General features: G+C 42.6%; 2 protein-coding genes and 2 long non-coding RNA genes across 9 annotated transcripts; 2 read left to right on the plus strand and 2 right to left on the minus strand.

Annotated features, from left to right (window-relative positions):
• The first annotated feature begins 26,551 nt into the window (after window positions 1-26,551).
• LOC309860404 (uncharacterized protein) lies at window positions 26,552-142,574 on the plus strand. 5 transcript variants are annotated; one of them, XR_014309341.1, is made up of 9 exons: window positions 26,552-26,862; window positions 36,809-36,897; window positions 41,283-41,424; window positions 53,995-54,050; window positions 60,167-60,246; window positions 68,651-68,707; window positions 77,780-77,932; window positions 81,865-81,975; window positions 142,556-142,574. XR_014309341.1 is itself a non-coding variant. In XM_082722562.1 (9 exons), the coding sequence occupies exons 3-8, from the start codon at window positions 41,333-41,335 to the stop codon at window positions 69,668-69,670; spliced, it is 525 nt and encodes a 174-aa protein (XP_082578688.1). In that variant the 5' UTR covers window positions 26,552-26,862; window positions 36,809-36,897; window positions 41,283-41,332; the 3' UTR covers window positions 69,671-69,689; window positions 70,273-70,531. The 5 variants fall into 5 exon arrangements, 1 of the variants encoding a protein (XP_082578688.1); XM_082722562.1 differs by lacking the exons at window positions 77,780-77,932; window positions 81,865-81,975; window positions 142,556-142,574 and adding exons at window positions 67,402-67,596; window positions 69,626-69,689; window positions 70,273-70,531; XR_014309342.1 differs by lacking the exons at window positions 53,995-54,050; window positions 60,167-60,246; window positions 77,780-77,932; window positions 81,865-81,975; window positions 142,556-142,574 and adding an exon at window positions 69,291-69,515.
• Window positions 142,575-158,061: 15,487 nt separating this feature from the next.
• On the plus strand, window positions 158,062-746,012 carry SORCS3 (sortilin related VPS10 domain containing receptor 3). 2 transcript variants are annotated; one of them, XM_082722548.1, is made up of 27 exons: window positions 158,062-159,409; window positions 332,059-332,126; window positions 408,584-408,683; window positions 459,195-459,353; window positions 523,185-523,258; window positions 575,882-575,946; window positions 598,772-598,890; window positions 628,505-628,594; window positions 636,509-636,688; window positions 645,874-646,020; window positions 647,561-647,663; window positions 652,855-652,931; window positions 656,021-656,112; window positions 666,899-667,006; window positions 692,189-692,306; window positions 693,315-693,448; window positions 704,587-704,700; window positions 707,670-707,841; window positions 710,156-710,342; window positions 716,109-716,242; window positions 725,316-725,439; window positions 726,807-726,919; window positions 734,907-735,038; window positions 736,724-736,823; window positions 737,843-737,948; window positions 743,344-743,504; window positions 744,054-746,012. In XM_082722548.1, exons 1-27 carry the CDS (start codon window positions 158,777-158,779, stop codon window positions 744,116-744,118), a joined length of 3,675 nt encoding a protein of 1,224 aa, XP_082578674.1. In that variant the 5' UTR covers window positions 158,062-158,776; the 3' UTR covers window positions 744,119-746,012. The 2 variants fall into 2 exon arrangements, with proteins under 2 accessions (XP_082578674.1, XP_082578675.1); XM_082722549.1 differs by lacking the exon at window positions 628,505-628,594.
• On the minus strand, window positions 579,690-598,852 carry LOC309860407. The gene is made up of 4 exons (XR_014309347.1): window positions 598,788-598,852; window positions 597,516-597,571; window positions 580,593-580,739; window positions 579,690-579,834 (listed from the first exon to the last, which is right to left on the minus strand). It is a non-coding gene; the product is annotated as an uncharacterized lncRNA (long non-coding RNA).
• LOC309860406 lies at window positions 598,905-614,194 on the minus strand. The gene is made up of 3 exons (XR_014309346.1): window positions 614,102-614,194; window positions 603,929-604,793; window positions 598,905-599,043 (listed from the first exon to the last, which is right to left on the minus strand). It is a non-coding gene; the product is annotated as an uncharacterized lncRNA (long non-coding RNA).
• Window positions 746,013-1,037,435: the final 291,423 nt, after the last annotated feature.

Raw genomic sequence — 1,037,435 nt, forward strand, 5'->3', positions numbered from 1 at the left:
TGGGGCTTAATCTCAGGATCCTGGGATCATGACCTGAACCAAAGGCAAAGGCTTCGACCCACTGGGCCACCCAGGTGCCCCATTAATTCTTCTCTAAATGTTTGGTAGAATTCCCCTGGGAAGCTGTTTGGCCCTAGGCTTTTGTTTGTTGGGAGATTTTTGATGACTGCTTCAATCTCCTTACTAGTTATGGGTCTGTTCGGGTTTTCTATTTCTTTCTGGTTCAGTTTTGGTGTTTATACTTCTCTAGGAATGTACCCATTTCTTCCAGATTGTTAAGTTTGCTGGTGTATAGTTGCTCCTAATATGTTCTTATAATTGTATTTCTTTGGTGTTGGTTGTGATCTCTCTACTTTCATTTCTGATTTTATTAATTTGGATCCTTTTCTTTTCTTTTGCATAAGACTGTCAAGGGGTTTATCAATCTTATTAATCCTTTCAAAGAGCCAGCCTCTAGTTTTGTTGATTCTTTCTACTGCTCTTTTGATTTCTATTTCATTGATTTCTGCTCTGATCTTTATTATTTCTCTTCTCCTGCTGGGTTTAGGCTTTCTTTGGTGTTCATTCTCCAGCTCCTTTAGGAGTAAGGTTACATTGTGTACTTGGGACCTTTCTCATTTCTTGAGAAATGCTTGTATCACTATATAATTTCTTCTCAGGACTGCCTTTGATGTGGCCCAAAGATTTTGAACAGTTATATTTTCATTTTCATTTGTTTCCATGATTTTTTTCAATTTTTCTTTAATTTCCTGGTTGACCCATTCGTTCTTTAGTAGGATGCTCTTTAGCCTCCATGTATTCGAGTTCTTCCCAACTTTTCCCTTGTGATTGAGTTCTAGCTTCAGAGCATTGTGGTCTGAAAATATGCAGGGAATGATCCCAATCTTTTGGTACCAGTTGAGACCTGATTTGTGACCCAGGATGTGATCCATTCTGGAGAATGTTCCATATTCACTAGAGAAGAATATGTATTCCGCTGCCTTGGGATGGAATGTCCAAAATATATCTGTGATGTCCATTTGGTCCAGTGTGTCACTGAAAGCTTTTATTTCCTTGTTGATCTTTTGCTTGGATGATCTGTCCATTTCAGTGAGGGGGATGTTAACATCCCCTACTATTATTGTATTATTGTTGATGTGTTTCTTTGATTTTATTATTAATTGTTTTATATAGTTGGCTGCTCCCATGTTGGGGGTATGGATATTTAAAATTGTTAGATCTTCTTGTTGGACAGACTCTTTAAGTGTGATATAGTGTCCTTCTTCATCTCTTATTATAGTCTTTGCTTAAAATCTAATTTATGTGAGATAAGGATTACCACCCCAGCTTTCTTTTGATGTCCATTAGCATGTTAAATTGTTTTCCACCCCCTCACTTTAAATCTGGAGGCTTCTTTGGGTCTAAAATGAGTTTCTTGTAGACAGCATATTAATAGGTCTTTTTTTTTTTTTAAATCCATTCTGTTACTCTAAGTCTTTTGATTAAGGCATTTAGCCCATTTACAGTCAGGGTAACTATTGAAAGATATGAATTTAGTGCCATTGTATTGCCTGTAAGGTGACTGTTACTGTATATTGTCTCTGTTCCTTTCTGGTCTATGTTACTTTCAGTTTCTCTCTTAGCGTAGAGGACCCTTTTTAATATTCCCCGTATGGCTGGTTTGGTGTTTGCAAATTCTTTTAGTTTTTTTTTTTTTTTTTTTTTTTTTTGTCCTGGTAGCTTTTGATCTCTCCTATTTTCAATGACAGCCTAGCTGGATATAGTATTCTTGGCTGCATAGTTTTCTCGTTTAGTGCTCTGATTATATCATGCCATTTCTTTCTGGCCTGCCAGGTCTCTGTGGATAGTCTGCTGACAGTTTAATATTTCTACCATTGTTTGTTACAGACCTCTTGTCCCAAGCTGCTTTCAGGATTTTCTCTTTGTCACTAAGGTTTGCAAGTTTTATTATTAGATGACAGGGTATGGACCTATTATTATTGATTTTGAGGGGAGTTCTCTGTGCCTCCTGGATTTTGATGCTTATTCTCTTTGCCAAATAGGGGAAATTCTCTACTATAATTTGCTCCAGGATGCCTTCTGCCCCTCCCTCTCTTTCTTCTTCTTCTGGGGTCCCAATTATTCTAACATTGTTTCATCTTATGGTATCAATTATCTCTTGAATTTTCCCCTCATGGTCCAGTTGTCGTTTGTCTCTCTTTTACTCAGCTTCTTTATTCTCCATCATTTGGTCTTCTATATCACTATTTCTCTCTTCTGCCTCATTTATCCTAGAAGTAAGAGCCTCCATTTTTTATTTACCTCATTAATAGCTTTTTAAAAATTTCAACTTGGTTAGATTTTAGTTTTTTTATTTCTCCAGAAAGGGATTCTCTAATATCTTCTATACTTTTTTCGAGCTCAGCCAGCACCTTGATAATCGTCATTCTGAGCTTTAGTTCTGACATATTACTAATGTCCATATTGATTAGGTCCCTAGCTGTTGGTGCTGCCTCTTCTATTTTTTGTGGTGAGTTTTTCTGCCTCGTCATTTTATTCAGATAAGAATAGAGCAATGAGAGATCAAAATACTAATATGGTAGCAGCGACTCAGAAAAATATACACTAACCATATCAGAAGAGATCTGAAACCAGGGGGAGAAGAAAGGGGGATAAAAAAAAGAAAAAGAAAATATATATATATATATATATATATATATATATATATATATATATATTAGATTGGTGAGTAGAACAGAGCCACACACTTGATTGTGGGTGTATTTTTGTCTGTTAGTAGAAACTACCTCCCAAAATTTTAAAGAAAAAAACATACACACACACACACACACACACACACACATACAGACATAAGGGTAAACACGATGAAGGGATGGAATATAACTGTAAAGATGAAAATTTAAAAAGATCCTAAAAAAGGAATAAGAATAATAAGAAGTTGGTTGAGAAAAGGGGTAAGAAAAAAAAAAGAAAACATGTGATCAGCTGGGACACTAGAACAAAGACAAGTGGCTATATTTAGGGTATATTTTGCTCTATTAGAAGAAATTGTATCCCCAAAATTTTAAAGGAAAAAAAAAAACCCTATATGTTTAAGATTTAAGAAGGTTAAATACAATGAAGGGATAAAATATGACTATAATTATGAAAATTTAAAAATATTTTTAAAAAGGTATTGATAAGATAAAGTAGTTAAAAACATTAAAATAGGAAAGAGGAGAAGTTAAAAAAATAGAAAAAGAAAAAAAATTAAAAATTTAACTTTGAAAGACTAGAGGATCATGGGGAAAAAGCCATGAATTCTGTGTTGCTTTTCCCTAGCTCTGGACTTCCACAGTTCTCATTAATCGATGTACTTGGTCTTGGCTGGATGTTCTTGTTAATCTACCTCCCAGGGAGGGGCCTCTTGCAGTGATTCTCAAACGTCTTTGCCCTCGGTGGAATTGCACTGCCCTCGCCAGGGGCCAAGCTAAGTAATCTGCTTGGGTTCCCTTTCCAGAGCTTTTGTTCCCTTAATGCTTTTCATACAGCTTTGGAGTACGGGAATGAAGATGGCGGCCTCCCAATCTCTGGCCCTGTATGAGCTGAGAGCTTTGGGCCACAGTCCTCAGTGTGCCCTCAGAGAAAAGCAGTCAGTCTCTCTTGTCTTCCTGGTCTCTGGCCCCTCTCTGAGCTCACAAGGCCTGTGATCTAGCGCTTCTATCTCTGGGGCTCATCTCTGTTTGCAGTCTCTAAACCTAGCAGATTCCTGCCATGCTGCTCCTCTCAGAGGAGAAGGAAGGTAAGTCTCCCCAGATCAGTCACTTGTAGGGTCCTTGCTCAAAGAGCAGTGGCCTGACTGTGCCTTGGATCATGGTTTAAGGTAACTGTGAGCTCCACCTCTGCAGCCAGGTTCCCCGCTCTGATACCTGGGACCTCTATGACCCTCAGACACTCCTGTGTTTTTGTGTCCCTGCAGGTCCTGAGGCCACACTGTCTCCACAAGGGCTCCACCCCCACTTAGCCTCTGGAGTGATGTACCTCAGTGGAGCAGACTTCTAAAAGTTCCAATTTTGTGCTCCACTGCTCTCTCACTTGCTGGGAGCCAGCCCCTCCCCATATGGTCTATTTTCCTGTTGCTTTGGATTCACTTCTCCACACATCCTACCTACTGGAAAGTGGTCGATTTTCTGTTCCTAGAATTGCTGCTCTTCTTCTCTTCGATCTCCTGTTGAGTTTGTAGGTATTTAGAATGGTTTGATAGCTGTCTAGCTGAACTTCTGGGTCCTGATGATATTTCAGGTCCTCCACCATCTTGCTCCTCCACCATCTTGCTCCTCTCTCCTATCTTGAACTTTTAATTGGAGGAATTAGACCTATTACATTTAATGCAATTATCAATATTTTTTAGGTCTACCATCTTACTATTTGTTTTGTATTTGTCCCATCTGTTTATTGTTTCTCTTTTCCTGTTTACTTTGTGTTGAGTTTTCTTTTCAGCTTTATTGAGGCATAATTGACAAAGTTGTAAGATATTTAAAGTATACAATATGATTATTTGACATGTATACGTTGTGAAAGGATTGACCCCATTGAGTTAATCATAACATCCATCACTTCATATATTTACCTTTTTGGAAGGGATGACAACATTTAATTTCTACTCCCAGTAAATTTCAATTATACAATGCAGTGTTATTAATTACAGTCATGTTGTACATTAGATTCTTAGACCATATTCATGTTATAATTAAAAGTTGTATCCTTTTGCCAACTTCTCCCATTGCTTGTTGTTATATTGTTTTCTTGTTTGTGTTAGACTGCAAATATTCTTATATTTGTTCCCGTGAATGTAATGTCTTTTGCTTTATAAAATTTGTCTTTATAATTGGTTTTTAGGATATGACTATGATGTGCTTTGGTGTGGTTTTCTTTATGTTTATCCTGCTTGGGGGTCATTGAGATTCTTGGATCTACAGATTATAGTTTTCATAAAATTTGGAAAAAATTTGGCCATTCTTTCTCAGATTTTTTTTTGTGTGCACACTCATGAGTTACTATTATTTTTATGTTATACAGTTGGATAGTATTGAGTAGGCATTAAATTCTCTATTTTCCCTCCTTTTTTGTTTTGTTATTCATTTTGAATAGTTTCTTTTGCAATGTCTTAAAGTTTTGCTAATATTTCCTTGGGAAGTATGTACTCTGTGGTTAAACCACAGAGTAATAAATTTCTTATTTTAGATATTATATTTTTCAGCTTTAGAAGTTTCATTTGGTTATTTTTAGGTCTTCTCTCTCTCTCTTTCCTCTTTATATTCATTCTTCCTTTACATCCATGAGCGTATTTATCATGGCTGTTTTGAAATTCTTATCTACTAATATATCATCTCTGTAATTTGTGACAATTTCTATTGAGTAAATTTTTTCCTGGTTTGGGTTGCATTTTCCTGCATCTTTGCATGTCTGGTAATTTTCTATTAGATGCTAGATAATCTGAGTATTACATTATAGAGTGTCTAGAGTTTGTTGTTTTTAAAAAGTGGGCAAGTTTGTTATGGTAGATAAATTGCTTGTGGATTACCTTAGAGGGTTATCCAAACAATTTTTTAAGGGATTTTTAAAATTTCTTCTTGCGAGTGAGAGAGGGACAGAGAGAAAGAAAGAGAGACGGGGGAGGGGCAGAGGGAGAGGCAGGCTCTTCACTGAGCAGGGAGCCTGATGCAGGACTCAATCCCAGGACCCTGGGGTCATGACCTGAGCCGAAGTCAGGTGCTTAATCAACTGAGTCACCCAGGTGCCCCCAAACAATTTTTTATTCTTATTTTTATTTTTATTTTTTAAAAAGATTTTATTTATTTATTTGAGAGAGAGAGTCCTTAAGCAGGGGGAGAGGCAGAGGGAAAGGGAGAAGCAGATCCCTGCTGATCCAGGAGTCTGATCTGGCGCTCAATCCCAGGACCTGGAGATCATGACCTGAGCCAAAGGCAGATATGTAACCGTCTGAGTCACCCAGGTGCCCCAATTCTGCCTTACTTTTAGAATTACAGAAAAGTTGCAAGAATAATTCAAAGAATTCATTGATATTATTCATCCAGATTATCCAAATTTTTTATCATTTTATTTTATTTGCTTTATTCATTTATCTATGTTTTTTCTGAACGATTTAAGTAAATTGTAGAGATGATGTCTGTTTATTTCTAAATATGTCAGAATGTATTTCCTAAAAATAAATAACTCTGTTATATAACTCTAATAAAATCTCAAAAAATTAACATTGATATAACACTATTTTTCTAATCTATAGAATTTATTGAGATTTTTACAAGTTGTCCCATTTCTGTTCTTTATAGCAAATGAAAATTCAATATTGTATCTCTTTAAACTCCTTTAATCTAGAAGGGATCTTTAGTCTTTCTTTGTAGTTCATGGCACTGAAGTTTGTTTTTGTTTTTGTTTTCGTTTTTAAGGTTTTATTTATTTATTTGACAGACAGATCACAAGTAGGCAGAGAGGCAGGCAGGAAGAGAGAGGAGGAAGCAGGCTCTCTGTGGAGCAGAGAACCTGATGCGGGGCTCGATCCCAGGACCCTGGGATCATGACCTGAGCCAAAGGCAGAGGCTTTAACCCACTGAGCCACCCAGGTGCCCCTGTTTTTTTTTTTTAAACTCAATTTGATTTTGTTTAATTTTTTTTTAAAAGATTTACTTATTTATTTGAGTGGGAAGTGGAACAGAGGGAGAGGGAGAGAGAAACTCAAGCAGACTCCACACTGAGCAGGAAGCTAAGACAGGGCTCTATCTTACCACACTGAGAAGGTGGGATGTGTTTTGGTTCAATCCTTCCACCCACGCTGGTATACAGCAGGTGACAGCACGAGGGAGGGTGGATGGGCAAGGCTGTGGGGTTCTGCACTCAGAGGCTCTTGCCACTCAAATCCCCCCTTGGCCAGCATCACCTTGGGCCCCACTCCCTCCCACCCTCTGAGCCAAGTATGGGGACATGAGTTGAAATCAAAAGTTAGATGCCCAACCAACTATGCTACCCAGGTGACCCACGTTTAATATTTTCTTATGGCTACATTTAGGTCATATACTTTGGGGCAGAATATCACAGAAGTGATGTTGAGTTTTTTTCAATGCTTCATATCAGGAGGCAGATGACTGGTCTCATTATTGACCATGTTAACTTTGACAGTTTGCTTAAGATGGCATCACCTTATTTCTCCACTATAAATTTACTCTTCAAGTCTTGTGACTAATAAATATCTAGTAGGTAAATAATCTGAGACTATGTTAATATTCTATTCCTCCTAAACTGTACCTACTAGTTTTAGTGCCATTGATCATTCTTTCCTTAATCAACAACAATTATATTTCGTCAAATGGTGATAGTCTGTCATTCCTTCTCCACTTATTAGCTGGCTTTTTACTGGTAGGAAGAGTGAGCCCTTCCTTCCTCCTTCCCTCTTTCCTTCCTTCCTTCCTATACTTATATTTTCTAAGCTATTTGCATAAACAATATGATTGCAATAAATGTGAGAATTTTTAAGATGAACAAAAGCTTTCAGAATGTGAGCCCTTTGGCAAATCAACTATTTCCATTAATTAAGATTGCTCATTTAATGATACAATGACAGTTGAAAGAATATTCAGTCAACAATATGTTTTGAGTTTCTATTGTATATAACTTATTATTCCTAAGTACCTTAGGAAATATAAATATTAGTGACCTTGTAAACTTTAGAATTTTTAAATTTTCTCTTCACTTCCAAATTCCTTTAGATCCTTTTCCCCAGATGCCTGTTCTCTATTTTATTCTGTCAAGCAAAAGTCTCCACTTTTTATCGAAGGCTGATTCCTCCATTTTTGCCACAACCCTGTTCCCTTTTATGTCTTACAGAATCTTTTAAGTAGACAAGATGGCATGGTGTTTAAAAGCACACAGATTTTGGGACCAGACTAACTTTTTAACTTGAATCCGTATTCTTCCAAGTATAGCTTTTTGATCCCAGGCAGGTTAAATTAAGTCCCCAGACTTTGGACTCTCATTTGCAAAATGGGGATAATAACCCATCTCAGAATTATTATGAGGATTATAGGGGACCACATGTGATATTTGCACAGTGCCTAGCATATAGTAAGTACTCAATAAATGCCAGCTTTAATTATTATTATTTAAGAATCATCTCTTTGCCCTAATAATAGCCTAGAAAGTTTTAAAATATTGTTCTATGTGGTCAGGGGAATGGATAATAATCGTGAAAACTGCTTAATGCTGTCAGAATGGATATGGTCAAGAATCCTCCCTGGATTGTGAAGTCTTCCATTATGCTCTTTAAATAGGTATTAGAAGATTGAATGGCTATTAAAGTATATTGTGCCAATTCTGTCTCTTTCACATAAGTGATTAGTCTTTCTTACACTTAATCTGAGACTGAATGCCAGGAACTCTTTCCTGTAGTTCCATAATAACACTGTTCTTTTCTATTTAAACAAAGACAATTTCTTTTCCTCCTTCCCATTATGATGATGCATGGGAACTTATTAAGTGTAACAATAGTTGTAATAGCTGCCATCACAAAGGCTTTTAAGAACCCTAATGCTGAGGCCAGACCCCTGACTCTTTGGGAGAGGAATCCATATTCTCAAACCTGGTTGCACATGGGAATCACTTGGAAACTCAGAAAAATACTGATATCTGGGTCCTTCCCCAGATACTCTGATTTCACTGGCCCAGTATATTGTGGACATTGGAATTTTTTAAAGCTCTGAGGTGGTTCAGATGTATAGCCAGACTTGAAAATGGCTGCTTTACATACAACATCTCTTCCATGAGAGAAGCCCATCTTTAGACCCACATGGCCTCTCTCATGAGATAGGAAGCAACCTCCTGGAACATGGCACTTGATTTCAGAGGCAAGACTTGAACTGATAAGTTTGACTAATTCTAGCGTCCCACATCATGACATTGGGGTTTTCGTCAATCTCTGATGAATGCACAAATACCTGGCCATTCTATTCTCATATTGCTCAAACTGACACAATCCCTTATCCATTCTCTCCTTCATCACACCCTCTAAACTCTCACCTATGACCTGCAAACTTCCTCCATCTTCAACCTTTTATTCTAAATGGAAGTTCTTTCATTCCCTTGTCCTGACGCACCCTTGCTTCCCCTGCAGCCCTCTTCAATGGAAACTTTTCTTAAATCTCACAGAAGTTTGTGCTCTTCAGGTTAAGGATATGGAGTATCCTTAACTTTACCTTTATCCTTTTTACTTTAATTCCCTTTTTTTTCTCCTTCAAAATATCAGTGTGTTTGAAGTTGGGCCATCCTACTATATCACCCACCCGCCCTCCAAATTTCATTCACTACCTGCCCACGTTCTGGGTACTTTCCTTGTGCCCCAAAGGCCTTAGCTTGAGTCTCATTGTGTGATTTAAAAAAAAAAAAAAAAAAAAATATATATATATATATATATATTATTTATTTATTTAACAGAAAGAGAGATCACAAACAGGCAGAGAGGCAGGCAGGGAGGGGAGGAAGCAGGCTCCCCGCTGAGCAGAGAGCCCAATGCAGGGCTCGATCCCAGGACCCTGAGATCATGACCTGAGCTGAAGGCAAAGGCTTAGCCCACTGAGCCACCCAGGTGCCCTACATCTCCTCTCATTGCTTCTGGTGACTTCGGTAACTATGTGCATGACTGACACATGCATAGTGTCAGTGCATAGTTCCACATGCCCTGGAACCTCAGTCCCTTGAGTTCCTTACTTCCAGCAACTTTTCCTCCCTTCCATCTCAGGTCACTATGCAATTATTCCACCAGTCTTGAAATCTTGATTTTAAATATTCTGTTCTCTGACAGCAGCTTCCTATTCTTCCTGATAATATAGGAAAACCAATGCAACAGTTTCCCAACATCATTGAGCTCTTTCAAACTTAAACTCCACTGCTTTGTCATTTTTCATCTCTTTTCTTCCTTTCCCTCCTTATGTGGTTTAGATTTTATGGCCCACGGTTACGATTGTTTCCTCACCAACACTATCAGCTCCCTTGACCCTCTCTCTGTCTCTCTCTGCTGCAAGGCCTCTAGTGGCAAGGCCTCTAGTGAATGTGTGCACCCATTGACTTCTTTTTACTACCTTCTTCACTCCTTACCTTCTTACTTTAAACTCATGGGTTGCCTCATACTTAACTGGGACTATAGATGCCATAATCTTTCCACTAACAAATCTGGACATATACTTGGAGTTTTACCTGTCTCCAATTTTCTCCTGTTAGGAGGTAAGAAGTATCTCCACTTCAACCAAAGCTCACCTCTCTTTTTGTGCTCTGGATCCCATTTCCTTACTTCCTCAAGGACTCATTGTTTCAGGAAGGCTTATTACCCCTCCCCTTCATCATCGGTCTGTCCTACTCTACAATATCATTCTCAATAACATGTAGATATTTACATGCATGGCTCATTAAAGACAAATAAAAAATCCTACTTGATTTTACATCTCCCTTTAGCTTGTATCCCAATTTCTCCTCTCTTTTCCGGAACACCCTTGAACTCATTATCTATCCTTGTTTCCACTCACTCTTCAGACCTTCAACAATTAAATCCAATCTAGTTTCAGTCTCCAGCCACACCTCTGGAAACACTCAAGGCAGCAAACCTTTCCTGTCCTAATCTTAAATAATCCTTCAGCAACATTTGACCCAATTGGCTACTTCCTCCTCCTTAAACACAATTCCAGAGATGTCCTCCAATATGAAATTGTCTAATATTTTTCTCATGATTATATGGGAATTATGGTTTTTGAAAAAGAGTACCATAGAGGTGCAGTGCCCTTCTCACCCCCTCATATCATACCAGGTGGTAGATGATAGCCACATGGCATCACAGACAATGGGCACCTTTAATATTTGGTTAAGGTAGTGTTTGTGAGGCTTCTCCACTTTAAAACTGCTATTTTCCCTTCCCTTCCTTTGGAAGAGAGTCACTCATTTTAATGCAACATCAACCTGTGAAGGAATGGTAATAATTAAGTTCCACCAAGAAAAATATATTTATCCCAGTTTTCAGATGAGGAAATTGAGGCACAGGGAGGTTAAATGAATGTCCTAAGACCATACATGAATGGATGATGAATGATGTTGGCTAATTATCTAAATAACTTAAAGCTATCCAACTCATATTTATGCAGCCCAGCTTGCGTGAAGGATGAGTTTGGTTGAAATTGTTAAAAAAAAAAACAAAACAAAAAACCTCCAGGTAATTGCAAATAAATGTGCTTAGCAAGACACTTAATCATTTCTGCAGGCCAGTGTGTACAACAAAAATAAAAAGGGATAACAAACAACATTTGCCATTGTCATCTAAACCTCCAATATGCCCAATTCAGAGAAAAGAATATTTTAGAGAAGTGGTTGCAACTTGTCTTGTGTGGTTTGGATCTGGCTCGCATATGTGTTTCATTCGGCCTGCATGGTATTGAAAATTATTTTTTCTTTCGGTTGTCAACTTTTAAGAATCGAGAAAACTGGGAAATTTCACATACAAATACAGATTTCACACTTCTCTCAGAAATCTGAAGGACTTGGCAGCATTGGATCTTCATTTACTTATGACAAGGGTCATGTTGTGCCACGTCACTGACAGTCCGCTTGGATGATTCTCTCTCTGGTTCCTCAGGGTCCCATGTAACCACCTACTGTGATTTTTGGCTTTTGCAGCTGTCTGAGCCCAACACTCCTCCTAAGAGATTCCAAATCACAGTCTCTAGTTGACTGAGGGGTTACCAAGATAGAAGGGGAGCTGACATCTTCTGTGGAGCTCCTGAGAATGGAACCAGAGTCAATTACCCAAGCTATAGGAGACAGTCTCTAGTGAATTGTAAGGCAGAATTGTCTGTAGGTGTCTTCAGTCTGTCAATGTAGCAGGTGGTCCCAAATATGCTGACTTCCTTTTCCCCTCGAGTGTTTAAGCAGAGGGGAGAAGATCATGACTCAGGGCTCTCAGAGACAGGATTTGTGCATGGGAGAGAGTTTGGAGCAGGCACCCTGGAAGAAGCCTAACTCCAATAGAATGCAACCTTGTTTTCCTAAAGAATTAATAGAATGGATGGAATGGCAGTTCTACTCATAAAGATGTATTATACTTTATAACTGATTATACAGGGAAGACCACATTAAAGCTCCCAGTTATTAAAAAAAATAATAAAATGGGGCACCTGGCTGGCTCTATCAGTAGAGCATGTGACTCTAGCTCAGGATATAGAACTTACTTTTAAAAATATGGGAAGCAAAAGGTACAATGAATGACTCCCATATATAAGCTACAAGGGATGGTGAGCAGGACAGAGATGTAGGGAGAAAACTGGGCAGTGGCACAAGGTAAAGGGACTGGCAGCAGATTGTGTTTTGTTGTAGATGGAAAAAGAGGGTTGAGGATGTGATGGAATGATGCAGGTAAAGGTGTAGCATGTTTATCAGTAGGCAAGCTGCATGCTGGATTTTATTTTCTGATTGAGCAGCTTTGGCTTTCTTGAAAGAAAAGGAGAGCCAGATATAATATAAATAATTTGCACAGTTCCATCTAAGCACAGCCTGCTAAAGGTAAGTGTTTCGGTCTTTTTTTGTTGTATGGTCTTATGCAGAGGGCAGAGCGGGTTTTGGTTAGGTGGCTGGATAACAGGGGACGCACTCTCCGGTTTGTTACAAATAGAGATCATTCTAGCGTGGCCCTGAGTTGCAATCACCCATGGTCACATGGCTTGTAATAAGGCTGTTTATGTTTACAGATGGGAAGATTTTCCTGGGGAAGTATTTTGCCTCTGTGACTCTTTTCATCTATAAAGAAATCACTCAGAAATTAATTTGGGGTGTGGTGTTACCGGATCAAGACAAGCGGAGCACACCTATCCGTCAGGTGGGCTTATTACCCGAACGGTGATATAGACATTAATCTCCTTGGCGTCAGTGGTGTTTGAGATGAGAAAGAAATGCTTGTGGCAGCTAATTATACCTCCCTGTATTAATTACCATGTTAAGTGACAGTTTTGTTCACACACTGTTGTTTGGCTGAGGAGAAAGGAACAGAACAATTCTGTGTCGCTCTCCGAAGATTTAGAACAGGAATCCTGGCCCTCTGTTCAGAACAGAATTCAGGTCGAAATAAGGAAAGGAGAGAACGATTCCACTTGTGTTTGGTGGCTTAATAGAAAAAAAAAATTAATGACTTTCATCTTATTTTGACTCCGACGCCTACCTGAGATATGATTTGAAATGAGTTTCCTGTTCCTGACTCCCCTTGTTGAAGACCCAGGGATTTATCAATACCTCACAACAACAAAGAACATTGCTCAGTACAATTTGACACAGATGCTGCTTCCTGCTCCACAGAGCCAGCCACACGTCTTCTTAACTTCTATAGATTTAAGCAGGATTGATTCTTCATGAACCCAAGTGTGTATCCAAATCCTCTTGTTATTATAAAGAATGACAACAAAGAAGCCATCCTCTGAATAAGCCAGTCTTGTTTTCTATAAACCTCTAAAGAAAGATTTGTACTTTCCCCAGTCTTTAGAAGAAATAAACCCCGTCTGGCCAGCACCCCTCCCAGAAAGCAGCATCCGGGAACAGCCCCTGGGGCCCTGTAAGTTTGCAGGCACTAATAGCAAGGACTCGGCAAAGTAGCTAAACTGAATTTGTCACTAGCTCCTCTTTTTGTAAAGTAGGCAGCAACTTATGTTTATGTTTGTCTTTCTGGAACATTGGCACGCCGTGCTGTTATCTAGTCAGAGACATTTTTATTATTTCTTTATGGGATTTATGACCAGTAGGGTTATTTCCCTGCTGACGTGTAGCGTTGCATTTTAGAGTTATGCCCACCTGACACTTCAGGAAATTTTCTCTGAAGAGGTTATATTTAAGACAGAAATGGCCAATCTCGTCCAGAGCCCACTGCTCAGTTGCTACTTTCTATGCAGCGGAAGAAGGACTCTTTAAGTCAGATTGATTTTACTCATTCAGAGTTAACTCTACCATCTCTTTTCCTTTCTCATTTGAGTTATTCTCGGTTGGCATCCTTGCCTGCATACTAACATGGAGTCAAGGCAGAAAATGTGGCACCTGAGCATTGCATGAGCATATCACACACGACACCCACAGATGTGCACGCTGTGTGCAGGGATGGCTGGGGGGCTTGCTGGGAAGGGCACAAAGGTGTCATGGAAAGAAGAAGAGCACAGAACCGAGTTGAAAGATGCTTGGATTATCTCTGGTTCTTCCAGTTACTAGTGCTATTCATTGATTTCCCACCTTCCAGACATTGGAGGGTGATTGTAAGGGACTTCTTAATATATATGTATAAATCATAGGAGATGAATAGTAAATGTTAGCTTATATCAGACTGATAGTTGTTTTCCTTGGGAATTATATTGGATTCAGAGTCCATGTGAATATTATATGTGAAGCTTGCTGTTCAATCATTTAATGGTTTCACATCTCAGAAGCACTAACATGCTTTCAAAAATTGTATTTCTTATTTGATCAGCAATCCTACTTTTTCCAAGATGGGTCTGGGTATAAAAGTTTAAAATACTTTTGACTGGCATATATGTATATTTCTATACCTGGGTGACAAAGCACTCCATGAAAAGTACTGTACTATCCCAAGACGTTTTGATCCTATTCAAAATATTAAGATCTAAGTTTAAGCTATTTCAAAGAGCTGATAATTTCCACTTTTATCCCCAACCCAGAAATGACTCTTTATGGGGCCCCCAACCCCAGCGGGAACCTTTCTGCTGCTGTTCGCAGGAAGGGAGCATTCCTTTCATGCTCAGTGTGGACAATCGCTGATTGCATCAAAGATAACCCCTGCCCCAGTGTAGATGATAGAAAGTACACTGTCTTTTACTTAGCAGCTAATGAGTAATGGCTTCGTGGCCAGCAGCCTCAGTGGCTGGCCACTGCAGGGCTATTGTGAGTAGGCAAACACTTTATCCTCCAGGGTCTTGGGTGCTGCCTTCGGGTTTTGCCAAGAAGAGGCTGGGTGTTGGGCCAGCATCTTGTGAGCAGTCTGAGGTTCAGGAAAGACTTGATAAATTAGTATGGCTAAGTAGTAGTATTGTGGAAAGATGTAGCTGCTGGGTGCACTGGAGGGTCACACTGTTCTGTCTTTTGTAGCTAAGTTGACTTGGGAAACTGGTCTGTCTCAAAGGGTTGCTTGGTACATAGAGAATCAGAGGAAAGAGACTGAGAGGTTTTTAGCATTACTTTTTCCTTTTTCAAATTATGTAAGCAATACATTTTCATTACAGAAAGACTGGGTAACACAAAATACAGCAAAGGAAAAAAAGCAGCCACACATACCACCTTGAGATAACCAATGTTAACATTCTGTTTTGTAGTCTTCCATACTCTTTTGTGCATCCTCATTGCATTTTGCACATTCCAGGGCTGGAGGATAATTCATCCTTTTGGAGACTTCGACCTGGGAAATAGCATTTTTTTTTTTTTTAAGATTTTATTTTGAGCAGGGGCAAGAAGGAAAAGATCTTGTTCCTATAAAACCAGCTCTTACCAGATAAATGGATGAATGGGCAGGAGAAAGGAGGGATGAATAGAGTAATGGAATTTGGAATGAAGACACCTGGTTGAGTGCATTTCGAGGTTGGATAGCTTTCTTTGGGTGGGCAGGATTTTGTCTGCCAGCATCTTGACCTTGTGGGAATCTCCTTTCTCTCTACTTGATGTGATCTGGTTAATTGTCAAATATGTTGGTATGCTCTCACTCTAGACCTCCTAGCCACGGGTTGGGGTGGGGAAAAGCATGTGACCCAATCTGAGAAATCCTATTATGTAACCTCATGGATAAAATGATTGGTTCAGGAGGGGTGGTCGTGTGATTCAAACAGGGCTAACCAAAGTTTTGTTTTGTTTTCCTGGAATTGATATGTGAACATTAGGAGAAAAAGTTCCTTTATAGGGAAGTGGCTTACTGGGGAAAATGGGCAACAAGGGCTGCCTGATGCCTTCTTGCCGCCACGTGGCAGAGAGCTAACCCAGGAGGAGGGACCAGCAGTGCAGAGACAGACAAAGATCATAGGTAGGTAGGTAGGTAGGTAGGTAGATAGATAGATAATAGGTGGACAGATGATTGATTGGTAGATAGATGAGAGAATAATGAGAACTTTCTGTCATCAGTGAGTTGACATTCTTTGAGCCCTTGGATCCAACCATCCTTAACATTTTGTTGTGTATGCTAACTAATTTTTCACTTTTACTTAAGCTAGTTTTAGTTGGTTTTGGTTAAATATAACCAAGGGTCATGACTATCATATTTCTCCAGCTCTTTGGGGACAGGGGTCTTATCTCTAAGCATACCACTTGACACATAGCTTCCCAACTTGCTGAATTATCTCTTCTTTTTTTGTGTCCAGCATGTAGTTTTTCCTCCTTTGAAGACTTCAGCTTCTAGCTCTGCATTCATGGTGGTGATGGGCCAATCTCTTCTGGGGAAATGAGGAGCCCCCAAACATCCTTTTGGCAATCAGCATAAGGTGGTACCTGTGACTCCTCTGACAGCTGATGGGGTCAGATGGAGAGGGCAGGCCCAGTTTTGATTAATAAGCCTATAAAATGGAATTCTGGGACTGACCTCCACTCAACTCAAGCAATGCAAAGATAATTGACCTTTGGAAACTGCCTTTGTCAGTCTTTTTATTATTTTTATAGGAAAGTCCTGCAAACCAATTACATCTCACAATGGGCCTTTTATAGTGCTATTAGTTTAATGCAGCTTTCAGAGAAATTAGTCCTCAGGGAGCCTGAAATTCTAGGGAAAAAAAAAAAAAAAAGCCCTCTATGGACTTATTTGACTTTTGGATTAGCAGGAAAGATGGATAGGTAGCATGATATCCCCTATAGTAACTTCTGACATTTGAGCCATCTGACTAAGGTACCAAATTCCCATTTGGGGCCTCTGGCGACTGCCCCAAGCAACAGGAAAAAATAAATTTAAAAGAGGACAAGCTGGCTCTTTAAAAAATCCAATCTACAAATCAAAAACGGTTTATTCCCCCACAGTCTGAGGTTAAGGAAGACCAAAGTAAAAAAATTGAAATAGAGCTTCTGCTAGAAGGTTTGCGTTTTTCCAGATTTGCAATTATGTCTGTCTCAGAGCCTCACACTGGCTTCTGCTCCTCTTGCCCTGGCCACAGTTATTTGCAGAGTGACAGTCCTGGGGCCACTGTTACAGAGTCATACTGGGCTGATAGAGAGGAGGTCTCATCTCAGCGAACTCACTTTGCCCTGGCCCAGGGATCAAGTATATGGGGGACGGTGGCTCTGAAGAGCAGAGCAAGGGTACAGAGAAAGCTAATCAATGGCAAGAGGACCAAGGACTTACAAGGTGTCCTTTCATTGCTCAGGGTCTGATCTGCACATTGGTTGCCCAGATTATCTCTAGGACAGGCAAGGGGTCAGACGATATTCCCATCAGCCCAGCCCTCACCCTTAAAACCCCAGCCTTGCCTGTCCCTGTGTTGTGTGGTCATTAGCCAGGCTGCACTTAAGAGCTCACAGTCCTTCTGTCCCCTGTACCTTGAGGACTTGTGCTGTGTTCTTATTCTCTTTCCCTCCCAGTTCCTATGTGTTCTGGCTTTGACCTTGTCATATGCTCCCTGCATACCCAACCAGAGCTTTTTTTCTGCAAGCCTCTGCCCTGTCTGCCTGCAGGTTTCCTCTGGTTATAGGGGGAGCTTGCCTAGCCTGAGGAGGTGGGGCGGGCTGAAGGGCTGGGAGTCATGTCCCATGGTAGTTCCCCCTTAACTATTGATGTGAAGGTGTTGGTGGATGGATACCCCAGCTCCCTAGCCTCTTAGATGGAGAAATTTTGAGGTATGTTCCACATCTTCTCCTGGAGTTCCCTGGGGCAACTGAGCTTCAGTTGCCTCAAATGGTAAACTTTTTAAAAAAAATTAACATATAATGTATTATTAACCCCAGGAGTACAGGTCTGTGAATCGTCAGGCTTATACACTTCACAGCAGTCACCATAGCACATACCCTCCCCGATGTCCATAACCCAACCACCCTCTCCCTACCCTCCTCCCTGCAGCAACCCTCAGTTTGTTTTGTGAGATTAAGAGTCTCTTGTGGTTTGTCTCCCTCTCAATTCCATCTTGTTTCATTTTTTCCTTCCCTTCCCCCAAGCCTCCCACTTTGACTCTCAAATTCCTCTTATCAGGGAGATCATATGATAATTGTCTTTCTCTGGTTGACTTATTTCGCCCAGCATGATATCCTCTAGTTCCATCCATGTTGTCGCAAATGGCAAGATTTCATTTCTTTTGATGGTTGCATAGTATTCCATTGTACATATATGCCACATCTTCTTTATCCATTCATCTATTGATGGACATCTAGGTTCTTTCCATAGTTTGGCTATTGTGGACATTGCTGCCATAAACATTCGGGTACATGTGCCCCTTCAGATCACTACATTTGTATCTATAGGGTAAATACCCAGTAGTGTGATTGCTAGGTTGTAGGGTAGCTCTATTTTCAAATTTTTGAGGACCCTCCATTCTGTTTTCCAGAGTGGTTGCACCAGCCTGCATTCCCACCAACAGTGTAGGAGGGTTCCCCTTTCTCGGCATCCTCGCAAGCCCCTGTCGTTTCCTGACTTGTTAATTTTAGCCGTTCTGATTGGTGTGAGGTGGTATCTCACTGTCATTTTGATTTGTATTTCCCTGATGCCGAGGGATGTTGAGTACGTTTTCATGGATGTCTTCTTTGCAGAAATGTCTGTTCACGTCCTCTGCCTATTTCTTGATTGGATTATTTGTTCTTTGGGTGTTGAGTTTCATAAATTATTTCTAGATTTTGGATACTAGCCCTTTATCCGATATGTCATTTGCAAATATCTTCTCAAATTCTGTCAGTTGTCTTTTGGTTTTGTTGACTATTTCCTTTGCTGTGCAAAACTTTTAACCCTGATGAAGTCCCAATAGTTCATTTTTGCCCTTGCTTCCCTTGCCTTTGGTGATATTTCTAGGAAGAAGTTGCTGTGGCTGAAGTCGAAGAGGTGCTGCTTGTGTTCTCCGCAAGAATTTTGATGGATTCCTTTCTCATGTTGAGGTCTTTCATTCATTTGGAGTCTATTTTTGTGTGTGGTGTAAGAAAATGGTCGTTTTCATTTTTCTGCATGTGGCTGGCTGATTTTCCCAACACCATTTGTTGAAGAGACTGTCTTTTTTCCATTGGACATTCTTTCCTGCTTTGTCAAAGATAGTTGACCATAGAGTTGAGTGTCTATTTCGGGACTCTCTATTCTGTTCCATTGATCTCTATGTGTGTTTTTGTGCCAGTACCATACTGTATTGATGACAGCTATATAATAGAGCTTGAAGTCTGGGATTGTGATGCTACCAACTTTGGCTTTCTTTTTCAACATTCCTCTGGCTATTCAGGGTCTTTTATGGTTCCATATAAATTTTAGGATTATTTGTTCCATTTCTTTGAAAAAGATTGGTGGTATTTTGATAGACATTGCTTTATTAAATGTGTAGATTGCTTTAGGTAGCATAGACATTGTCACATTTGTTCTTCCAATCCATGAACATGGAACATTTTTCCATTTCTTTGTGTCTTCCTCAATTTCTTTCATGAGTACTTTATAGTTTTCTGAGTATAGATTCTTTGCCTCTTTGGTTAGGTTTATTCCTAGGTATCTTATGGTTTTGGGTGCAATTGTAAATGGGATTGACTCCTTAATTTCTCTTTCTTCTGTCTTGCTGTTGCTGTATAGAAATGCAACTGATTTCTGTGCCTTGATTTTATATCCTGACACTTTACTGAATTCCTGTATGAATTCTAGCATTTTTGGAGTGGAGTATTTTGAGTTTTCCACATAATGTATTATATCACCTGCAAAGAGTGATAGTTTGACTTCTTCTTTGCTGATTTGGATGCTTTTTATTTCTTTTTGTTGTCTGATTGCTGGGGCCAGGATTTCTAGTACTATGTTGATTAGCAGCAGGGATCATGGGCATCCCTGCCTTGTTCCTGATCTTAGCAGAAAAGCTCTCAGCTTTTCCCCATTGAGAATGATATTTGCTGTGGGTTTTTCAAAGATGGCTTTGATGATGTTGAGGTATGTACCCTCTATCCCTACACTATGAAGAGTTTTGATCAAGAAAGGATGTTGTACTTTGTCAAATGCTTTTTCAGCATCTATTGAGAGTATCGCATGGTTCTTGTTCTTTCTTTTATTAATGTATCACATTGATTGATTTGTGGATGTTGAACCAAGCTTGGAGCCCAGGAATAAATCCCACCTGGATGTTGTGAATAATCCTTTTAAGGTAATGTTGGATCCCATTGGCCAGTATTTTGGTGAGAATTTTTGCATCTGTGTTCAGCAAGGATATTGGTCTGTGATTCTCTTTTTCGATGGGGTCTTTGTCTTGTTTTGGGATCAAGGTAATGCTGGCCTCATAAAATGAGTCTGGAAGGTTTCCTTCCATTTCTATTTTTTGGAACAGTTTCAGGAGAATAGGTATTAATTCTTCTTTAAATGTTTGGTAGAACTCTCCTGGGAAGCTCTTTGGTTCTGGACTCTTGTTTGTTGGGAGATTTTTGATGACTGCTTCAATCTCCTTACTGGTTATGGGTCTGTTCAGGTTTTCTATTTCTTCCTGGTTCTGTTTTGGTAGTTTATGCATCTCTAGGAATATATATGTATCTTCGAGATTGTCAAATTTACTAGCATATAGTTGCTCATCATATATTCTTTGGTGTTGGTTGTGATATCTTTTCTTTCATTTGTGATTTTATTTATTTGGGTCCTTTATCTTTTCTTTTCTTTTTTTAAGATTTTATTTATTTATTTGACAGAGAGAAATCAGAAGTACACTGAGAGGCAGGCAGAGAGAGAGAGAGAGGGAAGCAGGCTCCCTGCTGAGCAGAGAGCCCGATGCGGGACTCGATCCCAGGACCCTGAGATCATGATCTGAGCCGAAGGCAGCGGCTTAACCCACTGAGCCACCCAGGCGCCCAAGGTCCTTTATCTTTTCTTTTTGATAAGTTTGGTCAGGGGTTTATCAGTCTTATTAGTTCTTTCAAAGAACCAGCTCCCAGTTTTGTTGATTCGTTCTACTGTTCTTTGGTTTCTATTTCATTGGTTTCTGCTCTGCTCTTTATTATTTCTCTTCTCCTGTTGGGTTTAGGCTTTCTTTGGTGTTCTTTTTCCAGCTTCTTTAGGAGTACGATTACTTTGTGTACTTGAGAACTTCTTTGTTTCTTCAGAAAGGCTTGTATTGCTATATATTTTCCTCTCAGGACTGCCTTTATTGTGTCCCACAGATTTTGAACAGTTATGTTTTCATTTTAATTTGTTTCCATGAATTTTCTCAATTCTTCTTTAATTTCCTGGTTGACCCATTCATTCTTCAGTAGGATGCTCTGTAGCCTCCATGTATTTGAGTTCTTTCCAACTCTTCTGAGTGGGAGTTAAAGTCCCCTAGGACTATTGTATTATTGTTGATGTGTTTCTTTGATTTTGTTATTAATTGGTTTATACAGTTGACTGCTCCCATGTTAGGGGCATAGATATTTAAAATTGTTAGATCTTCTTGTTGGACAGACTCTTTAAGTATGATATAGTGTCCTTCTTCATCTCTTATTATAGTCTTTGACTTAAAATCTAATTTATGTGAGATAAGTATTGCCATCCCAGCTTTCTTTTGATGTCCATTAGCATGGTAAATTGTTTTCCACTTCCTCACTTTAAATCTGGAGGTTTCTTTGGGTCTAAAATGAGTTTCTTGTAGACAGCATATCGGTTTTTTTTTTTTTTTATCCATTCTGATACTCTAAGTCTTTTGAGGCATTTAGCCCATTTACAGTCAGGGTAACTATTGAAAGATATGAATTTAATGACATTGTATTGCCTGTAAGGTGACTGTTCCTGTATATTGTCTCTGTTCCTTCTGGTCTACTACTTTTAGGCTCTCTCTTAGCTTAGAGGACCCCTTTCAATGTTCCCTGAAGGGCTGGTTTGGTGTTTGCACATTCTTTTAGTTTTTGTTTGTCCTGAAAGCTTTTTATCTTTCCTTCTATTTTCAATGATAGCCTAGCTGGATATAGTATTATTAGCTGCATGTTTTTCTCATTTAGTGCTCTGAATATGTCATACCAGTTCTCTCTGGCCTGCCTGGTTTCTGTGGATAAGTCTGCTACCAATCTAATATTTCTGCATTGTATGTTACAGACTTCTTGTCCCAAGCTGCTTTCAAGATTTTTCTCTTTTTCACTAAGACTTGTAAGTTTTACTGTTAGATGGGTGTGGACCTATTTTTATTGATTTTGAGGGGGGTTCTCTGTGCCTCCTGGATTTTGATGCTTGTTCCCTTTGCCATATTAGGGAAATTCTCTATAATAATTAACTCCAATATACCTTCTATCCCCCTCTCTGTTTCTTCTTCTTGTGGAATCCCAGTTATTCTAATATTGTTTTGTCTTATGGTATCACTTATCTCTCAAATTCTCCCCTCATGGTCCAGTAGTTGTTTGTCTCTCTTTTGCTCAGCTTCTTTCTTCTCCATCATTTGGTCTTCTGTATCACTAATTCTCTCTTCTGCCTCATTTATCCTAGCAGTACAAGCCTCCATTTTTTTTGATTGCCCCCATTAATATCTCTTTTTATTTCAGCTTGGTTAGACTTTAGTTCTTTTATTTCTCCAGAAAAGGCTTTTATTTCTCCAGACAGGGTTTCTCTAATACCTTCCATGCCTTTTTTGAACCCAGCTAGACTTTGAGAATTGTCATTCTGAACTCTAGATCTGACATATTTCCAATGTCCATATTGATTAGGTCCCTAACCTCTGGTACTGCCTCTTGTTCTTTTTTTTTGTGGTTAGTTTTTCAGCCTTGTCATTTGATCCAGATAAGAATATATATGAATGAGAGAATAAAATACTATAGGGGTGGCAAAGACCCCAGAAAAATGTATGCTAACCAAATCAGAAGAGAACCCAAATTAGGAGCAGAAGAAAGGAGGTAAAAAAAGTTTTTAAAAAATTAAAAGAACACATATATATTAGACTGGTGAACAGAACAGAGCCACCTACTTGATTTTGGGTGTATTTTGGTCTCTTAGAAGAAACTACCTCCCAAAATTTTAAAGAATGAAAAACTTATACATATGCAAACATAAGGGTAAACACGATGAAGCGATGGGATATGACTGTAAAGATGAAAATTTTTAAAAATTCTAAAAAAGGAATTGATAAGATAAGTTGTTTGGAAAAAGAAAGAAAGAGAAAGTGGAGAGAATTTGCTGAGGCTGGAGACTAGAACAAAGTCCTGTGCTAGATTTAGGTAGATTTTGATCTATTAGAAGAAATTGTATCCCAAAAAGTTTTTAGAAGAAAAAACCCTGTATGTATATAAAAAATAAAGTTAGATACAATGAAGGGTAAAATATGACTAATAATAAAGGTTTAAAAAGATTTTTTAAAGAAAGGGATTATTAAGATAAACTAGTTTAGAAACACTAAAAGGGGAAAGAGGAAAAGTTTAAAAATATTAGATTAAGAAAAAATAAAAAAAAATTTTTTAAATAATTTTTAATTTGTTTATAAACATATAATGTATTATTAGCTCCAGGGATACAGGTCTGTGAATCACCAGGTTTACACACTTAATAGCATTCACCATAGCACATACCCTCCCCAATGTCCATAAGAATTTTAAAAATTTAATGAACTTTGCAAGATTAAAGAATCTTGTGGAGAAAGCTATGAATTCCATGCTTTGCTTTCTCCTCCTCTGGAATTCTGCTGTTCTCCTTGATCAGTGAGCTTGGTCTTGGCTGGATGGTCTTGCTGAACTTCTGGGGGAGGCGCCTGTTGTAGTGATTCTCAAATGTTTCTGACCGAGGCATAATTGCGCCGCCCTTGCCAGGGGTCGGGCTAAGTAATCTGGTGAGGTTCGCTTTTGGGAGCTTTTGTTCCCTGAAGGCTTTCCGTAGAACTCTGGAGGACAGGAATGAAAATGGTGGCCTCCAGTCTCTGGCCCAGAGGAGCCGAGAGCTCAGGGCCCCACTCCTCAGTGCGCTCTCAGAGAAAAGTGCTCAATCACTCCCATCTCCCTGGTCTCCAGCCATGCTCCAAGCTCACCCGGCCTGTGACCTTGCGTTTCTGTCTCTAGCACACAGGCCTGTTTGGAGTCTCCAAACCCAGCAGATTTCTGCCTCCAGAGGAGGAAGGTGAGTCTCCCTGGATCTGCCACTGTGGGGTCCCTGCTCAAAGAGCAGTGGTCTGACTGTGCCACGGATCACAGTTTAAGGTAACCCTGAGCTGAGAGCTCACTTCTTGGCTCTGTCTCTGTAGCCAGCTTCCCCACTCTAATACCTGGGTGCTCTGCTACACTCAGAGACCCCAATCCTTTTGTGACTCCACTGGATCTGAGACCACACTGTCCCTGTGAGGGCTCCATCCCCACTTAGCTTCTGGAGCAATGTACCTTAGTGGGGCAGACTTTTAAAAGTTTGAATTTTGTGCTCCATTGTTCCACCGCTTACTGGGAGCCCATCCCTCCCCTCCATTGGTCTATTTTTCAGTCACTTTGGATTCACTTCTCTGCATGTCCTGCCTTTCAGAAAGTGGTTGATTTTCTGTTTCTAGAATTGCTGCTCCTCTTCTCTTCGATCTCCTGTTGGGTTTGTAGGTGTTTAGAATGGTTTGATAACTATCTAGCTGAACACCTGCTACCTGAGGTCATCTCAGTCTGCTACTCCTTTGCCATCTTGACTCTCCCCACAAATGGTGAACTTCTTATTAACCCCCTGTATTTGCTTCCTTTCTCTCTCGTCTCAGCCCTCACTTCTCTCCCACCACTCCTCAGAGTCAGATCCCAGATAACTCTCAAACTCAGCCTTGTCTCAGAGCCTAGCACTGCGGCTCACACCCTAAGTCAGACCTCACACCATATTTCCCATCTGCTCTGACTCTTTCCCTCTTGGTCCGAGATCCCAAATGCCTTGTCCCGTACTGTCCTGGGCTCTTTCTTGCTCCCCTCCTTACCCTGAACTCATACAACTTCTCGGATCCTATCTGTCTCCAATTCCCCCACTCCATGACCAGGCTCGAGTGCAAGGACACTCCCCTGGGAGTGGGGCTGGTATTCATGCTGGTTTTGACCCAGTCCTTAAGTGGAAAGAATGGAGTCTCATTTTTAAGGGAGAAAAGAGTAGAAAGAAAGAAAGAAATCCCGAAAGGACCACACCCTGGGTAGGCAATGTAGGGATGGGTCTCTAGAGGAGAACAGGCTAGAGGGAGAGCTGTGTTCACCACTCACTGGTTCTATCAGTCTCTGGTCCTAACACCGGAAGTGGCAGATGGATTGGCTTTATTAGCAATGGGGCTGTGTCTTCTCTTTCCTTTCTTGAAAGTGCTCCCTTTGGAAGCAGAAGCCTCTTGCTCACAAAGCAGCAAGCTCTGGCTGTCACCACAGCTTGTGTGACGCTGGGCAAGTTTTTAATCTCACCCATAGCTCAGTGTCTTCATCTGAAAAATGAGGCTCATCACACACACCTCATAGGATAGTTGCGAGGAGTAAATAAGAAGATGTGATGAAGGGCTACGCGGAATGCCTGGCACGTAGTAAGAGCTCCGTTAAGTGCTAGCTGTTCTTATTAACCTGGCATGGACTGCCTGGCTCTGTTCATTATCTTTTGATTTTTTTACCTCCCTGCAGGCAGGAGGCATGCAGGAGCAGCTTTCTTCCTCTTGGTGTCTATAGGGTGTTTAGGGAATAAACATGGAAAAAGATAAAGATGTAGGGACCAAGTAGGGTCACATCCTAGCTGTCTGATCCTTGCTTTTTCATCCTGACCTCTCAGGCATGCCACAGCTTTATCCACTGCAGAAACATCCAGTTGCCTCGAAGACACGCTGGTGCTAGAGGGTTTCTGGAGTATAGTCTCTGCCATGAGGCCACCAGGAGGTTAGGGAACATGGAGAAGTGGTTCTAGCTGTGAGGAGGGGCTCGGTCCCATGCAAGTCCCCTGCACTCCTAAGAATGCAGCCCAGGTATGATGCAACGCTTCCATCAGCAGCCTCTCTTTATCATGTTTAAAACCCACAGACAGTGTGGGGGCTCGTCACTGTCCCCGGGGGAAGGCCAGGGCAGTAGTGGGGTATTTCACACTCTGAGGTGCAAAAGTATTTAAGCTGAACAAGTCGCTTAAATAATAGTGTTATCTGTTGCTTTCCCTTCAGTGTTCCGGACAGATAAAGATAAAATAGCCAAGGTAATTGTGGAGATGGAGTGTCGCTGGCAAATGATCTAAGCACAAAGACCATTTCCAGAGACAGATGGAGTGGAGGCTCCGGTAATTTTTCTTGAATCATGTTTAAAGTGGCACAGTCTGAAAAACCAATTCGGCAGGAGGGCCGCTCTGGGGTTCCAGGGCCCTCCTGAACTTTGGAAATATTAAAGTCCAGTGTGGTTTACTGGTAACAAAGAAAACACACTTTCCCCCACGCAGCCTGCTAGAGGGGTGGGTGGCTACGGGGAGCTCAAGGGTCACCCCCTGGAGAATTCCACCCACACGGCGCTGGGGGCCAAGTGCCGACGTGTGATCACTGGTGGGCCTGGCAACTCGGCCATCTGGGCTTGGCTCAGCTCCAGGGCCATTAGAAGCGATTTCACAGATAGGGGTGGGATCACCCCAGTGCCCTGGGAAATTTCCTCCCACACAATTCAGTTTGTTTGGGGGCATGGAGGCAACAGAATCTAGGAACCGGGCTCTGTGCATTCGAACATGCTGGCAGCATCCTTGGGCCCAATGCCAGCCCCACAGCGGAGATGAAGCAGGTAGGGGACTTCTCTTGACTCACTCCCAACCTGCTAATGAAGGAAGTAATGGGCTCTGAAGGTAAAATGACAACTTCTTATGGAACACTTTGCAGCCATTGAAAACCATGTTGTAGAAAACCATCTAATGATGCGGGGGAATATTTTGTGATATATTGTTAGGGGGGAAAAGTAGAATATGAGGCAGTATGCAGGTATGCGCTAGGAACCCCTTTTAAAAATTACAGACATGCACCCCATGCAAGGAAAAATGACAGAAGAGACAGCTAACACAGTACGTTATTTACAGATTTGTTTTGGCTTTGAATCTTTCTACATTTTCCAATTTTTCTGCAATGGGTGTGCATTTCTCCCGGAGTGAGCCAAAGAGATACTAAAATTATACCTTACGTTCATATAGTATTTATAGTCTTCGAAGTTTTCTAAATACAGACTTTCCTTTGACCCTCATAACAGTTCTGTGAATTAGATAGAACCCTTGCTCCTGTTTTACAGATAAGCAAACTGAGGCTCAGAGCAAATGCAGGGCTTGAATAACACACTGCCCAGTGTGTGTGGCCCTGTGCCAGGACTAGAACCCAGATCTCATGTATTCTCGCTGTAGTGTTCTTTCCACCACGGACTAGGGGTCTCGAGACGGGACTGTCGACAATATGTGCCACCTCATGTCACACGCCCAGGAATGCCCATCTGCTCCCCTACCTGAGACCAGCTCCTCTGTTTCGTGTTCTCAGATCTGAGTTCATGTTTCTTTATACCATCCAACACAGTAGCCGCTAGCCACCTCTGGTTATTTGAATTTGAATTTCAGATAATAAAAATTAAATAAGATGACACATTTGGCGTTTCAGTTACATTAGTGACATTTTCAGTGCACACAAGTCTTATGTGGCTGTGCTTATGGGTATCCATCACCACAGGGTGGGCTGCTGGGCTATTTTGGACTGTTTATCTCCCTTCATGATTACACATTGGTTTATTCAGTTACTTTTGGATTCTTGTCTGTTTCCTGCACTACACTGAAGTCCATGAGGGCAAGGATCACCCCTGATTGGCTTCCTTCCATATCCCCAATGCCAAGTCCGGTTTTTTGTTTTGTTTTGTTTTTTTTAAGATTTTATTTATTTATTTCACAGAGAGAACAAGCAGGGGGAGTGGCAGGCAGAGGGAGAGGGAGAAGCAGACTCGCTGCTGAGCCGGGAGCCCGACACAGGGCTGGATCCCAGGACCCTGGGATCACGACTTGAGCTGAAGGCAGCCGTTTAACCGACTGAGCCACCCAGGCGCCCCTGAAGATCGGTCTTGACACATACAAGATGCTAAATAAATGTCTGTTGAATGTTCTCCATGGCTTTAGGATGAAGTCTACTCACCTTAGTGTAGCTTCTGAGGTCCTGTGTCCAACGGTCTGCTCCCCCTTACCAGGCTCTCTCCAAACATTCACCTCCTTGTCTCCAGCATCTGGTTCCCCAGGTCTCTTTCTGTTCCTTTGAGGTCCCATCCTGTCTTGAACCCAAGCCTTCACAACACTCTTCCCTCTCTGCCTGTGGTCCCCTCCCCATCACCCACCCTTCTCCTGGATGGCTCTTTTTCCTCCTTTGTGTCTAAGGATTCAAGATTGAAGGTCCCTGCCTCCAGAAAGCCTTCCCTGTCTCGCTGAGTCTGGGTTAGTTGCTTCTTCTGTGTGCCTTCTTAGCCCTCTGAACTTCCCCCAGCTGCCACTTAGCATGCCATAGTGTAATGGTCTCTTGAGATCTTTATCTCTCCATCCAGATTGTAAGCTCCATGGGACAGAGGCTATGCTTCTTTTACTCTCCATGAGGTCCCCTCGGGCCTAGATCAGTGCCTGGCACAAAGTAATCATTCGGTCAACAAATGTTTATTAGCAACCCAGGACCATGTCAGGCACTGGGCAGGCATCAGTGGATGAAAGAGACATAGTTCCGACCTTGAGGGGCTTCCCCAGTTTTTAGAACCCTGCCAATGTGTGTTGAATGACTACAGGACTGAGGCTGTGTCTCATGAGACTGGCCTAAGGCGCCAGCTATAGGGACAGCATGTCAGGCCAGAGCCGTTAGATGGGGATTGTGGACAGAGGACGTTCTGGTTGTGGGCACTCATTTTCCTAGAGCCTGCCTTGGATTTCAGGTGAGGTCCAGGTGTGAAAAGATGGCTCCAAGATCTACTTCCGTGTGCTGCTGTCTCTCTGCCTCTCCATCTTTCTGTCATTCTCTCTCTCTCTCTCCCTCTGGATCTCTAGCGCTTCTACTTTGTTTTAAATCCCTGTTCAAGTACTCTCAGTACCCCACCCGCTAGCTTATTAAAACTGCTGGGGCTTGGTTCCTTTTTCAAAGCATCTCAGGTCTTTTCTCTGGCTCGGTGAAATGAAAACAAAATTATTCTAGTGGAACACTTTATGTTAGATGCAATCTAAGAAAACAGCTCACAGAACTGAGGGCTCATTTGGAAGCAGCCAGGGCTCCGAGGGGCGGGTGGGGAGAGGGAGCAGACAGCACATTCTCTGCAGGGCAGGGAGGGTGGAGCCTGGGGGGAAACTGTGGCACCAGGTGCCAGCTGGGGTGGCACTGGGGTAAGTCACGACACAAATTGATGACCCTTTTTACTGTTTTTATCCCCCTGGGATTTAAATCTTATTTTAGTCCAGAATCACGTGCCCCTTCAGCCAGGAGCCTCTGTCTCTCTCTTCCTCCTTTTATCTCCCCATCCTCTTGCCTTTAATGTTTTTTTTTTTCCTCCACTTCAAGTTTTTACTGTGTGCCTGGCCCCAGCCAGAGCCTCCCCTTCCTCTGACACCCACCCACCAGGCGTCTTTGGTGGTAAATGAAACGCCCCAGCAGGAGACAGAAATTTCTAGCTCTTCTCCTTCCTGCTGAGGCTCCGTGGCTGGGAGTTCTCAGCTCAGCCTGTTTCTTTTTCTTTTTTTTTAAAGTTTTTATTTAAATTCCACTTAGTAACACACAGTGTAGTGTTAGTTTCAGGTGAACTACAAGTTTGTTCACACAGCGTACAACAGCGGGTGCTCACTCTTTAATCCCCATCCGTGATTTCCCCCATCCCCCCCCCACACCTCCCCTTTGGTCACCATCAATTTGTTCTCTGTGCTGACGAGTCTGTTTCTCCATCTGACTCCCTCCCTCTCTCTTCCCCCACCCCCTTTTACTCATTTGCATTTGTGTTGTTTCTTAAATTCTACATATTTAAGAGTGAAATTGAATGGTATTTGTCTTTCTCTGATTTATTTTACTTAGCAAAAATGTCACTGTGAATGGCAAGATTTCACTCTTTTTATGGCTGAGTAATATTCCATTGTACACACATACCATCTCTTCTTTAGCCATTCCTCAGTTGATGGACACTTGGGCTGGTTCCGTAGTTTGGCTATGGTAGATAACGGTGCTATACACATCAGGGTGCACGTATCCCTTTGAATAAGTATTTTCGTATTCTTTGGGTAAATACCTAGTAGTGCAATTGCTGGATGGAAGGATAGTTTCATTTTTGACTTTTCAAGGAACCTCCTTCTGCTTTCCAGAGTGGCTGCACAAGTTTGCCCTCCCGCCATCACTCGGCCTCTTTCTGATAGGATGAGCTCTGAGCTATGAGCCAGGTACTCAGGGATAGCCTGGGGCTCCATCCTGACTGAACCAGACCATCGGTGACTCTGCATTATGACAAGGCAGTGCCAACGTAAATCTCCGAGTCCCACGTATCCAGGTGTCCCAAGTCACAGGAGAGAATGAAGTCCAGAGAGGTGAGAGGGGAGGATGAATTCACACACAGCCCAGGTGCCAGACTCCCCACCCAGTGCCCTTTTCCTATGGAAAAGTCTGGAGGGCAAAACACGGTCCTTCCTTCTGTGGCATTGTGCTAAGGACTTTAGGAAGCCCATGCTGTTGGTCTTCTTACAGAACAGAAGACTGACGGAGGGTTAGGTATGCGGCTCTGACCCCTACATGGCAGATGCCTTGGGGCCAGGCCAGTGATGGGAAGCAGCAGGGAGCAGTGAGGACTGTGGCAGAGTGGAAAGTCCTTGCCTCATCTAAAAGAGGAAGGAGAGCCCAGCACGGCCTCTTGTCTGACTTCTCAAGAGGTACCAGAATTCTGGGCTTTTAAAAACAGACAATCTGGTTGGTTGTATTAAAATAGGAGACCCAGAGTCGTGTGACCTGAGTTCAGGCTATTCTTAAGTGGACCGAGTGCAGCCCGTGCTCTAGGCACAGCGATGGACCTGGGGGACTTGACAGGGGACCGGGGGGCAGAGGCAAACGATGAACGTCAATGAACGCTGACCGGTTGCTTAGCACTTCCTTTCTGGCTGCTTTCCTTGAACAACTTGCGTAGATGGGGACAGGAATTATAGCAGAAGAATGCTGTGGAGTTTCTGTTTTAAGAATAGAGGGCTAAGGTTAATGCGGGTGGGACCTTCTAGCCTATGCAGACAGTGAGGAGTTGGGGGGGTGGATCTTGTGGTAGAAACTGACAGAATCCCCAAGTCCAGTTGAATTAAAAAAAAAAAAAAATAGCCGCAGTGAGTGCTTACTATGAGCTAGGCATTACATGTTAGGTCATTCATTTAACCCTCACGATGACCACATGGGGTGATTTATCTCTTTCTGTTTTTTTAACGGGTGAAGAATTTGAAGTTCAAAGAGTTTAAGTAACTTGCTCAAGGACACACTGTAAATGGCTTTTTCTAGCATTATGCTTTCCCTTCCAAAGAGTTCTCCCTGTCCCCCACAAAGCCCACACATGTGTGCACATAAGCACCCCCACTCTAGATGCAGACACATAAAATTTTGTAAGTCATCCTAAGACCCCTATGAAAAAAACCGTGGCTTTCATATCTTGCACAGTTTTTCATTAGTGAAAACTGCCTTTGGATGAGCTTACCTTTCCCATGAACTGCAGTTTATTGGCTTGGCAAAGGTGTCAGTGAGGGCTTGATTGTGGTTTATTTCCCAGCTCCCGGAGAAGTGCTCAGCCCGGGAAACAACCCAGCCCATCTTTGTGGCAGCCAGCAAGCTGGCAGCGGGCGAGGGGCAAGCACTGAACCGAAGGCGGCTCCTTTTCCTTTCTTTCCATTCCCTTTGGGGCTAAGCCAGGCTTTCTGCTCTCACTCCTGGCTCTTCCCTCCATGATGGAATAGGACCAGCCTGCGGCCCTCCCCGCTCTCTCTCCCTTCCTCAGCCTCGGCCACATCATTGGGTGTGTGCCGGGAACTCAGCACCTACCTGCCTTGGGAGTTTGGTTATAGTCTGTGCATGATCGGAAGCTCTGAAGACACTCTCTGTCATAGTCCTGTGAATGACGTGCATTTCATTTTTGGGGGGAGCAAAATCAGTTTATCTTAGAGAAGTCCCTGGAGTTAGCTTAAGGAAGGGCCAAGGGCCTGCTGGAATCCAAGTAGAATCTGAAGCCACAGGAAAGGCTCTTCCCAGGCATACGGTGGCAGCAGAATGCCCTGACCTCACATTAGTGCTTCACCAGGAGTGTGATTCAGCTCAGCTCCACTGCTAACCTGCTCCCTTCTATGGCTCGATCTCAAAGTTTCCATTTCAAATTCCCAGAAGTGACAAGCCAAAGGCCATCACCTGGGCAAGATGGCCATCACGGATGGAATCAGCTGTGGACAGCATGCCCCCAAATGTTTTGTGCCCCCTATCATTTTTACTGCAATATTATTATTACAGCAAAGATGACGTCAGAATGCCCAGAAGGGGTGAAGTCATCCTTTCTAATACCCAGCCTCAAATGCCTCTGCTGTGAATTTTTTAAAATTAAAATACATTTAATTAAAAAAAACTATGATATGCACATGCCTGTACGAAAGCCAAGTGATCCTTCCTCCATGCACCCCCCCCCCAAAGAATATGGGAGGAAATCAGGAAGTCAGGGCTCTAACCTGTCAAGAGCAGGTGACATCAGGGTTTAGGTGTCAACTCAGACTCTGCACTGTCCTAATTTCTCTTGGAAAGAAAATGATGAAAACATTGCAGAATGAAGGACATTTTGGCAGTCCGTTACCAAAACCGGAATAGTAATGCCCCTGTACTGAAGCAGTCAAGAACATCCAGGACCGTGACTGGCACATAACAGATGTTCAGTAAACGGCAACTGTGATGATCAACTCCCGAAGGTAGAGCTCGGCAATGGCGTGGGACTGAATAATGAAGTTGTTAAGGGAGTAACTGATGACCCACTGTGACCCACAGAGAGCAGGAAGTGGCTTGTGTGGAACGGACTTGTGAAAAACACAAAGATAGTCTGGATTGGCAGAAAGAAAGCTGGAAAGGAATGACCAAGGCAGCTTTTCAAAAACACTTGTAGACGATAACCAATATGCTAAGAAAGAAGAGAGAATAGAATCATAGTAAATGCTCAGTTAAAATCACAAGAGACCAAAAAAAAGAGTAGAAAACAAAAACAGGAACTAAGAATGAGGGCAACAAATAGGAAAACAGTAACACATGTGATAGATATTAACCCACTTATATCACCTTGAACATCAGTAGTTTAAAAGAAGCAATGGAAGGGGGCACTTGGGTGGCTCAGTGGGTTAAAGCCTCTGTCTTCGGTTCAGGTCATGATCTCAGGGTCCTAGGATTAAGCCTCTGATCAGCGGGGAGCCTGCTTCCCGGCTCTCTCTGCCTGCCTCTCTGTCTACTTGTGATCTCTGTCTGTCAAATCAATAAATAAAATCTTTGAAAAAAAAAAAAAGCAATGAAAAGACATAGTCACAGCAAATGAAAAAACAACACTGGACTATCGATTAAAAATGGATAGAGGAAAATAGACCAGGCTAACACGACTCAAAAGAAAGCAGGAGTAGCTACATTAATCTCAGAGCACTTTTCCAAACTAAGGAAGGTTGTCTGGGCTAATGTCCGGGCTAGGTCATGAGGATTGTGAGTTTGAGAACCCTCAATGTGTCTCCAAACTCAGAGCTTTGGAAGCACCTTCTCAAAATATTCAAAAGAGCCATTTTACAAAAATCTGAAATCACAGAGAGCATCTCTGAGAGGTGGTTGGGCCGATTTCACTGTCTCTTGTGGGGAGCAAGAGGACAGGTGGGTGGGGGGTGGGTGGGAACCAAGCAGGCTGGACCGGTTTCCATAGAAGACTCAGAAGATCAGATCCCTCCAGGCATCTGCCCACTCTCCTAGGAGCTTGGAGAAGTCAGGTACCTTCGGAAGACATGCTGCTGGGAAACCCGGCTCCCTGGTGGAGAAGGGCGGGATTTAGGGGCTGAGCCCAAGTTCTGCTTCACTCCCACGAGGATCCAAGAGAGCCAGAGGTAGGTCTGATGGGGACGAGGTCCAGGTCTAGCTCTTCTAGCCCCAAGGTTTCTATAGCACAGAACAGGGGTCAGGGAAGAGGACCTCCCACCCCTGACCCGTCCCTGCATCTGATGAGTGTTGCCTTTTAGACCCGCACAGGGAAGGATGAGCTTGCCTCCTTTGGAGACAGACAGGGCTACACTCCAAGCTCCGCTCTACCTCCAATTATCTGCGTGGCCTTGTGCATGTTTCCCTCTGCATCTCAGTTTCCCTCATTTGTCAGATGGAAATTGCAGCATGAGGTTGGGGTGCCAGTAAGTGTGCAAGAAACATCAGTCATTATCATTAGCCAGGAAGCCTCACCAGAGCAGAAGCCACATCTCCTTCCTCAGCTGATCTCTCTAGGGCAGCTTGGCCCCAAACGGGCTCTCTGGCCTGATGGGCTGAATGACATCCGCCTGTTTGTCTTCAGACCTCAAATCCATTCACCCGTCTCTGCTCGCTGGTGAGCTCACCCATCAGTTTCTAGTGTCATGGTGAGGATTCTAGAGTTGGAGGTGTTTTTGTTTTGTTTTTTTTAAGATTGGTTTTATTTATTTATTTATTTATTTATTTATTTATTTATTTATGAGCTATAGGGAGCATGAGAGAGTGTCAGAGGGAGAGGGAGAAGCAGAGTCCCTGCTGAGCAGGAAGACCCCAAGCCAGGGCTCGATCCCAGGATCCTGGGATTGTGACCGGAGCTTAACCAACTGAGCCACCCAGTGCCCCTGGAATGCCCGGGTCTTAATCCCGGTTCTGTTACTGAATAGCTGTATGACCCGAGTCATATCATTTAATCTCTTTGTGCAAAATGACATTCTCACTTTTTTAACATTCTTGCCAGGGATGAATGAATTCATACAGGTAAGGTGCTGAGAAAGGCTCCAGGTGCTTTGGGATCCGCTCTTCCCCTCCGAAGGACGGACGGCAGGGGTTGGGAGCTGCGGCCTGGCAGGGAAGTAAGAGCTTTTCCTGGGAGCCTGCTTCCCTTCAGACCGGCCCCTGCAATCAGTCCAAGGTCCTACATCCCCAAGTCTTCGTCCTTGGACAGGTGGCTGGCTTTTTGGAGCCTGGAGGTGTGGACTGCCCTTCACCGGCCCAGTGGGGATTTACTCAGCCTTCCAGATTCCCATCCAGATTCCCATCCAGGTGTGAGGGGAGTGCAGTTGGCTAATTAAGCTGAAAGCAGCGTGAAGGTGCCAGGGAGGAAGTGGAGACATCTGTTCTCCTCTGATTGTCAACTGGCTCCTTTGTTGCTTCTTTGTAAGAACAGCTCTCTCCTCCCAGCTGCAGACTCCCTCCCCCCCAGCTGCAGACCAGTGGGAGGGCTGTCAAGGGGAGCTGTGATGAGAGATTTTCTCCTCCTGTGTGTGCTTTCCAGGCCTGGGCTTCTTACTCAACATCTACCTTTGGTGGAGTGGGTTCCATTTCCCCTGAAGATAGCATATGGAGCTGATTTCCTTTTCACTCAGTTGACATGTTTCTGCTGTATCCTCCCCTCCCCCCCCACCCCCCCCCCCCTTTCCCTGGGCTCTGTGTATTTATTTTTATCACGGAAGGAGAGCTCTGTCTATTGCCCCATCCAGTGCGTTCAGGGGGAAGAACGCACTGCCACCATGTGGATTATGAAGGGTGATAAAGCGCTACAAAATTTGAACAAAACCCTTCGTGTGCCTGGGTGGCTGAGGCCAGCATGGTTCATTCAGAGGCAAGGGCCGCTCGGCTCCTCTCGGGGACAACGGATCCACAAACGGAAATGTGGGGCTCCCCGCCGAGGGGAGGAGGTGCCCGGGCCAGCCGGAGGCCTCTCCTTGGGGCTGAGCGGGATGGCGAGTGTCGCAAACCCAGAACGCACCCACAGAAGACACCAGGCTCGGGGGATCTGTCGAAGCAGGATCTCACTTTATTGTGCGGGGGCACACCTTATATAGAGCAGCAGAAGGGAAGTGAGGACAGAGGGGGAAGAGCCAATAAGATTATGCCAAGTAGCAGTTGCTGGGTAAGGCGTGTCAGGCGAGAGGAGGAAGTGCCATAGGTTTCAGGAACCGAAACTGTGAAATTGGCGCCTTGTTGGGCGGAAGAGACGGCAAGCCGGCGCCATCTTTATTCTGGGCCGCACCCTGTGGAGGCACCTCTAGTTATGTGCCTTACACGGAAAGACATTCAAAATCCTTTGCTGCTTTGGTCTGTAGCGAAGTCAGAGATTGGACACACAGGTTCATCAACATTCATCATGTCCCCAGCACGCTTCGGTCATGTAGCTGAGGAAAGAGGAGGTGAGAGGAAAGGTGACTGAGGTTCATATACTGAATGCTTAGGAAGTACTACGCAGTGAGCAGTCGCTTCTAGATCCTCCCTAATCAAAGCTCAGACTGATGGCGTGGTCCTATATGCCAGATGTTGTCCTAGCACCTTTCTCTGCAATTCACCAGATAACTGACTTCGGAGTCATCCTGAGCTCAGGTCTCTGACCCCAGCCTGCATCATTAGCCCATGCTACACTGTGTTTTCTATTTTACGTATTTTATTTAATTTTATGGATTTTAAACTTGTTAATTATCCTAGACCTCACACTTAAAGGCGGTTACTACCATCTTCATTTACAGGCTGGGACACTCACTAAGACCCGGGAAGGTGAACTTCATCAGTAGCGGGGGAAGAATACGGTTCCTGGGTTCCTGGTGCGATTACTCAGGTAATATCAATACGCATTGGAGAGTGTGAATTTGCCTCAGTTTCTGCTACTCATTGAAACCGCTGTTGTCTCTGCTTCGATGTTGTGTCTCCAGTGCTGAGAGCAGGTGGCCCGAAAACTACCTGTTGAGTGCCTAAATTCCACAGCCACCTGTGTCCTGCTCCTCCTCCCGACCATAACCTGTGAGTGGGACTGTGCAGGTGGGGAGGCTCTGGTCCTCCAGGATTGCCGGCCCCAGCACCCCAGCAAGGTTCCCCTCACGGGGCAGCCTGCAGACCTGCCTTTTGCTGCCTGTGGCATGTCATTCTATTTGGAAGACATGCAAAGGAGTAAGTGAAATAAAGATATGCCAGTGAAATAAAAACTCACCCAGGCTTTATGAATTTCAACCTTCAGAAATACTTAGAAACCGTGATAATGTTTCCACCAAGGTCAGAAAGTGTGTGAATATATCAAATTGAAATCAGGTTTTCACAACTGGTGGGTTCTGTGATGTCCTCAGTCACAACACATCAAAAGAAAGGTGTATTGCATGAAGTGAGGAAGAAACATTTTGTTCTCATAATCACCCAGTGTTGGCCACCCTCTACCTACAAGGGAAGGGGCAATCGTTGCTTATTTCAGGGTTTCCCGAGGCTCTGTCAGGGACCTGCTCCGTCCGGGTCTGGCCAGTTCTTTTTCTAGATACCCTTCTCTCCCTGCCTGCCAGGGTGTGCTCTGTGCTCTCATAGAATCTGGGAAATAGTCGAGGAGCCTCCAGGATTTACTTGTGGTCTGAACAGGGTTTTAGGTTCACGGAGTCAGGTGGTAGAATCAGGCACACTTAGCCTATGCTTCTAGCTCAGTCATGAGCTAGGTGAGGTTGGGCAAGTCATTAAGCCATTATTATTATTATTTTGAGAAGATCCTGAAATGTAACCCTTAGAATTGTTAGATAAAGACAAAGAATAAAGATATCTTCTGTTTGTCCCCTGATGAACCCCAACTCTAGATGAGACTGAGCTTGTGCCCTGGGGTCTGGGAGTGTAGCTCTAATCCTATAGTTTTCTGCTCTATTTTAAACATTCTTGGGGGGCACCTGAGTGGCTCAGAGGGTTGAGCCTCTGCCTTCGGCTCGGGTCATGGTGTGGGGGTCCTGGGGTAGGGCCCCGCGTCAGGCTTTCTGCTCATCGGGGAGCCTGCTTCCCCCTCCCTCTCTGCCTGCTTGTGATCTCTCTCTCTGTGTCAGTGAATGAATAAAATCTTACGAAAAATAAAAAAAGTTCTGGGGCACCTAGATGGGTTCGCCGGTTAAGCATCTGATTCTTGATCTCCGCTCAGGTCTTGATCTCAGGATCATAAGTTCAAGCCCTCCCTTGAGCTCCACACTGGGCATGGAGCTTATTTAATTCCCCAAAAAATGGAATTAAAAACCTTCTTGCAGAGTTTGCATTGTATTCCATAATATGCCCATACTCTCTGCTCCTGCACCATGGGATAGAGAACCAACATTCCAGGGTTAATAGTGTATTTTGTCCCTTGTGCTAAGCTCTGGGACTTTTGGCATCATCCGTCTGTCACCACTCCTCCCCTGTTTCAAAGGCACGGGGGTCTGAGGAAAGCATGACCACAGTGCCTCGTGCTTGGTAAGACATCTTCATTTTTCAGTTTGTTTTTAAATCATACAATTCAAGTTTCTAAATTATGCTTCTTTTTTAAATGGACATATAGTTGACCCACAATGTTGCATTAGTTTTGGGTGTACCACGTAGTGATTGGGCGAATTCCCCATGCTGTATCTTTCATCGCCCCGACTCATTCATTCTGTAACTGGAAGCCTGCAACTCCCACTCGCCTTCAGTCTTTTCTGCCCATCCTCCCCGCTGGCAAGCACCAGCGTGTTCTCCATATTTATGGGTCTGCTTCTGGGTATGACCTCTTTAATGTTGCTTAAAAATTATCTCTGGAATAAAGGCTGAAGAGGTCAGTAGGTAAAGGGCTCCTTGGAGAGCACCTGTTTGTCCTTCCCCCACCCTCAGAACGGCTGCCCCTCTGTTCTGATATGGTTTCACCCCCCACCCCTGGGGGCCAGGCACTTGCTGCTTATTGAGTTCGTCAGCATTTCCCCCATGGATCTCAGACTGACTAATTAGCCTACCCTGCCTGATTGCTGAAGCCACAGGGCAGTGCCAGGCCAGCACTTTTCTACATGGCATCTGCTGAGAAAAAGCAGAGCCTTTAACCCTGTCTTGTCTACATGGTATGGGTACGCATGAGCTCGTGTGGAGGTGGATGTGGGGGTATAACCCCCCCTAGCTTGAGGGATCGGGGCTGTAGGTTCTTCTCTTAGAGCCCATAGATACTTCCCTGCATGGTCAGATAGGGTCAGAACGCTTGGAGAGACTTAAGCCAAAGATTCTCATCAATATTGAGGATGATTTAGGGGGAGAGTGGCATTGGGTAACTGAAACGATTACCCTCATTTTGAAGCACATTTTATTCAATTTTTTTAATTAATTAATTTTTTTTTTTTTTTTTTTTTACCATCTAACTTAGCCTTTTGTTTTGAAAGAAATCAGGATCAGTCAAAAAAAGATCTGATAGTTCTCTCTTCCTCTCCCTTGGGTTGACTAGATGTGAAAAGTGGGTCGTATCACCAGTGATCTATGCTTTCTTGGCTCACAACCCCTCTTGCTAATGCAGGACCCCAGTCCTTGCCAGAGCCCCTCAAGTGTTCCCAGGAAGTTTCTTATGAAGCTCATAAGCAAGTCGGGTCAGCTGCTGCAGGTTTCTATTGGACTCTGCTGTCCCTGGGCCATCTGTGCCTGTCCACCTCTGCTGGACATGACCACAGGACACTCTGCCTTCTCCCCACCTCCACCACCTTCCGCCACAGAGCATCCCAGTCTCCCTCTGGGAATACCTGCCCTTCCACGGAAGCATTGGTAATGCCCAGAACCTTCGAGGGACTAGCACATGGCAGCCCGTGGCACAGTTGGAGGGAATAGCTGTCTCTACTTTGTGCTTCCCAGAGCAGCCCTGCCCGAAGCTTCTGCCTTAAAAAACAGCCAGAGGTAGGGCTCTTTCATTTTTTTTTTTTTTTAAGATTTTATTTATTTATCGGGGGTGGGGAAGAGCGAGCACAGGCAGACAGAGTGGCAGCAGAGGCAGAGGGAGAAGCAGGCTCCCTGCTGAGCAAGGAGCCCCATGTGGGACTTGATCCCAGGATGCTGGGATCATGACCTGAGCCGAAGGCAGCTGCTTAACCAACTGAGCCACCCAGGCGTCCTGCTCTTTCATTTTTTATTGAAGGCCCTCTCTCCCCAGGGGATCGGGATGGTGTGAGGTTAGAATCTGGGTAATGGGTTCAAACTGATTAGGCTTTGAAGCCTCGTTCTCCCACTGGGGAGTTGTCCATGCTGGAGCAATTTCTTGATTTCTTTGAGCTTTAACACCATGATTTGTGAAGTAGGACTAAAACAGTGGTACCTGATTCAGGATTGTTTAGAGGCTAAACAGGCGAATGCACCCAAAACTACCTGTTTCCCATAATGCTCTCTAATGCTAGCTGATATTAGCTAAGAGGGCCCAAGTGAGACCACTAGGGGCTGGGCAAGGACAGGGATGGTGACATTCTGCACTCTCAGCAGAAGCATGCCTTCTCTCTCACCTTGAAGACTTGACATTAGGTCAAGCTTCTCCTCATCTCCCTCTTCCCTCAGGAGATTCCTTGCTGGAAACTCCTCAGTTCTCCTAACGACCAAGTTGTCAGATAGTCCAAAACACATGTGAGTCCCAGCGGTGATACTGCTTCGGCTCCGCGTGGGACCATGCTCCCCATTCATCTGCTTGTATCTTTTTATCTATGCATCTAAGCAAATGGGTATTTATATGTTGCCATTTGCTGTATTTGTGTGTGTGTGTGTGTAGCTTCTGGCTGTACACACACACATACACCCCCACACACATTTAATTACAGCTACCCAGTTCCTTGATGTGGCGGTCTAAAAATCTCCCCCGTGAGCAGAGTTGCCTCGTGGACTCCATGAGAAGATGCTAGTGAAGGTGGAAGGGACTTGCCATGGTTCCTCATGTTCAAGAAGCCTCTGAATGGGCCATCAGAGGATGTGGACTTGCCTCCAGGAAGGCCTGTTCTGATAACAAAGGCACAGCAGTGCATCTCAGGGAGAGCGAGGTTTCCCAGAACAACCCGCCAGAGCCGCTGTGAATACACGGATGTTCTCTGAAAGCAGGCATCTCTAGCAGACCCACTTGGCTCCAACATTCCTGGCAATGAGTGCATATTCTATTTCCTTTCCTCTCCCACCTCCTCTGCCATATGACAGAACTTTCTACCATCTTTTTTTCCCCTTTTTTATTAACATATAATCTATTATTTGCCCCAGGGGTACAGGTCTGTGACTCATCAGGCTGCATTATAGACACTGGCGGGGGTATGTGCTACGGTGAGTGCTGTGAAATACATAAGCCCGAAGATCTTTCTACCATCTTGATGTCCTGTGATGCTCATGAAAGAAGTCTGCGCAGGTTAATAATGAACCCAGATGGGATAGAGCTTAGTTTGGGGTGTGGGATTTTGTATCTCCCGGGGTTACTTGGGTTTCAAAGTCTTCAGCGGTACTTGGGCATAGGAAGCAAACCCTCCCTTGAATCTCTTCCTGTACCTTCTGCTCATTTCTCGCCTGAAGTTCAGATGCATTCTACCTACAGAGACTGACAGTTCTATGTGAGGTCTGATCTGAGTCAGGACTGGTCCAGAGAAGAAATCGTGTCTTCTGAAACCCATTTCCAGCCCCTTTTCCACGTGTGGGTGATGAGGTATGGGTGCTTACTACTCCCCTATAGGCATTCTAGATCTTATGGGCTATGGCAATGCCCATTACCTTTGATACTACATGTACTGTTATTCCTTCTCTCCTACTCAAGGAAGGATGTGGGTAGGTGTTATGAAGGATCCTTGGGAAAATCCTATAAAGGATTTGAGATCCCTGGCAATGACCATGTGACAGATTTTTTTTTCCCTTTCTGAAGGGTACAGCATATACTGCTAAATTATGGCCACTATTCTTTTTTTTTTTAATTTTTAAATTTGTTTATTAACATATATTATTTGCCCCAGGGGTGCAGGTCTGTGAATCACCAGATTTACACACTTCATAGCACTCACCATTGCACATACCCTCCCCAATGTCCATAAGCCTACCACCCTCTCCCTACCCCCCTCCCCCAGGCAACCCTCAGTTTCTTTTGTGAGATTAAGAGTCTCTTGTGGTTTGTCTCCATCCCAATCCCATCTTGTTTCATTTATTCTTTTTTTTACCCCCAAACCCCCCACGTTGCATCTCGCCTTCCTTGTATCAGGGAGATCATGTGACAGTTGTCTTTCTCTGATTGATTTATTTCACTAAGCATAATACCCTCTAGTTCCATCCATGTTGTTGCAAATGGCAAGATTACGTTTCTTTTGATGGCTGCATGGTATTCCATTGTATATATATTCCACATCTTCTTTATCCATTCATCTATTGACGGACATCTAGGCTCTTTCCCTAGTTTGGCTATTTGGACATTGCTGCTATAAACATTCAGGTGCACGTGCCCCTTCAGATCACTACATTTGTATCTTTAGGGTAAATGCCCAGTAGAGCAATTGCTGGGTCGTAGGGTAGCTCTATTTTCAACTTTTTGAGGAAACTCCATGCTGTTTTCCAGAGTTGCTGCACCAGCTTGCATTCCCAACAACACTGTAGGAGGGTTCCCCTTTCTCTGCATCCTCGTCAGCATCTGTCATTTCCTGACTTATTAATTTTAGCTGTTCTGACTGGTGTGAGGTGGTATCTCACTGTCGTTTTGATTTGTATTTTCCTGATGCTGAGTGATATGGAGCACTTTTTCATGTGTCTGTTGGCCATCTGGATGTCTTCTTTGCAGAAATGTCTGTTCATGTCCTCTGCCCATTTCTTGATTGGATTATTTGTTCTTTGGGTGTTGAGTATGATAAGTTCTTTCTAGATTTTGGGTACTGGCCCTTTATCTGACCTCACATTGAGGTCTTTCATTCATTTGGAGTCTATTTTTGTGTGTTGTGTAAGGAAATGGTCCAGTTTCATTTTTCTGCATGTGGCTGTCTGATTTTCCCAACACCATTTGTTGAAGAGACTGTCTTTTTTCCATTGGACATTCTTTTCTGCTTTGTTGAAGATTAGTTGACCATAGAGTTGAGGGTCTATTTCTGGGCTCTCTATTCTGTTCCATTGATCTATGTGTCTGTTTTTGTGCTAGTACCATACTGTCTTGATGATAGCAGCTTTGTAATAGAACTTGAAGTCTGGAGTTGTGATGCCACCAACTTTGGCTTTCTTTTTCAATATTCCTCTGGCTATTTGAATATGGCCACTATTCTTAAACAAGGTAGCCAAAGCCACTGCTTCTTGTAAGTCACCTGCTTATCTGCTTTGAGGGAGAATGTGGAACTTCTATACACCCTGGGCTTAGGGCTTTGTGTTTAGGCATATTTTTATACAAGGACACACATGAGCATGCACACAAATCTTCAAATATACTAAGTAGTCCTTTTGTAGCTTTTAAATAAAGCAGAATGTTGTAATATAAATTCACCATGGGGTTGGGTTTTACCTGGGGGCCCATAATCTTTTCCAAGGATCTCCATAGGACATTGATAGGAGTTGAGCAAATGACTGTTGTATGAATAGTGAATCAGACTGCGATCAGATCTCAGGGATGGTACACGTTCCACATGGAAAGGCAGCCAGAATCAAAGCTTAGGAAACCACTGGCCAAACATGTATGGGTTCTTCTGAGTGGGAAAGAGCCGTGTCCTTGGACCTCGCCCCACTGCAGAGCACCCCTGGCCTCTCCCACCCATGATCTCTCCCTCCTTGGTCCCACTCGTGCTGGTGTCCGCATGGTCTGGTTCTTTCGTCTATTATTCTGTACGCTTACCTCATTGTTCAGTTAGGTTTTGAGTCCTTCAAATGCTGGAGCAGGCAGCTGTGGTCTTTAGTTTCAACTCTACCCATTCCTATGTGCTATATGGCCTGGCTGTTTCAATTCTCTGAACTTCAGTTTCCTGATCTGTAAAACTGGAATAATAATGCTTTCTTTGTGGGCTAAGGAGAAAAGGTAATAGATAGCCCTTAGCACAGAGCCTAGCATCTGACGTGGGTTTAGCAAATGCCAGTTTTTATTAAAGTTGTTATTAAGATTTAGCACTCATTCACTCATCTGATATTATCCTCTGTGTCTGTACCTCCTTATTTGCTGACACAGAGTAGGAGCACAGCATGGGTTAGCTGAATGAATCAAGTCAAAGGGAATGAGTTCCTCCTCAGGTCCTGGGATGTGGTAGGAGTCAGTGCGATCCGTACTCAATGGCAGGGCCCAGGAGAACTTGGAGAGTCCAAGAAGGAGCTCGGATTTGGGGAGCAGGCATCAGCTAGGATGTGGGCTCCTCTGGTTCCCTGGCTCCATTCTGAGTCTTGGCTTGACTACTGTTTGGATTATGGAAGACCTCTCATGCCCCTGGATGGCGTGGAGAGAGTCAGGGTCACCTCTGCAGACCCCTGTGCCTGCAGGAAGTGCTGCCATACAACCCTGAACATTGGTATGGAAGACAGAGACCCTAGGCATTTGAATGAACATTCCAGCCTCTTGCCTTATTTTTGTGGAAAACCGTGGAGGGATGTGAGAGATGACCAGCTCTCTGCTCCTCCCTTGCGATGTGACCCGTGGAACCTGCTCCAGCTTTTGATTTCCGTCTCCTCCAAAATGACCTTCCCTTAGCAGCTCAACACCTCTCCTTTCAGCCCTCCCCTTTCCTTCTTTCTTTCTCTGCTAATGATTTTTGTAGTTAATGAGGTCCCCCCCCCTACCATTCTCTATGTATGTGACTCTGCCATCAACTTGAGTAACCATCAGCCATCTATTTATAACCACTGGGCCTCTCAGCTCTCCTCCCCAAATTCATCCACGGCCTCTTTATTTTTTCACAACTGCAGCAAACAAAGTATGTCTTGGCGAAGATGGTTATTTCTCTAATAAGGCGTCTCAGTATGGGAAGAGACACTGCTGTCGAATAATTAACAGCAACTTTGTTGGGACCCTTGGCCTTACGACTGAGTGTTCGGCAGCTCAGTTAATGCTCATGTGAAGGCATCTAATATTCTATGGAATTTTCTCGCGATTACAATGGAACCTGATAATAATGACGCCTGCAAGGAATTACCCCTCCCTGTCCATCATAAGGATCACAGAACTCTGCATCTCCACCGATTGATTAAGTCCTTGTTGAACATTTGTTGAACTCTGTGTTGTGGTGTTTGCTCCAGGGAAATGACTGGGAGAGCTCTAGAAGGATAGACACTTGAGGCTCCCTCCAGCCTCTCTGAGCATCCGAAGCTGTGCCTCAGACTATCCTGTGCAGCCAAGCTTGAAAACCAGGTCTGGGGGAGCAGGGGAGAGCAGGTGCTCTTCAGTGTCTGGAAGATTTGCGGTGTGTTCAGAGGGTAGCTGCTGGGGTGCCTGAATAGGGCTGAGCACTCTCTCGGCTCCCCTTCTCAGTTCTGTACCTTAATGGCTTATGTGTCTTAAATTCTGAGCACAGATGCTGATTTCAAGATTCAGAATCAAAGTTGAACAGCTGGCAGGTGCAGGGCGCATCTCCAGCCTGAAGCTCTCTGGCTACCAAACCCACACCTTTTGCATCACTGTCAAGTGATTTATGCCAGGAAAAGACTCAAGGCCGTATGTGATTGAGTGCTGGCTCCTTGATTTGGTTGGTCCAGTAGGCATTGAGGAGGGAGAGGGTGAAAGGCGTGGTATTTGGAGAACTCCACCATTATTCAGCTGAGGAGGTTCCATTATAGCGGGACCAGACAGAGCCCCTCAATGATCTTGGAATGCGTAAGCAGGCAATGCTTCTTCCGTTCCTGGGCAAATTGAGAGCATTTCCTATGTTTGACTTAACACTTTCATTATAAACAGGTGTGTGTTGGGGGAAGGAGGTGGATGGCATTGACAATTTACTTGCCAGGCTGGGGGATCCTAGAATTTGGGATCCCCTAGGGGGTCATTTGCTTTTTCTGCTTTGCAGGCTTAGAACTTCTGCTTTTTCAATTGGTTTGGCATTGACGTTCTGGGGAACACATCTGTGGCGGCCAAATAGGACTCTGCTCCCAGGAGAGTGGAGCATGTAGTGGAGTGTGGAGTGTTGGTGTAGAAATTTACAACAGAAGCCTTCCCAGCCGCAGGCACCTGCGGGAACCAGGGCCTCCTGAGGACAGGGGGAGGCGAAGGGTGTTGCCTGAGAAAGCCCCCATTGTAGATCAGAATTCTGTCTGAGAGCCCGGAAAAGAAACAAAGGGTGTTGGCTATGCACCAGGAATATTGCTTCCTATTTATCCTGAAGATCTTTTGCCTTATTCAGTATATGTTATTAGAATCAGACCACCCATACAAGTGGGCAGAGATATCGTGAAACATTCTCTTCGGTCTTTCTGCACTCCGTCCAATACCTTTTGACAACATCAAGAGGATAACTTGTAACTAATCAGATCCAACTTATCTCATTGATTGCACGTTTATCTTCTTGATGGGTCTTTATTTTTTAAAAATCATTGTCAAGTATACGTAACAGAAAATGTACCACTTTCACCATTTTCAAGGGTGGAGATCTGTGGCGTGGAGTCCCTTCCCATTGTTCTGCATTCATCATCCCCATCCATCTCCAGAACTTTTTCATCTTCCCAAATGACCCAATCTTCTGATTGCATGAACCACAAAGTGCCCACTTGCCCTTTGCCTGCCCCTTGCATCCTTAAGGACACTGGCGTCACCCCAGGGAGGAACTCCTTAATTGCGCAGCATTCTGAACTGGAATGGTGTGTCTCCAGTTGCAGAGCACCCCCTCGCAGACCCTGATTCTGCAGGTGTGGAGGGAGGTCTGAGGGCCTGAACCTGCTGTGCTTGTGAGACACAATTGATCACCGGATTGTAGAGCTGGAGGAAGAGGTTATTTCGAGCCCTGTACACTGACAACTCCCTATCTTCAGTCCCCAAAGCCCACCTCCGCCTCAAACTTCTCCCTAGCTAATGCATTCAGAAAATGCGTGCTTCCTCTTACTCTTCTCCAGACACTCCCAGGCTTCTTTCTGGTCCTATGAGGAGCACCAATTTCTGAGCCTTTGAAATATTTATCCTTTCCTCTCTGCTTTCCTTTATAATCACTCAGCTGCAAGGCTGCTTTCTTGACAGCCCTTGGAGACCTGTAGAAGGGACAGTTTAAAATGATTTATATATTTCCATTGACTAAAAACTGGGACAATTCCAGAAAAATCTGAGTTCATGTATTGTGTGTGTGTGTGTGTGTGTGTGTGTCTATGTATGGATGTTTATATTTAAGTTTCTCCTATGTTACGTGAATGGCTTTCTAGGTGTGGTCCCTGGGCCACGACCATCAGTATCATCTGGGAACTTGTTAGCAGTGGAATTTGGGGGCCTCATTCCTGACCTACTGAAACTCTGGGATGAGCTCCAGAAATCTGTGATTTAGCAAGTCTTCTAAACGATTTTGATGTGCAGCAACGTGTGAGAACCGCTACTTGAAATACATCGCCTAATTTAACTTTCAAAAAAGTGCTGAGAGAATCTCCATAAAGAGAAGACAAGGGAACTTAGAAAAATTCAAGATATGGGGGTGGACCAGGTCCCACCTCTCCCCCAGTCCCATTGTCAACTGACTTAGGGACTCCGAAGATCCTGGCAGATGGCACTCTTATACACTCCCATGCTTTCCAGCAGCCGCTTGCTGCCTAGAAAGTTTCCTCCGGCTCTCGCCAACATAGACAGGGAGGGAAGGACAAAGAGACCAGAAGAGCATGCAAATGGGAATAAGGGGCTTGGTGTCAGGGGGCCGTTTGTGCAAAAAGCAGCCAGGAGGCATCTTCCTGCACTGTTTCCCTTTGTCCCCTATGTAGCCAGCTTGCTCACCCTGGAGGGGACCCCTGGCTTCCTCTGGCATCAGCAGCTGGCTGTGCTCTGTAGGAGGTGGCCGCTGAGGGTCTGCTGGAGAAATGTCCTTCCTCAGGGTGGGCAAGCTCGGAGCGGAGCGCAGCACGCTGGAAGGGAGCACAGAAGGCCAGCTGTTGGCTCCGGGACTGTGCCGAGATCAGGCGCGAGGGCCATTTGGTCTTGGCTGTTGCGTCCCGCGACCCCTGGGGAGCTGCAGTCTCGCTGCTGCTTGAAAGCCAGCTGTTTCTGGTGCTTCTGAACAAGCCTGAAACTCCTCACTAATGGTTTTTCTTTAGCCTTTAAAAGTTTGCTCGGATGCGTGCGAAGTTTGTTAATGGACAATCAACACGTCTTCCCGACTCTCCCTCTGGCAGCATCAGCTCAAGGGCATTGGATTCTTAGCTTACATTTTCCCCGGTCCAGCCTGAGGTTCAGCGGAGGGGTGGTGAATTCATTCAGCCAATACTGGGGAGCTCTGGCTCTGTGCCAGGCAAGGCTCAGCGGGTGGGGATGCAGCATAGAGCAACCAGCCCTTCCCACCCCGGGGAGCCTACCTTCTAGAGGAGGCCGTCAGAGAGTTTCTGTTTCTTTGTAATAATGGCATGAAGAAGGTGAAACAGAGGGATAAGGTATCAGGTATCAGTTGGTGTGTAACACACTATCCTAAAACTCAGTGATTTAAAATACCGCACCTGGGGCGCCTGGGTGGCTCAGCCAGTTAAGTGTCTGCCTTTGGCTAAGGTCATGATCCCAGGGTCCTGGGATCGAGCCCACTGTAGGGCTCCCTGCTCGGTGGGGAGCCTGCTTCTCCTTCTGCCGTCACTCCTGCCCCTGCTCATGCTTTCTTTCAATCTCTCTTTCAAATAAATAAATAACGTCTTAAAACACACACACACACACACACACACACACACACACCCTGTTCCGTTTGCTTACAGTCCTACAACCAGGGCTGGGCTCAACAGGTTGGGCTCCTTTGCACATCCTGCTGAGGGTCACCTGTGTGGCTACATGGCTGGTGGTTTGGCGGAGTCTCTCTTTCCATGTCGTCTCGGGGCCTTTCACTCTCCGTGCGGCACCTGCACTTACTCTCTCCAGGAGGGGAGTTGGACTTCCTAAATCAGGGTCCCAGGCTTCCACTAGCACAGAAGAGGGAGCTGCCAGGCCTTCCTAAGGCACAGCATCACCTCTGCCACGTTCTGTGGTTTAAACGGGTCTCAGGAGCAGCCTGGAATCCAGGGGAGAAGACCATGTAAGACGTTTGGACCTGGAGGCATGGTGGATCGGGGAGCATCATTGAAGGGCCATCCCAGATAGGCCAGACGAGGCTAGACTGGCGAGGTATCAGGTGGGCTGGTCGGGGGAGACCTGCCAGAAGCGATGGCATCTAGCTGAGGTCCGCCTGGCCGTGTGGAGCGAGCCAGCCAGGTGACGATCAGGCGGTGAGCTCTCGGTTCAGGACAGTCCGGCTTTCTCTACCGTAATGCCCTCCATGCCTTCTGTTTCCCAGACGGGAGCACCAGGCACCCTGTTGGGCGGGGATGGAGGAGATGGACCAGCTCAGAAAGCTTGGTCACCACTCGGCAGGGAGGGACCAGCTGAACGGCTTGGGAACCTTTTCCCAGACTGCTTCAGGGGTGCCTCTGGAGGACAGATGCCGAGTCCCTGGCCCTTTGCACAGAATGAATGGAATATGGATACTCCGCTCTGAAGAGGCTCTTCATGGCTTTTGGTGGCACCACGGGTGTCGGGAGTGGGTAGTTTGCTTCTTGGGAGGGGATGCCCATGTGGAGGTTTCAGGAGTTGTCAAATGTCAAGTGTCTTGTCAAGTATCTGAAAGCAGTCCTTAGGATTTTGTTTTGTTTTGAACAATACAGATAGAATCAGGAAGGATTGCACCAGTCCTTTCTCAGAATGTGGCCTGCAGGCCTACTGTCCCCGAGTCGCTGGTGAGCTTGCTAAAATGCGGATTCTCGGTCCCAGTCCCAGATGGACCGATGGGACCCTGTGAGAGATGGGCTCCAAGAATGGACATTTTATATGTGCTCCCCAATGATTTGTGTGTTCAGAAAAGCTCAAGGAGTGTTGCTTTAACCCCTCTGTGGCCCCAGATGGAGCTACAACTGAATTGCTTGGAAATGAAATACAGACTCATTCTTTGAGGCCCAACTGAAATGTTACCTCTTCCAAGAAGTCGTCCAGATTCACTTGGAGTGAACCTATTCATATGTGTCTTGCGATACTTAGAATCCATCATTAAGATGATCTGGCTGGGGTGTCTGGGTGGCGCAGTGGGTTGGGCATCTGCCTTCAGCTCAGGCCTTGATCTCAGGGTCCTAGGATCAAACCTTTCGTGGGCCTCTCTGCTTAGCAGAGAGCCTGCTTCTCCCTCTCCCCCATCCCTCTCCCCTGCTTGTACACACACTCTCTCTCTCCTCTCTCTCTTTCTCTGTCAAATAAATAAGTAAAATCTTAAAAAAAAAAAAAAAAAAGATGATCTTGTTACACATTCTTTGCTCCTGGCAAACTGAGAGCTGCTGATGGTGGGAACAAGTTTTAGTTGGGTTTCTGTTCTTAGTGCTTGGCACACAATAGGTAGAGGAAGTGCTGGTAGTGAATGAATAAATGAACAGAAGGAGCCTCACCTGGTCCAATCCTCTCTTCTCACAAGCACCTGCAAGGAGAGGCGACTGGTTCCAGGCACAGTAGAGTAGAGTAGAGCCAGGACTGGTGCTTAGGCTCCCGGACTTTTCTTCTAGGGCTCATTCCTCCCACCCCAGCCAACTTCTTCCTTCAGGGGACAGACGTACCGATGCCACACAGAAGTTAATCCTGACAGTTTCCACACCTTTCCCCCAATTCACTGTACATTTGATTCAGATTCTTCTTTGCTGACCTGGGGACAGGGCCGGGACTATTGCTAGAAGAGCTCTGAGGAGCATCCCTAGACCCCCGGCCCCAACTTCAGCAGGACAGAGATTTACTTTGCTCCCCTCCACTTTCCTTCAGTTCACAGCCTGCAAACCCCATTTGGGGTGCACCCATCTGGGCCTCCTCCAGATGAATGCAAATGACTGCTTAGGGCGCCTCCCCCTTCATTGTGGGCAGTAAAGGGCTCAGGGTGGGATTTGCATATTGCTAATTACTGTTGATTCCAACTCCAGAGGAAATCATTGATCCATTTATAACTTACAGTAATTTGGAAAGCAATTACCTTCTGGCATCTCCTTGCTTGCTAAAAATGTGTCATTATTTTTTTTTCCTCTGCTTTTTTGAAAGAAAAAAAAAGTGTCTGGTCATTATCCATGAAGGTCCAGTATCTCTGTGTGCCTGAAAGAGGTACATACAATCTTGGAGGGCTAGAACGGCAACCAAAATGTCTAAATCTCGTCCAGTTCCCATGCATATAGGTGCAATCAGGCTTTGATGGAATTGGAAACATCTTTGTGTGGTATATGTAATTAACACAGATGTTGTGGGTATTTGCTGAATCTGGGCTCTTTCTCCTCTCATTGTATGGTGTAGTGATGGTGGGTATAACCTCTGGAAGCAGGAATTTGAGATCTCCTCTTTACTAACTTTGAGACTTTAGATAGATAACATGTTTTTGTACCTGGTGTTTTTCATGTGTGAAATAGAAAGGCCAGCAGTGCCTCCACCCCCAGATTTGGTACAAAGATCAAATGAAAGGATGTGGATGGAGAGAGCCTAGGAACTGGTAAATTTAAATTAATGTTAGCGATTGCTTTTCCTTGGTTCTAGTTATTAGGATTCATTAACTTCTTCCAAACTCCTATCAATGTTGATATTTTGACCTCTTCCTAGAAATCATGGTATCTAGAATGGTAAATCCTTTCTAGAAGGTTTTCAGTGGACTTTGCCCAGATCCATCAGGGGAATCACTATAGATGGCAGCTATAGTCTCACAAAATATATTTCTAAAATAATAAAACTTGAAATTCCAGATGATCCCTTGATCTACAGAATGGCTACAGAATGGATGCTGTGTCGGCAGGCATGAAATCAACATGAATTTTGTACTATATCTTCATCAGAGCTCTTGGGTGACCAGGTGCATTGTCAATGAGCAGTAACACTTGGAAATAAATCTTTGCTGAGCAGTAGTCCTCAACAGTAAACTTAAAATATTCAGTAAACCATGTGGTAAACAGATGTGCTGTCATCCAGGCTTTGTTGTTCTTTTTATAGTGCACGGGCAGAATAGACTTAGCATAACTCCTAAAGGCCCTAGGATTTTCAGAATGGTCAAAGAGCATTGGCTTCAGCTCAAAGTCTCCAGCTGCATTAGGTCCCTAACAAGAGAGTCAGCCTGTTCTTTGGAGCTTGGAAACCCGGCACTGACTTCTCCTCTCTAGCTATGCAAGTCCTAGAGGGCATCTTCTCTAATAGAAGGCTGTTTCGTCTGCATGGAAAATCCGCTGTTGAGTGCAGCCACCTTTGAGAATGATCTTAGCTGGATCTTCTGGACGCCTTGTTATAGCTTCTAAAGCAGCCCCTGCCGCTTCCTCTTGCACGTGCGTGTTGTGGCGACGGCTTCTCTCCTGAAGCCTCAGGAACCTGCCTCTGCTAGCTTCAAGCTGTCCTTCTCCAGCTTCCTCACCTACTCAGCCTCCCCAGAACTGAAGAGTCAGGGTCTTGCTCTGGCTGAGGCTTTGGTTTAAGGGAATGTTGTGGGTGGCTTGATCATCTATCCAGACCAAACTGTCTCCGTATCTGCCATCAGACTGTTTTGCTTTCTTATCATTCGCATGTTCACTGGAGGAGCACTTGTAATTTCCTTCAAGACCTTTTTATTCACAGCTCGACCAACTGTTTGCTCCAAGAGGCCTCACGTCCACACTGTCTCAGCTTTCGCCAGGCCTTCCTTACTGAGCCCAATCATGGTTAGCTCTGGATTTAAAGTAAAAGACCTACGACTCTTCCTTTTACTTGAACACCTAGAGGCCATTGCAGGGTTATTAATCACCTTGATTTCAATACTGTTGTATCTCAGGGACTAGGGATGCCTGAGGGGGAGAAACAGAGGAATGGCTGGAGTCCAAACACTTACTTTATCGGTGGAGTTCTCCATCTCATATGTGCGCAGTTCACGGTGTCCCACAACAATTACAGTAGTAACATCAATGAACACGGTTCGCAGACCGTCATGACCAATATAATAATAGGGAAAGCTTGGAAATATTTCAAAATGTGGCACAGAGACACGAAGTGAGCAAATGCTTTTAGAAAAATGGTGCCAGAGGACTTGCTCAATGCATGGTTGCCACAAACCTTCAATTTGTAAAAAAAAAAAAAAAAAAAAAAGGAACATCTGCGAAGTTCGATAACGTGAAATGCAATCCACGAGGCACGCTTGTGGGATATAGAGCCCTCTGGACCATCTGCGGTCTCAGACAGCCACCGGGAGGCTCGGGCGGTATCCTCTGTGGGTTAGGGGGGACCACCATAGGTTCTGAATGAACTGGAAATAGAGCTGTTTCTTGCTGGCAAGGAGCTGCAGCAAGAGAAGCCACGATGCAATGAAACCGGCTCTGCTTCTCCAGGCTTAACGCCGCGCTCAATTGTCTTTAATTTTCCTGTCAGAGCAGACAGTTTAAGTATCCTGTCTCGTTCGCCCACCGCCCGCGTGGCCCAGTCTGCGACACTTGTGCTGCAGTTAGGTAGGTTTTAGCTGGAGCGCTTTTGTTTCTTAAAAGATCCAAGTAAAGAGTAAACATGTTATTTTTCCTTTTTTCCGTTTAAGTAAATATGCCTCTTTCATTTCCAAAAAGCTCCTCACTCCAGTAGGTTCGCATCCTGGCGTTTATTCTATCAGCTCAGAATTCTTGCGCCTTCAGAAGAGGCGTTAGGAAATTGGCTCTGCCTCTTCCACTCTGCCTGAACCCTCAGCGGGTACGACTAAAAGCCATATCGGCACAAAAATGCAATCATCTTTTGGTCCCACGCGTAGCTGGGAGCTTGTTTGGTTGTTAAAATGCAACTGGTTAATTTGTATTATGCCGTTTCTTTCCTTTCTCGGTCGACAAAGGCCCTTTTCTCTACTGACAGCGCTGCCCAAACACTATGTTCTGTGTCTGCACTAATCCTGCAGCCTCAAGCCACAGGTGAGTGCTTGAAACATGGCTTGTGCAATGAAAGGGCTGAATTTTAAACTTTATTTACTTTTTAGCTAACTTAAATTAAAAGTAGAAAGAACCCATGTGCGGCTGCTGGTCACCACTGTGGACAGTGCAGGTGTGTGAACAAGATCACTCTTGGTTAGAAGAGAACCCCGGGACACCTGATAGGGATTTCTGTTTCCACTGGGGGTGGGGTGAGAAGGAGGGGTGTCACTGGCATCTCTCAAGGCCTCCCTGAACTGCTTCAGACCCTCCCCCGCCTTCTACCAAAGGTACTCCTTATTCTCTGCTCAGTGGTCTCTGAGCACATCTGGCCACTGGGGACCCAAACACATCTGGAGGCGAGTGGTAGGTCTGCTGAGCCATAGGTGGGGAGCGCTGGAACCGGCTATTCAAATCCCTGGGATCATAGGATGTTTGAGCACCTTCCTTAACCACTCAGGGTTCTTTCTCTGGAGCACAGGCCTGTGGATGAATTGCAGGGCAAGTAATAGACCAAAGCAGTCTTAGCCTTTGCCTTCCAGGCTCGACCAGGGAGCCGGTATCATGAGGAGGAGTCCAATCAGGAAAGTAGTCATGACTGTGAATTTTTACAGGGCTGGACATTTAACACAACATGATGGAGAAGCTTCAGGCCAGAAGGGATAGTGAGGCAACTCAGAGCTGAGCAACAGCAACAGCTGTCCCGCTCTAGGCTGGAGGGTCAGAGGGAAGAGGTGGTCTTACCAGACCCCAGGGGTGGGGACAGGCCTGCCATCAGGTGGAAATTGGAGCCATGGGGCAGGTGTTTCTGATGGGAGAGGGAACCAGTTAGGAGAAGCGTCTGGTGCCCTAGACACTTCCTGGGAGACAGAAGGAAGCGGAGAGAGCTTCTGACTTCTCCCTTTTGCCCACCCTCCGGTTTCCTACTAATGCTTCCCATTGGGTCAACCCAGCCAGAAGCCAGCTGATAGAGGAACCTGGGAGCAGCTCCTCCAAGGTCTCCAGTCTTAGAGAACAGAGCAGGGGAGGGCCGAGGACAATCTGTAGTCTCCGTGTGTGTGTTTTAAATAACACGAGCCTCTGTGTCCCCAGCACAGTTACAGAGGGCAAGAACCACCAATGTCTATGTTTCCCCTGCCCCCTGCCCCAGTCTTCCCTTCCCTAGCACCACCCACCTCCAACCCAGTGCCTGGCTCAGAGCATAACTGGAGTGAGGGTCAATGGTATTGATGGGGTATAGACCTCTTAGAAAGGAAGCTGAGGAGTGGAGTTGACTATTCATGGTGGTGATGGTTTGAATGGAGTTATGTTTTTGTCATGAATTACTGTTTTTTAATTTTACTTAAATTTAAAAAATTTTGCCACAATTTAAAAAAGCACAACATACATTTTAACCAAGTTCAGGGTCATTAAGTACATTTGCTTTGTTGTGCAGCCAATCTCCAGAACTCTTTTCGTCTTGCAAAACCCACGCTCCCTGTCCCCAGCCTCTGGCCACGACCATACTCATCTGTTGCCATGAGTCTGACTGTTCTAGAAAGTTCTGAACCGGATGATTTCTGAAGTCACTGCCATTCTGGAGATTCTGTGATTCGATCTTAAAAAAATCTGTGTAGTAGAATGTGCTTGCAATTTAGAACAAAACAAAAGAGGGCATCTGGGTAGGATTGCTGTGGCTGGCCTGTTTCCCTTCCGACATATGGAAGGGACAGAAGTTCAGGAAAGCCTGTGCTAGGGGCTGGGTCATTGCTGAGATCCCACTCCTAGAGAAGAGATGACAGGATGGGGGCTATGAGGAATTTAGCTGAGAGTATTTGGAGTGAAAAGTCAAAGGCAAGGCTGTGTCCCCAGACACTGGTCTTTCTGGTCCACAGCAGGGTTCAGACACAGGCCTGCCCCTCAGAGGCCCCATCATGTCTGAAGAGCCTGGGACTGTTTGAGTTCTGCTGGTCTAGCCCTATCACTGCACAGGAGGGAAACTGAGGCCGACCTGAAGGGTCCCAGTCCCCTGATGGCAGAGGTAGGACCAGAACCAAGCATGTAGCAGCTGAAGGAAGACAGGCCAGCTGCTGTGGAGGACAGTCTGCTATCATGGAAACTCTGGGTAACCTCTCTCTGCTAGTCTGGACTGATGCTTTGAGATACCTTGTTCATTTTGACCTATTTATTGGGAATTTACAATCAGATGGACCTGGAACCCATAGACCTTGCTGAGAAACAGGGTGAAATAAGTCACACGGGTTGGTAAGTAGTTGGCATATAAGTAGAATATACTGGCTTAAAGTGGATCAGAGCCAGACTGCTCTGCCTGGGGTAAAACCTGGCTCCATTGCTCACTAGCCCTCTGACCTTGAGTAGGTCCCATCATCTCACTGAGCTACTTTGCTCATCTGTACAATGGGGATTCTAACGACCCCAACCACCTGCTACTTAACGTTGTTCTGAGGACTAGATGAGATTGTGCACAACGCCTGGCCCATGACGAGTGCCCATTGTTAAGTATTAAGTAGGATGATTATGCATTAAGAAGGACTTATTATTTTATATTGTGAAGTTGCAATAATTTGCCTCATTTAATGTATCGCCATCAGCTGGTTTCCTTGTGGGAAATACATATTAAAATGCAAACTTACGCCACGTACCATCTCTTCCCCCCTCCATAACTTTCTGAGGTCCTAAGGGGTTTTAAACAATTGCCAGGCATCTGGAGGGCCAAGTAAGGCTTGGTAATATTAATATTTATAATAATAATAGTTAATAAGAATATTAACTATTAGATAACATTTAAGGAACTTTTAAAAAAAGATTTTATTTATTCATTTGACAGACAGAGATCACAAGTAGGCAGAGAGGCAGGCAGAGAGGGAGAGAGGAGGAAGCAGGCTTCCTGCTGAGCAGAGAGCCCCATGCGGGGCTCGATCCCAGGACCCTGAGATCATGACCTGAGCCAAAGACAGAGGCTTTAACCCACTGAGCCACCCCAGCGCCCCAATTGCCAGGCATTTATTAAGTGCCTCTTACATGCTAGGCCATGAAGTAAGAGTAAGGGAAGACTTGTTTCTTGACTTAAAGGAACTTGAACTTCCTGGGGCACCAAATGGTAGTGAGAGTATGTGAAACTGTTCTGCCCTGAGGGGTGTACATGTTAGCAGTTCAGGGTGGGTGGTGCTGGGGGCCCAAATCCTTCCATAACTTTAAAAAAAATAATCTGATTTTCAGATTTACAAAAACACCTGCAAAGACAGTATGAGAGAGTTCCCGCAGACCCCACACAGTTTTCCTATCGGTGTGTCTTGTATTACTGAGGTGTGTTTGTCCTGAGCAATGAACCAGTGTTGATACCCAGACTTTGTTCAGAGTTCCTTATTTTTTTGCCTAATGTCCTTGTTCTCATCCCGAATCCCACTGAGGATACCCCATCCCATTTAGTCATTGGGTTTCCTCAGCAGCCCTTGGTTGTGACAATTTTTCAGGCTTCAGTTGTTTTTGGTAACTTTGGCAGTATTAAGGGGTACCATTCAGGTGTTTCAGACATTGTCCTTTGGGGGAGAAACTAGGGAAAGATGCCCTCTCTGATGGGCTGAAGTCAAAACATGAATGGAGGAGAGAGACAGTTTTGCCTTCTCCGCAGGGTAGTCAGAAGGTTGCAAAGGCCAGAGGAGGAAACAGATGGGGTGGGGTGGGGGGCTGAAGAATCAGGGAAGCCTTATGGGGGGGATGGGCTGTGGGTTGGGCAGAGTTAAGGCAGTGGAAGGAAGCACTAAAAGGACCATACCAGCATTTCCCCAAGGACAGAGCCTGTTTTCCTACATGATTTTAGCAACCATGTCCTTGGGCCTGCGATGGCATTGGGCTGCCTTGTACTGAACTTGACAGAAATGTTTGTGTCTCCAGGGTGGTTGGAAGAGGAGGTTGCTGGCTGGGCTCAGTGTAGGCTGCACCAAGCCTGGTGTGACCTGTTGAGGGCTCAGAGGGAGCTCAGGGGGACAGGCTGCCCAGTGCCTGCCAAGCAATGGTATGAATTAGGAGGCTGAGAGCCCTGGCAGAAATGTCTGAGACATGACACTGATTTGGTTTTATATTATTTAATTACACAACGTAAGCAGGTGAGAAAACTAACCAACCTTCCCCTTGAGACTTAGGGTGCAGCTTCGCAGTAATAACTAAGCCCGTGGAGGAAGAAAGGAGGTAAAGATTCAGGGTAAACTTGAAGGGACCAGGAGGCCAGAGAAATCCCCCCAGAGTAAGGTCATCCTGTCCATACATCCATGTGTCCATGCATCCAGCCAGCCAGCCAGCCAGCGAGGCATCATTCCAAACATTCACCCATCCTCCAGCCATCCATTATCCATTCCCCCCGCCAGCCACCCATCATTCCATCCATCTGTCTGTCTGTCCATCCATCCATCCGTCATCCTCTGTATGTGCAGGCAATGGCAGACCACGTTCTCAGTACACACTGAGTCAGTCCTCCCTTGGCCACGCCAGTGGATTGACTGTTCTGACCACAGGCCCCTCCCACCTCCATGATCAGGCGGTTAAACACCTCTTGCTTGATTCTGCAGCCTGTGCGTTCCCCTACCAGATCCCAGAGGGGAGCAACAGTAAGCATAAAGGCAGCTTCGCCCTCCGGACTCTGTCCCTGTAATTAAGGAAATTCATATTCTGAAAAGAATATGAAACGATTTGATGGCACAACAGAGGTTTGTGCACAGTAAGCTGTAGTCGCAGAACCTAGGAGGTAGAGGGTAGACAGCTGAGCTCTCCACGCAGGGGTGAGCGGTGAAAGAGTCGCGAGAAGGAGGCAAATAATGTTCTGCTGTGGCTGTGAATATCTGCATTTTACAGATGAGGCAGTGGAGGCACAGTGAGAGGAGAACAACAGGCCTCATGCCACAAGGGCTGGTTTGGGGCCCAGGGACTCAGCCCACAGGGCTCTGGCTCCCGGGCCACGCCCCCTGGCGATTCCCTCCCTCTCCGCCCCCCTCGGAGGCCCACGACCACGCACCAGGTGCTTAGTAAGTGTTCGTTCCGCTGTGGACTAAGATGCCATTTCCGAGTTGTTTGTGATCCCACCCGACTGATCTTTGATATCCATTTCCTAACACCCACCCTTTTGCAGCAAAGAGGAAGTGGGGTGGGGTGGGAATATCGGGGCTATCGTTATTTCGGTGGCTCTCTGAGAGAAAGCAGGGTCCTTTAAGTGCAAGATAGTCATCCTGCCCACAGCAGAGCCCCCTGTGGAACCTGTGAGAGGTCCTCTGGGATGTATGCTGTGACCTGGGTGCCCAGGTTTCTAGGTAAACTGAGTCTCCCAGAGGTGGTGGCCTGAGTCCAGATTTGCTCTTCTCCTGGCCCAGTCCCTGCCCACTGGGGTGTAAGTGTCCCTACCAAGTGATGCTTCCCTGGGGCCAGGGGCCCTCGGAAACCACTCTGAGCCTTCCCTGGCCTCCATGGCCAGCCCCATCTGACCCCGGAAGGGAGAGAATGTCTCTGCTACACGCGTGACATAAAATAATGTTGGTTGTCTTAGCGAGAAGAGACAAATAAATCACTGGGAAGAGTTTTTTACAGGTCAGCAGGTTTGGGACTCAGATACATGAATATGGAAAATTGCTTTTCCTTCTGAGTGGGGGCTGGGGGTAGGTGGGCACTGGGCTTGGGCTTCCCTGTCCAAGGGGCAGGATGGACCTGCAGCCCCCGTGGGAGCCCTGAAGCCCGCGTCAGCATGACCACAGGGAATGGAGGAGTGATTAAAAAAGAGTGAAAGTTTTGGGGTCGGAGGCCCCCAGCACTTTCCCTGCAGGCCATTTGGAAACGGTGTGGAGAGGCTGAGGGTCAGGCCCCAACTATCCCAGTGTCAAAGCTGGGCTCGGCCATAGGGGAGCTGTACGAGGTCGGGCAGAGCGCCACATGTGACAGTGTGTGCCTCCACGGATTGGTCAGGGACTGTGACAGCACAGGGCAAGCATGGTGATTGCTTAAACCGGGTGCCTGCCCTGGGAGCGCCGGCAGTAAGGAACGCACCCATTGTTGTTAACAAATGCAACCTGGTTTCCCCCTTCGCTATGGCTCCCGGCACTGGGTTCCCCCGTTAACTCCCACTTTGCCTCTCCAAGGTCCCCCGCCCAAAGATGTCTGTGCCTGCAGGAGCTGGGAGGGCAGAAATCCAAGCCTCCCGCTCTGGAATGGACAACAGGTGAGCCCTCCCTCAGGCCCATGCAGGTGGTCTCAGGATGAGACCCCCGACTGTGGGGTCATTCAGACGGAGGGGCCAGGTGGGGGTTGGGGGAAGAAGGCGAAGAAATACGAGTGCAGAATCATTCTATTAGCAAGCCAACAGCTTCGTCTGCCATCTTGTTGAAGAAATGTATCAGTTTCTGGGCTCTCTGAAAGGAGGGAGACTCACAGTTGTGGCCACAGGGATGACGGTGCCCATTCGCCAGGCATCGCACAAGCACCCTCTCTTGGTGCCTGTCCCCACAGTTCCATAGGGTCAGCACTTGTGTCGTTCCTGTCTCCCCAGTGGGTGGGGAACTGAAGCACAGAGAGGTTAATTGAGCATCTTGCTGGATTCTTACCACCAGCCAAATGGAGAGTCAGAATTTGGACCCAGGCAGCCTGACCCTTTACAACATATCCCACTGCTTTGCTCTCAGGATGCTTACCGATGCCCTGGTTTTTAAGGAAGGGAAATCACAGTTCAGAGAGGCAAAGACACCTTCCCTAGGACACAGAGCTGCATCAGGACCCTGGTTGCCCAGTTCTAGCTTGGCCTGGTTCTGTTTCAGAATCAGAACGGTCTCCTGGGGTCCACCAGCCCCCAAGGGAGAGGGAGTGCAGGGCTGTCCTCAGGCAGGGTCTGCAGGGACAGGCCAACCCTAGCGGCCAACCTTGCTGCGGCTGACAATGGAGGGGCTGAGATGAGGGTCCCGGCACCAAGCCTGGGCGTCCTGCCAGAGCCGCCGACACCCAGTTGCATTTTGTCATCTGCTCCCTCCGCCTGATTTAATACAACCTTAAATAATACGGGGCAGGGGGGCGGGGGGGATGAGGAAGGAACAGCCCAACCAAGAGTCGGTGTAACAACCTTATCAAGCCTGGTGTTTTCCCTTTGCTGTTTGAGAAGCAATTTCTCCTCTTTAAACATTTTTTTTTAATGATGATTCTGGGCTGAGCAGCACCGGGGCTGCTGCTCGGTGCTTTCCTCCCGCTCCCTCTGGTCCTCAGATGCAGGCAGAACGGGGCCTGTAACCATGGCAATTCTCTAATGTTCTCTCTCCATAAACCATAAACATAGGGGGAGTCTCCATTATGGCTTCTTCAAGGAGAAAACAAAGCTTTCCCCTGACTGGGGCAGGGCAGGGTGGCCGGGAGAGGGGCGGAGAGGAGATGACGAGAGGTTTTCAATTTTTTTTTTCTTGTCATAGAGATGAATTGCCTCAAAATTAGCTCAGTCCAAACCACAGTTTCAGCAATTAACAAGACACACAGCCAGGGCCAGGCACAAAACTTGGGCTCCTTAAATATTCTTTGAAGGGATCAAGGGAAGGAGGGAGAGAGGAGGTGGGGGGGAGAAGGATTTGGGAATAGTGAGGAAGGACGTTGGACATAAGGAAGGGGTATAAAGTGCTGCCAACGTGTCTAACAGACTTCTTGGAAGATGTAGATGATGTATAGATGGTCCTACCTGCAGCCTGGGGGGATGTCTTGCCTTCCTTGTATTCCTATGCTGGGCACATGGTCTCTGGGGGTGGGGTGGGGGGTCAGCATCAATAAGTATTTGTTGAAGAAATGAGGGAAGGAGGGATCAAGTTTTTAACTCCTTGGGGGGCAGTCCTAATTGTACGGAGGTTGTAAATAGAGTGAAAGCTATGAAATCTTGCTCTAAAAGCTAAGAATTCCTGCTCACTGAAAACGTATGTCTCCTATGTCATTCAGGGGGTTTACGGACTCATCCCTGGCCATCTCTGGACCCAAACAGGGAGAATTCCTGGCTATATTAACCTCCAGGTGCCCTTGAACATTTGTTAGGTTGGATCATCCGTGAGAGAAGCGTCTACTGGGCTGCCTTGGTTTCCTCAATGTGACGGAGAATAAGTGGGTCTGAAGAGGCAATTTTACTTTCAGGCTTTTTAAAGAGATTTTATTTATTTGAGAGAGAGAGAGCATGCACATGCACGAGAGAGAGCAAACACTGGCAAGGGGGAGAGGGAGAGGGAGAAGTAGGTTCCCCCCAGAGTAGGAAGCTAGACACAGGCTTCCATCACAGGTCGCTGGGATCAGTACCTGGGCCTAAGGCAGATTCTTCAGATTGTGAGACTGAGGACCTTCCTAAGGCAGATTCTTAACCAACTGAGCCACCCAGGTCTCCTGCTTTTAATTGCTAAGTTCCGGGAAGATAAACAGGGTTTGCCATAATGCTTTGGATCCTAGGAACCTCAAGAGAAATTCTACTCCAGACACCTGTGCTCAGAGAGAGAATTCCTCTTCCAGGAAGTCTCAGAATGTGGACCTTGAGCTGAAGTCCGTTGGCATTTCTCTTGTTCTTAAAGCTGCCACATTCATCCTCTCCCTGCTTTGTGTGGTTGGGTACCACAAACTTGTCCTGCTGATTCCTCTCAATCACAAGCCATGCACCTGTCTGCCTCTGTGCTGAAGGTAAGGCTGGCTCTTGTTCATCCTGGTGTCCTCAGGGCTTCGTGGCATGGGATCCTGATGAGATGACCCACGAATCCTCTATAGCACTCTCCTGCTGGCAATCTAGAACCCTCCATGTCTTTGGGATCCACTATTATGAAAGCAATTTACAATCCAAAAGAATACAATGTTAGACATCATGGCTCATCTTGAATTTCTTCCCCTTGGCTTGAGAACTAAGGGTTCTTTCCTTTTTTACCCAACAAAAGCATTCTTGTACCTAAAGTGTTCCCTCCCCTGCAAAGTATTCCAGGATGTGTTACTTCCTCCCCTGTTCCCCAGCTCTTTGCTTCATATTCAAATGTCACCTTTTTATGGACTCACTTGTTTCCTTTATTGTCAATTCCTGGAGGGTGGAGACTGGATCCAATTCAACTTTGTATCCCATCGTGCTTTGCATGTAGCAGAAACTCAGCAAATGGGGGACCTGGTGAACAGCAGGAAAGCAGTCAGTTCCTTAGGACAAGGGGTGGGCTTCCCCCTCTCCAGGTCCATGCCCTGTACTGTGTCACTTCGCCGTTCCTTCCACCAAGCTGAATCACCTGTCCCTGCCCTTCCATGTTAGGCCTTGCAAGTAGGATGTAGTGGGATGCGAGCGGACCAGATGTGCAGAGGCTTGGGATATGCTCCTGCACTTGGTCTGACCTCTTGTGCCTCGACCGTCACCTGACCCGACTGGGCGTCATGATGAGGCTGGGAAAAGCATGGAACCGAGCTGCCCAGCCCACCTGCAAACCTGTGAGTGAAAGATCTGCGTCGTTTCTGCCACCGGGATCCAGAGGATGTTCGTTATGCAGCAACAGCTTTTTAGTACAATTGCTAACCTAAAATATGGGCTGAGAAACATGGACGGCTTTGAGGCATTCGTTCTTTTTAAGGGATGGCATGGACTTTTTAGGGGGAAAAAAAAAAAAGGAACATCAAGTAGCAACATGAAGACCTGGTTGGTTACGCCCCCAGGGGAAGACTTGCTGGGTGGAGGAGGAGGGGTAAGATTTCCCGCAAACATCTTCCTTTCTAAGCCAAGCCTATTGCTCTTAAAACCTTAAGGATGACAGCTTTTATGGGTGAAAAAAAAAAAAAAAAAGAAAGAAACCAGGCTTCTTTGAAAAGCGGCCCATTTCCCCCACCATTACAAAAGGTGTTGTTTACTGTTGCAGATGTCGGTGAGTGACTCTGCAGCTGAAGTGATGTCCACGTGTGTGCACGAGGGCGTGGGTTTCAGACAGAGTCTGACTTCGATGCCTTTTAGAAAATTGGGCTGCTCCATCATTCTGTCACGGGGTTCCCTGGCTGGCTCATTGCATTACCAGCGACATTAGAGATGGGCCATGAGAGGTGAGGGAGCCTAATCTGGTTTATACCCTTGCCTGTGGCTTGGGGGTTTTCACACGATGCGCTGTCTTCAAAACCTGCAGGTGCCGGAGCGTGGCTATGGCCCAACTTCCCAGCCCCTTCTAACTCACAGCAGGTCTCCAAGGAACTGGATCACGGTGCTGGAGAAAGCGATGGGGGCCCAAAAGTCATCCTGCAGAACTTTGTGGTGACCCACAGCTGGGACAGTGGTTTTCACTTAATAAACCTTGGCTGATCATTTACTATGTGGCAAACACTGCTGGGCACCAGAATAACCCCTTGCTCCCTGCTCTCTCTCTTGGAGAACGTGATCCAGTGGGAAGACAGACATTGATAAATATTCATACAAATAGATGTAAATTTGTAAATGTGACAGGTGCTACACATGGGAGCTACTCAGGCTATGAGAACTAATAATAGAAGGATTTGACTTTGGAACATCAGAGATGGGAGACAATTTCTGAAGCAGCTTAAAAGTCTGTCTTAGCAGGGTCCTAGCTACTCCATATGAAGCCATTGTGCAAATTAGGAACAGACTTCCCGGCTCCCAGAAGCCCTTGCGTGTGAACGACCCACAGGAGTGTGCACCGTCGTCCCGCAGCTCAGCCCCATCCCCCATTCAACCTCAATCCACAGCCATGCTCCCACAGCCCTGAGATGCGGGTCTGGACCTGCCTCCCTGCCTCGCATAGCCAGGACATCCCGAACCCCACGTGTTAGACACCAAGGGCGGAGTTCTGTTCCATGTGCAGGGGATAAAAGGTAATATTGTAAGAGCGTCACCTTCTCTGGTACAGAACTAGAAGCTTTTCCATTCTGATTATCATAGAGCTGACACTCTGATGAGCGGAAAACATACTTTCGGTGGTCTGATCTGGGCTCTTTCTCATTTCTCTTCTTCCTGCCCTGTCCAAATGGATGCTGGGAAGTATGGGGGGCCTCTCTCAAAAGATCAGGGTACAATTTTCAGACCTTCATGGTTTCCATGATGTGACTAGCCCACCGGATCACAGCTCATCTTGCTGGCACTCGAGGAGGCGGAAGGCAGAGACTAGTAGAGTTCCTAGGTTCTGGAGCCAGTAGACATCCTGACTTGGCCTCCCCTTAGCTCTTCCTACCACAGCATTCTGCGTCCCTGCCAAGCCCTCCATCTGCCCCCAGCCCAGCTGGTCTATTTCCAGCCTTTGAAGTCTTTCACCTCTGCCTCAGTGGGCCCCACAGAAGGCCAAATAATTCTTGACTTGGAGCCTGTGCCACATGCAAACTGAGAGGCTTGGGAGGCAGCTCCCAGCTGGTTTCCTTAGCTCAGAGAGAGAGCGCCTGCGTTCCACGGGGTTCCCTGCACAGCGCTCTCTTACCTGCACCCCCCACACAAACCCATGGGCTCCACAGCATCACTGTCAAAGTCCTAACATGGGGTGTGTCCAGCTTGCAGGGGCCTGGGGACCCGGCTTCCTGCTTCTAATCTCCTCCCTTCCGACCCAGCCTTCCACACTGCGGTCACTTTCCTGATCATAAAACAAAGCTCTGGTTCTAACATCTCCTGTTCAAAAGCTTTCAGCAGCTCTTCACTGCCTCCTATTTAAGCCCAAACTTTTCAGCACCTGGCTGACAAGGTCTTCCCTCCTGGCCCCAGCTCACCTCACTGACTTTGCCTCTCATTCCACTGCCCCTGCATTCTTGGTGCTAGACCCTGGAGCTCCCGTGGGTCCCAGACACACCAGCAGCTTTCCTACTGCTGGGCCTTTGCTCTCCCCGTGTCTCTCAGCTGGGGTTCCCTTTCTTCATGCTGCCTGGAGACATACTTCATTCCTTTCAGTCCTTGATTCAGATGCTCTCTTTACTAGGAAGCCTTCCTTCACCGCTCCCCCTGCCATGGGAATTAGTATGTTGCTTCTGTGTGCGATAGCCCGTGTCCGTTCATTTCTTTTCCTGGCTGTTTTTCTTTCTAGGTTGAAAACCTTGATTCCTCGAGTTCTGGGAAAGGCTCTTGGTCCTCTTTGGGACATTTGTCCCAAATGTCTTTGGTCCACCAGAGACATTTCAGAATGTCTTTGGTGGTTGGTAGTGTCTCTCTACAGTGGGGCCTCCATGAATGGTCATTGCTAGCAAATCCATAGGCCAGAGAAGGTGTTGTCCTTGCCCTGGAGGTTCTGATTTTCTGGATGAGGAACCATCACGGGAACATGAAATGTCATGAAAAGAACGCCGACCAATGAGTCAGCAATGGCGGGAAAGTCAAAGTGTGTAGCCGCTATGGAAAAGTCGGGCAATTCCTCAAAAAATTATACAGAATTATCATATGGCCCAGCAATCCCACTTCTGGGCACATGTCTAAAAAAATGGAAAGCAGAGCCCTGAAATGCATTCTGTACCCTTGTTCCTAGCACCATCATTCACAATACCCAAAAGGTGGAAGCAACCTAGGTGTCTGTCTGTGGAGGAATGCAAAGCTGAAGTGTGGTTTATACGTATAGTGAAATCTAGTCCGTCTTAAAAAAAAAAAAATGGGAATTCTGTACGTGTAACAAGCTACATGCATCCTGAAGAATTTATGCTAGGTGAAATAAGCCAGTCACAAAAGGATAAATGTTGATGATTCTACTTCTACGAGGTACCTGGAGTTGTCCAAATAATAGACACAGGAAGTAGGGTGGTGGTTGCCAGAGTCTGGAGGAGGAGAAGTGGGGGAGGGGCAGACTAGAGGGAGGACAAGTGGGGGAGGGGCAGACTGGTGGGAGGACAAGTGGGGGAGGGGCAGACTGGAGGAGTTGTCCAAATAATAGACACAGGAAGTGGGGTGGTGGTTGCCAGAGTCTGGAGGAGGACAAGTGGGGGAGGGGCAGACTGGAGGGAGTGCTAATGTTTAATGGGGGCAGAATTTTAGTTTAAAATACTTGGAAAGGGATAGTACTCAAGATAGTTACACAACAATGTAAATATACCTTATGCCTCTGAACTGTACACTTAAAAATGATCCATTTGGTAGATTTTATGTTATGCATATTTCACCACAATAAAAAAAGGAAACACAACCACAAAAAGAATCAGCAAGTACAAATAATTGTAAATGAATTGGCTGCAGACTCAATTGTCTTTGATTGCAAGTGCTGAGGTGGGTTTCAACGGCAAAGGGTAGGGGTTCCAGCAGAAATGTTATGAGCTATTTGGATCCTGCCTAAGGGGGGAGTGGGTGAGGGGTCTTCTGGAGTCAAGCCTGCCTTGGTGGGAGGTTGCCTATCTGAGTCCCAGGGATCAACTACTAAGGACCATGCAGCTCAAGTGTTCTCTTTTCCAGGTGCATCTGGCAAACGGGAGAGATGAGCAGGGGATAGACAGGCAAGAGAAGAATGAGGTGAGAGGGGCTCTGGTCCTCTCCTGCCAGCGTATCTTAGTACCAGGCAGCAAATGGGAAGAAGAGAAGGAGAAGAAGGCTTACTGGAAGTTTCCCAACACTCTTCTGCTACATTTCCTGTGGTCAGAACCCAGCTGTGTAAGGAGTCTTTACTCCTGGGTATAGGGGACAGTGTATGGGCATAAATGTCAGGCTTCTGTGTCTAAGGAAGAAGGGGGGACAGATACAGGTGGTCTGCTGGCTGGCTTTGCCAAGGGCTGTGAAAGACCCTTTGGGATGGGAGTGGACAGAGTCAACTGGGTCTTTTTACTTCTCCCATGTTAAGTATCTCGGCTTTGGTCTTCTTTGGCTGACTTGGCCCCTTCCCTGTACTAAGTGTAGAGGAGGGCACCTTGTGCCTGGTCTCAAGGGAGGTGGTAAAGAACCAGAACAGAACCAAGCACAGACATCTTAGATCAGGCACCTGAAAGTGCTGTTTCAAACTTGCTCCTCCCACCTGTCCTCTTAGTTGTGTTGGGATATAGGTTGCTATATTGATAAGATAAGGGAGAGGATTGTGGGTGCTGAGATTGCTTTCACCTACACATAAAACTTTGTAAAAATTTCCTCCAAGGAGCTGGATCTGGCATAAGGCAAAGCCTGTCTCTAGATGCCAGAGAGCGTCCCCACGTTTCTGTCTACCAACCAGGTCTCGCAAGAAACCAGTGTGTAAACTGGGGAGTCTGGCAACATTCCAGGAGGGATAATAATTCTGTGCAAATCCTATAGCTCTGGGATGAGCTGAGAAAGCTCTCCTGCCTTGGACTTGGGAGTGGGGGCAAGAAGAGCAGTGACCAGGAGTGCAACCGGGGAAATGGCCCCATCTCCTGGGTGAAAATGGACAGTGGTGGCGTGGAGCCCAGGCTCTGGCATTTCCCAGGGTTGGGTCCTTCCTCGATCACTTTTTCTCCTATGACCTTGGAATAATTTCTTTCACTTTCTGAACCTCTGCTTCCTTACCTGTATGGCATGGATAATACCAGCTCCTGAGGGAATTGCACGAGGGAATGCACACAGCATGCTTAACCCAGTGTCAGGCGCCTGGTGTCGGGTCTATTGGTGGTTGTCTTAACTGGCATTTCCAGGTGATGAGAGCCTGTATACTTCAGTGTGTAGAGAGTTACAATCTTTTTTTTTTTTTTTTTAAATCAAGAAGTGCTCCAGGAGCGAGGAAAGGATTGGAGTGGAGGAGGGGTGCTGTGGCAAGCAGGTAAGGAGCCCCAGCTTCTTTGCTCCTGAATTATTCATGAAAACAGGCTTTGAATAATTGGAGGCCATTTTTCATTATCATTATTACCTAGAGAAATGATTCGGTAGCTAAATTTTGAGGCCGGGAAGTACACTTGATTCCGTTTAGATTGCTTTCTTAAAAACTGCTTAGGGATAGCCCCAAACCAGCACCTCAGTTTGGGATGTGTGAATGCAAGGGCAAATAATCCCACCTTGTCAATTACTTCCCAAAATGTAAGTGGTTGTGGGGGGGCGGGGCGAGAGGACTGAGGGGGATGGGGGAGGAAGAATGGCTGTGGGGCTCTAGAAGGACCTTGAGCATGATGGACGTGGGGCAAGCCTGGGCAGAGGAGTAGTTCTCTGTGTCTGTACCCAGAAGGGCTCTAAGGAGGCTGTCTGGCATCTGTCACCATCCCCACTCCCATGTTTTGTCCCCATCAAGGGACAGAGTATTAAAAAATGCCTCCCCTCCACCGCTGGGTCACCTGGGGCAAGCCCTGTTCCTGTCTCCATGCCTCCGTTTCTCTTTCTGAGAAATCAGACTGAGAATGTGTGTTTTGCAGAATTGTTATGAAGGATGAAAAAGATGATGGACATGATTTGCCCGGGACTGTGCGTGACCTAAAGGAGACTTTTAAAAACTGTTGGAAAGGGGCATCTGGGTGGCTCAGTGGGTTAAAGCCTCTGCCTTCGGCTCAGGTCATGATCACAGGGTCCTGGGATCGAGCCCCGCATTGGGCTCTCTGCTCAGCAGGAAGCCTGCTTCCTCCCCGCTCTCTCTGCCTGCCTCTCTGCCTACTTGTGATCTCTGTCTGTCAAATAAATGAATAAAATCTTAAAAAACAAAAACAAAAACTGTTGGAATTCCTCTGCCTCTCGCTCTATATCCCACCTTTAGAGATCTCATCCTACGGGAGAAGCGTTGCCCCCTTTCAAAATGTAAAGACGAATGCTCCCGTAAGGTAAGAGCTTATGCCTTTAATCATAATAAACCAGATATCTCTGGGCCTGGAGGGAGGCCACACGTTCTTCTTGTGTTGTGGATGAGCAGTAGAGGAGGTGAGGGTTGGGAGGTACGGGGTGTTGAGGAGAGGGGAGAAGGCCACTTCAAATGGAGGCAGGGACAAGCCTGCAGCTGGATGTTTTGGGCAAAGGCCAGTCTGAAGATGTTCACACATATGCACACCCCCCTCCCCAGGGCCCACGTACACGCTCAGGCACGCGCATGCCCACACACCCACACACACACGTAGTTGCCGAGTCTGGGTGTTTTATGAAGACTTCTTGGACCGCCCACCTCCACCCCACCTGCTCCAGCCCAGCTGACACAGTTCAAGGCAGACACGTTCATATCTGACAGATGAGATGTGAACAGAGGTGTCCTGTGCTGGTTTCTGGGACCTAAGACAGCGGGCATATGCCCTTGGTGGTCATTCAATCACTGTCTGGGAGATCTGTTAGGATTACTTCCATCTAATGAGTTAGTAGCTCTCAGAGAAAGGAATACCTACCTCTTCTATGCCATGCCCCCTATCTCCCACCCAGGGTCAGGCCCAGGGATCTGCGTGTCCTCCGTTTGTAATACTCCACAGGCTGTCGATTGCCTGACTGATGGAAGCAGATGCTGCCCACGGACTGGTTTTGAACCTGGTTGAGCATTAATCCTGGGGACCCTCTGAGTGAAGAGAACCCAGCCCAGAGTAGAACAATTGGATCCGATTTGACAAAAAAAAAAAAAAAAAAAAAAAAGTAAGCAGGGGCCCACCCTCGCCCCACTCTCAGAGAGAGCCCTACCCTGCCGATCCTTTCCTCTGCGGATCCTCTCATTCCATTCCCTGTGATGACTTCATCTCTAGGTTCTCCAGCCCTGCTCCCCTTCTCTGCCAAGGAAGAAGGTGAAGAAGCTGCCGTGTACTGAGTAGCACGGCTGTTGTCCCCTGGTCATTCCCAGAGGTCTGCAGAAAGACGAAACCTTAACCCAGCAGGATGGACCCTGGGGGACCACTTAGCACCTGGAGGTCCTTTCCAAAGCCCCTGCTCTTCACTCTAAAGCAAGGCCTTCGGGGGCTGTGGGTTGTGCATGTCTGGATGCTTTTGCTCCAGGCAGAGTTTGTTGTACTTTCCCTTCCCTCTGTCAGGCAACCGAGATGTCAGATGTCACACCCAGACAGTCCTGAGTCTAAATCCCAGCTCTGTTGCTTCCGAGATGTCACATAACCCTAACCTTTTTGTCCATTTGTGAAACCAGGGTCCCAGGAGAGGCTTCTTCCTGGATGATCCTTTTTGCCAAGTGAATCTTTTCCTCTGCCACTGTCTCGGACTAGCCTAGCCTCTTTGTGGTTGCCTGTGCATAGCCAGAGAGGATGTGTGGCAAGTTTAAGTGCATGGTCTGTTTAACCTTCTTATGACTTATGGCAGAGGTGACAAGTTGTCCTCAAATACGTATTTTTTTCCTGTCTTCTATAGAACATCTGATATTCCTCTGGGCATGTGGCCAACCCTTAAAAATCATATTTCCCAGCCTCCTTTGTGCATAGGTGTGACCGACCATATGACAAAGTTCTGGTCAATGAGCTGTGAGTATAAATGTCATTTGTCAGTCTAGGAGCACCTTCATTAAGGAAGTGGGCACATGCTCATTGCCCCTTCTTTATTTTTTCTCTTTCTTGTTGCCTGGAAGACATAGATGTGATGGCTGGAGCTCTAGCTGCCATGTTGGACCATGAGGATGAAGCCACACTCTAGGGAGAGTAGAGCAACTAGATGGAAGGAGCTTTAGTGTGTGAGGGGTTTATGGAGCAGAACCACTGTACCACCCTTAGATGACTTACATCTAAACTTTTATGTAAAGGAGAAATAAACTCTTATTTAAGCCATCTCAACTAATCTTAGCCTCATAACTGAACCTAGTGAGGACCAATCCATTAAGAACCTCAACACATTCTTACCCCTAGCTACATATTTTAATTGCCTGAATGACAATTAAAAAATAAAAAATAAATGAAGTCCCATCCAAGACCAAAAGACCTAGAACTTCTGGGGGTCGAGTCTGGGCAGTTGTACAGTTTTAAAGCCAAGGATGAAAAATCGCTTCTCTCCATCAACTAACGTGTCTGTTTCAAATCTTTGCTCCCAGCTCCCCAGAGGGAGGGGAGGGACCCTTTGAAGGAGCTACCTAATATGTGCTGGTATTAGAAGGGGTTTGGGAATGGCAAGTCTTATTTCTGTTTACCACTGAGAAGCTAAGAGGAAAGTGTTCTGTGGTCAAATAGGCCTAGTTACACGTTAGCATATTAAAGGCTCTGAGAAGTACTAATGCAAAGAAACAGAATTAACTTTGTTAAATCCTTTGTTTTCCAAACCTATTTCCCAAAGTTCACCCTCCCTTTTTCTTTTCTTTCTTGCATAGTCCATATTAAAATCTTACAGAAGGATTTTCATATGTTGGTTTGGGCAAAGGCCAGAGATTGGCCAAAGCAAAGATTTGCTTTGGGGGTACTTCTGGGATTTTCATAGTTGGGATTTTCCTAAGACTCCTCCATTAGAATCTCTGGTTATAGATTTAAAAAGATACGTCTTGGTTCTAGGAAGTGTGGAGGAAAAGGAAAGAACCTCTACCTCAGGGATAGAGTAGGAGAAGCTGTCTTAGAGGGTTTCCAGGTGTCCAAAGCCTGCTCTTGCATTGCAAGGGGAGGCTTAGGGCAGGTGTCTGAAGCTGTGTGGGTGGAGGGTATCCACAGGTAGGTGGTGGGAGCCCATAAATCCTGTGAAATGATGACACATTTGCTTGTTGGCTCCCTGTCTAAAGGAGAGTAGAACACTCTAGAGGGTCTAACACTCAAGGAACCACGGGCTCTGACAAAGCCAAGCTTCAAAGAAATTCAGAAGGCTGAGCTGATTAAATTCAGCACAAATAATCCACATGCTGCTCTGAGGTTGTGCCGGGGAAGGTGAGTGGGTCCAATGAGGGGACAGGCCCCTGTCCTTGGTTTTGACGGGGCCACTTTTGATTCTGGGAGTTCCCCATGTGGGGGTGGGGGAGACAAACCCTGGGCTTCTCAAGCAGTGGCGGAGCCAGGATGGTGGAGGACTGAAGAGCAGCTCACAAACCAGGGAAGCTTTGTCCCCAAGACAGCCTCCATCATTCCCATCCTTATTTGGAACTGTGCTCTCTCTCCCTCTGGACTTGCTTTGATTCCCAGAAAAGAATTCCTCCAACAAATCTCATCTGTGTTTGCTGAATGACAGATAAAGAGGTTTCCAGAAGTGGAATTGGAGTAGTTAGGGACTCATGTGCCCCCAATGGCCAGATGGGCTATAAGGTGGGGTCTTTTGAGGCTTGGTTCTGATGTAGAGAAGGGGCTGTATAGGTCAGGGGACAGGAGGGAAATGGAAAGTCAGGGCAACGGCTGATGTCTCCCAGCTGGGCCAGTTTTATGAATGGGTATGTCCATGGAGAAGGTTCCATACACAGGAAATTGGGCTTTGAGGCATTTTTGAAGGGCCCTGCCAACCTTTCCTCTACTTGCACGATAAGGCACAGACCCTCTGTCTGACTAGCAAACCCCCACGTTGTCTGGTAGCTGTGTCCCCTCCTGTCTCATCGTGCTCCCTCTGCCCCTGGTGTTTTCTGATTCAGCCACGGTGGTCTTCCTTCAGGTCCTGCAAGACCCCTTGCTTCCTTCTGTCTCAGCGCTATGGCACAGGCTGGAATCTTTTCTTCTGCCCCTTCTTCTGGTTGACTCTCATTCTGTCACTCTTGGCCCAGGTTACCTCCTTCCCAAAGCCTTTCTCAGGCTCCTGCATTGCTCAGTTCCAGTGGGAGGCATTGTGTGAGTGGTCTTTTACATGAGAGGCAACCCCTGGGGTACAATCCCATAGGAAATGCTCTGAATAAGGGCCCCTGACCTGTGTCCCGCTGCTTGCTTGCCCTTCCCAGAGAGGCCTCTTATGGCCTCTGTCATAGTTATAATTTTATAGGTCTTTGAGTTAGTCATTAAGGTCCATCTCCTCTGCTAGAGGCACCAGGAGGCTGGGACAATGCCTATCTTGTCGTGGCACCTAGCCCAGGGTCTGGAGCAGAGTACTGCTGACAGTATATGAGCGAAATAACTGAATGATGAGGATTGCAGTGCTCTGTGCAGTGTGGATCCAGAAAAGCAGCCTTTGCCGGCCTCCCCAGAGGCTTATCTCTGCTCTCCTTCTATGAGGAAGGCCTCAGATGCGCCCAGACCGTGCATATATATGAGAGGGGATGTCGCGGGAGGAGTGTGTGACTGTGTGTAAAGAAGAGTCGATAGGAAAAGAATATTAATATTATTTAATTGTATTAATATTAATTAATCCAAGCAGAAAAGCCCATCCTCTGCAATTTTTCTCCTTTTTTGCTCGTTCATTCATTTATCAACTACTAAGGGCATATTGTGTGCCAGAAAATATACTGGGCAATTAGAGGGATCCCAGTAGGAACAAGACATTGTCCTGTCCTGAAAGAACTCACTCACAGCACAGTAAGAGAAATAGAATATTTATAGTAACACCTCCCCCAACATTGATAACACACCTGCTGGTTTTTAAGCAGTCACTCTATGCCAGATATCGTCATATATACTTTAAGATACTGGCCCATTCATTTTTTTCAGCACCCCTCTGAGGTAGGAATACTATTCCTATAGATTAGAAAATTCAGGCACAGAGAGGTTGAGTCATTTTCTCAGGGCCACACAGCATACTTTTATTCTAAACTCCATGCCATGCTATTGGAATACAAGGCAGAAAACGGGAGGAGGGGTGTCCACAAATGCACCAACAGTGCCGCAGGAGTTCAGAGGAAGGGCTCCCACATGAGCTTGGGAACCTGGGGAGGCTTTGTGGGAGAGTGATGTTGGAGTTTGCAAGTTAGGGAGAAGCTGGGGAGCTGGTGCTTCTCGGTGAGGGATGGTTGGGGGAGGAGTCAGGGAGTGCAAAGACCTAGGGATGAGGAAGGGCAGGGGGCATCTGGGGAAACAGGGCAGTTCAGTGTGGCTGAAAGTAAGTCTCTATGAGAAGGAGGGACAGGAAGCCTGAAGAAGAAGGTCCAGCATGGGTAGGATCTTGGGTACCACTGAAGCCTCATCATGGGCCATGAGTAGGGGACAGATAGAAAGACTGTGAGGACAATAAGGACCCGGTCTGTGCCTATGGTTGCTGTGGTGTGAGGGGCGGGGAGGAGGCTCTCACTCAGTGTATGAGGGCTCTGTGAGTCCCAGGTAAAGCTGCTCACTGGGGGAGGGGGCAACACTGACCTCAGTGATGCTCCTAGGTTGCCCCCAGGAAGTCCCTGACAAGGTTCTCCATTGCTCAGGGGCCCCACCCAGCCAGCCAGCAAAGGTCACTCATCACATTGAGCCATCCCTGGAACCTCCTGGACCAATCGCTGGCAGAGTGGGCAAATCCCTGTAAGGATCCTTGAGTAACCATCCTTTCCCTCCACACACACAGAATTTACCCCTGCCAAATGATTTCCTTGCTTTGACCAAGAGTTTCTAGCATGCATCAATTAGAGAGAGCTCTAGGTGGGGGGCAGAGGGAAAGAGGAGATTGTGAACATATCCGCTGTGCGAGCGCCTGCGGGAGAGGTCTGGGGAAGGAGGCTCGGTGGGGGCTGCCGAGAGCAACAGAGAGAACATATGAATTCTGTCATTGTAAGTGAAGATTAAACAGTGAAGAGAATGGGGCTTCGCTGGCAGCCACCGGATTAACAGCTTGTAGATTTCAATAGTCAGTTTAAAGCTGAGTTTATCACGCATGCCGCGAAACCTGGCTCTTTAAGATGAGCTATGCCGTTGTCGCTGGAAGTGGTGAAAGTCAGAGGGAGGGCGATTTGCAGCCTGAAGAGTCTGCCCCTCCGAGAGGAATCACGAATCACGCATGGCTCCCCCAGCAGCAGCCAGGGAGGAGAGATCCTGCCGATTTCCTAAAACTGTGAATTCGAGTTGCTACGCCCCAAGGAAAGGCAGATGCTGTTTTCAGGGTAGTGAGTGAGAGGACCTGGCTCAAGAAGTAACAGGAGAAGGGAGTTGAGGGAAATTGGAAGGGGAGATGAACCATGAGAGACTATGGATTCTGAAAAACAATCTGAGGGTTTTGAAGGGGCGGGGGCGTGGGAGGTTGGGGGAGCCAGGTGGTGGGTATTATGGAGGGCACGGATTGCATGGAGCACTAGGTGTGGTGCAAAAATAATGAATTCTGTTATGCTGAAAAGAAATTAATAATAATAATAATAATAATAAGTAACAGCAGTGCCCCAGGGCCAACAGAACAAAGCTCTAAATCCTTGACCCACAAGCCTGAACCTTCCCCCACCTCCCCAGGGGCCTCCTGAGCCCATTTAGGGTCCTGCTTCACAGGCCTGTCCTCGCAGGACACACCCACCCCACCCTCACCCGTAGTGTAGTCTTCCTGACTAAAAGGCTTGTGCTTGTTTTCACCGTCCAAACTCTTCCCACTCACCAATGCCACGTGGAACACATAGTCTTCTTGTTAGAGACTTCTGACGCCCTGCTCCTCCCTAGGTGGGAAGGCATCCTCTGTTCCTGCAGGAACATCTCCCTCGTGTCATAACATGTGGATGGTTGTAACAAGACTTCTACTAGTTTGTAAGCTCCAGAAGGCATCCAGCCTTCTCCATGTGTCCATAGCGTGTAGACCAGTTGGCGAGTTTCCTGTGGCCACCACCTCACATGTTGTCTGTCCGTTCTTGGCTTTCCCATCGCATTCTTTGACCCACAGTAGGCAAGTCACTGATTACCAATGCACTGTGAACTTTCACATCTCTGGGCCACTCACTCATTCATACATTCCATGTTCCTTTTTTGAAGTGCCTACTGTATGCCAGACTCTTCTACTTCCAAGACTCAGGGGTGAGCACATGACAGACCTGGCCAATCGGAACATTCTACTGTCCTTGTCACAGAGATTGGTGACATACAGATGGGTGGGCGACACACGTCACACCACTGAAACTCAAATCTAACACTGGTGAGGGCACTCTTGGGAAAACAGCTCGTACTTTCCTCTGGAGTTGTTTAGTAACAGGTACCAGCCTGAAGCTTCTGGGGGCTGCCCATGAACCATGACAATCAAGTTCCACAAGGAAAGCAGATCTGAAAGGCAGAGAGCTGGAGCTTCCTGGTGACGTCCATCGAGTACCTAGATCCAGCTATGCCTGAAATACCCCCAGAATTTTCAGTTTGATAAGCCAGTCAGTCCTGTCTCAGCCAGTTTAATATGGAGGCAGGCAACTAGTTGTTCTCATTAAAATAAAGGTAACACGTTGGCCTTCATGGTTGTGAAAAGCTGTCCTTTATTCTCCTGGTTGTTCTGAGCCTGGTCTAGGACATCCTTTGTTTTCTTGCTCCCAGGAGAACATTGGGTGCTGGTGGAGGGGTTGTTTGGTTCTGTATCACTCTCTGAGTCTGGCCTTCAGCTCTCACTTGGTTGGAGCCTCCTGCTTCTTCTAGAAGAAGAGGGGGCATGGGCCCCCTCTCACGTCTCCTGGAGAGCATGGGATTAGTAGCACACATGAGATGCGAGATGGGCTCTGGACGGTGGAAGGAAGCTGATTCAGAGGCCATAGCTCACTCTGGCTCATCTTGATTAGTAACTAGGTGTTAGTATCCCATAGGATTTGAACGTGAACGGTTTGGGGTTACTTTTTGTATTGGGTGTATATTTTCGTCATTACTGCTATTGTTCTTACACTGGTTTTACTCGAGCTGCTGTTCCTCTTCTGCCTCCTGAGATCCTGAGGTCCCATCATTGCCCCAGGGACTGAGAATGTTCCCGCACATTTAACGAAGTCTGCAACGGGTGTATTTTTAGTTGGCTTGTTTGCATCTGTTCTCTCCCTGTTCCCGGCCTGATTGACACCTGCTGGGTGAGAGGCACGGGAGCAGAACTTTGCTCTGGGAGCAATTTGGCTGCAGCGGCCGGCTTCACAGCACCCCTGTTTCTAGCCTGTGAGGGGGCATGGAGATTTCCATCTCTAAAGCTTGCCTGTTCTTTTGTTCAGATGGACTGCCAGGAAGTAAACTGGGCTTATTTACCATTTCTCCATGGCTGGTGGATGAGATAAATGAGAGGCATCATGGTTCGGAACCGCCACCCCGCCACCCCCCCACCCCCCCAGGTTCAGGACAGTCTGCTGGAGAGAAGAGTTTCCAAGGTGGGTGTGTGTCTCTGGTGTGGAGAAGTTTCTCACAGCAGCGACCAGGTTTGCAGAAAGCCCTTGCTCTGTGTTGGAGTCCCCACAGCCCTTTGCTGGTGGCAGAGAGCTGGGGAGCTTCTCAGAGTCCAGGCAGGAAGCAGATGGCACATCTACAAGAGGGGGATGGAGGAGAGGACAGTGAAGGGACGGCTGGCCATGGCTCAGGTTAAAGGAACCAGCAAGGGATAGAAAGCCCCTTGGGATTAAGAACAGTGAGAAACAATTTGCACACCTGTCCCCCACCCAACACGAGGCCCAAACCACACCGAGGGCAAGTAACAGCTGCAAAAGGAGTTGGCGTTTTCAGTAGAGTAATACAGCTGTTGTCAAGCCCGGCTGGGCTGCTCTGTCCTCTTGCTCTCGGGTCTCCTGTTGGCTGAGCCCAACCCATCCAATGCATGGATGGCCGCCTCTGGGGGGCCCTGAGCAAACTGGAGGGGAGGGAGAGCACTCCTGGGAAGAAAAACAGCTCTCGAGTGCCATCTCCCATTTCATACAGGGCTCTTGGGATTCAAGAACCAGATCTGCTCATGGTGCCCCCAGGGAGAAGCGAGGGTTGGGATGGAAGCTCAAAGGTAGCAGTGCAGGGGGCCATGGAGTTCAGAAGAAGACCTCTCATAAAGCAGCCTGGGGAGACCGTGTGTGGATGTTGCATGAGATGGTAGGGGGAGTGCGTGATCTGCCCGGCGCCTCCGTACCGCGGCCTTGGCCATCAGCCTCACAGGAAAGAGGCAATGTTCTGTGGGTTAGTGCAAAGTCTGACGTAGCTGGGCTTCGTACTGTTTGTACTGCTTACAGACTCCCCTGCAGAGCAGAAAGTAATGAATGCTCATTTCAACACACTAAGCAGCACAGAGCCCTGCAAAGGGAAAGGCTGACTCCTTCCTCCATCGCCCCCTGACCCAGAAAACAAACGTGAATGGTTTGGTGTCTATCCTCTTCTCTGCACTCACACACATTTAAATGTTAACAAAATACCCCGGCCAGTATTTTTCTTCAAACATGGGGTCACACAGTGTACATAATCCCACAATCAATTTTTTCCCATTAAAACTAAAATGGGTATCTTTCCAGATAAATCGATATATATAGCCCCAACTCATCTTTTTAAATTGCTTCCTAATATTTCATAATACCCATATATAAAGATTTGCTAGAAAATTGCACTTCTCTTTCAATTAGCCAACATAGAGTTCTTGGTGACCTAATGGGTCAAATCGCCATAAATACCACTCGTTTTTAGTCTTTGTGTACTCCTAGTCTAGTCCAGGCTCTAAGGGTAGGTGTGGGATGGAACTCTCAGTTCAAAGGAGCCTGTGCATGGCACACAGTGGCCCAAGCTGAGGCTGCTTTAGGGGAAGTTGCGTGGGCTGAGAGGTCCTGGAAGGCCCCATGCAGGGAGAAAGGAGGGTGATTGGGCTGGACCTCGGAAGGAGGGAGAGTCGCCATTGCTATTTTAAGCAAGTGTAACAGCAGGGATTAGCCACCAACAACGCATTAGGAGACGGAGGGTCTGCTGGGTCTGTGCTGAGCTGAGCAGCAAACATTTGTTAGTGACGTTGTTTGGATGCAAAGAGAGAAGAGCTAATATCGGTCCAAGTTCCTGAAATCAGTGGTTTTTTCCAAGTAGATTAATTATCCCTCTTGCCCATCGCCCTTTTCACATTCTCGATTCGTGTAAAAACTCTGTTTTCATTGAAAGCTCATATGTCAACTCGAGTCTCGTCTCTGTCCAAATGGTCACAGATCTGAAATCGGGCATGTTCCTGTTAATGAGGTTTGACATGAGGCCCATTAACCAGAGAATACCACTGGCCCCACTGGGCTGTGGCTCATCCCATGGGCATCTTAGCACAGCTGCCATCAGGTCCCCGTGTAGCAGAAAGAGCCTTCGCCGTCTGGGTGGTGTGGAGAGCGGCGACCATGCTCCCTCCTGGCCACATAGTGGGTACACCTGTCTTTGGCCTGGCCTCCCTCTGGCCGTCCCCTTGCCTTGGCCTTCACCCCTCTGCTGCCCCCTCACAGCATCCTGGAGGGCAATTCCCTCTGCTTCTAAGCCACCATTTGCACCCTCTTCCTGAGCACTCTCTTGTCTACACTTCCTTTAGGTTTCTGACCAGCTCACGGAAACCCTGCCTCTTAGAGTCCTTATCGACGGGTAGAGCACTTTGACCCAGCCCCAGTGTATTTCTCAAGGTCTCTGCCCTGGGGACACCCACTTTCTCTCCACGCCCCGTCCCCCATCTCTGAACTCCTGGAACACTCCAGAATTCCTCACCTCCTTACCTCTCTGTTGCTGTAACTCTTGACTCTTCCAAGGTTTGTGGGCATAAAAATTCACCACCCATCTCCAGCGCAAAGTTGCACTTTATGACTCTTCATTCAGAAGCCTGAGGACTCATTACAAGCTCTGATGAGGAATGAAAGAGAAACGGAACTTGATGCAATCCCCTTTAAATGGGAAAAACTCCCAGTTATGAACCATGCGGGGGAGGCAGACTCTCGCCTTAAAGAGGTGGCACCAGGAATTGCTTTTCCTCTCACGGCACGCTCCGAGCTGCTGAAATATCTCCCCTCATTATTGGGAACCTATATAAAAGTCGGTAAACTTTTATTGCAGACATATTATAGCTTTACTTCAAAACACTGCCTTCCCCCCCTGCACTTGGCAGCACTGAAGGATGGATTTCTTAGGCAATTTGCAGCTGCCATCCAGGCCCCCTGTGAGCAAGGAACGGGCTGGGGAATCACTCTGGGAGCCCCTCAGACAGCCTCGTCCGGTCCAGGCTCACTCACCCCAGAGTTTGCACCTGACCGAGCCGAGCCTCCTCCAGGGCCCTGTGTGAAGGTCATGGGGCCGCTTGCGTGGAAGGAAGAGAGAGCGTCTTCAGGGTGGGAAATGGTTCCTAGCGGTTCTCAATTTGGGTAGCTGCAAGCAGAAGATTCTAGAGAGAGTTGGAGACTAGTTAGAGTGGTCCCAGTCGAAATGGAGATTGTCCGGAGGAGAGGGGCCGCTCTCTGGATTCGACTCTCGCAGGAACAAAGCCCCAGCCCTGCGAAGTGACTCAAGTTTTAGAATACGATGGCAGTCGGGGAGCTGGCGTGGGGAGCCCAAGCTCTGGCACTCAGCTCTTCTCTATTTTCATCTCGATTTCCCTACTCATTGGCTTCATGTCCTCAGGCAAAGACTCCATTTCTCTGCTCTTTGGATCTTTCATGTTTTAGAGTAATATTCTGCTGGAGGGAGAGGTGGGGAGTAATAAGAACAGTAACATAGGTGGGTCTCCCAGTGCTGGTCCGAGCATGAAGTGAATGCCCACTGGGGCCAGGCCTTCTTGTACTGGACTCACGCTGCTTCCAAGGCAGTCATGGTTTGCTGCCTCATTTGGTTCTCAGTGGTCTACTCTTGTTCATGATTATTGGAAATACTTCTACTGGGTGAAGCCCTAGGCCTCTTGCAAAGCCAACTCTAAGACACTACATGTCCATGGTTCTCTTTTCCATATATGTTTCGGAATCATTAAAATAATTTTTTTTTTTTTTTTTTTTTTTTTTTTTTGCCTTCTCTTGGTCTTTTCTGTATTCTCCACTCATCGGCTTGGACTACCTGAGCTGTCCCAAATGGATATCTGGCATAAAGGCCAGAGTGGAGGTTCAGGATAATGAAAGGTTGAACCAAACCAAATGAAAGGTTCTTATATACAACCAAATGGGGTCGTGTATTGGGTGTATAATAGTGAAACTTTGTCTGGTCCTACCTAAAATGATTTGCAACTGACCTGCGGTCAGATCAGGGGTCAGTAAACAACAGCCCATGGGACAAATCCATTCTACTGTCTGTTTTTGTAAATAAATGTTATTGGAATACAGCCATGCTCACTTATTTACAGATTGACTATGGATGATTTTATGTTATAACGACAGCACTGAGCCTGCAGAGTCTAAAATATTTACTTATGGAAGAACGTTGCCAACCTCTACTCTAGATCATCTGCTGGTATGTTTCAAGGTTCCTGCCTCAACTCCAAAGGGATACTGAGGAATTACCTCCATGCAATCCATTAGGCAAGCTTCCCAGCAGAACCAGTCATTTCCTGGGAAAACACATCTTACATGCAATACACGTATGTGGCCTGGGTGCCACACCGCATGTATGTCTCGTGTGTATTTTAGGCAATTTGGACCTATTCTGACAAATTCTTTAAATCTCAAGATTCATTTCAGGGGTAAGGCCAATCCTGGAAGACCCCACCAGCTGAAGAAAGACCCAGAAAGCAGTTAGCTCAGCTGCCAGCTGTCCTTGATGGTGATCTCAAGCCCTGATTGAATCTAATACCTTAATGAGTAGCATCTTATGTTTGTTAGACATTTAATTGTCTTCAAAGGACTCTAAAATGTGTTTTCACTCGATTCTGCTATCGTTTCTGGGAGATAGAGAAAACAGAATTTTGTGTATGCTAATGGTAGGCCCTGGAAGAGTTCAGACTCTTTCTACACCGTGCCTTAGCTATATGTTCACAATTACAGCTTGATTTTCAACCTCTCATTAAGCCTTATTCTGCCTTGCCTGCAGATCTTGACGGGCTTTGCTGGAATGACAAGATCTTTTGCTTTTATTTCAGTATTCATCTTGCCCAGACCTACACTTGACTCCTTGAGCTCCTTAAGTCCTGGGCCAGGCCCTTCTGTGACCTCCTTCCCTGTCTGCCCTCTGCTCAAGAATTTGCCTTCTTGTGCTTCCTGCTCAAGTTCCTGCCATTTGCTCAGTGTTAGACAACTTGTTCCCTATTAATACATTCTCTGGACACAAATTATAGCCTTTAGGCAGTTGGTAAGTGTTCATCTTCTTTCATAAAAGGTAGTCCTGAGGTTAAGGATATTTACTTTTAAAGATAAATGATGTGGTCTTTAAGATCCCATGAAACTCCAGCTCCTGACTTCCCATTTTGGAAGATACTTCAGGGTCTTTGCACTAAGGTTGATAGGTCACTTTCTGCTACTTTCACCCTCCGACCAAAGCCATGGCTTCATTCCCAGGATGCTTGGAAATGACTGATTTGTAGCATGTTCCATTCTGCTGCATACAAGTACCCTGATGTGGACCAAGATAGCATATGATGATATGTCTTCCTGTATTAGGAGCAACTGCAGCTTGGTGGTGGGGGTCTAGCGACCTTGTGGACCTCTAGGATTATGCCAACTAATAGTCATGCAGCATGATCAGTTGGGGTAGACATAGAAAAGAGACAGGAAAACAAATAATCAGAGCCAGTAACCAGAGTTTTCCTTGAGTTATAGAAGTCAGTGCATCATTTGTGGTCACACACCCCAAGCTCTTCAAGCTAACCGTGAGTCAGCGGAGACTCAGGGTGTAGAGTAGTTGGGCCTGGTTCTTCCTGGGAAGTAGGAGCATGACAGACGTTAGAACTCACATCTTCTGATTCATCCTGCACCAACAGATCCCTAAGAGTTTGGAGGCACTTGGGAGACCCTTCAGGAGAGAAGGGGACGATGGGACTGGTTTTTATCTATGTGATTTATTTTGAGGAAAATATTTTGCTCCCTAAAAAGATTTGAAAGTCACTGCAGCAAAACACGCTGACTCTCAGTTTCGGAGATTAAAAACCCTTAAAGGAAAACTGAAAAGTCATTAAACATTTGGCTTCCATTTACTGAATGTCTATTGTGTTCCAGGTACTTGACACTCGGTGGCTCATTGAAGCTTAATAATATTCCCATGAGGCAAATATTATGATCTTATTTTAAGTGGGGAGACTGAGTACTGTACAATTTAGGACTCTTGTCTAAGAAACACAGCAAGTGAGGGGGAGGAATTGGATCGCAGACTGAGGTCTTTCTGATTTTAAGCTACACCCTTCCTCATGACCCTCAGACTTCACGTCATCTAGTCTCTTCCACAGCCAGCTCCCTGGTGAGAGTCCAGCCTGCTCATGCACCTCATGTTCCTCTAGTCTGGGGAAGATGCCTCCTTTTGTTTCTTCGGTAGCATTTACAAATTGGACAGCAGCCGTTCCTTCTGGCTCACTCTCTTGGCTCTTACCCTCTCCATCCTCATCTCCCTCCTAAGTGCAAGCCTCTCCTGTTCTGTAGAAAGGAAAGTGAGCAGCACACAGAAGTGACACATTCACCAAGAATGTAGCTGGTACTAATAGAGGATATGAATGAGACAATATTTTGAGATAAGAATCTATTGTTTTTCTTTCAACATCACTGATTCTTTCCCTCGAACAGCCTTGCATTTCTGTAGACTGTGAAGAGGGAGTGAGTCTGTAAGCATGGGGAGAGAGAGAGGCTTCTGGGTGCTATTTGCAGATAGGCTGATGGCCTAGAGATCTGTCTCCTCCTCTATATGCCATCTCTTCTTTTCTGAAGTTAGGTGTGACTATACTGAGGCTCTTCCCTAAGAACTGCTAGCTCTGTTGTGGCTGGAGGTTTCAGATGGTATTGATACTGGAATAGAGGCTCTTCAACCAGGATCATCTCCCAATGGCAAATAAGCTTTTGTTTCTGGGGAAAAGTTGTAGCCATGATAACCTGCCCGTTGTTAGAGGAGGGGACAAAGCCTGCATTATAGCAGGAAGTACATTAGTAATGGTATCCAGACAGATGGGGAATGCATGCATAACCAACGTTTCATGGCTCCAGAGGCTCAGGGTAAAGTCAAGATGGGGGGAGAAGACCCATTAATGTGCAGGCTCACTGATCCTTCCAGTACCTGTTGTCAGTCGCCACCAGAAATGACCTGTGTGAGGTCCCCCAGTAGAAGAGTTCTCGGCAGGAGAGATTTGGGGTCTGGTCCTAACTCAGCTGCAAGCTCACTGTGATCTAGGGCAAAGAGAAGTCTTCTTACTAAGACTCAGACTCTTTTCACTTTGTAAAAAAAGAGAGTTGGGTCACCAGGTCCTTTCCTGCTCATGCGTTTTCACCACAAAGATGGCGTCCATAGCACTCAGGGGCCAGAGCTGCTTCTGCTGTGTCTGGTGTATTTGTGGTGTCTTCTGTGGTTGTCTGGGTTGTGTATGGCGCATGTGTGTCTAGTTATAGGACATAATGAGGGCAGGGAGAAAATGTCAGAACTCTAGGTAGCCAAATGAGTAGGGAGAGATAGGAAATAAAATTTTACCTCTTCTTACTGGACCCCTGAACCACCCTTGAGTGGGGTCCGAGATGCTGTTTAGAGGAAGCCTCCCATTGCCCCAGCCATCCCTCTATCACTTTCTTTCCCCCAAGGCTTTCCCCTACACATGTGGTCTGCCCTAGAGAAGGCAGGGCTAATGCTGTTAAGCCTTCCTGCTGTTAGTACCATGTTTCCCTGCACACGGAGGGAACATGTTTTCCTTGGATAGAGGTGAGAAAATGGTGGAGATTTTGGCTGGTTTATGCCTGAAGATTTCTCAAGGAGGGTCAGCTCATGGAACTCACTATGCCGATGGGGACTTTACCCTTAGTGGTAGAGGTGGTAGTTCTAATTGTAGGAGGACTACTTGTTGGTGGGATGACTGAGACAGAGATGCTCCTTTATGCTGTTACCCAAAGGGAAACTCTAAGTTCAGGAATAGGGAGTTAACCGAATCATATATCTGCCTTGAAATTCCTTCTGGAACCTCCTGGTCCTCTGATACTGCAAGAGCAGGGTTGTCCCCAAGTTGGGCATTCAGGTTTCTCCCTTCATTTATTTTAAAAACACCGAACTGCCTGATCTGGGACTGTGCTGGGAATTCCAGTGCTAATAGTCCCTTTTTGTAGAGACATTGCTATCTTTAGGTTCCTTTTTAAAGAGCAAAGTTCTGTGCCTTTAAAAGAATATAGAGACGGGGCGCCACGGTCGCTCAGTCATTAAGCATCTGCTGTTTGACTCAGGCCATGATCCCAGGGTCCTAGGATTGAGCTCTGCATCAGGCTCCCTGCTCAGCAGGAAGGCTGCTTCTCCCTCTCCCACTCCCCCTGCTTCTGTTCCCTCTCTCACTTTGTCTCTCTCTCTCTGTAAAATGAATAAATAAATAAAATCTTAAGAAAAGAAAAAGAATATAGACATCTATAAGTCTGTAACACCTCCATATAAATTAGATTATCAAATACCCTCCTTCCAGTTTCCTGAGAATATACCCCAAGAAGGATGGGAGAAGTAAAGAGTAAAATGTCAGAGGGCACTGTTTTCTTTGAAGCATGAGATGCTGCCTTGTGCCAGGTCTGAGGGATGTGCATGGAAGGATCTGGGTGACCCAGGGTAGCATTCATAGAGTGGGCACAGAATGAGATATGTATCGCTGGGTGGGCTCTGGAAGGTAAGGTGGGCAGGAGCCAAAAGCAGATACTAATTGCTAACATTTGTTGAATATGGAGTATGTTCTAGGAACTCACATATGTATTAGCTCATTTGTCCCTGGAGCACTCTGTGAAATAGGGGTTATTATTATGAGCTTCCTTTTATTGACAAGGATCCCAAGGCATAGAGAAGGTAAATTATTTGCTCAAGGTCGCACAAGTAAAATGTGCCAGAGCCAGGATCTGAAATCACAGAGTATCACCCCAGTGTCCATACTCTCTCTCTCTCTCTCTTTTTGGCAAAGTTCACAATGTAAGGCTGTGAAAGAATAAATGTACAAAAAATATCTATGACCCTTAAGATTCTATTTGAGGTTTTTCTCATCATACAGCAATGATGATTCTTTGCACAGCACATCTCTTTACTCTCTGCAAAGTACTTCCACTCACATTAGTTTTGTGAGATGAGCCGGAGGTGGGGAGGGTCTGCAGACTGACTGGTCAGAGCCTTTGAATACTGCTAAGAGGGAACATCTTGACTAGGGGAGAACCAACCCTCTAGAGTGACTGTTACCCCATCCTATAAAATTTTCAAGCCTTATTCTCTGCTACTCTTCCTGGGATTCATCCGTCAATGTTGGGACCACAGAGCCTGGGGTTCTCTTCAGATTAAAGGGACCCCAACTGGTTAGCAGCCATTAAGACTTGGGTGAATTTTGAGATAATAGGTTAAGTTTTCTTTTTTAAAGTCGTGTCCTATTATTTGTGAGCCCAAGCCTGAATTTCACTGGGTCAGCCTGGGGTGGGGGTGATGAAGAGGGGCGGAAGGGAGCTGGACTCTGTGTTTTCCAGGTCTGGCTTTAGTCCTTCCTTGTTCATTTGGTCACTGATTTATTCATTCAAAACTGTTTGGAGTGGTCATTCTGGCCTGGTCCCTGGTGGATATGTACAGGAGACAGGGCAGGGAGAGGAGACCATCCCTGGCCTCAAGGAGATCCTAAGCCTACTGGGGAGAGAAGATACCCACCAGAAACAAAGGGTCTACATCCAGAGCTTAAGGCAGCAGAGGTGGCAGAGGGCTCCCAGAGGTGAGAGGATGAATGCTGCTAGACAGTGGCAGGGACCCTTTCTAAATATTTCCTCTCCATACATCCTTTATCACCCAACCCAAAGGCTTCCTTCTCTCCAAAGCTTTTGGGCTCTTGTATTTACATGGATCTCCCTCCTTTCTGGGACCAGACAGCATTTCTATCCTTTTACACGACTTGACATTGTTCTTGAGTTTTCCTTGTATTTCTGATCTGGACCATGGTAGACCCTGCTGTGATTTCCATCTTCTGTCCCATCTTCTCTCCAATAGGACTTTTCCAAAAGTCATTGTCAAGTAGAATCACCTGGGGAACTTGTTAAACTGTATATTTGGATCTAATAAGTCTTGTGTGGAGCCTGAGATCCTACATTTCTTAACAAGTTCCCAGCTGTTACTGATCCCAATACTATAAGCACCTCACATTGAGTAGCAAGGTTGTACAGTATTAGACACAGACCAAACGCTTCCAGCTACCTTGTTGATATACTGACCTGGCTAATGGCCATGTCACTTCCTTTCTCTGGCTCTCTTTTTCTTATAAGCCTGATGAAGAAATTTTTTGAGGCCTGACAAGTGCTCAGTTTCAATACCACCATTTCTCTCTTCTGCTTTCTTGGCTGGCATTGATCCCAGAATATGGTATATTTTCCCAACACATCCTGTTAAACTTTCTCTATACAGTGCCCCAGAGAATGACTTCTGGTCCAACAAAGTTGGCTTGAGGATGAATCCTATTTGCAACCCTGGATAAGATGTGCCTTAAGGTATTTTCTAACAGAATGATTTGGGGTGTGTGGGGAAGCGGTCGTGGGGACCATACACAGATGCCTCAGGAGCCGTTGCCCACTCTAAGAGATGAAGGCATTGTTGCCACTGGAATCTCTCATCCTACAAAAGCCCCTCAGCACGGGTCTGGGAACTGAGAGGAGGGATGGGAAGACAGAGAACAGGTGCTGGAAGGGCTTGATTAAGCTAGTAGTTCTCAACCATGACTGCACATTAGAATCAGTAGAAAGCCTTAACCAATAGTGATGCCTAGGCCGACTCCTAGATACTACATTTAATGGGTCTGGGACATGACCTGGGCCACAACATGGAAAAAAAGTCTCCCAGGTGAATCTAATATGCAGTCAGGGCTGAGAACCACTGATTAAGCCCATACGGTGGTGCTCAGCAAGTGGCAAGAGATTGAGATCCGGGCTTAACCTTCAATGATGGGCTCGAGAGAAGGAGAGCTCTCACCTCCTTCCCCCAACTGGCCATTTCCAGGCTGCGCTAAGATAAGCTCTTAGAAGTAGCTCTGTTTCAAGGGCTTTCTGGTTAGAACAGATCCCATCTCGGAGGCCAAGTCAAAGGTAAAGGATTTGAGAGAAAAACAGCAACTCCTAGCATTTTGTTTTGTTTTGTTTTGTTTTTTGTTTAGAATGGATCCATCCTTTAGAAAACAAGGTGAGGGAATCCCTTTTGAGACGATTCTCTCTTGGTGGGATGTTGTTGTTATTGGCCCTGTTAAACTAGATTGGCTTTTCTTGTTGTCTAAGTGTGATGAGGGGACCTCTTCTTCTGGGCTGGGGCTTGGCGCTGGGAGGTAGTTTTTTTCCCATTGCTGTCACTTCCGGTCTACCCCTCTCTCAATTTCCTCTCTGATACACATACTCATCTCCTCCACCCCCAGAGCTGCAGAGCTCTTCAGCTCTTTGTTCAAGTGCAAGGACTGGATCAGATTGACGATGGTGTAGGGGACTAAGCCCTAATTCCCACTAAGGGTAAGGGACTAAGGTGTAGGGGACTCCTACTAAGGTGTAGGGGACTGAGCCCTGCCTATAACCCAGCCCCCTTGGATTTTGAAAAGGCGCTGCTTGCTGTCCTAGAATACCTTTAGTTTCTAGAATTCCAGGCAAGAGAGGAAGAAAACTGAAGTACTTTCCCCATTACCGTTGGGAGAGATTGGCTGGTTTTTTAGAGGGGAAAGTGATGGTGTTCCATGCTCTTCCATGTCTCCTCTAATGGTGAGAACAAGGCATTGTTTGGAATAAGCCAGATACCTGAAGAAGAGCAGTACCTCTTCCATCTTAAAAAAAAAAAAAAAAAAAAAAAAAGACAAAAGGGGGTCTGCTTTGGGCAGCTTTGGCATTGTTCTAATTATACTGCCCATTTGTAACCAAGACTTTGGCCATCCAAGAAGGCTTGATTGCAACATTCATAATTCATTGGCAGTCAGTCTATTACTGATTCAATGATTTCTCCAGCCAGGGAGAGAATTTTGATCCTTTAAAAACTGATTTTTCACATTAGAATAGCAAAAGCAATTAGCTTTATTTTTAGCTTGGTTAAGCAAGAGCTCTAATGAAGCTGAAAGGAGGTTTATTCCCTTCTTTCTTTCTTCTGTTCTTTCCCCTGAGCTACTTTGGGAGAATTCAACACAGAAGTTTGTCCCCTGCTGCTGCTTCCGGGTCTTTGTGGGATGCCTCTGGCTGCTTTAGAAAAACCTACAGGTGAGGAGTTTGTGAAGGTGGAAGGTGGTTTCTAGAACTTTGTATGTAGCCCTGTATCTCCTGAGATCTAGACACTACCTCCACTCGTTGTGAAGGTAGGGGGTGGAAATGTGTGTAGGGGTGAGCTTGGCAGCTTTTGTCCCTAAACCCCACGTCGTATCTGGAGTTTGTGGTATGAACAGCTGAGAATAATAGTACTTGGCATTCAGGGCCCTTGTTCCAACAGTGTGAGCTCAACTTATCACTCCCTGCTTGACTCCCTCAGCTCCCCTGTACTAGAAAAAATGGTTTGCATGTGGACTAAAAGTAGGATCACACACATTTCTAACTCATTTCCTTGACCCCTCTCCCTGTCCAACCCCACACCCTGGAGTTCTCTTTCCTCTGAATTGTGGAGGCCAGCTTCTGCCTATCAGTGTAAATTCGTAGCAAGTGGTGGGCACAGCTGCTGCAGGCCACTAGGTGATCTGGTCAGACTTTTACCCACTCAGACAACTACAGGGTCCAGAGAGGTGGGTTAAAAGAGGAAAGCTGATGGCGGTAAGAAGTGTGGTGACCTGTAGAAGCCAGACTCAGTCTAAAGGGCCCAAACTATTCTTCAAGTCAATCTTACAGAAGACTATTTTCAGGTTGAGCTTCTGCTCTGGTGTAATCAGATTTTCTATTTTTTAAGAGCCGCTGAAAATCCAGATTTTAAAATATAAGATCTCCTTGTTTTAAAATGTTCAATGAATTCACTTTCCTTTAAAACCCTGTGTGGCCCCCAAACCCATATCTGGGGACCACCACTTTGTTTCCTCAGCTTCAGGGTTTTGAGAGCATAACCCACAAGATCCCAGGTCAGAATCTCTGTTTTAAAGCATCTTGGAGGGGCGTCTGGGTGGCTCAATCCTTAAGCGTCTGCTTTCGGCTCAGGTCATGATCCTAGGGTCCTGGGATCGAGCCCCAAGTCGGGCTCCCTGCTCAACAGGAGGCTTGCTTTCCCACTCCACCTGCTTATGTTCCTTCTCTTGCTGTCTCTCTCTCTCTCTCTGTCAAATAAATGAATAAATAAAATCTTAAGAGCCAGCCCTACACACACCAAGCTCCGAGCTGTAGGGGCTCCACGGTCACACGGGGACCTGAGGGCAGAACCAGCGCTTACTGGTGACCTTCAGGCCAGAATCCCCTCTGCTGGTACTACCCACACCCATGGTGATGTTGTCTGATGGGTCGTATCAATTTCTGTGGCATCCTTCCTGTCGTCCGACTTCAATGAAAAATGAGAAAAACACTCCGCTGGAATGGATTAGACAAAGAAAAGAAAAGAAGACTTGGATCCCGTTGGCTTCTGTATCATTTTTTGTGGGACGAGAGCAACTGAAATTTAGCACTGAAGGGGCACCACGGAGTGGGCTAGAGACTGGGGAAAAGCCACAGGGCAGAGTGAGTCCCCCAGACCTAGTTCTGGCTGCTGGTTCGATCACAGGACTCCCAGCCCTGAGCACGCAATAGAGAATCGATAAGTTGAATTAGAGAGCAGGCGACCCCAGGGAGACCCAAAATGGAGAGGCGAAACAAAGCTTCAAACTAAACTAGTCACACTGTTTCCTCTCAATCTGGGGATTTTATTTCCCATGAGTCTAGTCGGCTCTTGCATGTCACGACATTATTTTCTCTTGGTGGGCAACATTCCGACGTGACCGACTCGCATCTCTAACTGAGATGGAATAATACACCAGTATTCAAATTGATATTGCCCGGAACACCTGAGTCGGGGCCAGGGGAGGGAGGCAGTAATGGCAGAAAACAGGCAAAAATCCACGGTTGGTAACATCCCTTCTGAGTCTTCCCCTCTTTTCCCTCTCTGTAGTTTACCTCCCCCGGCCTCTAAGCTAGTCCCAGGACAAATGGAGCACTGCTGTGTGTCTCCCCGTCTCGAGGCCCTGAAAAATGGCCTGCCATTCTCCGGGAGAGAGTATACAAATTGGACTCCAGTGGAGGCCAGCTCAGGGTGTTGGAGAGCCTCTGACAGAGGACATGAATCTGGGCCCCGGGTCCCCGTGAAGGATGGCAGGGCTGACAAACCTGCATCAAACATGCCTCCGTTCTGGGGGAGCCATCACTCACCCCTCGGAGCTCCAGTGGCACATGCTAACGAGGGCCCCGCTCAGGTACTATCCCCGCCTGAAAGCTGGGGTGGGGAGGGGGCTCGGCATCCGGGCAGACCCTAGAAACGGCAGCCCGTGGTGGAACTGGGAAGGGGACAGCATCTGGCGCTACCCACTTGTAAGGGACCATCTCTGCCTCTGCTTCAGCTTCTCATTTATCCTTCCTTGGCATGGACCCCTCTCGAATGACTAACGGATGCTCTTCAGGACTCTATGTGTTACTCATTCCTCTCCGTGGCTTTGTTGTTCTCCCGGGGATCCTGGGCACAGAACAAATACTTCACTTCAGGAACAAGTGGCCCATGGTCACATGGGTGCTCTTGAGAGCCCTTGAGGAAACAGAGGTTCCCTTTTTACCAACAGGTGGCCCTGTCAGCCGAGGTGTAACTGAACCCACGCGGTGACCGTGGTGATGACGAGGAGGATGACACGATGATGGCAAGTGAACATCTCTTACATGCCTGCCACGTGCCACGTGCTGTTAAGACTTTCACATCCACAGACGCACTCACTCCTCCTGTCGTCTCCATGGTGGGCACTATAATTACTTGGAAACAAAGAAACCAGGGCTCAGAGAGTTTTAAAAAAAACTCACCCATGTAGCTAAGAAGCATCGCAGGAAGATGCTCCAGAAATCCTGCCTTTCCATCATAAAAATGTGGAGGCTTCGTCTGTCCGAATGCCACTTCCTTTGTGAGGCGTTCCCCAAATCCCATCCGCTCCCCCCCCCCCGCCCCGGTGACGTGGCGTGTAAGGGTGTGGGACGTAAGACCTGAGTTTGCGTCTGTCTTTGACGTGTCGAAGCTGTGTGGTCCGAGGCCAGTGGTTTAACTTCTCTGTCTCCCACCTGGTGACAATGGGACAAGCTGACCTGGCGGTTGTGAGGGTTAGATAGGAGGATGCAGGCAGAGCCCCTGCCGGGTTCCAGCACCTATAGCCCCGCACCCCCCATGTGTCTTCCCACACTGTGTGCATTTGTCTTCCTCATATGACTGAGTATCTGGGGGGCAAATTCCATGTGTTACTCCTCTCTGGAAGTATTTCCTGTGGAACTTTGGATAAAGCCAGTCGATCAGGTGACTAGAATTGGGATAACAGCAGCTAATGCTTATTGCTGTAGACTTCCCACTGTGCTGGGCACCCAGCTGCGCAGGTATCCTCAGGCTTGTTTTGCAGGTGAGGGGATTGTCTGTGGGTCAGTTAAGTCATTTCCTTGGGATCCCACTCTCGGGAAGGGGAGGAGTCAGAGGTGGACTCAGGAGGTATGGGTCCCAAGTTGGTGCTTATAATCACTATCCCAGAGGGTAAGCTGCTTCCTCCCCATCAGGCAGATGATGTAGCCGTGGAGCCGGAGCTGGGGCCGAGCTCTGGGGACTGCCAGTCCCGTGCTCCTCACTGGAGGTGTGCCCTGTCATATGACGCTGTGATTAATTGGGAGAGAAGCTGTAGGAGGTTGACATTTCCCAGCCTCATCTGTGTTTCCTGCCCACACACCGGGCCCTGAATGTCAAAGCCCCCCACGCTGCTTTGCTGGAGGGGAGGAGGGAAGCCCACTCACTATTATTAAGCAATTAAAAATATGGGCTAAGCAGACTGGGACAACCCCCCTTCCCTGGTATGTCGGGCAGCAAGGTAGCTGGCTATATCTTGCTCACGCTGAGAGACATTGCAGCGACTGAATGGAAAGTGGCTCCTCTCAGCATTCAGGGGAGGCGGCTCTGAGCAGCTCACACATCACCTTTCCAGGTCTGTGACCCAAACAGCCTGGATGTGTTGAGGAGTGGGGACTAACGGGTGTACCCAGTGACCTCTGAAATCCGTGGTTATATCATTATTTGCACAAAAGTGAGGCGGAGTCTAAAATCTTTCTCTGGATCTTTGGGTCTGTTCCCAAAATGAATGTGTTCCTCATCCCACTCCCCTGCAATGGTCTAGAACCTCAAAAGTCAAGTTCATGTCAAGTTGGACCCAAATCCTTCCTATGTTTCATTTCCACCTATAAGGATGAGTCCAGTATTTAATCTATTACAAGAAGAAGTAGGGACAGAAGAGGTTGGTGGTATGGTCTGAGTGCTTCAGAATTCATATATTGAAATCCTAATTCCAAGGGGATGATATTAGGAGGGGGGGTCTTTGTGAAGTGATTAGGTCATGAGGTTCTGGCCTCATGAAGGGGATTAGTGTCCTTATAAGAAATGCCTGAGAAAGCTCCCACAAGGAGCAAAGCCTTCCTAAAAAGCTTTTATTTTGAATTAATTTTACCCTTACAGAAAAAGTTGCAAAATAGTCCAGCTCTTTTCTGAGCGTCCCCTGATGTTAACAACTTCTGTAACCATAGAGCAATGATCAAGATGAGGAAATTAACATTGGGCCAATCTATTAACTGAACTACAGGCTTTGGATGTTCTACTGCTGCTGTCCCTTGTCTACCCCAGGACCCTCTGCAGCATCCCACACTGAGTTTAGTTGCGATTTCTCTTTCATCTTCCGCAGCCTCTAACAATTCCTTAATCTTTCCTTGCCTTTTATGACCTTGACCCTCTCAAAGAGTATAGCACTGAGGGCACAGCTTCACTTCCGTGGAAAAATACCACTTCTGTGGTTATTTTTGCCCCAAACACATAACCTCAGTCCAATCAAGAGAAAACATCAGACAAATCCAAGTTGAGGGGCGTTTAACAAAATAGCTGGTCAACTGATACTTTTTTGAAATAAATTTGAGCCTCTGCTTTCATACTCTGTTGATCTCGAAATAGGTTTGGGGACACTGCTCCCTGGGGTTAGAAAAATAGGACACTCAGTTGGAGTTCTAACATGCAACCTTGTGAGGGAGCAGTGGGTCTTCTCTTGGGTGATGGGGATAATCCTGGACAAATGGTTGGAGCCATGGATTCTGGTCTCAGCTCTCTCCTGACAGTCAGATGCCTCCTAGATATCTTTCTGTGAAATGGTGCTACCTCTTCTCCAGCCTCAGAATCCAATATGATCATGCGGAAGGGCTTTTTGATTCTCCAGGGATGATGTGCACGGAGCGCCTTATCATCTCTAAACTTTGCGGGGACCCAGTTAGGTGAGAAGCTGGGAGCTTGAGCTTTGTTGGTCGATCAACTTCCCCACCCTCCTTGTTAGCTGTAATGTTGGGGAGGAACCAGGAAGAAGAGAAGAGGCAATGTTCCAGATATATATACCCTCCAACTTTTACTTGAGGGACATAAGCTTTATAAAGATGTAGTATTTCTTTCAATGAATACTTCCAATCATCTACTGTGTGTCAGGCAGGTATGCTAGGTGCTGGTCATATGACCTTGAACGAAACAGCTGAAAATCTCTGCCCTGTGGAGGTAACATGCTAGTGGGGGAGCCAGACAATAAGCAAAATAAATAAGTAAACATTAGAAGGTGATGAAAATCCATCTTTGAATTGATAAAAGTCAAAATGCCTTTGGATAAAATCTATGCTGGGGAGGCTGACAAATTGGAATGGTTATAAAATAACAGATAGCTTCCATTAGGGGTGGGAGAAAGGGTGTTGCCAATGTCTCACCCACTTAAGCTTTCTCACTTCAAGTCTCAAATCAAACTCTTACTTTGTGTAATTAGACAATCCATGTAGCAGTAGATGTGTCATTCCTTTGACCTGGGAAAACGCCTCCTGATCATTCCCTTTTGGCCCCCTGCATCTTGGGAGAGAATATGAAAGATTAAAAGCACCAGGAGGCATTCATCCTTGGAATAGTAACACCAGCATAATAACTGAGAGACGGATTACACACATCATTTGGGGGACATTTGAAAGAGCATGAAGAAAACGGTGGAAAGACATGTCCCAGACTGTCAATCTGTTAATATCAGAAACCTGGTGTTTTAGAAGAATGCAGGGTGGCAGTGTTGGGGGGGTGGTGCGTGAGGTGGGTAGGTGGTAGGAATACTCAGGATACTTATCTGTTTGGCTTGTAGTAACAAGTGAGTACATGCTTTTATCATTGAAAAAAGAAAATCGAAGGAAACATTTTAATGGACAAATAAAAAGGGTGAATGAAAGGTGAGAAAGAGCTTATGAGACTTCTGAGTCTCCAAAGTTTATAGCTTTTCTTCAAATTATTCCTTCATCCAAGCCGAATGTTCATTGTCTTTCTACGCCCGCCTGTGCTAAAGATCAGGGGGATGAGGGCACATAAAGATGAATGGACTTGATTTCTACTTTCGGTAGCTTTATTTTTTAATAAACTGCTTCTTATTGGTTTATCTGATTTATTCCTTCTTTAACCGAGGTGAAATTCACATCATATAAAATTAACCATTTTAAAATGAGTAATTCAGTAGCACTAAGGACATTCACAATATTGTGCAACCACGACCTCAGAAACATTTTTATCATTCCCCAAAGAAGGCAGTTACCTTCCACTTTCTTTTCCTCTCTAGCCCCTAGCAGCCACCAATCTGCCTTCTGTTTCTGTGGATTTACCACCTCTTCTATTTCATATAAATGAAATTGATACAGTCTGATCTTCTGTGTCTGGCTTCTTTCACTTAGCTTATTTTCAAGGTTCATCCTGTTTGTAGCATGCATCAGTACTCCATTCCTTTATTTGGAATTCCTAATTTTCTTTTATATATATATCCATTCATTTATCCATTCATTGTGGAAGAACATTTGGGGTTCCACCTTTTGGATATTGTGCTGCTATGAACCTGTGTGTCCATATATTTGTTTCAGAACCTGTTTTCAATTATTTCAGGTATGTACCTAGGATGGAATTACTGGTAAATACCGTAGCTATATTTAGTGGTTTGAGGAACCACAGCAGCTGAATATTTTACATACCCACCAGCAGTGTAGAAAGGTTCTAATTTCTCCACATCTTTACCAACACTTGTAATTTTTTTTTAAAATAATCATCCTAAGTGGATACGAAGTACTATTTCATTGTGGTTTTTATTTGTATTTCTAAAAACGTTGCTCATCGTTTGATGTGCTTGTTGGCCATTTGTACATCTTCTTCTGAGAAATGTCTGTTCATGTCCTTTGCCCATTTTTAAATTGGGTTTTTTGTCTTTCTGTTATTGAGCTCTGACTGTTCTTTGTCTGTTCTGGCCCCCAGACCACTACATGATTCGCAAATATTTTTCCCCTACCATGTAGCTGTCTTTATACTATCTTGATGATGTTCTTTGAGGTTCAGAGGTTTTTAGTTTTGACGAAGTCCGGTCTATCTTTTCTTTGGTTGGTTGTGCTCTTGTTGTCATAATTAAGAATCCATTTCTCAATCCAAGGTCATGAAGATTTGCTCCTCTTTCCTTCTAATATGTTTATGCTTCTGGCTAAGTTCATTTGTCTTCATTTTTTCCCCCTGTTTCCTTAGACCGAATAATTTCATGGACTTATCTTCAAGTTCACTAATTTTTCCTTTTTCCTGCTGAAATATGCTATTGAAACCCTCTAGTAAGCTTTTTATTTGCTAGAATTTTTCAGCTTCAGAACTTGCTTGGTTCTTTTTGATAACTCCTCTTTATGAATATTCTCTGTTTACTCATGCATTATTCTCCTGGTTTTCTTTAGCTCTTTGAACATATTTAAAACAGTATATTTAAAGTCTTTTTCCAGTAAATCTGAAGTCTATGTTTCCTCAGGGACAGTGTCTGTTAATGTTGTGTGTGTGTGTGTGTGTGTGTGTGTGTGTAGCATACTTCCTAAATTTTTGTGTGAAAAGTGGACATTAAATATTATAATGTGGTAACTCTGTAAATCATATTCATCTTCAGAGATTATTTTTACTGCTTGCGGTTAAGACTAGCTATTTGTTGCTTAGAAATTTTTCTAAACTATTTTTATATATTTTTTAATGGGTGGTCTCTGAAGTTTCTATTCCTTTTGAGTTCAACTAGTGTTTTGACATAGATTCTTCTGAATTCTAGGAGCCAAAAGGAGAGCGTGTGTGAGGAGGAGTGAGAGAGAGGGTAGGAGGGAGAGAGAGAGGGAAAAGGAAAAAAAACCTCAAAGAATCAAATATTAAAAATGTGTCCCAGTCTATGGAGATGTGCTCTGTACAGGAGTACTCCCCCAGCGCTCAATTAGACCATTTAAAAATTTGCCTTAACCTTCATTTCCTACCTGCACTGAGCTTAGAAATTAGCCATGGGTCAAAGTGTAAGGTCTTTTCTGAGCTAGCATTTCCTACCCTGAACGTATATATGCATGGCTTTCTTAAATCCCCAGTACCCAAGGGGACTTCTGAATGCCCTAATTTCTCAAAGAAACGTCCTCCCCAGCTTTAGTTCCTTGGCTTTGTTGTTGTATGTCCCAACTATAACCTTTTGCCTTAGATGGCTTCAGATTTTTTTCCTATGCTTCACAGTATCTCTAAAGAATGCACACTGCCTTTTCCACCCTGAGTGGGTTCTGTGTTAGGCTAATGAAGGACTTGCAGCTTGCAGCAGCCCTGCGGAGAGCTCCTAATAGGTTACAACAGAAAAAAACAGTTCCCTGTGAACAAACCCTGTTCAAAGTCCCTCCGAACCAGGGAACCCCATGGGTAACATAGGCTAATGTCTTTTTTATTTTTCAATTTATTTTTTTGAGAGAGAGAGCTTGACGGGGGGAAGGTCAAAGAGAGAATTGGGGTGCCAGCTGAGCAGGGACCCTGATGTGGGACTTGATCCTGGGCCCCTAGGATCATGACCAGAGCCGAAGGCAGATACTTAACCAACTGAGCCACCCAGGTGGCCCTTCACAGGCTAATGTCTTCAAGACCACTGTCAAGTTGGAGAGGGGCTGGCTCAAAGGGTAACTAAAAAGTCACAAGGCTTTCTTACTATTTTAAAGTTGCTCTTTGTTGCTTCAGAATTCACTTGATTGTTATAAACTTTGGCTTGTTTTCCAGAATTCTGACGAAGTTGATTCTGAAGGCCTTTCCTTGATTTTTTAAAATATTTCTGTGGAAGGATGGGCTCTTAGAACTACCTATTCCACCATTCTGCTTCTTAATAAACAAATTGATAGTATACAGCTAGAGTTTTCACAAGGCATACACATCTCTATATTCACCCTGCAGAACTTTTTGTGTTTTAAAACATATTTATATCTCCTCTCATTTCAAAAATTGCTTGCAGAAACTTATAAAGATGCACATCATGTCAATGAGAGAAAAAAATAATCTTCACTGAGGAAAGTGGGGGCAGGAGAAGTGATGAAATAAGAAGGAAAACAAAACCAGGAGTAAAATGTTTCCCCAAGTACATGGAATCCTGTCTCACCCACTTAAGAGAGGCAGGATAGAAACTGGTCCCCGAGTTCCTAGTTGGGGAAGCAAAAAGTAAAATGCCATCACTTGTAGATCTTGCAATGTCTGCGGGAAAAAAATAAACCTGTGGTTCAGCAGACATGCGGCTATATTAGGTCCTGCAGCTGGAAGAAATATCTCTTGGAGTTACTATTAAGAAGACCTTGATGGAATTCATCAGAGGTGGGACCTTTAATATCTTCTAGAGCAAATAAATCCCACAGCCCAGATCCCAGGACTTCCTGTATATGCACAGCAAGGGAGGCCAGCGCCACAGTGACCCAAGGGAAGAGTAATGCCAGCAAGCCTATGAGGGGCCCAAGTGTTGCTGATTGGATGGGTGGGGAAGAGAGCTATGGAAATAAGGGGGTACAGTGAATTAACTGCCGTAAGCCTCAGTTTCCCTCTCTATAAAATAAGAATAATAATAGTATTCAAGTATATAGAAGAAAAGGAAAAATTATATATGTGTCTGGTGTGTAGAGAGTGCTTGCTCGATCTAGTGATGATTATTGTAATTCTAAAGACTTGTTTTGAGATTGCTGATGACCTTTGGTTGAGTCACTCCACATCTCTTTCCCTGCTCCTCGATTTCTAAGCCCTGAATCAAGCAACCAAGGCTTTCAAATGGTTAAACTGTACTCAGAGCATTTGATCCTAAGAACCTAAAGGATGGTCAGGGTGTGCAAGTCAGGATGTTCCTAGCTCTGGATCTCCCAGTCCTGCAGGGGATCAGTCCCAGGACTCAGTGGAGGCAATTCTTTTAATGGAGAGGAGGAAAAGACGACTATGTCTACCCCACTCCGCCCAACATCTCAAGGCCAGCTGCTTGAAGTATGCCTCCCTCCTTGTATACAAATCTGGTTCAGAAAGGTACAGAACAAGCGTATCTCCTTTAGTATCTCCTTTAGTAAGAATGCAATTCTTTATGTCAGCAGCACAGCCAATCGTTGCTCCTGGGTTGTGATAAATGCACATGGCTTTTGTCCTTTTCCTTGGATGATGACCACAGCCCAAATGGGTGTGACTTCCATGGCTCTGCTGTGGTACTGCCCGAAGGGCAGCGAGGTGCCCTCAGACCTCTGATAGGAGGAGCATCCGTCTACAGTTACAGCCAAGTCCCCACTGGTGTCTTAGGGAGAAGCACCTCTTTAGAGCAGGTCATGAGCCTTTAATATATGACCCCTAAATCATTTAAAACTGGACTAGTCGGAGCAGCAGTGAATATGCCAATACAGCTGGGAGCAATCTCCGGCGGGCCCAGTGAGATGGCTGAGATGATCTAATAGATCTTGCTTCATCTCCAAAAGTCTATCACCCTGCCTCTCTCCTCCTTATTAAACCAAAGCTCCCCACTCACAGGAAATAAAACTGCTACCCGATATTTATATATCTTCAGAGAGCAGTGTAATTCAGAAAGCAGGGGGAATGGTTTAAAACTATTTATTGAAAAGGAGACGGGTTCTTGCATGAAATAATCTTATTGGAAAAGTTACCTTCTCTCTTCTACTGCACTTGGAAAATCCAGACCATTTGTAAAGCAAAAGGCAAAACAGAAATTGATTTTTGTTGACATGAGGTTAGCTTTTATACTTTTGATTAGTGGTTTGAAGCTGATGAGTCATGTGATGGCTCCAGTATTTTGGGGAGGGTATTTGGACTGAGATCATAATAGCTATTTCTAACCTTGACTTTGAGCAGAATATTGCGGGAAGTCTTTTGTCACCCCAGGTCTCCAGCTATTTGCAACCTTACGATACTTTTTGATTGGTGTTGTGCATCCACCAGGCCCCTCCTTTCCATCACTGTGACATTCCTAGACTTTCAAGTTCTGAATGGATTTACACGTCCAGGTAAATTTTATACTCATTGTTCTAGCATTCGTGTGCCTCTGAGGTTGGACCCAATCTGACTTGACTTCTAGACTTATCTCCCTCCTGCCTCCGAGGTTGGACCCAATCTGACTTGACTTCTAGACTTATCTCCCTCCTGCCTCCATGGTGTGAATCCTCTGCCACCTTCAGTCCTTCTAGCTCAGCACATCTGCACACACACCCTGGCCACTCCACCATTCATGAGGCCCTTTGCCCTAGTCTCTCTGTGAGAACATTTACTCCTTTCCAGGGTATCTCTTCAAAGATACTTTCAGAAGTCACACCCCCTTCTTGCCTATCAGTGGACCTTCTCGGTTCTCCATGAGGTCACAATCCTCTGAGCTTGATATATTTACTCTGCTTGCCATCCACTCAGTGTGGATCTTGAACCTAGAAACCTCTCATGCTGATGGCCTGTGCATTGACCTTATAAAAATTCAACTCTACCTGCTGGAGAGGGAGATGTCATCCACTCCTTCCAAAATTCATCAGTTGAAGCCCTAACTCCGGTACTGCAAGATGTGACTATATTTGGAGGGTTAAAAAGAAAACCACAGGTCCAAAATGGTGTCACGTAGGTCAAGGTCCCCAAGTCAGCAAACCAAGACTAACCTAATTGCAATTTCAACCCCCACAAATGTAACCTTCAACCAGTCACCATGGGATTTCTTGGTCAACACTAGGAAATATATTGATAGACCCTTTCCACTCCCCTTGGGAGGGTCACCTTGTCTAAACAATAAATATCTCCCTAACAAATTCCTTTCTTTCTTTTTAACACCCTATCTTTGCCTTTAAAAACCTTTCTTTTGTTTAGCTCAGCCAAGCTCCCCTCTACTTGCTAGATAGGATGCTGCCAGATTTATAAATTGTTTAATAAGGTCAATTGAATCTTCAAATCTACTTGGTTGAATTTTGCTTTTTAACAGGACATAGGGTCCTTAAAGAGGTGATTAAATTAAAATGAGTCTGTCAAGGTGGGCTGGAATCCAGTCTGTCCGTGATCTTTGTAGGAAGAGGACATTAAGCTACAAAAAGGGCCACCAGGGACATGCACATATGGAGAAAAGCCCATGTGAAGACATAGCAAGAAAGCAGCATCTGTAAGCCAAGGACAGAGGCCTCAGGCTTCTGCCAACACCTTGATTTTGAACTTTCAGCTTCCAGAACTTTGAGAAAATAAATTTCTGTTGAGTCCCCTGATCTGTGGCATTTTGTTAGAGTAACATTAAAAACTCACCGTGAACCTATCCTGGAGGAAGGGTGAGGTCAGAGGAGTGAATTCAGTCTCGGCTCCTCAGCCTTCCAGGAGGGTGAACATCTCCTCAGGGTGGATGGGCAGTGAGTATTTGAGGATTGTCTATGTCTGTCTAGTTTCTACCATCTCTCTTTTTGGCCATATGTTATCAAATCCATTTCTTCTAATATTCCCCCCATCCAAGCACAGGCAACTGCATAATGCGGGGCTCCATCGAAGAATTGGTGATCTATTCCAAAACTGGGTTGACTTGCTGTCTCTCCAGCTCCCTGGAAGCATCACCTCAGTAAGGTGGGGCGCGCTGGCTGGAATGGGCTCCAGCGGAAACCTACAGACACAAAGGAGCAGGAAGGTGGTGTAGGCTGTGTCCCGATCAGCTTCCCTGTGGGGGGTGCCATGCATGGGGGGCCCTGGCGGTGAGGGGAGCTCCAAGACGGAATTCTTGGCACATTCCATGCAACACGCTGTTCCATTATTCACCGAACAACATTTATCAAAAGCTTTCTGTGTGTGGGTCTCTGTGATTCTCTGCTTTTGAGGTCCCTCTTCCACTAAAGAACAGGGTTCGTATAAGAAACGCCTCTTAATGACACCTTCTGTTCATATTTTAGGGAGTGGGAAAAGCCCTATCGAGACTAATGTTTCAGATTATGAGCTTATAATGAATGAAAGTTCTGAGCAAAAATTCTATAGAAGAGGAGAATCTATCCTAGATTTCCTTCTCTTCTGTCTCATGGGTTAGCTCTTAAATGGAGGATTGCTTATGTGGTGTTTGGGAATTTTATTACAAATATTGAGTGGATGTTTTTTCTGTGGCAACCACATTTTGAGGAGCGGGGTGGGGAGTGCAGGTGGAGAGGCAAGAGGAAGTCAAGGCTTTTAAAAAACATAGACTAATTTCCTGCAGATCCCAGGGGATGGGCCCTCTGAAAACTAAAGTGAGTCGTTCTAACTCATTTTCCATGGAAGGGCAGGGCAGTTCACCCCCAAATGTGCCACTTTGGCCTATTGATTATTTTAAATAAAAGTTACTTTTAATTATTTTAATAGACATTACAGTCTGTGCAAGAGGGGCACTTGAACCCCTTTTTGTCCCCCCGAAGGCAGGAAATAAATCTCCCCGTGAAAGGTCCCCTCCCTGTAGCAGGAAATAAAGACCTCCTTGTCACCAGTGATGGGAAATTCAGGGCCCAGAGTGCTGTACAAACAGCACTTGTTGCTTTTTACTAATTCACTTCTGCAGCCCAAATTCTGTTTAAAATTTCTTACGAATTGAAGCTCCCCATGTTAAGCTTTCCACAAATATTTATTGCCTCTTTATTTAGAAACTATGAAAACTACCTGCCTTGGTCCCTTGTTTAGGTGTTACTGGGCCTCCTTATGCACTTAATAAAATTTTGGGTTTTCTTCTGTTCATCTGCGCATGTAAATGTAATGCTTAATCCAGCTGGAAGACCTTCAGAGTGGAAGAAGAGTTTTTCCTTCCCTATATCCACTATGCACTAAAGTGCCCCCGCCCAGTGCAGGACGCCCCAGGTTGGCAAGCACAGGGCACCTGCTTGGAGCTATCTGATGCTGTCAAGATCAATGCCAGTCTGCCTTCTGTCCTTTGAGCCCGTGCCTCCCGATCTCTGGGCTGCCAGTCAGGGCTGCTAGCCGAGAGCCCTAAAACATGGCCCTTTCCCCCATGTATCCCTCCAGACACAAAGGGCCCTTCTGGTGACGCTTCTGTCCATCAGTGACAAGCAATTGGTACTCCACGTCTGGGGTGGGACTTCTGATCTCAGTTTGGAGCTTGTTGATGAGCTGATGACTGCTGTTCTCACTGAGAGCCAGCAGGACATGGTCAAATCACCGTTTGAACATGGCAAAGTGATGGCTCGTGCTCATATTTAATCCGTGCTTTCAAAGGTGGCCATCTAATGTTTAAGACCATGGAGACATTAGAGGAACAAACAGCTGGGTGGAGAGTGGAGGAAATGGACAAAGCCATGATTTACTCCTTAATATACAAACCATCATAAATGGCTCGGGTGCATAGCTTAAAAAGATCTTTAACCTGTAGGTAAGATTTTAAAGTCTCAATCACGCTGCAGATTTGGGAAGCAGTGCCTTATGCTAATGACAGTTTTTGTAAGAAGATGGTCTTCTTTCTGTCACCAGCTTGTCCCTTCAATTAGTTGAAACCTGAGGCCATAAATTAAAAAGCAAGAAAATACAATGCAGCAGATTGAATTTAGGTTAGTGTGCTGCGTTTGAAATATATGAGTGGCTGCTGGAGACATCATTGAAAATCAACGGTGGGCTCCTTATGCAGAATCCCCTTGACTGTGTGGGTATTTGCACAGGAAACCTAGTTTCTGCTCAGCACGGTTAAAGTGAGATCTCCCTCCCCGCCACCTTCACCATGACTATGGCATGCTTTCTAGGCTTCCTTGAGTAGGCAGGCACCTTAGACTTTGCTGATGCCACTACACCTGTGGGAACCTGCTCCTGGATTGCTGTCCCTGCTCAACCTGGAGGAGGCAGATCTTGCTTGTGGTCCTTCTTCCCCTCTGCCATCAACAAAAGAGGGGCCCAAAGAGGAGTGAGGGCTACAACTCTTTACTAGCCCTGGGCTCAAGATCCTTTCTTCCTGGCCTGGCTCTCAGGGTGTGTGGAAGGTAACATTATAGCCAGCTTTTGCTTCTTGCGTAATTGGCAAGTCTCTGCTCTCTGGGCAAAGGCCAGCTCATTTGCAGTGGCTCTTAATCCTGGATGCGTGTTAGAACAAGCTGGAAGCTTTGGTAAAACACTGATGCCCAGGCCCTGACCCCTAGAGATTTTAATTTAATTGGTCTGGGATGGGACCTGGGTATTGAATTATGTGTGTGTGTGTGTGTGTGTGTGTGTGTGTGTGTGTACGCTTCTTAGTTTATTCTAATGTTTAGCCAGAGTTAAGAAATACTGGTTTGGAATTAGGCAGATTTTTTTTTTTTTTAAATCAGACTAAGGCAGTGTGATAGGCAGACAATGCAAAATTAGCTGCGTAGAGAGAGGGAATTAGACACTCTGGGCATGCATGACAAAATTAGTCATGTACCCTCTTCACTATACTCAAAATAGGAGATGGGAGAAGGCTCTGGAAAGGCTCCTCAGGGCTTGGATGAGACTAGGAAGTAAGTAGCTTCAAAGCTAGAGGTGACCCATGTTACAAATATTTGCTCAATCAAGTTATTTCTTTCATGCATTCATTCATTCATGCCTGTGCCTGTGCGCTGTCTACTTACAAGGTACTGTTTAGTGTCAAACACTGTAATAGGCTCCAGGTGGCAAAGAGAAATATCTTTAAGATAGGAGCTCTAAGGGGTGCCTGGGGGGCTCAGTGGGTTAAAGCCTCTGCCTTCAGTTCAGATCATGATCCCAGGGCCCTGGGATCGAGTCCCACATCGGGCTCTCTGCTCAGCAGGGAGCCTGTTTCCTCCTCTCTCTCTCTGCCTGCCTCTCTTCCTACTTGTGATCTCTGTCTGTCAAATTAAATAAATAAATAAATAAATAAATAAATCTTAAAAAAAAAAAAAAAAGATAGGGGCTCTAAAAGTGTTGGAAACCCAAGAGATTAAGGTTAGTTTTCTTAGTCATAGATACTTGACTTTTCACCTGGGCTCCCCTTCCCTTGCAAAGGCTGGGACCCAACCTTCTGCCTCCTGGAGGTGATACCACCCCTCCCCCCTTTCTGCTTCCCCACTTGTGAAGTCTTCCCACTGGCGTTTTCTCCAGGACATCTTTGTATGACGATGAGTGGCATATGGGCACGTCTTTGTCAGACACACATTATCTTAAGTACATCCTCATTCCCTTTCGGCTTGATTCATGTGGTGATTGCAGAAGGTTTGTATTAATAGGCAAGTGTGCAGACGCAGAAGGAGTGGTTTAGAACTGATCAAGATTGAGTACTAGAATATATAAACATGTGTAATATCTGTTTCTATGCCTTTTTTTAAAAAAAGATTTTATTTATTTATTTACCAGAGGAAGAGAGAGCACAAGCAGGCAGAGGCAGAGAGAGAGAAGCAGGCTCCCCACTGAGCAAGGAGCCAGAAGTGGGACTTGATATCAGGACCCTGATATCAGGACCTGACCTGAAGGCAGTGGCTTAACCGACTGAGCCACCCAGGCATCTTAATGTATCTATGCCTTTTTCAGCAACAAAAAAGTACAGATGATCTCATGGTAGCTTTGCAATACACTAAGTAGAATGTTGGGCAGGAAATTACACCTATTTTATCCAGCAGGAGGCTGAGAGGCAGAGAAATTGACTGGCAAGCATCTTTTTCTGGATTCTTCTCCCTGTGAGTGGCGGACATCTATATCTAGGCTCCGCATCTGGAAGTACTTCCCTTTCCAGCTTCAAGCTCCTTTTGCAACGTCCCCAGCACAACCTTCTCTCCACCTCCCAAACGGCAAGAGCAGCTCACATTCCTAGGGGCGCTCCTCCACCGGCGACTAGACATGACCACAAGGGGGCACCAAAGAGTTTCCATTACTTCTTCGTGCCGGGCCTCGCCTGCGTTTTCCTGGGTGTAGGGAATAGTGTGAACTAAGAAGGGATGATGTTTGAAGGTAAAGCCTGTGCCCCAGCTAGAAAACCGTGCCTAGATAGCTGAGGCCATGCCTTTGGTTTTTACTGTGGTCGGAGAGGTGGGGGAATGCTCCTGGGTGGGGTGAGGTTCTAGGGCTCTCAGGAGCAGAAAGACGTGCTGTGCATGTTTTGCTTTGCCTTCCTAAAAGAAGACAAGGTCCATGAAGGAGGTATTTGTTCAGCAGGTCTTCCCTGGTGTGGGTAGCACATGAAGTGTGAAAGGTAGGCTGTGGGTTATTAGGGCCACATGGATGGTGGAAGGCAGTCTGGATTTTATTCCAAGTGCCACGGGAGTCTGTGGAGACATCCAGGCCACGGGGTGCTTCACCTCTGACTGCTCTGTGAGGAGCAGACAGCAGAGCACACAGCAGGGACACATGGGAGGCGGTGGTGAGGATGGAGAAAAGCAAAGAGATGGGCGCCTCGGTGGCTCAGTGGGTTAAAGCCGCTGCCTTCAGCTAAGGTCATGATCTCAGGGTCCTGGGATGGAGTCCCGCATCGGGCTCTCTGCTCGGAGGCGAGCCTGCTTCCTCCTCTCTCTCTGCCTGCCTCTGCCTACTTGTGATCTCTGTCTGTCAAATAAATAAATAAAATCTTAAAAAGAGAGAGAGAGAGAAAAGCAAAGAGACCCAGGACAGCTTTTGTAGTCAGGATTGGAGTCAGGACAGCAGTTGGAGTCAGGACAGCTGTTGGACTGGTAGGATTTTTTGGCAGACTCCCACCAAAGGTGTGAGAAAGAAAGGTGGATGGTGTTGAGATTTACTGAGGAGAAGGGCTTTGAGAGCACCAGGAGGGAAGGAATCAGTGTTCTCTTCGGTCATGCGGAGTGTGTAATGCTACCACATTCCCACATGGACATGTCCAGTGGGCAACTGGGGTTCTAAGTCAGAGCCCCGGTGAGAGGCATCGATTAACAGGATAATGAGCACACTCAAGGGCAAGAGCTAAATGCCTAGAGGCCAGGTGGAGATCTTGACCTGTTTGGAGAAAGCAGGAGGTATATGGCTGGGCCCTGGGATTCCAGAGATGGCCGCCATGTTTCTTAGTTGGAGGGTTCAGGGTGGTGGAGGCGCAGGGGTTGCGGTTGGGGTGTCCATGAAGGCAGGACAGGGCTGGTCAGAGGACCTCATTCAGTGCTAAATCTCATTACGGGCTGAGAGTCAGGAGAATGAGTGAGAGCATTTCTTGAGACGGAAGAGCTGGCTGGAGGGAGAAGTGTAGACTTCCAGAGAAGCAATCCGGGGAAGGAAAGTAGTGATAGACGGAATCTAGGGAAAGCTTCCTGGGCCCTTTCTGTCTGCAGTGTTGCACTCACTCTTCTCTGTCTTCTTCAGGAACTGGCCCTCTGGGGCAGAATAATGTAATGTGTGAGCGCTTGTTGGGGAACAAGGAAGCCAAGCCCTGGACAGCCACCCAAACAGCGTCTGAGGGATGAGGGAGACTTTTTGCTGGTGGGGAAGCCCAGGGAGGTGCTAAGGGCATGAACCAGCACAGGCTCCAGAACACAGGACAGGAGAACATCTGAGGCCAGAAAGCAGGAAGCCAAAGCTTGGGGGGACCTTGAGCTTTGCAGAGTGGCTTCAGAAAACCCTGGCATGGGACTGGTCATTTTAGAGAAAAATTGTGAAAAGAACAGAGCCTGGGTAATTTCTGGGTATGGGCAGGTCAGGGCATCCTTAAACCAAGCTCCCCTAAGACCTCTCCAATCAACAGGTAGGGCATGTCTCCGGGCTGCCCTGGGCTCATTCTCTGTGTCCGTTGCCCTGTCCTGCATGGAAGCCCCCTGCCCTCTGAGCACCCGGCTGGCTGGGTCAGCACGTTGGTGGCACTGGCCCTGGGTGGGTCCGATGGCAGCCAGGGCAGTTACCCGCTGCCCATCGTAGCCCCTCTCCTGGGCTGGCTGTGGGGATTCGCACTTGTGTTGTTCCATTGCCTTACGTCATTGTTGGAACAACCGGAGCCAGGAACTGTACTTTGTTTATCTGAAGGACGCTCAGTAGTTTGGAAGCAAGGAACAGAACCCCTGGGAGATGGGAGGTGGAGGCCCGGCAAAGAGGGAGAGGGGGAGGCAGTCCCGAATAGAGAGCAGAGCCACCAGCAGCTTCTAGAGGGATGGAAGAGTCGGGGTGTCCTCCGTGGACACCCGGGAGGGCTGGCGCCTCCCTCCTTTCCTGGTCACATTGAGACAGGCTGGACTTCACCCACCCCGGTGCAACAGAGATGGAGAGGAAAGGAAGCACCTGAAAGGTGCTCTGGGGACTCCAACGAGCCGTCCCACAGCCCCTCCAGGTGTGTGGCCCCCGCCGGATAACGGAGAGCACGCCGCACAGCGAAAGGCGTGTTTTCAGGAGAAGGCTGTCTCCCTTACAGCCGGCGAGGGCTCATTGTGTACCAGAGAGGAAGCAAGATAGATAAATATTTGGGGGAATGAGTGTGTGGGAGAGAGGCGCTGTCAGGGAGAGTGAACGTTAGGTGAAATGGATTGCGTCGTCTTGGTAACTTTCCCTTCGCTCAGTAACCGGATCCTCGCTGCTCCTGGGTCTGGGCTCCTGGGCGAGCCTCCCCCGCCCCTTCATCAAGTTCCTTCCCATCAGATCAGCGTCACCTGGGGAAGGAAAGGAGAGCACAGAGGAGGGATGGGGGGTGCCAGTTTCCTCCAGGGAGAGGAGCTGACACCCCTGTCTTCGGGGCTCGAGGTCAGCTGTCCCCACCCTGGGACACGGAGCAGTGGGGGTGAAGCGTGTCTTTATTGAAGGAGGGGGGCGGGGTCAGGCGTGTTTGGCCCAGACTCTAACTCTCAGACACTGGGGAGGTTCCAGCCCGTGTGTGAATCCATCAACCATACTTCCAGAGCCTTGGTAACTCTCCTGTGGTGGTTATTTGTTCGTATCGAAGCATGCATTTCCTTTTCGTGAAAGTCCCTCACTGTCCGGTGGGTTTTAGTAAACGTGTGGGGTTGTGCCACGGTCACCGCGACCCTGTTTTAGGACAATATTTGCTTTTATTATCCTGTTTCTCTGACTGATTCGCCTGGATGGTTATGGGAGGAGAGGCCATGTAAGACATGGAGATGCTGGAGTGGCTGGGAGAGGGATGTGTAGGGCTGGTGAGCTGGGGTGGTGCGGACCTCGTAGAGGGAGGGACCACATGTGCTTTCGACAGGAGCCCAGGGAGATGGGCAAGCCTCTTATTCCCATTTCACAGATGGATATATGGAGAAAGGAAGCTAACAGAGGTCCAGTCACTTGGACCTGGTCTCACCCCCAGAAGGTGGCCCAGCTGGGGGATTTGGATGTATACCAGTGGGCGGCGTTCTCCCCCAGTACAGCGTGGGGCATCTGGAGGCTTTGGTCTAGAGTGAGAACCTCCGCAGCTACAGTGGGATGACTTTTTTTTTAAGGATCTTATTTATTTATTTGAGAGAGAGCGAGAGTGTGAGAGAGAGAGAGAGAGCATAAGACAGAGAGGCAGAGGGAGAACCAGGCTTCTCGCTGAGCAAGGACCCTGACCTAGGACGCCATCCCAAGACCCTGGGATCATGACCTGAGCCGAAGGCAGACGCTCAATGGACTGAGCCACCCGGGCGCCCCAGTCGGAGGACTTTAAATATGACAGATCCTGACGGCATGCTGTAGTCCTCTGATTTTGTGACACTTAACTGATTTGAGTTTATGAAAAATGGAAAATGCATCCCTACCCCTGATTGATTCCGATTCTCACCCCACCCTGGGTTCACTGTCCTTTGGCTTTGACGGCACCTGGGAAAATAAGCTCCAAAGCTGGGTTTGTTTGCTCTCTGACCCTCAGCAGGAGGCAGCAAATGCAGGGTGCCTTCCTCGTGCCCAGGAGTAGGGCCCCTGCACACACGGCCTGCCTGCCACCAAAGTCAAGATGTTTGACAGAGCCACGGTATCTCTCCCTTTCAGAATCAGTCTTCCAATTGTAGGCCAGAAAACCAGGCGCCGCCGTCTTCTGATGTCATGCCAGGGCTTAGAAATGAATGCTCCCCACCACGTAACGTGTGAAATATGATCTCTCTGTCTGGGCATATACGAAAAGGAAGAAGGAAAGAAACACCCAACAACAACCCTCTGTTGAATTTTGAAATGTAAATGTTTGCTAATGCTTTGCTGGAGACAGCTTCACTTGGGCTGAGAGCTATGTGTAAAGAAACATTAAAATGCATCATTTGCTCAGGGCTAAAAGTCATCAGCTTGTGATATTAATGCCCTTTAAAAAATAATTTGTCGGCATGAAATCAGAACATGCCTTGTGCAAAGGATTGGCTCTTGTCACTTTTCTCACGGATCTGCTGAGTTAGAATTGCATTTAGATCTTGCCAAAAATGAGTCCCCCACCAATCTCTCTCTCTCTTTCTCTCTCTGCTAGAAGAGAGGTAAAGGGGTTGACCTTGACTTCATGGAGTGTGTAAGGCCCCAGTCCCACAGTCTGGCACTACGCTGGTCAGCTGGAAGGTCACTGGGTTGCATGCTAGCTGCTTCTCTAGCCTCAGCCCAAGGGTTCCCAAGGGTTCCAGTCAGGGCTGGTCTAGGCTTAGGGACGTCTCAGTACCTACAACATCTAAATTCATCTAAATTTTTCAAGGCCACGATAGCCTCCAGTGGCCAACACCTTCCTCAAACTAGCTTATGCAACATAGCAGGAAATCTTGCCCAGTACAGGGCGGGGTTTTCATTCCCCTGCATGCTGGGGCTCAGTGCTCCGGACCCCCCCTCTCCTGGGCGTGCAGGGTGGGTCCATGAGAGGAGAGGGGCCGGAGTGTGGCTGGGGGAGAGCTGAAGAGGTGGATTCCAGGGAGCTCTGGTCTTCCCTTCCTGCCTCTTCCGGAGCAACCCCGCTTTCTCTCGCGCTGGGTGGTGGAGGATTCTGTTTGGAATAAGGATTCCGGCGTGAAGAAAGAAACTGAAAATGCCTGGACTACATAATTCCTTGGCTTCCTCACCTGCTCTGTTGCCAGGAGATTCCCGTATGTGATTTATCACCTAAGGCATCTAGGCTTTCCTTTTTAATTTCTTCCTTTGAAAAAATTTCAAACACTTTAAATAGATCCTTTAAAATACATGCATTTTATTCATCCAGTCATTCACGCGTTTGTTGAGTGCCTCGCAGGGGTTCTAGGCTCCCGGGACAGAGCGGTGAGCACAGCAGGAGGCACCTGCCACCCTCCCGGAGCTTCTGTCCCTGCTCGGGAGCAGGCGAGGTGGTGGCAAGCATGTCTGTGCTCGGCTCAGCCGGTGGGCCGCGGCCGGTCCTGCTCTTTCCTCCGGTGCGAGGGGCCGCAGCCGTGGATGTTTTTCTGGTCCCAGCTCTTCTATGAGGTCTGGGGTGGGCGTGTCTCCCAGCTGTGACCCCAGAGCCCAGGGAGCACGGAGGATGGTTTGGGCTCCCGGAGGAGGCGATCCTGTCTCACACCCTCGAGTCCAGAGTGGGAAGCGATGGGCAGCCAAGACGCCTGGCCCGTTCCCACAGCCACAGCGCGTTTCAGAGAGATTCCCGGGGTCCAAGGTGCCCTCTCAGCCTCCCTCGAGGAGTCCCGGGTATGCCGAGAAGGGCAGGGGTGTGTTATCTCGTGAGTTCCAGCTGCTGGGCACCTCTGTTTCCAAGCTGTGGAGACCAGGTGATCTTTTGTGGCTGGATGCTGGGCAAGGTGCACAGAATGCAAGAAGGGGGTGAGGAGAGCCCGTTACACTCCTGGGGCTGCCTCCTTTCCTAGGTACAGGGCAGGGAACGAACTTAACAGCAGAGTGCAGCCATTAAGAGCTCGGTTTCTGGAAGGAGACTAGGCTCCCACCTGGAGCCTGGGCTCTGCTTCCCTGGATATGGCTACTTCTGGAAAGGAGCCAGGGGCCGTGTCAGGGAGACATGAGAGAAAGGCAGAAAGGAAAGGCAGGGCCAGCAGAGCTGGCTGGACCGAGGCTCCTCCACTTAGCAAAGCAGGCATGTTCCCCCCCGCCGGCTCTGGGATCCTCTCTCTTGCCTGGTTTCCCATCCACTTCCCCGACTCGGAGCAACAGGCAGGCCCAGCGAGGGGTGGGGAGAATTTGGCCAGGACTGGGGATGAAATGAGGTGGGAGACTCTCTCCCTTTGCTGTCACCTGCCAGAACGCCCCATCCCGTGCTAAGCTCCTTCTCATGCTCTGTGAGCCGAGGACCACCTGCTGGTTAGAGCTGGGGACCACATTGGCTGGAGGTACCTGGGAATGTGCCAGCCCGAGCCTCAGAGACCCATCCTGCCTTCCCTCTGGGAAAAGACTATGAGAGGCCAGAGAAGAAAGTCCTGGAAGAAAGGGTAGGACCCTGGGACGGCACCCTAGGGGGCTTGTTTCCCTGGCACTGGGCAGAGAGTGCCTTGCGGGACCGATGACAGTTGGATGGAGGGACAAATGGCCAAAGCTTGCGTGGATTGCAGTCAGGCTCCCGGTGCCCACTTCCCTGCCCAGCGCCCTCTGCACACACAGTGCACTCCTGCTGAGCCCTGTCCCTCCCATCCGCAGAGAGCTGTCCGCCAGCCCACCTGCCGGGAGGATGTCCTGCTGAATGTGTGGCTTCTGCGGAGGGTATGAGTCTTAAAAGGAAACCAGAGAATAATGCTTTCTCCAGACTGGTATTCTCGAATGCGTTCTCCTCTACCTGTTTGCTCAAGATTTTAATTGGTGTTCTGCAAAACTTTTTATTAAATCCCTTGTCAAATGAATTTGCCAAACTTTGGACATTTTAGCTCCATTTTGAAGATTTAAAATGCACATCACCATATCCAGGGTTCCAAAAAGTCCCGTGGTTTAAAACGACCCACCTGATTTTTTTAAGCAATAATTAGTCTTCCTGAGGGCTGGCTTACGGACAATAGAATTCACTTATTTTAAAAGTGCAGCTCAATGAGTTTCCACAAATATATACACTCAGGGAACTAACTCCACCGTCAAGATATAGGACATTTCCAGCTGCTTGGAAGGTTTGCTCATGACCTTTTGTGGCCATTCTCCCCCCAACTTGCGAGCCTTGGCAGCTCCAATCTGCTTTTAATAGCTTGAGTTTTGTCTTTTCTAGAGGTTCTGATAAGTGGAATCATACCACGAATAGGCTTCCGGGTCCCTGGTTTCTTCCCCTTCGCACAGTGTTCCTTGAGGTTCAGCTGTACTGTCTACACTCGGCTGCTGTTCACGGCCAAGCGGCAGCCCCTTGTCTGGACCACCCCCAGCTGCCGCCCCAGTCCCCGGCTGACGGACGTTAGGTGACACAGAGTAAAACTGCTTGGGCATTTGTGTGTAGGCACTTCTGGGGACATAGATCGTCATTTCTCTTGGGTAAACAGCTGCGTGTGAACTTGTGTCATTGTATTTGATCAAGGAACATTTCAACTGAACATCTGTGAGTAAATGTTCTGAAGATCTGTTTCGGAAACACAGCTCATGTTCGCTCGAAGGCTGGGCCTGTCTGCGCCCCCGGGGCAGCCCTCCTCACGTCCACAGGCAGAGCTGAGGTCCCTGGCCCCAGGGCCCTTGCCGGGCAGATATTCAGGTGACCCTGGGCCTGCCAGGCAGAGCTTGCCGGAGAAAAGTCCCCTTGAGCTGGGCACGGTGAGTCACCCTTAGAACTGTGGCAGCTTCTCTCCCGTCATTGCAGTAAACTCAGCCCCTGGCTGTGCTTTCTGCTGTCTCTGCTCTCGCCTGGGACACTTGTCGTGGGGGCGGGGGGCAGGCTCTGTGTTGCTTCCCCCTGGTTCTAAGAGGAACAGGAGCCACAGTATCGTGGTGGCAGAGGGAGGAGAAGAGGCTAATGGAGAACCCCGGGAGCATATAGAGCAAAAGCCAGCTAGAGGATGCCGCCAGGTAAATGATAGCATTCCTGGGTGCATGAAGGAAGCAGCATCCGTCCCCTGCCGTGGCAGGAACCTGGGCACCCGGCTCCTCAGCACACGTGCTCCTGCTGGTCTCCCCTGAGGAGAACACCACTTGGGGAGGGCTGGGTAGTCTAGATTTGAAATGGTTCCCGAGCAGCCTGATTGCTTTTGTTTGTTGTCACACTCTTAACAGACTCTTGTGATTTTCCAATTTGGTTGCTCAGTTAAAGTTGGAAATGGCGCGTTACTTCTCGCACATCATGCCTCTGGCTGGGGTGTCCCAGGCCACATGGGACAGGCTTGGCTGGCTGGGTAGCTTCTCTGACGTGGGCGCCGCGGCTGTAGGAGGCACAGGGCATTTGCCGTCAGAACCAAGAATGTAGCTCCTTCGTTTCCCTATAGCTCCTCTCACTCTCAGGCCCCACTGCTATCTGGAAATATTCCGTAGGCATTCTGTGGTTCTATAGAAAGAGCACAAGATTCTGGAATCCGACAGACCCTGCTTCCAGTTCTGGCTCCGTTATGGGCCACGTAGCAAGGCCAGGCCTTAGTCTTGTCTCATCTGTAAAACGAAGGACTATACCTCTTCAGTGGTGCTAAGAGGACTACATGAGATACAGTGTCTTCTGTAGAAGATAGACCGGCCAGAGCCTGGTGCGTGGCAGGGGCATAATAAACAGATGTTCATGAGCCCAAACTCCTGGACCCACATCCCCCAGCCACGGTGTATGCCTGACCACGACGGGGAGGGGGAGGGTGGGGAGTATGTACTGAGAGGGCGGAAAACACAGTGGTGAGAACCTCGTCTATCGGAAAGCTCACCCAGCATCCTAGAACCCTAAAATCCCAGGCCCTGTGGGTTTCCTGAAAAGTCTTCCATCCAACTGCCCTCCCCGTGCTGGAGACGGCTTCCCAAAGCCTTCCCCGTGCTGAATGGATATACGACTTTCCCAGGAACGTCAGTGGGCGAGGACGTGGTCTCTGTCACCTCTGATCCACAACCCTGGGCCAGTTCCTTAGTCTCTCCCTGCCTCAGTTTCCTCATCTGTAAAGTGGAACTGAGTGAGATTGTCACTAGGGTGAAGTGATGGAGGTAAATTCCTTAAAGCTGTCCTTGGCAAGGGAATTCCCCCAGTAAATGCCAACTCTAAAAGCTTTCCATGGGGTGCCTGTCTGGTTCGGTTGGAAGAGCCTGCGACTTGATCTCAGGGTAATGAGTTTGAGCCCCACGTGGTGTGTGGAGCTTACTTAAAAGTAAAAAAAAAAAACAAAGCTTTCCTTATTGTGCATAACCTTCTCTGTGATGAGGAACTTGCTATGGCCAGTTTTACCCCATATCCTTCCCAGCACCTCGGGCAGCTTTGTGTCCAACAAAGGAGGCTCTCCCTCTCTTCTGGAAATTTCCACTTGGGAGTCTCTTTATCATCCTTTTCAAGCTTCCTTCCTTCTTTTCCTTCCTTCCTTCTATTCTTTTTTTTTTTCTTCAGAAAGCTATCATTTCTTCTCTTCCTCTTTTCCCCTGTACTTTCACTCAGGAAACTAGCATTAGGTTTAACCATATGAAATTGACAGTTTGTGTATCAAAAGCGGCTGAATGCCAGTGATTTCATATGGTTTGACCTAACAGCAGGTTACCCAAGCAGCACCATCTCTGGGCCCCTAGTACCACAATCACCACCGCCATGTTGAACACCTGTTGCTGGGGCCTGTCCCAGGTCTTGTTGGGGGCTGGTGCCCAGAAGTCTGTATTTCTCAGCAGCCTTAAGGTACTTCATTCATTCCCTTGCTCATTCATTCACCCCTCTATCCATTCCTTATGTCCATAAACAGATACTGGGTGCTGACAAATAGTAAATAAGATAAAATTAGTGTCTCCCTTATGGAGCTTCTCAATGCACCGGAAGGATCAGGTAAGAAAGGAACACACAAATCAACCAAAATGTGAGATGTAGTGTTTTGCAGAGAATTAAAACAGGATGAAACCTTAGTGACCACATGGGGTCTTAAATTGGGGCAGGGATCTGGAAAGACCTCTCTGGGGCCGTGGCATGTAAGCAGAGATCTGAAAGTCAAGAAGCAGCCGCCAGGGCAGGATCGGCACAGAGGACTCTAGGCAGGAGGGGTGAGGTAAGAAATGGAAGGGAGGCGGCACATGATATATCTGGTAAAGTAGGCAGGGGTCAGCACGTAAAGGGTTTTGTAAACCAGGATAAGGATTTCATGCTTTATTCTAAGTGCAACAGGGGGCCATTGAATGGCTTTAAGCAGAGGAGCATAATTTGACTTATGCTTTTGAGAAATCTCTCTGGCTTCAGAATGAAGAATGACCCTAAGGAGGCAGAGTGGAAACAGGATGCCTGGTGAGGTTACTGCCGTGGTTCGGATGGGCAGCGACGATGGTGTGGACTGGTGGAGTGGTGGACAAACAGTGAGTCGATATTTAAATACCCGGGGCGGACAGGGTGCGGTTGGGAGACACAAGGAGGTAGGGCACGTTCTCCATAGTTAAAGCAATGTTTCTCAAACATCTTTTTCCTGCTCTTCATGTGGGAAATGTTGTACATTTGCACCAGAAATAGTGCATCTGGGGCATCTGACTGGCTCAGCCAGGACAGCGTGTAACTTGATCTCAAGGTCTTGAGTTCAAGCCCGACGCTGGCATGGAGCCTGCTTAAAAAGAACAAAAAACAGTGTGTCAGTTCAGCAGTGATCGTCAGCTGGAATCCGCTGGAGCTGGTGAGAGCTCCGCACAGGGGGAGGACAGGGAACACATTCAACCCCAGCATCCCACCAACTGCCACATGATTTTGTGGCCTGATGACTACATAGATCCTAACTGTGAGTGAGGCCTAGGGTAGCTGCCCAAGTGATGGGCAACATTTATAAACACCACCTGGGGTGACCTCTGGAAAGCTCGTTCCTTGCCATTTTGACCCCCTGAGAACATTTTGATTCCTTGTGTCTAAATAAATCATGTTAACAATAATTTTTGTCAAAAAATGATTTTCGAGAGTAAACTCCAGTAAGTACATTTAATTTCCTCATAATCTTTTGCCATGGGATGAATCTAAAAATATCTAATCATTTTAGTTTTTCATTTCCATTTTTATTAGGAGAAATTCTATTGCATATATACCGTACATGAATATTTGGTTTGTCACTCAGGGTTTTTCTTTTTCTTTTCTTTTCTTTTCTTTTTTTTTTTTTTTTTTTGGCCATTATAGTTTTTGCCATGATGACTGATTTTACTTTTTTCGGGTCCAGTGTTCTCAGGCTTGATTTTGCAAATCTCGATTGTGTCAGGGAGATAAGATTCTTTCATTACATTCTCATTATAATGAAATTTATTATTACAGTTTTAGCCACTGTCAGTTCTGTTTTCCATTCTGTGCTTTCCTCCAGAAGTATTCATTATAAACTGAGAAAAGCAGGAACACCTGGGTGGCTCAGTCAGTTGAGTGCCTGACTCTTGATTTCGGCTCGGGTCATGCCTCAGGGTCCCGAGATGGAGCGCTTTGTCAGGATCTGGGCTCAGCAGGGAGACTGCTTGGGATTCTCTCTCCTTTTCCCTCTTCCCCCTCCGCACCTACTCTGCCCTGCTCATATGCTCTCTCTTAAAAATAAATGAAAATAGAAATAAACGAAGAGCTGATGGTTATATTTACATTCTAGCTCATCCGTGAGGATATGATGAGCTATTATCTCAGGTATATCAGAATTGTTCTCAAACACGGGCTGCCCAGGCTGCTGGTGAGTGCTCGGGCTCCAGAGTCAGGCTCTCTGGTTTCAAGTCCTGGGTTTACCACCTTCAAGTTGTGTGGTGTTGGCCCCAGTTCCTTCACCCGAAAATGAGCATCCACCTTCCAGGCGGCTGCTGCCATGCGTCACAGAATGCACGCCAGGCACTTGTTACTCTGCAGCAATTAGCAATTACCTGATCCATTACTCTGATGAAGGCAGGAGCCAGCCCCCTGTTAGGAAAGCGGGAGTGGGTGGAGTTTATGTCAATTACCCCATGTCCCCACTGCATTGTCTTCACCTGTTTTACTATCTGCTTCTATCCCCCCAGAAGCCTCTTGGGTTCTCATCCTGACTGACTAAAGTTTCTCAAAATGCGATCCATAACCCGCAGCAGAGTCAGTTTGGAAAGTCGTTAAAATGCAGATTTCTGCTGAACCAGAATCTTTTAGGGCAACCTCCCGAGTCCTTTTTCACCCACTCCCAGTGATGCTCCCTGAGGTATGAGAGACTTAGGTCCTTGGACCCGATGCCTCCCCAAGGGTAGATGGCGATCTGCTCTCCCTGCCAGGCCAGGTGTCCACAGCAAGAGAGCCCCGAGCTGCCCTCTGCCTAAGATTTTGAGCAATAGTCTCTAATCAGTGAGCACCCCAGAAGGGTAGGAAAGCTTGGCCACCTTTCTGCAACTCCTAGGTTTTGAAAGCCACCATCTGTGTCAGAAGAACAGGCTTGGCCCCATTCATAATTGTAATTGAAGCTGAAAAGAAGCAATTCCATCGTTTTTAGCTGTCCAAGGTTAATGCCGTAGAATGACATGATGACCAATGAGTGCCCTGGTTTCACGTCAACAGGTCACTGGCGGTGTAAAACACATCAGTGTAACCACACCCAGTGTGAGTGTGTCTCTGGTAATCCTGTCAGCTTTCTTTTGTATCCAGTCAAACGCGCCAGTGCCAACAACCGATGACCACCCCACCTCCCCCGCCCACCAAAACCCCAAGGAGAACGCAGATTTGCTAGGTCAAGTCTGCAGGCAGGGAGAGAAAATGCTTCACAGGATGCTGTACCTTCCTTTGTCTTCATGTGAGGCAGACGAGGCTACGAGGCTAACCCATCGTTGCCACTTCCCATGAGCCTGCGGGACAGAAAGAGCCAACAGGCTACCTAGAATCAGGTGGTTTAACCATCTTCTGCAGCCAGTGGTGACGAGTTCTGCCTGCAGACTCCCCTTGTGCCTGTCTGCACTGAGCCAGCAAAGAGTGAGCATCCAAGCCAGCGGGGGATCTGGAAGAGCCCAGAAGCCCAGGGTTAGGGTCAGGTTAGGGGGCTGTAGAGCCAGCGCTAGTTTGGCAGCTGATGTTTGTGCTGATTGGTGGGTTCTTAAATCTTTTGAACATCACCCTGGGAAACAGCTTAAAATGTCTTCTCAGTACAAGGCTGCAGGCAGTCCTTACCAATTATCAACTGTTGGTAGTTTAGAAGAAACTTATTTACCATCTGTGGATTAAGATCTTGCTTCCTCCAAGGGTGTTTGGTTTTCAACCGTGTGCTCTGGAAGTTAAAGAATGAGGGTCCAGGACTGGCCCTCTAAGGCTGTAACTTCTGTACTGGAATTGGAAGGAAGATGGGGTGGGGGAGGTTGTCAAATCTCATGTCCTCACGGGCTCTGACCCTTGAACCCAAGTTAGGGCAAACGGGACAGACAACAGAGAATCCCCCAAGCCCTCAGCCCCGTGCCGGCTTCTAGCAGAGCAGACACTGCCCATCCAGGTCCGCGTTCAGCCTCCGCGTCCTCCCGTGTAGAAGCTGGAGTTGGCCAGGGTTTCTCTGCCATACGTTTTCTTTTTTGCTGCCTAGAGATGGCAAAAGTCACTTAGCATCTAAATAGTGTGACTTGTGCCCTACATAGAAGGAATATTGCCACATTCATAAATTTTTTCCATTCTTGTAAGTAGCAATGTGCCCCTGATTTTAAGAAAATTACAGTCACGCTACTCTCAGCGATAACTTGGGCAAACGTGGAATTGCTGCGGGGTAAGGCTTCTGGGGAGCGGGAGCAGAGAGGAAGCGGCAGGATGGCATCATTGGAATAAGCATCTAGACACGGATCGGATGGTCCAGCGGGACTACATGGCCACCCTCCAACAGAGCTGGTGACACTGGGGTGTGCCAGAATAATCTTTCTCCAGGATTCCTCAGTTTGCTTCTACACTTGGCTTTTCTGACTTTCAGAGTTGCCATAACCCTCATTTCAGCAGGGAGAAGACTGAGGTCCAGAAGCATTAGCCGGCTTTTCTGAGATCACACAGCTAGTCCAAGACCAAGGCAAACGCAATAGGGTCCCTACGCACCATCTATTCACTTTAGACAGTGTGTCAGTGTCATTTATCTCTTCCTGGATAACCCAGGGCGATTGTTACGAGCTCTAATTACCATGTAACATTGCAGTGCAGGGCTGGCTGAGGTGCAGGGGTCCATCTGCTCCTACACTCAGATGCTCACTGAATGTTACTTTGTTGTTTGCTTTTGGTGCTTCTTAGGTCTGTCTTCATCATCGTCAATCCCTTATTGTGTCTGCTTCAAACAAATCTTCCAAAATCTATTTCCCCACACGCTGTTGGCTGTGAAAGGACATTCGTAATTTAATTTTGCCTAATGATTCTCCCAGCGTGGCTGGTGGACATCTCAGCAGGGCCATCTCGTCTCCTCCCTCTTCCTCCTGTCCTTCCGCTGGGCCCTCTGCACCTTCTTGGCCAATGCACGGTGCCAGGAGCAAGAAAGATCAGGGTCCAAATCCTGACCACAACAGGGTGACTGTAGGGAAGTTTCTAGCCTCTCTGAGCCTGGGTTACCCCTTGTGTCTCTCAGGCAGAATGTGAGGACTAAAGGCCCACATAGAGTTGTCTTTTAGCAAAATCTAGTTTCATCCCTGCACTTAGAGGCACATTCTACCTTCGCTGTAGATTATGCTGGTTAAGGGCATGTCTGTGCTCTTTGAGGGGAAGAGAAGAGTCCTTGAGATCGGTGACCGTGTTCGCAGATTCCGAGTTCCCTTGTGCAGAGCGGAGATTTCCCGCAGTCTCTCCATTCATGCCGGCAGAGTGGGGACTATTGTAAGACACTAAGTTCTGTTGAGGCAGTTTGCAATGGCTGTGTTGTGACTCACAGGTTCAGGGACACAGGCCTTTTCCTCTTCTCTGTCTCCTAGGCGATGTAGTTACCGAAGCCCAGACATCCACGGAGATGGAGTATCTTTGTAAATGACAACCCCCTCTTTGGAAAGTGGCCCCATGGCAGAGGGTCCTGCTCCCAAGACAGAATCGGATTCAGGGAACCAGCTTCAGAGCCAATGGGAAGCGAGCTGTCCTGCTCCTTCCCCGTGGGTACGGAGTCTTCAAGGTGGAACCCCTTTCCCTTGGAAACCATGGTTTTGAGGGGCTCTGAGTGTTTCTCTCGAGCAGTCTCCGGATGGCCTCACAGCTGGGTTTGGTTGTCACATCAGCCACTCTCCACACGCCTGGCCCTGCGGAGGCGGAGTGGCTGGCAGGGAAAGGCGAAGTGAGAAGAGGCTGGAGAATGGAGATGAGAGTGTGAACCGGGGGTGCCAGGGAGGAGGAAGAGACGGGAACCGACTCGTGAAGCTGCTCTTCTTGCCAACAAATCTCCCTCTTTAGCTTGGGTTATTTCCTTGGGGGCACTTAGGCTTGGATCTCCCTCAATAAATAAGCCCCAAGAAATTTCTTCTTTCAATAAGCCAGGGTGTCACATGGTAGGTTTCTTGAGAGCATTTTTCTTTTCTTTCTTTTTCTTTTTCTTTTTTTAAGAGCGTGGGGCTGGGAGGGGCAGAGGGAGAGAGAGAGAGAGAGAGAATCCCAAGGAGGCTCCACACCCACACCCAGTGTGGAGCTGATCCCATGACCCTGAGATGATCTGAGCCAAAATGAAGAGTCAGATAAGAGTCAGATGCCTAACCTTAACTGACAGAGCCACCCAGGTGCGCCCTGGGGCATTTCTATTCTTATCTTTCCCTCCATGTGCAATATAGGGCAAGGCAAGTAAGAGATGCTGGTGGACAGTCATTGTTAGTTTAATGAATGATGAGCCTGGGTAGCACCAGGCTGGGCACAGGGAGTGTGTTTGTCCCCAGAAATGTCAACAATTATCTAAACATTTCAGGCAGAAAGGCATCCTCCCCAGCCCCCAGCCCGTTCCCCTCTAGAGCATGAGTGTGTGTGTGTGCTTGTGTGTCCATGAGTCTGGTGCTCTAAACCATGTCATAAGTCCCATGTATGGAGTGTTCTGTTTTTGAACACTTGCATGCAATATTCTTAGATTGCCTGGTTCATTTAGTAATTAGAGTATGTCACTCTCCCAGATTACTTGAACGTTATGCTTCCCCGGTTTTCAGCCCTCTCTGAGCCTCCTCCAGACCACTGCTAGTGAGATATTTGGACAAAGTTGCAAATGCATTTGCTGTATCTTTCTACCTAAGTTATTTGCAGCAGGTTTTATGAACCTTGTAAATATGAACTGATTTTCTGTTACATATGTGAGTCAGCCTTATTTTGGTCTTAAGTGGACTTTATGAACCTGCACGGATTAGAATAAACAGTGAAGCCAGCAATCAGTTTTATATTTAGCTCTTACACAGCTAGGATTTTCACGTGTGTGCACACATGCGCGTGCTGAATATTAAGGGGAAAAAAAAAAAACTATATGTGAGTATTGACCGTGGCTATGTGTGAGGCTAGTTGACCTGGTGATATGCCTGGCAGAATTCCTGGTCAGGTGGGATCTGAGCTGATAGCTGAGGAGCCTCTCTCCTGAAAGCCATTCTTTGCTTACCTGCAAAATGGGGGAGTTACTGGGATATATCCCCAAGGGCGATATCCCATATTGGGCTGGTTTTGCAGATCAAATGGAACAGGGGATGCAAAAAAGACCCAGCACAGGACTAGGGCCTAGCTGGTACTGAGTGAATACTACTTCCAGAATCTCAGCTTTGAATGAACTTCAGCGTTCCAAAGGACAAACGTAGGTGTCCTCTGCTGTGTCCCTGACAGTTCCTAGGAAACTCTGGCCCAAATAAGAATATTTGGTTTGTGTCTCAGCTCAGGCCATTTAAGAGCTGTGTGACTTTGAATGTGTCAATTAGCCTCTCTGTGCTTCAATCTCTTCACTTGTTAGGAGGACACAATAATACAAATGTTCTGTGATCATATATATATATATATATATATATATAATGAATACACATAAAATGGCTAAGTTGCTTGGCACACAGTGTGTCTGCATCATCATTACCTTTATTATTGTTGTTAGTGGTTAAAAGAATGGATTTCGGTGGCAGAAAGATCTGGGTTTGAGTCTTGCCTCTGCCACTTACCTGCTCTGTGAACTTGGATAATTTTTGAACCTTCCTAAGCCTTCGTATCCTCCTCTCTTATTTTGGGGTGTCTTTTATCTCCTGGAGTTATTTCGAACAAGATGTCTAAAGTACTTAGCATCGTGCCTGTTGTGGAGAAAGCACAATCAGTGTTTCCTTTTGCATTATCTTGAGAATTCCCCACATTTACCACCACTCACTCAACACATAATAGTAAAGCCTGTGCTACGTGTGCACTCAGTAATGGAATAAAGTTTCCTCCTTCCTTAATGAGGAAGCACACCCGTCTCTTCTGCTTCAGAGGAATGTTTCCTTTTTCCACCCGAGTCAAAACACTGTAATCTTGTACAAAAAACTCTGGAGGAGAAACTAAGGTACGGCCACTTAAATCCCCACGGGGGACTTGGTGCTGGCAGTTGGGTTTCTCATGGGGAGGCCTCAGCCACAAAGCAGTTGCACCGTTGGGGACCTGAGAAGGGAACTGGCCTGAGTAGACCGGGCATTAAGGGCGTCTCTGCCTGCTTCCCGATGTTATTGGTACCTGCGCCCCATTCCGCTGAGCTACACAGTACGTGAGTGCTTCTCCATTCCTGATCTAATTAAGAAAAACGCCTCCTTCCAGCTCAAACGAGTGTGGTTGAAGAACCACTTGGCCACCTCTGGCATTTGGGAAGGATCGAAAAGGCGAGAGGGCCTCTCTCGTGTAGTCAGGAAGGCCACAGGAGCGGAGGACCATGGCCAAGACCTGTCCTGAAAAGTTACGGATGTTTATTTTTTTCCTGCCTTTTTCCAGGTCAGTACACACTCTAGGAACTTTGTCATCCTCCTAGATTCTGCAGGGTAGGGGCTACTTGCCAGAGGGAGACGAGGCGGCAGAGAGGCCAAATTGAAATGACAACTGAGCAAGGACCCTCAAGTGAAAGGACCAGGCAGGCTGCCTGGAGGAAGACCCTTCTGGCCTTAATTTGAATCCTGCTGTTTCTGGGTTGTTTGGCTGGTGGTTCCTTGTTGTCACTGGGGGAGGGGAAAGTGGTGGGTGGACAGTGCACAGCTGGGCCGGGGTTCTCACGCCTGTGTCCTCGCTCAGTTATTGGGACAGCTGGGAGGGAGGACAGGGTACCACAGGGAGGAGGCATTGGCTGAATATTTTGGAGCATTAAAAAAAATAATTAAGTATAAAGAGCAAAATAGGGATGTCCCAGGGTTTATTCAATGCTGATGTGTTACTTTCAGTAGCAGGAAAAAAAAATCTATTTTGTAAAGAAAGATAAGACTAATAGTAAAGCTCACATAGTGATTACTACATATCAGGCTTTTTTTTTTTTTTTCCCCTCCTAAGTGTTTCATGTGTCCTTTGATGTGGGAAACAAAGGCAGAAGAAAAAGTATTAAATGTCCTTACTACCTACAGCCCATTGACAAGTCCTTGAAACAGGCAGAGTGACCTTCCTCTAGGGACTCAGCAGCCTTGATGTTGATACTTTGCGGAGGGAAAAAGGGCAATCTTAGCCCAACCCCCAGGACCCTGTAAGTCTACCCCCCAGGACCCTGTATTTCTACTTTAATACTTAAAAATTCCTTTAGAAACTTCCTTTATCACTGCCCTCCTCCCCCCAGACAATCACCCTCCAAGCCTAGGACCCAAGACCCACCGACATGACATACATCTGAAGGGTCTCATAACTGAAGTTTTGACCAAACAATAACAAATGACCTTTCCCAACAATAGCTAGCCCCCTCAGGATCCTTGAAACCTTGTTTCCAAAATACCCGGGAGGCTTACAGTATCTCTAGCCCCCTCCCAGCTTCAAAGTATGTAATGGGCCTCTCATGGCCCCAGGGCAGCTCTATCTGCCCAAGGGTCCTGTCCCCTTGCTTTACTAAAACCACTTTTTGTGCCAAAGATATCTCAAGAATTCTTTCTTGGCTATTGGCTTCGAACCCTAACATTTCTTCTTACATCAGAATTATCTGTTTAATCCTCACAATTTCTGAGTTGGAGAGATTCTCATTATCCCCAGTTTCCAGATTCGGCAACTAAGGCCCCAAAACATTAAGTGACTTGCCCGAGGTCAAATGGCCACCCAGTGGCAGAAATTCTACCTAGGCAGTCAGGTGCCAGAGTCTAAACTCTTAATCAAGCTCTATTTACCTCCTTGACTGAAAGTCAGCCTAGGATTAGGAAATAGAGGCACAGAAAGGTTAGGTAATTTACTGAAGTCACACAGCTAGGAAGTGAGAACAGGACTCAAACTCAGCTAGGCAGACTAGCTCCAGAGACTCTACCCTTTAGTTACGCTTTTCCTCATTCCTTGAGTTCCTTAAAAGGATTTTCATGAAGATCAAATGAGACAAGGAGGTGGGTGTGTTTAGACACCTGTAAAGCTCCCACAATCATCAACTAGGTTTGGGGGCTAGAGGGCAAATGGAGAAACTCACCTTGTGTTCAAGGGAACCTCAGGCAGAGGCTGCAGAGAAGAAACACGCACGTTTTCAGCGAAGAGGTTGAACAGTAACAGGTGTGAGGGGATCTTAAGACCAGATGGGATGGAAGAGGGGAGCATTTCTCTCCTGGTGCTAAGTGTCAAGGCCAACAACCTGGCCCTTGTTACCTGAGACCCTGGCTCAGAGAACCCGACTTGAATAAAGCATCCTTTTCCATGACAACAACAAAAATGTCCTTCAATGGACAAATGGATAAGGAAGATGTGGTCCATAGACACTATGGAGTATTATGCCTCCATCAGAAAGGATGAATACGCAACTTTTGTAGCAACATGGATGGCACTGGAAGAGATTATGCTGAGTGAAATAAGTCAAGCAGAGAGAGTCAACTATCATATGGTTTCGCTCATTTGTGGAGCATAACAAATAGCATGGAGGACATGGGGAGTTAGAGAGGAGAAGGGAGTTGGGGGAAATTGGAAGGGGAGGTGAACCATGAGAGACTATGGACTCTGAAAAACAATCTGAAGGTTTTGAAGGGGCGGGGGGTGGGAGGCTGGGGTACCAGGTGGTGGGTATTAGGGAGGGCACGGATTGCATGGAGCACTGGGTGTGGTGCAAAAATAATGAATACTGTTCTGCTGAAAATAAATAAATTAATTTAAAAAAATGTTCTTTTAGCCAGAGACCTTCCATCTCCCTCCTGCCAGCCCACTTTTCCTCCCGGTTGCTTCTAAGTATTTCCCCAGGTTATTGACTCTTTTCAGAAACCTCCACAGAGGGGCCCTAATTTGCATCTCCAGATGGAAATCTTTACCTGGAGCCATTCCCCCAAGCCCCGCCTACTGTAAGGCAGACCCAGAGCTGCCCTTCCTGGTGACTGGAAGTGGGACAGAAACTGCAGCTCCTTCCCTCCCAATCTTGTTCCCCCCTCCAAATCCCGGCATCTCAGGAAGTCCCCGTGTCTTCCCATGGAAGGGCGCATGCGCCCGTCTTTCTTTTCAAGTCCACGTACCGCACATTTCCTTGCATCTGCTCAGAATTGACTTAAATGTGGATCCACGGATCACAAACCCCAGCCCTCAGAACAGTAGCTTTGTTAAATTTTGCTCCATCACAACAGTTGTCTTCTTTTTCTTGTCTGCTTGTGGACGTCCTGTCAACAGAGACTAAAGGACAATGTTTGGAAAGCTAGCAACTTTAATCTCATGGAAGTGATTTATTTTTAACCCACCACACTGCAGGCTGGCTCCTCGTTATTTCTGAATAGGTACCAAGCCCAAACTTTGAAATTTTGGTAATTGGTTTCTTACAATTGCATTATTTTTCCTTTTCCTCTGAGTTGATGTGTGTGGAAAATTTCCCAAGTATGCATTCAGTAAATGAAACCTATATATAAAGATAGGCACAGTGACATAAAGTTAAATAAAGCCTTAGTTACTCCTTTATTTAGGGAGTATTGATGGCACGTCTTCCTTGTGTCAGGTGCTGTATGAGGAGCTGGGGACGGTGATGGACATGGTCAGCGTCTGTCCTCAGGAACTTACTGGCTAGTGGAAAACAAGTCAATGAAAGAGCAAAGAGATGTTTCACATATTGTAATGAATCCTCAGAGTGAATCAAGTATGGGTATCGTGAAAGGAAAACATGGAAGGAAAAACTCGTGCAGGGAGTGTTTTCTGATCACCAAACCCAAAGACCTCATTTTGCAGATGAGAAAAGTCAGGGAGGGATGAGTAATTACCCCCCATCCTATACAAATGACGTCTGGCAGACCCAGAGCTAAAGGAAGGTGCTGCCTCTCGGAAGGTAGATGGTTAGATCTGTGGGGAAATGCACTGTTTTCTTGTGATGAGTTTTCTAGGAGGATTTATATCAAGAACATGTGAGTATATATAGTTAATCCATTTCTGGGGAAATGCTAGGAAGTATGCTGGTAGTTCTCTTTTTTCACAATGCTGAGGGCAGGATGCTGTAGAAGAACGAGTTATTCCCTCTCCTTCCAGACTAACTCTGAATTCTTGGGGATGAAATTCACTCCCCTGCATTGAGCAGAACAGGCCCTGAACTCTGGATTCAAGTTCTGTTAGGTCCAAAATCCAGGTGGTTCGTGCCGAGAAGGAATTGGAAGAAAAAGCATGGCCTGAGAGAAAAGGAGCAGAGAGTTGGAGAAAATAGAAATAAAGGTGGTACCAAGAGAAGAAGCCAGAAACCAGGACAGCAAATAATTGGCATATTAGGGACAAGTGACCCATCATTTGGTTCAGCATGTGTACCAGCCCAAGGGACGATAATCCCAGTTCACTAGTAAACACCACCCTCATTTGTTTGTGTCCCCTATTTCTGCCTGTGGTCCCCTTTCCACAAGGTCATTTTTTAAAAAGATTTATTTATGTGAAAAAAGATTTATTTATTTGAGAGAGAGAGAGAGAGAGAGAAAGAGCAAGCATAAGTGGGGGAGGGCCAGAGGAAGGGGGAGATCTCAAGCAGACCCCTGCTGCATGGGGAGCCCAATATGGGGCTCGATCTCATAACCCTGAGATCACAACCTGAGCTGAAATCAAGAGTTGGGTGCTTAACCAACCAAGTCACCCTGGCACCCCTCCACATGGGAATTCTTGAGGATGGAACCAACATGGGTTATCTTTGTGGTCAGGTCTTCCTGACAGGTGGGAGGTAGCAGCTTATTACAGACCTGGAGGTGTCACCTCTGAGCTTGTCTTAGTGGCCACCCACCCCTCTGTTAGCAACAGAGCACCTACCATGAAAGGCAAGGTAACTTCTCTTGCTCAAAAATCCCTAGTCTTTCCCTATTGAATATTATACTAAGGTCAAGTTAGCCATCACACACATTCCGATTTTCTATTGCTTTGTAACAAACTGTCCCCAAACACAGTAACTTTAAGTGACTATTATTACCTCTCATGATTCTGGGATTGATGAGCTCCTTGGGAAGATTCTTGCTTGGTGTACCTCATATGGTAGCAGCCAGAAGTTGTCCAAAGTCTTCCTCACTCTCCTGTCTGGTGCCTGGGCACGGATGACTGGACCAGCTGGGGTCTATTCAGACTTCTCTCCCTGTACATGGCCTCTCCACATGGATAGCTTGTGTTTTCTCATGCCTGATAGACATAGTGTGGGCACACTTCTCACAAGCCTACTGGCTTTGCCAGAAGACTGGAAGAAGCAGCTGCCAATCTCTTAAGGTTTGGGCCTAGAAATGGGCACAGTGTCACTCTGCCATTTTCTGCTGATCAAAGTAGTCACAGAACCATCTACATTAAAAGGGGGGGGGGACGTAGATTCCCATCTCTCAATGGCACAAGTAGCAAAGAAGTCATGGCCATCTTTAATCTGCCACAACTCTTCTGTTCCTTCCATATGGGAATGCTTCATTTTTATAATGAAAGCAAACATATCTCCATTACTTTTTTTTCTTTACAGGTCGTCCTTGTGAGTTTCTTTAACCTTCAGATCACTTACACGCTTCCCAAACCCCATAGGAGTCCAAACTGTGAAAGAGCTCCTTTAAGACAGGAGGTCCAGGACTTGATTCATTATCCCAGATATGGCTGTCCCCCTACAGAGTGCAGGGAACTGATCAATATCTCTCTTCTGGGAAATGTAATTCTGTGTATGCCGCTTAAGTCTGCATTCTTTTTTGTTTTTATCAGCCATGTTACATTGTTGATCCATATTGAACTAAAATGACATTTTTATTATAAAGAATAATTGCAGCAAATGTATAAAATATGAATCAGCACAAAGAAGAAAATAAGATCACCTCTATTTTCACCACTGAAAGTTAACTGCTGCTACCTTTTGAGTCCTTTTTCTACTAATCTCTGTGTGTGTGTATTTTCAGTAAACTGGTTTTTATCCACTGAAGAAAATGTAATGAGGATTTTCCCCACATCAGGGAATTCCTTCTATATTATCGTCCATAGTGATAATGACATATTATACTTTGAAAATCACCTGTATCTTTTTCTTAATGAAATGTGGTTAAGCCAGGTCTTCTCCATTCTATTGTTCTGGTGTTTTTTTTTTTTAAGCTTAAGTATAGGACTAGCTCTTTTTATTTTATTTTATTTTATTTTATTTTTTTTAGATTTTATTTATTTATTTGACAGAGAGAGAGAGATCACAAGTAACCAGAGAGGCAGGCAGAGAGAGAGAGAGGAGGAAGCAGGCTCCCTGCTGAGCAAAGAGCCCGATGCAGGGCTCAATCCCAGGACCCTGGGATCATGACCTGAGCTGAAGGCAGCGGCTTTAACCCACTGAGCCACCCAGGTGCCCCTACTACCTCTTTTATTAAAAGTTATCTTGCTGCTTTTAGGGCAAATTATTGTAGCCTGTTATGATCTTTTAAGTCCTGGTTTCATCAACCCATATCTCCCAGGTTTTTATGATTTTAAAATCAATAATATGAAAATCACTAATATATCATTTTAAATAGGATAGAGCCTCATAGCATTCCCTTGGAATCTACTCTCTACGTTTTCATTACTCCATTAATCAAACCCTCTCTGGCTTTGGTAATTAATCATTTTATCTGTACTAACATATGGTTTGTTTCCACATTTGAAAATAAGAATTTTCAAAAACAGGGGGGAAAAAAACACTGCCAATCACTTTACTATTTGGATCAGTTATGTCTGCTATGGTCCTGTTTATGCCCATATTATCATTTTATTAAAGAAAGGAGATTGGAGTGGTTTGGTGTAACTTTTCCATAGAACCCATGCTATTGTTCTGGAGGAAAAGAAATGCATCAACTACTAAAATCCAATTCAAATCTCTTACAATTCAGGACTGTACGGGTTGGACCTAAAAGTCTCATCCTGAGATATCTCTCAATTTGGAGATTAAAAATAATTTCTTTTTCAGATTAAGTTTTTTTTTTTTGTTTTGTTACTATTGTTTCTCTCTGTCATATGCAATTGCTGGTGGGAAAAAAATGGGACTAATTAGTTCCTTCAAAAAATATTTAATTGAAAAATGAACACATTTTTCTGTGTTCAAAAACCAACTATTTAATTTTCCAAGGATTAAATACAACTCATTAGACTGTAAATAATAAAAATCCATTTTTAAAAATCCAGATTACTTCGCAGTTCCCCGCAGTCCTTCCGAGGGTACCCTCAGGGGCTCAGCATTCTCATCTTTAAGCACTGGAAACACACTTCACTGTGTCTCAGTTGGGAAAAGAGATTTGGACTCATCAAAGCAGTGATGAGCTTTCTTCTTTTTCCTCATTTGTCTCAGGTTTCTGAACCCCGAGAAAACATTTGTTCTGCCCTCTCTGTATGAAGATTAGTTTTCCTGAAATAATGGAGGCAAAAGAGAAGTGGACTAGCTGTGCTTTCTATCTGCTGTTCTCATTACATCGTCTACTTCAACTGATGGACCCATTTCTTTCCTTTGTAAACTACCTGAGAGCTTGCTCCTCTTATGACCCTCCACGGTGCCTAATGCAATGCTTTACCCGTTGTAGGTATATTTATCAGAACTCTTGGTTGCAAGGGATAAAAATCAAACTCAAACGTCTTTAAACCAAAAAACATAAAATTATATAGACAATCCAACAGCAGGCTAAGTTCAGATACAGCTAGACAAAAAGATCCCAATTATGCCATCAGGACCTGGATTCTCTCTATCATCTCTCCTCAGTGCATTTCTCTCTGAGGCAGTCATCCTCCACGTGGGAGCTTAAGGTCTGCCTCTTCACAGCCCTGAGCTGTGAGGAAAAGGACATTCTTTCTTGGTTGCTCAAGCATAAGTCTCAGAGTCAGCTCACTTTAACCGGATAGGCTTGGATTAGGTCATGTGCCTATTCCTGAGTCAATTAATCACCATGGCCATGAGCACGTGGTACTCCAGTTGGACTTACCGCATCGCGTGACTACCCATGGTGCTTGGGGTGTGATCAGCCCTACCTGAGGGACAGTTGGGAGAGTGTGGTGCTGGTGCTTCCTCCAGAGGAAAGTCTGAGTTTCATTATCAGGAGAATTCAGGAGGGACGCCAGATAGGCAGAAAAACACCTAATCATGACAAGTTTTTAATTAAATATTTGTTGAAGAAATTAATTAGTTCCATTTTTTTTTTTCACCAGCGGTTGACAAAGAGAAGCAACAATAATAAAAAACTCAGTCTGAAAAAGTTTATTTTTAATCTCCAAACTGAGAGATACCTCAGGATGAAGACCTTCGGTTCCAACCTGTAACTTTATGACTGGTAAGGGATTGGAACTGGGTTTTAGTATTTGACTAATTTCTTTTCCTCTTGAATATGTGAGTTATTTTTCATCTCATGAATTTTCTAGACACAAATACAGCACTTCCTATCATCTGCCCTTTAAACAAATGAGATTTCTCACTTCCAGCTAAAATAACAATGTTACAGCAGGACCACAATACACATTGGAAAAGATGGGCTCCTTGGTTGTGGTGGTCTTAGCCAAGTTGGGACCTTAAGGATGACATCTTGCTAATGCACTGCGGTCCCTCTCTCGGTGGTTTGATTTTACCTTCCTAAAGTGCCACCAAAAATAGGAGTCCAGAGGCTGGTGCTCTGATGATGAGATAGCCTATTTGAAACAGTCAATATCCAGTCTGAAAAACAGAGCCTATGCTAGGTGGTCCAAGAGAAGGAACTTAATATGAGAAATTGATTGCAAAGGCGTCTGGAGAACTCAAGAACCTAACGGGACCATGAAGCAACCCAGATATTAACAAAGCAGGAAGCCTCTACAAGCTCTAAGGTGCGGGGGATAAAGGGAGGAGACGGTGTGATGGGATTTGGGGTGCTGGGGCCATCTGGCAGGACTTAGAGCACTAGGGGCTGCCCCACAGGAACTGGATCTATGAAAAAGACTGCCTGATGTGAGCTGGAACCAGAGTGGAGATGCCAATCGAAGCAAAAAGAAGGGGGGAAAATACCTTAATTTCTTTCTCTCATTTGCCCTTCAGTCTCCCAACATGATCTCTCCCTGGCTAAACCAGAAGGGAGCTAGCAAGGCAATCAGGGAAGTGTAGCTTGCAGGGCCAAGAAAGGAATGCCAAAGCAGTAAATGAGTGACGCAGGGCTTGTAGCAAGATGTGAAGACTGGGGCTGTTTACACGTAACAAAATAACAGCTTTCTTTCTTTCTTTCTTTCTTTTTTTTTAAGATTTTATTTATTTATTTGACAGACATAGATCACAAGTAGGCAGAGAGATAGGCAGAGAGAGAGAGGGAGAAGCAGGCTTCCCGCTGAGCAGAGAGGGCCATTTGGGGCTCAACCCCAGGATCCTGGGATCATGACCTGAGCTGAAGGCAGAGGCTTTAACCCACTGAGCCACCCAGGTGCCCCAACTAACAGCTCTCTTATTAGTCATTTTCTTTATTGCAGTAAGAGGATTTGGAGCCTTTCTGCTTTGAGGAAAAGGAAACTCATATTTGCTGATTCTAACCCTGGATCTACTAGACTATAAGGGACCAAAGGATGGCGGGGGCAGAGAGGAAGCAGGAGTTTAGCAGAGGAGGGAATTAAAAGAAAATGGGGTGATTCATTGGTGTGACTCCACACAGTGGGGAGTGTGGAGATTTCCCTCCAAACTGGAAGTGTAGGGGAAGAAAGTGAGTATTGTCAATGGTTTCTTTTCTTTTTAAAATTTTTAAAAAGATTTTGTTTGTTTGTTTGTTTATTCATTTGACAGAAATCACAAGTAAGCAGAGAGGCAGGCAGAGAGAGAGGAAGGGAAGCAGGCTGCCTGCTGAGCAGAGAGCCCGATGCAGGGATTGATGCAGGGCTCGATGCGGGGCTTGATCCCAGAACCTCAGGATCATGACCTGAGCCAAAGGCAGAGGCTTTAAAACCACTGAGCCACCCAGGTGCCCCTATCAATGGTTTCTTAATCGGATGACTCCTGCTTGCTACTTCTCAGCCCTTCCGCCTGGAGAGTGAAGAGCCCGGGGGTTGTATCTGTACTGTTGGGACCACAGTGTGCCTTACAAAAGGCCCCTGAGCCCCAAGCATGGCATGAGATCAATAGAAGACAACCAAGAGGGGACTCTTTGGAGGGACTGGAGTCATTCTCTGTAAACTCAAGGGCAGGTTGTAGTAGGTGACCCTTCAGTTATTCTGTTGAGGATCCTACTAGATTTGCCTCTCACTAGGGCGGCCCTAGGGAGGAGCTGCTCCATGGTTTCCCCAGACCTTGCTCTTCTTTCCACTCACCCTCTGTGGGCATTGGCACCTGCTGGGTAAACCCAAGAGAATAAAGCTCAAAACTGCAGCTCTGAGTACTTAGTTTGGGTACAGAGTTTGAACAGTGTGCATTTAGGTAGTAAGTTCAGATCACAAGAACTGAACTGTCTGAATGTCTGTGGTTTCAGACTTTTGGATAGGGAGGGTTTGGACAAGAGAGCAAATCCTCTATTTCAGTATTTTAACAGCTGGCACAATCAAACCACTGTGTTCTAATTGAGTGTCAGCGCTGGCCATGACCCTCCCTCCTCCAGGAAGCCTTGGGAGGTTTGACCACCCACAGGCAGTTTACCAGATTCATGGCTGCTCTGGAAAGGCAGTTGTGGTAGGAAGCCATAACGAGATTTCAATTTGTGCCTTACGTTGTCGTTAGAAGCTACAACATAGATTTCAAAAGCTTGTCCAAGAATACAGAACACAGACAAACCTCTGAACTCCTGTGCCTCAGGAACTTCTGTGTTGCCAGGCTACAGCAGACTTCTCCTCTGCTTTTGAAAGCCCAGGCTTTGTGAAAGGGGAATGCCAGAGCCGTTGTGTCTCACAGAAGCACAGCCCAGGGCCAACGTCAGTGAAGAGATGTGTCTAGTGGAGTCTGAACAGGATTAGTCGGTACAGAGTTTGATGGTTGTTAACATGTTTTAAATGGAGAGATTCTACATCCAAAGCCGGATTTCAGGCATTTTCTAGAAAATTGAATGTTAGTCAATAGTAGCTCCATATCTGCAGTGTCAGCCATGGTTGTGTCCCCTTCAGAAGGCACATGAGTCTGATTGGCCATGGTCCCTACGCTGCCTTCTTGTTTTCCTGACCCAGACTTGAGTTCTTTGCCATTCTGTCATCTTCTGTCTGTGAGGAACCATTTATTTGCATGACCTGTTGGGCTTCCTAAGTTATTGAGTCTCTGACTCCTGGGCTACATCAGGGCTTCTGGAGTGAAAGGCAGAGGCAGCTGGAGGGGAAGCCAAGCTCAGATTCTCTGAGCCTTGGAGACGACTGGCTTCTTTGGGTCTTGTGAGGGGAAGAGGCCAATTCCCCATGTTAGGACAGGTGGGAGGTAGCTTGGGGATGCCTGGGTGACCAGAGAACGTGCCCTTTGTCATGGTGTCAGAAGAGCTCTGGGCTCAGGCTTGGATCTGTCACCTCAGATGACCAGACGAGCTTAGACCAGGATCATCCAGTTGTAATTGTGAGGACTGAAGACAAGGGGATTTTCATCTGAAAATTTAAGATGTACAAGAACCCTGGAAATTCTGAACAGCACTTAAAGAAGGCCCTCAGGATTACAGAACTGAATATCCTCTGGTGATATGGGAGAGAGTTCAGCACAGAGTATTGATTTAGACACAAGACATCAACTGTTATATATTAGCCTTGGGGACGTCTGGCTATATCTTCATGTCTCCCTGTATCGAGAACTGGGATGAATCCCATTCTTCTACCTGCAGGGCTGGATTTATGTGGTTTGCTTATGCACTGTCACCAAGGAGCACTTTCTCTTTGTTTTGTCATTGTGTGAAGTTGCATGCCTGAAATGATCTGGTGATGATTTTTCAAAAAGCCCCAAGCACAGAGCTCAGTATTTTTTTTTTTTTTTTTTTCTTAACAGCAGATGTTCTAATAGCCTGTCTCCTTCGCACGGAGAAATATAAAGAACATTATGGAGCCACCACATATCTTTGAGCATGAGCTGATGTTCTTATGGGATATTGTGGGAACTTCCTAAGTGACTTCCCATATTTTACTTTTCCAGTGCATTCCATAAGCCAGTCTCAGAGTTCTTTTCCCAGCTCCTGGGAGACTAACCTGTTGATACTCAGTCTTTTACAGTCCATCTCTGGATCCCTACACCTTCATATGAAGCCCAGTGTCTTTAACAGAGCTTTTTAGACTCCTCCTGGATGACCAGTTTTATCCCTCCACCACGATGTGCTCTACCCAACTTCCTGAATACTCCATTTGCTGCTTCTCTCCAGGCTTCAGCTCAGCCTGCTCCTTCAACCGAAGGTGTCCTTTTCTTTACCTTTGTAAAGAAAACTCCTGTTCTATCTTCAAAACTCATCTTGAATGCTGCCTCTCTCCAAAGTCATTTCCATTTATTCCAATAGGCATCACAATGCTTTGGATCTCTGTCCTAGCACTTTCCCTAAATTACTGTGTGTATATCCCCTATCCCCTGCTTCCTCATTCCCATACCTGAAACACTTTAAAAGCAGCAGAGTAACGCCCCGCAAGAGAATTTGGACAGAAGGCAAATGAGAGGAATCTTCTGATAATTAAATTACAAAATAACCTAATGGGCCAGGAAAGTCACATATAAAGACAACTTAAGTGGTCAGAATGATTCCTGGTTCAGAGCGTAACTTGATTGAAGCTGTTCTTAAAATAGCATTAATCGGACTGTAATCTGGGGCTGGTGGGGAGGCATGTGTGCATGGGAGAATCCACTGTCATCTTATATCTTCCTCTGGATGGTTTGCATCATGAATCAGCATATTTATTAATGTTCTGAGAAGTCCTATACTAATGATCCCTTTATTCACTTTGTTGAATAGAGTTGGATAGAGTTGAATTTATATGACATATTTTTCATACAACGTTACAGATCATTTTTTTATAGGACACTATTACTATCTGCTGAACTAAAGAAATGATGTAACACTCAGAAGGGGAACCGGCCTATACTGAAGCTGGAAAAAAGACACACAGAAGGACCAATGGTGTCAGTGTCCATCTGAGGGCATTTGAAGGAGATGGTGTCTTGGCCCAAAGCCTGGTCTGTTGCATCCTGAGCTGATGGGCTCTTTCCAGGGAGATAACACCATGTGTCCCCTTGACTTGATACCATAGGGTCATTTGAGTTGGACAACAAATTTCCCTTATTCTCACTTTATGGTCACCAGACAATCTGATTATTTAGTTTCCAAAGTAAATGACTTACATGAAAGAAATAATCTGGCCCGAGGGCAGAGCACTTAACCCCCTTGCCGGTCTGTTATGGTAGTAAATTGGCATTCTGGGCTCTACATCAGTCCCTTGTGACCTTGATTCATGACAGTCCATCCTTGAGATGGTGATTTACTCTCTCTGGAATAGCACAAGATGCCACTTCAGAACCTACAAGGCTGTGGATGATATCCTAGTGCTGTGGTGAAGGACAAGGTCAATACTCAGCATTTATGAGGCACCATTTCCATTATCTTTTGCTGTGTAACAAATAACCACTTAGTGGCTTAAATCAAAAGCAATCATTTTTGCCCCCCCCCGACCCCCCACCGTTTCTGTGGATCAAGAATTTGGGAAGACTTAGCTGAGCCCCTCTGGCTTGGATTGTGGTCGATAACTAGAACAGCTCAGGGTCAGCTGGCATGTCTCTGTCTTCATGTAGACTCAGGACTTCTCTGTTCTCCAACATGAGCTGGTTGGAGCTTCCTCACAATATGGCATCCTCAGGGCTCCAAAACAAGATTCTCAGTGAACCTGGTGGAAGTGCTATCAGCTTTTCTGATCTTGCCTCAAGAATCACATCGTGCCACTTATCTGATATTTACAGAAGAGTTACAGGAGAGTTACAGAAGAGTTACAGAAGAGTTACAGGCCCATCCAGATTCAGGGTAAAGGGAACTAGACTCCCCCTTGGGAAGTCTAGTTGGGAAAGTCTAGATGGAAACATGGCACTGTTTCAAAGAGCACGTGGGATGGGAGATTAAGTTGTGGTTTCCTTTGGAAAAGCAAAGTTTTCTTTTGATGTAAGGCCTTACTATAGTCAGTGGCTTTGCTGAATCTCTCCCTCTCTCTCTTTCTGTCTCTCACTCTCACAGCCCCCTTGTTTATTCCTCACAGCAAATCCATGAGATAACTTATCATTCCTCATTTTTACACAGGTTAAGCAATTGTCTAGGGATCTACGTTTGGTTAGTCATAGGGTTAGGTGTTGAAACCAGTGTGCGTTCTTAAACAATATGCTCCACCACCTCCTGATGAACCAAGGTAAATGGCACCTGAGGAAGAAGTTCCTGGCAGTCTGTCAGCCAGCCTTCCTAGCAACTCCCACCTGACTGTGCACATTAGGTGTGGCGGGAGGGTACTTCATGGTGTTGATCAGAATGGCTTCCTCCTTAAACCACCACATTCCTTTGCCTGTACCCTGAGGGTCTTCCCCTCACAGAAACCCTGACTGCTCCTCACCACCTCTGTCCAAATAACTATGGACAAGTCCTCCCTTCACGGATCCAGAAAACAAAAGCCTACATTATTAGGTTTTTGAGTTTTTGTTGATGGAATAAAAATGTCCCAGTACTTGCGTGCCTCAGTGGTGGCTGATTGGGTTAAAGGCTCTGCCTTCAGCTCAAGTCATGATCCTAGGGTCCTGGGATCGAGCCCTGCACTGGGCTCTCTGTTCAGCAGGGAGTCTGCTTCTCTCTCTCTCTTTCTCTCTCTGCCTACTTGTGATCTCTGTCTGTCAAATAAATAAATAAAATCTTTAAAAAAAAAATGTCCCAGTACTACTGACAATGTTGGTGCTCTGCCCAGGTCCCCCTGTTGGTATTCCTGAGTTTCTTACAGTCAGCGCCTGTAGCTTCTTTTCAGCGGTCTGCCCTTGCCCACCTGGAGCTTGCTCTGCCCAGTCATATGAGGAAAGAGAAGAGAACTTATGCCCCCCCCAAGTTGGTCCTTGGCCAATGCCTAGAGTTTGGATTGTGAGGGCCAAACCCTCTGTTCTCTGGTTGGGACAACCGTGAGGAGTAACTTACCCTCCAGAGCACCACTGAGGAATCAAGGCCAAGGTGTCCTCCACAGGACTTTCATGAAATTGCACCCTTGGCTTCTTTCCCCTTGTCTTTTATTTCCCGCACTTCCCCTGAAAGCACCACCTTTGAAAATCACTCCACCTGCTTCTGGAGAACCTGACCCCTCAAATGGGAAAGGAGAAGGGGAAGGAGCTAGAGAAACTTCTTCAGGACAAGCCCCGTCCTTTGCCAGATCAGAGAGCTACAGGGAAGGTGGGCCACCCTGGCCTGTCTCTTGTTCTTCAGAGCATAGACCCTCCCCCTTAGCCAAATAACAGGAGCTGTGTGGTCTGACGGCCACAGGCATGGTGCTCTGGACCAGCAGTCTAACCTGCCTTCTTACCGCATTCAATGAGACATGCCCCCTAGAAGGCGGCTTAAAGGAGTGGTGGTCATCTCAGGGACCCCCCCCCCCCCAGCCGTCTCCCATTATACTTGACCAGGGTGATACTGGCTGGAACTGACATGCCACTTAGCCAGGGAGGGGTTGGAACCCATATGGAACTCGGAGTTAGACATCTTGAACCTAGCTAACTCAGCCCCCACATAGCTCTGTGACCTGCTTTTTCATGTGCAGTGTAGTCTTTGTGATCCCTCCATCTCTAAATGTCTGTGCTTTCAGACGATGGGTTCAGTGCCTCCCGAGAGCTTATAATCTTGTTAGGGAAACACGACACAATTAGAGAACTGTGTATGACAGACTATACTATAAAGCTGAAATCAGTCCAATTAAGAGGAAAAAGGCATGGTGCAGAAAACAAGTACAGGGCTGATTAGGATGGTGGGTCTCTGTGAGACAGTCTTCAGCAAAGCGTTCAAGGAAGAATTGAGGTTGACTATTGCTTGGAGGAAGGAAGGGAAAAGCCACCATAGTCTTAGTACCTGTGTGTGCAATGAGGGAGAGGCAAGAGAATGGAATCCTAGTTATCATCTAATTGCTGTTCCAGCTCTAAGTGAATAGAACACACACACGGCTCCGGTTATAATATGCTAGTTATTTACAAGGCCGTATTTCTATTCTCCCTGGCTGAACACCCATCACTGGAAATCTGACATTCAGAATTGGCTTTTCCAACCCCCTAAATTTTAATTAAAGTAATTATGTTACTAACAGAAGCTGTAATTTATCTTTTCCCTGTGTTTACAAAGAGGAAAAAGAGACAACTTTGGCCAAGCACATTTTCCCTGCATCCTATTGCTGGTTTGATGGTAGGGCGGGGAGGAGATGTCTTTGTTTTGGGGGCCCAGAGACCATGCTGCTCACTGGTTTCTTCTCTCTGCAATGCAGAGGACCCTGTTTCAACTGTGTGGACTGACTGTGCTGGTGAGAGCCTTAGAATGGGCTGAGCTCTGTCATTCAGAAGCAGCATCTGAGCTAACGGGCAAGTCCATGTTCTAGCAAAGTCCTCTTGGCACAAGGCACTCTGTGTGTGTGCATGCATGTGCATTTCTGACATTGGTGCGAATAAGGAGCTCGGTGATTGAGATGAGAACTTTCCAAGCAATTAACATCTTCCATCTGAAAGCAGGTGCTGAAGGTTGGAACCACTGGGGCAGTCTGCTTAGTAAATACCCATCCCCAGATGTAGAGCAATTCAATGGAAATAATTATACTGGGTCAATTAAGCAGAACTCAGACCTCCTCCTGTTAGCCTGTTTGAATTTTCTATTTCTATGAGTCAGGTTTGCTCAGGATGTAAGCTGCTTTACCTTTGGGAAAGGGAGCCTCTGGGGAAACATTATTGATTTGTGCTGTGGTGGTGGTGGCTAGAGAAGGTGGTCCGGTTCCCAGGCAAGAGCGCTTGGGCTGGGCCTCAGGCAGGCCTGGGCTGGAGTGCTAGCTACAGCCCTTAGCAGCCCTCTGAGCTGAGACGCGTTACTGAGCTCTCTGAACCTCCGTTTTCTCATTTTAGAAGTGGGGATGGGAAGACAGCTCTGTCCCCGTTTCATGAGGATGAATTGAGAAAATGCTGGTCAAGCTCTGAAAAAAAGGTCCTGGGATATAATCAATGCTCCATAAGCAGCAACTGTTGTTGTTATTGTTATCAACAGAAAAACTGGGTATTAGTATAACTGGGCCACCTGTGATGACCCAATGGAAAATCTTCATAAAGGCTGGCATGCGAAGACCTAATTATGCTCATCGCCAAACATGCTGAATTTAAAGACACCAATATGTGAAGCTGTGAAATGGGACAATTAGGGGCTGATGTAAGGGCTGGACCAAAGAAGGAACACCAGAATCCAATGAATTCTAAAGACCCTTGGCTGCAGAGGCCGTCAGTCCATTTGTAGATTACTGATGGCCTGTCACAAAGGCTGGGAGAGAGGCTGGGAGACTAAGTGTTGGGGACCATTGTCAGGTTGAAAATGAATCAGAAATGAAATGACATCACTTCTAAAACGATAAGGCAAATCAGTAAAAAAATGCAATCTAATGGAAAAAATTCTGTCTTTTGCACAATAATAGTATTTATTGAGAGCTTACAGTTTGATAGAGGGATTTATATGGATTCCTTATTTAATCCTTACCATAACCTATAAGGTGGGTTCTATGATTATCTCAGTTTTAGAGACACATAACCCTTCAGAGATGTGCTTAATACAGAAAACGAAAGGTCACTTACTTCTTAAAGAGGTTCCTCTATAGGAGGAGAGTGTGGACCCACCAGAAGCTTACATGTGGGAGGGGCTTACTTCAGCTCTGAAGAATGTGGATTTAGTTGTGTTCATACAATCATTAAACAACCATTTATATAGGCTCTACTACAAGATGCTAGGAACTGAATTTGGTGTGGAAGATGTAATGATGAACAAAAAAGTAGGTGTGATCAGCTTCCAAGAAGATGGAGCAGGTATACTTTTCCTCATACCTCCTGGTGCTTTGTACAACAAAACCCCTAGACATTGTATGTAAAACAAACATAAGAAGACTTTGAAAGGTGGGAAGAAAATCGCAAATCAGTTAGAGACTTTGGGACCCAAGGAGTAACATGTGAGTTCTCTGTTTTTGTTTCTGGTTCTTGGTTTTATTTTTTATTTTTTTCTTTGGATTTTAGGGTTTGTTTGTTTGGCCTCATGGATCCCAGACTTGGAGATGAAGAAGCCATCAACTTGGAAATGCTCATGCACATCGTACAAATCCCATTCTCCCTAGCCAAAGGACTAGAAAAGAGGCAGTTTGGCAAGACAGAGAAGTTTTAGACTATAACAGCTTTACTCCAGCCAAATACCACAGAAAAAACTCTGGCCTCACTTCCAACCATACCTGCAAAGGCTGAATGGAGATCCTAGACTCTTACCCTCCTGAGGCTGTAACAGGGCCTCCAAACCCTGCAGGAGTAGTGTCAGAAAAGGCCATAGAGGAGGCCAAGACTTTCATCTGTTCTAGGTGATAATGAGCCCCCCCCCCAGTGGAAACTACTTTCACCCTCAAACAGCAGTAATAAGCCACCCCTGTTGCTCCCTGCTAGAGTGGTCCCAGAAGATGCCTAGTGGGAAGTCAGGATTTTTACTTCTGCCTGTGGTAATGAAGCCAGCCCCCCCCCCCCATGTTTTTATATTAGTGGAGGCCACAAGGGAAGCAGTCATGAGACAAATTCCTAACCCCTCCAGCCAGAGAGGTATCAGTGGAGGTTTGGGGGGGGGGAGGAAGCTCCCACCCTTGCTCAGCCCCACCCCTCAGGTACCAATGGAAGCCAAGAGGGAATGTGAGCTTATTCCTCTACCTGGCGGCACCAATGTACCACCCCCCTTCTTCCCCTACCAGGGCTATATTAGAAGCCAGCTGAAGCAGAGGTTCAGATAAGATCCAGAGTCCCAAAACATATAGTCAAAATAGCTGGGTTTCAGTAAAAAACAAAACAAAACAAAACAAAATGAACAAACAAAAAAACACTTGTTATACCAAGAACCAGGAAATCTCACAATGTCAATGTATAAAGACAACAGATACCAGCATAGAGATGACAGATAAATTAGAATTATCTGATAACAATTTTAGAGCAGCTATTATAAAAATACTACAATAATCAATTAAAACCAAGCTGGAAACAAATGGAAACATAGAAAGTTTCAGAAAGGAAATAAAAGATAAGAAGAAGAACCGAATGGAAATTTTAGAACTGAAAATCATAGTAACTAACAATAAAAATCTCAAAGGACCAATTCAACAGCAGAACAGAGGAAACAGGGAAAAAAAAATTAAGTTGAAGAAGATAGAAAAGTAGAAATCATCCAATCTGAACAACAGAAAATAGATTGGAAAAATAAAAAAGAACAAAGTCTTTGGGGTCTGTGGGACTGTAAGGAAAGATCTAACATTCACATCCTGGGACTCACAGATGGAGAGGAGAAAAAAGATGGGGAAAGAAAAGTGCTAAAAGAGATAATGGTTGAAAACTTCTCAAATTTGTCAAAAGACATACGTCTACATATTCAAGAATCTGAGTGAACCTCTAACAAACAAAAAAACAAAACAAATCCACAGCAAGACACATTACAATCAGACTTTTGAAAACTAGAAACAAAGAAAAATCTTGAAAGCAGCAAGAGAGAAATGGCACATAGTCTTATAGGGGAAAATAATCCAAATGACAATGTATTTCTCATCAGAAACCATAGAGGTCAGTGCTGATAGTAAAGAAATACCAACTCAGAATCCCATAGCCAGGGAAAATATCTTTTAAGAATGAAGGGGAAATGAAGAGATTCTGAGATGAAGAAAAACCAACAGGATTTGTCACCTGCTGACCTACCCTAAATTGAATGACCATGGGAAGTATCCTAAAAAAGAAAGAAAGGAATGATAAAAGAAGGAACTCTGAAACTTCAGGAAGGAAGAAAGAATGTGTAAGTCAAAATATTGGTAAATAAAATAGGCTTTCCTTTTCCTCTTGAGTTTTCTAAAAATTTTTGAAGGTTGAGACAAAGTTTAGAACACTGTCTCATATGGTTCTAAATGTATGTGTAGGAAATTTAAGGCAATTATAAATAAAAATTATAAAGAATAATAAGATATTTATACTTCACTCAAACTGGTAAAAGGAAAAACTGATAGGCTATGATAAATTGTGTATGTTTAATGCAATACCTAAAGTAAGCACTAAAAATTTGTCCAGAGATATATTAAAAAATGCCATAGATGAAATCAAACTGGAATTTAAACAATGTTCAAGTAACTTACAGAAAAGCAGGAGAAAACAAACAGATAAAATAAAAACAGAGAACAAACAGAAAACAAAAAATAAAAGAGTAGAGTTAAGCACTAATATACCACTAATCACATTAACTGTAAATGCTCTAAATATCCAAAATAAAAGACAGGCAGAGTGATTAACAAACATGACCCACATACATGCTGTCTAAAGGAAGCATACTTCACAGACAGAGACCTTCTATAACGATAAATGGGTCAGTCTAACAAGAAGAGATAAATCTTAAATGTGTAAGTATCAAACAATAAAGCTGTGAAATACGTGAAGCACAAACTGACAGAACAGCAGGGAGAAATAGAAGAATGCATAATTATAATTAGAGAATTCAGCACCCTTTCCAATTGTCCGTTGATGAAACTAGATAGAAAATCTATCAGAGGGGCGCCTGGGTGGCTCAGTGGGTTGCGCCGCTGCCTTCGGCTCAGGTCATGATCTCAGGGTGCTGGGATCGAGTCCCGCATCGGGCTCTCTGCTCCGCGGGGAGCCCGCTTCCCTCTGTCTCTCTCTGCCTGCCTCTCCATCTACTTGTGATTTCTCTCTGTCAAATAAATAAATAAATAAATAAAATCTTTAAAAAAAAAAAAAAGAAGAAGAAGAAAATCTATCAGAATATAGCTAAGATAGACCATATCCTGGGCTGTAAAACAAGCCTCAATATTTTCATATTTTATTATTTTAATAAAATTATTTAATATTCTAATAATAAAAAAGTTGAAATCATGTAGAATGTGTTCTCCTAACAAAATGGAATCACACTGGAAATCAACAATAGAAAGATACTAGGAAAATCTCCAAAAAACATGAAAATACAAGAACATACTCCCAAATAATCCATAGATCAGAGAACTCTCAAGAGAAATTTCAAAAAAATAATGAACGTAATGAAAATAAAAACATATTGAGATTTGTGGGATGCAGCTAAAGTAATACTGAGAGGGCAATTTATAGCACTAAATGCATATATTAGAGAAGTAGACGAGCCTGAAGTCAATAATTTAACCTCCCACTTCAAGAAGCTTGGAGTAGACTGACAAAGTAAAAAGAAAGACCTTAGTAATCAGGAATGGAGGATGTCACTACTTATTCTGCAGATATCAAGGGATGATAAAGGAATACTACTAATAATTCTACACACACAAATTTGACAACTCAAACAAAACAGAGCAAATTTTTGAGAAACACCAATTACCATAACTTATTCAGTATGAAATACATCATTTGAATAGCTCTATAACTATTAAGGAAAGTGAACTCCTAATTTTAAAAACTCCCCCAAATAAATTTCCAAGCCCAGATGATTCTACTGGAGAATTCTATCAAGCTTAAAGAGGAATTAAAAGCAATTCTACCTTCTCTTTTCCAAATAATAGAAGGGAGCACTTCCTAATTCATTTTATGAAGTTAATATTATCCTGATACCAAAACCAGATGGATAGTACAAAAAAAGCACCACTGTCCAATATGATTCATAAATATAGACACAAAAATCTGTAACAAAATATTAGCAAATAAAATCCAGCAACATATAAAATGAATTTTATACCATGACCAAGCAGAGTTTATTGCAGGGATGCAAGATTGGTTTAATGTAACAACATCAATCTATATTAATAGGATAAAGAAGAAAAATAAACTGATCATATCAATTGATGCAGAAAAAGCAATTGAAATCTAATACCTGTTTGTGATAAAACCATAGGAATGGGGGAAACTTTCTGAATGAAGAGTGCTACTTAATGATGAAATACTGAATGCTCCTTCCCCAAGGATGTACATACACTCTTACCATTTTTCTTCAGCATAGTTGAATTCAAATGGAAGTTCAAGCTAGTGCAGGCTCCATGTCCAGCATAGATCTCAATGTGTGGCTCCATCTCATGACCCTGAGATCATGACCTGAGCGGAAATCAAAAGCCTGATATTTAACTGAGTCTCCCACATACCCTCAGCAAGATTCTTTAAGCTATAGATAAGGTTATTCTAAAACTTATACCAGAAGACTAAAGCTTTTTATCAAAAGTATTAAAATAGCTGAAACAATTTTGAAAAGAAGAATAAAGTAGAAGAAATCAATCTACCTGATTTCAAGACTTAATATATAGAAGCAATCATGAAATCTGTATGGGACTGGCACATTTGCTGGGTCAGTGGAACAGAATAGAGAACTGAGACACCAACTAGCAATATGCCCAACTTATTTTTGATGAAGCTACAAAAGCAATTCATTGGAGAAAAGGTAGCTTTTCAACAAATGGTGCTTTGGCCGTAAAAGTGAACCTCAACTTGTTTCATACTTTATACAAAAATGACATCGAAATGGATCATTGACTAACGTGTAAAATGTGAACTATAAAACTAAAAGAAAAAAATTGTAGGAAGAAATCTTCAAGACCCAGGGCTAGGCAAAAAGTATTACTGACACAAAAAATATGATTCATAAAAAAATTGATAAATTGGATTTCATCACAATTTTTTTTTATTTTTTAAGATTTTATTTATTTATTTGACAGAGAGATAGAGAGTACAATAGGCAGAGCAGCAGGCAGAGGAAGAGGGAGAAACAGACTCCCTGCTGAGTAGGGAGCCCTATGCAGGGCTCCATTCCAGGACCCTGGGATCATGACCCAGCCAAAGGCAGCCGCTTGCTTAACTGACTGAGCCACCGATGTGCCCCGATTTCATCACAGTTTAAAAATTCCACTCTGGGAAAGATCCTGTTAAGAGGGTGAAAGACATGCTATAAACTGAGAGAAAATCTTTTTAAATGACATGTTCAATAAAGACCAGTATCTAGAATATGTAAAGAACATTTGAAACTCAGAAAACAAACCAACCCAAGAAGAAAATGGGTCTAAGACATATTTCACATATGTGGACATATGGTTGGCTAACAATACATTAAAAAGATATTCCAGGGGCACCTGGGTGGTTCAGTGGGTTAAAGTCTCTGCCTTCGGCTCAGGTCATGATCCCAGGGTTCTGGGATCAAGCCCCGCATAGGGGTCTCTGCTCAGTGGGGAGCCTGCTTCCTCCTCCTCTCTCTCACTGCCTGCCTCTCTGCCTACTTCTGTCAAATAAACAAATACAAATCTTTATTTAAAAAAAAAAAAAAGATGTTCCATTTCCAGGCATTCATACTCCTTGTCTTTGGGATCTCGGTTGCACGGTTTTGATGACTCTGCTAGGATGAAGCTAATGAGCTTTTTGATGAAACCGAGTCACAAAACCATAACCACTGAATTAAAGAACAGAACACAGATCCATGGCACAATCAGGTATAGCTGTCAACATGAATATGTATCTCAAAGCTGTGAAAATGACATTGAAGAACAGAGAACCAGGACGGCTGGAAACACCAGCTAATTGAGGAAATAACATTCGATATTTTATTCTGCCAGACAGCTTACTTCTGGACACACTACTCCTGGATGTTAAGCTGAAGGTGAACTTTAAGAAAAGGGAAGCCGTTGCCGGAAGAGACTGAGGAAGAGGAAGAGGACGTCCTAGCTGATCATGTCTCTCAAGATTACTATTTCAAAGTGATATGTACTTTTTGTTCCGGTTTTGTTTGTGCCAGTTTTTGACAAACATAAATGTAGAAAAAAAATAGAAAAAGAAGATGTTCCACATCCTTAGCCTTAGGGAAGTATGAATTAAAGTTACAAGGAGATTTCATTATGTATCAACCAGATTGACTAAAATAAAAATAGTGATAACACTAAATGCTGGAAGGGATTCAGAGAAACTGGATTGCTCACACATTGCTGGTGGGAATGTGAAAGAGTCCAGCCACTCTGGAAAAGTGTAGCAGTTTGATAAAACACTAAATACATGGCTATCATGGAACCAAGCAATGGCACTCCTAGGCATTTATCCCAGAAAGATGAAGATTTATATTCACAGAAAAACCTGAACGTGAATGTTTATGGCAGTTTGATTCATTATAGTCCTGAACTGGAAACAACTCACATGTCCTTCAAAGGATTAAACAAACTGTGATACATGCATTCTGTAGAACATTACACAGCAACAAAAAAGAATAATTACTGTTACCAGTCACAACCTGGATGAGTCTCCAGAGAATCAGGCTGAGTGAGAAAAGCCAGTTATATGCTATATGATTCCACATAGAACATTCTGGAAATGACAGCTACAGTAATGGAGAACAGATTAGTGGTTGCCAGGGGCTAAGGGGAGGTTGGAGACAGGATAAAAGTGGGTATGGCTATAAAATGGCAACATGAGGATCCTTGAGTGATGGATATGCCCTGTAGCATGTCTGTTTCAGTGTCAATATACTGTTGATACTGTATCGTAATTTTGTAAGATGTTACCATTGTGGGGAGCTGGGCAAAGGGTACATGGGATATCTTTGTGTTATTTTTTTAAATTTTTTCTTTTAAAGATTTTATTTATTTGACAAAGAGAGTGAGAGAGCACAAGCAGAGGAAGCAGTAGAGGGAGAGAGAGAAAAGCAGGCTCCCCGCTGAGCAGGTAGCCCAATGTGGGGCTCTATCCCAGGACCCTGAGATCATGACCTGAGCCAAAGGCAGAGGCTTAACCTTCTGAGCCACCCAGGTGCCCCTCTTTGTGTTATTTCTTATAACTGCATGTGAATCTATGATTACCTCGAAATTAAAAGTTTAATTAAAAAATAGGTATGACCCCTTTGCTGATGGAGTTTATAGTACTCTGGAAGAGAGAGTCATTCATTAAATCTCTATGTGAACATATGTGTAAACATATAATGCATATGTAAACACATAGCATTCTTTCAAATGTTTGAAAGAAGAGTTGTCTAGTCCCAGGAGAACGTGTAATAAGATGGGTGATCACAAAATTTAATGCTCAAATTGGGACACTTTTGAGATTGAAAAGAGGTGCTATTATTAATTAGTCTGGGAAAGTAAGCCCAAGTTGGGGCTCATGGTCACCCTAATAATGGGGGGTCCTGACGTTGGGGGGGCTCCTTTAGGGAGGTAAAACTAGACCTAAGATCTGAAGGAAGTTTGAGAGTGAATTAGGCAGGTGGTGAAGGGAAAGGCAACATAGGCAAAGACCTCCCAGCAGGAGAGCCTGCACCTGTAGGAACAGGAGCACCCAGGGTGCTGCCAGGAGTACAGGCAAATCCCTCTGTGGTTTTTGGCAGGAGACAACTCATCTGGGCTCTGGTTCTTGTGACCTGAGCAGCACTCCCTCTTCTGCCTTCCTGATGCTGAACTTGGGTGTAAACCACATGGTTGTCTTCAGGCTATATTTAGTTCCCTGGTTTGCTCTCTCTGCTGTGCTTGAACAATTTTCCAAGAACTGCCAGCTCTCTTAGTTCTCCTGTGAGCTCCTCATTCTGAGCGTGAATGGGTGAAAGAGTCATGGCCCAAGTGCGGGGGGGTGGGAGGGCCCCAGGGCACCCATGATATGTCATCTCCTTCTCCTCTGGCTGCAGCTAAGTGGCCTCAGGCCATTCTTGAGGGCGTCCACCCTTCTCCCCAGTGGGATGCTTCCTCTGAGGCTCAACATGGTCTTTGCTCTTTACTTGGCTGTTCTTGCTCCTCTGGAAGCTAACCCCTGTCTCTTCTTTCACTCCACATTTTTGCTTCTCTTGTATCCACACTTGCACTCAGGAGATACCACTGTCCATGGGCTTCCCTTATACTGCTCAAGCTGCCCCTTCCCGGCTCCTCTGTGTGTCCTCCTGGTTCCCACTCTTACCAGTGTCAAGGGTCTCAGCTGGATGTTTTCTTGCTAAATTTCTCTAGAAATTTAGCATCACTTTGAGAGTCATTGGGGAGAAGAGTAAAATAAGAACCTTTTTCTTCCAACCTTCTTTTTCATTGCACTCCCCTCATTAGATTGGTGCCCTTCTTTTCTTTTGCAGACATGAGTAGGGGACAAGTGTTGACAAAGTTGTTGATGACTTTCAGCAGCTTAATGAGTATGTTCTTTCCTGGAGGTTGTTAGGTTTCCACTGTTGGCTTTACTTCTTTTTCTTCTCCTCCTCCTCCCCCTTCTCCTCCTCCTCCTCCTTCTTCTTCTTCAAGATTTTATTTATTTATTTGACAGACAGAGATCACAAGTAGGTGGAGAGGCAGGCAGAGAGAGAGAGGAAGAAGCAGGCTCCCTGCTGAGCAGAGAGCCCGCCACCTTGGGGGCTTGATCCCAGGATCCTGGGATCATGACCTCAGCTGAAGGCAGAGGCTTTAACCCACTGAGCCACCCAGCCCCCCCCCCCCCCCCCCCCCCGCAGATTTACTTCTTCAATCTCAACTTGCTACTTGAATATAGGCCTGGAATTCACCGATCACAATTTTCTCTTCCTTACTAAAGATGTCATTTAAAGATAAGGATGTCACCAATTAAATCAACCACCTTCTTCTCAACTGCTAGGTATGTTTTGGGAATGTGTGCCCCATCAGAACCAGCTACCGGCGTTAGTTGTCATTGTGTGTCCTTGTGTGGGGACAGCAGAAAGAACCCTGGCTTTAGAGCCAAAGAGACCTGACTGTAAGTATTGCCTAGGTTATCTTTCATGATCCAGAGCAGGAAGATAGTATAAACCATTGTATAAGAACTTAGCTCTAACATCAGACAGATCTGGATTCAAACCCCTAGTTCTGTCACCTACAAGCTGGGCAACCCACAGGCCCCTGGGATCATGACCTGAGCTGAAGGCAGATGCTTAACGACTGAGCCACCCAGGTGCCCCAAAGTTTGGACTCTTAATCACTCATTACTACACATCTGGTCTAGAGTTAGTGTTCGGGGTATGTTAACACTTATCATTAATATTGAGTGGTGGCCTTTATCATCACAGCTTCACCTGCATGCATTTTTGTTTCTCAGTCTATGGACTGGAACCAAGAAAACCTACTTTGGCAGAATTAAATAAAGCAATGGCATAGAAGCCACGGATGCTGCTCCTTCCTTCCTTCCTCTTTCTCTTCTGCTTTTCCTCATTATAAAGTCTTTGTTGCCTTTATGGCCAGGCTTATTTTTTTTTCTAAATTTGATTTTTTTTTAAAGATTTTATTTATTTATTTGACAAATACAGATCACAAGCAGGCAGAGAGGCAGGCAGAGAGAGAGAGAGGAGGAAGCAGGCTCCCTGCTGAGCAGAGAACCTGATGTGGGGCTCCATCCCAGGACCCCAGAATCATGACCTGAGCTGAAGGCAGAGGCTTTAATCCACTGAGCCACCCAGGCGTCCCTTTTTAAAAAATTTTAATTAAAAAAATTTTTTTAAACAATGACCAAGCTTCTTAATGTTACGTCCTATACCTGGGTGACTGGGTGGCCCAGTTGGTTAAGTATCTGACTTTGGCTCAGTGTCTTGGGCTCCAACCCCTCACTGAGGCCCTTGTGGAGCTTCATGCTCAGTGAGGACTCTGCTTGTCCCTCTCCCTCTGCTCCTCTCCCTGCTTGTGTGGTCTTCTCTCTGCCATAAACAAACAAACAAACAAACAAAATAAAATAAAATCTTAAAAATAAAAGTTATACCTTATACCTATAACTGCTGGGCATATTGTCCCTGTGGAAAGAAAGAGCTTCAATCAAAGCATAGAGCTTTTCCTCTTTAGAAAGTGTACACGTGCTAAAACAAACAGACGACTAGAAGCTGCACGCAGAAGTGTTATTATTTATACTCATCTGTTTCACCTGTGATTGCACATTTATTGAGGGTCAGGACTGTGCCCAGGACTGGGCAGGTGCGGAGTTTATAGAGAGGAGTGAAACAGACACTTCCTGCCTTCAGGGATATACAGTGGTAGGGAGTTCTGATTCCAGTGGTCTTCTGACTGCTTTCATCTGCATTTCAGGGTTTGTTTTATAATCATTTACCTCTGTAGAAATTCAGAGAGTTACAATGTGAACTGCTGTTTTGATGTTAATCAATTAATTAATTTCCTAGTTAGTTCCAAAAAGGATGTGAAGTGGCTTATCAACACTGCACAGCTATAGTAAGACCGGAGAGTATCAAACAATAAAAGCAAACAGTATTTAGTAAAAGGGGAACAGAGGATAAAGATCTTGTTCTGAAGACAGTTAGAGCAAGTGAACCTGGTACTCAGCTTGACTGTGGAGACAAGAGGAAGACAAAGTGAGAAGACAAAGCCACTTTAAGAAAGCCTTTAAAAAAAGGATGTCAGTTTCACAGGAGAAATCCACTTTCCTGGCTCTAAGTTGTATGAGGAATTTGTGTTTAGCTCCTCACCGAGGGGCACCTGGGTGGCTCAGTGGGTTAAGCCTCTGCCTTTGGCTCAGGTCATGGTCTCAGGGTCCTGGGATTGAGCCCCCCATCAGGCTCTCTGCTCAGTAGGGAGCCTGCTTCCCTCTCTCTCTCTCTCTCTCTCTGCCTGCTTGTGATCTCTCTGTCAAAAAAATAAACAAAAATCTTTTTTTTTTAAAGATTTTTATTTATTTATTTGACAGAGAGAGATTACAAGTAGGCCAAGAGGCAGGCAGAGAGAGAGAGAGGAGGAAGCAGGCTCCCCGCTGAGCAGAGATCCCGATGCGGGACTCGATCCCAGGACCCTGAGATCATGACCTGAGCCGAAGGCAGCGGCTTAACCCACTGAACCACCCAGGCGCCCCATAAATAAAATCTTTTTTAAAAATTCTAGATCCTTACATAAGGACTGCTGAACATGTTCTAAAATATGAGAAATGGGCATAATTGTAATACTTCTCTGTATGTGCTGGCCCTGGGTGCTGACGACAAACTCTGTTAAAATATTAAAGGTTTGGGGGTACAGGACATCAGGGAGAGAGAGAGAGAGACAGGGAGAGAATGAATATGAATGAGAATGTATCTGTGATGTCAAGGAGAAGAACAGTATTCCAAAGTGTTATTTTACTGTGATGGTTTAAAAAAAAAAAAAAAGAAACCAAACCTGAAGGAAGTCACATTAGGGTGGCAATGGTGTAATCTCATGGGTAACTTAGAAGATAGTGTTTGCTTTCTGCAGTTGTTTGTAACAGGGACAGGAGCCTGGAGGGAAGATGCATTCTCAGGAGGGCCTTCTTTGCTCTCCTCATTGGACAAGGGTGTGAGGGCTAATCCTGGCTCCAGACATGCCTTTCCCAGCTGAAGTAGGCATTATGCCAGCACAGGAAATAACATTTTAACCCTAGCCTCTTTTTTTTTTATCTTCCCTTTTTCCTTTCTTTTTAATTTTTATTAACATATATTATTTGTTTCAGGCGTACAGGTCTGTGAATCGTTAGTCTTACACAATTCACAGCACTCACCATAGCACATGCCCTCCCCAATGTCCATCACCCAGCCACCATATCAGTACTCTACCCGCCACGCCCCCCACCCCCCATCATCCCTCAGTTTGTTTCCTGATATTAAGAGTCTCTTATGGTTTGTCTTCCTCCCTGGTCCCATCTTGTTTCATTTTTTCCCCTCCCTGACCCCCAGACCCCCCCCCCCCCCGCCTCTCAAATTCCTCTTATCAGAGGGATCATATGATAATTGTCTATGTCTGATGGACTTATTTCGCTTAGCATAATAACCTCTAGTTCCATCCACATTGTTGCAAATGGCAAGATTCTGTTTTTTGTTTTGTTTTGTTTTTTGTTTTTTGATGCCTAGGTTCTCTTTTAAATTCCAAATAGATACTGGACAGCTCCCATCTTATAGCAGTAAAGTTTGGAGATGGTGATGAGGATGGTGGTGGTGACAATAATAGATTCAGTATCAGGTACCATGGGATAGTGGGGACAGACTTTAGCGAAGAGCTGCCATTTAAAGCAGGCCATAATGGAAACTGTGGCAGAGGGCAGATTACAGACTTAAGGAATATGGTTAAGAAAGTTCAAGGAGGTAAGGCAGGGCATGGGGCCTTCATACCATTCTGAGAAGCTCAGACTTTATGGACAGTGGTTGGTCATGAAGAATTGTGAGGAGGGCAAGCCATGACATAACCTTCCTTAAGTTTTAGAAGGCATCTATAGGGACACCTGGGTGGCTCAGTTGGCTAAAAGTCTACCTTCAGCTCAGGTCATGATCCCAGGGTCTTAGGATCCAGTTCTAGATCAGGCTTCTTGTTCAGCAGGGAGCCTACTTCTCCCTTTGCCTGCTGCCTCCCTTGCTTGAGCTCTTTCTCTCTCTGACAAATAAATAAATGCTATCTTAAAATAAATAAATAAATAGATGGAACTGTGCTGTCTAAAACAGTAGCCACTAGTCACATGTGGTTATTGAGCTTGTGAAAGGTAGCTAGTAGTTGAAATGTCAGTGTAAAATATACACTGGATTTTGAAGACCTAGTACAAAAATATGTAACAATACTTCAATAATTTTTATGTTGATTATGAGTTGAAATGAAACTATTTTGGATATATTCAAATCAAGAAAGTATATTATCAAAATTAATTTCATTAGTTTCTTTTTAATTTTTAATGATGCTATTAGAAAATTTAAAATTACCTACGCGGCTGACTTTCTGCTTTTATTGGACCGTGCTGGTGTAGAGGCTGGCTTGAGGAAAGAAAGAACTGAAGACCAGGAGAAGCCAGAAAGTTAGAGTAAAATCCTGAGACAGAGGAGGATGAGGATCAGATCTAAGGCAGTGACTCTGGGAATAAGCAGGAGACAACAGATGAAAACGCTTCTAAAATAGGACTTTGCAATGATTTTTCTGGATGTAGGGATCAGAAAGAAGGAAGAGACAGGGTTGCATGTTAAGTGTCTCGTCTGGGTGACAGAGAAGATGAGGAGGATGGTTTTTGCTTATGGGTTTCAGTGTGGACCTGCATGAGTAGGAAGCAATGGAGAATTCAGATGAGAAGTTCCAGAGAGAACAGAGTTGATTCAGGAGTCAACAAGCAAGAGGTGACAGATGAAGCAGAGAACCGGGTGAGATCTTTTAGCTCACTCACTGAGGGAATGAGAATGAAGCACAGGAAATTGGGGTCATGATGGAGGTTCGTTCTTAGAATTTAAGACATGGGCAGGAGCAGAGAGGTTGGCTGATCTTGACTGAGGCTTGTCAGGGAGGGCCCAGGAGACCCTGGTACCACACAGACCAAGGGAGATCTTTCCAGATGGAACACGTTTACAAATTCAGGAAGCGGAGGTTCTTGGCCAGGCTGTCTCAAGGAAGCCACCAGGTGGTGTTTGTTGGGAGTAAGGCTTTGATGAGTCACCTGAAGGCAAATGCTAGCAGGGAGTGGCAGCGGAGGAAAGGGAGACTCCTGGGGAGGGGAGAACACTTTGAAGAGGTTTGCACACCAGAGAAGGCTGGTGGGGACTGGGACGGTGCCTAGGGAGAGCCCGCACAGGGCTGAGGGCAAGAATTGTTAGGCAAAGAGTGAAGGAGGGAGAGAGTGAAGACAGAAGGAGGAGTGATAATTGACAGAGGATGAATTGGGGACAGGTGTGTGAAAATAGCACATGTTAGTCTTCCGTTTTTCTCCAAATTCTTAATAGCCATATCTTCCAGATTCCACCTGGAGGGTCCAACCTTTCCGCAGGCTCGGTCCAGGTCCGGGTCAGATGGGAGAGGGCACAGGCAGCCTCCAGCATTGCTCTTGCTGTCAACTGTCCCCCATGGGCTTGGACAGCACACCTCCCTTGTATTCCTGCATCTTGGGAGGCCTTCCGCTCCCGGGCTCTGTGAACGTCCACTCCCGAGGGCCTGCCTGAAAGCCCAGACCTCTTCTACTCTGACATCTGGCACCTCTGCCCAGAGCCCACGCAGGAGAGAGGCCTCGCGTCCCTCCCGAATCCCGAGCTTGGGTTCGGGCTGCAGCGCCCGGCCTTCCCCGGCAGGGGCGCTGGGAACCCGCGGATGGCCGGCTCCCGTCCAGCGCCCGATGCCCGCGCCCACTTCAGCCTTTGGTGCCACAACTTTTCTGGGGGGCGTTCCGCCGCCAGAGGTCTTTGGAAACCCGGACTCCAAGACTCGCCTCACTCTGAGCTGTCTCCGGCTTGGTTCTCTGGCCCAGCCTCCTCGGTTCCCAATTTCCGAATTGAGCTCCGGTTGGAAAAGCCTGTTCGCCAGGTTCGGGGCTCCCGGGGAACCGGCTCGGATTTCCAGGCCGCCTCGGCCTCCTCCATCCCTCTTGGCCCTCCCCTGGCGCATTTTCGTCTCTTTTCTCTCGCCTTTCTCTTGGCCCAATATCTCGCCTTCCCTCCTCCATCTAATGTTTCCTTTCTTCTCCCTTTCCCTTTTTTCTCTTCGCCTCCGTTCCCTTCTTAGCTTCGCCGAGCCTTTCTCCTCTCCACTCTTTCCGCGTTTCCCTCCCTCTGGCTATGCTTTAACCGTCACCCGCAAAAGAACTCTTTCTCTAATCCCGAGGATGAGAGGAAGGGGTTTCGGAACTCACGCTCTCCAAGCCCCCTTTCCCTATCCTCGTTTCTTAAGAACCCCTTCTCCAGCTCCGCGCTTCAACCGCCAAGAAATCACGGGAACTTCTCGGAGGCGGCGGGCGGCACTACGCGCCGGGGGCCTGCAAACCACATCTCCTCGTCCTCGAGTTTAACTTTCATCTCTCCGAAGTCTCCCTTTTCCTACAGGGCTCCAAGGGTCCTCGCCCAGATTGCGCCCAGGCTGCGCTTCTGGTACGGCGTGGGTGGGGAGCGCTGATAAACCCGCGCTGCGCCGGGGGTCCTCTCACTGGCAGTCAACGCTTTGAAGGAACAACTGAGCCCGCTCAGAAATGAATCTAGGAAGAGTGAGGGCACGACCTCAGTCCCAAGCTAGAAGATGGGAGCTGGATTCCGCCCCCGCAGTGGGAACAACCGATCGCCACTGCTTTTCCTAACCTCCTACCAAGGGTCCCAGGAAGGAGAGCCGTGGATCGGGGGAGAGCTGGCAAACCCCTGACCCTGCTGCCGGCGCCTCCCTTTGCTCTCTCCTCGCCCTGCAGGAGGCTTAAGGAATAACCAAGTTCCATCCGCCGGTGGTGGGGGAGCATGGGTACGCGGAGCGCCTGGAGGAGGGGGCTCTCCAGGGCGGTCTGCCTTCTCAATATTGCCTTTCGGAGGACTCGCAGGCTCAGGAAATGCAAACACAGCCCGTGCGTGATCGGCGCGCGCCCACGGCCCGAGCGGACCCCTCCCTGCCCCACGCCCCGTGGCTCACACTAACACGCACACATACGCGTGCAAACGCGCACGCACGGAGCCGCGCGCCCCCGCACACCGAACCAGCCCCGGGCTCTGCCAGGTGCCCCCACCCTGCGGCGCCCTCCCGCTCGCCCGCCCGCCAGCCCCTGGCGCACCCCTGGCTTCACCCTCTCCCGCCTGCGCGCACGCACGCGCACGCACGCAGTCCCCGCGCCCCCGCACCGGGCGGAGGCGCAAGCCGTGAGGGGCTGAGGGGCGGGGGGACGGCGGGGAGGGGCGGGCCCGGGAGCAGCCAGCGGAGTCCCGGGTCCATCCCGCGCTCGGCTTCCGCGCGCTGCCTCCTCACGCGAAGGCTCTGGTCTCCCCCTCGCCTTCGGAACCCGAACAGTTGGCGCTGAAAACACTTTACTCCTCCTCCTCCTCCCTTGAGACCCCCCCCCCCTGCACGCCATCTCCCGTTCCCCACAACAGGCCCGAAGAGTAAACCCCCAAACGCGGCCAGAAGCGGCTCCCAACTCTTCGGCGGGAGCAGGTTGGAGGCTGGATTTCGGAGAGACTCTGGATTGGGGTCCGTCGCCAGCCCCTCCTCCTGGATCCGGCTTGATTTTCATGTTTTAAAAGAGGATTTTTCTCATTACCTTTGAACACTCCTTTTAACACAATTTCTGGAGGAGCTCGGTGAGGAAGATTTGGGGGGTCTTGTTTTAAGGGGGAAAAAGCACCGAGGGGGCATTTATTAATTTTTCCCGGGTGTTGGAATCACCCTTTTTCGGAAGAGAGAGCGAGCGATCGAGAGCGTGGAGGGAAGAGTGGAGAGGACCCGCGAGGCGCGCCAGCCCGAGCCACCTCCTTCCCGGCCGCCCCCTCCCCACTCCCCCCGACACACACTCGCTCGCTGGCTCGCCGGCGCGCGCACACCCCCCGCTCCGGACCCGCACCTCGGCGGGCGCCACACTCTCGGCAGCCCGAGCCGCGGCAGCCGCAGCGGGATGGAGGCAGCGCGCACAGAGCGCCCCGCAGGCTGGCCCGGGGCGCCTCTCGCCCGGACGGGGCTCCTGCTCCTGTCGACGTGGGTCCTGGCCGGCGCCGAGATCACTTGGGGCGCGACGGGCGGTCCTGGGCGCCCCGCGGCCCCGGCTTCGCGGCCGCCGGCGCTTCTTCCTCTCTTCCCGCGGGCAGTGGTAAGCCAGTGGCCCGAGGAGCTGGTGACGGCGCGGAGAGGCGCCGCACTGGGGCGCCGGCCCGGACCAGAGCCTCTGCCCCAGCCAGGCGGCGGCAGCGGCAGCGTTGGAAAGAAGCAGGGAGAAGCCGGGGGACCATCGCCGGTAGGCGCGCGGTGGGGACCAGGCGCCCCGGCTCCGGGCAAGCCTGGCGGCGCGAGGAGAAGTCGCCGGGAGCAACCCCCCAGTGGCCTGGAACGTGGGGACGCCCGAGCCACTGCTTTGGCCGATGGTTCCAAAGGAAGCCGCCCTGTGGCCAAGGGTCTCCGGGAGGAGGTGAAGGCGCCGCGGGCCGGGGGGGCGGCGGCCGAAGAGCTCCGGCTGCCCAGTACCTCGTTCGCGCTGACCGGGGACTCGGCCCACAATCAAGCCATGGTGCACTGGTCGGGACACAACAGCAGCGTGAGTACCCGCCCCGCGGCGGATCTGTGTGTCTCCTGACAGCAGGGCAGAATGGAGGGCGGGAACCGGGGACAGATAGTTGCTGGAGGGTCGAGGCAGAGGCGGGGGCGCCCTGACTTGTAGAGAGAACAGATTCATCCGGCTTCCCCCACGCCCCCAACAGGTTAGTGGAGTTTGTTGTAAGATGGAGTGTACGTTTGTTTGCTGGAGACCCTAGATTTGGGGCCGCCCGGAAGGGAGAGGGGACGTGTTTTAAAGATGAGCAGGGGAGGGATCTGTGGTCCCTTTCCCTGGTACTCGGCTCGGGGAGTCAGTTTTCCGGTCGGGAGCTTGGATTCGTGGGTGAGGACGCGGCCTGAATTGGCGAACTGACGGATTCCTGCGACCGCCAAGCTTCCCCCCTTCTGCCCTCCACTCAAGCGAAAGGGAACCCAGGAGCTGGAGGCCGCTCGGACACCCAGACTCCTGCCGGCCTTACGGTCGCTGCTTTCTGCTCCAGGCGCGCTTTCTCCCAGCCCGGGGGGAGGCTGCGCCTAGTCCGCCCGAGCGCGGGCCTGCAGGTCAGCTGAGCCCCCTTCGAAACCCAGGCAGCTGCTTGGAAAGCTTGGAAAGAGGCAGTTAAAAAAAAAAAAAAAAAAAAAAAAAGTTTAAAGCGTGAAGTGAAATTCACCGCCCATTCTTCACCCCTCACCCTTACGCATGCACAAGCACACCTAAGTCTCTGAGCAAAAACAAAAACAAAAAACAACTCGCCTCGGCTGCTGCGTCCCGCAGCACAAACGGCTCCCGGAGAGGAGTTGGGTCCCCGTGCTTTCAGCGCACCTCTCCACCCGCTCTCTCTCTGCGGCCGGGTTCCCCTGAGAGCAGCTGTACCGACAGGTGGCGCCCTTGAGTCCACTCCGGCGGCCCCGGCGCATTGGCGGCCGGGCGTGGGGCTCGGAGCACCGGCGGCCCGGGCAGCTACTGCAGCCGGCAAAGCCAGCCTCCCGCCGGGCCCCAACGCCGTGCAGCCACGCCAAGAAACGGCTGGTAACGCGATCTCTGGCGGAGGTGGTGGTGGGGGGCGGCCTCCCGCGATCTGCCCCCACTCCCCTCCAGTCCACGGCCCCCACTTTCAGCCTGTCTTGCAAAAACCCTTTCCGCTTCTCTGGCTCTCCGGATCAAATCAGAACCCGGCGCTGGGCAGAGTCTGGAGGGTGATGGATGTCTATAGGCAGCTTTGGGGAACTCATTTGATCGGAAAGCACCGCCCCTCCCCTTTGTGTTTCTCTTATGACTGGCATTAAAGATTTCCCCGGAAAATTCTAGCCTTATTTTAAAAGGGCCTGGGGGTGTCACAGGGGTAAGGAGTGGATAACAGGAAAGCCACGAGTCCGCAGAGCGTAGACGTCGGCGCTGCTCATGCAGATTTCCTGGTTCTTAATGACACACAGGACGGAGCGGGCAGCCCAGGCAGGGTACAGAGGCCGGGGTGGAAGGATGTGTGCGGTCTGGCTCCCCAGTGGTGCGGTGGCTGGCGTCATCTGCCTCCAGCGAAGACCTCCATGGCTTCGGAGCGCACAACTCTGGGCAGGGGGAGGGGGTGGGTATGGCGTGCCCTGGCAGGGATGGGTGATTGAAGACTTGCAAGTCCCCAGAGGAGAGAGGGAGAGGGAATTCTCTGACAGCAGGTGGTGTGAATCTCAACTAAGTTTTAGTTTGATAATGAGGAATTGTGTGTGTGTGTGTGTGTGTGTGTGTGTTCACGTTCACACTGGGCAAGAAGGATGAGGAGAATGTGTGGAAGTGAATGTATGTCTAGGAGGAGGAGGTGCTGTCCTCACGTATCTATGACTTTATTACTGTCACATTTGGACAATATAAATTCACTCCGCCTAAAGAGTTTTCTTCTTGTCTGTGCTTTAATTTTATGGATCATTTTTTCATATGTTGACTTGTCGATGGCACTTTAGAGAGGATCCTTTTTGCAAACAGTAACATGTGCATGACCTTCTCTGGTCATCTTCCAGGCAGATGTGCAGCAGAGGAAGTGAGGGGACAAGTCTAGTCCCAGCCACCCAACCAGGGGAAATAGCTTGTAGTTGAAAGAGGGGCAGAAGCTCCTGGGGGTGGGGATGGACCTGTTGGCCTTGGAGCCCTTAGGGGCAGCAGTGAGATTTGGGCAATCCAGGAACAGCTCTCAGGATGCTTACTGGTTGTGTTCTTGGCCAGTCTTAACTGTTCAAGCAAAGGACAATGCAACACACGTTGGGTACAGGGACCCCATCTTGTTGTCCTGTCCTTCCTTTCTGGGGGAGAGGCACTACCTCCTGGGACCATACTGTACAGACAGTATCAGCAGGAAAGGCTTCATTGAGGATCAGGTCTGTGTTGCTCTGAGGGAAGAGGGGGAAACATGTTCATGTGGTTCTGTCTTTGAGAGATTTTTAAGGAAATACCCTGTGGGAAGAACGGGGAAACCAGTGTCTGCAACATTACTAGGTTGGTTTTATTCCCCATCCCCCTTTCCTGAAGACAACGAAAGAATATGCTGTAAATAAAAGCCAGGGTGAGCAGCGAGGGGGATGATGAACTTTCTGGAAGCTTCCTTCATCATTGGTTTCAGAGTGGAGGGAGATGTCCTGGCACTAGGCTCTTTTGGCATGAAAAGAGAATTTCCTCTTCTCTTCTGACTTTCAAAGTACTAAACATGTCCTTTTCTGGGAAGGCTACTGGGGTTTCCTGGCCTCCTTCCAAGTGCCTTTGGTGGACCTCATCCTTGACTTGAATTCCCACTGGGGGAGGGTTTTCAGTCAGTCCATATAACTGAAATCAAAGTCCACTCTGACATTTTGGCGCCAGGCATGCGGAGCTGGACATGGTCTGCTCCATTTGTCCAGGTGTGCCCAGGGATGTCAGGGGGCAGAGGGAAATTCTTGTCCAAGGCTGTAGTCATGGATTCACTTTGGTTCAAGGACTGGGGTCAGATAGCTTGGGGGCAAAAAAGGAAGTGCACAGAAGGCTTGAGCCATGAGCTGTCAAGAAGTTGCTGGAGACTGGATCCCTCTCTGACCCTTACTGCCCTGCCAGGGGTTCTGGGGAGATGTGAGGGGACTTGGGCTTGGAGCCTCTACTCTAGAGGGACATTTGCCACCCTCTCTCTGGCAGTCTCCAGCTGGGCTCCTGGTGATTAAGGGGCAAGAGAGTGTTTCACAAACACCCAGAGGGAGTTCCATCCCCAGGGCTTCAAGGAAACAGAAAAAAGAAACCTCATTCTGCCCTTCTCCTTCCAATGAAGGAGAATGCCTTCTGTTTGCTCTGTGAATTGGCAAAGCATGGCTCTGGAGACTGGAAAGTTGTGAAGGCGACAGTCCACTTCTCTGTGCCCCCTCCTGCTTGGAGTAACCCTGGCGGGGGATCCCCCTTCCTGGTGCTGAGCTGAGAATGCTGATGTCTCCCTCGTTCACCCCCCTTTCTTGCCAGCAGCTCACTGGCAGTGGAGGGTGATTTGCAGGCTTCTACCCCTGCAGTGTGTGTCTGGTAGGAATGACTTGCCAGATACTTTTCAATTAATGTGCCCAACAATGCACCTTGGTGAAGAGAAGCAGGGAATGCTGATGATTCCCCGGTCCCCTCCGGATCCCCCACTCCTAGCACTCCAGGAGGTAGAGCACACAGATGTTCCCAGGCGGGATTTCATACCTTTAACTAATTCAGCTGGACTGTGTTCTAAAATATTTACTCCTAATGTGCAAAATAGTGACAGCTTTGATCAGATTAATTGTATTTCACTCACTGGAGCAGCTAATTGTGGCTCTCAAACAGATTTTTCAAATGGCCTTTGGCTGCATTGTCTTGCCTTCATCCTCTCTGTTCACAGTTCTCGTGTCACAATATCTTAATGCATTTTGCCTTCGCAGAGGCTTAATAGAGAAGTCTGCCACTGAAACTGTTCTTCTGGGGTTTGCCAAAAAGAATCTGTTTTTAATTAATATTACAAGGGGAGCCTCTCCTTTGGGATGGAGCTGGGACAGAACAGTCACTGTTGGCCTGGGGTTGGGGGTGGGGGGGGCGAGGAGGGGTCTGGACTCAGGCTATTTGTCTCTATTTGTCTGCTCTGCCTTTCTTCTGATGGCTGGGTTACAGGGTGTGATTTGCTTCTCAGATCCTGTGGTGATTTCCAAGGTGAGCAGAATTTGCAAACTCCTTAATTGGGAGGTCTGATTTAATGATTGCAGAGTTGCAGTGGTTGGAACTTGCTTCGTAGTTGGCAAAGAAGGAGTGCTGGGAAGTGGCTTCCTCAGTTGTGTTGGATTTAAGAGAAGGGGGGGGGGAGCAGGTTGTGGCTCCAGTGGCTAGAAGGTTCAGGGGGCACAGGGGAGAACTGCTTTTTCCTTGGGCTCTGTAAATCTCGTATTGTCACTGGGGAGTTTTGGAACTGGATGATGGGTGGGGCCTGAATCACCCCTTAAGGAGCAGAGAGATGCACAGAGCCAGACCTGCTGAGTGAGGGTCTGTGCCAGGGGTTCATCCAAGGCTAGGTACATCTGAGGGCTGGTGGCTTGACTCACCTGTTGATTTCCTGCTTTCTTTGGCCTCTGGGCAGGCTCGAAACTTTCCTTATCGCAGGAAAACGTTGAAGGGTCATTTTTCAGCAAGCTTGGGAGGAAAGGGGTCTTATGGAGTTGGAGTTGGAAATATGGGAGGTGAGCATCAGCCTGCCACCTTGGGTGGGAGGAACCGGCATGGGGGGAGGGGGTGGGTGGAAGCTGACAAGCCATGCTCACCTGCTGGTGTGGGGGATGGCAGAGAGAAGGGTCTGCATGGTGCTCTGGTTTTGCCCGCAGTGAGTGAAGATGAGAGGGCTCTGCCTCCCATGCAGGAAGGACTCAGCCTTATTCCACCAAGTGGGTGAAGAGTGACAGCCTCAAGTCTTCTTGGGCAGAAGTGACCAAGGAATTAGAAGTTCTTGTCCCTTGGGATGTCAGTGATTTCATTCCTGGGTTCTCCATCACTTGAGAGTTTCTGTAACCAGGCGTTTTCAGGGAGTATGTCTACTTTCCGGCTCCAGTGCCTTCACCTTCTTGGATTCAGATCCAAAGTCCTTTAGCCTGGCGTTCAGGGCCCTTCACTGTGTATGTCCTGGGTCTACTTCTCTGCCTCTCTGTCGGACTCTTTCATGTTGGGTTCCTTCACTCTAGCCAAGGGAGCGCCTTCATTGTCCCAAGCTCCGCTGACCACGAGCCTTTGCCCATGAGGTCTTCTCCACTTGGATTGCCCTTCTTCCTCTATTGAGATGCTCCTGTGTTTCATAGCTCTGCTCTAGATTCAAATGCGGTGTCTCTACAGAGCTTTCCTTAAGAGCATTTGTTTCCCTTTTTCTTGATTGGAGAATTTAAAGACTGTACCACACACAGAATTATGATTCAGTTGAGTACTTGTTTATTTTAATTTCGTATTATTTTGTTAAGTGTTTTCGAGGTGAGGGATGAGGGGTGAGGATGAAATAACGACAACCACCCCTCCCCCACCCCGCAGCGTGAGTTCTGCTCTTCTCCTCCTGGCATGTGGCACAGGCCTTGTCCCATGGCTTAGTATACACTCGCTGAACTGACTTCAGGGAACCAGGCAATGCCTTAGCTGCATGGAAAGGACACGCTGGCACTGTCTCTCAACAGCATTGAGTTTATATACCTGGTTGATTATTTCGTATATAAATTGTAGCCCAAGATCTGGAGGCATCTCTATGCCACTAAGTGAGAGATAGAAATAGTAACTAGACAGTAATCCTGGCTGCTTCCTCTTGGACGTCGGAGATCAGATGGACTTACGGAAGATATTCAGCCATTCGCTGAGTGTTTCCTATGCGTGCGGCCGTGTTCTGGGCGATGTGGGGCTGGTAGGGGTGCGGTGGAGGGACGGACAAACCAGGATCAGACAGCATTTGCCTCAAGGTCTTCCAATATGCTTTGGATGGGAGATTGCTCTCAGTAAAGTTGAATAACACATGACACCAAGATAGAAGCCATGGGGGGTGTGTAGTTAGTTGTCAAGCCGTCATTTCAGGCTATGAGCTCAGAGGACAGAGGGTCCCTGGGGGAGGTACTACGGCACTGAGACTCCCAGAATGTCAAGGATAGAGGTGCACATGGGTAATTGTCTTCATCAACTCCTTCTGCATAGAGATGAGGGGTGAGAGGCTCAGACAGAAACATGGCATCCTGTCGTCTGGACTCTACTCTTCCTTTTCTCTGTATAGCCATCCCTTACTCACTCCCAGGTTTCTCCTTTCTCCTGGGGCTTACAAGCCATTTTTCTTCTAAGAGGACTTATGCATTTTTGCTCAGGGGAGGTAGGATGCTGCCCATTTTATAGGTAGGATAGACTGAGGCTAAGGACAAATATATATGAGGCTACCCAAACAGGCCCAGGATTAGGTGTGTCCCTCTGATTCCCTGACCATGTCCTACATCCATCCCGCCCACCGTCCACTGTACACCATAAATACCAAACTCCTCAATGTCGGACAAGCTGTATCTTCCTAACTGTCGTTAATGGGGCCTCTTATGAGTCACCTCGTTATTCGAGTTAGTGAGTGAATCAAGCCTGGTTGCATCACCAGGCACATTTTGCTCATTTATTTTGATCAGTGTAGTTGGGGTTTAATTATTTATGGAAATGCTTTTCTTTAGAGTACGCTAATAAATGTGCTGTAGTAAATTTGGAAAAAGTAATGGAGTCTAAGAACTTCAGGATTGCGCAAATAGCTTTCTGCTGTTAACTCCTTGCTGGGGAGCAGAGGAAACCATCCCCACGGGGTTGAGATGAGAGGAACTTGGAGCACAGGGGGGCTGACCATACAGGACTGTTGGCCAGCAGAACTGCCCGCTGCTCTGTGGGGGGCCTGTTGCTTGGCACCCACTGGATAAGAACCCAGTTTAGGAGGGAAACTGGAAATAGAGCTAGATAGGGCAATCCAGGATCCTTTTAGGCGGCACATTGTGGGTTACTTGGTCTGGGTGTGAATTCATACTGGGGGAGTGTATTCTCACAAATGCAATCTTCTTTAGAACTTTGGGGGAGCAGTCGCATAGTAAAGAACAGCATGGGTTCTGGAAACAGGTGCCTGGGTTCAAATTTTGCCTCTGTCTCTTCCTAGCTGTGGAAGAGCTGGCAAGTTGTTATTCTTTCTTCACTGTTTGTTCATCTATAAAAAGAGATGGGTCCTAATAGTCTCCCTTGTATTGGGCTGTTGGAAGGATTCAGTGAGATCATGAACATGGCAAAGTGCTTAAAAGAGGTGTCAGGCCCGTGGTAAGCCCTCCATTTCGGCAGTTTGCTTTGGTTGTTATTTTTATATGGGAAACAGCTTTCCCTTCCTTTTCAGATGGAAACATTGAAGTGGAGGAAGGAGGTTCCTGCTCCAGGTTTTCCAGGGAGCCGGTGGCAAAGCCTTGGCCAGACCCTCCAGGAGATGCTCACTTCAGGCACCTCCTGTTGGGGTCCTCAGGCAAATGAGCCTCTGTGATATCTCTCTGAGTTGCGCTGACACAGACAGTGGAAGAGATAGAGAAGCGAATGACTGGGGCCTTTGAAATTCATTTTCAGAATTTGTAGTAGAAATGGTTAGAGTCACATAGTTAGAACAAGGTTAAAGATCACGCTAATAATTCTGGTACACTGAAAAGCAATGAAAAAAATTAAAGAGTTTTTTAAAAATCACACTAATGAATAGCTTATTTCTTGGCCATTTAGGGCGGGATTTCATTGAAGGGTTAAGGAAGGTGCCCAGACAGGTGAAGAGTAGCCTCTCTTGGCTTGGGCATCCCTAATTAGGCCTCACAGCCAACCTTGGAAGACTTCTTAAAGGAAGCAAGTGAGATGTGTAGCTTCAGGAAAGTAAGAGAACCGGGGGCTGCTGGCAGGCTGGGTGGCAAATAGAGCCTGCAGGGCCAAAGACTCATCTACATGGAAACCATAGGATAGACCTCAGTGTTTCAGCTTTGCTCCTCCTCTTGATCTCCTGGCTCTCTCTGCTTCATGCCTGGTGTAAAGTGGGACTAGCCATGACCAGAACTACCTGCAGAATATCTGCAGCCTCCTTCCCAGAAATATCACACTGACCAAGCCACTAGTTATCTTGTCGTGATTTCTACTCATCAAGATCAGGCTCGAATTCTCTTCCCGCCTGCACCCTAGGTACCAAGACTGGAACCCGAGATCCCTCCACAGACACTAGAGGGAGTGTTGCCCTGGGAAAGAAGTGAAAATAAATAGGATGAAATAATAAAAAACAATGCGGCACAAGGAATTGTCCCAAAGGAGAGAAGAGGAGAAACGGCGTCCTGCAGGTGCATTGTGGGAGGGGGTGTTTGCTGACCCATAGATGCGTGTGGATCGACCACCGGGCATTTCAGTCCTGGGCGGTTGATCATTCAGCCGCTCCCCGCAGAAAACAAGGAAATGGGTGTTTTGTTCAAATACGCCCATTCTGCAGTCATTCGACCCATCCCTGACCCAGTGAAGACTCTAGAATTATATTCAGCAGGAAGTGGTGCTCAGGCTTGGTTCCCCTGTCTCTGTGCGTTTTCTCCCTCGGTCCCTTTGCTTCCTGTGCCTGCGTGATGTGCACAGGCTGCTTCAGTCAGTAGAAGCCTACTGAGTTGAACGGAATAAATACTTTCTTAAACACTTAAAGTTGCCTGGGTAAAGAATGAGTGTCTTGAAGGGGTGGGGAGGCCTCTTCTTGCTGCTCCCCAGGCCTAGGACCTGCACCCCTGGCCGTCTCCGTTCTCTCTCCCCAGGGCTCATATCCCACGTGCCTGATTCGGTAGTGCCCAAGTCTTCTTGGCGACTCTGGTGAGGTCGGCACTTTCTTTTCCAGATGGTTAGAGTCAGGTTAAGGATTACACTGCTGCCTCAGAAATGAACTTTTTCTTTCTCAAATCTGTTCTCAGTGGGAGACGGAGAACAATTACTGAGTTGAACATTTTTTCAGGGCTCGAAAAGTAGCTGAAGGCACCATATCTGAATGTGATTACATGTAGTGGAGGGACTTGTTACAGTAAGAGTCTCAGAACCAGAAAACTGGAGATGCAGAGAAATGTGTTTTCCAGGGTGGTGGTAGGTAGAGGAAAGTATTTTGAGAGGCAAGAGTGGCGCATATCACTGTTCCTGTCAGTGATACTTATACTCGAAAGCAAATTTTTGACTGGAAGATTAATCATGACCCTGAAATGTCTTTTGGGTTATGAGAAGGTCCCCCAAGCAATAGTGACTTTGAACAGATCTCTGAGCCTCAGTTTCACTGGCTGTTAAGTTGGGATAATGGTGAACTATTGGATTGTTGGTAAGCTTAGAGACAGTGCACATAAGGGGTCTAATATTGTAGGCTATTATGTTGGTTAAGAATGTTCTCATGATTTGCCTAGGCAGGAAGTGGGGTAAGTTGAGTGTCTGTCCATTTGCAGCAAATCTGTTGGTTCCCTGCCTGTATCCCTTTGGCACGCGGTGTTTATCTGCATGCTGGCCTGACTTCTAACCACCAGTACCAGCGGCTGTTTGCCTGCTGGAACTCACTTTGATCAGTGTCAGGGAATTTATTCCCATCAAGGGATACAGAGCAGCCACTTATCAAAGACCAGGGGAAGTTGGTGGATAAACACCCAACTCCCTTACACTTCGAGGTGGAGTAAATCTGAGACTTGTTTTCCACTGGGATTAAGCCCCACTTGCCTACTGTGGTAACTTATTTGCATTATGAGCTACCTTCCCATCCCTCTCTCATGTCCCTACCCCCCAACAGTATTTCTTGGGGTCACCTCCCAGAAAACCTCCTTGAATTCAAGTCTTCGTTTCAGGGTGTGTTTCTAGAGGAATGGAAATGAAGATACCATGGTTATTTCCAAGTGTGTTAGTGTGGGCGTTCTAGAGAAAGAGAAGCAATAGGATATGTGTGTGTGAGTGTGTGTGTGTGTGTGTGTGTGTGTGTGTGTAGGATATGTAGCAATAGGATATGATGTATATGTAGGTAAAAGAAGTTGCTATAAGGAATTATCAGACACTATAACGGGAGCCAAGTAGTCCTAACTATAGGTGGGAAGTGGGAGACCCAGGAGAGTTGATGTTGTAGTTCCAGTCTGAGTCTGAGTTTGAGGGCAGAAGACCAGTGTCCCAGTTTGAAGATAGTCAAGCAGAGAGAAAGAATTATTTATCACTTAGCCTTTTTATTCTAATCAATCCCTCATGGCTTGGACGAGGGCACTCACATTGGGAGGGCAATGGGCTTTACTCAGTCTACTGATTCAAATATTAATCTCTTCTAGAAACACCCTCACAGGTACACCGAGTCATGTTTGGCCAAATATCTGGGTACCCCACTGCTTAGTCAAATAGACACATAAATTTAACCATCCCACCAAGCCAAGAATTTCCCTCAGCCTCTTCTAAAAGCCTGCCCAGGGCTCTCCCATGGTATGTATTGGATGTGGGGAGGGAGATGAAATCATTCACCCTATTTCTGTGAGGGTCCTCCTTTTGAGTTGGCCCCTACCAGAGGAAAGGGGCCCACACTTGAATTATACTGAATGGCAGGAACATGGTGCTGGGACTCTGAGGAGGGGATGACATCTCCAAATTAGTGTTCCCTGTCATTTCTCAAGGATGAGGAGCCTCATGTTACCGCAGAGCCTGTGTGGGGTCTTCATAATGCACAGAGGCTTCCTCTACCATCATCTTGGCAGATGAAGTCCTGCCTGGGAATGGGCGCAATTCTTCTTTTTCTAAGATATGGTCAGGATTTGGGCAGGGAGCAGCTGAGCTTGCCTTTATTATGTTCCTTTCTAAGATCTCATCAATGAGGGGCATCATAATATGTTGGGAAGACTGTTGCCTTGGAGCTGAGACCCCTAGATTTGGGTTTCTGATGTACACTAATTGTCTTCAGCCAGGTCACCATTTCTTAAGTGTAAGGGAATAAAGACTCTTCAGTATATGTCTATGAATAAAAATTGTGTGTGTGTGTTTTTAAGATTTTATTTATTTATTTGACAGACGAAGATCACAAGTAATCAGAGAGGTAGGCAGGGTGGGGGGGAAGCAGGCTCCCTGCTGAGCAGAGAGCCTGATGCGGGACTTGATCCCAGGACCCTGAGATCATGCCTGAGCTGAAGACAGAGGCTTTAACCCACTGAGCCACCCAGGCACCCTGTTTTTTTTTTAAATGGGTGCATTAGTAAGGAAAGAGTCTAGAATGATGATAAAAATACCGGAAAATGTTTCTTTGAAGGGTGCGCAAATTTGGTCTTACCCAGGCAGGTGAGCATGCATTCATTCATTCATTTCTTTCTTTGCATAGTGTGATGCTAATTAAGGCATTGAATTTTCTGGGATTCTGATTCTTTATCTATAAAATGGATAAATTGCATAAATTGAGGCAGGCCCATCTCAGCACAAGGTAGATGTGATATTAGGTCAATCATTTCTTTACGTGCGAAATGGGGACAATCCTACTTGCTCTCTTTATGTCACCATTAAATAATGACATAAGGCACCTGGAAGCACTTGAAAAAGAACACTTCTCAAAGCAATATGAACAGGGGTGATATGCATTCAAGGTGTTAGTTCACCTTACCTCTCCTTTACTAAGCAGCCAGACATCTTCCCACAACAGATTTGAGACCATGTGCACCAACCACCTTGTTTTGCCTTTTCCCAGCAGAAGTGATCCACTTCCATTAGTACACATACCATGGTATGAAAAACCTCAGGCTTCTTATTCCAGGCATGACGTACAATTTATTTCAAGTCACATCTGATATAATAAAATTCTCAGATGGGAGTGTCATTTGGATGTTTAAAAAAACATTTGTTCCAGGACTTGACCTGGATTGATTGCTCAGTCTTATTCCTTTCCGATAATCTGAAGTATCTGGGGAGCATCTGCTCTAATATCTGGTGATGCAGACTGGACCCCCCAAAAAGCATGTAGTCTTGAGTATGGGAAACCCCTACTGGGAGGATGTTAGAGAAAAGAGAACAGTGTGAGATGCTTAGGAAATGCATCAGATATAATCTAGACCACAGCGAATGAAAACCAATAAAATATGGAGAATATTGAGAATATTATGCTTGTTTGATTATTGACAAAACAGTCAAATAGCCTGGTTGACAGTCCTCACAACCAGATCTGTGTGACGTGATGAGACGCGTCCCGAGCTCTGAGATCAGGAAGATGATTTTATGTTCTGACAGTTGCTCAGGATTCTGCCACATGAGTAGTTTGGGCCATAACTTTGTCATATAGCTCTGTTTTTGTCTTGCATTTCTAATTGTTTTATCTTCCTCCTAGACAGAAGAGACATCTGCGTCTTTACCATTGTGCTAAGATATTCCAGCATCTTAGTTGTATTACTGGATGTTCTAATTTGTACTGATTTCTTTCTCAGTCTGCCTTCCTGTTGCCACTTACTCTTTTCTATTTGTTCTACTCCTGCGTTAGTTGCTTCTGTTTCTTGGGCTCCATTCTTCTTTTCTTGGGGTCTGATTTTCCTTTTCACTTTCTTTTTGTAGACAGGGTACAGTAATGTCCTGGCTTATTCCTGTGTCCTGATACAGATATAATGATTTCTTTTAATTCTCAGAAGATCCTGGCTTGGATGATAAATTGTATGGCCACCAAGTGATTGAGCCTTAGTTTGTTTGTTTGTTTGTTTCCTCATTCTTGACATGTCAACAATGTATTTGGCTCTCACACTGGTTTGATGGTTTATCTAGACATAGAAATCTAGGGTTAAAAAAATTTCTGTTGGATCGTTGAAGGACTTAGATTACTTGCTGGTTTTGTATCATTTGCTAATTTTGGATTATATGTGTCCCTCTCCCACTCAGGATGGATGAGGGTAGGGAAAGGAGGTGTCTAGCATAGGCCACCTGTGGCTTTGTTCAGGTTAGTGATGCACAACCTTTAAGGAGACCTGATGCATTACAATCAGATTTATCCAGAATCAGCAACAAGGTTTGGGGGATGGAATACTACAGAGCAATGTGCCATAGACACTTATTGTCTGAATACCTTTAATATAAAACTCAGCCCCCAAAGAGTAGTGTTGGCCACTTTTCATTTTAAAAATATAAGATAGATTTTTAAAATGGTCATCAGAATTCAACAAGTATTTGTGGAGCTGTGTGCCAGGTGCTGCTGGGCTCTGAGTATATAATGGGTGATCAGTGCTTGGAGGGAGAGGTTCATGATATTATCAAGGATTACACTAAGCACATTTAACTTGGAGAGGACAGAGAGGCAGAAGCAGATGAGCTGGGATCTCAAAAATGCACTGGGTTAATTAGGTGAAGAGGAGAGGGGAGAATGTTCTGGGCACACAGCTTCTGGGACACGAGGGAAGAAGGTATATAAAAGAGACAGAGAGAAGGATATTGTGGCTGGGGTACAGGATTTGTGGGCTGGAGAGAGAAGCAGCTAGACAGGCAGGTATGGGGATGGGTCCAGGAGAAGGAATTTATTCTATAGCCCAAGAACAAGGAGGTAAGCCCATTGGGAGGGTTTAAAGTAGAAGAGTCATATCATTAAATTTGCTTTAAATAAAACTACTCTGATCACCCTGGGGATTAGACAGGGAAAAGGAGACCAGACTGTCACTATAGTTAGAGAGGGTGACGGCTAGCATGGTTGCCATGGAGGTGGGTGAGGGGAAGCCAACCGAAGAAGTATTTAGCAGGTGGAGTTGATTGTATTGTTGGTTTCTCTATAGAATTCTTCACTCCTCCTTATAATTCCTTTTGTACTGGGCCCTAGGAACGCCCTTTCTCTGGGGGTGGGGCCTTCCTTCTCCGCCTCCTAACTTTGGGTTTGGCCTTGTGACTTGCTTTGGTCAATGGAAGAAGGGCCAGTTCCCAGCTTAGCTAGCAAGAGGCCTCATGTGTCCACCTGCTCCCTCGTGCCTCTGCAGTAGCCATGAGGAAACGTGCCCAGGTTAGTCTGCGGGTCCTGGGAGAAGAACGTGACAAGTCCTATATAGTCACACCCAGCCAAGCCTTGCCTACATGAGCCCAGCCTAGCCAAGAGCCACAGAACTACCCAGCCAGGCCTAGCTGTGTCTGCCAACCTCCAGCTGCCTATACAGTTACGAGCATAAGTGATTCTTGGGAGAATAAGCTGTTGAGGTTTGAGTGGTTTGTTTTGTAGCATTTGTGCCGCAAAAGGTAACTGATACAGCAGGTGAAATCATCAGAACTTGATAGATCGGATGGAGCAAATTTGTGCAAACATAACTAGAGTATCAAGGTATACTAGAGTATCAAGTATCACCTATATTTCAAGGTCATTAGCCTCATACATGCTCAGGGCTATACTTAGGTGTGTCTGCAGTGGTTTCCTGCCCCTCACCTCTCTTTATAATTCATGGCTTTTCCCACAGCTGCATGAGGTAGGTCAGAGGTCATGGTCCAAAAGAATTAATCTTCCCCCTTTCTCCCTTCTCTCCCTTTCCAGCAGCCTGCTTCGATTCCAGCAGAGCGTCGGAGCCCAGGGGTTCTCAGATCCCTCAACAGGGACCTTCCAGCCACAACACTTAGTATCTTCTTGTTGGCTGAAGTCAGTTTCTGTTCTAGCTGTGAAGATGGGATTTCACTTCAAGTGGGGAGAAACTAGGGGCCGGGGATTTTTCTCGGTCTTGACTGATTATTTAAACTATATTAGTTCTGATAAAATATTTAGCTTTTAAACAACAAATTTAATATAGGGAATTGTGTTTTATTTATTAATTGCAGTTGCAGGGAGATTGGTAGGAGTTGTGCTAAAGTGCACTGTTGTGATTTTGCAAAGTATAGTAATTACTGTAATATTTTGTTGAATTATTAATATCTACTATGCCTACAGGAACATAAGCTTCTGCAGTCAAATTCATTTCACGATTGCCTTTTCCCCCTCTGGTTCTGTTTTGTGTTTTCTTCTCTTTCTTGGTATGCTTATGAATTTTTTAAGAAACAGAGTTGGAAGGGCAGGGTTGATTACATGGTGTGAAACACCATTGTCACACCTCATAACTGAAAGTAGGCAGGCAGTGGAGAAAGCCTGTGGTTTCCTGTTGGTCTCTGGCCCTAGCCAAACCTGTCAGCAGTACCAGACTGAGGGATGCTGAAAGGGCCATGTCTGGAAAGGAAGGACTCGCCAGTGCACCTTTTCAGGAGTTGAGACGAGGAGAGGAGAGAGCCAGGAGGCCATGTGTATGCACATGTGGATGTGTGCACGTCTCCAAGCAGGGCTGATCTTTCTTGTGGGTGGAGTTGGCAGGGGTTTGGATGCAAGTGTGGAAACAGCACTAGCCTCCTTTATTAATTGTTTCAGCCACTATTACTTACTGTCTGTTATATTCTCCAGCAAGATCATTGTGGATGATAATGGTAACGATGCTGATGGTGATCGCTTAGGTGTGTGGATGGGCTTCTGCTGCGGTAGGACTCCAGATCCAAACATGAGGCACTTATAGGAGTATCCCTTTGGTTGTGATTGTATTGATGTTGGAAGACCAGCCTTCACATCACCATCTCCCAGCTTTTTATAATGGCCCAAGTCAGTCAATAACCCAGACTCAAGTTTCCTTATCTGTTTCATAGGTGCAGGAATCAAAATGCAATCATATTTGAAAGGGTGTTTATATACTCTCCATTTCCAGACATATTTAAGGGAATGCCTTTGTTATTAGATCATAGGAGAAGTTGCCTGTACTTGTGGCCTGATTTCAGAGGGACAGCAGGAAGTAGTCTCTGCTTGATTTTTGTTTTTGTTTTTGCTAGAAACTGCACAATGCAGAGTCATTCCTTTGGGTTAAACATTATCCTCTGCAAGATCCTCTTAAAATACCAGGATTTGAGAGACAATATTTGAAAGCTGGAAGGAACAAATAATGATCTGACCACTTCCTTTTCCAGATATGGAAAGCATGACCAAGTGAAGGTGCGGAGTGATCAAATTCACCAAGATGGTAGAAGTACTCACACCCATGTCCATCTCTCTGACTCCTCATCCAGTGCTCTTCCTACAGCACCCTGAGGCTTTTCTATTCTCCATGAAGTTCTCAGTACAGTTTAGGGCTCTTTCTCCCAGAAGGGAGCCTTGAGCAGAACAAACACATTCGGTGACTTTGGGGAGACCCAGGGAAGGGGGGTGCTCTAGATAGCATAGTAGTGTTTGGGTGAAGTAGACCTCATGCCACCTCTCACTGGCTCTGTCATGTTGGGCAGGTTACTTTTTTTTTTTTTTTAAAGATTTTAAAAATTTATTTGACAGAGAGAAATCACAAGTAGGCAGAGAGGCAGGCAGAGAGAGAGAGAGGAAAAAGCAGGCTCCCTGCCAAGCAGACAGCCCGATGCGGGGCTTGATCCCAGGACCCTGAGATCATGACCTGAGAAGAAGGCAGAGGTTTAACCCACTGAGCCACCCAGGCACCTGGGCAGGTTACTTTTCTGCAACCAGCTTCTCTCCTTTATAAACCTGGGATTATAATCCCTATTTTATACTGGTATTATGAGGGATTAGTGAACTCGAAAGGCTTGGCACAGTTCCTGCCCTGTGGTGGAGGGTACTGGAAGGTGGTTTTTAGATGGTAAGAGGTCCTGAAGATTAACGTGGTCTACCTCATAGTTGGTCTCCTCCTGAGAACCATTTTGGCCACCGTGAGTGTGTGTGTGAAGGGGAGGGGGAAGTTGCACTTTTCAACCCTGCCAATTGCCCTTCCCCAGGGTGTCCCAGGAGAAAAGCCTGTCATGGCCAGGGGGAGGAGCTAAGACTTACCAACTGGCCCTTCTTTCTTCTTTTGTCTCAGACAGCGCAGATCCAGCCCCATTTAGATGTCCCCCAAAAGGAGTGGGGATGGTGAGAGGTGAGGATGACCATCTTCAAAGATCCGCAGGTGACTCAGAAGAAGGGACAAAAGGACTTGTATCTACATTTTGGATGTGGTTCTGTGTCATATGGGGCTCCTGTCCTTGGTTTAAGTTACTAGCGTGGTTTCCTGAAAATAGGTTTCAATTTTTTTTTTTTTTTTTTTTTTAAACTGAGAGTTTATCTTGCTTCTAACAAGTCCATCCTGAATCCCTCGTGAGCTGGGTAGGACCTGTTGTTTCTTGTGAATTTATGGCAAGTCAAGCAGGGACCCCCAGAGGTTAGCCCTTGGGCAGAGGATGGAATTTCCAGAGACAGAAGGACATCTGAAACACCCCAGAGACCATGTATGCTCTCAGGCCCTGGGGCTGGTCCAGCATTTGCCTCAAGTGAAATAGGAAAAGAAAGGGACCAGGGAAGTGTGTTCAGGTCCCCTTCCCTGTTCTTTTCCTCCCCTCTGCCCAGTGCCATCCACTGTCTTCCTTCTCTCCGCACTGGGATAATATTCTAACATCAGTCCTGCGCTGCTTCAGTTCCCTTTCCTGAGGCCTTTGTGTTCTATTAGACCTTTTCCCAGCTTTACTGAGGTATAATCGAAGAATAAAAATTGCATGTATTTAAGGTATACAATGTGGTATTTTGACACCTGTATACATTGTGAAATGATCAGCAAAATCAAGCTAATGTATCATCACCTTGTAGAGTTACAATTTTTTTTTTGTTGGTGGTGAGAATGTTTAAGATCTATTCTCTTAGCAGATTTCAAGTATGTAATATGGTATTATTAACTATAGCCACAGTGCTGTGCATTAGATACCCAGAACTTATTCATCCTGTATAATTGAAACTTTGTACTCTCTGACTAAGCTCTCTCAGTTTCTCCTACCTTCTAGCCCCTGGCAGCCCCCTTTTTACTCTCTGCTTCTAGGAGCTTGACTTTTTGAGATTCTGCATGTAAGTGAGATCACACAGGATTTCTTTCTGCGCCTGCCTTATTTTACTTAACATCGTGGCCTCTAGGTTCACCCACATTCTCGCCAATGCCAGGATTTCCTTTAAGACTGAACAATATTTCATTATATATATACACACATATACATACATACATATATACCACATTTCCTTTATCTAGTCATCCTCTGACGGACACTTAGGTTGGCTTTATATCGTAGATATCGTACATAATGCTGCGATGGACACAGGAGTACAGTCTCTCTTTGAGATACTGACTTCTTTTCCTTTGGTATACCCAGAAGGCGTTCTAGGGATAGGGACTCCTGAAATCTTAGCCTGTACTATTTGTCTAACTTTTTCACCTTCAGGGCTGGGACTGGCCTCAGGAGAGGGAGTCTGGTGCCATTTCTAGCCAGAGATACTTGTTTCCTTTCTGACCCCCCTGAGCCTCAGAACACTACTAGGAGCTGAGGGGGGTGGCTCAGACCGGAGGCTGCCTTTCATCTCTCTGCTGGTCACCTGCTGCCCTTTTTTTTTTTTTTTTTTAAGATTTTATTTATTTATTTCAGAGAGAGAGTGGACAGAGAAAGCATGAGCTAGTGGGGGCAGGGGCAGCAGAGGAAGAGGGATAGAGAGGAGCAGACTCCCCGCTGATCAGGGAGCCTGAAGCAGGGCTGGGTCCCAGGACCCTGAGATGATGATCTGAGCCAAAGGAAGACGCTCGACCGACTGAGCCACCCAGGCGCCCCTTGGTCACATGCTTCTAATACTGTGTTTTCTTTGGTTAAGGAGGCAGGGAGATGGGGAGAGATCTACTGTTTCCCCTCCCCCTCCTCAAATCTTATATATTTAAAAATATATGTGGAATATAACAATTGCCATTTAAACCATTTTGAAGCAGCATTGCTGAGCTCCCTTCGCCATTATTCACTCGCCGAGCTCTCTCACTGCCCAGACAGAAGCTCTATACATATGGACCCTTGACTTCCAGACCAACGAGAATTGGTCTGAATTCTCGTTGTCAATATCTGAGCAGGTATGGGGGCTTCTAGTTCATTCCTTGATTCTGCCTTCTTCTACCCCATGTCCAATCTCTCTCCCTTTTCTCTTTTCCTCCACCACAGGGGCCCATGTTGCTGGGGACGAGAAGAAGGCTTGTAATATTCGGGGCTGAGAGATGGGTACTATTGCCTCCTCCACCCCCCACCTTTGCCATGTTCTTTATTTATGAAAATCATCACAGTTCTGACTTCCAGAGGTCTGTGCCTTCTTCCACCCCCAGCTTATTCTTGGCACAGGTGCATTATGCGAAATCACTGACAGGCTGACCCCTGTGTCCAGTGCAGTCTTGTTCTTGGGACTTTGTCTTAGCGAAGCCTTTTTTATGGGAGTCTTGTTTCTTTACAGCTGAGATTGGAAACAAGCACACTCCGTAGTTGAGCTGTTACCGCCTGTATTCTTTATTATCTTTGTCATTAGAAGTAGTGAATGATGATGAGCAATGTGGTTTGGGCACTTTGATGTGTTTACAAATAACGTATATCATCCTGCAACAGTTCAGAAACCACTGTGAGCAAATTCCGAATTGAGCTCCTGCACTGTGAACAGAGAACAATTCAGCTTTGATCTGGTCTTCTGGGAACTTTAAACCTAGGATAAGGACACGTAAATAGAGGCAGAGGAAAATGTTAAACCAATACCGGCACCCAAAGCGAAGCCTTTGGGGAGGCGATGTAACAATTACCAAGGACCTACTGTGTGCCAGGTGTCTGTCTTGGGTGCTTCGTAAGTGCCGTCTCCTTTCCCTGTGCCAGTGAACGATGAGTTGGGGCCACTGTTGTCCTGGTCCCTTACAGATGAGGAAACCATGATGGAGAGAGGTTGCACAGATCGCCAGGGTCACGCAGCCAAGAAGCTACAGGGTAGGTAATGAAGTAGAAGAATGTGCCTTTTGACAAGGACAGCCCACTGAGTCTGCTATAGTATCGACATAGAAAGGAAGGGGTGGTTGAGTTTGGGTACAGGATGGACTGAGAGAACCACAGCAAATGGCTGGGTGGAGGGGTAGGGAGGCACTTCTATTTCATTCTAGAATGATATAACTTTATAAAAATCACTGACAACATCTAGTGTATTCCCACTGTGTGCCGAATGCTGACTTGTGAACCTTGCACTCAGAATTGCATTTAATCCTTACCTTTCGGAGGTTCTACTATTATGAGCCACCTCGTAAGGATGAGGAAATAAAGGCACAGAGGGGTTACATTCCTAGCCCAGGTCACACAGCTTCTGAGTGACCTTAGCCACAATTCCTGCATGGGCCTGGACTGCTTACAGCTGGACCCAGAGAGCCTTGCTCTAGTCCCCTTCTCTGCCTGCTCCCAGCAAGGAAGGCCAGGCCTCAGGACCCTTAGATTCAGCGATGGATCCCACCAGGGCCAAGATGCATTTCCAACTCCTAAACCTTTCCCCAGTTAGACCATCCTGTTCTTCTGTAAGCTGAGCATGTCTTCTTAAGTTCTGGTGTTTCTAGGTCAGGAGCAGGAGGAATAAAGACTCAGAGGTAAAAAGTAACATGGTGTGTGTGGGACCCCGGAGAGAGAGGGATAGGGTGAGGTTAGATTATGGAGGCATGGCACGTCCTCCTGGCGTTTTTGGCTTTATTTTTGTTGGCAATAGGCAGACCTTAGTGATTTTGAGCAAGGGCGAGATGCAATTAGCTGTGGCATCAGTCCTTCTCATTCCGCCACAAAACCCACCCTCCTCCTTGGTGGGAGGGAAAACAAAGGCCCAGAGAGGCGTGGCAGCTTGCCTGGAGGCTCCCGGGGAAATGTTTCAGGCACAGCAAAATGAGAAGCCCGCGTGGCTGTCTCTCCTTCTCGGAGACCAGAGACCGGGCCTCTGGGAGCTGCTGGTTCCCTTCCCCCCCCTCTGCCTCCTCCCTTCCCACCAGCAGTGCCTCGGGCCTGCTCCCTGCTCTCTGCTCTCCACCAAGAGCTCTGCACAGTCTCAGGGCCCTCTCCATCATTAGAACAACCAGTGGGGTTCTGCTGTAATTAAAGTAAGCCAACAGGAGGAAGCAAAGCAGAGCAAGGGGAAAAAAACAATCACCAACAAAACATCTTATTTCCCACGCAAGCTCCCCACAACTAACGTCTATGGGCTTTCGTGGGAACCTGCCTGCTTTAAATACAGCAAAGGGAAACCCCACGGGATGATGTGGGAAAGCAGGTTGTTAAGATACCTTCAGGCTGCCAGAGTTGGGATTTACTCCTTTTTTTCTGCCCTCCCTACCCTGCAGGGCAAACCCCATCAAAGGTTAGTGTTGAAAGAGACCCCATCTCCTGCCCCCCCAGGGACAGCATCTCTGACACACTGTCACCTCGCTCCTACTCTCCCCTGGTTCCCCAGATTTGCTGGACAGAAAGCTCAGGTAGGGAGAGGAAGATACTTCAGCTATCAAAAAACTGGCCACCCACGCCTGTTGTCATTTACGGCCTGACTCCGGAAATGTCTAATTAATTCATTTATCCAATTAGCCCCTTGCTCTCTGAAGTGCTTTTTCTTGGTTGCTGAGCAACCAGGATAGACTTTGAACACATGCCTGCTGCTGCTGAATGAACCAGTGGTTCCTTCTTCACCCTGGCACCCCACCCCTCTTTTCTCCTTTTATTTTTCTGATGCACAGTAGTGAAGACCATCTCCACCAATCTCCAGCCTTCTTACCTTCCCCAGGCCTCTGGATGTGTGTGCTGCCCGACTTAACACATTTCTGAAGGTAATTTTTATATCAGGCATTTGTCAGGGACAAGGAGAATGACAGAATATACAGGTACACAGAGTTGCGTTTGCAAAATAATGGGATTAGCCTGGCTGGGGGAGGGCCCAGGAGAAACCGGGCTGGTGCCTGGGAGCTGGGGCTGGGGGAGGGGACCCTGGCCAAAGGGAGGCTCAGAGGTGGTTGCAAGAGGAGGGGCAGACTGCCTTTGGGGGACCATGCATAAACAGGGCTAGCTGGACGAGGCAGGTGTCCCATTGGTTCTACAGGCTGACCTTCATGGGGTGTTGTCATCCCTCCCCAGCCGGGAATGCACAGTGAGCAGTGAACAGGAGAGGGGGGTTGGTTAACGGAGGCAGAAAGGGACAATTTCAACCTAGGAGGGCAGTGACACACCTTGAGGAATCACGCTTGAAGCCGACCGTACTCCTGTTTCAGGGTGTGAAAATGCCACGTCCCATTTCAGTGAGCTAGAACATCAGAGCTGGACTTTGGGCCCCAACATCCGCCCTTCCCTGTTTCTACAGAGGAGCACATTGGAGCTTTGGGAGGATAAATTGTCTGCTCAGAGCCAGCGTTTGGGTCTCTCAAGTCCCAGCCTTCTTATTTGACCACACTGCTTCTCTCTCATCTTATTAAGGGACCTTGTCCATAACATTAGTCACTAGAGTCACTGAAACTTTTTAAAGTCAGTTTTTATTTTGGAAGAGCAGATTTGCAGGACACAAGGATCTTGGCATTGGTCCCACCGTTCACCTTGGCCTAGGTCTACTGCAGATCCCAGGGCATATGATCCAGCCCCATAGTCAGTATGAGTAGGTCTGGTCCTCGCCCTCAAGACGGTCCCACCATAGTGGAGGAGAGGGATGAGAGAGGGACGAGGGGCTCCTTCTTAGAAGGAAGCGTTTAGAGAGGATCTGGGCCATTTGACCTAGACCCAGATCTTATGGTTGAAGGGGTTGTTGGGGGAGAATTGGGGTGGGGGGGGACTGTTCCCCACCAAGCAGCAGCGTGGGCCACAGTCAGGAGGTGTGAGAGACTATGACGTGTGAGGGGACTGGAAAGTGCCTTAGGAATGGAGCCTCTGGGCCATTTGGCTTTTCTGGGATTCACAGTAGATGGCTTGGTGCTGCCCATAATGGCATCTGGAAAACATCACCTCCCTTTCGCCAGAATAGTGAGAAAGCAGTTACCTTCTCTTCTCTATGCATGGATGGGGATGGAAAAGCATAGGTCAGGTTTTCTGGTGGAAATGACTTCCCCTGGAGGTGAGTTCATAAATAACGACGAAGGCCATAAAAGTACACGCGTACTGCACATGTATTTAGCTATCTACGTGGACCCAGCTCACCAGGAGCAGAGTGTGCAGGAAAAGCAGCAGCCTAGAGAAAGAAAGAGCTATGCGTTGTCTCAAGCACTGGCTCCCAAAGCCTCCTGCAGGTGGGACCAAGGGAAACTTTTTATTGAGAAGGACCTGTTCTTTGGCACTCACAATTGTGGCAGTTGCTCAATCTGCAATTTCAAGAGCTAGTCAGCGAAGGAATGGGCTGCGGACAACAGTCAACTCGATCAGGTTCCTCCAGTTAGCAAGTGCTTTTGTGCTTCCAAGCATTGCTCATCAGGGTCAAGTTCTCATTCCTTCAGCCATCCAACTAAATTCCCCTGGTGTCAGGTTTTCTCCCCCCCGCCCCCAAAGACTGGGCTTGCTTTTAGAGAACCTAGAGATGACAGAAAGCATTATGGGATGCTCTTTTGTATAAAACGTCCCTGGGGATTTTCTTAACTAGGTGGTTGAATTCCTCTAGGAATTAAGCTGGGGGTGACTGCTGTTTTTCTGGGAAGACTTGTTCTCATAAAAGGCATGCTGGGCTGGAAATCGCATTGGTTTGTCTTTGGAGCAATGAGACGCACATGGTAATCTAAGGCTTAGGTAAGAAAGAGTCTGCGGCTTTTTACTCAATAAATATTTGATTCACTGAGGCTTTGCTGGATGAAGCCACTGTCTGCATGGATGGATCTTCCTAGACTAGAAGGTGGAGTCTCCGGTGGTCACTGCCTCTTGTTCGTTCCTTTGATTTTCTTTGGTGAAAAACGACTCTTGTCTTGGTGAGGTCGGTGAAATCCGTTCTTTTCCAGATGGGGCTGCTAGTGTGTGGAAGGGATTGGAACTTTCTCTCCCTCTGGTCACCCCTCGCCATCCCTTGGGTGATTCGGTTGCCCATTTTCTGGGACGCGTCCACAGGGTTTGTCCCCCGCCCCCTACTTATATAAGGGGGCAGGGTGCATCTGGTGCCAGATTTCATTCAACCCCATAACAATCACTCCTTTATGACATCACTGCTCATCGCCATGGAAACAACCTCCGAGTCACAGAGACTGGATTGTGGCATCATAGCCTCAGGCAGGAGGAGGGGGAGAGGAGAGAAGAGGAATGAGACTGCCCAGGGGGATGAAATTCCAATAAAATACCATGTGATGGCAGGAATGTAGGACTTTCCTGTGTGGATTCTTGAATGGAGAGTCTGACCATGGCTTGCCAGAGTAAACCTCATCTAACAGAAGGAGGAGGCACTGTTAGGGAATGCGGCCCCTGGACTCTTAATTCTTGCTCAGTGTTAGGGAAAGTTAAATAATTTTAACGAGAGCTATCCCGGATTTTATATGTATTTCTGATTTGATCCTTCTAAAATATTCATGAACTCTTGGACCAGAGAGGTTACGTAACCTGTCTAAGGTCGCACAGCTGGAAAAAGCAAAGCCGAGAGTTGGAGATAGAAGCCCTAGTCTGTGCTCTCACATGGCTTGAAGTTTTTTTTGCATGTGTGCACATAGGCAGTTATTAAATAAATAAGATATAGTTAAAACTGTGTGGTAGATGTGGAGAGAATAGACACGGTGCTTCAGTGAGGAGGTATTAGAGACTGAGCAGAAATTAACTCTTGTCTATTACTAAATTTGGAAAATGGCTCTCTATCTAGCAGGTGTGCGCTTAGACACAAAAGGCACTGTCCTCACAGAGGTTCTCCCTTGCCTGAGCTTGTCTGCTGGGTCCTGTGGCTATTACCCTCTTCCCTGGCTGCTTGCTTCTGCCTCTGCCCTGCTTCTCCATTTTCCTGAAAGATGCCTGCCAGCCCTCCTCCCTTGAGATGCTGTGTTCCGCTACCAATTCCCCTTACCTTCTCTTTCTCTAGACCATAAACTCCTCGAGTTTATGGTCTAGAGAAGCGATTCTCATCTGATATAAAAGATCCTTGGTTTGCCCAAGGATCAAGCTAGAAGATCTGTTGCAAAAATGAATGAGCAGTGGCTCTTTCTATAGGAAAAAAAATATGGCTAGGTTTTACATGGTTAAAATATATTCTTAGAGACTTATCACATTTTGGCTACTAAATGAATGGATAAGTAACAAATGAGCATTAAAAGAGAACTCCCTCCCCCCAGTGAAATGGCCAGCCACATTTAGTTCAAGATTTATTTATTTGAGAGAGAGAGAGAGAGCGCGCCAGCACGCAAGAGCAGAGGGAGAGGGAGAAAAAGAATCGTCAAGGAGATTCCCCACTGAGCGTGGAGTCTACCACGGGGCTCAATCCCAGGACCTTGAGATCATGATGTTAGCCAAAACCAAGAGCCCAACCAACTGAGCCAGCTAGGCACCCCTGTCCTGTTTAGTTTAATACCTTGTTTGTTGTTGTTTTCAGGGTTCAGGCTGATTTCATATTGTATTCATGTGGTCCAGCAAGATTTTCTGTTAGTAAAATTGGTCCTAGACTGTAAGATGGTGACAGGTAACTTAATCCTCTCCAGGTTTCTACAAGCTGTAGGTGCTTTGCCACGGGCCACCTCTGAGCATCCTTGCCTTGTGCCCCACTTGGGCAATAGATGGTCTAAGAAGTCCGCTGCTCTCCATTTGTGCCACCTTGCTGAGCTTTTAGGAGTATTGCTGCTTGAGTTCAAGTCCTCATCATTGCTTTTCTAGGACTTAGGGTAGACCAGTCTCTGGTTTCCAAAGTTCAGGCCACCCATCTAAGCTGGGCATCTTCCTGATTGGAGTTCTGTGGTTATACTTTCCTGTGACAGGTGTGCGTGCACGTGTGCACATGCATTTGCACAGTTTTTAATTAGTAAACCATATGAAATGTGTTTCTAATCTGTTTGTTCTTTCTAGGACCTAGGCTATCTGGGTCTGACTGATAAGGGGTCCCTTTGTCGATTCTATCAGAACCATTTATGACTGGCATGTCACAGAATGAGTAAGTGGTTTATTTTTTTAAGTGATGCATGAAGAGTCATATAATAAATTAGTTAAAATGCCAGACTTGGGGTGAGATAGACGTGGTTTGGGATCCTGGTTGGACCTCTTACTTGCTAAGTGTTCTTGGGCCATTGACTTAGAATCTCTAGGTGTAAATGTCTTCATTTACAAAACGGGCATGAATCTTAGTACTTACCTGAGTTGATGTTCAGATTCCTTGAGCTACACCTGTAAAGGCTTACAGCATGCCTGTCTGGTCAAAGTTAACTGTAATGAAGTGGGTTAAATATACTCTTGGGGCACCTGGGTGGCTCAGTGGATTGGGCCTCTGCCTTCGGCTCAGGTCATGATTTCAGGGTCTTGGGATTGAGCCCTGCATCAGGCTCTTTGCTCAGCTGGGAGCTTGCTCCCTGCTCCCCTTCTGCCTGCCTCTCTGTCTGCTTGTGATCTCTCTCTCTGTCAAATAAATAAATAAAATCTTTGAAAAAAAAATACTGTTTACATTTTCTCCAATAATTTGTTAACACTTTTGAACTCAGTGCTAAACTTTGACTATAACCTAGATCGCATCTAGATTTTTCAAATTTTGCATTAGAAGGATCAGAATAATTGGCTTTTTTCCCCCCCATCATTAACAGTCTCCATAGGTGAAAGGGACCCCAAAAATGCAACTCCTGGGATGGAACTGATTTCCAAGAACTGTGTCATATATTAGAGATGGTTTCCCAAGTGTGACCTTGACCTTGGGGCTATCAGAGCAAATTAAACAGGTCTAGTCCTCTGCCTGCAAGAGCAAAGGGTTGTCTTCATATGGTGCTGCCAGAGGAGAAATTCAGCCGGATGTGTATGTGGATTAACATTAACACACTGACTGGGTGAGAGAGGTTACTCTGACCTTCAGGAATTGAGGTCATCTTTCCATATCCTCAGATATAAAAGTGGAGAAGGTAAGCGCTACTAGATCCCCCCCCCCATGTATTTATTGATGTATAATATACATGCACTGAGTGCACAGATTTTAACCATACATCTAAATTTTTTTTACATATGATTACACTGATACTACCCCACCAGGTAAATGGGATCAAACTATAGAACTTTCCATTTACAGCACCCCAGAAAGCTCCTTCATTACCTCTTCACATCAATAGCCTTTCTCCCTAGAAGTAATCAATATTTTGATTTCTATCAAATTTTGCCTGCTCTTGAAATTCACATAAATGGAATAATATAGTGTTGTAGGCAGCTTCTGCGATGGCTTCCAGGAATCTCTGCCTCCTGATATTCGTGCCTTTGTGTAATATCCTCCCCTTGGGCGTGGACTGGCCCAGCCTGCTTCTAATGAATAAGGTATGGCAAATGTGCTGGGATATCACTTCCAAGATGAGGTTACAAAAGACTAACAGGAACGCTGCTTGCATTCTTTCTGGTCCTTCTCTGGCTCTTGCTCTGATGAACCCACATGCCGTGCTGTGAGCTGCTTTTTGCGTAACAGCTGGTGAATGGAGGAGGCCCTTGGCCCAACAGCCCTGTGGCTGATCCTGGAAGCACATCTTTCCCGGGCTAAACCTTGAGATCACCAGAGTCTGGCTGGCACCTTGGTCATAGCCTTGAGAGCAACCCTGAGCTGCAGGACTCAGCTAAGGTGCACCGGGATTCCTGACCCACAGAAACAGTTGAGACAATAAATGTCTCTTGTTTTCAGCCACTAAGCGTTGGTTCAATTCATTTATAACAGATAACTAATATATATAGTATGTTCTGTTTTGTTATACTTTTTTTTTTTAAAAAAAGGTTTTATTTATTTATTTGACAGACAGAGATCACAAGTAGGCAGAGAGGCAGGCAGAGAGAGAGAAGGAGGAGGAAGCAGTCTCCTCAGCAAGCAGAGAGCCCGATGCGGGGCTTGATCCCAGGACCCTGGGATCATGACCTGAGCTGAAGGCAGAGGCTTTAACCCACTGAGCCACCCAGGCGCCCCTTGTTATACTTTTTCATTGAACTTTATGTCTACGAGGTCTATCCTAGTTGATGTAGATAACTGCAATTTGTTCTCTTCTATTTCTGTAAAGTATTACATTATAGGGATACACCCCAGTTTTTTATCCATTCCTAGTTGATAGACATCTGGTTCATTTTCGTTTTCCGGCAGTACGAACACTTACTTACATGCGTGTGTGTGTGTGTGTGTGTGTGTGTGTGTGTGTATGCTCTACTTTCTCTTGATGTATATAAGGGTAATAACTGGATCATAGAATAGACTTCAGTAAATACTACCAACTTTTCAAAATGTTACACTGATTATTCTCCCTCTAATAATGTAGGGTATTTCCAGCTTTGCCACTTCCTTGCCAAGGTCTGGTATTTATAATGTTTTATTTGAAATTTTTATTTTAGCCATTTTGGTGGGATGTGTAGTGGAATATCCCATGTGGTTTTTAATTTGATGACTATGGATGTTGACCATTTTTCATATGCTTAATGGTCATTTGGATATCCTCTTTATTGAAACACCTGTTCAAATATTTTGCTCATTTTATACTAAATTGTCTATTTAAAAAAAAATGGGTTTGTAGGAGTTCCTTATATTCTGAATATAAGTTCTTTGGCTGATACATTTATTACAGATACCTTCTTCTGGTCTGTGGCTTGCTTTATTATTCTATTACTGGCATTTTTAATAAAGGGATGCTTTTAATTTTCATGAAGTTAAATTTGTTAATTTTTTCTTTTAAGGTTATAAATTCTTTGCTTGTTCCTGTGTCAGGAACATATTTTCCTTTGTTTTCTTCCAGACATGCTGTGTTTTAATTTTTTTTTTTTAAGATTATTTATTTATTTATTTGACAGAGAGAGATCACAAGTAGGCAGAGAGGCAGGCAGAGAGAGAGAGAGGAGGAAGCAGGCTCCCTGCTGAGCAGAGAGCCTGATGCGGGACTCGATCCCAGGACCCTGAGATCATGACCTGAGCCGAAGGCAGCGGCTTAACCCACTGAGCCACCCAGGCGCCCAATTTTTTTTTTTTTAAGATTTTTTATTTATTTATCAGAGAGGGGGGGTGGAGAGAGAGCACAGGCAGACAGAATAGCAGGCAGAGGCAGAGGGAGAAGCAGGCTCCCTGCCAAGCAAGGAGCCCGACGTGGGACTCGATCCCAGGACGCTGGGATCATGACCCGAGCCGAAGGCAGCTGCCTAACCAACTCAGCCACCCAGGCGTCCCTGTGTTTTAATTTTTATATTAGGCCAGTGATCCAGCTATAATTTTTTTTTTTATCTGCTGAGTGTCTAATGTGAATAAGAAGGTCAAATTTATTTCCTTTTTTCATATGTAACTCCCAATGACCCAATGTCATTCACTGAAAGTCTATCTTGTTGCAAATTAGAGGTCTTTACTAGTGTGCATCAGTTTTTGAGTACTCTATTTGGTTCCATTGCCCCCCACACCTGTTTTTCTTTTTGCAGTTGTAACACCAATGTTATCTGTCTTGATTCTATAGTGTTATAATCTATTTTATTATTTGGTAATTTAAGTTCATTATCTTGTTGTGTTTTCTTCATTTCTATCTTGGCTCTTGATGCTTTACATTATGTATGTAAAATCCATATTTATTTTAGAATCAACTTGCCAATTTCTATATAAAAAAAAGCCTGGTAGGATTTTTTGGCTAGGGTTACATTGTATCAATTGGTGAATTTGAGGAAAATTGACACTATTTGGTTTTCTTAATTTCTTTTAGCAGTGTCCCACAGATTTTAGTGGAAAGGTCTTGGAAATCTTTCAATAGTTTTATTCCTTGGAATATCGTGTTTTTTGATGCTATTTTAAGTGAAATTTTAAAAATTTAATTTTGTGTTATATTAGGCTCTTTTAAGTTTTCCTTGCATACTGGATGCCTGGGTGGCTCAGCCCTTTGAGCGTCTGCCTTTGGCTTAGGTCATGACCCAAAGTCCTGGGATCAAGTCCCAGATCAGGCTTCTGACTCAGCAGGGAATCTGCTTCTCCCTCTAGGCTTCCCTGTCCCACTCGTAATCTCTCTCACATACACATTCTCTCTCAAATAAATAAATAAAATCTAAAAAAAAAAAAGTTTTCTTTGTATACCATCATGTCATCTGTAAATAATGAAATGGTCTTTTCTTTGTACCTTTTACTCAATTTTCTTGTCTTATTACTCACTTATTACTAACATCCCTACAGTGGGGAGTAGAAGCAGTGATGGCAGACATCTTTCTCTTGTTCCTGAGTTTAGTGGAAAACATCGAATATTTCCCAGTGAGACATCGTGTTTGCTGTGGGTGGTTATATCTTTATTACGTTAGGGATAAAAGTCTCTTTTTTAAGTCTACCATTTGATGATTATCTCTGCCTATACGAGAAAAGTAAAAGCTAATCTTTAGGAGGGAATAATAATGATGACACCATGAGTAAGAATCAGACAGGCCAGAGAGAGAAGGAGATGACGTATGCTGACAAGAAGAGTAAAAGGAGAATTTTCTAGATGCCTCCTATGTTTCAGGCACTGTGAGAGCTGAGCTGAGTTGTGATTGATAGGTCACTTGGCCAAGAAGGGCTGGAGGTTGGATGAGAACTCAGGTCTTCTGGGAACCAGGGCTTACTCTGTCTGCTGGACCCAGAGTGAGAGTAAACTAAAGGAAGACCTGTAAGCAAGACAGCAGCTACTGTAAAGTCCTCCTGTGGGTTTAGGACATTGGTGTTCCTTGCATCTCTCCATCTTTGTTTCTTTCTTCCTGTCTCTTTAGCACTCTGTGTCACTACCTCAGTTCTGATCTTAATCATGGACTCCAACTCAATCTCATGCTCTCTACAGTGAGGAAAGGTGTTGTGTGTCCTCCTTCCTCTTCCATCCAGATCATAGGAGGCTCTTCTGCTCCTGGCTACCTCTTATTTTAAATCAGTTTTTACATAATGCCAGTTGACCTGTCGCTCAGATCACAATGGCTGGGGCATGAGATTAATGCCATGGTTGGTGCGTCCCTGGTGTCTTGGTGTCCATGCTCTGCAAGTATGGCCATCCAGCCTTCGCTGGGAGTAAGAGGGATGAGCAAGCTTCAGCCTGGAGTGGAGACTGTACCCACCATACCACACCCCAGACAGGCCCAGACTTTTGTGGTGACAAGCTAAGCTTCTCTGCAGTGGCTAAGGCCTCTGTCTTGGACCTGACCTAGCTGTGTTTGCAAGCCAGGCTGCTTCTGTGCGGCTCCAGCTTTCCATAGCTGGCCCCGTTCTCCTGTCGGGTTTGCCTCCCCTTTTGCAAAGTCTATCCTGAGGCAATTGTTTGGTTTTCTAGTCCTGACCAAATTAGGATGTTTCCATTTAAGGTGAGAACAATACAAAACAGCCACCAAAAAAAGCACCAAAGAAGAAACAGAATAAAAAAGTGTTTTTTACTCTTTGAAAGATGAATGCAAATGCATTTTTGCAGTGTTTTAATATGTTCGAGATGCTCCCCTAACATTAACCAGTCTATCGTAGCCTGCCTGGGAATCTTGGAACATTCATTAGATTGCAGAAAATTTTTTAGAGGAAGAGGCTGAGGGTTGGGCTGATAAGGTACCTGCCTGAATGCTTCTAAGTCATCATTTCCGTTCCTGAAACAGAAATACCTGATGGTCCCGCAGACTGGTCATTGGAGAGGAGGTTCAGGGGGCAAAGCATGGTGGGAATGAGGTCATTATCTGACATTATCCTGTTGTTCTGTGCAGGCGTAACCTTTATCCCATCCCCGGGCTACAACCGGTTTCCTCTGTGCATGACCTCCTGGGGAAAGTGTGGATGAGTCAGTGCTGTCCATTTCTGGTTCCTAGACACAGAGCATTCAGCGTGTGTATGTAGACGTGTGTGTGTGTGTGTGTGTGTGTGTGTGTGCGCGCGCATGTGCATGCTTGTGTGTATACTTAGCAAAGAGGACCATTGAAATTGCTTCCAACTTGGAGGTTTTTCTCACTTGTTCTCTTAAGTGCAACATTTTAAGGTAGGAGAGATGGTGCATGACCAGACATTTGTTTAAAGTAGGAGGCACTCTTACTTCCTAGGAACATTCCAGTGATATAATGGACATCAGTTGTAGACAAACGCACACAGTCTTAGAACAAAAATGTGATGATGTCAAAATTAAAGTTCTTACCTGGACATCGATAGACCCTTGGAGTGTGCTTTAAGAATGAGCAAGGACAGGTCTTAACATTTTCACACCTTCCTGCGTTCTGCCCCCAGGGTGTTGAGTTCAGGTTGGTGGGGTGTGACAAGGGCATGACCTTTAGGAGTAGTGACCCCTAGTGAAGTGAGGGGACTCTTTCACGTGGGGTTGACTGGTTGGGTGGACTAGACCCAGTCTGTAACAGGGACTTCCAGAGGCAGCGTCCAGACTGGCAGAGGCTGCTGTTAAATGAGTTCATACGTGTGAAGCTATATCTGGCCCATAGTAAACCCTCCATCAATATTAGTGAACACAGGGACGCCTGGGTGGCTCAGTTGGTTGGACAACTGCCTTCAGCTCAGGTCATGATCCCAGAGTCTTGGGATCAAGTACCGCATCTGGCTCCCAGCTCCACGGGGAGTCTGCCTCTCTCTCTGCCCTTCTCCTCACTCATGCTCTCTCTCACTGTCTCTCTCTCAAATAAATAAATAAAATCTTAAAAAAAATTATTTAAAAAAATATTAGTGAACACGAATGGTATTGCTTAACAGCCACCTGGACAGGGAGAGTCAAGGACTGGGGGCACGATCGCCATTTAGGATGAAAGAGGGTATTCAGTGCTGGGAGGTATGCACTGAGGTTGACAGTGTTTACCTGCCTCCGCGGGGTTTAACCTGGGGGGGGGGGGTCATGTGAGCTCTGGAGTGTGTCCCCAGAGGTAGTCTTCTGAAGGTAGGGGCCATGCCCACTGCAGCAGTCTCTGGGCTGGAGCACGTGCTCATAATATGTTGTTGGAAAAATGATGCTCGTAATGCATATAATGACTCAGCAGTGAGCTGTGCTAGCCCCCAAGGTCTACATGCTCCGAGATAATGGCCTTGTGTCCACAGTGAGGTCCTGCCTTGCTGCTCTCTCCACCTGGGGGGTGTCTGCCATGTTATCCTCGGGGCTGGGGACTCCAGACAAATCAGAGCATCATGCCTGAGAGACAGGGAAGGATGCCTAGGACAGGGAAGGATGCTGGAACCCTACTGTAAAACAAATTGTTACAAAGTTAGGCTCATTTAGCCTGGAGGAGAGAAGCCTTGGGGGTCTGGAGCTCTTAATATTTGAAGGGCTTCTGGGCAAAAGGAGAAGAGTTGTTCTTTTTAGCCTTACGGATGAAAGTTAGACGGGAGATGAGAAATTGCCAAGAAGCTGCTTTTGTTGCTCTGGAAGGAGGAACTTTGCCCCGAGGAGAAGTGGTTAGCGCAGTCTCAGGGGAGCTTTTCAGGTAGCTGTCTTGGAGTGTACGGAGTACTTTGGAATCTACGTTCGAATTTCCTTCCAAAGGAGAAATGAGATGGGATGAGAACTGGCTTCTTTTAATTCTGTTGGGCTGGCTCATTTGAGCCAATCAGGGTCGGTGAGAACCTCATCCATCTTGAAGGAGGAGTGAGGGGACCCACGATTTACTGACCACTTCCTCTGCGTCGGGAGCACTGCCAGGACCTTCCTTCCCACGACTTGCTTGTCTGGGAACACAGGCGAGCAGTAGAGAAGGGAGCACTCTGGCAGAGTAAGTTAGCCAAGGCTTACATTTTCCTTTCCTCATCATCTCCTGGAACCCTGTGCTGTTAACTTGATCCTTTTTTTTATGCTAATCCTACCTTTTCCTCACCTAACTAAATGATATGCATGTAGAACAAACCTACGTCTAACCCTTCAAGAACTTTCTTCAGTGGCTTGGGTGGCCCTCTAAGCATGGACTTTTGCCTTGTCAGCCAAGACTTTCTTTTTCCTGCAGAGTCCTTGCCCAAGGCTCTCGATTGCAGTGTCCCATTTCTCCCCCTTCCCCTTGATGGAGAGTTCCAGAAAGCCTTCTGTTGACCTTCTTTTAATTGCTAATAATTATTCAATTTTATATAGCCCAGAGTGATAAATATTCATGAATAGCACAGTGCATCAGGATCCAACACTTAAAGCTATTGTGTTTTTTTAATTAAACTGAAACATGGAATTAAATGCAATAAAAGGGGAAAAAGGGAGAGCATATGTATGTATCTATTTCAATCCTGCTGTGGGACTGTGTGGGCGGCAGATAGGAAGCTTTGACCTGGATGTTGTGATCTTCTGTCTTAAAGTTTCTAAAGGAGACACCTAAAATATGTGGACGTGGCCAGGTCCACTCATTCATTCACACATTGTTTCATTAATTCACTCAGCACATATTTACTGTGATGAACCCTCATAGTGGTTCTCAGTGGGATGCAAACAGACTAGAACAGGGACCTCAAGGAGCTCCTGGCCTAGTCCTGGAAGAGAGAGGCCCATAGACCAGCCATGCTGGAGCTGCTTGGTAACTGTAAGGCAAAGGCATGAACTAGAGCATTCCCAGAGGAGCCGCGGGTACCTGCCTGGGGTGTTTGATGAAGTAGCTTAGAGGTGGTCCATCCCTCTCGGGACTCATTAGTTGGTCCTGCGTTTAAGGCTTCTCTCCTCAGCCCCCTGAGTCTCATCTCTGGCCATGTCCCAGACGAGGGTGGGCCTCCTCCCTTTCTCTAGAGAGGCTAGGCAGGGTGTGGACTTGGAAGGGGGACTGTGTGGGTTCCCATAGCAGCTCTGGCACTTCCAGTGGGTAAATAGGACTTGGGGTGGGTCATTTAACCTCCCAGGGCCTCAGTATTCTTGTCTGTAACATGGGAATTATCACAGAACCCACTTTACAGGGCTGTTGTAAGGACTGCACTGCTGGATGCATGGGAGGGGTCCAGAATGGTGCTTGGCACGCGGAATGCTATCCTCACCACACGCCCGCTACTGTTGCTCGTTGCTCTGAGGCCTTGGTCCGTGAATTCCTGGGGCTTTTGTCCTGCTGTAGGACTTTGAGGTTCTCTAGAGGCCCCTTAGAAGGTCTGGCTCCTTGAGGAGGCAGGAAAACCACAGGTGAGCCGTTGAGAGTTCCGAGCTGCTCCGCAGAACCCACCTGGGGGGCCTGCGCCAGGAAGGCAGAGGCAGGGCCCTCACAAACATCTTCGAGAATGTCCCCTCAGAGATACAGCGGGTGCCCCGGTGGGCACCCTGGGGATCAGAGAGCAGGGGGGACAGGGCGAAGGGAAGGTAGCACACCTTCCTGCGGAACCTTCTCTCGCTGGGGAGGAAGACGTGTTCACGCGTGGGAGGAACACATGCTGCACTCCGTGGGTCGTGTTTTCCTGCTTTAAAATGGGAAATGTGAGTTATTTATTTGTAGCACACGCATGGGGAGATGCTCATGAACCAGCCTGGGGATTTTCTCCAAGTAAACAAACCCACTTTCTAGAGAGGCGGTTTCTTTTTACAGCCGGAGAGCTAAAGGAGCCCGGGGAAAGCGCACCATTGCCAGAGAGTTGCCAGCACCTTGGCGTCCCTTCCTTGGCTCCTGGAGGCCCCTCCCTGCCGTCCTCCCCCGCCCCTGACTGCATTGTCAGCCCTCCCACTGAATACCACCCAGCTTGCCTTTTTGCGTCAATTCATCCTATGGCTGTTTTAAGTCGGGTGGGGGTGCCAGGTCAAAGAGGTAGTGGGCATGAGGAAAAGGCCCTGGGGTCTCTGTCTGATGGGATGGCCTGCTAGGGTTGATTTTGTTTCAGAGCGTTGGTTTAAACACCAGCTCTGTGTGGTTTTTAACAAATCACCAGCCTTCTCTGAGCCTAATTTCTTCATCCATCCCAGTGGGACTGATCCACAGTCAAAGCCAGAGTCCTTTATTATAACCTCCCAAGCTGCATGATTGGCCCTTGTCAGCACCCTCACTTTACCTTTTACTTGTTCCCCTGGTTCACTCAGTCTGGCGGTTCTCTGTTCCCCAAGACACCCTCGGTGCTCCTGCCTCAGGATATTTGCACTGACTCTTCTCTCTCTCTTTCTGTCTGGAATGTTCTGTCTCTAGCTAGCTGCATGGTTCATTCTCTCACCTCCTTGTTTTTGCTGAAAACTACTTTCTCAGCGAGTCCTGCCCTTGCCTCCTAATTTAAAATTGTGTATCTCTCCTCACACTTACCTTCTTTCCATGCTTTAGTTTTCCTCAGTAACCCTCTTGCATATTACACATTTTAATATCGTATCTTCTTTATTGTCTGTCCTTCCCATGGGAATGCAAGCTCCACGAAGACTGAGAATTTTCTTTTGTTTCCAGCTCCCATGAGGTGTAGCCGGCAGGGGGCGCTGGTAATGACAGCGATGGGGAAACTCAGCTAAGCAAGGTGGTAGAAACAGTTTTGTGATTGCAAGCTTTCTGGCTCTTCTTTATCTCCTGAGATGTGAAAAGCAATGGCCTCTCCAGAAAGCAGTTTGTTTACTTGGAAAACAAAATCTTTGTGCTGATTCTATTCCTGATTTTATTGGGTGCCTAATAGATGTTTGCTGAATGAGTGAGTACGAAGCCAGGCCTCGGGCCACGTGGCCAGGATTCCTCTGCTCACAAGCTCTGTGAATGTGGGCCAGTTCCTTAGCCTCCCTGACTTTGGTTTCCTTTCCTGTAAATGGTGTAACTGCCTTGTGGGGTTTCCAAGCAGTCCGTGCAAATCTGAAGAATGCTTCCTTCTTGTCCGTGCGTAGCAGGTCAGCTATTGCTTTTATATTTATTTTTTTAATATTTTATTTATTTATTTGACAGAGAGAGAGAGATGACAAGTAGGCAGAGAGGCAGGCAGAGAGAAAGGGGGAAGCAGGCTCCCTGCTGAGCAGAGAGCCTGATGCGGGACTTGATCCCAGGATCATGAAGGCAGAGACTTAACCCACTGAGCCACCCAGGTGTCCCTCAGCTATTGTTTTTAAGAGTACTTTCAGCTCTCCCATTCCAGGTCCAGGCAGAGGGATGCCTTCTCTTGGGTTAAGGGTCTTGATTTAGGCCTCGGGAACCGGCTCCTGCAGGCACTGATATGGTGAGCACATTCTGCCTTTCACACTGCCCGGGAATTGGCGGTGGGGGGGGGGGGGAGGGTTTGGACAGACTCTAAAGTGTCGCCTGGTTAGGAAACTCGGATGCCCTAAGTGCAGTACCTGGAGGGAGGTTGGGATGGAAGGACCTTATTCTGGGCCCTGGAACAAAGTCAGGAGCTGCTTTCAAGGGTGGATGTGGGCAGCTCTGGTCTTCTCTTTTCTTCTCCAGACTCTTGCTCAGTCTTCCTGCAGGATCTTACCCATTCAGATCCTCCCTGGCATCACTGCCAGTCTGGGGGGGGGGGTCTTTGACTTTTAGGTAGTGTTCTAGGGACTCTGCTTACCTGTGATGTTGAAACGTGCTTTGGCTCAGGTCCTTGCCGAGCTCAGAGGAAGACCATGAATGTCCCAGTGGTAGGGATAGTTACGCTTGCCCTGTCTACCGCATTCCTTGCAACAGATTTTTCAAATCAAGGTGACCTTGGAGTTGGGTCTTGATGGGTCCAGAAAGCTGAGGAAGACTTGGAAAGAGAAAGCCTTTTTTGTCTGGGCACAGCTTGAGCATGGACCTGTGTTTGCCCCTTGGTCTTAGACATGTACTTCTCTGGGCCAGAATACCCGAGAGTCTTAAGGCCCTTGATTCGAAATAGCAGATGCTTTGAAGGGTGCCCCAACTGCCTGACCCTTGCTGACCTTCTTGCTTGCTTGTTTATGGAGAGGTGGAAGAGAAGGGGCCAACCAGGAACCAAGGCCTACAAGTCAGGGAGACTTCCAGGATGATTTTGTTGGGATCACCGTGAAGCTGGGAGGGAGAGCTGACTCAAAATGGAAGAGAAAGGTCTTTTTACCCTTTTGCTGTTGTGATGGCTCATTGTACTGATGCTGTGGGTAACTTTTGGTGCCAGCTGGTGTTTATCACCTCTTTTACCGACCAAACAGCAACTCAGAGAGGGATGGGCCGCCAGTTAGAGGCCTGGTAATTCTGGGGTGGATCAGCGCCAGAACGGTGGCTTAGTATTACCAGTGGCCAGTGAGAGCTGGAATGGGCCTGCCTTGGTCAGCTTGGGTGGCCCTAGCAGAGGCCATACACTGGCCCTTGTGCACTGGCGGCCATGGTACTCCCTCCCTAGACTTCTGTACTGGCCAGGCACGCTCCCCACTGACCACCTGTGGGACCTCTGGATGGTTTCTGACTCCCTTGGCAGCTCATCGGTAGAATGGGAATGCTGGGGATACCTATCTTATGGGAGTTTTGTGGGGACACGCACAGTGCCAAGCATTTCTTTAGAAATGTGCTCAGGAAATGGCGTGGATTATGAGCTTGAGAGATGGACGGGGTATGGAATGGCCATGCAGTGAGGGGGGGCTCTAGGGAAGAATGTACTGGGCATTGCCAAAACACGGAGGAGGCCCAGACGGTGTCTGCGAGGCAGAGAGAAAGGGCACCACCCCTTGTGTCCAAGCATGAGCTCGGTGCTCATCCCTGGCGTCGCCTCTTAAACCAAGTCTGTTGCTTTGTGGCCCCACGGGGCTCCTCTTAGTGGGTGGAGGCTGCCAGGACCAGCCACCATTGTCCTCCTGGAGTGAGCTCACAAGGCCATGGGCCTGTACTCTGCCTTCCCTATTCTGCCAGCAGCGGGAGGCAGCGGCTGTAAGGGTCACGTGCACACTGTAACCCACACATCCAGACCCACAAGACATCTTCCCTCTCTTTGATACTCAGCCCCGAGGCCCGGAAGCCCAGTACGGCTTCCCACAGTTTATTGGAATTCATTATCCTGCTGACTCCAGCCAGCCCAGGCCTAACTTTCGTGCCTCTGAGCCCTCCCCAAACCTTATACATGCCTGGAAATAAGGCACGAGTCCATGCAGTGTTTTCTCAGTAGGGGGCACTTTGATTTTTTGGGCAGAGAAAACATTCTTTCTGGTGCCAACCATCCTGCGCATTGAAGGACTTAGCATCCCTGCTTCCTGACCCTTGGGGCGCTACCCCTCCCCACCCCCAGCGGTCATGGACATTCTCCCATCCCTCCCCCACATGTGGCCTCGGAGCCTGGCACCTAACCCAGTGAGACCCACTAGTGTGGACGTGGGATAGGTATTTGCTTCTCCTCTTGTGGGTTTCTTTGCTGACTCCTTCCTGTTTGGCGTTGGCTGACCCCCCCTCCCCCTCCTGATCTTTGTTTGCTCCTCCTTTGCCTGGTGGCAGTGAGGCCTCGCAGCCCCCTGGGTGGGAGGGAGGTTGTGCCAGGGAGGAGCCCAGCTGGGGCAGCGAAGCGAATGCAGATGGAGTGAAAGTAGGCAGGCACAGGTGGGCCACGGCACAGGGCATCCCTGCAGGGGCCTCTGGCTCTGATTTCTTTCGCAGACCCCGCTTGTCAGCTTTCCTGTGGTGAGAGGAAGTCAGAGAGGAGGGTACCGTGTCTTGAAGTAAAGCTCTGACTGGGGTCCGGCTTTCTCTGAGGCCACAGGGGCTCTACAGGAGTGCTCTCCGGGTCTCAGTTCTGGGGGGTGGAGGGGGTGGTGGCAGGTGCAGTGGTGACCAGGTGGCAGGTGCAGTGGTGACCAGCTTGGGGTTGGGGTCCAGAGTATGGGAGACACCAGCTGCTGCAGACTCAGGCTGTAGAGACGTCTGCTTTACTCACCCCTACAGCCAGCCTCCTGGGCAAACAAAGTGACAAAAAGCTGATCATCGTGAGCTCTAGAACACCCACACTTAGTAAATTGCAGAGATGAAAAGCTGGGGTCCCCACGGGGCTGGCTCTACCCTTGTGTAATAAGCCTGGAAGGTTCAGGAACCTTGGGAAGGAACCAGATGAATTCGCAAGGACACGCAGTTTTTCCTTCTGCCCTGTTTTCCTGCCTTGCTTTCTCCCTCCCGCCCCTCTCCTAGTTAGGCTGTTGCCATCCCTTATGTTTAAAACCTTTCACCATACCTGATGGAGAAGACCCGGGTCTTTCTCGGAACCACAAACCCATCCCTCTCATGCTCTGCGTTCATCCATCCATCCACCCACCCAACCTTCCGTCTGCCCATCTGTCTGTCCGTCCGTCCATCCATCCATCCATCCATCCGTCCCAGTCCTGCTTAAAAGCCTCCCTCCACCAGGGTGGCCTCTCTTTCCCAGCTGGATACTAAACTCCATCAATCAGAGCACATGACTCACACTTTTAAAAAAACCACCTAGCCTGTGTGGCCTGGGGAATGAAGTGCTGATTGAGACGCTTGGGAACTCTCTGGGTCTCTTGCCTGTTCCTGCTGCCTCCAGGCAAGGAGTGGCTGAGTAAGCAGAGAAGCCCTTTCCTGATACAGGCTGTCACCCGTGAATGAGCCTTTTTTTTTTTTAATGGTGCACATCTTTATTCTCTAATATGAGACAGCCCAAGTTCATGTGTCTGGGAGAAATCACAGCAAACAGAAATTCACATCAAGGTGTAAGTGACTGGTGGGAAGTTCTCCCTGGAATGTGCCTGTGCACTGGGAGCAGGGGCTCAGAGAGAGAGAGAGAGAAAAAAAGAGAGAGAAACTGGAGCGTGGATGGGAGGGACCCATGCAGGAGTGAGGCTGGAGAGGAGAAGCCCTTCAGGATTCTCCTGGAACAGTGGTTTCAAACTGAAAGGTAGCAATTTCAGCCGATCAATGCTTTGGCTCACTGGTCTCTCTGGATCCATTGTGTGTCTGCCGGGGACCACGGGGTGGGATGGGGGGTGGCAGTTTAGGACTGGAGGTCATAGACTTTGGAGCCTGACTCTCCTGTTTCCAGTCTTAGTTCCCACTTCCTAGCTGTGTGCCCTCAGACAAATTCAAGGCTGAGGTGGTTCATCTGTGCAACGGGGATAGTAATGATACTGATCTCATAGGGTTGTGTCAAGGATATAAGGTATGTACCTTCGCCTGGCACATACCATCTCAAAACACAAGTCCCCATCCTCCTCCTTCTCCTCCTCCGTAGCTTTGGGATAGGAATTTGGAGCAAAAAGTAAGAGGAACTCACACAGCTGAACCATCCCTCAGAGCATTGCTAGGTTTAGCAAAGGAAAAGTACAGATACATTGATTTGTGACTTATCGGAAATTCGGATTCTGCTGAATGCCCTGTATTTAATCTGGGAGCCCTAATGAGTCAAGCCTCCCAGAAGCTGGGTCTGGATCCCCTCCTGCCTCTTGGTGCCACTTAGATTAGCCACAGAAGTGATCAGGGAGGAAGTGGGGGGTGGGCAGCGCTGCCCATCCTTTCAGCAGCCTCTGGAGGCTGGGGCAGGAGGGGTCCTGGGGGTGAGGGGCTGCCAGGCAGAGGCGCTGGCGCTGTGAGTGTGTGTGTGTGTGTGTGTGTGTGTGTGTGTGTGTGTTTGTATGTGTGTGAATCTGTGTGTGTGGGGGGCACTCAGCCGTGACGCAGCACTGCGTGCTTGGTGGAGGCAGAGGGCGTTTTGAATCAGAGTGCGTAGACTCGGGCGCCTGCCAGCAGGCGGTGGGCAGAGGGAGTAGCAGCGCGTGCGGAGCTGCTCCCCTGCCGGAGCCCAGGGGCTGCAGCGCGGCGGCGGGGACCGCTCCTGTTTTCTTCTGGGAAGCAGCAGCCCGCGGAACTCAGGGTTTTCCCACCCTTGTGGCTGTGTAGCGCACCTCATTCCTCTCTTCTCCGGTTCCTGCTCTTTTTCTCCTTCTCTGTCCTCTTTTCTAACCCCCTCCCTCCTCTCCCCCCTCACTCCACCCCCCCCCCCACACACATAGGAGCCTTTTTGAGAGAGCGGATGTGGGTGGGATTCTGACGCATTCTTGGTTACCTGCTGTTCTACACCCACAGGCTTCTGCCCCTGCGCGTGCTGACTCCCTGACTCCCATGCAAGGGCGGGTGCTTTGTGACCTGGTGGGGAGGAGCCCTGTCCCCACCGCTGCAGGTGGGCAGGCATGCCTGGGAGGCGAGGGTGTGACAGGCAGAGAGGCCATCATTTTTTGTGTTAACTAGGAGGGTCCTTTTATTGGGTTAATGTTCTGTTGGATCTATTTAGAGGGCTCTCTCCCATTTCTCCCCTTCTCTCACCCCAGCTTCCAAGTACATGGAAGTGCTTTTAGTTCTAAGAAAGCTCTGTGCCCCTCATACTTTGAGGCCTTTGTCACTGTATTTTTTTCCTGTTTCAGCGAGATCTCATCCTTCAAAATTCAGCTGAGGTACCTCTTCCTCTGAGAAGCCCTCCTGACCAGCCTCTGGCCGACTGTACCTTCAGGGCTGTTTCTGTTGTCTGCTTTGTCCGTGGTACCTATGACACCCTTGTTACCTTGAGAAATTGTGATTGCATATTTGTCTCTTCATCCACATTGAAAGCTTCTTGAATAATGTCTTATAATTATTCCTGCCTCAGAGCCTTTGCACGTGTTGCTGGATCTTCATGTTAACACCCTCATCCTGTCACTGTTCATGCAGCAGTCCCATATCAACCCTCAGGTCTTGGCTTAAATATTACCTTGTCAGAGAGGCCTGCGTGGACTCCTCATAACCTCTAGACAACTATTTTGTCGGTCTTCACCACCAGACGATAGCACCTAGGAGAGCAAGGTCCCGTTAGCTGGCTCACCAGTGCGTCCCCACATTTAAACTCAGCCCCATTTGCTAGTGGACTGGAGAGTGAGAGGCATGTAGAGCAGAAGTCCTGAAGGCCGGGAGAAAAGGAATTTCAGGTCAGGATTCCCTAGATGTGGTTCATGGAGGAGGGACCTGGGGGCTGATTTCTCTATAGCTGTCCAATTCTGTCTGGTCTGTGACTACCGCAGTTAGATTTGGAGCAGCTACCTCTGGTGTGTGCCATTATCGTTTCTTTCCCTTTGCACATTTTAATTTTAATATATGTGACTTTGAAATTCTTTGGTTACTATGTAGCCAACAGAAGGCTCTTCTTCTTCTTCTTTTTTTTTTTCCTAAAAATATGTAGGATGTTTGATGAAGAACAGCTACAGTACCTGGGTCAGCCTGGGTCTTAGCACCCAGAGGGGCTCGAGTGTCCTTTGTCGCTCGCCCGCAGGTGGGAGATTCCCTATAATTATATCTGGCCCTGGGTGGCAGCATTCACAAAGGCCCATTCTTGGTGGTGAAGCCATTCTCTGGAGTCTGGAAGTCCTCCAGACAAGGGGACAGGGAGTGGATTTGGGGATCCGGAAGTCCAGCCCCTGCAGCCCCAGCTAAGCGTGAAGCCCGGCCACCTGGGAAGGAACCTGAGGTTTCTCTGCTCAGAGCCTTACGCTTTGTGCTGGAGGAATCTAAAGCTCATGGAGAAGAAGTGCTTTGCCGAGTCACAGAGCTGAGGTAGGACTAGAACCCAGGTTTTATTTCCCTCGTCTGGGGCACCCCACCCTCCTCCAGTGAGACCCTCATGTGACACTGGAGGTTAAGTCAGGGGTGTGCACCTCTGTGCAGTAGGGAACTTTACCTTTGTTTTCATCACGCAGACATACATTTTTCTACTTCCGCATTCCTCCTCTCCCTCCTGTTCAGCAGTGGAAGCACACTGTGCAGATGAAGGCATAGTCTTGGGTTCGAGGCTAGTGGGCGGGCAGCAGGTGTTTCCCTGTGATCCGTGAACCAAACAGGCCCCGCTGACCCCTCGCCGTGCCTCTTGGGACCAGACAGACTGTGCCGAGGGCTCCCCACTGTTAGTAAGGATCCAATGGTTTCTTGATGGAAGAGAGCACCTACGTGTGTTCAGAGCACTTTGTTTTTTCACGTACAGATTTTAAGAGCCCGTTTCCATGTAGCGAAACTTCTGCGGGGCCTGCCGGAGAATTCTTTGGCGGACTGCTTTGGTTCAGGTGCGTGGTTGCAGCTGGCTCTGACCACGGCGTTCTTCTAGGCCACTGTCCAGGAGATGGGCTTGGCCAGCAGCCCGTGGACAGCTTGCTGCCAGTGCTGTTGCCCTCCTGACATGCAGTAGGGGACGGGGAAGGGAGGATTCCATGGTAACGGGGCTGGAGAGCCCTAGCACCGTGGTGTCATGGCAACCAAAGAGAGGAATTCCATCCACATCGGGACAGAGGGACCCCTGGACCTCTTGCTCTCGGCTGGCCCACTGCATTAGCAATCAGGCTGCAGCCTCCTATGACGGGAGCTTGTGGGAGGATGGTGAGAACCCCTAGGATGGGAAGGTTGGAAGAAGTTGTTTTGTGTGTGGGTTTAGAAGACTTAAAAAAAAAATTATTAAAAAAACAGAAATAAAGAAGGCGGTGCTGGATAAATACCAACAAAAAAGAAAGAAATCAGGGCTGGGTTTACATGGCATACTTTGGGAGGGGTGTCCTGATTCATGCCCCTCTCCACTCTGGCCATTTCCTTTTTCTGTTTCATGTCTGGTCTGGAGCATTTAACCCTGGCCTTGGAGACAACACTCATTTCTGGTTTTCCTTCTCTCTCTTGTAACGTTCTTTTTCTCTGTTCCTTTTGCTAACTCAGGGTCTGGGGTAGATGCCGCGTAACAGTCATTGGCTGTTCTGTCCCTAACCGTGTGGCTTGTGATGTTTCCATGTGTGTCAGTTTGGGTAATTGCATGGACTATGGCATCTGGTTTCTTCCTAGACAGTGTGGACACGGGCAGGTGTTTGTGAGTTGATTAGGATCGGATTTGGGGTCAGGTGATTGAGTGCAGCCTCTCGTGCTGGGGTCGTTAAGCATCCTGGCAGTCTTTTTGAGATGGGACCAACTCAGCATGGATCCGAGGAAGGATGTGAGCCTTTATTCTCCTTCCTCATCAGTGGCAGAAGGGTAGGGAAATTGGAGGAAATAGGAAAGCCTTGTGGAGAAAAAACAGAGGGAAGCATGGGGTACAGCAGGAAGGTCTGTGTCTGTAGCAGCAGAGAAAGGACATGTGGTCTGTGACCTTCCAGCTGTAAGTCTGGATTACATACAGGTGCCTCAGTGGTCAAGATGCAAAGTATCTTTGAGGCTGTTGGGTGTGATTGGTCGAGTTTTCTGTGTATACACAGTGAGTTCCTGTAAGGTTAGGCCGTGACTTAGACTTCTCTATCCCCATGCCTCCTGCACAGGGGTGGGCCCCCTATTTGGATGCCTTGTATTTGTTGAATGAGCTCTTGTTCTTGTCCTTGTCAAGCCTGCACTCTACCTAAGAAAATGGAATATCTATTCATGGATTACCAAATCCAGGGACATTAATAGATTACCCGTTTTCAAGTGTAAAATAAAGATTTGCTGACTATTGGGTGAATGTTTGGAACATAGGGGGGCGAGGGTTAGAGATGTAGAGATTGGGGAAGTTCAAAAAAAAATCACAATCACCAAGGCTGGTGATCTAGGCTGAGGGGGAAACCATGTCTGTATCCTAGGGGGCCTCAAACTTCAGTTGAATCAGAATCATATGGAAATCTGTTTGAATAGGGAGCTTTCAGGGTCCTGCTTCAAAGATTCTGGTTCAGGCATCCTGGGAATCTGCATTTTTAAGGTAGTTTGGTGATTCTGTTGGAGGTCTGCTGGGGACCACACACCTAGAAACGCTGGTCTAGCTCAAGGCCGTCCTTATGCAGCAAAGCCTCTTTGACGCACTTGAGCCACTTGAGCTTCGAGGTTTACTCTCCTTAGGGAATTTGCAAATAGGTTTAACAACAGTAAGATAGCGTCTGTAGGACTGGCAGATCTGGGAACCTTACCATCTCCGGTAGAGGAGAAAACATCGATTCAGCCTTTCAGCTGGTGAAGCCAGGCAGCAAAGGCTGGCGAGTTGAGCTCCAGTGTAGACAGGGAAGGGATGCAGCCCTCACTAGGCGTGTGAGCTCCCCACTGAGGCAGTGAGGGTGAGCGCCTGTTGTTTCATGGGCCACACTGTGGGAGCTGTGAAATGCAGGAGAGGATGGAGAATTTCGGGGGAGGACTTGCCGTTTTAGGGGGTATCTCTAAATAGGAAAGCCATTTATAAGTCAACCTACTTCACAGAGGTTCAGAACAACCCAGTCCATCCACCACATTCCATTCATTCTGACTTTTCCTGCTGCAGTGGGTTATGTTCACAGCCATGATTATGTTCACAGCCCTGACAGTGATAACTGAGAGCGAACACTTGCCAAGTGCTTTCTGTACATGCACAGGACTCAGCACTTCACGTTCATCATCTCATTTAATCTTCACACGGACCCTCTGAGGTCTGTGCGTCATCAGGTTCCACTTGACAGCAGAGGAAACTCAGGTGGCCAGAAGGACTTGCCTCATGATTAGAGCTGGTGATGGATGGAGCTGAGGTTTGATGCCCATCACTCGGTTGGAAGTAGTACACAAGGAGATACTTTTTAAAAAGATTTATTTATTTATTTATTTATTTGAGAGAGAGAGAGAGAGAGCGCGCGCATGTGGGTGCACACAAGTTGGGGGGGAGGGGCAGAAGGAAAGAATCCCCAAGCAGACTCCCTGCTGAGTGTGGAACCCACCCTGGGGCTTGATCTCATGATCTGTGAGATCATGATCTGAGCCAAAACCAAGAGTTGTATACTCAACCGACTCTCCTCTTAATATCTCCTCTCATGTGCCAAAACATGCATTCTTGTCTCAGCCAGTTTACCTCATTATAGCTTCTAGTCTTGATCATTTGTTATGGAACATGGAGAGCAGAAATGGAATAGAATGAATGGGTTTTTTAAGCATGAGTTTGGAACAAAACCTTTCGGTAAGACACACGGTGCCAGTGGGATGAGCACAGATTCTGTGGGAGGTCATGGGGATTTGAAGTGATTACAGAGCAACAGGGCCTTGATTATCCATGCGGTTTTTAGCGAAGCCTCTCTTCTGTGCTTGTAACAGGTATGCTCGGCTTGACAGATTCAAAATTTCTCCCCCCCCACCCCCACAGTCCTCTTGGTGGGTAGATGGATATGCTCATCTGCATAAAAGTCCAAATGATAAGGGTCTGATACAGAACCTGAAATTACCCTTGTCTGAGGCAGATGTCCCAAGGGGCTCCTTGGTTTGGGGAGGCAGCAGGGTGTTAGGGAAGGAGTTTTGGAAGTAGATGGTACAAATTCAGCCTTTGTGTTGACCTTGGGCTAGTTAATTACTCTTGGTTGCTGTAAATATGGTTATTCTAAGTGAAGGCAGTGGATATTGTACCACGTCACCAAGACTCCCCCTTCTGGATGAGCCTCTGTTTCCCTCTGTTTCCCCACTCCTGCCATGAGTGTGGGCAGCTGAGTCCTCCCCAGGAATGACCCTCCGCCCAAGCGAGCTGCCTCGCCCAAAAGTCACACCAGTTCCTGTGGACAGCCTGTATCCTCCTCAGAGGTATAAGGGCCTGCCATCTTGACCTGAGGCTGGATGACTCCGGACTCCTGTGGACGGACTGAGGCCCCTGTTGGGGCTACATCATCTCTCTCTCTTCTCAAAGACAGAGACTTCGTGTCCTTCTGCCCAGTCCTCAGACTTCACTTCTACCTGGGCTTTTGTCTTGGGTCTCTCCCCTGAAAATCCTCCGGTATGCAAATCTCCAGTTCAGAGTTCAAAAGACCCAACCTAAGACCCTTCTGTTTTGTGATAGTTAAATGAGATCGTTGATCTAAGTGCCTAGTGTGGTGCTTGAAAAGCGGGAGATCCTCTGTAAATGTGCCTTTCATGTTATTAGCTTTAACATTTCATAAAATTTACAGCTGTGCGATTTCAAGCCACTTTTCCGTATTTTGCAAAAATATTGAATATGCAGTTGTGATCAGGGCTTAATAAATTTCAGTGAAGGTAGGAATTCTTTGGAGCTATGAAGGAAGCCTTCCTATTGATTCATGTTAAACTTCATTATAAGAAGCGGTTTGGGACATTTGGATCAGCTCTGTGTAATGAAATTTTATTATGGTGATTTTTTTTTTTTAAATTTTACTAGAAGTTGTATGCTCTCTGAAGGATCTTCCCAAAGATATTTTTGCTTTTAGGAACAGGTTAATCAAACTCAGTCTTTTAGTGAGGAATTAATGAGGAAAAGAAGTACTGTAAACCCGGTAGGGAAAGAGGGAATGTTATCACACCTGCTCCTTCAGTCTTCCCAGTGTGTGTGTCTGTGTCCTTAAGAGTATATTTGTGGTTCCTTATTTGCTGGATCAATAGGGAACTTAGCTGATGGTCATCAGTGGGAGTGGTTATTGGGATACTGGAGGCTCCATTGAGGGAAGAGCGTCTAGTTTATTGTTTTGAAATAAGCTTTTACAGATGATTATAACGGAAGTAGAAAAGGACTGGAAAAGAGTGGAAAGAAATTCATGCATTACTGAAATGTGTAACATAAACAGTGAAAGGCCTTTTTCCATCCCTGCCTCTCAACACAAATTCTATTCCATAGAAGTAACCAATATCATAAATTTGGCACCTGTCTCCCTTGGATTTTCTCTGTATGTGTATGAGCATATTCATATAGATTTATAATGATATTATGTGTGTACATATATGTGTGCGTGTATGTATGAACGTGTGTGTGTGTGTATTTTCTAAGGAAGTCCCATCATAGATTCTCCTGTGTCATTTACTTTTTCACTTCTTCTAATTGGGCGTCTTTCCAGATCTGTATATAGAAACCCCCTCCACAGTGCTCCACGGATGGCTGCCCTAACCTTTATTTAAGATGACCATTGGTAGGTATTGAAGTTGTTTCCCTATTTTCACCATGGTGAACCAAGCTGCAGTGAACATCTTTGATCATACATCCATTCCACCATTGGAATAAAAGACCCTCAGCTTTCACAGGGTTGGATGCACGATAGTAGCTGAATCAATAATTGTTGAATTGATTCCAAGGCTCAGTGCAGCTTGAAGAGTGATTAAAAGGCTGAGCTCTCTTTAGGACACAGCCAGGCACTGACTTTTGGGGGAGACGTTGACTATCAGATATAGATTAGGACAAGAAAGAGTGTGGTGCCCCAAAGGCTTCCTTGTTGAGAGTTTGTTTTGGCCTGATTGTCCAGGCCCGGTCCTGCCAGCCATTCGTTTTTATGTCATAGAGAACCTTTCCTGTACGGTGCTGAGACTCCAACATGTAAATACACTTTGAAAATGATCCCCTATGAATAGTTAATTTTCAAATGCATCCCAAACACACTCTGTGACATAATAGTTGATCTATAGCCCCATTAATGCATCTAAGTGAAGGGTCTAGGTTTAATGATGCCATTGAGCTTATTCATGGGCCTGTCTGTGGTTTAATTCTATCACTCAGGAGCCCACGCAAGCCCAGTGCGTCTGATGCTGCCTGCCCCATTGTGCTTTCACAAAGGGTGACTTTTTAAGGTGTTTTTGTACCCTGTATTCCTTCCAGTTCAGCAAAGGAGGTTTTCGCGAGGGTTCCTGATTGGAGCATCTCTCCAGGAAGTCAGGTACCGTGAAGATCCAGTATCCAGCACCATCGTTTTGTCAGAGCATTCTCTCATTTCCTCTTCACGACACTCTTATGGAGCAAGGTGGACAACAGCAGCCCCATTTTACAGGTGTGAATCCTGAGGGTCTGAGTTTACCTGCTTATGCAAGGTCCCACGGGATCAGTGGCAGGGCCAGAACCTTAGGCCAGGCTTCCCGTTTTGAAGTCGCTGGACTCCTTCTGCAAACAATAGCCCACTGGACATATCTAAGTTGTGTACACAGACTGTGTGCACTGATACACTTCACTTTGAGCACTTTGAGAATGGATTCAGTGTGTTCAGATTTCTCAGCGAGAATTTTTAGGGTTTCATTTACATTCGATATTCAACAGACATTTCACTGCCCCTCCCCCAGTTCAGTGTATTGCTGATCTTTAGTTAGGTGCATATGTGCACATGTGTATCAGCTCTCACAAATTACATATAAAGCCATTTAGGAAGAGATATGAGTGATGTAATCATAAGGAGACTTATTTATTTATTTTTTTTATTTTTATTTTTATTTTTTTTAAAGATTTTATTTATTTATTTGACAGAGAGAAATCACAAGTAGATGGAGAGGCAGGCAGAGAGAGAGAGGAAAGCAGGCTCTCTGCTGAGCAGAGAGCCCGATGCGGGACTCGATCCCAGGACTCTGAGATCATGACCTGAGCCGAAGGCAGCGGCTTAATCCACTGAGCCACCCAGGCGCCCCAGGAGACTTATTTAGATCTGTCACAAAACAAATGGCTATTGTATGCCCACCCTGTGTAATTCTGGCCTTCACACAGGGAAGGAAAATAAGCTGTGCAAAGAACTGACCCTAGCCCCAGGAGCTTGCAGTCCAGGTGAGGAGAAGAGAAGACAATTAAATAACCCAGGGAAGTGTGTATCAGTTGTCCATCCTGAGTCATGGAATTCCTCCCTTCCCTAGGATTTTGGAGGAAGTAGGGTCCCTGTGGGAAGGAGGAGTCAGGGAAGCAGCATGGGTGCCTATAGTCTCATAACAGAAGAGTCTTAGAGGCTAAGTAGCACTTAGATGAAAGGGATGGGAAAAGGAAGGGTGTTCTAGAACCCTATGAATGCCCAGAGTTTGAGGGTCAGAGGAAATGTCAGGTTCTCTAAAAAGAGATGATGCATCATGTGACTTTGGATCATGTTTGTTAGCCTCCAGGGCAGCCAACAGAAGTGGCTGAATCACTGATTCCCAGAACTTATTTGCCCAGGAAAAGGCCAAGGGTATATGTGTAAAAGAGTAAATACTTCGAACTACAAAAGTGTCTTTGCAAACTGAATACTTTGGGCTGTAACGTTGGTGTCCCTGATGACTTGGTCATCACCCCTATGTCCTTACCTTATCATGGTCATCCTTGGATGTGGGGGCAGAGGTCTTGAAGGGGGGGTCATGCTTGTCTGGGGAAGATTTGTCCTCAGGGCCCCTCCTCAAGCTTATAAAACAAGTCCTACATCTAGATCACTGTTCTACCAAGTGTGTGCCAGGTGGCAAATAGGTCTAGACTCTGAGGAAAGAGCGTGAACTTGAGGCTAGGATGTCTGATCTTGTTTCAAAGAGGAGGTGGGAATTGGCTGTGGAAGAATGGCTGGGATCAGGGTGACTGGATGGGTGAGTGGGATATGGGTGGAAGACCATTCCGGGCCAGAAGAGCCATCTGCCGAAATGCAGGGACAATAATGTGATGGTCTGTTTTGGAAAGAGTGGGCCCATTTTTCTGGAGGATAGGGTCCTTGCGGGGTATTAGGAGAAGGAGAAAATTCCTCTAATGTGGGAGTCTTTAATATCAGCCTAAGAGATTTAAGACTTTGGGTACCAAGTATTACAAGTTATAATCTGGAAAAAAATAGATAAAAAGATAATCAGGAAATTCGTGATTGTCAGAACATAACAGGAGCTAATAGATTTTTAAAAATATGCACGATTTTAAAAGATGGATGGTTTACAGTTACTCATTAGGATAATTGCATCTGGGTGCAGTGTGAGCTTTCCTCCAGAAATAATATATTCCAAGATTCTTAGAAATTATTTTCTCACCCGGTGCTAAATAAAAATGTAATAAATAACCATTCAAGAGACTGTTGACATATTGCAAACATAACATGCTATGGAACAGAATGAAGTCAGAGACCGCCCAAGGCTATGCCTTGGAAGTATGAGTGTGGGGGCAGGTGCTGAGCTGTGATTTTAGGGGTGGGGTTGTCCATGCAACTTCTGTCCCTTGAGCACTTCATGAAAGTAAATGAGATGTGCATTCACTGTACTGGTCAGGAAGCTTTGGGTGGCCAGTGATGGAAACTCAATTCAACAAGTCTAACCAAACCTAAAAATTAACTGAAACTCCACCAAGAAGTCTGGGGTGGGTGTTGCTTCTGTTGTGGTGGCATGCAGAAGCTCAGTTGGATGAGTCTGTCTTTTTCTATCTCTACTTATAACTCTGCTTTCCTCATTGTCAGCCTTCAGTTTCCAACAGGCACTCTTGATGTGTTGGGTAGGGTGGTAATTCAGAGCTTGGGTGGACGAAAAGAGAGTTAGTCTCTTCTTGTTCCCCTCTTCCACCTCCTCTCCCTTTCTTTATTTGTGTTTCTGAAAAAGTTGTTCCTGCTTGATTCATGGGTCCACTGTACCACTGGACCAATCACTGGTCAACTTGAGGAGACAGTGCTCTCTGATTGGTAGCCTCATCAGAATAAAATGGAGTGGGAGAAGTAGTTTCCCGAAGGTAAGTATATGGACCATACTAGAGAGAGAGAGAGATTAAAGAAAGAGAGGGAGATTGAGAAAGAAAGAGGGATTGAGGAGAGAGAGTCTCAGATCATGGTGATACCAGCTGATGGCTGCTGTCATGGGTTGGGACCCTATGGTCCTATGGCCTTAGGTGCTCTCTGCTCCGCACCATCAGCCTCATACCTGGGGACTTTGCCTTAGGTCTGAACTGCAGCAAAGGAAGTGGCCATCAGAGGCAGGGACCTAGTGAATCTCACAGCCAATAGCAACCCAAGCTCTTTGGCTGGAGAAAGTGACTTAACTCTTTGAATTTCTGCCCCAAATTCCAGAAAAAGCTATTCATATCGATAGAAAGCAATACTTGCTGAAAGGACAGAGATGTTGAAGTTCTTCTCTTAGAAGCTATCACAATGTAATCCATAGAGAGTTTTCCATTGTGCATTGCCATCCTTGGAATAAGGCTCTTGTAAGAGATGAGTTAATAGCTCATTTGCTTTTGACACTCTTGTTCTACTCTGTCATGTTCCTATTTACCGAGCTTCACCTCCCTGGAGAACAATCTGAGCTTAGAGAATATACACGTAACGATTAGCCTTTCCCTGTGAGGGCCTCTTAAAAAGCTCCCAGCAAACTGTTTTGTGCGTCCTTTCCACATCACTGGTTGGGAGGAGGGAGACAAGGGGTAGGAGACGGGTAAGATTTTCTCCATTTGGCAGGTTAGGAAAGTAAGACACGGGGTGAGCTAAGAGATTTGCAAGGGAATATCAGTGGCAAAGCCTAAAGATGGAAAATGGCACTCCTCATTTGAAATCCGTTTTCCTGACAATTGGTCGTCGTCTTTTCTGATTTCAATATGCCATTTCCTTTCAAAAGAGTAGCACCTTGCACATTCAGTTTCACTGGAGAGCCTATTCAGACCCATTGGTGAGCCCAAAGGATAATAGCCAAGAAATCATTTAATGAGATCTAGACCATTTTACAAGGCATGCTGAGTTTCCATTTATTTGTAGCATTGCATTCAATGCACTGTTCTCTGATTTTTCTTTTCAAATAAAGTAAAAAGTTTGTTTTCTGTAGCTTTCCCAATGAGTGCTAATCCTCAGGGGGGTGGTAATGAAAGGAGGGGATGTCTAGTTCAAAAGTTTAGGTAGGAGTAGATATATTGACAAGAGGCTTCTAAGCAGGTATCAAGTGCAGAAGTAATTGTTTTGTGATTTTTCTTTAAATTTTTTTTAGGTATTGGGTGGAAAATGATCCTTTCCAGCTCACCGAACATGGTAGAACATGTGTAGCACTTTGTTTCATTTCTGCAGCAGCTGCTGATGATGCTGGGAGTGTTGTTCCTAAGTGAGTCTAGTACCCCAGGAGTTGACAGACTGTTTCTGTAAAGGGGCAGGCAGTCAGTAATCTCGGGTTTGTGGGCCACAGGGTGAACTGCTCGACACTGCTGTTGTAGTGGAAAGCTGCCACGCCCAGTATGTACATGGGTGGGTGAGTCTATGCTCTAATAAAACTTTATTTACAAGAACAGATGGAGGGCCAGAGTCAGCCCACGGACAGTAGTTTGCAGATCGCTGGCATGCACAGCCTGATGGAGCTTATGTGGAACTTCTCTGCCTGAGCACACCTGAGGCACGTGGTGTTCTCACACTGTTTCTGTAGCCTCTGTCCCACTCCCTTCCTGTTTCCTGTGCAGGTGTGTTACAGGATTCAGTTTTTTTTTTTTTAAAGATTTTATTTATTTATTTGACAGAGAGAGATCACAAGTAGGCAGAGAGAGAGGAGGAAGCAGGCTCCCCGCTGAGCAGAGAGCCCGATGCGGGACTCAATCCCAGGACCCTGAGATCATGACCTGAGCCGAAGGCAGCAGCTTAACCCACTGAGCCACCCAGGCGCCCAACAGATTCAGTTTTAAGTGGTGTTTTCCTAAAGCCCCTTGTCCGATCTCTGCATTTCCATCTTAAGAGTGGCAGACCTTGGACTGGTTCCAGGGGCTTGATTTTAGCTCTGTAGAAGCCAGGAAAAGTCTTCCAGTTCTAATGCTGGAGTTCAGGTGCCGTGGTCCAGTAAAATGGCTCTAGACAAACGTTGATGACTTCTAGGCTGTGTGACCCTCAGCAAATTCCCCAACCTTCATGAGTCTGTCGTCAACTCTAAGAATATCTACCTTGCTCACTCCATGGGGCTGTTGTAAGGATGATACTTGATTATTCCATTTCTCTTTATTGAGCACCTACCTTCTGCCTTCATTTTTGCTAGGCATTGGGGATATACAGGTGAACAGAGCATTACCAAGGTTACCTTCATGTGATCAAATTCATTATGTTAGAGGAGACGATCAATCAAATTGATTGATTACATAAGAGTTTAAACTTTCCTGATCCTTTTAAACAAAAATCATCCCAAAGACCAAAGGAGATTTTTGGGCTTCTTGTTTAGAAGCTAAACTCTAAAGAAGGCCAGTGGGAGGGTAGTTGAGATAAAATGATAAGGGTTGGAGGTGAGGGCAGGGAGAAAATGAAAGTGAAATGTGTTAGAGTAGCCTGATGGAGCTGCTTCCTACCAAAGTTCCCTTCTGAAAGAAATCAACGAGATTTTCAACTCCATCTGGGCTCTCAACCTGAGGAGATTACCATTAAAGTCAGCTAGTCGAGGGTAAAAATAAGAGTGTAGGAGGATTCATTTTGAAACGTTGTCAGCAACCAGCTGGAAAAGATAGCAGTTGCTGTGATTACTAGGAAATTTCTTGGAGGGTGTAGAGGTGTTTATCAGGTAATCTAATCTGTCATCCATTTCAGTGGCATTTGGGTAGTTGGGTAAGTGTTTCAGTTTCAAAGGAAATAGCGCCCAACAGGAGAGAAAATGACGTGGTTATTTTCAACTCTGGGTCATCTTGGGCCGTGTGGATTTCTTGTCAATCAGAACTGATAGCCTGTTTCATTCAGTTCACTTCCGTGCTATTTTCTGAGAAAGAACTTTGGGCCCGGCATGGGTTTGGAAATTGAGGGTGGGGTGGGTACCTAAGCACAGGAAGACCCCGGTTCCAGCCCTCTGAGGATCTGCCACCTGGGGAGAGCTGGCTCCCCATCTTCACACAGCTGTGTCAGTTGGGATGGATCACCTTCTCCCTTAGAGCAGCGGGGACGCGAGCCTCATGAGTGCAGATCCCAGCACAGTCCTGGCAAAACCAAGAGTGTACAAACGGGAATGAATGCCACTGTGTGTTTGGTCTTCCAGTCATGCCAGATCATGTGAAGATTCACAGATGCCCCATGTGGCTTTGTCGATGGCACTGTGTGTGTGGGATACCCTTTACCCCCTGACTTTACCAGGCTAGTTCTTCTTCTTCAAGACTCTACACTGTTTCTTCTCCCTGAAGGTTATTTCTCTTCCCCTTTCTCGCCTCTTCTACCACACGCCTGGTTCAGATGTTCCACCCCTTACCCCCTCTGCCTCCATTTTCCAATCCCACATCCTCCATGATTGCCCCGTGACTCATGGGGTTGACGTTGCTTGTACTGCAATGGAGACCAGTTTCTGGTAATTAAAAAATGTGTGTGAAATTTGGGGAATCATCAACAAATACACATATAGCCTGAACATGGTATTTGGGTGCAAAACTGAGAAATGTATTTTTTTTTTTTTTACCCCTTTTAAAAAAAACATAGACAAGTGTATGTATTTGCATGTTAGTCTGCTGGTTAGTGTTCTAGGTCTTTGTTTTTGTTTAAATTGCACTTGTAACACATTGACTCTAATTTCCAATTCCTAATTTTATTTTTTTTTAACAGGATAAGCAGACATTGGAAAAGAAATTCAAAGGTTCTGGAGCCTTCCCCACACCCAGTATTTTATATTTTTACTGTTCACAGCTGATTCAACCACATTTTTAAATGACTCACCTTTACCAAGTCTTGGCAAAACATCCAGATCAACTTCTATAGAAAATGAATTTTTTTTGGTATTCATTCTCTCTTGATTTACACATTGTTTAATAATCTAGTTAATATAGGTATGACAGCTATACATGGTTTTGGGAACAAATGCAGTTAGCTCTCAGGGGAGAAGTAACGCCTGGGTGCACGAGGTGGATGTGACATGTGACTCCGGTGGCCGGCCTTGAGGGAGGTGGGCATCAGAAGCAGTGAGAACGGCAGTCAGTCCAGCAGGGCGGGTAAACAAAGTTTGGTTGAGGGAGCATGTTCTTGATTGAGTTAGTATGGTGCCTGTTCAAGTAGGAGTTCAATAATTTGTTAAATGAATGCATGAATGATCCAGGAAGGAGAGAACTTGTGGGGATAGGACTTTTCTAGGGCCACTGGGATTTGAACTCATAGCTGGCCCTCTCTAACAGTAGGAGTGCTGAACCCATATCAAAAGGCTAGAACTTTCCCCACCGCCTTTGAGATAAAGGTGTGAACAGAAATCTATCTCCAATGAACAGGGCACAAATTTCTGGGTGTGCCTGTCGGTGGGCTCCCCAAACTCCTGCCCCACCTTCCAACACAGCGGCTGTCTTGCTGATGAATGATGTGTGTCCTTTGCTCCCTGGACACTCTCTCTGCTATGACTTCTTATTTAGGCACCTTCTACTTCGGCTCTGAAACCTGTGACCTGTTTAGGGACCAGAGTTTCTAGAGAGATAGACCACCACAGGAAGCCTTTGTATTAAAATTCTGTGTGTTGTAAACCCTTTAATGAATCTGGTTTCAGTGCAGCATATGGGGTATCAGCTGATGAGGGAGGTTGCATGTACATCAGGGCCTTATTTCTGATATAGTCCCACTTCTCCGTGGATAATTTTCCCTTCCCTGGAAGGAGACATGGACATATGGGTGAAACATATACCCCACCCCATTTATCTATCTATCTATCTGTCTGTCTATGTATATATATATATATATATATATATATATATATATATATATATATATATATATATATTATACATACATACAGTCATATGTCTATATAAAAGTATTTTTCCCTTAAACATGAAACAGCTAAGTATGGGTACATAGAAGATTGCTATGGAGATAGAGGTCACCTCTTGCAAACCAGGGATCATGGAGAGACAAAGACTAAAGCTTTGAGAAAGAGAGAGAGCGAGAGGCAGCGAGCGAGAGAGAGTAGTGGTTATGATGAAGTCCCAGAACCTAAGTCAGGTTCGGTGGGGTGAGGAGGTTCGGAGCCGACGACTAAAGAAAGAATTCTTAAGACGTCATTGGTGCAAAAGGTGATTTATTAGAGCACGGGGACAGGGCCAGTGGGCAGGCAGAGATGCGGCTGCCGCCCCGGGTTGTTAGGAGTGGTTGGTTATATACACAGGAGTTGGGTAGGTGAGGACAAAGGGGTATTCAGAAGGGCTATTGGGGCAAAGAATACTATCAGGATATTGAAGGCTTAGTTGTTATCAAGTAAAGACAATTGGGAGTCTCCTGGTGGAATGTTACATTCCTGCTATCAAGCATCCTTGTTAATGAGATTTAGGTTTAGAAGAAATCTAACTTTATTTACTTTTCCTTCCACCCCCGCCTCCTTAGGTTTTATGGAGGGGAGGGTGACATTTGGCTTGAGAAACTGAGTTCTGTGTCCTTGGAAATTGGGCTATTGATAAGGTAACTTCTTTGTTGTAATCTCAAGGAAATTTGCAAACCAAGGGAGACTCCTGTCTTGCAGGATTGTGATCTCAGCAAGTTAACTATTTATCATTTTATGGCAGTCAGGGGTGCCTGAGGAATGCTACACCTATGGAGGGGAGCGGATGAAGGGGGGGGTGCAAGGCGCCAGCTCTTGCTTTGTCCTCAGCCAGCCACCTGCTCCCTCATCAGTTAAATTAACAGAAAGAAGCAACATCTGTCTGAGCCATGGCATAGAGATAGGACACTCCAGGGCTTATCCACAAAATGCAGTGGTCTGAAGTTAGCTCCAAGAAGCAGAAAAAGGTGGTGATGTGGTGGCTAAAAACATATATGCTAGTTTCAGATAGTTCTGGGTTCAAGTTCTAGCTCTGCCACTTGCTAGCTATGTGGTTGGTCACTTATCTTACTGCTTGTGTTTTAGTCTATCGAAAGGAGATCTATCTTCACAGAGCTGGTGGGATGATTAGAGTTTTTAAATGGAAAGTAGTTCACACAATGTCCTCTCCACAGTAAACCACTTAAAAATGTGATATTCTTGGGGTGCCTGGGTGGCTCAGTATGTTAAAGCCTCTGCCTTCAGCTCAGGTCATGACTCCAGGGTCCTGGGATCGAGCCCCGCATCGGGCTCTCTGCTTTCCTCTCTCCCTGCCTGCCTCTCTGCCTACTTGTGATCTCTGTCTGTCAAATAAATAAATAAAATCTTTTAAAAAATATGATATTCTTCTAAATATTAGTCGTATCTGGAGACAGCACCATTATGTCCTGCTCTCAGGGGACTCTTTTGGGCTGCTTGGGATCAGGAGACCTCCACTGAACTAGACTCTCTCTGATTAACACTGTGGGGTACAAAGTGTAGTGCTAGGTATTTTGGAGGTGAGGGATCAAAGACGTAGATTTCAAGATCGCACGATATAGATTTGCTCTATAATAGGAGAGGGGCCTAATATCCATAGAGAAGGGCAGAATCACGTTCAAAGAAAATGTATAAATGGGTATTACTGATGAGCTCCTATCCCATGCAGGGGTCAAAATACCTTAGGCATTTTGTTTCCTCTGCTTTTAATCTCTGATATTAACACTCAGGGACTGAGAGCTGGCAAGGATGTATCTGCTTCATGTCTGTTTCAGAAACCAGAATAGAATGCCTGTTGCTTCCCCTCCCCCTCCCCAGTTCTTCTTTATCTCTTATATTGGGAAAGATTCGCCTATGACAGTCTTGAGACCTAATGTCAGATACACTCGGGATGCAATTCTTTTATTACTGAGAAGGTTGGGACTTTACACGTGAGAGAGGTTGAGATGAATGAGTTTCCATTGTATTTATAGAAACTCAGTGCAATATCTCCCAAGGTATAAATAGAACAATGGAGTGTTGACAAAGGAGCTGGTTTTCTGTAACTGTGAAAAACCTGCAATTATTCCTGGAACTATACTCATTGTTTATCTGCATCTGAATTTTAATAAACAGGGCTCTTGCTGCTTATTCATGAATTTTCAAATGGAAATATATCTCCCATTATTATCCCCTTCTTGTGAGTCAGGCCCCATCTTGCAAATTTGCAGCTGAGTAAATATACGGAACATTAGCAGCAATTAGATAATTGGTGCCCTGGATAAACCCACCCGCAGCTGTGAATGAATATGGACTGTACCAGTGTCACCTGGTGCAGCTTCCCGATGGCACTGTGTGCCACCACAGGCTTTCAATTAAGAATAGAAACTTACCAGCCCGTGCCCTGGCCATCCTTCCTCCTAAGAGACCCAAGCTAGCAAAGTAAGGGAGATTCCTTGTTGTCCACGTGAATCGTTGTATGTTGAAAGAGGAGATGCTAGAGACTTTAGTTAAAAAAATAAAAAATAAAAAGGAGAGTAGGTCCCTTTCTCTTTGCTTGACTGATGCGTAATTGCTTATGGTAACTTGTTTGGTGCATATAGACAGCAAAAATTTCTGCTTGCATTCCAGGTTAGGGAGAAAGGAGGTTGGGTTAGGACTGTTTTTCTGGAAATCTCCTCAAACTTGCTAGGTTTGGGCTGGTCATTTTTTTTTTTTTTTTTTTTTTTTTTTTAACCCCATCCTTGTTTGGACTCTGCCATTGATTTGAGTTCCCTTTCCACCATCATCTTTTCCTCTTTCTTCCCTTGGGATTCTATTGCTCCCAGGCTGAATACGATACCTTTTCCAGCTCATTCTTTACTCTTGCTCTTCAGGCAATCACAATAACCCTTTTGAGGTGGTTAAGCTGCCTTTTTTTTTTTTTTAATTGCTAGTGACTCCAGGGAGACTGAGTCATCTTAAGAAGGGGAGAGTGTCAAGAGGGCTTTTCCCTCCCATCGTATCACTATGATGGAGGCTCCTTACGGCGTGGTGGAGCTCACCCCTTCGTCGTCCTCTTTCTCCCCCTTGTCTTGCCTGTCCCCTCGCTCTCGCTCGTGGTTTGAGAGCAATTCCCTGTAGACTTCCAGTCTCGTTCTCTTTCTTGTTCTTCAGGCTAGCAGCCCTCCGCACCTCCACGCTTTCCCAAGTCACTGCTCTGCTTTTGTGTTGCGGGTACCTTCTGCGTGTTTGGAAGGAAGGGGTTGCAGTGGGATTCGAATGTCCCAGGGTAGTGGGGGAGATTTGGACTGGGTGTTTGGGTCTATGAATGAATCACATGAAATGTATTCATCTCTTGGGGACCATTCCAGGCCATCTCACTCTGTCCCTGCTTAGAAAAGGAATGCTGGAACAGAAGGGTTGCGAGGAAAGCTCCAGGAGAGGTAGCAATCCTGGTGGGATTTGTTGCTAGTCCCACTCTGTGTTTTGGTATGTACCATCCCCCTTTGTAAACTTAGGTACATTATCTTTTATGCTTCCTATTGTCATTGTTTTCTTAACATTGCTAATATTAGATGCCATTCAGATAATAACGGATGTATATTTCCCATAGGGAGCACCCATTCTGCCTTATATATAATACATACTGTATATATACATTATTTCAACATTCCATGAGATAAATTTTTATTATCCTTACTTTATAGACAATTCAAAGTTAAGGGAGCTTGGCAAATATCTCAAGGTCACACAGCTAGTAAGGGGCAGGGATGGAGTCCAAACCCTGCCTTGTCTAATTGCAAAGCCCATATTCTCAAGCACTGTGCTAGATGGTGGGACTCAAGTCATTGGTGGCTACAACTGAAGTCTGAATTCTCCTCTGCTTGAGAGTGAGATGGTAACTGTATAGCTTTCATTGTAGCTCCTTAAATCATTTGTCCATTTTGGAGAAGACATTAAAAGCATAGACTTTAGGCAGCAGTGCTTGGTGATTGTGTGTGTGTGTGTGTGTGTGTGTGTGTTTTCATACCTTTGCTGAATTTTCCCTTCCAGCTAGAAACTAGTTTTCCCAATACTCTCCTCTTTGGTTCTCGTTGCTGCCAACACATCAGATGCATCAACCACCTGAAACTGGGCTGGAGGGGTAGAATTTATTTGCAGACATTTTAATTTCCCTGGTGATAAGCAAATTAATTTCGTTGCAACTCTTTAACATTCTAATTGAATGATGGAATGTCTCTGAATGTGTTTTCTAAGATAAAAGGCAGTCAAAGTCTTACCATCCACCAGAAATAACACAATTGGGACCCAGATTTGCAGTTTCCCTTTGCCCTACAGCCCAGCCCAGCCCGTCCTCCTGGGACAGCGAAAAGTCATTTGGCAGAAGGGTGTCAACGCTGTGATCTAGCCGGATGGCTGGCAGTCACCTCTGCTGGGGAAGACCTTTATTTTGTTCATTCATTGATCAGGTATTTCTTGAGTGCCTACTAATATATGTAAGAGGCTCAGTAGTGAACAGAACAGGCAAGTCTCTGCTGGTTTTTGGAAGCAGATGATAAACTGATGAATAAACATCAAATAAAATCCTATGAAGAGAAAGTAAACCAGGAAAACAGATACATAATGTTGAAAGAGCTGTTCCAGAAGACACCCCCCCAGGAGGGGCTGGAATGAAGGGAGGAAGGGCATTATTGTTGCCAGAGGGAACAGCAAATCCACGAGTTGTGTCCTCATCATTAGACTAGATTACCCACCCTGCCACCACCACCGCTCTATTTAGAGCAAAGAATTGACCTGAACTGGATCTTCCGTAGCAGCTCTTTCTTGTGACCCTTGTGGTTTCCTCCAGACCTGCTCCTTCAGAGAATGCTTCTAACATCTGTGTCTTGCACTCATTAAGAAATCTGTTGGAGAAGTAAGCAGCATCCCCACCAAAAGTTAGTAGGCGAAGCATCAGGTCGAAGTGATGGTAATGTGGGTTCACACTTTCTGCCTTTTTTGGCTAAGAAACACAACCTATGAGCAGATGGAACATAGCAGTGGTGGGAGGTGAGGCGGATGTCACCAGGATCATTCACTGGACGTGTTTGTCATTTTCTATTATGTGCAAGAGGGTATGGGATGGGCTGGAGCTGCTTTGGTTTTCAAGTCTTTCAGCAGTAATTTCCTATTATTATTATTTGCTCTTACATATTTGCTCTGATTATTGGGCACTTACAATATAGTAGACACTTTTTAAAAATACTTTACAGGGATTAATTAATGTAATCCTCACAATAAGTCCAAGAAATAAGTTCTTTGAGTGTCCACATGTTATGATTGAGAAAACAGAAGCATAGAGAAGTTGGTCATTTGCTCAGGGTGCACATTAGCTAAGTATCTCATCTGGGTTTCAAACCTGGGAACCTGGGTGGTCCAAGTGGACATCTCTAGCTTACTGTGGGCCAGACCCTGTGGTCAGAGCTGTAAGCTAAGTGCTCCTACCATCCTCATATAAGAAAACCAAGGCTCAGAGATGTCAAGCATCTTATTTATGGGTACATAGTGGGGTAGTCGTGCAGAGGCTATACTCTAACTTCGTCTTTCTGACCCAAAGGCTGTGTTGTTAATGGCTTTGCTAAGCTTCCCCTCCCATGGCAGCCCATCTAAGGCCACACTCACTTTCTGGGATCCAGAGAGGACCAAAGCTGGTGCCAGCCTCTGTCAGTTTGCCAGCACCAAGCTGTACTCTCCGCTCAGCCCAACATTTCTTCAGGAGTTAGGATCCAGGTGAGAACCAGCCTCTGAGTATGATGGTAGAGCAGTACTGGAAGGATTTTTGGAAGCATCGCAGACTACTGAGTTCAGGGAACCTCTTTTTCACCTAGGTGTGGTTCTGGGAAACCTTGAGGATAGTTCAGAGATGGGGATGTTCAAGCTAAGGTGGTACCCTATGAGTTCTGTAACCAGCAGAGATGCAAAGGGAGACAGGAGCTGGCTAGCTACCCCTGGCTTTCCTGCCTTCCCACGCTTCTTGTGATGTGCCCGAGGTCCAGTTCAAACAGCCACGTTTTTTCATCCGTTGTGAGGTCTTCATTCTCCCTGAAATGCACCTCCAGCACCTGGAAAGCCTTCCACTTTCCTTCCCTTGTGATTCTTCCAGTAGTAACAATAATAAACTGAGAGTAACAAATAGATTTCAGTAGTGCTTCCCACTTAACGAGGAAGAAGCAGATGTTCAGAGAGGGTCTTGTCCTGCCAGAAGCCACACAGCGACTTAACTGTGCCAGAACCCGATCCTCCTTGCTTGACTCTTCCCCACCACTGCCCCTCGCCCCGCCGCCTCTCCAGATCATTTCCTAATTAGTCTACTTAACCGTTCCCTGTCAAGCTGGCTTCAGTTGCCCTTACAGGGACAAGCCTGAATGAAATCAAACGATTTTGCTGTTGAATGAAAACGTTCACACGATGCTGTTTTCTAGGCCATCCGCCCATATGGTTCTCTTGGCTCAGGGAACCACTCCAGGTTCGGGGAGGGCTGCGGAGGCTGAGGACGGATGGGATGTCCTTGCTACAGGTGAGCCAGCTAGCGACTGTGGAGCCCGGCAGTCCTCTCCCTGCAGGGTGGGTGGGTCCGCGGGAGGAGGAGACGGGAGGCCTCCGGGGTGTGGTGCCCCTCTCTCTGAGCAGATGCCCACGGTGGCAGGATGGCTGTTGTCCTTTCCATCCCCACCCTGTGACCTCCTTTCTCAGTGTTCTTGGCCCCTGTATAACCTAAAAGATCACAGAGGCCCGAACGGGTCCATTCACTCAACAGAAATAAGCACACACCCACTGTGTGGGGCTGATACAGTGGTTAATAAGACAGCGACACCTCCTGCCACCCATTCTCGTAGGTGAGAGGCAAGAAGCTAGATTACACAACACCGCGGCAGGTGCTAAGAGCTGTGGAGAGCACACAGAGTGGAGGACGTGCTGTGGGTCGGCGTCGGGGGCACTGCTGTGTCACCCTGCCTCATCTCAGCACCCCACCCCCACAGTGAGGTCATCATCCCTATTGCAAGCGAAGGGATGGGAGCTAGGAAGGAGCCCCAGGCCGCCTCCTCGGCCTGCTCGAAACCTCAGGAAAAAACGTCCCCTTTCACTGTCCTTTTCCACAGGATTCTTTTCTGTTTTCCCCTTAGCTTATGGGATCCTATTAGCAGTTGTTTTTTTGGGTAGATATGCTTTATGAAACTGAGGAAGTATCCTTTTATTTCCAGTGTACTGAGAATTTTTATCATGTATGGCTGTTGGGTTTTCTGCACTAATTGATATTATCATACAATTCGTCTTCTTATGTCCACTCTTAATTTTTTCTCCTTTAAGTCGGCTTCTTGCTGGGCGGGGCTTGAATTCACGACCCTGAGATTAAGACCTGAGCTGAGACCGGGAGTCAGAAACTTAACCCGCTGGGCCACCCAGTCGCCCCTCTTCTTAAGTCTATGAATGTGATGACTTTAAGTTGATTAGTTTTCAGATGTTGAACCAGCCTCGTATACCTGAGATCATCTCATTTGGTTGTGTTGTAGAGTTCTTTTTATACATTGCTGGGCTTGATTTGCTAATATTGGTTGAGGATTTTTACATGTATATTCATGAGAGATATTTGTCTGTAGTTTTCTTGTAATTTTATTTTTCTTCCTGCTTTCAACATTAGGGTAATTTTGGCCCCATCGAATGGGTTAGGAAGTACACTCTTCTGTTTTCTGGCAGAGGTTGCCAAGAATTGGTATACTTTCTATCTTAAATACTTGGTAGGATTCTCAGGTAAAACCATATGGACCTGGTGATTTATTTTCCTTTCTTTTTTCTGGTGCGGGATGGTTATTTTTTCTTTTTCTTTAATAGATACCGGGCTCTTTAGGTTACTTCTTTATATTTGTGTGAGTTTTGGTAATTTGTGCCTTTTTTTTTTTTTAAAGATTTTATTTATTTATTTGACAGACAGTGATCACAAGCAGACAGAGAGGCAGGCAGAGAGACAGAGAGGAAGAAGTAGGCTCCCCGATGCGGGACTCGATCCCAAGACCCTGAGATCAGGACCCGAGCCAAAGGCAGAGGCTTAATCCACTGAGCCACCCAGGCGTCCCTTGTTTGTGCCTTTTGAGGAGCTGGTTCATTTCATCTAAAGTAACAAATTTATGGATACTTATTTATCCTCTTTTTATAAAGATTTCATTTATTCATTTTAAAGAGAGAAACAGAGAGGAGCAAGCAGCAGGGGGAGGAGCAGGGGGAGAGAGATAAACAGACTCTACACTGACTGCAGAGCCCCTCTCAGGGCTCAATCCCATGACCCTGAGGTCGTGACCTGAGCTGAAATCAAGAGTCAGATGCTTAACAAACTGAGCCACCCAGCATCCCAATTTTTTATTATCTTTTTAATATCAGTGGGACCACTAGTGATGATTATTCTTTCCTTTCCAATATTGGTATTTTGTGTCTTTTCTTTTTTTCTCAGCTATCCTCACTAGAAGTTTGTCAATGTTATAGATCTTTTCAAAGAAGCAGCATTAGGTTTTAATTAATTTTTCTCTATTATTTTCCTGGTTTCAAGTTCTTTGACTACTGTTCTTATTTTTCTTATTTCTTTGCTTCTGGCTAGAATTGCTCTTCTTCCTCTACTTTCCTAAGGTGGAAGCTTAAGCCATTGATTTTAGATCTTTCTTGTTTTTAACACATGTATTTAATATTCTATAAATATTATAAACTTACCTCTGAGCACTGTATTTGCTGCATCTGATGAATTTTGATCAGCTGTATTTTAATGTAGTTCAAAATATTTAAAAATTTCTCTTGAAACTTCATTTTTATCCAGTGTTATTTAGAATAGAAATAGGTTGTTTAATTTCCAAATATTGGGGTATTTCACACCTATCTTTAGGTAATTGATGTCTCGTCTGATTCCACTGTGGTCTAAGAACATACTTTGTATGATTTCTATTCTTTTAAACTTGGTGAGTTGTGTTTGTTTGCTCAGAATGTGGTCCCTCTTTGGTGAAAATCCCATGTTTCCTTGGGAAGGATGGGCATTCTGCTGTTGGACAGAGTATGAGGCCAGTTTTAGACTTAGGTCAAAAAACTCCAGGGTTCTCCATCTTTTCCTCCCAGCCCAGAAAGCAGTGCCTTCCAGGTGGGAAGCTTTTAGGATTGGTGAGAGTTACACGAGGGTGATCTTCGTCAGACAAACAGCCAAGTCATAGGCAGCAGCATCGGGGTGGGGGGGGGGGCTGAGGCAAGAGGATGGTAGGGCAGGAATTCATAGACTAAGTCAACTAGGGGTCGGCACAGGAGGGACCAGTGTAATTGAGTGTGTCCTATGTTCTTACACCTGTACTTGGTACACTCTACACATATTCTTCTGCATCATCTACACCAGGGCTCTCTAAAGTGGGGTTTATCCAGGGAGTGGACAAGGTTATTCCACTGAGTGGTTGGAACATCATAGTAGATCTTCCATTTTTATTTTTGAACATTTTCCGTTCATTATTTCTATTTTGGGGTGTATTTTTAAATGTCTGTCACACATTGGTGCAGAGCTACAAAGTAGATAAAATCTGCTTCTCCCCACCGCCACAGCTAAAACCCTGTTCTGCGTCATCATGATCTCTCGCTAGCATCAAGTCAGTTGCCTCAGATCCCAGATCCACTTTCCTTGTTTCTGCCCTTCTCCCTTGTGTTCACACCAGGTGATCCTGTTACACATAGAACAAACAGCACCCCGCTCCCCCAACTCTGGGCACTGCCAGCTCTGGCTTCCTGTCTCATTTCAAGCAACTCCAAAGTCCCTACCACTTACCCTCTCTCCTGCCTCTCACCTTGCTCACAGCCATGCAGGTACAAGGCCCCTTGCTGCTCTGGCCTCACGATTTTGCTGTGCTGTGTGCTCAGCCTGAGTGCTCTTCCCCAAGCCTGCTTGACCTGCTTCCTCTGTTTCAAGCTCTTTAAATTTGTACCCACTGCATTTCGGTTCCTCCTCCCTGCTTCATTTTTTTTCTTTACAGAATTTTTAACTGCCAGAATAAGAATTTGTTTGTTCATTGGTTTCCTGATAATCTTCCTCCAATTAGAATTTAAAATGCACAAGGTCAAGGTTTTGGTCAGATTTGGGTAATGCTCTATCTTCCACATTCAACAAACATTGGAGATTCTCAGTAAAATACCTGTTGAATGCATGAAGGCATAAATATTTCAGGGGGTGTTAAATTTTGTTGACTGTTGGGGTACAGAGTAAAAACCTGTATCCTCAGAGAAAGGAGGCCGAGCCATGCCACTAGAAAGAAGTAGAGCCAAGTGTCAAATCCTGGGCTTTCTGATGCCAAAGCCCACACTTCCTAAAGTTGCTTTTCAGGAAGAGAGTCGGGGGAGGGTGTGGAGAGAAGAGAGTGGGTTGGAGAGAGTGGAAAGAGGAAGGTAAAGAAATAAGGAGAGAGAGAGAATGAGATTTGAACCTAAATAAGAGAAATGATCAGAACTAAGGAGAGCAAACATTAGCCAGTTCTTTTGGGACAAGAAACTATCTTTGTTCCTCCAGGCCCTTGATATCTGGCCTTTGAAATGTTTTTGGAGCAGGAATATGGTTCTTTTATCTTACCCGAGTCCTCTGAAGTTGAGTCTCAGGTCAGTGGAGCCAGATCCTCTGGTTCCTCTTCACTCTCATCCCCTCACCCCCCATAATGGACCACTGTCATCTTTACGTGGAGGGCTGTCCTCCGTGAGATAGATGCCCGTTGACTGCAGTTCTGCCTGACTAAAGTGGGGAGAAGGATTTGAAGGGCTTCTCTGGCCTTGGAAGAGGAGCCATCCTCCTCATCCTGTTCCCCACCAAAGAAGAAATATATTCTGACCTTAAAGATGGCAGCACACAGTAAAACGGGGAGAAATAGAGGTCTGTTTCCCTCTGTTCTCCGGTCCCTTTCTCTTACCCAGAGCATCATTCTTCCCTTTCAGCCTGTCACCGGTACTGCTTTGTTGCCTGCTGTCTGTGATCTGGTCCTTTCCACTGAGTGAGAGGGACCAGGTGTCTGTCTTTCTCTTCCTCCCATTGGGTTGCTGCCTTTGCTTATGAGTATCTTCTCTTTGATGATCACATATAAAAACCCAGGGACAGTGACAATTAGGAGGCCCTTGAGAGCACCACCTGCATATTATGCTTGTGAAATGGTCACATTGTCAACCGGAAGCAATTTCAGTGGGAAAACATTAGACCAGAGCTGGGCAGGGTGATGAGGGGAAAGGTACACCGTCTTGGGATGGTGAATTTTGTTACCACGGAAGAAAAGTTCAGGAGGTCACTCTGAAGTACAATTAGAGTCTCCCAGATCTGATCGTGCCCTAACCCTCTCCCAGTGACTTCTGCTCTGGGGAAGAAATATGGAGGCCAGGAAGGGAGGGACTCTCCGGCTGCCAGCTCCCGCTCTGAGGAATCAGGTATGTTGAGTGTGGCAGTTCCATCAAAGACTGTAACACAGAAAACTCTGATTGTTCCTGAGAAGTGAGTCAACCTGATGGACAGACTAGGCCAGCGGCACTGGGAGAAGTCCAGGAAAGTGGGACAGATGTCAGGAAGATGGCGTTCTGGAACATCTGTTTACCTGCTATTAAGAATGTCAGAAAAGCAGGACATTTTGGTTTTATTCCATAAAGATAATGAAGAAAACGTTCGAGAACAGTGCTGGCTGATAGAAATATAATGTGAGCCATCCATGTAACTTAAGATTTTCTTTTCCTTTTTTTTTTTTTTTTTTTTTTCCTAAAAGTAGGCTCCACACCCAACATGGGGCTTGAACTCATAACTCTGAGTTCAGGAGTTGCATGCACTATTGTCTGAGCCAGCCAGGTGCCCCATGTAATTTAAAATTTTCTAGTAGCCCAGGTAAAAACCAAACCAGACCAGACCCAAACAAAAAAACGTAAAGAAGAGATGAAATTGCTTTTAGTAATACATTTTATTTTACCTGATATCTCCAAAAAGTATAATTGCAACAGGTAATCTATCTAAAATATTAATGCTGTTTTATTATTTTTTCATGGGAAGTCTTTGCAGTCAGGTATGTATTATATACCTGCAGCCCATCTCCATTCTGCTGAGCCTCATTTCTAGTGCTCAGTTGTTACACCTGGCTGATGGCTACTGTATAAGGCCATGCAGATCTATAAAACCCTTCTTCTTTCTCCAAAATCTCTGTTCTTTTATTTCTTCATCATTATAAACGTTTCCTGTCTTGCTTCCCTTTGATACAAGAGCGTCTGCTGGATGTGCGCTCACAAGTGGGTTGGGTTAACTTCAGGTCTTTAGGTTTCATTAGCGTCATTGAATGTGAAGCTGGAATATCTCCCTTCACTTCTGTATTTCATGACTCAGGCCCTGAGGGAACGGGGAGTTTGTGGAGAATGGATGGTGGTTGCAGCAGAGAGAGAGACACGATTGTGTGTCATTGTCTGATCTGAGGCTAAATCATGCCACCTCTCCATTTCTCTGTTTCCTTCCCCATTAGATGGGGACAGTGGGGTCATTTATACCTGCCTGGGAGACCGCGGTGAGGATAAAGGCACAGCGGGTTAGAGGACACTTGAAAAGGTACAAATATCACATGCCCATAAGACAGGATGTTTTTATCATTATTATTATTATTATTATTTTAAGGTGATTGAAATTAGCTTGGTCCTCTCTTCGTTTTGCATGAAGATAACCTTGTTGGCAGCAAGAAACCGTGGGAATTATTCACTCATGTTGATATTAGAGCAGTTTCTTTGTGTATGTGTTGGGGTGAAGGAAATGTATGGAACTGGGTTTTAGGATTGAGGAACCCGTGCCTCCCTCTCCTTCCGCTTGGATGTAAGACCACGTCAGGAAGCTCTTCAGCCAAGTGAGTGTCCTGCTCAGGGAGGTCTCTCAAATAAATAAGTCAGCCAGTTTAAGCCACCAGAGGCAAATTTACCTTAATGTTCATTGGCTCTGAATTCCAGAGACCCCCTGCGTTGGGTTCCCATCCTCTGCTTAAGAGAGCATCTTGCCCCCAGGAGAGGTTGCACACATCTTGTCGCATCCTCTCAAAAGGACTGGAGCCTGGCGTTTCGTCATTGCTGCGAAGACGCTTGCGGAAGGTGTTTTACTATGTCGGACAGTGTGTTCTTGCTTGGAGTGAACACTGGGTTTATTCATTTGAGCTCTTGCTTTAGGCAGATGGCAGCTGAGTTGGGTGGAACCCAGAGCCAGAGCCCAAGCCCTGAGGAGCCTCTCCCCCCTCATCTGTTCTGCACATTTGCAGGTAAATGACGATGGTGCCATCCCTCCATGCTGCCTCCCCGGAGGGAGTCTCTTGGTACCTTTCTGGCGTCTCACTTTTATTCCTCATCTCTTCATCTAGCTTTCCAGGGAAACCGTGGCCAGGTTATCCTTCCAAAGTTACTCTTCCTCTAAAATCCTCAATAGCGCTCCATCGCTGCTGGATTAAATCCGTTCCCTGTGTCTAGACTTCAGAGCCATTTGGGGTTTGGGTCCTAGTTATGCTTTCTCCAGGTGGGCTGCCTTCCTTTCGGGGGACAAGCCTTGCCTCATTCTACCACCTTCACCTTTGCTCAGCCAGAGTTCCCCTCTCAGAGAGGGTGACCAGTAGTCTCTGTTGACCTGGGCCTGGGGATTCCTGGGATGTGGAACTTTCAGTGCTCAAGCTGGAAAAGTCATGGGTGAACCAGGGCCAATGGGTTACCCCCTTCCCACACCATCTCCACCTATTGAAATTCTACCCACTTCCAGGGTGTTGATCAGTTCCTTGCTGGGCCTCTGAGCTTGGGCACTCATGATCTGAACATTCATATGAAACTGACTGTTTCTGTTGTTGTTGTTGTTTTCTTTGTCATACATGTTTGTGCTCCCTTGTTGCTTCCCCTTCTAAGTGTAAGTAATTTGAGGGCAACATCGTGTCTCATTCTTGACACACTTTGGAGGACCTGGCACAGAGCCTTTCACGGGGTAGGTGTTTAGATCTTGTTTGAGGCATGAGTGAGGGAATGAATTCTATCCTTGAAGTGAACGTTTGTATCCTAACTACATTGATTTTTAGTTTTATCAGTTACAAAATAATAAATATTCATTGTGTTTTTGTAGAAAACATGGAAAACAATAGAAAAGCACACATCTGTTGTTTGAAAACCCACTATCCAGAAATAACTACTGTTAATATTTTTCTTTACTATCTTCCCTCCCTCTTCATCCATTTATCGAATCATCATCTGTTTATATATCTTTTTTAAAATACTCGGATCTTATGGTACATATTAGGATTGTTTCATAAATTTTACTCTTGTGCCTCTGTCATTCCTGATTATTTCCTTAAGGGTAAATTCTTAGAGGTTGAATTTCTAGGTCAGAGCCTTCTGAGTGATTTTAAAACTTAGGAAGGGTGAAGCTTGTTTCTGGGTTACCCTTGCTTGAGGAAATGGGCTCTGGTGGTTAAACCTTTAGATCTCAACTTTGGTTGCACTCTTGCCCTTCAAGACCTGAGGGGTAGAGGTGTGAGGAGACAGAGTTCTGTTGCAGGGCTGAGGCTGAGAGAATCCAGGTGAGGCTGAGAATGATCCGTGTTCTTGGTAGGTCTGAATTCTGGGACTCTGGTGTGTCCGAGACAGTAATAGGAGGGTGGTGGTCGAAGCTAGGGAAGGCTTTGGGAGTTGGGTTAGGGCAGTGCACATGGTTAGATTAGGTCAGATCAGGTCAGAGACCCTTGGCTTTGGGGATGTAGTACAGTAAACCAGAGGACCTCCATGCTGCAGTGAGTCCTGCCTTGGGCACGAAGCCCTTTTATGCCTGTCCTACTGGAAATTGAGGACTAATTTCTGTGATGGGGCTTTCCTGGGGGCTGCAGGCTCAAATAGCATCTCAGTATAAGCCCTGGAAAATACTATCTGGCTGATCTTTCCTAGCCCCAGCTTGTCTGAGCTTAGCAAGTAATGGTGGAAGTCCAGGCTCACCTGGAGGCTAGTCCTGCAGGTCACAAGCCTGTGGTAGATCAGCACTAATAAGTGTGGATGACCAGGTCTGGTGATCCAATTAGTAAAGAACTCCATCTGCCTTAAATGTGCTCAAGCCTCTTGATCTTGACAGTTACATCCCAGGTTAGATGTCAGACTTTGGTGTGATATCCTATTGCTGGCGATATTTGAGGAAAACACTGTGGAATGAGAATGTTCTAGAAGATGGGAGACAGGCAGTTATTCTTATTTTCCAAGTGGTCTGTATGAGCTAGTTTATAGATTCATGAGCTGGTTTAAAATCCTGGGCAAGATTCTAAAATAGAACCATTCAAAAGATGGTTTGTGTAACCTTGAAAAAGCAAAGAGTCATCGCTAGTAATCATTGTGTGCTAGACAAGAAGCAAGTCTTGTTCAGCTAACTTCCTTCCCTTTGCAGTGGGCATAGTGTATCCTAATTTGAGCAAGGTATTAGATAAGCCTCTCCATTAACCTTGGGCTCAAGGCAGAGGGCTTTGGGGTAGATCAGTTATTCATGGAATATATTCAGAGTACTTTTTAATGAAGCATTCGTAAGCCAGAGACAGGTATCTAGAGCTACAAGGTTCTATTCTTGATCTTGCATTGTTAACATTTCCTTTAGTCAATGACAGAGAAAGAAATATGTAGGTGACATGAAGATGGGAGAGATAATGGATATGTTGGATAAAAAGATTCAGATCCAAAATGATTAGTTCAGGCTTGAAAAAACGAACTTAATTTATCAAAATGATGGTTAATAGGGTCATATGTTAGGTTTTATCCTTGCATTAAAAAAGTAAAATAACTGCTCAAGCACAGGATGGAGAGGCTTGGCAGACTCATATTTCAGGAGATACGAAGTGTCAAGTTCGATACATGTCAGCTGATGTGAGTGCAAGTACAGAGCTGTGGCAAGGCTGGAGAAAGTCCTTCTTCTACCTTGGCACTGGTTCTGCCACACCTGGAATGAGGTGATTTGTTTTGGGCACAGCCCTTTGAGAGGGACACAGCAGAAGGCAGATGGTGTGCTAGAGAGGAAAAACATGGCGGCCTCCAAATCTGCCAATGACAGACTATGTGTACCTCAAGGCAGGTGATGAATCTCTCTGAGCCTCAGTTTCCTTGTCTGTCAAGTAGAGCAATAAATACTTGCCTTAGTAAGTTGCGTAAGGATTATATACCTTGTGAACATCCCTTAGAAGAGGACTTTGTTCAGACTCGGTGCTCAGCAAATCTTGGATTTATTTTTGTTGTCCCCGCTAACAGAGGGAACTCGATTCTAAGAAGAGTTGAAAGTCCTGTCTTCAAGTGAAGATATGTAGTCTGGAGAAGAGTCAACTTGGAGGCATGTGAGAGGGATGTGTATTATCTGCCAGACATTGTTCGCTCATGAGTGCTTTGCTTGAATTATTTCATTTGCCCTTCTGGTCAGCCCGTGAGGTACGCATACTGTTTTGTTGGCATTTTACAGACCAGGAAAGTGAGGATCAGGCAAGATGTGTTTAGACCAAAGCTAACCCGATAACTAGGTTATCAACCTAGTTAGTCCATCTGCCTCCCTGGCTAAACTACTTTGTCCTATCTCTTGCGTTCTGGAACACTGAAAATTGGCAGGGCATTAAGGGAAAGCATTTTGGGGTAAATGGAGGATCCATCTACACTGGGCACCAAGAAAGAGCAGCCATTGTCCACCGCCCCCCCCCCACCGCAGACCTCCCCCACCTGCCTCCCACTTTTCCACCATGGTTTCCTCAGTTGGGTCCTTCAGGCATTTTTCTGGGTGATCACCAATATCCCTCCTGGATTGAAAAAAGTAGGGCATCCAGGCTTTTCGTTCTACCCTGTGGATGACCCAGAGCCAAGGAGTGTGTTTAGTATGGTTGGGAGGGCAGGGACTCGGTGGGGTTTGACCATGGGTGAATGAATTCCCAAGACAGCCAGAAGCTGTTTGCTTCTCTGGTCTCACCCCCTACCCTGGCTCCTGCTGAGCCAACTGCCAGGTAAGGAGGTCTGGAGGGGCCTTTGAGAAACATCATCACCCTCCATACATTCATGTCTGCGTCAGACAGCTACTTCTCTGGGATGGAGCATAACAAATGATCCGTGGGAATATCTCGGTGACCTTTTCAAAGGGTGTTCTTGGGTCCCAGCCAGAGGCAGAGATGCAAATTGATGTGTCTTCTTCGTCTGCATCTTCATTTACTGAGTCATGTTCCCTCTGTGACAAAGAGTCGCGCTTGGGGACTAACTGTAAATCCTCTCCCTCCCAGGAGTCACTGCTCAGGATTCTTCCAGAAAGGGCTGCCTGATTCCTGATTCTTCTTCCAATCTGATCTTGCGAGTCTCAGTTTCCCTGTGCCCTTGACTCCAAATGCCAGGCTCTAGGACTTGCCTCCCATTCTTTCTCCCACTGTGATGAGTGCCTTATGCCCCATGTATTTTTTCAAGTTTCCCTCTACAGTGTGCCTCCTCCCTTGTTTGGCCCAGGTTGTTAAGCCCATGAAGATTGACTGGACTGAGTAATGGAAGGGAAGGGACATTGATCCCTGTACCTAGAATGTGCCTGGCCCTCTGAAGAGGGCTCAGTAGACCATTGATAGAATGAGAGCAAAGGAAGGGAGGAACACAGGTGGGTACCATTTGGCCTTTTGGAATTCTCTGGTAGTTTCACATGAGTGATTAATTGACACTATCTTCAAGCTATGGCCACAGAAGTCAGAGGCCTGCATTCAAATTTTAGCCTCTCTAACACAGGGAGATATCTCATACGGTTGTTGGGAAGCTGATATGAGATTATGGACATATATATATTTTTAAAGATTTTATTTATTTATTTGAGAGAGAGAGAAAGGAAGAGAGAGAAAGAGAGCATGAGCAAGGGGAGTGGCAGGCAGAGGATGAGCAGACTCCCCACTGAGCAGGGAGTCTGATGCAGGACTTGATTCTAGGACCCTGGGATCATGCCCTGAGCCAAAGGTAGACGCTTAACTGACTGAGCCGCCCAGGTGCCCCTGGACATAATATTCTTATTAGTCATAGCAAGTGCTCCAGAAATCCTCACTGGCTCCAGTCAATGTATTGGGGGGGCAGGACCCCACCTTGTATTACTACTGTTGATTTGGTATTTAATTGGCCCCCAATCAACCCATCTTGAGTGCTTATTGGATAAGGACCCACCATACAAAGAAAGCAAGAAAGGACTCAGCAAAGGAGTCTGACGCATTTATAATAAAACACGATATTGTTTTACTCTCACAGAATTGTGCTAGCACACAGAGGCTTAATAGCAGACATTATGGGAACAAAGAGAGAACTAGAGAACCATGAGGTCAGGGCCACTGTTACGTCAGTGTTTTCTGTTGTCTCCGGACACAATGTTCCTAAACTGTGGTGCTTGGACACTTGAGAGGCAAGTCACTCCAGTGCGACACTGCTTTTAGAGATTATGATAGATCCTGGTGAGAGAGGAATACTTTGAGCCAGGCTCTGCTGCAGGAAGTTAAAAATGCCAAGTGCCTTTGCCATTCAGTCCCCCAAGGGGGCGGGTGGGGGTGTCGGTATCAGATTATCGGAAGGATGATCTCTGATCTCAGGCTCTTAGCTTGGAGCAGCCTCTGCATCTGCTTACATGCTGCTGTCCCTTTGCAGATGCCTTTGTCTTGAGCTAGCCTGCATATCCTGGAGCAGAGATATCTCACCCCTTGCTTGGAAAGAGATAGCCATGCTAATAAGCAAGAACAGCAAGCGGGGTGCAGGGTCCTAGCAGTGCTTTATCTTCTAGAGGGGCTGTTTGGCTGGGGGAACTTGGTGTAGGTGTTCTGGGTGTAGCCAGGAGGACCCAGAATGGAGGTGGATATAGAGGGATGGGTGAGCAGAGGGATGGGTGAGCAGACCCCATGCAGGCAGGGGCTGCTGGGGCCAAGGAGGCCCTTCTCCAGGCCCCTTTCCTGGCCCTGGTATTGGAAAGGTAAGGGTCTGAGCAGCAAGCAGTGGAGGACAGAGCTCCAGAGCCAGAGTGGGGGCAAGTCAGGCTACAATCAGCCTGCAGTAAACAGGCTGATTAATCAGGGATGGATTCAATCTCCCTACAGGGACTGCCAGGGATTGTCACGGGTGTTTACTGAAGAATGGTAACAACCCTTGAACTTGATGTGTGCTCTATGCTTCTGAAAACGCTCTGGAGGTCATGAGCTTCTCTGATGCTCCCAGGAGCCCTGAGAGGTGGGGAAGGGAGGGCCAGCACTGCTCTCGCCTCGGCAGGGATGCAGAGGGGCCGAAGGACTTATACAAAGCCACCGCCTAGACCAAAAAGTGGGGGACCTGATGCCCACCCTAATTTCTGTTAGGTTACGAACTTGTTTGTTCCTTCGTTCACTTATTCACCAACCCTTTGGGCACATTTTTTGTGTGTGTGTGTCAGGCATTGAGTTTGGTTTAAGATATAAGAAGATCTGGAGACTTGCCTTCAAATAATCCCATTAACTTATGAGTTTAAAAAAAGCAGCTTTGCAGTGTTTCCCTTTCAGTTTCTCTTGGGAAGCACCAGGCTTGGCACTTTGCTGCTGTGTCCAAAGGTTTCCCTTTTTCAACATTTCCTCAATCCCTGTTTTGTGGTGGGTGAGAACGATGGGAACCCCCATGTTGAGCAGGTTTGCAAACCTAATGCCATTGACATGGGGCTGCTCTTTGTTCAGCATCCCTCTGAAACCAAACAGCTGAGCTGTCCTATTCCTCAGCAGCGTCTTCAGATGCATGTCTGTCTAAATTATAAGCCTTTTTTTTAAAAAGATTTTATTTATTTATTTGACAGAGAGAGATCACAAGTAGGCAGAGAGGCAGGCAGAGAGAGAGGGGGAAGCAGGTTTCCTGCTGAGAAGATAGCCCAATGTGGGGCTCGATCCCAGGACCCTGAGGCCATGACCTGAGCCAAAGGCAGAGGCTTAACCCGCTGAGCTATCCAGGTGTCCCCCTAAATTATAAGCTTCTTAAGGGTCCTGTTTAACTTTCCAGTCTGCGCTCATACTCTCACCACAATAGGAGGCACTCAGCATATAATAATTGGATTGAGATGGTGGAGGTGATAAACCATTTTTAAGTTGTCTGTGTGCCTACATGCATGTTTTTGTGTTGTGAGTATGTATATGTCAGGTTGCTTTAATCTAAAATGTGAAAAAATTGTCTGCTTTTGGTTTTCAGGGATGCAAGGATCTCCCCTAGAAATAAGTCCCATTTTCTATTTTAGTGTGCAATGGTAATTTTTATCATGAAAAACACACTTCTTTACTATAAGGATGAACATCTGTAGTCCTGTACACTTTAGTATGAATTAGTGGTCTTTTCGTTTAGCTGTAGGAGAAATGAGAGTAGCGAGAGGTAGTTTGGAGCTCCTGGGGATGAAGAGGAGACAGACGAGGGCACGAGGCAGAAGAGGTAGCGAGAGCCCAGGCACCAGACACAAAGTGCTGCTTTTGTAATCTGGCTGAGAGCTCACTTTGGCCCTGTCTTCCAAATAGATTGAAAGACCTTCCTAGCAAGCATTAACTAAGCAGTCAGATCACAGGTGACATGGTGTCTGTGCACAGGAACTCAGGAAAGATGGGTTGCAGCGTACGGGCGTGATGGCCTTAGCCACTGTCACTCTGAGAATGAGTCATGGTGGGGGGCACCTGTGGGCAGAGAGGCACACCTCTGATATCCACCTCCATAGCCTGAACTGGTAATGCTAGGACCATTTGACAGGAGAGACTTGTCTGCAGGCTTTTGACAGAGCTGGCCAGACCTGGGTCTGATTCCCACCTCGGGCACATTATACCTTTGTGACCTTGACTGAATGATTTAGCCTCTCTGGTCACCAGAGATAGAAACAACACTGACCTTGTGTATGCGATGGGAGTCTAAATGATGTGTATGTATGCAGGGCTGGTTACTAACTTAGTATTAATAGGCCTGTCAAGGGAGGTCTCTTTTCCTTAAAATTAAAAAAAAAAAAAAAAAAAATATATATATATATATATATATATATATATATGTTTTACAGTTAATTAAAGAATGTATACTTTTGGGTATTCAGTTTAGAAATTCTTTCCCTGGAAGGGGTGGAATACACATTTGAGAGTCGTTGAAGAACATGGAAAAAGAGAAGGGCTCCCGGAGGGGGCTGTCCCCCTGCCGCTAGTCTTTCAAGTGTTCTCCTGCCTGGTGAATGTCTGCGGGCAGGGGGCCGGGCTGCTCCTCCTCGGGAGCTGTGCCACTGCATTGTTCCGGCCACTGATGCCAGCCATTCAGGGCTCTCCAAAAATTGGCTTAGGAAATAGTTTGAAAGTTATTACTTAGGATTCAGGAAACTCCAGGTGGCTTTTGAGAGCTGTCCCCAAATGCAGCCAGAGATGCATCCTCAGCTGTTCACTTCCAGGACTTTCATTATTTTTCATGTTTGTTTCTGGCTGGAGCCCGCGCTGGGGTATTCATGAGCTCTCACCGTCTGGTTTTCTACCAATCCCTTTGTTTCTTTGGGAGAGAAAGAAGCTTGCTCCCTATCCCCTCTGCCCCATGGTAGGGTTCAAGGAAACTGGCCCTTGTAATTGTAAATTACGTATGAAAAAGACAAAGCCCTTGGCTCCCTTCCTGGCTAAAGCTTCAAGATCAGCGGTGATAGCAGAAATTAATGAAAGCTGCTGCTGAGCCGCTGGCCCGTTGGAGGCTTCAGAGATGAAAAGGCAGCCCTGGAAGCCGGCTTTGGGGATGAGCATTCTGATAAGGATTTCTGTTTGGGATACGGTTATTACACATGCCACGGGCTCCAGCCAGGCCTCAGCTTTCTTGGAACTAGTTCTCATTGGTCTCTAATAACCAGTTTTCTTTTCTTTCAAAATGTGACCTTTCCTCACCTGGCATCTGACCACCACCTCCCCCAGGAAAAAAAAAATGCAACCCTCCAAACACAATAGGGTAGTTGCTCAAGGTGAAGACAGCCATCTGCATCTCTTTTCATCTCTTCTTCTTTTTCTTTGTCTTCCTTTTGAAACCAGAATGAAGCTTGGTGGAACTCCCTGTCCCTTTCATTTTATAGTCCCCTTTGGGCTGGTGTTAAATAGCTGTCATAGTTGGGCTGCCCAGGAACCCACTTAGGAAACAGACCATCTAGCCTTCTTAATTGTCCTCTTGCATTGGGACTAAAATTGTCATTCTAATTTTTGAACACTTGAGTTCCTGGGCCTCAGGCTTCCAGGTGTCATCACTGAACATGGCCCATCATTTGTCCTTGGCCTGATGTGAATTGATTCGATGTAGTGCAGAAGCCTAGTGGTTGGAGTCTGACTTCAAACAAGGATGGTTGAAAAGGAATGAGGCCATGGAAGAGGTGTGAGCTCGTTTAACACAAAGTGAAGTTTTGTTCATGGGCGAGGGATGGTTTCTTGTCACAATTCTGTTATCTTTCTAAAAGAAATAAATACTCGAATGGAAGGTACCCTCTGGGGAACATGCATGCACCCAGTCCTGGTATGTCATGCACATGTACATGTGTGTTTTGTTGCATGGGAGGGCTGTGTTTCAGAGCGCACAGTGACACTATGTTATTCTGTCAATTTAGAAATCTATTTTGGGGGCACCTGGGTGGCTCAGTGGGTTAAGAACCTCACTTTTAATTTTGGCTCAGGTCCTGATTTCAGGGTTGTGAGAACACACCTTGTGTTGGCCTCTACACTGGGCTTGGAGCCTGCTTAAGAGTCTCTCTCTCCCTGCCTCCCTCTGCCCCTCCACCCTCCCTCTTGTTAAAAAAAAATATATATGCATTTTAAATTGACGTAGATGAAATTAACAGTCATGGTTTTGGATATTGTTGTCGGCATCCTCAAAGAACTATGTGTAGTGTGAGCCCTGACAGTTTTTTGTTTTTTGTTTTTTGTTTTTGTAATATGAGTGCCTCACTGAAGTTTTGATCACTGGGCATTCACTTAGAAGAGGCATCTGCTTCAAAGACAGATGTCTGAATAAACACATTGGCAGTCACAGGTCACCTCTACCCACTGAGGCTTCTTTGTTTTAGAGAGAGTGGTTGATTTCTGTAACTGACCATGTAGACCACTTTCTTTTTTCTTCCTGCTCTTAATGTTTTAAATTCACCAAAAAGGGGGAGCCCTCAACACCCTAGGTCCCCACCTCGAAAACCCAGTGAAAGCAGCACGCCTGGCCTGTGTGCTTTCTCTCTCTCTGTTTGCGATCTCACTCCAGGGCCCCTGATGTGTTGTGTAGTTCCAGGTCTTGTAAGTAAAAAATTTTTATTTTTTCCAAGTTTCCTGATGGTTGTTGCTGAAGGGCATCTGGCAGTCATAAGAACGAGAAGGGTCAGTCCACAGCATTTTTAAGTGACAGGCTGAGACCCATACCAAACACTGTGGCATTATATTCATTTTTAATGACTTTGATAATTGTGCATATTATTCAAATTATTATATGTTCTGTGGAGAATGAGCCCTTCTGAGGTCTGTTTCCCTTGCACCCTTTGCAAGTGAATCTCTTCTTTTCTTTTCAAAATGTTTCTGGGTCTGAGTCCTCCTTTGGCTTTTTCAATTGAAAACTTGATTCAATTATTTGTCATCTTTCTTGCGTGGTGTTCAGACTTTTAATGTGATGACTTTTTCTTTGTTCACAACTCACCCACTTATCATGACATTTTACACTGATCCAACCCAGACACTTGCCTGAAACAGGTCCTCGATGCATTTTGAAGCAGCAATTCACAGATGTAGCCTCTTACAAACACCTGGTAATATCAGAAGAATTAGGAAATATTTGAACTGGGAGTTTTCTCCTGCTTGCTCTTTCTTTCTGGACAGAGGTAACATTTCTTCTTGAGGGGCCTCTGGCCGAATTGCAATATTTGTTTCCCAGTGACAGATTTTCATGGGTTTTACCTCTCTCTTCCTCTCTCTCGGGACCCCAAAGCAGAAGAGTGGATGTAAAGACTCAGGCCGACACATTTGTGAGTGCACGTAAATGGAAAGAAACTATCAGAGACATTGAAAAATGAAATGGCTTTTAGGTCATAGTCCAGGAAAATGCTCACTTTGTGTGAATTTTGATTCACATGAACAACAGTGTACAGTTTGGAACTGACAGCAACTTCAAGTCTTCCCGGTAGACTCACCACCCAGCACCCAGGTCTGAAGATACAGAGGGAGTTCCCTGACAATGCACAGATGCCCTGCAAGATTTATTTATTTGGCAGAGAGAGTTTACAAGTAGGCAGAGAGGCAGGCAGAGAGCGACAGGGAAGCAGGCTCCCTGCGGAGCGGAGACCTCCCATGGGGGACTCGATCCGATGACACTGAGAGCATAACCTGAGCTAAGGCAGAGACTTAACCCCACTGAGCCACGCAAGCGCCCTGGAGACCGGCTTTTGTTGCTGGAGAAGGTGAGCACCCAGCCGCGCATGCTCAGTACAGGCATAATTGCCATTACGGGCTGCCGCGCGGCCATGTTGACCTGGGTCCTCTGTGTCTGAGAGATGTCAGAACACGGGTCACAACGGAGAAGACCGTCTTGGCTCTCTCCCGAATGCCGGAGACAGGTGAGGCAGAGGCTGTGTTTGCAGAACAACCAGCAGGGGTCTTTAGAGTAGTTCAGGCAAATGGAGGCAGTCTCTTTTGAGTTTGGCCGCCACAGTCCCATGGAAGTTCGCCATTCCAGGGTCAGTTCTCAGGCCTGGGCTTGTTATTGGCTCCACTCTGATGAGGATGACCACATTGCCCCCTGGCCAGGTTTGCCTGAATTCTTCTTCTTCTAGGAGGACTGAAATCCCTCTGGGGTCCATGTGAAGTCTTTTATCCGTGTCCATTACTGAAAAAGGCAATTCACCTGAGACCTACACAGTGTCAGTGCTTCATAGAGAAGGGCTCTCAGAGTTGTCCCCAGAACAGGGGACGTCAGTGCTTTCCGGACTCAGTCCTAGGTGCTCCTCAATGAGGTCCTCTCCTCAGGCTTCAATGCCGAGGGCTCCCAGAGTATCTAGAGAGATCCAGAATCACTGCTGCCCGTTTATTGCGACAGGTGAGATCACCCCTTCCTCCTCCAGCCTGCCACACCTATTTCTCTCGTTGGATTGTATTTCCGCTAAAAGCCAGTCAGAATAAAACATGGCGTTCAGGCACCTCTGTAGGACTCCAGGATTCCTGGATGGTAATTTGCAGGTTTTGTGTTTGTTCAACTATCCAGCAGCGTTCCACTTGGTACCTCCTTTGTGTAGGAAGTATGTAAGGAGATGCAGTGTGTATGTGGTCAAGAGGAAGACCTTGGGCCACAAAATGGTAGTTAGTATTGCTTTTGACAAGATGGAAAGTATTTCCTTTATGTTTTTTTTTTTTTAAGATGTTATTTATTTATTTGACAGAGATCACAAGTAGGCAGAGAGGCAGGCAGAGAGAGGAGGGGGGAAGCAGGCTCCCTGCTGAGCAGAGAGCCTGACGTGGGGTTCAATCCCAGGACCCTGAGATCATGACCTGAGCCGAAGGCAGAGACTTTAACCCACTGAGCCACCCAGGCGCCCCGGTATTTCCTTTAATTTATGTAGAGAATTTTTTTAAGCATGATTAAAAAATATAAAATATTCCATATTTAAAATTTTGCAGTATATCCTAACAAAGACACACTGAGTAGTATTTTCATGACATGAAACTAAATAATTAACACTAATTATAGCAAATTCCTTAAAAAACGTCTGCCTGTACCCTATAGTCCTGAAATCTGCGAGGCCTTCTTTCCTTACTCATGTATCATTGAATCAAATACTTGATTCATAAGTTGGTGTCCCTTGGTACAATGAAGGGTTCATAAGATGAGGTAATTTCCTAGATCAGACAGTGATCAAGATACGTTGAATACCAACTCTCTGCTTTGCCTTACCTCTTCCTTCTGCCTCGATGCCACCTTTCCTTGGAAGTCTTAGCTGATCTCCCAGATGAAGGGGCCCCTTGTTTATGTTCTCATAGCCTTGACCTAGTTTCCTGCAGCTACTTCTCTTGTCACCTGCTTAGGGTCTGTCTCCCAGGTAGCTTTCATAGCGGTATGGACCCCCGTTTCCTTGTCAGGTGTGGATGCCTGTGCCAGGGTCACACAGGTGCATTGCTCCCTGGAAGAGCAGATGATTAATGTGCATCACACAGAGCGTTTATAAAGGAAGGATACCCACTGTTTTTTAGTTCATTGTTTCTGTGTGGGCAAATGGTTTGTATGGAGAAATCACATAAAAAGGGTGCAGTTTTTTGATTTGAGGCTTAACTTTCTTCCAGGATCTTGCCAACTGCTTGGCCTCATTAAGTCAGGACAAAGTTGACCTTTCCATCCACACAATAATATTAGCTTCTCCTCTTGACAGTCTTGGTTTCAAAAAATAAGTAAAAGCCTTTCCTTTGTTTAATTACTAGAAGACAGTACCAATATTCACGGTCCAGCCATCATAGTAGTGTACTTGCCCTCCGGGGTCCTAGTGGCCATATTCATCTTGTTATGTATCCAGACTTGATTTTTACTTTTTACTTTTTTTTTTTTTTTTTTAATAACTAAGCATCCACCATATGTTAATGTAACATGTTGAGGATGTAAAAATCTTTGTTCAAATGGTTTCCCCACTCAGGGGTCTCATAGTCCAGTATTGGGCTTGACGGAAGCTCCTGGGAGGCTCTATTAAGCTTGAGTTTAATGCTGGAATGGTGTAGTAGAAGGCAAGGTGGGAGGGAGGCTGTGGCGGCACTCACCCTGTGCTAGAGGTGCTTGACTGGATGGATCCTCATGGGGTTGAGGGGTGTTACGAGCTGGGTGCCCCTGAACGGTGCCTGATTATAGAAATTTACTCTCTAAGTGTGTGTTGGGAGAGTGGGCTCTCAGGACAGCCTGTGACCCAAGTTTTTCCTCCTGCAGAGCAGATGAGTTTCTTCTGAGCTATCCGCGTGCCCTCCTAAGCCCCTCCGTGTACATGAGGGTGATTCTGTGAGCTAAAGGCCCAGGGCTGGAAAACACAGGCCATCTGCCTGGTCTGTACAGATGTGGATGTGAAAGCTTGGAAGAGGTTCCCGAATGGGAAGATGAAAAGTACCCGTGATTTAGGCGTATATGGAAAGGCTAGAGCTGCCAGAAAAGGATTTCTCAGTGAGCTTCCCCAAACCTTCGATCATTAATAATGACGCTGCTGCTGCTAATTATGCTAATGATAACTGCTGTAAGCTCCCGTAGCAATGCTTTCAACTTCACCCAGTTCATCACCTCAGCTGTCCCTCACAGTGCCATGACATGGACCCTCTCATCTTCGTATTGCAAGTGGAGAAACTGACCCTTACAAGCTTGCTGGGCCTGTGCACAGTGTCTGGCTTTCACCGCGGAGCTCTCCCTGGCCTCGTCATCACTCTGCCCTTCAGACGCCATCTTCTGAAGCCGTTTCTTCAACAAAACAAAACAAAACATTGAAAATGAATAGACCATCAAAACTATCTTTGCCTTCCCTCCTCTCCTCTCCGCTGGGACCCCTTGACACACTGGGCCTGCTTGGGTGATATTCATGCAGTGCTTCCTGTTGGATGAGAGTCCTAGCTTGTAATAGTAATTTTTCTATCATAGTAATGATGATTACTAATTATGGTAGAGTGATTTTTTTTATTAAAACATAAAATATGTGCCAAGAATAGTGCAGCATTTGCTTTTTCTTCTGTAATCCTCTCACAAGTCCTGTGAGGAACACATTATTATCTCTGCTGTTCCAGACGGAGGAACTGAAGTTTCAAGAACTGGAACTAAAACAATATGGCTAGTGAGGAGCCGAGCCAGCCTTTGGGACCAGGTCTGTCTCATTCCAGAGCCCATGCTTTGGCTTCCAGACCTGATTTTTCTTCCTCATGAATGTTTCCTAATGCTGGATTTGCAGAGTCTGGACTCCCCCTGCAGCCCCAGAATGCATCACGAACACCACGAAGTGAAGGACAAGTAGAATTTTCTCCCTGCAATTTCTCTCTTGCCTTTTGCCTCTCTGCAGGCTGCGGGTTTGGTGTCGCATGCCTGGGACCCATTTTAAGGCTGTGCTGCCCAAGACGTGAGTGGCGTATTAAAACCGGAGACTCATTGTTCACTTCACGGGTGTTAATCAATGGCAAATTAGAATGGAATTGATATATGCATATGACATGCACATTAATTCCAAATGTGTTTATCGTAATTAATGCTATTACAATGAATACCAAAGGAATCAGGGAATGATTAGCTACACTTAGTATTTGTTACGGTTTGTTTAAAAAAGTTAAACATAAAATTAGTTGAGGTTTGAGAAGTGATGTTTCATTTTCACGGTGAACATGGCTGCAAGCCTTGGGTTTTTGCAAGATAGGAGGTTATCAGGGGGGCTCCCCATGCAAGATTTTACAGCAAACTGAGTTAATGAGGCTATCATCCTCAATTAATGCTGTGGTTTTCCTTTTGAATCATTTGTATCTCACAGCTGCTCCCTGTTGTCTTACCTATATTAAAAAACCTACCAACACAGAAAGACGCAATTGGAGGAGATAGAAAAGTAGCCTATAAAACATTAAAAAGGATCAGTGTATACTTCTAAAAGATGTATGCTCTGTTGGTGGGGTGGGCTGTTCATATCCATTGACATCTATGATGTTCCTGCACTTTTGTGTGATTTCCCATCTTATCCTCAGAAAGACTCTGAGGCAGATATTAAAATCAGAAGACTCAGGCTCTGAGAAGTTGACTTGCTCCAGGTTACGTGACTGCTGGGTGGAAAAGCAGGGATTCGCCGTCAGGTCTGCATGAGTTCAAATCCATGCTTGCTTCGCTGAGAGTGGCATACTTCCTCCCAAGTGGCAGGTTTCCTCTGTCTGTACCCCTCGTCTGGTGGACCACCTTCCGGTTGGGTAGAACTGGTTATAAAGAAGACAGGAGGAAAGAGAATGGTTGGTTCAGAGGGAAGGAGAATGGATGGTTCAGGACAAACCCAACTCTGTCAATGGACCAGCTGCTCAAAGTGTTTGTCCTACTGTGACTCTTATTTTCAAAGGATGGGCTTTTGAAGAAGAAATAGGTCATATGGAGGAATCTGTTTCAAACAAACATTTGTTGAGCACCTACATATGCTGGGAATTCTTCCCAGCCCTAGGGAGACAGATGAGCAGCATGGTCACACACACAAATAGCTTATATTATAGGAGAGTAAATTGACACACAGATACTTCCAAAGTGCTGTAACAAGTCTGTGATAGGTACATGGGGTTCCTGGAGCATCAATGAGGAGTGCTAACCTAAGCTGTAGAGTGTAGGGAGGCAAGAAATACTTCCCATATGTGGTGTGTGGGTTGAGCCTTGAAGATGACAAAATAAACAACCATGCTACTCTCTATGCATCCTGTAAGCCTGGGGACTCATGGTCTACAAGAAGGGTACTGCTGGGACTGTTCTCAGTGCCTAGCACAGTGCCTGACCAGAGGCTTCAGTAAGAATGAATAAGTGCACTAGTAATTGCAAAACAATTCCCCCAGACAGTTTCCTCTCTTTTCCTTTCCACTTCTACACTGAATATGCCAGCAGCTGGAGGAACACAACTTACTGTACATTGATAAGAGCCGTGGGTTTGAAGCCTGAATCTGTTGCCTTGGGGCCATGAGACCTTGGGAAAATAGCTCATCTCTTAGTCCCTGAGTTTCCTTCTCTTTAAATGGGACTGATCATAGCTCCATATCACATGGTTATTGTGAAGATGAAATGAGCTAATGTGTGAAAAAGCCCGTAGTACGGTAGCTAGAGCACAGCAAGCCAACATTGGCTCTTCACTTTGCAATGACATCGTGATTCCTCTTCTCAGACAAATCTCTCTTTTGGCAAATGCTGGCTTTTCTTTGATATCCTGTGGTCTGGTTCCAAAGTCTGTAATCTTGTGGAATTTGATGATACTTTTGATGACCCGATTCCATGGTTTTTTTCTAAGTAACTTTACCATATCCCATTGTGGCTGTTTTTACACATAGTAAATGATGAGATATTGTTTTGGTTGTTTGTATCAGTCAGAGCAAGTGTGGCCATGGGGAGGGCCGGGATGTTGAAACCAGTGGTCTCTTTTCTCATTTTTCTCAGTATATTTGTTTAGGTTTTTGTTCTTATTGTTTTTTAGGATTTATTTGAGAGAGTTAGAGAAAGAGCATGAAAGCACAGCAGGGAACGGCTGAGGGAGAGAAAGTCTTAAGTATACTCCTACAGAGCGCAGAGCCCAATGTGGGGCTCGATCTCAAGACCCTGAGTTCATGACCTGAGCTGAAACCAGAAACCAAGAGTTGGACACTTAATGCTGCCTACCTTCCTGCTCCCCATCCCTCCCTCTCCCCCTTTGGCATTAAAGGCAACAGAAACCAGCTGGAATTCACTTAAGAAAAGGAAAGTTGGGGGCTCCTGCGTGGCTCAGTGGGTTAAAGCCTCTGCCTTTGGCTCAGGTCATGATCCCGGGGTCGTGGGATGGAGTCCCGCATTGGGCTCTCTGCTCAGCAGGGAGCCTGCTTCCCTTCCTCTCTCTGCCTGCCTGTCTACTTGTGATCTCTGTCAAATAAATAAATAAAATCTTTAAAAAAAAAAAAAAAGGAAAAGGAAAGTTGTTGGAAAGATACTGTGGTACTGTAGGTGTTTCAGGGAACAACCAGGCCTCAGAAAACGGTAGGGCCCAGGAAATTCCACAGCCTCAGGGGCAAGAGTCTATAGACCTTTCTTATGGACCTCTACCAATAGTGTAACTAGATTCTTTTTGTTATTTTTATTTTTTTTAAATTATTTTTGTATTTAAAAAATTTTTAAATTTATTTTCTCACCATAGCACATACCCTTCCCAGTGCCCATCACCCAGCCACCCTATCCTCCCCACCCCTTCCCCTCCAGCAACCCTCAGTTTGTTTTCTGAGATTGAGAGCCTCTTATGGTTTGTCTCCCTCTCTGGTTTCATCTTGTTTCATTTGTCCCTCCCTTCCCCTATGATCCTCTGTCTTGTTTCTCAAATTCCTCTTATCAGTGAGATCATATGATAATTATCTTTCTCTGAATGACTTATTTCGCTTTATATAATGCCCTCTAGTTCCATCCATGTTGTTGCAAATGGCAAGATTTTGTTTTTTGATGGCTGCATAGTATTCCATTGTGTGTATATGTATATATGTATCACCTCTTTTTTATCCATTCATCTGTTGATGGACATCTAGATTCTAAACAGATCTAAACAGATCTCTAGAAGAAAGAATCCAGTTTTTCAAGCTCTGGCCAGGTGTCCACCATTAAAATATCTGCTGTGGCCATCGGGGTCAAGGGTCATGAAGCAAAAACAGGAGTGTGTGGAGGCCACTACTTCATGTGGGCTGGGCAGTTCCCAGGAGAGGGTAGACCATGTATTTGCAGTTAATTTCTGTGTAGCCTGAAGCATTGTTAATTTACTTCTTATTTTCCCAGTCTGGGAGATCACTGCCCCATCAGGCATGGTTACTGAGCACCTACTGTGTATCTCACTCTGCAGGGCCTGGTGTTTGTGTGAGCAGGCGTGCACACATGTGTGCGCCTGGAGGTAACAAAGAAACCTGCTTTGGGAACCTTGTTCTTCAGGAGGTTACAGCATGAGGCCAGAACTAGGCTGAGATGGTTTTGTCAATTTGGACATGATTATGACCAGTTGTTTTCCTGGTTCCTTTTTTCCTAAGCTATTTATATCTACCCCATATTTTGTGCACCTTACAAATGGGGGCATTTTTGGCCCAAGTGTTTAGCATTAAGGGTAGATTTCAAATGAAAACACAAAAATTAGCATAGAGTTTAATGAGTGCTTGTTGTATGTCAATAACTGTACAAATTCGTTATTTCTCTTTTCTCATAGAATTCTCTCAGCCCCCGAAGTGGCAGGCACTAGGGTTATGCATGTCTCCGAGATGAGGAGCGTGAGATCTCAGAATAGTTAGCCATCTCAACTATACCTAGTGTGAGCTAAAAGAAAGCATTTGAACAATTTCAAATGCAAAGTTTCAGCTTTGCAAAACACAAGCCAGCATTCTTCACCAGTGTACTCTCCTAGCTTTTACTTTTTATAGGATTTAGTCAATTATTTTGCTTACTTTTCACATTTTGATATTTTCCATTTTTTCCCCTTATATTTCCACATGGGAAGATTTCCCTTATTTTTTTTTTTTTAAACTGTAATCTTATTGGTGTTTCTTGAGCCTTTCTAATTATAGGTCCCTTGCTAAATAATGGAGTTGAATATTATTCTTTGAAAATCCAACACATGAAAAAAATATTAAATTTATTTTGCCTTAGTCAGCATCAGATACAATTTTATTTTGTCTTAATCTGCATCAGACATAAGTTTTAAGCAGTCTGTTTGAAAATATGTTCAAAGGTAAGGTGTGTGTGTTATATAAACTAGTAGGTGGCATTGAACTAAAAGAACACTTTGGAAAGAATAACTTTAGACTCTTTTATGTTAAAAAAAAAAAAAAAAAGGAGACCCAAGGACAAGTATGAAATTTTTGTAAATATTTGGAACACAGGTATTGGGGAAGGTCCTTTATTTATTTATTTGTTTATTTCTTTAGTTTTTTAAAGATATTATTTATTAGAGAGAGAGCACACACATGTGCAAGAGCCCGTACTGGGGAGAGGGGCAGAAAGAGAGGGAGAAGTAGACTCCCCTCTGAGCAGGGAGCCTGATGTGGGGCTTCATCTGAGAAGCATGAGATCATGACCTGAGTCAAAGGTAGATGCTTAACCAACTGAGCCACCCAGGCGATCTAAAGGAAGGTCCTTTAGAATGATACATTGCAGAGAGGAAGCAGAGCACTTTACTTCCCACTTCACTTTTGTCTTCTGTGTCAAGGAAAATGATCTCTGGACTGAGTGAACTCTGTGGAATGAACACGTGTAGATGAATATAGATACATGAGAAAAGCCACAAGGTGTGTGAAGAGACTTACAGAAGGGGCATCTGGGTGCATCAGTCAGTTGAGCTTCTGGCTCTTGATTTTGGCTCAGGTCATGATCTCCAGGTCGTGAGATAGAGCCCTGTGTTGGTTTTTGCACTGGGCATGGAGGCTGGCTTGGGATTCTCTCTCTCCTCCCTCTGCATTCCCTCTGCTCCCGTCCTCCTCACACTCTCTGTTTAAAAAAAAAAAAAAAAAAGACTTACAGAATATCGTATTGATCTAAATAAATCCAAGTCCTCTATTGTGGAGATTTAGCCAAGGCTCTGAAAGATGTTGCATGGGAGATCACTGTTAAAGATTGAAGAATCTCAAGAATGAGATAGACAGATGTCAGATGATGGGTGTCACAACCCTGAAGCAGTCAGCGGGCTTAATGAGGAGGTGGTGATGATCACTGGAGTGTCATGAGGCTTTGATGTGACCAATTCATTCTAGCATAAATCATGCCTTTTTTGGTAAGGGCCACTGATCTTTTAGGTGAGGAAAAAAAATAACATGAGCAAAACAACCTCCATAACATATCTGAACACCGTCCTTGTGAAATCTTTGTGATCAGTATGGATATGTATTTGTATGTAAGGGGAACTGGATGGATGAGTAACTATTCACACATCATTCTCCATGGATCCTGGCCTATGTTGGAAAGTTAATCTGGAGATGGTCTCCTAGTAGCCTGCTGTAAGGGGCTGTCCTTGGCTCCGTCATCCTGTCTACCTAAGAGATGCTGGCATTGCTTCCCTCGGTTTGGAGAAGTTATTTCCCAATTCATCCAGTGTGCGAATAATACAAAGACAGGAGGGACAGTGAATACTAAGACAGAAACAGGATATAAAATGATATTTATAGACCAGAGATCTGGGCCAAGTCTAACAGAACAAAATGTAGCAGGGATAAATGTAAAGTTCTACAAATCCCAAAATTAAACTGCACCAAATCGGATGAGCTCCCTCCTGTTTCAGAGAATTAGTATCATGAGTGAAATATTATTAAATGGCTGGGGAAACAGTAAGCTCAAGGATCCCTGTGAGTCAACTCTGATATGATAAGCCAAAAAAGATCACAAAACCATAAGCTACGTTGATACATGCATGGTGTAGAATGAGAGCGGGGATGACTTGTTTGTACTCCGCACTTTTTAGTTTGGAATATTGTGTTTGTAATATTTTAGTGGGGACTAATTTTTCTCTTTGGGTAAATACTTGGTAGGATATGGACACATTGGAAGACGTGTAGGAGAGAGAGAATCTGATGATGAGGAGACTTCAAGCCATGCCCTATAGGGGATGTTTGAAGAAACGGGGACTTCCTTATATGAAAAGAGAAAGAGAAGGCAGAGAAGAGACATGATAGCAGCCTGTAGATACAGAAAGCGGCATCATGTACAAGAAATATTAGGGCTGTTTAATATAGTCTCAAATTGCAAAATAAGGAATGAATTCTTAGCAGGAATGCCTGGTCATGAGATGAGTTTTCTTAAGAGGAGGTACTGAAGTTTCTATTATGGGAAGTTAATCCTTGGCTGGAACACCAAGTAGGGTGAATCTCAACAGGCATTCCTGTAGATTGCTGGTGTATCTTGCAATGGGGGGACTAAGCTTTTGAGTGACCTGGGTTCTCACTGTTCTGCAAGAGGTAAGCTAGCCTGCAGTCAGGGAGACTAGTCAGGAGGTACTTGCTAGGAGCGCCTGGGTGGCTCAGTGGGTTAAGCCTCTGCCTTCGGCTCAGGTCATGATCTCAGGGTCCTGGGATCGAGTCCCGCATCGGGCTCTCTGCTCAGCAGGGAGCCTGCTTCCTCCTCTCTCTCTGCCTGCCTCTCTGCCTACTTGTGATCTCTCTCTGTCAAATAAATAAATAAAATCTTAAAAAAAAAAAAAAAGAGGCACTTGCTATTGTTGAGGTGAAATGAAGCTTGGCAGCTGTTTGGATGTAAAGGTTAAGTAGATGTAGAAGAGTCTAGGATATATCCATGGTTCCAAAGCCCTTGTAAAGCACAGTGAGTGAATCCGATGTGGCTCCAACTTGCTGTGTGATCTGGGCCAAGTCATTAAATGGCCGAGGTCTTTAGCTTCCTCATCTGTGAAATGAGAGACTAGAATCAGGATCCCTTTCATTCATGGCATTCTGGGATGAAAACAAGCTATAAGAATCACATTTTCGGAAAAACGCATTAATGGCTGTGTGGTTGCCTACTTATTATTTTTTTTTTTAAAGATTTATTTGTCAGAGCAAGCGAGCGAGCGAGCGTGTGCATAAGCAGGCAGAGTGGCAGGCAGAGGCGAAGATGCCTGGTCCCTGGTGATCAAGGAACCTGATGCAGAACTGGATCGCAGGACTATGGGATCATCACCTGAGCCGAAGGCAGTGGCTTAACCCACTGAGCCACCCAGGTGTCCCGGTTGCCCACTTACTTAACATGATTTGAGGAGGCAAGTGGAGGTGGCTCCTGCCCAGATAAGTTTTCTCGTATTTTCCTGCAATGACTTTATATAGTGACTGGAATTTCACCATTTAGGTTTTATTCAATTGAATTAAGACCTCGTCTTCTCTCTTAAAAGCTAAAGGAATGCCAATGGAAAGACCATATGTTAAACCATGGTTAATGGTTTAATTCTAGCAGGAATTAGATTTTTGGTTCATTTTCTTTAAAAGCTCCAGATTAAACAGAGGCTCTTAAGGAATTTTTGGTATTAAGAAAAGGAAAGACCATTGTGGAGCCTGGGGCAGGGTATGGATTGCAGAGTTGAGTGTGGTGCTGTAGTTGATAGATGGAGGGTGGTAGGGAATCACCGTTGGGGGTAAAAATGGAAGGACTTCAAGGGCACACTTAAATCATTTTAGTTTTGCTGTGGGTTTGCCGGCTTTCTGCCTGGGTCACAGATTTATTTAGCTCCTTCCATTTTCTTGAGAACAGCACTCAAGGACGTGAAGCGTGTTCCGCGGTCATTGTTCTGTCTGCTCCATCACTGGATACCACCTCCTCCCAAAGGCACCTGAGCCTGTGACGTGGAATTAATTATGCTCTTCTGAATATTTCCTGTTAAAAATCAAAGATCAGAGAAGCCTGGGTGGCTCAGTCAGTTAAATGTCCAACTTCGTCTTGGTTCATGATCTCAGGCTCCTGGGATTGAGTCCCGTGTCAGGCTCCCTGCTCAGTAGGGAGTCCGCTTCCTTCTCCCTCTGCCTCTCCCCCTACTTGTGCTCTCTCTCTCTTTCTCAAATAAATAAAAAAAGTATGAAAAAATATCAAAGATCAAAGAGTGGTCTGAGGTAGTATATAATAATGAAGTTACTGTTGGGTTTCATATGGCTACCGTGGGCTTAAAATAGAAAGTTTAAATATTTTCCAAGTATCTTGAATACCTATAGACAGCTGCTTGTTTTTGTCTATTTAGCAACCTTGGAAAGAGTTTGCTGGTGGAATTCAGTGACAGTTTGAAGAAAAAATAAAAAAAACCTTCATGGAAATAGGGACTTTGGCTTCAAAAATAATTTATTAAACTCTTTCTAACAATTTAACTACTCAAGTAGGAGTATATCTACTCTATTGACTGACCTTTTTTTAATTAAATGCTGTACCTGGCTAGGTATCTTTTTAGAATCTGGCATTGACTTTAGACAACCATGGGGAATCTATCCAAATAAGATTTGCTTAGGTGTCCCCCATAGAAAAAGGTTTAGGGCACCTTCTAATATTTTAAATTAAGAGTGAGGAATCCATTTGATGGATGGAACCAGGGCCACCTTCACTGTATGAGAAAGGTTAAATGATATTTACTAGCAAATTTTCTTGCCAGGAAGTATAAAAGGAAAAGTGATCTACATCCACGTAGAATGAGGGGCCAAATTATGTCAGGGGGACTTGGGCACTGACGTCCTGCCTCGTTTTTCATTAATGCTGGCTTCTGAAGGGCTGCTCACACTATAGAATGGGAAGCCCATTTCCTAATACTATAGGAATTACTGACTTTAGTAATAGAAGCATAAGAAGGTTCTAAATGTGTGAATTTGTTGATAGCTTTTCCCTCTATTCCCTGTAAATGTGGTTTTAAAAGACTTTCATTATTCTAGGGTAGAGTTTTCAAAGGACTTCCTGGTCCATGATCTTATTTCCTAGTGTGACATTGTCCTTGGGCTTTATGTTGTGGCACAGTGTTACTGTGCATAAGAAGGCAGCATTATCATGATACTTACTCTTCAGAGATCAGTAGCTTAAAAGTTCAAGACTGACTTAGAACTAGGGAATTTTGTGCCACCTGTTATGGTAACCATATTTTCAGAAGCCCCGAGTATACTTTTTCCTAATTATTTATGTATGTGGAATGACTAAATCATATTTACATCCTGAAATAGAGCCTTCATTTGATAGACCTAATATGATTAGTGAAATGTAGACTGGGCCAGGCAGTCTGGGAGGTAGGAGTTCAGGCTGTATTTGTTCAGGACAGTTTAGTAAAGAGAAACTTTACTAAAATTCCACCGTGCGCCAGGCCTTGCACTACTGATTTTGTTATGTGCTTAAATTCCTACAACAGCTCTTTGAAGAAGCTATTCTTACCCAGAGGTGAGGTGACTTGCTTCGGTTTACCATAAATGATGGTCCTGGGATTTCCTCACTGTTCAGTGAGGTCTTTCTCACTGAACAGCACATGCGGTTTTTTATTTTTATTTTTATTTTTTTGTATAGAAACTGCCTTTATTTTTTTAAATATTTATTGACTTACTTATTTAATTTAAATTCAATTTATATGATGCAAAGCCTCCATGTTGTTTATCAGTAAGTCCTATGGGCTGGCTACATTTGAATCATCTGGGACCCATGTTAAAAATCAGACTGTTAGGCCTGTCTCAAGACCTACTAAGTCATAATCTCTCCAGCTGTTGTTGGCCAGCTCTGTAGGTGATTTGGAGTGTGGTCGGACTTGGATCATGGCTCTTCTGCCTTTATACTTGCCTTTGACAATAACCTTGTAGAGGGCAGGATTTTTGCTATGTACTTAATACCTACCAGCAGATGGTAGAGACAAAGTCCAAAACAGTGGGGGAAAAAAATGCTCTATCCACCAGCATTTCTGGTTTTTCAGTGCTGCAATGGTAGAAGTCAAGAGACACTGAAATATTAGCTTCCCTGGGCTTGGTGGTTGAGCACAGTGTTTGGGCTTGTGGTCTTGCATGCTGTGCTCTGACATGGAATTTACCTGGGAAATGATTCCCATCCAGCCCGCCTGTAGCTTGGGATATTCATAGAGGAATGAAAACCGATTACAGAAGTCAGTCCCTGCTGAGGCCTCACCAGGCTGGGCCGTGACCTCCATGCCCATGTATCAGCATCTCGTTTATTACCATCAATAAAGAGTTATTCCCCTCATTAGTGGATGGCAGTTTGAACCGCAGAATTATACCCCATTCCTGCCAGCCCGCTTTACTCATTTTCTCCTTTTCCCCAAGCACTAAAAAAGTCCAGATGGAGTCAGGGCGGGTTGGAGGGGGAGATGCCAGAGAAAAAATTAAATTAGAAAAGGTGCTATTGAAGTAACCTAGCTAATCTTAGCAGAGATCTGTGGCTAATGCATTCCAGGTGAACTCATTCTGTTTGACTGAAAATAGTATCATATGTCTGTGTGTGTTAGTGTATAATGGGGAGAAGAGACACCCAGAGGACAGATTTATCTGGAATTGTTGAACAACAACTGCAAGCTGACTGTTGATGGGGCAAATTCATTCATTCACTCATTCCTGCCTTCATTCTGCAAGGAGATATATTGACCACGTGCTATGCACCAGAGACTTGTCCATGTGTGAAGTCTCTGCATAAGAGAACTTGGGACCCACCACTAAGGAATTTAAAAATTTAGATCAGTAACCAGAGTGCATAAAAGTTAAGTAAGGTCACAAGAATTGGACAAGAAATGCCATAAGAGGCAGTAAATGTTGTTGCAGAAAGCGAGTGGTAAAGTAGTTGAGGAAGAGCCTGGATGAAAGTAATAATCCTAAATAACTTAGAATTGAACTTGAAACTTGAGTTGCAAAGATGAGTGAGATTTACATTGGAAACAAGGACATTTTGGGCAGGGAGAATGTATGTGGAGGTGTGTTAGGGGCTTTGGCAAATATTTGTGCCAGTCATGGTGTGTTCATGGGGAACATGTAGGTGAGTCAAGAGAGAGAAGCATGGATTTTCCTTTTATGATCAAGAATGATACTCCTTTGCCTTTTCTCTGTCATTACGCTTGTCACATGGAGTCATCATGTTCTGTGATCTTACCTGTCCCATTAGATTGAAACTCCTCAAGAGCAAGGACTGTCTTTTTTTTTTTTTTTTTTTTTGGCTCTCAAGTGCCATCCTTTATACAAAACTGGCAAATAATGTGCACCCAGTTAGTGTGTGGGAACTGAGTTTTGATATATCTGGATAAGGGTATAAGACCTGACCCTTCTCTCTTCCTTGTTGCCTGCTACGTGCAGGATGCCAGCCAGAGTAGTGTGCTCTTCTATAAAATTACTAGGTTATTATGTGGCTCCTCATCAGTGTGGTTAGAGGAAGTCAAAGTTATTCTGAGCTCCACAATACTATTATTGGAGTTAGGTCATTAATAAACCACAGAACAAAGTGTCCAGTGACGGACAGATATTTATGAAGGATCTACTTCTGTCTGGTCCTATGTTAACTACTATGGGGTTATATAGAAGATTAACATAGAATAATACAGGAGCTCTGCCTTTTGGAAATATATAGTCTATAGTCTATAGACAGATGAAAGTCCAGTACGTGAAACAGAAATTAGCAAAAGAATGTCTGGATAAGCCAAGTAACCTAGCCTGGGCCTTGGTTTATTGTTATCTCTAACCTTGGACTGGGTGATCTCTAAGTAGCCTTTGAGTTTACAGTTGACTGGGGGCTTGGGGAGTGTAGGAGGGGTAGAAAACGGTGGGGGCAGCTAGTGCTCACTCAGCACCTTCTTCATGAATGGCCTTTCTTGGCAGGGTAAGGCTGGAGTCAGGTGGAGCTTGGAAGGTACCAAGTGGGGTTTGAGTGGGAGAGGGGAGGAAGACAGAGCAAACGGTTGGAGGCCAGAGAGTGGAGGCTTCCGTGGAATCAGAGTGGAAATCCCTTAGGAGGTTAAGTACTTCCTTCATCAGCGGCTGGCAGAACATCAACTAGGATCCTTGGTGTTCCTGCTTGGTGCTGGTGCCTAGGAAATCTTCCCAGCTTTCACATTAGTGATTTCTGGGACTGAATGTTAAAGATGTGACCTCTTAACAGTTCCACCTGCTTTTTAGGACCCCCTTGAGATAGTCACTTGGCTTTTCCTGAAACTGGAAGTTCTGTATCCACGTTCAAGATCAACCATTGTCTTCAGACATCTAATGCATTCCAGCATGGAATAGTTGCTATTGTCCAAGTTAAGGTGTTTTTTTTTTTTTTTTGGCTCAGTTACAGCTCACAAAAGTTTGTGCCTGCTTTGTCCAGGTGGGTGTGCCAGAAGCCCCCTGACCCAAATGGTCTGTCCCCACATCACGTGGCAGCACAGCCCAATTACAAGTGACCAGGGCAGCAGCCCACTTAATTTTATGCAGTTAACACCTAACCCTTGGTTTCCTTGGCAAAGCAAAGGCATTGGCCTCTTGGCCTCTGCTGGTCTGGTCAGCAATTACCCAGTTATTAAAACTAAATAATTGCCATTAGTGCCTGTCCTCAGTGCATCCCAAGTCTCACTGCAAGCTCATTTCCATCTCATTTGCAAAGTTCTCAGAGGTCAGCTTGGAATGCTTGTCCTTCAGACACCAGGCAGGTGCAGCAGCAGAGTCGGAAGGGGGGGCTGGTGGCGAGGGGGACTCCTCACGCCGTGTTTTGCTCTTAGAGGTGGCACCCTGAATTTTGTGCTCTCCTTCACGCTTCAGCTCCAGCCCCTGCCCCGTGCTCCTGTTGTCTGGTGGGCTGGGGTTTTATTGTCGGGGGAATAGGTTTTCCTCTTGCATTTTCTCGGCTGGATGTTATTACCCTGTGGTCAGTCTGGGGCACATGAACTTTCTCTCTCCATTTCTTTCTCTTTCCCTTTCTTTCTTTTGAGTTTTCCTTTCTGAAGTGTCTCTTCTTAAACTCTGGCGTTAAAGGGAGGCGTTTTCATTTTCTCTGGGAGATGACTCCTACAGGTGTGTGCCTGATTCTTGCACTTTCGACTTTCTCCTCCCCCCAACCCCCCACTGCCTTGATGCTGGTCCTGTTGTCTGAAGTATAAAGGGGAAGTCAGGATTATAGTTTGTCCTTCTCTTGATTGTATTCTTGGCTGTAGCTTTTCAGCGCTTTGCAGGAAGAACTCACATCAGGCTGGGACGTGGAAATGGGAGAATTCTCAGCCCCTGAAATAAATGCTTCTCAGGGCAGATTGCTGGGGAACCCTCACGTCAAAGAATGGATTTAGACTGAACCCAAGCAACTGCTAGGTTCTGGCGGGGGAGAAAAGGTCTGAGATCCATGTTGAGGCAGAGAAAATTTTGACAGGGCCAGTGTACATATGTATTCAGAAGTCTAATTAGGCCCTCTGTGTTAGCACTACTCTGTTGCAGTGGCTACAATATTATTCCATTTTAACTACTTCCAGAGGACAATGATCTTTGACCCAGATTCATTCCTGGTCTTTTTTGTTTGTTTGTTTTTGTTTTTGTTTTTGTTTTCTTCCTTTTAGGGATGTAAACTAAAATGAGGGTTACTGCATCTTATCCTTCTGGTTATGGGCTCATTCATTTATTCCTTCCTTTCTTCAGCTATTTGACGATGACTACCGGGTGTGAACTCTGCCACAGCTAGGACCTGATGGTGTAGATCATGATGACAGGAAGGGTCCAGAGACAACATTGTCCAGCATCTCATTTTGCAGAGAAGAAGCTAATCTCCCATTTCCCCATCTGTCCAGGCTCTCTTCAAGGCTCAGCCTCCAGGATATTTTTTTCCAAATGCCCTGTGCCTCATCACTTTAAAATGACAGTAGGACTTTATGGGACTTATGAGCTGATCATGTGATCTGGCTGGCACTCTTGGTTACGTGGCCCTCCATGAGTACAAGTAGAGCGCTCTCTCTTGTGGTTCTTTTCCAGGCTGCTTCTTACACCTGAGGGTCCTGTTCTTTTTGTATTTCCCTCTTGGTGCCCTGATAAGACCAGGGGTTCCTAGGGTGACCCTGATGTGACTTCGCCTCGCTGAGGTAGCCCCTGCTAGGGGAAACTGATTTTAGGTTATTTTTATTTTTATTAAAGTTTATTATTTTTAAGTAATCTTTACACACTATGTGGGGCTCAAACTCATGGCCCCAAGACCAAGAGTTGTATGCTCCTCCGACTGAGCCAGCCAGGCGCCTCAGGGAAAACTGATTTTAAATCTTAGTTAGGCTCTGTTATGGATTCAGCTGTGTCCCCCTAAAATTCACATGTTGAAGTCTCATGCCTGGGACCTCAGAAAATGGCCTGATTTGGAAATATGGTCATTGCAGATATGATTAGTTGAGTTCATATTGGAGTTGGGTGGGCTCCTAAAACTAGGTGACTGGGGTCTCTATTAAAGGGAAGTTTGTACACAGACAGAGAGGACACCCTGTGAAGATAAAAGGACACCAGAGATTGCCAGCCAACACCAGACACTATGGGAGAGGCACGGAGCTGACTCTCTGAACTCTCAGAAGGAGCCAACCTGTCCACACCTGGATCTTGGATTCCAACCCCCAGAACTCTGATACAGACATTTTCTGTTGTTGAAGCCACCCAGTTTGCAGTACTTGGTTACAGTAGCCCTAGAAACTGAAATGGGCTCCATGCAGAGTGACAGTGAGGTCTCCAATTTATGGAGGGGACAATCATCACCTGCAGAGGGCGGGGACAATGGAGTGGCTTCTGTCGCCTTACTGCGATCCCTGCAGTGAGGGATTCTTGGCTATGAAATTGTTGGGCTGAGATTTTGTATAGGGGTTATTTTCATAGATATTTTTGGTCTTTCGCATGTGACCTCTTCTCTGGGATGCCACTGCACTCTCCTTGCTTACATGCTAGAGGCACTCTGTGAGCTTCAGCTCAGAGCTCATCTTCTTGAGATCTTTTTCTCCTCCCAGGCTTGGGTGCATGTTCTCTGCCCTCCTTCCTCGTAACTTGCCTTGTATTCTAACCCCAATTTTAAATCTTAGGCTCTGTTATGGATTGAGCTGTGTCCCCCTAAAATTCACATGTTGAAGTCTCATGCCTGGGACTTGCCAGTTCAGCAGGTGCTCCGCAGAGGACCTGGTGCTATCCTGGGGAGTCAGGGCTGGTGGCGGCCAAGTAGGAGGCCCTGTACTCAGGGAACTTATCTGCAGTGGGGCAAGCAGGCATTAAATATGTGAGTGGATCCGAATATTAGCAGATCATGGAGGGTTGTATGAAGAAGATAAGCCGAAGTAATGCAATAGAAGGGGGTGGGGAGCCTTGGACACAGGGAAGTTAGGGAGGCTTCTCAGAGGGGTATAGTTGAGCTGAGACCTGAAAGAGCAGAAGGAGCCAGCCAGGCAAAGATCTGCAGGAAAAGTCCTGGGGTGGGGGGAGGGCAAAGTGCACAGCTCCAAAGGGGGCAGGGGGCCTAGCGCACTCTTGCCGGAGTAGTTGGAGAATGGCAGCTCAGCAGGAGCAGAGTGGGGGACTGGGGTTGAAGCACATGGTCAGTGGTGGTGTGGTGTGTGTGTGTGTGTGTGTGTTTATGAATAGCCATAAATACCTGTATGTACAACATGCTCATTAAAAATCACTAACCACCAATAGTCACTAGGCATTTATTAAGGATTGCCTCTCACGCAAACTCTGCTATCCAAGATGTGTCAGGAGACAACAAATATATAAATAAATACGGTTTAGCAATGTGAAGGCAAGATGTTTTAATGTGCTCAAGGTCACATGGTTTCCTTAGCCAACACTGCCTTTGGCCCTTGTTCAGAGCCTATTAATTCTCTTTCTACATAGTGTTATAATGATGTTGGTGGTTGAAGTTTCCCAAGCCCTAGCACACTTAGAGCAACAAATTATAATTGGGAAGCAAGTAGGGGGGCGAGTGGACACTAGAGGCAAACAGCATGATGGGGGCATGGCGTGACGGCAGGCAGCCTGGCTGCAGGAAAGTTGGACAGGTGTGAAGAAAAAAAAACACAGAACCGTGAATCCAGAATGCTCATCCGTGTGAGGCTATTAATTCAGGGCAAGCAGCCCTACGCATCACAATAAGCCGAGACACCCTGTATTCCAACGTGGCAAAAATGCAGGCTGTTCACAATGAGGGTTCTGAAGCACTACAAAAAAGGTTACATTTTGCTCCATGTATTTGGTCTAAGAAAATAGGGAAGTGAGTGCCATTCTAGAATAATTTCCATTTGAAATGGTTCAAATTCAAAAACAAATCTGCCGCTTAAGGGTAAGCTTCATTTATCTGGAAAATGTATGTCTGTGGAATTCTACCTGCTTGAAGGATGCCAAATAAATGAAAATGTGATTGTTTAGCCTTTTGATCTTCAAAAACCTTCGTACAAGTGGTAGATGATTTTCTGTGACCTCCCAATCAGAGCAAGGAATTATTATTTCTGGTTTTCTCCTCCCGAAGAGCCAGGTAGAAAATGACGAGCAAACAATGACATTATTATAGTGGCACTTTAATGGGTGTTCAGGGAACTAAAGAGTCAGCAGAGGCACTGCATGAAATATTCATGGGTATTTTTCTTTTTCTCGCCTCTTCCTTCCCCAGACACAGGAGTGGAAAGCTTCCAGGGCAAGAGTTCTGGGTCCAGGAAGCTGGCACAAGTGGCCTTGCAAGCCTGTCTTTGACCTGTAGGGGGAGGGAGAGACGGAGCTCTTCCTCTCCAGTGCCAATTCTCTTTTTCTCATTCTGACATCTTGGTTTTTCAATAAACTGAGATGCACCTGCTTCTTACAGAGGCTCCAGGATCCTGAATGGATATTGACAGTTCCATCTCCCCCTGGGAATGAGTGCAGGATTTGGAAGATGCAAATTTGTCCCCTAAAGTCTTCTGGGAGGAGGTGCATGGAATCAAATAGACTGGTATATTAACGGGAGAATATGGAGGGTGCTTTTTAGGCACTGTCTGCAAGCTGTTGACTAGTACAAAGTCAAGGGGACCTCAGGAGGCACTGGTAGGGCTGGATAATTACTCTCTGGCCTGCTTTTGTCTTATCGATCCTTGCAGAAAGTATGGCCAATCTATGATCCTCTACTGCGTGTATGCACTTTTCTATGGAAACCCATTTTGTGAAATTCTAAACTTTGGAAGTCAGTTTTTCAGAGAAATACTTTTCTGCAACAAGAATCCTCACTCCTTCTCCCTGATATGAGGAAGTGGTGATGCAACATGGCGGCTTAAGTGGGTAGGAGAAGAATCAATGAAACAAGATGGGATTGGGAGGGAGACAAACCATAAGTGACTCTTAATCTCACAAAACAAACTGAGGGTTTCTGGGGGGAGGGGGTTTGGGAGAAGGGGGTGGGATTATGGACATTGGGGAGGGTATGTGCTTTGGTGAGTGCTGTGAAGTGTGTAAACCTGGTGATTCACAGACCTGTACCCCTGGGGATAAAAATATATGTTTATAAAAAATAAAAAAAAAAAGAAAGAATCCTCACTCTTCCCAGAGGTGCCTTGCCCTGTCCCACCTCCAAACATATACTCCTGTTTTTCTCCCCAGGCAGATGGCCTTCTTTCCACACAGATCCTATCCATCCTTAATGGTCCACCCCTGGCCTCACCACCTCCATGAAGTTCTCCATGACCACACTAGCCCAATGGCATTTCCTTTTCTTCTCATCTTTCTGGTATTTGTTGTCTGACTGTTCATCTGGTGCCTGTCACATGTACCTTCTCATCAGTGGTATGCTGGTAGGTGTTTAAGAATTGGTTCTCTAGGGATGCCTGGGAGGCATAGTCAGTTGAGTTGCTGCCTTTGGCTCAGGTCATGATCTTAGGGTCCTGGCATTGACTCCTGCATCGTGCTTCTTGCTTGGTGGGTAGCCTGCTTCTCTCTCTGCTTCTGCCTGCCTCTCTGCCTTCTTGTGTGTTCTCTTTCTCTCTCTCTGACAAATAAACAAATAAATAAAATCTTAAAAAAAAAATTGGTTCTGTAAGGAGAGGGGGGAAAGCCCTGATTTGTAGCACTTGCCAATTTCTGAAGTGTAAATACCCCCAGAGAGTCCAGTTCAAGCCGGTGATGTGATGTGACTCAATTCAGAGCTTGGAAGAGGTGCGCATGCTTGGCTTTCTCCAGCTGGTATCAGCTGCTTTTGGCACCCGGTGTCCTGGGACCCCCTCTTGCATATCTCTCTTACCTTCCCAGCTAAACTCTAAGGCTCAGGGGTATATAAATATGACCTCACATTAGATATACCTGGGGAACCTATAAAAAATTTCAGTGCCCAGGCTCCACTCCCAGAGATTTTGATTTGCCTGGTCATTGGAAGGAACCAGGCATCAGTATTTTTAAAAGCTTCCCAGGTTATTCAGATATACAGCTGAGGTAAGAACCACTGTTCTAGAGGCAGGGAGGATATTTAAGTCAGTTGTTCCCAAAGTATGATCCTTTGGGAAGTATGACCCATCATCCTGGGACTTGTTAGAAATGCTAATTTTTGGTCTATACTCTAGACCTACTGGATGAAAGACTTGGAGAAGGAGGGTTAGATCTGCAATCTGTGGTTACATAAACCCAACAGGTGATTCTGGTGTATGCTAAACATGAAAGCTACTGTCTTATGTCTTCTGAATCCTTATTAGAACTAAGAACAGTTATAGGCACACAGCTGTGCCCAATCAACACTTGTTGATTAAAATCTATCAAGGAGAGTACATTTTTATGAAGCAAGCTTTTTTTCCCTCCTCTCTTTGTGAAAGGATTTAGTGCAGAGTACCTTAAAATAGAGATTTCTTTTTGCACACTGAGTCATGTGGTTCACAAATATTCAAGGATCTAAAATTTAATGTTCATTCAGCTCTGCAGAAACCAACTTCTTACATAAAACTAAGTACAATGATATTCATCTGTTCGTCCACCAAATACGTGTTGATGGGGGGAACTTCGTGCAAAGTACAGTGAAACTCATTCATTCATCCATCCTTCCAGTATCCATCCATCCATCCAGTATGTTGGCTGGGAGCCTCATGCTAGGCATGAACAATTTGTTATCAGTTCTTCTTCACCTGTGATGGCAGGCTAGCACGAGGGCAGCAGAAGCATGGACTTTTGTGCTTGCTCTGTTACTTACAAGCTGGCTGATGGCAGATACTTTAACTTTCCTAGACCTTTAATTTTTTCATAGTTTTTAGAATCCCATAGAATTTTCTGCCTTAATGGACATAGGATATCTGTCAAAAACTTAAAATAAGCATCATAAATGATGTTGAAAGAAGAGACACATTCTCATTATAATCAGAATAAGAATCAGGATAGCTTTTACTATTTTTATTTCTCAACTTTAATGTGCAGGAAGTCACCTGGGGATCCTACTAAGATGCAGATTCCTCATAGTCTGAGGTGGGGCCTAAGGTTCTGCATTTCTCTCCAGCTTCCCATAAGGCCGGGGCTGTTGCATCATGGACCATACATACACTGAGCAGCAAGGCTCTGGGCTTCTGGTTGATGCAACAATAGGAAAAAGAAACGAAGGGGATGAGAATTGCAAAGGTGATTCCCTACTTAAGAAATTGACAAACCACTAAAACTAATAAGGGATTTATGCTTTACACTTTATAAGGCGCCAGTCTGCCTAGTGAGGTGGTTGTGAGAGTCAAGTGATGGTAATTTGTAAATCATAAAGTGTTCTAGAAGTTTCATCTGAGATAGCAATGAGTTATTAGTGTCTGAAAGCATAGTTAATTGTACTGCATTGCCTAGACTATTGATTTTTTTTTCAGACTTCTTAACTAAGAATTACCTAGGAAATTCTAAGAATATATAGTATTACTTGTTTCTTGTGTCCCAATCATTCCTTAAGTAGATTCCCCATCCTTTGAAGACTGGGTGCTTCTTAATCTCTTTTTGACAGCATGGTGAAGAGAAAGGATGGCAAATAGATTTTATCTAGTAGTCAACCCTGGTTGATTGGCAGGGCTTCCTGGAGTGTGAAGTCTGGGACTACTTCCAGACCTGAAGGCATGAGGGCTATGATCGATTATTGATGTCTGCCTTTGACAGAACACAGGAGAAGTGATGTGCTGGTCGTTAGAACAAGATTGACTTAGGTTTGAATCTCTACCAGGAGTCAGACCCTGCCAGAAACTCCTCTAATTAAGCTGTAGTACCTCTTCCTAGGTCCATGTCAGCCCCCTAGTTTTACCTTTCTTCTGGTCCCATGAAACCTTATTTTTTTCCTCTCTACCTCAGACACACACATGCACGCATGCACACACGCACGCACACCTCCCCCTGCCCATTTCCTGATTTCTCTCTCTACAGATCTGAACAGAGAGAAGTGATGTCTCCCCAGCTCCACTCTTCCTCATAAACCCTGTTTCCTTTTGGAGTCAATTCCTGATCTTTCTGTAGAAACAGACAAATGAAGAATTTAAGAGGTTTATGGACCGTTCCAAAGCTTTATAGTCATGGAGATGGTCTCTAGTTCCTAAACAGATCAGAAGAATTTTTGCAGCTCTGTTTCCTTATCAATAAATTAGAGATAAAGATTTTGACATCCCAGAATTGCTGAGAGATTAAGTGATGTATAATACGTGTGAAAATACTCACAACTGTGGCTGGTCTGCAGTAGGCAGGCAGTCAGTGTTGGTTCCCTCCTCTACCTGGCCCTCTGCATGTGGTGGGCAATGTGTCAGTAATATTGACTTAGGGTGGGAACTCTGACCTGACTTGCCGCACACTCTAGATGACCTTCATATATGCTGTTTGATGGGAAGAAAGAAGAAATTATTTTATTGAACAAAAATTTCCAAGGCTGTTACTCTGTTTCAGGTATAATTTGAAGTGAATTATAAATATTGCCATTTAATTTTCATAGTAACATAGTGAGTCAGGTCCTTGTTTCACACATGAGGAGACCAAGCCCCTGAGAAGTATTTCTTTTGTCTAAGGTCACCAAGCTAGTCAATGTCAGAGCTCAGGTTATCACCAGGGAGTCTGGTGGCAGAGTTTGGGCTTTCAGCCCTGTATGTGCAACCTCATTTAGGCCCAGGGTGGGGGACATCCTGATATCCACAGCCACCAGCTTGCATTTTGGAGCCAGGGATGGTGGCGATTTGCTTTGTTTCCTGGAGTAGTCCTTATCTTCTGGAGTATCTGGAAGCAGCTCTTCTTTTTGATGGTGGCATTATCCTGCTGCTTTCAGGAGAAATGACTTAGGAGAAAGTCCACATGGGAGAGAGGAGAGAGACAAAGTCTGGGGAAGACACACTAAAGCTATAAAGTCATGCTAGAGAGAACCAGGAGGGTTAGGCTGATGTCCATGAGAGCAGTGGAGAAGGTGGGTCACAGAATACTGGTGGGGTAGAAGACTTCACCAGATCTGGTGGATATTTGCTTCCTTGTCCCGGTGCTGGAGCCCCATCCTGACTTCCCTGCATTGAGTGAGGAGCACTGTGGGAAGTGCTGGCGGACCTTGTGGGCAACCTTGCATACCTTTCTCCTACTACATTGCATTCACAGGGCTGGCTTGTCTGTGTCCTGTGTAGGCTCTGTGGGAGAGGTAGGAGTTTTGTCTTGCATCTTTGGCACAGACACAGTGCTGGGCATGCAATGGTTAGATAAAGTTGGATGGATGACTTGTTAAAGGCAGGGTCCTTCAGACTGCTGGCGGTTGGGGGAGTCTGGTTTCCAACCTAGCGGCAAGCTGGGCCTTCACCTTGGCTTTTTCTTGCTGCTGGTGTCAGAACTATGACAAAGACAGGATTTGGGGAAGTTGTAAGTGGAAGGAGGAGCAAATGTTATCCCCTGAGCTCAAGGAGATGTGGGGCCAGAATACACAAAGGGCATTAACTCTGCATTATAACTTGAATGATACTTCCTTCCTCTCCCCTCCCCAGATGTCCATAGTGGCTTTCTGTGACATATTCTTCCATCATTTTCTCCACCATAACTGCCTGTGGGTTTAATTTAACATAAATATTACTTATACTCCATTATGGTGGGTAAGACTCATTATTACTTAGGTAACAGATGTCAGATTTATGGTTTTAAGGGGTTTTAGAGGAAGGATGGGAAAGTGGCCATTCTTTGAGTTCACATTCCTCCAGGTTTGGTTTTTTTTTTTTTTTTTTTTTTTGGTGGATAGCTTCATGTCCAATCCGCCTCACCCCCATAAAATGTGGTTCTGATTCTCAGGGTCTTATTTTCCCACCTCGAGTGTATGCCTTCCAAGAGCTGGTTTTGTGACTTGTTCTGATACAGCCCATGATTTCCATAGAGAAGATGATCAGCGACTACTTGTTGAGTTAGTGGTCAGTGTTGGTATACGTACTCTATGCTGGAGCAGCTGAGAAAATGACCCTCCCAAGAAAGTTGGTGAGGTCTGCTTCCTGAAGCAATGATTAAATGAAAAGCTCTAAGGAGCCCTGGGATCTCTAGCCTATATGCTAAAAAAAATTTCATTTTAAGATGTAGGTGCAACTAGCTCCCAGGCCTGTAGAAATAATACCTTTTTGTAAGGCTGACTCTAGAGGACTTGACTGTGGCAAGCCCTTAGGTTCTTCTCTGAAATCTTAGTGTCCCCCTTTCTTTAGAACTGTGGCCCTTCCCACTTTCCTTTGAATCTTCCTGATTTACAGGTCTTTTAGAGCTTGGCTGTACTATTGACGATGGCCAGTAGGTGCCACTCGCTAAATTCCTTTACTGCAGGTAAAGTGGCATCAAAGCTCAAGGCGGTCCAGGGCAGGACAGATGCAGGGAAGGAGAACCCAGGGCTTTAACTGGATAAAGCAGAATGAACAGTCGAGTCACATATCTTCTGAAAAGGAACCTCTAAGTAAGTTCTTGTGACCTGATCACTTAAAACTGTTAGAGCAGAGCTTTTCACAGTGTGCCTGACTTGGTACCAGAATGGCTTCCTGAGCTCTAGAGCAGATGTGCAGAATCAGAGGTGTAGGGAAGGCACCAGGACTCTGCTGTTTCATGAGCTTTCAGGTGATTTTTATGTGCACCAAAGTTTGAGAATCATTTGGTGTAGGCACTCTCCCTCCTTCCGGAGGAGATAAGTAGGCATGTCAATTGGCATTCAGTAGTGAGGAGGTGGTGAACAGGCATCCTTTGGAGAAATCTGAGAATTTGTTAGATTAAAAAAAGAGAAAAAACCAGAGCCCTACTTTTTCTATCCGTCAATTGCGTTCTATAATGCAAGGAATATTTGATGAGAGGTCGTGCTCGAGATGGGGCCAGGAGAAGTGGATGGAGGAGAGGGAAGTCTTGATACACAGGAAAGGAAAAAAGAAATCCTTCTGCTAATCTGATTTTTTGTTTTCCTCGACAGTGTGGTATCCATGGCCACCACACAGAGCACCTATAATAAGCCGCTGAGGTGCTTGAAGGCAATGGTGAAGTTTTGTTCTCTGTGGTGCTTATTAGTCATTCAGTGCTTGTTGAGCTTCTCCTGGTGGGGAATTTGCTGCGCAGGAGCTTCTCGAGTCACCCCTTGCTCCCTCCAGCCCAATTTTCTATGCAAGAAGCATCTGCTTCTCTTCCTAATTGGAGGCTCTCCTCCTCCCGAGTGACACTGGAGTGACCTGACGTCGGAGACACACTGTGAGAGCACAGAGCGTGTGGACAAGCGTGTAAAGGCCTGGGCATGGAAGGAGGTTCTGGGGCAAGGGCAGCTCACGGAGTCCTCCTCCCTATGGGGATGGAATCCGAATGGCTGTGGAGAGCAGCTCCACCCTTGAGCACCCTCCTGCATCGATCGGCATCAGGCCTCACTCTGTTCTTTCCCCACTGCCGTGTCTCCTGGCCTGGCCCTCTGTCTCTCAAACCTCCGGTCTCCCGCTGTGTTCATGAGAGTCAGAAGGGAGGGTCAGAGAACCACCAGTTCTCCTGCACATAAGGAAAAGATCTATGTGTGAGGGAATCCAGATGGGGGCTCCTCACAGCTCCCCAGGGAGAACGCAGAGAGGGAGAGATGAGGCACCCCCAGGGAGCTTCTAGACGGCTGTGTGTTGGGCTTCTGTTAGCTTACAGCCGGAGGGAAAGCCAGGGTGAGGCCAATTCACAGAGTTTGGGTGTGGAGGCTGCTTCAGGCACCGTGTCTAGAGGGGCACTTCTGGCTGTTTCTGTTTTTGGGAGAGTTTTAGGACATAAGTATCTGGTCAGGTATTTGGTATGCTGCAGTGGACATTCCCACCACCCCTTGGGGCGAAATCAGCTGCTGTCCTACCTCTGGGAATGTGCCCGGGTGGGTGAGATGCCTGCTGGGAGCTGGGGGCCCAGGTGTAAGATTCAGTGTCACATGGAAGAGGATGGCAGGCATAACCGGGGTCTCGTTCTGGTACTTAGAGAGGGTGGGAGGGGTCTTCAGGAAGTCTTGTTGGAACTAATGGATTGCCCACCAGGACCTGGCACCTGGCCTCTGGGGGGGGCGTCTAGGAAGTCTGGTCAGAGTCACAGGGGCATTTTGCTGCCAAGGTCTGAGGCAGGGTTCTCGGGGGTGAGCACTTACTTGGAGTCTCATGTCTACTTCTGTCTGCATGTGTGACCTTGAGCATAATTTCCCGTTCTGCGTGTCTTAGCTCCTTAGCTGTAAAAGGAAGAATTTGGCTTGGCAAACTCTCAGTCCTGACTTGATCTTATAAGTTATGATCTTATAAGTTTATATGATCTTGTAAGTTTGGTCAGATGACTTTTCTTTTGGGGACCATTTAGGGTAATGATGCTAGTGATACAATATCACCAGTGGGTAATAGCTGTTACAATAGAGTTATCTGCCAAGTAGTGAAACAGGCTGCCTTGAGAGGTGATGAGCTCCTTGTTATGAGGGGTATTTAAGCAGCAGTCAAAGATCCTTTTAAGTGGCTCCAAGGAAACTTCATCATAATCATCTGATCATTAAATTAGATTCCTGGACCCCACCCCCAGAAACTCCAATGTGGTGAGCTTGGGATGGGACATGGGAATTTGCCTGAAAAGTGAGTCTGGAATAGTTTGCTGCCGTAGAGAGGTCAAAGCAGTTTGAGAAACCCCAACTACACTGTAGCCTTTGTGGGAAGTTCACAAGGGGCAGGAGCTAGAGAAAGGTTCTGAGAAATCTGCTAGAGAAGGAATCTATTTGATTTTGATGAACTCAGCGTTTTCAGAGTTGAGTGTGGGTCCTCATTGTACATAAGAAGAGCAGGGACTCCTATGATGAGGCTGCGGTACAGTTCCATGGGACTCTGTGGGGATGCTGCTTTGTGGGGTTTACTGTGTTTCATGGGAAGATCTGTGACAGCACTGTTCCGTAAAAATGTAACATGAGCTCCATAGGAAATTGAAAATTTCCTAGTAATAACCATATTTTAAAAAGTAAAACAAAAAACAAAAAAACCCCAAACCCATTAAATTATTTTTCATGATTTATTTTATTTAACCTACTATATTCAAAATATTGTTATATCTTTTTAAAAAATTTTTTAGAAGATTTTATTTGTTAGAGTGAGAGAGAGAACCCACATGAAGGAAGTGGGCAGAGGGAGAGGGAAAAGCAGACTTCTTGCTGAGCAGGGAACCCAATGTGGGACTTGATCCCAGGACACTGGGGATCATGACCTGAGCTGAAGGCAGATGTTTAACTGACTGAGCCACCCAGTTGCCCCCCAAATGTTATTTCAATACATAAAATTATTAATGTGGTATTTGGTATCCTTTTTCTCTACTAAGCCTTTGAAATCTGGTGCAGACTTTGTACCTGCAGCCCGTCTAACTTGGGCCTGGCCATGAGCCAAGTGGTCAGTAGCCACAGTGCTTGGATGGACATCATACTGGACAGTGCAGATCTGGGAGAGCTTTGCTACTCACCATGTGGTCCAAAGCTCAGCAGCATCAGCATCACCTGGGAGCTTAACAGAAATTCAGAATCACAGGTACCACCCCTGATCTACTGAACTGGAATTGGCATTTAGCACTATCTTGGGATCCTGTGTATATTCAAGTGGGAGGTTTGTCAGATGACCCGCCTTCCTCTTCCAAGATTTCCTGTCCCTCAGATTCCTTGTGGATGCAGTTAAGTATAGGTATACCTCACAGGAGAAATGGGAGGCCTGCCTCATGGGATAGCTGCTTGACCCTCGAACCTGTAAAAGGTCCCGGGAATCCCTGGACAGAGGATGGACACATCACATAATACTGAGTTATTGAAGTTGGAGTCTTGATGTTGTGAGAGTGTTTTACGGAGAAACCTAACCTCAGAGAAGACTTCCCTAGAGAAGCAATGTTTAGGATGAGAAATGAAGGAATAGATGTCTAGGCAGTGGAACAGCATAGGTATGATCCCTGAGGCTTCCGGAGGAGGTCAGGAGCCTGGAGAGGTGGCTGGCGGGGGGTCATATCCTTTAGGACGACTGAGGCCTGGCCCTTCATCCCAGCATGCCGTTCTCTCACAGGGCATCACCGGGCTGTGAGCTCCGGGCAGGCAGGTAGTGCGCGGAGAGACCTCCTGTCCCTCCCAGCAGCGGTGTGCTGATGCTAGTGACTTTGAGGATTGACTGATACATTTTCAGGAATTTTTTGAACTGAGTAATGCACATGAGTTGCTTGAAATTGGCCGTGATGACAATATTTACACTATGGAAATTAGTGAATGCCATAAATCAGGGCTCTTTTATTTTTTCTTTCGGCGAGCCGGTGTTTAAACATTTACCAGTGCATCATTCCAGCTGACACAGTGCGGGGTCTGCAGAGCAGGAACTCAGATCTGGGAGCCAGACACTAGCTGCGTGTTGCCGGTCAAGGTCTTTCACCCTCTGAGCTCAGGTTCCTCATTTTCCACATGGGCATATTGAGACAGATTTGAGAAATGAGTGAGAAGAGTTGCTCAAACTGCAGGCCTCAGCTCACGGCACACAAACCAGACCATGCTGATTTCTTCCATCTCTCAATGATCTGAGTGTCTGCAAGAACTGGAAATGCCTGTTCTCTGCTCCTTTTGAATGGTTTTTTGATTATAGTTTTAAGTTTGATCTTATAAAAGATAATATTCTATGTAGTGTTTAATTTCGCAAGCCAGTTCCCATCCCTTTTGGGAGAAGGTGGGATCTGTGGGATCTGTGCCTCCCAGTAAAGCAGAAACTCCATGAATAATTGGCCCTCACAGACCAGCCCCTCCCTCCCACCAGCCCCTCTGCTAACGCTCTTGCTGCCCCTGTGCTCACAGCTCTCGGTGGGAGAGCCACCTTTACTTTGGACTGAACGGATGGTCCCGACTCTTCCCGTGCCAGCAGGAAGAAGGCTCTCCTGGTCCTCAAGGCTCCCTGGAGTTTATGACTTGATTTTGCGAGGCTGTGTTGTTAACCCCCATGTCTCAGAGGCTGAGCAGCCTCCCCGTCTCTTTCTGTAGCCTGTGCTGATTTTAACATTTCCCCAGGAAAAAGGAAGACGGTGTTGTCCCTCGCGGGGTGTCTGCCATGTATTGATTATTTAAGGATAATATTTCTGGCAGTGGAGCAAACGAGGCGGGAAATAGCTTTTGCGGGTGATTAAATGCTGAGATGATGTGGCAGCTTCTGTCTGTGGCCTTGAGTCCCAATTACCTGACAAGGAAGGGGGATTTGGCCAGCAGTCCCTCTGCGAGCCTGGGTTAAAGGCTGTGGGCAGTGAGAAATAGCAGCCAGGCATTCAGACTCGGGATCCTGGGATGCAGAGGGAGCAAGGAGGGACAATCATGGATTCTGGTCCTGTCATGGCTGCAGCTTGATGGGTGACCTTGAACAAGTCATTGTCCATCTGCGCCTGAGTTGGCTTCTCTGTGCAGCATGGACAGGAACTACATGATCTCCAGCATCCCTCTGAGCATGGCAATTGTTTGATTTTACAAACTTCACCAGCCAGCAGAGACATTCCTATTTAGGCTTGTTTTATGTCCTAATTCCCAAGGACATATTTCTAGTGGACTGTACTCCAGAGACTCTAATTATTTCTTGTTAGCCAAGAATAATTTTAACAAGCAGCAGTAAGCTATGAGGAGCCTGGTCTGTGTGTTTCCATCAGTTTCAGAGTGTTCTTGGTGTTTGGTTCAACTCAAGAGCATTTATTGAGTGTCCGCTCTGGAGATGAAGTATGGTGCCTTGGACGCAATGTAGGATTTAGAGCTGAAAGCCTGGGTCTTGATCTGTGATTTGCTATTTGTTTAGCTGTGTCCTTGAGCATACACTAAAACTCTCTGAGTCTCAGTTTCTCCATCTGTAAAATGGGGATAGCGAGAGCTCCTCCATCACTGAGGAATAAATGAGAATGTGTTGAAAGTGGCTAGCACAAAGCTTGAGGCCTTGATTAGGTCTTAGGAATACAAAGATGCATGTAAGCCGGTGGATTCTGCAAGACTGCCACTGAGCTTCAGGCAGACAGACACTGAGTCCGTGATGAGGCCTCCCTCGGTACTTGATGTGGGCATGTACTGATCGGGGGTGGGGGGTGCACAGAAATGTTCAGCTTGCAGAATCATGACCTAGCAAGCCAGTGGTCAATGAGGAGATGCAGTCCCAGTGCCCCTGGGACCAGTTCTGTAAAGACACAATGACTGCCTGCAGGGCTGCCTTGGCCTTGGGCATGGCATTTAGACTGCCTCCCTCTTGGTGCCACTGTCTTCTGGACAGAAGGGCTCTGGAATTTCTGTTTCCAGTGCCGGACTAGTACCATGGGAGCAGGATGGGCTTTCAGAGATGAAAAGACGCAGCCCTGAAGCCAAGAATTCTCACTTAGCTTGGAGACAAGGTGTGCTCCCCTGAATAGCAAGAAGCTGAAAGCAGAGCTGAGTCGTTGCTTCTGACCCCGGCAAGTGCATGATAATGTAGCACTTCCCCTCTTGCCCTTCTCGCCTTTTCTTTCATTAAATAAGCAGATATTGAACACTTGCTGGTGTCAAGTGCTAAAGGTCCTGGAGTTAGCGAACCTAGTACTTGGCTCTGGAAGATTCCCAGTCTGACTGGGAGACAGATACATAAACAAGTAGCTCAGCAAAGTCTCATAGGTGCTGAGGATTTGGGGACAGAGCTGGGGGCCAGGTAGGGGGTATAAGGCGAGGATCTACCTGTCTGTGAGGGGCCTGCGGTTGCACCAAGGCATGTAAAGAGAGGGTTGGTAGGAGTCCATAGTGGCGGGAGGAGGTTTTCTGGAGGGAGTGAGCTCTGCATGGTTTTCTCAGGTCTCCTGTATGCCATGGAGTGCCCTTTTAACACTCCGTGGACTTCTCTGGCACTCCCCTGGGCTGGGAAATTCTTAGGTCTGTTTTGAGTTCTTTCTGCTAGGCCAGCCTTAATGTTGCCAAGACGTCGCAAGGGTAGTTAGAGTTGGCATGAAACCCTCATCTGAAAGTCAATTGCATTTGCCTATTGAAAATGGGACAAGACATTTATGCTTAATATTTGGGTATTTTTGTTGTTGGCTTTTTAAAACATTTTCTTTTTCAGGTCACACTCTGCTAGTGAAATAAGATTAATTTGAAATGGAATTAAGTGGCCGCTCTGTGTAGGACATCCTTGCCAAATAATTACATCAAATACAGTTTGCATGGAAGGTTGTCTTTTTATCTTTTCATAAAGGGCAGTCCAGAATCCAAACAGGCACCATGCCTGCCTCTGAGAACCAGCCTGTATTTGGTTCTTTACCTAAGATCGCTGTATCAGCTCATCCTTCTCCGAGAACCTGGGTCAGGCAAAATAGTAATCATCTTATATATCTCAGGACTCAGAGAACTTTCCTGTACTGTCTTCACTGAAGGTATCAGCTTTAATCAAAATAAAAGTACCTGGGCTTACTCTGCAGTGGGGGAAAAAAAAGAAAAAAAAGCCTCACAAAGCCTTGATTAGTTCCTTCATGTTATATGGCACTGGAGGCACAAAGAAAAGCCTAGAGGGAGGGAGACATGGAGATGCTCACAGAGTGAGGGAGAGAAATGGGGGTACCAGGGAGCAGAGACTTTGACTCACTGCACACGGCCAGGCCTCAGTGGAGCCCTGGGCTTGCAGGTGTCTGCGGCCCTGCCCTCCTCCTGGGAGCCCTGGGGCTGGGGAGGGCGCTCCTGGTATCTAGTGGGTGGAGGCCCAGGGAGGCCGTCACCTATCCTGTGATGCACTGGATAACATCATGGAGCGTTATCTGGTCCCAAATGTCGATAGTGCTGCTGTTAGAAATTGTCTGATTGTGTGTGTGTGTCTGTGGGTGTCTGTGGGTGTGGGTGTGTGTGTTTGAAAGGGATGAGAGTTGACTATGACTGCAGAGAGTATACTGTTATTATTTTGGGGGTGGATCAGGCTTCTGTTTTATAAACTTGCCCAAGCATCCAAATGAACATGGTTAGCTTGTGAAAAACACACACACAGTTGATGGTTGAACAGTGTAGATTTATACTGCGTGGGTCCACTTACATGCGTTACCCCCTCTCCCCCCAGCAAGTACAGTATAGTGCTATAGACACATTTCCTTTCCCTTATGAGTTCCTTTAAGAACATTTCTTTTCTCTAGCTTACTGTGTTGTAAGAGTACAGTGTATAGTAGATACAGCATACAAAGTATGTGTTAATTGACTAAATTATCCATAAGGTTCCTGATTAACAGTAGTCTATTAGTAGTTTTGGGGGGAATAAAAACTTAAATGCAGAGTTTTGGCTGCACAAGGCATTGGCATTCCCATGCTGTTCAAGGGTGAACTGTCTCTCCAGGCCCCGCTCCCTCTATATGAAATCAGGATCACCAGTGGGGGTAGGGAGCCTGATTTGATAATATAATGGGCTGGGTAACAGTGCCACTTGAACATTTGTTATTTGCCAATTCAGATCAATCTGGAACTTAACCTTAGCTTGGCCCTTTGTCAACTTGTTGTGAGCTTAGACAAAGCCACATACTCTCGAGACAAAGCCACATACTCTCAAGCCTATTTTCTCATCCTTGAAAGAGGGCCAGTCACATACATCTCGCAGCAGGCAGTGAGCATACAGGGAGATAATCTGCATCTGAGCTCCTGGTCAGCAATGGGTGTTCAGACCTGTCCCATGAGTTCCCTGTGTTTGGTGACTGGGATGCTGACCAGTCATCCCCAACCGATACGCCAGGCTCCCTGTTGAGTGTTTTTACAGTATCTTTTCCACTTGGCTTCACGGTAACCCTGTTTTATAGCTGTGACCCATTTAAGATACTCTCACTGTGGTGGGCCGGCCCTCGGCCCCCCAGGGTCATATCCTCATCTTTGGAACATGTTTATGTTATCCTACGTGGCAGAAGGGACTTTGCAGAGCTGATTTAGTGAAGGGTCTTGAGATGGGGAGATTATATGGGATTATCTGGGTGGGCTGGACACCATCACAGGGATCCTTATAACAGGGGAGAAGTAGGAGACAGGACAGTGGAAGCTAAAGGTTGGAGTGATTTGAGGAAGGAATCACTGGCTAAAGAATGTTGCCGACCTCCGGAAGTTTAAACAGGCAAGGACTCAGATTCTCCCCTGGTCCCTCTAGAAGCCTGGCTGGCACCTTTACTTTCATTCAGTATGACCCATTTTTGACCTCTGACTTTAAGAACTGTAAGAAAATAAATTGGGAGGTTGGTGCCTAGATGACTCAGTTAGTTAAGCATCTGACTCTTGGTTTTGGCTCAGGTCATGATCTCAGGGTTATGAGATCAGGTCCCACCTTGGGCTCCATGCTTGGTGTGGGGCCTGTTTGAGGTTCTATTTCTCCCTCTGCCCTTCCCCTCTCCAAAAAAAAGAAAGAAAGAAAGAAAGAAGGAAAGAAAAGAAAAGAAAAGAAATTGGTGTTTTGAAGCTACCAAGTTGTGGTCATTTCATAGAGCAGCCTTCTGGCACTATTATACTTAATATGTTCTCATACTCAGAAATTCTCAGTGATAGAAGTGGGGGGGGGGTCCAGCGTCTGTTGTCTAAGCAGTCCTAGGAGACACACACAGCTGAAAAAGCTGGGAGAATGTGCATCAAGGAGCACATAAAAACATCTGAGAGAAGGAGAATGTTAAGGGCCCTCCTAAGTGATACTGTCAATCCAGGAGAGCACCCCTGAAGGCGTGGGGTGGCTGCCGGCTCCTGCAGTGTCCAGTTGCTGTCTCAGAAAGGCATTTGGGGATCTTGGAAATGGCTTCTCCCTTGCCTCGGGATCAGTCAACCCCTGAGATGTTGATCCTTCCTTCTGGTCGGCTGCCTTCTCCTTTCCTGCGGGGGCACAGTGACCCCTGCTGCTGGTTGTCATGTTCCTGAGCAGCTTTTGCCTCCTGGGTGTCTCTGATTAGAGAGGGTAGAAGGGGAGGCCCTTTGCACGCCTTGTCTTTCCCACTCATAAAAGCTTCACCCTGCACTACCCTGTGCCAGTTGACGAAGGCGGTGTAAGTGCTGACTAACATGCTTATTAGGAGATGTGCACATCATTAACCTGTCATTCATCAGCGGGAGGCTTGGCGGGCATGTTAACCTTAAGCACATTGCTAGTTTGCGTGTGGGAAGGAGAAGGGAGGCGGGTGGTGGGATGGGGTGAGGGAGGTACAAAAAACTGGCTGTGTCGTGGCAGATGGGAAAGGGTTGCCCTGAGTACAGAGGCAGAGGGGAGAAAAAGCCGAGCATAATTTGATAACAGGAGTACTTTCGGCTGGAGTCACTGAATTATAGACGCAAGAGAAGCAGCATGTCACAGGTCCAGCAGCATCTGTGAGCACACACACCAGTACGATCATTATTATAATAATCAGTGCCCTCTCGGGCTGTGACTTGTGGAGGTCACCCTGAGTTGACAAGGCAACAAGAAAGAGGTGGAGAGGGAAGCTATTAATAACTTTGGGCACGACCCTCAGCTCTCTCACCCTTAACCCTGAACCTGTTCGTGCTCGGTTTTGCCCAAACATGAATGACATGCGCGCCCATGCCACATAGGGTCAGGGGCCCTGGTGAGCTTCTCTGGTTTCCAGATGGATCAGATAGTTCAATGAAATGGCCAGGTCTGCTTCTTTTTCCTCTTTGGATCTGGAGGGGCTTCTGATCCAAAAGCCCGTTTTCCTTTTGTGGGGTAATAGGCTTGGACCTGGCTCTCCAGGTGGGATGGGAGATGAGGACTGTCGGCCAGTATATGCTGAAGGGAGGCTCTCGGACTAGTTCCCTTCCAGGGACCAGGCCCACGGCCGGCCAGGTAGTGTCCTCCAGGAGTTCCCTGTGACTTTTGTCAGTCACACGTTTTTGAGAGCCTGTCAGATGATCTTCATCTTATAGGGTACACGGAAGCGTCAGATAGGATCTCTGTTCAGGAGATCATTGTCTTCTTAGGGAGAGAATAGCAACAGGTGGGCACAAGCTAGAGAATATTGTGATTAGTACTGTTGCCAGCACTGCTCAACAAAATACCCTCTAGTATCAGGCAGCAGTGGCATTGCTGTGAGAGATGGTATGCAGCTTTATTAGCTATACACACTAGTACTAGTAGTAATAAATGGAGAACACTATTGTACAAACATAGATGTGTTCTGCACAGAAAATGAGTGTCCCTGGAGATTACAGGTAGTGGGAAACTCTATAGGCAGGTTCAGCTGTAGTCCTGACATCTAACATCTGTAGAAGTTTCCAGAGCTCATATGCATGTTTAGATATCATGGGATCTTCCAGTAGTCAACTGTAAGTCAGCTGAAACCCAGAGATGTTAAGTAGCTTGCTTATATCACACAGCTGCTAAGTGGAAGAGCTGGAGTTTGAAACCCTTGTGAGGCTGGGAGAGGGGACTTGACCCCTTCACCACAGCTGCCCACCCCACAGAATGTCACCTGTTTGTATGTGGTACGTGTGACCCAGAACTTGACATTTCAGAGGCCCTTACCAGGAGCCCTCTCTGAGGCTCCCAGAGAGGGTGCATGGCGTGGGGTTGGCTGTATTGTGGTCCTTTCAGAGGAGGGGCTTTGAGTCACCCACTAGCTTGTGTTAGGAGAAAACATGCACACACACACACACACACACACACACACACCATGGAAAAAAGAAGACAAACACACAGAGTGAACCAAAAAACAGTCCTCAAAAGCCATAACAACTAAGGACATTTGGCTATGTCACTTTCGCTCGCTGATCACCCAGTATCAGGATTCCTTTCCTATCTTCCAGAAGGCAACAGCAGATGATTGGTAGAGTTCATCTGGGGCCCCCATTTCCTTTTGCCAACCCTCAGGCCTGGTCTGGGCACATATAGTGGGCCTGGTCTTTGGTCTCGGGGCAGATCTTCCTGCTTCTCTTCCCTGGGTCTGCCTCCTTCCACTGCCAGCTTTGCAGAGTGGGGTCTCCTAACCTCAGGTGAAGGAGACACACTGCTGGCGGTGTTTCTTCAGGTGGACAGGGTGCTTGTGTGTCTCGGCCTGCATGAGTGCCCATAAAAACACTCCGAAGCACATTCGGGCTGAACTACCCTTCCACAGCTCGGTAATCTGGAGCAGCGGCTGCCATCTTGTTCATGGATCATTTGTATTACGAGTTCTGAGGCAGCTTTATTAGTTTAAACCTCCCTGATGATATTTCCTGTGACTGACAGTCATTGTCCTATTTCTGCCTTACACGCACTGAGCCTGGAGTTGTTGACTTGGCTTAGGGGTGTGTTACCTGGTGGTACACCATCGCTCACTCACACCGCACACACTGTTCATGTCAGCTGGCCTGCTTCCATCAGAAGGCCATAGCTTGGGGGCCAGGGAGAATGGGCAAGGGCTCCCCTTGGTGTGGGGCTGCGTTGCTTCTTAAGAGTGGGCTTCCTCGGGTATCTTGTGACTCCTGTGAGGTAGGAGGGGACAGTGCTCGGAAGCTTTTGAGAAGAGACCACACAAATGTCTAGCTCCGCACACCAGTGAGGCCACCAGACCTTACACGTGGCCTCCAGTCCCTCCTGGCGTACCTGCAGAAAGGAGATCCACTGCATTCTAAGGCAGCTTGTTCTCTTGTGGGGTTGGTTCTCTCTTTCTTACATTAGTCAGCATGTGGTGAGATGAAGAGAGTGTTAAGAGTCAGTTAAAGAGTCAGTTCTTCTCCTGACTCTTACTGAGAAGTCTTGGGGTCCCAGGCAAGTCACATAATTTGAAGGGGCCTCCCTTTCCTTGGCCTGTGAAATATCCAGTGTTTCCAGTGTTCGCTGGGGACCTTGGGCTTCCTAAAAGGTTCTTCAAGGGAGGATAAGGTAGGGGTTAAGGGTTGGGTGGGACTCCAGCCCATACTAAATGAGAATATTTACAATTTTGTGTTTTATGTATCGGACTTTGAGTAAATAGCTGTTGTTTTAAAAAGAATAGGATCAGGGGGAGTCTGGGTGGCTCAGTTGGTTAAATGTCTGACTCTTGGTCTTGCTTCTGGTCTTGATCTTAGGGTTGTGAGTTCAGGCCCCACCATGGGCTGCATGCTACATGTGGAGCCTACTTAAAAAGAAAAAAAAATAATAATAGGGTTAGATAATCCAAGGTCCTTCTCAGTTTTAATGTGTATGATCTCTGAAATGTGTGGAAATCACAAGGAAACCTGTTTAGTAGAATAATAGTATTTTAAATCTATTTTACACAGCACAAATCTAACCCCTCTTACAAGACACCCTTCCCACTGTGTCCGACCTTTCTGAAGGCTGCTTGTGGGTGCTTGTGGGCTGTGAATGTGAATATTACCTCAGCGGCAGCCCTGGCCAGAAGGGTGAAGTAGGAGAGGTTTGTTTTGGTGTCCTCTTCCCTTATTTCTTTCCTCTGTTACTCTCTTTCCAGCCCAAGTGCCTCTGGGGTTTCCCATTCCCCATAGACCTTCGGACATAGTCATCTGTCACTGTGGGGAAAGTCTTGCAACCTTACCTGGGTTGCAAAGTGTCAGCTAATGGTGATTTATCGCGTTAGTATCTTCCAGAATATTTGGGAACTTTTGAAGACTGAAGGTCTAAATTGGTTCTCAAAAAATTAATCTCTAATGATGAAGTCTGGAGTTGTGAGATAAATTGTGTTGAGGCAAGTTCAGTGTCCTTAGGCTGCTCCTGGCTTCTTCCTGCCTTCCTCCAGGCATGTCTGCCTCAGAGGTACATTTCCAGTTTTGCCTCACAGGAGTGTTTCCAAAAGTAAATCCCTTGGAATACTAATCCTAAATGCTCTGAGATAAAAGGACTGTGCAGCCAAGTGCCTTTGGGGAAATGCTGGGTATTATGTTTTCCACTCAGATTCTTGGTACACCCTGATCTGTTTCAGACTTTGAGAAATCCACCAAGAAAGGGTCCTGTTTATCTTTGTTTAATACTGTGTTTCCCCAAACCATTGACAAGTATCCAGTTTTCCTCTAAGTAACACCTAACATTCCTTCCTACTGGTGGTCCCTGAGACAGAGTTGGCAGGTCTTAGAGCATCTGTTCTCAAGCAGTTTTGTTCTTTAGGGCACCTTTGACAAAGGCTGGAGACATTTTTGGTTGTCACAGCTTGGGGTTGGACAGGAAGTGCTCCCAGCATCTGGTGAATGAAGGCTGCTTTATTGATAAAGGATGCTGCTATGTTGCCTAAATGCCCAGGCCATCCACAGCACAGAATTACCTGGCCCCATGCCGGGGCCGCTCAGTCAGTTAAGCATCTGCCTTCAGCTCAGGTCATGATCCCAGGGTCCTGGGATTGAGCCCCACAAGGGGCTCCCTGCTCAGTGGGAAGCCTGCTTCTTCCTCTCCCTCTGTCCCTTCGCTCTGCTCATGCTTGACCTTGTGCTCTCTCTTTCTCAAATAAATAAAATCTTAAAAAAAAAAAAAAAAGAATTATTTGGCCCAGGATGTCAGTAATGCTGAGGTAGAGGAGCGCCTGGGTGGCTCAGTGGGTTAAAGCCTCTGCCTTCGGCTCAGGTCATAATCTCAGGGTCCTGGGCTCGAGCCCTGCATCGGGCTCTCTGCTCAGCGGGGAGCCTGCTTCCTCCTCTCTCTCTGCCTGCCTCTCTGCCTACTTGTGATCTCTGTCTGTCAAATAAATTAATAAAAAAATCTTAAAAAAATAATGCTGAGGTAGAGAGATTCTGTTCTGGAGATAGGCAGGACAGGGGCGGGGGCCAGTTTCAATTTGGGGCAAGGCCTTGCTAAACCAGGTACTCAAGCCAGGCCTTTTATGATGAGAAATAATTTTCTGGATGATGCTGAAGGAGATGCATGCAGGGGCTATTTTTCTGAACAGAAACGCAGAGCTGAGGGCTCCTTCAGGCTCAGAGGCAGCACCCTGCTCCCCTGAATTCCCCTGTGTGAGTTGGGATGAAAGGCCCCTTCTCAAAGCAGAGCATCTGGGATCAGGGCTGACAAGGGGCATCACCTTGTTCTTCTCCTCCCTTCCCAGAACCAAGCAGGTTAGTACCATGATAGGATGAGCCTGATTTCCCAGCTTGCAGATTGTACTTTATTTATTTCTTTAATCTTGCTTCAAGCCTCTTTTCTTTTTCTTCGACAGGGCTTGGCTGCTCCTTCTGGAGATGTTGACTTGGTGGAAAAAATGTGCTTGCTGTCAAGCACAAGAGCGTTCTGAGGACTGGGATTCTTTAAATCCTGGTGATTTATCTGTTCCCATAAAGCAGAGCAATGATGCTTGTTAGTCAGCAGAACTCACACCTGCAGTGCCCCCGCCCCGCTCCGTCCTGCTCGGTGTCAGGGAGGGCAGAGGAGACCTTTTCAGGTCTCAGGTTTTCTGATTCTTTAAGTCTGTGAATGTAGAGCTTTTGGGGGGGGGGCATGGATCCCTTTCAGAATCTGAGGGAAGTAAAGGGTTTTCTTGCAGAAAAGTGCCTACAGATGCATGCACAGTTTTGCATGTGATTTGTTGTGGTGGATAGACTGCTGTGTTGGTGAACTCAGAATCTGACATGAGTAATTTATGAGACACTTCTTGGAGACTGTGGCTCTGTGTTGAGCGTTGTCTTTCGGGAGGACAAGGAAAGCAGCCACTGCAGTGCTGGACCCCAGAGAGTTCTTGGGGAATCAAAATCACCGCAGTGAGTTAGTGACTTCTTGTCTTTTCGTTCACTCATTCATGCGGCACATATTTTTTAGTTCTTATATATCAAGTACAGTATTAACTACTGGGGAGTCAAAGATGAAAAAAACCTTTCTCTCAAAAGTAAAGGATATAGGAATTAAAACACAGAAAATAAAGAAAATGGCAACTTGAAGACAGAAGCTGAGGGGAGTGGCTTCAGGCTCAGAAGGAGAGTGTGAGCTGGGTGAGAGCAAGCCACATGAGACCAGCGCTTCCGTTCAGTGGGCACTGGCTCTCCAGGTCTAAGATCCACCTGCCAGGATTGATGAACTGTACAGCATCAGGTAGGGTCTGCCTGGGTGCCTCGCACTTGGTCCTGGACTCAATCTTGGCCTGAAAGGCACTAAGAAGTCAACCAGAACTTTCCAGCACTCCAAAAGACCACTGCACACTTCCCCTTTTCAGCAGTCTCTGCAGAACTGGGGCCACTTTTCTAACTTTCCATAGTGGTTATAGGCAAGAAGAGAGGGCATAGGGTCTTCACTTTGGGGTTTTAGGACTTGTCTCATAAGCTATGATCCACAGCCCTCACGGCCTCTCCCGAGCATATCAGTGAGCATGGTACAGGATAAGGCTGGCTTTTCTGATCTCAGTATCCTTAGTGGTGGGGGTCACTGATGTGGAAGTCTCTGTAGAGAAAGAATTCTGCAGAATGATGGACACCTTTGCAGTGAATCCTGTTAATGCCACGGGTTACCTCTGTTTGGTCTGCGTGGTTTGGGCTCCATCATGAATTGTAATGAATCCAATAAAACAACTAGACTCCTCACTTCTGGCTAGGACATGTACTTTGGGCAGCCTGGGAAGAGGACGAGCTGGTCTGTTTGCTTTGAACTGGGGTGTGCTTGATTTCAGCTATGATCCAGCCTAAGCAGCTGATGCTCCCGGGCAGGATGGGCAGCTGGGATTTCTTTTTCCCTGAAACAATTTCTGCTTGTATCAGGTTGTGATAGTCTCACCTGAAGGGGGGACAGTGAAGTTCAGAGCAGTTGAATTCCAAAGGAGAAATCACTTTTCCATAATTGGTACCTTTCCATTCTCCTTTTAGAAATGCCTAACACCACTCTTCAGCTCTGAATCCCCAGAAAACTGCAGTGTAGGGAAGGAAAAAGACCACACAGAAATTACAGTTGTAAGCAGGTAATGAGAACCAACTACAAGCAGGCAGCATTCCGTCGTGAGAATGGGGTTGCAATTACAGATTTATATGGCTCCGTTCTCTGCTTTCAATATAGCCTGTCGACATCTCAAACCGAGAAGCCCATTGCTGCGGCTTGGGCAGCCTCCTCCCAGCTCCTGTGTCAAGAGAGATTTATTATTCTTCCAGACTCTGCTCAGAGCAGCACCCTCCAGATGGGCCTATGGAGGGAAGATTTTATTTTATTTCATTTTGCTGAGAACCACGGCTCTGCAGAGATGTTTGTTCTGTCTCTCAGGGTAGGCTCCTGAATCTAGGTGAAGAAGGTAGTGGCTGCATTGAAAGAAAATGGAAATGGAGCCCAAGGACCACTTACTGCCCCATTGTGGGAGCAGAAGTGTGGAACAATAACGGTAATACCTGTTAGCTGGGAACTGGTTAATTATGGTCCAGCCACAAACTAGAATACTATGCAGCTGTTAAAAGAAGTGTGTGGGGGGGTGCCTGGGTGGCTTCATGGGTTAAATAAAGCCTCTGCCTTCGGCTCGGGTCATGATCCCAGGACCCTGGGATCAAGCCCTGCATCGGGCTCTCTGCTCAACAGGGAGACTGCTTTCTCTTCCCTCTCTCTGACTGCCTCTCTGCCTACTTGTAATCTCTGCCTGTCAAATAAATAAATAAATAAATAAAATCTTAAAAAAAAAAAGTGGGGAAGATTTATTTACATGGATGAGGACTGATCTCCATGTTACAATGTGAAACGAGAAGAATGAAGGGCAGTGTAGTGTAGTGTGTTTCCAGTTATTTAAAAGTATGAATGATCTCTGAATATGTGCTTAGTGTCTAGAAGGGTGATCTCTGGGAGATCACCCTTCTAGACACTGTGATATTATTCTAGACTTATACATTTCTACACTTCTAGACCTGTAATATTATTTGCTACTAGGGAAGGCCTTTACTGAGGAACAGGGGAGGCGGGAAAGTTTTTTTGTAGAAGACCTTTTGTGCTACTGGATTTTTTTTCCCCCCATGTGCTTGTATTACTTTCTCAAAAATCACTTAAGGCTAAAAAATGAATTTTAAATCTAGTAATGCCTAGCAAGGTTTGCTTTTGGAAGGATGAGCAAATTGTGGTTTGAATGTGACTAACCGAAGCTACCCAGAAATGTAAAGTTGTCTCCAGGAACTCCCATTATTGTGTGGGATTTATCACTGCTAATGATAAATAAGAACTAGAACCTGTCAGGTGAGGTACGATTTTACCTTCATTTACGGGGATGAATTGAGTACATTATGGTCCCCATAAATTGCATTTATACCACACCAATTTGTTATGTGCCATCTATTAGAAACTCGAACTTCCTTCCTAATGACATCATTGTTTCCACCAACAGGTCTCCCTGCCTTTTCTGCCAGCATCTTGTTACTCTTCAGCAAGGGTGGTGTGGACAGCCTGTTTCTCAGGGCTCTTAGCATTTTCTGTGAATCTAAGGGGTCAGAGAGGTATCATAAGTGTTTGAAATGGCCAAGTACTAGACACTGAAAGTGGTGAGGCCCTTGGCAACCAGAGGGAAAAAACTTAAATACAGCTTGGAAATAATCTTTGGTCATACCTTGTTCGAGGATCGGCGGTGGGGGGGCATTCTATAATCCCTTTCCTGAAACTTTCTCTCATGTCCCATCTTCCTCCTTCAGAAATGCCCAGGCCTGCACATTTGGTTGTCAGAAAGTATCCCCCTGAGCGTTGACATTGGGAGTCTGTAGGGGAAACCTAGCCAGCTACCTGGAGGTAACCCGACTCTTTACATCTCCAGGCATTCTGCCCCAAGTTATTAAAAAAGGCATCTTTTCTTTTCTCTTGGTTATCAGATTCCTGGGGGTGAGGACTTGTTCGTTTTACTCGGGGCAGAGGCTAACACATCTTGCCTTGGGCTTTTCTTTGAAAACCCGGGTCATGCAGGGTGTTATTGGGATATAGTGTTGCAACTGGGAGGCTCTCTTCCCGGAGCATATCTGTCTGCCAGGAAGTGTAGAAACCAGAACAGAGTTGCTGAGAAAATTAAATAAATCACCAGAATAATTTTTAGCACAGTGTGAATTCAGAACAAGAACTTGATAAGCATTAAGAAGAAAATGGTTGCCCTTTGAAAGTGTAGCTGTATATGGAGGTGAACACGTGGTCGGTCCCACTCTGAGCCTTCTGCTGCCCTCCTGCTCCCTACCCCATAAAAAGAGTATATGGTTGTGTGACTTGTGGAGCGATGTTAAGTCTATCTGGCTTTCTCTGGCTAGTAGGGGGTCTTGGCGATCCCAGTTCCTAACTTTGTTGGATAATTCAGGATTTTCTCTCTCATCCTGTCTCTTTCTAATGGGTTGGCATGACTCGTGGATTCTGTGCCAGCGCTGCCATAACTCTTCTCAGTAACTCACCCGTACAGGAGTTGCTTCCCCAGAACAGGAGAGCGAGAGCCCATCCAGGTTCCATATAACACTGCTTCTGTCCTCCACAGAAGCACCACCGTGCAGACTATATTCGAAAGCCATCCACAGTATTAAATAACACAATGCAGCAGACAGCAGTTCCTATAAATTACTGAAAATGGTGCTGAAAAGACAATGTAGGGTGCATAAATTCAAGTATTTAGCCAGAAGCCCATTAACTTAGGGCTGACAAAAAGAAAGGAAGAACATTAACAAACCACTTCCCGGTAGGAGTTTGCAGTGGCTGGGGAAGTAGGTGAAGGGGGAACAAAAAATAAGCTATATTGGAAAGAAGGCCAGAGAAAAGGAAAAGAAAAAAGGACAGAGGTTCTTTTTAAGACAGCAGGAGAGAAAAATCTCTAGTCTTGAGTTGGAATCCCCAGGTAGACTGATTGCCATTGAAAGGTCCCCTTGTTCTCACTGCTGGGACAGACCTTCCCTGTCTCTGAGTGTAATAGTTTATCCATCTAGAGCCTCATGTGCTACTTCCTCCCTGAAGCTTTCCTTGATGTTTCAAATGAAAACAATTTTCCCTCTTAGGATTTAATTCTGTTTCATTGCTCATCTCTCCCTCAGTGCTGCTTTTCTATTCTGTGATGGTTATTGGGTTATTTGTGTCCATTTTTTCCTTACAAATGTATAAATACTCAGAAGGCAGAGATTATAATTGGTGGTTGACAGTTTAGCAATTCTTTTACTGATTGCTTACTGTATACTATTCCCAGTGCTAGATGGGGATACTCAGATGAGCAAAATGTGGTCTTAGCACTAGTGACATTTACTTTTAGCAGAATCAGTATGTTCTTTGCATAATGCATGTGGAATCTCTACTGAGTGAACCAAATTCAACACTCTTGTCCCTGTTTTAAGGATGAGGAAATCGAAGTCCCTGGCTACCTGGTCTTCATAAGATGACACTTCTGGTTTACATAAAGATGGAGACTCCAGCAACTCCATTCTTACCTCCAAACAACATCACTCTTCTGGCCAGTTGTGTGATAGATGAAAAGTAAGAGTGGGAGAGTCTGTAGCCGTAGCCCCACCTCAGATGGGAATAAAACACTGAGATCTAAAGAAAGAATATGCATGAGCTATTCAAAGCAAGGTCAGTGGGTGTGTCTGAGAAAGGCTAAGACAGGACTTCCTAAAGTAAAGGGGAGGCTGTGGTGGATTGGAAGGCTGCAGGCAGACCATGGGCTCAATGACACAGACATCTTCCTTTTTAACTGGTCATTTTGCAAGTGTTTGTAGAGTACTGGAGGCAATATGGACTTAGAGCCCTGCAAGTCCTACAAACAAACATATATATCTACCCAAACTTGGCATTAAATAGTCCCTTGTCAAACTTGGAAAACAGCTTTCCCTTTTACTGGTTGTTATGTAGACGAGTTGGAACTGGGAGATAACTTCAGAAGCCAGCTGATCTAGCCCCCTGCCTTTATGCTGTTAAGATACTGCCTCCATTAACAGAAGAGTTAAAAGAGGCTCAATGGAGTTTAAGGTTCTTAAACCACCCAGGAGAGATGCCTAGCCCAATGGTAGCCCAGTGGTGATCAATGGTATGTGGAGTGGCCATTTTGTGAACATTCTTTTCGGGTTGGATTTGGGTGGAATAAAGCACTTCATTCTTTTGAAATCCAGGCTCCTCAAGGATGGACTCTAAGCCACCCATTTGGTCCTCAGGTTGGAACACGTGACTCCTGGAGTCTAAGATTTTACATTCTGGCCACTGTGTTTTGGTGACATAGGAAGATTTGGAAGGGCATTCATGCCGCCGCAATGTGGTCGGGAGCTGCGGGAGCTGCCGCAGACACACAGGGTGCCATGCCAGGATGTCTCCCTTAGTTATTCTCTTATCACTTGTAAGCAGAAAAGCTCTTCTATTGATGCATAATGGATTTTCTAGAGTTTTCTGCAACTCTGGGAGAATTGGAGCTCTCCAAATTGGTAACCTTTAGGTGGCTGTGATCAGAGCAGATATTCATATTTTCTACACCTCTTTCTATAACAAAGCCAGAGATTATAATCTTCTGCTGGGTTGTCGTATTTCTGCTTTGGAATCAAATCAGAAAGAAGGGAGGGGAATAGATTAGAGGGATAAGCCTAGAGAGAAATCTGGATCAGTGTCTACGTTTCCTGCAAAGATAAGCTAGTGTTTTGGGGATAGTTCAGAACACAGGGCCCAAGAAAGTCAGAGTTACCCTAAAACATCATAAGCCTATCCTTTAGCGGTATGTAGGCAACAGGGCGTAGAGGGAAGAAGTAAAGGTAGAGAATGTGTGATGGTGCATTCACACTGACCCGGCTGGCTGCTGCCCTGTTGTCAGGTGTGGTCTTGTTGCCTTGGAGTCTTCTCCCCCTGTGGCATGTGATTGCTTTCTCTTTTCCACTGTATCCCTTTCTGCTTTTCTTCACTAGGTAAACATGCTACCAGCCTTATAAGACCATTTGGCCTTGAAGGCAGTGAGTGTTTTATTCCCTGTGGGTTGCTCATAGCATTTGTGCTGTTCCTCATGGTGAGAGGAAATGCAGTGAACGTTTGTCCAGGTGATGGACTTGGCAATATTTCCTGCTGTAGAAGGTGAACTACTTACAGTTCTTCACAGTTATTATTTCCTTCAAAAGAATTCTAATGACTTGACTTACATGGCCTACCTTTCAAAATTTTTACATTTTTGTAGGTTGTGTAGTGTGTTATCCTGTGGGTTTTTGTTGTTGTTGCTGTTGTTGTTGTTGTTGTTCTTCTACCCTCAGGTAGACTGTGGGTTCCTTGGGTCTTTCACAACAGTTGTGTTCCTCCTCTGAGACTGAGTGATTTTGGGTCATTGATTTTCCAGGTTTCTCTCTTAATAAGGAGTTTTCCCACATCAGTATCATGGTTAGGCAAAGGAGGAGAGGAGCCTTGGAATTAGTGCTGGAATATATGCACATATACCTATATACACACATAAAATGTATATGTGTATAAATGCATACACATTTACATATGAATATCTACATGTATGTGTATATATGTAGTATGTACATATGTAGAAATGCATATGTATGTATATATGTGTATATACCATGTATATATAATTCTAAATAAATGTATGTGTATGTCTATAATATATATAATTATGTAAATAGTGTGTATGCAATATATAATTACATATAAAAGTATATGTATATATATGAAAAATGTATATGTAATTATATATAAATGTATATGTATATATATGTATATATGTAGCAGGCATATATATTTTCTTTTTAATCCTCACAACAAACCTGGGATAAACATCATTATTATCTCCATTTTTGATAAAAGAAGAGCTTTTTTATCACTTTAGAAGTGACTCATTTTGAATATCAGACAACATAACCCTGTCTCCTACAGATGCATTTTTTTTTGTTTACATAAAGTGGCTGAATAAGAAGTTGAACTTTATATACAATAAACACAGACGCTACAATTAGGATAATTAAAATAATGAGTCTACACTCTTGTTCTTGTCCAAGGTCACACAGCCGGAACTCTGAACCTATAATTCAACCTCAGATCTGCCTGATTCAAGTGCTTCTAGTCTTTCTCAATTGAAAGGAAACAGTCATGGAGGGCCATGTTGAGGAACTTGGATTCTGCACCATGGGTGACTGTTGAAAGCTTGTTAGGGAGTGAAGTGTGAGATTTGACTAGATGCTATAATAGGATCATAGTGTTAGGAATTGGGGGATGGGTGGGAGGCTCTGAGGAGGAAGAGCCATCAGTGCAAGTCCATGGTATCACCATATTCCAGGGGAAAAGTGAGAAACATCTGGACTGACATCGTGGGAACCAAAGATGCAGTAACACATTACCGTTGCAAAGATAGAGTTCTTAGGACTTAGCCGTGAGTTTGGGGAATAGTTAGGTTAACAATATGGCAGTCAGGTTTCTGTTATGGGTGCTGGGAAAACAGTGATAACCATTAATTGAGATAGGAATACAGACAGGAAAAGGGATTTGATTTAGTGGAGTGGGGGAGAGGAGAATGTGTATGATTTTGACATATTGTGGTTGAAGTACCAGTGGTTCAAAAGGTTGGATTTTTCTGGGAGGCAGTTAGATTTATAGGACTAAAGAGCAGGAAGGAGGTCTGAATGGGAGAGGGAAGGTTTGGATCCATTGGCACTTAGGTAGTAATGAAACTGTCATAGTGATTAAATTTCTCAGGAATGGAATGTGGAGAGAGAGGGGAGCTGACAGTGGACTCTGGCAATAACCAAATTTAAGGGGTAGAGTGAGGTAGGGAAGCAATGGCAAAGCTAGAGAAGATGCTGGCAGAGTGTTTGGAGGGATCAGGACTGGACCTTATGCTTCCATTCACAGGCCATGGAAAAGTAATACACAGCTGCTGCTGTTCTTGGTAGCTACCTCTGAAGAGCCCTCAGATCTTCCTTTCTGGATCATTCATCCCGGAGTTTCTGGAACAGTTGTGATTCTCAATACTTTAGTTCTGCTGTCAGACTTCATGCCCATATTTTCATCAGGTGTTGTGTCCGGGATATTGGTTTAGAAGATGTCATACGTGTGTTGCTCACCAGCTCTCTGGAATATGGGCTATGCCCCTGTGTACCTGTTTCCCTTCAAGGGTTGATGGTAGAACATTTTCTATCATGAGGCAAAAGTGGTGAAGAGCCAAATGGCTGCTTTTGATAGGAAAGACAAACAGTGATAAACGAGGCTCTTGGGCTCAGAACAGATGCTACAGTCTGGGGTGGAGAGACGTGGGAGCTCCAAGTGAAATAGTGACAGGAATGTAGGGGATATGGACCAAAAGAGCCTCTATCAGGATTTAAACAAAAGATCCAGGAAGGATACCCAGGTTGTGTGTGTGTGTGTGTGTGTGTGTGTGTGTGTGTGTGTGTGTGTATGAGAAAGAGGGAGAGAGAGATATTTATATTATCCAGCATATAGTTGAAGAGGAGGAGATTTGGAAAGTTACTTCAGTAGACAACACCTACCAACATACCTTCTTATAGATTTTTCTGCCAGGACAAGAAGGTTGCTGTGGGACTTAGGAGGGACCATACTGAAATTGGACTCCTTGCCTAAGTACCCTGTCCTTCTGGATGGCTTAGCCTAACACCCACATAGGACTTGGAAAGGATGATGAGCCTGTTTCTCTCTTCCCTAAAGAGGGTCCTCCATGGACTTGGTGGGAGTTACGGAGACGATGAAGACAGACCACAATGGGGCTGATCACTGAGAACAGTATTCTCAGGCATATCAACCCGTTTTCCCCTTTTTATAACAAATATTTTGAAACACTCACTTTATAGTACTGAAATGAAATTCAGAGATAATGTAACCTGCCTACACACATAATTAAAATCAACATAATGCCCTGACTCTAATATAAAGGAGAAATAAATGGAGAGTAATTTATAACAAAATAACATGTATTTCAGTAAATGCTTGGGTATGACTACACTGAAGATATAATGAAGTCATCAGCTGTTTGCTCCTATACCTAGAATCACTGAGAGGCAGGTACAAAAGCAGGCTGATACAAGTGTGTGGTATTGGCAATACAAACACTTGTGTGGTGTTGCCGTTGACATCATGATTAAAAAATGGCAAATATCTTTTTTGTAAAATTCTTTATAAATCAAATGGCAGTCTTCTTATAACCTACATGGTTATATGTGCTTAGAAAATTCAGTCTGTTAATACTGTGCAAACCTGCTTGTATGTAAAATGAATTTAGTTTCTAGGTTTGGTTAATGACAAATAGGTTCTTCCTTATAAGAATGTCTGATGGCTGTTTCAAGCTGTGTGAGATGATTTTTCATGGTACAACCCAATTCAGAGTGATCAGCATTCCTGTTTCTGCCCACTAAATCCAGTATTGATTGCCTCCTATCCCCCAATTTTCAAAATGCTAAGGGCCAGTAGCTGCCCTGCTGATACCCATATGAGGTACCCAGTAAAATGTATATATATGTTTATGTATGTATATGTATTTTTTTTTGCAACTTTTTCTTTTATTCAGCTTTATTAGGCAGACTTGGAAAGTGCTGTGATTTTTTATTCAATTTGGGATCCTGATTAGGATAAGAACAGTGTGAATTATGCCTTACAACCATTGCATTAGTACTACATCATTGTGATATGGCTTCAAATTGATTGTATATAGAGGAAAAAAAATAACATTGGAATTAAGGCAGTGACCACATTTATACATATATATATATATATGTATAATATATATTATACATATATCACACACACACACACACACACACACACACACACACACACTTGGTGGTAGCCAGAAAAAGACCAGTTCTACTGGGAACTGAAAAACTATAGTTATCTATAATCAATCCTTGGGAACCACAGGAGCTGTCCCTGGTGCTGCTAAGCCTTTGGTGCAAGCAGCACCAGGGACAGCTCTTGTGGTTTCCAAGGATTCACTACAGAACCTAAATGCAGCTTTTCACCAATTCCTGCAGCTTAGACCAATTCCATGTCTTACTTGCCATCGTAACACTTCTTTGACCCTGGCTTCCTGATTCAACGCTCCAGTTACCAGCGTTAGCTTTCTCCATGATGTAAGTTGTGTGCCTAACGGCCAGGCCATCGGTCAGGCCTCCTTGCCCTACTTTGGACAGAGATACATCCTGAGTGGTGATGTGGCTTTGGCTGAACCTTTTTGGTTGGACCCAAAAGAGGAAAGGAGCAAAACCTAAGATATTTTCTAGTAATGTTCTTGGGCGGGGGGTGTTCCATGAGTTGTCTACCTTTCAGCTAGGTGGAATATTGTTGTTTTCTCACATTTGGATTTAGCAGGCTCTGAGATTCCCATAGTTTGTTCTGTGTTTGTGAAAAGCCTGTCAGTGCCATACTTTCTGTAGCTAGAGCTCTTAGTAACATTTTCTGTAGTGTGAGACTTGTGGGAGTTTATCTAGTGCATGGATGTGGCTGTGAGTAGCGGTTGGCTCATTTGGTGAGATACTTAATTCTTTTCAGTTTGCTTTTGATCCCTTTAGGACATCAAGGAGAGAATCTCAGTTTGGAGCTTGTGTGTCTTAACACCTTTCTAACACTTGATAATCCCCTATTTTAACCAAAAAAGGTGGCTTCAGTCTCAGAGCCCACAGCAGGGGACAGTATTGACTAGATTTTAATGGCCTTGTTTTCCTTGCTTAGCAATTATTTTCACGATTCCTCTGCATTTATGGCAGGTGATATAGATTTTCCATTTTGGTAGCAATACCAGGTTTTCTTTTGAAATCAATTAATTTTAGTAAGAAGAACCAGTTTAAAGAAATACATTGCATTTAGTACAACTGTTACACTAATGTAGCTTGCAAAGAAGGTAGGGCAAGAAAGATTGAAGTTTAGGAAACACTGACATTTTGTATCATTCAAGGAGCAGGTGCTGGGTGTAAAACAAGTTCTAGGGCAGAGGCAGGCCACACTTTGAGGATATTGGCTGGTTGTCAGGTCATTAAATTATGGTTTCTTGCACAGACCCACTTCAGACTATTTACTATTCTTGTTGCTGTCTTTGTCCCTGGATAGGAAAGCAGCATGTTAATGCCTCATATAATTGGTGATAGATGGCCCCAGCCTGTCAGTCTCTGACACTTTGAGTGTTCAGTAATTTCATTATCTGCCCATTTCTCTACTCTTTGCAGCCTAGCACTTATGACAAGGTGGCACTCATCCCTAATAACATGGGCTGTGCTGGGCTGGGATTCCCAAGAATCATTTTGTCTTTAGGAGGGGTGAAATTCTTTGAAAGAGGCATTCCCCCCCACCCCCCTTTTAATTCCTCAGTTTAGAACAAAGCAAGAATCTGGGCCAAGAATATTTGCTGCTGTAAAAATAGAAAGAAAAATAAATAGCATAGGTAAGAAGGCTGTAAAATGAAATTTTAGTGGCCAATGACACTGCTTGAATTAAATGTTCTCTAATTCAAAATGGAGTCAAAGTTTTTTTTTTTTTTCCTTCTGAATGCATATTTTAAAGCAAACATGAATGTGGGTTGGATGTCCACTGAGTAAATAAGATCAAAGGAGCCACATTTGACATTGGCTTGATGGAGCCATACTGTTTGCTAAACATACTGTTTGCCAATTTTGCTGCTACAGAAAATGTACCAAAACCCTGAGTTTGAGTCAAGTATGGTTTTTTTTTTTTAATTGAGAGACAGCCCACAAGTGAGCTAGGTACTAACGATGTTGAGTGTAATTGTTGGTCTTATTCTTATGGGCCACATACATTTATTTCACCTAATCTTTACAGCAAACTGTAGCTATGGAGAAGGCTTCATACAGGTTAAGTCAATTGCCCAAAGTCACATAGCAGGCAAAGTAGGACTAGGATTTGAATTTCACATCTCTCACTAATGTTTCTACAATCAAAACCCACGCTTTTGGGACTTACCTGCCTTTTTCTTAGAAGAATTTTTCTAGCCTGGGTGGTGGAAATATTTCTTCCCATTGCTTTTTTTGGTTTTAATTGGAAAACTCTCCCAAAGATAAGAATTGCCCTGGGAGACCGAAAGACAAAAACAAAAATGAAAACCCAACACCTTGGATGTTTGAATAAAAGAAGAAGGAAAAAACAACATATATGGGTTTCTGGGCCCCAACCCAGATCTAACTGAATCAGTGATTCTGAGTGTGGGTCCCGATTGTCTAACAAGTCCAGCAGGTGTTTACAGTTATCAGGAAAGTTTGGAAAATGGTGTATAAATTCATAGGGTAATCCCAGGGGTTATAGTTGAAATATTTAATAACCTTGAAGAGACTAGGCCTGATCAGTTAGGAAGGACACTTGCTGTCACTGGAGCATAGTTCTAGAGGTCTTCTTAGGGTCAAGCCTTAGCTCCTTGGGTACAGAATGTGGGAAATGCTGGAAGATCTAAGCAAGTGGGTTTGGGGCTACATGGGTGGTGGCGAGGCATGGGGAGGGCTTGCAGCAATAGCACTTTACTAATGGGCCTAGGACTATGTCAATATTTTAACTGGCAGGGTGTGCCGGTGAGCACCAGCTGAGTATCAAGCCTGGTAACCCTCACATGAGAAACTGCAAGCTGGCAGTAAAGACTTCTTTTTCTTTAAGGTTCCTATTTCTCAACCCTGAGCCATCTGCAGAAGAATCATGGGAAAGCTCTTTTTAAAAAAATGCATCTTTGGTGCTACAACACACCTATCAGAATGATGAAAATCCAAAACACTGACAATACCAGCTACTGGTGAAGGTGTGGAGCAACAGGAACTCTTGCTTACTGCTGGTGGGAATGCAAAATGGTCCTTCCATTTTGAAAGACAGTTGGGCGGATTCTTAGAAAACTAAACATACTTTTACCATCCAATTTAGCAGAATTTGGTATTTAACCAAATGAGTTGAAAACATATGTCCACACAAAAACCTGCATATGGGTGTTTATAGCAGCTTTGTTCATAATTGCCACAACTTGGAAGCACCCAAAATATCCTTCAGTAGGTAAATGGAAAAATAAACGGTGGTACATCCATACAATGGAATAGTACTTGGTGTTAAAAAGAAATGAGCTACCAGGCTGTGAAAATCCATGGAGGAACCTAAAAGGCATATTATTAAGTAAAAGAACCCAATCTGAAAGGCTACATACTGTATGATTTCACACTATCACATATGATTTCACACTATCAATTCTGTGATATTCTGGAAAAGACAAAACCATGGAGACAGTAAAGCGATGAGTGTTTGCCAGAAGTGAGCTGGGAAGGAGCAGGGCACAAGGGATGTTTAGGGCAGTGGTAAGATGCTGTATAATGTTGTCATGGCGCATACATATTATTGTGCACCTTTCAGAACCCTTTGACTGTATGACACCAAGAGTGAACATAAACCATGGGCTTTTGGGTTAGACCCAGTCAGTCGCTGAAAGAACCTGCGCGTGTATATATTTCCTTCCTCACACCTGGTTACTCTAATAGTGAGGCTCACCTTTATCTTAAACTATTAGTTTCAGAAAACACCTTTGCTATGAACCATTCCCTGATTCAGCTAGCCAGGACTGACTCCTCTTTTTCCTAACTTTGTAGAAATTGATGACCATGCTCATTTTTAATTTGTGCATTTTCACTGATTTTAGTAGAAGGAGGCAGCTTTAATGTAGTGGCAAGGGGCATAGCCAGATGGCCTTGGGTTCAAATTGCATTTGAGCCACTTATTGTTGGTGTCATCTGGGGTAGTCACTTCATCTGTCCATACCCATGCTTCTTCATCTGTAAACACGGGGAAATTAAAAAGACCTGTCTCATTTGGATCTTAGGGCTACTAGGTTAAGGCACCATTGCTTTTATTGTTCATTTTCCATTTTATCTCCTAAACTGGAAGGAGATAGTGTGGGGGAATGGACAGGCTCTGTAGCTAGACAGGTCTTTGATTCTGACCTTGGAAAAATTCTTTAAACTTTTCAAACCATAATTTCTTCATTTGTAAAATGGAGATAAAAATGCCTACCTCTGGTATATATGTATAAATAAATATAAAAAAATTTATGTATTTATTTGAGAGAACGAGTGAAAGAGAGACCATAAGCAGGAAGGGCAGAGGGGGAGGGAGAGAGAATCCCAAGCAGACTCCTCACTGAGTGCAGAGCCTGACAGAAGGCTTGATCTCATGACCTTGAGATCATGACCTGAGCCAAAACCAAGAGTCGGATACTTAACCAACTGTGCCGTTCAGGTGCCCTTCTGGGTGTACTTTTTTTTTTTTTTTTTTAGAGATTTTATTTATTTGATAGAGATCACAAGTAGGCAGAGAGAGAGAGAGAAGGAAGCAGGCCCCTGCCAAGCAGAGAGCCCGTTGTGGGGCTCTATTCCAGGACCTTGAGATCATGACCTGAGCCCAAGGCAGAGACTTTAACCCACTGAGCCACTCAGGCGCCCCCTGGGTGTACTTTTGAGAGTTGAAAAATACACCAGTAAAGGGCCCAGTTCTGTGATTGGCTCAGTCTGTGCTAATATCTCTTTTGTTCCCGTCACTCATGCTGCCATAAAGACAGTATCATGTATTGTGGTACAGTGCAGATGGGATCTTGGAGGGTAAGATACGAATCTGCTGCGAAGATAATTTTTACATCTGAGGACTTTTATCTGGGCATGTATGTTTTGAAGCAGAGCCTGAAAGGAGGAACTAACACACCGAGGCATACGTTTAGTTCTAACACCAGAATTGTACATGAATTTACAGATATGTAAAAGCTTACAGTGTCATTGTAGTATATGGCAAGGGCAAGCTTCAGATCCTGTTTAAAAATTTGAAAGTTTCACTTCTGAAGGTCTTAAGTTTAAAGATGGATAAGAATAGAACGTACAATGATTTTGAAAGATCCTGGCTTCTTTGATGCTAAAATGGGATTTGTATTCTCTGAGATCTACTTCCCTTTGCCAGCTCACTAAGCAATTGCTCACATTCTCTCTTTTCACTTTATTATATTTTAAGACATTTTAAATATTTTGGTGAGTCATTCTTCTTGGTAATTAGATGTAGTGATTAGAAGAGCTTTTATATTCCAAGGCATTAAGTTTCTTTTATACACCTCAACATCATCATTTTCAGTAATGATCTAGTATTTAACAGTGGTTTCACGAAGATTCTGGATCTCTGAAGCCAAGAGAGGGTGAGTCTGTCAGGTGATGGGAACAGAGGACGAAAAATCTCCCGATTCTGGCTATATTTAACAACTGAATCATCTAAGATGAGAGAATAGAAGAGAATAGAAACTGAGTAGCACTTGCAATGAAGTTAGGACTTAGGGGTTTATACAACGGTTAGTTTTCAGCATCTTGTAATAGTTCTTGGGATTGAGATACCACTTTCAGCCTGAGCTGATAGATCTCTTTGGGATTTAAAGAAAGAGATACTAGGCTGAGGTTTTCCCCAGGAAGCAGTGGGCTCATTCTGGGAGAGGTCTGGTGGCAGCAGTGCTAAAAAGTAGAAAATGTATAGGACTGTGACCTCCCAGCTCCACATCTGAAGTCCAGATGTAGGAAAGGCAAAGAGAGGGAAAGAACTCTGTGTTGCCATAGTCCAGCCCCAGGACCCATTTAGGACCTACAGAGCATCTGCATAATGGCTTTCCCTAAAAAATGAAGCCTAAATAGAATCTGTTACCATTCAAAGCTATGAACAACTTCTGGTCATTCGAAGAGGTTGTCATTCTGGTGTTGGGGGCAAGTTGGAGAAGATCTTGGAGGTGGGGTAGTAGGCATGAAATTGAGGGTTTTGTTCCTTCCCTTTTTCTCCTTCCCTTGTACACACTTGATTACTTAGGTCATGGGGGATCTGTAGCCATGACACTCAAGAGTGCTGAGCGTTCAACAAGGTGGAGATTTGTTTTTCTCCCATGTCCATCTGTGGGTGGATTATCCAGGGAGGGGAAGGGGCTGTGCTCCACAAGTTCATTGAGAGGCCCAGGCTTCTTTTATCTTGTTGCTCTACCTCTAAGTTTGTCCTTCCCCCATGGTTGAAACTAGCCATTGTCATGTCCATGTCCATAGTGAGTGAGAAAGGGAGCAATTTCATTTTAAGGAAGTGACTCAGAAATGGCATACACTGCTTCTACTCACATTCCACTGGCAAAAACCCAAGTTTCACGGTCACTTCTAGCTTCAAGGGACGCTGGAGAATGACATATCTAACTGGGAGGAGACAAAAAGGTGGTAGGAGAAGTTTCAGCTTTAAAGGGAGAGAGAGAGAAACGGGAGTTGGTCATCTTTGTCACAGATCCCATCCCTTAAGTCAGTGGCTCTCTGATTCTACTGTCAGATTCCAAAGGTTTCCTCACATTCCTTGGTGAGTCTGCCTTTGGGGGATGGAAGGGCTGTGGGGCTGAGCATTCAGGCTCCAAACCTTTCCTCACCTAACTTACCTTGATTTTACTTTGTATTAAGCATTGGATTTCCACATCGATTTCCTTTAAAGAAAGAATGGTCTAAAATATTTTTATAAACCACTGCTGTAAGCACTTTCTGTAATCCTCTATACTACCCATCACTGGCATTTTTTTTCCCTTCTACCTATCACCTTTCTCTCTTTCTGGGTATCTCTGGGTTGCTGTTTATAAGGAATGCATTTAATGTTCCTGCGTGAGTTCCCCAGGCTCATTTACTCACTCAGGCTCTTACTGCAGGTGAGTGACCCCATTATTGCTTCTGAATTCTCATGAAAGGCAGTATTTTGTTCCTGATCGTTTTCTCCTTTAGCTTTTCCTTGGAGGGTCCTCCTTCAGGGCTCAAGGTCTCCCTTCTTGACTAAATTTATTGCTGTCACAGAGATCTTCAGCTATCTCCTAAAGCTGGTTTCAAACCCCAGGGAAAGAACCATCTGTCCTTGCTTACCACACAACACTGGGGCCCAGATCAAACCTAAGGAATTAATTTTGGGGGTCAGTCCCCCAGTTGGTGGGTGTACATCTCCCATTTGCCTCCAGCGATGTAATTACCTTGTTGGGATCAAGCAGTCTATTATCTTACTAATAATACCTAGAAATTGTTTAGTGCTCTATGGTTTGCATAGCTTTTCCACATGGGGCGCCTCATTTGATTCTAACAAGCACTTGGGAGAAGGGATTTTCCTCATTCCTATTTTAAAGTTGAGGAGACAGTTGATAATCAAAGGTAAGGGGCTTGGCCCAAGGCAACACAGCTCTTAAATGACAGAATCAGGATTTGGACTCCATTCTTCTAGGCTATCCCTTCATGAGCATAAATTCTTGTTTATATGGACTGTAGAGAGGTTGAAATAGGTTGTTGAAAGTTTCTTTCATGGTTTTTGTTTCATGGGAGGGGTACAGAGTGAATAATTTCCTTCCTTCTTTATCAGACCTGGTACTTTTATGAAGGTGCCCTCATTTACAGTATTTTGTATGCTCTTATAGCCCTGGAAATAGGCAGAATATGCATAGTTATGTCCATTATATAGATACAGAGGCTAAAATAGACGAAGTGGCTCTATCACCATCACATAATTAGCATCAAAATCCACCAACTGAGACTTAGTGTTGTCCCTTTCCATGAGCTTAGCTGCATCTTGGAAGTGGGATCCTAATGCACTTATTTAATTTTTCTAAATATTTATTTATTTATTTTAGCGGGGGAGGGACACACACAGAAAGAGAGAGAGAGAGAGAGGGAGAATATCCTTAAGCAGACTCGCTGCTGAGTGCAGAGCCTGACATGGGGCTCAGTCCGAGGACCCTTAGGTCATGACCTGAGCTGAAGCCAAGAGATCTATGCTGAACCTACTGAGCAACCCAGGTGCCCCTAATGCATTTATTTTAAAAGTTGATAGTTGATATTTAGAAGTTAACAAAGCTCCTGGTAGAGGTAGAATAAGATTTGGCAAATTAATACCAATCAGGAAGCCAGAATAGATGTCACATTATATGAATTGGGAAGACTTATTTGATTTCTACCAGAAATACTAGAGGTGGACTGGGTGGTAGGTGTTAGCTTCCTGTGTGCCTTATGAAAAGATCAACTCTAGACACTCAGAAGTTTCATTAACTCATTCCAACAAGGAGGGCTTAAATAGGTAGATAAATAAGGGGAAGACAAACCATGAGTTGTCTTCCTTGGCTGATTCTTAGGTGCTGCATGGGACTAATTTGGTTTTCCAGTAGTGCCCACCCAAATCCAATGAACACCTGTTCTGTCTGAGTCATTGGGGTCTACAAACTATGGTCCCTGTACATCAGGTTTGTACTCTTGAATAGAAGAAGAGTAAGGCTAGGGTTCTAAACAGAATATTTATGACTAAGTCCAAGTCATTCCTCCATTTTAGGTTGTCTCCTCTGAGTTGATTTTCTGTGTGCCCAGAGGTTGAGTCTACGTGTAGAGAGTTTAGGAGCTTAGTTAGAGATGACACAATAGAAGTATGGATAATGCCCTCAAGTAATAGCAACACAACACTTGATTGTGACTAATGAGGTTGGGGTGAAACTGGAATAATTACTTCTTCAGTTGGGGTGAAACTGGAATAATTACTCTGGTGGCATTGTAAATCACAACAGTTGCTTTAGAAATCAGTAGGACAAGTTGTACCCAAAGCGACAGCATTGATCATGGCTTTTGATTCAGTAATACCACTCCTTGGAATTTATTCCTAGAACTTGCCCTAAAATGAAAAGAGGCTACATCCATGGCAATAAAATCCCATTTAAAATAAAAAGGAAACATAATAAGATATATTCCCTTATAAAAATAATGATCATTTAGAAGTCTTTGTGGAAAAATGAGAATACATTTATGATAGATTAGGTGAATACAAAAAGGTAGCTCAAAATGGTATAGGTTGATCACATACAGACTTCATCACAAGTCTGTACAAAGGTCTACATTTCATCCGACCAGAAAGGAATCCTAAGGCTAGGAGAGGTAACATGATGATGGATGGCTTTTTTTTTTTTCTTCCCAGAATTGTCTTTGGTGTTCTGTGGTTTTCATAATGAAAGCATATGGCAGAGAACTAAGAGATGTTCACCAGAGTAGGATTTGCCCTCAACTGTTGAGACCACTCCACTTTAGTTGATAACAAACTCTGGAAAACTCCGTGGATCCTGGGGCTCTAGGGGCAGAGCCAGTTTCCATAGAACTTGTAACTGGACCCTTTTCTTTCAGCATTCTGAATGCTTCCAGGAAAACATTCCAGGGCATGCACCCCAGCGAGCATTACAGACACTTCTGGACTCTTACTCTTTTTAAGAAACTTTTACATTTTTAATTGAAATATTGTTGACATACAATCTGAACTATTGATCTCAGGAAGCTATCGCATCCTAAAATCTCTTCACTAAGTTCCCTGTACTGTGTGTGTGTGTGTGTGTGTGTGTGTTGGGGGGGTTGGTTTTGTTTTTGGAGGCTTCAACCTACCACTGCTCATTTTTTCAGTCTTTTTTGAGGGACAGTGTAGAACAAATTAGCTTTTGGGGTTTCTTGATCCATGGTGAGGTTTTAAGGGATCCCTGTACAGCCTGATACTGAGTGGAAAATTATACATTAAGTGTATGTTTCTGTGCAGAGAGGATCCATCATTTCATCATTTTCTTTTAGAACTCTTTGAGCCTCTGAATTAAGGTGAACTGAAATGAAGGCTGAGGGCAAGGAGGCAAGTAAAGAGAAGACCAGAAGGAGGCCACATGAGCTGCCTTCTAAAAGTTTAAGAATCGCCCATTTAGAGCATCTCCCACTGGTGAGGGTGGGGAACAGCGTCTCTCTGCTGAGTGCCTTCTCCATCTCTCTGATCCTTATTTTTTTTTAAACTTGAGTTTGATTTTTATAGCTGAACTTGGTGAATGTGAGGGTGACAGCCCAGAAGTTAGAATCATTCTGTGGCTTCCAACACTTGCTGTTCTCCCAGCTTGTAACAGATGGATTTATCGCTATTATTCCATAGAATATGATGCGTGATGAGGTCGTCCTCACACCAGAAAAAAAAAACCTTCATAATTTACCTTCAAATCTGGGTTTGAATGAGTACTGGGAGGCCTGACTCTGCCATGGTGTGAAATGGATTCCCAGGAAGGGGTATGGCTCAGTTTTCTGACCTTTACAGCATATTTAAATACATATTATGGTGTTCACGGTAGTAAATAATATAGCTAAGGTTATGCACAGAGGAGAGCCGAGGGAAACATTTGCAGTAAAGCTGTGGGCTGCCCTGGCGGGGAGACAGGCACTTGGCTTTGAACTAGAATTTGGAATCTGGGTGGGGGAGTGACAGCAAATATTTTCCACATGGGTGCCAGTTACTTTGGCACTGAAAGAACTAAGACTCCCAAAGCTTCTAGACAAAGTTGGTTTCATTGATTCAGGGTATGTTCTGCTTCTACGAGGTGCTGGAGGACATAAGAGTGGATCTTCATTTATTTTGCAATTTGCCAAGCATTTATTTAGCACCTACTGTGTACTTGGCACTATTTTACATGCCTGGGATATAAGGGCATGGCTTCTACCTTCAACTAGCTAACAGTAAACAAGATGGATAGAAAGAAGAAAGTTATGTTAATGCACAAATCAGTGGATGCACATACGGAGCATGAAGATAGCATGAAAGAGGGACTGAGTAGAGGAGTTCTTAGCTCTGTATGGAGGACCCAGGGGGAGGTGAAAGTACAAAGGTAAAAATATGACTCAGGTTTTGAAGGATGGATAGGAGTTCACCTGTAATGGTGGGTGGGAAGGACATTCCAAGTAGAGGACAAAGCATATGTAAAGGCCTGAAGGCAGAAGAGAGAATGGGACAAGGTAGTTTCCATTGCTGTTAGGCTGAGTGAGATGGTAGGAACTGTTGGCAAGTGAGAAAACTGGGTTTCCTCATGAATAGGCCTGGTGTGCTGTATTATGAAGGGAAACAAACTAACATTTACTCAGTGCTTACTTTATACCAGATCTTCTGCTGAGCACTTCAGATGCATTATGTCATCAAGAAGCAGGTGCTAGTATTATCTCTACTTTACAGTCAAGGAGTCAGAGGCTCAGAGAAGTCAAGTAATTTGTCAGAGATCACACAGCAGAAATGGGCTGATGGTAACTTAGGGAAGTGTTAGTGATAAAGGCTGAGAAGTAAATGGATTGGAGAATATTTAGGTGAAAAAAATCAACAGAGCTTGATGCTTTGGATATAGAAACACGTGGGAGAAGACGAGGAGGGGATTTGAAGATGATTTCTAGATTTTTGTCACACGCAATGGGAAGGATAATCATGTCATTCCCAGAATACTAAAGGTTCCGGGAGGGAGCACAAGAATTCCATTTTAAGTGTGCTGGGTTTTAGATACCTTAAAGATATATAGAGATTCAAAAGCTGAAATAAAGGTCTATGTGTCACACATCTCCCATGACTCAGTGGCTTAAAAAAACATGTAATTGGCTTAGGGCTGTGTGAGTCAGCAGTTTGGGCTGGGCCCAGCTGGTCAGTTGTTCTGGTCTTGGCCAGACTTCCTCACGCATCTGCTTCCCGCCCACGTTGGCTGGCCTCCTGGGTGGTGGTCGGCCGGGTGCCTCCGCGCCCCCCTCCCCCCGCCCCTGCAGCAGGCTAACCCAGGACTGTGCTCCTGGTGACAAGGCAGGCAAGGATCTTAAAGGGCAAGTTGAAATGCAGTGTCTCTGGGGGCCCAGGCCCAGAACAAAGGCACCATTGCTTCTGCCATAGTCTTTGGGGGAAAACAAGTCCAAACCAGTCCAGATTCAAACAGTGGGGTCATATAGCTTCTGGCTCTCAATGACAGAAGCTGCAAGTCACAGCTGGAAATGCACGTGGGTGCTGGGGTGTGTGACAGGTGGGGCCATCACTATGGGCAGCCACCCTCGTGTGTCCTTCAGGAAAGCAAGACCCTTCTGTACTTTCAGAGCCCACTTCCCTCTTCCACCTTCCAGCTCTTACTCACACCTCAGGCACCCTCCTCTAACAGGCGTTTTGTGGCTGTCTGTTGTGTGGGTTGGCCACGCTGCGAGCTGCTGGGGATGCAGAAGGGAAGGAAGCATGGTCTTAGCCCTTGAGGCTTAGGGCAGTCAGGTACCTGTTCACGGTGAAGGCGAAGCCACTCCATGTATCCCAGACCCTGCCTGGTGTCCTGTATCCAGAGTTCCTCTGGTGTTACCACCGTGGCAGCCTCAGTCCCCTGGCACGGGGTCTGCTTCCTGTGGGGGTGCAGGAAATGTGTCACCCACCAGTGGGCTGGGTTATTTCTGAACAGGCTTCAGACAGAAAGCACACTCTCATGTAAGCAGAGCCATATGCCACATCTTGAATGTGAAAATTTAGCCACCACTGAATCATCTAGAGATGAAATAAAGGTTATGAGACTTTTAAGGCAGAAATAAAGGCCTTTCAGGTCTATTTTTGTAACATTTCTGATTATAAAAGAAATAGGAGTATTGGAGTATCTATTATAAGAAATTAGAAAATATAAAACATGTAATGAAAATAAAAATCCACGATCATGCACTGATGATTATGTGAACTTATCTGAACATTCATTTTGTAAAATGAGGTTAATACCATAGATAAAAAAAATTTTGTTGAACATTATCTTTATAGAGAATGTACATATATGCATATGCATTTAAAAACCTTTGTTGGTATTATATATTGTGTTTTAGAAGTTGCATTTTACACCTGACAGGGCACAATTATACCTTCCATACTTTAAAATAAGAATGTGAGCCTACAATTTTACCTTGTCACCTGGAAGTACCAGAATGGACCTTTCCTTAACTGTTGGTGTTTATGCTGTGTCTGGTAGTTTGTTGTTGTAAACAATTGCTGTTGTGTCCTTCCTGGTCCCTAAACTATCCTGGGCATCTGATTGTTTTGTCCGGACTTTGTCCTAGAAATGGACGTAGTGGGCCAGAGGCTACAAACATTTTTTAAAGATTTCGCATCAGTGTTGAGGAATTGCTTTGTAGAAAGGTGCTGGAACAGTTACAATGTCTGGATTCGCTGTGATTCAAGAACTCTCTGGGTGGACTTTGTAGAAGCTTTCCCAGAAAGTATTTGTTTATCATTTCCTTCCTTAAGGTTTTGTTCACTTATTCGGTAAATATTTATAGAGAGATAAAGTAGGTAGAGAGAACCAAAAATAGCAAAGGTGGGTCATTATACAACTTGATGCATTTGTTAAAACTCAAAGGACTGTGCACCAAAATAAGTATGTTTTACTATATGTGAATTTAAAAAAAAAAATAAATGATTAAGGTATGTTCATCACTTCAAGAAACTTAAAATGCAGTGAAAGACAAAAAAATGCAGTGAAAGACATAAGATAGGCACACAACAATTCCAATACCAGACAACATATTAAAGTACCATATAAGGAGGGAAAAGAATACTGGCACATTTTGCGTGCTAGGGGCTGGGCCAGGTGTTTGGCACATTCCTTTATTTGCTCCTTTCCTGGGAACACAGAGATGGAAAGTCAGAGTGCTTGCTCTCAGAGGCCCCAGCTTCCTGAGGTCAGACCTGCAAACAGTCACCACCGCCACGGGATGGTCATTGTAGCAGGTGTGTACACACAAGGGAGGAGTCTGCCTGGGGCAGCGGAGGCTGGCTTCTGAGAAGAGAGCAGTCTGATATGAGACACAAAGGAAGAATAGTGCTTCACCTCATTTCTTGCTCACAGTTGTTTGAAAGGCAGGGACCTCCGACTTGGTGTACAGAGGAAGAAACTGAGGCTTATTGCAGAGGTTAAGGGACTTGCCCAAAGCCACTGAGCGTAAAGTGGTAGAGCAACACATTCCACCTAGATCCATCCTTTCTGTCCTAGTCACTGGGTCCCTAGAGAGGGACTGGGGTTGAAGATGAGCCTTGTGCCGCGGGGCAGAAAGAGTTAGAGCTGGACGGGGCTCTGTGGCCGGGAGTTGATGGGAGAGCAGAGGTTCATTTACGGGAGTAGTGCGGGCGGGTAATGGGGGAGCCAGACTTCAGAGTGCATTCTATCTAGATGGAGGGCTGCAGGCCTTAGTTGGTAGGTAGGGAAGCGATTGATACTTTGAGAACAAGGAAGTTGTCTGCCTGGGAGGTGTGCATCAGGACAGGTGAATCTGCTGATAGTGGCCACAAGGGTTAGATGAGGGGGAGCGGAGACTTCTGTCTCTCTCAGAGAACTGTCCTGCAGATTTCTGCTGTGCTGGGGAAGGTGGTGCCTCCTAGCCCAAGCTCAGTTCCACCTCTTCCAGGATTTTGTTTGCTGTAGAAATTCTTTTACTAATTTACTCAAAACAGTGAACTCGGACCTAGATTTTGTTGTATTATCTCAGTTAAAATAGCAATGAAACAAAACCTCTTCCACTCATATAGATTTCCTTTGTATTTTCCTTCTCCACTCCTGGTTCATGATTCCAAAAATAAAAAGTTTTGTTTTCTTAACTGATAACAACACATGATGTTGAAATACTCTGGGAGTCATGAATGCGGTGCCCGGAGTGCATAAGAAGGGGAGAGGCTAGGCCTGTGAGTCCCAGGCCCCAGCAGAAGCCCTTTAGGTAAGAACCAGATCCGTCCTGTCAGGTGGTCTCGGTGAAGCTGGAGCCAGTGGGTGCCCTGGGAGGACATAGTGGTGCAACGCTGTGCTGCTCCCCAGGAATCTCAGGTGGGAAACGGGAACATGGAGAGCTTCCCAAAGTATAGTCAGAGTTGTTGGCTGTTGGGAGGAAATAGGGGCCAATTCCACTTCCATTTCTCTGTTGATGAGGGTATTTTAGGTGGGTGGTGGGAATCTGAATTCCAAGCTTTTTTTTTTTTTTTTTAAGCAACAGAAAGAAGGACCCACCTCTTTCTTTAGTGCTATGGTTTGCCTCTACCTTTAACTCCGGGACACCGGCAACTTGGTCTTGAGCTCCAAAATCATCCATCGGAGGGTTTTTGTTTTCATGTTCGACAAGGCCCCTGCCTGCTTCACCCCCTTGCCAGTTTCATCTCACTTTGATCTGCCACCCTCCAGCCTTGCAGACTTTCCTTTGGTCTCATAAACGTGCCAAGGTCTTTTCAGCCTGAGGGCTTTCACCACTACTGTTCCTTGTGAGGGCTGTGACTTTTGTTTTTCCCCCTGCAGTTCTTTATGCCGCCAGCTATCTCTCATGGTCTGTTCATGATTTAGAAAGGGCAGTTCTGATCTCTGGATGTGACAGATAGCCCCTTTACTTTTTTTTTTTTTTTAATTGAGAAAACTTCACTGTAATTTGTAATTATACATTCATTTCTTTGGTTAGTTAATACTCCCTGAGAATGGGGATAGCATATTTATGCACTAACATAAATATGTGTGTGTATAAACATACATACGTAGTTCAGTGGCTCCAACATAAATGTAGCAATATAAAGGAGTGTCTTTGATGTCATGAGCGTGATTTGTCAAATGATTGAACCTGAGATATTCCATTTCTTTGGCCCCACTAGCTCATTTCTAGAGTGAATGGGCGTGAGCATTACATATCTCCAGAACAGGGAGGCTTTCTTTTGAAGGTTGGGCACAATGGATTAGTCCTTCCTTTACCCCTTGGTCTCTCTCTTTGTGGGTGGGTGGCACTGATGGCCCAAATGTGATTATTCCACTGAAGACCCTTGGGACTGGCAAACAATTATGTTAAAGGGGAATAATCCATCTCTGCCATGAAACAAAATTTGGAACTAGGACGAGGATGTTTCCATTGGTTTGTTGAGGAAAAAAAAAACTATTTTCCTTCTATCATGATCAGTATTTTAGACCCTCTAAAACCTGTTTCTTCAAGCAGGAAAAAAAAAATTCTTTCATTGATCAAGTATATCTGGGTGAGTTAAATTTTTTTCAGGGGGGAGGTTTCCATGAGTAGTTTAGGAAAACATTTTTTTTTTTTTTCCCCACGATATTCCAGAGTAACTTTGCAAGTTACCAAGTAGAAATCTGTCTGTGTTCTCTCTCGATCACGTGACATGCCGCTAGACTCTCTCTTGCCTGAAGAGCTTCCTGATGCCGGTCACTCAGTGTAGTGGGGGTGGTGGTGTTCTGAGTCTCAAGGCATATTGACAAAGCAAAACCAGCTTTCCTTTCATGTTGGAGACGGTGTTCAGATGCTTTTGGCTGTCTCTCCCGACCCGCAGGGATGGTGTTGCTGGCCTCTTCCGTTCTCCCCTCCCATCTTCCTGCCCTCCTTTCCCATTCCAAGGACACACAGCACCGGAGTAATTGAGCGAGAGCCTCCTCCAGAGCTAGGCTGTTACGGTGTCCCAGCCTCAGCTGCCCCCACTCCAGCCCTATGCGTGAGATCATCTTGCTCTTCCTGACCCTCAGGCCTCTGCCTCATCTTGCTCTTCCTGACCCTCAGGCCTCTGCCTGTGTATGTGCGGTTCCCTTTGCCTGGAATGTGGCTCCCTTCCTCTCCCACCACCAACCACTGTCTCCTTATGGCTTCCCCTTATTCATCCTCGGAGGGCCCAACTCAGGTGTGAGTCCTCCTCCGGGAAGCCTGCCGAGAGAGAGCCTTCTCTTTACTGACAGCACTTCATGTGACGCCCATCAGAAGCACTCTCTGTATTGCGCTCGTATGTTCCTCTAACTCACCACAATGTGAAACGCTCCGTGGGAGGCGCAGGACCGGCTTTAACTTAGCTTGGTGTCACAGACTCACCTACTAGATCCAACGTATCAGTGAATATGCAGACTATTTTATTTGCCCCAAGACCTTTGGCAAAATAAAACACAAGTTAATTATTCGTACCTAGCTCCTATTTTAAGTCTTTCAGCATTATTACGTCTTGTAAATATAGTTGGTAACTATTCTTCCTTTTCTCTTTATCTTTATCATTAAATCAAAATTGGGCTCTGGTCTGAATGAGAAGTTCAAAGATACTCTCCATGGATACATTTGAAAGAAATGGGAAGACACAGTCCCTATTTTCAAAAAGCTGGCAGTCTCAAGGAAGAGGCAGGACAGACAGAAGGTATCAGGAGAAGGATATATGTGCATGATAATCGCTGACAGGTCACATAATCCACACAGAGATTAATAATGGCCACAGCAGTGAAGAACAATGTGGAAGTCAGCCATGGGGGATCTTGTCACATAACATTCTCAGATAACATTTAAATGTAAATAAATAAAGATTTGAAATTGATATACAAAGTAGATTCATCATGATCATTCATTTAAAAATATTATTCTGTCTTGTCATTTATGATCGTATTTAAGGGGCATATATTTGTATTGCCACAATTACATATTAAACAGACACACTTTTTAAAAGGTAGGCCTTAGGCTAAGTTAATACCTAAAGCAAAAACAGTTTTTCATTATGTATATAACTTCATAGAATATGATCTCATTAATACCAAACAGGTTTTTCAGTGGATATATATATTTATAGGTAGCTATAATAAGCATCAGCATATTCTTTGCTCTAATTTGTGACTTAAGTATGTTTCTACATTTTCCCCCTGTATTAATAGAGGCATGTAGTTTCAGTGTTCAATTTGTGGGAACAATGTGGAATCCATCATAGAATATAATATTAATTGCTTGAATATGTCTGTGCTGTTGGGTATGTAGGTTGTTTAATTGTTTTTTCTCCCCCCTGTGAGGGATGGCAGTGTTAGGAACATTTCCATACAAATAGCTTTTTTCTTTTCTACTTTTGAATGATTTCTTTGGAATGTAAAAGTATATTACCGGAAGTGGAATTAGCAGAGTAATGGGCATAAATAGCTTTGTCATTCTGCTAGAATGTTCCCAGCTAGGCCTGGGCCAGCACAGGGTAGAGAGAATTCTTGTTTCTTTAGACTTCATAACTTCAGAATTAATTTTTACTAATTCAAATCGTATCCTGGCATTTCAGAAAGGAGTTAATTTGCTTTTCTATATTCTGTTGGAATTGGACTGCTGGGTAGTTGTCCTGCCTTGGTTCACTCTATGTTCCTTTATGGAGAAACTGCCTGTCTTTCGCTTTCACATATCCTTGCTCTGGTGCCTATAAGCACAGCTTTGGGTCTTAGACCCAGATGGTTATCCTTTCCAGTATAAGGAAGAATAGAACTGAGCTGTGTCACTTTGTTAATTGTTTCTCTTGTATTTGTCCTTTCCCTCCCAGCTATTTTCCACATCACACTAATGATACCTGTCCCAGGTCCCATGTGCAGGAAGCTTGTGAGCTTAGTGGATTCTTAGCTATGCTCATGGGGCCAGGAGGGGACTGAAGCAGAAGCTCATTCACCTTCCAGACCCATCAGAGGCTTTTATAAATTGCCTTGTGTTGAGTAAAGAGCAAAGCTTTGTGGTTCAGCTGGACTTGAATCCCAGTTCTGCATTGTGTGACTGATGGAGGCTTCTTGGCCTCTCTGAGCCTGAGCTTGCACAGCCGGATGCTGGGGAAAACAGAACCTGGTTTGGGGGGTGGTTTGGATCATCCGATTAGTACTGCTTAGAGTGGTCTATCTACTTTCCACCTGCTGGCCCTTACATCTCATCCTTCTCTCTTCTACCTTTTAAGAGAAGTGGAACCTTCCAGAGCTAATTCTAATACCAGCTAATGTTGCTCAGTTTCTTTCTATGTGCCAGCCAGTGGGTTATTGATTGGTGATTTTATTCTTTGTTGCTTACTGCGGGCCTGTGAGGTCGGGGTGCCTGTGGACACATGTAGAGACAGGGGTTCTTGCAGGAGAACATAGCAAGTCATTTTGGAATGTGAATCCAGAGCTGTTTGCTTTCAGGATTTGGGCTTTAACTACTACACACTTAGTCCTGAGGGCATTTCTCTGTTAAATAGTATATACACCAGAATAGACCCCAGGAGCTCAGGGGGGCGTTGCTCTTTTCTTTTTTTAAAGGGTTGCTTTGCTGTTGCATGCATACAACCAACAAAGGTTTGTTGAGAACTCCCATTTGCCTGGAGCCCTGCCATCCTTGGCTTCCAGTTGAGGCTCTCCTATGCTGGCCTTGCTGTCTGGTGAAGATGAGCAGCACGGGAGTGTCCTGTCAGTGGTGGCTTGTGGGCTCCACTGTCTGTATTGGGCCATACTGGGCAGCTCGGTGTCCCATCTGGGATGCATTGTGCTTCTGTGCTGTACCTCGTGCAGCTCAGGGCTAGGGTCATCAGAGACTACTGGAGAATTTGAGTGATGTGCACTAGTAAAAAGGAACCTGGGCTCCTGCTGACCCACAGATGTCACTGCAAAAGGCCCTTAAAGTGGGGGGGGGGTCCATTCTTCTTCTGGGTCAGCTGGGAATAAACATTTGGGCGTCATCAGCAGATGTTCTGTGGCTCCCCTCTCTTAGCCCTACTCCTGTGTGCCCTGTGCACCATGCCACCTTCCTGTAGACAATACTCCTGGAGGGGCTGCTCGTGGAGTTCTTGATTAGCTTGAGTCATGGGCACTGTGGAAGTAAACCTAGCTTTCCAAGAGGTGATTGTACCATCTGGTCTCCTGGAGGTTCCTGTAGATGATTCTGGTCTGCTTGGGAACAGAGGCCTTGAACAACTGTCAGCCCCCTGCAGTTTTGGAGGGAAGACCACCTCTAGACATAGATCTCAGTGCACGAAGGGGAAGAGGTGGAATCTGCATTTTTTCATACATTTCTTAAGAGAGTCTGATTCCTGTGATCCACGAACCACTCTTAGGTATGTATGTTACACGTGTATGTTGTATATATGTATACACACACACACACACACAATACAACTGTATCTCCATCTCGCTTTCTCTCTCTGACCTTCCCCCCACTATATCCTCCTGCCCTCAGCTTTCTCCTCACTCACCTATCATATGTCCATAATACCTGAGAACCCCTTGGCACATTTTCGGTATTGGGTACATGCTGGTTGGTTGAATGATCCCTTTCCTGTAACTCTGGGCTTAAGTCTATGGAGTAGAACCAAACCTGTACTGTCCACCTGGACCCTTCAGTGTCTTGGATGCAGGGAGACAGGGGTGTGTGTGTTCCTTCCCTTTCCCCAGATCCCCTGTGACCCGCATGGAACCTACTCTTTTGAGTCAAAGTTCTAATTTTAGAAGAAAAACTAGAGCCTGCCATGGGAGCCCTGCCAGGTAGGTGGCCTGGAGGCAGAAACTGAAAGTGGAGTGTGACTCAAAATGTGGAGGTGGAGCCTGGGTGTTAGGAGAGTAGAAAGGCGGGAGGAGACGGTACAAGGAGTGTCAAGGTCCTTGCTCCCAGGGAGCTGATGTCACGCATGTGGCCATCATGCCAACCTGCACTTTCTCGTGTCTTCCTTAACCACTGAGCTTGGAAGAAAGAGTTGGCTTGAGGTTGAGTGTGTGGTTCCATCTTGAAGATTTTGTTCAGTTGCCTTTGAACTTAGCTTTGAGAGGCTTAGCCAGCAGAGAATTTAGTATATACCAAGCTGCCCTGTTGCTGAAATTGCTGAATTCATTGACACCCTTAATCAGGAGGGAGGGGGGATATGGAATATTGAAGGGAACAGCCACATTTTTTAGTTAGAATATATCAAGTGCTGTCATTATGTGTCATGGGACTTTGCTTAGTTATGTAATCTTCCCAAGACTCTGGTTGATAGCTAAAAGAAAAGGGAATAATGGTTGTGACATTTTACAGGATTGCTCTGCGGGTGAAATGAGGTTAGTGGAGGTAGATGGTCCTACTACCATTACTGTTATTAACTGAAATTTATCAATTGGCTACCATTTACCCTATAAATATTTACTTCTTAATAGATACTTAGAAGCATCTAGTATGTATCAGGTAGGGTTGTATTTTTTATTTACTTCTTTGTAAGAAAGATCAGGAGGCTCAAAACTTGCTTTCAAGCATTTCACAATGTTATATATTATCATCCCAATTCAGTAAGAAGTTGCTGTAATACTAGGATGCATCAAGGGTCATATAAAAGGAGTGATGGTCTGTCTGGAGGTCAGGGTAGGCCCTTGTGGAAGATCTCACTTTGACCCGAGGCCTACATGGTGACTGGAGTAGTTCAGGTGTAACGGTTAAGAACATGGATGAATGGAGACAGGAAGAATTTACTGACTGATTTGACATAAAAGACTAGATATAGTAGCTTCGGGTCAGGCGTGATATAGCAGCTCAAATGGTTTCATCAAGGACTTAGATTCCTGTAGTACTTCCACTCTGTTTATGCAGTGTTGGCTGCATCCTCAGGCTCCATATTGTGTTCCCTCAGCAGCTTCAGGCTCTCCTTTCAAGATTGCAAAATGGGGTAGTATTCTAGTACTCACACCTTCAGTCCATATTATTTAGAAGACAGTGGTCTCTTCTGATGTTTCCTGAGGAAGGAAAGGGATGCTTCTATTTCCCAGAAGCTTCAGCAAGACTCATCTTGGTTGTTAGTGGTTCTAGTTTGGTAACACGTTTTTCCCTGAACCCACCACTGTACCATAGGACTGGTGTGGATGATTGGCTTAGGAGAAATAGTGCCAACTCTGAAGATAGGGTCAGTGCCATGGTCCGTGCCTCCTGAGCAATATGGCTCATCATAAGGAGAAACTGGTTCCCCAAAGGGGTATTACCTTTCCCAGGAAAGGGCATGGATTCTGGGCAACATGGAGAAGCCAGATCTCCACCACACAGGTAATAGGGGATTTAAAGTCTGCATTTTCAGCGAGAAAATAGAGAACTATGTTTCAAGAACAACTCTTAGTTGAGAATCTCGGGATCAGCACTATTCAGCAGAACTTTGTGCAACAATAGAATTGTTCTGTGCCCTGCTGTGTCCAGTATATTAGTCACCAGCCACATGTGACTGCCGAGTGCTTGGAATGTGACTAGTGTGGCTGAGGAACTGAGTTATTAATTTTTATTTACTTAATTTTATTTATTTATTTAATGTTAATTATTTAAATTTAAATAGGCATGTGTAGCTAATGCGTATGATATTGGAGAGCACAGCTCTAGACTCTAGGGAGGCTTCTACAAGATCATTCAGCCAGGAGACTAGACAGAGACAGAGACAGAGAGACCGAGAATATGAGAAAGAATAAATTAAGCCTGAATGCAATCTGGTTATGCACCATTGTGAGGAGAATTGAAAAAAGTCATTCAAATCATGTTCTTGGTTCTTTGGTTCAGATGAGTAACCCAGAAAATAGAATCCAAGGGGAAGGGCTGGTGATAAGAAATAAGGATAGAGACAGAGAGACCTAGGTCAGGGCCAGGTGGGTAAGGCCCTTGTTCCTTGCCAATCACTGTGGATTCTACCCTGGAGGCAGTGGGGACTCAGGGAGGAGTCTGAGAATGGTGTATCATATTTGGATGTTGGGAAAGCAGCCTGGCACTTTGCAGAACAGAGGCTTGTGGGCTAGAGGCAGGTAGACCAGAAGGAGATAATTGCAGTAGGACTCACGAGAGGATAAGGGTTTGATCTTGGGGTGAAGGAGTGGGCCTGCATAGAAAGGTGGAAGATGAATATCAGCAGTGGAAGAGTAGGGGGTAGGGTTGCGTGTTGTGCGGGGAGGAATACAGCAGGGCTCCTGGCTGTTTGGCTTTGAGGAAATGACCATACACTCTTTGAGATGTGGCATTCCTCAAGGAGGGCATAGGCCGGAGGGGTTGCTTGAGGAATGCTCTGCAGGGCATGTGGTATTTAGTACGCCTTTGGGAAGATGCCTACGAGGGTCTAATGCATTCTCCAAGGAGTGTACGTTCTGCCTGTGGAGGTTAGGGATTCATGAATCAAATCATTTGAAAAATAATTCCATGTGCCTAGTGAGTGTTGCATATGTTTTTTTGGAGGGTGTTCTAGGTACATTTTCTGCATAACAAGTCACTCTGAAAGTTAGTGATGCAAAAGAAGAATATTTCATTGTTTTTGGATTCTCTGTGGGTCAAGGAGTTTGATAGGGCATGAAGTATATAATGTCTGGAGCCTTAGCCAAATGAATCAAAGACGAGACTGACTTGTTAGCTGGGGCTGTAGTCCTCGGAGGATGTCTTCCCAAATGTCCATTGACTGATGCTTACTCTCGCCACCAGGTCCTCGGTTTGTCTGTGGGCTGTGACACTGTGGCTCCTGCATGTGGTCTGTCCTTTTGTGGGCTGAGTTGTACTTCCTCATGTGTGAAATTTGGACCTGAGAGCGACCATCCTAAGGGCACACAGTGTAGCCTTGGAAGTCACTTAGTATCACTTCCCCTATATGCTATTCGTCAGGGCAGTAATAAAAATCTGTCCACTTTCAAAGGGAGGGACACAAACTCCACTACTCAATGGAAGGAGTGTCAAGATCAAGTTGTAAGAGAAGTTTGTGAGATGGGAGAGAGTGAGAAATAACTTGGCCACAGATGGAGAGATGTGTGTCCCCTGGGGTAATGGATGATTCTGCCAAGTGTGATAGGCTTGAGCTGATACTTGAAGAGTGGGTGGGGGGATTCTGGCAGGCAGAGAGAGACAGGGAGTGGAGAATACATGACAGAAGGCAGAGTTTGTGTTTCTTTTGGTGTCTTCTAGACCATTCTCCCTTATGCCAACCACCACCAAATAGGCTAAAGGTGGAGATCTTATTACTACCAAATCTCTGTGGGACACCTAGGGATATAGCAGTTTCAAAGCCAATGGCTCCTTTCTACATGATTACTCAGCACATTCAACATTTGGTTTGAAGTTTTCTGTGCCCATCCAAGTTCATCAGCCTTGTCAAAGTGCAAAACCATTTCTTTCTCTCCACTGTTTTCTGTTCTATTCTGGAGTAGGAGGAGCCTCTACACCATGGGATTATAAGGTTTATAAGAGTCCTTGAGTTAGTGCTGTTAAGTACCCTTGATAGTGCAGAAATAACATTAAATTCTTGTTTATTTGTCTGTCTCCACCCCTCCTCCCCCATTAGATTGGGAATCTCTGGAGAGAAGAAGCTGTGTCTAACCTCTTCCAGCTTCTGGAGCAGAGCCAAGTACATAGTAGATGCTCAATACAAGAAAGTTATTCATTCAAGGTTAAGTGGAACAATACTGAACACCTGGGCATTCTTATGTCACCTCAGTCTGTCATGAGGTCCATACTTGTTTCTGTTTCTCACTTCCTGTTTCTTCTCTTTGTCTCAGAATCTGACTAGCTTCTCTATGCTCTTTATTCCTCTAGAGCAGGAATCTGATCTGCCCCCAATTTCTGTTTCTATATCTGACAGTTCCTATCTGAAAACCGAGGTTTCAGTTCCATGCACACTTTCTGCTTTGTATCGTGGAGAGAGATTATTTAGACCAGAGTCAGGATACATGGAGGACTGCCAGCTACCTTTCCCCTTTCCCTTGGCAAGTCTCCCTGGCTGGACTCTTCTGCCGTAGCTAAGATATGTGAGGAACCTATTTTTTTTTTACAGAGATATTTTACAAAAGATAAATTTCTCAAGACTTTGGCCATGGATTCTTAGCAAAAGGAAGGACAAGGAGATATGACCAAATGTGTGCTGGTGAATCAATACAAATAAATTATGTGTTCTTTGTTATTATGTCCGAGGCTACATGAGAGAGGGCTCTTAAATCATCCACCACCAGCCGCTGGAGGTTCTGCTCCTTTCCAAGGAGTTATATGGAGACAGTCTAGACTTGTGTTGTTTTAGGCAATCCAGATAACTTTCTAGTGGGGACATTGGTTTGGCTGCTAGGGCAAAGCTGGTGACTGTGAAAGACCGGAGGGGAGCAGTTCTTCTCTAGGTATGGTGTGTGGTCCTGATTACACACTAAATATTCTCTACCTCTAATGTCTGGGATTTATGAGCGCTCTCTTGCTTGAATGGTTGGTCATTTTACTAGGATATATGGTATAGACCTCTGGACACTGACTAAGTGCTTGTCTAAGAGCTTAAACAGATTAAAATCTTCTTCCCCTTCCTATTTCCTACCACATGGACTGGGCAGCTCTTCATCTGTTATGTCTTGAGATGTGGCTGCCATGACCCAATTCTCAGCCATTCTGGGTCAAGATCTAGAACAAAACCAACTCAGGAAGAGCATGGAAATCCCTGTTTTCCTGAGAAACCAGGCATTTGGTTTGTGAATGTGCTCAAGAGAAGATGAGATATGTGGGTGAGGCCAAGAAATATTGATCTTGGGAGGGAAATTCTTAGAAATTCAGGCAGTTGGTCAGGCAATAACAAACATTCCCATCCATCTCTTAGGTAGATGGACAAGAGCAAGAGTGGGCAGAGGGAGAATTTTGGTCATAAGCATGTATGCTTAAGAAAGGGAGGGAAGATGCATACATTCAAACAGTTAGATTGGAAACTCATCCAACCAACCTCGGGTAAGAAGTGGGTGTCAGGTTATGGTAGCATGCAAGATGGTCCTCTAGTAAGTGTTAGAGCTGGATTCAAGTACAAACCTTCAAATTACAATGAAGCACACTAACTTCTGGGAGACCTCTGAGGCATCTTTGACTTCATTCTTTTCTATTGTGCCCCATTTGCAGTCCTTAGCAATGATTTTCATAGTTTTTTTTCCCTCCTTCTTTTCTTTCCCATTGGCATTACCTCAGTTCAGATCTTTTATCTCCTAGATTTGGGCTATTGTAGCATCCTTTTCAGTGGCCTCTCTGTTTTCCCTCTTCGCTGATCCACCCTTCATATTCTGGACAATTTTATTTCCAGAATATGGTGCCAGCAAATCATTCACCTGCTCAAGCACTTAGACCTCTCTTTACCCTGGTGCAGTAGGCAGCATAGTGACCTCCCAAAGATGTCCATCTGCTAATGCCTGAAGCCAGTGACTATGTTAGGTTACATGATGCAGGGGAATTAAGATAGTAAAAGGAAATAAAGCTGAAATTAGCTGATCCAAATATAAAGAGATTGTCTTGGAGTTATCTGGGTGGACACAATGTAATCAGAAAGATCCTTAAATAGGGAAGAGGAAGGCAGAAAGAGTAAGAGACTGATACAACATGAGAAAGAGTGACTAGCCATTTCTGGAAAGGAGCCATAAGAAACGAATGGGTACAGCCTCTTCCTTTCCATTTGAAGATGGAAAGGAGCCACAAGAAAGGAATGTGTACAGCCCCTGGAAGCTGGGAAAGGCAAGAAAATGGTTCTCCTGGGATGTAGAAACACAGCCCTAAATGGCACCTTGATTTTTGCCACTGAAACCCATTTTGGTCTTCTCATCTCCAAAATTATAAGATAATACACTGTATTATCTTAAACCACTACATTTGTGGTTATTAGTTACAGAAACAATAGGAAATTTACATTCCTTGCTTTTAAAACCATTATCAGACTCTAGTCTGGGTCTTCATCTCTGTGTACCTGAAGCAGACCACCTTCTGGTCCTGAAACGTGACTGGCAATTCCTGCCTCCTTTTGTTTTCTTGTGAGGGTTCCGTAGCCAAAAACAAAACAAAACAAAACAAAACAAAACAAACAAACAAACAAACAAACAAACAAAACCCGTGTTCTTTGCCTACTAAAATAAACCTGCTCAAGTGTCACCTCTTACAAAAATTTTCATGGAGGGTAATCCTCTAGTTCATCCCAGTTTGGAAATCACTTATTACTATTGTATGTCAACTTGTTGCAGGGTTACTACAAGACTCACCTGAAACGTTAGGTAGAATGTGTCTAGCCTGGTGTATGTTAGGCCATTTCCAATTTTCACCAGAGGTAGTTGTATAAATATTAATCTCTCTTTTTGCACTGAAAATGGCTTAGGTCAGGAACTTTGTGTCTCTTGTCTTTCCATCTCACAATAGTTAGTGCATTGAAGAGCCCATGAAAGTATTTTGTAGGTTGGATAGGAAACAAGTTGTGATAAATGCCAGATCATGGGTTGGGTGATGGATCATTTACTCCACCATTGTGTACATGGGATGGGGGTGGTGGAGGGGCGGGGGGGGGGCAGCGTCGTCCAGGCACTCTCCCAGGTGCTGAAGTTATAGTAACAAATAAGACAATTGTTGTATTTGCCCAGAGGCATCTTACAATCTCATTGAATCCCTGCTCTTGGTCTCATTTGAAACATCTCAGTCTGGTAGCTACTTCCAATCTGGGGAATTGCTGATTCCCAGAAAATCCACTGGGGTCAGCAGCTAAAATGGTTTGGCTGAGAGCTCGTTCAACTCCTGAGACCAAGAGGAGATGATGCCCCTGACTAGAGTGGCAGGAGGGAGGGGGAGTGTGTGCGCCTGCAGGCGGGACTTGCAGAGACGGACCCTGAAATGAAAAGAGACAAGTAGGTAGGATCACACACCAGGCAAAATGGACTTGATGGACCTGTGATCTTTCCATTGCTGAGGCTGTCAATGTGTGTCCACATAAAGCAAGCACCAGCACTCAGGGAATGCTCTGGGCTTTCATCTCCACATCAGTGAGAGGCCTGGCGAGGTTGCTCTTTATTTTGTAAGCTTCAAGTTGTCATCACTAAAGTAGTGACATGCTCCCTCTTGGGACATGGCATTTTTCTACTCTGGTGGCAAATGACCTGGTTTGCTTAGAGACAAACCAGGATGGAAGGGACCTAATGCATGCTGGGGGCTTTCTTTTTCTTTCATCTAATTCTCAGAACAGCCCAATGAAAGAATTATTATTGGCTTCATTTTCCAGATGAGGACACTGAGGCTCCATAGACTCAGTCTCTTGTCTAAGGTCGCGGAGAGTAAGTGGCAGAGCATGGATTCCAATGAAGACTGGTTTAGAGCTTGTGCTCCTTTCCCAAGGAAACGGATTTCTTACATTTTCCTTTATGCTGATGATTATCTCTGAAAGCTTCACTTTGGAACCAGCATTTCATCTTTCATCTGTTCATATCTGTTCCTGTCCTCGGCCTCCTCCTCAGGGGTTACTGGTGGTGGTTGGATGAAGGGAGTAATGGACACACAGAGAGAGGTCTGAACTTGGACTCCTACTTCACGGCAGACCTTGGGCTAATGAACTCTGGTTCTGGTGAGCTGTCATCATGGAATACAGACTTTGGCAGGGAATTCTGGGGTCGTTTGGCCCCAGCCCTCTTACTGGACTGCATGCTACCTAAATCGTTTCCAGGAGATGGCTGTCTCTCTCATTTTCACAGTCCCTTAGGGAATGAGAATGAATGGATTTTTAATTAATTTTTAATAGCTCGTTATACAAAACCAGAACAACCCCCTACTATTCAACAGCCATTTTCCACAAGCTCCTTGTTTCAACAACGCTGTATTTCCATTTCCTTGACCTTTTGCTTACCTTATTCAGCAACCAAATTCTGCAAAGTACTTTCTTAACAATAGCCCTGTTTTAAATGGGGATGACTAATGCTTGTTATTTTTTAAATCTCTTATCCTGTACTTGGATCGTGCAGGAATAGACAAACCTGTGTTGAGTGCTGACCTGGACAGTTTCCTCATTTAGATAATGTGGATAATGGTATCTACATTTTATTGTGGTTATTTTCACTATCTGTGTAATGCACATAGAGCACCAAGCACAGTGATATGCACTTAGTAGGTGCTCAGTACATATTCATGTTCCATCTTTGGGTTTTCTGTATTTGTTCTGTTCTTATCTAACTACTGTACTTGAGCAAGTCCTTCTTTTAGGATTAGATCTAATATCTTTATTAACCTACATCCCATCAGGTATAGGTATATACATTTGTCTTTCTAGAAGTCCCTACAGAATAACAGCTCTTGAAAATTTAATACAGTCATATTTAGAAGATTGTTTTCACTATCTTCCTTCTTGCCCTTGTGTCTCCTTTCTCTTACCCTCTTGTGGATATTGGTGAAGTTCTCTCCTAAACCACCTTGAATTCTCCCTCCTGGAGAGACTTGCAGACTAGGTTATCTAAGGAAAAGACACCTTTGAAAGAGTTTACAAAATACTCCAGAGTGAAGAGGGCTGGAAATTTCCATTTTCCTCCCATTTCTTAAGAACTGCACTGATACCTCTCTTTCTCTCTGAGGACCTTGATTACCCCAGTCCAGACTCATCTTCTCCTCATTTGAACACCTGTGGCAACAGTTTCAATGCAGTGAATGTGCTGTATCTCTTTTGGTTATAGGTGCCATGTCAAGGAATCATAATACTACTCTTACAGCATAATAACGAGACAAGCAGGGTCCCTGTCCTGAAGGAGCACATAGCCTAATGGTGGATCCGCAGATGCAAATAGAAAATTACAATATAATCTGGTGAGCAGCATCATTGGAAGTATGTGGAACAAATTAGGAGAGTCTTAGAAATACAATTCTCAGGGTCCTGGTTACCCACAATACATAGGCAGGAAAGAGATCAGGGGGTACATGGCATAATCCACCCCCCACCTTTGCTATGGTGGGCATCCATTTCTATCCCCTATACTTTTTTTTTTTTTTTAAGATTTTATTTATTTGTTTGAGAGAGAGAGAAAACATGAGTGTGGGGAGATGCAGAGGGAGAAGCAGGCTTCCCACTGAGCTGGGAGCCTGAATGGGGTTCTCTCAGATCCTGACGTCTGTGAGACTAGGGCCTGAGACAAAGGCAGATGCTTAACTGACTGAGCAACCGAAGTACCTCTCTATCCCCTATTCTTTTTTTTTTTTTTTTAAGGTTTTATTTATTTATTTGACAGACAGAGATTAAAGTAGGCAGAGAAGCAGGCAGAGAGAGAGGAGGAAGCAGGCTCCCTGCTGAGCAGAGAGCCCGATGCAGGTCTCAATCCCAGGACCCTGGGATTATGACCTGAGCCGAAGGCAGAGGCTTTAATTTAACCACTGAGCCACCCAGGCACCCTTCTGTCCCCTAGTCTTAAATAAGCCCCTTTTCCCTTCTTTTCAGTGGTAGCATGAGAAGCTCAAAATAGATGGATATTAATTTCTCCTTCCTATTCAGTGGATCAGGTACTTTGTCTCCTTTTTGATGATTCCCTCCTTAGGAAACAAGAGTTCTCTCTCAACACAACCAACAGTTGTGGGGGCATGAAGTTGATACAGTGTGATGGCTTACTGGGGACCATAGTGAGAGGCCCATTACCACGTTTGCCCCTTGATTCTCAGACTGTTGTATTTTGACGTTGTATTGGTCAAGTGCACATCATGGAAGACAGCACCACAACTTCATAGCATTGGCTCCCAGCTAGGGTGGTCACTCAATCTTTGAAAGTCCATTCAACCATTGCACCCAGCCAGCTGCTTCTGGGTGATGAAGTTTGTAGGAAGACCAGTGAATTCCGGGGACATGCTCATTACTGCTCTTCATTTGCTGTGAAATGAGTTCCTTTGTTGGAAGTAATGTTGTGTGGGATACCATAGCAGTGAAAAAGGTATTCTGAAATGGAAAGATTTTGATTCTGGTGTAAGCACTGCAGGTACGGAAAGCAATTGCAGAGAAGAAATTGCTCCGTGTATGTGGTGGGAGGGGTGCAGTGTAATCAACCACCAGGTGCTATAATGATGCTCAGCCTTGGTTTCTGATGTTGGCAGGTGGGGAGTGTAGCAGTGGGAATATCCGCGTCATCTTGGTGAGAGGAAGTCCATGTCAAGCCCAGGCAAGCCTCCATCTTTGCCATAGTGGTGGCCACAGAGGAGTCCAGAGAGCAAACACTGGGGATATGCGAAAGGAGTTTAAGATGTTTAGATGGCCTCAACTGAAGGCCATCTAATTTATTTGATTACTGAGAGTCTGCCCTGTAGTAAATACAATTTGGTGAGCATTCAGGCAGAACACACATGCCCAGTGTGCCAATTTTGAAAGGTCTGAACACATGCTGGTTTCCCCTTTTTCACTTCCCTGACCTCTGGATGCTGGAACACCCCAGCTTTCAGTCCTCATGTCTTTACTCCATTCACACTCCGTCTCCTGGTGATCTAATCTAGTCTCGTGTCTTTAAATATCATCTAATTACAGACAATTCCCCAATGGATATTTCTGTCCTAGATTCTCTTCCCTCAACTCCAGACTCATTTATGCAGGTGACTATTGGACTTCCCCATTTGAATTATCTTAGGCACCTCAAACTTCACGTTCAAAGTTAAACTTCTAATCTTTCCTCCAAATCTCTTTCTTCTATAGTCTTCATCTCATAAAACATCAACTCTGTGCTTCCAACTGCTTAGTGCTGAGCTCTGAGGGTCACCCTAATTCTTTCATTCATACCGCAGAGCCAATTTGTCAGCTCTTCTGCCCGACATTACCTTCAGTTTATATAAACATCATGTCCCTCATGTCCCTTGCTGTAGCTCTGCTTTAACATGCACTGTGGTTCACCTGATGATTACAACCGGATCTTAATTCACTTTTGTCCCCTTCCTGCCTTTTTCAATCCCGTTAAAAGTAAAGTCCTCTATGAAAATCCTTCAGCAGCCCCACATCTCACTCAGTAAGAACTGGAATCCTTATAATGGTTCACATGTTCCAGCAAGATCGAAGTCTCCCAATACCTCTCTGACCTCCTTTCCAGCTCCTCTCTGCTCCAGCCTTGTTGGTTTCCTTGCTCTTTCTTGAATATACCAGGGATACTCCTGCCTCAGGGTCTTTGCATTTGCTGCTCCCCTACCTAGAATGTTGATTACCCAGCTACCACATGACCTAACCTCTCGTTTCATGCAAGCTTTTGCAGGAGAGCCAGTTTTTCATAAAGGATGTTCCTGGGCTCTTTCATCTTCTCCTTTTCTTTAATTAGTCCCCCATCATGTGACTATGTCATTTACGGACTTATTTATTTATCTCCCCTGCCAGACTGTCAAATATATGAGGGCAAAGAATCTGGCTTATTTTCTTCAGTGCTGAATCCACACTACCTGGCAAATAGGAAGCATTCTATATGTATTTGGTTAGTGAATGAGGACAATAATTATGAGGACCGGAAGTTGGGTGCTACAGTGCACTGAAACATATTTCAGAAGATTCAGTGTTTGTCTTGCTGTGTGTGGGATGAGGATCATGCTGAGGTTCTGTCTTGAGTGACAGAGTTTGTAAAAAGGCCCTTATAAAAAGCAGGAAAGGGAAGAACAGCTTTGTCGAATTCCACACATTATATATGACAAAGTTGCTATATTTTGGAGTATTTCCTTGTTCTCTTAACTAGATTTTAAACTCATAGCAGGTAGGGACACTCTTTATGTCATTTTTTTTTAAATAGCAGGTGGACTGGGGAAGAAATCAACATTTTTTTTTTTTAAGATTTTTATTTATTAGACAGAGAGAGAGGCAGCCAGAGAGGGAACACAAGCAAGGGGAGTGGGAGAGGGAGAAGCTGGCTTCTGGCAGAGCAGGGAGCCCAATACAGGGCTCTATCCCAGGACCCTGGGATCCTGACCTGAGCTGAAGGCAGACGCTTAGCGACTGAGCCACCCAGGCGCCCCTCTTTATACCATTCTGAATTTGGCATACGTCTAGCACAGTTCAGGCTACCAGTTGGTGGCAGACATCCTGGTATTGGAGATCAGTCAGACTTTGGACTGCAAGGCCTCAATTTCTGTTTTCTGGCTGGGGGGCAGAATGCTCCTGGAGGTGTGAGAAGGACCCTGGGACTCAGACTCTGCTGGAACTGAAAAGTACACTCTTGTAGGTGGTCCAGAGGGGTATATTTTAGCATCCTTGTTAGGTTCCCATAGTCAACTACTTCTGGTAAACAAAGCCACTGTTCTTCCTGTCAACAAAGAACTACTGGGCTATTAGGTAGGGGCAGGAATGAAGGGGTAGGTTGTGGGGGATGTGTAAGGAACTCCATGGATTTAAAGGCATCAAGATTTCAGGAAAGCTTAATGAACTAAAGTAATTTTCCTTCAGAGTAAAATTTTACAGGCATTAAAGGTCCTCCCTTCATTGAATGTGCTCACGGGCGAGAGCGTCCTAGTGATTTATGAATTTGCAGATTATGCATTATCCTTTCAGAGGACAGGAATCCCCCCGGGGCTGCCTGCCTGCCTGCCTTCTGAAGCTGAGGGGTGGTGGTTGGGGGGAGGGGCGCGGGCAGGTGCAATGCGCGGGCTCTGATCTGTGGCCACCTGTATTGCAGTTGGGGTCTAGAGTAGATGAGTCATTTTTTGGAGGAGCTTAGCAACTCTAGAATCTGAACTTCCCCTTTGCCCCCACCAAATAAAAATCACTTGGAACTCTTCGCTCCTAAAGAATAATTATCATATTAATAACTCATATAGCCATAGTACAGCTTATAGAGCAAATCAGCTTTCCTTACTTGATTTGAATCAACAACCCTGTGAGGTTGGCAGGGACAGGTGTCTTTATCCCCATTTAAGGAAATTGGAACAGATTCCGAAAACATAAGTTGCTCAGGCTCACGCAGTAGCATATGGCTGGGTTTGGGGGAAGCCCTCAGGTTGCTCATGTTCTGTTATTTCCAGGCTGCCATGCAAATCCCATCCAGAGGACTGATGGCTGGACCCAGAGGGCAAGTGAATCTAGACATTTGGAAGGGACATTTGGAAGGGTTCTGAGGTGGAATAGGGGCTGAGACTTCTTTCTTTGTCTGCAGTTCTGAGTGTGGGTACCTCCTCTCTCATAGGAAGTTGGTGGGAAGAGGGTAGAAAGCTCCCTTGCCCCCACATACCACTTTCTCCTGCTCTGCCAGAGACTTGGACTCCTGAGTTCAAATAAATGATCCTGGAAGCAGCAGGTTGAGGATGACTGCCTTTCATGAGGACAGAGGTATTTCTCTTTTGGTCACTTTATCACCAAGAATCTTATGTTGTGCTTGGCATAAGTTGGGAATAGATGAATGGAAGAGAAAAGGGAAATGGGAAATAAAGACATTAGTTACTGCTCTTTATGTGTCTAAGGAGCAGGTCGTTAGCTGAGGGCTGGCCTGAGCATCTGGGGGCAGCAGAAGACAGTAGATGCCTGGGGACAAGAAAAGTGTAGGTGGATGGTCACCGAAGATGGCACCAGCTGATTTTGTAAAAGGCTAGCCATGTCCTTTATTGTCACCTTATCATGTAAGTCCCTTATTATAATATAGTCCCTTAATATATTATGTATAGTAAACCTCCTATTTTAACTAGCCCCCTTATATATATTATTTATTATATATATATATTATATATACACACACATAGTAAGTCTCTTGGTATAATATATTCCTCCCTTGATATCGGCCTCTTCACTCTTATAAAACTTTCCATCTACCCATAGTTGACCTCAGGTTGAGTTTCCTCTCTCTTTCCTGCATGATCCCATTGTCCTCTGTGCCTTCTTTCCCAACCTGGCGTTGCGCATGTCTCCAAGTGGCTCATGTATACATTACATTGCATTCAACCCATGACTGCTCCTGCCCCAGGGCCCATGCTGCTCTACCTCCACGCTGCTCCTGGTAACCCCAGTTACTCCTTTCCAAAGGCACTCCTCTCCTTTTTCCCCATCTATCTCTGTTCAATTAAAAACTTAAAGAAAGGGAACCAGCTCCATTTTAGTAGATCCAAATTCCTACCATACTTGGAGTTCTGGCTCATGTAATCTTTCCTTTGTGGAGACTTTTCTGGTCACATTCTATGGACTTAATTGCTTCTTTTCAACTCTTATAGCACATTATCTGTACCTCTCAAATACATTTATCATCTCATCTCTTCTTTTATTGTCCTGCATCCATAATTCATTCGGTGGGCTGTGTGTGGCGCCTGCCAAGTGTCAGGTGATGTGCTGTGCATTGGGGATGTGGAGTTGAAGGAGACCTGATTTCTAACCTCAGCAAGGCCACAGTCTAACAGACAAGTTCAGACATACAGAAAAGTCACATTGATCCTATGCAATGGAAGCCTGAGAGGAATAACTGGAGTGTCATTCCAGAGAAGAGATCAGATGCCAGTTTAAGGTTGGGTGTGGTGTGTGAGTACTCATTCTATGTACATAGGCCTTTGTAGCTATATTTATACACACACACACACACACATCTAGGGACTTCTCTCCATACTCTCTAAATGTGTGTGTCTGTAGGTATATGGCTTATAAAAAAAAAAAGATGCTATTTACTCATGAATTATTCCTATTTATTTTCATTTCTCCTGCTGTCTAAAAGCCCCCAGGACTGTAGCCAGTTAGGTCAAAAATGAGCTTATTTGACAAGCCTGGGTTTCCCAGAAGTTTGTCTAGTTCTTTTCTCATTCCATATCTCTGTTTCCTATTACCTTCTCCAAGAACAAAGAAAACAAGTTACCTTCACCCTGGGGCCTTGAGCTCTGGCTCTCTCCTTGAGTCTCAAAGTTTAGCAGGCCCCTTTCTAATTCACTGAAGTGGAGCCCAGTAAATATTTGTGAAATTCATTAGTAAATGCTCAGCTCCTTGTGGTCAGGGATGTGCTTTTCTCCTCTGTGTAAGACTGCTCATTGCCTCACACACGACCAGCTCACATCAACATTTGCAGAATGGAGGAGCATTGCATTAGAGCAGGGCAAGTGTGCTGTGTCCCATGGGCGGGAATGCTGGCTCTGTCTCCTATTAGTGTGTGCCTTGGGAGGCAACTTGCTTAGCTCCTGGGACTCAGGTTTCTCATCTGTAAAACTGTGATATTATGTTACACTTGCAAAAGTTTGTTGTGAGGATTGAGAAGCACCTAGTATAGTGTTCATTACACGTAGGGGTTCAGTGAAGGTTTGCTCACTGCTTTTCCTTTGTTGGAAAAGTTCCTGTTGTTCCTTTGTTGGAAAAGTTCCTGTTGTTCCTGTTGATGCCTCCTCTGGGGGCATCTGCTGGAGAGAAGTCAAGTCAGGCTTTTCTCTGGTCCTGGATTAGCCCTGCTACCCTTCTGTGCTACATGCCATCCACTGGTGTTACCTGTGGCACACACACTCATGTCTGCCCCTTCTGATCTGTGTACTTGCCCAGCAGTCTGGGGCTTAGTGGGTTTACTGCATCTGCTTTCAGTTTTCTTTCCTGCGAATTCCCTCCCCTCTGGAGGCCTTTGGAAGACCCTCAGTGATGAGAGAAGCCAGGGATGGGCAGGTGTTGTTTCATTCTTAGTTTTGTTTGCTTGGCACTGAGTATCTTAAGGCTAAAAGTTACACGATCATCTCCTCATAGCTCTATTATTGTCCTTCTGTGCTGGCTCCTGGGGAAAGAAAGCTTCCATCCCCTAATTCTCAGTGTTTGGGACCTTTCCTCTAGGGAATTCAGGGGTGTTTTTGCTGAGACATCTTCCTCCTGTATCTCTTACTGTGTGCTTTCTTTGCAAGGTTCAATTCCATTTAAAGGAAGGGATCCTTCTCTAAATGAGGATGTCAACATGGTGGAAGGGTAGGGTCACCGCAGCACAGAGTTGGGAGAGGAATCATGGTGAGATGGAACCTTTCCTGTGTGTGATTGTCCAGTTACCGCAGGAAGAGATCTGGACCCTAGCCAGGACTCACCAAGTCAAACCTGCACCTTTCCTGTGTGTGATTGTCCGGTTACCGCAGGAAGAGATCTGGACCCTAGCCAGGACTCACCAAGTCAAACCTGCTGGAGTGGGACTAGTGAGTCTGAATTTAAAAGGCTTTCCAGCGACAGTTAACCTCCAGCTCTACTTATAGAATGGAAGAACAGTGCTCTGGCTACTTGGTCAAGGTCACACTTTATTAAGACTAACTTGTGTCCCGTCATCTCTCTGAGCATCATTTCCCTCATCTGTACAATGAGGGAAATCGACTAAATGAATACTATCCCCGTCTGAAGACTATGATTTACCACTAAAACTCCATTATTCTTCATTGACTCAAAAATCATTATTTTTAGGAACCTTTGACATGTTGAGCTTACCTGTTATGGAGACACAAGAACAGCACCCAAACCCTGCCTCAATCTAGTTGAGAAGGCAGATCCTGTGTGATCCAGAAAGGATCAGGATAGTGTTTGAGTAAGTACCTAGTTAGGTCATTCTGTTTTAATTGCCATAGGACTTCAAAAGAGCAAGAATTCTGATGGCTGGGCTGGTCTTGGGAGGCTGCCTGGAGAAGGTGGGCTTCAGGTTGTTTCTTGAACAATAGGTAGGTACATGCAGGTTAATAAAAGGCTGAGGCATAGATGATACAATGCAGCATGGAAGAAAGCGGCGGAGTTGTGAGAACAGGTATGGTTTATTTGCAACCCCTTGAGAAACTTGGATTATTAAAGCAGAAGACAGCATCTCGAGGACTGTAGGAAAGTGGTTGGAGGAGTATGTGTTTGTGTATATGTGTGTACATCTGTGCATGTGAATATGTGTATGTGTAGTGCCTTACATAACAGGTCAGGAGTCTGGAGTTCATCCTTAGGCAGAGGGAACCAGCAATGATTTCTGACCAAGAAAGGGCACGAATCAAGACGCAGAATTGTGACTGTCTACTACGAAGGCAGAAGTAACAACCATAGAGGTGTGGAAGGATGAGTCTGTCTGGATCCCCCAAGAAGCAGACACCAGCATGAGATTAGATATACGAGAAACATGAGGGACAGGGAAGGTGGAGGCAGGGAAGAAGAGGGTCTGAACTTTAAGTAAGGAGACTGATACAATAAGAACAGCCCTGAGTTCTTTCCAGGGCTTTCCAGACCCAGTTGTTTGTTAGAAGCTCTATTGGTTCAATGGAACTCTTACCCCCCACACCTCTTTCTTCTCTCTATGTGGACTTTGTACTTTTTGGAGATTGTTTGATGTCCATGAAGGCTTGATATTGGGAGAAAATGAAATGGCCTGATTTTCTCCTGCAGAGCTTGGGATGGGTGTTCTGACCTATTTCTAGAAGAGTAGTTTGGAGTTTGTTCGTCCAGAATTTGGGTTCGCCAGCACATAGCCAACCCACATTTTTACCTTGTGACTTTGAGAATGCCTTTGTAGACGAAAGAAGGTAAAATGAAGGGGAGATGAAGTCTGCTGTGTGTGTAGGTGTGTATGTTAATCCAGAAAACAGGAATTATCAGTGCATTCCTAGGCATGTGGTTGGGGAGGGTGGGCTTAAGTCCTTTGCTTTCATATGCCCATGAATTTTGTAAATGAAGAAGCTCCCTATGAGTGGGAGAGGCAAGGATCACTGAGTGCCTGTGGGGAGCAAGTCTCTGAACTGGGTACACAGTCCTTGCCGTTGTGCTGTGTTAAAAGGACAGGTAGTTGGTAGATTTTCCTGTCCTACAAATAGCCATGTCATTGATGTCTTTCTTGGCTGTTTCTTGCCCACCCATCACTCTCCATCAAAGAGGGCACTTGGAGGAGAGTCATCCAGTCATGGCCCTGCAGAGAAGTTGAACATCCCAAACCAACTTTGTCAGGGACTCTCTCTGACCTATAATGGGTCACATCCTTGCCTCTAATTTCTTCTTAGCTTACATAAAGGGAATGGAAATGGTGCTGACCGACCCCCTGGGGTGTTGGATGAGACTAAATCTCAAAGTGAGTGTTCTGTTGTCAGTGAAATGCCATAAAAATGTTCAATATAATGGCTGATTATTTTTCTTTAATCTTAAATAGATACCTAGAATGGGAAAGTTCCATCTTGGTAGCAGAAATTCATTATCTTGGAAAGAGTCTAATGGCTGCTGTGCAAATGAACTGGAGGAAGTTAAATTGTGGAATGGGAAGGAGCTGAGAAAAGTGAAATGAGTTGTGCATTAAATTTAGATAAACACAATTATGTGTAACTGGATTATCACGTGTGCAGGCAGGCGCTGTATATTAGGCACCTGCGTTTTGATTAAAATCGATTCAGGTGCACGCGCTTGAAATCCTTGTAGATTCTGAGTCATGCCTGAGCCACTGCCCAGGCACATAAGGGGCAGGCAGGGAAACATCTGGTATCCGGGTCCCCCGCTGGAGAAATTTAAAGGCATAGGACCAGACCGAGACCATTTCAGGAAGCTGCTAAGACTATTACAGATAGTCCCACTCTCTTTCATGTACAGCTTCCTTCTGGGTTTCTTCATTTCAACTGAGTCAGGAAAGTGGTCCTGGAGCAGTCCAGTGACCTGTTTATTCCACGACGAGGACAGATGGCTAATGGTAGATGGCAGATGACATCAGAGGATGTTGGGGACTGGGCCTGCCTGCCGTTCACGTTTCTGTGGCTGTTGAGGCCTTAGTGATAGAAACACAGAATCTCTTTGAACCTCTCTGTAGATGGGTAGAGTTAGGCCCAGTTCCTTCTTACCCTTTTAGGTCCAAGTCTGTAAGTCAGAGTCATCTTCAGATCAAAAGCGAGCCCAGCCTCAGATCCCTGAAGGGCCCTAGGAGTGATCAGAGCCAGCCGGCCAGTCCTTGCCTTGAAGGAAGACAGATGCAGAGAGACAACTGTCGATACCCAGTTAATTCCTGTTGGCATGTTTTATTTCAAATGCAAAGCATCATCAGGATTAAAATAAATGCTACCAGTTACAGGGATGCGTTAAATTAATAATTGTTTTTCCTTGCTTGATCCTATAATACCTCTCCACTCAAAGGATAAGCACTAAGCCCTCCTCTGGGTGGTTTGAGATGCACTGTATATTGTTACACAAACTAAAGGAAGCTTCCTTTTTTCTCCCCTTTTGTTCCTCTCCTCTGCTCTCCTCCCCATGCCCATCGCAGGTGATACTCATCCTGACGAAGCTGTATGACTTCAATCTGGGGAGCGTGACTGAGAGCTCGCTGTGGAGGTAAGTGGATTACAGGTTCTTAACAAGCTACTCTGGCCCCACTCACTTGAAGAATGCCAGCCACACGGTTGGGAAGCATGTTTTGGAAGAGACAGAAAACAGCCCTCCTCCTGGAAGGCCTCTTTAATGCCCAGGGTGGAATGGATGGCCCCACCGGCGAACTCCCCTAGCGCTCTGCTTTTCTCTTTTGGGGCCTGTCACACCTTCTTCTGGGCATCGCCATTGCTTTTGCATTCCTGCTGTGCCTTGTTCTGCTTGACGAATGCACGTCTCATTGGAGAGATCAGACGAGCCTGCCCAGAACAAGGAGAACCTGCTGGAGGGAGGATTCTTGCCTTGGGTGTGAGTCTTGGCCCAAGGACCGTTTCTAGTCCTTTGCATCTGTGAGATGCTGTGGTGCTTACCTGTGCTTGTGGGAATAGACACATGTGCGGATCAGGTCCACACGGGTGGCCCTTGTGGGCTCCTTTGGGGGGGAAATATATATATATATATATATATATATATATATGTTAGTAAATTTAATGTACATACTTAATAAATATTTAGTAAATATTCACCAAGTTTATGTATTTAATGAATGTTTACTATACATTTAATTTCATATATATTAAAATGTATATTGGTTATATGTTTATAAAAAATAAAAAATTAAAAAAATGTATATTGGTAATACATATGTTTTAATATAGGGAAAAATGTATATTTTACAACAGCATTGGTATAAAGATAAATGTACTAATATAGTATATGAAAACTTTTTTCAACCTAAAAGTTCATCAGAATCTTGCCATTTACAATGATGTGGATAGAACTAGAGGATATTATGCTAAGTGAAATATGTCAGTCAGAGAAAGACAAATACCATATGATTTCACTCATATGGAATTTAAGAAGCAAAACAGATGAACGTAGGGGAATGGGAGGAAAAATAAAATAAGATAAAGACAGAGAGGGAGGCAAACCATAAGAGACTCTTAACTCTCAGAAACAACTGAGGGTTGCTGGAGGGGAGGTGAGGGGGGGATGCATGGCTGGGTGACAGGCAGTAGTAATGAGGGTACGTGATGTAAGGAGCAGTGGGTGTTGTATGCAACTGATGAACCACCAAAGTCTGCCCCTGAAACTAATATTAAGCTGCATGCCCATTGCACCTACTGGTTAAGTCGGCTCCGGTGGCATGCTGGTCACAGGGGACAGGGAGGAGGACGTGGGGGGTTTGATCAGAGAGAGCTTGAATGAAGCCATGACATGAGGCATTGCTCTGGGTGGGAAGTATCGGCACACTCGCCCTTCTGTACTGTGCACACGCACCCGCACACACGCATATGCACATGTCCTCACAGCCAGCAGTCACACAGGGCAACAGCCAATGGCATCAGTCGCCATGAGTCGGCTCTTCACACTCTGGAAAGGCTGTGTATGTCCGTCCTGTTTGCTTCATCGTTGGTAAGCCCTGGGGAGGACGCTGTCCCCAAAGGCCATTCACCTGGTGGCATCATCATCCCAGAGTCCTGTCCTGAGGGTTTCCTGTGGTCTTGGAACCAGAGTGGGTTGGGGCGTGAGTATCTCTGTGCTTCGCTGCTTCTCTGTCTGACCTGTTTGTTTGCAGAGGACTAGCCAGAGTCTGTTTCTCAGGGAGGGGAGCAGTCAGAACATCTATTAAATATTTAGGGGTTAATTGCTCACATCGACTCAGGCCTGCCTCCGTTTGCACAGGACGTCCAAAACCCAATTTGGCTGCTCAATGAAAATTGGCAGAGATATAAGTAGCGGGGGGTTGTCTAATAGGTGAGAGCACGCCTATTTCCAGTCACACGGGACTCTCAGCGAGTGAGAGCCTAAGAAACTTTCCCCTCAGGTCCAGTGACAGTGATGCTATGCTGATACCTTAAGCCCAACTCCCATGCTTGCTTCTGGGGGCAAGTAATAAAAAAAGAATCCAGAAAATCCTGTTCATACAGTGGGCAAGAGCTCTACCTGGCAGCCTGTGTTTGGCTAGTTCTAGGGGTGGGCCAGGTGAAGCCAGGGATCCAAGGCCTTTAGGCATTGAGGCCCTTATGTAAGGAAGTGTGGCCCTTGGTCAGACAAGCCAGTATATTCCCTGGTGTACAGCGGAGACTGCAGATTGCCGAGTGGCCCCCAGGGCACCCTGATTGTCTCCTTGCCAGGATTCAGGTCATACCTCGCCACTCCAAGAGCTCTATAACTGTAGGAACCTTGCTTAACCTCTCTGTATTGGTTTTCTGGGGCTTCTGTTGCAAAGAACCCTGGACTGGGGGCACAAAGCAGCAGAAATGTGTTCTCTCCCAGGTCTGGAAACCAGAAGTCTGAAATCAAGGGGTTTTTAGGGCCACACTCCATTGGGAGGCTCCAGAGAAAACACCCTTGCCTCTTTCAACGCCAGGGGCTGCCGACAGTCCCTGTGGCTTGCGGGACTCCCTCTCTGCCTCTGTAAGCCCCCACGGCCCTCTCCTCTGCACCCATGAATGCTCCTCTCCTGTTCCTTTTGGGGACACTTGCCGTGACATTTAGACCTCCAGGATCATCTGGGATGATCTCATCTTGAGATCCTTAATTATACCTGCACAGAGCCTTCTTTCACACAAGGTCCATTTCAGGCTCTGGGGATGAGGATGTCGAATGTATTTTTTGCTGGTGGTCTCCATTTAACCCATTTCTCTTACCCTGAATATAAGTTGGAGATGGTACAGAAGCTACATTTGCCCCAACCATTTTGTCTTTGCTGTAGCTGACTCAGGCCCCCTTCTCCCTCCCATGGCTCTTTCCCTTGGCTCTTCCCACTTCTTTCGGCAGGGCTGCCCAGCCCCTCTCTTCTTCCCCTCTCTGTTCACCTAGTCAGGAAGGCCTTTCCTAGGACTTCACATTCCATCATTCAGCTTGCATTTTCCTCCTTAGTACTTACTACCATCTGGCATGCTAAATATTTTACTTATGGATTGATTTATTTTCTGCCTGCACCCAGTAACATCTAAGGTTTAGAGGGAGAATTTTTGTGCATTTTAATTCAGGACTGTACTCTTAGCACCTAGAACAGTATCTGGCACACAGGAGATCTTCAATGTTTGCTCAGTGAATGAATTAATGGATGGATTGCAAGGATTAAGTGAAATAATAAATGTACAAACCCTTAAGACAGTGACTCACATGTAGAAAATTCACTTAATTGTAATGGCTAATGATACTGTGTTTGTATGGTGTTCGTTCCATTATTGTCTTTGTTTATGAGGATCCACTGATGTCAGGGTTCGTGTGGTGGAAATTGTAGGGCACCGAGGAGATGTATTCTGTTTTATGGATAAGTTAGCAGAGATCCCCAGGGGACTAGGGAGGGATGAAGAGTGATTTGGATTCTTGTTCCTTATGTTGATTGGAGACAATTGAAACATCAATTTGTAGCAACCTAAGGATGTTCTTTTGTAGAGAAGATACCTGAGCCAGGTGTTGGCTTGACCAGTGGGATATGATTTGGCAAATGAGAAGAGGAAAAATGTCTCTAACAGAGGGAAATGGCCAGGTAAGGTTGGGCTGCAGGGGAGAAGGGAGCCAAGCAGGTGACAGAGCCTCTAGTCTTGGACCAGGGAGGGAGGGTTGGGGTCTCATGTTCACAGGAAGGGGCCAAACCAAAGTGGGTAATGCAGAGTGTAATTTACATATGATTCATGCGGTGTGATTTGGGATTTGGAAACCTGGTGGATAAGGTAGGCTTTCCCTCCGGATAGATGTTAAATACAAATGCATCATTGTGCTGTGTTTACAGGGGTCTGTAGATCTGATAAAACCATGCTTAACAATCCTTGGGTAGGGCTGCAGCGAGAACAGAGGCTACTTCTAAACTTTGGGGGAATTGTGCTGGGGCCTCCAGTGTGCTGGGACCTCACGGAGTTTTTCAAACCTTTCATTGTCTTCCCACTCATCCCCTAAAGATCTGTGTCTCCCATCCTCTTTTTCTGTCCTAATAATGATGGTGTATTTTGTAGTTAAAGCCTAGAGCACTGTGATCTCCCTTACTAATACAGTGTGCAGAGAAAAGAAACTAAATTAAACACACACCCTTTCAGTTTCATGATTTGGCCCAACATGCTTAACCAAGTTGAAATTGAATTTGGGGATCCTTCAATTTTCTGTACAGCGGAGGAGCCTGGAGCAGTAGCTGTCATGACAGGATGGCATTCCCTGCCAGGTTACAGTGAGATAGAATTATTCGCCTCACTGGATTAATAATTCAGAGGCCATCCACTTCTAAATAGACAAAAGACTGTTAAATGCATTCAATTGGGGGGCAGTACCTTGTGCCCTTGTGACATTCTTTCTGAAACTCCTCAGTGCTGTTACACTGAAGGGGGTCAAACTGTTTTCTGTGCCACAAGGATGGCTGTGAAAGTTGGTTATTAGCGCAACTATCTGTTGATTTCCCTTAGTCAATGGACATTTTCCTTCTAGGGTTCAAGCTTCTAGACTAGTGAGGTAGAGGACTGACTTTTTTTTTTTTTTTTTAAACCCAGGGCTTCACAATCAAGGCATTTTCAGCCCATAATATGTCCAGTCTGGAGGCTGCCCATTAGTGAGGAGGGGTGGTGGCACCTAGCACTGTTAGATTTTTTAGAAGCCTGACCTAAGGTGGAGAGATGAGTTAAAGGCAGGGGTCCCAGCATCAGTGGGTTGGTCTCCTCCTCATCAGAGTGATTACAAATGTGGCTGGGACTGATGGCCTCGGTTCAAGTCCACAATCCTCCTCTTAGCCACTGTGTGACCCCGAATACATATCTTCACCTCTCTGTGCCTCTGTGCCCTTAGTGTACGATGAGGATCCTGGCTCGCACCTCACTGTGTGGGAATGATGTTTTGCATGAAATAAAATGCAGAAGTTGCCTAGAAAACGCCTGGTGTACAGTGACTATCCATGGAAAACATGCAGGGAAAGTTGGTCACCACCATGTCACTTGGTAGTTGAGCTTCTCTCTGACAACAGTGGGAGACACACTGTGCTCTTAGAAAAGCAATCAGCCTGGGGCGCCTGGGTAGCTCAGTGGATTGAGCAACCAACTGTTAATTTTGGCTCAGGTCATGATCTCATGGTCATGAGATCGAGCCCCATGTTGGTCTCCGTGCTCAGTGCAGAGTCTGCTCCTCCCTCTTCCTTAACTCCTCCCCCTCAAATTAATAAAATCTTTAAATTAAAAAAAAAAAAATAGTAAAGAAAGAGGAAAAGGAACAACTGGGCTTCTCAGCCATTTCTCCTGGGGCCCACAGAGCCGACGAAGGGGTTCCTGGTTAAGGTGATTCCAGAGCTTACCACTTCCTACGCACATCCTCCCGGGTGCTTCCCTGCCCCACCTCCCTGAACGGGGGATCCCTCCTCTGCTCACATCTAGCGTCACTGATGCTCCAGCCTGGGAGCCTCTCAAGAGCAGGGTGCCTTTCTTGTTTCTAGATCTACAATGCGGAGCCCTTGGTCTGCATTAAAGAAGGGCTTAGAGATGGGGAACTGAAGCACTGTGTCTCCAGATCGTGTCTCAGCATCAGTCTGCCTCGGCCCGTCGCTTTTCCTGTATTGAGTTGTCTCATCCTCCTGCCACTGGGGAATTCATCTGGTCTGCAAGCTGTTGACTGGGCCATTTACTCTTTCCTCCCCTAATTGTTCCATCAGTGACCTTTCTGGGGGATGCTGTTTTTTTTTTTTTTAATAGAAAATGGAGACCTTTGGATTTATTAATTTTTTGTTTGCCAAGAAAACCCTGATAATAATTGCTAAGACTTCCCAGAAGTTATTAGTTTACAAATTCTAATGACACTCATGATTTATTTATGTGTTTCCCTCCCTCTCCAGCTGCTCACCCCAATTCCTTAGTGGAATTCCTGCTGAATCTGAGTGAATTAATGGAAACAAAACTGCAGATTGGAATGACATTTTTTTTTGGTTAGGCTGTTAATTAAAAACTTTCCGTCCTATTTGCTAGGTTCTTCATATGCGAAGTCCTGAAGGCTGGGCTGATGATACAGGCTGTGAAATCCTCTCTCTAGAACAGGGGCCTCCTCCTATTTGCTTTTGGTAGTAATAAATCTAGTGAAAGCTCCTGAATGGGTCACAGAGCATTCAATTGGACAGATATTAATTGAGCATCAGTTATATAAGCAGCGTGTGCTCATTGCTGGGGGATGCAGGATAATTATGTCATGCTTGTTATCCTCAAGGAATGTTTCATTTGGTTGAGAGGTAAGATTAATGTACTAGGAAACAACGTTGGGCATATGCAAGAATAACATGTATATACAAAATACAGTGCACTTGGCAATGAGTGGCCTTGCTACAGCAATACTTCTATCTTCTATGTTTTTTATTATTATCACCTGCCTCATTCTATAAAGGCTTTAAATAATTCTAGGAAGGAATTAGAGAAGTAATCAATGGACATCTATTTTGTTTGTTTGTTTGTTTTGATGTTTAGGATAAAATGTCTTATTTCCCTGCTAGTGTGTAAAACTCCCAAGAGGAGAGACTATTTCATATACTAGTGGTTCCCATGTTTCTTGGAAACACCTGCTAATAGGTGGGATTGAATATGGGTAGTGGTTACAGGAGTGGGTCCTGGATTCCAGTTGCCTCGATGTGAATCCTAGTTCTAATGCTTATTAGCTGCACCACTTTGAGCAATGTTTTAATTTTCTAAGCCTCATTTACTCACCTCTATAATAGGATGAAAATAAGGGAGCTTTGTGGGAAGTTAGTAAGATGGAATATGGAAAGCAAAGTGCCTGCAATCTAGTTATTACTTAATAGAACCGTTACTGTTTGTTCATAGGTCCACATCTTCCTAGCCCAGCAGCTTCTACCAGGTTTTACATGAGTGTGGTGCTGGCATCTTTAGGAAGGTGGCATACAGAGGACCTCTGGAATCCTAAGGGTATAATGCCTGGACATGATACACTTCTTTAAAAAAAATATATATTTATTTAAGAGAGAAGAGAGGGGCAGAGGAAGAAGCAGGCTTCTTGATGAGCAGGGAGCCCAACGCAGGGCTTAACACTGGGACCCTGAGATCATGACCTGAGCCAAAGACAGATAGTTAACCCCCTGAGCCACCCAGGTGCACCTGGACAATGATACACTTCTTCTGAGAGAATACTTTGGAATCTTCTTTAGATACTCATCTGTGCTTGGCAAAAGGGGAAGGTTAACACCTTTCTTGGTTTTTCTACACGAGGTGCTGATAATGATGGTTTTGGGGTACAGGACACAAAACACCATCTGATTTAAGTTCCCCTAACATAGTGTTGAGTTAACTCATCCATTATTGGTCACTTTCTTCTGTAATGCAGCTATAAGGGAATCTAAATCCATTGAAAAGTTTGGTTACCTCCCAGGTAATCAATGAAGGTGAGATCGAGTGTATGCCTCAGACTTGGCACATCCTCAGAATTACTTGTGGAATGTGTTAAAAGTCTAGATTCCTGGGCCCTATGTGAGATTCTGGTTAAGTAAGGCTGGGGATTACTCAAGATGTAGAATTCCCAATACTCCTTAGTGGCTTCTTGTCATCAGGTAGGAACAGGGGCCAGTGAGTTCAGAGAAAGCTGAGGCTCTGGGCAGATCTCCGTTACCACTAAATTGGATTACTCTTGCCATCCCTTTGTTTCCTCATAAATAGAGGTGTGAGATAAAGTGATCTCTCATGCCTCTTTTAACTCCCAGGTCCACTGATTCTTCCAGCCTGGGAAATCAGACAAGAATTACACTACACTGGGATTTATGATGTGCATAACCGCTTCGGCCCTGAGCACAACCAGCTCCCTTCCCAAACTGGGCAGCGTCAACAACACAGACAGGGCTCCGCGACCGTGCTGCTTCCCCATGGACAGCGGCCATTTGGCGGCTGTTAGCTAGAACACCTCCCCAAACTACTTCATTTAAATTCATTAAGCAGTGGGAGCATTGTTAAATTTATGAAAATCTTTGTTTCAAAAAACAGGATGAGAAAGGGGTTTGCCCTAAATAGTGAGCCCTCAAACATCTTCCTGTGTTAGAGAATAGAGAAATGAGAACACAGGAGAAGGGGGTCTGGATTACAAATTTATTGTTTTCCTATTTATTATGGGAAAGAGGGGTTCTTTTTATGGCCTAGTCTTTTTTTCTTCCACGAGGCAGGACCCAGACATGTATAAATCTTGATTTTTGTCCAGTGGCTGAGAGAATGTAACACTTTTCTATGGATTGTGTCTGTTGATTGTTATTTTATATCATTTTCGCTTTCATCCAAATGCGGTGCCACTTTATCACAATCATAAATAACCTCACCATTTGGAGAAGGGGTGTGAAATTCTGCCCATCCCTTGCCCCAGCCTGGGCTCCCTCTCATTTTTTCAGCAGTAGATTCATTAGCCTTCTAATGAAGTTAATAAGTAAACAGGATCAGACAGTCCCTTCTAAAATAACGTTTATAAATGGATGCATTTCCCTACTCTCTAAGGTAAGCCTTAATTTATTTCCCTGCCATATGTCCATGTGTGTAAAACTATGATAGGTGGGTCCTTGGAGTTTGGTTTGAGGCCAAAAAGGGGGAAAAAAAGAGAAAATTTTCAATTCACACAGAGCCTATATCCAAGTTTACAGGAGAGTGGATTTTTACATACCCCATTCCTGCTTATATATATATAAACACCTATAAAGATAAGCTAGTCAAGCTTCATAAAGCTTCATAGTTACTTTCTCATCATTTGGTAGTCAGTTACTTTGTTGGACGTACACTGTAAATGTCTTTAGGAGGCTTTTGGCAACTTCCCCAAAGACCACTGCCCTAGATATTATTTGGGAAGCAGTAAACTGGTAAAAAGGCCTCTGCTTTTCTTTTGCATGTTGTGAGGTTTCTTTTCAGGAATTGCTGAACTTACAAAGGAAGCATTTCACATCTTGCTGTTGCTTCTAAATGCTTTGTGCCCAAGTTAAAGCTAAAGTCAAGTCTTAAAATGCAATACATAGTGTTTATCTTTTAAAAGCTCCCCCTTTCAGTGGTACTTATCTCTTAAACTGTTATTATAGTTGTAGTCACTGCTCACATGCATGCCTGGCACGTCTCCTCTTTCTGGGAGGAATGCGAGGCCTGCTTATTGAACATTTCATTTTATGAATGGATGAACTAAGGTCCTGAATGGGTTGGTGCTCAGTGATTTCAGATCTGGGACCCAAATCTAGGTCTCTCCATTCTCAGAAGCCCCTTGCTCCTGCTGTTACATTAGTAATCACTCTTTCCTGGCCTTTCTAGCTCAGCCACCATTCATATTTCATAAGAGATCTATAGCCAAGTGACTGCCCTGGGGAATAGGAATGGGTTTCTTGGATATTTGTCTAAGTGATTTTCAATTCTGGTGGATCATGAGAATCACCTGGGAAATATAAGAAAAGCCAGTTTCCTGGGCTTTATTCCAAACCTCTTGAGCCAGTTTCTGGGGTCAAGTTCTAGTTGCTTATAGTTTGAAGGTGCTGCCCACTTGATTCTGATGTAACTACCAACTTAAGAGATGTCATGGCCGTCTTCGCTTCTGAAAGGTGCACGACAACTTCTTTGGGGGAATTTGTTCTCAGCATAGCACTTTTCGCTGTTACCTGTAGTCTTTATGGCTGGTTCAGAATGAGAAGCGCAGTCATTCATGCGAAAATCCATAGTTGCACTCTTGTCTTTATAAATGACAGCCATAAAGGTTAATAATTAGAATGAGCTCTGGCACTTACTAATTAGCTCACATTCTGTCAGCATCAAGCTTGTTTAATTGGCAATTAACATTGATTTTAGAGAGTGGTGCCACAAGAGGTTGGTTACAAGGTGCTGCTGTCCATGGAATTGTGCTTGAGGTGAACCCTACTAGGGTGAGTTGGTGGTTGGGAATCCAGGTTTCCTGGGGGTGGAAGGTACAACAAATGGGAAATGGTTTCCAGGTGACTTTGGAAGGATTTCTATTCACAATTTTTGGTTGCAAGCCACAGAAGTAATCAGTAATGTAGTCAAGTAGTAGGATTTGTTGGGAGGATACTGGGATCACTCAGCATTTGGTGGAAGAGATAACAAAAAGACTCAGGAAGGACAAAATCTTAGGCATCTTGAGGGACCATGGTATGTCATGGCTCGATTCTCTACGTGTCCAGGGACCACGGCAGCTGTATGTCACAGCTCTGTGCTCCAGTGAGCCGCCATCACACGACAACAACCTTCCCTGTGATATAAGTCCTGAGAGAGGATTGAAAGGACCACTTGAGTCAAGCAGTCGAAACTTTAACTATGTTTGGGGGTGAGAATTTCCTGGCCTAGGCTATCTTTCTTGTTCACTTCTATGCATAAGGAGACTGGGACCACCAGAAAAAAGCTAGGGAATAGCCTTCAAGGGTATCACATATTTTCTGATGAATTCTAATGTAAAGAAGACTTAATAAAATACACTAAATTTTAAAGAGCATGCCTTCATTTTTACTACTGATTTAAAAGACTCATTTATAACATGTCAGGGAATGTGCTAGGAGGTTATGTATAAAGATATCTCTTGTAGCAGCCTTGCAAGGATTGTATCCTATTTTGGTAGAGATGAGTGTGAGGTTTTTACAATCAACAGGTAATGGAGATGAAGTTTGACCTCACGGCTGTAAAACTAAAGTCAATGCTAGTCTCATTTGGCCATACTGTCTCCCCAGATATTAGGGTGTAGTTAGTACTGTCTCAGTTTTTGATACCACATTTCTGTGTCTGTTCTCTGGAACTTTAGACAATGTATTGTAGTCCCCAAAGACTTTATAAATGATGGCATGTGATTGATTAGGTATGTTGTCTAAAATTCTTAATATTTGGAACTACCCCTCCCCACAATTGCACTCAGGGAGGCACATAAAATGCTCTTAATCATCTGAAAATTCTCACATGTTCCTTTTATGAAGGATGGTTGTTGATTATAGAATATTATTTGGAATGAGTGCACCAATGCAGTCACATACATTTATTTTTTGTCACACACATTTTAAATTAAAATTTTTACTGAGACCAATTGAAGATTCACATGCACCTTAAAGAAATAATAATACAGGGAGAACTTGTGTACTCCATACCTGGTCTCACTAATGGGGATATTTTATCAAATTATAATATAATATCACAATAGTTACTGATACTGTTACAATTCACCAACCTTCTAAGTTTCCTTTGGATTTATTGTCCTCATTTGTGTGTGAGTGTGTGTGTGTAGGTTTGTCTATCCACCACTGCAGTGAAGATACTGAACACTTCTATCACAAGAATCTCTCCTATTCCCCTTTTATAATCACAGCCACTTCACTTTCCCCAGACCCTTTGTTACTAAACCTTGGCAACCACTAATCTGTCCTCCATTTATAAAATGTTTCATTTCAAATACTGAAGAAATTAAGTCATACAATATGTAACTTTCCAGGGTTACTGTTTTCACTTAGTATACTTCCCTGGATACTCACTCAGATTGCTATTTGTTTCTATTTATTGCTGAGTAATATTCCGTGTGTGTGTGTGTGTGTGTGTGTGTGTGTGTGTGTTTATGTATGTATGTATGTGGTTTAGCCTTTTACCTCTTGAAGGACATTTGGGTTGTTCTCCATTTTAGGTTATTGCAAATAGTGCTGTTATGAACATCTGAGTACAGGTTTTTGTGTAATCATGTTTTCATCCCTCTGGGATAAATGCATAAGAGTGTGATTTCTGTGTCACATTGTGGTTGTGTGTTTAGTTTTAGAAGAAACTGACAAACTTTTTCAGAGTGGCAGTACCCTCTTATATTCCTACCAGCAATGTATGAGTGCTCCAGTTTTTTATAGTGTTGCCAGCAGGGATGTTTTCACTATTTTCAATTTTAGCCACATTAGGAGGGAGGCAGTAATATCTCATTGTGGTTTGAAGTTGCATCCTTGGTAGGTAATGATGTTGAACATCGTTTTATGTGCTTAGTTGTGCAATCTGTATATTGTCTTTGGTGAAATGTCTGTTTATGTCTTTGGCCCGTTTAAAAAATGCTTTACAGATATTATTGAAATACAGGAAGCTGTACACATTTAATATATACAACTTGGTGAGTTTGGAAATAAACGAAACTGTCACCACAGTCTATGTCATAAACTTATCCCTCACCTCTAAGCTTCCTGTTGCCCTCTTTATTCATTATTATTATTTTTTGTGATAAGAACTCAACATAAGATCTACGTCTTAGCACATTTTTAAATCTGCAGTGCAATATTGTTAACTATAGCTTTGTGCTGTTCAACAGATCTCTGGGACACAATTATCTTGTATAACTTAGAACTTTGTACCGTTTGATTTATACCTAACCATTTTCTCTTCCCCCCCAGGCCCTGACAACCACCATTCCATTCTGTTACTAAATGTGTGACTCTTTTAGATTCCTTGTTTAAGTGGCATCATGTATTTGTCCTTCTGTGTCTGGTTTATTTCACTTAGCATAATGCCCTGCAGTGTCATTTATGTTGTTGCAAATGGAAGGATTTCCTGTTTTTAAAGACTTGATAATATTCCATTGTACATATATACCATTTTCTTTATTAATTCTTCTGTCAGTGAACATTTATGTTGCTCCCATGTCTTGGCTGTTGTGAATAGAGATTCAATGAACATGGGAGTAAAGATATCTCTTTCAGATTCTGATTTACATTCCTGTGGATGTGTCCCCAGAAGTGGCATTGTTGGATTATATAGTAGTAAAAGGACCATGCTGGTTTCCATAGTGGTTGTACCAGTTTACATTCCCACCAACAGTACTTTCCAACACATACTCACCAGTATTTACTGTCTCTTGTTTTTTTTTTTTTCTTAATCTTCATCCTAATAGATATGAAGTAATACCTCATTATCACTGTGACTTGCATTTTCCTGGTAATTAGTGATTTTAAGTAACTTTTCATATATTTGTTGACCATTCTGCATGTTTTCTTCTTTGTTTCTTCTTTCTTTTCCTTTATTCTTCTTTTTTTCTTTCTTTTGCTATTGGGTTGTAGGGCTTCTTAATATATTTTGAATATTAACCCCTTATTATGATGTTACATGACTTACAAGTATTTTCTCCCATTCCATAGGTTGCCTTTTCATTTTGTTGATGGTTACCATTGCTGTGCAGAAGCTTCTGAGTTTGATGTAATCCCACTTGCCTATCTTTGCTCTTGTTGCCTGTGCTTTTGGTACCATACACAATAAATCATTGCCAAAGCCAACGTCAAGACACTTGTTGCCCATTTTTTTTTCTTCCAGCAGTTTTATGGTATTAAGTCTTAGGTTAAGTCTTCAATCCATTTTGAGTTGATTTTTGTGTAGGGTATAAGATAAGGGTCTAGTTTCATTCTTCTGCATGTAGATATCAAGTTTCCTCTAAACTGTTTATTAAAAACTCTATCCTTTCTTAATCCTGTATTTTTGGCATCTTTGTTGAAAATAAATTGACTGTGTATGGTCTCTATGTGTCTGTACCATATGCCAATACCATATTGTTTTGAATACTGTAGCTTTATAATGTATTTTGAAATTAAGAAGTGTGATGCCCCTACCTTTTTCCTTTTTGCTTACAGTTGATTTGGCTGCTTGGGGTCTTTGTGGTTTCACATAAATTTTAGGATTTTTTTTTCAATTTCTGTATAAAATTCCATTGGAACTTTGATAGAGATTACATTGAAGCTATAGATAAATGTAGTAGTATTTTGAGTAGTATGACATTTTGACAGTGTCAATTTTTCCAATCTCAGCATGGCTGCTTTTCCATTTATTGGTATTTGCTTTCGTTTCTTTCATCAATGTTTTATAATTTTCAGTGTATATGTCTTTTACCTCTTTGCTTAAGTTTATTCCTAAATATTTTGTTCTTTTTAATATTACTGTAAGTGAGATTGTTCTGTTAATTTCCTTTGTGGATAGTTCATTATTAGTGTATGGATGAACCTTGAGGGCATTCTGCAAAGTGAAATACTACAGAGAAAGAGAAATACTGTAGGAAACCTCAAACAAAGAAGCCAAACTCACAGAGACAGAGAACAAATTAGTGGTTGCCAGACGTAGGAGGTGTGGGGGAGGGTGGACAAAATGGGTGAAGGTGTTCAAAAGGTACAATCTTGCAGTTATAAAATTAATAAGAGCTGAGGATATAATGTATAGTATGGTGACTATAGTTAATGCTCTATTGCATGTTTGAAAGTTGCTAAGACTGTAGCAACTTTAAAAGTTGTCATCAAAAGAAAAATAGTCGGTAACTATGTGCAGTGATGATTGATATTCACTAGACTTACTGTTGTGGTCATTTCACAGTATATACAATATCAAATCATTCTGTTGCACACCAAGAAAAATTTTTTTAAATTTATTTATTTTCTTCAGCATAACAGTATGCATTGTTTTTGCACCACACCCAGTGCTCCATGCAATCCGTGCCCTCTATAATACCCGCCACCTGGTTCCCCCAACCTCCCACCCCCCGACCCTCAGATTGTTTTTCAGAGTCCATAGTCTCTCATGATTGACCTTCCCTTCCAATTTCCCTCAACTCCCTTCTCTCCATCTCCCCTTGTCCTCCATGCTATTTGCTATGCTCCACAAATAATTGACTCTCTCTGCTTGACTTATTTCACTCAGCATAATCTCTTCCAGTCCCATCTATGTTGCTACAAAAGGCGGGTATTCATCCTTTCTGATGGAGGCATAATACTCCATAGTGTATATGGACCACATTTTCCTTATCCATTCGTCCGTTGAAGGGCATCTTGGTTCTTTCCACAGTTTGGCGACCGTGGCCATTGCTGCTATAAACATTGGGGTACAGATGGCCCTTCTTTTCACTACATTTGTATCTTTGGGGTAAATACCCAGTAGTGCAGTTGCAGGGTCATAGGAAAGCTCTATGTTTAATTTCTTGAGGAACCTCCACACTGTTCTCCAAAGAGGCTGCACCAACTTGTATTCCCACCAACAGTGTAGGAAGGTTCCCCTTTCTCCACATCCTCTCCAACACATGTTGTTTCCTGTCTTGTTAATTTTGGCCATTCTAACTGCACACCAAGAAAATTTATATGTTCATTAGATCTCAATAAAGAGAGAAATGCAACTGATTTTTTATATTGACTTTGTATCCTTCAACTTTACTGAATTTGTTTATTAGTTCCAGTAGTTTTTTTTTTTTTTTTGAGACTTTAGGGTTTTCTTATATATAACATAATGACAGCATGTCATCTGCAAGCAGATAATTTTGATTTTTCCTCTGGGATCTGAATGCCTTTCATTCCTCCCCCCCCCCCCCAATTGTTCTGGATAGGACTTCCTGTGCCATGCAGAATAGTAGTGGTGAGAGTGCTTTTTCACCATTGAGTGCAAGATTAGCTATATATGGCCTTTATTGTATTGAGCTAGGATCCTTCTATGCTTAATTTGTTGAGAATTTTTTTTTGTGTGTGAAAGGATTCTGAGTTGTAACAAATGCTTTTTCTGCATCTATTGAGATGATCATGCAATTTTTATCTGTTATTCTGTTACTGAGGTCTGTCACACTGATTGATTTGCATATGATGAACCATCCTTGCATCCCAGGGCTAAGTCCCACTTGGTTATGTTACTTGATCCTTTTAATGTGTTGTGAATTAGGTTTTTGTTCGTATGTTGTTGAAGATTTTTGTGTTGATGTCCATCAGAGATATTAGCCTGTGGGTTTTTTTTTCCTGTTTTGCCATATGTGCCTGGGTTTGGTATCAGAGTGATACTGGCCTCATAAAATGAGTTCGAAAGTGTTTCTTCCTCTTCTCTGTTTTGGTATTGATTGGTATTGATTCGTCTTTAAATGTTTGGTAGAGTTCACCTGTGAAGCCATCTGGGTCTGGTTTTTTTCTTTGTTGGGAGTTTTTTGATTATTGATTCAATCTATTTGCGATTGGTCTGTTCAAGTTTTCTATTTTTAGGGGGTTCAGTCTTGATAAGTCATATGTTTTAGGAATTTATCCATTCTTTCTGTTTCTTCCAATTTATTGGCATGTCATTTTCATAGTTGTCTCTTACAATCTTTTTTATTTCTGTGGCATCAGTTGTCATGTTTCCTCTCCCATTTTAGATATTATTTACTTGAGCTTTCTTAATTTTGTAATCTAACTGAAGATATTTTTCATGTTTTCTAAAAAATCAGCTCTTAGTTTTACCAATTATTCAATTATTTTTCTGTATTTCAATGATTTCTCCTCTAAACTTTATTATTTTTTTGCTTCTGCCAACCGTAGGCTTAGTTTATTATTTTTTTTTTCCTAGTTCCTTGAGGTATAATGTTAGCTAGTTTGAGATTTTTTTTATGTAGGCACTTTCTGCTATAAACTTCTCCTTTAGTGCTGCATTTGCTTCATTCCATAAGTTTTGCTGTGTTCTGTTTTTGCTTTTCTCAAGATACTGTCTCTCTCTTTCTCTCTCTCTGTCTCTTTCTTTCTTTTTTTTCTTTTAAGAGAGAGAGAGCTCATGTAGGAGCAGAGGCGGGGGTCAGAACGGGAGGGGGAGAGAGAATCCCAAGCAGGCTCCACAGCCAGTGTGGAGCCTGATGCAGGGCTCAGTCTCACCACCTGAGATCATGGCCTGAGCCCACATCAAGAACTGGATGCTTAACTGACTGAGTCACCCAGGTGCCCCATCTCAAGATATTTCCCAATTTCCTTTAAAACAAAACAAAACAAAACAAAACAAAACAAAACAAAAACGCGTTGATCCATTTGTGAATTTTTAGTTTTCCTTTTGTTATTGATTGCTAATTTTATTCCATTGTGGTCAGAAAAGATAATTGGAATGATTTAATCTTCTTAAGCTTGTTAAGACTTGTTTTGTGACCTAGCCTGTGATTTGTTCTGGAGAATGTTCTGTATGGTGCTTTTGGGTAGAATGTTTTTTATATGTCCATTAGGTTTATTTGGTCTGTAGTATTGTTCAGGTCTGTTTCCTTATGGATTTTATGTCTGGATGACCTATCAACTATTGAAAGTGGGAGATTGAAGATTCTTAATATTATTGTATTGCTGCCTATTCCTTAAGATCTGTCAATATTTGCTTTATATATTTAAGTGCTCCAATGTTGCGTCTATATAATGTCTGTATCTTCCTACTGAATTAGCCCAGTTAAAATTATGTAATGACATTCTTTTTTTTCTTGTGACAGTTTGGGCTGGTGTATACATAGCCACCCTGATACTCTATTTTGGCTACCATTTGCATGCAATATAATTTTTCATCCTCTACATTCAGCCTGTTTGTATCCTTTAAAAAAAAATATCTTTTAAAGTTTGTTTATTTATTTGTCAGAGAAAGAGAGAGAGAAAGCAGAAGCAGAGGGAGAAGCAGGCATAGGGAGATGCAGTCTCCCTGCTGAGCAAGGTGCCCAATGCGGGGCTTAATTCCAGGATCCTAGGATCGCAGGATCATGACCTGAGCTGAAGTCAGCTGTCCAACTGACTGAGCCACACAGGAGTCCCACCTGGGTGTGTTCTTAAATATAAGGTTGGTCTCTCCTGGACAGCATATAGTTAGATCTTTTTTTTTTTTTTTTTTAATATATTCAGCTACTCTTTAGCTTTTGACAGTAAGTTTAAAACATTAAAGTAATCATTGATAAGTAGGGTCTTATTATTGCCATTTTGTTATTTTTTTCTGTTTTATAGTTCTTCCTGTTCTCTTTCTGTCTTCCTTTCTTATTTGAGGATTATTTGTACTTTGTAGAATCAAATTATCCTTTGATTATTTTATTTTTGTGTTTATTAAAGGTTTTTTTCATTGTCCTTACTTTGATGTTTGCATAAAACTTTTTATCAAACTTTTATAAAACTTTTTACAGCCTACTTTAAGCTGACAACAACTTTTGTCTTTTAACTCTTATACTAGGGTTAAAAGTGATTCATATACCACCATTATAGTTTTGAATTATTCTGTATGTTTACTTTGCCAGTGAGATTTCTGTTTTCATATTTATGACATCTTTTGTATGTTGAGTCTTTTAGTACATGAACATGGTACACCTCTTTGTTAATTTAATTCTGTGATTGTGAAGCCTCAGCATTTAAAAATTTTTACCTGCATATGCTTTGTTTAAGTATGTAAGTATTTCATTTTCTTTGGAGTGATTGTAAAAGGTATTGTGTTTTTAATTTCAGTTTCTACATGTGTATTAGTGAATATAAATAGAAGTGAATTTGTGGTTTGTCTGTTGATCTTGTACCCTGTGACCTTGACCAGGGTATTTGCTTTTGAATGCTTTTTGTGGACTCAGTGCTCTGCTCTGTGCCCTTTCTACATCATGGGATAAATACATCATGGGACAGAGTGAAGTTCCCCAGTAAGGGCTCTGAGTCCAGGAAATTTGTTCCTTCTGTGACCAGGCATTGGATCAGTTAATTTAATGAGACTTACTATATGTAATTTCTGTGCTAAGCTCCATGATGGACCCTGCAAAGATGTAGAAGAGATTTTCCCTTTTAGGAATCTTCAATTGAGAGAGACAGAGCAAGGTAGAGATAGAAAATACAAGCCATCCATATTATTATTTATTGTAAGTAGTAAATAGAATAGAAGTTTAAAATAGAGGCCTGAGAAAGGAAGATACTATTTCTAGCTTTGGGAGATCAGAGGAAGCTTAATGGAAAGAGCAGTGTATAAGGTGAGTTTTGGAGGAGAGAAGGACTTTGATAGGTGATGTGAGGGGATGGGCATGCTGGATAAAGAAACAGATTAAAATCTAGTGCAGAGAAAATGACCAGGACAGGTTTGGAGATTGTTCAGGAGACTGGGAGTTAAGTGTAGATGCCAGGCAGGGAAAGAAGCTGAGGAGGAGGCTGGACAGGAAGTGAATGCCATACTGGGGGAGATTTGGGTGCCTGATTGAGCAGTCTGGAACCTTTCCTGTAAAGAGGAAAGAGTACAGGCGAATGAACAGCAACTGTAGATAAGAGCTGTGCTTTAGAAAGGGTGATTTAGTGTAGTGGAAGTTGTAGCTGGGGAGGATCAGTTTTGATATGGTTAGAACATTTGTATTGTTTTTTTTCCTCTTTTTTTTTTTTAAATTTATGAATCCACCTATGTGTTTGATTGTGTTTATTTGTCTTACCCTCGTAGACCCTCCGGTTATCTGATCAATCTGTTTAATGGGTCAGGAATGAGGAAGGCAGGTGTGTAAACTCCAAGCCCCTTGCTTTGAAGGAAACCAGAAACTTCCTCCCCACACCCCTCACCCCTGCATCTCTGACTGGCTTTCAGATGTAGGAACGTGGATTCTATACCACTGAGGTTAAGATGTGGTGACTGGCTTACGTGTTGGGACTGGTAAGGGGGCCATCAGGGACAAGGTTTGCTTCACGGCCTTCCTGAACTCAGACTAAGGTCAGACTTCAGTATTCCTAGAGCGTCTGGCAGAGGATAAAGAAGGTGGCCTGATTTCGTAAGATTATTCCATTTAATTCCTCAACATGTACTCACTGTGGGGCTAGGAGAAGGGGGGAGTAACAAGGCAGACTGTGAAGAATTTGAAATTGCACCTAATTCTGATTTACTTTGATAACTTAACAGTGTCATTCTCTTTAAACTTATCTGCCCGATTTCTCTAAGATTTGAGAATTGAGATGTTATTTGAGAATTGAGATGTTATAAAAAATTACCTCTGGCCAACAGGGAAGAAAGAGTGAGTTTCCTAAGCTACTACTCCCCCCCCTCATTTTTGCATATTTAAACTTTTAGGCAATAATTTCACTAATAAAAATAATTTTCCAAAACTTGAATAATGAAGTGTACTCTAAAGTAATCGTCACCATCTATCTATAATCCTGTTCAGAAATATTGTTGCTTCAGGGTACATTTACCTGTCCCTGTTTTACCTATCCATTTTCCCATAATTGAGATCCTCTTGTATCAGTGATTTTGTTTCTTATTTTCATATAACATTTGAGTAAGCATTTTTCTATGTTACTCAAAATGTTTTGCAAATATAATTTTAATGTTTGCATAATAGTGTATTATATTGCTGTTCTGTAATTTACTTAACTATATTCATTCATCTATTTTTGGAGATTCAGATCATTGTACAGTTTTCCATTATTTTAAAAATGTTGTAACGAATAACTAGATACATAAATCTTTGTTTTCGCCTGCATTTTATATTATTTCTTTAGGACAGACTTCTGCGGGAGAAATTTTGAGACTTTAGTATACATTGTCAAGTTGGTGATGAGAAAGTTGCCTTTCTGAAAGTCTCAGTGCTGGGGAAAAAAACAACCACAGCAACTCTGAGACTGAAAGAGAGCAGTTAATGCACTGCAGTGTGTGTATACGTGTGGGGTATGTGTGTGTGCTGTGTACACACATGTTCACACCATTTGGGGGTAATGAGTAGGCCTAAAATTATTGTGGAATTATTGGAACAAGACTTGGTTAATGAGATCCTTGAAAGTGATGTATCCCTAGAGTCCAAGAAGAACATGGATGTCTCCTGCGGGCTGGACATGTCCAGGCCGTTCTGAATGGATCAAATGGCAGTGGAATAACCACATCAGCACGAGCAGCCGCTCACCCTTGCTGAGCACTGATTATGTGGCAGGCACTGGCTGGAGTGCTTCCCATGTGTTTAATGTAGCCTTACAGTCCAGTGCGGTGAATACTGCTGCCATGCCCATTTGACAGCTGAGGAACCCGAGAGTCGAGGAGTGGAGAGAACTCTGCTCCAGGTGGTGGTGTTGGTAGGTCGTAGAGCAGGGATTCGGATCCAGGCCCCCAGATCTAGAGCCTGTGCGCTTAACCCTCTGTGGACAGTCCTTCACTTAGACCTGACAGAGGCTGGAAGTTGTTTGGGGGGTTCCCTGTAGTCAAGATTTACAGCCCCCTGGGTGCAAGACTCACGCGAAGGAAGGGTACCTCGTGGATTAGACCCAAGGCCCTATCTGTATGGGATTGTCAGGGGAGCAGCATGGGAGGGTCTATTCTCCTCCTTCTACAAGAGTTTGGCATAGTGTTTAACCTCTTCTCTCTCTCTCTCTCTCTCTTTTATAAGATTTTATTGATCTGTTTGAGAAAGCACAAGTGGTGGGTGGTGGTGGGAGAGAAGGAGAGGGAGAAGCTCCCCTGCTCAGCTGGGAGCCTGACATGGGCCTCGATCCCAGGACCTTGAGATCATGACTGGAGCCAAAGGCAGATACTTAACCAAATGAGCCACTCAGGTGCCCTTCAACGACTTCTCTTAATAACCCCTAAAGGACTTGTTGAACAGAGCTTACCTGTTACCTGTACCTGCCTACCTGTACACTCCTGAGAGTCGCTGTGCAGACAGGTTCAAAGCACAGATGCTGGGTTCGAATCCCAGCTCGGCTGCTTCCCAGCTGTGAACATCAGGCACTTCTCTTGGCCCCACTTCTTAATCTCTAAAGGAGTGAGGACAGTTACCACCTGACTGGGTAGCTGAGAGGACCCCGAGTTGGTCATGGGAAAGTGTTCGGAACAGTGCTGGCTCCCAGTAAGCATGTGCTCTTTATTGGCTTCCATTCCTGTTGGGACTGCTCTGCCTTTTGTCCTAATCCCTCAAGGCTCCAGTGAGGGATCATACCTGTCAGGGCTTCTTCCGTGTTCCCCAGATAGGATCAACACAGGCTTACAGAGTGGTCTCACCTGCTCGAAGCCACAGGTATAGTGGGGAAGCAAACAGACAAAAGTGGAGGTAGACATCATGTAATATCTACAGGGATTGAAGGATAGTGCAGTTTCCATAAGACAGTGAGGCAGCAGGAACTTACCCAGTGGAAGGATCAGGGAGGGCTTTCCTGGGTGTGCTAGTTCCTAGCAGTTGCTGTAACAAAGTAATTAGTAACTGAGTGGCTTAAACCACAAAAACGCTTCGACTCACAACTCTGGAAGCTGGAAGCCCAAAATCAAGGTGTCAGCAGGTTTGGTCCTTTTTGCTACAAGAAAGGATGTGTCCCATGCCTCTCTCCTAGCTTCTGGTGGTTTGCTGGCAATCCTTGGCATCCTTGGCTTGTGGAAGCATCACATCACCTCTGCATTTATGTTCCCAGGGTATTCTCCCAGCGTGCACATCTGTGTCCAAATTCCCCCTTTCCAGAAGGCTGTTCCAGTCCAAGGGGATTCGGGTCCCATTCTATTCCAGTATGGATTCATCTTAACTAATGACGTTGGCAAAACCTTGTTTCTAAAATGGGGGGGGGGGTGCACTGGGGTTGGAGTATGAGGCAGAATTAATCTGGGAAGAGAGATGAGGGTTTGGGAAGAGAGAGGGAGAAGATTCTATGCAGGTCTGTGCAAAGATCCTTGGGTAGAAGAGGGAGGAGTTTACCTTTTCAAGGAGCCTAAATGAGCTGAGTAAAGCAATGGGTGCAGCCTGAGTGGTCTCCAAAGGGAGGAAAGGGGCATGTCCTGTGGTGTCTTGTTAACCATTTTAAATAGTTTGGGTTTTACTTGGGGCACAATGGGAGACAATTAAAAGGCTTTAAGCAGGGGTGTTTCATCTTATAATGAATGTTTTAAAGATTTATTATTATTTAACCTTAATTAAATTTTTATTACAGATTCTGTATTAGCAAGAATGGAACTTCTTTTTTCCTTATTTGTTATCTACTTGTAGCTCCTCAGTGCATTTTCTTCCCACACATTTTGTATGGTTATCTACTGGTGACTTGTTTTCCTTATCATTCTGTACATTTTTTAATATAATACATAAACTGAAAACATGGAATCTGATGCCATTCTATTTTTTCCCCGTTATCATAGTTTTATTTTTCATAAAGCAGGAGTTTCACATTTTGTAAATAATCAAGTCTGCTAATCTTTATTTAAAATCACATTCCTTCTTACTTCTATTTGTTAAGATTGAAGAGCTCTCACCTTCTTCGTATATCCTTACACAGCAGCAAATCTATCCCTAGGTGGGAAATGTGTGCTGAAAATTGTTGAATAAGCTGTGACATTCATTTGAGGAAACATCTGCTTGTTTTGTTCTCAATTATCTCATCAAATCCTCCCCCAAACCTTATGAAGCAGGTACTATTGTACTTTTCCTTTTTGCAGATGGGGAAACTGAGTTTTTAATAAAATGAGTAGTTTGCTGAGGTTCACACAGGTGGATTTGGGCTTTGTACCTCGGATAAGCAGCCTCATGACTTCTTTACAACCAAGGAACTTCTCAGCTGGAAGCTCTGAGTTGTTTCTTGGGCAGCCTCCACCCAGTCACTCTGGACCTTGGTACTTACCTTGCAGATGGAAACGAGAAAGTTCCCCATGGAGCAAATGCTAAGTTCCCAGCGAGGCTGGGTCTCCCTTCCCAACAGCCCTGCCTTTCCTTATGCCACTTCCCATTCTGGAATTCTCTCTTCTCCCCTCCTATTCAGTTTTTCTGATTTCTCCTGGAGACTTTCTTGAGCACCCTCTGTCTTCTTTCTTTTGAGTCCTTTAGAGTCTGTTCTCCCACCTACTCATCAGCTAGTTGGCCTCACCACGTCTGGCCGGAGATCACTCCGGGCATCTGGCTGCGTGCGCTGGATGTCCCATGTGCTCCGTAAACGTCTTTTGGGGAGAGGAAGAGCACGATCCGGCTGAGTCTGCTGGGTCTTCATACTGGGAGTGTGGGGAAGGCCTGCCTGGGTCTAGCAGCCTTGGGTCCTGTGGGCACACTGAGTGCCAGGCAGCCTCCTCTGGACCCTTGGTTCTTGGTGTCCCCTTTGCTCCTGCCACCAGCCTCGCAGAGGCAGTGTTTTCTGCTCTGTAGCTTGTCCTCTGTCACAGTTACATGGTGTAGGTTGGGACAAATGGATATTTTGGAGTGACAGCAGAGTTGGAAGGCAGCCAGCTGATAACTGAGAATGGCATACATGGAATGCCACGGTTATCGAAATTCACTGGCTGTTGTGGGGCATTTGTCAGATTGCTTATCAGGGTTGACAAAAGGAACATTGCCAAGAGGGTGGGGGTAAGTGGGGGCAATATGTGCCTGGGGGCAGTTATCACTGTTAGCACATGCTGAATGGCTACTCTGTGCCAGGATTAGGTAGTTCCTGATATCCTCTCTAATTGAAGCATCCTGCTGGCATGATGTTTCGGGAGGTGCTGGGTATCAAACGAGCGGTGTAGGATGGCATGTGTGTGGGGCTACTGCATGGCTTTCTAGCTTTGCTCTCTTGCCCAGGTATGTCAGGAGTCGTTACATGTTTATAAAAGCCTGAAGATTAAAGAGGAAAAAAACAACAACAAAAAAACAAAACAAAACTTTGAGACATTTTCCTCCTGTAGGAGCCCATTGGACTGAGGGAAAGTTTAGTGTCATTGCAGCCAGAGCCCAGAGTTGGGCCTCCCCTGGGATCACTGGGTGAGTGCAGTCCCAGAGGGACCCGTCTAGCCTTGGACGCCTTAGGACACCTCACCGACCTCTTCATACACACTGTCCTTTCATGGTTCTGCTTATACCTGTCACCACTGCGCCACTAGAGTGGTACCCAGTATCAGGCTTCAGGAGTTTTGTCCATTAGGGTCTCCCTGAGTGATACCATCCTCCTGTCATGGCCCTTTGGTGCGTTGTGATGGGTGGCATCTGCCGGGAGCGCCGGACCAGAGCGTACCCGACATCTTTGCATCAGTGATATCATTAGACCCACCATGATGCTCCCTGTGGTCCACTATGAAAGTGTCAGTGATAAGGCAAACCCACCAAGTTCATAGAGAAGCAAAGTTCCTGTAGGAGTGGATCCTGGGGTGCTGATGCATGCTGCCCCAGGTCCCCAAAGGCAAGCTGGTTTCTTTCAGTCTCTTTGGAACAGACCATACTTTTTCCTGCCTGGGGTCTCCACATCTGTCTGGAATGTTCTCCTCTCCATACCTCCCCTTTTCCAAAAGCCTGCCCCCCAATCTTATTTTTCACAAGCTTCACTCTTTTTAATTTTATTCTTTTATTTAAAAAATGTCTCTTGCCCAGGGAGGTGTTGCCCAGCCGTGCTGTCTAACCGAGGTTTCCGCACTGGCCCGTCTCTGTCTCTCACAGCACAACGTAGTGTACCTCTTGCAGTCATTTCATTTTATGTCTTATGTGGGGATGTTTATTTCTTGATTCTTCCACCTTCCCCACTCAACAGATTCCCTGAGCTCAGGGTTGTGTTTGTCTCAGACATCCGATTCTCATGGTCTCTTATGACCTTTTCTCACCACCAGGCACTGCTGGGCACATGGTAAGAGCCATGTGATGGCAGGAAAGAAGGAGGGGGAGGAGGGCCGGGAGGCGGGCAGACAGGAATCCGCAGACAGGAGCCAGAGGCGACAGGTAGACATGTGACTTCCAGTTCCCTGGGTGGCACTTCTTGAGTGAACCCCTTGGACACTCCTTCCTTTATATGTTCTCTCACTCAGATTGCTGATATTTCATACTAAAAGAGACAGATTCTATCACGTCTTCCATACATACTACAGAGATGAGGACAGTGAGACTCACAGAAGGGAGAAGACTTGTTCCTTATCACTTAGTTAAGTTAGTTAAGGCAAGAAGTTGAACCAAAAGTAAAACCTGTACACTTCAAATGGGAAGGTAGACAACCCTGAAAGATCTCAGGACTTGTGACTCAACCTTTTGCCTTTCAGAGGAACAATAAAAATCATGGGAAACTTAAGACACGGAAACAATAAAATGCTGGGCTTTTACCCAGAAGCAATTGCTGAGTCTGAAAAGCCTTTCTCTGAGAGGGACCTTGAAAGAGCAGGGCTTTTTTCTGTTCCCTACAGGGAACCTACAAGTTGCACACAATGGACCCGACAATGAGTCAGGCTCTGCCTCACAACAGTCCCTGGGGGGTGAAGGCTCGTGCCCCTTTGGCCTTATGTGCAGGGCAGGGCTTCCCGTGGGGAGGCTGACGCTAGGGTGCCAGTCCTCGGCCACGGGTCTCCTCAGGAGGGAGATGTGTAAGGGATCAGACAAGAGTCCTCTGTTTACTTCCCAAGCTCCCCTAGATGTGGCTGACACCTTCCTTCTATGTATTATCCCTTGAAAGGAGAGGGAGCGAGGAAATACAGGTAGAATCTTGCTTCAACAGGAAACAGTGAGTTCTGACAAAGGTCTCAGAGGGCAAAGGGAGGCTGTGGGGTGGTTCCTTCGAGGACCAGCGCTGAGGCATGGCTTTCTGTGTTCACAGTCAGGGACTTGAGGTGTTAAGGTCTGAACAAGGAGACAGATTCAGTTAAGGGAAATGCGTTTCTGTAAGAGAAGTTAAGGCCTTTCGGTGTGAAAGGGGCAGGGTGGTCCTGTAAAATATGTAAAAAGACAAGTGTTTCTGAAAAGCAAATTTTCTAATTATGTTGACTACTCTTCAAGGATAGATTTGTTGGGTGTGTTGGTCTAGGAATTCTTGGGAATAGCCAAAGTTGGGAACAATGAGTCGTGCCCATCAGTCACTGTTAGGTTTATAGCCCAAGTCCCTGAAGTGAAGTCCGTCAGGTGCTTTGTTAGGTCACATGAGAGAGCAGTTTCGGTGCTGCAGAAACCAGAGTTTGAGTGCCGGCTGCCTCGGTTATCTGCTGTGAAATCATGGACAGGCTATAGAACCTCTTCGGTCTCCACATTGATGTCTTCATCCGCAAACTGGCGACAGAGTTGACTTCTGAGGGTTCCTGTGAACGTTAACTGAAATAACCCCGAAGTGCCTGTTGTAAGAGGGATTCATTCATTATTTATTTCCCACTTCTCTCTCAGTGATTTGGGGAAGGTGTTCCTAACGCTTGTGGAGTTCATATTTTCTGAACTGCTCTTTAGCACATCAGGGGCTCTTTTGGCCCCAGATTTCTTTTGGAGTATCTCACTCTTGAACATGTACCCGTGACACCGGTTCGCTCTGTATACTTTAATGTAAGTAGGAAGAATGAGGGCTTGGGAGGATTCTGTTGGGCTGTCCGGGGTCACTGGACATCGTTCTCTGTGGAGGTATTCCCATGCTGGTTTTATTCCCATTCAGCACACCGTCTTCTGGGCGCTGGCTGTGTGCTGACACTGTGGGAGGTGGTGGGGACTTCAGGCAGGGATGGGGGGAGATAGATCACCTTCCTGCGCTCATGCAACTGACAGAATATGATAGACAGTTGATGAATAACCAGGTAAGCAGTTGATAACCAATATGGAGAGGGCCGCAGGGTTGTGTGATAGGTACTCGGTGGGCATGGAGAGGAATTCTGGAAGGTGCCCTTATTAGCATGGTCGGGGGAGATGGCCCCTGGGAGCAGAGACGGGGAGGCCAGGGAGGCCTGTGGGGTGCCTGGGTACCATGTGTAAGGAGATGCTCCCTCTGATGATCCCACAAGGGCCTCCTTAAAATTTGGGGCCTAGACACCCTGCTTGTCTGTCTCCTGCTAGTCCCAGCTCTGCCCAGGAGGTAATAACTGAGCTGGGACCTAGCAGATGAGGAGGAGCCAGGCCTTCAAAGAGCCGTGTGGTCATCAGCTAAACAAGAAAGTGAAGCTTGCCTTTGCTGTGGCTCATTTCAATGTGGTGCAAAGATATCTACGTAAATTCTAATTGCCAAAATTGACCCATCAATGTTAAAGACCCTTTTTAAGTGGATCATTTTCTTCCTTTTACACAGCCATCAAATGCAGCACTAATGAGGGGTGGTATTCATCTTGTTTTACAACCCCAAGCTCCTCTGTATTCATTAGCACGCAGGAATCTGGCTGTGCGTGGTTCTTAGAAACGCCCCTCCCCCACTCGTGTTTTCATGTGTGGTTGTTTTTAATTGCCGAGGAGCCTTGTGGTTCAGCCCAGGTGACTCCTTCCACTTCCTCCTCTGCTCTGACTTCTCTGTGCAGTGGGGTTTGTTCTCTGACTCAGGGTTGGTGTCTTGGCTTCCTTCTTGGGGAAATGTCTCTTTATCAATAACATGTATTACTAGAGATCATTAATTAAAAGCATGTCCATGATATTAACCCATCATTGAGAAATGCCACATTGCAACGTTCCAAAGCTGCAAGCAAAGTTCTGCCTCCTGAGCTGTGTCTGATGCATCGCTCTTTCTAGTATGGTCTGAAGGAGCGCGTCCCTCACAGAAGCTTGCACTGTTGCAAAGCTGTGCATGGGACTGCCCACCTGTGCAGCAGGCTTTCCCCTCCCCTTGCTTTCCTGATGGCATCTCTCTGACCGAACTCTCTGGGCCCTACCGCCAGCCATGTCTTTCTTCTCAAACCCAAAGCAGAACACGCCCTGGGCCGTGTTTAAATGTGTTGGCATGAGTATTGGAACCCAGCACTCAGTTGGCCGGTCAGGAAGCACACATGGTATGGTGCTCACTGCCTGTGTCTTATTAGCTGCATGTCATTGTCCTCATCTGCAGAATGGGCATGACCGTGGTAGCATGTACTACAGAGTTTTTATGCGGAGAAAAGGTGTTGTTACTTAGAGAGTTCTTGAGATAGTGCCAGTATATAGTAAGAGCTCTAGAAATGCTGTTGTTATTATTATTATTTTATCACACAGTTGATGCATATTCTGAATGCCAACAGCTCTTAAGGGATGGTACATTTTACCCTATTTTTATCTTGCAGATGAAACTAAACAAAAAAGACACAGTTAAATTGATATTTATTGTTTCTATCATTGGTCCTGTGTTCTGGAACTGTCCTTGACCAATCTGAATCCATGGGAAAGCGAAACACTGGGTCCCCTTTAGTAAGTGGCAGTGAGCAGGAATCATGCGTTCATTCATTCACACTCATGTGCATCTATCCTGCAGGTATTTCTGAGCCCCACTGTGTGCCAGGCTCTAGGCCAGCCCCTTGATGAAAGTGACATATTATTATACCTAATCAATGTTTTTGTTCTTGTTAAATGCTTTTGTGACTCTTTTTTTTTTTTTTTTTAAGATTTTATTTATTTATTTGTGAGAGAGAGATTGAGAGAGCATGAGAGGGGAAAAGGTCAGAGGGAGAAGCATACTCCCGTGGAGCTGGGAGCCTAATGTGGGACTCCAGGATCCTGGGACTCCAGGATCATGACCTGAGCTGAAGACAGTTGCTTAACCAACTGAGCCACCCAGGCACCCTGCTGTCGTGACTCTTCAAAGAAAAGTCCCATCCAGAACTGCCATAAGTGCCTGGCGCATCAGCGTGAGATGGTTTTGAGAGGGACTTTAGACAGGAACCTGGGGAAAGGGGGAAGGTTCAGGTTGCCTTGGGCCTGAGGACAATGGAGGGCATAGGGAGCTGGGCAGGAGGGCAGACTCCAGGTTGGCCAAGGTGTGAAGGGAATGAGAAACAAGTTCACTCCAGAGAGGGAGAGCCTGTCTCTGGTAAAGGTGGCATTTTGCCATGTTGAGAATGACTCCACTGGGCCTGTGCCCAGCTTGGTTTGGTTGGGACAGGCTTGTCATATACTCTTCTCCAGCCATTGTTCCTCTCCCTTCCCTTGGATATCTGCCTTGGAAGGAATGTTGCAGTGAGTCCACCTTGGAGGCATCTGTCTGCCTCTCTTGTCCATCAGTCTCCTCCTGAACATGTTGGTAGAGTGCGAGGCCAAAGGCTTTAAGGCTGTGGGCTCTCAAGGAGCTTAGAAACCAACACAAAGTTCAGGAATGAGCAGAAACAACACAGCAGGTGGAACAGCTCTACATGCTCATGTGAGACTCTGTGGGTTTAGATGTGAAGATATAAGTCTGAGAAGAAAAATGCCTGTGGTTGTCATATATGGTGAATGATCACTCCATGCTATGCGATGTTCAGAAATGACACATAGATTAACTTTTAAATTCTCACAGCTATCTGAGGAGATGGATACTATAATGATCCCCATTTTGCAGATGAAGAAATAGAGACACAGGGAGGGCTTCACAGAGAACTCCATTGTGGATTAGGCCTTGAAGGACAGCTAGTGTTTAATTATGCAAAGAGAAAGGAGGGAGCTTTTCCAGGAGGGGAGGAGGGAAGGCACACAGTCTTATCTACAGCATCCCTATAACTAACTGGTGCCAACCAACTTTTCAGAGTCCGTATTCATCAGTGGTCCTCAGTGTCGTGTTTAGAGTTCTGCTTTAGAAAAGTGGAGGCCCTGCCCTCTGCCCCATTGTGAGTACTAGCTCTGGACCTTTGGCTATCCAGGTGGACCTTCAAATGCAAATTTCCATAAAGAGAAATGAGAATTGGCAGCTGTATTTAATTATGCAGCCTTCTGCAACATGTCTACAACAGACATTTTTCTTACAGAGAGTAATTATTCTTAGCATGCCCATCTGAGTGAGGTTATGCTTTGGTAATTGGTTTTGAATCCTTGATCCATTTTTATTTGAGCTGCCTTGCTGGAATCCTTTCTTGCAATGTCTGTAAGGTGAGGCTACTGGGCTCCTGTCTCTGAGACCCAACTTAATGGTGATCTGGTTTCTGCCCTTCCTGGAAACCTGCAGAGGGAGGGCGGGAGGCCCCACGGCGATGGGCAGACACTACTCTGTAGGATATGCTTGCTTACTACTCTCAGACCCTGCTGAGAGGTCTTCACTTGGCCCCTTTGCCTTCCAGTTCTGATTATAGTCTTGACTGATTTGAACACTTGTGCTGTAGGCAAGGAGGTGACTTCTGCTCTGTCTCACGTTCTCAGGCTGCTCTGCTGACCCACTGACTCACAGATTTAGGCGGACACTCCTCTACTCCGCTGAATAAAGACATGAACCTGACACCCTAGTTGACCAGATCCTACTCCAATTCTCTGTACCCATGTCTGTCATAGAAATATAATAATTGCTGCATGAAACTCGTAAGATGCCGGGAGCAATGCATGTGATAATAGTCAGAAAATGCTTTTAAATTAGATGCTAAATTATAAATGGAGCTATTGTTACTGGACTGAATTCTACTGGTGACTCCTGCGTGACCTTTGGCAAGTTGGGTTTCCTTCCTGGACTTTCATTTCATTGTCAGGAAGATCAGGGGGTGGTGACTAATGATAGTGCTGATTAAGTATTTTCAAGAATTTATCTGCATTCAGGGCCTTGGCCCTAGGGAAGCAAACAGAGGTTCCGTTCTCAGACTGCGGGGGAGTCCCATTACCTGCCATAGCAGAACGTAATCATGCTAAAACACCAGCTTTGGGGGACCCGCCCTCCTGGAACTGTGGTTCATTTCTGAGGGATAGGAGTATGGGATCCTCTGTCTCTCTCTCTCTCTTTTTGCAGCCATCCCAAGGGATTCTGCTGCGGTTTTTCTGCCAGCCATCCCTGAGGAATTCCTGCGGCACAGGAAAAGCAAGGGAGAGTGAAGCAGAAGGCTACTTCCACCAACCCTCCCTTCAGGGTGTCTGGGTTTCTGATGAGCTTCCTTTCTTGAGCTCCCGGTCCTCATGTGTGTGTCTCGTGTGCTCGCCCAAATGTGCGCAGGCACGCCCACGCCACACACCATCACAAACAATATGGGTTGAAAAGTTTGTTTTCTGAAAAGCACAATATGCTGGAGTCTTGGCAGAAGGAAAATGGTGTTATGTACTGAACGCATTATCATTTGCCATGCGTGAAAGCTTATGGCTAGAAGGGCTGATACTCTGCTTGCAAAATGTGATTTATAATCACGTGCGCGTGCACGCACACATACAGACGGACACACACACACACACACACACACACACATACTTGAATATGCTCCCACACAGCAAATGTGTTAAGAAAAGAGCAAAGAAAGATCCAAGGAATCCTTACCCTCTCCGCAGCATCGGTCAGGGGACGCCAGTGTGTCAGTCATTCTCACAAGAAGAGCTTTGGCTTTTTGTTTTCAAAACTGGCAGGAAATAGAAACAGCGACGGCTTCTGAGACGGAAATGCAGTCAGGAGTGTGGAATGCTGGATTTCCTTGTCCCGGACCCACTTTCCCTCAGTGGGATGAGACCCCTGGTTCTTTGGTTTTCCTTCATTGCTGGCTAGATTCCTTCTTCCCTGGAATCTGTCCATTCCTAAATGGGGTGGGCGGCCTGTACTCACTCCAGAGCGCCCCCTGCTGCAGCGAGCAGGATTTGAGCAGTGGGGCCTAGTTCTGAGCCTAGAGCTGTCAGTCGGCAGCCCCATTTGGCTTTCCCCCACCATCTTCAGAAGCACTGCCCCACCTATCCAGAAGGAAAGTGTGCATGCAAGGTAATTCCTCCTCCTCTTTTGTAGCAGAAACAATTGCCTTCGGTGGTAGAGCCTCACTGTTCTCGTTTGGATGCAGAAGTCCTACAATCACTGTTTGCAGATGCACGATCTCTCATTTTTATTATAATTGTGGCATATCTTTAATTTGCGTGGCCTAATGCACTTAATCCATAATTATAAAATATGCCCCTAGCCCTTGGCCTCATTCTGCTCTCCCACCACAAAGGCAGCTTGGTGGTTTTATTAATTTAACTTTATACAAGCTAACACATTTGCCATAAAGGAAAACAGAATTTCTCAACCAGTGCAGCTAATAGCTTCAGGAAGGGCCCTGTGGTATGTGTGGAACCATAAGTACCTCTCTCTAGCTTTCCTTGCAGTTTTTAATTGAATTTCCATCCCATGGATATCATGTTGGAACTATTCATCTGCTCCACTAAGTCTTCTGATGCTAAACAAGTTCTTCCAGGTTATTATTGTAATACAAATACTGTTAGACAGTTGATTTGCATTAAAAATTCACTGCCGTGGTGAGGCTAACACAGTGAAGGGAGTTTATCCTGAACATGGCCAAGCAGAGAAATCCCATTAATAGGGGTGAGAATGTAGCCTGCTTATCTTGTTTGCTTCCTTCATACCCCCGTTCTTTGTTTGCGTGAGAGGATTTGGTCATGCTGACAAATTTTGATAAATGGTAAAATACCAGGCATTTTCAGATAGTGCTTGGTTTGGTTTTAGGTATCTGCCATTCAGATCTGCCACTAAGAGGCACATACATTCAGCAGGGTTTCTCTCTTACCTCCTTTCTCCTTCACTATCTTGTCGCTAGCACACGTTGCTGTTTGGGTTGGCATTAGGAATATCTGCCTCTGAGAGCCATTCTAGCTGTTAGGAGGAACATTTTAAAAGGCTTTATTGTCCCCTGAATTGTGAGTGCTCTTCCCTTTCCAGCATTTGCCAGTTATACTTCCTGATTTTGTAGACTAAGAAGTTCACTGAAGTTTCAGGACATTTAAACTCTGGGGACCTTCTGAAAAATGCCAAGACAAATTTTCTTAGTAAATGGAAGGAAATCTTACATGTAATCAGGATGGGTAAAATTAAGAATGGCTTTACAGTGTTCTCCAGCTTTGTGAAGATGTCACCATGGAGGACAGCTATCTTCCTGCCTGCTCTTGTTCCTTTAGATTATAGCACTTGACCTCAGGAATACCTCACCATGTTCCTTGTCTTGTCCCTAGCTTACACCTGTCTTTATCATTATGTCCTTTAACATCCTTTGCAGTGTCTTCTCCAACCACGGTAGAAGACACCTTCAGTGCTCTGGCCTCATTGTGTTCCGCTCTCTTCTTCAACCACCTATTAGCCTCATCAAATCTTGATCTTCCCCTCATATCCACTGCCTGACCTATGATAACTTGAACCTTGAAATTCCCCTATCTGATCACACATTCACTTATTTCTTCAGTTTTCTCACACTCTTATGTCTGCTGAATTTGTTTTTGAGTCTATAATGTCTTCCATTTTCTCAACTACTCTTTACCTTCAAGTTCTGAAGTCATATGTCTTCTCTTCCTTAAAAGACTCTTTTCTTCAAAGGCAGAGATCAAGCTTTCTATAGACAGTGCTTTGCTTGGAATAGATAGATGCTCAGTGAATGTTTGCCAAGTGGTAGATCTTTTCAAGTCAAGAGTGTTTGACCAATCAATAAGAAAATTACACTCTGACTTCTATTTTGGGATAGGCATTGGATCAAGAATGCCATCTTGACACAACACCATTATTTGCACTTTTGTTTCACAAAAGTGATTTACGTGAACCATTAATTCTTACTTCAAGTTCTCACTCTCACTAAATAGTTGTGTGACCTTGGGAGAGTTACTTCTCTTAACTTTAATTTTGTCATCTGCAAAATGGGGCACAACAATAGAGTCCACCTTATAACGTCACTCTGATAATTACAATAATTAATGTTCGTAAAATGGTTAGCATTTTTCCTGGAATTTAGTGAACTCTTAAAAAAAAAAAATACTGATTGTTACTAGGAATCATTGGCCTGCCAATGTTTTAACCCTGTAACTGGAAGATGAACCTCTGAAATTTCAGGTTCGGCTCTGAAGTGTTGGAGAAATTTGAGTCTATAAATTGTGGCTGAGACTCGGTTGCTCTAATGAAATTCCTAGTTAGTTATTGCCGCTGGCCTGCCCATGTCCATGAGAAAATAGATGGTCTCACGGGCTCAATGGTGCATATTAGAAATGTTTCTAAATTGTAAAACCTGCACTCCTGTCTGAGTGAATAAGTGCTAGGCTGACGGTCAATGCAGAGCTCTACATTGGACATAATTATTAGTGTTTTTGAATCTCTAGACACTGTAACACTGACAGGAAGGCCTTAGAATGGCTAACTAGACTACTGTGGCAAAAAAGTGACTCTTTTTCACATAATACAGCAAATGGGAGCTCACAGGTTCCTAAAAAGTTTATTTGGGAGTTTTGAACCATGTCTTTTCTCGCTAGTTAGTATTACACTGGATGTCAAGGTTAGATGCCAATAAATAGCAAATTGTATTTCTCACCTTGGCTTGGTTGTTAGACCTGATCTTTCTTGAGAAAAACAGCCAACCCTGCTGATAGAGGGGGACTGTGACTTCAGCTGTAAGTCACTAAGGGCAATAAACATTCCTGAAAGGGATTGTGTTCTGAGGATTCTAATCATCTCTTTTTGTAGCTAGTTTGTCTTGGATAACTGTGTCATCAGATGTTAATTACTTGTTTTGATTTTTTTTTTTTGGGGGTGTCGGAGGGTGGTGCTTATTTTTAATACTGTTACCCTTTATCTTTGGGTTTCTGTCCTTTATATTAGCTTTTAACAAGTTAGATTCCAAAATTCATTATACTTAGGCAACTTCCAAATTAATCTGTAGAAGCATAGAAGCTGTAGATCAGTTACAGGTCTGTTTCCATGGGTGTGATACCAGAGACCCCAGAAGAACTTTTGGTCCTTGTAGGAAATGATCATACCTCAGTGTGGTCTAAAAGAGAGCCTGGGTTGGAGGTGAGGGGGTTTGGTCAGAGTTTTTCATGGCTCCCACGCTTGTTGACCATAGAGTGGAAGGGGTATCTCAACCAAGTACCACGCAGTGGCTCCATGCTCACACACCACATGGCTCTGCACCTGGGCCGGCTCCCCGTTTCCGTCACCATACCTACTGTTCTTGGTAACCTCCAGCCCCGCTTTAGCTGGTCTGTCCACTTCCATCCAGCATGCCCTGGGGTCCCTCACATTGTTGTTTCCCCTGAGATGTCTCCCTCCTCATTCCTTTCTTAGATTTTCTACATACCACCTTTCAAAGCCCAGCCCCAGCAATTTCAACCCGCAGTGATCTGTGTGACCTTGAGCGATTTTATTTACCCCTCAGAACCTTTCTTCATCTATAAGATGGATACAGCTGTATCATGTCTGATTAGGATTAAGTAAGTCAGTGGTTAGTGCACAGGTATTTGACCCATAAAACATGTTCAAGAAATATAATTTCCTACCAGGATTAATTTAGTGTATCATTGTTTATCCCTTCAAGCCTGTGTGGAGGGACCTGGACTAAGCACTGGGGATAAACAGGGTAGAGCACTCTCAAGGGCTTGGAATCTAAACAAGAGAGGTGTCCATTAATAGTTTCCAAGGCAAGGCCTTGGAAAGGATGCCACAGGAGAGAGAGAAAATAGGCTAAGAGAGGAGAGGAAGGCTAGTTTTATAGGTGCATGAGAGGGAGGGTCCCTGTGAAGAAATCAGATACCACAGAAGGTGTTCTTGGTGTTGTTTTCTGTAATTTTCCATAGTTCTAAAACATATGCAGATTGTATTTTTAATATTTTGACTTTGAAATTCTTTTAATTTTTTTTGTTACACAATTTGTTTTCTTAAGAGGTCTTTGAGATAAAGACATTTGTTTTTTGAATAATATTTATTTATTTTTACATGCCTTTCTGTTTTCTAGAAAGGATTTCAGGTGGCCCAATGGTATCTCGACTGTCTTCCCAGTGCCTCTGCTAACTCCAGATTCTAGGAAATACAGAGTTTTTTCAACTGCATTTGTTTATGAAATTCTTCTGTCTTTCTTGAGCATTAGCTCAGGGACAAGGGTATAACCATGGAGAGCTTCATGGAGAACTATGTGTGTCCACTTACTCTCCAAAGCTATTGTATCCATATTCTGGGAACCACTGTGCTATGCCATTGGAGGTCCACATGGATAAGACATGCATGGCATCTGCCCTTGACAAGCTGACATGCTAGTGGGAGAAGCAGCTAACAACAAGATTAGTTAATAAACAGTATAGTTATAGCTGATAGTCAATCCTGTGAAGGAAATAAGCAGGTGCCATGATAGGGAAAGGAGAGTGATAGGGCAGAGAACTCCATTAGATGAGCATTTTGGCAAAGGACGTGGTTTGTCATGGCAAGTACTTGATGTTAGAGAAGATTTACTCAAAACCTGCAAAGACTATGAACTCTCATCTCCAGTGTTTCTTGTCTTTAACTATAGATGTACGTGTGTGTGTACACATGGGTGTGCATGTCTCTACTAGGAAAAGATGTTCACAAGAGAAAAAAAATGAACTCTTCAGTTCAGAGGATGGTTAAGTAATTTGTCTTATAGGCTGAAATACTATGTTACCATTCAAGTGATTTTTTTACAAAGGTTTTAAAATAACACAATGAAATACTTATGTGAAGAAGTTTAGTAAAATGATGTAGGTTGGAATGTAAGTACATAGAATTATACCCCTCAGTCATGCTTTAGTCTCTGGGGAATACACTCTCTGTCCTCCAAATATGGAGGGATTTATAAAGGGATTAGAGAGAATTGCATCATCTGCTGGAAGGGCAAGGAACAGAGGTGGGGAATGCCCCCCTGCCTGCAGCCTGCAGCCCTCTGATGATCTCTTTTAAGGGCTCAGCCTGCAGCTATGACAAATCTCCAGGAACCTCTGGGAAGGGCCAGCCTGTTCCATCTGTTTCCATCAGCAGAACTGGTGGTTTTCAAGGATGGCTTCATGTTACAAGAGACTGTTCTGAACACGTTTTTCCTGCATGTGATGACTCCGTTTTGGTGAGTTTTCAGATGGACAGGCTTTGATGGAGAGTCATCATATCCATCATGTTAATTTCCTATTACTGCTGTAACAAATTACCCCCAGTTTAGTGAATTAACACAAGTTTATTATTTCACAGTTCTGTGGGAGAGGTTAGACACAGGTCTCACGGGTCTCAAATCAAGGTGGAAGCAGGCTGTATTCTTTTCTGGAGGCTCTGGGGGAATCTGTTGCCTTGCCCTTTCCAGCTGCTAAGGCTGCTTGTATCCCATGGCTCATGATTCCATTCCTTCAATTTTAAAGGCAGCAGTGACAGCCACGTCTTTCCCGTGTTGTATCTGTGAATCTACCACTGCTGGGGAAGTTCTACACTTTCTAGGACTCATCTGATTAGGTTGGGCCCACCTGGTAATCCGGGAGAGTCTGCCTATCTCAAGATCTGTGGTGAACCACATCTACAAAGTCTCTTTTGTGGGTGATGTATTCCCAGATACTAGCGATTAGGATGTGGGCATCTTTGGGGACCATTATTCTACTTTGCCATGTACATAAAAACAATGGTGAACCAGGCCACCACCAGCCTACTCTCTAACACATGCGTTTGTCTAACTTGCACAGAGGCACCTCCTCTAGTTGGACATGGCCCCTTGATGAGAAGATGGAGCCTACATGTGATTTTGAGAATTTGCCCCTTCTGCTGAAGGACTGTGGCTCTGAGCCGGCACTCCCAGCCTGCCTAGCAGAGTACAGATTGGGTTTCAGACCAGTTTTTCTCTCAGCAGGATGTCTCTAAACTGTACAACACTGTATTGAGGCCCTGGGAAAGGTCAAGGAGTAGAAACATCTAGAAGGTTGTGGAAGTCTATTGAGTTTCACCTGACACTTCTTTCTCAGGATGGTGGAGGTGGTGGTAGTCAAACTGACAGATACCTGGGGGCAGGTGAAGATTCCACAGCCCATTCCCCAGGGCTCAAGCCACTCTGCATTCACTTCCTCATACTTCCATCTGTACTTTTCAATCATTACAAGTTCCTGCCTCAGCCAGACTGTAAGTTCCTGGGGGACAGCAAGCCTACCTTGTCTTCTCACATTCCTCACAGCCCAACCTGATGATTAGATGCTTAATGACACATGTGGCCTAAATGAGCCAGTGACTGAAATAAAATGTGATGGGGGTTGTAAAAGATCTCCGAGGCTTACCAACACATGCTGCCATGCTCTTCTCCCTATAGTCATACAGAGAAGACATATCAGACATCAAAGTTTATCTTCCTTCCCTGAGCACTTCTTTCTTCCGTGGCGTCTCCCTCACTCCCTCCCCTGTGGCTGCTCCTGGCTCTCTGCCTTGCCTTTCCTCTGTCCACATCTGCTGGCTGGTATTGACGCTCAAGTGTGACTGAATTTATGACTGTGGTCTGCCTTTCAGTGACACATGCCTTCAATGCCTAGTTACAGAAATTTACAGAAGTAAAGACTTTGTATTAAGATCATTCATTGTCTTGCGGTCAGGGGCTTCCTTGATGCCTCAAACATCTTGTCACATGGGTTTGTCACCTCCTTCACTCCTGCCTCTATTGGCCACCCTTCAGCCCCTACCCATGGGAAGGAGGCAATCTTGTAGAACATTCGAGTACATTCTCCAACCCCAGATTAGAAATTCTGCCTCCCCCCAGGTGGGCCTCCCTGCCTTGCTCTGTAATGTTATAAATGCAGATAAGCAGGGAGAGGGTCCATATTGATGGGGATATTACTGAAAAGATCACCATCACAGACGATTCACTCTTGCAGCAGAAATATCATGATGTGAGCCACAACTGGATTTCAAAACCACATGTTTGGCACTCTACATTCAGGGGAGAAAGAGATTAATATTTCAAAATTCCCAAGATGGTTTTCTGAATCTGACTTGTTAAAATATACATGCTCTGTAGTCCAAAAGATAATGCCTTGAAGTTGAAACCATGATTACTTATCTGCTCCAACTTTAGTGTCACTTATGCAGCAAAGTGTAAAAAATGAGTTACACTCTTCGGCAATGTCACTAAACCCGCATTTAATGCAGGTTTCAAAGGACAGCTGCTAGTTTACTGGTCTCCCTGATAATCACAAACACACGGAGGGTTAGCAGCTCTGAAATAGCTTTGTGTGGAGTACAAAAGAGATACGAGTATGGGTGAGTGCCTATAGATTGTGGTTTACTCTCCCAGAATATTTCTACTGATGAGTTACTGCAGCATAATGGCACACAATTGTCCTCTTTAAACCAAAATGGCCCACCTCTTTGTGAAATCCAGCTCTGTGGCTTGCCTGGGGGAAAGGAGTGGGAAAGAAATGTGTTAGAAATGCATAGAGAAATACTTTGTAATCAGAATATTAACATTTTGATTGAATTGATGGAGCATTTAAATGGAAATACTCAATTGCAAAGACCAAACTTGGGAGGGAACCTACAACATGCAGACTGAGTTTGAGTCTTTTTTCTTGATTGAAGTGAATTCTCTTAATAGAGAAAAAAGAGAAACAATCTAAAGAACTTCATATGAAGAATAGAAGGGCGGGCAGTGTTCATTGTTCAATTGCTTCTATTTAAATATAGATAAGTACACACATTGGCGGCTCTAAAGCCACAGTCTTTGGTGTCGATTGAAGAACTATATCGTAATTTTATCAAGAACCAAGCAGAGTGACGAAGCAGAAAGACCCTGGGATGTAGGGTGTTACCAGGTTTGGATGCTCACTCTGCCTCCATTCTAAAGGAGCTACTGTAGTGTGAGCCAAAAACACCTTGCTGTCTGAGCTCAGTTTTCCTCACTGGTAAAATGGGAGCAACAGTACTTACTCTAAGCAATGCACACGTTTCTCATGGGACCGAATGGGATAAAAGCTGTTTGTATCTTCAGCAGCCGGCAGCCCTCTCTGTTCCTAGATGGGAAAAAGTCAATCCCCAAATGGAATCTGAAGCCAGAGATGCTGAGTTGCTCAGAGGATGCACAGTACATTTAGAAGGAAGATTCTCCTTTGAAATCGTAGATACTCCTTTGAAGGGTTTTCACGGATCACACTCACCTATCAGTACACCAGGTTTTTTAGAGTAGAGGAGAAAAATCTGAAATGTCCTTTGCAACAAATTGTGGACAGAGATCCACCTGATTCTATTTCTACCTCTCCTTTATTCTCAACCCAACTTTGAAACACCCAGATTTATTATAAAGGTGGTTCCCAAGTCACTTTTTTTGGGGGGGGGGCTTCAATGCATGATTGCAGGTAAGACTATATCCTGAGTCAAAAGAAACCTCCTGGCTTTAGACACTTTTAAAACAGAACCTATTATTTGGAGTGAGAAAGAAAAAAAAAAGTGGCAATTAGAGCATCAGCTTATGAAGCTAGTATCCTCAGAATACTTTTGAAAGTTTTGAAAGGAATTCCTGGTGAACATGGTCTCCTTCTTTGTGATGAGGAAGGAACATGATCTTCTAGAACTATAGAATTCTACAGAATCATTTTATAAATAAAGAAACCAAGGCCCAAAGGAAGAAAGCACATTCTATTTAGGGAAGAAGCATCCAGATGGCCACTCCCTTGCTCATAACATACGCTGTGATTTGTATTTTTCCTTGGACAACCTTCCAGTTTGGTGCTGCCCCCTTCCATATTATCGCTGCCTATTCCCCCAGCCATGGCCCTCTCCCAGCCACAGCTTGGGATGAGAGAATCTTTGCCAGTAACACAAGAGCTAGTGAATATTTGGGCTAGAAAAAATAATGCTAATCTGCTATTTCATTATTACCTCTTGTTTCTCCTCTTGACTCCTCTCTTCCACTTCAAAGACAATGCTGCTGATTCCAGAGAAGGCTGAACTATAGAAGAAGGTGTCCTGGTCCTCAGGAGACCAACATCATGGAATTACTTGGAGGAAGGGCACAGTTCTTAAGGTCACAGGAGGCTGTACCATCTGCTTGGTTCATTCTCAGTAGATAGCATAGAGGCTTCATTTTTCTATTCCAGAGGAGAACAGTGGGTGTGGGGGAACTTTCCGGGACCTCATTCAATCTGACAGCCACAAGGTCTGGGGAGCCCAGGAGTCTCTACATTGGGGTGAGTGGGTTTGACAGCAGAGGCGGGGAGGGCATCTACGGGAAAGAGCTACCTAATTAATCACAAGCTATCAGTGCCTGTTGGCAGAAAGAGTCTCTGAGGTTTTAATGACACCCCTCAGTAATGTTAAAAACCAGCTTGGTATGACTTCATTTTCTTAGAGACACATGATTGATCTGGCTATTGGTGAATGGAGACACTGCGGCTTCTTTCCGTAGATGGTGTCATTAGATGAGAAGATTAAGTGCTTTGTGCAGAGGCTATGAGGAGACTGTGAGTGATTCACTGGCAATGAAGGGAAGATAAAGAAAATTCTGAAATATGTATTTTTAAAGGCAGAACTTTAGACTTTACCTCATTTATTAGCATCATGCAAAGCTTGGTGGAGAGTCTGAGCTAAGACAAATGGCTTTTTAGGTCAGGTCTTTCAGGGATATTGTACAGAACAGCCAACTGGGGCTAGTCTTTGTGGGGAATGTCTTATTTCTTACTGGTGGGTGATTCTAATGAGCTTTTCAGGGCTCTGAAAAGAGGTGAGGTCTTTTTACTTGGAGCCTCTTATGTATTATGGGGCCATATTGGGAAAAGTCAAGTTCTTTTATTCCAAGAAGGCTGGGAAGTGGGTTTTTTAGTGTAGTCGCTGAGACTGATACTCTGCCTTTCCCAAGAGTTCCTGGACTTCCTACGGAAGGTATGGCCCCTTTTCTTCAGGTGGCCAGCAGCTACACCTTCAGTTCCTTCTGTGTGTGAACCACGGGGAAGAAGCCTCTTTATTCTTTTGTTGATTCTACTGTCTGGTTGGGGATAATGGCTGACACTACTTAACTATGAAATGCATAGCACCAGGCCCATGGTGTTGACTCCTGGATTGTGTAAAATGCAGTACTACATGAAAAATACCTAGAACATGTTCTGGATCAAGTAAATATTCAATAAATGTTAGTTATTATTATGATTAAAATGTGTTTTGGTTGAAGTCAAGGATTACAGTGTCAAATGTACAGAGAAGAACAAATGGGTAAAGCAGGATAAATACTGGGCAGTGGGGCAGGGGTGGTCCTATGGTCAACAGAAGCATTTGTATCCCCTCTGAAGTCATTCAGGTTCAAATTTTTACATCCTTGTTAGGAGGACTTAGTTCATAAGCTTCCAGTTTGCAACCCTACAGATATAGATCTTTAGTGAAGAGATGATTTAGTGCATGTGTGCTTTGATCACTTCATTCATTCATTCATTCATTCCTCAAACATGGAGGGATTACTACCTACTGGGTTATGCTAGAGGAGATAAAACAGATAAATAGGACCTAACAAGGGGCGCCTGGGTGGCTCAGTGGGTTAAAGCCTCTGCCTTCAGCTCGGGTCATGATCCCAGGTCCTGGGATCGAACCCTGCACTGTGCTCTCTGCTCAGCAGGGAGCCTGCTTCCCCTCTCGCTCTGCCTGCCTACTTGTGATCTCTGTCTGTCAAATAAATAAATAAAATCTTAAAAAAAAAATAAGACCTAACAAGTGATACAAAGCAACCCAGCATTTAGGATCTATGATGTAAAAATCAATACGTTTGGGTGCCTGGGTGGCTCAGTGGGTTGAGCCTCTACCATTGGCTTGAGTCATGGTCTTGGAGTCCTGGGATCAAGCCCTGCGTTGGGCTCTCTGCTTGGCAGGAAGTCTGCTTCCCCCTTTCTCTCTGCCTGCCTCTCTGTCTACTTGTGATCTCTCTCTCTGTCAAATAAATAAATAAATTCTTAAAAAAAAATCAATATGTTCTGTGAGAGACCTTGAGATATAATACTGTAAAGTCCAGAGAGAAGGTAGGACACCATTTTGGACACCAGGTTAAGGAAGCAGTCAGCAGACTTTAGGGAGCTGTCAGAAGTTTTGAGCTGGCTGTACGAGGACTAGATATAAAAGCTGGGAAAAATAATCAGGTGATACTGTATGAGATGTTGTGATGCATTGGTCTTAGAAAAGAGGGATGAGTTTCCATTGGGTATAGACAGAAGGTGACCCTTGCAATAAGTGATATAGTTACAAAATCCATCACATTTCATAACACCTTCTGGTGTAAGGAAAGTAGACACTTCCAAAATCAAGTACTGCATTTCCATAAGTAGTAATTTGGGTGAAAAAAAAAATCATGGTGCCCATCAACAAAACTCTCCAGAACTTGGTCCCATGTACCTTCTAGCTTTTCTTTCTTCCATGTTCATCCAGGCATTCTTGCTACCAATCACAGAAGACCTAGATTGGCTTCTTCTTTGCCGAGTATCTCTTGTGTTTCTTGCTTATAGATTGTTTTCTTACACCATTTCTTCTGCTTCATGGAAGTTGGTAGGAGGTTGGGAAATTGCGGGTGGACTAGTAATATATTTCTAAGTCAGTATTTTTGACAGAGTTCCCGAGAATCCACTGAGTGCCAGGCACTATGCTAGGGGCTGGAGTGCAGTGACCAGGGTGATCTCTGCTCCAAAGCCCATCTGACGTCTAGGGGACTGATGTGCGGCTCACCCACAAGGGAAAGATCATCTCTGTGTCCCCTTACTGATGCTTATCATTACTGTCAAGTGGGCTGCAGTCTCCCATGTCAGTTGTGTCTCTTCACTGTGCATTCTGGAATCACATGTTAGGGTCACTTTTATCAGGGTCTTGTTAACAAAGATCTCAAGGACAGCAGATTTCAGCTTATGCTGCCAGGGAGACTTTGTAGCTTTCTGAGGGCACACACACTTGAGTTTCAAGTGTACCAGAAGCATTTTAAAGATGTTCAAAACATTCCTTTCTCTTCCACAGACTCTGCTGTGTAGGTGGTCCTTGTGGCAATAGAGTCTTAAGTACTCAGCGGGACTTTTAAAGTATATTTTTATGTACTTTAATTCTGTTAGGATTAGAAAAATGTTAATGGCCACCATTTTTGAAAATGCTTGCAGGGTGTTAAGGCTCAGGAGAAAAGGGTTCTCCTTCAAATATAAAATTCATAACTGAGAAATGATCTTTTTTGCTTCTTTTTCTTCTCCCCATTTCTGTGCTACCCTATTTACTTGAGGGGTATGAGGTAAAGCTGATGGCTGCATCAAGCCAGCCAGAACATAGGAAGGATGGATAGCCCATCATTCTGGGAAAGTTTTGGATACACCTTAGTGTTCTCTGAACATTTTAGGATTTCAACTTTTATTCTTAATCATTCTAAGAGTTTCTTTTAGCTCATGGGATCTGAAGCCAAACAGTAATGGAAGCAATGTCAACAGAATGGTTAGAAAAGAGGGAGCAGGGGCGCCTGGGTGGCTCAGGTGGTTAAGCTTCTGACTCTTGATTTCTGCTCAGGTCATGATCTCAGGGTCGTGAGATCCAGCCCCGTGTTGCTCTTTGGGCTCCCTCTCCTCCTGCCCTCCTCCATTCCACATGCTCTCCCTCTCTCTCTTGCTCTAAAATAAATAAATCTTAAAAAGAGAGAGAGAGAGAGAGAGAGAGAGAGGACATAGTTTTAACTATTCTCTTTTAACAGGTTATTTTGTAATGTTTAAAGTAAAGCAAGAACCTCAAAGCCAGTGAAGACAACATAGGTGTTCCTCCCATTTAACAGGTTGAAAAACTGAGGATGATGGTCTCACAGATACCCCAGCTGGATTGCAGTTGTGTGAGGACTAGGGTTTATGTCTTTTGGCTCCCTGTTTTATACTCTTTAAATACATCTTTTTTTTTTTTTAAGATTTTATTTATTTATTTGACAGACAGAGATTACAAGTAGGCAGAGAGGCAGGCAGAGACAGAGGAGGAAGGGAAGCAGGCTCCCTGCTGAGCAGAGAGCCTGATGTGGGGCTCCATCCCAGGAGCCTGGGATCATGACCTGAGCCGAAAGCAGAGGCTTTAGCCCACTGAGCCACCCAGCTGCCCCTTTAAATACATCTTTAATAATTTTTTTCCGGTAAAGGTAACTTAGTCCATAGTTTTATACAATGGAGTTGGGGTGGGGACTTTTATTTGGGGACATTCCTGTAGGGAGACAGTAGAATCTATTTGGATCCCTTTCTCATCAGCAACTCTAAAATTCTTATTCAAGTGCTGCTTCTCTCTTTTCAGTATTCCTGGAAATTGAATTTGAATACCTTTGTTAAAATGATAATTGGTAAATTCATTCCATTTACTTTATGGTCTTAATTTTCTATATATTTCCATTTGTTTAGAATAGACACATACATAGACTATGCCCTGAGGCCATGTAAGTATAAATTATATATATTTATATGTGTCTAGTATACATTATATATGCAATAAAGTATACATTACACAAAAATACTACATGTACATGTATGTGTGTGTATACATGTATTTTTTCCCTAAACGTAGATTTGAAATTGTAATCCTTTAGGTAAGAGCCCAAGATAGTCACAACATGTTGACTGGAAATGGCACGTGATTTAGAACCTATTTGCCATTGTGTTATTTGTTTAAATTAATATGTACAATTTTTAACACAGTGGAGAAAATTTTTCCCTAGATTTCCTGAATAAAATGTTTACTTTTATCTATGGTGTCAGCTTTCAGTCTCACTTAAAGAGTTTCTTTCTTCTTTCTTTCTTTCTTTCTTTCTTTCTTTTTTTTTTTCTTTCCCCTTCCTCACAGTCACCTACCATCTTCTTCATCCACTTTTTTGAGAATCTGACTGGAACACAGGCAGGTTATTCACTTCCCTGTCTGTGAGCTCAGTGGCCTTGCTGGTTGACAGAGATTTTCAAAAGGAATTTGGGTGGGAAGATCCGGGTAACCCTAACGACTCAGATTTCTTCGTTTAGCAATTAATTTAATGAATATCTCACTAAGCATAGTAGGGAAAATATTTATTCTAGAGTGTTTTATAGGAATTTAGGATTTTAGTTGGGTAGATAAAGGACTCACATAAGCAGTAATTATAGGAGAATTTAAAGCCCTGTTTGAGCAAATGGCATAGACACTCCATTATTTATAATAATGCCAAAGGACTTCAGAATAGAAAACATTCTGGGTGGGCTGGTTGGGAAAGTCTTCCCAGGTGGGTGCAGCTTGAATGAGAGCTGAAAGGGTAGGCCGGGAAGAGCTGGGCAGAGACGAGTTATGGAGAACATTCTAGAAAGACGTATGGCAGAAGCAAGGGAGCCATGTGGGAGAATTGGGCTCATTTGGTTCTGCTGGTGTGGAGAGGAAGTGCAGAGGAATTGCCAGACATACATTCACAGACACGTAGGGTGGGAAGATGGATATTTTAGAGGGCTTTCAAATTTCTGATGATGAGTTAGAATGCTCCTATGGGCTTGTTACGTAGAATGCCACTCCTAGACAGGAGTCCAGTTATAGGCGGGGGTAGAATTGCCACTCAGGGTCACATAGTGGGCTGCTTACCTGAGGATTTTCCCTCTGCCCCAAGACCTCTGGGTAGTGATATGATGATGTGTGACTCCTATCCAGAATTTTTTTGGATCCCATGGGAACTGGGGATTGTTTTCAGATGGTACCACTTTTGATCATCATGCTTACCTCTTCTGTGTCTTTGTTACTTTCTTGTTTTCCTCATGTGCCTGTGGATGTTTTAAGTTCTGCAGCTGTCAGGATTAGCGGTGGCCAGATCCAAGGTCTGGGCTGTCCAAGCACTCATGCCTGCACATTTAATGCCAGGCGGAACTCCTCTCTTATCTCCTTTACCTTCCCAGCAGCATGGGGAGTGTGGCAAGCCCGCGGACACAGCAGGAGACCAATGAGTGTGCTTCTAAGAGTTTGAGTTTATGGTCTGCTTTTTTGAAGGTGGCTGGGAAGCTGTGCTTTCCCCCAGGACCTCTTTTCCTCTTGCTTGCAGCATTGAGACATCATAGATTTCTTTTAGTGAGCATTGTAAAACCATTCCCCTTCCTTTCACTTTTTAGAGTCTCATACAATTGTAACAGTTAACCTCTTTTAAACGATTTTACTCTGACTTTTATCCCCCTGCTTCTGAGAATAAAACTGAAAATTAAACATTGAAATCAAATCCATAAATCCCTAGCCACCACTGAGCAAAGTGGCTGAGAGGTTGGTCCAAGAGCCTTGTGGGCTGGTTGAGCCCAAGGATTGCACTTACTTGAGTTTTCCTGCAGAGTATCAGACCTTGTGGTAGTCAGTGAGAAATGCAAAAGGAAGAAGCCCTTGTTTTCTGTGTTTTCCAAACACGTGCTCTACATCTACTACCGAACCCAGTGAGGACGTTGTCCATTCTTGTTTTTTTTCTTTTAAATACCCTTCCACCACTCAACGTTTTCTGTGTCGAGTCAGCTGGAATAAATGCAATGATAAAACCTTGTAAATGGCAAGGTATTTGGAGATGACCTTTATCCAAGCCCAGAGGTTATATTTAAAATACTGAAGAGCTGATAGCAATCAGTCTGTGTAGATAGAGGCTATAGGGTTGGAATAGGGTAAGGAAACGCTGTGGTGTACAGATGTTACTCTTTTAGTTTCTGAGATGGGGAAGATCCGAGGGGAAAGGCTGGGGTGGCTGGGAGATGTTTGGGGGCCTAGGGCATCAGCAATTTACCAAATTCCATTATTTTAACATTATTGTGGTTGAATACCAGCTCTGCCTGTGCCTCATTATACTTCATATATTTTGCAATTCTACTAGAAGACGTAAACATTAGGAGTGATCTGTCTGCTGGAAAGATTGAGTACTCTGTCATTATGAAATGGTCTTCTTAATCCATGGTAATATACTTTGCTCTGAAACTCACATTTCCTGATGTCAATGTAGCCACTGCAGATCTCTCTTGATTGGTACATGTTTTCCCATCATTTTGCTTTGAATCTATTTGTGTCTTTATATTTAAAGCATTATTTCTTGTAGACATCGTAGCTGGATCTTGCTTTTTTATCCAATCTGACAGTCTCTGCCTTTTGGAATGTTTAGACCATTTCCTTTTTTTAAAAATGTATATTCAATTAGTCAGCATATAGTAAACCATTAATTTCAGAGGTAGTGTTCAATAATTTATCAGTTTTATATAACATCCAGTGCTCATCACCATTTAGTTTTCATGTGATTATTGATATGTTTGGATTTAAGTCTATCACCTTATTTATTTTCTATTTGTCCCATTTTCCCCTTGTCCCATTTTCTTCCTCCTCTGGATTGAGTATTTTTTGTTTATTTCATTGTACCTTCTTTTTTTTTTTTTTTTTTGCTTATTGGACATAACTCTTCGATTGTCTTATTTTAGTGATTGCTTTTGGGTTTATAGCTCATGCCTTGAAATGTTCGCAGTCTAGACTCAAGTGGCATTTTACCATCTCACATATGGCATGAGAACCTTTTGACAGTATACTTCCATTTCTCCCATTCTAGCCCTTGGACCATGGTAGCCATGCATTTACCTCTACATATGTTATAAACCTCACATGTTGCTATTATTTTTGCTTTAACAAAGTGATTTTTAAAAAAGATTTTCTTTATTTACTTGAGATAGAGACAGAGAGAGCACGAATGGGGAGAGGGGCAGTGGGAGTGGAAGAGTGGCAAGCAGACTCTCCTCTGAGCAGAGAGCCCACTGCAGGACTCGATCCCAGGACCCCGAGGTCATGACCTGAGCCAATGGTAGATGCTTAACCAGCTGAGGCACTGAGGTACTGCTTAACAGAAAGGTTTTTAAAAGAGATTTAAATCAGAAGAAAGATTTAGCTTTATCCACGTAGCTGCCATTTGTCTGTTCTTCATTCCTTTGTGTAGATCCAGATTTCTGTCTGGCCCCATTTTGTTTTGTTTTGTTTTTTGTTTGTTTCTTTTTCATTCAGCACTTTAAAAATACTGTTTCACTTTCTCATCTGCTGTCATATGTATCTTTACACCATTCTTTGTGATATATCTTTTAGTCTATTTTTATGTCTTTGTTACTGGTATTAAGCACTTTGATTATGATGTTCTTTGATGTTGTTTTATTCATGATTCTTGTGCTTGGGAATTTCTGTACTTTTTGGATGTTGGTTTATAGTTTTCATTAAATTTTGAAAATTTTCAGCCATTATTTCTTCAAATATATTTGCTTCTCCCTTTCCCCTATCCCCCTGTTCCCTTTGGGGACTCTAATTACATTTGATGTTGTCCTGCAGCACACTGATGTTCTATTTATGTTTTTCTATTTAAAAAAAAATTTCATTTGTACAGTTGCTATTATTCTGGTTTCAATTTCACTTGCCTTCTCCAGTGTCGAATTTACCGTAAATCTCATTTAGCTCAGACATTGTAGTTTTCATCTCTGAAAGTTTGATTTGTGTCTGATTTTTAAAACCTTTCAAATATGTAATTAACATGTACACCTTTTTCCTGGCTTTTTTGACATACGGAATCACATTATAATAACTGTTTTAATGTCCTTTTTACTAATTCTATCGTTTGTGTCATTTCTGAGATGGCTTTGATTTCTCAGCAGTTGCAATATTGGCATCTTGGTTTGGCCAATTTTTAGTTAAGGGGGGGTTTTCTTTCCTTTTTAAAAAAATTATTTTTATTAACATATGTATTATTATATAGTATAAATATTATATTATTATATATAATCTATAATATATTATACAAAATTATAAATATTATATATTACAATATATTATTTGCCCCAGGGGTACAGGTCTGTGAATCATCAGTCTTACACAATTCATAACACTCACCATAGCACATACCCTTCTCAATGTCCATCATCCAGCCACCCTATCCATAACCCCCAGCAATCCTCAGTTTTTTTTTTGTGAGATTAAGAGTCTCTTATGGTTTGTCTCCCTCCCAATCCCATCTTGTTTCATTTTTTTAAGGGGGGACTTTCTGTGTGCTGTAGGATATTTAGCAGAATCCTTGTTCTCCACCCACTAGATGCTAGTAGCATAGAAATTTCTCCAAACGTTGACTAACGTTCCCAGGTTGGAGGGGGTGAGAAATCACCCCTAGCTGAGAACTAGTCATTTAGATTGATTTTTTTTCTTCTCATTATGGTTTGCATTTTTCTGCTTTTGTCATGCCAAATAATTTTTTATTGGATGCCACCTGTTACAATTCTTACCTTACTGGGTATTAGATGAATTTTTGAATTCCTGTAAATATTGTTGACCTCTCTTGTGGGACACACTCAAGTCACTCGGAAATGGTTGAATTCTTTCAGGTGTTGATTTTAAGCTTTATAAGGTGGCATCAGATGGCAGTTTGTTTAGGGCTGTTTTCTTCCCGCTACTGAGACAGAACTTTTCTGAGGTATTTTCTCTGATACTCCATGAAGAGCATTACTCTGGCTGGTGGGAACATGAACCTGTGTTGACCCTCTGTGACCTTGTGGGAGTGTTCCTTATCCTTTGAGGTGATTCTTTCTCCAACCTTGGGTGGTTTCTTCACATGCATGAACTGATTACTCTGTCATGTCCAGAATCAGAAGTGCCTGTACCTTATTTTATATGTGATAGAACCAGGGTCAAAAGAGGTGAGTATTTACCTGAGGTTCACTCATCCAGTTTTGAGGCAGAACTGGCATTGGCCCCCAGACTTCTTTCTTCTGTTTGTGCCCTTTTAGTCATTTCATGCCCTGCACCTGCAGACTTCAAAGGCAAAGGTTTGGCTTCTAGATTCTCAGTGACAGTATTTAAATCACAAACAGAGCGAAGCTTCTGGAATTTCCCTGCCTCTTCCTTGCTCCTTCTTTGTTAAATGCATTTTTCTGGAGACAGAGTTGTGACCCCCTGGGAAGAAGATGTAGACTCTGTGTTGGCATGACTATTCTGTGAAGATTCTCATTTTAAGTTTTACAACTTTATATTGTTTGACATTGTAAAGATATGTACTGTGTTGTTGAGATGTCCCTTTAAAAAGATCCTAGTTTGATGGTTAAGATGTCCATCCATTCAGGGTTCTATCTGTCTCTAGTGTGAGGAAACCTGGATTTTAAGTGGAGAAAAAGTAATAATGGACTAGCTGAGCACCATGCTGAGGGAGATGAATCAGGCTCATTGGGATTAAGTGTTAACTTTGGCTGAGGGACAGTGCAAAATGATACATCTTACCTGCAGACTCTTACCAAATCAAGATTAATAGAAATATCATCAACATGACTGACCATTCTCTCTCTCTTTTTAAAAAACACTTTCAAGTACTCTCCACACCCATCGTGGGGCTTGAACTTATAACCCCAAGATCCAAAGTCACATGTCTTACCAACGGAGCCAGCCAGGCTACCTCATGGCTGACCATTCCATCCTATGTGTGTTAGTCCTCTCTGTAAGCTTCTACAGGCAAAAGCAGAGGCCATGGTTGAAAGATCTCTCTCCCCACTTGAGACCAGGCGCAGTCACTCTGTGTTAGTTCCTCCCTTCTGTTTTGTGTCCTTCGTGTGAAATGCAAAGCTGGGCCACATAACTTGCTTTTTTTTTTTTTAAGATTTTATTTATTTATTTGACAGAGATCACAGGAGGCAGAGAGGCAGAGAGAGAGGAAGGAAGCAGGCTCCCTGCTGAGCAGAGAGCCCGATGCGGAGCTTGATCCCAGGACCCTGGAATCATGACCTGAGCCGAAGGCAGAGAGGCTTTAACCCACTGAGCCACCCAGGCGCCCCCACATAGCTTGCTCTTACCACGTGTCTTTCACTCCCTTGTTCACTGCCTTTCTTAAACTGGGCAACCTCTTTCCAGCTTCAGGGCCCTGACTCCTGCCTTCCCCACTACAGGGCTCAGGTGCCCTATGTGCCTCTCCTCTTTAGATCCAACCTCAATGGCATCTTCTCTTAGAAGCCACTTGTCCCCACTAGCCTTGGCCTTAGTTCCTTTTTATTTCCTTCGGCGTGCTCCTTAATTAATTTTGTATTTACTTATTAGTACTCTTGTTCATCTCCCCCTCCCCGCCGACTGTGAGCCTCACGTGAGCTGCAATTTTGTTTGCTTTATCGCTCATGGAGTGGCTGATTCGGGCCAAGAACAGTGGGAAGGTGTATGCCTCCCACTTTGTGTTTATGACAGAGGATCTCCATGGAAAGCTGATGGGATACTCGGTACATCCGTGGGGAGCTGAATCTCTAAGGGCAGCAAGTCAGTCCCCCGGGCATCGCCAAGTACAAAACACAACTGCATTCGGAGTAGAAAGCATCTGATGGCAGTGGCCTCTTCCACCCAGTCCCCACGCTGTCTGCATTGTCGGCTCTGGCACTCAGAACGAGGGAAGACACAGCTCACCCGAGTCTGATGTCACTTGAAGTGTGATTTCCTGACTTTAAAATGCTGTCAGTGGTAGGTACTGCTTCTTTTCAATGCCCTTTGCCCTTCCTGCCCCCTTTTGTACCTTCTCTGACATTTGGTCCCCCAGGGCCCTGGTATGGGACCTTTCACAAGCACTACTATGGGGTCTGTTTCAGTGAATCAGGGCTCATTTCCTCCCAGGGGCCCAAGCCTCCTTGCCCTCCCCGCTCTGCATCCTGAGAGGCAGCCAGAAGTCTCCATGGCTGCATGAACAGCGGCTCCTTGCTTTTCCAATTATTTCTTTCTCAGGCAAGCCCTGTCACACTTAGTAGTCTGGTCGTCCTGCTGCTCTTCTGAGACTCTCCTTCACCCATTCTGATAAGGGCCTCGGGTTTTCTCCTGTGGCAAATTTATGCCTGTCTTCAGCACCTGTACCCTGCTACCTTTCTGCAGCACTCCTAACCGACAAATTCATTTCATTGTTTAGCTATGTCTCTACTCCTGGTCCATAAATTACTTTTCCCTGGCTCACCCGGGCCCTTCTGTTTTATTCACAGCCCTTTCGGGGTCATCCTCCTAATTTTTCTGGCTGCTCCCTGACTGGGCTTCCTCCCTGTTATTTGTCATGAACTCCACTGTAATCTCCTTTCTTCTCTCCACCCTCTGTGTTCTTATCATTGTTTTACACACTTGTAACTGTCAAATCAGTTCAGTTTTATAAGCCTACAGGTTCTCTCAATGGCAGCGTTCCTCCCAAATAGCCACAGAGGAAAAGAAAAAAACAAACAACATAGAGCTCTTCTCAGCCACCAACCACTTCAGCCTCAAGCAGTTACCGAGGTTGGACTGTGTGCAGGCCCTCCTGGGGTGGGGGTGAGTCATGGTGGAGGTGAGTGCAGACAGGGTAGAGAAGACCAGGATTCCACTGTACAGTGAATATGGAACCATTCTGGTTCTTGAGCTGGAAAATGACTTTGTGCTCACAGCTAAGCTTTAGGAGGGCAGATTAGACACCATTTTCATCCCTGGACCAAGGAGGAGGATGTCTGGAGGTAGACAGCAAGCTTGGGGAGCAGTCCAGCAGCCCAGGCAGCCTATGATGTGGAACTTGGAGTATTCAGAAGGAAAGACTAATGCAAGAGGTATTTCTGATGCACAGTTGACAGGACCTAGCCAGGATTAAAAGTGAGGGAGAGAATATTCTCAATGATTATAATGCTTCCAACCTGGGCACGTCAGCAGGTTTGGTCCTGTTGTAGAAGTGGGGAGTGGATGAAGACAAGGAGGTGGGGGGCGGGAAATGGGTGCAGGCGTGCTGTGGTGGGAGAAGTACCCGGCTCAGTTCTAGCTTCTTGAGATTGCATTGGTAGTGGTCCTTCACACGGCATTTGGGATGTGGGACTGGAGCCCGCAGGAGGGACCAGTGCAGAGTAAGTTTTGGGAGTCATCCAGACAGAAGTGGGATGTGAACCAGAGGAACAGCCAGCCATATGTGTATGAAGAGGCAACTAACAATGCAGGCGGCAAGCATGGAACCCCAGGGTGGTGTGGACAGGTCCTGCGGGCTGTGGACACTTAGGTGGGGGGAGCACCGTGGCCAGACGCTGTCAGCAAGGACTTTCTCAAGGAGCTGGGCTTTTCCTCTGTCCTCACCTATCATGTCATTTGTATTTTTGTTTTTCTCCCTTTTCAGTGCTTTCCCAGATCTGGATGCTATTTCATTGGTATTAATAGTCTTCAACCTCCGTGTTTTTCTTTCTTACCATTTGTCATCAAGTCTGAAAGTGGAAGGGAGAACATAAAGGAAAACCATCAGGTGCAAACTTGTATCTTTTTCTTAAAGGCGGTGAATGATTGCCTTCTTTTGCAAAACATGCTGGGCAGCAGAAACGGAATCAGCAATTCCTACTTCTTTCCACTAACATCAAGAAGGAGATGAATTGAACAAAAGAGTTGTAGGGGCCTGGGTGCATTTTGCCTTCCTAAGAACTCTTGGGTGCTGTGTGTCTGCTTTCCTTGTCCAGAGAACTGGTTTTGCTCCAGGGTCTCTGGGCCCTTCTCCTCCTTTCCTGTCTGATTCTCTGTGTCTGTGTCTCAGTCAGTTCGAGAATGGAGAAATGAGTCCCCTTCCTCAGCTGGTCTCATCAGCTGTTCTCATTCCCGCCGCACTGAGTTGTGGCTTTGCTGGCAAATGAAGGGCTCCCTGCACTCTCTGCATGTGTGCCTCCACGTCTGTACATGCTCACACATGTGTTGGAGGTAGACTTTGGGATGCTCTCTCTGCCTGCTAGCTTTGCCAAGGCCATTGAATTAAGCAGGCAATTTCCTCTCACTTTGTCTCTCTGTAAATTTCCCAACCATATGGTATGAGGAGGGTTCTTGGATTATAAATAAACAACACTGCTCATGAATCTCAGGGTTTTTGTTTTTCCCTCCAATGGGAATAAATAGAAACCATAGATTCGTAACTTCAGAAAAATGTGTTGGAGAAGAAGATAATGTCTTTCTTTCTCTCTCAGTACATAAATATTCCCTCCATCTCATTTCTTACGCACAGTCTCTTTTTACCGAGAGTCATCTTTTTGGCTGGATTCCATTTATTTTTTATTGCTGCCATTTTCCAACCTGGAAGTAAACTGTTGCTTTAGGCAACGTGAATGTAGGCACATGGGCCTGACCGGACTGCACTGACCAGATGGGTTTGGTGCATCTTTTTCTCCTGCTGAAAATGTCAGTTTCTTTCGTTACGGGACACGTACTTCCTCACTGGTCTTGTGGCAAAAATAAAGGAAGTGGTAGAAGCTTCCCATTCTCTTCTGGAAGAAGCCCAACTTGGGCATCTTGCACGTTCTTCCATTGGGTAAGCTGCAGCTTGGCCACTCCAAAGCTGCACATCTTTTTAAGGCATGAAGAGCCACAACATTTGGCAGCCCTTTCGTTTGCTTTCCTATTACTAAAGCTACGGTGAATCACATGGACATGCCAATGACCAGACCAATGCCAGGATAGCTTCCTGGGACTGGGGTGGTTCAGGTAAGGGACAGCTCAAGGAAGACATGGCTGAGTGCAGATCTTGGTCTAGGAGGAGATCTGAGTGTCAGTGCTGCTAGGTCAGCCAAGGGTAGTGGGAGCTTCTAATTGGGAGGGGACAGGTAGGGGGCAGAGGTCAGCAAACTGTGACCCCTCAGCCAGATCCACACTGCCCCTGTTTTGTAGAGCCTGTATGCTAAGAATAGCTTTCACATTTTTAAATGGTTGAAAAACAAACAAACAAAAACCTAATACTACATTGCAATATGTTAAAAATAAGAGGAATTTGAATTTCAGTGTCTCTACATCAGGTGTTATTGGGACTTAACCATGCCCATTGTTTATGGGCTGTCCAAGACAGCTGTGGTGCTAGCATGACAGAACAGCTGCCCCCTAAAGCCTACAGTACTTGCTCTCTCACCCTGAACAGAAAAAGTCTACCATCCCCTGGCCTCAGGTGCTAGGAATTAGGATCCGAATGGTGGAAAGCACCTTTGTTGGGCGTTAGGAAACTACGGTTAATTCTTCAGACAGAGTTTGCCTGAGAGGCAGAGAGGTCTATGAGTCCATCATATTTCACTATAAACTTGGTCCTTGTTTTATTTGAATTGTTTGATATCCGACCCAAACAACTTCAAATAACATAATTCATATAAAGGCATTGACTATCCCAATACCTTGCCCAGGATTTTGGCTTTTTTAACAACGATCTCAGTGAATGTGTTTTTGCTTAACTCAAACAAATGAATGTCTGAACATAGAAATAGAAGGAGTGGATAGTCTGTTAGGGGACGTTTTTGAGATGGAGATACTTCATACATCATAACATATCCTGCCATTAAGATCAGTTCTACTAAAATCTGTAAGATTCTTCAAAAGGCAATTCATAGATAGTGGAAGTTATTCATTTACTTTTCTTGAAGGGAAATAACTTTTTGTACTCTGGAAAACTGGATTAAATGTCAAGATTTTAATTTCTTTGGTATTGTTCCCCTACAACTGGCTAAATGTCTTCTCTCACTTGTTATTTTATGGTCTGGTAAACTATGAGATGACAGGGCTCAGTGATGAAAGTTAGGGAGAAAACTATTTCATCTTTCTCTTGTGAGTGAAGAACATAGTCTTCTTGCAGGTGAGGCTATTGTTGGGAGGTCCTGGGAATGCAGTGCTTTGAGAAAATCCTGCTCTGGTCTCTAGGCACTGGAGTTGGTTGCCTCATGCATGCCAGCCAGCCATTAACACACACCCAGAAAACGGCAGCCCATACTGACTTCTCATGCTCAGTCTGGCTGGTTCTTCTAGTGGAGCTGGAAAATAGGGAGCTGAATCTCCTTGGATGCACATCTCTTTCACATGGTTGAGAAGCTGATTTAGAATTGGGTTGCAGTGGCCTGTGTTGAAGGAATCTACCTGTCTCTTTGGCTCAGAGAAGTGTTTTATTAAGAGCTAGTATGGCATCTGGAGAAGAACCATAGTTCCAAAGTAAAGTTCCAAAATAAAGCAGACCTGGTTTCAAGCACCCACTTTGCTACTTACCAGATCTGTGAATTTGAGAATGTTACTTGGCCTCTCTGAGCCTAGTTTCTTCCTTTTCTTTTATCTTTTCTTTTTCTCTTTTTCTTTTCTTTCTTCTTTCTAATGAACATTCTTTTATTTTGACAAAATATGCATAACACAAAATTTATCAATTTAACCATTTGAGGCTATAAATCATTGGCATTAAGTGCATTCACAATGTGCAATAATCATCATTATCCACTTCTAAAATGTATATAGATTTTAAGTAGACGTTTTAACCTGTGATAAATCGGCAATTTTATCATTTTTTGAATTTTTTATTTTGTGGTGGGAATTCTTAAGTTGTACTCTTTTAGTAGATTTCAATTACATAGCACAGTATTACCAACTGTGGTCACCATAATATACATTAGATCTTCAAATTTTATTCATCTTCAGACTGAACGTTTGTATTTTATTACCAGCTTCTCCCTATTTTCCCTACCCTACTGCCCCTGGTAACTACTCTTCTGTTCTCTGTTTCTGTGAGTTTGACGTTAAATTTTTGTTTGTTTGTTTCTGTATTTAAGTGATACGGTGTAGTGTTTGTCTTTTTCTGACCGCTTATATCACTTAGCATAGTGCCCTTCAGTTTCATCCTGTTGTCACAAATGGCAGTATTTCCTTCTTTTTAAAAAATTGAATAGTATTCTGTTGTGTATAGAGACCACATTTTCTTTTTCTGTTCATTGGGCATTTGGATTGTTTCTGTATCTTGGTGATGCGAGTAATGCTACAATAAATACCCCGTGGGAATCCTGATTTCAGTTCTTTCAGGCTGAAATGGAGTTACTAAAGTGGAATTACTAGATCCTATGATAGTTTTATTTTTAATTTTTTAAGAAACCTCCATACTGTTTTCCATGGAGGCTGCACCAGTTTCTTGCCCACCAGTGGCGCAAAAGGGTTTCCGTTTCACCACATCCCCACCAGTATTTGTTATCTGTTGTCATTTTGTCTATTATCATTTTGATAATAGACAGCCTCACAGGTGTGAGCTGATATCTCACTGTGGTTCTGATGATTAATAATGTTCAGTATCTTTTCATGTACATGTTGGCCATTCATATGTCTTCTTTGGAAAAATGTTTATTCAGGTCCTCTGCTGGACCTGGATAAATAAAAAAAATAAAATATTTTATTGGGTTATTTATTTATTTATTGACTTATTTGCTACTGAGTTGTACGAGCTCCCTATATATATTTGGATATTAACTCATCATTTGCATATATTTTTCCCCTTTCATAAATTTCCTTTTCATTTTGTTGTTGGTTTTCTTTGCTGTGCAGACATTTTTCAGCTTAATGTAGTCCTATTTGTTTCTTTTGCTTTTGTTGACTTCACTTTTGGTATCAAATAAAAAAACATCATTGCTAAGATGATGTCAAGGAGCTTTTCCCCTATATTTTCTTTTAGGAATTTTATGGCTTCAGGTCTTACATTCAAATCTTTGGTACATTGGCACTTGATTTGTGTGTGTTGTAAGAAAATAAATCAGTTCTATTCTCTTACATGTGGATATCCAATATCCTCAGCACCATTTAGTTAAGACTTTTCTTTCTGTCATTGTATATTCCTGGTTTCTTTGTTGAAAATTAATTGACCTGGATGCCTGGGTGGTTCAGTCAGTTAAGCATCTGCCTTTGGTTCAGGTCATGATTCCAGGGTCCTGGGATCCAGCCTGCCATGAGGGAGCCTGCTCCTCCCTCTCCCTAGGCCAACATTCTCCTCTCTTCCCCATCCCCTACCCCGCCCTGCTTGTGCTCTCTGGCTTTCTCGATCTCTCTGTCAAATAAATAAATAAAATCTTAAAAAAAAAAAAAAAGAAAAAGAAAACTAATTGACCATGTATGCACAGGTTTACTTCTGTTCCATGGATCAGTGTATCCGATTTTATGCCAATACCACACTGTTTTGATTGCTATAGTTTTGTAATATAGTTTGAAATCAGGAACCGTGATGCCTCCATCTTTGTTTTTCTTCAGATTTCTTTGGCTGTCTAAGGTCTTTTGTTTTACTTATTGACACAAACTTTAGTTTTATTTATTTTTTGAATTTCTGTTCAAAGTGCTGTTAGAATTTTGATAGGGTTTGCATTGCATGTGTAGATTACTGTGGGTAGTATGGACATTTTAACAATGTTAATTCTTCCAGTCCATGAACACAGAATATCCTTCTGTGTATTTAGTGTCTTCAGTGTCTATCATCAAGATACTGTAGTTTTCAGTGCACAGATATTTCACCTCCTTAGTTAACTTTAGTCCAAAGTATTTTATTCTTCTTAATGCAATTGCAATGGGTTGCTCTCTTTCTTTTTCTTTCTGGTCGTTTTTTGTTGGTTTATAGAAGCACACCTGATTTTTGTATATTGATTTTGTACCCTGCAAATTTACTGAGTTCATTTAGTATTTCTAACTATGTTTTGGTAGAATCTTTAGAGTTTTCTCTATATAAGGTCATGTCATCTACAAAAACCGTTTTACTTTTTCTTTTCTGATTTGGATGCCTTTTATTTCTCCTTCTTGCCTTATTGCTTTGGCTAGGACTTCCAGTACAATTCTGAGTAAGAGTTGTGAGAATGGCTGTTTTTGTCTTATTTCTGATCTTAGAAGAAAATGTTTCAGCTTTTTACCATTGAATAATAATCTTTAATGTCATTAGCTTGGGACTTGTCATACATGACCTTTATTATGTTGAGGTTCATTCCTTCTATACTTAATTTGTTGACAGGTTTTTTTCATTACTATTTTAATTTTTTTATCATGAAGGGATGTTGAAAGGACCTAGTTTCTTCATTTGGAATATTGGACTAAAAGTACAAATTCCTGTCTTAATATAAAGTGCCTGACACTTGCCTGGTTTGCTTCTCCTATAACGGGGTGTTTTGAGAACCTAGAATAATAGTATCTGGCACGTCATAGGCACTGCATGAATATTTGTCAAATGAAGAGGTATCAACACGTTATATTCCTGTTCTTTTAGTGAGTAGGTTGTATTTCTGGGTGTTTTAATAAAGTGAGCTCAGACTCTCCTTAGGAAAAAGAAGTCATTAACTGGTCAATCATTTATGTGAAAAGACAAAATACTAAATTCAAAATTCTGAAACTTCACCATCATCTTCTGGTGACAGAGACTGAATGGGTAGATATTCCCTACACCTATCTTATCTTCTTCCAGGACAGACAACTGGACTACATTCTTTCATTTACATGTAGGCATGAGACTGAATTCTGGCCCAGAGAAGCAGGCTGGAAGTTGATAGGTGCCCCTTCCATACCTGATAAAAACACTTATTACAGCATTCTCCATGCTCACTCATTTCTTCTTACACTAGTTTAGCTGAGCACTCCTAAGATCTGTAAGACAGCAGAACCTTGATCTGAAAGGAGCGTGGGTCTCTTAATCATTGCCCTAACTCATAGCCCCCTCTGGCCCTTTACTTCCCTGCCAGTCCATATTGCACTATGATGTGAGTGAAGAATTCACCAACGTAGTGTTAAGACACTGAAATGTGACTAAATGTCAATGATGTTAGCTATCTCGATGCACACAGACTCTGAAAGGCTTATCCACTTCTTCTCCTACATTACCTTTGTTCTCTAGCCATTATGTCTATTTACTATTCCCAGGATATGCTGTGTTTTTACAGCATCTAGCATAGTGCCCTTCACACCATCAGCACTCAATAATAAACATCTGTTGATTGATTTGGGGGTCAAAAAATGAAACAGCAGCTTTCTATACACTGAAAGCATGTTTTATATTAGATCTGATACTTCAGAGGAAATATGCCTTCGGGTGTGATTCTCTATTGTAGGATTTAGTATGCAGCTCTTAAACAGGGTTCAGCTTACTTGTAACATTAAAACTAACATAAAATTACACAACACTTTCAGGGAGATTCCTGCCATATGAAAGGAAAATGCAGCCATAGTGAATCCTGGAAGTGGTAGAGTAGCCTTGCAGATAGGCTTCAGCCAAGAAAGAGCTTCTTTGACTAGAATATATAAACTAGCAGTGAATGGGAAGGGCCCAAAGAGATAGAGCATCTATGCCAGGTTTTTCCATCCATATTCAAATGTTTAAAATAGAAACAGCCTATCTCTTCCACCTTTTTAGAAAGCCTCACCTATTACTTTGCTTTTGTACTTGTGATGCATTGCATGGCCAGTGTTGAAAACCCAGAAAATGACCAACTGCTTAGCTTTCTGCTGATTACACAGAGCATATCAAGAAATGGAAGGGAAGCAAGGTATATTCCAGGGTAGAGGTTGCATAGGGGCAGAGAACTGGAGTTGCTCAGAGTTGTTCTCTTTCATCCATGAACTGTTGGACATCTTGCCATCTTCTTCATGGTAGAATTTATAACAATAATAGAAAACATTTGTTGAGTCTTATGTGCAAAGCCTTGGGTCGACATTTCCTTTATCCATCCATCAGCTGCTGTGGGAGAAGTGGTCACCATGTGCAAAGGGATGGCATTACCTGGATCAGGCTTTCCGTGGAACCACATCTTTGCTGCTTTGCCACTCCTTGACTATCTTGCCTTCTTATCTTCTGATACGTTTTGTCTAAAAGCACTCCTTTAGTACTTTCTGAGCTTCCAAATCCTAGACGCAGGCTCTGACTTTAAGGAACTCAGCCTAGAATGTTTTTCTTCTTTCTCAAAGTCCATTCATAATCTGCACCAGAGGTGTTAGCTCCTCTCTTATTTCTGCCAAAGGCAACATGATTCTCTTAGGCTCTCACGTGGCTTGGAATCTTTAAGTCACCACCACCAGCCCCTTCTTCTTCATCTCTGTCCCCTGTCTGGGAAACAGATTATGCTTCTTCTCTGTGCCCCTGTTTCATTTCTTACAATCTACTGCCATCAGCTAGTGAGATGGATTGCTAATAACTAATTTCTTCCTCCAGGAGGACACGCTTCACTGATCCATCATACACATCACCAAAAGATTAGGCTTCCCAAACAGGCTTCCATCATGTCCCTGCCCTGTTCAAAAGCCTTTGGGGCCCCCATTGCTTGTAGATAAGGTTCAAGTTCTTCAGCAGATATCTAAGACCCTTCACAAGGTCTTCTTCTACTAATCTAAACTAAGACCCTTTTGTACCTATGTAAGAACATTACTTTCAGGCCAGGTTCATCTCCCAATTATCTTCTGACAGTATTTACCTGGTTAAGGCTGGGAGCCCTTGGGCATGCCCTTTATCTTGCCTTGCCTTTCCATACTTAACCCTTTTCTCAAGGGTCCCCTTTCCCATGAAGTCTTTCTTCCTTTCCACTAAGATCCTCTAGCGCTAATAAATGTCTCTGTCTTCACCATTGTAGTCATCATCATTGTATTAATAATGGCACTTTTTAATTAAGAACCTGTAGTATCCACACTGTGGTAAGTGCCTTATGTGCATTTCCTCACTGAGCTCTCAAACACCCTGTGGGTAGTTGCCTTGGATAGTTTTGCCTCTTTTATAGATGGGAAAACTGAAGTGCACAGAAGTAAAGTGACCTGCTCAAGACCAAAGAGTCAGTCAGGAGTGTGGAGCCAGGCCTTGCAACCATCATGTCTCTGACTCCAAAACCTGTGGTTTAACCACACTGCTATCCCACTGCTTTTGTTCTAACTCCTTCCTACCCATTTGTCTCTTATTATGTATTAAAACAGAGGGGCACCTGAGTGGCTCAGTTGGTTGAGCATCTGACTCTTGGTTTTGGCTAAGGTCATGATCACCCAGTTATGAGATCAAGCCCTATCTCGGGCTCTGTGCTCGGCATGGATTCAGCGTCAGGTTCTCCCACTTGCTCATGTTGTCTTGCTTGGTCTTTCTCTCTTTCTCTTTCTCTTGATCTCTCTCAAATAAATAAATAAAATCTTAAAAAAATAAAATAGTGATTGAGTACCAGGGAGTGGGCACTAGGGACTTAGGAGGGCCCTTGTGCTCACAGTGTTTTATCTAATTTCCTTCTTGAGCCCTTTTCCTAATCACCATCTCCCTCCCCAAGCTTCTCCTCCTCTAACTCTCTAGGAGAGGAGTTTTTCAGAATTTCACCTATGTGCTGCATCATTTTGCCTGTTATTTTCTAATGGTTCAGGTGTTGGGCTTTATCCCTTGGCTTTCAGGACTCACTCATGCCCTGATTTCTAGTTATTTAAGGAGAGATGATCTTGCCGCCCCAAGACCATATGCTTCTTTCAGACTGCTATCCTGTAGGTGCCTAGAATAGGGGATCCATAGGCTGCTAGACCTTTGGGAAGCTGAATGCTTACTTCAGGCACATGTTTTCACTCAGGCAGATTTTGCTGGACTTCAGTGACACATTTGCATTCTTAGAACATAGATCTGCATTTTGGAAGCAACCGAAAGCCGTTTGGAGCTTGGTCAGATGCACAGAAGGTTGGAGATGGCAGGAGCTTTTGAGATCATTGATTCCAACCCTCTCATTTTATAAAAGAGAAGAGTGATCAAACTGTGAAGCGTTATTCTGGGTTGGAAACAAGAAGTGTCTGTAACAAGATTCTGGAAACCCAATAGACCAGAACTTATGGTGCTGGCTGAATGCTTTAGTTTGAGCCACTGGAGACACTGAGTACATCATGTTGCTGCCAGTCCTAGTGTTTGTTAATGTGCTGGGAAACACTCCGTTCCTAATCAGGGCGCTGGCTCCTCTCTGCATCTTGACTTGTCCAGTTGAGTACTACCTTTCCCCCATGGGAGAAACTCATCTCAGCAAAGATACCGACTTCCAGCGATCGGAGCGAACATGGGCCTGACGAATGAATGTTGAAGGGGATAGGCTGTGGCGGCTGGCTTCCAGAGCCCAAACCCCTGCAGGCTGCTGCAGGAATTGGCAGTGAAGGTCTTTTGGTAAAAACCACTGTCCTCTCTTTCCAGCCGCACTTTTGGCCTGGGCTTCTGCAGCTTCCCTGTTCCCGAGACCCCAGATTCAGGTGTTCAGGATAAAACGTTTTTCTGTTCAATCAATTGCTCAGGCTGTAGGAAGTACCTGCTTTCATTTCATGAAGTCATTCTTTGTTTTTCAGAAGGGAAATAAGGAATGGTGGGAAGATGGCCTTAGGAAGGAGTGGGAGGATTCCAGGGAACTCAGCTGGTTCTTGCACTCTGCATTATGCAGATTTCTCATTTTACACAGAGGGTCACCAACGACTCTGCCTGGTGGCAGTTGTTATGCCAGCATTAGAGATGGGGAAACCGAGGCCCAGAGAGACAAGGCAATGTGCACATTGTCATAAGTGGAGTGAGTAGGAGAACAAGGCCTCTGACCAAATTTTGACTCTAGATTTTTCCTTTCCTCTTTAATACCTGTAATGCCTCCTAGTAAGCAATGCCTTTGGAGATCCCCTGAAAGGCTAAGTCAGTGAACCCCCTACCTCGTGAGACTTTGTGAAGCCTATGCTCCCTTACCACAGCTTAAGTAACTAGCCTAGCACTCGTGTAGAGCCCAGGGGATTTGGGATGGGTTGACCTTGATCGCCATTCCGACACTGTTGTTTACTGAGTCCCTTCACCTCTGAGTCTCTATTTCCTCACTTTATGACAAAGATAAAAGACAAAGGAACTTCTTGAGAACTGAATGAAATCTTTCAAGGGAAAATGTTTTGCATAAGGCCACATGCACAGACATTTAGAACCTAAATGCCACAGTGACTTAAGGTGGTACTCTTCTGAGAAATCAACCACTGAGCCCAAGTGTGTGCCAGAGGCTTGGTCTGTGACCTCAAAAAGCTTCTAGTTTGGATGGGGACACATACAGTGAAATCTAGAGGGTAGAAACCAGGAGGTGCTATCGTGACCCCAAAACAGCAGAACCTCAGAGAAGGGAAAGATCACAGGGCATAGCGGAAGGGAAAGCTTTATGCAGGAGGCTGAAGCTAAACTTGAAAGGGTCTAGGGAAGAAGAATGTGTGAAGAGGAGATTTTCAAGAAGTCCATGGCTTTAGTTTAAAAAACAAAACACCCCAAACCATCTTTTTCTGTGTTGTGGTCCCTTTTGGGACGCTGCCGTCCTTTGGCATAGGGCCGTGGCTCTCCAAGGGTGACCATGGAGTCCCTGGAGGATGTCTGTGACCCTTCCAGGGGATTAATGACATCAAACTCTTTTCTAATAATAAAATATGATTTTCCTTTAATTTATTCTCATTTTCTCAGTGGTGTGCTGTGGGATTTCCTAGAAGCAGTGTGATACCATAACAGATTAAATGCAGACAAAAATAGGAGAATCCAGTTGCCTTCCAGTAAGCCAAATATTGAGGAGTTTTGAAAAAAAAAAAAAGTGTAAAATGCCACTCTTCTCCCCTAAATCGTTTTTGTTTTGGAAACTGTAGTTGTTTTCCATAAAAATGTGGTATTTCTGTTGAATCGTTTTTATTTTAGAGTGAGTTAATAAGTGTAAAGTTTTATCAGATGTCATTTCTAATACAGTACATATTGATATAATGTGTGAATTAAATCTCCTTGGGTCTAGTCCTCAACAGTGTTTAAAAGTCTGAAGGAATGTCATAATCATTGGAGAGCAGTTGTTAAGGACATGGTATTCTGGCATAAAGATGCAGACAAGGTCTCATATTTTCACAGTCCTTTGGTGTCAAGATGTAGGTTCTCTAGTATCTTAGAACATGTATGTTTGGAAAATTTAAAATGGTAATGCCCAGTGTTGGCAACTATGCGGTGAAACTGTCCTCCCATATATTATTAGGGGAAGTGCAGATTGGCCAAAATGTTTCTAAAGGGCAGTTTATAACAAGAACCTTAATGATAATTTGTACCCTTTGAACTAATAATTGCACTTACATGAATCTATTCTAAGGAAACAAATAAAGATGCACACAAGGATTTATGTACAAGGATACACACTAAAGTTCTATAATGTAAAATAGTTGGCCAGAAACTGACCAACTGGCCAAGAAGGGAGTCAACATAAATTTTGATACATTTATATATTAGAATGTTGTGAGGCCTTTAAAATGATTTTTGAAGAATAGTTAACAACATGGGGAAATAGCTTAAATTATTATGGTAAATGAAAAAAGAGGGCACCAAACTATGTGCAAAGAATGATCCCCGATTTTTATAAATGTACATGTGCACGTAAGCTACAGAAAAAAGCACATCAGATGTTCACTGAGGTTTTCTCTGTAGAGTGTAGCTATAATTGATATCTATGTTATGCATTATTCTTTTCCATATTTTATATTCTACCATAAATTTTCAGTACTTTTAATCGCATAATCTTTATGCAACATAATTGCTCGCATGTCATAAGGACCCGACCTGCTCCATGTATTTTTTTTTTAATTTTTAAAATTTATTTTCAGCATAACAGTATTCATTATTTTTGCACCACACCCAGTCCTCCATGCAATTCCTGCCCTCTCTAATACCCACCACCTGGTTCCCCCAACCTCCCACCCCCCGCCGCTTCAAACAATCTGAATTGCTTTTCAGAGTCCATAGTCTCTAATGGTTCACCTCCCCTTCCAATTTCCCCCAACTCCCTTCTCCTCTCTAACTCCCCTTGTCCTCCATGCTATTTGTTATGCTCCCTCAAGAAATTAAAAATAAAGCTTCCCTATGACCCTGCAATTGCTGCATGTATTTTTAAAGGGAAATGGTAAATATCTACTCTCCAGACAGAGATGTTTTGCTAAAACTGTCCAGCACCTTCTAGTTCATGCCTCATTATTTTTTTCCCCAGGAAAACTTAGTAAAAAAAAAAAAAAAGAAGAAGAAGTTGATTCTGTTTTCCCTAGACTTTAATTTGCAAGTGTTGGCCACCTCCTGGAGGCTATCTCTGATGTTGTATAGCAACCCCTCCATCTTCCCATGTGCCTTTTGGTAGCTTACTGCAGATTTGGTGGGAATGGGATGGCACTTGCCCATTGGCTGGTGACTAACTTGGCTGCTGTTAGCTCAAAGCTGTACGGGACAGATTCTCCTCCAGTGATCATTGCTCTACCGAGGGGTCTCCTAACGACTGACAGCAAAGTGATCTGTGTGATATTAGGACTATTTAAGCTTCACAGTAATCCTGGGAAGGCAATATTTATATTCTCATTGAGTGGATAGGAAACACAAGACTTATGTAATTAGCCTGAGGTTCCACAGGCTGGATTTGAAACCAAATCTGCTTGACTCTGAAATGAATCCTCTTATGATTATGTTGGGCTGTCTTTTTGAATGCAAATGATTATCTGTAATAGGGTTCCTCTACAGATGAGTCACAATTTACTAACTACATTGTAACTGCTCAGTAACAAATCACTTTATTGCTGTTGTTTTTACTTATATGAGTGATACATGGATACCTTTTTATTTCAAAACATTGCAATGTTACAAAAAGACTCCTGTCCCAGTACCCAAGGACCCCATCCTAGTCTTTTATTACTTCTATTACCAGAGTTAACTTCTATTACCAGTTATTTGTATTTTACTCTAGCATTTTTAAAATGCACTGTGTACACACTTATAAATTTAATGGAAATCTATTGTTTTGTTTTGTTTTGTCTGGGTGTACCATTTGTGTATTTAATATATTATTCTTCAGTAGCCCTTTGCATGTAGTCATATATATTGGGGACTTTTCTAGGTCAATCACTTTCAGTTCTGCTATATTCCTTAATGTCATTATATTGTGTGTGTATGTGTGTGTGTGTGTGTGTGTGTGTGTTGTGAAACACGCTATATCTTCATGAGTCTTTCTCCTAATGATTGTCATTTCATTATAGTCCCATGAACAAAGGTGCAGTGAATAATGAACTGTCACCTTTGTGGGGGGTCTGCTCCTGCTTTTTCTTTTTTTCTGGAGGACTTCTTTCCTTTCCTTACCTGTATGACATAAACAGGCCTCTTGGCTGATAGGATTGAGATTGTCCTTTTGAATCCTCAGAATAACACCCGACAACCTTAGTGTCTGAACTGAGGTTCTTTAGTGAGAACCAAAGTGCTCACACAGTGAGAAAGACCAAGGATCTGAGCATTTGGCCAACCCCACACTCTTCAACCTTCCTTCCTAGATCTGTGTGGGGATGGCGCTGCTGTTGGGTCTCCATTTTATCTGGTATAAACCATGAATTCTGCATGATCTGGTCTTCAGGGTCAGCTAACCCTCAATTTTCTGTATTTGAAGCCTAGTGGTGGCTCTCACTGAAATAGCCGGGGCAGAAGGACATAAAGATGAATTAATTATTCTGTGTCATTGTGCCTCTCTCTGAGACTGGATAATGCAGCTGAGGAGTCAGATAACACGAAGAGGTCACTGAGAGCTTTGTGAGCTTCTGCCTTGGCATCAGCCTGCCTGTGATTTTTTTTAAAACAGAGGATGGGACCAATACCCACTTGGAGAATGAAGCTATTTAAATCACTTGCTCTTGGCTTGAGGCCTGAAATTAGTTATATGACTAGTTACTTGTGGTCAGGCTGGGCTCCTGCCATTGCAAAGATACAAATTAATATGGCTTGGAGCACGGGCCTTAAGATGAGAAGTGGAATAGCCCAGAGGGGTGCCTCCCTAGCTTTCCCATTTAAATCATAAAGACTCTCTGGGCAGCCATTGGTCTGGAGCTGTGCCGTGGAAACTCCCGACCTTGACCCTAGAATGCTCTGTGGTTCACCACACACCAGAGCCCCTAATTAATTGCCTGTGGCTTTTGATTGTTGACTCTCCTCAGGGTAGTTCACTGGAACATACTCAAGGGGAATGGCTGGTGGGTGCTTCTCCGAGGCATGGCAGTCTGAAGCTTGGTTCTGTCTTCTGATTTCCCAGACTGCTGGGCCAGCTTGTCCTTTCATGGTAGCAAATTGAAACTGTGGCCAAAGATTCTTTAATGCTTTACTGGCCATTCATAGGCCTTAACCCTCCCTAGTGTAAGGAGTGTAAATCAGAGAAAAGAAAACAAGGTGATTGCCCTTGAGGAAAATACAATCTGGGGCATTGATAAAAATGACAGTCATAAGCATTTATGGAAAAAGGGCTTTTATCAGATCCTAGACTAGGTATCTCCCTTCTCTTCATTGACACAGCAACCGCTGTATTGTCTGAGCGGAGCTTTAGGGGAGCAGAACACAGTGAGTTCTTCCAGCTCTGTGCCTAGTGTCTTTGCCTCTATCTTGTCTCCCTTGTTTTCTCTCTCTGCACATTCAGAGACTCAAAATTCATTCCATTTGTTATTTTTCTTTTAAGGAGCTTTTAGCAATTGCTGAAAAGAAAATTTGCCCATTTGGAGAATAAATAGGGAACTTTGAGGTGCCATTGATATAAATGAAGAGGAGGGTGTGGGCTGAAATTGTAGGAAAAATCCCCAGCATGTAATCAGCATCAGGAGAGCTGAGTGTCAGAAAAGGGGCGAAGTCTGGATAGTTGCCAGCTGTCCACTCACTGGGAGAGTGGAAATGGAAGATAGGCGGGGCAGACCATGAAGGCCTGAACGCGGGGCTCAGGCAGGCATTCGGACCCGATGGAGCAGCTGGGCTGGGAAGGGTGAGTTAGGGTATCAGTGGTCCTGGCTGGAATCTTGGGAAGATGTCTCAGAGACAGAAACATGGTAGAAGTCAGGCTGGTGGTGGGGATGGTATGGGCTGATACTTTGATCAGCTGCAGCAGAGGCTGTGGAATTACACACCACCGGGGAATAACGCACTGCGTGCCCTTGTAAATTCAGTCGTATGGGCACGCAGCCACACCCACGCGTGGACTCGCTGTGTTTGGCTGTTTTGGCGCTGAAGGGCAGAGTTGAGTGGTTCTGACAGAGATCATGGAACCCTAAAATATTCACTCTCTGGCCCTTTTACAGAAAAACTGCTAACCTGAGCTGGAGTGACTTGTAATTATCCGAGAGGGGAAGCAAAGCCCAGTGATTGGCACACGGCAGTGGCCACAATGAGTGTTAAGAAATGAATAAAACAAAATGAACTTGCTAACAGGAAAAGGAACACTCAAGCATGTGATCGCTGAATTTGGATGACCTCATAGAGAAAGGAGTCCATGGAGGAGAAAAGAGATGGAGAAGAGAATCCAGGAGTGAAAGACTTGTGGTCTCCCCACAACTTTGCTTTACAGAATCTGGGGCAAGGGTTGCAGGTGGCAGGAGAAAGGAGCAGAGGAGCTGGGTGGTAAACTGGGGAAGGCGGCTGCCTGAGTGAGGAAAGCGGTGTGCCCACAGGATCCTGAACATCTGGCGGGCCAGTAAGAACTGGCAGAGTGCCTTCCAGAGTCCTCTTACCTCTGGCAAGAACGTGGCATTGAAACCGGAGGTGTTGAGTGGCAGCTCGGCTCTCCCGGGAAGCTGACTTGGCTGCGTTGGCTGAAAGTTTTTCTTTTCTGTTCTTTTACTTTTAAAATAGCAGCCCATATGCTTGTTGCCACCAGCCTCTCCCCCAGAAGCTCACTAGAGGAGTGGGAGCTTGCTGGGTGGATGAAAGTATACCGTATTCTCAACTCAGCACTGGAAGTTGTCCTGGAGAGAGTGGCCCAGGTGAACAACTGGGGTTCTGGGAGATGATGCTGGCTCACACGGAGCTCTTCTGGAGGACTGTCAGGATAGGACAAGAGACCCTGCATAGTCGAGGGACTCCGACCGGGAGTCAGGTCCGGACACAGACCCGACTATGTCTGAGAAGTTAAAGACAGAGGGCATCCAGCCTGCCGGGCAGCACTGGGTACCTGGGGGGTGGCATGAGTGGTTGGCAGCAGGAGGCCCTGCTAGATAACAGGCAGATCCCTGGGTGGCTGAGAGAGCCATGGAGTGGGGGACCTGCTGTGATACAAATGGGAAAACCAGGGTTAGCATTAGTGGAGCCAGGATTCAGGGCCCCGGATGCTAATTCAGTTCAGATGCTCTTGAATTAGAACTCTGGAGTCAGAGATAGATGGGGCGAGACTTGTCAGAAGCTCTGGACACCCGGCCCTGGGAATAAAGAAGGGCTTAGTTGTTGGAGCTGGAGAGTAGGTGATGATCTGCAGCCTTCTTGGAGAAAATTTTGCCAATAACCAGCAAAATAGAAGTTATGCATAGAGTATGTCACAGTAATTGCACATCAGGATGTCTCCCCTGAAACTTTTCTTCATGAATATGTGAGAAGGCATGGACAAGAATGTTCATTGAAACATTACTTACTCTCACACATTTTAAAGGAGAAAAAACCCAAAATATTTGTATTAGTGGTTGAAAGGATGGACAGTGGTTTATTCATAAGCTATAATCCTCTATATCAGTTAAAAATAGATGAATTTGGTGCACCTGGGTAGTTCAGTTGGTTAAGTATCTGACTTCTGATTTCAGCTCAGGTCAAGATCTCAGGGTGGTAAGATCGAGCCCTGTTTTGGGGGCTTGGGATTCTCTATTTCCTTCTGCCTCTGCCCCTTCCTCTGCTTTCATGCTTTCTCTCTCTCTCAAACAAATAGATATATTTTTTTAAAGGATGGATTATGGCTAGGTGTGTCAACATGGATAAGTCCCAAAACTTGAATGTTGGGCAAAATAATCAAGCTGCAGGACATACATCCTGTATAAGGCTTATGTAAATGTGAAAAGCTCCAAAATATCCTGTTTATGAACACAAATATCTGTTAAATCTAGTAGTGGGCATATGATTGACCTCCCATTGTGTTTTCCTGTGTGCTGGAGATAATTCATTAAAAAGACAGGAAGAAAGCAGGAAAACATAGTGGAAGAGTCGGTTGGACTTGGATAACCTGAGCCAAGGCATAGAAGCCGAAAGCCTGTGGCCTTGCGCCTCTCACCTGTTGCCTTCCAGGTCAGCTGTGTGTTCGGAGCAATTCAAAATGGTAACTGATATGGCACCAGGCTCATGGCAGGGGCTTGCTGCATACGTTTTATGTTTCCAGCTTTCTGGACATTTCAGTATTGGGACCCTAGTGTCAAGATTTGAGCGGCTCGCTTTGTGATAGGAGAAAGCTTGTTTCCTCCAAGTGACCCCACTGGAGGGTCTGGAGTGACAAGGTGGATGATGGTTGGCTTTCTTGTGACAGTAAGTTCAGCAGGTGCAGCTGTCTCTGGCAATGGAGCGGAGGCCTCTTGGCAGGCTGCCCCTCCCCCAAGGCAAAGGGGCCCCCAGAGCTCTGTGGTCAGTGTGTGTAGCATCCATGCTGGGAAGGACAGAGTCCAGGGCACCTTTCGTGCCACAGGTGTCGTGTCTTCTTGAGGTGTCTTCAGTGAGTGAGCCCTTTTTGGTCAGCTTGAATGAGCAGAGGAAGGTAACATGTGGAGAATCCTTTGTAGGAAATTCCCTGCACTGGGAGAAGCAGCCATTTGTAGGGAAGAGCGGAGTGGCTGTGAATCTTCAGGGCAGCCTGCGGAAAGAGACCATGTGTGGTGCTAAGCTGACTACCTTTGAGGAGGCTTATTTAGATTCTGGGAGGAAGTTTGTTGTGACATCAGTCATGCAGGGAGCCCTGAGAATTTAGCTCTTTATAAAAGTAAGATGTTTGCTCTGTACAGAGTGAGGAAATGTGCTGCTTGGAGAACAGCTTAGCTCCCTGTTGGTGGCATAAGGATATTTGAGGTCCAGATGGGCCCCATGATTTTAGGAATTAAACCTCTTGTGTTCATGATGGAGAAGGGCTTGACAGACTCTCTTCTTGGCCAAACTCTAGTTAGGACCCTCTGAGCTCTTTGTCAAGTAGGCTCTGCCCTTGGGTGAGTCCCAAGGGTTGTCCCAAGAATCCTAAGTCAGTCTAGCCAGAATCCCCTGCCCTCGATTTCTGACTGATCTCCTCATCCCCTACGTGCCCTGGGTGGTATCTCATCACACTGGCCTGCCTTCAGTAAGGATCCGGTCAGGTCAGTAATTCCTTTATAAAGGAATTACTCTACCCTCTAGTAGTGGTCCATCTACTCACCCCACCATTCTCTTTGGCTATAAATTCCCTGCTTTTCCTTGTTTTCAGTTAAAAACCCGATTGTGGTGGTCTCTCTACATACTGCCTTTGTCCCATATGAAGTCTGCCTTATCATTTTAACAGGTGTCGGGGTAACTTTTTTCTTTAACAGGTGTGAGAAATTGGCTTATCCAGGGTAGCACTTTGCGTATGTTTCAGAGTCAGGATTTCTAGACTCCAAGTTCAATGTTCTTTCTCCACACCATGCTATCTTTATGCCTTCAAGAGTGCAGAATCAAGAAGGGATTCATCCTGTAAAACGTTTTATTTGGGTTAATAAAAGTATGCAGCTGACTGCCTCTAGAGATTAGGCTCTCTCCTTCCCTGCCCTGGAGAGGATAGGAGATTGGAGTGATTGGTCACTTAACCTTGATGCTAGTGTGAGTGAACGGTAGATCCTTCTCTGGGGCCAGAAGCTGCTAGACCTTTCCTTGTATTCTAGCAACCAGCTAGATGAAGTGTGTTTTCTAGGTGTGGCTGTGTGTCGAATGGCCAGTAGAATTTAGCAGCTGGTCAAGAACTTGACCAACCAAGACCAAGGATGACCATTCATTCATTCTTACAAATGAGGACAAAGCAAAGTGGAATAATACACAAACCAGTACATTCAGCGCTTGCTTTGCATGAGACATGGTACAAGGCATTGGAGCTGTTAGAAGGAATGTTTCTTGCCCTTAGGGAGCTATAGTCAAGGAGGAGATCCCAGAATAAAAATAGTATGACTGAAGCAATTGGATGAACGCTAACATAGGAACACATACAAGGTGGTATGGGAATGGACAGGAAATCACGATTAATCCCTGTGGGGAAGCTGGAAGGAGGGTGATATTGGTGGTGTCAGAGGTTGGAGAGAGATGTCCCAAGCAGAGAAAGTAGCACAGGGTTAGTTCAGGTAACGGGAATGATATTAGTAGAAATGGAGGGAGTAAAAACATAGGACATTCAGGAAATTTGGGTGAGGCTGGAGAGAAAGGGGCAGGGAACAGGTGGCTGGAGAGGAGTCTAGTGAGGAAGACTGAAGCCATATTTGACAAGACTAAGCTTGGAAGCTACAACCTCATTGTGTGTAGGCAGCGGTAATTACTACAAGGGATGAGGTGGAGAGACCCGGAGGTTGAAATACAGCCTGATGACAGCATGGCGGAAGGAGGGAGGGGGAGAAGGCTGGAAGAAGAGCGTACAGTTGGGGAACTATTGCAAAAAATCATGATGCATGAGCCATAGCATTGGCATGAAGATGGAAAGACCAGGGGTCCAAGTTATTTAGGAGATAGAATCATTAGGACTTGAAGACTGAGCTGGGTTTGAGAGATAAAGGCAACAAGAAAGATTGGGAGTGATTCCCTGTGCTTAAAGGTAGACAGGATACTGAAGATAAGTCAGCTTTGTGGGGGGAATGGTTATAAAAGTTACCATAGACACTGACCATGTGGAGCCAGTAGCCTAGGGAGGGATTTGAAATACTGATGTTTGTTTATTCAGTAAACATGCCAAGTGTGTATGATGTGTACAACCTGGTTCTTTACATTTTGGGGAAAAGAGAAGTGCGTGTCCTTTTAATTTTCATATATATTTTTTAGCATTTCATTATATCTCCATCCTGTCAGGAGGTTACCCACGTGTCATATTTTTGCATCCTTAATGAATGCCTTGTGAGATCAAATCTCCCTGATTTTTTCAGTTCAGAAACCTGAGGTTCTAGGAGGTTAAGTAACTTGCATGTGGTCATGCAACCAGAGAGCTGCGGATCTAGCAATGAAATAGAGATTTTGTGGGGCACCTGGGTAGCTCAGTTGGTTAAGCATCTGCCTTAGGCTCAGGTCATGATCCCAGGCTGCTGGGATTGAGCCCCACATCAGGCTCCCTGCTCAGGGTAAGGTCTGCTTCTTTCTCTCCCTCTCTCTCTATCTTTCTTGTGCTTTCTCCCCCCCCCCTTTCTCTCTCTAATAAATAAATAAAATCTTAAAAAAAAAAAAGATTTTTCTGTAACCAAATTTCCTATTCTTTCATCTCACCATAGCATTCTCTGTGCTCCCTTGTCCTTCAGGAGCTGATATTGTCCTACGGAGACCAGAACTTACAGAAACTAATCACAATGGTATCAAAGAGCCAAAAGGAGGCATGTGCAGTGTGCTTTGGGCACACCATTGGCTGGGAAGCTTGTTTCAGGGCAGAGAGGGGGTGAGGGTGACTGGGAAGAGGGCTAGTGAAGCCTTCACAGGGGTAAGGGTGGGCATCTCAGCTGGTGTGGGGACATGGAGTTTGCTCAATCAGAGGGGGTAGGGCTAATTTTTAAAGGCCATCACACGTTATGAGCCTTGACTGCTAGGCTTGTGAAACTGATCTGTGGGCCTGAGCAGGCAGGTGGGGGAAGAACCCGGGAAGGGGGAGGAACGGGCAGGTGGTTACGGGGGAAGCACCCAGCCAGAGCCAGACACTGGGATCTGAGGCAGCACACAGGCTCCCATGAGGTCAGGTGACCACAGGGAAACTAAACTGACCTCAGACTTTCGAAAGCCTGGGTGGGAGACATTTCGTGACCTAGCCAAAGAAGGCTATGGAAGAAAGACAGGGCGCCGAGCTGATGATACTGGTGGTTTGAAAGGGGAGGACGGGATGTGTGGAGTCGGGTTGGGGAGTGAGGCACAAAGCGTGGCGGCGAGGCGAGGCCTCCCTGTAGCCACCTGCTCTCCTTCCTCCACCGTGGAAAGGTGGGCCGGAGTGGAAGGAGCCTATGGTTTGGCCTGCCTTTGCTCTCCGAGTCCTGACTTGTGGTTTTGGTTCAAAGTCAGAACCCTGGAAACTGGGCCCAAAGGACAAGCCGGTAGCCAGCAGGATGGTTGGAATGATAAACTGTTGGCAGCACTTCCACAACACCTGCTTTGACCCTGACACACCACAGCTCCTATGTAAAGCCTCCCACCGCCTCCTTGCTGTGGCCCAGTGCTGCCGCTGCACCCTCCAGCCTCCTGAAAATGGGGCTTTCTTCCACCCGGAGCATTCCCCAGCCTCGGGCTCTGTGGAGGTGGTATGAGGTTGGCTGGACTCTGGTGACCTCAGGAGACAGTCTAGCCTCTCCCACAGCTCCCGGCTGGAACTTGCATCCATCTGCAGCAGCACGTGGAGGACCCTGGGCTGAACCTGGGGGCAGGCAGGCCCTGGCAGTAGCTTTCACAGACAGCTTCACACAGGGCAGAAAAGTAGGTCTCTGAGAAAGGCAGGGAGCAAAGGGGAGTGAGGTTAGGTAGTAAGCAGATGCACTAGTCTAATTGCTCTTCTGAAATTAATGGGGTCTTTTATCTCTGAATCACTCCTGTGATTTGGGAAAAAAGGTACAAGTTGAAGGAGAACTTGGCTCCCCTCTGAACATAATCCACCATTTGGTAAAACAGTCTCTTCCTTTCTTTCTCTCTTACCTGCAGATCAACGGATTATGGCACCACCTATGAGAAGCTGAATGACAAAGTAGGATTGAAGACTGTCCTCAGTTACCTCTACGTCAATCCCACCAACAAAAGGAAGGTAAGACTAGGGGTCAGCCGTGCTGAGCAATCCCCATGGAGTAGCAGGGCTGCCAGGGACCAGGCATGAAGAAGAAAACCAGTAGGCGTGGAATCTGTTAGAGAGTTCCTGCTTTCTGGGCCAGGAACATCACAGATGATCCTTGTAGCTCTAACTGCCTGGACACTGGCAGTAGCACTAATAATAATAATTTCAACAACAACAGTAAAATGATGTAGCTAGTAAGGTGTTCTCTGTGCCAGAGATGCCTTATCTCATTTATCCTCACAGTGAATCTGTGTGCTAGAAGTCACTGTTGTCCCCATTTTATGGATGAAGAAACCGAAGGTCTGAGAGATTAAGTAGTTTTCTGGCCTAAAGGCAGACAATGGTAAGTAATAGCTCTGTGATTTGAGAGTGGCTCTGCTTGTCTCTGCAGTTGAGTTCTTCCAGCCTCTCTCGTGCTGGTCTGTTTTCAGAGAACCCCTTGTAAACAGAGGTCTGTTTCTGCCATGGGAAGGATAGGGAGTTCTTGGATTCACCAGCTTGATCTAGAGCTACCGTTGGGCACGGAGAGCAAACCGGCTGCTGGCCCCTCTGCTGTCTGACTTTCCAGTTGACTTAATAGCCAGGAGGTGGAGGAAGTCATAGAAAACCACCTTGTGGTCATGGAGGCCCCCTGGGAGGAGGGACCTTTGAGCTCCCGGAACGACGGATGGTTTTAGAAAATAAATACTGTGTAATATCTTGGTTCTGGGATGGGTGATCTTTCTGCAGCCAGAAAGGCACTGCTGTTTAGAAACTTAGGTAGGCCTAGCCCCTAGAAACACACCAGGAATCTAAAAGGCCATTTTAGTATTTCTCAAAGTCTGACAGTGGCACGGCTTAGCTTTCCTCTTGCAATCTGATTTGCATTTCCCTGTAGGTGTCTAGCCCCCCCCTTTTTTTGTGAGAACAAGTGCAGGGGTGGGCTTCAACCCACTTTTTAGATGTCCCTGACTTCTGAGTCCAACCCGGTAGAGGCCAAGCTGGGATGATGATGATTTATGCCGCTCAGAGCAGAACAGCTTTGAATCAGGCCCATAGCAGGAGTGCCATGCCCCACTGTCTTCTCCCTCCCACCTCTGTCACCCCTAATCCCCAGCAAAGGGAGGAAGCAGAATGGATGACTTGTGGTTCAGCGTTGATGATTGGATGCCCAGTGATCTAGCTAGGAGGCTCCAGACCTGAGACTCTGCCCACCAGTCAAGAGCCAAAACCCAGGTGATCATCAGGTTGGCTGTTGGGACACTTGTTACTCAGTGGAGTAGTTTCTGTTTGCTTTGCCCTGAAGTGCTGTCATCTCCATAGTTTTCAGTATTGTCATGTGACTTGTTGGATGTCAGAGCAGGAAGGAATCATAAATTTGTATCTGTAAGAGCAGTTCTTATTCAATGATTCTGAAAAAGTGAGTAAAGCTCTAGATGTCTTCTCTGGAAACATACTCCTGCCCACAAACTGGAAGTTTAGCAGTTTGTGAACAGCTGGAGTCCCACTCACGGACCCAGGATGTCCATGGAGTCTCAGTTAAGAATCCGTTATCTGTACCAGTAACCTTGTTTTACAGAGGAGAAAACAGAAGCCAAAATAGCCCGCAGAGCTGGGTGAGAGGTCAGGACTCTGGAATCTCAGTCTAGATTTCTTTGCTGCAGACCACAATCGGCACATTTGCCTCCTATACAATCACAGCCTAGTAGTTCACAGTGTACAGTCTAGCCCTGTCTTGGAAGCTTGAGGAAGTTGCTTCTTGACCCAGAGGAAAGCTAGGTGCCATGTCCATGATGGACCCTTGATAAACCTGGACTGAATGTAATCAACAATGGTCTGTCTCAGTTCTTCCTCTGCCCTGCCCCCTTCATTACGAAGGAAGCTGAGGTCTGCAGAGGACAGATGTCACCGGTGTCACTCAGCTGGTTGGTGGTGATGTTGCCAGTTGGTCTCATGACTCTCAGTATAAAGCTTTTTCCATTCTACACAAGTGACTTGGGGTCAGATGGAACCATGTCTTGGGGTGTATGCCCTGTGGGAAAAGCAGGTTTTTGACCTATGGCAGAAGCCCTTCAGCATGGTTTTTGACTTTGGACCACAACAAAGTTGATGTTATTTTCTGAGACAGTAGGTCAGCTGTCTTTCTCTGAAGTGGGATGTTAAGGGTCACAACTATTGGCATCTGTTTTGGTGGCCATCTGTCATGTCTGTTTCCTGTTGAGCTTTTACTCATAATGATGTCACTTTTTTTTTTTTTTTTAAATAATGAAGTCTCCTTTGGTCTTTTGCTATTTTTCTCTACCCCTGACTTCTTTATCTTTCTGTGGTATAACCTAGATGTGATTAGAAGTGCAGGAGGGTTGTCTGGGTCGCTCAGTCAGTTTAGCATCTGACTCTTGGTTTCAGATCCTGACCTCAGGGGTCATGAGATCGAGCCCCATTGCAGGCTCCATACTCCATACAGAGTCTGCTTGTTCCTCTCTCTGCACTACCCCCCTGCCCTGTCTCTTTTTAAAATAAATAAATGGAGTCTTAAAAAAAAAAAAAAAGGTGCAGAAACAAAGGGTTGGTTAACACAGATGCTGAGGGTCAGAAAGAATGGAAAGCTGGGATTTAGAGGCCCCAGGTGCAGAAATTCTGTCTCCATTTCTCCCGCGTAGTGGTGATATCCACACCATGGGCTCTCTGGAGCAGTTTCTCTTGGGAATTAATTCCCACTTAACTAAAGTGGAGCCTATTGTGTCTGACTTTTCTGAGAAACACCATCAAGGCAGTTAACTCTTACTTGGGAGTTGCTGCTACCCAACAAGTTAGACATAAAAGCCTAGACATTTTTCCACTCCGATTGGGGAAAGACAAAGTACAGGCTATTGCCATGTTGTTGTTGTTGATTTTAGATTTTCTTTATTCATTTGACAGACATAGCGAGGGAAGGAACATAAGCAGGGGGAGTGGGAGCGGGAGAAGGAGGCTTCCTGCCAAGCAGGGAGCCTGATGTGGGGCTTGATCCCAGGACCCCGGGATCATGACCTGAGCTGAAGTTGGACGCTTAACGACTGAGCCACCCAGGGGCCCCTATTGCCATTTTTTTTCTTTTAAAGATTTTATTTATTGAATATATATAGAGAGATCACAAGTAGGCAGAGCAACAGGCAAGAGAGAGAGGGGAAAGCAGGCTCCCTGCTGAGCAGAGATCCTGATGCAGGGCTTGATCCTAGGACCCTGAGATCATGACCTGAGCTGAAGGCAGAGGCTCAGAACCTACTGAGCCACCCAGGCACCCCTGTTGCCATGGTTTTGTTTATTTTCTTTAATAGCAGTAGAAATTAATTCATAAGGAGACTGTGTGATCCTGAAATGCTTTCTGAATCATCCAAGGAATGATGAAATTAGATTCTGTTTCATTTTATGGTAAATGTGTGTGATTGTCTTCTGAGCCTCTGGGTGCTGACAGTTCACAGATACGCTACATGATGACTTTTCTTTTAACTGGACTGACTGGTTTACTACAATGACCCTTCTCCAGCTCCTTATGCGAAATGGCAGTTAGATATAAATGAAAATCCTCAGTTTGTTGCTCTATTGCTTAGTGCTCTGGGTCATCATGACCTTGTAATTCAACTTCTATGTTGCCTTCTTAACTATCTCTTAAAGTTTAAACCTGTGGTCTCCAGATTCTCGTCTCTGCTTGCATTATGCCAGATCTTCGGCTCCTCCAGCACCCAAATTATCTGTAGCTGCCCATGTTCATTGACAGCCAGTGAAAAATCCAGCATATTTTCAGTTAATCTTGTGGAAACACTTGCTTTTTCCTTAATGAGTTATTTATTTTAACAGATGGCTACTACTGTCGTTGGAGGCTATGAGAACATCAGAGATCTCTGGCCTCTGGCAAAACAGTAAATTGTGCTTATATTTATATAGTAGCTGGGTTTCTAATGCATTTTTGACAACATAAAATCTTCAAATGCAGATAGCCAGTAAGCCATTAGGTTGAAAATAGAAGTGTTAACATGGGTATATGTTAATTAATTGAGCACCTACTATGCTAAGCTATCTTTTAGGAGCTTAATCTATATAACCTCCAGTCCTCCTTGCCACTTTAAAGGCAGGTAAGATTACCCCATGGCTGTATTACTTGTAAATGATGAGTCTGCAACACGTTTCCCGTGGATGAGGGAAATGAATGACAGATTTGTCAGGATACATCCCGCGATGCTGGACTCCCTTACGGCAGTTGAGATTTGCCCTAGCCATACTTACTGGTCTTTCCTAAATGAGAGTGTTGATATGAAATGCTGGGAGCTCCCACTGAAGTTGTTCTAGACTCTCCTTTGATGTGGTGGTATCAGTATTATTTTAATGACCTTGACCTGCCCTGACTGTATTTGATGTGAATTCTACATCCCTTCCTGTTTGCCTTTCTCCAGCCGTTGGCTGAATGGTTCATTACCGGGGTGATGTCTGAGTTTGGAACTTTGAACATGAAGAGTAGTGTGTTCGTTTTAGAAGCAGGTGTATATGAGGTTTGTGTCCCCGAGGAGAGGCTCTGCTGCATTGGGGGGGGGGGGTCTGAGTTCCCTCTCACAGCTTCTGCTCACAGGAGACAAACATCTCTGGGTTCCTAGAGCTCGTTACTGTCACCCAGGGCCTGCCCTCTGGTCCAGTCAGAATGGCATGTGCCAAGGTCAGGCTTGCATTTAATGGAACTGTGCTTTGTACAATACAAACATGCTGAGGGCTTTGTGCCCTAGCAAGAGAGGGGTTTGGCTCCTACAGGAGCCTTTTTGGGAACAAATCTCTAGGTGGGGAGGGAAATGCAGGCTTGCTATGGCCTAATTGCTTTGGCTCAAAAGTGGCTGCCACCTGCAGATTTGGAAAGAGTGCTTTGGAAGTGGCAGAGAGCATAGGAAATTCTGACTGCTAGGGAATTTGGCTCAATTACTGTAGAGTAGAGGTGGGTGTGCCTGCATGCATGGGGGCGGGGGTAGGAGGCTGTACGGTCTGCTACCAGAAGAGGGTAATAAGTTCTTATGGAGCTCCTCACAAGTTCCAAGTATACCCTATTCTAAGTTTCAGTCCTAATCCCCTGAGCCTGGTACTTTTATTCCCATCTGACAGGTGAGGAGACTGAGGCTCAGAGAGCTGAGCCATTTGCTTTTCGTCAAGGAGCTAGCAAGCGCAGCCCAGGATCCCCATTCGCCTTCATCTGCCCACAAAGGAGACGCTCTCTGCCCTGGTCTATAGGTTGGCTGCCCGTGCACCGACAGAGCAGGTGCCTGCAGTCAGCACCCTAATCGTGTCGGCTGCTTCAGGTTTTCTGCCCATTAGTAGTAGAGAATTCACCGTTTCTTGGAAGAGGAGGGGAGTGCCAGATCTTCCCTTCCTAATTTACTTACCGTTGCAGAGAAAAATTATTTCCGGGCTTCCCTGCAGAAATACAGTGGGAACCGCCAGTCGGATTTCTCTGGCAAGGAAGCCACTTCTGTCCGGCTGTTGAAGAGGCATTGTCAATGTGTTGGATGAGGGTTGTTCCCATAACGTTCTCTTAACTCAGCAGCATAACCCTGAGCTCTGTGACCCACGGGAATACCTTCTAACAAAACAAAACACAGGATTTTAAACTACCTGCCTTCTGTGTTCCCTGACCGTGTCACCTGCGATTGTTGGAGGATGAGGGAAAGTCCACTTTCAGCTCACAGATCGTAAAGCCTCTTACACTAAAACAAAGCAGTTACAATCATAAGAAGGAGGAGAAGGAGGAAAGATAATTTCAGGCCCTTAAGCCGTTAAATGTCTAGCTCTGAGCAAAGTCTTTTTGGGGATGGGGCGGTGTTTCCTGCTTTGAGAGATGTGCAGTCGGCTGGGGCGGGAACTGCTGGTGAGTGATAGGGCCCCGCGCAGCGCAGACAGTGATCGCCACTCCGGAAAGGGGGTTTCTCCTGATGCGCTCCAGAAGACTGTGGGCTTGGGGGTGCTGTGATGTCACTGTCATCATTTCCTCATTTTCTCTGCCTATTTCCGTATGAAAGTTTTGTGTTCTGTAATGTTTTAGTGGGGCTAGGGAGTGGAATTTAGAGTGTGGGGCCTGACAGGCTATTCCCAGATCCTTTTCAGTGCCTTGTGTCCAGGTGGCCTTCCGTTGTTCCCCAGCCGAAAAGTTGGTACTTGCAACGTGGCCTTTGGGTCCCCAGTATAAGGATAGTGCTCAGTGGGTGCTCTTACTGAGAGCCGACCACACAGTGACACCTCTGTGGCCTGTGTGACCTATCAGCTGAGTGTGGCTCACGAAGGTTTTTTTGCCTTGACTCCAAGGAATCATATAGTAGGTCCTACAATGCAAAGGGACCTTTGAGGTCATTGAAGGGAAAGACCTTTAGAATAGGGATAGAAGGCAGACCTCTGCTTTCTGGTCCTGGTTCTGCCCCTGTGCAACTGTGCGTTCTTGAATAAGCCAGACCCCACTCAGAGCCTCTGTTTCCCTCTGTATAATGGCAAGCTTGGCTCCTGTACTCTTTGAGGTTCTTTCCAGCTCAGTTTGTCCGGATGGCCACCATTCGGACAGTGCCTTTCAGAGGGTTACATCATAATATGTGGTGACGTATGGACTTTGGGTTCATGCCCAGCCAGTCGGGTAGTCCTTGGAAGGTGTGATCTCCATAGCTCTTGGTTTTAAGGACACCTGTTGGCCAATTAGGCTCTTCCATCAGGCTAGAAGCTTCTTTTCTGAAGTTACAGCATCCTTCTCTGTGGCCTAGCAGTGGGCTTCCATCAGCATGAGGTGACGCAGCTTCCCATGAGTGTCCCTGTCCCTGTCCAGGCATGCACATTTCTCCTCTTGCAGGAGAGGGAACTCAAGGTGCTGTCAGAAGTGTGCTGGCAGCCCAGGTGTGAGAACACCATGGGGAGAGTGGGCCGCGGATCAGCTCGGCTGCATCCCAGTTCTTCTTTCGTGTCTTCCTGCTTGTTGTGTCCTTAGCCAGGCAGCGCCTCGCTGTGGGCCCTGATTTCTCCCTTCACAAAATCTGCATAATAAACCATGTGTCCAAGAGCAAGTAAGACAAGTCCCTCCTCGTGCAAATAATCACTTCTGTTTCCAAAGGTGACAAGTGTCTGGGATATTAATGGCAGTGGTGTTGCTAATACAATAACGATGACAAGCAGCTAGCATTTTTTTGAACAGTAACAATGTGCCCCCAAATTATTCTAAATGTTTTCTGTGAATTGACTCATTTAATACTTCACCAGCCACCCTGGGATGTTGGTACTATTGTTACTCCATTTGCAGATGGTGAAAGTCTGGCACGAAGAGGTTAGTGATATGCTTGGGCTCACCTAACTCACTCGCGCCCATATTTAATTTTAGGCTTGATGCATAGAGGGGCTTAAAGGGCCCTCTGAGACTCTCTGTGCAGGCGCCCACTTGGCAGGAGAGACCGCTTCCAGGTCGGGGAGTCACTTATGGCAGAGCGAGGGATGGAACTGGATCTACTGACTCCAAATCTGGTGCCATCTACAGGTCTGTAGGCTGTCGGCCGCCGGGGTGCTCAGGACCGATGGCGAAACCCGGCTACATGTGAACGCAAGTAGGGGACGGATGGGAACTTGAACTCCCTTCCCCTGTCTCCCTGAACATGTGTCATAGCTGGGGGGTCATACAAACTTCCACAGCTTCTCAGCTCTTTGGTAGTTCCTGCTGGAATCCCATTTCAGATGAACCTGGCTGAGAAACCAAGGGCCTGAAATCCAAATTGCCTTTTGCACATTGGAAGACAGAAAGGTTGAGTAACGTGCTCCTGGCTAAATGAGTGTACCCAGGTTGGCACCCCTGGGGAAGAGATGCTGGGAAAGGAACTAGGTTTTCTGGTCTAGGTCTTTCTCTTAGCTGTGGGGATCAGAAAAATAATTCAAATTCTCTAAGCCTCTGTTACACCATCTGTAAAATGGGCATAAAAGATCATTGACATATGCCCTCCATTGGGAGCAAAATGAGGGTAAAATGAGAAATGTAATATTGACTTGGAGGAAATAAGCTACAGAAAGGGGAGAGAGGACTGTATCCGCTCAGATGGAGCTGGCATTATGATCACAGACTGGAATCAGCCTCCCTGTGCATAGCTCCTTGGTTGTGCCTCCCTGCTGACCACGGGGGCTGCCAAGCCTCTCCTGCTGGGCTGCCTGCTTCTCCACTTCTTGGGGGAGAGGCTGCAGCCCCCAGAACCCTGGGTTTCCAAGGGCCCCACATCCTGCCCTGTCCAGGAGGCATACTGCCACATTTTCCCCCTGCAATCTTCCTCCCTGTCTCTTAAAACCAAGCTTGCTGACAGCCTGAGGGAGATGGATTATTCCGCTGATGGAGAGAAATGGTCCCTTCTTGTTAATTCACAACCACCTTGTTTTTCTTGCCTCATAAATTAACAGTTACCAGGAGGCTAGAGCAGTGTTTATGGGAAAATGTGTGAAAGGAAGGAGTGAAAAAAGGAAAAAGAAGAGAAACCTTCTTCATTTATGGATCCCATGTCCAAACCTTTTTCCTCTTAGTGTGTCTGGAAAGTGATCCAGAGAGTAATGCCCCGCCCTCCAGAAAATGAAAGCATCAAACTTGTTGGGGGTTGGGGAATGCCCATAAAGGAGAACTAGGACATCAGAAGAGGGTGTAGGTATTAGGGACAAACCCTGGTTTACAGGTGTCCACCTGCCTTTGCAAGTGGGCCCAGTGATGGAGTGGATGTGAAGTGTGGTTCAACTCAAACTAATCACTTAAAGGAAAGAGAATCTAAAGTAATTCTTGGAAATTCACTCTTTAGTCACAAAGTCCCTTTCTCAGCAAATATATGTATGTGGTTCCCCATATAAATTACTGCAGTGTGCTCTAGCCAATAATTTATTTAAAGGCTCATTAAAATGATTACTAGTTTTTTTCTTTTGCATTTTATTTGAAAATGGGAAGAATATAAACCTGTAGCCTGGCTTCTCTCCAAAGTGCCCTTTGGGGTTGGCATTAAGTATATCTTATATTTTTTTTTAATAAAGATATGATTTGCAGTAAGATTATTCAGGCATTTAAGAGGAATAATAAAAATTAGCCATTTGCTGCACTTTTTAGTGGCTTGTTTGTCTAACCTATTTTTTAAAATTTGATTTTTAATGGATTTGGGTTTTATGTGTGTATTTGTGCCCCTCTGTGTTCAGAAGATATCAACAAAGAGCATTATGGAAACTTTGGAGTTAAGAAATAAGAAAAAAAAAGCCCTTTTCCTATTCTGGGTGAACTTTGGTTTGGCATGCACTCAAGGCCAAAGGAAAGCCTGTGTTTCTGGGAGTTCATATGAGATGCTGGTTCTGTTTTGCTGCCTGGCTTATCCCAGGGATCCTGGGACCACTGTAGTTACTCCGTGAAGCCTCTGAGGAGGGGTTCCGTGCAGGGGGAGATGCCAGGCAAGGGGACAGGCAGAGCCACTGATAGGCGTGGAAAGTCTAAGGACTCAACCCAAAGGAGAGGGCATCAGACTGGCACATGAAGGAGTCTCGTTGGGTATGAGAAAATAACACGATGGGCTGACAAGGTCTTCCACACCAGGCTCGGATGACCTGTGGAGACGGTGGGAATTTTACATGTTGACGGCTGTTAAAAAAAGACACAAGGTAACCCTATCTCCCAGTCTGAAAGACTTAATAAAGCACCAAGCTTTGAGGAAGCTATCCCCCTGTGGCATAATCAGAACCAGCGAAGAGTAGAGGCAAAACCCGGGCCAAATTTGGAAGAAAGCTCGCAACTTGGACAATACATTAGGGGAGGCCAGCCGTGGGGGTTTTAACAGACCGGGTTTAGCAGTTGCAAGTCAAGAGAGAGATGGCCTGGGATTAAATATTATAGACCCCCCCCCCAAAATCTCAGAGATGGAGGCAGGACTCAGGAAGGGGTCCTGGGGAGTCCCAGCAGGTGTTTGAGCAGGGGCCAATGGCGTGAGAGCTGTCTGTGTGCCTGAGGACTGGCGGGAACCGACGGGCAGATGAGGTGCCTGTGTTAAGTGTTGCACGCAGCTCTCCATCCTTGCCCTGCCCTCCCCAGACCTCTGGGAGTATTTTCTGAGCATCCCAGGCAAGAGCAGTTTTAACAAAGAGCTTGGGATGGCAGGGTGACGTGTTCTTCTTATTGTTCCGACGCACAGTTACAGGGCGAATGGATCCCGCTGCCCCCGAGGTAAAGATAGCTATAACAAAAACCGCCACCACCAGTGAGAGAAATGACTCTCTTTTTTCCTTCCTCGGTGAGCTCAGCCAAGCAGAGAGATTGCTCCTGGCATGTATGGCTTGCCCCCACCCAGCCCCCCATTGCTGGCCTAAGGTCAGCACGACAGACGTCCGTGCTCCGTGCACGCTCGGTTGGTGAGCGTGTCCGGGTAATGAGGGGCGAGCCTCCTGGGATCCTCGGGTCTGCCAAATGGCCCCGGGGCAGGTCTGCAGCGAGGAAGTTGCTGTCCTGGCCCACTGGGGGTCTGCGCCGGCAGTGTGGAGTAAGTCGCCGACCTCCGTGACAAATGGAGGCTGAACTTGGTGCTGGCAGTTCCATGTGGAGGGCCCCCCTGCGAGCAGATGCGGACAGTCAGGACTGCCATCCCACAGCATGAGTCTAACTCTGAGAAATGGCTCGGGCTGTCTTAGGGTGACCACAGAGAGGAAAGAAATGAGCCAGAGAGGAAACAGCTCTGAGAAATATGCTTGAGGGTCTCCTGGCTTCCAGACAGGGAGAAAGATGTGTTCTGTGTAGAAACTTGCTACCTATTCCTGATTCTTCCCTGGTGCCCAGCAAGGCGAGTGATTGCTGGAGGCGGCGGGGGGGGGGGGGAGGATGGAGGGGAGAGGAGCTTCACAGCACAGCCTGAGCCTGACTGGCTAGGTGACTGTGCACATGTCATTTCACTTTTGTGCACTTTCCTTTTCTCATCTGTAGACAGGGCTCCAAAGAGAATTAAACAGTTTTAAGAATTAAATGAAATCTGCATGCCATGCACAGAGTAGAGGCTCACACTGTGCTCTTCTTTCCCCCACTTAAATGAACGTCTTTGGCTTTGTCCCATGCTCCATGATGCTTCCCACTCCTCATGGACCCGGTGTCCATCTAGCTGACCTCGCTATCCTGTGAAAGGCATCTGTATTCCTCTAACATGAGGCAACATCCTTTCAACTTCTAAAACGAAAGAATCGCCTCCTCGGCATCCCTCCTGTTTTTCTCTCTCCAGCCACCTGCCTGGCATGTCTTCTCACTGAGGCATTGATTACTTCTACCTCCTTTAATGAAGTTTAAATTAAAAGTGATGGTTGCCACCCCTGGTTCCACCCATTATCACCCAAGCCCAATTAGGCAGATGGAGCTGGTGGAGCTGGGATTCGGATTAAGGGTTGCCTGGCCTCAGAGCCCCTCCCCAGCCCTGCCAGCATTGTACCCCCACGAAACACCACAGCTGTCCATGCACATGCACATCAGACGCATTGCTTCCTCTTAGTGGCGCTCAGATGGTCCGTCCCTCCTCATGATGGTGGAGATCTTTGCTGTGCGGCACCAGGTCCAGGAAGCACACAGGCCCTTCAGGCCTCGGTCCACGCGGGCAGACATTGTGTTTCCGTGGCACTCTCCTTTGGGACTGAGCTGGAGAGGAGGCGGTGGCCTGCCCCTCAGAGACTACAGTTAGGGCAGCGGACCCAGGTGCCCGCGGACACCCCCTAGAGGCTCAGCCTGCTGCTCGACGTCAGGAACAGGGTCTTAGTCTGACGTGAGTGTTAGAAAGACAATGTGTGCCATGCCGATGGTTTCATGTGAACATTTTTCTCACACACACAAATATGTATGGTAACACAGTTCTCTGTGTTTTTGGAGGAGGGCATGGGGAAAGGGAAGCAGAATGACTGCTTCACGGGCGAGCAAGAGAGAGACTGTGGGGAGAGAGAGAGAGAGAAGATGAACACATTGAGGCAAAAACACTAAGTTCTCCTGGGTGGACAGTGGTCAAACCAGATTTCAAACCCACATTGTTCTTCAACTTTAAAACATAAGGTCCTAAGACAGTATTCTTTTGGCCTTCTAGGCTTAGAAGGGCACTTCTAGAACCTTTCTTTGCTATCTACAAAGGAGTATAGATATGCAGAGGGATGTGTTTCCTTCTAGTTCAACAGTGCCATGGTCCCATGCTAAGAAGTTCTAAAGAATGTTCTCTACTGAAGTGAGAAGTTAGAGGAGTGTAGGTTTGCTGAGTTTTCTTAAACAGGAGACAAATGATAGGCTGGGGTGGCTGGGGGCAGGAAGTAGCCTGTGGCAAATGCCTCAGCATTCAGTCCCTCACAAGAGCAAGCAGCAGGACCAAGCTCTAGCATTCCCATTTGCAAGCCCCCAGAGGGTAGGGACTGACCAGGTTCCTGAGGGGCTCCTTCCACGTAGGCAAGGAGCCATTTTGTTCAAATCCTGACTCTGCCTCTTAGCAGCTGGTGGCTTGTGCACATTTTTAAATACTCCAAGCTTTTGTTTCCTAGTTGTAACCAGAGTAATATTTGTATTTTCCTCAGAGGCTGATAGAAGTATTAAATGAGAAATGTTTGCAAATGCTTTGCCTGTGATTGAACCCTGGTCCTTAGTTAGTAATTACTGTTGATTATTACTCTTATCACTGCCCTACTTTCAAGACAACTGGCTCCTGTGGGGTAGTTTCCTGTTGTGTCTGCCCCTTTATGAATGGGCACTCAGTCGAGCTGGGTACTCTTGGCCTCTCTTTCTCAGATATTGGGTGCTCTATTTGGGGATGAAGGTGGTCAGTAACTCAAAGGTTGTCTGGTTCAAGCGTCTCATTAAACTGGTAAAGAAACCACGTCCTAGTTAGGGGAGGCACTTATTCAAGGTTATACAGGCACTTAATGGCAGAACTGTGGTTTTTGAAATCAGATTTCTGGCTTCAAGCCCACTGCTCTTCCTATGCAGTTCTGCGGAAAGACCCTGCATCATGCAGGCAGACCTGGAAAGACATGTAGTTACTGAGGATGCTGTTCAGTATCCTTTGAGATGTTCTCTGTCCTTGTCCAATAAACCTGGAGTTTCCAGGGCACCTGGATTGGAAGAGGCCAGGTCAGTCTTTTAGCTCAGTGGGGAGCCATGGGTCATGGGTAAGGCCCCCAAGGCTAAGGTGAACCCAGCGCAGCCAAAGGCAGCAAAATGAAAGAAGAATATGAATCAAGACTGAATAAGGAGAGAAAAGGTTAAAATTGGAGAAGGTCTGTTAGGGTCCAAAAGGTGAGAAAAGGCCCCAGATGGGAGGACCAGGCGGAAGGGATGAGAGCAGGAAGATAGGCCGCTGAGTACAAGATGACCTTGGACGCAGGGACCTGGACTGAGACTGTGAGGTTGGTAGCAGCTCATTTTTTAGGGTACCTTTTGCTTGTTGGGGGGATGGTAACAGGGGAGGCACTTGACAGATGAAAGCAGTCAGCCTGGGCCAGAAAAGAAGGACAGTCACACAGAAGAGTAGCAGAGAGATAGGATGCAATTATCCAAAGTGGTCTTTGGCCTGAACCTCCAATCTTCAATCATCCCGGGGGAGGCAGCGACGGCATATGTATGCGTGGAAGGCTTCCTGACTGCGCTGGCCTTCACAGACGAGTGAGAGGATGTCAGGGCGGCCTCTTGCCCACAGGTTAGCTCTGCAGGGGTGGCTTAGAATAATAAACCGCTGGTTTCCTGGTCTCAGCTGCCCCACCTCGATCCCGACACATGGAGCATCAGCGTCCAGCAACTCAGAGCACAGCAGCCTCGCAGACACAAGGTTGTAAAAAGTTATTTCTCGGAGAAGATTCCCTCAGCATTAACGGCTGTGTGACGTGGCTGTCTGGGGGAGCTGTCTTGCTTCAGCTGGACCCGAAGCCAAGTGTAATTGGTTTCAAGTGCTCTCTGTCACCCTCTTCTCTTGAGCAACTGTAAGAATCATTTCTCTTTGGTCTCACAGATGCTTGCTTATGAACTTCTGCATGCTGAGCTTCCCCTGAAGTCTTAGGGCAGGTACTTGGGGCCTGACCTTCCACCCTGGAGGTAAGGGAGGAGGAGGTGGGAAGGAACCAGACCATTAGCACAGTCATCCTCTCAAAAAATGGTAGAACTTTTCATCTGGTGTCAGGTATCCCCCTTTGATCTGGCCAGTCTTACTTAGGAACTTTCAATAGCTCCCTGGTGTCTGGGGAGAAAATTTGTATGCAGGTGTGTTCCAGCACGTGGTGCTGAGCTGACTCATCCACTCTTCTCTGGGTCCCTCTCAGCCCTGTCAGTTCTGTGACCTCAGACAAGTGCTCATTGCTCCAGACCTCAGGCCATATGATCCTTAAAATGGAAATCCTCACATTTGCCCCTGTCAGTTAGGATGCTAGGGTTCTCATGGTCACAGAAAGCCCCACCTTGCCCTGCCATAGGATGGGAGACTTATTACTTCCTGTGACAACGTGTAAAGCTGTGGTACTTTCCAGATCCTTAATTCACTGGTGCCGTGACCTCGTCAAGGGCCAGCTTCTTGAACTGTTTCTACTTGGCCATCTAGAGTGTTGGTCTTTGTCCTCAGGCCACTTTCCTCATCTTGGGAAAAGATAGTTGCAGTTCTAGCATCACATCCAGACATGAAAATGTCCAGAAGAAGAATTGGAGACAACAGGTTTTCCAAGTGAGGGAACCGCTGCCAGATACTCCCAGCTCCCAGCACCGCATCCCTGGCACGTGCCTGTTCCCAGGACTGGACAGGCCAGGGGAGCCAGTGTGCAGCTGGTCGCTTCAAGCACATGCCCCCACGTAGAGGGGGAGCTCAGCAGAATTTGTTAGGTGGGAATAAGGAATGTCTGTTGTGTGGCAAGCAACAATGCCTGCCTCACTGCCTCACAGGGGCCTTTTGAGAATCAAGCGAGATAAGTCAGGTAAATCATATAGGCGTTAGCACCCTTCCTGCTTGCCATCCTTCCCATCTTTATGTCCTGGCTCTCAAGGATACAGGTCTACTGCACCTACCAAAATCTTACTACTCTTATAAGTTCAGCCTGTACCTTTTTTCCTCTGGGAGGTTTTCCCTGACACCCCAGTATCTCACTTCCTTTTTCCCCTTATCCACCTCACTTCCTCCTGGAGATTCTGATTCCATAGATCTGGGGCATGTTGGGGATATGCCTGGGGATAGAGTCTCGCAGGCATTCTTGATGGAAAGTCAGGCTTGGAAATAATTTCTGGACCTTAACATCAGGGCTTCCTCAACCACTGCAAAGATGGTGGGTAAGTTTTCCCAAGGCTTATCCTTGGATGGAGAGCAGGAAACCTACGTCATATATTTTTGGGTGCTGCTTAACACATGGCCTGGGCACAGGTATGCTATGAGTAGTTTTTAAAGTGTGTTTTCATGGAGTGTTTTGAGTGAGAGGAGTTTAAAAAAAAAATTCTGTAGTTCTTCTAGATGTGTGGGTAAGCGCACTCCTTTCATCTCTACCTCTAGTATCCTGAGACTCACAACCAAAAGAGGCTTGCTGGTGTGTTCCTCTGCCCCTGTCTGCCCAAGGGATAGAGGATCTTCCAGCTCACACCCTATTCCCGTCTCCCTGCTCAGCCCTCCTCTCCTCCTTCCAGAATTATAACCAGTTGAGAAGATCTGACAGTGGTTGCCTTTGTAACAGAGGAGGCAGAAGTCAAAATTGACTTCACATTATCTCTGAAAACAGCCAACACTGGGAGAGGGCACTTTGCACTGCTTCCTTGTCACCAGTAATGATCTCTGCAGCAAGTGACAACTTTAAGTTTCCAGTTGGAGTTCCAGGGAGCTGATGGGGACCCTGAGCAGCCCAGCTGTGGTCTGTTCCGTGGGCCTCCTCCACCTGCCTGTGGTGCATTCTGGCTTGCTTTGGGCCTGAGGAGGACTCTGAGGGGATAGCAGGTCGCCGCCCATAGTGAACTCACTGGGTGCTGGGGTGGGAATATCCTCATAGGCATGGTGTGGTTCATCCTTAAAACTACCCTTGGACTCTTGTGAGTTAGGCGCTATCATTACCCCCATGGGGCAACTGTGGGAACAGAGACTGGGAGGGGTTGAGAAATCTGCCCCACTAAGAAGTTGATGACCTAAGTTTTGAACTCAGGTTTAAATGACTCCAGACTCCAGACTCTGACCCGCTCACTGTCCTGAGTTCTAGAAAATACTTATGGCCGCTTTCAAAGGGTCTGGAGTCACTGCCATTGATTCTGAACGTTCTCTGGCCGCCCTGCAGACTTTCTGAGGAGCTGGCTGTAAAGCCGCACACACCCAGGCATCAGCTCAGGACTGTTAAAAGATCTAGGGTAGGGTGAAGCTCTGGATTTTATATATAAAGTTTTCTAGATAATTCCAATGTGCTTCTAGCATCAAGAACTGCTGGTTTAGTTGGAGTGAAGGAAATTTAATCCATAGACTATGTTGGAGTGTGTCCTATGCCCTGGGCCTTTGCTTTCATGGAGGCAGGCCCAGGATGGTGAGAAGGGCTGATTCTGCCTAACAGGGTCCGGAGGGCTCTGAGTGAAGCTAGTATTTAAGCTGAGTGACCACATGAGTAGGGCTTTACTGAGGATTGATGGTAGTGGTGTGAGGGCTTTCTGGGCAGGGGGAGTAGCATGAGCAGTGGCAAAGATGTGTGCCGGAGGGAAATGTGATCAGGAATGCACAGGAAGTCAGTAGGTAGGGTGAAAGCACATGGGAGCGGGCAGCAGAGGGGAAAGAGTGGTGGTCAGGGGCCGCATGATTAAGGGTCTCCTGTGTTGGGCTAGGGAAGTTTTTGTTTGTTTGTTTGTTTCCCTTGATGAAATAGGGAATCATATGATCTGATCAGTGTCTTAGATCACTGGGGGCATAGTGATTTAAGAGGTGGGGAGGCTGACAACAGAGAGTCTAGGATGATTTTTCCGTACAAAAGCAAAAAAGGATTAGAAGCCACCTGAATGCCCAACCATGAGAGATACATTAGTACATTAAAAACATTAGTATAGTGGAATACTATATGGAGATTAAAGATTGTTTTGGTTGATATGGAAATCTTTGTTATCTACAGGTTTTAAAAATGTGATAGAACAGAGCAAAAAAAAAAAAAAGGCAAAAAAAAAAAGTTCTAGGCAAAGGCTGACATGGGCAGGGACTTTTATGGTGGTCGAAGGATGCCGTGGGAGTTGGCCATGAGAAGTGCTACAGAGGTAAGGTCAGCCTTACCTAGTGCTTGCTTGAATGTGGGGGTGCCAGAGAAGAAGGTCTTGGGATTTCAGTTGAGTGGCCAGGTAAACGCTTGGGGGCTAGGATACTCATAAGCCATGCATGGACCACAGAGCAAGAGGCTTTGAACCACAGATAGTTTGATTGGGGTACATTGAGTTTGATACTCTGGGACATTCAGGTAAGAAGGCTTTTAGGCAGTTATATTGATGAGTCCAGATCCTGGGAGATAGGCTTATGCTTAAGAGCACACACAAGTCTTGGCAAACAAAGATAAATTCAATAATACAGTCTGTTTGCGATTCTTGTTGTTGAACCTAGGATTGAGTGCATATTGGCCCAGCTAGCCATCAATTCACCAAACATTTATTGAAAACTTACTCTGTGCTCAGCACGATGCCAGGCACTGGGGTCACCAAGATGAATGGGACTTGGTCTCTGTCCAAGAAACATATTATAATAGAGAGATGTATCAAACGTGTTGGTAACACCAAGGAACAGGCAATTGATTGTACTGTAAATAGTTAGAAGAAGAGAGAGTAGAGGTCACATTTGACTAGGCCTGAAAAGATGAGTTCGGGTTTCCCAGTGGACAGTGTTTTATGGATTGCCACTGCAGCTGAATTTCACTTTAGAAATTAAGCATATTTGAGAAAAAGTGGGTATTAATTTGAATGCCAGGAAACAGAATATTAAATCCATTAGAAGAGTCCACTGTAAAATTCAAGAAGTTGCTTTCTAAGAAGATAGCAAACACCCGCTGTGTTTTGCAAACCATTTTAAGTTCTCTCTCAGGTTGGCTGAAAGGTCCTATTGCTTGGACTCAACCACGAGGCAAAGTGACATTGAATATCTGATAGGTTTTCCTCCAGTCCATACTAGCCAAGTCAGGGTTGGGTCTTGGAAGGACAACCCTTCCCCAAGCTCTAGGCAGATGCCCATTTCCCATGGCTGCTTAAACAGGAACTGGTGAACCAGTTCTTGCTCACCTCAAGGGGCCTTACTGAAGGTCATACAGCAAAGTGGTGGCAGAATCCCACTGATGTATGCACCTTGCCACGCCATTGGGCCCTTCCAAATGATACTTCCCCACATGTTGGCTGCTCTCCTTTGGCAGTACTTTTGTGTACTCTTACCTTTAATTACAAGGCACAGCAGCGAGTAGTGGTTTGCATTCAGATGCCAGTGGGGATGGAAGCCAGCCAAGTGGTAGATGCTTGACCCGGTGAAGGATGACTGATTGGCAGAGTTCGGACTCCGAGCTTTCCCTTTCATTTTGCTGCAGTTTAATGTGTTTTCTGTACTTCCAGGGCTCTCTGTGCTTTAGGAGCCCATTCAGCCTCAGCCTGCCTTTTTCCCTACTGTTGTTCATGACTTCAGTTTTTGACTGGGAAATAAATAGAGTGCAGAGACCCAAACCGTCTCAAGCTGATCTGGCTCTGTTAGTTGGCAGGTAAATTTATAACCTGAGACTAGTCCGCGCTTTGACATCTTCCAATTGAATGGCCTTTATCGGTCAGGGAGGAATGGTTTTTAGGGAGAAGCGTTATGTGAGGTCATTTGCTTGTGTGCAGTCCCTACCCTGCTCCAAATCGGCCAGCGATTGCCCATTGTCTTAAGGATTCAGGCCAGACTCCATAGTATAAAGCTCTTTGAGGCTCTGCACCAGGTGTTTTCTCCTGTCTCGTGTCTTTTGGACTCTCTTATGTTCATAGGATTCAGGCTCGCCCTGTTCTCATTCAGGTCCCCAGGCAGCTCGGGTGCTTATGTTCATGGTGTCTTCTTGGAATGATCCTTCCCATTCTCTCTCTGCTACCCAGATTCTAACCATCTTTGGGGCCCCACGCAGAGGTCATCTCCCATAAGAGGCTTTTACTGACGAACTTGCTCAGTACTTCCTCCCACCTTGCATATGATCTCTTGACATTTCTGTCTGTAAACATATGGCTCGCTGTCTTGGGACAGTCAAGTTTTTCCCATTCTTGTACCCATTATCCTGCCTGGTGCACCATCTTGCAGGGTTTCAGAACACAATGTCCTTGTTGCCTTTTTGAGGGAAACTGTGGTGCAGGTGTTCAAGGCTGTTCCAGGGTAGCTGGATCTTAGCCACCTATCGATGGTTCTCAGTCTGTCCCTAGGCAAGGCCCATGGAGGGCTAATAAATGAAGGGGGCTTTTGCTTCACATTTTTATCCTAGCTTCCCAGATTGGCTTTCCCGGTCCAGATGGCACCTGAGTTTGGCTGTTCCATCCTGGACTCACCTTCTGTGTTCAGCATTCTGTTGGCCTCTCCTGTCATTGCAACAGGACTAATGACTTCCAGCTGTAATAGCTTATAGTCTTCCTCCAGCATCTTCTGCCAGAATCCAAAGCCTAGCACCTTCTGCTGGAGGGAGAGAGCTGAGTAAGGGGGACATTTATGGTGGAATTGATGGCTCCCTCCTTGGTGCTTTTACAGCATTCTGTGTATCTTTTGTCTAGCATGTATCTCCCTGCAGCTCAGCCATTTATGTTTCTGTCTTCCCTGCTAAACACTGGATGCCCTAGGGCTAGAACCATACATTATCTGTTCAGGTTTCCTGGTACCTAACACAGTGCTTGGCACTGGGTTGACATTCATCTCAACTAAGCTAAAATCAAGAAGCAATTAGTAACTGACAATGGCCCAGAGAGTGCCCAGTCCAAGCAGTGAACCATCTGAACCCCATACTGTGTTCCTGCCATTCTACCTAAAATCCTGAGAGAATCCCTTAGACTTGATGCTTCTGTATACTGGATTTTTATGGGGCTATTTTCTGTCCTTGGGTGGAAATATCATGGGGGCAGAGGGACATCAAGACAGGCCAAACTGTCTTTGAGGCTCTGTGAAGTGCCTGCCCTTCCTACTCAAAAAATGAATTTACCTGTGGGGTTTTGTCTTGACCCTATTCTATAATGTCCAAAGAGATGTGGGCATGGATTTCTGTTGTTCCACAACACTCAGAGGGTAGAAGGTAATCCACTTGTAAAAAAAAAAAAGAAAGAAAGAAAGAAAGAAAATGTCCTTTTTTTCCTGTTAAAAACGAAAAAAAGATACTGGGAGATCGAGTCCTTAAACACTGGATTTACTGATGCAGTACATAGCAGTTACTCTTTCTGGCTATCTCTCTTGGGTTGTGCAAAATGCTGGATTTTTGATAGTCCAGGGAAGAATGAAAACATCTTTGACCTCATATGGTGGTGCTCCTCACTACACTTGGCCCTGGACAAGTGTATGTCTGGTCCATGCTGAAGTAGCTGACTTTGAAGCCATCTCTACTCCCTCTGTGCCTCTGTGTTGAGTTGGGATATCCACTCCTTCTCCAGGGTTCTTAAGGTCACCATCTTTGTTCACAGTTTATGTGGGCACTCAGAGCCACCCTCATAGGAATTTCTGCCACTCGAGATATTGCTTATCAGACTCAGAGGACCTCCACCTTTCTTACTGCTTTTGACCAAGAGTCTAAGGACGTGGACTCTGCTCTTTTCAGCCAAAGCACCCAAACTCTACAGTCTTGACTAACCTCACTGGACTGGACTGGTCTAGACTCTGGAGAATAAAGTAAAGATGGTTTTAGGCTTGGCTTCCAAGTACAAGCTTCTTTCTCCTCTTTCTCTGGCTCTGAAACCAAGTAGCAAAAAAAGTTGTAACATTCCCACTGGGAGAGAACAGAGTCTGGTCCTTGCAGACAAAGACCTAGCTGTCTGTCTAGCAGAGTTTATGTGGGGAATTGGGACTTCGCTTTTGTTTCATGCTGATTGGTCTGAAAGAAGACACAATTTTATGTCTTAATAGTTTATTCTGCTGTGTTAAATTCGCAATAAACTACCCTGCTATAGGAACAGGGTTTTTTTTTTCTTAATGGAAAAACATGTTGCATTCATCAGAGAGGCAATGCAGGTAAAGGACGAAGGCTGAGGGGATCTGTTTGAGATATGAGGACTGTGGTGGAAGATTCATGGGTGGAACCTACCCAGTGAGGTATGGTGCAGCATTTCCCAAGGACTGCTGGGAGGCTGACATCAGAGCTTCTAGAGCAACTGTTGAAATATTTTGGAATACTGAAAATTTGAAGAGTCCAGTATCTATTAGAGAAATTGAATTTGTATTTAAAAATCTTCCTACCAAGAAGTCACTAGGCCCAGTGTTCTTTACCAGTGAATTCCTCCAAATGCTAGGGGAAAAAAAATAACACATGTCTCAGAGAATTCTTCAGAGAATAAAAAAATGGGGTGGGTGGAGACTTTCCAACTCATTGTGAGGACAGCATAACCTTAATACCAAAGCCTGAGGATGACATTAAAAGAAATAAAACTTACCTATTAATTACTGTCAGGAACATAGATGTAGAAATCCTTAAGAAAACATTAACAATTCAAGCCAGTAAAATATAAAAAAGATAATACATTACAACTAAATTGGGTTTATTTCAGGAAGGTTATTGCAAGGTTATTTTAATATTAAAAAACATGTAATTTAACACAATTACATAATAAAGGAGAAAATCATATGATTATCTCAACTGATGGAGAACAAATATTTGGTAACACTCAACATCCATTGTAGTAGTAATTTTTAGCCAATCAGAAAAGAAGAGAACTTCCTTACTAGATAAAATATATTTTTGAGAAAAACCTACAGCAGATGCCAAAATTTTGAATGTTTTTCTCTAAGATTGGGAACTGGATGAGGATGTCTACTGTCTTCTCTCTTACTCAGCATTATAATGAAAGCTCTAGGCAGTGTGCAAAGTGCATGGAAGAAATAAAATATATAAGGATTGAAGAGAAAGAAGTGATAACATAATTATGTGGAAAATTCAAGAGAGTCTGCAAACCACTAGAATTAGTAATTAATTATAAAAAGGTCACTAGATACAATGTAAATATATAAAAAATTGTGTCTCTCTGGTTGTGATGACCAAATATAAAATTAAAAAGATATGAAATTTTTCTGTTTATAATAGCATCAAATATGTGATAAATATATATGTAATATAATAGCATATTAAATAGGCAATAAACAATGAGGAACACCTTAGTACAAAAGACTACAAAACATTGCTAAGAGAAATTAAAGAAGTCCTAAATAAATTAGAGAGAAAGCAATGCCTATGGATAGAAACAATATTATAAACATGCTAATTCTCTCCCATGGTAAGTCAAAACAATCCCAATAAAAATTTCAGCAGATATTTTCTGTAGAATGTGACAAGCTGATCTCAAAATTGATAGAAAAATCTGAAAGGCCAAGAATATATAAGACAATCTTGAAAGAAAAAAATGATACTGTCAGATATGCGGACTTATTTCTAGCTGCAGTAATTAAGACAGCATGGTATTAGCACAAAGATAGAAAAATACAGTGGTGGAATAAAGCCCAGAGTACTTAGATATATATACATGTACACACACACATACGCGTGTGCTTGCTTGATTTATAACAAAAGTAATATGAAACGTGGTGATAAGAAGGTGATATTTTAAAAAATGTAATTTGATCTGCTGAATATCCCTATGTATTTTTTAAAAAGATTCTTAACTCTTGCTTCACTCTTTACACAGACCCATTCCTAATTTATTAGAGAAAGAAATGTGAGAGTGAAAACCATAAAGCATCCCCAGAACAACATCAGAGATGGTCTTCATGGCTTCTGGATTGGCAAAGATTTCTTACACAGGCCACAAAAAGTGTTGACCTTAAAGGGAATATTGCTAAATTGAACTTTAATGACATGAATAACTTCTGTTCCATAAAAGCCTTGTAAGAGAGTAAAAAAGGCAAGTTACTTGAGAAGAGAAGATATTTGTAATACATTTATATGACCAAAAACTCATATCTAGACTGTATAAAGAACTCCTAGTCATTAAAAAAAGACTGACAACTTAATAGAAAAATGGGCAAAAGATCTGAACTGACTTTTCACCAAAGAAGACATCTAAGTGTTCCATAAACACATGAAAACATGCTGATCAGTCATTGGGAAATGCGAAATAAAACCACTCTGTGATGCCTTTATATAACCAACATACTAGCTAAAATGAAAAAGATAATATTGAATGTTGGCTGGGATGTGAAGCAACTAGAATTTCCATACACTACTGAAAGGGATGTAAACTATTATAACCATTTTGAAAAACTGGCAATATCAACTAAAGCTGAACATATACATGGCCCACCAATTCTACTCTGAGTTGTATCATAGAAAAATGAATGCATATGTACACCACATGGCACACAGAAGAATGTTCATAGCAATAAAAGCCATGATCTGGAAGTAATCTAAGTGTCTATCAGTAGTAAAGTGGATAAATAAATTGTAGAATTTTCATAGAGTGGAATGCCATGCATTAAAGAGAAAGAATGAATCACTGCTATAAGCAAGTGACAAGATGGCTTAATCTCATAGAACGTGGAGCTCTACCGGCAAGACAAAAAAGTAATATGCTGTATGGCTGTGTTGATATTGCATTTTAGAATAGTCAGTAGTAGTCAATGTTGGTAGAAGAAAGAATAGTGGTTACTTTTGGGAGAAAAGGGACACAAGTTGGGTTTCTGAGGTCTTGCTAATGTCCTTTATCTTTATGTTGAAAGGGAATGCACAGGCACAGTCACCTGTAAAAATTCATGAGGCTGTGCTTTATGATATGTGAACTTTATGTATTTTGACTTTAAAATACATATTTGTTTACATTATTTTGTTTACATTATTTTGCAAAGATAAGAAAATGACTGTTTACATTATTTTGTTTACATTATTTTGCAAAGATAAGAAAATGACTTGCTTTTAAAGGGGGCCATGACTGCCCTATTTAAGCAGCACATACTTGTTTCACAAAAATAATCACACACATGTACACACACCAAAAGAAAAAAAAAAAAAAGGATGTTTGCTCTATGGTGTGCTCTGTCTTTAGACCAGCATGTCTTCAGTCATGTTGGGGATGTGGGGTGGCATAGCTGACCCTTCAGGGTACTATGGGAATGGATTTTGACTTAAGTGGTTACCATATTGTGGCCATTGGTGTGGGTTTTTTTTTTTTTTAAGGATTTATTTATTTATTTAGAGCATGCATGAGTAGGGGGAAGGGCAGAGAGAGAGAGAGAGAATGTCAAGCAGACTCCACGCTGAGCATGGAGCCCAACATGGAGCTCATTCTCAGGATCCTGATATCATGACCTGAGCTGATCAAAAGTCAAACACTCAACCAACTGAGCCACCAGGCATCCATTTCTGTGGTTTTTAAGAGCCCCCATGTTGGTTTCAGGCAGACCTGAGTTCTAGGATCTTGCTACTTTTTAACAGTGTTATTTAGAGGGAGCAGGTTGAGTTCTGAAAACTTTAGTATTGTGGAGGAAGAAATAATTCCCCTCTGCCTTCTGAGATTCTTCTAACTGGACTAGGAATGAAATAGATATGAGACAGATTAACAGAAGAAAATAAAATTTATTTTTGTATTCAGGTGGAATCCACATAGCCATGAGATTCCAAAGACAGGCTTAATGAAGAATATATGTCATTTTGAACTAAGGAGAAGGAGATAAGGGTCTTGGACTTCAAAGAGGAGGAATACAATGTACAGAAAGATGAAAAAGAGTAAATGTTTGGTAAATGAATGTTTGCTCTGCCACTCAGAAACAAAGGAACATAGGGGGACTTGGATCAAGCAGGCCTTCCTAGATTCCTGCCTACCACACCTAGCTAGTTATTAGAATGTAGTTAGTTGTGGTGATAGGTCTCTTCCTAGAGCAGGTCCTCTGTCCAAATTCAGGCATTTCTTGGGGTGGGTCAGGGTGTCCTCCTGTCTTTTGGGCCTTAATTATTTTAAGTTTAGCATAATCTGCCTGCCAAAGGAGCCCATCTTGGGGAGCCTGCCTTTGGCCTCTACACTTCTCTTACCTGTAGAGTGGGAATAATATTAATGCTTACCCTCTAGAGTGTTACTGAGTATCAAGGTAATCCATGAAAGTGATTTGCACAGTGACAGGCACATAGAATATCTCACAAATGACAGATTCGGTGGTGGTGGCAATAACTGTGAGTACTGGTTAAGGAGGGGCTGTGGAGCTATTGATGATACCTTTAGGGGACGGAGAATAGAATCGCAAATACAGATCTTCCTTCTTGTGGTGCTCAGTTGCTTGTATCTTCCTTTGGGGCCCCATTTTCACAGTCTCTCCTGAGCTCCAGCTACACTGCTCCCTGTGTGGCTCACACTGCCTTTCTCTCCCCAGGGCTGTGTGTGGTTATTGTGGAAGTAGTTGTATACAATTTATCAGCAGAAACCGAAATGGTTTGACAAATGCTTTGTCGTCATCAGACCATTAAAGGGGTTTGGATGTGGGGACAGGCCACTCACAACTCTACAAATGGTAGGGACCCATTTTTTGCTTTGACATGGTGTTGACTACAGGTTGGTAGCCTTGTTGACTTTCTGACTTCATGGTTTCAAAAGGAACCAGAAGCTCCATTCCCACTGGTAGAGAGTGTTCATTCCCATGTTCAGGGACTGTGCAGCCTTGTGCTTCTCACCTGTGCCCCACTCTCTCTCGTGGGACCAACTTAGCTGAGACATTCTCCATCTTCTTCTCTTTCTGCGTGAGAACCAGTTTTTAAGTCCTTCCCCGCAAAAACAAAAAATAAAACAGAACAAAACAAAAAAAAACACCAAACCAAAACAACAACAATAACAGAAGAAGAAAAAAACAGGAATGCTCACCTCCTCTGAGCTCCCAGCCTATTCCTTGGGGCGGGCTTAAAGGAAGGCACATGTTCCAGCAGTGGGGACCTCAGGGGATGAGTCTGTGCTAAAGTTAAACTCAACTCTGGGGGTGGCGAGTTGGGGTTGTTTGCGGTCCCAAGCATGGTAGCTCCCATCCCACAAAAAGCAGTCGTGTGTCCTATAACAATTAGCACTGCTACCAGTTCTAATATGCTACCCCCATCCTCATTGCCACATCACTTTTCCTCTTTTTTCTGTCAGGAGGGAAAATGTGATTGACCAAGGAAGGACTCTATTGGAAAGAGGGGCTCTTTGACCAAAGAAGGTTCTATGGCAGAGATCAGCAGTGAGATCCATGCCTGCTGTAGTTTATGCAGAGTGGGGAACAACTTTCTCTTCTCCGTGGATACTAGAAAGAATGACTGATACCCTTAGGGATCCCATACTCCATTCAGGACAGAGGGAAGCTCAGAAAATGCTGGGATTTAGAGAGAAGAGGCTCATTCTCTTTCCTCTTAAGGGATGCTCAGTGTGTTCAAAAGCACAAAGGCTCTGCCAACACACAGGGGCCATCCTTTGTGGACAGTGAGGCAGACCTCTGTGGCTGTGATAGGCCATCCCCATGGACTCAGAGAAAGGCAGCGCTTACCAGGACCCTCTTCCTAACCCAACACTGGCTTGTATGGCTTTTACCGACCTTGGACATACACATTCAAAAAACAAAATTACCTTTTCCAGGACACCAGAGCTATTTTTGTCATTGTAAAAATGAATGAGGATATTTAAGGGACTCTTTATAGAGGACTCCCAACAGGGCTAAGAATGGGCTTGGCACTGAGGAACAGACAACACATATACAACCTTCTCGCTCTCCCCAGCTACACTGTCCACCTCTCCGACTGATCTGGGATATTGATCTGTCTTGACCTATCTTGAGGACCCCTGGGTTTTGCCTTCTCCCAAAGGGTGGGTAGCTGTTGCCCCCGCAGCCAGAGGGTTCTGCTGTGCCTCAGAGAGGTTGCAGAGAATGGCCTAAAAAACACAGAAATGAGGGCTTTACCAAATTAGTGAGTTATTACCAATACATTCTGATGTGGGTGCTTGCCACAGTGATGGAGAAACCAACATGAAGTGACTGGGAAACCAGCCTTACCTACCACATAGGCATCCAGTTGGGCATGAAAACCTGAAAGACCCGGTGAGTATGAGGGTGATTACAGAGAAATGGGCAGTGGGAAGGGAGGTGGAATGGAATGAAATGAGGAACTTCTCATGGGGGAGGTGGCCCAGCTGGGAACTGAGTTGGCATGTGGAGCAGTTCATTTCACGGCATCTTCAGGGTCAGGCCCTGGGGACATAGTAGCTAATACCTAGATAAAGCCCTGCCCTCATGTTGTTGACTTTCTGGTTTGAAGTCTGTCAGCAGCTACCTTTTCTTTGACCCTGACATGCCTTAAGCGCTCAGAGAAAGAGTCTTAAATGAAAGGGAGCTCCTCTAGAGGAAGAACACACAGGACATGCATGAGCGAAGATGGGATATTCCTCTTCTTAGGGGTTATCAAACTGGACAGACAGCTGCAAACCCAGTATGCCCTCCGTCATCCCAGGGTTGATGGATCACGGTGGTGTCTCAGGGAGAAGTACCTAGTTATTGGCCAATGTTTTCCCAGCCCCATGGGCAACCACCCACATTCCTTCTGGCCACCCATTAAATATTTGTCAAGGAAGGTGAAATCATGCTAATCGTAGCCAAAGCTAATTCAAGCTAATATTTTGCAGAAAAGACCACCATTGAGGATATAAAGGAAAAAAATTGCTTAGATTAGCCAGTATTTGGTATCCCACAGCCCTCCAGGTTGTCTCTGTGGTATGAATATCCAAGCTTTGACGGTAGAAGCCCAGTTTGTTTTTTCTCCCGTGTTTACAGAAATCAGTAGATCCCTTTAGCACACATAATCTTCCCCTCACTCCAGAGGCAGAAAATTGAGAGTTGGCTTTATTTAAAATTGCTATGTTCACTTTGTCTTCAAATTGCTGTGTTCTCCACAGATACTATGTTTGTGTTTGGGCATCAGTGGGGAGACCGTGGTGGGTGTGTGGAAGGAGCTTTTTTGCTTATATGCCATAGGAGAAGCAAAACAGTTTTGAATGTAGCAGAAAGCTGGCAAGTTAGGCTCTTGGTTTGAATTGGCAGTTCAAGAGAATGATAGACATGCTGAATTATTTCTCTCAGTAAGAGAGTGAAATGCTTTAACAGAGAAGGCTTTCTCTTAGAGATTCAGCATGTGGAGTATTAAGAAAAGAAGTTAAATGTGGCTTCCATCTTTTACTTCTTAGGAAATTTGATGCTGTCTCTTGTAACTTCTTTGCAGCATTGCATACATCGATTATATTTTCCTTCACATAGGTGGCCTATAAAGAGATCTTAGGGCAGTGATCTGACTTGGTCCAGGTTTTGGATCTTTTTTTGTTGTGGCTCGTTGAATAGAACAAAGTGCATTTTAAAATTTGTATTCCCTTTAAGAAAACTCACTCCATAAACATCTGAATTGTAAAATACATAGGCTTTGAGTTTCTGCGCACCTATGGAGGAGGGCAGGGTGGAGAGAAGAGTGAATTTATTGGTCAGTTCCTTGGTGTATTTCACTGTTCATTTGCAGATCATTAGCTACTTGGCGGAGAACTGAGAGGAGAGAAACTTTAAATTGCACATTGAATATCAATTTGAAGTGAAACGGTAATGAGTCAGTGGAGGAATAAGATTCGATTTACATGAGTTCAATTTCTTCAGTTTTTGTTTAAGCTGCACACGCCCGCCAGTACCGGTGTCAGGTGAGTCATGGGAGGCATCTGTCTAAGATGCAGAGCTAGAAGCCAGGATCAGGGGAAGGCTGAGCAGAAATAAAGGGTAGCAGCCGGCAGAGTAGGACTCCTCTGACCGTGCCCACCTTTATACCTCTGTTGTCCTCTTTGCCACACCCTTCTCCTTCTTTCTGTGAACTTTCTACCCCATTCAAGGTCCTTTTCAAAACGTCACCCTCTGGAATGAAGCCATGTGTGATCACTACCCACAACCCATGAGATACTGCCAATTGCTTGTTTTGATCCAAGAAAAAGAGAGAGAGAGAGAGCACGCACGCTTATTTTAGGATTGTGCACAATAGTGAGTTTGGGGGCTAGAAATATTGGATTTTAGTTCCTGTGATATTACCTACTAGATCTTGGTTTCTCTATTTTGCTGGACCTTTCTCTGAACGACTGGATAAAATAAAGAGTCTTAATGCATGAGGTCTTTGCAAGGGTTAAATGAAGTGCTGCCTGTAAACAGTTCTTAGCATCCAGCTTGGCTCATAGCAAGAGTGAGGAATATTAGCTATTATGATTGTAATTATGATTTTAAGGCTATTTTTATAGATCTGGTTTAGTTACAAACATGCTTCATAAATTGGTTTTGGAGAAAACCTGCTGGAAATTTCCATTTGAATAGGAGGGCTAGTCCAAGTGGCTTGGGGAAAAGCAATCATTTCCTCTGGCTCAGACAGGGGAAATGCTGTCTTAGAAGAGAAGGGGCGTGGTGGGGAGGTAGGTACCTGCAGCACAGAGCTCCAGAATCAGCATCTCCAGAGCAAGGAGCATGGATTTTGAATGTTCTGTCAAGCTCTCCAGGTAATCTTATGCACAATAAAGGTGAAACCTATTCTCTCAATGGCCTTGTAACTAAAAAGCTGAGTCCTAAATGTATATAATTTCAGGCAAGTGGTGTTATAACAGAACCATCTCAAGTTGAATTTTTTGTTTTTGGTGAATATTTTTTTTAAAGATTTTTTAAAAAGATTTTTAAAGATTTTATTTATTTATTTGGCAGACAGAGATCACAAATAGGCAAAGAGAGAGAGAGGGGAAGCAGGCTCCCTGCCGAGCAGAGAGCCCGAAGTGGGGCTCGATCCCAGCCCCCCGGGATCATGACCTGAGCCTAAGGCAGAGGCTTCAACCCACTGAGTCACCCAGGCGCCCCAAAAGACTACTTTTTTAGAGGAATGATAATTCCTATTACAGAGCCTATCAGATATTTCTAGTGGGCTCTGCAATATATTTACATTTTCTGGTTATCTTTGCTATTTACAGTAGTTTCTTTCTTCGCCTTCACTAGTGCTGTTTATACGTTCCCTATGAAGTGTCTAGCACATAACAGCCCCTTAGTGCATGCTACTTAGTCCTGACTCTCCCCTTCTGTTTAAGATTATGTTTCTTGAGGACAGAAGCCATCTTGGTTAGTTCCCAGTTTCAGATGCACCATTCACACTGCCTTGCACATCTAAGACTCAGATAAGTACTGCGCAATCAGGTTCACCTGCCAGTCCATGGATCAAAGGTGGAGGTCAGAGATTGGCAAATCAAAGCAGACACAACATACAGATTCATGATTATGGAATCCTGGACAGGTATTCCTTGCTATCTTGACAATAGCAAGGAAACTCATTATTGTCCATTTTTAAGGTCCTAACAGGTTGTGCTAAATACTGTATATACATTATCTCTTTTTAAAGATTTATTTATTTCTTTGAGAGTGAGAGAGTGCGAGAGTGAATGAGCCCTTGATTGGAGGGAGGGGCAGAGGGAGAGGGAGAGAAGCAGACTCCCTGTTGAGTATGGTGCCCTACGTGGGGCTCAATCCCACAACCCTGAGATTACAACCTGAGCCTAAAACAAGAGTCAGATGCCTAACAACCGAGCCATCCAGTTGTCCCCTTTATATACATTATCTTATTTAACCTGCACTTAAGCCAACCAACCAACCAACCAACCAGTCAACCAACCCGTAGATCTTATCTTCATTTACACCAGGTTCAGAGAGCTGCACAGGTGAGCCCCATCATGAGATCTGAATCCAGTTCTTCCTGGTGCCATGTCTGGTGTCGTTCTGCTACACCAGTATTTCTCAATGTGGTTCCTGAAACAGCAGCTCATACATCTTGAGAACTCATTAAATAATGTAAATTCTGAGACCCTACCCCAGATGTCTTGAATCAGACACTGTAGGGTGGGGTGCAGAAATTGGTGGTTAAATAAGCCCTCCTGATGGTGGTTTTGATGCACATGAAAGTTTGGGAACCACAGCAGGAGGCTGGCTGTGTCTCACAGTCCCCATCACTCTGAGGCCTTGCTTCTCCAAGTGTGGTCTACAGAAGACCACATGGGCTTAACTTAGGAGCTTGTTGCAAATGCAGAGTCTCACACCTCTTACTGCACCTATAGAGTCAGAATCTGTAGATGAGTAAGATTTTCGATGATTGGTGAGCATACTGCAGTTTGAAACACACCACTCTAAACTGTATCGTTTCTCCTCTTAGCCGGAAATTGGCCCTTCCTAGTCTAGATGTCTAGGATCTTTGGGGTTTGCATTCACTCGCGGTACAGGATCAAATGCTGAGGGACCTTCCATTTTCTGTCATGGGACTCAGCTGAGAGCCGTGCGTGTTCTTTTCTGATCAGGTTCAAGTTTCCTTCTGCATGTGCTTGCCTCCTAGCCTAAATGTATGCATATACTGACACCCTTTAATATCACCTTAAGCTAGGCACAACAGCCAGGGAGTAGCTAGAGTGATGTTAACATGTTGTCAACTAGCAGGAATGGCAACGCTTGCCTATTAATGAGGAAAGAGAATGGCTAATTCCTGCTCATTTCTATTCTGGAATCTAAATGTAGAATCTGAGAGCAGCAGCTCATTGCTCCTCGGTTGATGCTAATTACTTTCCAACCGTGGTATGAGTAAATAGGTGATGTTTAGAAAGCCTAAAATGTAAGATCTTTAGGGGGAAAGACACACACCTTCTGGGGGCTTAGTGTGTAGTTATACAAGTTACAAAAGGAATATTTGGGGGCCCCCACCTCTGATAGTAGTGGGGGTTAAAGGTGATTCAAAGAAGGATATTAGCGAATGGTGCCCTGATTCCCTTGTTGTAATTAGTTCTGTCCCTGTGGCATGCGGAACCCATCATTCTCTCCTACAGTCCTTGATTTCCTTTTGAGTCGGAGGAAACTGACCCATCATGGTGAAGGCTGCATGTACATTTCACAGTCCATTTTACTTGTATGAGTCCTTCAGACTCTCCACGGCCACATCCTTGATGAAGGACTATCAGGCACTAGCAGTTTATTTCCATTCTGCAAGGAATTGGAGAATTGTTTTCTTGCTGCAAACACCTCACAGGCGTGATGCTCACACTCGTGTATTTGTTAGAATAATCTCAGTGCTTGTTAGAGGCCGCATTTCCTTCTCCCTGAGGTAGAAATTCCAAGCCAAGATGTCTGAGGTAGGAAGACCCAGTGGTTAGCAAGCTTTTTAGGCGATTCTGATGATCTTTTTCATGGTGCCACTGCTGGCTAACAATGATCTCAGTGATAACTATGGGATTTTAAGAAGATGGCTGAATTTCTCCAGTGCCCTGTTGAAATCGTTGGGATGGATGAGCTTGCTCTGTAAGAGTTTTCTCAGAGTTAGTTAACTATTATTTCACTCAGAACATATCTGTTAACATCTACAGTGTAGAAGATATTGTGCTGAATACCAGGGATAAGAGTGATAAATCAGATAGAGTCTGTGTTCTCAGAGATGTCACAGTTTGCTAAGGACACAAATATACACAACAGTGAGTGGCACCAAGCAGAGTAGCTGGATGGTAGTGATAGGGCATTGGACCCAAAAAGATGTAGAGTTAGGAATAGTGACATAGAGGGAATTTCTACTGTGTTTTAGTAGCTTTCTGTATTGGGTTCTCTAGGAGTATCTCTCACAAGGTGAGACCAAAAATCTTGGCGAACTAACTCTTGGTCATATGGGAAAAGCAAAGTTGCCCTTAAAAAATTCCAGTCTGATAGAGGGGGCAGGTCCAGATATTTACCTAACTGATTTTCCCCCAGCTGATAAGGGTTTGGTCACTAAGAAACAAAGGCAAACAAACAAAAAACTCTTAAGAAAAAACTCATGTTGCCAAGAGGGAATCTTAAAAGTGACTTTGGGGATTTGTGTCACTTCCAAAAAATATGGTGGTCTTATTATTAAAAGCTTAGAGGAGATGTGGTTCACTTCATTGCCTGGAGTTTTGAAGGCTATGTGTCCCATTTTTCATTATCCAATAATAAATATCATAGTGAAAGTCACCTTTAACACTTAAATATTGCTTGGATTTTATGAGATTGGATTGAATGGACTGCCATGGTATTAAAAAGCCGTATGGGTGAGGTACTTTTATCACACATGCTTCATAAAGCTGTATATAAAGCAAGCACCTGTATACCATCCTTTAAAATGAGAGCATTCAAGCATGGCATTTAGGCATGAGGGGCCTCTGCTTGTGGATTAAACCTGTTGGTAATGCTAATGTTTAAGAAATAAGAAGAGGAGGCTTGAGGCAATTAGAATAGGATTTGTTGCCTGGAAGGGTAATCCACCTGGAATGGTGGCTTCCATAAGCGGGACTTGTGGATTGTAGCCCAGCTGGAACGTGGGCATCGTGGGAGGCAAGCAGATCTGTAACAAGACTCACTAGCCAGTAGCTGACTGTGAGGTCCGTGCAGCTGTTCTGGCTGTCCCGATGGTGGTGGTCTTGGCACCTGTTTAGACCAACTGTACTATTATCATTTTCCATTCAGCACAGGGATTTACAGCAGTGTCACTGTGCAAGGGAGGCAGGGATTAGTCTGGTGCTTCCTAGCATCTTTAGCTTGATATTGTCATCCTAGCTTTTCTTGCCAAGCAAGGGAGAGGCAGAAGCTGACCAACTTTAGCCACAACTTTCGTATTTTATTTTTTTTTTATTGAGGTATAATTCACATAATTTAAAATTAGTCATTTTAAGGGAACAATTCAGTGGCATTTAGTCCATTAACAGTGTTGTACAAATATCATCTCTGCCTAGTTCGAGAACATTTTCATCACCCTAAAGAGAAAGCCCAGAATCATTAAGCCATCACCTCTCCCAGCCCCTGGCAAACACAAGTCTGCTTTCTGTCTCTATGGATTTACCTGTTTTGGGCATTTCTTAAAGATGGAGTCATAGACTATATGACCTTTGTGACTGGCTTCTTTCTCTTGGCATATTTTCCACGTCTATCCATTTTGTAGCCTGTATCCCTACATTGTTCTTTTTATGGCTGAATAATGTTCCATGTGTACATCCCATAATTTCTTAATCCGTTCATCTGTTGATGACTGTTTGGACTGTTTCCACATGCTGGGGCCACATTTTTTGAATAGTGCTACTATGAACATGAATGTACATGTAATGGAGTATCTGCTTCCAATTCATGCACATGTAGGGGTGGAATTCGAGTATATTGTTTGTATAAAATACTCCTGGCCTCCATGCTGCCACTGGGGTTCTGCCCTGGGGGGATGGTACCCCTCCCCTCAATGGGAACAGGCTTGTCCACACAACTTGTTTGGGCCAGTGAGTGTGGTGAGAGCAGAGGTGACTAGCGCCCCTTGTGAAGAGAAATCTAATGAGCTATTCTGAGGCTCTGGGAGACTCCTTTCCCTCATTTGAGAGTTCTGGAGGTACGGCAGGCCTCACGGGGTAGAGCAATAGGTCTTCAGAGCTCCTTCTGTAAGATACTAAATTGGAGTGTGTGGGGGACTAAGTAGATGTGGGGAAATCTTTCTGCCTTGAAAAAGCTTACAGTTTAACTGTAATTTAAGCAGCTAGTTGGAAGCTCTACAAAGCACTACAGAGTGAAGGAGGAGGAATCCGCAGAGCTTTCTAAGAGGACTTTCAGTATGGCCGTAAGTGAGAGATCGGGTTGAGGTGTACAGAGTGCAAAGAACATTCTAGGAAGTAGGATGGCCTCAACAGTGGCTTCAGGGTGGGCTAGCAAAATGCCTGAGGAGCAGTGAATGGGGTGATCCTTTTCAAAAGTTGGGCACTCTGGGGACGTTGGGTTGGAAAGTTCTGTTGGAACTGGTGTGTGAAGCACTGTGGCCTCCAGGCTCAAAAAGTAGTTCTCTGTAGTCTGCCACTGAAGAGACCAAACATGGCACAGCACGATGGTTGTCCCGCTGTTCCTTCCTTGTGCACTAAAGGCTGGACTCCTCCTTCTACCACAGTGGCTATCAGTCTTTGCGTTTTTGGTGTTTGCTTTACATGCATCTCAGCTGCGCAACCTGAGTGACCCCTCTTCTTCCACAAATGGATTATCTGGTTTTGACCCCCCTCTCAGATGAGAACATCTGTTCTCAAATGTCTTGGGGAGCAGGTGGGAAAGAAAGGCCCTGACATTTGCCAAATGCCAGTATATGTCAGGAGGTTTCCGAACATTAGTGCTCTCTCATCTTCTCTAAACCCATCACTGTGTTGAGGGTGGGCAAAATTCCTTTTTTTACCCCCAGAGAAAAACTGAAGTTTTGCCCAATAAATGAGCTAATAAATGGAGATGGGCTATGACTCTTGCTCACTCTCCATGTCTGTCCTAGTATCTGGCACATGGAGTCTCCTGTGAGTGATGAACCGATTGGCATCATGGCTGACTGACTAAATAAAAAACAATAACAATAACGTCTATTCGATTCCAAACCTAAAAGGGATGAGATTCTGTAAGGTGTTGGTTCCAGGACTCTTTTTATCTCATAAACACTAAAATAAATACTAAGGAGCTGTGGTGAATGTGGTCAGGGGCTAAGATGACACAGCTTTGGCTGAAGGAAGGAGGGAGGGACTCCGTGGGTTCCTGGATAGAGTTGGCTCAGCTAAGAGTGTGTTCCCATTTATCTCTTCTCCTGCTTCTCTGGACAGACTGCTGGGTGCAGGAAAATCCGTGGCCTGATCCTTTTCAAGTACATTGTCAAGGACGTTTTCTGGCCCTTTGCTGTGGGATGAGAGCTTTTTGAAAACCCTAGCTAGAAAGGAGGGAAAAGTGAAGAAAGCAAGGTGAAATGTAATTTCCTCTTTAATATGGACTGTCATCTAATCTAATATTATGGAAAATGATTAGATCTTAAAAACCTATAAATTACGTTTGACAACTCTCTGGTGTGCCTCTGCTTTCCCTCTCGGCAATTATACCCTGCAACAGTGGGCTGAGGAGGAGCTGGGCTCCTGAATGCAGTTTGTTTATTGGCTCTTAATGAGAAGCAATTAATCTAAATCACCATAGGGGTGGATCCTTTGCCGAGCTTTGGAATCAGAAGTGGCAGTTGGACCTTTTGACAAATGTGCTGCTCTATCCTGAACCACACCAGAAAGTTGGTGAGGGGATGTGGGGTGTTTGTTTTCTTCCTCTGAGCACTGAGGAAAGAAAACACACACACACACACACACACACACACACACACACACACACACACAGAGCACTCACAGAGGGAAGAAGAAGGCCAGTGTCGGGCACCTCCATGTCTTCCCCGCCATCTCTCCCTCTCTCCTGCCTCTCCCCACCCTCCCCGACTGAGGCAGCTGTGGCTCCTCATTACGTTGTTCGCTGTGAGGCCCTCCACTCCGTTTATTGCTGTGATTGTGGCTTTCTCTTTCCTGCCTGTCTGGGGGCCACCTGGCACAGGATGAGGGGTCATTATGGAGAGGACCTGCCTGGCGAAATTGCTACCTCGCTGTCTCCCCCACCCCCACCCCCTTCACATCGGGAAGGAGGAAGCATTGCCAAACAACCAACAGGAACTCTTAAAACCCCTGCAGGAAACAAAGGCACGCAGTACTGCCCTGGCCTCTTTTGTTTGGGGAGGAGGGGGCCAGATTTGCAGCTGAAAGGATGAAAACAAAAGGGGGAGAGGATGGTGGAGGAAAACCTTTCCATAAAAGCTTCAGTTTGATTGTTTTCTGCCTTTGTTCGCCTGCACTCTTTGTCATTGCATTGCTGTGTCCTCTTGCTTACTTGTACTGTGCCTCCTGCGAAGGAAGGGCAATGCAGCAAGAAGAATTCAACTTGGGAGGTAAAGTTCTGAGTTTGAGCCCAGTTTTCCCACTTGGTAACTAAATGTGACCTCCAGTAAGTCACGCAGCACCAGCTGGAGTGGTTCCTTGCCTACAGAATGGGGTGTGAGGGGCAGGATCCTGGCCTCCCAAAGATGTCCTCACCCCCAGAATCTGAGAATGTGTTAGGTCACATGGCAAAGGGGAAATTAAAGTCTAGATGGAATTACAGCTGATGAATTAGATCTTAAATTAAATCTTAAAAACCTATAAATGGCTGATGCTGAGTCAAGTTAACGTGTCAAAATAAGGAGAGAACTCTGGATTCTCCAGATGGAGGATTGTATTCACAGGATTCTTTCCAGTTGGGAGAGAAGGAGAAAGCAATCAGAGGGAAGCCATAGGACAAAGACTGGCCTGGCCATTGGTGGCTTTGAAGATGGGAGCGGGCCAGGAGCCAAGGAATGTGGGCAGCCATCTTCTAGAGGCTGGAACAGGCGTGAAAACAGATTCTCCCCCATAGCTTTCAGAAAAGGGCTGAGCCTTGCTGACCCCTTGGTTTCAGCCTAGCAAGACCCATTTGGGGCTTTTGACATCTTAATTGTAAGATACAAAATTGTATTGCTTTAAGTCACTGAGTTTGTGGTCATCTGTCCCCAGCACTAGGAAACGAATTCAGTAGGTAATAGTACCTGGCTTGATTTTCCCAGGGAGGAGAGAGAGAGGATCAAGGAGAGGATATCTGTGGAAGGATTTGGCAAACAATAAAATGGACAATACAGCCCAGAGCCTGTGATCTTGTTTAGCCTGTCCCGAAGGTGAAGGGATGCAGAGCTGGGGGTAGAAAGGACAGACCAAGTGCTTCAAGGGTCTCCCAACTCCTTTCATGGTCTGGCTCTATTTTGTTTTCTCTTTCTGGTAGCTGAATGTGTCCTCTGTGGGAGAGTGGGGTTGGTGCCCCCTTTCCCTTTCCTTGGGCCCATTCCCATGCTGTCGAAGGACTGTAAGGTGCCATCAGCTATCACGGACTGGCTCTTATGTGGGTCATTAGCTCAAAGCGCTGTTACCTTTAAAAGTTGCCTTGTTCATTGTTGATCACATCCAGCATTTAGCTGTATGTGAGTCCCCTCCTGCCCTTCTGAAGTGTGGCAGTGAGTGGGGGGTGGGGGCTTGAGTTCTAAGCTGTGTTCACATGATCAGCAGTGCTACAGAGCAAGGTGGGGCTCCCTGAATGCAGTGAGCTTGCTACTAGGACCAGTGATGCTCTTGACTGAACAGTTTCTTCCAACCCGACCAGGACATGGGATATGATCTATATCCCATCTAATAGTTGTCTTCGCTCTCCTAAGTAAAATAATCTTTCCCAAATATCTGGGGTTAGATCCCTGAAAATTGCGTAGGTCAGGGGCTTCTCATACGAAGAATAAGATCCATTGTGGGGAAAGGGAGGGGCAAAATGAGACAAGATGGGGCCATGGAGGGAGACAAACCATAAGAGATTCTTAATCTCAGGAAATGGACTGGGGTTGCTGGAGGCAAGGGGGTGGGGAGTGGGAGGGATGGGGTGGCTGGGGGTGGACATTGGGGAGGGTATGTGCTATGGTGAGTGCTGTGAAGTGTGTAAGACTGATGATTTGCAGACCTGCAACCCTGAAACAACTAATATATTATATGTTAATAAAAAAAAAAAGATCCAAAGGGAAAAATACAATTAGCAGGTAAATTTACAAAAACCCTGTCCCCCCCGCTTTTTTTTAATATTCGCCAAATTAAACAGTAGAGATAGCACACTAAATAAATACAATATCAGTGACAATCTGCAATTCTTAAATTAGTCATAATGGGTACTGTGCAATTACTTTCCATTTACCATCCTTTGTACCCTGGAATCTTTTCAGGATGTCCTTCCCACGCAGATTTAATGAGGTGCTTATGAATTAGGGTTTGTTTTGTGGCAGACAGTATGCGTGCTGGTGGGCATTATTTTCTGTGTCTCTTCATATAGATGTTGCATTTGTGATTTTAGGATTTGAAGCAGTGAGTGACTCTTCACCCTGGGGTTCCACCCTTTTCCCAGACATGCACCGTAGCAACTTGGATGCTTGAAACAGTAAACACCTTGGATGATCTTGGTGCAACTGATTTGATATCTATCAAAAACTCCCCCAAAGCACCTGGTTATTATCTGTGCCCATGACAACGTTGTACCATATCCCATATCTGCTCCCCATCTAAGCCATGTCTCTGCACACTCCATCTGAGGGCGGGAGTCTAGGGGTGGATTTGCGTCTTTAGTGTTCCTAATGTGGCCAGAGACAAAACGAGGCAAATCAAAACCCCTTCATTAAAACCAAAACAAAACCTTAAAAGTAATTCACCAGAAGTAACGAAAATTACTCCTAACCCCAATTCTGTAGACTTTGGTTTTATTATTATTATTTTTTAACTGTGCAACTTCTTTGTCCTTCTTTCCCTGAGGTGGGCTTGCTTTTTAAAAAAAAATCGGAAACAAACACGCCGAAAAATTGTACAGCTACTGATGCGTTTAATTTGTCTGTATTTCCGTAGACAAGTTTGTCTGTATTTGTCTGTATCTCCACTCCACTGGAGAGAAGAGGGGCTGCTATCCTGGGTGGTGATACTGTAGGTGGGGCCGGTAGTGGCTGGGCCGCCCGCAGTGCTCCCAATAAAGGTTTTGGAGATGACTTTTATTCAGGTGGAGTGAGCTTCTCTGGCTAGGGCACTGGTAAGCCACAAGCAATGCATTGAATAGTTGGTCACGCAAACTTGGAGACCCTTGGGTGACCTTCTCCTGGCCCTGCATCAGATGTTTATTGAACGTGGGCTTTTCTGAGTCCAGCAAAGAAAATCAGAGTATGAAATGATTGATGCTTTCTGCCTTTGAGGAATGGAACATCTAGGTGGTCAAGTGAGATGAAGACAAGGGAAACAAAATGTAGCTCATGTTTTTAAATATATGAAAATACTTAGAAATTTTCAGGTTTTTTTTTTTTTAAGATTTATTTATTTATTTTAGAGAGAGAAAGAGAGAGAGTGAGCATGATCAGGAGGGGCAGAAGGAGAAAGACTCTCAAGCAGACTCCACGCTGAGCCTGGAGAGCGGCCCGGGGCTCGAGCTCCTGGCCCTAAGATCACGACCTAAGCCAAAACCAAGTGTTGGGCACTTAAGAAACTGTGCTACCTAGGTACCCCAACATTTTCGGATATTTTAAACATAAGGCCATAGTTCAGTGTGATTGATGATAGATTTGCCATCAGAGTTCACGGAATACAGAGATTGTTCTGTGGGTGTATTCAGGAGGCTTCATGGAAGGGAAGGAATGAAAATGGGCCTTAAAGGAAAGAAGAGGCAGGGAGGATGCTGGGTTTGCCAGGCTCACGCGTGGCATTAGCAAGGATAGGAATGTTAGGGTAAGGCACAGTGATTTGAACAAAACGTTCTGGGGAGTGTTTGATAGATCATGTGGTTGTGTTGTTGTGGTCAAGCCTGAGAACAATATGGGAACCCAGTTGGGAAGGGTCGTTGGTGCCAGGCTTGGTTTTCATGACATAGAAGGTGTACTGGAGTTTCTTCTAGAGAGGACACCTCATGTGGTGAGCTGAACTGGGGGGGATCCATGCTGCAGTGCAAGGTGGGATGGATGGTTTATAGTGTGGAGAGAAGGTGGGCACCAGGGATTCCTGCTCCAGAGAGCAGGTCGGGAATACCAGTCCTGAATTGGGAGCTACCCTCACTGCCATTTCCCTTGATGTCCCCTCACTACCCTGCCTTCCCCCCACACTTTTCCTGTGCTCAGAGCAGTGCTTACAATGTACACATATAGTTAACCAGCTCCCCAGTTTTTTCAAGAGCAGGCAGTGGGTAGCATAATCCTGCTGAGACTCTTTAAAGGGCTGTAATGAGAAAGACTGTGTGTGTATGGAGAGAGAGAGGGAAGAATATTATTATGAAGATAATATCAGCTCATTGCAGAATATTGGGGAAGAATAGGAAGGTGTAAAGAAAATATGAAAATTACTTATGATCTTGCCCCACAATGGTAACTACCGACATGTAGTGAATATTCCTTCAAGTTGTTTATGCATAAATATAGGCATGAGATATAAACAACATTTAACAAAATTGAGATTATGCCTTATGTGTTTTCAGCCTGCTTTTATACACACTGCTTAAGCATCTGATTATTTTTCAAGTGTCATAAAACTATTTGAATTCATACTGAATGGCTGCATAATATTCCATTGAATGGGTTTGGCTTACTTTGTTTAATCATTCCATCAGATATTTGTGTTGTTTCCAGTTTTTGATTATTATAAATAACCCTGAGATGATCGTATAGGTGCATTAGCCTTTTATTGGGTCCCTGATGGTTTCCTTGGACAGATTCCTAGAAGAGAAATGACAGGATCAAAGGAATGAATATTTATAAGAGTCTGGTTCCATTTTGCCACTTTGCTTTCCAGAGCAGTCATGCCAGCTTCTACTTGCATCCACACTGATTGTCTGCGTACTTCACTCCTCTGCCTTTGCCCTGGTCAGCAGTGTCCTCCAGGTTGCTGGAGTCAGTGGTCAGTTCTTGGCGCTCATCCCACTTAATGGTCAGCCTCATTGCCACAGTTGAATACTCTCTTCCCTGAGAGCCTCTCTTTCCTTGGGTTCAAGGTTTTGAGGACACCATACTCTTTGGGGTTTTCCTTCCTTCTCGTGCCTCCTTATCTCTTTGATGCTTCAGTAGGGCATGAGATCTCAGCTTTCCATTTGCTGTCTTGTTGATCTGCAGATGCCCATCTTTCAATGCTATTCAGACAGAGGTGCCTTGTAAATTTGTATCTGGAGGCCAGCCTACTCTGAAAATGAGCCTTGTCTACCCGTTGTCTCCTTAACAGCCCCTTTTGGATGTCTGGTAAGTGTCTTAAATCTAGCCTTTCCATAGCCATGTTTCTTCTTTCCGCAAGCCCCCAGCCTACCCTTCTACTTGCTTTCCTGTCTCATAAATGCTAATTTTGTCTTCCCAGCTGTTCAGGCCCAAACCCTATCAGACAACTTGAGTTATTTCCAACTTTTGATTATGATAAGCAACATTGAGGTGAACATATAGGTAGAAAATTTGGTAATGGGTCTCCTTACTTTCTCTTATACCTCCCATCTCTAAGCACACCCATTTGACTTCTCCTTTAAAGCATAACCAGAGGGGCGCCTAGGTGGCTCAGCCAGTTAAGTGTCTGCCTTTGTCTCAGGTCATGATCCCAGAGTCCTGGGATAGAGCCCCACATCGGGCTCCCTGCTCAACGGGGAGCCTGCTTTCCCTCTCCCTCTGCCCCTTCCTTCCCACCTAATGCTTTCTCTCTTGCTCCTCTCTCTCTCTCAAATGAATGAATGAATGAATGAATGAATGAGTCAATCAATCAACCTATATTTACAAAAGAATAACTGGAGACAGAGACAGAGCACATCGCAGTACCTCAGCACTCTCCTCTCCCTCTGGATCATTACAACAGCCTCCACCTGGACTCTGACCCTGTCCTTGCTATGCTCTCCCTCCAGTGATGCTACATGCAGTCAGAGTGTAGCTGGACTGAAAGGATCGAGATACAAGCCATGGCCTGTCAGTGCCTTGCTCAAAGCCTGCCAGTGCTTTCCACATCACGTGGGACAAAGCCAGGGTGCTTCTATCACCCACAGTCCCCATCTCCAACACTCTGCCCCCATCCCTCTTACCCTAGCTCACTGGACTCCTGCACCCTTTTCCTAAGGTCTCCTTCTCAGTGAGCCTTTCCTGACTGGTAAAACTGTGGGCCTTCTTCTGTAGCACTTCCTGTCTCCATTCCTGCTTCATTTTGCTCGGAAGGACTTGTGCCATCTGATAAGTGACATATTATACTTATTTGTTAGCTTATCGTCTCTTTTCCCCCCACTAGCATGTATGCTCTCTGAGGGCGGGGATTCTCCTTTGGTTTGATTATTGCTCTTATTCCAGTCCTTATAATAGAGCCTGGCATGAAGACTCAGTAAATAATAGTTGAGTAAATAGTGTTTCTGTGTGTGTTTGATTAGTTTTAAATCTTCCTCACACATTGCTTTGTGTCATGTCATGCCTTATTGTATATTTTTATTTTTGTGGATTTTTCAGAAGGTTTTATTTATTTATTAGAGGGAGAGAACCAGTGCAAGCGGGGAGGGCAGAGGGAGAGGGAGAAAGAATTGGAAGCAGATTCTGCCCTGTGCAATGAAGCCCAATGTGGCGCTTGATCCCATGACCACGAGATCATGACCTCAGCCAAAAAGAAACCAAGAGTCAGATACTTAACCGACTGTGCCACCCAGCACCCCTACTTTTGTGTTTTTAAAAAAATTGTGGTAAAAGACTCATAACGTAAAACTGACCATCTTTAACCATTTTTAAGGATACATTCAGTTAAGTGCCTTCCCATTGTTGTGTGAATCTCCAGACTCCTCTCATTTTATAAAACTAAGAGTCTCTACCCATTAAGCAACTTCTCATTCCTCATTCCCCTAGTCACCCATCATTCCAGACTCAGTCTCTATGACCTTGACTACTGTAGGTATCACATGTAAGTGGGCTCATAGAGTATTTGTCTATTTGTGACTGGCTTGTTTCACTTAACATAATGTCCTGGTATTTCATACATGTTGTAGTGTGTGTCAGAATCACCTTCCTTTGTAAGATCGAATAATAGCTCATTGTGTGTATTTGCCACATTTTGTTTATCAATTTCTCCATCAGTGAATCCTTGGCTATTGTGAATAATGTTTTTATGAACATGGCTGTACAAACATCTCTTTGAGACCCTGCTTTCAGTTCTTTGGGGTATATATATCCAGAAGTGAAAATGCTGGTTTGCTTGAAATTCCATTTTTAATGTTTTGAGGAACCAGCATACTATTTTCCATGGTAGCTGTACCATATTACATTCCCACCAAAAATGCATAAGGTTTCAATTTCTCCACATCTTCACCAACATTTGCTGTTTTCAGGTTTTAGTTTTTATCTTTTTAGATCATGGCCATCCATCCTAGTGGTTTTTACTTGCATTTCCCTAATGATTACCGATGATGAACATGTTTTCATGTACTTTTTGGCGAGTTTTTATATGTTTTTTGGAGAAAATGTCTATTCAAATTCTTTGTCCATTTTTTTTTTTAAATCCAGTTTGTTTCATGTTATTGAGCTGTTGTTTCTGTGCTTTTTCCGCCCAACAGGCCACAGTGATTGTTGCTTTTTTTGGTGATGCTTATGTTAAATTCTGAAGGACAAGGAGAAACATGCTGAATACAGTGGGCTAGGGTAGAAAGACAGGGCGTCTAATCTTGGCAAAGTGAGCGGCATGTATAAATGATAGTAGATGAAAGAGACGTGTAGAAGCATAAATATGCATTGATGCATATCTGTAAAATTTGTATGTAGTTTACATATTTTTCTCAAAAGGATTTATATGTATATGTATATTTATGTGTGTATATGTGTGTGTATAATGTATATATTATGATAAGGTTTCTCAACAATAGCACTATAGACATTTTGTAATTATTGGGTAATTACTCATTACCCAATAAAAATTGGGTAATTATTCATTGTGAGGTGCTGTTCTATATATTGTAATGTGTTTAACAACATCTCTGGGCTTCATCATGAATCAGTAACACCCTTGCCTGTTCCAGTTGTGGCGTTTAAAAATGTCTCTATACGTTGCTAAATGTGCCCCTGGGGGCAGCAAGGCCTCCACTCCTGTCCCAGTTGAGAACCACTGATACAAGAGATGTTAGATAGATGGGTGGGTGGATGGATAGATAGATGTACAGATGGGTGAGGGTGGTGGTGAATGCTGGTATATTGTTATATCATGATTAAAAGGCTTATCTATAACAGGCTCTATTTATGTGTAAGTCAATACTCAACAACCTATCAATTATGTCAGTTGGTTTGGGGGTCAGCTTAAAGAGCATCTTCTTATATTCTTTTGTGAGCTTGTATTGATATTATTGTTATTTCTTATTGAGCCCTAACTGTGCTAAGCATCTCCCATTAAGACTCAATTATACAGTAAATTATAGTATTTCTCCCTTTCTATTCAGAGTTTTGCATTCTGCGACCATTTTCAAAGCATTGAACTACAGTTTATTCCTTTGCATTTCTGAGCTCCCTGGCAGAGTGAGAGACTGAGAAACCTTTAGCTTTCACCCATTTTATAGATGACAGAGCAAGAGAGGATACAATTGACTAAAATAACATATTCCTCAGTGGTTTTGGAAGACATGCCAAGCAACAAGAAAGGGTACATTGTAGAAAGGTTCGTGAGAATGATTTTGAACTCTTCAAAATTAATTTTGACTGGTTTAGATACAAATAAACTTAACAGGCTTTTAAAAGCATAAGCTGACTAAGCACAGCCCCTGTCTGATTCCTGAATTCCTTGTATGACCTTTGAAATTTGCAAAACCCCATTAAAATTAGGGCCGCTGTTGTTCAACTTTCCAAGGAATTTCCTGCAAAAAAAATTACATGATTTAAAAAAAAAAATCCAAATGTTGGTCAAATCTAAAACTTGTCTATTTCTAATCTGAAATACAGACAATTCGCATACAGTAAATAGCCAAATCGGTAGAGACTGGTCCTATGAGGTTCTCACCCCTAGCTCAGTGATGCATTTAATTCCTTCAAGGGTTGGAATCTTCTTTGAAGAGAGGAGAGTGGTCATTCAAATTACAAATACATTTAGCAAATTCACAATAACCTACTGATAGGTGTTCATGGTGGCAGTGTTTGATATATGCAAATAGAGTGCATTTTTCTTAAAATATTCCCAACAATGTAAAATGCATGTGAAATGTAGCTTTTTTTCCTCTTTTATCCTTTCATGGTTTTTCTAATTGTGTTTAAAAAACAAAACAAAACAAAAAACAGCTTCTGGGAGATCTGCTCTCTCATCCAACTCTTCAAATGGTACAATACAGTATCATTAACTTGAGCATGATTGTTGTACAGCAGCTCTCTAGAACTTGATCATCTTGCGTGTCTGCAACTCTGTTCACTGAATTCCAACTCCCCTTTCCTCCACCACCAATCCCTTTCATTTTTATCCACAAAGCTCAGGAATGATGGGAGCCAAGAGGGAGGCATATAATCCCCAAATTGCTTCAATTTGTCTCCAGCCTGCTTGGCATCGCTTCTGACTTCAGCTGTGCTCTTACCCGGGGTGATTTAAAGATAAAGGTTAATGTTTATTTAGCAGTTATGCATCTCTGCTAAGCTCTTCGAATCATTATCTCATTTAATCCTCTCAACAGCATTGTGAGTTAGATACAATTATTATCTTCTTCTATTTTAATAGATGAGGTAAGAGACTTGGAAAAACTGAGTGATATCCTCACCTTCACACACAAAGTAGTAGACGGAGGATTGGACCTCAAGTCCCGTGCCCCCAGAGCCTATAGTGTTAGTAACTCTCCTAAACAGAATGTGAAATACCCTTTCCACCTCCCAGTACACACATATACTCCCACTGCAGATCTTAATGTCAGGAAAAGCTGGATAAAGAATCAAAATGAAAAGAAAGCAAATGCAAAACAAAACAAAATCTCCAATGGAAACGCTTCCCCATTCACATGGTCCAAATCGCACAAATGCAGAACTCACGGACATCTAAAGGCATCGCTGTAGGTTTTATACTATATACATGGAACTAAAAATTAAGGGGCAAAGGTTGTACATTTCTTTGTTTTAGTAGAAACAAACTATCATAACTTCATAAGCATCACCTGCCTAGTTCATAAATTTGGTCCACAAACACATTTAATTTGGGTACAATTAAAAAAAAATCTAATTCTACATGTTTCAAGGAAAGTGTGCGCCTTTCGTGTTGGCAAATTCCTCGCTACTCCTTGTCTTGCCTTTTTCTCTTCATTCACTTCTTTTACCTGCTTTGCCCTCTTAAGCATTTGCATTTGAAATCTCTGCTTAATAGTAAAAATTGGGATGGATGTGGGATGGTTTTATTTATATATGTCCTGTATTAATATACAATACCTGTATTTTACCTTAAGAACAACTTCTGACGAGGTATTTGCTCTCATATTATATTTGTCTTAATATTATGCCCTCCCCCTTTTTTTTTGCACTAACATTTCATTTCCTCTTTGGATTCCTATTTATTTAATTCTTCTTAGTCTCTAGGCCAGGGGTGGCTATGAATGAGAGGAAGAGAGGGGCTTTCTTGAAGCTGCCTTTTGTGTGTGTGTGTATTTTTCAGAGATGCTTAAAAAAAGGATGAAGCCATCTTCTCTGACTCCTACTTGCCCCTTGGTAAAGACAGTAAAATGCTGTGGTTTCAAGGTCCAGGAGGTGTTAGGGTTAGGGGCAGGTGGTGGCATTTGGGCCATTCAGAGGAGGTAGTCAGCGAGTTGCTTTCCTCCCTTGGTCCTCAGTTTCCTTGTCTATAAAAGACAACTGATGATAGTTCACCTGATCTGTGTTGAGGGTTTGATTAACTAGCCAGTGACCTGCCCAGGATGGATCGAAATCCAGAACATACGGGTTTCTGTTTCAACTTCATTTCATTCTTCTCAGAAACTGGCATTGAATACAGACACCGCCAGTGACATCAAAGTATATAAAAGGATTTCTGATGAGAATGTCAGAGAAAGGTTGCAATAAAAATGTGCTCTTGCCAACAGAAGCTCTCTAAACCCACCACGCAGTGTCAATATGCCTTATGTATGAATTCATTAATGTCTGCGTGTGTGCTACTATATGTGGCATCCGTGTATGTGGTAGCGTGTATTTTGTGTGGCACACATACACGCGGCATTTGTGTGTGGATAAATGTGCCTGTGCGGTGTGTGTGTGTGTGTGCGCGTGCACCTGGAAGGAAACCGCTGGCAAGAGACTACATTGCACTAGATACTTGATGGTACCCCTTATTCAGTATATAATCCCTCATAGTATATAAAATGAAGTCCGTTTATGATGTTGGTCTTATCTTCTAATTAAAATCATAGGCATGAGGCTTCTTTATACCTGCATAAAATAAGCAGTTTAATTTCTCTACTCCAGGGGAGAAACGATTTCATTGCCTGTTATGTATCCCATCAGCACATGGTGGGAAGCAAGTCAGGGTGGTGATGAAAGCTTCATTCCTCCTCAGTGTGTGTGTCCTCTCCGACTTGGGGAGGAGCACAGATGCATCCCCTGAGGTGTTCTCGAGGGTAGTAGGGGTGCTTTTATCTGCTGTCCCTACCCCTTCACAGTCTCAGGGGGGGGGGGGTTGAAGCTATTCTATGAAAAACCCATCCTAGAACATTTGCCCCCAATTATTCACATGTGAATGAAAAAAATAATGCTGCATCCATTTCTTAAAAATTTGCTGATAACTAGTAATAACTTATTTCAATGAAGCCAAAGCAAATATTTGAGAAAAAGCTTGTTTTGGAAGCTATAAAGGAGTAAAAGAGGAAAAGGACTACGAATCCTTGCAGTGAAAGGGATTGAATCTGTTTTAAAGCTTACTTTATAATAGTAATATATACTACGGGTAACATTTTAAAAATCCTGCTATTTAATAATTTTATTTTATAAGGTATGGGAATGGTTTTTGGCTTTATTTTGTACTTTGGGGCTTGTGGTTCCACCATGTGTAGAAGTAACCCTAACGACTGGTGGCAGTATAGCCAAAGTCAGGAAAAACTCTAAGAGGAAATAAACTCATTTGCTCATTCAGTCGGTCAGCAAACATGAGGTACTCGAAGGAGCTGGGTCTCACTGGATAATAAAGGTCAAAAGGGCAGTGATGCTGATGAAGCCAGGACAAAAGTAGGGGGTAGAGTCTGTTAGGCTGCTTTAGGGTTTTTAGAATATAGGAAAAGCCATCTAGTGCTTTTATGTAGGGGATGTTGGAATAAGATTTGTTTTATAGGATAGCTGTTTTGGCCAGTGTGATCAAGTGGATTGAGGGGCAGGAAGGGACAGCATTGAGACTGACTAGGGATGTTTTACAGTAACCCAGTGTAGAGATTATCACGTTTTGGACTATGGAAGTTACAATGGCAGGAAGAGAATGGATCTGATTTTAGAGCTAATTAATAGGTAAAATACATGGGGTTCAAAGACTAAGTCATTTTCAGAGGTGAGTGGGAAAGTAGAGTCAAGGATGACTCTCAGGTTTTTGGTTTTATGTTGAATCATTTGTAGAAACATGAGCTGAACCAGGCAGGATGTGGTGGGAGAGGGATAGGAGTGGGATCAGGTCCATTGTGGGGCATGGTGAATTTGAGGTGTTTGTGGACTTCCAAATAGAAGAATCTGCCAGGAAGCTGGGTCTGAGACGTAGAGGAGACCTGAGATCCAGATTGAGTTTTTGAGTCATCCCCAGAAAGATGGTAATTAAAAAATAAATAAAGAAAGAAAAGCTTGGAAGAAGTCACTGAGGAACAGTGCTTTGGATAAAAGAAAAGAGGGTCTAAACTGATGGGTTAGCAATATTATATAAGGAGATCCAAGAAGGATCAAAACAAATCTAAAGGAAGACAAGATGAAGATGGTGCTATGGAAGCCCCTGGAAGAAAATGCTGCAAGAAGGATGGAATTGCCATTGGTATTAAAGACTGTCAGGATTTCAACTGTGGGAAAGGTCTAAGTGTCTAAGTTCTGTTGGATGAAATACTGGAAAATCAGTTGCGTGTTTAGTGAGACCAATATAATTGAGGTACTATAAGTAGAAGCCAATCTGCACTGATGGGAGGGAGCTTTTAGGTAAATACTGAAAGGTCAATGATAATTATAGCGATCACTTGTAAGACTCTGTTATGCCAAGTACTCAAAGCCATTTTCAGATATCAAGATACTCAATTGTTGCTGTGGAAACTGAGGCCTCTAGAGTTAAGTAGGTTTCCAAGGTGACTCATGATGAACAGAGAAGCGTTGAGTTTGAATCTCCTTCCCTGGATGCCAAAGCCTTTGTGCTACACCATTCTGTCCATTTGGCTTGGGAATGATGCACTTTTTGGAGCAGCAGTCTTTGCCCCAGCGGCCTTTGAGGATACGGGCTTTGGAAAGTATGTAGAACAAAGGGATCATTGAAACCACTTAAGTCAATTAAATCTCTCAAACAATTAATTCAGAAAGAACAAAACAAACATTGGGATAAGATGGGGATCCTTTTCAAAACTAAAGGGCAGTAAGAACAATAGTGTGATGAAGAGTGCCTTGGAGAACTGAGGGAGGGGGCAAGGGAAGGGGCTGTGTGTTGGTCTCAAGGTCAGGGGACAGAGGACCCTAGGAATATGCTCCCAGTACTTAAAAGATGGACATCAACAAGGAAAGTACCTGTAAGATGGACATCACAACATGAAGCCTCATTTGTATGCAGACCTAACATGCATAATATTCCAGCTCCATTCAGCAACGAAGGACTAAATCAGGGGAAAAAATGCCAATATTTCAAATAGAGACCCACATACCCCTTTCTGTGCTGTGATATACAAGTACAGATGACTTTATATTTATGCTTCAATTTCTTGTATTTATTCTCTCATGCTAACTCCATCTGTATTTTCTCCCCTCTCCTTTCTTTAGATCATGCTTCTTAGTGATCCTGAGATGGAGAGCAGCATATTAATCAGCTCAGATGAGGGGGCCACCTACCAGAAATACCGGCTCACTTTCTACATCCAGAGTCTCCTCTTCCATCCCAAGCAGGAGGACTGGGTGCTGGCCTACAGTCTGGATCAGAAGGTGAGCATACATGGTTTTTATTCACATCTTGTCACCCAGGTATGTCACTTATTGGCGGTACTGTTTATCATTTCATAGGCTTAAGATGGTTTCCTCTATAATTTTAGTCATTTGACCTGAACGACCCTGTGAAGCAAGTAGGAAATGTGTATTCATAGTGATTTTATAGTGATTTTAGTCAATGCAGGTGTCGAAGGGCTAAGGTGTCTGTTCAAGCCTGCCCAGCCAGTAGTTGGAAGAGCCAGAGCTGGAATGAATGTTGTCAGATTCCAAGTCTAGGGAGTATTCCCACATACCGCATTGAGTAAAATTTGAATAGACCATTGTTCGTAGGTTAGCAAAGGAAGGAGTCTCAAACATGTCCATTTTGTTGTTTTCTACCAGTACCTTTAAGATATAACAATCCAGTAAGTCCTCCTTTTTGAGCTCAAGATCCATTTATCCAGCTGTGTACTTGACTTTGCCTCTTGTATGTATTCAAAGGCTCTTAATTCAAGGTTTTCCTAAAACGGACTTCTGCCCTCCCTTCAACAGAGCTGGTTCTCTTCCAGTGTTCCCTGGTATCCATTTGGTTGTATCCATTTGGTTGCAAAAGTCCAAGACCAAGGAGGAATCCCTAACACTTCCTTGTTCTTAACCTAGCATCTGTAACCTATCATTCTGTCTCCATCTCTTAATTCTGTGGACTTCTGTTTCCACCACCACTCAAACATAGGTCATATCTGTCATTTGAGTAATAACCGGAGTCTCTTCTAGTGTGTTGGTACTATAACCTGGATGATCTATTTCCCAAATGTAGATCTTCGGATCTCCACATTTTTTCCTTGCTCACAGAAAAAAGACCACAGTCCTCTGTAGAAGACCTCATTATCTGGTCCCTCCTCTGATTTGACTCACTTTTACCACTTGCCTTTGAATGGCCTTCTTTTAGTTCTCCCCAGTTGCCTCCCTGGCTCCATTTCCTGGGCCTGGAATCTTCTTCCCTGAAGGCACCTTCATTGCTGTCAGATCTCAAATCTAATATCACTTCCTCAGGATGTCTTCCCTACAGTCCCGGACAAAGTTCAGTGCTGGATGGTGTAGTGCCATCAGAGGTGTGTCATGCATGGGATTTGATGTTGACTTACGTGATCTTTGAATTATCTGTGCTTCTCCCCAGACTACAAGCTCCAGGAGGGCAGGACCAGGTCTGGTTTTGCTCTGATGTAGCACCGGTACTAGCTCAGTGCCTGGTACTGGATTTGTGAGGTGAACGCATTAGTGGAGGAGTGCAGAAGTGCTGTCGTCACGAACCTGGTCAACTTGTACTTAAGAAAAGGGACTTTAGATTATCCTTTTTTGCATTTCCTTAGTAGAGAACCTTAGTACAAACTATTATGTAATCATGTTCAGAAATCAATCAGGGGAAGAAAATAGATAATTCTAAGCACTGCCTTGTGTAGGGATATCCGCAGATTAACCTTAATTGAAATAGCTTTGCTTTTTCTCTCTTAAATCCTGAGACAGTGGCTCTTCGGTATATATTTGAATATGTGATTGCAAGTGTGTGTGTGTGTGTGTGTGATAGAGAGAGAGAGAGACAGAGACAGAGAGACAGAGAGAGAGAGAGATGTCAGCACCTTTAAACAATAATTTCACCATAACCTTTATATCTCTCATTAATGGAGCTTCATGGTGGGTGCCGGGTGCTTAACGCAATCCCCTGAGGACAGCCACATGACATTTGCAAAGCACAGCCATTGCAAATACATTTCTTTCATGGCATCAAGTGGATAGTGTTTGAAAGACTTAGTCAAATGTCAGGTAGTCTGTGATTTTGGATGTTTTCGTACTGCTATGAATTTTGAAGCTGTATTAAAAAATATGGGGGGCTCTTGTTAAAGGCTGGATGGTAATTTATGGAAATGACACTCAGAAGTCCTAAAATATGTTTTTATTATTACAAAGACAAGCTAGATTAGACATCTCATGCCAAGAGGTTGATAAACCAAGTGCAGGAGTGTATCTAGAAGGACTATCCCTTTCCCCCATCTCCATAGCACTGAGAACATCTGGGGCATTGCTCATGAAGTAGTCTTGTGGGTATAACGCCTTCAAAATACTTTCTGGCTTGGTGGCTGCTTTTTTACATAGTAAAAATATTTGGAAATGTGGCAGTGGGTGTTGATGGATTTTCCTAATCACACTGCACATTTCTGGATGTATTATTCCTTAGGTACTCTTTCTTGTTGACATCTTTTGCATAAAGTGGCTGAATGTTCTTCAGGCCCATAAAGTTTCTAGCTGGTGCCCTGCCATTCTTTTAAATAAATGGTGTGAGGAGGCAGACGATGCCCCTGGCAACATTTGCAGAGTTGGCATAAAACACCTAGCCTCCATCGTCCAGGGTTTAGAGGAGTTTTTCTTTATTTTGGAATAATTTATTGGTTTAGAGTCAAGGAGAGGGATGTTATGCAGCAGCGGATGAAGAGTCAAGATTGATACACCAATGTCTCATTTGAGACTGGAACCTTCTCTGATGTGCATGCATTGAGGCAGCTGGTTTCTTCTAGAGAAAATGAAAAGTGTTAGTAGGAAGGTAACTGCAGCATCAAAGGGAGATGTTTGTGGTGAGGAGTGAATCGATGTTTCCATTATTGTGCCTTTGATGAAATGCACTAGCAATTTCTTTAGAATCGGTAAGGCTATCTCGTTATGTTGTATGTATTACAAAAGACCTAATTGAATGATATTTTAAAGGGACAATATCCACTTGCTTTACCTTCCAGATTGCTACCTCAAAGCTGCAGGAGACTTGCCAGGAGATCTCACTGGGGAAAGGCACTGCTGGAGAATTAAGAAAATACCTTCTGCATAGAAAAAAATTATAGCTAGAAATTGAGATATGCATATAACATTGTGTTAGTTGAGAAGCTGGATGGCAGGCTGTGAGTCCACTAGGAAACATGGCTACCTTGTACTGGTCAAGGTCAGGTTCGGGAAGATCACCCAAGCCTCCAGCCTCCAGAGCTGCAAAGGGGGGTGGGGTGAAGTAGAGACAAATGCACCCTGCACATGACCCTTTGGAGGGCCATGGCTCTCCACCTTTGATGTGTCATAATATAACAAAGTTATTCTTTTTTTAAAAGGTCTTATTTATTTATTTGACACAGAGAGAGAGAGAGAGAGAGCAAGAGAGCACAAGCAGGATGAGTGGCAGGCAGACGGAAAGGCAGAAATAGGCTCCACGCTGAGCAGGGAGCCCTATGTGGGCCTAGATCCCAGGACCCTGGGATCATGACCTTAGGTGAAAGCAGATGCTTAACCAACTGAGCCACCCAGGCATCCCTAGCAAAGTTCTGTTTCCTGTTCAACTTGACTTGGGATTTTGACCAAATCCTTCATTCTGGCTATCACAGGAGTTTCCCAGTTCCTGCTAATTCCTCTGCCGGCTCCTCTTCCATCCTACAGATTCTCTTGGCACTTTGCATTTTGGTATAAAGGAGCTCAATACTTACTAAAGACGAGAAATTCTTTCTTGGCTATATGAATCTTTGAAAATGCTTTATGAGAATCTTTGCAGAACAACCGGCAAAAGTAATAGGTTATGGTTGATCAAACTGGAATAATAAAAGAAAAGCTACTCCTCTCCTCTCCTCTCTGAATCAAAGCCCTAGACCGTCTTTGGAGGGCTGTGTATTTACAGTTATTTAAGAGGCAGGATTCTCTTTTGTTTCCATCAGGCTATGGCCTCAATGATGACTGAAACGACACTGTGATGTTTTGGATTAGCTGGAGGGCTCAATAATATTATTCCAACTGAGATTTTTTTTAAAAAGACTTTGAGATTGGTTTTGAGGATGTTACAGTCCTCTAAATGGATAGGTGTTGTTCTCATTGCTGTAGGAAGCTGGATTTTTAAACATTCTTCATTTTGACAAGAGACTTGGTGTAGTTTTTTGTTTTTCTCCTCCTCTTCTTTTTTCTTTTTTTAAAAGTGGGTACATGCTCATGTGTTCATGGATACATCCATCCTGGCACAGCGAGGGGCCTTCCACAGGAGACAGTGTTGAAAACAGCTATTTTTCTGCAAGAGAGGTGGAGTTAACAAAACTCTCTATTATCATTTATCTTCTTGGCAAAATGAAACTTTAACAGATACAACTGGCTTTGGAGATCAGAGATGAGGAACTCCATGGGATTTCAGACTGTTGTTTTTCAGAGACTTCTGGGCTAGACTGGTCTAGGATTAACAATATTTTCGATGTAAAAGCCACTTCCTGAAACACTAGCACATGTAAAGAAGGGTTGCTCTTGTAGAAGTTGGGCGGAGTGGGCTACAATGTGTGTTTTTCTGTCAGTTCGTTTTGCTTTGTTTTTGATCACCTGCTACCAGCAAGTTCAATAGTAGCTGACAGACTGACAAGCAGGTTGAGGAGCTGATGCAGTTTTGGGCAGGGTCACTGGCCAAACAGAGTCCACAGCTGAGGAGGTGATGGTGGTTCCACACAGGCTTTGCTGGCTGGACCCCATTTGGGGTCCTATATGAACAGGGCACTGGTGAATTAGAGTATCTGGGGTGTGTAGGGCCTGAAAATTCCAAAGGAAGTTTAAACCCGTACTTCGGGAATGCTGGATACCAATGATGCTGTTTCTTTCATTTGTATTCTCTGGTAAACCCTCAGATTAGAAATGTAATTGTATTCAGAGCTCCAGGATTAGCAGGTGATGACAACGTTTTCTCAGGAACCATTGGCAGAGACACGCTTTATATCTCCCCACCTGGTGGGGATAATGCTGCTGGGGATTAACTAGGGATGACCGTGGTTTTGAAGCGTATCCTCCATAGAATGAGAGTACTACTGAAGGGCACCTTCTGTTTAAAGAAAAACATTGCAGTTTCATTAGGTCCCTTCCATGCCTATAAAGCCATTTGTGTATCATTGAAGGAAAAGAAAATCCAGAGCCCCACTCACCTGTGGCAAGCTGACCATGCTCTTGAAGAGATCTCGTGGGTACAGTGGGGGTGGGCTGTCTCCATCACCATAGAAACACCAGTTTCCATGAGGCCACTTTCATGGAGGTAAGAACAGACCCAGTAGGCCAAGAATAGCCCTATTTCTTATTAAGGAGGTGGGGCGACCTCTGGGTTATTCAGATATGACCGTTAACCTGTCTGAGCTGGGTTCTGAATTTCAAAACGAGTGGAATGTACAATAGTAACTTGCATACAGTGAGGGTTGTGCAGTAAAAATCTCTCCCCGTGGCAACTTGGCTCATGAGAACATTAGCTCAAAGGAACAACCTTCAACACAGTTATGGATCTGGTGGCTTTTGTCTTCCCAAATCTGCTTCTCTGTATCATGTCTCAGAGTTTCAACGCTCTACCTTGACCTTCTAGGTGTCCATTTTGGTAAGCTGACACATTTCTGTCAGAGAAAAGAATATTTGCTAGAATAATTAAAGATGATGCAGCATATATGCGTATTAGCTAGGGTATTCATGACCTTTTCTCAACACCTTTCCCAAAGCAATTAAGCTCTCATGGTAGAAGTTCCACCAAGATGGTATTTTGGGGAAGGAGGTGACTGCAGCTTATAGGTGGGAAGGATGTGGAGCAGCTTCACAGCCCTCTCTGCCTTTGTACACCCATTTCCTGTATGGAGTGACTGTGTCTTTACACATGTCCTGATCCTTTGTGTCCACACTGCTGCCTCTTGTCCACAGTTCTGAGCCTATGTTTCCAGTTTTCCTGTTGGACTCAGGACTTCTGCTTGTCCCTTACTGGACAAGCCTCTCTAGACTTAGGAACATGTCTGCCTGACCCAACTATACCTTCTATACTGCCTCCATAGTCGGCCTCCATTTTGGCCACTCACCTTGGTATGATAGCTCCTGACCATTTAAGTCAGGGTCAGTCTCCAGACCTTTGAAGGCAAGGTATAACATATATATAGGAAAGTACACATTTCATGGGCTTGATGAATTTTCATAAGCTGAATTCTCCTATCCTATGAAACTAGCAACCTGATTAAAGGAGCATGTGACTGGCTTCCCAGCATCCTCTTGTTCACTGTGCAGTCATTATCCTCTACTCTCGGGGGGCCGCTATCAGTCAGGGTCATTTTTTTTTAAAGATTTATTTATTTACTTGAGTGAAAGAGAGAGAATGAGCAGGGGGGAGGAGCAGAGGGCGAGGGAGAGAGAGAATCCTCAAACATACTCCCCTCTGAATACAGAGCATACCCTCAGCTGCAATTAAGAGTCAGATGTGTAACTGACTGAGCCCCTGGGGTACCCCTGTGGATGTCTCCTGATACATCTTGTGGAGATTCTTCCAGGAAGGTAGAGTCACTTGCATGACCATCAAAACTATGTCAAAATACGGGTTTTGCCTCAACTTTGCCAAAATGATATTTTCCTCATGGCACAGAAAGGAACACGTTTTTGGAAATGAAACCTGTGAAATTAATATCAACGGGGCATTTTTGAAAGTTTCCTTATGAATGCTCTGGATGAATTGGGCTTATTCAACATCATTGGAGTATTGTCTTTGGTTCAATCTAATTCTCTAAAGTTAATATTTTTGAAATTCTCCTTCTCTGTCAATTTCCCTCACCTGCCGTCTCCTAATCTTTCTTCTAAGGAATTCATCTTTGTCTTTTCCTTCACCAGTTTAGCCAGAAATCAGCTGCATGACATTACAAATGATGCCGACTGGGGCAAAATATACACAGGGACCTGGGTGGCTGAGCATGTTAAGTGTCCAACTCTTGATTTTGGTTCAGGTCACCATCTCAGTGTTGTAGCATCGAGCCCTTCATCAGGCTCCTCATTCAACTGGGAGTCTGCTGGAGATGCTCTCTCCTTCTCCCTCTGACCGTCCCCCCACCTGGCACATGCTCGTGTTCTCTCTCTCTCTCTCAAATAAATAAATAAATCTTTTTAAAAAAGGAGATCTACATTTCATAACTTTGATCCAGTGATTCATTAACTCCAGTTCTGAGGCTGTATCACAAAAATCATACCAAATACCATCATATTACATGGATAGTATATATATACATATATATTCATTCTTGAGAGATGTTAAGTAGTACTATTTTTTTTAAGATTTTTTATTTATTTATTTGACAGACAGAGATCACAAATAGGCAGAGAGGCAGGCGGCCGGGGGGAAGCAGACTCCCTGTTGTGCAGACAGCCCGATGTGGGGCTTGATCCCAGGACCCCAAGATCATGACCTGAGCCGAAGGCCGAGGCTTAACCTACTGAGCCACCCAGGCACTCCTAAGTAGTACTATTTAAATACAAATGTGCAAAAAATAAAGTAAGAGAAAGGGAAGAAGAAAGAAAGGAAGCAAAGAAGGAGGGAAGGAAAAAAACTTTAAAAGGAATGAAATTTGGATTATTCCCAAGTATTTCCTGCATTCTCTTCAGATGATGGAATTATGTTTATTTTTTTCCCACATCATTTGTTTTCTAAATTTTCTGTTATTTCATTAGATTAATTTTATAATGGAAAAAATTCTGAAAAATACTTTAAATAGCTTACATTCAGTCCCTAGTTATAGGATAATGCTCTTAAAAAACATTTTAGGTGTGAATAAGATCACTTTAGGTAAAACTGTCTCAAATCGTTATTTAAATACCTTTTTAAGAGGCAAAGGGAGGTGTGGAGCAGAGAGGGAAGTTTCCCTGAACTCGGAATACACTGAGTCTAAGATTTCTCTTTTCTTCAGCTTCACTTTTCACTCTGGACCCTTTTAAACTATGAAGCTCTAGGAATTATGTTTTCTCTCCTCACAAAAAGTGCACTCTTGTTGGATAGAACCTCCATCTGTGTTATTTACAACTCCGCGATAGATACAGGTTTTATTATTTAGAAGCATCCACTATAGATAGATAGATGTTAAGGAAGTAACTCATTCTGGTAGTTTTTCAGATGAATTTTGTGACTATACCCCAAAATTGAATTAGTATTTGGTTATTTGATTTGACAGCTGTAATGGAAACAGATACTCTGGAGGCAAGGGGTAGAGTCATACACGGTGAATTAGGTCTGTGCTGAGTAACTCTGACATGCCCGTGTTACGTTATTCAGTGCCGGACATGTAGGTGCTTCTCAGAAAGGGAGGCCTGTGTCTTTAAATAACTCCTCTGCAGGGGGCAGTGACAAGTGCTTTTATGTACATCATTATATTGAATCCTTGTAGGAGTCTGCAGTGTGGAGTATTATTTCCAAGTTACAGGTGAGCGTGTGACTCTTGAGAGCAATGTTAACTTACCCAAGGTCACATAACCAGTGAGGGGCCTGGCCTGCTCTCTATCCTAGGCTTTGCTGAGATCCCCCACTACGACTCACCACCACACCTCATCCTCCCTAGTGGGTAGACAGATTCACCACCACATCCGGACAGAAACACATATGGGCCACTTCACACTGAATCCCAGCCCCAGACAGTGCTGTAATAATGAGACAACAAAATCAGCTATGCCAAGATTCGACCTTCGGAGGAATCCAGTGGTTCTTCTGTCACATCCCTCAGCTGATGGCACTTTGCAGGATGAGACCTTGAGGCCGGAAGCCATCAAACTGCTTACTGATGTTAGGCCATAGGACTAATTAATTCTGCCTTCAGCAGAAAAAATAAACAACAAGGCAGTTGTGTTTCTTTTTCAGGTTTTGTCCATTTTTACTCTCTTTTTATTCCAACATGTGGGTTAATATGTAGATTAAACCAAAGAGTTTGCCATTTAAATAGGTAATACTATGATTTGAAGTTTTTTAAGGAAGTTTATGGAGACAACATCTTTAATATGGTAATGAAGATAGAAGTTGAAATCATTTAACTTCATTTACAAATCATGAATATGTATTATGCTTTAAATGAAAAGAAGGGCTAAAACAGATATAGTGTTTGTTCAATTTACTAAAGAGAAGACAATTTGTCAAGATTTTTTTCCCCAAAATTCAAGCAATATGCAAATGTAAGAAAATCAGACCCCCATGTTAATTCCATGGCATGATGAATATTTTTATAATCCTAATTAGTACCAGTCATTTAGTCTAGCAATTTCCCCCAATCTAGCCAATTTGAAATTAAAATAGATGCCTTGATTACAAAACTCATTAGCACAGAAGCACCCTTCTCACTAACCAGTTCATTTAAAATGCACAAACTGAATGAAGTGTGGAACACTTGTGTTGTCAATTGGCATAAGTGAAGTGAGTCTTAATTGGAAGCATTGTGAAGTATTTGTATTGCTGCATGTTTCATTGCAGTATAATATATCATTCATTAAATGTAACAAAAGCAACTTTTAAATGGTTTAATTAAGCGGAGTTGGTGCACTTGGTAATTTTTATAAAGTCGAATGTCACAATTGTTTGCATTTGAAGTCCTGATGGGTATTAATGTCAGGAAGACGAAGTCTGACTCTGCATTCATCACTCTGATTATGTGAAGAATGGCAGGTTTAATGTGAGAAGAGAAAATTAAATTCTAGAACATTGACTTCTTACTTAAAAGTACCCACATGCGTATTATTGTCATGCATGTGGCTGTGGAAACTCCCAGAAGTGCCTGTTTTCTGGCCGGGGTTGGAGAAGGAGGGCTGAGGATTAAGAGTGAAATGGCGCAAATAACAGTTGGAGATTTTTCTTTTTGTCATTTCTTTTTTAATTTTCTTTTTTAATCAAGGGAGGAAGTAGTAGGTGGAGAGAAACTCTACCCAATATATTTTCATCTACTCAAAAGAGCAATAGAGATGTGTGGCAGTGCAGATTGACGTTCTGTCTAAGCCAAATGTGGTGGGAGGGGGACCGGTGGGGGAAACTGGCTCCAGACCAGGGAAATGCTGGAAATGGGGACTCCACAGAAGTCCTGAGCTGGAGCCAGATAACAAGGAGTATGAGGCTGCTTTTTGCGTAGAAGTTTACGGAATGAGTTGCCATAATGGTGGTCCTGGATGCTTCAGGTATAAGACAAGCACAGATGCCACTGCTATGTTGATATTTTTTCTTCGTGTATTCCTGATGTCAGCTGTTACTTCATGTTTATGGACTATTTCAACCCCACATCAATAGGGATGCAAAACTCAGCCATGTCATTGGTCTAATCTAATTTTAACAGACACTGTTGATGTCCTGCCCACATGCATTTGGTATTTCCACTGACATCTGACTGCTAGGGTTTGCATTCCTTGCTGGAAGCCTGTCTCCAGACCCTCTAGAGGCTACCCCACTCCTCTGCACGTTATGCGGCAGAAGGGCCAGGGAACCAACCTGTGGGAGTGGGCCTCAGCCAATGACCAACAGAATTTGGTATGTAGATCCTCTTGTTCCCTCACTTCTCCTGCGGGACAACTCTGAGCCAAGTGTTCTATACCTTTTTTTTTTTTTTTTTCCCCCAGAATTTCCCACTGCACGTAAGCCTTGGTTGCCCAGAGTTAGCTGGCTTTATAATATACCATGTATTGATGGTCTTCCATTGCTTGGGTAATTTCTCTACTCCCGTATTGTCTCCCAAATTAATGACTTAATACTTGGGTCATTGACTGCCCCCAGAGGGAAATAGAACCAACTATGCCAAGTTTTGTGATAAGGTGATGGTAGCTGAAGAATTCTGGAGTCAAGGATTGTAGCCCATGGGTTTCCACTTAGGAAACTTCCTTCAACATTTCTGTATCCCTAATCTCTCTTCTGTCATGCCACCCTCTGCTGAGGAAAACCAGAAGCTGAATGATGCCCCCTCCCCCAGTGAGCTCCACTTCTCAATCCCCAGAATGTTTCCCGACAGGGCAGGAGGACTGGGCAGATGTGATTAAGTTAAAGACCTCAAGATGGAGAGAGAATCCTGGATCACCCAGGTGAGCCCAGTGTAATCACAAGGTTTCTTATAAGAGGAGGTCAGAAAAGGAAGAGTCAGAGAAATGTGACTGTGGAAACGAAATTGGACTGATGCTCTTTTTAAAGATGGTGCCGTGATGGGACGCCTGGGTGGCTCGGCCAGTTAAGCAGCTGCCTTCTGCTCAGGTCATGATCCCAGGATCCTGGGATCGATTCCCTCATTGGGCTCCTTGCTCAATGGGGAACCTGCTTCTCCCTCTGCCTACAGCGTCACCTGCCTATGTGCATTCTCTCTCTCTTTCTCTTTCTGACAAATAAATAAATGAAATCTTAAAAAAAAAAAAAATCATGCTGTGAGGGCAGGGAATGCAGATGGTCTAGAAGCTGGAAAAGACAAGGAAGTGGATTCTCCCCTGGAGCCTCCAAAAGGAATTGCAGCCACATGGATACCTTGATTTTAACCTGAGACTGATTTCAGATTTCTGACTTCCAGAGAATAATTATAATTTATATCCTATAAATTCTATTTATATTTATAAATTAAATTTATTCTGTAAATTATAAAAAAATAAGAAATTTGTGTTGTCTTCAGTCACTAGTTTTGTAGTAGTTTGGTATAGTAGTTATAGGAAGCTGATACCCTCACTGACCCTTCCCACAGCTTCAGTTAAGTCTTCTGTCCTGCAGCAGACAAAATCCTCAGCTTGTCTGCACCTGCTTCTTGGATGCCCAGGTGTCCACAGACCCAGACTCAGGCCATTCAGGCTATACTTTGATTCCTATCTACATTGGCCCATGAAGTCCTGAAGTAAGAAGAGATCCTCCTGAGAGGAATTGTGGTGGGAAAACAAACAAACAAAATTCTTTCTCTTGTCACATATTGTCTTATTTTGCTACACTTATTATTTTGCTTTGCCTTCATGGGTATCATAGGCTAGGTGGATTAAACAATAGAAATATAAGGTCTCATGGTTCTGGAAGCTAGAAGTCTGAGATCAAGGTGTCGGTAGGATTGGTTTCTTCTGAGGTCTCTCTTCTTGGCTTATGGATGGCTATCTTCTTCCTGCTTCTTCCCATGGGCTTCCCTCTGTGTGTATCTATGTCCTGGTCTCCTCTTCTTATAAGGAGACCAGTCATAGTGTATTAGGGCCCACCCTAACAACCTCTTTCTAAGTTAACGAACTCTTTAAATGGCCTGTCTCCAAATACAATCACATCCTAAGGTACTGGGGTGAGGACTTCGACATATGGATTTAGAGGGAACATGGTCCACCTATAACATATACATGTCAAGGTTGGTGAGTGATGGATGTCTTATTGAGCTTTGGGTCTCTACTGTCCTGTGTGAGGGAGAGTAGGAGTCCCTTCCTGCTTTGTAGCCTGAAATGTTCCTGAGACATGTGGAATGGAACCAGTCACCAGGAAGGATTTTCAATGGTGGGGAGGGCAGTAATGAAGTGAGGGTTGGCCTTACCCCTAAGGTGAAAATCACGGCCACATGAGAAGTCCTGAGACTGGTCAGGAAGGTTTCAAACTGATCTTTGGGCTTAACTCTGGATAAAGTTAGGAAATCATAAAGGGCACAACAGAAAAGATGGTGCCCAGGCCAAGAAACCACTGAGAAGAACTTTGAGGAAACTTTGAGGAGTCTGAAAGAAATCTGAGATGGAAACTTATCCTTTAGAATCATAGCTATGTGCTTGTGTAATCTAGATTTGTTTAGTTTGGTTTTATTTTGGTATTTTATTTTTATTCTTTCTTTGCACTTGAAAATGTCAGTAGATTTCAGATGTGCCAGAAGTTACAGAAAGAGGTTTGGTTGACCTTAATGTGTTACAGATCTTCCTCTTCCTCCTCCACCTCCTCCTCCTCCTCCTCCTCCTTTTCCTTCCTCTCCTCCACCGCCTTCTCCTCCTCCTCCTTTTTCGTCTTCTTTTTTGAGTATAGTTGACACGTGACATTACATTAGTTTCAGGTATACAACTTAGTGATTTGACAAGTTTATACATTATGCCATGTTCATTACAAGTGTAGCTACCATCTGTTCCATTACATGGCTATCATAGTATCATTGACTATATTCCTTATGCTGTGCCTTTATTTCTGTGATTTACTCATTTTCTAACTGGAGACCTGTATACCCCTCTCCCCTTCACCCATTTTACCCAACTCCCTACCCTTCCTCCCTTCTGGCAACCATCAGTTTGTTCTTAAAATTGATTAACTTCCTTGCAGTTTGGAGGATAAATTTAGCTTAGCACATAGACCATCAAAGTTTGGATCCTGTTTAACTTCCTACCCCTCTTTCCTTAACTCATGCCACAGGGCCCTCCTGTTTCACACCAGAATACCTTGGCACATGTGCTTCCCTTTCTTCATCTAGCTAGTCCTAAAACTCAGTGCAAATATGACTTCCAGAGAAAGCTTTCCCTGGCCAACATTGTCTGTGGAAACATAACTAAACTTACCAAATTTTTGAGAAAAATCTGGAAAGAAACTCTTCATTTCAGCATTTGGAAAGCTTTTTATTTTATGGTTTTACATAAGTACCTAAGAGATGGAGGGACTAATGTTTTTCTTGGTGTTTACAACACGCAGTGATCTTAAATTGTCCCCAGACAAGAAATAAATAAGACTTGGATGAAGGTAATCATTGTGGGGTTGAAAAGAAAGGGGACAAATGATACAGTGATTTGAAAATAGAAGCAGACTTTGTGACTGCATAAAGTCACAGGGAGGAAGAGTGCCTGATGACTCTGACCATGACAAGAGCCAAAAGGACACCATCGATCAGATAGTCTGATTGCCTGAAAAAAAAGTCTAAAGCCGAGGGCTGTGCCACAGCATGTTTCATTCTTGACAAAGGAGATGCCTGTTTCTCAAAGCACAGGGTAGTAGAGGGGAGGCCCCGGTAGGCATGGCTGCCAAGGTTTACCATGGAGGCGATATTGACCTTCCTTTGTGGTCGCTTTTCCCGTTAGCTGCTTTCTGACATTTTGCCCCAGTGCCTCCCTCAGCTGCTAAGAGTGCCAGAGGCAGCAGCCAGCACCGTAGCTGTCTAAGTTATTGAAACAAGGTTCTTTAAAATGGAGACTTTTTAATTTAAAGTGCTTGGTAGAGATACCAGAGGTTGTAATCTAGAAGCTTTGTAATAGGCAGCTGGGGAATGAGCAAGGGAAAAAGATGTATTAACTTTCCTTTCTTCAAATACTGTTGTACTAATATTGGACTTGAATGTTTTCATAATTAAGATGTGGGAAGGTGGCTGAGGAATGCACTTTCCCCTGTCTATCAGTCCTGGATGGTCTCTGAAAAACCTTCTAGCCCAGAGGCTCCAAACCCCGAAGGGAGCTTTTGAGTTTCACCAGTAGCTCATTACTTGTGATATAATCTGTATACCCTAAAGTTTATAGTCTCTTTCCCTTTTTTGATGCTGACAATGCCAGTTTAATCATCAGGTAAAAAGCTGATATTTTTTGTGTAATCTCCACGGGGGGTATCACACCATTAGTCATTAAAAGTCACTGGAATTATGCCACAATGTTTGTCTTTTTTTCCTTCCTGGTAACTTACTAACAGAGACCAGAGCGTAACAAACCCCAACAGATCTCTGTTTCAAAATACTGAAAAAGGCTTTTTTTCAAGTGAAAATATAAGATAAATGAGAAAATGAAATGCATAGAGAGAAAAACCCATTTCTTTGCTTTTAAGTGTATACCATTGAAGGTATCCACAACCTGCTCTTTATCACATAGACACCAGGTCAAAGATACTACATTCACCACATATTTACTGAGAACTTACTTGGTGCCAGGACCTAGGGATTCAGTAGTGGAGGGTACTGATACTAGCTCTGCAGTCATGGAAGGAGAAACATCGACCAAATAAGTAATTGGTGGCAGTTCTGACAAGTGCTACAAAATGGAAGTATTGATTGTTACAAGAGCATATATTGGGGGAAGATCTGACCTAGCCTCAGAAATGTTTGACATTATTGCTGTACTCAGAGAGTTAAGATAATTCTTTTGAAGTAAACATTTTTAAGTGCTCATAAGCAATATTTAACATAAAGCTAAGACTATTGTACGAGCTACCTTCAGATTTCTTTTTCTTTTCTTTACTTTTTTTTTTTTTTTTTAAAGAGAGAGGGTGATGGGAAGGGGCAGAGGGAGAGGGAGAGGGAGAATCTTAAGCAGACTCCATGCCCAGCCTGGAGCCCAACACAAAGCTCAATCTCACAACCCTGAGATCATGACCTGAGCCAAAATCGAGAGTTGGATTCTCAACCCACTGAGCCATCCAGGCACCCCTAGATGCTTTCAGATTTCTGTAAAAACTTTATCTAGGTACAATGACATTCAGTAACCAGCTAGTTAAAGTGTACACACTGGACGAGTTTTGACATGGATATATCCACACAGCCATAACTACAATCAAGAAAATGAACATACCCATCACCCAACCCCACTCCGGAGTTTCCTCGTGCCCCTTCATAATTCCTTCCTCCCGCCCTTCTTCATTACCCCACTGCCACCATAGTCCCAGTTGGGGATTTGCTCACAGTGATGATAGAATAGTTTGCATTGTAGCATTTCTGTAAAAGGAATAATACAGTATATACTCAATTTTTTGCATGACTTTTTTCTCTTATCGTTATTTTGAGACTCATTCATGTTGCTGTGTGTATGTGTATTTATTTATTTGCTGGATAACATTCCATTTTATGGATATATTAACGTTGGTTTACTTACTAGCCTACGAATGGACATTCGCTGTGAATCAAGGTTTTGGCTATTACAAATAAAACTGCTGTGACCATTCCTTGCCAAGTATTTCTATGGCAAAATGTGCTCTGCTCTGATTTCTGTTGGGCAAATGCCAAGTGTGAAATGACTGAGTCTTATGGTAGATATAGCTTCCAATTTTTATGAAAATGGCAAACTCTATTCCAAAGTGGTGGTACCATTTTACACTCAACGAGGAAGAAATGCTGTCAGCGTTCAGGTGCTCCACATCCTATTGACACTCATTATGGCCTGGCTTCTTCTCAATTTTAGCCTAGATTCTAATAAGCGGGCAATTGTATCTCACAACTTTCACTCTCTTAGTAAGTCAGCTATTGTGAGCATCTTTTCATGTGCTTGAATACAATCTCTGTATTTTCTTTGGTGAAGTCTCTGGGCAAGTATTTTGTCCAATGAAAAATTGTTTTTGTGTTATTATTGAGTGTTGAAAGTTCTTCTATATTCTGGATAAAAAGTCCTTTATTATATATGTGTTGCAGATATCTTCTCTACTATCATAGCTTGTCTTTTAATTCTCTTAACAGTGTCTTTCAATGAAGAGAAGTTTGTAATGTTGAAGTGTAATTTTTCAGTTATTTATTTTTGGGTCATGCTTTCAGTGTTATATCTAAGAAATCTTTGCTAAGTCAAGGTCACAGGGTTTTTTTTTCTTCTCATTTCTTGAAGTTTTACAGTTTTATGTCTTATATTCAGAACTATAATCTATTCTGAGTTAAATTTGTATATGGTGTGAGGTATGAGATAAAGTTTATTATTATTATTATCCATTGAATTGCATTTGCACTTTTGTCAGAAATCAATTGTCCATATACATGTAGGTATTTTCCTGGACTCTGTTCTATTTCATTCATCTAATGTTCTGTCTTGACATTAATAGTACATTATCTTGATTATCACAGTTTTATTAAAGTCTTGATGTCCAGGAGTGTAAGTCTTCCCAGTTTTTCTTTATGGAAGTTCTTCTCATTATTTTAGGTATTTTGCATTTTCATATGAATTTAAGAATCAGCTTGTCAATTTCTACCCTCAGAAAAACCTTCTGGAATTTTTATTGAGATTACTTCAAGTCAATAGATCATTCAGAGGACAATGAACTTTTTACAAACGTTGAGTCTTCTAATTCATGGCCACATTATAGTTCTCCATGTATTTAGGTTTCCTTTAATTTAATTCAGTGATATTTTATAGTTTTTAGTATAGTTTAGTTCTATATATTTTTAGATTTATATATAGTTCTATATATTTATAGTTTAGTTTTAGATCTCATACCTCTTTTGCTAGACCTGTCCCTAAACATTATAATAAATGTGATTTGAAAAAAAAAGTATTTAAAATTCAATGCTTTAATCTTTATTGGTAGTTTATACAATAAGTTGAAAGAAAAATCAGTAAGGAGGTAGAAAAATTGAACAACACAATCAAGTAACTTGACCTAATTGATTTTGATAGAACATTTCACCCAAAAAAAGCAGAACACACATTCTCCTTAAGTGTATATGGAGCACTTACCAAAATCGGCCATATTCTTGTCCTTAGTGACTGACTACACTTACCATAACTCTTCACTCATAAAATGGAACAATTTTGACTAGTTTGAGAGAAGTATGAAAATTACCTAATGTGTGAAAAAGTATTTTGAAGCCATTAGAGAGACTTTGAGAATCAAGAATTAATAGTAGAAAAAAAAATCCTTACTACCAAAATGTGACTTTAAAATGTCAAGTAAGTACAAACCTCCACCCTCACATCCCATTGTGTACTTAGTTCAGTGGAGAGAGACTGAGACAGTAGTGGACATTGTGTACTTAGTTCACAGTGCAGTGGAAGATGAAAAAAGTGGCTTTGGGGAGGATGGTTCTTGGAAAAGGTGTCAGATTAGTACATGGAAAAGATACCCTCCACACTGCAAACAGCAGCCTAAGTAAATTTATGAAGGTGGGGAAAAAGAAGTACAGCTAAGATGAGTGAGTACTTTAATTTTGCTGGGGTGCAGAGTGCGTGATGGAAATAATAGGAAGTGTGGTCAGAAAGTGAGTCTGCGGTCAGCCTGGGTGGGGGGTGGACTTGGTATTGACCTAGAGAGTTTGTGCTTTATTGTATTATAGATGGGAAATTATTTCTTTTCTTTCTAACACAGTCCATGTGTCGGGGTGGTGAGAACTGTCTATTTAAAATAACACAGGGTATTTGAATAAGTCATTTCTTGACCATGAACTAACCATTAAAAAACTAAAGAGAACTTCAGTTTTTGTCTTTAATCAGTGTCATGTGAACCTCCAATTTGTTTCAGAATTTCAGATGCAAAGGTTTTTTTCTTTGTTTCTCTGGTGTGAGACTTATCTTTCCATCGATGGTCTTATCCCAATGAAGAAATCAATTTTAGACCAGGTGATAACCTGCCTCTAACACCCCTCTAGTGTAGTCACCAGAAACAGCCCTTTGTGGATTCTTCCAGTCCTTGAAAGGAGGAGAAAGCACATCAGAGATTGAGGACAGGGAGATGCAGATGTGTGTTATTTGTTTTCTGGGGATTGTCCCTTAGAGATTAGTTCTATAGCGATGAAAATCCAGTACACAGTTTAGCATTTAATAATTTCCCATTCTTCAGCATTTGTTTCATGTGTACATCTTGGCTCTGTAACAGAACCCTGACTTCCTCATGCCAGAGCCTACTTCTCCATTCTGCAGACCTTTACAGAGGACTCAAAGGGTTTAAATAATTGTATGCAATGCTTATGTGGCTATAATGATGAATCAGACTCAGACTTTCCCTGAAGTAGCTTGGTCTGGTGTGAGGTAAAAAGTCATGAACTGTTAATTGTGTCCGGTGCCTTTGGAACCATAGGAACTTTCTGAAGTCACCAGTGGGGGAGGGTGTTTGAAGACTACTATTAGGGGGAGGGAGGAATCTGAGTTTTAGAGGATGAAGGGGATTTCACCAAGGAAAGGAAACTGCTAAGTGTACTTAGGTACAAGTATGCCCAATGCATGTGGGGTGAAAGGCCAGTTATGAAGAAAGAGGTTCAGTTAAGAAGAATCAGTCCTTAGGGGACACCTTGGGGACACCTTAGGGGACACCTTGCACCATATGCAGCTGAAAATGGGCCTCCTTGAAGGAAGTAATCCTTGGCTCTGGGCAGAGAATTGGACTCAGAAATTCTGAATTTCATCCTATGCTTCTCTTTTTCCAGATGCATTGCCTTGAGTGAATGGCTTAGCCTCTCTGAGCCTGCTTCCTTTTCTGTAGAATGAGAATAATGGTGGGGAGCTCACGGGTGTGTTCGAGAGTCCTATGGGAGAAGGTGTTATGGGTATGGGTATGTTAAGTCCTTCCTCTGTGTGACATTCTGCCTGCTGCCAGGTCCCGGAGCTGAGTAGATGACATCACTTTTCATATGATTTGGTGTCTGAGCTGGCTGAGCTAACTTTGATCTTATTCTCCTTGGGGCAGTTATTTGCTTCTTTTTAAATCTCTTCTTTTGCTACTTTGAATTTTAACTTCTCTAAGACTTTAGGGGGTATGTTTTCTTGGGTGAAGTTATCTGCCGAGATTCTTTGGAACTTCAGTCTCCTTAATGCCTGGTTGTCCAGACTCAAAACTAGAAAGGCCAGAGGTCTCAGGCAAAGGAGGCCGACTGGGTAATAGTTGACTAATAGGACTATATATCATTGAGGACACTTTCCCAGCAGAAGTCATCAGCCATTGATTAATACGGAGTGTGGACATCTGTGACTGGGCTGTCTTTGCTCATTAAGTCACAAGCTGGGCTTCTGACTCCATTTGCAATTCATCAGGGTCCATGTTCTCTAATTACAGAGTTGAAGACAGCAGTCCTCAGATTATTCAGCTCTTTCTCTTTATCATGGAAACATACACAGAAGAGGAAGTTTATGACAACGTGCAAACTATGACCATTTTTAGCATTTCAATTGTGCCAGCGTCTCTTGGTGGTGTTCTGTTGGATGGCTTATGTGTGTGCATGAACTCACACTCTGCTACAAAATGAAATGGGGAGAGCATAAAAACCATACTTACCGTTTCTTTAATTAAACTCTTTTGTTTTTATTAATTCGTCTAGGTGTAGGAGTTCACTGTACATAATCTCACTGGTAAATGTTTTGTTGTAGTAGTAGTAGTAGTAGTGGTGGTTTTAAGTTCTTTGCTTTTTATTTTCATAACTAATTCTTATAGAATTTTGAGCTGGATAGGCCTTGAGTCCAGCTCCCCAGTCCTCCATATTTTAACTCTGGCCAGCAGCCACACAGCTTCTGTTTACACACCTCCAGCTTCAGGGAGCTCAGTCCCTCAAAGCAGCCAGTTCTGGTTTTGGAGAGTTCTGATTACTAGCTAAGGCCTTACATGCAAATATTAAAATATTCTTGGGGTGCCTGGGTGGCGCAGTTGGTTGAGCATTCAACTCTTAGTTTCAGCTCAGGTTGTGATCTTGGGGTCATGGGACCAAGTCCCATATCTGACTCCTTGCTCAGCACAGACTCTGTTTGGGTTTCTCTCTCTTTCTCCCTCTATCCCTCCCTACCATGTTCTCTCTCTCTCTTAAATAAATCAATATTTAAAAAAATGAAAATATTCTCTCTTTTAGTTTCCACTGGAAGTAGTTTCTTTTTATGTTCTACCTTGTTCAGATACTCTGTTCTTTGAAACTTCAAAGTCCCTCCATCTCCTTAAGTAAGTCCTCCAAGCCGGTGACAGAGCTCAGGACTTGCTTTACTCCTGTCCTCTAAAGAACTATTGTCTGTTGTTCTACATAGTAACATCTGAACATGCCAGACTATGGCCCTGTTGGTAATAAGTCTGGAGGGTTCATGTTCCAGTGGTCCAATGTTGGCCTTTGAAGCACACACAGAATTTTTGGAAGAATGCCTTTTGCACCTAAACTTTGGCTTCAGGTCATGGATCCAGCCCATTAAAGTCCACTGGCAGAGTTGGGCATTCCTAAATGGTTCTGAGCTCTTTCCCACTATGCTACTTCTCTCATCCTTTTTTGATTTTTTAACCACATGGCCACCCTCATGTGGTAGGCAGAAGAATTTCCTTTCCCTTGGACCTCCCTCCCTTTTGTTTGGTCCTTGGTCCTCTACTATTGCTTCTGATTTTTTAAATTTTTTTTTTTTTTTCAGTAGTGAATCAATATGGTGATTGCATAAAGTAGAGTCTTCCTGAAATTCAATTCTGGTCTTGCACTCCCCAGCTGAATCAATAAATGAATGAATGAATGTATCAATCAATCAATGAAATGCAACAAAACCAAAAATAAATGTCTAAAACCAAGAGGAGACAAGGACAGAATCTTGGAACCAGTATTTAGGGTATAGAAGAAAAGACAATGGGGAAAATTAGCTAATACCTAATATATACTAAGCTCTGTGCTAAGGTGCTAAGTATTTTACATAGGCTAGTTTTATTCCTCCAGCCTCTCTCTGGTCCATTCACTAATTCCATTAATTTCAACCTCATAGTAGTTTATGTGTATGTGTGGTTGTGTCTGTCTTTTAAGGGTAAGTTCATCTTGCCTAGTGTGCTTTGTTACAAGCTGCCCTGGATTATAAAATATCCTCCATAGGTGGTTTCCTTTTGTTTCAGCTTAAGCTCTAGGAGTATCAGTGGACATAGACAAGTTTACATATATTTGTCTATGGTAGATTTCTGCATCATGCAGGTCAGATACGTTCAGACTTCAGATTCAGCGCTGTAGCTAACCATGGGTTTTGTTTTCTCTCAAGTGACTCTTCCCATCTCCCCAACCCTAATTCAAGGCTCTGGTCAGAAGGCAGTTTGTTTCTACTTCCCTAGATAGTGGCTGACATATTTCAAGGCTCCATGTCAGATATCTGATAATACTTCATACTTCATATATACACTGTTTCCAGCCATTTACCTTGTAGGGCCTAAAGACCAGAATTTTCTCCTTGTGTAGATATTAGAACCCTCCCCTTGGTTCCCAGAGCTTGTATTTGTTTCACGAAACACCACGGATCACGATCAAGATTTACCACTTTGGTTTTGAGTTCCCAGTTTGATTCTGACATGCAGGGATTTACTTCCAAACTCAGAAGTTATTTAAGACTTAGAATTTTTCTTTATTTACTATGTCAAAATGTTTGTTAAGAGATGAGGTCCCATTCGGTTGTGGCCCCTCTCTCTCCTGTATAATCTTCAAGCTAACCCTATGAGGTAGGTATCATTACCTTGATTTCATGAATGGTACCAAGGTTCAGGATGGTTGGAAGAGTTTTCCGAGGTTACACAGCCATTAAGTGGCAGAACAGAGGTATACAGCAGCTAGTGAAGAAGACAAAGGCAGAATGTCGGTAAAAGCAGGAAGAAAACTAGGAAAGAGCAATGCCATGGAATTTAGGGAAAGAGAATGGTTCAAGATTCGGAGAAGAATCGAATGCTATTAGAGGGATAAGGACTAAGAAAATCATTGGGGTTAGCAATTTTCTAAAGAGAACAGATTGTGTTTAAGTGACTCTTTGAAGCGGACCTGGAGGACAGAACTGTCCTCTTCCTTCAACACCACCAGCACTCCAAAAAGCACTTAAGTGCTTTTTGATGGTGATGGTGATTATCCAAAATTCTCCTTGAAATTTCTCTTCCCATTTGAAAAATTTATGCAAAAGTGTGGGATCAGGTCCAGCCTTATGCTCACCTTTTGAATACATGTTTTCTTTGGGAATTGCCTACAGAACCCCTTCAGGAGAAAATCACTCAAAGGAAGGGTCAGTTAGGACTGGCCAATTAGAGGCAGATAAGGTCATTGTAGCCTTGTAGGGGGAGGCAGAACATTCTTTAGGAACACAGACAACACATTGGGCAGTGCACAAAGCTCTTCATACTCAAGGTCTCAACCCTTTGGTAAAGGGCACTGTTAGTCTAATTTTATTTATTTTTTTATTTGTTTAATTAATTTCTGGGGTGCAAAATGGTGGTTTTATTAAAGCACAGGGACAGGACCCATGGGCAGAAAGAGCTGCTGCACTGGAGTTGTAAGGAATCGGCTGATCATACACTTGGGAGTTGAGGGTAGGGAAAAAGGGAGGTTTTCAAAAGAACTTTCCGATGCTAAAGAGGACCTACAAGATATGGGAAGCCTTTGCCAGTGTCAAGTTAAGGTGGTTTTTCCCTTAACATTTAGGATGATTGGGAGCTTTGCCCTCAGGAGCGAAGTTGAGGGGTTGGTTTGCAGGGTGTCACTGGTGCTTTGTCCTCAGCTAGACTTCTGCTCCCTCATCATTTCCCCTCCTGAACAATTTTGACCCTTCTTTAAGGTCGTTGAAGGTGGAAGGTCTCATCCTCTGTAACTTCCTCCTGCTGAACAGGGGTGTAGAGATGTCCCTATCTATGGGTCAGTCTTGGTTAATTGCGGATCCTATAGGGGAGTTGGAAAAGGTGGAGGCAGCTGAATCCAACATGGACGACATATATGAACCTTCTTGAGCAGAAAGGATGATCTGTCAGCTGGAAGGTGTCGCAGCGAAGGAGTCTTGGCACCAGGCAGGGAGACTCTGGAAATGTCAACAGAATAAGGTTAATACTATAATGAGAGAGAGAAGCCTAAATAAAAGACCTCTGATAGTTGATCTTGGATAATTTTCCTCCTGTCCAGGAATTTAAAGCAATTACTAAAGGAAAGAGAGAGCTTTTAAAGCGCCATGTTAGTCTCATTTTAAAGACGAGGCAGCTAAGGTTTTAGAACATTGAGGTGGCACAAGCTTACAAGAGCCAGAAGTGATAGAGTTGGGATTCAAAGAGAGGTTTCAGGTACTAGAGCAGGATCTGTTTCAAGTGGTTCTTGAAATTTCAAGGGGCACATGGGGGACTGTGACTGCCAGAATCAAAGTGAGAGATCGGGGAGTTCCAAACCCTCTTCTAGATGTGTGCCCAGGTGGAACTTAGGTCACAGGGGATTTGGGACGTTTATGGCCTCTGAGTTTGGCTCAGTGGTCTCTACTTAAGAGTAGACAGAAGCCAGAATCTGTAGGCTGGGTGTCTGCCTCATGATGGAGGAAGGGAGATTGGGAGATCCAGCTGCACCACATGGAGCCATTTCTCAACTGAGCTGAGGTGAGAGTTTCATTCATCTATTTATTCAATCATCCTACAGGCATTTATGAATTCATCTGAGGTGAATAACCCTTTATTCAGGACAGACTTGTGGAGGCAATAAAATCAGAAAAATGGGAATGAGTGCTTATAGCCTGCAGAGTGACACAAGAGTACCTACCATATGCTAGGCACTGAGCTAGGGTAAAATGACAGCAAAATGGATAAGGTAGTGAAGAGGCGAGCTGTCCAATGTAGTAACTGCTAGCCACAAATAAGATAAAATTCATTACAAATAAATAAGACTTCCATTTTTTAAAAAAGAGTTACTTCTTTATTTATTTATTTTAGAGAGACTGTGTGCATGAGTAGGGGGAAGGGCACAGGGAGGGAATCTCAAGCAGACTCTCTGGTGAGCTTAGAGCCTGATGTGGGGCTCGATCTCACCACCCTGAGATCATGACCTGAGCTGAAATCAAGAGTCAGATGCTCAACCCACTGAGGTACCTCAGCACCCAAAACAATTCCATTTCTTAGTTGTACTAGCCACATTTCAAGTGCTTAGTAGCCACATGTGACTGATGTCTACCATATTGGTTAAAATGGCTTTAGTCCATGTCCATCATTACAGAATGTTCTGTTGGATGGCATCAGTGAGAGCAAGCCTTGGTTCTGGAATCAGAAGGCCTGGGTTGGAACCTGGTTCTGTCCCTTTGCAGTTGTGTATTTGTGTGAGTTCTTGAGTAGGTTTAAAAAAAATCTGCCTGCCTTTCTTCCCTTATCTGCAAAACAGAGAACAGAGTACAACAACAAACTAGGGAATGTCTTAATAGAGCACTCACTATGTTCTAGGCATCATTATAACTGCATTATGTGTATTAATTAATGTCATCTTTACAACTGCCCCCATGAGATAAATGTTATTGTGATCGTCATTTCATAGATGCAGAGACAGGAGCAGAAAACTCTTGCAGCTCATTAATGGTGGAGCTGGATAGGAACCCAGACAGTAAGGATCCAGAATCAATGCTCTCAATCTTTATTGCAGTTCCTTAATAATGGCATCAATCTCACAGTGATGTTGGGAGAATTAAATCATTTATTCCATTAAGATCTTAGTATCTTCCTGGCATGAAGTGAGGGCCCAGGAAACGTTAGCGGTTACCATTCTGGCCTTCGAGGTAGTTAGAGAAATTCTTATTTTCTTCAAGAATCCAGGAGGGGTGGATACCTTGTTCTCCCTATTCATAGAAAATAACAAAATATGGCAGAAAAAGGACTGTCGTTGGAGGTGGGTCCGGAGCCCTTGCTCTGTCCTGCCTTGGACGTGTCCCCTTTCTATGCTTTAGTTTCCTCATCTCCAGCACGTGGGGGTTGAGCTGGAACGCCCCTGGACTCTGCTTCCTTTTCCAAATCCTTCGATTCTATGATAAATGGGACCTAATTTGCGTGGCACGTTGCAAGTCATGTATAAATATTAGCTTATGCAACTGGTTAATCACTTAATGTCAGATAAATGTGCAGAGCAAGGTGTTTAGTGTGTTTACATACACTGTACAAACCACTTTGTCATTAATGGTGCTTACCCGGCATCCTCGCGTGAGCGCGTAGAAGCCTGGAGCTTGGCCTGGGTGCACCGCCCCCTACCTAGCCATTCTGACTGGCCTCTGATTCATGCCGGGGGCTCCTGCCTACACACCTGGGAGCTAGGGTTTTGAAAATGTTTGTGCAAACAGCGCAGCCCTCAGAATTGGAAGTGCAGATGGCGTTATCTCTGTCTTCAGACTGGCTGAGCTCCTCGTGGGCACTTCATTTTTCATCCTGTCAGGGAAAAAGAGGGGAATTACCACCAGTGTACACGTGGATGTCAGACCCCCCCCCCCGCCTCCCCTCCCCCGCCACCACACTTTCCTGAAGTTTTACCACAGGCCATCCAGGACAATTTCAGGGCAGTTATGGGAAATTTCTCAGGTGTGATAAAGATTCTCTGGGTTTTTGTTCCATTGATTTTTATGGGACTGTGGATGGCTATAAAGTCAGAGCAGGCACGAGGCTGCAGGCTGCCTGATGGCCTGGACTATGTGCAGGATGCTGGGAGGGGTTTGGGCCGGAGCAGATAGATGCGGACAAGGGATGCACTTTGACCTTGTACCCAGAGAAGATTGGTGTGCCTGAGAATTTTGGTGAGAACTGAGTGAAGGGACTCTTTTTCAGAGAGACGGGCAGGGCTATGGGAACCAGCACAGCATGGCCTGGCACCCAGACCAGCAGCACCAGGAGGCAGCGGTAGCAAGCTTCGAGGACCTGACACCCAAAGGACCCAGGACAGGAAACCGCTCTGAATTCCTGGAGTGAGCCCAGGTGGCTGCATGGAGGCGGGGGCATCTAGCAGCTGACATCATAGCCTAAGTTGCTCATGCAGAAATATGGGGCCCCTGCAGGCAGGCAGGCAGTGTGGAGGAGGGAAAGGAGGTGGTGACTTCTCTTTCTTCTCACCTGCCGAGCTCCGGCTAGTGCCTCCATTTGCCTGAACCCACCCCGGGGAGCCAGGGAAGCCAGGTGGGCTGATACAGCCCATGCAGGTGAGCCCTGCAGGGGTGAAGGACAGGCCAGAGAGGGGCCGACAGTGGCTGTGGAGTGAGGACAAGTGGAAGATAATTGGCACAGACAGATGGAGACAGTGGTGGAGTGTGAGTGTGAGGTAATAGAATCCACTGGGGGAAAGGGGGGAAAGGTAGAGGGGTGTCTGGGAATGTGAGGCTCTAGCTTACCAAGTCTCCTCCTTCCACCGTTTGTAATCAGCTGCCCTCTGAGCAGCCCTGCATCCAGTATTTACTGAGCTATTAACAGCCAGGACGGAAGGGTGTCTGCTTTAACTTAGAGCTGGCTTTTCTTTCCACTACTTACTGTACTTTCTCAGCTACAGTTTTCGTATGTGTAAAGTGGAACAGATCATACAAATGTCACAGTGTGGTTCTTCTGTTACAATTAGGTAATGAACGCAGGACACGCAGCCGGGGGCCGGGTGCACCCTGGGTGAATGGAATCCATGGGACCCTCGCATGCTGGTAGCACCTAAGTTGCTAAAGACAGGTATGCGCAGCGTGTACGTGCGAGCAAACACGCAGCGCTGTGAGCTGCCGTGTGTCATGCAGTAGTGTGTGCAGAGATTTGTATCCGAAGTGTTAAGGAGGCAAAGACCAATGTGATACGACAAGGGGGGGCTAGTGTTTGTATTAGGGATTGGGAAAGTCCTCTCTGAAAAATTAGTACAAAGGCTGAGATTTAGAAGATGAACAGAAGCCGTCCAGCAAAGCCAGTGAAATGTGTTCAGGAGAAGGAAGAGGAGGGGGAAGAGTAAGGTGGGGGGAGGGGAGGAGGAGACGAGGGGAGGGGAATTATGTGAAAGAGGGAATGGCTGTTCTCCTTGACCTCCCTGGGTCTTCCTTCTCAGAGGCCTCTCATGGCTCTTCCTCGTCTTCCTGAGCTCTCTGCATATTGAAGAACCCATGGGCAGTGTTCTTAGGCCATTTCTATGTCTGTCCTCACTCGTTTATTCCTGTTATTATTATTATGATCTCATCAGGCTTGTGGTTTTAAATGCCATTCGTTCACTGTAATTAGTATCCACCTCTCTCCTCTGTACCCCCCTTGCCCATCTCCAAATGCCTGTTTAACTGCAATATGGATGCCTCCGAAATATGCCAGATAGTCCGTTCTAAAATCCAACACCTGGTTTCTGTTCACTCTCCTTTGCAAATTTACTTCTCTCACAGATTTGTTCTTCTGGTTTTTTAGGAAAAATACTTCGGAATGTTGGCTCATCCCTTTATTTCACACTCTACTGTCAGTCCCTAAGCAAATCATTTTGGCTCTATTTTTAAAACACATCTAGAATCCCACTACTCATCATTCCGTCTCCCACTGCTCTGGTGGGTCCTGCCATCATCGCCCTTCCCTCCCATGGCCTGGGCTTACAGCCTCTTCCTCCCCTATCCACCTACTCTCGATTCTCCCTAAAGCAGCCCAAATGATCTGCTAAAATGTGAGGATTATGTCATTCCTGTTTGCAAAGCCACCGGTAGATCCCAGCACACTCAGAGTAAAACCTTCACTGTTTTCTGTGGCTCATGAGATCATCTGTCCTCTCCCCCATGTGCCTGCCTCCATGCTGCTTAGACCCTGTCTCCCATTGCCCTCCTGTGTACTCACTGTGTCCCACCCACTCTGGCTGCAGTCACCAAACATAGCCCTGTCCAGGCCCCTTCACTAGCATGCTGATGGGGATGCAAGTTACTCACTTACCTTGGGTTCTCACTGCCCTCAAGTTTCTACTCAAACACCATCTTCTTAGCAATGCCTTTCCCAACACCCTGTGTAAAGTTCGAGTTCTTTCTGACCCATTCCTGGCACCATTTATCCTACTTTATTTTGATTCATAACGAGTTGTCACCATTCGACATGTTGATTCTTGGGTAACATGTCTGTCTCTCCCACTAAAATTAAAGTTCCAGAAAGACAGGGACGTGGGCTTGTCAGTCGGAATGGGACATCAGTACCTTGAACAAGGCCTGGCATAAGACAAGTGCCTTAGATTCACCTGCTGACCAACTGTGCCTGAGAAAGTCCCATACACGATCCTCATGATTGTGACGAGCCATCCTTGACAGCTTGTTCCCCAAGAAAGAAAAGGAAGTTACTCCAGTCTGGAACTGAGGGTTCCCATTCATCCCAAAGTCCTCACTAGGGGCTGGGCTTTTAAACCAAGCGGTCAACTAATAATTACTAGTGATCAGCTTTTTGTGCAGCTCTTTGTTGGGTGCTGTGCGAGACACCAAAAATATATGATATAATTTCTGTTCTCAAGGATCTTTGTAGTCTAATTGAGGGGAAACACACACACACACACATAGAAGTAATGAATGATACCAGGTGATGCCAGTAAATACTAATAGCTGTGTTCTAGGCCCTGTATCAAAATCTTACATTCAGAATATCATTTAATTTTTATAACACTATGAGAAAAGTACCACTGTTATTCCTACACCTGCCACTCCAGCCCCCTCAAGAAAAACACAAACAAACTGGTGAGTGAATGGATGGCTAGAAGGCATGCGTAACTTTTCCAGGGTGAGTGTTGGGTGTAATTCCTGAAGAAGGGCAAGTGACTGAAGCAGCAGAAGCTGGATTCAAAACCACCCGCCTGCCTGTCAGTGGTATACTTACTAACATGCTTTCTGAACCAAAAACAATCATGGCATAAGCTCAGTTCGTTACAGGTACACTGTTGGGATAGTTTTTCACTGGTTGTCGATTTATACAAGTGCTACTGGACAGGTGCTTTGTGCAGGACATAAAAAGATGAGCAACCCCAGATGACAGTCTTGCCTCAAGGGCTCAGAAGGTAGAGGGATGTAAACTTGAACTCAGGATAGCAGCCAGGAATCTAGAAGTATGGTGATCTCCTTCCAGGGAAGAAGCCCCTCTGTGCTAAGATGATTGGCAGTGTCACAGAGAAGGAGAGATTTTAGGCTGGCCTAGAAAATAGAAAAAAGAAACCGAGAGGGATGGAGAAGAAAAATAGAGAAGTCAGTGGCAAAGCATGATTCTGGTTGCATAGTATGGTTTCTGTTTAGCAAACTTTCTCTCAGCTGGTATATCTGGGAATCCTTTCTGATCCCTACCAGACTGTCCGAGGTCACTTCCAGTTGTTGCAGATACATGTCCATCTGAGCATCTTCCACGTCACACTATAACCATTACTTTTTGCTCTGTGAGCAACAGGGAAGAAGACACCTGTCTTCTCTTGTGTGCATCCCCTATGCCTACCACATATTAATACCCAATAACCAGTTCTTGGATGAAGGTCCACATTTCACTGATGTCTCCTAGAAATTCTCCATGAAAGGATCTGTTTCTGTCAACATCTCTGATCAAGGAAATATATTCAAACATGGCAGAATGTGAAGGCTGTCACACCATTCTGGATGCATCTAGCTCTCTGATGTGACTTTAAGCTATGATCTGATGCATGATCTATGGTTTTTGTTGCATCTGTGTTCTCAGAAGTGGTGGTGGTGAGATACTTCATTGCCAGGACATTTTTTAGAGGACGCTGCCTATCCTACTGAATATTACTGACAGAACAGTGTTGGGTGCTTTGGAGAAGGTAGCATTGAAGCAAGTTTTGACTGCATATTTTTTTTTCTTCTTCTCCTTACCCCTTTAATTCTACGAGGGTCTACCAACAGAGACGTATTGTTCATATTCTCTCATCTGGCAAGTATTCACTGAGCACCTTCTCTATTCCAAATACTGTGTTAAATGCTTCCAGGTGCCTTGTACATGGAAGGTACAAGGGCAGGTATCTCACAATAACCTGATAAGCTTGGTTATTTTTTCTGTTTGGATACTGAAGAATTAAACACATGGCATGGAGAGGTAAGTAAGTTGCCACTATATGGAGAGCGAGGTGAGAGCCTAAATGAGAAAGGAATTCTATGAGGAGAGTCTGAAAAAAGAAGTAGAGTTTTAATTGTGGAAAGACAAATTCAAGGAGGAGAGAAACATACTATAAATGTGTGTCAAGTCCTTCTATACTTCTAGCAGGAAACAGTGAATGCCAAGGAACATCCAAAGAGGTGACATTTAGGTTATCTGTCCTCAAGAGGCCTATAATCCAGGTGGAAAGGAAAAGTTTAGCAGGATGTACAATTTTAACTAGAAAGAAGAAGGAAAGGATGTATCTTATTCCCTGTGAAACAGAAGTTAGATGACATTGGACATGAATAGATGAAAGTTGGAAAGGCCTGACAGAGATCATGGAGAAATGAAAACAGTGATCTCTTGGAGTTATTGATTAATGATTGATTTTTTTTTTAAGTCTGATACTTTTTCGGTGACATTTTTTTTTTCCTCAGGATGTTTGAGAGAAAACCCAGAAATGATGCTAACAGAAAGGCTAGCCCTGGCTAGGAGGAAAATTAACCAACCTTCCGGGTGATCGGTATATGAAACCCCCTTTCCTCTGGTTTCCCATTTCTCATTTTATGGAAGCATATATAAAAGACTCTTGGAATTTAAGAATTGAAGGAATATTTAAAAAAATCAGCTCTGTTTACACTTATGGAGACTGAAACTCAGAGAGTGTTCCCTAAGTCAGTCATAACTCGTGGCAGAAGCAGAACAGTCCTGTATGTCAGCTCTGTGCTGGTGGAAAGAGCACCAGCCTCAGAGTCAGAGGCATGGATCTAATGCATCTCTGCAGGTTTCTGTGCAATGAGGGCCCTCATTTATTCTCTGAGCCTCAGTACCTAAGTTGCTAGGGGAGGTTATGATACTGACTTCATAAGCTCCTTAAGAAGAGTCCAAGAAGAAACATAAAGGTGTTTCATAAACCATAAAGTACAATATGAATGGTCAAGATTGCTGATTCCACTTCCCTGTACCACTGTTTGAAGATGGTAGAAAGTATCCAGCTCCTGCTGTTCTCTGCCTGGTGTTCAGTGTTTCTTTCTGGAAGTGAAGGATGCAATCTGAGATAGACAACAAGACAGAACCAAGCAAGGGATTTGGAAAAAGAAATTGGCCTTTCAGACCAGACCTATTCAAACTGATAGAGGGCCTCTTATCATACTCGGCCACGAACCAAAATCACCTTGAAGATTATCTACTTCTTCAAAGCTCAAAAGATCAGGGAGCTATCGCTTTAAGTTCCACACCAGCTAATATGTGAGTTTCCACCGCATTGCCCCAGCTACTCTTGCATTCAATAAACATGAGGGATTGCACTGTAATAGCAACCAATGCACCCAGACTCACACTTTAATTAAAGGAATACATCACACAATAAAGTGCATTTAAATGAAAAATCTTTCTGTTGGAAGTACACTTCCTATTTTTTTTTCTTTCTGTGGTACTTTTCTGACATTTAAACACTTCTAAGAGAATAGGAAGGGCAGGCTAGGGTCAAAGTGAGATTCTCCATAGAGATGTTGGGGGTTTCAGCGGCCTTTGCCCAAATTGTGTTAGGTCAACCTTCTGTGGTGACACATGGTGCAAACAGTGTCAATTGTGGCCACACAGTTGGACGAGTGAGTGGAGCTGGGGCATGCATGGGATACTGTTAGAGAATTTCTTTGTTTCAGGGGGAGGAGCCACAGTTGGCATAAGAGGGAGGATGAGGTAGAGAAATTGACAGAGTTGACATCGCGTGTTGTAGATGTCTGGCCTGATGACTATATACAAAGTCTAAATGCCTCTGCTGTTTGGATAGGAGACTGAATGGGAAAGCCATCTGCCTCTCTGTGTGCCCATTATGGCATTTTTCCTTATCAACTTTGTTAAAAAATAATTTAGGTGTAATAAACCACATTTATTTAAATTATATAGTTCAATGAGTTTTGACAGTTGTAAGCTCTTGTGAAACTATCATCAAGATATAGAACATATCCATCGTCTCCACCAGAGATTTCTTATGCCCCTTTGCAGACCATCCTTCCCTCATCTCTGGCCCCAGGCCCACACTATTCTGCTTTTTATCATTATTGATTAGTTTGTGCTTTATACAAATGGATTCATACAGTCTGTGCTTTTTGTGTATGTCTGGCTTCTTTTACTAAAGCACAAGGACTCTGACATTCCTCCTTGTGGTTGTGCCTCTCGGTAGTTCATTCCTTTCTATTGATTATGGTATTTTAAAGTTAACACAGTTCTTAACCTTTGTTACATGGCTGTAATCACTAGTTCTGTATCTGGAAAATTCTCTATGCATATCTGTGCTGAGGTCATTTGTCACCACATTTTAGGGGAAAGGGAGCTGCTTCAGTGACCAACAGTGGTGATCATCATTTTCTAGTCTGGTTTGTATGGCGAGGGATGGAGGCCAGCGTCCCCTCCTTCCCTCCCTCCCTTCCAATTATCCCTCCTTCTCCCATCAATATTGATTGCACACTAACTACGTCCCAAACACCGCTGGAGGCACCCGGACAACCAAGAAACAAACCAAAGAAAAACACAGACAGCTAGAATCTCTCCTATTATGAAGCTTGCCATATCTGTCAAAATAAAAATAAAATTTTAACATTTATCGTTATAATTGGTTTTATGTCGTTGGCCAACTATTGCTGTAGGTGGTCTAACAATAAAATATATTATTCATTGGCCATGAGGGCCATAAGGAAAATAGCACAAGGAAGGGAGTAGGGAGAGCCAGGAGGAGAGAATGGCAGCTCAGTGTGGCCAGAGAAGGACACATCTAGATGGCTGTCTGAGAGAACTAGAGACCCAGAGCCAGCACTGTGGATCCGCAGTATAAAATGAATATTCAGAACATGATCTCTTGAAGGTGGACAGGCTTTTTAACAGCACATAAGGGATGAATCTTCATGACATCCATTCTTGAGTTTCCCTGGAGTTAGGTATTCTTCCTACTTCATTTAAGTTCTCTATGGTGTTTGTTAGAAAAAGGATGTGGAGAGGAGCACCTGGGTGGCACAGTTGGTTAAGTGACCGACCGTTGATTTTGGCTCAGGTCATGATCTCAGGGTTGTGAGATCAAGCCCCCGTATCAGGCTCCGCATTCAGCGTGGAGTCTGCTTATTCTTCTCCCTCTGCTTCTCCCCCCACTCATGCTCTCTCACGTAAACAAACAAATAAATAAAAGAAACTAAATAAAATCTTTTTAAAAAGGGATATGGAGAAACTGGAGCAGGCTGAGAAAACATACATGTTCAATGTGAAAACTATCCTTGGGAAACAATCAAATGGACTTTTGGACATTGGATGGTTTGGGAAAGCTTGCCAGTATTTTCTGGTGAATGTCCTTGCAACCTGAAGTTAAGTATCGAATGATTGACAGTAGTGAAGGCTGGAATGAAGGAAGTGTGAACTCTAGAGCTGGGTCTGGGTAAACAGATTTGATACATTCACAAGTCCAGATGGAAAGGAGGTAAGGAGACCCATTCCCATTGAGATAGGAACTTGGAAACTTCTAGCCATTCCCTGTAATAGTCCTAAAAGACATTTCAGTCATCATTGACACCCATGCCTTATGGTCTTCAAGCATTTTAGTGTCAGCAGTTTTAGCCTCTTCACACACACACACCCCTACAAGACTGACTTTCAAGGTCTGCCAATCAAGTGTAATTACATTAATTGGTGGGGATTTTATTCTCCTAAGAGTAAAAACTTGGACTAGATGCCTTCTAGACCCGACAAAAATGTATGTTGAGATTTTATCATGACTTGTCAACTTCAGAGTACCCAGAGAGCTATAGCAAGTGGTTAAAATCTTGGAGTTTGGAGTCATACAGGCTTGAGGTCAGGTTGTACTGTTATCCATGGTCACACCACTAGTAAATGATACTCTATAAAGAAATTATAAGGCACCTATTTCATGATGTGAAGATTCAGAGAGATAAACTGAACCCAGCCATGTATTCACAAGGGACTATATTGAGATTGAGTTTGGTTTATTTCTAGCATGAAGATCACTTAATGTTACAAAAATCTAAAAATGTAATTCACTGTATTAAAGGCTTACAGAGAAAAACTACAGTGACATCTTAATTGACTCATAAAAAATTCTTGAGTAGAATTCAACACCAATTAGTGATTTATAAAATGAAACTAGGAAAAGAAAACAAATTTTAAAAAACCTTAACAAGCAAAAGAGGAGTGCTTCTTTAACCTGATTAAGATTATTAATAAAAGCACTATTTTTAATTATAAAATATTAGAAGCATTTCGTTTAAAATCAGGAGTGAGACAAGGATACATACTGTAGCTTCAAGTCAGCACTCTGGTTGGAGTCTTAATCATCATAATATGAAAAAGAAAATCATTCTCTGTAGATAGATACTATGATTCTCTACATAAAGACTCAAAAGAAACTACAAATTATTAAATTTAATAAAGCCTGGCAAAATCAAATGGATTTTTATTCCCTAGCAATAATGAGTTAGAAAACAATTTAAAATGTAGCTTTTTCTACTCTACAGAAGGAATAAAGTTGTACAAGACCTTTACAAAGAAAACTTAAAAACTTTTTAAAAAAGACATGAAAGGTACCAAACTAAGTAGAGAAATATACCATGCATATTTACTGGAAGCCTCAAAAGCATAAAAATGTCAGTTCTATTTCAATACAATTCAATCAAATAGCAGCAGGTGTTTGTAGGAACTTAAACAACCTGATTTTCTAATGCATAAAAGCAAAGATCCAGGAATAAGATGGACCGAATGAGAGACAGTGTGTGATGCTGGGCTGGGATAGAGAACGTACCAGATGTCAAAATTTGTAGTCAGGGATGTCTGGTGGCTCAGCTGGTTAAGTGTTTGCCTTTGGGCTCAGATCATGATACTAGGATCCTGGGATTGAGTCCTGCATTGGGCTCCTGCTCAGCAGGGAGACTGCTTCTACCTCTGCCTGTAGCTCCTTCTGCTTGTGCTGTCTCTCTCTTTCTCCCAAATAAATATAATCTTTAAAAAAAGTTATAGTTAAATTTACACACACACACACACACACACACACACACACACACACACCCAGAGGCATAGGCAGATTGGCAACTGGTACAGAATAGAGAGCTCAGAACAGATCCAGACAAAACAGGTATGGAAACTTGATAATAAAGTTTGCATAGAGGAATAGTGGATATAGGGTGGACTCTTTAATTATTATGTTGAGACAATTATTTATGCTTGGGGACAAAATACATTTAAAGTACATAAAAGTAAAATTCCAATGTATTTTAAGACTTAAATATAAAGAAAAATATTACCTTTTTGTTAAAAGATTTTATTTATTTGAGAGAGATCGGGGAGGGGATGAGGGGCAGAGGGAGAGGGAGAAGACTCCCCACTGAGCAGGGAATCCTTCATGGGCCTCCAGTCCAGGATCCCGGGATCATGACCTGAGCTGATGGCAGGCAGTTAACAGACTGAGCTACCCAAATAAGACTAACTTTTAAGGAGAAAATTTTGGAAGCTATCTTTTATACCCTATGATAGGTAAAGGATTTCTTTTTTTTTTTTTTTAAGATTTTATTTATTTATTTGTCATAGAGCACAAGCAGGCAGAGTGGCAGGCAGAGGCAGAGAGAGAAGCAGGCTCCCTGCTGGACAAGGATCCCGATGAGGAACTTGATCCCATGACCGACTGAGCCGAAGGCAGTGGCTTAACCAACTGAGCCACTCACGTGTCCCAGTAAAGGATTACTTAAGACATAAAAAATGCTAACCAAAAATTGAATACATTCAAGTTATATTAATTAAAGTTCATAATAATGAAGAATAGTTGTTCATTAAAAGATACCATGGGGTGCCTCGTTGGCTTAGTTGGTTAAGCATCTGACTGTTGATTTTGGCTCAGTTCATGATCTCCGAGGTTGTGCGATCAGGCCCCATGTTATGTTCCTTGCTCAGTGCAGAGTCTGCTCAAGATGCTCTCTCCCTTCCTCTCTCTCTGCCCCTCCACTACTCTCTCTCTCACAAAATAAATAAATAAATTTTTTACAAAAAAGATACCATGAATGATTTGTGCAAATATAAGCCATAGACTTGGAGAAGATATTTGCAGTACACATCAGAAAAAGGATCTGCTTTGTATAAGAAATATTACAAACTTATAAAGAAAATACAGCCAAATTAGCCAAATAATTGCCAAAATAAATGAAAAGGCATACAATTTAAGAGAAAACATGAAATAATAGCAACCCAATAAGAGAAAAATACTTAGCCTTATTAATAATCAATGCAATGTGGGGCGCCTGGGTGGCTCAGTGGGTTAAGCCGCTGCCTTCGGCTCAGGTCATGATCTCAGGGTCCTGGGATCGAGTCCCACATCGGGCTCTCTGCTCGGCAGGGAGCCTGCTTCCTTCCCTTCCTCTCTCTCTGCCTGCCTCTCTGCCTACTTGTGATCTCTCCGCTGTCAAATAAATAAATAAAATCTTAAAAAAAAAAATAATCAATGCAATGTGCATTAGAATGACAGTAAGATACTATTTCCTACCCACCAGGCTGACAAAATTACAATACCGTGTAATTTCAAGTATGAGGGCGCTTGAGGTTTAATGGGAATCTTAGTACATCCTGGACAGCAGTTTAAATTTGAACAATCTCTTTGGAAAATGATTGGCAGTACTTTTCACTCCAACTAAGTGCAAATCCTACAACTGAAAGATCTACTCCTGGGTATAAACCCCAGGGAGACATTTGCCAGGAGACATATGCATAAGTATTCTTACATAATTCCTATGACGTCAAAAAAGCTGGAAGTAAATAGGTGAATGGATGAATAAATTGTGTTACAGTGACACAGTGGACTATTATTCAGCTGTGAAAATTGCATTGAACATGGATGGATCTTGGAAAAATAATTCTAGGTGGAAAAAATAAATCCCATCCAAGTAGGGCTTTATACCAATATATCATTTTTATAAATTTCAGAAACAACCAAGGCCTAGCAATAGTGTGGATAGAGTTACAGACCTATGGAGCAGAATTATTTTTAAAAGCAAGGGGTCCATAAAGGGCCAGTTCTGGGGAGGGCTTACCTTGAGCGCTCAGGGGAATGAACCCACAGAGAGCGTCAGTGGAACCGGTGAGGCTGTACTTCTTAACTTTTGGTGCTGGGAGTACAAGTGTGTGTTGCTCCACTTCTTCACTTTCTGTTACATATTACAAATATCACATATATATTATAAGAATAAAACTTATTACAGGAGTTTTTTAAAAAGCTGAAACCTGTGTTGGAGAAGGTGAGAGAGACCTAACAAACTCAGCACCCTGTCTACGATCCAGTCACTGAAGAAGAAAAAAAAATAGCCATGCTTATGGTAGCGGTAACTCTTTTGTCCAGTGAGGATTGTGCTTTTTGAGTTCCGCCTCCTGTAAATTGAAGGTTGCCAAGCGCTCTGTTACGTTGACTGGAAGGCCGACCCTGACAGAAGTCAGTGTTAACCTGCCGGCCACTCCCCTTGCCTGCGGTCCTGGAGCAAGGTTGCCATGTCCCTGCACTCAGCATGTGCATGGGAAGTGGATGGCTGGCAAAGCTTGCAAAATCAATGTTATTCTGAGTTGCAGGGGAAAAAAAAAGCTTCCTAAAACAACATATACAATATTATTCATCTTGAACATTGCCTCGGGGGAAAGATGTGTTGAAGCTGACTTGACTCTTGGAATCAGGAAAGCCGTGTTTTCATTTGGAGGACAGCATTTTTAACAACGACTTTGATGCAGTGCAAGAGACTCCATTACGTCTCATTTAAAGATTAAGTTGTGCTTGTTCTCCCATGCTGGCAATATTTTTTTTTCTGCCACTTCTGGGTAATTATCGAGGTTATTTGTTGTTGGAACAAGGGGGGTTTTTTTGGAGGGAGCCATCTGCTTCTTCTGCAGGTCTCTGTGTGTGATGGTTGTACGGTTAGGAGACGTGTAGCCCGGGGCAGGTTGGGAGAGTCTGACACAGAGGTGGTCCTGGGGAGCAGGGTAGAGAGGCTTTCTCTTCAGTGAGCAGTCCTGTACCCCAAGAGGCAATCAAAGCATAGGAAGGTAGTTTTCTACTTCCAGCTGATGTCGAGCAAATGAAGAATTTTCTCTGCAGCTTCAGGGCTGAGTAAAAAGATCAGTTACCCAGAAAGTCCATTTGGATCAGCCAGACAGTGAGAGGCTGCTAGGTTGTATAGTATAGTGGTAAAGGTGTGGACTTTTAGATTATACAGTCCAGTTTTTTAAAAAGTGGGGGAGAGAAGCCATCATGGGCTTTATGGCTTTTATTATTATTACAGTCGCTTTTGAGAACACAGCTACAGAGATAGTGAATGTGAGTTCTGGCACATAGGACGTTACTCAGTAAGTGCACACTTAAAGAAAGAAAACAGTCCTTCTTAATTTCATTTGTTTCACAAGCATGGATCCTTCCCTGTTAGGCTCCACTCTTCATCCCCTTCAACTTGGTTCACCCATTGTTGAGTTTGGCAAACAGCTGCTTCCTACGTGAAATCACGAGGTCCCTGACTAGCAAGAGCTGCACTGAGATCATTTTTTATACTCCCTGCAGTGCCAAGGAAAGACTTTCTTAGTCCAAGCACAGGGAACCAGCCTCCAGGAACTGGCCTCTGGCTCGGAGTGTTTTTGCAGGCTTCTGTAGCTATAGGGCATGTGCTTCTCTCTAGACTTAGCTTCTCCAGGATGCAGTGTGACATCTAGTTATGGGCTGTGTATGGTAGCAGTATTTTGGATGAAAGGACAAAAATCATGCCTCAAAGTGGCATTAAGTGAAGGGGAGTTTTTGGATGAAAATAGCTGTGGCATTTAAGGGAAGACCTATCTTCACACGTGGTTGGGTCTGAGAGCTCAGACCATGCCAGCAGCTATTTCTTTTTTGGTATATTTCAGCTCTATTTTTGTTAAGACACTGTCTTTGTTCTTGGGAAACTTCCCCCGCAGAGTGGCATGGTGGGTGCTGGTAACTTCAGGCTTCTGTCCTAGTGTCTTAGTGACCTTGGTGGAAAGAGGGATCCTTTAGCAGAAAGTCATGGGATTGGTTCTGCTTGCCTTTGATTGCTCTACCTGCCCACATTTTCAGCTAATTGCCAAGGCCACTGCTGTTGGTCTAGACCTGGATGGTATGCTGACCCTGATATCAGGGTAAAAGTGGTGGAGGTTCTACACAAATTCCATGAACTAGTTCTAGGAGGAGTGGTTGCAAGGAAGTTCAACGTTACTGGGAAACATCAAAATGTAGGGAGTAGGAAACAGGTGTTCAACACAGAGGTTCTTATGTTGTCTTGTGAAGAAACATGGGTTTGACCTTTTTTTTTTTGTTTTTGCTGCATTTTGAGGTTATTACCTGTGAGGCTATATTTTCTTTTGTTTCTCTCCTAACTTTTAAAACAGAATGTACAGTAATGATTTGAGACAGACTCAACATGATCAAATTAAATTGTTTCCCTCAGGAGAGTCTAGAAGAAGCCATAGCTGCTCATCCAGATTTTCCCTTGATTAATTATAGTAACTTACTCTAAAGTCAGTTTCTCTCTCTCTCTCTCTCTCTCAAACTTATGTTCATGGTGGTATGGAAGAAATATTAAAACTCTTCCACCTCATCTGTCAAACTCCAGTCTGATTTTTTTCTACCATCTTCCCTTGTCCTATCAAAGACCCATCCATTCTTCCTGCCACATAAACTTTACCTTCTCTCCTTTCTCACCTGTGTTGAAATCTTGTACCTTGGTGGACTGTCACTGACTTCACCTTCTTTCCATTCCCACTGTTACTACCTCAGTTTTTGTGTTTATTGTACAACACTTGTTTTGGCTTCCTAAACATGCTTTAGATCTTGTTCCAAGTCTCTTCCTTCTCTAGGCAGCCCATGCCAAGCTAACATTCCTAAGAATGACATGTTTGATCATCCTCCAGATGGCATCCCTTTCCTTATTTTACACATGATACAACTGAAGAGAGATTGAGATAACTGTTGACTGTCATTCAGTCTGCGGATTCTACATGATGTCGTATGCCATCCCCACATGGAAGAGTAACCAGTTGTTCTCCATTGCTCATACTTAGAGTTAGCATTTAGGACTTCCATTCTAGAAGAGACTTTCTGCTTCTACCATTTCTGCTTCTCCTTTTTACATGCTTCATGTTCTAGACATGTTTGAGGCATGTTCATGTCTATAAATATTTATCATTCTGCCTCTTTTTCTCACTTCTTTCATCTCTCCAACCCACCTGCTAACCTACTTCTGTGATCATGCTGCTTTTCCACGAAGCTTTCTGAAGTCATCCAACAAAAAGTGATCACGCTTCCTTTGAGGCTTGACATTTCTTTCTTCCTTTCATCAAATGCTAAGTGGAGCTATCTATCAAGTGTATAGTATGTGCCGTACCCTGTGTTCAAAACTGATTTTGTCTTGCTCAATGATGTGCACTCCTTTTTAGCATCTAAGAAACATGAATGGTTAGAATGAATCCATCTCATCATCTTTGTTCTTCTTCGAGCATCCAGAACAATACCCAGCACATAGAAGAGCAATGATAGGCATTTGTTGAATGGGTGAAGAACTGAATAAATGAGGGAATGTACTTACTTCTGAATTAAAGATCAACTTGTTACAGGGGCCCACTCTTCCTCACTGAAGTAGCAGCTGATTTTTTTTGTTCTGTGACAGGATACTGGTTACCATAGAAATGCATTCCTTTCTCTTTCCTTCTCTTCCCTGAATTTTGCACAAGCAGTAACTACTAACATTTGAATTTTGAGGCCTTGGAGCTCTAATACTTTATGACTGCACTTAACTCAATTGACTAAACCAGAGTCCAAGTCTGTCTTCTGAGAATTCTCATGTCTGGTTTCCAAGACCCGGTAGCATGCTCTTGTTACTGCATCAGGGACCTTTGTGGCTTGTCATTGGCATCCATGGGGCTGCCCATTCTTACCTGTTATTGAATATCTTTAGGGAAAGAGAATCTTTGAAGGCAAGGGCCTTGTAAATATTGACTGTATAAGATAGTTTCTTCAAAAGTTGTCAAATCTTCAGCGGCTCTCCCTTGCTGTCAGGGTGAAGTACAAGCTTGTAAACATGGAATTCAGCCTTTCTGCAGTTTGTATCATAGATGCATCCAACCTCTGCTTCTCTGTTCAAATCCTGTATCCCAGGTTTATCTCAGATGCACATTAGTGAGGGGCAGATTATATGTAAGAATGATCTTAGACTAATACATTGGTGTTGGACATGCCCTCACTAAAGATACTCAAATTCACTAAAAATGCTATTTTAGTAAAAGAAGAAGAATAAGGAGGAGGAGGAGAAGAAGAAAGCAAAAGCAGCTCTCCTTTAAAAATAAAAAAAAAAAGGCAGGGACGCCTGGGTGGCTCAGTCAGTTGGGCATCTGCTTTCGGCTGAGGTCATGGTTCCGGGGTCCTGGGATTGATTCCCACATCGGGGGGTGTCCCTGCTCAGTGGGGAGTCTGCTTCTCTTTCTCCCACCTCCTCTACTTAGGTTCCCTCTCTCACTGTCTCTCTCTGTCAAATAAATAAATAAAATCTTTATTTAAAAAACAAAAAGGCAAGTAACAAAAGCTAGATTTAAATCACAAAGCTGAGAACCTGCACCAGAACCCCTCCAAAATGCAATCACACACATACAAAAACAAACCAGATACCTGATCTTCACCATCACCCTCATCTTCCTTATGCTGTTCTGTCATCATGCCATTGTTAATGTATGACTTTTTGCCCCTCCTTAAGGGCTGTGAGCTCCCATATCACCCAGTCAGAAAGGGTTTCCTTGTCTGAGCACTCATGATACCTGTGATGTGTACTTCCCCCAGCTTCAGCACTCCATGTCTAACACTGTAGTGGTTACTGTAAGCATCATACTTACCCAGATCGTATGCTGCTAATGCACAGGGTGCATATCCAAGATATCCTCTTGCCCAAAGTGCATTGCACAAAGCCTTGTCATTACTAAATTATCAGATAGCATCTACTGGCTGGTACTTGATCCATCAGCATGTACCTACACTAAAATGGAATTAACCAATTAGTTGAATGAATACCTCTTCTGTGCTGTTTTTATAGAGTTTAAATACTCTTTATTTTTTCTACCTGAACTCTGGCACATTCTCATTTTAATAATGAATAATTCTAACAACTAGTAATTATAGTAATGTTCCCTGAGATGGGATAATTTGGGTTGGCTTACTTGACATATTTATAAATATCCACCAGAGAGTATAAAATGAATCTTTGTGGTTTTGCCCTTACAAGTATTAGGAAGAACCAAGCTTTTGTTCACTTTTTCATGATGTCCCCAATCTGCTTCAAAGATTACCGTTGAGAAAGGAGAAACTTGGGAGATGTTTTACAAGTGACTAGTTTCAGGCCTGGGTTTAAAAGTTACTAGTTCTAGCAAACAAACAATCAAAAAACAAAAACCAGTTCTTCCACAAAAAGACCTGGAAGAAGTTAAAATGAATGTTGCTAAGTGAAAGGGGTCAATTTGTAGAAGCTACATTACATTTGTTTCCAAATATATGGCATTCTGAAAAAGGCAAAACTATGGCGATTGCCAGGAGCTGGAGGAAAAGGAGTGATCGGCAGGTGGAGCACAGAGGATGTTTTTAGGGTAGTGAAACTATTGACTATCATACCATAAGGGTGGATGCATGTCATTATACATCATAGAAATGCCATACATTTATCCTTTGTCTAAACCCATAGAATGAACACAAAGAGCAAATCTTAATGTAAACCATAGACTTTAGTTAATAATAATATATCAATATTGGCTCATGCAAGACCTTAATACTAGGCGGATGTAACAGGATGTATGGCAACTCTCGGTCTGTACTTTCCACTCATTTTCTGTAAACCATAAACTGATCTCCCCCAAATAAAGTATATTAATTAAACATTTTTTCATTTAAATAATTAAGACAATAAAATACATCCCATTTGTCAAGAGATGACTTCTTAGATATTTTACCCAGAAAACCATCTTGGACATTTTGGGAGGTTGGTGAAAGGCCATGGCCAACAGTACGCTGGTGAAGTAGGTGGAAAGTACTGTGAGCAAGCCAGAAATGCCAGTTTATTCCTCTGAGCACTCTTACCAAGCAAGAAGCTCCTAAAACAATAATTTCTAAGGTGCCATGAAGATCGCTAAGTCTATAATAAAGAGATTTTAGTGGAGACTTCAGTCTCCTAAAAGGAGACTTTTAGGATTAAAAAAACCAAGATTGGAATGTCTGGGGAAGATAGTCCAAGAATGACCTGGTTTTTAACCTGCTTCCCCTTCTACCAACCAACAACATGTGTGAGGTTACCCTAGGCTCACTCCTGATCAGAGTGTGGGGGTGAGTTATTCCCCAAACTCCCGTGCTTGGTGAAACACTATTTTGGAGTTTCCACCAGTTTCAAATCAACAGAATAAAAGTGAAGCCAAGGACAATAGATAAATGATTTTTTTCATTTTATTTGTTAATGTTAAATGAAAACTATTTGTTTTCATTTTAGTTACTGGTTTCATGTTTTTACTATGAATAAACAAGGGCTAGAAATGGAAGCACATAGGCAGACTTAATGTTTAATCCCCCAATTCCTATCTGCTGGCGGCTCCTGAAATTGCTTGGCCCGTAGCAGTGGCCACCTCTCATCTCCCAGCCCTAGAAGAAAGGGAGCAGAGAGTTCCTAGTGTCTGTTGGAGAGGAAAGTTGCAGTGGGGAGGCCACTTTTCAGGGTTAGGAAAACAGCTCCCGGTCTTGCCTTCTTTGGCACTGATGGAATAAGTCATTGTTTTTGGCACAGCGGCTTCTTGTGTGTGTGTGTGTGCCTGGGGCTGTCGGCAGAAAGCTGTTTGAGTCGGAGTCTGTGTACCGTGCCATCTTGGCAATTCTGTATTTTCAGCATTTTGTCAATGCAAGGAGTAAGAGAAATTGTAATTGAGGCTGCCTTTCTATAAATCATGCCACAGAGAGTGAGCACATCCAAGTGATGAATCCAATAGGAACTTTTGTCCCTTGCCTGGAGACAGGGGTGGGGGGTGTTGGAAAATCAGTCTGAGGTACCTCTGGAGTTGCTGAGCAATGCAGGGAGAAAGGAGTGGAAGATAAATTCTACATTTCTTGGCATATTATGAGCTGTTCATGGGGATAGGCTGGGGGGAGACAAACAGCAAGAAATGATCAGCTCCTTGAATTCAGTTGAAAATGGAAGGGCCTGCTCACATGCGGAGCAGTTCCAGTGTGCCTCCCCAGGCGGGCAAGGAGCCGGGAGTGTCTTGGACTGCTGTCCTTCACTGTTCTTGGAGTGTGAAATGCCAGCATGGGAGGGTTGTAGGACCACTTTATGACCAGATGAAGATACCAAGCCCATCTTTCAGGGTTACTGGCTTCAAAGGGGATGCTAGCTAGCATTGATCATGTGAGCCTTCCCAGCCCTGGACTGCAAAATTTTCCTGAAACAGGGATGCAGGAGGGGCAGGGGAAAAGGAAAGAAGATCAGCTCTTGGCCCAACCCATGTCTTTGTGGTCATATGCCTGAAGAAGTATGAGTTTTGCATTGTTTTCCTGGGGAGGGAGGACTTCAGTAACCCCAATATGCATACATTTTCTCTGGAAACTGCCACTTGTCTGGAGTTTCCACTCCAGGCATTTATCTAGAAAAGAGGCAGCCAAGGAGTGCGTCAGCATGTCTGTGTGGGCACGAGCTGCCTCCTTAAGAATTCAGCAGGTGTTTTCCGGACCCGTTGCTTTCAGACAGGATGTGCAACGAAACGGGGCCTGTGTGCCTGGTAAGTGCCAGCTCTTGTAGGGTCAGGAACCTCTGTTTGGTGACGGCAGTGCTTTCACCCTTCTCACATTTTCTTTATTACCCTTTTGTATTTCTAGAGTAAGTTCTTTTTGAAAATGCTGGTCTTTAACAGCTGTCCTGAGGGGACTAGGGAAAGAATTGTTGTCTTATTGTTCAGTTTTGTCTCTTTTCCTGGGACCAAAGGAAGAAGCAAACGCAGAGGAAAAAGTATCCTGCCTTCAACAGGGATTTTCCTCAAGAGAGCTGTCTCTCCCTGGCTCAAACCTTGGAGGAATTTGTGTTTCATTTGTTTGTGGAGGCAGTTCCCTTGCTTAAAGGCTTTTCATTTTGTTGGCAGTGCTCCCCGAGAATTACTCTTCGTTGTACATTAAAAGCAACAACCACATCTGGAGATACATCCAGAAGGTTGAAAGAAAGACTGTGCAGATGCTGGTCCTCAAGGCTGTTGGCTGTCATCTGAGTGGAGGAGACATTTCTGTGACACTTACTGATGTCATGGCTTGTGGCCTGCCCGCTTGGGTTTCTCATAGACTTTCCCCAGGTAGTTGTCAGCTCAGCTCTTGGGCTGAAAACTTCCAACAGTGTGTTTCTGTGACCAGCAGAATCAGCTGGCCTCTGGTTTTCCTTTGGAGAAATTGGAATTTCTGCACATCAGGATTTGAGAATCTCTGTCCAGTGTTCTTTCTGTGTAGCATTGGGCATTGCCTGACATTCTCTGGCTTCAAAATCTATATTGAGTTTGTTGTTGTTGTTTTAATAATCACCTGCAGACTTGTGTGTTTCCCCCATTAAGCTCCTGGCTCCTCCCGGGCTCCTGTGTTTTGTTTCAGTCTAATCCTGAACACTTAGCAGAACATGCACGATAGGTAGTTTATCAATATTTGGTGAGTTCCTGTTACTTCCTTCTAATTCTCTCTCTCTGTCTCACACACACATACAATCTGAGGGCTGCGTTCATGCAGGCAACTCCTGACACACTCACAGACTCATTTCCTCCTCACATTTGAGTTGCAGTAAATGACACCACTTCCCATGCACTCCCGTTCTTGGAGTCGTCTCTTTCTCGCAAACCCACCTCCAATATCGCAGCAAATTGCCCTTCAGAATATATGCTGTCTGTTATCCATTGCCTCATCTTCCTCCACAACTCAGCGGACCGAGCCCCCAGTCTCAGTTATCTGCGACTCTTTGACTCTCAGACTTCAGAGTCAAGCTGTGACCAGACCTGCCTGGCATCACCTCCAGCTCCCCAGCCCCAGCGCCCTTCCGAGCTGCCTCTCATTCCCTGGAGCACCGCCGCCATCCCATTGGTCTCCAGGCTTTCCCGTTGCCTCCACACTTCTTCTCTCCACTTAGTAGCCAGTGAGCTTGAAAACTTAGATCATGGCCACCTTCCCCTCAGACACCTCTGGTCACTTCCATCCTGCACAGGACACGTGGGTCCTATCGTAGGCAGTCATGCCTTGGAACATGATGCTGTCCCTGATTTTCTCTCTCACTTTATTCCCCCCACCGCTTCTCCCTCATGAACATGCTGCAGCTCCAGAGGCCCGGCCACTTCGCAGATACACCTCCAGGGCTGCCACTTCCCAGTCTTCCTCCTCGCTCTTCTGCTGTCTTAGGTCACTCCTTGTCTGATGGTCACCTCACCTGCTCCAGCATTTCATTCAGCTTTCTGCCCAGATGTTCGCCCTTAAGAGAAGTCTTCTCTGCCCACCTTAACAAAAATGGCACGGCTTGTCATGCTCTGGTTTTCTCCTTAGCTTTATCTCTGCGTGACATTACTCAGCAAACCCTCGTAACATGCAGATTCTATATTTGGGATTTACTTACGCACTAAAATGAATAGGAATCTGGGCGCCTGGGTGGCTCAGTGGGTTAAAGCCTCTGCCCTTGGCTCAGGTCATGATCCCAGGGTCCTGGGATCGAGCCCCACAGCAGGCTCTCTGCTCAGCAGGGAGCCTACTTCCTCTCTCTCTCTACCTGTCTCTCTGCCTCCTTGTGATCTCTGTCTGTCAAATAAATAAATAAAATATTTTAAAAAAATGTATAGGAATCCCCAAATGAACACTCAGATTATTTTCATGGTCATCTGTGGACATGAGCAGAGGAGCAGAAAAGATGAGTCGCCCCATGTACATGTTCTCAGCTGAGATAGAGGAGACACTCTACCCCCCTTCTAGTTCTTAAACTGCAAGTTGTTGTCCTTTCTGTAGTCTTTTTTGTGCCATGGTTCTGGTCATTTTTGTGCTCTCCTGTGGTGGTTCCACCCTTTAAAATGGCCTGCAAGTATGGAGCTGAGTGTCTGGCTGGTGTTTCTAAGCAGAAGGTGGCTATGATGTACCTTCTTGTTGTAATGGCATGGCCATGAGTTCAATGTTAGTGGATCAACAATGTGCATTTAATAATGTGTCTTTAATTGGAGACACATTGATGAAAATGTGACCAGAGATTCCCCCAGGAGCGATGGCTTAGTATTTGCTACAACAGTGTTTGTGATGATTTTTTTTATAGTTATGAAAGTTAGTTTTTATTGAGAATTTACTATGTACCAGATATTTTACTAAGCACTTAAATTCTCTAATTTAACCCCCAAACAACTCTATGAGTTAAGTATTTTTATTACTTTAATATTTTATTTAAATTAAATTTACAGCATAACCAACATGGATGAGAAATATATTTATTTAATAAATTAATAATACAATATATATTATTAGTATCTATAGAACATATATATATTTGATTATTTATGTATATATAAATATCTTTCCCCCACTTCCATATAAACCCCATGAAGTCAGGGGCTGGTAAACTGTGTTTTTTAGCATCTTGTTCTTCACTATATGTTTAGCACCAAGAACCACACGTGGCTTGTGGAAGGTGCTCACTAAATTACTGAGTTCATTAAATGGATGCCAAAAAAAGGAGCGAAATATAGTCAGTAATGTCTCGAGAAAAACATCCAACAAAAGAATAGTTTCATTGTGCCAGACATTCTCATTTTATTAGGCATCATGTTATCTCTGATCTTACCATAGCCCTCTAAGGTAGGCATATTAGAGCCCCCAGCCCCACCCCTTGAAGTGGCCTGCCCAAGTTCCCAGTACAGTGTGGCTCAGAAGCTCTGTCTCCATGTTGTAAACCTTGGCTTGTATGGTTACTGAGCACATGGGCCAGAGAATCAGCCAACTTGGTCTGAAGATAACCTTCACACTTGCTGTTTTCAGGAAGTGACTTAGTTTTGTCCAAATCTCTGTTTTCTGTTTTTTAAATGAAGATAACCAGAATTTTTCTACTTGGTAGTTGTAGGGATAAGGTAAGATGATGCAAACCACTTAACCTAGAGCCTGATACATAGTAAGTGCCTGTTACAATTATTATAGACTTTGAGCTCCTGATATTGGAAAAATAGGTCAAAGGGATGTGAAACCAAGCCAGGACGTACTCAAGATAAAACTCCTGTCAGGACCTCTTAACCAGTATTAAAGATCAGTACCTAAGAGCAAGGTTGGCAAATGTTCTGTAAAAGACTGAATAGTAAATATTTTAGGTTTTGCTGGCCATATGATCTCTGTTGCAACAACTCCATTCTCAATAAATGAGTGTTCCAGTTTGCCAACCTCTACTTTAGGTCAATAGTACTTAGCCTTGTCTGCACATTGGAATCACCTGGGGAGCTTTAAACAGACATATGCCCAGGTGGTATATTCCCAGAGATTCTGTTTTATTTGGGTGAGGTGGGGCATAAGCATCAGTATTGCTTAAAAATCCTAGGTGACTATTGCAGAGAGGTGAACCACTGATTTAGATCACTGAAGCCACGAACAGAAGATCCTCAGAGCAGTCCCTATCTTTCTGCCCCTATCCTATCCCCTCCTCTCCAGGGATCAGCACTCTTTGAGAGCTTTGGGCGAGGGTTGGCTATGCTGTGGTAAATCTTTTTTGCTTAGTGCATAGACCATATCACTTTTGTATCTAGAGGGAAGTCTAATTATCTGTGTAATAAATGGATTGTACTTTCAGGGAACACAGTCCAGCTGTTACTGTGCATTTTAGCTGAAGATATGCTTTTTGCTATTTAATTGTATTGCAACATTGGCAGTTGGACAGAATGGTATTTGAGTGGAAATACTCTGCCTTTTCCTTTGTCAAGGCCACAGTTTCTGTAATGGAGCTCAGAATAGGTTCCCAAGAGTCGAGAGGTATCTGACTTAAGGTCAAGTCACTCTTCTCTTACAGGTCCCCAGAGCAAGCTTATATTTCTGTTTCTAAGGAGCTCTGAATTTTCAGCTGGACATTGTCTTCCTGTGATGGGGTAGAGCTTAGCTGAAGACAGAAATGAGTGTAGTTATAAATGTTTAAGTTTTCCTGAGAATTATCTGGAGCAGAGTTTCACAATGTGTGGCTCCTTAGCACATACATTAGAGTCATCTGTTGCTTGGTAAAATGCAGATTTCTGGGCTCCACTTTTGACCTCGTGATTCTAGAGTTTTTGGAGGGGTGCTTGCATAATGCATTTTTAAGCAAGACATCTGGATAACTTTGAAATTTGAGAGCTACCCTTTGGAGAACAACTTACTCATACTTACATAAGACTAAGCTTGGGGAATTTAAAGTCATTCTCCAAACAGCCCAGTGACGTCATCAATACAGCTAAGACTCGAATCTTAGTTCTTTGTATCAGCTAGCTAATGCTGAACCAACTCTTCCGAACATCCAGGCTTAAAAAAACAGTAAACATTAATTATTGATCACAACTCTTTGGTTTAGTGGATGGTTTTACTGTCTCAGATTCATTCAAGTGCCTGTGGTCATCTGTGGTTGAGTAGGAAATGTACTGATGTCAGCTCACTCTCTCTCTCTTATGTTTAGAGGTCAGATGGCTGTGCAGTGATTTGAGATGGCCCCCACTGGAATACCTAGATTATCTTCTGTGTGGCCTTTCAACCCCCATCAGGCCAGTGTCACTTGGGTGGTGATAGCACTCCGAAAGACTGGAAATATTCATGGCTTCTTAGAGACCACATTCAAAACGTGAACACTGTCACTTCCACAGCATTCTGTTGCCAAGATAAGGACCAAGGACAGCCTTAGTTCAGAGGGTGAGGAAATAAATTCTAGTGCTTGGGGGGAAGGGCTGAAAATTGCTTTATAAAGGTGGTAGATACAGGGATGCTGAATGAATCCACCAAAGCCTGCCACACAGAGTCCTGGGCATTTCTCATCACATTTAAGCGCCTTCAAAAGAAAGTTTATCTGCCAGCTTTTATAAATGTTTAGGGAGCATGAGTAGTAATATTCTCTTGGTTTCTATTCCTAGGATTACCGTTCTCAGATGAAATCCTATATCTTAAGGGACCCACAAAGTCATTGCTTTAAACGCCATCTGGCACTTTAATTTCCTGATAGTATCACCTTAGTCAAAGTGCTCATCCATCTTCTACTCAAACACATCCCATAAGGCCCTAGAGAACTTGCTGCCCTGTGAGGAAGCTTTTCCACCCTCAGAGAGTTCTTTCCATTAGAATATGATTTCTTACGTCAAGCCAATATTTACTTCCATTTAGATTTGGCCTTTAGGTCCTACTTCTGCCCTCTGAAGCCGCATAGAAGAAAGTTCCATTGTCCTTTCATGGAAGAGTGTTTTCCCACATTTGAAAACAGTTACAAAACCTCTTTGCTCATTGGTCAATTTTCTGTGCCAACAATCCCAAGTTTCTACAACTTCTCCTGGGACGTAGATTGAGCTGCATCACACTTCAGGATATTTCCTTGCAAACACTCTTTCCTCAATGACGGCCAAGTAATTTAGAATGAATAGTGGTTAGGGACCCTGAGTGGCTCAACTGGCTAAGCTTCTGACTCTTGGTTTTGGCTCAGGTCATGATCTCAGAGTTGTAAGATCGAAACCCATGCCAGGTTCTGCCCTCAGCGGGAAGTCTGCTTGAGAGCTCGCTCCCTCTCCTCCTTTTCCCTCCCCCACCCCATCTTTGTAAATAAATAAATAAAATCATGGAAAAAAAAAAAGAAAGAATAGTGGTTTGGGAATCAAATGTTCTAGAATTTGCTTTGAGATTTAGCAACATGGAAGGGGGACAATTTGAATTAATATGGAAAGAAGGGTTAACTCTAGACAAATTTGGCAAGGGAAATGTGGGGCTTTGGGGTGGGAAAAAGGCCTTCAGGTTCTCCTCCCAGATGAATAGACAGAAATAACCATCAAATTGGTTTTTTTGTGTTATTTAAAGTAGAAAGCATATACAAAAATGCTGGTCGGGGCAAATCCTCTATAAATGTTAGTCATCCCCCCCATTCTTCTGAAAGAATTGAAGTACACACTGTTTTTCCTTTAATATCTTGAGTTTGAATGAACTTTAAAATTTTATGGCTGTATATTAATACTAAAATCATGCACATGTTGAAATGTCTACCTAGAGATATGCTTGAAATGGTGTTTCATATGTTAGGGAGAGTGAAATCTTCATTTCTTCCAAACCGAGGGCAAGTATTATTGTTTTCATACTTAGAGAAGGTAAGTTAAATTAACCCACTAGGCAACCCAGGTGACCTGAGAAGGTAAGTTAAATTAACTAAATGACCTAAACTAAGAGATTTAAAAGTGTTCTTTATGCCTTTTTTAGACTCAGGCTTTTAGGAAGGAAAAACAAACCTGAACTTGGAAAGGAGTTAAGGACAAATTGGATGCAGTGAACAGGCCAGGAAAATAGGTGACCAAGTGCATTTAATAATAAGCTATGGTATGAAACCAAAATCGTTAAGGAGAGAGAAAACACAGGTAAGGGTGGAGGGATGTGAGTCAGAATAACAAAGCCAGCTCACAGAGGAATACCAACATTTATGTTCAAAGGGCACTGCTTAATATGAGATGTTTCTGAATCAGAATGTATAAAAATGAATAGAATCTGATTGCAAAGGAAAATGGTCAGGAGGGTAGGCTGTGGAGACAAAAGAATGGATTTAGGTAAATACTATGTAAATTGCTTAGAAGATTGTTTTATATGACTGTTGGCTCAGAAAATGCTCGTTGGTATGGAAGAGGATAAAGTGAATTGTGAGAACGACTTGTAAATAAAAGTGCTGGATAGAGTCAAGCTAAGGAGTCATTCACTCGTGGCGTGCCCAAGTGAGCCATTGTTTCTGTGAGGCAGTGCTAACTTGTTTTTCTTTTAAAGTCTTGCAGTTAATTAAAAAAAAAAAAAAAAAGATAGCACATGCAGTAAAAAAGAACATTGAGACAGGAGTCAGGACCCTGGGTTTGAATCCCAGTTCCACAGCTGAGGAGGTGTGGGACTACGGGCAGGACACCTAGGTGCTCTGCAACGTCGCTTCCCCGTATGTAAAAACAATTGTCCAGATGATTCAGTCTCAGCTACAAAAGTTTTCCATTCTCTGATTCTGTGCTGTCAAGCAGCCCAGGGACAGTTTCTTTGAAAAGGGGTCAGATCTAGATTTCAGAGGGATTCCTGTCATCCAGCAACCTCTTAATCAATGATCAATTTGAAGAGACTACCCGAAGTTTTGATGTGTAAGTGAATGTGTGACTAGATCCCTGTTTGATGGAACTAAATAAAAAACAATTCTAGAACTTTAAAGAGAAACCTGTTATTAGAATCTGGTTGGACACTGGATTTTAAATATGGGAAAAGAGATAGCGGTTTATAGAATATTCTTTCTTTCTCCCCAGAATCTTATAGCAATGAGTTGTATGAATTTGCTCTTCAAAGTAGTTTTTCAGTTTTTTGTTGTAATCTTGCCTCTTTTGGCCAAGTGTGGCCACAGATGGCAACATGGAAGGGAGACAATTTGAATTAATATGGAAAGAAGGGTAGACTTTAGACAAATTTGGCAAGGGATGTGTGGGGCCTTTGGGTGGAAAGAACAGAACTTTTATAAGACTTGGAAAGGAGGGGTGTCTGGGTAGCTCAGTGGGTTAAAGCCTCTGCTTTCAGCTCAGGTCATGATCCTGGGGTCCTGGGATCGAGCCCCACATCGGGCTCTCTGCTCAGCAGGGAGCCTGCTTCCGCCTCTCTCTCTCTCTGCCTGTCTCTCTGCCTGTGATCTATCAAATAAATAAATAAAATCTTAAAAAAAAAAGACTTGGAAAGGAATATTTATGGATTCATTCAATGAATATTTATATGAGCATGTAACTTCCTGTACTTGACATGGTGTTAAATAGTTAGAAGTATTATGGTAGCAATACCCACTACCTACAAGGAGAGACAGACATCCATCATATAATTATATGAATATGTAATTCCATATACTTTTTAGCATTTCAAAAAATATTTATTATTTATTTGAGTTGAGGAAGGACAGAGGGGCATGGAAAGGGACAATTAGACTCCACTGAGCCTGGAGCCTGACACAGGGTTCATTCTCATGACCCTGAGGTCATGATCTGAGCCAAAACCAGGAGTCAGATGCTCAGCTGACTGGGTGGCCCAGGTGCCCTTGTAATTTCATATTTTGATGGATGTTATGAAATAAGAGACTAGAAGCCCATGGGGGCAGGAGTACATGGGCAAGAGGTAACCAAAGAGGGCTTCCTCTAGGAAGTGTTGTTTCTGCTGATACCTGACATGTGAATAGCAGTTCAGTACATGAATGGAAAGAGAGAGAAATGCAGAGTAGGAGGAGAGTATTTTAGGTCCCAGAGGGGACAACATATTCAAAAGCCCTGAGTCTGGACAGCCCACAACATGTTTAAAAAGCCAAATGAAAACCAATGTGGCAACCCCTGGCCAGCTGGATCAAGACATCTTATTAGCCCTGTAATACTTAGAAAATAAGGGGGAGAAGAGAATCCTGAATAAACAGGCAGGGGGAATATGAACATGGTATCACTGCTTTGACAGAGTGTAGACATCAATCCCATTATGAACTAGTTTCTACCTGCCCAGTGGGAGGAAAGCACTCTGTCCTGAGGGGTGAGGGGGCACTAGGAGAATAGGGGTGAACATGATCTGTGCTTTGTGTTCTCAAATGGACCTTTAAGTCGCTAGCACTTCCATCAGAGAGTAGGATACTGACTTGGGAAATATAGAAGGGTTTGGTTATTCATATGTACATGTGACCTCTGACATTGGAGAATAAGTCTGAGGAGTCCTACATGTGCACCCGACGGTCTTGGTCTCCCTTCGCCCTCGTTTCCAAATTTGGCTCAGCAGTGCACCCCTGGGGGACAGTGGTGAAAAGGAAGAAGTATGATGAGTATAGAGTGTCTTTCTAGAGGGTCCATTTCACCTGAAGATTTGTGAAAAAATTTATCTTGCATTCTAAGCACAGATATATGGCATCGTACGTAGACTACAAAATGTCCATGGAAATTCAAAGTAAGAGTTAAGAGATTTGATGATCTTAACCCTTCTATCAGATTGCTTAAGGCCAAACCCTCAGATTCCTGGTGGGATGCTCTGTTCTCTTTGGCTGTGGGAGATGTTTTGATGAACAACTTTGGGAAGCATCAAGTCTTAATTTGTAGGTGATGCAGTTTATAGGATTTCCTGTGCCTTTCTCACCAACTTCCTACAGTAGTGAATTTTATGAACTCGCTTTTAGAAGTAGTTCCTCATCTCCAGTGTTTTAATCTTGCCCCCCCCCACTTTTTTTAATCTTGCCCCTTTTAGATCTTGAGGGAGGGAATTTCCAAATTCAAGGAATGGGTGTGTATCTGTCTCCACTTCCTGCTCTTACAGACCTCACTGTTTCCGCTCATTTTGAAGTCTTCATTTTACCCACACCCCACACTCTGATGCAGTCGTTTCTTCCTCTTCCTCTTAAATCTTTTAGATGACCTTGTTTTGCTCCTTTTCCTTCTCTATTCTTTCTCCTTCTTGATGTGGCACTTAGACCAATGTGCACTGATCCGGGGCCAAGCAAATGATACTTTTGGAGGAGGATGAGATAATGTTTCTGTTTTATTTCCAACATCTTTCCTAATGACAAAAATTTTTCACCTTTGTTAGCTGCAGTGTTTGGGGGGAACTTATCCTTCAGGCCAGCTCCTACTCATTCATTATGACTCAGCCCATGGCATAGCGCCGGACCCAGCAGTACTGACCACTCCTTCCATGCATTCCCCTAACCGTTGTCTACCTTTGTGGGTATGGGTCTTGTTGAGTTGTGTGCCATTTATCTGTTGACATGTCTGTCTTCCCACTGAAGTTCTGAGTTTCTGGAGATCAGGGAACTTGGTGTTACTCATCTTTCGATCATCACACCTGGCACTGAGCCTAGCACATGCTAGGTGCTTAAGGAATACTAAATAAGTTGAGTAAAGAGATGTGTTAATAGACTACAGGGATTATTTACACTTCTTTTCTTCACTTGGGGACATACAATGTCAAAGAACAGAGACTCATAGCATAAGGGGGTATATATCTCATGATCCAGATGCTTAGAAATGGAATGGGGAAGACTTCAAGGGAGGGCTGCCAGATAAAACACAGGACACATGGATAAAGCACAGCTAAATTCAAATTTCAGGGAAATAACAATTAAAAAAACATACACACAAGCAAATTCCTACTGTTACATGGGACATAGTTACACAAAAAATTATTTCTCATCTAAAATCAAATTATCTGGGCATTCTGTATTTTATTTGCTAAATCTGTTAACCCTCCATCAAGGTCAAATAGTCATATTCAATCCTATAGACATCCGTATGTCTACTATGGTAAGAATCAGGTCACAAGTGGTGGCCCTCAGGCAACCCCTGGCCAGCTGGATCAAGACATCTTATTAGCCCTGTAATACATTTTAAATTTTTAAATTTTTTTGCCCAAACTGAAAAATACAGAGATTTCTCATACAAATCTGAACTTTCAGTTCCCTTGAAAAATTACAGAGCCTGACCACATTAAATTAGCTCTCTTTGTCCAGCTAAGGAACAGCTAAGCCCATTTTTAGATGGAGCATGAGCTTTCCGGAGTCCCTGTTTCTCCCCAGTGTTGTGGGGAAATGTCATCTGCCAGATAATTTATCACACTTGCACCAGTTTTCCATAGAGTTGAGAGAAAAGTAACATTTTTTGAGCTTGTGTCTCTATCAAAAGCAGGAAAACAAAAGATAACCCTAAAGTGGTATTTTAATAAAAATGAGGAGAATCATCTTGACTAAATAAAGTTGCTTCATGTGTGAAGTGCTAGCAAAATGATCACGTGTCTAAAACACACAAACCATGGTGCCATTTTTCCTACACGCCCCTCACACATTCACACTGCAGACTTGAGGACTTTCAAGTTCCTGACCTCCCCTGGAAAGTAAGATCCCTGCGGCCAGAGAGTTTTGTCTGGTTCACTGATGTATCCTAACCGTGAAACAGTGCTTGGTTGTTAATAGACATTTGATCAGTATGTGTTGAACAAAGGAATGACTGGTGTAAACCATTTGAGAGAAGGAAAACCTCTATGGTTAGGAATCTTCAAGAAGAGAAGAAAAATGTTGCCTTCTACAAAAGTATGGCATGACTAGGTGAATTCCTGGTTGGTTGGTTGGTTTGTTTGTTTGTTTCCTTTTTTTCTTTTTAACTAGTTCTTTCTTTCTTTCTTTTTTGTTTCAGGGGCACAGGTCTGTGATTCATCAGTCTTACACAATTCATAGCATTCAGCATAGCATATACCACCCCACAATGTCCGTCACCAGCCACTCCATCCCTCTATCCCCTTCCCTCCAGCAACCCTCAGTTTTCTGAGATTAGGAGTCTCTTATGGTTGGTCTCCCTCTCTGGTTTCATCTTGTTTCATTTTTCCCTCAGCCAAACTGTGAATTCCTATTTTAAAAATAAATATTAAAAAAATTAAAAAATTAAAAAATCAATATATTTATGGTAGAGATGCCTTGTATCTATCAAGGGCAAAGGAAAAAGGCTGCTGAGGATGGAAGTTCTTATCTATGTACCCAGAGCTTAGGGGGACATTGGATGGGGTTGTCACTACCAGTTATCAAGGGAGGGGTTTTTTGGAGACTATCTGAGGAGAACCAGAGGCTTATGTTGGGAAGGACTCCTTGTTACAGTGTAATCCTTATTTTTCTACTGCCTACCATAAATACCACCACAACCCAGGGGATTCTCCCTGTGGTCTTATGTAGCCCAGCCGAGCCCTACTACCCCCTCTGAGGCTACCAAGGAAATAAGTGAAGAAACCTTATTTTTACCAGGAACCAGCCTCATTTTATTTGAAAGACATAGACCATCAGGACCACAATTCAGCAGAATGCTACCAAAATTCCATAGGCTTTGAGAAAAAAAAAAATCAGGACAGCTGTACATTAAGTTTGAATTTGCTGCAGGGGAGAGCTTTTATATAAATGTGTTCCAAACCATTCTTCCTTCTTTATGGACAATATGCTGGCTCTAGGGAATCTGGCCGTATCACCAAAAGCTCCCATAAAACACATAGTTTGTTGCCTCTTCTGAGTATGTCTGGCTACCGCCATATGGTCATTATTAATTCATATTTATTCTTAGAAAATACTATCCTTGTGGGTGTGGTGAAAATGTATAGAAGAGGAAAATATAGGCAAATGAGATTTTGGCTTTTAATCACAGATTCAACAATCTGGTCATACACTGGACTTTTGGTCTTACAACTAAATGCCTAGGAATAGAGACCAGACCAGACCAAAACAAAACAAAAAATAGAGAAATGTAGCAAGATCTGTCTTTATTACTCTTGGTGGTAGGTATAAGGTGTTTGTACAGTTGACTCTTGAGCAGCACAGGGGTTAAGGACACTGATCCCCTGTGCAGTTGAAAATCCATGTACAACTTTTGACTCCTTCCAAATTTAACTACAAAAGCCAATTATAGACTGGAAACTTACTGATGATATAAACAGTCAATGAACACATATTTTGTATGTGACATGTATTAGGTACTGTATTCTTTCAATAAAGCCATCTAGAGAAAAGAAAATGTTATTAAGAAAACCATAAGGAAGAGAAAATACGTTGACAGCACTGGACTACATTTATGGAAAAAAAGAATCTGTGTTAGTGAATGCACACAGTTCAAACCCATGTTGTTCAATTATATAGTTTCACACGGGCTGCTGTACGAGAGTACCTCAAATTAGGTGACTTAGCACAATAGAAATTCATTGTTCTACAATTCTGGAGGCTAAAGTTCCAAAATCAAGGTGTTGGTGGGGCTGTGTTCCCTCTGAAATTTAAAGGGGAGCCCTTTTTTGCATCTTTGTTGTTTCTGGTGATTTGTCCTTAGTCTTTGACATGCCTTGGCTTGTGGATACCTCACTTCAATCTTCTGTCTTCACATGGCCTTCTCTCTGTCTCTCACATTCTCTTCCCTCTGTTCCCGTCTGTGTGTCCATATCTGTCCTTATGAGGGCATCAGCCATATTGGATTAGGGCTCACCTTGAACCCATTTTAACGTGGTTACATCTGCAAAGACCTTCTATCCAAATAAGGTCACATTCTGAGATGCTATAAGTGAGGACTTCAACATATCTTTTTGGGGGGACACAGTTGAAGCAATAACCTCCTGATACAATCATATCATTCTTTGGACTTAAGCTTTCCATATACAACTTGTTGTTCCTCTTGTGGAATATTACATTGATTAAATTGCCTCTCGTTCTTCAGCTATCAGATGCTTTTCCCTGGCAGGCTGATGTAATTAGGGAACTAATAACTGGATCAATAAGGAAAAGAGCCATGTTCGTTCATATTTTCCATCTGTTCCAGTGATTCACTTAGGGCTTTCTGTGTGTGTGTGTGTGTGTGTGTGTGTGTGTGTGTGTGTGTATGTTGCTACTGAATATGTGGTTGTAAGAAATAAGAGACTACGACACACAGGGGAAGAAGGGAAGGTAGAGGATCTGGATTGTTCTCTGGTAGAAATCCAGGTATGTCATCCTTGCAGGAAGGGGGCATCCTGAGGCAGGATGTAGAGGAGAAGTCTCATATATGTAACTTTGTATAAACAAGAAGTTTTTTTTAAGATTTTATTTATTTATTTTAGAGAGAGAGAGCACTGGGAGAGGGACAGTCAGACTCTGTGCTGAGCACAGAACCTGACGCAGGGCTCCATCCCATGACCCTGGGATCATGACCTGAGCCAAAGTCAAGAGTTGGAGGATTAAAACGAACTGAGCCACCCAGTTGCCAGATCTCGTTTAGAAACAAGAAATGTTTCTAAAGATGTTTATTGTTTGGAAAATCTACTTTATTTTAGTGTTGCATGAAGCAGGTTGGGTTGAAGCCATGCAGGACTATTTAAAGAACATGTAAGCTAATATGTTGTTTTTCCGAGGAAGGATTCACCACTATCCTTGATGATCTCTGTGTAATACCACTTTGTGGAAAATCCCATATTGCCTTGTCTGATTCCAGGTCCCTCATGAAAAAATTGCAATTTTAATTTTTTGGCCTTTTAAAGGGTAGTTTTAAAGGTAAATATAATGTATACTTTATGATTAGAAATTATTATTATAAGAATGCAAGTAGAAGAAAACACTGGCTTATATTACTATTAAAATATTATATCCATTGTAAAGAAATCTGAAAATGATGGACAGCTTTGAAAAGTATGTGTTACCCATAGTCCCACAATTTAGAAATAACCCCTGCTAGTGTTTTGCATATTTTCTTCTGATGTGTTTCAAGTTTTTACAATACTTTAAATAAAATCAGTGTCAATGTTTTGCAACGTATTTTAAAATAAATATCATAAACATTTGCATATCATTAACTGATCTTGTAACACTATTGAGTGGTTGTCTAAATTCTTTATTTCTCTTTGAGTGTCAGAGCTTTTCTAATTACTAAAGTAATGCATGTTGCTGGTAATTTCAAAGATCCAGATAACCAAAAGAAAAAATACTGATGGCCTCCAATTCTACCCTTGCAGAGATAAGTAGTAGTAATATTATGACATACATGCATGGCAGTGTAATTTTCTGAATTTCTGTCATCCACTGTTCAGGCATTTTTAACCTTTGTAATTCCAGCACTCATTTCAGTGCTTAAAGCATAGTGGTTTCTTGATACACTTTTAGTCAGTGAATGAAGAGACGGAGAAATGGATGAACACGTATGTGAATGGGGAGGCTGCAAAGATGCAGCTTGCAGTAGAATAAAATTCATTTCAGACTCAGCAACTTCCTGTGGATGGAAAGACAAGGTAGCTAACCAAAGGCTCTTAATGAATAGGAGTCTGCTCTTTCTGTTCATCTGAATCAGCCTCTAGGCAGAGAATTCAATTTAATTTTTCTCCCATCAGTCAAACAGAAGAGCTGAAAAAGCAAAACCAGAGACAAGGGAGGCAGTAGGTGGAACAGACTTGGATGAGGAGATCATCAGCTGATCTCTTGTTCTTTCTCTGTTAGGAAGAACATGAGAGGAGAGGAGCAGTGCTTCTCCCAAGGGTGAGTCCCAGCCAGAACTGTGGTGGAGGCATTCTGCCACTACTGGATGCTCCAGTGTGGAAGGACGGATGATTTCTCTGGAGTACTGGGACTCCAGCAGTGTCATTGTGACCCTCCTGGTTCTTCCCCAGCTTTTGTCTAGAGTTTGCAGCAGAGAAAGATGCAATCATGCTGGGTTTTATTTGAAGGGATTTGGGGCTCTGCTTTTATATTGGTATCTGGGCTGACAGAGAGTCTGGTATCTTTGCATTATGGAAGGCTCCAACCAAAGTCTCTTCTCTATTTAATTGGCAAACGTGTCTTCAGTCTGAGCATCTGTCTCTCAGACACCTGCCATGGGAAAGAGAGTGACCCATTTCTTAAAACTCTGCATGGAATTCTCAGTTCTTGCAAAAAAAATTATACGGATATATTCTTTCCAGTGCAATGATCTGGTCCTTACCAATTCTGTTCTTCCTCCCCAAACCCTCCCCAATATAAATATACATACAGATAAATATAAAATCAGCCACAAATAGTTGGGTGTATGGAAGGAGAGACAGGAAAATGGACAGGCACCCCCCACTTCCTTTTAGCCAGTGACTGTCATCACATCTCTCCTTCCTTTTAAAAGCCTCCCCATAGGTCAAGTGCAAGATCTTAACCATATCGACACTTTTGTTCTTATTGTTTTCTTCACGCTATAAGATCTCTACCTACCTTCTCTCCTGTCCATACCACCTATCTTCAAAGGCCTAGCTCAAGCTGTGTTGCTCCAGGAAGGCTCATTGTTCCATGTCTATTCCTGTTGATCTTGTCTCTTTATCAACTTCTAGAGCTCTAGCCTTTGGCCCATTTTCCTCCTTTGGTGTCGTGTATGTATATCTGACAGTCATCTGTGTTTAAGTTGAGAGATGGGCAATATTAACGGGTATATATATTCAACACACACACATGTACATATTTCTTTGCTATTTTACTGGACAAAAGATTTTTTTAAAAAATTTTATTTATTCATTTGACACAGAGAGAGAGAGATCACAAGTAGGCACTGAGGTAGACAGAGAGAGGGGGGAAGCAGGCTCCCTGCTGAGCAGAGAGCCCAATGTGGGGCTCGATCCCCGGACCTTAAGATCATGACCTGCGCTGAAGGCAGAGGCTTAACCCATTGAACCAACCAGGAGCCCCAAAAGAGATGTTTTTATGTAGTTCATGGTGCCATTGTCTAACATATATTTGAATTAAATTGAAATGAGCTAAAGCTTCTTTAAGTTCCCCACAGCTTACTTGAGATTACCAGAAGTTCATTAAAAAATTATTTCTAGGGGCACCTGGGTGGCTCAGTGGGTTAAGCCTCCACCTTTGGCTCAGGTCATGATCTCAGGATCCTGGGATCAAGCCCTGCATCAGGTTCCCAGCTCAACAGGGAGCCTGCTTCTCCCCCCCAACCCCTGCCTGCCTCTCTGCTTACTTACGATCTCTGTCTCTCTCTGTCAGAAAAATAAATAAGATCTTAAAAACACATTTCTATATGAGTTGCAAGATGGTGGACTCAAAACATTATGGATGGCAGCTGTTACCTGGGTGTGGTATGCCAGCTAGCACATCCCTATAGCGGAGCAGTATTGAGGATATGATAATGGGGAGCTCCTTCACCTGACCCCATTTGTATAAACTTGAGGCCCAACTACTTCTGCTTTTCCCAGTTTCCCCAGCTGTGGAAGTGTGGAGAACATAAAAGTAATAAGGATTCTCCTTATAAACTCGGCACCATGATTCCATGGAAGAAGAAGGGAGCCAGGCATCAGAAAACTTAAATACTTGTTCTTTTGACCAAAACTTAACTTCCCCAAGACCAAGTTTCATTAACTGTGAAATAGAATTGTGTGCTTACCTGTATATGTATTCTGTAACCACAGATACACAATGGTGAGTTGGGCATGATTCCTGACCCTTTTATTACTTACAGCCTAATGGTAGGAGGGGTATAACAACAACCAGTATTGTCTTGGTGTAAACAGCTTCTTAGAAGCAGATAGTAAAAATAGTGATGATACCTGGAGGGAGTGGTTGACTCTACCTGGTAGATGAGAAAATACTTGAGAGCAGGGGTCCGAGTAGTCATAACTGCTTTGCCTTCCTTTCATTGTCCTTGTAAGTCTCAAATGTATGTGAAAGAGCAGTGTGGTCCACTTATTATTATTATTATTATTATTATCATTATCATTGTTTCCGTAAGTCAGAGCTATTATGCTTCCAGGCATACAATTAAAAATAAGCTCCTTACTCTTGGCTAGCCTTTTATAGGAATGTTGGCCTTTCCCTTATGTGTTAAAAAGGGGTCAGACTCTACATCTGTAAAGTAAGTGAATGTGGAATCTGACTTTATTAGCTATGCTGGGAGTCTCTTTATTTTTCTGAAGTCTTGAGGCTCTTCTAGAATTTTTTCTTATTCCATGAGTTACTATCCATTCTTATGTGCCCATTTTAATTATTGATGTATTCAACAGATATTTTAGTGAACACTTTTTTTTTAATGTACTAAAGGAATATAAACGTGGCTAAATAATACAGACAAATCTGAAAGACATGGCCGCCTATTACTTCATGGTCAGTGCCATGATGAGTGCAGTGAATTGAGAAGGGAGAAAGATGAGTGGCTTGAGGTGATTGGAAAAGGGTGTGTGGAGGGAACCACCCATGCTTGTGTAATGTTTACTTAGGCATAGATATGGCCTTATCTCTGTGAAGACTTGAGAGTATAAACAAGCATGGTATCCTCCTGGTCAGTGAAGAGTCCATTTCACTTAGATTATATATAGGAGAGATAGATTTAAGATTATATATATAAGAGAGAGAGATTTAAGCAGTGAGAGATAAAACTCAAATAACACAATATTTTGTGCATAAGATTGGCTCAGATACCAGCTGATGAGTATTTTTATCTGTGTTTTATTTCCCTGAGAACACAGAATCTACCTCTTCTTTATCTTCGTATCTACCAGAGTGCCTTACATGTAGGAGCTATTCGGTAAATAAATTTTAAATAAGTTTTGCTGAATTGTTTTGAAAGGAGCTAAAGATATCATGGAGTTTGAAGAAAAATAAGAATTTTATGAAGGCTTTACCCCTGAAGGAGAGAATGATGGATGGCATCAGGAAGGATTTACACTCAGCTCAAAAAACATCAGTTGATTGGATATACGTGGAGCACCTCCTTGGTTCCAGAAGTCACCACAATAAGCACAGCACTGTCATATTCATAGAGTTTTATCAAGATAAAATGGATGCCAACTTGGTTGTGTTAGGCACTCTGGTGTGCAAGAATGTCCTTATCTAGGGTGATGCCATGTGTATTTATATTGACACGTGTCCTTGATGCTTATGCTTCCTCATTTCATTGTTTTGCAGCTCTACAGCTCCATGGACTTTGGAAGACGGTGGCAACTCATGCATGAACGTATCACACCCAACAGGTTTTATTGGTAAGCCCCATCTGCAGACCTGCTACCCTCTTGGATAAAAGAATTATTGGAAAGCATAGCACTTGGGATAATACTGGACATCTTCAGCACTTGAAGACATGTGTGTTCTAGTGCTTTGCTACTTGGTGTGATTCATAGGACCAGAAGCATCAACATCACCTGGGAACTTGTTAGAAATGCAGAATCTCAGGCAAGACTTCCTAAGCAGGAGTCTTCATGTAACACGGTCCCTAGTGATTCAGTGTGTACGTTCAAATTTGAGAAGCACTGGGCTGGGGTGCTCCAGGAGAAGGTCTCTTGGCTGGTGCTGTTTGCTGGGTGCTAATCTCCGTTTGTTGGGGCAAAGTATATATTTTGTGTAGCTATTCTAAAGCAGTATTTCCTAAAATGTACTCTTAAGTGCACTAGTTCCATAAAATACTTCACCTCTCTGAAGCATTTCTATGGTCAAGCAATTTTAAGTAATGATTATTTAACTCTGCCTTACTCGAGATGCAGGATTCACTTTAGGATAGTTAAGGCTCTGGAGAAACCCAGAGACTGAAGAGGCCTCCCAAGCTTCTTTCACTAAAGAATCCTTTTCCCATGTCACACATATAAATGCTTCAGAACAGCTTCTGTGGAGCACATTCTGAAAAGCCTTTTTTAAGAGTGAGTATACGTGTTCCAAATGGAAACTTAGCCCTCCCCCTATCAGAAAGTCTTTTTTTTTTTATTAATTGGTGTTCCTTTGTACGTGAGTGCTATTTTTACCTGGGTTGTAGCAAGCTGAACATGGTTTGGTGTAATTTCATATTTTATTCTTTCCTGCTGCAATGTGAAAAGCTTCTTACTTGCATCCTGCTTTCATCAGCAGAGGTATGGCCAAAGGAATAGAGATTAGGAAGCATGCACCCAAATGTTTAATGTGCTTCATTATATGCTGAATTAAAACAAAACCAAAGTTAATCTTTGGAAGTAGTCCCTATTTCCTACCTCTTTTTAAGCACCTTCGTTCAGTGCCTTTAAAAAGTCATGAGATGGCCATTTTTGTCTTCTCTAAGGTAGGGGTGGGGTGTGTGTGTGTGTGTGTGTGTAGTGGGGGATGGTGATGAGTACTTTGTATATATATATATACATATTTTTCACACCAACATCTTTGAAAGCAGTGTTTCCACTCAGTCCCCATATGTATGCACAAAACTATGACCAGAATCCAGAAAAATAATTGCAGAAGCATCCTATAAAAATGCACTGTGTACCAACCTACTGATTGCACATGGTCAGTGGGGGGTAGTGCTGTTGACTCAAAACCTGGCCTCTCCCCACTTATTTTGCCCTTTTCAGACCAACTATTATTTGGTCTGTACTGTTAATTACACTTATTACTGGATCTGTATTTAGAACTATTAAGATTTTTAATAGACTAAGGCAGAAAAAGGAAATTTGTTTCTCTGATACTCCAGCTCTGTGACTAGAGCCTTCTGCTCAGCCAAGAGAGACCAGTTTCTTGGTGTGCTATCACTCACAGGTCCCTCAAAAAGGAAAAAAAAAAAATAAGCCCTCTGCTATTTCTGGAACAAAGTCTTGAGGTGGTGAGGCTGTTGGCTGACTAGGAAGTCAAGTTGATGGAAAAGGAAAGTACAATAGACTGGATAAGCCTTGTCATCATTTCTGAGGGAAATTAAATTAAGTGGATGAGGGGCAGCATTTTCCCATGTTTTGCAAAGAGCAAGAAGAGAAGTTTCCAACTGTGGTCTGCCCTCCCCTTTCCTTTGTGTAGCAGAAAGAATAAATCCCCAGGTCCTGATAATTGTGTTTCATCTCTCCTGCACTCTGTGATTCTTTCATATATGCCCCCATGGGGAAATATAAAAGTTAGTGTCCTTGCTGGCTAGCAAAATGGTAGTTGGCAATTCCATCTTCATAATTATCACTTCTTCGTTTCTGATGTATAATTGCAGTGGAAGAGCTCACTTTACACTGACATTTTTTTTCCCCTAATGACAAAATCCATGTCTGTCTAAAGCTCTAATCCATTTATGTTGAAGAGACATGGCCTGTATGGGTTAGGAGTAGAAACATTTACTCGGAACCTCCTTGAGAAAAGACAAAGTGTACACCTGTCTGGTGTAGAGCCTTGCTCTGGCTGACACGAGGACTCTTGAAGTTGTGGTTCCCTCATCTGTAAAATGGGAACAAGATTCTTCTTGTCAATTTCGTAAGATTCTATAAAGGACCAGATATGATCAGTTGGGCACTTGGCAATTTCATCTCTTCAATTTCATATCAGATTTATCAGTTGCACATTATAAGTCTTTAAGAATTATGCTTATTAGCATTTCTAAAGGCCATGAAACCTAAGTGATTTGTCATTGTTCTGGGACACAAAATTGTATCCCATGCGAAATCAGATTTGTATAACTGTAGACATCTGATTACAATTGATTGGATCTGATTTATTAGGAAAGACCCACTACTTAGCCTAACCTCTACTGCCTTCTACTCTTTATTGAGTCATAATTCTTGTGAACTGGTATAGCCAAAACAAATCAACAACAAAAAGCCCTGAAACTATTTCTCTTGGAGAGAGGATGCAGTGAAGTGGTGTTGGGGACAGCGTGGACACACGGGAGGGAATGCAGTCATGCTAAAAACAAGACATTGAGGTGAGGATAGTTGATAATATTTTAATCTTGTATGCAGACAAAGAGAGTGAATGTGCAATTCACAAGTAATATCACCCATATATTGTTATCTATAATTTGGAGATTTGCAATTGTCTAGGGATAGATCCTTCGTGAATGTAAACTTTCTTCCTCATGCTGCTGCCTTCAGTTGAAGGAAAATAGCCCCTGGAGGGGATTTGTGAGAAAAACGCTGTGATCCAGAAATGGTTTTTGCCAAGGGTGCAGGGGAAAGAACTGACCACACAGGCTTATATTTGCTGTAATGGCTGTGGACGTGTGTTGGGAATAGAAAGGGGCTGCTATTATTTACCATTTCCTCCTTAGAGCCCCACAGTGCCTTTGAGTTAGGCAGGACATGGGGCATAATCTTCATTAGCAGCAATAACAAAAGCTTCATCTGGAGGTAAAACTTTCTATGTGAATTCCGGATGCTCTAACCCCACCAAGAGGGGTCACCTAGGAATCTTATATTATGGACTGATTCAGCTATCCAGTGCATGCCCCAATAGTACTAACTGACTTGAAAACTCCTTCTTTATATGTGACTCTTTCACTCATTGATACCTGGTTAACAAGCAGATCACCAGGCCTGTCCCATGTTACCATTTATCACCCCAGCTGCTTTAGCAATAATAATTTGCAAGCAGAGCACAAAAGTGGAATGTGTTTCTTAACATAATCCCTTTATTGTATGCTTGGGCAAAGCTATCATGAGGAGAAAGTATGTGTTTTCTTTTCTTTCTTTCTTTTTTTTTTTTAATATCCTACTGAGCTGCAAATGAATAGTATTTCCACTCCTCCACTGGGAGGTATTTAAGAGGCAGGAGCATTCTGCAGTGGGAAGATTGTTTTCTTTGCACATCCAATGTGAATACTTGTTGTGGTTCACAGCTTTGCCTTCAGGGCCCCTCTTCCTCCTTAGGTGTTCAGCTTCTTCGGGTGTAGCTTGGCTGGCCTCTACATGCATCTGGTCTGATGGCATTTGCTTGTATAACATTGTGAAAGAGAGAAGTAATATCTACAATATCTCTTCCTTATTAACTTACCCCTCATTATGCTGTCTCCTGAAAGATCAGGGTCTTTTTTGTTCTTATTTCTTGCCATCACTGCAGGGGAGTGTGTTGATAAAGTAATACACCCTAAGGTATCAGGGACTTTAAACTCTTAATCCTTTTCTGGGATGTTTGGGTTGCAACAAATGACTGGTCTTGAGAGTAAGAAACCCTGTAAGAAGTCAATAGATGTAGTACTGGTTTAATTTACTTTATTTTATTATGATTTTTATTTAAATTCGACTAGCCAACATATTAGTTTTTTTTTTTTTAATTTATTTATTTGACAGACAGAGATCACAAGTAGGCAGAGAGGCAGGCAGAGAGAGAGGAAGGGAAGCAGGCTCCCTGCTGAGCAGAGAGCCCGATGCAGGGCTCGATCCCAGGACTCTGAATCATGACCTGAGTCGAAGGCAGAGGCTTTAACCCACTGAGCCACCCAGGCGCCCCCATATTAGTTTTTGATGTCATGTTCATTGATTCATTAGTTGTATAACACCCAGTGCTTATCACATCCTGTGCCCTCCTTAATACCCATCACCCACTTACCCAATCCCCCCACCCACCTTCCCTTCTGCAACCCTCAGTTTGCTTCCCAGAGTCAAAAGTCTTTCATGGTTTTTCTCCCTTTCTGATTTCTTCCCATTCTGTTTTCCTTTCCTTTCCCTATGATCCTCTGCACTATTTCTTATATTCCACATTTGAGTGAAACCATATGGTAATTGTCTTTCTCTGATTAACTTATTTCACTCAGCTTAATATGCTTCAGTTGTATCCATGGCAATTTTAAGTGGTAATATTTACAATAAATGGCTGTGTAATATTCCACTGTATATATGAACCACATCTTCTTTATCCATTCATCCGTTGAAGGACATCTCAGCTCATTCCACAGTTTGGCTCTTGTGGACATTGTTGCTATGAACATTGGGGTGCAGGTACCCCTACTTTTCAGTACATCTGTATCTTTGGAGAGAATACCCGGGAGTATAATTGCTGCATCATAGGGTAGCTCTATTTTGAACTTCTTGAGGAACCTCCATGCTGTTTTCCAGAGTGGCTGCACCAGCTTGCATTTCTACCAGCAGTGTAAGAGAGTTCCCCTTTTTCCATACATAGTACTGGTTTTAGATCAGCCCACTTTAGAGGAGCAGGAAGAGGGCCCCTTGAGGACTGCTCATTTGAGCTACTATGATGCCTAGGTGCAGGCTGATCAGTGGCTGGCATATAGGGACAGTCAGGGTGGGCTCTATGTCTCTCCTGTACTTTGATTAAGGTCAGTGTACTCACTAGATTTCTAGCGGTGGTTGGTGCCAGCAGCTTTTCTCTTTTGGTTTTCAGAAAGGCAATGGGAGAGGGTAGGAAAAATGGAAAAATACACAGGAGTTCCTGAGAAAATGCCTTTTAAAGGATAAAGGGATGGCATGGAAAAAAATAACAGATTAAAAATCTCATTACAATCTTGCCTTTTCAAGTTTCTATTCTTCTTGTTTTCCCCAGTTTCTTTTTGTCTGCATATGCTCATTCATTTGTAGCCTAGCACATTACATGTGAATTTCTACAATCTACTGTTTCTCCTCTTAATGTTCTATTATAGCAATTTTTATGTTATTATAAAATCTTTATAACCATCATTTTTAATTGTTGATGTAATACTTTATTATATAAAGATACATATTTTATTACTGTGTTTTCTTTTTATTGGGCATTAGAAATTTTCACATTTTTGATTACCATAAGTAACAGTTTCATTATTATTTTGTGCATATCTATTTAATATCTAGAGTTGTTTTCTTGCACCAGTGTCTAGGTAGCCCAAGTAAGAACTTCATGTTTTTCCCAATCTCAGCAGAGTGTCACATTTACGTGATTATGACCCAAATTCAATACGGAAGGCATTTCAGAGCAATGCTGCTTTTTTACTAAACATTTTCTTAGATGCAAAGAAGCATTATATCATAGAGCACACAGTGAGTCTTTCTAAAACTCCTTTACCGCTATTTGTCTCCTAAAGTTCTGATCATCTGGGTTACTTTCTCATCTCAGTCACAGAGGCTTGTTGTCAGAGCAGTACTCTGCCAGAGCCCCCCTCCTCTCTCCACCTACACCTTTTTCCCCGAGTATCATGGGCTTTTCTTATGTATGGTGACCTATCCTCTGTCCTTCACCGCTCCACCCATCACTCTCACCCTACTCCTCTAGCAAATCAATGTAATATTTTTAAGACACACATCCCATAGAATGTGGAAGAAGGGGAACTGGTTATTGTTAATATTTTTGGTTTGATCACCACCAGAAAGGAAATAATTATATCAAAATACCTAAATTTTGAATATTTTTAAAACCTGTCATTAAAAATATTACACATTGGGGCACCTTGGTAACTCAGTCAGTTAAGCATCTGACTCTTGATTTCATCTCAAGTCATGATCTCAGGGTCATGAGATCGAGCCTTGCATTGGATTCTGTGCTAGTTGTGGTACCTGCTCAAGATTCTCTCTCAGCCACTCCCTCTGCTCCACCCCCTGCTCATGCTCTCTCTCTCTCTCTCTCTCAAAAAAAAAAAAAAAGATCAAAGTTGTGTGCTAACATACATTCCCACCTATAACATATGCAAAAATAAGTATTTATAGTTAATATTTCCTTTTTGTGGCAAGCAGCCTCCAAAATGGCCCCCAATGGTCTCTGTCATCTGGGGACCATGCTATTGTGTAGTCTCCTCCATTTGAGCTTGGCTGAATTTTGTGACTTGATTCTAGTGAACAGAATGTGGCAGAGGTTATGAGGTATCCCTTGAGAGATTTGGATACAAAAAGACAGTGGTTTTCATCTTAGGTGTGCTCTCTTGCTTGCTTGGCCAAAGCAAGCTGCCATGTTGTAAGCTTCACTGCGGAGAGGCCCATGTGGCAAGTATCTGGGTGCAGTCTCCAGCCAGAAGTCAGGGAGGAACAGAGAGCCTCAGTCCAACCACTTAGTTCCAACAAGGAACAACTGACCCTTGCCAACAATTGCATGAGTGTGCTTAGAAGCAGTTCCTTCTCCACTCATCCTTCAGCTGAGACTACAGCTCTGGCCAGCACATTGATTGAAACTGAGTGAGGGACCTTGAGGCAGAGGTACCCACTTGAGTGACGTCCTGATTCCTGACCCACAGAAACAGGAAGATAATAAATATTTGCTGCGTTTAGCCACTGTGTTTTATGGTAATCTGTTACACAACAAGTGTGCATGTGCTCTCTTGGACAAGTGTTAATTTCACTTAAGGCAAAAACTTCCATGTGTCTGAGTCCTAGACCTACCCATCTCAGTGTAGTAGCAGCTGTGGGTGTAGAAGACATTGGGCAGAGAAGCAGGAGGTAAAAATGGGGAGTGATTACCTTGAGATAACATGATTGGTATGAACTCTCTTGCATCTTTACCTCTATTTTAAACTTGGTAGATCTCCCCTGGCCTGGAGCTGTATCCTGTTTTCCTTCAAATATAGGCTCCTTTTATTCATTCAGGAACTCATTCAGACCCTAAACTATGATTCCTGAAGAACCACTTGGCGAGTCCTCTTTAGGCTATTAATACATTATCCACGACAGAGCCAGAGTTAAGGAACAGGCAGAATGACCTGAGATTGCTTCCTGGAAAATCAAGGTCTTTTCAAACAAAGTTAACATGATGGGCTGAATTTTTGAAGCTGCCTCTAAATGTGCATCTACAATTTTGCAAACACAGTCATTTGCAATCTCAAGTAATGGGATTTAGGCATCGACCTGATATAAGAGATCAGATTTAGAGGCCCTTTGCAAACCAGGGTACGCCACAAATAATATTTAATTCAGCTCTCCCTTACATTTTTAAAATGGTGCGGCAATTTAAAAATGCATTACATTCAAAATAATACATGCAAGGTCAGGAGGGTAGATGTGAAAACTCAGCTTGCAAGCAGAAATCAGTTTCTACTTTGCTGGTGGGGGCTGCCCATGCTGTGTGTCTGGTTGCATCTTGGCCTTGGAAGAGCTATGTTAATGCAGAGAGCAAGTGCAATGCTCAGAAGCTACCCATGGTAGTCAGCCGAGGCACTGAGGAAGACAGAATGCTCACCAGTTTGAATGAAATCGGGATGTGTTAGACTCTTGTGATAATTATTCTTAGCACATATGTGTTCTATGAGCGACAGGAGATAAGGGGACATACAGAGCTATATCCTTAATGACTTCTCTGTTATGAGGAGAAGACCTCATTATTTGATCAGGCCTTGGGATATCTGAAAATACTTGTATGTGTTAAGCAGAATTAAAAAATAGCCACATTATTCACCTAATCCAGTGTAAGAAAAGTCCAGGACATGGCAGAAGTACCATTCCTCTTTCTTTCCTTAGCCTTGGCTGGTGTCTCTGAAATGAGAGAGAAGTTATTTCCAAATGCTTATTCCACCCAGATGGTTACGCGGAGGACATGAGAATATCCATTCAGCTCAGAGACCATGGACTCTCACTGAAAGATAAACTTGCAGAGGAGAGCAAGTTTGATTGTTCTCACAGTGGGTGAGATTTGAGTCGATTATTGTCCTGTGAAGGCTGGGACAGGAGAGCCCCTGCGAAGAGTAGAACACCTTGACCACTGTAGTCTTCCCAAAGCCCAGATTGCTCGTGCAGGACCTATTCCTTACATGAAGAAGTGGGGAAAGTGTATATATGGAAAGTAATGAACCAGTCTGCAGCCTCAGAATAGGGGGTATGAGAATTGGTGGCTCAGGAAGAGGCTTCGGGAAAAAAGGAAGAGAATAATGGTAAGCCAAACAGCCCAAGGAGAAAACACCAAATAGAAGGCTTGGAGCCTATTGAAATGCAGGTTGGATGCAAGGTTGTGAACAGGAGGAGTCACCCTTTTTCTCACTGAAGAAATGGGGGAATTTTCTGTTCCAGCTTGGGCTAGGGGAATGTATTAGTTTGCTGGGGCTGTCATAAAGAAATGCCATAGACTGGGCAGTATAAATAACAGAAATTTATTTTCTCACGTTCCTGGAGGCAGGAAGTCTGAGAGCAGGATTCCAGATGCTCAGTTTCTGAAGAGAGCTCTCTTCCTGGCTTGCAGATGGTCACCTTCTTGCTGCGGATAGAGAGGGAGAGCAAGCACTGGTCTCTTCTTCTAAGGGCACTAATCCTTAGGGGTTAGAGCTTTAGTATCTGAATTTGGGGGGTGGGAGGGCCATGGTACAGAACAGTCCATAGCAAGGTATCAAGCTGGGAAGAGCTTGGAAAGAAATGAGAACTTTCAAGAGAACCCCTTACCAGAAGGAGTTCTAGAGCAAAAAGGGCTAGACATGTGAGGCAAGATGGAGAGGCAATGCCAAACCTACACGAATAGTTTTAAGAAGAAACACGTTTTACTTTTTTGTTTCTGATTGTAGATACAATGAAAGCTTATGGAGGTATTTAAGGAAAGGTCGGAAAATAAAAAAGAAAATAATTATCTGTAATTTCACTGTCCAGAGAATACCACTTAAAAAAATCAAGTACTTCTTCATAGACTTTTCCCCCATTATAATATAATTTTGAACATAAATACTTAAGTTTTCATCATAAGTGAGATCATGTTGTTTATAAGATTTTGTGTCCTTTAAAAAGTACTTCAGCATTTTCCTGTACTATCCTCTACACTTTCCAAACATAACTTAAAACTCGTAGTATTTGCGTTGCATTCTAACTGGTGATATATAATAAATAATCATTCATTCATCATTTAACATTGATCTTGCTTCTAAACTTTTACTATTAAAAAAGGCATTGGAATCTTGTTTTGAAAACTTTAAGTAATTATTTGTCCAAAGTCCAATTATTAGAATTTTTAAGGATAGAGTACCGAAACAATATATATATAATATTGTCATGCCAAATTATTCCCCAGAAAGTTTATGCTAGTTTCCACTCCAACTAGTAAAATAACACTTCACTACACCTCATAAAAATTTAATTTAAAAAAGTAATCTAATTCAATATGCAAAAATGGATTTTCCTTGTTTTAATTTGCATTTCTTATCAGACCGGTGAGTTTAGACATGTTTTCAAGTATTTATTAGCCATTGCATTTCTTTTATGTGGCCATCTGTTTTTTCTTCTTCTTTATTATGAGTTCTTTATATGGTCTCTCATTTTGTTTCAATATTGTACCCAGTTTGTTCTTTGGGTTTTAACTGCCTTGTGGTTTTTAACATACTTTTCAGTTTAAAAAACTGATCAAATCTTTTTACTTTTCCCATTGTAATATCTTCTTTTCCTTCATGTTCAGGTAGTGTCCTCAACCTGTGACCATGTGAACATTATATGAGGTTTCCTGATTTGTTAATACAGCTTTATTAAATAATATGCACAATATATTTTTATATATTAGATATATATTAGATATAATCTATGCATAAAGTATTATTCTATATACTAGTATATAGTATATAAATTACATAATATATAGCATAAAAATACTGTGCTTTCTTTGACACTATGCTTCAGAAATCTCATATTAATAGTTGTCCATATCATCTTGTGTGACCGTATTATAATCAGTTTAATAAATTAATCATTTTATTCATACTGTTGGATAGTTTGAGAATTTATAGGCTTTCTAGTTTTTTGGAGTAAAATCAAATCCAACGAACATGTTCCCACTTAGTTCTGTGCCCATGAACTCTTTCCTCTTATGATTTCCCTCAAAGAAAGCTCTCGTCCATGTTAGGTACTTTGATGTTGGTGGCATTAGTCAGATTTTATTTTACTGGATTGGTTGGTCCTCTGTGCCCTGAACTGGACCTTACTGTGTTTAATTACTGTTTATAACACAGCATAGTGCCTAGCTGGGCAAGTCCTCTCTTCTGCAAGACTTAACAAAATAAAACAAAAATAGAACCCTGACTTCGTTTTCAAAATATTCTTGGCTTATCTTACTCATTTATCTGTCCCAATGAATTGGAATCACCTTGTTATGTTCTAAAATCTCCCACTCCCCCTACCCCACCAAAGCAGCTAATTAGACTATTGATTAGAATTGCAGCAAAGCTATGAATTCATTTGGAGAGAACTGGATCTTTTTCGATATCCGGTTTTCATTTTTGACCTCATGATTTGTCTCTTCTTTTATTTCACTTGTCTTTGTTCTTCGGGAGAACTATATGATTTTCTTCATATGGGTCATACGCATTTCTAGTTGATAGTTTTTCTAGGACTTTTCACTTCTGGTGCTATAGTCAGTGAAGCTGTTTGGCACACAGCATCTCTCTGCAGATTGGCATGATTGAACTGGGTAACCGTGATGTTTGGCTGTAATCTGCCTGCATGCTATAGAGTTGGTGCCGTTAGATACTTTACATTGTAAAGAAAATGGGTCTTTTAAACTTTAAGTGATTAAGAGAGTACAGTGGGACTAGAGATTGATTCTTCTGGGGGGTTGGGGATCTACATAGGAGGAGAGCTCTGCCCTTAATAGCCGTGTGACAATGGTACTTGATCTCTGACAAATGCCCCATTAGTCAGAAAGGGCACCAACTGGTAGACCCTATTATCGCCTTCTGGCTGAAAGCCAGTCTTCTCAGCCTGGCACATAATAAGTACTTAAAAATATTAGCTATAAAATTAATAATTAAAACAACTTATAAGATAATCAGATAATTGAAAGCAATGACCTTCCTCATTAGTTTGGCAGCAAATAGCACTTAGCATCTCTTTGAAACTAAACAAGGTTGGGTGTGTCTGAATATCTTTTTTTCCCACATTCAACTCCAGTTGAAGTGTCTAATAGTTAATGTTTGCATTTCTGATCTGTTTTTCTGGCTCTCATCATATGTCTATTATTATAAGTGTTAAAACTATTTTTAGAGAAAATTATTTCTGGCTTGATGTTAACAAAATCAAACAAAATTTGTAACACCATAAATTAAAGATTGTGCTGTATCAGATGATGTGCGCTTTAATGGATGTGATGCTGATGTTGAGACAATTCCATGCGGATTGCCCAGGGACCATGGCCAGAAATGGAAAACACTAGAAGATTATTAGAGCGAGTGTTATCCCTCAGAGGCTTAGCCTGGTATGCTCAGCATAGGCTTCTTTGAGGTGTCGGGATTGAAGAATCCCAAAGAGTGGGTTGAACTGTGAAGAAGAAAGGGAGGCAATTATTCCTCTCTGGTAAGGAGGAATAATTGCAACAAAGCGGAAGTCATGATTGGAGGCCATGTTTGGAGAGCAGTTAGTGGATCTTCTAGAATAGGGTTTCTCAACCTCAGACTTGTGGGTGTTTTGGTCTGGATGATTGTCCTGTGCCTTTCAGGGTTTACCTGGACCCCTGATCTCTGCTCCATCAGTGCTCCCATCACCCCTCCCCAAGTTGTGACAACCAGAAATGTCTCCAGCTCTTCTGTTCTCTGAGAAGCAGAGACACCTTCCCAGGCTGGCCCCTGCCAGGGATAACCACTGAGCCAGAACAACAGGATTTGCAGCGAGAGGCAGTGAGATATTAAACTAGAAGTAGACTTGATTCAGATTGTGTAGGGCCTCACATACCGGGAAAGTGATTTAGACTTGTCACTCTGGCTAATGGAGGGCATTCGTCTTTTGTGTAGGTGAATGGCATGTATACATGTTTTATGAAGATTTATTAACATATGGTACTTTTTTTGAGATGCTTAAGTGCATTTCTGTGCAACTGACTGTCAGTAGATAAGCTATTGGTTTTTCTCAGGACTGATGCAAATCTTCTCAAGTATCCTGATCCCGAGTTCCATTCTGCAATGAGAAATTAAGGAATTGTAGACTTTAAAAAATATGTATATCTTGTATTTGTTTTTTTAAAAAACCACATTTTTATGTACATTTTAGTTGATACAATGACATTACAATTTTTATTAAATATTTAATCATTTTAACATGACACTTTTTATTCATGTCACCTTATAATTTTTGTATAGATGAAAGCAATTTCTCACAAAATTATAGTCTAATATGACCCCCATTTTAGGTCTTTCTCTTTTTTTCTTCTACCTAATCAAAACAGTTTTCTGTATGTATACATAATTTCATAAAGATCATTTTGATGGCGGGGCGCCTGGGTGGCTCAGTGGGTTAAGCTGCTGCCTTCAGCTCAGGTCATGATCTCAGGGTCCTGGGATCGAGTCCCGCATCGGGCTCTCTGCTCGGCCGGGAGCCTGCTTCCCTCTCTCTCTCTGCCTGCCCCTCCATCTACTTGTGATTTCTCTCTGTCAAATAAATAAATAAAATCTTTAAAAAAAAAAAAAAGATCATTTTGATGGTGACAAAATATTCCAGTGAACTAATGTACTCTTGTTTAGACTAAAGAATTATAGAAAAATTATAGTGGAAAGGACCCTGTAATGTTACAGAGTTTTTCTGCTTTCTCTGACAGTGCTCTTGAAAGCTCTATAGGGGCTCCCATCATTTGCCCCAGGGGCTACATGATTCACAGGAAAACCTGTAAGGTGCTTAGTGATCAGGTCTTTGGCCCTCCCTTTTTTGCTTCAGCCAGAAGAACAACTCAGCTTCTTAATTACTTTTATATACTAGGCTTCTGCATACAATTTCCTTTGAAAATGGAAGATCATTTATTAAAGAAAAAAAATATTTACAAAATCATTGATGTAGACTGGTCTTTTCATTTTACACCAGCTGCACATGGCCAGAAGTCTTCTAGATATCTTTCCTCAGTGCTTATAATATCCTGACAAATCAGGTTTCATAGTGTAGCCACTGTTTCAATGGTGGCAAAGGACTTAAACCATTGTATTAGTGAGGACACTCCCTGGTGACCCTCTTACCTGTCAATGGGTGTACCATGTTTTAGTGAAGAGATAATTGCCCACACTTAGAGAAACATGGTTTTGTTTTGAACCTTTTTTTTTTTTTAAAGATTTTATTTGACACGCAGAGAGAGAGAGAGGGAGTGCCCGAGCAGGGGGGAACTGCAGGCAGAGGGAGAGGGAGAAGCAGGCTCTCCACTGAGCCGGGAGCCTGACATGGATCTCAATCCCAGGACTCCGGGATCATGACCCGAGCTGAAGGCATATGCTTAACCAACTGAGCCATTCAGGTGCCTTAAACATGGTTTTGACGAGTGAAGTGCCAGTTCACAGAGCTGGGTGGTTAGAGGAGGGAAGCCTGTGGGGACTAGATTGGAAGAGATAGACCCTTTCATCTCTGGGGGCAAATCGCCCTGAGGATCATTCATTCAGTCACACCCTAACTTGTTTTGTTCTTAAAGGGAGGCCTAAAACAGGCAGTTCTTCTAAGCAGTTATACTATTTTTTTTTTCAACTGTCAGCATAATGCCTTTCAAAGACAGCAGTTTTCTGCCTGTGTACAGGTTTGCGCGTTTCTGAATCTAGCAACTGGCTTATTCTACCACCTTGATCCCCTTTGCTTACAATGAGGGACAAAATTTTGATTCAAGAATCTATGCTGTATCCCTTCCAATTTCCCCACTCAGGATACGTCATCCTGCTTCAGGCATCTCACTCACGTTTGCTCTTTGGGAAGACAGCCTAGATGATGAATTAGGGGCAGGCCCCACCCCTTTTCATCTCCCCACTGGCCAGCTCTGTCCTATTCAGATGCTCTTCAAGCTTTTCCTCCAGCAGTGTTGAAGGGAAGCTGTCAAGTAATTTGGGCAGAACTGTGCACAGTGGAGGCCGAGAGTGTGCCCCCCAGGGGAATCCCTGCTCTGCCCACTCAGCATTTGGGATGGATGCAAGGAGACTCAAGTGTTGAAAAGGTCAGACCCTGCATCCAGGCTGCTCTATAAAGGGCACCAAAGTATGCAAGGATTGTCAGAGAGCCAGGCCAAAAGCATTGTGGGGTAAAAATGGGATGGCCGTGCACTTGCCCACATGACTCTGAGGACAAGAGGTCCAAGATCCGGCTTCATACATTTCTTAGCATTATTGCCCCTTCTTTAACAAGTGTCATTAAAAGAAGCAATGGTGAAATAGAATGAATGGAGTTTGGTTTTATGACTATTTTCTACTTTCGTGGAAGAGGAGATTGGAACATGGATTACATAATTGGGAGAGCCATGCCTCCCTCCTTACTTCCTTCTTTCCTTCCTTCCTTCCTCCCTTCCTGTGAGATTTGTTGGGATTTTTCCAGAGCAGAGAGAAACTCAGTAAATTCGGCAGAGAAAAATCTGTGACTTGTGAATACTGTGGGAAGAGGGTTTGAGTAGGAGTTAGGACTTCTGCCCCTGGAATGGAACCAGACCTTGGGCGTGCTCAGAGATTTCTCAGGTCCTCTTGTCTTCATCTGTAGAATTCAAAGGGCTGACCAGAAGGCCTTGGAGGCTTGGCCCAGTGCTTTCCCTGGAGGAGTCCATGATCCTCTTGCACCCTGGGTATTGGTTTCCGGCATCAGGTGGTGACAGAAGAGAAAATCCTGTCCACTCCTTTGACTGTCAGGAAGAATTTCCTCAGTTGATGATCAAGGGAGAACCTGCAGTGGAATGACCTGAAGTGTTTATTAAAAATGCAAATGCTTGGGTCTCACTTGAGAACTCTTGATCTGAATCTCTAGACCTGGACTAGGAAATTGATGTGAATTGATATGATATGAATCTTGATATGAATCTCTAGACCTGGACTAGGAGATTCCTGGGAAATTTAGGAATCTCCACATTAGTTCTGTCTCCTGGCAACTCCTTTGCACCTGAGGTTTTCGAAACCAGAGAGGGTCTTTAAGAAATGGTTTTGAAAACTGGGGAGGCCAGTTAATGGACTACCAAGTGTTGTGCTTTGAGTTTTACAGACTGGGTCCCCCTTGCCAAAAATCTCCCCCTTTCTCTGTGGCACTTGCCAGCCCCAGGTAGTGAGTAGTTCCAGCCAGTGGAGACAGCCACCTTTGAGCATCTTTGGAAATGCACGCGCTCCATGCTAAATGAGATAATATATTTAGGCACGCTTTGAAAGCTGTAAGACATTACTAAAATGTTTTGTAACTGCAAAATGCTGTCCTGATGTTAGTCATTATAAAAATAATGCCTCTCGTTTTTATAAACACTATGGCATGAATGAGGTTATTGATTTCTCTCTATGTCCATTTAGATGTACTTACTGAGCAATTCTGTTCAAGGGATGGTTTTGCATACCTTCTCTGTGAACTCTCTATCCATCTAAAGGGACATAAAGGGCCATTGATGTGGGTTGTTCCTGTTCGGAGCTCTCTGAAGTAATAGAATTATACAGCCAAACCTGCTGCCATGTAATTTTGTGGTACATGGCAAGTACTTCCTCACCCCTTGATTGTGGGTTCATCCATGTGACTTGCTTTCTCTAAGCTTCATAAATGTGACATAAGTGGAAGCTTTTAAAGTACCTGCCCTGTTGGCTGTGCCTGTCTTACCCGGGTCTGGGCATGGCCGCTGTGGCTCCCCAGCCCTGGGCTCCATAATGAACAGAGGATGCGTTGCCTAAGCCCACACCTCTGAGAGGAGCCAAGCTATGCTGGATTCGTAGCATGGAGCAGAGCCTCCCATGAAGCCCAGTCAAGAGAAACCAATCCTCAGATGGCTCCTAGATGTATAACACAATGGAGAACAACTGTCATGAGCCACTGAATTTGGTGATGGCTCATTATGCGGCAAACACTAACCAATACAGTAGGAAAAAGGAAAGTTGAGGCAAAGGGACAGATATTTGATACAAAGGACAATGGTGAGAGAGGTACAGCTTTGACAGAGGGTGGCAGCAGTGAAGTCTTCAGCGAGGAGGTGTCATTGGGGAGGAACCTGGAAAGATAGGCTTCGTTCCAATAAGCAGAGTTTGTGTGTGTGCTCCTGGACTTTCTGGTGTAATGTGATGGTTGGAATTTCAGGCAGAGGAAGGAACAAGGGGAGAGTTCCAAAATGGGGGAGCATGAGATGTGTTTAGAAAATTGTTAATGGTTGAGAGTGTCAGGAAGTTCACATTCTGTGCTTATGGGAGAAGAGGTGCTGATAAGGCTGGAAGAGAAAATTAAAGCCGTCACTGAGAGGCCCTAAATGGCATGTGGAAGACTTTGCCGTTAATACTGTACATCTTGAAGGGCTCTGTTCAGGGCCAGGGCATGCTCAGGATTGGCCTTCAGGAAGGTCATTCTTGCAGTGGGATAAAGGGCAAGTCACTGGAGACCAGGTGGCATCTTAAAAGGCTATTACTTGGAGTAGGGAGCACTAGAAAGAAGAGGCAGAACTCTAGGAAATTCCAGAAAATGTGCTTTGAAATTAAAAGAGGAAATGAAGGGAAAAATAAATAAATAAATGAGGAAACGAACCTCCTGAAGAATAGAAAATAAATCCAAATCCTTCTTCGGTCTTCGAATACTGTTTCATGGTTTCTTAATGTCTAAAAACTCAAATCATACTTAGAAGTAAATGGACAAGTTATGATAACCACAGATTTATAGACATTAGAAATGAATCTTTTAATGCATGACATCTACACACTGTGGAAAGCCATGCTCTAGATTTGGGTATGATTTCCCCCAACATAAAAAGGCACCGAAACAATGTTCTTTGAGTCATTTTGTTTGTTTCTGTGGTTTTTCATTTTCTTTTTTTCTAATTTTTTGTTTTGGCATGGGTGGATGTTGTAGATAGTATTCCCTTGGTAAGTAGACTTTACAACAGAGGTTTGTGGCATGTAGGAGGTTTCTTGGGAGCTCTGAGGTACAATGTTCCCTTTGAGGATAAAGGGAACATGGCAGGCAGGGAGGGGGTGGGGCCACTATGCAGTTGCCACAACTGATCCCAGGGGGCTAAGTACCTGGGATGGCCCTTCAGACACAGCCAGTCTTGGGCCAAAGGATTTGGCCTTCCTACCTTCACATTAGCCAGCCGTAATGAGGGCTGCCACTCAGGAAGGGGTGTGACCCCATTCCCAGACAGCAGCTGAGCTGGGAATCATCACCCACACATAGGTTTCCAGCACTGGGGAGGGAATGTCTAGGACAGAGGAGGCTGTGGACCATACGGCACTGTGTCCACTTCAGCAGGGAGAGTGAGGTGTACTCCTCATCCTCCTCCTTGTTCCTATGAGGGAAATTTATTTTGATAATAACAGCAATAAATAACGGTCCAATAATAAAAAATAAGGTAAGAGAATAATAAATATGTATGTAAACACCAACTATAACAATTTACCGTCTAATATTGAGCTAAGTTCATGGCACCCGTTAGTGAGCATGCAGGCAGAATAACATAGTAGCCCAATGTTGGGTTGGCCACAGACTACTTAGGTTGGACCTGTAGTTGTCCTGGTTATTAGGTGTGTGATCCTGGGCCCAGGGCCTCAGTTTTTTTGTTCATAAAACAATGGGATTAACACCAGGGGAACTAACACCAATAATCTACTCCCTAGGGTTGTAATAAGTGTTCACGTCAACCAGAAAATCGCAGGGCTGGGCTTTCCTAGTTCAGAGCTGGTACCATCAAGTTTGGTTTCTGGTGTTTGTGGGAGGGTGGGCCAGAAAAGCGTGCTGTAACAGGGACCCTGCTCAGCGAGGGGGTGTCAAGTACTTTGAGGATGGGAGAGTCAGGGCTAAAAGCGTAGGGAAGGGCAGAAGAGTGACAGGCAAGAGGGTGCAGAAAACTCTTAAGCTCCCAGTGTTGGCATGCTTCTCCCTGTAAGGGTGATGCAGTCACACGAACAACAAAATCCAGGGAATCAATCCCGGTACCGAACACGCACCCTTGGCAGTTTGTCCAGGAAACTCCATGCTTTCTGACTTTGGTCCACGCTGTGGATTGTGTTAATTTCAGTGGTTCCGTGCAGCCCCACCACAGTGCCAGGCCCTGCTGGACACTCTTTGATAGAGGGGATGGTCTTTTGGGCTCAGAAATCTACCCCAAATATAAAAAGACACTCATCACTCCAGGTACAATCGCCACAATGGGAAGTGGGTGAGACCAGAGAGAAACAGCAGGGGGGAGGTGACCACAGAGAAACTTACTGTTGTATGTCGTTAATCACTAATTGCCGAATGATTTTATTATATGGCAGCCATAAAATATCACTTGGGGTTTTACAGCCAATTCTAGCTTTAAGAAAACAATTCCTTATGTCAAAATGACTATTAAATTAAGTGACTCTGTATTAAACATCCTATGGACTCCAGATGATTTATGGAGCTGGGTAATGAATAGGAACCTTTTCCTTCCGGCTGCTCAGAGGAAATCAGCAGCCATTTCAGGAGCAGCCATTGACCTTGGGACCCAGGAGAGACAGGCTGATTCCTAAGAGACACCTGGATGATTAGAAGGTTGGGAGTCTAGAGAAAGCAGGCCTAGCACGCTCATTTCACGGATAAGGAAACTGAGACCAGGAGGAAAAGTAAGTTACCCACAATCACTGTGTAGACATTGTATGTACTTTAGACAATGTATGTACTGTGTTGCTGTTCCTAGTAATTATGTAGTTTCCCTATTATTTCCAGCTGTCCTATTGTCCGCATTATATGTATGTATGTGTGTATTTACTATACCCATTTTACAAATGGCAAACCAAATCTTGGAAACCTCTCCTGTGTGTTAGCTCCACGTAACCATTGCCGAGGGAAGACCTGATGCCTTTCAGTGACACTGTCTGTATTTGTTGCCTTGGATTTGCTTTTACGTGTTCTAGATGGGATAGACCAGGAAAATGGCCTCAAATGATACAGTTTTGGCCTGCCAGCATGTTTCCACGGAAGCGTTCACAGTTGCACACTAGGAGCCCTGTGGGGTCACCGAATACATACCAGCCACCTTCCTTCAAAGAGCTTATAATCCAGCTGGGATGCCTGACCACGAGTGTCAGACGCCCTAGCGTTCACCTGTGTGCTGCAGGTCGTTTGTGCCCCAGGAGACCGAAGCAGAGTCTCCCAGGTGATGGCACTTGAGCTAAGTCTGGCAAGGTGAGACCTAGCAGAGCCCAAAGAAGATGAGGGGAACAGTTCAGGCAGAGCAGCAGCAGGAGCCCGAGGTTCAGAGACAGAAGCCACTGTGATGTCTGGAGGTGCTTTCTGAAGCACGTCAGCTAAGCCTTGACCAGACCGGACACGGTCTGACTGTGAAGGGCTTACGATCCTGGCAGAGGAGTTGAAACTCCTGGAGCTCATGTTGTCTCGGTGTTTATTTTTGCTGACTTACCTCATGACCTGCCCACGGCACTTGCCTCTCTCGGCTACTAGATGAGAAACTTTTTCTAGGCAGCAGTCGTGCTAGGTTGTCTCTGTGTACATTGCCTCCCACAGTGTTAGCTGCAGGGATAGTTACAGAGAGGCAGGAAGGACGAAAGGAAGGAAGTAGGGGGAGACAGGACCAGAGGCAGGGCAAGGAGGGAGGAGGGAAGTGACATCCTGCCTGCTGTATTAATGAAGGGCCATAGAAGTGACTAGATTTGAGGAGCTACCCTGGAGAAAATGTAGCAAGTCAGCCAGTAGCTTGAAGAGCCAGGCTCTGCTCTATGACTTTGCTGGTGTTCCTCACCACGGCAGCACTGGGAAGGCTGTTGCTTCCCTGGTGCCTGCACATGGTTCTGGAGTGCTGCTCCAAGGGCTTCTTCCCTCACTGGTTCTTTCAACAAACATGGCTTGTATGTCACTAGGAGCCAGGCACTGTACTAGGCACCGGGATGTAATGCTAGGTCAGCCCTGCTCCCTGAGTACGGTCCTGGAGGGAAAACAGACGATAACCAAATAATCAGAGAATTAAAGATGGGTTTGCAGACTGTGCCAAAAGCAATAAAAGACAGTTAAAGGTTGCCATATGATTGTCAAAATGATAGACTCAGCATAATCTGGGAGTCTGAAAGGCCTGCCTTCACAGTGTGTGTGTGTGTGTGTGTGTGTGTAACCTAACATAGTAAGAGACACAAATAAACTCAACAAAAATCAAAACATGTGGATGCCTGGGAGGCTCAGTGGGTTAAGCCGCTGCCTTCGGCTCGGGTCATGATCTCAGGGTCCTGGGATCGAGTCCCGCATCAGGCTCTCTGCTCAGCAGGGAGCCTGCTTCCCTTCCTCTCTCTCTGCCTGCCTCTCTGCCTACTTGTGATCTCTCTCTCTCTGTCAAATAAATAAATAAATAAATAAAATCTTAAAAAAAAATCAAAACATGTACAGTGTAGGTAGGGGATCTTTGGGCTGGGTCCATTGGTCTGAATCTATACGTGAGTGACTATGACGAGGTTCAGTAGCTCTGGCTGACATCAGTAGTCCTGGTACTAAGCTAATTCTCCAGCTAAGAAACTGTGTGTTTGTGGTTAATTGCCTCCTCATTCACATCAGCTTCTTTGCCTGAAGAATGAGGAGTTGGTACGAGCATCATCGCTACCATAAGTGTGGTCCAGGGACCAGTGCTGATCCACAAACTGTCACTGACCTGTGATGAGATAAGTACAGATAAGTACATCCAGCGAGAGTTTTTTAGAAACTTGTAGAGCAATTTGACATTCTGTGATATTTTTATTGCATTTACAAAAATATCAGTTTGCAGTAGTTTAGGGAAAATATATTCTTCTCAAGTAGTTTGAAAACCAACCGTACAAGATGCCCTCTGAGAACTCTTCCAGCACTCAGAGCCTTTGTATTTAATTGGGTGGGTTGGAAACTTCTAGGTCAGCATTACAGAATACCCAAGGTGAGATCTAGAGCCTGGAGTTGAGTGATTATGAATGACAAGATGTTATTCTGGAAAACATTCTTCTTCAGCCTGGGTCTCTGAGACATTAGGCAGGTCAACTCTGGTGTACGGACAGACCCCAGAAGTCATGGTCTCATCAGAGTCAAATGTTGGTTATTCTAAGAAGATAGCCACATGTCCTTTTCTGGCAAAACATCTGATCTCCAGGCCAAAGATGAACATACCAGACCTAGCTCAGCATCTACATTAACGAGGTCAAAGACAAAAGATTGAAAAATCTGGTAAACTCAAATGACCACATATATATGTACTTGTTGATTGTTATTCTTAATCCATTTTACTCCCATCAAATTGCTCAAAAGCTACTTTGATTTATAAATGGAATTTAGGAAGTGAGTAGTGTGCGATGTAAGCAATTTAAACTTTGAAAAGTAGCTCCCAGGAAGCAGAGTAAAGGTACTTAAAGGATTTCTATTTCCCAAGACCCTAGAATACAATGAATTAGAGCGTCTCTCTTTAACTGCTGTTATACATGGTCCCCTGGGTAAATATTGTACTTTATAAAAAGCTAGTACTCAAAAGGGTTTTTTTAAAAATTAATATTCATTCATGGGCTCATCCGGTGGAAAATCCACAGCTGACATTTTGTGATCATATTGCACAAAAGACGTGCCTTAGTACTAAGAAGCAGCCCTTCCCCCTGTCCCCCATCCCATCCTGGCTGAAATCTTTCCTTATGAACAATTCTTTGGCTCCCCTTCTTCACTGTTCAAGGCAGGAGGATCTGTTCTGAACTTGATCTTGCTAGGAAACAGTGGATTTCAGCAGGTGGAGATGGGAGGAGAAGGATGTCTGGGTTTACAGGTTGGAAGAGCTGGAGACAAATTAGGGACAGATTGGGGCTGCCACCTCACTGGCCACAATAGGCTGCTCCTCCTTCCTTGCCAGGAGCAAAGCCTGTGTGGGATTGGGGATTTGCCACATTGAATTTGGATCATCACGTCCAAAGATCTAATTGAATTTGTCCTCATTCTCTGCCACTTATTTTATGGGCACCTACCGCACGTCTCTCTGTGCTTAAAGAAAGAGGATCGTGATATATTGCCCAATACCAGTCATGATCTGCTTCCTTCCATTCTCTTACATGATGAGCCAAATGGCCCTTGCTCTTGCCACAGTGTTTTTCTCTAATTGGCTCATCTCCTGTCCTTTGGTGGGTTTGTCCTAATCTTTACTGGACCCTCAGCACTCACCTTTGCCCCTCTTTTCCCTGTCCCTTCCTTTCAGGGATCACTGAGCCTCTGTCTCACCAAAACAAGAGGCTATGGCATTAAAGTACACCCCACTTTCCTTTGTCCCTCCCTCCCCAGAGTTCTCTGTTTGGCCCTATTTCTCTGCTATGTTGAAAGACTAGCTGTCCCTTCCAAGTCAACTTAAATTCCCAGTTATACTTTTGTCCTGTCTCTTTCCCCCATTTTAGGGACTTTGCTTCATCAGTTACCTTTTCTGTCCAATAAATTCAAACTCTTTATTCCTTTCCACCTAAACACATCGTTAGTTCTCTTCCATCCTGAAAATGAAAGGAAAAAAGGAAAGGAAACTGTCTGGTCTTCTATCCAAGAGACTTCCCTGTTTGTCTCCTTTTTCCCATTGCCAAATTTGATGAAATCATTATAATGAATATACTTCTTTCCCTTCATACCACCTTTAAAACCCCTCCCTCTGGTCTCTGGACCACTGCTCCCCTGGACTGTGATCATCAGGGACCTCCTGCTGCCAAATCCTGTACTTCCTCTTCATTCTTCCTTCTGCCTGACTTCAGCAGAGGTTCTCACTGTTGTCTGCTTCCTTCCAGAGTTGTCCTTCCCTGACCACTGTGATTTTCATGTTTTCCTTTCTGTCTTCTTGCTGCATCCTTCACTAGCTCTTCCTGATTTGGGGACCCTGTAAATGTCAGTGTTTCCAGGATGCTCACGTCATGGTTAGTTTTGAAAAGTTCCCAGAGAAGCGTACCCACTGCTAGTCATCACTGCTGTTAGTTCATGTAAAGACCACCAAACCCTTCCCCCACTCTACTCTCTCTAGAATTTCAGACTCACTCTTCCCACGCCCCTCTAGCCATCTCCACTGCAGTGTTGCTCAACCACGGCTGGGCAGCTCTACTGTGGTATTTCTTTTATACCTCAAAGCCCAAAGTATCTATCACAGAACATTTTGCATTCCCCAAAGGCACAAACATCTCATCCCTCCCTCAAATGGTTAAATTATTCCTCCCGATCTCACAGATTATCTGGTGACAATATCATCCTCCATCTACTTGTCTGACTTAGAAATCTCGAATCACCATGCACCCCGCTTCACGCACCCTCGCAGCCATCCCACGCCCTTGATCCCCATGCCGTCTTCTGCCATCTGCAAGATCTTTTGCTCTTTTTTGTCCCTGCTGGTGTTTTCTTATGCCAGGTGCTCCTCATCTTTTGCTTGGACCAGTTTCTTCTCTGCCGTCAGCTTTGCTACCACTTGAATCGGTCCTTTGTATCGTGTTGTAAGTTGTCTAAAATGCAGACAAAATGATGGTATCTTCTGGTTAAAACCTGATGTTGAAGTCAAGAGAGAACCATGAAAGAATTTTAAATAAAAGTGTAATGACACACTGGTGAGTCCTGATGACTTGTGAAGTGTGTCACAAAAATCTTGTGGCCTATAATAAATAACTGATGTTGATGGGCGCACTCTCTTCTGATTTTTTTTTTTTTAGGGGGGAAGTTGGAAATTTGAGACAATTCAAGGTTATCAATAAAATTATGTCATTCTTACATACTTGCATTCCTAAATGAACAGAAATTGAAAAACAGCTAATGTGTCCCTGTCCTCTTCTGTCTCTCTTACGGACTATAGTAAGCTGCCTTTCTGTGCAGGACATCAAGAGATGTAGTAAAAGTTCATCATTGCTGCTCAGGGTTTCACTAAAGATGATTTGAGATTTTCAAATCATGGTATGCTCACCTGATTGTGTCTTTTTTTTTTTTTTTTAAGATTTTGTGTGTGTGTGTGTGTGTGAGAGAGAGAGAGAGAGAGAGAGAAAGAGAGAGAGAGAGAGGGAGCACATGCATGAGCTGAGGTAGGGGCAGAGGGAGAAGCAGAGAGCCTGATGGGGGACTCCATCCCAGAATTCTGGGATCATGACCTGAGCCAAAGGCAGATGCTTAACTGACGGAGCCACCCAGGCCCCTGTCATCTGATTGTGTCTTACATGACTGGCATCCAACACAGATTTTTCAGGGAATCAAGATTGAGAACTACCCTACACATTAAATTCTAAGCCCTTTAGCAGGCTGTAGAGTGCCTTCTCACACCAGAAACTTTGGGGAACTATTTCCAAATTCACAATGATTACTGCTCTCTGCGCACATGTTCTGATGCTGTTTCCCTGCGGGTCTTCAGACATGCCTCCCTTTGCCAGGGCAATGGAGGCAGGGCCTGGGGCTCCAGGCCAACTAGTTACTATCTTCTCAAGTTTTTCTCTGGACTTACCTTACTTTTGAAATGACCTGAACACCCTCTCACACTGAGGTGTTGAGTGGATCTTTCCTCCAATAGACATCTTGTCTCCTGCATTAGAGGCTCTAGTATTTGGGGTCAACTTTCTAAGCCTCAGTTTCTTCATCAGCCCAATACCAATAATAGCACTGTCTACCTCAGAGAACTGCTGTGGAGAGTCTCTCGGGAAATGAACCATGCGTGTGGCCCTTCCGTGCATTCGGCTGGTTAATATCTGCTGCTCATTCAGACAGTACACGGTAATGCCACGCTCAGCTGGGGTCAACCTCACTTTGCATCTCTCCACAGCATCTAAGCTGTGGAGTAAATTAATTTTCAGCAAGTTAGATGTTGTCCCAAGGTAATTCTCTGTGATACTTTCCAGCAGGGAGGCTTTGAAATGCCATCCCTCGTATAATTAATACGTTGTACTGTGCTGCACCCATCGGCAGATGGTTTCTCCTTGCACATTCGGACTTGACAGAGGTCAGCCATCAACCCTCTCCATGTGTCCTTGTGTGCCCCCAGCAACTGGCCTCTTCCTTTCCCTTCTTTCCTAGCCCTCCCCATCCCAGCCTGCCTCCTAGTCTAGCCAGATCCTTAGCTCACTGGATGAGCGTAATTATGATGTCAGGCTGGAGTTTTGAGGCTTGGAAAGGCTCCACTGTCTGTTTAGATTTCATTTCTGACTGGAGTCACTGAGCCATCGCACTGTCAAACATTCTTCTTTTACTCCTTCCAGACTGTGGAGGACATAGGAGTCCCGCTCTTCCCAACCTTCTCTCTGCCCCTCACACTCATTTCTGGGTTCCGTTTCATTTAAAATCTTCTCAGAGGTGTGATTAGCATGAATAGTGTGAGCATTTATTAGTGTTGTCAGCATCTTTGGTTTCCGTGTCATGATTAGACGTTATTTTCACAGACGAGGAAACTGACATTGTCGGAGGTTACCATAGCAGTCTGGGTTCACACAGTCAGTAAGTGGCAGAGCTGGGATCCCAGCGAGGCTTGCTCCAAAGCGGAAATCTACCACGCACAATGCCCTACCATCTCCGTGGGTCAAATGAGCATCTCCTTCAAGGCTGTTTTCAGATTCATCACCAAGGAGATTGCTGGATTAAATAGACCAAATCGGAAATACCCACATCGTTAGAGAAAGAGAAAGGGAGACATCCCAAGTTGTCTGTCAAAGAGCCACTTGCCAGCCTGGGATCAAGGAGACTCACATCATTTCTTTCAGGGGAACCACCGTCCTCAGCCCTTTTGTGAACTCTCCATGGGAGGGAGGCAGCTCAGATTTTCTCCACAAGCCATGTGACCCTCCCTTGATAGTTAAGCAGGATGATCTCGGCAAAGCTGACAAGATGTTTCCATGTTTGTTAAACAAGAACCATTTGTTTAGCTCAGGAGCATCTGTTGAATAAACAAGATATCTGATGTGCCATTTGCTCATTGGAAATTAACAAACCCTTTAAAAATGGCAATTTGTCAGGAGTTATATGAGGCAGAATTCATTCTCAGCAAGTGAACAAATTGAAACTTCCTTCCCAGCCTTTCTAGAATCCCCCAGAGCCAGTTGTGCAGAAAAAAAGTTCAGTTTAATTCTGCCATCATTAAGGAAAATATGCAGACAATGATGGGGGAAGAGAAGCAAGTGTCCTGTTAGGGAAATTGAAGAGTCCTGGAGGATGGATCCTCAAGAACAAGTGGTATGAGCTATTCCCCTTCTGGGCTGTTTCCTTTCGAAGAATGTAGGCCTTCTGAATGGGAGGCTGCTATTGCTTCTTCCATGCTGTTTCCAGGCATCATTTGGCAACACTGTCATCAGCCAGCATTGTTCCCGTCTATGGCTTCCTGTGGGGAGGGATTGGAGGAGGGAGGGTTTAACTTACTGCGGGAATAAAGGAGATCGGGGAAAATAATAAAAGGAATCAAAAGGCTGTCAATTCTCTCTAGGGAAGCAGTAGCTACTAGAGAGCTAGCAAAAAGGAAGTCTGATTACAGTCCAGTTTTTCCTGTGAAACATGGGAGCGTCCTCGTGCTGGTCCACTTTTTACTTACTCTCCAATGAGCCCAGGAGACTGGCCCCAGGTGGCCCCAACATAATGGACAGTGATGGTCACTGGCATTTATTAAGTGCAGGTGCCATGCTAAGCACCTAACTGACATTATTTAGTTGTGGGCCCACAAAGCTCTGTTGGGACTCGCATATACAGACAAGGAAACCACAGCCTAGAAAGACTAGAGGTGGGATGTAAATCCGTGCATCTTGAGAGCTCAGTGACCAGATCATGATGATGCATTACATCAGAGAGCCTTCGGAGGGGCAAGGCCCCTGGGATCGTAGGTGTGAAGACTGAGAGAAGCAGGCTTTGGACTCACAAGCCCATCCTAGGCAGAAGCTGACGCATGTGAAGTAGGATCTTCCTGAGGTTCCTGGGAAGTGCAGGCTGGCCTGGGGCTGATCTGCTATTCTTGCTGGGTTGCAGTTCAAATTCTTTATATAGAGGAAGATTTGGAATGGGAGGGTGATTGAGTGAGGCAAGGCAAGTTCTCAGGCTTTATATAAGTGGGTCCCTGGGGGCTTTAGTTAGAAACTAAGGAATTAGCTGATGCTGGGCCCAGAGAAACTTGCTGCCTCATCTCCTCACATTAGCCTGCTTAGCAATTGATCTTATAAACCTTCTGAATCAGAGAAATTAAAGATGAAAAAGCACCCATTAAGTGATCTTGCCCCCGCCCCAGGCTTGGCTGAATGACTCCCAAGAAGATTCCAGAGTGTCTGGTTCAGTTGAATTTTAATTGTCCCGGAGGGTCTGACTTCTTGCTCTTCCCTTGGGCAGCCCTTCTCCGGGTACGGGTTGCAGGTGTGAGTGGCATCTCAGAGGACCATGTTGTCATCTTGGACTCCGATTTCCAGAGCCAGAGAATGTTCACATGTTGCCTCTGAAATGTGCTGGGGCCCCAGGGAGAATTCTTTTGGGGGACAGATTAAATAGCTCTACCCGTAGATAATGTCTACTGATTTCCCCTACTCCTCCTCCTAGCCAGGAGAAGTGGCCACAGCGGTGACAGTGCAGGTACAATGTGGAGATGGGGGTTCATGACAGTAGGGAGGGTCAAAGGCTGGTCCTCCGTGAGGAAGGCCAGAAACACTCATGGCTGGAAGGTGGGGACTATTCCTAAGCCTGTACTAGACATTTCATTCTATTATCGAGTTTAATTCTCATGACAACACTCTGAGGTAAGGATTGTTTTTATCTCCCCTTCAGAGATGAGATTCTGAGGGCTCAGAGGAGTCAAGTGCATGTCAAGGTCACTTAGCCTGGTGCGCAGTGGGTCTGGGTTTGAACCCAGGTCTCTGAGCATGAAGCGCTAGTACCCTAGTACCCTCTGTCACTACCTCATAGTAAAAGGTACTGAACAAGGTTGGAGTGAGACAGAGGCAGGAAGGGACCAGTGCTGACTTTGAATTGAGGACAGCTGAGCCTCAGACTTTGTTCTCAAAACCTGTGGCGTGAACTCTTGTGCAGGCCCCAGGTGTGGAGATTTTGGGCTGTTAGCCTATGTGTGTGCACCTAGGCTGTGATCCCTTCTCGGTGCGGACAGAGGGGGCATTTCAGTCCTGGGTCCCCTGCATAGAGTGATGCTGGGCAGAAGGTGTTTGATGTCTGCCACTGGCCTCGTAAATAGAACTGATTCTTGTTGTTTGTTGTGCTACCTCCCAGGAAGACCTTGCTTGTTCCTGAAGGAGGTCTTTACATTCATTTAGTTGCTTTCCTTTGGCTGTTGTTGCCTGAGGGCCTGGGCCTATCTGCAGGCTACTGGTGGCTGATCTTAGAGCTGAGACTATTACCCACGAAGGTCAGGCCTAAGTGGGGGACTGTCTTAGGTCCTGGGGCAGGAGAGGGGTGCATGAGGGTGAGAAGCAGGAGGCTACTGGCTGTAGATGTCAGAGAATGGAAAGCGGGGTTGAGTCAGGGATGGAGGGGTTATCAGATTGATCTACAGCAAAATTGGTCCCCAATTTGTTCTAGAGGATTTGTTTGAAGGAATGGGAAGCCATACAATTTTATTTTCTTCCTCTCCGTGCCTGGTGTTTTTAGGATGTAATTTTGTCTGTGTGGTGTCACTCTCTGGAAAGCCATGAAGTAAAGGGGAACTCTGTGAAGGTTAAGCTATGGAGTCATTTGAATCTTCCCTCTTCTCCTTTGCTACCTGAGTCATCTTAGACAAGTCACTCAAGTACCTGGGGCCTCTGTTCTGCCTTTACAATCTGTGGGCCATGCGTGCTGCATAGTTCCTTCTCAGGATTAAATGATGTAAAGAAATAAGTTCCCTGGGGCAGAGTAGCCGATTAGTACGTGTTGGTTATGTTCTGGCCTACCTCCCTTGGTCTGGTCAAGCAAGGTGGCCTCCGTGGTGCGTCACAGGGTGTGGTCCAGAGCTGGCTCCACCTGACCTGGGTTAGAATCCCAGAGCTACCATTTATTAGCTGCGTGACTCTGCTCCCTGTTAGTAAAATGCAGATAAATACTGTACCTCCCTTGTAGGAGGTTTTTTTTTTGTATTGTTTTGTTTTGTTTTCTGTTTTTTCTTCAAAGATATTTTTTCTTTTGGAAAGAGAAAGAGAGAGAAGGGGCACAAATTAGGAGAAGGGGCAGAGGGAGAGGGAGAAGTGGCTCCACGCTGAGCCAGGAGCCCAACGATGCTAATCTCCATCCCAGGACTCTGGAATCATGACCTGAGATGAAGGCAGACACTTAAAGGACTGAGCCATCCAGGTGTCGCCTCCCTTGTAGGAGTCTGCTCATTTGTTCAACTAACATGACTGAATGCCAGCTTTGTGTTAGAAAGTAAAATGACTGTCGTGGGCAGGCAAGGCCCCCTTCCTATAAAAGAAGCTTACAAACCAGAAGGGAAGGGAGGCAGACATTATTCACATAGTCACACAGATTATTATAAGTATTAAAGAAGATCACACACACGAAGCAAATATAACAGGGACAGGCAGCCTCAAGACAGCATAGTGCGCACATACTAGCTATCATCACATCATTGCTGGGAGTGCTGGGGGCTCACTGTCCTCTTCATAGGGTCTGCACGAGATTGCAGCCTGTCCCGTCACACGCTTGCCTGTTACCCTCCCCACCCATCTGTACTCCTGAACCCCTAACACAGATGCCCTTTTCCTCACTATTTTCAACCCCACTTCGGCTGGGACAGCTGTGGGGAGGCCTCCCCGGGCCAACTCTGGGCAGGCATCTCTACACTGGTCTAGTATCCCCGAATGTGTGCCCCAAACAGTCCTGAGGCAAAGACTAGGAAATTCTGTTTTTATTCTCTTCAGAGCTAAGATACAATTAGAAATGTTACCACAGTAATTGGCAACATCCATTAACTTGATGAGAATTGCTAGGGGTGGCGCATATTTCCCCTCTCCTGCACATTATTAGTCTATAAATACACCTGGTTCCCTTCTCTTTCTTCTCCAGAACTTCCACAGCACATTCTCCCAAGTCCTCTCCTTAAAGCCCTTTGCCTTCTTTAATTAACTCTCCGAGTTCTTCCCGCACTGCCAGTCAGCAGCTCCTAACCCCCGTCTAACTCCCTCTGGTCTCGGGGCTCAGCTGAGGGGCGCTGGGGAGCACTGAGCACAGAGTCTGCAGGGCCGGCCGGGAGCCCCAGTTCTGGCTGGTGATTTCCAGCGACATCAGCCTTCTGAGTATGCTCCTCTGTGAACTGGGAACCATGACATCCACCTCTCAAGATTAAAGCATTAAAATGTAGCGATGTTGTGAAAGTGCTCTGCAAAGCATCCAGTGTGGGGAGCCTCCGTCACTAAAGCCCACACGCTCCAGAAGCTGCCAGGCCCTGCTCAGCCTTTACGGCCCCATGGAGGTGCAGGTGCAGGCTATCTCTGGCAGCATGAGGATGCCCACAGAAGCCCTCCCCAGCTGGCTATGGGCCCTGCCAGGGGTGGGCAGCAACTTGGGGATGTCCCTAGCAGACTTCTCTGCCTTGCAGGGCACTCACCTGATTACAGAAGTTCTCCCTTGGGGGCGCCCCAGTGGCCCAGTCAGTTAAGCATCCAACTCTTGGTGGCCCCACAGATCATGGTCTCAGGGTCGCAAGATCAAGCCTCTCATCGGGCCCCATGCTGAGCGTCAAACCTGCTTAAGATTTTCTCTCCTTCTCCCTCTGCCCCTCTCCCATCCACTTCCTTTCTTCCCCTCTCTCCTCTCTCAAAAAAGAAAAAGAAAAGGAAAGTTCTCCCTCAGAGAAGGGTCAGGGTGGGGTGGAACAAGAATGCATCTGACAGGAGTGGAAGAGCTGTCTGTGCAAAGAAGGAGCTCATATCCCTGAGTCCTCGTCAAGTACAGAGTTGACCCAACCTGAGAGCCCAGAGACTGAAAGGATCCGAGAGCCCCACAGCCCCGGCAGCCCTTCCAATCTGCAGAGCAGGAGACTGCCCAGGGAGTCAGGTGTTGAATTGGGTCAGTGAAGAGACTAGGACCAGAATCTAGGCCTTTGTCCTTGATTCAGTTCAGGGGTCTCTCTGATACCTTCCAATGCAGATTTCTGTTAGACATTTTCTGTATAGTCAGTAGGTGTTGAAATGAGTCTACGTGTGCATCTTTGTCATGCACGTATATGCACATGTGTATGTCCCTCCCTGGATGCTTTGTAGGATGCCTGGAACCTAGTATGCACATTTATGAAACATGTGCATTGGTCAGTTCACCCTCATCAAAACCAGATGAGGAAGTTTTGGTGCTTTTGGGGAATGGAAGGCTTAGGGAAGTTAACTCACTTGCCTAAGGCCACCCAGGTAATAGGTGTAGAACCAGAATTAGGATCTAGAACCTATGGCTCCAAAGCTCCTGTCTTAACCCCTGGAATATTGAAGAGACAAGTTCTTGTCCCCAGAACACATTATGAGTTTAAAATAGTACTCCATTTGGCCGGTGGAACCCCAGTAAGCACTAAGTGTGTCATTCCAAACTCTAGCTTGGGAGATGCGGGGCATTGAGGGCTTTGTTCATTTCTAATTGTTTTGTTTAACTGATCTCTAAACCTTTGTAAGTCTATTTCTCTGAAGTATGTCATGCGCCACTTGACCAGTCCCTGCCCTGCCTCTGGCCCCCTGACCCTCATTTTATCTTCAGTCTCCATGCTGGATGCACAGGAAGCTCTTGAAAAGACTTGTTTTGGGAACCGCGAGGTCATACTGGTGGACCAGTTAGGATCTATTTGTACCTCATCCATTTGTACCTGTCTCTCCTTCTTACTTAAAAAAAACAAAACAAAACAAAAACCTACCCATTTGTGGGCTCCCTCACCATTCTGCTAACATTTCATGTAATTTCTCTCTGCCTGTCTCTTTCTACACATCAGCCTGGGCTTCCAGAGAGCTGGAACTTTATCTTACTCATCTCAGCATCTTTCCTCCATCATCTTTTTGGTACTGGACTTATAGTTGATGCTCAGTGTTTGTGTGTGATTAGGAGAATGAAAAACTTAGTTTGGTGCTCTACCCAGAGAAGACCATATCGTGTGACCCTGGTGATGATTGAGAAGTGTTCCTTCTTCTTTTTTTAAAAAAATTTATTTATTTGACAGACAGAGATCACAAGTAGGCAGAGAGGCAGGCAGAGATAGAGGAAGGGAAGTAGGCTCCCTGCCGAGCAGAGAGCCCGACACAGGGCTCGATCCCAGGACCCTGGGATCATGACCTGAGCCGAAGGCAGAATCTTTAACCCACTGAGCCACACAGGCCCCCCCGAAGTGTTCCTTCTTAATCCAAATTCCTGCCAACCAAAATGTCCCCTTCCACTCTTCTCACAAGGCAGACTTTGGCTGTTTTGGTGTAGTTTGGTATGCACTACTTTAATTCTGAGTTTACATTTCTTGCTCTTTGGCTTGCATCCCACCTGAGTGGCCATGGGTGTTGACTCAGGCCCTTGGTGAAGGATGGAGTGAGAGGGTCTCCACAATCACCACTATTTGGGAATCATACTCTCTCCAAGCTATAATATTTTAAGCACAATCCAAACACTGAAAAAAAAGAGAAAAAAAAATTTTAAAAAGCTTGGACTTTTCTAAATCAGTTTACAAAGGTGTATTTGTATGAATTCATTCCTAAAGAAGTAGAATGTGTATACCTTCAGACACAGGAATTTGTTCAATGATGCTATCAAAATGTTCCAGACACTTAGTTTGTAGGAACCAATAGGAACCAATCCATAATTCCTGAAATGGTGGCTTTTCATGGCCTTCCAGTTCTTTCTTCTTCTGTCTCCAGAGTGATCGCTGATGACCTCTGCCCAACATTCCACTCCTACAGCATGTCCCTTTCCCCCACTGTGCCTGGCATCATGTTACCCCTTTCTTCTTCCTGACTTTCCAATCTCACACATTCTTCAAGAGTATCCCTTGTCTCCCCTTCATGATCGAATGCCTTTCCAAAGGTTCCTTTATATATCACCCTATTAATACCTATTAAAGGAATAGTGTACAGTTAGCTGGCAGTTCCAAAATCAATTGTCTAGGATAAAGGACTTGACCCATTCTCTCTGGCCACTCTGCAAATGTTGCAATGCACTTGGACTGTTTTATAGGATTAATAGGTCTTCTATGAGAAATATTTATCTTTTTGGGCTGTGTCATGTAACAGCATCTTGTTTGGAACTATATGGCTATTCCCTTGAGCTGTGCCAGGCTATAGCCATGCATATGCAGCAAACACATGGTCCAAGTGGTGAACTGTCTGGCAATTCCTTGAATGTTCGCATGTAGTAGGTATTCAGTAAGTACTTGCCAGGGGATTATTGTTTCATTTATATTTAGATAAAGCCTCATGAATTGCCACTACATTAGCAGAATCATGCCCCAATGACCAAAGCTCAGCTTCAAATTACTCCCGCCAGCATATAACATGGTGTTGGCTATGCTTGCAGGAGACTCTCCAGTTAAGGTCAACCTCCTTTTGGAGGTTGGAATGACCTTTTGGTGTGTGTTTGCCTTGTCCTGAAAGTGTTTCATGTGACTGCTAGATTTGGTTCCAAATATTTATAGAACTTAAAAAAATATATAGAATTGGACCATATTGGGCTTTTTTTTCCCTTTTTAAAACTGTTTCTCTAGTAGGCAATGTTATTCTTATGATCTATTATAACCCTATGTCTTTTTATATATCTTAAATTTACATAAAAAATACTCGGTCTACCACATTAGGTGCTCTCCAATATTTCCTATCCCATTTCATTCTATTTGGTAAAAAAATTTGGGGTTGTGGTCCACCAAATACATTTTATGACCCACTAATGGGTCATAGCCCATAGATTGAAAGACACTGGTCTAGTAGTCAGGGGCCCTTTCTGCTGGGAGAACCAGGAAGCTGATTATGGTGGTGTATTGGTAATGACTCTCGGGTTGCAAGAAACAGTAACTAACTTAAGCTAGCTTAATGAGAGAGAGAGAGACAGATGGACAGAGAGAGAAAGAGAGAGAGAGAAAAAATAATAATAAAGGAGTTATTGGGATCCAAGAAAATACATGCATTCAGATCTTAAAAGGGACTCTATTCCAGATCTCACAGAGTGCTCTTCTTCTGTCTCTTATTTCTGTTCCTCTCTTCTTCCTGGCAGAACAAGTAACTAAAAGTGTCCAAGACAGATTGCTCCAAGTCTTATGTGGAGTCTCTCACACCAATCCCAAACTTCGGGAAACAAATATGTTTGACCCAGCTTGGGTTGGGTGTCTCTCCTTAGTCTAATGAGCTGTAGACCAGGGATAGAGCCATAGAGTCCAGGCGTAAGCATGGGGGTGTGCACCTAGAAATCTATGAATATTGGGGGAGGTGGGATTATTGGTGATTTGAGAGGAAAGCTCCCAAAGTGCTCACAAGGGGGGGTCGTTGAGCTGAGCTGGATGAGAGCCCTCTTTTTGCTGCCTTAGCATTTTCACAGGATGATCACATTTGTCAAGCAAATCACAGATGACTGTGTTTGACAGATCTGATATTGCTTTGAGGATGAATGGTAAAAAATAGCAGCATAATAATATAAAATGAAGACTTTGTTCACTTAATTGCCTAGAGATTAATTAAATGAATGAAATCTGCTTCGCCATATTCTGGAGCTATTTTCAACATTTATCTTATATATACTCCCCGGGTTCTTGTTCTGATTTGTATATTTATTTATCTACTCAGATGACACTTAGAAAGTAAAGAAAAGGAGCGCCTGAGTGGCTCAGTTGGTTAAGTGTCTGCCTTCGGCTCTAGTCATGATCTTAGGGTCCTGGGATCGAGCCCCATGTTGGGCTCCCTGCTCATGGGACGCCTGTTTCCCCCTCTCCTTCTGCCTGCCTCTTCCTCTGCCTGCTACTCCCCCTACTTGTGTTCTTTTTCTCTCTGTGAAATGATTTAAAAAAAAAAAAAGAAAGTAACGAGCAAGGCACAGTAATAGGCACTAGAGGAAAACATGATTTAATCAGCTCTAGAGCCTGTCTTTCAGGATGGAACAATCAAGAAAGAGAAAAAATTCAGGCCTACAAATAATTGAAGATGGTGTAAGACAGACCATGTCTGAATCCAAGTCCATCTCTTTCTTACCCTGTACCAGTGGCTAGGTGATTTGACGTCTGAAAATCTCCATTTCCTCCTCATCTGGGTGTGTATGTGTGTGTGTGTGGAATATTATATATTTCCATCCAGTCTCAAAAGTTTGCTTAAGGATTAAGTGAGATAACATTAAATTGGTAGTATAATTCTTGGTCCATTAGGCACTCAATAAATATTAATTGTACTTAAGATAATGGGAGCACTATAATGGTAAGCATTATACATGGTGTTAAATGTTAACACATACCTCTCTCTCTTCAGAATGTTTTACGTGCATTTAATTCATTTGGTCCTCATAAAAATAATGAGAAGGGTGCTATTATTATCTCCCCGTTGTGCAGATGAGACAGTTGAGGCACAGAAAGGTTAAATAAATGGCCTATGATTCCACAGTTAGTACCTGGTAGAGCCAAGACTTCACCTCCGAGTCTAATTCCAAATTCGTCCTCTGACACATCAAAGGAAGGGGCTGTTTCAGGTTGAGCTCATGGAGGCTGTTTTGAGCTCTAATGAGAGATTCTCAGCTCTGACTGCACATTTTTTATCTCCTGGGAACATCTAAAAGCTATTGATTCCTGAACTATACTCTAGGCTAGTGGTTCTCAGACTGTGACCCCAGACCATATAATGACATCATCTCAGTATTTCCCGAGAATCCAGATTCTTGGGCCCCACTCCAGACCTCTCGAATTAGAAGTTCTGAGGGTGGAACCCCAAACCATGTTTTAACAAGGAGCTCCTTGTATAACTAAACTCTGTGAAGCCCATGGCTCCAAACCAGTTCAAACAGAATTCCTGGGGTAGGGCCCATGCACTGAAATTTTGGTATTTTTAGAAATTTTCCAAGAGATTATACTATTCTGTCAGGGTCAGGAGCTTTCATGGAAAGTAGGTGTTGAACTGGGCCATGAACAGGGAATATGCAGAGTGGAATGGAGGGAACATTCCAGCGGGGGGGTGGTCTGAGCAAAGACATAAAGGGGGAGAATGTGATGTGAATTAGAGAAATCTTTTGAGATAAGATTGTTTTTGTAAATTTAAAGGTATAGCTGACCAGTTCGCAAAAGCATTTGTACTTTGGCCTTACCACTGTTTTACCCTCGGTACCATCCTCCTGAGTCCCCTGTGTCTAATTTTCTTCTTTCTGGTGAAGACTTTGCTCTAAGATTCACATCCACAAAGAAAAAAACATGCACAGAAGTCTAGCCTTGTCACTTCCCCCGGGCAGCTGAGTATGTTAGGAGAAGTTGGACTGAATGAAGTTCCAAATTGGCATGTAAGGCCACAGGATGCAGACTTGCTGTATCTTTGGACAGTTGGGGAGGCTCAGTTTTCTGTGAAGGGGTTGGACGAGATCGGAGTGTCTCCAAGGTGGCTGCATTCAGCCCTCTCAGACACTGTTGCATCTGGGGGAGCAGCTAACAGTTCCTGAGGAGTCCTTGTTTGACCAGCTTATATGTTAGGACTTGGAGACTGCCCTTGAATAGATGGTGTAGTTGCCAAAAATACATCTGAAAGCTACTTGACCTTTTTCAAGTGTTTCCATCAGTAATACCTGTGAGTATATGGGTCCTAGGCCCTGAAGTGGGTTCCTTCCCTGGAGGTGTGGCTCTGGCTAGGCTCCTTACTGCCTTTGTTCTCTGTGTCCTTGGTCTTGGCTCAGAACTTAAAAGACTGTCAGTTTGGAAGAATAACCATAACCCTTCCTTTCACATGATCCTTGTGTGCTGATGCTAGGCTTGTTAATTTTAAGAAAGTTAAATATCTGGGGTGCCTGGGTGGCTCAGTGGGTTAAGCCTCTGCCTTTGGCTCAGGTCATGATCCCAGGGGCCTGGGATCGAGTCCCGCATTGGGCTCTCTGCTCAGCAGGGAGCCTGCTTCTCCTCATCTCTCTCTCTGTCTGTCTCTCTGCCTATTTGTGATCTCTCTCTCTGTCAAATAAATAAATAAAATCTTTAAAAAAAAAAAAAGTTAAATATCCTCAGGAGGATGGCATCATCATCGAATGATCCTCACACATCATTCATGCCTCATAGATTTTTTTCTCGTCTTTAATACCTGTTGAGAGATCTACATGATAACCATTATCTGGGGCACAGGCAGGAGAGTGAAATCTCTTTTGGCCTGAAGAGAGGTTGGCCTTTAAGACTCAAACATGATCTCCAGGCTTACAGAGGGCCTTACAAGGTTTGTCTGACTGAAGGGGAGTGTTGTCATCATTCATTCATCAAATATGTAGTGATGGTCTACTGTGTGCCAAGCACTGTGTTGGAAAATACCAACAGAAGATCCAGCAGAAGCCCATGAGATCAAGCATTGGGTCTCACAGGCAGAATGAGGTGACCATAGTTCAGTGTCATGGTTTCTTCCCTGGATAGGAGAGTTGGCTGTTAAAGGGACCCCAAACAAGGCTTGGTCCCCAGGTTTGTGGTGTATAATACATCCAAAGAGAGGGGGGATGGGGGAAGGTGCTTACACTGAATCTCCCAGCAGGGCTTTTCCAGATCTAGTGCCTGGAACAATGCTGTGTTGTTCAGTGCTCCACAAACGTGGAGCTGAGGTCTGAGGGCACGCAGGAAAGCAGATTCGTTTATCCTGCCCTTCTAATGAAAAATAATGATAGCTAAACTGTGAAGAATGCTTTCTGTGTCAGGCACTGTTCTAAATGTTTACTACTTAGCTCATTTAATCTTTGTGAAGTCAGTGTTATGATCTTCCCATTTCACAGATGTAGAAACTAAAAGTCATTATTGGCACATATGTGCAAGAGGAAGATTGCAGAAAGGGGCCTGATCTTATTTCTCTTGAGGAAGAATGGGAAGATCCACTGGAGAAGATGAATTTTTTCTCAATCATGGGTGTTAAGTTTCGGGAAAACTTTGCGATAAGAGAATTAGCTGTTGAGGAATTTTTACATATTTATAAGGGCTTTCATAGATTCTTACCTCTTCTTGATACTGGTTTGTTCTTTTAAATTCTGTTTTGTAGTCACTTCATTAAAATCAGGAATACACATCACTAGATAGAGGCACTACTGATGACTTGTTTTCAGTTGACATTGGTAGTAATCCATACATAGATAATTTCTCTTTATTGTCTATTTTTATTTTTTGACTTTCAAAAATAATTTTTATTAATTACAGAAGTAACACATGTTCTCTTAAAAACAAAATATTTCAAAAATTTATGGTAGAGAAAAAAATTAAAATACCCCATTTTTGTACTTCCTGGGGATAATCACTGTTAATATATTGCTTCATATTATCTCTATCCCCCTCAACACATATTAGTAAAAATATATTATTGTATCTTTCACAAGGTGAAAGAACATTATTTATACCATAACTTGATATTTTCAGAGTATATTTTAGTTTTATTTCCATATATTTTGATTTTTTTAAATTTTTTACTTTTTTAACATATAATGTATTATTTGCCTCAGGGGTACAGGTCTGTGAATCATCAGTCTTACACAATTCTCAGCACTCACCATAGTGCATACCCTCCCCGGTGTCCATAACCCAGGTATTCTATCCCTCTGTGCCCCCCCTAACCCCCAAGCAACCCTCAGTTGGTTTCCTGAGATTAAGAGTCTCCTATGGTTTGTCTCCCTCCCCGGTCCCATCTTGTTTCATTTTTTTTCCCCTCAATTCCCCCCACAACCCTCTGACACTGCCTCTTAAATTCCTCATTTCATAGAGATCCTATGATAATTGTCTTTCTCTGATTGACTTATTTCACTTAGCATAATCCCTCTAGTTCCATCTGTGTCATTGCAAATGGCAAGATTTGGGGGGTTTTGATGGCTATATAGTATTCCATAATATATATATACCACTTCTTCTTTATCCATTCATCTGTTGATGGACATCTAGGTTTTTTCCATAGTTTGGCTGTTGTGGACTATAAACATTCAGGTGCATGTAGCCCTTCAGATCACTACATTTGTATCTTTCAGGTAAATACCCAGTAGTGTGATTGCTGCGTCATAGGGTAGTTCTATTTTCAACTTTTTGAGGAACCTCTATACTGTTTTCCAGAGTGGCTGTACCAGCTTGCATTCCACCACTAGTGTAGGAGGGTTCCCCTTTCTGTGCATCCTCACCAACATTTGTTGTTTCCTAACTTGTTAGTTTTAGCCATTCTGACTGATGTGAGGAGGTATCTCACTATGGTTTTGATTTGTATTTCCCTGATGCCAAGTGATGTTGAGTACTTTTTCACGTGTCTGTTGGTCTTTTGGATGTCTTCTTTGCAGAAATGTCTCTTCATATCTTCTGGCCATTTCTTGATTGTATTATTTGTTCTTTGGGTGTTGAGTTTGATAAGCTCTTTGTAGATTTTGGATACTAGCTCTTTATCTAATAAGTCCTTTGCAAATATCTTCTCCCATTCTGTCAGTTGTGTTTTGGTTTTATTGACTGTTTCCTTTGTTGTGCAAAAGCTATGATTTTGATGAAGTCCCAATAGTTCTTTTTTGGCCTTTCTTCCCTTGCCTTTGGCAGTGTTGCTAGGAAGAAGTTGCTGTGGCTGAGGTGGAAGAGGTTGCTGCCCTCATTCTTCTCATGGATTTTGATGGATTCCTGTCTTACATTGAGGTCTTTCATCCATTTTGAGTCTGTTTTTGTGAGTGGTGTAAGGAAATGGCCCAGTTTCACTCTTCTGCATGTGGATGTCCACTTTTCCTAACACCATTTGTTGCTGAGACTGTCCTTTTTCCACTGGACATTCTTTCCTGCTTTGTCAAAGATTAATTGATCACACAGTTGAAGGTCCATTTCTGGGCCCTCTATTCTGTTCCACTGATCTGTTTTTGTGCCAGTACCGTACTGTCTTGGTGATTAAAGCTTTCTGATAGAGATTGAAGTCTAGGATTATGATGCTGGCATCTTTGGTGTTCTTTTTCAACATTCCTCTGGCTACTTTGGGTCTTTTCTGGTTCCATATAAATATTATTTGTTCCATGTCTTTGAAAAATTTGATAGGGATTGCAGTTAAACATGTAGATTGCTTTAGGTAGCATAGACTATTTCACAATATTTTTTCTTCCAATCCATGAGTATGGAATATTCTTCCATTTCTTTGTGTCTTCCTTAATTTCTTTCATGAGTACTTTATAGTTTTCTGAGTATACATTCTTTGCCTCTTTGGTTAGGTTTATTCGTAGGTATCTTATGGTTTTGAGAGCAATTGTAAATGTGATTGACTCTTTAATTTCTCTTTCTTCTGTCTTGATGTTGGTGTATAGAAATGCGACTGATTTCCATGCATTAATTTTATATCCTGACACTTTACTGAATTCCTGAGTTCTTGCAGTTTTGGAGTGGAGTCTTTGGGGCTTCCACATAAAGTATCATGTCATCTGCAAAGAGTGAGAGTTTGACTTCTTCTTTGCTGATTCAGATGCCTTTAATTTCTTTTTGTTGTCTGATAGCTGAGGTTGGGACTTCTAGTACTATGCTGAATTGCAGTGGTTATAGTGGACAACCCTGCTGTGTTAGGGGAAAAACAGAGTTTTTTTCTCAGTTTTTTTTTTCTCAGTTTTTCCCCATTGAGGATGATACTCTTTGTGGGTTTTTCATAGATGGCTTTGATGATATTGAGGTATGTACCCTCTATCCCCACACTGTGAAGAAGTTTGATCAGGAAAGGATGCCTCACTTTGTCAAATGCTTTATCAGCATCTAATAAGAGTATCAAAAGATTTTTATTCTTTCATTAATGTATTGTATCAACAGATACAATAAGATATTGAACCAACCTTGCAACTCAGCAATAAATCCCACTTGGTTGTGGTGAACAATCCTTTTAGTGTACTGATGGATCTTCTTGGCTAGTATTCTGGTGAGAATTTTCTCATCCATGTTCATCAAGGATATTGGTTTGTAATTGTTCTTTTTGATGGGGTCTTTGTCTGGTTTTGGCATCAAGGTAATGCTGGCCTCATAAAATGAATTTGGAAGTTTTCCTTCCATTTCTATTTTTTGGAACAGTTTCAGGAGAATAGGTATTAATTCTTCTTTAAATGTTTGGTAGAATTCCCCTGGGAAGCCGTCTGGCCCTGGGCTCTTGTTTTTTGGGAGATTTTTTGATGACCCCTGCAATCTCTTTACTGGTTATGGGTCTGTTCAGGTATTCTATTTCTTCCTGATTCAGTTTTGGTAGTTTGTGCGTCTCTAGGAATGCATCCATTTCTTCCAGATTGTCAGATTTGCTGGCATATAGTTGCTCATAATATGTTCTTATTATTGTTTGTATTTCTTTGGTGTTGGTTGTGATCTCTCCTCTTTCATTCATGATTTTATTAATTTGGGTCCTTTCTTTTTTCTTTTTGATAAGTCTGGCCAGGGTTTTATCAGTCTTATTAATTCTTTCCAGCACTTAGTTTCATTGATTTGTTCTACTGTCCTTTTCATTTCTAAATCATTGATTTCTGCTCTGATTTTTATGATTTCTCTTCTCCTGCTGGGTTTAGGTTTTCTTTGTTGTTCTTTCTCCAGCTCCTTTAGGTGTAGGGTTAGGATGTGTACTTGAGACCTTTCTTGTTTCTTTTTTTTTTTTTTTAAGATTTATTTATTTGACAGAGAGAAATCACAAGTAGACAGAGAGGCAGCCAGAGAGAGAGAGAGGGAAGCAAGCTCCCTGCTGAGCAGAGAGCTCGATGCGGGACCCGATCCCAGGAAGGACCCTGAGATCATGACCTGAGCCGAAGGCAGCGGCTTAATCCACTGAGCCACCCAGGCACCCCACCTTTCTTATTTCTTAAGAAAGGCTTGTATTGCTATATACTTTCCTCTCAGGACCACCTTTGCTGTATCCTACAGATTTTGAACAGTTGTGTTTTCATTATCATTTGTTTCCATGAATTTTTCAATCCTTCTTTAATTCTGGTTGACCCATTCATTCTTTAGTAGAATGCTCTTTAGCCTCCATGTACTTGAGCTCTTTCCAACTTTCCTCTTGTGGTTGAGTTCTACATTCAAAGCATTGTGGTCTGAAAATATTCAGGGAATGATCCCAATCTTTTGGTACCAGTTGTGACCTGAGCTGTAACCCAGGATATGATCTATTCTGGAGAATGTTTCATGTACACTAGGGAAGAGTGTGTATTCTGTTGCTTTGGGATGGAATGTTCTCAATATATCTGTGATGTCCATCTGATCCAGTGTGTCATTTAAAGCCTTTATTTCCTTGTTGATCTTTTGCTTGGATGATCTGTCCATTTCATTGAGCAGGGTGTTAAAATGCTCTACTATCATTGTATTATTGTTGATATGTTTCTTTGATTTTGTTGTTAAGTGGTTTATATAGTTGGCTGCTCCCATGTTAGGGGCATAGATATTTAAAATTGTGAGATCTTCTTGTTGAACATAGCCTTTGAGTATGATATAGTATCCTTCATCATCTCTTATTATAGTCTTTGGCATAACATCTAATTTATCTGATTTAAGGATTGCCACCCCAGCTTTCTTTTGATGTCCACTAGCATGGTAAAATGTTTTAGAACCCCTCACTTTAAATCTGGATGTGTCTTTGGATCTTGTTTTTTAATCCATTCTGATGCCCTGTGTCTTTTGATGGGGGCATTTATCTCATTTATATTCAGGGTAACTACTGAAAGATATGAATTTAGTGCCACTGTACTGCCTGTAAGGTGACTGTTACTGTATATTATCTCTGTTCCTCTCTCTTTGCTGAAAGGAGCCCTTTCAATATTTCCCATAGGGCTGGTTTGGTGTTGGCAAATTCTTTTAATTTTTGTTTGTCCTGGAAGCTTTTTATTTCTCCTTCTATTTTCAATGATAGCCTAGCTGAATATAGTATTCTTGATTGCATATTTTTCTCACTTAGTACTCTGAATATATCATGCCAGTCCTTTCTGGCCTGCCAGGTCTCTATGGATAGGTCTGGCAATCTAATATTTTTACCATTGTATGTTACAGAACTCTTGTCCTGAGCTACTTTCAGGATTTTCTCTTTGTCACTGAGACTTATAAGTTTTACTATTAGATGATGGGGAGTGGACCTAATTTTACTGATTTTTGAGGGAGGTTCTCTCTACCTCATGGATTTTGATGCTTGTTCCTTTTACCATGTTAGGGAAATTCTCTGCTATAATTTTCCCCAATATACCTTCTGCCCCCTCTCTCTTCTTCTGGGATCCCAATTATTCTAATATTCTATCATCTTATGGTATCTCTTGAATTCTCCCCTCATTTTCCAGTAGTTGTTTATCTCTCTTTTTCCGGTTCTTTATTCTCCATCATTTGGTGTTCTATATCACTAATTCTTTTTTCTGTCTCATTTATCCAAACAGTAAGAGCCTCCATTTTTTATTGCACTTAATTAATAGCTTTTTTGATTTCAACTTGGTTAGAATTTAGTTCTTTTATTTCTCCAGAAAGGGATTTTATTTCTCCAGAAAGAGATTCTCTAGTATCATCCATGCTTTTTTCGAGCCCAGCTTGCACCTTGATAATCATCATTCTGAACTCTAGTTCTGACATATTACCAATGTCCGTGTTGATTAGGTCTCTTGCCATTGGTACTGCCTCTTGTTCTTTTTTTTGGAGGTGATTTTTCCTGCTTTGTCATTTTATCCAGATAAGAACAGGTGAATGAGAGAACAGAATACTAAAAGGGTAGCAATGACCCCAGAAAAATATATACTAAACAATTTGGAAGAGACCTAAAACTGGGGGGAGAAGAATGGGAAAATGTGTGTGTGTGTGTGTGTGTGTGTGTGTGTGTGTGTGTGTATTAGACTGATGACTAGAACAGAGCCACATGCTTGATTTTGGATACATTTTGGTCTGTAAGAAGAAACTCTTTCCCAAAATTTTATAGAAAGAAAAGCTTATATATATACAAAAATAAGAGTAAACACGATGATGGATGGAATATGACTGTAAAGATAAAAACTATAAAAGATCTAAAAAAGGAGTTGATAAGGTAAGAAGTTGGTTGAAAAAGAAAAAAAAAAGGAAATAATGTGATCAGGCTGGAGACTAGAGTAAAGCCATGTGCTATATATTTTGATCTGTTAGATGAAACTGTATCTCAAAATTTTAAAGAAGGAAAAGACCTATATACATACAAAAAATAAGGTTAAATACAATGAATGTATAGAATATGACTATAATGGTGAAAATTTGAAAAGATATTTTTAAAAATTATTGATAATATAAAACAGTTAAAAAGGTTAAAATAGGAAAGAGGAAAAATTTTTAAAAATAGAGCAGAAAAATAGAGTAAGAAAGTAAGAAAATTTTAGAAATTTAACTTTGAAGACTAAGGAATCATGGGAAAAGAGCCATGAATTCTATATGTTACATTCCCCTAGTTCTGGCATTCCGCAGTTCTCATTGATTGGTGAACTTGGTCTTGGCTGGATGTTCTTGCTTATCTTCTGGGGGGAGCCCGTTGCAGTGATTCTCATGTGTCTTTGCCAGAGGTGGAATTGCACTGTCCTTGCCAGGGGTCAGGCTATGTAATCTTCTTGGTTTTGATCTCAGGAGCGTTTGTTCCCTGAATGCTCAGGTTCCCTGAGCCTATCCAAACAGGCTCTTACTGTTTGGATAAATGAGACAGAAGAAAGAATTAGTGATATAGAACACCATAGAGCTCTGGAGAATGGGAATAAAGATGGCGGCCTCCCAGTCTCTGGCCGGAGGGCCAAGAGCTCGGGGCCCACTCCCAGTGCACCCTCAGAGAAAAGCAGTCAACCACTCCCATCTCCTAGGGCTCCGGTGGCACCTGAGCTCACCTAGCCTGTGACCAAGTGTTTCTATCTCTGACGCATGGCCCCGTTTGGAGTCTCTAAACCCAGCAGCATGCTTCTTGCAGCATGCTCCTGACCTGCTCCTCGGGGAGGAAGGTGAATCTCCCTGCATCTGCCACTTGTAGCATCCCTGTTCAAAGAGCAATGGCGTGACTGTGCCTTGGAGTATGTTTTAAGGTAACTCCAAGCTGAAAGCTCACTCCTTGACTCTGTCTCTGCAGCTGGCTTTCCTGCTCCCATACCTAGGACTCTGCCACCTTCAGACACCCCTGCTTTTTGTGTCCCCACGTGTCCTGAGACCACACTGTCCCTGCAAGGGCCTGCTAAGTCTCTGGAGCGACATCCCTCCATGGAACAGACTTCTGAAAGTTCTGATTTTGTGCTCTGCTGCTCTCCCCTTTGCTAGGAGCTGCCCCCCCACCCCCACCGCCCCCCGTGAACTCTCTTCCTATATATCATCTCATATTCACTTCTGCGCACTTTCTACCTTCCACAAAAGTGGTCGTTTTTCTGTTCCTATAATTGCTGCTCTTCTCTTTGCTCTTCTGTTGAGTTTGTAGGAGTTCGGAATGGTTTGATAACGGTCTAAGTGAACTCCTTGGATCCGAGTATTTAGGTCTCCTATTCCTCCACCATCTTGCTCCTGCCTGATAATTTCTCTTTATTATCTATTCATTTAAAAAAACTTTCTGGTAGTTTCCCTTCATGTAACTTTAATAGGGTGCTTACAAATTCATTTTTACATTGTTGCAGACATTAAACACAGGCATTAAGTTTGATGTGTCCCATGGTTAGTTCTGTACTGGGTACAGTTCCTGGACTTCTAGTCTACCCTGGCCTCACGTGGGTCCTGGAAATGTGAAGGAGCTTGTATGATTGCAATGGAAGAGGTGTTGGGGGCTATGTTTAACCTTGTGGGCCTATCTGAGCAAGTATGCCTCTCACCCTCCACCCCTTACTCATGGCAGTTTCATAGTACCTCATATATGTCTTGGCTCATTCCATCCTCATAGACCTAAAGGAGACTCAAGCCCAAATGCCACATTTTCTTTTCCTCAACTGTATTTATCCTTCTGAGGCTTCTGCAAAGATCTCCATTTATTATTTCTCTATTATTGATCCAACCTCCTTGTTCTGTTCCCAACATTTCCTTCTTAATTATTATCACCTATAAGAAGGACTTCTGGTTCATGTCATCCGAAATCAGAATTTTCTGAGACACTGTACTGATAATTTACACAGAGTGCATGTGTATTTCCTACAGTGCTGCCATAAAGAACTTCATATGGGAAGAGAGGAGGCAATGGGGCAAGATGTTTCTGGTCTTTTTGATTCTGGGAGAGATGGTTGTATCCAAACCTCTCACCAGCCAGGAGAGGCAGCTTATATGGGAAGTTAATCTCCTGGCTCAAAGCCACCTAACTGCTTGAGTCTAGGTTTTGCTGCTTATTGCTAAATTCCATGACTCTTGCCAAGTTGCTTAATCTCTAGATGCCTAATTGCACCCTCTTAATATGGAAAATATGGATATAGATTGGTTCAGGACTCTTCGGATTGATATGAGGATTCAAGATCAACATTTAAAACAAGGTTTGACCCACAGTACTAAGTCTATCAATTGTTATTATCACATGACTTTAGGCACGTTACTTAATCTCTCTTATTAACCCCATTTACCAAGGGTGAGAGTTCGATGAATGTTACCTTCCTTAAAGAGTCATTTTGAGGATTTTTTACAGTAATATATTTAAAACACCAAACAGGATGCCTGACATATGAATGGTCTCATTGCCCATTAGAATTTGTCCTTATTACCATATGCACTTTTCCCCAATTTTCCCAGATTTATCCCTCACAACTTCTGTTTACCCTCGGAAAAAATCACAAAATATATACATCTAATATTTCTTTGCTTGCTATATTTGTGTACACTTTTCTTACTTTAAGTTTTTAAATGCAGGGTCTTTAGGGGGCCTTAAGATTAGGGACTGGATGATTGTCAGAGAGTTTCCTGATAAGATGATGTGGCCCTAAATAATAGTAGTTCATAGGTATCTCAGCAATGTTAGGACTAAGGGAGGAAGGGAAATCTGTGTGTCCTTATTTTTTCTGCCTTGTTAGCCGGGGAGACATAGAACCCAGGCAACAATTAAGTGTGTACAGGTAAGGCACTTGTTCTCAGCTGGGGGCAGTTTTGACCCCAAAAGAGAGTAGGCAATTTTAGAGACAGTTCTGGTTGTCAGGCCTGCGAGGATGTTACTGCATGTAGTAAAGGCCAGTGATTTTGCTAAATATCTTGCAATGTCTAGGATGACCCCCACAACAAAGAATTATCCAAGCCAAAATATCAACAGTGTCAGTATTGAAAAACCCCAGGCTAATGCCAGCAGTATGGCTGAAAGTAGGCAATGGCCTTCCTCTGTTGCTGGAAAAGGGCAAGAGGATTCTTACTGATAGTACCCAAGGTCCTCTCCTCTACCTCTATCCAGCTGAGCCACTTACTCCCTTCTCCTGTGGATTCAGATACAGAGCAGCTTTGAAGTACGAATTTCTTATCCTTATCATTTAATCTGAAGGTACCCCTAATCTTGAGCTATGTGTGGCAGTAAGTATTAGACAAAGATAATTAGGGTCTCTATCTTTAGGAAACTCACTGTCTGATAGGTTGTATATTAATAAGAATCAAATTCTTTGTAATTTATCACTTAAGTAAATATAGAAACACATATAGCTATGCTATGGGCTTACATGGGAAAATGGCTGTATTGTTGGAATGGGACTAAGAAACAAATTTTATTAATCAGGGCTTTCCAGAGAAACAGACCAGTAGGCTATGAAAGAGATAATAGTATGTGCAATCAGACCAATAGGAGGGTGGGGGAGAAATCTGGGAGAGGGAGAGAGACTTATTAGAAGGAATTGGCTTATCTGATAATGGAGGCTGAAAAGGCCCACGTTTGCCATCTGCAAGTGGAGATTCACAGATCATGGTATAGTTCCAGTATGAGCCCAAGGCCTAAGAATTAGGAGCGTCAGTTATAAAAATTCCTATATGAGAGCAAGAGAACACCAGTTTCCCAGCCAGAAGGTATTAGGTAGTTAGTGAATCTCCTTACTCCTTTTGTGCCATTTAGGTCTCCAATAGATTGCAGGAAGCCCACCCATATTGGAAGGGCAATCTGTTTTACTCAGTCTACTAATTCAGATGTAAATTTTTCCAGAAACATCCTAGAAGACACATCCATAATAATGTTTTGCCAGATATCTGGGCATCTCATGGCCCAGTCCAGTTGACACACAAAATTAACCACTGCACAAATGAATTCAGATTGAAATACCTTCTGATGCATCTAGCTGCCAGCCTTCTATCTCTCAGTGCATTTCTTGGTTTGTGTGAATCCCCCAGCTCCACATTTTATGTTTTGATGTCACAGTTTGGGTCTTTTTCCATGTATATCCATTAAAAAATTAATTATAGTTAATTTAATATTTTTTCTTTTACCATTTGTACTAGGCTTATCAGTGATTTATCTATCACCATTACAACATTATTCTGAATTGACTATATATTTGCATTTACTAGTGAGCTTTATACTCTTTTAAAAAAATGTTTTCCTGTTACTGATTAGCATCCTTTTGTTTCAGCTTGAAGAACTTCCTGTAACATTTCTTTAAAGACTGATCTCTGCGATGGCCTCCTTTTGCTTTTGTTTGTCTAGAAAACTCTATCTCTCCAATTCTGAAGCTCGGTTTGGCTGGGTAGAGTATTCTCAGTTGACTAGCAGAGGTTTTGTTTCTTTGTTTAGTACTTGCGTTATGTCATCCCATACCCTTCTGGCATGTTAAGTTGCTGTTGAAAAATCTGCTCATAATCTTATGGGGATTTAATTGTATATAAGAAGTGTTTTTTCTCTTGCTGTTTATAAGATGTTCTACTCATGTTTAACTTTTGATAATTTAATATAGTGTGTCTTATGTAGTTCTCTTTGGACTCCTCTTTTTTGGAGCTCTCTGGGCTTGCTGGGTCTGGATGTTCGTTACCTTCCCCAGCTTAGGGAAGTTTTCAGCCATTATTTCTTCAATGTCCCTTTCTCTCTCCTTCTGAGACCCTTACAATGGGAATATTAGTCCACTTGATGTTTTCCAATAAATCCCTTAAAATATTTTTACTTTTTTTTTTTAATTCTTTTTTCTTTTTCACTCTTCTGGAGGAATTCCACTTTCATCCTAGAGTTCACTGATTCTTTCTCCCACGTGATCAACGCTGTTATTGAACCCCTCTATTGAATTTTTCAGTTCAATTATTGTACTCTTCAGATCCATGATTTGTCTTCAGTACTTTTTAATATTTCCATCTCTGTTGAAATTCTCATTGTTCTCATGCATTGCTCTTCTGACCTCAGTAAAGCATCTTTATGACCATTATTTTGAACTATCACGTAGATTATTACCTCCATTTCTTTAAGCTCAGTTCCTAGATATCTATCTTGTTCTTTTGTTTGGAACCTATTTTTTTCTGTGTTGTTTTGTTTGTTTTTCACTTTCCTTGACTGTTTGTGTTGGTTTCTGAGCATTTGTTAAGTAACCACCTCTTCCAGGGGTGCCTGGGTGGCTCAGTGGGCCTCTGACCTTGGCTCAGGTCATGATCTCAGGGTCCTGGGATCGAGCCCTGCATTGGGCTCTCCCCTCAGCAGGGAGCCTGCTTTCCTGTCTGCCTACTTGTGATCTCTCTCTCTGTGTCAAATAAATAAATGAAAAATCTTTAAAAATTAAAACAAACAAACAAACACCTCTTCCAGTCTTGACAGAGTGATCTCCTGTAGGAGAAGAACCTCACAGACCAGCCGGACTGAATTCTTAGCTGTCTCTCATCTCTGTGATTGTCCAGGTGTTCTTCTTTGTTCTTAGTAACATTTAGTACTTATAGATGTCCCTAGACCTGTCCGTCAGGATTGCAGTCAGCATCTAGAGACAAGCTGAGAAGCTGCATCCTCAGATACAAGCTAGGAAAGTATAGTTAAGCTTTCAGGGAGAAACCTTTTGGCCATCTTCCTCAGAGCTGGGCCCAGGCAGGTAGCCACCAGGTGCTGGGGGTGCTCTTGTGCCCATTAAGAACTGTTTCTTTGCTTGCTGCAGTCTTGCTCGTGTCTCATTAATGCAAGGCGCATTGACTGCTAGCACCAGGTGCTCCAGGGGCCTATCCCTCAAGTGATAGCAGTAAGAGCTAGGGTGCCAGATATGTGTATAACTTCCTTTCAGGGAGATACTGCTGACTTGATTTTATTATTGGAGCAGACTGGTGGGAGAAGGGTCTGCTAGCTTCCCCAGTCTGTAAGGAGGGTTACCCATAGCCCCCAGGTATCTGCTAATTTAGATGCTGGGCCCTCAGGTGGTGACTTTAATGTATGCAGATGAACTCCTTTCAGGGAAAGACTGAGATATGGGTGTTGTTAGCTTGTTGCCTCTGCACTGAACCTTGGGGAAGTAGATGGTTAAGAACTTCTTCTTTGTTTGCTGCAGTCCTCTGGGACTCATGAGTGAAGCCCTGTTGGCTATCAGAGCCCAACGATCTGGGGACCCATTCCCTGGGGGGCAGCCCTAAAATCTGGGGTGTGGTCATGTGCACAACTCCTTCTAGAGAGCTACTGGCAACTTGGAGTGGGCTACAGAGAGAAGACGAGAAAGGTGTCAGTGGGCTTCTTAGGTCTCTCGGTAGGATCACAGTCAGCCCCTTGAAGCCTGCTAAATTAGAAGCCTAGCCATTAGGTAACAGCTTTTAAAGAATGCAGATAAAGTACTTCCAAGGAAAGATGAGGAGAAGGCGCACTGAGTTCTAGGGCATCGTTGCAGTGAATGCTTGTGCACCCATGATAAATTGCTTCTTTATTTGCTATCCTCTAGTGGACTTAAGCCCCATTGGCTTTCAGAGCTAGGTGTTTTGAGAGCCCTTCCCTCTGGTGCGAGCCTTAAAAGTTGTGATGCTGATGTGGAGACCAAAACCCTTTGCTCATGGGTGAGAAGCTGGGAGTTGGACGTTCCCTCCTGGTTGTGTGCCACTATGGTGGACAGGGCATGGGGGGTATTATTCATAGCGAGAGTATGCCTAAGCCTTTTCTACCCAATTTGATGGGGGAATCCTATTTTCCCCCTGCTTCCTGTTTTCTGTGCCTTTCTTCCCTCAGCACAGGTGTCAGATACTGAACTCTGCTCTAATATAGTAATGGTCTCAGTGCCAATGAGAAGTGTAGAGATTTATGGGGTGGAAGATTGGGTTTTGAGTTCTTAGGTCTGTTTTTCATAGGTTTTTCTATGTTCTTGCTGTAAGGGTATCCGCAGTTGGTTCTCACTGTTTAAATTCTACTTTTCTTCTGACTTGCCACTTCTTACCTCCTGAAGATAGGAAAATCAGAAAGCCCGACTTAGAATATTTAAAATAAGAGTAAATAGATTATAAAAGCTTGCTAAGAGAGTGGATTATGTGATCTCTCTAGTGCATGAATGCTTTAAGGTCTATGTTGCCTCTTTTAGCTGACTGTTTGGGTCATCCTCTGGCCTGGATATCTCACATGGGTGATGGCTGAGTGGGCTTTATGTGTGCAAGGTCAGAGGGCCACAAGAATTAGTTTGTAAGGATTCTCAGCCTGCATTCTTTTGGCTATTAGCCGTAGACCTTAAGCTTTCCCACCCTCATCCCTAGGAGATTTTTGTTCTTGTCAGATCAGATTTTAAATGTTTTGTTACCATACATTCATTGTTTCTGGGGCAGGAGGAAGGAAGGGCAGACAGCATTGAACTCAGGAGGGCAACAGTGCCCTGAGGCAAACAGCTGGGAGTGGAGTCTAAACCACCCTCCCCAGAGGACAGGACAGGGTGGGCAATAGCACACACCCAGAGGGAGGACAAAGCGGGGCAGTATACTGGAAGGAGTCAGGTGCAGCAAGACCTGGGGGAGGGAGGATGTGGGTGGTGGGAGTTGGGGGGAAAAGGAAGATGGTGGGAAGAGAGAACTTCTTAGGTGCCAGGTGGTGAAGAAGAGTCAAGGCCAGAGGTTTGGTCCTATATTACTATGGACTCTGTCCTCTTTCATGGTTATTTTTTTTTAGAGAGTCACCAACTCCCTGACACCATCCCAGGGCTCCTGAGTTGTGAGCATTACAGGTGACAGCTGTATCTGCCCGGCTCACCAGTGGCTATACTCTGTGGGTCCCCCCTGGAGAAAGTGGCTTTCTGAGTAATAGTCAGCCCTGAATGCTTTCCCGCTTTTGCCATCTGCCATCCATGTGGTCACTGAGCTTCTGTGTCTCCTTCCTTCCCCAGGTCGGTGGCTGGATTGGATAAGGAAGCGGACCTGGTGCACATGGAGGTGCGGACCACCGATGGATGTGAGTGCTGAGGCCGTGGGTGAGGCCAGGGGAGAGCTGTGTGCAGGTCCCTCTCCTCCCCCAATTTGCATTTTAATGGCTTGAGAAGATGAAAAGCCCTGAGCTCCATTACTGCCAGATCCATCCTATTTCCCAGAGTAGGGGGAGAGGCCTCTGGTCCTGAGGGAGACGTTTCATTGAAATAAACCCTCAGGAATGAATTTTCTGGGGATGTGAGTTAATGTGATGAATTTTGAGGCTCCTGTTAGTAATTTCCTGGCCTCTTCAGTGTAGTTCGGATAGGAGTGTCCATAGCTCATCATGGTACTTTGCATTCACACAACGAATTGCAGGGGATGCTGGCTTTAAAAATGAACCTTTCATAGAGTCAAGCTTACCAGAAAAAGTCACTGGGAAATTTTTTTTCAAACTGTTTATTCATTCATTCCACAAATATGTATGGACAGACTACTGTGTACCAGGCATTGTTCTAGGCCCCGGAAATACGGTAGTGAGCAAACCTATGTTGTCTCTACAGACAAGCAGTAGAATCCCAGGATCTTGAACACATGACCCCTTTGTACATTGTGTACCTCTGTACTTCTGACTGAATTTTACTGATAGTATATCATTTTGCTTTAAGCAATTTATTCTTCCCAGAGTTGCTCATATTATTATAAGGCTCTTCCCTACCCAGGAAAAATCAGCTTAAAGTCAATTTAAACATACATGATATATGTGAAAATATATGATCTATATGAAATAGCTAAAAATATAATTAACATAGGTCAACAATAGAGCCAAATAATCTATAGAAATAGTAGTGATGGAGGAATGCAGCAGAACAGGCCTCTGCTTGGGAGTTGGGGTCTTGGGTTCTGTCACCCACTAGACATGGGGTCTGGGCAACTCCCTCTGATCTCTGTGCTAAATCCCTCCATTGTTTGAGAATACTCAGCCTTGCCCTTCCCACCTCAGAGAGTTATAGGCTGACCAAGTAGAGGATATTATAGAAATTATAAAATGTAAAGATGTTAGAGAGTTCCGTTTTGACTTGGCCATGGGTGATGGAGATTTTTCAGAATACTTTAAGTAAAACTACATGTGCTTTGTCCATGAAAAATCTACTGGTTTTGATACCAAACTCAGGTACCTGCCAGAAACATGCATTCTGGGGAATATTTCATTTGCTCTGTTTTTATTTCTAAAAGACTTAGAAGATAGTCATATTTGTTACTGTATGTCTGACATTCTGCTGAGTACTTGATTTTTGTCTTTTTCTGTACTCACTGTGTGTGTGTGCATGTGTGTGCACGTGCGCGCACGTGTTTTAATTGGTCTTATTTGGTTCTCGAATAAATGCAAGTCTCTGAAGCAGGCAAGAATGAGGGGTGGTCCACACTCTTAAAAATAGATTTTTTTTTTTAACAGAAGACCTATTTAAGGCTTAGGAAAATAGGAGCACCTGGCTGGGTTAGTCAGTTAGGTGTCTGACTCTTAATTTTGCCTCAGGCCTTGATCACAGGGACATGAGATCAAGTCCCACATCAGGCTCTGCACTCAGCGTGCAGTCTGCTTGAGATTCTCTCTCTCCCTCTCCCTCTACCCCTCGCACTTGTGTGCATGTTCTCTCTCTCTCTCTCTCTCTCAAATAAATACATAAATCTTGAAAAAAAAAGACTTAGGAAAATAATACCACATATTCAAATTCACTGATCATAAGGATGGTAAAACTTGAGCCCAAAATTATATGCTCTGACTCTTACTGCTGAGAGAGAAACTGGGGGAAGCGTGAGATGTAAGGGTATGAAGGAACAAGCCAGGACAGCAGCAGGAGAGCAGATAGTCACTCTCAGATGACCCACTGGCCAATTTTTGGTATGATTTCTGCCTTGGCATTGCTTCCCATGTCAAACTTGTTTATGCCTTATATGTGATCTGTGCTGGCTATAGCATTTTAGAGTTGGTAATACTTGATAGGATTGTCTGACCTCCTACCTAGTATAGGAATCCCTTCCCTGAAAACTTCTGACAGTCTGTCCTCAGGTTCCCTGGCTTCAGCCTTAATTAGACACATCCTTTTCTGCTGCTGGACAGCTCCCATGTTTTGTTTTATTAAGTTAATTTCTTACATTAAGCTTAAACCTATTTTCTGAAAGTTCAAGAATTCTGATCCAAATTTGGATAAGCCCTGTGGTGCAGGACTGCTGCAAAATTTTATGAGATTAAAAATGTAAAACACATAGAATAGTTTCTGGCCTATTGTCAAGAATCAAAGAAAGCAGACAGAACTAAAACAGGGATAAAAGTCATGTGCCACACCTAAGTTAAATTATAGTATATATTAGTTATGTTCCATTTTCTAGGATTTTTTAAAATCAGTTTTTCAATAGTTAATCTTCTCTCAACTTTGTGAGTTGGCTCTAACACACGTTTATTTAGAGATGCATATAAGAAGACTGCATTAACCTGGAGACACTGTATTTTACATATCCTAATGAAATACATGATGCCTTTCATTGGTGATATGTGGTGAGAGCTTTCTTACTTATAAACTCACACATACACACACGTCTTCATCTTTTAATCATCACAAAAAGGCATGGCATGTATTTTAATTCCTCCTTTTTTTCAGATATGGTAGTCTGAACTAAGATTTGCCCAAATTCATGCAACTAGCAGTGACAGAATAAAAACTAAAACACAAAACTCTTAATACACTAGAAATAGAAGGGAGCCTCCAACAAAAGATGTCTACCAAAGATCTACAATTATATTTAATGATGATACACTGCATGCTTTCATATAAGAAAAGGAAGAAGGAAGGATGTTTATTTAGTCTTACACACATATTCAACATCATGCCAAAAGTCCTAGCCTGTGCAATAAAGAAAAATGAAATGCAAATGCACTTCATATAGATTGCAAAGGAAAAACTAAAACTCTTCTTACCCTCATTGACATAATTGCCTATGTAGAATATCCCAAGAAATCTACAAAAATAAAAAACTCCTAAAACTAATAAGTAGGTTGAGCAAAGTGGCAGGAAACAACAAATTCAGTGGAGAAAGGATGTAATTTAACAAATGGTATCGAAAAAAATTGGACAGTCATATGGGGGAAAAGTGAACTTCAACCTGTGATTCACAACTTACACAAATTTAACTAAAAAATAGATATTTCTAAATATAAAATATAAAATTATGAAACATATAAGAAAAAACGTAAGAGAAAATCTCCACAGCCATGCGTTGGCATCAAGAGCAAAGTTGACAAAATAAAGAATTGATAAATGGACTTCATCCAAATTAAAAAAACATTTGCTCTGCTGAAGACACAGTGAAGACACTAGGAGAAAATATTTGCAGATTACATATTTAACAAGGGGCTTGTCTTGGAATGTATAAGGGACTTTCAAAACAGCAATAAGAAACAACCAGATTTTTAAAAATAGGCAAAAGTTTGAAGTGACTACTTACCAAAGAGGATCCAAGAATGACAAATAAGCACATGAAATGATATTCAACTTCATTAGATGTTAGGGAAATGGAAATTAAAACCATAGTGAGATATCATTACATACCTATTGGAACTGCTAAAATGACAAGATTGGTAATACCAAGTGCTGGTAAGGATGGAAAGCTCTTAGATCTCTCATATATTCCTGGTGGGGATACAAAATAGAACAGTCACTCTGGCAAAACATTTTGGCAATTTCTTATAAAGTTACACAAACCTTATGATTCAGCAGTCTCATTCCTGTGTATTTACCCTAGAGAAATGTTATAATCACACAAAAACCTGTACACACAAGTCTGTAGTAGACTTAATAATCACCCAAAACTGGAACAACCTAAACATCCTTAAATATCCTTGAATGGGTGGCTGGACAAGCAAGCTGTGATACATCTGTAAAAGAAAATAGATGAATATCAGAGGCATTATACTGAGTGAAATACGCCAGTCTCAAAAGCTTACATACTGTATGATTTCATTGATATGATCATATGGAAAAGGCAAAAGTGTAGTGATGGAGAAATAGATCATTGGCTTCCCTGGTGAAAGGAATATTTCCCAAGAGAGCAGCCTGAGGGGATTTTTCAGGGTGATGTAAATATTTGGCATCCTGACTGTGATGGTCACATAAATCCATATATCTGGTAAAACTTAAGAACTGTACACCAAAAAAATTACTGTGTATAAATTGAAGGAAGTTTGTGTTAAAAAATAATACTAAAATAAATATTTAAGAAAAAAGGGAGGACGCATGACTGGCTTGGTTGAAAAAGCATGCAATTCTTGTTCCCTGGGTCATGAGTTCAAGCCCCATATTAGATATCAGGGTTATTTAAATAAATATTTTTAAATAATACTAAAATAACCTATAATGAGGAAAAACTAGAACACAGAGTTTTTGACTTCTTGTTCTGTAGAACTTCCTACCTTTTGGGGCACTTGGGTGGCTCAGTCGGTTAAGTGTCTGCCTTTAGCTCAGGTCATGATCCCAGGGTCCTGGGATTGAGCCCTACATTGGTCTCCCAAATCAGCAGGGAGCCTGCTTCTCCCTCTCTGTCTGTCTGCCTCCCCCTCCTCCCGCTTGTGCTCTCTGTGTCAAATAATTAAAATCTTTAAGAAAAAAAATTTATATATAAAAAAGAATTTACTACCTTTTTCACTTAGTCAATTAGTCTCTTGATCCATTTATTTCTTCTTTTATTCAACCAGTGTTTATTTAAAATCTGCATATTCTGGTCTCTGAGGGGGAATAGAGGTGAATGTGATATTATCTTCACCTCATGGAGCTTGTAGACTGGCTGGGGAAACATAAGCATTTGAGTAATTCTAGCACAAGCTGACAGGAACATTCATAGAGTTGGACATATGTTCAGTTACAAATGGGAGTATGGCTAATAGTCTAAGAAAGTTGGGGGCACCTTCTCAGAACGACAGAATGATCTGGCACTTCAGGGATTATTAGTCGGAATTTATCAGAACATTCTAGATAGAGAGGAGAGACTCACATTAGCTAAGAGTTCACCCATAAAGAGTGGTTTGTGCAAGGTTGTGAATTATGGTCAGTGGCTGTCAGAGATGGAGAGAGAAAAGGCCAGTACAGATACGCTGGGGTTGTCCCATGAAGGAATGGGTAGGTAATGTACTGAGCCAAGCACGGAATGCCATTTTTACCTTTATAATGAAATAGCTTTCATGTTACAATTATAATTTCTTAGCTGTGACCTTAGATATGGATTATACTAGATAGTCCCATGTGGTTGCTTCATGTTTCTTTCTCTCTGCCTCTTCTGTTCGTGTGTTTAATGTTTAAGCCATAGCAGCTGACAGATGAAAAGCAAGCACCCATTTCAGCTTATTCTGAACACAGCTCTGAGAAGTTTCTCCCAACACTTCCCTGCCTCTGTTGGGAGCACAAGGCGGCTTTGCTATGTTTCCCTAGTCCCCCATGCTGCCTAACTTGGCTTCTAACTCAGGAGTGGTGCTGGGAGAGACAGAAGGGCTGGCTTGTGCCTGATCTCCTTGACCCCGACAGGGGAAAGGAACAATGAGAGAATGGCATCTTCGATGAGCCCAGATGGTATCCTGCACCCTGCTTCTTGGGGTTGGTGCATTGGTCAGAGAGACTTCTTAGTCATGCCCTAGCTCTGTGTCCAGGTCTTCTCTTCTCTGGTGACACTATGGTTGCTGAGATAGCTAGTGCTTTCTACTTGCCAGAGAGGCAGGTGGGCTGGAATGAGCACACTCTCCACGCCCTGGGAGAGGGTTGAAAGGTCCTCGACCAGGGGTGGGGGTTGGGGGCAGAGGGGTGAAGAAGGCACCAGAGGCACTATATCCCTCCAGCTCTGTCTCCATGGGGACCATGTGTGCAATTTTTGTTTATCCTTTTGAGAAGCAGGGAGAAATGGTCTTTCAGATATTTACAGGCAAGCAAACTGGGAGAATAGAAATGTAGATCTCAATTTCAGGTTTTCCACCGAGAGGCTGTATTTCCAGGAAGCAACTAAAATTGTTGAAGTTCCTGATTCCTCATTGTAACATGAAACAGGATTAATAATTTATTCATTTTTCTTTCTAATTCCTTTATAGGATATTTATTGGGCATCTACTGGTTGCCCAGGGAATAAGAGGGAATAAGACCTGGTCTCTGCCCCCAAAGTCTGTATTCTAAAGACGGATGACCCAGCAGTTCCTGGATAGCTGAGAGCCTTGTAATATTTACACACAGGACATGTTAGAAACTCACAGGAGAGGTTACTTCTTTATATATGATATATTTGAAGTCAGTTGAAACTTAGATTTTTATAGCCCTTTTGTTTTGTGATTCATGTGTTTAAAAGGAAAATTATTCTCTGAAAAAACTTAAATCAAAAGAATTAGTAGATGTTAGATAATTGTTACTTTCCGTTCTCTGACATTCCTTTGTTATTCTCCCCGCCCCTCCCCCCCGCCATGTTGGAGAGCCCGTTCCTTAATCAGCCCCTTTCAGGCCATTTACCTCGTGTTCTGAATTTGCCAATTACTATTGAGCAAATTACCCTCAAAGGTGCCTTGAGCGATAAAATTTCATTCTCTGTTTCTTCCTGCAACACAGTTCGTGTAGCTGTTTCTCTCAGCTTCTAACATTCATAATCCTCTGGTAGCCTGGTTCCTGGATTCCTGGGATCCATCCCAAAGATTTGGGTTTAGAGGGTCTGCTGTGGGAGTCTGTGTTTTGTTAAGCACATCCGGACATGATTCTGATCCAGGTGGCCCATTCAGAAACACTGCTTTGAGGATCCCTGACCTCAGCTGGTGCTGGGATTACAGCACAGCACAGTTCCATCCTCTTAAGCATAAAACAGGAGCCTTGATGTTGGAGTCTGGAATTACCCTGTTGTGGAAAATGCATGGGCTCACAGGGCTGAGTGAGAACACGCAAGTAGGGCAAACATGTCTTTCTTTGCCTTCTTTCTTTCCCTTTTGTCTCTCAGCTTCTAACATTCATAATCCTCTGGTAGCCTGGTTCCTGGATTCCTGGGATCCATCCCAAAGATTTGGGTTTAGAGGGTCTGCTGTGGGAGTCTGTGTTTTGTTAAGCACATCCGGACATGATTCTGATCCAGGTGGCCCATTCAGAAACACTGCTTTGAGGATCCCTGACCTCAGCTGGTGCTGGGATTACAGCACAGCACAGTTCCATCCTCTTAAGCATAAAACAGGAGCCTTGATGTTGGAGTCTGGAATTACCCTGTTGTGGAAAATGCATGGGCTCACAGGGCTGAGTGAGAACACGCAAGTAGGGCAAACATGTCTTTCTTTGCCTTCTTTCTTTCCCTTTTGTCTCTCAAGACAAAATCACAATAAATCTTAACTCATTAGAAGTGCTTTCCAAGTCAAGATAACTTGCATGTGTCTAAAACCATGTTACTGGTTGGGGTGAGAGGGAGGGATTCATAAGTAGTATTAGAAATGGTTTGAAACCTGTAAGAATGTTCAGAGAAGAGAAACAAGATATGGCTATGAAACAAGTAAATGTTTACTCTCCGTAATTCCCAGAGTGAGAGAGGCATGTGGGCATTCACACATGCCATAGAAATGTGTGTTTCCTGTATATTCACTCTCTCACATTCAGTCCAGTGAAATGGAGGACTTTCCCATGTGTAGAAGACAGTGTTGTCAAAGCCTAGCATTATTTATAATCATTGGAGAACTTACATGTGTATGCACCACACATGCACACACACACATACACAGAAGGTCCTGGGTATTGGCCTTTTACAGTATTGTTCTGGTGACTCCAAAATGTAAGCAGGACTGCAAACCACTACACTAGGTCTGAGCTTCCCTAAATGTAACATTTATTATATGGCCATCTGGAGAGCTTGTTAAAACACACGTTCCATATTCTGACAAGCTCCCAGGTGCCACTGCTGGTCTGTGGGCCCCACTCCGATCAGCACTGTGCTATGCTAAGCTGTGGGGGATATACTGATGAATAGGACATGATCAGGACTGAGAAGTGCACAGTGGAGGGGAGAGACAGATAGATACACAGATTGTTATTATGCTTTAATGCGCTTAAAGCCACTGATTGTTTGACTTAAGTCTCCTGAAGAAAGTGCTACAGGAAGCAAAAGGAAGGCTACCTCCCTATTGAGGAGTGACCTTGGGCCACACAGAAGAGGCTCTGGTGAAACTCCCTCTCTGGTAGCAGTTGGATTTTCCCAGGAGGATGGTAGAAAAGGGGGCAGGGACCTGTCCTGTCCAATGTAGCAGTCACATCATCACAGGGAGTTGCTGAGCACTTGAAACATGCTGTCTGGATTGAGATGCGTTGTGTATGCAAAACACACACCAGGTTTCAAAGACATACTATGAATTCAAGGTTGGAAAATAACCCATTAATAATTTTTATATTGATTATATGATGAAATCATATTTTGGCTATTTGGGGTTAAATAAACTATGTTACAATTAATTTCACTCTTCTATTGACTTTGTAGGAACAATTATTTGTGACTCACATTGTATGTGCGTTGTACAGCCTTGTTCTAGGCTGGAGGGTCTGCTGGTGCCACAGGACAGAGGGTGGCTCTTGTGTACCGTGTGTGATATTGAGCATCCTCTGTCAGCCTGGCTCCCACACACCAGAGAACACCCAGTGTTAAACTGGTCCCTGTTCTTGTTTTGATGTAGGAATTTCCACTCCAGCCCAGTCCTGTCCCTTCTTTATGGGAGTCAGACTTCCAGATTATGCTGAAGCCATTGAATTCTCTCTTGCCCTGGCAGGGCTTAAACAAGGCAAAGCCAGCCAGTTTGGTTAACAACAGTGTGAAACCCCATGCTGCCATGTAATTCAGGATTCAAATGACTTTTAATTCCATTGTCTTCTGGAAATCATTTTTCTCGAGAATTTCCCTCATGAATTCTCCTTACCACCCTCAATATACACTCAGACACAAGCATGTGCATGTGCACACACACACACACACGTACACCCTGCATCCTCCAACCAAAAAACAATTAGGTGTCACTAAAAAAGCATTGGCTTGGTGCCATAAGAGTTGAGCTAGAGAATTAACTCGGTTATTTAGAAGCTGTTTGACCTTGGAGATCTTTCTTAACTTTCTTTTTTTCTGTGATACTTTGTTTTCCAGTGCTTTATATATTTGAAAAAAAATCCTAACAAATATAAGAAGTGTTTTTATTAGGTATTAGTTTTTTCATCAATGAGCTAACAAAGGTATTACTAGTAGAGTAAAATTTACAGTTCAGTGAACAAAAGAGCAACAATTAAGAGTACCCCAAGGGACTCCTGGGTGGCTCAGTCTTAAGTATCCAACTCCTGATTTCAGCTCAGGCCATGATCTCAGGGTGGTGAGGTCAGGCTCTACCCTCAGTATGGAGTCTGCTGGAGATCTTCTGTCTTTTTTTGCCCCTGCTTGTGCTCTATAAATTAATTAATTAATTAATTAGTAAGTAAATAAAATCTTTTAAAAAAAAAAGTACCCCAGAACGGCAAGGGCTGCAATGTAAAGTAATGAGTTTTTCTTCATTAGCAATTCTCAAACATAGACCATTTGGATGTATCATAGGGACACTATAATAAGTGAACCTGGATATAAACAGAAAGTTTTTGACATCTAGGCACCCTAGAAATTTCTAGAATCAAAATTTGGAGTACATATGCCACTATTTCTTGTCCTGGTGTCATCATCACCTGTTATTAATCCATCACTGCATTTTCTCACTGAGCCGAAATAAAGCCCAGCATTTCTTAACATACCCAGGGAGTCGTAAGTAATCAAATGGGTGTGGTGCACAAGGCAAAACTATTAATCTGCAGCCTAAACTTCGGGTTCTAGACACATAGAATATTGACTTATAAAGAGGTAGATATCAGAAGATAAAAGGATGGGGGAAGGAGCCTCCCAGATCTTGTGTATGAGCACAAAAACCTCCCATGCCAGGGGATGGGCATAGACTCACAGACCAGTAGTGGTAGGGAAAGGAATTTAGGGCACTCCCCCAGACTGAAACCTGAAGGTACAAGGGCACGTGTGTGAACCAGTGGCAGCTGGTGGTTTTAGAAGCACAAAAGGCAGAGTCGTGCCTGGACCTGGAAGGATCTTGCTGCTGTGGTGGGGTGCAGAACCCAGTAAGATGCGGTTTTTAGCAGCACAGACAGAAGTAGAGACGGTGTGGCCTGGAGAGCTCAGTGAAGAGCAGACAGTGATCTCTCTATCTGGGACAGAGGGTTGGATATAGTCACTTCTGCTCTGACTGTTGGAAGAGACATGGAAAGCCACCAGGGAAAGCCACTGGAGGACAAAAGCCCACCAAAACTGGTTTTCACTGAGCCCATCTCCCCCCCGCCCCCCTACCACCACGGGGTGCAGGGCAACTTGGCCCAAATAAGGTTGCCTAAGTAACAGTGCAACAGGCACTTACCCAGAAGACAGGCTAGAAGAACAAGAGGTTGACGGTCTCTATAAAGCAGGTTTCTCTTGCTTGGGTTGTGGTCAATTATATGTACTCTACATTGCCTCAACCACCCCTCAACAGAATGACTAAGAGGAGGAACCCCCAACAAAAGGAAGAACCAGAAAATGTGACCTCTGCCACAGAACTAATGAATATGGGTATAATCAAGATGTCAGAAATAGACTTCAGAATAACAATTACCAAGGTAATATCTAGGCTTGAGAAAAATATTAATGGCAATATGGCCATCTCTAAGGGCAGAAATGAGATCTAATCAGGCCAAATTTAAAAATGCTATGAATGAAATGCAGTCTAAGCTGGATACTCTGATTGTCAGGATAAACGAGGCAGAAGAACAAATCAGTGAGCCAGAGAATAAGATGATAGAAAAGAAGGAAAGAGAGGTGGCATGGGAAAAACAAACTAAAACCCAAGGAATCCAACTGAGAGAGATTAGTGACTCAAGGAAACATTCCAATATCAAAATTATTAGGATCTCTGAGGGGGTGGAGAGAGAGGTCTAGAAGGTACATTTTAGCAAATTGTAGCTGAGAACTTCCATGTCCAAGAGGTAGAGAGGACCTCTCCCAAGATCAATGAGAACAGACCAATGCCAAGACATATAAGAGTACACTTTGCTAATCTTTGATCCAAGGAAACATTCTTGAAAGCGGTGAGGGAGAAGAGATTTCTTACATAGAGAGGGAAGAACATCAGAAAATTGTTAGACCTGTCCAGGGTACTAAATGAGAGGAACATGTAGCCAAGCCCTACTTTATTCAGCAGGGCTTTCATTCAGAATGATGGGGTGACAAGGAGCTTCCAAGACTGGTAGAAACTGAAAGAATATGTGACCATGAAGCTGGCCCTTCAAGAAATATTAAGGGGGGTTCTACAAAAGGAGAAAGACTCAAGGGTGATACAGAAAAGAAATCAACAGAGACAATCTATAGAAACAAAGACTTCCCAGGCAACATGACGACAATAAAATTGTATTTATCAATAATCACTCTCAATATGAATAACCTAAATGCTCCCATGAAATGGAACAGATAAGAAGACATGACCTATCCATATGCTGTTTATAAGAGACTCATTTTGAACCTAAAGATACATCCAGACTGAAAGTGAAGGTATAGAGGACCATTTTTCATGCCAACAGACCTCAAAAGAAAGCTGGGGGAGCAATTCTCATATCAGACAAATTAGATTTTAAGCTAAAGACTGTAGTTAGAGATACAGAAGGACACAATATCATTCTTAAAGGGTCTATACAATAAGAGGATCTAACATAGATGTAAACATAGATGTTACATAGATGTAAACATCTATGCCCCCAATATGGGAGCAGCCAACTACATAAGCCAACTGTTACCAAAATAAAGAGATATATTAATAATAATATGCTAATATGCTAGGTGACATCAACACTCCACTCTTGGCAATAGGCAGATCATCTCAGCAGAAAATTAACAAAGAAAAGAGCTTTGAGACACTGGACCAGATGGACTTCAGAGATATATACAGAACATTCCACCCTAAAACAACAGAGTATTCATTCTTCTCATGTACACATGGAACTTTCTCCAGAATAGACCACATACTGGGTCACAAATCTGGTCTCAACCAATACCAAAAGATTGAGATTATTCCCTGCATATTCTCAGACCCCAGTGCTTTGAAACTGGAGTTCAATCACAAGAAAAAGTATGGGAGAAATTCAAACACTTGGAAGCTAAAGACCATCCTGCTCAAGAATGTTTGTGTCAACCATTAAGTCAAAGAAGAACTTAAAAATCATGGAAACCACTGAGAATGAAAACACACTGGTCCAAAATCTATGGGATATGGCCAAGGAGGTCCTATGGGGGGAAATACATAGACATCTGAAGCTCACTTAAAAGCCTAGAAAAATCCCAAGTACACAAACCATCTTTATACCTTAAAGAACTGGAGAATCAACAACAAATTTAAGCCTCACTCATGCACAAAAAGGGAAATAATTTAGATTAGAGCAGAGATCAATGAATTAGAAACCAAAAATATAGTAGAACACATCAACAAAACTAGAGGCTGGTTCTTTGAAAGAATTAATAAGATCAATAAACCACTGGCCAGACTTATCCAAAAGAAAAGAGAAAGGATCCAAACTGATAAAATTATGAATGGAAGGAGAGAGATCACAACTAACACCAAAGAAATAGAAATACTTATTAGAGATTATTATCAACAACTATATGCCAGTAAATTAAGCAATCTAGAAGAAATGGATGCATTATTGTAAACCTATAAACTACCAAGACTGAAACAGGAAGAAATTGACAAACTGAATAGAGCAATAACCAGTAATGAGATTGAGACAGTGATCAAGAACCTCCAAAAACCCCAAGAGTCCAGGGCCTGATGGATTCCCTGGGCAATTCTACTAAACAGTCAAAGAAGAAATAATATCTGTTCTCCTGAAACTGTTTCAAAAAATAGAAACAGATGGGAAACTTCCAAACTCATTCTATGAGCCAGTATTACCTTGATCCCAAAACCAGGCAAAGACCCCATCTAAAAGGAGCATTTCAGACCAAAATCCCTGATGAACATGGATGCCAAAATTCTCAACAAGATCCTAGCCAATAAGATCCAACAGTACATTAAAAGGATTATCCATCACGACTAGGTGGGATTTATCCCTGGGATGCAAGTGTGGTTCAACATTTGCAAATCAAGCAATGTAATAGGATAAATCAATAAGAGAAGAGAGAAGAACCACATGACCCTCTCAATTGATGCAGAAAAAGCATTTGACAAAATACAGCATCCTTTCCTCATTATAACTCTTCCAAGTATAGGGATCAAGGGAACATTCTTCAACTTCATAAAATCCATCTATGAAAAACCCACAGCGAATATCATTCTCAATGGGAAAAGCTTCCCCATTAAGATCAGGATGACAAGATCAGATGAAAAGGATGCCCAGTCTCCCACTATTGTTCAACATAGTGATGGAAGTCTTAGCAACAGCAATCAGTCAAGAAAAAGAAATAAAATGTATTCAAATTGGCAACTAAGAAGTCAAACTCTCTCTCTCTTTGGAGATGACATGACACTTTATGTGGAAAACCCAAAAGTCTTCACTCCCCAAATTACTGGAACTCATACAGTAACTCAATAATGTGGCAGGATACAAAATCAATGTACAGAAATCAGTACCTTTCCTACACACTAACAATGTAACTGTAGAAAGAGGAATTAGGGAATTGATTCCATTTACAATAGCACCAAAACCCGTAAGATTCCTTGGCATAAACCTAACCAAAGAGGTAAAGGATCTATACTCTAGAAAATACAGAACACTTACGAAAGAAATTGAAGAGGATGCAAAAAGATGGAAAAACATTCCATGCTCATGGATTAGAAGAATACACATTTTCAAAGTGCTGGACCAAACAATCCTAAAATTTGTAAGGAGCAAGAAAAGACTCTGAATCACCAAGGAAATGCTGAAAAAGAAAAACAAAGCTGGGGCATCACGTTGCCTGATTTCAAGCTATATTACAAAGCTGTGATCACCAAGACAGCATGGTACTGGCACAACAAAAGACATAGATCAATGGAACAGAATAGAGAGCCCAAATATGAACACTCCTCAACGTTATGGTCAACTAATCTTCTACAAATCAGGAAAAAATATCCAGTGGAAAAAAAGACAGTCTCTTCAATAAATGGTGCTAGGAAAATTAGACGACTTTATACAGAAGAATGAAACAAAGATAAACTCTAAATGCATGAGGGACCTCAATGTGAGACAGAAATCCATCAAAATCCCAGAGGAGAACATAGGCAGTAACCTCTTTGACATGAGCCACAGCAACGTCTTTCAAGACATGTCTCCAAAGGCATGGGGAACAAAAGTGAAAATGAACTTTTGGGACCTCATCAAGATAAAAACCCTTCTGCACAGCAAAGGAAACAGTCAACAAAACAAGGAGGCAACTCGTGGAAGGGAGAAGATATTTGCAAATTACGCTACAGATAAAGTGCTGATATCCAGGATCTAGAAAGAACTTCTCAAACTCAACTCCCCAAAAATCAGATAACCAAGTCAAAAATGGGGCAGAAGACATGAATAGACAATTCTCCAAAGAAGACATACAAATGGCTAACAGACAATGAAAAAATGATCAACATCATTAGCCATCAGAGAAATTCAAATGAAAACCACATTGAGATACCCCTTTACACCAGTTAGAATGGGAAAAATTGACAAGGCAAGAAACAATAAATGTTGGAGAAGTGTGGAGAAAGGGGAACCCTCTTACACTGTTTTTGGTACAGCCACTTTGGAAAACAGTATGGAGGTACCTTAGAAAGATAAAAATAGAGCTACCCTATGACCCAGAAATTGCACTACTGGGTATTTACCCCAACAATAAAGATGTAGTGAAAAGAAGGGCCCCATGCACCCCAGTGTTCATAGTAGCAATGTCTACTGTAGCCAAACTGTGGAAGGAGCTGAATGCCTTTCAACAGAAAAATGGATAAAGAAGATATTGTCCATATATACAACGGAATATTACGCAGCCATCAGAAAGAATGAATACTCAACATTTGCATCAACATGGATGGGATTGGAGGAGATTATGCTAAGTGAAATAAGTCAGCAGAGAATGTCAGTTATCATATGGTTTCCCTTATTTATGGAACACAAGGAATAGCATGGAGGAGATGAGGAGAAGGAAGTGAAAAATGAGGAGGTGGCAATCAGAGGGGGAGTTGAACCATGAGAGACTGTGGATTCCAGAAAACAAACTGAGGGTTTTAGAGGGGAGGGGCGTGGAGGAATGGATTAGCCCAGTGATGGGTATTAAGGAGGGCACGAATTGCATGGAGCACTGGCTTTTATACACAACCAATGAATCATAGAACACTACATCAAATCTAACACTGTACTGTATGGTGACTAACATTAATTAATTAATTATTTATTTTAAAATAAAAATTTTAAAGATTTTGCTTATTTACTTGACAGAGAGAGAAAATATAAGAAGGGAGAGTGGGAGAGGGAGAAACAGGCTTCCCATTGAACAAGGAGGCTGATGCATGTTTTGATCCCAGGACTCTGGGATCATGACCTGAACCAAAGGCAGACACTTAACGACTAGGCCACCCAGGTGCCCCACATAAGATAATAATTTAAAAATAATCATTTTATAATGAAATCCTCACATACCATCCTTGATGGTAAGGAATTTTGGTGTTCTAAAAATAATAAAATGAAGTTTTTAATGAGGGAGAGAACGCACAAGCACAACCCCGGGGGAACAGCAGGCAGAGGGAGAAGCAGGCTCTCTACTGAGCAAGGTGCCTGAGGTGGGACTCAATTCCAGGACCCTGGGATCATGACCTGAGCTGAAGGCAGATGCTTAACTGACTGAGCCACCCAGGCATCCCAGACTGATTTTTTTTGGTTCAAATACATAATGGTTGGGATCACTAGTTCTGGTGTCAGTATGCCTGTGTATCAATCCCAGCTCTGTCATTTTTTAGAAACTGTGGAACTCAGGCAAATCACTTAATTGTTATGTCTTAGTTTACTCATCTATTAAATGGGGATGGTAAAAATTTTAACTCCTTATGGCATTGTTGCCACAATTCAATCAGTTAATACGTGTAGATCCTGCAATACTGGAAGACATAGTGAGCATTCAAAAATATTAGTTCTTGTTTTCTCCATCGTCATCATTGTTGTCTTTATCATCATTGTCATCATTACAGTCATCTGTCATCATAATTGTCACCATTATCATCAGTATCATCATTATCGTCGTCATCATTGTCATCTGCATCATTCTCATTATTGCCACATTGGCATCATCTATGTCATTGTCACTGTTATCAGTGACAGAGGCTTATGGGAGCTAAATGACTTTTCAAAGTTTCCTGGAATCTGTTTGTTTGTTCTTATTTTCATCAGAGAGTTAATGTTATTATTCAAAATAAATAGCGCCTGAGTATTTCTCTAAGAGACCTAAGGAGCTGATTTGCTTTTCATTCATAATTTTAATGCACTTCTTCAAATTTTGACAAAATGCATATTACCTAAAGGGATGGAAGTTGACTGATTCATGGAAAGTTTTCTCTGAAGTAGTAAGAGGCAAGATGGCTAGGAGAATTTGAATATTTAGTAATCTCAAAGGTAAACCATTACCACAAGTCACAGTATCATTCAACATAACAAAAAAGTTTAGGTTTTTAATGTAAATCAATTCAATTAACTAGCATTTAACTAGTTTAGGAGACAAACAAAGATGACTAAGACTATATTCATGCTTCTAAGGAGGTGTGACCCTTTTGGAAAAGTTTGACAGAGAGAAATGCTGGATGTAAATGGATGTAAAGTTTGCCTTGCTGGTTGGGTGAAGTTTGAGACTACCTCCCTTGGCCTTATAGAACTCCTGGCAAAAATATAGTTCCTTAGGAAGAAAAGAAGGTGAAAGATGCCAAATTATCTCCTTCATTCTCTCTGTGCATATTTTCTGTACATGTTCTCAGATCTTCCTCTGCCAATGCAGACCCCAAGACAATGTTCACTTGGGAATATTCTGTTTCTTTCCCTGGTGTGGGATTCTTCTGAGAATGTTCTCTGCTTCGTGGAACTTCAGGGACTGCCTGACACCTAAAGTTTCATGTACACCTTGACCCACTACAAAAAAGAATGAATCAAAGACCACCTCTTTCACTATATGAGAGCTTTAGCTCAGCATCTGCTACGTGGGAAGGCATGAAGACTGGATACACTAGGGAGACGTTCACACTGTTGGGTCCCCCCCAAAATGGGTACCCCAATAATGGGTCCGTGATTAAAGGAGCGAGATTGATACAAAGTGAAATTCAAGCAAAGCTTTATTTCACGCCAAGCATCAAGAATCAAACCAACTGTCCAACAGACTAGTCGGGGCCACCCCTTACAGAGAGGAGACCCCTCCCTGCTTTCCAGACTAACTTTTATAGAGCAAAGGCCATGTGGTTGGGCCTGGCCCCACACAGTTGGCCAATTAAATTGTAACACACAGAGAAAGCTGCACAGTCATGCTAGGTGACCAATTGAATTACCCTAGTAGACATTTGAACCAGCCTATCACCTTGTTCAGAATTGGCACCCAAAAGGTACCCAAAGGGCGGGGCCCATACTCCTTGGTAGCTAGGAGACAGTATGCGCCCCCACTGATTGAATACCTCCACCTGGCCTGATCCACCCTTGTATTTGGATTTTGTTACCTGGGACTGGTTTCTGGGACTTGTTTTTAAGTAAGTTCCCCTTGGGGGGGTGGTAAGGTCAATTTAAGTTTTACAACAAAATGGCAGTTCAACCGGGGTGAGGCCACTCTGGCTGAATAGGCCCTTACAGCACCATCCCTAAATTGTCTTTCAGTGCTAGAGCTAGTTCCAGCAGGGTCAGATATTTCTAAAGTTACTGAGTAGATCCCTCTATTTGCTTGTAGGGAACAAAGCTTTTGACTTTTAACTCTTTTAAGTGGAGCAGTGAATACACCAGCTCTTTGAGACACACTAGGAAGACATCTGACATTTAGAAATACATTAATCATCGGGGTAATGATTGACTCTCAACCACTGGGGAAATCACTCTCTAATTTTCTTACAGAGGTATCCAAATGAGTTCTTCATTCAATCTGGTCTTTCTAGTTTTTCATTTGAAAACATTTCAAAGGAAAGGATAGAAAATAAAAGTTCAGAATATGGATTAGTCAAAGTTAATCCATTAACATGTGATTATATAGTGCTTTCCATGAGCTTTGCCTACCTAAAAGACCATGTGTAGTTTTTACTCCCTTTCCAGGCATTCCCTTCTCATGTACTATACTTCTCCACCTTAGCTGAACACAAAGGCTACTTCCTCCTTTAACTCCTTGGTTATTTGAGCTCAGACGTGTTTTTGTTTTTGTCTTTTTCTTATCTGCACACCCAAAGTACTTTAAGAAATTAAACAGTGATATAATTTCAGAATATGACTTTCCTAATACAACCTGTAATATGACCTTTTGATTCTCCATAGTCAAACAGAACATTGCCTGTTATTATTTGAAGGTATGAGAGATGCCGAGTGTTAAATTTCCTTCTCTTTTCATAATAACAGAGGGATAACATTCATTAATCTCTTAAAATGTATCCAACAATGTGCTAAGCATTTTTCTTACATGATCTTATTTAATCATGACAGTTCTTGGAGACAGATGTTGAGGAGCTATGCTACTTAGTCAAGGGTGACCAACAAGAAGCAGGTTCAGGACTTGAACTCAGCCCATTCTAGCTTCAGAAGTCTTTCTCTGAAACATCATGCTATGCTCAAGAGATCTGGCCTTCTGTCATTTTATCATGCATCTGGTGTTTTTATTAAAAGCAAATGAAAAGGCCACAAGTGTTAGAAGCCTAGTTTGGGATTCAAGCGAAATGACAAGTATCTTTCAGTTTCATCTTTGAATGTCCATGACTATATCTGGCCTCATATCATGATAATGTCCAAAGCCCAAATTTGAGAACTTTCACAAATGTGAGGTTCTTGGTGTCCCCTTCTCACCTTTGACACCCATAGTCCCATGTCACCCTCAATCACTTTCATCTAGTGGTAAGGTCTACCTGCTAATTTACTCTCCCCATCCCCCACATTCTATGTTCTCACCAGGCAGTGGGTGCCATTATGCTTACTATCATGTCTCTGTGTTTTGAAAAATAAAAGCATTGAGACTTCTGAGTCCAGCTAAAGACTGCAAGCCCCCTGAATTTTAAGTGGATTTGAAAAATTCATTTTAGAGTTGCTTTCCTGTTAAATTGGACCTTTCGTTTCATGCTGGGCAGTAGCAAGCAGGGGTAGAGCCAAGAAGTAAGATGGGTTTGGCACAATAGCTCACTTGCTGTAGGCCAAGGTTTAGGTAGGTTTTGATTTTGTTTGGGGTGGCCTTGAATACACTTGGTTCTTTTTTTTCAAAGTGTCCAAATGTGAGAGTGAATAGGAAATAGACAGGGGAAAATGAGCCTGTTGTGGGGAGGTGGGGACAAGCAGATGTCTTCCTATGTGTACCTTTGATTTGTGGTGTAAGGAGCTTTCTGAGACGTTGGCTGGCAAGAAAGAAGCAGGTTGTCATGTCAACACTTGTGGTTTCCTCATATGTGTTTACTATAGCTTTTTGCTGGGTTTTAGTGCCTTATTCGAGGAGAAAATTACTCTGGCTTTTTGGGTCCAAGAGTATTCCTGGTGGCAGGCAATGGGCTGCCCTGCCCAGCCTGGGCTCCTAGCCTTCCTTTGTCCTCTCAGCCAGAAGCGGAAAGCCTGGCCACTCCTGGCTCTTTCTGCGAACGGAGACAAAGAGGAAAGCATGTGTAGGCTGTACGTACAGAATGGCGAACAAGCTGGTCTTGCTAACAGGTCAGGAAAGGTGGGGAGAGGGTCTGTCTCTTCTCCAGAGAGGTAGGGAGGAACAAAATTACAGATAGAGATGGGGAATGAGTGGCTCCTGTGGCAGCTTGTTTTGTTTGGCTTTTTGGTGTTTGAACTGCACCCTGTTTTGATTTAAAATAGCTGTTCATTTTTTTAAGATGTTATTTGTTTGAGAGAGAAAGAAAGTGAGAGAGAGCAAGTGCACATGATCCGGGGAGGAGCAGAGGGAAAGAGACAAGCCAGCTCTGCACTGAGCACAGTGTGGGGTTTGATCGCACAACCCTGAGATCATGACCTCAGCCAAAAGCGAGAGTGGGACACTTAACCAACTGAGTCACCCAGATGCCCCTAGCTGTCCTTTTTCTTCTTCTTTTTTTTTTTTAGATCAGGAAATCTCACCTTAAAAAAATAAGGACAGTGGATTTATAAAACACAGAATGTCTTATTCCTGCATGTCAACAATAAATGGACCCTGAGCAGCCGCTTCTCTTTCAAGAGTCTGTGTTGGCCATTTTGCTGCAGTCACCAGCGCTCCTCAGTGACCCTTGACACCGAGGCCGTGCGCCAGCTGCCATCTGTCATATTCATCCAGCTCATTTTATTCCTACACATGATTTGTCTGGCTCCTTGAGCATTTGATTTTATTAGGCTTCTTGTAAAAAGCTTTCCGTTCTATAGCAAGATGTCTGGGCTTTGTCCCAGGGCCTTCAGAACTGTTTGGAAGCCAGGAGAGATGAGCTCAGGTTTGGGTTTTAGAGATGACTCTGGCTCCTTGCCTCGAGCCTGTCCGGTTTCCAGTCCGTCACGCACATGCAAGCTAGTCGTGAGACAGACGCAACAGGGCCACGCGGATGAGAAGGTCTCATCCCAGGCAAGCAGCAGGGCTTGTGGAGAAAAGGGGAGAGACTCTGGAAGCACTTCAGGGCAGAATTGTCAGGGCTAGGAACCATCTGCGGTATATGGCATGTGGAGAGAAGTAAAATGAAGAGGCTTGCACTCGTGGTCAGGGGATACGAACGCGGATGGACGTGATCCGAGTAAAAATACCAACAAAAATAGACTGTGTTCAGCTCTGGACGCTCAGGAAGTCACAATGTAGCCCATAATAAATTCATTTCTTACCCAAATATGTTTCCTTGTTAAAGCAGCACCATCTGTATAAACGAATATGTGTAACAGCTGGCAACAGGTGATGTGATGAGCCCCCTCCGAGTCAGCAGTGACCCTTGTCTCGCTCACCGCTGTATTCCTGATACTGCGCAACCCCAGGACATTGTGTGCACACAGGAAGGATGCAGTGAAGCCACCAGTAAATTAATTAGTTAAAGATCAACAGAGATAATTTAAAGTGTACCCATGGTTTAAACTCAATTGTCACAAATTTTTGCTTAGTTAAGCCTTTTGCCTTTATCTCTGGTGCCCCTGAGCCCCCTCCACTGTAGCTTGTGACACCTGGGCACACCTGGGCACACATCCCAGGTTACAGTCGCTTGAGATACATATAGTAATGAACGTAGTTTTAGGTGATAACGAAGACCTCTCTGCTGTTAATACTAACATGATTCTTAAGTTTTAATTTTGGCCATTTACTATTTTTAAATACTGTTCAATTAAAACTATTTTAAAAGCCAATGTACATGCAGGTGTCTTCACAGAGACTTACCTGTACTTCTTCCTTAAGGAGCAAATAACTGAGTGGAGTGCCTTTCTGGGATGGCCCTGTTATCAGAATCAAAACCCATTTTATAGTCAAAGATTCAGCTACAGCTTCTGCTATCATGTTCCTAGGTTGCTTGAGGGGCTGTTCACCTGCTGAGATTTTCAGAAGATTTGACAAGTAATCATACAAGTTTTATAGATTTTATGCAGGTAATAGGTGAATACATTCTTGCTGTAAAAACCATAAAGGTGTATATAATATAAAAAGCAAAGGTCCCACTTCGATACTACCTCCTCAAGTCCTTTCTTTTCCTCCACAAGTAATCATAGCTAATTTTTAATGGGTTCCTTTAAAGCTTTCTACTATGCACAGAAGCGCCTGGGTGGTAGCTCAGTGGGATAGGCACCTGACTCTTGATTTAAGCTTAGGACATGATCTTGGGGTTATAGGATTGAGTCCTGAGTTGGGCTCTGTGCTCAGCGTAGAGTCTGCTTGAGATTCTTTCCCTCTGCTTTCCCCCTGATCTCTCTCTCTTTCAAATAGGTAGATAGATAGATAGATAGATAGATAGATAAAATCTTTCAAAAAAACAAAAAACAAAAAACAAAAAACCCCAAACCTTTTTTCTATGCACTATGGCACAAACCTATACATTTATAAAGACAAAGCTTCTTGGGGACTTGAGTTCTATCATGCTATCATATTGGCAAATAATTTGTCAAAGGTTACTTAAAAAGGACCAGGGATCTTAGAGAAATCAGCATGTGAATATGTTTCTATCTACTTCTTTTAATTGCAGCTAGCCCTCTGTAATATGTGCACCTTGCTTTCTTGAAATGTTCAGGGACATTTAGCTTGTTTCTGATTTTTCACTGCTGTGAACAATGCCACAATGAGCATCTTTGCCCTTGACTCTTTGGGAAAATATATTAGTATTTCTCTAAAAGACATTGCTTGCTTTAGAATTGGTGGTATAAGATATGCGCATTTAAAATTCTGATAGATATTTCCAATTTGTTCTTCCAAAAAACTATACCAGTTTACCCTTTTGCGAGTGGGATGTAAGATTAACTCTTTCCCCACTCCACTGCCTCATCTAGACATTGCCATTTTAAAAATTATTATAACTCGTGTGAACATGAATGAAATCTTGTTGTTTTAAACTGCATCGTTGCTTTCCTGTGAGGTAGAGCCTTGGGTGCTGATGAGAACTTTGTCACCATGTGCCCTTGTATCTAAGTGTTGCTCTCCTGTTTCAGATGCTCACTACCTCACCTGCAGGATCCAGGAATGTGCCGAGACCACTCGCAGTGGGCCTTTTGCCCGTTCCATTGACATCAGTTCCCTGGTTGTTCAGGATGAATATATCTTCATTCAGGTGAGTCCAGAAAATGCAGTCAGTGGTAGAGAAGGGATGCTCAGGTGATGTCAGGAAAATGAGGGTGGCTTTCCCGCGGTTGTGAAGATGGGCTGGGGTGCGGTCCCTCATTTGCTGCTCTGGTGACCTGTTCTCTGGGGGGATCCAAGACTTCTGGTGAAAGGAGAAGGGGTTATGCGTCAGTAATATGTGGAGGGGTCTTCAGTGGCCCAATGAATCCTCAGTTGGGTTGCTGTTTTATTATACCAAAAAGCGTCTGGAAATCACTAGGACTTGGTCTATGGTTTGGAGGTTACTTAGAGCCACATCTCCCATGGGATCTGAGTTTAATTAGTTTATCAAAGCTCCAACCCATTTCTGTCCAAAGTGACCTGTTGAACTTGGGAATGAGAATCCTCAAGAAATGTAGCATCTCTAGGATTTTCTTTCTAGAACAATCTAGAATTCACTGAATTTGCCCTTCCTTTCCAGCACTAACTACTCCCTAATATGTGCCAAATCTAAAATCCTGCACTCCCAAAAACTGACTCAAAAAGAAAGCTAGGTGTGACTCGCATTTATAGACAAGCAAGGGCAGCTTTGTGTTAGGTCTTGAGTTTCCCTGGAAGGAGATGCAGAGAAGAGCAAAAAAGAGGAAAAAATGAAAGGTGATTCTCCATTGAGTGACTGTGAGTGTGTGTGTGTGTGTGTGTGTGTGTGTGTGTGTGTGAGAAACCCTAACCCTAACCTGACCTCCGACTGAAGCTTTGAATTCCCCCCACTCTGCCTTCCTACCCTTCTGCTGTCCATTCCTTTGCAAACTGTTTCCTACAGAAACCTTGATCTTTGGACTCTCCAAGAGTTTGCTCAGACCTAAGCACATGAATGATACTCTCTGCCCCACTCCTGGTCTCTTAGTCCAGCTCTGCCCCACTCCTCCTGAGCTGGGCTACCTCTCTTCCTCTGAACCCTTGCAGCTTTTCTTGTCTGCCAGTCCTCCAGCACATGGTCTATTAGGAATTGTTACTTAAATCTTTGTGGATTTGTCCTCTTTCTCAATTGTATTTTATACCATCTGAGGATAGGGACAATATTTTATACCCACATTTTACTCCTCATCCTTGGTCCTAACACGAAGCCTTTGTAAATCCAGGGTGCTCAGTGACTGCTTGTTGTATGGATAGATTGTAGACAGAGAGGTTACTTCTTTTGAAAAATCAGTTGTATAGACTTTTGAGGGTTTGTAAAATGTAGGAAAAGTAAACAGCCACTCAAAAACCAGCATGAAAAAGGGAGGGAAAGAGAGGTCTTTTTGGCTCAAGAAAACCAGCAGCAATGGCCACAGTCGCTAAACTGTGGAAAGAACCAAGATGCCCTTCAACAGACGAATGGATAAAGAAGGTGTGGTCTATGTATACTATGGAGTATTATGCCTCCATCAGAAAGGATGAATACCCAACTTTTGTAGCGACATGGACGGGACTGGATGAGATTATGCTGAGTGAAATAAGTCAATCAGAGAGAGTTAATTATCATAGGGTTTCACTTACTTGTGGAGCATAAATAATAACATGGAGGACATGGGGGAGGTGGAGAGAAGTGAGTTGGGGGAAATTGGAGGGAGAGACAAACCATGAGAGACTGTGGACACTGTGAAACAAACTGAAGGTTTTTAGAGGGGAGAGGGGTGGGGGGTTGGGTGAGCCTGGTGGGTATTATGGAGGGCACATATTGCATAGAGCACTGGGTGTGGTACATAAACAATGAATTCTGGAACACTGAAAAGAAATTTTAAAAAATTAAAAAAAAAAAGGAAAACCCCTATTTCTTAGTTCAAGTAAAAGCCAGAATCTCAGACTGTTTTTTCCCTAAATCTTGGCAGGTCATGGGCACCATTGTTTCATTAATCATGAGTATATACTGAACATATACAATGCAGAATAAACAATGTTAGGCACCCCTTGGTTTTTCCTAGCTTTGGCCCTTGGCTTGCTTCTCTCTGCACCTGGTACTCACTGTCTGGGAGATCCTGTGATCTTAAGTACCATCTCTATATTCCCATGACTCTCGAGTCAGGGAGTTGTGACCTCTACCCTGTACTTTAGATCTTTATGTCTCATAGTCATCCTGGTATCTCAACTTGGATGTTATATGGCTAAAATAAAATCAGCGTGTCCCCCTTGAACCTGACACACTGGTGGCACTGCCCTCTACCAGGTCACTCAAGGCAGAAAACTAGAAGTTTGTCTATGTCGCCAAATTCAGTGAATCAAGGCTCCTGTTCTTACCACCCTGACTTATTTCTCAGCTGTTTCCTTTCATTCCATTTGCATTGCCATGATCCCAGTTTAAGGCTTTGTATTTCTTTATCTATATTTAATTTTTTTTCAAGGTAGAAGCACAGAGATGATTTATGAATTTACCAGTCTGATTGCCCTTTCCTTAATGCTAATACTGTATATAATGATGAACATGGCAGAATCGTTTCTGGGAAACATGATGTAGAATTTTTAAATGTTCAGATTTTTAAAAAAATTCATTTTTCCTTTTATTGCATGAAGTTTTCTGTAACTCTGCAGGCAGACATCCAGGTTTTTTTTTTTCCTAACTATTCTGAAATATCTTTTATTATTATTAGACTGGAAGCCAGTAGTAGTTTCTTCGTTCATAAGCATCAGTTTTTATTTTGTTTGAAAGATATGAGTTCCCATTAGTCAATAAAGTTTTATTGATTGCCAGCTACATTTCAAGCCCTTGCTCTAGGAGCTGAGGTTAAGGCAGTGAACATAATAAAGTTCCTGCCCAAGTGGTATTTGTATTCTAGTGGGAGACGGGGAAATATATATATAATATATGTAAATATATATGTTATATGTATTTATAATTATATATAAAATATACATATTTTTATATATGTAGATATGAAAGCCTATAAAGAGTGGTGGTTGAGATCCTGTAGTTTGAAATCCGATGGCCAAGATTTATTCTAACCTCTGCAGGCTCCACTTCAGCTGCATGACCTTGAGCTGTGCCTCATCTATAAAAAGAGAGTAATTACAGCTCTCACTTCATGGGTTGCTGGGCAGATTCTATTTGTTAATTACATCTGTAAAGTCCCAAAACAATGCTATAGAAATGTTTCTCTCTATCTTTCTATCTATCTTGTTCTATTATCTATTTATCTATTTACAGAATATATCAGGTAATGATAATGGGCCGGCTGAAAACTCATGAGGAATGTGAATGTTAGGTATCAGTAGGTATTGCTGTTTTATTTAGGATGACCTGAAAAGGACCCATTTGGTGAGTGGCAAACCAGGAGTGGGCAGCGGAAGTCAGCAGTGAGAGGAGGACATAGAGCTGGGTGTGTTGGGCCCTGGACTTTCTTGATCCCCACATGAGGACATGGGGTGAACAGGAGAGATTGGAGTCTGGCTTTAGGAGCAGAGGTGATGAGGAGACCAAGGCTGAGGAATATAAGTTGGGAGGATGTCAGCATATCCATGTTATTTTTGAATTACAAAATTGAAGTCACCAAACGAGCAAGTACAGACAGAAAAGAAAACAATGCAAAGACCGCAGGGCACAGGGCACTCTAATATTAGGGATGAGAAAGAAGGAGTGAAGGAGACCTTGTCACAGAGTTTATAGACAGCCACAGGAAGACCTAGTCCCACAGGACCTGGAAGGCTGTTTTAGGATTTTTTTTTTTTTTTGTAAACCATGAGAGAGATGGGAAGCATGGAGTAACAATTCCCCCAAATAATGCAAAAGGCCAGTACTCTTGAGAAAAACATGGAATTTCATCAATCACTAAGTAAACACAGATGAAATGTGATTATTTGCAACTCTCAGTTGACTAAGTTTAAAATAAAGTGAAAGCATGTCCGTGGGTTACACATGGACAACTGCGCATATGACAGGTACAGATGTGTGTCGTTCGGCCAGCAGCAGCTAATGAGTCCCTGCCTTCACATTGATCAGTATATGTCTTAGTTCTGACAGTGTATGCTTAGTCTTTAGTTAAAATTGCTTCTTTAAAAAAAGATTCATTATATGATGTTTTCCTTGCTTTTCTGACACTGTGTTTTCTTTGATAATTTTGAATACATGTTCTAGCTACTTTATGAATATAACAGCAGATCTTCTAACTTTTGGATAATATCTGTTGATTTCCTCTATGAGCAGTGACACAACTAATAGATTTCCATGCATTTCTCTTTCCTCCTCTCTCTCTTAAATTCCTCCCCGGTTTAGACGGTCATATTATCTCTTTGTTTGCTTTTCAAACTTAAAATATAATGCTGTTAGACTTAAATATTTTATGAAGCATGGCTGAACAAAGATAGAAAAAAATAACCTGTGTTTATGACCTGCATCCAACTCCAGTTTTGTTAATTAAATCATTCAGAGCATTTATATACTTCTGTAAACCATGATTCCTGCTTTTATTTTGATTTTAGTTTTACAGTTAAATCTAGGCCCTTTATTGTAGTTTTCTTATTTGTTCCTTGGTTGTCTGCAGTTTTTCCTTCAGTAAAGTTTTCAGGAAAGGTAAGTTTTTGAATGTTGAAAATGTTTCTCTCTCCCTTTAGGCTATAAAATATGTGTGTCATTTGATTTCCATGAGAACTTTGCTCCATTAATTTATTGAATCTTATGATGTCAGGCCAGTCTGATATTTTCCCTTTTAGGTGTCCTAAGTTTTTTTTTTTTTGCCCTTTGATACCTAAAAGTCCTTTTAAAAATATATATTTGAATACTATTTGCTTTGTTAGTATATGTTTTGTGGTTGGTCATACTGTGTCAATTCCTTTTCCTGAAATGTAAGTCTCATTCAGTTGGTTCAAATTCCCCTTACCTTTTAATTTCTCAAAAGTTTCTGATACATATTTTGAAATATATATTGTATTTCAGTTTCATTATTTTGGTTCTCATCCTCTAAAACACTTAGGATGTGTACAATAGACAGGATAAGCAAAGGAGAGTCATCATTTTTTCCCTTCTAATCAGTTTTAATTCCCTAAGCAAAATGATATTAAAAAAAAAAAAATCTTACCCACATTGTCCATGAACGAGTAGTTAGCAGTGTCCAGGCTTCTTTTTGCATTTTTTTTTTGCTGTTATTGTTGAACTTCTTTCCTGAACTTTGATAGCTTATATTTTATGACTTTATGTTGTCTCAACATAGCTACCCTTAGCTCTTGTATTTCTACTTTGAATTCTTCTCATACAGAGGTGATCTCCTCATCATACAGATTATTCTTAATCCGCAGTATGGTCACAACTTTCATTTGCTTCATGGAAGCAGTTTTTATTCTGTTTCTGCTATTAATTTTTTCTGTTCCTTACCCTCTCTTATTTTGCCATATTATTTTATAATTCCTGTGCTGTTTTCTTTTTATGTTTTTCACCATTATTTATTTTTTTCATAACATGAGCTCTTCCTGGACAGACTGAGGAGTTTCCTCTTGGTGATGGACCAGAGCTCTATTTCAGCATAACAAAATTCTTCCTTTTTTCTCAGTGAAGTTCCATATAACTCCCAATAGTTTGTCTGTGATAGGGTCCTTCACATAAGGTAAAAGTGCCTGGCTGTTCTTTATCCGGCCACACCTCTCCAGCTTCTTATCACCACCCAGTTCCTGGAATAGACCCACTGCCAATTCCTGGGGCACACAGACCTTTGGTTTCAAATAATAGATTGTTAGTTTTGTTCCTGGGAAAATGTCTCTTCAGAGAATGCTATTTCTCTGACTTGATCCATGATTTGTAGTTGTGGGCATTTTTGCCTGGGTGCCTGTCTGTTCCCTGTTTGTTCTTCACTGAATTTGGCTTCCTTTCCATGTATATATTGTGTTTCAGGGCCATATTTTCATTGAGAATAGAATTTGTACTTTTAGTTCTTGTTTTTCTTGTTGCTCCTGGGTGATTTATGAGAGGAAAAAAGGAAGCACCATTATTACTTGGCTATTTAAAACCGTTTATAAAGCTTTATTATGTATTTTCTGAAATGTTGCAATATCTTTCTAACTGATTTTCTTGTTCCTTGACCTGCAACCCCCACCCCCAGTCCACTCACAGCACTACATCCAAAGTAATTTATTTAAAACAAAGATCAATGTTCCTGCCTCCAGTGGCTGCTCACCACCTGTAGGTTAAAATCTAATTTCCTTAATATTAGTATCCTGCATACTCCCATCAGCCTCATGGGAATTCTTTAGCCACTGTGGCTCCCTGTATACCTTCCTTATTATATTTTACCCTTTCATAAACAAAAAAACCTGTTCAGTGTCCATACATACATGATGTCATATGTTGCTTAACATGCTTTTCTTGCATGACAAACCTGCTTGGAATGTCCATTTATTAGACAAACTTATCCTTAGATTCAACTTAGGCATTGCTAGCTATAGAAAATCTTCCCTGACATCCTCAACTGGGGCTGCACAAAACTTCTTTGCTGACTACTTAACCCGTGTGTATTATGTCTTGCCAGCCAGGTCTGTAAACTTTAAGAGGAAAAGACGATGCCTTACCGTACATCAGTGTTTCTCTTGCATAGTGTAATGACTGGTTCTCAGTACATGTTTGTTGAACGGAACTGAACTGAGAAGATAAGACACCATCCTTATTCTCAGGGAATGCAAGTTATCTTTTTAAAGCAAGGGAATCTTGTTTCTCCAACTAACAATATAAGACAACTTAGGGTAATTGGCAATTGTTCACTGCATAAGAAATGACCATATGTGGAATGTCTCTGCATTTTTATAAAACTGCTGTCCAACAATTATCCATTATGTTATTCAATACCCTTTTTATATTCATTCATTTAAATATATTAAAATATAATCAGCCCAGTGGGGAACACAGACAGCTAAACAATTATAATGTAGCTTGATGAGAGCTGTATTAGTGCAAAGCACATGTTGCTCTTGGAGTAGGCAGGAAGAGCTTCAGGAGGCGGGTTAATACGAGCTTCTTGTCAAGGGAGATTAGGAATCCCAGTTAGGTAGGTGAAGGAGAAAGATCATTCCAGGTGGGAGAGAAGCAGGCATAAAGTTAAGAAAGTGAGAGAACTTAATACTTGGGGACCTTTATCCAAGGACAGGTGTAGTTGTGGGAGGGAATTAAGTGGCAGGAAAATCAAGTAGAAGATTGTCTAGGTGAGATGAGCCTTTTTTATTTCCTTCCATGAAATCTGGGTAATTTTGTGTTTCCCCCTTTATAGGGCCGAGAAGCTCAGAACTAATTTTTTGCTCATTGTAGCACCTTCCTTTCTCCTACTGGCCATTTGTGATCATGTGGCTGCTTTCTTTTCCTATTGATTTTTTGTTGTTATTTATTGCTTTTTTTTTTTTTTTTAATTATTGGAAGCCATTTCAGAGCAATTTCTGCAACCAGTGTGAATTTTTAATCTTTTTTGGAGGATCTCAGTTTTGAAAATTGAAATGGAGCTCAAGAAAGGCTTTAAGGGGGGACGCCTGGGTGCTTAGTGGGTTAAAGCCTCTGTCTTTGGCTTGGGTCATGGTCTTGGGATCCTGGGATCAAGCCCTGCATTGGGCTCTCTTCTCAGTGGGGAGCCTGCTTCCTCCTTTCTCTCTCTGCCTGCCTCTCCACCTACTTGTGATCTCTGTCTGTCAAATAAATAAAATCTTAAAAAAAAATGGCTTTATGGAGGAGGTCAGATTTGTACTGCAATGATTAATGTCCATCTCAAAAGCAAGGAAAAGGCACGGATTCCTCATTCTGTTCATTGAAATAAAGCTGCCTCAGAAGGCTTTTGTCAGGGCAGAAAATCCTCAGACCAATAGTAGCTTCTCCTCCAGGGTTTAAACCCACAGATTGATATCTGCACAAGGAAGGCATCTGGGTATCAGAGTAGACATCCTGCCAATGTCTACTGAAGAATGATCCCAAGAGAAGAAGCTAGAGTGTGTCAAGTCTCAGGTCCAGCCCAGCCCTTATGGGAGACATCTCCAAGGAGCACTGCTAAGGCAGAGCTGGGCTCTGAGGACTATGTATTTTCTGAAGCATGCTTGCTGTCACGCCAGAATTTGGCTTTTAAAGGGGAACCTTATAAAGCCACATTATTTTCTTCTTTGCCTACAATCTGAGCAGCTGAATAATAGCTGAGTGGGCATAAAGGGCTCTGGTGGCTTTGGTTTTTCATAATTTTAAGGGTTTTATCCATTTGAATTTTTTAGTTTTGTAAAGTATTGATATCCCTTATTTTTAGTGCCACCAGAGACCTACAACTGGAAAAAAAAAAAAAAATCTTACAGGTAAGGATGCCGGCTGATCCCCTCGTTCTTACAGGCTTTTTTTTTTTTTTTTTTTTTTTTTGCCAAATGTGATTTTTGGCAGGTTTTATTTACAATGAGTGTTAGGGAACTTATTTCAGGAGCTACTGAAAAAGATTCTTAACCTCTCCTTAAATAGAGTCACTCAGTTTTTGTTTGCTGGGTTCTTAATACCTTTCTCATTTGACAAAAATTATCTGCTGCTAAGATGTGTTTGAAAACCACTGACTTTCTGTAGCACAGTTGGTTCCATGGGTCAAAGGTCAGATGTTTTTGCATGCAGACAACTGAACCACCAGGGAATCAGATGACACGCAGTCCCATTTTCTTTCTCTGGAAATTAATAAATATTATGTATGTGTGTAAGGCATACTTATTTATCCACGAGTGAGCCATATACAAATGCATATGCATTCGAGATTAAAGTTTTAATAACCAAAAACCCAGTAACCTCTGCATAGTAAACTTCCCATGACATTGATTTTGCATGAAAAATTCACCCTCAAAAAAATTTGTCCTTCTAAAGGAAAGCTTCCATGCCCAGTTATTTCTTTTTTCCTAAACATGATTAGTTTTGATTCTGTATCCTGTGTGTGCTTGAATGGTCCATCTACTACTCACATGGCTCCTACAGTTTAGGAGAGACCCCAAAGGTTCTGCCTCACCTTTGTCAACCTCTGTTGACAAAGAGGTAAATATAGTCATCTTGATGGTTTTGCTTGAGGGGACCAAATGTTTGCTCTCCTGCTTTCAGCTGAGCTGAAGATATACAGAACACTGTGAAATTTGTTAATCTGTCAATGCCTTTTCTATGCAGGGGGCCCCAGGGCCTGGGGTTTCATAGTGAAATCAAAAGGAGCTAATCCTTCCCAGAAGAGCCCTTGTTTTAATGGGAAAGTGTCTGCCTGAAATGTCTCCGTTCCACAGGGATAAAAGAGAAATCGGCTTTCCTCTGTAGGGGCAGGGGGAAAGAGATAAGTTGGTTTCTGTGTTCTGAGCCAAGAAGGTTGGAAATCCTGCCTTTTCTCCTTATGGAGTAGCTTTTTTAGTCATTATCCTGGAGAGTAGGTGGTTCAAGAGTGGTAACAATGCAGTCCCTTCAGGGATAGGATTCATACCCTGGCTATTAGGGAGTGTGATGAAGAAATATGAATAGAGTCCTAATAAGTCATCTTAAGAGAATTGTGTGTCCTCGCTGAACTACACGGAGCCTAGCCTCATTCCATCCTCAGGGCACAGGAAGTGGCCCTCAGTGAAATAAAGATTCATTACTCATTGAACAGAGTTTCACTGTGAGTACAATTGTACTAAATGATACAGGTCTATTACAGATATCTAAAACACAAGAGAAAAAACAGATCTATAATTAAAATACAAACAAAACACTCCAGAGGCATGAAGAAAGCAGAAAATTCAAAGGGAATGCCATCCTCATTCTGCCCAATCCTTAACATCCACAACTAGACCAGTATCAGTGTATAGATCCACACTTTCAGCTCCTGGTAATGTTGTGTAGATGTAGTCCAAAGAGGTGTCCCCTCTGTAGCAAGGAATCCTGTGGGCAGAGCAATGATATGCAGAAGCGGGGTCCTGGGATGATTCTAGTATTAACAGTGGAGCCGCTCAGTCAGTAATTCGGATACAAGCTGTTATTGTTCGGAGTTGAAAGGTATTCTAGATGTATTAGCAATTAATAAGTACTAGTAGCTAGTTAACAGGTATTTCTTGAGGTCCTAGAAGTATGCCAGATACAATGGAGCATGGCAGGCTGGAAGGTGTTGTCCCTGCTCTCAGGCAGTTTATGACTCAAGTAGCTGGTGGTCTGATGTGGGGCAGAGGACCCTGAACTTACGCACTTGGGGTGATAGGGTTCTGCCACCTACCAGCCAGGGAACACGGGACAGTTCACTTGGACTTTGAGAATGCTAATTTCCTCATCTCTGTAGAATGGAAGGATGCCCCTTGCCCTGCCTAAATTGAAAGGTTTTTATGAGGATCAAAGGAGATGATAATGGCTTTGAAATGCTCTGAAAGCTACAGAGCCCTACCAAATGCAAGAATCAAGAGATTAATCCACATGCAAAAGTCAGCCTCCCTACTTCTGTGTAGGCACATTCTCTTTGAAGAGTTTTTATAAGCCGGTCATGGAAAGGATTTTGAAATCTTTTCCCCAAATTCATTTTGTAATTACTCACGGGTTCAGCCCATGTATCGACATATGTGTGTGATAAAACCTTCCCACATCCTTCCATAGTACTAGTTATCGGAGAAACCAACTTCTCATGATAGATATGTAACTGTAGATATGCTGGGGTTTAATTCTCTTTCAAGACTCTTGAGTGCCTTTTTGAGGATGTTGGTCCCTAGCTCTCCCAGGTGTTGATAGTTTAAGTTCCTGGTTTAGGCAAGAGTATGGGAGTTAGCAAGTCTCTATGGCATGTCTACTGTATCCCTAATAGTTATCTTTCTGACAGAAAAAAAAGCCCTGAGGCAGAAATTAATAGAGTGTAATTATACAAAGAAAAACTATTTGGCAATATTTTAAATGATGTTAATTTGGCCTTAATGGGAGAGATTTGAATGTTAAATAAATAGCAATTTCATCATTAGGGACACATTTACAACATAGGAGTTTAAAGGAAAATGAAAGAGTTGCAGAGACTGTCTTCAGAAGAAATTCAATAAAGACATCTTCAGGTGAATATTCTTGAAGCGCTTTCAGAATCTTAAGTGAGGTGTTTTCAACAGCCAGCACTAATGGAAGTGCTTTAAATAGCATGTTGCTGGGATGTGTCTCCTATACAGGCAATGATTTTAGGGCCTTGATGTAAAAGTTGCTACTAGTATTTGAAATAGTTCCATGAACAACCACAGATTAGTGTAAGTCATGATGTTTAGTTGATCCTGGCGTTGAAGAGGTCGCACCCCATGTCCTTCTGGCTCGTGTTTGCTCAGCTGCCAGCCCAGAAGCAGAGGTGACCTAATATCACCGTGCCTCTACTGCACTGTGAACCTCTTGCTTTTTGTTCTGATTTCTGATTTGGGCTGATTTCTCCCAAATGAGATGCTTGCAAGAGACCCTTTTGCCATCGTCGTGGAGATAAACAAACCTTGAAGTACAAGGTGTCAGGCTCCTCTGGGCTAATTGTGCCTCTTCCTATGTCGGGAGGGCGATGCGGAGCCTCGTTCTCCATGGGTCTTCATAGGGTCCCCTGTGGGCCTGAACTATGACTCATAGTAATTACCAGTTCAGTAACTCTCCTTGGGATGGCTTTTCCTCCCTCATTTCCTACTTTCTAGTTCTACCTCTTTTATTCCTTCTTTTGTTGAGAAATTGGTCATTTCTCAAATGCAAACAAACAAAACAGCCCCCCACCAAAAACTGAGCAAAACAAAACAAAACTACCTGCATAAAACCCCTCATCGCAGTCTCTACATTTCCAGGCAGAGGGAACCCAACTCAAGGAAACTAAGAGACTCTCAAATTTATTGAGCGCCTATTATGTTTACAGTAATGTGAACAAATTGAACTATCCAAGAAAATTAGAATCAACTGCATGCCCGTATCAAATTTCTCAATCCAGACCCTCAATCCCATCCTTTCTAACTTCTCAGGGACTGGCTTTACCTATTAGCCTTCTTCCCCTATGTCTTCAGCATGTTCATTCCTATTTTAGACTTCCCATCAGTATTGAAATATTTTAAAATATCTACTCTCCTTAAATCAAAAAAAGAAAACAAAAATTTCTTTGAACCCCATGTTCCTCTCTATAAATGTCCCATCTTTTGTTCACAAGCAGATTTCGTAAGAGCTATCTATTTTCTTTTTTTTTTAAGATTTTATTTATTTATTTATTTCACACAGAGAGAGACATCACAGGTAGGCAGAGCAGCAGGCAGAGATAGAGGGGGAAGCAGGCTCACCGCTGGGCAGAGGACCCTGAGATCCTGACCTGAGGCGAAGGCAGAGGTTTAACCCACTGATCCACCCAGGCACTCCAAACTGTCTGTATTATTTATCCTACTTTCTTATTTTCTTCTCTTTAACCCACCTGAGACTGACTTCTGCCTTGTCTACTCCATTAAAAGTACTTACGCCAGTTCATCAAGATGTCTTTGACTTCCGTCCAGACTACACCTCTCCATCACTCACTCAGCGGACCCTTCTGCAGCCCCAGGGTCTCTAGCTGCAGCGCATCCCTGAGCACACTGGGCTTTGCTCCTTTCACAGTGTGTGCTTCAACTCCTCCTCCTACCTCTCCGGCATCTTCTTCTTCCTCTCCTACTCTCTGGCCTCTTCCTCTGCCCACCCTTTCAATATGGGCTGTTCTCAGAGCTTTTCATAGGTTCCCTTTCTCTGCTCACTTCCCAGGCTCTCTCTGAGCAATCCCATCTCTTTGATTCTCCAGGCTCCAGTTCCCATTCAGATGCTGATGAGTCCTCTGTGCCTCCTGCTGAGACAGAGCAGCTAGCGGAGGGGCTGTTCCTTTCCTGAATGCCCAGCAATCCTTGAGGCTTGGTGATCTCTTCACTCCATTCAGGGCTTTGCGGTTCATGTCCCTAATGAATGATGAAGACTTGTTTTTCCCCAAGAGATCTGCAGAAGCTCCAGGAAAGTTACAATACTTGTTACTTGTGAGGCCAGCATTGTACGGAATCTTTTCCCTTAATCTCTGAGAATTGTTCTGTCATTTGCCCCGTTATTATAGCACAACTATTTGCTTTTCTAGTAGTACATGAATGGGATATGTCTGGCTTCAGGGTGTCAAGTTGTTTTCGTTTTGTGTATCACCTTTGGGTAATTAGTAATAGCTGCATAGAAGGCTGTGTTGTTGTGGTTCAGTAGGAAAGACTGCTGCTGTTAATTAGTGGTGTCTCCATGGGCTTGAGAAGGAAGAGTAGTGGCATGGATTCTGGGCGCAGTATATTTTATAGGAAGGGTGGCACTCGTTGTGTTTAATTATCCAGGAGCCTCATGATTAGATGCGGCCTGTGCATTCTGGTCTGGAAATTAGATATGTTGTCCGGAGGACCACGAGTGTTTCTGTAATTCAGCCCAAAGGAGGCAGATCAGCCGCTCTCAATCTCTTCCATATTGGAAAATATGCAATTTCCTGTTTTCAAAGCAGTGATGCGTCAGAATGCTCTTTCCAGGTAACCCCACCACCAGTTTTTAACCCACCCATCAGCAAACTGAAAGAATGGTTGTCACGATTGATTTGTGGTGTCTCATATTTCCTGCTAAATGGTTGACTGCTAAGCTTGCACTTTATTTTCTTTAATTCTACTTTAATCTTCACAGGATCTCGGTGTGATGGACATTATTCTCTTTAGTGTTCCATGGAGAATTTCAAAGAGGTTCAGAGAATCCCCCTTTGTCCTGGAGCTCAGTGATGGCAGGGTTGGGATATGATATCAGAGCTGCCTGGGTTCATAAGGAGGGCAGTGATCTATTTCTCATTTCGTTTTCCCACTGTGAAGAATCTTCACATTAACCCTGCATCGCCGGTTTTTCCCAGAAACTTTTCCAGATGCTGTAAAAGTGGAAGAGAGGTAGCTGCTGCCTCTATGGTGGTAGACACCAGGGGCAGGGAAGCCTTCCTCCCTCCTTGTTCTGTGGACTGTTTGTCAGGATCTGTTTCAATTTTGTTTCAGATCAGAAACTTTCTGCACCATTAACCCAAGAAAGGCTTAATGGGATTCAGTGCAATGCAATCATGCCTGTACCTCTGAGAGCTGTCCCTCAGAAGCACTTAGAGGATTATTCAAAGACTCATCGCTAGGGTGGGGGGTAGTGGCGGGGTGAGTGGCAGCATGGTTAATCTTCGTTACCATCTGGGGCTCCACTTTCTTCAGCTTTCCCCACTTACCTTGTACCTCTCGCCATGAGTTACCCAGTTTCCATCATGTGCTTCTTGGCACAGCTTCTCTGGAGTCCCATTCCTGGGAGCAGAGGAGCTACTGAATCATGACCCAGCTGGGTCTCCCCATTGTCTTTCCCTTCCAAGTCCCAGTAAGTTCCCCACACCCTCTCTTCCGAAGCATAGCTCCCAGGAAGATGCCTTTCCTGGGGCCTTCTCCTATTAAAGATAATTGTATTGTAAAAACGACAGTGCTGATAATAAAGGCATTTGGGCTGTGGACTGAGAAGAAGACTATTAAGTCCACTCCTCTCCCCATTACCATTCTAACTAGGATACAGATCTATTTATTTCAGAGTTTCAGCTTTTAAAAATTTTAATCGCTCTGCCTTTACCTCTGTAGCTAGCTAATGGGGTAAACAAATGCTTTGGATTTCGCAAGCAACTTTTAAGAATCTGATTCTGAAACCCATCATGATCATCGGTTAAGAACTAAGGTCTTTTTAGAGTTTAATAGTGGCAGAGTCAGTGGCTGATCGATCTGCTTAATTTGATTGAGCACCTACTGAGTGCTCTGGGCAGTGATAGGTTCTGAGACAGAAGGATTAATAGTTCGTTCATTCATCCATTCAACAAACATTTGTTGAGCACTTAATGTGTCCCTGTTATTCTAAATGAAGGGCATATAATGGTGTCTTCATTTTGTTTCAGACTAGGTGAGGGGTTGGGACTCTATGGCCGTACTCTTACCCTAAGCAATGTTCAGAAGCTCTTGAGAAAGTGCTGGGCTTTTTCTCAGGTTAAGGGAGACTCATGAGGCTTGATATGATCAAAGATACTTTTCTGGAGAAGGTAAGGCTCGAGCTAGGCCTCCAACTGGAGAATTGACTTGAGGAGTCTAAATTTAGGACCATCCAGTGCTCAAAGGAAGAGACCATTCTGTGGTAGGAGACAGTGCGCCACAGGATGGGCTGGGCAGGTCGATGGAGGAGAGGGGTGGGCAGTACAGCATTCCTGGGTTTAAGTCTGGTCTCACCATTAACTCCCTCAGTGACCCTGGGCCCTCACCTTTATAAACCAGATACAGGTGGAATGGGTCCAGTTTAAGGAGCGTGAGGGACTGGACGAATTCTCCCACCCACTCAGCCTCTTCATCATCCATTGTGGACACCTCCAAGGTATCACTGTAGGATTCCAGATCTTCATGGAATCCAGTGTGGAAGGCAGTGGGGTACATGACTCCAGAGTTCCCTCCTAATGCTACCGTTCCACAAGTCTGCTCACTCTCCAAGATGCTCCGTTTGGTTTAACATGGATGGGCAGGGGACTGTTATTCAGAAGTATTTCCCAACTTATTTCTCCAATGTCAGAAGCAAATCGAAAGATATTTAGGTTGTAGCTAATCCCTTAAGAGAGCTGCTGAACCGGGATGCCTGGGTGGCTCAGTTGGTTAAGCACTGCCTTCGGCTCAGGTCATGATCCCAGCATCCTGGGATCGAGTCCCACATCAGGCTCCTTGCTCGGCAGGGAGCCTGCTTCTCCCTCTGCCTCTGCCTGCCATTCTGTCTGCCTGTGCTCACTCTCTGTCCCTCTCTCTGACAAATAAATAAAATCTTAAAAAAAAAAAAAAGAGTTGCTGAACCATTCTTTCCTCCTTTCCTTTCACATACATCTACTGAGGGCACAAGGTGGATAGTACAATAGATCAAAAATTAAAAAGCACAAAAGTAAAGGTTCCTACCCTAGGGGGCCTTGTAGTCTAGTGAGAGAGAGAGAGAGAGATCATATGTATGCAGAACCATGAAGAAGATAAATAATTACATGCTGTGATCCAGCAATGAAGAAATAAACATAATTGCAAGAGCCAATCAGAGCGAAGAAGGGACATCATCAATTCATTTATTCTGTCAGTCCCTTGACAAGTATTTCCGGAGTTACTGCTATCCACAAAGCATGGGACCCCACGTCGGAGATTTGATAGTGAAGGTGATAAACTCCAGCCCTTTTCTCATGGGAGTTTATGATTCACATGATTCCCATCTCTGATAGGTATTAAAAGGCAACAATAAAATAAGAGCATAAATTAGAAAACTCTGTGCATGCAGACCTGTGTGTTTGTGTGCACACACACCTGCATATGTTCATGTAAAATACCTCCAGATTCTGCTTTTGAGATGGGGACATATGAAATGATTTCATGACAGGTGGATCCGCGCGCACTCTTCCCTCCCCCTTTCTAAACTGGGAGTCGGAAGGTCTGAACAGAAATCAATCCCAGCAATTTATTTTTAACTTCTTTCTCCTTAGCCGGGATTGATTTTTGTCTTTGTGATCAATGGCACAGAGAAAAGCTCCATGGCCCGAGCAGCTGTTCAAGCACTTGGTCTGGTCGGCCCCACCTCTATCGAACAGAACATTAGAAGCCGATTATGGAAGTAATAGAATGAAGATGTTTGAAGGATGGGCCTGATTACCCCTGCCTTCCTGGGAGGAGTGCCTACAGGCAGGGGGTTGCCTGTGCTCCAGCCCAGGAGAGCGGCAGGGCTGGGAGACAGCAGGATGCTGCTATCCCCAGTGGGCAGAAGCCAGTAGGAGGAAGCCAGGAAGGGCAGGAAAGCACTGGGGATTCACTCCCCCTTTGCCAGCCTGACTCCCTCCTGCCTTTCGTTTTTAGCACTCTTGTTCTTCCTCCAACTATTTCATCTTTACTATACCAACTGCTGTTAGGTTTCGGTCTGCAAGTGAATCATCTGTTGCAAAATAGAAAAGAGAGAGAGAGAGAGAGAAAACTGCTTGGCTTTTCCCCTCTCCCTGCTTTAAGATTTTTTAAAGTTGTCTGATTCTTTCATCTCCATTCTCTCTGTCCTTGTTTTCTCTAATCCAGTGTGTATGTGACAGGACCATGAATTTAGCCACTTCCTTTCTCTCCCTGGCCTTGTAACCTCTGGACAAGATTGCTTCCACCTTGTCCCCTGAGAAATGTCCTCGGGAGGGGTGCACACCTCATTGCAATGCACAGTGGTAATGGCAGCGAACGCACTTGGCGTGGAGAGTCTTCCAACCCCAAGGCCTTCTGTCCGAGGCTCCGGAATAAACGCCTGAGGTTTTGCTGCTTGCCCCAGGTGGCGATTGCTTCCAGATTGCAGTAGGGAGAAATGATCAAAGTGCTCTTAATATGATTGTGTTTATTATTTCGCTCTGCTGTGTAATTGGTTCTTAGGTATTCCATGTGTGCGTAGGAGGGGAGGCATGGAAGTGGTGGCTTCCTTCCTTCCTCTGAAATGTCTGATAGGAGTCCTTGTGAAGTTGATTGAACAGAACCCTTCCGTAGATAAAACACTATAAGCCTCATCATTTTCTTATTTAAGATGTGTTTTCTGCCTTCCTCTGTGATTTTTACCTCTTGGCTAATTTTCTTATTGAATAATCTGTAGTTCTTGCAGAGTCAATGTCATGTAATAGTACTAGTAACACCTGCTGAGTGGCTGGTGTGAGCGAGGCATGGTACTAAGGCATTTTGTTGTCATGACATCCTAGGAGGGAAGTCCTATGCTTACCTCCGCCTCACAGAAGAGGCACAGAAAGGTGAAGTTCTTTTCCTAAGGTCACCCAGCCAGTGAAGAGTGGAGCAGAGATTTTGACCAAGGCTGTCTGATACCAGTGCACTCGTTCTGCTTTTTAAATGAGAATCCCAACCTAAATACTCTTATACTTTGAGCCAGTTAGGTCAAGGCATGTGTAAGGGGCAGTAAGTAGGAGCAGAAACCCTTCATATGAAGTAGCAGCACAAAACATGTTTGTGGAGTTATTGAATGACAACAGAAGAAACTGACAGCAGAGAATCTTGGGATGTGAATTGAAGAAGATGCTCGTGCTAAGGAAATCAGGACCTGGGATGTGAAGGGATACGGAGCACAGGGCATGAGATTCTTAAGTCCCCACTTTGTGTCTGGTGCATGTTGGACCAGTATGTTGTGAGTGTGCCCACTCATGGGAGGATGAAATTGAGATCTGGAAGCAGTTAAGTGCTTTTCCCAAAGACCCATGGTAGCCAGTAGGGAGGGGTGAGGAAGGTACAAAATCCATGTCTAGGCTTCTGATGCAAGGCTCTTTGTGAATTTTCACAACAAAGAACTAAATAAGTAATCAAAAAGGTCCAGAAAGATAAATTTCTGGTAATCCAGCTGTAACTCTTGGGCATTTTCTTGAAGCAGATCTACGTTCTTGATATGAACCTCTGCAACGAGAAAAAAAAAATAAAATCGTAATAAGGTTATTGAGCAGAGTGGTGTAAACCTTTTATTGGAAATGTCAAGCAAGAGTGAAGCATAGTGTTTATGTCAGATACTACACAGAAAAAACCCATAATAAAACCTACACACACCCCCTGGTTCTTGGCATACTTTCTTGAAGCAGCACTTTAGGAACCAATAACCAGTGACCCACTGTCTTGCATCTCACTTCCTGCAGTTTCTCCAGATGCGCCGCGATCTTTCTCTTCCTTCAAGATCTATCCCCATCATATCCCCACCTTTTCTCTCCATCCCACCCTTGCTTATATAGAACACTGTAGTGGTATCCTGGCTAATCCACTGTTCCATCTTCAAATCCATCATCTTGCTCAGCAAACAGAAAGTCCTTTAGTGGTGAGAACCCATTCTTCTCCAAAGGTAGTGGGGCTGTCAATAACACTACATCCATATATATAATATGTATTACACATATATACATGTATATTACACATACATGCACATGTATATTACACATATATGCACATATATATGTATATGCTCTATATTACAGGTGTGTGCAGGTGTGTCGTGTGTACCCTGATTTTGGTGATCTTAGAAGGAGCATGAAAATAAATAGAGTCAATCGCTTCTCGGCCTTTTGGCTAAGATCAAGTGAAAATAACTAGAGTCAAGTACTGTGGCTCTGAGGGGTCACTTGTCCAGCACCCAGCCTTTAACTGGCTCAGGGTACCAGAGCACTATCACCGGTGTTATGTTGTCATTTGTATATCTTATATGTTAAGGCTTGCTTTTACAAAGAAATGGTAAACTCCATGAGGTCACGGTCCTATGACTCCCATGGTAACTGATACAGCCTGGGCACAAGAGTGCTGGATAAGTTTTTGCTCACTGAATGTTATGTGCAACATATAGTAGAATTGGGGCCAGGACCCATCATGAGATGTCTAAACATGAGCAGTGTTCAAGGAATGATGGGGATTTGGCCAGATCCTTAATTAACATGTGGATTCAGCAGTAGGTGGAGAAGATTATCTTGAAATCTGCTTCCGTTCCCCACAGGAAAGCACACTCTCTTATCGTCATGTTATGTCGCCAAACACTTAAAGGAGTATTTGATGTAAAATCACGACCCACTTGCGAAACCCATGCAATTATCACCACTTTGTCTTTTTCTGATCTTGACTCAGCAGACACAGACTGAAGCAGCCTGGCAACCTGAAAAGAGCCTGGGGATTCAAGGCAGACGTTCTGTGGTTGGCTTTGAGCCTCACCTTTTAGTAGCAAGGTGACCTAAAGTCAGGCCCCTTCATTCTAAAATGGGGATGTAATTAGACCTCCCTCACAGGGTTGTGCCCTGACCAAATGAGATTCAGTCCAATAGTAAAAACTAATGGCAGGGAATAGGGTCCTCTAGAAATATTAGTTGTTATGATATGGGTGCCAGGTACTAAGAGAGGGCAAAATGGGAATATAGCACATTATCTACCATAGAAAATAGTACAAGAGAACTGAAAGGTACCAGTTTCCCATAATTTAGAATAGCAGCTGGTAAGTGCAGTGAGAAGGCGACAAACAAAGAGTTCTAAAAATCAGAGGAAGAAAAGATGAATTCCCACTGGGAAATTGGGGTGGAGAGGCTTCCTTAGGGAGGTAGTTTGTGATGCAAGTCCCTGCGATTTCAGTGATGCTGCGGGCTTCTCGGGATCTGGGTCATGGTAAGTCCCTCAAGGTAATTGGTCCTAAATTAACCATTCTTTAGAAAGGCTCTGTAGGAGACACTTCAGGTTTGTTCGGGGTTGTAGTGTTAGTGGGTGTCATCAGGATTTTGAGAGCCAAGTTCAAATCCAGGCTCGGCCACTTTGGAGCTGCGTGATCCTATGCAGTCAGTGAACTCACCAACAAAGTGGGACTGCAGAGGATCTCCTCCATGTGGTCATTGTGCATGAGAGCAGAGAGCACAGACAGAGTGTAGGTGCAGAGCCTGACTCGCCAGTGGTGCTTCTGCCGATGGAGGACAGGAAAGGCCTGACACGAGGAGTACAACGGGGAGGCTCCAAGTAGCAGTTGGCATTTCACAAATATTCACGGCTCTCTTGGGGAAGTGGTGGTGTTTCCTGAGAAACAGCTTGACAGATGGTTTAAATCTGTCCACTGCTGTCCCAAAATTCACTCATGAGGCATGCGAGTCCCATGTTGGTGAAGTTTTGCTGTCGTATTTAGCAGCCCACACATATTTCCCAGGCCGCCTGGAAATCCCAGGTCCCGAAGAAGCATCCCTGTTTCTCTAGAAAATTAATGACTTTGTTTGCCTTGCCTTTTTAGGAAACGGAAAATATCTCGAACATATCGGTAAAATTAATCATTCTCTAAGTGGCGGTATAGGGCCGCCATTCATCTTGGGTGGCTGAATGCACGTCTCCTCTTTATCTCAGCCTATCCATTTCCTGCTTCCTTTGTGACATCCTTATGGCCCACCAGTCTGTGGATAGCTATAGCCCCACTGGAGAATTTAAATTCTTCCTGCCCTGCACCCCCGCCAAACAATCAACAGAGTGGACCCGTCTGGATCATTGGCTTGATTTTTGTCTTAGTCTCTTCATACTGCTAAATACAGCACGCAACAGGATCTTACATACAGATAACAGAATCTTTCCCACAGTTCTGGATGCTGGAGGTCCAAGATCAAGGTACCGGCAGATTTGGTGGCTAAAGGGAACCCATTTCCAGGTTCATAGACATGGGGCAGAAGGGGCAGGGGAACTCCACGGAGCTTCTTTAATAAAGGCACTTATCCCTTTCCTGAGGACCCCACCCTCCTGACCTAATCACCTCCCAAAGGCTCCACCTCCAAATGCCATCACACTGGGGATTAGGAATTTGTGGGGAACACAAACTTTCCATCTACAGCAATTTTCCAGTGAAAAACTTCTAACATCTTAGGGTTTTTAGGTACATACCATAGGTCAATTATAACCTTCTGGTCATTACATTGTAGAACACTTTACAGTTCCATGAAAGCATTTTATTATCTCATTTACTGCTCTGTAAGAGAAGGGTAATTATTTGTTCCCTTTTTATGGAACAATAGCCCTGAAACTCCAAGAGATTAGTTACCATGCCAGTTGCCTCTCTGATAACCAGTGGAGCTGAAACTAGAAGCACGGAGGTCGAGCACACCAGGACCGCACACCCTTCTTCCTTCTTCTTCTTTCCCACTATTTTGTATTTATTTTCTGAAATTCTGGAAAACTAGAGAAAAGGCAGAGACTGGTATCTGGCTTGGGAAGATTTCAGTCACTGAGCTAACCTCATAACGTCAGCCTATAGAGAGGAAAAAGGCTATGAGTGGTCTCAAGTCAAAGAGAAAACTTACTTAGGAGGAAGAAGTCTATAGATGCTAGACTCCTTGCAATATCTGCTCCGGCCTCCTTGGCACCATCTTTCCTGAAGCCACATGAAACTTGCAGTCTACCTAGACCAGGGGCATTTCTGAGAAGGGGAGCGAGGGGATGTTTTGCTGATGAATTTTTAACATGCCACTGTAGGGTTTCCATGGGTAGTGCTCGCTTGCTTGCTTTTTTTTTTTTAAAGGCAGCTCTGGTATCCTGATCTGGAACACTCAAAGTAGACTGTTTAGGTTTTGGCTTTTTAGCTATTATATTAATTATATTAAATATAATTATACATAGGTAGGTGGATAGATAGATATTCAAGGGGCTCCCACCTTTTGTGCTCCGAGATGACAATTCAAGTCCTTATCTGTTCTTTTTTATTTCTCTACTCACCTTTGCCTTTTCTGTCTCCCTGAACCCTCCCCCCCCCAAAAAAAAAGAATGTTAGGAGAGGGAAGGCAAGGACTTCCATTCTGAAGGGTCAAATGTACATTCCAAGAACTTCTTCCCCTCCCTCTAAATCATGAAAGCCAGAACACAAAGATAAGTCTTGCAGCCATTAATGATTCAATCTCTAGCACGAAACACATTGGCTTCATTGGGTTCATAGGTGTTGTCTCCATGAGATCATCCTGCCCAGAGGTCCCAGAAAAAATTTCAGTCCTCTCTCCCTGGTCTCTTCTGACCAGGTAGCCCATGTGGCGACACCAGCACTTCCTAAAGCCTCCAGTTGGCATATATAAACTGCCACCGTGGTCAGCCCCCAGTCAGCCCCTGGTCAAGGGGTGCAAGCAACTGCCTTCTAGCTTGGCAGGTGCATGTTCTATGCAGTGAGCATGTAGCATGTGGCAGTTTCAGATCTAAGGCTCTTTACATCGGTACTGTGTTTACTCCTCATGATAGCATGTTGTTGGGTTGAATTGATGTCTCCACTTCCCAGAGGAAGAACTGGGAAGGTTAAAGTAATTACCGGTCCAAGATCACCAAACCAGCAAGTGGCAAAAGCAGGACTGAAACACAGGTCTGGGATCCCAACCAATGTACTATAATGCTAAAAAATCAGAGGGAGAGCCTTCTTTGAAAAAATGTAATTGGAAATGTACCAAGTCTGGACCTTGATTGTATTTGAAAAAACAGACTCAGAATCAGGCGACTGATTCCTCTCCTAGGGCTGTGGGTAGACCTGACATGAGTCTTTCCCCCTGTGCTTTTCTGACTCGCCACCTTTACTCTCCCTTCCTACCAATCCGAGTAGGCAGTGTAGGTTCTAAGAAGTCTTGGCAAGGGTCGGCCCAGGTGACAGTTCTTTGTCAGTATGTTTTGGCCAACCTTAGTATTCACCTTCTCTCCAGCACACCCCCACCCCCACACACACTACAGATTGAGAGAACGATATTGGCTTCAGTGTCGACCATCTTATTCCAAATCTATTCTTGGTGAGGTTATTTTGGGGGTGGTTATGTTAGGGCCCCAGTAAAATATTTTATTGTGTTAGGGCCCCAGTAAAAGATTTTATGTGCAAATCTGTTCCAAAGAGGTTTCAGCCTCAGCACAGTGTACAAGTGGTAGGTAATAGATAGACCCACTCTTTCTAGAAACAGGCAGATAAAACTGCATATTATGTTAATATCACACAGCCTCCAGGACATAAAATGAACAAACATCAGTTTGACAAACACTAAATTCAACATCAAGGAATCTAGCAGAGGAGATGGCTTGCTGGTAAGATGTCATGTGGTTCCAGACCTCTAGTGTGGTGCCTTAGCAAAACATTTCTGGAAAACGAGCGTAAGCTGGCAGGGGCAATGTAGCCTGCTGTGGAGAAGCCCCCAGGATCATCCCAACACTTAGAGCAACTTCCTGATGAGACCAATGGTTATTTATCGACTTTGTGGTCCAGCAGTGAAATTCTGCTCCTTTGTTCTTGAGAGAGAACTGTTATCTTTGAAGGAATTATGTAGGTGGAGAGGAAGAGAAAGGCCTAACAATGTCAAGATTTATTTTAAATAATCTGAATAGAATTAATGAGCAAAGAAATTGGAAAAGTTAATTGTGCATCCTAACAACTGTGCGGTTCCCTTTTGTTTCTTGAAGGAGGAGGGGCTGCTGCAGGGGCTGTGTGGGAGTCGCTAATGGAGGCCTGTACAGGTGGCCACTTCCCTTGTGTAGGCAGATTATTCACATCATATTGGGCCCAGCAAGGTCCTCTAGCTAGAAAACCTTCTAAATGTCATTTCCTGCTTTTCTTGTGCCAGCCAGAATTCTTTCCACTCTGGTCCCTCTTATTCACAAATGCTAGTAGGAGCACTGTTCACTCCCGTGCAACAATAGAGCATTGATTTCTGAGGGCTGAGGAATGGATATGATTCCTCACATAAAAAGATTGGCTTTGCTCATAGGCATCTTCCCTGGTGAAATGGGAAGTTGAGTGACACGGGATCCATTCTCCTCCACAGAGGTCTGGAAACCCGACGTAGCCTGAGGGACCAGCATAAGCTTTGCAGTCAGACAGACTTGGGCTCAAATTCCAGCTTCACCATTTACTTGCAGTGTGTCTTTGAGTATGTTGTGTAAGTTCTTTAGGTCTCAGTTTCTCACCTGAACATAAAATAGAAGGCTAGTGTGTGTAGAGGAACAGGGTTTGGTATATACTAAATACTCAGAGTATGTTATATTATTAATATTTATGCTTTGTAGGGAACTGCTAATGTTACTAAAAATAAGAATAGTAATAGTAGTCATTACTAGTGTGGATATTAAATAATATAATGAATGTAAAGCACTTAACATAATAGATACCTGAAATGTTAAGTTTTGCTTCTCTTTCCAGATTACCTATGCCCACTTACAAGCTCTAGAGATATTACAAGTTTTCTTCTCTCTATGGCAGAAACAGACTCAACATGACTCCAGGCACTTTGGTTCCATCTTTCTTTCTTTCTTTCTTTGGCAGATTTCTCTCTCTCCTCCAGGGCAAGCCATCTTCCAGAATCAAGGAGAAATTAAAATAAGTAAATATTTAAATAAAAGATATGTCAGGTTAGACTTGGTTACGGTAAGAATGAGAACAAGTCAGAAGAGACAGATGTGTTTAATGGTCAGTGCATTTGTCCAAAGGAATCATTTTCACTGGCCAGGAGCCCAATTAAACCTGTAAAATGGAAATCCAGAAAATCAGATTAACGAGCCAGTCATTAGAGAGGAAAAGACCCAGCTAATTCAGTATTTAGCATGACGGATGGACCCAGAGCAAATAATTGGATGACATTCATCATATGTAAAATAAAAGGTGTCACTTGGAGGGAAAGTGGTAATAATCTCTGGGATTTACAATGCCAGCGGATTTGCTTGTGAGGAAGAGAAAAGTTCATCAAAATAGATTAATAGTCACTAAACTTTATTCTTTCTTTGTGTGTTGCCAGAGAGTCACACAAATAACAGTGGAGAGGCAGCAAAAGCATCAGCTTGGTATCCTCCCAACACTGTAAGGATTTGGTTTCCAAGTGGGGAGTGCTAGAAATAAGTTCCTGTGACCATCTAGGTACTGGGTGGGAATGGAGAGTTCTTCTCTCCATCCATGGATTAGTCCCTAAACAATGGAGGAAATCAAACTCCAAGCATCTCTGGTTGAGTGGATTAATCCCCACAATTCATTATTGACAAGTTAGTCAATGAGTGTTGAGCCCCTGCTCCGTACCTGACATTTTGGGGTTGCACTTATTCCTCATTAAGGGCTTGGACATGGGGGAGAGTCACAGATGAAAAGCTGTGTGATATCAAGCAAGTTAGTTGACCACTCTCAGCCTCAATTTCCTGACCAGTAGAGGTATTATGTATTATATTATGTATAATTAGAATCAAATGAAGTATGGCGTATAAACTGCTCATTGTCCCATTTTCTGTGTAATCAGCTTTCATTGCATAGTAGCTATTATAAATCTAGTTATTACCTCACGCTCTCTCTTCTATGAAGATTTCATTTTTAAGATACACCATCAATGTCATAACAGATTTTCTGGAATATGAAGAAAGGTTATATACACATGCTAATTACAGAGACTTTTATATGTTTTTTAAAAACATCGGGGAGTCAAGAAAATGTATTACTGTTATAGTGAGATGAATGAGATGAATGGAGACCCTTCTTGGTCATAGGAGGGGGAGAATAGGTCTAGAGCCAAACTTTGCTGGGTTCAAATTTATCTTATCTTGGGCAAGTCACTCAGTATCTTGTAGTCTCTGAAGGGTTGTCATGAGGATGAAACTGGATAATTTATATAATGGCTACATGCAGTTCTGGAGCATGGTAGATGAAACTCAATCAATGACCGTTGTGTCATTACTTTTATTATTATGTATTCACCAATCACTTGGCCATGAGGCCAGCACTTCCTAAGAATCAGGGAGGTTGAAACCTTATAAGAAGACATGGAAGAAAGATTGAAGGAATATGTGAATGGAATATGTGAATGTTGAGTGAATGTTGAGAGGGCTGTAGGATTAGAGAGAACAGAGGCCAAGAGTTGAGAGAGAAATTGTAATGAATTGGTAGCATCCAATAACCCATACATGAACCCATTGGCCTTAAAGTGAGGTTAAACCATGAATTAGATGGTAGAAGATACAGAGAAGGATACAACCAGGACCAAGCAGAACTATGGGAGCCAGGTTGATATCACTGGGAGACACTCTGATTCTTAGATACTGGAAGAACCTCTAGCCTCCTGGGGCTTCATCAGCCCCTTAGTAGTTTGGATCGTCCCATCGTGTACCTGAAATATAATCTCCATCTTGATTGCTCAAGCACAAAGTCTCTCAGTTGTGTGTGTAAGCTTGTGAGAGAGAAGGTCTGGGATCTCTCACTCATTAGAAAAGACAATTCAGGTCAGGCATAGCTGGGCAGAGTTCCCAAATTGGTGGTGCCCATCACCCTGTTGAGGAGACCACTCTGTTCTGCTTTGGCTCTTGGTGATTTGGAAACCCCAAGGGACACAGTTTTGTTTGTGGGGCTGGTCAGATGCTCAGTGGTGCTCTTACCTTGTTCCCTATGGAACCTACTAGGTCTTCTCAGGAGAAGTTTCTTTTATTTGCTGTACTCTTGGCCAGCATTCACTAACAGGACTAGCCTTCTCTGATGCTGCTTTATTTCCCCAAGGCAAGCTTGGTGACATTCAGGGTGTCCTGTAGAGAGCTATTTTTTAAGCCTATGATAAGTGACTGGAGCATTTACTTTGGGATTTAAAAACTTTATCACTGGGTATGAAATCTCCTTTACGGGTGATAAAAATTGTTTAGAATTGGGTAGAGATTACGTAACACTGCAAATGTGCTAAATGCCACTGAATTTTACATTTTAAGATGGTTAATTTTATATAATAGGAATTTTGCCCCAATTTAAAAAAAAAACACTTTATCATCATTTTTAACACAAAATCAGGAAAATAGCTATATCTCAGAGGGAGGCCAGGGTCAGGTTGGGTGTAGGGCATGGAGGCACAGAAGTGTATGTCAGTTGTCTTTAAAGTTCTAGTTCTGAGCTGCTCGGATTGGGGTCCCTGAACCAGCAGTATCAGCATCACCTGGAAGCTCATTAGAAAAGACAATTCCTGGACCTCACCCCAAAGTGATCAACTCAAAGACTCTGAAGGTGGGGCCCAGATGTGTGAGTTTTAAGCAGCTTTCCAAGTGATTCTGATGCAGCTTAAGTTTAAAACTACTGTTCCAGTTCTTCGGTTGACAGGCGTGCATGTGTTGGTTTTATAATTTATAATTAAAACACTAATTCAAAAAGATGATACGCATGACTATGTTTATTCAAGCATTACTGACAATAGCCGAGTTATGGAAGCAGCCCAAGTGTCCATCAGTAGATGAGTAGCTAAAGAAGATGTGGTATAGATCTCTATAATGGAACATTACTCAGCCATAAAAAATAATGAGATCTAACCATTTGCAACAACGTGGATGGATCTAGAGAGTATTATGTTCAGTGAAATAAGTCAGTCAGAGAAAAACAAATACCATATGATTTCAGCCATATGTGGAATTTAAGAAACAAACAAATGAACAAAGAAGAAAAGACAAACCATAAAACAGACTCTTAACTATAAAGAACAAACAGATGGTTCCCAGAGGGGAGCTGAGTGGGGGGAATGGTGAAATAAGTGATGGGAATTAGGATACTTATCTTGATGAGCACTGTGGAATATATAGGACTATTGAATCCCTATATTGTATTCCTGAAACTAACATAACACTGTATGTTAACTAAACTGGACTTAAAATAAGAAAGAGAGAGAGGGGGAGGGAGGGAGAGAAGGATGAAGGAAAGAAAGAAGGAAATTAAACAAACAAATAAGATTAAGCAAGGACTAGTGATAACTGTGTATTTAGTACCAAAGGTTATATTTTAATCTGATTCTATGCAGTTGAAATTTATTTTAAAAAGAAAAAAACTTCTTAGCAACTCATTGATCTTAATGTGAATGCCCCACCTCTAAGCCAGTGCAGAATGATACAGATTCAGAATAGATGTTTTATCAAAAAACAAAAACCAGGGGCACCTCAGTGGCTTAGTTGGTTAAGTATCTGCCTTCGGCTCAGGTCATGATCCCAGGGTCCCAGGGACCAAACCGGTCTCTCCTCTTGATTCATAGCTTAAGTCTTTGCACCAAGTTTTTTCCAAGGTTCTGCCTTCACTCAGACTCTTAACATTTTCTCTGCCTGGCAGTCTCTGTGCTTCCAATCTGTGCAGAAATACAGGGAGCCATAGGAGATGCCATCTCTTGGAGGGAGGAGCAATGGGTGGCTTTCCATAGATGTGGCACCTCGCCTGCTCCCCACAGCCACTGTGGATGGCCACCAGGTTTGGACTGGTGTGGGAGGACTGGCCTGTCTCCAGCAAGTGTGTGACGAGAACAAAGAGGGGGCCTCCAGCAGTTGCCTCCTCAGTATGGCAGCCAGGTTGCTGTTGTCCTGCTATTTTCTCTGAACAGGCTATGGTGACTTCCCTGGTGAATATTAATGTCCCCCCCCAAGTTAGGACGATTGGGCTGAAGCACCATCTGCAGAGCTGTGCCATGTTCGCAGGGCTTTTCAACAAGCCCAGACCAGAGGACCATTTCTTGGAGTGGTTTCCAGGTTCCTATAAGAATCTATCCTTCCCAGGATTACAGAGCTTGACTCCCCTAGCCATCAGACAGCAGAGCTGGGACTCACACTCAGGATTTCTCACCTTCCAATCCAGAGTTCTTCCTCTGACCCTTGATTCCTTTAGATCACCTGCACATGGAAAGGAACAAAAACTACCTTCTCAGTGCATGGATTTGTAAATATGAAGGGAAAAAAATGTGCTCAGAACAGAAATGAAATTAATTTCAAGTAACAAGAGCTTTTGAGCAATAGTAGTTACTCGGATTCAGAAAAAAAAAATTTCACAATCATATCATGATTGCAATGCAATAGAAAATTATTTTAAGGCAAAATAAATTGATCATGGGTACATCTCACATGAGTAGTTTCTGTTTGCAGTTGAAACTATGTATTAGGTGTGTATGTAGGCAGAGCACAGTGACCAAATTCAGAGTCCCTGCTCTCACTGAAGGTGTCAACCATTGGGAAAGACTGTTGTCATTTATTTGTTATCTGAGTGTTGTGACTTGGGAACACCTCAGTGCTGTGGGACTGGAGGCTCAGTGCCAGGAAGGGACACTCTCTGAAAGGTTATCACAAACCTATTGTGGCTGTTGATGGAGAAGCTAATACCTTCCAACTTGGCCATGATCCCTGGCCCCATCTGACTTTTCTGTGTTTCCCTTATGATCCAGGTGACAACTGGTGGAAGAGCCAGCTACTACGTGTCCTATCGGAGAGAGGCCTTTGCCCAGATAAAGCTGCCCAAGTACTCCCTGCCCAAGGTATGTCCAAGCAGGGAGAGACTGCCATGTTGGACTGCAGGGAGGTTTGACCTCTGCCTGGGGAACAGCTGGCATTGAGCCTCACTTGCCACTGTGGGGCTCTGGCCTCTGCTGATGGCCCAGCCTGGGTTCTCTATTCTCTTCTCAGCGGGGCATGTAGGCAAGAGCTTTGATTCCCTGTCTCATACATCCTGTATAGTCTGGAGTCATTTCCCAGTGAAAGGAGAGCTATCACACAATCCCTTCTGGGGACAGGTTCAGAAGGGCCCCAACAGGAGCCCAGACACTATAGGTGTGTATGCACAAAGGTGCCCAGGTGAGTCTTGTGGAGTTCATGCTTCTCTCTACATTTTAATGCAAAATGTAAATGCACTGCCTATGTTTCTGCTCCCTTCTGCCATTATGAGTAATTAAAAAGGAATAATTTACTATAATGTTAATATCAAATGATGGCATTTTAACTCCTTTGTTGGAAAATCTTAAAACCTATCCTGTGGACTCCATCCCTTGTGAACAATGACTTCCTGGAGGAGAAGGATCTTAGAACCTCAGTCTAAACATGGACAGGATACAATTGCATTACCTAAAAAGGCTCCAATAAAAGGCTAGGTTCTGGTTGGACACATAACAAATGTAAGTTGTAAAGCATCCGGTCTGTAAGCTGGCGCTGGGAAACAGCATGAAAGGCTGAATGACCACAGAGATGGGAGGGATTATGGGACAAAATGGTGGGTAATCGTCACCCCTGGTTGTTTCATTCACTCATCATTCATTCATTCATTCATTCATTCTTACATGCACACATAAATCCATTCATTCGTTTGCTCCTTCTTTTATTCAACTATTGAACTGTTCTTTCTTCCATTTCAGCTTTTACTCTGTGCCAGGCACTAAATTAAGCTCTATGGAGAGAGTACAAAAGAAGCCACAAATGGTCCCTGCCTTTGTGGAGCTTATATTCTGGTAGAGAAGAGAGACACTGAACAAGCAATTGTAGGTGTAGGGAGTGTTATAGGTATAGAAGTTCAAGGACCATTGTGACATAATGGGTGGAGCTTACCTATACAGATACTGAGGTCAGATTTCCTAAGAAAGTGAGATTTAAGATGATGTAAGCGGATTAAGGAGTTAACCCTGCAAACATGGGTTGGGAAACCAATAGAAAAGGCACACATAGGCCCTATTTTAAGAGAGAGAATATCCATTCAACAAACTAAACACCATCTCAAGAAGGCTGGGTTGCAGAAAGAGGGGTAGAGAGGCTGATGGGATGAGCAGGGACTGCATTAAGTAGCCCCAGGGGCCATGGGATCAACTCCTCATTTTCTCTCCCCTGTCTGTGACTGGCTGGTAAGGGACCATTCTATAACATCGTGGTTGCAGGATGTCCCCATCAGATGTTCTAAACCCAGGCAGGAAAGCAGTATCTCTGCTAAGAAAAAAGGAGGATGGAGAAGTTTGTAATCAGGCTTTTTCTGAAGGAGAAAGACCTCTTGCAGTTAACTTGATGATTTCCACCTATTGGCTCAGGAGAAGTACTTCGAGAACTTTCCAAACCATATCCCCAGCGTAAGGCCTTTTCTGTCTCTGCACTGTGTGCATATTTCATGTATTTTTAACCTTCCAAGATAAACAAACAGTTTGCTCCCCTGGGCAGTGTGGCTGCAGGTGGGGACAAATGAAGCCTGGGATTGATCACAACCCTGGAACACTCCATTAATGGTCAGCAACCCCATGGCAATTTATCGTGGCGGAGTACTCTCCGTGCGGCCCCTTTTATAGAACTCCATCCAGAGCAGCTTCATTAATACGAGGGCTGCTGTGAAAATAGCTGGATGGTTATCGATCCCCTTTATTAGCCAGCATTGGCTCTGATTTTCCCCAGCCTGGGCTGAGGAGGTGAGGACAGAGGGGGTGGGAGTGTTTAAAAATGGAAATGGCTTTTAAGCAAGTAGTTGCTGTTCCAGGAGCTGCCTCTGCTGTTGGGCGTCTTGCTTACAAAAACAAGGAGAACCCCCCTGTCATCACTGCCCTCACACACCTCCTCCCAGCCTGTCTGTTGAGAACACGCTCCCCTGGGGTGCTCTGTGGCTCGGAGCGTTTTGCAGAGAATGAAATGAACACCATTAATAATGAGTGGCATTATTAGGAGTGGCAACCTTGTGCTGAGTCCTCTGTAACCAGTCCCTGGGCATGGGGGGAGGCAGGGAAGGGGAATGGAAGCCACGCACCAGCAGGGGGTGAGGGCACAAATGACCGAGAGCCGTGGTATAGCCTGACTGAAAGGCAGTGGAGCTTCTGAGCAAGAAACCCTGAGCTTTCTTTCCAGCTCTGCCACTTGCTTATCCAGGAGCCCAGGTCTTTTTACCTGTGAAATGGGCATCATGATACCATTGAACTTTACTGAGCCCAGTGCTTCTGGAGAACAGCGAGATTTAAGAAATAACCAGCTCTTTTGTGTTCCTAGAAGTAGCTCACTATAAAAACCCACTCTTCCCCATGCCCCTCGCTAAGATACAGAAGCCTGCCTGTTTACCTTGGATAAGACCAAATTCTCATTCCTTATCTATAAATGGTTAACTGAACTCTTTGTCCCCACTGGGGGACAAACTGGACAAAATGCTGGCTAATTCAACTTTCGCCTCCTCCCCACCCCAACCTCTGAACTTGGAGCCACTCTTGGGTGCTTAAGCAGGCACTAGAACTCAGGACAACCCCTATTAACAAGCCTTCTAAAAATCGGCTAAGGAGGATGGTATCCTGTTCAATGGCCCCTCTCCCACCACTTGCTCACCCGGCTCCCCATATCCAGTTCTCTCTAGCCTTGTTTTACTTTCTCTCCATAAAAATAATTCTCCCCTGCCATCACCCTGAGGGACTTGCAGATAGGATAGCCAGAGTGTTCTCCCTGTTGCGATAGTCTTGCACATAAAGGCTCTCCCTACCTAAATCTGGGTTTGCTTTTAGTTGACAGTAGAAGATGTTTTATCCCATTTTGAATAATAAAAGGAAAGAGAGGGAAATATGCTTGAGAAAATTTATTATAATGATAATGACAGTGATATTAACCTTTTCTTTAATTTCCTTAGGACAATTTCCCTTAATTTTTACATTTCCCCAAATACTGATTTATCCTTCTTTGCTGTGTCACAGCCACACTTCTTAAAATGTTATCTGTAATTCTAATTTCTTTTGGTGCTTCCTATCTACACTTCAACTCACTGTCAGCTGTATTCTGCTCTCCCACACCCCTCTCTCCTATTCCACCAAAATCCTCTAGCCATTGCTACCAGGGAACACCTCCAAGCCAAATCCAATAAACATTTCTACAACTTTTCTTTCTTTCTTTCCTTCCTTCCTTCTTTCTTTCTACCTTTCTGGAGCACTTGACACTGCTAGAAAAAAAAAAAAAATCCACACCTGATGCTCCTCCTCGTGGCATATTTTATTCTTTTTTTTTTTTTTAATGTTTAAAAAAAACATTTCATTTCTAACTGTACATTTCATCTTTTTTTTTTAAGATTTTATTTATTTATTTGACAGAGAGTGATCACAAGTAGGTAGAGAGGCAGGCGGGGGGCGGGCGGGGGGAAGCAGGCTCCCTGCTGAGCAGAGAGCCTGATGTGGGGCTCGATCCCAGGACCCTGAGATCACGACCCGAGCCGAAGGCAGCGGCCCAACCCACTGAGCCACCAAGGTGCCCCGTGGCATATTTTATTCTAATTCACTTTTCTGATTCCCCTTCTCCTGCCACCCTTAAATGTTGATGATCCTAAGTTCTCCTGGTGTTCTGCATGGTTCTTGGGTGACCTCATCCCTTCTCGTCATATCGGCGACATCTATGTTCACAGTCCCATCTCATACCTATTGAACCCTGGACTGCTTTTTCGAAGTACTTCCCCTGAAAACCATTTTAAAACTCTAGACCTAAGCTCAGTATCTCTACCTTATATCATATCTACAAAATTTCATCCCTTTCTTGTGTTTACTTACTCTACTCATTCATACAAAAACTTTTACTAGATATCCACCATGTGCTATGGATATTTAGTAAGTGCTAGAAATGCAGTGATACATAAGAAAGACACAGTGTCTGCTCTTTGGGAGCTTATGAGCTAATGAGAGAGACTGATGTAGAATAAATAATTACGCACATTAATTATGAGTATTTAATTATGATTGTATGAGCATGCTAATGAGAGAATTTTGTAGGTCACATACCTGACATATTAAAGATATGCCTTTTTCCTTTGTCGCCCTGTGGGTTCTGCTTCCCTGATATCTCACCAGTCCATTTTGTAGGATTCTCATAGAAAACCTGCTTCCTTAGTCCAGGCCCTCATGTATCACTACTGAGATGTTGCAGCCACCTTGTAAGCCTTCCCCCTGCCCCACTGAAATCCACCTTGGACCCTGGGATCTCACAGTTAAGCTGGCCTAGTGTAGCCAAATCTTTGCACTGGGCAGTTCTAATTATCCCCTTTTCCTCCTCAAAATCTTGTGCTAGTTTTGTATTTCCTTCTGGGTAAAACTTAGGTGGGCCAATGCAGGGCCCCTTATGGTGGGGCCACTCTGTCCTCACCTCCCTCAGGGAAAAACTGCTTTCAAGCCAATCAGGTTTCACGCATTTTGATGGATGCCCCCTTGACCGCCCCCATCTATAAGCATTTGTACTCCCATCAGTACCCGTACCAGGGACCTTAGTCAGATTCACAGAAGGCAAGGAGGGCATGACATTCCCACCACCATTGGGCATCTGCTTGAGGTCATGTTGTACATCTTGGTTCTCTCTGTATTTCTATTATAATGTCTGGTGGATGGCAGATGCTGAATAGCGTGTGTTATAGTGAATGAAGTTACATTCAGCCCAGATTATATGAAATGTTTCGATCACAGGGAAGTGTTTTCACCATTGTTTACCTATGAAGTCTCACATTAGGTTTGCAAAAGGCAACTATGATTCTTCCAACTTAATGGGAGGGTATGGGAGAGTGTTATTTATAATTGTTCTCCAAATAAAAACATGAGTGTGGTTATGTCTGATGCTGTCCAAATTCCAGTTTATTGAAGTGCCAACCAGAATTTCCTTACTGCTTTTCCCCCCTCTTCAGTCTCTCTCTTCATCACCCGTCAGATCTCGCTCTGCTTGTTCTCAAGAGTAGCAAGCACATCTTCGTTTTCTTCAGAAGGAGGTGACATATGCTTTGGGGTTAGATTGAGGTTGCAGGATTCAAGAAATATGGTTTATTATCATTCAGCTCTCTATTAGACCAGTATACTGAAAATGAATCATTTGTTCTTGAAGGCATAATATTCTGGTTATTATTGGTTGATTCGTATTCAACTAGAAGATCTATTTGGAGAGAGGACACATAGCTCAGAGCTTTTTCAAGGAGTGATGACCCAGACTGCATGCACCTGACTTGTCTGGAAGGCTGGTCCAGATGGTAGGACTTAAGCCTTCCCAACCAGACACATTGACTCAGAACCTCAGGCAGTGGGACCTAGGAGTCTGCCTGCTTTTAAGATCTCTAGGTCATTTTGATGCATATTGAGTTATATTCCCACTGATAACAGAGTTCAGATAGTCTTGGGTTTAAATATTAGTAATGTCATTCATTAGCCAAGTGACTTAGGGAAATTAAGAATTTTTCAAGCCAACTTCCCAGGGTCCTGGTTGCTAGAGAGCACCCTGTCCCCCGAGCCTGTTGTACCTGTAAGTCAGGTGATACACCCCACAGGCACAACAAGCCTGGCTGCCTTCCATCCTGACCGTGCCCCAGTGTTTTCAGTTTTTTTTTCCCCCACTTCTTTTACATTAGTTTAGTCTAAAATAACTTAGCTCATTCATTTTTATAACCAAAACATCTGGGAAAAGCCCGGCATTTCTATTGCATTTTTAACAGGGTAAGTGAATTTAATCTGTATTTCCTGCAGCTGCTATTTCCCCTCCTACTGGGTTCTCGGGCTTTCATTCCACACCAACACAACACAATTTCATCACAGGGTTTTTAAGAGGAAGCCTTATTTCCATTTTCAAGCAGCTCAGCAGGATCCTGTAATTCTATAAGGTGTGTAAACACAAGTGAACTAGAGAGGTCTCAGTCAAAGCGACCTAGGGAGTTCAAGGCCAGAGGATGAGATCTGGCAGATCCTCCAATAAAAAGAGCCAGAGCGCTTCTCACTTTTCCCACCTCCTTGTTGTCCAAATCGAATGAGCTTGCTCCTTCCAAAAAACGTCTTGGAGAAGTGCTCCACGGTTGTGAAATCCAGAAAGGATTTCAGCAATAAAAGAAGACAGTGCTACCCTCTTTTGTTGCTGAAATCCTTTCTGGGAAAGATTGGGCAAAGAAAGTAAAAGCTAGACCCGGCCTGGTGATTTACTGTCAACTTCAGTTGCCTAAGCCCCTACTACAAGTGCTTGCCACCACGGTGACCAGGGTCTTCTGCCTTCTCGGGATGCCATTACTCTTTGGCGTATCTACCTGTGTAGTTACGCGTTTTTTAACTCTTACATTATGTCCAGCATTTGTTTGTCTGTGCCAACAGTTCCTCCAGAAAGCATGAATTCCTTAGCAAAGGACTTGAGTTTGTGATCATCTTTGTATAGTGCCTAGCCATGTACGAAAACTGGCTTTTATAAACTCTTCTGAGTTGTGAACTGATTAGATTTGATTGTAGAAATGTCCTAGTCCAGGTATACAAACTAAAGTGACTTCAGGGACCAGGGTGTTAACATGAATATGTAAGAGGCAGGTCATAAGAACATTTGGGCACTTAAGGCTGAGGCTTCCTGAGTGCTGACTTCATCTAAAAGACTACATCGCTCAAGTATTCGGTAGAGGCTATGATCAGACCAAACATTTGTGATTCCCATTCACCTCATGGGTCATAGGATTGCAACTTCCAATCCAGAGGCTTTCTCCCTCATATATATCCAGGTGGTTAGAAGCTCACAAGTAGGTTAGAGCTGTATGACGCGTTCAACACTTGGTTCTGCCACTTACTGGCTTTATAATGGGAAGCAAGTTGGCAAACCCCTGTGTACCATATTTTATTCCTCAGTAAAATGGGACTAATACTACCTCTATTGTAGAATTATTTGGATTTTTAACTGAAATAATACATTTAGATGACTTAGAATAGTGCTCAGATGGTAGCTATTTTTAGCGGTAGCCCAACCTCTTCAATACTTTGGTGAAAAAGTTGAAGCTCAGGGACATAGACACATTCTACACCATAGAGCTAACTTCTAGCTAAGACGCAGAACACTAAATTCAAGGTTGAGTTTCCTTTTTGGTATTGTCAGTGATTTTCAAATATTATTTTATTAGTGGAACCTCCCTCATTACTCCCCAAATATCATGCAGAACTCTAGGATAAAACAGATTCAAGTAGTGCCCCTCTGGTTGAAACCGAGGTGGAAGCCAAAAGCCCTACCCACTGGCTCTGCCTCCCTGCCACCCTTCTTGCAAAGGATGACTCTGAAGACCCCAAAGAGAAGTTTTGCAGCCACTACACTAAAAAGTTTGAAAACATAAATGAAGATCTAAAGAAGGGATAAGCCCTGTCTTCTTTGCATGTGTGAGTTTCCTGCTGCAAGGCCGTATGTCTCCGTTAGTGCTAACACTAACTTTCAGATATAAAAATAAAAAATGAAAGTGGATGAATCCCTTGAAGCCATAGAAAATGATACCCACCAAAGCCCCTTACACCCATCTTACTGTCACTTAGCAAGGAACAAAAATCACAAAGCTCTTAATTTATAGCCTTGGTCTGACACAGAATTGTTTAACATTGCCTATAACTCAGGCTTTTTATCCCCCATTCATAAGTCATGGTAATTACCCTGGGCCCCCATGGGCAGAGGGATATGGAGATCTGCTGCCTTATAGGTGTTCCATCTTCTTCCAGGACATGCACATCATCAGTACTGATGAGAACCAAGTGTTTGCAGCCGTTCAAGAATGGAACCAGAATGACACGTACAACCTCTACATCTCAGACACACGTGGCATCTACTTCACTCTGGCCATGGAGAACATTAAGAGTAGCCGAGGTCTAATGGGAAACATTATTATTGAATTGTATGAGGTAGGTAGCCAAGGTGGTCCTGCACCAGGGTCTGCCTCTCTTTTGCAGGAGTTTTAATGGGATAAACATGAGCATTGCAGTCAGCCAGTCCTCGGGCAGAAGGCAGCTATACCCTTTAGCAATTGTATGACTTTGGGCAAGGAACTTAGTTTCCCTATGCTTCCATCTCCTCACTCGTAAAAGGGGATTAAATATTTGCCAATGAGACGGTTGTGAGAATGAGAGAGAACATACATAAAGCATCTAGTATGGTGGGTGACTCAGCAAACTTGAATAGATGGTGGCTGAAGTGGGCATTCTTCTGTGGATGAGCACGATGACGAGCCAGACACCCAAGTATTTGACCTACATGGGCTTGCTTGAGTCCCGTTCTCACTTCTACGGACTCTGAATGGAGGTACGTATCTATTAGTAGATCTTCAATTGTTTGGAAATTTACCTCTCGTGAACAAGTTTTACAGGAAAAGAAGAGTGAATATCAGTGTTGGGGATGAGGGTTTCCCCGAAATGCCATCATATGCCAACATCGGTGCAGGGTGAAGAACTGACCTTGACCTCCATTGAGTTGTTGTTTAATATGATCACTGTACTGAGTTTTCAGTTAATATTGAGGTTTTGTTTTTAAATGTGATCACCAGTGAAAGAATAATTTCTCTAGGAAACCAAGTGACTGCACAGAGGCACTAGAGAAAAACGAATTGTTTCAGTGACCCTAAAGCTGGGTCACTTTTTGTGTCTCTAGTGGCTGTGTATGACCTTTGATGGCCTGGCCACAGTCCTCGCCTTGTTGGGATGATGGATTAATTTGAGTAAAGGGGTGTATTTCTTTATCCAGCAGTTATCAGTGATTGATGGTCAACCCTATACCTGCTGTGCTGGTGGAGATCATTCATTCATGGAGGGAGGAGTTGTCTGTCATGAGTGGTACCCTCAGATGGTGTGGTGAGCTGCTCCCTTACTAGTTTTCATCTTTGAGGAGTGGGAGCAGCTTTCAGAACAGAGGGATCAGTGTAGGGGTTCCTGCTTTATAGTGGTGTCTTCTGAGCAGGGCCTGGCAGTGTTCTAGCATCCCTGCACTGATGTCAAAGTTACTGAAGAGTAGTGAAAACATCAAGTTACTTTTTTAGGTAAGAGGACCACACAAAGGTCTGGGGGTGAATAGAAGTCTACTAAAAAAGAGAGAGAGAAGTGAATGGCACTGGGTATAAAACAAATCCAGTAGAAATACCGTAATTTCCTAGGAGGTTGTTGCCAAGTGCTGATTCCCTTAACAAGATTCCCATTTGGGAAATGGCCCAGATTTTTTCTTAGAATTACAAAAACTGGTAAAGATGACTAAGGTGCGTAAAGAGCTTTGGGAAGCTTAAATTTCCTTGACTCTAATCATACCTGGAGGCAGAAATATACTTTGTTATTGGGCAGTAAGTCACCTCTGGTGGAAGGTTTGGATGAAATGTTCCTGGGACTGAGGTCATTGCAACCAGGTTCCTGTTCTTATAAGTGAGGCTATAGAGATGAGAGGATTATTCATACTTCTGTGGTCAGACTTCAGGAGAACAGGATAGACATTTGCAGCAGATGACTTTTCAATTTAGAGATCCCTGTGTCTCTGACCTTGTTGATAAGGCAGGTGCATTTGGCACTGTGCTGTCCCTTTTGTAATAAAGAGTATGCTGGTTTACTGTGAATAGACACTCTGATCTGAACTGGAGCATGGATAAAAATGAAGAATGTGCCTAAATATATGTATATTTTGGTCTTGATCTAGCCAGTCTTGCATTCTTAGTCTTTTGGTGGAAAAATGCATGGTGCCATTTCATCTCTACAAAAGCAAGACAGACAACTTCTCTAAAACCAGTTCTTTTGTGTTTGTTCTTCATTTAATTTTATCAAGTTTTATTGTGCCCCTGCTTTGTGTTAAAGCCCATGAAGAAGGCAGGAGAGAGACTGATTCTTGCCCTGAGGAAGCTTGCAATCTAGTTTGTTGGGCTTTGAAGAAGTCGATGAACAAAGTTCCTTTTTTTTGACCTGCCCAGATTGGAGTCAGTTGAGAGAAAGAAAAAGAGTGAGACAAATGGAGATCCAATGTCAGTTTTAATGCTTTGAAAAGTTATGTAGAAGCAGGTGGGCTTCCTAATCCTGCCTGCCAAACCTGGATGTACCCTTTTAGTCATATGCTTAAATAGCAAATCAAAAGCTCTCCTGTGGAAGCTTCTTCCTAGAACACCACTACGGTGGGGTACAGAGTATGTGTTCTTTGCGAATAGATTCCCAAAATAGTGGACATGGGGATGAGTTGTATATGCCCAGTTCTTTTTTGCAATGTTACCAATCTGATCATCAGTCTTTTTGCCCTACAGAGGAAGAAGTGGAAGGTATTCCATATTTTAAGACCTGTGTGAGTCAAGAACTAGATGGATGGTGTGTTTTGTAAGACCTTGACCCAGCAAATATAATTGCATAGAATAGATGCTCATTAGGTACAAGAATGAGTGCCAGATAGGTGGTTGGAGTTCAGATTCTAGAAAGCATTTAACACCAAGAGAATAAATTGTATCTGGACACTCTCTAGACCATGACCATATTGAAGGCTTTTAGAGGGTGATGCTATTTTGCACCTGGAGATGCATTCTGTGATTTGGAGATAAAGCTGAATTTAATTGGTCTCTAGGGGTCATTGGTTTTAACCTCCTTCACTAGAGATTCTCATAGAAATTGAGATTGTGTACCATATGGCCAGTTAGCGAAGAGACTATAATTTTTCTGGACTCTGAATGCCCTTGAGTAATGCAGCTGGGAAAACTAGTAAGCTTTCACATTCAATTCAACTAAATTAATACACTTCCATAGAGTGTGTTTTGTTTGATGAGATGAAGCTGGTGCGTGAGACTCACAATCTACTAGAAGGAAACATGACCCTTTTAGGGTAAGACAGTGATCACTGACTAACTTGTATTAAAGCTGTGACTTTCTGTGTTGTAGAATCAGTAAAGAGGAAGGTTAATTCTAACTTGAGGAATTTGCGGGGGGTGGGAGGGACTTGAAGATGAATTGGCTTAAAGGATGAATTACTGGAACTTGGGAGAAAGGCATGTCTGGTGGAATCCCAACGTGATACGAGAACTAGAGTCTGATGAGTAGATGCCCATTTTTATGGAATATTTAGTGACTTTCGGACACAGTGGGGATAAATATTGCAGAGATCCTAGTAAAGAGCTGGATTGAAGAATTGGGCATTTTCTGATGGGCTCATATTTCTCTCTCTTTTTCTCTTATATCTACATACCTAGAAAATGATATTGGCTGTATCATGCAGTACCCTACGCCAAGTTAATGTATAACTTTATAGTATGATGTGATAGAATATTATACCTGTTTAACCTTGCTGAAATGTCAGAGATGCTTTTAGGTCACACAGATGTGAATTGGCTTGGATGAGCACAACCACTTAAATCTACTTCCTAGTGTATCACTCCATCTTGCATGTGGCCTCCTCAAGCTTCTACTTGACCATGGGAAAGGGGCAAAGAAAATGAGAACTTACTTGAGAGTTCATCTTACAGTCTTGGCACTAAAAGACCTTGGAAACCATTGGATGGGAATCCACCACCACTGAACTCTCATTAAACTGAGTAAAGCAAAGACATTGTCTGTTTCCTGGTCTATTGGAATAGTCTCCTGCTATATAGAGTCCCTTCTCATTCTTCCTTTAATCCCCCCTTTTTTTTTCTCATTGTGTTTTTTTTTTTAATTTTTTATTTTTTATAAACATATATTTTTATCCCCAGGGTACAGGTCTGTGAATCACCAGGTTTACACACTTCACAGCACTCACCAAAGCACAACCCTCCCCAATGTCCATAACCCCACCCCCCTTCTCCCAACCCCCCTCCCCCCAGCAACCCTCAGTTTGTTTTGTGAGATTAAGAGTCACTTATGGTTCGAATCCCTTTTTTCAAGTACAATAGTGACATGGCTGTAATTACATAATCAGGTGAGAAAATAATTCTTGAAGGCCAAATAATAATCTCTTTTTTAAGGTGTCAGAGACTGTTCCATCAAAACAAGTCTGATGAGGACAATGAATATAATCTATTATGTGTTTTCACCATTATTCTGTGAAACTCTTTTCACACAGAGCTTTATCGTGGTTTCTTCATATCACTAACTCCAACCTACATTTCTTCTTAGTTGCTTTCCACTGATAAATCAAGAAACAAATATTCTTTCCAACACCCTCAATTATATTATGGAAACATGCTCTGAGCTGCTGGTCAGGTGCATTTTTTTCAATATTTTCAAGGATATGAAGCACCCAACTCATACCTCATTATAATAATAACAACAGTGAATCAGGTAATGCCCCAAACCAGCGATGTTGACTAAATATATGAAGCCAACCACAGATGCACTTCTAAATGTTCCACCACCCACATTTTTTAAAAGTAGAAGAAAAAGGTGAAGTTAATTGTAATAATATATTTTATTTAACCTAAGTATCTAAAATATTATCATTTTAGTATGTGCTCCATTTGAAAGATTACTAATGAGATCTTTTACATTTTTCTGTACTAAATCTCCAAATTCTGAGTGTATTTTATACTTCCTCCTCATCTCAATTCATATGCTAAATTTTCACCAGAGATACTTGATCAGTATTTACATTTCATAAAATTTACAGTAGAAAAAGTAGATTCACATACCCAAGTTATTCCAAACATATTAAAAGTTTGCCAATAATAGAATTGGGTATCAGTTTTTAAATTGAAGTTCAAATTGATTCAAATAAAATGCAGTTAAACTTCAGTTCCTTACTCCCACCGGCCACATTTCAAGTGCTCGGTAGCCATATGATGGGTAGGCCATAGTATTGGTTTGGATAACTCTAAATTTTATATATATATATATATATGCATATATATATATAAAACTCTAAATTATATATATATATACATTTATATATATATTTTTTCAATCATTTATATCATTGATATATATATATGTATACATATATAGTCAATCATAGGTCTCTCTATATATATAGTCTAAATTTTATATATAGTCAATCATTGATCTATTGCCATATCTTTTTTTTTTTTTTTAAAGATTTTATTTATCTACTTGACAGACAGAGATCACAAGCAGGCTGAAAGGCAGGCAGAGAGAGAGAGAGGAGGAAGCAGGCTCCCGCTGAGCAGAGAGCCCGATGCAGGGCTCGATCCCAGGACCCTGGGATCACGACCAGAGCCGAAGGCAGAGGCTTTAACCCACTGAGCCACCCAGGCGCCCCAATTGCCTTATCTTTTTGTGGCAGGTATCATTCTCCCTGGTGCCTATGAGAGCACAGTGCGTATAGAGAATTTAGTAACTTGGCTTAGATCACGGAGATAGTAAAATGGTAGAGCTATGTTTGAACCAGTCCATGTATATATGAATAAAAAGCCCAGGCTCTTCCCACTATGCATTTTTTAACATTAATTTTTTTAATTGAGGTCAAATTTATGTATAGTAAAATTTACCCTTTCTGTTATGCAGTCCTGTGAGTTTTGGTAGGGGTATGCAGTTGTGTAACTACCACTATAATAAACATAGAGAACTATCACCTCAAAATATTTCCTCTGATGACCTTTTTGTAGTCAACCACTCTCCCACACCAAATCACTGCCAGACCAGTCTGATTTCTTTCTCTCTCCTATTTTGTCTTTTCTGGATTTTCATGTGATTGGAATTATACAATATATAGTCTTTTGAGTTTGACTTCATTTACTTAGAATCAGGCATCTGAGAATCACCAATGTTGTTGAGTATCCGTAGACATTCCATTTTTGGTTTTTAATTGCTGAGTGGTATTCTATTATGTGGATGTGCTCTAGTTTGTTTCCTCATTCACCACTGAAGGACATTGAAGTTGTTTCCAGTTCTGTGTGACAATAAATAAAATGAATATAAACATTCACGTGAACACAAATTTTTCTTTCTCATGGGTAAATACCTAGGAGTATGATTGCTTTGTTGAATGTGAAAGGCTTTGTTTATAAAAAGCCACCAAGTTGTTACTAAAGTGATATTCTCATTTTGTATTCCCACCAAAGATGTATGAGAGTTCTGTTTGCTTCACATCTTCACCATCACTTGGTGTTATCAGGGGTGTGTGTGAGTGTGTGTGTGTGTGTGTGTGTGTGGCCACTGTGAGAGGAGCCTGGTCATGCCCTAGTGCCTTAGTGTGGATTTAATTTGAATTTCCTAATGACTACGTGGATCTCACTAGGATGGGTAAAATGAGATTATCTGAATCATCCTTAGTGTTCTGGTTTCTTTGCCCATCTTAGCGATGTTCCCTTGTTTTCTCTATCTCTGTTTTTGCTCCACACCCTTGCTTTATCATGAACTCGAGTGACCCATCCTTGGCCAGATGGACAGCTGCATACAGACACCACAGGGACATCTTTCTGAGACTCACCTTCATTGGTCCCTCACCACCGGTTCCACTCTAGGGACAGCCCAAGGGAGACCGTGGTAATTGCTTTTCTCAGCAGAGCTCTGGTTTCTTTGTCCTAAGGGCCCAGGAAGGTGAGCAGCAGATGCCCGTGCCACCTGGACTCAGTGCTCTGCCAAGAGGCTGCTTTCAGCTTCCCTTCATACCTCAAATTGATTCCAGAAGGAAAGTGGGCCATGCAGACCTGTACTTGTGGGTGCCATCCCAAGCTGGTGCCCTTCTCTTTGAGCTGTGGGGCCCGCAGCTGCAAGCCATGCTTCTGATTTCAAACAACAGTAGGAGGAAACACAATCAGAGTTTATCAGATGCCTGGTACCTCCTGGGTGGAAGAGTTAAAATGGGTGTCTCATTCTCTCACTGCTTCATATCCATATCGTATGCAGTGAGGCTCAGTAGTGTTTCATGATACTTTCGCTTTAGAGACATACATGTGCTTCCATGTGCACACATGCATGGCTACCTGGGTATGGGTACTAGGTTGAGGCATACATAACGTGCATTTTGTACTGGGGTTGCAGTCAAGAACTGTGAAAGCTGTTGGCCTAGGGCACACAGAATCAAAGTGCCCTCTAAACTTACAGCCTATGTAAACATGATATGGACTCAAGAAGCAATATGGGTTTTGAGCAATCCGAATACAAATCAAAATTGTTCTGGTTCTCTTGGACTGGAGGGAGATGGCCGTGGCTCATATGCACCTTCAGGAGAAAGGCCTTCAGAGCTGCAGAAGGCTTCCTTGGAAATCTCTCCTTCCTGTGTCTTTTTAGACCCCATTCTCCAGATTTTGCTCTCAGAATATGTGGGGAATGCAAAAAATGCCCATCTGAGTGGTGTGGTGCTCAGGGAGAAAATATGGTAGTGACCATTCCGTTTGCCAAAGACACGCATCTGGAAGAACACAAGAGGCAGCTGAATGCCTAGTAATTCATGCCAGGAGGCATCCAGGGAGGAGGTAGTGGATGGGGGTGACAGGAGCCCCACAGGCGCAGGCTCAGAAGTCTGAGTTGGACTTGTGTATATTTTCTCCTGGGAGAGAGACACCAAGGCCCTGGGTATGTTTTGGAGGGGACCAGTTGAGTCAGCGGAGAGAGTTCTTTAGAAACATTATCTGGTGGTCCAGCAGAAAATGTACCAGCTGTGTCTAAAGAAAATACCAAAAGGCCTCCATCAGACAGACAGTTTGAAAGAAATACAGATTCCATTCTCTGTGAGGAATAATCGGTAGTCAGGTTTAAGAGAAATGCTTCTGTGGTTAGTTTTAAAGACTGAGGTGATGAGAGAGCCTCAGAGTCCCCAGATTACCGTAGAAGATCCCAGTCTTCCTGAAATGACACTGATTTTAAGCTGCCAGGGTAGGGAGGGGTTTTCTGGGAAAGGACAGAACTCTGACACCAGTGCCCCCCCTCCTTGGCTTCTGTCCTTGCCCACCCTCTGTTCAAGTTAGGAATCTAATCAATTCCTTAGTTGGCCCTTTGTCAAATTCCCCTGGTGGTGTCCTTCCCAGATAACTTCTGTTCTCCACTTGACATTCTTTGTCTATGTTTTGCTTGTTTGTTTGTTTTTATCTGGGTTGGCATTCTTTTTCAAGGGCAGTCAGGTTACTTAAAAAAAAAAGTGAAAACAAAAACAAACTTCTCATTTCACCAACTAAATTATGTCATTAAAAAACAGTAAAAGAGCTCACTTTGCAAAATTCTTTTCCACTGGTATTCTATCCGTTAATTACGGTCCTCAAAGAATGGGAAATAAATGCACTTAAAATTCTGAGTTTATATACATTTAAGTGATTTGACTTATCTTTTGGCTTTGGAGCACGCTGGAATTGTACAGGAAGTTAGGGAATGTCTTTGACATAGTGCCGTCATTCACAGTATCTGTTCTTACTGCCAAAAAGGTAGACATGGAAGGAATCAAAGTTTGATTTGAATCTGTACTTACTCTATAACTTTTCTGAATCATAAATTTCTTTTAATTCCCTAGCTTCTTGTTTCATGGTGATGATCTTCTCCCTTCTAAACATCAAGGGTATGCAAATTCATTAGATAGGAACTCTGGGAAGAGGGCTCTGCGTCATCTCATGTAGCCATGGTTAGGCAGCTGAGGAAAAAGAGGAAGGGCAGGTTGATTCTGTCTGTTTCAAAGTGACCATTGGCTGAGACACAAAGATGACATGGAAGTTATGCAGGATCCCCCAGAGAGCCAGTGGCACAGCCAAAGATGGATGCCAGGTCACCAAGCTGGGTTATCTGCCTGAAAACATCTGCTTCACTACTAATCAAGAAGTGAAACTTCCGGATTTAAGGATCAGAACTTTATGCTTCCAATATCTACCTACAAGCTCCTCCTGAGCAGAAGCATAATGCTCCCCAGAAAGGGGTAACTCCTTCAGTTGTTATAAACCAATGCCACCTCAGAGGGAATGTTAATAATTAAGGATAAGATCCTATGAACAGAATGTGGAAACACATAAAGTGGGAAAAAGCAGATGGGTAAAAGGGCGGTGGGACATCTGGGTCGGGGCAGGTGGCAGAGGGTGCAGAGATGAACTTAAACTTCTCTCAAAGACCATATGGTATATGGTATGTCTCACCATGTTCCTCTTCTCTTCTTTTATACCCCCAACACCCTGTCCCAGCACTTACCAGCATTTGGCCCAACATGGTTCTCCATCTCTTGCCCTTTTTTCTAGGTAGCAGGTATCAAAGGGATATTCTTGGCAAACAAGAAGGTGGAAGACCAGGTGAAGACATACATCACTTACAACAAGGGCAGAGACTGGCGCCTACTTCAAGCCCCAGATGTGGACCTGCATGGAAGTCCAGTACACTGCCTGCTGGTCAGTCGCCCAGTCTCACATGAAGTCCACAGGGCAAGCTGGTCACCTGGGGATGTCCCATCAGGGGCTTTTTTCTATCAGGCGGTCTTAGGAACTTAGCTGGTACTGGGCAGGGATTTCCCACAAGTCCCAGGGCGATGATCTATGGCCTCAGACTGCCAAACCACTTGGATAGAAAGTTCAATTGAAACTCACAGGCTTGTACTTAGAATACACTATGTTCTCTAATTCTTAGTACAATAAAGACATGTTTAAGAAATAGTGCCTGAGTTCCAGGGTTCTAGACAGAGCTCAGGAGTAGAAAACACACCTGCTAACTGATACTGATATGAAATAATTTGATGAGTGTGTGACAGATGTCAAGGTAAGCAGAAGTTGCTTTGCAAGCCCAGGAGAGGTCAGGCTGGGGTGTCCATGTGGGACAGTGGTTAATCCGTCAGCATTCTCAGGGTGTCCAGTATGTGGAATATTGGGGTAGGCACTCTGGAGGACATAATAAATAAGTAATTTCCTCTGCCCTCAGGTGTGGCAGCTCTAAGGTGGGGAGGGAAGACAAATCATTAACAGTGAAATTCGTGACCCTCAGTGCTTACAGCGGACCTATGTGAGAAACTCTTCCAAGGTCCCAGAAATGGTTACATTTCTTTTGAGCAAAAAAGTTGCCTTTTGCAATTGCTAAAAAGCTTTATTACCAACTTACCATACTGTAGACATTATGTTAAAAACCAGGAATATGGGAACAGATAGGGCCTTTCCTTTCCTTTCCTTTTTTTTCCCCCCTGTAGATTTTAATCTAACCCCCTCTTTTCTGCTGGTGTTCCAGGAAGATCAGAGACAAATGCACACCCACCTCCAGGAGCTGGTCACAGTGTGGATTTCCTTTTTTCCTAAACCTTACCCATGGCTTCATCTTATTTTCTTAACCTTATTTTCTCCTTTCCCCAATATCATCATTCTCTTGTATTTATTTATTATATAGGATACATCTCTATAAATCCCTCATCCTTTTTAAGAACACCCAAATAAGGATAAATAAGAAAATATATTTCTATTAGCTTTAGACAATGTCTTCAAACATTCTAGGTAAAATTCAAGTAACATTATAAACAGGACTCAGATAATAAAGGAGAAAGAGAAGCAATCTGGTTAAAGAATAGTATGGGGGCCTGGAGACTGTTCACTTAGCTTCCCCTCCGCATCCCTCCCAGTGGCCGCCTATAGCTCTAAAGAGCTGGATGTCATGGTCAAGATCAGAAACAAGGGAAGGTCAGGATCATTCTGTGGGAAGGAATGGTCAGGGAGGCTTCATGAGGCTGACTATGGACTGGACCTTGATGGATGGGGCGGAGATGAGGAAGGGAGGGGAGGCCTACAGTTGGGATGGAGGCAGCTTCTGACATGAGCATACCCGCTGCCTCAGGCAGAAATGTCTCCTGCCCAAATTTTAGTGGGCGGCTCTTTCTGGAAGCCTCATCTCTGGTGGGGCAGGATTGTGGGTCAGAAGTTTGCTGGAATGAAGCTGTTTTCTTCTCCGTTTCAGCCCTTCTGCTCCTTACACCTGCACTTGCAGATCTCTGAAAATCCATACTCCTCAGGAAGAATCTCTAGCAAGGAGACAGCCCCGGGACTCGTGGTGGCTACAGGTAAGAAAGACATTCCCTGTGCTTCTTCCTCCCTGATGCCTTCTGGAATACATTTATCACTTCTTTGGACTCATTTGAGCATTTTGGTGACAGTGATGAGCACTCTCCCCAGGAAATAAGCAGGGTCATAGCACCCCAGGGCCAGTCTTGTGACCCAGGAAAAGAGCTCAAGACACTTGTAACTTCTAGGTTACCCACTTTGCACACCGTCACAGAGCTGTCCCCTGTGCTTATTTAACAAGAAGCGAGAGGTTTTCTCAAACTAAACTGACTGATCAGAAAGCTTGTTTGTCATGGGGAATTCTCACTTTAAGACACCTTTGGTATATGAACTTGCCAGCTCACCAAATATAAGTTGGGGTCGTTTTCTCTTTACACAGAGGATTCTTTGCAAAGGCTTTCACCCCAGAGTTGTTTTTAATCAGGAGGTCTCTGGTGCATGTAAAGGTTTGTTTACACATGATTAACCACTTGGCTGAGAGCCTGGGGGAAAGGGCAGAAGAAACCTAAGGTTGCATTGTTGGAACCACTGTCCACTGAACATCAATCAGAAATGAAGATGAAGCAACTCTGAAATGAAAATGAAGGTGCCCGGGGAATGTGCTCTGATTAGCCTGCGTCTGATTTCTAGGCACCTTTCAGGAATACGTTGGTGGCATAAAGCAAGGCGGGCTTCTCATCTCTGAAGTCAGAGCTCTGGTGGTAGGCTTTTCTCTAATGAAAGCAGATAAATTCACATTGACTCCCTGAGGTGGTACATTCTGTCTTGTCTCGTTAACCTGAAATTCTGGCTCCTAGAGTCACCTCTCTCTTAGACACGACTTCCTTCCCTGTGCCGCCAGTGGCAAGAACTTTGAAATGCCACTGGGGACTCACCATGTGGATGAGATTTGCAGTGAGCATTCTAGGTCCTTCTGTCAACCCCGTAGGAAATGAATCCCCATATTGAACACCACTGGCTTCAGGATAGGCTTCAGCCCTGGTTAGTGAGAGATGAGGGCAGGTTCTGTTGCTATTCTGGCTTGGGGAGTGATCCCCACACTTCTTAATTGGGTCGGACCTCCCAACTTGTGGGTTGGACACCCTGGCTTGGAGTAGAAGCAACATAGAAAACAGTAATCCAAAAAAAAAAAAAAGAAAAAGAGTAATCAATAATGAAAGTTAATATTATTTATTATTTAGTATGCCAACTGTATAGCCAGGCATTGTCCTGTGTGACTTAACCACTCTGAACTTCAGTGTTTTCAGTGGCAAAGTGTGGTTGACAGTACTGACATAACAGAATTGAAGGGTTAAATGAAGAACTGCATTTAGGGTACTCGGACAGTGCCTGGGACATGTTGAATGCTCAGTACACATTAGCTCTTATCATCAGTAATATTAGAGAAATTTAACCCTCGTCGTCTCGTAAAAATCAGAGATAGGAGAGTCCACAAGATCTGGAAGAGTGCTCAGAGCATAGTGAGGTGGGATTAGCTGTAGATTTACCTGAGACTATCATGCACCCTTAAATTAGTCAAATGTTAAGTCTTTATAAATGAACAAACATGGATACGTTAAATAAACATTTGTTTTTGAAAGTTTTTGTTCATGGACACCCGACCCTTGAACAATGTGGGGGTTCAGGGTGCCAACCCTCCTGTAGTCAAAAATCCACATATAATATTTGAGTCCCTGAAACTTTACTAATAACCTGCTGTTGACCAGAAGCCTTACCAATAATATAAAGAGTCAATTAACACATATTTTATATGTTATATGTATTGTATACTATATTCTTACAATAAAGTAGACTAGAGGAAAGAAAGTGTTATTAAGAAAATCGTGAGAAAGAGAAAATCCATTTACAGCACTATACTGTATTTACTGAAAAAGAAAATCACAAGTGGACCCACAGAGTTCAAATTCATGTTGTTCAAGGGTCAACTGTATATCAGAATTTACCAATGCCTTTTACTCTGTGCTTTGTAACTCTCATAACTTTGTGTGGCTCCTTGCCATACAAATGTCGTGGGGGCGTTGGGAGGGGTGTAACACAGCTGAAGCGATCCTGATGAAAAGCCAGCCCTAGATCGCTGGCACATGCCTCCTCATGCCTGGCTTCTCCTTACCCTGCTCACCAGCTCTCCCTGAGAGGTGGTTTGCTTGCAGGAAAATAATTATGAAGTCAAGCAAGGATGTCTTCAGTGGCCGGCATGGAGCTTGTCTCTCCAGGGCCCTCTCACACATCCAGTCATTTCACCTGCTTCTGGGCGTCCGTGACTCTGGGCTCCCTCCCTTCTGCTCGTGCCTCCAGCTGCTCACCGACCACCTCTTCCCCTTCGCTCTGAGGTGTGGTCTCAGGGGAGCTGCATGGAGGCCAGGATTCATCTCTAACTGCTGTTGAGGCCGTCTCAAGACGGAAGGCAGATGGAATTCTGGTCCGGAGAGTCAGACAGTTGCTTTTAGCCAACAGGTGCACGAGGGTTCTAAATATTCTTACCACTGTGCTTTGAAGCTAAGCATTTTCACAGAGCCTTACAGTGTGTGGAGCTTTCACTGTGCCTCAACTACACAATAGCTGTACGACGCTGAGAAGGAAATGACTCTTCTCAGTCTACAGATGAGGAACTGGGGATGAAGAGGAAGTGGTGTTGGGCCCACACCAGTCCTCACTCGGACTCCAGTTCTCTTCTGTCCCGCCAGCCCTGGTCCTGAGTCCCTTCATGTGCCTGCCCCATGCTACCCCTGGCTCCCTACTGGGCTTCCCAGAAACTGAAGCTCCTCGGAGGCACATTCCTCCCTCCAGGGCATTGTGCACTGTCTGCTTCCTCTTTCCCCAAGCCCTTAATCCCCTGAATGGGTGTCTGGGCTGGTGAGAGAAACATCTCTTACTCTAGAGGACTCCAGAATTCTCTCCCTCTCTTTATGCTTTTATTTTTGCACCCCCACCTCCATGTGTTTAACTAAGGAGCAGAGAAGGATAGCCCTGAGAGGAAATGGGAGATTTTACAAGTTGTTTAAAGTTGCCAAAAAGGATAGTAGAACCTCCAGGATTTACCAGCTAAGCCACTGGTGAGAGAAGCTCTGTGTTCCTCCCTGTGTGTCTCCTTCCTCTCTCTCATTGCACCACGTAAGTGGGGAACAGCTACCTCTTCTTCCAACCTGACCAGAGACTGCTTCGGGGAGCCTCCTGGTTTCAAATTTTCCTTCTCTGACACCAGAAACCAAATTATTCCTATCCAAGATTCCCCATGGGGCCACTTAAGGACTGCCCACGTTCTAAGAGCCAAGTGTCCTGCATATATCTTTTGTGTTCCTCCCTCTGGGAATGAACGTTCTGGTTTCTGTGGTCAGCAGCATTTCTTTCAGGGCTCCTTTCAACTGACAGAAGATATGTCCCAAAACAGACTTCGCTGTGAGCCTTAGATTCTCATTACCACAAAACCTCCAAAATCAGTCTGGTGGAACTTTGAAGGGGGCTTAGGGAGTTGACCGAACCAGCTTCTGCAGAGGCTACAGGGTAATGAGACAGGCTCTAAGAAGCCATGATGAGGACAGCAGATTCCAGCTCAGGAGTGACTCTGCCCCTGCCTCTGTCTCTCACTCTCTACCGTGTTGGTAGACATTACTGATTGATCACCATGCTCTGTTCTTTGGAAACCAAATCTGGCTTCAGAATCCTTCTTAACAGGCAGCCATCACCAAACGATGGGAGTTGACATTCTCTGCCCCATCCCTCTTTTCTTTCTTCATCTGTGCCTTCCAGAAACTGTTCTGGAGAGTTGAATTCCAGATTCCAGACAGATCTCCACGGAGCTGCTCACTGTGCCTCTCCGGGCTCCTCTCGTACCTACTGCCTGAGCTGTGAGCCCTGGGGTTATTTTTGGAAGCCTGAGTGTCAAAACAAGTTGGCTAGCTGTGTGCACCCTGGTGCTGATGGGAGCTTGACAAGCTGTAGCCTGGCTTTAATTTCTCATTTTGAAGCATTAAATGTCAGGAGCTCAATTAACATTTTCATTATTGCATTTTTATTGTGCTCTTATTTAGGCTACAGATGTGTGGGAGCTAACATTCCCTTCCTGCTATTTTTAAAGAAAAAAAATATCAGCCAAAATGATAAATTCTTACATCTTTAGGGTACTTTCCTTGTTCTTGATACCTCCCCAAATGCTCATCAACATCAGAACATGATGTAATCATTTGTTGATTCATTCATCCATTCCACAATTATTTATTGAGCAAATGACTACTACATTTGGGGCATTGTTCTGGGCTCTGAGGTGAGGGAGTGCCCATGGGGTATCATTGGGCAATGTAGGTAGACTAGAAAATCTTGATCACTATCTTTTTTTTGATGAACTTAATCACAAGGTAATTTTGTGCAAGGAAAAGAAAAAGAATGGGAAAGATAGAATGAAGGGGTGATACGATGGAGGCATTTAGATTGGCACAAACCAGGTGCCACCTTCTCCTGTCATCCTTGATGGCCGTGATCTGCTGAATATTTTCATTTTATTCTGGGCAACCTGTAAACTTGCTTACATAGTCTACAATATTGGGTCATACAACTGCCTGGTACTCAAGGGACAAGTGGACATGTTTAAGTTCAATACAACTCATATGTATACGCATGGACCCACACACAGGCACACACACAGACACACACACCAGTTTTCCTTAGGTTACAGTTATACATGAGGAGGAAGGTGACCTTAGGTCCACCTTCTCCGTGCATGTTTACTGTTCCACTTTTTGCCACCTTCAGGGAACACCTATCACAATCAATTTTAAGAGACTGTTGGTAAGAGCATGAATTGTTCAAGAGATCCAAGCTCATTGATATCGAGTCTTTGAGTCTTAACCATTTAAAAATGCATTCCTGTCCTATTATTTACTTTGGTTTCCATATTGTTTTTTTCTTCTTGCTGTGTTTTTGATATGGCACCAAAAAAGCACTACACACATCAACTTTATTTTCATTTATTTTAAAGAAATTCTTAACAATTAATTAATCATTGTTTTTAGTAGTTTCTACACCCAACGGGGAGCTCAAACCCATGACCCCAAGATCAAAAGTCACATCTTTTCTGACTGCGCTAGCCACGCAGCCCCACATCAACCTTAAACATAACTTGGAAAACCTTAACTCTCTGCCGCCTTCCCCCCAAGTCCCAAATCAGCGATTACAAACAATCTGCTTATGTTTCAGGCAACATTGGCCCGGAGCTCTCATATACTGATATTGGTGTGTTCATCTCTTCTGATGGGGGCAACACATGGAGACAGGTAACTGGGAGAACTGGGGCAGGGATGAGGCATTTAGGGCAAGTTCTGCCAACATCTCTTTTCCTGTAAATTCTCAGGCTCAGTATGACTGTGGTTGCAAAAAAAACATGGAAGAAGCTGTTCAGTTTGATCCATTTTTGCTGACAGATGGGCAGTGGGGTAAAATGAAAGCATTGGGCAAGGAACAGAAAGAACTGGAATTTTTTCATTTTTTTCCATTCTTTCATTCAGTGTAAGTATGGGACAGCCATTGGATGCTAAGTACTCTGCTGGTTTCTGGGGATACAACTGATGAAATGGTTCCTATTCTTAATGTGCTATGGATCTGGGTAGATGGGTCCCTTTACCTTGCTGGATCTGTTTCTTTATTTACAAGATGAGTGAGTTGGAATATTAAAAACACAAAGCTGTGGAAGTCTCTGGTGGGTTAAGTATTATGTAGGCCCAACCTAAAGGAAGTATGAAACAGATTAACAGATACATATCTACATGAAAAATTAATTCAGTTTTACAAACATTTATAGCACACTGTCCAATAGAACTTCCTTCAAGGATGGAAATTGTTCTGTGTCTATGCCATCCCATGTGGCTATTGAACATTTGAAATGTGGCTAGTGTGACAGAGGAACTGAATTTTTTATTTTATTTTAATCAATTTAAATTTAAATAGTCTCACGTGGCCACTGTATTAAACAACACAGATTTATACAATGTCAGGTAGGTGTCAAGTACAAACCTGAGGAGGCAATTGAATACTTTGGAGTCCCTTTCTTCAAGGAGTACAAAATTAAGTAGAGAAAACAGCTTCATAAATAACTAACTATAGTTTAGAATGATTTTTTTTTTTTTTTTTTAAAGAGAGAGAGTGCCCATGAGCAGGGGGGATAGGCAGCGACAGAAGGAGAGAATCTTAAGAATTTTAAGAGAGTCTTATGTGGGGCTTGATCTCATGACCCTGAGATCATGACCTGAGACCGAATCAAGAGCTGGATGCTTAACTGACTAAGCCACCCAGGTGCCCCTGATATTTTAGTGGCATTTTTAGCCTGCAGGGAAAAGGGAAGAATTGATTCTACTTGAGGAAACTGGGAAAGACTTCACAAGAAGAGTTGACTTTTCACTAAGTCTGAAAGGTGAGAAGGTTTTCAGCTGAGGAAGATGAAGGAGGAGCACTGAACATCTTGATGCAGGTGCGACCACTGTCTACTATCTAGTTGGACAAGTTCCACTTTTGGATCTCTTAGTGAAGCTGTCATCACCATCACCAGCATCACCAGTATCACCCCCATTGCTACCACTGTCACCACTACCACTATCAGAAGAAAAATCTACCAAGCCCACCAGATGCAGCCAGCTATTTTAAGTACTATAAGGCATACAACAAAAAATAGTTAAGGTTCCTACCCACGGGCCATAATTAGGTAGATGAGGAGCAGACACATCATTCAGAACATATCTTCTTAGAATATAAGATAATCTCTTAAGTGTCAAATGAGGATGGAAACTGGAACATCAACTCTTCTGGTACAGAAACTCCCAACAACAAACCATTGTCTCTCCAACTCAAGAAATAGCTCACCTGGCCGAGTGGCCACTGCAACATTCCTTCCTTGTGTTGCCACTACTTTGGTTTTCTTTTTCTTTTTCCTGTTAGCTAGGGATTCCAGTTTCCACCCCAGTTTTGCACAGGGCAATTGTTAGCAGTGGCCAGAGTGATCAAGAGGAAAGTGAAAAGTGAATGGTGTCCCTGTCTTCCCCATGCTGAGACTCTGAGACTCCTCAAACACAGACTTCAGTCCAGCATCTCCATTATGTGTCTTATCACAGAGCCCACATTTGAGCTTTGGAGAGAAAATGCTGGCATTATAGGTTCAGAGTCCCTGTTTCTATTTGATATACAAATGAATCACCCTGGGGTCCTTTTTGCATTAAGACTACCATTAATGTGGACATTTTTATTTCCTTAAAAGGCAAATGTGAGAAAGGAAACCAGTTGAGAGGTTAGGCCTGAGAATCCATTTACTTTTTCTCTGTGGTGTTCCTGGGGGCATATGTACAGGGGACCCCATTCCTCCTAATCTCTCTCTTTTAAATAGACCTCCTTACCTTTTCTACTATGGTTCACTTAACTCACCATCCCAACCTCTCCATCCAGGCTGTAGGAAACACCCGTAGTGGTTAAGAGCCAGAGGAATTGTCCAATTCCAGTTTCCTCTAGAAATCTAAAGAAGGGTTGGTTTTCTGCTGTAGAAATATTTTTTCCTGTTTCAGGTTGGAGTTATGATAGTTGTATATAACAGAAGCATCGATACATGTGGGATTACATTTGGAGTTCTCATTGCTCAGAGCCTAGCATCATAGTAGGTGCTTAGGAAATGCCTCTAGGTAGATGGATGGATGGATCTCTGAATGTGTGAATGAATGAGTGGATGGATGAATAAGTAAAGGACAAAGAGATGAATCAAGAGTGAGTAACTCTAGGTCTCTTGAAGCACTGTGTTACAATGTACCTTCAGAGTAAAGATCCTCAAGGGTCAAACTTAGGCCTTCATCCACCTTGCATGGAAACCTAGGAGGTGGTGGCTCAGTGTAAGAAATTGGTCATAATGTATACATTAGTGTCTACAGAAATTATCTTTACATTCCTAGACAGTTTATGAACAACACTGTAAGACACAGACCAATTATAAATTAGCAAAAATCTGCTTAGATGCAAAAGAAGAAAGAGCTGAGTAGTAACTGACTTGGATGCAAAGATGGGGAAACATTTTTGAAGTCATATTTTCTTTTGTGTTATCTAGCTGCACATCTTGTTATCTCAACTCTTTGTAGCATACTGGTTCATAGAACTACTGGAGGGAGTCCTGGAAATGCCATTTGAGTGGACTTGGGAGAATTATTTGTTTTCTCCAAAGCCCATGTCTTCATCTTTTAAGTGGGGATGATAGTACTTGCCAAACTACCTGATAGGATTCTTGAAAAGCTCAGAACCTAGATGAAACAATGTGAAAGATTTTGTAAACTGTCAAGCACTATGCAAATGTAAGGTGTTGCTATGATTGTTGTTGTTGTTGTTGTTGTTGTTCCAGATCTTTGATGAAGAGTACAATGTCTGGTTCCTAGACTGGGGTGGCGCCCTCGTGGCCATGAAACACACACCTCTGCCAGTCAGACATTTGTGGTAAGGACAGCTCCCTACCCTATTAATGAGAAATTTTTTAGTGGAAAGTGTTGGAATAAGTTTTTCTGCATGACTTTGTACCCATTTACCTATTTCCTCTTTCATTTATTCATCCATCCTTCCATTTAATATACCTTCCATCATCTAACTCTTAGGTAGCAGTGATAGGCCTGCAGATAACTTAGATGGGAAGTATAATGATTAGAGCAGGGTAGTAGGAATGGGGACTCATATAAGCAGAAAAGACCAGGAATAGCCTGTGAGTTCAAACAGCTGAAATTAGGAATCCAAAATACAGGAAATGAAAATTGCTGCAAGAAGAATGTTAGGTTCATATAGCAGACACAAAATTCAGTTCTAGCTAAGTTGTGTTTGCAATGTCTGTGAATGTTCAAGCAGAGATGATAATTTCTCAGGTATATTCATCTGAATGTCAGTACAGAGGTCTGGGCTGACACTCCAGATTTGGAGTCATTAGCCATTAGATGGTAGGTAAAGCCATGGCAGTGGGTTCAATGCCTCAGAAGAGTGGGTACAACAAGGAGAAGCCAGTGGGGAATAGTTGAGTGTCAGCACAGAGAACAGAAAATAAATTATGGAACAGACCAAGAAGAAGTAGACAAAACAATAAAAACACAGGAGAAATATTTTCATGGTTGCTGAAGAAAGGGATGATCAATAGCACCCAATTCTATAATCAGATCAAATTAGTTATGGAATGAAAAACAATATAGGATTAAGCAATATAGAGGAGTAAGGGAGGTCATTAGTGATCTGTGTCAGAGTAGATTCAAAAGAGAAGTGGGATTGAAAGGTAGATTACAATAGGTTTATGAATGATGAATGAATGAATGATAAGCAATGGAGTGAAGTGGGAACACTGTAGATAATTTTCAATAAAATTGATTATGGAATAAGGTTGAGTGTGTATATGTAAGACCCTCCAGTGAGGACAAAGATCTGTGAAAATATATTTTGATGGTGATGGTGAGAAAGATCTGTGAGAATATGTGATGATGATGATGATGATGTTGATGATGGTGATGATGTTGATGATGATGATGATGATTCTGTTGTTGGGTTTTTTTTTTTTTTTGGCTTTTTGCAGGGAATGAATGAGTACAATATGTGTTTATATGCTGAAGGGGAAGAATTTCAGGCTTCCAATGCAGCAAAGTAAATATTTGAGAGTGAATATTTGACAGTAAGGGTATGCCAGCTTGAGTGCTGTTGTTGGGATGAGCCATGAGCTGGAGGATGGACTCTGGCTTAACTCCCAGATCCTTGATTTTGGGAGACTAACACTTTTAAAGTCAGAGGTTTACTGGGAAACATCAGGCTGTAATCAGGAAAAACCATAGGACTTCTAGGTGCCAAATTCAAGCTTCAGTCACCCTGGCAAGGACTCAAGAGGGTTTCTCTCAGTTATTAAGTTAAACCATATCATCTTGCCATTTTTGTTGGTCAAAAATGGTTAAATACATCAGTTTCTTAGAGCTCAAGCTAACATAAATCTCAGTGGTTTTTATCTATCACTCTGTCTTCAGACAGATAATGAGGTTAAAGTTTTTTAAAAAGTACATGGAGCCACTGGAAGGAAAAGTGCTCTATCAATTCAAGAATAAGCATATACAAGTTCTCACTGTTATTCTTTACCATCCTTTTACTACTGATTATATACTTTTTGGGTAGAATCAGAAGTGTGTAATTACTTAATACTAATGATAATCAGGAGTTTTTGAGGAATTCTATTCCAGGCACCATTCTAAACTCTTTACATGAATTATCTCAGTTAGTTCTTTAACAATCCAACAACCTTATGTGTGTGGGTACTCTTTTTAATCACATATTTATAATGGCATTGAAATGCAGACATTTCAATAAATTTCAATAAATTCTTTTCAATTCAATTCAATTCAATTCAATTCAATTCATTTCAATAAATTCTTTGCTCAAGGATACACAGCTAGTACCTGGTGGCACTAAGTTGGATCTCTGTTACAGATGTTCTTCTGTTTTAAATGAATTTTCCAGATACTTTAATGAGGCTTATCACATGGCCCCAGCTCTCTGGGAGGTCATAGTTAAGATAAGGAGCTTAAGTAGTCCACATATCACCAGAAATCCAGCAATGCCTGCTAAAGTATGCTGGCCATATGTATTGCTGGGATCTTAGCAGAGGATGGAGTCCTGCCTAGTGTGTAAGGGGGTCTTCAGGTAGCTGCTGACATGAGAGTTAGTTCTCGAAAAAGGCTGCCAGGAGTCAGAGGGCTGATGAAAGGCAAGCCAAGGGAAGAGAAACTGTGACCAAAACCTGGGATTCAGGAAAAGTAGGAAGTGTTCAGAAAATATAGTTGATTGGAATCAAAGGTGGGAGTAAATTAGGGTGCATAGGACTCAGAAGAACTTAAATGCCAGGTTGAGCTGTAGGTAATTCCTTCTTCTGCAAAGACCTGCCTCCTTGTGGAGGGAAGAGCTTCTCTACTGAGGACTGAATAGCACTTGTACTCTGAGACAGGATAACTTGACTCTTAAAACAAGTTCAGTTGTTTGTTTTTTAACCAAGAAAGGCAACATTTCTTAGCCCTTATCATGACATTCTAAGAACTTCCATTGATGTCTCAATAAGAAAATTGGTAAATGCCCTGAGGACAGATACAGCTGAGCAGAATTCTTCCACCTAAGTCTCAAGAGAAGGGTGTGGCAACCCCATCTCACACTTGACCATCACCCTCCTGCTCTTTCTCCCTCATTATGGTAGGAAACTAGTACTTACTTAGTGATTGATTTCTAGAGTCTTTTGCACAAATGTTTCCTTGTTCTAAGGAAAAGAGGAATTTGGTGGTGTTATTTCCTTCTGGGGATAGGAAAAGCAAGTATATCTGGCATGGAACAGAGGGACTAGAGAGTTTTGGTTTTGGTTCATCTTCCATCCTTACACCTGACCATTCAGTCTGTTCTGTAGTAGTTTCTCACCCAAGACCTGATCACTTCCAAAAGGAACATTTGTCTGGGAATTTGTGGAGGGTAACCATTCAAGCTGTGAGAATTGTTTAAATTTCTCTCAGGGATATCTAAGTAGGATAAAATTGTGCCTCTCTAAGTCAGTAATACAAAACCTTGCTCCATGAAATCTTTTTTGTTGGTAGAAGATGTTGGTAAAGCTCAGAAAAAATAGCTACATTCCCATTCAACTTCCTCTTACGATAATGTTAATACCTCCCTCCCTGTGTTTGCCTACTCCAACTTACAAAGTATTAAACGTGATTTTTCACACTAAGCTTTTGAGATAGAATTTTCTCCATTTAATGGATGTCAACACTGCCATTTGTCATAAATGCTACAAATGTTCCCTTGAACTTAACCACTACCCATGATTTCTGCTTACTTGCCTACCTGTGAATGCCATTCTCTGAAATAATCTCTGCAATGGTCAAAGCCAGCTCTCGAAGCTGTGTGTTGGAACACAAATAACCCATTCAAAAATTCTCCTTTGCACTTCTCTTTCAAAGGCTAAGTGTGTGTTTTGGAAGGATTTGACCATACCATTATCACCAGTGTTCCTTATGAGATTCAGGACTGATTTTTGTCTCATGCATATAAATTGCAAGCTTGTGAAACTCAAGCAGTTTCTTTTTTTTTTTTTTTTTAAAGATTTTATTTATTTATTTGACAGAGAGAAATTACAAGTACACTGAGAGGCAGGCAGAGAGAGAGAGAGAGAAGGAAGCAGGCTCCCTGCTGAGCAGAGAGCCTGATGCGGGACTCGATCCCAGGACCCTGAGATCACGACCTGAGCCGAAGGCAGCGGCTTAACCCACTGAGCCACCCAGGCGCCCCTCAAGCAGTTTCTTCATCACCAGTGACTTCTAATTAAGTCACAACCTTCAACGTAAACAAGTTGCTCATTTTAAGTGAGAGAAAAGTTATCAGTTCATTGTTATTTTCTGGGTAGGCCTCAAACTGACATTATATTTAACACAGATGTATATATATATTTGCATGGAAAAAAAACCCACACCAGCCTACCCACTCTTACACAAGGGTATAGTGGTTCTCAAATTTAAATAATAGCTACATTGCCTTTCAGAGAAAAGAGGAGTCATAATTGAAAAGCTGAGGAAATGTTAGCTAGACTAATAAGGCATGCTGTTTCCCATAAATTGAAATGATAGGTAGCTAGATACACGTGAAGACAAAACAGCATACAAATGAGCCCATCTATTTGTGACTGTGTACATTTCGATGCATAGAGATTAGAGCCTAAGTGCTGTTTCAGGTAAGCCTCCATCCAGTGTTATCTTTAGACCATGAATGCATTAGGGTGAAATGAATAATAGAACCCTATGGAATGCAGTGCTCTAATGAAGACTCACAATAGACAGAGCTACTAATTGGCAGGTAGACGGGGGTCCTACCACTTACTTAGCCTTGACAAGCTGTTAGTGTCTCCTTTCAATAAGATGTTCTTGGAAACAGGAAATGAAATATCACCTGGCCCTTTGTGTTCCTTCGGTTTTCTATAACTGGTGGTGAGCATTGGTGTCTTGTCCAAAGGCACATTCTCATGTAAACAGTAGTCATAACCAATACATGCTTCTGAAAAGGGAAAGTGCATGTGCTGTTCTGAAGAACTTCCAGGTCTCTAAAAAGAAGTTCCAGGTCTCTGATCAAATAAGACCAAGTGATGCAACTAACCAAAGGGAGGAATACTGATTCCCCGTGACCACTATAACTCTATTTCTGTGCTAGAGACTTCTGGGAGGACTTGGTTATTCTTGGAAGATTCTGTTCCTTTTAGTGGATTTGATGTCAATGTCATAAAGTCATAGATGCTGGAATAAGAAAGGGTCTTAGAGAGTGTGTAGTTTGGCTTCACACCTAGCATAGCAGATACTTCCGTGACACCCAGAGGATCACCCTCCTTCACCACAATGGCGCAGGGCTGAACAACTCGCATATACCCAAGGCAGAGTTCCCATCTCATATAATGGCTGTAGCTGTTAGAAAGATTGTTTTTATGCTGAGCAATAGTGAATCTACTTATAATTAATGTCCATTAGTATCTGTTCTGCTACCCAGAGCTATGCTGAGTAAGTCTGATCCAGCATTTCACATGATTTTTAGAGCTGGACGGGACCTCAAGAGATCTCTTTGTCTAATCTTCTGAGTTTTGGAAAATGATCATATATGCAACTCAAGATAGGTTTTATGCATTTATGCATTCATTCCTAACACACTGAGCATAAATTCTATCCAGCATCAGCTTAAGGGCTGAGTTGTAAAAGTGAACAGGACAAAAACTTGGAAGCTTAAATTCTTGTGCACAAATATTTGTCCATTTTAGAACAGTTGTGAGAATGGAAATATTTTCTCCTTTATTTTATCTGTATTTTTCATTAATATCTTTATGCATCCAATGACTGATTTCTTTCACAGACATTTCCCCTTTTCAGTTGTTAAAAAATAGGGTTTTTTTATATGTTTAACTACATTTTTCTTACTAAAGAGAATTAAAAGGCAATGGTAATTAATTCAGCTCTGTTCTTCCTTTCCCTAAGCCCTCTTCAATTCATATAACCCATTTCTAGAACAACCTGTTTTTTACCTTTAATTACATTGTTTGTCAGTTTCTCTACAATGATTGTAACTAAACATAGTATTTAGGATTTAGTAGAAGGATAATTTCTTCTATTATGCATGTTATCTATCTGTGAACACATACTAGATTTACAGTGGCTTGATTACCTCTCACAATAGTGTCATTTTTAGAAAAGTAACTTAATGATTGACAGTGACGCCAGTTGTTTTCAGCTTGAACTTACCATTAGTTACTCATTTCTCTTCTCTGGATGTGGGGCTTTTTTTTTCTTTCTAGTTAAACGTTCTGCTTTAAGTTGGTCCTACCTTATGAGCAACTTCGAAATCTTTATTCCCAACTTTGATTACTTCCCAGAAATTTGGATCCCTCCATCTAAAGTTCTTCTTGACAGTGTGTCACAACATGTGAGTCCAAAAAACATCTAAACCTTGAAGTGGACCAATAAAAACAAGAAAAAAGCTTTGCTTCTCCTGTTCTTCCCATTTCTCCATCTCAACTGCTTCATCATGAAAATCTGTGTTGTCCATGATTTCTTACTTTTGCTCAAACAAAACCAGTGTACATTTTATTACCAAATCCTATTGACTTCACTTATAAAAATATCCTTTCCATCTCTTTCTTTCTAGACTACTGTAACCTTTACCCAGACCCCATTCTCACATGGTCTTTTACAATTGTTACTCTCCCCCAGTTCATCTCCTTGTATTCACTTTGAATCTTGAGAATCTATTCCCCATAAAGAAATGAAAATTGTGTTTTAAAGTTTAAATCAAAACATACCTCTTTCCTTTCAGCTGGAAATAAGGTCCCTCATATTCTGCCCAGCCTAATTTTCGGACTCCATTTCTTTCCACTAATCTACTTTCCCACTGATCTACAGCCACTGACCGTCTCTCTGCCCTTCCCACACAGCAGCCTCTTTTCATCCTTTCCATCTTCCCTCTGGAATGGCTCTCACCTGCGTCTTTGCATAGATTGTTCCTTATTATCCTTCAGGTCTCAGTGTATTTCATTATTTATTAGAATATTTTATTTATTTGAGAGAAAGCATGTGAGTGAGAGAGCAGAAGTAGGGGAGCAGCAGAGGGAAAGGAGAAGCACACTCCCTGCTGAGCAGGGAGCCTGATGTGGGACTCAGTTGAAAGATCCTGGGATCATGACCTGAGCCAAAGGCAGATGCTTAACTGACTGAGCTGCCCAGGTTCCCCCTGATCTCAGTTTAAATGTCACCTCTTAAAAGATGACTCTCTTGAATTTTCAATACAAAGTAGTCACTCTCTATCACTATCACATCACTCTGTTTTAATTGTCTCATGATGTGTATTTATAGCTCATATTTTCTATTTCTCATATTTTTTAAATAAGTATTTTCTTCTTTTTTTGTTTTTTTTTTTAAATTAATTTATTTTCAGCATAACAGTATTCATTATTTTTTCACCACACCCAGTGCTCCATGCAATCCGTGCCCTCTCTAATACCCACCACCTGGTACCCCAACCTCCCACCCCCCCCCCGCCCCTTCTAAACCCTCAGATAGTTTTTCAGAGTCCATAGTCTCTCATGATTCACCTCCCCTTCCAATTTCCCCCAACTCCCTTCTCCTCTCTAACTTCCCATGTCCTCCATGCTTTTTGTTATGCTCCACAAATAAGTGAAACCATATGATAATTGACTCTATCTGCTTGACTTACTTCACTCAGCATAATCTCTTCGAGTTCCATCCATGTTGCTACAAAAGTTGGGTATTCATCCTTTCTGATGGAGGCATAATACTCCATCGTGTATATGGACCACATTTTCCTTATCCATTCATCTGTTGAAGGGCATCTTGGTTCTTTCCATAGTTTGGTGACCGTGGCCATTGCTGCTATAAACATTGGGGTACAGATGGCCCTTTTTTTCATTTTCCTCTTTTTTAAATTTTGTTTATTTTTCAGAGAGAGAGAGCACAAAGCAGGGTGAGCGGCAAGCAGAGAGAGAATTAGACTCCCAGCTGAGCAAGGAGCCCAATGTGGGACTCAATCCCAGGCCCTAGGATCATGACCTGAGCCGAAGGCCGATGCTTAACCAACTGAGCCACCCAGCCTTCCCACAACTCATATTTTTTAATCCATTTGTCTGAATGTTATTTGTCTCCTCAAGTTAGAATGTAAGTTCCACTTGAGCTAGAGTCTGCCCTTTCCTGTTCACCACTAGATCCTTTGAACAGAGGCCACTGCCAGACCAGGCACATAGGCATCAACAAATATTTGACAAAGGAAACTTGTTTTATTTTGATTTTATAGTCTTGTCTTGCCAATATTCAGAGATCCATTGGAACTTTACATCTGTCTCTCTGAGTAGTGGCAAACCAATTTCACCTTCACCTATGGACTTAATAAAGAATTCCCAATTTCTTTGTCTCTGCCCTCAAAGAGCTACTACACTGAGATGGGGGAAAGAAAGTGCATCCCTTGGGGATACCATTCACTATAGTTACTTCAGAGCATTAAAGAAAACTTCTAGCAATCAGAGAAGACTAGCTCTCACAAATGGCAGGTCGTGCAAATTTCTGATATCTAAGAGATTAAATTTTCTCATGTCATATTTTGTGGAGTTTGTTTAGAGAGTTTTGTTTTGTTTTTAATAATTACCTCAACTCAAATATTCAAGAGTTAGAAATTATTGATCTCATAAAATCACCTGCATGAGCTTCCAAGTGGTTGGTTGACCGTAAGAGAAAACCATGGGATCCATTCTCGCCCTGGCTCTGTAGGGCTGTCGCCTTGCTTATGCCTCTAAGCATGGGTTATAACAGACATTGGGCTTCACTTACTGTGTATGCTAGCTTTCCCACCTGGGTTTTGGCATTTCTTAGTTTTTCTTCTCATCTTATTCTTCTATCTATCTAACCCATGCTGCTTCTCCTTCCATATGAATTCAGTTCATACAACAGACCTTATCTTCCACTTTTTCTTTCTAACTTGGCCTTGGCTTTTTCTTGGCACCTCCATCTCAGAGCTAGAAGGCTGTGATGGTCGCTCCTTGTCTACTCTGTGGTATTTTGTCTTTTCATTGTACAAAGTAACAATGACTATCTTCTGCCTCATTCTCAATGGCAGTGGCATGAAGGCTTCTCCTGCCCTGGGATGCTCCTAGTACCCACTGCTATTTACTCTGAGAATAAAGGACACAGGCCTTCAACTCACTTTGGCTTCTTCCTATCAATACAGTAACTAGTTTATCCTAAGTGACCCACACAGAAAACTAAACAAATGATTTCTTGTCTCCTAGGCTTCTCTCATAGTTAACTATTCAGTGGCCACAGCATACTAAAAAAAAAAAAACAACTATAATTATTTTAGGAACCAAGCACGTCCATGGCAAGAAAGGTAAAGTCCATTCCCAGTCATGCTTTTGTTTTCCCTTTTACTATAAGAAACTCATTTTTAAGAAAAGCTATTCAGATCTGCCCAACATTCTCTGCGTCAGCTTGATGGTCATGTAAGCTTCAGCCTAAAAAAAAAAAAAAGTCTGAAATGACCAAATTCTTTAAGAAGTTAAGACAGTATTGTTAACTGTCATCATGTTGTACATTAGATACCTGGAATTCGTTCCTCTTGCATAACAGAAACTTTGAACCCTTTGACCAACGTGTCTTCATTTCTCCCTCCTGCCCCTACCCCGCCACCCCTGTTTGATCAAACCAGTTTGATTGTGGCGATCTTTTCACAATATATACATATATCAAAATATTAAGTTGTACACTCTAAATGCATACAATTTTTTCATGTCAAAAGTAAGTCAATGAAATTACTTTTAAAAAGTTAAGACAGACACTGATAATTTGTGAACTCATAAAACCTTAATGTCCGACTGTCTGCTTTCTTTTTTTGGTGAATATAGACTTAGGTATGCCACAAATTTAAAAAAAAAAAACATATTGAGAAAGTATAAGATAGAAAGCGAAAGCATGCTTCAAAAAAAATGGATGGATTGGAAGAGTGTGGTAAATCATTCTTTCTTTTGTTTATTTATTCATTTAACATTTATATAGTGCCAAGGAGGTTCCCATTTTTCTACTAGGTACTGGGAATGCAAAAATAAATAGTATGACCTTTGACCTCAACTCAAAGTTTACTGGAAAAATCAGACATTTATTTATTAAATATCAGGTAAGAAACATTATAATAAAGATATATGGGTGGTTTTAAGGAGTCATTTGAAAAAGCAGACATATATGACCAGTGAACTCCCAAGATTATACTTTCGAATGGGTGGATTTAAAATCCATTAAGAGGGGGGTGCCTGGGTGGCTCAGTGGGTTAAAGTCCATTAAGAAGTCATCATTCAGCATTATTAAGAGGAGAAGCCTACAGAGTTCCTACAGTTGAACTCAGAGAATCCTGAGTTATGGAGTCAGGGAAGAATGAAGATTTAATTTAGCCAAGAAGGATCGCAGTGACTGAAGCAAGTAAAGCTGCCTTGAGGAAGAAGGAGGGTCAGGTACTTGATAATATCAACAAAGGGAAAAAAGCCCGCACTCAAAATTGCCCCAGTCTCCTCCACTGGTAACACTTCCCTTTAAAGAGTTTCAGGTGTTACAACCACAAAGGACTGGACCTTTTCTTGCCGTTGGACAAAAGTTAGCACAGCATTGCCTGGTTCATCTTAGACACTCAGCACTCATCTCTAAAAGCTCCTGAAAGTGGCACTGGGGAGGGAAAATGATCCTAGCCTTCATTCTGAATAAATAGGAATTTTTTTTTTTTTTTTTTTAGTTTGATCTGAAAGACACACACCTCCCCTCCCTTAGGGTACACCCTGCACTACTCAATTTATCTGTGTCAGAAACTCCAAGGACTGAATTGATTGTGCTGTAAATTGAACCTCGGGTTCTATTCTGAGTACTTGAAATGTGACACTATCCACTCAGCCCTCATGTTTGGGTTGGTTTTTGTTGTTTTTGATCCTAATATGTTGAAATATTTCTGCCTCTCTGGTGCTGTCTCAGACTGGGTCAGGAAATGTAGTTTTGATCAACTCTCATAATAATGTGGGGAGATGTTAAAGGTGAGTACCTATTGATAATTTAGACTGCCAGAAAGTGAGAAGCAGAGGAGACTTTAATAACCTGAAAAATGGTTGCAAAGGAGTGTGGTTTGATTTTCAGCTGTCTCTTCCTTGTATTTGTTTCTAACCCAGGGTGAGTTTTGACGAGGGCCACTCCTGGGACAAGTATGGCTTCACTTCGGTTCCTCTCTTTGTTGACGGGGCTCTGGTGGAGGCGGGAGTGGAGACCCAAATCATGACGTGAGTACTTATTCTGCTGTGCTGATAGGAGCCTGAGACATGCGTTCTTTCTCTGCTGAGGCCACAGGTTTTCCTGGGGAACCCCAAAACATTCCAATCTGGTCCCTCGTTTCCTCATCTGTAAAGTGGAGATATATGTTCTTATACCCACCAACTCAGAAAGCTACTGACAACATCTAAAAAGCTAGGCTCTTAAGTGACCAGTTGCTTCTAACAGTATTTAGGATGTTCTTTTTTTTTTTTTTTTTTTTTAAGATTTTATTTATTTATTTGACAGACAGAGATCACAAGTAGGCAGAGAGGCAGGCAGAGAGAGAGAGAGAGAGGAAGAAGCAGGCTCCCTCCTAAGCAGAGAGCCCAATGCTGGGCTCGATCCCAGGACCCTGGGATTCTGACCTGAGCCAAAGGCAGAGGCTTTAACCCACTGAGCCACCCAGGTGCCCCTTTAGGATATTCTAGCAAATTTCCATGTATCCCAAATCCAAGCAAACAGAAAGCTTCAGTCTTTAGACATGACCTGTTTCTTTCCAGAATGGTCCAGTAAGGGTCAAGGGACGGGGACAGGTATAGCAAATAAAACAGCCAACATACTGGAATAAGGGAATATTTTAAGGGAAACTCCTGGAGTCTGTGACACACATATACACACACACACACATAGAGTTGTCATTCTGTATTTTTCTCTGTTCCTTTACACTGAGAATAGATGATCTTTAAGTTATAAAAATCCTCAGAGTGCTTTCTGAATATTAAAGAAAAATTTAATGATTTGGTACTAGTTTTTAAAAGTCTAACTCCATCTCCCTATGTCCTCCATGTTATTTGTTATGCTCCACAAATAAGTGAAACCATATGATAATTGACCCTATCTGCTTGACTTATTTCACTCAGCGTAATCTCTTCCAGTCCCGTCCATGTTGCTACAAAAGTTGGGTATTCATCCTTTCTGATGGAGGCATAATACTCCATAGTGTATGTGGACCACATCTTCTTTATCCATTCGTCCATTGAAGGGCATCTTGGTTCTTTCCACAGTTTGGCGACCGTGGCCATTGCTGCTATAAACACTGGGGTACAGATGGCCTTTCTTTTCACTACATCTGTATCTTTGGGGTAAATACCCAGTAGTAGGGAGATGGAGAGGAAAAGGTAGTTGAGGGAAATTGGAAGGGAGGTGAACCATGAGAGACTATGGACTCTGAGAAACAACTTGAGGGTCTTGAAGGGGCGGGGGGTGGGAGGTTGGGGAACAAGGTGGTGGGTATTAGGGAAGACACGTATTGCATGGAGCACTGGGTGTGGTGCAAAAACAATGAATACTGCTACGCTGAAAAGAAATAATAAAAAAAAGAAATGTTATAAATGTTATAAAGTTGTTCAATTAAAAAGTTAAAAATAATCTTGAAAAAAAATAAGATATAAAAAACAGATATAAAAAGAAGGAAAAGAAGTCTGTCTAACTCTAATTCCTAAAGAGCTAATCACCTATGTGTGTTTGTGTGCACATGGATAATGAGGGGAATATGGGGGGATGGGCCCTCCACCAGCCAGTACCACCATCGCCTCCTGCACTTTGAAGTGACTAGAACATTGTACACCTTCATCTTCATTGAGCGGACTGAAGGGAGTCACTTGGCAAGATTAAGGAAACCTGCCATGTTGTGGGGTTGACACAGAGGGGCCCACAGAACACTTCTCTGCTGGTTTGAGGGAAGAGTGTAGTCTTCTTCCCCTAGGGAATCCTGCTATTCTTTGGGAAGCTTTGCGTTCATGAATGTCTTTATAGTTTGAATGAGTCTTTTCCTGAATGAGGACTTATGGGCTTTGAGGAGGAGGCCAATACAGGGCAAATGGCTAGTTTTGTACTTTCTTTTCCTGAAAGTATCAGTTTAAAAAAGTCTGTGACAACTGCAGCTGTGCAGTTTTGTCCAAGTGTCATAGTCTGGACCCCAAATTGACTTCTTTGCCATGTCCCACCTCTTTAGGTCCATTCTGACACCCAGAGTGTTGACTGGCCAGTCCTCTGGGCTTTCCAAGTAACAGAAAATACTCAGCTGTGTTGAAAACTGGTGCACAAATTGGGAATAACAAAGGGACAAAAATCTCACCCCCCGTTTCGGGCACCTGAGCTCAGATTCTGTGCAATCCAGTAGCTATGACTTACCTGTCTGGTAGCTAGCCATGCTGGATCTTCATTTCTAAGATTGAATCAATCCTTCTGCTTCTTTTTAAAATGTTGAAATCCTAAAAATCTCCTTTTTAGCAAGCTTAGCAGAAGCCTGCAAGGATCTCATATCTATAGGACTTGTCTAGAGAAAAAGTCCAGGATTCCCAGTGCCCTCATTATTACAAAAAAGGTTTATAATAGAAAACCTGAATGGTTACACAGAATGCCTTTAAAACATTTAGGACAGGTGCAAGAAAGAGTGATTTTAAATTCTCTTCTTTAATTCTCTCTGAATTTTCTAAATTGCCAGGGAAATATTTTCTTTGAACTCCAAGGGTGGTGAACGTGTCTTTTACAGACTTAACACTCATTTTTGAGCATCTGCTCTGTTTTAGGTACTGGGTTGGGTCCCAGAGCTCTGTAGTTGAAAATGGAAAGATAGGATATCAAGCCCTAGGAAAAGCTGCTCTGATCCTCCCAAGGGGTATATTGCATTAGTAACTGATATCTGTAGATGTGCACCTGTGTTAGGGGAAGACTTCTCTGGGCAGTTCTGTTGTAAAATGTGAGCAAGGATGTCCCATAGAATTTGCTGCTCAGGATGTAAGGCTGTTTTTTGAGTTTTGTCCATTTTCTTAAAATACACCCTCTATAGAATTGTCTCACCAACTCATTTCTAGTTAAAGTTTCTGAACAAACAGACTCTTATTGTTAGGCTGAGAAATCACTTTATTAAGAGTTAACAATACTGTATGCAAGTGTAGCCATATAAGCATACACAGTATTTAAGATACAGCATATTATTACTGATGCTTAGAGCCTAAAGTTTCATCATTGGGCAGATACCCAGCAATAATGTGTAGCCTAAGTTCTGGATGTTTAAAGCAAGTATTGTAGTATAAATATTATTTCTAAAATAGAAGCGATTTGGTAAATATATAGATATACCTGTATCATAAGTATATATATGCAAGTGTATGTGTATACTGATGCACACACACACAAATACATGTATGTATATACAGAGATAGGTAACAGATACAGTGAAAGAGAAAGCCCAAGGATTTAGGGTCCTGGCAAGATCTTTGTAAGGTTATACTGTAAAAGAATAATAATAATAAACCTTAAAAAATTGTTACCTATATGGTAGAGACTGTTCTAGAAGGACAAATCAGAAATTCCTGTCTTCATAAAGTTTGTGTGCTTGTGCATTAAATAAATGTAAATACAAATGACTCTGTTATTTTACCTAGAATACTCTGCCAGGAGATTAAGATGTTTTCTTAAAAATTCTGGGATGCAGATGAACTACTGGGAATACTACCATCTTTGTTCAGGAGGGTCTCTGACAGGAGCTAACTTTGGCAAATTATTTCCTGTCCTTTGTTTGGTCACTAGCTATGAAAAGAAAACCTTCCTCTTTTCTAGGACTTCCTGATACTGCCATCAAAGAGTTAAAGTATTGAATTCTAAATTCCGTAAGGCAAAAGGTACACACATTCAAGAAGGTTGTATAGTTGGCCTGAATTTATTAAACCAGATGTGGCTGCTCATCACAGTCAAACCTGACATGGTCCTAGAATGCCCAGTACTTGGGTAGTGAAGAGATATATATGGTTCTAAAGTAAGGTATTCCTTGATTTTGTGTGAAAGACACATACTGGTCCCTCCTTTTTTTTTTTTTAAGCTTTCTCCTCCTCCTGTAATAAGACTTATCCTGCATCTTCTTGGATGGAACCTCTTTAAACTCATTGCATGCTTCTCTTGGGCATTACTTTGAATAATATCCCATGTACACCAACCTCTACATGACTGGGCATTCCCTAGCAAGTCTAAGGGTACAGTTTAAATTCTGTGTTCATCTAATCTTAAATTGTAATAATTTTTTTCTCAGCTTCAGATGGAGTTTAGCTGGTCACATGGATACAAGGGAGATTGACCTCAGGGCCAAACCATTTACTGAAAAGACGAGATAACACTCCTATTTTCTTTTCCTCCCCACTACGACTCCACAAGAGCAGGAAAAGCTTCTGCCCCCTCTACCTTCTTCATCAAGATACTTTAAATGCTAGCAAGTAGAAAAGGTGCGAGGGTAGAGCATAACTGTCTTACATAGAATTTGGGACAGACAGGTACTTGTCTTCTCATGAAATTAAGATGAGTTTGGATGCAGTTGTCCAACCAAATATAAGCAATTCAGGCTGCCTGTTTTCAACTTTTTATTAAATCCAAGTGTCTCCAGTATGAAAATGATCCAGATGTTGTCAGGGCTCTTCAGACAACCACAAGTATGAGCCCTGAAAAGACTGTCATGAGGCGATTTCTGTCTCTGCCTTAGATTTGAAAATGACTTTAAAACGAGGTGACCCAATAGGGCCAAGCAGAGCTTTTACCTCGTGGAATGACAATGACATGGATTGAAGTAGGAGTTCAAAAAACTTGCTATATCCCCTAAGCACTATGAGGGCAAGGGGCCCATTTGGGGACAAGTATGCTTACTCTTGGCCATTTAATCAAAAACTCGCTCATGATGTAGGCTATTTGACTCTGTATTTTTCTCCTCATGGCTAACCCTGACTCTCTAGCTCAGCTATGGTCAGGGAGGAAGAAAGGCTTGCTCATTCTCACTAAGGTTTGATTGGCTTATCTTGTTACCTTCATTTGGAGGATTTAAATATTTATCAGTTTAGAATAGTTCATTTTATATGTCCTCTTGACAGGGCTACAGGGTACCTAGATATTTGGTCAAACATTATTCTTCATGTTTCTGTGAGCGTGTTTTTGGATAAGACTAACATTTAAATCAGTAGACCTCCTAAAGCAGATTGCCCTCCCTAATATGGATGGGTCTTATCCCATCAGTTACAAGTATGAATAGAACAAAAAGCCTGACCTTTCCCTGAGCAAGAAAGAATTCTGACTGCCTGGCTGCCTTTGAACTAGGAGATGGCTTTTTCTGGCATTTAATTCCAACTAAAAAAAAAAATCCATTCTTCCTGGGTTTCAAGCCTAGAACTACTCTTATCAGCTCTCCTGGGTTTCTAGGTTGCAGACTCACCCCACAGATCTTGGGACTTGTCAGCCTTCATAACTGTGTAAGCCAGTTGCTTATAGTAAATTCTTTTTTCTATCTATATATATTTATGTACACACACACACTTGACCTTTTAACAATACAGGTTTGACCTGCATGGGTCTAGTTACACATGGATTTTTTTTTCAATAGATATGGTACAGTACTATAAATATATTTTCACTTTCTTATGATCTTTTTTCTCTAGCTGACTTTATCATAAGAATACGGTCTATAATACATATAACATACGTAGTATGTGTTCATTGACCTCATGTTATCGGTAAGACTTCCAGTCAACAGTAGACATACTAGTAGTTAAGTTTTGGGGGAGTCAAAAGTAATACACAGATTTTTAGCCATGCAGAATCTTGATGCCCCTAATGCCTGCATTATTCAAGGGTCAAGTCTATATACATATCTTATTGGTTCTGTTTCTCTGGAGAGCTCTGAATAATACACAGTTCATTATTGAAAATTGTGTAAGAAGATTCTAATATCTTTCAGACTCTGTTAGAGAGAATTAAAGAGGTAAATACCATTCTTTTTACCTACAGGGATCACTTGGGCCAATGTGTTGGGGGAGGGAGATACACCAACCATCAAAGAACCCTAGTTGTATAACTGGGATATGAGTAAAAGGAAGTGAAGACTTCACATACACAAAAGAGTGTCAGTTGAGTTGGTCTTGAAATTTCAATAGCAGTTTACCTGAAAAGCCAATAATGGGTAATAGAATGTAAGCTCAAAGAAAGCAGAAATTTTTCATCATTTTGTTGAGGACTTTGACTTCAGTACTGCTCCTGAAAGGGGAATTAGCACACTGTAGGAAATCAGTAATTATTTGTTGAAAGAATTACTGATTTGAAGACAAAGAACAGAAACAAAACAATGAGCCATGGAAGAGCACATGGCTAGGTGTCAAGGGATTGATACTGGGAGGGTTCTTAAGTTATGTTTAGGGATTTGGTCTTATCCAAAGTGATGTTCTTGAAATTAAAAATGTGGTAATGCCCTCCTCTTCTCAAAAACCCATGGAAGGCTCTCCATTGTCTTTATGATAAAATCCAAACTCACTGAATGGCCTAGAGATATCTACACTGACCACATGACCGGGACCTCACTTCTGGCCCCACACTCTGATTGCCTTTCTCTGATCCATTTGCGCCTTCCTGCCCCAAGATTTGTGTGTGTGTGTGTGTGTGTGTGTGTGTATCTGCCTGGAAGTTGCTTGCACTCCACACTTGAACAACCAAACTTCTAGGTATCTTTCAGGTCACAGCTTAAGGGTCAGCTCTTCTAGTGTACCTTCTTTATCCCATTAGATCACACTGGGGACCCCCTTCCTATATCCTGTCTTACCCCTCAGTAGTTTACCTTCACAATGCTTTCAACAATAAATATTAATGAAAATGGCATTTTTGTAACTTCCTCCTTCACCTTCAACTGCCCTCAAGACAGAGACAGACATACATGTGTATGTGAGTAAACACATACATGACTTTTAAACTTTATGAGGGAGGATCTTTGTGTATTTTGTCCTGTGGGTGCCATATGTTTATCAGCTTTGTGCTTGCACTAAGGATTTAATGGCATACATGTATTGAATGAGTAAATGAATGAATTAACAAGCACATGTTATGGTCCCCAATAATCTTTTTTTAAAAATTGTATTTATTTGAGAGAGAAAATTAGAGAGAGAGAGAGAATGAGTGGGAGGAGGGGCAAAAGGAGAGGCAAACTCCCTGGTGAGCCGGGAGCCCAACTTGGGACTTAATACCAGGACTCTGGGATCATGACCTGAGCTGAAGGCAAACACTTAACCAACTGAGCTACCCAGGTGCCCGGTCCCCAGTAATCTTACCACTGTTGTGATTGTAGAGATCTCCCTGGACTCTGAAGTACTATGATCAGAATCCAGTAGTTGCAAGTTATGAGGATGTAGGGGTTGGGTCAGAGTCAGAGTCTTGTGTATGCAGTCTATGGAAGATGGTGATGCAGGGGGTGGAATGATGCATGGGTGCAACAGGACAGCTGGAGAATGGGGACCCTCCTGGGAGTGATCCCTGATTTCCTCCACCTTTCACAAGAGTCCACCGGCTTCCACTTCACCTGGAGACCAGTGCTTGGGCAGCACAGTACCTTCCAACACTAACTCGACAGGGAAATTTGTGTGAGAGAGACGGTCCCCGGCTTGCAGGCATGAGATTTGCTTGCTTTCATTGCTTTTTTCTCCACTGTCTTTTCAAATGTTATTATTTCAACATTTCCTTGGTAACCTTGACAGGAACCATCTAGTCTAGCCTAATTCATTGTGAAATGTGACCATTCATATTACTTCAGGCTGAGAATAGGGCTGGATGATTGACAAGCCAGAGGGCCTATGGCCATCTCAGGCAGTGGCTCTCTAGTTGCTGAGATCCTGTGCTTCTGGGGCATTCCAGCATCTTCGGTGTATTATTTGCCCCCAAAATAGTCCTTTAAAGAAAACTCTTTTTGCTGTGGCTTAGATGTGGAATCAGATGGGAAACACTGCTTTCCTGCATCCTCAAAAGTACATTTGAAATCCTTTCTTGGTATGAAATATTTGAACTCATTGGCTGTGATTTAGCTGATCTTTTACAGGAGCCAGGGACCACCTGGCAGCCTCTCAGAGTGGAAAAAACAAAAAAACAAACAAAAATAAAACCAATGAAACCAAGAGGGAAGTCCTGCCTCCCTGGAAGAAAGTGGACACTTCTTGCCAAGAGTAAGAAGTATCTTCTTACCAGCCTGTGTCTGCCCAACACCCACTTTTGTGCCAGGTATCTGAGCACTTTCCCAAATTTAATTGCATAGATTTCTCCCAACAACCCCACCAGATACAACAGATTGTTATCACTGGGCATATGTGCTCTGAGAAATTGAGGCTCTGAGAAATTCAGTGCTCAGCTCACACATTCAGGAAGAGGCAGACTGAGAGCAAGGAATGTGAATTTCAAACATCAGGCTCAGAGCTGAAGTTGGAGGAAAGATACTAGAGTTCACCAGTGTTTGTTCAGTAAAGGGGCATGGTGTGTGGGGCTAGAGTGGCAGGACGTTATTCACGAAGTATGGAGGGATGGCCACTGTGCTTGACACCAAGTCACAGCAGACTCATTCAAACACAACCTGTTTGAAAAGATTTGATGAACATGTGCTAGACATGGAGAACAATGAGATTGGAAGGTATGAGACAAATTGTAGTTGTCATTGGATATCAAAGAAGGGATTGAAGATAAAATAGCTAGAAGAGGCTTTGTGGCTCTGCAGGAGAGAGGGAGAATTATGAGCAAACATGGAACAGTAGACCATGCCTGGCCTGCAGATGGGAGACTGAGTGGTAAGAAGGTTAGAGATGCTTATGGCAAATTGTCTAGGCCAAATGCCTTGTTGACTCCTTGGATAAATGCAGTTCTAATTGGCATAAATCTCTGATCCATTGTTCTACCAGCAGAACTAATAGCCATAGTGAAGGGAGAAAGAGAGAGAACATTTTGCCTAGAAAATTATGCACATCCTGAAGATGCTGAGGTTAAAAAAAAAAAAATGAAGACCTTCTTTCCACCTAAGAGACTGTGACCACATGCTTAGCAGGGAACGTGCTCTCAAATCTAGCCTTGGCGCCACACCAAGACCCAACTCTGAGCATAAATGCATTGTTTAGCCTCTGGTAACTGCATCCGATAAAGTCGTTGGAAATGAACTAGCGCTGCTTCCATTGATCTGTTTTTCAATTCTCTGTTGTTTGCTGGAAGAGTCCGATTTTACTTTGCCCAAAGTAAGTCATTCGAGTAATTGGTAAATCCAGTGGAACTCTGAAGTCATTGCCTCTCAGGCTGGCTGCTGGGTTCACATCCTTCACATTGTCAGCTGACTTCCATCATCCCACAAGCACCCTCCTGTGTGTGCCAAGGAACACAAAAGCAGCATGTGTGCCAGCGTAGGGATTTGGGGGTGTCCCTGGGATGGACGGGAGGCTGGCTACAGCCTGGAAGGAAAAGCCTTATTCTGAGCAACAAACTGCTGTGTGGGCTGGAGTGGCGGCCGAGAGCTTGAGTGTTGGAGCGCCACGCTCTGGGGAGAGGGCTCAGGGTACCACCTATCACCCATGTGACCTTAGAAGCTTCACTTGCTCTCCCTCTGAGCTTGGCTCTCCTGACATGGATTTGGGAATTAAGTGAAATAATCTCCTCAGGGGGACATTAGAGCTGTTTATAGTCTCTGTCTTCTAATGAGCAAGAAATGGTTCATTTTCAGGGAAGAACTTTGGCCTCCTAGACAGGGGTTGACAGAGATTTTCCCTAATGATTTTCGCTTTTGCTGGTCATGGGGTCTTTGATGCACCTACTTGACTCCTGATCTAGGGTATAAAAAAAAAAAAAAAAGCCATAGCCACTCACTCATAGCCATTGATTTGGTCAACAGTGTGTTCCAATAAAACTAGAGAGGGCACGGATTGCATGGAGCACTGGGTGTGGTGCAAAAACAAGGAATACTGTTATGCTGGGGGGGAAAAAAACTTTATCAGTAGACACTGAAATGTGAATTGCATGCAGTTTTTACATGTCAAAAATACCATTCTTCATTTGCTTCTCTTTCCCCAACCATTTAAACTGTAAAAACCATTGTTAGCTTGTAGGCCTTCCAGAATGGAGAGCAGGCCAGATTTGTTCCACAGGTTGTAATCTGTGGACCCCAAATGAGAAGGTACATGGAACTTAATGTATTGTGACTTGTTACAAATATAATTTGAATTTTTGACCCAGTTTTTACAAACTGCCCCCGCTCACAACCGATATCTCCAGTCATACCCCTTTCTGAAAAGATTGAACAGGCAGATCATTGGGAATGCCTTAGAAGTTGCCTCATTTCTTACCCTAACCACACAGGCAGGGCACCTCTTTCAGGAAGCCCTCCTCAATTCCTTCAGCTCTTATTGCTTTTCACTGGATTTCTTTCTTAAGCTTCAGGGTATGGCTCACAGGTATGCTTAATTAGGTCTTCACTTTTTTTTTTTTTTAATGCAGCCCAAATTTGCAAATTTGGAAATATTTGGCAGCATTGAATCCAAATGCCTGTAGTCTGACAATTTTCTAGAGCTGCAGAAAAGTTGCCCGCTTTGGGCTGGGCATACCCTACCTCTCACCTGATGTACAGGTGTCTACTCCCATGCTTCAGCTCATTCATGGTCCATTTAAGCTGCCCTTCTGGCTCCTGTGAGATTTTCAATTTGTGATTTCCACAATAGATGCAGCCACAGTTTCACACCTATATTGTTTCTTGCCGTTCTCTTTGAGAGTTTCATACATGCCATAATAAAGTATAAAGAGTAATTTCATAAGCATCAGTGTACCAGCCACCTGGAATTAATAAATATTAACTTGGGCTTCAGATTTTTTTTTAATTAATATGCAGGGAATTCCCAGGAGAACCGGTCTTCTCATTATTGTTCCATTTGAGATCCTTTCCCTTTACTCCCTACAGAGATCAGTGACTGCTGTGAATTTGATGCATATCCTTCTAGCGCATTTGTTGGTACATTCAGTACGTATTTAATTATCCACAGAAATATATGTAGTGTTGCTTTATGTGTTTTTAAAGTGTATAATTTATTTAAGTGCTGTCATTCTCCTACAGGGGTCTGTCACTCAATATTATCTCTCTTGGGGCATATCCATCTGGTCCAGACACTTTTAATACTATATGGCATTCTTTCATGATAGGAATACGCACAGTTTATTTCTCCATTCTCTTATCAGTGGACATTTAGGTTGTTTCCAGTTTTGGACTGGTTTCAGCAGTACTGTTCTATCTCTGCACATGCCTCCAAGTGCCTACATAGAATTCTCAGAACCTTATACCTACAAGTGGGATGGCTAGGTGATGGCAAATTGCCATTGTTTTTGTTTTTGCACTGTTATCTGAGTGTTTTTTATATTGGTCACCTCTGCAGTGGGAGTCTGTGAGAATCATAGGGTTTGCAACTGTCTTATTGGTCATCTCTCAGAGGCCTGAACATGGAGACTTGTGCACCACTGTAGCTCAGCAGATACATGGTGAGTTAATAATGCCATTGGACCACACTCCAAACATTTAAGGGCAAGGGCTGAATTTTATGTCTGTAGGGTTCCTTTCATCTCTTGCTTTGGAACTTGACATGAAGTAAGAGATTGGGAAGTGTAATGCCATGGGAAAACCAGGTCATTTTCCTTCTCCTTTCTTTGATCTCTTTTCATTTCCATATATTTCCTCCTGTTTGGAACGTCCACTTTCTCCCTCTGTGTCCATCTCTTAGATTCCCCTTCTTACCCCAACTCCTGACTCTTCGTCTAGTTTCGCAGACCACAGGTTCCATAGCCCACAGTTATGGACTTTTAACTTTCAAACCCATTGAAGGAACTTATTAAGATTTGAGAAAAGAATTGAGGTTGTTTGGACATAGAATGATTCTTTAAATTCATTGTAAAAACTCAGCTTTCTTTCCTATGCCTTGTTGTTGCCTTTTAGTTTCTTTCTTATTCTCCCCTCCACTCTCTGCCTCTTCCAGGTCCTATTTTCAAATCTTCTATGCCCTGCCTCTGTCTGCCATCTCACAGATCAGAGCATTTTGCTGCAGGGACCAGCTCTGCTCACAGGATCCCTTGCTGCTGGTCCCCTGCCTATTTCTATTAAGGTCTGGTTCATGTCTCACTTTCACTCAGTGCACTCCCACTGCAGCTGTTGACCTCCTTTAGTGCTAAGCCCATCTACACCCTAATGGGAGAACAATCAGGTGACATGTACACACACCAGTAGCCAAGCATGCAGCCTGAATTTCTGGAGACTGACAACTGTGGGCTGCTGATGGCTGGCCTTCCCAGATCACGGCTTTCAGCTTTGATATGAAATCGGTCCTCAGCAGCTGCCTCCGTGCAAGCAGAGAGGAAGGCTCATGGAGCAGGAGGCAAGAGGAGGCCTGAGGAGACTTGGCCTTCCAGGGAGAACTAGGTATTTAGAAAAAGGACTCAGGGATCCACATGTATCAAGCCCCTGTTGCAAGAATGTTTATTACTTCTTTATTCAGCAGGGTGCCTGCGTGCCTACTACAAAGCAGACACTGTTCTGAGAGTTCCAGGAGCCGGGCGGGCTAAGGTATACACAAGACAGTCAAGGGCTCTGCTGATGGGACGTTTATGTTCTAAAGTCTCTTCCACACTCTAGAGAAGAAAGATAAGTTTTGTATGAGGTTTATTTCAGGCTAGGGTTTGTGGAATATGTTCTATAATCCAGTTATGAGCTTTTAATGGTGTGATGGTGGTGAATTACATGGTGGCGGGAGGGGGGGAGTGGGGAGGGGTAGAGAGAGAGAGAGAGATTGCTATAAACCTCAGGGAAACTCTAACTTCCAACAATTCCAACCCTGGTTTCTGATTAATGCTTACATCCTAGTCTGAGAAAGGACAACACTGTGAATGAATAGAAGAGAACCTCACAGAATATTAAAAAGAGTGGTTACCTCCAATGGAGCTTTTATTTTCTCATCTATACATTTTTATAGTTTTCGATTTTTATATAATGAGAAAAGGGAAATCATTTATCAAATTGTACACGTGAGAAAAAATAAATATCTCCCAGATAAATAAAGGGAGGAGCTGCATTTAAGTATATTTAGGTGATTGTGTGAGTCACACTTACTCTATCTTTGAGGTTATGACCTACAAGAAAGGAGAGTCTTAACTACCCACTGTCACTTTCCAGTGCTAACTAATGCTCTGAGCAAATTAATACAAAATCATTTCAAATAAACAGGCGACTGGCATCCAATCAAAGACCAGAATGGAAAATAGACAAATCCCACTCATAAAATGAAAATTCAGGAAATTGCTAGATAGTGGCTTCTGATGAAGCGGTGCTCTAAATAATTTCTTCAAGGTCATCTGGTTAATTTATGATGCATTTGTAAGTTATTGTGTATTTTAAAAATTAATGAAAGATTTAATTATAGCAGGGTTGCCTGTGACCTTTTGTGAAATGACTTCATCATAAATCTGCAGGCATTTCAGAACTGTTTTCCAGGTTTCTAATAATTTGCTCTCAAATTAATGACATCCAGCCAGTGAAAGGAGTCAAGGCTGAGTAAAAGGATTGAGTTGGGATTTGCGGTTTCCTAGCAATGGCTAATTCTGAGTTCTGGACGGAGGTGGCAGAGAACATGGTTTGTGACTCACCGGAATCCACAGCAGGTTTAACTGTTTACTTAGAGGAATGAGAAATAAATCCAGTGTGTCAATAGGGGAAATTGCAGGTAGCCAGACGAGGTCATTGCAGAAGATTTGATTTGGGGCACATTTATCTACATGTCAGTGTGGAGGTAGTACCTGGATTGGTGGGAGAATTCTTCTTCCCTCAAACCCACGGGGGTTCTCCCTCATTTATAAATTGAAGGCTTATGCCTGCCCTCCAGCTTACCAGCCCCCTGTGAAGCTCAACTTAGACTCCATCACCCTAGTGTCTCTGACCTTCTTCAATCTGACTGAGACCTGCTAAATGGTCTTTGGAGAGAAGCAGGCTTACTTCCCTGGAAACCAGGGACATCATTGTCTCCTGTTATTCTGATGATTCATTTGACTCAATAAAATATACAGAGGAAAATGCTAAACCTTAACAAATCAAAGAAAATCCTCTCTCTTAAAAGAAGCTGGGGTGTACATCTGTAGTTCTAGATTAGCAGGCTAGACTTTAGAAAATCCAGAGCATCCTTTAGACACAGAAGCCTGAAGGAAAAGCCAGCAAAATGTAGAAGGTGAGCCTTGGCTGAAGACTTCCTTTTTTGCCATAGCCCCAGATACAATCTCTAGTCTACTCTGAGTTGCACCAAGTAATGACTCACAGCACTACTGTTATACATGGCACACCATGACTCAGCCTGCATCCTGCAAAGGTTTCCCATGAAAAGAAATCAGTGTGGGAGGAAGAGTTGGGTTTTTGGAGACTTGGGTTCTAGTTCCTTGTGTTCTTGAGCAGGCTACTACTTTGTTTTCCCCAGCCAACTTGTGAAGGGGTTGGGTCAGATGTTCATCCCTAAGGACCCTTGGATGACTAAGACTTTATAATTCTGTTTGTCTTTTTCCATGCCCTGTAGACTCCCAACTAGAGTTGGAACCAATAACAGTGGTCATAGTTCAGGTTCAAATACATAATTGCCCACATCGTAGATGCTTAGATCTTGAGACAAATTGGGTCATAATTGAAGCTCTCTGGATACATCTTCTCTGCAGATTTCTCTTTTCTTCCTTCCTCCAACTGTGCTTTCAGTTTTATATATTTCATAGGGTTTCTGCCTTTTGTGCAGGCAGACTATAATGAGCTGGTACTAAGAGGACCCCCATGCCCATATCTCAGTGCCAAACTGTGCAGTCAAATGATTTCTAATGAATCATGAAACACTTAAAACGGTGTATGAGCCTTGCTAAAAGTATAGTGCTGAAACTGTGTTATTATATTAGTAGCAACTGCCTAAGTTGGACTGGCCTTGACACCTACTTGCTGTATAATTCTTCTTGGGTGAGTTAATTAACTTCTTTGAGCTTTAGTTTCCCTTTCTATAAAATGGGAATAATAAATGAAGGAAGGTAGTCTATACAAAGTAGTTAATAAATTAGAAGTGTTCAATAAATTACCACTATTATTAGTATTTCTAATTATTATTATTGTTATTTGATTGTCTTTCCTAGGGTACCTACTGTTCATAGTCTTGTAGAGATCATGGGGATATAAATGCATTTGGCATACTATCTGCCCACAAATTTCTCAGGCATCCAGCAAAGGACATAAAGTAAATTATCATAATTAGGTACTAATATATAAAACTATTAACAGTTGGTTAAAATTATTTACATCTTCACTTATATAAAACACTATATATGCCACATATTTAAACCTCAGATCTCCATTAGGTACTGTTATTATCCTCATTCAGGAAACTGAAGTCTAATTAATCCATGTAAGGAACTTTCTTTAGGTTTGGGATTGGCACTCACATCTTGCTCTCTATCATGCCAATATCTTTGTGTTTGATTACTTCATCCTACTGGCTCTCAGACAATAAATATATGGCAAGTACTTACAATGTGGAAGGTATGGTGTATGTAAGTTGCAAACTTCCAAGAGTTTAAAATCTAGCAAGGAGGATAAGACACTTAAGTATATAGTATATGTATTTTGATCCCTATTGGAAGTACTAAGGCTAATATGCAAAATACAGAAAAAAAATGCTATCAGAATTCAGAGGAAAGAGATAATTTGTTTTTCTTCCTAAGGAAAGGATTTCAGAAAGAGGGAAGATCAGGGAGAACATAAGAGAAAAGCTAGCATTTGAGAGGCACCTGGGTGGCTCAATTGGTTAAGCATCTGTCTTCAGCTCAGATCATGATCTCAGAGTTTGGAGATCAAGTCCTGCATGGTGCTATGGTGCTTCTTGATCAGCAGGGAGTCTCCTGTTTCCCTTGCTTTACACACACACACACACACACATTCTCTCTCTCTCTCTCTCTCTCTCTCTCTCTGACAAATAAATAAATATAATCTTTTTTTTAAAGTTAGCATTTGAGTTAAAAAGTAAAAAGAATAATCCATCGAGAAGATAAAACAATCTCAAAACCTGTATGCTGTTGTGATTACATAATGCAAAAAAAAAAAAAAAACCCCATAAAAAAACTCAAAGAGAAATGGAAGATTTGTAATCTCACAGGGAAATATTTTAAAAATTTCACATGGAAACCAATAGACCAAGCAGTCAAAAGTTGGTATGATTTTGATAAATAATACTACTAGCAAGCTTTATTTAAAAGACCTGTATATGACCCTCCACTCAACAAATAGAGAATATGTATTTTTTAAACCAACACTTAATTTTTTTTAACTGACCACACACTGGGCCACATGGAAATTCTGGACTAATTCCAAAGAACTGATATAATTGAGATTATGTTCTCTCTAAATGTTATAATACTCCATAGTGTATATGGACCACATCTTCCTTATCCATTCATCCGTTGAAGAACCAAGATGCCCTTCAACAGACGAATGGATAAGGAAGATGTGGTCCATATACACTATGGAGTATTATGCTTCCCTCAGAAAGGATGAATACCCAACTTTTGTACAACATGGATGGGACTGGAAGAGATTATGCTGAGTAAAATAAGTCAAGCAGAGAGAGTCAATTATCATATGGTTTCACTTATTTGTGGAGCATAACAAATAGCATGGAGGACAAGGGGTGTTAGAGAGGAGAAGGGAGTTGGGGTAAATTGGAAGGGGAGGTGAATCATGAGAGACTATGGACTCTGTAAAACAATATGAGGGGTTTGAAGTGGCGGGGGGGTGGGAGGTTGGGGTACCAGGTGGTGGGTATTAGAGAGGGTACGAATTGCATGGAGCACTGGGTGTGGTGAAAAAATAATGAATACTGTTTTTCTGAAAATAAATTAATTAAAAAATTTTTTAAACAAAACGATAAGGAAAATAAAGTGAAAAAAACCTCATATGTTTGGAAACAAAATTCTGGGTTATTTAGGATTACTTTTATTTTTTAAAGAGGAAGTCAGAATGGCTGCTATGAAATATTTAAATTTGAAAAGCTCTTCCTCACCGTTTTCCACCCTAACCCATTATTTCCCATCACCATGCTCATTATTTGACTTGAGACTTGTAGAATGAGTAGGATTTGGACAAGATAAGGTGTGGAAACAGCGTCCCAAGTGGAGGAAAAGCAGGCACTAGGAAATCCTGCTACTTTTGGTGAAACAAATGGAATTCTCTTTGAGCACAAGTAGCTTTGGAGAGTAGCAGGAGGCAATACTGCAGAGGTGTCTGGAGGCTATTGCAGCGTGGCTTTTGAATCAAATCCAATGGTTTTAGCATGATATTCATGACTATGTCTTATGAGAGTTCAAGGACAAGAGTAAGTACCTTGGGAGTTTTCTGCATAGAGGTTGAACTTGCCAAAATGAAAGGATGGCCATGGTTAAGTGTAGGAACTATGAAAAAGAAGGCTTAAGTTACAACATTCAGAGATGGGAAAAGGATGAGGTGGTTAGAAGTACATTTAGAGAAGTAAGAGGAAGACAAAGAGAACATGGTGTCACTGAAGCAGAGGGGTAGAGAAACTGAGGAAAATCCTCTGCCTTTGTAGGAGAAGGTCACCATCTGCTCACACAGGAAGTCAAAATGTAGAAGGACAGATCACTTAGCCTTGCAATATCTAAGGAATGCTTCCAAGAGGAGGTAGCATTTAGAATGAGCTTGGGACAGGCAGAGAATGGAGGAGTGAAGAGCATGGCAAAAAACAAGGTGTTGAATTAGGTTTCTAGCCTGATGACTGAGAACTCAGTTGAGTCAGCCACAGGGAGAGGAAAGTCAGGAAGAAACTAGCCTTGTTCTCTTTCTTAAGATTTTCTTCAGGCAGATAGAAGTGGGGGAAGTTGGTGATTAGAAGAGTTTGAAATTCAAGTGCAGGAGTCTCTGAGGAAAATAAAGGAAAGGGCAGGGTGGTTCTAGGGCAGGTGGAGAGCAACACAGTATTGTCCTAGTTGAGTTCCATCAAATATTCTCTCAAAAATTAGTCCTTGGTAAAGTACAAATCTGATTCTCTAAGCACCATTTGTTCTTTCTTTTGCACCTATCTAGTGGTTTTCTAGTAATACATCCTTGTTCTTTTCCTCTCTGAAGGACTGTGATCAACCACTCTCTCTTAGAAACTTGTGTTGGCTTTCACAACTATGTATGAAGGTTGGTATAATTGGAGGTGGGGAGAAAGAACTACACAGGAGAGAATCAGGTGACCCAGAATTGCTTTCCTATAAAGACAAAAACATCTTTACAGGGCCTGCTCTTCTAATTACATTTAGTGTGGCGTTGTTTCTACCTAAATTATAGCAATTATATACCAAGATCCCCTTTGAAATCATTTAATTAATGAGTAGCTAACCCTTTGTGTGTATGGAATTCTAATGAAGGTTTTTTTTTAAATTTTTGTAAACCACTTCCCTCCCTCAGATTAATCACTCACCTCCCCAAAAATCTCACTCAAGTCTGGATTGTGGATTAGACAGAGTATATTAGTTAGGGCTCCAGAAAATCATAGTTGTTTGTGGAAATCCACTAACAGTCCAGGATAACAAAGACAGAAAAATCACTGCTGTTTCTCTCTTAAGAAGGAGAGAAATATGTTTTTGTCTTTCTAAGCCCCAAAGGACATGCAGCTCAACCATGTTCTTTGGCCCAGAAATAGGGGCAGTTAAAGCTATTATCCCAATTTTGGAAGAAGTGAATGACTTTGATAGATTAATTTTATCCATTAATCAACCCAGAACTATTTAATGAGCATCTGTTATATGGAAGAAGTGCCAGCGGGGACAAAGATGAATGACTCTAGTAGATAAATCCTTTGTGTATGGGGTCACCAGGAGATAGATGACTTATACACCTGGAGGTAGATATAGGGAGTGAAAGAAAAGAGAAAAAAAAAAACTCTTGGAATTTATCTTGATAGGACAATATTCCACCTAGATTTTTCATCCCATCCCTTGGAGTGTATGTGTCACTGATTAAAGTCATCTTCCGTAAGGAAGCTGAAGCCTTGAGAGATGAAGTGATTTGCTCAAGGTCACCAAGCTAATTTAGTGGCAGACCAGAACTAAGGAACTATTTCTTTGCCTCATAATCTTGCCACCATGACCATCTATATGCTAGAAGTCAAGTAATAGCATAAGAGCATAGGAGGACACTGTCTGACCCAGAGTCACATTTGTAGTATAGACAGCTGTCACCAGAGTAGTTTAAAGAAAGAAAGAGGTGGTCTCTTAGGTTTATACAGCCCAAGAAAGTGAATCTGAAGTGGAGCCAAGATCTCTCATGAAAAATCCAGGTGGCAAGGTAAAAAGAAAAAAAAAAACAGAAGTAATAAATTTTAATTGATTTTTCCTGAAAATCCATATAGTGAGAAAATGGCTTAGAGAATTCATTAATTTTATTCTGGGGGTTGGGAACAACCTCTTCAAGGGAACTAAAGGGATGGCTACCTGTTTCCAGACAGTCATTTGTATTTATGTAGGAGGTATCTACTTTCTCCTAGGCTCTGTATCAAATATCACACATGTGCCCACGCACGCACGCACACACACACACATTCACACACACACACACACACACACACACCACAAAGCCCTGCATTTGAGGTTAACACATACCTTGAAAAAAGGATATTGAGCCCAAACCTATCAAAAGCTCTTGATGAGCAGGGCCTTGGTTATGAGTGTGGGGGAGTTCCAGCAATATGCTGGTGATGGTAATGAACATTTGTTGTCCATTGGAATTTTCAAGATTTCCCATACATTATCTCACATGATAGGATTTTGTTATGTTAGTGAAAATACACTTCAAGTTAAGATGGGGGTCTAGGAATGCATTTCCATAGAAGAGGCTGAAAATAGTTTATCTCAGTAATTGCAAGGAAGTGGAACTATGGAAGATAGTGGATTGGGGCATACTGGAAATTACCTTTTTTTGCCAAAGACTTGTGAATGAAACCACACTCTCAAATTCCTTGTTCCTCAATAAACAATTACCATTCTTTGTCAAGCATCTACCATTGAAAGGCCATATGGCATACAAAGAAGTAAAGGAGCATTGCCAGCCTTAAGGAGCTTTCTAATTGGTTGAAATAAACTAGACCAAAGATAGAATTAAATTCTAGGTAAGTGTTCTAGAGGTGTGTTTCTTAAGGTTGGTCCTGGGACCAGCATGGGCATTACCCAGGGAGTTTTTAGAAAGGCAAATAATCAGGCACTCGAAGCATACAAGTCTGTGTATGAGATGATCTGTATTTAACAAGCCCTCTAGGTGATTCCCATGCAGACAGTGGAGAACCTCTGGTAGAGACATATTAGGACTATTTGAGCTTCTGAGGAAAGAGCTGTTGTTGCTGGAACAGTCACAGAAAACTTCCCGAAAGAAGTAGCATCTGATTTGGGAATTATATTATCCTTTTAGAGATATTCCATGTCTTTGGTTCCTCCACCCTGCCTCTCTTGGGTTTCGTATTAAACTGATGTATAAACCACAGTACTCCCCCAAAGCATACCATGAATGAGAGGAGTATGCTGTGCCTACTTTATTGGCAATGAGCTTTGTAACTTTAGAGAAACATTTCCAATGGGCAAGAAACTATTATTTGGGAAATTATTTTATTATTAATCAGAAGTAGTCTGGGCTTTCTCTATCCCTAATCCACCTTGTAGGTGCTTATCAACCCAAAATGAGGACATAGTGATGGTCACCTTGGTTTCTCTGCTGGGTTCTCACTTTGACAAATCCTATTGTGAATGTTAACATCTGTTCTAAGAGTAGTTATGAAAAGGGATGAGAAATGCTTGAATTTAAATTAATCCTTATTTTTTTTTAATTTTTTATTTTTATCATTATTTTTATCTCCTGCTAAGTTTGCTGCATTTCTGTCTTTCCTTGGCTTCCATGGGCTCTAATCAGAAGAGCTGTGAATGAATGTGTATTGGGCAGAATTAGGTAAGCCAGATAAATGCAAAAGAGAGACCGTGTATCATTTGCCTGTCTCCTGCAGGAGAGGACCCATGATGAACATTTTTCTTCCCAGAATTGATCATGGATGGAGAGATGGGGAGTACATTAATGTCTGAAAGTTGCCAAGGGATTTTAGCAGGTCTTGCTGACCATACTTGGGGTCCAATGCAAAAATGAGCAAAGCTCATAATCCTAACACTAGATATTTAAATGGCATGTGAAAGTGATCACATGGAGGAGCAGATGAGCACTCACCCAAGTAAAAATATTAGCGTATCAATTTACAATTTGGGGAAAGGCCTGGGAAACACCATGTAAGGACATCCGGGATAGACGCCAAAGAGATCTAGATGAAAGGATGTGCCTGACAAGACTGCAGGAGAGAAGAGACTAGATTACACATGTCCTAACTGGGCCCCCATTTTTGTGTTCAGTTCTGAAATGAGCTCTCTGAGCACAGAAACAGAGTTGGGAAGACCAACATCATGGACATCCATAGAGGGTCTGGGTCAGTGAGGCTGGGCCCCTGAAGGACACTTGCATTCTGCTCAGTAGCAGCCCTGGGAAATGGATAAGCCTGAGTTTGAGGTTCTGTGTTTATTCAGTCTTGAGCATTCCTTTCCTCTGTGGGCAATTTTGTCCATTTGAAAGCTCTCTCACTTTTTGTAAATGTTTGCAATTTTCCATTTTGTTAGTTTTTTATATTCAAGCGATCTCCCCAGGGTGCCCCCTTCTTGGTCTTCCTTCCCCTGCCCCTTCCTGTGTCATCTCCTGGTTAAATGACCAGTGTTTTCACACCACTCCATAGCTAGGTAGATGAAAAGTGGTCTTGAATCATATCACTGTCTGTACGAACTTCCTGTGGCTGCTGTAACAAATCACCACAAATTAGGTAGCTAAACAACTAGAAATTAATTTTCTACCAGTTCTGAAGGCCAGAGTCCAAGATCGAAGTGGCAGTAAGGCAGCACTGCCTCTAGAGGGAAGGGAAGAGGTCCTCTGCTTCGTCCATCTTCTGGGGGTTCCAGGTGTTCCTCGGCTTGTGGTCACAGAACTCCAGTCTTCGCTTCTTCTTTGCATGGCCTCCTTCTCTCTGTGTGTCACCTTCTTTGTATCACTTACAAGGATGCTTATTCTTAGGGCCCACCTTGAAAATCTAGGATGATTTCATCTCCAGATCTTTAACTTACTTATGTCTGCAAAGGTCCAGATGAGGTCACAGTCACAGTTTACAGGGAATAGAACATGCTCATGTCCCTTGGAAGAGCCACTCTGCAATCCAGTACTCTCTTTTCAGTGGTCCTTAAGCTTAAGGAACTATGAACTCCTTTGAGAATCTGATAAAATAGATGTAATTTCTCCATAATAAGTACACATGGGCCAATAAATGCATATTTTTATTTAAGATTTCAGAAGATTGAATGGTGACATCCAAAACTACCATTTTTTTTTTGCGATCTAGTTAATATAAAATCAACCTGGATATTGCCTGTTTCATTCTTGGTAATATACAAAATGTAGTAATTAATGCATTCTAAGATCATCTTAAATATTTATGGTTTCTCTGAATTATTTACTTATATTAATCACATTATGTATGAAAAACCTTAAGCTGCCACATTATCATTATTATTATTGTTGTTGTTGTTATTTATTATTATTATTATTATTATTATTATTATTTAACCTGAGTTGCATCAAACATTATTGTTTCCTTTATTCAATACTTATGTAGTTGCCAGAGGGAGGACCTGACATCTCTCTCTGTGACTCCACATGTTATTCAATTCAGCCTCTCCCTTCAGTCTGTCAAGATCTTTCTGTGTCCTGATTCTGCCATGAAGCATATTGACTGTTTCTTCCAGCTTTGTGTCATCAGAAAATATGATTTCCAATGATGACCATTATTTTCATGTCTTCAAGTCATTAATAAAAATGACAAACAGGAAAGAGCAGACAGCAGAATCTTGTAGCTGACTACTCACGCCTTCCCTCCTGGTTGATTGTAATGCTTTAATTAGGTACCGTTCAGCCACATAATTTTACTGGCACCTGGCTCATATTTTTTCATCTTTTCTTTAAGACTATTACGGCAAACCATGTCAGATGCCTTGCTGATATCTAGGTAAATCATGTGCCTCATATTTCCTTCTGTCTGCCTAGTAATCCTTTCATAGAAAGGAACAGGATTAATTGGACATGATGTATTTTGTGATCCATGAAATTTAACTGTAAACTATTTGGAGTAGGTGAAAGTGTTTGGCTTGGCATCACTAATATTCTTCTACTCAGAGTATACCAATCAGGGAAGACTTACTAGAGGAGGAGGCATTTGGATGTAGGAGGATGGGCTGGATAAAGACAAAAGAAGACATTCATCCAAGTATCCTCCCCGTTTTTGCTTGTTTGTTTGTTTCTTCTGATGATCTTCCAATAAAATAACTCTCTCTTCAAACAAGTAGAAATTTTTAAGGTATAACTGCTTTGTTAGAGACTTAAAAGGCATTGACTCCTGTCATCTTCATGAAATGAATTGAGACTCACAGGTGAAAGTACTTCAGTGGTGACCTGGCATGGATGTATTGGATTTGGAGACCACTGGATACAGCACGAATGAAGGAGAACAGAGAGAACCCAGGGAGGGGGTGCTTACATTCACTCTGCTTCACACGATATTGGCCACAAAACCCATGATACTCTAGCCCCATGGCCTCTGCTACTCAGTGCTGAGCTAAGATTCTTATAAAGGCCATGTGTTTTTGGTTTTGTTCTTTTAGAATAGTTGGCACACAGTTTGCGCTAGTTTCAGGTGTACGACATAGTGATTCAGCGTCCCCATACGGTACGCTACCATCTGTCACCATGCTACGTGATTATGGTATCCTCGACTGTATTTCCTCTGCTGTGCCTTTTATCCCCATGACTTATTCACCTCAAAGCCTGTTTAATCTTTTAGACAAAACTCTGAAAAATTGTATTTAACTTCTAAACTGATAAAACATTAAAGGCATTTCCCAAGGTGTAATGTAAGCTAAACGATCCTATTTATTTGTCCATTTCACAATTTTAGTCCACTCCTACCCCTCCCAAAGTGACTGAGCTCATCCTTCAGATAGCAGCAGGGGCTGTCCCTTGAGGAGAGTTAGTTTCTTAGGTGTCACTGTAGGAACATCTGGCTGTGGGGAGAAGAGAATCCAGGACTGGGAGTGTGATTAAGATTTGCTCACATGGGGGGCACCTGGGTGGCTCAGTGGGTTAAGCCGCTTCCTTCGGCTCAGGTCATGATCTCAGGGTCATGGGATCGAGTCCCGCATCAGGCTCTCTGCTCAGCAGGGAGCCTGCTTCCCTTCCTCTCTCTCTGCCTGCCTCTCCGTCTACTTGTGATTTCTCTCTGTCAAATAAATAAATAAAATCTTTAAAAAAAAAAAAAAAAAGATTTGCTCACATGGAAGCCTTCCAATGCCCTGAAAGGCTCCTGTTGGTTCAGATTCCCAGAGTGATTGGTCTCCCCTTCATAGCACTATGATAGATGTCTTGTGCCGTAATTATAAGACGTGCCACCCGAGTGGAATACAGATGATCAGTCTTTTTTTCTATTTTTCTAGAAACAATTGATCATTCATATGTATAGGGCTATCAACTTCTGGGCTTTGAAAAGGGCAGTATTGATCGTCTAAGTCACACAGATGGTATGCTTCTTTACCATACATAAATATGAGATCCTTTCACGGGGCTACTGTGATTTTCCAGGGAAGGGGGAAGGAGTGATATTCATGTGAATTAAGCATTGGGGATTTTAACTAAAACACACTTAGATCTAGTCAGAATTTTGGAACTGGTATCCATGCTTGAGATTAGCTAACTCACCCCCCTCCAACGTACATATGTACAATTTACTTTGCAAATAAAAACTTGAGTCCCTGTTAGTAGACATAGTAGATAAAACACCTGTGCTTGCATTAAGGAGAAAAAAAAAGGCTACATGTCAAATTATGCACAATGGTTCTATCTGGGTAGAAAATTTTGAGCTATTGGGTGAATTTTTTCCTTCATATCTTTCTATGTTTTCCTTCATATTTTTCTGTGCTTCTTCTAAAGCACATATATTACTTTTGCAATTGAACAAATGGCCAGTTTTAAACTCTCTGTGAATACCATGTCATTTGGCTAGAGTTATAAAATGGTGCGCTTTGTCCTCAGTGACCCTCAAAGACCTCGTTTTGGAAGAACCTGTTGAATCCAGACTGCAATACAATTCTCTCTCCCTCTAGTCTTTGTGCATTAGTGACTGACTAGGAGGCTCTCTCTGCTTGTCTCTCCCATGCCTCCCCTAAACACTTAGAGTTTTTGGCCACTTCAGCCTCCGTTCTGAATGGCAGTTGGTGAAAGTGGACTACAAATCTATCTTCAGCCGGCGGTGCACTAAGGAGGACTATCAGACCTGGCACCTGCTCAATCAGGTACACCAGAGGGCAGGGGCACATTGGCTTCTAGGGGGAAGAGCTACTACAAGCGCTGTTTGGTCATTTCTGGGCCTTCCTATTCGGAGGTGGAAAGTAGCGAGCCATCCAAAGATAATAGTAGATTTGGGGGGAAGGGTTGGAGTCCACATATCCAGGTCCAGCATAGACAGATGGTATTTCAGGACCCCTTTTCACCCTTGGATCCCCATCGACCCATTGCAGTCACCAAATCACCTAGGAGTGAGGTGACAATGATAAGCTGGGGCTTTAGCTCTATCTGTGGAGAAATAAGCCCGGACAGCCGGGAGACCTTCTAGTAGTTTCACCATCTCATCTTTCAGTGGAGACGGTGAGAACATCTGTTAGGCCAGCCCCTGTAAGAGTCCCTGAAGCACTAGAAACAAGACCACAGAGAAAGGGTGAGGGATGGAAGTGAGTAGCTCTAGGAGTAGCAGATATTTGTAGCTATGCAACATAAGCAGAATCCTACATTCTCAGAACAATTAGGTTCATGTAATTTGTACCAACTTCTCCTCTTTTTGCACTTGCTTAGAAATAAGGACTTGGGCATGGTTGTTTATCAGAGAGAGGGAACTTTTGGGACCAGCTTTAATTTTACTCTGAAGATGGTGTAAAAACTATGCTGGAAGTAGGTTCTTTTCCACTAGAATTTATGCTGAGGTCATTTAGGTAATTTGGAGATCTGTGAGGATGGCTTAGAACCTTTGCATTCTCTCTGAAGGTGGAAAAGAAACAAGAGGAAGTAGCATCATTGGCTAGGTCGGGTGAAGGGTAGTGATGGGACAGCTCCATGGTCTTCCTCTTGTGTGGTAGTAAAAGACTGGCCCCTTTGCCCTTGAGACTCCTAAATGGTTACTGGGAAAGAGATTGCTACACGGTGTAACTAAAAGAGAATTAAAAGGCTAATGTTTCTTATAGAGAAGCTGGTTTGTGTCATCTCCTTTGTGTTTTCCTGCCTCTCTCACTATGGACTTTCTTTCCAAGGGGGAGCCCTGTGTCATGGGAGAAAGGAAAATATTCAAGAAACGCAAGCCAGGAGCTCAGTGTGCCCTGGGCCGAGATTCCTCAGGGACGGTGGTCTCAGAACCCTGTGTCTGTGCCGACTGGGACTTTGAATGGTGAGTCTCTTGGCATCTCATTGTCAGTTTCAGCCAGACATTAACTTGTTGCGGGATGGAGATGAGGATGGAGGTTTGGGAGAAAGTCATGACCCAAAGGTGAGAGGTGTGTTTGCCGGCCTGTGGGTCTGATGGCTCCAGTTCGTGGGTCAGACAAGAAGTCCACATCCCTGGAAGGAGGACAGAAGGAGACATTTTCACAGGGAAGCTCACTGTTCTATAAGAGCAGCATGTCCAAGGGATCCTTCTCATTTTCAGTTAGCAGCTCTGGGAAAGTACCAGAGAGGTTGGGTGGGGCACTGACAGAGTTCTGAGGGCTGCTGCAGACAGCTACCTCCAGACACATTAGCTCAAACAGTGATTTTTCCACAGGAACTCTCTCTCTTTTCATCATTTTCCCCTCTAATGACAACCATAAAGACCAACTAAATCGCACGTACTAACCAAAGATTCACAAATTTCCAAATTTACCTCCAGCTCTGACCTCACTGACCTCTAGGATGGAGACATGTGTGTTCATGTTCGTACTCAGTCACCATGTCCCCTGGAATTTGCTAGTAGAGATTTCAGACTCGGTGTGGCCCAGGGCGAGATCTTCCTGAGCCTTTACTATTGGGAGCAGTTTTTCAGCTCTTGTTTGGACCGGTTTCCCAAACTCTATAAAACACGCAGTTGATAAAATCAAGATCCCAGGAGAGCTTGATTTTTCCCTTACCCTCAGGTTTAGGCCATCTGCAAGTCCTTGTGAGTCTTTATGTCTAGAACACATTCATTCATTCATTCATTCATTCGTATTTATTTATTTACTTGTGAGAGAGAGTGTGGGCAGGGGGAAGGGGTAGAAGGGACATGGAAAAGGAGAGAGAATCTCCAGTAGGCACCCTGCTGAGCGTGGAGCCCAAAGTGGGGCTTGATCCCACAGTCCTGAGATCATGACCTGAGCCAAAACCAAGAGTCAGACATTTAACTGACTGAGCCCCCCCTGCCCCCAAGGCATCCCTCCAGAACATATTTTAACCCAAAGCTCCTCTGGCCATATCTACCGCAACCTGGACACTGCAGCAGTCTGTGGTCTCTGTTTCCACCCTCATTGCCCTAAAACCTCTCCTCCTCACAGCAACCAAAATTAGACTGTAGAAACCCAAATCAGATATTATCACTCCTACACTTAAAACATTCCAGTGGCTTCCACTCTTGCTTAAAATATCATGCCATCTTCCTTCCTTGCCTTGCTCCACTCTAGCTGATGTGGCCTGCTATCATTGTGCCTTAATTTCTTACCATTCTCCCCTCATTCACCATTTTGCAGCCACATTACCATCTTCTTTCTGTATCTTAATTAATCCAGGCTCATTGCTAGCAGAGACGACAACAACTGTAAGGAATTCTTCCAGATCTCAGCAAGACTGGTGCCGCTGGATAGCTCACATCTCAACAAAATATCAGCTTCAGAAATGCTTTTTTTTTTAATTTATAAATTATTTTTATTAACCAGGGGTAGAGGTCTGTGAATCATCAGGCTTCCACACTTCCCAGCACTCACCATTTTCAGAAATGCTGTCTGAGACCACCTGGTCTCACCTACACCCTGTCACTCTGACACCTCCCCCGATTTCATGGTCTCCGTGGTAATCATCATGTGGAGTGATCATGCTTCCTGATTGCTTTATTATCACCTGCCTTCCCCTGACAGAATGCATGTGCCATGAGGGCGGGGACTCTCGACTCGCCCATAGTAGATGAAATAGTTGCACCATGTTCCTAAATGTTGCTCCTTCAGGAGAGTCAACAAATGTCCCAAGTCTGGGCATGGGTGATCCCCTTGGTGATCCCACTCTGATCCCAGCTGGGTGAATTCCTCCTCTACATCATAGTCAGAAGTTTAAATTCAATCTGGGTATTTCCATAAACAGTTCCAGGTTAAAAGACAAAGCTAAGGGCTTAGGCATCAGTATATAAAGAGAGAAGGGCAGTGACAGAGTTGCATTTGGGCTTTTCTGGTGCTGAACGGCAGAAGTAAATCCAGATGGATGCAGAACAGCTACTCCTACCCAGCAATCTCATCCAGCCTGTTTCTGAAGCTTGCTTTGTGCTGGAAGCCATCCGTGGTTCCCCACTTTCTACCAGGGTCATAACTGGTCACTGCGAGCCAGCTAGAAGACTGTGGCTGCTCCCTAGCCACACTTAATCCCTGAACTCATGCCTTCGAAAGCTTGACCTCACTGACAATCATTCCAATGGGATATGCTAAATGGAATTGAATTTGAATGTCAGCGTCCTATCTGTGACACTTCTGACCCTTTGGAGACAGAGGATGTTTTCACACTTGGGAAGACTAATTTTCAATTATTAACCACAATCCAGCAAAATTGTCATAGCAATATACACAGTAGGTCCCTGCTAATTATGCTGCATGACATATGGATGTCAGCTTGAATATTCAGAATATGAGTTTCAGTCTTCCTTGTGTCCCTTCTGTCCCTGTGCCTCCTGGAGGCACACTGTCTTCACATGCCTAGCTACGTTTTCTCCTGTGTCTCTCTGAGCTGTAATAGATTCTCACCTGCTGTTGGGAAACCCCAGAATGGAGAAAGAAGAATTGTAACATATTTTTTTTCAGGAGTTCCATTAACATTTACTAGTCTGGAAAAAAAAAAAAATCCCAGCTCTGATATTCACAGTTTTTGACCTTGGGAAATTTTCTTAATCTCTATGATTTCGCCTTCTTGGCTGTAAAGTACAAATACAGATCTTGTATCCTACTGGTTGCTAGGGATCTCACTGGTTGCTAGGGAGGAGTCAGTGAATTAATCTACATCATTAATGTAGGTAAGGGGTCCCTCCTAGTGGTGTAAACATCCATATGGTAGCTGTTGTTGCTGCTGTTGTTAATCTTGTATCCCAGAGTTAAGTGGTCCCCATGGTATTTTTACCAAGTAAACCAGAGCTTATAGATCCAAATGAGTCCTGTCTACAAAGTAGTACCTTTGGGTGTCATCTATTCACTCATTATTGGCAGCATTGCTTAAAATATTTTTGAGTTCTTCCTTGGGAACTGCTATCAGAATGCATCTGTGAGGAGTGCCTGGTGGCTCACTTGGTTAAGCATCCGCCTTTGGCTCAGGTCATGGTCCCAGGGTCCTGGGATCAAGCCCCACCTTGGGTTCCTTGCTCAGCAGGGAGTCTGCTTCTCCCTCTCCCTCTGCTGTTCCCCCTGCTTGTGCGCTTTCTATCTCTCTCTGTGTCAAATAAATAAAATCTTTTGTTTAAAAAAAGAATGCATCTGTGAGTGAAGTAGGAAAAAATAAAAAGTCTTTGCAAGGTACTCTTTGGTTCTCACACTTGTATTGGTAGAGGTACCAACTGGACCCAACACTCTGTAATATCAACATTGCTACTATGACATTTTAATGAGAAGAAAAGGAGCATCTGGAATGAAAGTTACTTGGCTAAGATCACCTAACAGAGAAATCTGGAGTTTGAATGCAAGTCTAGCTAATCCTATGTTCTCTCCCATATATCATACTATTTCTTAAGAAATCAAACAAGTCTTTGTTATTAGAGTCACCTATGTTTCAGAGGAAACAGTTCCCAAAGTTTAGTTATTCTAAAGTTAAAATTCATCCTCAAATGACTTAGGTTAACTGCTGTTGATACAAGTTAATCTGGAATGTCCTGTTAACTTTAACACAATCTCAGATAAAGTAGTTTTGGCCATTGGTACTGAAATTCTAATAGGCATATGGTGTTCAAGAAGACTTTATAGAATTTTGAGGGGAGGTGGTATTTGAAGTATTATGTGGTAGGTAGTCTTTCTACTGTCAATTGTATCTCATGAATGTAGAAGAGAATATGGAGGTTCCTAAAGATATTTTTAAAATAGAATTACCGGGGCACCTGGGTGGCTCAGTGGGTTAAAGCCTCTGCCTTTGGCTCAGGTCATGGCCCCAGAGTCCTGGGATCGAGGCCCGCATCGGGCTCTCTGCTCAGCGGGGAGCCTGCTTCCCCTCTCTCTCTGCCTGCCACTCTGCCTGCCTGTGATCTTCGTCTGTCAGATAAATAAAGTCTTAAAAAAATAGAATTACTATATGATCCAATAATTTCACTACTGGATATATAACTGAAGAAAACAGAGAGAAACACTAATTGAAATATATATATATATATATATATATATATATATATATATATATATATACACACCCCCCTATGTTTATTACAGCATTATTTACAATAGCCAAATTATAGAAGCAGCTGAGATATGGCCATCAATAGCTGAATGGATAGAGAAGATAGAGGATATATATGGGATATGGGATATATCTAGACCTATATATCTCTGTCTATATAGATAGATAAAGGATATCTATATTTATAACAGACTATTACTCAGCCATAAAAAAGAATAAAATCTTGCCAGTTACAACATGGATGGACCTAGAAAGTATAATGCTAAGTGAAATAAGTCAGTCAGAAGAAGACAGATACCATGTGATTTCACTCATATGTGGAATCTAAGAAACAAAACAATGAACAAACAAGAAAAAAAAAAAAAAGGCAAAAGGACTCCTAAAAATAGAAAAAAAGTGGTGATTGCCAGAGGGGAGGTTGGTGGGGGGATGAGTGAAATAGATGAGGGGGATTAAGAGTACACTTATCTTGTTGAGCCCTGAGAAGTATATACAATTGAATCATTATATTGTGTACCTGAGACTAATAGAACACTGTGTTAGTTTTACTTGAATAATAATAACAAAAAAGAACCACTTGAGTTGAAGGTAGGATAAACAAACATACAAGACTTGAGGCTGGGTTAGTGGTCAGAATCTGCGAGTAAGAGCAAAAAATAATCATGTGACCTAAAGAGTATTTTTGCACTACTTTTGAGTATGGAAGAGACAGTTTCATTTCTGAAGTTTCTGTTGTCTTTCTATAGTGGTTTTTATAGACAATAGAACTGAATATTTGAGATTGTTTTGTTTTTAAGTGAACGTCAATAAGTATAGGTATTGATTTAATAATACAATTTTTCCATCAAATATCGTTTGTTTGTCTCCAGTGTCCTTGCTGGAAATTGGTGCCTAGCAACAATCTCATAGCCTTGTGTCCTTTTCAGTGGTCCTTCCTACTAGAAAGTATTATTAGCTAAAGAATCTGAAAAAGCCTGGCTCAGTTAGTGTAAGTAATTATGACGCACATTCTACCTACTTGTTTGCCTAAGCCAAATCAGGTCATGTTCCTTTGATTGGTTCAGGCAACTTTTAGGTGTCAGGGACAGCAGGGAGAGGGAGTAACCTACTTTAATCAGATGGATGGAGGTAGGAGGAGAGGATGAGAAGGATGGAGTAAATGTCTTCATTTTGGTGGAAAAGTTAAAGAGTATAGCCTGGGATCCAGAAAGGGAGGATATCTTTCTTTTTTTGAAGAGGGAAGTTGTATAGATTCTCAAAAGCCTTTATTTGTAGGATAACATGCACTCTTCGACCCAGAGTGCATGTCAGAAATAAGCATGACTTTTGCATGAATAGTGATGTTTCTGGTCAGCAGCTTCATGCTTATTCTAGAGTGCCACTTCCATTGTGGCTCTGGTGAAGAGCCAGGGATAAATCTGCCCTGAGAATTAAGTTTGTCAAGGACTAGCAGGTAGTCAGAAAAAGGAGCTTAAGGGTCCTGCTCTGAAGTCATATGAAGCTCCTAGAAAGGAGCTGCCTTCTGAGAGAGGCAAATACCTTTCTTCAGCAAGAACCAGGTTGAACCAGAAATTATGCCTAGTCATTCCTTTTTCTTTTCTTTTTTTTTTTTTTTTTTTAAAGATTTTATTTATTTATTTGACAGAGAGAGATCAGTAGGCAGAGAGGCAGGCAGAGAGAGGTGGAGAAGCAGGCTCCTTGCTTGTGGAGCAGAGAGCCTGATGCAGGGCTTGATCTCAGGAACCTGAGATCATGACCTGAGCCAAAGGCAGAGGCTTTAACCCACTGAGCCACCCAGGTGCCCTAGTCATTCCTTTTTCTTATTCATCCAACCACTCACTCAGCAGTAACTCTTGCTCATTACCTACTATGCACCAAGTCCTTTAGATGGATTATCTTACTTAATCTTCTCAACCAGCCTCGGGAAGGAGAGTCTGTTATGGTAGGCCTTTTATAGATAAAGACTTGGAGACACAGAGAGGTTAAGTAACTCCTTCAAAATCGTAATATTCTGACCCCAAGAGTCCTAAGTCTTGGTGTTTCCTTCCATGGGCAGTATGGTTCCAGATCCACATAGTGAGTTTATCCTGTGGTAATGCAGAAGAGAGGGGGAAGAGATAAGGGAATGCTATTGTCCATAAGAGCAGATGTGTCTGAAATCCATCCAACAGCAAGTATTCTGCATATAGAGCCCAATTATATGTTTTTTCTGTAGATGAGCATTGTAGAAAAGGCAAAGATGAACCAGAATTTTGAACTCAAAGAAAACATAACAGCAAATAATGATATAACTAGGTACTAAATTCTATAATCCAGGCCAATCCTGTCTAATGTAGTAGTCACCAGTCACATGTAGTTATTTGCATTAAAATGAAATAAAATTAAACATTCCATTCTTCAGTTGCACTAACCACATTTGGTATTTAGTGCTCACATGTGGCTAGTGGCTACCATACTGGATAGCATAGATATAGAAGAGGTGGTTCTTTCAGACAGCACTGGTCCTACCTGTAAGTGCCAGAGATGATGCAAGCAAAGAGTGTTGAAGACTGGAGTAATGGTGGAAGCCTTCCTGTAGCAGGTGATGTGTAGACTTGCTGTCAAGTATAAGGAATAAGGGCAGCACCTCAGAAAATGCAGATGTATGAGACTGTTGAGTAGAGGAATGAGTTGAGGGTTGAGTTGTTGATGAGTAGATGGATGGGGGAAGATGGCCAGCATGGAGTTTGATAAGGAGAAATATCTGAGGGGTGTTTGTTGGTTTATTCAGTTTCTGAAATAGTATGGATGTAATCATCTTTCTCTATGCCTGTATTAGGCTTATGCCCTAGTGAAATGCTGATGGTGTTCATTATTATTCCATTGTTTGTGCTGATGTTTTTGTTGGGGTTGCTCCAGTTTGTTGAGTGTTCACTCTGCACCTGCCAAAAATTTCTATCTGTCCAATCCCAAACCAGCAGGCGATCCTGTCTCCCAAAATGAGACAGAAACACCCGAGGATGACTATTCCTGGAATCTCAACTGCCAAATGGGAGAATGGAGGAACTGGGGGTCAGTGAGGCAGTGATAGGGCTGTGCATGGTCTGAGAGTAGGACAGCACCAGGAGGTGGGCCAGAAGAAACCATGACTTCTGGGCGGCCTCAAAGTGTCTCAGAATGTCTTTCCCAGGGACCACGTCCTCCCTTATTAAGTGGGTGCTCCATGAGTGTGTACAAATGTTTTTCGAGGGTTGGGAGTCTCCATTATCACCTCCATGTGCCATTGTCAGCTGTGTACAATCTTGAACATATCACCTGTCTTTTGCTTCTCCCTTCCAACCTACCAACTAAGAGGATCAGCACCAAGGAATACCAGCGTGGCTCCCAGTTCTGATATGCAGAAGTTTTGTGATTTCTGAAGTTTTCTGTTCCTTCTTTAGACTGTCTAAGGTTTTTCCCTGAACGGGATTTGAAGGACATACATCTCCTGGAAATGGACACGTTCCCCCCTAATTTTTTAGAAGTTCTAAACCCTTTTATAGTCAAGAAAGATGCAGAGGTGACTTATTTCTGGAAGGAAACTGCTTATGTGTTTGCAGAAGCTGTGGCAGCATACTTCCCTGAGGCAAATCAGACTTTCTGGCACATTCTTTCCAAATGTCACAATTCAACAGAAAAACACCTTTTCCCCAGGAAGTTGGAGCAGCAGCTGGAACTGCTTATTTGTTGAAATCATGCAAACTCTAGAGCTGGGGGGTAGGTTGGGCAGTATGAGATTTTAATATACATTTAGCAGAAGTTAATGAAGAAATCCACAGCTCAGGGGCAGCCAGTGATGTTTCTGTTAATGTTATTAAATATTAATGAGTTGCTTTTTCTCTTTGGGGCTAAACAGCATGCCTGATGCACCTTTTTAAATTACTGCATCCCTAACAGGTAGCAGAGCTGAACAGAACTGCTTAAGATGGTTACATTTAGGAAGGAGCATTAAGACATTTCTCTTCTTCCCAAAGCTGTTTAGGAGGGCACCCTTCCTTCAAAGGTTACTAATATTTCTTAGGGTTAGCAGAACATTCAATGGCTTTAGCTCATAGAGCAACTGGGGAATTTTCTGGAAGCAGTGCAGATAACACCACAGCCCAAACGTTGCTACAGATAAGCAATGTTTAGAAATCAGATATTCAGTGCTGTGCTGGTAAATATTTAACCACCGGCTCTCTTAGAACAAATAAATAAGTAAGCCCTCATTAGTAGCATTTGCTGATTGTTATAAGTATCCCCAAATGTGGCTGATTTTGAGACACCAATGTAACATTAGTGAATACGGAATTGAGAAGAGATGTCCAGTAGCACAACATTATATAGTATTTCTACCATACAAGCACATAAATGTAAATAACCTCAGGAGCATAGGTAAAATAATAATACATAATGTTTTATATATAACAATATTTTTATAATAATAAATGTAGCAAAATCATGAGGCATCTGTGTGTTCACTACCTTTCAAATATAATTTATTTAAAATTTGAAATAACTTTTAAGTTTTTTTTTTTAAGATTTTACTTATTATTTGAGAGAGAGAGAGTGAGAAACAGCATGAGAGGGGAGAGGGTCAGAGGGAGAAGCAGGCTCCCTGCTGAGTGGGAGCCCCATATGGGACTTGGTTCTAGGACTCCAGGATCATGACCTGAGCCTTTGGCACACACTTAAACAACTGAGTCACCCAGGTGCGCCCCCCACCACCTTTTCTCAAAAATATTTTATTTATTTACTTATTTGAGAGAGAGAGAGAGAGAAACAGCAGGAGAAGGGAGAGGGTCAGAGTGAAGTAACTTAAGTTTTGATACTGGCTGTGTTTAACAACCATCAATGATCTTGCAAAATTCCTGAACTTTTAAGTCCATTCTCATGAGCAGTTACAAGCTACTACAAAGTCCCCAGTGAACTTGCCAGTTGGGAGATCTCTAATCATTGATCAGGACGCACGGCAAAAGATTTGCTTGACAGACCTCTCCCTTTCTTCTTTTCTTCCAGTTTCATATAAACATGCCATATCTTGAGATACGGTCTTGAGATTAATGGTCTTGCCTGCTACCTTTCTAGTCCAGGCCTCTGTAGCACACTTGGAATGCTTTCTCTGGTCCACACTAGAAGGTCAACTATGGGCTCATATCTGCCTGCAGAGATAGACCCAATGCAGAGGCATAATTAGTGTGATTACTTTTAAGCATAATTGGAGTATTCATTCACTCAGTAAATATTTAGCACCCCAACATCCTAAGTACTGTTCTGAACTCTCACATTATATAGTATTTCTACCATACAGGCACATAAATGTAAATAAACTTAAAATGAACAGAGGTCTCTGTAGCTTCAATGTTTCCAACATGTTTTGGTCACAAATATTTTGTCTGGGAAATCAGGGAAGGCCTCATCTGACCTAGATATTGAAGAAGGATACTTAGCAAACTTCCAGACACAGACAAGGTAGAGTGCTTCAAGGCCAGAGACTAAAAATGCAGAGGCAAAGAGGGTTGAAAAGTTGGCCTCGATTGTTCAGGTAGGTGTCTGGTGTGGAGGAAGATGGTGAGGAGGTAGAATGTGGTGACGCTGGGAGGACATTTTATATAATAATCTCATCAGTGAGTTGGTGCTTCTTGTTGGTACCACTTCATACTGTATCACCATGTTCTGCTTCCTGCTATATGTCCTTTGGTTGGCTATGAGGCATGTTGTATCCCTCTCCCCAAAGACTTGAAGTCCTTGAGGGCAAGGACGGTTGTACTTCTTTCCCAGGACAGTGCACATATTGAGTAATAAATAAACATGGACTTGAACTTGTATTCCTATCTCCTTTCCTTTCCTACCCTAGTCACACACATAGACCAAAATTTGCCTCCATTTTCATTGGGCTTTAATTAAATCTTGGCTCAAAGAACATTGGAGCAGAAAAAGAAAGGAGGGGTAGGTCTGGAGAGAGTGATTTTCCTTGCTGTTTTATGTTTCATTAACACTCAGTGGATCAATATTCAAATGTCCAGGCTGTTCTGCCTGGCCTGTGGGTTTCAGGAAACCCTTGGATGCTTAACTTAGAAGCATGAATTCTCCTGCCAAGTGAAGCTACCCTCACTGACCTCTGGTTGGTTTCAAGAGCAATAATACTTACTTTATTACCTTTTTTCTACCCTGACATTTATGCATCTGGGAGCCTTATGAAACTCCCAAGAAGTAAGGAAACACCATTCGCATTTCAGATGGGGGCCCTCCTCTCTACACTGGTCTTACTTCTTCATTTTGAAATGGGAGGGAAGAAGGGGAAATCATACCTGACTTTCTTTTTTATTATAGCGAGGCTTTTATGAAAACACAGAAAAGAACTGCGATTTTGTGGTGTTCTTATAGGGAAACGGGAGCTGTGTTACATGTATTTGAGACAGTTTGAATGGCTGTTTGTTTTACAGGAATGCAAATGTATATATTTGTTTGAGGAAGAATTTGTAGGAAAAGTTAAAATAAAATCTGTGAAATTAATTTTGGAATAACACCTGTGGAATCTTACCCAGAAATGAATCTTGACCTTTAAAATCATCTTGGTTGTCATTATCACTTACTTCTGTCAGTAATTTTACTGTGATCCAGAAGATTCTTTTAAGCTTCTAGCATCCCTGATACCCAACTTCAGCCACTGTACCTGCTATAGGATATACATCGATACCCTTTTTAAACCTGGAATCTTCATTTGATAATACACTTCTGCACACTGGATTTCCAATGATTGAGGATTATTTCTAAACCTAAAACTCCATTCAAAAAGTCTGAATATTTGCTCTTTGCCAGGAATATTTGAAAAATGCATTGCAGCTTTTTGGATGGCTGTAGGATGTATTTGTGTTTGTGTATGGGGGGGGGAGGGTGTTTTAGCGTTTATGCGTCTATACCAGTGAGCAATATTCATTTTCTGGACAGTGACTATGGCTATGAGAGACATGGAGAGAGCCAGTGTGTCCCAGCTTTCTGGTACAACCCAGCATCCCCATCAAAGGACTGCAGTCTTGGTCAAAGCTACCTAAACAGCACTGGGTAAGTAAAACACCTAAAGAAACTCTACTCACTATTCTTCTGTTTCCCTAGATTGCCATTAAAGGTAGCATTTCTGTTGAAGCGAGTTGGAGCATAGAGAGTTTGTTTACAAGGGGCTTCTGAGAAAGGCTGAGGAGTTCTTTACCTTTTTTGGAAATATCTGAAGAGATTTCTGACTACTATATTCAGTGCATTTTTCCATTTGCCTCTGACAGACCATAGCTATGGTTTTGGTCAGGCCTTCTCTTCTGGAAAGAGATGCCACCTTATTTTGGGGGCCCTGAGGGAAATAAATTAATACAAGTGGTAGCCACATATTACAGGGCTCTCCAGGGATAGATGGACTAAGGCTCTTCCTGGCTGGTGCTAGAAACTGAAACTAAAAATTCAAAAGTCCCATTCTAGGGCTCCCTGGGATAAGAAGATCAAGCCCCACACTTTCTTTAATGGCCCAATGATGTGTGTCTTTCTCTTCCTGCTCACTTACAATTATGCAGGTGTTTGAAAAAATATTGCCTTAAAGACTTGTTGTCTTCTGCTCTCCTTTGCTGGAAGAGAGTTGGAAAATGGATCGGTGGTCTGAGACAGCATTTTTCAGATTTTAATGTGCTATGAATCACCCAGTAGTCTTGTTAAAATGCAGCTTCTGATTTGGTAGATCTGGGCTGAGACTGAGATTCCTCATTTCTGAGAAGCTCCAGAAATGTTATCATTGGTGTCCTGGGACGACTCTTTTGAGTAGCAGAGGATAAAGGTGTTCTGGACTCCAGCCTCAACTCCTTCAATGGGTATTCTGCCATTTCACATCGGTTACTCACCATCTTAGTACTTTTACCTTCTCTGGTTATAAAATATTGGTTGGTAGGTACTGTCTACTCAAGTGATGTCTTCAGAGGGTTAAAAAAAAAAAAAAAAGCGATGGAAGAGATGTACTGAGTGGTGTAAGCTACCACCAAGAATTTTTAGCTCAATATTTGGTTCTAGGGGACTGTTGCTGGGCCTTGAGCTGGGGCTTAAGCACTTTTAATGTAATTTTATTGTAAATGTCGGGTTCAGGCATTGAAGCCATTCACATTACAGATCCAGCAGCATGAACTTAGAGATACAGTATCAGAAAACATAGTGTTATGAACTTTGAGGAAGAGGAATATGATGGGCACAGGTGATCAGCTAGGCCACCAAATTACATTTCAACATCTCTTATGATCATGTGACACGTTTAGGTATACCCAGTTTGAAGTGACTTAGGTATAACTCCAAATAAGGTAAAATCCCAAATAGTCAACCAAATAAATCAGGGAGATTAAAAGGAAGGACAGTTTGTATTTTTTCAAAAGACTCACTGCAAATATCTACACACATCTCTAGTTTGCTTAAATGTTGGCTTATATTACTTATATAGTTGTCAACTATAGTTGACTATAGGCTTATAGTTGTCAACCAGCTGGCCAATTGAGGTTGAAGAAGAAGAGTAGAGGATATCCAGTTTGCTTTAGAATATAATACCCACCAAAATACCTGCCAGAAGTAAAAATTAAATATCTTGTAAATGACTAGAAGTCAGCAAAAAAGTGTATGTTGATCACAGAAGTTTGATGGTGTAGAGTAGTACTGACCAAAAGAACTATAATATGAGCCACAGATGTAATTTAAAATTTTCTAGTAGCTACATTAAAAAAAAATTTAAAGGCAAAGTTGATTTTAATAGTATATTTTCTTTAACCTGATATGTCCACGATAGTATCATTTCAACATGCAAGACTAACCACATTTTAAGTGCTCAGTAGCCACAAGTAGAAAGTGGTTAGTGTATTGGACAGCACAGCTCTAGACCCATTATGAGTTCAGCAGGCAATTAAAAATAATATGTATCTACAAGGGGATATGTTGTAATTCTATCTGAGGCAGTTACTACACACAACATTTGCTTAACATCCTCCTGAGATCTTGGGATAGAGATGTAGGGCTGGTAGTTCAGCAGTTTTTGGGGGGTGGGAAGTGGAGAAATGATCAGGAAGAATATTAGGTATAGTGGAAGATAAATGTCATTCATAAAAGATTTTGTTTTGTCTGCCTTCAACTGAAGGGCTATCAGAAGAAGGCAACGTGGATGGTTGGGTTAATTACTCCTGACATATAGGGTAAAAGAAGATGGTATATGATGATGGTGGTGGTGCATTTATATTATGCGGGTTTACCAGAAGATTGATTACATGACACCTTATAGATAGTGGAAATAATGTCCGCCCTAAAGGTCAGGATGGTGGACAAGCCATTGGCTCAACTTCCCATGCTCAGATCAGTGGTCAAGTGACGTGATGTGTCATCACTATGCACAAAGAGGCCCTTGTTCTAAAAAGCTACAGTGCTTTGTGGGGAGGTTTCCCATGCTAATAACTTCTCTGAGCAACGTGCTTCGGATCTGGCATTTGTGGGAAGTGAAATATTAGCAAGAAGAGAAAAGAGGCTATAAAATAGCCCAGTAGCTCCGGAGCCAGGACTAGTATGTACGAAAGGATGGGTTGATGTCCTGGGGGTAGAGGGAAGGCAGGAAGAGGCTTCCCAATGAATCAGAGTGAGGGGTGGAGACGGCCTTAGGGAAATACCAACAAGGCCCTCCCTCACAGAAAGGAACACCTGCTTTTCTTGCTCCGCTAGTCTAGTGGCTTCACCTCCTTCCAACGCACCTGTGAGTCAGGCATTGATTTTTCTTGGCTGGTTTAGACACTGATCTGATCTGTGGCTCACCAGGTAGGATCAATAATAATGTTTAAAGAGCTGCTCTTCCTCAGATGGAGGGATAACAGTTCCTCAGCTTTGTTAGTTGAGACTCAGTTTTTAGGAGCCACTCTGTGAAACATCTCTCATTCTGGTTTTCTTGCACTCTTTTTCTAACCTGTGCACATGTACACACGCACACACGCACACACACGTACCCCCCACCACGGACAACTGTCAATACTCCTCAGGTACCGGCGGATTGTGTCCAACAACTGCACGGACGGGCTGCGGGAGAAGTACACGGCCAAGGCCCAGATGTGTCCCGGAAAAGCCCCTCGTGGCCTCCATGTGGTGACAACTGACGGACGCCTGGTGGCAGAGCAAGGGCATAACGCGACCTTCATCATCCTCATGGAGGAGGTTGGTGTTGTCCTGGGTCTCTAAGGTCATAACTCACTTTCCAGAGAGGGAAGAAAAAGATCACGTGTCCCCATAAGGCCCAATTCCAGAGTCAATGGTGAGAAGACACACGGAGTGAAAGAAGGCTTAGATATACATGGACCTCGTCCCTTCATCCCACATCATGGACCTAGGCTCCAGGTGGCCCATTTGTGTCTGGAGGATGCAGGTCTGGATATATTCTTTGAGGTCCTCCCTAAGGGTCTGCTTTGTTGAAGGAATGTTTATCACCAGAGGACCATATAGTCTAAATCTGCCAGAAGAATGGAATTCTTTTTTCTTTTTTTTTCTGTTACTCCCAGAGCCTCTTTTACTTTATTCTAACCCTTAAATCCCCCTGATTAAAAAAGCCCATAGGGCTTTCAAAGGGTCTTGAAAGTGTGAGTGTGAGTGTGGGGGAAGATCATTGCCATTCTTTAAACTTATTTGTATAGAGAATGTCACATTAGTTGCTTTTCCATCAGCTAGTTGCTCCATTATTTCACTTTTTTGTGTCTTTTGCAATCGGGGCAGTAAAATCAGCCTGCATTCATTCATTCCAGGATGGAAATAGCTCTGTCTTGTGCTTCTTGCTCCCTACATGAGCTATTTCATCTCTTTCCCAAACCAAGGAGTTTTTCAGGCACTCCTTGTTGAGGTGGTGGGGCAAGAAAGCTTGCCTGATTTACAAAGCCCTCTAAATTTGTATGCAAATTGCTCTGTGCTCTTCAGATCTTGGAAAGAGACCAAAGCAAGCCAGTTTTTTTTTTCCCCCAAATGTGAATACTTTAGAAACCTTTAAAGTCTGGCCCATACTGAACAGGATGGTGAAGGTTCCTTATCCTGGGTTGACAGATTCTTCAGTAGTAACCCACACTGGGGGCTTGAATTAAAGGATTTTAAGATTCAGAGGAGGTCATTATCACATTTCCACTAGGGAGTTTCCAGGACCAGCATTATAAAAACCTTCTCTTGAATGGATGTGAAAAGCCACGATCTTATCCATTTGAATTGCCTCCAGTTCATTTCCACTTCAATTTATATTCATAAACTCAAGGGTAGTCAACATTGTGCAGGGGGCAAGGGAGCACGTATCAATATTTCACTCACATCTGGGTTGCCATGGGGGATGAGGCAGAACATGAAACTGTGATCAGTGCACATTCACTGGACAGGAGGATTGGCTCATAATTCCAAAATGATGTGTATCCCTTTTTAGTCCATCAACCCTCTTTGTAAATAGAGAGAGCTGATTCTTCTTTTTTACCTAGGATCCTTGTTTTGTGGTCAGGTTGAATTGCATTTATCCAGTCATTGACCTACTATAGTGGGAGGAGGAACAAAGAAGGGTGGAGTTCAACATCACCTCTTAAGAAGCCAAGTATTAGCTTGGGATGGTAAGATGTACTCACCTGAACCCATGCCCCATGCAGCCAGGGGGGCTCTTGGTCTTCCAAAAGCAGAGATTGGTGAGCTGTGATGGTGGAAAAGGCTTCAGGGAAGAGGAGTGTAGGCAGGTTTAGGGAAATCCAAGGTCAACAGAGTACAGATGTAATTTTGACTGGTAAGCAGGATTCATGTCTAGACTGGGAATAACCATCCTATCTCACAGACTTATTTTGAAAGTGTTGTATAGTGTATGTGTTAAGTGATTAGCATAATGCTTAGAATATAATAATAAATCTCAAAACATGAAACAATTATAATTATAGCAATATAATTGAGAGCATCAATGTTGAAACCAGACTGCCTGGGTTCAAAACTTGTCTCTTCCACTACTAGCTATGTAACTTGGGTCTACTTACTTAATTTCTTTTTGTCTCCAATTGTAAAATGGGGAAGTAATGCTTTTTGCACTATAAAGTTGTGAGCTTAATTACTTGGAACTGGAAAGAAATTTCTTAAGTGTCAGCTGTTACTATTATTGCTGTTGTTATGATTTTGACACAGGAGAGAAGTAATTCAACCAAGTGTGTGAGGGAGGCAGGGAATGCCTCGGCCTTCCCACTCCAGAGCTCCCTAGAGGCTTTATGCTATCCCCTAGTGCCCATTCAACCAGCTCAGGCTGCCCCAAGCTTGGGTATGCAGGGATAACAGGTCCATAGTACTGCCCATAGTGCCTGCTAGATATCAGATAAGGGTCTGATTGCTAATTGTGTTGAGGGTACTTCAGCCTCCTGGGAGTGGCTCTGGGTCCCCAGAAGGGTGATGCTGAAGACACAGGACCAAGCGTCCAAAAGGAGTCAGACCTGACCATGTCAATGAGCTCTGGCCAACTGCTGTTCCTCTCATTCAGGGTGATCTCCAAAGGACAAACATCCAGCTTGACTTTGGGGATGGAATTGCTGTGTCCTATGCTAACTTCAGCCCCATCGAGGATGGCATCAAGCATGTCTACAAGAGTGCAGGAATCTTCCAGGTGACGGCCTATGCAGAGAACAACCTGGGCTCGGACACTGCTGTCCTCTTCTTACATGTGGTTTGTAAGTAGTCTGACCCATCTTCTTTCTTATGCTCCTTCCAGGGGACAACTCCCGCTGTCCACAGACTTCTAGGATGCAGAGTTGAGACTAGATTTGGCGTGACTACTATACCAAGTAATGACCCAACTTGACAGACTGAGATAGATGTGTGCTCATCCATGTTTCAGTTTTCTGATACTGAAGTAGATTATTTTGCAAGTTGGGATAACATTGCCAACTGGGCTTTTCTTTTCAGTTTCACTGTGTACTGATGGAAGTGTACGCAGGCAGATACACATTCAGGTCAAAGTCCCTTCCCTTTGCTTTAGAGACTCATAAGGATCTAGGAAGAAGAAACTCATCTGGTTCACAGTCACAAGTTCACTTTCAATCTGCTATGAGTGAAGGTAGCCCAAATCAAAGGAAGTTTTTAATCTCTGTTGGAAGACCCAAAGAAGGATTAAAGAGACATGTTTAGATTTTTTAAATGTAGTACTGAACACAAAAAAGAGCTTAATTCTTACATACAAGGTTACTGCAAGTTCATTCCTATTATGAACAATTCTAAAGACTCTCCATTTTTTTTGTTTTTGTTCTAGAATATATTTCACTGCTATTGACCATTGCTTGGCACAAACCAAACAACAGCTGAAGTTCTAAACTACTTTGTTGGGGATACATTTTGTGTATCTGCTATCCTGGGACTTCAGTCATGTACACTAGAACTTAAATAGTATGATTTTAGAATGTTGGGTCAAGACATATGCTTATGAGTCTGGTATTGATTTCCTATGCCTTTATCAGTGATATTCATGAGCTTAAAGGATTCCATAGTTATAATTTATATACCCCATGATGTTTTGGGAGTAATATGCTACTTATGGTGAAATGTATATTTAAAAGGGTCTAAGTGAATACAAGGAGTACTTCTAGCTCAGTGACGACAAACTCCACTATATAAACAACCCACATTTAAAAGGTTTCTGGGAAACTGTAAAGCACCTAGTCTCCTAGCATTTTGATCCTAGTTGTATCACAAGGATGGTGGGAGGGGATATGCATAAGAGGACACCCAGATTATAGATCAGTTCTGTCCCTAGAGATGCCAGGCTACATGGCCATGAGATAAATTTTTTCTTCTGTGGGTCTTATGAACTCCAACTTTAAAATGGCTTAATTCTAACTAGCACTTTGCCTCATGGGGCTCTTATTACAGCAAATAGGGACTATAAATAAAACACCCAATTATTTACTAGTTTATTCAACAAGTGTCTGTTGATATATATATGCACTCTGCAAGGACCTGGGGAAGCAACAATACAGACATGAATGGCCTGGGCCTGGAAGAGCTTGCATTCTGGTAGGGGAGGCCAGGTGCTACTAGAACTAGGGGCCACGCTCCACCAACTCTACTCATTTTGTGTCGGAAACACCAGGTCAAAAACCCAGGCAGGTGGTGTCCCAAGTATTCATAAGCCAGAGTTTAGAACAACAGGACCTCTGTTTGAAATCTGATCATATGCCTTTGTTAAACATATAATATTGGTCAAATTTTGTACTCTTTACAAACTTCTGATTCCTCATCTTAGTACTTAGGTTATAAGGAAGCTATGAGAATCAGATTGGATTATATGTATGGCTGAGGGGTCCCCAAGATCACACCCTCATGTTTTTGCTTCACTAAAAAGACTCATAGGACTCTACATATAATAATACTCAGCCTCTGATTTATTACAGGGGAAATAGCAAGATCAACAAAGGGAAAAGGGCCATGGGGCAAAGTCTGGAGGAAACCATTTGTGCCCTCCTCCCCATGGTGTCACACAAGACATGTGTAATTCCTCTAACAAGGAGTTCCAGGAATATGTGAGGAGGGCTATTTACCAGAGAAATTCCTTAGAGACTCAGTACCCATGTTTTGTTTTTATATTAATTAATTTTTAAATTTAAATTCAACTGGCCAAGTTATAGTATGTCATCAATTTCTGATACAACGTTCAATGATTCATCATTTGAGTACAACACCCAGTGCTCATCATGTCACGTGCCTTCTTTAAAGCCTATCATCCGTTATCCCATTCCCCCTACCCACATCCCTTTTCTTAATCCTCAGTTTATTTCCCCAAGTCAAGAGTCTCGTATCATTTGTCTCTCTCTCTCTCTGATTTTTTTCCCATTAATTTTCCCCTCCCTTCCCCTATGGTCCTCCGCACTATTCCTTATATTCCACATGTGAGTGAAACCATATGATAATTATGTTTTTCTGGTTGACTTATTTCACTTAGCATACTACCCTCCAGTCCTATCCATGTTGATATAAATAGTAGATATCCATCCTTTCTGATGGCTGAGTAACATTCCATTATATATATAAACCACATCTTCTTTATTCATTCATCTGTTGAAGGGCATCTCAGTTCCTTCCATAGTTTGGCTATTGTGGACATTGCAGCTAAGAACATTAGGGTGCAAGTGCCCCTTCTGTTTACTACATCTGTATCTTTGGGGTAAATACCCAGTAGTGCAATTGCTGGGTCATAGGGTACCCATGGTTTGTATTGAGGACTAGTCAAGTAGGCATTCTCTGCCAAGTGTCTGCCAGAATTCCAGACATCTCAAGGAAAGTATGTATTTAGAATAAACCATATTGTTGATATAAATAGTCTAGGCATAGTGAACCACTCTTATCAGTTAAATGTTGACTGGAAATACTCTCAAAGCCAAGTTTCCAGGTGCTAGCAAGGACCAGTCTTGCATACAAGACTTTCTAAGGATGACAATTTCAGGTCTATGTTAACATTTTCCTGCACAGTGTACAAAATGCCACTTACACCCAGCTTGGCTCATGATGAATGTGGCCTATTATAGTAATTACTAAATACTACCCACTAACTTTCTGTCTGATGCTACTGCTGCATTTAAAAATGAAGACAGAGAAAATTTACTTTCCTCTCTCCAAACCACCTTCCCCACCCATATTCCTAATTCCACCAATAGTGGACCTGCCTGATGGGTGTAAAGCCCAGTGTATCTTAGTGGCAAAAAATACAACAGCTAGGAACCGATTTATACTGTGGGTTATGGGCTTGAAGGAGGAAATGTTCCTTGAAACTTTTATCATGCTCATAATTCCCTCCACATCAATCATGGCTGCATTTACCAGCCAGTTATTATAGTGGAAACTGCTCTTGGCCTCACCTTGGGCCATTAGCTAACAAAAGTAGTTGTTAGCCACCCATAATAACCAATCTCACACAGATTATTCGATTTTTATCAAAAAGAGCACTATTTGACAGGGTTTTAGACATTTTCTATGGTCTCTCTTGAATCCCCTCAGCTTTCTTCTTCCTGTTCTATGGTGTGTTCGTCCCTAGGTTGAAGCCTGGAGCTTCTGTCTCAGGTTCTTTGCCCTAAAAAGCTGTTACATGTTGTTGTTCCTTGAGATTCTATTTAGCCAAACACACTTGTCTTAAAGCTGGAATACCTGTTTGTATGGCGTGCCAATTCATGGAAGCCATATCCTTTTGTTTGGCATGAGTCTAGGCAGAAGGAGATCTCATTTTATCTTTTTGGGCATAGGTCCCTGACAATGTGTGGCTGGACCAAGGCCACTGAGTGACAGAAAGCTGAGAAGAATTTCCAGGGCCACAAGACATTAGCAGCATCATCACTTAACTGAGGAAAGGCCCGGGGTTCTGAAGAGCTGGCAGGGGAATGAGCTTCATGCATTTTGAGAAGAGAAATAACAGGAATTTTCACTTTAAGGGTAAAGCGCCCTTTTCCCAGCAGGGGAGGAATGAGCTCTGCATCTGGGCACCAAGAAAGTCTCTGAGGTGTTCTTGTAAGACACAAAGTTCTCTCCTTCCTGCCAGGACATGGCTGGTCAGGGACTCCTTCCTGCTGTCTTGTTCTCTTCCTCACGGATCAGCAAAACACGAACAACAAAGAAAGATAAATCACATAAGGTCCTACAAATGAGTAAATAAAGTCACAAAAGGAGCCAGTGTTTACGCATACCTTGTGTTTCATTTTTTATTGTTTCACGAACAATCAAATCATAGAAAAATAATTGAGCAGACTTTCTTATTGAAAATAACTAACCCTTCAGCCAAATGTGTTTCTGAAGCAACAAGGTTAAAATGATTTGCTAAAAGAAATTATTTGCTGGGAGAAACCTTCAGGGTCATCTGTCTGTGGTCAGAGAGATGGAGGCACAGATTATTCCCAGGTGGTAAATACACAGATTCTCAAACACTTGCTGCTTGTTCTGAAAAATGCAGTGTGGACAGGGCCAAGCCGACCAGGCTGCTCCCTTCACTTAAACATCAGTCTTTGTCCCAACATCTTCTCCCCCAGCATGTATTTACCTACAACACAGTGAGAGTCAGACGAACTCCCACTGTCTTTGAGGGACTTCCACCCAATGATACACGGAGACAGTGATAGTGGCAATGGTGATGGTAGAAACAGTGACAACCCAAATCTAATGCTATAGTACTTTTAACCTCCGTACGTCCTAGTCATATGTTTTTATTCTTATAAGGAAGGCAGGGGATGCAGTAATGGGCTGTGTAGTATCACGGCTCTAGAAGATAGAGGAAAAGATCATACAGCTAAATTTAAACCAGACCAGAAATGAGAAGAAGCCATCTGTCGTCTTCCCTTTAAACTGAGCTGTCCCCAGAGTGACCCATGATGTAAATAGTGAAGACTGAGTGGTCAGGAAAATGTCCCACCTGTGAGAAGAACTAGGGGCCCCCAGGTGAAGGAGACGTGTGGACTTCAGTCTTGACCTTTAGCCATGTTCGCACATCAGCGCTATCATAATGGAAACTATGTACTAGCAGCGTGTGAACAGCTAATTCGAATACTTTAATTTGATTTGGTTAAGTAGGAGGGATATAAGAAAAGTTAAGAAGGGAGAAGGAAGGAAGGAAAAGAGAGAGAAAAGAAAGGAGGGGAGAAAGGAGAAGTTGAAAAATAACATCTCATCTCCCTCCCAGAGTGTGACACTGACATGTTAATGTTTCACATCAGCATTTTCTTTCCTCTTCTCATTTTATTTTGGAAGTGAGTTAAATGACAGACCTCATTTATTATGGGTAGGGTATGTTCATGCATGTTCTCTCCCTACTTGTATCGGTTTTCTAAGGGAAAAGAAGAGAAATTTGGTCACCTTTTTGCAAACAGCTTTTTTATTCTTTGGGAACATGGCCTTTGTTTCTCCTTTGATTTAGGGAGATACACATTTTCCTTTTTGTAAAACAGCCTTGCCAGCTTCTGAATGACACCCACTGAGTATTGCAGATGACAGGCACAATGGCGGATTGTTGAAGAGGATGGAACCAATTAACAATCAAGGATAATGGAAGAGCCCTCCACATGATGCACTGACCCCACATCACAATACAGGCTAATTGTCAGAAATGAAAGAGACTGCTGTTTTTCTTCCTATTTATTGGCTAAGTGTCTAGTCAACTAGCTTTGTCCTTGGATTGGAGGTTCATAAGCATTCATGGCTGGGCACATCAGATGTAAATGAATTTCAGATGTCACTCAAAAAGTCTGAAGCCTGGTTTGAGTTCCCTATTATACAAGGTGATTTGTTTCAAGCACACACACACACACACGCACACACACACACGTACTTCAACATTTGTGAGTTTGTGATCCTTGTTTTATTATAGTTGATGGTAATAAGGGTTAAGATTAAGAATCTGGGGGTGTGATAAACTTTGTTTATTCGAGGAACAGAAGCATTGACACTGTTTCCCATTGTTCCCCCAGGTCCCGTGGAACACGTTCATCTCCGAGTGCCATTTGTCGCCATAAGAAATAAGGAGGTCAACATCAGTGCAGTTGTGTGGCCCAGTCAACTGGGGACCCTTACCTATTTCTGGTGGTTCGGCAATAGCACGAAGGTTTGGCCCTTTCTGGTCTATGTCTGAGTAGATCTGTACTGATTTCTCCTGGGCCCCAGCCTCCATGTTGATGTTGGGGGCACCAGGGATGGGAATAATAGGGCGCACTTAGTGAAGCTATGAATCCACAGAATTGGATACCACATTCGTCTCTGTACTAGGTTCATTATTATAATAGGGAAAGTTCAAATGATCCGAAAGAAGAAAGAGTACCTTGAGAAGCTCCACAAACTTGCTTCCGTAATCAATATTTTTAAAACTTCATTTACCTTATATATATATATTTTTAATCCTGGGCTTTCTCCCACAAGATATATAATGTTAAGGGAGTCACTTAGCATCTCTGGACCCAGCAACTCCATCTGGAAATGTGAATTCTTTCTCTAAATACAAGGCTATGAATATCAAAGGGGGTAATTCATACAAAGAACCCTTCTCCAAGACCTACTAGGTGATCTACAAGGCCAAGGTTCATTTAAGGAATGGTAGGGAATGCTGACAAGTCTTGAAGAAGGGAACTCAGAGGGACAGACTCTGAACTTGGCACGTCCTCCCTACTGGTGATGGTGACATTTGTGTTAACAATGCACAAGCTGATATAAAAGGATTTGGAAGCAGTTAGGCTGAGGGTCCCTAAATGTAATGGCTTAATGTTTTTCTCTATTCCTGGTTTTGTCTTTACATTTTCCTTGGCTATTCTTGATGTGATTGCCAGTTCTCATCTTAGACTTTTTATCTTTAAAAACTATTTTATTTATTTATTCATTTGAGAGCGCATGTGGGAGGAGGAGCAGAGGGAGGGGGACAAGCAGACTTGGTGCTGAATGTGAAGCCTGACATAGGGCCTGATCTCACGATGCTGAGATCATGACCTGAGCTGAAATCAAGCGTAAGATGATTAACCAACTGAGCCATTCAGAAACCCCATGATCTTTCATTTTTGAAAAATAATTTAAGAAAGATATCATATCAGACTTGGAAATGCTGGACATCTCGAGAAAAATGAAATAAATAGTCAGTTCTGGTATAGTAATTCCTTTGAAAAAGGAATGAACAATGATGGTTTTGTTTGTTTCGAGATGACTGAAGACTGAAAAGAACTTCAGGCCCTGCATGGTAGGAGTGGGAGAAGGTTCACCCCTGCTCTTTCTTAGGGAAGCAATGATATGGTGGTGTAAACATGGACCTTGCAGTCACAGAGACACTGCTGGTTTATGTGAGCTTGAGGAAGTCATTTGACCTAAAATTTAATTTGCTCAACACAAACTGGAATGAATAATGCCTTTATCATCTTGACTGTTGTGAAAGCTAAGTGAGATACTATATAACTCCCTGACACACACTAGGTACTCACTAAATGGATGCTTTTCATTTCGATATAAAACCTAGGAGTTAGGATGGGTTGAAACAAGAACTACACTTATGGACACAAGGGGCCCTTTTTCTATTTGCATTGTTCATGCTATACACTTTCAAGTCACTTTCTTAGTATAGGTTACAAAGCTTTTGCATTTCTGGAATTACTGTTCACCAGGACAAGAGATACAGAGGTTGGTTATTAAGATCCCCTTTTGGTATGTTAGAGAAGTAAAGCTCCCTGTGTGAGATGAGCATCCCAAGTTCAAACATCTGGTTAATTGTAGAGCCAGGTCTCCTAACTCTCTGCTACCGTGCTCCACCCCAGTCCCAGGATGCTTTAGCTGCATCAATCTGTTTGTCTTCTGGAGGTTACAGACCCTAAAATCCTAGTTCAGTCACTGGTAGGCATACATGGTGAACGAGAAAGAGAAAATGACTTGGGAAGATAAATTAGAACTAGAGAATTTTAAGTTCATTTCTCTGCTGAGAACTTTGGCTGTCCAGCCAGGGAATTCTTTTCTGATAGTGTCATTTACCTGGTAATCTTTACTGAGGCTGCTGTGCACAAAGAGGGTAGTTCTTGGCCATTGTTAACACAGTGATTTACTCAGAAACCCCGAGGAGCTAGAGACACAGCATTTCTCTACCGTGCCATTTTTCCCCTTTCATTTTTTCTCCCTTTGAATATTCTAAGATCTGAATTTGAAGACCCTTACTAGATTAGTATCTTTGATAAATAAACACAGAAGTGGATAAAGGGACTGCAGAGTCAAGTTTCTGCTTCTCTAATGATTATCTGTGTTCATTTGAACAAATCATCTGATCTAAATCTCAGTGTTGTTGTTGTTGTTTGTTTGTTTGTTTGTTTGTTTCTGTAGAGCAAGGATACTAATGTTGAATCCATGAACATCACTGAGTTATTATTTCAAATATCTCCCTAGCTTATCTATATTATGCCATATTAAAACAGAAAATTTTAAATTACTGATTGACATTATAGTTTGTTTTTGGTTTGGTTTGTTTTGGTTTGGTGTGGTGATGACCTGAGTGTTCCTTCAGTTAGGAATTTCCATCTCTAAGCTTGAGCATGAAGTGTTGCTCAAATACCCAGCATAGAGTAGTTTTGAAATAGGATGAATCTGGGTCGCAGTCCAGACTCAGATTCCTTTTTGCATATGGCTTTAATCAAGTCATGTAATTTCTCTGAACCTTGGTTTTGGTCATTATAATGCTAGAATAATAATAGCAGTAACTATTAGTAACTAACAGTAAGCAAATGATAATTAGGAATAGTAAATATTAGTAACTTAGATGTGCTTAGAATCTAAGCACTTGAAAATATTAGTCACTGTTGAGCTCATCATTTGTGTCAATGGCATCTACATCTCAATGGTGTGTCTGACTTGGGTTCCATAGATTTCTTTCCCACCTCTGAGAGTGGTCATTTGGTTCAGTGAAGGAGGTATATTTTCAGTGCTCTTTGCCAGCACCATACCAGATACACACTGAGGTGATTTCATTGCCCAATAACTGGTCCAATGAGCACCATATTTGGCTGGCAAATTAATGAGTATCTTTGAGTATTCTGGTGAGCTCTCTGATTTTGGAGCTATTTTAGTTCCCTTTGACTAGCAAACTGATCTGTAAAAGGAGCTAATTTGGAGCATTTATTCCTACTTCTGCTTTGTAGAAAGCTCTTCGTACACATTATTTAATTTAATCATTAGAACATTACTGATGGAGAAATAATCCCATTTTTCAGAGAAAACACTTAGGCTAATAACCTTGGAAAGTAATGTTTTATGAGTGTGTGTGTGTCTTGTGACTAAGAGAATTGGGCAGGTTCACCCAGATGGTTGAATTAAATCAAGTTCTCAAAAAGAATTAATTTACCCAAACTGTTATATCCAGCCCTTTACTTGGTGCTCTCCAGACTAGAGGAGCTCATACAACATTGTCCCTACCTTCAAGGAGGTTATAGTCCAAATGAGAAGGCATGATGGACACAAATGCAAGGATGATGAGCAAGTGTGATGTATAAGTAAACAGAAGAAAGTGAACATTCCTAAAATTCGATAATAGTCTCACATGCCAACAAACTGATCAGGAGAGATGTGAATTTGCATCAGTAGCTCTGTGGATCTTTTTCAAGAGCCCATATTTTGTGCTAGACGTTGTGAGAAATACAAATCAGGGTAAATTCCATTTGTTTCCTTTAAGAAATAATCTGTTTGAGAATCTGAAGTTGTATGATGGTAGGAATGTAATGTTACTGGCCCAGTCAAGCTGCCTCAGTGGTGATGGATGCACACCTTGCTGATCATGGAGTGAGTCATGGATGAAGTTGGTCTTAACCTGGTGTTGAAAAACATTTGAATTTAGACAGAGGAGGGAAAAGAGATTTGTATGGAAAGGTAAGACATGGTTGTGCTCTGTATAGACAGATACAGACAAAACTGAGGATTCATTTGGGCATAGATTTAGAGAAAGAAGAAAGAACTGGAAGGTAGGGGGGGACACATAACAGATGGCTTTGAATGGCATAAATGATGCTTTTTGTTTGAAGTTCATATTTATGATGGGGTGACAGAAGATAGAACCAGATTCATTGACAATGAGTCTTTAGACTTTGAGAGAGCTTTTGATATGTCTGAGTGTGTGTGTGTGTGTGTGTGTGTGTGTGTGTGTGTGTGTGTGTGTGAAGGTTTGAGGGGATTTTTTTCCCTATGAATTTTCCAGTTAATCCCATAGCCATAACACACCTATAGATCCTCTTTTGCTTTACTCCATTTTGGTCTTTGTGTATATTTCAGGTTGTTTTACATAGTTCTAATCATAGTATATCTGCCACTATGTATCCTGCCTTTTCCACTTCATCTGGTAAATGCTTTTTTACATGTAACTGTATAATCTGCTGAAGGCTTTAAGTAAGGCAAGCCTAGTGATTGCATAGTCTGTCCAATTTGGGAATGGTAGCTTTTATCAAGGTATACATTTAAATTGTGGAGGTTTTATAATGTTCAATATTAACTTGACTTACAGCGTCTGGGAAAATGGTGTAGGCTGCATCCAGAGATTTCCCTGAAGCTCCTTGTTCAATTAGTCAAGTGGAAATCTCATAACTAAATAGTCACCCTGAGCTTTGTTGATATCTCTTTGTGTTCAGTGCATAATATGTGACCTGTTGCAGTAAGGGAATTTTGTGGGCAGGGATGTAACCCACAACCTAGGCAGGGAATGAGGTATATTATTCCAAGTGGTCTTACCGTGGGCTGGCCCCGCAGCTTGGACAAAGCACAGAGACAGAGAAGTCAATCAGCTGCCTGTTGGATTTGTCGAGCTCTGAAAGGCCAATTTGCTTGGATTAACAGAGGTCTGGCTTAATAAATGTGTCTGCTTGCCTAATAGATTTAGTAAATGAACCTTACAACACTTGATTTAATTTAGCATTACACCCTAGATATTGGTGGCCAACGAAGAATCCAGGAATCCTGTTGAGTGTTCCAGCTTTGCAAGGAAGGTGAAATCAGCCATGGTAGCATATCAATTGATGAAAAACAAAGGCAGTTTGGAAAACAAAATTAGCTCCTATCTCTTCCCTAGCATGGAATCCTGTGACCTGCCACCTGAGAACCGTGTGTTCCCATTCAGCACTATTTGGCATAACTCAGAGCCCTAACTGTCTGATTGGATGACACACTCCCTCCCACCATAGATGGCACCCCCTTTGTCTTACCGCCCTGTACTCTTGTGTTTGGCTCCTGGATCTCCTAGGGAAGCAACCCAAGGGAGAGAAGTACAAATCTTCAGGGACAAGAAGAATTCCACTCCTCTCAAAAGAGATTCCTTTAAGGGTGCCTGGGTGGCTCATTGGTTAAGTGTCTGACTCTTGATTTCAGCTCAGGTCAGGAACTCAGAGTTGTGAGATCAAGCCCCGCACTGGGCTCTATGCTTAGTGGGGGTGTCTGCTTATGATTCTCTCTTTATCTCTTGCTCTGCCCCTCCCCACCCCACTCTCTCTCTTTCTTTCAAGTAAATAAATAATTTTTTTTTTAAAAAAGTGATGCCTTTGCCTAGAAGAGTACCAACTACCCAAGTCTAAGGCTCCAAAAGTGTGTAAAGAACGGGAGGCATATGGGCCAGTGAGAGCTGAAGAAGATGTCATGGAATTTGTGAAGGTTTCATGAAAAGATAACTGTTAAGGGAGAAAAACGCCTGGTGGTGAGAGGTGTGGCGATGACAGCAGGGATGGCAGGAGACCAAAATGGAATATAGTCATGGTCAGAGTCATTCATGGAATCAGGAAAAATGAAATCACATTGATTATTTCTTTCATGTTACTGTCCCAACATTTTATTATGGAAAACTTCAAACATACACTAAAGTTGAAATAATTTTACAGTGAACATCTATATACGACCTGTAGTCTGCCATTAACCTTTATTATTTTTGTTTTATCACATGTCTGGTTATCTGTCCTTCTGTCTATCCATCAGTTAATCTTAATTTTTTCACTCACTTCAAAATTTTAGACACCAGTATATTTGGCGCTAAATGCTTCAGCTTGCAAATCATTAACTAGGGTTCAGTATTTCCTATCACTTTTTTCCCCATGGTGGTATGAGTGATTAAATGCATACATCTGAAGTGTGCACTTTTTGAGTTTTGACAAAGGCATTCACGTGTAACACAAACTCTTGTCAAAATATCTATACCAAAATAAATACTACTACCACTCCAGAAAGTTCTCTCACTGCCTTTCTCAGTCAATACTCACCCCCAAGCCTCAAAATCAACCACTCCTTTTTTTTCTATCTTAGATTAGATTTGCCTGTTCTAGAACTTCATATATAAAATCATACCATATGAATTCTTTCATGTAAGCCTTCTTTCAGTTCTTATAGTTTGAGGATTTATCCATATACATACTGTTGTATATATCATTTTTTAACTTTTATGTTCATTGTATGGATATACTATTCTTTTTCCTGTTAATGAATTCCTGGGCTATTTCCAGTTTGGGGCTGTTATGAATAAGCTTCCATGAACATTTGTGTTTGTTTGTGGACATATATTTTCTTTTCTCTTGACTAAATTCTCAAGACTGCAATTGCTAAGTCATAAAATATAAGATGGTACTTTTTGGGGAAAAATTATTGCAATTTCTTGTAAAACTAAACTTCTCCCTAAGTTTATATCCCATCAAAGAACGTATGAGAGCTCTAGTTGCTCTGCATCCTTAGTCATATTTTATATTATCATTTTTAAAGAAAATTTAGCTATTCTGTTGGGTATATAGTGGCATCTCATTTTTATTCCAAAGAACATGACTAGGTAGTGAAGCAAACGAAGGTCTCCTAACAGCTAAGATTGAATGGGTTGACTATTGGAGACTAGAAAGACATTAGACATTCATCAATCCTGTATATTCTGATTGCAATAAAGTGCTCAAAGATTTTCCAACCCAGACCTTTCATTTAATGGATAAAGAACTGAGGCTCAAAATGGGAACTAACTTTGCCAAAGGTAATTTATTACAATAGCAACTAAATAAAGCCAGAATTTCAAGTCTTTGTTCTTACTACACTAGAAATGGCAACTCTGTGTTACACATTATTTCATTGCCATGGCCAACATTGGTATGCTGAACTCAACTTGATTTTAGCTTCCTTCTCAACCGAGGACACTAAGCAGTCACTATCAGCTCATGGAAGTTGATATACATCATAGAACCTATTTGCAACTCATTCATTATTTAATTTAGAAGGTCACACCCTTGTGTGTATTGTCACTCAGCCTTAAGAATACTTGAACTCTGGGATCTTCCCTTAGTTAAGTGAAAGAGTGTTTCTCTCTCTTTCTTTCTTTCTTTCTTTCTTTTTTTTTTTTCAAAACTTTATTTAAAGGTCCTGTTAGTTTACATGTAGTATAATAATGATTTTAGGAGTACAACTTACTGCTTCATCCTATACCTATAACACCCAGTGCTCAACACAAATACCTTCCTTTCTGTACTCACATCTTTCTTTCATATAGCAAACAAAGAAGAAGGTATGTCACATGCTTACAGCAATGTCTCTCCTCTTGCCCAACTCCAGCTGTCAGCCTGGTCAAAAAAAAAAAAGGGGAATTACAGAATTTTATTTTATTTTTAAATTCCAGTTAGGTAACATACAATGTAATATTGGTGTCAGGTGTACAATACAGTGGTTCAACACTTCCATCCATCATCCATTGTTCATCACAGCAAGTGCCCTCCTTCATCCCCATCACCTGTTTCACCCAGCCCTCCCGCCACCCCCCACTCCCTTCAGGTAACCATCAGTTGCTTCTCCGTAGTTAAGAGTCTGTCTTTGTTTGCGCCCCCCCCCTCTCTCTCTCTTCTCCTCTTTGTTCATTTGCTTTGTTTCTTAAATTCCACATATGAATGAAATCACACGTATTTGTCTTTCTCTGACTGACTTATTTCTTTTGGCGTAATACTTGTGGTACAACGGTAGCCTGTCTGACTCCAGAATTTTAAAGAAGAAGAAATCAAATTATGTTTCAGAGGCCCAGTTGGAAATTCTGAGCTAGAAAGCAATTCTCGTTTTGCAGCAGGGACGCTGTCAGAGAGCCACATCTGTGAGTCTCTGCAGGGCTCTGACACACATATCTAGACCATGTTCAGTCAGGAGAGCCTGAGTGTGCTGTGTAAGGGCTGGCCCACATGCACCTGCTTCAGGAACTGCTCTCTGCCTCCCCAACTGGCTGCCTTCTTGGTCTCTGTCCCATGGCTATCCCTGACATACAAAGAGGATAGGGAGTCTGCTCACCTGTGCTTGTGACATCTCTTTGAGAGCTGCCTCAGAGCAGCTTGCTACTACTGGGTCTTACCTTGCAAAACAGCAGGAACTTGGAAGGACGCAGGCCTTAAGATGACCACTGAATAATGACTCTTCAACCTCAGGATCTGCATTCTTCTCTCCCAGAAGCACCTGCTTTCATCAAGTTCCAAATTCTCAGGAAAGTAATAGCTTCTGTTTCTGTCTATCCTTGGAAAACCTGTATATGTTGTGATCAGGGAAACAAAGCAGAAAAAAGAAAAAAGGAATTCAAATGGTCACAGATATGTGTGTTTATTATTTTCCAACCTGTTTAAAATGTTAGAAATGCTTTGCAGTGGAAAACACAGATATAATAAAATGTCAGTGATTGGACTATACATCCAACTAACATGTGTATTCTACTACACAAAAGTAATATGCCAATGATAGGTGATACAAAAGTAAATAAAATGTGACCACCTCTCTGAAAGGTCTTACACCCCAGTGGAATACAGGAGGAAATGCAAGTGACACAGAATATTGGAGGAGAAGAGAAATAAATGATCTATTCCCAGAGCCAGCTGAAATAGGTTAAAAATGTTGCTTCTACTTTGCCCCAGGAGAAGGAAGAGGGTGACATGCAAAATCCAGAGTGTCCAAACTTATCTTCATCTTTCGGGATTACACTTTACAGTGTATTTTAAGGATATTACTATTCTTCCTGGATACTGGGTATAATCACAGTTTTTGGAAGCTACAAAAAGTCATTATCTCTTTTCTTGTTTCAAGTTAGGATCCCTTGGGGACACACAAATACCATGCAGATTTGTGACAGTCTGAGATTTGTAAGAAAGGAAGAAAATGTGATATCCCACAGAGGACTAAATGGGTATCTTTCCTTCTTTTAGCCTCTCATCACCTTGGACAGCAGCATTTCCTTCACATTCCTGGCCGAAGGCACCAACACCATCACTGTCCAGGTAGCTGCTGGAAATGCCCTTATCCAGGACACAAAAGACATTGCTGTGCATGGTAAGCCCTGAAAATTGTTCTGTGTTGCCCCCTCCTGTCCAATCAATGCCATCTGCCTACCCTTAGGGCAAACCCTGACTGCTTTGAAAATTCCCCACACCAGGGGGAAATTATGTAGGTCAACAAGAGATTTATAAACGTATCTTCTACCTTGTTCCTGAATAGACACTGAGGCTGCAAGAGAAACTGGCACAGATGGGCATAGACAAGCATCCATTATTCCCTAAGATGACCCTGATGGGGCTCTCATTAGACAAGCACATATCGTAAGTTGAAGGATGCTAAACTAGAAAGACTGTCATAGAGGCAGCTAGATCTGATGTCCTGCTGAGGTATCTACAACATGTGTGCAGCCCCAACCCTTTGTGACCATGGGGACCAGTGATTTCAAAAGAGGAGTCATGGTTCCCTATCCTTGCAGAACTCATAGCTAAGTTACTGAGATGAAGTCCATATAACCAATTGTTGAAAAATTCTAAATCCTTGGCTGCAAAGGCTCAAGAATAAGGCTAGGATGGGAAGGTAGAACTAGAAAAAAGAGTGGATAATAAGGCTAACTTCCTGTTCTCAATCCTGGAAAATCATTCCCAATTATTAAATCTATTTTAAATCAAGTTTTGCTTTCCACACCATCTCACACAACCTCCCCCAGGCCCCTAAAGCTTGCTACTATACCTGGGGCTTTCTAAAAAGTCCTCTGACTCAGAACATACTTCTTCAGCCTCCGTTCAGGTAAGCACCTTTTCCTACATCTATGCCAATTTGATACTCTCTCATCAGGCACCTGGGGGACTTTTTCTAAGCAAGCATTTTTACTAAAGTGTAAATTTAATGCAGAAGAGTACACACATAACACGTGTTTAGTTTCATGACTTCCCACAAATTAAACAGACCTGTGGACCCACCAACTGAGTCAAGAAACTGAACATTACCCACACTCTACACACAGGATTTTGATCTAGTTCCCTGAGATGGTTTCTAGGAGGAAGGTCAGAGGAACTAAGGGGAAGATACTTGGCAAGGCCTGATTCCAACCAAGCCCAGCTTGTTAATGCTTTATCATTGGCTCTGCACAATACCGCCAACAATAGTAAATACTTTCTTCTTCTGGGGTTCATAATTACCTTTCGTTTCAAATAATTTTCTCTTACCAGAAGAAGGGCTTAAGATGCTAGGAATCCTACATGGTAGGAGCATAAATCCCCTTCCAGTCACTAAGCCCCACCTTCTTTCAGAAGCCAATAAAAAGGAATTGTAGCTGAGGCCACATGGAAGAGTGGACGATTTCCCTAAAGCACAGTGATGACAGCATCTGCTAGTCTGCCATCCCTCTCTCAGCCCTACTCATACACCTTCTGTCCCTGCAGAATATTTCCAGTCCCAACTATTGTCATTCTCTCCAAACTTGGATTACCACAACCCTGACATTCCTGAGTGGAGGCAAGATATTGGCAATGTCATCAAGAGAGCTCTGGTTAAAGTAAGTTGGCTTTATCTTTGCTTACAGGTTAGTGTGTAAAGGAAAGAACCAAATGATCTGGTCCAGACTAAATTTTCATGTGTTAAAACCACCATTCTACAGTTACGTAAGGCTTCTCTCTCTGTTAAGAGAGAGAGGAATGAGGAGGGCAAGGGAAGATGGAGGGAAGGAGGGGTGGGGGAGAGACAGAGATAGACAGGAGGAAGGGAATTGGCCCTATCTTTATACCGAATTTTCCTGGGACAAGAGGTGGACCTCTTTAATGAACTAATGGAGGGAGCACTCATTGAGTCTATACAGATCTCATTCACTAGGCTTGTTCTTTGCCCGCCAAGGGGGTTTCTTAACCAGGTATTCAGACTCACAAGACTATTGGCTTGCTGTGAGTGTATAGCCAGTGGCTATACATGACAATCCAAAGGCTGCAGGCCAGAAAACAGAACATGCCATCAGGGTAGTAGAGTTCTAGAGTTAACTCAAGGTCAGATTGTCCTTAGAGAGCTTTGGAAGGGTTTTGTTAATGCATTGCTTAGAACAAAGTGCTTGAACATAATGACAAATGCAACATGGGTTTTCAAATGTAGAGCTAAGTCTAACATGTGACTCGTTCTATGAAGGAGGCATGGCCAGCATTTCAAAACAGCCTGGAGAAGAGTATAATTCACTCTATCCAGGGAAAAGCAGGCTTAACACATTATTTGTGATTCGTTAAATACTTGTGAGCTATTAGGATGGTCTTTGCAGGGAATACTTGAGCTTGGTTTTATTTATTTATTTATTACATTATGTTAGTCACCATACAGTACATCATTAGTCTTTGATGCAGTGTTCCATGATTCATTGTTTGTGAATAACACCCAGTGCTCCATGCAATATGTGCCCTCCTTAATACCCATCACCAGGCTCACCCATCCTCCCCACCTTCCCCTCTGAAACTCCCAGTTTGTTTCTGGGATTCCACAGCCTCTCATGGTTTGTCTCCCCCTCTGATTTCCCCCTCCTCATTTTTCCCTTCCTTCTCCTAATGTCCTCCATGCTATTCCTTATGTTCCCCAAAAAGTGAAACCGTATGATAATCAATGTTCTCTGCTTGACTTATTTCACTTAGCATAATCTCCAGTCCCATCCATGTTTATGCAAATGGTGGGTAGTCATCTTTTCTGATGACTGCGTAATATTCCATTGTGTATATGGAATATATCTTTTCTTTAGCCATTCATCTGTTGAAGGACATCTTGACTACTTCCACAGTTTGGCTATTGTGGACATTTCTGCTATGAGCATTGGGGTGCAGTTTTCTTTTTACTACATATGTATCTTTGGAGTAAATACCCAGTAGCAATTTCTGGGTCATAGGGTAGCTCTATTTTTAATTTTTTGAGGAACCTCCACACTGTTTTCCAAAGTGGCCGTACCAACTTGCATTTCTAAAAACAGTGTAAGAGGGTTCCCTTTTCTCCCCAGCCTCTCCAACACTTGTTGTTTCTTGCCTTGTCAATTTTTGCCATTCTAACTGGTCTAAGGGAGTATCTCAATGTGGTTTTGATTTGAATTTCCCTGATGGTTAACAAGGATGAACATTTTTTTCATGTTTCTGTTAGCCATTTGTATGTCTTCTTTGGAGAAGTGTCTGTTCACATCTTTTGCCCATTTTTTTTAACTTGATTATTTGTTTTTTGGGTGTTGGTTTTGAGAAGTTCTTTATAAATCTTGGATTTTAGCCCTTTGTCTGTAGTGTCATTTGAAAATATCTTCTGTCATTCTGTGGGTTGCCTCTTTGTTTTGTTGACTGTTTCCTTTGCTGTGCAAAAACTTTCTATCTTGATGAAGTTTATATTCACTTTTGTTTCCCTTGCCTTTGGAGACATGTCTTGAAAGAAGTTGCTGTGGCCGATGTCAAAGGGGTTACTGCCTATGTTCTCCTCTGGGATTTTGATGGATTCCTATCTCACATTGAGGTCTCTCCTCCATTTAGTTTATCTTTGTGTTTGGTGTAAGAGAATGGTCAAGTTTTATTCTTCTGTATATAGCTGTCCAATTTTCCCAGAACCATTTACTGAAGAGACTATCGTTTTTCCATTGGATATTTTTTCCTGATTTGTAGAAGATTATTTGACCATAGAGTTGAGGATTCATATCTGGACTCTCTTTTCTGTTCCATTGGTCTATGTTTTTGTGCCACTACCATGCTGTCTTGGTGATCACAGCTTTGAAATATAGCTTGAAATCAGGCAACATGATGCCTCCAGCTTTTTTTTTTTTCCCCCAACATTTCCTTGCTCATTTGAGGTCTTTTCTGATTCCATACAAATTTTAGGATTGTTTGTTCTAGCACTTTGAAAAATGCCACTGGTATTTTGATCAGGATGGTACTGAATGTATAGATTGCTCTAGGCAGCAGAGACATTTTAACAATGTTTATTTTTCTGATCCATGAACATGGAATTTTTTCCATCTTTTTGTGTCTTCTTCAATTTCTTTCTTGAGTTTTCTGTAGTTTCTAAGGTATATATCCTTTACCTCTTTGGTTAGGTTTATGCCAAGGTATCTTATGGTTTTTTGGTGCTATTATAAATTGAATCAATTCTCTAATTTCTTTTCGTACAGTTTCATTGTTAGTGTATAAGAAAACAACTGATTGCCGTGCGTTAATTTTATATTCTGCCACATTACTGAATTGCTATATGAGTTCTAGTCATTTGGAGGTGGAGTATTTGGGGTTTTTCACATAAAGTATTGTGTCATCTGAGAAAAGAGGGAGAGTTTGTCTTCTTCTTTGCCAGTTTGAATATATTTTATTTCTTTTTCTTGTCTGATTGCTGCTGCTAGGATTTCTACCACTCTGTTGAACAAAAGTGGCAAGATTGGGCATACTTGTGTCCCTGATCTTAAGAGGAAGGCTCTCAGCTTTTCCCCATTGAGAATGATATTTGCTGTGGGATTTTCATGGATGTTTTTCATGAAATTGAGGAATGCTCCCTTTATCCCTACACTTTAAAGAGTTTTAATCAGGAAAGGATGCTGTATTTTCTTAAATGTTTTTTCTGCATCAATTGAAAGAACAATGTGGTTCTTCTCTCTTCTTTACTAATGTGTTCTATCACATTGATTGATTTGCAAATGTTGAACCAGCCTTGCATTCCCAGTATAAATCCCACCTGGTCATGCTGGATAATCCTTTAATATACTATTGGATCCTACTAGCTACGGTCTTCCTGAAAATTTTGGCATCCATATTCATCAGGGATATAGGTCTGAAATTCCCCTTTTTGAAAGGGTCTTTTCCTGTTTGGAATCAAGGTAATGCTGGCCTCATAGAAAGAGTCTGGAAATATTCCTCCTGTTTCTCTTTTTTGAAACAGCTTCAAGAGAATAGGTATTATTTATTCTTTGAATTTTTGGTAGTATTCCTGAGGGCATCAGTCAGGTCCTGGCCTCCTTGTGATCGTTCTTTTCTATCAGTTTGTCTTCTAGAGCACTAATTTGTTCTTCTGCCTCATTTACCCTAGCTGTTAGAGTATCTAGATTAGATCGGATCTCAATGGTAGCATTTTTAAGTTCTGCCAGATCAGCTCTCACTTCTGCCCTTGGAGAATCTATATTGCCATTAATGGTTTTCTCCAGCCTAGCTATTGGCTGCATAACTGTTACCCTGAAGTTTATTTCTGACATCTCGCTTCAATGCATACACATTAGTTCTGTGGCAGAGGTCATGGTCTCTGAATTTTTCCTATGTTGGGTGTTCCTCCTCTTAGTCATTCTGTTGAGGGGGCATTGAGGGAATGTACAGAGTCCAAACTATTGACTACAACCCAAGCAAGATGTGCTTGTTTTATGGGAACATTCAGGTTGGCGGCCTCTTGTTCTTCCAGCCTGTCTTCTGGGGGATGGTCCTGCTATGCTGTTACTTAGGCAACCCTTTTTGGGCAGAGTTGCCCTACCTCCTGTCAGGGAGATGGGCTCAGTGAAAACGAGTTTTGGGGGATTTTGTTCTCCCTGGCTGGCAGCTTTCTGCATCACTTCCAAGAGTCAGAGCAGAAGTGATAGTAGCCAAACTTCTGTCTCAGAACAGAGAAATCACAGTTTGTTCTCCAGAAAGACCCTCCAGGTCACACTGACTTTGTTTTTGTCTGTGCTGGTAAAAAAAACCACAGCATCCTGGGTTGTGTGCCCCACAGCAGCTCTCCCAGCCCTTGCTTCTAGCTCCAAGTATGTCTCTGCCCTTTGTGCTTGCAAAACCACCAGATGTCCCCAGTCCACACACATGCCCCCACAGCTCCAGGATTCAGCCTGGGGGGCTGTCCTAAAGTCCGTTCCTGCCACTGCTGGTCTTCAAGTCTGTGCCTGGTCTGCAGCATGGGAAACTTTTACACTCCTATGTTACTTCATCTTCCCAGTGCCAGCACTTATGACAGCTCCCTTCCCCTTCTGTTTGTCTTCCAATATCTGCCCACAGAATTACGGCTCTCTGCTTCACACCTCAAAACCAACCATCGGAGATATTCCGTTTGTAGAGATCCATATATATCTTCTTATATCTCAGGCTGATTGGTGGGTGTTCAGAGTGGTCTAATAGATATCCAGCTCAATTCAGGGAACTCATTGAAATAGGGTCCCCTACTCTCCACCATCTTGCCCTCCTCCCTTGGAGCTCAGTTGTAAAGGATACATATAGTTAACAGAAAGGTTATGGTGTCATTCAGGTAGAAGGAAGAGTATGCACAAAGCCATGGATTATTGAAAGAGTACAGCATATTGGGGAAATGGCAGAGTTTAGTGTACCCAGTCTAAAAATTGTAAGGCCATTGTAGCTAGACTTGAGCTAGCATGGTTAGGGCAGCTCAAGAAGTATTGGAGAAGCCTGCAGGGGTCCAACAGATACCCAGTGGGCACAGGAAGTTGGAAAAAAATGCTGACAATAGATTTATATTCAGACACCCATTCTGGTAACAGTACAGAGGATGGGCTGTAGGAGAGAGAAGTGAATAGGTGGGGGAGAAATTTCACAAAAGATGACCAGTTAAAACACTATTGCAGTTCTCTAGACCAGAGGTAACAAAATCTTGATGAGGAAGGATTCAAAGGTTACTTGAGAAATTGAACAGTAGAATTGGTGACTAATAGTATGTAGTGGGAATAAGAGAAAGAGAATCTTTCTGATTCCAGAGCAGGGAGGAGATGGTCTTGTCCTTAGTTGGACTATGTCAGAGAAACAAGCTTGAGGGACAGTAATGGTGTGATTGATTGATTGATTGATTGATTTGAGAGAGAGAGAGAGCAAGCACATGGTGGGGGGAGGTGCAGAGGGAGAGGGACAAGCAGAGTTCCCACTGAGCACAGAGCCTGACATGGGGCTCCATCTCATGACCCTGAGATCATGACCTGATCTGAAATCCAGAGTTGGACGTTTAACTGACTAAGGCACCCAGGTGCCCCAATTATGTGATTTTTTTAAAGTGAGTTTGGAACACATGAGGAACAGTTGGGTGAAAATAACCAGGGGAATTGAAAATGTGGATCTGAAAGTCAAGTGGCTATACCCTGACTGAAGGCAGAGATGTGGGAGCTGCAAGTATGGAGGTGATTAGACCCCCCCAGGAGGTGGGGGGCAGGGCACATGTGAATGCTGATGCTCCCTAAGGCAGAGGGGGATGAGCCAGGGAAGGACTTCAAGAGGGAGCCAACAAAAAAGAAAAAGAAGAAGGAAAAGAGAATGATTCAAGAGAGCATTCCAGTGGGACATTGTCTACTGGATCATCTTCATCTTAAATCTTTTTACAAAAAGATTATTCATAGAAAGGGATGGAAATGTGACTGCTCATGCATCCCTGTGACTGTGAAACATCCAGAATTGTGTATATTTTGCATGATTGTGCTTAATAAAAACATACTAGCTTTTTAATAAATAACTTAGTAATTGTAATAATTATACTAATAAATAATAATCAGCCATGTCAGTTGATGGCTGGGCCTTAAATCTCACGAGGACCTGTCCCTCAAATATCCCTTCGGATGGGATTAAGTGACTCTAGACACATAGCCGCAGAGTCTCCCCAAGGTTACTAACTGATTGACACCCACCGCACCACCACCCCCCCCCCCCCCGGCCACTGAGACCGCTGTTCCCTGGGACGAACGGTCAGTGCAGCAGTGGCACTCACAGGCTTACCCTCTGCCCTCCATTGGGTGATTATGTGTGCTTTGCCCTTTGGAATGGTCTCCAGAGACTTACTTCCCCTGGTTGATTAGGATGAGGGATGAGACCTTTTTGCCCCATAGGCTTGAACACAAAAACTTCCAGCTATTTGGGATCATGCCTTCTAGCAGGAAACCAAGGCATTTGGCAAAGCCAGTTCTAAGTGATCCTCTGTGTTTGGTGGACTTTTCAGGTCTGAATGTTACTTATTCGTTTCCTGCAAGTTGGTACTCTCACTGTTATCACATCCCTGAGAATGAACTCCAATCTGTGAGCCTAGTCCCAAATAGGAAACAGAGCTGAGCCAATGCGAAACAGCCCCTCCATTTCTATTCAATCCAGCAACTCTTTATTTGGTCTCTACTCTGTGCAAGCATCTTCAGAACAGTGATCTATCCACAAAGACCCCCAGGAATGTTTGAGTGAACATTCATAGGAACCTTTCAGAGAAGAGATTATATCAGCCAGATACATTCATGTCACAGTCAAAATGATCGAAGTCCTTGAAATGTGGTAGACATGGTATCTGGAAGTGCTTGGCATGAGAGGCTAACTTGGAGGAGGTCACTGCAAGTGGCGATAGTCAGGGGAGACTTCTTGGAGGAAGCAAAGTTTGTTTTTTTGTTTTGTTTTGTTTTTTTCCAAATCAGAAACTACCCTATTTGAGTTGGCACAAATTTGAGTTGTTCAGGAGACACTTAAGGAAGAATAACCATACTCTACAGCAGGTGGTGTGTGACTCAGCGTTTTGTTTGCTTTAGGAGTTTACCTCCAGACAGAAGCTTCCTTTAAGTTTTTATCAAAAAGCAATACAATCCTTTTACTAAACGCTCAGGCATAGGAAAAAACTCACTCATAATCTCAGCATCTTAACACAACTTTTATATTTTATTTTGCTTTTTTACTCTTACGCATTTATATTTTTATAGGGCTGTAACCAAAGAAATGTAAGGAAATAGATCAGAATGTAGTGATCATAAGTGTTTTTCCATGTTGGCTGACTGTACTAATTATCATCATAATGGTAAAATAGCATTCTATCTGGTGGGTGATCATACCATTATTTACTTAAGTTTTTGCATATTTGAGTTTTCCCCATTTATTTGTTATTATAAATAATGTTTTTCTTCCTGTTTGTGGCTTTTTCTATATTTTGGATCATTTCCTTAGGGCAAACACTCCGAGTTACAGTTACTGAATAGGTCTGAATATTTTTATGGCCTTAAAGTAAGTCTTTTGAAAAGCAAACTGGCAATGTGCATTGATTGTTTGTGCTGCCAGCCACAAATGAGAGAGCTCTTAACTGAAGCCTCACCAATATCAGCAATTTTAACTTAATACAAAAATCCTGCTTTAGTAAGTGAAAACTGTGCTGCTTGTCTTGTTCTTTTTAAAATTTGCATTTTCCCATGTTTGCTTGTAACCTCCTATTCCTTGCTCGCAGCCGGTATGTTCATGTTTTTACCAAAAGCTCTAGCTCTCTCTGTGCAGAAAAAAGAAGAAAAATATGGGAGGAGCTTTAGCCAGTGTTCCGAGCAAACAATATTTTAAAAAGCGCTGTAGTATTTTAGTTTTGGTAAAAATGTGTGTAAGAGCCAGAGGAGGTAGTGAGACTAACCATGGCACCTCTAATGGGAAGCAGAAAGGAAGCCTGGATATATCCTGGGCCCTGTGTCTCCCATGTCGGGTAAGGCGGCACGCACGTGAGCCTTGTACGTGGGTGTATTCCGCTCCTTGTGATGGACTCCGGGAGGCTGGCTGGTCCACAGCCTCATTCTGTGGTCTCTGCAGGTAACCAGTGTCCCAGAAGACCAGATCCTGGTGGCTGTGTTCCCTGGGCTCCCCACTTCAGCAGAGCTCTTCATCCTTCCCCCCAAGAACTTGACGGAGAGGAGGAAAGGCAATGAAGAGGACCTGGAACAAGTAAGTGAGAGAGCGCGTGGCTGGGGTACTGCGTGCTTGCACCTCCCAGTCAAAGGGCACACAACCTCATCTCCAGCCACAAAGGGAAGGGAGCTTCCTCCCATTGGCCCAGTGGCCTGTCCGTCTTACTGGAACCTGGGGCTGTGAGGAACAGCAGGCTTGCCCAGAAGGTGCCCAGGTGCACACTGACTAGAGCATTTGGCACACAAGAAGGGAAGGCATTCCAGCAGTTGGCATTCCTGCAACTTCCTCAGGTCTCCTGCCCAGTGACCTGCCCCTCCCCCCCGGGGATGGACGGGGGTGGACACTGGAGAGAGAGGGAGGGATTTGAGTGTCCCTGTCTATATCTGGGAAAATAGGCTTCTTGTCCTTAAAGATCCTGGTCAATCTAAGTTCCTGCTTTAGGAGAGAAAATGAGCTGCTTTTAAACATGCTTCTGTGGAGAGAGAGGGACTGTGTCATCGTGTTTTGACTAAAGATCCAGCATGTCCAAAAGGACTGTGGTTCACCATCCTCGTCAAATGAGCATGTAGCTCCTGTGATGGGCATGCCATCTCTGAAGTAAAGGAGCTTCTCTCACTCCCAGCTCCTACTGGGCTCTCCTAGGCTGTGCTCTGCCTCACCTTTCCCTGCCTGCCTGTGACACTAAGTCAGAGAGGTAGAAAAATTGAGTCCGCACAAAGCACACACCTGCTCCCACATGAGGCAGTTGCGCAGACATCTTCTGTGTCCCTTCGGTACTCACCGGGCTGTCACCTCATCCCTATGGCCGTCCACAGCCATCCTCGGGCAGCAGAGATGCCAACACAGTCTGCTCCTCTGGAAAATGAAGCAGATAGTCGTAGTGCAGGGCTGCATATCCAAGTCAGCCAGAAATAAAATCAGCTTCTCAATGCATGCATCACTTTTATAAGACCTCTTTATTCTGAAATAGTAAGTGGCATGTGTGAACTATATTTGGAAGCTACAATATCCATTTGTTTAGATAAATAGGTAATTACGGTGATGAATAGCAGCTGTGATGTGAAGGCGCGTCCAGCCAGATAAGAATTAGGGACCACAGCCCAAGTCAGCCTCGGCTTTCATGTGGGAATTACAGAGTGATTAAATCGGTGTTATGTGTTCCGAGACTTGCTGGGGAAAAGTAAAGAGGAAAAATTATCCCATAAAAAGAAGGCAGCTTCTGCCTTGATGTCTGCCTCCCATTGTCTCCAAAAGAGCAAAAGCAGAGGAGTGGGCTGAGGACCTACTTCCCCACTTTAATCCTGGCAGGGGCCGCCCTATCCTGTGTGTGTACTTCATTCGATTAAAGAACCAATGATGGGTTGATGTCCTTTCATTGGAAACCACAATAGGTTGCGCTACGGTGAGTTATAAAGGCGTGGATGAGAAAGCACTGATCCAGGGACTGAATGAGACATGGAGGCCTGTTTTCAACTATAATTCACCTCTCTCTCCACTCTCCATAAGCAATAACATATAGCAAATAATACCAATTGCTTCCTTGGCCTCGCAGGGCTCTGAGAGCTGCGAGAACCAGATGGATGAAGATGTCCCAGTATCCTGTCTCCTGATTGAACTTGGTCGCTGTTTGCCTCTTGACCCTGGTTTCTAGCTCCATGAGGGAAGACTGTCTCGTGGCATGTCTCCTGTGCATCTCTCCCTCTCTCTCTCTTTTTTTCCAGATTGTAGAGATGTTGTTTAATGCTCTAAACCAAAACTTGGTGCAGTTTGAGCTGAAGCCAGGGGTTCAAGTCATAGTGTATGTCACGCAGCTGACATTAGGTGAGTGCCTGCCGGGTTCCAGGGGGAAATGGGGATGTGATCTGTTAGCCTGGGGAGAAAAGGGAGGAGATCACGATCAGACGCTTCTCCACAAATGCCTGAAAATAGCTTTGTGGGCAGGGCTCTTGAGTGTAGTGATGGTTACGAAAGATTAATCACATCTTTCTTGGGGCTTCCTGTTGTGGTAGCAAGAAGACTTCTCATTAGAAGTGGCTTTGCTCTTGAATCCCTGGATGACCTTGGGGGGAAAATCTACAGTTTCCTTGGGCTTCAACTTAATTGTTTTTTGTTTGTTGTTTGTTTGTTTTTATCTGCAAGTTGGGATTATGGTGGGTAGTCCTCAGGGTTTCTTAATTTCTCCAATTCTCCAATTCCGTGAATCTTGGTTGGGAGGCCACATGAGATAACTTTAAAACTCCTTTTGATTTACAACAGATGAATCTAAATTGATACAGAGATCAGCTCTAGTGATTGATTTGTAAAAGGAATTTGAAAAGGTATGTCCCATTGGGTCTCCCCTACTGGGTCTCCAGGAGTGACTATTTGCTAAATATATATTATTAATCTAAGACTTTTCAGATTGTGGAGGTTCTAAATGTGCCCACCCAGCAGTGTTTTAGCAGAACTGTCTAAAGGAAGAGAATGAAACACTGCATGACTATTGAGTCCAAAATTCCCAATAGATAAGCCATAATTATGTTGGCAGGCACTCAGGCCATCTAAGAGAAAGAGCACTGGAGCCCCTCTTCTACTCCCCCTAGCTAGATCCACATTACTCAGTTTACACCAAAAACAGTAGGTTTATCCTGGCAGAGCAGAGGAGTTTACTTGCCCTGAGAGGCTGTGATTGAGGGCACTATCTCCATTATTGAAACCAAGCTTCCTATGCCCAGGTAGCACACAGCACAGGACAGTTGGAGACTAGATTTAAGGATGGGGCATCAGCTGGCCTCCTTTCTCTGATGAGAACTTCCTCCATTTAATAGCTTCCAAGTGAGCTGTCTGCTTTTTCCTCCTAGCTCCATTGGTGGACTCCAGTGCTGGCCACAGCAGCTCAGCCATGCTTATGCTCTTATCAGTGGTGTTTGTCGGCCTGGCTGTATTCCTGATCTACAAGTTTAAAAGGTATGTGCTAATATTGCTCAATTTTGATATCAGGGCTAGATTTTTTGGAGCTGATTCTTCCTTTAGCCACCATTCCTAAACTCATCCCACATATGTGAAATTAATTCTCTTTGAAGCTCTGTTGGCATTGGGGGAAGGGGAAGGCAGGAATGCCTATTCTTTGAGGATTGAAGAATAAATGGGTTTAAGAATCTGAACTCTATCCAATTTATAGGTATATTGAGTCAAGAAAATAAAGGATAGCCTATGAAATCAATTTATTCTCTTTAAGAGAAATGCAAAGAATTTTCAGACCTTACCTAAATTTCTAAAATAAGGTCTTAGGTAGTCAGGAGATCTTTTCTACAGCTTACCACCCATTCAGGGTGGTTAAATAGAGGAAATACAGCTGAAATCTAGTGCAAACATGGACACACATGTGCGCATGCGTGCGCACACACACACACACACACACACACACACATATCTTCTTATACTCTGTGGCAGCTACCTGGTCTCTCTTGTGTAAATTCGCATGCTAAAAATATTCCACCTTTATCCCTTTCCCTCTTTTTCCTATTTCTAAAGGGCAATTGATCAGGAAAACCAAACTTCGCATGTACTCAGAAATTATGTTTGAAGGCCACAGAAGGGGTGAAATAATAGGATACTTACTAAAACATGGAGTTGAAAGCAATAATTCTGGGCCATTAAGTACAGAATAAGGTCATACTTCCTTCTAGAGGTGTCCTGGTTCAGAGTATGACCTTTGCAATGAGACAGACTCCCAATTTTAACTTAGCATTTTTAGCTTTGGGCAGTTGAATCTGTCTCCCTACGCCTTCATCTCTTTATATGTAAAATGGAGAAAACAATACCTAATAGGCTTGCTGTGCAGTTTAAATATGGTCCCATCTGTCCCTGGTACATACTAAGTAATCAACAATGCTAAGCTATTATCGATAACAGAGAACACGAGTTCCCAAGGTGCCTTCTGGATCACAACACGGCACGTAGTAGGTTCTCAAAAGATCTTATGAGTGGCATGGAAATGTGCTTCATACAAAGACTGGTTAAAGTGAAAATATCATTAACCATTGTGGAAGCAAAAGTTGGTCCTGGGAGTCTTTCTAGACATTGAAGGTAATGCTTTTAGATTGTGAAAGGGATCCATGGTAAAGGCTATGCTCCTCCCCCAGGACTCATTAGCTGCCCTCTGGTGGACAGCTCAGGCTTCAGAACAATGGTTTTCCTCAGTACACATCTCTGCACTATGTAACTAGCAGGAAGCCTTCAACACCCTCCGTATCAGGACGCAGAGAGAGTTACCTTCCTACTCAGTTAATAGACCAGTATGTGAGTTCATATCCTCATGGATCAAGACCAGTGAACCCACCTACCCATTTGGCCTTTGGAGATGGGAACAAACCCTCGTTATCACCATCAGAGAACAAAGATTCCATATAGAAATGATTTAGTCAAGGCAACGCCCATTTGTGGATGTACTTCAGTTCCATACAAAGCACACTTTAATTCAACCAAGAATTTGATTGTGGGGAAGCCCAGAGGTTGCTGGAGCTTGAAGAGCAACTAAACCAAATGTGTCACCTTCTGGCTTCTAGATCCTCATGGTTGCTGAGGACAAGGGCCAGTAAAAGTCCTACAGAAGGGTATTTGTGTCAGACATCTCTTAACAAGGCATCCCTGAGACTTGGGAAGTTTTCTGTTCTCTTGCAAATGCTGCTAAACTCTCTAGACAGTCAACCTATTAATGTAGGCATCTTTAAACGTGTACACTAGATTTCTTGAATCTCTGCCAGGTAATGACATCTCTGAATTATTCTACCTCTGTCATTTCCCAATATCAGCCTACTCTTCCTGCATCCCTGACAGTGAATCGTGTAGCTATGGCCACAGGGAACAAACACGACTCAAAGTGGGTAAACAGGAGAGTCAACTAAGTACACTTACAATCATCTGTTACCTTTTCTTTCCTAAGCATATTTTGTGCTTTGGTTGAGGTCCTGTTGCATCTTCTTTTATTTCTTAGGTCTTTTTTGCCCTCCCCATCACCTGGAACTCTCGTGATGGCTCTATGGAGGGTGCCAGGCTTGCCGATGAGTAAAGGTCAGGTTCTTATCTGTGCTTCCCAGAGGCTCCTTTGTTTCTTTAATGACTGTCCAGTAGAACTTTCTGCAGTGATGAAAATGCTCTGTGATCTATACTGTCCAATGCAGTAACCACTAGTATGACTGAGGAACTGAATTTTAAATTTTATTTAACTTCATTTAATTTAACCTTAAACATCTGCCCCTGGCTAGCAAACAGGCAGAACATCTAGAGAACGGGCAGCTCTGTTTCTCTTTCCGGATCACTGGCCACGGTGAGTTTTCAGACCCAACACTTTCTCTGTGTAATCATCAGCATCTACTCATTAAACCACTTATTCATCCAACAAACACTTACTGAAGGCTCAGTATGTGCCAGGCACTGAAAACAATCTCAGTGCCCCAAGTAGTCAGGTAACAGGGGAAAAAGAAGAGAGCTACCATGAGCCCCAAGATTCCTTTATGTAAATACCACCCTGTTTCTCGTATTTGATCTTATTCTTGAGTAGTTATTTTCTGAAGTTTTAGACAAGATAATTAGAAATCATTATGACATGGCTTTTATTATCTGAAAATTATACCCAACAAAACTTTCTATCTATACTGTAGATCTTTTTCCTTTTTTTTCTTCCTGGCTGTCCAAGAAAATTTTTGAGCTTTTACATGTTTTTCCAGCCTTTTCTTTCTTTCTTCTTCTTCTTCTTTTTTTTTTTTTTTTTTTTTTTTTAGCAAGTCTTTCATTGCAGTCTGAAGCCTACTTGCTTTAGAAAAATTTAGAGAGACCTAAATTTCCTCCCACAGACTCCTAACACTTAGAGCTGGAACAAACAAAAGCTAAAGTTTTTTTGGGAAACTCGGTTGATCCATCTTCCTTCTCTTATTAAAACATATATAAATGTATAGGCCAAGAAATGCCCCTAAATCTCTTTATTTCCCACATTTCTTACCTGCAAAAGTGGGGCTTAGTCTGATAATCTCCCATAGTCCTTCAAGGGCACATGTTAGGAGATGTAAAATAACTTGACAAGTTTTTAAAATGTGCACATGAGGATGTAAAGTGGTATCCCCTCCACCCCTCTATGAAAAATGTTAAAGAATTTTCTGCCTGTTGTTTAGAGATTGAAATAAAGTGAACAATCTTTGTAAGGGTGGATTTATTCAAATCCTCCCAGGGATTGCTGGGAAAGCAGCAAGGGGGAGGCAGTGAACTCTGGCTACAGTTCTGAAATACACAAACTTGTGGGATCAGGAAGAGTTTAACCGCCTCTGACATCTGGTAACTATTACAGCTTATCCTACCATTCATGAGTAATACGTACTTTTATGATTAAAAGAAATCTAAGTCTGTAGGTTGCATTTCTATTTAGATGAGAGGGAAATAAGGACCAGCGTGAATGTTTAATTATACATATTTAGAGAGCCTGGGATCTGCTGCCTCACATGCGAGCTATTCCTTTAAGGTCCTTGTAGATTATGTTAAGCTGGTTTAGACCAGTAGGAGTCATGAGGACACTTCTCTCAATGTATGAAAAGCAACCATTAAAGAGACAGAAACTAAATGTGAAGGAGTGGTAGGAACCACCCATGTTTCCTGCCTCTTTTGGGATCTTTCATAATGAATTAACTACAAGCAAACCTCATTGGATGCCCCATTGGGGTTGGATTAGGGAAAGGAATGTAGAAGCTTGAAAACACCACTGGTCGGTCATAGGGAAACAGAGTGATTCTTCTTTAGAAATGCACAGAATGTTCTGGATTGAGGAAGGTGTCAGATACCTTAAGTTTTAATAATACTCTTCCTAGTGATCAGCTTCAAGAAATGTCTGGATTTTAAACTGATTTCGCTCTCATTTAATGGGGTAAGAGAGGTCTCTTCTAGAGATAATATTCCAAGGTAAAATTGTGGTCTTTTTGTTTGAGAATCTAGTATCTGAAAGTAGAAAGAGCACGTGTTTTGAGGTCATCTATTCATTCACTCAGCAAACACTTGCTGACTATGAACCATGTGCCAAGCATGGTGCTTCGTTGCATGTGCAGCAGAGAAGACAGAGAATATAGACCTGGCACATGTGGGAAGCAAAGTCAGCAGGCTTGCCTCTGACGTCATCCTTAACCCAGCATCCTATTCATTTATTCCATAAACACTGTTCCATAATTCTATATTTTTCATAGGAGAGGTGGGGTGGCTAGGAGAGGCTCTCAGAGCTAAGTTCTGAAGGACAAAAGGACACCATCATGAAAAGAGTAGGAGGAGGAGTGTAAAAGGGGGCACAGCTGGTTCCAAGTCTCCAAGGTGGGGACAGGTTTGATGTGCTAGATTCCTGCAACTCAAAGTTTGGAGCTCAGACCAGCAGCCTCAGCATCACCTGGGAGCTGGGCAGAAATGCCCTATTTCACTCCATCCTGTCCAGACCTATTGAGTCACAAATGCATATTAGCAAGAACTTGGATAAGAAATAAGCACTTAAAGTCTGAGAAGCACTGGGTGAGAGGAATTCACAGGAGACTACAGGCCTGAAACCCAGTGGGTCAGGGGATATGAAGAGGGGTCAGAAGATGAATCCTCCGAGAAAATTCCAGTCCCAACTGGCTGGTCCTCCAAGTCCTCCAACCTTAAGTCTTTCTGTCTTATTTCCAAACCTAAGCCTTTGTGTCTTTGAAGGAGATTATTTAGCTTCTCTTAATCCTCGCCTTAATCCTCTCCACAATCATACAAGGAAGTTATTGTTAACTCCCCATCGAGCAGATGAGGAAACTGACTACCCAGGTATTTAAGATCTTTGGCCCACAGGTGGTATTCTGACGATAGTAGCAATGGCTAGAAGCCTTTTCTTTCTTGGCTCTTCATAAAGGAAACCAATGTGAACTGATTAAATTGATGCAAACTTAGAAAAAGATGTCTTTTCACTGCGATATAACCGTGTGCATCTCAAAGTCCAGCTCCTTGAAAAACCTAATAAAGGATAAGTATTTTAAGGGTTTTAATGCCTATCTGCTTAATGGCATTGCCCTTCTGTTGACCCCAATTTGGTTTACCCCAGGTAAACCTCTAGGTTTACCCCAAACCTATTTTGGTTTACACCAGAAGAAGATGCTTTCCTTATAGAGTTCTATGGTTTACATCTGCCCTGGGCATCTGGTGTCTGGCCTTGTGTTGCTTGGCCTCACAGCTACAGTGTCTGGGTAACCAGCCCCTTTCCTAGATGTTGGCCTGTCCTGCAAATAGCTTCTTCCTCCCCCTTATGACCCAGAATCTCCTAGTGGCCCAAGTTTGGCGTACCCTGTGATCATAATCTGATTTTTTAAAGGAAAATCCCCTGGATTAACATCTATGCTCAAGTCCAACACGACAAGGAGCAGGAGATGATTGGGTCAGTCAGCCAAAGTGAAAACGCCCCCAAAATCACACTCAGTGACTTCACCGAGCCCGAGGAACTGCTGGACAAAGAGCTGGACACCCGGGTCATAGGTATGTGTGCTGGTACCACCAAGCTCCTGTGTCCTCTGTCCTCCAAATGCGAGGGCAGTCAGCCCATGTGGCCTGTCCTTCAACTCGTGCCAGACTGGAGGGAGGGCTGGGAAACAACTGGCTACAGAGACACGATTGTGTTTTAAAATTTGGCTGCCCACTCTGGCCACATGGAAGTGTCAGATTTTTTTTTTTTTTCCTCAAAAATAGACCAACATCAGAAGTGCTAGAGTCAGAGAGGAGGTTTGAGGCCAACTCTCCATTGCTGGCAATATGCATTAGCTTGTTCTTACTGTTGTCGTCAGTGGCGTGTAAGATGACACACCATTGCTCCCACCTCGTGCGCTGGTGTGGGAGGTAGCAAACTTTCAAATACAGGTGACAGAAGCCAGCGAGCTGGTAGGATAGACTAGCCAGGTGTCCCATGTAATGAAAACCTATTAAGCACCCATTCAACGTGGCCTTGGTCTATAGCAATAAATAAAACAGAGTCCTGCCCTTGTGAAATTGACATCCTCTTTCCATCTGTCTGTCCTCTCTCCCCCGCAGGAGGCATTGCCACCATTGCAAACAGCGAAAGCACAAAGGAGATCCCCAACTGCACTAGTGTTTAATACCAACCAGCCACATGGTCAACCATCTTTCTGACTTTCTTTTTGATGATTACTATGACTATTATTATGGAAAAATGAAAATGTCTTTTTTACCTTTTGTTTACCAAGGGCCCCTTCATAAATAGCAGGCAGATGCTTAGCTTTGGGAGGCAGAAGGCATTCTTAGCTGATTAAAGTGAGACAAAAAGAACAAATGGCTGCATTTGTGCTAAGGGCAAAGGATGCATCTTCCCGTGGCCTTTCTGATTTATTCTGCCACTGACCGTGTGAGGACTCTCTTTTTCCTTGTGGTCTCTGTTCTTCTTTTTAAATTTTATTTTCTTGTTTACTTTTTTAAGTTGGGTTGGCTTCTCATTAACCTCCCATGCCCCCCTCCACATCACCCACACCCTACCCCCAGCACACACACCCTAAAACACAGAACATTTCCCAGTCAGATGTGCAGGAGGTGGGTTGGTGGGGAGTGAAAGTAGCTGCAGAAAGCGTGCACACCTTTATGAAAGAGGCCCCGCCTCGTGCATGCCAATAGCGAGGCTACAGATGGCTTACTGTACATAATTAAAATGTAAATAGCTTTTTATTTCCTAAGAAATAATTTAATGTTTAGTAAAAAAGAAAACAGAAAAAAGAAAGATGCGTGTGTTGGCTTATGCACTCACCCTCAGAGCTGACCAACCCCCAGGCCTGCTAGATGTGTTGGGTTCTGGATGCTCTCCAGTTGTCTGTCACACTTAACTCTTGCATCTCCGTGTCCATGCCATAGCTGGTTTCTGCTTCTGTATATAAAGCGGGGGGAGGGCTTCTTTGGGACAAGTCATCAAGGAAGGACTAGAGTGACATCCTAGAACATGGGGGGCTCTCTGTGCCATCGGTGATCCGGATGAAGGTGCGAGATGAAACCCACCAGGGACTTCAGACTGCAGGTGAGGAAACAAGGCTTCCCCTCCAGAAGGAAAGCGTGGAGGAGATTTATCAACCCGAGAAGATGGGTTTTCTCTAAAGAAGCTTGGCTGCGGATCAGATAAGGGGCAGTTATTCTTTCTGGTTGGAATCCATGGAAAGGTATAATCCTTCTGGAGAATTCTGGCGCTATCTTTAGCTCAGAAAAGTCCCCCGGTCACCAGGTGAGGCCTAGTGAGTGCATCTCAGCCCAGGAGGAGTGAGAGCAGTTGGGAGGGGTGTGGCATTTGTGGCATCACAGATCTGTGTAAGCCCTTGCAGGCCAAATAGGGGGCTAGCCTTTTACGATATTAGTCAAAGATGATTTTAGAAAAGCTGTGCTATTTGCTTGTCAGATGTACACAACTTCCTTAAAGTCAGATGTCTGCCTTCAGTTCCCTTAAGATAGTTCTTGCCTCTGGGGCGAGCGGCTTTCAAAGCCAGCCCTCCTGTTCCCAGCACCCCGGCCCCTCCGCCCATTCGCACACACCACTTCTGTTCTGTAGGGTCACTCGAAGCCATGCCGTAAGCATTGTTTTCTTTTCAGGCTCAGCCTGAGTACACTTGTTTTATAAAACGATATACTGTATATATATATATGGGAGGAAAGGCCGGATTTTGTACCTGTTAACTTTGTGAGGTATCATTCGCCTTCTCTGGGAGACCCTGAGAGAGTGCAACCTAGAGAAGTCTGACTGGCTACAGCATAGATCGGGATAAGGAGTGCTTCTAAAGATCCTGCTTTTTTCTGTTTCAAGGGTTAAATGGGGCAGACAATTGCAATACTTGTACTAAATACTGAAATACAAATGCATGAGTCATGTCTATATATACAGTATATGTACATATACTGTTCTTGATTTTATTGTTCCATTTGAATATTTCTACTGTAAAAAAAAAAAGACAGTGGTTTTGAAATTGTTGAAAATAAATGTATTTTTGTACATCAAAGCTATATACCTGGCTGAGATGTTTCTCTTTGGACTGTTTTCTTCACCTATTGCTATCCATCAGCTATTATTGGAATAATGCTACAGGGCCCAAACCCAAACGGAACAAATAGCTTATAACCCAGATGTTTATGTTTTACTCATGGATCTCCAGGTTGTGGTTGTGGTTTGACCGAATGCCACTGAAACTGACCAGGCTCTCCTGAACTACTCCGGATGCTAGGTTCAGCTGGGGTCCAGGCTTGCTTCATAAGCTGTCATCTTCCAGTACTAGAAGCCACCCAGAGCATGGTTTTCATGGTGGATTACAGAATTCCAAGTGAGACCAGCAGGATACCCTTAGTCTGTAAGGCCTTGGCTCAAAATGGTCATTCTGTTTGCCATCATCTCCATTCTGTCGACCAGAGGAAAGCACATGGCCATGTCCAGCATCCATGGGTCAGGGAAGTAGGCTCTGCCTCCTCTGGTGTAAGGCACCACTAAGTTGTATGGCAATAGTGTGATAGAGGATTCCGCTCTAGCGAAGGGCGTGATGTGTTGAGAACAGTAGTAACAATAGTTCAATCTACCCATTCATTTCCTCTGGTCCTGTGGCTTTCATTAGATGGTCCATTTTCAAGTTTCCCACCAACACTTGTGGCCAGGACTTCTGATCAGAAGGCCTGGTTAACACAAGGCCTTAGACTTAGTGTTGGATCCCATTGAATGGTAGATAGAACTGCAACGCAGGCCTTGTAGACTTTAGCAGGGGAAATGAAAAGAGGAGAGGGAACCAAGAAGACATGTATTCTTGTTTTTTTCACTATTATTATTATTATTATTAACCTTCTTAATACTGTTTGACTCATCAAACCAGCAATAGCACTTATCTTGCCCGCTGCCGAGGAAGGAGTTTGGAAGGATAAGTGATGGGCTCTTCTCCACCTTAGATAATAAGGGAACGTGAATAAGGGCTGTAAGTTAGATGTTTTAATCTTTGTAGTGTTCAAACTGTGTAATAAATTACCATGGATCCCAGAAACCCAAAAAACCAGAAAGCTTTGGTCAATAATTTGCTCCTGCGTTTTGAATGCTAAGCTGACCATTCCAGAATCATATTTTCTGAACTCAAATAACTAAGATATGGGATGAAACAGAGGTTTTCTTTTGATTTGTGAATGTATCTAAAAATTAGTATTATTCTTGGTTGTAACTGTTCTTGGGTTATACTCACCTTTTAAAAAATTATAGTATATAATCAACTTCTTCAAATATTGAGGCTGTCATTTATGGTACCCCTAAAAGAAATAGGGGTTTTTTTTGGTCTAACTAGTGGTTTGTAACATCAAGTGCCTACACATCCTGCAGGGGTGTGTAATGAGCTTCTCTGGTAATGTAACATGTCTAATATTCTGATCGCACATCAAAACTGATTTTTCTAAATGCAGTAGTTGTTGCTTTCCGATAGGATCTGAGTTCTTCCCATGTTTGTTTACGTTGGGGTTGATAAAAATCACTCCACTGGATTAGAAAGGACAGGAGTGAAATACGCAGTAAAGCAGCATTAGTCAGCTGGTTTGTTTGGGCTAAGCCGTGGTGGGAATAGAGCCCATGCCTCCCCCACCAGCACCAGTCTGCCAGATTTCTCGTAGCAGACAGGCAAAGGCAGAAGGCAGAGAGAATGATTGGCTTTGTGGTTATCCTCTGCCGGGTTTCTCATCGGAATGTCTTCTTCTCTCTGGAGATTCTAAACCTGATAAGCAAGCCCACAGCAGTCCTCAGGGTGGGGCCCAGCTATCAGCACCTGAAGCAGAGCTTCTGAGGATTCTCCTGTCAAAGTTAGAAAGGAACCGCTCTATCCGCCACTGAAATCGCTCAGGGGAGAGTTCCTGGGGAAAAGGTACTTCCCCTGGCCCATGTTACCATGATACAAGGCACCTTCATCTGCAGAAGTGAGAAACACTTCCAAATTGGCTCATTTCCTCCTGGGCAACAGCTGCAGATCTGAGAGAGCCACCCAATTGAGTTATCTGGAACAAAGACACACTGCGAGTCAAGGTGGTGATGGATTATGCCTTGGAAAGAGTGGTAAGCCAGGAGTTAGGAGATCTCTGACTTTCAGCAAATCACTCTGGACCACGATTTCTTATTTGAAAAAGGCAACCACTTTATGGCCTGCCTCACTGGCTACTTTTGATTTTCAGAGGGGCAAGGAGCACGTTGCCGATTCCAGAATTGACAGATGACTATGGTAAGCATACTTAGGAGACCTCTTTTCTTCTTCTGTAGACGGGTCAGCTGGGAGGCAGAGAGCAAAGTGACTTCCCTAAGTTAGACAGCAAATGAGTGTGGAGCTGAAGACAGAACCCATGTCTTCTTGCTATTAGGGCAGCGCTCTTTCCACCGCATACCCTCTGGATAAAGGCAAAATCGAGCCACGCATCACGGAACATCAGCAGTCATGTCCCCTGATGGTTATACCAGCGTGGCTCCTGTATTTCGAGGGTCTGGAACGGTTTAGAGTCTAACTTCCCAAACGTGTTCATCACCCAGTGGCTCACAGCCCTCCACATGTCATTGCCCTGCTGACCCACTTGCTTAGCAGCCCATGGCCTGACGCCCTTGCTTCCCTCCCTGGGCTGAAGGAAGGCTGCTCAACAGACAGCTTCCCAGGCTGTGCTGCTTGCCTTTTAAAGCAGTTGGCCTCAGAGGGAAGAAGGCCAGAGAGCAGACTTAAGCAGTCGGAATGCCGCGTCCTGACACACACACCAGATCCTGCCAAATCCTCCTGTCTGCTCCAGCGGCACTGCCAAAAGGGACCAGATGTAGCCCAACGATTACTTCCCAAATACTACTACATCTCGATGTCCCTTAAACTTGGTTTAATTACCATTAGCTTTATAGGAGCAGAGTGCCCTTTAAAATGCTCTTTGCTTCTGTGTTTTCGGGCCGTATATCATGAGAAGATACACGTTCATTCAGAGCGGAATCAAGGAGACGTTGTATACAAAATCGGGAGGAGAGCCTCAGCCAGAGTTCAGTCTATTCAAAGACTAGAAGTCTCAATAAAACTCCCATTACTTTTTCATTGTCTGAGGCCGAGAGGGGTATAATGACATAATCAGGGTCCAATTTCCCTATCTATAAATTGATAATAATGACATCTATCTACCTCACAGGGTTGCAACCCAGATCAAATTAGATAATTTGGGAAAAAAACACAAAATAACTAGGGCTTGAAAAATAATGGATTGAAGCTGAGAGGCCCAAGTTCTTTAATGCTGAATCTCCTTTCTCTGTCCTCCCTGGCCTCAGGTTGTAAAAATTATCTGACCAGTCTCTTGCCTACTCTCACCTAGGCCTGCACTTTCAGGGAAAGAATCAGAATTACCTGGTCCTCCTCAAGTACCCCTTAGAAGGAAGAGAATTTTCGTTAAAATCAGCTATTTACACCTTAATCCCTAAGGTCACAGCTCTTTTTATTGCTTTAAAATATAGATGATAGATAGATAACTGATCTAATTTTCCTTGTGAGACAGGGACCATGGGAGCAAGCCCCAAGTGAAAAACATGATGCACCTGGGGCATTTTCTATTGGCTGTTATTGTCAAAAAGTTTCTCCTGCAAGCAACAGAATCAGGACGCAGGCCCAAACACAAGCCAGGCTTAAACACAGAGGACCCTGATTCCAAAAACCACCAATGAGCTGCCTGCGTTGCCTGTCAATATCGACCAATCAGGACGAGGCCCTTCCAGCCAATCAGGATAAGGCTTTTTTTTTTTTTTTCTTTTCCCTTAATAGCTATTGCACCAGAGTGGGAACTTGGGTGGGGACTTTATTTAGGCAGGGCCTCTGCTATTCTCTGGGAAGTTAGTCTAAGAGGGTTGGGGGTATTTCTTCTTTTTGTTTTTAATTATAAAGGGGGGGGGGTGTTGCCATAGCTCCTGTAAAGCTTTTCCAGTACCTTTGACTTTTGGGTCTGGCCCAGTTGCTCTCATGGTGGACCGAAGAACCTGACTGTGGAAACAGACCCTATAGAAGGGCCAAGAAATGTATACTTCTAAAAAGGGCTGCCAAGAGCACGTCATAAAATTAAGGACTAGAGGCTCTCGGGTTCTGAAATCTGCTGTCTTCCCAGATGTGGTGATATCCTGGAGATAGCCGTGCTGCCAGGACCAGAGTAATTTGGCCTTGTTCGTTCATGGTGGTTTTGGGTCCAGAATTTATAACCTGACTTCTTGTTTATTCTCCCTTTTGTACAAAGCTTGTGTGAGGATGTGTGCTGTTCCAGGTTCTCGGGTCCCTCAAAGCTTCCCGGAGGGTCACTGACTTGAATTCCTTTATTGTCACACATTGGGAAACAAATGAAAAAATTATTTGTAAAAATATATATTATATATCTGAAGGAACCAAGGACATGTTTCTTGCCTTCAACTCCAATCACGGCCCAAGGAGAGCTCTTTCAGAGAGGGAGCGCAAAACGCAGATTCTTTTCAAAACGTCAACCAAAGACAGAGGAAAATAGATCATGACAGGCACACATGCCATCTGTCATTATGGCTCAGTATCTGGGGAACAACACTGTTTGCAGCTCTTAGAAATGAACCAGATAAAGTGGGGCCTTCAGTGATTTGCTCCTGAGAAAGTATGTGGTCTGCTCCATAAGAATAGAGACTTCTTGTGCTGAAATATCTGTGCCCTAAGTGTCCCATGGGCTGGAGTCTGCTAGGCTCTAAGGATTTCTCCCCACTAAAGTTCTACTTCTCCCTAGAGCCTCTCACAGTAGCCTCTTCATATGATGCAGAATCTTTTGTTGCTTATTCTCCCTTGCAGACGGTTATTGCTGTCAGTACTCCAGGAAATGGTTGCAATTAAGAGTATGTCCAAACATGGTGGATGGAAAGAGAAAGGTGGCCATACAAAAAGCAACAAAGAACAGAATTGTTTTTCTTGTCACTGATCTATTTTCCTTGGTTTCTGGATAGAATCATCTGGGAAGCACTTAATTGTCTCCATAAACACACACCTGGTCCTTGGAGCGCCGGAATGGTTTTCATGCACTGACCTTCCAAAATCTCATGGTTCAATTAGAGAATTGCTGGGCTGCTTCCATTGGCAGCTAGGATATTTTGTGGGAGGGGCACCGAGGGAGGAAGATGAGAGAGGTGAGTCTAGAGAAATAAAGTTAATCTTTGTCAATTACAAAGCCTTACTTGACACATTCTCATTTCAACCTGTCAATTTCAGATTCTCCTCTGTGAGGGGAAAATACAGATGCTCCCCAGATTTCTAATCTATTTATAATGGTAACAAGACAACTCTAGGCAGTGTGTGCTCATCATGAGCTAATCATCCTCTGCTATGCCTTGTGCCTCCTAATTAGTGGCATGTTGGTTGCCTACTGATCAGGTTGGAGCCTCATCCAGGCAGTAGGGAGGGATTGTAGGGGGAGATCGAATTCTGAGCCCAGTGGAGCTCAGATCTTGGCAGACTTTCTAACAACAGGTGGGCTTCACACCTTGCCTTGCAATGTGTCCCATTTAAAGAGGCAGCCACCACTACCATGGGTGCTAACAGGAACATGGCAGGCTTCCAAACGTGTCTCTAAGAGCCCCCTGTAGCAAGAGGCAGTCCTTCCAAAACTTCTTGGCTTAATGTTACAGACACAGCAAGTGACATCTAGTAGAAGAAAAATAAATAATTAAATGTGCATCTATAGATGATAATGGGGCAAGATCCATTTTGTTTGTTCACTCACTGAAAAAGTATTTATTGAGCTCTATAGTTAATAGTCTCATGGTTGCTGGAGTGGAGGTGGGCAGTGGTATAGGCTAAATGGGTATTAAGGAGGGCACTTGTGATGAGCTCTGGGTGTTAAATATGAGTAATGGATCTCTCATATGTGAATAATGAATTCTACTCCTAAAACCAATATTACAGCATATGTTGAAAAAACTAGAATTTAAATAAAAACTTTTTAAAAAAGAAATTAAAAAGTTTTATTGAGAACTTGCTTGCTTTCCAACAGACTCAGCTCTGGATACTGAGGACAATAAAAACACACTTAGTATGAGGTGATCATATCATTTTTTATACAAACTGGGACACAGTTGGGGATGAATGGAGTACTATTCTTAATTACTCCGGGAAAACGAGCATGATGCAGGACGGTCAGCAAACCAGGATGTACGTTCACCCTAACTTAAAATTCAGAGTCAAAGATGTGTCAACGTACCACTCACCCCTCCCTTTTAATTCCTGACCCAGGGATAGAAACCCAACCTCTGAGCCCAAAAACTATTTATGAAGATCTAATATCAGCTTTTCAGCCTTTTGAGGGCCTCTCATTGGGGTGGTGAACCCCGACATGGTCAGAGGTCAGTGAGCAAAGCCTTAGATGGTTTTTAAAAAATTATCTAAGGGGTGCCTGGGTAGTTCAGTCAGGCGGCGAACTGTTGGTTTTGGGCTCAGATCATGATCTCAGGGTCCTGGGATCAAGTCTGGTGTTGGTCTCCTTGCTCAAGTGGAGAGTCTGCTTGGGATTCTCTCTTCCTGTCTCTCTGCCCCTTCCCCCACTCATGCACACACAGTTTCTCTCTAAGATAAATATTTAAAAATTTTTAAAAAGATATTTATTACATTATATCAATTAAGTTTCTTGGTTGCAGAAAATAGTCACCGCTCCTGACTAATTCAAGCAAAAAGAATTTATGGGAAAGTTATTAAAAGCCAATGGAATCAACTCAAGTTTGAAGAACATAACTTGGAAAGAGGCAGGAGGTAGGACGGAATGGAAATCAGGAAACACAGATAGTATCCTACCAGGGGCTCCTGGCAGATTATCTTACCAGGGGTTTCCTCCAAAATGAATGAACTCCAGTGATCTCTTCTATCCTCATGTTACTGAAAATTTAAAGTTGCTGATAAATTTCCCAGTTGGTGAAGTTTAGTTCACATGCTCACTGTATTATCCACAGACTGAAATGTGTCACCCTGAAATTTATATATTGAAACCCTATCTTCCAGCCCCTCAGAATGCAACCGTGTTAGGAAATGGGGCTTTAAAGAAGTGACTAAATTAAAATGAGGCTGTTAGGATGAATACAAGTCCGATTGATTAATATCGTCGTGAGAAGAAACTAGGACACAGTTTACAGAGAGCTCACCAGGTGAAGACACCAGGGGAAGGCAGCCATCTGTAAGGCAAGGAGAGAGGGCTCAGAAGAAACCCATACAGCTGACTGCTGAGCTCTGACTTTTAGCCTCCACAGTTGTGGTAAAATACGTTTTTGTTGCGCGAGCCACCTCACCTGTGGTGCTTATTAGGACAGCCTTAGAAAACGAAAGGGGAGGGAAACTAGCCGGGGAAATAAACCTGTAGATACTGCTCTGGCTTTTGAAGTGAGATTTCGAGACAGTCGGATTTACTCTCCCGTGGGGACTCCCCACACCAGACGTCAAGTCCTTCCTCCCCCACGACCGGGGAGAGTAAGAGGATGGTAACAAAGGCAGAACCTGATGGTGGTCAGAGGATGAACATTCCAGTCATTCTAAAAGTCACTCTTCTTTCCTCATTTATTGAACACAAACCAAGGAATGAAGAACGTGGCGCTGTAGCCGCTGGAATTTCAGGTATGAATTTGGGGCCCACATCCTGCCCTGACGGAACTTAGAATTTAAGGAGCAGTCTTGTAAGTATTTATTCAACTTCCTTACGCTTTGGGGGAGGGAGAGACAAAGTACTTGGATCATTTAGAGAAAAGTAACTGGTAGGTGGGACCACCACCCCCCGCCCCACGGGCAAGCTGGTGGTGAGGTGAAGGATGAATTCTCAAAGAAAATGGCAGTTCCACATGTTGGGGTTTACACTTTCTTTTCCACCTAGAATATTCCTTTCCCTTCTCTCCTGGCACAGTGATAGAACTCCAAACAGGGAGGAAATGGCAGAACTGAGGATGAATAGGAATGCAGGGATGGTGAGAAATGGACTTGGAAGGCAGCTATAAAACCAATTTTAAAGTTAGAGATTTACGGGGCTCCCTGGTGCCTCAGTTGGTTAAGTGTTCGACTTTTGATTTCTGCTCAGGTCATGATCTCAGGGGTCCTGGGATCTAGCCCTGCATTGGACTGGGTGCTCAGCGACGAGTCTGCTGGAGACCCTCTCTTCTTCCCCCTCTGCCCTCCCCCAACTTGCTCGTGCTCTCTAACAAAATCTTCAAAAATTTTTTTAAAAGTCAGATTTGGATTTATAGAAATGTGGACCTTCTAATCTGCACACAAGTTTGTATTTTCCATTTTATTCCAAATTCTTATGATGAGCATATGTTCATTTCATAATTTTTTCAAAAATAGGAAAATTAAAAGTCATATCAAATGTCCATAATGTGGAGTCCTGGGATTGAGCCCCGCTTTGGGCTCTCTGCTCAGTGAAGAGTCTCCTTCTCCCTCTTCCTCTGCCTGCTGCTCTCCCTGCCTGTGTTCTCTCTCTGTCAAATAAATACATAAAAAAAAAAAAAAAAGTCCACAATGGTTTTCCAGATGTAGCAGGTTTCTGGGTATTTTATTCAAGTTCTTTTAAATAAACTTTTAAAAAGTGTAATAAGATTGTTCTGCAATGCCAGTTATTAAGCATAGCTAAAATAGGAATATTCATAGGTCAAAGATGGACAATAACTTCAAAAGACACTTGTGGAGGCATAATATCTGCTTGAGAATGGTATAGTGGTCTTTGTAAATGGAAAAAGAAACTGTAATTACTTAGGTCCTTCACAATGAGTGTTAAAGATACAGGAAATCATTACTCAAGATTCTTGGCAAAGGAAATGGCTCTTATGTTGCTCTCTGCTACTCTTTTATTTCTTTCACAAAAGTAGAGAAACTTCTCTGCCTAGCAATTTTACTGGCGATGTCCCATCCATAAGTAATTTGCTGTTGTTAACAAATGTTGGAACAAAACAACACCAATTAAGGTTCTGAGTGGTTATCAAACGTGGCAAGAGATTGTTCATGAACTGTGGGATGAAGAAATTAGCTTAGGGAAGGCATTGCCTGCTGCTAAAAGACATTTTAAACAGAAAGGAACCTAGGACCCAATTTCTTACCGGAGCTGTAGCACACACCTGATGCTCTGATACAGGGGGTTAGCTAGAGGGCTCTGAACTGGAATTCTAGAAACTGTGGGCCTGGGTGAGATCACCTGGGGAAGACATGGAATGGAAGGTGAGCACGTTCAAATGGGCCCTGCCAGCTTTGGAAAAGAGTCTGTTCTCCAAACGATTTTCCATTTACAGTATATGCTTTTGTTGTTGTTGTTGTTGTTGTTGTTAACATATAATGTATTATTTGCTCTAGGTGTACAGATCTGTGAATCATCAGGCTTACACACTTCATAGCACTCATCATAGCACATATCCTCCCCAATGTCCATAACTCAATCACCCTCTCCATCCCCTCCCCACCCCGGCAACCCTCAGTTTGTTTTGTGAGATGAAGTCTTTCATGGTTTGTCTCCCCTGCAGTCCCATCTTGTTTCATTTTTCCTTCCCTCCCCCCCAAACCCCCCACTTTGCCTCTCAAATTCCTCATATCAGGGAGAGCATATGATAATTGTCTTTCTCTGCCATTGTGTGTGTGTCTCTGTGTGTGTGCGTATACATATATGTATACGCACACACACACACGGATCATATATATATATATATGTATACGCACACACACACACACACACACACACACAGGGATCATCACCTGAGCTGAAGGCAGAGGCTTTAACCCGCTGAGCCACCCAGGTGCCCCTTCTTTGGATGTCTTCTTTGCTGAAATGTCTGTTCATGTCCTCTGCCCATTTCTTGATTGGATTATTTGTTCTTTGGGTGTTAAGTTTGATAAGTTCTTTATAGATTTTGGATACCGGCCCTTTATCTGGTATGTCGTTTGTGAATATCTTCCCCCATTCTGTCAATTGTCTTTTGGTTTTGTTGACTGTTTCCTTTGCTGTGCAAAAGTTTTTGATCTTGATGAAGTCCCAATAGTTCATTTTTGCCCTTGCTTCCCTTGTCTTTGGTGATGTTTCTAGGAAGAAGTTGCTGTGGCTGTGGTAGAAGAGGTTGCTGCCTGTGTTCTTAAGGATCTTGATGGAGTCCTGTCTCACATTGAGGTCTTTCATCCATTTGGAGTCTATTTTTGTGTGTGGTATAAGGAAATGGTCCAGTTGCATTTTTCTTCATGTGGCTGTCCAATTTTCCCACCACCATTTGTTGAAGAGACTAGACTGTCTTTTTCCATTGGACAGTCTTTCCTGCTGTGTCGAAGATTAGTTGACCTTAGAGTTGAGGGTCTATTTCTGGGCTCTCTCTTCTGTTCCATTGATCTATGTGTCTGTTTTATGCCAGTACCATAGTGTTTTGGTGATGACAGCTTTGTAATAGAGCTTGAAGTCTGAGATTATGACACTGGCATCTTTGGCTTTTTTTTTTTTTTTTCTTAACATTCCTTTGACTATTTGGTTTTTTTTCTGGTTCCATATAAATTTTACAATTATTGTTCCATTTCTTTGAAAAAAAATATGATGGTATTTGGATAGGAATGGTATTAAATGTGTGGATTGCTTTAGGTAGCATAAAAATTTTCACAATATTTGTCCTTCCAATCCATGAACATGGAACATTTTTCCATTTTTTTGTGTCTTCCTCAATTTCTTTCATGAGTACTTTATAGTTTTCTGAGTACAGATTCTTTGCCTCTTTGGTTAGGTTTATTCAAAGGTATCTTGTGGTTTTGGGTGCAATTGTAAATGGGATGGACTCCTTAATTTCTCTTTCTTGTGTCTTATTGTTGGTGTATAAAAATGCAACTGATTCCTGTGCATTGATTTTATATCCTGACACTTTACTGGATTCCTGTACAAGTTCTAGCAGTTTTGGAGTGAAGTCTTTTGGGTTTTCCTCATAAATATCATATCATCTGCAAAGAGTGATGTTTGACTTCTTCTTTGCTGATTTGGATGGCTTTAATTTCTTTTTGTTGTCTGATTGCTGAGGTTAGGACTTCTAGTACTATGTTGAATAGCATTGGTGATAGTAGGCATCCCTAGCTTAGGGGAAAAGCTCTCATTTTTTCCCCTATTGAGAATGATACTCACTGTGGGATTTTCATAGATTTCTTTGATGATATTGAGATATGTACCCTCCATCCCTACACTTTGAAGAATTTTGATCAAAAAAGGATGTTGTACTTTGTCAAATGCTTTTTCAGCATCTATTGAGAGTATCATATGGTTCTTGTTCTTTCTTTTATTAATGTATTGTATCACATTGGTTTATGGATGTTGAACCAACCTTGTGGCCTAGGAATAAATCGCACTTAGTCGTGGTGAATAATCCTTTTAATGTACTGTTGGATCCTATTGGCTGGTATTTTGGTCAGAATTTTTGCATCTGTGTTCATCAAGGATATTGGTTTGTAATTTCCTTTTTTTGATGGGGTCTTTCTCTGGTTTTGAGATCAAGGTAATGCTGACATAAAATGAGTTTTTAAGTTTTCATTCCATTTCTATTTTTTGAACAGTTTCAGGAGAATAGGTATTAATTTTTCTTTAAATGTTTGGTAGAATTCCCCTGGGAAGCTGTCTGGCCCTGGACTCTTGTTCATTGGGAGATTTTTTTTTTTTTAAAGATTTTATTTATTTATTTGGTGAGAGATAGCACAAGTAGGCAGAGAGGCAGGCAGAGAGAGAGGAGGAAGCAGACTCCTTGCTGAGCAGAGAGCTCGATGTGGAGCACAATCCCAGGACCTTGGGATTATGACTGAGCTGAAAGCAGAGGCTTTAACCCACTGAGCCACCCAGGTGCCCTCATTGGGAGATTTTTGATGATTGCTCCAATCTCTTTGCTGGTTATGGTTCTGTTCAGGTTTTCTATTTCTTCCTGGTTCACTTTTGGTAGTTTGTACATCTCTATAAATGCATCCATTTCTTCCAGATTGTCAAATTTGCTGGTGTATATTTGCTCATAATATGTTCTTATTATTGTATTTCTTTAGTATTGGTTGTGATCTCCCCTCTTTCATTCATGATTTTATTAATTTGGGTGCTTTCTCTTTTCTTTTTGATAAGTCTGGCCAGGGGCTTATCAATCTTGTTAATTCTTTCAAAGAACCAACTCCTGGTTTCATTCATTTGTTCTACTGTCCTTTTGGTTTCTTAATCATTGATTTCTGCTCTGATCTTTTTGACTTCTCTTCTCCTGCTGGGTTTAGGCTTTCTTTGCTGTTCTGTGTCCAGCTCCTTTATGTGTAAGGTTAGGATGTGTACTTGAGACTTTTTTGTTTCTTGAGAAAGGCTTGTATCACTATATACTTTCCTCTCAGGACCACCTTTGCTGTGTCCCACAGATTTTGAACAGTTGTGTTTTCATTATCATTTGTTTCCATGATTTTTTTAAATTCCTCTTTAATTTCCTGGTTGGCCCACTCAATCTTTAGTAGGATGCTCTTTAGCCTCCTTGTATTTGAGTCCTTTCCAGCCTTCCTCTTGTGGTTGAGGTGTAGCTTCAGAGTATTGTGGTCTGAAAATAGGCAGTCTTTTGGTACTGGTTGAGACCTGATTTGTGACCCAGGATGTGATCTATTCTGGAGAACGTTCCATGTGCACTAGAGAAGAATGTGTATTCTGTTGCTTTGGGTTGGAATGTTCTGAATATATCTGTGATGTCCATCTGGACCAGTGTGTCAGTTAAGGCCTTTATTTCCTTGTTGATCTTTTTCTTGGATGATCTGTCCATTTCATTGAGAGGGGTGTTAAAGTCCCCTACTATTATTGTATTATTGTCAAAGTGTTTCTTTGATTTTGTTATTAATTGATTTATGTCGTTTGCTGCTCCCATGTTAGGGACATAGATATTTAAAATTGTTAGATATACTGGCTGGTCAGAGCCTTGAGTATGATATAGTGTCCTTCCTCATCTCTTACTATAGTCTTTGGCTTAAAATCTAATTGATCTGATACAAGGATTGCCACCCCAGCTTTCTTTTGCTGTCCATTAGCATGGTAAGTTGTTTTCCACCTCTTACTTTAAATCTGGAGGTGTCTTTGGGTCTAAACTGAGTTTCTTATAGACAACATATTTATGGGGTTTTTTTTATGCAATCTGATGCCTTATCATTTTTGATGGGGGCATTTATCCTATTTACATTCAGGGTAACTACTGAAAGATATAAATTTTGTGCCATTGTATTGCCTATAAGGTGACTATTATTGCATGTTGTTTCTGTTCCTTTCTGGTCTACTACTTTTAGGCTCTCTTTGCTTAGAGGACCCCTTTCAATATTTCCTGTAGGGATGGGTAGGGATGGTTTGGTGTTTGCAAATTCTTTTCATTTTTGCTTGTCCTGGAAGTTTTTTTTTATGTCTCCTTCTATTTTCAGTGATAGCATAGCTGGATATAGTATTCTTGGCTGCATGTTTTTCTCATTTAGTGCTCTGAATATATCATGCCAGTTCTTTCTGTCCTGCCAGGTCTCTGTGAAAAAGTCTGCTGCCAATTTAATATTTTTACCATTGTATGTTACAGTCATCTTTTCCCGAGCTGCTTTCAGGATTTTCTTTTTGTCACTGAGACTTGTAGTTTTATTATTAGATGACAAGGTGTAGACCTATTTTTATTGATTTTGAGGTGGGTTCTCTGTGCCTCCTGGATTTTGATGCTTGTTTCATTTGCCATATTGGGGAAATTCTCTACTATAATTTTCTCCAATATACCTTCTGAACCTCTCTCTTTCTTCTTCTTCTAGAATCCCAATTATTCTAATGGTGTTTCATCTTATGGTATCACTTTTCTCTCAGATTCTCTCCTCATGGTCCAGTAGTTGTTTATCTCTCTTCTGCTCAACTTCTTTATTCTCTGTCCCTTGTTTTCTTCTATATCACTAATTCTCTCTTCCTGCCTCATTTACCCTTGCAGTATGAGCCTCCATTTTTTATTGCACCTAATTAATAGGGGTTTTTTTCCCCAGCTTGGTTAGATTTTAGTTCTTTTATTTCTCCAGACAGGTTTCTCTAATATCTTCTATGCCTTTTTTGAGCCCAGCTAGCACCCTGAAAATCATCAATCTGAACTCTAGATCTCACATACTTTCATTGTCTGAATTGATTAGGTCTCTAGCCTTCGGTACTGTCTCTTGTTCTTTTTTTTGGTGGTGAATTTTTCTGCCTTGTCATTTTATCCAGGCAAGAATATATGAATGAGAGAATAAAATACTAAAAGAGTAGAAAAGACCCCAGAAAAATATATGCTAACCAGGTCAGAAGAGACCTCAAGTCAGGTGAGAAGAAAGGGGGTAAAATGAAATTTTAAAAAAAGTATATATATAATATATATAAATAAATATAAATATCAATATAAAGAAATCATATATAAATATAAATATTATTAAATTTAATATATAAATATTATATGTAATATATAAATATTAAAATATATTTAGAATGTATTATAAATATATTTGTGTAGTAATATATAAATATTTATATAAATAAATAAATAAATAGTATATGTATATAAATTGTGTGTGTGTGTATTAGATGAATAAAACAGAGCCACCCTCTTGATTCTGGTTATATTTTGGTCTCTTAGGAGAAACTACCTCCCAAAATTTTAAAGAAAGAAAAACATACATATATATATATGTATACACACACACACACAAAAGTAAGGGTAAACTTGATGAAGGGATGGAATATGACTGTCAAGATGAAAATTGGAAAAAAATTTTTTAAAGGAATTGATAATTTGGTTGGAAAAAGTAAGAACAAGAAAGTGGAGAGAATTTGCTCAGGATGGAGAATAGAAAAATGCCCTGTGCTAGATTTGGAGTATATTTTGATCTATTAGAAGAAATTGTATCCCAAAATTTTTTAGAAGAAAAAAATCCTATGTGTATACAAAAGAAGAAGTTAGCTAGGATGAAGAATGAAATATGACTATAATAATGAAGGTTTAAAAAATATTTTTTAAAGAAAGGTATTGTTAAGATAAACTAGTTTAAAAACATTAAAAGAGGAAAAGGAAATGTTAAAAAAATTAGAATAAGAAACAAATAAATTTATAATTTAATTAACTTTGCAGGACTAAAGAATCATGGGGAGAAAGCCATGAATTCCATGCTTTGCTTTCCCCTCCTCTAGAATTCCGCTGTTTTGTTTGTTTGTTTGTTGTTTTTTTAAAAGAGCTTGGTCTTGGCTGAATGTTCCTGGTAACCTTCTGGGGGAGGGGCCTGTTGTAGTGATTCTCAAATATCTTTGCCGGAGGCGGAATTGTGCCACCCTCACCTGGGCCAAGCTACATATTCTGGTCGTGTTCACTCTCAGGAGCTTTTGTTCCCTGAAAGCCTTCCGTAGGGCTCTAGAGGATGGGAATGAAAATGGCAGCTTTCCAATCTCCCACCTGGAGGAGCTGAGAGCTCATGGCCCCACTCCTCAGTATACCCTCGGAGAAAAGCACTCAATCCCTCCTGTCTCCCTGGTCTCCGGCCACCCTCTGGGCTCACCTGGACTTTGATCAAGTGTTTCTGTCTCTGGTGCATGGCCCCATTTGGAGTCTCTAACCCCAGCAGATTCCTGCCTCCAGAGGAGGAAGGTGAGTCTCTCTGGATCTGCCACTTGTGAGGTCCCTGCTTGAAAAGCAGTAGCCCGACTATGCCTTGGATCACAGTTTAAGGCAACCCCGGGATAAGATCTCTTTCCTTGGCTCTGTCTCTGTAGCTGGCTTCCCCACTCTGATACCTCGGAGCTCTGCTACACTCAAACACCCCTGATCCTTCTGTGACCCTGCAGGTCCTGAGACCACACTGTCCCTGCAAGGTGTCCACCACCGCTTAGCCTCTGGAACAATGTCCCTCAGTGGAGAAGACTTCTACAAGCTTGAATTTTGTGCTCCGTTGCTCCACCACTTGCAGGGAGCAGCCCCCACTCCTCTCCGTGGTCTATCTTCCCATCATCTCGAATTCACTTCTCCACACATCCTTCCTTTCAGAAAGTGATTGTTTCTCTGTTTCTAGAATTGCTGCTCTTCTCTTTAATCTCCTGTTGGGTTTGCAGGTGTTTGGAATGGTTTGATAACTATCTAGCTGAACTGCTGTGACCTGATGTCATCTCACTCTGCTACTCCTCCACCATCTTGACTCTCCCCGCCAGTACAGTATATACTTTTTATGAGTGTTTATTGATGTATTGCACAAATGTCCTTCTTTTGAATGGAGTCTCTTCTGCTCAGTTCTCAGAATTAAGGACTCCCATCCCATTCCAGACTCATCTAGGGCACCGCCTCCACCAGTGGGGACAGGCTCATGATGTTGTTCCAAGGATCTTGCCTATGAAGAGCTATGGATCCAAGTTCAATGTCAGCTTTTTCATTTATTAGCTGTGTGGTCTTGGGTGAGTCTCTAACCTCCATAAGCCTCATTTTCCCTTTTGCTCTTTTGAAGAAATTGAACTAGAAAACATCTAAAGCCTCACAGGTTCACCATAAAGGAGCATTTCCTTCATCCCCACCCTTCCTCTGAGCTTCCCTAGAACACCTATGTAGCAGAGGAAAGAGACTCCCTCCCAGAACAGCAGCAGGGGATGTTTCAGATATGCCAAAACACGATTCTTGTCCCCCTGGGCCACATGTGCCCTACTCTAACCCATCTGACAAACCCAGTGTTGTCTCTTCTCCCTTCTGTAGGAAACAATGGAAGACATTTAGAAAAGACAACCTCTAAACCATTCCCACCCTCCCATGAATGTTTACACCTGTTCTTTTGTCAAGTCTCAGAATAGAGGCTTGATACCAATAATTTTGTAGGGGGGTGGGGAAAGGGGGCTGGGAGGGTGCAGGAGACAAGTAACCAGCTCCAGACGTGGCTGCTAGGCTGCTGGGGATGAATGCCAGCATTGCTAAACTCAGCTGAATGGCTCCTTTTCTTTACAACAAATCTGAGACCAAGGAGGTCCTTCGGAAATCCTATCATTAACTTTGTTATTATGGTTATTATCAACAATGTGCCAATTTCCCTGCATCTTTCAGGATCTTTCAATTACTACATGCTGAGTTTTTCCTCCCCTTCTTTTTCCTGGTCTCTCCACCTCCCCCCACTCCCTACACCAAGTGCCCAAATTTCTTCTCTTTCCTTCTCCCTGATTGTTTTCCCTACACAAGGATGGCAGTGACAGGGATGGAAGCTCAGCAGGATTTGGAACATCTCTGACTGAGGAAAGAAATATTTGTGTATTATTCAACATCCCCCAAGTTATTCATCAGAAGTTTCATTTTTCACCAAAGTCTTTTCCTTATCTTAAAGCCACTGACATGACTATATATCATGAAGTTAAAAAGATCGAATTACACTTCGGTAGCTACTGCTAAGATTCATGGAGGCTCAAAACCCAGCTAGTCCCTGGGTGAACCAAGTGGTGGCATTTTACGTTTGTTTTGTTTTCTTTCTCTGCAAACACATGCTAACAGGGTTTGTCTCTTCATTGTGATATGGGAATGATTGAAAATATACTCTGCATCACTTGATAAAAGACCTTTGCCAAAAAGGAGAACAGCTTTGTCATTTATTTGAACATATTTCCCAAGAGCCCAGAGAAAAGCTTAAGCCTGGCTTAATGGGGTGTTCTTGAACAAGGATGTTGGCTGATGGGCCAAAGGCAGAAGCTTCTGTGTGGGGTTCCTGGCCCCAGGGGACTCTGGAAACCCCCATGTTTCAGTGCAGATTAGAATGCTGGTTGATAGGTTTCTCCCTGGTAGCTGAGGTCTGGGGGTGGGGGGCAGTCTGGTCGTTCATCCATCCATATGTTGCTAAGAGTGGTCCCGACACACAGCACCTAACAAGCTGCAATCTGCTACAGTCACTACAGCAGGAGGCTGAAAACAACCACAATTTATTCCATCACAGTTCAAAATCAAGGTGTCAGTAGCACTGGTTCCTTCTGAAGTTTCTAGTGAAGATTCCATTTGCCACCTCTCTCCTAGATTCTGGTGGCTAGTTGTTGGGGTCAGTGATGTGGCCTTCCTACAGCAAAAAAGAGTTTTCTTTTTATGCATTCTTGCAGCTTTCCATATTTTCATGGACTAGACTGAGCCGGATATCCTGGGATTCCCCTGGAGCTTGGAGCAGGGTGGGTGATGGGAAGGGAGGCAATCTCAGTGTTTAGGCTAGGCCACAGGGATCCTGCACATTTCTCACCACCTTCTTCCTTATGTTTTGTGGTCCATGCCTGAGGAACAAGAAGGTGACAATTTGATTCCCTTTGTCTTTTTCCTTGAGACTCTGGGGAACCTTTTGGATAGGAGTGTTTGAAGCAAAAGTAGGGCATTTGAATACTTTGACCTCATCTAAACCATGTTCATTCTATGATATCCTATCTTGACTGCATAGAAACTGCATGTTAAGTTTTGAGGGCTTTCTTCTGCTTCATCTGATCATGGAAAACAATTTCACACCATTCTCTGTAGTCTCGGGCCAACTTATTTGGGACTGAACATTCAGAAACTACAACTGAATTTACAAGCTGGAGAGGGTGTGGGATGCCACATGGAGAGACCCTGTGAGATGAATGAGCACAAAGGTGGGATTCCAAGATTGAGAACCCACTTTCCAACACACACAGGGTGCAACGTTGCTTATGCAAATCCAGCCCCTCCCCAGAAAGACTCAGAAACTCTACTCTGGCTGCACACTGGATAATTCTAGTCTCTGGACCACCTGAGCCTGCCAAGCTCTCATCCCCTCTTCATCCAAATCCTCACCATCACAGAAGAGGCCCAGCCCAGATGGGACCCCTCATCAAGTCTTCCTGCTCAAGGCACCTCAGGTCTGCTCTTCTGTCCTCATGCCCTGTCGCATTTGTTTCCTCCACCTCTGCTATCCTTGTGTCATTATTTGACTTTTCTCACCTTTAGCCATGAGCGGTAGGAAACAGACATGGCAGAAAAGGGCACAGAACCGGAAGGCAGATGTCTTAGATTCTGTTTCCAACTCATCTCCTATTATCTGCCTCCTTTAGGCTAGTAATTCAGTCTATCTGGGCACATTTCCTTCTCTAGGAAATAGGAGACAGTACCAAAGAGAAATTGTGTTTGTCCTGCCTATCTTATCAGGGCCTTGTATGTATCAAATGAGATATATCATCCTGTAATGAATGTAATGCACCGACTCAGAGCTGCCACCACAATGAGATGAGTGGGAAGGCAATTTCCTGGTTTCTCCCTCCACCTGTATTGCACTTCTTTGCCTACCATGGAGTCTACGTACCAGTATCTATGAGTGTTGGCTGCTAACGTCTCACAACTGCTCCTGCCCCAGGGGTCTCCTCGACTCTCCTGGAAGCACCACCCCACCCTCCACTTGGATGGGTCATGTCTATGGTATCACTTATCTCCTGAGGCCTGTGGGGTCAAGTTTAAACTATACTCAACCTGACACTACATCCTTGCTTGATTCTTCCTCTCTTTCCATCCTTCTGCCTTAGATCACCCTCTTAAATTATCTGCCCTAGATCTCTGTCTCAAGTTCTCCTTCCTGGAAGCCCAACTTAAGACAATGTCCTCTGGTGGTCAGATCACAACACAAGACATCCCCCTTCCTGTGATTGAGAGGTGCCCCCACAGATATAAGATGTAGAGGACACCTATACTTACTTCAATATACTGTCTCAAGGAGCAGAAAGAAGCAAGTCTTCTGACCCCTTACAACCATGGAGAGCTGAGGGCTACAGTCCCAGCCTTCAGGCCTGAGCCAGGTTAAGGTGGGGTGGGGGGTGGGGGTACATAGCACAGTGGAGCCCCCTGACCCCAGACTAGAGTACTGCCACCTGTCCCAGCAGTGGGCTGTCAAGAGTAGCCATCCCTCTACCAGGAATTCTCTTCTGTGGCTGCTGAGTCCCCAAACTCAAGAATGATTATCATCTATACAAGCTGAGCTTTCTTGAAAGTGATTGTTTAGCAGGAACATCTGGTGTGTGAATGGCTTCTGTTTTTTTTTTTTTTTTTTTCCCTCTTTTCTCCCACTGGTCAACACTAAGTGAATCCTTGGGAAAGGCTGCCCTGCTTCCCTCCCAAGGACTGGAGAACTGCTTCATTGTTTAACTCTGTGCACAAACTGTTTTCACATGACACTTGCCTGGTGGGAAGGGATACAAGCCACAACTTGGGAGATTTTCTTGCTAATTAAGTTTCCAGCAACTCTGTTTGCCTGAGAAAACATTGCCATATTACCTTGTGCAAATTATTGCTAATTAAGACCACCTCACCATTCCCAACAATGGCTTGAAGGCCTGTGTATTTCTTTTTCTTTTTTGCTTCAGTAACTCTGAATACATTCACACAACTGAATATCCACTCATCTATGGTGTTCTTCTTTTGAATAGTTGACATACAATATTATATTATCTTCAGGTTTACAGCATAGTGATTTCCTTCCAGACATTCTGTGCATTGGACTGCCCATCGTGATAAGTGCAGCAACCATCTGTAATTATTACAATTGACTACATTTCCTATGCTGTTCATTTGTTATCTTTTGCTTGATTACATCCCACCTTTTCTAGCTCATTCTTTACAATGGTCCTTCCCATACTCTGAGGCTGATCTGTGAACATGTAACTTAGACTGGGATCATCTTGCTATTGTCAATGTTGTGGGTTAGTTTAGGTGAGAAGCCTGGATGACATCTTCTGGTCAGTGTACTAATGGAATGTAGGAACAAAATTGGGTCTTCTCTGCCTGGTGACTTTGGCAAGGGATTTAACATCATTAAGCTTTTGTTTCTTTTCTTCTCAAAGTACAAATAATACTTTGTACTTCATGGTACTATTTGAGGATTTTAAAAGCTAATTAATTATTGATTCCCATTTAGCTCCCTTTTATCACATGCTAATCTGGGTGCTTCTGACCTGTGTGTTATTCTTGTGTCTTGGGCTGGGGATCTCAATGAAGAGAAACACATTTGCATATTATAGGAATTAGCTAAGCCAAATCAACATATTCCTCTTTGTTGTGTTCAGACTATGGGTTTTGTACCAGAAAGAAACTAACCAGTCTGTCAAATGGACTAAACGGTATATACTGTCTGAAATGAGGAACCAATGGTCATAAACACAGAGAAGCTGCAGGTACCCTGTGGTTGGCTTTTGGAGTGTGAGCTGTCCTCAATTTGTTGTTAGAAATTCGGACAGTCCTTCAATTATTGCAGTCTTGTTCTACCCTTATGTTGTGACTTCAGCTGCTGTTTCAAAATTTCCTCTTCTACTTTTTTCCATAAAACTCTTAGCTTTTCTTTTCTTTTTCCCATTTTTGAGAACTATTTGAGGCCATTGAAGTTAAGGTTTAATGCTCTGTGTATTTGGTATAGAGTAAGCTCTTTATTATTCAAGTATAATTAAAATATAGTATTGTGTTAATTTTAGGTGTATAATATAATGATTCAGAAATTCTATTCATTACTGAGTGCTCATCATGATAAGTGTACTCATACTCCCCATCACCTATTTCACCCATCCCCCACCCACCTCTCCTCTGGTAAGCATGTTTATTTCATGTATTTAAGAGTTTAAGAGTCTTTTTTGGGGGGAGTCTCTTTTTCTTCTTTTTCTTCTTTTTCTTCTTCTGTTTCTTAAATTTCACATATGAGTGATACATGAAAAGATTCTCAACGTCACTAATCATTTAGGGAAATGCAAATCAAAACCACAATGAGATATTACCTCACACCTGTCAGAATGGCTAAAATCAAAAACACAAGAAATAACAAGTGTTGATGGGGATATGGAGCAAGAGAGACCCCGTGCATTGTTGGTGGGAATGCAAGCTCATGTAGCCACTGTGGAAAGCAGTATGGCAGCTCCTCAAAAAAGTTAAAAATTATAAGTAAAGGAAGTTCTTAATAAATATTTGTGGAGGCCATCAAGGGGCAACCACGAAATATAATATCTTGGCTAAAACTCATGTCTGTGTTATTTAAGGCTCTGGTCATGAGCTGAGATCTTGGGCAAATGATCTCTGGATCAGACTTTGTTCTTGGTTTCTGACTTCCCAGCTCTAAGCTCCAGTTCTTATGAGGCTCAGTGGTCGTCTCGTCCTGTCTTTCAGGCAGAGCATGGTCTCTCATTGCTGATTTCCTTGGTCTGCCTACACCTATTCCTCCCTCTGTTTACTTTCCCTTCCAGTCCATGCTCCTGCAGCTAGAAGGATTCAAGTTAAGACTCTTAGAGAAATTTCAAAGAGGAGGGATCTAATTACTCCATCTTGTCTTTTTTTGAGCCAAAGAGTCCCTCTGTCCAGATTTTGAAATGACCATGTGTTGAGTAGTTGTCCATCCCCAATTTCGTCAGTTGATATCCGAATGTGGGATATCCAGGCACAAAGCTTGACCCCCTTCTCAGTGCACCTGCTGATAAGGCGACTTCTCAGAGATGCTGATGGGGTGGTGGCTTCCCAACAGGCAGTGGAAATCTTCCACTTTTTTCTTTTTCCTCTTCTCCCAAAAGCCTCCTGAATCTTTTATGAGTTAAAAATGAGCAGAGAAAATACTCCCTCTTGGAGCATATGTTCATGGGTAAGAGAAAGGTACTCCCTAAGCATGAAATTTAGATTACCTTCTGAGCAGAAAGCTAGGAAAAATTCAACATGCGGGAAATGAGATTAGCCATCTGTAGAAAACCTAGCCTAAATGATAAGCAGTCAAACTTCCAGGTTCGGTGATTTGGGCATCATCAATCTCAGGAGAGTACGGTTGCTTAGCAGAGCTAAAGCTGTTGCCTTCCTCATCCTCATGTGAAGAAGGAAGTTGTTAATAGAAGGGTATTTCCTGCATCAGGAAAAGAAAATAGGATCAAGGGGTAAGACTTGGAAAGGAATACCCAGCTCTCCTTTTTCCAGAGGGAGGGCCCCCCATCATCAGACTTGCACTGTCTCCTTGTTATCTGTCTCCTTGTTATCTCCACTCTGGTCTCCACCTACATTCAATCTCTGCACCCTAATTCATTCCCCCTTCCTCCTTGAAAATGGCCAAGTGTATCACCAGTTCACCTCACCTCAGTTACCAAAATTGTGGGACACTTGCTAAACTTCAGACAAAAGTTTAACAAGATTAACAAAGCAAAGTGACACTCTTCCTTCTAGAAGTGTCTTAGTACACTTTCCCTTGTGAATCTCTTTCTTGATACTTCGAACTTAACAAATTTCTTTTGGGGCCATTTGTTTTCTTTGCTCCACCCCTACCATGGCTGGTTGCGTTTTAAGCTTTTTTTCTCAATCTCCTGCTCTTTTGACTCTTCCCTAAGCTCCTGTATCTACCCTAAGGCTTTTACTACCATGTAGTAGAGTAATAATTCCTAAACCTCATTACAGGGTCTAGAATCTAAGAAAGTTGAAGTCTTTCTCCTGGTCTGCATACCCAGTCCTCCACTTCTCTGTCTAGTGATGGGCCAGTGAGTCTTTAACAACTGGTTCTACTAGAAAAAGGAAAGAAGAGCTCTAATTTGAACTTTGCCAATTTCCATGGCATAAATACACTGACTGGGACATCAACCCACTCACAAAATAACTGAAAATTTAGCAGTTGGCTCTTCAGAGCTGGCATGAGCCAACTCCAGCACACACTGCCTCTGCTGGAAATGTCCTCTTGATTAACCCATAGATACTTCAAAGTCTACACAGTCAGTATGAACATCCCACAGCTTGCATGACTGTTTCCCCCTCAACTAACAATTTAAATCGTCAGGACAAATGATGTAATCACCATGAAAGTGAGGGCCTTTCTAATATGTACCATCTTATTCCAAGCATCTAGAACCCTGCTGACACCTAGTGCACAATAAATATTGGTGGATGGATGAGATGCTATGCCCAACATTCCCATCTGTCTTCTGGGGCTACTTAAAATAATGAATTAGAACTCATGTATCAATCAGATTCCTGTGCAGCTAGTCAATTGGTTTTTGATGATGGAAAAAAAAAAATGAATTTTGAAGGACTGAGGACTGAGTACCCAAAACTATTAGGAATCCAGCAAGGACCTGTGAAGCAACATGCTATCCTACTATTCTATTGCCCTGCCAATGGGCCAAGAATAATAGCATGAACATGTTTGCTGAGTTTCTATAAACAAGCATCACTATACAAAAATCACCTAAAACAATCTGAGTCACCTACCAAGGTGCCTGATTGAGTGGAAGGTGCATGGGTTTGAGATATTTCTAAAACTGTTTAAATTACAGATGGGACAATTATTAGACTGGTGGCTTGGGTGAATTCCTTCACCTTCATTTTGCCAACTATAGAACACTTATGATGTTATCTAACTTGCATTGTAAGGAAGGTTAAATGACTTGTCCTACTCAGGATTCAAGAAAATGTTTTTCCTGGAGAATAAGGATTGTGAGGAGGCTGTCTTGAGGCTAATGGGAATGATGTCATCTGAACCGCTCACTGATCTTACTGCCCATGATAGAGAAGAGATGACATTCTTTCTTATTTCCCAAATGGGCGCTGATTCTGCTAATGGAGAAAAGGTCAGAGCCTCTGTAGCTGGCTATTGTCTGTGCCTGTGCTGAAGCATGTTGCAGGAGGGATGGAGGTCAGTCTGCTCTGCTCTGCCCTGCACTGGCAATTCCTAGATTTCTGCCTCGTGGAAATCTGCCCCCCCTATGCTTCCTGACAGCCCTGAGCTTGGAAACTAGCCCTGCAAGGCAGAAACACCAGATAGGCCTCCAAGTGGGCTCAAATTAAATCAAAAGATGTGATTAGAACAAAATTTTCTTTCATTCCCAGATGTTATAAAGTCATCTTGATGATCTGGGGTGGCTAGAAAATTTCTCCTGGGTTTTCCTGTATCTTTAAACCAGAGGAGTCCCTGAAATTTGCCTCTAGTTAATCCTATTGCCCACCACTAACTCAAATGCAAAGCTTGATAGCAATGGGGGCCCAAATATAAAGTCTTCTAGAATCCTAAGAACAGAGCCCTATACCTGAGAAATCTCCTTAACTTTGCAGGGCCCAGTGCTGGCAAACTGATTGTCACTCAGTGGTTTGTGACAAGGTGGGTTAAGGGAGTTGACCACAGCAGTATGGTTCTTCAGGAGGCTAATTTCCCTCAAATCACCAATAGAGACAGAGAAGGAAAATTCCTTCTTTCCCCACCTGCCTCTCATAAGTACCCTAACTTGGATCGTTCTGGGACAGAATCCTAATGATCTGACTGTCCTTCTGCCTTTTATGATAATCATGACATCTGAGAATTCAAACCGTTGGACCACAGCCAGGCCTCCCTGGCTGGAAGATGTGCTTTGTGGGCCATATCTTTGTTCAAACAGCTTTATGGAGACATAATTGAAGTGCAATAATTTCAAATTTTAAAGTGTACAATTTGATAAGTTTTGACATATGTATACACCCATGAAACCATCTTCACAATTAAGATAATCTATTTTTCTGTTAACCCTAAGAGTTTCCTCATGCCAGTTTGTCAACCATCACTCCCTCCATCCCCATGCACACACAATCACTGACCTGCTTCTATGTCACTATGGATTCATTTGCCTTTTATAGAATTTTATATAATATAATCTTAAGTCATTTACTATGTTTTGTCTGGCTTTTTTCACTTAATGACATGCCTTTGAGAATAAACCATTTTGCTGTATATGTCAGTAGTCCATTCCTTTTATTTCCTCTTATTTTATTTTAATTATTTTTATTAACATAAATTGTATTATTTGCCCTGGGGGTATAGGTCTGTGAATCGTCAGGCTTACACACTTCACAGCCCTAAACCACACCCCTAAACCACATCTTCATCATGTCATGTACCCTCCCCAAGGTCTATAACCCAACCACCCTATTCCAAACCCCCCCACCCCCCAGTGAACCTCAGTTTGTTTTGGAGATGAAGAGTCTCTTATGGCTTGTCTCCCCCCCAGTCCCACCTTGTTTCATTTTTTTCCTTCCTTACCCCCCAAATCCTTCACTCTGCCTCTCAAATTCTTCATATCAGGGAGATCTTATGATAATTGTCTTTCTCTGATTGACTTATTTCGCTCAGCATAATACTCTCTAGTTCCACCCATGTCATTACAAATGGGAAGATTTCATTTCTTTTGATGACTGCATAGTATTCCACTGTGTGTGTGTGTGTGTGTGTGTGTGTGTGTGTGTGTACCACATCTTCTTTTTTTCTTACATTTTATTTATTTATTCATTTATTTGACAGAGAGATATCACAAATAGGCAGAGAGGCAGGCAGAGAGAGTAGGGGAAGTAGGGTCCCTGCTGAGCAGACAGCCTGATGTAGGGCTTGATCTCAGGACCCTGAGATCATGACCTGATCCAAAGGCAGAGGTTTTAACCTACTGAGCCAACCAGGCACCCCTAAACCACATCTTCTTTATCCATTCATCTGCTGATGGACATATAGGTTCTTTCCATAGTATGGCTATTGTGGATATTGCTGCTATAAATATTTGGGTGCATGAGCCCCTTCGGATCACTACATTTGTATTTTTAAGGTAAATACCCAGTAGTGCAATTGCTGGGTTGTAGGATAGCTCTATTTTCAACTTTCTGAGGAACCTCCATGTTGCTTTCCAGAATGGCTTCACCAGCTTGCATTCCCACCAACAGTGTGGGAAGGTTCCCCTTCTCCACATCCTCGCCAGCATCTGTCGTTTCTTGATTTGTTAATTTTAGCCATTCTAACTGGTGTGAGGTGGTATCTCGTCGTGGTTTTGATTTGTATTTCCCTGATGCCAAGTGATGTGGAGCACTTTTTCATGTGTCCGTTGGCCATCTGGATGTCTTCTTTGCAGAAATGTGTGTTCATGTCCTCTGCCCATTTCTTGATTGGATTCTTTGTTCTTTGGGTGTTGAGTTTGATAAATTCTTTATAGATTTTGGATACTAGCCCTTTATCTGATATGTCGTTTGTGAATATCTTCTCCCATTCTGTCAGCTGTCTTTTGGTTTTGTGATGTCCATCTGGTCCAGTGTGTCATTTAAGACCTTTGTTTCCTTGTTGATCTTTTGCTTGGATGATCTGTCCATTTCATTGAGCAGGATGTTAAAAACCCCTTACTATTATTGTATTATTGTCGAAGTGTTTCTTTGATTTTGTTATTAATTGGTTTATATTGTTGGCTGCACCCATGTTAGGGACATAGATATTTAAAATTGTTAGATATTCTGGTTGGTCAGAGCCTTTGAGTATGATATAGTGTCCTTCCTCATCTTTTGCAATAGTCTTTGGTTTAAAATCTAATTGATCTGATATAAGGATTGCCACCCCAGCTTTCTTTTGCTGTCCATTAGCATGGTAAATTGTTTTCCACCCCTTTTTAAATCTGGAGGTGTCTTTGGGTCTAAACTGAGTTTCTTATAGACAACATATTGATTTTTTTTAATGTAATCTGATACCCTGTCATTTTTGATGGGGGCATTTATCCCATTTACAGTCAGGGTAACTACTGAAAGATATGAATTTTGTGCCATTGTATTGCCTATAAGGTGACTGTTATTGCATATTGTCTCTGTTTCTTTCTGGTCTACTACTTTTAGGCTCTCTCTTTGCTTAGAGGACCCCTTTCAATATTTCCTGCAGGGCTGGTTTGGTGTTTGCAAATTCTTTTCATTTTTGCTTGTCCTGGAAGGTTTTTTTTTTTTTATGTCTCCTTCTATTTTCAGGGATAGCGTAGCTAGTATTCTTGGCTGCATGTTTTTCTCATTTAGTGCTCTCAATATATCATGCAAGTTTTTTCTGTCCTGCCAGGTCTCTGTTGTCACCGAGACTTGTAAGTTTTATTATTAGATTACAGGGTGTGGACCTATTTTTATTGATTTTGAAGGGGGCTCTCTGTGCCTCCTGGATTTTGATGCTTGTTTCATTGGCCATATTAGGGAAATTCTCTACTATAATTCACTCCAATATACCTTCTGCCCCTCTCTCTCTTTCTTCTTCTTCTAGAATCCCAGTTATTCTAATTGTGTTTCATCTTATGGTATCACTTGTCTCTCAAATTCTCCCCTTGTGGTCCAGTATTTGTCTCTCTGTTGCTCAGCTTCTTTATTCTCCATCATTTGGTCTTCTATATCACTAATTCTCTCTTCTGCCTCATTTATCTTAGCAGTAAGAACCTCCATTTTTTATTGTACCTCATTAATAGCTTTTTATTCCAACTTGGTTAGATTTTAGTTTTTTTTATTTCTCCTGAAAGGGTTTCTCTAATATCTTCCATGCCTTTTTTGACCTCAGCTAGCACGTTGAGAATTGTCATCTGCACTCTAGTTCTGACATATTACCAATGTCTGTACTGATTAGCTCCCTAGCCATTCATACTGCCTCTGTGGTTTTTTGTTTGTTTGTTTCTTTGTTTGTTTTTGTGGTGAGTTTTTCTCTCTTGTCATTTTATCCAGATAAGAATATATTGACAAGAGAATAAAATATCAAAAAGGTGGCAAAGACCCCAGAAAAATGTACACTAACCAAATCAGAAGAAACTCAAAGCTGGGGGTAGATGAAAGGGGTGTATGAAAAAAAGAAAAACATATATATATTAGACAGGTGGATAGAACAGAGCCACCCACTTGATTTGGGGTGCATTTTGGTCTCTTAGAAGAAACTACCTCCCAAAATTTTAAAGAAATATATATATATATATATATATATATATATATATATATATACACACACACATATGTGTGTGTGTGTGTGTGTGTGTGTGTGTGTAAACATGATGAAGGGATGGAATATGACTGTAAAAATGAAAATTTTAAACAATTAAAAAAAGGCATTGATAAGTTTTTTGGAAAAAGAGAAAAAAAAAGAGGAGAGAATGTTCTCAGGCTGTAGATTAGAACAAAACCATGTGCTAGATTTAGAGTATATTTTGATCAATTAGAAGAAATTGTATCCCAAATTTTTTAGGAAAAAAAATTACATGTGTACAAAATATAATTTTAAATACAATGAAGGGCTAAAATATGGCTATAAGAATGAAGGTTTAAAAAGATTTTTTTAAAAGAAAGATATTGTTAAGATAATTTAGTTAAAAAACTTTAAAAGAGGGAAGAGGAACAGTTAAAAAAATAGAATAAGAAAAAAATAAAATTAAAAAAGTTAACTTGGGAGAAAATCCATGAATTCTATGCATTACTTTCCCCTAGTTCTGGAATTCCACTGTTCTCCTTGATTGGTGAGCTTGGTCTTGGCTGGATGTTCTTGCTGATCTTCTGGGAGAGGTGCCTGTTCCAGTGAATCTCAAATGTCTTTGCCTGAGGCAGAATTGCACCACTCTTGACAGGGGCCAGCCTAAGTAATCTTCTCCAGTTTGCTCTCAGGAGCTTTTGTTCCCTGAACCCTTTCTGTGGAGCTCTGGAGGGCTGGAATGAAAATGATGGCCTTCCAGTCTTCCACCTGGAGGAGCCGAGAGCTCAGGGCCCCACTCCTCAGTATGCCCTCAAAGACAAGCAGTCAGTCCCCCACTCTCCCAATCTCCTTGGTCTCCATCCGCACTCTGTGCTCACCTGGCCTGGGACCAAGCATTTCTGTCTCTGGCACACAGTCCATTTGGAATCTCCAAACCCAGCAGGTTCTGGCTGCACTCTCTTCCCGGAGGAGGTAAATGAGTCTCCCTGGATCTGCCACTTATGGGGTCCCTGCTCAAAGAGCAGTGGTCTGACTGTGCCTTGGATCATGGTTTAAAGTAATCCTGAACTGAGAGCTCTCTCCTCATCTCCGTCTCTGTAGCTGGCTACCCCACCCCAATACCTGGGAGCTCTGCTACACTCAGATACCCCCAATCCTTCTGTGACCCTGTGGATTCTGAGACCACACTGTCCCTGCAAGGGCTTCACCCCTGCTTAGCCTCTGGAGCGATGTCTGTCAGTGGAGCAGACTTTCAAAAGTTCCTATTTTGTGCTCTGTTGCTCCACCACTTGCAGGGAGCTGGCCCCTCCCCCTGCAGTCTATCTTCCCATCACTTCAGGTTCACGTTTCCGCACATCCTACCTTTCAGAAAGTGTTCGACTTTCTGCTTCTAGAATTGCTGCTCTTCTCTTCAATCTCCTGTTGAGTTTTTAGGTGTTTGGAATGGTTTGATAACTATCTAGCTGTGACCTGATGTCATCAGTCGGCTATTCCTCCATCTTGCCTCTCTCCCTCACAACCTTTTTATTTTATTTTAAGGAATGTATTCATTTATTTGAAAGAGAGAGTGTGAGTGGGGGAAGGGGCCGGGGAAAAGCAGACTCCCTGATGAGTGGGAAGCCTATTGGGAGCTCAATCCCAGGATCCTGAGATCATGACCTGAGGTAAAGTCCAATGCTTAACTGACTGAGTCACCTGGGCACCTGGGACTACAGGTGCCCAGTAGTCCATTCATTTTAATTACTTAGCAGTATTTCACTGTATAGATATACCATAATTTCAAAATTGAAATCCATTCAACTCTCAATGGGTATTCATTCCCCCCCGCCAAGTGTTGGCTATCACAAATAAATCTGCCAAGAATATTTGCATACAAGTCTTTGGATAGATAGATTATTTTAATTGTCTGAGGTAAATATCTAAAAATGGAATAGCAGAATCACATGGTAGCTGTCTATTCACATTTTTAAGAAACCGCCAAACCATTTTCCAAGATGTACTTCTTTGCTTTCCCACCAATAATGTATAAGTATTCCACTTGCGCCATGATCTCCAACTCCTGGTATGGCTAATCTTTTAAAATCATAGCCATTCTAATCGATGTTCAAAAATAGCTGAATATATGTGTAACTTGAATCGTAATGACTCGTGGATGTTGAATATGTTTTTATAGTTTTATTGGGCATTTTCGTATCTTCCTTTGTGAACCATCTGCTCCAATCTTTTGTCTACATTTAAAATTGGGGTTTTTAAAAATGTAATTATAGGAGCTTTTTTATATATTCTTGAAACACACCCTTTGCTTAATATGTGTGATGCAAATATTTTCTCCCAGTCTGTGGCTTGCCTTTTCATTTTCTGAATGGTGTCTCTTAGTTTTCTATTGCTGTGTAAGCAATTACCATATACAGAGTGGCTAAAAGCCACACCTATTTATTATTTCACTGCTCTGTAGGGCCTAAGTCTGGTGCTATGTGGCTGGATTCTCTGCACAGAGTCTCATGTGGCCAAAACTAAGGTGGGGCTGTGTTCCTTTCCAGAGGCTCAGGGGAGGAACGTACTTCCAAGTACTTTAAGATTGTTGTCAGAATTCAGTTCCTTGTAGTTGTAGGACTGAGGTCCCTGTTTCTGGACATGTGGCTCCCTCTGACCAGGAACATTAAATCATTCTCCTGTTTCAAATCTCTTCAACTTTCCCTACTGCCTTTCTCTTCAGCTTTTAAGGGCTCATGTGATTACATGGAGGTCTTCCCAGAAATCCAGGACAATCTACTTATTTTAAGGTTAGCTGATAATCTAATAATAATCTAATTTAGCAGGGTGCCTGGTTGGCTCAGTGGGTTAAAGTTTCAGCTCAGGTCACGATCCCAGGGCCCTGGGATCGAGCCCCACGTCGGGCTCCCTGCTCAGCAGGTAGCCTGCTTCCTCCTCTCTCTCTGCCTGCCTCTCTGCCTACTTGTGATCTCTGCCATGTCAACTAAATAAATAAAATCTTTAAAAAGAAAAAAAATAATCTGATTTAGCAACTACAAAGTCCCTTTTCCTATAAAGTAACATATTCACAATCATCTTGGGGATTCAGATATGGGATCTTTTTTGGTGTGTGTGTGGGGGTGTGTGTGTCATAATTCTGTCTACCATAATGTCTTTCAAAGAGCAAAGAATGTTAATTTTGATGAAATTCAATCTATCAAAATGTGTTTTGTTTGTTCTTTCGTGTTCTTCGAAATCTTTGCCTACTTCAGGTTGCAAAGATTTTTCTCCTATGTTTTCTTCTAAAAGCTTTATTGATTTAGATTTTATGTCTATGACTCATTTCAAGTTAATTTTTGCATATGGTATGAGATGACATATGCCCCCTTGTTATATCATGGATCTACTGTTGATCCAGCACTATTTTCTGAAAATCCTTCCTTTTCCCCATTGAATTGAATTGGATTGTTTGCCTATTTATTGAGGTGTGATCATTCTTTATGTATATTGGATACAAATGTACTTTTAAGTATTTTTCTCCCAGTCTACAGCTTATCTTTTAATTTTCTTCACAGTGTCTTTCCAAGAGCTTCAATTTTAATTTTGACTAAGTATAATATATACATTTTTTCTCTTATTGTTTATGGGTTTTGTGTCTTATCCAAGAAATATTTGTCTAATGCAGGGTGACAAAGTTTTTCTCCTGTGTTATTGTGGAAATATGGATTTAGGTTTTATATTAGGCCTACAATTTATTTTGAGTTAAATTTTATATTAGTATGAGCTATAGACTCAGTTTTTCTTTTTTAAAATATAGCTATCAAATTATTCCAGCATCATTTGTTGAAAAACTTACCATTTTTTAAAAGATTTTTTATTTATTTATTTGACACAGAGAGAGAGAGATCATAAGTAGGCAGCAAGGCAGGCAGAGAGAGTGAGAGGGAAGCAGGCTCCTGGCTGAGCAAGAGCCTGATGCGGGACTCAATCCCAGGACCCCGAAGATTATGACCTGAGCCGAAGACAGAGGCTTTAACCTGCTGAGCCACCCAGGCGCCCAGAAAAACTTACCATTTTTTGATTGAAATTTCTTAGTGCTTTTGTCAAAAATCCATACGTGGGGTTCTGTTTCTGGACTCTTTTGTGTTCTTTTAATCTTTGTCTTGATTACTATATCTTTATAACAGCCTTGAAAATAGATAATCTGAGACTTCCAACTTTATTCTTCATTATAAAACCTGGGTTATTTTTGTTCCACATAAACTTTATTTTTCCACATAAACTTGATTTTATTTTAATTTTTTAAACAGGGTTTATAATTTTTTTTTATTAATATGCTCAGGTAGCCATTATATAGTACATCATTAGTTTTTGTCGTTATGTGTTAACAAATGAAGCACTGAACACTACACCCACATAAATTTTGGCATGTTTACATAATTGGAGTTACATTGAATCTATTCATGAATTATGGAAGAATTGACACCTTACCACTATTAGCCTTCCAATCCATTAATGCAGTAGATCTCTATGTTATTGAAGTATTCTCTGATTTGTCTCAGCAGTGTTGTGTAGTTTCCAGAACAAAAATATTGTATGTGTTTGGCATATTGAAATATGTAAGTATTTCATGGGTTTTTTTTGCATGCTTTTCTAAATAGTACTGATTTTAATATTAATTCCCAATTGTTCCTTGCCAGTATAAATCTAACTTTTGTGTGGATTAGAGCTTGTGTGAATAGGGCTCCCCTGTTATATGATACCCCACATTCCAAATTCCAGCCATCTCAGCTCCCCAAATTCTGATCACTGTTCCCTCAACTCAGAGGACTGCCACAGCCTGCATAGATACCAGCTGTCTGTACCATGGTCAGGAGATTTTTCCCAAGTAGAAGGTTGCACCACTGTCGGCCTTGCCTGTTTCCTCTCTCTTGTCTCATGGGTTACAGTCTTGTGGTTTCGTGGTCCACCAATGAAGAATATTACCGCATATATTTTGTCCCATCTTATAAGTATGGGAAACTAGCTTATACTAATTACAGCAGCATGGCTGCAAGTAGATGGTCCTCCCATAGTTTATTCAACTAGGTATCTGTTGAATCAATAAACCCTTGTTTCCTATCCTATTTTTATCTAAAAGGCTGCAGTGAAGGTATTAGAAGTATGTCATGTTGCACATACGTGAGTTTGTCTGTAAGGTGAATATATCAGAGTGTCACTGCTGGGAACAAGCACTTACAATTTTTTTCTCCAGATCCTGACAAATTGCTGAACACATTTATACTTCTCCAGTCATCATATGAGGACCCCCATTTCATAACTCTACACAGCAGTTTGTGGGTCTCTGCTCAATGGCATGAATAGACAGTTCATGGAAAAGGAAATGCAAATGCTTTCCAGCATTTGCAAAGATCTATCTCATAACTCTTCATTCACATACTCTAAAGATACGATTTCTCACTTCCATCAGATCAGTAAAATCATATGAAGCTTTCTTATTAAAGTGGGAGTCTCTATGTGGATGTAAAAAAAAAAACAAAACAAAACCCAAAATCAAAAACCTAAAGTCTGGGCAGATTGGGGAATGGCAGTCCCATTTTCCCCTGCCACTTGCTGCTAACAGTTATTTGAGAAGAACACTAGCCACAGACAAAAGGTCCCTAAAGTCTCTATAGGTTGCTGCCAAACTTTGGCTACCCATTCGGTACCATACCATCGTCCCTTACTGCATTCCAGGAACTGACTTATGTCACCAGCATTGCCAAGCACAAATGATGAATTGCCTAAGCTGCTTCCACCAACACAAAATGTGCAGAGCGAAAACAGAACCAAGTCCCAGGCCAAATTCTCAGCACACTTTTTAATTACCCCATTAAATCTTGTGCAGGGCTGTGGTGAACTCACTCTGTTCCTGGCAGCCAGCTGCTAGGAGGAGGAAAACCTGTTGGGGATTTAGAAATTGAGTCTCATTTTGGATAAGGGAGTTTGGATTCTTTCCACCTACTGGTTTTCAAGTTCCCCTTTTGCCATTAGACATGTTAAACTCGGAAGAACACAGTTAAGTTTAAACTTGTGATTTGCAATGTAGACAGTCCTTAAATTATATCCTAAATATAGATGTGCATGGCCAATCTCTATTTAGATTAGAGAGTCCAAAAATATTTTTAGAAAGCATATAGCTTTTCTTTCTTGTGCTCTTAATAAAAGATATCTTGCCTCATCAAAACTCAAGAATCAAAACTAGAAAATCTAGATTAGGGAGCTTGGTAAGTAAATAAGCAAACAGCCTCTAGAATCATCACGCTTGCTGGAATTTGAATTCCAGACCCATCTCCAATAGATGGATAGGCCCAGGTAAATATTTAACCTAGTATTTAACCTTATCTGCCTCCCTCTGCATTTTCTTGTGTATGAACTGCACATAATAATATATATCTTATATAGTTGTTCTTAAATCATTTGATTCATGTTGAATATTAATAATACCTTGTTTATTTGAGACTATTATCATTTGTGTGATTATTATTTGTACTTTGATAACTATGAGTAGAGACACCTTGGAGAATTGCTGTGAAAATACAGGGAGAATGGCTGCTTGCAGATTAATGAGTAAATTAACCAAACATTTTGAATGGCAGCTTTATCTTCAGCACTTTGCTAGCCTGTGATCCTGAGTTTCATGGAGTCAGTGGCCCATTTAAAATTCAGTGGATAATGTATGTGAAGGTCTAATGAAAGGAGGAAAGTATCTGAAAAGTGTCAGTTATTATTTTATTTATTAATAGTTAACATTTCAAGAAATGTACCTTTAAAACCATGAACAAACAAGCCAAGATTAGGTATATAATAGAGTTAGACTGCTATAATTTTACTTTACTTGGACTTTTGTAATAGACTCATAATTATTTTTGGAAGGAATTAAAAGGGCAAGGCTTAATTTATATCACTGACATGGTCTTACTCCAATCCATCCTGCTGCCCAGCCTGGCAGATTGATCCTCTAAGAGTTCATTTCTGATCTTGTCAACCCACATTAAACACCTTTAAAAAACTTAGTAATGACCATATGACTAAGTTCAAACTTCTTAGCACATTTTTCATGTGGTTTGTGCTGCTGTGTTCTTACCTACTATGCTTACCCACCCCTTTCTCACGTCAAACCAAACTACTCACTTTTGTCCCGATAAGGTTCAGGTTAAGTGCCATAAATCTTATTTCAGATAAAGTTATTTTGCTTCCATCCCAAGTCTTATAGCACCTTGCCTATGCATTTTTTATGCTACATGTGACATTTGAAATATAAATGTCACCTTACATTTTCCTGAATAACTATGTCTACACACATAGACAGATACATGGAAATGCATATATATAATACAATTATCCAAAGACATTATAGCTTAGTGGGCAAGAGCTTTGTTTCTGGAGTTACACAGTTCTGGGTTAAGTCCTGCCTTTGCCACTTACTAGTAATGTGACCTTGGAGCACAGAGCTGCACTTCATCATCGATAAAGGTCTCAGAGATGGTATCTATAAGATAACAAATGTGACTTCCTTATTCCTTAGTGCATGATCTATCATGATTCTTCAGGACTCTCTTCTGAAATGCTATTGGATCTTTAAAACAGGTGGTGGGTATTATAGAGGGCATGGATTGAATGGAGCACTGGATGTGGTAAAAAAATAATGAATACTGTTATGCTGAAAATAAATAAATTTAATTTAAAAAAAACAAGATCGACATATGATTGGTTTTATATCAGCAGGGTAGCTAACCTAGAAATAGACACAGGGAATGTGCTTAGAACATTTTGATGAGTGAAAGAATGCATGTTGTTGATTTTGGACATTGACTGCATCAGACTGTAAAATTCTTTGAGTTCTGGGGAAAGAGTGAAAGGTTGACTCAAAGCATGGGAGATGTCTTCCTCTAGAGTAGTTAGGAAAACAGAGTTGGGTTTTCAAGACTGAGAAGGATCTGAAGAATTAGAGAAAAGGGCAAGAATAAGGCAGATGATGCATTTTCCTACAGGAAGAGACAATCCAGAGGCCTGGAGTGGTCTTATATCTTTGGCTGCATTTGGCCCAAGTGGAACAAACCCTACAGCATCCAGCTATAGAAGACTCTCCTACTCCATGCCCAAGAAAAGAAAGCATTTGGCACACTAGCACCAGTTCCTGCTAAGAACTTTCTCAATGAATATGTGGCTCCAGCTTGAGAACTGCTTTATGTTCTTGCAAAAACATCTCCATTATAGTGAAGTCAGGAATCTTGAACCTCACGAAGGATTTTTCAGTTGTGAGTCAAATCTTAACTCACGTGGAAGGAAGTTGATACAGTCCTGGACTGAGTTGTTGTTTGTTACCTGGAGACTTTTCAGCAAAACAACTACTTCTATTTTAAGTTCCTCAGCAACAAAACAAAAGGAATTGTATCTGAGCAATCTACGTGGCAAGTGTTTTTGAGAATTCTAAATATAAATGCACTTGATATAATTAAAACTATTTGCAATTTTATTTGAAATGATAGTTTGGGTGGGAGGGCTGTAATGTATCCTTTAGAGAGCAGAAACCGGAATTATTGTGGTTATCACCTTTTATTAGTTGCCAAGGCTAAGAAAATGCCTGCTTTTGCTAGGTGTTCAAGGGTATTTTAGGCCAATGTTATAGCTAAGAGTTTGGTACCCAGTCTGTCCTTATATCTGGTTATTGAATTGTAAAAATGTCCCTTGTGGGCAAATCAGATTTCTTTGTTGAAATTGCCATGGATAAGAACACCGTCAGCGTGCTCAGTATGGTAGATTAAAGATGCCCATAATTCTTTGACATTCCTCTCATTAAGAGGTAAACCTATTTCTCCTCCTCTTGAATTTGGGTAGGTCAGTGATAGCTTTGACCAAAAAAAAAAAAAAAAAAAGAATTAAGGTGACACGGTACCTATTCTGGGTTTACCCTTTGAGAGAACTGTCAGCCTCTGTCTTGGTCTCTTGAAGTTCTTTGTCTTCCCATTAATAGCTTGACTACCCTGCTGGAGAATGACCCATCAAGATGCCCAGAACTAAATGGGGAGTGACTCAGCGGAGCCCAGCCTTTCAACTGACTCTGACCAGGCACTGGGCATGTAAAAAAGAGATCTGGGATCTCCAGAGCAGTCCACTTATGGGCTGGATACTAGCAAGTGAGCCTTGTCAATAGCAGAAGAATTTCCCAGTTGAGCTCTTCCCAAACTCCTGAGCAACAAAATCATGAGATGTAATAAAATGATGGGTTTTGTTTTTAAGCCACTAAATTTGGGGATTGTTAAAGACAACATATTTTTGTGAACCAAGTGCATGCATAGAATGTCATGTGTCAAAATTGGGGAAAGTTTGGACAAAAAAAAGTTCGATACTTTTGTCGTATCTGTGGTGGAGACATCAATGGAAAGTTTATTAACACGGTTCTAAGTGATATGTTTGCTTCTTTATTTTTATTTTTTTAAAGATTTTGTGTATTTATTTGTCAGAGAGAACGCACAAGTGGGGGAGTGGCAGGCAGAGGGAGAAGGAGAAGCAAGCTCTCCACTGAGCTGGGAGCCCTATATGGGGCTCGATCCCAGGACCCTGAGATCATGACCTGAGCCGAAGTCAGATGCTTACCTGACTGAGCCACCCAGGTGCCCCGAGAGGGTCGCTTCTTTAGAACTGAAGATCATTTAAGGTGATAAAATAATGAAATATTTTGTATAATTCTAAATTCAGGTAATGCCAGTTTTGATAATGATTTTCTTATTAAATTTAAGCAGGAAGTATTGTAATACAAGCAACATATCATCTCCAGATTCCACTTTGAGATGAAGGCAGGTGCAAAACTCTTTAAAAATGCTTAATAATGAATGTCTGCCATCTTTACCATCATCCCTCACATCTTGGAAGCTGTGCACGTCTTAATTAATTAAGCATCAGAATGCCTCTGTGATGGCGAAAAGAAATAACAAGGAATCATTTTACCCACTACTGAAACGTAGTCACCTCTTGGGTTGAATACAACAGCTGTTTAGCAGCTGTAAGGGAATCCTGAACTATCATTCTGGGCAGCCACGCTAAGGAGGATAACATATCTGATTGAAATTGCAGAGGAAATTTGAGCAGACAGGATGCAATTACCTGAGTGGGAGCCCAGCCAGCTCACCGGGGCTAAGTGGAGAGTGACTGGAGCTGGAGAGCGTGCCTGCTGCATATTTCACAGATTACTGGGGACATTCGGCCCCCTGTGTGGACAATGATCGGAGGCTATGTAAGTCTGTCGTCCTGATCCTGTGTTTCATCTCCCCTAAATACGTCTCTTCTAGGACAAAGCGGCCATTTAGTTAAATCTATCTGGGAAAGGAAGGCTCATATAAGCCCCAAATAAGAACATAGCCAGGAAACATGAAACAACTGGACATTCAACCTTGAAGCTACTCATCCTAAGGTCACCTGGGTGGCTCAGTCAGTTAAGTGTCTGCCTTTGGCTCAGGTCATGATCTCAGAGTCCTGCATCAGGCTCCCGCCTCAGCGGGGAACCTGCTTCTCCCTCTGCCTGCCACTCCTTCTGCTTATGCTTCTACTTCTACTTAGTAAAGTTAAATCATATGTACAAAAAGTTGGGATGAAAAAAAATCTTTAAACTTCTCACTAATCTGTCTTCCCACAAAAAAGTATGCTGTATCAAAAACGCTACACTGTAGGTATACAATTTTCTCACATAAACTCTGGATGCATGATAGTACTTTTCTTCTCCAAGTATGGTACTCAAATCTTTGGTACTGGCATCGCATGGAGAATTCATAATCCTAGGTCCCAACTTAGACCAAAAGAGTCTGGATCTTCACCTGACTTCCCAGGTTACTTGTGTTTATTTAAATTCAATTCACCAATATATAGTACATCATTAGTTTTTGATATAATATTCAATGATTCATGAGTTACGTATAACACCCAGTGCTCGTCACATCACGTACTAGGTTGTTTTTAATCACATTCAAGTTTGAGATGCTTGAGGCTAGCGTGTTAAGTTTTGGGGGAGTCCTGCACCCGTATGAATTATTTGACCTTGTTTAACTTGGTATCTATCTTCCAATATCATCAAAGACCCTGACCTAAATATACAGTGGCATTTGACTATTGCCAACCAGATTCACTTGAGATTTCCAATAGTTTTGTATACTTTACTTTTTCCAAGTAAATATTGAAATAATTTCTTTATCTTTGATTCTTCTGGGTATTATATATAAGGGAGAATTAAAACTAAGGACCCAATAAATTCAAGACTCCTTTTGTTGTGCCTTCAGTGTCTCAAGCACAGCAAGTGTTTCCCTCATGCTAAAGGATTTACATGTCTGGGATCCATCACCACTCTATGTAGGCCTGTTGTGTGCTATAATTTTACATCAACTTATTCCATTTAGCTTAATAATATCCATTTATAGCTCAGTGTATAACACATTCTCTACTTGAGAGTAATAAAATTGCATTTTGTTAACAAAATGACTGTAATTTACTTTTGTTAGTGAGTCATATTAGTCTCATTATTCAAAATTAGTGAGACTTTACCATGTATGGCGTGGCAACGGACGTCAGCCAGAACAGTGTGACTCACACTAACACCGAATCTCATACTTGTGGTTTGTTTGGAGCTCACACTGTTCAGGGATGTGCTAAGCATGTCTCCTCAACCCCATGGACCTGAACTCTGCTCGAGTCTTGGAGTTGAGGGTGTGGGGTCAGTTTGACTTCAACTCTGTGTGTTGGGCCTTTGTGTCCACTTTTACTTAAGAAAGGAGTCTACTGCCTGAGGAGACTGAGACACACTCATTCTCATTCAGAGCCTTGTGCCCCCTGAATGTGTCTTGGTGAGGAGTGACAGTGACCAAGACCCCATGTGCCATCACAGTCCAGAGACCTTCAGAGTTGAGACAATGCTGAACATTAGCCCTGCAGCCCACCCCGTGCTTCCTGCCCCAGCCACCAACAGGAACCATGATGGGACTTGGGCTCACTTTTTTGCCTGCCATGCCCCCTGAGCAGCAGGGAACACTAAATGTCCAATTTGACATGGTTACTTACTACGTCCTCCTAGGACAGTTCTGGGGTTAATCTAATCATGCCTCATATCCCTGTTCTCTTTGGTCCTTACAGCAAATAAACGATTCTTTTCCAGGAACCCCATACTCATACTACTCTCTGTAGTTACTAATTACTTATTATTTCTGCCAGACAGTAACTTTCTATTGTTCTCTTTTTATTTAGGATCTATGGGCTGTGAGTTACTCTAACCCGTCCCCCTTTCCCTGAACTTTCTCTTCACTTTCTTGCCCTCATAGAAATCTGGATATCCCCTTGTAAATTGCAATAATAGTCTCTTCTAGAAAAAGCTGCATGAGAAGCAATGCTTTTACCCAAGAACCTCAGAGCATGAAGACATGCTTTATTCTTCTTCAAAACCATGGCTTCTGTGGAATTCAAGCCATCAGAGCTTGCTCTGTATCCTGCTTCGATTACCTTATTCCCTCATTCCTTCATAAACTTCTCTGTGGCTAGCTCACTGTCTTCTTTTCCATCGGGACTCGTGAGACCATTCTTAATGATTTCAGTGGATTTCCTCTTGGTTCCTTGACTAGCTTAGCTCCCTCTTTCTGTTCTTGCCCTCCAGAGAACCTCCGGAAAAAAGGCATAGTATGCGATAGCCATAGTGAAAATCTTCTATTGACATTTCACTGCATTTAGAATGAAAGGATATTCCACCACCTTGCAATGAAAAGGTTCATAGACTGATAAATCCCTACCCAGTCTGGGTTCTGCCCAACTCTTGTTCTTACTTTCTATTCTATCTATGATTCACAGCCACACTGGCCCTCTTTCTGTTTCTCTGCTATGTCCAGCTTCTTTCTGCTTTTAAGACCTAAAAATTGACATCCTCATGTCTTCAAGGCCTGGTGCCTCTTGTCAGTACTGCAGTCGATATGTCATCTCCTCATTGACCCCCCCTTCCCCACACCTGATCTACAGGGATCTACAAGGTCAGCACAATCACTCTCTGTCATGTCATCTTATTTTAAATTTTTGCATAGCTAATATTACTTTTTACTTGTGGGGTTATTTGCTTGTCTTTTCTCATTAGGTCACAAGCTTCATGTCACGTCTCTGTCTTGTGCACTGCTAACTCTCACTGCCCACAGTATGCGCCAGCACAGAATGGTACTTGCTCAAGTCCTATGGAATGGTTTGGGAAAACAAAAACAAAAACAAAACTAATTAATTAATTTCTTCTATGACAATATTACAACAAAGCCAAGGCATGCCCATCCTTGACCTGTTTCCTCTCAGATCTGTTCAATCTATTGAACATTTTCTCTTGGTGGTTATACAGGTACTTTCTGCTTTGGATCGTTAACTTTTAAGACTTGAACTTATTCTAGACCCTGGGGCAGAACTACACTGTATCCCTCCTTCTTCCCTTAAGCTTAGGAATGGCAATGACTTTTTGTTGTGGCTATAATCTGGAATTCCCTACTGATTTATATGTCTTTTTTTTTTTTATTTTTCCATAACCTTTGTCACCATCTACTTCTGTTAAATTCAAATACAGTTTTTTTTTTAAAGAAATATTCTCTGTCTTTATTGTGTATCTCATAGAGGGTTGTAAGCACCTCAAGGATAATAATATTGATCTGGTCTTCTTTTCATAGAATTGGTATATAATAAGTAGCAAGTGGTAATTTGTAAGGTACTTGATTATGGAACTCTGGACATGATATTATTATTATTTTTTAATTTAATTTTATTTTTTTCAGTGTTCTAAAATTCATTGTTTATGCATCACACCCAGTGCTCCATGCAATACTGCCCTCCATAACACCCACTACCAGGCTCACCCAAACCCCTACCCCTCACCCCTCCAAAACCCTCAGTTTATTTCTTAAATACAGTTCTAAATACATATAGTGACTTTTGTTAGAAGGACTCGATCTGATACACAAAGAGAATAAAAATATATAAATTTTATATTTTTAAACACGTCTTTAATTTTAGGTTACTCACATAAATTTCCTATTATTGAATCACTGTAGGTAAAACTTTACCTTAGAGCAGATGTAAGTGTCGTGAATTATTGAGATCTTACAGGTTGTTATAGATACAGAGATGATTTAATTCTGGTCAATATTTTTAGTAAACCCTGTAATGGCCAAATTTTGGGGGAAGGGAAGAAGGCCAGAACATCAAGGCAAGGCAAAACTATACTATATGAAAAGGTAAATAGATAGGGATAGATAGATGGATGGGTAAGAACAAGAAGAAGAAGGGGGCAGGGAAAGGGAAAAGATTTCTTCAAAGAACAAATTAGTATATCAGTTTTCAAGGTGTGGCCTGCAGACCTCTGGGGTCCACAAGGTCAAAACTGTTTCCACAACTTCACTAAGACATTATTTGCTTTTTTTCACCCTGTTGATATTTACATTCATGGTGCAAAAAGCAACAGCGGATAAAACTCTTAAGACCATCACACAAATCCAAGCCATGGCACCAGACTATATACTTGGAATAATGATGTGTTTCACTACTTCGCGATTATAGTGAACAAAAGGGAGGAGGGGCAGTCACTAAAAATGTTCTGATAAAGCAGAAAAAAATAATAAATGTATTAAATCTCAGACCTCGAGTATATGACTTCTAAATATTAAGAATGCATGAAGCATGTCTGTCGCCATGGGAAGGTCTGTGGTTGCTTCCAGGGAAAGCCCTTGTACAGTTGTTGGAATTGCAATCTGAATTAGGCACTTGATTCATAGAACACTGTTTTTCCTTGAAAGGATGACTGGCAGAAAAAAGAAAAAATAACTAAGATTATTCAGCTGAAGTATTTGGCAGACATCTTTTCAAAAATAAATGTTGTATGTCACTTCACAGAAAGCAATGGATAATTATTTGTTACCAATGGAAAATTTAAGAATATAGAAATTTGGAAAACTTGCTTAAGCCACCATGACCCTGACAGATTAACAAAATTTGAAGACTTCCCTGGTGAGATCAGAGGTGATATTAATGGAGGTGACTGGTTTCGTATTTTATGAGATGTTTCGATATTTGGAATATCTGCATAACCCAGTGAACCAATATTTTGATAAATAAAATGCAAGATAGACTCATCAATTATAATAGAGTTATAAAATTTCATTGATACGGTTTCAGATTCTACATAGTAACTAATCTATAATATACTACCACTTTTCTGGTTTGGGTACAGTATGAAAGAAGAACATCTGCAATTATTCAAAGGGCTATTTATTAAAAGACTTCTCCATGGGGCACCTAAGTGGCTCAGTCAGTTAAGTGTCCAACTCTTGATTCGGGCTCGATCTCAGGGTGGTGAGATGGAGCCTCAAGTCTGGCTCCACACTGGGTGTGGAGCCTGCTTAAAATTTTCTCTTTCCCTCTCCCTCTGCCCCTCCCTGCCCCTGATCACTCACTTGCTCTCTCTCTTTCTAAAAAGAAAGAAAGAGAGAGAGAGAGAGAGAGAGAGAGAGAAAGAAAAAAGAAAAAAAGAGAAAGAAAGAAAAGACTTCTTCATTTTGTAAGTGATCATCTATATGAGGCCACATTTTCTTCTTTATATTTCAACCAAACAATATATTGCAAAAGAATAACAGAAGCAGATATGAGAATCTAACCATCTTCTGTTTAACCAAACTTCAAACTTTGAAGTGATTTGTAAACTGTAAAGCAACATCACTCTTCTTACTATATTCTGTTTTGTTTTAGAAAAAATATAGTGATTTTCATTAAAAAGTATTATTTGCATTAATGTGTAATGGGATTCTTAATATTGTTTTACAGCAATTAATGCATTAATATTTAAAAATCCTTAGTTGTCATTTGTAATATGTTAACCAATGGTGCATATAACCAACATTGAAACAAAAAGCTCTTTCGGTCCTCAGTAATTTTTAAGAGTGTATAGGGATCCTTAGACTTAAAAGTTTGTGAATCACTTTTCTCTATTAAATGCGACCAAAGATAGGAGACAATCACATGCAGTAGGTGAAACTGAACTGGATCTTAGTTAAAGATATCAGCAACAAAAACTTGTTTTTTGGAAATTAAGAAAACTGAAATATGTGAGCAGTATTAGTTGAGGATATTAGGGAATTCTCTTTATTTTGTTCAGGTATAATCATTGTATTGTGTAGCAGAGTGTCCCTTTTGAAGAGATGATCAAGTGTATAAGGGCTAATTAGCCAGATGAAGGTAACTTATTTTAAGATAATTGAGTAAAATATATGAGTGTAGGTGTATGACTGTTTATTATACTTATATTCTTCAATTTACCTGTATTTTTGAAACATTTCTTAGTCATTTTTTTAAATTATGAAAAGTAAAAGTGTTATGTTTATCATGTAGCATTTAAGTCTATGTAAACTTATAATATTAGGATATGAAATATACTTTTAATTTATAATACAATGATACAAGCATGTCCTGCTTCTCCCATGAAATACAACAGGAAACATAAGAAGGGGGAAAACAACCAACTACCATTAGGTATCCTGGAAATGTCAGCTGCCACTCAGTCTTTGTTACAGCCTTTGGTTCAGGTCCTAAAGGTTTGTCAGTGGTGCAGACTCTCAGAGATGGGAGTGGCTCTTGTATTTTCAAACAGCCAGAGGTCATGAGAGGTGGGAAAAGCTGTCCTGAGAGGCAGGGTGTTTTCTCTCATAGAAGGGGTCCATGAGTAGGTGTAATACCTTGGACCGATGCTTCTCACATTTTTTTTTTTTTTAAAGATTTTATTTATTTATTTGTCAGAGAGGGAGAGGAGCGAGAGTGAGCACAAGCAGACAGAGTGGTAGGCAGAGGCAGAGGGAGAAGCAGGCTCCCAGCTGAGCAAGGAGCCCGATGCTTCTCACATATTAAGCAGCCTCACCTAAGTTCACTTAAAAATGCAGATTCTGATTTAGGAGGTTGGAGGTAGGGCCTGAGATTCTGAGTTTCTAACAAGTTTCCAGGTAATGTTGATGTTGTTGGTCTGGGGAACACACTTAGGGGTTCTAAAGTAACTAAGAAAATGGAACTAAGTTAAGCAGGGTTTCCCAACTTTGGTTATAAGAACCCCCTGGAATCCTTCCTAATCCAACTCTTTAGTACCTTCCTCTGGACATTGATGACACTGTTTTATTATCCAGACTAGTTTATACAGTAGACTTGTTTGAAAATGCAGTAATTGCATATAAAATTTTAGGTGTTAGAATGTGAACAGAATCTATAACACAGTAGAATGCTGTTGCATAGACGTGAATATATGTTAGAGCAGGTTGTGTTCACTGGTGTAAAGTAACTGCTGTGCATTGGTATTGATACACCAGAATAGCCTATTTTTCTCCCATGTTCTTTTTTCTTTCTTTCTTTCTTTCTTTCTTTCTTTCTTTCTTTCTTTCTTTCTTTCTTTCTTTCTTTTTTTTTTTTTAAGAGAGAGAGAGTAAAAGGAGGGCAGAGAGAGAGGGAGACTCTTAAGCAAGCTCCATGCCTTGTGCAGAGCCTGGCATGGGGCTCGATCTCACAACCCTGAGATCATGACCTGAGCCAAAATACAGAATCAGATATGACTGAGCCACTCAGGCGGTCCCTGCCATAGTCTATCAGCGGTACAAAATAGTATTACACAGAATATTATTTTAGACTTAAATATCATGTCCCTTGTGCTGCTATCCCATAATGGGGCCAAATTTTTTTTTTTTAAAGATTTTATTTATTTATTTGTCAGAGAGAGAGCAAGTGAGAGCGAGCACAGGCAGACAGAGTGGAAGGCAGAGTCAGAGGAAGAAGCAGGCTCCCTGCGGAGCAAGGAGCCCGATGTGGGACTCGATCCCAGGACGCTGGGATCATGACCTGAGCCGAAGGCAGCTGCTTAACCAACTGAGCCACCCAGGCGTCCCATGGGGCCATATTTTTAAAAGGGCATAGTTCATGCAACAAAATTAATCATAAATTAATTAAATTTTCTAATTCATATTTCTAGAATATTGTGAAAGTGAATCATAGTTTCTTTCATGTCCCTGAAAAGTCCCCATGTCACTCTCTTTTCCTGAATCACTTTCTAAAAAAAACCAACCCTCCTGATTTTTACCTGATTTTTTAACCACAAAAACCCCAATAATTGATCTGGCCTGACAAAATTCTCCTTCAGATGGTGCACTTCAAAATGAATGAATGAATAAATAAATAAATAAATAAAGGCTAAGAAGTCATTCAGGAAAGGGAAAGGCTTGGCTCAGCATCGACTATATTTGGTTTTCCCCACAGCATAAATATAACTAGAGCTTCACTGAGGTTGTGATGGACATACAATGTTCACAGTACATGGCTCTACCCGATGCAGATGTGGGACAAGGCTCTGGATGGGTCTGGATGATAGCAGGCTGGCCAAGGAAACCTACCTAAATTTAAGTTCAGAAACACGTAGGAATAATGACTCTGAAGACCCTTTCAAAATGTCATACCATTGGAGGCACTTTTCTCCTTCTTTTATTCTTTATTCATTAATTCACCAGGAATTAATATATTGTATACCATGGCAGCCTAACTTCCTTTCAAGATACCACGGGGAACATCTTGAGCAATTATGTCCCATCCTTGACATCACTGGTCCCAGTCAGGAGTGGGTCTGAGATCCTCTCTATTTCCTACCCAGTCTTCTGGTGGCCACTCTAACAGTCTTTGCTCACCAGACAGATTGGTGCTTCCAGCAGTCTCTTGAAGGAATTCAGTGCTTTATTAATTAGAAGTAGTAACAGTATCCACTCACTGTTTTGTTTTGAGCTGTCTCTTAATTTTTGTTTCTGTCCTTGTGACCACTTTTTGATTTACGCTCATCAGAATTCCCAGAGGTAAAGGCAGATGATTGCTTAGAAATGCAACCATTTAAATTCCAAAATGATGCAATTAAGCACCAGGCAAGAACCAAGGCACAGGGCTCTGTTCTGGTCTGAACTCTGTAAATCATTTAGGGTGACCAAATGTCCTGGTTTACCCTGGGCTGGGCGGGAGGGGGTGGGATGCATGGGTGAAGCTGTTGCAGGATGAGAGATTTTCTGTGATAAAACAGGATAATCCCAGGCAAACAGCGATGCTTGGTCATCATATAATTGGATGCAGTTATCATAAGGGACCCTGGGCTAACGCTGTCCCCTGCGCAGCATTCATGTTCTTCGAAAAGGCATGCTGCTTTTAAAAATGTTCTGGCTCTTCTTTCTGCTCTGGGATGGTCACTGTGAACCAGAAGAGATCTGTTCTTTACATGGCTGGGTCGGAAATAGGGAGTCCCTGCCCTTGGCTTTTTGGTCCTTTACAATTTACCATGTAGATTCCTGTTTACACAGAGAAAACCATGAGAAAGAAAAATGCAAGTCAGTTAGTGCACCAATTATTTCAAAAAATCATAGTCCACTCTGTAGAATGTAGACCATTACAGAGAACATGCTGGAACTCCCAGGGAGAAATAAGCCGTGCAGACCATAGAGCCCATTATTGTTCACCGTTTTTGGACTTGAGATTGGGTCCGTGCCTTCATTTAAGGTGGACAGGTTACCGACATAGGTCTCTAGCATCCAGATGGGGACAAGTGTTAGTTTTTCTATATAACTTGGGGGCACTTCAAGTTATCCTGACAACAGCTCTCAGAGTAAGTTCTGCTATTATCCCCATTTGATGGGTGTGTGATTATTTTTGTGTCCACTTTACATTATTCCCCATTCTGCTGGGATACTTGGGAGGGCAGCCAGTGTGAATGGTATTCTTTTTTTCTAGCTTCTGTTTCAGTTCCACCAACAGGGATTAGGAGATAACTTCAGGAAAGCGTGAGAGTGAGGTTGGGGTACTTCCTGTCCAGCTCCCTCATGCCTTTGGGTGAATGCACTTCTTGAATGAAGGCTGCATCTCCTGCCAGGCAGTCCTCTCCGCGTAGCTCTCCCTCACCCCCCCGGGGTTCCAGCATTCTGCCCCCATCAGCTTCAGCAGCCTTCAGGAGGCAACAGCTCCTGGTACTGTTACTTGCTGGGGATACCATGCCTTTCCTCCTGGTTTCCAGGAATGCACGCACACCTTTGTAAAAAATGGCTTTACTCAACTCCCATTAAAGCCTTTTCTAAGCAGGACTCTAACATCTGACTGATGTAACAGAGACTCAGAGTGGGGAAAGGCATGCTTGCCCCACACGACTGCCAACAGGTTGAAGCAGGCTCCAAATCACAAGGATGGATTTCAGAGCCCAGGTTGGTAACCACTATGTGACATTACCCTATAAAATCAGTTACAGTCTAATTGATTTGGAACTCAGTTTAACTTGTCTCTTATAGACTAAAGCCTACTTTGACAGATTGTATAAAAAGTAATTTGGACATTCTGGGGGAACGTATTAGAGCTCATGTATATATATATAATTCTTGCACCAATGAGCTATTCGTGCAGATAATGAAAAGTGTTGGGCTTTGAACCTGGATTTCAACCCCAGACCCACCCTCAAGAGGTGAGAGAATGAGCAAGTTATTTCATGTGATTAAACTCTTCTGTATCCAAAGGCATATAGAGTTTAAAGTACTTTCATACTGAAAATAGTGTGATGTTAATAGAACATCCAATTCAAAACCTTGGTCGGAGTAGGGGCTCAGCGGATGCTCATTTCTCCTATTTTCTTTTAAACTTTTATTCTTCAGTTTCCTGGAGGCTACTGTGCTGTGACCGTGTCCCATGTGTGTTTTCACGACCACTCTCCAATTTGGGTCTCTGCATTTCCCATTTGAATGTAAAGACTGAGACATACATATACCATCCCTGTAGTAGTTACATGAAAACTGCTTCCTGAATAAATAAGTAAGTGAAGTTTTTGGTGAAGTTTCTGACCAGGATCTAGATTTCAAAAGCTTTCTCGTCTAGATTCCAGAAGGAGCTATTTTTTTTTTAAATGAAAGTCACTGATAGATACACCTCAACTCATTGCCCTGGGGCGGGGCACCACTTTGTTCTCTACTATTAGCAGAGATAGAGGGAGCAACAAAGTATTATATTTCTTGTTTACAAAATAGCCCTGTGAAAGACAAATGTATTCACCTACTAAAAGATATTTCTGGGAACCCCTATTTCATAACCAAACAGAGGAAGAATTGATACTAACAAAAGAGACATATATAAGGATTTCGAGTCATATCATCGGGGGGCTCCCTTTCTCTAATAGTCCTCTTGCAAGATTGCCCTGTGGAATGTTACAATTTCATGGTGTGACTTTCTCATCTCATGTTTGCTGGTGATAGTGCCAGTAAGCCCTTCAACAAAGCCCTGGCTTTCCCCTAACTGTTGTCATAAATGGGGATTATACATCTTGTTTTTCTCTTAAATTAAATTAATTCAAGTACCAGAGGCTGCTCACTCCCGATTTATTTTATTTGTAAGTCTCCCAAATTTGGGTTGTTATAAAGCCCAACTGAATTAATGAATACATCAGATTAAAAAAAAAAAAGAAAGAAAGAAAGAAAAGGGAAGAAAGAAAGGGGGAAAAAAAAAAGGAAGGAAGGAAAAAAAGAACCCATGGGTGATTCAATGCATTGTTCTTTCTGTGATGAAAGTGGGATTTATGAGTAATACAAGTATAAGAAAAATACCTCCCGGTTTACTTGCGGTGTGCTGGCATGTGAGCTGAATTACTCTGAGTATCAGTTTCCCTCTTTATAAAACACGGGGCTTGCCTCTGACAGTCTAGAGTATTGTCCTCAACTCCCATCTGGAGAGTGCGATTTCCTGGAGATGCTGCCCTGTACGCATTGTTAGGAGACCATAAAATAAAGTCCATACAGGCCCCCTGCCAACTGGCTCTGAAGATTAAAAGAGCCTCAGCAGTAAGTTTCTTTGAAAACGTTACACATTTAAAATAAGCACTCTGCTCAGAGAGTTATGTGGCTCTGTGATCAGAGGCTGGAGGAGACAAACCCAACCCCCTGCAGACTGAAACTGATCTCTGCAAGAGAAAACCAGGGCTCCTTACCAGAGCTGGGATCCCCCTGTCACAGCGCTCCCTGAGTGTGGAGACCAGTCCAGGATATTTAAAGAACCCTCTCCTTGTTCTTTCTGGGCTCTTTCTCTTCTCTCACCTCCGAGCATGTCACACCCGAGTTTCTAATGACAGAGTTAATGTTGTTGCAAGCTGGTGGCATCTGACATCCAAAGGCTCCTCTGAGGATGTATTTCCAAATCCTTTACGACCTTAGGGAGTGGTGCATAATTGTTGCTATAAAGCAAGGCACTGCGGTAACCTTGGGAATTTGAAATCACTACAGGAAATTGAAGAGTAAATTCCTCTTAATAAAGCAGGGCACAGCATGATGCTGAGGAGCAAGAAAGGAACTCAGGCGGCACTTGGGGCTTAGAAGAGAAGAGAGACCTCTGCAGCCAGAACCCATCCGGGGAGGCTTGGAACAGGTTTTCCACCAACACACCCCTAGCCCCATTCCAGAAGTGGCCTTAACTACATTCTGGATGAAGAATTTGAAAAATGAAAGGCTTCCTCCAGCCTAAGTGGCAGAGGCAGCAAGCGGGGGGTTGGGGGTAGAATATGAGACCCGAGGACCAGAATCCATTCCACGATTTGGTCCTTGTTGTTGAGGATTCAGTTCATCCCCTGTCGGCCTCGGTTTCTCTGGAATTAAGCCCAGCATTAGAATGCATGGTGGTTTTTCTTTCCCTATCACCTAGGGAGAAAGATAATGTCTATTGTGTTAAATGTGTGAGGTCTACAAGGGAGAAACAATGTTAAGCTTGGGCAGGGAGACACGACATCAATACAAATCACGATATTGGTATGATAGCCCTGTTTTGGAAGCACTTTGTTTGCGCTCTTAATGATTTTTTTTTTTTTTTTTCATTAAAAACTGAGTGCAGGGGTGCCTGGGTGGCTCAGTGGGTTAAAGCCTCTGCCTTCGGCTCAGGGCAAGATCCCAGGGTCCTGGGATCAAGCCCCGCATCTGGCTTTCTGCTTGGCAGGGAGCCTGCTCCCCCCCCCCCTCTCTCTGCCTGCCACTCTGCCTACTTGTGATCTCTCTCTCTCTGTCAAATAAATAAATAAAATCTTAAAAAAAAAAAAAAAAAAAAACCCTGAGTGTAGACAACCTGTCTAGGCAAAAGAAGTTGAAAACACCTCTCAAACAGAGTGATATTGCCCCAAAAGGGCATAGATATGAGCCTGTCTGAGAGGCATTTGTCTCAAGATATTGATAGGTGGTGATTAAAGACCCCACCCTCAGGAAGGGTAATATTAGCTGGAGTTGATTACAACCATGGCTTTCCAGAAACTGCCATATTCCTGATCATTCTGGTGACTTGTGATTGCCCGTGTAAGCATTCCTCACCCAGAACACTTGTGTCTCCAGTCCAGTCCTTACTAGAGTGTGCCAGCTTCTCCCCTTGTGTAAATACCCCCCTTTCTTGGCCACATGGTCTCTTGCCCTTCTGCCCTAACCTCCTGATATGCTCCTGTTGTGCTGTTAGAGCAACAAGGGGTTGGCTCTCAGCATGAGCTCTGGAGTCTAACCCAGATACGGCTCAGTCTCAGCCATACACAGACGAATTACTGAATTTACTGAATTACGCGTTACTGAATTTCCCCTAGCCTCAGTCTTCCGGTCTTTAAGGTGAAGGAAGGGTTTCTAGGATGATGAAATGAGACAGGTAATGGAGTAAAATAACCGTAATGCACTTTTACCTGCAATTATTTTTGTCGATGAGTACCTTTTTTTATTTTCTGGGTTTTTTGAGAGAGGCAGAAAGATCAAGCACGAGAGTTGGGGGGGTAGGTGCAGAGGGAGAGAGAGATTCTTAACCAGACTCCTCACACAGCACAGAGCAGATGTGGGGCTCCATCTCACAACCCTGAGATCACGACCTGGAGTGGAACCAAGATTCTAATATTGAACCAACTGAGTCACCCAGGGGCCCCAAGTCAATGAATATCTCTTTGTACTGACTTCTAACTTGCTTTTTGAAGCTTTCCATAAAATCTTTCATGGACTCTACTTTTTCTTGCTTTTGATTTATTTGCCAAGCCCTTCCTTAACTCAGGCTAACATTACTCAAACTGTTTAGACCTCTGTTTTCTCATCTGAAAAATGGAGACCAAGAACAATTCTTCCTGCATAGTTTCCACTTCTCGTGCCCAGTGATCTCATCCATTCCCCGTCCCCCCCACAATCTCCAAGATGATGTCATGCCACGTCTGTAGGAAGCCTGACGGCTAAGAACAACTTGTCAGCTATCCTGAGTCTCATCCACCCCAAAGTCAACAACATAGTTTTATTTATTAATTTAAGTTTTGACTCCTCTTCCTATGGAATTATTTCCAAGCATTTACCATCCTGCTTCTCTCCTCCAAATGACTCCATTGTTCTCTACAGAACCTCACAAGAAGGTGCCACAATGTGTGGAATACCGTGATTCCTCTTTCCAGATGGTCAGCTCAGATAGAGCAGTGCTGTCTCCTCTTTCCTTTGTTTTATACTTTTTTTTTTTTTTCTGTATCTTACACGTCTCAGAATGAAGCACAGATCTCATGAAGGGTTCTACATGTCCCCTTACACTCTTTCCACACCTTGAGGGTCCCACCCAGAAAAATTCCTCTGTCAAAATGTGAAATGTCGTCCCCCCAGCTCTATATTTATACTGTTGAAACCCTGAACTCAAAGGCAAGGCTTCACGTTCATTTGCATTACATCTCACATCAAGAGATGCAGACCTCGGTGGCAATTTTTGTGAGTCCTGATTTTGTCAACCAACCTATTCGCTCCTCTCTCGGCATTGTTGGTCCACCCATGGGATGAACCGTCCCCTTTGATCATTTTCCTAGGTCCACTGACAAACTATTTCAGACAGGGCCAAGGACAGAGCCCTAGGCAGATGTTATTACCAACCCTCCTCCTTTTGCCATCAGAAAATCTCCTTTGGGTCTGTGTGTTCCACCAATTAGCAATCTACGTAATTGTTCTTGCCTTGTTTTTGCCATTCTCTCTGCATCCTGGGTCCTGTTATGACACGAGACAACCAGCTCTCAGTACACTATGTCTACTATAGTTTCCCGAGGCAGTAAGCAATCAACATTGTTACAGATGTGAGCATTAGAGTCAGATGGACTGGTGTTCAGTTCTGTACCATGACGCCCTGTCCGTATGATGCTTACGCTTCCATAAGCACTCTGTCCCAAACTCACAAATGAAGAAACTCAAGTGGATTGAGAGTAGCTATTTTATAAGGCTAATATGGTTTCTGTGCAGGTATAATATGATAAAACATATCAAGTACTTATAAGAAACCAGCTGTACATAATAAGGACTCAATAAATGTTAACTCTTTTTATAACTGTAAACATCACAACTCTGTTAAGGAAAAGAAAAGAAAAAATGAGATTAACCTGATCGGATCTTTGCTGATTCCTAGCACACATTTGAGACTTTATTCCAACATTGGTGTTCTCTCCCTTCACAGCCCTGATCCCTATTTGTAGTCAAACATGGGCTGTTTTGAGTATTTAATTAAAGATAGCTTCCTTGGGGCACCTGGGGTGGCTCAGTCAGTTAGTTAAGCAATCTGACTCTTGATTTTGGTTCAAGTCACGATCTCAGGGTCCTGGGTTCAAGTCCCTCATGCTCTCAGCTCAGTAAGGAGTCTGCTTCTCTCCTCCCTCCTTCGGCCCCTCCACCACTCACATGCATGCACACACACACTCTCTCTCTCTCTCTCAAATAAATACATAGATCTTTATTTTTAAACAGATTTTTAAAAGATTGTATTTATTTATTTGAGAGAGAGTGAGAGTGAGAGAGGGCACAAGAGAGCGCAAGCACAGGAAGCAGCAGAGGGAGAGGAAGAAGCATGTTCCCTGCTGAGTAAGGAGCCTGATGTGGAACTTGATCCCAGGATCCTGGGGTTATGACCTGAGCTGAAGGCAGATGCTTAACGGACTGAACCACCCAAATGACCAATATATAAATCTTAAAAAAAAAAAAAAAAGTATCTTCCTCAAAGAATCAGAATCTCCATGAGGACACAGCCTGTGGTCATTTGGGCTCAGTCCTGCATCTCCAAGTACCCTGAATAGTTCTGGGCTGGTACGCAATGCGTACCTTTTGGGCAAAAGATTTCCACGCAATTCATAGTAATGATCCCTGAGAAATAGAAAAAAATCAGCAAGTCTCTATTCACCACCTATGAGTGTGGGTTTCCCCACGCCACAAATCCCCCTACATGGCTCTGCACAGAGCAGCTGGTTCTGAGTGAAGAATAATTCAAGCCATACAGCTGACTGCTGTTCTGAAGAGCCTACCATCAGGAGCCTCATTATAGCCCAGTCTGACTTCTCTTCCAGACCGAAATGAACGTGGATGTTCAAGAAGACCAGAGGAAGATACTGGAGAGAGCGAGTCTGAACCTGACACTGGATACAATCAGGGGGCCAGTGCTAGGGGACGTGGGGAGAGCAGACGCAACAGTCAGAGCATGAAGTCCTAGTAGGAGGTAGATAGCCGAGGTAAATAGAGACATCAAGGAGACAAGGGAGGAAGATGGGAAGAGCCTGCAGGCTCTGTACCTCACAACCACGCAGAGAGGGCGGCAGCACAGGGGATGGGGTTCTGGCCTCTGAGGGACTGGTCTCGGATTGGAGATGACAGTCAAATCCAGCCTCTACAACTTTGTCCTTCTGTATGACCTTGAGCAAATCACTTGATCTCTATTGAGTTCTGTTTTCTAATCCACACACTGAGGGCAATAATGAAAACCTCACAGAGTCATAAAAATGAAAGCCTATCACTTAATGAACTCATCTAACCAAAGGACAATAGCAGGTTCATATGTAGAGTGCTTATTCTTGGTTATGAGCAATAAAGGGGGGAGCAATTCCATGTCATAGAGATTCCAGCATCCCTGGAAAGTAACAACACACGACCCAATGGTGGCAAGAGGTATCTATTGAAAACCTAGTCTACAGCTAGCCCGTAGGAGAAATATGGAGAAGGAGAATTGTGGGAAGTCAATACTAAGATCCATTTTAATGGTCATCTAATATTTCCCCCAATTAGCTGGTCATAAAAAATGATGAGGTTAAAAATCATAGATACTAAATTGCCACTGAAGAGCAAATAAGGCGTCATCTCCAGGGTTGGGGCCTAGACATCGGTATTAATCAAGTAGCAGGTGGCCTTAATGAATTCATGAAATGGGTATATACAGCATAGTTAGTTCAACCATTGCTAATTATTTGAATCTCTTTACGCTCTCATGACTCCAAACAGCAGCTCAAGATCACCTGGGAGAGAGTATTAGAATTGCAGAACCTCAGATCCCACTCCAGACATCCCGCCTAGGAATCTGCTGCTTAACAAGCCTCCAGGTGATTCTTATGTGCATGAAATTTCGAGAAGCGCTGGCTTAAACCACAGTCACCTATTCTTGGACTATGGGTGGCTGAGAAATCCCTCTCCCAGGAAATTTTTTCTACCTCTTGCTGCTTCTGACTATTCAAAATGTAGAGGTCACAACCCTCCCTATGGAGCCAACACCATTGAGAGTATTCTAGAACCCGACAGCCACCAGACTGGTATGAACGAACAATGCTAGGACATCTGATGAAGGTAGGTAGTAATTTTCCTCTACAATATGAATTCTCAAAATCAAAAGGTGTTTTATGTTTTCCTTCTTTTGGGGTTTAAAAAATAGGCTAAAAAATAGATGATGTAAGTTCACCGTCTTAACTGTTTTGAAGTGTTCAGTTCAGTAGTGTTAACTGGGTTCACATTGTTGTACAAAAGATCTTTAGAACATTTTCATCTTGCTGGGTGTCTGGGTGGCTCAGTTGTTAAGCGTCTGCCTTCAGTTCAGGTCATGATCCCAGGGTCTTGGGATTGAGTCCCATGTTGGGGGTTGGGGACTGCTCATCGGAGAGTCTGTTTCTCCCTACACTGTTTGTGTTCCCTCTCTCTGTCAAATAAATAAAATCTTTAAAAAATTTTTTTAATCTTACAAAACTGAGACTATAGCCATTAAACAGCAACCTCCTAACCCCCCTCTCCCAGTCCTTTTCTGTCATTGAAGAAATAAGCTGCCATGTTGTGAGAGGTCTTTGAGAAGGTCACCTGACAATGAACTACAGGTGGCTTCCTGAGGAACACGGCCCAGGTGTCACTTGACTGCAGCTTTGTGAGACCCTATGCTGCATACTGTGTGTCATTCAAAGTCACTAAGTTTGTGGGAATCTGTTGTGCAGCCACAGAAATCAAATATATCTCTGGAGTGATACTTAGAAGCTGTACAAATATTCTATTCCCCATCAACTTTTTATTTAACAATTTTATTATTATCTTGTTCCCTTTATATGATCATTGAAAGAATAATTCCACATTCTTAATTGGCAATTTTCAGAGTATGGAATTGGCATAATAGTTACCTCCAAGGGTAGTGAATGATATTTGTCCTTTCATTATTATTATGGACTCATGGGTTTTTATTTACTAAAAATATTGCATATAACTAGTCACTCTTTTCATTCTGCATAGCTTTTGAAACCTATCATTTACTTAACGTAGATAATATATTCATTTGAAGAAACAGAAATTGTCCACTTAAGTTGTTAATGAAGTCACAAGTCTTGTGCTAATTTTCCCCTCCCAAAAGAAATAATATATGTTTTCTGTTATTTAGAAACCCCAACATTTGGCCTTCATTTGACCTTGCAGACTTCCTCCAAATGCGGGCAGACTTTTGGCAGATTCAAATATGAATCTGGCTATTTTGCATTCATTAAAGTAATTCCTAGTGTTAGGTTTTGAGAAATTTGTGAATAATTACAGTTATATCATCTAGAGCGAATCTATGGGTCAGGAATTCTTTAAACAAGTGTTTCTTAGAGCAAAAACATTTCTGCCTAGTTTCATAAAGCGTTACTTCACTTTCAAACACACAATTAGAGGTTGAGAGTTGGTTCCTGTAGCACTAAACTTTCTGTGTTTTCTTCTCTTAAGGGAGCCTCATTCTGAGCCTTAGTTCTGCTCTGTATGTGAGTGTGGGTACAAATTCTGGAAGGTCTTCCTTGGGATCCTTGAAATATTGCTCTCCTAAAATGCCCTCTTCTCTGCTCTTTTATGAAATTCATGAATCACTAGCCCTTGTGAGTTCTGCTCAAGTAATTTCTCCAAGTTGGAAAAAAAGGGAGAAAGTCTAGATTTCCCTGGGAAGTAGAAAACTCAGCATTTGCAAGTAGAATAGAAAGCACCATGAATCATTAATGGTCAAAATGCAGTAGGCAATTTTGCACCAAACACAATTACTTCGAGTCTTGGGAAGCAAGTCTATCCTATTGTTAAACTAAGAAAATGTTCACTTCTAGCTTCAGTGACAGTAAAAATTAAACACTCTGAGAGCTCAGATGAGAGAAGCCTGTTCCAAAGGGATCTGAGCAAAGGGATAGAAGAGAGAAAAATTATACACCATCATTGCAAAATGTAAAGTCATTGAGAAAATGAAAGGGAAGATTCCTGTGAAGTTCAAGGATTTGTATTTTTTTTCTTAAGTGGAAGGAAGCTTAGAGACCCAAATCATTCAATAACACCTTCACCATTGATTAATGTATCTGGAAAAGAACAGAAATGGAAGAAATCATAGCAGAAATAGACCTGGGCTGCAACCTAGGAGATCTGAATTCTAGTCTTTGCTTTCTATCTGAAGTTTTGTGTCCTTTTCTGTATATGGCATCAATATTTCTTCTTCCACTCTTCATTTCCATAAACCCACGTGGGAATTATTTTGCTACCTCTGTCAAAATGGTGAAGCACACTTAGAATTTACTGTAGAATAAATGGAATAATAGAACTTAGAAGATATGTATATATATATATACATATATATATATATATGTATATATATATATATATAAAGAACTTAGAAGATGTTTCACAAATCCTTGAGTCAAATACCTAGTCCCTATTGATATTAAACAAGGAATGCGTGAAGCGGGCTGGGTTCATTTTATAATGATGACTTAAATTATATTACATTTTTGCCTACCTGTGCATATGGGAGAGCATTCTAAATTCCCACAAAAACATATGCTGTCTCCAACTTTTCTTGAAACATATGGTCACTCGGTCCTTTTTTTTTTGGTTTTGTTTTGTTTCGTTTCTTTGAATAGAATCCTGGGAAAAGAGCCCAAACACCTTCCTCTATTTTAAATGACTCGTAGCGTGCCAATCTCAGTTCCCACGAGACAACGGAGGCACGAGACTATGACAAACACAGGACATATGAGAGCTAGAGGAAATAGCCTCTTCTCAACTCTGCAAATTGTTGCACAGGATTACAGATCTTTTGAATTTTTAAGATAAAACTAAAACTCCGAAGACAGTGCTAGATTTTCAATGTTAACAATTCCAGTTTTTAAAGACCCTGATTAGGCCAGTACTGTATAAACAGGATTTTATCCAAAGACCGCTAACTCACCAGTTGGTCATTTTGCCAGTTTGGAAACTTAAATGTCCTAAAGCGAGTTAACTACAAAACCTAGAGCAGCACTTTCCTCTCTGAACTCTGTGCAGGGAAGCGTACAGATACAAATGGCCTCCTCCAAAGAAACAATGTCAGATGTGTCCCCCATGGACTCTAAATCTTGCTGTGTGATTTGTTCTTCCATTTCTTTGTTCTGAGAGAGAATCTGGTCGATCGTGGAGCAAAGCTTTTATTCAGTTTTTAAACTTTAATGTTGGTTAAAAAATAATAATGCCTCTTCACGGCATGTATTATAATGGTCTCATAAATCCACCAAGACGGATTCACAAGTCAGTGGAAGTGGGTAGCAAAACTGAAATGTGCACACTCTCCCCCTGGTCCTCTCTTTTAAGTTCTTTCCCTTTTGCCTTAGTTCAGGATTCCTCATTTTTCCAGGCAGAAGCGATCTTGGATGTTCACAAAGAGACTTCCATTCATCTTCTATTCTCTCCAGCCTGTAGATTTTTCATGATCAAACATGTTAGGCAAGGGCTCTCAGCTATGGTCCATGGGAAAGATGGATAATCATCAGCCGAGTTTCCCTTGACCTTTTCATCTGGCCCTAAGGATACTCATCTCAGCCTTACATACTGAATTGTAGATAAGTCAGATCCTGGCTTAAAAGTTTAAAAAGTATATAAAAACACATGTAATATAGTTATATATTATATACATTTATATATATTATGTATTTTTCATATATATGGACATAATATATATTTTTCCTGGTTTTATTTTATGTAGACTATGTCAGTGTGTCTTTTCAGCATGCTCATTTTTTATTAAGCAATAAAATATTTCTCAAGTATGAGCATTGCATTATGGTGATTGCAGAGTATATGCGAGAAAGGGATGTTCCCTCTTGGCTTGCTGACTCTTCACACATGGTGCTGTACGCCTTGAGAAACTTGCTGGAAGGTAACATATTTATGAAATGCCACAGAAGAGAATGTAATGGCACAAGGCAACTTTTGAGGTAACTAATGCAACTTATGTAAACTAGCTCCAGAGTCTATTGACTTGTATTCTTTTTTGTTTGTTTGTTCCTATTTCATTTATTTCTCCTCTAATCTTTATTACTGCCTTCCTTCTACTAGTTTCTGGTTTTGTTTATTCTTCTTTTTCTAGATCCTTTATGTATATGGTTAGATTGTTTATTTGAAATTTTTCTTGCTTCTTGAGGTAGGCGTGTATTGCCATAAACTTCCCTCTTAGAACAGCCTTTGCTCCATTCCAGACTTCGGACCATTGTGTTTTCATTTTCATTTGTCACCAGGTATTTTTTAAATTTCCTCTCTGATTTCTGATTTCTTGGTTGACCCATTCATTTTTTAGTAGCATATTGTTTGACCTCTGTGTATCTGTGCTCTTCCCAGACTTTCTTTTGTGGTTGAGTTCTAGTTTCATAGCACTGTGGTTAGAAAAGATACATGGAATGATTTTGGCCTTTTTGGTTTTTTTTTTAAGACTTTGTTTATTTATTTGACACAGAGAGAGATACAGTGAGAGGGAACATAATAAGCAGGGGGAGTGGGAGAGGGACAATCAGATTTCCCACTGAGCAAGGATCCTGATGCAAGACTCTATCCCAGGAACTGAGCCAAAGGCAGATGCTTAATGACTGAACCACTCAGGTGCCCCTCAACCTTTTTGACTATGTTGAGACTTGTTTTGTGGTCAGATATGTGATCTATTCTGAAAAATGTTTCTTGTGCCTTAAAACAATGTATATTCTGCTATTTTAGGATGTTCTTAATATGTCTGTTAAATCCATCCAGTCCAACGTGTCATTCAAAACCAGTTTCCTTGTTGATTTTCTGTTTGGATGATCTATTGATCTATATGGGGTGTTAAAGTCCCCTGCTATTATTGTATTATTAGTGATTAGTTCCTTTGTGTTTGTTATTAACTGCTTTAAGTATTTGGATGCTCATGTTGGGTGCATAAATATTTACAGTTGTTATATCTTCTCTTTTGTCACCTGAATGATTATATAATGTACTTTTTTGTCTGTTGTGACAGTCTTTGTTTTAAAGTCTATTCTATTTGATATAAATATTGCTGCCTTTCCTTTTCTTTTCACATCCACTTCCATATAAATGTGTCTTCATCCCTTCACTTTCAATCTGCATATGTCTTTATGTAGGAAATGAGTCTCTTGTAAGCAGCATATATATGGGTCTTTTTTTTTTTTTAATCCATTCTGTCACTCTGTGTTTTTCAATTGGAGCATTTAGTCCACCTACATTTGAAGTAATTACTGATAGGTAGGTATTTATTGACATTTTGTTATTTGTTTTATGGTTATTTTTATAGTTCTTTTCTATTTCCTTTTTCCCATGATCTCTTCTCTCACTATAAGTTGGCTTTCTTCAGTGATATACCTGGATTCGTTTCTATTCATTTGTTTATTTATTTATTTTTTACATATTGATCACTGGTTTTTGATTTGCAGCTACCATTCAGTTTGCATAAAACATCTTCTGTATATAACAGTCTATCTTCAGTTGATGGTCATATACGTTTGAACCCATTCTTTACTCTTCTCCTCCCCACATTTTTAGGCATATGGTGTCATATTTTACATCCTTTTATTTTGAAAGTCCCTTCCCTACATTTAGCTGTGGAGTTTATTCTGCCAATCCTAAAGTCATTTTCTGGATTATTTACACTGCTGTGAGTGTAGTCTACTTATGTCTCTGGGACGAGGTGAGCCTAGGGTGGTTCTACTCTGCCATCTTCCCCAGAAGTCTCTACATTTTATTTTTTAGACCACAAAGACTATAGGCTCTGTTTTTAGGGGTTCATAACTGGACTGGATAAGTCTTCAGGATCTCAGGCTTTGAAAGAAAAAAAAAAGACACAGTTTGATTTAAAAATAAAAGATGAAAATAATGCAGGGAAAAATGACAACAATCTAACATTTATACAGCAATCTTTAGCTTACAGAAAATCTCTCCCTCAATCCTTACTCTTACCCTGAGGTTTGCGAATAATTATTCTAATTATTAAAGAGAAGAACATTACTGATCAAGGATGTCAAGCAAACCTACTTTATCTGAGCTGTCTTTTTATGGGGTGGGGTTGGACACTGAGGGAAGACCAGCATACACTAAGAAGTTGTATAGCTCTTTGTGTAATTATGTACTTTGTTGCTTCTTCTGGGTGTTGACCCATGCTCAAGGGTCTTGTTGGCTGAGAGTCCAGTAGATGCAAGTAATATACAAAGTGGCAAAGAAAGTTTTTTGGTTTTTTGTTTGTTTTTTAGAGTGAGTGAAAGAGAGGAATCACAAGCAGGGGGGTCGGGGGGAGACAGAGAGTAAAGAGATGGGGGAGAGAGAGTGAGAGAGATAACCCAGGCAGGCTCCACACAATCTCAGGACCCCAAGATCATGATCTGACCCAAAATCAAGAGCTACTCAGGCACCCCAAGAAGGATTTTTTAAAATCCTGTAATGCATACCTATTTGTAAACCAATAACAAATCAAATAATATATACAATGGAAACACATAGAAACTTGTGTTTTCAATTATTTGGTACAAGGTCTTATGGGGCAGAGGCAAGTTTTATAGTTATAAAAAGATAAGAAAACATAGGAGGCAGCACAGGTTACCTGCCAGATGAGAAATGAAGTTACCCTACTTCAGGCACAGATACATTCTTCTGTGCACACAACCTGAGGTGTCAGTGCAGGTCTGCCCAACAAAACTTTTTAACATGGTCAAAGCCTGTCCATTCTGTATGCCTGGATCTCTCTTCATGTTGGGTTGGCCAGTGAAGCTTTGCATTTGCTGGGAACCCAAATATTCACTTACTCATTACCTTGTTTTTCTTTTCTTTCTGTCTTTTTTTTTTTTTTTTTTTTTTTTTTTTAATAAGGAGCAAATAAACATTGTTGGGCATGACAGAATGAGGGTGGGTCTTTTCCGGCAATGTGGTCTGGGCTCTGAGAATCCATGCGGACTTTCTAGAAGCCTCTTCTTGGATGTATGGACTCCTGTATGCTTCTGGCAGCCATCCATTCGCTTAGTTGAAACACAAGAGAATATGGAAAGTGTCTGGTTATGTCTGAAGGGTTCAGGGCATCAGTGAGCATTTAAGTATTTAGTGGGAGTAAGTTTCATCCACAAGTAATAGGAGAAACAGAACAGAAAAAAAAAAAAAATTCAAGCAGTAACAACAAAACACCCCGAACACAAGTAGGAATGAATGAGGAAATGAGGGCTGATCTGTGTTTTCTTCAAAATAGTAAACAGAAACGAAGAGCCCAGGAATTTGAGTTAGTGGTTACTGCTCCCAAAATGAAATGAACCAATCCCACAAAAACCTAACTGAGAACTATGTGTTTGTGTGTGTGTGTGTGTGTGTGTGTGTGTGTTTCTGTGAGTGAGAGGTTTTCTTCTGAAACATAGACCATAAATTTGCATAGGTTTTGAGTGGGAGGGATACACGGTAAAGTTTAGGAATAATGCCCATGGGTCCCAACAGCTGGCTGTCTGGCTAAGAGAGGGAGTGTCCAGAGAATGGTATAGAAAGCCAAGAGGAAAACCCCCATCTCATTGGCTTCTCATCTCATAAGATTCTCTGACATGGTAGAGACTCTCAATTAGAAATTTTTTGGGGGGTAACTGGGTGGCTCTGTGAATTAAGCATCTTCCTTCATCTCAGTTCCTGATCCCAGGCTCCAAGCTGGGATCTGAATTCTGCATCAGGCTTGCTGCTCAGTGGGGAGCGCCTGCTTTTCCCTTTGCCTGCTCGCCTCTCTCCCTCTCTCTCACACACAAATAAATCAAATCTTTTACAAAAAAAGTTCCGTGTTAAAAAAAGAAGAAACTTGGAATGCATTTTTTTTTAAAAACCAAACTCTATGCATATTTGAAATGGAAAGATTAATGGACTCTAGGAAATAAAGTTACGTGAACATTTTAAAAAGCATTATGTATAAGGGTCTCATTGGACATAATGATAGACTGAAAACTGAACGTTCTTTCCAAATTAATCTCCTCCCGTAGGCTTATAATACTTTGGACTTAGGTGTAAAACTTACCATGATGTACAATATATTATAGAGAAAAAGAAAATTTGTCTTTTTTGAGAGACTATGATATGCCATACACTTTCTTACATCGTCTTTCTCATTCTCTCTCTCTCCCAGTGCTTTTGACACACAACGTTCCATTAGTTTCAGATTATAACATGGTGATTCTTATGCTGTGTCTTTTAAGTTACTCAAAAGACAGGGTATCTACTCTTTATTTCTGTTTTACAGAGAAAACAGTTAAGGTGTGAGAGGTTAAATAATTTTTTAATTAGTAAGTTTTGGTGCCAAGATTTGAACTCAGATTTGTCCATTCCCATTGCTCTGTGTGGTTCGGCACATGCAACATCTAGAGAGAGGCAGCTTGTGTCTTTCTTGGTATAAATGACCTACAGTGCCTAGATGATCAATAAAGTCTTACTAAATTGAGTCTTGTGAATACATAACAATTAGGTGTGTCATTTTGCAAGCTGGAGACCCAAATAATAAACTTGAGAAGCTTTATTCCGATTGCGCTGTAGCAAATAAACTTCAGACTAGAATGAGTTCAATATATGGATAATCCTTGAAGATTCACTGGAAAAGTGATTATTCAGAACTTTTTAATCTGTACATCAAGAATGGACTTGCTTTATAGATAAGTAGATTAGGGATTATCTGGTTCTTAGTCACTTTGATGAGTTCTGGAATGTGTGTCTGTCTCAGATTCTCTTCATATATGACCCTAACACCAATGGCATGTTTAAGGCTTCCACCGATTGGAGTTGATGCCTTGTGTAAAATTATAGTCAACTAGAGACCTCAATTAAATTGCTCATCTGCACTGGAGATAAATCAAACATAAACCTCATTTTATAGTAACACATACACACACAAACACAATAAAATACTGTTTTACCCAAAAGAATATCCAAGGATCCAGGGGATTCTACACACAGAGGAGAGAGGAGTAAAAAAAAAAAACCAGCAGCGCCAGGCGGCGGTTTCGGGATGACTTGGTGCAGACACCTGTATCGGAGGAGTCAAGATGGCGGAGAAGTAGCAAGCTGAGACTGCTTCAGCTAGCCGGAGATCAGCTAGATAGCTTATCTAAAGATTGCAAACACCTGAAAATCCATCGGCAGACCGAAGAGAAGAAGAACAGCAATTCTGGAAACAGAAAAACAACCACTTTCTGAAAGGTAGGACCGGCGGAGAAGTGAATCCAAAGCGACGGGAAGATAGACCCCGGGGGGAGGGGCCGGCTCCCGGCAAGCGGCGGAGCAACCGCGCACAAAATCAGGACTTTTAAAAGTCTGTTCCGCTGAGGGACATCAGTCCAGAGGCTAAACCGGGGCGAAGCCCACGCGGGGTCAGCGTGGCCTCAGGTCCCGCAGGGTCACAGAAGGATCGGGGGTGTCTGAGTGTCGCAGAGCTTGCGGGTATTGGAATGGGAAAGCCGGCTACAGAGACAGAGCCGACAGTAAGCTCACAGCTCGGTGTTACCTTGAACCGATCGCAGGCTCGGTGAGCTCGGAGCGCGGCCGGAGGTCAGGCAGACGGGAGTAACTGGGCGCTGTTCTCTGAGGGCGCACTGAGGAGTGGGGCCCTGGGCTCTCGGCTCCTCCGGGCCGGAGACCAGGAGGCCGCCATTTGTGTTCCCGTCCTCCGGAACTCTACGGAAAGCGCTCAGGGAACAAAAGCTCCTGAAAGCAAACCCGAGCGGATTACTCACCCCGGCCCCGGGTAAGGGCGGTGTAATTCCGCCTGGGGCAAAGACACTTGAGAATCACTACAACAGGCCCCTCCCCCAGAAGATCAACAAGAAATCCAGCCGAGACCAAGTTCACCTACCAAGGAGTGCGGTTTCAATACCAAGGAGAGCAGCAGAATTCCAGAGGAGGAGAAAGCCAAGCACGGAACTCATGGCTTTTTTCCTGTGATTTTTTTTTAGTCTTGCAGTTAATTTAATTTTTTCTTTTTCATTTTTTTTTTCTTTTTTTCTTTTTCTTCTCGCCTTCGGGTAAAAAAATTTTTTTTTAACTGTTACCTTTTTCTTTTTTAACGATTTTTTACTAATTTATCTAATATATATATTTTTTCTTTTTTACATTTTTCTCAGGTGTTTCCTTTTTTTTTTTTAAAATTTTTTTTCTTTTCTTTTTTTTTCTTTCTTCCTTTTTGAACCTCTTTTTATCCCCTTTCTCCCCACTCACGATTTTGGATCTCTTCTAATTTAGTTAAAGCATATTTTCCTGGGGTTGTTGCCACCCTTTTAGTATTTTACTTGCCCCTTCATTTACTCTTATCTGGCCAAAATGACAAGACGTAAAAATTCAACGCAAAAAAAAGAACAAGAGGCAGTACCAAAGGCTAGGGACCTAATCAATACAGACATCAGTAATATGTCAGATCTAGAGTTCAGAATGACAATTCTCAAGGTTCTAGCCGGGCTCGAAAAAGGCATGGAAGATATTAGAGAAACCCTCTCGAGAGATATAAAAGCCCTTTCTGGAGAAATAAAAGAACTAAAATCTAACCAAGTTGAAATCAAAAAAGCTATTAATGAGGTGCAATCAAAAATGGAGGCTCTAACTGCTAGGATAAATGAGGCAGAAGAAAGAATTAGTGATATAGAAGACCAAATGACAGAGAATAAAGAAGCTGAGCAAAAGAGGGACAAACAGCTACTGGACCACGAGGGGAGAATTCGAGAGATAGGTGACACCATAAGACGAAACAACATTAGAATAATTGGGATTCCAGAAGAAGAAGAAAGAGAGAGGGGAGCAGAAGGTATACTGGAGAGAATTATTGGGGAGAATTTCCCCAATATGGCAAAGGGAACGAGCATCAAAATTCAGGAGGTTCAGAGAACGCCCCTCAACATCAATAAGAATAGGCCCACACCCCGTCACCTAATAGTAAAATTTACAAGTCTCAGTGACAAAGAGAAAATCCTGAAAGCAGCCCGGGAAAAGAAGTCTGTAACATACAATGGTAAAAATATTAGATTGGCAGCTGACTTATCCACAGAGACCTGGCAGGCCAGAAAGAGCTGGCATGATATTTTTAGAGCACTAAATGAGAAAAACATGCAGCCCAGAATACTATATCCAGCTAGGCTATCATTGAAAATAGAAGGAGAGATTAAAAGCTTCCAGGACAAACAACAACTGAAAGAATTTGCAAATACCAAACCAGCTCTACAGGAAATATTGAAAGGGGTCCTCTAAGCAAAGAGAGAGCCTACAAGTGGTAGATCAGAAAGGAACAGAGACCATATACAATAACAGTCACCTTACAGGCAATACAATGGCACTAAATTCATATCTCTCAATAGTTACCCTGAATGTGAATGGGCTAAATGCCCCTGTCAAAAGACACAGGGTATCAGAATGGATAAAAAAACAAAACCCATCTATATGTTGCCTCCAAGAAACTCATTTTAAGCCCGAAGACACCTCCAGATTTAAAGTGAGGGGATGGAAAAGAATTTACCATGCTAATGGACATCAGAAGAAAGCAGGAGTGGCAATCCTTATATCAGATCAATTAGATTTTAAGCCAAAGACTATAATAAGAGATGAGGAAGGACACTATATCATACTCAAAGGGTCTGTCCAACAAGAAGATTTAACAATTTTAAATATCTATGCCCCCAACGTGGGAGCAGCCAACTATATAAACCAATTAATAACAAAATCAAAGAAACTCATCAACAACAATACAATAATAGTAGGGGACTTTAACACTCCCCTCACTGAAATGGACAGGTCATCCAAACAAAAGATCAGCAAGGAAATAAAGGCCTTAAACGACACACTGGACCAGATGGACATCACAGATATATTCAGAACATTTCATCCCAAAGCAACAGAATACACATTCTTCTCTAGTGCACATGGAACATTCTCCAGAATAGATCACATCCTCGGTCCTAAATCAGGACTCAACCGGTATCAAAAGATTGGGATCATTCCCTGCATATTTTCAGACCACAATGCTCTAAAGCTAGAACTCAACCACAAAAGGAAGTTTGGAAAGAACCCAAATACATGGAGACTAAACAGTATCCTTCTAAAGAATGAATGGGTCAACCGGGAAATTAAAGAAGAATTGAAAAAAATCATGGAAACAAATGATAATGAAAATACAACGGTTCAAAATCTGTGGGACACAATAAAGGCAGTCCTGAGAGGAAAATATATAGCGGTACAAGCCTTTCTCAAGAAACAAGAAAGGTCTCAGGTACACAACCTAACCCTACACCTAAAGGAGCTGGAGAAAGAACAAGAAAGAAACCCTAAGCCCAGCAGGAGAAGAGAAATCATAAAGATCAGAGCAGAAATCAATGAAATAGAAACCAAAAAAACAATAGAAAAAATCAACGAAAGTAGGAGCTGGTTCTTTGAAAGAATTAATAAAATTGATAAACCCCTGGCCCGACTTATCAAAAAGAAAAGAGAAAGGACCCAAATAAATAAAATCATGAATGAAAGAGGAGAGATCACAACTAACACCAAAGAAATACAAACTATTATAAGAACATACTATGAGCAACTCTACGGCAATAAATTTGACAATCTGGAAGAAATGGATGCATTCCTAGAAACATATAAACTACCACAACTGAACCAGGAAGAAATAGAAAGCCTGAACAGACCCATAACCAGTAAGGAGATTGAAACAGTCATTAAAAATCTCCAAACAAACAAAAGCCCAGGGCCAGATGGCTTCCCGGGGGAATTCTACCAAACATTTAAAGAAGAACTAATTCCTATTCTCCTGAAACTGTTCCAAAAAATAGAAATGGAAGGAAAACTTCCAAACTCATTTTATGAGGCCAGCATCACCTTGATCCCAAAACCAGACAAGGATCCCACCAAAAAAGAGAGCTATAGACCGATATCCTTGATGAACACAGATGCGAAAATACTCAACAAAATACTAGCCAATAGGATTCAACAGTACATTAAAAAGATTATTCACCACGACCAAGTGGGATTTATTCCAGGGCTGCAAGGTTGGTTCAACATCCGCAAATCAGTCAATGTGATACAACACATCAATAAAAGAAAGAACAAGAACCATATGATACTTTCAATAGATGCTGAAAAAGCATTTGACAAAGTACAGCATCACTTCCTGATCAAAACTCTTCAAAGTGTAGGGATAGAGGGCACATACCTCAATATCATCAAAGCCATCTATGAAAAACCCACCGCAAATATCATTCTCAATGGAGAAAAACTGAAAGCTTTTCCACTAAGGTCAGGAACACGGCAGGGATGTCCATTATCACCACTGCTATTCAATATAGTACTAGAGGTCCTAGCCTCAGCAATCAGACAACAAAAGGAAATTAAAGGCATCCAAATCGGCAAAGAAGAAGTCAAATTATCACTCTTCGCAGATGATATGATACTATATGTGGAAAACCCAAAAGACTCCACTCCAAAACTGCTAGAACTTATACAGGAATTCAGTAAAGTGTCAGGATATAAAATCAATGCACAGAAATCAGTTGCATTTCTCTACACCAACAGCAAGACAGAAGAAAGAGATATTAAGGAGTCAATCCCATTTACAATTGCATCCAAAACCATAAGATACCTAGGAATAAACCTAACCAAAGAGACACAGAATCTATACTCAGAAAACTATAAAGTACTTATGAAAGAAATTGAGGAAGACACAAAGAAATGGAAAAATGTTCCATGCTCCTGGATTGGAAGAATAAATATTGTGAAAATGTCTATGCTACCTAAAGCAATCTACACATTTAATGCAATTCCTATCAAAGTACCATCCATCTTTTTCAAAGAAATGGAACAAATAATGTTAAAATTTATATGGAACCAGAAAAGACCTCGAATAGCCAAAGGGATATTGAAAAAGAAAGCCAACGTTGGTGGCATCACAATTCCGGACTTCAAGCTCTATTACAAAGCTGTCATCATCAAGACAGCATGGTACTGGCACAAAAACAGACACATGGATCAATGGAACAGAATAGAGAGCCCAGAAATAGACCCTCAAATCTATGGTCAACTCATCTTCGACAAAGCAGGAAAGAATGTCCAATGGAAAAAAGACAGCCTCTTCAATAAATGGTGTTGGGAAAATTGGACAGCTACATGCAGAAAAATGAAATTGGACCATTTCCTTACACCACACACAAAAATAGACTCAAAATGGATGAAGGACCTCAATGTGCGAAAGGAATCCATCAAAATCCTTGAGGAGAACACAGGCAGCAATCTCTTCGACCTCTGCCGCAGCAACATCTTCCTAGGAACAACGCAAAAGGCAAGGGAAGCAAGGGAAAAAATGAACTATTGGGATTTCATCAAGATCAAAAGCTTTTGCACAGCAAAGGAAACAGTTAACAAAATCAAAAGACAACTGACAGAATGGGAGAAGATATTTGCAAACGACATATCAGATAAAGGACTAGTGTCCAGAATCTATAAAGAACTTAGCAAACTCAACACCCAAAGAACAAATAATCCAATCAAGAAATGGGCAGAGGACATGAACAGACATTTCTGCAAAGAAGACATCCAGATGGCCAACAGACACATGAAAAAGTGCTCCATATCACTCGGCATCAGGGAAATACAAATCAAAACCACAATGAGATATCACCTCACACCAGTCAGAATGGCTAAAATCAACAAGTCAGGAAATGACAGATGCTGGCGAGGATGTGGAGAAAGGGGAACCCTCCTACACTGTTGGTGGGAATGCAAGCTGGTGCAGCCACTCTGGAAAACAGCATGGAGGTTCCTCAGAATGTTGAAAATAGAACTGCCCTATGACCCAGCAATTGCACTATTGGGTATTTACCCTAAAGATACAAATGTAGTGATCCAAAGGGGCACATGCACCCGAATGTTTATAGCAGCAATGTCCACAATAGCCAAACTATGGAAAGAACCTAGATGTCCATCCACAGATGAATGGATCAAGAAGATGTGGTATATATACACAATGGAATACTATGCAGCCATCAAAAGAAATGAAATCTTGCCATTTGCGACAACATGGATGGAACTAGAGCGTATCATGCTTAGCGAAATAAGTCAAGCAGAGAAAGACAACTATCATATGATCTCCCTGATATGAGGAAGTGGTGATGCAACATGGAGGCTTAAGTGGGTAGGAGAAGAATAAATGAAACAAGATGGGATTGGGAGGGAGACAAACCATAAGTGACTCTTAATCTCACAAAACAAACTGAGGGTTGCTGGGGGGAGGGGGTTTGGGAGAAGGGGGTGGGATTATGGACATTGGGGAGGGTATGTGCTTTGGTGAGTGCTGTGAAGTGTGTAAACCTGGTGATTCACAGACCTGTACCCCTGGGGATAAAAATATATGTTTATTTAAAAAAAAAAAAAAAAAAAAAAAAACCAGACTCCAAAGAGGGTCTCACCAACATCATCATACAGCTCATGATGGTTCTGAATGAGAAGCACATTTCCCAGGTCTGAACGATGTAACTCAGTAGAATCTTAATCAATGTGACTTTGATAGAAATGGTGTTCTTTGCCTTCTATTTAATACTGTTGGAGTGCCAGACATGGCAGCTCTCCAGGGCTGCAGGACCTGTTGGGATCTTGAGTTGTCTTTGTGCTGAAGGTCCAATGGGAAATAAAGCTTTGGTGGTTAGTAAAGACAGTCTGCTTAGCTACCAATGTCCTAGCAAATGTTGTAAGCCATGAAAAATTGTGAAAGCTATTGGAGAGAAAAAAGGAAGAGACAAAGTGGCCCCTGAGTTTGATAACTCTACAGTCTAACTATAGAGAGGCTGTGTATAAGAGAGGGGGAGAGAAGGAGGGAGAGACTGACTGACTGACTGAATGAATGGAAGTATTGAAATCCTGAAACAGTGCCTTAAAGTTACACAGTCCTTCATAAGAACTTCATAAGAACTTCAAGAGAAAAATACTGCTATGGCAGAAAACTAGACCCATAGAAGTTAAGTTACTCCATGACAAACAACTGGAAAGTAATGGCCCACAATAAGCTTTCCCCTCCTGACCGCACAGATCATGGTTTCACGTGGGCTATGCTCTCTGCTGCATAGCAATACAGACCTTAGAACATTCCACGATTTCAGTGCTACATTGTATCACATGGAATATAGAAAAAACTGGAACAGTCAAGGTTGGTTTCCTGGGAAAAGTGAGGTCTGACGTAACCTGGACAGGAATTGGGTGGGGGGTTAAGAGTGGGTTTTGGAAGCCTGGGTTTCAGCTTTCACTTCTCCGCCATGTGAACTTGGCAAGTTAATTAATTTCTTTGTATCTCAGGTTTCTCTGTAAAATGTGGATGAGTGTTGTGAGAATAAATGGGTTAAGATTTGTAAAGCGTCTAGAATAGTCCCTGGCAAGGGCAACCGCTCAGTAAATGACAGCATCATTGTTAATATCTAAGGGGAGAGTGGGCTCTGGGCAGGAGGAAGTGTTTGTTTATCCACCCTGGTCATTTAGTATTTATTGAGTCTCTATGAAGGCTAGACAGACACTGCCCATGATACTTGAAATAAATTACCTAATCTAGACTCTGCTGGCAAATCACAGAACAAGGCAGAGATACGGCTGTCACCACCTGAACCCACCCATCAATCTTCGCGTCACCAAAAGTGAGACAGACGCTGTGTACCTCCCTGTGCTGTAGCCTGCACTACACAGCGCCCCCTGTAGGCGTTCTGGCCAGAATGGCTTAACCTGGATCTAAGAAGGCTTTAGGAAGAATTCATTGTCTGCAAATGAATGATACTATGAGGAAATAATTAGAGAAATTCAGAAGGTACAACTCCAAGATAATCCAGTTTATTTAAAATATAAGAAGTGTTAAAAAAAAAGAAAGGAAAAGAGGTCCTGTTTTAAGTTGGAAGGGACTGAACGAGACTTCAGAGACAGCTTCCCAATGTAACAATGGACCTTTACACACCGATTGAAGAAACCACTCACAAAAAGACATTTTGTGGACGATCATGGATAATCATAGGTATTAGATGCTATTTTAAAAATATAGCTATTGCTCTTAAGTTTAAAAATCGCCTTGTTATATAATACAATCACTGGGAAAAAAAAAAAGGATCCTTGAATAAACCTTTATTTTATATCCTACTCGAGAGAATAAAGTGATAAGGTGAAATTGGCTGATAGGAGATTTGAGAAGCAGGTGGAACTATTTAAAATTAAGTTTCCCCTCTCCTTTCCTCAAGACCCCAGATGAGCCCCACAGAGTATCCTGAACCTTTATGGGAGCTAGCATCTTCTCTGTGACCTCATTTTGCTCGAGTATCTTAAATGCTTTACCTGCAGAGAAGGGCTTATCTCCATGTAAGAGCAGAGAAAGATAAAGAAAATGAGAGAAAGACCAGAAGGTGTTAGGATAAATGAGAAAAGTGAGTGGCGAGGTGAGGGGACAAAAGAATCACGTCACGGAAAATAACATGGATGGGAGGAATGAGGGGCATGTGGAAGGAGGCAAACACATGAGAGGCCAAGGGTCAAAATAAAAGCGAGGGCAAAGAATCTGAGAAGTCTGGGATACAGATTCCTGACACTTACTGTTTGCCAAGCCAAAAGAAGCAGAATTTATCAAGGAGGGAGATAAATACAAACAAGACCAAGGACAAGGCTCTGTTCTGGGTGTTTTATTTAACACAACAATACCATGACATGTATATTATTCTTACAGTCTGGAAACCGAGGCATGGGACATGAAGCAACTCTCCTACGATCATACATCTCATAACTGGAAGTCTAGGATTTGAACCCAGGGGGTCTTGTTCTAGAACTTCTCTCCAAATTAATACAGCGTCTGTGCCAGGGGATCTCCTATGCATAGTACTAGCCCATAACCTGAAATAAAATGCAGTGTGATGGAAACGATGCACATCTACATTTGCTTTTCTAACCAGACGGTTCACTGTCCCCGCGGTCATGAGTAGTCACCGTCTGCCATTCCTCCCTATCGAGGACAAGGGAGGGCGAGGGTGTGCAGTGGACCATTGTGGATAAACCAAGCTCATTGTCTTCATCAGTCTGACTGGAGACACAGCCAGCACAAGTGTGGAACCGTGGAAAGTTAGAGCTAAGAGGGGCGCAGGTAATATTTAATCAAATTTCCTTTTTTAACAAATGAGAAAACTAGTTGCCTATCAAGTGAATGATACAAATTGGATGAGAATCCATGCTTTCTCCTTTGGAGTTCAAAGATCCCTACAAGAGAGAATCAGCTTGATTCTCTCTTGAACCCTAACCTTCACTGTTAAAGCAAAATGTACCCTAACCTTCACTGTTAAAGCAAAATCCCCTAAGATCCACCAATTGCACTTCTGTATATATATATATATCCAAAAAATTGAAAGTATGGTCTCAAAGAGATATCTGTATACCCATGGTTATAGCAGCATTATTTACAGTACCAAAATGTGGAAACAATGCACGTATCCACTGAAGGATGAATGGATAAACAAGACGTGATGTCCTCTTAGAATGAACTAGGATCCTGCCTTTGTAAGGAAGGAGACTCTGACATGTGCTACAACATGCATGACCTTTGAGGACATCTGCTAACTGAAAGAAGTCAATGACAAAAGGACTAGTATATGATCCACTTATGGGAGGTCATTAGAGTAGTCACATAGTCAAGTTCATAGAGGCAAGAAGTTAGAATGCTGGTTGCCAGGGACTTGGGGGAGTCATTGTTCATTGGCTAGAGTTTAAGTTTTGCAAGAAGAAAATCATTTAGTGGATGGTTGGTTGTGATGGTAGCACAATAGCACAGAAGTGCTTACTGCCACTAAACCCTGCATTGAAAAAAAGTCAAGATGGTAAATTCTGTGTTCTATGTATTTTGCCACAATGGAAAAAAAAAAAAAAGTCAGCCTATGAGCAACAGCATCAAAAGACTAAGGCACTTTTAAAACATGACACATTTCAGGAGTCAGACCAGAGTCAACAACAAGGATCCCAGCATTTTCCCTATATTTTACCTAGATTGCATTCCATTGCTTTACAGAAACAAAGGTTCTGTGTTGAAAGAACTGTGGACAATAGTCAGCATCTTCATACCACATCTGCCTTCAGTCAACGCAGCAGGAAAGGGGAAATGTTCCCTTCTTAAAACACGGCTATGGATGGGCGCCTGGGTGGCTCAGGTGCTGGGTGTCTGCCTATGGCTCAGGTCATGATTCCAGGGTCCTGGGATGGAGCCCTGCATCAGGTTCCCTGCTCAGTGGGGAGCCTGCTTTTCCCTCTCCCCCTCCCCCTGCTTGTGTTCCCTCTCTCTCTGTGTCTTTGTCAAATAAATATATAAAATCTTAAAAGCAAAACAAAACATGTCTACAGGCTCTTGCAGGAATTGTTTCCTCTAACTGGAGGTCATTCCCTTTTCTTCTGAGATGTGTATTAAAAGAACACACACACACACACACACACACAATATCACATTGCCTGTTTTCCCAACTCCACTCTGTCCCTCAGAACCCTGCTCAGAACCTTCCAGATCTTTTCTGAGAAGCCAGAAACCTTCGCAGTTACTTGTTCCAGACGGAGCAAGCTCTGCCCTCCCCACACCTCCATTAATGATGCTTTTACTTTTAACTTATTTATTGATGTTTGCATCAATAATCACACTGAGTTCTTCCAGAGTAGGTAGTGTCTTTCATCTCTCTGTCACTGACATTTGGAATGTGATACCTCACGGAATCAGTCTTCACAAATTAACTGAGTGAATAAACAAAAGAAGAAAAAGACTGAGGCCAGGCTTTGTGTGTCTGTTCAGCGTCTGGTACTCGCACCCCTTAAAAGGCTCTTGTCCCTTGAATCCACCCATCAGTGTCAGTTGAAATTGTCTGTGACATCTAATAAACCCAACATCCTGCCCTGTGCTCGCACAGTGCTGCCTTCAAATATGTAAAAATGTCATGAAAGACAGCTTGCCCTTCTGCAAGAGGATGATTAAGTGCATAATTAAAAATTGATGCAATTTTCTTTGATGCAACAGGATTTTGCTGTTTCTCTTCCTGCAGCATATAAATGGAGAAGAACAGAGAAAATAGATCAGTTCCCAGTTGTTGGCACCCTCTGCCCTCCTTTCCTGTGCTGCAGGGAGCAGACACTTTGATTTCCTCCTCTCCACTTTTGCAAAGAACCACGAGGTTACTAGACTGCAGCATCTCTGCTCAAATAAGCCTTTATTGCGTACATGTCCTGGGGTAGGAGGGTTCTAGACCTGACTCATGCTATATGCAAGCCACGTGGATGGTCAAGTTTCATAAGGGACAAGGTATAAAAAGCACAGGTTTTCTGTCCACGTCATCCTAACATTTGGCCACATACGTGTTTTCATAATTTGAAAATGATAAATCCAATGTTAGGAATCCCAATCATACGAAGATGTCGTAACGGAAGAATCATCATTACGTAGACTTCACTTTTGCTCTTACGCCATACTCCAACTGCCCCCTGTGTTTCCTTTTTCAATTCCAGGTTCTGACCAGATTCTTCTGAAGAAAAAAAAAATATTTATTTTTCATTCTTGGAAGGTTAGGTAATAGACATGCCGAGGTGTGGGAAATAAGGAATGAGGCAAAGGAAATTATTATAAAGAAGAAAATAATATTGGAATCAATTGGAGAGGTTGAGCCTCATCCAAGCGGTTCTGCTGATGAGTGGTTCATTTATTGTCATGGTGTCCCTCCGGCCTTCCCTCCCGTTCTCCTTTCCTTTCCTTTCTTCTTCTTCCTTCCTTCCCTCCCCGTGTGTGTGTTAGATATAGCTAAGTTACTGACTGCCGACTAGTGCATTGCATGCTGTTTGTATAAGAAACGAAATGAAGTACGTAACACGGCAGAAAAATGCGGAAGTAGGACTGAGGATGAACATCTAACTCCAAATCTTGTGACATTTTCTATGACCCCAGGAAACGCGAACCATCCTTTTGAGCCTCACTTTTCTATTGACTGTTGAACATCTGTCTTGCTCACCTTGTGAATTTGGGTGAAAGTTCTGGACTCAGGGAGCATGGACGTGGAAGGAGCCATGACCGGGTGGCCATGGCAGAGGCTGGGGCATGGCTTGTAAGGTGGGGCTCATGGACATACTCCCCAGAAAGGCCAGCGGGGGAACTGAGCTTCCTGAGGTTGATCAGGTTTAACAGAAAAAGAGGGCGCCGTGACAGGTTGGGGAGCTCATTGCGGGGGTTGGGAGAATCACCTAGAATACCATCCTTAGAATGCCGTGGAAAAGAGGCAATCTGGGAGCATATCTGAGAGAGAGTTAGTTTAAAAAAAATTAATAAAATGATCCTGCATCTCTTTGCCTGTCAGCTTTTCTTCTGTTAGAAAGAAAAGAAGTCACCGTAGCCAAAATGAAAGGGTATCAGGCAGCCCTGTTATTAGTTCAACATATAAGGGGAAGAATAAATGCAATTAAATTGTCAATAGAACTCTCTTTACATTTGGCCTTTCAATACATCCCTCCCTGTGCGGCCTCTCTCTGCAGCATTGATTGGGTATTGTTAACCTTTATCTATCTCTTGTTTACGTTTCTCTATTAGGGCCAAACATCAATAGGAAGCTTTTAGAAAGGACAGAGGCAGCCAGCAAGGAGACGGGAGAAAAGGTCAGAACTCTCAGAGATGAGGTGTGCTATTCTCAGCCAGGCCTAGAGAAACACACACAGAGAAAGCCAGGTCAAGGCTCAGTGGCTGGCATCCTTGGCACCTGCTTTGGGGGAAGAAGGAGCTTGGCTCACAATCTCAGGGTCTCCTCGGTGAGGGCAGCTATCAGCAGCGAGGACCTAGCCTAAAGGAAAGGGGAACAGGGCAGCTACCCTGGGGAGGGTTGGGTGTGAAGGAGCCAGAGGGCTGGCGGGAAGTCAGGACAGGGACAAGGGTCAAGTCAGTGGCGCCTACCGCTGCAGGGCTTTGTCCCTCAGACCTGCTTCTTCCTGCCCCTGCTCTGTTCCCTAAGGCTGAGGGACAAGCTTTCATTTCAGATGGGAGGAAACTGAGGCCATGGGAGTTCAAGTGACTTGTACAGGTCTCACGGTGCCAAAGCAATGCTTGGATTCCTTATTCTTTAAGGAATCGGAGAAACAAAGGAGACTCCTTCCCTTTTGCAAAATCTGGCATGTACCATGCATCCCCAGAAACCATAACGATGTGGCAGAATTTCTCCTCTTTTGTGTATTACAGAGACAAAAACTATATTTGCCATACTAAAAAATTAGAATAAAATCTAGTAATATTTATGATGTTGAATACACTCCCTCTCCTCTTCCTCCTGCTCCTGTACCATAGTCCTGTTGCACCAAGCCCAGCCTGGCCAGCGGTGAGGTTACTCTCCAGGTCCTGGTTTCTAGTTACTAGTGACAGGCTACCACTGAGGTTTTAGTGATCCTTGGATGCAGTCCTGACATTTGTCTCACTCAAGATCCCCTATCTTAAATGATTGTGCCAAAGGGCCTCCAGGTATGGGTAATGACATTCAGGCTACATTCTTGACAGGGTGCTTGAGCACCCAATGCAAAAATCAGCCTAAATCATGGTGGGAGATCAGAACTGCGATGGCCATAGCTGACCATCACCCTCAAGCCTGAGAACCGGAAGGCGGAAGTGGGCCCCAGGGCAACTGGGAGACTGTGCACAGACGATGAGTAAATTTGTGACCAGGCCATTGCCTGGCAAGAAATAAGAGTAAAGATCATGACAGTCTTTTAAAGGGAGCTGGGAAGTTTCTTAGGAACCGCGTGGTGCCTCCCCTCTACATATTGAAGGTGGAGAACCCAAGGTCCAGAGCCATCCCCTGGAATGCCCATGATCACCTGCTATGTGTTGGCAGGGAAGAATGTTTTCTGATGAGGCTATTCAGGACTCGTGCTCCTCTCTCCTACTTGCTACAAAAAGGGAAGAGAGGGTATTTTGTGTGAAATCATACCCCCAAACAAACAGCCAACAAAACAATACAAAATATAAAAACATAAAAAGCCCATCAGTGTGTGAGTTGGCATAACTCAGATCTTGTGCTAGGTCCTCTAGAAAATTCTGCATGACTAAACCACTATGATCCTCATTTTCATTAGCTGTGCAATGAAGTTGATGGCAATGGCGGAAGTGATGGCTCTGCCTTGATTACCACATCGATTTGTTGTAACTAAATGTAACTTTCAAAAAGGGTTTTAAAAATGGTGGATACAATTTTTAAAGGCATGAACATGGGGCTGCTCTGTCCTTAATACATGGGTAAGTGTGGGCAAACCACTTGAGTGACCACAAAAGAAAAACCTCCCTTTCCCTCACTCAACACCTTTGGGAGTAGGAACATCCCCCTGTGACACGGATTTTGCTGAGTTTGCAGCATGGGACAGTGCCTTTGTGTCCCACGCTTCATGTAGGGCTGGCTGCACGTGACCAGATTCATCTCTGGAGGGGCTAATCCTGGAGGGCAAGGGCAGCCACTTTAGCTCTATGCAGGTGCAAGAGATTCCCATGTCCTACCTTTTCTGGCAAATTCTAAATTTCAATGATCCCACTCTATGTCCCATAATTTCACTTCTAATTGTCAGTCCTTGTGGTCTGATTCTGGGTCTGGCTATACTCATGTTTGTAGTGACGGTGCTGCCCGGGGCTGGCCCTGGTCAGAGGAGAACTAGCTATTCAGTTGTAGGAAAAAAAGTCAGGAAGAGGTCTCCTTTCCCTCACCTTGTATGGAAAAAAAAGTCCAAATACCTTTCATAAGTGTGTATTTCAAGATGTTGGGCATATACTCCAACTTGGGGGCAGGCTTCTTTTTAACCGAGGAGGGAATAAAGCAGATTCGTGGATCTTCTGGTTCATAACTACCATTATACGTAAATGTATAATAGCATTTATAGCATAGGTGGGTGTGTGGTGGTTCTAACTGGCGGATACTATAGAAAGATCCAGCTTGCAAATGCTGAATTCTGAGAAGCCACGTTATATACCCATCCTTTGGTTAAGGCACTGTCACCGATTAAAATGCAAATATCACTAAATGGGAAAATACATTAAACTGTGTTGGTCATTAGCAATTTAGTGCTAGTGTGGTTGTGAGATTGCACCTTTTTTTTTTTTTTTTTTTTTCTTACCTGGACAGCCAGTTGCCATTAGCTTTCTATTAGGAATAAGACACGCATTGAGTCTGATGACTACAGGAAAGAGAAAAAAAGAGACTAGGCATTGAGCCTTATCTGAGAAGCACTGTCAAGACTGTACTAATAGAGTATCCTAGGGGTGATAGTAAGAGCAAGGACATTACCATTTTTATTCAGATTATATTAAGTGACCAAAACCTTACTGCCCTTCCATCTGTCCATCTCTCTATCTGTCTATCCATCCTCTCATCCATGCAATATGTATTTCTACTCGTTCATTACTATTTGACCCCCAAGGGTCTAACCTAGAAAGAGCTAATTTCCCTGCTGCTCTAGACTGAATGGTTTTGTCCCCTTGAATTCATATGTGGAAGCCCGAATCCCCAAAGTGATGGTATCCAGAAGTGGGGTCTTTGAGAGGCAATCACAGTTAGTTTAGTTCATGAGGACAGAGCCCTCATAATGGGATTAGTGCTTTTCTTCTCTGCCACGTGAGGATATGATGACAAGACGGTCATCACAAACCAGGAGGTGGGCTCTCACCAGACACCGGAGCCACTGGTGCCATGATCTTGGATTTTTCAGCTTCCAGAACTGTGCGAGATAAATATTGTTTCAGTCACCCAGTCTATGGTGTTTTTGTTATAGGAGCCCGAACTTACTGATATATGTGCCCTCAAGAGCTCAGTCTCATGGTTGTGTTCACAAGTATACAGACAACTCTGATCAAAATTGGAAAGAGGTACCACTGGGGCAGAGGGATCCATGAAGGCACATGGAATGGGAGCCTTGCCTTGTAACTGTGGGACGTCAGAGAGAGTCGGGCTGTATTATCTCATTTAATCTTCACACTAGTTCTGCTTGGTTAAATTTTAACCTGTTTTTGAGATGAAGAAACTGAGGCCCAGAGACTAGCATCCACACTTATAATAGCAAAAACAGAGAGCCACCACTCGTTAATCACCATGCCCAACACACATATCAATGAAATGCATAAAGTAGCAAAAGTTGATAAGGTAGAAAGTGTAGATTTCAATTAACTGTAGACCCAATTCTTTTTTTTTTTAAGGTTTTATTTATTTATTTGACAGAGATCACAAGTAGGCAGAGAAGCAGGCAGAGAGAGCAGGGGAAGCAGGCTCCCTGCTGAGTAGAGATCCTGATGTGGGGCTTGATCCCAAGACCCTGAGATCATGACCTGAGCCAAAGGTAGAGACTTAACCCACTGAGCCACCCAGGTACCCCTGTGGACCCAATTCTAAATGAACATGTATTTGATCACCTTGTTCTCTACTTTGACAAGGAAAGTGAAAGGGAACAGATAGGTCTGTGGCTGGTTGGGGAGCTAAGGGTAGGGAAGCTGAAGCAGAGAGGAGAGGGGGTCTTCACCATTCTTCAACCCAATGTCAGTCATAATGAAAACTATGTATAAAGAGGACTCATCATCAGGCAGTTTCTGTGTGGTGCCTTTTAGACAAAAAGCACAGCAAGACACGTTTTCAAAATGTCACAGATTCCCCAACCACCCCTTCTCTGGCAAGAGCTTTGCTATTTTCCTTCATTGGCAAAGCCAACAGCCTGATTGGGGCTGTTTCCCTGCTCCACCTTGTCAGCTAAAGAGGCCATGGGAACTGGCCTTTTAAAGTCCTTGAGACAAGGATCAGAAGGAGATACAAATTCCATCTTTATGAAGAAGACCCTCATTCAATAAAGACTTCATGTGTTCACCTGCCCCATGACCACCCTTGGCTAGGCACAGGAACTCTATATTAAAGTGGTTTTGCTGAGATTTTTCCCAGACTTCTTAGGAAGGGAGTTTCTCTCCAGGCTGTCAGGAATCCAGTCCCAAGAGGACAAAGAACCCAGAATTGCTCTAAGAGGATTTGTCAGTCTTAAGAAAACCTGACCGCCCCGCTCTGGGGGCTCAGAGGAGGCGCCATCTTAGTGAATAGCCCTGCCCTGATTGCTGCGGAAGAAGTGGGATCATGAAGTCGGTTCTTGCTGACAGAAGCTGTTGATCGCGATCCTGGTCTTTACGTGACTTACTGGCTGGTTCCAATTGTGTGCTTGCTCCCCAAAGCCAGCGGTTTGCCAAGGGTACAATTTCATAAATCACAAATAAGTAAACACAAGAGTTTCCTCCAGAAGGCTGACCAGGCAGAGTTCCAGCTTTAGTGCGGGTCACCAGAGGTGACCCAAGGGGTGGCAGGTCTGTAGCGCTCTGGCTGCCCTCATCAGTATGGGCATGAATAATGCTCCGGGCGGGAATATTGGAGAAGTTCAGGTCTCATCCCCACCTCACCGCCACCTGACTTCTGCCTATCGTCGGGTATCGCTCAGCACAGAAAAGATTGCCGAGAGTCACGAAATGAGAACGTGAGACTCGCCTTGGGCACTCCTAGAGCCTGACAAACCCACCGTGAACGTGGACCCATCTCATCGTTGTTTTAAATCACAGGAGACAGGACTGAGGACTGTGACAGCAATTAAAGGTCAGGGTTGAGGCGTCTTCGTGGAATTACTGGAAGCAGCCTCTTGCTACTCCTGACGGCCCAACACACTTAGGCGAAATGTCACTCTCAGCCTGGCCCTTCCATCAAAAGTAACACAACAGGCAACATCAAGGATAATACAGAAGCTTCGATAAGGGAGCAGGGTACAAGGTCATGAGGCAAATAGTGGAAAATACATCACTCTTATGGATTTTCCTGTAGCGTTCTTCCCTCTTAACTCCCCAAACCAGCATAAAATTAGCAGAGAAGTAAAGAAGACTGTTGGGGGGAGATTATGGAAGGGTAACAAGCAGCAACTGAGGGGAACGCGGTCATTTTGTGAAGCTGTTGACAGGTAGGGCTGTGTCTGCATGAGATAAGACAAAGGATTCAGAGGTTGACTCTTTGGTAGGAGAGAAAGGAATTGACCGTTGGGAAGATAAATCATGAATGAAGTCTATCTGCCTCCCATTTCTCCTGATCTAACAAGAATATCTTGCTTGGGGGTTTAATACTAGAATCCTCTCCTAATGCAGAGTTAGAAAATAAGAAGCTTCGGGGGCTAAGTCAATGTTTGCAAAAATCATGAGTGCAAACACAATCAGATTCATAATGCATTGAATAGATATAGCCCTTTTATTTTGAGGAACTATATAAATTCACACAAAGTAGCTCCTTAATCCTTACTTCTCTTTCTATGAGATGAGGTTTTCAGCAGAAAAGGAGCAAATAATTGAAGATCAAGCCAGTGGAAGTGTCTGAGGAATCAATATTGTTCCTACATCCATAGCTACAACTGGATACATGCAAGAAAAGTGACCATTCTGAGCTTCCTACCTTGGCCAACAAAGGAAAGTCTTATATTCATGCCTTGAAAGAAATGCATTTACAGACAACTTTGTCCTGTCCTAACATATTTTCATCAAATTGTAGCAAGTAGAATAGAAATATTGCTTTATAAACTAAAATTCTAGCATTTCATGACTAGGTTATTAAACATATGCAGCGTTTCTACAGTAACCAAGGGAAATATCATATGAGTACCCTTGTGTAATGGGAGAATAAGAAATTCACATTTACCTTTTAAAGCTTGGGACTTTCCTGCCACCACCCCCTAAAAGTATTTTTTTAAACACAGCTTAAAAAATTTGAACTGGTATACCCTGAAGGTTAAGATAAAAGGAAATGTGATTATGTGACCCGAGGAAAAGAAAGAGCAAGAGAAACTTTATAATGTCGATCTTATGTGGAAAAAGATCTTACAGAATAAACAGTGACCAGAAATCTTTTATCCTCACCGAGCAAGGGAGAAGGGACAAGAGGAAAGATTTTTCAGCAGCTGTGTAAGGGATTAAATAGCAAAAAGCCTCGCCACCATGATTATTGATACTAAGCTCGCCCACCTCCGTCCATCATGGCGGCCGCCTCCTGGGGTGGAAACCATCATCATCTCTCTCCTGGATTGCATTAACCTGCTAAATGGCCACTAGCATTGAACTCTTTTCTCCAGTTTATTCTCTAAACAGAAGCTGGAGTTGTTTTTTGAGATTCAGATCTGATCCTTTCACTTCTCCCTTATAAAACACGTCAAGCATTCTCTCTCGTTTGGTTTCCGAGACAAAATGTCAAGGTTTTTTGTTTGTTTGTTTTTAAAGATTTTATTTATTTATTTGACAGAGATCACAAGTAGGCAGAGAGGCAAGCAGAGAGAGAGGAGGAAGCAGGCTCCCAGCTGAGCAGAGAACCCGATGCGGGGCTCGTTCCCAGGACCCTGAGATCATGACCCGAGCTGAAGGCAGAGGCTTTAACCCACTGAGCCACCCAGGCGCCCCCAAAATGTCAAGTTTTAAACGACCTGTGAAGCCTGACCTGTGATAACATCCCCTACCTAAACCCGGCACTGGGCTTCACCCCTGTCCTCAGTGCTGTCCCCACACCGGGATTCTTCCAGTTCCTCTAGTACATCCCCTGCTTTCCTTTTTCAAGTTCTTTGTATGTACGGTTCCTTCCTCTTATCTACATTGCTGCTAACCCATGTCCAGTCATCCTTCATTTGCTGGATAAATTTGACATTCTGTCTTTATCTCACCTAGGATTTATCATACTTGTAATTATTTGTTCGATTAGATGGAAGCTCCTTGAGGACATATTTGCCTTATTTGTCCTGGGTTACTTTATAATCTGGTTGGTGCCCTGTGTCTAGTAATTACTGATTCTCGTAGGGGCTCAATAAATATTTGTGGAATAAGTGAATAGAACAGAGACTGAGGAGAGAAGCAGAGAATCACACACACACACACACACGCAGAAAGCAGGTTAGTTGGATGTCTTCTCACTGTGTGAACTTCAGGTTGTTCCAGTTTGACTCTTCGTCATTTATTTCTATCCCAAATTCTGTGGGTGGGATTCAAATTGGACCAATTAATGTACACAATTAATAATCAGCAAATAGATATATAGTAAAGCTGGATTAACTTCATATTGACCACTTCCAGTTTTATGATGATCTCGACCTTTTCGCCATTTGTAAAAAGACGGTTTCCTGAAAGGTTTCATTAATTGGGAACTTGAATATACTGATGGTGGGAGTAGCTACTGGGCCACCTTCTTGGAAAGTACGTTAGCATATCAGTATCCTTAAAGAAATGGACCCGAGAGCCCTATTTTGAGGAAGCTTTCTGAAGTAAATATTGTAATTAGAAGTGTAGATGAAGACAAAGATTTACACATTATCATGTTCAATGCAACCACTTTTACAATGAGTGTAAATCTAAAGCTACTAAAATGTCAAACAATAGTAGGTTGTTTGAGGAAATTATGACACATCTACCTTGTGGCTGTCAATAAAATGATGTGTTTAAATGATTTCTAAAGATGAAGAAAGCTTATGATACCAATAATGGGTGTAAAAAGAAGAAAGCAGCTTTATACATCAGAAAGACCTTGACATTGCAAAGATTATACAATCAGAGAAAATAATCAGAAGGAAACAGGCTGATGTATTTTTATCTGTGTGTGGAGAGTTTATGGGCGGTTTTGACTTCTACCTCCTAGATTTTCTAATCTTACTCGTCAACTGCCACACTAACCATGCCACCCTAAACACACACACAAAAAGGAAAAACACAAAACACCTGAAATACAGATTCTTTAAATCTATTTAAAAAAAAAAACAAACATAAAAATGATAGCTTCAGGAAGCAAAGGAGTGGAAAAGTGGGACACTTAACTTTTTGCTATAAATACTTTGAGCATGTTTATTTACTGAGCCACGCCTATTGGAGTGTATTTACACTCCCTCTGCTGTGCTGCTGTCTACACTGATACTCCTCTCTAATGTTAGCTAGCTACACCAAGTGGAGTCTATGTCTGATCCTTCCGAGATCCATGTCTGGCCATCTGCTCATTTCAATGGGGAGGCGCTTCTGGGGAGAATATATGTAGTATTGACATTCTAACATGAAATAATACCTTAACCCCAAATAATAAATTCTTCATGCTGGATTCCCAAGGGCGTAGAGCAGGTCTTGCTTGGTCAGGAGGCACAGATTTACCAGAAAGGGGAGACCTGTCCAGTGCTTCTCGAAGTCAACAGTCATGTTCACGTGCCACTTTTAGCCACCATCAAGATCATGGCTGGGCAATTTCATGTCTGCTCTCTCTTCACAGTAGAGCATGGTAAGTGCTCTCCTCCCATTTTACAGCTGAGTTAAAAAGAGTTCTGTGACTTTATTATAGTCACAGGAAAGAAAGGGGTAGAATAAAGTTCCAACTGAGGTCTTTGTATTGTCAACTCTGCTCAGTTATCGAGGTGTGAAGTATCTACTCTGTCCACACTTTGGCCATAGTTTTAGCTTCAAGAATGAAAAAGACAAGGGGACTTCTTTGATTCTCTAGGCAGCTGTGGTCGCTAGTTTACCAGGTGGAAGACTAGTGTCTTGATGATAACGAATAATCATTGTGTGCCCGGGACAGTCACAGAACGTGACGTGTGTTAGTTCGTCTCATCCTGCCCACAGTCAGCCTAATATCCAGTAAATGCTCAAGATGTGGGTATTCAGCAAGATGTTAAAGGATGAACTGTTATTTTCCTTCCTTTACAAGATGAAGAAACTGACACACAATTTAGACTAAGTAACTTTGTCGATCATGAATAGTTATTAAGTGATGAATTTATGTTTCCTAGTCAAGCAGTCTGTTTCAAGAGCCGCCCACGTGTCAAATGTTGGGGGCCAAAAGCCATTAAACAGAGGTTACCAGGGTATTATGGAGGGCAAGTATTGCATGGAGCACTGGGTGTGGTGCATAAACAATGAATTCTGGAAAACTGAAAGGAAATAAAATAAAAGAAAAAGAAAAAAAAAATAACAGAGGTTACCAGATGAGCATGTGTGAGTATCATTTGGAGAGCTTGTAGATTTCGGGGTCCTGCCACAGAGGTCCTGACTAATGAATCTAGGGAAGAATGTGGTAATCTATGTGTTAACAAGTGCCTTCAAGTACTTGGGATGCAGACAGTCTGTTGGACTAATATTTAAGCCCAAGAATTCTGACTGGGGACTTGGACATGTGTGGGAGCCCCAGCCACTGACTGTATAATGGGACAAACTGTGTAAACTTTCTAACTTCAGATCTCTCATCTCTTACAGAAGTATGAGAATTTGATGAAAATATAGATATATATTGTTTAGTACAATGCCTTGCAAGTAGGAGCTACTCCGTAAGTCAATTATCATAAAAACGACTGTCACTGTTATTAAAATTAGTTTATCGCTAACCGATAAAGCAATCAATGATAAGTCAAAGCAAATGAATATGATTAGCCATAATATATTGTTAACTTATCACATTAACTTACCATTACTGTCATTATGAGGGTTGCTATTTTTTAAAATATAAAAGCCAGCTATTGTCTCTGAGTCATCCATGGAGCAGAATTCCCATAACTCTGACCCGACCAGTTTAGCTCCGGGAAAACTCAGTCTGCGACAGGGGCAACAGGAGGCTGTGGCTTGTTTACCCATACCCCCCGGAGCAGGCAGCCACCACAGCCTCGGCATTATCAATATGGATTTTGAAATCACCCACGGCTAATAGCCCAAATTAATAGCCTCGGGGTGACTCCAGAGCAATTGAGAAAGAAAATCTATAACTTCACTGAATTCGCCAGCGGCTGTTCCGGCAGAGAGGTCTACATTAATTAACAGCTGTGAACACTGTAAAAACTGGTGCATTCAGGAAAGTGAGGCGGTTGAAATGAACCAAACCCAAGAATCCCACAAGGCTGTCCAGGTTAGGAAGCAGAAGGAGCTTCCCCTGGAGAGGCTGGGCTGGAGGCCACCCTGCTGCCTAGAGCCCTTTCCCCCATGGGGTCAGAGGCATTCTCCTCCACGCCCTGCATCCCACTGCTCCCAGCAGCCCCTGGGGCGAGGCCTGGCCTTTTGGCATCAGCTACAAACTGTAGGAACATTTAGGTTTGGGTTGTGCGTAAAACTGTGCGGTCCTTTTCTTCCGCCACAAAATCATTCTGTTCCAATGGCCTCCTTTCTTGAGGTCCCTGCTGGATACTTGGCAAGGTGGGAGACTGAATAAGATTCTGCCAGTAAAGAGGGCTGAGGCTGTTAAAACAATGATCATTATCCTTCAGCAGCTTCTCTCGGATGCTTTGCACTTAGGGGACTGGTGCCTAAGATAATCTCAGGCAAGAAAAAAACCCGCATTTAGGATAAACCGCTGGTGTCCAGAGCCTACAGTCATCAAGACAGTTGTCCCAAAGGAGTGTGGAGTCTTGGATCTGAGTCTCATTGTGTCATTTGCTACTTGACTTAATTTAGGTAAGCCACTTAACTTCCCTGCATTTCCCATTTGTGAGCTGAGATGAATGCTGCCTACCCTGCAGGGATATTATAAGATTCCTTAAACTAATGTATGTATCATACACATTATACATATACTCTCCTAAATGGATATAATATATATTGCATGGTATTCACATTTTAATTATGGTTTTTTTGTCTGAGTACATTTCTCTCTGTGTGATTTTATTCAGTGGTATAGCTTTAAATACCATCAATATGCTAAAAAGTACAAATTTTTATTTCTAGCCAGGACGTTCCTCCCAAACCACAGACTATATATAAACTTGTCTACTCAACATCTCCTTTTTGATATCTAATGGGGACTTCAAGCTTAACACGTCCGACACTGAGCTCTCAGAATCCATTCCCCATTGCTGGTGATGGCTCAGGCCCCCAATCCTGCCACCATCTTTTTCCTCCTACTCCTCACAGCCAGTCCACACAGCAAATCCTGTTGGCTCTGTTTTCAGAGAGACCCCGAATATACCTCCTTCGTGTCTCTTCTATCACCACCCCTGGGGACCGTCATTTCTCCTGGGGATCATCACCATCGCTTTTAAAACTAGGTACCCTGCTTCTGCTTTCCCCCTCCTCACCGGGGTCAGTGTCTCCCCGGCACGGTGGTCAGGGTGAGTCTGTTCAGATCACACAGCCATTGTGTTCAAAACCTCCAACTCGTTTCCCATATCAAAGTTAAGGTCCTTGCTTTGGCCTACAAAGATTTACGTGGTATCTGTGCCCTGTGACATCACCTGCCTGGTCTTGTTCCTCCTCCCACACCTGTTTACTCTGCTCCAGCCACACTGGCCTCCTTACGCTTCCTTGCACATGAGAAGAAGCTTTTGCCCTTTGCGGGAATGCTTTCTGGAATTTTCTTCCCTTGGGTAAGTAGGTAGCTTAGTCCTTTACCGCTTTCAGGTTTCTGCCCAAATAGAACAGAGAGCTAAGTTTCCCTGATTCCCTATGAAAATAGTGCTTGGCTTGCTGCCCCACATTCCTTTTTGTGTTCACCTGCTTCCTTTTCTCCATGACATTGATCACCATGAGACACATTATACATTTAAGTCTCATGTCACTTCCCAACTAGAATATCAGATCTAGGAGAGCATTACATTTTCTGCTCTGTTCCCTGCTCTAATCCCCAATGCACAGAACAGGGTGTGGTACTTAGTAGAAAGGCAATAAATACATAATTTTAAAAAAATCAATGTATGCACGAATGAATGACTATGACTAGTGGAGCTGGTGTATGCATGGAGCTTTTTGGAACTTATCACAGGTCCATAAGCCCTGATCTATAGCCTTTGTGTTTGTTTTGTTCGTTTGCTTGTATTGTGTTTATTCTTGCTTGGTCACATGAAGTTGGAGTCAATAGCAGGGGATAGAAGTTAGAAGTTCCTCGTCAGTGTAGTCCCCTCAACATGGCCCATGAAAGGAAAGCTACATCACACTCATCCAGCAATGTCTGGGCCAGGGTGGTACCTCGAGAGTCCTGGAGAGCCCAGCTGTCCCACTCATCAGGGGCTTGCTCTGACCCCAGAGGACTCTGGGAAGTACCACTCACTCAATGGCCAGTTTACGGGTGCTCTCCTTCCTCCCAAGGTGAACTAGTGAAGAGAAACTCCATCTTGTACCCCTGCAAGCTGTGGACACAGACAAAGTACGTCCTTAACTCCTGTTAGCAGAAATGCTCTCTGGTAAAGCCAAGGTTAATGGCTATGAAGGGCTTTGGGATGTTATCATTTATAAAGCAAAGAGTTTTGCATTAAGAAACAGACAGGGTTCTAGTATTGATTGTCCACTTATTACCCTCTAAGACCTTTAGGAAAATTTCTAGGCTCTTTGCCTTTGCTCTTCCCAACTGGTTAAAAGGGCAGGCTGGACTGATTAGAACTGGTGCCCAGGCTGGTCATGAGCCGTGGCCTAGAATTTACTTAGATTTGTGCTAAATCTTATTTCTGCAAACGAAGCTGTGTTGTCTCTGGCAAGTGACTTCACTCTCTAGGACTTGATCCTTTATCTGCCAAATGGAGGTAACAACAGATTTTAAGGTTAGTTATAGGGTAAATAGAGATAATGCATGGGATAAGCTTAGATTTAGGTCAGCCTTATAAAAAGTGATCATTATGTTTATTAGTAATGTGATCATCCCCATCAAAAAGATTCCCAAGTTTCTTGACGTGTGACATTGGCTTCCAGGATTTTCTTATGAGACATAATTTAGATTTAGAACTCCATCTATCTATTTACAATCTATTCCATTTGTCTATAGGTTAGCATTTCATAAACAGGCATTAGACAGATTTCTAAATCTAATTGTGTCTGCTACCTGGAAAAAGGTAAGTGAGAAGACTGTCCTTGACAGGTCATCTGCCAAACACACGGGGGTACTGCAAGCCCCAGGCAGTGAACTGGGGCGGGGGGATGGGGGAGACAGCTGCCGCCATATGCCTGAGCTCCAGCTGACCCTCTCGTGGATGGGACAAAGGATGATGGTGGGATGGTGGGACGCAAGCTTTTCCAGACCAGCCCCACTGGTCACTGCCCAGGGTGAGGAGAGTGTCAATGGTCATGGGGCCAGGAGAGAGTGGGGGAGGTCTGGTAGGGCCCAAGGTGCTGGAAGCAGGCAGCTGAGGCAGGGAGGCTGGGGGTGGCAGGACTGTGTGTTCTGTGCTTCCAGCCTCTGTGCATGTTCCATTGTCCCACTGAACTCTGCTTACAAAATATAGTCAATAGCCAAATTACTAGGAATTTCAAGACAGACACCACAGAGCCTTGAGTCCCCAATGCAGAGCCCTTATGAGCCCTTATCAGGCAATTTTTGACTGAGCTGAGTATGGGGCCTTTGCCCATGAAACCAGCCCTGAGTCCCTGCCCCATGGAGCGGAGGCAAATGTTAAGAGAATTACTATACACAGACTGCACTGCCCATCCCATAGCCCGCTTTTGATGCCAACGAGGTTATCTTCAAATTGTCCCAAATCTGCTCTTCTATCAGTGCCCTGTTCTCCAAGGAGGACACCTTTTTAAATTGCAAATTCAATCATGTTATTCATCTGCCTAAAATGTTTAAGTTGCTTCTCTTTGTTCTGAAAATAAAGTTCAAACTTCCCGTGGTTGTTGAGTCCCTGGCACAGTCTTCTGAAGACCTACCTGACCACTTCACCTGTTGGCCCTTTTCTCCTCCGTCACTGTCCTCCAAGCTCACTGCTCTTTGCTTTCGTCAGGATTCCTCCCACCCTACGTCCTTGGCCATGTGTAGGGAAGGGACGAGTTCCAGGCAGAGGGAATCATCTGTGCGAAGCCTTACTCATTTGTAGGCTTGTAAACTCACTTCCTCAAGGGGGTTTTCTTTGAGTTTTTTCAACCAGCCCAAACAACCCTTATCTTGTGATGTGCTTTCGTAATATCCTGTTTTGTTTTCAGTTTCCTAAACAAATTAATTTTCTTCAAAAATGACTCAATAAGGGCTCAGGCTTAAACAAAAACCCACACCGACACAGAAAATGAAACATTCTTTCCTTGGGCAGAACTAAACAGGGGAAAACACGACACAGTCCCCCGCTCCACCACAAATGATGAAGCGGAGTTTCTCACATTTGGGGAAATCACAGGTCAGCACCTCAGAGTCCAGTGAATAAGACTCACTCAGGAAAAAAACCACCTTTGTGATCATGGTATCTCCCCTACCAGGTAACTATACCTGTGTTGGTTTTTTTGTTTGTTTGTTTGTTTGTTTAAATAGAACTTCTAAAAAATTCTAAATAATCAGCTACTTAATGAGTTTTTTCTTTCATTTTATTTTATTTTATTTCTTTTCAGTGTTCCAAAATTCATTGTTTATGTACCACACACCCTGTGCTCCATGCAATACATGCCCTCCTTAATACGCACCACGAGGCTCACCCAAACCCCCACCCCCCTCTGCTCCAAAACCTCAGTTTGTTTCTCAGAGTCCATAGTCTCTCATGGTTTGTCTCCCCCTCCGATTTCCCCCAACATCCTTCTCCTCTCCATCTCACAATGTCCTCCATGTTATTCCTTATGCTCCACAAATAAGTGAAACCATATGATACTTGAATCTCTCTGCTTGACTTATTTCACTCAGCGTAATCTCTAGTCCTGTCCATGTTGATACAGAAGTTGGGTATTCGTCCTTTCTGATGGAGGCATAATACTCCATTGTGTATATGGACCACATCTTCTTTATCCATTTGTCCATTGAAAGGCATCTTGGTTCTTTCCATAGTTTGGTGACTGTACCCCAATGTCCACAGCAGCAATGTCTACTTAATGACTTTTGATTTAATGTGTTTTTTCTAATTAAAGTGTAAGCATCAGGTAGGCAGGCCCCACCTCTCTCTTGTTGACAGCTTCATTCTGATGCCTAGCTGAGTGTCAGACACATGGTTTATACCCAATGACTACTTATTAAATTATTTCTATTCAGTGCCTAACCAGGATGGATAAACTGATGCCCAATCTCTTGAGATTATTGTCTGGTAAAGAATGCCCTTAAATATAAGCAAATCCTAGTTCGGTGTCAGGAAGAGACTAGTTTCAAGTTTCTTTCAAATTCTTGCTCTCTTACACCTCCCCCTCTCACCTCTTTGGGTTTGCAAACCTTTTCTTTAGTCTTTTGCAGTATCTTCACCCCTGTTCCCTAGATTAGAAGGTGCATATATGTTCTTCTTCCCTGACATTTGTCCAGTCATTGAAACTTCTCATTTATTCAGGTGGTAGCATCTTTTCCTTTAAACTGTCTGCTATTATGTAAAGGTGGAAGTTGGGGTGCCTGGGGGAGCTCTGTTTAGCATCTGATTTTTTACTTCAGCTCAGGTCATGATCTCAGGGTTGTGAGATCAAGCCCAGTGTTGAGCCCCATGGCAGGCATGGAGCCTGCTTGGGATTCTCTCTTTCTCTCTGTCTCTGCCTTTCTCCTCTGCCTGGGCTCTCTCTCTCTCTTTCTAAAGTAAGGGAATTCATTCATTCATTCATTAAAATAAAATAAAAAATGAAGGGGGAAGGAAAGAGTCCAGTAATGCAGCTTGCAAAATAAGCTTTGCAGAAGAAAATGGTCTTCCAAATAAAAACACATATACTGGTATATTTAAGTAACCTTGCCACATAAGCAGTACTGAGCTTCCTGTGAGTTTCAGCTCCCTGGACTACATAGTTTGGTAATCACAAAGTGCGTATGGAAAGCAGAGCCCAGTGTCAGAGTCACCGAATTTCAGGAGCATTTTGAGATGGTCTCTAATATATTTGTCATTTCTACAGCCTAATAAGACTGTGCTTCCTTTTCACCTTTCATTTTATCATTGTCTGTAATAAAGGGATGCATTAATTTAATCCATAAATACAGATATGATGGTTTTATCCTGTGGCTATGAATGGTGCTTTAAAATAAAGAATCAAAATGATAAACCAGTATAGTAATTTACCATAATTACAGCAATGAAATATTACTTTGAGTTAGTCTTGACAGTAATACACAGCTCAGGAACTTCTGGTGAAATCCGCTAAGTAGAAGAGAACAAAGGGAGGAGGAAACGAGATGTGAGGTCGTGCAAGGTTTCTAGCCACTAATCCAGACAGTTGGGAAAATAAATGCAAGCTGGAGGGCTCAGGGAAAGATCTGCCCTGGGAGGAGATGCCCTTGTTTTCTCTGGAAAGCCCGCCAAGTTTAGGAGACTGGCCACAGTTTAATTAAAGTCTGCAGCTGGTGTGAAAGCAAAGGAGAAAAAGAAATTAGGGCAGCAGAAAAACTAATGAAAGTCTAGAATCTCATTTTAAACTTTTCTCTCTATTATGAGAGAAATACGACTTGTCACATGTGCCTCCATTCATAGTGACAAAGCCCTTGGGGGAGGAACATTCTAGACTATGAAGAGAACAGACCTGTAGTCCAATCTCTTTGGATCTGACCACCACTTGCCTTTTTCAGTGAAAACTCATCAAAATCTTTTTGTTTGTTTGTTTGTTTTGAAAACCAGATTGGTAAAAGAGAGGAGCACAAATTTAATATCTTCAGGTTTAGCTACTGGAAAGTCCATCGAAACTTTGCACCAACCTTTGCAATCTGAAAGGGATTCATAATCAGCCTGCATGGCTATATTTGTCAGCGTCTCCAAAGAAACTGAACCAAGAGGATACATAGTTCCTATTGTGAAGACTGGAAGTCCAGAATCCATGGAGTAAGCCAAACAGGCTTAAAACTCAAGCAGGGTTTCTATATTATAGTCTTGAGCCTGAATTCCTTTTGCTGTCAGGAAAACTCAGTCTTTCCTCTTAGGGCCTTGAACTGATTGGATGAGGCCAACCCACATTATGGAGGGTAATCTGTTTTATGGAAAGTCTACTGATCTAGATGTTAAGTTCATCTAAAAAATACCTAGACTGCAATATCTAGCCTGATGTTCAATGAAATAAATGGGCACCATGGTCTTGTCAATGTGATGCATGAAATTAACTGTCAAACCACCTCATATTAAAAATAATATAGTAGTTAATATTTATGTAACATTTCCTTTTTGTCAGGTACAATGAACTCATTAATTCTCACAACAGCCATATGATACAGATAATGTTATTATCCTCAATTTTTGGATGAAAAAACTGAGATATAGGAAAATATATAACTTTCCAGGTTCATAGAGAGTAGGGATAGAGCTAGGATTTGAACTCAATAGTCTAACTCCCAAATTTGGGTTCTTAAGCACTGAGACATGATGAATCTGGGCCAGTTAGTTAACTTCCCTGAGCTTTTATTCTTTTGTGGGAAAACATACATAATAGCAAATAATGTGTGGTTTGAGGAAACAATTAAATCAGAACACACATATAAAGATCCTAGTATTCTACCTAGTAGATAGTAAGTGCTCAATAAAATTTAGCTTTCTTCCCTGACCTCAAAATTGCTTAATTTTTAATTTATTTTTAAAGGTTTAGTTATTTATGTGAGAGAGGGAGAGGTGGCAGAGGAAGAGATAGTCTTAGACAGACTCTGTGCTGAGCTCAGAGCCTGACACTGGGCTTGATCTCACAATCCTGAGATCATGACCTGAGCAAAAACCAAGAGTCACATGCTTATCTGACTGCACCAACCAGGCACCCAAAATTGCTTAATTTTTTAATCATCATGTCTATGTTTGGAGATCCCTTCATTCTAGAAAGACTCACTAAGTATTAAGAACTTAGTGTTATTAAATAGGATTATTTTTATAATTATTTGCTTGATAATAATCTCACCTGATAATCTCTAAGCTTCATGTAGGCTAGAATATGTTCTATTCCATACTGCTCTTCAGTACTGAATGCAATCCTTGGTATATAGTAAGGTCTTCAGTCCATGAAATAAATCAGTAAATAGATTAACAAATTATTGCTTTTCATTATCCATTAACAGGTAAGAAACTAAAACAGAATGATTAAATGACTTGCTTAGGTAGATGCAATTTATAGATGATGTATCCAGGTCTCAAGAATTCCATTTTTTTTTTTAATTTGTCTCTTTCCAGAAAAGCAATGTTAGATGTATGCAGAGGCATATGCAATCTTAAGGTTCATCATCTCCCTGCCCAGTTGGAGTTGGAGAAGTTTTAAATAAAATTCAAGTGTTGAGTGATATTGACCTCCATGCCTGGGTGCCATAGATGAGTCCTGACCAGAATCTGAGAGTTGTTGACCCTAAGAGCCTTCATTTGGAGTGGACATCTTCTGATCAGGCAGATGAATAGCTTTGGAGCTTAATAATTAAAGGGTCAGTGATTCATACAAAGCAGTTCTACGTTTAGACATGCATTACTTGCTCTTCAAAAGGAAAAAGGAAAAAACCCACACCTTTATCCAACTTTCACTTCTCCTGACCTCTCCCTTTTCTGGAAACTTATGAGAAGTACCTCTACCTCTATAATTTAAATCTAATGACAATTAAAGTGCAAAGTCATTACCTACTTTTTATTCAATAGTTTCTGTCTTATGGACTGATGGAAGGAATTACACATCACTACAGAAGTGTGTGTGCTCACTTCATCTATCCCTGCCTCCTCCTGCCTGAGATTTGCTGTCTTTGCTGTAAGAGACTGATCTTAGATTGAAGACACAACACATGGGACCTGACTTGGCCACTCACTTGCCAAGTAAGCTCAAACAAATACCTGAACTTCTCTGCCTGACTTTCGTCACAAATAAAATGTGGGTGATAATTTCTACCCTGACACTATGGAGAAGTGAGATTTCAATGGGGTGATATAGATAAGAGCTACTTGAACATGACGATAAGTAAAACATATAAATAAAAAAAAAAACAAGAAAATGTATAAACTATTATTATTACTGGGATTTTTTGAAAAAGAAATACGTTCTACTTGATATTGAATTTCCTTCGCACTATAAATTCAAAGTCTAGATCTCAAATAAATAGATAAACAACTCACAGTCCTTGAGGCATTATCATCTTTTGGTAATTCTGACTTCTCTCTGAAAACCACAGTTCCAGTTGGTCACCCTTTACCTCCTGATCTCCTATAGACCCTTGGTTGCCATTCTTTGTACTTTCCTTCCCATTTCCACAGCCAACACCTCAGTTTAAAACTTCATTGTTTTCTAAGAGGTCTTTCTGTTTCCTGTCTCTCCTAGACTGACTCTCATAATGGTTTTCCACTGCCCAGAGAAGATTCCAAATCCCTTAGATCTCTACAGCTTGGAACTATTGAGACGTTACTGCTTTGTATTTCCAATTCCATAAAGAGACCCTGTGCTCTGAAAATGTGCTCATCTTACTATTTCCTCGAAGCTTCAATGTGGTTTAAGTACTTCACAAATTCCTTCTTTCACACCCTATAAACCATCACACCGGGGTTTTATTCATTTTACGGAAACTCCACAGTCATTTCTCTTCCTTTTCTGAAAACTTCTGAGATCACTTTGTTCTTAGAGCAATACCCTTCAGATTGATTTTTAAGGTCCTTCAAAATGAACTTAGCTTATGCACTCCACCCCTATATTTCTTCCCCAAACGGGCTATTCATAACAAACTTGAATACCCCCTTGCTTCCTGATACTGCTCCCCTGTGATTCTTTTCCTGGCTCAATTTCTCCTCCTGCCCCTTTTCTGTTTATTTGAATCCCAGCAGTCTTTATGAAAGCAGCTTCTGTAAAATCTCCCCACAAAGTTTTCTTTGTTGCTGCATATTTTCCTTCACTGACCTCCAAGAAAATGGAGGAGGTAGTATGGTGTAGGAGAGGCAATAAGGCATTCTAGAAATAGAATTTCATTTGGAGTCACACAGACCTGGATTTGCAATCCCAGTTTGGCATTTAGTATCGGGAAGTCCTTGGGAAAAATCACATAACTCCTTGAGCTTCCTTTACCTTATCTGTAAAATAGGAATATTAATTATAACTTTACATAGATTGTAGTGATTGAATGAGGCAATTTATATAAAACATCTGCCACATAATAGTCCCTCAACAAGTGGTAGCTACTATCATTATGAGTACTGCCTCTGTTGCTCATTTGGCATCTACCATATGCCACCTTGTGTTATTATTTAACTACTTTATGGGTTTATATCTGTCTCCTATAAAAGTGGCTTTCACGGACATGCTGTGTATTACACTTCTTTTGAATGTCCCAGAGTGGTAAGCACAATGATGGTGTCTTACCATTTATTAAAAATCTAAGAAGCTCATCCCTTGAAAAATTCATTTCAGTAGTATGCCTTGTTACTTTAAGCATATACAGTTAACTATATATATTATCAAAACTAATAAAGCGTTACTAAGTAGAAATACTTCTGGATTCCTTTTGCATGTTCTGTGAGAATCACTTTACATTTCTATCTTCTTGCCTTGGTGCCATTATTTGAAACTTAAGGAGAGACTCAGACCATCTCTTGGGGTGATCACAGATTACTGGGTCTCCTCACCTCAACCACACTGAAACAGAATATTTCATAATTTACATATATAATGGACACATTGGGTGACTCATAAGCTCTCTGAAGGATGCAAGTCTTTAACATAGGAGTTGAGAAACTTGGAGCATAGTTTTTTACCTCTCTGATCCTCAATTTATTTTGTAATTTTTAATTTTTTTTAAAATTTTAAAAAGATTTTTATTTATTTGAGAGAGAGACAAATAGTGACAGTACATGAGTGGGGCGGAGAGGGAGAAACAGGCTCCCCGGTGAGCAGGGAGCCCAATGTGGAATCTGATTCCAGGACCCTTGGATCATGACCTGAGCCGAACAAAATAAATTGAGGGGCATCTGGGTGACTCAGTCGGTTAGATGTTTAACCGACTGAGCCACCCAGGTGCCCCTCAATTTATTTTTTAAGTACAAATGATCATAGCTCTCCATAGAACTTGTAAATACACACACACACACACACACACACACGCACCAAAACGCCTCTTAGCTCATTGTTTGGTACATAATAGTTACTTAAGAGCCATAGCTGTAATTATCCTTGTCAGATCAATAGCTCTAGGCTCTGTTATCCTTGTTAGATTATTAAAAACACAGTCTCAGGATCTATGACTTAAAAACTCGATCCAAATCTGCCTTTTGACAAAGATACTGAGATTATTGGAAAGCACAGTAAAGTTTGGGAAGTACTGCTCTAGATCATGTTCTCAATCCATAGGTCTAAGGAGGGACCAAGGACACTGCATTCCTGACAAGCTTTAAACAGTACCTGTGCTGTTAACCCACAGTCAGCCCCACATCTAGCCAGTTTGGATCACTGGCCCCAAACCTGGCTACACATTGGAATTAACATGGCAAGGGGTTTCAGAAAATATGGGTGACTAGTTTTGAATCTCCATTATTTCACTGGAATGCACCGCAGCGTCAGCATCAGAACTTCTAAAATTAAATAGCTTCTTGTAAAACATGGAAAAGTTTGAGAACCACTGCTGTAGATTAACCTAGTTGGGTTTTTTTTCATACATAAACCAAAAGTAGCATTTCAGTCAAGACATTACATCAATCGTGGTTTAAAAAAATTCATCCTTGAGATTTTACTAGAGATATTTTGACAGATAAAAATGTAAATATATATATACATACATAAACAGACAGACATACAGATCAATTTAAATCCTTTTAACTCCTGACTTGGTCTTGCCTAAGAATAACAAAACAAAGTTGAAAGCCTGTGAAAAATAAAGAGTTCCAAGATAGAGTGAAGGCAAAGGCTGATGCTGAAATAGTTTGGAAGGAAGCTCCATCGAGCTCTCGAAGCATGAGGGAATCTAGGCACCATGCTTCTGCATCGCCAGATTTTCGCTTGTCAATACATCAGAATTAAGGTTGAGCCAGAAAAACTGTTAGTGATGTCAAATGGGATTGTTGCAATATGTTCTAAATCATGGTTGCCAGGGGTGGATCTTGCTGACTTTTGCAACTTTCTTCCCAAATCTCAAAAGAGAGATAGATGGATGCATTCTTTTCAAAAGGTAAACAAGAAATATATTTAGAAACAAGTGATCCTTTGGTGGGTGGGCTTGTGTGAAAATATTCCACCTACTGGTAAAGCCTGTGAAAAATCGCGTTGGGAATTTCATCCTTAAAAACGATTGTAGGATATCATCAGGGTGGGAGTTTTTTCCCAGGCGCAGGCAAAAGTGCTATTTTTTCAACATAAACTATTAAGGGATACGTCTTGGCTCTAAAAAATTCAGTGGTTGACATTACTCCAGATATGCCCTTCATGTGAAAGAAATCCTGAACTTAAAATCACTCTCAAGATTGTGTTTATTCACACTAACTAAAAATATACCAGAAGGAAACTTTGAACATGCCTAGTATGCTTTCACTTTGTAAAAATGGAATGGATAGCTCTGCAGGGAAAAAAATATACAAAATACGTTGTAACCCATTCATTCAAAAACATGTTTGAAAGCCTACTGTGTGCTAGACTTTTTAATTTTTTTTTTTTAAGATTCTATTTATTTATGGGGCACCTGGGTGGCTCAGTGGGTTAAAGCCTCTGCCTTCGGCTCAGGTCATAATTCCAGGGTGCTGGGATCGAGCCCCGCATCAGGCTCTCTGCTCAGTGGGGAGCCTGCTTCCCTTCCTCTCTCTCTGCCTGCTTGTGATTTCTGTCAAATAAATAAATAAAATCTTAAAAAAAAAGATTTTATTTATTTATTTGATAGAGACAGACACTGTGAGAGAGTGAACACAAGCATGGGGAGGTGGGAGAGGGAGAAGCAGAATTCCCACGGAGCAGGGAGCCTGATGCGTGGCTGGATCCCAGGACCCTGGGATCATGACCCAAGCCAAAGGCAGATGCTTAACAATGGAGCCAACCAGGTGTCCCAATGTGCTAGACATACTTAAAAGACCTTAAAATAATGCTCTCTTCTCAATTTTAATCTTAAATTCCTTCATGCAAAATAATTTCAGTGTGGAAAAAGGGTGATGTGAGCAACGAGCAGTTGTTGAAAACAGAAATGGGTCAGGCACTGTGTTTGGCCCTTCACCTACAAACTTGTCTCTTCAGTGTTCATGGCAGCCCAGTGTGGGGTGGAACTGGAATTATCCAAGATGTAGGATGCGGCATCTGAGACCCAGGGAGATTATGTAACTAGAGGTGCTGTAAGCAATGGGCCCAGCATTTGAAATCTGATCATCTGAATCCAAACCCCACTTTTTAGTCACGAAGGAGGAAATAATTACACCTGAACTGAGTTGGGCATGTTGTGGGAGCTGAAGAACTCATCCAAGGGACACTATGCCTATTTTAAGAGAAAAGTGATGCTTGTTCACAGGAAGAATTATCTCTACTCAGTCCAGGAAGCTTTGATGGACAAAAGAACTCCATTGTATCAATGCCCTGCAGCCAAAACTCCTCCCGAACACACCAGTAGTTGAATGAGTCTTGTTTATTACTCATTGCAACAAGGGAGAGCATGCACCAGGGGAACTAGGAAGTCTCAGTAAGACGGTGCTACAAACTGTCTATTAAAGGATCTGGGCTTTGGTTGGGTGATTTTTTTTTTCCCCCCAAGTTGAAGGAAGGAAAGATTTCCTCTAAATGGGATGCTTTTGGGAAACGGAGGCAATCCCATGATCTGGTTTCTCAAGTTAATTTTTGAGGGAAGCAGGGAAGGCTAGGATAAAGGGGTAGTTGATTCAGAAGCAGCTGTCACTCACACAGGCTGGGAGGAGGACTTTGGCATTTGGCGGGTTAGCACCTTGACCTTGTCTTGTCTGTGCTTATGGGAGGTAATGAAGGGGCCCTGTTGTGTCTCACTTTAGGCTGGTGTCACAGTGGCTTTGTCTGGTGTTGGTGTTAAGAGTGTTGATGTCTGGGACAATAACAGCCTTGCTGTGCGTAACAGCCCAGCTTCTAGAAACACGGAGACATAGCTGTGTCAGACCAGTTCCTAGATGTCAGGGACAGGTGGGTTCTTTTTGGTTTTTTGTTAGTTTGTTTTTGGTTTTGTTTTAATAGCTTACTGATAAAGATAAGGAGTCCCCCCCCCCCCACCAGTCCTAGCCCCTGGAATCTTTGGGGAAGAGATCTGAAATTAGACATAGGGTGTCTAATTGTGCATCTGAGGGAGTATTTAAAAGCATCAGAGGGAGCTTCTGCATGTGTGGCTCAGGAATGCTTCTTAGGTCAGATGGTCAAGATGGCACCTTAAAATGGGAAGGAATTTTTGGAAAACTAAGAACAGATTTGCCACTTGAATTCTTTTTTGTTGAGTTTGATTCTTCAAACAGCACACATCCATCCTCACGGCAAGGGACTGATTTATTCCTTTCTCTCACCAACCATTCATCAAGCAGTCAGCAAGTTCTGTAGAATCGACCTCTATTATAACTCTTAAGGATTTAATTACAAAGCAATTTAAACACACAGTCATGTATAAGAATAGTGTGATCAACACAAATGTCTCTCTCTTTTTTTTTTCAGTCCCCCATGTAAATGTCTTAACCTTCAGGACAAGAAGGTATCTACTTTTTTCCTCTCTTTTTAAAAAAATTTTTCTCCAGAAATTTATGAAAGTAGGACATGCAAATTAAGAATCAATCAGTACTATAAAACTTCCACAAAACACTTTCTCTTTGCCTCCCCGTTACTCCAATTTATCCCTGAATACCTTGGTCCCCAGAGTCAGTTACTATCAATTCTACATATAATTATATATATGTATCAATTATACATAGAACTGATAGTTACTGACCATATATATGTCTATCAGTTTGGTTTGACTTCCATATTTCTAAGTGTTATACTATTAGCAATTGTTGATTTGAACTGTTGACCATCACCTCTTCACTTTGTAGTATGAAAAATGAGGATTTAGCCCTAGCTCTGCCTCAAGCCCTCTCCCACACCTCTCCTTCCCTCTTGTTCCTCCATTTACACAATATTATCGTAATCTACTTTTGCTTAATTGCCCATTTATTCGTTACATTACCTGACTTCATATGTGTCATTCAATTGTAGGGCACTATGATTACCTTTTTCTTTCTGGAAGCACTTTTTACATTGGAGTTAATAATTGCTTTTATATAAAAATGTGCTTAATTTTCAATATATAATCATTTTCCCCAAACTCTACAAAAGAAGTGGAGACTCCTCCAGAGTACCTTCTTCCACAGCAACTGAGCTAATGTTTAGAAATGTTTTCTTTTGAAACGATCTGCTCTAGATCAGTCTTCTGCTCTAGACTGGTTGCCTTCTAATCTGCTTATCTAGCCTTTTAAGACTTTTTCCACCCCTCTTCTTGTGGTTGATCTTATATTGCCTGGAAGAAGTGGTCTGTTTTGTCCTTCTTAGTCTATTCCCTCATTTTGGAGAGGCACAACTTCAAGTGGTTTTCTGAGAATGACACGAGGGGAGTCTCGATGCCTTGAATTTCTGAAAATTGAATTTGCTATTCTCACATTGGGTTGATGATGTGGCCAGGGATGGGGCCATACATCAGAAATCAATTTTCTTTTAGAGTGTTGAGGTAGGTGGTGGCAGGATGGAGTAACTGGGTGATGGACATTAAGGAGGACATGTGATGAGCACTGGGTGTAGAGGCAACTAATTAATCATTGAACACTACATCAAAAACTAATGAGATACTATATGTTGGCTCACTGAATTTAAATTAAAAAACAAAAGAAAACATTGTTTCATTTGGCTTCAAGTAGTGCTACTGAAAAATCCTATACTGTTTTAATACCTATTCTTTTGTGTGTAACCTTGTTTGTTTATTTTCTAAGATACTGTAGAAACTTCTTTCTACAATTTCTAAGGCAGACCAGACACTAACTAATTAAATAAAAGTTCTGTTCTATGAACAGAAATTGTTATTTGTTTAGTCCTGATAGTTACACCAGGACGGGGTTGGGGGGTGGATTCCAATGGCTATATCTTTGACTTTTTCTCTTACCTATCATTCTTTGGAAAGATGGAACAACAAGCTTTGTCTGTAGCCAAGTCCAGGCCCAGAATTTAGGGTGGGTGGTGATTGTTGGGGAAATCAGTGCCAGCATTGTTGGGGGTGGGGAAAATTTTTAAAAAGTTATGGGCAGTGGTTAGGGTAACTTCAACTCAACTGTTGTTTTTATCACATCATTGCTCTCTCATTATGTCTTGTGTCTAGGGTCCCCTAGAACAGAACAACACTGGCTTACATGTTTTACAGAATAAACCTCTCATTTGGGTGAAGAAAACATAGCTGCCTGGCAGGTTGGAATAGATAACAGGCCAGGGTTCTGACTTTTCTACCAGCATTTCCCCCTTTATTTTCCCTCTAAGGCTTTGCTGATTTCTTCAGTGGTGTTGATGCCCAGAGTTCTGGTCTTCTAATTGGCTTACATTGTACTGGTTTCCCCCTGTGCAAGCATTCAGGTTTCTTAGAAAAATCTCATCCTTTCATCTGTTTTCTATATTCCAAAATCATCTTGAGATCTCCTCTCCTAGACTGTTCTCTTTATATATTTATAGCTCATTTTAATTTATTTTCATTTATTTAATAGGGTTTCATGAGGGAACAAGGATTGAGTCAAACACGACATTGGCAATTGGAAGTTTTCAAACTTTTCTTACTTGCAAAAGCTCAGGTGTTGCATAATTAGCTAGCCACATATGCACTGTTCTTATAGGGGATGTTAGCTCTATCCTGTGCAACAGGTACATTTTAAGCCAATAGAAATAATGCTCTAGCCCCTTCCAGTAAGATTAATCTGATCACAGATTTCCTTATTAATACACTCTTGCTAAGCTTCCTAATAGTAGTTTAGTAACGGCCTCAAATCCTTTGTGAAATATGTAGTAGGGTATACACAAATGAACAAATAAATGAATAGTATATGAATCCCTGTTGTTTATTAACACAGTAGAGCAACAAGAAAACAAATCCCCTATCCAAAACAGCGTGGTCTTTGGACATCTGTTTGAGTAAGAAAATGTTTCGACTTCAAGAGCTTTGTGGAAACTGTCACCACAATATCAGGTTAACTTCGAAGCTGACCGGTGTGAGTGATCCACTGATGTTTTTCCACTTTTACTGCAGTGAAATTATCATACAGTTATTTACAAGAGTGAGGTGGGATTTCAGACTTCTGCGTATTGCCATGTTTTGACAGGGATGTGCAGGAAAAGGAAGAACAGCATGAAAAAACCCACATCCCCTTGGCAAGCATCCATCTTGCTCTAATATGCCGCAATACCTCTGGACTTCTCTAGTACTGATGGCCCTCTTTATACCAGGGAATTCTGAAAGCTGTCTCATTACTGCACTGAATGGATAGTGGTGTTTAGCCAATGCCATTTCCAGGTCTCCCTTATCAATGTGGAACGATCCATCATGGAGGTCCATTTCCCTCAGATGCATTTCTCAGTGTGGAATGCTTCTCCTAGTAACCAAAGCTGCCCTTCCATATCCCTTCACCATCGCTCTTTCCCTCTCTCACGGAGGAGATGTGCCTTCCTCCCCCTCTCCCTCTCTCTGAATGAACACCCTCTGGGCTCATCTTGAGAGCGTGTGTGATGTGTTTGACAATCATTGATGCATTGCGAGGCGTTACTCCTGCAGTAAGCCATGTAAGGCATGAGCTTTCCTGACAGATTAGAAGGTGCTTTGTAACCAAGGGAAAATCAAATCAAATGCTTGTCATAGGGAATTCCAAGCTATGTAGGAAAGCAGAAAGGGCATGGAAAGAAGGAAGAGCTGGGAGAAGGTGAAAATGCAGTCTAATAAATTCAATGCAAATGCCAAAAACAGCGGCAGTTGACGAAACATTGCTTGAAGGCTCCTGAAGGATGAGTTCTGCTTCATGGCAAAGCACTGATTTTTAACAAGAAGCCTACCCAAATTTAGAAAGTGCAAAAAAGGAAAATGGTCAACAAAGCCACGATATCTCTAATCAAAGGAAATTTTTGTTGCCATTAAAAATGTTGGCTATGAACAAATTGTAACAGTAGGAACAATGCTTATTGAGTTATGATGAGGGGGAGAGGGTTGTAAATTTACAAGGATGACAGCTACATGAGACTTATGCCTAGAGAAAAGGATGAATCTCCACCAGTAAATGCAATCGAGTGTAGTGAAAGCTCAAGGGGAAGAAATCCGGGAGGGAGAAACACCATGAGGGACCCTCGACTCCGGGAAACAAACTGTGGAAAGGGAGGTGGCTAGAGGGAGGGTGACTGGGTGACGGGCATTAAGGAGGGATGTGATGTGAAGAGCACTGGGACTTCATGTGCAACTAATGAGTCATTGAACCCATCAAAAACTAATGGTGTACTATATGTTGGCTAACTGATTTAAATAAAAAATAAAAATCTAAGGAAGTGGTAGAACTTTGTATATCTTCCCTTTTTATAATTTTCATTAAAGTACAAGTCACTCCCCAAAGGAACTCCCCAAAACAAAACAAAACAAAACAAAAACAAAAACAAAAAACTTAGACTTTTCAGAAGGAAGAAGTCTAAGCCAGCTTCAGGGTCTAGAGGAAAAGATTCAAACTACAGAAGCATGAGGGGGTACTATGGAATGTGTAAACCAATCTGGGGTTTTGGTCTAAAGGAAATGGAACCAAAGAAAAAGCTAAGATTAAAGAGAAAAGCAAAGACAGTAGTGGTTTATAGAAGTAAAGTCACAAAACTTAATAGTGGGGCTGGACAGCTGGGTGGCTCTGTCAGTTAAGTGTCCAACTCTTGGTTTCAGCTCAGATTGGGCTCTGCGCTTGGCATGGAGTATGCTTCAGATTCTCTCTCTCTCTCCCCTTCCCACTCACACTCTCTCTCTCTCTCTCTCCCTCTCAAATAAATCTAAAAAGAAAGCTAATGGAGTGTGACACACTTTATAAAAAGTGTTTTAAAAATCAAGGAGAAAAACCTCTTTGAATGTCCTGAATATATAATCATTTTAAAAGGTAACTTTCCTTAATTTTTGTTTGCTTGTAAAAGGTTCTAAGTGCTCCAGAAACATCCTGAGAAGGGTCTAGGAACCAATTTGGACTAGGAAGATATATGGGAAGATATATGGGTAATATATTTATTTCTTAAGTAAGAATTAATTAAACTATGATACATGAACCTGTAAGTAGTATGCACTCATAAAAATGATAAATATCAAAATTATAGAAGCATGAAAAATGCCTACAAAAGATGTAAATAAAAAAATGCCACACAACTTTATGTAAACACTGATTACAACGATGTGAAATTTTATGTGTGTATAGAGAGACGTAAATAGTTATGCTAAGGGGGATGAATCCTTATAAATATTTTTCGGTGCAACTCTTAAATATTTAACACTGTTTTAGTTTGTATGAAACTGATATAGGCCAGATGCATGCAAACACTGTGGCTCAAATTAATTGCAAACTAGACTAGCAAGGAATCCAAAGATGGCATCCTGGGGTATTTGGGATAAATTTGAAGGCTGGAATAGGGAACACAGACTTCACATGGGAATATTCAGCAAACCATGGAGAGATCTGCTTGGTGAGGAAGGGTGTGGAAAGGGGAGGGAACTTGGATAGAGCAGGAAACTTTGAAACACTGGGCACTGTAGGATTCTGGTTGAATTCATCTGTTGTAACTAGCTTCCCCACACCCAGGTCAAACACTCTTGAAGCTTCTTTCAATGCCTCTGGGTGCTGTCCTCTCAACTTGAGAATAGCACGCTCACTTAAAATGTCAGGAGCTTGCCCGTGGTCCTTGGAATGAAAATCTTGCTTCATACCACCAGCCCCCAGGCCCCATAGCACGTGGTCCTGTTGATCTTTCTGACTCATCTGCTGCCTCCGCTTCCCCAAGCTCGTGCTCATTCAAAGTTTTCTCCTGCTTCAGGCCCTGGCGGTTGCTTTTGCAGATCTGATTTCGCTTGGCTCTTCGTGGTGAGCTCCTGATCTCTCAGCTCTGTTCAAGTGTCATCTCTTCAGAGAGGTTTTGCCATTACCCTCCCTAAAGTGTGCCTTCGCCCACATCCATCCACCCCAAGGTGATATCCCCAGGGCCCCACCGTGCTTACTCCCTTCACCAACTCCGAAGCAGTACTTAGTTATGTGCTTGTTCATTTATTTATTTAAATTTAGCTTCTCTATTGTAAGACTACATTTTCTCCGGGTAGGAATGTTACCTGCTGTCCACCATTTTATTGGCAGTTCCCAGCATCATCTTTAGCATGTAGTAGGTGTTCAATAAATGTTTGGGAATTAATGACCTCCTGACTGATATATTAAGTGAATGAAACATCCTGTCCCTTCTCTTCCATCTTATCAAGTATTTATTAAAGACTATTATGCCTGGAGATACCACAAGCATTCTGAAACCATAGAAATGGTTAAAAGAAGTGTACTTCTTTTATTTGTGAGTTATCTCAACTTGCTTTGGATAGCTGAAGGTCAGTTGAAGACAGGATGACAGCTCTGGGTCACACAGAAATGTATTCAAAGCCTACGCTAGCTGTGTGATTTTGAGTGAGTTGCTAAAACTTCATCTGGTTTCTTTTACCAGAACATAACGGGTTAACGGTAAATACAAAGCATTATAATAAATATTATTATATGATCACTATTATCCTTGGTATTACAGCTTCCATTTAAAAATGATCTCAGGTGGTGGATGACACAATCTGCCTATGCTGGGTTACTTTTATTCCTATAACTACTTGGTGTGGAATACAGTCAAATTTTATTATAACAACAGTATCAAGTCCACTATAAAACTATTGAACTTTAAGCTCTATTTAAGAGGGTTTTATTAGGTGAATACCCAGAGTGCCTCATCATAAATTCTCTCATAGCCCAGTTCCCAGCAACAATGTTGTAGGATGTAGAAAAGGAGAAACACAGACCAATAAGTCAGACAACCCAATCTGAAATAAACTTGGGTGCATCTCAGTAAAGAGGAAATCCCACACACTTTGTGATAGCACAACACCAGACTTAACTGGCAAGTCGGTCCTAACTGCTGCCCAGCCGATTCCCAGATAGGAAAGGTCAAATATTCTCTTATGATGGAGTAGGCAAAGGGGAATGTGGAAGTCAGACTGAGGCCTGATCATTTCAGTACCCTTACAAGAACGCTGTATCACCTCTTATATGAATTTTTGCAATATGCTTATTAAAGTATGCAATACAGGATATTGCTGTACTAATAAGAAAGCTATTGTATCTTCACCTTTCCCAAAGATATATCGCACATGAAGCAAACACCAAGATCCTACCTTAACCATGGCCTTCTAAGAGAACCATCTAAGGCCCTGGTGACTGAGCACCATTTCTGGTGTAGGTGCTTGTGGCCTTTAGTCTGATTGTCTTAAGAAGATAGCTTCTTAAGATCACTTCGGTGTGGGCCTTTGAAGTGGATTGCCACTGGTTTCTGGGAAGGTAGTATGGCAACCGGGACAGGCTGGATTGTGCTGTGACAGCCAAGAGTCCCCAGTCCGTATCAGCTTTACCCAAGAAGGTTGATTTCCCCATCACATCCCCACACGTCCCCAGAGGGGCAGCGGGTAGCTGCTGCAGCTTTGTCTCTGTGCTCACTTCGAAGGGCAGGCTGACAGGACAGCTGTCATGGAAAACAGAAAAGACCGGACACAGTGAATTGTGCACTGGCTCTTACCGTTCTCATTTCGGTTTCCTTCTCCTTCATTGGCCAAGGCAAGATGGGACACAGTCAAGCCTGACTGCAGGGTGGCAGGAAAGTAAAATCTCCCCGTGGAACTGAGAAACCAGGTAATGGCAAATAGGAAGACAGTCTACCAGGGAACTGAGTGGAAGTTACGTTCTTGACCACTGGGCTTGATTTGTGATGCTACCGGCACACACACACACACACACACACACACACAAGGGTGCATATGCACTTACACTCATGTCCCCCCAACATGCACATGTATCTGTATGCACACACACATGCATATGCAGGTGTACACACACATGCCCACAGGTATGTATATACACACATACATATATGCCAAATCTGTATGCTGTGCATGTGTGTGTACATGTATGTGTGTATGAATCCAAATCTGGAAACCATTCCCTCACATTCCCCCTGCCCAGAGTACCATTTTGGTGTTGTATATCTTTTCTTCTTTTTATATATCTCTATATTTTTAAGTGTTCTACAATGAAACAAAATGGTATTTATTATTTTTTAAAGATTTATTTATTTGTTTTAGAGAGAAAGAGCAGGGAGGGGAGGGGCAAAGGGACAGGGAGGCAGAGTCTCAAACAAAGCTGAGTACAGAGCCCAACAAGGGGGCTCGATCTAATGACCCTGACATCATGACCCTGAGATCATGGCTTGAACCAAAATCAGGAGCTGATCACCTAACTGGCTGAGTCCCCTGGGCACCCCTTATTCTGTTTTTGTTTTGTTTTGTTTTGTTTTGTTTTTTAAACAACTGAGGGGCATCCGGGTAGCTCAGTCAGGTTAAGCCTCTGCCTTTGGCTCAGGTCATGACTCCTTAGTCTCAGGATCAAGTCAGCTCCCTGCTCAGAGGGCAGTCTGCTTCTCCCTCTGCCCTCCACCCCTCTTGTGCTCTCTTTAGCTCTCTCTCAATCTGTCTCTCAAATAAATAAATAAACTCTAAAAAATAAATAAATAAACAACTGGTTAAATGTTTGAACTCTACGTCTGGTCTTTGGTTCCGTTATCCAGGTGAGTGAAACAGATGGGCCCTGTGGTGGTCGTCAGCGCCACGACTGCCCAGGTGAGTCGAGTCAGCGCCTCACGTGGTCAGCCATCTTTGCCATGGAGCCCGTTCCCCCACACAGGGCAGTCAGGACTTGTCTGAACTTGGTTGGAACCAGCTCTGTCAACATAGTTTAAGCAAGTGCTCTGGGGAACTGCCGCTAATGTTTGTTCGGGTTTCAAGGCTCATGTAACATGCCAGAGCGACCAAACAAGTGTAACGAGGAGGAGTAAATAGGACAACAGCAAAGTGCTCTCTGGAGAAAGATGCTCTAGTAAATGGAGAATGGCCGCCACGTTCCTCACTCTTACTGCAATCTTTGGATGTCAGACTCAAGGTCCTTCCTGAACCGTAAGTGGAATGAATTTTAGACATGCAATTTACATTAACTACCTTTTACTTATCTATCGATGACAAACTGGGCTCTTGACAAATTTTCTCCCGTGTGACGCGCTGTGTGCGGAATGACTGGCTGGGTTAAAGCTCTCTAGCGAAGAAAGTTATGTTTATGACTGAAACTCAATCCTGGCTCATTTTCATAATGATATTTTATGATGATGCAGCTGGAGAGGAAAGGTCTGTGGCACTTAGAAGATATATAGAAAGTGCTAGAGGTACAATAGGTTTCTGTCTTGTCTCCTGTAGTTGTATAGCATAGACACAGTAGAACAATAAAAAAGTGAATTAAAACTGATGAGAAACAAAATGAGGTAAAATGAGGCAAAGGGAAAATAAGAGTAAAAATGTCATGTGGCGCCAGTATAAGGTTGCTCCACCACACACATGCCTCAAAGCTCTGTACACCTGCTAAGCCACCATTGGGGTTGTAGGTGTTTGGGGTCAGTGGGAAAAGTGAAACACACCCTTTTCATAACGTATAGAGAACAAAATATTTTAAAAAATAAGAAGTGGTTAGAATAAAAAATATTTCTGGCAGGGAAATCACTAAGAACAGTCCCTCTTGGGTATTCTTAGACAATTGATGATATAGAGGTTATAATTGTGAGCGGAGGGGTCAGGCTGCTTGGGTTTGAGTCCAAGCTCCAGGCTCTGGAACTGACCCCTCCGTGCCTTCTCGGGCAAGGCTGCACGAGACCATTTGGGCTCTTTTCTTGGTCGCTAACTGAGAATAACAGTGATCTCTTCATAGGATCCTTCCAAGGTTTATCTTGGGGGGTCTGTGAGAGCATTCAGCATTCCGCTTGTTCATAATAGTAGCTCAAATTTAGTGACTTTCTATCCTTGATGGTAAGATCAAAATTTCACAATAATTTCCCCACTGATTGAAATAACATGTTTCAAAGTGCATTGACAGAAAGTGAGGGGAAGCATCAAGAACTGGCAGAGAAGCAGGAGGACGGAGCACACCACAGGGGCTAGGGAAGAAGCCGTTGGGTGCAAATGGGGAGGACGTTTGGGAGCAGCTGGTGTGGCATTTCCCCTGAGTGCGTTACCTGGATTTCGCACAAAAACAAATAAGTTTGGAAAATTCTAGTTTAATAAATGGAAGGCTTTTTCTTGACTTCCTGAATTCTCAGAGCACCCTGCTGTGTATTCTGAACTTCTGGAGGGGGACATAATATGTAGCCTTTGCCGAACTTGGTGGACTAAAGAATTCTTTCTGCACTGGACTGGACATCTTGCGGAATTTATGTCCCAAAAGACACACTTAGGAAATGCTGGTTGAGGAAGGTGACAGAATGGCACTTCCTTCAGGCAATTGGTCATAAATATTGTTTTTATCCACTGAGTTTTTGAGTTCGAGTTTAGAGTTTGAGTGTAGCTGTGGTCTGACTTGAGTGAAACATGTCTTTTCTCAGCCTACTTGGAAGGAGAGATAGACATTCTATAAATATTGAGAGGCCGGAGGAAGGCAGGTATTGACTATTTATATCATTTTAAACCAACAAACTCATTTTGATCAGATGTGTAAGTCACTTTGTCCCCCTGGATGTTGGTTCTCTGGGGTTTTGGTGGAGTCTTGCAAAACTTGAAGGTCCCATTCCTGCTTCTGAGTTCTCCATACTACTGATTATATAATCATATAAGTTTATACCATCAACCTGCATATTCATGCTAATTGTAAGTCCCAAATTCCAAAGTATATGAAGGAAAAATTCTTTCCCATTGGGCCTATAATTTCTCAGCTCACTTCTTTAACTGATAATATAAAATATGTAGTTTTTTTAAAAAAGCATGATAATGTGTATATATGTATACATATACATATCTCAACATATGAGTTGTCTTCTGGAGAGAGGAAGGCATCTTGTGATCTGCAGTAATTATGTGGGTTCAGTTATTTGAGTTCCTGAAATCTGGGTGAACTAAAGGTTAAGGTAATTAATCATATATATATATATATATATATATATATAATGTAATATATAATATGTAATGTATTTACATATATTAAATATATATATGTATATATATATATACATATATATATTTATACCTGGTTTCTGTATCTTAAAAAATCCTGTGGATCTTTCTTTCTTTCTTTGGATCATAGACAAAAAGAGGACCAGTGTAACTATAAAATGATTTATAAAGAGAAATTTTCAAAGAGGGATATGAATTGGAGAGAATTCTGAGTTGAGGATTTGGGGGCTCTTGAGGAAATGGGGTCCACCTTGCTCTTATGCTGGCAAAAAGCACGAGACAGCAGAGTTTTAGGTCAGTTCTGGCAGCAAGGGGCACGGTGAACATTCGTTATGTGGCAAGTTCATTTTTTTTATGCATCGAAGGTCATGATTTGAAACAAACACAGATATATATTATAAAATGGTGCCCACCAAAGTCACACTTAAGTTTTTGTTTATTATTTGTGAGCATGCTCGCAATTTTCTGAAACACTGGAAGATTACAAACTTCTGTGGTCTCTGGAAATGAGTTAACATCTCATACTTTACACAGCAGAGTGGAGGCCGGGAGTCTTTGGGAAGCATCTTCCCTCTGCCTGGTCCAGCGAGTCCTTGAGATGCACAAGATGTTTACAGACACCTTCTGAGTCCATGCTCTGGGGCAGTGATAAACTTAAATTTTGCCTGGTTATTTCACCTGCTCCAAACATCAGGAGGTTTTGTCCTCCCTGATGCTGTGTGTGGCCAATCACATTTTCTGCCTTTCCAGCATCTCTCTGTAACTCACTGCCTGTCAGCCCTGATGAGCATTAACGAAGGCGATGACTTGTGTGCCGCTTGTCATGTTTGAAGAGGTGCATGGTTCTCTACGGTTACTGCTAACCGGGGAAACGGACGACTTTTGTCCATACCCGCTAATTGGTGTCGAATCACATCACCTGCATAGCAGAGACAGGCACAAATCAGACAGGCAAAGGGTCAGCCCCGTCTCTGCCCCACCAGGGCCCAGCTGGCATTTCAAAGCAGCCACAGTCTCGCATTTAGGACCCCCACCCCCGTCCCCCACTGCCTGTCCCACTCTAGGACCAAAACAAATTTCGGCTTAAATTGCCTTAATCTTCAGGTCAAACAAATTTCAGCGACTCAAATAAGTGAACCCATATAATTACCGCAGATGACAAGATGCCTTCCTCTCTCTAGCAGTGAACTCTCGGAGAAACTGTGCTGAATGGAGAGCTTATGACGAGGGTTAATTATGACAAGGGAACAGCTTTGCTCACACGGAGTCCTTTTCCAGTGGTATTTTGTTGTTGTTTGGTGCCGTGATCCTCAGGCACTCAAGCCACTCATGTCTTAAATTTACAAGGGAAGAGAGTAAACAATTCACTTTGAAAACAACCTCTCCCTTACAGAGCCCTTTGACATTTCCACTTAGAACACTTAGAAAAATGTGATTTCTTATTGAAAAGAAATGAGAAAAAAAAATAGAGACAGTGGCCTCCAAGAGACAAACAAGTTGCTCTCAAATCTTCAGAGTACCGTCCCAGGAGCCTCTGCCACTGTCCCTTCTGCCAGGAACACACCTTCTCCGCATTCTGAGCTCCTTCCGGTGCCACATGGTAAGAGTTGAGAATACCCCTCACCACCTCCACCCCATGGAAAGTCCCCTCTGTTATTCTCTTCCACAGCATTTGGTTCTGTTGCTTTATAACATGTGTCCCAATTTTAGTTATTGGTGTTCATTGATTTTGTAATTGTTCATCCCTAAGGGGGCAGGGATTTTTGCTCTTTGGTCACCACTGATTCATCATGCCACCCACATGGTAGGTGCTTGACTAATTTAAATAAAAAGGAAAAAAGGAAGAAAGGAGAGAAGGACAAGAGTGAAGAAAGGAGAGCAGGAGAGAGAGAGAAAAGTTTTAAGATAATGAGAAGGAAGGAAGGAAGAAGGAAGAGAAATTACCTTGATCACCGATAGGTTATATACAGAGAAAAATCTGTTGGTATATATGCTACCTCTTCTTTTTCTACTCATCAGTCAATGGACATTTGGGCTATTTCTGTTACTTGGTTATTGTAGATAATGCTGTTAAAGACATCGGGTGTATCTATCCCTTTAAATTAGTATTTTTGTATTGTTTGGGTAAATACTTAGTAGTACCATTGCCGGGTCATAGGGTAATTCTATTTTTAACTTTTTGACGAACCTCCATACTGTCTTCCAAAGTGGTTGCACCAGTTTGCAGTCCTACCAACAGAGCAAGAGGGTTCCCCTTTCACCGCATCCTCACCCACACTGTTATTTTTTTGCCTTGTTGCTTTTAGCCATTCTGACAGATGTGAAGTGGTATCTCATTGTAGTTTTGATTTGTATTTCCCTGATGATGAGTGATATTGAACTTCTTTTCATACCATCTGTATGTCCTCTTCGGAAAAAAGTCTATTCATGTCTTCTGCCCATTTCTTAATTGGATTATTAGTTTTGGGGCTATTGAGCTTTATATATATATTTTTTAAAGATTTTATTTATTTACTTGACAGATAGAGATCACAAGCAGGCAGAGAGGCAGGCAGAGAGAGAGAGAGAAGGAAGCAGGCTCCCTGCTGAACAGAGAGCCTGATGTGGGGCTTGATCCCAGGACCCTGGGATCATGACCTGAGCTGAAGACAGAGGCTTTAACCCACTGAGCCACCCAGGTACCCCAGCTTTATATATTCTTAATATATTATGGATACTAACCCTTTATCAGATAATGTCATTTACTCAGCCATAAAAAATAAAATTTGACTGATAAAAAGAAAAAGAATGAAATCTTGCCATTGGTAATGACATGATTGGAGCTGAAGAGTATTATGCTAAGTGACATAAGCCATCAGAGAAAGAAAGACAAACAGCATGCGATTTCATTCATATGTGGAATTTAAGAAACAAAACAAGTGAGCACAGGAAAAAAAAGAGAGAGAGAGACAGAGCAAGAAACAGATTTTTAACTGTAGAGACAAACTGATGGTTACAGCGTTGAAGGGAGGGTTAAGCAGGCGATGGGGATAAAGGAGAGCACTGGTGAGGAGCTCTGGTGATGTATGGAAGTGCTGAATCACTAAATTGTACACCTGAAACTAAGAGTACAACTTTTGTTAACTGGAACTGAAATAAAATCTTTTAGAAAGGATATATAGATAGAAATCCACAAGAGGAAATTTATTATAAGAATTAGCTTGCACTCTTATATATTATAGAGATTGAGAAGTTCCACAATTTATCCTGCACGAGCTGGAGAATCAGAAAAAGCTGGTAGTGTAATTCAGTCTATATCCAATGGCCTGAGAACCAGGGGAGTAAATGGTATAGACCCAGTCCCAGTCCTGAAGGTCCAAGAACTGGGAGTAACAATGTCCAAAGACAGGAGAAGATAGATGGTCCATCTTAGGCAAAAAGAGCAAATTTGTGTATATATACCACATCTTCCTGATCCATTCACAATGGAATACTATGCAGCCATCAAAAGAAATGAAATCTTGCCATTTTCGACAACATGGATGGAACTAGAGCGTATCATGCTTAGCGAATCAAGTCAAGCGGAGAAAGACAACTATCATATGATCTCCCTGATATGAGGAAGTGGTGATGCAACATGGGGGCTTAAGTGGGTAGAAGAAGAATCAATGAAACAAGATGGGATTGGGAGGGAGACAAACCATAAGTGACTCTTAATCTCACAAAACAAACTGAGGGTTGCTGGGGGGAGGGGGTTTGGGAGAAGGGGGTGGGATTATGGACATTGGGGAGGGTATGTGCTTTGGTGAGTCTGTGAAGTGTGTAAACCTGGTGATTCACAGACCTGTACCCCTGGGGATAAAGATATATGTTTATAAAAAATAAAAAATTAAAAAAAAAAAGAAAAGGAAAACAGAAATTTGAAAAAGATTAAAAAAAAAGAGCAAATTTGCCTTCCTTTACCTTTTTATTCCGTTCAGTCCTTCAACGCATTAGATGATGCCCATCCTGCTTTGATGGGGCCAATCTTCTTTCCTTGGTCTACTGATTCAAATGCTAATCTCTTCCTGAAACACCCTCACATATACATACTCAGAAATCATGTTTACCATCTCTCTGGGCATCCCTTGGCCCAATCAGATTGACACATCAAATTAGCCATCGTGCCTGATGTGACTAAGCTCTCTGGACCACCTTCTGCTTCTGCTAAGGGCAGACCCCTCTGCTCTCATTGGCCGAAGTGCTCTGTCTTAGTCTGCTTGGGGTTATGGGATTAATGACAATTGTTAATGCTGTTAAACTTGTGGGTGGAAAATTTCTGGGCTTGTTTTTTATTGTTCATACACTTTTCATCCCTTATATATAACAGGAAAAAAAGTCAGCGGTGAGACTCAGGGATTTGGCCTGGGAGGTCTTGGCAGGCAGTTGTGTGTGGACTGGGGGTATGGAGAGGGACAAGGGAAAAGCAGTCCCCTCATTCTAAGCAGCAGATTCTGAGTTCTGTTCTAAGTTCACTGCCGACACCCCTCTTGCTGCACAGCCTCCTGTGTCAGGTTGGCTGCTGGTTTTAAACACCAGCTTAATTAATTTAGTCAGAGATTTACAAGAAGAAAAATGAAAGAAAACTAAGCCAAGTGCTTAACTTTAATGCAAAACGAATTACCTGATTTCTTTTAAGGAAAGCTCCTTAAGCTTCGCAGAAGCATTGGCAACTCTTTTCAAAGATACATCTTAATATGTGGTTATTTCCATAGGACTTTGAGAAACTGCTGTTCCTCCAGGAGGAGCCTGAGAAGTTTGCACGAGGACTTTTTGTTTTGTATTGTTATGTAACTGCCGTAGAGATGGGAATGTAGTGCTTCTGGGAAATACTAAAACCCCTGCTCTGACAAAATATTACTTTAAGGATGATACAGTGTACTATGATTTCTGTGTTTGAGATGCTAGAAAGCACTGAGATTAGAACCCATCATGGTCACCCGAAGGGCTACTCTGAAAGGTACTGACAAGGTTACTTTGAAATGTCCTGGAAATGCTGGGCTGTGCATAGTGTGTGAGACTCACTTGAGGAACTTATTAAAATGTAGATCACTGGGTCCCAACCTGGGGATTTAATCTAGTAAGTAAGGAACAAAGCTCGGGAATTTTTATTTTTCAGTATCTCAGGTCACTGTGATATGATATAGTTTAGAAACACTGCTTTGGGGGACTGGAAAAAACCAAAACCATGTGATGTAATCTCTATGGTGTATAAATCTAATAAGTGAATCACTGCAATTGTCTTTTAACTAGTCCTTAATTAGTCAAGTGCTCCATCAGTGGGATCTGTCCTGCTCCTACTTAAGACACTACAAGGCTCTCTGAATCTGTCAAGATCCCTTTCACATGTCTTTGCTCAACATTCAAGACTCCTCATTTCCCAGAGCAATACCATGGGAAAAGAGCTTGTTAAAAATGTAAATTACTGGGCCCATTGAATCAGATTTTCTGGATCCCACCAGGAATGGTTCCCTTAGTAAGTTCCCAGAATGATGTTGGTGGGTATCGACATTTGAGACCTTCTATTGGAGATTTTCTCCAGCCTGTTTTCCCACCGCTGATTGCATTCTCAATGGCAACCACATGTACCTGCTTTTAACCCCTTCAGCATGGCAGTGTTTTCCAGTGTTCTGGGATGTCCAACCCTATCTCCCAAACAGGTAGAGCTTTATGTCTCTGTCAAATTTAGCTGAGGACCCTTGTCTTCCTTGTCCACCAGGCCTGAAATCTCTGCACCTGCTCTGTGCTCTCATAGCATTCTCTTCACGTCTCCAGCTAGAACTTAACTTACTGAATAGACACTGTCGATTTATATAAAATTCCATGAGACCGGAGAGCATATCTCATTTAACGTGTTCTGTATCACCAGGGATCAACACAGGGCTTGCATGCCTATATGAATGCTCGACCTAATGGCTGCTGAATGAATGAGCCGAGACAAGAATGCAGAACAGTTAACAAATGGGTGGTCACAGAAGGTTGCAGTTTTATCCATACAGACTCAAAGTATTCTTGATTGGAAATGCTTTTGTAGATGAAGCTAATCTGGGGTTATTGTCTGGAGCTGGGGCATCTGGGGCCTGGCCAGGGAATATGGTAAGAAGAAAGGGACCCGTGGGTACAGTCAGTGGGAGAAAGGTTGAGGAGCCTCCCATGTGGTACCTCAAGAAGAACTAAATATGAATAGAATAGAGGTTAGAATGAGGCTCAGAGAATCAAAGGTCTGGAGGGAGATTTTACTTAGATGTAGGGGTTGAGGATGTTGCTTTGCCTTATGGTTCTTAGTTTTAGCTCTGAGAATGTCACCTGAAGATTAGCCTTATCTGTGTAGCCTTTGCTCACACGGTATTTCATGTGAACCGTACGATTCTCTGCCACCATGGACAGAAATCAGTGACAATGATCTCTCATCCCATAATTTTTCCTTTTCCTCTTACTCACCTTGAGGTAACTCAGCTCCGTGACTTACGGTCTGGTTTTTCTATAGAATGTCAGTAAGATGTCAGACAATGAGGATTTGAGTTTGTTTATTCTATAAAGAAAGCAAATGTCTTGATATGGAAAAAATGAGAGGGAGATAGAAGAATGGGAGAGGCAGAGATAAAAACAATGAGAAAAAGAAAAGTTTGACAGACCCTTGTCATATTTATTTCAAGCATGTTTCTTTCTTAAAGAAAATTGAATTAGGGATGCCTCATAGTCCCTCTTCCTTCATAAGCCTGAAGCTTTGAGAAGCTTTGAGCTGGGTAGAAGAGTTTTCAAAGAGAGAAAAGAGGAAGGTATAGTAGAGAGGTAGAGTAAATCCATAATTTAAATGTAGGTGGCTTCACATTTTCTAACTGCTTGTGTGAAGTCAAAAGCCTTATATGATCTAAAGGGAAAACAGATTTTTTCTAATGGCTTTTGTAACCAACTAGTGCCCTTCTGTATCTTCAGTGTAAGGTCACTTACACTGTCAGAGCTCTTTCTCAGACTCCGGAGCTCCTGAATATCATAGCTTCTTTCTTGTTGGCAGGAACCCCTTGCCAGGCTCTCTCAATCTAAGATCTCCCTCAGACCCAGGATTCAATCCTCTTTCTGACCACACCTTTTCAGGTTGCATTTTGGGACCTTACCATGGCCTTTGGGTTAAATTAGGTCTGGTGAAATTGAGATTTTTGTAGGACAGAAACATGGGATTTCATCATTTCAGAAGACAAAATAAAAAACATGAGACAACTAACCTCAAGCAAATGCTCCTTGAACTACTGCAACATTGGAAGGCCAGCTGGCCTGTAGGATAGATGTCTGGTAAATCACTGGTTAATATTCATCTTTTTCCAGCCTTCCAGATCTTGGTTCTGTTCTGTCATCACTCTGTCCATCTGGATAAGAAACCTGGAAATCAATTTGAACGCTCTTCCAGTCTGTCCCATTCGTTCCCCAGTTTTGTCCCTCTGAACTTCTGTGTAGCTCTTCAGGTCAGGTCCTGTCCCTACTGCTGTTCCTCTTCCCTGTGTGACTCCTCTGAGCTCAGTGCAGCTGCCCTCACACAGTTCTCCTGGCCCTCCCTTCCCCTAACTCTGGGTTCATTCTTCCTATTGTTCCTAGACTTACAATTACAAATATGTGCATAGAGTTATGTTATAGCTTTTAACAGCTTCCCTCTCTTTCCTCCCGTACCTTCCCCTTCGTCCCCAGGACTTCTAACAGATCCTAGGCTGTGTCAGGCAGTCTTGCCTACCATATTTCCTCCATGCTCTTATAATTACTTGCAACGTCCCTTCATCAGTTTTACCTGCCCAATGCCTAGGCATTCTACAAGATTTAGCTCTTCCAGGAATCCTTCAGGTAATGCCTCCTCTGATTTGCAGACATCTGTGCTCTAAGAACTCCCTGAGCATACGGATATTCTGTAATTGTCATACCACGTTAGAGCTGTGTTTTGTTGGGTTTGGTTTGGTTTGGTTTGGTCTGTTTCCTTCACTAGCCATGAGCTCCCTATAGATAAGTCTTTCACTTCTGCGTGCCCAATAACTAACACAATGACTAGTTCATTGGCAGAGCATTGCCTAGAATCCTTTCAGGAATCACACAGGCATCGCATCACTGTATGTAATTCTCGTATGTCTGATCTTGGACCTTTTAAATCTAGTGATGGGCATAAAACCAGGCTGGGTTAATCAGAGAACTCCCCCAAACTACTCTGAATTTTGGGAAAGATGTTCTCTTCTTCTAGAGTCCAAAGCTCTAAGAACACTTGAGTTGAACATCTTAGGTTTATTTTCCTTCTGTGAATGGAGGAAACTATCTTTAATAAGACACTGAGGACTATGTTCTAAAACAAGTGGAGCCTGCACTCACAGAGAGAAATGGAATTGAGATAGAGAAAAGATGATTTTGCGCCTCTTTCCGACCTGCTGCATGCAGCTGTGTATGGGAGAGTACTCCAAACTCCTGAATTTCAGCTATCTGAACAAGTACATAATCAGAAATACTGCCCCTTGAAAACAAAAGAAATGAGGTGATCAATTAATGCTTATTGAATGGAGAAGTTAAAAAAGAAAAAAAAAAAAAGAAAGTCTTTCACAAGATGGTTGAAGGGAAACAAGATAAGGATGAGGAAATCAGAAGGTATATGGCAGTGAATTAAGAGAACACTTACCGGGGCGCCTGGGTGGCTCAGTGGGTTAAGCCGCTGCCTTCGGCTCAGGTCATGATCTCAGGGTCCTGGGATCGAGTCCCGCATCGGGCTCTCTGCTCAGCAGGGAGCCTGCTTCCTCCTCTCTATCTCTGCCTGCCTCTCTGCCTACTTGTAATCTCTCTCTGTCAAATAAATAAATAAAATCTTAAAAAAAAAAATGTTAATTTAAGAGAACACTTACCCTAGAATACCTTCTGTGTTTCTTTTTTAAAGATTTTATTTATTTGAGAGAGAAAAAGAGCATGAGAGAGAGAGAGAGAGAGAGAGAAAGAGCAGGAGCAGGGAGAGGGCAGAGGGAGAATCAGGCTTCCCAATGAGCTGGGAGTCTGGTGTAAGACTCGATCCCAGGACCCCAGGATCATGACCTGAGCTGAAGGTAGATGCTTAACTGAATGAGCCACCCAGGTGTCCCAAGTTACCGTAGAATAGCTTCTAACACAGGCAGAAGGATGGTGAACACATAGAAGGAAAAAAATTTGTATAAATTAGTGGATTACGGGCAGGTGCTTACTGCTGAAGAGAGACCCAGAGCAATCTGAGTGGCGTGAAATTTTAGGCATAACTATACCGCCTAAAATACAGGTCAATTTCTCTGAAAGGAGGAAATCAGGATTTGATGTCATAAAATACATTTTGTTAATTTATCTTATAGTTCCATTTCTAACTGAGGGTTAAATGTTCAGCATCTCTGTGGAATTGTATCCTGACAGATATATATTCAGAGTTGTACTTTCGGTCAAAGAACAATGATGAAACCCACCAGGAATGGGCTCAGAATACAGTGAGCCTGACCGGGGCCCATTTGTCATGGTGAGTGAAATGTTGTAAAGAGATATTACACTCAGCTAACTTCAGCTTCTGACCCTCTGTGACTGCAAACAGCCAAAGGAAGTCCACAGCCAGAATGAAAGGGGACAGCAGCAGACATGGGGACTATGTCCTCTGTCTGCCCTTCACAGGGCAATTCTGGGAATTCATATCCATTTCCTGACTGTCAGCACACACAGAGGATAGGAAAACCCCCTTCTCCTCTTAACAAGGGTGATAATAAATAATAAAAGAGTTGGTTCTAGGCAGTTACCTAGTCTGTGTATGGAAGTCAATTTCTGTCTTAACGACTAGGAGAATATGAAATATGCTTACACATCACACAGGGGTGCATATAGTTAACCATGATTCATTTGGTGAAAAAGCGAGTTACAAGAATGACAGAAATAAATATCCTTTCTACTAAGAACTAAGCAAGCAAAGAGGGAGAAACTGGGGAACAAAACAAGCAGGTAGTTCAGGAGGCAAATAGCCAATTACGTCACTTTTTTTTTTTTTAAAGATTTTATTTATTTACACGACAGAGATCACAAGTAGGCAGAGAGGCAGGCCGAGAGACAGAGGGGGAAGCAGCTCACCGCTGAGCAGAGAGCCCGATGTGGGGCTCGATCCCAGGACCCTGGGATCATGACCTGAGCTGAAGGCAGAGGCTCAACCCACTGAGCCACCCAGGCACCCCTACTTCACTTTTTTATTAAAGATTTTTATTTACTTATTTCAAAGAAAGAGAGAGCATGCAAGCTGGCAGAGGGGCAGAGGGAAAGAGAGAAACAGAGTCCCTGCTGAGCAGGGAGCTGGATAGGAGGCTGGATCCCAGGACCCCAGTATCACGACCTGAGTCAAAGATAAACGCTTAACTCACTGAGCTACCCAGGTGCCCCTATTTCACTTTTTGAGATCATAAAGTATTAACCACTTATCATCAGTTTCCAACATAGAGTAAGGAAGGGAAACAATTATTTAAAAAGATAATAACATATTTTTTCTAACATGCTCACACAAGGAAGAAGATAGAAAAGATCTGAGTTTTTAAAAAAAGAAGGTATGTGTGGAACAATGGAATGGTCTTGAAGTATATCAGAGTTTGAAGTGACAGAGGTCAGATGCTATTCAGTGGCTGATCTGGTCTAATGGTGCCTGTTTCCTTGCAGGGGGAAAGCAAGCAAAGAGCAGCAAGTACTACTTCAACTAATGAAGTAAGAATGAATGAGATTTTAGCAGGCAGAAAGAACAGAATGTTGTCAAAATTTATTTCAAACCTATTTTACGTTTTCCCTGAATTTAAAATGTCCATAAATGTTTAATTATTTTTTTATACTTCCATAGGAGAAATGCAAAGTATTTTCCCATTCTAAAAGTTTTCTAAAGTGTGCACAGCTCTGGAGATGAAGTTCTCTTTCCATGGGGTGGCTATCTCATCTTTTAGAATTTTTAGGAACTTAGTGCTCAAGACTTCTTTCATGATGATAAACATTTGTGGGCATAAAGGGTTTCATGCAGTTGGCTGTTGTCCCAATGATAGAATTCCAATGCTGATAATTGCTTCGTAAAACAAGGGCAGTGGTGGTGGTGTGCTGTGATGTTAGAAGCCCCCTACCATTATCAAAGCAGCATCAACCCAGATCCTTCTATAATGAGGTACAAACCATATTGGTTTGCAGCTAAAAAAATATCTTTTTATTTTGCATAACTTTGCCACCCTTCTTTAGGGAGATCATGTTTGGAAATGTACTCCAAAGCTTAGAGGGGAAAACTCTTGGATCTTTTACGTTAAGAGCTCTCAGTGCCTGAGAAGTCCATGTGTCTTGGCAGTGGCTTACCTCTAGTAAAGCTTCGCTTTCGCTAGGAAGTGGCTATGCCGCTGAAGGAGACATTAGACAAAGTCTATTATAAAAATGTCACAGTATGTAAATCGTTCCTCATACATTGGTCCCTCCTATCTGCCAGCAAGGTAAACCAAAGTCTAAACCCACCCATCTGGCCCTTCTTATCCACCACTTCCCCAAGTGAAGATTTGTTTCTATTCACTGTCTCATTAACACCTTCAGTCCCCTCCAATCTTCCTATCATTTCCTGCTCTGGACCATCCTTACATCTCTCTGCCTATCTAATTCCTATAACTATAATTTAATCCTCCATTAATGACTTTCAAACTACCTAAGTCAATGGTGACTATTAACTACCATCATGGAAATGCTTAGCATATAATTATTTTTTTATAATAATGGGTTTAAATGTCCCTGAATTTATCATTAGAAACTCAAGACCAGGGTCCAAGCCATGGAGATCTTCCATGTCTCCCACAGAGTTATGTGTTAGGCAAATACTAAAACAATCAGGAAATATTTAAAGGCATTATGTGGTTAGTATACTTGTGTGGGATGTGTGTGTGTTGTGGGGAGAATAAACTCTCTCTGCAACCTTAAATATTTTAAGTCATTGACAGCTCTGAGTGACAGCTAGATGTATCACAGAGAACACTTGCCAGATGTAAAAGCTGAATTATATTACTTTGTTGGATGTAGTTACAAGGCACAGGATAATCATTAGAAATTACTGCAATGAGTAATTTCTGTTTGTGCATATACATAAGTATACATTGTCTAACACTGTGAGTAGTTTGCATCCTGCCTTTCTTCCATTGGTATGTGTACTTTGCTCTCCAGGAAGTCTGGAGGACAAAATGTGACCACTACTTTGCTAGTATTATTGTGATTTATGTTGCAATACAGAGAGTGAGTACAATCCTCAGGGCATTAAAAAATTTCATCACTTATACAATAGGTGTTCTAATAACAAGAGGTGCTAAAGTTTAAATGGCCAGAGCCATAACCTGATGACAATGCCTTACCAATGGCATGTCTCTGCTATGGACAGAGGCTCTCCTTTGCCGCATAAATGATGATCACTTAACATGTCCAAAAATCCTCTCAATTTACTATCAGTTCAACCCAATGGGAGCCTAGTAGTTGGGTTACCCTTCAAAAGTCCCTATTTGTCATTTTAAAATGTTGTTGCCTGTATGAATAATCACAATAAATATGCCTTAATAATTAATTTGTATCCATTTAACATAAAATTATGACATTAAACCTAAATTAAATGTCTATCTAGTCCAAAATCGTAAGGGAGCTTATTATCATCCCTCCCCCATGCAAAATCCCCTTTCAATTAGAACTCTTTGCAGCAATAATTGTAATAATAATTGCACCAACCTGCTTACATTTCTCTCTTATCTTCCTGAACATGTCTCTTATCTTGGCACTGTAGGAAATCTTTGTTTTGGCAGGATATTAGTGAAGCATGTTGTAGTTAACACTAATTAATTCATGTTGGTCTCTTCACAATCTAATGAAACAAAATAAAACCTGTACTTTGTTGATTTATTTCACATTTTCCAAATGAGACATTTAATGGAGACTTTGTTAAGGGCATGTCAAGTCTATGTAGCTAGTCTCTTTGTGATTTCTTTTAGCTTTCCAAAGGGAAAACCCTGAATATGCCAATAGTAAAGATAATGATTATTTAACAAAAAGGAATGCGTTGCCATAGAGTGGCTGACGTTTTTTTTTTCAAAACTGAAACCAATTTTTAGCTAGGAATTCACAAACAGACAGCAGCTTCTTATAACTGACATTTAGAATGAAATTAAAGAGTTGAAGCTGTCCAAGGCTTTCTTGCTTATGCAACATAGGAAGGCTTATTTGCACTTCTAAAATAGTTGTGGAAATTCAATAATTATTCTGGTAATTAGACTTTAAAAAATATTTTTGGCATTTTTATGAGAATCTTCAAAATTAATACCCTTTTGGACATCATAGAAGTGAGATTTTCCCTATTTACTTTTTCATTTGCTTTATTTTTCCTTTTTATTTGGTTAATGCAGAACTTCCTTAGAAATAACAATAGTAAAGTTGGTTGTAATTTCAGATATTACATATTAGATCCTACAAAATACAGTCAAAGGACAATTTAAAGAAGATTTATTTATTTTTTCTGGCTTATTCTCAGCAAGCATAATCTTATATATACTTTGGAAACTACCCTGTAATATTGGTCAAATCACTTTCTGACTAAGTTTTTTTTTTTTTTCCTCTTAAAAAGTGAGTATAGTTGTCCATATAATCTCTCAATACTAAAGATTCAGAAGTATGTGATTCAAAATGCAGCCAAATAATAAGCAGCCAAAAACTTATTCAGAGGAAAATTCATAGTCTTATGAATTTATCAATTGATTCTAAAAGAAGCAGTAATAGTTAATATGTCACTCACTATATACTATGCATTATATAAATGTTTTAAGACAGGATCTTCTTTTGAAAAGGAGACTACAACTGCCTCCTTGGCTAAACCAGAAGCCCAAGCACTATGCCAAGATAGTGAGTCAAGAAGAAAGAAAGTGAAATGGACTGACATCTGAGTTGATGGAAAAATACCTAAACCCAATCAAATATTGCACATTTTGACCCCTTGCCACTAGAAAAGTATGAAAACACATATAAGAAAATCTCTGCCATCAAAAGCCTTTATAAAGTAGCAGGGATGGTATGAAATCATTGGCGGTTTTCTAGGAATAAAGATATGTAAGATTTGTGTTGTGTAGAGAGCTCAGAATATTATTTGGGTATAACCAATCACCTGCAACCCAGCACCATTCTCTGAATTCTCTATAGTGAGACCTCTATTATGTTTAATTGTATGACACTGTTCTCCTCCCACAATTAAAGTAGGAAACCTCAAAAGGAGCTTTTCTGCTTAGGAAAGCCCAACTACCTCAGGCTTCCTTCTCCAGAGATTCTTTGAGGTTGGTCTAATTCAATATTTACACTGAACCTTCAAGAAGGCCTTTCTTTTTATTTAAAGACAAAAAGGTTTGGAGACTCCAGTCTCAGTGCCTTTATCAACAAGTTGTTGTTAATTTCCAGAAGGAAGATAGTAGCTAGTTTCCAAGATTCAGCCACTCTTCAATGAATGCCTTGGGTGTCCAGCACTATGCTGAGCACTTTGATGGATGGATGATATACTCAAAGGCTCTCTTATTTATTCAGAGAAATTACAGTCAAGGCATGGAAATTAGATATCAACAAAATGAAAACAACAGTAAGAAGAAGCAGTGAAAAAAAAAAGTAATCGAACGTTAAATGCTAATTATTTAGATTATTTTTGTAGTATGAGTTCAGAGAAAGAAGATGCTAAGGATTATAGCAATCAAAGAAACCTTCCAGAAGGACTTTGCCAAAGGCAGCCATACTCACTCCTGTCCCTGTATGGTACATGGCCATTGCACCCAATCAGATATGTTTCAGTTAATTAATGCAAGTATCTCTCTATATAAGGTACTGTGCAATTTGTCCAGTATGACCTGATTTGACTATAATCATTGCAGAATCAGTATTGCCTAGTTCCATAAAGCAGACAGCAATATAAGTCTACCAAGCCATCAAATGGGAGCCTATAGAAATGTGGACTCTAGGCCTGGTGATGCTCTTTGACCCATAAAAGACCACATATATGGCCAGCAGGTGTCCCACTTCCCTGATAGAGAACTAGCTTCTCAGCCACTGTTCAGATCTCCATATTTTTGCTGGACCAGAAAAAATGAAAGACCAGGCTGGCTGCACTTTGTAGAGTAAACTCCATCTTCCCTAAGGTCTCTGGTAGTCTGATAGCCCAAGTAGATGCTGTAACAGGAGTCTGGGAAACCCATGGTCCAGGAAAGCGATTTAAGGTTCTATTCTGCGAGTGGCACTAATTTTACCTATTCTTTTTTTTTTTTTTAAATAAAGATTTTATTTATTTTGTCAGAGAGAGAGAGAGTGAGCACAGGCAGATAGAGTGGCAGGCAGAGTCAGAGGGAGAAGCAGGCTCCCCACAGAGCAAGGAACCCGATGTGGGACTTGATCCCTGGACGCCGAGATCATGACCTGAGCCGAAGGCAGCTGCTTAACCAACTAAGCCACCCAGGCGTCCTTAACTTTACCTATTCTTGAAACCCATTTCAGGCATGAAGAGAGGAAGCGACATGGGCAATCCTGTTATTTTCACATAGATTCAGAGTTATTCCAGGGAACCAACACAAAAAAGCGTAGTGGGTTGTGGTGCCAACCAAATCATCCAGGACCTGCATTCCTAGCTGCCAAGTGGTTTTCTTTTTCACTGTGTTGTTAATCAAACTAGATGGGGGGCACCTGGGTGGCTCAGTGGGTTAAAGCCTCTGCTTTTGGCTTGGGTCATGATCCCAGGGTCCTGGGATGGAGCCCCGCATCAGGCTTTCTGCTCAGCAGGGAGCCTGCTTCCTCCTCTCTCTCTGCCTACCTCTCTGCATACTTGTGATCTCTGTCTGTCAAATGAATAAATAAAATCTTTAAAAAAAATCAAACTAGATGGATAGCTCATTGCTTAAGAGTTTGTTAGAAATATTAGAAGTACAGAAACTAAGATCCTACCCAACTTCTACTGAAAAGGAAACTGCTAAGATCCTACCCAATTTCTACTGAAAAGGAAACTGCGTTTAACAAATTCTTGGGGAGTTTGTATGCATGCTAAGGTTTCAAAAGCCTTGCAGTAGTGAACATCTGAACCAGACCTTCATGCACTTGGTGTCTAGTGGGGAATACAAACAAGAAAATGAGGGCGCCTGGGTGGCTCAGTGGGCTAAACTGCTGCCTTTGGCTCAGGTCATGATCTCAGGGTCCTGGGATCGAGTCCCGCATCGGGCTCTCTGCTCAGCAGGGAGCCTGCTTCCTCCTCTCTCTCTCTGCCTGCCTCTCTGCCTACTTGTAATCTCTCTCTGTCAAATAAATAAATAAAATCTTAAAAAAAAAAAAAAAAAAAAAAAAAAGAAAATGAGCATCAAGAATGGTCATAATAGTGGCCCACATTTATTGAGCAATGGTTAAATATCAGACACTTTGTCAAGTGTTAATGGGTATTCATGATGTTAACTCATCTAGACCTCATGATGGCCTAGCCCTGCAGTACTCCTAACCTCACTGCACAGGTGAAGAAACTGAGACACAGCCATTGTATTTGGGCCAAAGCTGCAGTTAGTACATGATAATGTGGAGATTTGAACTGAGGATCATTGGGCTCCAGAGCTACCCCCTTAAAATACTATAGTCTTCTCATCATTTCCAAAAGTAGGGAGTCAGTCTTCCATAAGAGAATACTGAAAGAAGGAATGAATGATTCATAACGCATGCTTTCCAGAATGTGATGAGTAAACCGAGATATAAGAATGAGGAGGAATTGGCCAAGGCAGTGGTGACTGTTCACCAATATCCAAGCCGTCCTTCTGCTCTACTGACTCAGCTTGGCCAGTTCCATACTGAGCCCTTAGCTACCAGACGTTATCTCATTGGCGGCTTCTTTTTTGTCTTCTCTGCTTGCCCTACATAGGTAAACAGGATGGTCCTTCTCTGGATCCGTCCCTCTCTTCTGTCTGTCTCCTCACAGATGCTTGCTTCCTTCATTAGGACAATGATTTAAATCTCTTAAACATGTTTGGTCTATTATCCATAAGCTTTCAGTTTTATCCCTGCCGTAGTTTAGGCATTGAATAAAGTAACACTTTCAACTTAGATGGTTATCCAACGAGGTACCTCTCTAAACAATGTTCAATGAAATGCATGCACCATCCTCTCTGATTAACATGCTTTCCTTCTGAAATCTGCCTCTTTTTTTGAGTAGTCAATAGCTTGTTAAAAGGGAATAAACACAATCTATGATACCAATCCCTGAAGGAGGATCTGGAAATGAGGGAACAGCAAAAGAGTTGTTAGCAGGGATGTGGGCATGGGTCAGGCTGGCTCATAGCCCCCTCCTTTACACTCTGGCCTTCCCTTTGACAAGCCTGGCTTGCCTCAGTCTCTTCTGGGTATAGCAGTTGAACTTGATCTTGCCTTAGAGTTGAGTGATTTCTGTAGGCATGTGAGAATGGCCCTTGAGATAATTTACTTAATATGGAAAAATTTCATCTCTCTCAGTTTACCTTATCTCCTAGATCAGAGGAATTCTAACATATGCTCCCCCAAACTCTGTATTTCTCTTTCAATGTGTTAAACTGGGTGTCAGGTTCTTTAGAACTTAGAACTATGAGGAACAGGGCCATGCCAGGCACCCAATAAATGCTGGGATTATACTCACCCTCCTAGAGTCCAAAACTATAGAGTCAAGCCTTCATTATTGGTGCCAGCCTTTAAAAGAGCAGACTGTCTCCAACTGATTTCTTTTTGGATTTGGATTTTATTATATTAATACATTTCACTGTCACTATGGTTGTTAGTTCACATTCTGAATAAACTTTATTTTCCCAGAACATAGACCTATATCCAGGCTGCAGATTCTAATAGGAATAGGGCAACTACCCTGATAATAAAGAATGGTAAATCGCTTCATATCAGTGAGGAACTGATAAATATTTATCAGACAGTTGATTATCAGATTTTAAATGCACTTAATAATAGGGAGACCTCTAACTCACAACATATTCCAGATTTTAGGAAGTTGAAAATAAACATAAAGCCACAAAAGAACCAAAAGAAAATATAGATCAATGTTTATCTGATTTCTGGGTGGGGAAAGTCTTTGCAGTAATATATAAGGGGAGGTGGTAGAAGTTAGAGTCCAAGGATATGAGGTCTAGCCTCAGACATATCTTGTTCAGAAAACCAGATCTGCCTCTTACTCACTGTACATTTAGATGGTTTAATCTTCTAAACCTTAGTTTCTGCATACTAATATTTATTTCATGTATTTTTTAAGAGTAAAAGAGATTGGGACACCTGAGTGGTTCAGTTGGTTAAGTGTGTGCATTTGGCCCAGGTCATGATCCTGGGGTCCTGGGATCCAGGTCCAGGTCAGGCTCTCTGCTCAGCAGGGAGCCTGCTTCTCCCTAGGTGTGCTGCTCCCCCTGCTTTCTTCTCTCTCCTTCTCTCTCTCTAACAAATAAATAAATAAAATCTTTTTAAAAAAGAGTAAAAGAGATAAAGCATATTGTAAACTGTTTGGTACAATGTCTCACATATAAATATTAATAAATATTGCTACCTTCATCACACTTCGTAAAATGATGACAAGTTAGGATATCTAAAATTGCTATGAATAAAACTGAAAAGCAAATGCCAACAAGGGAAAAATCACTGTCTGCATGATCGGCAAACAGTTAATATCTTTAACCCCCAGTATCTCTTACAAACAAAAAGAGAAATATTTTGATTAAAAATGAGCATAGAACATCACAGATAATTCATAAACAAATCACAGACCAAAACCTACATAGGTTAGCAAATACTTAAACTTAAATCTACTCATCCATATAGGCAATTAAACAAAAACAAATTCTAAAATAACATTTCCCCCATAAATTTGAAAAAAAAAAAAGTCCTATTTGAGATATGAGGAAGGAAGCAATCCTAAAATGGGTGAGAAGGTCTACAGAATTATTCTTTTCCAGAACAATTTGCCAAGATATGACAAAATCTTTAGAAGTGTTCATACCCTTTAACCCTGCAATACTCCATCTAGAATTTAATCATAAAATCAGCAGAGATATGTCCAAATGCTTTTAGATGTTTATGTAAGCATAATTCTTGATTAGACATGTCTTGATGAGACAACCTAAATGTTCAATACTAGATTAAATAAGTTAAACAAAGAAAGTCAACTATCATAAGGTTTCACTTATTTGCGGAAGTAGGGAATAGCATGGAGGACATCAAGATAAGGGAAAAATGAAGGGGGAGAATTTGGAGTAGGAGATGGACCATGAGAGACTATGGACTCTTAGAAACAACCTGAGGGTTTTAGAAGGGAGGGGGTGAGGGGAATGGGTTAGCCTGGTGATGGGTATTAAGGAGGGCACAGATTGCATGGAGCACTGGGTGCTATACACAAAAAATGAATCATGGTACACTACATCAAAAACTAAAGACGTATTGTATGGTGACTAACATAACAAGAAAAAGGAAAAAAATAGTAGATTAACCAGTGAATAAGTCATATCTTATATTGAGTTAGTAAGTTATATCTATATCTATTGTAAATAATCTTAATAGAGTAGGAAAATATTAATGTTTATACTTCTAAAAAGTTATTAAACAATACATAAAACCTACTGTTACACAAATATATATGACATATATTACAACATTACTATTTTATTTATTTTATGAATAAAATACACAAGTAGGTTTGTAATGAGATAGTGTAATTGCACATCACCATTCAATATATATGTGTTATATAAATTTTTCCTTTTATGGTTTACAATCTTTATACTTTCCAAATTTTACACAATAAACACTTATTTTATTCAAAGCGTAAGATTTAAGATGATAGCATTAACATTTTGTTCCAGAGAAGCTTCATGCAGATAAGAACTGACTGTGAATAATCTTTTTTTTAAAATATTTTATTTATTTGGCAGAGAGAGATCACAAGTAGAGAGAGAGAGGAAGAAGCAGGCTCCCTTCTTAGCAGGGAGCCCAATGCGGGACTCGATCCCAGGACCCTGAGATCATGACCTGAGCTGAAGGCAGAGGCTTAACCCACTGAGCTACCCAGGCAGCCCCATGAATAATCTTATAATAAGATAATCTTTATCTTCAATGAAATTTAATGATATTGATCATATATTACATCAATATATTATTTGAGACATTGTTCTGGTATATGTCACAAGTTATTGAGGAAGGATGGTTGTGGAATTTCTAGTTCTTTGGAGATCTACAATGTTTTCTTGATTTAATTGGGACCTCTTATTCAAGGAAGGATTTGAAAGTCACATAATCTTAGAGTTGGAAAGTGTCTAAATCAGCTTTCTCATGATCAACTTTTTTAAAAAATTTAAACTTTATTTTATTTTTCCAGTGTTCCAAGATTCATTGTTTATGCACCATACCCAGTGTTCCATGCAATACGTGCCCTCCAATACCCATCACTAGGCTCATCCAACCTCCCACTACACCTCCCAAACCCTCAGTTTGTTTTCAGGGTCCATAGTTTCTCATGGTTTGTCTCCCCCTCCGATTTCCCCCAACTTTCATCAGAAATTCATTTTTAGAACCGCTCATTCTTTAGAAATTGTCCCTATGCCTAGCACAATGGCACATGAAAGTCACTCAGTATATACTTCTGACTAATTCCCTAGAACCCTTTCCTTTAATATATCTGTCTATAGAATAATATTAAACTTTTCCCTGAATCTGCTTTTGCCAAATGTTGAACATGGATCTGTCCCTGTCTTTTGTTTCTTTCTTGATCTTCTCAAAATACCGTATTTCTATCTGAATCATCACTTGTTCTTCCTTTTTGGTCAAATTATGAAGGAAAGGTAATTGATGCATTTATTTATCAGATAATTCGTTCACCAAATTCCCCCACTGCGTGCTGACACTTTTAAATGGATAGGAGATGAGGCTTGTATTAAGTTCAAAATACAGGTAAAAATAAATATTTATTAATTATTAGAATGTAGGTGATAATTGAATCTAAATTTTATACAGTTAGAGAAGACAAAAGTCCAAGGAAATACAACCTTAGAAAAAATGAAAAGCTCAGAAATAGGCATTTTCTCTTGCACTTGTTCATTCTTAATCATGGAGATAAGAATAGGAGTACATCACCTTTTTAAGTTTGTACTTTAAATGTACTTTAAAGAAAAAATGTAGCTTTGTGACTCTTGGTTTTTATTTGGTTTTGTTCTCTTTTAAAATATTTGTGTTGTGTGTGTGTGTTTTTTTTTTTTTTTCATCTCTACTATATTATGGCCCCTCAAGGATAGGCATGAAAGAATTTTTGGGTAGAAGGATTCATCCTCAAACCAACACTTTAAGAAAATAAAATAATAATACAAAAACAACACTTTGATCTTCCAATTTAACAAATACTTACTGAATACTATGTTTATTCCTACCATGCTAACTTCTTATTTGGTATAGAAATAGAGGGTAGACAAAAAAAGTACAGCTCATCCTTATTCCATCTGTCTCAACAAGTAATTAAAAATTACTAGGGGTGCCTGGTTGACTCAGTGGGTTGGGCCTCTGCCTTCAGCTCAGGTCATGGTCTCAGGGTCCTGGGATCGAGCCTCGCATCAGGCTCTCTGCTCAGTGGGGAGCCTGCTTCCTCCCCTGCTCTCTGCCTGCCTCTCTGCCTACTTGTGCTCTCTCTCTCTCTCTCTCTGCCAAATAAATAAATAAATAAATCTTTAAAAAAATAAAATAACAATAAAAATTACTAAACTTTTAACAAAAGGTCCAGAATTGTGATGCCACCAACGTTGGCTTTCTTTTTCAATATCCCTTTGGCTATTCGAGGTCTTTTCTGGTTCCATATAAATTTTAGCATTATTAGTTCCATTTCTTTGAAAAAGATGGATGGTACTTTGATAGGAATTGCATTAAATGTGTAGATTGCTTTAGGTAGCATAGACATTTTCACAATATTTATTCTTCCAATCCAGGACTTCAAGCTCTATTACAAAGCTGTCATCATCAAGACAGCATGGTACTGGCACAAAAACAGACACATAGATCAATGGAACAGAATAGAGAGCCCAGAAATAGACCCTCAAATCTATGGTCAACTAATCTTCGACAAAGCAGGAAAGAATGTCCAATGGAAAAAAGACAGCCTCTTCAATAAATGGTGCTGGGAAAATTGGACAGCAACATGCAGAAAAATGAAATTGGACCATTTCCTTACACCACACACAAAAATAGACTCAAAATGGATGAAGGACCTCAATGTGCGAAAGGAATCCATCAAAATCCTTGAGGAGAACACGGGCAGCAACCTCTTCAACCTCTGCCGCAGCAACATCTTCCTAGGAACAACGCAAAAGGCAAAGGAAGCAAGGGAAAAAATGAACTATTGGGATTTCATCAAGATCAAAAGCTTTTGCACAGCAAAGGAAACAGTTAACAAAATCAAAAGACAACTGACAGAATGGGAGAAGATATTTGCAAACGACATATCAGATAAAGGACTAGTGTCCAGAATCTATAAAGAACTTAGCAAACTCAACACCCAAAGAACAAATAATCCAATCAAGAAATGGACAGAGGACATGAACAGACATTTCTGCAAAGAAGACATCCAGATGGCGAACAGACACATGAAAAAGTGCTCCATATCACTCGGCATCAGGGAAATACAAATCAAAACCACAATGAGATATCACCTCACACCAGTCAGAATGGCTAAAATCAACAAGTCAGGAAATGACAGATGCTGGCGAGGATGCGGAGAAAGGGGAACCCTCCTACACTGTTGGTGGGAATGCAAGCTGGTGCAGCCACTCTGGAAAACAGCATGGAGGTTCCTCAAAATGTTGAAAATAGAACTGCCCTATGACCCAGCAATTGCACTATTGGGTATTTACCCTAAAGATACAAATGTAGTGATCCAAAGGGGCACATGCACCCGAATGTTTATAGCAGCAATGTCCACAATAGCCAAACTATGGAAAGAACCTAGATGTCCATCAACAGATGAATGGATCAAGAAGATGTGGTATATATACACAATGGAATACTATGCAGCCATCAAAAGAAATGAAATCTTGCCATTTGCAACAACATGGATGGAACTAGAGCGTATCATGCTTAGTGAAATAAGTCAAGCAGAGAAAGACAACTATCATATGATCTCCTTGATATGAGGAAGTGGTGATGCAACATGGAGGCTTAAGTGGGTAGGAGAAGAATCAATGAAACAAGATGGGATTGGGAGGGAGACAAACCATAAGTGACTCTTAATCTCACAAAACAAACTGAGGGTTGCTGGGGGGAGGGGGTTTGGGAGAAGGGGGTGGGATTATGGACATTGGGGAGGGTATGTGCTTTGGTGAGTGCTGTGAAGTGTGTAAACCTGGTGATTCACAGACCTGTACCCCTGGGGATAAAAATATATGTTTATAAAAAATAAAAAATTAAAAAAAAAAAACTTTTAACAAAAGGTATTGGGAAAACTGGGATTTCCCCATGCAGAAAAATCACATTGGATCCCTAGCTCACAACACTTACGGAAATTAACTCAAAATGTATTAAAGTCTTGGACATGAGACCTGATACCATAAAATTTCTAAAAGAAAACACAGAGAAGAAGCTCTGTGATATTGATCTTGGCAATGATTTTTTGGATATGACACCAAAAACTCAAGTAACAAGAGCAAAGATCAACAAGTGAGACTATATCAAACTAAAAACTCTCTGAACAGCAAAAGAAACAATCAGTAAAATAAAAAAAGGCAACCTATAGATTGGAAGAAAACGTTTGCAAACCATATATCTAATAAGGGATTTAATATCTCAGATATGTAAATAAGTCATACAATTCATAACAAAAAAACCCCACAAGCATTTAAAGAATGAGCAGAGGAACTGAATAGTCATTTTCCAAAAAAAGGCATACAAATGACTAACAGGTACATGGAAAAGTGCTCAATACCACCAATCATCAGTAAGATGCTGATAAAAGAACAAAAAAACCACAATGAGATATCACTTCACACCTGTTAGATTGGCTACCTTCAAGAAGGCAAGAGCTAAGTATTGGTGGTGATGTGAAGGAAAGGGAAACCTTATGCACTGCTTGTGGGGATACAGATTGGTTCAGCCACTATGGAAAACAGTATGGACCATCTGCATCAAATTAAAAATTCAGCTACAGTGAGATCCAGCATCCCACTTCTGGGTGTGTCCCAAAGGAAGTGAAAACAGGATATCAAAATGATACCTGCACTCCCATTCTTACTGCAACATTATTCATAATAATCAAGATATATGGTAACAACCTGAGTGCCTATCAACAAACAAATGGATAAAAATATGGGGTGTGTGTGTGTGTGTGTGTGTGTGTGTGTGTATGTGGTGTGTGTACACAAATCAATGTAATGAAATTTTATTCAGTCATTAGGAAAAAAGAAATTTTGCCATTTTCATGCCACAACATGAATGGAACTTGAGGACATTATGCTAGGTAATACAAGGCAAGCAGAGAAATAAATAGTGCATAATATCACTTATGTGGAATTAGGAAAGCTGAACTCCTTGAAGCAGAGAGTAGAATGGTGGTTACCAAAGGCTGGGAAATGGAAGAATATGGGAGATGTTTAAGAATATAAATTTATAACTCATAGATAAATAACTTTTGCAGCTATGATACACAACAAAGTGATCAAAGTCAATAATACTGTATTATAAACTTCAAAGTTATTAAAAGACTAGATGTTAATTCTTCTCACCACAAAAAAGCAATGGTAAGTATGTGACCTTATAGATGTGTTAGCCTGACACTATGGTGGTAATCATATTGGAAAATATAAATGTAGCAAATCAACATGTTGTACACCCTAAACTTACAAAATGTTCTGTCATTTATATCTTAATGAAAAAATCCAAGAATAAATTTTAAAAAATTAAAGTTTCACACACACAAATTTACCAACCTGTTGGAACAGATAAAATGTTTCACATATATTTTAAAAATATGACCAAATGAATTTAACTCTAAATAATCAAGGAGCAGACTTGTCCTACTCTAAATAAAGTGTTTTATAAAGGATACCATGGAAACTGTGCCCTAAAAAGTATTGTCCAATAAATGATGTGTGTTCACCAGCACCTTTAATAAAAAAACTACCAAATGGTAAGATAAAGGGGCAAGATGCCGGCATCATTTTCCTCCCAGATAATAAACAGCACCAGAAAGAGGGAAGTGCTTTTACATTAACCGAATTTTACAATTAAGTCTCTCTCTCTGACTCATTTCCCTCCCCAGTCAGAGTTTATTGAATTCATCTCCGAACTTAGTAAAGACTTGCTGCCCACTGCCAGTTAGATTAGCATCTCTCAAGTGTGCTCTGAGGATCCTGGGGTCTCTGAAATCTTTAGGAGGATCTATAACGTCTTCTCATCCTCAGTTACTTGTCTGTGGAAGCTCTAATTTCTTCATATACTTCAGCCAAAATAACATAAATCACAATAGATTGAACACAGAAACAGATATTATGAGAATCCAGCTGTCTTCTATTAAGCAGGGCACAAAAGAAATTGGCAAAAATGTAAAGCAATGTTACTCTTCTACCTATTTTTTTGAAAATAGTTATTTTTCAATACATCTAGGTTAGGATGAAAGATTTTTTTCAAAAATGATAAGACCAAGTATGCATTGCAGAATCAGCTACACATTTATAAAGAATTTTATGACACTATCTTCTCTTCAGTTGATACCTCTGGGTGAGAATATCTTTTAGTCTGGAAATATTGAAGCTCCAAATTGGGCAATAAATACAAGGAGTATAAAGGTGGCTTAAAGTTTATTCTAGAGAAAAGCTTTCCTGGAACATCATCAATACTAGCAAAACATAGAGCCCAGGGCAGTTGCATAGCCTTATTCTGAACCAATTTGGGAAAATAATTCCTGACATGATACCATAATTCTTGTGCTTACAAGGAAAGTCTTCAGAGATAATGGAAGAGCTCTGAGGCAAGCAGAAATCTTAGGTCTTTGGATTATTTTATCTAAGAGGGCCAGGAATAGCTGTAAACCCCTGAGAATAAAAATTGCATAGTGTTTTGTTGTTATCATCTGAGATCAGGACTGGAAGATATTTCAAAAGAAGGCATTTTTTCCTGACCCATGTGTTGGAGACATACTCAGGGCACCAAGAAGTGGTTGGTAGCCAATGCATTTATGCCTAGCTCTCCTACTGCTATATACATAGTTTTCATTGGCTCAGAAACAAAAGAATCAGGAAGCTCAAATACATAGAGAATCTAAAAATAAGTGCCACCTAGCCCTGAGTTTGAATTTTATGTACCTTGATTTTTTGTCTGATAAACCTTTCCTGCATAAAAGAACCTCTGTACCTGCCCCAAATTTGTTTGTTTTTTTGACTTCTCATTTGACAACTGGTATTCAATCATTTCACAGATTTTCACTTACCTTCCTTGACAGAGTGCTACTGTCAATGTTCATGCTGACAGTGAACTTCTCTGATTTTTTGATAATCATAAGTAATAAGAAGGTGAAATAGTCTCTCCAACCTGCTGTATCCATTTTTCCATTTGTTGAAGGTCTTGAGGTGACCACAGCCTCTCCTTCTCTTCCAAATGAGAGAAAGGCTTTGTCTTCAGGCTGATGCCCATCTTCTTGATGCCATTACCTGCAATCCTTCTATCTGAAACAATTTCTCACAAGCTACTTATCTTTTAGATCTCAGCTCAGATATCATTTTCTTTTGGAACCCCTTTTTGATTCTCTCTAGAATAAGTGACATGTTCCTACTCTTCCAGATGATGTACAGTTATAGCACTTATCACATTTTACTATTACTAATAATTTAATTGATTTATTTCTCTTATACCTTTAAGTTCCTGAAGACAGATATGTATAGATAGGTAGATACCAACCCTTGAGTGTCTACTGTCTAGTTCTTAACCCTTACCTTTGTAAATATTCGGCAAATACTTACTAAAAAAATGGATTAATGGTCAGATCGATGGAGGAGTACTAGTTGACCTAAGCTACTTTCACTCAGCAGATAATGTGGACAAAAGTAGAAAGTAGTATCTTGGTTTGTGACCCAAATTTTACAATGTATATTAATGAGCTTTCTTTTTTTATAGCATTTTAAGATTGTCTTTATTTATTTGAGAGAGAGAGAACACAAGAGGGGAAGGGGAAAAGGGAGAAACAGACTTCCAAGTGAGCAGGGAGCCTGAGGCTGGGCTTGATCCCAGGACCCTGAGATCCATGACCTGAGCCAAAAGCAGATGCTTAACTGACTAAGCTATCCAGGCACCCCATTTCTGAATTTTCTCAACTCTATGCCTGGATAGTGGAAACTTCTAAATATCTGGGCTTCCTTGCCTTGGGTATTTATCTGGGAATCAACTTTCAGGATCTATCAGATCAGGTTAGTAGAAATCTCACTTATGGTTACACTTGGATTTTCCTGATCAGCCAGTCCTATTGCCTTATATAGCTTAATGGGATGATACATGCATTTTTCTTAAAATCTCAGAATTATTTTCAAAATATAAATGGCATGTTTTTCTGCTTTCACAATCAAAACATCTGTGGCATTCATTTTTTCCTGTAGTGTTTGTTCAATCTAAGTACATCAATCATCTAAATGTTAATGTCCCTAATGAGACATACGGAATGTTCAAAATAAATCAAACATGGACAATATTATGCTTATTAGCTGTGTTTAGGGAGTTCTTATTTCTAAAGTTGTATATTTACCATTGTGAAACTACTTGATTTAACATGTACCAATCTAAAAGAAAAGGCAAATCCTCTATTTCCATGTAGCTCAGAAATGAGTTAAAATGTGTAGAAGTCTATATCATAAAATAATAACCTAAATGAAACAAGAGGCTTGGCTGATATTATTTAAGCCATCCTATGGATTATATACCATTTTTGAATCCTGCTTTTTGTAACATCTGGGACATTTTTAACTTTTTTGTATGGGTTTGGGTGAGGAATTTTTCTCTCCATGTATAAGGTTTGACTCAATTCAGTCATTCATCTCTCTTTATCCCCTTTTTGCTGCCACTCACACATTCCACAAAGGTTTGTTGGGAACAAACATTTATTAGACACTGAAATTATAAATGTGTTAATCCATAAGTATTATGTTCCAGGCACTGTGTTAAACGCTGGGAATATAACAGTGAAAAACACAATCCATGTTTTTAATGGAACTAATAGAAAAACCCTAAGTAGTTACATTTGAGGCACTTATTTTGCCTGGGAAAATAATCTGTAAGAAAATCAGTAGAACATGTCCTGCAGTTGGGATTTGAACAAAATGCAGTGAGAGTGTGAAATCAAGTTTAGCTATCTTTGGGAGCATAGTAAATGAGAAATGGCTATGGATGAGGCTCTAAAACAAAACAAATTGGAAATCAGGGCTAGAAAACTTATTGACTGGTGAACTGCCTAGAGATCATGGTAAACTCTTTGTTAATGCAAACATGAGCCCTTTGGGACTCTCCCAAATTCTGTTCCCAGTGTCTTCTTTCATACTTCACTTCCCAGTATAACTAACAACCCACACAAATTATTTCAGTCTATAGTGATTGATATTTCATTAAGAAGAAATGTTTTACTTAATCAGAATTTGCCATGGAAACCACAATGAGCTTTTGGTTTGTATTGACCACTTTCAATAATTCCCATTTTACATATGAAAATGGAGTAGTAAGGAAGTTATATCACATGTACAGCGTCGTATCATTAGCAAGTATTGAATCCAGGATGTGAGTATAGGAAATGTATTTTTGAAGTTTGTGCCACCATGCTTCTCCTTCATTGGACTAATCATTCTTACTGTTGGTGTTTTAAATCCTGGACTTTCATTTTTATCTGGAAAATACATCTCAAGTAATTTATAACTCAGAGTAAATACTGAGGTTTTACAATCACTTATTTTTATTAGAGTAGACTTAATAGTATTTGTTTAATAACACATGTATTCTTTTTTTTTAATTAACATATAATGTATATTAGCCCGAGGGGTACAGGTCTGTGAATCATCAGGTTTACTACACAATTCACAGCACTCACCAGAGCACATACCTTCCCCAGTGTCCGTAACTCAACCATGCTCTCCATACCCCTCTCCTCCCAGCAACCCTCAGTTTGTTTTGTTTTGTGAGATTAAGGGTTTCTTATGGTTTGTCTCCCTCCTGATCCCACCTTGTTTCATTTTTTCTTCCCCTACCCCAACCCACCCCCCAAACTTTGCCTCTCAAATTCCTTATATCAGGGAGATCATATGATAGAGGGTATTATACTGAGTGAAATAAGTCAATCAGAGAATAGCACTTGCATTCTGATAAACATTCCTAAATAATCTTTAGAAGTTGAATTCCAACAAATGCTATGGGGACATATGGTATATGTGAATATTTTTGGATCTGGGTATCTCATTAAAATATTATTAATGGGCTATGGTGAGTGCTGTGAATTATGTTAAGACTGATGAATCACAGACCTGTACCCCTGAAACAAATAATACATTGTATATTAATAAAAATATGATTAATGTTATATACATACATATAATTTTATTACAGTATAATTAATTATAGGTAGATAAATAGATACAGACATATAATTTTAATTCCAGGAAAATGAACATACAGTGCTATATTCATTTCAGGCATACAATATATTGATTCCACAATTCCGTGCAGTACTCGGTGCTCATCAGGATAAATGTTCTCTTAGTCCTCTTCACCTGTTTCACCCATCACCCCACCCACAGATCCTCTGATATGCAGCAGTTCTCTATATTTGAGAGTATGGTTTTTTCTTTTGTTTTTAAATTATTTTTCATTTGTTTTGTTTCATAAATTCCACATATGAGAACTCATATGGTATTTATCTTTCTCTGAATTACTTAACTTAGCATTATACCCTCTAGATCCACCCATCTTGTTGCAAATGGCAGGGTTTTATTTTGTTCTTTTAATGGCTGAATAGTATACACACACACACACACACACACACACCCCACATCTTCTTAATCTGTTCATTTATTATTTTGTGAAGATTGTATGTATGTATGTATGCATGTATATCTCTATGCATTTAGAGAGCGTGTGAGCTGGGGGAGGGGCCGAAGCAGAGGGAGAGAAAGAATCTCCAGCAGACTCCACGCTGAGCATGGAGTTGGACGTGGGTCTTGATCTCATGACTTGAGTCAAAACCAAGTGTCTAACGCTTAACCCACTGAGCCACCAGGGTGCCCCTTTCCATTCTTTTATTGATGGACACTTTGGCTGCTTCCATAATGTGGCTATTGTCAATAACACTGCAATAAATATAGAGGTATGTATATCTTTTTGAATGCGTGTTTTTGTAATCTTTGGCTAAATACCAAGTAGTGGAATTACTGGGTCTTATGATAACTCTATTCTCTGAGGAAACTTCAGAGTGTTTTCCATAGTGGCTGCTCTGGTTGCATTTTCACTAACAGTGCATGAGGGGTACTTTTTCTCTATATCCTTGCTAACGTATGTTGTTTCTTGTGTTTTTTATTTTAGCCATTTTGACGGGTGTGAGGTGATATCTCGTGGTAATTTTGATCTTCGTTTCCCTGATGTTGAGTGATGTTGAGCATCATTTCAGGTTTCTCTTAGCCATCTGCATGTCTTCTTTGGAGAAATGTGTGTTCATGTGTTCTGCCCATTTTTGACCGGATTGTTCACTTTTTGGGTTTTGAGTTTTGTTAATTCTTTATATATTTTGGATACCAACCCATTATTGGATATGTCATTTACAAATATCTTCTCCCATTTTATTGATTGCCTTTTAGTTTTGTTGCTTGTTTCCTCCACAGTGCAGAAACTTTTCATTTTGATGTAGTCTCAATAGTTTTACTTTAGTTTCTCTTGACTCAGGAGATGCATCTAGAAAAATGTTGTTATAGGGTGCCTAGGTGGCTCAGGTGTTAAACTCATGTATATTTTGGCTCAGGCCATGATCTCAGGGTGCTGGGATCAAGCCCTGCATCAGGCTCCCTGCTCAGTGGGAATCCTGCTTTTCCCTCTCCCATTCTCCTTGCTTGTGTTCCCTCTCTCACTCTATCTCTCTCTGTCAAATAACTAAATAAAATATTTTTTTTAAATGTTGCTATATCTGATGTCAGATAAATTAGTGCCTGTGCTCTCTTCTAGGATTTTGATGGTTTCAGATCCCACATTTTTGTCTTTAATCCATTTTGAATTTATTTTTGTGTGTGGTACAGAAAAGTGGTCCAGTTCCATTCTTTTGCATGTAGCTGTCTAGTTTTCCCAAGGCCATTTGCTGAAGATATTTTCTCTTTTTTCCCATTGAATATTCTTTTCTGTGTTGAAAATTAATTGACCTTCTAATAATGGGTTCATTTCTAGGTTCTCTACTCTGTTTCATTGATCTGTGGTTTTGTTTTTGTGCCATTACCATACTGTTTTGGATTACTACCACTTTGCAGTGTATCTTGAAATCTGGGATTATGATGCTCCAAGTTTTGTTCTTCTTATTCAAGATGCTTTGTCTATCCAAGGTCCTCTGTGGTTCCATACAATTTTTAGTATATATTGAAATGATCATACAGTTTTTATCCTTTTTCTTATTGATGTGAGATATCACACTGATTTTTTTGTGACTATTGAACCACACTTACATACCAGGAATATACCCTCCTTGATCATGGCAAGTAATTTTTTTTTAACATATTGTTGAATTTTGTTGTGTCTTTATCAAGTTTTGGTATCAGGTTAACTTGGGTCTCATAAAATGAATTTGGAAGTTTTTCTTCCTCTTCTATTTTTTGGAATAGTTTAGAAGACTAGGTATTAAATCTTCTTTAAATGTTTGGCAAATTTCACTTATGAAGCTATCTGGTCCTAGACTTTTGTTTGTTGGGATTTTTTTGATTACTCATTTGATTTCATTGCTGGTAATCTATTCAAATCTTTTTCTTCCTGATTCAGTTTTGGAGGGTTATATGTTTCTAGGAATTTATTCATTTCTCCTAACTTGTCCAATTTGTTGGCACATAATTTTTTATTGTCTCTTACAATCATGTATATTTCTGTGGTGTTCATTTTTATTTCTCCTATTTCATTTCTGATTTTGTTTGAGTCATCTCTTTATCTCTCTTTGATAAGTCTAGCTAGAAGTTTATCAATTTTATGACCTTTTCAAAAAACCATCTGGTAGGGGTGCCTGGGTGACTCAGTGGGTTAAGCTTCTGCTTTTGGCTCTGGTAATGATCTCAGGGTCCTGGGATTGAGCCCCACATCAGGCTCTCTGCTTAGCAGGGAGCCTGCTTCCCCACGCCCTCTCTGCCTGCCTCTCTGCCTACTTGTGATCTCTGTAGAATAAAAAAACAAAATCTTTTAGAAAAAATCTGGTATTATTCTATTCTATTCTATTCTTTTTTTTTTTTTTGGTTTTTACTTTATTTATTTCTGCTCTTATCTTTATTATTTCCTTCCTTCTCCTTGTTTTGAGTTTTGTTTGTTCTTTGTCTAGCGCCTTTAAGTATGAGGTTAGGTTATTTATTCAATATTTTCTTTCTGCCTTTTTTTTTTTTTTTTTTTGCTTTTTGAGTTAGGTTGGTATTGCTATAAACTCCTCTTCGAACAGATTTTGTTGCATCTTAAAGCTTTTGCACCAGTGTTTTTTTATTTCCATTTGTCTCCATGTATTTCCTTTTTGGTTTCTTGTTTGACTTGTTCATTCTTCAGTAATGTGTTATTTAACCTTCATATTTCTGTGTTCTTTCTAGATTTTTTTCTTGTGCTTGATTTCTAATTTCATAATGTTGTGATTAGAAAGATGTGTGGTATAACTTTAATCTTTTTGAATTTGTTGGGACTTATTTTGTGACCTAATATATAATCTATTCTGGAGAATGTTCCATATGTACTTGAAAAAAATATGTGTTCCATTATTTTAGGGTGGAATATCCAGAATATATCTGTTAGATCCATCTGGTTCAATCTATAATTCAAAGCCACTGTTTTCTTGTTGATTTTCTGTTTGGATGACGGATGTAAGTGGGGTGTAAAAGTCCCCTACTATTATTGTATTACTAGTGATTACTTTCTTTATGTTTGTTATTAACTGCTTTGTATAATTGGATATTTCCAATTATTATATCTTCTTTTGGGATTTTTCCCTTTATGATTATATGGTGTCCTTCTATGTCTCTTATTATACTCTTTTTTTAACATCTATTTTGTCCAAAACAAGTATTGCTATCCCCGCTTTCTTTTCATCTTCCATATGCATGATAAATGCTTTCCCATCCCTTTACTTTCTATCTATTGCATATTCTTTATGTCTGCAATGAGTCTCTTGTATGCGCATATAGATGTGTCTGGCTTTTTTTTTTTTTTTTAAGATTTTATTTATTTATTTGTCAGAGAGAGAGAGAGAGGAGCGAGAGTGAGCACAAGCAGACAGAGTGGTAGGCAGAGGCAGAGGGAGAAGCAGGCTCCCGGCTGTTTACCCTATGTCTTTTGATTAGAGATTTTAGGCCATTTATAGTCAAAGTAATTTTTGGCAGATATGTATTTATTGAACTTTGTTACTTGTCTTATGGTTATTTTTATAGTTCTTCTCTTGCTTCCTTCTCTCATAGTTTGCTGGTCTTCTTTAGTGATATACTTGGGTTCCTTTCTCTATTTTTTGTATATCTATTACTGGTTTTTGATCTGAGGTTATCATTAAGTCTATAAATAAGAGCTTATGCATATAGCAGTCTGTATTAAGTTGATGGCCACTTAAGTTTGAATTCATTCTAAAAGTATTCAATTTTTATGCCTCTCCCCATCACATTTTAGGTATATAGTATCATATTTTTTAAAATTAAATTTAATTTTTTTCAGTGATCCATAATTCATTGTTCATGTACCACACCCAGTGTTCCCTGCAATATGTGCCCTCCTTAATACACACCACCAGGCTCACCCAACCCTCCACCTCCCTCCCCTCCAAAACCCTTAGTTTGTCTTTCATGCTTTGTCTACCCTTCTGATTTACCCCAACTCACTTCTCCTCTCCATCTCTCAATGTCCTCCGTGTTATATGGTATCAAATTTACATCCTTTCATTTTATGAATCTCTTCTCTGATTTTTATAGGTATATTTAGTTTTCTTGCTTTTGTGCTTCCTATGTTTCTTACTCCTCCTTATGGTCTTTCCTTTCCACTCCAAGAGTCCCTTTTAACATTTCTGGTAAGACCAATTTCATGGGTGGGGTTTGGTCCCTGTGCTGTTAGTGAACCAGTCTGGCGCCACCTTCTGTTTGAGGTGAGTCAGACCAGTGTTTACCAGATGTAGTAGCTCCAAACTGGAGGGTACTGTCTTTGTGTTGTCCCCCCACAAAATTTTCAGACCAGGTGTCTGCCCCAGGTCCACTGCTGCGGTTGCAGGTAGGGGTGTATGTGTGTGTGTGTGTGTGTGTATATGCATGTGTGCACTGTGTGTGGTCATCTTGCCCTCTCCCTGGAACAGCAGTCACTTTGAAGTGGTTCTGGCCTCTGTCAGTGTTACTTACACACTGCCAAGCTTGAGGCACCACTTTTGATGAACTCCAACTGATGGCATGTTAGAGGCGGCAGATTCACAGGAGAATGCAAGGTCAGGACGTGCATTGCCAGCAAGGTTCAGACCAGTGAACTGCAAGAGGAGATCTGTAGCTGCCTGGGAAAACTGCTGCACAGGCCTGGATGGAGAGGGTAGATTTTGAGAAATGTGCAAGGGTGGGTGTGTGCTGTTAGCAAGCTTGGTGGAGAGTGTTTGTACTGCCTGCTAGTTCCAGCAGGTGTCTGTATATCTAGGCCAGGGGTTAGGGGAGGGAAATGGTGCCTGCCAGCTCCTTTGTTCTTGGCAAAGTCTGCCAAAGATATCTGTCCCTCCAGCACACACTCTGAGATTAGTAAATAAATCTTCTGGCATACCCCAGGTGTTTTTCAAAGGGCTGCTTGTAGGCTGTATCTCAGTGGGATTCTTTTGTCCCTTTAAGGACAGGGACTCTGTTTTCTCACCCTCCTGGCTCTGCCAGAGCTGAGCTTGCTGATTTTTAAAGTTCCAGGTGGTAAGCCCCACTGATTGCAAGAACTCACAAAATTAAGCCCCTCTGGTTTTCAAAGCCCAACATTATGGGGTTTTATCTTCCCCTTATGGTCTTCTGTGCCTGGAGTGACTGGTGTGCCTGGTGTGTGGTCTTCTCCTCTCTCTTCTTCATGCCCCTGGCATCCCTCCCTCTCTTAGACAGTCTCACAGATCAGTTTGTGAGCGGCCACATCTCCACCCTTCTTACCCTTTTTAATGTGGCCTCTTTTCTACATATAGCTGTGGAGAGTCTGCTCTGCCAGTCTTTAGGTGATCTGTTGGGTTATTTACACTGATGAGGGTGTTACCTAGGTGTGTCTCTGGGACAAGGTGAGCCTGGGATCCTCTCATTTTGCCATCTTCCCTGCAAAAGTACAAGTTCCAATTGCACAAAGCTACTGGGAGCCCATAGAAATTATTGGATTTAAAAGTGAAATTTTGTAGGAATGTACATTGGAAAGCATTGTGGACAATTTTAATGAGATTGAGTTTGCAAACTACATGACAAAGAAAATATTCTTAATTAATAATACATTGTCTAGACAGATGATTGTATGTTGATAGATTGATGATGGATAGATAGATAGATAGATAGATCATCAACCATGACTCTTCTAGTCTGTATCTTTTTTTACTAAAATTTTACCGTGTTGATCCAGTAACAAGGTACATTGGAGACAATCAAATACATGAAATTGGAAAAGAGAAATATACATTGTATCATTTTAGATAAGGACCAGTGATGTATATAAGTGTACACCTTGGTGTAAAAACATGCATTATGTAGGCTTTAGCACTGTATAGCTCTAACACTGAATGGGGCTTTAAGAAGTCAAAGCTAAGACATTCTCTTCTCCTGTCTGGAAACCAGTGTTATACAAAGGCCACGTGCTTTGCTCAAGATCACACTACTAGTGTCCTCTGTTGTCTTACCTGATATACTAATGCTGATCTGGTACTAATACCTAGCTAGAGCACATTTTGAGCATATTTTAGATGCCAAGCACTATGAAAAGGATTTTATATATGTTATCTCAATTTTTCTTGTCACTCTATAATGTAATGCTTTTATAGAGGAGGAAGTAGAAGTAGAGAGAGATTACATCATCGTCTATGTGGGGACTGGTACTCAGATGAAGGGAAATCTCAAAGGGTTATGTTGGTGCCCTTTTTACCCTGTTGTTACCCTTCTATCATTAAAGGAAAAAAAGAGTACATGATGCGACTACAAAGCCTTTTACAATGTAAGTGCACTGGTGCTTTCTATATCCCCTGTTTGACTTCAGATGTCAGTAATATGTTGCCTTTCCATCCTTATAATACTCCAAAACACATGATAGACATAGCGACCTTGCCCAGTGCCAGGTGTTCTTTGGGTCCTCAAAAATGTCAAGTTTCTTTCCCGTGTCCTTATGACCAGTCTACAGAGGTCAATGTCTTTCTATTTCAATACTTGGTACCCCGATCAAATCTTTACTGAAGGCTTTCTTGCGCTAAAACTTGTACTTGGCAGTAGGAATAAATGAAAGTTTGTAGACAAAAATGAATAAACTTGTTTACTGTTTCAGCATTTCTGTCAATATCTGAGGCATAAAACCTTATAAAAATGCCTAGCAATCTAAGCAAAATATGCTAAAAATCTATACAAATTTGGATATAAAGTTTCATTTATGCAAGATGAGTAATTCTAGAGATCTTTTGTACAACATGTATCGTTAAAATTACTGTGTTGTGTAACTAAAACACTTTTAAAGAGAAAATTTTATGTTGTATTCTTATAAAAAACAAAACAACAAAAAGAAACAAACAAACAACCCAAGGAAGCACAAGAGAACTTTCAAAGATGGATATATCTATTACCTTGATTGGAGATAATCTTACATGTGTTTGGCTATGTCCAAACTCATCAAATCATATATATCTAAGATGAACAGTTTTTTTATATATATCAGTCATATGTCAATAAAGTTGCCTTTAAGAAGACATTTTCTCATTTCATCTAAGTTGTCAAACTTATTGGCATAATGCTGTTCTTAATATTACTTTATTTTTTTTAATGGCTGTAAAATGTGTGGTGATGTATCTTCTATTCCTGATTTTTACTAATTTATGTTGTCTATTTTTTGTTGACCAGGTTAGTTACAGGATACCAATTTTATTCCTCTTACAAAACAAACAAACAAACAAAACAACTGGGCTTTTTAACTTTACATGGTTCTTGTCTCTCATATCACTGATTTCTGCTCTAAAATGTATTTCCTTTCATATTCATTTTAGGTTTAAATTGTTTTTCTTTATTCCCCCAACTTAAAGTGGAAGTTTAGATCACTGAATGTAGCTCTTTCCTATTTTCTGATATAATCATCACAATTCTAATTTTCCTCTAAGACCTATTACAAATGCATCTCACAAATTTTTATATATTGTATTGTCATCATTCAGTCCAAAACACTTCCTAATTTTTTCATTTCTTCTTTCATTTATGGACCATGTATGAATATGTTGTTTTGTTCCAGTTTTGGGGATATTCAGGAGATCTTTTTGTTCTTGGGTTTTAATTTAATTTCACTGTAGTCAATGTTCAGTATCGTAGTTCAACCAACTGAAAAATTTTAAGACTTGTCTTATGGCTCTTCATTGGTCTTTATAGGTGAATATTTCATGACCATGCAAAAAGAGTGTTTAGTTTTCAAGGTGCAGTAATCTATGAGTGCCAATTAGCTCATTTAGTTGATGGGGTTGTTCAAAACTTCAGTATTCTCACTGAGTTATTATTCTATCAATTACAAAGGAAAAAATATTACAGCTCTCTACAATATAGATTTGCTTATTTCTTCTGTTGGTTTGGCAACTTTTACCTTTCACATTTAAAGCTCTATTACATGTATGCACACTTTGATTGGTTATGCCTTTTTGATCAATTAACACTTCTGTCTTTCTGAAATGTCCCATCTTATCTCTGGTCTTGAATTATATCCAAACTCTTATGCTTAGTACTTAGATGGTTTATGTCTTTCTTTTATTCACTTTCAACTTCTATTATATTTTATGTATATTTGCTTTTTTATGCAGCCTAAGAATCTTTGCCTTTACAGTTCATGTTTTCTTCATCTTACAATCTCTGCCTTTCACATAAAATATTTAGTCTCTTTGCATTTAACATAATTATTGATATGATTGTGTTCAAGTTTACCATTTTGTTATTCATTTTCTATTTGTCCTATTTATGTTCTCTATATATTCCTTGTTACTTTTGTCTAACTGTGTGTGCTTTTGAATTCCACTTTATCTCATTATTATAATGTATTAACATTTTGACTATATAGTTTGCATTAATTTTTAGTGGTTCCTCTGGATTTTAAATATATATATTTCTTTTCTCAGCCCATCTTTAGATAGTATGCAGAGAATATTACAATACTACAATAGTGCTCCTATACCTTATGCTCATAAATTCCATATGTTATCAGCTCCATAGTAGACTTTTATTGCTTTTAGCTTTTACATTTAATGTTCAGTCGCCTTTGCAAGGTCTTAGAAGTTGAGCATTGTGAGTCTAAAAATATCTCTTTTACTTATTAGTCCAACTCTCAACTTCTTGTACTGTCATAGACTGATAATCTTAGTTTTATAAATCATGGAATTTGAATGAGGTTTGGCTACATTTTTGACTGGGCGAATTTTAAAAATTTATTATATTCTTCTCCATTTTATTTTATTTTATTTTATTTTATTTATTTTCAGTGTTCCAAAATTCATTGCTTATGCACCACACCCAGTGTTCCATGAAATATGTGCCCTCCATAATATCCACCACCAGTCCCCCCCTACCCCTCCAAAACCCTCAGTTTGTTTCTCAGAGTCCACAGTCTCTCATGGTTTGTCTCCCCCCAATTTTATCCCTGGATTAAGTGCTTTAAATGTGTTTCAGACTTCTAGAAGGGCCTTGAGACAAAAGACTAAGTTTTCTAGATCTTAAGACTGTGAGATTTCAAGTTTGATAGACTTAAAACTGCTCGATTTTTTTTGGATGTCTGGACCTTAGGATCTTAAGGACACTTGATTTTTAGACCACGAATTGCAAAGTTTGGAGATTGTGAGAATGTAAGACTATGATTCCTGGAAACTTTAATATTAAAATATTATAGAATGTAGGACTGCAGAACCATGAGATTCTAAGGTTATGCGAGTGCAAATCCACATGGCAACAAGATTTTGAGATTATGAGAATTTGAAACTCTGGACTGCAAAATTAAAAGATCTACTTTTAAGCCTTGCCTCTCCATCTACTTACCCCTGAAAACTTTTCTTGTAAGAGAATTGCTTGACAGAAGCATTTTTGTGTTTGACTCAAATTCTACATACACGCTCATTAGAAGTTCAATGTTGGGTGCCTGGGTGGCTCAATGGGTTAAAGCCCCTGCCTTTGGTTCAGGTCATGATCTCAGGGTCCTGGGATGGAGCCCCAAATAGGGCTCACTGCTCGGCTGGGAGCCTGCTTCTCCCTCTCTCTCTGCCTGCTTCTTTGCCTACTTGTGATCTCTCTCTCTCTTTGTGTCAAATAAATAAATAAAATCTTAAAAAAAAAAAAAAGTTCACTTGGTAGAGTGCCAGCGTGGCTTAGTCAGTTAAGCATTCGACTCTTAATTTTGGCTCAGCTCATGATCTCAGCGTGGTGGGATGGAGCCCCACATTGGGGCTTCTCGAGATTCTCTCTCTTCTCACTGTCTGCCCCTCCCCTAACTTATGCTAAATAAATAAACAAATAAATAAATTCTTTATTAAAAAGTTCAGTTGGTTATAGACTTGCCTTTCCCTGACCCTCCCTCAATATTAACAGCTGCCTCTAATCTAAGCATGAAAATGTCTTTTGTGTTACTTAGTGTCACTTACTTACATCGTGTCCCCAGGGACTCACCAACAAGCTCCAAATAAGCTACAATAAGCTAGTTTTCCAGCCCTGCTTAGGGGTGCTGCTTACTACCAGAAAATAAAGCCAGATGTCAGAAGCCACTAGTTCCAAATAAACTCTCCTGACCCAGTTTTTGACCCATTTGATCCAGTTCAGATGCTGTGCTCACTCTCTGGATGAGCTCAAGATCGTTACTATCTAATTGTCATAATAAAAAAAACACCACCACCACCACTAACAAAACACCTACTAGCCCATGACAGATCGGACTGTGCCCCTTTAAGAGAAGAATAGAGGTAGCTCTCTAATTCAAAGACACCTTTTCCCCATTCCCTGGATAACCCTGACATCAGCTTGCTCACCAGCACCTTTATTACTCTAACCCCATAAAACCCTCACCATGAGACCTAATGGAGAGAGAGCCTGTGACTTCAGAGCATGAGCTCCCCTTCTCCACTCTCTGGCCATTGAATAAATTACCTGCTTGCCATCAGATACTGTTTTGTTTTTGGCTATTTGGTGAATGGTACTGAGTGAGGAAAGAACCTACCGTTTAGGTAACACTAGGAAGGGTTTGTTACTCTAGAGTTCAATTTTCTAGATATTTGCCCTCAGGTCTAATGGCTTTAAAGAGAAATGTGATTTTTTTTTTTTTTGTTATTTCTTGAGTTTGGTGGAAGTGAAGGTCTTTTATATTCTTCTATTTGCTAATCATAAGTTGAACTTTCATTGAGTTCTTAATTTCAGTTATTATGCTTTTTAGCTTTCATTTGATTTGGTTTTATAGTTGCCAGTTTTTGGCCAGAATTCTCTCCATCTTGTCATTTTACTTCTTGAGCATATTATTAATCACAATTATTTGAAAATAATTGTTTGACAGCCACAATATCTGGATCCCCTCTGATTCTATTGTATTGTCTGCTTTTTCACTGTCTCAGTCAATCATGCTCTTTTATATGCTTGTTACGGCAGTTACAGAACTGTTTCTTCTCAGCTAAAAACCCACCGCTCTGTACTCTGCTCTTACGATGGGAATCTGCAGCAAAACATTTCTGATGTGCCTGCTGACTTCCCCTGAGGCTTTGCTCATGAAAACACTAGAGGGAGATTGGAAGGCTGGAGAGAGAAGGGACTTTCTCTTCCAAGTTTGCTTCCTGTCTGCTCCCTGTTTCTATCAGTATCCTCTTCCCAATGATTCTTTGCCCCAGAGCAAGTATTTGTTTAAGAAGCAGCAATGGAATCCAGTTTCCGGCTCTTCAGACAAACGCAGAACCAGCCTTAATGTGACTGCTCAGAGAGTCCAGCACCAGCCAAGCAGGCTTGCCCCCAAAGGTTGCATCCACACAAATCCTCCTGAAAGATCAGAGACACCATGGGCCAAGCATCAATCCCTCCTTAATGTTCTGATTTTTATCTCTAAGAGACCTTTCTTCCAAGCTTCACTGAAATATTTCCATCTCCTTTCTCTTGCTCTTCCAGTTGCAAATAAGGTAGCTGCTTCTGTTTTTGCTACCTTGTGATAGTTTTGTAGATTGTAGGGTAAGAATTCACTTTGTTTCTACTCTTGGATCAAGGGAGCTATCAACCTGTGATAAGAGTGGCATAAGTCCTCTTTATTATTTTGTTCCTAAATTTGCTATAATAAATTTGTATTTGCAGGGATTTATAATCATCACTATAGTTTCAAATTGTAAATTCAAAGTGATTCTGAGATGAAGTCTGTGTCTACATATCCATGATAATCAGAAAAGAGTTTTGAAAGTAACAGAGAGGTACAAAGTGGAATGGGAGTTGCTATAGACTGGGATGGTGGGAAACAGGGAGTTCCTGTTCTCCAGGTGTAAGATTTTAGTCATGTGAGGTGAGAAAGTTCTAGAGCTGCTGTACAACACTGTGCTTACAATAAACCAATTTTAAATGTATAGTATGATATTGTTAAGAGGGTAGATCTCATGTTATATGTTTTCTTATCATAATAATAAAAAATTAAGAAACACATAAAGATCCATATATATGCATGTGTATATATATATATATACACACACACACACACACACACACACACACACACATATTTTTTTTAAACCTGAAAAGAAATATAAGACATTTTCCAGAGGGGTTTCTTTCTTTGTGTTATTATAAAAATGTTTTTTTCCCATAGTTATTTGAGATATTTTCTTCTCTAAATGTTAAGTCATAAACTTACTTGAATATAAAAAGAGAGAAAGGGAGTAAGGCAATGGGGTTCTCTTCATGCTGTCAACTTACCACCTATTTAGCCAATTCAACTTGCAACAGCTTCATTAATAATTCTAATTTCCCCTCTCTATCCATCCACACACCCGTACCCTTCTCCATCCCAGTTTCTTCTCTCTGATCACAGAGAATATGCATGTAAGTAAATTCATTAAGTAGATTCAGTGTTCTGCATGTCCCCTTGACAGAGTTGAAGCAAGCCAGTTGTAAAGGTGATATTTGTTGGCAAAGGAGAGAGACCGTAATTCATTGGGGTGAGAGCACAGAACAGTGTGGCTATTCTAGAGAGCATGATGATAGTACTTAGTCAAATTAAGTGTGAGGAACCCTATGACACAGCAATCCAAGTCTTGTGCAGGTTCTTAAGGAGACATGGATCAGAATATTGAAAGCTGGAGGCAGACCATTATTTAAAAACAGGACTATCATAATGTGGAATATTGTATTGCTAGTAGAAGCAAAAATCACATACACACAATCACACATATAATAAAAATGAACTATCTTAAAAATGGTGCAAAGAATAAAAATCTGATATATATATATATATATATATATATATATATATATATAAAATACTATATATTGAAATCTAAAAAGGAGTTTCTATGGCTGGAGAAGAATGCTGTTTATAATAGAGACACATGGGAAGAGTAAATATATAAAGAGTAAACAGTGGAGGGACCAATCAATAGTGTCCTGAATTAAGGACTATAAGTCACTTGCCATCTGTGCTCTTTTAAAAGAAAAATTAAAAAAAAAATCTCTTTTAAATGAACAAACAAACAAACAAAGAATACTAAGAGAATTTTGGCTACATCCCAATTCTCATTAGGCTTAAGGCTAGCTACTCTTTCCTTTCATGATTTTCTTAATGCATTTCATATTTGGTTCTGGAGTTTGGTTCTTTTAACTGAAATATGTTCCTGCTGTTTTGAGTATGTTACATAAAGATGATGTGACTTAAATTTCAAGTATAGTTTAGTTTTCTTAAGTGCCCAGCTCCTCTCAATCATTATAAGCAGTAGCTTCTCTTTCAAATTGCCCTTGGATATGATTTTACAACAATTTTTCCAGAAGCCATACAAGTCACTGAGCACAACATCCAACAGTATTTAATTATACTTATTCAGAAGGAAGTTGGGTAGTAATTTTCTTTGGCCTTTCATTTTTAGGACAGAGCTGACACAGAGCAAATACCAGTTGAGGCCAGACTCCCTTCTTCAGTGTTTATTAAACAGGAGCCAAACCAGCCCTGCTATCCCTAATTATCATTGTGAGTGTTGGGACCACAGCCCATAATTGTTTTGTATAGGTTGTTCATCGTTCTTATGTGCAGAGCCAAGAGGGTAGTGAGGACTGAAATCCAGCCTGCACCCTGCTAACCCAACTGTGTGCGCACAGGCTACATGTGTGCCTTGAGGGGAAATGCCTTGCTCTGATTCACGAGAAGGGGAAATGCCTTGCTCTGATTCACGAGAAGAGGCCATATGGACTAGTAGGGTCTCCATTAGCATCTCACTTTACCCCAACCCTTTGTGTCCTAGTTCCTCCTCATCTCTTTTTCATCCATATGTGTCTCTGAACTAAGAAGAAGAGAGAGAATCTACAGCACTATTCTTCACCATAGCAGCTGGGGATATTTCTCTTTATCAAAGCCAAGCAAGAGGGACTCCAAACTCTACAGAGAAGTAAAGCTTGGAGTATCTACCATAAAGGCAGATTGGCATGTCACTTCCTTCCTGGTATTGTTGAGGTGCGGAGTCCACAGGCACATCCGAGGAGTAGAAATGCAGTTTAGGTTCTTGCTGGAGGCTGACCCTTATTGCCTAGAGTTGAGAGAAGTTCTCAAATAGATATTTGAAGGCAGAATTATTCAGATCCAGAAGAGCAAGCTGGAACGATTTGGTAGTGTGCTTAGGAAGAAGGGGATAGGGACACAGCTGATGGCCTTGGATCAATTAGATCCCAGTTTTAGAGCAGAGGCAGAGTAAAAACCTACTCTGAGTAAACCTACTACAGAGTAAACCTACTACAAATTCAAACCAATGCCACAAATGGCCCCATGACAATGAAGGAGGAATTGTTCTCTCAAGGAAAACCTAAGTCACGTTAATAAGCGGATATGGGTGAAAACTGAGAGAGATTTTCAGAGAGAATGCTGAAGTTCCATACTTGTAGGTTGTGAAACAGTATCTGGGCAGTCACTTGTGCCTTCAAGTAAAGTGAAAACCCTTGAATGGAGCTAGGGCAAAAGCCACGTTGTTGCCCATGCGGCTTCTGAGAGAGAGGAATGGGTGTACGGAAATCTCACGGCTGTGCAGCTCTTCCTCTCAAGGTCCTCAGCAGGGAGGAGCCGGAGTAAAACCTAATTCCCACCTCATGAAAACCACTCCTGCGTTTGCAGAAAATCACCATATGGTGGATGGTGTCAGCAACCAATGGAATTAGTCTGATCCAGACAGTTACCTTCCTGCCACGGGCACTCTTCCTTCTTTCCTACTCTCTTCTCTCCCCTGCCTCTACAGAGAAGAGCTTGACCTAGAGCTGGGAGGGGAGACACAGAGATAAGGTTTTCCAGAACCAGAGAACCAGACCACGCAACCCTCTACCCCTCTAAGGTGTTGGAATGTGAGGGTCTAGGATTCAAGCAACACATCCCATTCACATCCTGTGTCCCCTGCTGTAGGGCTGGTGCAGAGAAGCAGGAGTAGGTATTTGAGTTGTATGTGAGACTGGAGTTGTAAGTCAGTCTGGGCTGAGTGCATTTCCTGATAAGCTAAAGTGATTGCAAAGCCACAGAATCTACCTAATACATTGTTGAGGGATTGAAAAGAGGGGTCTGACAGAATATGTTTGAACACAGCAATGGGGAAAGGATAATTAAGCCATTCTATTTTTATATTTAAAGTTCAGAGGGTTCAATTAATTGGGAACTATCTAGTTATCAGGTAAACCTAAAAATACTTCCCCTTGAGCCTTAAGAAAAGAGACGTAGGAATAGAGAGGCGCTGTAAATTTAAAAGTGATGTATTACATTAGAGGGTTTTTCTGGCCTTTAAAAGCTTTCCTCATCTGTTGTTTCCCTTGAGAAAGCGCTTCGTAGGATTGATATGAGGGGAACGCGGGCCACTTTTCAATTCTTCTGCCGTTTGTTTATCCAGCAAGAATTGTCCACCACTCTTTGTGCAGACCATGGTGGAAAATGCCATGTATGTTGAACTGAAGAGGAAGATTCAGGACAGCGTGTAAAGATTCTCTGAGAGAGAGAGATTGGAATGCAAAGACTCAAAACTGAACAAAAAGCCAATACTCATTCAATGACAGATGAACGAGTTCCAAAGGGCATGAATAGGTCATGGCGCTCTTGTATTAAAGCCTGTCAATAACATCCTAAACCTTCTAGAACAAATGCAAGTTATACTCGCTTCACCCATGGTGTAACGATCTTTCATGATCTAATCATTTCATGAGGCTACCGTCCTCTTCTGCTATGCTCCTTCTCCATTGACCCTATGGCACTGCTTAGGAAACTTTATTTTTTTCCTGTGTTAAAACTTTGTTCTTAATGTTCTTAAGGTTCACTGGGCCCCAAATACTTTTTCCTGGCCTCCCCAGAGGGAAAACTTATCTTGACTTTTGGATGGAGTGACCAACTCACCTTGGTTTGCCTGGGACTGTCGTGACTTGAGTGCTTAAAGTCTCATTCCCAAGAAACCCTTTGGTCCTGGGTAAACCTGGATGTCTGGTCACCATACCTCCTAGTTTCTCAGATTTAATATATCCTCTGAAGAGAGACATTGCCTCAGCACCTTATTTAAAGTATTCTCTGAATAAGTAAATGTAAATTTGATTTCATCACCAATGGAAAAAAAATATCTGCAAGAAAAATACACTGTAATTAAAGCAGAAAGACAAAATGGCATGCTGGGGAAAAAATGTGTACATTTTGTCACAGAAAAAAGTTAGTATTTAAAGACCTTCTAAAAAGAAGGAAAAGCTCAATGACACCATAGCATGACAGGTTATAGAACTGAATAGGATTCATAGGGAAAAAATTATAGATGACTCATAATCATAGGAAGCCATGTTCACCCTCATTTACATAAGGGAAATGAAAATTAAAACTTCAGTGCCATGCAATGTCTTGCTTACTGGCCAGAACTGCAAAGTTTTTAGCATACTCTGTTTTCGAGGTGATGGTGAAACAGGTACTCTAATATTCTGCTGCTGAGGATGCAAAGTGATACCATATGTATGGTCAGAAATTTGGCAACATCTAGTAAAATAACATCTCTATCTTGTCTTTGACATCCTGATACCACTTTTAGAAACCTATTGCAAACATTACATGGACAGAAATACAAATCACATTTATCAAAGGACTATTAGATGACAAAATTGGAGGTGATGAGCTAACTGTTAATCCAATCATTTTTAAGAGTAAACATCAGGTATCATTCGTGAAGCAGTTTCAGTTAAAACAACAGCTATGGTTAGGTTAGGCTTCCAAGTGATGCTGGGAAGACGAAGTCCTGTAACAAAGTAAGGAAGTGAGAGCCTATTTAAAAGTAATCTTCTTCCTGCCAACAGATGCAAATAGGAAGACTGTAGTTAATTCAAAGGCACAAGGAGGCTTTGAATTTCCCCCAAGCCAGGCAAGTGGGTCTAATATATGAAAAAATGGGGAATACAGGTATCTAGGCCAAGTCTTCTTGCATTTCTCCCCACTACATGCAGAACCAAATACAATGTTCAAGTTAAGTGAACCCATCTCTAGAGCAGGGGGGTTATTAGAATATTAAAACTGGAAGGGACCTTAGAGATGATGAAGTGCTTTACAATGAATGTTAGAAAACTGCTAATTTTATAAAGGAGGAAAATTAGACCCAGAGAACTCAATTTATTTTTTATACGATCACACATCTGAGGTTGTAGCCAGATGGCTTTGGGTAAGTTCAATAGTAAGTCAAGTTCAAGAGCTTTCTCCTAATATTAGGGGAAAGCTATGATACACAAAAATGGAGCAAAATATAGAGAAAGTAGGTGTCGGTAAAATATAGATGTTCACTGACCCTGTGTCACTGGCCTCATAGATTTATTTGAAACTACTTCTTGCCTAAATTCCCACTCTCCATCTCATTTCACATCTTAAGTCTATCTTTTTTTTTTTAAATATAATTTTTTATTTTTTATAAACATATATTTTTATCCCCAGGGGTACAGGTCTGTGAATCACCAGGTTTACATACTTCACAGCACTCACCAAAGCACATACCCTCCCCAATGTCCATAATCCCACCCCCTTCTCCCAAAGCCCCTCCCCCCAGCAACCCTCAGTTTGTTTTGTGAGATTAAGAGTCACTTATGGTTTGTCTATCTTAAGTCTGAGAACTTGTGTACCCTTTATAGCCCTCTTAATCCCCAGCTCTAGCCTGCATCTTCCATGGTCTGCGTATGTATATTAGCCTCCAGACTCTGCTTATTTTGTCCAATGGGTGGTACCTTTGGCGGTAAAATAGACATTCATTCATTCGCTTTCCAGCTCATGTTTCCACCCACGTGCATTTTCTAATACCACTCAGATTTTCCTTGGGGGAATGCTTTCCCCACGTCATGTGTAACATCTACATGGTTTGAATTTGGGTGCAGTTTATTCTACACTGACTCCAGAACTGGGCTCTGATTGTTCCCCTGTAATCAGCATTAATTCAACTCTTTGCCATGGTAATAGGTAAAGAAATGGACATAAACACTGGTGAAAGCCAATTAGTACATGCTGTTGCCTTAGTCATAGCACGTGGATATGGCAAGGGCATTTAAATTACATCAGCCCAGTAGAACTAAATTCATGCTTATGTTTGTAATGGCGTCTCCTTCTTTTTCCCTGCCACTGTATTTCTCTCTGAGAAGCTGCTGAGAGTTACGCTGTGACAGTGTGAGCCATTCTTTAGACAGAAAAGCAGAGAGAGCCCTGCAGGAAATGAGTGAAGAGAGAGAGAAAAAAAAATTAGGTGACATTTGTGAACTACTAGATCAAACCAATTGTCATAACTGCCTATGTAAATTATTATTTACATAAATCAGTAACTTCTGTTAATATTGAAGTCAATTTGAGCTCAATTCTCGTTATGTGAAAGTAAAGGCATTGAAATTGATGGTGAGGCCATTGTGATTCAGGGGCAAGATTTAGATGAAATAAGCAGACCCAGATTCTACTCTAGCAACCATCTGTATGACCTTAGGGTAATCATTATGCCTTTCTATACTACATTTTCTTTAGCTATACATTTGCAATGGAATATTGTACTTGACTGATATTACATGGTGTTGTGAGGCCACATGAAATAATGGTTTAGAGTGAGAAAACTAAAAACCCTGTGCAATTGAACTGTTGGTGATATTACTACCATCAAAAGATCTTGCAGCCATCAACATGATTATTCTAGTACATTTCTCCTTTTTTCTACATTGCAGGAGACAGGAATAATTTATCAAGATTTGCACTTCTGCAAAGCACTTGATGAAAACAGGAGTGGAAGTTTCTAAAGCAAAGCGGATTTCATTAGGCTGTTTAATAAGAGTATTTATAGCCAAATTGTTTTCCAATTGACTTTGCAATCCTCATTTGTGATTCATAATTCTTGGTGAATAATTGCAATTATCATCTGCTTAATGAGACAATGATTTCTTCTCTCCCCCATCTTTATTTTCCTTTTGGTAAAACCTCGTATTCGATGCTATGTACATCACAGAAAGATGGTCCATTAGAAGCTGATTCCCTGCCAGATGACCCAGCAAGCCAGGCCCAGGGGCAGAAGAAAAGTTCCCAATGTGAAGAAGGACAATGCATATAAACTAATCTGTAAACCACCATCCTTTTTCAGATATATGCACAAACAAATTTTTTATGATTGAAGAAGGTATAAGTGGTTTTGTATGCATGCAGTGAATCGATTGTTTGAGCCCCCGACCACCACCAGGTTGTGTGTAAACCCTAATCCCAGTATGGTGGTATTTGGGTGTGGGGCCTTTAAGGAATAGTTAGAATGGGATTAGTGCCGTCTGTTGGACAAGAGGCCAGAAAGCTAGCAAGCTCTCTTTCTGCCATTTAAGGATTCAATAGGATCTGAGCAGTTTGAAACCTGGAAGAAGTTATATATGCAGTATGTCTGTCCCTTTATTTAACTTTGATTTGTTTGATCAATCTTTTTTTTCGTTTCTACCATACAAGTACATGTTTTGTTAGATTTACATCCAAGTATTTCTTTATTTTGAGTGATTGTGATTGATAATAGAATTTAATTTTTAGGCTTTACATGTTCATTTTTAGTACATAGAAGTAAACAATTTTTGCATATAGATATCACATCCTATGACTTTATTAATTAAAGGAATTTTATTAATTAATTATTAATTCTAGGAATTATTAATTCTAGGAGTTTTATTTTTGTAGATTTCTAGAAAATCTACACCACTTCTGTATTACAATAGACTGCTGCTTGGGCCACCTGACCTATGACTTGCTTGGTCCGAAAGAATCCAGTTCCTGATGGGCAGCTCTGGCCTGCGGTCACTTAATGACTCATGTTCAAAAGCTCAGTGTGGGTGGGGGCCTCGTTGCGTGCCTCATGGTTTTCCAGCGGTGTGTGGTTCTCTGAGGCAGATAGACCTGCTCCCGAACCATAGACATTCGTGCCGTGATTCTTCCTTTTGGACTTTCCATAAACTCCAGTATCTTTGCCCTTACCACACCAAGGTCTGGGTAATTCAGCCCATGTGACAGGGCTCCCTGTATCATAACCTGGGCCAGTGTGTGTGGAGCCATTTATTTATTTATTTTTTCCAGCCTCATTTTTGCTGGAATGTTAGCATGTCATCTAGTCAATGAATGAGAAGGTTGCGTGCAAGGGTGGGATATGCTATCCCAAAACCTAAGGAAGGAATCCTATCATATTTATTTATTTTTAAATTTTTTACTAATGGCAGTTATAAAATACAACTTGTCTCTTCCTGTGAAAGGGATGTCCTCACATCTCCTAGATCGCTAAACTCTTAAAAACGTCACCAAGGTCAGCCTCTTGAGCAAGTGTGCTTGACCACACCTCCGATTTGCCACACTTCTTACTCCTCTGGTCTTACTGGAGGCTGCTCCTGATAGGGTGTAGCAGTGAACTCTTCTGCAGAATTGGCAGACGACCCAAGTGTCTTTGACAATATGATGACAAAGGCGAGGAGTGTTAACAGAATCCTGTTCACATCACCAGTGCACGATGTCCACATAAGGTGTGCTGCTCCTGGCTCCTTCCTGACAGGCCTGGGGAATAGGCAGTCACCAATTCAATGGCCACATTCCACATGCGGGAGGCTATGATCCGTCTGCGGTTGGGATGAATACTTGGTTAATTCTGTAGTAACTTTCTGTCTCAGAGTATGATCCATATTGTATTTTAGGAGCCAGAATGGTGAGTTAAGTGAAGGTTTGGCAGGAAGTATCTCCCTTCATCCTTTATGTCTTTGAAGGTGACACTGTATGTGTCATTTCACTTAGAATGCACTATTGTTTTTTATTTAGCATCTTTAGGTAGAGGGAATTTCAAAAGTATCTATTTAATCTAACCCAATACACACTTGGTCACACTTGGTTGAACACTCTTGGTCTCACATTAAGAGACCAAGAAAATGTTCACCAAGTTCGTCTGTGACCCAATAGACCCACCATGAACCAGACCTAGGTCAGAGCTTATCTATTACCTGCATCCCGTATGCTCTCTGCTCTACCAGGGGATCATGACTGTCAACGTCAACACAGACCATGTGTCTAACAATCCGTGTGTCTAATACTCAAAGTCCCAATTGCCTGCTTTTTACTGATCTTTCTCCAGCATTCAACGGTTGCTTCTTGCAGCTGCCTTGATTTATATTCACTTAAAGACTTGGGAGTCAGGCCTCTGCATGTCTTCAGAGTGCTCTCTCTCTGCTCTCTGGTACTCTTTCTTATAAATGTAGCTGTAGAGGCCTCCTTAAAAACCCAGCATCCATACCAAACTCCGAAACACCAGTAGTCACCTGGGTTCTCCTTCCCAGCACTTCAGCCTAGAAACACTCTCCAGCTGTAAGCTGAGGGGACAATTGTAGGTCTCCCCTCATCTATTGTTCCTCTTCTGGGGGTCTCTGTCCTGTGTTGCCTATTTTCCACTGCTTCAAAAATAAATCTCTGTGTTATGTATGTTTTCTAGGTATTTTTGTTTTTTTTTGTTTGTTTGTTTGTTTTGTTTTTAATTTAGCTAATCAATTGGATAGTTTCAGTCCCACTTTATCTTGGACAGAAACCAAGATTACATTTTATTGTTTAATTTTAAAGACCTTAAATGTTTCTTTAAATAGTTATTTTATGGTTGTCCAGTTATTTTATAGCTCTTGTTTTATTATGAATAAGAACTCTTTTTTTCCCCATTAAGCCCTTTGATTTGTTATTACTGGCATATAAGAAGACTATTAATTTTCATGTGTTACTCCTATATTTGGATATATATACCAAATTAAAGTCTTTCATTATTCAAAGAACTTTTCAAATGAGTCTCTTAGATTTTCTAGGGTGATAGTTAACAGCACTTGTAGAAAACGAATATTCCTACTTAATTTCCAAAAGCCTTACCTCACATTTCCTTTTGTTTTTATCTTACTGATAATACTCTTAGCTTCTGATAATAGTAGTTTGAAGAAATTAAAATATTTAATTTAAATTCATTGATTCTAATATTTCACTATTAAGTATGAGGTTTGCTCTAGATTTAAGAAAGAAACTCTATATTGTTAATGGAATTTTTCTATTCCTAGTTTACTAAGAATGGGTGAATTTCATCAAAATGCTTTAAAAATTTTTTAGATTGTCTTATATTCCTTCTTTTTAAATTCCTAATATGGTGAATTATATTAATAGATTTCCTAATAGTGAGCTATATTTACTTCCTGGTAAAAATCCTTAATGATCATAATATGCCATTCATTATTTTTTCTCTTTCTTCCTTCCTTCCTTTCTTTTTTCCTTCTTTCTTTATTATTTTTTCATTAACATATAAAATATAGTTGGATTCAATTTTATATTAGTCATCTAGAATATATGCATATTTATAAATCATTTTGGTTCCCAATCATATTTCTCAAACTGAGAACCAAAGACCCAAGTATTCTCCAGATTTATTTCTATAGTAAAAGACTTCCATATTGTATCCTATTTTGATGATACTCTAAATTTATGCACATCTAAGCATAATCTTAAAAATATGTGTCACCACCCTATAGCTGAGAACTTACATGCATCCAGTGTCCCACTTTGGCTTTGTGCTTAAGAAGGATTTTTCACCAAGGATAGATTAAAAAACAAACAAACAGAAAAACAGATTTGGGGTTGGGGGTTTAGTTCAGGGGTAGGGGATTTGACTGCAAATGATTACAAGGTACACAGACAATAAGGGGTACAAAAAAAGTAAGAGAATTGTGTCATTTTTTAAAAGATTTTATTTTTTATTTTGTGTGTGTGTGAGAGTGCTATTTATTTATTTATTCAATTTTATTTTTTCAGTGTTCCAAGATTCATTGTTTATGCACCACACCCAGTGCTCCATGCAATACGTACCCTCCTTAATACCCACCACCAGGCTCATTTATGAATTTGAGAGAGTGAAAGAGAGAGAGTACAAGCAGCGGGAGAGGCAGAGAGAGAGGGAGATGCAGTCTCCCCATTGAGCAGGGACGCCAATGTGGGACTCAATCCCAGGACCTTGGGATCATGACCTAAGTTGAAGGTAGACGCTTAACCATTTAAGCCACCCAGGAACCTGAATTGGGACATTCTTAAAGAACATGTTAATATCGACAGATGAAGCCCATAAGAATTTAATCATGGCAGTTAATAATTTATTAAAGTTTCTTGTGTGTGTGCGCTGTGGGGATGAGAAGTCCTTGGTACTTCATATATAGTTGGACCTTACTCTAGATTAAATGAACTGGAATCTATAAAGTTGGGGTGTGGAGATATATATATATATACATATATATATATATCTTTATAAGTATTTGTAATATGCAGCCAGAAAGGAAAAGAACAGATGTAAATTTTGTCCTAATATATATTAATTTGCAAAAATAAATGAAATTACAAATAAGTAATGAAGGTTTTGTCTACTCTTATTCCAGCAATAAAAGGTAAAATAGCTATTTAATGCCTGCTTTAAGATTTTACAATGCTAATTTATTTTCAAATGAACTAGGCATATCTACAAGTGTATTATATGGCACCTGATTAAAATTAAGATTCATGTTTAAAGAGTGCAAGATTGCTCATTAGCAGCTTTTGGAAAATTATGAGTTCTGATGATTTGTAACTAGTAAATCAAACCCTGAAATTAGTAATTCTTTACAAAATATATTTATGTGAACAGGCATACTCATTATCAGTTTTATTCAACTTAAAAACAGAAAAAAATAGACCTATCTTCTTTCAAATACTATCCCACTTAATGTAATGGTTGACATCGAGTGCCTAGGAACATATTACTTTATACTCTCTTTTTTTAAGTATACATTTAATTTGTGTGCATTTGTTTTGGAGTTTTAGTTAAAACAACTATAACTAATATGGACTTTTAACTTACTTTTTGGTTGTACATATATAAGTAACATATTAAATATGTAAATCAAAATGGGGTTCCGTAAGATTTATTTTTCTTGAAAGGAATTCCAATGTTACTAAAATCTGAGAAACTTTCTGCCATGCATCTTTTGTGTGCCTGTGTGTGTGTGTCTGTGTATGTGTATGCACAGACACTATCTTTGTTTAATTTTGTTTCCAGCTGTATTTTGTTTTTGACTGAGATTCTTTTTGCATTTTACTTAGTTCTAATAATTTAACTAGTGTAACAATTAGGTCATCATTGGTGGTGTGTTGCAGATCTCTGGTCATCCAAACTGGGTCTGTCTCCTTCTGAGGGAGTGTGCTCAATCCATAACCATCTCTATTTATCTTCATACCAACTCACTTAGATTTCTAACTTCTGTTATGAGTAGATCCTCTAGATTTTCTAACTTAGCCTGAGAAAATATGATTCAGTGCTATAATTGTTCAAGTAGCTTAGGTATCAGCAGTCCTGTCATTTTTATATTTCTAATGTTGCTGGGTTGTGTTCCCTTTCCCTTTTTTCTCAACCATTGTTTTGAAGGATTGATCAAGTCTACTGGCTTCATTTTGAAATATATAAGCCATGTCACTAATTTCTTTTTTTTTTAAGATTTTATTTATTTATTTTAGAGAGAGAGAGAACAACAGCTGGAGGAACATAGGAATATGGGAGAGAATCTCAAGCACTCTGTACTGAATGTGGAGCCCTGTGTGGAGTCTGATCCCAGGACCCTGATATCATGACCTGAGCTGAAATCAAGAGTCAAATCTTTGACTGAGCCCCCCGATCCCCCCCATATCACTAATTTCTACCTCAAATTTTAAAATCTTTTTTGTCTTTTAACAACTATTTTGTGTGTATTTTCTCTTCTTCTGTGCATCTAATGAACTAACATTAAGTAGTATTTATTTTCTCTTAGTCTAAATATCTATATTTAAAGAAGAGAGAAAGGATGAAGGGAACAGAAACAGATGGAGACATACATTATTACTGATCAAGAAACAGTGGTTCAGGGATGTGAAGGGAGAGCCCATAGGAACATAAAATAATATAAAAATGAAAGTGTTCAAAAAAATAATGCACTTATCTATTAATTTATTAGTTCAAGAGAGTCTGCTTAAATATCCACTAAACTCTTTGATGGAGTGTTGTATCAAAATGCTTTTAGACCAAAGTCTATGATGATAAGAAATTTATACAGTAGGAACTATTGCTATTTATTTACCAAAATACATCACAATTAGAAGAGTAGAATGATAGTTTTAGAAGACAGAAATAGAAAGTCAGTTTGAAAAAAAAAATCACTGTGATTTTCATAATTATAAAAACATTTTGGTTATATATATATTTATACATATTTAAAGGAAATACCAGGGTGCAATATAATTTGAATACTAAAATATCCATCTGTGTTTTTCTTCAACAAATTAATTATTGTAAAGTGATTTACAAATCCTATGTGCCACATGCATACTAAATGATTAAACTCAAACATGGAAGCAGGAATATTGGTATTTAATGGAATTATAACTTAGAATATTTATATGTGGTCAGAGAAGAAAAAATTTAAATTGTCAAATGAATTAGTGGAAAATTTCTAAATATCCTTTCATCTGAACACAATAGAAAGTTTGGGTATATATATATATATATATATATATATACACACACACATACATACATAAATATATATGTATATATATATTTAATCTTTTTTTGCTTTTTGGTTTCAAATATCCTCGGAACTTAGGTAACACTTTTTTTTTTTGCCTCAAATAGTCCCACAAGAAGAACTTAAAAATACATATATATATGATTATTACTGACTAGGCAAAAACTGAGCCAACTGATAATTATCTTCACAATTACTTGCACCTGCAAGTAATTCTACTATAACTGCTAAACTAGCCTTGTTAATTGGACTCTTAATCACAGAGGAAGTGGAGTTCATACTACCAGAAGGGTCATCTCTGTTTCTAATTGTTTCCCTACAGAGAGTAACCTGCAACATTTTGTAGAAGTCTCTAACTTTAGTGTGAACAAATTGATCAGATTGTGTCCCTCTATGTTAGGAAAGCCAGCTTCTAAAACCATACCTTGCTTGCATACAGTAGGCATTTGATGTGTAGTAGTAACGGAACTGGTTATTGGTGTGGGCACTAGGAGAGGTCCATCAGTTGGGCAGCCACGGAAGAGGCAGTAGAGAACACAACAGCAGAAGTTTTACTCTCTATGTGTATACTACAGTTGAAGTATCGCTGGAGATTTGACTTTAGAATTGTTTTCCATAAGAGAAAGCCAGTGACTCTGAGATCCTGTTTCCAGTGCTCCACTAAACCCTGTGTGCTTAAACTTAATGTTATTAAAATTCATAGTAGCTTAGAGCTTCACAGACCTGTCATATGAATGCTTTTCTTACAGATGAGGAAATCCTGACCCAGAATTGATGAATTGCCCAAGGTCACCTAGGTGCCAGACCTAGCTATGCTGTTGTTTCTGCTGCAGCAAAAACACACTTTGCGGGTTGCCTGGGTGACTCCTCTCTTAAGTGTTCGGCTCTTGATTTCAGCTCAGGTCATAATCTCAGAGTCCTGAGATGGAGCCCACATCGGGCTCTGAGCTGGACACAGAGCCTGCTTAAGATTCTCTTTCCCTCTCCCTTCCCCCCTCCCTCCTGCTTGCATGATTTCTTTTCTGTCTTTCTCTCTCGCTCTCAAATAAATAAGTAAATCTAAAAAAAAAGAAAAGAAAAGAAAAGAAAAACCCGCACACTTTATGTTCGAGTTTTCATGTAGAGGCAGAAGTATAATGGCTTTATCCCAACCTGAAGTATTAATGTTTTTAACACAGTGAAAGAATTAGACACTCAAAACATAAAATGACCTTAAAATTGTCCATTTAACTTTTCTTCATCTTATTTCTCTGATGAAGAAACTAAAGGCCAATGAAGAAGAGTGGTTTCCCAAGCATTCTTCCCAAGCATTCCAAGCATACACAGTAATTTATATACATAATGATGCTGTCATCTTTGAAAAGCAAAATTATGATCCATTTTTACTTTTAACTAAGTTAGGGTTGTGTTAATACATTTTCACTAAGTTCCCATTGGTCATCTATAATTAAAAGTTTTTATTTTTCTGTTAGGTAAAGATTTAATTATTCAGATCACTCTACCCCAAAAGATACACAATAAAAAATAGATTGCTGACCTATGTGTTGCAGAAATAACTGAAGGTATAAAAATTGTTTATCACAAAGGATTTGAAGCTCAATGTTGCCAGTGATATAACCTTAAACAGCTAAATTTTTCATTTTTTATCAAAGGCATTAAACACTATTAATTTCAGACACAAGCCTTCCTTTCTAGATACCAACTTGTTTTTCCTGAAATTTTCCAAGTAATAACAAAATTAACTCATTGTGCAAGCCTGTCCATTTTTGCCAGCTTCCTAGGAATCACCCTTTGACTTAGAGTCATATATATCCATATTTTTTCTATACAGTATTTTCCTTTGTGACCTTAAATGTATTAACACTGTTGATGATACAGCATTTCTTAATAGAATGCCACTATTGTCTTCCAGATATTTTTCTATGCTAATGTCCAATCAGCAAACTAAGGTGCTGGTGACCTACCAGAAAGCGACAGTGGAAGGTTTTCAGACAATAACTAGTTGTTAGAAAGAAAACAACCAGGCATTCCTTCTTCAAATGATCCCTAAATGGTTTTTTGACCGAAGTGTCAAGAAGTCTAGTCAGGCCATCAGGAATTACGACCGAGTTTGTACAAACCCAAGCAATGGCAACTACCACTTTGTGACCCTCCATTACTTACTGGATTGTAAGATCTCACACGGATTTCTGAGATGTTCGTGTTTGAACTATGAACAGATGACTGTTTCTGAATTGATGAAACACACTTCATTACCTCAGACATCAAGTCATCCACCTTCTATTACCTAGTGCAGAGAAAAACAAACATAACAAAAACAAAACACTCTCCTTTTCACTTTTCCTGCCCATAGCCCTGGTCGTTCCTGCGTCTGGCTCATTTCCCCTGCCTTATTTTCTGAATTCAGGGATAAGCTCTTTGTGTTATACTCAAGTGGCCCCACATTAGCCTTTTCATTTGAATCCAATTTTATGAACTACATCAAAGCTTTTAATCCAAATTTTCAGTCATCTCAGGGTCAGTGCAGTTTCTAAGGAAGCCCCCTGTAATGTTAACAGGGTAGTTTAAGATAGGCTCATCTGCGGTTTGTTGGAGTCAAGGTTGTAAACAAGTCTAGTGAAACTGGCATGATTTTTTAACCTGTATGTTCACCAGGCAATATCCTCCCCTACACTCCCCTAAAAATAAACAAACAAACAAAAAACACAGAAAGCTTCTCCAAATCTGATCGTTACCCTTCCTATAATCCAAATGCATTGTCACTTTGCCCTTAACATGGCTTTTCTTGAACTCTGACTCTTTTGGATGAGCTGTTGACTGGACCATAGCAGGTTCCCTGATCTGGGGATAAGGGGGCAGCTGTGTGCGGTGCGTACACACAACATGTATTCCACACTGAGGTGTAGGCCCACAGAAGATGCATGTCCTCTTCTAACCATATCGATTCCAAAACATCTTTCTCCTCTCTGACTTTCTGCATTTTCATTTGAGAACTTTCTGGCTTTCTGCAAATTCGGTTTTAATCTTCTCATGTATAAAACATGGGGGAAAGGCATAGATAAGACCAACCTGTGTGGACGGAGGGGCTTCCTAAATAGTTTCTTCATTGAATCATTGAGTGATGTATGGATACGTCACTCCTCAATCCATGGAAAATGATGATTAAATCTCCATCAGTTAAAATGGCTATTTTATCCCCCCAAATATGCCCTTAACACAACACTCAACTTATATACATTTAGAATGAAAAAAACAAAAAAACAAAAAACAAAAGACAAAAAACAAAACAAAACAAAAAAACGACCATGGGAGGAGGACTCTGGAACATAAAAGACATGTGTTTTGTGAGGATAAATTCCGCTCATCCTCAGGAACATTATTGTTCTTCGTCCCACTGAACTGCTTACATCTTTGGCAAACTGGCCACATTTCCTTTGTGCCTGGTTACTGCACCATTCTGAAGGTCTCTACAACTCTTATTCCCAAATCGACTACTCCATGAGGCTCAATATTTCCAAAAGTACTGCCTACCTCATACCCTCTGGGATACCCATATGTCTAAGTTCCCTACTTTGACTCGTGTATGGGTTCTTCTTCTTCTTCTTCTTCTTCTTCTTCTTCTTCTTCTTCTTCTTCTTCTTCTTCTCCTTCTCCTTCTCCTTCTCCTTCTCCTTCTCCTTTTTCTCCTTCTCCTTCTCCTTCTTCTTCTTCTTCTTCTTCTTCTTCTTTTCTTCTTCTTCTTCTTCTTTTCTGGGATACCTATATGTCTAAGTTCCCTACTTTGACTTGTGTATGGGTTGTTGTTGTTGTTGTTCTTCTTCTTCTTCTTCTTTTCTTCTTCTTCTTTTCTTCTTCTTCTCCTTCTTCTTCTCCTTCTCCTCCTCCTCCTCCTCCTCCTTCTTCTTGTTTTAAAGTAATCTCTACACCCAGGGTGGGACTCAAACTCATGACCCCTGAGATCAAGAGTCACATGCTCTACCCACTGAGCCAACCAAGCACCCCTCCCCATCCACTAGCAATTAGCAACTTGCTGTAGAAGAGAAAAAGGATTAGAAGATACCTTCCTGCTGTCCAGTAATTTAAAATACAGTTGGATAAGTATAAAATACACCATGAAACACAACAGAAAGAGTGAATTTATGCCAGGTCATAATTCCTGAATCGGCACCACCGAGCTTTATATAGTACCAAGAGATTCTATTAAAAAAGTTACACAATCAAATGCCTTTGGGAAATACTTCACTATCGTATTTCAGGTTTTCAGATTCCTGGTGTACATGAGTATATTAAAAGACCTGAGAAACTCTATCTTATAATTGCCAGTGTAACTGGGTGGGAGCCAGGTTTGCACATACCATCGGACTCTGGGATCTTTTTCAATGTGTTATAGCTGGTACCTTCTTTTGGTCCAGTGTCTTCCCTTCCCTGTCCTTGGTACAGTCTACCTTTCCTGGTTCCCCTGTGACTCTGCCCCTCTGCATTCTTGCAACAATGTGCTGCTTGTCCCTGCACATCTGCATCTTGGCCATCTTGTTCTGTGATCCAAGAGGCTGATCTCAGCTGAGCCTCCAGCTGGGTTTGGCCAATGGGAGATAGCAGAAAAATATCAGAGGGCAGGAGGTTGGAGGCTGGCCTCCTTATTGCCAGGGCACTTGCACCCTCTCATTCCACCTTGCTTCCATTCCCTCTCACCCTCTCTTGTCTCTCTCTCATGTTGGCAATGGCTCCGTTCTTCTACAAAAAGCCAAAATTCCTGCCGTCAATTTCCTCAGGTTTTGAAACTGCCTCCTCCCCATGCCTCTTCATGTCTGAACTGCTTTTTGGTATTGATAGTCACGGCATGTTGCACAAGCCTTTGCTGAATTTCACTAGCCCTTCTCAGTGACTTGCAAGAGTCCTCATTAGACTCCATGTAATCATCCACATGTGGATGGGTAGAACCATCTCTGTATCCTCTCGAACTGTGAACCCATCATCCCGGCAACAACACAAATTTCTCTCCTGGTCTCTGAGGTTACCATGCCATTTTATCCATTTTCTAACTACAGACATCCTCCTAATCACTCAAGGCCCACTCTGATTGCTGCTTTATTCTTTCACTTTTTCCTGCTTTTGAAAATCAGAACTCCTTGTCCCAGGCTCCCGCTTGTATTAGGCAGATTGTCCCCAAGCTCTGTCCCACTGGCCTGTGTCCTCCGTGGCATTTAGCACAAAATCTTTTACTCAGCAAGCTCTCTCTATGGGTTTGCTGAACTAAATTGAAAGTGACACATTTCATATAGCTGATAGAAGGAAATAAAAGATTAGGTCTAACTCCTATTCAACAACTTTCTCCATCCCAACTGTGTGTGTTTACCTTTTTAGTAAAGTGTTTGATGATAATGAAAGTAAAAAGCCAAACTGTCTTTCATGCAAGCATTTAGGAAAAGCAAATGTGTCACTCTCCTCAATAACATTATTATAACAAGATTACTGTAGGTCAGCTGGAGATGGTTCTCATAAACTAGCAGTGTCCCCCTTTACCGATGGTGCATTCCTTAGAGAACTAGTCCTCTGTCATTCTGTAGTAGTCCCCTTCAGTCCAAGTGACGATGTTAGATATATTCTGCTCCTTTCTCCTCCATCTATGGTGGGGGTCATGACATAGGATGAGCCAGCCAGATTATTCCATCGTGTGGTCACTGTGATGCTTCAGGAATGGTCATGGGACTCAAACGGGACTATGACAATCTGCTAAGACATTGCCAGACATACTGAGAGAAATACTACCTTGCTCTAGGACTTGTAAACCATAAGACTGATATTCTTTATTTTAGCCAGGATAGGATAAGGTTATGTTCCGGTAATAAGATCCCCCAAATCAGTAGAGGAGCACATCAAAAATTTTACTCTGCATTCATCTCTCTCACAAAGTCTACTGTCGTTTCAAGCAGTTCCCCACGTGGTGACTCATGTATCCAATCTGCTTAAACATCCCCGTGAAAGAGCTGTGCCATCTGGGTACACAGCCTCTTTTGTCAGTGCTGCAGGTAAGACAGTGCAGGGGACATATGAGTGCGAGCTTCTCACTTTGTCAGCCTGGAAGTGACACGTCACCTCTTTTTGCTGCGCACTGTCAAGAGCTGATGACAAAAACTGCCTCACTGTAAGAAAAATGTAGATGAGTATTACCACCTCGGACATTGTGTAAGCATCAAATATCCATGTGAAAACAGCACAACAGGGAGGTGAAGCATCAGCTAGTGAAATCAAGAGTCGTAGATCACATTTTGTGATAAAGACAGTTAAAGCCAGGACCCAGTTAACCTGAAGACTGGACATACTTGGGCTCTCCAGGCATCCAAAAAGGCAGAAGCTTGTGTATTTGTGTGGATGTGAGTGAGTCCTATGCAAATGAAGAATAAGAAATAGACATGCACCCTCTGGCAGAGGAGACATAAAAAAATGTAGAAAGAGGAAAAAATGAGAAACTCAATTTTAGAAATTGTCATGGAATTCATGGTGCTTTTGTGTACATGTGGTTTTCTGCTCTCTGCTACGTGGGTGAATAAGCAAGGTAGGCAGAAGGCAAATTATAGTTAATTAGAAACTAGGAAAGCAAAGCCAGACTTTCCCTTTATTTAAGCTTACAAATCTTCTAGAGAAACCACTTGCGGTGACTTGTTGAGGTAAACCATAAGCCATCAAAAGGAATTATTTTGACAAGCTGCTCTAACTTTGAAACCTCTTTATAGAATGGTTGAGTCTATATAGGATAAGTTGAAAAGGATCTTCTAGTCTGTAAACTCTAATAATAACAACAGTTGGCCTTTACTGACTGCCTGCAATGTTCTAGATACTGTGCTAAAGGCTTTACTTAACATTCATAATAACTGGATGAGTTTGATATTATTATTGTTAACATTCACAATAACTGGATGAGTTTGATATTATTATTGTATTACACAAATGAGAATATGGAGGCATAAAGAGGTTATGTAATTTGCAGACAACTGATGAGAAGTCATGACATTGCTGATACAAATTAAGAGTTGGTACATAACACTAAATTATGCTGAAGTATATTTTAAGTCTGAATGTTTATTATGTACTAAAAATGCCATCTGGGTATGCCTGGGAGTCTCAGTCAATTAAGCATCTGACTTCAGGTCAGGTCATGATCTTGGGGTCCTGACATCAAGCCCTGTGTCAGCAAGGAATCTGCTTCTCTCTCTGCCCCTCCCCCACCCATGTACTTTCTCTCAAAAAAACAAAAAAGTTTTAATAAAAAAAGAGTCATCTGATAGAAATCATTTTTGGATTTTTTTTAAATTTTTTTTTATTTATTTATCAGAGAGAGAGAGGGAGAGCGAGTGAGCACAGGCAGATGGAATGGCAGGCAGAGGCAGAGGGAGAAGCAGACTCCCTGCTGAGCAAGGAGCCCGATGTGGGACTCGATCCCAGGACGCTGGGATCATGACCTGAGCCGAAGGCAGCTGCTTAACCAACTGAGCCACCCAGGCGTCCCCATTTTTGGATTTTTAAGTGAAGAGTTCTAGGGGTACCTGGGTGGCTCAATCATTAAGCATCTGCCTTCAGCTCAGGTCATGATCCCAGGGTCCTAGGATCGAGACACACTTTAGGCTCCCTGCTCAGCAGGGATCCTGCCGCTCCTTCTCTCACCATCCCCTGCATGTGTTCCCACTCTTGCTGTCTCTCTCTGTCAAATAAATAAATAAAATCTTTTTTAAAAAATGAAGAGTTCTAATATTTGAGATAAGAAAGCAACGAGTGGAAACTTCTAATTTCTTTCCTTATAGTGAGCAAAATACCCAAACAGAAAGTGAGTAGTACAGCCTGCTAAAGTGTAAATAAAATATAAAGCCTCAGGAGTATTAATCTCACTTGACATGAGGTTAAGCACAGGTCTTTTGTATTAAGGAATCTAAACTTGAATTCTGGCCCACCCACTCAATTAACTGCAGGGCCTTTGGCGTTCTTAAATGTTAGTCTTCTTACCTGTAAAATAGAAATGATAATGCTAATGGTATCTACCCTTTGGACTTACAATAATGATTAAAAAAGGTGATCCCAATGGAAAGGTCTATGAGTCTGCTGCCCATGCTGCAGGAGCTTACAATACGGGCACCAATCTCGCCATCTTCGTTGTCACCATTGTCATCAGAATGGTCACGGAGTCCATCTCAACCTCTTTCAAATTAAACATACCAAAATAAGTAACTTTGGTCAGTGATCATCTTTGTGATAATCTGTTTTAATTTCTAGAGGATAGCTATATTCTAATTCATTTTGTTGTCGGTTTTCTGTTAGGTAGATTTTTTTTTTCTCCCCAATTTTGTAATTAGGGACTGAGAAAACAGTGATTCAAAGTCAAGACACTTATGCTAATAGGATATAATTGCAATTTAACAGGTAGGAGTTACTGGTTTTTGAGACATAAACATGGGATAATTGGAACATTTGGCTTAGAGTTTGGACAGTGCTGTTATGTTGAATAAAGCATCAAAGAATACAAATACTGTGAGGGGGGAAGGCTTATGCTACTTTCTGTAAACAAAAGTGCATTTAACGTTGTATAGGGGCATGTTTGAAATCGCAACATTTTCAACTGCAAATCTACTTTTTTGTTTGGAGTAAAGAAGCCAATAGGCAATTAAATGCAGGCAGGAAAAAAAAACATCAAAACATGGCAGTGATAAAGTAAACTAAGAAATGGTGAATTTTCAGACATAAAACTCACTAAATACCAATAAATTATGTTTTTGGAAGTATTCCATGCTGGCAGGTTGTTTCAGCATCCTTCCCTTCTTACTGTTTGTGAGGTTGATTGTGCTCCTTCTCACACCTCCTTTTATTCTTCCCTATTTCCTTCCTTTACTGAGTGGGAGCCAGTCACAATGTGGGGGATATGTAGATGAGTGTAAATGATACAGCTCTTCTTTGCCTGTTGGCCATGAATAAGTGCATAGGGAAGGACACAGAAAGCATGTTGGCAATTACAATATGGATGAACACTCTTGTGAGGCAAGTCAGTGAGCACATAGGAGAGTTACCAGGTACAAACTTGGATTATGGGGAAGGTTGTCTGGAGGAAGCTGCTTTTCCAACCTATCCCAGAGGATGAGTAGATATGTTGTGTGTGAAGGTGAGGAAAAGGATATTTTAAAAGAAGAGCAAATAGCACATATAGGAAAGGCTACATAGCATTCTAGGATCTGGACATCATCCAGCTGCAGCATAGGGTTTTAATGAGATAAATCTTAGAGAGGTAAGGAAAGTATTGATAGGTCTTACGTGATGCTCTAACGTGATCACACTTATATTCTAGAATGATCATCTTAGCTATACTGCAGACGATTTATATGAAGGATATGGAACAACTTAAGAAGCTAGCTTAAGAAGCTATTGCTGGGGGCGCCTGGGTGGCTCAGTGGGTTAAGCCGCTGCCTTCGGCTCAGGTCATGATCTCAGGGTCCTGGGATCGAGTCCTGCATCGGGCTCTCTGCTCAGCAGGGATCCTGCTTCCTTCTCTCTCTCTCTGCCTGCCTCTCAGTGTACTTTTAATTTCTCTCTGTCAAATAAGTAAATAAAATCTTAAAAAAAAAAAGCTATTGCTGTAATTCAAGTAAGTGACATGGTGTCTTGAACTGGGGTCATGAAAGTAGGGAAAATAAATATACATGGGTTCATGAAATGATAAGACCGAAAAACTCAACAGAACTTAATGATTTCTTTTGGGGAGATTTATTTTTGATGAATAAGAAATAAGAATTCAGGGACACTGCCCAGATTGATGGCTGGAGAAAAGGGGTAGATCTTTGGAACCCTGGAGAAAGCATATATTCGTGAAGAAAAAAAAAAAATAGAACTTTGAGGAAATCTCCCTAGGATTGGAAGAAGGAGCTCACAAGAGAAACTGAGAAGGAAGAGCCAAAGAGGCAGGAGGGAAAGCAGGAGAACTTACTGTCACAGCATTCAGGGAGGAGGGTATTTGAAAAAAGAGGGTTATACGGGAGGGGGTGTGCTTTGGGAGCAGGAGTTTATGAGGGGCAAACATGGTAGGAGGGAGCAGAGAGAGTGAGCACAAACATGTCCTTTCTAAGTGGCATGTAAGAAGCAGTGCCTACCACAGGTTTATAATAAGAGCAGGGTGGCTGTTCTCCCCAACGAAACTCAAGCAGAGAGAGACACCAGGAGAAACTAAAACCTCTGGGGAGGAAAGATTAACGGGGATTATTGAAACCTAAGATCAAAGTTCTTACTATTAATAATGAATACCCAGGTACCCAGTGTGTGAGGAAGGGAGAAGGGAGAACAAGCCTTAGGACTGAGAAGCCCAGTTGTGAATTTCCACGAAAATAATCTTTGTAGCCAAGTGATTGGACACTCTGCTGGCACAGTGGTATCTTTTTCCCAGTGGCAAAATAATGCCACCTGGCTTGCTGCTGTAGGAGCTCCACATCTGGGTTGGCTAAGAGTGCTAGAATGGTTAAAGAAAGTTGAAGATAGATGCTCCAGAGAAGTTTTATTTTTGTTCCAAAAAACATACAATTTACTGATAATAACAACAATGATAATAATGTTCCTATTCCTACTGTATTTTTAAATGACAGCATTTATTAAGTGCATTACTAGAGCCAAACCCTGTGCTAAGGATTTTATTTGCATTAGTGCAAAATGCTAACAACTATCCAATGAAGTAATCACTATTATTAGCCTAATTTCACAGATGGAAAGATAGGAAACTGAGTTTTGTTGATATTGGTGAACTTGTCTGAGCCCAAACGTCTGATGTGTGGTAAAATGAATCGAATCCAGCCCACGCTACCTCTTCACTTTGACGCAGCAATGGGAAGAACTTGATTATTATTTTTAAAAAAACACTATGCAACAACTCAGATTTATCTAAATATTATGCTAAGTGCTTTTATGGCCATCATTTCATTTAGTCCTTACAGAAACTGCATGAGGCAGGCACGATTGTATACCCCATTTTATAAAACTGGACTTAGTGAGGTTAGAGCACTTATCTAGCTTTGTAGAGCTAACACTGCAGAGCTAGGATTTTTTTCCCAAGTTGTCTGACCTTAGATTCTGTGCACTAAACCATCTTCCTGATGCTTATTAGCCCATGATACATGAGCCAGGGATGCGTAAGTCCTGAATTGGACAGAGACAGAGTGTAGCACTAATACAAAGCTGAGTTGGGCCTCCCTTTTGCTGTCTCTGGGAGATGACACCCATTGGGTGCATGGGTTACCTGCTAAGGAGAAAAAAAAAAGTAGCTACAACTAATCTGAGAATGTGTAATGAATAGGTCATGTATAATGCTATAGTTTTTAAGAAATAGAGAGAAGAGTCAGAGAATTCCCGAAGAAAATGGGAGAAATTATGCTTCCAGAAGCAAATTCAGAACAACTTTTCCAGCTGAAGGATGTCATAGGATCACCTTAGTTAGCATCCGGCCAAGAGGTTGCTCTATAGTGTCTGGTTCAGGGCTTTATCCTACAAAGTGTCTATCTGTGTTGGCAATTTGGGCCAAGAAAAGGCCTAAGACCTCCTTTCAAGGTGATTTTCTTTCACTAAGTTTTGAAGAAGGGCACCACTCCCTTGGTCCTGGACCAGGAAATTTTGAATCACAAAAAGCCCATTTTCATCGTCCTTACCATTGGTGAAAGAGAAAAAGAAGATAAAATTCTAAAATCCCTACCACTTGCTGGGAGCTACTAGATCCAGGGATATGAAATGCTTTTTATCTAAAAGCTGAAACCAGGAGGGAGAAAGCTGAAAAAAAAAAAATCATTACCAAACAAATTACAGTAAATAATAAATGTGGTGGGTATTCTGTAAGGAATGCATATTAGAAATTTCACTGGCTTTGTTCTCTGAGAGTTCTGTGGACATAACCTATAGATATTTCAAGGTTTTTTCCCTCTGTAAAATAATAAGAGTGGCTTCCTACGCCCTTTTCTGCTGTATTCCCACCTCCACACCATTCCCAAGAGGCAAAATAATAGACATCCAACATAAACTTAGGTGGACAAGTTTTCCTAAAACTTCACCTAAGTACACACACATACACACACACACACATACACACACAGCAGGTAAAAGTGGAAAAAAATAAAAACAGATAATTGTAAGGACATTTCTTACACACTTTCTTCTCACTGGTTTTCTATAAATCCTGCAAAATTTGCTAAGCACATTATTCTCATCAAGCACTCATTGGGTACTATGGGTGATAAAATGATGAATAAGAGGAATTTATAAATAAACTTCAGGAATTTATAATTTATTGAGGCAGACTGTGGGGTATACAGTTTACCATGGTACAAAGCACTCTCCTAGTTGTTATCACGATAAAGACACGAACAACATGCTTAAGTGGGCATAGAGAAGGAAGAAATAAAATTTTAGTGGATTAGTTAGTTGTGAAGAGTTTTGACCTAATGTCTCTAACCACTCACTAATTCTGTAACTTTGAACAAGTCCTTACCTGCTTTAAACCTCAGCTTTCTCATTTGTAAATCAAAGATAAGAAGAAAAACACTTTTATTAAAGGTGGTAGGAAGAACAAGCAGTCAATTAATTTTAGGTGTTACTCTTATAAAGGAGGATTGGAGAAGGCTTTTCAGGGGTGGTGATATTTTAGTTGACCTTTGAAAAAGAGAAGTGTTTTTGATAGGGAGACAGTTGTGGGAATGATTTCCAAGCTGATACAACGTGATCAGAGCACCCGTTGTGCTCGCCTGTGGGTAAAGCTGAAAGACGGTATATCCTCCCATTGCCTCCTGCCTTTCCACGCATTTCTCACTGTTAGGATCACTCCTTTGGATATGTGCAAAGGAAATACTCCTAGTGTCCAGAATCAAACCTGACATCCAGTGTCTAAAATTGTGGGAAGTCTCTTGCTTTTCAAATTATTAGTAGCCAATCATTCAATTTTTTGTAATCAATTTAGCCAACTAGAGTTTTAGATAACAGAGTAGGAGGCAAACGGGAAGTTTCAGGACAGATAAGCTTGGTTGGAGTTCAAAATGTGAAAGAGGACAGAGATAGGGGACAGTACTCGGAGACCACTACCAAGCTGGCAGACCTGTAAACGGGCCAACGGCAAATAGCCTACTTGGAAATTATCTTAAAGGAAAGTTCTGGTCATGTTCATCAGCCTTATCTAAATGGTGATAGAGAGCAAAGATGGTGCGTTGAGGGAGTCAGGGGTGAAGGTCACATCATTGCTGCTTCAACAAGGGCTCATCCATTGCAACCACAATCCTAAATAACTCCCATTGATCTCTAGTTGAATTTCTTTCAATCTGCTGCTAGAAATCATTCCCAAAGTGACTAACACACAGCCTTCCATCTCATTGTCTACTATTTCATAACAAGAACTTATAAATCCAGTCATGATTCATGACTTGGTTCACTTTACTCTCCAACTTGGAAGGCAGGCTCCCTCTCTTCATCTGTTGACAAACTAAATCATACTTACTTTCCCCCAGTGCCTAGATTTGCTCAAACTCTTTCCCTTGTTACTCCATATCTCCTACATCCGAACTCGATGTCCATGTCACTTACCGGGTTTGAGAATACACTGCCTCATGGAGGAAATTATTTGTTTACCTTGGCAGTTCTGTTCCATTTCTCAAGCTAGATAGAATCTAAGTGCCTTGAGGAGAGAAAGTTCGGAGATCTGTCTTCCTCCTTGTAACACCTCGCCTAGATCCCTAGATATATTCCTTGAAGGTTTGCCAATTAATTATAGATAGGAGCAAAAACATCAGCACAATCAACAAAATGCCTCATTCTCTTGAAGTCTCGTACCCTCCTCTCATTTTCTCTAATACTTAAAATATTTTCATACCAAGCTATATGTGTCTCCTTTTGTTTATAACCCCTTTCCTTCTTCTTCAGTGAAATGCAGCTTCCCCTGACCAAAAATAGAAAACTAGGGGAAATTAATTAATAAGAAAATACCAATGTAAATGTATGCCTAGGTCCTGCCTACCTTCACATGTAGAAAGTTGTCCGTGTATGAAAGTCCTGCCTTATTGTACACAAGCTTTCTCAACTAGCATAGATCAAGTATGCTCCAATACGCATTTCCTCCATATGTGAAGGAAGAAAACGAAGCTCAGAGATGTTAATGAATTACTCAATTATAGGAAGCTGAGCCTGGAACCCAGAACTCTTTCAGGGTTCTACCCACTACGCCTATAGTAAGAAATAGCAAAGTTGGGGATGATGGCAATGTCACAATTGGCATCTGTAAAAATGTAGTTCTCCTTTCAACAACGTGAGCAGATGTAAAACTGTTACACCAGATTCTCAGAGCAAGTTCCCTATGATCCCAATGTATGAGCTGCTGGTGTCCACGTACAGCCCATTCATTATACATTCTTCCTAAATGGCCTTACTTACATTGATTGCCAATTAAGGCTTTTGTTGCCAACAGAGTAGTCAAGACCTAAAATTAGTCCCTCACTTGTTATGACTCTGGGGAACCCAGCCAATGTGGTATTTATGACTGTTATAGACCAGTGAACTAAAGACAGCCATGAGACAGAATTGAGTCAAAACTGCTTTTTATCCCAGAGACACCAAAATGAAATACATGATCTTCAAATAGATTAGAAGGTTTTAACCCAATCCTTACTTTTACACCTTCAGAGATGACTCAGATAAGACAAAAAATAAAGAACAAGAATAATAATATTGAGGTATGATCTGTTGCAGAACTTCCATGTATGATCCTGTAATTCTCAAACATAGTACCTGGTATGGACATTGATCGTTTATGAGGTACTTATCACAACAAAAGATGAAGGTGTGTGTGTTGTTATTTACAGTTTTCTCATAAAAGCAATAGAAAGTTCAGTGGTTGAGTAATTGGTACAAAGTAAATTATTTGTGGAAGGACTAAACCCAAACCCATTTTTGTCTCCAAATATTCTCCTTTCCCTTCTCTTATCTGTTGCAGATACTGACAGATTGTCACTCTGTTCTATGAGCTCCCATAAAACTTTGTCAAATCCTATATTAGAAAACTTATTGCATTCTATTTTAATATTCTCTTTATATAACTGTCTGCTTCCCTCAAGAGTGTTAGAGCTCTAAGTCCCAACTACATCATTTATGAGATTTCAAAGTTTGGACAAATTGTTGGACAGCTCTGTACCAGACTCTCCTTGCTATAAAACAGAAACATAATAGTTTCCCTATCATAACATTTTTGTGAATGATTAAATGAGAATACAGAACTTGCTATTCATTAAGTGTGCAACTACTTATTATTATCACCCAAGAGGACCAGCAAATGATGACAAATCAAATATGTCACTGTAGGCAGAGACTGTGTCTGTCTTGTGTGCCACTAGCATAGTACCCAGCAAAGAATAAGTGTGTAAATATATATTGACTCAATGAAGGAGAGAACACATTTTTTGAAGTTGTGACTTTAGTAGGTATATTCTATAGTTCCCAACCCATTCACCATGGACTCTGAGGACCAGCAGATCTATTGTAAGAGAGCTGTAAAACAATGTCTGCTAACAGACATTAGTAAGTCTCACACATAGACGTACTACTTTTTTTTAAATGTATATACATAGTGTTGTGATTTCTTTTTTTTTTTTTTTTAAGACTATTTATTTGACACAGAGAGAGAGAGAGAGAGAGAGAGAGAGAGATCACAGGTAGGTAGAGAAGCAGGCAGAGAGAGAGAGGGGATAAGGAAGCAGGCTCCCCACTGAGCAGAGAGCCTGATGCGGGACTCCTATCTCAGGACCCCAAGATCATGACCCAAGCCAAAGGCAGAAGCTTAACCCACTGAGCCACCCAGGCGCCCACTTCTGTGATTTCTGAAACATAAAATTGTTCAAAGGTTTTACTTAAATCTTAATTGTTCCTTGCCATTTATTTTCCCATTTGATGGCTAATACAATTATGACTATGCCATGGGGGTTGTCCATGAAGTTCCAGAACATTAAAGGAGAAGGGACACACACAGAAAAAGTTGAAAAATACTCTCTTGAGGCATTGACAATTGGTAGCCAGTAATAGCTATCATTCCTTTAGATTGTAACCATGCAAGATGCATCTATACAGAATTGAATTTTTTTTCTCATACCACAGGGTTTTGTTCATTTAAACAAGGCCAGAGTAGAGAGAGCCATCTCCATTTCCTATTACACTTGTTATTTGCTGCTTCTATGTTTATATATTAATGAAAGAGTACCAATGTAAGTTTGGAAAATACCTCAAAATCTAAGAAATAAACTGCCCCACATCCATAGGCATGAACCCCTTGCAGCTCTGTTACTGCCTTACATGACCCCTTTCCTTTGGCTACGTTGATTGGCCACAAGAGCCGGAGGATACCTTATCCACGTGTTGGCCAATCAGATTTTCTCTTCCAGAGAATGTGAAGGTAATGGGAACCCATTGGTTACACATTGAATCAATGAAAGTGAGGTTGCAGAGATGGTAAGATGAATGACACAAAACAAAGAAGATCATGTAAGGGAATCTATGAGTTGATAAGGGAAGGTTTCTAGCAGCTTCCTGGTCCTTCGTGCAGCCTAGATTAACTTCTCTCATCAAAGCGCTTGATCGCCAATTGACCTAGGAGCTGGCCCAGGGCAACTGGAGGCTACCTACCCCCTCCCCTGTCCTTGGAATAGATTCCACCAGCCCTTCCCACAGACCCTTGCGCTTACAATGCTTATATGCAAATGTAGGAGATATAAAATAAGCAAGATAAATAATTAAAATATACAGTATGATAGAGAGGGATAACTGTTTTGAGATAAGTATGGCAGGAAATGTCATGGCTGGAGGTCCGATTGTGGTTAGCTGACTAGTTAAAATCTCCGTGACAAGATGAAATTTTAGTGAAGTGAAGGGAATGACTTCAAGTAACGAGAAAGGGCCTTCCAGGTAGAAGGAACAGTGAGTACAAGTTCAGGATCCTACCTGCAGGCACTGAAGGGAGTAAGTGTGGTAGAAGGTTAGTAGGTGGTGAGATCAGAGAGATGATGGTCACAATAAACTCTCCTGTTCTGTCTTAACTCTGAACGCATTAGTAAGCCATTGGATCATTTTGAGCAAAGGAAGACATGCACTGTTTACGTTTTAACAGGGTCACTTTTAGGAGCCATCATTTTGTTCCTTTGATTAGGAAAACATGAGCTGGTATTTTCCACTTATAATACGTCAAAAATGTTTAATGGAGACATCCTTTGTCTAAATGGTTTTTGAATCCCAAACTGAATCATTGCTTAAGAAAGGTTGCTTCCATGTTTTAAACAATGCCATTCCTTTTTTTGTTTGTTTTTTTAATTGGTGTGTTGCAGGGTTGTTTGTCTTGTGTCTCTGATGGTACTTGGCAGTACAAGCTTTTGGTCCTGGGCTTTGAAAGAGATTGAGGAGCAAATGAGTTAACCTTTAATAACAGTGGGAAATATTTGCAATGGCCTCTAGACGCGGTTGTCTCGTGGCTCTCTGAGGCTGCCTCCAGTAACTTGGCAGGAGAACAGTTTCGTAGGAAAGGAATGCATTTAAACATGTGCAAACCTTTCAGCAGATGAAGCCTCCAAACATGTAGCCATGAGGTGGAATTATAGAACACTAGGCAAATCACAAGATAAAAACATATCTTGACAGAAAAAAAATCATAACTTATCTATTGGAAATTTGTATCTTCCGTGATGTATTAAAACCAAAATTCTAGCCAAATTCGCATATATCTGAAAAGTAATAATTCATTTTAAGTTTAATAAGTTTTAAAACTGGATAAATCTTAAATATTATAAATTTGGGATATTGAGGAGGAATTAGCTACAAAAATAAAACATTCATTCTTCTTTTTAACAAATTCCTTTGAAGCACCAATGCCTGAACACAAATAATGTATCCACATAACTCTAGCACAACTCATTGGCTCTGGGATTAGGAGGCTAAAATAATCTCCCCACAAAAAGATAGGATAGCGTATTTGTAATTATCACGGATAATTACTAAGGTGTGACATGCATGTTAAGTTGGAATGGCTTAGGGACCATCTGATGATGTTGCTTTACAGACAGGAAACTCAGTGAATATTGCAGGAAGGCATCTGGGGAAGAGAGGGGTTGTGACTCCAGTTTCTTTATTATTTTATCCAATTTGATGCCTGCTCTTTCTCTTCTCACCTGGGGCCCTCCAAGATGACGTGTGCAATTTTAAAGGAAACTGGAGGATAAAATGTATCAAACGAGGCTTTTGCTCCCAGGACCCCAATCCTTGCCCACTGAGGATCACAGAGGGAATTTAGCCTCATTGAAGTGCAGGGGGTCAGACCACAGAATCCACAGAGCTGCTCTTAAGGCTCACTGTTCTTGCTGGGTCTCATTACCATAGAAGCCAACGGTCAAATGACTGTGCAGCATATTTGCTGCCAGAGAAAGGCAGCAAACTGTGATGCTGGGATGTGGAAATCTTGAAGCATCACAATGGAGTTCATGCTTTTGTCCAAAGTAGGTCTCTTTGCCCTTCTTACACAAGGGCACCTTTCACTTTGTTTACTCTTTTCTTCCTGGGAGTTTTATGAGCACACACTGAGCCTGGATATGGGGTGTTTAAAATGTATACCATTTCTTTAAACCTATGTTCAGGAGTGACCTGGCTCTAGAGCAGTTTTTTGACTTGGTATTATTGATATTTGGGGTAGCCTGATTATTTGTTGTCAGGGCTCTTCTGCACATGAAAGCTGTTTAGCCACATCCCTGGCATCTACCCACCAGAGGCCAGTAGCATTCCCAGCTGTGATAACCAAACATGTCCCCAGATATTGCCCAAGGTCCCCAGACTGGCAGAAATGCACCCCAGGTGGGGAGCTACTGCTTTAGAAGTTGAAGCTGGTGGACTGATCAGTCCACTCTGCAAGACAGCTTATGACAGTTTCCTTGAAAGCTTTTCTTCAGCAATAGAAAAGGAAAAAACTTAAAAATTTGCACCATACGGATGCCTGAGTGGCTCAGTTGGTTAAGCCACTGCCTTTGGCTCAGGTCATGATCCCAGAGTCCCGGGATCAAATCCCACATCAGGCTCCTTGCTCAGTGGAGAGCCTGCTTCTCTCTATAAATAAAATCTTAAAAAAAAAAAAAATTTGCATGATATTCCAGGCTGAGAGAAACTGCATTCATTAGGGTAGAAAGTTGAACTTGACCTCAGGGTTGTTACCTGCTTGGGAAGCATATAGTTAGGAACTGCTGTGCAAAACTCTCAGTCCATAGCAGGGGAGTGAGAGGTACTGACCTAAACATGTGAAGTCTGGTCTGTCTGTTCTGCTGACTCTCTGGGTGACTTGCAACAATACCCGAGACCTCTTTATGTCAGTTGCAAATACCACGTAGTGATGGAAGGCAATATTCATAAAAGGCTTAAGTGCTGAGAATGGGAGTCCTGTATCAAAATAAGGTGTCACAGATGCGTTCATGACGAGCCACTTGCCCACGCACTTCCCTCCGCTGTAGAAGAATAAAATGAGTTCCAAGGTGAATGATGTAGGGAAGACATATCTGTCCCATTTTACTACTAATAAAAATATTAGTCATGCCCCAGGCCCACTCCTGTACACTCTGCAGGTATGAATTCATTGTATCCTTACATCAGCACCAGAGACGTTTACTACTTAAAAATAGTATTTGAAAAATTTTTCCCATTTTACTGACAAGGAAACTGAGAAAGATTAAATAACTGTACCGATGTCTCACAGATATCAAGCTGTAGAGTCAGAATACAAACTGGTCAGTTTGGCTGTTAATCACTGCAATATGATTGTTAAGTAAGTACATGGTATTACATGCCTTCTACCTCCCCAGTGGTCTGCTAAGTGCTGGACAGTCAACGATGAGTAAGTCATGTTTTCTGCTACAAAGAGGTCACAATCTAGTGGAATCAAGTATAGAAATAAATCATTCCTCCAGTAGATGAGCTGATACTTTTGGCATAGCCCCAGCTGCAAACTCCATAGTAGAACAAAGGAGGGATGATGAGCTCAGCCCCAAGAACAGCAAGAGACTTCAGGGAAGAGATGGAGGGAGAACCAGGCTCTGGAAGATAAACAAGAACTCACCAGAAAGACCTGCTACATGAAAGTCCTTTGGGAAGAAGGAAGAGCATGAGCCAGGCATCATCAGCACGGTTATCATCAGTCGGCCTGGGGCCTTAAGCGCCTCTTGTAAACTAGCCCATTCTTCCCAACTCAACTTATCTAGTATCCCCTTCAGAGGAGGTCATTTGGGATACACTCATGTTTCTTCCTGTTCCAGGTCTTGACTTTATCACCAATTATCTTCTGCCCATTAGTTGAGTGAACTTTATTCTCCCCGAGGAGACTAAGCTCGAAGCTCCCTAAGGGAGGTGAGTCTGGCTGTGTTCATGGCTGTGCAGTGAGTCATGTTAGATGGTGCTAGGTGCATGCCAAGTTCAAGGATGAGGAGAATAACACATATCTGGATGCAAGACAATGAAAATGTCATATCAAAGAAGCCATCAAATGTATCCTGTTTAAAAAAAAAACTCTCTAATGCAAGTCAAAGATGCATTTGGAGTATATATTTTGATTCCTGGGGCCAATAATCCATGGCAAGGTAACAACAACAAAAAAAAATGGTAAGCCCTGTATCAAATCAGTTTCGAATTTTGGTAGATCTGGGTCTTGCTTCTGATTAGAACAATGAGTGCTTCTAAAACTTGAGTGTGTGTTGGTCTTCACAAGAATTTGTTAAAGTACAGGTTTTTGCAGATTCTAATGCAGCGCTCCAGAATGGGGTACAGCAATACCCTTATTCTGAATGAGCCTTTGGAACAGGTTTTTAAAAATTGGTTGAGTTGTAAAAGTAGGCAAGAGGTTTAGACTCAGGAAGAGAAAGAAGGAGAAAGAACTAGTACCGAACAAAATGCATTGAAGGGCACTCTGTGGGCCAGCTGAGCCACATAATAATAGCAATTCTCTCATCTTGTACCAAATCCCTAACATTCCAGTGAGAGCCCATTCTCAGGTTCCGGTTCCACCCAACTACTGGGAGAAACTGATGTGAGGCCCAGGCATTGAAAGTTTTTTTTTTGTTTGTTTGTGTTTTAAGATTTGAGAGAGAGAGTGTGTGAGAGAGAGAGAGCATGAGAGGGAAGAAGGTCAGAGGAAGAAGCAGACTCCCTGTGGAGCTGGGAGCCCAATGCTGGACTGGATTCCAGGACCCCGGGATCATGACCTGAGCCAAAGTCAGTTGCTTAGCCTACTGAGCCACCCAGGTGCCCAGCCACTGAGATGATGTTAATGAGTAGGTTGGGCTGAGAATTACTGTGGTAGGGCCCTAAAAGTGACTACATGTAAATATCTTGGGATGATTAACACCTCAGCAAGCCAATTTCCGGTCATTATTAACATCCGAGGGTAAATGATTTCATTTGCTCTTTCTTAAGTAACCACCAGTGAGGTGAAGCTAGTTCCCTCTGGGAGCCAAGTGTAGGAAAAGGAAATTTAAGTGGGGGATTCGAGGGGAAGATCCTGAAATGCCCAGAGGATCACTGGTAACTGTGAAGACCCCCTGAGAACCAGAAAGTGCACGTCCACGGAAGGGCTATTTCAAAGGGAAGGGAAGGAAAAAGGCTGAGTTTGCTGAGCACACCGGTGCTGCTGGTTCCCTGGCTGACCCTGGGGTCCTCAGCTTCCTTCTTGGAGTAAAGTCAATGAATGAGAGATGTGTTGAACCTAAAGATGTAGGAAGTAGGTCATGGGGAAATCTGGGAAAGAGAATCATCTGCACCCCAAGCCTTCCTAGCTTTGGGTCAGAAACCTTCCTTCCTGACGATTTTCAGGTTTCCATAAATGGGGTGCATGGGAGCAGAGCTGTTGATACCGCACTGGCTCAGAAGAGGTGGCGTGTAAGGAAGGGTTTGAGCTCTGTTCAAGTGAGGAAGGCGTGTTTGAAGGAAGAGGCTCTGCGGGGGTAATTACAGCTGGGGCTGGAACGACAAAACTCGCTTGTTCTTAACTGCTATTTGTGGCTAATCACTTCCAAATAACAAATGAATAGCACAGTAAATGTTAGCAGGATAATTTTCTATTAATCAAGAATAATGAGTGAGTAGACTAATTCCCTCTCCAAACATCCCTAATTTTAATGCTGTTGCCTGTTGGTGCCTCAGATTGATTACACGGTGATTTAGAGGGAGTGAGACAGTAGGGAGACTCACAATAAAAGGCAGGATATTATTATTTCCTGCTACATTCATGTAGAATATCAAATTTCCCCACATGAGTTCTTGTAGAAGATGAACATTGCCTTTCCAAAAATGATCTTAACCCAGAGAAAGAATGCCCAAATTGTGTGTGTATTTCAGAGAGAGAGAGAGAGAGATCCTGATTGCAAACTAAAGTCACAAAACCTAAATGCATAAAATCTGAAATAAGTCTAAGTGTTTTCTCAACTTCATTCCCTCTGAGAGACTTTGGTCAATTTGCTTAAATCCACTGACATTTCATTTATACACTCAAAGTAAAGTTTGTATGGGTTTTGGTTATCTCACATTACATTACACTGACCTCAACAGTCTGTGCCTTGATCCATCCCAAAACCAGACTTTCTAAGAAATTAGATGTAGTTCCAGCCCTTCCAGGAGGGTATAATCTAATAGGGAAATCAACCACATGTGAAACAAAAGCAATTAATGGGTGAGATCATACTTAATCAGTCTGCAGTAGAAGGGGAAGAAATGTCTCTGTTCCAGTAGTACAGTAAGGGCTCCTTGTGTGTGGGACTAGGGGGTATAGTGTGAGGGCATGGTGTGATGGAGTTCTTGTTGGGCCCTCCAGATTCACTCTCCACCCTTCTTCATCTATCACTCTACTCCAAGAGGCTGATCTGTTTGGATTACATTAACGAGTTCCATTGCCTTCTGACCTCTTGTAGCTTTTGTCCAATGAGGAGCTCCAGGAGGAGACCAGAGGGGAGTGAAAAGTGGTTGTGCATCTCCCTACTCCTTTTGAGACTGTAGTTGGTAGCTTTCCTCTGGCAGAGAACAAACTTCTCATATGGACTCCCTTCCCACTCTCTCTCCTTTGGGTTTTCAGGACCACTTCCTCCGTTCTCCCCCTTTGCCTAGACGTGACAGACGTAGGGCAGGGTGCTCCCATCCCCTGTGATTTCCCTAAACCCTACCCATGCATTTGTAATTTTTCTCTTTAGTAGATTCTCCATGAATTTTTCCAGGGCAGGAGTGTCATCTGTTACCTTTCGGGTTACTAGTTAAGACGCATAGACTGAGATGGGAAGGTAGAGAGATCAGTCAATAGGAATAATTGAGAAGATATATTTGATTTATAGCAAGGTAACTTAATATAGGGTACTAGCTCATTCTCATATAGAAAGTTAATGGTTAACTGGTAGGCCAACAAGTTAGATAAAAAGGTCATCCAGTTTGGAGTCTTAAAGATGTTTCACATGTTTGGCTTTGCTGGATTTGAACCAACCTCCACTCTTTTCTAAAGCAAGAAGAGAAGATCAGAGAGATCCCTTCCTAGACTTTTTGGTTTGAAGGCTGAAAGAGACTATGAAGACCCTCACAAAAAAGGCAGATCCCTGTTTAAATGTTGGCCCCAGCTGTGGCTCATTGGCTCCCCTCTCTTGGCAAACCTAGGGAGTATAAGAATCAAGCCAAAATATCCATGCATGCAAAGCATCCCATGGCTTTCCTTTCTGCAATGCATACTTTGGGATGAAAACAAAGAAAATTTTCTTGGGTTCTGATTATTTACTTATCCCTTCATTTATTTATTCATGTGTTTATGCATTCATTTATATATCAAGGAACCAAATATATATGAAGTTGCATTGTAGCAATGATGCCCATTCCCCCAAAGATCAGGAGGGTGATAAGGATCTGTATAAAGGTAGACAAGTCCATTATTTCCCTTCAATAGTCCTAACCAGTTTGTTTATCTTGATGGGCAGATGCAGGGTATTAACTCCCTGCCATATTTTCCAATAGGAAAAATAGTAACGTGGACAAGCTGACAAATGAACGAGGAGAGCTCTTGTGGATAGCTAAGCACTAGGAGAATATGTGAAACTAATCTCATGCCTGAAAATCAGGAGGGCCAGGTTCAGGACTTCTATCATCCTCTATATTAACTTGTACAAGAAAATTTTTGAGGTATATCCCTCACAGGGACAGTGTTGATTTCTTTTTTTTTTTTTTCTATTGTATTTTTTCCACCAAAGAATGTTGAGATCTTTGAGCCTGCTCAAAGTGAAAATCTTCATTCAAGTCTGACAGATCTAGATTAAAATCCCAGATTTCAAATGCTTTACCTGCATGTCCTCAAGCAAGTCTCTTTCCTTCTCTGAAATCGACTTTCCTTACCTGAAAAAAAAAATGGGAGGAGGGAACAACCTTTGATATAAGTGGCTAAGGACCGAAAGCGGTCATGTTTATAAAGTACTTGGCAAGACACCAGTGACAGAGGGTAGAAACAACTACTCTTGTTGCCGTTTAAAAAAACGAACCATAAGTGACTCTTAATCTCACAAAACAAACTGAGGGCTGCTGGGGGGAGGGGGTTTGGGAGAAGGGGGTGGGATTATGGATATTGGGGAGGGTATGTGCTTTGGTGAGTGCTGTGAAGTGTGTAAACCTGGTGATTCACAGACCTGTACCCCTGGGGATAAAAATATATGTTTATAAAAAATAAAAAATTAATAAAAAAAAACGAAAAAACAAAAAAACGATGCAGATCCAACGGTCTGACTTCCAAGAATGGTAGCAAGAAGAGAGATGAACACAAAAACAAAGTTACTCAAAGATATTAAAGTGTAAGTCCGACCTCCACCTATGGAGGGAGCTTCTCTGTAATGCTCTGGTCCTACAGCTCTAGGCACCCATTTCTAGTGATTGAGCGTGTTTACCCATTCAGTCACTGATTGAATTTTTCAACAGCTCGAGGCGTGAAAATATTCTCTGAGGTTATAGAGATAGAATGGAACAATGCGGAGTGTTTTAGAATCCATCATAGGATGTATCATAGATGGATGGATCCATCCATCATAGATGAATGTCAGGTGGGCTCTTCACTAACAGAGTGGCCCCCACAAGCCCCGTAACCATCTTTGGTCCATTCTTTTTCTCAAGTGTAGAATGGCAACTTGTAAAGATAAAAGAATGAGATGAAATATGAAAATTTAAGGTACAGCTGTTCATACATAATGGCTAGTTAATATTTTTAGTTTGTTCCCTTCTTCCCTTCCTCTGTTGAGGCGAAATCAGCCTTCTTGTGTCTCAGCCATTTATCCTCCACCCAGCTCTGGAATCGATATGGATTAAGTTGAGTTGCTCTTTCATGATCAGATAGCTTTCCTCTTCTCTTTTATTTTCTCTTGTTAATGGTAAATGACTTCTGGGTTCTATTCCATTTCTATGGGACATGATTGTGGTGGTGCTAAAGGAAGGAGATGCAATGCTTGTGTATGACCAAGGAATATAAATTGACTTTATGTAATATTCAGATACCAAGGTTGGAAAGGCAAAGGACCTTCCACAGAGGGCACTTTGAGCAACACATCTTGGTGCCCCGCATTCCCTGACCAGCAAACATCCCATTAAGATGGAAGAGAATAAATTTCTCGTTCTTACAATAAATCTTCCCTCTGTAACTAAAGCTCTTTGGAACACAGGCTGTAAGAGACAACACACTGTATTATTATTATCCGCCTCACAAACAGTGCAGGCTAATTTTAGTGACACATTTTGTCTGTTTTCATCCTTCATTTGTATACTTGGCCTTGCAAATAGAGTAGTTTGAATAAACATTATAGCCATATTTATGGGTATTCTTGCTAAGTGCTTCTCTTGGAGATGCATTATCAAGCATTCAACATAAACCACAGAGATAGAGTCATTCATCCTTGTTAGGCAGGCAAATAGAGGGAAGTTGTTTTTACCAACCATCCTGGGCCTGCAAGTCTTTATCTAAATCTAAGGCAACAGAGAGAGAAGAATCCCCAACTGATTAAGTAGGAAGTTAAGGGAGGGAAAAAAAAAAAAAAAGAAAACAGATAGAACAAACCTGCAGGCTGGCTCTTAATAGCAAGATTGAGAAGGAAAGCTGGAGCTGCCAAGAAGCTAATATTTATTGGGGGCCTACAATATGCCACAATCTGTGATTAGGTAATTTGCATGTATTATACCCTGCAATGGAGAGATCTGGAATGTGCCATTTCGTCGAGGAAGAGCTATTATTGCCCTTGTTTTATAGCTGAGTAAGTGGAGGTGCAGAGGTGAGGGGATTTGTCTGAGGACAGGGAATTCATGGCAGAGTTGGGACTCACCCCAGGTTTGCAGACAGCAAAGCCCATCTCAGCACACCGGCTGCGTCGGCAGGGCCAGGATGACAGAAAGAGCAACACTGGGTGGAAAAAAAGAGATGTTCTCTGTATCTTACAAAGATATGATCGAAAGACTGAGAGACTATGGACTCTGAAAAAAAAAACAAAAACAAAAACAAACCTGAGGGTTTTTGAAGGGGCGGGCGGGGGGAGGTTGGGGGAACCAGGTGGTGGGTATTAGGGAGGGCACAGATTGCATGGAGCACTGGGTGTGGTGCAAAAACGATGAGTACTGTTACGCTGGAAAGAAATTAAAAAAAAAAAATAAAAAGACTATCAAAAGTCAAAAGAGACCTAGGCTGGGGTCTCTTTATCCAAAAACTTTACCCCAAAAAAGAGTTAAATTAAAAAAAGGGAAAAAAATTCCCTGCTAACTCCTTGGGAGTTGATGAGAACGAGGAGAAACCGCCAAGTGTGTCCCTGGAAGCAGGACCAAGACAGAGGATGGGAGTAGAAAGGGCATCTCGGGGGAGAGTTGAGAACAGGAGGGAAGGACGGAGGGCAGGAGCGGGAAGGGAGGAGGGTCCAGGGGAGGAGAGGGAAGAGATCTCTTACGTTGTTTTTGTTTTTACTTCTCGTGCTTCTGTCTGTTGTATGTTGTTTACTCCTGTTCCAGAACTATATAAATGATGATTTTCATGTTACCAAACAGTGTTCACAAGTCTCCAATCATATAAAACTCTTTTAAGATCAACTGTCATAGAAGTTGCATCTATTAAGAAGGAAAGAAGGGAGTGGGGGAGGAAGGGAGAGGAAGATCCAATAACCCCGACTGGACTGTCCACGGTATCATTAATAAGGGCTGAAGTACCTTGTAAAGGGAAGCACGGACCAGACGTACACACGCGAGTCCTTCTGCCATGACCGAATCAGGCTTTGCCGAATACCTGTAAGCACAGTCATAGATCTCTGTTTCTTCTCTCCTGTGACGTTGGAACCATTTGTCATGAGTTACCTATTGTTCGTGTCAGCAGTCAGCACCTCATCGTGCCTGAATGGAAGAGAAAAATCCAATCCTGTCTGATCATAATATACTGTCAGTAAAATTGAATATAACTCCAACAGTCAAAGAAAAGCAGTAAATTTATGTGAACTCCTGGCCAAAAAAAAAAAAAAATAGATATAGATATAGATATCCATCTATCTATCTATCTATCTATCTATCTATATCTTCTGGTTGTTACTTCCCTCCCCCTTAACAAGTACACTTGGATTTCTATAATGATGCTAATTCTAATGTATTTCATGTTGTAATGCCCTCTGTGATTAGTCATCCTGGGAAATAATCACTAGGCAAGTAGCTTGGTATTAGGTTTCTCATTAGGACGCCAATGCACTTCATGAACTGTGATTGTCTAATACTTCCTCCACCAGGTAACCCACTTTGTCCGTTCAGCTCCCTTTACGGCCTTGCAGGTCTGTTGGTTGGGGCTGTGTTGTCGCTGTGTCTCCGCTCTGCAGAACTATTTCAGTTAGACTTGGCATTTGGATGGCTGGTTTGAGACCTGGGTGGCCTCATTTGTAATTTTTCTATTCAGACATATTCTGTAGCAACTGCCATTTAACATCACAATGACTTCCCCCTCCCCTTTTTTCATGTTCACAATCCATTAGACTTGCTGTAAATTGGCAAGGATAAGGGTCAACTAATGTTTTTCTGATGCTGGTGGTTTTCCCTCATTCTCAACTCATTTGAATCACTGTGATTCATCGCAGGGTCGCAGAAAGAATTTCTTACAAATTGGGGATGTGCGCGTGCGTGTGTGGTACACACTGTTGACAGAGCAAATGTTTTTTCTGTCATGGCTCGGGAAGATCCCCTTTCTATGTATTTGCACAGTGACGTAATATCACAGTTTCTTCCATCTTCATCCTGGGCTCAAACTAAACCAAGACTTGATTAATCCACCACATGTTAGCTAATTTACTGTACAAACTTGAGCAATTATTTTTGTAGATTATTGGAAACATGTGAGTCAGGATAAGTAATACCAGCTGCTTCATTATCAAGTAAATCCTGAAAATTCTTGGCGAAAACAAGTAGAAGTTCATTTACTTCTTGTTCCCATAAATTCCATTATGTGTGCCTGTAAATGAGCAGATTTGCTTGGCTCTTCGAAGCAGTGCCTCTGGGATCTGGACTCCTTTCATCTACTCTAGGAATTCTGGACCCTTGAAGTCCTTGGAGTTCTCCACCAGATCCCCTTTACCTGCCTAGACCAAGTGAAGAGGGGGAAGGAGAGGGGAGGAGAAGAGAGAAATTCTGTAAGAGATCCAAAAGAGATTTTTGGAGGACATTTTTAGAAGTACCATATATTATTTTACTGATATTCCTTAAGCCATACCTGAGTTACATTGTCTCGTTACCTATAAGGCAAATACAAAGGTATTTTAGCCCAAGAGGAGATTAATGGTGTGGAGCGATTAGAACAATGTCTTCCCATGCATAGGTCATTCTTAGTACCAGCCCAAAGCTCATGAAGGCACCATATCCAGCAGCATTTCTGGGTGATGAGAAATATCATATCATATCATATCATATCATATCATATCATATCATAGATATGATATGGTTCTTCCTGGTTTACTCCTATAACTTCAAATGACAAGCCCCATACCTAATATATGATGGTAGAGTAGAGACAAGCTAACCACAGTGATACTGATATTTGGAAAATTAAAAAAAGAAAAGCACAGAGAATTCACTGCTTTGCTTCGCCATCTTTGTCTTCATGTGGTCTTTCTTCCATACGAGTATGTGTCCAAATGTTTTCTTCTTAAAAGGATACTGACCATATTGGAATAGGACTCATCCTAATGACCTTACTTTAACCTAGTTACCTCTGCATGTATCCTGCATCAAATAAGGTCACATTCTGAGTTACCTGTCAGTAGGACTCCAACTGATGAATTTTGGAGGACACAATCCAACCCATAACACTGAATATGACTTTTATTATTTTTTTGCTGTTTATTACCTAGCTTTTTTATTTAGCATACTTATTTGATACTTGTTTATCCATCCATTGATAGAAATTTTAGGTTGTTTCCATTTTTATGTACATTGTTATAAGCCATTATATGGCCACATGGCTCCTTTTCTCTTAGAGAAATACGTAGGGGCAGAATGGCTGGATCAGATGGTGGGTATAGTTTTAACTTTTCTAAGAAATTCCAAAGTGATTTCTTTTTTTTTTTTTTAATTATTTGTTTATTTATTTTTTTGGCAGACAGAGATCACAAGTAGGCAGAGAGGCAGGCAGGGAGAGGGAAAGGAGGAAGCAGGCTTCCTGCCGAGCAGAGAGCCGGATGTGAGGCTCGAACCCAGGACCCCGAGATCATGACCTGAGCCAAAGACCTCAGAGGCTTTAACCCACTGAGCCACCCAGGTGCCCCTCCAAAGTGATTTCTAAGATAGTTATCCTATCTTACATTACCAACGGCAGTATATGAGAATCCTAGTCCCTGAATATCCTCGTCAGCGCTTAGTATGGTCAGTCTTCTTAAACTTAGCCATTCTGCCAGGTGTTTATCTCGTAGTGCTTTGAGTTGCCCACACATGATCTTTTTTTTTTTTAAATTTATTTATTTGATAGACAGAGAGAGATCCCAAGTAGGAGGAAAGGCAGGCAGAGAGAAGGGCAAAGCAGGCTCCCCGCTGAGCAGAGAGCCCGATGCGGGGCTTGATCCCAGGACCCTGAGATCATGACCTAAGCTGAAGGCAGAGGTTTAAGCCACGGAGCCACCCAGGAGCCCCCACACATGATCTTTTGATTATAGTTAGTCCCACATGTGAACATCCCCACTCACATTCTTTTCCAAACTTAGTTTCAGGCCTCTTCTGTTTTTTCCTTTCCTTTATTTATTTTCCTTTATTTGTCCTTCATTTATTTTTTTTTTTAAAGATTTTATTTATTTATTTGACAGAGAGAGATCACAAGTAGGCAGAGAGGCAGGCAGAGAGAAAGGAAGGGAAGCAGGCCCCCTGCTGAGCAGAGAGCCTGATGCGGGACTCGATCCCAGGACCCTGAGATCATGACCTGAGTCAAAGGCAGCGGCTTAACCCACTGAGCCACCCAGGCGCCCTGTCCTTCATTTATTATTGTCCTTTTCTCTCTCAATAAAATGGTGGCTGCCAGACTTGAATGAGAAGCCACATTCTGAATTTAATAGTTTTCCGTAGACATTGTACTCATCTGAGTTTTAGTGGACCCCTGACACTTAAACCTTTTAACTTTCCTGCTCTCATTGTGTCTAAGATTTTTTTTTAAATTTATTTGTCATTGTGTCTAAAGCAGATGAGTTTTCTAGAAACACGCACTTGCTTTCTGACTCTCTCTATTCTGTTTCATTTCTACTCACACACCAGCCAGGTTTTACGCATGTCCATCTCTTTCTTACAAAGCCTTACCGAAGCAGCTAGCCGCATGCAGCAGACGTAGCTGCTGGCTTCGTCGATGTGTGTTTACCTTCTTCCCTGTGGCAGGAAATAGTGAGTGACATGAGTTCCCATCCTTTGAGCCTCTCTGCCTATCCTCTGACCAATAAGGCAAAAACTACACATTTCAGGGGTTTTGTTTTTGTTTTTAAATTATAGCAGCACCCTTTTTGCAGTTAATAATTGCTGTGTTAGGTTAAATAACTTAGCTGCTGCAGAAACAGCCATGAAATCTTAGTAGCTTGACATTATTTATGTCTTGTGAAAACTCATCGGTTACTATAATCCCCACCAGCAGTAGCCTTCCTCCACGGAGTCCACACAGCCTTCACTTAGTGACTCCCCTGGGCCTCAGGATCCCCCCCGGACCTTCTCCATCCAGTCAACCAACGAGGAAAGAGAGAGAGAGCATGTGTGCAGAGAAGTATATGGCAGACGTGACGGGCACACCGTGCACATGGCGTGCCTCACTCCTGCCCATGTTTCATTGACTCTAACAGCCCCTCAGTCCCAAATAACTTCAAGGGGGACTGGAAAATATGTTTCTCATGAAAGGAGTGATTTGGTGAACACATAATTCTAAGACACAGGAGAATTAAATAAAATAACACATGCAGACCCCTTGGCACAGCGTCTGATGCCCAGAGGAGGTATTCAGTAAAGGCTGGTTACCAATACAGAAAGAATTTTACATACTGATTGGTCTCAATAAACTTCGAAGAATCTCTATTCCATATTCGCATGGCTTAATCAAATATATCATTAGAAATAAGCTGACATTTTCACTTATTGAAATTCTGACAGCTCATAAATCCTAAAATTCGGGATCCACTGTGAAGAGCAAAAAAGTGAGATGCGTTCATTTTTGTGCGCAGACTTGCACGCACTTGCACACATATGCACATATGCTAAGAGACCAGTGAAGAAATTTCCACAATTTGCTTTCATTGTGCTCTAAGGAGACTTCCTAGACATCTCTTTAGTTAACTGTGTATGGATACTTTCCATTGGGCCGTAGAAAAGGTAGATGTGATGTCCATGAAATGGCCCTTTATTGTCCTCAGAATGAGGGATATTTACTGTAACAACGTGGAAGCACGTTCTCTTCTCATCTGGAATATTAGTGAGAAGTACAGGCTATCACCGTAAGCATCTTCCTCTGCCTGGAGTTTGGGAGCACACTCTCTTGGCATCTGCTGCATCTACAGTAACCTGTGTTCCTGTGGGCTTCTTGTGTGGTAAGCATGGGTATGAGAATGAGAATTTTATCTTAAAAAAAAAAAAAAAGAAAAGCCTTCGGGAGCACCTGGGTGGCTCAGTAGATTAAGCATCTGCCCTTTGGCTCAGGTCATGACCCCGTGGTCCTGGGATCAAGCCCTGCATCAGGCTCCCCACTTAGCAGGGAGCCTGCTTCTTCCCTCTGTCCTTCCCAGCCAGCCCCCACCTTGTGCTCTCCCTCTTGCACTGTCTCTTTCTCTCTCTCTCTCTCTCAAATAAGTAAATAAAATCTTAAAAAAAAAAATACCTTCTGACTTTTACAAGATTAGGTAGAGGGAAGAGAGCCAACCAAAAGCAATAATAATGTTAATGAAACCAATGGTTGAGGAGAAATTTCTGGTGAATGTCAATCATGAGGAAAAATGTCAGAAAAAGATATTAATGTCCCCTTACAGGAGAAGCCTCAGATGCAATTGGCATTTGAAACAGCTGGAAAGGGCAGATTTTTCTATAATAATGTTCCATTCAAATCAGATCCACTGTGGGCACACAGGGTCACCCAAAAGGTCCAACTGAGTTCTCTACTGACTCCCAAACTAAAGATTCTGGGTTAAGTAAACTTCCACGATGCAGCCCCATTTGTTCTAAATCCCAGTGAAACATAGACGTCAATGTCAATTGTTGGTATTGATACCTTTCTCCTCAGATAATTGTAAGGTCACATTTCTTCTACTTTCTTAGAAGCAATTCTTTTGACTCTAGTTCTTTTGTTTCCTTCTAATTTATTTTGTCCTCTTCAAACCAAGTATTATTAATCTAACAGCTATTTTCATAATTTTAGCAGTTAAAACTATCTTTGGCATAAAAGTAGTACCTTGAGGAAACACAAACAGGCCATCAAATATTCAGAAACATGGTTGTACACGGAAAATGTGAAAATTAGGGAGTCCCCCCTCCAATTTAATTTTCTGTCATGAATGCCACTTGGAGTGATAAAACTCAGGACATCAGAAAAGGCTCAACTGAAAGAAGAGAAAGAGTCCTAATCAGGACCAGAAGGTCATTTCTCTAGAAGTCAAAACACCCATCTGTTCAAAGTCAAAAGATGTAAATCATAAAAAAGTGCAGAAAATAATCTAAATGGGAAAATTTTTTTAAAAGATTTTATTTCTTTATTTGGCAGACAGAGTTCACAAGTAGGCAGAGAGGCAGGCAGACAGAGAGGAAGGGAAGCAGGCTCCCTATGGAGCAGAGAGGCCAATGTGGGGCTCGATCCTATGACCCTGGGATCATGACCTGAACCAAAGGCAGAGGCTTTAACCCACTAAGCCACCCAGGCACCCCTAAATGGGAACATTTTAAACAACATTCAAACATGGATCAGGGTTGAGCCAACCTTCATTATAAGGCTTTAAGGATCAGGCTGGTGGGAATAGAGATGTCTCAAGGTCATCACATCAGGGATTGAAAAAAACCTTGTACAATTTCCACTTAGGTCATGGGAAGCAGAATTGGTCATGGAAAATTACCTTAAAAAACCTTATTAATCATATTTAAAGCATGGATTCTAGACTACAAAAGTGGCCCTGTCTTTCTTTAAAATAGGGATTCTCAACTACAACACTCCTGACATTTTGGGTCAGATAATCCATTGTTGGTGGGGCCTACCCTATGTGTTGGGTAACTGGCTTTTTTTCATGATATGCTGGTAGCACCTCTCCAGTTGGAGCAACGAAAACCACTTCAGGCATTCCCAAATTCCCCTGAGGACCCAAATTGTCCCTGGTTGATTTAAAGGAATTTTATCCCCCAACATGGGAATGACTGGATAATTCATCCATTTTTTTCCAATGCTTCCATGAATTCTCTTTTGGTCAAACAAGATTTGATTCATTTTGCTACCACAACCACTGGGTATATATTCACTATTTTCCCTTTTATATTCCAGTGCCCTTTACTGTCTCCCCCCCCCCCTTTTTTTTTTCAAAATTCTCCTACATTCTCTCTTACAACCTTTCTAGGTTGCAGTTTTAGACTGCAACCTCCCTGTGGCTATATTCTTCCTTACGGGGTTTTGTGTTGTTAACAAATTACAAGCCTTAGTGGTGTTCTCTTCCCCAAATGGATATTCTGTGTAACTAAAGCTTCCAGGCATGTCTAGTCCAATATAGGAACTCTCAGACATCTTGTTTAGAAATACAGGTCATCTGAGACTGACCAGCTCCTGGTCATGGATTTCTATGTGACTGAACAGAAAGTACGTGAGCAGTCTCCTGATGAGTGACGTCCCATGGCCTCTGCTCCATCTTGAAATGCTACTTTTACATTTTACCTGATCTGTGTGCCTTTTTTCTTCAAACCCGTAAGTCTCAACTTTTCTTTATATAGGCTTGAATGAACCTATATTCAAAACCCTCCCTGGTAAGATCTTCTAAACACTATCGTATCTGTTCACTGGGGATTTTTGTATTTTCTTTAAACCACGCCAGTATTTTCATTAACCCTGTTATTTATTCTTATTGTTCTCTGGTTACAAAGTTACGTAGGTTATGATTGTAGTGCCTGACCCCAATTTTCCCATAAGCCCTGCTAGTAGTGTTTGATGGTGCCCAATGCGAGGAATTCTTTTTGGAAATGTATCACACTGTAACAGAGACAACTGAAAGACCCAAAGAGTGATTCATCCAATTCTCTTGTCCCACCCATTTTGTAAATAAGAAAACTGAGACCCACAGTTGATGGCAGGGGTGTTACTCGTTCCCACTTCATTCTGCAATCGTGGCGCTCACAGCAGCGGTACTCTTTACTGTATATTCCCTTAGCTTAGATTTGCTGGGGTAAGTATTTTTTTTTTTTCTTTAATCTCAGGTTATTACCTTGTAAAAGAATTCTGATACATTAGTGGTTTTTTTTTGAAAGCCACCTCCAGTCTGTTTTGGAAATAGGTGAGGTATAAATAGTAAATAAATAATGTAGCAAGGAGCAGAGAGGTTTTTGCCATTTGTCGGCAGCAGAACTGGGCCTGGGTCCTAATTTGCAACTCCCAGCTCGGCCATCTCTCCATAGCATCCTGGCTCCCCTCTGCATTTGTGGGTGTCCCACTTTACATCACTGTGGCCTGGAAGACGCAATAAGTAATCACTGTGGTGTTCCCAGCTTTCCTCCCAAATGCTTACTTACATGTCTTGCTGGGTCAGTTTAAAATCAGAGACAACTGTGCTGCCATCTTCTGTGAGTACAGTGTTAGCTAACCGATGGAAGAGTCAGTTTAGTTGGGGTTTTTTGTTGTTGTTGTTGTTGCTTTGTTTTTTTGTTTTTGTCAGAAGTCTAAGTTATACACAGTGACTCACAACTTTTTCAGTTCCGGTTAGAGAAATCTATTGTTTATTCTTTGAAAGTTCACATAAAAGTGAAACTGTTCATGTGGATTTCCTTAGCACCAAGCTCTAACCTACCCAAGAAAAGGAAGCTTACAGATGAGTCCACAATTTCTCCTACCAACTCTCTCCCCGTCCATTTTCATTCTTTTATGTGCTCTGGAACAACATTCAGCAAACAAAATGAAGGATTCAGAAATGACATTTTTTTTTTAAAGTCTGAAACAACAGGAAAGGTCCAAGAAAACAAATGCAATATGGGAAAAATATTACAGCAAGTCCTGAATCAAGTTAAATATGGGTGGAAAAACTAGGAGGACAGGGATTTAAAAAAAAAAAAAAATGCATGAACATAGACCAGAGTTTGCATACCTGCGATCTTCAGGCAGAACATGACCTGTAAGGGGTGCCTGGGTGGCTCAGCAGGTTAAAGCCTCTGTGTTCAGCTCAGGTCATGAGCTGGGTCCTGGGATTGAGCCCTGCATCAGACTCTCTGCTCAACAGGGAGCCTGCTCCCCACCCCCATCCCGCTGCCTCTGCCTGCCTCTCTGCCTACTTGTGATCTCTGACTGTCAAATAAATAAAATATTAAAAAAAAAAAAAAAGAACATGACCCGTAGTTGGGTTTTGTTGGGTAGGCACACCTATAAAGACAGTAAATTTGGACATCTTGCCAACATTATGTAAACAGAAGATTTCATATACTCATTTAAATTTCTAGCTCTTCCTGAAAAACTATACACAGAAGCCTGGTTTTAGCATGGCAACCATAGGCTGGGAGTGAGCCACGGAGGGCACTTTCTTGAAACACACACACACACACACACACACACACACACACACTCACACACACACCACACACAAAGAGGAACAACAACAAAAAACCCCACATGAGCCAGTTTTTTCCAATCCCCAATGACAATTGCCGTCCCAGTGAATGTACCTGTCTGGTTCCCATAGGTACCTACATGCGTGCACCACGTAATGGAGATTTCTTAGTGTTATTAGGGACATGCTTTCCTGAGTGCCTTACTTTGATCTCTCCTGCACAATATGTCATCCTTTAACTTGTACTTATACCCAGAAGCCCAACTTTCAGAGATTAAGCCCAAAGTTTCAAGATTTACTCTAGTTTATAGAGGCTTTCAAAACTCTTACCTGCTACTTCCATACATCTTGTTACGGGCCTTTGACAAATCTCTCCTTAGCCCTGAACTAAAATGCACAGCACAGCATGACACAGGCAGAGCCATAAATTTTTACTCAAGTGATGGGCTTCATTTGAACCTGTCCCAACCTCACCGCTGCCAGCTCCAATTCCACGTCATGGCTTTCATTTCTTGGTACAGTGGGCAAAATCTGAGACTTGTCTAACAAAGTTACCACTAAAGGCGGGGCCACTATAGAGAATAATTTTAATAAGGCATGGAAGATAACTACTTTGGGGGGAAAACAATTTAAAAAATCCTTTTAACGATTTATGGTTAACTTCCAAACTGAATATGCCTTGTTAATTATAAGACTATCCTTATAGCCATTTGCAATTTTATTTCTTCAAAGCACTTTCTCTGATTAACTTTGATTCCCAAAACTCTCTACTCTGCTGCCATTACCACCTTTGTTTTTGATCACAAATATAGTTTATTACTTCAGTTTGTATATATAATTTATATCTATCTATCTATCTTTCTGGTCTCCCTCCTAGTCTTTTTAGGACCTACCAATTATACCTTGCTGACTGTTGGTGAATTCATTGATCTATTGTTGTATTGGCAATTGGTGCCTTTCTTTTTCTTTTTCTTTCCAATTTCTTGGAAATTGTGTCTATTTTTGTGTAACATGTTATTATGAAATTTTTAAAAATAGAGATTAATGTAATAGAATCTCCCATGTTTGTCCAGCCTTACCAACTAAAAATGTATAGCTAATCTTATTTTGTCTGTTTTAGAGATTTAATTGTATTATAGTTCTAAGAGACAATGATTCTTAATAGTCCGATACCATTATTTAATTTCTCATATTGACTTAATATTAATTATTACTATAGTCACTAGAAAATATTTCAACTAATAATCTGCACCGTGTTCAAATTTCACCAATTATCTTATAATAGCATTTTTTAAAATACAAATGAACATTTTAATTTTCTGTTTGAATTAAACAGCTTCTTGATCTTTAAGTTGTAGAAATACTTAACATGAGATCTACCCTCTTAAATGTTTAAATGCATGATATGATATTGTTAACTATAAAAATTACATTGTCTTGAGGACCCCCTAAACCTTGTTCATCTTATATACCTGAAACTTTATACCTGTTGAACAGCAGCTCATTGTTTTCTCCTCTCTTACATCTTTAGCAACCACCATTCTGTTCTGTCTCTGAGTCTGACTATTTAGGATATCTCTTGTAAGTGGAATCAGGCAGTATTCTTTCTTCTGTGACTGGCTTATCTCACTTAGCATGTAGTCCATTTCATAAAGCATGAACCTCCAGGTTCACATTGTGTCACACAATGGAATCCCCCCCCTTTTTTTCCCTAAATCTGAATATATGACATTCGCTTTATTCCTTTATCCAAAGATGGATCCTTGGGTTGTTCCCCTATCTTGGTTATTGTGGATAATGCTGCAGTAGACATAGAAGAGAACACATTTCTTTAAAGTCCCACTTTCAGTTCTTTTGGATATATACCCCAAAGTGGGATTACCAGAGTCTACGGTTTTCTACTTACAGCATCTTTAGGAAGCTCCGTAATGTTTTCAAAAGGGCTACACCATGCCTGTTACCCCCTCCCCCGACCTGCAGCCCACAGGGGTTTCAATTTCTCCACATTCTTGCCAACCCTTGTTAGTTATCTTTTGGTTTTTGATAATGTCTTCTTATTATAGCTGATTAACTCAAATGACGATTTAAACATTGTATTTATTTGCTTTGCTCTGTAACAACCCCTCCCCACTTGACTTTTCTGTTTTGCTTGCAAATTGTATGTAGAAAGACTTGAATTCTGTGGTTTCCTCTGTTCTGGGTGTGGCTGGTGGTCTTCCTGTGGTGTTAGAAAATGAATAAACTCCTAAATTTGCTGCAGGGTTTCCCACCTAGAAAAGTATCTGGAGGTAGAGAAGACCAGCCCCAGACAGCTCAGGCTTCCTGGGCCCTTCTGGTGGATGAAGGGAATCAGCATTTTAGCACATTTTAAAAACGTCTTTGTGGCACCCCACTTGGGAAGCTATGCTCACCCGGACTGGACTGGGAAGACAAGACGAGATGGGAACCTATTTTAGTTCTGTGATTCTCCAGCTGCGTTCATGATAGGACTTTTGCTGTGATGCTCCAGGGGTTTCCATGGTGAAGCTGACCTCCACCTGCTCACTTCTGTAAAGAACCTTTCCTATTATTTATTTTATATGTTGGGCATCAATATATAAATGTCTGATTTTCTCTTCTTTGAAAAAAAAAAAAGATTAAGAAATATATTTAAGGGGCAACTGGGTGGCCCAGTCATTAAGCAGCTGCTTCTGGCTCAGGTCATGATCTCAGGGTCCTGGGCTCATGCTCTGCCTTGGACTCCCTGCTCAGCGGGGAACCTACTTCCTCCTCTCCCTCTGCCCCTCCCCCTCACTCTTGCGCTCTCTTTCTTTTGCAAATAAATAAAATCTTTTAAAAATTATATATATTTGTGAGATATATATAAAATTACTCAAGGTTGGGGGTACTATAGAGAATATATATATATATTTAAATACATTATTTAAATAAATAATATAATATATTTAAATATATTAATATATTAAATATAATATAACACATTATATTATATATAAATATATATTTATTTAATAATATATTCAAGTATATTTCTCTCATATTCAATGTTCAAGTATATTTCTCATATTCAATATCTCATATATATATGAGAGAAATATACTTGAAATATACTTGAAAGCCACTAGCCTTATAGAAAACCCTTAGATCTGGGATGGGGGAGATTTCACTCTCCTCTTAATTTGCCCTAAAGAATTAGGGAAGTTCAGTAAAGTTCAGTAAGTCATTTACCCCATGGGGTTTCAGTTCTTCCATCTGTTCTACTCAGATATCCATATCTGCCCTGAATATCTTAGAGTTGTTGTGAGAACCCAGAAATGGGAGAGTTTGAAAATAATTTGTACGAGACAAATGCAAGACCATCCCCCCCCCCTTTTTCTCTGTTAAGTCATAAACAGGACTTACAACACAGAGGCTTTAAGGGGATCAAAAAACACTTAGATATCCCTAGAGAGAGAAAACGCTATTAGTGGCAAAGCTGACATTAGACATTAAAAACAGTAATAATGGAAAACAACTTACTTTGCAAGGTTGGTACCTTGTGGTGTCTAAATAAAGACTATTGAGGAATCTTGTATGTTATACTGAAAAGTTATCTCCAGCGATCTAAGGACAATATAAGATTTTCATAGTAGGATGATGCAGCAGGTTCTGCTTCTAGCTAGGATTGGGGACATCAGTGAATAGCTCTGGGTTCCTGACTAACAGTGTTTAAGAGTTGATTCCTATAATTGCTCTTCCGTGCCAGGCCCAGGAGGAGAGGCACTTGGGGCTCCTCCCCCTGCCTCAGACCATTAAGAATCTGATAATTCCAATACTGTATTATGTAATAGTTTCGTAGAATCCCTGAATGTTTCCACTCAATATCCTCCTCTTTAGATGGAGCACAAAGTCCTACTCCAAAGAGTCATGCCACACATCAGAAGTTCTCAAGGTATTCCAGAATTCATTAAAATGTCCTGGTCAACTTATCTTCCACAGTTGAGCCCCTGGGTGGTCTGACTAGAGTAGAATGGAGAGTTATCGAGGTATGTCTTTACCTCGATGAAAGTCCTCCCTTTACCACTCAGTGTGTCCCTATGAGTCTGGCTAGCTCTTTTATCTCCATGTGCATACTCACCTGTAAAACAGAAATAAGATTACTATATTCTTATAGGTCAAAATCATCATCATTATCATCATCTACCTGTAAGAGTTATTGAAAAGACTTAATAAGATCAGATAATTGCTTTCAATTGTAAAGGGTCATGCAATGTTATATGCTAGAGCTATCCTCAGGTCATAACGACTTACCTTCTGAAGAAGAGTGTTGTCCCTTTGTGTAGGGGTTCTTCATAAAATTTTTTCCAAAAAATTTTTTTTTCTAAATAGGAGAACATAAGGTTGCACGTTGACTATCTCATTCAGCAAAAGGGAATTTGCATGTCAGGATGAATAGGGGATAGAGAAAGAAGGTACAGAATATAGGAACGACTGGAGATACACTTTACAATTTACAGGATAAGGAGCACTAGGAATGCCTTTTGCCTTTTTTAAGTCAAGGAACACTGGAAGTGGACCTTTGTTTTTCTTCTGTCGAGCACTCTCTCTCTCTGGAGAGTTTCTTCAGCCCCATTCCAATCATGCGGCTCCTAATTACAGGTCTCAAACCAGACCTGGTGAACCAGAGGCCAGACCCACACCACAGTGACGGGCTGCTGGGTGGACATGGGCTTCAGGTTAGCAAGAGGTCTTTTCCCCGGGAGATTTTGCTTGGGGCTTAAGGAAAAGCAACTTGCTTTTAGGATTATATTTCTAGTAGTATATGAATAAAAGACTAGCAGAAATCATCTTCCCGATAAGTAGTCGGAATTGAAATAAACAAGGAAAAAAGAAGGAAAGAAGGAAAGGAAAGAAGAGAGCTAAAGATCAGCCCTGAGTTTTCTATGCCCATTGTGTGTGCCAGGAACCGCATCTTCCTTTATATATCCTGATTACAAGAAATAATAAATTAACTTTCAAGTTGAGCCTCTCTCCAGCAACTGAAAGAATTTTGAGTAATCAATTTCTTATAGAGATTATCTGTACTGAGTGCCAATACATACACTTTTGTAATTCTTACACACTGATACTTTAAAGTAATCTTGTATATATACCTTTACTTTAACTCTAAACATGGGGTCTAAATTAGGGTGGGTGGAGGAGAGGGAGGGCACTTGACAAGAAGGCATCCAACTAAAAATGGCAGTTATTTTGAATTACGAATTCTCTTTCAGGTATACCTAATAAGATTTTTATTCTATCCTCTATGAGGAATATAGACCTTATACTTAAAAATGTCTGTGCTGATCAGATAATAAATGCTTAATAATTGGATTTGGAGGCTTTGTTTCCTAAGAAGATCTTACTATATTTTGAAATTAATCAATAAATATAACTACGAAATGATTCTTCCTTTCAAAAAACAGCTGATGTTTTTATCTTTCTCAAAATACTTTTCAGATACAGTCTCAGAGATCTTATCTGCAGTCCTTATAATTAATTCCCATTAATGAAAATAGGAAGGGATTTGTCAGATGGCGTTAAATAGCTTCTAACAATTTCCAGGAGGATTTGGGGATTATGCTCGGATGAGATAGAGATACAGAGAATAACCAGAAGAAATGGGTTCTTGGAAAGCCCCCACTGGGCTCCAGGCTGCTTCTTGGAACCTACAATGCTCTGGATCAGATGATGCTAACCTTCATCACTGTGGCCAGAAGAAACAAGCACTATTTCCTTCCTCATTATACTCCCATGTACCTGCTGATGCCCGTTTCTTGGTTCTTCCTTCAAAACCCCATGCCAGTGGACCTGTGTCACAGAAGGCAAATGGCAGCTGGAGGCGCACGTGCAAGGGCGTCTCGGAAACAAAGCTTTGGGTTTTCTAGCTCTATGGTCGAGGGAGCCTGCCAGAGAAGATATAGAATAGTCATACATATTCCACATTGTCCTCTACGTATTGTATCTGATTTTTGTCTCAGATCAACTTTGTAAGAAAGCTATTTTGATTCCTATTTTAGAGGTGAGAAGACCAAGGCTCCATCAGGTGGGACTGGAATGAGAAAGTCTTTCAGTCCAAGACCTGTGTTTCTTTCGCTTTCCCCTGCTACTTGTCCTGATCATTTCTGGTGCTTAAGTGCATGTTCTATTAATATTTCTTCCCGCTAGTGTTTCAACACGACCGGGAGAGTTGTCAAAGTTGCCACTTTGAAAAAAGGCATTTGTCATCTACATGAGCCACTGCTCAGAGATGAACATTTTGAGAATGGTATCAACAACTGTGTTAGAGCTGTCTCAGTTATATGAATTTAGGATTTTCTTAATTGACATGTTCTGGGACTGTATGCCACACACCAGAAAATCTTCTTGGCTGTCCCTTGACTGGACCTAATTTGACATTTCCAACAGGCCTATTGTCAAAATAGCCATGGTCTTGTTCAAGACTGCAATGATGATATATACATAAAGTTAATATCCCTACAAAATGTCTTGTAAACGTGTACTATGATTTTGTGCTAGAAAAAGAGCCAGTTTTTATTTTAGTAAGTGAGAAGGGAACAAGACAAAGGAAAAAAAAAGACTTACATATTGAAAATCAGTTTCTCATGCATTTACTCATTTAAATATCTCTGCTACAGATGAAGTTATCAATGCATGATCACAGAACTCTCTAAGACATAGGGAGAATTACTGGAGAAGTTAGTGTATGGGAACGTTACACCTGGGTTCAGCCTTTGCACCAGTTCCCTTCGGTCTAAAATTGCCCCATTTGAGATGGGGGAGGGAAATATCAAAACAAACAAACAAACAAACAGTCTTACAATTGATGAGCTAGAGTCAATATATCCAAAGTCAAAGCTTACCTAAGCTTACAAATAAAGCGAGAAGCACTTACGATCTTCCTTTGAATTTTTCATTCTTAAAAATAAAAGATTACTAAAATTTAAATGGAAGAGCTGTGTGGAAAACTTGAGTGTAGCCTGAATCTATTAAAACACTATCTGTTGGTAGGAATCAGGATACGAGGGCACCATTATGGTTTCAGAAATCTGTCCATTTCTATTCTAAATGTCAGGACCCCAGCCATGACTTTGCTAGAAGAAAACTTTTCATCAGGGAAAGAGTGAACTCAGGGTTCTGAATAGTGTAAAATATGTTCATGCCAGACATAAAAACAAGATCAAATGGGGGGAAGGAAGAAAGGGATTATACACAAGCTTTGCTGATTGAATGATAGCTGTTTAATTGTCCTAAGTGTCAATAATTGTATGATTTATAAGGAGTAATAGAGTTTTGTATTTTAAGTTTCATCTTCATGTCCTCTGCCTGTTGGCTGTAAATTCAATGAGTAACCATTCTTCACCATCAGAGAACTCATGTAAGCCAGTTTACTGTGGAACCAACATCAAATCCTTTCAGTAATTATAGTTAAACTTCAATGTTGGGGTGAGGCTGGGAGGACTATATGCCTCCTACGAGTTTGTATATTATAATTAAAGCAAGATTCAGGGTGCCTGGGTGGCTCAGTGGGTTAAGCCGCTGCCTTCGGCTCAGGTCATGATCTCAGAGTCCTGGGATCGAGTCCCGCATCGGGCTCTCTGCTCAGCAGGGAGCCTGCTTCCTCCTCTCTCTCTCTGCCTGCCTCTCTGCCTACTTGTGATCTCTCTCTGTCAAATAAATAAATAAAATCTTTAAAAAAATAAATAAAGCAAGATTCAGAGCAAATCTAGTGTACAAACATGCATTAGGCAACTGGCACAAAATATGGCTTGTACTGTGGGTTAGGAAAATCCTACCCTCTGTCCTAAGGCACTCAGACTTGAAAGCGTGCATAGAAAGCTTTCTCTAGGGACACCCAGGTGGCTCAGTCAGTTAAGCTGCTGCCTTTGGCTCAGGTCATGATCCCAGGGTCCTGGGATTGAGTCCCACATGGGGCTTGTTGCTCAACAGGGAGTCTGCTTCTCTCTCTGCCTCTGCCTGCTTGTGCTTTCTCTATGTCAAATAAATAAAATCTTAAGAAAAAAGAAAAAAGAAAGCTTTTTCTAACAGGGATACAATAAACTCAGGTAGCAGAGTCAGCTAGCAATGTAGTGGAGCCAAGTAGCATGGCCACAGAGGAGGCGAGGGAATGGGAAGCGAAGAAGGCTCCAGAACTCAAGCACTATTGCACTTTGTCACTGAATTAACAGTTTTGCTGGCTTCCTAAACTTCTTAAAGGTTGGTAAAGCCCATATCATCTTTCTAACAGAATCTAATTCCTGACATCACTATGCCAATTTAAAAAAACATCTCTGGTGTGGATTTTGACAAAGATATATGAAGTCCCAAATAAGCACGTCTGGAGGCGTCCGTTCCTGCTTCGGGAGTCCGTTTGCTGGTTAAATAGCCCTGGCGTGCCCGGCGCGCTCATCTCTGATGAGAGTGCAGGTTTCATTTAACTGACCCTAGGGTGTGGATTAGTGTTGAACAATGTGAAGCATATGTTTTGCTGTTTATACACATTTGTTTTAAAAGTAAATTGCCGTGCAGACAGTATAGCACAGGCCTACCTCCCTGTGCCGTTTTGGGATCTGTTCCTCCTTGTCCAAACTACTTTCACTGTTTCTTTGTAGGGCAAGTGGAATGGAAATTTATCATCACCATTAGGTGTCATTGTCTTTGCCCTGGAACCCACAGAAAGCCCTCCCTTGGACACCTACCACTGACCGTCTTGTGCAGTCACTCCTTTCTTTCATCTTAGATGCTTAGATCTTGTTTTCCTGGGTAGAGAAAGCCGTGGTGTCATGTCTCTGTAGCTCTTAATTCATCTACTATATGGAAACAAAGCTTGGATACCTTGGAAGTATGTTCAATAGATATTTGTTGAACAAATGAATAAGTGATGACATGAAGAAACCGTTAAGGAAAGCTCCAATATGTCTTAGCATTGTTTCCATTTGGGGGAGATGTTGTAGTCCTTTTAACTTTGTGATGCACACCTCTAGGGCAGAAGACTTGTGTGCTAATTGATTCTGGAAGCAATATACTTTGAGACATCCATTGTAACAGCTAAAGGCAGGTATCTTACTGCTCCGCTAGAGTATCCTACAGCAAACATCATGAGAAGGCTGATGGGGGCAGTGCTATGTAAGTGCATTATGTGTCTAGGGCTCTAGGTGTCTGCCAACCCCCACCCTAACACACACACACACACCCCACATAGAGCCCTACCATTTACTTTGTTGCTTGGCATTTACACAGTAGCAGATGTACTGTAAATAGACACACAGCAACAGGGCAGGCATACCAATGGACCCAGAGGTGAGACATCTGGTAAAACAGATGCAACGTGGCAGGGGGACACAGACTGCCCAGAAAGTGCTCATCTCCCAAGATCAGCGCCAAGGACCTGATCAGGGCCCGCCTCAGCCCCGTGCCCTCCAAACAGATGGGGATAGACTTCAGCCAATAAGAGTATATGGAGGAAGTGGCCAGATTGCTCCTGAGATGGAGGGGCCCGTGCCAGAAAAGTGGAAGCAGCCCTTTTCTTTTAAAATCAGCTCCTCACCGTCACTGGGGCATCACACATCAATCAAGCGCTATCAAGCAGTGATTTTTCCTGAGTTTCATCATGGCAGAGCAAGGCTTTCAATAAATGCCTTACCTTGTTCATGGAGATGACAAGAGGATTAATTAATGTTAGCAAAGCTCCTGCAAGATCAATGGATGAAAGAAAACTCACAAAATGCATTATTAATAATGGAATGAGGTCACACTCCATAAAAGCCCTGTAAAAAGTCCCATTTCCAGTGTAGAGCAGTCATTTTGTATCAGAGTCCCACTTTTTATTGAAATATTTAACAATCATAATGCGACGTAATTTGTGTCCTTAACTAGGGAAGAAAGTGCATAGAGGAGAAATGTTGGGGGGAAAGCATTTAATCTACTCATCTTTTTACCTTCTTTTGTGTGCTCTAGAAACAGGGTCATTTTTCCCATCGAAAGATAACCTTACTTACCCATGGCTCTAATATTTTTCATTTTTTGCATTCATTTCATTAAAGACTATAGTACAAAGAACAAGGACTAACAGGAGGGAACACCTGAATCTTGAGATATGTAAAAATAAGGTGTTAGATATGTTGGTGTAAAATAATGTCCTTGAATCAATATAGTTCTTTTATTCTCAGGTATATTTTGGCACCAGAATGAGGCTATCAAAGTATTTCCGACATGGAAATCTCTAAGGGGCCTGTATTCGATAGGAATAATCACAAGATAAACAGCAATGACCCTAGACAATGGGAACTTGAAATTAGCATAATTTCTTTCAGAGAAGAATCTCTTTGCTTCCATTTTTAACCTTTAGAATCTCCACCTTCTATCAGTAATCCTTGAATTTCATCCTTCATTGTATGGCAAACCAGATCATGTTAGCTGAAAATTCTTCTCTTGCACCATACATCCATTATGAGGTCTTTGACCATATTTGCAGCTTTTGCATGTTTTCTTCCTTAAGATTTTTATTTATTTGTTTGACAGAGAGAGACACACACAGCGAGAGAGGGAACACAAACAGGGGAGTGGGAGAGGGAGAAGCAGGCTTCCCACTGAGCAGGGAGCCTGATATGGGACTCTATCCCGGGACCCATCCTGAGCCGAAGGCAGATACCTTACCGACTGAGCCACCCAGGTGTCCCATATTTGCATTTTCTAATCATGACATTTCATTTTGTCATTTACACAGAATGCACACTTCATTTCAACAAAGTGATCTTAGCTTATATAAGGTAGAGTCACTGTTTCATTTCCTGGAGTCTCAATTACATGAATGGCGTGTGTCCTTTAATAAATATCTGCTGATTGATGCTTTAAAAAAGCTGTGACAATGATGGGGAGGTCTTTCAGGGACCAATTTAAGCTGCATTGACTCCCTCCTAAAAAAATAAAAATAAAAATAAAATTTAAAAAAACAGTGATAATCATAAATGACATATATAAAATATTCTCGGGCATTATACTGACTGCTTTTTTGAGCATTGCCTCTACCAGTCATCACAGCATTCTATGAGGTGGGTACCACTGTCATCTCAATTTTCCAGATAAGGGCAATGAATCTCAGGCATTTCGTTAAGTTGCCCACAAAATGTACAGTGAGGAAGGTGCAGGTCCTCGGCTGGAATCCAGCTCTGGCTGATTCCAGTGATCCACTATGTTATATTGCCTCTTAATTTCTTCTAAGCCCACCCTCTGCATTATTTAATGCACACTTGGAAAACCTGCATATTACTCAACATCCTAAAGATAAATTCTAATTCCTTATATTAGGGAGGAAAATACACGTAGATAAAGATGCGTTGCAGTATTTGGTCAGTGAATATAATCCACTGGACACAGCAGGTCTGAAGGAGAGGGAAGCTTGATCTTTGAATCTGGTTTCATTCATGCATTAAAGCCACCCATGATGATGTCTGTCCCCAAGTCCTTTCGGTTGCTCTCAACCGGCAATGCTGCAGGGACTAATTAGATATTGCCCATAGTGTGTAGAGTAATAATATAATTGATGAAGGCCATCTAGGAGCTCTTCTGCTATTATGAGATCATTTGAATACAGCCATCTCTATGGTCCAAAAGCAGTAAATATCTTGCAGCCAAATGGCTTTGACATTCAGGTTCCAGGCATTCTAATGCATGGGATAATTCAATGCACTCTAATAGCTTGAACTGGAGACTCGCTTTCTTGATTGACTCTTTATTAATGGTGAATTGCTTAGTTAGTTAACAGGATAACTGCTGGAGAATGGGAAGTAAAATCATAATGGCATATGTTTGCAGAAAATGACTTCTCTCTAGTAAAGATTTATAACCTTATGCAGGCATTCATTCATTCCATAAACATGTATTCAGCACCATCTCTGCACTAGGCATCATTTTAGGCGCTGCAGATACTGAGATGAGCCATATGAATTTCCCGAGCTCTGGAGTTCACATTCCGGTAAGCAAGACACTAAATGTATGTCATTAGCATGTTGCCCTCTAACTTCAGACAGTGATAACTGCTATAATAAAGAGCACAATAAAAGGATAGAGAGGGGGAAGGAGGTGATAGATGGTCAGGAAAGGACTACATGGAAGTGACATGGGCAGATGCCTGAGTATTGCAAGGGAGCGAACAATGAAAATCTGGAAGAGGACCATTCTGGGCAGAGGGAACACCAAGCATAACCACCCTGAAGTGGGAGCAAGATTGGTCTGCTGGAGGAATACTGAACAGCCAAACTGGCCACTGTAAAATGAGGGAGGAGAACGTTCTAGAAAACGAGATTGGAAAGGTAAGCAAGGGCCAGACCATACCTCAGAGGCCGTCTTTGAATGTCAATGTGAAGCTGTTGGGAGATTTTGAGAAAAAGAAGGATCTGGTCAGGTTTACATTGAGAAAGATGGCATCGATGGCTATGTAAGTAATACTGTGTAGGAAGGAGGAGTAGAGAAAGAAAGCAGACGAATTAAGAGCTGTTTTAGGATCTGACACGGGTCTGGACAGTGGTTTAGGGATAGAGAAGCTGAGAGTGTTCAGGTCCAGGATATGCTCTTGAAGCTGCTGCTGTCAGGACTGGGGGGTTAAATGGGTTGTGGTATTTGAGAATAAGAGAGGAATCGTACATCCAAGGGTTAAAAAGAGACTTAAAAAATGCTAAAATACCAAAAATAGGCTTTACAAACTGTTTTCTTCTCAGCCACATTTCCGCAGTTTAATGGACTATTCCCAGTGGGAATTCCTCAGAATAGAACAAAAAGCCCTTACTCTTTTAAAGCTCAAAAATGAGTGTTGTGAAAAAATCCTTGGGTCTGGCAATCTGGTCTGAGCTCTACTGTTAATTTTTCCTGGTGACCCAGAACACGTTGCTCTACCTCTCTGGGCCTCAGTTTCCTTTTATTTGAGAAGTGCGTGGGAAGCAAGAACTAGAAAATATTTAAGGTTCCTTCCAGTTACATTCTTTAGGCAAATGGTCAGTTTCCATAAGTTGTAAGGTTTAATTTTAGCATAACTAAGTAGTCTTTGGTCAGATGTATTTTCTCAAACGGAATATGATCCTTGATGATGTAGCTTTCTCACTAAAATTAGAATCATTTCTGGAAGTTGAGAGGGTTTGGTAAGTACTGTCTGAAGAAGAATGGGAAGCCGCACCTGTCAGAGCCGAGTCCGTGGCTCTTTGAATCCTGCTGGATGGACCTTCTTTAATTAGGAATCCTTGCAGTGCGAGTATTTCCCTCCCACCTTCACTCAGTAGAAGTACTAACTCTATGAAATACTTTTCCTCCACCAAAAAAAAAAAAAAAAAAAAAGAGGTATTGGGTGGTTAGAAAGACATCTTGACACTAAAAATAATAGCCAAACTATTTACTTCCAACTAGCATCATGAGGGTCAAAGCCTGTCTAATGGAGAATGCTTTGCTTCCTGAATAAAAAATATGACAAAAAGAATAAGAAAAAATATTCCCCATGAAATAATTGGAATCTCTGGGGATGCCTGGGTGCTCAGTGGGGTAAGCCTCTGTCTTTGGCTCAAGTCATGATCCCGGGGTCCTGGGATCAAGCCACACATTGGGCTCTCTGCTCGGCTGGGAGCTTCTTTCTCCCACTCCCCTCCACTTGTACTGTCTCTATCTCTGTCTCTCTCTCAAATAAATAAATTAAATCTTTCTTCAAGATTTAAAAAGTAAAAAAAAAGGAATTAGAATCTCTTAAAAATGTGAATATTTTTAATGTAAAATAGAGTCAGCTGACGGGAGAGTTGTTAACATTTTGTTAATTGGTCTTAGGCTGGATGCCTGGATTCCTCAGAAAATGAAACCTGAACCCAAGGTGTATATGCCACTATTTTATTAAGAAACAAAATCAGACAGAGGCAGACCTGGGCAAAAGGAGAGGGAACAGAGCAGGAAGAGAAGCCAATACAAGGTATTCTATTGAATGGGCATCTGTGCAAATGACTATTTGACATTGCAGAGAAATCTTTGACTATTTGACATTGCAGAGAAATATTTTGAAAAGCTGCATGAACTGCTTCTCAAACAGTTTGAGTGCAGATTTGTTCATCAGCGCCCACGTTTTCCTGGTCAAAATTTATTCCGTAAGGTGATAACTTCCTCACATTCCTGACTTGCACCAACAGGGGAAGAAAGCGATGTCTTGCAGTGCCCTATTCCTCCATATCTGCAGGGAAGCCCTGGGATTGGGGAAGAGGCAGCACGGGAATGCCGGGTTGCCTCTGCGGGCACGCAGACAGACCTTACAGAGTTGGTCTCTACAGCAGTGCTTGGCAGCAATGAGTGTCTGACACGGTGCATTAGAGTGTCTAGTTCACAGTGTCCCCCCATCCTCACGAACCTTACAGATGCAAGGTAGAGGGGGAAATGTCTCATTAGCGAAGGATGTAAGAATGACTTAGAGAAATCAGCCCATGGTGAACGTGATGTGAGTTAACTATGTCACACATCAGCTGTACAAACACAAAGCAAAGCAGAAACAGTTCCACCTCAGGCAGTATGAACAAGAGCAGAGTGTCTAGAAAGAGGAAGATGCTAATATTGTTCTATTCTGTACCGGTCCGATTACCCATAAATCAGAATCTGATCACAGAAGAGTGACCATGGCAGCTGGGCAAACTATAAATTACGCTACATAAAGAGTCACAGATAGAGGAATTGGAAGATTTTTATTTGTGGAATAAAAAGGAAGTAAATTATGCTATTTATTTTATATCTTAATACTTGAAGGAGTTCAAATGAAAGATAGCTTAGGTGCATTCTGTAAGGTACAGCCCCCCAAAATAAAAACAACTGGTGATAGACATCAGAGAGACAAGTTTTTAGCAGTAAGAGCTCTTCAGTGTTGGGGGTGCCTCTGGGGGCTCAGTGGGTTAAATAACTGCTCAGGCCATGATCCTGGGGTCCTGGGATCAAGCCCTATATCGGGGCTCTGCTCAGCAGGGAACCTTCTTCCCTTCCTCTCTCTCTGCCTACTTGTGATCTCTGTCTATCAAATAAATAAAATCTTAAAAAAAAAATAAAAGAGTTGTTCAGTGAAAGCTATTGTGTGGGTGCATTGGAGTGAGGCTGAGTGATTCCAGAGGTATTAGTGTGCCTTGGGAGGACCTAGAGAGAGCAAGGGATTATTGAGTCAGCGATTATGTATTTGAAGGTAGACCCTAGCATTTGAAACTGGATGATAGTTGATACATCACCAGATGTCTCTGAGCCTCAGTTCCCTCATTAGAACGCTGGAAACGCTCTCAGGGTTCATACAAGAATGATGAGGTAGAGGGAGGAGAACGAGGAGCGGCTGTTCCAAGGGTACCAGCGCATAGTTCCAAGAGGACTAAGTTCTGTGGCTCCTATGTCCATCATGGTGACTGTTCTTAACACTTCCTATACTTGAAATTCACGAATTTGAAATTCACGAAGAGGTCAGATCAGAACTGTTCTCATTAAAAATAAATAAATAAAAGGTGACTGAGCGAGGCGGTGAATGTATTCATTGGCCTCATTTTAGGAATCATTTCCCAGTGGTAGTTGTATCATATCTCACATGAATATCTTAGATTATTTCATTTTTAAAAAGATTTTATTTATTTATTTGAAAGAGAGAGAGAGAACATGAGAGGAGAGAGGTCACAGGGAGACGCAGACTCCCTGCCAAGCAGGGAGCCTGATGTGGGACTCGATCCTGGGACTGCAGGATCACGACCCCAGCCCAAGGCAGTTGCCCAACCAACTGAGCCACCCAGGTACCCCCATCTACTTCATTTTTATTTGTTAATTATTCTTCAATCAACTCCCAAAGAAAGAAGGAATTTTCCCAGTAAAATTTTTGAAAAGTGCAAGATAGAACATGTGGCTACATAAGAACCTCTAGAAAGTGGAGAAAGAATGCTGTAGGCTAGAAGGGCGAGCTTTAGCCTCACACGCAGGCGTGATAACCCGGGTCCAGCAGCAGCATGTTTTCTCCAGAGAAGAGCCTGTCTTCTCCAGAGCCGACACTCATCCAGCGGTGAGAGTCGCTATAAAAATGGGGCTCATTTGAATGGAAAGAAAGAAGCTCAAATCGTAATGAGCCTCCAAGGCATTTTACAAAATTCTCCTTAGGAAATAACACAGCCAACAGACAGTATTGGTACCAAGACTAAGAACAAATAACATGAATGAGATGCTGAACATTCAAAGCCTGTACCATTTGCTTAAAAACATAAATTCAACTGGTCAGATGCCAAATGAAATGTAAGAGGGACCAAGGAAATATTACCATAGCAGAAAATGTTATTAGAAATTAAGCAAATGAATAAACCTTCCCCCCCTCTTGTGAATATTTGTAGCAATTATTGAAAAATTTTGCAAGCATGTGGCATTTTAACAAACCTTACCATTATATGATGTGCAATTGTATGTGAGGAAACTCTGGGGTGTTTTGCTCTGAGAATTGGATGGTACTCTGGCCTTGCTCCTAATGAGAGGCAAGTAAATAATGTAAAACATCAATTTGGCACTCAGATGGTGCTAATGAATGAACAGCACAGACTGCCAGCTCTTCTCAGTTGGGACAGGTGACGCCATGTGTAACAAGTTCCTAGAAACAAATGAAAGAGCAGGCTGTCCAAAACTTCCGTGAGATGCAGATGCTGTGTAGGAGACATTGTTTCAACTGGCCCTTGAGAGAAAAAAACAGTATTTTTTAAAAAATTTCATTAAACCAGCTTAACAACCAAAAACTTTGCAAATGTATTTAAGTCTCCTAGTTTTGTTGGACACCATCTAACAACTACCTTGCCCATTTATCCACCTGTCCAATCGCCATTTATCATCCATTCGTCCGTCCGTCCATCCAACCGTCCATCCATCCATCTATCCATTTAAAGCATGGTCCCTGGAGTTATGCTTCCTGGTTTCTGAATCTTGAGCTTCAACTTAATAACAACACCAACTTGGGCAAGTGATTTAACCTTCCTAAGCTTTACTTATATAAAAATGGGGGTCATAATAGTACTTAGTCCCAGAGATTCCTCATAGTGAATTAGGGAGTTAAAGAGTTTAAAACTCCTAGCACTGAGAGGAACAGAGTTAAGCATTTAGTGCTGAAAGTAATAGTTATTATTTCATTCAAATTTGAATTATGTACCAGCTGACCAGCTCCCTTTCTTAATTACTCCCCTACTTAATTACTTTCTTAATCCACAAGGAGAGGAAATAAAATCACCCACTTAGGGAATAGCTCTTATCTCCAGAAAGCAGGATAGTTCTACAAAGATCCTGTAGGAGCCCCCAACCTACCAACTCCTTAGGCTGAGGTGCTTTTTATGAGGAAGACATGGGGCCCTGTATTCTGGCCTTTCCCCAGAATTCAAGATAGCCTGCCTGGGACAGAGCAACCGGGCCCAATCAGGACAAGGTATGGGATACACATAAACTGCTTTGGCACTTTTCATTCCTAATGAACATCAGTTTGAAGGCTGTGCATGGCCCTTTGTGCACAGATGATCCTCAAAATAATCCTGCTATTTCCTAAGGGACCTGAATAACGAGATAATGTCCCTGGGCCACCAGCCTTCACTCATGAGACATGTTTACAAAACACAGCTCACAGTTTGAATTCATTTTTATTTTCTTCACTCTGAAAAGCCCTTAACCACCTCCCTCACCTCCGTCTCTCTCTCTCTCTCTCTCTCTCTCACACACACACACACATACAATAGCTGTCTCTTTTCTGAAAGATACTATGCCGACTGAACTGAACTATCATATTAATTAAATAAAAATGAAACATTCATTTGAAGTAATCAGGGAGATACTCAAGGGTGAAGAAACTTGAATTTAAAAATGAGTTTTAGGGAGAATCAAATTGTTTTTACCCAATACCACAGGCAAATGCAACATTATGTTACAGAGAGAAGATTCTCGAGTGCCGCTTTCATAAAGAGATTAAGACTGATTTGTTATAGGCCCATCAAGTGCCTGTAAATGAATGCTACTAAAACACTTGAAAAATACATTTGCATAAAAAGCTTCAATTTGTCCACAAGATCATATATAGACTGTCCTTTATTTTTAAAATATTTTTGAAGGATAGGGCAGAGATAAAACCTCTGCTAGAGTTTTGGAAAAACATAGTAAATGACTCACTATAACTGAGACATTTCTTGCCATTCTCCTACTGAAATAAAAAAAAAAAATAAAGATACATAAGAAGATAAAATTTGGAAATAGAACCATAAGTAAAGAATAAAGGAAGTTGGGGCGCCTGGGTGGCTCAGTGGGTTAAAGCCTCTGCCTTCAGCTCAGGTCATGATCTCAGGGTCCTGGGATCGAGTCCCGCATCGGGCTCTCTGCTCGGCAGGGAGCCTGCTTCCTCCTCTCTCTCTGCCTGCCTCTCTGCCCACTTCTGATCTGTCTCTGTCAAAGGAATAAATAAAATTAAAAAAAAAAAAAGAATAAAGGAAGTCATTCACCAAATCCAAGTCTAATGTTTTAGAGGTGGGGGGTTGGGCGAGCCTGGTGGCAGGTATTAAGGAGGGCACGGATTGCATGAAAATACTGGGTATGGTGCATAAACAATGAATTTTGGAGCACACACAAAAAAAACAAAATTAAATTTAAAGAAAAGAAATATACTTTTGAATACACAACTCACCTAAAGCTGAAAAACCTTCCCAAATAAGGAAGAGGAAGGAGGGGGAAAGGAGAGAGACACACACGGAGGAGTGAGAGGGAAGGGGGGGAGAGAGACAGGGAGTAACAGCAAACTCCGAATGATTCAGCCTCATAACCTCTTCATAACCGAGGCATGCATGAGAACGTGAGATAATTTATGTTTACCTAAGAGATATGTATTTAGTATCTATTATAGTCTCAACACCCTTAGAAGCATGGGGAGTAAAAGAGTAATGAGAAAGGCAAAGTCCCTCTCTCACAGAGTTCCATTTTGGCTGGGGAGGACTAATAATGCATAAACAAAGTAACCATTTACTTTCAGACAGATGGAGGCTCTGAAAGACTGAAGCCAGGGATGTATGTATGTGCTCCCCAGTGTTGGCCCGAGAGATGCCGTCAGAGGGCATCTGACGTTTGACTGAGAACTAACTGAGAAGCGAGGGCTCGATCCGGAGGCAGCAGGAACAGCAGGTGCAAAGGGCCAAGGCAGGAATAAACTGGGGACCAGTGTGGCCGGACCTCCGCGGTTAAGTGGAAGGAAAATGGCTGAGGTGGGTGTGGGGAGGCAGGCACAGACTGGGTCACTGAGAGCTTTATGAGAGGCTGAATTGTATTTAACTGAGATGGAAAATAATTGGAGCTTGCTAAGTTTCCATTTTTTTCCTTTACCTTACTTTCACTTGTTCATGTGACATTTATTTTTAAATGACCACCTATTAGGCCAAACGTGGGCCTAATCTCCCAATAATATAAATTATGCAGGTCACTTTCTTTTCTCACAATGACATAAAAATAGCATTTAATAAAAAATAACAGGAAAAAAAATGCTACCTGGTGATTTTCCAAAAAAGAAAGAAAAAGAAAAAAATCTTTTATGAAACCATTAGTTCATGAGAGAGATAAAACTATAATTTCAGACTATTTAAAGAATGATGAAAGTTAAAATATATTTTCAGTGTTAGCTTTGAGCCACACTTGGTACCTTGAACGATTCTACTACAGACAACTAAAATGCCCACATCAAATTTGTGGCGGAGATAGGCTAGATGTTCGCCACCCTGTTTCCTTTCTCTGAGAACACAGCTGAACCAAATTTCCCAAATGCTCTGGTACCTGTTTAGATGAGATGATCTGCGTAGTCCTTGCCTAAGGAATGTGAATAAATGTGTCACGTCCAGCCCAAGGCATTTATGACTAGGTATACCTTCTCCAAATTCTTCACCTACCCACCCCTTCCACTCACATCTGTTACCTAAAGTCTCTCAGGATGACGATGAAGGCACATGTTGAGAATGGCAGATCCATGGCACTGAAGATGTTCTTGACCAGTAGAATCTAAAAATGATGTTCTTAGACCTACGCATCTCTGAATGATTGAGTGGAGCTGAGTCTACTTACCTACTGACCCACACTAGACTGAGATATAAGAGAGACCTAAACCTTTCTTGTACATGGCTTTGGAGTATGTAGGGTTGTATATATCAGTAACTACAATTACTTATGCTGTATTAACAGAAATTGAGATCTTTAAGTAGATCTTGTAGGCTTAGTGATTGTTCCGTGAACAGGGAGGAAACATATCAGAGCTTGTAAAGATTGGATCCATGTACTACAGTAGCAGAACATTTGGTACAACTGAGGCTTTGATACTTGGGAAGCAGATCATATGCTAATGGAAGTGAATACTCTGTGGAAGAAGGGATTGGAGTTAACCAAATCTTAGTTTCTGTTAGCAACTGACTTTTTTTCTTTTTTGGGGGGTGGGGGGCAAAGTTCCCTAAGACAGAAATTAACTCAGGAAATAAGTGGCTTATTTGTAAGGAAAAATACAAAAGAATATAAAAATTGCAGAAACTAGGGACTCTTACATCTCAAACAAACAAACAAGCAAACAACCCTACTCTGTGTAGATAGCAGATCAGAAACTTGGTCCAACAAATACTTATTAAGACCCAGAGAGAAGCATTTTCTGTGGTTGTATTTACTACCTGCCACACTGTATTTTCAGTGTGGGGAAATCAAGCGACTTATCTTGTTGGTTTGTTGGTCACCAGAAAATGGAAAATCCTGTTTGGATATGATGGTATTGACTATAAATCTCTGGGCAATCTTGAAGCTTGAATTGGATGCAGTGAGAGGATGGGGCATTAGTAGTGTGATAGAATTTGGATGGCCACAAATTCTTTGCTACTTCTGGTTTCAGGAGGTGGAATTTAATCCTTTGCCCCCTGAATTTAGGCTGACATTAGTGAGGTTCTTGACCAATAGAATCTAGAAGTGATGTTCTTAGATCTCTGAAAACAGGATGTAAGAAATTTTACAGATTCTACTGAGATTTCTTGGAGCACTTGTCTGTAGAGCCTTGGGCCATCTTACAAGTCCAACTTCCCTGAGACCACTATGCTATGAGAAGCCCATGGCTGCTGCAGAGACCACACAGAGAGGCTCTGAGACTACATGAAAATAGAGTGGGCCAAACCCAGACTCACGGACATTATGACAATGTGTCAAGCACATGAATGAAGTATCCTAACTTAGCCATCAGATAACGCCAGTGATCACAGGGGAAGCCATCAGGAGCATGAAATTGCCTGTGAGCCCTTTATGAATTTCTGACTCACAAAATTGTGGGATGTTAAAAAAAAAAAAAAAGAAAAATATAATTATTTCTGATTAAAAATCAGTAATAAAAAATAGTACCAAAGCCTCTAAAGTTTTGAAAATTAAAAAGGTATTCTTAAATAATTAATGAGCCAATAAAAATAGTAATATAAATTAGATAATTCAGAACTGAACAATAACAAGAATTCTCTACCTAAAAAATATCATGAGATAAAACTAAAGCACTTCTTAGGGAGAAATTTATAGGCTTAAACCCTTAAATCCATATTTTGGAAAAGAAGATAGACTTAATAAGGTAAGCACTAAATTTACAAAGTTGGAATAAAAACAAAATGAATTGAAAGAAAGTAAAAGAAAATAAGTAATAACAAATTAATAACTTCAAAATATCCTTGTAATAGAGAAGATCAAAAAAACCACAAATGTTTGTCAGGTTTTCTTTTGTCTCCTAAGGGACTGATGTCTTGCAAGTTTGAATGAACAACAACAACAAAAACAATCCACAACCAAAAGGGGTATCTGGGTGCTCAGTTAAGTGTCTACCTTCAGCTCAGGTCATGATCTCAGCATCCTGGGATCTAGCCCTGCTGAGCAGGCAGCCTGCTTCTCCCTCTCCCACTGCCTCTCTCCTCTGCTCATGCTCTCCCTCTCTTTCTCTGTCTCAAATGAATAAATAAAAAAAATCTTAAAATAAAAAAAAAACTAAATAATTGGACATAAAGATAATATTAGAAATGACAAAGCAGGCATAGCTCAAGATAGCTGAATGGAATAAAATGTAAGGTGATTTTTTAAAAACAATTTTATTCCAGTAAATTTGAAAGCCTAGAAAATCAGCAAGTTACCAGGAAAGTATATCTCACTAACTTACCAAAGCTGATTCAAGGTGCAGCACCTTGCAGATAGAAGTGTAAATTGGAAAACTTTAGAAAGCAATGTTTTTAGAAAGACATTATCTAGAAGGGCTGGCATGACTACAACTCCTGATTTCCTTGAAATATTTCCAATTTCTTTTTAAAAAATATTTTCTTTATTTATTTGAGAGAAAGAGATAGAGCATGAGTGGGAGGAGGAGCAGAGGGGGAGGGAGAAGGAGGCTCCCGGTTGAGCCAGGAGCCCCAACGCTGACCCAGGGATCATGACCTGAGCCAAAGGTACGTGCTTAATGGACTGAGCCACCCAGGGGCCCCCGGGGGGAATTCCAATTGCTAACTTTTGTTCAAGCCTAACTATGGTCAGTGCTCTCTTTCAATGCCAAATGATTCCAGTGTTCATGTTTGTGCTACCGCACAGCAATCCTACTCTTAGGGATTTACCCTGGAAATAATTTGGTACTGATAAAAACAGACACATATTGGGATATTAAGAGCAACATCATACGTAGGAGAAAAAAAGAAGCAAAACACTGGAAGCAATCCAGCTGTCCATCTGAAGCTGATGAAATACCATCCAGCAAAGAGGAGGGATGGTCTACCCTGTGTGAATCAATAACAGATGAATTTAAGGAAAATGATAGGGTGGGGGTTGGGGAAAGGAGACTGTGACATAATATATCAGTATGATTTTTTTTCATAAAATGCTGCTTAGGGAAACACCGACATGTGGTAAAGAAAGACTGATAAGGATTATAACAAGGGGACAATAGATCCAAAACTCAGGATAGCCATTCGAATTCCCTTAGGCATAAAGATGCCAATTAAAGTTTTTTTGTTTGTTTTTGTTTGTTCCTAAAACTGTACTGTTTTCCTTTACATCTTACATGTGAAATTTACTTCTGGAAATTGGTTCTCATTACAATAAGAAAAAGAAATAGTAATAACAGTTACTAACATTTATTGAGTGCTTACTCTGAGCCAGGAATAATTCTCAGGGCTTTACAGCTTAGAGCAACAGAGAACTTCCATTTCCAGCACAGCTCTGGGGAGGGGCTGCTGAGATTATCTCTTTTCAGAAATAAAAAACTGACCCAGGCACAGAGATGTCACTTAAAATACAGGGCAAAACCACTCACAAATGTCAGGCCTGGGCGGTGGGACGGTGGGGGTGTGGGGTTAGGGGCAGTGGTTAACCACCACACCTTCCTGCTTTGTACAGCCTGGCTCTAATTTTCCAGGTTTTCTACGAAAACTATGTATAATGTTTATATGCGAAACAAAACAAATAGTATAACAATTGTCAGCCTAGCTTCTGCTGAAATTCATACAGAGCTTGAATTAATTGAGGGTGAATTAAAAACGTTTTAATGTATTGACTGAAAGAACTTCGGAGCACTTTAACAACTCACGGCAAAATGCTATTTACACTGAGCTTTCAATTTTAGAAACATGTTGCCATAAGCCTTCATAAATGCCTAGTAAAGTAGGTTTATACCATCATTTGCATTTTATGGGTAGAGAAAAGGTCATGTGACTATTTGTAGCTCACACAGAAAGGAATCATCATCATGGATACAGACATTTTATCTATCTCTTCGTCATACTTATTCACATAATATGTGTCACACTGGTCCAGAATAGTTTTTTATCTTGATAATGATTCTAAGGTATGATCTATGGAAAATGCTCACTCTGAAGATTTCACTCTTCTTCAGGGGACTGGATATAAATCAGTGGTGCTCAGAGAAGGCTTTAAAAAAAATTAAAATATTAGACCATGCCTGGTGACTAGGAAGGAATAGGGTCTCAAGGAAAATGCATTTTTATTTAAAAAGATGATTCTATCTACATTTATTCCTTCCCGCAGGCTGAACTTGGTTTCAGTGATGGTTCAGTGGGGCTACCTTCTTGATAAAATGTGAAGTTGGTCAAGTTCATCTTCTGTGATCTCCTCTTTTCTTTTTGATTTATTTTATGGCCCTCGATTCCACATTATTCAAGTATCTGGATCCTTCTTGCTTCATTCTTTTCTTAATTGGCAAGCAGACCTCCAGACTGATAACTGGTGAACCTGGGGTTTTGGAAAGCAGGCTAGTTTGGAAACCGTTAAACTGGCTTTGGTCCCAATTCTTCCACTAACTCACTTACAGACCTGACATTCCATCTGTCTCTCTGGGCCTCAGTTTCCCCTCTGTTCTGGAAATTAATTAACTAACTGTTTAATAGAAGGGATGTCTTCTACATCAAACACTTATGTCTATCTAGCTCTAATATGCAATGAGGAGATTGCCTAACCTTTCCGTTGTATCTACAATTACAAAGAAGATTTTAAAATCTTATTGGTTTATTCAATTCTCTATTATCTCTCTCTTTTTTAAACATTTTATTTATTTATTTGACAGAGAGGGAGAGATCACAAGCAGGCAGAGAGGCAGGCCGAGAAAGAGGGGGAAGCAGGCTCTCTGCTCAGCAGAGAGCCCGATGCGGGGCTCGATCCCAGGACCCTGGGATCGTGACCTGAGCCAAAGGCAGAGGCTTAACCCACAGAACCACCCAGGTGCCCTTATTATCTCTTATAAGTGACTAACATTCCACATTTTCTTTACTTCACCATCGTCTCCTTCAATCTGTTCTACATGTTATTGCCCAAATGAGCCTTCTCGCTAGTGATTCTTCCACCCAGGGTCATTCAGGGATTTCTCCACCTTATCAACTTGCTTAACATGTAATGGCATTACATGGGGCACAATTGAGACCACACAGACCTACACAAGTGTAGTTAAATAAACTGACCATGACCAAGTATGCAAAGGACACAACTTGTCTGTAGCTCCAAGAACTTCCTAATCATGTTTACTATATTCATTTTTATTTTTAAGTCACATCTAAAGGATAGTTCTTATTCATTTTTAAGGTACCAACCCCTTCTGAATGCCTCTAGTTCTTCCCCTATAGAAGCTAGAGCTGAACCACACACTGTTTTTACCTTGGTTAGGTCACGTTAGCTTTGTTTTGTTCTTCCCATTATAATAATAACACAAGTAGAAAGCACCTTTCCTAAAACAGCAAACTGGTGAACCCCAGAATGGGTAGGTCCTCTGTACTATCTGCTCTATTTTTTTTTTTTTTTTAATGGTGAGTGGTGAGCTCATTTTATTCTTAAGGTGATAAGGATACAAACCTTTTGCAGCTTTCCCTTCCTTGCCTTCTTTTCAACAAGGTCTTTGTGATATAATATGTTCCTCTAAATTTATTTATAGTATCTAAACCTGACATATTTCTCTCCACCAACCTTGGATTTTTCTTCTTCACAATATAGCCCAGTTTGAACATACAAAGTCGCTCATCATCTTTTTATGGCTCCTTAGTGACCTCAGAACCAAAACCCAGACCTCATAAGCTGGCATTTAAAGCCCTTTACAATCTGTTTCCAATTTAGCTTTCAGCCTCATCCTACCCTCTATCCTCCCTGTCTTACCTCCTGTCATCCAGGCCCTAAATTCTATTGAAGAGTCAGAACAAGTCACCATTTATTACTCTCTTCAGGGATAATCATATGAATAATATTGATCTTTCAGAATTTCTTTAGTGATGATTAAATAATTTAACCATGTGAAGACCTTAAAGTTATTAGAACACTTATTAATGATTTATCAGTAAATATGAGCTATTATTTGCTCTTATCATGGTTCATATTTATGTTCTGCTCATGCAGTTTCTATAAGGTGGAATTTCTTTTTATATTCTCCCCACTTGTTGAAATTTTACTTATTCTTAAAAGGTCAACTCAAACGCTACGAATCTGTGAAGTCTTCTGTGATAATCACGATCAGAGTTAATTACTCCCTTTTGCGCATTGTCAAAAAGCTTCAGTTATACTCCAGTTCTGGCTCACATAAAAGTTATTTATTTCTGTCTCCACAATTAGATTGTAAGGTTAATGAGGGCAGGGACCAAGGACCATTTGTTACTCATCTTCATGATCCCCAGAGTGCCTATGACTGATTTTTCAGCCAAGAAATCCTTATTAAAGTGAACTTGGAAATTAAAGATAAAAACTCTTAGGGCACTAGGAAGATAAATTATAATAATGAAACAATGGGCATTTGCAGAATATTTTGGAGCAGTGGCTCCCATCTAGTGCCGCCTCAATCTGCAGGATAACCTATCCAAGGTCAGCCATGTGATTCACTCTTTCAGAATAGCTACACCTTGCTAAAGAGGGTGGGGACAAGAAAGGGATTTATTAAGTAATTATATCTATATATTTATATTTTTTATATATGAACATATTTTTTAGCTGAACATTGACTTTAAAATATAGTACCATTGCTAGGTATTATGGAAATATTACAATGGGTTGCATTTATAAGCAAAGAAAATTACTATATCAAAGAGAGGGCAGACAGGTACAAATCTATTACAATGCAAGGCAAAGGGTGAGGGTTTTAATAATGGTAATAATTGTTGATGTTTATTGAGTGATTACTCCGTACAAGTAATTGTTCTGAAGACTTTACATAAATTAATCCATAAACCTTCACCTCACCACTCTGAATTGGTAGTTAGTGTTGTTAGCCCTGTTTACAGATGAAAATGTGGACGATTTCTTGCATGAAAGGTGAGAAAGACCCCTGACTCAAGTGTGGGCTGGTTTGCAGAGTGCCTTCCTTCCAGAGGACAGTATGGAAAGGGGTGGGGGGATGAATGCCTTCTCTATAGTTGTAGAAACCAAGCATGATTTCAATCAGGTGATCAAGATTAACATCAATAGTGAAGTCATGTTGATTGTATGTAACCTTAATAAGATATAATGAAAATGGCACTACATGGTCTTCCCCCCACCAACCCAGAAGATTCTGTGATCTTCTTCCTAACACTCATAACTTAAGTCTGATTATGAGAATAACATCAGAGAAATTTCAACAGAGGATGACCTAACAAAAAATACACCCAATTAGAACACCTCAGAACTGTCAAAGTCATCAAAGGAAGGTTACAAAGGAAAGTATCACAGTCAAGAACTTACGGAGGCTTGAAAACTAAATGTATCGTGGTAACCTGGATGGGATCCTAGGACAAAAAAGGACATTAGGAACATTATTATATTAGGGCATAGGAAATCTGAATAAATGACGGACCTCAGTTATAACAAGGAATCAATACTGGTTCATTCATTTGGTTCATAAATATAATTTTTGTGGGTTTAATTGTATCCCACAATAAGATAGGTTGAAGCCCTAACCCCAAATACCTGTAGATGTGACTTATTTGGTAATAGAGTCTTTGCATATGTACTCAAGTTAAGATGAAGTCATATCGAGCTAAGGTGGGCTCTAAAAACAATGTCTGGTGTTCTTAGAAGAAGGCCACGAGAGACATAGGCACACACAGAGGGAAAATGCCAGATGAAGATGAAAGCAGAAATTGGAATAATGTAGCTACAAAAAAAGAAGGCTATAGATTGCCAGCACCCAACAGAGCTGGGAAGAGGCGAGGACATTTCTTCTCTAGAGCTTTCAGAGGGAGCATGAACCTGCTGATCCCTTAATTTCAGACTTCAACTCTCTGTAAGAGAGTAAATCCCCATTGTTTGAAGCCACATGATTTGTGATGGTTTGTTACAGCAGCCCCGGGAGCTAATACAGTACCATATAAGATGTCAATAATTAAAGCCATGTGTTGGGAGGGGGAGAGTAAGATGAGGACTTTCCAGAATAGCTGCTCAGTTTTACTGTACATCTAAAACATGAAGTCTAGCAATTAAAAAAAAACAAGTAAGCAAACAAAAAACCAATAATGAGATATCACATCATACCCACAAAGATGGCTATAATAAAAAAATAACAAACAAGAACAAGCATTGGCAAGGGCGTGGAGAAATTAGAATTCTCGTATACCGCAGATGAGAATTGATGGGATTGTTTTGGAAAACAGTCTGGCGGTTCCCCAGGAGACTAAACATAAGGTTACCATATGACCCAGCATTTCCACTCCTAGGTATAGACCCAAGAAGACTGAAAATATATGTCTGCACAAAAACTTGCACATAAATATTCATTGCAGCATTATTCATAACAGCCAAAAAGTGGAAACAACCCAAATGTCCAAACTGATGAACATATAAACAAATGTAATAGGCTCATACAATGAAATATAATTTGACAATAGAAAGGCACAATGTACAGATAATATGATGACATAAATGGACCTTGAAAATGAATGAATGAAGCCAGTGTATGATCTCATTTCTTTTTAAGATTTTATTTATTTATTTGACAGATAGAGAGAGAGATCACAAGTAGGCAGAGAGGCAGGCAGAGAGAGAGAGGGGGAAGCAGACTCCCCACCAAGCAGAGACCCAGGACCCTGAGATCATGACCTGAGCCAAAGGCAGAGGCTTAGCCCACTGAGCCACACAGGTGTCCCAGTGTATGATTTCATTTATATGAAATTTCCAGAGACAGTATATTGGTGGTTACCAGGGGCAGGGGGGAGGGGCAGGAGGAAATAGGAAATGAATGCTAATGGGTACAGGTTTTTTTGCAGGGGAGGGGAATGATAAAAATGTTCTAAAATTGATTGTGATGATGGTGGTTTAATTCTGTCAAGATATTAAAAACCATTGAATTGTACACTTCAAATGTGTAAATTTTATGCTATGTGACTTGTGTCTTAATAAAGTTATTAAAAAATGCATCACATGGGGCACCCAGGTGGCTCAGTCAGACGAACAGGCAACTGTTAATCTCAGGGTCATGAGTTCGAACCCCACGTTGGGCATAGAGCCTACTTTAAAACAACAGCAACAACAACAACAAAAAGCACCACTGAAAGAACATTGAACTTGTCCAAGGTTTCATGGCTACTGGATGACTGAGACAGGATTAGAACCAGAGCAGTGTAACACCTAGTGTCTCCACGCTGAGCCACTCCACAGATTGCATCTTTTGTAGAAGTTTCAACAAGATAGTCAACAGTACCAAGGGAGAGGCAAGCCTTAAAGAAGAACAGAAAAACCATCAGAACAGTGGTTTTCCTAGTGTTGCCTGGCTCAGAGCTGCTCCTGGAAATAGATAAGGGCAGACTCAGGGGGAAATGTCATTAAAATCCTGATTACACTCATAACCTCCTACAGGGAAGGAGGCCTTCCCCCCCCCCTTTGCAATTCTGAGAAGGGTTATATTTAGGGGAGCAAAAGAAAACGTATTCCAAGCAATATGGTAAACACATTCCTGGTACCCACTTAAGTTATTTAGATGCATGACAAAGCGTCATTTAAAACCAGCTTAAAATTAACTCTAATGAGGCAATATTGCTTTCCATTTCATAGCCTGTCACACATTTGCTTTTCTTTCACGATAGTTGCTGCATGTCTGCCAAGTAAAACCAACATTTTCCCCCCAATAGCTGAAGACTTTATACATTGATGAAGGTTCTTTCAGGGTGTGTTTTGTTGAACCATGATTTCTTTCTCAAATAATAGGGGTCAGACCCTGCTGACCAAGCTGAGGTCTCAAAGTAGTCTCCTGATAACCTGAAGAAGAGATGAGGGGTCAAGGTTGTGTAGTCTTCTAAACCCTAATGGCGAACTAAGTGTCCAGCCACTGAGCCTAGGGCAAACCCCAAAGGCAACAGAATCCAGAGGAAGACAGAAACTTCAGCGCATAGTTAGCGGAATGAGTGGTTACAGAGGAAGAGTCCTGAGTTGTTCAGATAGGCAGTGTCCATCCCAGCAAGGGTCCCATAGCTCACACTAAGAGTTGGAGCCTTATTCAGGAGTCCACGGGAAGTCTCTGAAGGGGTATCAGTCCAGGAAAGAGTTAGGTATTTGAAAATTATCTCAGATTGAGTTATGGGATGCCGATAAGAAGGGACAAAGGAAAAGATGGTGTAACCTAAATAGGTCATCATACCTAGGCATGCACCTATTATCGCCTTATTTGTTGAGTTGTACAGCCTGTGAGTTACAAAGACTTGAGTTCAAATCTTGACTCTGACAAGCTAGGTGAGTTTGAATAACCTTTATTTTTAATCACCAAGGCTCAATTCCCTTAAGGTAAGGACAAAATGATACCCCATTCCCAAGGCTTGAGTGAAAGTAAAATAAGACAGGGTATATAAAAGTGTATTTATTCCTTATTACTATATATTTTAGCAAATAAGAAAATTAGGCAATGTTGAGTATTACTGTTGGTTCCTAAAGAGTTAAGTGCTTAATGATGGGGATTCCAAAGGTTTGTGAGTCCAGGAAATTGAATTCATCTTGGTGGGCTTCAAGATATCACTGAAGAATTTGTCAGGTGCTAACAATATTGTAGAACTGTAGTTCTTTATGTGGCCATCATAATAAAGTGGAAATTCTAGGAACACTCAAAAATCTCCGAAATTCCTAGAACACCAGGAAATTACACTGAGATGTGTGAACCAATTCACTCACCAGTCAGTTATGCCCTGGCGTCTTAGTTGGTCTTCCAGTTGACAAACGTTCATGCGCTCCTACTTGGTAGTGGCCGCCAGTGACAGTTGATGAGTAAGCAGATGTCCAGCGAGCATAACTTGTAGCTATGGAGAGAGAGCAGGATGCTGCCCGGTGAAGGTAGTCTGAGCAGAGATGTAAGCGGTTATGAGGAACCGTCAAGAAGAGTGAATAGGGGAGCTGGGCTAGTAGAGACCCACAAGCCTGGAAAACTAAATGGTGAATTAAAACACCAATTTGGATTTCATTTTACGCATGATGCAGGACATTACAAAGTATCAGAAAAATTGGATTTCTAATGGAAGAACTATTTTAACATAGATTTATCTGTTAGAAATATGCGGGATTGGAAGTTACACCAGGTGAAACCAGGGAGCTGGGCTGCTCTTACGTATTTTAGGGGTGACCTTATGAGCAGCTGAACTATTGCAACAGGAATAGAGAGGGCAAGTATGTGAAACTTACTCTAAAGAAAATACTGAATTTGTTACAAGAAGAAAAAGAGATGACGGGACGAGAAGAACTTTACCCTGGTATTTGTAGTGATAAAAATAATTTTGCATGTAAAGACCTGCAAATGTATGAATTGTATATATTCTTTCATTGTGTTCTTTTTTTTTTTTTTTTAAAGATTATTTATTTATTTATTTATTTGGTAGGAAGATAGAAAGAGAGCACAAGTAAGCAGAGCCACAGGCAGGGGGAGAAGGAGACTCTCCACTCAGCAGGCAGACCAATGTGAGGTTTGATCCCAGGACCCTGGGATCATGACCTGAGCCAAAGGCAGACACTTAACTGACTAAGCCACCCAGGTGCCCCACTATCACTGTGTTCTAAGAGAAAAAGAAACTACATACAGAAAATAAAATACAATGGCATAGACACAATTTGTCCTCGGAAATGAGGAAAGCTCACAGATATCTCTTGGGGTGTCCAAGGTCATACCACAGATTGGCAGAGTTGGGACTTGAACTTGCATCAGTTCCTTTTTATATCACAGCACGGGTCTATGTATACAAGCGCACACACATCAGGTCTAAGTGTAAAATAGCCCCAAACCGGGTGTCATTTTGTACCGCTGAATTTACCTTGACTGCTAGAAAGTTCCCTATGAGCGTACTTTATCACCTTGTCTTCTTCTGATGAACACATCATAATGGTCCAAAATAGCATGTTTGGATGTCAAAGGGTCCATATGCAGAGCACCCAAAGATACTGATTTACTATGCCAGGGACACCCAGAAGTGAGGAAACGTAGAACATGTTTGATGTTCCTATGTATTGAAAACTGGAACACACATTAGGAAAATGAGTTGCTGAATCCTCTTCCATAAGGCTTGTTTCTTGAGATTTATGAGTATTTACCAAAATAAGCACTTTTATTTATTTTTAAAATTATTATTATTTTTATTATGTTAGTCACCAAACAGTACGTCATTAATTTTTGATGTAGTGTTCCAAGATTGATTTTTTGCATATAATACACAGTGCTCCGTGCAATCCATGCCCTCCTTAATACCCATCACCAGGCTAACCCATCTCCCTCACCCTTCTCCCCTCTAAAACCCTCGGTTTATTTCTCAGAGTGCATAGTCTCTCATGGTTCATCTCCCCCTCCAACTCCCCCCACTTCAATTTCCTTTCCTTCTCCAAATGTCCTCCATGTTATTCCTTATGTTTCACAAGTAAGTGATAATTTACTTTCTCTGCTTGACTTTTTTCACTCAGCATAATCTCCACCAGTCCCATCGTGCTGATGCAAAAGTTGGGTATTCATCTTTTCTGATGGCTGAGTAATATTCCATTGTGTATATATGGACCACATCTTCTTTATCCATTTGTCTATTGAAGGGCATATTGGCTACCTCCACAGTTTGGCTGTTGTGGACATTTCTGCTATGAACATTGGGGTACACGTTTTCTTTTCATTACATCTGTATCTTTGGGGAAAATACCCAGCATTACATTTGCCGGGTCATGGGGTAGCTTTATTTTTAATTTTTTGAGGAATGCTTTTACACTGTTGGTGAGAATCCAAGTTGGTACAGCCACTTTGGAAAACAAAATAAGCTTTTTGAAGGTACATACCTTTATCTGTTTCATTTGGTGATGCTCTCAGGTGCTAGGATGTCAACTGGCATGTAATATGTGCTCAGTAAATGTTTGCCTAAGGTGTGAATCACTTTCTTCTAGATAAGATGAAAATGTTTGACTAAAAAAACACAGGGCGTGAGGGGCTTAATATCTGTTTTGTTTTGTTTTGTTGCCAAGTGAGACAACTTCATTACTAGATCTCTCTGAATCTTTGTAACCACAGCAGCACTGCAATGCTCTACCAAACATGGTCCATGGGCAATGGCCTTATTTGTTGTTTTATTTTCAGGGCATCTATAGTCAGAAGCAGTAAACTCAAAGTAAATATAAGCAGAGAGACCGTTGGGCTGCTCAGAAATGAGAGCAACTCCATTCCTCCCCTTCTCTGTCCATGATCGTTATCAGCCTGAATGATTTTCAGGGAAGGGCAGCATGGTGGATGGAAAGAACATGAGCCTCAGTCCAGGCAAACAAAACAAAACAAAACACCAAACCTTCTGAATCCCAGCCAAATACTTACTAGCTGTGTGACTTAGGACAAATTATTACACATTTCTGAGTCTACTTACAACACCTTTCTCTGAGGAATTGGGAATAGATGATCTACATAAAATTGTTGAAAATAAAGCTACAACAGAAAGGTCTTGACACAAAGCAGATGTTTAGGGATATTTTATTGCTTTTATTCGTACCTATGTTCATCCTTTATCTTTGCTGCTTCATCTCTGAAGACAAAAAGGAACAGTGATCTAGGAGAGAGGTATGCCAACATCTTGTGGCTATAGGTAACCAGGATAGCAAATGTCTGGGGGCAAAAAAACAATCTTCTGGAATCTCTCTGGGTCTGCTTAATGAGTCCTGTGTGGGGGACCTTGAGGCTGGTTCCCTTTGTTCATTAAAGCCCAATGGTGTGTAACATCCAAGGCAGGGGTGAACAGTCAGAAACTCACCTTTAAAAATAAGATCTGCTGTGATTCCCTCCAGGGACCATGGCCTGGGGAATAAGTTGCTTGTTCCTGGGGCTGCCTGCTGCGTGGAAGAGTGGCTGTCACTGACTTGCAGCTTGTCAAATACATTTCTTAGCCATCACTATTTACTCCGAAGGGAGCCACTGCTGGGAGTAGCAAAACGGAAAGAAGTTAAATAGACCCTGCTGGTTTTGTAGCACCTGGGCTCCTACCAGCCCAGCGGGAAGCCCCCACTTCCTGGCATTCCTAGTCAGGGCGGCCTGCTTCTTGCTGCTTCTTCAACTCCCTCATCTTAACATACACCGGATTTACCTAATGCTTCATGAATACCAACTTAGTGACAAGTACGGGTGTGCTCCCTCTTATTTGCCTTTACAACTATCCAGCCAAGAGAAGATGAGTAATTTGAATTTAAAGCTACAGCTGAGGTTCAGAGAAGCTGAACGTCTGGCCCGCAGCATCCCAGGTAGTTTTTACAAAGCAGTGTGCATATCAGGAACTTGGAGGAACTGGTTCAAATGCAGATTCCCAGGCTTCCTTCATCCAGAAATTATAATTCAAAGGGCCCAGGAAGGAGGTCTAGGAATCTCTAGTTAATAAAGCTGATTAAAGCCATTCTTTGCCAAAGGGGTCCTCAGTTCTCATTTTGAGAAGGATAGTTAATGGTCCTTAACAAGAGAGATGCGTTAGAACTACCTGTGGACTTCATGAAACCACGCCTCCCTGCTCTGTGAGACCCACTGAACTCAGACTTTGTGGAAGGAGGCCCCTTGTTACAGGTGGGGCTCCGTAGGAGGCAGACTCTCACTCAGAGATGACTTCTGGAAAGGGGAGAGATTGGGCAGAGAAAGACAAACTACACCTCCGTCTCTACAGAGGCCTCAGCTAACCTAAGGGGCCATGAGGCTAAGATGCCCCCGCTCCCAGAGGTCCACTCATTTGGGGTGAGGGAGTTGGGACTTTATACCATGTCGGTCAGTCTTTAGGTGCTGCCCTGGGGAGGGAATGAGACCTGAGTCTTTAGCCTTGGCAGGGGAGGACCATCTACCACCAGTTCGGGGACAGATCTGGGCAGCACATCACAGCATCCCCCGTGCAGAATAGGTATTCGGTTTTGTTTGAAATCAGACAATGTGATGCCCCCAGCTTTGTTTTTCTTTTTCAACATTGCAACAATTCAGGGTCTTTTCTGGTTCCTTACAAATTTTAGGATTGTTTGTTCCATTACTTTGAAAAATGCTGGTGGAATTTTGATCTGCATGGCATTGAAAGTACAGATTGCTCTGGGCAGTATAGACATTTTAACATTGTTTATTCTTCTGATCCATGAGCATGGAATGTTTTTTCATCTTTTTGTGTCTTCTTCAATTTCTTTCATGACTGTTCTGCAGTTCCTCAAGTATAGATCCTTTACCACTTTGGTTAGATTTATTTATTCCAAGGTATCTTATGGTTTCTGGTGTTATAGTAAATGGAATTGATTCTCTAATTTCCCTTTCTATATTTTCATTGTTAGTGTATAAGAAAGCAACTGATTTCTGTACATTGATTTTATATCCTGCCACATTACTAAATTGCTTTATGAGTTCTAGTAGTTTGGGGGGGTGGAGTCTTTTGGGTTTTCCATATCAAGTATCATGTCATCTACAAAGAGAGTTTTACTTCTTCATTGCCAATGTGATACCTTTTATTTCTTTTTGTTGTCTGATTGCTAGGATTTCTAGTACTGTGTTGAACAACAGTGGTGAGTGTGGGCATCCTGGTCGTGTTCCTGACTGCAATGGAAAGGCTATCAGCTTTTCCCCACTGAAAATGATATTTGCTGTGGGTTTTTCATAGGTGGATTTTGTAAAGTTGAGGAATGTTTCCGCTATCCCTATACTTTGAACTGTTTTAATCAGAAACAGATGTTGTATTTTGTCAAATGCTTTTTCTGCATCAACTGAGAGGACCATGTGGTTCTTCTCTCTTCTCTTATTGATTTGTTTTATCACATTGATTGATTTGTGAATGTTGAACCACGCTTGCATCTCAGGGATAAATCCCACCTGGTCATGGTGGATAATCTTTTTAATGTACTGTTGGATCCTACTAGCTAGGATCTTGTTGAGAATCTCAGCATCCATGTTCATCAGGGATATTGGTCCAAAATTCTCCCTTTTTGTGGGAATCAGGGTAATGGTGGCTTCATAGAAGGAGTCTGGAAGTTTTCCTCTGTTTCTATTTTTTGAAACAGCTTCAGGAGAAGAGGTATTATTTCTTCTTTGAATGTTTGGTAGAATTCCCTAGGGAATCTGTCAGGTCCTTGACTCTTGTTTTTTGGGAGGTTTTTGATCACCCCTTCAATCTCATTACTAGATATTGGTCTATTCAGGTTGTCAATTTCTTCCTGGTTCAGTCCTGGAAGTTTATAGATTTCCAGGAATGCATTCCTTTCTTCTAGGATACTTAATTCATTGACATATAACTGTTGATAATAATTTCTGATGATTGTTTCTATTTCTTTGGTGTTAGCTGTGATCTCTCTCTTCTCATTCACAATTTTATTAATTTGGGTCCTCTCTCTTTTCTTTTGGATTAATTTGGCCAGTGGTTTATCAATCTTATTAATTCTTTCAAAGAACCAGCTTCTAGTTTCATTCATGTGTTCTACTGTATCTCTATTTTTAACCCATTGATCTCTGCTCTAATCTAAATTATTTCCCTTCTTGTGCATAAGGTTGGCTTAATTTGTTCTTGGTTCTCCAGTTCTTTAAGGTGTAAAGAGAGTTGGTGTATTCAGGATTTTCAATTTTTTGGAGTGAGGCTTGGATGGCTAGGTATTATTTGGGCTCTTTGGGAGATTCTATGCACTTCCAGACTGAGAACAAGGAGTGGAGACATGTCACTGGTTATGAAGCATATTTGGATGTTTTCCTGATGGGACCAGCTCTATCACTACCTCCCGGGGAATTCCCACTCACCTTACACTACTGAGATCAAGGTTCATCCACTCTCTGAGGATGTTCTTGACTCCTTCAGGTTGAATTAATCACTCTGTTCTTGGAATAATACTTACCTTGTATAAACAACCATTATTATGTGTCTTTACTCACTACTGGGATGTTTATTTTATTGGAACCATGCAATATTCATTTCTGTATCCCAGCATCTAACAGGGTCTACATGTAATGGATGCTGTATGAATGAATGAATGAATGAATGATCAGTGACTAAAGGGTTAGCAGAGGAGACAGAGAAGACACTTCTCTTAACAACCATCATTTGGCATTCCAAAGATAGACTGTGGGTAAGATAGATAATATTTCTATTCTATTGTGGCAATTCTGATGCCATGGTACCTTTTAGCCTATCTGGGAACCAGGGACTATCTTTACGAACCTCTAGAATAAATTTCACACACACACAAATATTTTAAATGTCATTCAATCTCTAGACTAGGATTCATAATGGCCATGTTACCTTGCCTATTAAAAGAGCATGCATCCAGTGAATGGGGTGAAACAATGAAGTAGCAAGCTGTCAGCAGATTTCAAAGAGCACCTTTCCAGTGATTTTTTTGAAGACTAAAAATTTCCTCCGCTTTCCCAATAATCCAAATTCCCTGATAACATCCCCGAACCATCCAGTATGTCCATGATGCGTATTACCAAGGCCAGCCACACATTCTGGTGGAGCAAATTCCCAGCCAAGCAGCTCTGGGCTTGATTAGGTTGTGACCAGTGCTCGAACTTCAATCACTTGCATGAGCAACCCTGAAGGGGAACAACCAGCAACCAGCAACAATAACAGGTCACCAAGGGCTCAGAGGAGAAGGGAAACACAATGAGTTTCACAAGTTCCTTATCCATCCTGAGAAATGCCTGGGGACTCCCACTGTTTGAGAGCCTGGTACCATTACAGGCTCCTGACAGTTTATTTTGGATTTGTCCTGAGGGAGAGAGTATCAGAATTTCCTACTGATAGCTTGTATAGATGAGTGATGCCATTACTTGTTCAAGCAGAAAAGAAGAGCTTAAAAATATAATAGGAACTTTGGCTTCCCCTCAGTGCCCCTGAAGCCATAAGTTTTCTAGTGCTTTCTATTATGCAAAATCCACAGTGCTTGAAATTTTCTGGAGGTGACACAGGGGAGTAGGAGGGCACTCGCCCTGCGTTCTCCACTGCACCTGCCTTCATCAAAAATGATCGCTTTACTCCAAGGTAATATTTTAGTACAGATGGTTTTCTAAGAAGAAACCTTAACCCTTCCAGAAGTCTTATTTCACACCTTGTAAGTAATCTATAAGAAACCCTATTGTGTATGAGTGTCAATGACTGTGAGGCCAATAAAAGTGAATGTTACCAAACATGAAGAAAATTGCTTAGATGAATGTGCTAAGGAGTATTTCAGGGGAAAACGATAAGCCAGTGACAGGAGAAAGGGAGCTAACGTTACCTAGATGCTAGATCCCACACACATCACCCCGCCTTTTCCTGCGACAGGGCCCTTGTCCCTGTGCTATTGAGATGGGGTCTCTGAAGCTTCCAGAATTAAGTCAGTTTCCCAGTGTCTCACATTATTGAGGAAAGATGTCAGGTTCCTGCTCGATCCTCTCATGTCTGATGCTGCCTGCCCGGTAGGGAGCTGCAAGGAGCAGAAGCTGGAGAAAGAAGAGGAGGCAGAGAGGGAGAGAAGATGGTGGCAATTGAAAAATGGTCTAATATATTCTGGAACAGCATTGTTGGAATCACCAAAAGAGCACAGTCAAAGGAGGACTCTTACAGTCGCAGTTAATGCCTAACACATCACTCCAAAACTTAGTAGCTTAACTAAAACCAACCCATTATTTATTCACAAGTCTGTGAGCTGACCAGGCAGTTCTGTCTCAAGTGGCTTGGCAGAGGAGCTGAGATGTCTAATGGGTCCAACATGACCCCCTCCCCCCACTGGTATTCTCTGATAGCTGAAATCCCCAGCTAGGGGTCTCCATTCTGCCTGTGAACAACTCCACATAACTACCTGGACTTCTTTATAACTGGCAACTGTATTCCTTTGTTGTTGTTTTTTTTAATTTATTATTATGTTCAGTGAGCCACTGTATGGTACATCATTAGTTTTTGATGTAGTGTTCAATGATTCATTGGTTATGTGTAAACACCTAGTGCATATCACAACATGTGCCCTCCTTAATACCCATCACCCTGTTACTCCCTTCCCGCATCCCCCTCCCTTCTGAGACCCTCAGTTCATTTCCCAGAGTCCATAGTCTCTCATAGTTCATCTTCTCTGATTTCTCCCTCTTCAGATTTCCCTCCCTTCCCTGTTTTCCTCTGTGCTGTTGCTTATGTTCCACAGATGAGTGAAGCCATATGATAACTGTCTTCTCTGCTTGACTTACTTCACTTAGCATAAACCCCTCTAGTTCCATCCATATCGATGCAAATGGTGGGTGTTCATCCTTTCTGATGGCTGAGTAATATTCCATTGTGTATATGGACCACATCTTATTTATCCATTCACCTGTTGAAGGGCATCTCGGCTCCTTCCACAGTTTGGCTATTGTGGCCATTTCTGCTATGAACGTTGGGATGCATGTGTCCCTTTTTTTCACTACGTCTCTATCTTTGGAATAAATACCTAATAGTGCAATTGCTGGGTCATAGGGTAGCTCTATTTTTAACATCTTGAGGAACCTCCATACTGTTTTCTAGAGTGGCTGTGCCAGCTTGCATTCCCACCAACAGTGTAAGAGGGTCCCTGCTTCACTGCATCCTTGCCAACATTTGTTGTTTCCTGTTTTGTTAATTTTTGGCAACTGTATTTCAAGAAGGTTTCCCAGATGGCATGCCCCAGTGGTAAGCACTTCTCAAGGCTTTATTTCCTTCACACTAATGTTTCATTAGGCAAAGCCAGTGAAATGGCTTTGTGAGAGAACCCTCGAGGGCAAGGACACTACGTGCCATGGTTGGTTCCCTTACCTGACTGTAGACTAACTGCATGAAAATCTGAAGAGGTTGGATGCAGGTATCTCTGTTTCTAACAAGCTTCCTGAAGTATCTCCATGGTATAACTTCTGAACTTCCTTTATAGGCTTCCTACCTTCTCCCTTATAAAGCCTGCTTAATGCTGAAAATCTTGGTTAACTCATTAATCAGCAAGGCAATAGGTGTATTGATTGTGAGAGAAAGAGTTTCATTGATCTGGAGAGAAAACAACAATATCAACAACCACAAAAATTCCACCAGAAAAGCTCTTTGTCATCATGAATGACCTCCATGTCACCATTCAGTGAACATTCTTCAATCCTCATCTTCCTTGACTCCTTATCAGCATTCAATATTGTTGATCACTTCCTCCTTCTTTAAATACTTTCCCTTGCCTTCTGTGATATATCACTCCTACCTCCTCCTTCTTTTCTACCTCCTGCTACTTCCAGGCTCCTTCTGGTCCATTTTCTCCTTCCTAACCTCTAAAGGTTGATACTTTTCAAGGTTGGGTTCCAAGTGCTCCCCTTTCCTCACTCTGTACTCCCTCCCTTAGCAAAGTCACACCCACCAAATGCTTTCTTCAACCACAGTCACCCATATGCAAATGACTTTCTCCAGTTTATATGACCAGCCCAGATCTTTCCTCTGATCTGCAGGTGTACCTATTCAGCTATGTTCTCTTTACATCTTCTAGGATGTATCAAAGGAATTCAAATTGGAAATGTTTGAAACGGAACTCAGTCCTTTCCTCTAGCCAATCTTCTTCCAGTGTTTATTGTATTTTTAAAATAGATCCTCATCTGGGTAGTTCTTCAAGAAGAATCTGAGGAGCAATTCTGTCACTTCTCTCTCTACCAACTACCACACATCTCATTCAGTCCATCACCATGCTTGTTGATCTCACCTCTTGTCATATCCCAGCCTCTCCCCATCATCTCTGTTTGAAGCACCCTAATATAGAAGGTGTTTTCATCCAGAAAACAAATTAAAAAAAAATCCTAAGTGTTCTGCAGCATCATTCATTCCTCTTGCTTCTACTTTCATGATCAATGAACACTTTATGCCCCAGAGTCCTCTTTTAAAAATAAACACAATTATATTATTTCATTTAAGGCATGCAATGTCTTCCCAATGCTTTTAGAATAAACACCAAAATCTTTTTTTTTTTTTTTTAGTTTTTATTTATTTGACAAAGAAAGATCACAAGTAGGCAGAGAGACAGGCAAAGAGAGAGGGAGAGAGAAGCAGGCTCCCTGCTGGGCAAAGAGCCTGATGCTGGGCTCAATCCCAGGACCCTGAGATCATGACCTGAGCTGGAGGCAGCAGCTTAACCCACTGAGCCACCCAGGTGCCCCTAAACACCAAAATCTTAACATGATTCACAACATCTTCAGTGACTAGTTTCTGCTTCGTTTTCATCCCCTTCTCTCAATACCCCTCTTATTTTCTGTGATTCAGCTGACCTGGCCTTCTTTTAATTCCATAAATGTATAATGAGCTCCCACCTGAAGACTTTGAATGTTTCCTCACCCCCATTCTCTTGCTAACTCTTTAGACCGTAGTTCACATGTCTCCTCAGGGAAGTGAGCCTTCATTGGAGCCACCAGTCTACTTCAGGACTTTTTTTTTTTTTTTAATTTTTTATTTTTTCAGTGTAACAGTATTCATTATTTTTGCACCACACCCATTGTTCCATGCAATCTGTGCCCTCTCCAATACCCACCACCTGGTTCCCCCAACCTCCCACCCCCTGCCCCTTCAATACCCTCAGATTGTTTTTCAGAGTCCATAGTCTCTCATGATTCACCTCCCCTTCCAATTTTCCTCAACTCCCTTCTCCTCTCCATCTCCCCTTATCCTCCATGCCATTTGTTATGCTCCACAAATAAGTGAAAACATATGATAATTGACTCTCTCTCTTTGACTTATTTCACTCAGCATAATCTCTTCCAGTCCTGTCCATGTTGCTACAAAAATTGGGTATTCATCCTTTCTGATGGAGGCATAATACTCCATAGTGTATATGGACCACCTCTTCCTTATCCATTCAGGACTTTTTATTTCACATTTCTAGTCCCATGAGCTTCCAATTCCTAGAATTAAACTACAGTTCATGATAATGTGTCAATGTGTGTATTCATCATACGAATGTCTGTCTCTCTCATTAGACAGTAGGATCTGTGAGGGCAAGAACCATATCTGTTTACCTCATTATATTTCTGGTGCCTGTCACAGAATAGGTACTCAAACATAGTTTTGAATGAATGAGTGAATGGAGGAAGGAAGGAAAATTCTTGTTAAGTCTCCCGTCTTTAAGGTTAAGACCCTGTTTCTTGGGAGTGTCTTTTTCTGTTGGATCCCTCTTTGTCATTCTACTCTTATCTTCTATGGTAGATGATTCCTGTCCAGGACTGCTTCATTTTGTGCCCTGACCTTGGTGCCCCATGGTTAGACTGCTAGAGTGAAACCTCCCTCAATACCCGCATCTGGATTTGCTCTCCCTGGAGTGAAACCCTCTCCTCCCAACCTAGTCTTATTCTCCTGTTAAGTGCTCGTTCTCTGAGTCTGTGCTAGGAACAACCTAGCTGTAGTGAGCAATCTCAGAAATTCTTAATACCTCTATAACAAGAGGTATTGGCTTCATGAGATTTTAAAAAAACACAAAACCTGGCTGCCAGTGTGGTTCCCCCACCCCCTTCTCTTGGCTGCCAATGTTAAGTAAGATGAAACCCACCTAAAACTGGATCAAGTGGTAACAAGAAAGTGTGGGGACTTGTTAAAGGAGACCATTTTGTGCAAGTAAACTGGCAATATTGATATTGGGATAGATCTCATGCACATTGTTTGAAAACTGCAGGATACTTGCTTCCTGTTTCCAAACAAAGCTTGCCCTTGAGAAGTGTTAAGTTTGTTTGGCTTCTTCGCTTACATGAATTGAATTTCTGACAAGACAACCCTTGGCACAACCAATCAGACCAAGCTGCTTTGACACTGTGGGATGTCTGAAGCATACTGAGGGCAATTGATCAGACCACATTACTGTCCATTCACCTTCAACTAATCCTTTCTGCTGTGACCTATTCCAGGGAGGATTACTCAGAAATCTGGTTACTGCCATTTGTGAAGTCTGAGTTTGTATAGGCTCCTAATCATTACTGCACTTTGCACTTCTAATGGATATTTTTATCTTGGTATTCTCCTTTCCTCCCTTTTGCAAACCCCCTGAATTGATTTGTGTATGGGCTCGCTTTACACTTTGATGAATTGGAAAAACAGCGCTCAGCAGTTTTTCACTGGGGAAGTTATCTGTATTTTATTTAGAATGAAAGTGGTTATTTAAAGGTAAGAGTCCTTACAATGTTTTTGTGGGACCCTAGCCAGAACAGTTCATTTGATAACTTGAATTACGTGAACTCAAACTTTCCCCACAGAGGGCTCTTATTTGGTGAGTTTCACTAACCTCCTGATAGTTATAACATCCGCAAAGCAAGACATATTTTTCAGGTGTTTTTCTTTTTGGGGGGCCTTTTTTAAAATAATTCACGGACTAGGAACACAGGATGCTTTTTTCCCTTTTTGAGTTTGACACTAGAAGAAAGATAGCAAGCATCTCAAATTGGATATGCACCAAACTAAGAAAACTGGTTATCCTTAACATAATTTCTACCCTTCCATCCACTCAGTCATCTATCCTCCATCCATCCATGTATTCAAGGAATGTTCTTGAGTTTGTTGCAGGCACTGAGTTAGACACTGGGGATATGAATGGCAAACAAACATTTGTACATTCCCACCTGTGGGACTGTTACTTAGGAGGCAATAGAAGTCAAATAATCACACAATATATGTGAAGTTATATCTATGATCACTGCCATAGATGAGAGGTGTATCATTTCTACATATCTCTATGTAATAGAGATATCTGGTCTACACATGTGAGAGTGCAAGAAATTGTTCACTTAACCTATGGCTTTTCACCATACTCAGCTAATTACTGAAGGATTAGGACAAAAAGTTGAAATGATGCCCATAGTTCCAATGTTCACAAGCTTTTGCTATAGTAGCTGGATTTTCATGGTTGGGAAGAAACCTTCTTTACTATTGTACTCCCAGGCTATGGCTCTTCTGTTTCTTCCAGAATGTTGAACTAAGCTCTTACCCTGATACTTAAGACCCTCATACTCTCCCCTTACCTTCAAATTCTCCCTCCAAAACAAAAACAAAAACAAAAACAAAAAACAAAACAAAACAAAAAAACTACAGCTGCAATCATCTAATCATATTCCATGGATGTCTCATGCATGTTCCCATCGCCCCCTTGTTTCAACTGCTAAACTCATCTATTGGCCCATATTCATTGTGTTTTCTTACAAAGCCTTCCCTTTGGTGTCTCTTCATGGAGACGAGGAGAGAAATGTAGTGGGAATGCCAAATTCTGATATCATCTCTCTGGAAGCAAGATTGTTTACCTCAGAGGAGACACCAGGATGTACATGCACAAAGGCATAGCTGGGTGATGGTACAAAGAGAAGGTGGTCTTCTGTAAACCAAGGAGAGAGGCCTCACCTATGAAACTAATTTTTCTGGCACCTTGAGCTTGGACTTCCAGCTTCCGGAACTGTGAGAAAATATATTTCTGCTACTTAAGCTGCCCAGACTATGGCATTCCCTTACGGCAGCCCTGGCAGACTCAGACCATGAAGCAAGAACCACAGAAAGCTGCAGCGGCTGTACTAATATCAGACAATATAGACTTAAAAAATGTTACTAGCAATAAAAGAGTGACATTTCATAATATTAAAAGGGTCAACCAATCAAGAAGTTATAATAATGGATAAATATAAATGTGTCTAATAAAAGCACTGAGATACATGAACCAAAAAAAATACCTATATAAAGGAAGATACAGACAGTACAATAATAATAGTTGGAGACTTCAATACCCTACCTACAATAATGCATAGTACAAATAAACAGAGGGTCAACAAGAAGCTAGACTTGAATCATACCATGACTAGACCTTTTAGACCTGTACAGAATAGTTTACCTAATAACTGTCATTCTTCTCAAATGCACATGGAACATTGACCATATACTGGGATATAAAACAAATATCAATAAATTTAAGAGATTATGCTGAGTGAAATAAGTCAAGTAGAGAAAGAGAGTCTGTTATCATATGTTTTCACTTACTTGTGGAGCATAAGGAATAACACAGAAGACATTGGGAGATGGAGAAGAGAAGTGAGTTGGGGGAAATCAGAGGGAGAGATAAACCATGAGAGACTATGGACTCTGAGAAACAAACTGAGGGTTTTGGGGGTATAGGAGTAGGGTTGGCCTGGTGGTGGGTATTATGGAGGGCACGAATTGCATGGAGCACTGGGTGTGGTGCGTAAACAATGAATTTTGGAACACTGAAAAAAATTAAATTAAACTTAAAAAATAAATAAAAGGCTAGGAATATTATACAGTACAGATTAGAGTGGAATAAAATTAGAAATCAATAGTAGAGGAAGAAAGTTGAAAAGCTTAGAAATAAGTAGAAATTACACAACACACTCCCAACTAACCAAGCGGTCATAAGAGAAATCATAGAATGCTTTAAGATAAATGGAAATGAGAGTCAACATACCAAAACTTGTGGGATATAGCTAAGAACTAAGAACTAAGCAATTCTTAGAGGGAAATTTAGAGTTGGAAATGCCCATATTAAGGAAGAAGACTGATTTTTTAAAATAAGTAACCTAACCTCTACATTAAGATGGTGAGGGGAAAAAAAGTAAAACTAAGCTCAAAGCTACAAAAGAAAGGAAATAAAGATTAGAGTAAAAATTCATGAACAGAGAATAGGAAAGAAAGCACTGAAACAGAAAGCTGATTCTTGGAAAAGGTCAACAAAATTGACAAATTTATTTAGATTGGCCAAGGGGAGAAAAACAAACAAACAAAAACAAGACTCAAATTATTAGAATTATAAATAAAAGAGAAATTATAATAAAAGAGAAAATAATAGTACCAACCATACAAAAAAAAAAGATTATAAAGGATACCATGAACAAGTGTAAGCAAACAAATTATAGAACTCAGATGAAATAAACAAATTCCTACAAAACACAAACTCCCAAAACCTACCCAAGAAAAGACCATCTAAGTGGATTTATAACACAAACAAACAAACAAAAATGAAGAGATTGAGTTAATATATTTTTTAAAAAACTACCCACAAATATAAGCTTAAGCCCAGATGGCTTGATTGCTAAATTCTATCAGATATTCAAAGAATTAACACCAATTCTTCATAAACTTTTCCAAAAAATAACATGAGAATAAACACTTTCCAATTCATTTAATAAGGGCAGCATTTCCCTGATAGCAAAACCAGACAAAGAGATGACAAGAAAATTGTAGACCAATATCTCCTATTAATGTGGATATAAAATCCCACAACAAAATCTTAGCAAACTGAATCCAGCAATGTATAGAAAGAATTGGATAGCATGACCAAGTATGATTTATGCCAGGAACACAAAGTTCAACATCTGAAAATCAATTAACATAATACACCATATCTATAGAATAAGACACAGTAAGTAACATGACCATCTCAATAAATGTGTAAAAAGCAATTGATGGAATCCGACACCTTTCATAATAAAATCTAGGAATAGAAAGAAATTTCCTAACCTGATGAAGGGCATCTGTGAAAATCCACAGCTAACATCATATTTAATGGTAATAGACTAGATGCTTTCTCCCTAAGATTAGTAAGCAAAACAAGGATGTCTGCTCTCGACATTTTTCTTCAAGGTTCTTTCTATCTAGGCAATTAAACAAGAAAAAGAAAGTGCATCTAGGCTGGGAAGAAAGAAGTAAAATTATCTGTATTTGCAGATGACATTATCTTATATTTAAAAAATCCTAAGGAATTCATTAATTTTTTTCCAAAAACTAATATGTGAGTTAAGCAAGACTTCAGGATATCAGATCAATATACCTAACTCAATTGTGTTTTTATGCACTTACAATGAACAATTTGAAAAAAATGAGAAAACACTTCCATTCTTAATAGCATCAAATAGAATAAAATATTTAACAATAAGTTTAAGAAATACAAAAATAGCAGGAGTTTACTCTGAAAACTATTACTGAAAAAATAAAAAAATCTAAATAAATGGGAAAATATTTCATGTTCGTGGACCAGAAAGCTGAGCATTGTTAAGATAGGAATAGTCCCCAAACAGATCTATAGATTAAACAAAATCTCTATCTGAATACCAGCTGATTTGAAAATTCATATAGAATTATAAGGGACCCTAGATTTTCAGATTTTTTCCACCTACTAATTCCTAAATACTAATTTTAAATGATTAGAACAGACTATACGTTAATTTGTTTTAACCTATCTATCAATATATCCATCTATCTGCCATCTATCTACATCTGTCTAATTAGCTTAACTCAATCAGGGTAATAAGCCCTTTGAAAGTGAGTTCTATATGAATCTACTATTTCCTAGCACTACTACTGAATACTACAAGTATTAAACTCTAAAAAATATATTCTTACTGCTTCAAAGTAAATTCGATGGTAAGGGATAAAAATTTATGGCATACCTGCTTTCATTATCTGCCCTTATTAATTTCAATATCAAGAACTTTCCTTAAAGAAGATATACTTGATGCCATTTTAAGGTAATTTGGCCAAACATTCTATATTTAATAAATGATCAGGTTCTGTTTCTTTCAGCCCACAAGACATTTTCTCTGAAGTTCTAGATTCACAACAGATGCTACATGTATTGTATCAGAGACCTAATACACCTTGATTTCCTTTATTATCAGTGGCTAGAAACTCCTCAACAAGTGTTCAGATTCATGTCCTACCTGATGAGACAATGTGGAATATTATGCCTCTTTTAGGAAGTGAGTCCACTAAGACTTTCAGCTCCACAGGTGGGAAGAAGTGAAGGCCCCTGTTGGATGACAAGCTTACAAGAACAATAAAAATTTTCTCAAAGAAGGTAAATTTATTTGAGCATTTCTTTTCCCAAAAGAAAAATATTGTCTCCAATTCAAAATAGGTTTTTATAATTCAAGGGCCTCTAGAGTCTCCTTGTTACCTTTTATAATTTGAGATTTGATTAAACCTGAGTATTTCTACTATCATACATTCTAATTTTCCAGGCACTGAACGATCTACCTTTTTTTTGTTGTTGTGATAGAGAAAGTGCGTCTCCATCTACTCTCCATAGCAATCCCACATGCATACACACTTCTTACTTGGCCTCTTTTAGTGGTGTGCCTGTGTGCACGCAAGCACGTGTATGTAATATTATATAAATTAAATGCAATATGTATGTATATATAATTATTGTATAAAATTTAAAAATCAACCTACTCCTCCCTGAAAAATTCTTCTGTTGTCTATAATACTACATTTCTCTACATTTCTCAGGTCTTCCCCTAACCCTTAGTCTCTCTTGCTTACACCAGCGTGCCAAATACCTTGGTACTATTGCGGACCCTTCCAGTAATGGCACTGAGGATGTAGTACCGGTATTGTTCATATTGGTCAGAGATCGATGACCCATGGACATCTAGCAAGACATTCTTTTAGCATTTTCTCTTTCCTCTTGATTCTTTCTTTACCTCCTGGCAACTCTCCCCAGTGGCTAGAAGACTGGACAATATATGTGACAAGGACAATACTGACCTCAGCATCACCTGCCATTATTAACACCAGGTAGTAGCTCCTAGAAGGAGTTCCCTCTAGCTCCTTGGACCTCATGGACAAGGACTTGTGCTAACTAACCCACACATGCCCAGCCAGGCTGGAACCCCAGGACCACCCATGGTTAATCTCAAGAAGGACTCTTACTGATTACATTAAATTATTTACTTGAAAGAAACACAGGGAATAATTAATAAACTTTTACTTGTTGTTGTGGGGGGTTGTTTTTGATTTTTGTTTTTTACAGAATTAGGAAAACATTTAAATGACTTTAGTCATTTTAAAGTTCAGGTCTCTTTTGCCAGTTTGCCAGAGACTGTGTCTGCTGGTGGGTGGGCACCACATATGCAAATTCGACTAATGGACTATGCACCAAACTACTCTTAAACCAAACCCAGCTGTTCCAACCGCAGGTATATGTCACTTTACTTTTTGGGCAGTGCTACAAAATAGCAGTGGAAACTTCACAATATTAACCTTCCCCCCCGCCCGCCTCTCAGAATCGAGCTGTCCACTGTACATCTCCTCTCTCACTCTGATAGCAGATCCAACTCTAACCATGCAGCTGAGAGTTTCAAAAACCGTGTTCTCATTCACTAGCGCAATTCTCTCTGTGTTCTTCCTCCTGACTATCCTGACTATGGGCTTATCTGCCTGGGAAGCTGGCATGGCTTCATCCTTCCTGTCCTTAGATAACCTACTAAAGTGGATTTACCACCTGCCTTGGTTGTGTTTCTGGATTAATTTTCGGTCTTGTCTGTTTCATGAAGTTCAACATCTCTGACCTTGGTAATGGGTAAAATCATCCAGCTACACTAGAAACCCCCAGCCCTGGCTCTCTGTGTTTCTGTCCTGATAGGACAGCTTATCTCTTTGTGTAGGCTTGGCGCCAAACAGTCGACACAGAGATCTGATGGACTCTCTTGACTTGATGTCGAGAAGCCATCACAAAAGAGAAAGACTCTGTTTGATGTAATTGCTTGGGAGTAAAATACAGTGCATTACTTTTTCCCTTTAAAAGGGGAGGCTAAACTCAGATGAAGTTCTATTAAAACTAAATATATGAAGATGAAGGCAATAGCTGGAAATTCCTGTATCGTAGTATATAAGATAGATGGAACATTAAATAAGGCATAATATACAGCAACTGTAATCAAATGTATTTACTGTTGATAATTTTAATTAAGGAAGTTGTTAATGGAGTTGTGTGTATTCAGGAAGGATTTCATGGCTTTATTTTTAGAAGCACAGACTCTCAAATTTACAAGTCATGTGAATTAAATGAATCCAATGATCTACATGTAATTGAAAGCCGTCCTTCCAGCACTGGAGAATAATTTTAATTGCAAATGTTATTAAACTGTCCTTGTGAATTTATTTATGTGAATAAAGTTCCCTTAACAGTGATACTATTTAGTTGTTTCAGTGTGTATCATGTGGTCATTAAAGGCCTCCAAAAATTAAAGTACCTTTCCTTTTCATTTATTTCTTGAAATATTTACTCGAAATTCATTCCCTGAAAGCTTACAGTGTGGACAACTCCAGACAGCTCCCATGCCCCGGAACCTGCTGACATTATTCAAACTAGTAAATCCTAACCCAGCGTACCTTGCCTCACCAATTTCTTGCCATGAAAACCATAATAAAGCTTTTGCCTACCTTCCCCTGCTTCCTGACAAACCCTGTAGCCTTGTATGGCATGGCTTGCCCACTCCTCTTGCAACTGTAAGTAACAAACCATATTTTCAGTAACCTGAATTTTCAGTAACTTGTTCAGTGAGTAACAAACCATATTTCGTATTTTCCTTGTCTTCGTCTCATCATGCCCAAGTGAAAAACAAAACAACAAAAAAAACAAAAAAAAATTTTTTTAAACAACTGCTATATCTTAAATATTGTAACAAAGGCTGGAGATTCATTAGGGAAACTCCAGTCCTGCTGGAGCTTATATGCTGAATCAAGGACTTTCTCCGCTCCCAGGATAAAAAGTCTTACCTAAGTTCTCAAGCCCCTCTTTGTGCATAACCTGCCTGCCTGTGCTGGTTCAAACTTCAGGAAGGAGCATGAGGAGTTAGACCTCATCAGGAATATGATTCCCTTTAAGACCAGAGACAAGGTGTCCGACCTTCGAGTTACAAATGGATGGCTGTCCTGATAATATTAGCAGAAGGTGAAAGCTGTGTTTATGAACATTGTTATACTTTAGAACAGGCATGCAGCAAAGAAAGCAGGAAGACCACATATGGGAAACACCACTTCGCAAGAAAGACTCAAGACTAGGGTCCGTGAGACATCTCTCCCTGAACTCTCAGAGGACTCACCTAATCGAATAAGCACATTAAGTGTGGTGCAAATCAAATTGCAAGTCTTCAAGCAAGCATTTCACATGCATGTGTGCTCACGTGTGTGCACACATAGTCAGATGCCACCGTGACTTGTATCTTACGTGTTCGAATTCAGAGTTTTCTTCTCCCCACACTGGGGAATTTAGAGTAGTTAAAAAAAATACACACTTATGCACATGCTCAGGTCTTCTTTGGCAAGTTTGTGGTAACAGTTGCCTAATAAAAATGCATAAATAATGAATGTCCTTTGTCTCAAAGAGAGCAGAAGACCTCTCTGCCCCTATCAGTTTATGTAACACAAACTTCTCACCCCTACCAAAAAAATTTTATAAGCAAGTGTATGCCCCAGGGAAATCACTAAAAATCAATGATCCAGAATTACAATAGTGTGTATTTTTAAAAGCTTTGTTTATCTCCCCTCATTAAAAATACCTTTACGAAAAGCAATAATCCTGATGGTGTGAATTAATAACTGCATTTCTGAGCTTCATTGTCGTTGTTTTACTCATGGTTCACTGGTTCCCGGGGCCTGTTTTGTGGTCAGAACCATTTACATAGTCTCTGGATTATTACCTTCAAAAGTGACTGTCAGAACCTAGAGTTTCCGGGAGTGGTGGGAAGATTGTTTGCATAGAAAGGATGCGTTATTTATTTATTTATTTATTTATTTATTTATTTTTGGTAGGAGAACACATATCCAGACAGTATGAAAATCTGGATGATGAAGCCAGTATTGCTTCATATCACTTCTTCAGTTCTCCAGGGAGGAGGAGGATATTCAATAACATAAACCCCCAGAAAGACAACCTGATACCCAGGAAGCAACAGGAAACTGAGACCCCGATGAATGGGGGCCAGAATCTCCATGTTGGCACTTCTTTAGGCCTACAGATCGATATGCAAGTTATTTCCTTCCATTTTCTCACGCGTAAAATGGAGACGGAGACAGTAACACCTACTGCGGTGGGTAGATATTAGAATTGAATGAGAATAAGACAGAAGTGGAAGGGCAATTGTAGGGACTCAAGCAATGCTCTCTGTTCTAAATGGGACACATGGTCTAAGAGGTTTGGGCCCAGTCCCTGCCCGTTAAAGGATTCCTGGTTTTATTAAATAAGGTACTGTCTTTAAGTCAACCAAATGAATAGAGGTCTCACTGTGGCTTTTCAGAATTATCTCCATTTTGAAAAGATGTCCTTAGTTGTGAAGTCAAGTATAAAAATAAATAATGCATTAAAAAGGAAGCTGCTGGACAGATCTTCCTAGAAGACAAAAATTACGTATTTAAGTTTGTGGTGCTTTGAATATTGAAGAGTTTTTATGTGCCGTCCTGAGATAAAAATAAGAAAAGTGACTGGAACATGCTTAAGTTTCTACATTTCAATGTCATGTTCTGAAAAACATGAAGAATACTTTTCCTTCTCTTTTGGTTCAGCTGCAATCACGGGTTTAATGGTTTTGCCATCAATTCAGACCCTGCTGTGCTTAGAAGCTCTTTTTCTCAGAGGGATTGCTCTGGAATATGCATACAAGCTCTGGAAGATAATTTTGTGAGCCCATTTGATTTTGTCAAAGATGGGTCACTTGAAATTTTATCTTGCTCAAGATTTCTCTTAGCTGCTGGAAGTCATGGCGCTTCGTTGCAATTCTGAATTACAACTTATTCGAAGGCAGTGAGACTCAATTTTCCAAATGTGAGATCCCCCAAATCATTCCCTGAGATGACAAACGAAACTCAGAGGTATAGGTGTGCAGGTTTCCCCTGCTCTTCGAAAGTAGAGTATTCCTGTGAAAATTTTCCTAAGCGGAAGAGGCATAAAGTCAGGAAACGAATTACCAGTGATATATATGGAAAAATATTTGTGTGTCCCCAGACCCAAAAATATAACCTCTCTTAGACTTTTCTCATACCTTTGGATGCATCTTGCTAATGGAAACACAAAATAAATGGAGATACAGCACAGACGCTCATAGACACCGTTCAGAGCTCTGATGGCTGAACGCTGAGATGTTGTGTCTTTCCAGGGGAAGGAGCTTGGAGGGGCCACTCCTGCTGCTGGGAAGGTGGGGGTGGGGTATGGGGCAGCAAAGGATTTGGGGAGGTACCACCTCTATAAGAATTTGCAAAAGCAGTGCTCAATGCTATTTTTGCTTTTCACCTCTTTTGATAAAAAGCAAAAATACTTTCCCTATTCCTTTAGGTGAGAAAATCAATTACTAATGTGGGTCTTTTGTGAAAGTGAAGAGGCACAAACTTTCAGAAAGTGGGAGAAACCTTGGTTTTTAAGTAACTTGCAAATGTATATCCTGAAACCCTCACCAGTCTGGTGTTATAACAATGGGTAGTCCTTTGCAATACAGATTTTGGGTCAGAAATTCCTTCACTGAAATCCATAATGATGAGGAGAGTCGTGTGTTCAGGGCAGTAAAGACAATGACAGCTCAGGGATCAGTCAAGGCTTAGAAATAGAGCATGTTCCGTCCCTTACTTCCACATTTGAAATGTGAGAAAGCAAAATCCCAAAATCCCTTGGACTTTTTGAGTTTGTTTTAAAGTATACTTCTTCTGGTTGGGGAAAGTTGTCAAACAGCAAGTGTGTCGTTAGTTAAAATATCTTGTCACTGGTTTCTAAGATCTGATTCAAAGTAGTGCTCCTGACCTGACTCGTATAAAATTCCAGTTCTTGCATTAATGGCTATGAAATCTATACCCTGCCAACTTTCTAAGGCAAAGGGTCTCTTTTTCATTCCAGAAGAAAGATGAAGACAAAGGAATTGTCACTGGGAACCCACAAAGCCCCCAGGTTCTCTGATATTTAAAAGATGAACCTAACATTACTGAACGCATTCTCAAGAATGTGTCTGATTTATAAAGTTAGATGTGCCCTTAAGATAGATCTGATTTAGGGGCACCTGGATGACTCAGTGGGTTGAAGCCTCTGCCTTCAGCTTGGGTCATGATCCCGGGGTCCTGGGATCGAGCCCCTCATTGGGCTCTCTGTTCTCCAGGGAGCCTGCTTCCCCCTCTTTTTCTCTGCCTGCCTTTCTGCCTACTTGTGATCTCTGTCAAATATGTAAATAAAATAAAAAAAAAAAAAGATAGATCTGATTTACAAAGCCTTTTTGATTAGAGGGGAGTCTTTCCATGGTCCATTATGATAGGTTTGTAAAACTCAAATTACCCACTAAATGCAGCCTTCCTAGGAAAGAAGTGTACTCTGTGGTATTTAAGAGAGCCTGGTTTCACCCCTTCGCTTGGCCCCATCCCTCACTAACTGTGTGGCCTTGAGTCGATCCCTAAACCCTCCAAGCCTTAGTTTGCTCCTTTGTAATATGGGGGTAACAAGCAGAACTACCTAACAGGAAGACTGTGAGAGTAAAATGAAATATAGTTTCTGAAGGTGTTAGCATGGGCTCGGTAGCATTGACTGTGTAATTTCTCTGTATACAGACAAAGATCACAGGCCCTGTTTAAGGAAAGGGTTGAAGACAGCCTTCCAACCTCAACTTTCTATCTCCAGATTATCCCAAACTCTTCAACCTCCCTCCTGCTTCCCCCATTTCTCCTTCTTTTTCTCTCCCTCTCCCCTTCCCCCATTTCTCTTTCCTCTCCACCTTTCATTCTTCTCTCTCTTCTCTTATCACTCTCATTCTCTTCTTCTTCTCATTTCCAGTACTTTCCTGCACTTGTAATAGCTACCATCTGCTTAGAGTCGCATGCTTGACATGCATGATTTCTGTTCCTTATAAGAAATAGACACATGTAGGTGTTGTTACTTTTCAAATGAGGAAACTAAGTTAAAAACTTTGATAAAGCTAACCATTTGCTTGCTACAGCCAGGATTTGAACACCAACTGATCTAACTCAAAAATTAATTTGGTCTTCATGATAGCACAGGTTTTGGTTAGCTATTTCTACATAGCAAAATTCCCTAAAACTCGAAAGCTGCAAACAACCCGCATTGAATGAGCTCCTGATTCTCCAGTTCAGGGCTCCAGCCTTGGCTCAGTTGGCTGATTCTTCTGTTCTAGACTGGCCTCCCTCAGGCACCTGCTCTCAGCTCTGTAAGTCCTGCTGGCCACTCTGCTGATTCTCGATGCGCTCTCTCATACATTTTTGGGTTGGCTTGTCCTGGCTGTTCTGAGACAGCCGTAGCTGGACCCTCCTCCACTGCTCTGTCCTCCACATCAGCCCATTCTTGAAACAGAGTAGCTCTGACATGATCGCACAGTAGTTGCAGCGTTTGGTTCAGCACAGCGTAGACCACAAGATCTGTTGAGGTCTGCTTCATAACTGGCTCCTCGGCTCTCTCATCTGTTACATTTTAGAGACCAAAGGAAGTGAGAAAACCCAAACCCAAGGATTGGGGAAATAGTTCCCACCCCCCAGTGAAAGGAGCTGGGAAGTTTGCATTTGCAAAGGAAATGAGTATAGGAAGAGACAGAGATGGGAAGACATGTTTGTAATCCATGGCCACACCAGCTGCTCTGACGCCTGGTTTCTCCCCTGCAGTTGGAGGGCCCAGTTTACATTAATTTCCCTTAAATTCTGTAAGAGTGACCGAGTATCAAGTGCTCGTCCACCCTTTAATAAAAAATCTTGCCCTCGTTAGGGTAAGAAAAGGCAACTGGTTCTAGAGAGACCGCAAAGCTAATGGCAAAGTCTCTAGTTAAGAATGAGTGCCTCTGAGTGCCTGTAATAGTTGCACTGCAATAAAGAAAGACAAAAACAACAAAAAAGCCTTCAGAATTATTTCCCCGCCATCTGTCTTTATTGTGCTAACCCACTCTGTTGACATCCCCAGGAAAGCCACGCATGAAGTAGCAATGGAAAAGAAAAAGTCCGTGTGATCATTTGCAAACACAAATTCCTATTTTTTACGACCGAAAGAGGAATAGAGTTTGGGCAGCATAGCCCTACGGCAATGGAGTGCAGAGCCATAGCAGGTACCCATTTCCAAATTTATCCTTGCCTAGAGCCCCATCTGATTTATTTTTAAGTATATTTCACCAGGATGCTCAAAGTCAAAATGTTATTTACAATGTGGGGTTAGCAGCAGAACATACCACATCAATTTCTCCAGAAAGAAGGGAGCCCAGAAATCCTTTTTCATGAAGGCAGGAAAATACAGCCCCCTTACTTATTTATTTACAGTCCTCTTCCTTCTAGAAAGGGGTTTAAGGTAGCTTACACAATTGGTTGCAAGTCCAGCCACATGTGTTTGGAAATGGTAAATCAATCCTTTTGTAACACTGTCCTGCCTTTGATCGAGCAGCGTCTGTATGTTTAGGGAGAAGAAAGAGAAAAATTCAGCAGGTATTGATTCCGAAGTCATTATCATCCATGTTCAGTGATAACAAACCACCTCTCTGTTTCTACTCAGCATTGGTTTGAATTAACTGGAGAGAACAAGGATGCAAACACAGTAGTTGCCTCTGTAGAAAATCTTAGCCCACACCACTGAATCTACATCTTCCAAGAATCCATTTTTCTCTCTGAATTTCCCTGGGACACATGTACAGATGCACTTAACCGAGGAAATTCTCTTTATCATTGACAAGCAGTTTGAGATGCATGCCAAAGGAATTTCATTCTTGTCAGAGGTAGGTCTCTGAAACTGCAAAAAGTCAACTCCAAACACCAGCCTTTTTCAATTCTTCCCTTTCACCTGGTGTTCAATAAATGTTTGTGGAATTCCAGCAGAAATCTGCTGAAAGTTATCCCACACAAAGTGGTGCCTATGACAAAGCACTCTGAAAATGTTTGCTGGGAAATTTGCATGTAGAGAAAGAAATGAGTGTTATTTGCTTGATAGGTTTCATTCTAGCCTACAGAAAGGAACTGGTCAGTATCCTGAGTCCAATAAATGCTTGTTGAACCCCACGGTGCACAAGGCATCATCTTACTGCTACTGATCATATCAACATGTACAATTGAATGATGTTCTTGAACCCAAAGAATTTGCAGAGTGGCTTAGGAGACGTGGCAAGGAGAAATGCACCATAGTAAAGATCACTGGAGAAGCAGAATCCACACACAGCTGTGTTCCAAAGAGGGAAAGTTTGCTTTCAAGTAGAGAGAATTAGGTAAGACTTCATGGAAGAGAAGGCATTCGAGCTAGTCCTCTTCTGGAGACATTTAGTATCAGTATTGCCTAAAATCGTTGGTTAATAAGGCTCTTTCCATTTCCTACTGTGATGCATGTCTTCCAATCCAAAGCTAACCAACTGTTTGACACAGATACTATTGTGCCTTTTTTACGTTGCAATCTCCCTCAACTACCCATTCTTGCTCTGTTTCTTCTCTTTATAAAGGGAGACACAGCAGAAACATGCTTATGTTTCATCTGTCTTAAAACCAAGAGGGTGATCTTGGAGGAGGAGTAAATGAAAATTTCTCTACATCTATTGTCCATTCAGTGGCACGTGTACACATCACATTTCCTCTTGTCAAGTCTCCAGATAGAGTTCTCCAGACAACTTGCCTCTACTGTGACTTAAAGGTAAATAGATTTCTTTTATCATATAAAGCTCTTTTGAGTGTTTTTGTTTGTTTGTTTGTTTGCTTGCTTGCTTGGTTACTGTATTCATCCCTCCTGTGAGGGATATACCAATACTCTGGCCTTTGATTCTCCAATGAGATAAGAGAACTATAAAGATAAAATATAACCATGTGCACAAAATAAGTCTGTCCCTGGGAAGGTGATAGAAATGGTTCAACACTCAAACACTTCGTGAACTCAGCTGTCCCACAGAAGCCTAAGGCACAGACTAGAAGTAAATCTCTGTATGGGCCACCACCACCAAATCAAGCTACCTCATTTCAGACTAACAACAACAACAACAACAACAAACTCCTCCCTGGTATTCGTGGCAAAGGACTAAAAGCTGGGCGAGTTGTCTACGTAATTCTTGCATGTAGCCCAGTAAAGGAAATGCCTCCTAATCATAGTAAATATTAAAATCCGTAGTAAATTTTAGGCTTGTTTCATCATTTGTTAGTTTACCTTCACTAGCTGTTTGTTCTGTGACGACAGGTGCTCTGCTGAAAAATGAGATACCCCAAAATAAATAAGATATGACACCCGCCTTTGAAGAATTCGTAACCTTGGTGGCTACGTAAAACATGGAAAGCGTTCGTGGTGCATGTTCATAATGGAGAGAAGTGGGAGTTCCGGTGAGATCAGAAGGGAGAGCGCGCACAGTCCTGCCCCAGGAAGAACGGGAAAGTTTTCAGAGAAGCAGTGATGATTGATTTCCTTGAGAGGAAAACTGGAGTTTGGTCATAAAAGGCAGAGAAACCGCTCCGTGAGAAGAGAAGCGTGCGTTCATGTAGCACGTGGGTAGAAGGGCAGGTAGAGCACTAGTGCCGACACTCGGGGTAGAGGTAGGCATGCCATTGAAAAAACGTAAAGCTGGAGAGAAGCTTATATATATAAGCTTATATATATATATATATATATATATATATATATATATAGAGAGAGAGAGAGAGAGAGAGAGAGAGAGAGAGAGAGATAGATTTATTTTAGAGGTGGGGGAGGGAGAGAGAGAGAGAATCTTGAGCAGCCTCCCTGCTGAACACGGAACCCGATGCGTGGCTCGATCTCACGACCATGAGATCCTGACCCGAGCCGAAACCAAGAGACGATCCCTTAACCAACTGATCGGCCCAGGTGCCCCCGCATTCTGAAATCGGTTATTAAATGTTAGGGAGAAAGACAGAAATGGAATTAAATAGCTGGGAGAGTGTGCGGAGCGCTGCGTAAGCGGTGGTGGCACTTCCCGAATCCCCACGCGGAGAGGAGACCAAGGGAGAGACTCTTCAGAAAGAGGCAAGATGAGAACTACAAAAGGAAACGCAGGGAAATGCAAGGACGGGGAGAACTTGATGAAGCAAGGTGTGAACTTTTGCGTGGGAACACACGCAAAAGAGAGAGCTGGAGTATGTGGATTAAAAAAGACAACCTGGGGACGCCTGGGTGGCTCAGTTGGTTAAGCGGCTGCCTTCGGCTCAGGTCATGATCCCAGCATCCTAGAATCGAGTCCCGTATCGGGCTCCTTGCTTGGCAGGGAGCCTGCTTCTCCCTCTGCCTCTGCCTGCCACTCTGTCTGCCTGTGCTTGCTCTCGCTTCTCTATGACAAATACATAAAATAAAATCTTAAAAAAAAAAAAAAAGACAACCTGGATGCAGTAGCTCAGAGTCACCGACTAAGTACAGCCTGCATGGACTGTGAAGGCAGCTGCTGGAGGGAAGTGGGTTAGCTGGCGGAGTAAGTACTCTGCTCCAGACGTCTCGCTGGGGTGTAGGTCCCATTGTGCCTCTCCATCCTCTCTTAGAGCTAGCCACATGATCCTTTGAATTCAGACAAAGCCTACAGAAAGGAGGGCACTGAGGGCCAAGCGGGAGGTTTCAGAGCAGCAAGACCCTGAAATCATGCAGGTCACATTGCTTATACCCCATCGGCTGGAATCCAGCTGCGTAATCCCTCCTAACAGCTAAGGCACCTGGAAACCATGATCTAGCTGTTAGCACAGAAGCAAGAGATGCAGATAGTGAATGCAGTGGTGCTCATCATTTTGCAATTTTTAAGTGTATCAAGTCAACACGTTGGGGATGCCCGGATGCTCAATCTGTTAAACTCTGCCTTTGGGTCAAGTCATGATCCGAGGCTATGGGATGGAGCCCCACGTGGGGCTCCCTGCTCAGTGGGAAGCCTGCTTCCCCCTCTCCCTCTGCTCCCCACTCACGCATACACGCTCTCTCTCCCTCCCTCTCAAATAAATAAAATCTTTAAAAAAAAATCAACATGTTGTACACCTTAACCTTATATAACGTTATATGTCAATTATATCTCAATAAAGCTGGGAGAAAAATTTTAAATACTGAAAAGAGGAAATTAACAGGAAGAGTGAACACACATCAATTTCTGTTAAAGTTGTTTTTCCTTATTCTTTCATAAAAATAAAGAAAATAGCAAAAAAAAAAATAGTTTCTAAGCAAAGGAGACATTTAATAGGGAATTTTCAGGCTTTGCATGTTTTTCTTCCACATTGCAGCTTATCTCTTGGGAGAGACACAGAAATCTTTCTTCTTAAGAAGAAAAAGCCAGCTTTTGAAAATCCCATTTGCTTTCCAGTTTGAGGGAAAATCTTTACATGTAGCCATCAGGATTCTCAGGCCCCACACATAGTGCGATATTTGCATGAGGTTGAACGTAGAGAGAAACAAAAAATGAAACCACTAATGATGATTACTAAGGGACCTTTTGGCCAGAAAAAAACAAAACACAAAAACCCCAAACACTTCCACATCCTGCGGTGCCGGCAGACATCCGTTATCAAGACACCCACTGAAAGTCTCTTTTCCAGGCAGAGCTGAGCGGCTGACAAGGTCAGCGGTGGAAGAAGCAGCAAGTGTCACTGCCTCTCTGGATAGAATCACCGCCAACAAAAGAGAACACCCTGGTGCTCCGGAGGGCAGAAGGACCCTGGGAGAAAGTGACAATGTCGCAGGGATTTTATCATAGCAAGAGGGAATGTAGACCAGAGTTCCAACAATTCACAGACCAAAGGGAAAAAAAAAAAAAAAGGATTATGTAATGAATGACTGTGAAAGAATGTGGCTCAAATAGGATGAAAGTTGAAAAAACTGAAAATCTGACCACACAATCTGTCTCCAGTCGCTGAGCAAGGAAAGGGACCATTGGTTAAGGAAACCACATCTTGGGGCGCTCTCAGTGAGCTCCATTTAAAAACAGGAGGGGATGCCTGGGTGGCTCAGTAGGTTAAGCGGGGGATTAACCATACAGAAGTCTAATATGCAAACAGAATTTGAGGGCAATTTCCTAACACATGGAAAATGTGTGTTTTTATTTTTTAAATCAAATTTATCAATCAAACAAGGCATGGGTATATATTTTTTTATCTAAAAACTTAACATTACAAATTACATTACATTACAAATGTAATTAACAATACAATTTATAACAAATTATAATTAACATAACAAATAAGACTAGAGACCACTTAGACCACCTCAAGCAATTCTGATCTCCTCTGCTCCTCCCTGAAGACAACTCCCACTGTCACTTTTGGTGTCTCCCTCAAGACCTTTTCCTGTTTATTTACACGTGCAATATACATGCATATACACAAATGGAGAACATAAATTTTAATATTTTAATAATCTTCATTACACAAAATGGGATCTATTTTATTAACTATTCTGAATATCCTATTCAAAAATGCCAATAGATATTTCTGGAGACATATATTAGAATATAACATCCTTTTATTAAGATTTTCATAACACTCCATTTTATAAAATAAGACAATTTAGTCAGAATACTTTAAAGCCTATTTCCTACTTTCTTTTTGTGTGTGAATCAAGCATTAGATGATTTTCTTCAGACACACCAGCTTCAGATAGCGCACTGTTTATGTTTGTACAATGGCATCTCATGTTTCCTTTTGGGAACTATTGAATTGCTTTACAGTACCCTAAGTCCTACTCTCTGGATTTTTCTCTGTTAATTAGATGGATGACTGTCAATTATGAATGTAACTCTGTTTCCTTCTCTCTCTTATGATCTGATATGAATATTATGAAGACTGCTGAGGCTAAATTTGGTAACATAAATCTCTGAGATTCCATAAAGTCTAGAATGGCCATAAGTTTCCCAAATACAAAAAGTTGGAAATGTATTTGGTGTTTCCCTGCACCAGGGAAGAGAGATCCAGCGTTACTCTGGAGAAGAATGCCTGTCAGCCTTTTTGTGTGCATTCCTTCACTCCTCTGATGCTGTCTGGTGATGACTTCGTGCCAGATGCCATTCTAGTCAACTGAGATGCACTCATGCAAAGACAGGAAGGGTGATCTCATGGCATTTACCTGTCAGGTTGAAGTTCATTGAAAACCACCAAATGAACAGTGACCAAGGTAATGCTTTGAAGACACAGAAATTGGTAAATGTGTTAGAGTAACTGTAAGGAAAGGAGGCAAGTGTTTGAATAATAACAATAACAATATTGATAATGGTAGAGTTCAAAATGCAAAGATATTCTTTGAGGGAATTATATTTATTAAATCATTTAGACCCCACAAAACGTCAGTGAAGCAGGCGGTGACGTGGCCCTCCTCTGACAGAGGAGAAAACAGAAGCCCAGAGACATTAGGTAGCTTTCCAAGGTCCCATGATGTATAAGAGACAGAGATGGGATAATAGGAGCAGTCTCTTGAGGAGGTGACATTCGAGCCTTGACCAAATGCAGAGAAGAAGCTACCCATGGAAGTCAAAGATATCTACAAACTGCAGATATCTTAAATGTCCTTGACCTAACATGGAGCAGAAAGGCCAGTGTGGAGATATTGCTGGGGCTTTCTTCATGACAGTGTATTCCACTGAAGCCATTTGGAAACATCACGTTTCTTTTTTCATGAGGTTCTGCTGGGAAACAGCCCGGGCTGGGCTTCTCCGTGGGACTCTGCAGGACCGTGGCTAGAGGAGATGGATAGTCCTGGGAGCAGTTGTGTTTTCTCTCGAAGATGCAGATACTGACCAGAGCACTCGAAAAAATATGAGTTTTTAGACTTCAGCAAATCCTGGTATCCTCAAAGAAGAGCTGGGCAAGTTAGCCCTATTTCATGTGGTTGCATTATTATACCTTGGAAATATCTGATTAATACTGCACACATACTTAGTCACACATATTATGCCTCCAGGCTTTATCCTTGCATTTGGCATAGTCAGCTTTTAACAGTGCCTTTACTAAAGACATAGAGATATGTTTATTAAAGTTATGGATAGCATAAGGCTATTGTTAGGTACAAACAGAACAATGCAATCAGACAGAGATAATATGAATTCAATAGATTACAATTAAGGCCATACTAATAAGATACAATCTCACTGATGATTGTGAAGTGTGTGTGTGTGCTTCACATTACGTATGTGTGTGTGAATGTGTGTGTAACTCTTTGTGTATTCTTATGAAGGTCCACTCAGAGAAGGGAGAAGTGCCAACTTGATAGACATTCTTTCAAGATAGGGGTCAAGTCCAATGCACTGTTGGGAAGGTTACATGTGGGTCCCCTCGCTAGTACTCAGTGTCCCTGTGTTCATTTGGAGAAACTTTAGTCAATAGAAAAGGGACTGAAAAGGACCACGGTAAGAATGAGGGTTCTAGAAATTAGATTACAGAGGAATAATCTAAAGAAATACAGAGAAATTTAGCTTGGGGAAAAAAAAAAGTTAGAATCAAGGAGATTTCTCTCCCCAAATGTGAAAGTTGTTGTAGGAAGAAAGTAGAATACTTGGGGCAAAGAGCAGTGATTAAAGCCAATAGACCTAAATCATTTTATTTGGCTCAGAGTGTTACCCTACATAATGTTTCAAAGTTGGAGTCACTATCATTATTTAAAAGCTGGGAATGTCTACATAAGGATCTGATCTCCTGGTCTTTCTGAAGAATGGGAAGGTGTGATGACACTGAACCACACTTTTCCACAGTAATTACTGGTGCCGGTAGCTCTTTTCAAATGTTAGTGCATATTTTATTTCACCCAAGTGCCCACCATCCTCTATTTTAACTCCAATTTAATACTTTATACCTAAGCCAAGTTATTTATTTAATTATCTTCCCAAATTCTGTTACGCATAGGGCAGAACCAAGACCAAAGTTCAGTGGTTTTAATGAGGCTTATTTGAGCTCAGCATGCAGGAAAAAAAGTTAGAGTTGCCCACTAGTAGTGCCTGGTGCCCTGAGAAATAGTAAGCTTCCTTACCCCAGAAGTACAAAGATAGACCTTGGAAGACAATCTTTAGAGATTCCAACATGTGGCAGGACGGGGTGGGGTTACCCGAGCCAACAAGTACGTCTCCTATACCAGCTGGGTGTCCTATAACTGAATTCCATTCTGACACTACCCAGAGATAGCATCAAATCCCACAGGTTTAGGGCTCAGTCCTTGGAAGCTGCCTACCCACCCCACTTCAGATACCATTGTAAGTTCAAGTAAGTCCCCTGTTCTTCTGACCAACTGGCTATAGATGGAAGGTTCCAACAACCACCTCCTTGGGTTTGTTTAATTGGCTGGGGTGTCCCACAGAAATCAGAGAAACATTTTACTTACTAGATCACTGATTTATCATGAAAGGATCTAACTCAAGAACGGCCGGATGGAAGAGATGCTAGGGCAAGGTATATGGGGCTGGGCAGTACCATGCTCCCTTTGAAGTTTCTACCCTCCCTGATTCTGTACATGTTCAGCTAACAAAGCTCTCCTTATTCTTCCTTTTAGATTTTATGGAGGCTGCATTACGTAGGCATGATTGATTAAAGCGTTGGCCATTGGTGATTAAACTCAACCTCAGCCTCTCTCCCCTCCCCCAGAAATCAAGGGGTAGGACTGAAAGTCCTTACCCTCTAAATACAGGATTGGTTCTCCTGGCAACAGGCCCCCAACCTCAGGTTCATGTTGAAAGTCGCATCATTAACAAAACAAAGGACACCTTTAATACTCTCAGCCCTTGGGACATTCCAAGAGTTTCAGGAGATCTGTGCCAGAAATGGAGACAAACACCAACTAGATATTATAAACCACAATGGGACAGTATGCCCTGAGTATCTGGACCAGGTCTGTAGCTAGACCAAATGATCAAGACAGGTCTTTCCCTTATCCTCATGCTGTAGGCAGAGTCAGAAAGCTAGCTGGTGGGGAAAGAAAAGAAAGAAAAAAGAAAAAAAATAAAGATGTGAGAGAGCAGGAGAGAGAAAAGTGCCACTAGGGCATGAAGAGAAAAAGAAAATAAACAACAAAAACACAAGTAACAGTTGCCAAGAGTGTCCGAGAGAGAAGCAAATAAGACTCTAAGTGATGGCTCCACATTTCCGAAAGAGTCATAAACTTATCTGCAACAGTTGCAATTAAATGAGGTGTATCCTGGGCAGCTGTCTTGACGCATTAGGCGGCCAGGTGGAAAAGAGGAAAAAGCAGACTTCCTCCCCGTTTGAAGAACCACCAGGAACTCCTAAACCATTAGTGTCTTAAGGGTCTCAAATCAATTTAGCTGAAGTATGCTACAAAAAATGCTCATCAAATCATGTGTAGCCCAGGATGGATTAGTCTGATCTGTTTTTACGCATGATAATTACCAAACGGTTTTGTGCATTGGAAGTTCTCCTTAATCATAAAAGCCACCAACCAAGCAGGCAAATAGATTTAATTTCTCTCTGCCCCTTCTTTATGTCTTGGGTTAAGTCCTTCGAGGACTCAGCTGTTCCAGGTTCTTACCACCAAGCCTCACCAAAGCCTGATGCCTGGAAGAAAAAAAAGCAACTGCTTCTAGACACGAGAAGATTATGAAAATCTATGCAAACTCACAGAAGAATGGGAGGGAAAGGAGAAGAAAAGATGATTTCTCCAGAAAGTCACTTCATTTCTTTTTCCTGCATCTTCCTGCTGCATGTAGACTATTGGAAGCTCTTGGGTTTAAAAACTATGGTCAATCCGCTTGCTCACTGCCTCTCTGTTTTATCTGTTTGAGAAAATCACGTGATAGGGAGTGAAATATAATGAAATGTTGCTCTTCTGACATTTTCCAAAATTACAGCAAAGAATTTTTTTGATATTCCCATAATATCCCTCTGTATAAAGCATTATCAGGGGAACTTATTAAAAAATATAGTTTCCTGGATCTCCTTAGACTTACAAAGGCAGGATCTTAGGGGGCCGTATCCTAAAAATGTGTATATATATATATATATATATATATTTTTTTTAATATTTATTTATTTATCTGAGAGGGAGATTGAGAGGAGGGGGTTGTGGGCAGAGGGAGAGAATCTTCAAGCAGATAGCCCGCTGAGCATGGAGCCAGATCTCAGGATCCTGAGATCATAACCTGAGCCAAAACCAAGAATTGGAAGGTTAACCGACTGAGCCACCCAAGCACACCCTAAGAATGTATATTTTTAAAATGTACTAGTAGTCGTTGATACATAGACATGTGACAATTACTGATATAAAGCCACCCTTTGTTTAGAAAATGTAATAAACTTCTCACAGGATTGAAGTAATCAGAAGTAGTAATATGGAGGGGAGAAGAAGAACTTCTGTGTTCTGTTGGTTACTGCTGCTGAGAGCGGTGGAGGATGGTCTCTGTTTTAGGTATCTGTGGTAAAGAAATTGATTCCAGTTCAGTGTGGGCTAGAGAGAAGTGTGGAAAATAGTTTCAACCTTCATAGGGTACCTTAGCACTTTTATGCTTTGCTTGATCGGTAGTAGTACCCACACTTGTTCAAAAAGCTTAAACTACAGCCACCCAAAGGCTGACCTGAGAAAAGCTTACAGCATCTTGAGTCATGCCATTCAGGGTAGAAGAGAAATGTAGGTTTCTCTGGGCAGGGAACCGAGTACTATTCAGCAGTACTGAACCCAAGGAAGAATTATGACACAATTGGTAAAGCATGATGGATGGTTTGAGGAAGGCTAGTGGCACTTTTGTTTATCTTTTCCCACCGCAGAAAAATGAGAAGGCACTCATTCAGTTGGGGAAATAAAAAAGCAGCACACTGAAAACACATGAAAGGAAACTTCGCAGCCTATAATGAACTCTAGACACTGTGGCTGCAGATTGCCCAGGATGATTATTGAAGCAATTACACATTTGTGTGTGAACAATGATAGCATTCTTCCCAAATAGGTAGAAAAATAAATCCTGTACTTTGGGCTAAAGTTGGTTTATTCTTCTTTGGAAGAATCTTTCCACTGGAGGGGGCTGGCGGTTGCTGGTGGGCATTGCTGATCTTTATTTCAATTGGAGGCAAAAGTGCTATTTCTTACTTAAACGGATGATGGGATGCTCTTGCCCAGCTCATGAAATCTTTGAGAAAAGTGGGAATGTGTTGGGGGTCTCCAAGACCAGACCACAGTCACATTTGGAGAGTGCTTGCAAAGGACTCCTGGACTTAGCGTATTGTCACACCCCTGGCTAAAATGTACTGTAATAGTGTAGGAGGAAATGTATGTATAGGCAGAGTCTGGAAAAACTCATGTGCAGCCTTCCTTATGTTCTCTGCCTCCCAGGGAAGGATCACAAAAGCATACTTTTCTCCAGCAGTGAAAATACAGCAATAAGTGTGTGAAGTTTTTGCCCAGGAAATCCCATTAGAAAGAATAAGCACCCAAGGTGTTTTTTGTTGTTGTTGTTGTTTTTAAATTGGAGGCTGGTCACATAAACACCATCTGCTTAGCATGTACCAAAATTCCAGACTCCCAGAAATAAAGCAAGTGTTCATTAAAAACCATATTGTTTCCACAAACAGCCTGGCATACGATCCACTTTTATCAGTTAGCTCTTCACTAGGAAAACTCCCAAAGCCAAGTTCTTAGGTCCAGCAAGGGGCAGCCTTACGTAGCCCTTACAAGCAGGGCTTTCTAAGAACAGTGATTCAAAGCACCTATGGTGATTCCTTTATGCACAGGGACAGAAGCTGAGGTGACATTGGTCTGTAAGGACTTTCAGATCTGAAATCAGTAAGTGTCAATTATTATAGATTTCATGCCATCAAACTGAAACAGAAAAATCTGAGACAGCAAATTTCTTTATTGTTTTAAGGAAGACATGGCTAAAATAATGGTCATCCATTTCCATAATACTTTGTTTTCTTATCTTGCTTTTTATCAGGTGGCCTATTCACTTACACCCCATCAAACATTTTGTAGTCTGGATCCAGTATTAATTACTCTAAAAAATCAGAGCAATTTAGGATCTCGAGAAACCTGGTGCTGTTTTCACTTATTCGCTTCTTTATGTTAAGACTGATACACCTTCTCAGAAAGGTAACCTTTAAAATTGCTTGATAACCAACCACGAGCACGGGATGCAAAGGCTTCATGAATTTCCAGGTTCTAAGTGGATCCCAAATCTCCAGGTCTGAGCACTGAAGTACACTATTGGCTTAACCTCAAGACCGAGAATGAATTCGGGATGAAGGTCATAACGCATTTACCACTAAGTATAATTTGGATGGTCGTTTTACACATTGAGGGATAAAAAGTCACAAAATACATTAACAAAAATAATTACCTCTCAATATAAACAGCTACATCTAGATACAAATATATTTATCTGTGTGAAATCTGGAGCACAGTTTATAGTATGTTAGTAGCTTGTATCATGTCTTAAACATAGTTATAGCCCATTGGAAACTAGTTTATTTAAGATGAATGTATGGTTTAAAAATTTTTTTTTTTCTATTTTTCACACTTTCAGTTCTAATTCAGGATCTGGATGCCTCAAGCCTGGACTATTCCAAAAGCTAACTTTATACTTTTCCTATCTCTAAGATCTACCCTTTCAATATATATCATTGCCAAATGAATCTTCCCAAACATTCTGCTCATGTTATTCCTTGCCCCAAAATCTTTGATAGATTTATTTCAGCTTGAGAAAAATTTTCTAAAACCACCACCACCACATTCTAATTTGGTCCAAATTTAGTTCTCTAACTTAAGAACTAATCAATTGTATCACTTACGACAACCATGTTGGAATTGTGGAGTTCGTTCTGTTGTGTCTCCAAGCAAGAAAGAAACAACTAGACTATCCTCTCATCTCTACCCATTAAAATCTTACACATTCTAGATGCACAAACTGTTAACATCTTCCATATTAGAGGCCTGTGTTTCCCCACTGTGATGGTTAATTTTATGTGTCATGTTGATTTGGCTAAGGGATGCCCGGATAGCTGGCAACACATTATTTGTGTGTGTGTCTGTAATGGTGTTTCTGGAAGAGAGGAGCATTTGATTCAGTAGACTGAGTAAAGATCCAACTTAACCTATATGGGCAGGCATTCTCCATTTTGTTTGAGAGCCCAGATGGAATGAAAAGGCGAAAGAAGAGCAAATTCTCTGTTCCTTCTTGATCCGAGATGTCCACCTTTTCCTGCTCTGGAACTTCTGGTTCTCGGCCCTTTGAACTCAGACTGAACTTTACCACCAGCTTTCCTGGTTTTCCAGTTTGGCCTCTCAAATCACATGAGCCAATTTCTGTAATAAATTGCCTTTTATAGACAGGTATCCCCGCTTTTTGAAAGTTCATGTTACACTATTTCTGTTTGATGAAAAAACCTACATGATTAGTATGGTAACGGCTTTTTTTCTAGAAGCAAAAATCCTCTTTGGCTTTCCTTCAGTGAGTGAGATCAGGTATGAACGTAAACCTTGGTGCTCCAGAAAATTTTGCCAAGTGTTCGCTTCTCTGTTTTTAGGTAATGGTAACCCATTCTAATCCCACCCCCCCATGCCTTCCCTTCTTTCCTCAGACTCTGCCAAAGCTGTTTCAGTCTCCACCTCATTTACCGTAGGAGCCAGTATTCCCAAGGCACATTAGGATAGGTGCCAGGTGTCTTTGCTATGACATTAAATCCCGAGTCACGGAAGAACGATCCCACATAATACTCTCCCGTCTTCACCCTCGATCACTCCCACGTATCCCTCTGGTTCTTTCCTGCCTACATCAGTTAGGTCCTTCAGTGCTTTTGGGGAGTAAATGATTTTTACTGCAAATTCCTGTTCCGATTATGTTGAAAGTCCACAGTTACTGATCTGAGGGCTTTAATTAGCGTCAGAGTAGGATAAGCAGCATCTTGATAGCAAGCTGCTGCAGGTGTGGTCCTCTGCAAGCCTTCCAGGTGAAATAAGGCTGTTTTCTGCGGGTTCCCTGTGTTCAGAACCCTCTCGGATCCGACGTGCTCAGGTTTGTCACTCCAGTGTCTTCAACTGAGACCTCAGGCACGGAGACCTACCATGAGAGCTCTAAGTTTAACATAAGAGGACTGTTCAGGTTATATGCTTAGTCTTTGTGCAACACTGCCGCCTTCTTTACTGTGACGTCCTGCGCGCATGAATTTCAGCCCGATCTGCCCTATTTCGTAGGAGGTAAGGATCTCCTTAAACACCACTGTGGACACGTTCTGCCTTGTGTGGCTTACCATTTTCTGTTTTTAAGATTTCCAAAGAAACTGCTTCAGAATAGTCATGCTCTCCCCGATCCTTTTAATTATTGTTGTCCTTGCGGTGTTTGCATTTCCAAATTACCGTGGAAGCTAGTCCTTCGCATTCCCGTGCTCCCGCAGCCCCAGCCGTCACAGGTGAGAGTCTCAGGGATCTGTGGTTCTAACACATCAGAAGATCTTATACCAAATACCAGTGCCAATGGTGTGTTTGTTGCTGTTTGAACAGTGATTTCTTTATGGAATCCCACAACTAAAAAGACTCTAACAAGATTTAAAAGAATATAGGAGCTATCTTGCATAATCTTGAGTCATTTAAAAAAAAAAATATATATATATATATATATTTGGAAAAGTCAGTATCCTGTCTTTTTTTTCCTTTTTGTCCAGTAGATGCTTCATAAAATTTTTATATTACATCAGTGTGGTCTTAAGCTTCCGTGTTTGCTGCCCACTTTGAATTTTCTGGGGGAAGGCAGACCTGATGATCCTAAATGAAAAATAATTTACAAAATAAAAATAAAATATGAAAATATCCCCATTTAGAGAATATAACTCCCCTCCCACTATTTTATTTTAAAGATTTTTTTTATTTATCTATTTGAGAGAGAGAGAGAGAACAAGCAGTGGGGAGGGGCAAAGGACAAGAGAGAGAAAGGCAGACTCCCCGCTGAGCAGGAAGCCTGATGCTGTCTCTGTCCCAGGAGCCTGGGATCCTGACCTGAGCAGAAGGCAGATGCTTCCACTACTGAGCCACCCAGGCTCCACCTGCCACGCTACCCCCCGCCCCAACTCTTCCCTTCAAAGTAGAGTTGTTTTCCATAGATGTCTACCTTAGAGTTGGAGAAGATTTTCAGAAACAAACCTGAGATAGATGTATTTGTAGAAAAACAGTTTTCTCTTTTTTCCATGATTGCACCTGGATCCAAGAGAATGGAACTCTATCGTGTAGGAGGTACTGCAGATCCGTTACTTGGATCTCAATGACTCCTCTCTGCCCTGGAGAGGAGAAATAACGTGGGTGCTGAGTAAGATAGGGAGAGGGAATCAGAGCAATGGTGGCATATCCCCCCGTGCCTCTCTATTCTGGGTCAGCTTGCGTGTAACATGAAGCGAGCTCTCTTCCTCAGAGTTAGCAGTCCCCTCTGAGGTGATGGGAATAGGGCTGATGGACAGAGCTTGGGGACTTGGTGCAGTTTCCCACCTGCTAAGTCTGTGACTGAGTGGCTGTGTGCAGTCACCTCTATAAAACCAACTATCTACTTGAGTTGATTCCAGTATTTAGACTAGAGGGCATCTAAGCACATACTGATTGCACATTTGAGACACATATATGTGTAATATATATATATATATATATATATATATATATATATTTGAGTTTTATTTTTAAAATATATTTATAGAAGAAGGAAGTGCCTTTAACTCTGCTCCCATTTTTTTTTTTTAAGGATTTTATTTATTTATTCGACAAAGAGAGATCACAAGTAGGCAGAGAGGGAGAAGCAGGCTCCACACCAAGAAAAGAGCCTGATGCTGGGCTCAGTTCCAGGACCCTGAGATCACGACCTGAGCTAAAAGCAGAGGTTTAACCCACTGAGCCACCCAGGAGCCCCTCTGCTCCCATTTTTAAGAGACTAAGCAGTCGTTCCTGTATGTTTGGGCTCATTAGAACTGAACAATGACATTATGGAAATGTAATTATTTCCAAAGTTTTGGCTAGTAAAATCAACTTTTTATGACAAATAAAGATTAATAATTCAAATGAATTGTATAGTTTTTTTTTATTTCATAAATATTTTAAGAGGCTTTTTTTTTTCAACAGTTTTTAATCTTAAGTTTATAAGTCACTGATCTGATTTCAGTTGTTTTTATCTATTCAAACAAACTGAGATTTTTAGGTTTCTCGGTTAGTGGTCAGAGAGAAAATATAATTTATGTTTGCAAAATAGAAAATAAACTTAAAGCGATCTGAAATTCCCCGGAAATGGATATGGAAATACATGCCTACTTCTTTTTTTTTTCCTCCAGTCTAACAAAATATAAAAGCAATTCAGAGTTACTTCTCTAAACATCAGCGTTAACAGTCTTCTAGTCTTTCAAGGTTTGTGAACAGCTTCCAAGCCAAGGACTGAATCATTGATTTCAGTTAGATTTTTCTGTCCCAGGAGGAATTTTAAAATATAGAGTTCATGGGGCACTTGGATGGCTGAGTGTCTGACTTTTGGTTTTGGCTCAGGTCGTGATCTCAGGGTTGTGAGATTGAGCCCTGTGTCCATCTTCGTGATCTACGGAGGAGTCCGCTGAAAATTCTCTCCCTTGCCCTCTGCCCCTCCCCCACCATTCCTGGGCTGCTCTCTCTCTCCCTCTCTCAAAATAAATAAATAAATCTTTAAAATGAGAACTTATCAATCCCCATTTTGACAGGGGCAGTCTGATTTTCCTTGCATTTTTAAATGGCATCCCCCCCATCCAGCTTTTCTAGAAGTAAAAACAATTTCATAAAGAGTAAAATCGCTTAAGGAATGGGGCTCTGATTGGTGACTCAGAGACACCTCCATTAATATATTCTCCATAATAATGACAAAGTAGAAAATCCTCTGATTAAAGTAATCCTGGCTATTGAGGTAAGTTCGCTATGTAGGGCTTTAAGAGTATTTTAGTCTTTTGTGACATTTTTAAAGATGTGAATTTTCCTCTGCCCTTTTCTCTTTTCTGTTCTTTCCCATGATATCCCTCCTGGAGAGATAACGAGGTCCTGATGCATAATGCTGTGTCCTAGTGGTTATTTATTCCTTTTTCCCCCCAAAGATTAGAAAACTAGTAGAACAGAACTGAAGGATTGCTGATCGGTGTCACTGTAGATATCATAGCTTAGAGGGCAAATATTTTATCATTATAAATTTAAGGTTATAAAATAAATACTAGACTTCCTACCAGTTATGTGCCTGTGAAAATGTACACTGAAGGTTTTCCTCTTACGAGCAGACTCCTGTCTCAAAGGTATCAGTGCATTTGTTGGTGAAGTCAAGGAGATTAAAAACTGTTTGGGCTGGCCATCCCCAGATGCCTTTGTTTTTTACTGAGGCACACTGTGTATGTAATAAAAAGCACAGATCTGGGGCGCCTGGGTGGCTCAGTGAGTTAAAGCCTCTGCCTTCAGCTTGAGTTATGATCCCAGGGTCCTGGGATCGAGCCCCACATCGGGCTCTCTGCTCAGCAGGGAGCCTGCTTCCTCCGCTCTCTCTCTCCCTGCCTCTCTGACTACTTGTAGATCTCTGTCTGTCAAATGAATAAATAAAATCTTAAAAAAAAAAAAAAAGCACAGATTGTAGGCATTTAGTTTAAGTTGTGTCAAATGTGTGCAACCTTGTGACCACCCCCCAAATCAAAATACAGTAGATATCGTCGCACCTAAAAGCTCCCCTACGTGCGTTTTCGGTGAACGGCTACCCCCACCACTTCCATGACAACCACTGTTCTGATTTCTATCATAATCAAGTGTTGTGCCTGTTCTTAAACTTTCTTCAGTGGGAATCTTAGTGCGCCAACTCTTGTGTCTGGCTTCACTCAACAGACGGGCTTAGCAGATTTATGCATGTGACAGGAATCTTGAGCTGATTGATTTTTATGGCTGATTATAAACAATGACGTATCATACTTTGCTTATGCTCACTGATAGGAATTTGGGTTATTTGCAGCTATTGGTTATTTTCGAAGATTTTGGTTGTGTGTTCGTGTTTTGTTTTGTTTTGTTTTGTTTGAACGTCCTTATGAAAATCTTGGTGTGAGCATGTCTGGAAGTAGAATGGCTGGGCCATAGGATAGACATGCTTAGGTATATAGGAAACGGCCAGATTTTTTTTTTTTTAATTTGTTTATTTCACAGAGAGAGATAGCAAGTAGGCAGAGGGGCAGAGAGAGAGGGGGAAGCAGGCCCCCTGCTGAGCAGAGAGCCCAATACAGGACTCGATTCCAGGACCCTGAGATCATGACCTGAGCTGAAGGCAGTGGCTTAACCCACTGAGCCACCCAGGTGCCACCAGATTTTTTTTTTTTTTAACCAAAGTGTTTATATCCTTTTATGTACTCATTGACAATATATGAGTTGTTTCACATCCTTGCTTTGCATTGATGATCATTTTTAATTTTTGTCATTCTAGAAAGGACATAATAGTATCTCATTGTGGTTCTAATTAGCAGTTCCCAACTGACTCGTCTTTTTAGTGTGCTGATTGGCCATTTGTATACCTGCTTTTGTTAAGTGTTTGTTCAAATATGTTTTTCTCCTTTTAAATAATTGGGTTGTTTGTATTCTTATTATTGAGTTGTAAGAGTCTTCAACTATCTTAGATACATGTGCTTTCTTGGGTATGTTTATTGTGAATATTTTTTCCCAGCATGTGGCTTGCCTTTTTCTTTCTTATGGTATCTTTTGATAAACATAGTTTTATAAGAAAGGCGAAGTCTAAGTGCAATTTGTAACTTATCATACTTTACATAATGTTGTTGGAAAAAACAGAATAGCAGGGACACTGGGGTGGCTCAGTAGTTTAAGCATCTGCCTTTGGCTCTGGGGAGTCCCACATGCTCCTCCCTCTCCCACCCCCCCTGCTTGTGCTCTCTCTCACTCTCACGCTCTCTGTCAAATAAATAAATAAAATCTTTTAAAAAAATCCCGAATAGCATATTTTTCCAATATAGAGCAACTTAAAATGTCCTGAAAATGTGTTCAGTGAGTTAATAGCCTTCTTAATGGTCTCTTCAAATGTCATAAAAGAGTTTTTAGTAGCTAGCTATCCTACTTACAGACTTCGAGATGCATGTGGAAGAGATGTAGAAAACACACACATGCAACCTTTGTGGGTTTCTGAGTGTCTCTAAGTGGAGGACCTGGGAGGGTCATGTTAGTAGCAGTGAAATGAAATTTGGGAGGCAAGTTTGGACTGAGACAAGCTATTGAAGGTTCTAGAGCCTGTGGCCACATTGTAAGAAGGTGGTGGCCTTTTCTAAGGTAGTGGCCAGGAAGCATGTGCTCTGTGTCTCAGAACACTAGGTGTTTGCTCTCAGTATTGTGGCTGAGACCAGCAGAGTTAAATTTCTCAGGAAGCCAGGAGAGCTTAAGCATCAGAGCCTTTGACCACATGGACTGTTTTCAAGACTCTGGGAAGGGAACTGGCCACATATTTATGTGATCATATACTTCTTTTATAAAATCTACAAAGCTAAGTTTTTGTTTTTGTTTTTGTTTTTGTTTTTTTTAAAGCTAAGGTATTTTAACCACAATAGGTTAAGACCATTCTTTCTCCTCCCTGTTTCCCCCTCTCTTTTTCCTTCTCCTCTCACCGGTTGGTTCTGGAGTGTTCATGAGTCCTTTGGGGATCTACTTAAGCAAAGGAAGTTGAGACGATGACACATTTAGTTTTAGTTTGGTGGGATATATCTCTGAGGGTTCCAGCCACCTGTGCTTCATTATGGTGTTGTTAATGATATTGCTCTAGATTACACTGTTGCCTTGAGGTAAGAAGGGCTTCCAGGAATACTCCTACCATCCATTATACCAGTTTCTCTGATGTGACATTAGAGTACCCGAGAGGGCAGAGGTTGTGTAGTCCCCACATAATTTTTTGATCTCAGGCCCTAGAGATACATACACAGTTGAAGAGAAACAAGATTTGAAATATACAGACCAGGAACCAGTCTGGTGAACATTCTTCTAATCTTTAGACACGTTAAGGTACAAATGATAGATTGACCTTTCACTGACACTCAAAACAGAAGTTCATACTCAGGAGACATATTCACGACTTGTAATTAGAAGCACAACTTGCTTTTTATTTTTAATAAAAATAATTTAATTTTTATTATTACTTTTTATTGTAATCACATGATATATTATTAACTGTTGTGTTTGGAAGTTATGAAACTATATAAGTACTATATAAGTATGTATATGTATGTATTCACAAGTTTTGTGTGTCCTAACACACGAGGCCTTCACTAAGCATATGTGACGAATCTTATCCTGAAGAGAATTCTGGTAGATCAGGCAAAAAACCACACAGCATCACTAGCAACAAAGAGAAAGATCTGGAAATGCAAGTGTGCCTTTACAAAATGTCCATACAGTCATCAGTAAATTAATGCATGTAGCGTAACAATTATTTCACTCTGCAATTATATGGTTCATTACTATATAATGACAATTTTAAATGCATTTGCATTGCTTTTGTGTATACTTTATTTTCAGTTTGAAAAAATTTTTTCAGAATAATTAAATGACTGAATAGCCTCTCAAACTCTTTGATAATCTAGTTAATGAAAAAGGGTAGATCATATAAATGTATTGGGAAAACATTTACATTTCTTGTTAATTTAAAGCAAATTAATGGCATATAAAGATGAAATAAAATGTATAATATGACAGCAATGATGTCATCGACAAATTGGTTAATAAGTATGATCATTTTAAAGATTGTTGAATTTTAGTCACTCATAAGAACGCTTGAAGTGACCTGAAATCTTATAGGTCATATATGGAGAAGTTTAATAGCAATCTTAAAAATAAGCATGTGTTTTGAAACTAAAAACACCTTTTCAATCTAGCAATAACAATAAAAATGTTTTGATAAACCTTGATAGAGAGAAGACTAAATTATTTTTCTGTTGTTCCTAGAGGAATGGTATCACACAATCGTGGTCATATGAGAAGAGATGATCAAGACAATGCATAGGATAGTGGGAAAGTATCATGTATGTATCAGATGGTAGGAAAGTATCATATATGTATCAGATGGTTAATTAATGAAAATACTATGTTGAACAGATTTTTTATTGTGTGTCATATTTATCATCGTGTGTGTGTGTATTTATAATTTGGCCATTAAAAAGAAGGAAATCCTGCCATTTGCAGCAAAAGGATGGATGGTGAAGGTATTATGCTAAGTGAAAGAAGTCAGAGAATGGCAAATACCATATGATCTCACTGACATGTAGGTCTAAAAAAAGCCAAGGAATTAGAAGAATGGTGGTTTTCAGGGGCAGGGAGGTGGGAGAAATGGGGAGATGTTGGCCAAAGGGTACAAATTTCAAGTTATGATGCAAATAAATTTGGGGTAAGTAATATACAGTATGATAAACAGCTGATAGTTCTTTATTATATCCTTGAAAGTTGCTAAGAGAGTAGAACTTAAATGTTCTTACCACATACAGACACACACACACACACACACACAGTAATTAAGTGAGGTGGTAGAGATTTTAACTAAACTTACTGTATTAGTTATTTTGCAATATATATGTGTATAAAAGCATCACATTATACTCCTAAAACTTTAGGAGTTGTATGTCAATGTTGTATGTCAATTATATCTCAATAAGGCTATAGAGGAAATTATAAATGTTGAATGTCAATTATATCTCAATAAGGAGATATAAAGGAAATTTTAAAATGGCTATCTATTAAGCTCATATATTTGTAGGTTTTAATGATAAAACACTGTTTTATTAATGTAAACAACTTTAAAGTTGCATACATATACATATGTGTGTGTATATATTTATAAACCAGGGAAGAGGGGCAGAGGGAAAGAGGGAGAGAAAATCTCAAGCAGGCTCCATGCCCTGTGCTGAGCCCAATGTGGGACTAGATTTTACAACCCAGAGATCATGACCTGAGCTGAAATTAAGTTAATCGCTTAACTAGCTGAGCCACCCTGGCACCCCTATATAAATTTTTTTAAGGGAGAATTTATTCTCATCCTTCTGGGGCAATTAACTATATATAGTTTCCCCCTACATGAGACTCCCTTGTCCCTGATGCTATGTGGTTTCAATTTAATCAAGATCAGTCAGTATTTTGTCACAAGGTTGATGTAAATACTTGCTGTTCTTACAATACAATGATTTACGATTTACAATGATGTAAATACTTTCTGTCCTTACATTGTCTTTACATTGTTATAAGATGATTAATTTTAATACAGGAAATTGAATAAAACATGAATGAAGTGGGAGAGAAAGAGAAGAAAATGAAATGATTGCCGAGAAAATATGTCCACTTACCTACAGGAATGAGTTTTCTGTCTACCCAGAGGAAAAGAAAAGGAGAGAAATCATCCACCTGACATGGCAGAAAGTAGACTGGAGTAGGTTCTCAGAGGGGTCTAGTAGTCCCAGCTATAATATTAACTAGCTATGGGATTTTTAGCAAGTTTCTTGGCATCTGGCCTTCAATCTCTCCTTTGAAATATTTCTTTCCATCTCTGATGCTTTGTGTTGACCTAAAACCTACAAGTTATATTTGATTGCTCCTTTTTTCCCCACATGTCCCACATAAAATCCAAAATTTCCCAATGGCTTTATATACATCTTGAAGATGCCTGTTTTTCACCATTGCTTCCATCACCTTTGTACACATCATGGTCATCTCTCCTGGACTTCAGGAACGGTGTTATAAATGATCATCCTGCTTCAAATCTTGATCTCTCTATAATTTATTGCCCACAGAGTTGCTAGTGTGCTCTTTTTAAAGAGATTCTCCAATGGGTTTCAGCTACACTTTGAATAAAATCCACAACCCTTAATGTGGAGACAAGGCCTTTCATGCCTTGGCTTCCACCTGCCTCTTGCATTTCTCTCAGACTTCCTATACTATCATAATCTAGCCACACTGGCCATTTTTCTAACCTCCAGACACCCTGAACTTATTCCCATCTGAAGTCCTTTGCTGTTCCCTGTGCCTAGAATGCTTTTCCCCAAGACTTGATCTTTTTATCAAATCAGTCTTACCACCAAGATCACGTCCTCAGACAGATATTCCCTGATCACATAATGTTATGATGCCTCTGCCTCATTTCCAGTTATGCTATTATCAGTAATCACATTTGAGGTCCTTCATAGCACTGACCAGTATCAAAAGATTTTTAATAATATATGTGTATATGAGTTTATTTTGTTCTCCTCCACAAAACCAGAAACTCATGGAAGGCAGAATATTCTCTACTCACTATTATGATTCCCAGTGTCCTGTATAATATTGGCACATGGCAAGTGCTCAATAAAAAGGCTCTTCAATGAATGAATAATGAATGAATTAGTAAGGAAGACTGGTAACAAAAATTTGCTTAGCAAGAGATAAAACTAGATTTTCTGCATCACGCTCACACTCAGATTTTTCTATTATCTGGCAAAGTATAACATTAATCATGTGAGTCAAAATTCTTCCATTAGATGATTAATCCAACACTCATCACTGAAAATGTATCCTTTTGAATTGTTCTCCAACATTAAGGTTGAGATGCTCTTTGTCTCTTTTTCATTGCAGGGGTGAAACAATGAAGTTCTAATTACTAACTACTACTAGCTACCTAGCTCTATTTTGGGGACCACTCATTTTTTTTTCTTCTCACACTTCTTGACTTCTTGCCTTCTTCTGCAGCATTCAGTAAAATTCTCCCTGCTGATACTCTTCAGTTACTCACATACTCTCCCACCTTCAATTTGTTTTAAGGAGGTAACTAAGGAAGAGGATAGAATTAGTTAGGTTAGGGTGCCTCAACACTCCAGCTACTTTCACTTCAAGACTGACCCCCTGTTCCATGCAATGAAAATAATAGAAATCAGACACAGATTACAGAATAAGGACAGGGTGACCTAGCTTAGAGATACAGACTATGATTCTAGATTTACCTTCTGTTCAGACAGGAGACTGGGATAAGTTTTAAGATCCAGGACAAGAGAAATCTCTTTAGATTTCAATCTTTTTAACTAACTCCAACTTGGGTTTCTGAACAATATATACTGGTCTTCCTACAGCTAGGGCGAGACTGCACTTGCCTGTAGTAGCTGTGATGACATTTACAAAGACGGAGAGGATCATTTTTGTATTGAGCATCTGCTGGCTTAAGATAAAAGAGCGGACATTTCACTGTGGCTTAATGTTCTTCTGATTCTATTTATTCCTAGAAAAGGAGCATAATTTTTAATTTGAAAGGGGTGCTCTAAAAGGGTTTGTAATGTCTTAATCAAAGAACTGCCAAAAATCTAGCCTACCATGACGTAGAATTTACTCTAAAATTAAAGCAAAAACTGCCATCTCCTCCTCACTGCCTTAAACAAGTTTGAAAACAAGTGACAATTTACACTGATGACCACATTATTTCAGAAATGGCCCTTTGCTGGAGACAGACATTTGGATTCCATTAGAACAAAGTCCATCAAAGACAGATTTCACTAAGATGTCATGCTATAAATATCCTTTCTCTTATAACAACTGAATCTAGAGCTTTTCCATAAAGCTGTTAAGGTTTATCGAGTGAGTAATGTCTGCTTTACCATTTCTAACTACATGCTTGCTTGAAAAGGGGTGGGGGCAGAGAGGGGCTGAACCACAGCATTTTGTTAAGAACCTTCAAAGACTTCATCTTTTGGGGGTCAGGGGGAAAGCATTGAGACAATCTCTTAATATTTTAAGTGCTCATCATAAATAATTAAAGGTATCAGGATATTTTGCAGACAAAATATTTAAGTTGAATAGAGCTTTAAAAAAAAATTTCTGGGGCGCCTGGGTAGCTCAGTGGGTTAAAGCTTCCGATTTCGGCTCAGGTCATGATCCCTGGGTCCTGGGATCGAGCCCTGCATCGGGCTCTCTGCTCAGCAGGGAGCCTGCTTCCTCCTCTCTCTCTGTCTACTTGTGATCTCTGTCTGTCAAATAAATAAAATCTTAAAAAAATAAAAAAATAAAAAATAAAAAATAATTTCTCTATGCATAGGGTGAATGAGAGGAGGCAGCTGGCATGTGCTATGGGTTTAATTCTTGCCCAAATCTTGTTTCCTTACAGTTTTCCAAAACGTGTGTCCCCTATGCAGCTAAAGCTAGGCTAGACAAAAAAAATATTTTCGACCTCAATTAAAATTAAGAAGGATTTGGTAAATAAGAGATTAAGAAGGTGCTAAGTACTGATTTCACTGTGAGATTCCTAAACATCTCCTACAGGAAATTTACTCTTGGAATTGGAGGGGTTGCTGATGTAATTGGTGTCATATTTGTTGCTCTCACTAATTTTCTGATGCTGTTTGGATGGAAAGTTTAGCTCTCAGCATCTGTTATAAACTGCACAGCTCTTAGGATGACACAATTTCATCTGCCTCTTTAAATCCCAGTTTATACCTAAGTGGCTTTGCTGTGCTGAAAATACAAGCATATGAATTTGTGGGCACAGTTGAAAAATGTTGGGATAGGGTAGAGAGCATATGCACAAACACAAAAACAATTAGGGCCACCTTGCTCTGCCCAAGGGTAGCATACGTGAGCAGGAGCTGCACGAATTTATTAGCCACAATGTGTCTCCACAGACGCTTTCCAAGTCAAATTTCTTGACTGTTTTCTAAACCATGATTGTGTTGCTAGTAATCTTTGGCAACTAGTCAACTATAACAATTTCATTAATTAATGTTCCATACATGCAATATTTCTATCTGACTCCAAAACTGGTAGCAAGAAGCATGCCCAATTGCAAAATATTGGTTTAAGAATTTTAATGATAGTCATGATTTATTAATGTACTTGTCTACATCTGTTAGAGGAGCTTTCTGCATGCCTCAGTGGGAATCTCCTTGATTTGTTGAATGTGAGTGGAGGAGAGAACAGGCATGTAAGTTACTGCTATCTCATATGCCATCTTTATAATGTCTTAGGGGGGTTTTGGTTTTGCTGACCCCAGATGACTTTGGCCTTTCCATATAACTTAATTAGTAGACAAAAGCAAACACTTCTCATGTGATTGAGTTGGGGTAAAGCCAAGGCTTGTAGTTTATACGTACAGCAGTCTTGACAAATTTATGTGAAGGCTTATTTTTATAACGATATCACTGGTGTGGGGATACTAGCTTTATTTATACATCTCTAATCGTTTGCAGAATGAACCCGGGCTATGATCCAGGGCGATGCCAAGACTAATGACATTCCCAAATTCACATGGCTCTCTCTTCTTCCCTTTTTCATTGTATAGAAAACAAATAAATAAAACACACATCATAACGATTGCTTACAGGAGTAACATTGTTAGGTGATGAGGTAATGAGGTTGTTGCATTTTGCAATATTTGAACACAGAAAAGAAAAAAAAAAGAATGCACTCTGTAAATGTTCCTACAAATGGGGATACAGAATTCTATAGCAATTTCTGAAATTTCTGTGCAGAAAAACATATAAAGTACCAGAAACCTCCTTGGAACTATTGGGAATATATAAAACAAAATTTCATAAAAGACCTGGAAATTTAATCCAGGAAGAACAGATGTTCTCCCACTGGAAACAACTACATGAGTTTCTGAATTCTGTTTACAAATAAGACCATTGAATTATCTTATGAACAACTCGAAAATGCTGAGTAATAGGAAAGATCAGTCACAACAGGGAAGAACTGTATTGTTAAAGTAGGGATCAGTTGGCCTTGAGGCACCTGGAACTTCCGTTTCTGAAATAAATACTTGATACTTAATTGTCTTTGGGACCTGTAGGTCTTGAAACATTTCACCTTGTCACTTTGAAAATTCAAAGTGAGGGACGCCTGGGTGGCTCAGTTGGTTAAGCAGCTGCTTTCAGCTCAGGTCATGATCCCAGCGTCCTGGGATCGAATCCCACATCGGGCTCCTTGCTCGGCAGGGAGCCTGCTTCTCCCTCTGCCTCTAGCCTGCCACTCTGTCTGCCTGTGCTTGCTCTCGCTTCTCTCTCTATGACAAATAAATAAAATCTTTAAAAAAAAAAAAAAAAGAAAGAAAGAAAATTCAAAGTGATGCTTATGAGTTTCAAGAAACATGAGGAATTGGTCATATAGTTTTGTGGTTTTGATTGTACTATCCAGATCTCTCTTCAGGAATGAAGGATTTGCAGACCCAGCCCTTAAAGAGATGACCTCTGCTGAAGGGAGCGGGTCACTCATGATGATGCCTCATTACTGAGGTGGCCCACACTCAATGACTGAGTGACATGGAAATATTAAGGTATAGTCGCCTTGCTTCACTCAGAATAATTCTTAAGGGTAAGGCTTAGAACTTCTGACAAGATCTGCCTTGCTTCACTCAGAATAATTCTTAAGGGTAAGGCTTAGAACTTCTGACAAGATCTGTGGAAACTTCCCTTAAGACAACATCATGCCAGGACATGTGTCTGGGTGAAGCAAGAAGTTTGGGGTGTGGGTCACTTTGTGGTCAGTGTGAACCTCTAGACAGTTGCTACTAAATCAGAAATGAAGTGGGCCAGGGCAAAAGTTTGGTTCTTTCCCATGATTCTAAAGGGATTCTAGGAAGTAACCAGGTCATTATGTATTAGGGCCCGGTGTGGAACAGTCAGAGCTGATACCAAAGCTGAAGGGACCATCCCTGGAGTATATAAACAAGGGGGATCTAGGAATATTTCTTTACATCAACTGTAAATTAACGCTATCTAATTATATAATGAAAACAAACAAACTCTGCTCTAAGCTGTGACAGATGAGCTTATAGCAGAGCAACTGTTCTGCTAAAATCAACTATAAGTTATGGATAGAATTTTTAAAAATATGTCTGAAGGTATGAAGGCATCAGAGAAGCCACAAGAAATCCAATGTTTAAAGGACCAAGATCTCCAATAGCCACAAACCAAGTGGCTGGGATATCAAGATGGAGGCAACAAGATGCTGGAAAACTCAACAGCACGTTCAACAATTTCAGCTGGAGAGATAAACATTGGAGCCCAGGGCTTCGCATGGTTAGGACTCGGGGTTGTCTTTCTAGAGAACACAGAAACACATGTGTAGTTCCACTTTACCTTCAATATATTTTCTTAGGGTCAAAGAGTACATTCACAAAGCATCAGCTAAGAGTTAGGAAAGCTTCGGTGAGATTATAGCACGCTGGAATGTGTAAATATATATATCTATGTACATATATTATGTGATATGCACATCAATACATCAGTGTTAACTGATATAGATATATGTCAGTTATTCTTCAACAAGAACTAATGGCAGCATTGATTTCACATTCTTCCAGAAGGAGAGATTCTGACTTTTGTCGGAAAGCTAATGCTGCTTACTTTAATTACATTTTGGAGCAATTCCATGGGAGGGTACTAGAGGATTCGGCACCTCTGTCTGTGATTAGATGAGGATGCTCTGGAGAAATGACTAGGACACACCGCATGTTAAATCTTCATTATCATATGTTCTCTTTTACAAGTTCCTAGCTGCAACTCTATTTTTGTATTTCCTTTAACAGTCCCATAGTTCTTGAGCAACTGGCTGTTTGTGTGTGTGTGCCTGTGTGTGAAATCCATCTCTTTATGAGACCAAAAGAAAATGGCTTTGTTTCTTCTGATCAGTTCATGTCTTAGGAATCCTTTGTGAAACTCACACCGTTGCCCCTGAAACATGTTAATATGTTTCTGAAACATATGAAAACCTTCTCCAGATACTGATCTCTGACAGCTGTGGCTGTACTTCTGTATGTTTTTACAGAAAAATAATATATGTTTTGTCCACTATTTTATATGAGGATATGCCCTTCGTTATCCTCCGGGGAGCAACACTTAGGATAGGCAGAGTTAATCTGGATTCAAATATAAATGGAGACAGACCTTAAGTATTTTTAGAAATGTAGTCAAAGCCAATAGGAGCTGCTTTAGAAATGCAAATGAGAATCACATTGCCAGAAGGCAGATGTTGTAAGAAAAAAAGTCTGGGTGAGTAGCATGTTACCCTGTCAGAGGTTACATTTGTGATTTTTCTCCTTTCTGAAAGGGGAAGCAGAAAATTTCTTTAGGACTAGTGAAAGTTCCTTTTCATCACACACTCCAAGTCCTTGAGTTTATAGAGAGGTTCCTAATAGTTACACGTAAAACTGTCAATCATACTGCAGTCAAGTAGAAATTTCTATGTTCTTTCCAGATCAGAATACAATAAGGATTAGCAAGGGCTATAAAAATGGAGCAAGCAGAGGAAGATCAAGCCACAGATGAGAAGATAAGTTGGAATCAACAGTTGGAGTGTGCAGTCATAGAAAAACAAAGGGCGCTGATCCTTCAGAATTCTTGGTCTTTAGCCAAGAAGAAAAGTAAAGCATGAAAGGAATGGATAGTGAACAAGGAAATCTATATGAAATGTTTAATATTTAATCCTGCACAAAGCTACCTGAAGGAAATGTATGTCTGAAATTACTATCGCTTTATGGTTTATATCCCAATATAAGCTAATGATTGACATTGATTAACATAAAATCATCTGTTTTAAAAGTGAGGAGCTGACAAAAGGGAGAAAGTTACTACTGTTGCAGAGTGTTGGAGAGAATGGGAGAGGAGGGTGGAGGGAAGTCTGGCTTCAGAGGATGACTTTGAATGGATTTCCCCACCAGCTTTCCTCTGTTTGGGGATATTTAAATACACAACAATATCTCTTCTTCCATTCGGAGTCAACCTCACTTTAATTTTCTGTTTTAAAGGAAAAGGAAAAAGTGAGGTGGGGGGTTTGCAAAAAAAAAAAAAAAAAAGATGAGATGTGAATGTTTCCAAAAAATGCATACGGTTAAAAGCAATTTGGGGCAGTTGCCCAGTGAAAGGTATCTTTCTGTTCCTTTGTGGGGCAATGCTGGGTGCTACCATCTCAGGGGATGGTGACAAGAAATGGATAAAAACATCTTTAATGGATGCTCCCCTAAGCTGACTCCACTTTGGACAGATTTCTTTCTGATGGTAAGCCCCTGATCTCTCTTTTCCTAGAACATTTACTTTAGAAAACTTAGAATTGTAAATTATTCTTTGCCCATTTGAGATGTAAATCTTCTACTAAATGTCTTTTTCAAGAGCCTGGGAGTTATTGCTTCCAAATATAATTATCTAGAAAGATAGCACCCCGTTTTCCAGCTCTTTTAAAAGGGTTGAAGCCAATCTTTGATAAAGGTCAATTAGCAAATAGAGTTGGCCTAATCACAGAGCCCAGCCTCCCTGCTAATGACCTCCAGTACTTTTCCACTAGCTTGCCTCCAGGCATAAACTTTAGAAGTGAATTCCATCTCTCTCCTTCATTGCAATAGTTTGAATAAAGTCTTCCTTCCTTTCCAACTGGTTGGGTGCAATTTTTCTTTCACAAAATCTTTTTAAAATGTGCTGTGTGAATAAGTGCATTTGAGGAAAGAAAAGAGTCTATAAATTGTGCAATTGTTGTTTATGCTGATATTGGAAAGCCCTTCTCCTTAGGGCAATGCAGGAGAATGGTACTGTGCAATATTTAGCAACTCCTATGGCTTCGAGAGGGGAATTCTCTAAAGGTTTCACCAGGGATCTGGCTAGAATTTACACTTATCACTTCTAAAAGCTGAACTGAAAAAA

Source organism: Mustela nivalis (genome assembly GCF_964662115.1).
Source record: "Mustela nivalis genome assembly, chromosome: 2".
Classification (NCBI taxonomy): domain Eukaryota; kingdom Metazoa; phylum Chordata; class Mammalia; order Carnivora; family Mustelidae; genus Mustela; species Mustela nivalis.

Coding starts and splice junctions, on each gene's coding strand:
- LOC309860404 (XM_082722562.1), top strand. CDS start 41,333: ATGTGCTACGGTGAGTGCTGTGAAATACATAAGCCCGAAGATCTTTCT. Junction 41,425..53,994: donor CATGAAAGAAGTCTGCGCAG/GTTAATAATGAA, acceptor CTCTACTGACAG/CGCTGCCCAAACACTATGTT. Junction 60,247..67,401: donor CGCTCTGGAATGGACAACAG/GTGAGCCCTCCC, acceptor TCTCTTTTCCAG/GTGCATCTGGCAAACGGGAG.
- SORCS3 (XM_082722548.1), top strand. CDS start 158,777: ATGGAGGCAGCGCGCACAGAGCGCCCCGCAGGCTGGCCCGGGGCGCCT. Junction 598,891..628,504: donor ATGAATATATCTTCATTCAG/GTGAGTCCAGAA, acceptor CTTATGATCCAG/GTGACAACTGGTGGAAGAGC. Junction 628,595..636,508: donor CCAAGTACTCCCTGCCCAAG/GTATGTCCAAGC, acceptor ATCTTCTTCCAG/GACATGCACATCATCAGTAC.